Raw genomic sequence first — 1153433 nt, 5'->3', positions numbered from 1 at the left:
AATTGCGACAACTTTTAAAAACCTCAGAGAAATTCAGGTATAAAGAACATTATTGAAGCTCAGAGATCTTTAGGGCAATTCCAATTACTTTTTAATATATTATAGTAAATTTAACGTTCTTGGGTCATTCGTGACTTGTCCAGGAGTGAGATTTGAATTCGTGACTTTGGCGTGAGAGATATGGATGCTATCCTCTACGCCGGGGTCGCCCCCATTCCACTTACTTAAGGAAAGTTCCGAAAACGTAAGAAAAGTCTAGACCAGTGGTGCTCAGCTGAAGGCATATGGCACAAACCATATTGCAAGTTTTTACGTAAAGTGCGGGCTACACTCAGTTCCGTAGTAAGGGGATGATGATAACAGCTAGGGGAGTCAAGTAAAGAGGTAGTTCAAAGATGTTTTGTTTAGCTACTTTCCTCATGATTAATTGCACAGATAGCAAATTTATTTTTTAGATCTTGAAAAATATTTAGATCACCAATCAGTAGACATATATTTCTATAAAACTGTAACAGATTTTATGAGCTCTAAAATAAGTTAATATTTTGAAGTTGGATATCTCGAAAGATTTCCAAGGCCTCATTAAGGCTTGAGAAGTTTTCCGAGTGAAAGGAAAGGAAAGTGAAAGAATGTAGCAAGAAATTCTTTTAGAAACCATGATCTTGAAAAAATACTTGGGACCTGCCATGAACTTGAATGAATCTGTAGGAATCTGTATCTTAAAAAGAAATCTTAAGGAAAATTAAATATTCTCGACAGAGGAGAGGTTATTTCGCAGTAGTTTTGAGTTAAATGTTATGGAAGTTCAAACTCACAACATTTGACGATGGTCCAAAGCGTAGCTAATGGGGGTTCCAAGGGGGCCAGTCCCCCTCCAGAATTTTCTAGCCCCCCAGAATTTTTGGTGTTTTTTGACTCACTAGTATTTTGTCACGCTTGTCAAGTTCGATGTTATTTTTTAACAGTGATTAATGAAATTGGACCACCAACAAAGCATTTTTTTAAAAAGTTGTTCATGTTTACTACTTTTCTTATGTTCTGGACTAGAAGAAACAGTTTTGATAAATTATATGATATCGATATTTTATCGATGGCATAATAAGACGTCTTCAGGCTCTACAAATTGGCCATGAACCCAGGAATGTTTCTTTAACTTCTGGGAACTTCGTAAAACTTCAAGGACTTCTAAAAAGTTCAGACAACATCGTAGAATTTTAAGAAACTTAGTAGAAATTGTGGGAACTTCATAGATCTTCAGAAAAATTCGTAGAAAATAGGAACTTGGAAAAGTTCTAAAAACTGCAAAGAAGAGGAAAATTCGTGGAAGTTATGGGAACATTATTTTATTTCAAGCTTGCTACAAAATGTGTGGCTTATCTAACTCTGAGAACTTTCTTAAGTTTGAGATGCTTAAATTTATGATATCCGGACGCTATGTGATGCCATTTCAAAAAGCATGAACAAACTAGCATAGTTTGTCCAAAATCAGTAAGCTTTTAAGGCTCTTCAATCAAGGTCCCAATCGTTGTTATTAAATAAAAATAATCAAATTTATTGTTTTACCATTAAAATAATAGCAAGACTTAACGCCTTGACGCAATTTGATTGAATAGCATCTTCACGAGTTTTTATTTCACCGCAGTTTTGCAAAATAAAAATAAATCCAAAAGACTTGGCGCCAGATAAATTTTCTAGCTACTCCAATGACAATGGTAACATGAGAGTATTGAGGAGAATTCAACAGAATTATAAAATATGTCTAAAGGAATTTTGGGAAAATTTGGACCGAGGCAAATTATATCGACAGTTTATGGAAAATTAGAAAGGAATTTTGAAAATAACTCAGAGGATGAAAAAGAAGGCGTTTCCAAAGAACTCTGATATAAAATTCAAGGACATCTTAATTTCCTGCATTACATAGACTGAAAGCATTCTCCGGGTCGTACAAAAAATCTTGTTGAATATCCAAATTTATTACAATAGTTCTAATTTAGCGGCATTGTTTTAAGTGCCATATTAAATTTGATGTCAAATGTACGTGAAAACATCGAAAAAATAAGTTCGCCCTCGTAAAACGTCGGTTTGACTAATAATTTTACATTGTAAAAAAAATATATTCTTCAGATCGAGCTTGGCCGAGATTTTTTTTATGATTTTCGCATTTAAATGTTTGCTCATTGCTAAATTTACCAAAATATAGTTATATTCAAGGAAATATAGATTTAAAATCGAAGATTGTAAAAACAAGCAAACTAATTGTAACATGGCGGTGGCATAAAAGTTGATTTACATGGGTCATTTGTGAAAAAGTTGTTTTGCTTTCAAGAATTCCTTAACAAATTAATAAGGTTTTAAAATGGCTCTTATGAAGAAAACTTGCACGCTGAATTGTATTTATCTAAAGCCATTTTGCTTGATCTTAACCCGTTCAGATTTATGGCAGCATTTATGGAGGCAAGTTTTTTTATCTTTCGATAATTGCGCTGTGGGATCCAGGGTTCTTCCAGGTGGTTTTCTCCCGATAGATTGTAAGATTGTTTACTCAGACAGTTTGCGATACTGTTTGACAACATTTCGGATTTCGAACAGCTGAAAGCGCAATCGTTCCCGAAAAAGATCCCCGGATGGTTACAGAAGTGCACCATCCAACGATGCAGTGATGAACGCTTGAATGAAATTTTCGAAGAGTTGATTCTTTCGCCGAATAAAATCACTGCTATGGATCGGAAACCAGCTAATCTCCGCTAATTAACAGTTTCAGTGGTTTGTTGTCGGTTGTCATCTATTAGCAAGATCTGGAGAAGGCTGGTATGTTTTTCAACTTTCGACAATGTTTTATAAATTCGAGGACTCCGCTCATTTTGCTCTTCTCCGCCAGATGGTCAGTCCTTGATGATGTGCTGGTTCTTCTAAAGAAGTAAATTTTGCTGAAATCGACTTGAATTTTTCATCCTACTTCGTCTATCCTTCGAGATTCCCTTGTCATAAATTTGGATTTTATTAACTATGAGGAATCATCTTTTAAGCTCAATTTGTAAACATAGTAATTGGGGAGTTTATGATGCACTTTAAGAAGCCTAAAAAGCAACAATAAATGCTTTTTGCTCGAATGCAAAACCGAATGGTTTTATGGTTGCTTTTATAATGATAGAACATGTTTATAAAGTATTTTATTAAGACACCAATAAACAATTGCTAATGACGTTTATGCTTGAATTACAGAACAGCTTTTTAGAGGGATTGTGAACTGTTTTAAATTTATTTTCAAAACAAGACAGTTTTTGACTTTCTTGCCAGACTATAAAAGGTTTTTAAAACAACAAAACGCTGAATAACTTCTTTCGCAGGAATGTTTTACATTTTGAAATGCTATATTTAAACTAAATGGATTATTCATTGCCGTTATAAAACCATCATAAATCAGGGTGGATGTTAAATGGTTACTGAATTGTTACTTGGGCCCCTTGTGAAGAAAATCACAAATCGATCTTTAAAAAAATCTCTTTAGGAAAAGCATCGAAATTTACCATACAGTCACTGCAACATATATTATATGAGTGTCTAAATATTATGCACCCAGCCTAAAATATGCAGCCATTCTTGTAAATCTCTAAGCCACGTCTCTCCCGATTGAAAAGTGCTACTCCCGTCATAATACCGTGCACTAATTGATTGTGCTATACGCAAGTAGCACCTGAGCTGTCCTACTACTCTCTCCTAAATATGAAATCTCTCTCTCCTTAGTCTCTTTCTCTTTCCAAATATAAGAGACGCGCTCCCTTATTTTAGAGTAGCACCAGTGTTTTTGCACCACTCTGAGTTTTTAGTCGATCCCTGCTTGTATCATTAATAACTTTTGTTCTTTGTATTTTATTAAAAAGAAATCTTCGACAAAGCTGTAGCTGAGAAAATTTCCTACATGCTCAGTTACTAACAGAGAAAAATGGTGAACTTTCTGATAGATTTGAACAAAACAAATGTTTCCCATTGAAATTTCCGTATTTATTTCATAAGGTTTGTGCCAAGTCGGTTTCCTAATAAATTAGGCCCAAATTTCAAAGGTCTAAACAGGATCTAATTTGGAACCATTTGAGCATCGTGAAGCGAAAATTTCAAATTTTGCATCAGTCTAATGAGCACCAGTGTAGACTTTCGAGGAAGTTAAAAGATCTTGAAGAATTAGACAGTTTGAAAATTCGTTTTTTCACGTGTAGTCTTGAAGAAAACGTTTTAAAGTTTTAGCATCATCAACGTTTCTGTCCACGGGTTGGGATCTTCATAAAGGCTAGCTTTAGTTTAAGATCGTAAAGATTTTTTAACTGAACGAAAAACAGTACACCCTTGTATACTCTGAAGATGGCCAAGTCCAAAGACCGAAACATTGGACATAAATCATCCTAGCGTTTTATATCCACCGTTAAAGTGAAAAAACAATATTCAAAAAATTTAGTATTTTTAAGTTTTATGGTGAACTGATAACAGGCAAGTTTATACGTACCCTAGTTTGAATTAGAGAGAACTAAATTGTGTATACATTCCGAAATCAAAATTTAGAGGGCACACATATGAAAAATCAGTGAGTAACCATCTTCAAATTGTGTGTCACGCGATCGTCTGTTTACTCGGCAGCAATCATTGTGTGGTCCTCCTCATTGTTCTTCATCAGCAGTTCTTTCAGTAGATGCGTCGTCGACTTTGAAAAGCAACCGTTTCGTGATGAATGTATGGGTGCTGACCACGTTTTGCGTCCATTGCTGCAATGGAAGCGCTCTGACCCCCGTTGGCGAATTTGCCATGCAATGAAACCACTGGAAGCGGTTCTGGTGGAGGAGGCTTATTGGATAGCGGAAGATACAATGTTTATTGTGTTGTACCTTTTGACTATAGTTTTAATATGTATTGAATTATGAACAAGAATCCTCGGCTCTGTAAAGTTAATACGGTTGAGCCTTATCAAATAAATTAATAAAAAAAAACACAAAGGTTTCCACAACAACAAAAATTAACGGGACAGATTTGGACCTGTTTCACACCACCATAAGGTGTATGCTGGTCGCAAATGCTGATCAATCTTTGAGCTGAATTTCGCGAATAAATACGGGGAGCATTTCTTAAACAAAATGGTAATAGTTCATTTTAGTAAACAAAATAACACTTCTTACCTTACCTTACCTTTGTATTACCCGCCTAGGCTCCGGTCGCTCCGACGCAAAGAGCGCCACTCAGTGTAGGCTATCAAATGGGAAACCCAGCAAAAACACAAAATTATTCTTCGTTATGCACTTCTTCGTCTCCTATGCATGCAGTCGTGGTAAGCAAAGTCTGCAAAGAACTCAAAGAAGACATGAGCGCTTCTGGTATTATATTCGCTCCCTGCTCCGCACGGATTGTACCGCTCATTGTGTGGATCACTTTCTCAAAGATTACATGGAAAAAAGTGTGCAGAGCAAATTGTGAGATTAGACTGACCCACAAAAATAAAAGTTCTAATTTTCACGGGCCTTAAGGTGAGAAAACCATTATCTGAAAATTTCAGCACATTTGGGTCTAAGATGAGCTGCGCCATTTAGTTTGAATTTCGTATGGGGAATTTGGATCAAATACATGAAAAAATGACACTCTATTGATCATAACAAAGTTTCCTTATTCTCGATTTGATTCAGATTTTCAAAACTTGTAGTTCAATTCATGGGTAACAACTTTGCTGAAGATTGCATCATGGATCCAGTTAGTTTTGTATATGAGCAGTTGGTATAAGACAATTTCAACCAAATCTCCTATATGAACACTAAACCACAAGTGCAATGGATGTTGGCCTGTGGAAAATATGAACTTTAATTTTTAGTGGTAATCTAGTTGATACGTAGTATAAGTTTTCTGTTGCAATATACGAGCAGAATGTACATAATTAATTAATATCTCCATAACACTAACTTGAATTGTGATGCTGTCTTATGCAAAGTTGTTCCGTATAATTTAAGCAACATGTGCTGAAATTCTGAGCTTATTCGAGTTTGCTGAAACAAGTTATATGCACTGAAGAGTGAAGGAATATTTCTCCATACATTTCAACCAATATCCCCATATAAATTTTAAATCAAAAGCGTAAGCTCGTGTTACATCCGAATCTGCTGAAATTTTCAGAGAGTGGTTTTCTCACCTAATGGCACAAATCTAGGGGTTGGCCCGTTGTAAAAATGAAAAAAAAATAACCCAATATAAATGTGGGCCAGTCTATTGTGAGATGCATGCACAATGTTGCTATGAAAACACTCTGAGGCGCTTTCCAGCCCTGAAGACCATCCAAACAAATGTCAAAATATTGTGTTTTATTTTGCACGAGCTTCGAAAACCTCCAAACAAACTTTTGCCCCACCTTACTCTAATTGATGCAAGCTTCCAGGTGTCAGGAAAAACTCTATTCAGAAGCGATTGGTTGAAGATATAAGGTATAACGGGAGTTGCCAAAGATGCTGCACAGTTCTTGATGAAAGATGTTGCAATACAATTCGAACCTGGGCCTTTCCAACCCGAGCAGGAACCGATAGCTAATCGATAACAAATCAATATCTTAATGTGGTATGACACCAGATTTCGGTATGCTAGTTTGTATGTATGTATGTATGTACATACAATCCAACTTCCACTGTCTGGCAGTGTTTTATGGAAGAAAAATTTTTGCAATATAACCCGAGCAGGAAAAAATTACTTATTAATTCTAAATTCGGGTATGAAAATAGCATAACTGGCAACCTAAATATGGTATTAGTGAGGCTGACATAAGAGGTAAAATACCAAAAATTATACCTCAAAAATGTTCTATGAATAACGAACTAATAAATAATTTAGTTATTACAATAACAGACGGATAACAGACGCTTTTTTGAATGCTAGAATACCAAAGTTTGTTATTTTGAAGGTCTTCTAATACCAATTCAATAACTCTTTTAGGTGTCATTGTCTAAAAACTGAAAGATCACAATTTGTTATTTTGGTATTCATTTGATATTTTACAAAATATTTCGATAACTGAATAATATCAAAACAAGGTTTTATACCACAAGCATACCAAAATCTGGTATCATACCACATTAAGATATACATTTGTTATCGATTAGATATCGGTTCCTGCTCGGGAATCTATTATTATCTTATACTGATCTCATTGCAAACAATTTTAGCCCGGAAGTTGAAAGGTGATAGCTCTGTTGAGATTCAGCTACCCCTTTCAGAATACCTAGTCACTACCAGATTTTGGTATGCTTGTGATATAAAACCTTGTTTTGATATTATTCAGTTATCAAAATATTTTGTAAAATATCAAATGAATACCAAAATAACTAATTATGATCGTGTAGTGTTTAAGCAATAACACCTCTTAATCAGAGTCATTGAATTGGTATTAGAAGACTTTCAAAATAACAAACTATGGTATTCTAGCATCTTAAAAAGCGTATGTTATCCGTCTGTTATTGAAATAACTAAATTCGTTATTCGTTGAACATTTTTGAGGTATTATTTTTTGGTATTTTTACCTCTTATGTCAGCCTAACTAATACTCTATTTAGGTTGTCAGTTACGCTACTTTCATACCTGATTGTGGTATTAATAATTTTTTTTCCTGCTCGGGAAGCGTTGGCAGAACATGTCATTTCTTTGGTACATTCTCAACAAAAGTCTACGCCACAATCATATTGAATGGCATGTCTTGCACGATACTTTTATAGAGCCTTGGAAGTACTCAAATTCCTGCTGTAAGTCATTTGGGTAAAAGCAGCATAAAATTATCGGTCTACAATATTATTGAAAATTCATTCTTCGCAAAACTGTATACGCTTAATTCAATTTCCATTCATCCACTAGGTAGCGAACATATTCACTCCAGGACAAATGAAAAAAAATGGAAGAATAATATTGACTTCGTGTGCTCAGTGGTAAAGTGAAAAAAAATAAATTCTTCACGTATCCATTCGCATGTGTGCCGTGTGTGGCGTATTTGGACACCAAATGTGTAATATCAAATCATCCCCGGTGTCCCCCGTTGTTCCTCTGCAGCTGCCATCGCCTAGCGAAACGCCTTGAAACACTCGCAACAACCAGGAGGAGTATTTGAACGTGGAAGGAGAGTCCCAAATTGGTTCGTCGTCGCAGGTCCATCAGTTTCGCATTCCTAATCGAATATCCAAGACGCTTTCGATTCCGCTGGCTTGTGCAGCCGCCACCACAAGAAGAGCCCACTTTCTTTCGATTCGAAATTTTCGCCTGCTTCTTGTTATTTCCTTTATCAACCGTCCGAGATCCTGGCAAGTTTTCCACACATGTATCATACGATAACCGGTGGGGGATGGGAGGAAGGGGAGAACGGCAGAGGGAGTGAATGCGTGCGATATCGACTCTATCTACGAATGCGGGCATCAGCGCCTTATGGTTCCACTTTTTCCATTGGACCCGTTTACGCTTTTCATTATCCTTGGGCAGCAGCATTTCATACGGTCTTCGGCGTGGCACTGTAAAAAATAACAAATTTTCCGATAACAGCGAGGGATCCACTGTGGTTCAAAGCTCGAGGCAGTGTACACTGATCAAGTTTTCGATTGAGTGTGAAGTGCACATTGCGTTGATATTCTCGCCTTCGTTTTTTTTTTCTGTTTTCCTTTTCCGATGAGATGAAGTGAATGTCAACATATTCTCAGTGTGTCCCCATCATATATATCTGGCTGGTTGGGTGGAACGACGAGATGGAAAAATTGTGAGCTGTGAATAATATTTGTGCGGTTCACTCGCAGCCAGAGATAAATGGTACCATTACGCTACACATATTCAATTTCTTAGGATCAACCATAAGACTATATTTCGCTCTTCGGTTCTTAGTTAACTCTAAAATAATGATTATGAATTCAAGTCACAATTTGTCGGCACAAGCCGCGAAAACTCGAAATATTTCACGACACATTGTAAAAAAAATGAAACATGACTCTTGCCTTCTGACAATGCACTTCTAGATGACAACGACGCATTCAAAGTCTCACCCCATTGTTGCAAAAAAGAAAAAGAAAAACTCCTCGGTGAAAGGCAACAGCATCAGCAACCAAAGGGTGGTTAATTGCAATTTTTTCTCTCTACAAGCGTGCCTTACCCTTAAATTGATACGGTTCATTTTCGATCCCTCCCCTTCCTAAATCTCCACACCCCATCCGCATATATCCGTTTTGCACTCACCCTCGAATTTTGCATTTAGGTTTCCGCACTTTTTTTAATATATATTTGCAATCGTGTGGACAAAAATCACAACATTCTGCAAGTGACGGTCGGGTGCGAGTGCAGAAAACATAAAAATCAGCAAAATCCCTCGGGCCATGTGCTGCAGTATGCGCCTATCTAGGCTGCTGCTGCTGCTGCTGCATTCGATTAATGCAGCCTATGAAATTAATGTGATTTTCTACCCCTGACATAGATTTTTTTTTTTTGGGTTTCATTTTTGCGGATGGGTATCGAGCTGGATCGTATCGATCAATTCTGCCTCGCAAATTGCACCCAAATCGGCAGAACCGACACTGGCGGTGGGATGTCGGCGGGGTGATGCATGGAAGGGATTAGCGATTTTAGAGTTTGATGCCACACACCGCGACTGCCATAAATTGTGACGATTTCGATCGACATGGCATGGCGCACCCATTAATGGCACATGTTCGGATGACAAGCTGGGTGAGCTTAAGGTTTGTTAATTCTAGGATTGTCCCCGAAACAATATTGAAGCGAGAAAAAAAAAACATCGGATACTTCTCACGGAGACATCGGACAAGATTTATAAGACCGTCTTGCGGCACTTTTGGACTTTCGCTGGATAAATAACGAGCCCCGTCTAAGACGACGGAGAACAAGTCATCTTCCAATATATGAACCAGGCACACGTACTAACTCACACACTACGATGTACGATAGTAGGCATTCAGTGTCCTTTGGAGACCCGCAGTCCAACGTCCGGCAAATCGTTTTAATGGTCCAATATATATGTATATTTATGTATATTTGCCATTTATTTTATTACCCGTTTCATTACTTTCCGTATATCGTTTATTTCGTTTATCGTCTTCGTTTGCTGGATGATGATGGTCAAGCAATCTCTGATCCGTTGCTGCGACGTTGCGTTGTTGTCCTGTTTGTCGAAAAACAGCGATTATCCTCGCGAGTAAACCTACCTCTGCTTGTTCGGATGGAGGTGGTGGTGGTCGCGTTCTTTCCTTACCGAGATAGTCATCAGAGGCGGTTGTCTTGAGTTACAATTACATTGCGGATTGTGAGAAAATTGGGGCCTGTCAGTGGTGCCAGAATGTGATAGTGGGGTCCTGTTTTCACTGAATGGTTCAATTTTAATAAAACTCCTCATTATGAATGAGTAAATAAATACCCGGTACATCCCGAGAAACTTACCAACATTTACATTTCCCGCTTCCCAGGAAACTAGTTCGACTTCCCGGGAAACAGCTATTATTGTTCTGATGCCATACCTAACATATATTACCTCAGCTAACTGGCGCACTTCACTGATCGTCACTCCAATTTGTGAGCCATTTAGCTCCCAGCGTCGCGTTCTACTCGGTTAACCCCGATGGTGGATTCAGCCTACTCTGACGGAGAGTTCTCCCGGCTTCAGCTTTCACTTCGCACTTGTGTGAGCACATTACTACTTTCTAGCTGGTCTTCTCGCCATTTTTTGATCTGCGTTACTGCTCTGCTGACGGCGTTAAAGGTGCCCACCTCTCGACACATTTCTTCGACGACATTCTCCGCGCTAAGGGCGAGCATATCCTCTCGCACAGCATCAAATCTAGGACATTCAAAGACCACGTGCTCTGGTGATTCTTCCACATTCCCACACTCCGGACAGAAGGGTGACGTTGTGTGTCCGAACCGATGCAGGTACTTCCTGAAGCAGCCATGACCAAACAAGAACTGTGTCAAGTGGAAGTTGACTTCTCCATGCTTCCTGTTCACTAAGGTCGAAAGAATCGGTATTAACCTGTGTTTCCATCTACCGTTCTCTGCTGCATCCCACTCCTGCTGCCACTTAGCCATCGACACCGTTCTCACCATTTTTCGTACTCCTCTGGTTTCTCTCGCCATATAGCACTCGTAGTCCTCCGCCAAGGTGATGCCGATTGGGATCATACCGGCGATAACGCATACTGCCTCCATCGAAATGGTTCTGTACGCACTCACGACTCGCATGGCCATGAGCCGGAACGTACTGCTCAATTTTCTTTGGTTCTGCTTCGTTTTCAGCGCTTCAATCCAGGCTGGACCTCCGTACCTTAGTATCGATGAGGACACACTGGCCAGAAGACGCCTCTTGCTGCTGCTTGGACCAAAATTGTTCGACATGATTCTGGCTATTGCGTTGATGACCTTCGCCACCTTCTCGCAAGCATATTCGATGTGGCTGTTAAAGTTTAGCCGGTCGTCGATCATCACTCCCAGATACTTCAACACGCGCTTCGAAACAATGGTGTGCTCTCCAACCGTGATTTCTGCCCGCTGCACTGCTTTGCAGTTACTGACCAACATCAGTTCTGTTTTCCAGCGTTTCACCGGTTACAGTCAAGACGACATCGTCCGCAAAGCCAACGATCTCAACTCCTTTGGGCACGCAATTTTACATTCCATTGAAAAGCGTGGGACCTAGAATGGAACCTAGTGGAACTCCCGTCGTGATTCTAAGCGATTTCTGCCCCGTGTCTGTCTCGTACACCAGGACCTGGAAATTTTCAATTAAAAGATATTTTTATTTATAGAAATGCTTCCTTCTTTTGAACACGAGCAGTTTAGAAATGTATCCTTCCAGCAGTTCCATTTCAAATGATAAAAAATTCGGATCGACCTTCTACGATTATGTAGAAACTTTGCACAGTTGTTTATTATTGTCCAACATGTAATTTTACATATTTGGTTTCCTTAATTTTGTACACGATTAACACTTGAAAAGGGCTTATGCAAAAATGATACGCAACGATAGAAAAACAAATATCTCGTGAACGATTTGTTTGATCGAGATGGTGTCTTCGACGAAGTTGCGGTCAACTAGTGTGCCTTTCAATAAAAAAATACACTGTGAATAATTATTTTATTATTTACAAAAAAAACTGAAATTGCATTTTTTTTTTAATTTATATTGTAGTTTAGATAAAGTGCTACTCACTGACAATGTGTTTTTTCCTGGGCAATTCACAAACAAAACAGTTATAAATTATTGAAAAAAGTACTATTTTCCAAAATACTACCTATGGTTATCGAATATCTTTGAAATGGTGTTATTATTAAAACACATTAAATTTACAACAAAAAAGCTCTTGGTGCTTAAATTGCCCAAAGTTGTTATATTCGAGATACTCGTAGGTTAAAATTCACTAATCGCAAAATTAGATTATTTTTTGCCCTTTTGAGATGTTATTCGTAAGCGTACAACCGTTAAAATTGAACAACAAACTCCTTTGTTGCATCATTTAAGCCATGGTCCAATCTTCTGTGAACTGCTGAATGTGCTCCATCAGTTTCAAATAATTCTTTAGCTGCTATTGCGAGGTACCTTGTGTTGTTAAATTCATTCATTATTTTTTTGTATTGTCCATGACTTGGGCAACACAGTTAAAATCCGAAGTTTTTCACTCCTTGTGGTATCTTGTCTGCCAAATTTTATTTCTTCAAAATCCTGTGTTGCACTTGTTTGGTCCTCCTGCCTAGTTGGAAAAGATGCTTCCTCACTCCTTGGTTGATTTCCTTAATTTTATGTTCAGGATAGTTAACGTTGTTCGACTTCTTTGCATCAATCGGTGAAACTTGAATCCTAGCAATTCCTCGGTTGAATATTTCGATGTTAACAGGTCGCAAAAATTCATCATCAGTTGTTGCAGTAGTGGTTACTGATATTGTTGATGGTATCGTTCACAGGCTGGGTACTTCAAGCAAAACCCTTCCAACTTAACGGTTTCCGAGTTTTCAGCGATGATTTGCTTTTCACCTCTTCTAGCCCGTCGTTCAACTTCTTGACAGCAAGATCCGCAGATGCATATATTGGAATTCATTGTATCTCCGGAATATCCAATCGTGTTCATGTTCTGTTTGGTAATTTCTGAAAGAATTCGAAGATCCTTTTTTATGCACCTTATATCATCATTTTTTATTGGTCGAATACATTGGGTCATAATAAATCGGTTGTCCATATCTTGTACTGGTTAACGCTGAAAATAAAAACGTAAAAATATAAATTATACTTATTTTTTTAAATGCATATAACTTATGTTGGTATAAAATTTATATTGAATAACAAGCTTACCTTAATAGGAACAAAACTTTGTATAACAACACTGAATCACTGCCTTTCAAACTATTTCTATTTTCCACAGATAACGACTTAGACTGCTTACTGTCATTGACTGATTGAAGATATATTGAATTGTGGAATATATTGAATTGAAGGAACGACTTCTTGACGATTTTAGTCAACTGCATTATTTTTAATAATAACTTCTGTGCAGGCTCCACACAAATCTGGAGATTTTATTCAACCACAACACATTGAACTATTGGTGTTGTATAAGGTATGTCGAGAAGCTGTTATGTGACTTATATGAGTTGTAACAGAGCTTATTCAATAACATTTTTGATTATGCGGGCGTTTTTGATAACACTGCTTCTTGATTCCAAACTCGTCCTACGAGTTTCAATTCCGTCCAAACGCATTGAAACGCCATTGGATTTTCTTCGTCCTACAGATGAAGGTAGAGTTTGCTAGGAGCGCTTATTTTGTTTTGAGAACAATGAGTGTAAATATGCACACAATACGCTCTAATACCCAACAAACATTGGAAGCATAATAAGAGCTTATTCAGGCAAAAATATGCTTCTTCAGCTAAAAAATGGCTTGTTCAGCCTTTAATCAGCACAAATTGTTTGTTGGGTAGGCTTTGTGTTGTAGCTTGTGAACTAACGCATCGGTACAAACGTATTACTGATTTGTGCACGGTGAAATCATTGATTATACTGATGTTTTCTGCTCGGTAGAACGGAAGTGGACGATTATGACGAAGTAGCGCTCTACCCTACATCAATTTAGCGTGGTGCTACGTCATACTGCGGTCGTGTATAGGACACAACCCTTAATTTTTTTAAACTAAACATTTTAGCTAAAAAATGTTTTCTTAAATTATGGAACAATAAGATACTACGATGATATTTTGTATGTGTAAGTAACAAGAAAAGATTGTAAAGTTTGTGTTTGATACATAAAAGCTGCAAATTTAGCTTTGACAGAGTCACAATGAGCTATTTTCTGATCGCTTCTTCGTGAAGAGTGAAGAGCGAAGAGTGGGTGAGATAAATGACAAAATCGCCTATTGCGACCCTCATGTAGCAAAATTAACAGGTATTATGTGTCAAACGTAAACTTCACAATCTTTTCTTGTTGATTACATAAACAAAATGTTATCGTAATACCTTATTATTCCATAATTTCGTAAAATATTTTTTTAGCCAAAATGAATGTAAGGCATTAATGAATCCAATACGTCGTTAATAAAGCATTCACAAGGCATGCGATTAAAACATGGACGCATAGTGGTATAAGAGCTATTATGCTGACTGTATCCACCTTTATTCAGCAATATTGTGAAGCAATGCATTGAAATCTAATAATGGAGCTAGAAAACATTTATTGGACGTCTAATAATGTATGTTATTAAATCAATTGAAAACAGTCGAATTAAAGCGTCAATGTATGTGCAAATTACACTTATTCAGTTTGTTATTAGATCAAACTTCTGGCGTGGAATGGGGAAGGCAATTAACGTTTATACAACCTTTAATACTAAAATTAATAAAATCATAGCAAACAGTGGAATAAATGTGCATCCATGGATCTCAATGAGCTTTTTTCAGCACATAATTCGACAACTCGTTTTATTCAGTATTGTAAACTGTAATACAGCATTTATTCAATATACATGCTTATTTGTAACTCTGAATTGTTTGTTGCGTATGCTTGTGAGGCTCTTTAAATATCAGTTTTTGCCACTGAAATAAATATTCTTACCAAGTGGCTAGGCATCAATGAAGAATTAGATGGTTCCTAATTATGCAATTAGGTACCAGACATTCAGTGGCTTGATTTTCAACGCTTGTTGTATATGTTGAACCGCCTTGTTCCCACAGGGCATATAGTGCGATGTCACAGAGTTGGTAACCCTATTCTATCTCTTTGTTTTTGCAATCGATCAGTTACAAATAAAACGCAATTCAGTTAAGTACAATATTATCGCGAGTTATATTTTGTTACCCCGAATTCCACACTTGAATCACGCGGATTCCACTGCCCAAGCCTCCGACAGGTTATGGGCCCAGTTTTTTCGTGCGGACAATCGGGAAGTTCCGAGTTTTACGCGTTTTAAGTTTTTCGGTCAGTCGCGCGCACGAGGATTTTTTTTTTCTCGAGGTGGAGGAAGATGGCGGACGCTGCGAAGTTTTCGTTCCCGAGACTTTCCAACACGAATTGGAACGTTTGGAAGTTCCGGATGGAGATGCTGCTTACTCGTGAGGAGTTGTGGCATGTCATTGACGAGGCCAAGCCCGAGCCCGTCACTGCATAGTGGACGAAGGAGGATAAAAGGGCCAAAGCTACCATCGGTCTCACCATCGAAGACAATCAGCTAGGGTTGCTCAAAAATGCAACGAGTGCGCGTGCGATGTGTAATGCGTTGAAAACGCACCACGAAAAGGCTACTGTGACGTCACGGATTTCGTTGCTCAAAAAGTTATGCAACAAGAATTTGCACGAAGGAGGCGATATGGAATCGCACCTGCTGGACGTCGAGGAGCTTTTTGATCGGTTGCAGGCGGCTGGTTTGGAGCTCGAGTAGGAGATGAAAGTGGCCATGGTTTTGAGAAGCCTTCCGGAAACGTACAATGGCCTGGTGACTGCGCTCGAGAGTCGCCCCGACGAGGATATTACGATGGAGCTGGTGAAGTCAAAAATTTCGAGACGAATACCAGAAGCGGATGGATCGTGGTCGCAGCTCCGATGACAGCAAGGCACTGAAGACGATGGCGAAATCGAAGTCTGCGGAAAAGGTTTGCTTCCATTGTAATAAGCCCGGCCATTATCGCAAGAACTGCCGGAAGTATCTGGCTTCACTGAAAGGCGAGCCGGATAACCAGAAGCAGCAAGCATCAGGAAGCAGCAGGAGTTTCAATGGACCAAAGGCGAAGCAAGCACAGGATTCCGGTGCACCCCTACTATTCTGGGCGAGTACAGGTCGAACCACCGATGCCGAGGAGGTTAAGTGCTGTTTTGCAAATGGTTTGAAGAGCTACTGGTTCGTCGATAGCGGCGCGTCGCAGCATATGACAGGCGACAGGAGATTTTTCTCGGAGCTGGTGGAAGACGTGCATGTCGATGTTACTCTTGCGAACGGGAAGAAGACAGTTGCTGCAGGCGTCGGCAACGGGATGCTGCTGTGCGTGAACGGCAACGGAAAGGATCAAGAGGTGAAGGTACAAGATGTCCTGTTCGTTCCAGAGCTGGAAGGTAGCCTGTTGTCAGTAAGTAAGCTAGTAGCTAAGAATATTTCTGTTGTGTTCGATTCACATGGATGTCGAATCCGAAATACCAAGGGCCATACGGTGGCCGTCGCCGACCTGTGCGACGGGATGTATTTGTTGAGATGTTCTGCGAGGTCTATGGTTGCTGCTACTGCTCGGCATACCGATTTCTGCCAGCATACGTGGCATCGTCGTTTTGGCCACAGGGACTACGACGTGGTGGACCTGATCAACAAAAAGGAGCTCGGCACCCAGATGAAGGTGGTTGATTGCGGGATAAAGCTGGTGTGCGAGTGTTGCCTTGAAGGCAAGCTGCACCGGCAGTCGTTCCCGAAGGTAGCGCAGAGGCGTGCAACGGAAATACTCGAGCTAGTGCATTCGGACGTCACCCCAGGAGGAAACAAATACTTCCTCACATTAATTGACGACTATAGTCGATATGCTACGGTCTATCTTCTGGCAAATAAGTCTGATGTGCCTGGGAAGATCAAGGAATTTGTGAATATGGTTAAGAACCAATTCGACCGGAAACCGAAGGTGATAAGGTCAGATAACGGTGGCGAGTTCGTAAACAACGAGCTCCGAAGTTTTTTCGCTGAGGAAGGCATTAAAGCTGAGTACACTACCCCATACTCCCCTCAGCAGAATGGGGTAGCCGAACGAAGAAATCGTTACCTCCAAGAAATGGCATTGTGTATGCTTATCGATGCCAACCTTCAGAAGGAATTCTGGGGTGAGGCAGTGTCGACAGCGACGTTTCTCCAGAATCGGCTGCCATCCCGTTCCGTCGACCGGACGCCGTTCGAACGCTGGTTCGGACGTAAGCCAGTGATGCGGGATCTGAAAGTTTTCGGATGCGAGGCCTATGTCCACATCCCAAGCGAGAAGAGGGGAAAGCTGGAGAGCAAGGCCAAGAAGATGATTTTCATTGGCTACTGTAGCCAAGCCAAGGCGTATCGGTTCCTCGATTTGGAGACTCGACGGGTGACTATTAGCAGAGACGCTCACTTTCTGGAACTGGGAGCGGAGATCCGTTCAGAAGAAGATTGCGGCTCAAAGGATGTTGAAGTCGTGATCGGCCGAACCGAAGAGGATTTGATTCCGGAAGTGGTCCCGGATGAGAATGAAGAAGATAACGAAGACGGCGATGAATCTTTCTATTCCGGATCAGATGAGCAAAGCGATGCAGCGGGAGATACGGACGGTGAAGCCACAGGAGGAGAAGCACGCGGGGTGTTCTTCCGCAGCGGCTGAACGACTATGCAGTAGGTGAGGTTAGCCTAGCTACCTACTGCAGTGAAGAACCGACGACGTACGAGCAAGCGATGGCTTCCGTTGACAAGAAGAAATGGCTGACAGCGATGAAGGAGGAGATGCGTTCCCTGGAAGAAAATGATACCTGGGCGTTGGTGAAGCTTCCTGCGGGGCGCGAACCCGTTGGTAGTCGATGGGTGTTTAAGAAGAAGGAGGATTCGGATGGTCAAGTTGTGCGCTTCAAGGCCAGGGTTGTAGCGCAAGGCTATTCTCAGCGATTCGGGCGTGACTTCGAGGAAGTGTTCGCGCCGGTTGCGATGCAACAAACATTCCGGGTACTACTGGCTATGGCGAGCAGCAAGAAGATGGAGGTGAGGCATATTGATGTTAAGTGTGCTTACCTCTACGGCCAGTTGAAGGAGGAGATTTTCATGGCTCAGCCACCCGGTTTCGAAGTTCCCGGAAAGAAGGACTGGGTCTGCAAGCTAAACCGGAGCATCTATGGCCTGAAGCAGGCCGCTCGAGTTTGGAACCATACTATAAAGGATTTCCTCATTAGCATTGGGTTCCAACAGTCTGCCTCGGATGCCTGCTTGTTCATCAAGGATCTGAGGAACGGAGAGCGAATGTACCTGCTCTTATACGTGGACGACATGATCGTCGTTTGTCGTCTGCAGGAGGAGATCCGCAAGGTTGAGGAGCAGTTACGGAAGAAGTTCAACATCACTTCCTTGGGAGTAATCCGTCATTTTCTTGGGATCAGTGTGAAACGAGGAGCGGATGGAGTTTACTCAATCAACCAAGCATCTTTCATCCGGAAGATTGCCAAGGTCTACGATTTGGAGGAGGCGAAACGGTTGACTATTCCGATGGATACTGGCTACTACAAGAGCAGATTGGAGTCGAAGAGCTTGGCGAACAACGTCGAGTATCATCGTTTGATCGGATCGCTGCTGTATATTGCCACCAATACCAGGCCTGATATAGCAGCATCAGTGTCAATATTGAGCCGGAAGATCAACAACCCCTTGCAAGCGGATTGGAATGAACTCAAGCGGATTGTAAGGTACTTGTGCGGAACAGTGGACTACAGATTGTACTTCGATGCTGGCAACCTGAAGCTGGAGGGTTTCTGCGACGCCGATTGGGCAAGTGACACTGCTGATCGGAAGTTGAACAGCGGATTCGTCTTTCTTCTTGGCGGTGCAGCTGTGAGCTGGGGAAGTCGCAAGCAATCATGCGTGTCTACTTCAACGATGGAAGCCGAATATGTGGCGTTGGCAGAGGCTGGACAAGAAGCTGTGTGGCTACGTAGGCTGTTGAAGGAGCTCAACGAGGAACAACATAGTCCAACCATCGTTTGGGAAGACAACAAAAGCTGTTTGGATTTCGCTACTCTGGAGAAGCAGAACCGTCGTTCCAAGCACATAGATACTAAGTATCACTTCACCAGAGAGCTTTCATCATCAGGGGAGATTATCCTGAAGTATCGCGAAACGGACAACATGGTCACGGACATAATGACAAAACCGTTGGGAGCTGTCAAGGTTCGGAAGTTTTCCGAAATGCTGGGCCTCCGGAGTGAAGCAGCCGGCCAACCCTGAACATCGAGGAGGAGTGTTGAACCGCCTTGTTCCCACAGGGCATATAGTGCGATGTCACAGAGTTGGTAACCCTATTCTATCTCTTTGTTTTTGCTATCGATCAGTTACAAATAAAACGCAATTCAGTTAAGTACAATATAATCGCGAGTTATATTTTGTTACCCCGAATTCCACACTTGAATCACGCGGATTCCACTGCCCAAACCTCCGACAGTATAGAGGCTTGTGCGTCTGATTTAAAAACTGTGATTTGTGGTTCATTGAGGAAATTAATTGGGCTATTCGTTAAACATATTTCCAAGATTGGACACTCACGAATGACATCTCAAAAGGGTGAAAGTTGCTCAAATTAAGCGATAAGTGAATTTTAACCTACGAGTATCTCGAAAATAACAACATTGGGCAATTTAAGCACCAACAGCCTTTTTGTTGTAAATTTAATGTGTTTTAATATTAACACCATTTCAAATATATTTGATAACTGTAGGTAGTATTTTGGAAAATAGTACTTTTTTCAATAATTTATAACTGTTTTGTTTATGAATTGCACATTAAATACACACTTTCAATAGGTATCACTTAATCTAGACTACAATATACAAAATTTAAAAAAAAAATAATTTAAAAATATATGCAATTTGAGTATTTTTTTTTTTTTTGTATGTAATAAAATAATTTTTTACAATGCATATCTTTTCTTGAAAGGCACAATACTTGTCCGTTACTTCGCCCAATACACTATCTCGATCAAACAAATCGACCGCGAGATATATATTTTTCTTAGAGAAATTGATGTCTGTCTTAGTGACAATTGCACGTTGAGACAACTTGCAGATGACGGCGTAGTGTCTATCACAGGGCCAAAAGAGGTTGACCTGCAAGGACCCTTACAGGATACCTTGGACAATTTGTCTACTTGGGCTATTCAGCTAGGTATCGAATTCTCCACGGAGAAAACTGAGTTGGTCGTTTTTTCTAGGAAGCATAGCCCAGCGCAACCGAAGCTTCAACTTTTGGGTAAACCGATCACTCATTCCATGTCTTTTAAATATCTCGGGGTCTGGTTCGATTCCAAATACACCTGGAGATCCCACATTGGGTATCTGAGACGAAAATGCCAACTAAGGATCAATTTCCTTCGATCAATTATCCAACATCCCAGTGATTTCTCGTGGAAGCGCAGAGGATTTCTCGGTTTCCTTCAAAGCGAGTATCACGTCAACACATTCCTTCCCATTCCCTATTGGACCTGCATTCGAACACGGCCGGCGCTGGTATTGCTAAATATTAGATCTTCAGTTTTTACACATTGAGGATGAATGTTAGTCCCAAACATCATCTGTTGGTTCTCTGTGTAATTGCAGCTGATCTGGTAATAACAGAGTAGCAACCGTGGGCGGTCAATAATGCTAATGCTAATGCTAATGCTAATGAAAATACGAGAACTGCTTAGTGCTTTATCCGTGCGCTCTTTCATCATCACCTTCGCGTGGGTCCCTTCGCATTGCTCAATTTTGGGCAATGAGAAGGCGGATTCACTTGCGAAGGTGGGCGCTATGGAAGGCGACATTTATGATCGACAAATCGCCTATAGTGAATTTTTCTCTATTTATCGTCAGCAGTCACTCGTTAGCTGGCAACATCAATGGAGTGAAGGGAGCTTGGGACGATGGCTACATTCAATTATCCCTAAGGTGTCGAAGTTTGCATGGTTCAAAGGGTTGGACTTGGGTCGAGACTTCATACGCGTGATGTCTCGTCTCATGTCCAATCACTATTGTCTAAACGCTCACTTGTTCCGTGTGGGGTTGGGAGACAGCAATCTCTGTGAATGTGGACAAGGTTACCAGGACGCTGATCACATCCTTTGGTCTTGTGCGGAGTATCGTGGAGTCAGATCACATTTTTATGATTCCCTTCGGGCTCGAGGTAGACAACCTAATGTTCCAGTTCGGGATATTTTGGCTAGACGCGATCTGGAGTTTATGAAACTCATAAATGTTTACTTTAAGGATATTAACCTTAGATTGTAAGTTTGATTAACCTTGTGTTTAGTTTGTATTTTGTACATGTGGGTTTTTTTTTCAATGTTTGTTTTCAAGATGAATAGAAATAATTTCATGCTTTAGGATTAATTAAACAGTTGTATCGTAAACCACATTTCAAACCTCCTTCTTCCCTTTTCCCATCCAAAAAATTGTAAATCTCCACTAACCTCGAGACAACCGCGAGTACTCGGTCCAGTTCCTTTAACTTTAAATTTAAGACAGTAATAATGTATAACGCAAAGGATAACTCGGCTCTGTAAAGTTTATTCGATTGAGCCTGTACAAATAAAGTGATTATAAAAAAAAATATATATATATTTTTCTATTTATGCGTATCATTTTTGCATAAGCCCTTTTCAAGTGTTAATCGCATACAAAACTAGGGAGCCAAAATGACATGTTGAACAATCATAAACAACTGTGTAAAATAACAAGTAATTCTATAAACATCGATCCAAAACGATTTGTGAATCTATGTGGAACTACTGTTCTGTTAAGTTGTGCTGATTTCAAAAAATTTAAATAAACCAATATTTTTGATTTATAGGAATGATTCCTACTTTTCAACATGAGTAGTTCTTTTGAGTTGTACTGATTTCGGAAATTTTTAAGCAATCATTATAAAAATTTTTTGATATCCTTATTTTAAAAATGACCAGTTCTTAAGAGTTGTACTGGTTTCGTTATTTTCTAAATAAAACATATATTTGACTCATAGGAATGATTCCTTCTTTTAAACATGACCAGCCTTTTTGGAGACGAATCAGCCTAGGGCTGAAAGTCTCTTTAATAAAGAAACATAAAAAAAAAACAAAACATGACCAGCTTGTTCATGATTAAAATTCGGCGAAACATCCTTCGGCGAAACGTCCTTTGGCGAAATGACACAGCCCCAAAAAATATATAGCACAAAGACATACTATATGTGAATTCTGGAAAATGTCTCTAAAAGAGATAGAAATAATGTTTTATCAATAAAGTTTTTTTTTATGTTTTTCAATATAAATTAATGTGAGGACCACCCTAAAAGCAAATAAAAGTTTACCGAAGACACCAAATGTCTTGAACTTAAGACAAAAGCACTAAGACTTCTGTCTTGCTAGATTCCCATTCTGGACCAGTGTGCAATCTGATTACTGGATAAACATAATTCCCGATACCCGAGAAGAGTTAGAGCCATCACTTTTTCCAAATTCTCTGGAAACAGAAATCGATAAAGAGATAAAAGCACTAGTCAACATTAGTTCGACAACGGATGGACTGCACTTCTGAATTGTTATTAAATATTTCAGCATTATAAAGATTCTAAAAATAATTTAGTTCATGCAAAATACATGCAATTGGAAAAACATTTCAGTGCTTCAATGCTCAAAATAACTAAGTAAGAACGTCGCATAATTGCCCACGAGGGGCAATGAACCAAGTTTGGGCCGGAATTCAGCCATTTTGACTAACTATTCGATATTTTTCGACAAAGCATAGCACGACAACGGCTCATCTAATCAAAATGACGTCCAAGACAAACTTGCAGGAAACTGAATTATCTTTTTAGGCAATAAAAAACACTGGAAAAAAAATCACAAAATTTGTCTGATAATTTTTAAAAAATCGTTTAAAACTGCAATAACAAAGAAAGCCAATTTAAAGGTCCTTAAACTCATATTTAATTGAAAACTTATCAAAAATGATGACTTTTCTCAAATGGACACAATCGACACTTCAAAATTGATCGAAATCGTAGAATATAAAAACTATTAGCTCAAATTATGAATTTTTTGTACCCCAAATAATTTTGATTGTTTTTATGCAGTAAACATATTTTTTATCAAGAAAATATATGCCTCTACAGAAATCATATAAATATTTCATAAAGTGATTGCTGGAAAATCTTCTCTGAACTTTGTGGGACCATCGTGAAATCGAATAAACGGTAGAATCCCTCTTCAAAAGACACGCTTTACTTGCAATTGTAAATATAGGATTCTCACAACAATTTTAAATTTGATTCGAACAATTAATAACACAGGGGGCGATCCCGGCGTAGTGGTTATCATCCATACCTCTCACGTCAAAGTCACGAGTTCAAATCTCACTTCCGGACTAGTCACGAATGACCCAAGAGTGTTAAAATGACTATGATAACAAAAAAATCAGCGGCGCCGGTGGTGTAGTGGTAAGCGTGATTACCTCTCACCCCAACAGGCCTGGGTTCAATCCCAGTCGGCGCCGCCGGGATGTTCTGAGGCATAACATCTCTGATCACGCCTTCCTTCGGATGGGAAGTAAAGCCGTTGGTCCCCGGTTCATGAGTTGATGGGTCGATAGGTAGGGTCCAGGTGTGGGAGCTGCCTTCCTGGCACGTCGGTAGCATTGGTGCTCAGCACGGAAAACAAGATCGACGGAAAAAACAAAAAACAAAAAAATCATAACACTAGCAACAAAATGTTTGTACTAAATCATCGAAAGATGAATTTCTTGATGCATTGTTTTATATTAAATTAGCTGTATATTTAGTTAAATTTGCTGAAATCATATTTTCTAAAATTATTTAAACATCCTACGATATCAATTCAGAATCTGTGCATGCGGTGATTCATTCTGAAATAGAACCTTACAATTCCCGAATGAGAGATTTAACTGGACAATCTGCTAACTCTGCCGCTCCAGTCAGATTATAATCTCTCAATAAAGCAAACCAAATGAATTCGCATCAAGAGTCCACCCTTAGTAACTGTCCCACCATGCCATTACCCGTAGCGATAGTATCAAACAAGAAAACAAGAGCAAACATCATCAACCCACCGCACCGCACTGACTGACTTACGAACTGCTCACGCAAGATATTGAGTCCGATGCGAACAAATGAAAATAAATAAAAACTAATTTAATGAGATCATAAAACCGATGCGGGGCACACACAAAACGCGACATATCCCTGCTCTTCCATACATTCATACCGATGCTGCTGCTGCACATACGATGCCAATAAGAAGCGCACCAAGAGCTTCTTTAGTCTCTTCTACTGTTGTATATTTTTTTTCTAATTTTGATGCGACACGAAATTACGACAACGACGACGACGACAACGCTACATGCTGTGGGGCGACCCTGACAAGACTTCGAGAGCAGCCGAAATAAAAAGCGATTTAATTTATTAACCAAACATACACAAATAATACAAATCTATTTAATCATCTCTCTCCGGCGACGTCGCTCGACGGCTGAAACTACACATCATATGTGCGTGAGGATGACAAATGTCGATGCGGATGCTTAGAGGAAGAATATTCTAGAGGGCAGGGCCGGGCAAAGTTGACCGAGGGAAGGGGCGGTATTTTTGGGACCAATATAATTATTCCATTGGATGATGTTGGACGGTTTATGCGGGTTTGTTGAAAGATTCATGGATTTGTTTAAAGCAGCAGCAGTCGTAGGGAAAAATTTAAATTTCTTTCAATCATACGTGTAATGAATATGGCCCAATTTCTGGAAAATATTGGACAAACTCGGCCAAACCTAAACCGCTTTGGAGTACAAAGAAACATTCTTCGCTGTTAATTATAGCAGAACAAACAATCAAAGATCCGAGCAGAAGAAACAGCAAAACTGTCATCGATTACAGCATGAAACAATTTTATTGCCTATATACAGAGGAACTTCAATTTCTTTCGTGCCCTCCTCCGGTCGCAGCTCGTCGGAATGGTAAATATCTCATCGCCTGCTGATAAATATAATTAGATTTTATGGAGACGAATCCGTCTTTTCGCAAAGGAAAAGCCAACAAATATTCAAGACACAACCGTGCTCGTTGACACAGAATGACACAGAACCATACACAGCAGTTTATTGCGCCATAAAAAGTAGTTTTCCTTACTTCGCTCCACAGCAATTTTCTTCGCTTTCCATTATGAAGCCAGCCTTCCTCCGCAGCACCCCCGTCCCATTCCCGTAGGACCGTAGTGCTGCGAGAATCGAAAAATGTGGACCATATTTAATTTTGATGACGTCACCGTGTGTCTCGTGGCATCAGTCTCAGCACAGATTCACTCTCGCTTTTGTGAGGTTGAGCTGAGGACGCCCCTACCAGCGCCAGTCAGCGTGCCTGTCAAAGTGTACAAAAAGTGATGAATCAGCATTCTTCAGCAAACTGCCCGTTGTCGTCGTCGTGGTCGGGAAGAAGCAAGGTGTATAATGCACCGAATCTGCCCAATTTGAGTTCCGCGACGATGAATTTTAACACACAGGGAATCAGATATGGACAACTTGCAGGTTACAGTCCGGCAGACGACGAAGCAAAAAATCAAAAGATGTAAACAACTGGACCTGCGAAATGGAGTGCAGACAGTCGGTAGACGGAGAAGGAGCTGATCTGACTGTCATGGCTATCGAAGCGGAAGGAGATGCATGGAAAGCTTGAGAATCGAGCTCTTGATTGAAGTATGAAATAGTACTCATAATGTAGCTTTCGATTATTATTTTGATTATATATATAGTCACTTTAACACTCTTGGGTGACTTGTGAATTGTCCGGGTGAGATTTGAACTCGTGCCTTTGGCGTGAAAGGTATGGACGTTAACCACTACGCCGGGGGCGCCCTTTCGATTAAATTAAAATTCATGAGCCATTATGCTTAAATAAACAACTACAGTACTGGCAATAATAAAATATACAGCGTGATTGTCTTGTCTCTTAATAGAGCTGTCTGTTTCTGTTTCAATGTTTTTGTCAATGTTTCTGAAATTTTGTCTGCTGATGGATAAAATACTCAAGATTTGGCGGAATACTTTTGGGCATGAACGGCAGAGTTTGTATGAAGTTTGAGCAGTTTTAGTAAAAAAGATTATTATTTGACTACTATTTCGCAAATTGTTATTTTTTAATTTTTTTGTTTTTTTTGTTTTTTTGTGAATTAATTTATTTGTACAGGCTCAATCGAATAAACTTTACAGAGCCAAGTTATGATTTGCGTTATAAATAATCATTGTCTTAAATCTAAAGTTAAAGGAATTGAATCGAATACTCACTTCCCAAGTAACCAAAAGTTCCACATTCAACGATTAAAATCACTTCCAAGTTCCGTAAAGTTCAAATAAAGCTCCGACAGAACTTTCAAGTTCCATAAAGTTCGAATAAAGTCCCGACAGAACTTTCAAGTTCCATAAAGTTCAAATAAAGCTCCGACAGATCTTTCAAGTTCCATAAAGTTCGAATAAAGTTCCGACAGAACTTTCAAGTTCCATTAAGTTCAAATAAAGTTCCGACAGAACTTTTAAGTTCCATAAAGTTCAAATAAATTTTCGACAGAACTTTCAAGTTCCATAAAGTTCAAATAAAGTTCCGACAGAACTTTCAAGCCACATGAAGCAATCCGCACAAGTCTTTATTAGTAACAAAATTTAATATACGTAAATATTAAATGATCAGTGACTCGAATAAATCATAATTCTTATATGTATGCAGTGCATTAACATTCTATCCAAACATAAAAAAATAATAAAAAATAATTTCCTAGTTTCGAACCCGTGTATTCGGCATGCGATCTACGAACGCTAACCACTGCGCACCAAATGTGTTGGAATACCATGCGGGCAAACAATAATTTAAAATTCATCAAGGTTTTTCGTATTCAAGTCAGTTTGCTGGCACTGAAAACTCCAACAGTAGGCGGGACAACAGCTCACTTTATTATACACTGATTTTTTTTAAGTATGCCATTCGATTACCTATAGCTTAAAACGTGATTGTAATCAAGTCGATAGGTTGTATCGTTGTCGAGAAATCGTTAAAAACGTACCGTGTAAATCGTGGAAAACCGTGTAAAAAAAACCGTGTAAAAAAAAACCGTGTAAAAAAAGACTTCAGTGTATCTCAGGTGACGCAGCGGTTCGTGCTGGGGCTCTCACGCAGAAGGACTGGGTTTAATTCTTCAAACAGCTCCAATTCTACTCCTAATGCTGATAAATCAATACACATTAATACCTGCCTTTAGAAATAACTTTCATAAAAGTGCAAAGTGAATTGGTGTAGAGGACAAAAACCTTTTTTAATTTATTTTCCAATAGTTCCGTTCAAGTTCCGCCAGAAGCTGCTTAGAATGCTCTTCAATTATGATACCGGAACTTTCAAGTTCTTATAACGACTTAAAAGTGAGGCTGCTTAGAATTCTATAGACCACCACCAACCAAGCTGCTTAAGCCACAAATAGCCTTTTATCAGAACTTTTGGTTACTTGGGTATTGTCTCGAGGTTAGTGGAGTACAGGTTTATGGCTGGGGAGAGGGAGAAGAAAGTTTTGAAATATGATTTACGATACAATATGATCAGTATTCCTATAAAATTAACTTGCTATCAGCAGTGTAATAATACTATTATTACATAACAAAAGTTTTAAAAAGCCCACACACACAAAATACAAACAAAACACAAAGTTAATCAAACTTACAATCTAAGGTTAATATGATTAAAGAAAACATATATGAGATTCCTGAACTCCAGATCGCGACCAGCCAAAACATCCCGAACTGGAACATTTGGTTGTCTACCTCTAGCCCTAAGGGAATCATTCAGCTCAAATCTGACTCCACGATGCTCAGCACATGACCAAATAATGTAATCTGCGTCCTGGTAACTTTGTCCACATTAACAGAGATTGCTGTCCCCCAACCCAACACGGAACAACTGAACGTTTAAGTGATTGGACATGAGACGATACATCACGCGAATGAGATCCCGACCCACCGCCACCTCCAACCCTTTGAACCAAGGAATCTTCGACACCTTAGGGATGATCGAATAGAGCCATCGTCCCAAACTCCCTTCACTCCATTTATTTTGCCAGCTGGCGAGCGACTGTTGACGATAAATGAAGAAAAATCGTTGAAGGCGATTTTTCGATCGTAAACATCGCCTCCAATAGCGCCCACATTTGCAAGCGAGTTCACCTTCCCATTGCCCAGAATCGAGCAATGAGATGGGACCCATGCAAAGGTGATTGTGCATCATCGGATAGGTCACTTCCTGGGTCCTCTCGCTTGTAATGGATAGCATTTACACGTTTTTTGCGACAGGCCGCCGCAAAGTGACCGCGTTTACCACAACTGTTGCAATTTCTCTGTAGTGCTGGACAAATACCGTTCCTGTGGTTCATCAGATAACACTTTGTACAACGCGAACGTCGGCCTTGGCCATGATCATATTGACGGCGTTTCACGGGTGGTTCGCCATCGCGTTCGCTTGGAGCTTTGTGTTTCCTGTTCGGTTTGCGGTTTGAGTCATAGCGGTTGCTCACTTCGAACACGTTGGCATCCGCCGGCTGGGCAGTTTCAGCTTCGTACGCCTCGTCACGGGTTGCTGCCTGTACGATGAAGTTCACCTCATGTCCATAGGTTCTAGCCATTTTAACCAGTTCCTTATTTCTCAAACCTTTTAGGAGTTGCATTCGCACGAACCGATCCTGATCTTCAGCGCTGTAGTTGCACAGGCGTACCTTGCACATTAGGCGGGCGTGAAAAGCCACTGCTGACTCACCCCGTTCTTGTTTCATGCAAGAAAACGCTTCATGCTCTGCGGCCGTGTCCGTCATGGACCGAAAGTAATTGGAATGTTCGCTACAAAGACTCTGTAGCAACTTGCATCTCCCAGGTTAGGACGCAGCTTGGCGGCTCGAACGATTTCCTGTAGGTCCGGTCCCATAGACAGAAACAGCAGCTGAGTTCTTTTGACCGGGTCATTTGCATTGCTCAAGGAGGCCGCGATTTCAAAATTTTCAATATACCGGTTCCATTCTTCCCACATTTTGTTGGCTGGGACGCCACTAGGGAACGGCTTGATATTGTCCCAACGAATGGTCGACGGTGTACCTTCCGTGTTGGTCGCTGTGCTCGGTACGTTCCAGCTCGTGTCAGTTTGAAGACGTGATGACGAAGGCCGATCGTATGACTGCAATCGTGTCATGACTGTAGCCATATCCGACAAAACTCTCTCGATGCGTTCCATCCGTTCACTCGAAGTTTCTCCGCTTGATTTCTCCTTCACGACCGCGTTAGCCTCCTGGTTACCTTTCGAATTCACCGTACCGCAAGTTGGTTCTGGAATTGAGCTGACATCCTCATCGCTATCATCCGTGCTGTCACCAGCGCTGTCCTCGTCTGACTCGGGATCCTCAACTCCAGCGGAATGGGCTTCAGCACCGGTCGAGGCACCGGTCTCATCCGTGCGAACTTCAACGAAATGAGCCAATTCTATATTGTCGCCGTTTGCATCGGCGGTGTCCGCCGCCAAGATGTATTTGTTCTTGCACGCCATTTTTTTTTTTTTTCGAGCTTCGTTACACAGTATCTGTAAGAGATAGTAACATGCATCCACAAATTGGGGTATTAGGAAATATTTCGTTAAATGTTTGGGTGCGTTTCTTTCCAAACTACGTTCGAGCTTTTTTTTTTCGACAGTTGCACGCTCATTTTGGCTGCCAGCTGCAGACATCCCGTTCCGCTAGGTGTAAAAATTTCCATTTGGTAGTTCATCGCAGCGGTTATCCCAACTCGCTTTTCATTCGATCAATTGTGGTCATCCCGACCCACGTAGACATACAGTCGTTTATCATAACCATCGCTTGCTCATATAGCGGACATCCCGAACCGCCTGGAAAAGTGGCATCACACTTTTCCCCCTGCGTTGGACTCCACAGACCATGTGCCAAACATAACCTCAACTTGAAAAATTATGTTTTTCGTAGCTGCTGGGTGATTCTTTTGTCATATTTTTTTTTAACGAAGAAATAGGTTCTTACTTTTTTGTTGCCTAAGTAGACAACCTGGCAGGATCGCCAATGTGAAGCTCCGACTGGCCATCTAGGAATCACCCAGCGCTGTTGCTGGCTAGTCTGCGGAAACACGTCTTACCTTTTCGAGCACTGAAGATGAAAAGCCAAGTGCGATGGCGGCTCTCATGGTTCATGCTTGGTCTGTGTAGAGTTTGCTCTCCAAGCTCGTCACAGGGTATTTCGCCCAACTTCAGTTCATGTAACACTAAGACATATTCAGCCCACACAGTGATGACAAAAGATCTTAAAGATAAAGCACTTAGAAGCTCTCTATTTTCATGAAAAAATACGAGGAGTGCTTTACCGACTTCATGGAGCGAATAGCCTCGACAGAAATGAGACTATCCGTAAAAATAAAGAAGTGAGGCGATACTTTGTAGCGTATAATGTTTTGCTGCCAGCTCAGCAACATATACGAAACAAGGAGCTTGAAACATTCACGAGGCGCTTCGAATATCGCTATAAAACCAAATTCAGCGGACGCCTCTATTAGTGATCCATCTGTGAAGAACGATCTTGCGGAATCAACTTGGCCAAACTTTGCAGCGAAAATTGACGGAGCAATCATTGAGCGATGATGCTCTGGGATTCCGCGAATCTCTTGCGTCATAGATAAATCAAAATTAACAGAATTGCCGAAGTCGAAGAAGCATACACGATGAGGATTATGCTGTGAAGGACTGACACCTAGCGGCACCGGTGGTGTAGTGTTAAGCGTGATTACTTCTCATCCCAGCAGGCCTGGGTTCAATCCCAGTCGACGCCGCCGGGATGTTCTGAGGCATAACATCTCTGATCACGCCTTCCTTCGGAAGGGAAGTAAAGCCGTTGGTCTCCGGTTCATGAGTTGATGGGTCGATAGGTAGGGTCCAGGTGTGGGAGCTGCCTCCCTGGTGTCGGTAGCATTGGTGCTTAGCACGGAAAACAAGATCAACGGAAAACATACCAAGGAAAAAAAAGGGCTGACACCCTGTGTTATGTACACGTAGCACAATGACATAAAACGAAATTGAGGGCTTAGCTCAAGAAGCTCCTCAAAGTTTGCAATCACCAGTGGGTTCATAATTTCACAACGGGTGAGCAACATCCCGCCAACACTTCAAGACTCATCGTATGAGTCGAGTGCATGCATCCTAACGCGATACGAAGACAGCGATACTGGATCCGTTCCAGTTTGATGATATACGTTTTAGCCGCCGACTGGAATCAAAAACTACCGTACTCTAAAACCGATAAAATCGTTATCCGGTACAACGTTAGAAGATCTTGCGGATGAGCTCCCCACCACGTTCCGGTAATTGTTCGGAGAAAATTGATCCTTTGTTGGCATTTCCTCTTCAGATACTCAATGTGAGATCTCCAGGATCTGCATTTGGAATCTTACCAGACCCCAAGATATTTGAAGGACATAGAATGAGTGATCTGTTTACCCAAAAGTTGAAGCTTCGGTTGTGCTGGGCTATGCTTCCTAGCAAAAAAGAACCAACTCAGTTTTCTCCGTGAAGAATACCTAGCTGAATAGCCCAAGTAGACAAATTGTCTATGCAACCTGCAGGTCAACCCTTTGGGACCTGTGACGTGCAGTTGTCACTAAGACAATTATCAATTTCTCTGACGTAGAAATTTTACAAAAGGGGGCTCAACATGAGACCTGGGGGAGACCCATGTAGCTTAATCGTGCAGTTGTAGAGTTTGCATGAGAAAAGCTCATAGAGAAACCAGAGATGAACTAGCCTCAGGCTAAAAATCTCTAAAATAAAGATTAAAAAAAAAAAATCATAGAGAAACCTCTGACAGCAAAATGTATAAAAAGTTAATAGTTATTGGAGAAAGACCACAAACGTGGAGTTTGTCTGAAAGGACTTCAACCGATACTGAATCAAAAGCCCCCTTGATATCCAAGAACACAGAAGCGAGCAATTGGCTTTTAGCGAAATCCAACTGGATTTCTGCAGAAAACAACGGAAACCAAATTGAGTATCTGAGTGCAGGTGGTTCATCTCAACCCATTTGGCCAGGCGAAAATGAATCATTATCCCCAAAAAATTTCGAATGCACGACAACTTCGCGAAGGGTCGGTACGAGTTGTAATCTGACGTGGGTTTGCCAGGTTTTTTAATGGCTATAACTCTCACCCACCTCCAATCATCCGGAACAATAGCTCCAGGAACTGACAATCATTATTGTGAATTAAAAACTTAAAGGATTCTAATTAAGGAACAAGACTTCAACAATTCCAGTCTAGAACAGTGATCAAATCCCCGCCCTCGTTTGGAAAATTATTCATCGAAGGAAATTATTGCTGCAAGGAGGGGCCACTTCAATGTCAATTACTTCAAGAGGATCTTCACAGTAGGAAGCATTGCCAGAACAACGCTTTTGAGATGATCAGAAATATCGAGATACTTGAGGATACCGTCCACAATGTTGTCAAATGAGAACAACCCAGCTGAAGAAGGGGCTTTTGTTCTTAAAATTGGGGCATAAGGGATTTTGGATGTCTCCGGGAGAGGTGGAAAATCCTGGGTATAGTCTGTTCTGCGGAATCCAGGAGGAGTAGAAGTATCTTTTCTTCCACCACTCCTTTAGGCAAGCTAATTTGGGGTTCCTAATCAACGACTATCCGCGAACGGATGCGTCTTCGTTTCCGTGGAGAAACTTCCGGAAAACTGAAAGGAATTCCCTCCTCAACCAAGTCAGAGTCATACTCGTCATCTGACAAAAGAGTGAAGGGGTTTGCGTTGTTGGTCGATGGATTGGCTGTCTTAAGTATTTCTGCAAAAGACTGCCTTGAAAGTTCCTTAACTTTTCTCCCCGCGCTGTTTGTACTGCTTCTCGCCGCATTTAGAACAGCGTGTGGCGTGTGAACGGGATCATCTGGAGATCCCCAGATTTTTTTTTGTTTTAACTCTTTAGGCATAAATTGCAGCTTTCCTAGTGTTTTTGAATTTTTGCCTGAGTTATAATCCCTATATTCATGGAAGCAATATAGTAAATAATTAATTGGCGGTCTTAAATTATCACGCTGAAAGAGATATCATGATGATTGAAAATGGCAATGAAAGCATTTTTTTTTCCTGTGTTGGGGACATAATACCACCGCGACCATAACTTTGATCTATTGTGGTGTATCCTCTTTTGATTTTGCCGTAACGCAATGGCAAGATGCTATTTATATGAGCAACCACCACTACTGTTGTTGGCAATTATCCCAAACAGGTAATGCATTCCTTATTAAATGTATAACTTGATTGGGAGAAGCAGCCCAGATTTCCAAGGGTTCCATAAGCCCCTTATCTAGATATATACGTCGTTTGTGAAATAGTGCAACGCAGTCATACAGCAAATGTTTAGAGCTCTCACTCTCTATTTAGTTTACAAAAACGGCATCTGTCTTCATCAACTTTTCCGATAAGTTTAAGGTGATATTTACTTGGACAGTGTCCTGTAATCAAACCAGTATATGTACTCAAATCGTGTTTCGATAAGGTCAGCAGTTTTTGTGTGTGCAAAGCGTTGGGCTCTATGAAACGTTTTGATTGCCAGGCATTTAAGGTATTATTCCAGTTGCACTGTACCTTTATTCTTTACCAGTTATTGAACTCCATTTTAAGAGCACAAAAAGATAATCCTAAAAATGGTTCAGGTCCAATAAATTGCATTGATGATCCCACTTTAGCCAATTGATCAGCTTTTTCGTTCCCTTAGATTCCGCAATGACCAGGTTAAGGTATAGGTTAACCTTATTACAGTAGGACAAATGCTGCAATAGCTTAGTGCATTCCCAAACCATTTTTGAAGTGCAAGTTTTGGACTTTAGAGCATTCAACGCTGCTTGGCTATCTGAACAAATACATATGTTTGCATTTTTATAATTTCTTTTTAAGCAAATCGTGGCACATTCTAGGATGGCATATATTTCAGCTTGAAATACTGTTGGCCATTTTCCCATCGGCACCGATAGGCTGATCCCAGGACCACTTATTCCAGCCCCAACCATATTATCTTGTTTTGATCCATCCGTATAGAATACTATTGACCCAGGACGAAAAGATGGCCCTCTTGTATTCCAATCATAACGAGTCACTTCAGGAACTTTGAATTGGTGATTTAAGTTGTTACGCTTTAACATCCAGTCTTCATTCATTAAAATTAGTGGACTTATTTGAAACTCTTATAAAATGCTCAGATGTCCAATAAGATCTCCATCAAATAAATTCATGGACCGTTTGAGCCTCAGAGCACTTTTCATTGCATCCATTTGAATAAATTGATGTAGAGGAAGAATATTGAGTAGAGCATCTAATGCCTTCGATGGAGTACTACGCATTGCTCCAGTAATGGAAAGAGTAGCAAGTAACTTGTTCAATTTAACTTGTGCCGTTTGTTGTCTGGTTTTCGGCCACCAGATTAGTGATGCATAAGTGATTCTGGGTTTAACAATAGCCGAGTAGATCCAATGTATCATCTTCGGCTTTAGACCCCATTTTTTACCAAATGATCTTTTACAGACCCAAAAAGCATTTGTTGTTTTTTCTATTTGTTGTTTCATATGTCTGTTCTAGCAGAGTTTACTATCTAGGATTACTCCCAAATACTTAACTTCTGACGACAGTGATAATTTAACATCTCCTAGTTTAAGATCAGTGGTAGAGACTCTACGTCTTTTGGTAAAGGGTACAATTGATGTTTTCGTAGGATTTATGTTCAGCCCTTCTTGTGTGCACCATGATAGTGTGAATTTTAATGCTTTTTGCATTCTATCAAATACAATTTTATCAAATTTTTCGCGAACTATAATAACAATGTCGTCAGCAAATCCGATTATTTCAAATCCTTGATGCTTTAACTTTAAAAGAAGATCATCAACTACCAGAGACCACAGAAGTGGAGAAAGAACTCCTCCTTGAGGACAGCCTTTTACAGCTGTTACTTTTACTAGTGCATCTCCAAGATTAGCTGATGTTTCTCTTTTGGATAGCATCTCCACAATCCATTTAATTATGTTTTCATTAAAGCCACGATTTCTCATGGCGTTTATCATTGGCGAAAAAGACGCATTGTCAAATGCACCTTCAATATCCAGAAACGCTGCTAATAGAATTTCCTTTGCTGTGAAGGTTTTTTTCTATTTTAGTAACTAGCATATGAAGAGCTGTTATGAGGTGGATTTGCCTGACTGATAGGTGAATTGGGCTCTACATAGTGGGTTACCATGAAGAACATCTGATTTGACATATTCATCTATAAGTTTTTCTATTAACTTCAAAAATATTGATGAAAGACTTATTGGTCTACATGATTTCGGTGAAGTTTTGCCTTTTTTGTTTGCCTTAGGTATGAACACCACCCGGACTTGCCTCCATATTTTTGGTATGTACCCTAGAAGAAAGCTCGATTTGAAGAGCTTGATTAAAAAAGGAATTATTAAAGTTTTGCACTTTTGGATATGTGCTGGAAAAAATCCATCTACAGTTACACCTGGGGATTTGAATGGGCTGAAAGAGTCTATTGCCCATTCAATTCTAGAGTCTGTAAATAGAATGTTTGCTAGATTGACAGCCTCCTTGTTGAAAACTACTAGTTTACAAGAGTTATTCATTCTAGTAGTACCATTTTGTTCTTCACATCTTAGAGATGTATCTTGTATGCAGTCAGTAGTAGGACTAGACCCTGGAAAATGAGAATGCATCATCATTTCCAAAGTTTCTGTTGCATTTATAGTAAAAGAGCCATCAGCTTTTTTAAGAGCTCCCAGGCCGTTGGAATGGTCCTTTGAGAGAACTTTATGAAGCCTTGCTGTTTCAGGAGTGCTTTCTATGTTTTCACACATGTGCCTTTAGTCTTTTCGCTTGGATCTTCTTATTTCTCTGTTACACTCACTTAGAGCCTCTTTATACTGAGACCAGTTTGCTGTGCATTTGGCAGAATTGAATAGTTTCCTAGCCCTTTTCCTTAGTTTTTCTAATCTATCATTCCACCATGGCACATTTTTGTTAGTCGTGCGCACCTTCGCAGGGCAACTAATATTATAAACCTGATTTATATTGCTTATTAAGCAATTAGCAGCTTTTTCTAGCTTAGAAATTGAATCAAAATCCTGTAAAATAGGCTCATTTTGACTCTGAAGAATGAAGCTGTATGTCCCAATTTGTTTTACGAGGATCTCTGTAAGTTTCCTTTAATACATCATTAACCGTGAATTGCATATGGAAGCATAAGTCGAAACCAGGATAATTTCCAAAATCTAGTGTACATTTTAATCTTCATAAACAAAAGCTTCCCGACATGAAGAAAACAACAATTGTTGATAAGTACAGTTAACCCTCCTTCTCCCCCACAGGATATTTAGACTGCTTCGACCACATTTCCCATGCACATTTAGGTACTACAATAACTCTAAATCCTTTTATAACTCATTTTTCGCTTGAATATGTATAAAGAGATGTTTCTGGAGCAACAATAAGAATGAGCCCATCAGCATTTGTAAACAAACCGTTCTAATGCCCTTTCCTCCCAAATCGAAAGCTGCCCACGCAAATCAACAGCAGCATAATCGGGTAGGGGAAAGTTTCCCCATACATGATTATGCTGTTGGTTTGCGTGGCTGGTCTTCGATTTGTGAGGAAAAGGCTCTAGAACGGTTTGTTCAAATGCTGATGGGTCCTTTTCTATTGTTGCTCCTGAGTCCTGAGTTTACATTTTTGTCTCGTTTTTCTTGTTTTCTATCTCTTTTTCTCTTCCATTCTCTCTTATTCCCTCGCATTCTCATATTTACTCACGCTGCATAAAGCACTGCAAGGATGCTGATTGCGATAGATCATACGCATATTAAGCGTAAGTCGATATGCGGGAACAATATATATCGCAAAATGGACAAAATTTCCAGTCTCTAGGGTCCCAAAATCACGTATTTACTTATAGAAAGCATATGTTCGACAGTTTGGACTTAGACCCCTTGCGCCCCCTTTAAATATCAACGAAAAAATCTCAACTTTTTATGATACTTAATTAGTACCAATGATCATTTTCCACAAGGGAAAACATGTCCACGAACGATTTTGAAAAATAAGCCCCACCATAATGCACCATTTTCTTGAATTATTAAAATACAGTAGAGACAAAATCATTTAAAAATGTATGGGTTTGAATAAAAATGTGTTCTTGATAACGAATTAAATATTCAGAAAACTTAATATCTGTGGTTGAAATTTTGACCAAAGCTAACATTTGAATCCTCAACTTGCGCATCATATAATCCCAATCAACCACATAAGACGAACCTTCACATTCTGACTCTCCGAGTCAAGGTATTTGCGCACATTTTGTGCGATATGACACAAAGAACGGATCCATTCCAAGTCGTCCGGTCAGCACACCATCGACCGACCGCTCAGATCTACCTGCTTCCCGGTCTGGCTGACTGACCGACTGACTGACATTGTTGACGGCATTATGCATTGTAATACCTGGTGCTAATCCTGTTATGTTATTATAGGCAAACGTTCTTATTCATGCGTGCTGTTTCGTCGTTTCCTTCATTCCCTTGTGCTACATCTCGTAAGCGGGATTTTTTTTTTATTCTGCACATATAGCTTAAGCCTTTTTGTTCTTGCACATACACTTGTGTATGCATCATTTACCTTTTTCAAGTACCTAGCTTCATTTTGCGTTTTTATTTTATTCCTTCTGGGACCGTTTAGGTGGTAATTTCCTTTTCAGTATGGCTTTTCACGCCTGCCTACGGCATTGTTCGGACGCAAGTAAGCTGAGTAAATATCTTGCGGACTTTATGCGTCGAGTGTCGACAATGGATCGATCTGTGACGTGCATTTCTACGGTAGGATTTCAATGCGAACTTCCAGGAAACAAAAAATCCAAGTAACTCCAAAAGACTGGCAAAGTAATGGAACGATAAGATCTTGCATTCGAGCGACAGAAAAACTGCCTCGTGAACCGTGGCGGAATCCGATAAATTACGGAACAGATAGAATCGCCTCGCATGGCACAGTACCAAAAATAGAAGAAAAATAATTCCGTTCCACTCCCACACATTACATCACCGTCGTCGTCGTCGTCTTCGTCGTCGTCGTCATCGGCAGAGGCAGCAACGTGGTCGTCGCCACGATGCCGTGAGTTTGTCACCCGTACATACCCGAAATCTAGATGGGCTCCTCGTTACATATCTACCACGTCCACATCACCCCAAGAAGGATAGTTGCTACCAATTCGTTCCACCTTAATTTCTTCCTTTTATTTGTTTGCCCGAGCGACCACCCTCTCGGTTTGATTTATTCTTATTCCTTTTCCTACATGTACATGTGCGATGTACGTAACCGAACAAACGCGGCAATTGCATATCGAGGGCAATACTTAAGCTTTCCAGATCGATAACCGTGAACTCTTTCTCCGGCTCGTGTGTTTTCACATTCCCGACCGACAATCGGCAGACATTATAACACTAATGTAATTCCATTTGTATGTAGCTATATGTTGCATTATCCTGCGCAGCTATGGAGCTTGCATTCTTGTTGTTGTTGTTTTTTTACCATTCTTCATCCCATTTATTTCCCATTTCTCTAGGTTATCGTTACATCATACATATGGTGCAGCACCGGTGCCAAGAAAATTATAACACAAAACGAACACATACCACTGGGTAAGGAGACGACGCAAAAAAGCTACATCCCAATGGCGTAGAAAAAAAACAGCACAAAAGTGCACGTGAGGTACAATTAAATCTGCATTCGAGACGGTATGTCCCAAAGATTCGGAATATAGCACTGTTGAAAAAAATATCTCCAGACTGAGCCCAATCCGTGATGCCAACAAAAGGAGTTGAATTGAGATCAAATGGCAATGGTACCTAAACTGGCATCCATACGGTTTCCCATTAATTTCATAAAACTTCCTTCAGTGCTGCATTTTCAGCAAGTTACCTGGCCGAATGCAAAGGAAGAATAGTTACGCTATGTTTTATTTCGTTTATTCTCCAAACATTTGTTCCCTTCCTTTAACTGTTCTTGAGATTTTGCACACTCATGATTCGGATTGGCGGTATACACAAATGCACGTACTGCAAAGAGATGCGAGACAAAGAATCATACTGTATCATGCTCAGTGGGTGGTATTGCACTAAAACTCACGTTCTTATGCACCTTTTGGCGTAAACTTGTTCAGTGGTTTAAATAGAATCTTTAGAATATAGAATTAACTGAGCTAGATTTTCTCTAGTAGTGTAAGGAATCCTACCGAAAATTTAATCTAATAAGGTCTGCATCCACATTAATCCGGACAACTTCAAATTACTGTAACTTTTGAAATATTGCACGTACACTGAACGAAAACCTCAGCAATACTTCGAATGATTATTGCTTTGCTCGAGCCCTTTAACAATATGCTTTTAAATTTCGGATGCTTGCCTTATGATTCGTCATCAGTTGATGAGCATCCATTTGACTGTTATCCAAATAAATGATGATATTTATTTGAAAATTTACTGTAACATATACAGCACTCAGAGGACAACAATTTAAGAATAGGATAACTTACAAATTCTATAAATTAGTTTAATAATTAGATTGTTTACATTTCCATATTGAACAGCCATTCCATCATGGATACAAACATCGTTTGTTGGTAGAGGAAATTTCCTCCATCACGAAATAGACAATAGTAGTAAAATTATGTTTATTTCTGTTGATGATTTATCATATTAATTGATTAGCCTACCTGGCTCTTCATCTTTGTTTAATTTGATATTCTAATTTAATATTTGCCTTTTTCAACTAGTTTACAGAATACCCCTTTGAGGATGTGTTTTATTTAAATTGAAAAAAGTGATAACCTACCTAACTACGAGTATAACTTAACCTAACGTGCTAGATCACGTATGATCTGATGATTTGATCTCAGACAGGTGTCTCTGAACCTTTCCAGGATGAATACTCTCCGTTCTTCTAATGTCTGAATTCCAGCCAGGAGGTGGATCTCAGCATTTCTAGTCCGCGGGGGACTGTTTAGGACCATCCTAAGGATCTTGTTCGGGATCCTTTGGAGTTTAAGGTGGTGGCATTTGGCGCAACCCTCCCAGATTGGCATACCGTACTGGATTACAGAAAGGATGATTTGTTTGTAGACAGCAAGCTTATTTTTCAGGGACAGGGTTGACTTCCTGTTGATAAGTGGATACAACGATCTTATCAAGATGTTGCACTTGGTTTTCGTTTTGTCAACGTGCTCCCTGAAAAGAAGCTTGCTGTCTAGTGTTAGCCCGAGGTACACGACCTCTTTGGACCATTCCACCACTGTGCCGTTCAGGCAGATCTTGTTATTTTCCGACGGAACAAGTCCGGGAGATTTAGAGTGTGGAAAGATAATGACCTGGGTCTTAGCCGCGTTGATACGGATCTTCCAGCTGTTGAAATATTCAGACAGGACGTCCAGGCCTCTCTGAAGTTTTGCAGTCAGAGCTCCGATGACCCTACCCTTGCAAACGATGGATGTGTCATCTGCGAACAGAGACAACGATCCACCATCAGGGAGAGCTGGCATATCGGAGGTGAACAGGTTGAATAGAATGGGGCCAAGGATGCTTCCTTGTGGAACCCCGGCACCTATGTTGAAACCATCCGATGTGATGGTATTCAGAGAGACTCGGAACGCCCTGTCTGATAGATAGTTGTTTATTATCTTCACTAGGAAGATTGGAAGATCGTACTGCTGCAATTTTAACACCAGATAACCCTGAGAGAAGACTGATTGGTCGATAACTTGAAGGAGAGGACGGATCCTTCCCAAGTTTCCGGATGGGTATGACTTTAGCTGACTTCCAACACGAGGGAAAGTATCCAAGTCTGAGGCACTGTCTAAAAATCAATGCCAGATGGTTGTAGAATCTGGAACTCAAGTGTTTGAGTTCCAGATTCAGGATTTTGTCGAAACCTGGGGCCTTCATGTTTTTAGATGATTTGATAAAGGCCAACAGTTCGTCAGCCGTAATCTCAGATTCCTCTGGAAAAATGTTAGGAATCTGATGAAGATTGGTTGCATTTTCAGCAACCTCCGATTCATGAGGGCTGACGATGTTTTGTCCGAGATTATGGGAGCTGACGAAGTATTGACCTATCGCGGCAGTGGGGTCAGTGGTGGAATGGGTCTTGGCTTAGTTTTAAGGATTTTCGTTAGTTTCCAGAAGGGCTTTGCACAATCTGGGAGAGAGCGAATCTTGTTAGCAAAGTCCCGGTTTCTGAGGTCCACCATCCTGGCTTGGATGGTTTTTGTTTGGCGATTACAGTGGGTCTTAAGGACAGGCAGACCAGAGCGTTGGTACTGCCTTCGGTTGGTGTTACGGAGTCTTATAAGGTCTTTGGTAGATCTGTCAAGGTTCAGAGTATTGCTCACCTTTCTGGATACTGGCACGTGTTTTTCCCTGCCCCGGGATATCGGCTCCTCGATGGAATGCAGACACCGGTCAACGTCTTCGGGCGTCTCCGGAAGGACACCGTAGTCGACACTGGAGTCGACACAGTGTTGGAACTGATCCCAGCTGACGCGATGGTAGTTTCGTCGGGAGGCTTGGAATGGGTTGAAAGATGAGCCCACATCGACCACCACCGGATAGTGGTCCGAACTCAGCTCCTGGTGGGTCACAGGTTGCGAGATGTTGTCTGCCATGTTGCTGACGAAGATGGTGGAGTGTACGCCAGACCGGCTCAAGCGGGTGGGAGAGTCCGGCGCTAATATGGTGTAGCGAGCCTCTTGCAGGTCGTCGTTCAGGATGGTGCCGTTTTGGTTACGTCGACTGTTGCCCCAAGCCTGGTGTTTGGCGTTCAGGTCGCCAGCGATGATGTACTTTTCGCGCCGTCGTGATAGTTTGATGATATCCCTCCGCAGGTCTGCTGCCGACCCGTCCCTGATGGTGACTTGCTTGGGCAGTAGGTCGCAATGATGGTGATAGGGCCGACAGGAGTGGAGACTTCTACCCCTAAAGCTTCGATGGTTTTCAGCTGGAAGCTCGGCAGAAGCCGACAGCAGATGTTTCTCCTTACAGCAATGGCCATTCCTCCTCCCCCGGAGCTGGTTCGATCAAGTCTTAGAAGCCGGAAGTCAGGAAGGTAGATGAGCGAGCAAGCGTTTCATTTGGCGATCTCGGTGGTTTTACGGTCCATAACTGAGCATGAAGATAGCCACAGCTTGGAGCTGGTCGGATTTGTTCTTGATGGTGTTGGCAATGTCGTGCACCTTGAGGAAGATGATCATTAGTTTCGCTGTTGTGAACCAAGAACCATCGTTGATTTCGGGCTACGAAATAGACAATCTTCGGTTTCCACGCCTTACCGAATTATTAACATCATCGTTTTGGATGATTTGCGTTATGGGGCTGAACCAAGACCATATGCATTTCAATTAGAGATGGCAATCATTCTACAGAGAGCACTAAGTATTTCAACTAAGGTCTGTTCGCTTCTCGTACCAATGTTTATCCTGTATTCGAAAGAAGCATCATCTGATTACAAAACAACCGTCATCCGGTTGCAGCTATCGTTCGAAAAAGTGAATTCGATGTTTCGATTTGAATGGTCTGAGGTTTCATTCGAACAGAGTATGAGGTTTTGGTACAGTGTAGGAGTGAAAAATTTCGCTGAGTCATTGATGAAAAAGACTATGATTGGTGTTTACATATCATGTTTAGTGGTCAAGATGGTGACGCAAATCCTGGGAACTTGCAAAACAATTGGATTTACCTAAATCCACTGTTCACGGTGTGCTCAAATCATTTTCGGAACGTTTGACGGTCGAGAGGAAACCGTGAAGTGATAAAAACATTGGACGTGCTGTTCCTCTCATGGACCGAAAGGTGAAGTGGATATTTAAGGAAAACCCGAATCTCTCTGTTCGAACGGTGACTCATAAAGTAGGAATGTCATCTGGTTTTGTCCAAAAATCAAAACAGCGTTTGGGGCTGAAGTCGAATAAAATAAAAACAGTTCCAAATCGTAGCGACAAACAGAATTTGACAGCAAACTCACGGGCTCGGCGTTTCATGTGTTGTTATGGACGATGAAACTTATGTCCTGGATGATTTCAAGCAGCTTCCAGGGCTGGCTTTCTGTTCTGCTACAGCCAAAAATGCTACAGCTGAGTATTTCAGGACGAAGAAGGCATCGAAATTTCCCAAAAAATACCTTATTTGGCATACAATTTTCACGTGTGCCCGAAAGAGGAAATCTTTCGTCACTACAAGCACAATCAACAAGAAGATTTACCAGGAAGAGCATCTGCAAAAGCGATTGCTACGCTTCATCAAAAGGCACAAAGAAAACCCTTCGTTCTGGCCCGATTTGGCATCATGCCATTATGCTAAAACTGTGAATGTTTTACCAAAAACCGCAAATCCGCCAAATTGTCCAGAGTTACGTATAATCAAGAGATATTGGGCTCTGATGAAGCGGAAGCTTTCTGGAAAGGAACAAGAAATCAATGACATCAAACACTTCCAACAAATTTGGACGAAGACGGCCACCACGGTATCTGAAAAGTCTGTACAAACCCTAATGGATGGAGTGAAGCGCAAAGTTCGAAAATTGTATGCAAATACCGAATAACTATGTTTTGACTTCGTGAATTAAAAAATCATATTCCATGAATCTGAAATAAACAGCTACAATTGAAAAATAATGCGAAATTTTTGTTTTACTTAAGTTTTGATGTGTCCGGATTACAGGATCTGGGTACAGACCTCAGAAGAATTTCTTGGAGTTTCCAAAAATTCTAAAAATTGCAGATTGGGTGCTCCCGGGAAAGTGGTCAGAATCGAGCTTAAGGAGATTCCATGAAGAGTCCAAAAATGTATATCATAATGGCTGATATGTCCTATCACTTCATGGTTTCTAAATAGAGCACAAATCTCGGACACTGTTGCGCCATCACCCATGAAATTGAATATCATGTTCATGGAGTGCCAGTTTCACTGCTGTACGTCATCAATCAGAAATAAGGTTTCCACAGCGATTCACGTTAAGTCAAAACTCTTGTAACAACACATCAAATCATATGAGCATTAGCGTGCTTCACATTGGAAATAGTTTTAATATTTCTTATAGGCCACCCACAAGCTCAATTTATAACTCCAAAATTGTGCAAAAATGTCGCGTCAATGTCAGTACACAAGTGACATTGACATCGTAAAGAGACCACTGATTTTCAAAATTCTGCCACAAATGTTTCTTATATAAGCACGCTAATCCAGTACCGATCTTTAGAAAAGTCATCAGTAATATTTAAAGAATGGAACAGTTATGCAAAAAGTGTATTTATATAGATAAAAGGAAATATAGTCATATTCATATGGATAGTTATATCAAAGCCGTAACACCCGTATACCACCCTAACTTTGGTTCTCCTGGTATCCAAATATTGAAAATTTATTAAGTGGTTGCCACGAAAATGACCAAAAAGCCTGTTGTATTTACGATCAGTTTTACAGCATATCAAGAATGATATAAATTCGAGAAAAAAATGTCAAAATAAGGTAGATTGACAGATGAAAATGTGCACCAATTTTTTCACCGTTTGAACAACTACAACCAAAGTTAGAGTAATCATAGTGAAACTCAATAATTTCCCTTAGTAATTCAGCGGAATATCCATACAAACTTCAATCCATTGGCGCTACCTCTAAACCCTAATCAATCTTTGCCATTTTATGCACAGGCTCACATAAAGGTTGTGAATCGAACTGGAGTTATTCCTTTCTTTCAAAATGAAGCACTCTAATGAGCATTCTGTAAAAAGATCATTGACAGATTTTTCAAAAGGGAAAGTGGACATAACAGCCTTTACTAAAAGGTGTCCCACATCAAATTGCATCACGGAAAAAACGCCGTAGAAAATAACCCATTGGGTATTTTTTCTTGAAAATTTGGGTAGAAGTAGTTTAGAGTGTATTGTTTACACTGTATTTTAATCGCTGTCATTTTTTCGAAAGTTGGAAAAATGGCGTCACCCGAAAAGCAACGTCGCGAATTGATTTTGCGCAAGCACCTGGAAAATCCTCAACTCTCTCATCGGGACATCGGAAAACAACTCAGGATCATGCAGTAAACGGTGAGTCGTGTGATTGAACGTTACTACGAAACTCTGAACATCGAACGGAAGGAGAAGTGCGGTCAGAATGGATGTTCTATTAGTGATCAGGATCACAAGCGTGTCGTGAAAGCGCTTAAGCGAAACCCCAATGCTTCGGTCAGGGATGTGGCCAAAAAGTTAAATCTGTCCAAGTCTTTCGTTCAGATATCCAATGACCGGGAGGGACTGCATACGTACAAAGTGCAGAAGGCTCGAAATTGTGACGAGCGGCAAAATACGGTGGGAAAGTCACGGGCTCGGAACCTGTACACCCAGATGCTGACGAAGCTTCATTGTCTCATCATGGATGATGAGACTTACGTCAAGGCACCGCCCAGCACAAGTTTGATGTTCCGGAGGAAGTAAGGAAGCAGAAACTTTCAAAGTTTGCCAAGAAATACATGATTTGGCAAGCGTTCTGCTCATGTGGCAAACGGAGTGCGCCGTTCGTGATTAGCGGAACTGTCTACCTCAAGGAGTGTCTACAGAAGCGTCTGATTCCTCTGTTGAAGCAACACCCTACGGCCCTACGATCTTCTGGCCGGATCTAGCTTCGTGCCACTATTCAAATGTTGTCCTGGAGTAGTACGAAGCCAACGGAGTCACTTTCGTACCCAAGGACATGAACCGGAACTAAGGCCCATAGAAAAATACTGGGCTATTATGAGCAGGCACTACGGAAGCATATCAACCAACGAGGTCAAATCTAAGGAAGACATGAAGAAAAAGGAGGTTTCCGTACAGAAGAAGCTGCAACCAGATATTGTACAGAATCCAATGAGTGGAGTTAAGCGTAAGGTGCGAGCGTACGGTTATGATATTGAAGTTGAATAAAATAAATATGTCAAAAGCTTACTAATGGGTTAGATTTTATTGTCTGAAAGATTGAAAAGGATCGGTCAACTGGCATGTGGGAATTCTATATAGGACCACACAGCCTAGACTGCTACATCTACCCTGTCAGAAGTCGATGCAACTATCGCCAATATTAATAGTGATGGAGCCCATCAGCATTTCTGATCGAAACGAGATCTGTAGAACAAAATAATGTCTTTCTCGGTAAAAAGAATCAAATTGGGCTTAGCAATATTTAGGGTTTAATTGAAATTTCTGAAACATGTTTACGTAACTTTTTCCCAGAAAAACATAATGTTTCTCCAAAACTTTTTCTCAGACATCATTTCAATCAGAAGTGCCGTTTCCGCGCAACATTATTTTGAAAAAAATTCAAAGGCGCCATTTTTTAGAGTTTTAGCAAAAATTTTAATTATTGCCCATAACAAACAATAAGCAAAGTTCAATGCAAATCGGAGAAGGTCTAGTTTTTCCGATTCGTCATTTGGCGTGGAATTGCTAGGGCATCATTTAACGTGGAATAGGTAGGGTCCAGGTGTGGGAGCTGGATTTGGTATTCCCAACTAACAATTAGAGTTGATTAACAGCTGAATAAGCAATTTTTAAGCTGAAGACGCTTATTGTTGCCTGAATAAGCTCTTATTCAACATTCCCTAACCTCTTATCCAATATCCCAGTGATTCCTCGTGGAAGTGCAGAGGATTTCTCAACCAACGAGGTCAAATCTAAGGAAGACATGAAGAAAAAGAAGGTTTCCGTACAGAAGAAGCTGCAACCAGATATTGTACAGAATCCAATGAGTGGAGTTAAGCGTAAGGTGCGAGCGTACGGTTATGATATTGAAGTTGAATAAAATAAATATGCCAAAAGCTTACTAATGGGTTAGATTTTATTGTCTGAAAGATTGAAAAGGATCGGTCAACTAGGTAATTTTCTACAGCGTTTTTTTCCGAGATGCGATTTGATGTGGGACACCCTTTATTTAAGCTTATAAAAAAATCTTAAGGTCGACTATGTAAACCTACATCAGAACTCATTTTGAAAGATGCTCAAATTGTTATGAAATAAGGGGTACCGTAAAACGGGGTATCTATGATAATGCGGGTAGCTTTGATAGCATAATATAAAGAATAAATTTACTCGCTGTGCTTTTTCCAAATAAGAAACATTGGTTCCATATTGTAGCTTAGGGTATTTCCGTTGATATTGGACATAGTTTTTATATAGTATGTTTAACATATTTTAAAAAACACTCAACCCATCACTTATGAAATGTTTTTCCGATACAGCCAAATTCAATATTGTATTCTCATTCAAAGTTCCATATTTAAAGAACTAAATTGTTTGAGTTTCACTCATTTTTTTTCTACATTCATCGAGCATTATCAAAGTAACTTCAAATCAAAATACTGAAGTTCAGTCACAAAACTAAAAAAAAAATAGTGCAAATGCTTTAATTTTCGTTCAACATATTACTAACAAATAAACTATTCGATCCTCAGTAATTGTTTAAAAATATATAAAATTTGAAAAACAATCATTGCTATAAAAAATATTTAGAATATACTATTAAAAACTATCAATGTTACCCCGTTTTACGGTACATGATCAAAACAGATATCTAACGTTTTTCCCCAAAATTTCATGCTAGCGAATAAATCTTTGAAACATCATGTTTACATTACACGCATCTAAATCCATCTGCCCGCATCACGTCTCATCTTTTTGCAGAGGAAAACTACAGAATCTTCATGATTCTGCTTTCCATCTGCTCATCGCGAGCGCATCAAAATAAAACCTTCCTTGTCTTTTCGATAGAGCTGCTCATCTAGATTTTTTTCCGATGAAACAACTACTAGCCGGTTTTACCAGGGGGGCCCACGTTGCGCCAGCTTCTCCTGCGTTACTGTCAACACAATATAACACCATATCTAAGCCGACCTACAACACACATCGAAAATCATCTCATCCTCAACACCTAAACAGGGAACTGCATCAAAGTGCCGCCGAAATGCGCGCAATTTATCACCCTAATTGTTTCCCAAAGCGGTTTGCATTCTTCTTAATGCCTCCCTTGCTGATGGCGCTGGCTGGTACCTACCGCTCGTTGATACTTCCGCTTTACTCGGACTGACTAACAGGCCGAGGAAAATCCCAGCATAAAAGAAAACAGCGAACATAAAGGAAAACACGCCAACAGTGTAACAAACATGCTTGCAACAGTACGTGCCTGGCTCGCGTGAACAATGATTTCATCGGTCACACACTCTCAAAGTGTGTAATTTCTTGCCGATTTTTATCCTAAAGTCACTCCCGGCTTGCACCTCGATATGAAGCATGTAGGCAGGTACTCGCAACTCACACACGGCGAACGACGACGCAAGACCTCCAGTTGTTTGTTCTACGGCCAAGACACGATTCGTTCGGGTAATAAAAGAGTTGAGACCTGCTGCTACCACCACCACTATTATCACCCTCAGTTGGGGGGAGGCAAAGGGGGGGGGGGGGGGCAGCTCCAGGTAAGAGACTCCAAGCACACACGCTCAAGCAGCCTACAATTGCGTCTTCGGCCGAAGATTCACTCCGAAAGCCCGAAGCAAATGGAGAAAACGAAAAACCATTAAAAAATTTAACCAATACGATTCAAGTAAACCGGACAACCAAGCAACGAAAAAATAAATAAAAAGTGGTAAACGAACACGTACGTACGTGGTTTTTGTAAATATCATTTAAATTCATTCGAAATGAAATTTATTCCGCTCTTGTGTGATGCCATCTCTTTCCATTGCCTGCGGGTGTATGTAGCTAATGCCACTCATATCATGTTATTTTTTTCTTTATTTCGCTTCTTGAGTGTATGAAACATGGGGGCTGCTGCTGGTGGTCAGTTAAGATGATGGTCCTACACTGGAGCAATCCCCCACACACATGAGAAGAGCAAACGAAGAGATCCCCCCTTTTACTCTCTTTCTCTCGAATCTAAGAGATACTTACGCGGATGCTACAAAAAAAGCGGATCAGAGCTCAAATAAAAGAGGGAATTTAAATCAAAGCCCCGAATGTGATAGTTGGGAGCATCTAAGGTGATTACTAGGGATGGTCTAGTATCGGTTATGGTGGCTTTTCATGCTCTCGAGCAGATTATTCCTGATAGGGATAGGGTAGTAGTGATCTACTTCAAACTAAGCGATTATTTTCGTCCTATCAAGTAATGAATGTGATTCAAGCTGCGTTTTGTTCATTTTCTAATCTTTCTTGCCTGATATTCATATTGCTGAAGGAAATTGGACTATAATGGTCTCTGTAGAGATCCACCCGATATAAACCTGTTGCTTTTGCAACAAGAAACAATTTTTCCGAAACTTTAACACGTTTATTGTTACCGTGGAAACGGTTAAAATTTTCCTGAAGAACATTTTAGGTATAATTAGCACAAATTATTTATAATAAATTCAAGCAAACTTACGTTTGTGCAGGTTCTTATTCGCTACCCGGGTCGTAATGTTATGCGCAACTCTATCGTATAACCTGTAAGTTATCCTAAACCTAAGTTTCGTTTTTATTTTGAGTTATTATCTTATTTTAAGTTCAATTAATGTCTCTACCTTTCACTACATTTAGATAAGACAGTAGGTTAAGATTGTATAAGGAATTTAACTATATTTTAAGTAATTGAATTAGAAAACTTTTTCCACCTCACTCGATGATGATTTGCACTTTTCCTTGACGTTTCTTCCTCGATTCACGGATTGATTGACAGCTCCTTCTGTCCGTTGGTGACCGCAGCCAGCTTCACTCCACTCATGATGACTGATGCAGCGTTCGCAACAAAACATTTACTTTAAAAACAATCAAACGAAGCTAAGGGACCCTAAATACCAATCCCAGACATCAAAAGCTACTGATGTAATAAAATTGGGTTGTTAGCGGAATGCTGTAAATAAAACAGCAAAAAGGATATCCTCCATTTAATTCCACTTAATTCATTTTGGTATCCATGACAGCAACGTATTTGGACTACAATGTACCTAACCCCATTAAATACTCATCTCCTAGGTAAAAATGTCAAGATCACAGGTATAAAAATGAAACAACAATGTGTAGAATCGGAACCTACCTATCTTAAAACCAAAGATTTAAGTAAACTAAAGGAGAAAAATCGATACAAATCTCTAATAATGAAAATAAGGTAGCCATCATAAAGAAGTAATAAAATTATGTTGTTAGCGGAATGCTTTAAATAAAACAGCCAAATCAAAAATTATCAAAAGTTACGCCAGAGATCATCCACTTTAAAGCTTAGAACAACTCCAACAAACCTAGTTTGAAATTGAAAACCAATTCTTTCGTTCTTATACGATAGGTCTAGTTACGACCATAGGAAAATCACCTAAGAGCAGTTCCATGCCAAATGACGAATCGATCTGACGCAACCTTCTCCGATTTGTATGATTGTTTATTATGGTCAATAATTCACATTTGAGCTAAAATTCTAAAATTCAGCCATTCAGCATGTAAAACAAATGATCAAAATGGCTTATAAGATATTTTTCAACGAATCAAAACTCGAAAACGTTGTTTGAAAAAAAATATCCTTCTTCAAGAAAAATATACACCGTAAAAATTCAACAAATTTTCATTAAATAAAAAATAAAAAAATAAACTTAAATAACAAAAAAAATCCTTTCAATATTTTTATCAGTTTATATTGGAAAGCTTATAAAAAATGATTAATTCGGTAAAATTTCCAAGATGGTATCTAAAAATTAACAATAATTTTAGAACATCAACTTTTGAAAACAATTTTTTTGACATTCAAACTTTTTGGAATAGGTTTAACAAAAAAGAGTTATTAAAACAATGCCAAATTTTGTTACAATTTTTGGTAACTCTTGTCCAACTTGGAAGACGCTATGTTTTTTAATAAGTTTTTTAATACTAAAGCGGGTTATTTTTAATTATTTATGTTTTAATCACTGTTTGAATTTTTTCCTAAAATTTCTTGAATTGTACTACCGTGTATATTTTTCCTGTACACGAATATATTTTTTAAAACTTTTCTCAGATGTTATTTCTATTAGAAGTGACGTTTTTGAATTATGATTTATGATTATGATTGTTAAAAAATATTGAATATACCATTTGCTTATTTTTTACAAAATTCAAAATGGCCGAAGTTTAGCTAAAATGGGAATTTTTGACCATAAGAAACAATTATGCAAAGGTTCATGCAAATCGAAGGAGGTATTTTTTATTGTTTGGCCTGGAAATGCTCCAATCATAAAATTATATTCAATTAAATATTGTTTCAAGTAAAGCTGTTAGCCTGATTCAAAACTATTTTTTGGCATCTTCTCTACACTTTTGAGTCACTCATATGTCTGATGGAGCATTTTGAGGTAAAATTAATTATTATTTTTCAGTAGTTCACTTGTCGAGTATTAATACAAGACACAGCACATTTTAGGCGCAATACGCGTATCTGGCAGGAATATACAATTAAGAAATTAAATGGAAATTACTAATCGTTTTCTCTTTCTTTAATCAGATATTCCACTAAAGACACTCACATTCATTAGGATTGTTTAAGACGTTCGTTTATTAGTAAACAATCTCATGAAAAAATTGGAACTCATACTTAAATACGAATAAGCCTGGCATTGAACTTCAGCCTAGTAAGCAAAAACGGTTGCTACAAGGTCACCGAGCTTCTTAAATCTTAACAACCCATTACGACTGACGATCGTTCAAGCCTGGTACCAACAATCAATACGAAACTAACGATTTTAAATTGGCTCACTACTTGATTAGCCTATTGGTCCCAAGCAAACGATTAACGTACCCTAATCTAGTCGAAATTGTAGTACTACACAATGTTTGTTTTGATTCACTTTGAAAGTTTGACAGATAAAATGAGGGGTTAGTGGATTTTCCTATGTTTCGAGGGGTGAATCGATTAGCTTGGGACAGAAGATAGTACCAGAGCTGAGCCAAAAAGTTGAGCAGTTTTCTTCAGGGCCTACTAGTCTTAGAGTTACCTCTATGCTGGTACCATGAAGCTGTTGATATAAAGTCAATTTGATAAATCATGTTGATGTGTTTTTAGAAAACAGGCCAAATATTACACTGGAGTAGATTTATCAATCATGGCTGTGCGTTCCAAGTATAGCATGTGGGAATTCTATACAGGACCACACAGCCTAGACTGCTACACCTACCCTTTCAGAAGTCGATGCAACTCTCGCCAATCTTAAAAGTGATGGAGCCCATCGGCATTTCTGACCGAAATGAGATCTGTAGAGCAAAATAATGTCTTTTTTGGAAAAAAGAATCAAATTGGGCTTTGAAATATTTGGAATTACTGAAACATTTTTGCGTAACTTTTTCCCAGAAAAACATAATTTTTCTCCAAAACTTTTTCTCAGACATCATTTCAATCAGCAGTGCCGTTTCCGTGCAGCATTATTTTGAAAAATACTAAAGACGCCGTTTTAAATATTTTACAAGATCCAAAATGGCAGAAAAAAAATGTTAATTATTGCTCATAACAAACAATATGCAAAGTTTAATGCAAATCGGAGAATGTCTAGTTTTTTCTAGACATTCGTCATTTGGCGTGGAATAGGTAGGGTCCAGGTGTGAGAGCTGGATTTGGTATTGGTACTCATTAAGGAAAACAAGATCGACGAAAAACAAATCAAGAAGCAAAAGATGACTAATTATGTGCTTCATGTTGGGTGGCGTCACCTGTCGTTCTGACATATTATGAGTGCCATGAAATAGTTCCCAAGCAATCTTTTTTGTTTTATTGAAGTTGTATAGCAGTTGATATAACCAAATTATTAAACCTTCACTGACGACCACTTTGCTTTAACAACATCCTGACAACCGCTATAAAGCCATGTCGTGGCCAATTGGCCCAGTTTTAATGCAATCATTAAAACTTGATATGCGAACTACCTTAGGAGCACCGTTTTGTCACACTCTACACGTGGTTGTTAAAAATGAAAACATTAAACCTCCTCCTGATCAGAAAGTTTTAACAACCTTTTGATGACTACCATAAAACTATATTACAACCGCATAAATCGCTCCTGAAGAAGTTGATAAAACATGATACGCAAAACATGTTGACTACCTTGAAGGTTTTAAGTTGGTTTTTTTGGATGATAGTTAATATTGAGGAATATTTGATTGTGGTTTTATTCTTTTGATGTTTGAAGTGAAATCATGATCCTTGTCAGTTTGTAATAATAGCTGATATTATTGAAAATAAGACGACATTATTACAATTTGAACCAATCTGAGGCATATACTTCAAAGCATGCCGTGCAATATGTATGGTGATTATTATACCAAATAGGAGCATATATTCAGTGCGCCATATGAATACTAAAATATAGAGATATTTTTAATTTGTCTACATTAGCACCATGCATTAAAGAATCATTAAAAGATTATCTATTTAGTACAGAGCTGTTACTACTCTGGAACAATAACCAGTCACATATTATTTAATTATACATAGATGTATGAAAGTGTTTTATCGTCTATCAATTACAGCGTAATTATTCATACTGTGTGAATTTTTTTCAAACGGCGACATTTTTGTTTCGTTATAACTTGCTGCTCCCAAAAAAGACCTCAAAATAACATATTCTCCTAGATTGGAATTCTATAGCACAACATAAACCTAATGGCATTTCGTAGTCCAACTTGAGAGTGCTAAGTTATATTTAAGCTCTAAAGCTAGCTAGCTGGTTTTATTAAGTACAGCGAATCAAAACAAAACAAAAACCTAGGCAACCTGTCAAAAAGTCAACATTCCAAGCGATCCTCCTATTTTGTAATCAAGATGTAAGAAAAGCCCCATTAAAGCCGTGATGGGGTTGTCATTTCATGTATCTGAATCGATTTGTTTTTTTTTATATTGGTAACAATTTTTAGAGTATTATTATTATTATTATTTAACTTTATTAAGGAGGCTTTCAGCCTTGGGCTGGTTCGCCTCCAAGATTTTTAGAGTATTTTTTGTTATTGTTGTAGTATATTTCTTATCTGTGAATCTTACGCCTCTGATAAAGATGATAGTTGTAATGAGGATTTAATGAAGGTATAAGAGTACTTCAAGTTTTATTATAGCGGTCATGCAAAGTATGCCGTAAACATAATGGCATGGTTTGTTTTGGTTTTATTCTTCAGTTTAAAATAGTGATACAGAACCACCTTACAGCTACCGTTAAAACTATAAAGTCTGAGTTTTAATTTAGTAGTCATAAAATAGTTTTATAGACGACTTGACGACCCGATTTTATGACACCCAAAAAAAACCGTAATACAACCACAGGCTGCAAAATAAGAATAAATCTTCCAAGCATTTAGATTGTTACTTGGGAAGGATACAATTCCAACTCCAGCTGGTGGAAGTTTAATTAAATTGGAAATTTCGCTACTGTTGGTGTGGTTGAAATTTATCCAGAAATATAGCAAACAATGATGCAAAAAAGGCAATACCATGTGTATTAATTATTAAACAAAATAAGTCAATAACGTAACTAAAGAAAACTACTCATGTTTAAAAGAATAAATCATTCTTCAAAATGCACAATTTTAGGTCACACACAATAATTCATATTTTGCAGACAATGTTAGCCTCCCACCCCGAGTTCAGATTGTCGGTGATGAAATCGAGGTTGTCGATAAGTTCGTGTATTTGGGCTCACTGGTGACCGCCGAAAATGATACCAGCAAAGAAATTCAAAGACGCATTATGGCAGGGAATCGTGCCTACTTTGGACTCCGGAGGACGCTCCGGTCGAATAAAATTCGCTGCCGCACGAAGTTGACTATCTACAAGACGCTGATTAGACCGGTCGTCCTCTACGGGCCACGAGACCTGGACTATGTTCGTGGAGGACCATCGTGGTGTTTTCGAACGGAAGGTGTTGCGTACCATCTACGGTGTAGTTCAGATGGATGACGGAACGTGGAGGAGGTGAATGAACCACGAATTGCACCAGCTGCTACGACTACGGTGGGCTGGGCACGTCGTAAGAATGCCGCACGACGACCCAGTGAAAATAGTTCTCGAAAGCAACCCAACAGGAACAAGAAGAAGAGGCGCGCAGCGGGCAAGGTGGATCGACCAAGTAGAAGGCGACCTGCGGACCGTTCGTAGACTACGAGGCTGGCGAAGTGTGGCCATGGATCGAGTAGAGTGGAGACGACTTCTACGGACAGCAAAGGACAACAAGGCCTTAGCCTGATTGGTAAGGTGAATACAATTAATCATTTTAAACATTTTCGTATCTATACACAAATAAATCCCGTAAATCTTCAGAATATTGAAAAATCAAGGATCATATACATTTCTTCAAGGGATCTGGAACTACAAAATTTCAATATTTCTCAATTTTATATTGCAACCCATGAATCTAGTATTGTCCGAAAATGGATGAATTCTTCTCAAGTATTCGGTAAAACGACATTCGACAATATGGCCGAACAACGGTCTTAGCAATGAAAAACCCTGCTGTTGAACTTCTATTTCTAGTAAGGGACTGTTCATAAACGACGTAGACCGATTTTAGAGGCAATCGTCCACACAAATTTTCAAAAATTTGTCTGGACCGCAGACACTTGCCAACTCTCTAGAGTGTAGCTTTGTATGAATCGTAAAATATAACGAAACTACAGTGCGGGATAATTAGATTCAGTACTTATGCTTGACCCAGTACAGCAATAATCTTATGTTTAAATAAAGCTGCACACCCAACTCTATTACAATTATTCGGAAGAGATACGGATGAATTCCGAAAATAGTCATAGGAATTCCATCATGTATCATTTCGAAATTCAGAGAGGTAGCGTTGTGAAAAAAAACGTACAATCATAGTGACATAGGCGAATTAGCAAAGTTTCAAGCTATGAGCATTAATTATATCTCGTGAAATTGAGGAAAAGTATCCCCCTCCCCCTTTCGTCACGTTTTTCCCATACCTAATGCATTGCTTATCACAAGATCTTAAAGTCCCCCTACTCCCTTCTAGTTTGACATTATATATGCATCACCTCCAGTCTTCAAACCAAGACGAGAAATATTTCGCAACGCCGTTGGTTCCGAGATGCGATGCTAGAGTTTTTGTCCAGAAAATAATTGTTTTAAATATTATGAAGCCAACAAATTTGAAAAATTTCAATTAGGATTCAAGGTACAACCAATCTTCTAATTAATATTATTACAGTACTCGTTCAATTTTGACACGCATTGATATTAGCAACAAAACTGCAAAATCGTTCGTGTCTTAGTTCTAGAAAATAATGTTTTTTTGCTCCATGTCATAAAGATGACTCGCGGTGGTCGAAAAGCAACGAAATCATCATTTAAATTTCAAAATAAAACCATTCGATTTTGGCACGGTTCGGCAACACTAAATTTTCGGGCTTGTTGCTAAAATCGACCGGGTACTGTAGTACAAACTGTACCAACTCAAACTATCGAATCGACCAGAACACCCCTATCTGAATGTCGCTGTCCAATGTCCAGCATCGCCTACTCACTAACAAGTTCAACTGAACTAGAAGCATCGACATATCTAAAGAGAGCACCTTGAAGCGGGAGAGAACATTATTCAAAAAGAAGCTCTCAAAATCAACACCGGAAAAAAAAAACTATAATTTTTGGTATTAAAAACCGGCCAACATACACTGCTACACAGTGGCATCGTATGAGCTCAAGCTCATCATGACTTCGATGTTGCAATCAGCCACCACAGCAATTGACCGAAGCGAGATGACCGTAGCTCCTCTTCTCGAAAAAACGAGATGCTCCGTCTCGCTTATTTTAATAGCACACTGACTGTGAGTTACCCCCTCTCTTTTGCGTTTGCTCTAAACTCGCGTATGTAGCTCTTCTAAACAATCATCATTACAACACAACAGCCAGCAACGTGCGCCGATCGTCCGTCCGCCGCACATCGACGACGTCGAGCGGTGTTGTTATTCCATACCCAGCCCACCCCGCACCACATCAACGCAAGCATGGATGATACCGGAGCGAGAGCACCATTATGAGCGACGACACTCTCGCAAGTCGCGAAACTCGGAGAACGAGTTCCTCCTTCCCACAAGTGCCTACTACTTGTGTATTTGACACGGAGGGAAAAACCTCCTGAACTGTGTCATCCCAACGCAATGCCGATGCCCGAACGAAGTAGGGACTCCACGGAGCTGAAACATAAACAGCAACAACAGAAAGGAATGTTTAAACGGAGCAGCCAGCCAGCGTAGGAACAAAAAAATAAAGTTGCATGTAACGGAGAAAGACTTGCTCTGGCAGAGATAAGGGTTTCTTGTTACCCCTCTGCTGCATGCCGGCCGGTATAGATGATGATGGCAAGAAAATAGAGACCAAGAAGCAGGTAGATTTCGGATCGATTTACTTTTTCTGCCTCGATCTTCGGGGTGTTGTTACGCGCTAAAGGACGAAGAACCTCACCTCGCCTACAAAGCTGCAGCAATTTATTGGGTTTCTTGATCGCTGCTTTTTTTTTTTTGGTTGCTATTCCTCGCATTTTGGCCCAGATAAAGTAGTTGCACGATCTGATTTATGGTTTCGAGTGGTGCAAGCAGGTCGGAGGTTCTTGTTCTTATTTTATCCGGAATAGGTGCAGGTGAAAGTGTTTGAAGTTGATGATTTTGGGATTTGCTTGGTGAAGAAAATTGAAGATTGGATTGACAGTTTTTTAAGAGCCGTTTTGTGTGTGTTTCTTTTCAGGATGGCTGGATTCATGGGAACGACTTGTTGGGCTTAATTAGATTGCACGTTGGGATTATTCATCATATTCGTTTTTTTTTTTATATTTCAAGTGATATTAAAAAAAAAGTTGTTCTGCTCACAAATGGTATGAGTCTTAGCTCATTCCTCCTGCTCCACCTCTTCAATTCTAATCTAATTCTGATTTGTCGGAAAATTTTAAATGTGTCAGTGTGCGAACCATGTTCTTGAGGAATATGATAGTGAAGAAATTTTTTAGGTACAAGAATCCTTAAAATATCTAAATCTCAAATTTATGGATTTCTGATCTCAATTTTGTTTGACGTAGGACTACGTCTTTGATTTCTATATGGGGGTACACTTTGTGAGAACCGAAAATGGAACATGTAACAAATTAAGAAAGATTTTGAACGTTAATAACTCAGCTGCCCCTGGTCCAATTTCAATAATTTTATCACCAATCGATCAGAAATATGGCTACGCATTGATAACAATGCTTCCGAATGTTGATTTTCAACAAGAAACTATTGAAAAACTGGTAAATGTTCAGCATTGTCCAAAAGCGTCGAATTAACTAACAAATCCACCAATTACCTACATGCATATGCTGCTTCTCCAGCACAGTCGTCAGAGAGTAATAAGTAGACGAAACAAGTCGAAGTGGCATTCGCCTCCGATCCTCGGGCGCGTGCGAATAGGGAGGATGGAATTGCGTAATATTTTACACACTCATCGCCATGTTCAGAACCAAACGCAAATTCTTCGAGATAACCGCCATCGGTCGTCTGGCTCGCCGTGGCGGTGTCTGACGTATCTCCGGTTTGATTTACGAGGTGTGCTGAAGGTGTTCCTGAAAAATGAGATCTGTGATGCTGTCACCTACACTAAACACGCCAAGCGTAAGCGGCCATGGATGTCATCTACGTTTTTGAAGTGACAGAGACGCACTCTGTTTGGTTTCAGAGGTTAAATCATCACCAACATTGGAAACAAAACGGCTCTTTTCAGGACCACCAAGCTTATTACAGTAAAGAGTAGGAATAGAATTCATCTGCCTGTTTGTCCATATTCAGAACCACCGACCACACAAAATGCTCATGTGATCAAACTGGAAGCAGGGATACAAATTGTTTTGATCAACCTTGATCAACTTTGAATCGCCACGGCCGGATATTTTCGATGGAAGAAGCAACAATCTAGCATCTAATTCGACGAAGACGGCAGGAAACATTTCTGGATCAACAATAAAATAGGGCCCATCAGCATTTGTAAACAAACCGTTCCAAAGCCTCACAAATCGAAGGCCGCTCACACAAACCAACACCAACATCTTGTAGGTAGAAGTTTCCCCTATTTGATGATGGTGTTGGTTTGTGTGGGTGGCCTTCGCTTTGTGAGTAAAGGGCTTTGGAACGGTTTGTTTACAAATGCTGATGGGCTCTTTTCTATTGTTGATCCAGATTTGTGAAGCCGAGTTATTTACGAAAGAGAGTGTCGATGAAGAGAATCGATCAATGTAGATAGGACCTATTGAAAAGTGACGCGAGATTTGTTTTCCGTACTGAGCTCCAATGCTACCGACGCCAGGGAGGCAGCTCCCAGAGATGTTATGCCTTAGAACATGCCGATGGCGCCGACTGAGATTGGACCCAGGCCTGCTGGGGTGAGAGGTAATCACGCTAACCACCGGCGCCGATATCTATCACGGCGAATGAGAACGACCCAAATTTGAGTTTAGTTATCTCAGAAATAAGTGCAGGAACTCAGCGATGAGTAAATATTCCTCATGTTTTCCCAGGTTTTTCCAGGATTTTCCAGGGAAAAATTCCCGAATTTGAGAAAAGTAAAGATTGGATTCACTCAGTCTATTGGTACTACTCCGAGACTGAATAAAATTTTCGTCAATTTCCTCATTTTCTGGCAGATTTTTTAGGTTATCCACAGGAAATCATGAGACAAATTTACTCATCGCTGAGTTCCTACACTTTTGGCGATTATGAGTGAACTAAACTCAAATTTGGGGCGTTCTCATTCGCCGTGTACGCAAAAAGAAAATAGCCAGTGTCGCTACTTGATAGCAAACTACTCATAATGGGAGGAGTCTTTGTAGCTTTTATACCACTTGGTTGCACATCATTCTGCTTTAACCTAAAAAGATATAAAGCAACGCTGCTGTCTGGTATCAGCTCACTATCCAAAGTCCGCTCGATGATCAGGTTGCGCAATGCGTTCAAAACCTAGATGTCTCCCCTTGTGTCGTGCCTCCGGAGGATATGATTACAGTACAACAGATTTGCTCAGCGCTGAAATGCACCAAGAACATGAAGGCTCCCGGGTTTGACGGTATATTCAACTTGATCTTGAAGAGACTCAGCATGAAAGTGCAGTCTCTTCTAACCGCAATCTTCAACAGATGTTTGGAACTGCACTACTTTCCAAGCATCTGGAAAGTAGCAAAAATCATACCAATCCGCAAACCCGGTAAGGATCCAACATTGTCTTCAAGCTACAGACCAATCAGCCTCCTTTCAGCGCTGAGCAAATTGTTCGAGAAACTCATTCTCAATCGTTTGCTCAAGTTTGTCGAGGAAAATAACATTCTCCTTCCGGAACAGTTTGGATTCAGAAAGGGGCACTCCACCAATCACCAGCTAGTACGGGTGATGAATAACATCCGAAGTAACAAAGCTGTATCCAAGTCCACAGCCATGGCCTTGTTAGACGTTGAAAAGGCGTTTGACAATGTTTGACATGACGGACTTGTGTACAAGCTTTGTAACTTCAACTTCCCATTACATCTGGTTAAAATCACCCGTAACTACCTTCAGCAAAGGTCGTTTAAGGTATCGTTGAATGGTTGTCTTTCCGACACGTTTTCCATCCTAGCAGGAGCCCCGCAAGGCAGTCTGCTGGGCCCCTTGCTTTACAGCATTTACACTTCCGACATTCCTCCCCTCGGTGACGGTTGCGTGTTCTTCCTGTTCGCAGATGATACCGCAATAGCCGTCAAAGGAAGGATGCCTCGCGAAATAACGAACAAACTTCAACGATGCCTTAACGCCTTTGCTGATTATGCCACCACGTGGAAAATCAAAATCAATGCCTCCAAAACACAAACAATCATGTTCCTCCATCGGCAATCACCCAAACTAAAACCGGCTCCATCTTGTACTGTAATCATGGATGGCACAAGGGTTGAGTGGTCCACCGAAGTAACCTATCTCGGGATGTTGTTCGATGAAAAGCTCCTCTTCCGTTCGCATGTAGAGAAAACTGTAGTCAAGTGTTCTACCTTGGTTAGGTGGCTGTATCCGCTGATTTGCCGCAGATCCCGCCTCTCAAGGGTGAACAAACTGGCCGTCTACAAACAAATCATAGCACCTGCGATCCTCTACGCAGCTCCGGTGTGGGTATCATGTGCACAGACTCACAGGAACAAAATTCAGGTCGCTCAGAATAGAGTGCTGAGGATGGTTCTTGATCGTCCTTTCGACACTAAAATAACAAATTTACACGAAGAGGCAGGAATTGCCAAAATAGATTCAAGAATTAACGAAATTAAGACTAAATTTGCAGAAAAATGTAATTTATCAGAACATGTTTTGATAAGCAATTTGTATATAGTAGGTTAGGTGTATATAGTTGTAGGTTAGTTGTAGTTGTAAATAGTAGTTATAAGTAGTCTCCTTTTTCCAATTCAAATCAAACCAATCTCACCAAGGTGGTCATACTTTCAAATAGGCCTGATAGGACTAGTAACTGTAAATAATAATTAAAATCTCAAATGAACTAAAGTTGAAAAGACGCATCTGTGTCACTTGAAAAAATTCATAAATGTAAACCACACAAACACAAGAAATAAAGATCATTTTAAGTAAGTAGGGAAGAGCGCTACTTCGTCGTAATCGCCCATTTCCGTTCTATCGAGCAGAAATCATCAATAATATCAATGATTTCACAATGCACAAAACAATAATACGTTTGTTCCGATGCGTTAGTTCATTAGCTACAACATAAATCCTATTAGAGCGCATTGTATGCATATTTACGCTCATTGTTCTCAAAACAAAAGAAGCGCTCCTAGCGCATCCCCTTTTTCTCCGTTTATCCGTAGGACGAAGAAAATCTAATAGCGTTTCAATGCGTTTGGACGGAATTGAAACGCGTAGGACGAATTTAGAAGCAAGAAGCAGTGTTAGATTTTTAATAATATCTCAACATTGTTTGACTCTTTATCAAATCCAACGGTACGTATGGAAAGGTGGATAAATTTAGAAGTTATCTTTGATGAAAACATTCCATGTTTTGTTCAAACCCTTTCCAAAAAGCGTGGTAAAGTGTGGGATGTCCTTAGTAGGACGGAAATTAGATCAAAAACCCTAAGTAAAAAAAAAACTGGTATCAGCTCATTTTCGCTTCGGACGGCGTGGTGAGCAATAGTGTAGCAGTAGGTCGTGGCAAAGGAGGTGCCAATCGTCATCGCAAATTCTTCGAGATAACCACCATCCGTCGTCTGACTCGCCGTCGCAGTGTCTGACGTATCTCCGGTCTGATCTACGAGGTGTGCTGAAGGTGTTCGTGGAAAATGAGGTCCGTGATGCTGTCACCTACACTAAACACGCCAAGCGTAAGTGGCCATGGATGTCCTCTTCAATAAAACGGCCCTTTTCAGGGCCATCAAGCTTACATCAGTAAAGAGTTGGAATAGAATTTATCTATGCTTGTTTGTCCATATTCACAAGCCCCCAACGACCACACAAACTTGGAAGCAGGGGTGCAAGTGATTGTGATTGATTCAGGGTGGCCAGCAAACCGGGAAATCCGGGAATGCCGGGAAATATCCGGGAATTTGGAAAGTAACCGGGAAAACCGGGAAAAACCCGTGAATTCTGCAAGAGAACCGGGAAAATAAATTAACCATATCATAGGAACAAATTTTTACATCAGAATTTCAGAATAAAACATTAAAACAGAGTGATCCTTTAGCAAATGAATGTCTTGCTCTATTTGTTGCATAATTTTCTTCAGTATACCGTCTTATTGTTTTTAGAATTTAATCACTCAGCAATATTGCAAATTGATTTTTGTCGTTTCAATTTCAGATGTAAAGTGCATGGTCCTCTAAAGAAAATATTGAAGATGCTGGAGTTTGGAAACAAATATTTGTAAAAACCGAAACTGAATTATTCTTTTCCGGGGTTTTAATTTTTCGTTGTTCAAAATTCTCATGATGAATTCCAGAATTAACTTGGAATTCTGCTCTGAATTATCTTGAAATTGTTCTGAAATAAACCAGAAAACACTCCGCGTAATAATTACCGTTGAATTCTTTTAGGAATTTTCTTCCAACCCCTTCTAAGAATTTATTGGAATCCTTCATATAATTCCCGTTCCCGCCTATCTGGAGACTTTGATTCCTTTAAAAATCTTTTCAAACATTTCTTTTAACTCTATTCAAAACAAAAGAAATCTTTCGAAAATTAATTTATAAACCCCTTGGAGTATTTTAAAGAATTTCTTTCTAATTATCAGTAAATTTTTTGGAATCAATTTTGTTTGGGTTATGTGATGAATCATTCGCACTAGGGTTGAAATTATTGCCAGAACATTTTAAGAACTCTGTTTCTTGTTGAATTCCGATCATAATTATCTTGGAATTCTTCTTAAAATTTATCTGTCATGTTCCTCACGATGCCCATACAAATCTCATCAGAACCACGTAGGAATTTTCTGCAATGTTTTATTTTAATTTTCACAATTCTTTTTTAATCTACTAAAATTACCTTACAGTTTAATTTAGAACTTGCATTCTTCTCCAAAGAAATCCTTCCAAATTCATCTAACAATTTCTATGGATTTCATGTAAGGATAATTCTGGAAATCTGCTCTTTTCCTTCGAAAACTGTGTGGCAATCCTTCTCAATATTTGTTTTTAATCAACACTTTGAATTCTTTTAAATTTTACTAAAAATTCCAGGGTTTGTCCGCCAGATTCTACAGATTGCTATGTAATTTGTTATTACCCTTAAAATGCTTCCAAGTCTCAGAGCGTGACAATTATGACTCAACGACTCATAAGTATGATGTTTTTTTTTATAAATCTGTGATCTTGTAAAAAATTCAAAATTTCACATTTTAATTATTGTTTCTCCAAATCTTGCATCACAAAGCATGTTAATAATCACAAATTTTGAAGAAAAGTTCTAGTTTCAGACTCTACACAAATTTCAAAGCTCCAGAATCTTGGGAATCTTTTTAAATCACATTTTTTTTTTATCCTATCAGTAAATATTGTTTTTTTTTTTTTTTTTTTTTTTGTTGCATATTAGGGTAATAACAACCGGGAATTTTTAAGATTTGAACCGGGAAAACCGGGAAAAAACCGGGATTTTCAAAATGAAAATTCACTGGTCACCCTGATTGATTCTCGTAATCAACTTTCTTTTTGAAAAAGATTACTACAAATTTGGATCGCCTACAATTCAAAACCGGAAAGAGTTGAGATAATAGATATTTCAGGCATAACATTTGATAACGGCACAAAAGCATTTGTAAACAAACCTTCTTAGGCCCTTTACACGCGAACCAAAGTACGCCCACGCAAACCAACAACATCATCGCATAGGGGCAACTATCACCTTTCCGTAAGTGGGATTGGTTTGCGTGGGCGTACTTTAGTTCGCGTGTAAAGGGCCTTAGAATGTTTGTTTACAAATGCTTTTGTGCCGTTATCAAATGTTATGCCTGATTTGATCAATTAAAAGAACTTAATGCTCTTCACATTTATTCCGTCCACTAGCGGTCCTACGTCAAGCTTCCGTTTGTGCCCCTAGGCACAGACCCTTCTACTTTTGAAATTATCTTAAAATTGTCTTCATAATTTCCTGTGAATAACATTCATCATCAAAATAGCCTTGAAATTCTTCATAAATGTCATATGGAATTGTGTCATACTCTACGGAGCATAGTACATCCTCTTCATACGCTAGAACACTGCTCAACATGTGCCTCTCTCCTTCCTGGTGGGTGAAATTGTAAAATTTATTGAAACTAAAATAAAACCAGAAAGAGACAACCGGAGAGCAACACAATCGGAGAGCTCTTCACGCTCAGAATATAGACCAAAAAAAAAAGTAAAGAGTGTACCAACATAAACGTTGCTTCTTGTTCTTCCGCTCACATATCTTACGCTTTTTTGAAAAATATCCAGTAGGTAGGTTATACCGGTAAACCAACTCCGTAAAGCGATCGGCCCCGAACTCGATCCACCCGAACTTGAATAGTGGTCATTAAACGAGCGAGAAGGCAACGGAACAACAACAACAAAAAAGTAAAAATGATAGAGTTAAAGGATTGGTCTCGCTCTGACCAAGAGTACATATCACTCCTGGGCGGCTTGATATAGAACACGACGATTGAAACATTGAAAACAAACGCTCACTGGGATGTGGATGGATGGATGGATGGGAGGCGGAAAGGTGTGCAACGAGCGCTCCATTGGAGCCGAGCCGATGATCCGGAGAGCTCCACCGCGCGCAATCTTCTTCTTGTTCTCTAAGCACAAGCATAAAATTGAACACACAAAAAGTAGTGAGCGAAAGAACCTCCTCGCCTCACTCCCAGCACCCAAGCATAAGGGGGTGGTGAGTGAGTGAGCGTTGTTGTACATCATCAAAGCATGTCACGCCGAGTGAGTGATGATGGAGCGAGAGAGAGTAGGTGAACAAGGATGCTGCGCATAGTTGCGGTTTGCGCAAATACTGGCCGGTCCTGCTGCCAGGACAAGGATTCAAATCGGAGTCAGTTCAGTATTGCTTTGGCAATTCGTTCGGCAGCAAGTTGCGAATGTCGTCGGTGTGAGTTGGGCGCTGAGTTCGTCCGTTTGTTCGTTCGAGTTGGGCAGGTTTGTTTTTCTTTAGATTCCGTTTTGCTCGTCCTGTGAGTGACCTGACTGGTTGGCACTTGTGCATGTTTTTGCTCGTGCGAGCGGTGGGTGGGAGCGCACTGAGTGCCGCGAACGAACGCTCGCTCTCTTCTCGATTCTTGCTTGCTCGCTCTCCTTCATCTCCGCGCAACACGGAGTTTCTTCGCCGTGTACTTGTGTGTACTTACGGTTTTTGCGCTTAGTGCTTGCCTTGCATACATAGACGTTGAGCGCGTACTTCATCATTCGTTCGGTAACGCTCGCATCGTGTGCACACACATATTGTGCTCTCACTCGTCTGCCGTCTTCGATCGTTCGGTTGTTCGGTGGCCGCTTCCTTCTGTTGTACTCGCACTGTCTTGCTTGTCACGGTGGCGCACTTGAACACTCTCCGCAACAACAAGCAACTTCAGTTGCACAGCGTGAGTGATAGAGGGAGGAAGTGTACGGTACCATCGTAAGCTCCGCACGGTTTTGAACACCTTACACAAACAGGTACACAATACGCCCCAGCTTCGAGTGGAGGAGATCCTCGTGAGTCACACGCGCGCGGGGGGTTACGGAATCCTGAGACCAGTCAGTCTGCAAGTCGCGCTTCGCGGATCCGGAACACTCCGTCAACAGTCCCGGCACTGTCGCCGCGCTGGAAATCAAGATAAACAATCTTGAGTTGGTTGAGTGTGCATTTTGTGGTTCGTTTTTTTTTTTTACGTGGTGCGGTTCTTTTGACAGGAAGTGCGTGGGATCGTGTATCGTTCGGGAGACAAGTGCAGAAGGAGGACAGTTTGGGTCTTCTTCGGCTTTGTTTTTATTGCTGAACAGGTGCAAATCAAATGATCGTTGTGAAACATAGAACAAAATTTGTTGCCAATTTTCCGGTGGAAGATCGCAGTAGGCGCAACCGACTTTTTTTTTTCTTTCGAGAAAAAATCAAACGAAGAGCCTACTTTGTGCAACGGAAAATAAGAACGTAATTTATCTCGTGTTTTCGGTCAGTGTCAATTTGATGAATTGTTCGCTTATCGATTAATTTCCCGTGGAGCTGACCAAATATCAGCGGCAAGCGAGCGTGATAACAGCGTCCATAGAAGCAATTAATTTCCACACCTTCAAGTGCAATCAACGCGGGATTCAACGGCTTGAGCTCTATCAGCTTACGCCTTGTGATAAAAAAAAAAATAAATAGAACACACTCTATTAATCAATTATACCTGCTCCCTCCAATAATCGGGAACCGACCAGAGCGCGCTGATAAGTGAACTGCTGAGAAGATTTCGTCAATCATGTTTATCGTCATCAGTTGTTTTCAGTTTTTGATTAAATTAAATTAATAACTCGGAACGTCATTTGCCGAAGCAAAAAAATAACAACAACAGAACACAACAAAAATAAAGCAATCAGACCATGTCTGGTAGTGCACGTATGTGATTGATAAAACAGCGAGTAAAAAATGTTAGGACACGGGAAAACAATCGAAAAAGTTCGTAATTAATCAACACTTTGATTGATATTGATTAAAAGCGAGTGATAACATGCACGGCGACAGTGTCACCGGTGTCGCTCGATCGTGCCAGCAACGGTTTCGAGAAATTTAATTAATTTTTTTCGCGCCTCCTCGCTAGTATCTCTCGGGCTGTTTGCGGTGTGTCCATCCGTCGTGTGTGTATATGTCATATTTCAAGTGCAGCATGTGACAGTACTCTGGAAACAAAAACAATGGCACATTGCTTCAGAACGTCAAGCGAGAAAACAAAATATGAAAAGCAATAATAACAACAGAGTGAATTGAAAACGCTACTAGAATATGAATGTGATTGGAACGACCGCAGCAGAAAAGTGTTCGTGAACGTTTCGTTGTTTGAGCCGTCGCTTCTTCGACCAGTCCGTCAGTCAGTCAGTGTTGTCTGTTTGGCCAACCATCCGTCACATGAGTGAACAAGTGTGCGGAAAGAATATGTGCTGCTGATGCTGATGCTGCTTCTGCTAGAACCTGATCATAGCAAGCCCTGTGTCGCTGCACTGCACCACTCGGCCTACTGTGGGATAGATGGTGAGAGCACCCTTTTCTGTTTTCCGATTTATTATTAATCACCCTCGTTGCATCGGCGGCAAACGACCCTCTGCTGCTAAACCCCGGAACCGGATCGCCCTAACCTCACAAATCAATAGAGACCGTCGTCATTTTCCCGATTAATCGATCCAGGCCGAGCAGTCAGCTGTTCCCTTCTAAAAACAGCGTCTCGTATTTACCACCTCCCAAACAGGGTTCCCTGAACTTCGGGTCCTCAAATCTCATAAATCTCCTCCCTATGTAGGTAGCTGCTCTCACTCGTCGTCGCCGTTCTAGCAAATCTCACTTTTCCCTACTCGTCCTGGTGGTGATGGTGGTGGGACCGGAGGGAAAGGATGATGGTCCCGGTCGTTTGCGAATGATGATGATGATGATGACGACGACGACGACGACGTTGATGATACTCACTGGGATCTTCTTACACATAGTTTATTGATTTTCCCCTTTGGTGTGCCCTGCCTGGCATGTGCATCTGCGGGAAAATCGTGCAAATTAATCACCGCCTGCACCTCTTCCTCTTCCTGCTTCGGTTGTAACGTTGCACAAATTCTGGACCTTCCATGGAATCGCAAATCGATTAGTACCAACAACTCACGCACGCGATTCGATTTCTGAGAGGTTGTGAGTTGATCCTAAAAATAACGTGAAAACTCATAACTCAGAGATTTAATTATTAATCTCGGTATTTTTTTCCCTCGGATTTTTGCGAGCGTTTGCTCTTTCTTCCCTGGACTTCCGGGCGAGAAGATATTAGGGGTTTGGTGTTGATGATGATGATGATGGCTAAAATGTAAATGATGGTGGAAATTGCGAAAATTGTGCGACCGGGAGATGAGCGATAAACACAGGGAACCCCTTTCTCCGCCAGGAAGGGCGATTTACTTTCAAACGGATAAATATCAGGGAAGGATTTCTGGATTCATTGAAAAAGCAATCGGTGTGGCAGTTTTCCATGCAATTCTGTCGACAAATCATACATGAGCTGTACCTCGATGGATGCTAATTTGTCTCCCTACTGACCATATGAACTGTGAAAGATTTGCACGGAATGGGTTCTTAAAATAGAAACGATTAAGGAGAAGATTGATGGAATCCTTCCATTACGCGTTTTCACGAGCACTAATCTCAACAATCATATGCATCACTTCATAATATTTTAAGTCAAAATACTCAGATGTTTGTGTACGTCGAAGTTTGATCAATTGTTCCTGCGATAAAATAAATGATGTCTGCAGTTTACAGATCTTTTCACCGCATGAATGGTGAGGTTCGTGTTCTTAAAAGTAACTCCTCAAGTGTGGACTAGTCTGCGCGGAGTTGTTCCATTGAAAAATAAAAATAAAGGGGCATCATCTACCGCCATTTTAATAAGTACTGGTTGAGTTTATTGAATCACATTTTTTAAGAAAATCAATGGAACGTCTTTAAGACTTTCTATATAACGGCGATTTATAAATCATAATAATTCAGAATTGCCGTAGGAATACTAGCACTTCTCTTTCATTGGTACTCGAAAGTCTAACTGCTCAATTCAAATAAACAGATAGCATTAAAACGCAGCCCTAATCTAGTCTTAAGGTGACTGTTTTTTATCCCACACATAGAAATTTTGCAATGTGTCGAACACATATTTAATATGTGTACACATAAAAGCCATTTGTGACCACACATGCTATTCATTTGAAGCATAAATTTCATATGTACCTACTCCTGAATGGATTCTGTTTATGTGTAATCACATAAAAATCATGTGGAAGTCAAAATATGAAGGCTTTTGTGATTGCACGTAGCTGACACTACTATTTGTTGTTTGCTGCATTACAATGTCTGTAATTTACAGATTTATAAAGCTTGTAAATCTTCAGATTTGTGCTCTTGAAATTGCGAAGAGTGATCAAAAACAGGACTCTACACGGAAACACCTTAAATTCTTATGTAAAATAGTGCTTCAATGCCTATCTGATTGCAGTGATCTGTGTTGTTTGAGTAGAAAGACGTTTCCTGTCTTTAGGGTTATGATTTGGGGCTTGTAAGCATCGTATAATCGTATAATCATAGCACTTTAAGGAGATCATATAATGCTGGTACTGGGTTTCAATTATTCTATCGCTCATAGGCACTACGCAATGCTGATTAAAAGCTGTTTAACACTAGCAGTGCTGCATTTGAGCTGATTTAAGGCTTTGGACTAATGATTTTGGATGCTTGAGAACTGAAACATAGAATAAACTGCATCAAAATATGTAGCAATCTTTCGTATCAGTTGCATCAAAAAATAGGTTCGCAGGTAGCAATTTGATACTTAACAAGTGTTCTTTCATCGATTTCAATTCAGCCTTAGTTTGAATCATTGTTGTACTCTTCAACTTTAAATCATCTGGTTTTGATGGTTTTCATAGGCTGGCCACTAATCCGGGAAAACTGGGAGAACCGAGAATAATGTTTTGATGAAAGTAATAAGAAATTTCCCAGAGAAGACAGTTTGAAGAAACTTCCAGAGAAATCTGAAGAATGTTTCAGAAGAAATCGAAAAAAAAATCCGATGGTGGGCAGAAGTAATTTCCGGGTGACACCAGGAGCCGGGGGAGTCAGAAGACATCTGCATACGAAGCTTGAAATACTTATCAAGGAAGTCAAACGAATCACCCGGGAATGTAGAAAACACTTCTGTGATAGTTAAAAACGATTGAATTAAAACTTACAATGAAAGTTTAAAGAAATTTGCTGAAGAAGTTGGATGAATTTCCAGTGGAAGTCAAAAAAAGCTTTCGTGGAAGCCAGAAGAACTTTTGGAAGAAGCTTCGTAAGTCGCAAATATCTTCTGGGCTAAAAGAAACTCTCAAGAGTAGTCATAATCAAAAATCCGGAAGAAGTCCGAAGAAAATTCGGAGGCAGCATGTACATTTTATGCGATGTAAACAACTTTATACTTTTCTGGTCCCTGAACTAAAATATTTCCCGATTCCCGGGAATTCCCAGAAAGAGCCATCAGCTGTTTCTCGTTTCCCGTGAAATGGACAAACACTTGTATTCATATTAATCGAATTCTGTTAATAAATGTTCAAACACAAACAAAGTCCGATGTCTTGAATATTTCTTTTGAAACCTTGATTATTTCTTCAAGCCGGGAAATTTTTACTTTCCCATAGTACAGGATACGAAAAATTAAGTCTGAGATCTAAAAAGTAAACAAATGTCCCAAAAGTCTGACATTTTGATTATTATTTTTTTATAATTTTGGAATGTTTCATTTTATATTTTTTTCCCTCTGTTCTGGACCTAACACCACTGCTACCTGTAATTTGATCTATTGTAGTATATCCCGTATCCTTAGTTTAGTGCATGTCGTATTAATCCATCGCTATTGAGAAATGATGAAATATTCGATTTTTTTAGTTGTCATTCCCGCATTTATCGCAAGGATCCGACTCTAATTGAAAGGTACCGCTCTTTATACCCTTCGGAGTGTTGGAACACCCTCCAAAGGCGCACCCCTTTGTCAATCAAAATTGGATTCCTTAGCAACAAAATTAAGGAATGACACCGATAATGACCATGCATCAGAACCCTAGTCTTAACCACTTCAAACTAGGAAACAACGAATAGAAGATTATGAATCACATAGATGAAGACTAACTAACTCATTTTTTCCTTGTTTCAAGATCATCCTCGGTGGACAAAGCCGAGTCTTGCCACTATCAACAAGGCATAAAAAGTAACAAGGACTAAGATGTTCCTCGGATTACTGAAAAATCCTGTTCCCCTAGTTTGAAGTAGTCAGGACTAGAAATCGGTGGTAGATTTTACATCCCGTAACGTACCACGAAAAGGTGATCTACCCACGTTACGGGGCAAAGTCACAATTTTTAGGAAATGTCTCCTTTTCTGGAATAGTGAATACACGTCTATAGAGGATGTTTTCTCACATACCTTAGTGTTATACTTTTCTGAAATGTCTAGCCCCATAATAAACAGTTTTCTAAGACCAGGAATGTCTAGGAATTTTTCGGGTTGGACATTTTCTCGACTTCTCCAAACATAGAGTATGATTTTACTTGCCCCATAATTATACTAATGCAAAAATTGCTCTCAATTAGTAACAATAGAAGAGCATCTAGAACACTAAGTTGAGAGCGCGCAATAAGCTAATATGCGATAAGCAATAAGCTTTAAATGCGAAGAATAAGAAAAATAGGAAGAAGATGAATGGGTTTACACTTGTCTGACATGCAATGCATTTGGTATTGGATAAACGTGACGAAAGAGAGGAGGGAGGATGATTTTTCCTTAATTTAGCGTGACGTACTTAATGCACGCGCCCTTAGGAACCCATCTCTGGATATCTTTGCAAATCAAGGATTTGCTTGGGATCATTCCAGCAAGTCCTCATAATTATTTTTACTTTCAGCATTTCTCCCAATAATCTTATGATTCTGTTCGGTATTGCTAGAAGTTATCGGAATTCTTTGCAGAACACTTAAGGAATTCCTTCCAGAAAACCCTTGATTAACCTTTAAATTATCTTCGCATTCTTAATTCTGACGAGAATTTGTTTAAATGCTCATCATAATTTTCTTCCGAATTCGCTTGGATTATTCATTGGAAATCTCTTGGTATGCCGTTTAGAATTAAGAGACGTACTCTCCCATAAATTTCCATGAATTTCATCTCAGAATTCTTCTCAAAATGCCCTTAAGAGGATCTCTTGGAATGATCTTGGAATTCTCTTGAAACTCTCCTTAGTATTCCTTGGTTATCTCAGATTATCTTGGAGCACTACTGCTACTACTACTTTCTTTGGAATTGTATGTGTGTGTCGATGCAACCCATCTTCTACTGGCCGGCAGTCTTATTATGGACGAAACTTACCTGCACCTATTTGTTGATAAAACTGTTTTTACAGATGCAAATATTTTTAGCCCTGGAAATGGAAGGCGACTCTTCTGTAAATCCAACGATCCATTTCAAGAATACTTGTTCATACACGTACCTTGTGAGGTCAACTTCAAATACAAAAAGCCCAGCATGAACACATTCACACATCAAATGGATATCTGAAGTGTATTCACATTTCAAAAAAATACTTCTTTGATACTGGCACGTATTTAGTAATAAAATTACAATTGCAATTTATATGAATAAACAGAAATAATTATATGGATGGTAAATGAACTAAGCTGAGCGTTCCAAAGCGTTAATTTGAACAAACGGTATCACTAAGCAAGGAATAAGAAGGATTTGATTCTACATTCGACTTATATCACTAAAAACTCCGACAAACACAAGGGATACGTGGGATTTGATACTTATCACTTGAAACATTTGTTAATACCACTTCTGTACTTTTAGTTTAACTTTTTCTTGATGTAGAATTGTAATTGTAATTGTAATTATTTTTTACAAGAGCGAAAACGGCGCAGTTTTACAAGAGCGAAAACGGCGCAGCAAAACAAAAACACGTTATTTTCGCAGCGCGGCCTACTTCGATATTTCCACTGATAAAAAATTCTGGCCAAACCCTTCCGGAAACTCCTTGAAATTCCCTCAAAATTCTTATAGATTGGGTTGTTAAAGTTAAATACATATTCGTTATCTGCATTAAACCGAAATCCAAAATTTCATCAATTTTGGTACGCTGGAACTATTTTAAATGAGTTCGATTACATTAGCAAAAATCACCATCTTATCGCCTCTTGGTGGGACTTTATATGGGAGCGAGCGGTCAACGAATAGATTTAGTGTCAACAATCAAAAATTTAAATCTTGATTTTAAAATCGAGATGAATGTCTACGGAATCTATAAAAATATCGTTGTGCTCAGAAAATGAAACTCTATCAGATGATATATAAAAATCGGTATATTTTTCGAAGTTAAACAACCCAATTCTCTTGGACTTCGCTTCAAACTATCTTCAAACTTGCATGAAATTCTGCAAATAATTGGTTGAGCTATTTCACGAATAAGATTTCCATGGAATTATTATCCACATTTCCATCAGGTTCTCGTCAAATTTTCTCTATGATTGTTTAATTGATTGATCAAAATTTAAGAAATTTCCAGTCGTACACACTTAAATCAGATCACCGAAGTCGGTACGATTTTACCGGGTTTTTGAACAGCAGAACAAGTCGGTAAAATTTTCAAATGACCGTTGCACATGAGAAATCAAGAAAATGAATAAATGTTATTTTTCATGATTAAATGGGGCAAACTGAACAAATTCTGTACAAGCTCGGATTAAATTTATTACAAATTGGATTTTTCACTGATTTTTAAACTTTTACCGAAAAGATCTGCAGTTCAAAATTTACCGAACGACGGAGGCCTAGATTAGTGTGTAGGTGATCATTAGACGTAGTTTCAAGATTGTATTAATGACTAGATTACGGTTGGGTTAACTCACTTTGAAGGAAATAGGCTCAGAGTTCCGTTAGAATGCTCCCTGAAATTGCTTTCGATTTGCTTTAGAGTCCCTGGAATTATAACTTATCATAATCCCCATAATAGTCTCTTCAGAAAAACCATGCTTCAATGCTTCTTAAAATTACCTGAAATTCCAGTTAAATTCCATTGAAATTCTCCCAGAGTTTCTTTAGGATCATCCCTAGATTTCCTGTACAACTATCCTAGAAAAAAAATTGACATTCTCATCATAATTTTCTAGCCAATGCTTCACAGTGTCAGAATCCTAAAAAAATATCCAAGTCCAAGAGCTATGATTTTTATTAAAATTTGAGATCTTCAAAATACTCAATATTTCAAGTTAAAAAGCTCGCAAAGTTCAAGTATGTGAGAAACTGGCCTAACCTAACATTTTAATAATTTGTTCATGGAATCTTTGAACAAAATTTCAGTCTAATTATTCAAATGTTCGTAAATCTCGTTGTTTTCTATAAGAATTTCAACGATCAATCTATCAATTGGGCCTAGCGTGCCTCTAATAATTTACATGAAACTTAGATACATTTCAATATTCTGAGACCTTTAAGAATATTTCAAATTACGGGCTTCATAATATTAATTAAATTATGGAGCATAATTTGACAACTTTTTGCGATCTTCAAACCAAATAAATTTTCATGGAGAGGGTTTTGATCCCGTTTTCTGCATTTAAAATAAAATGCCGTAACCACCATATTAACCTATTTAACTCTTCGACTACCACACTGAAAATGAAGTCAACACTTTTTTCAAAATAATGTATCTCGGGTTCTACTCATCCTTTTTTAAATGTTTTTTTACCGTTTTAAAGGTTATTTTTTCAACTTTTTTGTGAACTAGCTGATAAGGCTACACGGTCATGTAAAACACCGCAAATTTCGGGTTAATTTCTGTCGAATTGGTAGACAAGCCGTTTCTGAAAGTTAAAATGAATTGATTTGGGGTTTCGTATTTTTGCCTGAAAGCTTATAAAATTATCTAATAGAATGTACCACTTACAAATTTTTAACTGTACTACTGACCGAGTTCTGGACTTTGAAAGATAACCGATGCAAACCTCAAAATGACATTTGTTTTCGTGAGATAATCATGGTTTTTTTTTCTTTGGATTTGTTTTACGTCGATCTTGTTTTCCGTGCTGAGCACCAATGCTACCGACGCCGCCAGGGAGGCAGCTCTCACACCTGGACCTTCCTTATCGACCCATCAACTCATGAACCGGGGACCAACGACATTACTTCCCGTGATCAGAAATGTTATGCCTCAGAACATCCCGGCAGCGCCGACTGGGATTGAACCCAGGCCTGCTGGGGTGAGAGGCAATCACGCTTACCACTGCACCACCGGCGCCGCTAGATAATCATGGTGAGCGACAAATTATCTCCCTACTGCTTGATAAAATATAGCTTTTGCATCACATTTGAAGTCAGTTTTCCACCAATTGACCACATTCATAATGTTTGAGGATGTTCTGGAAGAAAGTACGTGCCCTTACAGTGAGTTTAATAAGCAGATTGTTTTTATTTCAGTCAACCTACTTAGGTTGATTTTATTTCAATTAACTCTGAGTCACTATTACACATGACACTATCCTTCGTAAATTGAAGAAACTTTGTTGCTCATCGTCCAGCGAGCGCAGAATAGTGAGAGAAAATGGAGCCGCAAAGCAAGGCGAAAACCAATCTGTGTACATAATCAAGGCACCGTCGATTTTTTAAAAATAAATATGCAATCTGCAATATTATAACACATGAGATTGAACAAAAATATGTGTCTTACGTTATGGTTAACTTGCTGGAGATGATTGTCCCTTTAATAGTTCCATAGGCCATCTTCTGCTCGATCAGCTACCCAAAAAAAAGTAAACATGGAGCTTCCTATTCGATATTTTTATTGGCTTCTTGGTAAAAATACTGTGGAATTAAGCCATCATTTCTAAATTATTTAAAAATCATCGAACATTATTATGGTTTAAATTATCGAATTTATTGCGTGAGTGCGCGTGTGAGTGAATTCCAAAAAATGCCGACTTAATTTCTGGTTAGTGGCTCGGAGGTATATACAATATTTTGGTGCCCGTTCTCAAAGTCCTCTCATCCACAACATTTTTACTCTAATTTGGGAGGGTGCTGCATGAAAATTATATTTGCTTAGAATATTTTTAAAGGAGACAGAAAAATGTATTGTTAGTCAAACTTTTTCCTGCAAAAGTGCCCATGCAAGCCGTCCATATTGTAACTTTGTAAGTAATTAAATTGACTTCCCAGAAAATAAAATCTTAAAATACAATTCAAAAATGGGGTTCATTTGGAAAAATAAAGTTTTTTATGTTTTTCGGTGAAGAAAACATTTTTTTTTAATTCAGACAATTTTTCATGAGTTACGCTTTTACCAAACTGTTGTAGAAGCTGGTTTGGAAGTCAAATGTTTAATTTTATTTTTTTATGCCCCAATAGTTTAAACTATTAAAAGATAAATAACTCCTAACCCCTAGCCTACCCCAATTTTTATTTCATTCATTCAGACCAATTGATTTGTGGCTTTTGTTTAGTTTGTTTAAATTTTTATTTATCATTCAGTCCTGATAAAAACAAATAATAATGCACCAAATACATTTCCGTTCAAGCCACATAGCAATTTTTACAAAAATATTGCACTTCTGTTTTCCTGTGGATTGAACAAATACATAAGCTACAATTCACACATGTTACTGTACTTCGTTTTCCGCACTCGCAAACAGTCTTCCTAGATTTTTTGGCGTGTGTTCTACGATCTGATGAGCAGTCTTTTATACAGCTGATTATTTTCTTTTCCCATCGATGTTTTTGGCAATAATACTGTTTGCACGTTTCACATGAGAGGGTTGTAGATTTGCGACGATTGCTACATATTGCACAAGAAATACGATTTTCAGGAGGGTTTGCAGAACTCTGAGCGTCATTTTCAGCATTTTGTGAGTATCCTGGCAGATTTCGTCGTACTTCATCGATGTGCTGCAATAACATGTGCATGTCATCTTGACATTCAAGTGGTATTCCACCAGCAACAGATTTTTCGAATCTCTGAGTAACGAAATCTTCTACCATAAAATAAGATGCATATTTTATAAATAGCGTTCGTCTGCCAGAATTATTTTTGTTCCAGTCAGGATATTTGGTAATGAAAATAATGTACGAATTATACAGAGCAATATCAAGAATATCCCAAAATAATCGCACAGGCCAACGATACGTGATTCTGGCACATGACGTGTCTCTTGTGACCTGATCTAAAGTATCAACTCCTGCTTTTGAAGCATTGTAATGCAATACAATATTTGGTTTATGTTTTTCAGAGAAAGATATGCCTCGAATATGAGGATTACTGGACAGCACAAGAACAGCTTTGTGCTTTTTGGGTACGTATGAGGTTAATGTTAACCGTTTTTTGTGCCCAATTAAAGATGAATGCTCTTTGCGAGATTTTGAAGGCAAAAATGCTAACGGGATTTCTCTTTTATTTTTACGCAGAGTTCCTGTCAAGTAAGTTTTCCTCTCAAGTAGTTTTTCTGCCAAATCTACTGAGGAAAAAAAGTTGTCAACTACTACTTCTCTTCCCTGATCCAGAAAAGGTTGTACCAAGTCCATAACAACTCGACGACCTTGGTTCTCTTCTCGTATTTTAGGTTTTTTTAGAACTTTGACGGTTTTCTTTGATCGGATACACTTTTTCTTCAATTTGGTTGTGCTTCCTACTTCACTCGGCAACTGTTTACTGCTTCCTTGAGTTGTCTTTGACAATAAATGTGACCCTATAACAAGACCAGAAAGTTTCAATATATGTTACAAAAGTAGGAACACCTATTACCTGGGAAGTAAACTTGTAGATTGCAGGCGTAGGCATTTTCTGAATCTGCTGCAACCCATACTTTCAATCCATGCCGACCAGGTTTGTTTTTCATGTAAACTCCAAATTTACATCCTCCTTTGAATGGAACTAGCCTTTCATCGATTGTGATGATTTGGGATGGATTGTAGCTTTTTATACAATTGCTGACAAACTCATCATAAACCAACCGAATCGCCGCTAGCTGATCATTATTTTTGAGCAATAAACTACGATCAGTGCGACAATCAAATCGCAGATGTCTCATAATGGCTTGAAACCTACTTCTGGACATAACTGTCGGAAAAAATGCTTGGCGGAGAAAATATTCAGTAGTCCAAAGCGTTTTTATTGGTGTTTTTTGTTGTTTCTGTACACCAGCTATCATCAATAATCCAAAAAATGCCCAGACCTCTTTTTCCGTTAATTCCTTCCAGTCTTTCTCTTTGGGATCGTCGCGTCCATGTTCATTCGTATAGCGAATAATTTTTTGAATTATTCCATCAGAAATAAATAATTTAAAACAATCCATGATAGATGTAACATGCTGACTATAAGCACTCAATCCTTTATTGGGAGGTCGAACACGAAATATTTCAGAGGATGCTGGTGTTTTCGTCCATATGAATCCTGTCCAACAACATTTGATAAACTTTTTCTCAATTCATTCGATTTGCGATGACGTAGCCTTAAAACTTACCTGTTTTTGATTCGTACCACGCTTGTGAATGGCTCAGTGCTATATCCTCCAACTCTTCTTCCGCGCTAACAATGTCATTTTCTTTTGGATCCTCTTGTTCTTCCTCCCATACACTATCCACGTCAGATAAATCGATATCGGAATTGATGCCGATTTCAAAATCTTCCTCAGCTGCAGTGTCTGAATCCATTGTGAAAAAATGAATGAAGCACTTGCTAGGTCGGCAACGTCTTGTTTGAACAAGTTCGAAATGCGTACTAATTTCTTGTGCAGCGTGCTTACACATATAATAAACCATAGCTACTGTATACTGTATCCCCCCGAAGGACGCGGTAGGAACAAAATTGCACCCACCGCTTTCATTCAGTTGTTTTGTAACCAACCGATCTGATTTTTTTTTGTATGTGATCAGTGCCCACCCTAGACTAATCACATACAAAAAATCAGATCGGTTGGTTACAAAACAACTGAATGAAAGCGGTGGGTGCAACTTTGTTCCTACCGCGTTCTTCGGGGGAAGGCAGTACCCCGAAGAACGCGTTAGGAACAAAGTTGCACCCACTGCTATGCATGCATAGGGGACAACAGCCCAAAATGCACCCCGGGGCAAAACGCCCGATTTGATTTTTCATAGCTATTCCACTCTTAATTCTGGGATTTTTTGTGCCGAAATGCTAGTTTAAGTACTAAACTAGCCTTGTGGCTTGTCAAATTAATGAATTAAAACGGGAATACCATGAAAAATCGCATCGGGCGTTTTGCCCCGGGGTGCATTTTGGACTGTTGTCCCCTACATATTGCGTCTTACGAATAACGTAGAGCGAGGAAAGGGGGTTTTCAAGGACACCTTTCTATTAAGGTGATTTGTTGTGAGATCCTTTTTTTTTGTAACCACTTCGAAACTTTAAGTGCACAAATATCAGCTTCCACGACACGTACTACAATGAAACTGTTACTTCTCGTTTCTTGCACTGCAGCATACACGAAGTAGTAATTTCAGGTGAAATGAGGCATTAATTTCCGAGATTTGTGAACGTGAAAATTTTTAGTGGAATTGCTTGTAAAGCCTACGTGGCGGCCATTTGTGGACTCTACAAGGAATCGCCTTAAATAATTTGCTGTTTTCTTCTTTGTTCTGAAATTGCATGTAAAAACTCCTCGTTGATAAACCTTTTTGGTTGCGCTGTATGGGTAGGAATGCATATATGTAGAGACATTTTTTTTAATAAGTAAGGAAGAGCACTGCTTAAGCGAACCCCACACGGTAATAAATATTGTCAATACTTCTAAGTATTGACAATATTATTGATGATGTGAATACATAAATATTTTCAATATAGATATATTCACGTCAATATAATATGTATTGACAATATGATTATTGTCAATAAAAACTGTCGTGTGGGGTGCACTTTAGGCATAGGACCCATTTGCGTCGTTCACCGCTATTTCTCGACTGTTCCTCAACCAGTTGAGCTAATTTCTTGAACGTGATGTTCAACATAATCTAGTTATACTTAAACGGAAAATCAGCTCAACGAGTTGAGGGACATCCGAGACACGGCGGGGGCGACGAAAATGGGTCCTGTGCGGAAGTAGTGCTCTTCCCTATGTAATCTGCGACATGTTAATGCATTACCAGATTGATCAAAATTATATCTTATAGTCTACATTATTTATATTTCATCGGGTTTGTGCGAAACATGCATCGCACGACATGTCCAACTTTAAAAGATAAATATTCCTTTGAAAGTCCCATGGATCATACTCCTACGGCTAGTACTTGGTCAGTAGTTCAAATAGAAAAATGACTATAGTGCAATCTATTAGATAATTTTGTAGGCTACCAGGAAAAATTGCGATGGGATAAATCAATCACTTCTAACTTGTTGAAACGGCTTGTCTACCGATTCGACAGAAATTAATCCGGAATTTACGATGTGGCCACGGAACTATATGACATAATCGATTATAACATAATAAAGACAAACTAATACCCTTTCAAAAAAAACCAAAACATCGAAAATCGGTTAAAAAATGACGGAAATATTGCAAAAACAGTGAGCGACCTCCAAAAAATGTCGACTTCATTTTAGGTTTGGGGCTCCGAGGTATATAAAATGGTTCAGTGCCCGAAGAGTTAAAACCGGGAAAAAGCATGGTGGCCACTGAACCGGCAATCGCAAACAACCGGGAAAACTTCAATACATAGGGAAAATGGCTCTAATGTTGGCCTATGGATCTAAGATTGGGTCCATCGCTAAAAATCTGCTATTTATCAATTGTATCTAGATGAACGCGTCATTGGGATGGTACTAATGGATATTTTTGGTTGTTATTAAAAATTTAGTCGATTGCTGAATTTATGTATGGGCCCAAATTAGGGACACTTAGGCCGACATTACATACATTGCCGCTATATAATTTTTATTAATAAATCCGATACCTCGATAATTCCACTTAGAATTTTAAATCCAGCCCCATTATCTGGAAATGTTTTCAGAGACCAGGATCTTGACATTTGTTCTCAACTGAAGTCTCTGACTGTTGGCAATTTTTGGTAATTCTGGATGGGAATCTACATTTATGGAATCTGTGTATAGAATCTAAAACTCTAAATCTACATCTTTGAAACTTCTCTATTGATATTTTTGCACATTTCTCGAGGATTTTCTTTGGATTATTTTAAAATGTCTTCATGTCATTTTAAATAATGTTGTGCTTCTGTTCGGTAATCCATAGAAATGTTCTCCATAAAAGTCGAAATTTTTTATCAGAACACTTTAGGACTTCCCTTAAGAAATCCCTTGAAAAAAATAAATTCTCACAAGGAATTACTTTAATTTCATTCCATTAAATTGTTTACAATGCACTTGGAATATTCCTGGAAATCTAGTGATATGCCATTTTGAATTAAGAAAATTCTGAGTAAAATGTCCATAGAATTCTGTGGTGAAAGCCAAAAAAGTTTTGAGAAACAATTTTCTTGGATTTCACTGCAGAATTCTATAGAAATTTTACTCACACTTTTCTTGAAATGGTTCTTAAAATACTCATGAGGATGATCTCTTGGAATTCACTTGAAATTCTCCTTGGAATTCCGTTGGAATCTTCTTCAGAATCTCCTGGAACACTACTCCGAGTTTATTTGGAAATGTGCTCAAAATTTCCGGCCAAATCCTCCCAAACTTTTTGATATTTCTTCAAAATTCTTATAAACTAAAAACTATCTCCAAACTGGCTTAAACGTCCGCAAAGATGTTTCTTAGCAATGTTAATAACCATATTCCCTTGGAATTATTATCCATATTTCGTTGCAGAATTTCTCTTTGATTAAACGATCGATCAACATTTAAGAGATTTTCAGCCGTAAGTGATATGTAGGTGTAGTTTCAGGATTGTAGTTACATCATCATTAGCTTTGTTTATTTAATTAAATAACTTTGAATGCCTTCTAAATACTCATTGAAATTCCTTTTGAGTTTTGATTTTCTTTTGAGTTCCCTGAGAAGTATTCATAATTCCCATAATTCTCGATTACTTTTTCGTAAGGACGTATCAGCTTTTGTAAACAATGCATTTGATCGTCAGTTTGGCGCAACTGGTAGCTCACCCACGCATACTAACACCACTATCAGATAGGGGAGTTTTCCCCCTACGTGATGGTAGTGTTAACATGCGTGGGCGACCTACCAGTTACGCCAAATCGACGATCAAATGCATTGTTTACAAAAGTTGATACGTCCCTTCGAAAAAATAGTCGAGAATTGTCTCGTCAGATTAGAAGACCTTAGAATTCAGTTTACTTTTAAATTTTCTTGAAATACTACTCAAAATTACCTGAAATTTCTATTCAAATTCCATTGAAAGTCTCGCCAGAATTCCTCTATAATTCTCCTCAAAACTCAATGCTTTGGAGCAGGGCTACTGATCTTCACATCGTACGGCTCAAAATCACTCTTCTTCTCCGAACGCGTTCGAAAGAACGAAGCAAAGTAAGCATTCTCGAGCGATGCAAACGATGCTTTGATTTGAGTCTCTGTGAGTGACCAGTGAGCGAGGATTATTCCTGCTGTTCTTGCTGTCCTCCTTAAGCTGGGTTTAGACTAGGCAAGTCAAATGATCAACTCACTTGAATTCAATTGGCTTGAAAAGTTAAGCCTGGTTGAACTTTTTTCAATTCAAGTGAGTTGATCAAGTCAGTTGAATGGCATGGTTTACACTTTCAATTCGCGGTCAAGTCAGTTGAATTCAACTAACTTGATCAATTGACTTACCCTGTCTAAGCCCAGCTTTACAGTCTCGTTCAATTCACATCGTCCATATGAACTGATGTGATCGGATACAAATGTAGTTGCGTGCGATGCAAAACGATGCGAAGCGATGCGATGAGTATTCACGGTGAATATTCGCGATGAATATTCGCCGTGAATACTGTGTGGGAATGTTAACTGTAAAATGTTGAAAAAAAAGTTAAGTGCCTCTTCAGTTCCAGTAGCTTACGCATTGCTCTGAAGCATTCGTTGTGAATATTATTCGGCTGCGAATCGAATCGCTGTCGAATGTATCACCCAAGTCTTCGAGCAGAAGTAGGCAGCTGGTGAGTGACGAATGCTTGATGGCAAAATGTAGTAACTCAGCGAATGATAGCGAAGAGGAGTGGGAGCAAAAAACCGGAAAAAATGAACCATTCGTGCAGCACTGTATTTGTGCTTAACTAGCGCTACTGTTATAGCATCAAATCGCTGATGAGCAGCAGACAATGCGATGCATGACTCGTTGCCAATATCTGCATCCTTGCTTTGGAGTGTTAGTATCCTACAGTGTTGTCCAAGTCCAAGAACCATGTTTTTTTAATAATCTGAGATCTTTAAAATATGTCATATTTGAAGTTAGAAATCTCGCAAATATCAAGAATGTGAAATACTGGCGTAGCTGAACTGCACAGCAAATTAGATTTTACAAACTAAAAAAAATATTTATTTTTGTCATAGATTTCACAGCCCATTCAGTAGATACCCCTATTGCATGGATTTAGATTTTGGGCCGCCATCTTGAAGTTCAAAATGGCGGCGGATGTTAATTTTCCGCTTCTACTCATCAATAACATTCCGTTGATACCATGGATTTGTGGAAGCCATTTTAATTTCATCCGGAATGCTGACTTGAATTTCGGAATGTCTCAGACTCTATAATTTAATATATCTTCTAATCCTACGATTTTCGATGATTTTGATCTTGGTTAATATTGATTCTGGTTTAATTTGGAAATCGAAAATCACAGCTGATATCGCATATGTCAGTCTCAGAGCACTTACATCAATTTGTCTAAGTGTGTAGCTGATTTTGATTTTCTGGACATGATTTTAGCCAACACTGAATGTCTATAAAGTTTTTGAAGTTTACGATGTTTCTTGAACATCTATGAAGTTCCTTGAAAGTATAGAATGTCCCATTCACTTTTAAGAAGTTCTACAACGTTCCCTGAAATCAAATGATGTTCTCTTAACTTTTACGAATTGGTCATGATCCCTGTACTTCTGGAAATATTCAGTTTCATAATTCTTATAAGTAGCGATGAACATATGTGAAGACAGCTCGCACTTCCTGTCAGAGAAAACAGATATAATAGTGAAAATTTGTTGTGATATCTGTGTATCTTTTACGTCACACTTATTGAATGTGACTGACAAAACTGCGAGTTCGCCACCTTAACAAAAATCCTGAGTACGGCTCTGGCAGTGCCCACAAACCGAAAGTGTTAGAGCAAAAGTAAACTTTAACTCAGGAAACCGTAAGAAAGTCAAATATGTCTTTAGAACATCTTTTCTAGAAAATCATGCTGCACAGTGTTATTTAGCAAAAATTACAAAACTCAAATTCCTTCGACCTCATTTTACATTGTAATAGAAATGTTAGAATTCCTCAAACTTGCACAGCAAATATAATTGCACCTCTGCAACTTGCCAGTTCTGACAGTTTAACAACTATCCGTTGCAATTATCCACTCCTTCCCGGTGACAACCGTCAACCGGTTGCCAGAGGTTGTCACATTCTGACAATCCATGCCCATTAATTAAACACTCAACTTTTCCGTGGCACCCATTTCCCGGAGAAAACCCAAGGAAATCCAGGGAATCGTGTATTATTGATTTTGCATATTTCATCATCATCGCATCGCATGGGAAGAAGGCAGCAGGCATTTCCTTCGCTTTATGTACTGGGTACTACTTTCATTCATATGAAAACGCAGCTCGCTGTGCAAAAGAAAGAGGACGCGCACCGGGGCCAGCGATTAAGTTCAATTGATTTAATTAATTACTAATGGAATTATTTACTGGCCAGGCCATGCTGCTGACTGGCCGATATGCTGCAGTAGAGTACAGTTCAATATTCGCGCTTTCTTGCCGCGGCTGAAAGAAACGTGGCAGGGACTGCGATCGATGGGGGGACATGGTAATTGAGTTAAATTGAATTAATCGAAGGAAGCGAAATTGTGCAACTGTCCCTGCGACCGGACTCGGCAATGTACTCGCATTATTGCAATGAGATACCAACTGGCAGGAAGAAGCTTTAATTCAATTGAAGATTATGTAACGAAGAGGCTCGGAATCTTGGAAGTGATTGGCGCAAAGGCGGAAGGGGGATTGCAGTGATTTTAATTCGATTAGAAAGCCATTTAGTATGGCCATTTCGCACCGGCACCACGATATAGATGGATGGAGTCAGTCCGAACGTTGACAGCTTTGACTGATGGATGATTCAAGAAAATTCGGTCCTGTCTGGGACTAATTAATTCTATTACCCTTTCCCTGTCCGGGAAATTGCGTCCCTCGTAGATTCACCGCCGGAAAAATGGTCCCAATTGTTTCGTCAAAACAGTTCACAGTCCAGTTTACCTTGGTACGTTTGTATGGGTAATTAGAACTCTCGTGGTGGGCAATTAGGAGATGCACCCATACAGGCGAAGCACGTGGCATCGCGACTGAGAGAATAGAGCGAGAGCGAAACCGAAAGCGCGCGCCTGCAAGGTATGCCCGTTGCAAAGCATCACCGAACGGTTATTACTCTCGGTCGTCGCGTTCGGTGAGTTGTGAGTGCATAGCGAGGGGAAAGAGGGCACAGCGGAACGACGAAGTATGGCACTGGATGGATTTGGGGTATAGTTTTACTTGTTTCCTTGCCATTTTCCTCGGAAAATTCATCATCTTGCGAGACGCGCCTACTAATACTACCGTCGCACATTTATGTATATGCAGAGTAAACGATTCGGAGGAGAGTGGAAAGTCATTCCCATGCACTGACGTGCGTGGGGTGAGGGGTGTTTCGTTTCGTGCCTTGGAGGCATGCAACCACGTGGAACAGGTGCGCCCGAATGGTGTGTATTTATTTTTTTTTTTCTTCTAGAGTTATTGTTCTAACGCGCCCCTTAACGTTGACCTGAAGACGTCCCTGGCCGTCTAACCACACTATTTCCCGGCAATAAATAAAATTACCACTTACTCCAACCCCTTTTTGGGGAATTCAAGTACCATCAGGGTTGGGAACGCACCACTACAAACGTCGCTCTGTGTGCCTGAATTGCTACTACCATTACCACCCAAAAAATAGCATTTGTACACAATCATCATCATCGCCGTCGTCGTCGACAACGAGAGCCGAAAAGTACTTGCCATTGTAATTCATATAGTTACAGCGCACCGGGTTACTACGTGGGGCCGTCCGGAAGGGGAGCGCTCGTCCCGTTCTGGCAAACGATTAATGCGGTAGCGCCCTCTAGCTTGCACGTGCTGGAATGCTATGGTGGCGACATCTGCACTGACTGCCTGGTCTGACTGCTGCCGAGAGTGACGACGACGATAACAACGACGACAACTTTGGCACGGACACACCAAGAGACGGCACCGAATGAGCGAGAGTGTTCAAGTACTTGTAAAAGTACCCACCCGGCTCCCTCCCGTTCCGCTCCCTTTTGGAACCACTTCACGACGACGATTCAAGGGGGTAACCGATTAGAGAGAACGAAGGAAAAATCAATAAAACAATAACAACTATAGTGCGATAGTTTTACGGCCCACCTAACTGGCTGGGCTGCTCATTTTCGGGACCGTTTCGGGAAAATTTGCGTCATTTTAATTGTTTGGAAATTTCCCCCCGACAGGATCCAATAGCAGTCGTTCCTTTTCGAAAGAAGTGCGCTAATTTGTGTGTTCGAACAAACAAGGTACATTAAACCGACCAGCCGCACACGCACAGGTGAGACTAGAGAGGTTAGTAGGTGTGCAAGAAGAACAAACAAAGCAACCCGCAGTGCAGTGCCGAAGAAAAAAGTGAATGAAGTGATAAGCGAGAAAACGGAATTCTTTCCGGGTGACATTTGGAGAAAATACAACAACAACAACATAAATACGATTGGTGCATTTCCTGATCCCTGAAGCGGAAGCAGAAAGCGGCGAAGCCGTTCTACATTTTCCAGTTGAGTTTATCGGTAAGTGTTCATTTTCTTCTTCTTCTTCTTCTTGTCTTTGTTTATCTTGATTCATTGTTTACACATCAAATTTGACAATCGTAGTGAGCGCGGGAGCTAAGCGACAGTTGACGATTCTGTTTGGATGTGTACACTGTTAATATTTGTGTGTGACTTTTCGATTGGAGGCACGGGTGTATTGCCGAGGGGCGCCCGCCCCCATTCAGGTTGTTAAACGAAAACAACGTGGAAAAAAATTGTTTATACTCCCCCGCCGAAGTCTCCTTCCCTCCTCCGGCCGAGTGGTGTGATGTATGCACTCGGAACGCGTACAAACGCACGCTTTTTATTTAAATTGTCCTGTAGGCTGTTTGATCGTTTATCGCCACTGAGTGGGAAAATGCCGGCAGATGAATTGGATTGATGGGTGATGGAGGATGGGCGGTGACCAGACGTGGCATCCTTTGACAGGTATTTCGGATCCGTTTCCGTACCACTTCTGCGCTGTGTTCTGTACGGGTGGATCAGGAGGATTGTTACAAAATTATCCACCTTCCGTGTGCGGTACGAAGGGTTACGAACGAGCGTGGATATGCACAGTGGGTCAGAAATGCAGTTTAGATGACAAATCTGATATCTCATAAACGAAACATATCCGAGGGTTGCTACCTTGAAAGAAGTTTCTCGTTATAACTAAAACTATCTATTACCGTTAACAGATAGTTCGCAATTCATTCGCAAAGATGTCGCCGTTATCTAACTTTCTAACCCTGAAATTGTAGTATCGTTCAGATTAGCGGGGGTTCATGGTATATTTAAGTTGTCTTGCCCCTTGCCCATACCACTAGACCACCGGTGCCTTCAGCAAAAAAAACTCCCCTTCTTCACTTTATCACGTAAAACCGCATACAAAAACAATACATTCGTCAACGACAAAGCATTGGCGATCTTTAAAAAATAATTGAAACCGGTTGGATAGCATGCAAATTTGAATTATAGCAAAGACATCATATCAAGAAAACTGGCAACTTTGCCAGAATCCAAGCGACAGATACAATAGCGCTGCGCTTGAGTGAAGGTGGAAGCAACGCATAGAAAAATGAGCAAATACACAAACCTTTCTTCTGAGGATGTAATCTTTGCTATCTAATTCGTTTGAAGCATTTACCTTTGAGCGGCAGATGACACGATTGTACCTGTCTCATAGCGTCCGTATGAGAAAATGGAAGAGTTGCCAGTCTTCTTGATTGTTGTCTTCGATTATAGCTTCTTTTTGTATTATACAGAGAACTCTCTACACCTCTTTATTGTAGTAACTATCCAGTTCTAGAATTGTCGAGCTACAGAACATCAATCCCATAGAAAATCACCATCGCAGTAGCTATGATATTCTTGTTTACTATGATTCTATAAGTTGTTAACGTACATCGAGTGTAAAAGATTTAGAATCAGATAAAAAATACGTTAAGCGTAAATAATTTGTTTGAAAATATAACTTTATGAGCTTTCTATTCCTTTGGTTTGTTTTTTCCGTCGATCTTGTTTTCCGTGCTAAGCACCAATGCTACCGACGTGCCAGGAAGGCAGCTCCCAAACCTGGACCCTACCTATCGACCCATCAACTCATGAACCGGGGACCAACGGCTTTACTTCCCATCCGAAGGAAGGCGTGATCAGAGATGTTATGCCTCAGAACATCCCGGCGGCGCCGACTGGGATTGAATCCAGGCCTGCTGGGGTGAGAGGTAATCACGCTTACCACTACACCACCTGCGTCGTTAACTTTATGAGCTCTCATGAGTTAAAATTGAATCTACTTCAACTATGCTTAATTTTATCCAAGTTTTAAAAAGCGTTTATAGATTTGTTTGTTTCAGTTTCCTATAAGAAATTCCTGAAACCAGGCATGAGCCCAAATTCAGCATTTACTGCAAGGCTGCATTTCTCTCGGAATTATCGGATTTTTTGCATGTAATCTACAAGAAGAGATTACAAAACATGTATTTGTCCACTAGCGGCTCCAAGGGTGATGGGAAAGAGGGACAAGTGCCCACGTGGATACTTATCAAATGGGCGCAAAACCTCCACATGTCTTAGCATTAACAGAATATTATAAACCAAACGATACTGATACATTGTTATCTTAAAAATAAATAAAACTATCAAAGCAATACACGAAACTTGCTTTTATTGATATAACGGGCCAAGTGAAAGTCGAAGACGTGATAACAGCGATTGAACACACGACACATACTACTAATAGGCTCATTAAAGCCATACTGACTCTATGAGACAGGCACAATCGCGTCATCTGTCGTTCAAAGGTAAATGCTCAGAACGAATTCGATAGCAAAGATGCACGCAAACCACAAATCTATTACAACGAATGTTAGTTCAGTTTCCTATCATCCTCTGTTCATGAACATCGCAACGAATGTTAGAAATTGACCATGCAGGCGATGTAATGGTTTTTTGTCTTTTTTTATTTCGTGTTCTATCTACGCTTTCGACTATACCAGTAATCTTGTAGAACGACGCACATTGTAGAACATTGTAGGATGACGCACACACTTGCCTCGAATCTCTCCAGCAGAAAAAGCATACGAAGTCGAGTATGCGAGAAAATGAGCGCTTCATGTTTGCTTTTAGGCTATCCATATTCAGAAGCATGAAGAGTGCAGTGGTGAAAGCACAGATCTGATAATCGCAACGTTCGTTGTTCGAGTCTGTTCGGCAGTCTGTTTGCTATTTTTTTTTTTCGACATAAATAATTTACCTCACTAATATACTCTACATTTTTCGGTATCCAATTTTCTTGCATTGGACCGCAGCTAAGTCCATCGCATCCTCGGTTCATGCGGTCTCCACTAACATCCTCTGATGATGAATCACACATAATTGTAAGCGAATCTTACATCCCCCGGTTGGGTGTAACAACCTCAGAAGGAAGGATTTCTTCTCCTTCGCTCGACCGCAGCGCTAATGTTTTTGTCTCTTGGATTCCGGCTCAGTTGCCAGTCATCTTGATATGATGTCTTTGCTACAAGGTTGCATCGTTTATTTAGAATATTCGTTATGTATAACAGACACAGGACTGGTAGCAGGTCACTTTTTAGTGACTTGGTCACTATTTTGAAGCCAGTCACTAAAAAGTAACTTTTTACACAAAAAAGTCACTAAAGTCACTATTTCCCTAAAAATAGTCACTTAAGTCACTTTTTCACTACTAAAATAGAGTTAAATTTAAAAAATATTAACAAAATGTTTAAATTGAGTATTGAGTACTTGTCACTGAGACAGTCGACAGTAGTTTTAACAAAATATACATATCTGTTAAAAATATAAAATTTTTAACCAGGGTGACCAGTGAACCGCAAAGCTTTAGAACACCAGGAAAACTATTGGGAAATGCCTTCAATTTCGATTGAAAATCGGAGAAAATATACCTCCTTTCCCAGAAAATAAATTGTAAACCATGAGAACATTCCAAAGGTATTTGTCTGTGATAGATTTTCAAAAGTCTTTCAAGGATGATTAAGAACTTTAAAAAATCGAAAGTAAATTTTAAGAGAATTCTAAAGGATTCTAGGGATGACACCAAGATATATCAGAGGAGAATACCAAAGTACAGACTACGAAAGTTTAATGTAAAATTAAGTGTTCTGAGGACCGATTTCTCCATCTCCGCTTAAATCTTAAGCCAGGTTTACTTATATGTATAGTTAAACTTGGCTTAACACATACGAGCGTCGCTTTTGATTATTGTTTAAATTATTAAAGATCCAAAATTCAGCTCCGAAACAATTGTGGAAATAATTCCAATATAAATGAGCATTTAACGAGAGTTCTGAGAAAAATTCTATAATGATTGGATGAGGATTCTAGGTCTCTAATAAGAATTGAAGAGGTTAGTAGGAAAGGGGTGTAAGTGACTTTGATCTATTATTTTCATCGACTTTCTCTTTTGATAGTCTCACCTTTATAAACAGATTTTGCGCTATTTCTGCCACATAGTTTGATAAAGGAGGTTCTCATCTAGCATCCAGAATGGCACACGAATCAAGGAATATGTTTGCAGCTGAATTATTAACAAAAGAGAAAGTCGATGAAGAGAACCGATCAAAGTCACTTACATCCCTTTCCTTCTAACCCCCTCAATTCAAAATTAATTCTGAAATTCCAAGAGAGTAAAGAGTACGAAATAAATTCCGAGAGTTCCAATGGAATCTTATTTTAAAAGTTCAATCCCAAAGAAATTCTGAGAAAAGTTCCGTTGTGAAATTCGATTAAATTAGAGGATGAAATTTGATTTTTAGTTCCATGACATAAAAAGTTTATTTCAATATCAAACCTAATTTGAATTTTTTAAGTTACCATATAAATGGTATTTACTAGTCACTATTTGCTCACTATTTCCGTAATTTTAGTCCCTAAAGTCACTACTATTATATCGCATCAGCACTACCAGCCCTGCAGACAGTATAACGCTACTACTACTACTTTATTAAGATTTAGGTAATTCGGGCTATCATCAACCTTGGTTTACTGTTACCAATAGTGTTTTCAATTTTTGACTACTCGGGAGCTGGATTCTTTCGGGGTTTTTATGTAATTACATATTCATAATATTTATTAAAATTCAGCCGAATTCCAAAATTTCATCAATTTTGATGCACTGGAACATTTAAAGATATAAATTCACTGAGTAGGGCTGGGACCAGATTGAAGCGATTTTAATGGGGAGAGTGGAATTGCCAACTCCCTGTTGTTAACATTTCGTGAACTGAAGGTGGGCTTTTCTCCCAACTCATTGGGAAATCCTCTTGTATGATGGCTTGTTCTGTATTGGGTTGGAAAATTTCAGATGGCTGAATATTGCATTAGGTCCTAAGCAACATTGACAGATTCTTTTCGTCGACTTTCTCTTTGTACCCCCACGGCCATGTAAAGGCATTCACAGGTCTTTTCAGTACACAGATTGGGAAAGAAAAGCTTTTATCTAGCATCTAATGCGACAGATACAACAAGAAATGGTTATGTGCTCAGGTTATTAACGAAAGGGAAAGTCGATGAAAAGAATCGATCAATGTTACATAGAACCTAATGCAATGTTCAGCTTGATTTATCATTGAAAGATATTCTTCTTTCTCCCGTGGATCACGCGTAAGTGTCTCTGCTTACGGGCCCACCCTCTCTTTTTGGTCCGTTTGGATTTTCTTACGAAAACACTCCGCTGAATGCATGCAAACTACTCTTTATGCTTTCAGTTTCAATTTGACTATATTTTTACCACTGAGAAAAAGCAATCTAGCAAGGGTTTCTTGAAATGAAACACTCGCACTACATATTGTAGTTGATTTCGAGTTGCCGATAATAGAACAGCAGATTTACATGCAGTTCAAATGGAACGGTTGCCGAAGAAAAACTGGTTGCCGACAATACTCGCTCTCACTAGAGAAGATTGAAGCTTTGTAAAAGCGTTTCAAAACAGGTTTTGACAATTCTTTCGACTGAAATTGTTAGAGCAGCTGGCAGCAATAGATTGTAACCAAACCAATACTGCATATGTGTGCGTTCCTTAGAGAAAAAGGCTATAGAAAGAACGTCGCTGCTTAGGTTGCCGAGAATACGTAAATTCCCCTATTTATCAATTTTATATAGATGAACACCTCATTGGGACAGTACTAATGGATATTTTCCGTCACTATTGAAAATTTAGTCGATTGCTTCTTTTATGTATGGGCCTCAATTAGGGGCATTTTGGCCGACATTACATCCATTTCCCCTACATACTAAAAGAGTGCGATTACATTGCCGTCCCTTGGTAGAATTTTTGTATGGATGAGCTGTCAATTTATTAGTTATGTGTCAAAAAGCATAGTGATTATGGTGCTTTAAATTTCGATTTCAAAATCCAGTTCTATGGTATCTATGGGATCGAAAAAATATATCAATCTCAGAAAAACTGATTAGGACATAGCTTGATCTGAATCGAGAAAAGACATAACAAAAAAAATCCCATAACCACACGTGTATCATCTTCGGCTTTACTTCGTGAAGCAGCTTGCCAACAATTTGCTCGTTTCCTTCTACCACCCCGAGTGAGCTGTGTCGCACAAGCTACTTGTCATGAAAAAAGGAAGAAGATTATATCATTATTGCTTTCCACTTCTGACATAGCGTAATCATTCGGTTCGTTGATCGCTTGTCATTTTGTCATTTGGAGATATTTATGATTTCTTGATGATAACCGCTTTTTTTCAAAATTAAAGAACCAAATTGGGACACAGTTGAATACTATTGTGTTGGAGTGTTCGACTGTGAGTTTTTGCAATATTTTTTTTCGGCTTGGAAGTCTGGCAATCACTCATCAGAACAAATCAATTTGTTTTATTTTGTCCCTACATTATACTAGGGGAAATGTCTCTAATGTTGGCCTATGGATTTAAGATTGGGCCCATCGCTAAAAATCTGCTATTTATCAATTGTATCTAGATAAACGCGTCATTGGGACGGTACTAATGGATATTTTTGGTTGCTATTGAAAATTTAGTCGATTGCTGAATTTACATATGGGCCCAAATTAGGGACACTTAGGCCGACATTACCTGCATTTCCCCTACATTATAACAAATTAATTTGTTCTGATGAGTGATTGCCAGACTGCCAAGCCGAAACAAAATATTTAGAGTTACCAGATACGTGTTTATTTTCGGTAGATTTTTATCCGAATATACACTTTACAACTTTTAATGAACGACCCATGAAGCAGTAAATAGTTTTAACAACTTAATTGTATAATTTTCCTCAGAAAAAAAATGTCCGTATCTCTTCCGGAAACGTCTTGCTAATTTCCTGGAAGTTTCAAAGGTCTTCTTTCGAAAGATACCTTCAGCTTCTACCGACAGTTTCTTCCAAGCTTCCCTAAAAATTTCTACCATATTGTTCCTTGTTTTTATCGATTTTTGTTTTTTGCTACACTGAGGTAAATAAACTTAAGAATTTCATAAGGCTCGACTTATGAACGACACATATGAATTTCATAAGCGGGACTTACGAATGATTTTCGTCTAACATGAGGTAGCTCTTATACGCCTTTATCTATTTAAGTTCCCCAAGCGTTAAAAGACGAGTGGTCAACACACGGGCCTCGTAATCTCAACGCTCATGCTTCGGTTCCAGTCTGCTCACTTTTTATTTTTTTTGTCAACATTATTTTTCATAAGGCAAATCAATGAAATTCATACCGATTTCTTGTGGCTAAAATTCATAAATGGTTTCATCTTGAATGATTATTCTTGTGAAATTTCCTCTGAGGTTCTTTTGACTTCCCTTGGAATTGTCTTCTGACGTTCCAACCTCTCCTGAGAGATTCTTCAAAATTCTCCTAGGAATTTCTTCCGGCTTCCCTCAGAAGTCTGTTTAGCTTTCCCTGGTAGTGTCTTCCGACTTTCCCCGAATTTTACCTTCCTTCAGATTCCTCCAACTTCCAAACCCATTCTGAATCTTCCGATTTCACCTGGAAAAATCAAGACCAGTAGGAATACACTGCCGGAGGGGGAAGCAAGATGAATCTTCTGGAGACAGTCGGAAAAATGTTTGGGGAACGTTGAAAGAAATTAATGGAATAATCTTCCAATGACCGTTACAAGAATCTTTAGTGCGAAGTAAGAAACGCCTGACCGTAGAAACTTCGAAGAGAAGCCGGTAGACAGTCACTTCCATGTGGGAAATTTCCGAAGAAAGTTGAAAGAGACTTCCAGGAAAACTTGGAAGGAATTTCGGTGAGAATAAACAAGCAATGGCAGTCACAGGGACTTTTGAGGAAGCCGAAAGAAACTTTCGGAGGAATTCAGAAGAGTCTTCCATGGAAAAATGGGGTCAAATGGGGTCAGTGGGAAATCGGAAGACACTGTTTGAACGGAAAGTTTGAAGAAACTTCCGTAGAACAGAAATTTCCGGATAAAGATGAATGATTCATGGAAAAAGCTTCGGAGATGTTAGAAGAAATTTCCGTGTACAGAATCCTAAGAATCCTTCCGAAGTAGCCGGTCTAAATTTCAAAGTTGCAGTTCGATGCTTAAAACCAGTGTTGGAAAAGTTCGCGATATTTCTCGAAGTTCTCCAAGGGAAAAGTTCGTGAGTCATAGTGATTTTTTGTGAACTTTTCCATCACTGCTTAAAACTTATAATCCTTCGCGGGCCGTGCTTTGGCGAACACTTCCAACGTAAAGGTTGAACACGAAAAAATAACAACACGAAAATTTTCTAGGTGTTTAAAAATGCGGTTTATTTTTCATAGTTTAATGTAACAATAGTAGGTATTATGCATATTGTAAGACCATTGTTTCAGTCTTCCTTCTTATCATAGGCCATTGCTCAAACTTTTCTTCGTACACGGCTTATCATATTTTACACGATCCCTGTTCCTACTTGTTTGGCGATTTTCGCTGTATCACTGCTTGGTGGAATTTGAGTAGTGCCAGCTTGCTAAGTCCGGCCAGAATAGGCAATCTACCTCATGCTGCTCCAGAAAAGGCAGTAGCCACTTCCGTAGCTACTCCTTCTGGTAAATTTTCTGGTTAATTTTCTGGTTCATGGACCCAGAAGTAACAAATGTTTCGCTTTTCAGCCATCAACTACAGATTGCTTGCCAGACAAGGAACTTTTTGGGAAATTTGGACTTCTTTTTGATTTTACATTCTTCAGGGGCACTCTTCCGGTCAACCGAGGTATACAATTCCTGCTCAGGAATTTGATCGAAAACTGCCAGGAGCAGATAAACCGGGATTTTCGTTTCGAACTTGCAGGATCGAATCATGACGTGCTTGCTCCGGTGAAGCCATGATGTAAACAATGCCTACTATCAAACGCTCATACACTCTTAGCTTGATTCAGTGAAATTTTTAAAAATTTTACTCAGAAAATGCCTTAAAGGCAGCGTCCGGATTTTTTCGTGTTCAACCTGGTCGCGGATGAAAGAGAATCAAGTTAATCGATTTTTTGATCGATGAAAGCAGATATATTCAATCAAACATTAATCGAGCGCGCTGCATCATATTTTTTAACATTGGTCGATTTTTCAAAACAATATCGATCTCGTTGCCCTGATCTTAAGTTTATATTTGAGGTTATGATTTTTATAATTATTATTACTGCCAGTCCAGTTGAATCAAAGCGAACTGAAATCAAGTCCCAACAAACGCGTTACATTTTCACAATTTCCACTTCATTCGTGTTCCAAAAGCTGGCAAACAACCGGATTCGCACCAAGATAATCGGTCGCGACCTGCTATTGTGTCTATTTAAATCACCGACATATTTTGAGTTGGGTTCCAAACTTCAACCACCCAGCACTTTTAAGGCGACGAAGTCGATTGAAAGCAAAGCAAGTGCACTGGACCATTTTCGAGCGTGATTCGTCTCTGCCATCCGCCGCCATGGCTCCGCGGAGCTATTAATTAATATAATTTCCAATGACAACAATTGGTTTATGGCTAGAATCACACACACACACACTCGCACACATATACGTATCCACCCTTCAAAACGGAAAAGAGAAACTGTCGTGACTTTATTGGAAACGCGTCCGTCCCGTCGTAGTTGAGCTTTCTGTTTGCTGGCCTGCACCGACTCGGCTACCGGTATGCGGCAGCACAAGGAATTGTATCTCGGTTGAGGTTATGTTTGCTCTCGCAATTAGACTCTTTATTCCCGCTTTGTGTGTTTGAAGTTTGAAGGAAACAGCGCCACAACAGCCAGAAAGGATTGAGCACTAGATTTGAACGAACAGAAAAAAAAAGAAATGTGACCGAGCACAGGCCCTATAATTAACTTAAAGTTTCATTAGCACAATTGTTCGAAACAAGAAACTTTTAACTTTCAAGACCAAACAACAAGCGTGCACATGAACCACCTCAACTGATGTATAATGAAGCTGTCAAAATGGAACGCTCAGGGCTCGATACCTGGCACACTCTAGCAGCTACGAAGACAACAACAACGACGACGACGACGACGAAGACGACAAGTGCTTTGTGTTTGTATGGAACATAATTAATATGTCGTAAAATGTAATTAATAAAGTTTTATTACTTCCTTTTTATCAGTCATTCAACGCCGTTGATGTCGTCGCGCGCGCGATTCTGTCACACATCGTGTCACCCCTCCCTTTCTACACGCTGAATCATACACACTAACTTGAAAGTTCCCATTAATGAGTAAAATTGGTGAATTAAAGAGGCTTATAACCCGTTCACTTGACAGCCTATATCACGTAATATAGGCTGTCTTGCAATGAGTACTCATACATAGGATTTCCAGTGAAAACTAGATGTATGAGTGCTCATTGCAAGATAGCGTATATCACGTGATATACGCTGTAATGTGATCGGGGTATTAGCGCATAAATGGTTAATTTTTTACCCATTTAATGAGTTACTGATATGATTGATATTCAATAGGTAACAGTTACTCATTAATGGGTAATAGATCATCATTAATTGAGTACAAAATGTAAGCCACTCTAATTCAAAATGAGTCAAATTTTACTCATCAATGGGTACTTTCAACTAACCGTGTAGCAGGCGATAATAACAACGCAATGATGCGCCACCGTATTGGGAGTTTCAGGCAATGGCTACTATAATTGCATCTCCGTATAGGTAAATAGTAATCTAAAATAGAACTTCTTATCGCGTTAATTGTCAATCAGCTGCTGAGGTGAACTGGGTAAAAAAAAAATGGCAAACATTTCCACCCCCTTGTCTTGATCGAAGCTGCGTGTGTACATAATAAAATCGCAATTTTTATTACAATCGGCTCGGCTCGATGAAGCGATCAGCTGTCAAATCGAATTTCAATTACACACCGCACCGCACCGTGGCGCTGCTGCTGTAGGGTTCAACTGTTTTTATTGTGCTTAAATATGTTTATCGTAGGAACGAGGTGGGGGCCAGTGTCATTCCGTGGTTTTGCTTTGTGACGCTTTTCCGTGTCGCGAAAAAATTCAATCACCGTCGGCGGCGGTTGCCGTGGTGCGGGTGCCAAGAATTTTCTCATGAAAGTAAATATTTTACTTTTCCCACAACTCCGTCCGGACCGCTCTCGCTCGCTTGCTCGTTCTTTTTGGAGGTTCTTGTGAGCGGGGGCTCTTCTCGGTACTTTTACACACGTACGCTATTGTGGATATACATAAAACATTATCACATTTTACAACCCGCCATGGTATGGCGTTGGCTGAATGCGTGCTCCGAAGAATGGAGCGAGGAAAAACGGAGCGGGGTTTGTTGTGATGTGGCGAGTTCTTCTCTGCTGCTGCTGCTGATGCCGCGTCACTGTGGCAGTCAGCCAGTTGTAGTAGACTGCACGTTTGGATTTCGATGATTTTCGCGAGCGAGATGTTCGAGGGATTCTGCGTTTTGTCAAGCACGTGGCATTGGGCCCACTGTTGTTGGGACGGTGGAGATGGGGAGCAGTGAAATTATGGATACAATTGTTATCCCACTTTCAATATTGTTCGCACCATGAAGCGAATTTGTGAATGGCAATCCATGCGAGAATGGGAAATAGAGCTACCAGATGTGTTTGCCTTTCATAAATCGAGGATACCAAGTCGCAATGTTGTACTAAAAATAGGTAAATTTGAATTTGAAGATTATGACGAATGTCAACGCTTTACAACTATTCAATTAGGTTCTTTAATTATGAAAAAAAAACTCGGGATTGATACATCATCTGAAAGAGCCTCGTTTTCTGTACATAGCCATATTTTTTGTCGAACCCATAGACTATAATCTCGATTTTTTAAACAAGATTTAAAGGAAAATAATAAGTACACTGTTTGACATTAAACTAACAAATTGACATCTCGCTCCCATACAAAGTCCCACCGAGAGGTGCAAAGATGGTCATTTTTGCTAATATAATCGCACTTTTTTTTTTAAAGTTCCAATGTAACAAAATTGATGAAATTTTGGATTTCGGTTCCATTTTCAAGGCAGATTACGAATATGCATTTACCTCAATAAGTTTATTGGTTATGTAATTCATAATCAACATTAAAAATCATCGCAAAATAAGAGAAGTGTGTGTGTGACCGGTAGTAGTAGGGTAGAGCACTACTTCGTCGTAATCATCCATTTCCGTTCTATCGAGCAGAAAACATCAGTATAATCAATGATTTCACCATGCACAAATCAATAAAACATTTGTACCAATGCGTTAGTTCACAAGCTACAACACAAAGCCTATTAGCACGATGGGAAATACATAGGTGCCACAGTCGGAAGAAGTGTTAGTTTGTTTACATAAATGAACCATGCCCATTTTGTTATGGCATGTTTGCTATAAGAAATGCGCCTCGTGTTTATTAACGAATTTCACATCAAAGATTGATTAACTGAGTAGGAAATCAGTTTGGCACGGCATTTGTGACCAGCATACACCTTCCGGTAGTATGAAACAGGTCAAAAACTGTTCAAATCGGCAGATACAAATTTTTGTTTTGAATTTCTGTATAGCAAAATAGTGAACTTTTCGTGAACATTAACGGCAAAGAACTCACCAACACTGGGAGACTGTGAGTTCCTGCCTACCTGTCATTTACCATCGTGGCCTATTAGAGCGTATTGTGTGAATATTTACACTCATTGTTCTCAAAACAAAAGAAGCGCTCCTAGCAAACTCGTTTTGTCTACCTTCTTCCGTAGGACGAAGAAAATCCAATGGCGTTTCAATGCGTTTGGACGGAATTGAAACTCGTAGGACGAATTTGGAATCAAGAAGCAGTGTTAGATTTTTGACAATATCTCAAAAATGTGTGGCTCTTTTTCAAATTCAAAGGTACTTATGTTAAGGGGAATACATTTAAAAGTCATCTTTGATAGAAACATGAAAGAGAGGTTAAGCGTGGGTTGTGCTTAGTAGGACGGAAATTCGATCAAAAACCCTATTATGGAAGAAAGTCATCTACAATTTCTCCTTTGCGGTAATTGTAAACAGCTTTAGTGAGCAATAATATTGTCTTACCTTCATATTTCATTGTTATACCGTAGAAATAGCAAAAGCGAAACTCGTGGAGCAGGAATTAGTCCGAGCAGCAAGGTGTTCAAATTGTTCAGTACATAATCGACTAATTAATGAGAAATCCCAGGAAAATCACAATTCCGCATGACAGCTAAGTTTTGCTCGTTTCCAGCAATGACACTGATTTACTGTGTTTTCACTAATTATAAAGTCTGTTAGCTGTTATTACCAGCTTGAAGAAGATATTAGAAACTGGTGACGCTTCATGTTTCTCCAGTCAGAATGACTACAAGTCTCCTGCAAGCCTCTTATGTTACTTCTGATGTGTTCCACGACGTTTCGACGTGAGTTCATTATTTCTGATGATCTTGAGTTCCTAGTTGCGTCTTATAAAACTGTAACACCAGCACGTAAAATAGACAGTGCCCATCTCCGGGTATTTTCTTAACGAGCATCACTCCATTGTCGTACCGCATGTGCTCTATTTTGCTGCTATACTTTCACTTTTTCTTTGTTGACTCCATGGTACCGGAAAAGATATAGATATGTAGATAGAGCTGGAATTAGGGCGAAACAGCTTTTGTAAACAATGACTTCTATCGATGATTTCTGGGAACTCAAGGCACGCCCACGCAGACCAACATAACCATCGGATAGTGGAAGTCTTTCTCTACCCGAAGAGGATGTTGGTTTGCGTGGGCGAGCCTTGAATTTCTAGAATTCATCGATAGAAGTCATTGTTTACAAAAGCTGTTAGGCCCTAATTCTAGCTCTATCTAGATATATACTTTTTTTTCTTGATTTGTTTTCCGTCGATCTTGTTTTCTGTACTGAGCACCAATGCTACCGATGCCAGGGAGGCAGCTCCCACACCTGGACCCTACCTATCGACCCATCAACTCATGAACCGGGGTCCAACTGCTTTTTACTTCCCTTCCGAAGAAAGACGTGATCAGAGATAAAATAAGCTTCCATGTAGCATTTAATACGTCAACCAGATCAAGAAACGGTTATGTGCTCAAGTTATAAACGAAAGAGAAAGTCGATGAAGAGAATCGATTAATGTTACTTAAGACCTAATGCAATGTTCAGCTTGATATATACATTATTAGCAGGTCTAATCAACATTCAACTTTTTGACTAACAATTAATGTAATTTTAAATATGTTATGGAAGCATTTACTTCTGTTTTATACAGTTAGTATCAATATTCCATCACATCGTTTCTTCAAGTGAACTTCGCCAGTGGCACATTTCATTCAGGCTGTTTAGAACCTGTGTGGTAATAGCACCTTTTAAAGTGAATTGTACATAACAATGACCAATGTCATTTTTTACTCACACATGAAATCTGCGTCGACCAACCAGGCAGACCGCGCCATAACTCTCACTGAATCAATGAGCAGGAAATCATCCCTCCCTGGGGCCTCCCTTAGCTCAGTCGGTAAAGGTGCAGCTACAAAGCAAGACCATGCTGGAGGTGGCTGGGTTCGATTCCCGGTTCGGTCTAGGAATTTTTCGGGTTGGAAAATTTCTCGACTTCCCTGGGCATAGAAGTATGTTTGGAATGGCCACACAATCATATCAATGCAAAAATGGTACAGGCATCGAAAGCTCTCAATTAATAACTGTGGAAGTGCATCTAGAACACTAAGTTGAGAGCACGCAATAAGCTAATATGCGATATGCAATAAGCTTGAAATGCGAAGAAGAAGAAAAAGAAGAAATCATCCCAAAATAAGAGAAGTTATCTAAAATTTCTTGCAGAAATATGCAACAATCTTGTCTAAATTTGAAAAATTACCACGTTCTAGGGCATAAGCGCCCATTTCCGTCATATTCAGTAGAAAAATCACAGCAGCGCTTCTAACAAATCCATTTTGTCAGCCTTCATCCATATGCCGAAGTGAATACATTGACGTTTCAATGTGTTTGGACGAAATTGAAACTCGTATGACGGAATTGGAATCAAGATGCAGTGCTAGATTTTAAAGACTATCTCAACAATGTGTGAATCTCAAGAAGTCATCTTTGATAGAATCATTCCATTTTCTGTTAAATCCCGTTCGAAAAAGAGAAGGAAAGTATGGCTTGTGCATAGTATTATGAAAATTAGATCCTAACTCCACTTGAGTTTAGGAATGAACCAAAGCTTGGATTTTGCAGAAAATTCTCTTTGTACAAGTTTTTAAAGGTTTTCAGTTTATGTTGTCTTCAATAACGTCGGCCTCCTGGTGGTCATTAAGGAAGGGAAGGAATGTTGGTTTGACAACCGTTGTTGCTAGAGACAGAGTGGTCCGCTGCATCTCCACGGGTGTAACGGAAAGTAGTTTTTTAGTAGGGAGGGTTAATATGATCTAAATTCACCATGGTAAGAATGTGTGCCACATACTTAAGCCCACGGAATTAAACCCATGATCGTCGGTTCAGCTAGCACAAACGCTCGCCACTAGGCCACCGAGCCCCATATATAATAAAAATAAGTCCCCGATCGAGTTGCTGTTATTATGGTGGTAGTCTCAGTGACGACGTCACGTTCAATGACTATTAGAAAGCATTGTGACCCTCTCAAATAATCTCTCAGTTGTCTTTGAAAAATAATATCTCGTTTTACTCAATATGTTATGCAGCTGGTTTTTAATTGGCGCTTTCAGAGCCATTTTAGCGATTGTTTTTTAAATTTAGGAACGTTTAATGCATTTGTTTTTTTTTTCGCTTTAAAGAGGTTTACTTAGCTTTTTTGGTGTAAAAACTTCTTGCGCTATTTCAGCGTAAAAACAATTTATTTTTGTCTTTAAAGTCATTATGACGTTTATACATGCCATTTTGCGATCTCTGTAAATTTTATTTTTTAATTTCATTTTCAATACGGTTTTAGTGTTATAAGACTATCGAACGAATCGATTATTTCTGAAGATTCTAGATGAACATGTCAAAAGGCACTATCTGCATTGATGGATTCTCTTCATCAACTTTCTCTTTCGTTAATAACTCAGCTTCTGCAAAAATATTTCCTGTTGTGTTTGATGTTTTGAACGAATGAGATGAGAACCTCCTTCATACAACTATGTCGTAAATATAGCACTAAATCTGTTAGCATAGAGACGTGGTCAGGCATGGAAAATCATTTACATTCATTTCATACATTCATTTACATTCATTTGCCTCTAACTTTTTTAATCAACAGCATTCCGCGAAAAGATGTACAGAGCTATTGTAGGTTTTGCTGTTAGCTACAACTTTTGTTCAAAATTCAAATCTGTATCTCTTATGCATCACGAACTAGAGCGGGCAGAACATGTTCTGTTTTTCAGTGAATTTAAAATACATTCGCTGAAAAACAGTAGTGGTTTCTGTTCACTCTGGTTCGTCAGGCATCAGAGATACGGATTTGACTTGTTAACAAAAGTTGTAGTTAATAACAAAACCTACAAAAGTTGTTTACATAATTTTGCAGAATGCTGTTGATGAAAAAAGTTAGGGGCAAATGAATGTAAATGAATGTACGAAATGAATACAAATGATTTTCCATGCCTGGACGTGGTTATCAAAAAGCATGTTGATTAAGAGAATCGTTCAAAACAGATAGGATCTTTAGAAATTTATATTTAGAATTGATGATTCTTTATACAATTGCCTTAGGTCTCGATTATTCGATTATAAATTAATTAAAGGTTGAATACGAAAAAATCCGGACACGAAAATGCGTTTTATTTTTCATAGTTCAATGTAACAGCTATATATAAGTAGGTATTATGCTTATTGCAAGATCATTATTTCAGTCTTCCTTTTTACCATACTTAACTTTTCTTCGTACACGGTCCATCATCTTTTGCACGAGCCCGGTTTCCACTTGTTTGGTGGCAAAATTCCGTTTCCGCTAGAAATCCTTCAGTTCTTGCAGTTCCACCCTTTTTCTTCAGTATGTGCTTCACAATTGACCAGTATTCCTCAATTGCCCTTTAGTTCCGGAGTATTGACCGAATTCATCTCCTTGGGAACCATTTTCGCTGTACCACTGTTTGGTGGAATTTGAGTAGTGGTAGTAGTAGTAGCAGTAGTCTCTTCCGTAGGCACTCCTCCTGGTAAATTTGCTGGTTCATGGTCCCAGAAGTAACGAAAGTTTCGCTTTTCAGCCCACAACTGTAGATTGCTTACCAGAAAAGGAATTTTTTGGGGAATTTCGACTTCGTTTTAATTTAACATTCTTCCGAGGTACTCTTCCGGTCAACCGAACACTAAAATTCCTGCCCAGGAATTTGACCGAAAACTGCGAGGAGCGGATAGATTGGGAATTTCGTTTCGAGTTTGCAGGATTGAATCGCGACGTGCTTTCTCCGGTGAATCCATATGTAAACAAATGAACGTATCACTATAATCAATGCCTACTGTGATTCTACACACTCTTAGCTTGATCCAGTGAAATTTGAAAAAAAAATATTCTAAAAATGCCTTAATGGCAACACTGTGTTCGAATTTTCTCATGTTCAACCTTTAAGTTCATCATCAAAGTAATACTACTTCTAACGTGATTTAATTGTACGAGGTTGCTGTATGTGATAGACTTGAAATTTGGTCAACTACAAAAGCCTAACCCAAGCAACATTGCAAGTTTTATCGAGGCTTTTAAAGCATCCTTCAAGTATAAATAATGGTCTACAGAACCATCATAAAACCTGAAATGTTGCTTGGAAACCTTAGTCAAAAGCCCTTACAAATCAACTGTCGAGGAATTTGTCTAGAGCAATGGTGCTCATTAGGGTGGGTCAAGTTTGTACGGCAGGTCACAATCTCCTGCCCGCCACTGCGAAGTTTTTTTTTTTCCTCTGTTCGGGACCTAACACTACTGCGACCAGTAAATTGATCTATTGTAGTATATCCCGTGTCCTTAGTTTAGTGCATGTCGTATTACTCCATCATTATTGAGAAATGATGAAGCATTCGATTTTTTTACAGTTGCCACTCTTGCATTTATCGCAAGGATCCGAGTCTAATTGAAAGGTCCCGCTATTTATACCCTTCGGAGTGTTGAAACACCCTCCAAAGGCGCGCCCCTTTGTCAGTCAAAATTGGATTCCTTAGCAACAAAATTAAGGTATGACACCGATAATGACCATGCATCAGAACCCTAGTCTTAACCACTTCAAACTAGGGAACAACGAAGAGAAGATTAGGAATCACATAGATGAAGACAACTAACTCATTTTTTGCCTTGTTTCAAGATCATCCTTGGTAGACAAAGCCGAGTCTTGTCACTATCAAAAAGGCATAAAAAGTAACAAGGACTAAGATGTGTTCCTTGGATTACTGAAAAATCCTGTTCCCCTAGTTTGAAGTAGTCGGGACTAGGAATCGGTGGTAGATCTTACATCCCGTAACGTACCACGAAAAGGTGATCTACCCACGTTACGGGGCACTGCGAAGTTGGTTATGATCTGGATTTGCTTGTCAAGAAATCAAAACTTGCTCAATTCCGACCAAACTTCGGACATAAATAGGAAATACTATGCAGAATAACTTTGTCGAAGACCACAAATTGCTCAGCTCATATATACAGGCGTATATATGAGCTTGTAGGTTTGTTCTCCACTGTGGTCTAAATTTAAGTTTTTAATAACTTTTTAAATGAGAGTCGAATTAATTTGTGGTCTTCGACAAAGCTGATCGCAATATTTTTCCCAAAATCAAGCCAAAATTTAATAAAAATTGAGCTAGTGGATTAACGATTGAATACTACACTAGCATCACTGTATAGAAGAACATTTATTTGGTTTTTCAAAGTAAATAACAAAAATTGTCGATACACATTTTGCAATTAAATAACTCGCATTTGGATGTCTTTATACCCAATTGAACGCAAACCAGTTTAGGTGAAACCCACACCCGTGGAAAATGTCTGTGCTGTGCTGTGACTAGCAAATTTATGAACCCTTTATGAATCTGATAAATTCAGACAAATTAACAACAGGTCACATTAAAACAATTACAACCAGTAGCCAAAGAACACCAAAGCGGCCAACCGGCGGGGCTCAAGGTCTTTCGCCTGCGGTACTGCGGTGGGAATTTTCGGATGGCGGAGAGCAACCCCAAAATAGAACCATACAGAAAAGAAGATGGTTATCGCGCGCCCATAGCGGCCATTGTGTTCGCTACGCGCACTTGAAAATTAAATTGGGCACTTCCCGCTTAGAAATTAACACAGAAGAGTAAAAAAAAACCAACACCAAAAGCAGTGAAAATTTAAATAAAGAGCAATTAACTAGCGAAAAATTAGCATACCTAGTTTTTATGGCAGCAACTTGTGCAGTCGGGTTGTAATTGGGCGCGTTCCGGATTTGTCAATTGCGCGAGGGGCGTGCAAATGCTATGCGAGGGGTCACGTAATGCAACTTTCAGTTTTTTTGGGCTTCGGATTTTAATTGAAACCAAAAGTGAAGTCTGTTAAATGGGGCTTGCAGAGTTTTTTTTTTTACGGGATCAAAAACCACATTCGTCACGCATCCCCCCTAACCAAAGGTGGTTAGAAAAACCTAACAATTTCGGTTACACTGAAGCACTTACGAGAGGAAAAAAAAGTGTAACATTAGATAAAACCGTACATAAATTAACACACGAAATTAATTGCGTTTTACTTTGTGCGCTATCTCGCTCTTTTCCTACGTACCGGGGCTACCGCCAAAAAACTAATAAAAACGCAGGCTTATAGCTGCTACACTGATACGCGAGAGTGGAAAATTAGAGTACATGATATTTCAAAAAAAAGAAGCTCGTAAAAACACCACAAGCCGAATAATTAAAATAATAAATAATTACACCGCTGCTTGCCGTTCCATTATTTGCTACGGCGGGGACCCTCGGGAAAAATCATCATAAAGAAAATCCTATGCCAAAACCGCGCGCGCACACATTTGACGAACCTACTTTGGCTGCACGATTGTAGCCAAAACAAAGAGAGATGACCCTCGCCGTACCAACATATGTCTCGCTTCGCTGGTTGCGCCCTCCTCACGATATGAATCCGACGTTTTGGTAATGAAATAATTAAAATCCGACGAAACAAAAAATGGAGGAAAACTAGTACCCAGTCTAGTTTGTTGCAAGTGAACCGATTTGCGCCTATTCAAACAATAACGATAGTAGGCTCTGGGAGAAACCTTGGCTACAAAGCAAAATGGCCGTCGTTCGCGCGGTTAGGGGCAAATTCGCATTTGCTATTCTATTGTTTACTATGCTCGTGCAGGAAGAGGAAGAAGAGCAGTCGCAGCGTGAAGTCTTCGAAGGTCTGTCTGCTTCCGGTGCGGTGTTCAATGTTTGGTTTTGTTTTTGTGAGAATTTGACGATGACCCAAAGTGACGCAAAGCAACACAATGGCTAATTGCAGCAACGCATCAAAATGTCACGTGGCACTGCTTAGCTTAGTAGATCGATAAAAAAAAACAGTGCGGTTTAGTACGGCGGTAATGAGCTCGTAGTTCTGTTGCGCCGGTATGGGTGATATTGACAGTTTCTACCTACAATGAGTGTACAACATGCATTTGCTTCACTCACCCGGCATTACGGCGATTGTATAATACTTGCTAATTAGTCATTCGTATTTGGTTGATTAACATGTTTTCAACAAAAGCACCTTGCTTCGGTTCGGACAACAACCAGTGTGTGACTCCGGCGCGGCTTCCGAGTATTCTGCTCGGGGAAAACTATCGGTACTAAACAGTGCTTACTGGCGTATCTCAGTAAGATGCGAGATGTTTGGATCAGTGTGGTTCTAGATTAGTCAATTTCAGGTGGTACTGAAAGTCACTTAAATTCTACCTACTTTTGAGTGATCGTCTCTTTCGTTCTTTCGAATACTGTCGAAAATAACTCAAATTTGGGTTATTTTATTTACCGTGTAGTAATGTTAAAATTGCAGTACATAATAGATTACCAAATTTCAAAAAAGCGAATACCACATTTAACGGCGCCACCCCATCTAACCGCAGTACCAGCGTTGTTGCAGGTGATTTTTTACGACTTTTTATTAAAAACTATTAGCATAGTTCGAACGTTTATCGCTTTCTAACGAACGACCATAATGAATCGTTCGTTCGTTCGCTCGCTCGCAGCCAATACGCCAACACGGATGAAAAAGAAGAAGAGAACGAATGAACAACGAACGTTTAATTAGTATTCAATGTACAGTAACTGTTTACCGAGGGAGAGAGAGAGAGAGAGCACCCGAGTGGAGACCGCGAACCGCTCGCTGTATTTGTTCTTCCACAATGCCTTTGCTAATCAATTAATCACGACAATGAACTGCAGGTAGGTGTACTGTACAGAGACTCACGTGTTCGGTGTGCCTACCATTGTCACTTACTTGTGGGTGTTGGTTCGCTTCCATGCTTCCCGGCTGGTACGATTCGCAATTAATCGGAACAAATTTCAAATGTCACTTTGACAGCGAACGATCGATGCAGGTCAAACGGTTTTAATTGAGTCGCAAATCCATTTATCGAGAATTCGAACGGAGCGGGCCGAGACGATTTTTTTCTTCTCTTCTCCCCCATAATATTCTGTATTCATGCCAAGTCGTTATTAAACTCAAGGTTGCTTATTTCGAGAGCTCCGAAGGCTCTGCCGTCATTTAGCCGTGTATGTTTGTACACCAATTTTGCACATGTACGGTAATCGGGTTTTCGGATCCAAAATCTCACACAATAAGACAATGGCTAAGTTCATAATTAGACTTCTTCTCTCGAGGATGTCGTGGAACGAGGGCTGTGGCTCAGTGGTGTGTGAGTGAATCCCCACGAGCGATTATGTAATAATAATCGATGACAAGATCTGGTACGCCCGGCAAGGGGGAGGCTGCTTCCGTCTGCCCGGATCTTGAATGGAGCAGGACGACAACACAAGCACACATATTATTAGCTCGCTCACAGCGGGGGGTGGCTGGACCACCCGGGCGAAAACAATTTCAATTAATCTCAAGTACATGCATACAAGTCTGTGTTGGGTGTCGTGGCACGTCTAGGTGATGGTAATTTTTGGATCGCTTCCATTGGAGCCGAAAGTGACAGAATTATTAGTTGGGTGGAATTAGTTTGACAAATGAGATGATGGAGACACTGTGATCGAATTCCAGGTTTGGGTTCTCTTGGAAGAGCGCTCAGTATTTAGCTGAGTATCTACAATCAGAATATTATTTTCCATACACTTTTGACTGTAAATTCGACCTTTTGGCTCTTCATGTTTTATTTTATCTTTTGCCCAGTCGACTTTTAGCCTGGGTGACGTGAAGATGGACCCCAAAATCGAACCAACTTAGAGCTGTCAAATCGAACCAATTTTTAACTTTCCTGGTTTTAAGAAACGAGTACAAGTATTGTCCTCTATTAATATTAATAATAGAGAAGGTTACCTCGATTTATTCTACTTATGTAGGGATGTTGTGAAAATGTAAGCCTTATTTTATAAATGTTTGCATCAGGAATTAGTTCATTTTACTTCTCCCTTTCCTTTCATGAACTTACGAACGTAAACAAACAATCAAAGAGTCACGATTGAGCTGTACGAAAATGTCAACCGAAAGCGATGAATCGATTATTTAAGCGTTGCCAACGTTGAAAAAAATCACTTCGCATAACCCAGCCTTTAGTCAATGTCAACCTTTTGTCGTTTTCGACCTTTTTTCCATTCGACCTTTTATCCAATTAACGGTTTTTTTTTTCCTTTCAACCTTTAGTTTATCGCCTTTTCGTCTTTCGACCTTTTGTTAAAGATTCGAATTCTGAACTGAGCTGTCAACCATTCAATAAATCTTGTCTTCATGTTCAAAATTGCCGAAGACAGCAACCTTCTTAACCTAGATGCCAAGTAAACAATTAGTAATGAAATGGTGCACTAGCGCCGCCAGGTAAGTGGATTCTGATTCTGAAGTGAATTGTTTACCATAGATTAGGTCTAGTCAATTTTGCCGAAGAAGGAACCTTTCATATGAGCAGAATCTCTAAAGCCATGATAGTGCAACTTGACCATTTTCGTATTAGTGCTATCTTATGTGTCAATTCTGCAACACAATATCCATAATTCGAAGACCTTGTATTACCGAACATCTTTGCTGAAGGTAGCAATATCCTATACGGTGAGGATCTAAGCATATCTAACATCGAAGTATCCCATTTCATAGGCACATTTTCACACTAACAACTTCCCGCAATTTGTCTGTATATTTTTTATACTTAAAGTCCACTAAATTTACTTTGTAAAACATTTGAAACTTCAAAAATCCATTGATCCATCGGAGAAACGGCAATGTGAATCGAGGCACAGACGAAGGGTTAAGCCGGCGTGTTACAACGGTTGATTGCATTTTCCCTGTAAAATTTGCATGTGTAAGATCCAGTATTTTTTAAAAATATTATGAAACTTATTGAAAAACATCAACACAACTCAGGATCAAGTGTTCTAAGGAAAAGTTCTTATAACTCGATCGGAAAATGTCATCACTTGCCGCAAGTTTTAAAAATGGTGAAAGAAGGGGCGTAACTATTAAAAATCAGTATACACTCAACTCTATATTTTCGCGATTTACATTTTATTGATTTAGTCCTCATTTAGGAGGAGTACATAAATTTCAATACCAGGATGTTTTCCTTTGATTTTTTTCTGATTTTTATAAACAAATTGCCCTAAATTTGGTTGTAAGTTGAGGTAACACGATCGAAAATTCGCACAAACAAAATCGCCTAAAAATAGAATTGAGTGTAAGTCAGGACTTTTTTACAAAAATGAGAATAAATTTGGGTTTTATCATTACACACTATGAAGTTAATATCGACTTCGGTTATGTTTTACCTAACTTTCATGAGCTGAACGTTCGGTAAAACTTTGACCCTAATTGCAAAAGCTGTTTCACTAAATTTTAATTTCAAAACACTGTCAGACTTTTTGACTAATCGAGTCTTGCCATTATTGTGAAGTTTTCCTTGTTTTGAAGCCTTGAACTAATGTATTAAATTGCCTGATTTTTACCGAACAGTTCAGCTGTTGATAGTCCAGGAAAAATTACCGAAGTCGGTAATCATTTCTAAGTGAATACTCTTAAAATATGCTCCAGTTTTGGCATGTGTTAGTCATGGCCTATGTGATTTAGATATAGGAATGTATCGTATCTGGTGTATATGCAATAACTGGCTCACTTACCCTATTATCAGGGAGATGACAAAAAATCAATATAAATTCTGATAAATTAGGATACACGGTATCCCTGTGTGTAAATGGACGCTGAAATTGCTATTGTCAGTGTTTGTGTGGGTAGTAGCTGTAGGTAGGCTTGGCAGGCCGCAATTATGAGCCTGAAATAAGCCGAGGATAGCTTCACTCTGAGGAGTTGAATAACAGGTGAATTTAGGTGAATTCTGACATGATCGTGCAGGCGTAGAGCGGAGTGGGATTTTGCGGTGGTATGAGGGTGGCAACCAGTATGAAGTCACCATTATTCCTAGCGCCACTCGCTCAAGTTGAGGGCTTTCTTAATTCTCGGGGCAAGGGTATTTGCTAACCTCCTGTATGTTTTAAGAATTTCATCATGCCTGCTTGTAGTCAGTGATGCCATTTATACGAAAAATTCCGTAGTTTTTCTTAGTGGATTAGTTTATATGGGTTTAAGAATTCGTGGATGATAGGGGAAATGGATGTAATGTCAGCCTAAAAGCCCCTAATTTGAGCCCATACATAAATTCAGCAAGCGACTATATTTTCAATAGCGACCGAAAATATCCATTACTACCGTCCCAATAACGCGTTCATCTAGATAAAATTGATAAATAGCAGCTTTTCAGCGATGGGCACAATCTTAGATCCACAGGCCAACATTAGAGCAATTTCCCTTAGCTTTAACATTTGATTTAACTCTCTGAGTTTTTTGACGTTGGACTACGTCTGTGATTTCTATATAGGAGCATAATTTGTTCAAACGTAAAATGGAACATGTAACAAAATTATGAAAGATTTTGAACGTTAATAACTCAGCTGCCCCTGGACCCATTTCAATAAATTTATCACCAATCGATCAGAAATAGTTCTACGCATTTGTTAAATTCAAGACATTATTATTTTTCAAATTTTCACTATTGAAAATTGCACGGATGTGCAACTGGTGCTATGATAGTTAAAACTATCACCGATTGCCTGTGAAAAGCGATTTCCCTAACACATATTTCAAAGTTGAATTCCATCCGGTTTCACCAAACGCTGTTTATTCAATCACCACGTGGTGAGTGATGGTGTTCTCCAGTACACAACGAAAGGCTCCCCGCAAGCAGCTAGCTATCAAGGCTGGCCTCAAGCGCTGATCAGATTCAGTTCCAATCACAATGTGTAGAGGTGTCCGGTCGTCGGCATCATCAACAGCAGCAGCAGCAGTGCTTTCGGCACGTGGCATTGAACATTGTTCTCCAGTACACAACGAAAGGCTGCCTGCAAGCAGCGAGCTGCAGCCCACTGCACAGCTATTGATCGGAATAAGTAGCGCTTCGTGAGTCGCTGTGGGCCATCTATGTCAAGCGCGTCATACTAAAGAGTACCGACCCAATTCCTATTCCTACACAAAACACTAGCTCCTGCTGCAGTTAACATTTATTATATAAGACCACGTAGTTCTACATCACCAATGCGTACAACCCCATAGGGCTGTCCCTTGTAGTTTTTTTTTAATATCATCGAAAAGCTACCCATTCCTGAGGTTTTCTCTAGAAATATTCGCCTTTAAATTGAGATTCAAGTCCTCAACGGGATCTCAGCAAAAACAGAGAACTTGTTCTGGAAGTGCTTTGGGCCTATCTTTAAAGTCATAAACATTTTTTTAACTAACCTCGAAATGTCTATGATTGTACCCCTAAAATACCTCCTAAATTGACAGTTTTTTTTTTTACGATCAAATCACCTAATTTTGTAAATTTTTGTTGACGGCTTCTGAAACGCCCATCGAAATAGACAGATCTATTTTACATTGATGGGATATTGTAAATTTTAAGTTTATGGCTTAATCATGTTAAGGAAGAATTCCGTTCTTGGCACGTTACGAGAGTTCAGGGGGTCTGTCTGGAGAACTTTATTGACAGGTTCATAGGACACTTCAAAGACATACGGTAATCTTGTGGATTTCTGAGGCACAGTTTCCTTGGAGGATCAAAGGATTTTGAGAAAGATTTCGATACAGATTTTTAGTTGTCTACGGTATTTTAGGACCTAGCCGCAGAATTTTTCAACATATTCAGTTAGTAATTGCAATTACCTCCCGAGTATTTTGATGCCAGGAGTCCAGAACATCAAGAGTAAGTCAAATTCACTTCACGGTCGTTGAATTCTATCAAATTTGAGTTATTCGAAAAAACGGTAGTCATTCATAGACTGATTGTTTTTTTTTTGATTTTCCGTCTAGTAGAACCCATCTACTATGGGGGGCTAGGATGTATCCTCCTAAAGCTCTGCTGCACTTCTTTCTCAGAAGGCATCTGAACTAAAATCCCAACATTTCTTTTAAGGTCTTCGAACCTGCCGTCCACAAGTTTGCTGAACGAATCTTGAAGGTCTAACTGACTTGAAATCATCGGATATTGTCTTTGAAGTTCTCTGTTAGTGGAGTAATCTCTTAATATGTCCTAGAAGTTCCAGGAAGTTTTCCAAAATTATCTGTTTAGTTCTATTGAGTAAACGGCACATTCACTAGGTTTTTATTTGATGAACTTTGAGAACAAGCTTAGGAAATAGCAGAAGACTTCAAAGGCCAATTTGAAGTTTCAATGGTCCTCTGAGTCCGGATCCGAGTTTGTTCTAGGGGATATTTTAGGTAAATAGTCTTCTGTGAGATGTGCAGTTAGATCTTTGAGGTGATGACTTGTCATTGACAAAATTGGATTCCTGAAGTCCATACCCAAGTAACATTGCATGTTTTATCGAGGTTTTAAAGCATTCTACAAGTCTATATCATGGTCTACAGAATCCTCATAAAAGCAGAAGTTTTACATGGGTAGTGTTTGTCTTTCCTCGAAGTTATCAAGGATGGTTCATTTCTACACGTTGGTGTTTGAGTGCCCTACACCCAACCGGGAAATGTACGATTCTATTAAAGATTTGCATGAAAAATAGGCAAAATTTGCAATGTTTCGCGACATGATCAGATTCTCTAATGTGGTTACCGGAAGGTTTTTAAATTAATTCTTTATTGTTCATTTCAGCTTATTTTTCGAACAAGGTTTGTTTCCCCCGAATTGAATTGCGTCTAAACAATCATCTCGTGACGGTTTAATACAAACATATGCATCTTCAAAAAAATTGCTTGCCATTGCAAGAACTGCCGTTACATCTGTTGCATGAAACATATGCAGAGGATGTAATAAAGCCAACCTTATGTAAGAGAAATTTGTTTTCCGTGTAGGTTTTGATTTAACATGACTCGGGGTCTCAGAGAACGTCAAGAGGAGAAAAACAAAACCGAAGCTGAGATTGATCTAGAGTATATTTTGGGTTCTAAGTAGAACTTTGTTGAAGCTGGGTTCGGATGACGATTTTGATAATATTTTGGCCGATAAACATTCATGAGGGAGAATTTACAGGACTTCTGAGATGGAAGGCATGGAAGATAGTTTCAGAACCAAAACTACTGTTTTCTGAGCATTGCGCTAAATCCTATCACCGTATTTTATAAAGACAATTGTTTATAATTTCAACAAAAAGAAATAGAAATTTGATTGCTTCTATAAATGGGCGCCATCCAATTTTCTGAAAAATCAAACAAAAAATTATTTAATAATATAAAGTTGCTCTATGAAAAGTTAATTTTTAAAAATTAATTTTTCAGTCATTATATGCAGCGTTGCTTCCACTCACTTGTTATAAAAAAATATTTTTCGGAATTATGCAATCAGTAGATGTTATAATGGTATGTTGTACTTTTAAGTAACAGGAAGAGGGTGTAAAGTATGTGTTTGACTCATAAAACCTGTCAATTTCGCTCTCAGAGCGTCACTATCAGCGATCTTATGATTCGTGAGCGTTCACTCTGAGTGAGCGCTCACGAGTCGTAAAATCGCTGATTGTGATGCACTGAAAGCAATATTGACAGATTTCATGTGTCAAACATATAGTTCATGACCTTTTCTTGTAACTTACAAGTATTAATTAGCATTATACTATTTCATGATTTCATAATTCCGAAAAACATCTTTTTATAGCAAGTGAGTGGAAGCAACCCTGATTATATGTATCTTATTGAAAACCACTATAAAACGTAAACCATTAGATATAGAAAACTGATTTCTTCAGCAAAGTTGCTTCAAATAAATAGTTTTCCAAATGTGTTCAACTCAATATTCGTTTAGTTGACGAATCTAGAACCTCACTACCGTTCATACTGACGACATCGCTCTGATGAGACAACGAAACCCTAGTCTTAAGCTCCTCCCCTTTTCCTATCCTTCGACAACCTCGACAACCTCTAACCTCGGGTAAGCCGCGAGTATTCGGCCCAACTCCTACTAGACATAGAATTAAGTGATTTTTGTTGCAAACAAAGAATTATGAATTATCGGATCCGTAAAGCTAACTCAATTGAGCCTTACAAAAAAATAGTTAGTTTAGTAACGTTACCACTCTAATTTAACTCATAACAATAGATTAACTAAAACAATGGGAAAATCATTTATCAAGAAACTATTTTTCTAAAACTAATGGTTTAATCAAGCATTATTTTCCCTTCTAAATGCGCTAACCCTGAAAAGCAGAACATACATATATTTTGAGCCGCCCCTAACATGGAGCACGAACGCTCAGGTATAAGGTATCAATAGGAGTCAAGAGGCTACTTACCCTTATTGGGGTCTACTTTATAACTGCAGGTACACATAGTGCCAAAGGTACGCAGTAGTGAAGTTCTAGGATAAGAGAGAAGTGAATTCAGAAAACAAACTGCCATGGTAACCTATTCATCGGTGGTTTCTAGCAACACTGCCAATGCAATCACATGAAAAACATGAACAAGGAAATGAACTTTCAATCAAAGTGTTTTGTTACTTCATACGTGAATTGTTTGATGCTGAGGGCATTAATGGCCCTTAGCTCAATTTCAACTTCTGCCCAACTCTAGCGTTACTATCAATCTATGCTTTTCAGAACTTTATCTAACTAATAAACTATCGCATTACAGCTTCATGTTGATATGAATACAGCATTTCCTCCCAACTAAGAAAATTAAGCCTACTGAACTATCAAACCTTACTATTTTCGATTGCAGTGACAAGAAAACCTATTACAAAAGCATAATACCGTTTGAATGCCACTCATGACCATATGGAAGAACTAGCTGTAGTAGATAAGACCAGTTGGCTAAAAAATTTCGTAAATTAAGCTTTTAAACCACACACCGGACCGACCGGTTCCGAGGTCCACATTTTCTCATCTACAGAACATGGACATACGGCACATCAATGCAGTCTAATTTGAAATGAAAAGTACGATGGAGAATAAGAGATCCAAGCTATAGTCAGACCACGGTGGTAAATATCTGGAATGTCCAAAATTTGATCCCGAAGAACAGTTTATCTCTCTGATGGGTAATTTTCAAGCGAGCACGTCAGATTACTATAGACCGCTCTAAGATTTAGTCTGGCCTCAGTGATGCATTTAGCATAAAGCTCATTATTTTGTTATGCCTACCTACCTAATTTTACACCTATATTTTATTAGCGCCACGATTGAAAACAATTGACCACCCTAAACTTAACATTAGACTGCTCAAATCGACTTCTCAAAGCTACCACCCTCAAACCCAGCTATTAGAGGTTCGCCTTTTTTCTACCTGTACAGTGCAAATACATTACGAAGGTCCTTGCAGGTGACCACCACTCCCTATATCTACGTTGTACGTACTATCGAATCAAAGAGGACGAAAAATTCCCAGAAAACTAGCCGACCACGATGACGGTCCTCCTCCTGGTTCTCTAGTTTAAATTTGTACGAACATACACACTGACACAGTCACCCAACAGGACAGGTATACAATTATGATGCCCCGAACTTGAAATAGAAACCGAATCATAAATTCTATAACCGTACAGTTGCCTTCATTTGTTCCTCACTAACATTTCATTTTCTCGAAATGCTGCTGCTGCTGCTGTTACTGAATCCGTCTCTCCACTCCGACTCGTTCGTTCGCTCATGACCAGCATCGAGCATGTTTCCCATCAAAGTCCAGCAAGGCCCTCTTCCTGCCAATGCAAAAGCCTCGAACTGCGGCTAGGAGCGAAAGAGAGCCACCACAGTGCCTTCTATAGCTTGAGTTGGCTGGCAATAAATAATAATTATTTCGGCGTCTATTTGCCATTGTTCCACCCGCTCGTTTGCTCCCATCCCATTCCTTCGTTCGCTTCGAACACCATGACTTTTCAAGACTCGCCTAGAACAAAGAGCGCAAAATAAAAGGCGAAAAGACTTAAGAAGTCTTCCTTCTTCTGCTTCGACTCTCTGTACGGTTTCTGTTTATATCAACACCGCTGCCGATCCCCGTTCCGTTTCTCTGTCTTCACTCAGACTTTTTGTCTATTGCCAAAGAAGAATAAGAAGACGCGGCGGAAGAGTCCTTCTAGCGAAAAACTTCAAACAGCTCCTCGGGAAAAGTGACCAACCAAAAAATTGAAACCGAGCATCGCAATAATAAGGCGGTCATAAAAGCATAAAGCCAAACAGCATTCTGCTGCTGGACCGCCGGCCGTTGCGCCGTCGCTCCATGCGATGAGAGCTTCAACTCGTTAGATTCTGGGCTTCGGATGAAGACCACGAGAAATTTTTACGAGTGTGCAATATTTCTTTTATTGTGTCTCATTATTTAGGGTTTTTTTTTCGCAACACTTATCCCCTTCCCGTTAGGATGACAGTTGGGCATTTGCATAAAAGGGAAAAAGTCCCAGTGTCGGCTTACATACGGCCTTTATGATTCCATGCCGACCAAGAAGTCGGTCGTCAAGACCCGTCCGAAAACGAACGAGACGAGAGATCCTTATTTTATTATTTTTTATTACACCTTCGTTTTACCTCATTGCACCGTGGTGCCCCGGAAAACTCCCTGTCGACGGCCGGCGGAGTATTTCCTTCGAAGAATGAGGCATTTCTCATAACCCTTTTTGGCTCCGCCGTCGTAGAGGTCCGGATAACGATCTAATCTGATAAATTACCTCCAATCATAAATAAGCGTAAAAAGATCTCCATCCCAGGAAGAGTATGATATAGTTACGGCAAGCGAAGGGCGGGACGGGCTGACGACAACGATATTGCTCCATTATTTCGGGGTAATAAGGTGAGCTGAATTGGTTCCTGCAACAGGGGTCGATCATTTTATGTGTGTGCTCCCTGGAGAGGGGGGGGGGGGGGAATTTCCGGTGCGTTCTGAGGGGCATTATCCATTAACCAACGCCAATTTGGTTTCTAGGCTGATTTTCGGTGCCGAGTTGTCAAACTAGCACATTTTCACAAAATATTGATTATTTTTCCAGGGTAGAATTTTACGGCAGGGTACATAGGGGAAATAACGGCTTTGGTACTTGTTTAGCAATTATCGTCTATAAATTCGTGAGCGCTGCTTTTTTGCATGAAGCAAAAAAAACACACACCAAGACGTCATTTACTTCCCGGACGATAATAGGCTAAGACAGACAGAAGCCGTTATTTTCCCTTAATTCAACACGCTTGCTTTTTTCACACTCATAAAACTGAAAGAAATCCAATGACCTCATTAGGATCACTTTCTTTTTAATTAAAAAGTTGTAAAATGGTAAAACTCAGTCATGTTATTCAAGGTTTCTTATATCTACTTGAATTTTAATCACAATTCGGTTACAAAAATGGTGAATAATTCACTAGAAAACAACGCGATGATTATTTTCAGTGTATACCAAGGTGGGGAAAGAGTTCGGATTTCAAATGAACACTCTTCAGAAAAATCGTTCTGGCTACGAATTTTCTGTTGATTTTGTTTTCCTTGATTTGTTTTCCGTACTGAGTACCAATTCCGACGCCAGGGAGGCAGCTCCCACACCTGTACCCTACCTATCGACCCATCAACTCATGGACCGGAGGGACCAACGGCTTTACGGCTCCCGAAAGAAGGTATGATCGGAAATGTTATGCCTTAGAAAATTCCGGCGGCGCCGACTGAGTCTTAATCCAGGCCCTTTGGGGTGATAGGCAATCACGCTTGCCACTACACCACCATCATCTATGTGATGAACTAGCCTACGGCTAAAAATCACAAAAATAAAGAAAAAAAAAAAATACACCACCGGTGCCGCTAAATTTGCTGTAGATAAAACACGTATCTGTGAAAAAGTGATTACCTATCATTTCTTTTAAAAAGTTCAGTTTTGACAAAAATTCAAATGGGACTGGCTGGCATAGTAAGGCATATATATGGCTTTTTATTAACTAGTTCGTTTATTTGGAAGGCTCAATCGCGTTAGCTTTACGGTGCCAATAGTTCATTGTTCAAAATTCACTTAATTCTATGTCTAGCAGGAGTTGGACCGAATACTCGCGGCTTACTCGAGGTTAGAGAGGTACATTGTCGAAGGATAGGATCAGAGGAGGAGCTTGAGGGAAAGATTTCGTTGTCTCATCAGAGCGTTGTTGCCAGTATGAATGGTAGTGCGGTTCTGGTTTCGTGTGGAGTTCGACCGGCTATGGTTACCAGTGGGCGACGATGAGACTCATCGAGACGGGGGGACAAGACAAACAAAAACTATTAAAGAGAGACAAAAGACAAAGGAATTAAATTCTTATACTAGACATTTGAAGAAACATATAAACCGATTGCATATAGCAGATATCGCGAGTTCCCAACACGTCTCTGATAGGTTACATAGGGTTGTCTTCCTTGGGCCTCAAGGGTATTCAAAAGTCGCTCTCTGGCGGCGTAATTATCCGTACATTGCCAAACTGCGTGATCGATGTCATCGTAACCGTTGCCACACCGACAGATGTTGCTGTCCACGAAGTTTATTCTATTGAGATAAGCAGGCATATATATGGCTGGAACATGATCCGTGAAACCAAACTCACCAAACCCAAAGCGAGAGGAAATCCCATTTTATGTCATATCTCATACCATGTTTTATGATTTCACAAAACCTGAAAAGTGGTGGACAGAACTTCATTGGCAATAACCAAACAGTTAAAAGTGCTCTTGGATATGCAGGGTGTCAACTACCTGGAAAAACCTGGAAAATCAAGGAATATCAAGGAATTCTTTTTTTGACCTGGACAATCAGGGATTGTCGACGAATTTCATTCAAAGTTAGGGAAATATTTCTTTATAACAGAAACATATTAATAAGTATGGCTGACTTCGCTAGTTTCAAACAACTTAATTACTCGTTGTAGTTTGAGGATGGTTTTGAATTTCAAATTTTAAGCAGGTTGTTCAATGCTTGATGTTGCATTTTTGCAAGTAGGGCAAAAGTTACTCAAATACTACACCCAACCGGTGGATGTAAGATTCGCTTACAATTATGTGGGATTCATCATCAGAGGATTTAAGTGGAGACCACATGAACCGAGAATGCGATATACCTAGCTGCGGTCCAATGCAAGAAAATTGGAGACCGAAAAATGAAGAGTGTATTAGTGAAGGTAAATTAGTTATGTCGAAAAAAATAGGAAACAGACAGCCGACTGGACTTGAACCACGAACGTTGCGATTATCAAACCTGTGCTTTCTCCACTGCTCTCTCCATGCTTCTGAATATGGATAGCCTAAAAGCAAACATGAAGCGCTCATTCTCTCACATACTCGACTTCGTATACTTTTCCTGCTGGAGAGATTCGAGGCAAGTGTGTGCGTCGTTCTACAATGTTCTACAATGTGCGTCGTTCTACAAGCTTACTGGTATAGGCGAAAGCGTAGATAGAACACGAAATAAAAAAGAAAAAAAAACCATTACATCGCCTGCATGGTCAATTTCTAACATTCGTTGCGATGTTCATGAACAGAGGATGATAGGAAACGGAACTAACATTCGTTGTAATAGATTTTTGGTTTACGTGTAGTTACTGCGTCTGTTCGATCCAGCTGTGTCCAACAAAAATCAATCCCTTGAGCGCATTGGAGCGCTTTTGAGTAAATGCAAGAATGATTAAGAGTTAAGCTGGGCCTAGATAAGGCAAGTCATTGATCAACTCAGTTGAATTCAATTGGCTTGAAAAGTTTTTTCTATTCAAGTTAGTTAAATGGCATAGTTTACACGTTCAAGTCAGTTGAATTCAACTGAGTTGATCAATTGACTTGCTTTGTCTAAACCTAGCTCTAAGAGAAAATAATGATTTTGTTCTGAATACGTCTAGTTCTTGTTCCTTATTGTGTTCTTAACAGCTTGATTATCTCAGAGAACTAACTAAATGAGAATTTAGGATAAAGATCTTGCTTGGGAGTTTTTTTTTTTATTGCTTGGAGTAGCGCTTTTATGATTGAATAATGATTAGGTCGGAGTTAGGAGTTAGGTCGTAAAATTAGCTTCACAGTAAAGTTTGAGTATGGTAATGTTGCTGCTATTGCAATTTAGATGGAATTAACTTACAGAATTTAACGGCGCCGGTGGTGTAGTGGTAAACGTGATTATCTCTCACCCCAACAGGCCTGGGTTCAATCCCAGTCGGCGCCGCCGGGATGTTCTGAGGCATGTTCTCTGATCACGCCTTCCTTCGGATGGGAAGTAAAGCCGTTGGTCCCCGGTTCATGTGTTGATGGGTCGATAAGTAGGGTTCAGGTGTGAGAGCTGCCTTCCTGGCACTTCGGTAGCATTGGTGCTCAGCACGGAAAACAAGATCGACGGAAAAAACAAACCAAAGGAAATTTTGGAGATGAAAGCGTCGTTTTTACTATTTCCTACCGGAGGAATCCGCCCGCGAATTAGCTATAAGTTAAGCATATTATCCGGAATAATTTTCTCACGGAGCTGGGTCTCAAAATGTGCTCAAGGCAAAACAAATAAAATGGGATTAAAAACAAGTGTTTCATATGTGAAAAGCTGGAACTTGAAGTCACCAGAAAAATCCCATGAATTTAGTTGACAAATCTGGAAAAATATACCTCGTCTTCTCTTCGAAAACAATAAGATTTCAAGACCCTTGGACTGTTCTAGATTTTCATTTTTCACTTTGAAGAACTATAAAGAGAATTTTAGATTTTTTTTTTTTTTCAATGCAAATTTGAGCAGATTTTAGAATGAATTCTAGAGATAAACCAAGGTATTTCAAAAAATATTTTCTAGGTAGCATTACGAAAACCTCTAGGAGAGTTTTTACTAGATCTCCCAAGAGTGAAGAGGATTCCAGGATTCTTGAAAAATACCAAGGAACGTGAATTTTGAGGGTACAGTTATGCGAAGATCTATAAGGATAGTCCGAGCATAATTCCAAGTGCATTTCGAGAGGAATTTCTAGAGAATGTTAATGAGAATTCTATGCAATTTTCAGAAGAATTTAAAGGAGAACTCCAAGATAATTCTGAGCAAATTTTGAAGACTATTCTCGGCGGGAGTATTTCCCATGTCAGATGGTGGGGATTACAAGTTTTGCTCACAAAAGCTAAAAATCAGGAAAGGGGTATTACAAGTTTTGCTCACAAAAGCTAATAGGCCCTTTTCAATTGTTGGTCTGAGGTGAATTCTACGGATAATGTCATACAAATTTAAAAAATTGAAGCTCCAGTGAATTCTTAGAAAGAGTTTAAAATTCGAAAAAAGGATGAATTTTAGGAATTTTTTTGGAGTGTTCTACAGAGAATTTCTGTACTATTATAAAAACAATTTCAAGGAATTTCCAGAGAGAATTTCAAATTAGTTTTAGAAGAATTCTGGAGAGATATCTGTGAAAAGAAAGTAATCGAAAGGAAAGGCTTAAGAACAATTAAATAAAAGCCTGTCAAGTTTTGAGCGTCATTTTCATAATCAAATTGTGAAGACTTCGAACCTCTGTCGCAGATCCAAATTCAGAGTCCAGCAAAGGTGCTGCTGTCTTCGAAATTATCCATTTAACCTTCGGCTTCATCGCTTTCATTTTTGTGCTTAATTAAAATACCTAAACCGCGATAATTTCCAAAATTCCGGGAGAAAAACGGAAAAATTGCTAATCGAGATTTGCTGGTCACCATGAAAATTATTTGGAGATTTGGATGAATTTATGCCCCTAGGGTAGAATGCCGATCCTTCCCGCTTTTGGTAACACGAGATTTCTGTCGTTTTTGCATTCTATCAAATGTATGGAACGCTTTATTTAACTTGAATTTGTACTGGGCCACTATTCATGGGTTAGAGGTCCGTGTGGTATTTCATGAAAAAATGTCCACAAAGCACCAATATATTCTGAGGAAAGTTATATCTGATGGAATTGTGTTGCCAAAACCGGGTAGGTAGGATTTTTTTTAATTACTGGAAAATCAGGGAATTTAGTTTTCTTTGTTGAGTCGACACCCTGATATGTGACCATCATCCGACCTTTACAAAACCTACCATGCAACTCGTCATACCACATAAAAATTGTTAACTTTGGTAACATAAGTGGGCAGAACAACATTCGTCACACAGGGACTAGTTCCAACCCTCGGAAAAATGGCTCGAATCTGACATCAGCCGAAACCTACCATGCGAATCGTCAATACCATTGACGGTCATATTGAGTACTAACAAAGAAAGGAAGCTCATCTCTGCATCGAAACGTGAAAAAAAATCGATGTATCTTAGAGTGCCACCTAGCGGTGGAAAGTACGCTTTTTACACGGAAAATATTGGTAGCATTATACCAGTTTCAATAACAGGTACAAGTACAGTTTGGCTGCTTTAAAGTGGTTTTATAAAAAAATTTATAGAAAATATGACTCGTGAAATAAAAAAAAAAAATATATGACTTGTTTTATACGTTAAACCTAAGATATACTGCTGTTCTACGCATATCAGTCCCATGTTTCAAAAGTTGCTTCTGAGAAAATCGCGAATAATGTTTCGAATCATTTCTACTCATTGGAAGAAATATACGTTAAAATAAGCCAGCGCATTGTTCACATTTCAACAGGATGAATATATAAAACTACAGAAACTACCTTCAATGAAATCAGTTAAGCCTATTTTTATATGAACAATAAAGGGTGATACGGTCAAAATTTGGTCAATATCAACTTGACGTATTTCTTTCAATTTTGCATTTAAAAAACCTGAACACCCCTCATTTTGAAGGTGTGTGTGTGTAGAATGTTGCTCCTATTTTGATTTTGGAATTCACTCTTCAGTTGTCAAAATGCCGTCCAAGCAAGAAGAGCAGCGTATCAAAATTTTACTCGCGCATCGCGAAAATCCGAGCTACTCGCACGCAAAGTTGGCAAAATCACTAAAAGTTGCCAAATCAACCGTTACAAATGTAATTAAAGTGTTTGGGGAACGTTTGTCGACAGCCAGGAAGTCTGGATCGGGGGGAAATCGAAAACCGGAAGCCGCTGAGACGACAAAGAGAGTTGCCGGTAGTTTCAAGCGAAACCCTAACCTCTCTCTCCGAGATGCCGCAAATAAGCTGGGTGTATCGTCTACAACCGTGCATCGAGCCAAAAAACGAGCCGGACTATCGACTTACAAGAAGGTAGTGACTCCAAATCGCGATGATAAACAAAATACGACGGCCATGCGCGATCCCGGAGGCTGTACACGACGATGCTGACGAAGTTTGACTGCGTGGTAATGGACGACAAAACCTACGTCAAAGCCGACTACAAGCAGCTTCCGGGACAGGAGTTTTATACGGCAAAAGGAAGGGGAAAGGTAGCAGATGTTTTCAAGCACATGAAACTGTCAAAGTTCGCAAAGAAATATCTGGTTTGGCAAGCCATCTGTACCTGTGGCTTGAAAAGCAGCATTTTCATAGCTTCCGGGACTGTCAACCAAGAAATTTACGTGAAAGAGTGTTTGAATAAACGTCTGCTGCCTTTCCTGAAGAAACACGGTTGTTCCGTACTGTTTTGGCCGGATTTGGCATCTTGCCAATACCGGAAAAAGGCCATGGAGTGGTACGCCGCCAACAACGTGCAGGTGGTTCCCAAGGACAAGAACCCTCCCAACACGCCAGAGCTCCGCCCAATTGAGAAATACTGGGCTATTGTCAAGCGGAACCTAAAGAAGACCAAAAAAACTGCTAAGGGCGAGCAGCAGTTCAAGGCAAACTGGCTTTCTGCGGCGAAGAAGATGGACAAGGTGGCTGTACAAAATCTGATGGCAGGGGTCAAGCGTAAGGCCCGGCAATTCGGATTTGGAAAAGCGGAAGCCTAACTGAATATTTTTCCTGAATTTTATACTAATTGAACTTGAAAAAGAAATTTAATTTGATTTTTTAAATAAACGATTTCACCGATTTACACGCGTTTTCCCTTGACCAAATTTTGACCGTATCACCCTTTATGTAATGGGACTGTTATGCCTAGAAATTTGCACTAAAGTAGGAAATTCTACGCATGTTAGTCCCACTAGGAACTGTAACTGTCAGTGTTGTTTTGATGTCCACGTTGCGTTTGACGTCTTTACTCTTCTGATTACATGAGAGTGCTTGCGTTCTGCGCAGTTTTGGAAGATCCTGAATAGTTTGTATAACTTTCCATCATTAAATTACAACCACAATAAATTTGTTGACACTTCTATAAAACCATTAAAAGTATGGGCATCTCACGAATCTAATGATCAATGCACTATTTAGAACATAAACTTCTTAGCATCTTGTTCTACTCCTTAGCAAGATGAACGTAGGCCTAAAGGAGATTGTCATTTTGAGTCCGATCATAGATTTACGGCTGGTATGCTGTGGACAAAAGATGTTGAACGTGGCCCTCGATGATTTCAAGAAATACTTTGGAAGAGTTAACATGCACATGCAAATTTCTTCCGTACGGAGTTGACCTTTATACTACGTATTATTAAATTACATAAGGGGCTTTTCATGAAACACGTAGGCACTAGAGAGGGTCTAGTATAATAGTACGTTCAGACTACAGAGTTATAACATGTTATAGCGCTATCTTGATGGTGGTTTCTGTGTTGCAATTATTTGACAACCGTTATAACATGTTATAACTCTACAGTCTGAACAAGGTATAAGAGAGGAGCGGACTAGCTGGTTATGAGCCAAACGAACTGTCAAAGCCAGAGTCAATCAAGCAGCGTCTATCTGGATTGCATTGGCAGTGTTGCAAGAAACTATTGCCAAGACCGGAGACGAGCCAGCCAACGGCTGAAAGTCTCCTTAATAAAGATATAAAAAAAAAAAAAAAAAAAAAAAAAAAAAAAAAAAAAAAAAAAAAAATATTGCCGAGGCAGTTTATTTTGAATCCGCTCCTTTTTTATACTAGACCCTCTCCAACAGACACAATAAGGGGAGTGTGGGGAGTGGCGAGTGTCTACTTTAGTGTTTAATATTGCATTGTTTGAAATTAGAAACTGGCGTTTTAATATGAAATCCCGTTTTTCTTAATATTTATCAACATTAAATAAAACTGCCACTTCCTAAAATGGTTCATACCGTTTCTTTTGATTGTATAAATCCTGTTTCAATAATTTGTGTACACAAATCGATTCGTTAATAATAAATTCAGTCGAGAACTTCTTTGCGGGACAGTTATGCGTAGAATTTCAACATGGGACAATTAGGCTTGATGTTGTTTTTGTACAAACCCAGAACAAACAATATGTTTTTCTATTTTCAGTGCAAAGTCTACCTAAAAAAGTACTGTTTTATGAACAAAAGTGAAAAACGCCCAAAAGTAACATGGGACAGATATGCGTCGAACGGCAGTATAGTGCACTCAATAGCGCATCATTGATGAATACAAACAAGAAAAAATCGTTTTTCGCTAGTCTGATTTTCCAGTTTTCAAGTGGTCCGACAATATTATACTCGGATTAAATCCCGATCACAAATGTCCGGCTGATTTGGTATCGACGCTGGTGTTAATCAATACAATCATGAGCAAACATTTAGCAGATTTTCCAAACAGGGACTTTTAAAAGTTAGTCCTAGTTGGAGTTTGTCGCCACTAATGTAGAACTGGAATCTGCTCTCGCTTCCGCACTCACTAAGTTTGGGGGTATGGTTACCAAAAATCTGATGGTATCTTAGATTTGTGGATAAAGGAGCACAGCTAAAATTAAGACCATGCTGGAGGTGGCTGTATTCTCATTCATATTTTGGGTTGGACAGCTTCTCGACTTCCTTGGGAATAGGGTATGATTGTGCTTGCATCACAATATACGAATGCAAAAATAGTGCAGGCTAAAAAAACTCTCCATTAACAACAGTGGATGTGCTCAAAGAACACTAAGTCGAGGGGGTTCATCGACTTTCTCTGTTGATAATCATGGCTTTACCAACCGATTTCACGCTATTTTTGCTATATAGTTTGTTAAAGAGGATAGCAACCGCATCAAGGAATATGTTTGCCGCTGAGTTATTAACGAAAGACAAAGTCGACGAAGAGAATCAATCAAAATCACTTATCACTCCTTTGGCTATTATGCCCAACTAGAACTTTATGCTCGTTCTCAACAGAGGGGATTAGAGCCCTTTGCCTCTAATCCCCTCTGTTGAGAACGAGCATAAAGTTCTAGTTGGGCATAATAGCCAAAGGAGATTACATTTTTTCTTTAAACCATTACTCAATTAGAATTTTGAATGAATCCTGAAATTATTGGATAAAGGCAGACAGGACCTTTTGAACTGTTAACCTAGATATGTCCAGTATATTCATAAACACAAAAAAAAACTTGTTTGTACAAATATTTGTGCGCTTTAAAACAACAGTTCATATTAAGCAGGCTGAACTGTTAAGCTAACGGTCATTTCAAAACGTAGTCAAAAATTATTCCATTTTATACCAAATTGAACTGGCATAAATGAACACGCTAAATGTAAAATGGTTAGAGGAAGAAAAATTCGATGTTAGTTTTTCAATCTTCAGAGTAAACACTTTCTGGTTCAGCGTTTGCATGAAGTTGCTGTTCCTTTCTTTGGTACTTAGTAAGGTGTGACGAGTAGCAGGACGGTATCCACCACATCGTGCATAATTTCTGAAAAAATGTATATGCAGGGTTTTCGATTAAAGGTGCAACTTGGTATATAGGTATGTAAAATATTATTATAGCCCAAATTATGACTAGCAACAAAAAAACTGCTTTTGATTTTTTTTTTTTTATGTTCCGCCCTTTTCCGTTTTGAAATAAAATAAATCATCTGAAGAGAACCCGCAAAACTTATGAAAGACGTGTGATGATGATGATGATGATGATGATAATTATGTACCACTCATTGTAGCACGGAAAGTTAGTCCGATAGCAATGGACTCTTCTCACTATTTTTTTAGATCAAGCTTAATAACCTCTGATTGTCCTCAACATGTCACTGTTTACCTTTGGTTTGTTTTTTTTCCGTCGATCTTGTTTTCCGTGCTGAGCACCAATGCTACCGACGTGCCAGGAAGGCAGCTCCCACACCTGGACCCTACCTATCGACCCATCAACTCATGAACCGGGGACCAACGGCTTTACTTCCCATCCGAAGGAAGGCGTGATCAGAGATGTTATGCCTCAGAACATCCTGGCGGCGCCGACTGGGATTGAACCCAGGCCTGCTGGGGTGAGAGGTAATCACGCTTACCACTACACCACCGGCGCCGTTAACATGTCACTGTCACATGTCAATTAATTTTGTTTGGGAGATTTTTAGCCACGGGCTAGTTTGTTTCCGAACCTTAACGTACTGTATTTTATTCAAACTTTTAAAATAGTAAAATTTGTGATGTTCTCATGTGTGCACATTCTGCATTAGTGCACATATTTATGTGCACTGACTAAGCGCAGATGCTCATTGCAGTTTTGTTTTGTCTTAGACGTGCAAATATACAAAATGATGTGCTTACTCTTCGCTGGTGTATGCAGGTAAAATCCATGGTAACAATAAAGCCTAATAAGTGATATTCCAGCGCCGAAAAAGATATTCATCAGTGAATGCAAATCAAAACAAATGTTCAATTTGTATGACATGCAAATGATTGAGAAAAATTACCATCCCTGTCTTATTAAATTTCAATTTATAAATGAAACTTGGGTCAATTTTGCGTTGATATGAAAATTTTAAGATTCCAACCAATCCGTAATAAATACTAGAAAGAATTTAGCACCAGATTTTTAGAATTTGAAGTCCTTTATGAGTTGAAGAATAACAATGGTCCATATGCTGACGGGCATTCGCAAAAATTGCAGAATTTTACAATTATGAATTATATTTATCAACAGGAGTCTTCTAAAGACGGTGCGCCAAAACTAAAATTAAAAAAGTGTTCCCTACCTTAAACAGCTTAAAAACCCTCGCCCCACAGCATTCGAAATGAGACAATCAATCTGCAACGCACTCAAACCCTCCCCCTTCCACGATCCAAGGGATTCGAATGCTCCCAGAATCATCCCAGTTTATCTTCCCCATGCGTTGCAATCATCCACTCATCCACTTACCAAAACCCAGTCGCCACAAAATCAAGGAACAATCAAAAATAGATAAACCCGATAAGTACCTGCCATCAAACGGAGCGCCGCCACACCGCAATGGGATGCGATCGTCCCCCGCATATAATCCCGAAATGTCCTTATAAAAACCTCAACCCCCGTAGCAGCAGCAGCAGCACTTTTTCACCGCTTTCCATCCATTCATTCACTCAACAGCCTCTCGAGTGTGCTGACAGCTTCCTTCGTCTTTTCACGAGAAGAAAAAAAAAGTGCTAACCCCAAAACGATGAGGTGAACATGAGTCGCGAGCAAAGGCAAGCGAACGACATGACACGGGGGAAAAATCTCGAACAATAACAGTTTACCGCGTGCACAACCAACACCGTATGATGCTGCTGTAGGGCAATCAGGTGTAGAGAGGTATGCCCCAAAATATGGAGCGCCAACCGCCATCAACCGATCTGCCTGCAGAGCGTGAACAGAGTGTGAGAGGGGGCTACTTAAACACACGTGGTTTATTTTATTATCCTCTCCATATAAACACACCGCGCACCGCCTTCCACGATGGAGTCTTCTCTCGCTCCGCACCACTTGGTAAGTCCAATCCGAGGAGGGAAGTCACCGATACCGGGAGGGGATGATGATGATGATGATGTGCGAGCGCATATTTTCACATCCGCACGGTCGCTCGGAGATTTGCTGAGCCCGTCATCGGATTATGCGAGCGCCGCAATCACTCCACTTGCTCAGCGAGTCGGCGAGTGCGAGCTGATTCACCATTCAAAAGTAGGCCTTGGGCTCCATGTTCGGAGGTGCACCGAGGTGACCGAGCACTTTCGAGGGATAGGGGAAAAACGAGTGATTTCTTTCCTCCCGTGAAAGCACTTGAAACCGCGACGACGACGACGACGACGACGACGAGCATCATCTGCGATGAGCTTTTATTTATGTTTGTTTATGACGAAGGAATTGAGCGGCTGACGGCGACGACGACGATGATGATGATGACGATTGGCGATGACGTTTTCCGGGATGCTGCTGACTCTTCGGCGGTGGGAAGGGGAATACGGAGGAAGGATAATTTTATTCAGCGCCGGATTTGCGGTCACAAGTGAACATGCGGGATTATTCCCGCTTCATCCGGTAGGAATGGATGATAAGCAGCGGGGGAAAAAAGGTAGGGCTCAACAATTTTACGGGCAATGAAAATCTTTCACTTCACGAAATACGCACGAAAATGTTTATGCCGGAGACGTGAGCAGTGACCGGATTTTCGTTCCAATAATCATGCCTTAAATATTTGTGCGTAGAGTATCCCTTCGTTTTGATTGAAGCTATTCTGCAGGTTACTTGATTAGCAACCGATTCAGGATGGATACAAGATCATATAATCAACAAATAAGGCGGCTAGATGGCCTACTGCAGTCAAATTCCAACCCTTGTCAGTGTTTGCCATAAAAGTGCTATAAAACATAGCCTTCAAATTTTCCGCAATTTAGCGCAAAAAACAACAATTGAATTTGAAATAAAAACACACAGCGACCGAAGTCAAGTCGTTTTTCCGCATTGTACGTGAATTATATTCTCGCTGTTCGGCTCTCCGGCCACCAAGAAGGAGCCCTCCGGAAAATGACAGCAGCAACAGCAGCAACACCAGTTGTTGTTATGTAATAAAAACGAAATAAAATAAAATATAATGTGCAGAAGAATGTACTCGCTAAAGAGTCTGCGAACGACTATACTACACTACACTGCTCCAGTCGTCCACCCGCGGCAGTCCTTTGCCTCGCGAGCGGTGGACCGGAGAAGGAGGATGAGCAGCAGCAGCAGCAACAGCAGGAGGAGGAAAAACACTTCTACGCTCCGCCGACGGCGGCGGCGGCAGAAAAAGGAAAAGTTCTTGCTTGCCGGAAAACTGCAAAACACAAGGAGTCGGGAAATTTATGTCTTCTCGGCTGCTTCGTTTTGCCAGCGCCGATGTAGTCCGATTCAAGTACTTGATGATCGTTTTTATTCTCTCGCTTGATTTTTCTTTGCTCGCCCCATGTCCTTTTCCAGCGCAAACCGCCGTTGGTGGTGGTGGTGGTGGTGGCGGAAGGAAGTAAAATGCTTGGACCTGCAACAAGGTGTGGAGTTTATGGCGCTTCGTTGTGCCGTTCGTTCGCTCGCTCATTTTTTGCCCGCTTACGTGGAGGGTGGAAAATCTGCTTCATTCATAAAATTGATGCAGTACTTTGGAAAAGCAGGTCGGGAAAAAGGTGTAATTTACTTTGCACACGATTGCATAATATGCCCTGGGTGATTTGCGGGGGGTCACGCGCCCGACTCGAACGCAGTAAGCAGGTGAATAGTAACGGTTGTTTAGCTTACTCAAGTGGCTGCGTACTGTGTGTTTACGTAAACTTTAGCTTCTTCAAGATCCTGTTCATGAAACGTAAGATTTCAATAAATCTGCAAGTTGCATAGAATAAGTTTTTACCTCTGACCCTGTGATTCCGAACGAGGGGTGCTTCAGTTCGACGTTTACCGGTTTTATAGCAATGGTTTAAGGAAGCATTGTGTTCAACTCCATTCGTCGGGTACATCTTCTTTGTTCGAAAATTACCGATACGTACGTTCCAGCTTTAATCTTATCAAACCTAGATCCCGCCACGCGCGTACCCATCCTGCCGAGGTCGTAAAATGGAATGTTATGTTTGGAAAGGCCATAAAATTTACTAGTTTTCTCGGATCCTCTTCCCCTCCCCCTTCCATGACTTCGAAAGGATCAATTTTTCCCCGCCACCAACCGGAGATTCCAAACAAGGCCCAAACCTGTTCAGCGTTCAGTTCATCCCGCAAGCACAGTTCAAGTAGAAGGGAATACTTTCTCACATTTTTCCCATAACCAAGATTTTTGCCAACACCTTCCCACACAATGCTTTTCCTCCTGCTGTCTTCAAGACGTGTCAGATAATGGTGGACAATACACCTGTCTCGTGTACCGGGACGATTGTTATCAATTCGAAACATCTTCATCACATCATTACTCGAGGTGAGTCGCCGAGACCGTGACAGAAAGTCCGTAATCTTCCTTCGGCGCCGTCATCGCCTTCTTTCTCCTGTTTTGTCGCATCACCCCCCGTACCATCGCGTCGCGTCGCTTCGCTTCGTTTCGACTCCGACTGACCAGTTTCTTCGCTCCGGTTTTTTTTTTTATGACCGAGTGCCCATCAGAGTTTCCTTTATTTTTATCATTCAAGTATCTCCCCGCCCTTCGTCTCACAAGTCGGACAAAAATCGATTTACCCTGGATGGATGACCGTTTGGCTGATGCGAACTGTCATTTTGGCAGTAAAATCTGATTGTAAACGCCAAAACGGACGCAGCCATTTTTATTAAGGGTACTAAACATTTTATTTGCTGTTTAGTGATTGTTTCATATTCATTCTTAGCGAGCTTGTGCCCGGATGGACGAGTGCTTATCAGACACTGGACCCTTTCCGTTTGCTGCGTCACCGCAAGAAGCAACGTTCCGCGCAAGGGTCCAGCAAAATCCAATAAAAATTATTACTTTTCGGCGATAAAACATTACATACTTGGACTTTCGCAGTTTCCACTAGGAGTGGCTAGGAAAAAAAAACCCGTCCCTTCCCTACATCCTTCCGTTTGCCTGAAGCGTCGTAAAAAAAAACGGAATCGGATCTGGGATCCGCGTGGTACAACGACTTTTGACGACTGGTGACTGACTGACATAAAACTCGACGTCCCAGACAAATTGTCTCCTGGTCCTGGCAGTGTGTCGAGTCGAGACGGATGGCGGATAGATAGCATCGGCGGCAACCATCGGCAAGAGAAAAATATTGATTTAAAACTTTTTTAATACTTATTTTCGAGGTTTTGCCTCCACTCCGGGGAGGCTGCGGCCATTGGGAGGAGAGATGCGGTGACTGAACTACAGCCATGGCGTCGTGATTTATTGTTTTGGGAACTATTTCACGAATGTCGTCGTGTGATCAAGGGCAAAGAACGGCGGGTGACGATTGATGCTTCTTCGCAGAACGCATCCACCGATAAGGCTTCTGTAAATAAAATTGTCCACGTGTCTGCTATTTTGGTGTCTATATTTAACGGTTTTCGACAGAATACCATAAGTAAACCATAGAAAAAAAACATATTATCAACTCTATTGCTCGAGATGAGGTTCACATGGTAAATTTATTTTATAATAGACAACAACCGAACAACAATACATCCTGAGGATTGCGATGTGTTTAGTATTATAGTCACTATCACATCACTAAAATGTTACCATAAAATTAAATGGTATTAGTAATAAAAATATATATTTTTTAGTCGTTCAGATATCTAATGATACATACAATTTATTTAAAATCAGATTTTACCAAACATTTTATGGTACTACATTATGTTTATTTGATTTTATTATCGAGTGGTTTTATGGTGTGAACCATTAGATTTAATGCAATGCAACAATATGTTGTATAATATTTCTATGATTCTTGTTATAAGAGTTCAGTGATATGCTATGGTAGATCCAGAAAGCATTTCATTTCCTTCTATTTAACGTCAGTCTATGTTCCGTTATCGAGTGCCAACTACCGACGAGCGTCGATTGCCACTTGGTGACCGCCGACAATCGAGTGCTAGGGAGACGACTTCCACACCTTCAAATCTATCAACACATGGGCCAGTACCAACGGCTTACAGCGTTGCCAGTTTGTTTTCGAGCTTTTTGGTATAAAAGGTTTTAAAAATCGGTTTTCATCGTTATTTACTAATTTAAATATTTTACATTTTTTACCATTTTTGAAGGCGAAAAAATATTTTTTTGGGATCAAAACAGAACATTTACTTTCGTAGAGAATTCGGAACAAAAATATTGAATTAGCTTCTGAAGGAAGCCGAAAAAACTTACAGAGAAAGAAATAAGAAACTTTTCTGTAGGAAGATTGAAGAAAGTTCAATTAAGTGACGGAAAAGCATCCGGGGAACTTCCAAGAGAAATATTGGGAATCTTCTGGATGGAGGGAGCCAGAAAGGTTTTAGACACCGGAAGTAGCCATTTCCAGTCATAAGAAGCTCGGAAAAATCTTCCAATTGAAGTCGAAAAAAAAAACCTCCGAAGGAAGCTTATGGCGAAACTTCCAGAGGAGACGAAAGAAACTTCTGGGTGAATTCGATAGATACTTCCAACAGAAATCTAAAGGAACTTCCTGGAGAAAAAAGATTGAGACATCGTAGAGAAGCTGGAAGAAACTTCCTAAGGAAGTTTGGAAGAATCTTCTGGGGAAAGTTGGAAGGTTCTCCCAGCGATAGCCAGAGAGTTTACGGAACAGTCGAACGAAACTACTAGGAGAAGTTGGGGGAAAAAATCCGGTGGAAACCGGAAGAACTTTATAGAATATTCCAGAGGAAGTTGAAAAAAACTGGCGGAAGAAGCGAAGCCAAAACAAGCTTCCAAGGGATGTCGAAATAACTTTCCGGGAGGAATCGAAACATAACTTACGGAGTAAGATGGAAGAACATTTCAGGGAAACGTTGGAAAAAACTTCACACTTTCTTTTTATTTTTCCTTGATTTTCTTTCCGTATTGGGTACCAATGCTACCGACACCAGGAAGGCAGCAACTCCCACACCTAGACCCTATCCATGGACTCATCAACTCATGGACCAGGGACCAACTGCTTCACTGGCGTGATCAGATCTGAGATGCATCAGAAAATCCTGACGGCGCCGACTGGGATTGAACCCAGGCCCTTTGGGTTGAGAGGCAGTCACGCTTATCACTACACCACCACCGACGCTAACTTAAGGAAGTTAAAAATCAACATTCTGATGGATGTATTTGGTCACTGGATAAAAGTATTTATCGATATTTAGCTGTTTCTGGATTCTGGAAAACGAAATACTAGTTGAAAGAGTATCAAGCATAAAAAACATTGTTAAGATGAATAATTTTTTGAGCCTTTTGAAAGCTCAAACATAAATTGAGATTATTTCAAAAAGATAAAAGTCTCTCACAACAGTTTTCTCTGAAATTAGAGCGCAGGCACGCAATAATTATTTTGATTATTGAAAAAATCGGTATAAATCGGTATAATATCTCAAAAATCGGTATTCTGTGTAACCTTATCAACCTTGTGCAACCTTGTATCAATTTTTAAAATCGTTATAAATACCGATAAAACGATTCTCTTCCGAAGAAAGACGTGACCAGAGACTGTTATGCCTCTGAAAAATCTCAACTACCTCGACTAGGATTGAACCTAGTCACACTGGGGTGAGAAAGCAGTCACTCTTACCGCTCAACCACAGACGTGAAACTTATGTTCTGCCCGACAACAACTCAGCTGAACGAGACTCCTTGAACTGTGTCTCAGAGTCGGCGCACTACTGGGCAAACTGGACGAAAAGGCACATAAGCTTTCAAATGAACTGAAACACAGCGCGGATCAACTTAAACACTGTATTTTTTTTAAATTAACGATAGTGTAGATTGTGTGGTGTTGTGATCGATTTTCTGGCACATACCCTTGATGACGATGGCGACTACGACGACTGCAGTCCAGCGAGCGCTCGCTGCGGTTCCGGAATGACTCTGTCGATGGCGGACAATGAAAGGCCGATCTTGTCGCCACCGCTCGGTGAAATTCCGGTACAATTCCGGCAATGGCGGATGAAGCAAGGCTGACCAAACGACGGCTGTAGTGCGATGGCGGGTTCGTTTTACCGGGGCTGGTATAGCGGTTTGTGGAGATGGTTCCGATGCACAGGCGCTTTCTTCTGACGAAGCCGGTCGACGACGGCAAGGCCGCCCTCTGTCGAAGTGGGAAGAGAAATTCTCTTTTAGGTCAAGGTAACTAAATGTAACCTAGACCGTAGCGTGCAATGGCGGTCGTTGACTCGCCAACCAGAAAGCAATTTGATTGGATGAAAAAGGTCCTAGCGATTTGGTAACATCCATTAGTGCCGTTCTTCGACCGATTTCGAGGAAGGCTTTTACCTTGATTCACTACTCGCACTTAGTATTCTGTTAAAATATACTCCACAAACACTTCTGGTCTACACGCTCGCCTGAGATAAAGTGAACGATGATCGTTATTTAAGCATCGCAGAACTCTTCAGCTCATCACCCGTGACTCCGTGTCACCATTTTGCCGCGGCCATGCGCGCCTTATTCAGCAGTCAGCCGTTAAGCATGGCCGTATCGTCTGCCCAGTGGGTTTCGACGCAAGTGTTATACAAATTTACTTGAATGCTCGATCACATGGTGCATTAGAGTGATGCAAAATTTGAAATTTTCGCTCCACAATACTTAAACGATTCCAAATCGGATCCTGACTAACCTCTCAAAATTTGAACCCATTTGGTAAGAAACTGAGATGGTACAAACCATTTGAAGTTTGTATGGGAATTACTATGGTAAAACCAAGATTTATGTTCATGTCTATCTAATAATTCACCATATCGGTCTGCTTCAAAAACTTTCAACTTCACATGTAGGAAATTTTCCCAGCTACAACTTTGCTGAAGACCACTTTTTGATTAAATGCAAGGATCGAAAGTTATTAATAGTTCAATGCACTGATGTCTTATGATCATGCTCAATCAACTGCTCAGGAGGCAACATTGGTGTTTCTGGGGCGTTGAATAGGACACAAAAATTATGGCTACTATGTCACACTGCAAAATACAGTGTTGCCTACAGAGCAGCTGCTTGATCATGTCATAAGTTTACCAATCTCTTCAATAATTAATAACTATTTCCTGTCTCGTTTTACATAGAAACGATCTTCAGCAAAGTTGTTTCTAACCAAATGAGTTGTAACTTTTGGAGGCTAATCACGACCCGATTTGAAACCATTTAAGCACTGTGGAGCGAAAAAGTCAAATTTTGCATCAGTCTAATGGTGCATATTTAAAATATTGTATTGGACCTTTGTAACAGTAGTAGCCTGCGACCAGTAATTTGATCTATTGTAGTATATCCCGTGTCCTTAGTTTAGTGCATGTCGTATTACTCCATCACTTTTGAGAAATGATGAAGTATTCGGTTTTCATGCAGTTGTCATTCTTGCCTTCATCGCAAGGAATCGAATCTAATTGAAAGGTCCCGCTATTTATACCCTTCGGAGTGTTGGAACACCCTCCAAAGCCGCGCCCCTTTGTCAATCAAAACTGGATTCCTTAGCAACAAAAACAAACAATGACACCGATAATGACCATGCATCAGAACCCTAGTCTTAACCACTTCAAACAAGAGAACAACGAATAGAAGATTAGGAATCACATAGATGAAGACTAACTAACTCATTTTGTCCTTGTTTCAAGATCATCCTCGGTCCAGGCAACCCGAGGACTTATCAGTAATAAGGACTAAGATGTGTTCCTTTGATTACTGAAAAATCCTGTTCCCCTAGTTTGAAGTAGTCAGGACTAGGAATCGGTGGTAGATCTAACATCCCGTAACGTACCACGAAAAGGTGATCTACCCACGTTACGAGGTCTTAAGGAACATCATAATAAACTGGTACTATCTACCGCCAAAATTTGGGGAAAAAATCCAGGAAAATTTGACAGAGGCTTCTGTAGAATATCATTTAGACTTGTAGAATGCTTTAAAACCTCGATAAAACTTGCAATGTTATTTTGGTGATGAGTGGCATATTAACACTTGACCCGCAATTGGACGCTTGATCGATTTTAATTGGAAAGCATAGTTGAGTCCTTCCGAGGAGGTAGCTCTTTGTGAGTGTTTTTGTAGCTGTCGTTTTTGCGTGAAAACCGTCGACGTCAACGAATTTGAACGACAAGGTGTTCGCAACAGTCGTAGTGACCGATTTGTAGTGATATGAGGCCTAGGGGCGACCGTTTTTGCTTACCGAGGGGAATATCGTAGGTGCAACCCCAGGCTCCTTCACATTATAGTAGAGTCGCATCAATTTAGTAGTGTTTTTATTCATCTTCTTTTTCGTGTTTAGAACACACCACTTACTTTATCAAATCTGTTCGATTAAAATAGCCTCCCTCACAAACAATTTGAGCCGATTAAAAGCAGAATAAGCACATTTTTTTAACTGAAGAAACAAATTGTTGCCTGAATACGCTTTTATTCAGTTTTTGAAGTTTGTTGGACCTTGCTGCCGGGCTTAGACGATCGTCCGTCGTAATGATTGGGCTCCTTCCTATTAAGTGTTTTTTTTTTTTTTTTTTTTTTTTTTTTTTTTGTAGAAAAGAACGCGGAAAATTCCGTCCCAACTGGAACTTTACGCCTGTTTACAACTTAGTGTTCTATGAGCACTTCCACAGTTGTAAATTGAGAGCTTTCTAGACCTGTACCATTTTTGCATTCATATGTCTCAGGCGAACCAGCCTAAGGCTGAAAGCCTCCTAAATAAAGCTAAGCATTCATATGTTGTGTGGCAAGTTCAATGATACGCTATATGCCCAGGGAAGTCGAGGATTTTTCCAACCCGAAAAAAATCCTAAATCGGACCGGGATTCAGACCCAGCCACCTCCAGCATGGTCTTGCTTTGTAGCTGCGCCTTTACCGACTGAGCTAAGGGAGGCCCCCAACGCCCTAAAATTAATGAATATATTTTTCTGTCAGAACATAATATAGGGGGAGAAAGGGCATAGTGAACAGTGAACATCAACTGGTAGTAGGTTCAATATCATTATGATATTGATCCTACCACCAACCAATTTGTTCCGAATGACCGGAAGTCCAAGCTGGTGCACGGGATGCTCACTATGCCCCAGATGTCACTCTCATTATTCCGTTTTTTAATTGATTGTAGATCTGCAAATAAATCATTTATTACATAATATATTTCACAATACTTATATGCAACTACATACATCGCCAGGCCACAAAAAAACCGATTAATCTCCTTTTTAATTACATCACTTCGCTTCAGGTTATCCACTAGCAGGTTTCCGACTTTTTTGGGCGTTGCTGTGCTTTAATGAAAATCTTGTCAACAAGTCTGGAAAAAACACCTGCATTACCTCTCTATTTTTTTTTTATTATTATTAATTTGTTTGATAAGGCTCAATCGAATAGCCGAGGATTATTGTTCACTATAAAATACGTCTTAAAACTATAGTCAAAAGGTACAGCACAATAAACACTTTATCTTCCGCTATTCAATAAGCCTGCTCCATCAGAACGGAAGCCGCTTTCAGTGATTTCGTTGTATGGCAGTATTTCCAACGGGGGGCAAAGCGCCTCCATTGCAGCAATGGACGCAAAATGTGATCAGAACTAACACACTCATCACAAAACGGTTGGTTTACAAAGTCGACGACGAATCGATCGAAAGAACTGCTGATGAAGAACCACATAATGGCTGTTGCCGAGTAAACAGACGATCGCGTGACACACATCGAGAGTGGCCTGCTTCTGTCGACAGCCGAGTTAACAGTGAATGTCTCTCTATTGGTTGGAATCTTCTGCAAAACAACGTCTGCTTTCACCGGACCCACTAGGAACACATTCAAATTAGAACGCAACACCTTTTCTGTACCCATGATGCGGTTTCTTACGTGATTGACATATTGAAAACAAATGCATTGGCTTGGCTTACTAGGAATAATTTCCTCATACCAGTTTTGGCAGATAAACTAATAAATCATGAGTGGAAAAGCTATGTCTTTAACTTTGGCTATATGTTTAGTTTTACTTCTGCGTGAAGTCAACGATTTACATAGTTGAAGATGCTAATTTCGAATAACTGATTGAAGTGGTAATTTTTATACGGTATATGAGGAGGAGATGAAAGTATAGAATTGATAGTTCCGTTTAGATTACGGCAGTGTGAAAATTGCATATAGAAGAGTAGATAGCGAGCTAGGACAACTTTTAAGGAAGGTACAAATCGGTTTTATCATCTCTCTTTACCAAACTCCCCCTTTGGAGAGGGATGGTGAGGGGTGTCCCCCCCAGTGGTGGCGAGAGATGATAAAACCGATTTGTACCTTCCTTAAAAGTTGTCCTAGCTCGCTATCTACTCTTCTATATGCAATTTTCACACTGCCGTAATCTAAACGGAACTATCAATTCTATACTTTCATCTCCTCCTCATATATCGTATAAAAATTACCACTTCAGTCAGTTATTCGAAATTAGCATCTTCAACTATATGTCTTTAAGTTTTATTGAATAACAATTTTTCTATAAGTCATACAAGATTTGGGTCCTGGACAAAGTTGTAGCTGACAAAATTTTCTATAAGTGCAAATAACGAATATGTCATCAAACCGATGTTTGCGATGTTTAGAATGATACCAACGAAAAACTTGATTTTCCCATAGTTATTCCCATATGAATTTCAAACGGTTTGTGCGAAGTCAGGTTGTAACCAAATAGGCTCAAATTTTGGAAAAATGATAAGGACCCAATCTGGCCCAATTTGCATCAGTCTAATGTGCATCCGTCAGTCATGAACAATACGGAATCACAGCCATCTGCATCTCGACATGGCCTGGAGAAATTACCATCAACTACGTCAATAACAACAGCATCATCTCATGATAGTGAAGAGCAACATTTTTTCCAGGGCGCATAATTTTGAGCTATTTCAACAAGGGCGTAGTTGGTATCAACGTATCGTCAATATCGACAAGAAAAGTTCCCGAATGTTAACTATCCCCTGGGGGAAGTATATGGACATTTCCAACGGAATTAGGAAACGCATCTTCGGTTATCAAGCGGAAGAATATGACCAGGAGCAATTGAAGTTGAAAGCTGAGGAACACATCGAATTATCGAACAAGTGCAATAGAGATTTGCTGATGCAGGATCTTCGAGGGACGACCAATTAAGTATTCTGACGATTTTGACAATCGACACTGTTTTGAATAACATAATGGCCTACTTCATAACTAAAATAACAGTGTCGAAAAGTACTAATTTTCAGCAGGCTTGCTTCCACTCACTTGCCATAAAAATATGATTTTCGGTATTTTGAAATCATAAGATGTTATAATGATAGTTTGTACTTGTTAGATACAAGAAGAGGTTGAAAGGCAAGTGTTTGACACATAAAACCTGTCAAGTTGGCTTTCAGATAGTCACAATCAGCGATTTTACGACTCGCGAGCGCTCACTCTGAGTGAACGCTCACGAATCATTAAACCGCTGATTGTAACACTCTGAAAGCGAAATTGACAGGTTTCTTGTGTCAAATACATACTTTGCAACTTCTTTTTTAACTTACAAGTACAAAATATCATTATAACATCTAACGATTTTGTAATTCCGAAAAACATTTTTTTTTAAAGCAAGTGAGTGGAAGCAACCCTACTTTTCAGCATGCAACTCGTTGCAACTAGTTGAAAAATTCGATTTTTTTCAACACTCGTCGTAATTATCCAACTCGGCAAGCTCTGTTGGATAAACTACGACTCATGTTGGAAAAATCTTCTTTTGGCAGCTTGTTGCATAAATCAGTGCTAACATTTGAAAACGGCGCAAAAGCCATTTGTAAACAAATGGTTTGTGGGCCCTTTACTCGCTACCCGAAGAACGCCCACGCAAACCAACAGCATCGTCAGGAAGGGGAAAATTTCCCCTACCCGATGTTGCTGTTGTGTCGCGTGGGTGTACTTCAAGTAGTGAGTAAAGGGCCCACAATCCATTTGTTTACAAACGGCTTTTGTGCCGTTTTCAAATGTTAGCACTGAAATAGCTATTTGAAGTTTGTTAGGCTTTTTTGGCTGCGTTGAAATGGTTTGTTGGCCTTATTGATCAAAAGCAGTCTCACATCAGTTTTCTTCTGAAAAAAATGTTGTTATTGCATCAATAAAAATCAGTGCATCGTGACAATAACAATTTTACCACGACCATGTTCATGTAACTATCCGGAAAAGCGTTATATGTACTCACATGCTTCGATTCATTTTCGGTTTCTTGGATTTCCAAACGAAACTTACACACACTCACAAACATCATTGCAGCAGTTCAATTTTATGATTTTTATTACATCAATCAAGCAGAGTTGAAATCGAAAAAAAAACCTTTAATTAAAAATCGGAAAAAAAAGTATGCTCATTAAACCGTTACCGTAGTGCCTTGAGGTGGTGCATGTATGAGTGCGTTCGTATGAAGTTAGAAATGTGAGAGAAATTAAAATTCCTCTCCGAAATTTAGGGGTTTTTATTGCACGTGATATTTATGACTGCTGATTGCTTTATTGCTGGACGATATATTGTACAATTTTTTTTTTATTATTATTTTTTTTTCCATCGTCCGTCCGGTATTCATTTGGTTGGTCAATCACCAAAGGAAGCGAGGTAGAATTACGTTTTTCGGTTGTTATATTGCTCTCTCTCAGAAGAAAGAGAACAGGTTTCAACGAAGATCGGTGTGAGATTTTGTTTTCCGCCTAGGCTGTATTCTGGATTAGAAATTGATTTATTGGTGCCTTTTTTTTTAGAAGTTGGATTGATGGAGGAATTTCAGTTGAAACCGGTCACCTTCCTGGATGATTGGAGGTGGTTTTACCGACGTCCTAAAAATCTAACCTTTTAGACAATTCCGGCTAGCTTTCTGTGAGATTATGCTAAGTGTAACACGGTTGCTTAACTGCAGTTATCTCTGGTAACGTGCCCGTGCATCTGCGTCACTCGAAGCGTCCGTTCGAATCACGTCTCTGTTTTCAATAAACACCAATTTAAAATTCATTTCATTCATCCAGTTAACCACGGCGGTACATCACCGCATCAGGCAGCGCAGCGCAGCGTGCGGCTTTGGCATGAAAATCGCACACAACTTTCGCTTGGAGACGACGGACGGACGTAGCCGGGGTTGTTTCAATCAGTTGAAGTACCCACCAGCACCAGCTCTGGATGATCTCGTCGGTTTGGAGGGATTGGAGGTGGGAAGCGGCCAAGTGACGGTCACGAGGCCACATCCAATCTGCGCTGCGGCCAGCCGGCCGGTCGTCGGTTAAATACGCTGCAGAGGAATAGAGCGAGCAATGAGCGTGCAAAAAATCCCGACAATAACAAGTACTCGCACTTAGGGGCCGCGCGCCGCGTCAGGACACACATAATCAAACCGAGCTCTAATTGAATAATTTCTATTAAAATGGAGTTCAATTATGTTAATTCATCGAGCTCGTCATGGCGGCGGCGACTACCGCCAGCATCAGCGGCGAATCAAGTCAAGAGATATCCCATACCAACTTATTCACATGCATACATACACACACAAACCGCGATCACGCAGCATTAATTTGAGTCATTACTCTGATATTCTACTCGCGGACGATGGACCGGCAGAGGGTAGGTCGTTCCAGTGGAAGAGCCCCGAAAGTCGCCGAGTATGCATCTTCTCGATCGTTTTCAATTATTTTCTCCGGTTTCGATATAGAGATCGTCCGAGGAACAGGAACCGGGTGGGGGGAAGGACGGGGGCAAAACTGCCAATAATAACAATAATCTTAAATCATTTACAAGAGGTTCAGCGCGCGAGAAATTCTATTATTATCCGGGCATCAAGCTATTCGATTTGTTTCTTCGGGTTCGCTCCCTTCTCCCTCGGCAAGCCTTGGTTTTAGTCACTGCACTCCCTATACTTCTGGGTAAGTAACATCATCCCAAGAATGGATGGAAGGGGAACGATCGGCGATCAGCGAGCGATATTTAAATGCGATTCACAATAATAACGCCAAGTAATCGAAACATTTCGTGCGGTTTTGCCTCCCCTGGCAGCCAACGTCTTCCCCCTTTACAAACCCTTCTTCTTCCTTTTCGCTGATACTGTGTATTTATTGGAATAATTCAAACAGAGATTTCCTTGAAATAAACAATTAGCTACCCCCCACACACACACGCGCGCGAGAGCGCATCCAAGCATCAGCACTATCGCTAATCGATGAGCGATTTTTTGCTGTTTTCGGGTTCGAATTTGAGCTGCCACACACATGGTGGTGTGGTCACTACCTAGGCTCCCGGCACATCAGCAGAGGTCCGTCCGCAGTAGGTTTATGTTTCAGGAAATGGTGCCACACTATTCGCTCGTCTGTGGCGATGATGGCTCCGCCCGAGCCCAGAGTGTTTAGTTTGAGTGTGCAGCGCACTACTGTTTAGAGAGGAAGATTGTGAGAACCGATTAGCGCCGGGGTGGGCAATTTCGGACGATTTTTTACCACCGATTATGGGTAATTTGACTCTGGTTTTTTTTTTTCCTCTCTCCTGGACAAGGAAGTTGGAGCTAAATGTAGCTGGTTGCAAATTTGTGTGCCACTTTGGTGGGCGATCTCAACCTTAAAAAAAAATGTCATTCGGAAGGAATCAATTGAAGGTTTTTTGTATGGCTGACAGTAAGTGAATCGTACATGAGTCGATGTCGACTCATAGTCGACATAGTCAAAATGGCTTTAGCAGTGATCTACTTTCCAGTTAATAAACCCTTGAAATTCATAGACTTTGTGTGTAGTTCAGACTTACACGATTTAATCAACTTTTTATGCTAAACAAAGTGACCATTGTTCTTAAACTTTCCCCTAAAGAAACTATATTTAGTGCCGACAATAGCTTGGCTTCATCTTTCCATCTGCCACTGAAAGTCACAACAAGCTATATGTACTCACCGTAGGTCACCGACCTGATTCAAACTCTACCGCCACCGGTTCCACAGCCCTGCTGACAACTGCCAAAAGACCACATGTCAAATGCTGGCCCGGCAGGGCATCGATCGCCACTTGTGGACGGAAGTATTAAACTTAAGCGAAATAGAAATTAGCCAGTTTGCCAGGTCACGTCGACGAAATCGAACGAAGCGGAGAGGGTATCAATTTCACCTGATTCACCATCGCCCTAACGCAACTGAGTGAGACAGACTGCCTCCTGACTGACACTGGAGATTTACTTTCATCCGTCCGATCGGTGAACTCTACGACGACGCTGGATGAGGCTGCCAAATCAAATTCAAAAGAAAGAAAGAGGGAAACCCTCCGAAAAAAATGTGGTAATTAAAATTCAAACAGTCTGCAGCGAGCGCGCTAAGTGAAGCTGTTGGTACCCCCTCCCTCTCGTTACGCTTCTGTTTTCCATTACCACTATCCTCACGCGGTGATCGGTGGGTGGGGAGAGAGGTGAGTACTACACATACCCACGACGTGAAAGTCATCTTTTTATCCCCTCCCCTCCCTCCATGCATGTTTTTTTTCTTCGGACGCCATTTTCATCAGTCTAATCCAAAATTGTAGTTCGACAACAATACCACCGCTAGAGCTGCTCTCAACCACCACTACCACCATCAGAAAGTAATCACTCTTTTCTCGTGCTCTCGTTCCGTTGCTGGGTCCGTCAACATGTTTATGTGAAAGTTGCTACTTAGTTTGGCATTTTTTGCGCGCTTGAAATCTTTTATGACTTCACCTCGGCTTTTGTCATCGGAGGGGTTCCAACTCCTCGGACGGATCATGTAACCGGTACCGTTAGAAGGGAGTCAACCGCAACGGACTGTATGGTAGCGGCCCCTAAGAGGGCTGTTGGTCGGATTGTGCAACAAGTGCATCGATTTGACCGGGGTCCATGACGTTAGAGATAACCTCGTAGATAAATAGACCGATTTGACCGAAAATCTTCCACTTCTACACCTCGGTTAACTCAACGCACGACATCTGGATCTTTCACAACAAATTATTTTGCTACGAGCGCACAGTAATTTATCATCTGCGTGCAAGTCGCGATCCCCGAAACTCGGAATAGCGTTTCAGTTTCAAATAATTATGCCTTCCGAGTATGTACTAATGGCTGCGCGTCCAATTGATCGTTGCTCGGAACCAGTTGGTGACTTAGTGTGTCACCATCAGCACCAACAACAATTGGGCTTAAACTGGCGCGTAACATTGGTGTGCACGGGTTGGGGGTCGCTGGTGGAAGACCTTTTCATTCTACAAAACTTCTTACTAAAAATACCCAGGATTAGGTAACAAATGCACTGCCCTCTACTAAGCGAGATCACGATCAGAACAGGGTTGTCTTCGAAAAACCTTCTCGGAGGGATGAAGTCTACAGGATGGTTTTCAGTTTAGTTCAAAATTCACTCACTAGGTGACGTTAGACATAGGGGCCTCATAGCGTAGTCAGCAAAGGCACGGTATTATCAAGCCGGAGGCGGCGGGTTCGATTCCCGGTCCGGTCGAAGGAATCTTTCGGGTTGGAAATTTTCTCGACTTCCCTGGGCATAGAGTATCATTGTGCTTGCCACAATATACAAATTCATGCATTGGTATTGGCATCGAAAGCTCTCAATTAATGACTGTGGAAGTGCATTAGAACACTAAGTTGAGAGCACGCAATAAGCTAATATGCGCTAAGCAATAAGCTTCAAATGCGAATAAGAAGAAGAAGAGGTGACGTTAGACAACACATCAGAAAGATTGGCCACTCTTACGTTTTCTTATACAAACGGTTCAACATTTTCATGGTGACCAGCAAAACCCGATTGTCAATTCCCCGGTAGTTTCCCGTTTTCTTGCCGGAATTTTGAAAATTTTCCAGTTTTGCGATAGACTTTTAAATAAAGCATACGCATACTAATAAATTATTGCCGACCTTTTAACAGCTGAACGTTCGGTAAAACTGTTACCCTCATTTCAAAAGCTGTTTCACTAAATTTTCAATTCAAACACTGTCAGCTTTGTTTGAATAATCAAGTCTTTCCATTGTTGTGAAGTTTTCCTTGTTCTGAAGCTTTAGAACTAACGAATGAAAATGCCTGATTTTTACCGAACAGTTCAGCTGTTGAAAGTTCGATAATGAAAAATATTAAAAATTAAGATAGGGCCCAATAGGGAACATCTTGGGCCAAAACGTGGCTCACTTACCCTGCTCCAAAAATTCATAGAATTTTCCTGATATTCCTCTCAAATTCTTAATGATTCTTCCAATAATTCACTGAAAAACCTACATTATTCCATTGATAATTCGCTTGTATTCTACTTAAAATTTCCATGTAGTTCACCTCTGAATTGCCTTCGAGATCTCTTCTTAATTATTTTTAAAATTCATTTAGAATTCCCGCTAGAATTCTTTAGAAATTCAATCCCCGTGGTATTTTTTCCGGAACCTGCAATTCTGTGCATAATCGTCATGGAATTTTCCACAGAATTACTAAAAAATCCTACTCTTGGTCATTTTCTTACACTATTTTAAATATTCCATGAAATGACTCATAACTTTAAACGATCTTTAATGTAATCATTTATGATATATGACGCTCTTTATGTGCATCCTATTGAATACAAATTTACACTACTTTCTCGAACTGTATATCAGGGAGTTCTTCCCAAAACTCCCTTGGAAATTTTCTCAAAAATACCTTAGAGGCTGCCCATATACAAAGTAGACAGTTTTTGAGAGGTTTAAAACCCAATTCCCCTCCGTGGACAGTTAGTTAGTTATCTTTATTAAGGAGACTTTCAGTCGAATGCTGGTTGTCTCCGGCCACCCTCCGTGGACAATCATCCACATATTTTTTTTATTTTTTTTTTTTTTGAAAATTAACGTGGACCGTGGACATTTACCAACCCACTTCCTCACATAAAGTGTCCACTTGATATAAAGTCGGTGTTTTGGTGTTATCTGTCGAACTTAGTATGAAAGCTCATCAAAATTCCTTTAGAATTCACTGTTCACTGTCAAAATAGATTTGTTATATATTTGTTATATATATAGATAGAGCAAACGTAAAGTTAAATCACAGACAAACAGACGTAACACTTCATTATGTATGTTCGTTCACGTATTTAACGGTTGATTTGAATATTATCAGCAGACTTGGTAAAAACACCGCTCGGTGCGGCTCGGTGGCAACCTACTCATGTATGCACAGCACTGGGTTTCTTCGATAAAGCACCCGGTGTCGGTGCAGCATGTTGGCACGCCACCGAACCAAAAGAGAAACCCGAACGCGGTGCTACGGGCTTCGGCTCGCCACCGTGCGGCACGGAGCCAGCGGTTCGCTCATGATTTCGTATCGTTCGTTGTTGGTGTTGCGCTATGGTCCCATTTGCGTTTTTGTCAAAACTGAGTTTTTCAATGGAAGTGGTAGCAAGTAGCTCATAGTTTCATTATACTCGATGAACTCAAGAAATTTGTTCTGAAATAGTTTAGAAAAGTGGGCAAGCAGGTTTTCCCTTTACATAAGAATCCATGGTGCGAAGCAAACTTAAAACACGTTCTTAATTGCGTCTGTCATTTCTCTCGACAGGAACAGGGTCCGTTCGGATACGGATGTGTTGGCCATTTTCGTTGGCACCGTCGAAAAATGTTCTCTTCCGGCAAATATAGACATTTTCTGATGGGAATTTTCGGTGGAGTGAAAGGATAGTACAAAGTCCGCCCTGTTTCACGCACAGTCTGACGTTTGCTTATGGATTTTCTCATAGGAGTAAAGAGCTACAGAGTCACCGTTAACGCCAATTCTCGTCTACGATTATGTTTGGTACATATTGTGCCGCGTTGCGTAAACTAGAGAAAAATTTCTAAATAACGTTATAGTGAAGCAAATTGTATTCGCCAGTGAAAAAAAGAACAACAAAATCAACTTTTAATTGACCTTTGCGGGAAAAAAACTATGGTTTTAAGGCAATAATATTTGCCGCATTAATGCTACATGGTGAAAATCGCTGTTGCATTAATTCGCATTGACGGCATTGGGTTTTCACAGAGTGATAGTTCCTCGGGTGCTGTTCATAAACTACGTAGACAATGACAAATTTTAAAATTTCAGGGGGGTCAAGAATCCCAAAAAACTGTATACGTAGTTTATGAACAGCCCCTTTGAGATTTTTCATTTTAGTGACAGAGTACGCAACAGCCCGCCATGCTTCACGCACATAATGACAGTTGTTTGTGGGGTTTTCTCATAGGAGTAAAGAGGTACAGTATCGCCGGAAAGGTCAATCAGAAAAGGAACGAAAAAAAATTAGCAGACTGCGATAGTGGAAAAAAAGAAGAAGAAGCACTGCATTCTGTCTGGCACCGGACCCTGGCACGGAGCCGCACGGAGCGCACTGAATAACCATAGCACGGCACCAAGCCAAATAAAACGGCTCCGCGTTCAGGTTTCTTGTTCGTATCGGTGGCGAGCCGACAAGAGGTACCGAAACCGAGTGCGTGTTAGCTTTGAACGGGGAGCAATATTTTTGCACGGCTCGCAGTGCCGGTGCGTGTTTTCCCAAGTCTGAATCAGTTCCACGAACTACTTGCCGCAGCGCTGGCATCGGATCACTTTGACGTTTCTATACATTCTATAAAACTTTGATGCAAATCCTGATGAAAGTGGGCGTCTTAGTGGAATACCTGTATAATGAGAGAGAGAAGGATTAGTATTTTCCATTTAATTCCACTACTTTATTTGCTTATCATTGACAGATACGCGTATTTCGTCTACAATGTGCAGACTTCTTCCGTGTCTTGTCGAGTACTAGTACCACTGAAGAAGTCTGCACATTGTAGACGAAATACGCGTATCTGTCAAGGATAAGCAAATAAAGTAGTGGAATTTAATGGAAAATACTAATCCTTCTCTCTCTCTCATTATTTGATGCAAAATTGATTGCGAGTTAGCGAGCAAGCTTGTTTTTCGCGAGAAGCCCGAGAGATGTCGTTACTGAGGTCCTATGTTTTGATATACTATGTTTAAAAAAAAATTTCAAAGAGTTACGTCTATTTTTCTGTGGTTAAATTTATGACAACAAACTTTCTGTAGCCAGATTTGTGGTTTTGCTTCCACTGGTCTATACTTGACTAGTTTTTTTGTAATATAATTCAAGGTTTGCTTCTTCACATGCACAGTATGATTATAGCGGTTTCAAGTTGTTTCATGAAAATCTGTTTGGTCGAATGTCGTTTGCAGAAAAGCCGTTTGGATGAATGTCGTTCAACCGAACAACGATTAGCAAACGCCATTTGACTGAATGACGTTTAACTGAACGATGTTTGTTCGATTTGCCATAACGCCGTTTGACAGAACGCCGTTTGAATTAACTAACGTTGACATTTAATCGAACGTCGTTTGATCGAACATACAGCGTAAAACGATAATAAATCAAACAAAACCAAATTTACAAATACCCAGAAATCACAGAAATCACAGAAATCACGATTAAATGCTGGATAAAGGTCAAAACAGGGAAAACTACTCTACACACTTAGAAATTATCGCCGACTTCGGTAATTTTTACCAAAATCTGAACAGCTGAACTGTTCGGTAAAGTTTATGCAATTCAATTCAATTGCTTGTCAGCTACTTTGAAACTAAATCTCCACTAAAATGACAAGATTTGATCATTTAAACAAGGTTGAACATGTTTTGAAATTATTTTCAAGTTCAAAAGCCTTTAAAATAAAGGTCAAAGTTTTACCGAACGTTCAGCTGCTCTGAATTCGGTAAAATTTACCGAACACGAAAACAAAATCTTAATGTGTAGAGCTGGACAAAAATAAGATTTCACCTATCTAACGAAAGTAAAAAAAAAAAACGTAAAATAAATGCCCAATGTTTAAAAAGCCTTAAAATGCAATGCGGAAAAGCCTTTGAATGCTTAAAAATGTATTAAACGCTTAATTTAAGGCATTTGTGCCGCAAAGTATAAACTCCAAGCTTAAAACGTCAAAATGCCCTAAAACATCTACAATACATAGTCAAAAAACCACCAACAAATATTAACTATAAAAAATGGTAAACAAATAAGTTTATATTTGGGTAAGTGCACCATTTTTTAGCACTAGTAGTTTGGCTCTAATTGGCCCTATCATACATTTGTTATTCATTCTTCAGCAAAATTTATTGAGAAACAAAGTTAGAATTTTCAATTTTGTGTTTATTCCACTTCTCGCGTGACGCGAACCGAGTCGAGTTGTTTATGTCACTCAATTGACCACTTTGTCAAGCAGTTTTGGCATGACTTTCTACCAGCGATTTCACAAAACTGGACCAACTAATTTCTATTTTTTTTTTATGAAACGCACAAATGTTAGCTACTTTTCTCGTGGTTCTAGAAGAAAAAAATCTCAAAATATTGTTTTTTCTCAAAGTTCGAGTAGTAGTAAACGTCATTTTAACTGCTCGAATGAAGTGGTTAATTACCGTACTCGAATAGAGTGACAAGTGTCGATACGAATGAACTCCGATGAACTTTCGGTGTATTTACATAGTCGACATATATCAACATAACTCGGATCGGAATGACGTGTTCATGCGAGTATTGTCGAAACGTCAGAATCAATCGAGAACGTTTGAAAAGTGGGAAAATGGAACTGAAGCGGTATGTTTTATGCTTTTGAAAATACTTTTTTATTATATAATTATATTATTGCAGAATCCGTGTGACAAACCAAAAGCAGTTTGCTTTCCTAGTTGATCGGATGGAAGCACATCCGTCGGTTGCCAGAGGGCAACAGATAAAATGAGGAGTTCGTGGATTTTCCTATGTTTCGAGGGGTGCATCGATTAGCTTGGGACCGAAGATAGTACCAGAGCTAAGCCAAAAAGTTGAGCTCGTTTATTCGGGACCTTCTGGTCTTAGAGTTACCTCTATGATAGTAGTGTTACCACGTGGTACACTGAAAAATTCCGATAGCAGGTTCGTCACCAAAGTTTTCGAGCAGCTCCGTCTGTCACTTCGTTTGTGGTTATATCCCGGTATGCTATATTGATAAAATGATTCAAATTCTACAATATGAGGTTCTGCTAATAAAGCTAAGAGTGGACGTTTCTCTTATACAGTCTGACGTAATGCTACGTAGTTTGTATACAATTCCGCAATATTCAAGTACAAACAATCTAATTGATTCACATTTCTGCTGGAACTTGGTTGCTATTTATTGAAACGTAAACTGCTTTTCTTTTGATCAAATAATTTTGAACGAATGGTCTGACATTCCCAGATTTTTTTTTTTCAGGTTATAACTTCGGATAGTGTGAACCAATCTCAGATTTTCTGTAATAGTGATCTGTTGGACTCTAAAACCTTTCGATTGGCGGTTGGTTTGTCAAATTTGGTTCAGTTATTCTGATGATAACTTCGACACCAGTCAATTATGATATTCAAGAAAATTTTATAAGACCACAGGACCTTTCGTTTGGCAGTTGTTTTGTCCAATTTGTTACAGCTAATGAGGAGATATGCCATTTTGTACCAATAACATGGCATTTTCAGATCAAATTCGGGTCATATCTCAAGAATCTCTTAACCAAATCTAGATATTCTTAGTTCAGGTATTGTAAAGTATCAATACCTTTCGTTTAGCGATTGTTTTGACAGTTTTGGATCAGTTGTTGAAAAGATCGAGGGGCACGCAATGCAAAGAACCGGTACGTTGAAGTTAATATACAATCAAAAGTACAAATGTAACTAAAGCAGTAGTTAATGGAATTAATTTAATTACAGCCGTTGCCTGCGTTGGAGTTAAAGGTTATTGCGTGCCCCTAGGAGAATATATCTTGTTTTATACCAATTCCAGGTCATAACTCTAGAATCTCTGAACCAATTCCAGATATTCCCAGCTAGGATATTGCCTATCCTGGTTGTTTTGTCAAATTTGGCTCGATAGTACAGAAGATATGTGATTTTGTACCAATGACCTGACAAACCCAGACTTTATTTAGGCCATAACTTCAGAACTTCTGAACTAACTCCAAATATTTTTAGTTAGAGTATTGTGGGACTTCAATTCCTTCAGTTTGGTGGTTGTTTTGTAATACATGGTTCAGTTGTTGAGCATATATGATGTGTTGTACCAATAACCTGGCATTTCCAAATCATTCGCGGTCATAACTCAAGAATTTCTTATCCATCTTCCGAAAATCCCAGCTAAAATACTATAGGATTTGAATACCTTTAGTTTGGCGACTGTTTTGTTAAATATGGTTTAGTTGTTTAGGAGTTATGCTGTTTTGTACGAATAACCACAATTCATAATTTAAAAAAAAGATCCTCAGAATTAACCAAAACAAACCTGCACCTTTCAAACAAGGACCAAATTACATAACCGGTCGTGCTATCGAAATAGCACAGAAAGTTACCTAGAACCTTAAGTTATAATACCTAAATGATAGAAAAACATATGCTCTATTGTTTTTTATCCTTATCTATGATTTTATTTATTGAAGAAAACAGATATTTATACCAAAATCAAATTACTGTTTTGTTAGAAAATACTGCATACGCCCTTATCATAGCTTGAGCGATGAACTTTTTCAGTTTGACGTTTCTAGAAATGAATAGCACTTCGCTGTCGATTCATCCTTCCTCTCGATGCAAAATGAACATCTCGCGTCGTGCAAGTCGACATTCGGAATAGAGTGAGAACTGTCACGCGAGAAGGAAACGAGAATGGTCATCTCGATTCGCGCGAGAAGTGGAATAAACACATTTGCTTTATATCTACTCAATTAAAATGTCAAAATTGGCACATTTACCCTACTCGATTTTTGTGTGATTCCCAGAGTGCGAGGAATGGGTGATCGAAACTTTCTGAAATAGTTAAAAATTAACCATTACATCACTGATTATTGGTTGAACAATGTGGTTTACCTCTCCTTTACAAGTAAAACAGCGAAATTTGAAGAAACTATACTTGACAGCTGAATTTTGGAACTGTATAAAATTCAGAAAATTTTAAGATATGGGATTAGAATTTTTTTTTCCTAATTCCAGGTCCTAGGAAAAATACTTCAGGAGAAAATCCTTTAAATTTGTCGAACCTCTTAACGGAATCCCTTTATGAAGAGCTTTGAGTGGGTTGGTTTATTTCCTTTAAATTCCGTTATAATTGCTTATCTTCAGGAGCCTGTGCCTTGTAAATAATTGTTGCCTCTGACGGAACAATTTCCAATTTATAAAAAAAACTATTGCAAGCCCCTCCCATCGGAGAACTACTGACGCCCATGAGCATCTCCCCGGCTAGATCTGTTTACAGTTTCGAAAATGATCAAACCCGATTTGCCAGCCGCAGCAAAAGCAACAGTCTCTTTGCAGTCAGCAGCAGCAGCACTATCGAAGTGTTTAGATCCCGTTCGTCCGCCGTCCATCCGTCCGAGGAGAGGTTCAATGAAATGATTAATTTGACTGGTCTTTGTTTTTTAAGGTGCCCCTCTCCCCCACCCCCTCTTGGCTCGTCCTTGTCTCCATTACGCTTGCTGGGACGTTCACAGGCAATGTGTCATTTTTTGCTTTGCCTGTGTGTATATTTGGTATATTTACAATGGCTTTTCACTTGGTAACCGCGACGTTAGGGGTGATGCATATATTATATCACGCTCTAAGGGGGGCGGGGATGTAGGATTCTGTAACAAGCGATTCATTAGGTATAGGATAAACGTGACGAAACCCCCTTTACTAAACCCCCTATGTTTTTAAATAATTAAAAGTAAAGTAAATTTTTCCAAAAAATTCGCGTGTCGTTATTAATGCATGCCCCCTTACTCTTGGGAAAGAAACAAGAAGCTGCGACGACGACGATGGCACAAAGTAGTAATAGCAGGCAAACCCGAAAATATTTGCACACACATGTTTGGAGTTGTATTTAAGACACATAAATTTCCCTCTGCGCTGCTCCCCTCCACGCGTCAGATTTGATTACATTCAATTGAAACGATTAGACCCTCAAATTTCAACTTTCAAAACAAGTTTTTCTAGCTGTCGTCGGCGTCGTTCGAAAAAGTATAGAAATTGAAGCAATTCATTTGCGAGTTAGAGAAAGGTGAGGAGGTGGGGTAAAGAATTGGTTCGAGATGTCTCCCCTCTACTGGTGAGGTTTTGATCGACCGCATACACTCTCACACCAAAATATCGGAGGGACAGAGAGAGAGAGAGAGTGTGAGCACATGCAGTCAATTAGCCGCCCGCAGCTTTAATTATCGCGCTTACTTGCCCCGTCCTGCGCTCCGGCATCTCCTCTACTTGCCACCCGATTTTGTGGTAAGAACGAAAGCCCTGAGTACAGCGTGTGGCATTATTATTCCATTACACGCGATTAAAATGTGGCGATATAAACAAAAATCCACATCATTATAATTGATTTCCTCCAACTCCCGGCAACTGGTGGTGGGACAGGGACAGTGGCGCCTCCAGCTCGATTCCAGGGTTGGATTTAAAGGAAAGCTATAAACTGGCGATAGGGGGTCCTCATAAAATCACCTACGCATTGAATATCGAACTTACTTTTTAAATTGAATGGCCGCTTGCATCTCGTGCCAATAATGTACTCCCTGATTTAATTTACCGGGCATACCGGGGGTGCGATAATGACAATGATGATGATGATGATGATGATGGAGTCGCTTTTAATGGCATTTATTTATTTATTAATCTCTTTTTCCGAACAATTTACTCTCCGGCGACCGGTCCAGTGGGACGAACAGACGCGTGCGGTTCAAAAGTCAACAATTATAAAGAAAACTGGGTTCATGTGTTCGTCCATTAAATTCGGATGGGATGGAGGACGGACAGGTGACAATTTTGTTTTCATGTGCAAATTTATTGTAATTACCTACCACTTCCGCGGATGGGTGGCGCCATTGACTGACTGGGTGACCGCGGATATGATTGGATTGAAATATTCATTACTTTAATTGAATGTTTACTTGCCATGTGGATTTTTTTTTTGCTCCAAAAGATGAAAAACAATGCGGTTGACACTTTTTGCCTTCATATGATTGCAAAGCTGATTTAATTGTTTGGGAAATCGATTCGAATTGTCGCTGATAGCTGATATGTTCGCGTGGGAAAACGGACGATATGTTCAGTTTATGGAAAGCTCTTGTAGGAATTACTGTGATTTTCATTGCTTTTGTTTGGGAGTGCAATTGCACTGGATTGAGTGATTGGGCGGTAGAATGGAAGAGCTATGAATAGTTTGTAAGTACATACTTAGAAAAAAAATTATGTAAGTAGGTGCTCTGAGAGTGACATATACGAGCGTCAATTTTTACATAAATTTGAGTCATAACAGACGCGAAATATAATTCAATCAAACGTACTTTTTGTCGAGCAACGAACTTTTCAGTCTCGAAGCACGTAAAATTACATGACATGTTTGTTTACGTCTCATATTTTATGTCAAATGTAAAATTGTAATGTAAAATTAGTTATTTCTAAGTGTGTATCAGAGTGTATATAATAGTGTAATAAACATGAGAGTCGCCTAATGCGACAAATTTAATGTTTTGTGATTTTTTACATGTAACCCTATATTTACCAAGTCGTGCGCTTGGATAGGATGGTAAATTCCGTGTAATAAAATATATGGGTCAAGTGGGTACAGAATTTAAAAAAGTTGTGGTCGATGTCACCGATTTGAGCCAAACTTGGCCAAAATGCTTATTTTGGAATTCTAAACAAACTCCTTTTTTGATTTTGCTCTAAAGTGTCTAGATCCTTCTGGGATACAACTCTGGATTTCTGAGCTACGCATAGGAAACAGTTACAGACTACAGAAACAAAAATCCCGCCCATGGTGAAAATAGGCAATTTTTTGACAATTTCGATACCTGCCGGTAATCAGTCTGTTTACTGTAGTTACTATAACAAAAACAAAACGTTTTTACACATATAAGAATCTACATTAAAAAACCTTCAAGTTGACGTTCTAAGATCACGAATAGCTTATTTGGTTGTGGAGTAATCTCTTCTGAAAGTTATTTTTTTTTTAAATCTCGAAAATCCAGGGTTGTATCCAAGAAGGATCTAGGCACTTTAGAGAAAAATCAAAAAAGGTGTTTGTTCAGAATTCCAAAATAAGCATTTTGGCCAAGTTTGGCTCAAATCGGTGACATCGACCACAGGTGGTGTACCCACTTGAGATGGAATGACCTATATATGGTTTTTTAAATAATAGAAGCAAGCTTTTGATCATAAATCATGCGAACCAGAAGTCGTATAACAATGTACAAATAAAATTGTTAATTACTGTGGGTTTACTAACCAGAAATAATACCTTTAAGGTTTATAAGTAGTTCTACCTATTATTGTCAGCAAAACACTTATTCAGTTCTCTTTCTTCTCTTTGCAGGTAAAAATCTTCTTCTTCAAATATAATGTACGAGCTGAAGTGAGATGAAATGGTAAATAGTGTATTCGTAATTTCTTGAAATCAAAAAACTCTTTGAATTTTTTTTTTTTTGTTAAAAATGTTGTAGAGTTGGTTGTTAAAAATGTTGTAGAGTTGGTGGTGAATGACTGAGAGTAATGATGATTATGTCAGACTAGCCGAATGGGTTATGCCATAGAATTTCATTTTTTATAATATCATTCATTTGTAAAGGCTCAATTGTGTTATCTTTGCGGAGCCGTATGTCAATGTATAATAGCATTATTTCTTATGACTAAAGTTAGTAGAACGGGGACCGAATACTCCCGGCTTATTCGAGGTTAAGGACAACATTTTTTTAACAGGTTGTATGTGGACTTGGGATAAGGTACATGGGAGTGCATTGTCGTTTTAACCTCCGTCGCCGTTGCATCTGTGAGATTTCATTTTTAATGCTCTTGGGCTTCTCTTTACAATACCAATTGTTCGGAACAATGAGTCAGTAATATTTGAGTAGTTCCGCGCCAACTGACGAATCGATTTTTCGCCCTCTTCGAATTCAATGAAACTTTGCATAGTTTTTAGTTAGTTAATAGGGGCAATGACCCAAGTTTATGCTGGGATTCGGCCATTTTGACTCTCGCCTAATTTTTCAAAATGCCATTTCAGATATGTTTCAATAATTGTGTCTCTGGAAGGAAAACTTATTTTTTATAAAATTAGTATCGCTGAAACGCCCACCAAACGAAAGCTTAGGGTCACCCCTTTCATATGAGAATAGTATCAAAATGGCACCGGAGGGCAGAGAATTTTTTTTTAATGTAAATCACGTCCAAAAATTATCTCTCTCGACCTTAATGGCCCAAAACAATGTATGAAAAAATGACCCACGATAGATCAATTTGAAACTAGCCTCAAATGAAAGAGAGGCACCTAAGTGTCGTTTGGTTGGTGTTTCAGCGAAACTGATTTTTGTATAATAATGTTAACCTACTAGAGACACCGTGGGCTCATCTTATCGAAATGTCGTCCGAGACGAAGTTGTAGGAAATTGGGTTACCTTTTCAGAAAAATAAATACACTGAAAAAAATCACAAATTTTCGTCAAAAAACTTCAAAACTTTTAAAAATTTCAATAACTAAAAAAGTACATTTTTAAGATTTTCAAACTTAAGTATCGGGTATTAAAATGGGGACCACTCTTTACGAGTTCCGGCTAGTGGCAATGTGTCACCAAAAAGCATTTTTGCCTTGTTTCCTGCTTTACATCGTTCTACAGATCGGTCGAGCCTGGTTTAAACATGATCCATATTTGAAGTGAATAGGACGCGTTCCCGATCCTGATCGGGAATCGTTGTTGAATCCTTCTGAAAAGGTTAATCTATGTAAGTTCCTACCACAGACAAACATGACGAGGCTCGGTAGCTCAGTGGTTACCGTTTCTGCTTACTGAGCAGAAGGTCGGGAGTTCAATCCCAGGCCCCGTCCCCTTCCTTGCAATTTTTCACTTTGCCTTGTAGTTTGCCCACTAGATTTTAATGAAAACAAATTCTTCTTTAACACCGATCGCATCACTTACCACAGTTTGGGTCCTGATCTAAAAATAGAAATTGGATGAGTGCGCGCGCGTGTGTGTGTGTGTTTGTGTATTATAATCGCTCTACCAAAAAACGATCCCTGCGTGTGCGTGCAACCTTTCTACACATCCAACATCCCAGTGATTTCTCGTGGAAGCGCAGAGGATTTCTCGGTTTCCTTCACAGCGAGTACCACGTCAACACATTCCTTCCCATTCCCTAGTTGACCTGCATTCGGACAGGGCCGGCGCTGGTATTGCTAAAATATTAGATCTCCAGTTCTTACACATTGAGGATGAATGTTAGTCCCAAACATCATCTGTTGGTTCTCTGTGTAATTGCAGCTGATCTGGTAATAACAGAGCAGCAACCGTGGGCGGTCAATCTGATTTGATTTTGATAAGTTCCTACCACAGACAAACAGACATAACTCATTGAATATTTCTCACTGTAAAACATCGTCGCTAAAACATTACTGCCATCTGTTGAGTACACTGTGGTGGGTAGTACACTGAACAGATGGCGGTAGTGTGTAAACGTTAAATGCAAGGGAATTGACTATGCGCGCCACAGGTGGCGGTACTACCAACTACGATACCTTTAAATTGACCGTTAAATGCTTGTTCGATTAACAACTAGCGAGCGTGATGTCTGTTTGTCTATGTTCCTACGTTTCGTTCATTTTTTTTATTACTGATGATTCATTTCACATGACAAGATTTGGACGGTGATACCAAACCACAATCAATCAATCTCGAACCGGTCGTAGTGCTTTTGTAGTGATATGAAGGGCTCAGTGTCCTAGTCATGACCGTTTTTGCTTACTGAACAGCAGCCTTGAAAAGCTGCTCAGAGCGTGTGTAGACCAACTTTATGCCGATAGGAGCTATAGAACTGAAAATAAACTTCCGAGAGAATCGATTACCTCTTGATAAATCGAAAGACAATGCCAAGGGCAGTTGAAAATAAAAACACTTTCGAAAAAATATAGTGAAACTTCCACAGGAAGCCGCAAAAAAATGAAAGTACTCAAAAGAAACTTTCAATGGATGTTAAAAAAGCTACTGGAAAAGACGGAAGTTGAAAGCCACCTCCTGAGTTAGTTCAGAGACTTTTAGGAGCAGCCGGAAGAATCATACTAAAGTAAGTCAGAAGGCAGACACTCGTGAGCGATATCAGTACGAATTTTGGGAAATGTAAAATGAAGTCCGGAGTGAAATCAGTTAATAGAAGCTACCGAGAGATCATGGAAAATTCTTCCGGGTGAAGTCAAAATAACTTTCGAAGGAAATCCGATTGAACTTTCGAGAGAGGTCGCATAAATCTTCTTGGAAATTAGGCAGATAATAGCAGGAGAAGCCAGAATTCCTCACGGATCGTTCAACGTAAGGTAAAACGTGATTATTAACCTAAATAGTCGTCCCTGGTTAAAAGTTTTTCCAGGCCAGAAAGCGAAAAAATTAACAAATTTTAGAAATTATGACCTTTCAGAATTCTATTCAACTTCGTAAAATGTTCGCTAGGGGAAATACACCAAGTTTGTTCTGGAAAGCAGCCATTTTGACTCACGTCTAATTTTGTAATATTTTTTTTAATCATAGCATGAAAGCGCGTGTGTGTGTGTGTGTGTGTGTGTGTGTGTGTGTGTGTGTGTGTGTGTGTGTGTGTATGTGTGTGTGTGTGTGTGTGTGTGTGTGTGTGTGTGTGTGTGTGTGTGTGTGTGTGTGTGTGTGTGTGTGTGTGTGTGTGTGTGTGTGTGTGTGTGTGTGTGTGTGTGTGTGTGTGTGTGTGTGTGTGTGTGTGTGTGTGTGTGTGTGTGTGTGTGTGTTCGTGTGTGTGTGTGTATGTGTGTGTGTATGTAACGAAATGAATGCGCTCACGTTTCTCAGCAACCGCTCAACCGATTTGGACAAACTCGGCGCCAAATGATAGGTCTTGGAACGGTCCATTGAACGCTATTAAACGGTTTTGGAATCGGTGAACTGGTTCCGGAGATATGGCCGGAATAAGATCCGGTGAATATGGGCCTTCACGCTGGATTTTACGGAAAACGTATCAAAACCATCATGCGACACATCAAATTACTACAGAATTCAAAAATAAGATCAATGCAAGTCGTGTTAAGTGTTCCAGACCACATTGGACACACTTGGACATGTTCCGGGTACCCCGGGGAAGTTGCTTGAGTATGAATTGAATTAAAACCCATCAAATCACATTAAAATACGATGATAAGGTGATTGGTAGCCTCACCAAATAGACTACACCCGGATATATTCCGGGTACCCCCAGGCAGGGGGTAAGTAAGAAGGGTCTGATCACACCATAGGTGGATAAATTCGGGTTTTTAAATAAGGCATGTGTCGAAATGGACGAATTCGGGCACAAACTAGGTTCATTGTCCCCCTGGCGACCAATTATGCAAAAGTTCATGGAATTCGGAGAGGACACAATAAAACCGATTCGTCCGTTGGCGTGGAACTTCTCAATAAGATACAAGACTTTGTTGAACTTGTAGAACTTCGAAATTTAAACTTCAGGATAATTTGGCGAGCCTGAAATACTTTGTCAATAAAACTATGCATCGCACGTGACGTAATGGGGCCCCACAAGGTTCTACGAGCTCACAATTTGTCTAGGGATAACACATAAGTTTGTAGAGCTTCATGACCTGAACTCCAAGCACCTTGGGGTCTAGCAATGGGCGATCTTGAATCGAAACACAAAAGATCGATTCTTTGGGTTCGATTAATCGATTTTTTGAATCGATCTCAAACACGACAAAAATCGACTGGATCGATCCTTTTCATTCGATTTTTGTTTCGATCCAACAACAACAAAATGCAGTGCATTTGAATTTGCAATTTAATGTTGACCTGTACCTGGAGACTTCAGCTCACGCTCGGGCTGTTAAAATTGTGTCTGAGCAGATATATAGTACCGAAAGGGTATTCGATGATTACACACATCTGTTCCCCCACCAAAACCAACCGGAGGCCTGTGGGATATTCATGACGAAATGGTAAAGAAAGTTATTAATCTACATATGTACAAACATTCACTTCTTATGACATATTTCAGGTTCATCAGTCCTCTGCTATGTCATAACTAGATCGCCATGGGGGCATATCGGCAGAATTGCAAAATTTCTAGCATCAGCCTGTTTTCCAACTTTTACCTGCTTTTACACTCCGACCATCTAATCGTTTTGTTTCATATGTCAATCTTTCGTTTTTTAAATCGTTTATTTAATACCAATCAAACAAATATTTTAACCTGTTAAATCACTTACCTAATCAAGAATCGTGAGCAAAAACTTCCACATGTCAAATGAAATCAAAATAGTCATTTACTATATTCTCACTTAGACCATCCGGTAAAGAGTTCAATCCGCGGTACACGGTAAAAACTGTAAAGCATGGAGGTGGTAGCATCATGGTTTGAGGCTGTTTTTTCTTGGTATGGAGTAGGTCCCATTTTCCGTATTAATTCCAAAATGACCAGATTTGAATACAAAGAAATCATGGAGGAGGTTATGCTCCCTTATGTAGAAGAGAACATTCCTCTTAAATGGCATTTTCAGCAAGACAACGATCCGAAACACACTTTTAAGTATGTAAAGGAATGGTTTCGTACAAACAAAGTGTCGGTTATTTCGTGGCCTAGCTCCTGACATCAACCCCATCGAAAATGTATGGAACGAGCTTAAAAGAAAGGTCAAGCATTTTCAAATAAGGACCAACTATGAACCACTTATCAGTGCTCGCTTGAGTCAATGCCAAGAAGATTGAACAAGGTTCTACTTAATAATGGAGGGCACAGCGGTTGCTAAGCGTCATTAGTCTAATAAAACTTATACGATTATTTTCAAGCTTTCTATACTATAGCTTTATGCAACACACCTTTTTCACTGACCAGGCATATTTTATATATGATTCTAATGAGAGAGTGCAATTACTTAATTTTTATTACACTATCAAATACTTAACTTTAAAGTTGAACAAAATGAAGTTGAATGAACATAACCTAAAATTTTGCATTTATTTTGCCTACACCTATTTTAATGACCAGCAGTGATGTATGTTACACTCACTCCGTACGTACTACACAATTTATTTCTAAATGATATCAATTATCACACTAAATGACTATTATAGGTGGAATGTCATAATAATATAACTTATGTAACGTAATAGCAATAGACTGAACTTGGCTTAATTTGCACCAACTTTCCTAAGATCCGTTATATTTGAAACATTATTGTGCCATTTTGAAAATTGAATCGATTCAAAAGATCGATTCAAAATGATTGATCAAATCGGTGAATCGATTATTTTCAAAAAAAATGAGTCGATTCACTAAGATCGATTCTTGCCTCAAGATCGCCCAATGCTAGTACCTACACATTAAACAAATGGCACGAACAGCAAATGTAAGAGTGAATTTCTTACATTCTCTGCATGTTTTCTTACAAAAAAATATAATGTCAGTTCTTGCAATGCTACAGTCCATTGAACAAGAAAATTTGGCCAGAATGAATATTTTCGTACAAAACCTTCACGAGGGTTGTAGGCAGTGCTAAGATTTGTCATTGTCATTGACAGACTTTCGCACGATATTGACCAAATTGTTTTTCAGACAGTCACTGATAGACTTGAAACCTAAATCTCATTCATGTTTTCGTCAATGACATAGATTCAAATGGTAACGAAAAGTGTAATTTCTTGCATTCTTTGCCACATTTTTGTCATCCAAGCAGTTCAGGACCTAGGTGCTTGTTCACTTTAACGGCTCCATGTAATTGTTTTGCTCAAGTAATTTAATTACGTTTAAAATTAAGCTGTTTGTAGAAAGAAACGGATTAACGTTTTTTCGTGCATTATTATTTTCACAGAGTCGTAGTAGTCGTTTACTTAGTCAACAAGCAATCTACACATCGAATAATACATTTCAAAACAATCAGCTCAATTTGAATAATTTCATGACATCACCACGCATCACATCGCAAAGCACTTCGATCATCACCCTGAAAACGATCCTCATTAATCCGAGACACAAACCATCTGCTGCTGTTGGAGCTGCATCCATCGAACGGGATCATTGACGCATCTTTCTCATGTCGCTTGTTAGAGAAGTTCCGCCAGTTCAGGGGGAGGGGGTGGGGGGAGCAGCTCAAAAATATATAAATCAAATTTTGAAGAGTCGCTCGCTTTTCCGGTCCAATACTCCCCCGACGCCCCATGCCTTCCTCGAAAAACGCCAACTGCGGAGCCAACAACGATTGTTGTTGCTCTGTGCTGCATGTGCTGTGCGAAGAAAATTATGAATAATTAGGAAACAAGCTCTTGCTTCGTTCTCTTCTCGTCAATTTCGAGAGCCAGCTGAACTACTGGTTGGTAGCAGTAGCCAGCGAAAAAAAAACAGCAAAAGACCAATTGAAAAATTATTTAAAAATAGCATTCAATTACACTTCCAGCATCCCACATTGCTTTCTTCGCATGGTTCATGGAGTGTACTACAGCAGCAGCAACAACAACAACAACAGTCTGGCGTATCCGTAAATACGGTTCTGTTGGCTGGCGTGGAAACCCCACGCGCAAGAAGGAAGCAGCACGGATGGAGAAAGATCTTGGATCCAAAAAGATAGCCAGCGCCAACCGGGAGAGATTATGAAATTTGTAATAATTATATTCTCGAGCGTTATTATTGGTAATATGCCGATTAAGCGTTATTTTCAAATAACAGACATGAATAATTTAAATATTTAATCTTAATTGCTATTATCATGATTATTTATATGCAGTTTTTCCAGCCCTCCCCCTCCCCCTATCGTTTTGTTCGTTTCTAGCTGATACCTAACCTCAAACCGGACAGTGCTTCTTCGTGCACAGAGCGAAGTGAAACGAGCGTACTTACGCTACTTAGGCTTATTGCGAAAATTGCGATTATTCATAAGGTCGACGCCGGAACTAGGGATGGAGAGGGGGCGTGGGGAACGAGGCGCAGGTCATCAACGATGATTAACTGCAATTTATGCTCATCTACTATTCAGTAACCAGAACAGAAAACGTCAACTGATACCGCACGACATCGAGCTGTGTAAGGTTGAACGATTTGCCCTTCTAGTGAGTGTGTGTGTGTGTATGTGTTCTAGTGATGACGAGACGATAGGTATAGCGCGTGTGACAACAAAATTTATCGCAAATTCTCACAAGTCGAAACGATTTTCAACAGTACGTTAATCTTCAGGCCAACGTAAATAGGTACCTCAATTTCGAACAGTCAACTAAAGGAAAATTGCCAGGAATGCACGTAAATCGTACGAATGGATGTTTCAAGAATTTGTGTGTCCAATTTTTATTTGACAAGCGAAGCGGTGGCCGAAATTTATCTGGCGGAATGGCCAGTGCCGTGCAGGAATCGAGGGGTGGAAACATTGCTTCTACTAATTACCCCAAACGTCCGGGCGAGGGTGGATCTCGATATTTTTTAACAACTATTTAGAAACCGATTCCGACCAGCTGCAATCGCTCACGACGCTGCTATCACCTGAGAATGACATCTGACACGATCAAGTAAACGTTCACCAAGCAAGCAGCTGAAATTCATACTCATCGCTTCCCTCCCCCGCAAGTTCACGAATAGTGGTGCGTACCGAGAAGCAAGTGCAATTCCGGGAAGATTTCCCCCCGAAAAACAAAATCACCCAAAAGACTCCCCCAGGCCAACGGGGAAATACGGTGCGTGGGACAGCAGCAGCAGCTGTGTCGTGTCTCAATCTCCCCGGTCGATGTAGATTGAAACAGAGACCGAGGAATTGGTACGGAAGAATGTAGCATCATACACACTGTATGGGACGATTGATGCAGACAAATTTTTCACTTGCTACTTAAGGTGGCGGTTGGTTGGTGCTCTGAGCCGGGTCGCATCGGTTGAATGTGTGAAGGAATAGAGGATTATTATGCATACTTAACTGTGCTAACGGGGGACGGCCATTTGGTGGAGCTAATGGGGATACATAAGGTCCCTGGACCCCCCTTCCCCACTCTATGAATCACTTTTTTTTCAAAATGGCGCAGAAAAATACTAGTTTTCTTTGAGGTCAGTTCAGATGTCTAATGTTAAGAACTAACCTGTCATTGTCATCAAAGTGATAAGCAGAGGAGGAGGGCCCTTAACGTATAATTTTATACAAAAAGGCACATGCCAGAACGTGAGCTTGGTTTTAATGCAACGAATCATATGCAAATACACTGTAAAATAAAATTATAATTTTTCAATCGGATCCAAAAACCGAATGTAGTTGATTTTTGGTGGGTTTGAGATCAATTCCAAAAAATGATTAATCGAACTAAAAGAATAAAATTCAAATTTCAAATCTCATCCCCGTACAAATCGCAAATGACCCAAAAGTGTTCTGGCTAACCTTATCAAAGAATTGAATTCAGCTTAATCCTAAAGCTCCAGCTTTGCATGGAAATGTGAAACGATCGTTATTTTTACTTGAGCAGTTCCCCGCCTCGTGACGAATCGATCTGATGCGACCTCCTCCGATTTGCATGAAACTTTGCATAATTGTTAATTATGGTCAATCATCCATATTTTTTGCTAAAGCTGGGCCATTTTGAATCTTGAAAACAAAACTTAAAAATGCCGTATTCGAGATTTTTCCTCAAATCGTAACTTGAAAACGACACTTCCATTCTGAGACAAGGTTGTACGCGGTAAAAAGTTGTCACATCTAATTCAAATGCTCTTGCACTTGACTCAGTCTGTCATGCGGCACTACGAATCGAAGTGATTCGTAGTGCCGTTATTGCGCTTTGAAACAAAGTGATTTATCTTTGAAAAATTATGTACTGTATAACACCTTTAAATCAAAATGCTTATCATTTGAATTGGCACTACTGTTTTCATCCATTGAATTTGAGAAGTTTTTCTGTTGGAAGCAAATGTCAAAAACACACATGCCAAAAATTACTCGCGAAAATGGAAAGTCAACAACAAATGAAGTCTCCATTTTCAACTCGAAATAATATGAATTCTAGAGCGTGAGTATTGCGAAATTCTTGCTGTATTCAATAATAGTGTCTTATTCAAATAAGTTCTATTACAAAACATTGTCAAACTTATCAAATTTATTGCTCAATGTCTCGTCTTGCTTCTACTACAAGCCTTGCAATGTTGTTCAATATTACTTGGAAACATGTTATCTGGATAGTAATACGATACATATTCTATGGTCATATTCTGAATAACATATAACAAGGCTTGCAGTATGAACAAGGCAATATATTTATTTAAACGCATTTTCAGTAAACATGAAATCCAAGGATAAATTAGTTAAACTTAAAGTGATAGATTGTTAATATTAGTATGGTCTAAAATGAAGTGATTTGCTGTTGATTTCATCGTGCTTCGATATGATTTCTCCCAACGGATTTGTACATCGAATTGCAATGCAGGAAAAAAAATACTGTTCAGAAAAAAATATACACGGTAAACAAATAATGCTAACCGAATACTTGCGGCTTAAAGGGGTATATTGTCGAAGGATAAGATCAAGGGAGAAGCTTGGAAAAACATGAAAAACAAGTCCGTTGCCAGATATACCGACAAATCATGAATAGATGATCATAAAGCACTTCAAATTGAGCTTTACTTAAGCCTTCTCACGTCACTCGGCTCGCAGAATAAACCCCATCAGATCTGTTATTTACTTTGCACTAATCTACACCATTCACACATTACGTGTCCATTTTTGGCAATAGCGCACTGATTTGATGCGAGTAGCCTGGTTTAACGCTTGTGTACCCCCTTCTCCCTCACCTCAAAACATCAACAAAGCAGAGCAAGACGTAAAATTTGCATCATCATTGCCGTGAATTTGGGCTAAACCATACAAAAATTGATTTCATTTGAAACGGATCCACTACCACCACCACCACCCCATTCGGCCTAGCAATCGCTCGGGTAACTTCCAATCAAATGCGCAAGAAGAAGACGCAATTCACTTCACCACACCGTCGTCGTCAAGCCATACGATACACAACATGCTCTCACACACACACATACACTCACAGTGTTAATTAATCTTCAATACTTTTTTAATTACCAATCAAATTCGGACCAATTCGGACCGACTCTCAAGATCAAATCGCGTCCGTTTTTTTCCTTCTTATTGTTGCTGTTTGCGTAATGTTCGAAATTGAAATTTAACACGATCGTCATCGACGTGCGGTGTTCCGATTGCGAACACAGTGGAAAGTGTTCAGTTCGATTTGCGCAACATCGAGCTTAAATGGGATTTTTTTTTTTGTGAATTGTTCATTAACCTTGAAGTAACCTGTGGAGTCAATAGTTGCAACGCTTTTCGAAGTATCGTTAATTAATAAAACAAACACAGCTGATGAGAAATGCACGCACATTTCTCTCGCTGTTTTTCAGCGTTTTTCTTCCTTCGTCTTCGTGTCGAGAGACTCGGGAGAAAAAAAAATCCGGGAGGATAAAACATGAAATTAGCATATAATGGTAATTACTTTTATTACCTTCTATTAGTCTGTTTGCTCACAGTGAGCAACACACAAAAGATGTTCTCGTGTTGTGCACATTCGTATTTGGAACAAGATTTTCGAATTAGCGCAATTTCACTTAATTGCAGTGAAAGATTTTCTTCTGGCCTGTCTCTACCCACACTTTCTGGTCGGTCGGAGCGGGACTTGGCCACCGTTCGTGGGCAGGCCCGTTGGCAGGAGCTCAGAAGAGTGCCAAAAACAGATTAAGTGATCAGCAACAATTTGGTCGAGTTTTGACGTGCAGTACCTCAAACCGACCAAATCCGGCGCCAACCGAACACAGGGAGAGAGGATGTAACGTATTAATAAAAATTGTGATGATTTGCCGTGTTTTTCGAGTAATAAAAATGAAATTAAAATCTCTCGAGCTTGGTCTTGTGGGGAGAGAATGGCAAAACCAAGCCAGCACTCCAGCAACTGTGGGTTTCACGTTGGCCGCTGCTGCTGGGAAAGACCCCGGCCCAAACAGCGCGAAACATGTGTAATTGTTTTTTGTCAGTTCTGTAACTTCCTGCAACGGCTACGCGAAGCTACTCCGTTTGCCCCTTCTTTCCTCTCAGAAATTATTCACGCCTTAAACGACACGGACAGGCAGGCAGGCAGACAGACAGACAACCAGACCCGAGTGTGCGGTTTTTATTGCGCGTTCAAGTCGAGAAAACAATTTCTGTTTTTCATATAAATTATGAGAGCAATTATTATTTGGGGTACACATGAAACAAAACACACACTCGCTCACTCCCCCGTCCCACCCCCAGCACAACTGGGAAGCACAGCACAACTCCCTCGTCTCCCGTCGTCCCGTGTTGGTTCCCGCGAGCGGAGCTGCGTCGATCATACCGTACATATGTTTTCCGTTTATTTTTAAATTTATCTCATTTGCGTGTCACTTGGGGTGCTGTGTCTCCGGCCTTTCCCGCCCGTTCCGTTCCGTGCAACATGGTTTGGCTGCTTGGCTCATCAAACTTGTTTGCTGTTTTGTATTACAACAAGCACCGGAGCTGGGAGGGTGGCGCAGTAAAGTCAAGATGCCGTGAAGTACCCACTCTTTTACCAGAACGGCCGCTCGTGATACAAAGTTCTTTTTGCTTGCTTGCAGCATGATCCCCACGCTAGCTGCTGGTTAGAGTCCATAGCCGTCCAATCTGTTAGTTTTGGAAGGGGGAAAACAATTCGTAGACGGATTACTGAATCAGCATCTGTTACTCGGGAACGAGGGCCAATTTTGAAGGGGTTAGCAGAAACATTGATTCTCCCTGAAAAAGGCAGATAAAATCAGCAGAGACGTAGGCTAATTAGAAAACTATCGTTTGAACTAAGTTTTCTAAGATCTCCAAGAAGTCCTTTAGATATGTTTTCAAGAGCTCGGGTTGATCAAGTATCATTCTGAAAATATCTCATGTCTTCAGGTTGATTTAGTATAATTCTGAAGATCTTCAACTGCCCAAAAATCTAAGTCACGTCTCTCAGATGTTCACCCACGATACCAGGTTGCTCAAAAAAGGATTCAAAGACCATCAGGTGATCAGCGATTTCCATAAATAATTATACTTTCTTTACATGTTTCGACAGCAGAATCGTCCGGGACCTCTTCTCTTGGTTCGAATTCGAGACCTGATACTGGATTACGAATCACCGAAGTAAACAAAATTTGCACATGCACACATATGTAAGGATGAATACGGAACACCGTTTAAAACTGTGCTTTTCGCTGATCGTTTTTGACAGTTTAAAATATTATAACTGTCGAGTAGTTTGAAACAATTTTGAAACTCAGCATTGCAGCTTACTAGGAGCAATTTTTGAAAATTTCATTCTGCCACTTCATATGAAGGATTATCAAAATCAGTCATTGCTTTTTGTCTTTTTTAGAAAGGCCTTGGTTCGTTTAAGGAACGATTGTCGACATTTGAAACTTATAAGGAGCAATTTTAGATTTAACGAACATGTAAAACAAAATGATTTCTTCTACAACTTATAAGCCATAGCGACCATAGAAGGGCTGGTAGCGAGTCACTTTTTAGTGACTTGGTCACTTTTTTCAAGCAAGTCTCTAAAAAGTCTCCTTTTTAAGGTCAAGTCACTAAAGTCACTTTTTCTTGTAATCAGTCACTATTTTAAACCTTTTTTTAACGTGAATTTATTTCAAGATTGATCATTCTGCTTGCAGTGTGTAGGACAGGACACACCTTTCTTCTGAGGATGAAATCTTTGCTATCAAATTCGTTGGAAGCGTTTACCTTTTTTTTTTATTGAAGAAAATGATTAAATATTACAATAAACGGTTTGACAGCTTTCACCTTTTGTTCTTCTTCTTCTTTTTTCCTTGTGTCGGTCAATTTAACTTTCCTTAAATTAACTTAAAACCTACGTTAACTTGGGAAACCGATTACCCGCGGCGTACTCGGGGTTAGTATACATTCGTTCATGTACACTCATTCATATCCACTCATTATTTATCACCCATACATCCATACATCCAACACCCAGGGCTGAAAGTCTCCTTAATAAAGATATAAAAAAATATTACCTTTGAGCGGCAAATGACGCAATTGTACCTGTCTTATAGCGGTCGTACGAGAAAATGGAAGAGTTGCCAGTCTTCTCGATATGTTATCTTCGATTTGGTTCTAATTTTTTAACAATTCGAAGTTGACGACCTTGTATAGAGTTTTCTGACGTTTAATCGTCTTTCTCTATCTACAGGATGTCCACTCATTTGGCTAAATACAGTTCTCTGAGTTTTCCAGTTTTTTCCATAACTTTGACGGATAATTTCCAGGTTTATAATAAGAAAGCTATTTATGAAATGCGTTAAAAATATGATTTTTTTTTTGTAAAACAACAACAACAACAACAACAACAACAATTAATGCAAACGTTTTTAAGACATGACAATCAGTTTTAAAGAAACAGCTTTACTTCATTTTAGTAAGTTTAAGATTACAACATTTTGAATGTCTTGAACAGGCTTGCTGAAACTCCTCAAACTCACTGGACGTTTAAAAAAACTCTTGTCCTGCGAGTTTAGCCAGCCCTCACCTCGAGTGAGTGGCGGCAGGAATATGGAAGAAGTAAACAAAAACTCCTCGAGAGAGAGGGAGAGTGAACTTCAGCGAGAGGATGATTTGACGTTAGGTGCGCTTTTCGAGATTCCAGATGACTTTTTTGAAGCTCAGAGTTCACCCAGAGTGAGAGTAAGAGCGTGTGATAGAAAACATGAACATGAATGGCAGCAAACCTCACTCTCATTTTATCCCCCTTCGCTCACAAGCTCTGTGGCTCAGTGTAATGATTTGACAATACGCATTCTACTCCTCAGAAAAATGCTACGCTCGGCTCATTTCAAACTCGCGAGTGAGGCTCCATCAAGCCTGGTCTTGAAGTTTCGTTCTAGCAAAATTGTGGAAACTTTTAAGAAGTTCTATTTATCTCAGAAAAACTAGATCTAGAGATCTTCGGGGAATTCCAGAGATCTTATGCGGAAGTCCCCGAAATTTTAGCCCAGGCTAATGGATTGGTTTAAAAATCTATAAGCGTGAGTTTAGACAAATTCAGCAGAATTCCATGATGTGCTGAAATAAAATCAAGAACCTTTAAGATGTTCCGAGAGATTCAGTACAGAGATCTTCAGAAAATTTATGAAAAATTCAGCAATATTTCAGGAACTTCACAGAAATCCAGAAAATTCCAGGAAAGTTTAAAGGTGTTCACGAGAAGAATTCAATTTATTTTAAAGCAGAACCGAGATCTTCATTAGAATTGACACCAACACAGATCACAGAAGTAAAGGGAAAATATAGTAAAGCCATAGGCAAAAAATCTTATAGGCTACGATTTTGGTTTCTGCAACTTATCAGAAACTATTGAACAGTTCCACGCCAAATGACGAATCGGTAAAACTCGGCATTCTCCGATGTACATGAAACTTTGCATAATTGTTTGTTATGGGCAATGATTCACATTTTCAGTCATTTTTTAATTTGAAATTGTAGCACAAAAACGACACTTCTGATCGTGCCAAATTAGTTGCAGAATCGTTTCTTACAAGTTGCAGAGGGCAAACAATAGAGCAGTTCCAGGCAAAATAGCGGAAAACAAATTGATTTTTTAAGTCGACCTTCTCCGATTTGTTTGAAACTTTGCGTACTTGACAATGATTCAATCATTTTTGTTAAAATGCGGTCATTTTGGACCTTATAAAATTTTCAAAATTGTAGCACAGAAACGGCATTTCTGATCGAAATTACGTCTGAGATAAAGTTGTAGAGGATTTTTTTTTCTAGGGAAAATACGCAAAGAAAAATTAGTAATTTCATGTGAAAATTAAAACAATTTTTGAAATTATTTTTTACAAAAAAGCCTATAAAAAATTGCAAACTTTTGGAATGTTTAAATGTTTTGAAAAAAAATTGTAAAACAAAAACTTTTGGTCAAGTTTTTGAACTTTTGTTAAAACGTTTTTTTTCATGTAATTTAAACTAAAAAAAAACAATGTTTGAGAGATTTTAATTGAAGTAGTTAAATTAGGTTGTTAGCGGAATGCTTAGATAAAACAGCAAAAAAGGTTATCTTCCATTTAATTCAACTTAATTAATTTTGGTATCCAGTAATTACACTTTTATGTTTATCAAGTATTATCTAATCTAAAAACAAAAATTGGAAAAAATTAAATGTTCCGGAAAAAGTAGCTAATTCTATATAAATGAAGCATTGGTAAATTTTCGGTGAATTTAAAAACTATATTGAGTGAATTAATAACCGTTAAATTTTGAGGTTATGTTCACTCATGTGCAGGTTGTGTATGGTCATTTGTTGGTGTAAATATATTTTCATCACGAAGAGAAACAGCTGGTTAAGTGAAAGATGTCCAATAATCACCATAATGTCATTAAAATTGTGTGCATATATGAGACACTAGTTAGTCCAAAAGTCCTTGAAATTTCATAAAAACTGATTGGTAATCGAAAAAGATACAACAAGTGTTCCAGCTGTTGGCTCTACCAGGAACTCCCGAGATCCGGGAAATATTTTAGTTCTAAGACCAGATTTTTTTTTATTAGAGTGAATTTCAGCCAGTGCTTGGTTCGTCACTTAAACCAGACAAGTATTAAGTTGATTTCGTGACGGGTATTCATCAGAATGTTTATTTTTTAACTTGAATGATGTGTGATTTTTAAATTTAGAAAAGTTTAATCACTTAGTTGTAATATTAAAAAAAAATTCCAGCTTCTTTCAGATTTCTTTACTACTACCCTCAGGAGCAGGCATGGAAAATCATTTGCATTCATTTCGTGCATTCATTTACAATCATTTGCCTCTAACTTTCTTCTTCAACAGCATTCCGCAAAATGATGTATTGAGCTTTTGTAGATTCAGTCCACCAGGCTTTCCGGATAACTTCAGTAGACTTCCGCTGGAAGGTTCATCCAACTTCTCCAGCAACCCCAGAAGTATTTTCGAAATCCCCGGAAGTTTCTTTCGACTTCTTTTTCTTCTGATTTCTGGCTTCTCCTGGAAATTTCTTCTGGCTTCCCTCGGAAAATTATTCTGACTTCTTCTGCGATATGCTCCCGATTTCCCATCAGATTCCTCTGGAAGTTTCATCGAACTTTCTCCTGATAAGTTTATTTTAAGCGGCGCCGGTGGTGTAGTGGTAAGCTTGATTACCTCTCACTCCAGCAGGTCTGAGTTCAATCCCAGTCGGTGCCGCCGGGATGTTCTGAGGCATAACATTTCTGATCACGCCTTCCTTCGGGAAGTAAAGCCGTTGGTCCTCGGTTCATGAGTTGATGGGTCAATAGGTAGGGTCCAGGTGTGGGAGCTGCCTCCCTGGCGTCGGTAGCATTGGTGCTCACCACGGAAAAGAAGATCGACGTAAACCAAATCAAACTGGAACAGATTCCCAGAAATCGGGAAACGTAATTTTTGGTAAATTTTGGGGCCTCCCTTAGCTCAGTCGGTAAAGGCGCAGCTACAAAGCAAGACCATGCTGGAGGTGGCTGGGTTTAATTCCCGGTCCGGTCTAGGAATTTTTCGGGTAGGAAAATTTCTCGACTTCCCTGGGCATAAAAGTATGATTGGACTTGCCACACAATTATACCAATGCAAAAACGGTACAGGCATCGAAAGCTCTCAATTAATAACGGTGGAAGTGCATCTAAAACACTAAGTTGAGAGCACGCAATAAGCTAATATGCGATATGCAATAAGCTTGAAATGCAAAGAAGAAGAAGAATAATTTTTGGTATATTTCATGGGATGTCTCGGGTAGGAAACAATATATACAACGGTTTCAGTGACGGTATGATTTTAGCTAGTTCAATTGTTCTGACACGAACTGTATTAAACTCCATTTCCCCACTACCTTTTTGATTGGCAATTTTCTCATCACACCTTCTAAAGTGCCTCTAATTTACACAGAGAGCATTTGTTTTTTTAATGCTTCGTTAAATATGTTTAGTGCATTATATCCCATTAACAATTATTTAACTATGCATTCTACCAACCTAGAGTCTTCAGAAGAGTTTTTTAAATTAAAAAAAATGCTTTTTTCAAGTAAGTAGGTTCATGATTTATCTTCCTAAAAGTGAGATAAAACAATCAAATTTAAATTTTGTTTTCGATATCGAGGTCCTGTGCTCAGAATATACTAAAACAAAAATCTTTGTTGAAGGCAATGACTATGTTATCTCACCAGTGTTGGGAAAATAATCAAAAAAATCAAATCTCGCCAATGCCTAAGATCACGCTTGACTTTCGTAGACACAAATCAACTAGCATACAGCTGCGGTTGATTTTTCAAGCTGTGATATTGCAGCTCGGAATATCAAGCTGACGAAACTCACCAGCTGCAAATCTCAACAAACTGTGGTGAGATTGAGTTTAATGATTTTTGCTTTACATCCGAACGCAACCGAAACTTTCATAACGGCTGGCAGCAGTCACATCGTGTCTGCCATCGGTAAACAGTAAAAAGAGATAGCATAGTATACTTTTTCTTTCTAAAAAAACGATGTACAACGGAACGATTTTTGTGTCTAGTCAACTCTCCGCTTGATTTTTGCACGTTGTGAATAGTCTCGCAATATCAAAGGAGCTTGTAAAATCAATATCAAGCATGATATTTTGTTCCAATATTACGCGTAATATTGAGAGCGTATGATTGCGGAAAAATATAATTTGATTGATGATTTTGCCAACACTGTATCTCAATATTTTTTTTTAATAGAGTTTTCTATCGGCGACCCCTTACGCACTGTTTAATAATCATATTTCATATACCCGTACGTGTTTTGTGGCTCTATCAAGTTCGTATATTACAATAATGCGCAATAACATTTCCTATCTTTCCTTAAAAATTATGTCTATTCCCTTTTCATCACCGAAGTGCACAGAACGCCAGCTCCAATATTTAACTTGAACAAACCATTCCCAGCTATTGCTATATTCCATAAATCATTTAACCAACCCCCGGATCGATATTAACTCCTTCCCCAAACGCACTCTGCAAGCAGAAAACCCAAGAGGAAAACTTCTATTAAAATGCATTCACAGATTAATATTTATTCTGTTCCGCATTGTATACTCTCCCATCAACAGAAGCCCCCCTTTCCCCCACCCCCTCATCCCATTCATCCACCGACGACAACACAACAACAAAAAAACATTCCCAAAACTCTTCTAAATGTCCACATCGTGTGCCGTACTCCTCTACCCAGTTTGCACTCATACATTCCGAACCAGCTCGCTCTCGTTAAAAAGCATTAATCTTTATTATTTTGATCTAGACACACCAACACCAACACCATGACACACGCTCCAAATTGTTGGCGAATTGACCTCTTCCTTCTCCTCCGGATCACCCCCTCCGCTTTTGTCATTGCCACCTTGCACACCCACCCCCCCCGAAGAAAAGTGCACTTGTGTTGGTGGTACATTCACAAAACTACCATCACTATGTTCTATTCTCTATACATTCACCACCCGCCGATCCCGGAGTCAAAGATTGCCAGGAAATTTCAAACTTTACTCTCTTTCTCTCGCTGTTTGTAATGTCCTATTCCTCCTCGTCGTCCGCACCCAGAACAGTAGCATATAAGTATAGCCATGCAAGTGCAATTTTATGTGGAAACAATAAAAACTACCGGTACGGTGGGTTAGAACTGGATTTGGATATGGTCAAAATCGGTTGATAGACTCCCAGGAGCAAAATTATTTCTAATGCCTAACAAAATTCTTACAAGTTTTTAAAAGTTCAGTATCTTCAAAATAAATAACAAATCTTTCAATTGTTCCAACATATCCCACAGTGCATCGCCGTCCCTCCAGCAACACATTCAATCATAGCGCCTGCGTTTTCCTGGCCCGATCTAGAAAGCACCCCACGCCACCCAACTCCCACCCTCAAATCTCAAATTCGGGCCCGAAAAATGCACCACTACTGCACCGTTCATCTCTCGCTCACTCGCACTCATCCCTTCTGCCATAACAACAACAATAATAATAATAATAATAATAGCACCGTGTGCATTAGTATTTGTCCGGAATATTAATCAAGTTTTTGCACCCTTTCTCTCATTCTTTTCAATTGCAGATTCCGTCCCTTGTTTTCCGTGGAAATACTTCAACCCGAGAGAGAGCGAGCCTCGCGCTTCAACAGCACAACCGCAAATATGGATTTCCAACGAAAGCTTAAATGATCTCAAACCAAAACAAAAAGAAGCAAACTACTACCTCTCAGGAAAACAAAAAATTGAACACTGTTAAGAAAATATTGCAAAAGAGCAGAACAAAGAGTTACTCATTGTTAAGGACAAGCGCCCACCTCTGGTTCGAGTTTCCCCCTAGTCCTTTCTCACTCCCCACGACACGAGAGGCAGTGAACAATACAAAAAAAAAAAACGTCAAACCAAATCAGTCTCGATGTATTGAATGACGACAGCAACTGTCGCGAGCCAGCAGAGTGAGAAATTGAGTCGATTTCCGACTCCAACTACTCCAGCGCCCCAACAGTCGACGTCGGCGACGAGGACGACGCCGTCGACACCGTGGACCACCCTCGGAAGGATGAATGAAACGCAGCAAATGCACGCCACGGACAGCAGCCAGCAGAGCAACACCAGCATACACAATAACAACAACAACAACAACAATAACAACAGCAGCACTGGCAAGAACCGGAGTAGCAATAGCAACAGCGATGCCAAAATGGACCACCACTTTCAGCTATTGCAGAGGGAACGTGAACAACAGCGAGAACGAGACCAGCAACAGCAGCAACAGCATCAACAGTCATCGTCATCGGCATCGGCGACGATGTCGCAAAGTCAATCTCACCACCAGCAGCAGCAGCAGCACCAGCGAGAACAGCATCAGCGAGAGCATCAACATCGACCGTTCTCGCCGACGCCCTCGGAGCAGCAGCAGTATGCACTCAAATGGAACGACTTCCAGTCCTCCATCCTGTCGTCCTTTCGGCATCTGCGTGACGAGGAGGACTTTGTCGATGTGACGATTGCCTGCGAGCAACGATCGTTCACCGCCCATAAGGTGAGTTGTGCGATGACCTCCTTATAACCTAGGTTGCTCTTTTGCATTATCGTCATCATCATCATCGCCATCCGTAGTAGATGGTGTGGTTTGATGTTTTCGCCAGACGGATATGCATGACGGATTTGTGGCAGATTGACAGCTATTGAGATTCATAGATCGGAAGATGATGCTGGTGTGCTGGGCAGGGCATTCTTTGTTTATTGCCCGCGGTGACATTGAATACTACATAATAGCTCCCATTGGCGCGATTTTCAATAGTGTTGGTCTTGAGAAATTGATCGGTGGTATTATTTAGGCAAGTTGCTTGATTTCCAACTCCTGCTAACGAGAAGTTCTGTTTCAAAGCCATATTGGTGGAACTAGTATATCACATTTTTTTATTAAACTGTCTGCTTCTGGTACTACCGGAACCCGCTCCGAGTTATCCGAATGTGCTGAAAAGCCAAAATATTTATGTATGAAAACCCATTAAGTTCTATAGATCAAACGATACAGAGAATATGAAAAGTATCCCTCACGACTATTCTGCGAATCGTGTGACTCTCTGGCACTAGTGAGGTTGCCAAAAGTCACGTCGTGGTAGGTAACTTTCCATTTGATTTGCACAGAGAGTCTCCTCACACGACGTGAATTTTATCACCTCACCAGTGACAGAGAGTCACACGACTCGCAGAATACGGGGGCCTTTTGAGACTCAATCGGTACCGGTTTTGAGTGGGCAGAAACTGCAATAGCTCTGAAAATGCATTATCGTTATTCGGTAGCATAACCATTCGAATCCATCGTAGATTCAGCATGGTTCGATTAATAAACTTAAGATAGTATCCACACGGGATTTTTATCAAACTCCAGAATGATATATCGGAACTGTTGAGAAATCAAAACGCAAAACTTGAATAAATTTATGCTCGTAGACGCTTACATTATTTTACTGGAGTCAGAAATTTAACTGGAATTTTGAATCGTGGGATAAGTCGGTAAAATTTCAAGCGACCATTATTCGCTAATAAGTCAACAAAATTTGAATATTTTACTTTTTATCTTAAAATTGTGTCAACAAAATCCAGCCTGTACTAATTCAGGATTAATTTTTCAACTCTTGAATTTTTACAAATTTTCAAAATTTTACTGAACAGCTGCAGAATTCAAAAATAACTAAGGGAAGGAAGATGCATAAATGACGTAGCATTTTAGGGCTTTGGACCCCCTCCCCTTAGAGTATTTCTAACATGGCTGGTGACCAGGGTTACCAAAACTACAGATAAATCTGTATTTCTACAGATTTTTTAGAGTTTTTAAAACCAAGATTCTGTATTCACAGATTACAGATTTATAGGATTTTAACAGATTACACAGATTTTTAAAATTTGATCAAACATTTAATAAATTAAACTTGAGGTGTTAAGTAACAAAGCATTATTTTCACTTCAGTGTAATTTTATCATCACCATCTTTTATATCTATGCTTGCTTTGAAAAAAGAGAATGAGAACTGCCAAAGGTATACTTTTTTGCCAATTTATGATACATATATTTTTATCTATTTTTTGTCTCTGTCAAGAAAATTGCTGAATCACTTTTCAAATGACATTTTTTAAGGATTCAATTAATAAATTTTAAACACAGATATCATCACAGATTTTCTGGACAAAAACTAAGATGAAAAGATTTTTTTGAACAAAAACACAAATTTCCTTTTGGCAACCCTGCTGGTGACCCTAAAATGCTACGTCATTTATGCATTGCCCCTAATCAATTTATGCATTGTCCTCAATGGTCCGTTTTGCCCTTCCGAAGAAAGGCGTGATGAGAGATTTTATGCCTCAGAAAATCCCAGCAGCGTCGACTGGGATTGAACCCAGGCCTTTTGGGGTGAGAGGCAATCACACTTACCACTACACCACCAACCCCGCAATGTTTGGTTATTTGTCGATTATTCCAACTAATCGAGTAATAATTAAAATAGTCGATTAATTTTCTATCGATTGATAATCATCTCTATTATCTGACTAGTAAATCAACACCGTATTGTTATTGCATTTATTTTCAATGCATTTGTAGAAATATATCATCTAGTCAATACAGTGCACAGTGGTCTAAAAGTGCCAAAACGTGCGTTTTTTAGTTTATGTGAAAACGGTCCCTTTTAAGCCATATTGTGTCTTCGGAGAAGTTTGTGCACTTAAAAAGCCCCTTCTTTTGAGCTTAGCCATTTTATGATTAATCCATCTAGCAGGGAGATGAAAAATTTACTTTTTTTGTTTATCGAGATAGCAAAATGGTGTGCTGAGCAAAGTTTTAGACAATATTAAAAAAAACATTTTTGCTGAAGATGTCAACCCTCTATCTCTTATGTTTACAGAGATATGTCATTTTTTTGGTAAGAGCCTTCAGAAAATCAATTTTTTGCAAATAATTTTTCAGGAAGTAATTGTTTGACATTATGTAGTATGTTCTACACAAATGATTGATTTTTTTAAAATATGCCATTTTGTCTTGGGAGCAAGTCCCTATCTTCAATATTTCTTAAGATATTCAAGGTTTTGATCCAAAATCAGCACTATTTACAAGGTCAATAGCTCGAAGTTGGGCAAAATTGGGCAAACCAGGTTGATTACATTTGAAAGTATACTTAAAATGCTGCCCAATGCTTACCAAATCATTAGTCTTTAATATTCTCTGCTGATCTGCTTATTACCAAACTATTTTGTCACGACTTCCCGTACAATTGTGTTACTGTTGTTTTTTTATGAACATTAAAAACAACATTACTACCTCAAATGATTACTACCTATATCTCAAGATAGTTATATTTCATCAACCGTTTCATACAATATCAAAGAAAATAAAATTCATCGCTACCCATTTCCTCGTCACTTTCAGAATTGTCGCTTACATCTGTTTCACCATCGGTAGATGCAACTAGAAGAGTTTGAGCATCTTTGGACAAAAGCAGTTTTGCTTGTTTTGGAAGGGGTCTTATTGTTGAAATTAACGGGTCAGATGATTCAAGGACCAATGCTCGTTCAGTTAACCGGTTCCTACAACAAACACCGAGAATCACATTCCGGGAAGAACAAGGACCACTGTTCGTTCAATCAATCGGTCACTACTATCGACACTGTGAATCACCTGCCAGGGGGAACAGAGATCAATCGTAGTTCAGTCATTTTTATAACACTACAATAGACACCGGGACTCACGAGAACCAAGAACCACTGTTTATTCAGTCAACCAATCACTACAATAGACACTACGAATCACCGGTCACTGCAATTTAAAATTTGGAATCAAAACTTTTACCCCACGCGGCTTTGTAACGCCTTCTCTTTTTTGCATGCTTACTTCGATTTAACCGAATTCGAATTTTCTTTCAACAGTAAATAACGTATCAAGAAGCTGCTATATGTATAAATGCAAGAAAACGATTATCTTGTACACGGTTTTCTATAGTTTAGTAATAAGCAGATTGGCAGAGAATACTAAAGAAAACTAATGATTTTGTATGCATTGGGTAGCATACTTTCAAATGTAATCAACCTGGTTTGCCCAACTTTGCCCAACTTCGAGCTATTGACCTTGTAAATAGTGCTGATTTTGGATCAAAACATCAAAACCTTGAATATCTTAAGAAATATTTAAGATAGGGACTTGCTCCCAAGCCAAAATGGCGTATTTAAAAAAAAAAACAAACATTTGTGTAAAACATACTAATGTCAAAAAATTACTTCCTAAAAAGTTATTTGCAAAAAAATGATTTTCTGAAGGATCTTACAAAAAAAATAACATATCTCTGTGAACATAAGAGATAGAGGGTTGACATCTTCAGCAAAAATGTTTTTTTTTAATATTGTCCAAAACTTTGCTCAAGACACCATTTTGCTATCTCCACAAACAAAAACAAAGTAAATTCTTCATCTCCCTGCTAGGTGGATAAATTATGAAATGGCTAAGCTCAAAAGAAGGGGCTTTTTAAGTGCACAAACTTCTCCCAAGACACTATATGGCTTAAATGGACCGTTTTCACATAAACTAAAAAACGCACGTTTTGGCACTTTTAGACCACTGTGCAGTGCCATAAAAAAAACCTTTGCATCCAACATGGTGGAGACATTGCAATGAAGTGCACTGGATTCTTTTTTAACACAATTTTAAGGTTATTTTATTTTAAGATCTGTCGGCATGAAAGATCCTAAGAGTTAATTTTTTCACTTTATTCATCGATTCCGAATGTCTCTTGGATCGTCTCCAGGTCCAGATAACTCAGGAGGCTGCATGGGCTAATTTTTAATAAGTTATTCGTAAATTTCGGACGTTGTATAGGTTTATATTAATACACTATGGTCCAGAAGCCATTACATTATTTGTGCCTACATCATTAATTTTAGGTATATAGTGTCTTCGGGAAAGTTTTTTTTACTTTGATAAATCTTCTTATGAACAAAACATTAGGATTGCCCCGTAGCGTGGGTAGATCATCTTTTCGTGGTACTTTACGGTATCTAAGATCTACCACCGATTCCTAGTCCTGACTACTTCAGTAATCCAAGGAACACATCTTAGTCCTTGTTACTGTTTATGCCTTACAAGACTCGGCTTTGTCTACCGAGGATGATCTTGAAACAAGGAAAAAAATGAATTAGTTGTCTTCATCTATGTGATTCCTAATCTTCTATTCGTTGTTCCCTAGTTTGAAGTGGTTAAGACTAGGGTTCTGATGCATGGTCATTATCGGTGTCATTCCTCAATTTTGTTGCTAAGGAATCCAATTTTGACTGACAAAGGGGCGCGCCTTTGGAGGGTGTTCCAACACTCTTAAGGGTATAAAGAGTGGTACCTTTCAATTAGAGTCGGATCCTTGCGATAAATGCAAGAGTGGCAACTGTAAAAAAATCGAATAATACTTCATAATTTCTCAATAGTGATGTAGTAATACGACATGCACTAAACTAAGGACACGGGATATACTACAATAGATCAAATTACTGGTCGCAGAAGTGTTAGGTCCCGAACAGAGGAAAAGAAAACATTAGGATGGTCCATATAGTTGATGAGTTCTAAATATAATCTTTTTTGTTATTCGATACAAAAGTTGGACAAAGTTATAGAACAAGTTATTTTTTTATAGTCGATTGTCTATGTCTAATAAGTAACTTATGGGTAGCCCCTATCAAATCGGTTTTTGAACTGTAACTTTATTGATTTCACGTTAAATATTTGATCTAAACACTTTTTAAAATTTAAATGGCCCATATGTTTGCTGAATCAGCTTAGTTGCTAACTCATGTTGATGAAAAGCTATAAATTATGCTCACTGAAAAATACGTAATTTCATATGTTTAAATCTAAAAATGGCATTAGTGGATTTTTTATGTTATTAGCTGCATTTGAAAAATCATGATTTCGATTATCTGCGGTGAAACAACTGTGAGGGACATTTTTGTTTAATTAATTCAATTCACTTTTTACCTACAAAAAAAGAAAGCACCTTAGTTGTAAATGTGCGCTATACAATTTAGAAAACAGTCTCTAGAACCTATAGTTTACAAGAAATCAATGTTTAAAAAGTAACTTTTGAGAAACCGATCTATTAGGAATCACCCTGCATTACATATTAAAAACATGTATAAATCGTGAACTATTTGAGAATTAAATTGCTTCCTTGAGCAAAGCTGCTTCACATTAGCTGTGGTGCTATTTAATATTTAAAAAATATTGAAAAGAGTAATTTTAAGTTTTAAACACTTTTTGGATTTTTTTTCCCCAAAATAACTTGAAATTTTCTGCCGTGTATATTTTACTTTTAAAGAAATTAGTTTTTTCCTACAACTTTAAGTGATGATTTGTTCGATTGGAAGCTACGAGCTATGATTTATTGAAAAATCTTGAATACGCCATTTTGAAGTTTTTGTGCGATTCAAAATGACCGAATTTTAGCAAAAATGTGAATTATTGACCATAACAAACAATTATGCACCGTTTCATGCAAATCGCCTGGAAATGCTCTGTTCCTAATTTAAACTGTGTAAGTTGACAAAAGGCAAGCATCATCATCATCTCCATGAATTAGGCACCGCCAAAAGCTGAAGCAACAATTCGCCATACACCCTTCGAAATCCGCATTCCTCAACCAACAATTTTCTACTCGATAATCCCATTAACTAACTTTTACCCCCGCTACCCTCTGATAAACACCTCCAACCACTTCTCTTGTCCTTCGCAGGTCGTCCTGAGTGCGTGTAGTCCCTACTTTCGCAAGCTGCTGAAGGCGAATCCCTGCGAGCATCCGATTGTCATCCTGCGTGACGTACGCTCCGAGGACATCGAAAGTCTGCTAAGGTAATGGCCGTCGCTCGCTCGTTTATCACTCTGGAAAACTAAACTAATTAATCCATTTCCATCCCTTTCGTCTCTCGCTTTCATTCTCTCTCGCTCAATGCTTCAAAACACATCAACAACAGATTTATGTACAACGGCGAGGTGCACATCGGACAGGATCAATTAAGCGATTTCCTCAAAACGGCACAATTGCTCCAAGTGCGGGGGCTGGCAGATGTGACGAACCCGAGCCGAACGTCCACCGGCGGCGCCTCAGCGCTAAATTCCTCCTCGTTATCGACACCTGCTGTTCAGGAGCTAAAAGCATCACCCGTAATAAAATTCAAATTAAAACCGGGCTCACGATAATTAATCCCCCTTGTTTTCTGTACCCATTTCTCCCCCTCTCCGCTCTCTGTTTCTCTTTCTCTTGCTTCTTTTTTTCCTTCTTATCTCCCAAATTGGGAACGCACACCCCTTCGCTTCCCCGTAAATAGACTTCATCGTCATTACCATGGGAACCGCCGGAGGATGGCGGAGCAGTGCCACCGCCCCAGAAGCGTACCAAAAGTTCAGAACTGTACCGCAAACAGCACGGGCTCAGTCCGGAGGATCCGATCCCGCTGGAGCACTACCCCATTGGACAGCACCCGTTGACCCGCGAACGTTCCAAGGACAAGAGCAAGGACCTCCGAAGTGGCACCAGCACCGCCGGCAGTGACTTTGATGTGCGCGACCGGGACCGCAGTCTGGAGTCGCATCGCGAATCGCTACTCTCACAGGTACTGGAAGGCGGACCTACCCTGTCTGTGCCATCGGTAGGTGTTGCTGTGCGTAGCCTGCCATTGATACTTGGCTGTCCAAAACATGTACAGCGAAGCTATCAACCCGGCGGAACCGAAACTAACACTTTCCCCCCTTCATCAAATCCAGAAACACCCCGACCTGCAGTCACTGCAGAATGCCATCAGCGGTGAGGACTCGAACAGCAGCGACACGGCTGCGTCCGATCACGGCGATGACATCGAAGGTATCAACGGCAACGTCGAACACACCCGCCCGTCGTTTCCATTCCTCGGCCTGCAGGGCATCCCCGGGCTGATACCCGGCCCGTCCGGCATGCATGGGGACAACTTCGGTAAGTCCCAAAACAGTTACTTGCTTCATTTTGTTTTTTTTCCCTGATTTGGCTCGTTAGTTCTAATCGGATTCTGTACCTTAGGAGAATCTACTAATACCTTTTTGAGTTCTAAGTCTAATCTACCTTTTATCAGTAGGTTTGGTTTGAGTTTTTCCACTGTCTTAATTTCTCAACATAAAAAAAAACAGAAAACTAATATTTGAAAAATCAGAGTTGTTTGCATTTAGGATTTTTTCGTTTGTCTGTGATTGGAAATTTGAAATTTGAACAAACGAGTAAACTAGAGGCAGTTGTGTTTAAGTTGATGCGTTCCGATTTAGGTAGATTTGGCGTGCGATTTGAATAACCATCCGGATTCTGCGTGTATATTGATGACAGTTGTAGTAGTAAAAGACATGGACTTGTATGACGCATTGACACATTGAAAGAAATTTTTCATCGTAACCGGTACGATAATTTGTAGAATTGAAAATCTGCGGTCGGTTATTTCACTGGGAAATGCTAATGGAAGGCAATATGAGGTTGATATACGAGCAATACGAGCTTTATATTAGCTGTATATCAGGTTTATATTACATAAAGGCGAAATAGTGGGCTTGTTGGTTATTTGGGCAATCCTCGCGTAACATTTGCAAAGCGCCTATCAACTTTTGAAAACAAAACTTGTTAAGGCCCTTTTTGCAGTACACCCACGCGAACCAAAAATAATACTATCGGGTAGGGCAGAATTTTCCTTACCCGATGGTATTGTTGGTTTGCGTGGGAGTACTTCGGTTCGCATGAAATTGGCCTAACAAATGTTACGCGAGAATTTTAAAATCTCTGTTCAAAACTAATTTGCTTAAGATGTTTAAGAAATCCGTTTCGGATAATTCTAAAGCTAAACAAAAAAGTGTATTCATATTTTTTTAGTACAAAACTTAAAAGCAGTATTTGAGTTACAACATAGTAACCGTTTCAATAACCCTTCAGTTTATGTTGATAGGGTGACACCGACGTAGTGGTTAGCATCCATCCCTCTCACGCCAAAGTGACGAGTTCAAATTTCACCCTGGACAAGTCACCAATGACATAAGAGAGTTAAAATGACTAAAATAAAAATAAAATAAAAATAAATTAAAATACTAATAGGAGTTTTTACTTAAAAAAACTCAGATCGCATATTAATTGCATGACGATTTAGAACAGGCCTACCCAATGTATGGCCCACGGTCTCTTTTTGTGCGGCCCGCAACGAGTTTAGAAAAAATCTTCACATCCGGCCGTTGGTTGTTCTATTCTCGTTCATCTTTGTCAGACGAGAACTTAGAATCAATCAGAGTCAATAATCATTTTTTATATTTCTGGATTTACACAAAAAACTTAAAATCTTTAAATACGAAATTTTATTATTTTTGGGTCAAATTATATAATGTGATTGAAATTGAAATCAAATGAGCTGGCCCACCAGCTGGTATGGATTCTAAGATTTGACCCGCGGTTAAAACACATTGGACAGGCCTGATTTAGAACATGGTACAGCTCTGACTTTATTTTTAAACGCTAAAGGGCCACGCACAATGGATTCGGTTACGTTTCGTTTTCGTGAATTTGACAGCTAACCCATCGGTTATCTGTCAAATTTCTGTCAACGCAAAGCGTGCGAGGCCGTTAAGAATTTTGGATGAGGTTAATTGAATCAAATTGCCTCTGAGAGGACAAAGAAGTGTTCTTCCTAATTTAACATTTTGCCAGGAGTCATTGAAATCCAATATTTGTACTAAAAGTTTACCTTAATACAATTTCTCCGTTGGAAATTTGAAGATTATTTATTAACGCAAAATTGATGTAAACAGTGGAAATTAAAAAAATAATAGAATCAAATTCTACAGTGAACTCACGACAACTCGATATTTAAGGGACCGAGCTAACGAATTTTCGAGTTATATAACAACGATCCAATAGAAAATTACCATCGTAGTAGCCAAGAAATTAATTTTTACTGTGGTTCTGAAACTCGAATTAGTGGACATTAGGCTGTGGATAGCTAAATCCCAAGTAACATCCCATTTTTTACGGAGGTTTTAAAGCAATCTACATGTCTAAATCACGGTCTACAGAAACCTCATAAATCCAAAAAATTTACTTGGGTGTACATAGAATGTTTATTTTTAGGGAATTTTTATTTGGGCCTCATAATTGTTGAGAATTATCCAACGTATCGTAAAAAAAAAATGCAATCTTTGGAATTACCGTTTTTATTGACGCAAATCTGTACTAAAAAACTAAGCACACATGTTTCTTTCTAAATCAATAAGTTGAAGAACACGGTAAGCATGCTCAACTGTCATCTGGAAAAGAACAACTTTCCCTTTTTGTCGTCAGATTCACGAAACTGCGCTTAAATTCAGATTTGGAATCATCTTCTATCTATCTTCTAATTTATGAACGCGAAAGATTGTCCGTAACGCTAATCTTCTTATTTTTCTTATGGGTCAACTGAGAATGGAATGACGCAAGGAATGTCTGAGAATGAGACTATGAGTGTTTAGGTTAATGAACCATTCGCCAGGGCGTGAGAAGTCGATGGGCGAGAAGTAAGTGAGTGATAAGTGAGAAGTGAGTAAGCATATTAATGCATTCAATTTTCCCAAGCAACGCCGAGGGTATTCAACTAGTGATTTATAAAAGCATTTCGGCCCTGTTGGAGACTAAACTTCTGCTCATATTTTAACCGGAACAACGTTTAGCTGAAAATGGCAAAAAAACAGCCACCACATTTATGACCAAGCAAAACATAAACAAGAGATCTGGAAGAAATTTCGTTGAATAAATTTTAGAACTCAATGTATTATCTATGTTTCATTGAGCAACAGACATGCAGCAGCATGATATTCCATTATTAATCGATACTCATTTGTTTAATTTAGTGGATTATTAATTTGGATGATAATTGTAAAGTAATTGATGTAGTAAATGATTGTACTAAATAAATAGTGTAATTAATCTTAAAACCTATACCCTTGCAATTGAAGGATGCTTCCTCTAATATTGACACGCCAAATTTCAATAAATTTACATAATGTTTACTCATAAATTGTGAAAATTGAGGATACTTTATACCAGAATGAATAATATTGTTACTCAATTCTAAGTAAGCCCACTTTATACGGTTTTCAATACGAAAATCGCGTTTAGGTCTTTGATTATAACCGTGCATAAATTTCTCTTCAAAAAATGGTGAACGCATAAATAAATAAACGAACAAATAAATAAACGTATTTTCAAGGTTTTTGTTTAAAATTTTAACTAAAAACCCATGCTAAATTCATCAATAATATCCCTTTTCCATAGTAGAAATATTTTAAAATAAAAAAGAGTTCTATTCTGTATGTTGATGACACTAAGACTGATAATATTTACGTATTACTAGTGCTGATATGTTTATTTAGTTAATTTTGAAGACAATAAGACTTCAATGTTTATTATGTATAAACGATTTTGATTTTAGAACAAGTTAAAAAAAATCTCTATCTTCATAAAAAAAAAATATTTAAAAAATGAACTCAATCAAAATGTAACACCAGTTAAAAGAGCTTAAAAAATGAGTTTTATAGAATTTCATTTCATTTTGCAATCATGCCTATTCCAAATAAACAACTTTACTGACAAGATTTTGATTCGCTTTCTTGTACTAAAAATCAATCAATGTCTCTCAATTGTACGCACAATCTCAACTTTTTCCATAGAAAAAGGCCCAATTTATCACACATTTCCTTCAATCATATGCCCTTGAACCACATCGCAGGGGCAGATTTAATCTTACAGAACAAACCGAAAGGAGAAAAAATCTCATCAAACCCTTCCTTCCGATTCAATCTTTCTCGCATGAACAACAACAACAACATCCGGCAGTGCGCACCGTATTGGGATAACGCGCGTAGGCATTCTAAATTTTATCGCAAAAAAGTCACTGGTAATGGCCCGGGTCCGGGCGCATCAGACCCGGCAACATATTGTGTGTCGGAGAAAGACGAAAAAAAAAATACCCACAGCCCAAAATGGCCAACAACCGAACCCTCCGCTGTCTTCTGGAAAGCAAACATCATACCCACAAAACTGCTCGGACAACAACTAGAACAACGGGAACGAGCTTCTGGGAGTGTAACCGACCAAGAAAACGAAGTAGAAGGTGGAAAACCGAAGGAACAGTGTAATATTCAATACTGGAAAATTTCCGTTTCATGAAAGGCGAGCGCAGATAAGAAGCGAAAACTTTCAATCTTGGTCCGAAATGAAAATGTAGATAGCCGGAAAAGAGACTACTCCTCTTCCTAGGCAATCTTTCTACGATAGAGCTCAGGACGGGTGAGCGGAGGGGAGCGGGGAGGAAGGAGTGAGGCGTTCATACACGTCCAAATCCTTTCCGATTTTCCCTCCCCGCGCCCCGCTCTTTCTCCGTTGACGTTGGGTCCCTGTTCGCCTGATTTCTTTGGTGTGGAGTTGGCCGGTTAGATGGTACGCATTTTAACGAGAAAGCGGACCGAACGGGCGTAAAAAAATCCTCACATAAAATTAAATGTATGTTGTTTATATAACACTCCTTTCGTTTTCGTTTTTTTTATTTTTTTCTTATTTTGTATTTTCTCAAGTTCCTCCTTTTTCATCTCGGCGGGTTTGTTATTGTAGGCCTCGGACGCGCAGTGAAAAATCCGTCCGGAGAGGAAGGAAGGAGGCAACTCAAATCAAACCGATTTCCAATTCTGGTCCAGTTTCTTTGAAAGCCTCCTACCCCCACAACTCCAGGCAACCCAGCAGCAGCAGCAGCACCACAGTAGATAGTGTGCGGCGAGTAGAAGAAAAGAAAGGCATCATCAACAATGCCATCTTCGTCCGTCTCCGATCGTCCATTCTGTCCGGATTCGGTTTGACTGTTGAAGGAGAATGGATTCGACGGCGATGGTGATGGTGGATGGAGATGCGCGCATCATCATTATCATCATCATCGATGGACCTAAATCTATAAAGAAGATTCTTTTCATTCTTGCCGTACCGTTCGCTACTGGCCCTTATCGTGCACAGGGGCCAGCAGGGCTTGGCCGAACAGTAGATGGTGCAAAAATTGTAGGTTTCCAGCATGGGATTTTTCATAGAAGAAAAACTTAAATTGATCTGAAAATTGTGAGATCTATCCACTATTTCGGGCACCCAGAACATGTTCGGGTGTGGCCAATGTGGTCCTGGACACTCAATATGACCGCCAATGATCTTATTCTTGAATTCTCACGTGATTTTATGCGTCGCATGATGGGTTTTGGCTTAAGTCAGATGCTGGTGACTTCACCGGGGGCTCCTAGAACATGTCCCGATGCGACCAATTGCTACCAATCTATTGATCTTGTTTTCGTAGTCTCATGTGGTTTGAAGTGTCACTTGATAGGTATGGCACATTTTTAGACTGGACTTCTGTAAAGTTCCCAGAGCTTCCTAAAGATTTTCGGAATTTCTGGACTTTCCTGAAGTTAGTAGAAATGTGCTGCAAAATATAAATATCAATACCTGCAAAATACGGAATTTCACTATCCACCTGATATCAGTATCATTTCACACAGTTATCAGTAATATTAAAATACTGCAACGGTTCTTCAAAAGATTTGATTTATTGAGATAAAAGTAAGATTTTCAACTTCCCCTAGCGATATTCATATGGATAGTAATAACAAATTCGTAACGCCTGATATCATGTTTACTATGAATATAAGTGTCGGAAGTAAAATTCAGAGCTAGAACAATATTTTACGTCAATTGGCATTGTTGAGACCACGCAGCACTGCTCTGTAGCTTCCCTGAGGTTTTTGACTTTCTTTTAAGTTTCCACATTTTTCCTAAAGTGCTCTAGACTTCTGTAAAGTTTTTTTGACTTCCATAAAGTTCTCTGGATATACCTGAATTTCTTATAACTTAAAAGTACCAGCAGCTTCCCTAAAGCTCATGAAACTGACTTGAGAACATTCCTTAATATTGTGCAGTCTGTTGAAACTTCTCCGAAATACTCACTTTCGTTCTTCGAAACTGCTTTAAAGGTCCTAAACATGTTTGTGAACCACTCTGAAGTTCTTTACTCTTTCCTGAAGTTCTCGTTATTATTTTGATGATGTTCCTGGAATTGCCGTGAAATTAAACTGCTCTGATTATTTCTAATTTTCCCGATGTTTTCTGTACTTTCCTTGATTTATTGGAGCTTCTGTAAACTTTCCGAAATTTTTCTTAAGTTCTCTATACTTCCCTGATGTTCTCATGACTATCTTTAATTTTTGGAAGTTCTATCATGTTCGAGCTAGTTTCCTGAATTTAATGGAACTGCCTTAAAATTCTCTAAATTTACCTGAATCCCTTCGAAACTTCCCTGAGGATCCCGCAATGTTCCTGATATTCATGGAACTGCTTTGATGTTCTCACAACTGCCCGAAGATTACGTAACCTCCCTTAAGATATTTAATCTCATCTAAAGTTATGTAAAGTTCTTGCAATTTGCCTGAATTTCATGGAGTTGCCATTAAGCACACTGAAGTTCTTGAAATTTTGGTGAATACTGTGGAACTGCCCTGATGTTATAGAACACGTTGCCTCCGGTAAAATGTATAACGACGAACACGCAATGTTTAAAAAATCATAGTTCATGGCAAATTTCAAATGTAGGGGAAATAGCTCTAATGTTGGCCTATGGATCTAAGATTGCTACAAATCTGCTATTTATCAATTTTATCTAGATGAATGCGTCATAGGGACGGTACTAATGGATATTTTTTAATCACTATTGAAAATTTAGTCGATTGCTGAATTTGTATGGGTTCAAATTAGGGGCATTTAGGCCGACCTTACATCCATTTCCCTAATTGGCGCCATTTGAAACTACAGTCTTTACAAAATTATTCGGTATCAACAGATTAAAAATCTATCGATAAATTGCTGAGCACTTATTTTGTAAACGTTTCCAATTTTCCGTTATGCATTTTACCGGAGGCATCGTGTCATAAACAGTGAAATTAAGAACGTTGACCGAAATTTGACTTGGGCACAGGTCAAAGTCAAAGCTAGTAATCGCCCAGGATGGAAATCTTTCACAAAGGCCCTTTGCACCCCTGGAAGTGCGTAGGATCGTTAAGTAAAATCGTGTCCGTAGTTCTAGACGTTCTTGAAGTTTTTGGGAAAACGATGCAGTTTTCGTAATTTCCTTGAAATTCTTGGAATTTCCATGAAATTTTCAAAACTTCTTCGAGCAGGATGTCTGCAACCCGGAAAATGGAAAGCCGGAAATCTTCAGGAAATTTAATTTTTTTTTTTTCTGCAAAAGTAGTATGGAATTCTCAGTGAATTTTGAAATTCTAGAATAAAGCATCATGCAATTCTTCAAAATTATAAAAGAATATATTTAAAGACGCCAAGGAACTTTATCAAAAATTTCAAAACATTTTAGAATAGAATATAGGGGAAAAGTTGGCTTCGGCAATACCTTAACCTATTATCGTCAGGGGGGTAAACAAAGTCCTAGAGCACTCAAATTTGGCCAATAGTTGCTCTGAAACACAATGTATCCACATGCCAAAATTGAGCTCTCAAGGACGTTGTTTACCCCCCTGACGATAATAGGTTAAGGTATTGCCGAAGAAAACTTTTCCCCTATTTAAATACGCCAAGGAACTTTATCAAAAAATTAAAAAAAAAAAATATAAAAAAAAGTTCCTCGTCATTCACTTTCTCATTAAATATAATAATTTTGGAGTAGATTTATCATCAGTAACAACATTAATTCTGAAAATTTAATTGGTTTTTAGGATTTTGAAACAGGTTTAATTTCTACAGATTTTTAACTTTGATTTTTTTTAAACCTATTAAAATCAGACTTAGACAAATTTTAAAGAATCTGGAATGAAAATAAATATTCACAATGTTGGCCAACTAATATTTTCAAAGAACCCAGATTTGAAAAAAACAAAACAAATAAGGGCTTTTATAGCTTATGGACTTTATGGATTATATTGGATGTGAATTCCCTGGGAACTCTAGGAATAATTTCAAGGGAATTCAGAGAAAAAAATTCCAAGGAAAGAATCAAATATATTATATTAACAATATGATCCACTCTTTCGTTTAGCTGGCGAACCAAATTTTTAGCGATGAAAGCACCTCTGTGGCCAAAAAGACTACCAATGTATTTGTTTATCGTCACGAGGGGCAAACCAAATGAAAATTTGTTTAATATATCAAATGAATGTATTTCAGCATATTATTTTATTTGATGACAACAGTGACATGTCAGACAAATTTTAAAGTAATATACACAATGTAATTAACGAAAATAATATGACGCTTACTTTTGTAATAAGTGCTATATTCGCACCCCTCGATTGTAATTGAATGATTGTTGCTGACCTTTTTCAACGCTAGATGGTGCGTGGAGCAATATTTTGCAGGACGCCATTGCAATATTTGGAAAAGGCATGAATGGATCATATTGTTAATATAATATATTTGAAAGAATTCTCAAGAAACCTTGAGCTGTGGATTCCTTTAAAATGAGGTCTGTTGAACTCCAGATTCCAGGTGAAACGTAAGAAGAATCTCAAGGCAATTGTGAGTAGGATTCTAAGGAAATTTCCAACAGAATTCTGAAAAGGATTCTAAAGTACTTTCAAAGGGAATTCCAAGAGAGCGCTCAGAATTCTAAGAAATTTATAAGCAGAATTCCAATGTATTAGTGACTAGAATGCCTATAGTAGAATCCCAAGGGAATTCTAAACCAAATTCAATAAAAATTCTGATACTAATTCCAAAGGAATTATATGGAAATTTCCAACGAAGTTTTGAGAAAAATCACAAAGGAATAGTTTCAAGCCTGTTCTTGTTATCATTTTTGAAGAACTCAACTCTCTAGGAACATTATCAGAAGCATTTAAAGGAATTTGCGGGTTAACTGAGGAATTTAGAGGGGATTCTGAAAAAATACCAAGGGAATTTTAAGAGAATGATTTGTGAATACTGAGGAGAATTCTTTGAGGAACTCGCAGATAATTCAGCGAAGCCAATTAAGAGTTCTAAGATAATTGCAGAGTGAATTAAAGAGCCTTCTATAGAGAATTTGAAGGCTACTGTGGAGCAAATTGTAAGGGAATACCAGAAAGAATTCTAAGACGCACTCTGAGGAAATGTTGAGATGATTTTAAGGAAATTCTTCATAAAATTCTAAAGAAATCCTGTGAAGAGTTCCAAGGGATCAAGATAATGCAAATGTAGAAGAGTTCTCTTGATTCTGATGTATTAAGAAAAATCTCAAATCTTCAATCTGGACCATGAGAAGCTTTCAAGGTTCAAAGTTAAAAGAAAAATTCTGAATTCTTAACTTCGAAATGTTTTTAAAATTGCGAATTCAAAATGAATCAACTGTTCGAGAAATATTTGGATTTTTTTAAAGCTTTGAACCTAGACAAATTTCCAAAACTTAAAGATTTATCAATTTTTGTTATTTTGTGCTAGGTTTATAAAGCGATAAATCAACCATGGTAAACAAATTGTTGACTCCTGGAACTAGATTTCTCTCCTCTTAAATGTTACAATACCAAATTAATTACACATGGAAAAAACATACATGAGATGAGAAAAGCAGCAAAAAAATTAAGCCTTTAAAATGCACTAACTAATTATTTTTGACTGATGCAAATTTTATTTTGATCTGGAAATCCTGGAAAACTCAGGCAATTTTATTCGACAAAATTGAAGTTTTTAGGGTTCCCGATTTTTTTAAATTTTAATGGAACTCACATAAAGATTTTTTTAATTTTACTGGAATTCACGGAACTTCATTAACGTTCCAGCAAATGTTCATCACGTTCCTGTCATGACTATTTTTTTGGAACATCTGTGAAGTTCCTGCAACTTCAAAACGAGTTAATCAAACGGCCCTGGAGTTCTCAAAATTTTACTGAAGTTTTTGAAACTCCCTAAAGTTCCCAGAACTGTTCATGGAACTGCCCTGAAATTTTAAGAACATTCTCGAAACTCTCTGACCTTTGCTAGTGCTCTTTAAACTTACCTGAAGTTTTCTGGAGTTTCTTCAAGTTCTTGTAAAGTTCCTGAAATGTTCTGCCTGCCGCGAAGTTCTCTGATCTTCATCTATATTCACAACAGCCCTGAACATCTCAGAATTTACCTATAAAGATTTTTAAACTTCTCTGAAGTTCTGGACTTCCCTGTAGCACTTGGAATATTCCTGAAGTCTTTGAAACTTATCTGAATATTTAGGATATTCCGCATTAATTTCTTGTAACATCCCTGGAGTTTTCGAAGATTTCCAGAAGTTTTCTTTATTGCTCTACCCAAGTAACATTGCAAGTTTTATCGAGGTTTAAAAGCATTCTACATGTCTAAATTATAGTCAGCAGAACCCTCATAACTTATGTTACAGTTCTTTTGGCTAGACGCGATCTGGAGTTTATGAAACTCTTCTTCTTCTTCTTCTTCGCATTTCAAGCTTTTAATTGCTTATGGCATATTAACTTATTGAGTGCTCTCAACTTAGTGTTCTAGATGCACTTCCACAGTTATTAATTGAGAGCTTTCGATGCGTACTACCATTTACCTCTATGCCCAGGGAGTCGAGAAATTTTCCAACCCGAAAATTCCTAGACCGGACCGGGAATTGAACCCAGTCACCTCCAGCATGGTCTTGCTTTGTAGCTCCGCCTTTACCGATTGAGCTAAGGGAGGCCCCAATGAAACTCATATATGTGTACTTCAATAATATTAACCTTAGATTGTAAAGTTGATTAACCTTGTGTTTAGTTTGTATTTTGTACGTGTGGGTTTTTTTATGTTTGTTTTCAAGATGAATATAAGTAACTCGGCCCTGTAAAGTTTATTCGATTGAGTCTGTACAAATAAAGTAATTATTTAAAAAAAAGAACCCTCATAAACAGCCATTCCATAGCAAAACAATACAATGGTTTTCAGAATTTGGTAAAAATTGTAGTTTTGTTCCTCATCGCAAAATATTAGACCTGTATTTTAATTGTGTCCTTAGGGTGACCATGTCCATTAGAGTGATGCAAAATTTGAAATTTTCGCTCCACAATACTTAAACGATTCCAAAACGGATCCTGACTAGCCTCTCAAAATTTGAACCCATTTGGTGAGAGACTGAGATGGCACAAACCATTTGAAGTTTGTATGGGAATTACTATGGTAAAACCAAGATTTTTGTTCATGTCTATCTAATAATTCACCATATCGGTCTGCTTCAAAAACTTTCAACTGTACTAGTAGGAAATTTTCCCAGCAACCACTTTTTGATTAAATGCAAGGATCGAAAGTTATCAATGGTTCAATGCGCTGATGTCTTATGATCATGCTCAATCAACTGCTCAGCAGGCAACATTTGTGTTTCTGGGGCGTTGAATAGGTCACATGTTACTATGTCACACTGCAAAATACAGTGTTGCCTACAGAGCACCTGCTTGATCATGGCATAAGTTTACCAATCCCTTAAATAATCAATAACTTTTTCCTGTCTCGTTTTACATAGAAACGATTTTCAGCAAAGTTGTAGCTGAGAAAATTTTCTATAAGAATGGCTATCGAACTGTTTCGCAGCTCAATAAGGAAAAAGACTAGAAGGCAATGAACAAAAAGTTGAGATTTCCCATAGTAATTTACATGTAAACTTCAAATGGCTTGTGCGAAGTCTGTTTCTAACCAAATGAGTTGTAACTTTGGGAGGCTAATCAGGACCCGATTTGAAACCAAGCACTGTGGAGCGAAAAAGTCAAATTTTGCATCAGTCTAATGTCCATGTTAGGGTGGTCCAAAAAATAGAATTTTTTCAAAAATTTATAACTTTTAAACCACTGGGTCGATTTTAAAGATCAAAATATCGAATGAAAAGTAATGAAAATAATTTTTTAGAACATTATAACGATATTAAAAATGTGGTCTTTGAATTGAAAATCATTGATTGTATTCGTTTTTTTTTTTACGGTTTTCATGATTTGTAGACAGATGTTGCAATATGATTTTACATTTTTCCTTGTAAATTTAGGATTTTTACACAACATATCAAACATCAATTATGTATTTTTTTTTTCGTTTTTGAGTAATATATTTTTTTAATTTATCAAGTTTTGGGTGAATTGTTTAAAAGCTATAAATTTTTGAAAAAAAAACTACAAGGGATAAATCTTATTTGTTAACTGCAGCAGGAGCTTGTGTTTTGTGCAGGAATAGGAATTTGAGCGGGGTTCTCTTTGTTTATACTCTTTAGTATGACGCGCTTGACATCGATGGCCCACAGCAACTCACGAAGAGTTACTGATTCTGATCAATAGCGGTGCGGCTTCTTCCTCCTTCTATGGATGCTCATGTGGGCTGCAGTTTGCTGCTTGTAGGCAGCCTTTCGTTGTGTACTGGAGAACAATGTTCAACGCCACGCGCCGAAAGCACCGGATGGAATTCAACTTTGAATTCTGTGGCAATCCGTGATAACATTAATGATCTTAGCAATAGTTGAACATTCGTGCAATTTTCAATAGTTACATTTTGAAAAATGTTAAAGTTCTCAATTTAAAAGATGCGTCGAAATATATCTGATTGATTGGTGATAAAATTATTGAAATTGGTTCAGGGGCAGCGGAGTTATTAACGTTCAAAATATTTCATAATTTTGTTACATGTTCCATTTTCGGTTTTCACAAAGTGTACCCCCATATAGAAATCACAGACGTAGTCCTACGTCAAAAAGTCATTTTGAACAAAATCGATGTTTTGGACCACCTTAATACCGGTCTAATATTTTGCGATGAGGAACAAAACAACCAATTTTTACGAAATTCTGAGAACCACTCTATCGTTTGGCTTTGGCTGTAAAACGAAAATTGTAACTTCGGTAATAATCGCTGAATTTCCCTGGTTTTTTCTGGACTTCCCACAATTTCCCAGAACTTCTAAAAAGTTCGTGCAATTTTATAGTGTACAATATACACCTTTTTTTCAAGCGTTTGTTTTCATCACTAGTGACATAGCTATTTCTTAGCTTCGAGAGCGCCTTCTAAAAATTGGCATCCAAAAATTCCTTAATGTATTTGGAGATATTTTACAGGGACTTATGCGCATAAGGTGGTCCAAATTAAATCAAGCTATTTTATCCTTTAAATATCGGCAACACAACCTTCAAAGTTCGTTGGAAATGCTATCTAACATGAAGCTTTAGTGTGAAAATTTATAAGCTAGAGAATGGTCTTTAGGAGAGGGTAGGTAGATAGATCCGTTAGAGTACGGCAGTATGAAAATTCAATTCATTTTTCATACTGCCGTACTCTAACGGAACTATCTACCTACCCTCTCCTGAAGACCATTATCTAGCTGGTAAATTATCACACTAAAGCTTCATGTTAGATTGCATTTCCAACCAACTCTGAAAATCGCAAACTTCGCGTATGATGTAACATAAAAACACTTTGAAACACAACCTTATTAGCTAAAATTTTCCTTAAATTTGTACTTGTGCTTTCTGGAAATGTTTCATGAAATACCAAGTAGGCTAGATCCCCAAAGATTGGTCTAATGAAATCAGAAATGGAATTGAGAGTTGAAGAGATTTTCTTTGAAGGAAAGAAGACAAAAATCTTGTGTTGGCAAAAACGGGAAGACGCTGTATCTTGTTCTAATTTTACTTAACATCAAATATTTGAGTTAAAAGACTTAAAACGCAACCCTTTCAAAAAATGCTATCGAGATTTTTAGTACAGTTCAACGGTAAAAATTGAAACACTTGATTCCAAGTACACCCCCCGAATTCACCGTTCCAAAGCTTCTTCCACAAACTAACTGGAACTAAAGTTGGAGTTTTCTTTCCCAAAAATAACACCACCAACACTCCCGAAAAGTATGCAAAATCTCAGCCTGTCCTACGAAAACAAACGACCTACCCTTTCATGTTTCACGTGCCATTTGGTACTTGAAGCGACCCCTGAGGCCAGAAAAAGACGTAGTCGCCACCGTCATCGTCGTCATCCTCGTCGGTCGTTCGCAATTCCTTGCACAATTGTACCCGAACCGACTTCCAGCAATCCAACAATCGGCAGGTACTGAGGCTTTCTTTTCCCTCCCGGTCATGTGTGGGAGAGGCAATGGTGTGATATTTATTGGTGTTGGTCACCCCCACCAGCGATCTCCCCACCCCCTCAACCAGCGCCGCAGATATGTACTTTATCTCTTTTTGGTTTATTTTCTTTTTTTTCTGACGAAGGATGGGGTTGTTGGGCGGCGATTTCTTCGACACTTTCGTAGCACTCACACTAGCCATCGATTCGAGCACAACTAACTTCGATTGTGTTGATGTGAGCGTGTGTGTACTTCTATCGAAGGAAGAGATTTTCGTTTGCTATCACACCCAGCTCAGCAGGGATGGTGGAGGTGGTCACCGTAAATACAGATAAATCGAACTTTTGCATTTGGGGTACTCTTCTAGCTGGACCGTGCGTTGGGTTGGTTGTTTGGAGTGTAGGAGGGTGATTCAAGACGGCAGATAAGAGGCATCCCGAATCGGCCGGAGGCGATCGAACGAACGTGTCACAGGAAGGACTTTTAAAACAGGAAATGCCCTCTACCCCTTTTCGGCATCGGTCGTCGGTTCGGTTCGCCCACGTTTGATTTTTTTTTTTTTTTTCCTTTGACTATTCCTGCTCCGGGAGGGTACCGATGCGAGGTGGCACCAGAAGAGATGGCAAATATCACATATCAAGCAATTCACTTTATTGTGTGCTCTTCTTGGTCGACATCGACGACGACGACGACGACGACGACGGTGCCTAACCCAGAAAAAGCAGAAGTAAGAAAAACGAGTCTTATTTTTCTTGGTGTTGGCGAGTCACATACCTACCGAAGTCCGACAATTTCATCGGAGAATGTATGCGTTTCTGGGATAGCAGTGATGATGATGATGATGATGATGATGATGATACAATGTTCTCCAATTCGGAGAACGAATTGTTTTTCTTCAGTCTGCTCGAAATGATTCATCGGAATGTGGAAAGGATTATCTCAGGATGGTCTTAGTTTTCTGTTCTTGCTGACAAACAATGTGTCATAGTACCGAGAATTTGAAACGAGATTTTCCGGAGAACTTCCCACCGATAAGAAAACAGCTTTCTTCCTAAAATATGACCCTAAATTACCGGAATTCCCACTCTTCCGCAATTGTGGTAAGCCACAGCGTCGTTGCCACCACCGAAAGCAAAAAAAGAATAAGAAACGCGACTCAGTGCCAAGAAACGTACCCCCGCATATAATCCCTCATTAGGCGTTGAACTTAATTTGGCACTCGTAAAAAACGACCAAGTCTAAGTAAGACGAAAATTACTTAATTCAGCTGTTCCCCACCCCGAGAAGTTCCTCGGAAGGAGAAGTCGAAACCATGAAAGCCAGGCTAGTCAGAAGTGCATGAGGAGTGGGTGGAAGGGGGGGGGGGTGTGGAAAGTGAGAACGCTGGCTGGCTGGTTGGCGCGTAACAAAGTGGAAAGAAAAATAAACATCACTTCCCATTTTCGTCCTTCCCGGGACCACCAACACTCGAGGAGTGAGGGACTGCGGCCATTCTCGTTTTAAAGAAAAATCATCGCCTGTCCGGTTGCTGTTCACCCCGCACCCTTTCTGATGGTGGCGCTTGTTTTCGCTTCGCTTGTGGACGCGGAATAAGGAAAACAGGACAACAGCGAAGACTCATTTTTCTTGCGTGTTATGATCGTTGGAGGCTTTTTTCTTTCCTTTGCTTGAACTCTTGACGAGAGGAAGAGCAAAAGCATTGAAAGCATAGAGAAAATATGACCGCTTTCCTCCCTCATGGTGGGGAGCGGCGTTCGTACACGCATATTGTACTTCCGAGTATTCCAAGGAGATTGGGGGGGGGGGGGGGGGCATCGGATCGGAATGCGTTGAGAGTGTTTTTTTTTTTGGGCAAGGATTTCCGCCCCCGGTTTAGTACTTGGGAATCTTCCGTATTGTGTGGAATGAGTGGTAGCTGAATTGGTTCTTCATTGAAAATCGAAATATTGAAGTCGATCAATCCCTCGACTTGCTGACCAAGGAAAATTGAGATAATGGAAAAGTGGTGGAAAAATACAAGGCAAAGGAAGAGCAAGGACAAACATTTGTTCGCTCGCTTGATTTCGCTCACTCTCTTGGAGACTCAGTTCATCCGATAATGCACTTTTTAACAGTGTGATCGATCATTGGATTCGTTGATTTCCATACTACAGTGCGTAACCGAATGAGAGTTGTGCTGCTGGAAATTCATTATTGAAGTAAGTCATTCCAGTTAAATATTTTCCACTCTATACGACGCTTTGCGAAACCTCAGCATTCATATAATTTGTAAAAAAGTGAATCAAATTGCATACTATCAAGTTACCCGCTCAACAAAATCCGTAGACCCCTGGATAACTGGTTTGGTCTTGTGTGTGAATTTTACGAGCTTGGAAACTGCGGCACATTACATTTCCACCAAGCCCCCCTCCAGTGTTGAACACAGAGGGAGAAACTGAGGCTACCATCGCGCAGAACATGTCATAGCGTTATTAGTGTTATTATTAAAACACACATTTTAATATCGTTTTCTATTTAATACCAGCACTCCCACACCACCCACTTCGGAGCGGGATGGGATGGGGCACGTGTACATTAGTGGATACCACACGGCAGTGTTTGTAATAAGGGTAAATTTAATGACGATCTGAGAGCACTGACAGCCAGCGAATGGCAATAAGTTGGGGTGGGTGGACGAAAATGGCGAGGATATAGCAATTATGTTGTGCCATGATTTGTTCCATTCCTCGGTATTCATTATCCGTCCGTCCCTGTCGCTACCGTGATGGCTGTGCATGTAGCTAACACGCAGTTTATTTGTATTAATTTTGCCATTTCATGATATTTGATACATTTTCATGCGATCAGACAGCCGAGACAAGTGCGGGAAGTGGGGGCTAATTTTCTGTAAATGACGAATCTAGCACCAGTCACTCTTCGGAAGAAAAAACACCCGTTTTAATTAACTTTAAATCACATAACCAGCTGCTGGTAAATTATTCCAATTTGCGCAACTTGCAAAACTACACTCGATTTCCGATGAATAATTCAAAACAACAAACTCTCGGAAAAGGAAACCCCTCTGCTGAAATCAATTTCTCCTCCCACTGTCACCCCATCCCTAAAATCCGGAATCATGATTACGTAAGTAAAATTGCTTTATTACGCAACCTCACCTGCACTGGTCAGAACCTTCCCACCGTTCCGCATCGGCCAGACCCCCGACAGAAAACAATTCTACATAAAACCGATCCGGGTCATCGTGATTGGGAAACCAGTCTAGGCGAAGGAAGAAAAGTTTAGAGGTTTCGCTTTCCTCGCACCTGATTCTCTGTCCATCCCAAGAAAAATACACACACACACACACACACACACACACACACACACATACGTCATCGATTTCGGTAGGTAGTAGGTACACTTTGAAATCGATTCCTCCAGCAAAGATGGCGCCACATAACTTACTTCCAAAAAGGAGCCGATGTATGTAACCCTTTTCTTCTTTTCGTCAGGTTTTTTTTCCGTTCGTTCCTGCTGGACCAGTGTCAGAAATCGAAGAGAAAAAAAAAATGATTTTATATGCAAAATTTTACCACCCAGTACCGAAGAAAATCGAACCAAAGGGGCAGCAACAAGGAATAAATAAACTCTCTCACTCTCGAAACGTGTACAGGAAAATTTACTTTAGCTGTCCATCTTCATTTCCTCCTAGGATCGGTTTTTCTTCGGAAGGGTCTCTTGCGGGAGTTGTTTTTCGCAATTCGACACTGCTGGACCGTCCCCTGCCTAACCAATAGGAATAGCTAAACGATGGTTAGACGTGATGGATCAAAGAACATATGGTTCCTTCCCCCACAAGGTGTACTACTCATCGAGGCTGGGTTCAATTATGTTGTATCGATGGAAGGACGGAGCAATGGTTCGATTCAAGGCTGAATTTTATCCAAATCCGACCGTCGTCGGTGGTCAATATGTTCATGAGCGGTTGAAACGGTTTCTTAAGCGAGCATCTATTTGTGGGTTATCGCGAAATTCGGGAAAAATAAACCCCTTTCGTCACGTTTTTCCTATGGGGGGAATGGTGACTTTACAACCAAAATTTGTTGATTTTTCATCCAGAACTGCTAGGATCAATCATTTAGTGAAATTTTCATATAAATTTCTGCTTTAAAAGTACTTGAAATATGGTTGATAATCATATTACCACGCTGGCGTGTATTACAACCAGTTCCCCTTTCTCCCTTAGAGTGTGATGCCCCTAACGAGATTGACAGAATGCAATAAGAAAATTTGGGAAATTTCATACAGCGTAAATTGGCAGATTGACAGCATTGACAGATTGACAACATTGACAGATTGACAGCATTGACAGATTGACAAAATTGACAGAATTGACAGATTGACAAAATTGGCAGTTTGACAGATCACTTCACTAAAATCATTGTACTCACTTAAAATCTTAAACTTCACTTCACTTAAATCACTTACCTTTGCTAAAAAGAGTCACTTACCTGCGATCGAATTCTAAAACTACTTTTACTGCTGGTATATTAGCTCTGAAATCTGTGTTAGGTAGAGTTTCTGCCATAGATAGCTCAAACCCTAAAAGGGTGCAACCAAACAGTCCAACTAACATGTTGGTTCCTATAATTTCATATATTTTCGGCTATCATTACATTCACGTACCTAACCAGTCTTACAAGATTCAGGTTTAATTCATTACTGAGATCTTGTTAAAAAAAACATTCATACGATAAATTGAGTAAATCTACTTTTTTTTCGTTGATAGTAGTTGCCAAAACATCAGATACTATCAGAGTCTATTGGTTTTCTACAAACAAGAGTAGCAGACAATCAAAGAGTAGATTATTCAGGAGGGTAGCGATACTACTAATCCAGTAATTTTCTCTTCAGAATCAAAACTATGGGCGACGGTGTTCCATGGCTTAAAAAGCTTGAAATCTCCTGCAGTAGGAATTTGAACTGTTGATTTAAAAATCGAGAGGTAGCTATGGCATCGAAAAAAAAATACATCATTGTGCTCAGAAAACGAACCCCTTTCAGATGTATCAGTAACTGATATATTTTTCAAAATTTTACTCAATTGACTCAGCTTCCATCAGCACTGCTCAGTTATAGAGGAGTCGCGCCAAACAATGTAGCATTACACTTTGATCGACCTCGGGATGCCCCAAGCTGCACTACAAAATGTGCGCTCCAAGTAATTTAATAATGCAATCCCCTTGCTCCCGTCCTGTCTAAATCTTCCCTAAACTGAAAATAATATCGTTCACTACTGAATGGATCCGTATTTCCGCACGGCTCGGCATTTACATAATTAAAATTATTATTTTGATTGGAAAATTGTGTTCTTTTAGTCTCGTAAAATGTCACACTTTTTTCGGTTCGGCTCCTGCTCATATCACGGTAGCTGACACCTAATTTAGACTAACATTACAACCTCTGCCAACCAACTCACCTCCCCATCCACATTAAACTAAAATTCACCTATCCTTGTTACGCATAATAATAATTACGCTAATGGCATCGAAACACATTGCGAAATAACACAGACCGCGTACGTGTGTGTATGTGTCTCCATCTCCATGTTGTAATGATACACAATATTGACAGTGTGCTCACCCCCTCCAACTTCCATCTTTATAGAGAAACACATTGCGTCATCAGTATCAATAATTGACACTAATGGAATCGGTGATTCAAAATTATTGTCACCTCGATAAAATTCCTAAAATTTCGCTTCCCACCCACCTTCAATCAATAGTGTGGTGGTGTTTGGTGCATTTCAACAATGGAGTGCGTGGCGTGCTGAATGCAGGTAAAAATCACTGCAATTACAGCACACGGCGATGATGATGAACAGGGGAACCAGAGTCTAATTATCTTCGGAGGCAGTAGTGGTGGCTCGGGGCGATGAAAATGGCGCTAACTAATTCGGATGCTGATGATGGTGCGGCGGGAAATATGTTGCATTTTTTTAAATGATATTACAAAGCGCACACAGTTCAGTAAACACGGCTCCGGTGGTTCATCCCGTCGATGGTTTTGTGGTAAATCGATCGACGCAGCAGTTCTCAGAAGAACAATTAATGCTTCCCAATAAGGGATTAGGGTATGCAATTACTTCAAAACCAGACATGGAACAAGCCATCATTGACATGGAGACTGCAATCACTCACACACTTCCCGTTCAACTACACGTTACAGCCAGGAATATTACATCAGAGGTTATACGAAACGGAAAGGTTCATTCGCTTAGTAAAACTGAAAAAAGAGTCTACCTAAGATTCACAAACTGGGAAACGAAATGAGGGAAATTATCTCGGCAGAAGGTTCTCCCACTCATAAACTTGCTAAATGGTTAGTGAAGGAATTCCAAAATATGCCTGAACTCTTTCCAAGTCGATTCATTATAACAGTACACAGGATTTCGCAAGTCAACTTCAGACAACTTGAGATTCGATGTCACTGCACTCGCTTAGCCTTTCTGAAGATTGGCTTCTAAAGCAACGTGAGGATTCTGCTTGGAAAAACAGAGTACGGTCGTATCGCAAGCTTATTCGTTTTTCAACATGTCACTCTACTTACAAGACACTCTAAATATTCTATGGCTTTCCAAGTAGACAAAATGCAATACGAACATTTTGAAAATAAATTGACAGATTGACAGATCATCACTCAATTTAACTTCACTAAAATCACTTACCTGAGTTGATCAGAAAACTCTTACCTGCTAATTCTAAGATTATACTTCTGGTACATCAACTTTGATGGCTGTGTTAGGAAGAGTTTATGCCGTACACAACTGAAACACATAAAATTAAGCTTGCAAATGCTCATTACAGCTAAAATACTCTTTTTCAGAGTGCAAGAAAAGGAGGTAAAGTTTGTGTATGACACTTAAAACCTGTCAGTTTCGCTTTCAATTAGCGATTTAGTGAATTTTGAAAATAAATTGACAGATTGAAAGATTGACAGATTGACAGATCATCACTCAATTTGACTTCACTAAAATAACTTACCTGAGCTGATTAAAAAACTCTTACCTGCTAATTCTATGATAATACTTACTTCTGGTACATTAATTTTGATGTCTGTGTTAGGAAGAGTTTATGCCGTACATAACTGAAACACCTAAAATTAAGCTTGCAAATGCTCATTTTTCAGAGTGATAAATACTCTTTTTCAGAGTGCAAGAAGAGGAGGTAAAGTTTGTGTATGAGCGATTTAGTGAGCACTCAGCGATCTTAAAATCACTAATTGTGACCCCCAGAAAACGAAAATGACAGATTTTATGTGTCATACACAAATTTTACCTTCTCTTTCTGTATCTTATAAAAAACAAAATTTCGTTGTAATGTCATAATCATAGTTTCATAATTCCGAAAAAAAAAGAATTGCTGTAATGAGCATTTGAAAACTTGGGTAGAAGTATGCACCCAGACTGTCCAACCAATATTTCGGTCCACATAGATTCAGTTACGTTCAATCAAATAAGGGTTGAATATAAACCCTTCTAAGGCCACTATTGTACCGTTAAAATTGAACGCGCAGAACTTTCCCGCGCAGTCAAGTCCCTGGGACTAATTCTTGACAGTAAACTTAACTGGAATTCACATCTAGAGCAGGTTGTTAATGGAAATGGGCCTTAAACCAAAAATGATCCATTGGTTTGATGGCCGAAAACTAATGAAAAGTAAGAGGTTGTATCCAAGACACGACCGTAGATTTGACGTAGGATTACGTGCTCGGTATCAATATTCGGCGACTGTGTTAGGGAAACCACTCCGGTCAGTAGCGGTGTGGCTTCTTCCTCCTTCTTCGGTGAATGGAATCTCATGTGGGCTGCAGCTCGTTGCTTGCGCGCAGCCTTTCATTGTGCACTGGAGAACAATGTTCAACGCCACGCGCCGAAAGCACTGTTGCTGATAACGACCGACCGGACACCACCTCACACGATGATTGAATATGCACCGTTCGGCGAGACCGGACGGAGTTCGATTATGAAATCTGTGTTAGGGAAAGCACTTTTTGCATGCAATCAGTGATAATTTTGATCACCATTGTAACAGTTGTACATTTGTGCAGTTTTCAATAGTGACCTATTGAAAATTGATAAACTGTTCATTCCAGCAGATTTGTAGAAAAAATTCCAATCGATTGGCTTGTTTATAATTAAAATCCATCCGCTATTGACAGAGTTATAAGTGGTCCAAACCTGACCACTTTTCGTAACGCAATCGATTTTGGTTTCTTTGAGAATCTTTTTATGTCAAAATTTAAATAATGCAGGTAGTTGGTCTATCTGTTAAGGTTGTCTTCATTTTCAGCTAAGTTGAGTGTAGAAGGAATGATGTTTATCAGCACTGGTCGAAACCAAGTCATCTAGCCTTAGAACTATAAGTGCACTTGTAAAAAATCAAAATTCCAACATATTCTATGCTTACTAATTGCGAGTTTCAAAGTTAAGACGATTTGAACCCAGGTTGAATAGGTGAAGATTTGCTGAAGTTTCGGTTCGTACTTAATCGAATGACCAATTAATTCTAATAAATTTTCCCTCCCATCCGGTAATGGATCAGTGAACTTTTCCTATCCCAAATCATTCCAGTGCGAGAAAACCCTGATCACCGCAAGGAGAGACCGCTTCTCATTTTAATCAGACAAATTTTAATTTATTTTAATTTGTAAACATGTGCCGACGATGATGATATTGGAAGCTATATTCTAAGAACTTTTACCAAGACGCTCCATCCTGCTATCGGTTTCGGATCGACTGACTCTTCTTATCACCACCTCCCTGCCCCCTCCCCCCAGTACACTGGAAATCTAAGTTGTATATAGTTTTAACCACACTATGACCCCCTCCCACTCCATCCCGTTTCTCAAATTTATTTGCGAAAGGGGTTTGTATGCGATGAATAGATTAATTTATATTAAATTTACTCAGGATACAAGAGCTGGACGGTACACTACTTTTCCCTCTCCAACCCGCCTCCTCATTCCTGCATAGAATACCATGTTGTTTGCCAAAGCAGCCCGGGCGGAGCCAAGTTTTATGTGTCTGTGGTCAATTCTGGTTGAGCGATTTTCTTCAAGTTGAGTTTGGAGGAGTTCTGTGTCTACACCCCGTTCCACCGAATCCCATTCCCATTCTCCAAAGGTCATCTGCTGAAAAGTGAAAAAGGAAAATTAATCCTTTTTCTGCCTGCCACCCTGCCTCCCCCGTTTTTCCCAATCTAATAATAAAGCTCAAGCTGTCCGGTTTCGAAACATCTTTGTTGGAGGAATCCGTCCCCATCGCTTTTCCTCTGTGACGCACAATTTTCCAAAAACTTGTAGAACTTTGACCAAACCCGGACAACGCACACGTTTCACTGCAAATGGAAACATATTTCTCATACTTTATCTTCTTGGTGCTTTTGGTTACTTGGGATCGGGCCGGACACTTACTCGAAAGTTGTTCGCTTTTACGCTCAGATCTGAGGGGGGGTGGTGGTTGTCCGAAAAGTAAAGAACTCATAAATAAACCCGAACCCGAAAAAGCAGAGTTACACAAGTCTACGGAACCTCTATCTAGGACAGGGTATGTGTTTTAAAATACACTTACTCGCTTAGATGGTGAGCGGGAAGTAAGGAGGGAGGAGTAGCACAGAGCCCACATCAGTCTCTCGTTCAAAACTGAGACGAATGTGATGGTAAGAAAAGGGCTTTTCCATCAAAAAACCTTATCTAAACAAACAGAAAACGGCCATAGCTTCTTTATGGCCTTTCGGGCCTTCCCCAAGGGTTGGTTACGTTCCAAGCAGAGAGCAGTGAGCGGGTGGGAAGGGCTAGTTTTAATGAAAACCCCTCAGTTGTCCGAAAATATAATTATAATGTACGAAGAAATGTGTTTGAAAATATACACACAAGTATAGTTGATGCCGCCGAGGGGTCTCTCAAAGGTAGCGATGAATTATACAGCTAACCCTCATTTCGAACCATGGATCGATGGGAGGAGGGTAATACAACATAAAGGGGGTAAAACTTTTCAGCACATGTCCATTATTTATCATGTCAAAATGTGAACTATTTTGTGTTGCAAAGTCGGAAAAGTTCATCTCGAAGTGGTCCCTCGTTCCTGTTTCCCTCCTTCTTTCTGGACAGGACATGATCAAACTTTCTCGTCTTTATGCAGAAAACACAGAATATACATGACTACAAGACTCACACATATTTCTGCCATCAACGCCGCTCGTTCCTCGTTTCTTAGGGTCACCAAACAAAATTCCATAAACCCATTCCATCACGCTGCTCTCTCAGAGGAGGGTGGACGACCATCCTTCTTCTATTCCACATATTAAATTAATACAAATTTCATCAAGCAAAAACTGGCCCCCGCTGCTCGTCGCTCGTGTGCCATCATTTAAATAATCTTCCCTCATCATAAATGTATTAATGTCCCCATTTGAGCCGGCTCGCTACTCCCACTTTCTGACAGCGTATGTGTGAGCAGCGAGCAATTTCCACCCTTAAATTTCCTTGGAAATCCGTCTTTCCCAACTGGTGTGTGCGCACCGAGAGACGTCGTAAAACATATTATTTTACTTTCATGCAATTTCACCCCTTTTTCCTGGCAACACCACCACGTCCCAAACCAAAGAACTAGCAACGACCGGGCCTATTGTTATGATTATCATCAATGCTTTATGTAATATGGATCGTTTTCATAAATTCCCTTCTTGTCCGCCCCGTCCCGACTCTCTTGCGCTTGTATTGTATGCACGTACTGAGTCCCTGTACGGTCAGTATTGGTGGTTGTCCGTCGTCCACGATATCCCGGAGGAGCGCAGCACTACTGTGCCATAATATTAGCACACAGTTTAGCGTCTTGTTCGAACGGGGGGCAGTGCTCAAGCTTGGGTGATTGTGTAGCGTTATGTGATTGAGTTACAGCCCATCCTAACTGGAAGTGGAATGGGTGCGAGGGGAAACTGTCTGCCTTACAGCTAAATATTATAATAGCACTAGATCGAAAGAGGACTAGGGATGGATTATGGAATAGCTGTGCTCTGAATGCGCCGTTGAAAATTTTAATGAAAAACTAACGACTTACACTTGACTCAAAGGAGATGTGAATGGTACATAGGTTGATAGATTAACATAATTCAATGCGGATGTGTGGAATATTTTCGCACGGCATAAATTGACAGAATTGACAGATCATTCAAAGTAACGTTACTGAACTCATTAGATTATCACTTTTGAATCAATTATTACATCCAAATCACTTACCTTTGCTGCAAAGAATCACTTACCTGACCTGCAATGGGATTCGTTGATTGCACATACTCCTGAAATATTAACTACGATGTCTGTGTTAGAGAGAGCTTGCAGTCGAGCATTTTATTCCGCATAGATTCAGGTAAATTCATTTATGAACCCATCAAGTCATATAAGATGGATGTTAAAATAAATTCATACTAATGTAATAAAATTGACACAATTACGAAATTTTTCCTCTCAGCAGTTATATAATCATTGCAAATTCCTACAAGAGTGCTTGACTTCCTAGAAACACAAACTACAGTACCAGAAGTTCAAACAGTGGATAATTCAGAAGAGAGAAAGATCCATCATTCTCAGAATATTGAAAATTCACATATTTCCGGTAGAAATTTGCCTAACTATGCTAGCCAAATTAATCCCTTAATTTTCAATCAAAACGACCACTCTGAATTCCGAAAAACGGTCCCAGATGACTCCAAAACTGTTTGATTTTAAGAAAAAGCAAATCCCATCTCAAGATGAACCTTTGACGACCATGACGCCGGCGAACTCGTGCCAAGAAAGTCAGTATAATTTATTAAACGCCCAAACAAGGGTTCCTTCGGATCTTTCATCTTCATTAACCCGAAAAACCAACGGAGGAGAATCGTCTTATCTGGCTGACCGCTGGCCAGCAATTATAACAACTTTCATACCTTTCGAACCAAGCTCGGTAAACCAACCCCCCCTTACTTGTGCAACTTTCCTATAAAACTATACACAACCCGGTCAACCCCTAATAAAGAAAACCGCTCACCTCTGTCCACCCGTGCCCTCGCACAGAAAATTCAAAACGATCCCTTCAATCACTTTTCTTCTAATACTGCCCCTGATACGACCGACGGCTGCTGCCAGTCATCAGTTTCATCTTATATCGAAACCAGCTTAACACTTTAAAAACGATACACCCCACTGCTAAATAAGGAAAAGGATGCCATCAAAAATCGGCCTTTCTGTGTACACAAAGGCTCAGATTTTCCTCCCCGAAATCCCTAGTGAGATCCGGGACCGAACCGGACTTTGGGCTGTGATTAGATGAAAGATGCTGCTGCTGACCAGCATCACCATGTGTTCCGACCCACTTAAGAATAAGATCGGTGTTGATTAATGCATACAGATATACGGCATAAGGCTTTCGGACAGAGGTCGTGTCGTAACTTTATCATATTTCCCTTCCATCGCCCGCAAGACGGACGATAGTTTTCCGTTGAATAATTAATTAGTAGAAAATTGTCTTACCTCTTTGGATTTAGGGGGAGGGGAGAGTTGAATCCTCTTCCCACTCATTTGTCCAAGAAGGATCGCTCTCTTGGAAATGATAAATATCTGAGATTGTGTGCTCAGTCACATGGATCAAAGTTTACAACCGGACTTGAGATGACGGTTGGGCGGTGGGTCGAGGAATAGTTGAATTATAAATTACTAATTTAAAGGATATTTGAAGAAGGAACGGATTTCTGTCCGGCAAAGGTCCATAATTAAAAAGATTTCTCAAGAAAAAGGGGTTTGCAGGGCGTACAGAAACTTTGAAATATTTAAGATTACACATGATGACCACACGAAGAATACCGATGTCCGGCTCAGAAGTGTGTGGGCGAGAGCAAACAGAAACCGGATAACCGAAGAAAACCGGATAAGTTAAATTTTCGGAAAACCCCTTATTTATTTTTATTTGTCCTCTCCCCAACCTCGGTTTTGAACGGGACATACATATTCCAAAGTCCAATTTTGAGAAAAACCGATTCCTTTCAAGCTTGGGTCCCGAACCGGTCAGCCTCCTTCTTTGATGCTGGTGGTGGCAGCAGATGAGAAAGGAATCGATCTTTTCCTTTCCTGCGGTTGCCTTGGCAGCCGAACCAAGAATCATTACTTTTCTCTCTGCCTCGCTCCGGATAGGTCTTCCCGTCCCTTCCCCTTCCCCTTCCTCTTCCTCCGGCTCCAGTTCAATTGGAACACACTCACTGATATATCTTCATTTAATAAAATATGTGCGTCTAACTAGAGTGGAAGAAAAGGCGAACCGAACCGTCCAAGAATACAAACATGTGCTTCCACAGAGCCGACCAACTGGCGCACTCCCGTCAGGAGTGAGAGGGGAGAAAGGTTTTATCAAATCGAAAAATAAGAAGTCCTTTTAAAAGTTTGCCTTGCCGGGCGCTTTTTTGTGCACACATGAGGACACGTCACCGGGCAACGGGGGAAGAACGGGATGGTTGCGGGGATAAAAATTGATAGAAAATAAATTTCCAAGGAATAAGCACAAGAAAACTCGAAACAGTTGTAGGTGGCGCTGCGATGGTGGTAGCCCTTGAGCAAGACGAGGAAGCATCATCTGGGAATAGCATTATTTTTAATGGTCAGCAGTCCGAAGGGTTTCGCACGCTCCAAAGGGAAGGGAACCACGAGGAGCAGGAAGCACACATATTGAAATACGAAATATGCCAGATAAAGATTGGAATAACAATGGCAGCAGTGCTGCTGCTTCCACTCCCACTGACGGCACCATCGAAAACGACATTCGCAAGGCGAAAATAATATGAAAAAATATCATATGTATGAGAGATATCTAGAAATGGACCACTTCCTCACTCGGTGCGTTCATGTCATCGAGGTGGAAGGACAGAGGCACGCGATGGGGTGGTCTTGTCAGAGAAAGATGCAATAGTTGACTGGCTAGTGCATCCTCCTTCTGGTAATACGAACATTTTCCAAATGTTCGTATAGCGTAAATTGACAGGATTGACAAAATTTGCAGGTAGGCAAAATTGACAGAATTGACAGTTCACTTACTTATTTCGTTTCACTAAATGTCACTTACCTTCACAACAATCACTTCACTTGATGCCCAACCTTCTTTTGACTGGTTTATATCAATATTGATGTCTGTGTTAGGTAAGTTCGAGCTGCGTATGCAAAAGTATGTAGGATACAATGTCACAGGCTTACCTGGATATTTTCCGACTCACATTTCTCGCCGAACAAACCACCCTACTCAGCTGTTAATACACACATATAATCAGACACACAATAACTCATGTCCATATTTCATACATTATATTTCATCTTTCATCCCCATCTTCAACACACCGGACAACGATCTACTCGCTTTCCATCCAGCAGCCCTTCACTCCACCCGTTTACCCTCTCCGCTTCCGTGCAAGCAGTGAAACTTCTTCATTGAAAATATAAAAATACGTACACACATTGTTATTCTTCTCGCCCTTCGTCCCGTCACCTCTTCTTCATATCAATAACATGTTTTCCTTTTTCATTTCCTCACCGTCCCTATTTCCACTTGCGTTTCGCTTTTTTACGTAATCCGCACATGCAATATTCATATTTGGCCCGGTCCCGTATGACATAAACCACCTCCTTTTCCCTTTCTCGACATTATCAGCGTTTTTCAGAGGCAATAGAAAACTGGACACTCCAGAGCACACACAAAAAACACCATTCCGAGAGTTGAAGAGAAATGAAGAAAAACAGCTTTTTTCCACTGACACTGACGACGACAACAAACAGCCTACTAAGAAAATTGAAACTCACGCATATTTTCCTCCCTTACCCGTCGTGTTTCCGCCGGTCAACAATGCTGAATTGAGCCAGGAGGGATGATTTTAAACTGTCCATCCGACCGTTCGTCCAGTCTGATTGAGTTCCATTATCATATGAATGAACCGATCCAGATGATTGATGAACACCACGCACTATACCGCCACAACAATTGTCATATTCCCCGGATTTTTTTTGACAATTCATGGCAGCCATTCAGATGAATTTTTAATACTCTTGGCCTGCTGCAACGATGTAAACAACCTTTCCCAGTAGAGCGGAAATTAAACTCATAATTTTAGAGATACAAAGGCGCCTCTTCCCCCCATTCTTTACCAGGCGGGGTTGATTTTCCAAGATGACAATCAGTTCGAGCGATTTACGATGAGATATTAAATCGATACGGTTCTTCGTCCCCTTCAAGATCCATACAGGGGGTGGCGATAACATCAAAGAAAGGAGAACAAGGAGCTATTTTTGCTCCAGGAACAACCAAGCGTCTCCATACGCTTGACTGGCGCCAACGGCTTCGTCTTCTTCTTTGTTCAATGGCTATAGGTACATGTGCCGCCATAATTACACCGTCCTGATGACTGCTGCATAGCCCCGCACACCACCGTTATCGAGGAAGCGAAAAAAGGACGTTCAAAATTAATTAACCAAATTGTTTGTGCAAGCATACATGTACTCTCTGTTGCTTTCTACACAAGCTAATAAAATGACCCCCACTCTCCCCGCGCTGTCAGGCAAGGCAGCCTGGAGACCACCTGCCGCGCATGGGGACACTTCCGCCCTCTTTTGTCTCTCTCTTTAGCTGGTACTGCACAGTCTAGATGGCATGTATGAGTATCACTTTGTAATTAAATTTTATTAACATCCGCGCGAGCGCTCATGTGTGACGGAAACAACCGAGTCATGTCTTGCAAGACGTTGAACCAACTCTCCCAGTCTCCCCAGTCAGCGGTGGTAGTAATTAAAATGTCGCCACATAGTGGATAAATAAATAATGCCATCAGCAGACAGGCAGTGTGCCGCTCTCAAGTGTTCGATAAAGTGTGATTAGTAGGTTTTGCATGGGGCAAAAAAAATGATATTTGAAAAGTGGTACCCGGTTGACCCAAATAATCCCATATCTTGTTAAGGATGTGCTTCAATATTGCACTCTTGTGTGTGTGTGTGTGTGTGTGTGTGTGTGGGTGAGTCAATCGGAAGTTTACAATGTCTAATCAATGTAGGCTCCTAAGGGAAAAACAGGTTGAGGCAATTTGGGTAGTGCAAGTAAGTTGTCGCAATTTCACCGTGAATATCGAGTTTACTGCTGGTGCAGTGTTTCCAGTATGGATTTAAAAACAATAACTTTGATTCAGTTGAATTGTTTCGGACTGGGATTCAATTGAATCCGGACTGGGATTCAATTGAATTCACTTCAATTCCAACTTCCGACTGGGATTCACTTGAATCTCGACTGCGATTCACTTGAATTTCGACTGATGTTCACTTGAATCCCGATTGGATTTCACTTTAATTCGGACTAGGATTCACTTGAATTCACTTAAATTCCAACTGGAATTCACTTGAATTCCGACTGGGATTCACTTGAATCTTGACTGCGATTGACTTGAATTCCGACTGATGTTCACTTGAATCCCTACTGAATTTCACTTGAATTCTGAATGTGATTCACTTGAATTCCTACTGGGATTTACTTGAACCTTGACTGGGAGTCCTCTGAATGCCCACTGGAGTAGTACTTCACTTGAATTCTGGATGTTGTTATCGATTTGAAACCCAACTGTAACAATCGTTCTCAAATAGTACAATTATCTGGACAGGAACGAAAATGATCTGCATGAAAAACTCATTCCAAGATAAAGCTAATAATTCTGTATAGTTTTGAAGCAGAAAAACCAATCTCCCTTTTAAGTGCGCCTGTTCTATGCCTTACGTAAAATTATCTTAATAGGAGGTTATTGTCCTTCAATGAAATCTTTAGTACAGTAATAAAGCCAAATTGGTTTATATTTCAACCCCACTCCCTTCTTCTCATATTCTAATTTTCCGTTAAAATTCATAAAAAAACACATGTTATGGAGGTGGGCGAAATTTAAAACAACGTTTCCCCCAAAATTCTGGCAACCATTTCCGCAACGTTCAAAGATCACATTCGCAAAACCTGCAATCCCCAGGCACAAATTCACCGATTCTTCACACCACCGAATGCCTATATCTCCTGCATTCGAGCGAGACAGAAGAAAAAAAAACAATTGTATTGATTGCTTCACGGCTTTCTGAAACCGGCAAATACATGTAGCATTGTCCATTTTCTTCACCACCTAAGCCTTGTACCTACCGAAAAACAACAACAACAACACTCGCAGGATGTAACAGACCGAGAGATATCTTTTTCCAAAGTCCTCCTCCCAAGAGCCAAACAAACCCAATTCGAATCCGTGAGCGGGGGACGGTGGAGGGGGGGGCGAAATTGGAGAAAGGACATGAGGCTGGATATCTTGCCATAAATCGCTATATTGGCGCTATCGTATTGTTTCTTGGCACCTCCTCGGTCGCTCGCTCAGTGCTGATGTGGTGTGCGAGCCGCACCAAAGGGCAACATCAAAGACAATCTCCCCTCCCGTTGTTCATGCCCATGTCGAGGGTGGGAAATGATAATATTTTTCTTTCGATTTTCCCTCGGACCGTATCTTATCCGTGCCGCGGACCACGTCCAGGGGGCGAAGCTGTTATGAGACTTATTTTCCAATGTGTGCCACTCCGCCACCTTCCCCGGTCATGTTACGCAACGGCGTTCTCTCGTTATGTTACATAAAAATGTTGGAAGAAGACGATCCCCGGAATCTGGTGGACATGGACACAAGGACGGTTTTTTTTTTTAAAGCACCCACCGGGAAATGGAAGAAATTGAAAATCCTCACATGGCGGTGGCGACTCAAGTCTAATGTGTTTTCGTCCGGTGAAAAATCGAAAATTTCGTCCTCGCACAAACACTCTCTGTCGGTGGGTCGGTACACACATACGTCCGAAAGTACTTTCCCTCCTCGCCTTTCGGTTGCCAACAAGCAAGGTGGTGGGTGGGAAACTCACCCGACGATGGCACAACAGCACCAACAACAACAACAGCCATTCGTCCGAAAAAGGACGCAAGTTTAAGGATAATGGCAAGAAACGACAGAGAGTAATTGTGTTCATGTCCGATTATAAGAAAAGCGTACAGAAGGATGATATATACGAATTCGTCCGCCGTCGACCTCCCCGTCGTACCCCGGCGCGAGCGGTGGTGGTGGCGGAGGGTTATATGTGTGTGAAACTTCTTACCTAGTCGTGTGTTGTGCAGCAGCAGCAGCAGCAGCAGCAACGCCGAAAAGGGAAGGAAAGGTCTTTGCAAACACGGACACGCATCCTTTTCGTTTTTTTTTTCCTGTGTGCCTTCCCCGGATGGTGCCACCGTTGTTATTGCTATACTTTCCTATTTCTGCGGATAGTCGTCCCTCCCAAAGCAAGCTTGATTCGTCGAGCGGAGGAAATCACGATTGATCCACCTAAATAGATTCGTTGGCAATGGGTTATTGTTTGAGTGGAACTATTGTTGAAATGTGGAATTTGATGTTTCATTTTGAGTAAAAGCATTGTATTTTTTGACGTTTAGTTAAAAAGGGCCTATCAGTTTTTGTAACAACATTGGTAATGTCCTTTTCGGGCAATTAGAGTAACGGAGGTATTTTGGACCGCTTCAGGAAATTGTTATACAATTTATTGAAAAAAGTATGATATTGATAACAATAAATGGTTGATTCATCAGGTCATTCATTACAAAGAGCTGAATGTTTTTGTCAAAACAAACAAACAAATAAGCGGAAAATTTCACAAATACTGAAGACGCTTTTTATTTTATTTTGGACCACCAAGAAAACATATCTGTCTCACCTATTCTAATTCAAACCGCTGGTGGAATCATATTTTGGACCTCCTGAATGTACTCATAATTTTAATGAATTTTTGAGTTAGTTAAGTGAATATTTGTTTTAAAATTTATAAAAATACATAGTATACACCCTGAAATCCCCATATGAATGGTAAACAAAGAGCTGTTAGAATTGGTTAACAAGCATGGCGAAAATATGTTTTCTCCAAGCCTCAGATCACTATTTTAACATATTGTATTGAGCTAAGAAACGGTTTCAACGGATTTAATTGACGCAATAACCACATTCGCATATTCAAAATGTATACATTTTAAAAATAATAACTTTTGAAAGTTGAGTTCAAGTATACCATCCAGTGTTGGGAAAATATCAACAAATCAAATCTCACCAATGCCCAAGATCACGCTTGATTTTCGTAGACAAAAATCAACAAGCACACAACTGCAGATGACTTTGCAAGCTGTGATCTCGCAGCTCGGAATATCAAGCTAACCAAACTGACCAGCTGCAAATCTCAACAAACTGTGGTGAGATTGAGTTTCATGCTTTTTGCTTTACACCCGAACGCAACAGAAACTTCCATAAACGACTGGCAGCAGTCACTTCGTGGCTACCATCGGTGAACAGTAAAAAGAGATAGCAAACTATACTTTCTCTTTCTAAGAAAACGATGCGCAACGGAATCATTTTAGTGTCGAGACAACTCTCAGCTTGATGTTTGCGCGTTGTGAATATTCAGGTGGACCAAAATACATCCATCACCCTATGCAAACCAACAACACTATCGGGTAGGGGAAATTCTTGCCTTCTCGATAGTGATTTTGGTTTACGTTGGTTCGCACGAAAAATGCATTACAAGTTTTGGTTAGAAAAGCTGACGGGCTCCTTTCAATTGTTGGTCGAAATTTCACCTTTTGGTTTTACGATTAATAGCACTTATAAACTCGGTTTTAGCCGTATATTAGCTGAATAAAGCCAAACGGCGAATTAACTCTTTTTTTTTAATCTCAGTTCCTTCCAAACTATTCTGATTACTCAACATAAAAGTATAGCTACTTGTGGTAATTTTAATGGCGTAAGAGCTTGAAATACTTGCCTCCAACAAGCTATTTTTTCCCTTAAAAATGGTACATGTGGCATTGAAATGGTACTGCTATAGTTTTATCACATTGCTGTGTCCTCATGCAAGTAAACTGGCTTTATCTCCATCGTGGTTCTGTGGTTCTGTTACTTTGATCCGTGCTGTGACCTGATCGCCTGGTACGTGACCTTGCCTGTTCTGCGTTAGCGCCGAAGCTGCTTTTTTATAGTACTGTGACTTGAGTTCTAAAATTCCCAAAAGACATAATTGAAAATTAACGGTGCTGTAACTATCTAGGGAAATGCTCTCTTAACCTTTGAAAAACATACAATCAATAAGTAGCTACTCATGTCGAATACCCTACTCGTGTTATATTTAGAAAGAGCATAACGACGATAAAGCTTCTAAAAGAAAATTTCTCGAATAATATTCTAGAAGAAGCTCCTGGACGAGGCATCTAGAAGAAGCTTCTGAATGATGGAAAAAGCTTTTAGAAAAAAAAAATCGAAAAGAAGGTTATAGAAAGAAGCTTTTAGAAAAACGCTTCTAGAAGAAATAATCATTTGGAAGGAAAAAGCTTATAAAAGGAACGTCCAAGAAAAAAGCTTCTAGAACGAATCATCTAGAAGACGCGTTTGAAAAGAATCTTCTACAAAAACGCTATATATATAGAGAGAAGATTCTGAACGAAGCTTCTAGAAGGCGCTCAAAGAAAGAAGTTTCCAGAAAGAAGCTTTTAGAAGAAGTTCAAATCTGAAATGTTCTAAATTAAAATTACCATAAAGCTTTTAGAGAAATCTAGGCTAATATTTGAAAAGGGCGTAACTCCAAAATAACCATATCTAGAAAATCGCTTCCGAACTTTGATGACCTAAACATTAATCCTATTTCACGACTTTCCATTTTCTGGATGATTTTATTAGCTTGACCTATAGTTAATAGTGTAATGCATCACCATGCATCACTAAAAACTCAAAAAAAAGTTTCCTTTGTCATGAAATTGAGAATAAAACATCATACGCCCTGATAATTTCTTACATGTTGTTGGGGGATCTTCCATCCTTTGAACTGCCAACACTGGTGGTACGCCGTGGAAATACACACGGTTAGAAAAAAGTACCCAAAATTAAGTTCTTTTCACTCATCTCGACACTATAGTGCAGGAACCCAAAAGTAGGTAAAGCGGGTCAAAGTAATTTTCATACAAGCAGTTCGTATGGAATTTTCCACTGGCTTTTTAACCAAAAGTAAGTTAGTTGTACCCAACAGTAGGTAAATATGATTATACTCAACGTTGGGTTCCCACACTTTACTACCCTTGTTGGATGGTTTTGCTCCTCCGTTTTTGACAACATTAGAAGGAGAAAAGGAGACAAACTAGTCAAAAGTAAGTAAAAGTGAACTTTCCGTTGGGTACTTTTTTCTTACCGTGCACCCTCGGGATTTTTTGTTTATTGTTTCGCCTTGGTTCTTCGTTCGCAAATTTTGTGAGAGTGGAATTGGCGTTGACGGCGACTCTGTAGCTCTTTACTCCTATGAGAAAATCCATAAGCAAACGTCAGACTGTGCGTGAAACATGGCGGACTTTGTACTATCCTTTCACTCCACCGAAAATTCTCATAAGAAACTGTCTATATGAGTTGAAAGAGAAAATTATTCGACGGTGCCGTCAACGCCAATTACGCCCGGCAATTTTTTTGGTCTTCTTTTTGTTCGTTGTTTACACGTGAAATATCAATCGGATGCATTTAAAATGAATCGGGCGTGACTAGATACTACAGAATTTAGTACGTTTGGCACATTAAAACAATATAGTTCGTAGTTCTGGTACAAGGCGTAACAACCAGATACATCATAGAGTTGAAATTTGGAAATACGCCATGTAAGAAGAAACGTTTTTGGTGATTTGAAGTGATATTTTCTTCTACTATTTCGTGTTTATCGAGTAGTTTGTGAACTGTTCTCTCTATATGTGGCAAAATATGGTTTGTTTACATTTTGTAGTTACGCCCTTTTTAAATGTTAGTTTAAAAATGTCTTAAGTTCAGGTCCATGGAGTTACGTCCAGAGAACTTGTTTTTTTTAAGGTTCATCCAATGGGTTAGCTACGAAAGCTAACGGAGTCTAGTGAACTTACAAATAGCTTGCCGAAAGGTCTTAACGGTCATTTTTATTGGCCTTACAAGTGGATTCCGAATACCTCCTAGATCAACTCTATCAGCTTCAGATAACTTGAGGGAAATTGTTAGTCAATTCCGGAGAACCTATGGGTTGCCGAGTCATTTCCTAAAACCTTACAGCACCGACAAACCGACATGACACTTAATTCTGACTTATGCCCGAAAATCGTAAACGGCCGATTCAAATGTGCAGTGATCCGAACTGTCAAAACCACAGGTTTTTTTATCTAGATAAAAATTATTTGTCCAGAACCAATTCATAACTTTTGCGTGTGGGTTCATGGTTTAGCTAACTATTTCCCGCAAACACGGAGCCAGATGTCAATAGTGTGCTTTGTTCGGAAATTTTATTGTTTTTGGTATGGTCATTAATGTCGGTTTGTCAGTATAAACCAACACATTATTATGGGTCAACTCCACAAATTCTCCAGAGTTTTCTCATGTATCTCCAAAGTTCTAGCGGGTTAAGCCCGGTAACCTTGTTAGTCAACTTTTGGGATATTTAAGGACCTGCAGACTGCGAACATCTAAGGACTGACGTGATAGCTACAGAAAGTTTATGACGACTCGAGAGCCTAATGAGTCTATTTCATAGGTCTTACAATTCAGCCTCAGTGGCTAAGAGTTAGGCTTTAAGGTTGAGGTTAAGAAACATTTTTGATTAGTATTGAATGCTTAGGATGTATGAATAAGTGAGTAATCAACGCCAGTGATCTTGCATGTAAACTTCGTGGTTAATCTCATAAAATCTCGTTTGGCAATTCCAACTACAGAGCGTTGATAGATTAACCTCATCTAGATTTTTTGGGTCAACTTCAGATATCTTTCGGAGCACCTCGAAAGTCTATTTATATGCCAGCTTATAATTTAATCCTGATGGCTGATGGACCAACTATTCTCTTAGTCTTGAGGGTCAATTCCAAGATAAGTTGCCTCCATGATTTAAAAACAGTTGATTTAACCGTCATATGTGTGACGGGGTCCCCGGGGACCCAACTCCTATTGCCAAAAACCCTCACACACATAAGGGTTACCCAAGTAACATTGAAAGTTTTATCCCGGTTTTAAAGCATGCTATAAGTCTAATTCATAGTCTACAGAACCCTCATAAAACCCTAATTGTTACTTGGGTTAAGAATGTCAATTCCAAAGGCTTCAGGGTGAACTCCACGGAGATCTTATGACCCAACATATCATGGCTTGACCAAGGGCTTATATTTGTGTTTGTGATGCGGTGCAGCGGGACCGAGAACGAGAACAATAAGAACGAAAAATGTGAGAGAGTGAGCGAACCGAGGAGCAGCAACACGATGGGAAATACATAGGTGCCACAGTCGGAAGAAGTGTTAGTTTGTTTACATAAATGAACCATGCCCATTTTGTTATGGCATGTTTGCTATAAGAAATGCGCCTCGTGTTTATTAGCGAATTTCACATCAAAGATTGATTAATTGAGTAGGAAATCAGTTTGGCACGGCATTTGTGACCAGCATACACCTTCCGGTAGTATGAAACAGGTCAAAAACTGTTCAAATCCGCAGATAAAAATTTTTGTTTTGAATTTCTGTATAGCAAAATAGTGAACTTTTCGTGAACATTAACGGCAAAGAACTCACCAACACTGGGAGACTGTGAGTTCCTGCCCACCTGTCATTTACCATCGTGGAGCAGCAACCCGTTTACGGAACCGTTCTATGCATTGCGTTCATTATCATACTTGCTCTTCTATGTACCTACATTAGGGTGCCAAGTAAATGTATGGGAAAAATGTGACCATCGACTTTTTCAATCCGACCATATACAAAATTTCCATTTCCTCCAAAAGACCCTATACGAACTTTGGGTTTAATCGAACATTATTTGGGGTGGCCCAAAATCGTTAAAGTTTAATCTTTTCTCATCTGAACAATATCCCAAGTTAAGGATGCATGAAATTTCGGAAAGCGATTTTTTTGTTTATGCCAAATGACTTACTATAATAGGGGAAATGGCTCTAATGTTGGCCTATGGATCTAAGATTGGGCCCATCGCTAAAAATCTGCTATTTATCCATTTTATCTAGATGAACGCGTCATTGGGACGGTTTTAATGGATGTTTTTGGTCACTATTGAAAATTTAGTCGATTGCAGAATTTATGTATGGGCTCAAATTAGGGGCATTTAGGTCGACATTACATCCATTTCCCCTATAAAAAATAACCAATTTCCAAAAATTCACCAAGTCCCAGAGAGTCAGTTCTCGGAAAAATAAATAAATCAAGTTAACAGATCTCGACGATTAACGCATTTTTAAGTCATTCGGCATCAAACAAAAACTTCGGTTTCAGAAATTTCATGTATGGAGATTTTGCAGATGGAAAAAATTCAAACCTTGACGATTTTTCGCCACCCCAAATCTTGTCCGATTGAGCACAATTTTTGTATAGGGTCTTTTTTCGAGGCAATGGACACACACTTAGTGACACTCATGTAAATTTAGCTGCTCTGAGAGTGACACATACGAGCGTCAATTTTGACATAAATTTAAGTCATAACAGATGCGACATGTTTGTTTACATCTCATCTTTTATGTCACAGATGGATTCCGTGACAAGTAGACTTTGTTATTTCTAAGTGTGCATTTTTTATATGGTCGGTTTAAAAAAAATCATTGGCTTCCTAACCTACATAGTTCTCGGTCAACATTTCAGTTCGTTCTGCTCGTTCGGTACGTTCCCATAACACCAAGAGTTTTTTCCTTTGGTTTGTTTTCCGTCGATCTTGTTTTCCGTGCTGAGCACCGACGCCAGGGAGGCAGCTCCCTCACCTGAACCCTATCTATCGACCCATCAACTCATGAACCGGGGACCAACGGCTTTACTTCCCCGACTGGGATTGAAACCAGGCCTACTTAGGTGAGAGATAATCACGCTTACCACTACACCACCGACGCCGCTCCAACATCAAGAGTTATTTTGAAAAGAGCGGTCGTTCATTCGTTCACTTTGAAGAACTACCGGGTTGGCTCAAATAAGTAAAGCTAAAATGAAAAGGCTTAACTTTGAATCGGAATGATAGTTTTATACGGTTCTTTCGGGGTTCTGTTACTAACATCTTGAAGTATAATTACAGTTCAATTCGGTTACCTTCAACTTGTATGATTGCATTGAGCCTTTTTGGGAAGGCATTACAAGCGGCACGCAACTTAATAATTCAGGAATTTCGTTCTATATTTAATGCAGCTCGTAAACCTTTCTTCCATAATGCCTCAAACGAAAATTCCCAAAAGGTTCGCATCCGGCGAAAATGCTGCATTTTAGCGATATAATCCGGAAATATTTGTACAGATTCAAAGCGATGTTGTTAATATCAGGGTGACTAGTGCACCGGGAAAAATGCGGGAATTCACAGTCACTGGGAAAAAGCCTGAAATTTCGATGATAAATCGGGAAAAAATATATGTCGTCCTCTCTTTGAAAAACATAAGATTTCAGTCCTTGAAAAAAGTCAAGTTCATTGAACCGGGCTATATTTTCAGGATACAGTCACTTCGAGGAATTACATACATTTGCAATTTTGAGCAGATTTTAGAATGGATTCTAGAGATAACAGTAAGTTATTTCAGAGGAAATGCAATTGCGAGTTTTTTGATGAGCTCTATGAGAGTTTTGACTAGAATTCCTAGTCGATTGTGTGAGTTCATCTCTGTGTAAAATTCCATAGCAATTTTGAAGAGTATTCCAGGTAAAAAAAATACGAAAAATACAATTCCAAAGGAATTCTGTGATGATTTTTAAGGACATTCCGAGGATAATTTTAAGGGTATCTTGAAAAGAATTTCTAGCGAATTTTAAGAAAAATTCCGAGTGAGGAGAGCAGAACTTCAAGATAATTCTGAACAAAATTTAAAAAAGGAAAGAAGCTTCAGTGAAGTCCAGTGTTCGGAGAAACTCAAAAACTCAAATCTCATGCATGAGTTTATGCGCCTATGAGTTTTGTCTTGCAAAATTCAATGTCGCAAAATTCACTGATGAGTTTTCAGGTTCAAAAATTTATTGCTTTATATTTTGGCGTTATTCATTGTTATTACTATTGTTTGTGCATCAGGGGTTGGAAATCGAACACAACATGCATAGGTATGATATCAATTGACGTTTGAGTGGTTTTTATGAGTTTAAAGCTGGAATGATTTTTCGGCATTGTAAGTGTGAGTGCGTGAATATGCATGAAAATTTCAAGCGTGAATTTTGCTTGTCGCATTCGCACGCGAGTTTATTCTCGCAGGGAGGCTCAATGAATGAGATTTGAGATTGATTTTCCGAACACTGGAAGTCATAGAAAAAGTTTAAAATTCAAAGATAATCTAAGGATGAATGTCGTGAATTTTTCGTAGTGTTCTGCAGAGAATGCCGGGACTGTTATAAGCAAAGGACTTCCAGATAGAATCTCAAATATGCTTAAGAATAATTCTGAAAAGAACTCTGTGAAGAGAAATGGATTTATGGGAATTTTAAGGGAAATGTTTGAGATCAATAAAATAAAATTCTGTTAATATTTCACAGCCAAAATTTGAAGTCTTCGACCCAGAACCAAATTCAAAATTTAAAAAAAAACTGCTACTGTCTTAATAACGACCTATTTAATCTAGTGATCTCTTCAGCTCAATAGCATTCGCTTTCATGCTAAATTAAAATGTATATCGCACAACGGGAAAATTTCCAAAATTCCGGTAAACAACCAGGAAATTGCTTATTGGGATTTTCTGGTCACCGTGTAATATGTCATTTTGCAACTCCTAACCTAGGTTGCCCATTTTTTAACGAACTGTGGGTGGATGCTTCCCATTTTTGGCTGGTTTTGAAATGGTTCAGCTATCTGGGCCGATCCTGTGGTGTTCTTTTTCCTTGATGTGTTTTTCGTCTTTACGTACTGAGTACCAATGCTACCGACGCCAGGGAAGCACCTCCCACACCTGGACCCTAGCTATCGACCTATCAACTCATAGACCGGGGACCAACGGCTTTAATTCCCTTCCGAAGGAAGACGTGATTAGAGATTTTATACCTCAGAAAATCCCGGTTGCGCCGAATCGGATTAAACCCAGGCGGCGCTATATCCTGTGGTTTGCGAACGGATCGCCTAGTTGTGAATTATCTTCAGATAGGTCGCACGAATTTCACGCAACATTGTTGTAATTTTTCATTCATAGAAAATTGATCTGAATTCAAAATCAAAATCAGGTTTCAAAAAAGAAACTCTAGGCTTACGTGTGAATATTATAAGTTGATTTTTGGAAGCGTTGGAAGAAATCTTCCATTTTTGTAAATAAGAAGAGAAAATATTTAAACATTTCTACAGTCTGCTGCAAATAACACGAAGACTTCTTCCTTTAGTGGAAATGCCTGTGTCATCAGCGAACAAATTTTGGTGGCAACCCTGAGGCAAATCAGGGAGATCCGAAGATTTTCACTGAGATCCAGCAAAATTAAATATGTGGTGCCCATCTCAGGAAAAAAAATCTGTGTGTGTAGGGTCTAATTTCGAAACATTATTTTTTTTATTCCTTAGGGCAGAGAATCGCTTTTTAATTTGTTTTTGCAAATCCTGTCAGATAACTTTCACGGCGGGATCGCATGTTCTTTAATATTGCCTTCTACGGACATTTTTCAGACGGATCAGAACCTGAAGATCATCGTCTATTATAATGGAATTGAATTTAACCTCGTATTTTGGTACTGAGGCAGCTCTCGCTTCAACTATAGAAGTAGTCAGAGATTCAAGAGCATAATTAATTTCATCTTTGCATTGCAAAGGAATGTTTGGATCAAAGCTATATTCCATAAATGGTCGACATTGCTCCCAATCAGAAGGTAGAGCTGTTGGGATTAGAAATTATTTCTTGGGATATTTCAAAAGCTACGGGCAGGAGATCAGAACCGAAGTCAGCATGGGTAACCAGTTGGCTACAAAGTTTACACGAATCAGTTGAGACGAAATCAATAGCTGAAGGAAGCGTATTGGGCTGTTCGGATATTGAATTTGAAACCACCACCAGATACCATAAGCAGAATTCCAGCACAAATTTCAATTATTGCCCATAGCAAATTAATTATAGTTAAATCGCAATCGGAGTAGGTTTGGTCTGAAATTCCTTTCTGGCCTGGAACTGCCCAAGTAGTTTTCAAAGGCTGTATGAATCTTCTAATTTTGTCGGCTGTATGAAGTTTTTTCCGAGCATTTCCAAAACCCGGTGTCTAATTGTGTTTCACAGTCATTCAGAACTCATTTTGACTCTTATTCTGATTCTGTCAAATGATTCCACAACCTTTCTTACTAGGAAATGAAAATTTTTCCAAGTTCATCCCCCAGAGTATGGGGTAGGTATAAAGCTTTTCCTCGAAGGATTCTTCCAAGATAACCAACGGAGCAACTACGACAACAACAGCAAAACAATAAAAGTAAAAGCCGGACGACGACGGCCGTTACACACAGTTGGCGAGAGTAAGAGGGAGTAGGAAGGCGGGAAAAAAGTTTACATTATCCATCTTGCATGTCCGTTTCGAGGAATAGGAAACTAGGAAAGCGGAATAGCGCACACATTTTCTTCAAAGGAAGCGAGGTGGGATAGGGTACGTTCCTAGTTGCCAACTGTATAGGAGAATGGATGGTGGATCGTTTTTTATTGTACAAAGCCGTCCGCCGTTCAATTTTGGCAAAGTAAATTCATTTTATGCTAGGAACGTTTTTTGAGGCCTGAATATTGCAATTGAGTTGAACTCATTTTAAAATTAAATCAATACAAGTACCGTTTCGGATGAATGTCTAAAAACTTTAGAATTTTAACTGTCAATCGCTCTTATGCAACGTGAAATCATCGAAAAAGTAGTACAAATGTGTGAGTCGTGCTATAAATTTTACACTCGCAAACATCTCCGCTGGCAAGACGACAGCCCACATTGAATAAATTTTCGCACGGAATAAATTCCAACGTCCACGGTGCTATCTTCCGACACCAAAGAGGTCCTGCATACCGTCATCGTCCATTTCCAAAAAAAAATCACATGTGAGCAGTGGAATGTACTTAGGTCTTTTCTACCCACCCCCGCTCCCAATGGAAAAGTGAGAGATAGCCCCAGCAGAAAGCCATAAATCAATATACGGATGTGTGTCGGAGTGGGTGATTTTGGCGCGCCTGGCGACGCTTATGTGCTTATTATTCGGTACCATTTACCATTATTTTTCTCGTTTGCTGCCAAGAGCTGCCAAGAGGTTTCTTCGTCCCTCGTGAGGCTCTCTGGGGTAGGCGGGGGTCAGGAATCCCAGCAGCACTTGCCATCCACCCACTCAACCAAGCAAGCAACCAAGTGCGCGATGGTTAAAATGGTAAATAGTCTCATTCCACCTCGCGCGCGCACAGGAAAGACACCTTTTTCCAGAAGCACAAGACGAACTGACTCGGGTTCGGTTGTTTACTTGAACCCACACGCGGACCTTGGTCTGTACCGCACACAAAGGCACACCGAAGAGATCTATTGGACAGATATATCTTTCTTTTCAGTTTTACTTTATTTTTTAACAAACAACCCCAATTTCCTGACCCGGACCGGTCTTATCGGACCCTCCGCTTCTTCAAATCCCGTGAATCTTCTTCCTTTTATCTCCTCCTCTCTGAGGCGCACAAACGACCGATACACTAAACATCACACACATGTGCTACCCTCTGACTGGGGATGGATGGTAGGTACTCACACCCTTCCCCCCCATTGAACCCGACGAGCGCAAAAAAAATGCTAAGAATCGAGAAAACACCACGTGAAAGTTCGATTCTTATGTAAACCGCCTCTCCTGCTCTTGCTCTTAGCTCGCACTGGGGGTAATTCCCAAGAAAAAGAAAAACTCGCTCACATTTTTCATGCACCCGCTGGGAGAACGTGGTCAAGCCGAAAACGTGTACCACCCACCCAGCGCCAGCACCCAAACGAAGTTGGCGCTCCCGACTGACCATCTCAGTACAGCAGACGGCGGATAAAGCATTATTTTGGGCCATTCTCGCTCGCTTTCTCTTTCTGTCAATTTTCCGTTTTCTTGAATCGGTATCTCTCACTGAGCGTACGTGTTTCTCGGGAGTTGGTACTTACATTCGATTCGCATTTGGGGGGGTGTTTTTCCTTCTTCTTTTTTTTCTGGCCGACAACGAATGTCCGTTATCCACCCACTGCACCACCACGCTCGACAATTCCGCCCGTCCAAACCGTGTGTGGCCGGTGTGGGGGTTCAGTGGGTTGGGAAAAAGGGGGTAAATACATACAATCCTTCTTCTTCAGTTTGGGTTTTTTTTTTCGGTGGTTGGAAATACGTGTTTTATGTGCGTTCGAATGGAAGATGGGGGTTTATCGTTTGGCAACTTTCCCTTTGTGCTGACTGGGAAGACATTTGGTAAGGAGTGTATGAAAATAATAGAAGTAACTAGTCTTAACAGTTGGGTTGCCAGGAATGCGATGGATGGACGGATGGATGGAAGGTTGGAAGATCCGAAACGAATTTTTTGTGCGATTATTTGCGTTACGTTGGAGGGGTTGGACTAGTTGGGGAGAGAGTAATACAGTGGAGCATGAAGTTCAATGTGACAAAAGATGGAATGAGCAGATAGTTATTGGACACAGTAAATTTTCAAGGCTGAGCAGCTTATGTCAATCCTTTGCGAATTCCTTCAATGTACATCAGAAATATTAATATTTCAATGGTTGACAGATTGACAAGTTGACAGCATTGACAGATTGCAATAAGGAAATTTGTAAAATTTTCGTATAGCGTAAGATAGATCACTTAATTTCACTTCATTATACTCACTTTAACTTCATTGAAATCACTTACCTCCGCTGAAAAGGATCACTCACCTTACCTGCAGCAGTAGAATTCTATGATTGAACTTACTCATGCTATATCAACACTGAAATCTGTGTTAGGAGAAGCTTGCAAAGTAATCGACTCAAATACCTTAAATTATGCAGCCAAACTAATCAACCATATAAAGATGTACAGATTTTTTAGATCAATAACAACAAACAAAACTGTTTTTTTGCGAAGCCTCGATTTATCAACGATTTGATTTCCCGCTAAAAAATAAATCAGGTACGGTACGAACATAAAAAACACTCGTTCATCCAAATGCCCCCACAGTTGATGGTAAAGTCAATCAAACTCCAAATTGAACTTAGGGTACTAGGGGGGAGGGGAGGGGGTGCACTTCTCATTTACCCGCACGCATCATAACTTCTCGTTTGTTTTTCCGCTGACTCTCTTCCGATTTCGCTTAACTTCGATCCAACACCGCCGGTAGCACACGAGCGATAGTTTTTCCCGCTTGCTCACAAGAAGGGTGCGCCTCTTATTTATATTTTTGATTAATTTTATACACAATTCATGGAAAGCAGCCCACCTCACCACGCACCCCCAGCATGAAAACAAACGTCCAGGGAATCGGGGTATTATTTTGAATTTCATGATTTATTGCACGCAAAAGCAAATCGCTTGGCTGTTTACGTGAACAACTCATGGCAAGAACGGAATCGTTTCGATGATTGGAAATTTTCCTCTCCCTGGAGGTGTATGTTAATTTCGGTTTCCTGGCCCCAATGCCTTGCCAATGAATCATTATCCCTGTGTTGGGTGGAGAGAGGTGGTGGGCAGAAATCTCATTATTTCATAAGGTAATTACCCCGTTGGCTGTGTTTACGCCGTTCATCCCTTTGGCACAGTTGTTGTTTTTTTCGCTTTCCGTCAAGCGGAGCAACGAAAGGGGAGAACGAGGATCTTACCATCGGAAAATTAATGGCCAAACTTCCCATCATTGGTCGGTTTTTGGAAGAGTTTCCAATTTTAGAACACTCTGCCCCGCCTCCATTCCGGGAAACATCCGGACCAAAGTGGCTAGCGAAATTTCTAGTTAAATCAATTGTTGAAAATTCCTTTTAATTTCTAACTCAATAAATCAGAAATGATTGTGTAAAGCTCCTTCCAATTTTCTTACGCTCAGGCTGGTTGGCTCTGGCTAGCGCCCAGTCAGTGCCCAAAAGCGAAAGGCTTTTAGCCTTCGTTACCCGTTTCTTTTATTTATTTATTTTTTCATCATGGATTGGTGATAGCAGTCAGTACGACTCAGAGACGTAGAGCACAAAATTAAATAAATTGAAAATGTACGTGATTCATGGCAGTTTAAAAGGGGCCATCTAGTTGGACCAGCGCAAAGGCAAAAAATCGTCCAAAAGAAGCGAAATGAAAAAAAAAATCTAATAAACGATAAAACTAATGTACCTATATCTATTAGCCACCGAGCTCTACCACCCCCTCACCCTTGACATCATCGTCCTTTTTAGCTGGTGAGCGAAGGCAAGCAGCACCGTCTCGCGTAAAGTTTGTCCCTGTTGGTTAAAAATAAATGCTTTGAACTTATTACCGATTGCCATTAACCCGATTTTCCCTTCCCTTCCATCACTGCTGCTGGAAGCCATTAAAATGTAATGTCCCACTCCTTGACGGAGTGACAGAGAAAGCCACCAACCAACCAACCAACCAACGTGACAAATCAAATCGACGAATCCGCTTGTTTCTTTTCCAACCACAAATAGCAAAAAACGACGGGACAAATGCAATGATTTGTTTGCTTTGTACCTATCAACCACGCGAAGCAACAGCGCGCGATTTGGATTTAGAAAATATTTACACTCATAAAAAAAAATGTTGAAAGTAATAAATAGCTTCGATGGCGGAACTGGTAGACATTTAGTCAACTGTCCGTTTGGTTGTTTATTTTTTGAATGTCGAAAAAAAAACCCTTCGTGATTAGGGAGAATAAGCCTCGTGAAGCCGTTTAACTCAAAATGTAAGCAAAAAAATTGCTTCAACTTAACAGAATTGACTTTGTTGTGAGTTGATTTTGTGTGTAATAAAATGCGTCAAACGGGGGGAGAAGGACACGCAAGACCACGTACCTTCTCTTCCCCCAATCTACGTGAAATCTCAACTGAAATTCGCTAAAACTATGGTTACGCATAGACTGAGTAAAATATCCTCGATTTTCTGCATATTCGAGCAGAGTTTTGTATGAGTGATATCACTCATTATGGAGGAAAGTTTTACTCACTCCATGAGTAACTGTGGTTTTAGCGAATTTTTGTGAACGGAATTTAAATTTAAGTTAAATTCTACGGCCGTGTAGAGAGCTTAAATGAAATTCAATTACTGGTTTTAAAGAAATTCACATTCAACACCATCCTGAGCTACTACTGACTGTTGGCGATCAAAGCGAATATGAATAATCATGTGAAGTTTATTGCAATATTGTTTCAAAAAATAAGTGGTAATTTGATTCAGTGTATACTGCCATATTCTGCTGCTTCGTTTTTGTTTATTAATTTATTTGATAAGGTTCAATCGACTTCTTGTTCTCTATAAAAAAAAAACTACTTAAAACTATAGTCAATAGGTACAACACAACAAACACTTTATCTTCCGCTTCCAATAAGCCTTCTCCATCGAAACGGGATCCGCTTCCAGTTGTTTCATTGTATGGCCGTATCGCCAACGGGGGGCACTCACACACTCAACACTAAACGGTTGCTTTCCAAAGTCGACGACGCATCGACCAAAAGAACCGCTGTTGAAGAACAATGAGGAAGACCACACAATGGTTGCTGCCGAGTAAACAGACGATCATGTGACACACATCGAAAGTGGCCTGCTTCAGCAGAGTGAACACTTTCTGCTTCTTCCTGTTCCTGTATGATTCCCATGCGAGCGTGTTACCTGCTCTCGACTTAGTGTTCCTTTTGCACTTCCATAGTTATTATTCGAGAGGTATGTATGCCGCCAACCAATGTATGAGGTTGCATATTATGTTGTGGCAAGCACAATGAAACCAAGAGAGGTCGAGATAGTTTCCAACCCAAAAGATCTTCTACACCAGACCGGAAGTAAAACACGCTACCTCCGGATTGGTAGTAGCATGCCTTAACTGACTAGTTTATCTGAACATGGTGACCAGTAATTCCTAATCAGCAATGTCCCGGTTTTTGCGATATACTATACATTTAAATTAAGCAAGTGTAATGGATCATTATTAAAAAAATGTTTTTACTACCTGGGAAATTCGCTCTGAAATGTTTGCAGGATTTCTTTGGAATCATTTCCCTTCACAGAGTCATTTTCAGCTCGTGCTTCTCTGTGGGAGTCACTAAAATTTCTTTATAATAATCCTGAAATTCTCTTTAAAGCACTCCAAAAAATCATGGAATTCATCCTAAGATTCTTTTCGAATTTTTAATGGTTCATCCAAAAACTTACGGAAACTTCCTGATTATTTTAAATACTTGATTTAATTCTCCTCTCGAGATGCTTGGAATTCCCATATAATTCTTCTCATAACGGGTGAGTCATAAGTAGCGGGACTAAATGAAAACACGTTTGATACAACAGTTTTTTTTTTTTCAAATTCAATTCTTTATTGGATTTTCACAAGTCCATACAATGTGCGTTTGAGGTGTGAAACAATTAGACAGATAGTGGCCCTTCATTTTCAATCTTTCTCAAGATTTCCGGAACCCTCGTCATCATGGTCTGGACCACCTTTAGGTTCACTGTTTCGGCACATCCGATGATACGGGATATGAGTTTTTGAGCTGTGGTGGCTTCCCAACCATTTTCGTACACCGACTGGGACAGTATGGCCCAATACGACTCGATTGGCCGCGCCTGGGGTACGTATGGGGGATTATCTTCCCTACGTACAAACGGTACGTTATGAGCGGTCAACCAATCCAGAGTGGCCTATGATTTCCTGCAGCTGCTTCTCCGTGTACTTCGCTTGTAACGTTTCACGCCCTCCGACTTCAGGATTCTGACCACCGTGCTCTGTGACGTATCGAGCTTCTGGGCTAGCTTCCTGGTGCTGGCGCCAATCTAGCTCTTGGCGGCAGCTTACAATTTCGTCCGCTTGGCGGCGCCTATTCCGCTTCGTCGGCCCGATTTTTTGTTGTTGGCCATTGGCCCTCCAGCGTAGAAACGAGCGATCATGTTATAAATCGTGGATTTCTTGTGGCCCTCCGTCAAAAAGTGCCTCGCCACCTTCGATTTCGAATGCTGTCTGTTACTCTTCGGAGTCGACAAATTGATCGAGCAAATAAATTTTTTTAACATCATAGACATCTCTCAGGAAACCAGATGACTCCTAATTTTTCCAAAGATCTTCAGGTAATCAGAGATCTCCTTAAACTTTTCTGGATATTTTTTCAATACTTCTGGTTGATCAATTATTATGAAGATCTTCTACTGTCGAAGAATTAAAGTAATTAAAATCACGTCTCTTGCATATTCTCATGCATGTTTCAACAACAGCTTTCAATTTAGCTTTCAGAGCGTCAAACAGTTGATTTGGAATTCTAATCAAAACTCTCTAAGCGTTCTTCCCGAAACTTCCTTGGAATTTTTCGCTGAAATATCTTCTTTTTATCCCTAGAATGCATCCTAAAATCTCTTCAAAATTCATTTCATTGTTCTTCAAACTGACTGTATACTGAAAATCTATTCCAATGGCTTTTTTTTCAACGTACAGAATCTTATTCTTCCGAAGTGGGGACGACTTACAATTTATTCCCGATTTGTCATCAAAATTCTATTGGCGATTCAAAGCAAAACTAAAACTGAACATACGCAATTACAAAAAAAATGTACCAGAAATAAGCCGAGCAATTTGACAGATCGCAAAACGTAATTACCCTTTTCACCTGCCAGCATCGATCGTCACTTTGATTTTTCAATAGATCACTGCACGCTGGAATTTTTGTTTTGATTTAGTATGAGATTTTGACAGTTACTGGTCTTGCAGTGATCTACGGACGAGTGAGTACTAAACATCAACACTAAATCTCGATGAACATTTCAAATGGTCCTATCTGCTTTGATCGATTCTCTTCATCGACTTTCTCTTTTCATAACCACTGCTATGCAAACAAATTTCGTGCTTATTCTACCACATAGTTTGATAAAGGAGGTTCTTATCTAGCGTCTAAAACGTCAAATACAACAGGGAAAGGTTTTGCAGCTGAGTTATTGACGAAAGAGAAAGTCGATGAAGAGAATCGATCAATGCAGATAGGACCTTTTGAAATGTTTATCTAGAAATGTTCATTATTAATTATTCTGGAAAATTTAGTGCTCATTTGCAGTACACATTGCTCCGCTACCCTGCCAAATTTGTATCAGCGCATAAACTCAAATCTATCGGTGCACTCGTCTGTATGCATCAATAGAAACAATACGTTGCATTGCTGAGTCATATAAAGGGTTATCGGCTCAAGGTCGGGTCCGGGTTAATCTTTGAGAATAAGAAGTGGACCTAAAAGAGACTAGTAAGCCTAGTCAGTTGAGGAACAATATTATCAAGCCAGGGGTGACAGTTTCGATTCCCAATCCGGTCTAGTAAATCTCTCGGGTCGGAAATAGTATCAATTTCATAAACCTTTTTTTGCGTAATGAATCGTAACTTGTACACCCAACCGGGGGATGTAAGATTCGCTTACAATTATGTGGGATTCATCATCAGAGGATGTTAGTGGAGACCGCATGAACTGAGGGTGTGATATACCCAGCTGCGGTCCAATGCAAGAAAATTGGAGACCGAAAAATGTAGAGTGTATTAGTGAGTGAAATTAGTAATGTCGAAAAAAAATAGGAAACAGCTTGCCGACTGGACTCGAACCACGAACGTTGCGATTATCAGACCTGTGCTTTCTCTCCACTGCTCTCTCCATGCTTCTGAATATGGATAGCCTAAAAGCAAACACGAAGCGCTCATTTTCTCGCATACTCGATACTCATACATACATACTGCTTTTTCTGCTGGAGAGATTCGAGGCAAGTGTGTGCGTCGTTCTACAATGTTCTACAATGTGCGTCGTTCTACAAGCTTACTGGTATAGTCGAAAGCGTAGATAGAACACGAAAGACAAAAAACCATTGCATCGCTTGCATGGTCAATTTCTAACATTCGTTGCGATGTTCATGAACAGAGGATGATAGGAAACGGAACTAACATTCATTGTAATAGAGTTGGTTGGAAATGCTAACATGAAGCTTTAGTGTGATGATTTATTAGCTAGAGAATGATCTTTAGAAAAGGGTAGGTGGATAGTTCCGTTAGAGTACGGCAGTATGAAAATTGAATAGAAGTTGAAAATGAGCGAAGGGCTATTAATGCGACAGTTTTTAAAGATAGACGCACATTTTTGCCTGTGGACTTGGAGACATACTTCAAGTCCCCGCGTACATCGTACGGGCTAGGCAAAAATGTGTGTCTATCTTTAAAAACTGTCGCATTAATGGCCCTTCGCTCATTTTCAACTTCTATTCAATTTTCATACTGCCGTACTCTAACGGAACTATCCACCTACCCTTTTCTAAAGATCATTCTCTAGCTAATAAATCATCACACTAAAGCTTCATGTTAGCATTTCCAACCAACTCTGAAAATCGTTAACTTCGCGTATGAAGTAACATAAAAACACTTTGAATTCATTGTAATAGATTTTTGGTTTGCGTGTAGAGAAAGTGTAATATTGACAAATTTGAAATATTTAAATTGACGTCAAAATATTGCAGATCCATTTTACAATATTTGACCACGTTTATCAATGGTATATCCATAATAATAAATCACCTCTAATTCTAACATGAAATTATGAATTGAAATAGGATTGATGGGGTTGATGTGGGATTGATTCCCTCTGACAGTCTTGAACTCAGAACCTTCAGATTCAGAAGCCGACTCGGATTGTTCTCTCTTCTTCAAAAAATCAGCTCTCCTGACAAGAACAGCTTTTGCAAACCCTTATTGTAAAATAGGGTAAGATGCAGCCTCGGGGCAAAATTAATGTTTGCGTTTAAAATACCTGTTTACCTCTTTTTCGAGCATCTTCTAATGACCATTGCTAGTTCAAAGTCTGAACTAACAATGCTGCATGATAAATCCACGAAAATATATTGAAAATGTTTTCAAAATTTACAAAAAGTCTTCTTGCCCCGAGAGTGCATCTTAGTCCATTTTACCGCACATAAATTCATACAAGCGTTGTGAATCACGTTCGGCAAGTCACCCATTTTAAGATGTTGCTTTTTCTGCAACGGATCGTAAATTATTGCAAAATTCTCAAGAAATGACCCATTGTTTGTTTCGTAATGAATTTTACCTAATAGTTTTGCGTGCGTACACATCTAACAAATGGTTTGTTACGCTACCAACCACCTCCGTGCTCCACTTGCGTTACGTAATATTTGAATGGGCCGTAAGTGTGCTGCTACACAAATAAGTTTCTGCTATAATGTAATGTTCTAGCAATTCCATAACATTTGTCCCAATGTCTCGGTAACCTGGAGAAAACTTTTTCTGAATGCCAGTATTCTAATTTTGGAAGCTAAATGTCTTTAATATGAAACCTCATTACCTCATATGACTGAACCAGCTAGATAAGTTTAGTGCAGAGGATTTTTTTGTTTTGTATGAGGTAATATCAACGTCCAGGATATATTTAGAAAACTTCAAAGGAAAACTTGAAGGTCTTTCTGAAGGATTCTAGGAGAAGTTTGGGAAGCATCCGTTACGGTTAACTATACAAACAAATTAAAATTACATGGCCGCCGTGCGGAAAATTTTAGATGGCAACGATTAAAATGGCCGATTTACTCTTAATATTTTGAGAACATAGTAACTTCTAGGGCGAGACTAAAAGCCTACTACGGGAAGTTTATAAGTTTAGAATGTCCGGAGAACTAACAGGCGTGGATTAATCCTTCCAGAGACCAACGATGACTGTCGTGGATGGATGACTTGCAATGTCAGTTCAAATTTTTAGAGCGCAAATGTCGGACACTGTTGTGGCATCATACATAAAATTGGAACTTTGTTTTTGCAATCATTCATTGTTTCGTTGTTGTATGTTTGGTGGGCGTTGATATTGGTGCTCTTGAAGATTCGGACTTGTAATGAGATCCATCGGAATTAAGACTTAAACGGTGTTCACAGTTTATCCGGTGGAAGATCAACTGGACTTTCCCAAAGCTACCGCGGTCCACCTAAAACTTATACTAAAGGGTGTTCACGATGAAATTGCCTCACACATAAACAGCTGGAACTTTTTTCCATGATCCCAAATGGCTTGAAATCTTCAGGGAAGATTCGTAAATCCATATTGCACACGTGCAATTTATATGAAGCTCTGGGGTCATTTTGCCAATGTAAGCTTATTTTTTTTTGAATACTTGTTCAATTTATTTACTGATTAGGAAACTTCAAAGCGTCTTGTTTTTGTTGGGCTTGAAATGATTCAATAGCAACAATGATCAAGAAACTTCCTTGCATAACTCCTTATTTCAAATTTCATACTGTACAAACATTTTTAGAGAACATGTTTTCTCGGCTGTAGCTCGAGTCGAAGCACCTCTCAGACCTTCATTAAAATTACACTTCTGCCAAACAGATTAAAAAATCTTCACTGAAAATTTCAAGTTATTTGGTATCATGGTAGTGCCTATGCAATATAATAATAGTGACTTCCCGAGCGAAGTAAAGTTACAGGCAAGATAACAAGTCTTGTTATTCTAGATGTCATTTTGTTTTCAGTTGTTGTCGCATTCGAGGGGGACGACTCTATCTACGATGCAGAAAAAAATGTGTTTTGCTGTGGCTAGCTGCACGCACGCTGAGTAGATAGAAGGAAGATTTATGTCGATTTTGAAGATTTTCTGCAAAAAGATGAAGCACGATGCAAGCAGATGCGAGAAATGAAAGATGATTTTTCGAAGATTGATTCGCAAGTGTGAGATTTTTTGAGCATCAAGAATTGAGATTTAGATGTGTCACCCCGCTCGGTCGCATTACTAATTTAGTTAGCATCCTTGAATAATGTTGTTATTAGTTGTTATCATGAAAAAAAAGTACTATTTGTTTACGAATGATCCAAGGTTGGTTAAAAACTCCAAATGTTATCCACATGGTAAACAATGTGCTTTACACCACCAATCATATTTCAGTTATCAGCGTAAGGTTTTAATATCAAATCGATAACATAACTTTAAATTTGGTTGAATAAATTTTCATAGATCAAGGATTTGATGTCAAGATACCGTTCCGATTCAAATTTCGGACGATTCAAATTTCGGACACTTTCATTTTTAATTAAATATTACATCCAGTTAGAAACAAAGTAATAATGTTAGATGATCGTGGAGGGCACTAGTCAAAAAAAATTAAAATTTACAAGACATGTGGATCATATTCGACCGAGATAATCAACTTTTAAGTGTCCGAAATTCGAGTTTAAGTGTCCGAAATTTGAATCGGCACGGTATTTTCAATTAGAACAAAATTAGTTATTTTTGGGATACCCCACGAGCATTTTTTGTTATTATTTTATTCAACCACAATGATAGCATATTTAGTTATCAAACCTTTATAACCGGGTATCACAACATTTTATCAATTTGGTATGAAACTTTGTTCGGGAGTGACTAAAATCAGGGAAATAGTGACCAAACAGTGACATTTAAACAGTACATAAGTCCGCAATAGTGACAACTATATGGTGACTCAGAAATTCAAACACGATTTGATCTTCATTTCTTTATTTAACGTCGGTCTCTGTTCCGCAATCTAGTGCCAATCACCGACGGACATCGATTGCCATCCATTGACGGCAATCGAATGTGCAGCAAGGCAGCTTCCACACCTGCGTAGGATATCGCACCCATTCATCAACACACATGGGCCGGGACCAACGGCTTTACTTCCCTTCCGAAGGAAGACGTGGCCAGAGATTTTTATGCCTTAGAAAAATCCCACCGACTTCGGCTGGGATTGAACCCAGACCCATTGGGGTGTTAGAAAGCAGTCACGTTTACCACTACACCACCGGCGCCGGCCCATAAACACGATTTGATATTGAAATAAACTCTTTTTTGTCAAGATCTTTTGAAGCGATTTGAATCGTTTCCTTTTGATTACAGTATACATGATGACCAGCAAATAACCGGATTTTCTTGGAGTTTTGTATTTTTTACAGGTTGTGCTATTTACATTCAAAACAATTAAGCCACTAGGTTAAACCGGGTTTAATAGATCCTTACTACAACAGCAGTATTTTTCGTAGATCTTGAATTAGTGTCTGCGTTCGAAGTCTTGCAAATGTGTATACATCTAAGTAAGTTTTACAGAACTTCTTCGGAATGTTCTCAAGAACTTCTCCCTTATCTTAGCACTCCAAACACGATGCCTCCGGTAAAACTGAGTGTTAAACTTGCCTCTGGAATAAGCTTAGCAAAAAGATCTTGGAAATAGATTATGAATCTTCGAATTTTTAGTGATGTTAATGGTTCGTTCAATAATTCCATTTTAAATTTACTAGAATTCTCATGCAGTTATCATCAGAAATGTCTTAAATTTCTGCTCAGAATAATCTTGGACTTTTCCCCTGAATTCTATTGAATATTCAATTCGTATTCTGCTCAGAGTTCCCATGGTATTTCCTCCGAATTATCAAAACAAATATCCATCTTAGAATACCAAAACTCCTTTGAGATTGGACCGACAAAATTTGATTCCATTGGAATTTCTATCGAACTCTTTAAAATAAACCTTATAAATCGCCCCAGAATTCTTTTAGAACTATCCGCAGAGTTCATTACCTTTGGAGTTCACGGGATTTTCTGGGAATTCTCATCGGAGCTCTCTTGAAAATAATATTCGATTCTTATTAGAATTGGAACTAGAATCCTCATCCAATCGTCATAGAATTCTTCTCAGAATTCTCGTCAGAATTCCCCTGGAGCTCTTCTCTCAATTACATTGGAATTCTTTAAAAAAATGTTTTGGAGCTGAATTTTGCGTCTTTAATAATTTAATATCAAATGCTCGTATCTGTCAGTTTCAACGCCGATTTTTGGACCTCCGTTTAAGCCTAAAAACAAGTTTTAACGATAAGGGTAAACGTTGCTTAACATTTAAGTGGAGGTTAAGAAATCGGCTCTCAGAGCAGCTAAATTTACATGATACTTGGTGTCCCCCTATAATTCATTTAAAATTCCCCTCAAATTTCCTATGGAATTTTCTTTAAAATTTCTTGACAATTCTTCAAAGATTTCCGAAAATTTAGCACAGACCAATAACGTTGAATAGTTTTCAAAGTTCAGAATTTATATTCAAGAAAATGAAGCATATTTTCCCCGATTTGTTATCGAAATTCAAGTACCTTCCATGTTTTTCCTGATGTTTTAAAATAATTGTTTATTTTTAATAGATATGCATATTTTGTCATAACTACTGTAGACTTTCTTAGTGCCAAGTACTCAATTTAATATTTGGATGATTTTCTTTTCTATTTCTAATCCTTCACACTATATAATGATTGTGAAAATGTGACTATTTTAAGGAAAATACAGTCAAATCTCTCTAAGTCGATGTCGAGTTACAGAACCATAGTGAAAATTAATTACATGACTACTGTGATACTAAATTCCTATGGGGTTGTTGTCCTATTACTAGGTAATTCTATAACTCGATGGTCCCTTCAATATCGAGTTGTAGAGAGTTCACTGCAGTGACTTTAGTTACATTTTGGTGTAAATATTGACTTTTTAGAAACTGTCTTCAAAATAGTGACCTAGCCGCTAAAAAGTGACCTGCTACCAGCCCTATGGTGAAAAAGTTACAGCTGGTTCTGTATTATGCAATTTCATCGTGGACACCCTTTATCATAACATGTAAGCCCTAGCGGCGCTGGTGGTGTAATGGTATGCATCTCATCCTAAAGGGCCTGTCGGTGTCGCCTGGATTTTCTGAGGCATAAAATCTCTGACCACGCCTTTCTTAGGAAGGCAAGTAAAGCCGTTGATCCTAAAGCCCTACAGTAAAAGTATGGACGACTGTCACCACAAAACTGAAAAAAAGCTGTTCCAATCGAGCAAAGCGGTGCATTTTGACGGTTCCATTGGAACAACTTTTGACAGACGTCCATACTTTTACTGTAGGGCTTTAGTGGATCCCCGGTTCATGAGTTGGTAGGTAGAGTCCAGGTGTCGAAGCTGCCTCCCTGGCGTCGGTAGCATTGGTACTCACAGTACAGAAAACAAAATCGACGGAAAACAAATCAAGGGAAAACAAACATGTAAGCCCTATATGGTTTCTCGTGAACCTTGGTCAATTTTTGGTCAATCATAAGTAAATTTTCAGTGTCTTTTGTTTGGTTATAAAATTTAATATTTTCGCGGCATCATCCATTATCATTCCTGCTATCCTTCTTCTTATTGTTGTTGTTGTTGTTCTTCTTCTTCGCATTTCAAGCTTATTGTTTGCTCTACACTTAGTGGTCTAGATGCACAGAGATCTTTCGATGCCTGTACCATTTTTGTGTTAGTATAATTATGTGGCAAGTACAATCACACTCTATTCCCAGGGAAGTCCAGAAACTTTCCATCCCGAAAAATTCCTTGAGCGGACCGGGAATCGGACTCAGGCTCCTCCAGCATGGTCTTGCTTTCTAGCTGCGCCTTTACCGACTGAGCTAAGAGAGGCCCCTGCTATACTATCATAGTGATGTATCGATTTGACAATCACTTTTTCGAAAATTCCCATATCACTTTGGCGTTGTGAGAAGTTAAAAAGTAGGTACGTCAAGTTTGTTCCATTTCGACTCAAAGCTGCCCAACATTTCTACCGTTTTCCCAACAATCACGAAACCCTAATCGATCAACCACGTGCCTCCACTAAACCAACAAAACTTCAAGGCCTACACGCTCTACCGCTCTCTCTCTCTTTCTATCTCTTTCAAGTAAACACGCAGACGACATTGTCATCGTTGTCGTCGTCCCTCGTATGATCTGATTAGTTCCAAAGGTGAAAAGCATTACTCAATTATCCGCAATGCATATGTTATTTTCTAAACCTCCTGCCCCCCACCCTTTCTTCAGTTATAACCATGAAAAGCTCTTTCACAAAACGCTCGCCGAGTCGAACGCTGTAAAATTGTTTCACCCCGTCATCATCATCATCATCATCATCATCATCATCATCAGCCGGTAGCCGTGTTAGTGTATGTGTGCGTGCGACTGCGGGATCACATATGCGGGAAGAAGAGTTTATTGGCGAGAATGAGCCATTTCTGCGGAAGAATAGTTCATACAAAATGATATGGGGAGGGGGGCGACCGTCGAAAAGTGGAACGCTCGTTAAAACTCCGCTTTGACGTACTTTCATAATGCCTTCTGCACTCTGCGACTATGTTCGGCAGACGAGCGAAGGTGGTAGGGTAGAAGTACCGATACCTTGGTACACACACGTGTATGGCGGTTGCAGCGAGAATACTGCTAACTAGATAACGCGAACTTGAGGGCTCATTATTAGCGGGGGAGGTGGTATTATCATTCCATTCCCCCCCCATTTTATGATGCAAGGTAAGGCATTCGCGTTAACCCTGCAACTGCAAAATCGGAGCAAATTTGCGCCAATTGCAGCAGCAGCGGGCGCGTTAAAGCAACAAGGCCACTAACTACTACGCTCCATGAAGGCCCATAAATTGCTAGTCATGTCAGTTTGGTTCACCTTCAGAAGCCATACATATGGCCCCTCCCTGACCTACCTCGCGCACTCTCACATATACACACAATGGTGCCAGAATGCCAGGGTTCGCATCAAGGCAGGCACGGGTGGCATAATGCGACTAACTGACCACATTAGCTTGATTTACGTAAGTGATTGCACGCCTACTACCATGCGGTACCGTGCGTTTCCATTGATTCGTGTGCTACACCCCACCCTTGTCGTAATGTTGGTAGTGTTGTTCTAATTTCTCAACCACCCCGGAATACTTAGATCATGTATGCGAAATCATCACACTTTGTAAGGGTTGCTTGCTCCGAGAACAAAAAAAAAACATCCAAGCTGTAAATAAATTATGTGGCAAACGCGATTTCGATAGCACCCGACTGAGCCTACTGCATTCCAGAGTGTATAGTAGTGACAGTACAGAGGAGGATAACAAAGCGAAAAACGATTCCTTTGCCAAACAGCACAAGTGGGATGAATTGCGACAGTTGAGTTCCGAGCGGCGAAAAAACAAACTTTCGCAATAAATAAAATAATAAAAATTTGTAATAATTTTTCCCGCTTTTCAACTCTCCTACTAGTGTACGAGCAGCCAACCCGCGCCATTGTTTCATCGTATGGGGAAAGCGAGCAAATTTATCAACAGTTGTAATGGCAATGGAAAAGCAATTTGAGTTGTAATGTGAAAAGTCTTATGATAGTCGTTTTGGATTTTTTGTTTTGTTTTCGTTCGCTTGGTTCGATTTTTTTTTCGAGTAGTAAAACATGGTAAATAAGTTGTAATGAAGGCGAAAACTAGGGGGGGGGGAGGGGTATTGGATATTTACGTCGTGTCAGACGGAAACATTTGGCTTTTGCCCTCCGTCCTAGTTCGTTGTAGTCGTGATGGGGCGTTAGAAAAAGTTACGATTGAGATAAATCAAGAATTTCGTTTTCGACTGTGCGTTTGGAGTGCTGGGGTCTACAGCTGCAAGAGACACTTGGTTGGAGTTTTGTTTTAGTACAATTTATTCATTGGAATATTTTTCAAACCAACATATTTGATTGTTCATTTTGCATTTATGTTTTTCACACATATCATGAATAATGGTTATTTTTTAAAAAGCGTCTTATTAGTACAAAAATATGTGTTTTTGATGTGAGAATATTGTCTTCAGAAAAGATACTCATATCAATAGATCAATCTAAGACTTGGCTTAGCTAAAAATTCGCATGAATTTTTGCTAAATCGGTATCGGTACAATCGAAGAAACTTTTGACTTGAGAATTGATTCTTATTGCAAATCACACGATCGATGATATTAACTCAAAATTGAGACGGATTGCACTCAAAATCGTAAAAAAAAAGTGGGATTACTCAGTGTGTGAATAAAATGTTCCTCGAATTTCCTCAAAAATCTGCTAGAATATAGGGAAAATTGTGGAAAATTTAGTTCAGTTCATAAATAAAATCGTAGACTGAATTAAATGGTCCCCGATTTTAAGCATATTCAAGCAGTTTTTTGAGAAAAATCGAGAAAAGTTTTACTCACTTAGTGAGTAACGCCACTTCATACGATTTCGAGTGAAATTCAACTCAATTTTATGTTGATCTCATCGGTCGTGCATGTCTATTGGTAACTACAACACTGACAATTCTGTTTGTACTAAAAATTCTATTACAAACAACGATTACCTCACAAATATCCATACCATACCAAGAATTCGGTCGAATCAATTAGTTTCAAATTTGATGGTGGAAACATCTCGTTTTTCTAACGAGTTTATCGCCGGCAAGATGCATCCGACTATTTCTGCACACACACACACAAACATCTAATTATTCGCTTTCAAATCAAAACACCTCCGAGAGAAAGAGTTTAAATCACCGTCGTCGCCTTTGGCTGGCTTTAGATGTTTACCCTTTTTCCTACGACAAACACTCGACGCTCTAAATTCTAACTGTTCTAAATGTTTTTGTCAGTATTCAGATGATCCGCGCTATTGTTTACCCCGAAGTCATTGTTGGCAATTCACGTTGCCAGTTGGTTGAGCAATCTACTTGACTTGAGCTCCATGGCAAACGATTCAAAGTTCCACGAAATGATCGCTTTCCAGCGAAAGGCTTCCACCGTGGGTGACTCATTAAAGTCAACAACTGTGTGCGCCGTCCTTCCGCCCTTTAATTTCCAGTACAGTTTAGCAGCAGTCCGTCATTTTCCCGTAGACCGGCGCTGGCTGGGGGTGGCTAATTATTGCCTATTGCCGGGTTGTTGTTTCTTCGAAAAAGCTGGCTATGGCTCTGCTGCCGTCGCCGCCGCACATATCCAGCCCCATCAATCCGGTGTCAATTACAGACAATAATCATCTTCAACTCATTTACGAACTGAAACGTTGTGCGTTCTATATCGTAAACCACCCGTTCGCGCGAGATTTCGCCAACCTCCCCTTTCACCCCCCTAAAATTTGATCGCGAACGTTCGACTTTCAATCCAAGACCAACAACAAACGGCGTCGGCGACGATGATAAATGAATTAATTTCGAATTTGCTAAAAGGCGCGCCGACCCCAAACCTACTGGCTGGAATGTGATTGTCTCTGTGACGAGTCATCAGATTTCCACGCGACGACGGCAGTGGCGACGGTGAAAGTGCGGTGATAAGCGGAGTCAAAATGAAATTTCGAGGAAATTGGTGGATAATTTTCATGCAACCTCACGACAAGTAGCGGTCAAATTTTGGAAAATTCTCACCTTGAGGACTAAATTTATTCTAAAAATGATTTGCACAAGGTTTGCGGTAAAATTGATTGTAGTACAAGATTTAGAACAAATCAATGTACCTGTAGGGACGACAGATGAACACTACATTGGTTCTATTTTTAGCCTGAACTTAGAGATTGGGTTAACACTAGTTTTGAAAAAAGTTAAAATTTGACTTTCTGTACTAAACACGACTAATAAATACATTTTGATGAAACTGACCTGTACAATCAAATCTTGCACTGTAACCGCTTGTGTCAAACTTAGTTATTACAAGTAAAGTTCAGTTGTCAACTAAAATGATAGATTTCCTATGGAATCAAGAGAGAAAATCACCAATATTTTATTTTTGGTACACAAAACCTGACATTGAAACAGTGAACCTGAGGATTTTCTCAATAAATTTGCCTGATATTTTAAATTTTCATAGTTCACAAATATCATCAGCTATAACTGTAAAAAATTTACATTTAACAGAAAGATGGTAAACACAATAAAACACACCTAAATAAGTAATAGAATCAAAATTAGTACAACGTATTAGAACAAATAAACTTACCAGAGGGGACTACAGAGAGACACAAAAAACATTTTTGATCAGAACTCTGAGATTGAGTAAACACATTTGCTTTGGTCAACATTGAACTTCTTGTACTAAAACTATTGATAAATACATGTTTAAAAAACCATTCGTGCCCAGTAAAATCTTGTACTAGAATAAAAGCTTTTTTTGAATCTCAGCTGTAGCAAATCAATCCTTTTCATATGCCGACGAGTGTGCTAATCAAAAATTAGACAATGGAAATAGGTCACATCATTCGAGCAGCTTAAAATGACGTTTCCTACCACTCGAAGTTTGTCGTGGAACAATATTTAGAAAAAACTATAAGCAGTGTTGGGAAAATATCAAAAAATCAAATCTCACCAACGCCCAAGATCACGCTTGATTTTCGTAGACAAAAATCAACAAGCAAACAACTGCGGTTGATTTTGCAAGCTGTGATATCGCAGCTCGGAATATCAAGCTAACAAAACTCACCAACTGCAAATCTCACCAAACTGTGGTGAGATTGAGTTTAATGATTTTTGCTTTACACCCGAATGCAACCGAAACTTCCATAATGGCTTGCAGCAGTCCCTTTGCAGTCCCCCTGCCATCGGTGAGGATTAAAAAGAGATAGGAAACTATGCTTTCTCTTTCTTAGAAAACGATGTGCAATGGAATCATTTTTGTGTCGAGTCAACTCTCAGGTTGATTTTTGCACGTTGTGAATAGTCTCGCAATATCAAAGGAGCTTGTAAAATCAATATCAAGCATGATATTTAGCTCCAATATCACGCGTGATATTGCGAGCGCATGAGAGCGGAAAAGTATCATTTGATTTCTGATTTTGCCAACACTGACTATAAGGGACAGTCCTAAGGAGTTGTACGCAATGGTGACGTAGGACTACGTGGTCTTATAGAATAAATCTTATTTGTTAACTGCAACATGAGCTTGTTTTTGTGTAGGAATAAGAATTTGAGCGGGGTTCTCTCTGTTTATACTCTTTAGTATGACGCGCTTGACATAGATGGCCCCCAGCGACTCACGAAGAGCTACTGATTCCGATCAATAGCGGTGCGGCTGCTTCTTCCTTTGCTCATGTGGGCAGCAGCTCGCTGTTTGCAGATAGCCTTCCCGACTGGAGAACAATGTTCAACGCCACGCGCCGAAAGCACTGCTGCTGCTGCTGATGCTGACGACCGGAAACCAGCAAACACGATGATTGGAACTGAATCCTATCAGCGGTTGAGGCCAGCCTTGATAGCTAACTGCTTGCGGGGAGCCTTTCGTTGTGTGCTGGAAAACACCACCTCTCACCACATGGTGATTGAATAAACACCGTTTGGTGAGACTGGATGGAATTCAACTTTGAAATCTGTGTTAGGAAAATCGCTTTTCGCAGGTAATTGATGATAATTGTAATTATCATAGCAACAGTTGCACATACGTTCAATTTGCAATAGTTACATTTTGAAAGATGATAAAGTCTTAAATTTAACAGATGCGTAGAAATATTCCTTATCGATTGGTGATACAATTGTTGAAATTGGTCCAGGGGTAGCTGAGTTATTAACGTTCAAAATCTTTCATAATTTTGTTACAGGTTCCATTTTCGGTTTTCACAAAGTGTACCCCCATATAGAAATCACAGACGTAGTCCTACGTCAAAATAAATCTTCTATAACCTCGAGAAAACAGGGTCCTCTCAAATCTGCTATACAATATGATTAATTGATAAATTTATAAACAGCTAGTCATAAGTCTTCTGTTTATAATATAAAATGCCTAAGATTGATGAACAGAATTTCGACATGGCACACAAATATCCATTTGAAGTAAGCCAAATTCCAAAACAATACACATTATTAACGAAATAGTGAACGTTTCAGTAGAGCTAAGTTTTAGTACAAAAGTTGACTCTAAAATAAACAGTTTGTCAAGAACTTTTCAGTATGAAATAACGATACCTTCAGCAAAGTTGTAAATATTTTGTATAGTCCACTTTGCAATAACAATTTTAGTACAGTATTTTAGAACATATTGACCGGATCTTATCACATAGAGAAATCATCAAAAAACAGTTTTAGCCGGAACTCTGAGGCACAATTCGAGAAAATAATCAACAAATTTTTGTACTAAAAGCAGATATATCGTCTACAATGTGCAGTCTTCTTTAATGGCTTGTTCTGATTATTCAATGTACATCGAAAAGTATTACATTTTGTGCCAATATCAATTCCCTTTGTGATCCAATTTCGTGAAGGGTCCGGCTCGATAAATCGTGTTTGTACTAAAACTTCGATCCACTTAAAAGCTAATAGTATCCAAGCGCTTCAAGCGCTGATTTATCCACTTCAAATCAAATGTACTACAACCATGATTGTACGCGGAAAATCAATAGCCACCACACGCTCACTCACCGAGTACAGTCAGTGTTCATTCCGCTAAAAGCAAGTTCTGCAATAAAACTAATTCAGGCAAATCTTCTCGCCGGAGCACATCGAAAGGAAAAACTTTTATATTTCCCCGCTCTTGCTCGAGAGAGCCCTTTACCCTCCCCCGACCAGCTTTTGACAAACCGTTAATTCCAAACGTCCGGAACGCCATTTTCCATTTACTCACCCCTCGACCGTCTTCCTCTTCTACTGTTTTCGAAACCCATTTCTCATCCTTCGTCAGCCCAAAAAAAAACCCACTCTCTTTATACCCATAATTTCGAAAAACAATAAAACAATGCTTGAATAGTACAGATTTTAATGGTTTTTCCCTATAATGGCAAGTTTCGTCCCTGTCGCGTGGCCCCTCGTGCACCGCGCCCATCCCACCTTTTCAGGAACATTATTTGCCTTGGCCGTTGTCGTCGTCATCGCCGTCGTTGACGTCGTACTTTTCAAGGTAAATGAGGCAAAAGTTAAGCTTAAAAATAGTAATAACAATGGCTCTAACTGGAATAATAACTCTCCCTCGGCAAACCACGGTCCCCACCTGCACCCCCATTCTCCTGTCGAAAACTAAAATAAATAGTAATAAAAGCTTGCCTCTCGGCACCCCTCGCTGCTCCCTGTGGTGAGACTTTTTCGGGGTGTCTCGGTGATTTCCTACACTCACTATGGCTCGAAATCAATTTCAACTGGGTTTGGTTAATTATTTTTTATTACGGTTGGTCCCCTTCCGAGTAAACTACCCCATTCTATAGAAGGCAACGAAAACGGCTTACCTGGAAATTTCAGGAAAGACATTAATGTACCAGTTCCTGATCACGAAACTTTGTGCCGCCCCCAACCACTCTCTGAACTAGGTTCCGGATTTTCTTCAGGGTGGGAGGCGTCGTAAATCACGCACCGACTCACTACACGCACCCACCTTCCCCCCACCTACAGTGCGCGCATGAACGTTTGACAAGCCACAATTTAGATTAAAATTCAATGCCCCCTGCTTCCTCGCCTTCCTGTTGGTTGTTCTTCTGTGGATGATTGCAGTTGACTTCTCTACAAGTAAATTAGCCTGTTTCTTGCGAGTTCATAAATTACCATTGAAATTACGACGCCCCTTCCCTGGAATAAGCACAATCTCATCCGTACACCCCTCGGTAATTTTTATTCCGATCGGTCTCTCATCCACGGGGGGGTCCAGCATAGTAATTAGTGCTTAAGTAAAGTCACTTTCACTCCGTTCGGTGGTAGTTCGGGCCATCACATTTGCAAATAAATCATTCCCCATCAGTGGCCGGACCGAGAGCTATGCGGTCGGTGCTCTGCTAATCAGGATCGCCACCAGAAACTCTACCAGAAGAAGTAGAAGGACAAGAAAAATGGCAATCCATCGTGAGATGGCGCTTTTAATCCTTCTTTGTGATTCATTGGCATTCTTGTAAGTAGGCAGTGACTTCTCGGTTGGATTGGTCTACTACAACGGCTACCAATCGACCAAGGATGGAAGGGTTTTTTTTTTAGAGGAAAGAGGAATTTCAGTCGGAGATCACACGCGGTGTTTAGCTTGGCAGCTGATTTTTCGGGGTGTGAATGGGATGACAAGTTGCGGTAGGGTTACCAGACGAGTGGAACTTTTCCGATTGAGTTTACAAAGGGAGATGTAGCCTGTTGATTTTCAAGAAAGCGCAGCAACTATTGCTTCTATTTATGTCTTGTAAATATTAAGCTTTAAGCTGTCAAATTGGGCTTCTTATTTCATCATAAAATACATTTAACTCAAATTCAGTAGATACCCAAGCAACATTGCAAGCTTTATAGACGCTTCATAGCATTCTACAAGCCTAAAGCATGGTCTACAGAACCTCCATAAAACTAAAATTATTAATGCCTTTGTTAAACGCTGGTCAGACTGAGTAGTTATAACATGTTTATTTTTTCCTTTGGTTTGTTTTCCGTCGATCTTGTTTTCCATGCTGAGTTTTAAAATAATTGCAACACAGAAACAACCATCAAGATAGTGCTATAACATGTTATAACTCTGTAGTCTGAACGTACTATCAGACTACAGAGTTATAACATGTTATAATGCTATCTTGATGACATTTTTCTTGTCGATAATTATTATAACACCCTGTGCACTATTGAGAGATGCTAGTTAACGGGGAAAAATAATTATCTATCTCATTGAAAATAGAAATAATTTTTTGATCACCAAAAACACGCCTCATTCCTCTAATTTGAATAAATGTTACATACGACCTAATCAAAAACTACAAGGGACAGCTTTATGGGGTTGTACGCAATGGTGACGAAGGACTACGTGGTCTAATATAATAAATCTTATTTGTTACCTGCAGCAGGAGCTTGTGTTTTGTGTAGGAATAGGAATTTGAGCAGGGTTCTCTCTGTTTATACTCTTTAGAATGACGCGCTTGACATATATGGCCCACAGCAACTCACGAAGAGCTACTGATTTCGATCAATAGTGAGGCGGCTTCTTCCTCCTTCTATCGATGCTCATGTGGGCTGCAGCTAGATGCTTGCAGGCAGCCTTTCGTTGTGTACTGGAGAATAATGTTCAACACCACACGCCGAAAGCACTGCTACTGATGCCGACGACCGGTGACCATCACACGCGGTGATTGGAACTGAATTCGATCAGCGGTTGAGGCCAGCCTTGATAGCTAGCTGCTTGCGAAGAGCCTTTCGTTGTGTACTGGAGAACACCACCACTCACCACGCGGTGAATGAATAAATACCGTTTGGTGAGACCAGATGGAATTCAGCTTTGAAATCTATGTTAGGGAAATTGCTTTTCGCAGGCAATCGGTGATAATTTTTATTATCATAGCAACAGTTGCACATTCGTGCAATTTTCAATAGTGAAATTTTAAAAAATGATTAAGTCTGAAAATTAACAGATGCGTAGAAATATTTCTGATCGTTTGGTGATAAAATTATTGAAATTGGTCCAGGGACAGCTGAGTTATTTACGTTCAAAATCTTTCATAATTTTGTTGCATGTTCCATTTTCGGTTTTCACAAAGTGTACCCCCATATAGAAATCACAGACGTAGTCCTACGGCAAAAGGACTCCAGATACGACCTATTCAAAAATTAACCGAGAACAATTATTGCCCTCGCACTACTAATCCAGATTTGCGAGTGATCTGCGATATCTATGTCCGTTATAAACCAGCCAGAACTTCGCTTCAGTTTTCAGTCTGACGGAGTCAAACGGGAAATATAATCCGTAAATGGCAATTCGCCAATCACGACTCGGAAGTGATGAGTGGGTGAAAACGATAGTGACGTTTCAAATCGCATTGCATTTTTTAGCCTACTTCATCATTTTGCTTGTGCATTGCAGGAGTTAAATAATATAGGTGACCAGTTTTAATATCCAGTGTCCGATGTACAAATTTGATTACATCAAATCTTAAAAGCACAGTGAAACTCTTTGGATACATGTTAAAATTCAAATCAATTATCTGAAAGCACACTTGTTCCATTCTTCGGAATACATTATCTGTAAAAAGGACAGTGTTGTTTTAGCATTAGACAATGTTTTGTAATCTATCAAAATTGTGTAGGAAAAAAGAATTCAATGCTTAATTGTAATTCAATCACTTTTCGTAGCAGTCAATCCAATTCATCATCAACATAAAACTCAAAAAAAAATACAACCTTCTACCTGAACTACAACTAACTTTCATCGCTACTTTCAGTTTTTCCACCACTTAAAAACATAAATATAACGTAAAACTTGTACTACGAAGCTTCTCAATTACACAAGTTGTTGGCTTGAACAATGTTCAATGTAACCGTTTAAAGTTCTTAGTAAAAAATAATGCAGATACTATCTTGAGGATATAAAATTCACGCATCGAATCGGACTGCTAGTTCAAGAAGTTTCTATCAATATATTGGCCAACACGACGCCATCGCAAATCTTACAACTTTGCTACAGGCCACCCTTACTACATCACATTACCTTACCAAAAAAATGTAATTCGAAGTATCTGCCAAATTTGCGCCCGGCAGGTAGGCAATGCCTCCCCTGGCAACCCTATACCGCATCCGATATCGAAACAAATCTCCTTTGCCAGCAGGGGCAGCGGTTCGTACTTCCTCCTCACACGCCAGCCGAGATGTTGTTTATTTAATTTATTATTTATGTATGTAGATATCGGAATTATGTAAATCTTTTTGTTTTCGTTCAGGCACAATTTGTACACTTTCGCCGTTTTTTTTTTTCTTCTTTCACCGATTTCCACTATTTCTTTCTGCTGCCAGTTCGCCTGCGAGTTAGACTAACGATCGAACACGCCATGGAATAAAATATTTGCCGTCAATTATGTGATGAAAGCGCACCCTTTTCTCGACTTGAACTTGTACTCCATTTGACTCTCCCCGACGACGACGACGACGACGACGGGTTGATCCATAATCCAGGCTTGTCACAACATTCGAATTCTTCATCGCTGTTTTCGGAAATTTATTTCCCCTCGCCTTCGCCACCACGAACTGACTGCGGAGGGTTGAGCGGAAGCGAATAACCCGCCCCATTCCCTTCCTAGTGAGTCCTTCTTGCAGTGAATGGGTGGAAAGAGAATCCGGCGAAGAAAGACTGTGGTGTGGTGGCTTCGCATTTTCTCCAATTTGACTGAGGGCTCTTTCTTCAGTTATGGTTATTTATGTATATAAATATACCTAAATTAATTTAATTGAAGCTCGGAAAACCGGACGAACCACTGCGGAAAGTCCAGCAGAGTGAAGCGGAGGAAAGCCCACCGAGAAATAATGCTAAAAGGCTAACGCAATTTTGACGAAGGAAAAATTTTAATCAGAGTAAATTATGGTTCCACTCTCGATTTTTCCTCCTCGGCAATGCACTGCTCAGAGTTTGTTTTTTATTCTCTCTACTTACCACTATAGAGAATGTGGTTTATAATTTTTGGTTGAACAAGAGCCAAAAATATTCTGATGCCACCCATCCTTTACCCAAAGGCAGACACAAATTAGAACCGCACCAATCGAGAGCAGAAACACCAGAATTGACAGTTAAAATAAACAAATTTACATTCTAATTGTTCTCAACTAGAGAGTGGTGGTGTAGAAAAAAATGTGTTCCTCCATGCTGTTTTGTTGTTTGGTGGGTTGCCTAACATGCAGGCGCACCCACGGTGCTGCTAATGACACGGCGCTTTGACGTGTCTGAGTGAAATGAAGAAAATCCGGGCGCACTTGCTGCGAACAGGCAGTAAAACTTCCAATCATCATCGGTGTGGTTCGTGGAAATTTTCCGAAAGGATTATTTGAAATTTATTCAAATTATTTATTTGCTCAAGAAAACTTTCTCTCCCCATGCCGCCATCCGGTATCGGACCTGAAAAGGTTTGTCATTTTGCGGCCGGGAAACTAAGTTTGCCATTGCTTTCCATTTCCATTCTTGCAGGCGCAATAGGATTTTAATTCAAATGTAAATAATTAAATCATATCGTTCCCGATGAATTTTATCCCGCCACCCGTCCTGCTGAATTCCTCCGTCGTTCATTCAATCACAGTTCGAAACAATCCTCCGCATTTCCTGTCCCACAGCTGGAGCTCCTCTCAATTATCATCGCTCCTTTGCATGTCTCATCTCTATTATTTTTAACATTAGCAAACAGAGACACTTGGTGAGGAGCGTCCCAGCTTTGTCGATCCTCCTATATAAAGGCGGAATCACAATCAGCTTTCTGGTTTTCTGTTTCTTCAAGTGTAATAAATGTTTGAGACTTGAAAGCCGAGCCATTGCTCTTCGTTCCGTTTTTAATTCACATCAGGGCTAGTGCGGCTAGTAGTAGTGTTGGTAGTTGCCGTTGTTCAAAATGAAACAGCTTCTCTTTCTCTACACTGAGTAGACAGCATTTCATGTATAACACACAAAAGAAACCTTTTCCTCCCTCTCGTCCCTCTCGCTTCCTGCATTCAGATCCACTCAAAATATTGTCCTCATCATCGTCGTCCAAGCATCCTTTTATATACTGAAGAGTATCAGTCTCCATGAAGAGCAATGGCCAGCTTCCTTCTTACTGGAACCGAGAGAAACGCTTCAATATAACTAACATCGGATTCAATATTTAAAATTGAATATTTTTCAATATTAATAAAACTATTCATGCAATATGACCAGCATGGTAGCCCTTTTTGTGCTGTGATCATCATCATCCTGTTCTTCCCTCCTTCCCTGTGCTATATCCTACAGCCAGAACAGTCACAGACAAACACACGCACACATTTCGGAAAAGCAAAACTAATATCGGTAATGATTGCGTGGGTGGATTTATTGAAGAGGATGACGATCCCGATTGGAAATGAAGTCTCGTCGCTGCTGCAACAGCAGCTGCCACTACTCAAAAATCAAAGGGTTGAAGCTAGCTTTTTTAATATTATTAAAATAAAAAGAACATCTCTCCATTTCGGTGAGCAGCTTGTTTGCTGTTCATTGAGGTGGAAGGAATTCCCATGGAAACGCACGGTCCCTGATAGGGGGCACAAGCAAGATATACATCTCCAATCATTTCCAAAATTGCAGTTTATCCAACTCAATTTGCATCTATCTGCAAATGGAGCTTCTTTTGGTTCATTTCGAAAATCAAAACAAGATTGATGATCTCGATTTTCACCGCACAGCAATATTAGTATCATCAGCATCGTCTTCATTTCCAATCAATCTCGTCTCATCTGCACACGGGAATCAACTTTTTCCAACTATCCTCGTGCATTTGCTTCATTTTCAATAAGGACACTAATTCCGATTTGCTGTTCATTTTTGGGAACTCTCTATTCTTCTGGATCGGGTTGCTGACCGGAGTCGGAAAAACACTGGGATCTCAATTCAATCCAACCTATTCAGCCGCGCTTCTGGCCAGGAAACCTGCTTTGGAAACTTTTCCAATCATCATCATCATCCGCATCCCGATGCTGTCTGCCACCGGCACTCCTCGAGTTCTACATCCTTCGCGGCGAACGCGTACGCGAATAATTACCACCAGGAACAATTCCTTTCGCCCTGCTCGCCTCGCAATTAACCTCGCTTTTTGTCGATCAGCTTGATAAACATGTGTCTGTACATCATCGAATGCCCGGGTCTCTTCTGTTCCTACAACGAAAGGGAAAAAAAAACCGAGTGAATTAATTCAATTTCATAATCAACTTTCCGCCAGGCATCCGTCCAAGCAACCAGGCCTGATCGACATGCTATTCTTCCAATATCCCATACCCTCGCCAAGACGGTGCAGGCAAAAAGAAGCGCATATCTCTCAGTAGATGTGTTCGCAAATAGTTTTTCGCCATTTCCAATAACATCGGCGAAAAGAAACTTTGGCAGCCAATGAACGACTTGTCTGTTTGCTGCTGATCTATTATTATCGGGGATAGCCTGCCGGCCAAGAATGGAGAAATGCGAGCAGAACCATTATTACCAGGGCACGGCTTTCACGGCCCCCAGGACCTTCTAATAGAAAAACTGCGTGCATGAGTCTAATTTTTCCCAAACTACCACCGCCTCCATTCGTACTCCCCCGCTTCAATCAGTCATTTCCACCGAGCTCTAATTATTTTGGTGTTTCAACCTTCGTCCTTCGTTGATTCTAGTTGGTTGGATATGGGTGTGTTCCGCTGGGCAATAGGTAATGTGTATGGCAAGCAACTTTCGGGTTGGGTTGTTTATTCTTACGATTTCGAACAAGCCTTCGCGCGCTCTATCATCATCGAAAGGTAACGGTTCCTTCGGTTGGTGTACTCCTTAAAATGTATACAAACGCAGCAACGGGTAACGAGAAGGAATTTCTGTTCCTTCATTCTTGGTCTGGTGGTCTGTAATCACCGCTGCGTCGCGGGTGAGGGTGGCACGTGAAAAACAATCAAGTAATTGATTCTCCAATCGCGATTTGCGTTCCTTCCCGGCTCGCGTTTACGTTGGATAATTACCAATCAAACACCCACCCACAGGTCTGGCTTCTCCTATCGAGCTTCTGGGATTCGGTGGACTTACGTCATGCGGCCAGTAATAGCCAAACTAGCCTCCGACCGCGAACGAACAAACGGACTAGTTGTGCCTGTAATGGTTTTAATTAATCTCTTCCCCTTCTAAACTTGACTTACGCACTCAGTGTTTACGTTCCACGTGGTTCATGCCAGACATTTTTTATGTATTTTTTTCGTGTCGCCGTTTAGGTCCTTTCTCGAAGGGTGAGAGGGACGCTTGAACAAGCCCATTGTTTGTAATCGTAACAGCTTCGAATAAATTTGGAGGCTTGCGACAACCTTCTGATATTTTTTTTTTCTGTGTGTAATTAGTTCACCTTGGAACCTGAAAACGCTGCCCGGAGACAGACACCTGAACATTAGTAACGTGAAAAATTCGTATTTCTATTTACACACACTCACCGGGCGACTATCTGAACCGCAAATGGTTGTGCTGATTACTTGTCGAAGCTAGAAATGCTAATTAAATTGCCTCCCGCTTCGCATATCGGCCAACCTGCAAAAAGCCACATCCATAAGATAAACGCGGAAGGTCCTAGCAGAAGTTGGAATTTCACCTTGTCTCCGTAAATGACCGAACTACCTACATTTTCTTCAAACACGACGATCCTTGGGAAAACTGATACCGAACATGCAATGTGTCTTCGTCGTCTAACAACAGCAACAAACATTTTCAATTACCGAAATTATAAGGTCCTACCGGGTTTGGAAGAAATCGTTCGTGCCTTTTGGCAGTGCCTATAATACTCTTTTCTATTTTGTGGGGGAGGGGGGCTTATTACCGTTACCGCCCAGAAGAAACAGCCCACTACTATTGGTTTCATTTCGGTTGGCTGTTCCGAGCTTCCTAAACTGTGGATCCGATTCGTTTTTCACTCTTGAACGGTTTGAAAATCGCAACGCTTTCCTCAAAGCTTGGCTTGCTTTGGTTCTCCTCGCTTGAACTTGGCTGCGTTCGTCATTTGTCAAGCGGTAGTATTGGGCGATGCTTTGAATTTAATCGATTCTGGGGACTTTAAAATCAGGGAGTCCGGAAGTATTTTTGTGAATACACGTAGAAACCTAAGAGGAAGAGGAGACCATAGGGGGACTTTTATGAACCAACCTGTCAAACGCGAACCACCGTCTGATTGGTCGGGTGAACGTATAGAAATGCGAGAATTTTTACAACAGGGAATCTATTTTCTTGTATTTTGACAATTGATGTTCATAAGGAAAGTTTCTTCGAGAGAAGAAGAACACGTCACAGACAAAAAGAAACTAATTCAAGCTGAACAATGCATTAGGTACTAAGTAACTTTGACAGATTCTCTATTTATAGCTTCTAAAGGGCGAACACGAAATTATTGCGACACCGAAAATGTCATACCAATTTTCTTATAATGTTTAGAATCAAACCAAAATTTTAGGGTAGTTTTATACATATATTTACTTCAAAAATCAAAAGAAAAGTTAATCGATGGAGCCTTGGGTGTAAAATTGAACGCATTTTCGCTTGATGCCCTCCATCAAAGTATTTACAGTGTCATCTCAGTTTTTTTTCCATTTTCTTAACATGTCCTTCTCGTCTTTGACTGTCTTCTTGCTCTTTCGAAGTTCCCGCTTCATTATTGCCCAGTACTGCTCCACCGGGCGCAGCTCCGGACAGTTTGGCGGATTCATGTCCTTTGGAACAAAATGGACAGAATTGGCCTCATACCACTCCAGGACACTTTTAGAATAGTGGCATGATGCCAAATCTGGCCAAAATGGCGGAGCTTCGTCGTGCTGCTGCAAGAACGGCAAAAGGCGCTTCTCGAGGCACTCAGATTTGTAGATCTCGCCATTTACTGTGCTCTTTGTCACGAAAGGCTCATTCCTCAGTCCGCAAGAGCAGATGACCTGCCAAATGAGATATTTGGAGGCGAACTTCGACATTTTCTTCTTCTTAAATTTGTTGTCCACATCGAACTTGCTCTTGCCGGTGAAAAACTCCAACCCCGGAATTTGCTTAAAATCGGCTTTTATATACGTTTCGTCGTCCATCACACAGCAGCCATATCTCGTAGAGCTTCCGTGCCCGAGTTTTAGCCGTCGATTGTTGCCGCTCATCGCGGTTTGGGAAGTTCTGTACCTTGTATGTATGTAGTCCAGCTCTCTTCTTTGCATTCTGGACGTAGCTCTGCGACATGCCGATCTTTTTAGCCAAATCACGGCTTGAGACATTGGGATTTGCTTTAATCATCCGCTTCACCTTTCCCTCCGTCTTTTTGTTCTCCGGTCCCGGTTTTCTTCCAGCTCCTTTGCCGTGGTCCAACGTCAACCGCTCCTGGAACCGCTTCAACACTCTGGAGACGGTTAAATGGTGAATGTTCAACATTTTTCCCAACTGCCGGTGCGACAGGTCAGGAAATTCCAGGTGTTTGGAAAGAATTTGTTCTCTCAACTCGCGTTGGTTCCCCTCCATTTTAGTTGAATCGAAAAACACGACTTCGAGTTTGACAGCATGTACACAATACACATCAATGAGAAAGTGTGCAAAATTTGGTTGATTTTTACCCAATGGTAAAAAAGTTATGCCCTGTTGAATGTGTCGCAATAATTTCGTGTTCGCCCTTTAACACGACAAATAGGATCAGAAACGGTTATGTACCCAAGTTATTAACAAAAGAGAAAGTCGATGAAGATAATCGATCGTTGTTACTTACGAACTAATGCATTTTTCAGCTTGAATTGTCTTCTCTTCATCTTAGGTAGAAACAAAACAACTGAAAATCGAGACAAAAAGTACTCTCCAAAGACTACTATTTAGGATACAATGTTTTTCTGATTGATACGTACTTTTAACTTAAAAAGTATTACAAAAATAATTACTTTCACGATGATTGTGCTCAGAACAGTAGTCGTTTGAGAGTTCCAGAGGCCCAAACGCAATGCCAGCGGAAGCGGAACGGCAGCGGAAAAGCCCGATCTGAGTAAGCCAACTTGTCGGATTGAAAACTTGTTGGAACCAAATCGACTTCGATTAGGCATCTTGATGTCATTTGTGACAACTGTCAAACTTTCCGTTTCCGTTCCGCTTCCGTCCACATTGCGTTTGGGCCTTTATTATTCCATCTCGATTTTGAGTTGTTCCTTTTTCCACTTTTTGAAAGTATCCAAAATGTAGTGTTGTGATTTCACTTTAACTTGGATGAAAAAATTGCATCGTGCGTCATACTTATTTCATTTAAGCTCTGTCATCTACCGGAAGCAATCGCTTTTACACGAGTTTTCAAGGAGTTATAATTTCGTGAATTGGTGGGAAAAATAATAATGGAGGAGCTAAAGAAAAAGATCGACGAAGGAAGCTACCAAAAGTTGATAGGTAAGCTTTATTATTTTATTTATCAGCAAATGTTACCTTCATTTTCAATTTCTTATTTTTGAAGGAATGGTGATCTGGAGATTTTTAAGCAGCACCTATAAATTCGGAACAAGTCGGAAGTCGGCAGTCCCACTGAGAAGCCCCTAATGTGGTTCGATTTTTAGCTTTTTCATAAACTTCCAAAAGCATTTTCTCTCACATAACTCTGTTGCGGGTAACACGGAAGATGTCGAAGAAAACTCTTTCGAGTCACCCTTGAGGATGATCAGATGCCATTTAAATCTCAAATTGAAAACCCAGTGTTTTACCAAAATGAGATGTCGGTGGAAGATATTTCGGCATAGTTTATGGAGATGATCACGGAACTTCGATGTGATTTGTGTTCAGGAAAAAACGGTGCAGAAGTTTCTTTCTTGGTTTTCCTCGATTGGGTTCTTCTATAAGTCTGGGTTGATTTATAAGATCAATTAAAAAAGCCGCATTGATTTTAATTTTAACTATTGTTGATTCTTTAATAGAAGAATGGAAAAAACATAAATAAAATCACCCAAAATATTTTCAAAGTCAAAACTTGACTTTATGTCATTTTTACTCAATATTGACTCATCTCGGAACAGTTCAATTTCAATCAAAACGATGACTCTTGAAAATACACAAAATTTGACACTTTGCAAAGAACTCTAAGGCTCTGAACCATTTGGTGCATCATTTTAACTCTTGGTTAAAATTTGACAGATGGAAAGTTATCGATTAACCCTGCTATCCGAGCGTGGTTATTTCTGACAGACAAGAAGTTAAATGTTGACAACCGTGGCTGAGTTCTTCTCGAAAACCGGTCGATCGACAGCACAGGGATTTTCGAACATCAAGAATAACTTTCGAAATGTCACTTTTAACCACAAGTTAAATTTAACTCTGCAAATGGTTCACAGCCTAAGTAGCTGTCAAGATGAGGATGACTTAATTTTGAGTTGTTTCATCTTTCCGTGTAGGTCCTATGTCCATTCATTGATTAATGAATCGATTAACTTGGATTTGCTTTAATGATGCATACAATCAAAAGTTGAAAGATTAACAAACTGAAGTCCGTGAGTTCGAGTTGCGACTTCTGACGTTAAAGTTGCATCACTTATCAGTCGATTCAGCATTACATCGATCTTTGTATCTATTGTCCAGTGCATAATTTGACAGATTTGCTATGCAGCATGCTGTGTTGAAATAGCTAAGTTCTTCGAAATATTTCACATATATTTCATCTGTAAAAATAAGTGTTGTGTAGCATTGGTCTATCGATGCATACGAAAACCAGGAGCCGTGCTTATATCCTTAAAACAAATTCTATTCAGTCACCTTTTTCAGCGCTCCGTCCCACTGTTCATCCAAAATGAAACATCCAGAAAAAAAAACAATCCAACCTTCGCAAGCCTTCAATCACGAACTTGACTTTGGACTCACAGCTTTGCTTTATCACAGCTTCTCCTGCCGCGCCTCGCATTGGCCACATTAAGCAACTCGGAAAATCACAAACTGAGAAAGAATTAAAATTTATTGCACCCTTCTGCCTTCTGCTTCCTCTCGGCAATGATGGCGGTCGGGTACCATCTGATGTGACTAACTGCCTGCTTGCCGCCGTTTGCCGTTAGTAAGTACAGCATGCCGAAGGAAAGTCCTCGAAAAACAAAAACAATTTTCCTCACAGCTGACTCTCTTTGCGTTGCTCGTTCATTGCTCTCAAGCAAGACTCTCGAAGAGCTCCGATGATGGCAGCGAAGGGGTGTAAGTGCCGACATCTAGGCGAAACCCCGGCCACCCCTAGGAAAACATATAACCCACTCGGGAGGGAAGCCGAACGAGAACGAGAGCCAACGACATTAAAATTCTTAATGTCGAAATAATGATAATTATAATCCTCAAAATGGAATATTTTAATGATAGTTAAGGCATAATTATCCATTGAATGTGATTATAAAACCCCTTTTCTGCTGCTCGGGTGGGACCCGGTTAACAACGGCCGACGACGATGACGGTGTAAGAAATGGGGAGTAGGGATGCGACACGGCAAGAGAAATGAGCTTGAAGATAGCCAAAACGCTGTATACATAACATGGAGTGGGTATCAGGAGCCTATTTTCGGGCGTTCCTTTGGTTTCGGAAAATCTGGGTCGTTTCGTGAACGGAAAAAAAAAACTGGCAGCTAACCTGAATTTAAATTTAGTAGTAGGTGCTCCGCCACCCGCCGCTCATTGGCGAGTGTAATCCCATTAGGAACTCAATCAATCGTCCACCCATCCCCGCCCACTCCCATCAACAAGGCTCGATGGGTGGCTGTAATAGCAGCGGTGGCGGCTGCCGGCAAAGCGTACGGAGACACGAGAAAGAACAATACACAATTACAATGGACCGATTGGGTTTATAATCATCGCTATAATTTCCAACCCACAAAAATGGTTCGCAAAGTCCTTGTGGAGCAGACAATTGCCTCCCACCGCAGTTGCTTTCCTATTAAGGGTTGAAGAGAGTTTTTAATCGATTTTCTAATTAAAAACCCCCCTCTTTTAATTGCAAATGAACCTCCCCAGCTGGAAAGCGGCTCAAGTACCAACCAACCAGCCCCATCAGAGCGATAAAAATTATCGAAACGAGGGCTCTGTTTACCTCGTTAATGTTTCTATGTTTCTAATGGAGTTCAATGGCTGATGTTCTCGAGTGCGCAAACTTTCTGTCCAGCCTCAGCTATGAATGTCAAATTTCCCCGGAAACACAAAAGGAAAAGGTCAACTTTTGTTTTCCATCTTTTTCCGTTGACGGTGGTGGTGGGTGGGAAAAAATATAAATTATTGCCCCGCGTCACAAGAATTCGCTCCCCGACTCGATGTCGTCAATCGCGCAAAAAGCAGGAAATTCAATTAAAAATTTCTCCTAGCACTTAGACCGATACTTCCCTTGAGGCGCTGCGTAGCCCGAAAAAGGATCACGCCGCCAATGCCGCGAGCGCGTGTGATTATTGGTAAACACAATCACGTCGACGTCCGGACGTCCCCAGCATTGAACGATTAAAAACCACCGACTGAACCCTTTTCGCGGATGATGGTCGGGAAATTTCATTAGAACGAATTTAAACATCGACGGCGACGGCAACCGCAGCGCCATCTTTTGAATCATTTCATTAATTGATTTGCGCGGTTCCGCGACCCAAAGAGTGTGCGACCCGACGAGACACCTCGCGGTCATAATTGACAATAGGTTTGACAGGTCGCGGCGGAAAGGAGCAAATGCACTCACCGTGCAGGAACCGAAGCGGGACAGTTGTTTAAATCACAGGAAAAAATCCAGAAAAGTTGTGCTTCTACATAGAAAGCGAGTGGATTAATTAGAAAAGTGATCCTTGTCTGGGGCTATGAATAAATTTCTACAGAAACGCCTTGTCACACTCGTATTTGTTCTCTGTAAGTTTGCGAGGAATGTAGCATCAATCAACCCAAGTTCGGTGTAAATGCAACACTGAGTGCGAGAGGTAATCTGGGGCCCAGTGACAACAATAGCGCAATCAATTAGAACGTACTCCGCTCTCCACCGCTCGCTGCGCTGTTTGGGCGATGATTGTCACTCACTGATGGGTAGAGCGCTGTTGTATGCATAAACAGCACTTCTACCAGTGCAGGACAGTGGCAGCTCACACGTGACATCACACCAATAGCACAGACAAACAGACGTAGCTCTTTGTCCTCAATCGTCGTACACGCATTCGACGTTCAATTTAAATGTTATTAGTTTCGCGAATCTCTCACCACGGCATCGGATCACTTTGACGTTTCTATACATTCTATCGTAACAATAACAATGTTTGAGACTTGGTATGCAAGATTTTGTTTCCGCGATGAAAATTTATTTAAATAGGTGCATCTGTTTCTCTGTGCCAATATGATGAACGGTCATGGGTTTTGCTACATTCATCAGCCCCATATGTAACTGACTGACTGACTGACGTGATGGCGAATAATGCATCGTAGTTAGGGATTTAATCAATCATGAAACGTGTAGCTAGAACAATGTATTAAGCTAATGATATTAATTTCTGGTTCCGTCGAGTCGTTAACTGACCACCGGTTGGCCATTTCCAGCACATTAACGAAGGAACAATTCTCAATCGCTGACATTAATATGAGAATCATAATTCTTAAGTAATTTTTGAATGTTCTAGTCGATGAAAAAAATTGTTTCACTTAGTACCGCGAGAAGAGTGGTAGCATTGATGATTAGATACAATCTTTCATATAAAATTTCAACTTAGTAAGCGAAAGCAATCCATCGCTGTAGTAAGCGAAAGCAATCCATCGATTGTTTGTTCACTGAAATGAGGTAAAATTGATTCAATAATATCGAGAGTTCTAAAGTGCATATTTTTCGGATAATTTCATAAATAGAAACAGTCCGTTCTTCTATCTTTGTTGATTTACGAAATCTATTGAAACCCTGAAAACATCTTCTGTCGGAATAAGCTGCAAACTTGACTAACAACTTTAGCTGCAGAACGCTTATAGATTCGGATTATTTTCGGCTAAGTTAAATATGAATGCCGTGAAGTTCGATAATTTTTTTTTTTTTTGATTATTTCGGCAGTTTGAGATTTTTTTCATTCAGATCAGTGATTACTATTGACGAAGCTTGGCAAATGATTTTTTTTAAACCCGAGCCGAATTTCAGTAAACTATTATATGGTTCATCGAAACTTTGGCAAATTTTCAGTTTACTGAACCTCTACGGCAATTTATTTCACTGTGATTTTATCTAAAATTTCGCTAGAGCTACTCTCGACATTTTCCTTGGAATACCCTTGAAACATTCCTGAGAACTCGTTTGAAATAGTGTTCATTGAATCATCATCAAATTTCCCATTGCATTCTTCTACCCTTGTAATTCCACTCACATGCTTGGATTTCTTCTTCGAATTAATTTGCAGCTCTCCTCACAAATTCCTTAGACTATTCCTCAAAACTTGTTTGGAAATCTAGGCACAAACTCTTATGAAGTTCTCTTCACTTTTTGACACTCAACTAACAAATTGACAGTTCACTCTCATACAACGTCCCAACGGGTGGCGCTAATATGGTGATGTTCACTGATGTAATCAATACCCTTAGACTCAGAACCATTTTTGGTGGATTATTTTAACTTTTGTTTAAAATTTGACAGATGGAACATTATCGATGAACCCTGCTATCCGAGCATGGTTATTTCTGACAAACAAGAAGTTAAATTTTGACAACCGTGGGTTGAAAACCGGTCGATCGACAGCACGGGGATTTTCGAACATAGAAAATAACTTTCGAAATGTCACTTTTAACCACGAGTTAAATTTAACTCGGCAAATGGTTCACAGCCTAATATGGTGATGTTCGCTGATGTAATCAATACCCTTAGGCTCTGAACCATTTGGTGGATTATTTTAACTTTTGTTTAAAATTTGACAGATGGAAAGTTATTGATGAACCCTGCTATCCGAGCATGGTTATTTCTGACAGACAAGAAGTTAAATTTTGACAACAGTGGGTTGAAACCGGTCGATCGACAGCACGGGGATTTTCGAACATAGAAAATAACTTTCGAAATGTCACTTTTAACTAGAGTTAAATTTAACTCGGCAAATGGTTCACAGCCTTAACAGTCCGAACACGCTGCCCCCGGTAAAATGTGTAACGGCAAATTGGCAATGTTTGAAAAATCACTGCTCAGCAATTTATCAATAGATTTAAATCTATTGATACCGAATAAATCTTTAAAATGTGTAGATTCAAGTTTGAAACGTTATTTTAACTGTGAAGCAACGTCCGCTTCTGAAACTCGGCAAGAGGCAATAAGTAAAAAAAAACTCTATTTTCCGCCAGGCTTGCTTAGTAGCTGTGTCAAATGTCTGGCTTACATTAAACCTTATAAAACCATAGAAATAACTCTTAAGGGCCACCCACATTAGATCCGTTTGACGTACATTTGACAGTTAGACAATATATTTAGCTCTAACTTTGCTGCAACGCGTCAATTTCGGATCTCATGTAGGTGGCCCTTAAAACCAAGGCCAAGGCACACTTTGATCTAAAAACATCTTTCAGTACCGTGGTTCACGAAAATCGATCTCGCCAATGGATCGCCCAATGTTATAGTTATTGACATTCAATAAGGCTGTCCACGAGACAGTTGCGATCAGCTGACTTTTTTGTTTACCAAGAACTTTTGACAGAACACAGTAGAACTGACAGTTCACTCTCATATGAATTTCTACTTTGTTTATGTTTACATTCAGCACCATTAACACCAGATCACATTCAGCACCATTAACACCAGATCACCTTATAAGGTGATCCAAGAGACGTTTCGCAGTGGAATTGACAGTGTGTGATGGAAAGTTATCGATGAATCCTGCTATGCGAGTATGAATATTTCTGACAGACAAGAATTTAAATTTTGACAACCGTGGGTCGAAAATCGGTCGATCGACAGCACGGAGATTTTAGAACATAGAGAATAACTTTCGAAATGTCAGTTTTAACCACGAGTTAAATTTAACTCGGCAAACGATTCACAGCCTTATAGTACTTTCAGACTACAGAGTTATAACAACAATCAATACGAAACTAACGATTTTAAATTGGCTCACTACTTGACTAGCCTATTGGTCCCAAGCAAACGATTAACGTACCCCATTCTAGTCGAAATTCTACTACTACACAATGTTTGTTTTGATTCGCTATGAAAGTTTGACAAATAAAATGAGGGGTTAGTGGATTTTCCTATGTTTCAAGGGGTGAATCGAATAGCTTGGGACCGAAGAGAGTACCAGAGCTGAGCCAAAAAGTTGAGCACGTTATTTCAGGACCTTCTAGTCTTAAACCCTGTCCAGACTGGAGAGTTATAACAACAATCAATACGAAACTAACGATTTTAAATTGGCTCACCACTTTAGTAGCCTATTGGTCCCAAGCAAACGATTAACGTACCCTATTCTAGTTGAAATTCTATTACTACACTATGTTTGTTTTGATTCGCTATGAAAGTTTGACAGATAACATCAGGGGTGTGTGGATTCATGCAGAACATGCAGGGGTGAGTGAAATAGCTTGGGACTGCTTGGGACCGTTGTTCTGGTACTGAGGCTGCGTTCCATTTGGTGACTTTTCACTTAAATTTGACAGATGGAAAATTTTCAAATAAACCTGCTATTGTACCAGACTTATTTCTGACAGACCAGGAATCAATTTTGACAAACACCTTCTCGAAAATAGGAAGATCAACAACAGAGGGATTTTCGAACATCTTAATTTATTTTCGAAGTGTCAAATTTAAGTGAAAATTCGCCAAATGGAACACAGCCTGAGTGAGCCAAAAATAATAATGATTTTCTTCGGGGCCCAGTGGTCTTAGAGTTACCTGTTATAACGGTTGTCAACTAATTGCAACACAGAAACCACCATCAAGATAGCGGTATAACATGTTATAACTCTGTAGTCTGAACGTACTATTAGTCGTTTTTTTCGAAAAAAAAACATATTCTAAAATTTCCGAATTTTAACTTGAAAATTGTCGAGGAACAGCGCAGCGAAAGGATGTTGATCGTGGACATTGCAGAAGTGTGGTTTACATTGCAGTCTGAAAAATTATCGAGAAAATCTACCCAAGAAAAAATCGACTAAGGCTGTGAACCATTTGCCGAGTTAAATTTAACTCGTGGTTAAAAGTGACATTTCGAAAGTTATTTTCTATGTTCGAAAATCCCTGTGCTGTCGATCGACCGGTTTTCGAGAAGAACTTAGCCAAGGTTGTCATAATTTAACTGCTTGTCTGTCAGAAGTAACCACGCACGGATAGCAGGGTTAATCGATAACTTTCCATCTGTCAAATTTTAACCAAAAGTTAAAATTATCCACCAAATGGTTCAGAGCCTAAAGGCCCAAGCGCAATGACGGAAGGAACGGCAGCGGCAGCGGAAAAGCCCGATCTAAGTAAGCCTACTTGTCGGATTGAAAACTAGTTAAAACCAAATCGACATCGGTTAGGCTTCTTAATGTCATTTGTGACAACTGTCAAACTTTCCGTTTCCGTTTCGCTTCCGTCCACACACGGAGAACAAATTATAGCAGACACAATTATTTTTCCGGTCAAAATAACTATATTGTTCAATTGTTTTAGAGATAACCCGAAACTATAGTTGATTTGACTATATATAGAGGGCAACAACTATAGTCCATAGTTGGCTCCTCGGTTGGCTCAACTATATTTTTCAGTAGATGAACAAACGTCAAACTCCAAAATACAACTATGCTTTAGTTGATTCAAGAAAACTATTGTTAGGAAAGCAAATTTTTACAATGCTTATTAAACGAACTGCTCTTCATTATCGACATATCAAGGAAGTTTGTTTTGCTTCTTTATCGATCCCAAAAACACAACTGCAAAATCATAAAAAAAGTGACCAAGAACATTCAACTTAGATTTGAACCGTGTTCATCTGCGTGAGAGCCAGCTATCTTATCGCCTGCTCTACGCATCACAAGTTAAAAGTGTGTGGATTTATGATGATCACTTGAAACCAAAGTATATATTTAAATTACATTTGGCGGTTGTTATAATTGATCAAAGTTATAGTTGAATTTAGTATAAGATGAACAGTTGAATCTATTAGGTAGATATGATTGAGTTGACGGTCGAATTAATGTTGAAATAACTATAGGTTTCTTTCAAATAACAATATTTTTCCATGTGAAAGTAACTATTAGGATTGTTATCTTAATTTAACGAATTTGTTCTCCGTGCATTGCGTTTGGGCCTTAAGTCACCACTGAACTGTCATCAGATTGAGGTTAACCCCAACGGTGCAAAACCTATTAGGGGAAACAGCCCTATTGTTGCGGTGCGTTAGCAGCGTTAGAAGCCTATTGTTGTGTATGGAGACCTTCATACACAACAATAGGCTTCTAACGCTGCTAACGTACCGCAACAATAGGGCTGTTTCCCCTAGAGCATTTTACGAGACGTTTCTGATTTAACTCATTTTGGAATGCTATAAACTGAATGGACGAGTGCACCGATGGATTTGAGTTCACTCACTCGAGAAAAAGTAACACAAGCTGCGAGCAATGTTTACTAATCATGAACACTAAATGTTCATTAATGAATAATGAACATTTAGTGTTCATGATTAGTAATCATTGCCCGCAGCTTGTGTCACTTTTTCGCGAGTGAGTGAACTCAAATTCATCGGTGCACTCGTCCATTTGTTCTAAACCTAAACACTCTCAAGGGCCACACACATTAGATTTGTTTGCGTTGCGTTGACGTAAATTTGACAGTTAGACAATAGATTTAGCTGTCACTTTGCCGCAACGCCTCCAATCCAGATGTAATATGCGTGGGCTTTCAATGAAATTCAAGTTGAACATTGTATTAGGTCCTAAATAACATTGACAGTGTCTCTTCGTCGACTTTCTCTTTGTATACCCACGGCCATGTAAATATATTCTCATGTATTTTCGGCACCACAGATCGATAAAAGAAGATTTTATCTAGCATCTAATATGACAAACACAACAAGAAACAGTTATGTGCTTAAGTTATTAACAAAAGACAAAGTATCTAAATCAATATTACTTACACACTTAAATTCTTTCGCCGAGAGTAGTTCTGCAATTTTTTTTGCTGAGGTTCAGTAAAACAATTGCTGAGACTCAGCTAAAAAGCACATTTTGCTGAGATATCAGCTAACAAATAAATATTTTGCAGAGACATCAGCAAAAGTAAATGCCGAGGTTATCGCCTGTTGGAGATTTTACCGAGCTAGATTAAGTGTGTAGGACCTAATGTAATGTTCTAAAGCCCTACAGTAAAAGTATGGACGTCTGTCAAAAGTTGTTCCAATCGAACCGTCAAAATGCACCGCTTTGCTCGATTGGAACAGCTTTTTTTCAGTTTTGTGGTAACAGTCGTCCATACTTTTACTGTAGGGCTTTACAATGTTCAGCTTGAATTCATGTCAGTAGAGAATAGTAGAATGATAAGCGAGAGCGCGCACGCGCAGATCTCTTTGCACAGATCATTGAGCTTGAGCTTGAGCTTGATTGACCGCCCACGGTTGCTTCTCTGTTACTGCCAGATCAGCTGTAATTACACAGAGAACCAATAGACGATGCTTGGGACTAGCAATCATCCTCAATGTGTAAAAACTGGTGATCTTAAATTAGGCAATACCAGCGCCGGCCGCGCCCGAACACAGGTCAAGAAAGGAATGGGAAGGATTGTGTTGACATGACACTCGCTTTGATGGAAGCCGAGAACACCTCTGCACTTCCACGAGGAATCACTGGGATGTTGGAGAGGGTTGGGTTTGCAGCAGGGTTTGTTTTGGTAAACGATAAGCTGAATTGATGTCCTAACGATCATATAACGCGAAGGAACTTGGGACTAAACCCACGGTCTTCTGCTCAGTAAGCAAAAACGTTTGCCACTAGGCAGACGAGCACCTTTTTAATCACCGAGTTGCTGTTATCACCATATTAACAAATAAAACGATTGACGAATCTTGAATGTGGATGGGCCTGAGATTAGACTCATGATGTTCTGCTCAGTAAGCAAAAACGGTTGCTCTAAGGCCACCGAGCCCCTCATATCACATAATACCGTTGCTCAAATTTGTGTATCCATTCAAACCCGGAACCAACGACAACAACGAGTTTCGCAAAATACACGATACACAAGCGATTTTACCATAAATCTCTTTGATATGTAAGGACCTGGGACCGCGTTTTTCTGCTCAGTAAGCAGGCCACTGTAACCGACGATCTTTCAAATCCGAAAACTAAAAACTACGAAAAAGTACTTAGGCCTTCATTAAGTTCCACTTTCACGCGACGTTCAATGACAGGGTCCTATCAACAATCAATACGAAACAAACGATTTTAAATTGGCTCACTACTTGACTAGCCTATTGGTCCCAAGCAAACGATTAACGTACCCCATTCTAGTGGAAATTCTAGTACTACACTATGTTTGTTTTGATTCGCTATGAAAGTTTGACAGATAAAATGATGGGTTAGTGGATTTTCCTATGTGTCGAGGGGTGAATCGATTAGCTTGGGACCGAAGAGAGTACCAGAGCTGAGCCAAAAAGTTGAGCACGTTTCTTCGAGACCTACTAGTCTTAGAGTTACCTCTATGGTCCTATCCAGGATTACATCTGAAAAATCCAAATCTGGCCAACGCCCACCCTAAACCTAAACCTGTTCTAATCCACCTGAAATGACTAACGAATGGAAGACTTTGACTACCCAGCCATGCAATAGTCTCATTCCGTGCCTTATGGCAACTGGATGATTCTATTGCGCTCATCTTCTGGCACCACCCAGGGGAGACTTGGTCCTGTACCCAATGCTTAACTTATCTCCATTCCACTCAGCTACTCGCAATTTCTTGTGATATAGTGGGCGGAATATTATTATATGAGACAATTCAATGCAGACGTCTTTCCAAATTTGGCAGATCGACAGGTAATCGGTGAGTTACCACGATAGTTGCTATTCAACAACTCGACAACGTCCCATCGTCAACGCCTGCTATGAGAATTTCCCATTGCAGACGCCAACGAAATGACGTCATCGAGCTATCGATCGACTACCCTGGTTATCGCCTGGTACCTTATAGCACGATGCTAGGAGGCGAACCGGAAGAATCGATGAGCTACCTCCCCCTCTTTGCACAGATCATTGATCACCGATCGTAAACCGAAAAGATATAGATAAACAAAAAACACATTCTCCATGTAAATATTGAATATACTGCAGAGGTAAATTACAAACGAATTGAAGCAGACGTGCAGACGATCGTTTTGTGTGTTTCATTTTCTTATCACGATCTGTGTGCTTTTCTTTCGAAATGAGAAAGTTCTCAAAGAACAGTGTCGAAAATATCCACAAATGCCTTTACACGACCATTGTTGATCCAAAGAGAAAGCCGATGAAGAGAATAGATCAACGTTCTATTTGAAAAACTAAGCGCGACTTCACTATACAAAAATAAATGACACCACTTAAAAAACGGGCACATGACGACCACCTGACGTGCGAAACAAAACAAAACATGCATGTTAACTGCAACGGGACACTAACCGCAACCCAATCTCTCGCTATACATCACACCTAAACATCCGACCCGATGGTTATTCAAATCCAAGTATCGCAAAACCCAAACGACATCTGGTGTCAGTAATGACAACAATTATTACACCATCAGCGTCGAGTGACACTATCATCCAATGTAATCGAGTTTTCATTTTGAGTATTCCAATTATTTAATCTCTTCCCCTTCTGACCTCCTGCCAGTGTCATCATACTTGCTGTGCGCGCTTAGAATAGAATTTATTTAATAGTATTTTGTTTGTACTGTCCACACTGAGTGAGAGTTGAAATTTGATTTCCTATAGTTTTTCTGATAAACCATCATCAGCTGATGTGATTGCCCGTTTGTTCGAATTTCCTAATTTCCTGTGTTTTCTTTCAATCTTAAACTAGCGACAGGCTTTCGCGCACTATCGTGCAAAGATGCAGATTTTTGCAACCCATTATAATGCCAATAACCAAACAAATTTTCTCTTATTTAACCGTCAGTGTTAATGATTTCTGATTGTTCAAAGCAAATAATTATTAATATTTACTTAGCAAAAGAAACCCACCAACGTTTAGTTTCATTACATTTCTGTAGCTTCATTTTTCAAACTTTTCAGTTCTTATCGTTTCCATTTTCACTCACGCTCAATTCACATTCACATCCTACCAAATTTGAGTTTGACACCCACCATCCAATGGACCAAAAAAAAATCCATAAACCAGTCAAAAAATCAGCCATAGCCAAAAAAAACCACAATCACCCAATCAAAACCAACAAAATTCAGAAAAAAATCCCAATCCGGAAGAAAAACCATCGAAGAAAAAACAGAGCGGGCTTCGTGACTCAAATGCAAAACTAAATTTCTTTTCAAACCACACTAGTGTAGATAGAACCAATTGGTACAATGGAAACAAAACTAACCTTAAAATTGATTACTTTTCTTACGTTATAATTTTCCCAATCCACTTTTAGTTATTAAAACTCACGGTAATTGGATTTGATTTTTGTTTTATTCGGTTGAATGCACCACTTGATCGAATCGAGTCAGTCCACCCACCTTGTTTGCGCGCGATGCCTATTGTTTTTTGTCCTTCGATAAGTTTTTCTTCTTCTCTCTATTTTCGTTTCATTGTTGTTAAGCATTATTACCTCATAAGTTACCGTTTTAGTTTGTGTCATTTGTTTTTTTTTTCTACCGAAGCATCTTTATCCCTGTTAGTAAATACATAAATATTAATAATCAAACACGACCGTGATCTCTATCGATGTGTAATGATTTTTATAAATGGATGAATGAAACTAAAAACAAAAATAAGACGAACATTGTTAAAATTGTCAAAACAAAAAAAAAAACACTAATTGGTTGTACGCACACAGCAGATAGCAATCTGTCAAAATTCTCACATTTTCAGAGCAAGAATCGAGAACTGATGCATAATTGTATAGAATGGAGAAAAATTGATAATCAGCTCAAAGAATCAGTATTCAAAATTTTTGCCGCAAAATCAGTTCCGCTTGATCGAAAAAAAAAACACTTATAAAAATAATTAACCAATACAGATCAGGGTCGGACTTTTGGGCGATCAGAAATCATCTAACACTGCAATCCCTAAATCACGATTGCAGATGCACGCCAACATTGTGATACACTGATAAAAGAGGAAGCTCACGACGACGACGACGACGAGGAGAACGACCTCGAACGGCAACAACGACATCATCAACATCAAGTGCAACGTCATCGTCAACAACAACAACAACAACATCAACATCAACAACAGCAGCAGCAGCAGCAACGCAGTTGTCCAAGTGCCTCAATCGACGGTGGAATGGGTGGTGGTTCGCGTGGCCAAGATGGTGCAAAGTACGAGCCGGACGAGAACGACAGTCGCTTTGACGAAGAGGATGAAGATGACGATGGGATGGAGGATGAAGATATGAAGGAGGACGTCATGTCAAGCACGACGACCATGGACAGCGACTATCACAAGCAACTGGCTGCGGCAGGAGTATTGGCGGCTGCGGCAGCCGCAGCCAGTGGCAATGCGAATGCATTGGGAGACGGTGGTGAGCAGAATGATTTCTTTGGCGCCCACAAGTCCGGCTCTCGGGATCTAGCGCTCAAGCAGCACATTATGAATGAAAAAGCCCGCCTGCAAGCTCACATCCAGCGGCATCAACAACAACTGGCGGGTTTCCTTCTATCGACGACCGCAGCCGCAGCGACAACGCCTCCCACGTCCACTCCTCAGAACTGTGCAAACCAATCCTCCAACTCTACAACCTCCCCGTTTGCTTCGAACATCGGTAGCCTTAACCGAAGTGGCACCAGCAACAATGTAAATAATAGCTCAGTAAACAATAGCTTCTCGCATGACGGTGGAAAGCCACAGAAACAATCCCAACAACAGCAGAACGACCGAACCAACCTGTTCGCCTACAATAACAATAGCAGCACGGGACAGGTCTATCTCCTACCCTGTCCGCTGTGTGAAGTTCCCCTAGAACCTCGTGTCTTTAGACAGCACCTGGATCGTCACTACCCTCGCGACAGTCCGGTCTGTCCGGTCATCCAGTGTGGCCGCCGGTTTGCTCATCCCAACTCCGTTCGGAATCACATGCGCCTGAAACACACCAGCCAGTGGGCTAAGATGAAGGCCATGCGCTCCTCCGGTGGTCCTTTTACCGGGATTCCTTGAACCTCGCCGGCTCCCGCGCCGGCTGTGGACAACAGTGGAGACAGCTAATTCCTAATTCGGTAGCGAAGCTTTATCAACTAAAACGGAAACATTCCTCACTGTGCATTTGTCTCCACTACCGTGTTTTCTGTACCGCGTGAAATCACGCGGCGTATACTAAAGTTCCTAACTATTCAAAAACCAGAGAAAGAAAGAAAAACAGTTTAACAGTGACGCACTCGCATATGGAAGAAACTTCCGAGTGTCACGAACCCTTTTTTCGGCTTTTTCGGAAGAAAACGGAAAGTCGCAAAGCAGTTGTTCAAAACAGTGTTGAAGTTGTGTGTGATTTAATGAATTCATTTTCCTTCTTATTTCTAGTCTCGTATTTTAGCGTAATACAATAGCAGGTTTCTAGACGGGCCTGTTCAGAGTAAGAAACAAAATTAGTTAGCGTAAAAGCTTTCCATTTTTATATGGGTTATATTGATTGTTCCATGCGGAGGAAACGTTTTCTGAATCAGTATTATTGTTTGTGTTTGTAAACAGCAGCGCACGCAGCCAAAACGTCAGATTTATTTATTGCAAACTACTCCCCGAACCTGACATGATTCCTTAAGATCGTTCAAAGCTACTAGTGACAGAACAGCAGATAGTTTGTTTATCTTCACTTTTATAGATAGGTTGCTACTTGCGGCAACAGAGCGAGCAAAAGCAGTTCTACTAATTATGATTCCTTCACTTTTAAATGTGTAATCGTTCTGTTTGGAGTGATTCGAGAGAGGTCAAGCAGCTAGCCGGACTCTAGAGAAAAGTTGAATAATTTTCTATTTTTAGACATTCTAAAAAGGTTCCTATAATGTAATTGACTATATATTGAACAAAAGAAAAACTAAACTGTATATTTATGCAAAAACAAATAAACATATTAATATGAATAAACCAAGTGCGTAGAGTTATATAAACGAAAAAAAAAAATACCAGAATAAGAGCAACAACACAGTAGGCCAGTTGTCGCGAACAATAAACATATTAAAACAAGGTAACAACAAGTAAATAGGCTGACAACCAGGCTAGCAGCAACCGCAGTTCCGTATTGCTTCCTTCCTAGGTTTTGCCGCCATACTTCTGATTCCACTGTTTCTGGTCTCTGGCAAACAAAATTATTTATCGCCGCCACACCTTTGCTAATTTTCGCGCCCCACTAATTGTAGTTCTCCCCTTCTGCCACCTTCCTCATAATTAGTACCGTATTTTTCACCAGCCTCGGAAAGTTATTGCTATTATTAGATACCTGAGTCTAATTTTTCGTCGTCGTCGCTTGCCGATTCATTTCGTTCGCATCAAAGATGTCGACCCAACATTGATAAGGTACAGAGCGATGGAGCGTTTTACCCACCTCGCAGTTGATTTCGCTTTTTTCTCTGGCAAAACGCGAAAGCTACATACAAATGATGCTAACTGTTAGTTTTAGGATAGAGTAATTTAATTTCTAGCGAAAAAAAAAACAATGATAAGTATTAGATTTCTTCTTAGTTAGGAAACACCCACCCACTGAATGATTTCAAATTAAGGAAAATGAAACTCGCCATAAGTTGAAGAAACTTTGACAAAGTATACAGTTAGTGTCCATTAAGTTCCCAGGTTCAGTAGGCCATGCGCTTGCTGTTGATTTGACGGCTACCAAAACGAAAACAAAACTAAAATGCAATTCGCAATAGAAAACCAATACGCAAGCGAACAAATAACCAAACAACTGCTTTAATACCCAACATAAAAAAAAACAATGTTTGACGAAAACAGAACACACAACAGTATATGCTAAACGCCATATTATACCGAATATAAAACAGAAACAACATAGCAGCAAAACAAAAAACAACAACAACAACAAAAGCATAAGAAAATTGTAAACAGAAACTGTAAAGTTTAGTTTTGTATTTGAAGCTGAAAAGAGAGAAGAAGAAGAAGAAATAACTCACGTTTCTGAGAAAGAGAGGAAAAGAAAGAAAATAAAAACAAGCAAATTTACAAAGCAGTGGTTGTATCTTTTGTCAATTCTCTCACTAACCTGTAACCCCGTAAAACTAACCCGAAAACAAACAACAAACTTACGCACACCCACACACACACACACACCCTTCAGAGCCACAACCACCACCAAATCACACATGTACTTTTGGAAACACGAGAGCACACCTCTCTGTCTGTCTCGCTCTCTCTCTCTCTCTCTCTCTCTCTCTCGACATCCATCGTTATTGCCTTTAGTTTGATTATGTTTTTTATCATTTGCGACCATCTCTCTTTTCTTTTCTACCACGCCTCTGATTGCAGTCTCTCGCCGTTCTTTAGAAATGCGAGTTCGCGCCACAGACCCCCGGCCGTGTCCCAAGTGCGGTAAGATCTACCGCTCGGCCCACACGCTGCGTACCCACCTGGAGGACAAGCACACCGTTTGTCCCGGCTATCGATGCGTCCTGTGCGGAACCGTTGCCAAGTCCCGCAACTCGCTGCACTCGCACATGTCCCGTCAGCATCGCGGAATCTCCACGAAGGACCTGCCGGTGCTACCCATGCCTAGTCCCTTCGATCCAGATCTTGCCTCCCGTCTGCTGGCCAAGGCCGGAGTCAAGATTTCCCCCTCGGAGCTACGGGCAAGGGCCTCGCCGACCGGCACTCGACGAAACGACGGCAGCATGAAACTGGAAATGCGATCCGGAGTCGATGGCGAAGACTTTGACGACCCGGAGGATCTGACCATGTCACAGCAGAGCAGCCACAGCGAAAGCCAGCGGCGCTTCCACGAAAGCATGATGGGCATGTCGCCATCAAGTAAGTATTTGTTAGCACTATTTTTTTTTTTTTTTTTTGTAAATCGGGCCTTATTATCTAACCTCGCGAAGTTCCGTTTGGTGACGTTTCAGCATTCAGTCATCCGAGCACGACCATAACCCGTGTTCGACAGCAGCAACAGCAACAGCAGCAGCAGCAACAGCACCAGGATGGTGTAAAGTCAGGCATGGACGGTCGCGATGGTAACGGTGGCAACAATGGCAATGGCTCGGGAATGTCGATGGGAGATCGCCATAGCGGAGGAGGCGGCAGCAGTAGCGGGATGAACCAGATGCAACCGAACACACCGACCGGATCGGCAATCTTGGATACGTACTTGCAGTTCATCACGGAGAGCGCTTTCGGTAGGTATTGAGGGTATCGAGCTTCAAATGATCTTTGAGACCTTCACAGAAGGTCTTCAGGATCTTCGGGAGGATATATCTTAGACCATCGGAAGAAAGTCTTCTAGACCTTTGTAGAAATGTGAAGACGACATATCAAGAAGATTGGCCGCTCATGCGTGGCTTTTTTTTTATACAAATACCAACCCGCCATCTATCGCTGGAAAGTGAAAGCTCCGAAATAATTAGAAAGCGGTGGCTCAACTGTGGCGCTACTGTATTTGTTCCTGAGATTTAGGCAGAGTTGCCAGTCTTCTTTCTATGTTGTATTCGAAAAAGGTTTCTTGGACCTGATACGCTTGCCAAACAGCAAATCGTGATTTGTCCAATATTTTTCGCTCGGAAATGACGGATTGGTGAGTGCCAGGAGTGCCAATTTTGGCGTCATCCTACGATCCTGCCGAAATGTCAATAGAAGATCGATACACACAAAGCACATTGAAGCTTTAGTTTCTCGATCTTTTTTATCTTGCTTCTGTTGATTGACCAATTTTAACGAAACAGTTTCGATCTTCTTGAATTGATTCTAGTTTTTTTAGCATAATGTTTGATTTACTTCTGATATATTAGAAAACACCGTCGGGTCAGAATTTTCAAAGGGATTATGATGAGAATTCCCAACGAAATTTGAGGAGAATTCAAACAGAACTCCTTGTGATAGTTTGTGAGAAATTTTGAAAGGATTCCTATAGAATTCTGCGGAAAACTCTAAAGCAGTTCTAGCATAGAGGTAACTCTAGGACCAGAAGGTCCCGAAGAAACGTGCTCAACTTTTTGGCTCAGCTCTGGTACTCTCTTCGGTCCCAAGCTAATCGATGCACCCCTCGAAACATAGGAAAATCCACGAGCCCCTCATTTTATCTGTCAAACTTACAAGGCGAATCAAAACAAACATAGTGTAGTACTAGAATTTCGACAAGAATGGGATACGTTAATCGATTTGCTTGGAACCAATGGGCTAGTCAAGTAGTGAGTCAATTTAAAATCATTAGTTTCCACCGGTTGGTTCTAGCTTGAACTTCAAGGTGATTCTAAAAAGAATTCAGAAGAAACTGTTAGGAGCTAGTTTGAGTTCTGAGTAATATTCAAATATGATTCTAACGAGAATTCGATGGAGATTGTGGAATTCTACCAGATGAATTTTAACTAAAAAAATCCAAAGGGCTTCTAATGAGAATACTTGAATGATTTCAAAGGTAATTCTGAGAATGAATTCAAAGAAACACTGAAGGCAATTCAGAAAATAGCTACAAGTTAATTCCGAGAAGAATTTCAAGGAAATCGAAATCTGAGGATTGTTTCACACAAATTATTACGTAAGTTTCAAGAAAGGAATTCTGAGAATAATTGCAAAAGGGTTTCTGAGTATAGTTCTCTCAAAATTAGAAGGATAATCCCAAGGAAATTTAATTCTGATGATAGTCCCAAAGTAATTCAAAGCAGAATTCCAGGGCAATTCAGATGAGAATTATAAGAAAATTGCTGAAGGAAATTTTAAGGAATTTCTGGAAGTGGCCTCATAACTGGATCTCAAATACCGAGCTCCATCGTAGATGTTATCAGAAGTCGCTATCACATAAATTCGAGACCGGAAGTGGAGGTGGGTCAGCCACACTACGAAGGGCAATATGCAAGCAAGCGCTGGATTGTAACCCAGCAGAGGCAGACCCATGACGGTGGAGCCTCAACAAAGAAATCAAGAAACTGGACATGAATTTGACCTGGGTCCAGGTTAAAGGAAAAGCAAACAGCCGCCCAGGATGAAAATCTTCCACGTTAACCCTTTGTCACCGTATGGTGACCGTTTGCACTATTGAGCAATGCCAAAATTAAAAAAAAATTTCAAAAATTTCGGTTTTCGAGTTTTTTTATTCATTCAAAAAAGGCATGTTTCTCAGAGTCTTAGGGTACGGCCAGGGTAGACGCGATTCGCGACGCGACGCGACCAATTCAAATGAATCTTATTATTTATTATTATTCCTTGCGTGAGTCGCATCGCGTCGCGTCGCGTGTTGCGTCTACCCTGGCCGCGGCCTTAAGCTATGTTAAACATCGATCGAGTTTCCACTTGCTGCAATTACGACCTCCATACGCTTCCGGAATGCACGGCAGGTTCTAATAATGTAGTCTGGATCCATTTCTCTCCAGGTACGGGTCAATGTTTGTCTGAGGCTTGCTGTACTCGGGTGGCGTTTAGAACAGGCCTTGGTCTTCATGACGCGCCATATTGAGTAATCCAGCGGATTAAGATCGGGGCTGGATAGCGGCCACATATCCTTCGCCCAGAACGGAAGATGTTCCTGCAACCACTTCTGAGTGCGGTTCGAGGTGTGGCACGGAGCCCCATCTTGTTGAAATACAACATTTGACTTCGGACCGTACTGTTATTTGATCCACGGAAGAACATACTTACTTAAAATCCCGATGTAGACCTCCGTGTTGACCTTGTCGCCTTCTGGAATGAACACCGGGTCCATTTTTTTGACAAAAGGAAGTCACCAATCCAAACACCATAACGCTAGCAGGATGCTTGGTCAAATACACGTTCTTGTGCTCGTCGGCCACGTCTTTTACCGGAAAAGAACTAATATACCGGTCGGTTCTGGAATTTGATACGGGATCGACGGTAAACATGTTTTTGTCGGTGAACAGGATTACCGGATTTCTTCGCTTAAGGAAGTCAAGATTTTCTTGTATCGTTCGACTCGTAGCTTCCGGATGCGGTTGGTAATCTTGTGAGTTTTTTCCGTGCTCTCGAATTCGCCCCGCAATCTTCCTTTGCGATCTTCCGTGCCGTAAAGTCACTGATCCCGTGTTCCTTTGCCATTTTCCTTATTGAACGCACTGGATTCACCCGAATCTTTCTTTTGATAGCAGCGATAACCCTCGGAACCCGAGCCGAGCTGACCTCGGACGACCTGTGGCCTCCTTCGCGGATAGTTGTCCTTTCTTTTCTCGGTCTAAAACCCTTTCGACGGTCCACCGGGACACTTCCACGGCGATTGAAATGTCTTTTTGCGACATTTACGCGTGGGACAAATCACGAATACGCTGCCACTTCGTCATGGTGCAACTGTCAAACTAAGTAAATCATTTTCATTTATACACAGCCTACTACGGTATGAGCTATGTTACGTGCATGCAAAGAAAACCAAGGCATTGTAGGCACAGGTGAAACGGGAACCTTATTTGTACGATGGTGCAAACATAATCACGCATACGGTATACTTGATCTAATGCTGGGGTTAATTTCATGAATTATGAGAAAAGAAGCTCCAAGAATTTCACAACAGCTCTGAAGGAAATTTTAATAAGAATAATGGGGAGAAATTCAAGCGAACTAGTAAGAAATCGAATAGGTTTGTAGAACGAATATCAATCCAGTTTTCCACGCTCGGTAATGGTGACTTGCAAGGGTTTCAAAATGCAGCGTTCGCTTTTGTTTTTGACACTAACTGGTTAGCACATGTCGTTTAATTTTCCTCTGTACCTAGGAGAGGGAAAGGGAAGAGTAAAACGTCAGTAAGTGTAAAAAACTAGTGTAAACGCTACATTTTAAAACGAGCGTAAGCCGCCATTACCGAGGGTGGATAGCTGAATAGTTTCCTGGAGAGAATTCCTGGAATTTTGTGAAGAAAATTGCAATGCAAAACCTGAGAGATTATTATTGGGAAAGTTTGAAAAGAACTTTATAGAAATTGTAGAATGATTCTTTAACACTGTTGCCTATCTTGATGACATTTTTCTTGCCGGTTATTATTATAAAATACTTTAACTAATCATGTTTTTACTACTTCATGCATGAAGTTAACGATTTACATAGTGAGGGAGATACTGAAAGTGAACATCGACGATCATTCCTTTTGCCAGTGGCGGCGAGGGGAAACACCCCTCATCAACGGATGAGTTTGATAAAGGGGATGCTCGACCCGATTCGTACCTTCCTCAAAATTGTCAATTACTCGTTTTCTACTTTGCATATACAATTTGCACGCTGCCGTACTTTAACGGAACTATCAGCTCTTTACTTTCATTTCATCTATAGTATAAAATGTTCATTTTAAGTCTGATATTGACGTCAAGTGCCTTCAACTATATTGTAACATGTTATAACTCTTTAGCATGAACAAGGCATAAGCCTTTGATGTTAAGGTAGCTACATTTAACAATGAATTATCGGCTCCGTAAAGCTAACGCGATTGAGCCTTCCAAATAAACGAACTTGATAAAAAAAAATTAGCTACATTTGGTATCAAATTTTACAGCTTCTTTTAAGGTTCATAAGTTATTTTTCTAGAAATAATATGAATCGTTGAAAATTCTACCTCTAGCTTCAAGACGTAAAGATCAACCGGCTGAAGCGGCAATCCTCACTCCGTTGCAAGAGGCACTCATTCTTTCTCACGACGCCATTACCAAGCGCAACATACTGGACTAGACTATGGGGAACAATTTTCCGAATCCTAAGAAAGCTATCATTTCTCATAAAACTGTCCTTGACCCCCCCGTTTTGCTTTTCCTCCTTAGGCATGGGTGGAATGACCCAGGAACAGGCCGCGGCCGCCATTCAAGCCGCCAAGTACGCCCAACTCAAAGCCATGGGTCACAATCTGGATCAACTGCCGCCGGGGTTTCTTCCACCGCAGCTAGACATCGCCAAGCTCACCGGGAATAGCCAAGGTTCGGACCATCCGCTAAGTAAGCTGCAATCCTCACCGAACGTTACGATCGAACCGGCTTCCAACGATCGTCACCACCAGCTCAGTGCACAGCAGAAACTACTCTCCCTGGCGGCCGGCAATGGAAACCACAATCTGAACAACAACTCGATACTGAACAGTGATTCGATTCGACGTGGCGACTCATCAGAACCGATGGACCTTGGACTGGATGGCCCGCAGCACCACGTAAACGACGACGGAAACAGCTCCGGTGAGGAGCGGAATTACTCCGATGACGAAGGAGTCGGTACTAACTAAGCTTAGTATACGCATTGATACCCGTCGTATACGTTCCATATACGATATACAACGCTCTAGCAGAATTAAGATCTGAGGCAGACATGTCATTCAATTCAGATCAGCTCTACCTACAAGTATGTTTACTCTACCATAAGGACTTAGTTTTTCTTTCTGCCGACCATTTCGGCCGCGAACTGCGGACCGAAAACCGGATAAGAACAAATTTCATGGAAAAATGAGTAAATTCGTTGTGCCATCCTTAATTAAGTGAGTATGATAATTGTTCTCTCGAATATCTCGAAACTGTATAAAGTCCATCCAAGCGCGAACAGACGCCAATGAATGTCGTCGTCCTCCTAACAGAGAACAAAACTGCAACAAATCAGCTCGTGAATGTTATACACCTCAGGTTATTTTTCTTTTTCGTTTTTAAGTTCCGATCATTAGGAATATCTAGGGTTTAGAAAAGCAAGGCAAGTGTTTAAGCACTATACGAAGGTAAACTGCAATCCGTAACTTGAAATACCTCATATTGAAGAAAGAAACGTTTAATTTAAAACTCCTTTTTACAACAAAAGAAGATATTTCACATTGTACTACTTACTTAGTAATGATAAGATCATATTTACAAACAAAACAAAACCAGTTGAGACACAATCCGTCAGTCTACCTCACAAGATAGTTAGTGCAAGTTAAAATTTTATCAGAACAATACTTATACAAATCCTCCAGTGGAGACACATTCACATGATTGTACTCCTCTGTACAAGATGAGATAATCGGAGGGATTTCGTCCCTATCCAAGGTGGAACTACCAAATCGCCCAGTTCTATTTAAACTTATCATAGAGAGAAATGAAACGTATACTAATCTCCTCAACAGAGACCCCAAACCTCTGTATACGCAAATGCTATCCCGCTATACCCTTCTATTCGTAGAGTTTAATTCAAGCACAACGTAGTAGAACAGATTTGTCGACTTTTAACTGCACAAATATACGAAATTTTATCAACAAGAAGAAAACCGTTATACGAACCCAACACCCAAAACGAATGTATACTGAGAAGAACAAAACCTACGAAACATAGGTTCAGTGAATGTGAATTTTCGTTTCCATATCTTCCGTTTTTGCATCAGTTGGAAACCTATCTATACGAAATCTATATCAACAAATCTGAAAGAAAAGAAAAACTGCTAGTATACGCAAAACATAAAAGCAAAAGAACTTGTATACCAACACACACAAGTCTATACGATTTATCGCAAACAAAAACAAAATACGATCAAATTGAAACCGATACGATATCAAACAAAGTATACTAAAATCCACCCTCAACAAGTGAGCAACCATTTCTTCGTTTCGTTTCGTTCTATTCAAACGTGCTTCCAAGCTCCTCTTCGGACATCGCGTATGATGAATCTCAACGGTTGTTTTTACTGTTATAATACTCATTACACCGATAACTACCTCCTGTATTATAATATTCGTATCTCAATTACCTCTACCTTACGAACCTCACTCAGGGCGAACAAAGACACTCTACCATGTTTACTGACAAACAAACACAGACACACACACACACAAAAACAGAACCATACAACGCACACCGCAGCAATATTACTGTTTATTTATATAAGTGAGTTCTGTTACAAATACCTCTGTTTTTTTTTTCCTCAGCGATCAAACATACATACTAGTGCAACACAAAACGGGTATAATATTACTTTTTTTTTTAACTAATGTTTAACAGAGTCCTTGTTTAACGAAGAACTTGTTTTAGTTGTAGTTCCAGATCAGAATCAAAATCACCGAAACGTTCGGTAAACTGTGACAAAACAAACAGAATCGCATGCATTCTTTTATATTGAATATGTTGTCCTGTATTGTTGTGGTAGGCAAAAACGCTTGGTAAACTGAAGAGTCGCACATTAGCTCCAACAAATTAAAACATGTAAGTTACCATGGAGATGAATTTACTTGTGACTAACTGCAAGATCAACAATTGAAATGGCCTTAACTCCATTTTATAAACCAACCTTGTAAGGCCATTTTCTCGCGAACCGAAGTCCGCAAAGGCAAACCAACATAATGAACAAGTAGGGGACATTCTCCTCTACCCGATTGTGGTTTAGGTTCGCGAGAAAATAGCTTTACAAGGTTTGTTTACCAAATGAAGTTAAGGCAATTTCAATTGTTGGTCTTGAACTGTTTTCCACACCTGTACAAGTATTTCTTTACCTTTTTCTTGTCCTTCGGATCACAATCACAATCGCATTTCTCCGTATTCAGCCAAAAATTTTCGAAAATGTTCAAGGAAAAGTTCCATTACACAGCAAACTTTAACACTTTGATCGGTTTCTGGCGTCGTCAAATGAACAGTGACAGTTCGTCAAGTGCCAAGGGGTGATGCATAAGCATTTTTTATCGTCGCTGTATCGACTTATGAAAAAGGCGTCGCTTCCGTTTACCAAGCGTTGCTCCACAGCAAAACCAGGGAAGAATTTGTACAAACTTCACACACCAGGCACACTCACGGACACTCGATGGAAGACGAACAAGTATTTAAGGTAAAATAGAGAAGAAGCAATAGCACCTAATTAAAAACTAGAAACGTCAATGATCGCAGTATTGAATCTCATAACTTGAAACAACCCGAATCTCTATCCTTATTTGGAACAAAACCATTTGACTTTTTTTTTCTGCGAAAAAAAAACAAAATTGTACTTAAAATCACAAACAAAAAATTACTTCCTGTACAGCTTGCTTCCGGTAAATTGCTTCCGATTAAAATAAATTAAATTCTACAAATTTTCAAAAAAAAACAACCACACTGTAAATAGGTGAAGCAAACCAATACCTTATCGTAGACAAGTAGCTGATTATAACGGTAAGGGAAAAAAATGAATAAACGTTAATGGATAAGATGGAATTCTTGTAATAAAAATACAAAAGTATGTAGTGTTACTTATTCGATAGATGTTTTTTTTTTTCGAGATGGAATCAAGGTTTTCCGAGCAACCTTGAACACAAAATAGCTAAATTTTAAATTGTAAGCACAAAAATTCTTGCTACGAAACGACGTCGCTGTTAGGGACGTAAGTCTGATTATTAAAACACGTTTTCTTCATTTTTTTGGTTGAAGTTTTCAGTTTTGAACGATTCAAATCAAAATTTACTAAACGGGAAAGAGAAAAATTCAATGAATTTTTTCATTAAGTTATGTTATTATTACAAAGTTGTACTTACATCCAGGATTCGTCTTACGGATTACTTCTGACGCAATTATTTATGTTTGAATCAAAAACGATATCCAATATGCTGCGATTTAAGTGAAGAGACATGAAACAGATGCAAAAAAAAATCCTGAACATGAAAAAGGAACAAAAAATAGAACATAGACTAAATCAGTAGGAGAGCTAAGTGGAACAAAAGTTGTTAAATATGAATTGCTAAAACTATTGCAAAATATTTTATTAAATGTGTGATAGACTTACTCTAAAAATGTGCGCGTGGAAAAACGCATGCTGATTGCAGAGAACTACAAAAGAAAATAAAAAATACAAAAACAAGCTAAAACATAAAAAAAACGGAATCCCTACTGGAAAATGTATTTAGGAAGTAGTAGCTAAACAAAATGGATATGATGAGCGCAAAAATATGAATCTATATTTAAAACAAAAACCTGTTCAGCGAATAGAGCTACCACTTCTCGTAGATTGTAAGATATATTTTCTTTTTTTAAGTTTTTTTTTTATAATTAAAACTCAACCGTAATCAAGAATTATAAATAATTTTCTCAGAGAAAAAATATATTTAAAAATTATAATTTCTGCTTTTGTTGTTATTTCAAATTTTTACCGAAACTCTTCCCTCCCAAAGATTTGTTTTTTTTTTCTTTATCCTTATGTTTTCATCTCGTTCTTCGATTCTTCTTTCCGTTTCCCTGTACCAAATTAGTTCAATATTTCAGGGTGTGCCTTTTTTAAAATTAAAACAAAAATAATGAAGGTAAATTAAATCGCAACCCGCAACGTGGAATACTTCAGCTTGGGTCATAAAAAGAAAACAAAAAACAAACAAGTTCCTAAAATAAATAAAATAGTAAACTGAAATTTTTACATCAAACAATTCACGCCAGAAGATTTTCTGCTATTTCCCATTAGAGCGCGTTAGTAGAAAAACGTAGAAATTTTCAGCAAGCATAGAGCATTTTTACTACCAGGCTATATAGAGAAGATAATCTGCTGAACAAAGTAAGAAAGGAAAAGAAACACGTTGAAGACAATAATGGTAATAAGTTCTTTTACTAGCACCACTGGTCAGGAAAGGTCGACAAGGTAAGATCATTCCAATGAGTGATGCAAGTTTGAGAATGATCTGTCAAAATAATTAAAAATAATAAAAATGTCTCCTACATGTAATCAAATGTAAACCGCTTCCGTTGAAATTAGGCAAACTGATATTGAAAAAAATGACCTGTGTAGATGAAACTTTACCTCCCTTGTACTAGAACGTAAAGACTTTAGGTAAACCTGATGCGAAGCAAAGTTCGCAAACACCTGAACATATTTTGATCACAAAGGCATAAATAAAACAAAAACAAAATATAGTGCAATATACTAAACTAACACTTTTTTAAAGTGAGACAGATAAACAAAAATCTTCAAACACAAACCGATCGTATCCAGATCCGGAAGCAAACCTATTGTACAACAAAAACCTAACAAAATCAACAGAAAGCTTCAAAGTGCGGAAATGAATAGTACACCTTAAAATATCTAATCGTAAGAATATTGAATTGTTATGAACGAAATCTAAACACGTACACACGTCCGTGCTTGCTGCGTATGCGAGTGTGAAAAAAAAACAGAAGTAAAAATTCTCACCTCAACTTTTAGGAGATGGTCGAACAAAAATAAAAATCCCAGATGTGTAATATTGCTTTAAGTATCAACAATGCTATTATTATTATTATTACAACAATTATACTCCATCAACACTGAATATAACTCGTAACGTAAGAGTATTTGAAATAAATTGATAAAACCACACAGGTTTTCACATTTAAATGACCATGGTTCCGAAACTCATTTCACTCCGGAAGAGCCGGGAAATATCCGATACGTACTTACCTTAACATTCGGGCTAAGGTCTGGTTGTCCTTTGCTGTACATATAAGTCGTCGCCATTCCACTGGATCCATGTTGCCAACCAAGCTGCCTGCGAAGGCTCCCGCAGATCACCTTTCATCTGGTCGATCCAGCTTTCCCACTGTACTCTCTTCGCTTCCAGTCATTTTAACCGGGTTGTCGTCCGACATTCCTATACGACGTGCCCAGCCCACCGTAGTCACTTGATTTGTGTAGCGTTGACGATGGATGGTTTTCCCAGCATTCACGGTTCATTCGCCTTCTTCACGTTTCGTCTTCCATCTATACTCCACCGTAGATGGTACACAACACATTCCGTCCAGAAAACAGCAAGGGAGCCTTGGTCTTCCATGAGCATCTCGTAGCCGTAGAGGACTAACGGTCTAATCGCTCTAATGAAGTTTTTTGTAGTTTCGGCATTTGTTCATTCCAGCTTTGATCAAGGGATAACGTGATATCACCGAAAAACCGACTTCAAACTTAAATTCAACGTTTGCTCAAAAACCTATAACGGCCGATTCAAATATGTAGCGATCCGATCTGTCAAAACCATAGGATTTTTTATCTAGATAAGTATAATTTGTCTAGAATAGATAAGATACGAACCATGTCGAAAATTGTTCACACGTGTTCGTGGTTTGAATAAACGTTTTCCGCAAACATGGGGACAGATGTCAGTAGTGTGCTTTGAGTAGATATTTCGTAGTAACTTCTACTGGTCATTCATGTCGGTTTGTCGGTGACTGGATTGCCGTTAGCCGACCGTCAGCCAGGCATATCGTTTCACGGTGTGTCGAATCAATCGTGGCATCTCCAGTCATATGAGACGCTGAGTGGTGTTGTCAAACAAAATCCAACGATCAGGATCAACACCAAGGCTTACGTCTCTCAAACAGATTCGTTCGTAGATAAAACGGAACGGAAGCTTGAAGAAGCATTTAGTTCTTTTAATTGATCGATCATCTATTATCTTAACTTTTTCCTTTAAGCCTACATAGGGGAATTTACGTATTCTCGTCAGTCTAAGCAGCGTCCGAACTTCTATTAGCGATTTCTCAGCGTCACACACATACATGACAGGTTTGTTTGTTGACATTTATCTGCTGCTTGCTGTTCTACCCATTCCAATCGACAGAATTGAGCAAAACGGGTTGAACATGTTTTTACAACGCTCCAAACTTCTCAGGTGAGTGTGACTATTGTCGGCAGTCTCTTTTTCTTCGGCACCCTTTCTATTTGAACTGCGTGTTAACCAGCTGTTCTATTATCGGCAACTCGAAATCAGCCGTATTTTGTAGTGTGTATATTTAATTTAAAGAAAAATATGGCTTAACAGGATTGCACAGTCGTAAAAATGTAATCTGATTGAAGCTGAAAAGTTAAGGAATCGGCTTAATACATTCAGCGAAGAGTTTTGATGGGAAAATACTGCGAAATTAACGTTTCAATTTCGGTTGCCGAAAACAGTCAATGGGTGCCGAAGCCATAATTTACCCTACCAAATTTATAGATTTTTTTTTTTATAAAGGGAGGGTTGATGAAGAGAGTCGATCAAAATCACTTGCACCAACAATCAATACGAAACTAACGATTTTAAATTGGCTCACTACTTGACTAGCCTATTGGTCCCAAGCAAATCGACTAACGTACCCCATTCTAGTATAAATTCCAGTACTACACTATGTTTGTTTTGATTCGCTATGAAAGTTTGACACATAAAATGAGGGGTTAGTGGATTTTCCTATGTTTCGAGGGGTGAATCGATTAGCTTGGGACCGAAGATAGTACCAGAGCTGAGCCAAAAAGTTGAGCTCGTTTCTTCGGGACCTTCTGGTCTTAGAGTTACCTCTATGTTCCTACTGCTGCTATTGCTGCTTCTGCTGCCTGCTCACCACGCCGTCCGAAGCGGAAATGAGTTGAGGCCTAGGTTGAGGCTTTTTTTTACTTTAAATGATCTTTATTTCTTGTGTTTGTGTGGTTTACATGCATGAATTTTCAAGTGACACAGATGCGTCTTTTCAACCGTGGAGATGAACTAGCCAAAGGCTAAAAATCTCCTTAATAAAGGTTTAAAAAAAAAGTCTTTTCAACTTTAGTACATTTGAGATTTTAATTATTATTTACAGGTCCTAGTCATATCAGGCCTGTTTTAAAGTATGACCACCTTGGTGGGATTGGTTTGATTTGAATTGGAAAAAGGAGACTACTTATAACTACTATTTACAACTACAACTAACCCGATGTCAACTATACAAGGTCTGGCCCAACCGGCTTATTGGTTTTAGTGAAATGTGAAAATGTCTAGTGGTGGTCGTATTTCATTGCAATGTTTATCTTTTTACACGAAACAGCTGTTTTCTGTGACGACACGTCTGCTATTCGAAATATGGAATGTTGTGCTGCCGTGACATCGGCATTCGTTTGCTAAGCAATGTTTACAACATTTTTGCTTCTAACACCAGCAAGCTACTTGTTGTTCCAGACCTTGTATGATTGACATCGCAACTAACCTACAACCACAGAGAACAGACATCCAAGCTTGAAATTTTTTTTCGAAAAATTGTGTGTAAGAATTCAAATTAAAATACGTTAGAAACACTAGCGCTACCATACGGAATGTTGCGACTGAGTTTGCGATTAGTGAGTAAACTGATCTAAAATTTGGGTTGATCTTATTGGCCGTGGCCATAACCAGGCATGGAAAATCATTTGCATTCATTACGTGCATTCATTTACATTCATTTGCCTCTAACTTTTTTATACAACAGCATTCCACAAAATAATGTATAGAGCTTTTGTAGGTTTTGTTATTAACTACAACTTTTGTTAACAAGTCAAATCCGTATCTCTTATGCATGACGAAGCAGAGCGAACAGAAGCCACTATTGTTTTTCAGTGAATGTATTTTACATTCACTGAAAAACAGTAACAAGTTCTTCCCGCTCTAGTTCGTGATGCATAAGAGATACAGATTTGAGTTATGAGCAAAACTTGTAGCTTATAACAAAACCTACAAATGTTCTATACATCATTTTGCGGAATGCTGTTGATGAAAAAAGTTAAAGGTAAATGAATGTAAATGAATGTATGAAATGAATGCAAATGATTTTCCATGCCTGGCCATAACAAGCTGTCAAATCAGTTCAAAACAAACAAGACAAAACAACGAAAATCGATCGAGTTTCTGCGGAACCATTATTTACAAATAAAAAACTAAGCGGTGAAATGTTAGTTATTGTATGATAATTTATTGCAACAATGATTTGTTTCAAATCAATTTCATAGAGGAATTCGAAAAGCCTCCGGGGGAAGTGGTCGTAACATAGCTTTTTCGTTGCTAGCGCTTGGACTCCACGTGAGAAGAAAATCTCCTGTAGTTCGGGCGACTCGCAGCGATTTATTCAGTGGCTGCACCTACAATTTGGAAGGATGTTTATGAATGAATCGATGTAAAACAAAACAATAAGCAACTACTTACAATTAAGCATCCTTTGGAAAATTGTAAAAAGATTTTCGCTTGGTAACACCATAGAGATAACTCTAAGACCAGAAGGTCGTGAAGAAACGTGCTCAACATTTTGACTCAGCTCTGGTACTCTCTTCGGTCCCAAGCTAATCGATACACCCCTCGAAACATAGGAAAATCCACGAGCCCCTCATTTTATCTGTCAAACTTTCATAGCGAATCAAAACAAACATAGTGTAGTACTAGAATTTCGACTAAAATGGAATACGTTAATCGATTTGCTTGGGACCAATAGGCTAGTCAAGTAGTGAGCCAATTTACAATCGTAAGTTTCCATCGGTTGGTAACACCATAGAGGTAACTCTAAGACTAGTAAGTCCCGAAGAAACGTGCTCAACTTTTTGGCTCAGCTCTAGTACTCTCTTCGGTCCCAAGCTTATCGATGCACCCCTCGAAACATAGGAAAATCCACGAACCCCTCATTTTATCTGTCAAACTTTCATAGCGAATCAAAACAAACATAGTGTGGTAATAGAATTTCGACTAGAATGGGGTAGGTTAATCGATTTGCTTGGGACCAATAGGCTGGTCAAGTAGTGAGCCAATTTAAAATCGTTAGCTTCGTATTGATTGTTGGTAACACCATAGAGGTAACTCTAAGACTAGAAGGTCCCGAAATAACGTGCTCAACTTTTTGGCTCAGCTCTGGTACTCTCTTCGGTTCCAAGCTAATCGATTCACCCCTCGAAACATAGGAAAAACCAATAACCCCTCATTTTATCTGTCAAACTTTCATAGCGAATCAAAACAAACATTGCGTAGTACTAGAATTTCGACTAGAATTGGGTACGTTAATCGTTTGCTTGGGACCAATAGGCTAGTCAAGTAGTGAGCCAATTTGAAATTGTTAGTTTTGTATTGATTGTTGGTAACACCTTGTTCATTTGCGCACCAGTAAACCTTGCGGGCCATGTTTTGATCGGTTTTAAACAAACAATGTTTTGCTCACACAAATTTTGACATTTATGTAAATATTACGTCTGTCGGTCGTCGTTGTCGATGGGCAGGGACACTAGCGCCACCACGATATTGCTAGTTTCAAATATCTATTCAAAATAGCAGTTAAATTTCTTACACACTTTAGGAATTTGAATTGGATGTCTGTTCTCTGTGCTAAAACTACTATATACACCTAACCTGCTATATACAAATTGCTTATCAAAGCGAGGGGGGCGACGATGTAGGAAAAAATGTATTTTGCTGTGATTAGCTGCGCGCACGCTGAGTAGATAGAAAAAGATTGATGACGATTCTGAAGATTTCTTGCAAAAAGATGATGCGCGATGCAAGCAGATGCGAGCAATGAAAGGAAATTTTTCGAAGATTGATTCGCTAGTGTGAGATATGTTCAGCATCTAGAATTGAGATTTAGATGTGTCGCCCCCTCGTATCAAAGCATGTTCTGATGTATTGCATTTCTGCACAAACGTAGCCTTAATGTCATCAATTTTGAAATCCAATTTTGGAACATTTGCCTCTTGGTGGAGATCTGAAATTCTTGTGTCAAAGGGACGATCAAGGATCATCCTAAACACTCTGTTCTGAGCGACTTGGATTTTGTTCCTGTAAGAGCAACCGTACCAGTCGTTGCCATTTGCGACACTATTTTACTAACGCACAGCGTTTCCATTTTGGCTTAATCACTCCTCTCCACACTGGTCGTTGCTACCAGAGTCATAATTTAAGTTACCGTTTTCCACACCGGCAAAACAAACATTTCCAGAACAACATGTGAAAAGGGCATACAAGCTTTTTGTAAACAAACCTTTGTAGGCCCTTTTTTCACCAACCGAGGGTCACCCACGCAAACCAGCAATATCATCGGGAAGGGGAAAGTGTCCCCTACCCGGTGATGTTAAAGGTTTGCGTTGGTGTCATATGGGTGGCAAGAAAAGGGTATAAGAAGGTTTGTTTACAAAAAGCTTGTATGCCCTTTTCACATGTTGTTCTGGATTTGACGTTTATTCAAAATAGCAACCGTCTAATGCGTTGCTACCGGGTTGCTAAATTTATGAACTCACTACTTCCCAAGGTGCGGATTGCTATTTCCCCCACCTGAATAACAACCCCGGGTACGCAAGTAGCGTTATGATAAAGGTTGGTAAATGTGCATTATTTACCCATTGGTACGGTTGCTCTAAGTCTGTGCACATGATTCCCACACCGGAGCTTCGTAGAGGATCGCAGGTGCTATGATTTGTTTGTAGACAGCCAGTTTGCTCATCCTTGAGAGGCGGGATCTACCCATTCAGCGGATACAGACACCTAACCAAGGCGGAACAATTGATTACGGTTTTCTCCACATGCGAGCGGAATAGGAGCAAACAACATCCCGAGATTGGTTACTTCGGCGGACCACTCAACCCTTGTGCCATCCATGATTACAGTACAAGAGGGAGCCGATTTTAGTTTGGGTGATTGCCGATGGAGGAACATGATTGTTTGTGTTTTGGAGGCATTGATTTTGATTTTCCACGTGGTGGCATAATCAGTAAAAGTGTCAAGACATCGTTGGAGCTTGTTTGTTATTTCGCGAGGCATCCTACCCTTGACGGTTATTGCGGTATTATCTGCGAACAGGAAGAACACGCAACCGTCTCCGAGTGGAGGAATGTCTGAACTGTAGATGCTGTAAAGCAAAGGGCCCAACAGACTTGCGGAACTCCTTCTGGACTTGCGGAACGTGTTTGAAAGGCAGCCATTCAAAGATACCTTAAACGACCTTTGCCGAAGGTAGTTACGGGTGATTTTAACAAGATGCAAAGGAAAATGAAGTTACAAAGCTTGTATACAAGCCCATTGTGCCAGACATTGCCAAACGCTTTCTCAACGTCTAACAATGCCGTGTCTGTGGACTTGGATACAGCCTTGTTACTTCGGATGTTATTCATCACCCGTACAAGCTGATGATTTGTGGAGTGCCCCTTTCTGAACCCGAACTGTTCCGGTAGGAGAAAGTTCCGCAGTAATTTGAGATTTGGGCGTAATTGCTTCAATTGACTATTTCTCGCGAGTAAAAGCTCAGCCTAGAAAATTAACAACACACACAATAATAATTCATCTGGCATGTGGCATAATTTGATCCCAAGATTGAGCTCCCGAATAGAAATTTACATTAGCCCAACGTTTGATTCTGATGTCTACATCAGCATCGTAATCAAATGTATGCCTGATGTCAAACATTAGAAAACATTATGATTTAGTTGTATTTAAGCAACGTAACATGGTGTATACATCAGAAATTTTGGAACAAAATTTTGTCATTCTAATGTCGGTCTGACGTCAAAAATTTCAATCTATTGACATTAGAACCAAACGTTTTAAGGATGTTTTCGGATGTACAAAACGTTAGAACTAAACGTTGTTCGGATGTTTTTAAATGTAAACGTTTTCTGATGTTTTCTAATGTAGAGGTTTCCTGATGTTAGAATCAAACGTTTTTCGGTTGTTTTCGGATGTAAAAAACGTTAGAACTAAACATTGTTCGGATGTTTTTATATGTAAATGTATTCTGATGTTTTCTAACGTAGATGTCTCCCGATGCTAGAACCAAACGTTTTTTTGATGTTTTCGGATGTACACAACGTTAGAACTAAACGTTGTTCGGATATTTTCAATTGTACTTCGTGTTTGTTGTTCTCTGATGTTTTCAGATGTACAAAACGTTTAAAGTAAACGTTGTTTGAATGTTTCCAATGTAGATGTTTACTAATGTTTTTAGATATGCAAAACACTAGAATCTCACTTTTCAAATGCTTTCAATTATATTTACAACACATTAGAATTAGAAACATGATCGTGTAAACACTACACACCATTGTTGTTAGATAACATCATAAAAATGCGTACATAACAGTCAATGCTGAAGCTCCCGTTTCCCACCAGTCAGTTAACTGACCTTAGCTAACCTAATATCATTGCGGCAACTCTCTATGCGGCAGGGGAACTATGCCATTAGCGCGCTAAAAGTTATTAGACCACTGACATAGGCGCCAATTTGTAGGTGACGAGGCACTTGGTGACATTACAGCGAGCTTGGCGATTGTTATAGCATTTTTGAGTGAACTACCAGACGATCATGACAATGTGATCGCTGCGCCTCCAGATCTCCCTTTAAATCGACCCGCTGTGCCAATTTGTCAATAATGCATGACACTTTGGACGGGGTTGCTGGCTTGTTTGGTCCACTGTTCGGATATACAAGTGGCAAGCCTTCCCCTTCACGGATCGCTACAAAAATTGCTGCAAACGAACTGCAAATATATAATAAACAAAATTAGGTGCTTAGGACCATCTTTGGCAGGGTATATGAAAATGGTGTATGGAGTAGAAAAATCTAGATATAGCTGGAATTAGGGCGTAACAGCCTTTGTAAACAATGACTTCTCTTGTTGATTTCTCGGAATTCAAGGCACGCCTACACAAACCAACATATCCATCGGGTAGTAGAAGTTTTCCTCTAATCGATGGTGATGTCGATTCGCCTAGGAGAGCCATGACTTCCGAGAAATCATCGAGAGAAGTCATTGATTACAAAAGCTGTTACGCCCTAGTTCCAGCTCTATTTAGGAATGAACCACGAACTGGCGTAACTTTATGGTGAACCCAATATCCAGAAAGTCGCTAAAGGTGGAAGGGTACAATGGGCGGGACACGTTGTAAGAATGCCGGACAACAATCCCGCAAAAATGGTGTTTTCCTCAAATCCGGCCGGTAAAAGACGCAGAAAAGCACAGCGTGCTAGGTGGTTAGACCAAGTGGAGCAAGATGTAGGAAGTGTGGGACGCTCGAGAAATAGGAGACAAGCAGCCAGGGACCGCGTTAGTTGGCGCAACTTGTTATACAGGTCAAATCTTGAGGGACGTCGGACCAGCAAAAGTTAAGTAAGTATCTTATACGTTGGCCAAATTGTTATCCAAACTGCTTAAAAGTTCGAATAAATAGTAATTAGGTAATGCAGAATTTACATTAGAATTGTACTTTCTTAAATCTCAGTCTTTCCCTGATTGCGAACCACACTTTAAATTTTATATAAACTTGTGGCCCATCTTGTGTACCATCATAAGGCTTGAAACTTATTCCGTCCGGAAACATGTTTTTTCGGAATTATGAAGTAATTATACGTTATGATGACGTCTTGTATTTTTAAGTTACAAGAGGACGTTGCAAAGGATAAGTTTGACGTTAAAAACCTGTGCATTTAATTTGCAGAGAGTTGCAATCAGCGAATCCATTAAATCACTTATAAATGTACACATGAAATAATGATGTAATAGCAAAAAGCAGATACAATATTACATCAATGGATGTAATTTTATTCGCAAAATCTGGCTGGCTGTCTTTCAAGAATTGACCATACACGGGGTTTTCCGAGAATCTTCAGACCATAAGCCTCTAACTATTTTTCTCGGTCCAACTGGCCAACTACAAGTCCAATCGATTCCCTACACGAAACGAAAATCAATTATTTTATCCATGTGTTTCACTTATAAATTTTTGCCAAAGCATCTGCCTTATACATTACATAAGACAAACCACATAGGCCCTATATGAATGCATAAAAGGTATGTGTGACCGCTTATACATTTCATTTGAAATATGATCTTTATTAACTTTTTACAATGCGTCTGCTTATTAGTTAACTTATAATGGTACAGCACGCAACAACCACCCTACTGCTTTCTCTCTGAGATGATCACGTTGGTCATGACGAGAGGAGCAACACAATAGTTGGGTAAAGAAGAATTGCATTATAACACACCATCGACTGGAAATGCTCTCGCGACGTGGGGCTTTAGGTAGTGATGAAAACGTCGCTAGAACTATTCCACAGCCGCAGTCAGTTTATGAGCAACAAGAGGGACGCACATTTTTGCCTGTGGACTTGGAGACATACTTCAAGTCCCCGCGTACATCGTACGGGCTAGGCAAAAATGTGCGTCATCTTGAAAACTGTCGCTTTAATGGCCCTTCGCTCATTTTCAACTTCTATTCAATTTTCATACTGCCGTACTCTAACGGAACTATCCACCTACATTCTTCTAAAGATCATTCTCTAGCTAATAAATCATCACACTAAAAGCTTCATGTTAGCATTTCCAACCAACTCTAACTTATACATTTTATGAATAATCAGCAATAGAAATTTGCCAAAAGGTATAAGGAGATTTCTATCCGTGTATCTGTTTCGCTGAATTTTTTTCAATATTTTCAGACTGGCTGATTCTTTGTTGTTTACGAATATAACAGCTTAACTGGATCACCATGTTCACCATCTATTACTGTCTGCAAAAACATTTAATAGCAATTACCTGTGTTGTGATACTCTCGGTGATACTTCCTTCAATTAAAACAAATTTTCTTGCATTGCTGATCATTCGGAATGAGCTCTCCGCACATCATTGAATTAATGTAGGATCAATGTAGATATGTAGATATCAATGTACATATTTAGATGGTGTCATATGTAAAGTGCGAAAAGAGAATGAAGGAAATACGAAAAAGATTAGCTTCAAGAAGTGACAGTTTCATCGGATTAGTCACTAAGTCCCCCCACCACTGCTATCTGCAGCCCTATCACTCCCATCCCCACGATTGCTGAAGATAATAATAAAATTCTTGATTTTATTTAAAGAAATTTATATTTAGAACATTTGACTTATCGGGATCCGTATTCGGTTTCCCCATCGGGAGGATCCGTATTCGGAATCCCCATCGGGATCCTTTTACGGAATCCCAATCGGGACCCGTATTCAGTTTCCCCATCAGGATACGTATTCGGTTTCTCCATCGGGATCAGTCTACGGAATCCCCAATAAGAACCGTATTCGGTTTCCCCATCGGGATCCGTATTCTGTTTCCTCATCAGGATACGTATTCGGTTTCCCCATCGGGATCCGCATTCGGTTTCCCCATCGGGATTCGTATTCGGTTTCCCCATCGGGATCCGTCTACGGAATTCCTATCAAGACCCGTATTCGGTTTCCCCATCGGGATCCGTATTCGCTTTCCCCGTCGGGATCCGTATTCGGTTTCCCCGTCGGGATCCTTTTACGGAATCCCAATCGGGATCCTTTTACGGAATCCCAATCGGGACCCGTATTCGGTTTCCCCATCGGGATCCGTATTCGGTTTCCCCATCAGGATACGTATTCGGTTTCCCCGTCGGGATCCATATTCGGTTTCCCCATTGGGACTCGTATTCGGTTTCCCCATCGTTATCCTTATTCGGTTTCCCCATCGTTATCCGTATTCGGTTTCCCCATTGGGATCCTTTTACGGAATCCCAATCGGGATCCTTTTACGGAATCCCAATCGTTACCCGTATTCGGTTTCCCCATCGGGATCCGTATTCGGTTTCCCTATCGGGATCCGTATTCGGCTTCCCCATCGGGATCCGTATTCGGTTTCCCCATCGGGATCCGTCTACGGAATCCCCATCAAGACCCGTATTCGGTTTCCCCATCGGGATCCGTATTCGGTTTCCCCATCAGGATATGTATTCGGTTTCCCCGTCGGGATTCATATTTGGTTTCCCCATTGGGACCCGTATTCGGTTTCCCCATCGTTATCCGTATTCGGTTTCCCCATCGGGATCATTTTACGGAATCCCAATCGGGATCCTTTTACGGAATCCCAATCGGGATCCTTTTACGGAATCCCAATCGTTACCCGTATTCGGTTTCCCCATCGGGATCCGTATTCGGTTTCCCCATAGGGATCCGTATTCGGTTTCCCCGTCGGGATCCGTATTCGGTTTCCCCATCAGGATACGTATTAAGTTTCCCCATCGGGATCCTTATTCGGTTTCTTAATCGGGATCCGTATTCGGTTTCCCCATCGGGATCCGTATTCGGTTTCCCCATCGGGATCCGTATTCGGTTTCCCCATCGGGATCCTTTTACGGAAACCGTCATCGGGATCCGTCTACGGAACCCGTCATCGGGCTCCGTTTACGGAACCCGTCATCGGATTTCCATCGGGGTCCACTCAGGCATAACATTTGATAACGGCACAAAAGCATTTGTAAACAAACTTTCTAAGGCCCTTTACACGCGAACCAAAGTACGCCCACGCAAACCAATACCATTTTCGGAAAGGTGATAGTTGCCCCTATCCGATGATGTTGTTGGTTTGCGTGAGCGTACTTTGGTTCGCGTGTAAAGGGCCTTTGAAAGTTTGTTTACAAATGCTTTTGTGCCGTTATCAAATGTTATGCCTGCACTTCCACTTTATTTTTGCTATTAGTAAACACACTAACCTGCAGAGATCCGGCTTTAAACTCCCCGCCGGGATCCAGCTTATAATTCCCTACCGGGATTCGCCTTCGGGCAGGTGCACTGTCCTAAAAAACATAATTACATTACATTATATTAATTCGAATTAACTTACCTAAAAAACAACGAATCACTACCTAAACTCGCGACGGACACATTAGCGGCACTTTCCCGGTCTAATTCGTTAAAAAACTCAAAAAATCAAACTTTTCCCACTGCGAAAAAAAACTGTACACGGAAAATGAGATCAACGCAAATTTGAGTACAGTGTACTCAATATCGAAAAAGTGCAGGATGAGTAAATTTGCCGCATGTTTTCCTGTGGAAAACCTCAAAAATCTGCCCTAAAATTAGGAAAATTGATCCAGAGAATCCAATCTTTATTTTTCTCAAATTCGGAAAAAATTTCCTGGAAAAACCTGGAAAACATGAGGAAAATTAACTCAAAACTGAGTTCATGCACTTTTTGCGAGATATGAGTGAACTAAACTCAAATTTGGGTCGTTCTCATTTGCCGTGTAGTGCTGACTCAGGACAAAGCAAACTTTGCATGCGGCGAGGGACCGAGGGACAACAATTTACATCGTGATGAAGTTTGATTCTAATGTAACGTTAGGTTCTGTTGTCATTGGATGTATTCTGATGTCAAATTTTACATCGTCAAGACGTTTGATTCTGATGTAACGTTTGAGGCTAATGTATTTTTATGTACTTGGACGTCACACTGAAGTCTGAATACATTAAGGGTACAGCAATACACGTTAAAATTTAATGTATTGGAGCTGTCTGCTGATGTTTCCTACATTACAATTTCTATTCGGGCTATTATTCGCGAGAAATCGGCGATTGACGTGTTTGTTTACAAAAGCAATTACGCCCAAATTTTGAAGTTCTCCGGAGTTGTGCTCCTCTTGAGCAAACGATTGAGAATAAGTTTCTCGAACAATTTGCTCAGCGCTGAAAGGAGGCTGATTGGTCTGTAGCTTCCCGAATAGAAATTGTAATGTAGAAAACATCAGCAGACATCTTCAATACATTAAATTTTAACGTATATTGCTGTACCCTTAATGTATTCAGACTTCAGTGTGACGTCCAAGTACATAAAAATACATTAGCCTCTAACGTTACATCAGAATCAAACGTCTTGACGATGTAAAATTTGACATCAGAATACATCCAATAACAACAGAACCTAACGTTACATTAGAATCAAACTTCATCACGATGTAATTTGTTGCACGCATAAAACATCAGAATACATCCAATGACAACAGAACCTAACGTTACATTAGAATCAAACTTCATAACGATGTAATTTGTTGCACGCATAAAACATCAGAATACATCCAATGACAACAGAACCAAACGTTACATAAGAATCAAACTTCATCACGATGTAATTTGTTGCACGAATAAAACATCAGAATACATCCAATGACAACAGAACCTAACGTTACATTAGAATCAAACTTCATCACGATGTAATTTGTTGCACGCATAAAACATCAGAATACATCCAATGACAACAGAACCTAACGTTACATTAGAATCAAACTTCATAACGATGTAATTTGTTGCACGCATAAAACATCAGAATACATCCAATGACAACAGAACCTAACGTTACATAAGAATCAAACTTCATCACGATGTAATTTGTTGCACGAATAAAACATCAGAATACATCCAATGACAACAGAACCTAACGTTACATTAGAATCAAACTTCATCACGATGTAAATTGTTGCACGCATAAAACATTAGAATACATCCTATGACACAACAATAAAAAGTGGCTTGCAGTGCAGTGATGCCTCCTATGCATAGTTTTGTGACATTATCAATTGCAAATAAAATTGAACTCTTTAGAAGAGTGGAAACGCTAATAAAAGTGCACTTAGACGTTGTATCGTCTTGACGCCTTCAGCGCACTTATTCTTCATTCACCAAGGAATAAGTGCGATGAAGACACAACAACAATTTAACGTAAAACCGCACTTTTATTAGTGTTTCCGCATTCATAATCTCATAAATGTGCCCAAATCGCAATCCTCGACGCAATCATATAAAATAGCACATTGCGATTACAAGGTAGAGCTTACCACAATTAACTCTTGCACGACTGACATAGCCTCAAATCACTGAAAGAAATTTTGGCATGCCCTGTGGGCAATGTTTATTTGTAAGTAAAACAAATGCCCTGGTGACGTTGCAGTGCAAGAGTTAATTAGTGTTTTAATTGATTATTATCGTTTCAATTGAAAACCGATTTTACTTTTGTTCTGTACGTTAAACATAACGTTGGCCATAGTGTGCTGTATACCGCATCCGTGTACAAATACAGCACACTATGTCCGACGTTATGTTTAACGTATATACAGAACGTTTTCAACGAGGTTTTCATTTGAAACGATAATATTAATTCCAAGGCAAACGAAGAAAATCATCTGGCCACCCTGCATGCATATGGTTATAGTCCATTCCTCGGTCCATTCTATGCGCTCGAGTATTGATGGTCCGAATGTGAGGATAACAATAACAAACCAGCATATCTGGCTGAAGCGAAAGTGAGGATAACAAACTTCGCACTTGAAAATGGGATTGCGCAAGTGTGCGTGTTTTGAACAACAGAAAGGTCAATGTCGTTCTCATTTTGAAGTAAAGCTCTATATATCGCTGCTGCATTAGCGTATACCAAAATTATTCAGGGTGTAGGTGTCAGATGGACGTTCCATTACAAACCACTGATGTTGACCTGTCAATGACTCGCGTTATTAGCTGAATCGCAAAAAGAAAACTAGAGTCCCTGAGGCCCTCGGCCCATGCAAAGTTTGTTTTGTCCTGAGTCAGCACTACACGGCGAATGAGAATGACCCAAATTTGAGTTTAGTTCACTCATAAATCGCAAAAAGTACAGGAACTCAGTTTTGAGTTAATTTCCCTCTGTTTTTTCCAGGATTTCCAGGTTTTTCCAGGAAAATTTGTCCGAATATTAGAAAAGTAAAGATTGGATTCTGTGGATTTTCGTCAATCCTAATTTTCCGTAAGATTTTTGAGGTTTTCCACAGGAAAACATGAGGCAAATTTACTCATCGCTGCGTTCCTGCACTTTTTGCGATTTTGAGTACACTGTATTCAAATTTGGGTTGATCACATTGGCCGTGTACAGTTTTTTTTTCGCGGTGTTAAAAGATCGATTTCGATCGAATTAGTCCGGGAAAGTGCCGTTGTGTTCGTCGCGAGTTTTGGTGGCGATTCGGTGTCTGACGTTGCGGTTAATCAGCAAGTTTTCCGCTTGCTGGCTGCTGGTCTCACCCTAGGAAAAGGAAGGCTGTTTTTCAGGTATGTGGGCTGTTTTTGAGGTGAATTAATGTAATGTAATTATGTTTTTTTTTTAGGAAAGTGCACCAGTCCGGAGCCACATACCGGTAGCGAGTCCGAAGCTGGATCCCGGCGGGGAGTTCAAAGTTCTCTTTGCAGGTTAGTGAGTGTGTTTACTGTTTATTTGTTTTGATTGACGAATAAATAAATACTGAAAGCTACGGATCCCGATGACGGGTTCCGTAGGTGGATCCCGATGACGGGTTCCGTAAACGGATCCCGATAACGGGTTCCGTAGACGGATCCCGATGACGGGTTCCATAGACAGATCCCGATGGGGAAACCGAATACGGATCCCGAATACGGATCCCGATGGGGAAACCAAATACGGATCCCGATGGGTATTCCGTAGACGGATCCCGATGGGGAAACCGAATACGGATCCCGATGGGGAAACCGAATACGGATCCCGATGGGGAAACCGAATACGGATCCCGATGGGGAAACCAAATACGGATCCCGATGGGGATTCCGTAGACGGATCCCGATGGGAAACCGAATACGAATCCTGTTGGGGAAACCGAATACGGATCTTGATTGGGAAACTGAATACGTATCCTGATGGGGAAACCGAATACGGATCCCGATGGGGAAACCAAATACGGATCCCGATGGGGATTCCGTAGACGGATCCCGATGGGAAACCGAATACGAATCCCGTTGGGGAAACCGAATACGGATCTTGATTGGGAAACTGAATACGTATCCTGATGGGGAAACCGAATACGGATCCCGATGGGGAAACCGAATACGGATCTTGATGGGGAAACTGAATACGTATCCTGATGGGGAAACCGAATACGGGTCTTGATGGGGATTCCGTAGACGGATCCCGATGGGGAAACCGAATACGGATCCCGATGGGGAAACCTAATACGGGTCTTGATGGGGATTCCGTAGTCGGATCCCTATGGGGAAACCGAATATGAATCCCGATGGGGAAATCGAATACGGATCCCGATTGGGATTCTGTAGATGGATCCCGATGGGGAAACCGAATACGGATCCCGATGGGGATTCCGTGGACGGATCCCGATGGGGATTCCGTAGACGGATCCCGATGGGAAACCGAATACGAATCCCGTTGGGGAAACCGAATACGGATCTTGATTGGGAAACTGAATACGTATCCTGATGGGGAAACCGAATACGGATCCCGATGGGGAAACCGAATACGGATCTTGATGGGGAAACTGAATACGTATCCTGATGGGGAAACCGAATACGGGTCTTGATGGGGATTCCGTAGACGGATCCCGATGGGGAAACCGAATACGGATCCCGATGGGGAAACCTAATACGGGTCTTGATGGGGACTCCGTAGTCGGATCCCTATGGGGAAACCGAATATGAATCCCGATGGGGAAATCGAATACGGATCCCGATTGGGATTCTGTAGATGGATCCCGATGGGGAAACCGAATACGGATCCCGATGGGGAAACCAAATACGGATCCCGATGGGGAAACCGAATACGGATCCCGATGGGGAAACCGAATACCGATCTTGATGGGGAAACTGAATACGTATCCTGATGGGGAAACCGAATTCGGGTCTTGATGGGGATTCCGTAGACGGATCCCGATGGGGAAACTGAATACGTATCCTGATGGGGAAACCGAATACGGATCCCGATTGGGATTCTGTAGATGGATCCCGATGGGGAAACCGAATACGTATCCTGATGAGAAACCAAATACGGATCCCGATTGGGAAACCGAATACGGGTCCCAATGGGGAAACCGAATACGGGTCTTGATGGGGATTTCGTAGACAGATCCCGATGGGGAAACCGAATACGGATCCCGATGGGGAAACCGAATACGGGTCCCAATGGGGAAACCGAATACGGATTCCGATTGGGATACCGTAGACGGATCCCGATGGGGAAACCGAATACGTATCCCGATGGGGAAACCGAATACGGGTCTTGATGGGGATTCCGCAGACGGATCCCGATGGGGAAACCGAATACGGATCCCGATGGGGAAACCGAATACGGGTCTTGATGGGGATTCCTGTACACTGATAAAATTTCAAAGATTGTTTCTATATGTCCTACTTTTGCAATACAAATTATATCTATGTGTCGGACACATACTGAATATGTGCACACATAAAAGCCATGTGTAACCACGCATACTATTCATTTGACTCATAAATTTCATGTGTGCTTCTGGGTGAATTCTGTTTATGTGTGGTTACATGTAAATCATGTGGAATTTTACATAGGAATTCTTCAATAAAAATGTGTGGAATTCTATTATTCTTCTTTCCTTTATTTAACGTCGGTCTCTGTTCCGCAATCTAGTGCCAATCACCAACGGACATCGATTGCCATCCATTGACGGCAATCGAATGTGCAGGAAGGCAGCTTCCACACCTGCGTAGGATATCGCACCCATTCAACATACATGGGCCGGGACCAACGGCTTTACTTCCCTTCCGAAGGAAGACGTGACCAGAGATTTTTATGCCTCAGAAAAATCCCACCGACCTCGGCTGGGATTGAACCCAGACCCATTGGGGTATTAGAAAGCAGTCACTCTTACCACTACACCACGGGCGCCGGCATGGAATGCTATTAGTGTAGTGCCATTAATTTTCGTTTCGTGTGGAAAACATGGAATTGGGTTGTATAGTTTCGAAAAACAAACAAATTTTTGTACATCATCTGAACGAGCTTTGTTTTCTGAGCACAAATATATTTTTATCGTTCCCAGACATTCATCTCGATTTGTAAACCAAGATTTAAATTGTCGATAAATTGTATTAGATGACATTAATATCCATTAAATGAGAGTTCGCTCTATGGCGAGGGCCGCTAAAATGGTGATATTTGCAAATGTAATCGCACTGATTTATCATAGTTCATGCACAGAGAACAGACGTTGAAGCTCGGTCAGAAACTTGTGTAAAATAAGTGGGAACGTCGCCGTTACGTGGTGTGAGCATCTCCTGATTTTCTCTATAAATTTTCCACTTTCGACCAATTTGGCGCTAGTATCTATAAATTTTCTGTTGAAAATAGCCACTTGGCGCTACTAGCACTTAGTGTCTAGTGTAATTTGTGCAACGCATGCGCCATCATGTTTTCAAAGAGGTTTTTTAAGTGGGAAAGTCGCTGTTAGTGGCGCTTAAGTCGAATAGGAATCTTTACACAAGTTTTTAGAGAAATTTTGTTCGAGCCTCCATGTCTGTTCTCTGTGGTTCATGTGAACCAAAATTTATGAAATTTTGGATTTAGGTTCCATTTTTAAACCATTTTTTTTCAGCCTATCAATATTGGATTCAGAGAGTAAGCGGCGGTAAGCTCCAACTCGGATTAACTTTTAATACCGCCTCTGTTTGGATGATCTGAGAATTGTTTGTATAGCGAATAACTCTGATGTCGACATCAAAGCAGCCGGACATTCTTGATCGTTATTTAATCCGAGGATAATACCGATTGGAGCTTAGCCATAAGTGATTTAATGAATACGCTGATTGCGACTCTCTGAAAATTAAATCCACAGATTTTATACGTCAAACTCATCCTTTACAACGTCCTCTTGTAACTTAAAAATACAAAATGTCATCATAACGTATAATGACTTCATAATTCCGGAAAAAACATGTTTCCGGGTGGAATAAGTTTCATCAAGCCTTATGATGGTACCCAAGATTGGCCACAAGCAGTGGCGTTTCCTTAACCTCAATCTACCTGTGCACCAGCTCTCAAAACAAACAATTATCAAAATATTGTTTGCAATGGATGGATATCGAGTAACCTAGAAGATTAAGTCTATTTTTCAACCGATTCGAGTATGAATAAGGCATTAAATCTGGTTTTGTATAACAAAGTTGCGCCAACTAACTCGGTCCCTGGCTGCTTATCTCCAATTTCTCGAGCGTCCCACACTTCCTACATCTTGCTCCACTTGGTCTAACCACCTAGCACGCTGTACTTCTCTGCGTCTTGTACCGGCCGGATTTGAGGAAAAACACCATTTTTGCGGTATTGTTGTCCGGCATTCTTACAACGTGTCCCGCCCATTGTACCCTTCCACCTTTAGCGACTTTCTTGATATTGGGTTCACCATAAAGTTACGCCAGTTCGTGGTTCATTCTTCTCCTCTATACACCATTTTCATATACCCTGCCAAAGATGGTCCTAAGCACGCATCGTTCGAAAACTCCCAGTGCTCCTCAAGCATTGTCCATTGTCATATTTTTCATGCACAATAATTTTGTTTATTATATATTTGCAGTTCGTCAATAAGGTAGAAGACTGGCAGCCCAAAACTTTCCGCATTTTCGGATCATCTGTAGAACAGGCAGAGATCTGGAGGCGCAGCGATCACATTGTCATGATTGTTTGGTAGTTCACTCAAAAATGCTATAACAATCGCCAAGCTCGCTGTAATGTCACCAAGTGCCTCGTCACCCACGAATAGGCGCCTATGTCAGTGGTCTAACAACTCTTAGCGCGCTAATGGCATAGTTCCCCTGCCGCATAGAGAGTTGCCACAATGATATTAGGTTAGCTAAGGTCAGTTAACTGACTGGTGGGAAACGGGAGCTTAAGCAATGGCTATTCTGTATGCATTTAAGAGATAGTCTACCAGAATGGATGTTTTTTTTTGTACTATTTTATGTTTTCTGATGGTTTTGGTTATGCAAAACATGAGAATTAACTTTTCCAATGCTTTCAATTGTACAAAACATTAGAGCTAGAAACATGATCTTGTAAACACTACACACCTTAACTGGTAGTTTGCTAAAAAAATGCTGCAACAATCGTCAAGCTCGCTGTAATGTCACCAAGTGCCTCGTCACCTACAAATTGGCGCCTATGTCAGTGGTCTAATAACTCTTAGCGCGCTAATGGCATAGTTCCCCTGCCGCATAGAGAGTTGCCGCAATGATATTAGGTTAGCTAAGGTCAGTTAACTGACTGGTGGGAAACGGGAGCTTCAGCATTGACTGTTATGTACGCATTTTTATGATGTAATCTAACAACAATCGTGTGTAGTGTTTACACGATCATGTTTCTAATTCTAATGTGTTGTAAATATAATTGAAAGCATTTGAAAAGTAAGATTCTAGTGTTTTGTATATCTAAAAACATTAGTAAACATCTACATTTGAAAACATTCAAACAACGTTTACTTTAAACGTTTTGTACATCTGAAAACATCAGAGAACAACAAACACGAAGTACAATTAAAAACATCCGAACAACGTTTAGTTCTAACGTTGTGTACATCCGAAAACATCAAAAAAAAAGTTTGGTTCCAGCATCGGGAGGCATCTACGTTAGAAAACATCAGAATACATTTACATATAAAAACATTCGAACAACGTTTAGTTCTAACGTTTTTTACATCCGAAAACAACCCAAAAACGTTTGATTCTAACATCAGGAAACCTTTACATTAGAAAACATCCGAAAACGTTTACATATAAAAACATCCGAAAAACGTTTAGTTCTAACGTTTTTTACATCTGAAAACATCCAAAAACGTTTGTTTCTAACATCAGGAAACATCTACATTAGAAAACATCAGAAAACGTTTACATTTAAAAACATCCGAACAACGTTTAGTTCTAACGTTAAGTACATCCAGAAACATCCAAAAACGTTTGGTTCTAACGTCAGGAAACATCTACATTAGAAAACATCAGAAAACGTTTACATTTAAAAACATCCGAACAACGTTTAGTTCTAACGTTTTGTACATCTGAAAACATCCTTAAAACGTTTGGTTCTAATGTCAATAGATTGAAATTTTTGACGTCAGACCGACATTAGAATGGCAAAATTTTGTTCCAAAATTTCTGATGTATACATCATGTTACGTTGCTTAAATACATCTAAATCATAATGTTTCCTAATGTTTGACATCAGGCATACATTTGATTTTGATGCTGATGTAGACATCAAAATCAAACGTTGGGCTAATGTAAATTTCTATTCGGGTTGAATCCTTCCCGGGTTTGCGAATAGGTATGATTTTCGCTGTCTTCCAGATACTTGGAACGTAGTGCAGTTCCAAGCATCATGTTTTCAGCGCTGAGCAAATCTGTTCCACTGTCTATCCTCCGGAGGGATGGCACAAGGGTAGGAATCAAGGTTGAGTACGCATTACTCAACCTGTACTTCGAGCGGACTTTAAATGTTGGAGCCAAGCAAGTGCAATTTGGCAATCGCATTTGCTTTCTCCTGAGGGGTGATGATGAGCCGATCGTCATTATTTTCATCTTTGAGTGGTGGAATGGGTTTGGGATGCGTCTTTAAGACCTTGGCAACTTTCCAAAATGGTCTGGAGCGGTCGTCCAGATTCTGGACAAGCCGCCCGAAACTTTCGTTCCGGATTGAGACCATTCTGCAAGCAATCTCCTTGCTCAGATCGTTGAGTTGAGGCTAGACAGCAGTGCTCTTTATATATTTTCAGGATAAAGCAGAATGATGTGCAATCAAGTGGTACTGGGTTGCAACTGGGTTTGAAAAGAACGTTTATTTCATGAAAACAGTGATAAAATTTTTCACTTTATCACTTTTTATTTGTACATTGGGCAATGCTTGATATTGCCACTTTTTCAATAGTTTCTTGTAAAAAATCATCAGTCACAAGCATTGCTATTGATGCGTACAAATACTATTGATCGATTGGTGATAAAATTATTGAAATTTGTCCAGAGGCAGCTGAGTTATTAATGTTCAAAATCTTTCATAATTTTGTTACATGTTCCATTTTCGGTTTCCACAAAGTGTACCCCCATATAGAAATCACAGACGTAGTCCTACGTTAAAACATAATTCCGGGAAATGTCGTCCAATCTCGTTGAAGATTTTTCTAAATGCACATGACACCCCTGTTGCAATTTTTGCAGTACACGGTAAGAAAAAAATACCAAAAAGTAAGTTCTTTTCACTCATCTCGGCACTAAAGAAGCTGAATTTATAAAGAGACGAAATTGGAAATTGGAACAATCGATTATCTGTCATAGTCATAGGAAACATAATTCCAATCGTACAGAAGACCTGTTAAATGGATAAGATGTCGCCTATTTACCCAATTCAGTATCTTTATCCGGCACTATAGTGCAGGAACCCAAATGTAGGTAAAGCGAGTCAAAGTAGTTTTCATTTACTTGTGTGAAATTCGTATGAAATTTTCCTCTAGCTTTCCACCCAAAAGTAAGTTAGTTATACCCAAAAGTAAGTAAATATGATTATAATCAACGTTGATTTCCCACAATTTACCACCCCTGTTTACTCCTCCGTTTTGACAACATTAGAAGGATAAAAGGAGACAAACTAGTCAAAAGTAAGTAAAAGTGAAATGGCCGTTGGGACTTTTTCCTACCGTGTATTTGTTTTGAATGTTTTCCAACCCTATTATTACACTCTCCGCACTCTCCCTCTCAGCAAAGTTTTTTCACGTTGAGAACGGTGAGAGAAAAAGAGAAAAATCTCTCGCAAAAAAAAATGCATAACAGAGAAACGTCAAATTCAAAGCCGAATCGTCACACGAAAATCAGCAGTCAGAATTCCGTGCAACTCGTGAACAGTTTTTGAAAGTTTCCCCAAAAAAATATCAAAATGTTTCGAAAACTTCCGATCAACCTAGTCAACACATTGTCAAAGCGAAGCTTTATATCAATCAACCATCCGCGGGTAAGCAGCAAACTTAATCCACCGGAAACCGACGACCATCATCAAAGGCATCATCAGCAGAACGATGAGCGGAACAATAACAAAGTCACCGACAGTAGTAGCAGATCCCGTCGGTATCCGATTCAGTTCATCGCTGCCAGTTCGTTCCTGTCTTGGTTCAGTAAAAAGGACGACGAAGATTCGCCGGAAAATCAACTAATCAAAACCATCAAGATGTCTATACTCAACATCCAGAGGGAGGACTACCGAAAGGCTGAGCAGATGTTGCATATCGCGTTGAAAATGGCCCAGGATCTGCACAGCAAGGATGGTATTACGTACATCTACGACATAATGGCCAATTTGGCCATGGAAGTCGGTGAGTTCACTAAGGCGGAAAAGCTGTTTGCCAATGTTATGCAGCGATTGTTTGCCGATGGATTCGTGGAGGACCACATCAAGATGCTGCACATCAGTTCAAAAATAGCTCACATAGCACAGCTTCAAGGTCACCTGGATAAAGCAGTGCAGGGCTTTGAGTGGACGATAGCCAAACTAGAGGAAAATCTTAAAAAGGTTGGGGAGGATAAGGAAATTTTGGAACTATGGGGAATCACCAAGAATTGGTACGCGCAGCTGTTGATGGAGCTGAAAAGGTTCACGGAAGCACGGGAATGTTTCAAGCAAGCGTACGATGCGTACACACAAATACATGGTAAATTGACGGAGGAAGGGCTGTCGATATTGAACAATTTGAGTGTGGCATGTTCTAATGTAAGTCTTAATATTTATCGAATATCAACAAGATTAATGATCAAGTGTATTTTTTTTTTGTATCGCAGCTAGAAGACTACACCTCGGCGGAAAAGTATCTCAAAGAAGCAATCAGCTTGGCCTCTCAGATACCCAATCTTTCGGAGGAAGGAGTCTATCGGGCCAACCTGGGATTGCTGTACCTGCAGCAGGGCTTGATCAACCAGGCAAAAGAATTTTGCTCGTTTGCCTGGAAGTATGGCAAGCAGCATAGTCACGAGGACACTGTGATACAGGCCAACTACTGTCTGGAACAGATAAAGGCCATGCAGATGTGAAATTAAGGAGCGCAAGCATAAATTAGGAAACCAAATTTTGTTGTTGAGGAGTTTTAACGATGTTTTTAAATCCAGTGATGTTTTCTGTTACAGAAATTTATTATATTAAATAGAACAAGAACATACTCAAATGTGCTACTTTCATACTTGCATAATTAATATCTCAAGCAATATTTGATAGAAATCAAAAAAAATTCTCTGACGCATTCAAATTCTAAATTTAATTATCGTCCACCAATCCGTTTCATTTCAAATGGGCCTCCCGAGACACCCTCAATTTTCTGAACGTCACGAGACGTAGTAACGCATTGTCCAAAATTTTATAGCAACCAGTTTTCTGACAGTTCTATCGCAAAACAAAGTTCACAGCGCCGTGTTTACATCGAATTTCGCTACAAGTTTAGAAAAAAAATCAATTTATTTCCTGATTTTCGGCTGAAATAATCCACCAAAATGGGTCGCCGCTCGATAAACACAACCAAGAGCGGTAAGTACATGAACCCAACGGATCAGGCCCGTAAGGAAGCTCGCAAGAAAGAGCTGAAGAAAAACAAAAAGCAGCGGCAGATGGTCCGGGCCGCGGTCCTCAAAGGAAAAGATCCAGCTCAGCTAATCGAAGAAATGGAGAAAATCGACGAGATGGAGTTCAATGTCTATCAACCGTCGCCGTTGAATGAAAAGGTTCTGAAGGAAAAACGTAAGAAACTAAAGGAAACCCTTGACCGCGTAATGCGGCTCTACCAGGCCGATGATCCGGACTTGTGGGCGGATCTCAAAAGGAAAGAAGTTGATTACGAAAAGCGCCGGAACAAGCGCATTCAGTACTACGAAAGCGTACGCCATGCAGAACAGGTTCAGGTGGACGATATTCCACTGCCCTCGATGAATGAAACACCTACTCCGCTATCGATCCCTAGAATCCCAATTCCGCCAATGTCGATACCGTCGATCGTCCCAACAGTGAAACCTGCCCCAGCACCTATATTGAAAAAGCCAGTGGAAAACCCTATAGAACCTTCGGAGCCAGTTGACGACGACGACGATATCCCCGGATGTCCACCAGGTCCTGCTCCCGATGTGTTTGCCATGCCCGAACTAGATTTTGATCTGGAAGAATTTCATAGTGAAACTCAGAAAAGCGTTAAATTCTTCGACGATGCCGATTCTCGTGATAACTCGGACGATTCGGACATTGAAAAGCCCAAGCAGCCCAGTTCTGTTCAGCAAAAAATGCTTGCTATTTCCGGTCAAAATCTGGATGAATTTATGAAGGAGATGGAAAACGTACAAAAGAAGAAAGATCAACTGGAAGCGCCAGTCAGCGCGATACCGATTCCGCCAAAGGTACCAATTGCTTTGCCCAATCCTGCACCACACCCATCGGATACTACGGTCAAATACGTCCCGATGCCATCGATTCCGATGCCTGGTCCTGCTCCAATACAACCCGCCCTCATGATACGACCTCCGCCGCTTCGCCCAGGAATTCCCGGCATTCCAGGACTTCGAATGCCTCCACGTCCCCCACCGGGCATTCCACCGCGATTGGGCATTCGAATGCCACCGGGTCCTCCCACTGGTCCACCGCCGAAGCACATCCAGCAGCAGCACATGCGAAACATGATGCAACAGCAGAAGGATCCGAAGAGTGCTACCATTTCAGCGAAGCCGCAAATCCGAAACCTCAGTGCCGACGTCACCCGTTTCGTGCCAAGTGCTCTGCGAACCAAGAAGGATGAAGGTATCAAACGTCCCCAAGTGGGTGGCCGTTCCGACGTAGGACACCATGCGCAACAACATCATTACCCTCATCATCCCCATCATCATCAGCTGCACCACCATCCGCAGCAGCACCATTTCCAGCAACCTGGAAGATCCGGTCCGGGGGCTCCTGACCAGAGAAAACCCAGCAAGGATGATGCCTACATGCAGTTTATGAGGGAGATGGAGGGACTGCTTTAGGCGGGGAGGACGATGCATTTGAGTGTGTTAGAAGGTAAGGTTCAATTCAACTACTTTGAACTCCCTAGTTATTAGACATGTTTGAAAATAATAAAGCTTCAAAAAGTATCAGTTCAATGGAAAAAGATTTGACTTGGTCTGAACGCTGTGGGTGCACAATTTTAAATGAAAGAAAATAATTTCGTGGAAACGTTGGGTAGGTATTCACTAGGGTATTCATTTGTTTGTTGAGTTCCACTTTTATGTAAGTCGAGTCGAGCGTCACTTCTGGTCACTGGTCTAATTTGGTCCTTTGGTTGAAACGTATTTAAAAAAAAATGTTCATTGTTACTCTGCGCGGTGTGTGAGAAGAGGTAACTTTTTTCACTTCACCTCCCGCGCTTCTGCACCCGGCCATTTCTTGGCGATTTTATCTCCTTTGCGCCTCGTTGGTTCTGGTGATTTAGTCGGTCAAAAGCAGTGTCATAGTTACACTTTTCCGGGTCCTTCGATGGCGGCTTGTCTCCAATTTCTCTGTATCTTATACTGGCCGGATTTGAGGCAATCCATGTTGCGGATTTTTTGTCCGGCATTCTCGCAACGTATCCCACACATTGTACTTTTCCGGTTTAGTTTCCCAAGCTTGCAGATCCCCCTAAAGGCATCGTCTACATTCGTAGAGGCAGATCCAGGAGCACATGGCGGCGGAGCTTCAACAAGGAAATCAAACAGGTCGATTGGCTTGGGCCCAGATTAAAGCAAAAACCAGCAACCGCTCAGAATGAAAGTATTTCACCACTGAAGGTGCGCAGGATGATTCTGTGACACTACCCCGAACGCCGTTACCCCGAACGGTACACTACCCCGAACGCCGTTACCCCGAATAGTACACTACCCCGAATGACCATTACCCCGAATGGCCATTACCCCGAATTCATTTCCAAAAGCTGTTACTATATTGTAAACAACAGGGCGATTCCCGTCAAACAGTCCAAGTGTTCGACGTTGTTTTTTTTTTTGAACGTCAAACTGGTTTGATGTTGATATCGGAATTAGTCAATACGATACTAAGAAAACATTTTACGAAGATCATCCAATCAGGGTCGGTTTAACAATTAATGGGGGAACGCCTTTGGCATAAATCCAATTGGCTTAAGATAACGTAGCATAATGGTCCTTTGGCAAAATGGTCATTTGGATTCTAAAACATTCCCCAGGTAACCATTCCCCCGAAAAGCATTCCCTAGAATCCCATTCCCCAGAATGAACCATTCCCCAGAAAAGTATGCCATTTATTGACTAAGGGAATATTCCCTTTTTATCATACATCAAAGAAAGATATATTCACTTCTTTATCGTTTATCCATAGAATTACTGATGTTCTCTTTTATATATTCAATAGTCCCTTCTTTATCGTATATCCAGAGAATTAATTATTTTCTTTTGTTATATTTTCAAAGAAAGGAAAATTCCCTTCTTTTTTATATATTTATCGAATGTTCTCTTTTATATATATTTAAAGAAGGGAATATTCCCTTCTTTATCGTATATAAAAAAAAAATATTATTTCCTTTTCTTATGTTTTCAAAGAAGGGAAAACCCCTTGATTCATTAAGGTCTCCTCAAACCCCTTGACCCATTAAAAAGTTTTTCTCTTCTTTTTATATACGCGAAAGAAGATTCCTGGAGTGACTATAATAAACAAAAAATAGTCAATAATACATGGCATACTTTTCTGGAGAATGGTACATTCTGGGGAATGGAATTCTGGGAGATGGTTTTCTGGGGAATGTTATAGAATTTTCATTTGGTATCAAATACATTTGGTTATACTAAATCTCTTCCAGATTCAAAAATAACATAAATAATACTACACACATTCACTGCAACATTTGATAAATAGCTAAACTGACGCTCAAGCCTTACTGACATTCCTGCCCAACTGGCATACTTTCAATAGAGATTTCACCTAGGAAAAAGCTCGCGAATCATAGTGAACTTTTGCATCACTGATTTGCATGAATCAATTTTAAATTGTTGTTTTTTTTTTTTTTTTTTTTTGGTATCAAGCTGGAGCTGCGTGACAGCTTAATTTTCAAGGCTTGACCCATTTGAATAAATTTTGCTTCTATCTTTGACAATACAGCAGAAGGACTAGTCTATGTTGGCCGCTTGAACACTGGATTCCGTATGTATTGTTTCAAGATAGTTATAGAAAAAATGCTGTGACGTGTGCGCGTAGATACATCCGCGTAGTAAACCGATTGAATAAGTAAATCCGTTTCGAACGAAATATCTAAATTATGTAAGTTACGAAAACCGCGCGAATTCCGAGAGCGAGAAAAAAAGGCTTATTATCATTTAAAGAGTGCCACCAAAATAAATGTGATAGCCTATGTTGGCAAGTTGATTAATTTTGGTTTCCTCCTTAGATATTCTACTTATTTACTACTGAGCTTTGTATCAAATAAGTTAATTTAAAGAACGTATCAATCATTTCAAGATTTCGCGACCGCACCGAACAAATTCTATAAGCTCAAAAGCATTTGACAAGCTCTACCGAATTGCGTATCACTTCTGCGTAAGCTCCGTAGACGTAGGCGCGTTGAATCCGACAGTCGGCAAAGGTTTAACCTGTACCAACACCGCTTAAGGAACGACCTCGAGTCAGTGAAACCGTTTATAGTTAAACATCTAAATTACGTAAGATACGAAAATCGCGCAAATTGTGAACGCCACGCGAAACAACCGTAGAGAAAAAAAAAACAACTTATTATCACTTAAAGAGTGCCACCAAAATAAATGTGATAGCCTATGTTGGCAAGTTGATAAATTTTGGTTTCCTCCCTAAATATTCTACTTATTTTACTGTTGAGCTTTGTTTCAATTTAGTTATTTTACCGCACGTATCAATCATTTCAAGATTTCGCGACCGTACCGAACAAATTCTGTACTACAGAAGCTCAAAAAAAAAAAAAAAAAAAAAAAAAAAAAAAAAAAACTTTTGGTGAGCTCTACCGCATTGCAAATCACTTCTGCGTAAGCTCCGTAGACGTAGGCGCGTTGATTCCGACAGACGCGAAAAGTTAAACATGCATCAATACCACATAAGGAAAGATCGATTTTACGTATGGTTTAGTTCATAGATTAACATTGATTGCTGTTTACAAATGTAAGTACTTGAACACTAAGAAATAAGTTAACTCAAATGCTTTAATCGCATATATAAGAGATTTCGCGTATTGAGAGTACAACAAACTCAGGGGAATACAATACCTCCAAAAGTTTAAAAGCTATTAATTGTCACATTCCTTTCCTTTTCTTATTTCCTAAACTATTCCTCTCCTTGTTAATCTGCTAAATGCTATTGGTCTGCCTGCGTTTTCTTTTTTTTTTAAATTCAATACTAAATAAGAAGATTTATTCTACAACTATAAAGGTTAGTTGCCTCCCTAAGCGGACCACCCGCATCCTAATTCTTTTGTTAATCTACTTAATGTCATTAGACTTTCTGAAGTTTATTATTTAAATTCATTTGATGGTTATGATACCTCATTAGTCTAATTTAATAAATTATTAAAAGCTCTAAGTCACCTAATCAATCATAACCCATGCTTTATTAAGTATCTGCACTTGTGCTTGTAATCTAAAATTAAACGTGTTTCAAGTACTTTTGATTTTGACCTATACCTATTTATTATATCTTAGTTCGACCCAGGTGACACCTTCAAGTGACTAAAATGCTTCATTTTGAAGTTAGTTTCCTAGCTGATTTTTAAATTACATAGGGTATATGCTCCAACTACGCTCACACGTTTCCACTATGTCGTCCCACAAAATTACGTATGGATATATCACAATAGAAGCACGCAACAGTGGAAATCCCGAGCCATAGTTCAAACATTTATCCCAAATCAAAATGAAGCACATATAAGATTAGTTACAATACCATGTACAAAAATGATGTTTAAAATTGTTCCCTGAGTAATACTTCAATGAAAACAACAATGAAAGCTTGTCACGCAAGTAGAAGGAGCACCGTTGGGCACTTTCTGAAATATTTCAATAGTATAATTCCCTTGCAAACCCAAATAAATCTATCTGCGTAAAAATAAATAAAATAAGAGTGATTTGCGGCAAAACCCGCCAGTATCACACCCAACGTCAGTGCCTATACGTAAGCGTACTACGACGCGGCTCTCAATAAAAGGAGTAACAAGTGTGATACTATCACTGCTGGACTAGATCTTTTGTTCTCTCATGCAGTGGTTTATCAGAGAGGGGAAGCTCAGTAATCCTCATTGCCTGCCCATGGCGCCATTCTATCGCGGCATGAGCCAGCAACGTCGGCCACAAACCCACCGTCTCCAACACTCCACTAGCATGAAATTAAGCCCGCCCACCAACAGCAAGGTGCAAAAACTAGCCAAGGGGAGGGGAATCAATTTTAAATTGTTGTTGTTATCATTTGTATTCAGTTTAAACTACAAAAGAAAATTTTCTTCTAAAAAATTTACCCATCCTTTGATCTCATGCTGTTCTTCCGTTTGTCTTAATTTCGGGGTAGTAGGACATTCGGGGTAACGGCGTTCGGGGTTATGGCGTTCGGGGTAGTGACATTCGGGGTAGTGACATTCGGGGTAGTGTCACAGAATCGCGCAGGATACATACATAAGTAAGTAGGTATACTCTTTCACTCTCTCGCTTGTCTAAAAATAGCCTTCCCGAGCAAAGTCGGTTAACAAAATGAAAGCAAATCGATATTAAAGTGTGCAGTTCCTATCATAATGAAAACTCATTTTGATTTCAAATGTCGCGACAGAAGTCTGATATCATATTGTGCTTTCATTATGCAGTCAATACTTTTTAAATGAAAGCAACTTAACTTGAAGTTCTACTGATAACGTCTTGTTTAAAATTTAATTGAAGTTCATCTGTCGTTGAACTAATGATTATTTTTTATTTGTTTTGTTTAACACATTTTAGGTCATTTGTGACTTGCCCGGGGCACAGTGGGGCAGCGAAGCCATTCGTGTGGCCAAAACCTCTAGCGCCGTTGGTTTGCTTTATACAGCAATACAATGTTCTACAAAGTTGCTCAATACTAAAAGCGCCATCTTTTGAATGTTTCATATTAGTTCATTTTACGCCACATAGGTGGCGCTCGAGTCTATCTTTTGAACGGAGCATCCTAGCCGAATGGTTTTTAAAGCAAAGTTGTGTAATTTGATGTGTTGAGAAATGTTGTCGAAGACATCGAAACTCTATGACTCACATTAAGCGAGATATTGGGCAATTAGGAAAACTAACCTCTAAAATTGCGTTTTTTCCTTTTTTTCACCTATATACGACAAATGTATAAGTTTTATACCCTGATAATTAACAGAAAGGTTTGACTCATCCAATAAATACCCATTACTTTATATATCATGCCTTATTATAAAGTTATTAACATAAATGTCTCAAAAAAGTGATGTATAAAAATGTCAATTACTCTAAATATAGCAAAAAGTAGCAGCCAATTTTTTTACAGTGATTAGTGTAGACCTTGTTGGGTAAAGTAACGACCACAGTTCAACAGGCAACTGCAGGCATTTTCATATAACATTATTTGAATATTGCATACACACTTAGAAAAATTGATGTAATTTTAGATGCTCTGAGACTGACACATACGAGCTTCAAATTTGACATAAAATTGAGTCATAACAGACGTGAAATTCAAGGCAATCAAACGTAGTTTTCGCCGAGTATCAAACTTTTCATTCTCGGAGACCTTAATTTTACATGAAATTTGTGTTTACTTTTCATACTTTATGTCAAAGATTGATTCCGTCTCGTGTAAAATTAGTTATTTCTAAGTGTGTATGGTAAATTCTTTCAAATTTGTTGAAATTTTGCTTTGTGTGTAAAACATGATAAGATGTTATTGATCTGAATATATTACAAACGATCAGAAACACAAGCACAAAAACACACAAAGTGCAATAACTGGTATTAATGAAGAATTAATTGACCGATGCGATACAATTCTTCGAACGTTGTCTTCCGGATTTTCGATCAAAATAACAGCATTTCGATATTTTGCTGAAGAAACTGCTCGTCTTTATGTTAGCCTTTATAAATGGTATCCAATGTCAGCCTCTGTCCATAAGGTTTTAATCCACGGATCGCAAGCAATCCATATTGCATTGCTTCCAATTGGTATGTTAAGCGAGGAGGCTCAGGAAGCCAGAAATAAATTTCGGGAACGATACAGTCGCAAAACAAGTCGAAAGGACACTATGGAGGACGTTGGAGGATGGACATTTTAAACCAGCAGTTTTAAGTCTCCTAGTAATCTATTAATGCATCTATTGCATTCAAAAATAACATCTTATCTTGTTTTACACACAAAGCAAAATTTCAACAAATTTTAAAGAATTTACCATATACAACATTCAAATGATGTTATATGAAAATGCCTGCAGTTGCCTGTTGAACTGTGGTCGTTATTTTATCCAGCAAGGTCTACACTAATCACTGTAAAAAAATTGGCTGCTACTTTTTGCTATATTTAGAGTAATTGACATTTTTATACATCACTTTTTTGAGACATTTATGTTAATAACTTTATAATAAGGCATGATATATAAAGTAATGGGTATTTATTGGATGAGTCACACCTTTTTGTTAATTATCAGGGTAGGTATAAAACTTATACATTTGTCGTATATAGGTGAAAAAAAGGAAAAAACGCAATTTTAGAGGTTAGTTTTCCTAATTGCCCAATATCTCGCTTAATGTGAGTCATAGAGTTTCGATGTCTTCGACAACATTTTTTAACACATCAAATTACACAACTTTGCTGTAAAAACCATTCGGCTAGGATGCTCCGTTCAAAAGATAGACGCGAGCGCCACCTATGTGGTGTAAAAATGAACTAATATGAAACATTCAAAAGATGGCGCTTTTAGTATTGAGCATCTTTGTAGAACATTGTATTGCTGTATAAAGCAAACCAACGGCGCTAGAGGTTTTGGCCACACGAATGGCTTCGCTGCCCCACTGTGCGGGGTGAGATTTGATCCCAAGTCTTTCAGCGTGAGAAGCATGAATGCTAACCATTTACTCCAGGCCCGTATTCAGTTAAACATTATGAATGCAAAATCAGTAATCAAATTGATTTCATTGAAAGCAGGATTAGTTTTCCGTTTGCTTCAACAGTGTAAAATTTTGCTCTCATTTTTGCTGTGTTAACCATTAAGTCGACCAAAGTGAGATCAACTGGAGTATTCAAAATAATTTACATCATAACAGCAAATTTTGATTTCAATTTGATCTCCAGCTTTGCTCGGGCTTCCACTAGCGGCCACCATTGTCTATACTGTCAGCAAATTCCATCACGATAGTTTCACCCTGGTTTCAAAAGGGGAAAAATAAGATAAATGATGGCTTCGACAATATACTTTTACCTATTATTGTCACGGGGTAAATGAAGTAATTGAGCGCTCATTTTGTGCATGAGGATCATGCTTCAGATCACCGATTTGATCTCTCAAGGACGATAAAAGGTAAAAGTGTTACCAAAGCAGAAGCTATTTTCCTTACTTTATTTTATTTCCAACATTTCAACTTTCAGCAACTTGATTCTAACCCTTTGACTAAGTGTTACAAAGTTCATCCATACATAATACTGTTTCAGCACGCCATGATGGGACACGGCGTCAATGAACTTTTCGAAGCAAATCAGTGACACAATGGGAATACGTTGTAAATAATTTGATTCGTTTATTACACTTAAGTAAGGTAGATTTACGCAATGTTTGAACGCTTTCAATAAGTATAACGCCGACTTGTGCTAGCACAAATTTTACAGAACATATATTCACATTTTATTCCCTAAACAAATTGAATTAAAATTAAAAATTGATCGCACTAACAGTTAAAATATAAACATATATTTCACTTGGATAAACTAACAGACTGATCTTAAAAACGCGCAAAATATTGTACTAGCACAAAACGGTGCCGTGGCGATGGTGATTAACGTTCAATAGTTTCTTCGATGGCTTTCAAACATGTTCCCTAGGATTTGAATAAGTAATAACACCATTACAACGGTTACCTTAAATTACTGAAGTTAGTAAACGTATGAGTATGAATTGTAGAAAAATAGCTGTTTGTTAGTAATTTCTATTACCTGGGTCGGCAGACACAGGCACACCCTTTCCACGTAGGTATATCATGCATCAATCAGTCTTTGCCGATAGATAACGACTGTAATTTCTAAACGATTACCTATCTTATTTTCGTTCCAACAACGGTAATGTTTACCTGAGAGATAGTAAAGAAAAGGAAGTGCAGCGCGGACCAATTTTGAAGCCACGTGTTTGAGAAAGGTCATCGAATTGAGATCAAAAAGTTTGGTTTTGTTCGTGAGAAGATAAATTATATTGCTTTTTATTGTAGATGATTTTAATCATAACTTACTACAAGAAATAGTTTCCAATTTTCTATTTTCCTACCACGCGATATTGTTCTCCAATTCAGTTTATACGTATCGTTTCACGTTCATCAAAATTGATCACATTTTTCCAGGCAATTGGTTCGATTAGATAAGAAGAATACTACTAACGCTCTGCGCTGTCCAATTTTCTCAAACACGAGGCTCCGGCAAACACAAATGACACCACAAAATAGTGCAAAAAAAAAAAATGACACAAACACGCAGAAGACGATAGGAGAGAAAATTACTCAAACTTAGCGATAATTACCATCATTCCGACGCCGGCCAGCAGGGCGGTAATTTCTTTTAGCGATTGCCACAGCTTGGTGGATTCTTCAAGCAGTTCCGGGATGACGGAGACGGTTGCAATGTAGATGAATCCACCGGCCGTGAATGGAAGCACCCAGGATTCGGCAGCATCGCTTCCACTACCCAGCAAGGCGAGAACCGTCCCAGCCAGAGCACCGATAGCGGTAGTCAACTGAAGCATCATGGCTTTCTTCTTCGAGCAACCGGATTTTACCAGGATTGCAAAATCTCCAATCTCGTGAGGAACTTCGTGCAACAGGATGGTGATCGTGGTTATGACACCGATACTGTTTCCGGCTAGGTAGGAAGCACCGATGGCCAACCCATCGGTGAAATTATGAGTAAAATCCGCTGCCAGATTAAGATAGCCAGCTATCTTGATTTGATCCTTCTTGGGTTCCTTCTTGACGGCTTTGCCCTTGGCCTTTGCAGCATCTGCTTCTGCCTTTTTCTTATCATTTTTCGAGGAAGATTTGTTTTCTTTCTTCGAGGGAGAAGCTGGTGGCGATGTCTTTTCCTTTTTGGAAGTCCCTCCGTGACTATGGCCGTGACCTCCGGCATCCTTTTTGATCAGCCGAACACCCTTCTCCACTGCCAAGAACACAATAATTCCAGCCAAAACCCAAAGACCCACGCGCATATCGTGGCCATGTCCTTCCTCTCCTTCGCCATGGTGATGACTGTGACCATGCCCATGTCCATTCTCTCCGTGCGAATGTGGCTGAATGGCGTGTGGAATTAGATGAAGGAAAGCATCACCTAGTAGCCCCCCGGATGCAAAGGCCAGAAGGGTTTTCAACCGAGGTTGCATTTCCTCCGTGTTGTCCAGTGGAATAGCAAACAGGATGAAGAAAGGTGCGGCGCTGATCAGCAGAGTCGATCCGAGCGAATGGACCCAGATGTAAAAGATATCTGTGGAACAAAACCAGATTACAATCATAACCTTTGTTTTACTTGAACGAAAGGTTCTTGTCAAAACAAAAAAAACTTACCGACTTGTGGTTTATCCTTTCCCTTTGGAACATCATCATCGTGATGATGATGGTGGTGGTCGTCGTGGTGGTGGTGATGATGATCATCATGGTGGTGTCCATGATCGTGATCATGTTGATGATGATCGTGACTTTCCTCCTGATACATTTCATTAGCCTGCTTGGAGTACTATAAACAGCAAACGATTAATAATAAACTTATATAATGTAACAAAGCAATTCAGCCATTGTACTAGCTTGCACGTACCTTAAAACTCGGATTCTCATCGTGGTGATGATCATGGTGGTCATGATCGTGATCGTGCTGCCCAGAACAAAGCGTCGGGAAAGACAGCCACAGCATCACCATGAACAGCCCTAGCGCAATGTGAACCCGGTAGGATTTCGATTCCCCTTGGCGTTTTACCACGGTAGCGGGCTTTCGCCCCCGACTTTTGGCGTGATCCATCCCTAGTTCGGTCGAATGAAGTAGCTTGGAGAAGACGATTTTTGTGAGGAAAATTCGCCTCCAGCAAAATATAAATTTACACGTCACTGGTGATGGGTGATACGCGCACAGATTTTTTTTTGTGATCTTTCCTTTCTTGCTTCCCGGCTTGAACTGTGATGCGGCGGTATTCGCTGTTGCCGGAGTAGGAAGCAAAATCTCGCAAAATTCTCAGCTGTCGCTTTCTCTCAGGCGTGCTATAAAACGGATTCGGACAGCGTTAGCAAAGGTGAGAGTTATATACGTTATCATTCGAAATAAGATAGGGCCCTACACGCTATTTTGAGTCAACCCAGTGACTGAGTAGATTCCACTCATTCTTGCGCCAAGTGTGGAGTTGTCAAAATTTGAGTAAATAAGTGTTGTTCTGATGAGTAACAGCTACCCAGAATCTGGATAAATGGATCTTATGATAATTTTCCAAAATTCAAAATGGTGCACCTAAGAAAAAAACTTTTTTGCAGTGTGAAAATAAAACGTTTAGGCACAGACAAACAGACAGAACACACACGGATACGAATTTTGCTTATTTAAATTAAAAATATAAATGTTTATACTCTAAACATTTGAATTATTTAAAGTAAATTGGGTAAACAATTTTTAGCGTGTATTTTTACCATCTTTTTCTTTTGGGAAACTCAATCGAAAATGGCCCACAAGCAGCCAAACCGAAGTAAAGGGTACGGAAACCTCGCGAAACCCACGTAGGCAAGTGTTCCAAGCTCGACAAAACCGCCAATCCCTAGGGGGAGTACAACTTGATATGAAGTAATATTTGGTGTAGAAATTGCTCATATTGGTAGTTATTATAGTTTTTAGTATGAATATTAATGATATTAACTGTCAAGTGGAAAGCTACAAAGTGAAAAAAAATAACAGTGTAGCTTTAACGCATACACTCAATGACGTTTCACCGTTGTTGTTTATGTTACCTGCAGCTTTCTGTTTCATCATTTTTGCCTAGATTTTTGTTTTCGATAGCTCTGATCGTTTTCGCCTTCGGCTTTTTTGATGATAAAAACGGCACTCGACTAGGCAAGTTCCCCCAGCAGCAAATCTCTCCAAATTGCAGGCTCATGGCGAATGTATTACGGCCACGGAACCATCACTATGGGACTTCGTTTACAGGGGCACCGTAGTCAGTCGATTCCCGTTCCATCGGAGGACTGAACATTGGATTGCAGACAATGAAGAACTCGTGAAAATTAATGATTATTTCCTGGGAACGGAAGTGCCCCAGATTATGTGCACTGAGATCAGCTACCAAAGAATGCCAAATTTATCAGAACAAGGAGTGGATTTTGGTGGCCCTGGCCAGCAAGATCATCAAGGAATGACTTGACTCTCGTGTGAAATCCGTTTTTTGATTAAACGAATGTCAAATGTACACTTTAAACCAAAAATAGCCAAACAAAAAAAAAACATCTGTCAGACTAGGTGTAAGATTCGCAAATATCACACATATTAAAATATTTAATATTTTCACCATCGGTATTGATGCTGATACTTGGAGCCGTCCTTCCCCTAGGCCAATCCCCATATCACACCCCACCCGAAGACGAAAAAAAAAACGAAAATTTGAAATGGATTCTGAATCCATTTCGGATCCTTCCCCAGCACCAAACATAGAAAGAGGCCGGTATGAGGACCAGCGTCAGAAGCGACAAAACGACACTAATATCACAAAGTTTCACCGATTATACTGAACTGGAACCCCCAGCCACCAACTTCGACAGGCCACCGGATCTCGAATCACCCACAGACCACCATTAATCACACCGCAAAATCAAAATAGCAGAAATTTAGATGCCCTGTCTATAGATTTCTATTTATTTGCTGTCCATTTCATTTTGTTTTAGGGAAGATCCATCGCAAATTTTGCCCATTTTTTTAATGGACCTTCATTTTTTTTGGCTCGTCACAGTTTCCAAATCCAGATCGTCCATTTTCGCTAAAACTACAAGGGACAGCTCTATGGTGTTGTACGCAATGATGATGTAGGACTACGTGGTCTTCTATAATAAATCTTATTTGTTAACTGAAGCAGGAGCTTGTATTTTGTGTAGGAATAGGAATTATAGCGGGGTTCTCTCTGTTTATACTCTTTAGTATGCTGCTGCTGCTGATACCAACGACCGGACACCACCACACACGGTGATTGGAACTGAATCCGATCAGCGGTTGAGGTCAGCCTTGATATCTAGCAGCTTGTGGGAAGCCTTTCGTTGTGTATTGGAGAACACCACCACTTACTACGCGGTGATTGAATAAAAATCGTTTGGTGAGACCGGATGGAATTCAACTTTGAAATCTGTGATAGGGAAATCGCTTTTCGCAGGCAATCGGTGATAATTTTAATTATCATAGCTACAGTTGCACAATCATGCAATTTTCAATAGTGACATTTCGAAAAATGATACAGTCTGAAATTTAACATATGCGTCGACATATTTCTGATCGATTGGTGATAGAAATATTGAAATTGGTCCAGGGGCAGCTGAGTTATTAACGTTCAAAATCTTACATAATTTTGTTACATGTTCCATTTTCGGTTTTCACAAAGTGTACCCCAAGGTGTACTCCCCCCCCCCCCTCCCCTCACCATCCCTCTCCAAAGGGGGAGTTTGGTAAAGAGAGATGAAAAAACCGATTTGTACCTTCCTTAAAAATTGTCCTAGCTCGCTATTCTTATATCTATATGCAATCTTCACACTGCCGTACCAACAATCAATACGAAACTAACGATTTTAAATTGGCTCACCACTTTAGTAGCCTATTGGTCCCAAGCAAACGATTAACGTACCCTATTCTAGTTGAAATTCTATTACTACACTATGTTTGTTTTGATTCGCTATGAAAGTTTGACAGATAACATCAGGGGTGTGTGGATTCATGCAGAACATGCAGGGGTGAGTGAAATAGCTTGGGACTGCTTGGGACCGTTGTTCTGGTACTGAGTGAGCCAAAAATAATAATGATTTTCTTCGGGACCCAGTGGTCTAGAGTTACCTCTACACACTTAAAAAATTTCGCCGAGATTCCAACAGCCGAGCAGTTCTGCAATTTATTTTGCTGAGATTCAGTAAAACAATTGCCGAGACTCAGCTAACAAATAACATTTTGCTGAGATATCAGCTAACAAACAGATATTTTGAAGAGATATCAGCAAAAGTGAATGCCGAGGTAATCGGCTGTTGGAGATTTTACCGAGCTTGATTAAGTGTGTATGGCCGTACTCTAACGGAACTATCAACTCTATGTTTTCATCTACTCCATCTATCGTATAAAAATTACCACTACAGTCTGTTATTTGAAATTAGAATCTTCAACTAAGCTACATATGGTTTGAAAATGGGTATTTTTTACCTCGTTGTTTACCCATTCATGGGTTTTCACGAAACACCGTGTTTAGTGCTGTGCCGCCCGTTACATCCCATTTTAAACGCAGCTCCTTCTCAGCAACCGCGAAGGTAGCTGCGACGAAAGAGAAAGAGAGAAAAGGGAGAAAAACATTTTCAAATCGTCTTTGTTTTGACAGTTTTTTCTATATTTTTACAACGCTTTTTCCGTTTGCGAACCGCCTTTCATCCGTGTTCGTTTTTCGTGAAAAACCTTAAATTTTCCCCATCAAAATGTTGGTTTTGTGATACCGAGAGAAACTACAGACTGTGAATAGTGAATAACGTGCATGATTGCTTAGTAGTGCTTGAAAACAGTGACGCACGATGAATTCCAATCTAACGACCCCGAAGAATAGCAACCGTTTCGGTTCAAAACCGACCACACCATCGCGGTCCAATTTGGTCAGACCCACCATGAGCTCATCTCTACTTGCCGGTAACAAATATACTAGTTCATCCAGTAATGAGAGTTTATATCAAACCCCATCGTCTTCAGCCTTGAAGAACTCGAAGAATCCAGCGGCCTTATTTTCTAACACCAAGTCGAAATCTTCAACGGCTCTGACCCCTTTATCACAGTTACGGTCCAGATCGGATTCGGTAACTTCGTTTAAAAGTTGTGGTTCGACGTACGGCACACCGATCGATAAGCTGAAGAAGACTAGGTCGTATCTAGATAATTTGGTCAGTAGAACACCGGAATGTTTTTCGAAAGTATCGCTGGACAGTCCTTCAGTAGGATGTCATTCGGTGAAGTTGGAAGAATCGGTGAAATCGTTGAAGGAGAAGGACGGCCCGAATGCAGAAATAAGTCATCTGAGAGTTGCAGTGCGAGTGAGGCCACTTTCGGCGAAAGAGTGTATTGAATCAATAGCAAATATTGTGAGGGTAAGGGACAATGAAGTAATTGTGAATGCAGGTAATACGGCTGATAATTCTGCGGGAGTGCAGCATAGCTTCCAGTATGACAATGCTTTTTGGTCGTGCAATGCGGAAGATCGTGCTTATGCGGATCAAAGAGGCGTCTATGATGGTCTAATGAAACCGCTGATGGATAAGGCATTCGAAGGATACAATGCTTGTCTGTTTGCCTATGGGCAAACCGGGTCCGGCAAAAGTTACAGCATGATGGGAATAGATTCCGACGATTTGGAGATCAGTTCGGAAGCTGGAATTATCCCACGTTTCTGTCAGGAACTATTCAACCGAATTGAGTCGCTCAAAGGCAAGGTGCGCATAGAGGCCGAAGTCAGTTACTTCGAAATTTATAACGAAAAAATTCACGACTTGTTGGCAGTTTCTCCAACTGACGGAGTTTTCTCTGTAACTTCCTGCAATACCAAGAAACCACCGCTTAAGGTGCGCGAGCATCCCATATGGGGCCCATATGTGGTGGACTTGAGTACACATCCTGTGGATTCACACTCGGCTCTGCGAAACTGGCTTGCCGTCGGTAACAGCCAACGGGCTACGGCTGCAACGGGAATGAATGACAAAAGTTCCCGTTCACATTCGATTTTTTCGGTTGTACTAAATCTTTCGGAAGTGGTGTCATCCGAGCAGAGGAACATTGACGCCGTCCACCAAACCAAGAGGAGCAAGATCAGTCTGGTGGATTTGGCCGGCTCAGAACGAGTCAGTCAGACCTGTGCCAGTGGTGAACGGCTGAAGGAAGGTGTCAGCATCAACAAGAGCCTGTTGACTTTGGGAAAGGTGATTACATCACTGGCGGAGACGAAACGAAATGTGTCTACCTATATTCCCTACCGGGACTCCGTGCTGACCTGGTTGCTGAGGGTGAGTACCACTATTCGTAGCTTTTCTTATACTTAAATGATGTTGGGGTGATTCTTTCACACACAAAACTGGGTTATCATCAATGTGAGGGCTTATGTGCTTTATTGTTATCACTTGCAATTCATTGCTCAATCGTGCATTCTATGGTAAAATACCACTTGTAAAATGATCTGCTGGAAGCGTACGAAGAGTGCGCTTATGTCGTTTACACTTGCATATCAGTGCGCACTTGCTGCAACAGGGTTTACGTCGAATGGATTTCACACCGACATCGGCTGTAAAGAAATCCACCAAAAAAATAATTAACGATTATTTTATCAATTTATGACCCTCTTGCCAAATCCCATAGGTACTCACACGAATGCTTCTTATCAGACCAGCTAGCTTTGTCGCTGCTGGTGGCAAGCGAGAGCAAACGTTTCCACTTCATGGTCTTTGCTCGTTTTCTTCGTATTACTTTGAGAACACGCGTATATTTTTATCGGAAAGTTAGCGAAAATAAGTCCCAAAATCTCAATTCCAACTGCTCTTCATCGCAACTCAATCTAAAGTGATTGCCAAAATGAATTGCTAACTAACTTATCACATGTTCTTTACTGCAACAACATGAGCACTGGAAACCGCATGTCACTAGCTTCACTATACTCTTGCTGTGAACTTCATAACTGATATTATCAAGAAGAGTTGTTCTCACCCATCAATGACCAAACATCCGGTGGTTTGGGATATGCACTCATCGCCCAGCAAAAGCTGATAAGAAAGCAACTGTGGAATCAGATTTTCGCTGGCTATACTTAGAAGTCTAAAGTTCACAACAAAGTAATGCTTCGGCTCTACCCCGTTTGACATAATGGTCATTTATTATAACTGCCGTTTGGTATAAAGGCCATGTTCGTGCAGCAGACATTTACCGCCTTTACGCTATAGATACTATATATTCTACAATCTAGAATTCTAGAATCGATCCACTGATTAAATCGGTACCAAAGAATCGATCTTTGGTAGATCGATCTTATGGTTTTTATTTGTATTGACCTTTCTGACGTTTATAACTCGCACACTTGTGTAATCCCATTTTCAAGTGCTTAGTTTTCTATCCTCATTTTCGCTCTAGCCAAAAATGTTGGTTTGTTATTGTTATCCTCACTTTCGGACCATCAATACTCTTGCATATAGAATGGACATTTCGCTTGTTTACGTTGTTACCACAAGAAATTCTTTCCTTTATAATATTCAATTCAACCAGCGGTGCAAAGGGCCAACGTGAAAGACTTCCATTCTGGGCGGCTGCTCGCTTTTGCCTTGACCTGGGCCCAGGTCAGGTTCCTATCGACTTGCTTAATTTCCTTATTGAGGCTCCGCCGCCATGAGCCCCTGGGTCTGCCTCTGCTACGATGTCCTGCCGGATTCCAATCCAGCGCTTGCACTATGGGGCATTTTCATACAATTTTTCCGGGTTTATTGGCTCTTGGCAGTTAATAGCAATTAATATATTCCGGAATCTGAAAATTAACTCTTCATCCATGTTCAGCACGGAGCTTAAAAGCTTGGGATTTCCAAATGCTCTTCGACAAACGTTTCCTGTAGTACTGGTACCTGCTCCACCCGATCGTGGTTGATCTACTCTTACTCCAAATTTTTCGTAAAGCTGTGTTGTCACATGTTTTTTTCTTTGTTCATATAGTTCTTTGAACGGTTTCGTTACCTTCCATTTTTTGATATCCATTCTGTATGCAATATGCAAAAGGCATTCGAAAAATCTTATCCAAGCATGAAGTGGAGATATGCCGTAATGCAAGGCTTCTTCGTTTGTTATAAATCCTTCCTCGAATTTCTCTGCATCATTCATTACATTTGGTGTTGCCCCACATATTGGACAATTCTGCATCGAATTTCCAGTGATATAAGTTAAGACTTTTCTGTCTATCATACTGAGGACAAAATCAAAATCAACAAGTATAAACTTGTCGTTTGAGAGTTCAATTTTCACTGGCGTTAATTCACTCATTTCTTTTTCTACATCCTGTTTTGTACCAGAATAACTTCTTTACTCTCTTTAATGAATTCAAGAATGAATGCGAATGGCCTACAAAATCGAATACTTTGAGGCATGGGATTAAACCACATAATTTCCTTTCGATCATTGTACATGAACAACTGAATTGGTGTCAAAGTGGACGAAAATACATCTGAATCGTCCTGACATCCTTCTGGTAGCACTTGATGATATTGCGAATATCCAGTTGATCCGTCCATACCCTAGCTACATAGAAGAACCAGTTCCGTAGAAACTAGATCGTTGCTATCCATATACTCGTTGAGCTCTGCATCAATTATTTGAACGATTCGTTTCACTGTATTTTCCATCAGCGCCTGGAGTTTCACTCTTATTTTCAATGCACTTTCTTCGATGAATTCACTAGGAGGGGCGCATATTTTTTCACTGCTCCGATCACATAGTAAGGTGGAAATCTTGAAGGTGATTCACTATGTATTACTTCGTATTGAAATCTTCAATCCAGCCTCGATAAGTACACTAAAAGCCTCTTCTGGTGACATCATTCCTCGTTGATCAGTTAGTTGAGCCAGCATGGTTTTAGAGCTTTTTTGGTTTTTTAAAATATGCCCAATAACTTTAACTAAATTAAAATCCTTTCGATTATAAGCGGTCCTTCTTGCAAATAACAAAGCTTTCTCGATGGTATCGAATTTTGGATCAAATTCTCCATCAAGCCAATTCCGAAAATACGAATCAAATCGCTCTTTCGTGCGATTAGCTTCATGCCATTTGTTAATGTATTTAGTAACGATTTTATGGATCTTTTCATCGAGACGTTTACGTTTTTCCACCGAGATGTTATAATTTTCACAAATGAATTCAATGGCTCTGTGAACATTGTCACTATGGCTTAATTTTGCGTCTAATAGATTAATAATGGTTCTATTATCCATGCTCACACTTGGTCTCAACCGTAAATTTGAATTACACTGTAGTAGTTTAAATAAAAGCTACACAAAATACACTATGGCTTCAAATTGACACTACAGTAGGTTAAGTACAGACTTAGGTATAAATTAAACTCATCCGCGCATATGCGTAGGTACATACTTACGCATATGCTTCTATAATCGTCATAACCCAGGTACTTACTTTAGAATAAAGCATAAACGAATGTAGTTTTACGTTCATCCAACAGTGAACTTTAAGATAATGATGACTTCTTTTTGTACAAAAGCTTAAGCCCTTTTTTGGTCATGAAATATTAGAAAATGTTCTTTAACAATATATTTCGACTATAACAACCGAATATAACTCCAAAAGTTGCAAAATAATTGTTGAAAAAGTTTGTTTCCAAGCCGGCTCTTGTACAATTTGAAATCTCCCATAATAACCGAAAATTTTCAAATCGCTTATATTTCCAATGGGGCAGGCAAACTCTTCAGTACTTGTTAGATTACACTCAAAACTTCATCCAGAGCTGAGAATTAGCCTGGGAATGTGCGAGACTCGAAAGTTTGTGATCAATAAAGTTAAATTTTCATTAATTTTCAATTTTTTTTCTTTTTTTATTTTTTATTTTTTTTTTTTTCGGAAAGCTTATTAAATTACCTTTCCAACGATGTATAATGATGTGGTAGTTATATGATAAATAGCGGATGAAATTTTATTTGAGTGGTAGTGTATTTTTGCGGCAAAATTTGTACTTTTCTTACTATTTTTTGACTTTTAGTTGAAATGTTTACTATCGACCAAAAATGACGAAATAAGGATGAGTGAAAGTCGATTTTTTAATTTTTGACCGCCTGATATCTGATAGTGGCTTGCTTGCAGATTTCGTTTCCGCCCCGTCGAAGTGTGTGGCCGACCCACCTCCACTTTCGCTCTCGAATTTCTGTTGCTATCGGCTTCTGATGACATCGACGATGGAGCTCGGCATTCGTGATCCAGTTGTGAGGCCACCAGGCACGAATTATATACCGCAGTAATTAGTACTCATCAAATTTGCAGTTTACCAAAAACCGCTCAATAAATTTTGATTTACAAACAAGTAAAAGCACTGTGAATCTCAAGAAACTTTGTTTGAGGCATGAATACTACATTCAAATCTACCCACCTATACTGATTTTAGCCAAAGAAAACACGAAAACAACGTCGATTTAACTTAAATTTCTAAAGTCTACACCTTATGCAAAACAATAACAACGCGTGACGTCTGACATATTTGTCGATCATGGAACTGAAAAAGACGTTTTTCTCAGGCCTCAGCAAAAAGATTTTTTTCAGCTCAAAGTAATAATAACCAATGAAAGTTAAAAAAATTTTACATGTTAAGTATGTATACAAATGTATATATACTCAGGTCTTTTTTTACACGGGGGAACGTACCGTGTAAAAAAAAAACCGTGTAAAAAAAAAACCTACTTAATTGTTTTTAAAAAATCGGATTTTGATGCCATTTGTAAATATAGCATGCTATGGCCATATAGACATATTTAAAAAAAAATCTGTATTTACACCAAAAATTGTGATTTTTTTCTAAGTATGTCATTCGATTACCTATAGCTTGAAACTGATAATGTGATTAGAATCAAGTCGATAGGTTGTATCGTTGTCGATAAATCGTTAAAAACTTACCGTGTATATGCTAAAAACCGTGTAAAAAAAACCGCGTAAAAAATCCGTGTAAAAAAAGACTTCCGTGTACCTATTGAAATTGATCCGAAAAAAAGCTCTTTTTTACTAAAATGACTGGTACATTGATGCTATTTCAACTGAAGGTCCGTTCGCTTCTTGTATCAATGTTCATCCTGTATTCGGAGCAACACGAACAGATAATGTTTTGGTACAGTGATACTACTATCTCAATCTCAGGAGGGAGTCAAAAACTAATCAGGAGCGAAAATTAGTGCGGATTTATCTCCTTCGGAAAACAAGAAAAACCCGGAAAAGACGGAATCATGTTAGAACCAACCAAGGACGATCTACGGAAGGAAATTGCCGGTGAAGCACGGAATGAAATACGAAGCGTTAGAGAAAAAGTCCAAGGGATTCCAAAGGAAGCAATTACGGCGGCGGAAGAGCAGAGTATGGTGAGAGCTGTCTAAATTATTGTTTACAAATTAAATATCAAAATTAAACTAAATACATGCCAGACTTGAAAAGAATATTTTCGAACCTGGAAGTGTGTATATATAACCAATATCCATTTGATAACGGTGATGCATACATGCGGGGCTTATTGTAAGTGAAAGTAAATTCGGAATGGACGTGACTCTCTAGATATTCTGAAATGGGTTGCTGGATCTGCAATAGAGCTATCACTATCTAAAACGCTGTCCAGACTGGAGAGTTATAACATGTTATAACGGTTGTCAACTAATTGCAACACAGAAACCACCATCAAGATAGTGCTATAACATGTTATAACTCTGTAGTCTGAACGTACTATAACTCCCGGACTAAAGCTGTCTACAATGACCATAAATGCGACATTGTAGAGAGAGGGAATACACACACAGTGATACTACTACCTCAATCTCAATCTTTACCGTTTGAGGCAACAACAAGACGCCAGCACCGACTAGAACTCACGTGTTTATGTAACGAAACAATCAAAACAGTTTAGCGAGAGTAGAGTAACATCAACCGCGTCATCGGTCGGTTGTTTGTAAATATTCAAGAACGTCGCTTCCGGTGCCAAGCTACTCTTGAATGAAAACAAAATCGCGCAACAAACGGATTGTAAACCAGTTTAAGCGCAAACATTACTATCACTAGTCGAATGTACCTAGGTTCTGCCAATTATCAAGTTTTACGTGATAACACGGCATTACTTAGGTACGGTAATGCGCAATAGACGCATGAACGTTGTGTTCCTGTAAACAAAATTACGTACTGATGCTATACCTAGGATGGCAAAATAATTAAATCTTCGTAAAATCGTATATTATAGTTACAGAAACAACTTTGGAGATGTATATCCAATAGAAAATAATCATAACAAGGATCTAACCACCTATTCGAGCTATCATCCCGACTATATTTGATATGGTTATGGTAATATCGTGCATGTATGGTGTCAGTCAACTCTCCCTAACTAAAATGACTCCAATTACTGAAACAAATTTACAGAATTGTTTGTTAAGTCACTGTAATTAACAACATCATTATCAGCATAATCAATTTCCAAAATTTACGTGCGCAACTCGATGGTGTCCTTCATTGTCGAGTTAGAGAGAGTTGACTGTATAAGCATTATGTTTGCTTGGCATGAGACCCCAGCAATTATGAACCACAAGTATTTGGCACTCTATTAATGATCGTTCGCGAAATAAAAATTGCACACACTCATAACAAGGTAAAGGGTGTCCACGATGAAATTGCCACACACAAAATTGATTCACAAAATTCGAGTTTTCATCCGATTGCCATCGAATTTTCAGGGATTGAGAAATAACTATTAAACTTCATTTTACCATTTTACTCGTATTTTATTTACAGTCCATACGCAAATGCCCGCACCTTGGCCTTAACCCCGGCCATAAGATTCTGCACAACCTGTGAATCAACCGTTTTTTGCATGTAAACCCATACTTTCTTCAGTTCCTCGACTGTCTTCACTACCTTAGGTCGTTTAAGAAGGTGCTGCTTCATAATCGCCCAGTACTTCTCGATGGGGCGGAGCTCCGGAGTGTTGGGAGGGTTGAACATTTTCGGCACAAAATTGACCTTATTGTCCGCATACCACTTCAGCACGTCCTTGGAGTAGTGGCATGAGGCCAAATCCGGCCAGAAGATTGTTGGGACGTTGTGGGCCTTCAGGAGAGGAAGCAGCCGCTTCTGGAGGCACTCTTTTATGTACACCTGTCCGTTCATCGTGTCCTGGGTCACGAAAGGTGCACTCCGCTTCCCGCACGTGCAGATGGCTTGCCAAACCAGGAATTTCTTCGCAAATTTGGACATGCTCCGGAACGCTGAACTTATCCTTGGCCGTGAAAAACAGGTTGCCGGGGATCTGTTTGAAGTCGGCCTTCACATATGTTTCGTCGTCCATGATGCAGCATTCAACTTTCGTCAGCATGTTGAGGTACAACTTCCTGGCACGGGTTTTGGCGGACTTGTTCTGCTTCTCGTCGCGATTAGGGGCCTTTTGTACCTTGAACGTTCGAAGCCCAGCCTTAGTTTTGGCCTTCTGGACAAAACTTCGGCTTAGGTGCAGCTTCTTAGCCACATCCCTAACGGAGGCGTTCAGATTTCGGTTGAAGGCCCCAACTACGCGGTTGTGATTTTTGGTGTTGTACGGAATACTTTTTCCTTCACTTCTGGGCTTCCGATCGGTGGTCAACCGTTCCTCGAACCGCTTAATCACTCGCGACACCGTGGAATTCGCGATTCCCAACGTTTTAGCGATGGAACGATGCGAGAGATCCTTGTTCTCGTGATGAATGCGCAAGATTTTATCACGCACGAGCTGTTCTTTCGACTCCATTTCCGCGAGTTTTGATCACAGGACTTTAAAACTTGCAGGATGTAAATAATGCACTATGAACTAAATCCACCCAAATTTTCATTAAATTCTACCCAACGGTTAAAAAGTTAGAGCAAATTCATAGTGTGGCAATTTCATCGTGGACACCCTTTATGTTCAATGAGAGCTTGCAAGCACCTGTAATTGACGATACCATGTATCCTGATTTTTGTATACGATAAAATGTGGGATCAGGGTGAAGCTATCGCAGGGTAGTTTGGTTATTGACCCGGAAAAACCGGGAGAACCGGGAATTAACCAGGAAACAAAAACAACCGGGAAAACCGTTTGATGACCGGGAATTTGATTTTAACCTTTAAATAGTTTACTACCTAGGTATATTAATAGAATTCTGTTAATAAATAATCTAAGTCCAATATCTCGAATATATGTTTTAATATCATGTTTAATATTTTCCATAGTAGAGGAAATGCAGGTAATGTCGGCCTAAGTGTCCCTAATTTGGGCCCATAGATAAATTCAGCAATCGACTAAATTTTCAATAGCAACCAAAAATTTCCATTAGTAACGTCCCAATAACGCGTTCATCTAGATAAAATTGATAAATAGCAGATAGCGATGGGCCCAATCTTAGATCCATAGGCCAACATTAGAGCTATTTCCCCTATGTTTGTTAATTTTAGAATCTTGAAAACTTGTCATGTCTTATAATTTAGAAAATATCTCCATTTCTGGGGAATCGTGAATTGAATATCCCAGAAATGGAGAAATTTTCTAAATTATGTGGCATACAAAGCTAGGCTAGTATTATAGAAACTTTCAGTCAGGCTACACCAAGTATGAGATCTAGTATACCGTATTGTTTTTCTGAAATGTCTAGCCCCATAATCTTGAACAGTTTTCTTAGACCAGGATGTTCTCAGTCCAAATCTCAGAATCTTAAGAATTTTTGTTAATCCTGGATCTTGAATATCTCTATACGGAATCTTGAGAAACTTCGGATTTACTATATTATTTTTTCGGAACTTATCTCAGGATATCTTTGCAAATTTCTCAAGGATTTTCATACGATCATTCCAAAATGCCTTCAAAATGTTTTCCACTTTCAGGATTTCCCTCGATAATCTTACGATTATTTCCCTTACTCTGCCGAAATTTTCTAAATAACAGTCTCGCAATTCTGCACAGAACACTTGAAGAGCTCTTTCCAGCGAACTATAGAATCTCACTCTACATTTGCATTTATCTTTGCATTCCTAATAATTCTGGCAAGAATTTGCTTCAATTTCTATCCACAATTTTCTTCCGAATTAGCTTAGAATGTTCCTTGGAAATTTCCTGGTATGCAATTTAGGGTTAAGAAAAGTATTCTCAAAACATTTACTTGGATTTCAGCTTAGAATTGCATGGAAATTTTCCTCAAAATTACCTTGAAATTCTTCTCAAAATGCCCTTCAGAGGATCTCTTAGATTTTTTGGAATTCTCTTGAAATTCTCCTTAGAATTTCTTTAAAAATTACTTCAGAAACTCCTGGAACAATACTCATAGTTTGTTTGGAAATATGATCAAAATGGTCAGACAATATCCTTGAAAAACCCTCAAAATCTTATGACTTCTCTTAAGAATTCTCGTGAACTTTCTTCATACTAGCTCTCCAGATGTTTTAAGCTAACGGGTATCCACTAAACAATTAGAATGAAAACTGATTAACTTCATAACAAAGGTTAACTTATGCCTTCAAACTGAGCTTAGTGAATATTGGCATACGGTCCGTAGTCCACCGTGCGGCGCACCTTTGGTCCTGTTGGTGTGTTGCTTGGTGTCCTTGGCCTTCCAATTATCATTGTACACCATGTAGCTCAATAGACCGAAAAAAAATCCTCGATAGGACGGCACTGCGGCTGATTTGTCGGATTGCGGTCTTTTGGCACACATATTTATTTTTGGCTTTCCGCCGTACCTCCGAGCAGGGGTTGAAACAGTTGACGTTTTTTATTACACTCGCTTCGTTGTCGTGCGCGACAGTCTGTTTGTATTCGAACACTCATGCTCTACCGTCGTCTCTCTCACAAAACACGAGCGGTAAAATAACATTCGAGCTAAAAGAAAATTATCAAAATAGCTATCATATGACATGTGTGATTTCGTTGTAATTTCTTAATTTGGTGTAAATCAAACCATTTCTGATCAGAAATATTATTACTAGGACATCATTACTTGCTATTTTCAGAATTCACACAAGTACAACATCAGCAGCTCTTAATATGAGAAAAACTAAAATACATACATACGTGACGGTCTTCGGCGACCGTGTCGTATGACAGAGCCTGTCATATGACATTTTAGTTTGGTACTGTACTATGATAGCTTGTTTTGCAAGTGTCGGAGGCAAAGGCAGTCAATTATCACAGAAAATGTGTCGACTACCGTGACCGCTTACAAGACTGCCTCCGAGTCATTCAGTGGCATTGGGATCTCACGGTTTGAATTTGCTTGTCAGTGGGCATCTGGTTTTCTTGGGCACTATTTTGAAACCAGTCACTAAAAAGTCACTTTTTACAAAAAGTCACTAAAGTCAGTATTTCCCTAAAAATAGCCACTAAAGTCACTTTTTCTCTACTAAAATAGAGTGAAATTTAAAAATATCAACAAAATGTTTAAATTGAGTAGGGAAGAGCGCTACTTCGTCGTAATCGCCCATTTCCGTTCTATCGTGTAGAAATCATCAATAATATCAATGATTTCACCATGCAAAAAACAATAATACGTTTGTTCCGATCCGTTAGTTTATAATCCACAACATTAAGCCTATTACAGCGCATTGTTTCCATATTTACACTCATTGTTCTCAAAACAAAAGAATACCAAAGTACAGACTACGAAAGTCTCATGTAAAATTAAGTGCTCTGAGGACCGATTTTTTCATCTCCGCTTAAATCTCAACCCAGATTTAAACTATATAACTTGGCTCAACACATACGAGCGTCGCTTTTGGTTATTGTTTAAATTATTAGAGACGCAAAATTCAGCTCCGAACAATTTTGGACATAGTTCCAATTTAATTGAGAGTGCACTTTAACGAGAGTTCTGAGAAGAATTCTATGGTGATTGAATGAAGATTCTATGTCCATTTCTAATAAGAATTCAAAATTAGTACAAGTTCCAAAAAAAATCTGGGGTGATTTCTGAAGGTACTTTCAAGAGAATTCTAAAGAGTTCAAACTAAATTCCGAGAATAATACCAATGGAATCGAATTTCTAGGGTTCAATCTCAAAGGAATTCTGAGAAGAGTTTCAAAGTTATTCTGTGATGGATTTTTGTTTTGAGAATTCTATGAAAATTCTATGGATAATACGAATTGAATTTCCAATTGAATGCAGGGAAGAAGTCCAAGATTATTCTAAACAGAAATTTATTTACGATATAAATTGTTACTTATTAAGTATTTACAAGTCACTATTTATTCACTATTTCCGTAATTTTAGTCACTAAAGTCACTACTATTATATCGCATCAGCATTACCAGCCCTGCATAGTGGCCATAGTGGTCGAAAAAAAGTTTGTTATGATTGTGTGTAGCTCCTCTTTTGCCTTTTCAATCAACAAGGATCAACCTTACCATGTTTTTTGTTAAAAATTACTTGGAGTAGTTCTTTGTGTTGGGATTTTTGAGGAAATTTTCAATTGATCGCAATTGAGAAACATAGGGAAATCTTGGATATTGTAGGTATCAATAAGCACTCGATTTCATTTATCGTTCTGCTTACAAAATTCTTGCGAATGGAACGATGCAAAGTCAGCTCAAAACACTGACTATTTTTCAAATGGTACTTCTGACTCTTGTTCCAAATTTTGCTGCTTCTCTCTGGACTTAAAAATGTAAGCACTTAATTCCAAATTTACGCGGTCATGTTTTTCCTCCTAATGAAATCAAAGTTTGATGCAATTGGTTCCAAAAAATAGGAAGTGTCCCAAGAAGGAAATACATGTTTCTTCTAAGTTTACCACAGTTTTGCTTTGTTAAAGTTAGCTAGGGGAAACAGCCCTATTGTAGCGGTACGTTAGCAGCGTTAGAAGCCTATTGTTGTGTATGGAGACCTCCATACACAACAATAGGCTTATAACGCTGCTAACGTACAGCAACAGTAGGCCTGTTTCCCCTATATAATTTTAAATAAAGCACATATATGGTTAAGGAAATAGTAAGACATGAGTTCAGGAGTGCTAGGAACACATATAATTATAAACCACGGTAGAATCATTCAAAAGAATTGACAGGCCCCTTGATCCCCTTCTCATTTTACAGCTGGTATAATCAATTTGACAGATCGATGTCCTTCTATACCACCTGAAATCACTGAAATAGGATCGATTTTGGATGATCGAGTTCCACATATGTTATGTGCTGCCTTGGAATTATTATCCATATTTGTTTGCAGCTCTCCTCAGAATTTCTCTTAGATTGATTGATCAACTTTTAAGATATTTTCAGCCTTAGGTGATCATTAGGTGTAATTTTAGAATTGTAAGTTTGCCGTAAGGTTAATTCAATTTGAAGGAAAGAGTCTCAGAGTTCCCTTACAATGCTCTCTAAAATTCCTTCTGATTTGCTTTAGAGTTCCCTGGAATTCTACTCATAATCTCCATAATAGACTCTTCAGATCTACTTTGGAATTTATCGGGGAATTTACGTAATCTAGTCAATCTAAGCAGCGTCCGGACTTCTATTATAAATTTATCAGCGCCATGCACACATATGACGTGTTTGTTTTAGACCGCCGCCACCGAAACTTTTTTACACGCCGCCGCCGGTGGATTTCGTGGACAAGGATATCAATCCACCCAACTACCCGCAATTCCACCCAATAGAAAAGTATTGGGAAATTCGACAGTGAGCATGCATAAGGGCCTATACGCGATGATCGATTCTCTTCGTCGATTTTCTCTTTTGTTAATAACTCGCTAGATTTAACGTTTCTCGGTGCGTTTGCTGTTGTTTTTGATAGCCAATACAACCTGTTACTACTCTGCATTGAACAAATTCTAGAAAATGGTTTCGCTTAGCTGTAGCAATGCAAAGAGAAAATCGATGAAGAGAATCGATCATCGCGTATTCGCCTTTATGCATGCTCACTGTCGAATTATGAAGCGGAAGTTATTGAAAACTGGAAAGACGACTCAGGACGCTGCACAGATGGCTCGATGATAAAAAAAAATGGCCGCCGAGGTTGACCAGTCCAGTGGGCCGCAGATGATGGCGGGAATTCCAAAGCAAGTCCACGAGTTCATCCGAACACCGTCGGCGTAATATTGCATTTTTTTATGAAAGTACAATAAAATACCTTCATTTTGATCCAATCCCGAGAAACACCTGGTTTTATGTATCCGGATTCAAAGTGGACCACAGACTTTATAATAACAGAAAAAAATCTTCTCCTAAACAAGTATGATTTTGGCGTGTCCGTCGTCACATTGTTGTCACATGGCAGTAGTAAAGGAATTTTAATTTCGTCGCTGTTTTAACTTTACGTCCTACTTATTCCTGTACTGAAACAAAAAGCATGGGGATTTTCTCAGCACAATAAATTGTAATTGATTGATCACCACCAGTTTTAATATTAGGCTGCTTCATTTTTATTCAACAATAAGTATATGCATCCAAAAACAATGAATCGAATATTATGCTTACGTTAAACAGCAATAAAGAATTAGTATCATGTATAGATGATGCGTTACGCTAAACAGTTTAAATAGATTTACCTCTAACTATCCTAATGCCTTAAAAGATACAATTTTGATTAAATAACGAGAAAAAGAATGACTTCTCTATTTTGTTTTTTCCTTCGTTTTCTTCCCCCAATCTAAATATGATCAACAAAAATTTCATGGAAAGTGAAAAAAAAATGCCACTATTTAGCAGTTATTGTACGATTGCACTCGATTGGACTTAAAAGCTGTTGGGCGTATATCCATACTCATTCATGCCCATAAATTGTTTTCGTTTTGCATTGATGTGAAAGGTACTTGGTGGAAGGTCAGTCTTTTCCTCATTTGACCGGGTCAATTATTCTTCAGTGAATGTGAGATACTCCCCTGCTTAACTACTATTACATCGGTTAGTTTCACTGAAACTATCACTTGCTTTTGTTCTGCTGTTCAGGGAGATCCATTCGCTTGTGGAGAAAAATCGTGGTAGATTCACTTAGTGTTATTTAATCCTAGAACTATACCGTAAAAAAAAGATATAGATACATAAACAACTGTAATAAGAAAACCACTGCTTCTTTTGTAGACTAGAGTAAGCAGAAAATTATAGAAAAGCTTATTTGCCATCGCTGTCCTGTGACTCTTGGCGAGAGTACCTTCCACTGCCCACGACCTGGTGCCTTTGATCATGGTGCTGATGGTTGTGGTTGTGAGCCAGTTCGTTGTTGCTCGGGCTTCCGCCGACCGTTGCGGTCGGTTCCTCTTGCTCTTCTTCGACGCATTCTTCGACGTCTTCGGAGATGCTCTCGCTAGTGATGCGTTGACCCCGCTTACGTAGGTATGCGCCCAAGGGGCGTTTCTTCTGTTCCTTGCAGAAGGGACACGATTCCTTGGATGATTTGGACTTTGATTTGCCTGCAAAGAAAGGAGAGGATAAAAATTACCACGCTGTGTAGGCATTGGTTTTATGATTGATAGGATTGATAACACATAACAGTGGAAAGTCCAGTGCAGGTGCTATTTTCGTAAACTGACTTTGAGCGTGATTGCTAACGACAGATATCTGTCGCAATGAAGGGAATATACAATTCACACTTCATGTGATGCATGTTTGCCAACTGTATGGTCCCAGAAGGTAGACGGTGTGCTATCTAATCTGCGGACATTCCGCGTCCGTTTTCACTTTGTACCGCGGTACACAATTTGCTGCCTGTTTACACTTTTGAAGTGTGTTTACTGTCTTTATAACAGTGTCTCAGCTGGATGAATTCACGTGGTTTCAAATTGTAAGTTTCTATGGAAGAACCAGAACAAAGTGCTCAACGGGTTCACATCTGTCATGTGTTCGAAAAAAGGATTGCGTATTTATTTAATTAGCATCAATAATTAGCACATCGTTTGGGTGTTATGCCGTCATACAATACTGAATCTCAATCGGTTGAACTATTTACAGATCATTTTTTTTTTCAAAAATTGTGCTAAGCGTATAGTAAAATAGTGGAATGTTCATACAAGAAGATGGGACCTTTGATAAGGTTGTCGATAATCCAATTATCGGCTCTACGACAACAAACACCCGGTCAATCGTGTGATTGCTGTTCTGTTTGTATAAATAATCGATTGATTGCATTTCGTACAAGGACCTAATTATGTCATACATTCGAAATAAACGAAGCTTTGTTTTCCAAAATGAGATGAGCACGTGCTCAAGCGATAACATTGGACGTGGGTCACTCTTGCGATAAGCTTTATTCGCAATCGTGTATTTACGGTAATCTTCTATATGCTGAACACACCCATCAGAATTATTTGTTCGACTGTTTGCACGGTTCCGCTATCAGTTTATGCATTATCACATGTTTCAAAGAAAGCTTCATGTGCTGCTAGAAAGTTGCAGCGATGAACTCATCTGTCTGTGGAAGCCTATTTGAAAACCACCGTTATAAATCTTATAAACTCCTTTATTGTTAGCTGGTCAGGTAACTCGTTCACTACGCGTCGCTATCTTATCGCTTGTATACCAGTTCAATTCGAGGTTATACGGCTTTGTTTTGGTGTAGTGTTTGTATTGTTTTGTTAGATAAATAGAGGCTCACCCATCCATACCGCGTGAAGTGTCCTATGTCACGTAGGCCAGATCCAATCAATCAAATGTTTGAAGGATCTTGTTTGTTTCGTCTTGTGTATATTCTCATTATAATCAAATTGTTCGTTTCGTAAACCCTAAATATATGAATGTGTTAACTTTCCACCTATTCATCTCGTCATAATCCGCATCTGCAAATAAAGGACGAACTTAGCTGATCTCTCACTGCGCCGTCAAACCGAAATCATCGTTAGAAACTCACAGATACACCGTCAATGACGTCAATGTATCTCGATAAGTCCAATGATGAAAACGGGAAAGATAGATATTAAACTACAACAGCAAGAAGCCAGTGACCGTGATGTGGTAGAGCGCATGCCGTTTGTTTGAACTACGTGACTTCAGGCACGTGGTCAATGGTCGCTGCCATTCCCACGCAATAAGAGAGGAAAGTCGAATTTCCTCGCGGGGCGTAAGCGCGTAGGCCACTTGTTGAGCAGCTTCCCTTAAGCAAAAGACTTCCTTTGTGTGTGTTTTCAAGGCAACGCATCCAATATGGTCGATAGCCTTTTCCCGCTGTGTTTCTATGTAGTGATCTCTGGGGAAAAACGACGGGAGTTTACCCCCAACCGCGCCGGCGTCGGTTTGAGAAAAACCGTGTACATTTATGTAAAGTAGGTCAGCAGCAACTGTGAATCAGTTAGTATTGCAATATGAAGGGTGCAACGTATGCCGGTCTTCACGCTACGAAAATTATATAGGTGTGATTTGTTACAAACACAATTGTCTTAAAGCAATCGTAAATTTATCGTAACACGTTACTTGTAACATGAGATGACTGTGGATTTCGTGCGTGAAGACTAATTTGATTAACGGGTGGGACATTAATATGGATTCTTTCAGTGTTGGCCTAATTCTGTCTGATGAAATGTTACCTTGAGGATCAGGATGAAAGTTAAAATTTTGCAAATGAATCACAAAAACGGCTGGTTAAGAAAGCTTTGAGGAGTTTTGTTATTCTAAAAGATCAACGATTTTTTACAAATACATACTGCAATGGTCCTTTTTTACAAGTTAGTCATGAATTTGCGAGATTTCCAAAAAAAATAGTTTCCATAGAAATTTATCCCGTACGATTCATGAAACAATTCATTTTTATTTTTATTTCAGTCCAGGAAATATTAAGGAATTTTATTGAAATTCAATTGGATCCTTTAGGGGTATTGCGGTAAATGCATACTTATAATCTGCATTAAAAATGGAACCGAAATTCAAAATTTTATAAATGTTGGTGCACTGGAACCATTTGAAATAAGTGCGCTTACATTAGCAAAAATCACCAGTAGTTAAGTGACAAAAAGCGAAGTTATTATTTTACTTTAAATCTAGATTTAAAAATCAAGAATAAAGTCTGTGGGATCGAAAAATTATCGTCGTGCTCAGAAAACAAAGCTCTTTCAGATGCTGTATAAAAATCGATATATTTTTTAACATTAAAGATCCCAATTATAAAATACCATAGGGTTTTCACTACACACAAACGGCCTATACATCGAATGTAAGTTTGGGTTGCTAACATTCTATTTGCAAGATTCTCCTACAGTTTGGCATAAAAGGATAATAATTTACAGCACATACAAATTCACCGACGGCCGTCGGAAAACTTTTCAAATCATGACATTAATTTCACTCACTGATTTCATGAACTGAGAAGATTTACACCAATGAATTGGACCTATAAAACCATCTTAGGAAGGTAAAAGTTGCTGAATGTAGTAAGGACTACTATTACATTTCTATGCAAACAGATTTCGCGTTATTTTTGCCACTTAGTTTGATGAAGGAGGTTTTCATCTAGCGTCCAGAACGTTAAACACAACATGTAATGGTTTGAGGTTCTTGAACCTATCATCCATATTGCCTCGAAAAGACAAATCCTATTGATTCATATCCGGCGAAGAGACTGGTCACAATTCTTCAAAGATAAAATCCGGCAGATAGTTGTCATATTGATAAATATTAACATTTGTATTTGATATGATTGCAACTTTGAACTTAGTTTACCCATTTTTGGGTCGGTTTTGACCGAGTCTGCCTATTTTGATTTACTTTTTTTTCTCTATTGTATTTATTACAACCTGTGTATGCAAACTGATTTTTACTTTTCAGAGATGAAACATATTTTATAAATGTCCTATTTCATACCTATAATAACATATTTGAAGATTACGATTTCTGAAAGATTACAATTCATAGGATATAAATGGAATTTTCTCAGAATGTCCTTAGAATCATCACTTTGAGATGTCTTCAGAGTTATTTTCTGGCTTCTCCTGAATAATCTTGTGATTCTCTTTGGCATTTCTCTGAATTTAATGCCCAAAACAGCCTTCAAAATTCTCTGCATACTATCTTAAAAATCTCCTCAAAGAAACTCTTAGCATTTGCTGTACAATTATTATTTTAGTATTCGCAATAATTCTCGCATGAATTCCCCTAAACATCTTTCCATAATTCTTTTAAAAAGTTAACCTTTGGAATATTCCTAAAAATTCTCTTGGATTACATCTCAGCATTGTCTAGGAAATACAAACACAATTATCTAGAAATTATATTCAGGATTTTTTTTCGGCAAATTTCAATGATATTCAGCTCACTTGGTCGATGAGAGTAACTCAAAGTTCTAGACGAACATGTGAAAAGGGCCAATGAGTCACAGGCAATCAATAACTTTAAACGTCAATTTCTCACGAATTATTGAACAGCCATGTAAACTATCTACCCCATCTGATAGAGTAAACTTCCTCTACCAGATGCTGCTGTTGGTTTTACCTGAAGTCTTCATCCACGAGTTTTGTTTTTTTTTTCTATTTTAATATGAATTTTAGCCGAGCAATTGACGTTTATAGTCCTTGTTTAAATTTGGCTCATTGGCCATTTTCACCTTTTCGTCTATAATTGAGTCGAATTCGACTCAAAATTTCAAACAGTATGAATAACTCAGTAAGTGAGTAAAATGTTTCTCGATTTTCTCCAAAAATTGGCTTGAATATCAAGAAAATAGATGAAAATTTTACTCATTTTACGAGGCTGAGTAACTTTTTTCTCAATTTTCCTCATATTCTAGCAGATTTTTGAGGAAAACCTAATTCAATCACTGAGTACATTTTTTGTGATTTTCAGTCGAATCCGACTGAATTTTAAGTTACTGTCATCCTGCAGGGCATTCCCAGAGCATAAAATTCACTTTCATTTCTTCTCAGAATTCATTTGTAATTCTTCTAAAATTTCCTTGAGATACTCACAAAGTTGATTTTTTTTTGTAGTTGACGTTGAATAGGATACAACTACATACTGTGCATTCTTAGAGTAAAAAGCTAATGGCTTTTTCATAAATCACGTAGATAGGTGGAAAGTGTCTATTCTAAATTTACGTCGCTTGTAAATGACAGCTGCATGTCCCACTGTGAGATACTTATGCTTATAACGGCAGTCTAGGTCTATTACATTTTCACTTGAAAAAAACCGTTGATCGATTTGTTACCAAAGATCTGAAGATTAGAAGAATGAAATGTCACGCTTTCCAGATTCCAGGTTATTTTGTCTTAGGATTGTCAATTTGACCATGACATTTTGCAATTGAAAGTATTTCGTTTTTAGCAACTGGAAAAACGTATTTCCAAATATTTACCAAGTGCAGGGCTGGTAGCAGGTCACTTTTTAGTGACTTGGTCACTTTTTTGAAGCCAGTCACTAAAAAGTCACTTTTCACGCCAAAAAGTCACTAATGTCACTATTTCCCTCAAAATAGTCACTTCTAAAATAGAGTGAAATTTAAAAATATCAACAAAATGCTTAACTTTAGTACTTGGCAGAGATTCTACAGTAGTTTTAACGCAATATACATATCAGTTAGAAAATTGAAAATTTTAACCAGAACCAGTGAACCGCATAACTTTAGAAGACCAGGAAAACTATTGGGAAATGCCTTCTATTTCGATTCCCAGAAAATAAATTGTAAATCTTGTAAACTTTACAAAGGTATTTGTCTGTGATAGATTTTCAAAAGTCTTTCAATGATGATTAAGAACTTTAAAAAATCCAAAGTAAATTTTAGGCTAATTTTAAAGGATTCTAGGGAAGACACCAATATGTATCAGAGAAGAATACCAAAGTACAGACTATGAAAGTCTCATATAAAATTAAGTTCTCTGATAACCGATTTCTTCATCTCCGCTTAAATCTTAAGCCAGTTTTACTTATTTAGTTAAACTTGGCTTAAAACATACGAGCGTCGCTTTTGATTGTTGTTTAAATTATTAGAGACGCAAAATTCAGCTCCGAAACAATTTTGGAAATAATTCCAATATAATTGAGAGTGCATTTTAACGAGAGTTCTGAGAAGAATTCTATGATGATTGGATGAGGATTCTAGGTCCAATTCTAATAATTCAGGGGTGATTTCTGAAGTTACTTCCAAGCGATTTCTAAAGAGTTCGAAATAAGGGTTCAGTCTCAAAGGATTTCTGAGAAGAATTTCAAAGTTATTCTGTGATGGATTTTTGTTTTGAGAATTCTGAAGAAATTACTATGGGAATTCTAAGGAGAATACGAATTGAATTTCCAATTGAATGCAGGGGAGGAGTCCAAGATTATTCTAAACAGAAATTTATGAAAATTCTGAGGTAAACTGCAAGGACATTCAAGGAGAATTCAAATGTATTTAAAACGGATTTATGGAAGGAGCCTTCAGGGAATTCCTAGAAGAATCAATAAAAAATTGAAAATAATCTACTTTAACTAATAATGTGCTATTAATTCTTGCGTGAATTTAACGATTTACATAGTCGGAGATGCTTAACGTCAAATATCAGACTTAAAGGGGAGATGTTATACGATAGATGAGGAGATTAAATTATAGAGTTTATAGCTCCGTTATAGTACGGCAATGTGAAAATTGTATATACAAAGACGAAAGCGATCAAAGGACAATTTTGAGGAAGGTACGAATCAGGTAGTTGAAACAATCGATAGAACTGTTGCCGCACATCGGAGGTACATGAGCAAAACGGCGATCATCGCTTTTTCCGGTGGCAGGGGGAAACACCCCTCACCATCCCTCATTAACGAATGAGCTTTGTAAAGGAGATGCTCTACCCGATTCGTACCTTCTTCAAAATTGTCCTTTGTTCGCTTTCTACTTTCTGTATACAAATTTCACACTATAACGGAACTATCAACTTTTTATTTTCATCTCCTTATCTATCGTATAAAATGTCCACATTAATCCTGATATTTGCTGTTAAGCATTTCCAACTACGAAAATGGTCTATTTCCAAGAATGTTGTTGATTGTTCTGCAAATATATTCAAGAATGTATTTTTACGTTAGAAGCATTAGGTTCATATAGTTGTGCATGGAGACTCAATACACAACTATACGAACCTAACGCGTCTAAAATACCACAAGGAGCGTTTACCCTAACTGATGTTTGACGAATTTTCAAGATTTTTTTGAGCTCAGTCAACATACCTTCGATGCTTTTTGCTTTTTTCTAATAATACAATCACTTCTGAGCCGAGCCCTCAAACGACGGCCAACGTGACTTCACCTCTGCTTCCACTATACGTAAACAGATGTTCCATATTCATAGGAGGTTAGCAACAAACAAATCACGATCGCTGATCTTGAATAATTTATTTTGTTTTTGCCCATTAACTACCTACCCTAAACCCGCTATCAGTGTTGATTGTTCCCTTTATCTAAAACAAACGAAGGTTAAAACTTGAGAAGATAAGTTATTCGAAAACACTCCGATTGATTCAGATAGGTTTCTCCATAGGTGTTTACATAAAAATCAAAACAACTTCAAAGCATTCCCATATCTTTCTACAATAAACCGACCCGTCAAACAACGCAATTATTGCGTTTTGGTTAACTACGCAAAAAAACACGCACACATTGTAGCAAGAGTGAGTGACGAAACAATCCTCAGCCGTGGCTATAAATAGATACACGTATCGGATTATAAACATGCTACAAGACGCCACGACGGTTGATGTCAAGTTGCCAAGATACGAACAAACTCGCGGGGATACGTGAGACGTAGTATGTACCCCCCCATTCCTAAATAAAAACAATCTAGTTTTGCCAACAGAGCAAATGCGTTTTATAGTGTGAACCGGTTTGTTGGCTGGTCTGCACAAACAAAGCCAACAAGTGATTTCGCCCGGAAAGTGCACTCACTCTGAACACGCTTTAATTTTAAATGATCCGAACTAGTTCCACATAGCTGCATGTGTGACATAGATTCAAATAACACACATATTCGGTGTGCGAATCCTAACGCAGTAATTTTTCGGATAACTGGTAATTCCACTGCGCAATCGAATCCGGGCTAGGGGGCAAAGACACCTGAAACCAAGCCAACGAACCTTGATGTTGAGTTGTTTTGGCTTCATTTGCAGCCTACATGCATGGTTTCTACTCGATTTCGTCTATTCTTTTCCGTGTTTTCGTGACTATAAAGGTCCATGGGTTTGACCATCATCGAAAGAATCATGGTCTTCGATGATCGATAGAATGAATTTGCGTAATTTTGATTGAACCAGGTAGTTGCTGAAGAATGCAGCTTATTTAACGGTATGCCAATCTTCGATATACTTTGTAAATTTAAAATGTATGTACCATTTTTGAAATTAGATTAGCTTACTCTTGAAGTACTTAATTCCAATATTAAAAAAAAACTTTTTAATTTAATTATTTGAAATTCCAATATTGTTCTGTAGCACAATCACCGTTCCTCCAAACATTAATCGGAAGCGAACGTGCAGGCCACGCATGGAGAGTCAGAAATATATGAAACCAATCCGAAAGAGGAATGCACACAAATAACACACACCAAACTCGATTCACACAGTACGTATGTAGGGTAGGATGGTCTAAAACGCACCCCTGAGGTAAAATGGCCCCATGCTGTTTTTCATAGCTTTCCGATAACCAACTCGTTAATTTAACGAACAGAATTGCTAGCAGTTCAGTAGGCACAAAAAATCCTAGAATTAGTATGGGAAAGCAACAAAAACGACGCCGGACCATTTTGCCTCAGCGCTGCATTATGGACTGTTCTCCCCTACCCCCAACGAGCCTCTTCAGAGTGACTGCATGACGAATACAAAACAAATAAATGGGATGTAGGTACTGCTAACACTTTACCTTGTGCCATATTGTAGCTGTCCTTCTGTTGCTGCTGCTTCTGAAGCTGCTGGCTACTCTTGGGGGGACTATTGAGCGGGTTCTCCAGAGTACCGTAGGGGAATTTTTCATAGTCCCGGTACAGCTGGTTCCGGAAGGACCCGTACTGGATGCTGTCGCTCATGTAGTAGATATCCATCTTGAGGGAGAACGTTTTGAAGCTGGTTATATGCGCTACCGAAGGGACGCCAAAGTGATGCCTGTTGTTTAGAGTTAAACTCTTTAGAACCCTATTCGACGATCCAACACAGTTGAATGAACGCACCCAGGTCGAGTTTTAGTGTAGTATGTATAGCTGTTTTGTTCGCTTGAAGGACTTGTATTTTGTTGTGTTCTTATGGCTTCACGTTGTTCAATGAGAGGTGCACGTTTCGTGTTACTTCGAGCGTCAAGCTTCACTACATCGGGCGTACTACTATAACTACGCTATTTCACTTTCTTCCGCTTGGTTGTAAAATAGTCACTATTATTCATTCAGACAAACATACCAGCGCACTGCACTGCAGCTATATTTATACTCGGATAGTAGTCTGCTTTTAAAATACTATTCTCAGAAAGAGGGCGCCAGTTCACAGTAGTCGGAAAACCCAAAGATTCACTATTTTTAAATTTCAGTTCAGTATTGTGCTACTTAAAAAATAACCCTTTGCTATTAAAAACTTCACTGTACTTGTTCTGACTTTGAAGAGGTTCTGTCCAACCGCACTGACTGAGACGATGATCGAAAGTGAACGACGAGTTGTAATAAAATATGGGAATAACGTTGCTGGCGTGGCTCGCGGCCGAAGCCGCCAATCTCGCTCTCTGCTTTGGTGCGTTGTGTGTGTTGAATGTTTTAGCTCACGTATTATAGTAGCGACATAGATGGACGGGGACGATCAAGGTTTCTCTCTTGCCATTGCCTTAGGGACCATGCATAAATGACCTAGCATATTTTTGACCAATTTTAGACCTCGCCCTCCTTCATCGTAGCATATTTTTCTACACCTAATGCATGGCTCGTTTATGGATGGTCCCTTATTATTATCGCGCCGATAGGCCCGCAAATGTATGGGTTTATGAAAAGAGAATAGTATGTGGGATTGTTTGTTGTTCACAAGTAGGGAGATGTAGTAAAAAATGAATAAACATTGTAGGTGCGCTCTGCTCTTTGGCGGTAGACTAACAACAACAGAACGATGTATTTTTTATGATGGTATTTGAGAGTCGAAGATAGGGTTTACAAACCGTTTACTTACCAGTGTCGAGTGTACATTAGGGTGGGTCATTTTTATAACCACCTGTTTTTAACTGCTCTTATGATTTGTGTTCAGGTCCTAACTGTGCCAAATCTGAACTAATTTAGTTGCGATTAAGAAATGGAAAGAAAATATCAAATCAAATTGCAGATAAAAATTTCACACATTGCTCAATTTTGCCCAAACCTGAAACTTAGATCGGGCAAACTATACAGAACAACATTGTCCAAGACCGCAAATCATTTCGATCGAATTATGTGTACAAATGTATTGCCATTTACTTTTGGTCTATTGCTCCGCGTATTATTTCGCTATTATTTCGAACAATTTTACCTAGTATCTGATTTTCCGGGAGGTACTTCCAAAAATTTGATATTTTGTAATTGTAAAATTGAACATATTTGTAGTTCGGTGACTAAGGTTTCATCTCAATTGATCATAATCCGCATAAATGCGAACTATTACTTGACCTTAACGAAAATGGTTAAGAACTGTTTATAATCTTTGCTAAATTTTAGCTGAAATGATTATGGAACTTTACATGAACGTTTGTGTGACAAAGTTTTAACCATATGTATTATGGTTTTTTTAAGTTAACCTTTCAAATAATGGGTTGTTAAGAACCATTACCATTCAAAATAGTTGTTTTCTCCATACATTTTTGGGAAATTAATTATATTGGAACCATTTTATTTATGATTTGAGATTTTTAATGGTAATGGTCATGGTAGCCATTAATGGTTTTGTATTATCGGTCAACTTTACGTGGAATATATCGCGAATTGGTAATCAATCATTTACAGGCAACCAATTCGCGATATATTGCACGTAAAGTTGACCGATAATACAAAACCGTTAATGGACCTTACTGGCTACCATAAACATTACCATTAAAGTTTTTTTTATTGGGTATCAAGCTGGAGCTGCGTGACAGCTTAGTTTTCAAGACTTGACCTATTTGAATAAATTTTGCTTCTATCTTTGACAATACAACAGAAGGATTAGCCTATGTTGGCCGCGTGAACACTGGATTCCGTGTGTATTGTTTCAAGATAGTTATAGAAAAAATAATGTGACGTGTGCGCGTAGATACATCCGCGTAGTAAACCGATTGAATAAGTAAATTCGTTTCGAACGAAATATCTAAATTATGCAAGTTACGAAAACCGTGCGAATTCCGAAAGCCGTGCGAGACAACCGAAGCGAGAAAAAAGTCTTATTATTATTTAAAGAGTGCCACCAAAATAAATGTGATAGCCTATGTTGGCAAGTTGATTAATTTTGGTTTTCTCCCTAGATATTCTACTTATTTACTACTGCGCTTTGTATCTAATTAGTTAATTTAAAGAACGTATCAATCATTTCAAGATTTCGCGACCGCACCGTACAAATTCTATACTACATAAGCTCAAAAGCGTTTGACAAGCTCTACCGAATTGCGTATCACTTCTGCGTAAGCTCCGTAGACGTAGGCGCGTTGAATCCGACAGTCGGCAAAGGTTTAACCTGTACCAACACCGCTTAAGGAACGACCTCGAGTCAGTAAAACCGTTTAGAGCTAAACATCTAAATTACGTAAGATACGAAAATCGCGCAAATTTTGAACGCCACGCGAGACAACCGTAGAGAAAAAACAGCTTATTATCACTTAAAGAGTGCCACCAAAATAAATGTGATAGCCTATGTTGGCAAGTTGATTAATTTTTATTTACTCCCTAAATATTCTATTCTATTCTATTATTTTACTGTTGAGCTTTGTTTCAATTTAGTTATTTTACCGCACGTATCAATCATCTCAAGATTTCGCGACCGTACCGAACAAATTCTATACTACAGAAGCTCAAAAAAACTTTTGGTGAGCTCTACCGCATTGCGAATCACTTCTGCGTAAGCTCCGTAGACGTAGGCGCGTTGAATCCGACAGCCACGAAAAGTTAAACATGCATCGATGCGTCAATACCACATAAGAAAAGATCGATCTTACAGTCACGTAGGGTTTAATTCATAGATTAACATTGACTGCTGTTTACAAATGTAAGTACTTGAACACAAAGAAATAAGTTAGCTCAAATGCCTTAACCGCATATATCAGAGATTTCGCGTATTGAGAGAATAATATAGTTATCGAGTACAATAAACTCAGGGGAAAACAATACCTTCAAAAGATGAAAAGTTATCAATTGTCATATACCTCTACTTTTACTTATTTCCTAAACTATTCCTCTCCTTGTAAATTTGCTAAATACTATTGTTTGCTTGCGTTTTCTTATTGAAGTTCAAGGAAGATTTATTCTACAACTTCAAAGGTTAGTTGCCTCCCTAAGCGGACCCCCCGCATCCTAATTCTTTTGTCTATCTACCTAATGTTATTAGACTTTCTGAAGTTTCTTATTTAAGTTCATTTGATGATTATGATATCTCATTAGTCTAATTTAATAAATAATTGAAATCTCTAATTCACCTAATCAATCATAACCCATGCTTTACTAAGTACCTGCACTTGTGCTTGTATCCAAAATTAAACGTGTTTCAAGTACTTTTGATTCTGACCTATACCTATTTATTATATCTTAGTTCGACCCAAGTGACACCTTCAAGTGACATAAAACTTCACTTTGAAGTTAGTTTCCTAGCTGATTTTTAAATTGTATAGGGTATATGCTCCAACTATGCTCACTCGTTTGCACTATGTCGCACCACAAAAATACGTATGAGTATGTCACAATAGAAGCACGCCACAGTGGAAATCCCGAGCCATAGTTCAAACACTTATCCCAAATCAAAATGAAGCACACATAAGATTAGTTACAATACCATGTACAAAAATGATGTTTAACATTGTAATACTTCAATGAAAACAACAATGAAAGCTTGTCACGCAAGTAGAAGGAGCACTGTTGGACACTTTCTGAAATATTTCAATAGTATAATTCCCTTGCAAACCCAAATAAATCTATGTGCGTAAAAAATAAATAAGAGTGATTTGCGGCAAAACCCGGCAGTATCGCACCCAACGTCAGTGCCTATACGTAAGCGTACTACGACGCGGCTCTCAATCAAAGGAGTAACAAGGGTGATACTATCACTGCTAGACTAGATCTTTGGTTCTCTCATGCAGTGGTTCATCAGAGAGGGGAAGCTTAGTAATCCCCATTACCTGCCCATGACGCCATTCTATCGTGGCATAAGCCAGCAACGCTGGCCACAAACCTACCGTCTCCAACATTCCACTATAAAGCATGAAATTAAGCCCGCCCACCAACAGCAAGGTGCAAAAACTAGCCAAGGGGAGGGCATTACCATTAAAGTTCTCAAACTTTAAGGAAAAAGGTTCTAATATAGTCCTCTCTCCGAAAATGTGTGGAGAAAACAACTATTTTGAATGGTAATGGTTCTTAACAACCCATTTTTTGTAAGGTTCACTTCCAAAGAACCATAATACATTAGGTTAAAACTTTATCACATAAACGTTCATGTAAAGTTCCATAACCATTTCAGTTAAAGTTTAGCAGGGATTATAATCATTTTTTAACCATTTTCGGTAAGGTCAAGTTATGGTTCGCATTTATGCGGGAAGACAACAAAGTTACATCATGAGAAAGTTGACCATTTTGTATAAAAATCAGCATGCGCTTTTATTATATCGAACAGCACTGTATATGGGTGATTCTAGCTCAAGTGTACACAAAGTTGTAATCAATGTCACCGATTTCAATCACACTTTGCTAAAATGCTTATTTTGGTTATTTTAAGGAAACGGCTCTTTAAATTTTGCTCTAAATTGCTTGGCTCCCTCTGGGCACAACCCTGGATTTTGAGATTTTTATAAAATGTATTTTTGAATAGCGATTACTCCGCAACCAAACAAGTGATATGTGTTCTTGATGGGTTTTAATGTAAATCAAATAGATTAATCAAAATTTGATTTGTGTTATTCAAACTCCAGTGAAGAGCCAGATTATTGGAAGGTACACGCAAGAAAAAAGCGTTTCGGTATTCGTGAACAAAAAATCACGATATTCTGAACTTGTAGTTCATTTGAATTCATGACTTAGTTCCCGTAAACGTGATCGAGTAAATCACATTTTCGTGAAATAAATCCCAAATTCATGAATGTAGTTTACGGCGCTGAACAGGCGTCGGTTTCGTAACGCTACAGAAAACACAAACTAAAATCCAGCTGGGAGTTTGGGCTGTGGGTTAAACCTGCATCAAGTCTTCCTCACTCCATTTAAAATATTGAAAATTATTTTAAAAAGGGGAAAACAGGTTATTTTCCATTTAATTAATTTTGGTATCTATGATAAATACGTATTTCGATTAGAACGTGCAATCTTCATCAGTGTCAATTCCACTAAAGACTTATTAATATCTGACCCCCTTAAGTACTCATCCTCTAGGTAAAAGTGTCAAGATCGCAGGTATGAAAATGATATCAAGCACAACTCATGAATATAAATCACGTTTACAAGAACTAGATCATGATTTTCAGAACAAAGTTTACGATTCTATGACTTGTGTTGCCTTTGCTGGTACCCGGTACACCATACAGCAGGCGTTACTTTTATTTTGTGGAACAATGTTCACGATGTCATGACTTTTATTTATGGTTTATTTTCGTAAATGAAAAATTAACTTGTTCCGAAATTCTTGACTTAAGGTTCACGAATTTCGGAACGGAATTTTTCCCGTGTTCCCATAGATAGGTGAGTGCAGCTGGAAAATCACTATAAATTTATAAATTTTAATAGGGGAAATGGCTCTAATGTTGGCCTATGGATCTAAGATTGGGCCCAATACTAAAATCTGCTATTTATCAATTGTATCTAGATGAACGCGTCATTGGAACGGTACTAATTGATATTTTTGTTGCTATTGAAAATTTAGTCGATTGCTGAATTTATGTATGGGCCCAAATTAGGGACACTTAGGCCGACATTACATACATTTCCCCTATTTTTGTATTCTTATCTGGCATTCTTCAGCAAAGTTGTAGAAAATGTAATGTTATGCATCTTTGCTGCAGACATCACTTATCTAGTTCATCAATTGACCAGTTAGAGCAATTTTTCGGCATTCAATTAGGGTGCCCCTAAAAAATCATTTGTTTCTATTTTTTAATTCTACTCAATTAAAATAATGTTCTTCCAGTTTTAACCCCAATTGTTGTTTTTTATTCTTGTTTTTGTGTAAATGTTCAGATGTCGTCTTAAAATAAATATATCTGTCCAGCATCATGAGACATTACCATTTCCAAAATATCTCATTACTTATCAATGTCAAGGTATATCAACAAACATTGTTCAGCAAAAACGTGCACCATTTTTTGCATGACAAGTCTTCTCAAAACCCTTTAATCGAATATAATAGAAATAAATTATATGGAATAAAAAACCTGATTTTTTTAGGGGCACCCTAATTGAATGCCGAAAAATTTCTCTACCATGTTCAAATAAAGAACTAAATAAATGGTGTCGCCAGCAAAGTTGCAAGAAATTACATTTTCTACAACTATGTTGAAGAATGTTGGATAAGAATACAAATATATGTTTGAATAGAGATTACTCCGCAACCGTAAGGGTTTTTAATGTAGAATCAAATAGATTAATCAAAATTTGTTTTGCGTTATTCAAACTAATGTTAAAAAGCCAGATTATTGAAAATAAAACCTGTTTTATACAGCGCGGTATTTGTTATTTTAAAAACATTCATCTGAAATTCCCTTGTAAAATCTATCTACAAGGGAATCTATAAAAAACAGCTTTGAACATATGATTTATTTAACGGCGCCGGTGGTGTAGTGGTAAGCGTGATTACCTCTCACCCCAACAGGCCTGGGTTCAATCCCAGTCGGCGCCGCCGGGATGTTCTGAGGCATAACATCTCTGATCACGCCTTCCTTCGGATGGGAAGTAAAGCCGTTGGTCCCCGGTTCATGAGTTGATGGGTCGATAGGTAGGGTTCAGGTGTGGGAGCTGCCTTCCTGGCACGTCGGTAGCATTGGTGCTCAGCACGGAAAACAAGATCGACGGAAAAAACAAACCAAAGAAAAAAAAAATATGATTTATTTGATATGGCTAGATGAGTAACTAGGAAATGTTGACCATTTCAGCCGAACAATTCTACATTATATCTTTGAATAGATATTACTCCGCAACCAAACAACGTGTTCTTGACCCACCATTTTGAATTAATTTTAATGTAGGATTTGATTGATTTATCAAAATTTGACTTTTATTTAATCAAAACTACACTAGAGACCGATTGTTAAAAGGTATCAAAATGATCAAAAAATGGACCTTCTTCATATCACTCAGATTTAGCTATTTTTTTTTTAAATATTTTGACCTGAAATTCCCTTCACGTATTGGAAAACCTATATCTACTAAATGTGTTCCGAAAAGAATGTGGTTTCAAAATACAGTTTATGAGATATGACCAGATGAGTGAGTACAGGCAATTTTGAGCTTTGCAGCCGTAAATCACTGTACATTTCTAGGGGCACGCAATAACCTTGAACTCCAACGCAGGAAACAGCTGTAATTAAATTAATTCCATTAACTACTGCTTTAATTACATTAATTACACAATGTAGAACATTAATTACTTTTTAACTCCGTAATTAAAGTTCATTAATTTCATTTTCAATAATTTTGATTACATTAATTAAGGATAGATAATTTTAATTACCGTCAGTACTACTTCAAAACGAATTAATTACTTTAAGTACTTTTGATTGCATTTTCACTTCAACGCACTGGTTCTTTGTATTGCGTGCCCCTTGGTACATTTATATATTTGTAATATATTTGTATTCTTATTCAGTAAAGTTGTAGAAAATGTCATTTTATGCAACTTTGCTGCATACACCGTTTTCACGTGATGAACTAACCTACGGCAAAAAATCACGATAATAAAGAAAAAAAAAAGACACCGCTTATCTAGCTGTTCATTTGACCAGTTAGAGCAATTTTTCGGCATTCAATAGGATGCCTCTAAAAAAATCATTTGTTTCTATATTTTTAATTCTACTCAATTTAAAAAAAAGGTTTTCTTATAGTTTTAATCCTACATATTGCTTTTTGTGTGAAAGTTCAGATGTCGTCTTAAAAAATATCTCAGAAATATGTAAAAAGCAGGCATTGAGAAAATGGCAATTGATGTTATGAAGTGCAATGAATAATCATAGTAAATTTATTAATCATTTTTTCAAGTTAACATCAGTTGCACTGATGCTTGCATTTTTTGTTACATGAGTGAAAAATATAGCAACTCAAAAAGCAGATCAGTAACTTGACTTCTGGACGATTGAATTTTAGGATGGGATTGATATGCTATTGCTATGCTTGATGGGATAAACTGACGTTATGTTGTTTACACATTTTTCATTACCAAAGTCCGTAATTTTATCACATAATATACGCGACTGAACAACACGGATTTATGCCGAAGAGGTCGACCGGTATGGCTTCGTTCATACCTCACCGGTCGACAAATGTCAGTGAAGATTGGAGATCATTTTTCTCAACCGTTCGCTGTTTCTTCTGGTGTACCTCAAGGCAGTCATCTGGGACCGTTCATATTTTTATTGTATATGAATGACGTTCACTTTTCGATCCGTTGCCTGAAGCTGTCTTATGCTGACGATTTCAATTTTGTCATCAAAGATCTAAGTGATGCATTGTTTCTTCATCAGCAGCTGGACGTTTTTACTGTTTGGTGTGACAAGAACAGGATGGCATTAAGGTGATACTCTAAGGAAGCCTTAGCGTGAAACTTTAAAGGCACAAATGTCAGCTTCCACAAAACATACAAATTTGAAATTGCTACTCCTTGTTTGCTGTGCTATTACAAACAGAGAGTAGCAATTTCAAATTTGTATGTTTTGTGGAAGCTGACATGTGTGCCTCTGAAGTTTCACGCTAAGGCTTCCTTAGAGAATCACCTTAAATGCTTCTAAATGTGCCATTATAACGTTTTCCAGGGAAAAAAAATCACCTAACTGTTATGCTTACAGCCTTCAGGAGCAAATATTAAGCCGTGAATCTACCATTAAAGACTTAGGCGTACTACTTGATTCACAACTCACCTTCAAGGACCATGTGGCTTATGTTTCCGCTAAGGCATCTTCTCAACTTGGTTTCATTTTTCGTTTCGCCAAAGACTTTAGGGACATTTTCTGTTTAAAAACACTATATTGTTCGATAGTCCGCTCCACATTAGCGTACTGTTCCGTAGTATGGGCTCCTTTTTACAGCAACGGGGTGAATCGTATTGAGGCCATTCAGCGAAGATTTGTACGTTTCGCCCTTCGTTGGCTACCCTGGAGTGATCCTTTCAATCTCCCTAGTAATGAAAGTCGCTGTAATTTGGTGTCCCTACAATTACTTAGTGTTCGCCGAGGCGTCTCTAAGGCTACCTTCATCGCAGATCTTCTACGATCGGACATTAATTGCGGAGTTGGTTGGAAATGCTAACATGAAGCTTTAGTGTGATAATTTATTAGCTAGAGAATGATCTTTAGAAGAGGGTAGGTGGATAGTTCCGTTAGAGTACGGCAGTATGAAAATTGAATAGAAGTTGAAAATGAGCGAAGGGCCATTAATGCGACAGTTTTTAAATATAGACGCACATCTTTTGCCTAACCCGTACGATGTACGCGGAGACTTGAAGTATGTCTCCAAGTCTGCAGGCAAAAAATGTGCGTCCTTCTTTTGCTCATAAACTGACTGCGGCTGTGGAATAGTTCTAGCGACGTTTTCATCACTACCTAAAGCCCCACGTTGCGAGAGCATTTCCAGTCGATGGTGTGTTATAATGCAATTATTCTTTACCCAACTATTGTATTGCTCCTCTCGTCATGACCAACTTGGTCATCTCAGAGAGAAGGCAGTAGGGTGGTTGTTGCGTGCTGTACCATCATCAGCATTGTTGACAGTTACTCCCGCCTTGAGTTGTTACATTCAAAGTGTTTTTATGTTACTTGATACGCGAAGTTTAAGTAATTGCGGTTCACTTCTGTCATTATCAGACGCGTAAATTAACGTTCTTATTATTTTTTTCAATATCCCGGCTTCTCGCACAAACTACGGCGCTAATGAGCCGTTAACTAAAACTGCTTTGATTTTAATATCTCCCGTGTTAGGCTTAAGAATCTGTTTTATAATGTACATTTAACTTCCTGACGGTTTCTGTTTTCTGTATTTAAATTAAGTTAATTATGTTATCATTAATATCTTTTTATATGTTTAAAACTTATATCAAGCAAATGTATCTGTCATTCCGTATCGAGCGTTGAGCCAGTTAACAGCGTCCTGGTCTCTTCATACGACACTCGTTTTTTTTACCGCGTTTCCATCGCTCTCGAGTTAAAAAAAGTGTTCAGGTGAATCGCGCACGGTTTTCGGAAGCAGCTATCGTAAGCTGAGTCTTACGTATAGACTGTCCATCTTTAACCCAGTGATTGATCATCATAAAATCATCACCATCATCATCGCACCATCTCCGTCAATAGCAGCAACAGTAGCAGCAGCAAACGGAATACCTAGCTGCACCGGCTGATAGGTTGTTTACACAACCGGCACAAGTATAGTACAATACATTTTGCAAGTCCATTGCCTCCCTATTGTAGTTTTGTTTTTCCTCGTGGCGCGTGGCTCTGTCTCTCACCCCTGGTAAGGGAGTATGGTTCATAGTGAGACAACTTGTTGCAACTAGATATAAGTTTTTTTTTTTTTCTCTCTCGTTTTTTTTTTCTCTTAAATTTGCTTGTACGCCGTGCAAAACATTTAATTAATAGTAATTGAAATTAATCAATTGGAGAAGGTTTTTATTTTTTTTTTTTCCTTCTTAAGCGGTTGCGCACCGCTTTTGCGCAACACTTATGGCATCTTCCGATGCCAACGTTGCGCGAACCAGGTATTACCAACCACTTTCGAAAGGACCATGGGTTGTCTTTTTTCGGCCTAAAAATAAACTCTTGAAAACTCTCGATATTTCGAGAGACTTGCTGCGTAAGTATCCGGGAATCTTGGTACATAAGGAGAGATTCAACAAACTGCGTGTAGAAGCACCGAATTATGATGTAGCAAATAAAATTGCTGATCACGAGTTGTTTAGTGTTGAGTACAACATCTACATCCCTTCTCGAGATGTGGAGATAGAAGGCGTGGTATCCGACGCGAGTCTGTCTGTCGAGGACTTGAAACGTGCCTCGGGTTGTTTTAAAAACAGAAAAGTCACAAGCGAGCTTGTAAAGATACTGGATGTTAGGCAACTGCATTCAGTGTCTTTACAAGATGGCAAGAAAGTTTATCAGCATTCAGACTCGTTTCGGGTGACTTTCGCTGGTTCAGTTCTCCCAAACTTTGTCAAAGTTGATGGTGCTTTTTTTCCGGTGCGGTTGTTTGTACAGAGGGTTTATAATTGTACCAACTGCAAAAGGCTGGGACACTCGGCCAGCCATTGCGGCAACAAAAATCGTTGTGGCAAATGTGGTGAAAACCACAAAGAGGATTCTTGCCACAAAGAATCAGTAAAATGCGCTTACTGTGGCGAGAATCCTCACCCCTTGCAGGAGTGCCCCATGTACAAGCAGCACTCCGATAAAGTGCAGCGTTCAATATCTGGACGCTCCAAGCAGACTTATGCGCAAATGGTGAAGGCTGCATCAGCCGTCCAAGATGCAAACCAATTTTCGATTTTGTCAGCTGAAGAATCGGACTCTGACTCATCGGATGAAGGTGATTCTACGGTGGTACACGCACCTTCAAAAATGGACGGATCCTCAAAAAGAAAATGCCCCTCCCCGAAAGTGCGCCGTAAGAAAACTAAAATCACCTCCAGAAGATTGCCAAATTCCCAGGGTAATGGGGATGAAAAAACAAAACCGAAGGCTCCTGCTGATCCAATCCCTGGATGCAGCAAGAATTTTCCGCCATTGCCCAACAAAGATAAAAAAAAATAAAAAAGCTGCTCCTCAAACTTCTCAAAAGAAATCCAAGTCCGAACGAGGTTTGCTAGCTTTTTCGGACATTGTGGAATTCATATTAAACATGTTCAACATACAAGACCCTCTAAGAAGCTTAGTTTCTGCCTTGCTTCCAACGTTAGAATCATATCTTAAGCAATTGACTGTTTCATGGCCCCTCCTTGCATCAATCATATCTTTCGATGGATAATTCGTCGAACGAGGTTGAAGATATGATCACTGTGCTACAGTGGAACTGCCGTAGTCTAGTGCCTAAACTAGACTCGTTCAAATTTTTACTTCACAATTCTGATTGTGATATATTTGCTCTCTGTGAAACATGGCTTTCTTCCGATAAAGAACTCAACTTCCACGATTTTAACATTATTCGCCTGGATAGAGATGATTCTTATGGAGGAGTACTTTTAGGGATCAAAAAGTGCTACCCTTTCTACAAAATTTCCCTTCCTGCTCTATCAGGCGTCGAAATCGTCGCTTGCCAAATAAATGTGAAGAACAAAGACCTTTGCATAGCTTCAGTTTATGTTCCACCAAGAACCTCCATTAGCCGTAGTCAACTCTGGAATCTAGTTTCGATTCTTCCATCCCCAGTATTAATTCTAGGTGATATGAATTCCCATGGTACTGGGTGGGGCGATCTATACGATGACAATAGAGCGGCTATTTTTTACGATTTATGCGGCGATTTCAACTTGACTATTTTGAACACTGGTGAAGCGACACGTATAGCAAAACCTCCGGCTCGAGAAAGCCGACTCGACCTATCTTTGTGTTCAAGATCGCTATCATTGGATTGTATGTGGAAGGTTATCAATGATCCCCATGGTAGCGATCATTTGCCAATCATCATTTCAATTAAGTGTGCCCCTCACTCTGCAGAACCATCTCGTGTTCCATTTGATCTTACAAGGAACATAGATTGGCAGAAATATGCAACGGCGGTGACAATCGGTGCCGAATCAATAGATACACTTCCACCATTGGAAGAATATCGATTCCTCGCCGATTTGATATACAAAAGCTCACTGGAAGCACAAAAAAGAAAAGTTCCAAGTGCGCCCTTCAAAAGGAGACCAGCCACACCTGGATGGGACGAAGAATGCACAAAATTGTATTTAGAAAAATCTGATGCTTTCAAAGCTTTTCGTAGACACAAAACCTCCACATACTTCGAGGAATATTCAAAGCTTGAAACAAAGTTGAAACAAATAATCAAAGCAAAAAAACGCGGTTATTGGCGCAATTTCGTCGAGGGACTCTCACGAGAAACCTCAATGAACACCTTGTGGAGGGTGGCTCGCAACATGCGTAACCGCTCATCTTCTAATGAGAGTGAAGAATACTCCAACCGATGGATATTCGATTTCGCTAAAAAGGTCTGTCCGGACTCAGTTCCAGCACAACACATTCTTCGAGAAGCGTCTCCGAGCGGCAGCTCTCTGGATAGACCATTCACAATGCTGGAATTCTCTATGGCTCTTCTTTCATCAAACAACTCCTCACCGGGAAGCGATATGATTAAATTCAATCTTCTGAAAAATCTCCCAGACATCGCTAAAAGACGCTTGCTAGACTTATTCAATTCCTTACTAGAAAATAACATTGTACCGCCTGAATGGAGACAGGTCAAAGTAATAGCCATTCGAAAACCTGGCAAACCAGCGTCTGACCATAACTCATACCATCCGATTGCAATGCTTTCGTGCATTAGGAAATTGTTGGAGAAAATGATCCTTCGGAGACTCGATCAGTGGGTCGAAGCAAATAACTTGCTATCAAATACACAGTTTGGGTTCCGCAAGAGCAAAGGAACAAACGATTGTCTAGCGCTGCTTTCCACAGATGTTCAACTGGCCTTTGCACACAAGGAGCAATTGGCTTCAGTATTCTTGGACATTAAGGGGGCTTTTGATTCAGTTTCCATTGAAATTCTGTCAGACAATCTGCACAGATGTGGACTTTCTGGAATTTTAAATAATTTCTTGTACAATTTGTTGTCAGAAAAGCAAATGAACTTTTCCCTTGGACAACTGACAACTTCCAGAATTAGCTACATGGGCCTGCCCCAAGGCTCATGTCTCAGCCCTCTTCTTTATAACTTTTATGTCAAAGATATCGACAACTGTTTGGCAGAACAATGCACGCTTAGACAACTTGCAGATGACGGTGTGGTTTCCGTAAGAGGTCCACATGCCGTGGACTTGCAAGGACCATTGCAAAGTTCCTTAGATAACTTGTCGTCTTGGGCTAGGAATCTAGGGATCGATTTCTCGCCGCAGAAAACTGAACTGGTAGTGTTTACTCGAAAGCGGTACCCAGCCCAAATGCAGCTTAATCTTTTGGGCAGAAACATTACCCAATCATTGTCTTTCAAGTACCTTGGGGTCTGGTTTGATTCAAAGTGCACTTGGAATGCCCATATTACGTATTTGAAGCAAAAATGTCAGCAGAGGATCAACTTTCTCCGTTCAATTTGCGGCACATGGTGGGGTTCTCATCCGGGAGACCTCATAACGCTTTATAAAACAACTATTCTCTCTGTTCTAGAGTACGGCTCTTTCTGCTTTCTCTCGGCAAGAAAATGTCACCTAATAAAATTGGAACGAATTCAATATCGTTGTCTGCGTATTGCTCTAGGCTGTATGCACTCAACGCATAACATGAGTCTCGAGGTTCTGGCAGGAGTAACACCCCTCCAGAACCGTTTCTGGGAGCTCTCTCTCAGAATACTAATCAAATGCGGAGTGACGAACACACTTATAATTGCTAATTTTGAAGAAATTCTTGGGTTGAACACACAATCTCGATTTATGAGAATCTACCACCACTACATATCATCAGATATGTGTCTTCCTTGTTATACTCCAGACCGTGTTCACTTCACCAATCGCAGTTCCTCGATTGAATATGATCTGACCATGAAACAAGCAACTCATGGGATTCCCGATCAACTTCGACCTATTATTATTCCGCGTATTTTTACTGAAAAGTACCAACAAGTCAATTGCATGAAAAGATATTTTACAGACGGGTCCCGTCTCAATGGATCCACTGGCTTCGGTGTCTTCAATGAAAACTCTAGCGCCTTCCGCAAACTTCAGGAACCTTGTTCCGTTTTTGTTGCTGAGCTGGCAGCAATCAACTTCGCATTGGGGATGATTTCCAACATGCCCGCAGACCATTACTTCATCTTCACGGATAGTCTCAGTTCGATTGAGGCTATTCGGTCGATGAAACAAGGTAGGCACTCATCTTATTTCCTTTCAAAGGTAAGGGAGCAGATGTGTGTGCTGGTCGAAAGATCATATATGATTACCTTTGTATGGGTCCCCTCACATTGCTCAATCCCAGGCAATGAGAAGGCGGACTCTCTCGCAAAGGTGGGCGCGCAGGAAGGCGAATTTTATGACAGGCAAATTTCACACGATGAATTTTACTATTTAGTGCGTCAGAGTACCCTTTCGAGTTGGCAAACCGATTGGGACAATGGAAATCTTGGACGGTGGTTACATTCAATTATTCCTAATGTTTCTTCGAGAGCGTGGTTTAAAGGCTTGGACTTAAGTCGTGACTTCATTCGCGTGATGAGTAGACTTATGTCCAACCACTACTCGCTAGATGCTCATCTCAATAGAATAAACCTCGTGGACAGCAACATCTGTCGGTGTGGAAACGGTTACGATGACATCGATCATGCAGTTTGGCAATGTACGGATAATTACGCCGCCAGAGAGCGACTTTTGAATACCCTTGAGGCCCAAGGAAGACAACCCTATGTTCCTATCAGAGACGTGTTGGGAACTCGCGATATCTGCTATATGCAGTCGGTTTATGTATTTCTTCAAATGTCTAGTATAAGAATTTAATTCCTTTGTCTTTTGTCTCTCTTTATTAGTTTTTGTTTGTCTTGTCCCCCCGTCTCGATGAGTCTCATCGTCGCCCACTGGTCACCCACCATAGCCGGTCGACTCCAGACGAAACTAGAACCGCACTACCATTCATACTGGCGACAACGCTCTGATGAGACAACGAAACCTTACGCCCAAGCTCCTCCCCTGATCCTATCCTTCGACAATGTACCTCTCTAACCTCGAGTAAGCCGCGAGTATTCGGCCCAACTCCTACTAGACATAGAATTAAGTGAATTTTGTTACAAACAAAGAACAATGAACTATCGGCTCCGTAAAGCTAACGCGATTGAGCCTTCCAAATAAACATACTGGTTAAAAAAAAAAAAATGTATCTGTAGGATTCCATGTTATCTGTTGGTACTGAAATGATGAAGTTTTGCGCCCACTACTGTGGGCTTCTCCCTCCAAATAAATAAATAAATAAATTAATAAGAAAGTAGATGCCAATTGATAATGGATAGGATTGTTATCTCAAAATTGACAAATATCCTGACTGATATCTCGAACGCCTTTTTTGCTTGGCAGAGGTGATATTGAAATAAACAAATTTTATTTGAATGGACACTGACCCATTTAACCTCTGCACTTCTGCACAATCGCATTCAATTGTATGGTCAATGTAAATGCATTTCACACAACCGGGAATTTTACCAAAGTTCCGAGAAAAAAAAATCGAGAAACTTCTTATCGTTATTTGCTGGTCACCATGTGAATAAATTTGATTTAATTTCACGAGAAATTCCTCATTAACAGACATACAAACTCGATCCTTCTAAAGTTATAAGTAAGTAAAGATAAATATAAAAACGTTTAAGAAAAATTGTATCATATGCTTCTCAACAGGTTTTCTTAATGGCGACAACGCTCTGATGAACAACGAAACTCCACCCCCAAGCTCCTCCCCTGATCCTATCCTTCGACAATGTACCCCTCACTTCTCGCGTAAGCCGCGAGTATTTGGCCAAACTCTCCTACTAGACATATAATTAAGTGAATTTTGTTACAAACAATGAACAATTAATTATCGGCTCCGTAAAGCTAACGCGATTGAGCCTTCCGAATAAACGAACTAGATAAAAAAATAAAATCTCAACACGTTTATATTGCGGTAAGAATGCAAGTTAGTTAATATCAGGGTGAAGTTCTTGCGCAATATCCAATTCTTACGTAAATCTAGCACACATGAGGAGATGTTATGCACATCAACGGGGATGCTTTTTGTCATATAATCAACCTTGTTTGTAGAATTCTGCGGTCTAATATTACAAAGTAAATATTACGAGGAAACTCCAACACTCACAGTTTGATCATTTCATGCCTGCAGTGATTTATACAACCTAAGTAACCAAATAGCAACTCAGCAAGCTTGGAAACTGCGAACAAGAGGACATAAGGCACCAGAGATTCAGTGAGGCGGAAACAAGCAAACCGGAATTGCCTTCAATAATAGTTGGTTAGTTAGATCGTCGATATTATTCTTGTCAGTGCATGTTCTTGGGGAGGTAGGCGGCAGAGGGTTAGATGCGCGCTGATGCGATTAGTGCGGGATGGTCGGTGAAAGTCGATAGCCGCATTCAAGGTCAACTGCTTCAATACAGGAGAGGGGATTGTAGTTATCCCATTATGACGTGAGCGAATGCAACACGCTTAGATGTTGTTCAACCAGGCCTGGAAGGGTGCTAGAAGTAGGATTTTTATTCTTAATTTTTTAAAAGGGTAGGAATTATTTAGGAAGTGATTGATTTTTTCTTGGGACACAAAATGAGACATCGGCACTTGATTAGCAAAGTAACAACGGATGAAGTCATTTGATTTTCTGCAGCGTTTGTTAGTAATATTATTTTATGAATAATAGAAGCTTAAATAAGGATGATAACATTGTGTGTCCATACCTATGGCGTGACAACATCGTCTTATCAAAACCCCCGTCTGAATGTCTTTGGTGATGTTCGAGCTACGCGAACAACGATGTGTCAATTATGTGTTTCATGTATACCAAAGGGTTAATATACTTTAGGGTACTGTTAACGGCGGAGGGACTGTCTTTGTTCAGAACTTATTGAAATGATTAAAAGTATTTTGTGCATTAATATTAGAATTCCTTATGGAAAAGCAATAATTTGCGGCGTAGTTGCCTCGATTTCCACTACCGTCCACAGATGATAAACAATCACGTGTGTTATCAATGTTGTTGATTACAAACGACAAAACGACAAATGTTCAAAGTGGTTCCCTTATCAGATCTAATGAAAGAGTAGCACTGCTGCAATTGCATTTGCTGTGCAGAGTGAAACGTTGTTGCTAGGAGATCTTGTTTATTGTATATGAATTATCCGTGTAGGGTGCCTAGAACCTTTAGAAACTCTTGGAGAATTTTCAATACATGTAAATTGAGGTGGGTAAACTTTACAGCTCACTGCTCCCACTGCTCTTTTGATGTGCATTTAGGCCCCAAAAAATGTTGTATAGGAACAAACTTATTAATTTGTATGACAAAAATTCAAAAATAGCTCAATGTTAACAATTCTCGGACAACTTTGTGAAAGACCGCAAATCGATTCGACTTCTGTACAAAAAATGACTAACCTTTTAATCTAGACCTGGGTGATGCGGTGTGGCTTCTTTTCAATGTTGGCAGTGTTATTCTTTGCCATCGGCTGGCAGAAACCTTTTGATTGATTGTTTACGTTCGTATATTCGCGAATGATTATAGAGAAGCAAAATGAACTTACTTAACGATCCTGCGCACCTCCAGGGGTACAAAGGGCCTTTGTGAAAGATTTCCATCCTGGGCGATTACTAGCTTTGGCCTTGACCTGTGCCCAAGTCAAATTTCGGTCAACGTTCTTAATTTCATTGTTTAGGCTCCGCCGCCACGAGCCTCTGGGTTTGCCTCTGCTGGATTCCAGTCCAGTGCTTGCTTGCAGATTTCGTTTCCGCTCCGTCGTAGTGTGTGGCCGACCCACCTCCACTTCCGTTCACGAATTTCTGTCTCTATCGGCTTCTGGTGGCACAAACGATGAAGCTCGGAAATTGAGATCCAATTGTGGGGCCACCAGGCACGAATTAGTACCGCAGGCATCGGTTGATAAACACCTGCAGCTTCTGAGTGTTTTCCGCTGATACACACCATGTTTCACTGGCGTATAACAGCACAGACTTCACGTTCGAGTTAAAAATTCGGATTTTGGTGCGTCGACTGATCTGATTCGCTCTCTATACATTTCGCAAACTGGCAAAAGCAGCCCTCGCCTTCTTAATCCGTGCACCTATGTTATCTGACTGCCAAGATATTGGAAGCTTACGACTTTCTCCACTGCCTGCCCAGCTACCGTGAAATTGGAACGGTTTTCCGTGTTGACATCCAACAAATTGGTCTTGTTGACGTTGATGGTTAGACCTGCTTCAGAGGATCGTTCCACAAGATCGTCGAGCTTACTCTGCATATCAGGACGCCGTTGTGCTAATAACGCAATCGAAGTCGTTGAGATGCTCCATAGTAATAGGCTGCCACAGCAACCCACGGTTCGGTACACAGTCGTCGATTACGATGAGAAACAGTAGCGGTGATAATATACATCCTTGACTCACACCCGCGATTACCCGAATCGGATCAGACAAAGCTCCGTTGTGCAACACTCTGCATGAGAAAGCCTCGCTTCGATGAGGTTGACGATCTTATTAGGGACTCCCTTGCGTCTCAGAGCGCCCCACAAGTTTTCGTGGTTTAGTCGGTCGAAAGCTTTTTCGTAGGCAATGAATACCAAGTACAGGGACTCTTGGAACTCATTGACCTGCTCCAAGATGATGCGGAGCGTGACAATATGGTCCACACAGGATCTTCCAGCACGGAATCCTGCCTGCTGTCGTCGGAGGGTCGCGTCGATCTTCTCCTGTATCCGATTGAGGAAAACTTTACACAGAACTTTGAGAACAATACACAGTAATATGATGCCTCGCCAGTTGTCGCATACAGTTGGATCCCCCTTCTTGGGGACTTTTACCAAGACGCCCTGCATCCAGTCGGCCGGAAAAGTCGCGGTGTCCCAGATATTGACGAATAGTTGATACAAAATTTGTAAGGATAGCATGGGGTCAGCTTTGAGCATCTCTGCTGATATGCGATCGACCCCCGGGGCTTTGTTGGACTTCATACTTCGGATGGCTGCTTCTATCTCCTGCACTGATGGAGCTTCAGTGTTGACGCGAGTAACGGATCATACCGAGATGTGATGGTTGGTTGACCGTTGAAACTTCGAGAAGTTGTTCAAAGTGCTCAAACCAACGTTTCAACTGGTCAGTGGGGTCGGTGAGCAACTGTCCAGTCGCGTCTTTCACAGGCATCCTTGGGTTCATCCTCGCCCCGCTCAGGCGTCGTGAAACATCATAGAGGAGGATATCGCCAGTTGCTGCGGCTTTCTCCCCTTCATCAGCCAGGAAGTCCATCCACGTTCGCTTGTCCCGTATACAGGAGCGCTTAACTTCCCTCTCTAGAGCCGAATACCGCTGACGGGCCTCGTTGTTCCTCGGGTCCTTGCTCGCTCTATCGTGGCTTTTGCTTCTCTCCGCTCCTTGATCTTCCTCCAGGTTTCATCGGTGATCCACTCCTTCCTCTGAATGCTCAGCTCACCCAGGTTGTTCTCGCTTGCTTCAATAAAGGCATTCTTAATGCTCGTCCACTGTTCTTCTACGCTGCCACCTTCCGGAATATTAGCTTCGCGAGCCTCGAGCTCTTCGACGAACGATCTCTTCACTGCTGGGTCTTCCAGTCGGCGTGTGTTGAATCGCCGCCCGAGTCTCTCCTCCCGCCGTTGAACCCACGCAATGCGTAGGCGGATCTCACATTATCGCTACATCCCACTATTAATAAAATGATTTGAAATAAACTTGAACATTTTTAATATTGATCCACTGCAATACTTAAATTCGTTTCGTCACACCGGGAGAGTAAAAAATTGGTTCGGATTGACAGCTCGAAAATGGCTCGATTGTGAGATTCGTCTTCGCATCACCCAGGTTTAGACCAAGTGCTCTGCACATACCTACGAGCTTATATGTATGACTATGACTATATGCAGAGCACGGAGCCTAAAGTTAAATAATAAACAAAGTTGCTCTGCATAGTTTTCCTATTCTAACGCGAAGCTATTCATTTGCTTGCCAAAAAATCACAAATAGCTCAATTTTAACCAAAACTGGGCCTTTGATTAGGAAAACTATTCACTAACATGGGACAATCATGGAGCCACCAGCAGTATACAGAATAATAGACATTCTATGAAATGTTTTGTAGTTATTAAATTTGAAAGGATTGTTCAAACTTAGAGGGTTACTTAAGGATTCTGATTTCTGGAGTTACAATGAATTTTGAGGACTAGGAGCAGGAATAAATATTCCGCGAAGAATTAATTCGGTTATCAATTTAGGAACAACACCAAGTTTAGGAGTTGCTTTAAGAACTTCAACACTTCTCGATTTGTAGTAACTGCTAGCTCACTCACACAAACTTATAACACCAGGTGGTAGAGACAAATGGTCGATTAAAGAGATTGTTTACAAAATCAGATACCTCGATTTGAAAAGTGACGCTTGAACTATGCCATTTTTACAAAGACTTCATATGGAGAAGACTAGTAAATCTGCCAACATAAAAAAGTAACGCTGCGCTTGAGCAAAGATAGAATCACTGCATAGAAATATAAGCTAATTGTAATTATGGACGTCTTCTTCTTCTTGGCATTTCACGTTCTTATATGAGCTTATGTTTGCTTTCAACTTAGCACTTCCACTATTATTAATTGAGAGCTTTCTATGCCATCAAATGTATGAATTTCTATATTATGTGCCAAGCATAATGATACCCTCTATGTCCATGGAAGTCGAAAACCTTTCGAGGACCAGGAGTCGAACTCGCTGCCTCCGGCTTGGTAATGGCGAACTGACTGAGACTCCAATGACGGACGTACACGGTTCAACTAACTCCAGATTTGGTAGATGGCTTTCCAGTAACTTGGCAGTGAGTAGAGAAGTTGGACATCGATCGACTTACTGGGCCTTCAATTCGCAGTTTAAATTAGTTAAACGCCGATTATAATCGTCTAAACTAGGTTAAGATAGCGTAAAAGTGGCCAGTCTCTTTGATTAAAAAAAGCATTAAAATTATTAGAGAGGCAACTTTATCAGAAAAACCTGGGGAGCCGGAAAAAATAAAGATTTTATTTTCATCACGAAAAACTGAGATTTGTAAATCATTAATTAGATTATCTTCTAACAGGCTTAGTTTTCTCTAGATTGTGTTTTTAACATATAGCAAATCAAGGCTACTCATTTACATCTCCTTCGCTTAATTCAAAATAATGCAAAATTTGCCTATAGTATGTCTAGTGGGAATAACATTTTTAAGGGTGTATGATCAGGGGAAGAACTTACTTAAGTTCGAAGTTTTTTTTTTGATTCGACTCCGGCTTGATTACAATTTAATTCAATCTTCGATCAGGAAGTTTTCTCAATCAACAAACGACATCTAACGATCATTGGCTAACGCACGATCTGGTCGTACTGATCCATGATGATTTAACAATTTACTTCATTCCAATCTACATACTAGATATGATACGTCAATATCAATGCTATCAATTTCCCAGCGCAATTACAACCGACAAACAATTGGCTTTAATTACTCATTCGTTCTTCATTTCCTCTCATCTCATCGGTAGGAAAACCTTGGCGGCAATTCACGGACGGCCATGCTGGCAACGATCTCACCAGCAGCAACGCATATCGATGAAACACTAGCCACGCTCCGCTATGCATGCCAAGCACGAACCATCGTCAACCGTGTCAAGGTCAACGAAGATCCACACGATCGAATTATCCGTGAACTGCGGGCCGAAGTTGAGCGGCTACAGGTCCTACGACAAGACTACGAACGCCAAAAGCGCCTGTCCGCCAATCTGCAGCAGCAACAGCAACCGAGAAAAATCATTATAGAAACTTCGGTTGATGATAGCGAGGTCGAAGCACTGCGGCAGCAATTGTCAGAAACGGAACAAGAACTTGTCAAGGCTCAGAAATCGTGGAGAGAAAGACTGCTGGAGGCGGAGGACGTGCGCCGAACCGAGATGAAGCTGCTTAAACGGAAGGGTCTTGCTCTTGAGCTGTCAGCCGAGCAGAAGGAACCATGTTTAGTCAATTTGGCTGCTGATCCCATGCTATCCGGAACGCTGTTGTACATAATTCCAGCCGGTATCGTGAAGGTTGGACGACCCTCGTCGTTCTCAACGCCGGATATCGTACTGGAAGGACCACTCGTATCGCATCATCATTGGTAATGAGTTCAAATTTTCGCTTATATATATAACAACTGATGACACCTATCTCTTCTACCACTCACAACAGTTCAATCGAAAACAGAAATGGTAAACTGTTTCTAACTCCGGAGGATGCCGAACAGTACGAAACGTTTGTCAACGGTGAGCTGGTTCGTGAGCGACACCAACTGTTGCACAACGATCGAGTGGTTATCGGCGGGTCGCACTACTTCCGTGTTTCGAACCCGCTCTGTCCGAATCGTAATAAGCAAATCGTAAGTGCCATCTTCTACGATAGGTTATTTAAGCGTGTAATTTGGACAAAAACTATGTTGGACAAGTTGCTAGAAGGGTATGCGTTGAATTATCTGTGGTAATGTCAGTCTATTTGTGGGATAAGAATAATTTGCAGAATAAAATTTAATGCAAGCGCTGAAAATTAATTGCTAGAATTGGATTATTAGTTGAAACACATAGCTGAAGTCCCGAGAAGATCAGAAAAAGAGTATTTGAAGACTAGAAAATTATTCCAGCAAATTTGTGAGTTGCATGCTTCAATCACCAATTCCGTGCATCGCATTTTTTTAAACTGAATCCTCAGCTATTTCTTTGCCATTCCACAGATTGTCGATTTTCAGTCGGCCCATCAGGAAATCCTACGCGAACAGGAGAAGCGGCTACGCCGTGAGCTGGATGCCGAAAAGCAGGTGGCCATTTCGCGAATCGAAGCCGAGCGCATCGATCATGAGCGACAGTACGAAGAGCGGCTGGCATCGCTGGAATTGGAAAAGTTCAGGTACAAGTGCCGCCAGGAGCTGCTGGAAACGGAAAAGGAAGCAATGCTGAAGCACAGTACAGACGAAGAGGGACAAGCTGCACTAGAATTTACCCCCTTCCAGTCGAATTTGGCAGAGGAAATTCGGAAAATTATGGAACGACCCAGCGAGGAAAGCTTGCATCAAATTCAGTTGATGGTTAAGGAAGCCACCCAAAGGTGCAAGGATTTGGGGCTGGAGTTTGAGTTCCAACAGTCGCAAGTATTGGATGAGCTGGGAATATTTAGGGCCGTTGTCAATATCTACGATAAGACTAGTGGAATGGTGGCAGAGTGGCTACCAGCCCGTTTGGAGTATTGGCTGGGTGTGGTGAGGGATAGAGAGGATCTCAACAAAGATAACATTTTCGAAAACTTCGATCTAGAATGGAAGGCCAATGACGAGGAACTCAGCCAACCACTGAATGATTCTCGTAACTCCCGACGAATATCGCTCAATCTGACTTCGGTTAAAGATGTAATTTTGAAAAGGAATAGCCCAGGAAAAAGGTCCCCCTCAACCAATGCCAGAAAGTCAGAAAGTCTCCTAAAGTCCATGTTCAAACTAGGCAATTCCAATCCAAGCAGTGCCCGAAAGGAGTTATTCGCTGACGAAAATCTACCTGACCCCCGCCATCGAAACGATGAAAACGTGCCACAAAATCAGCAGTCTCCTTCGCCAACCAAGCCTCTCCGATTCGGAATGAAGGCTAGCAAACAGTTACGGGACATTCAGGTGGCGACCGCCAAGCTCAGGAAACTGTGCGAAAAGTATCACCGGAACAACCCCCAAGACGACAGCATTTGCACCATATTTGATTCGAACGATGGAAACCGATCGGTGGAGCACATGGCTAGGGACTTCCTCCAGTCGGTAACGGAAATCGAGAGTGCCGTCCAGGATATGCGCTTTGTGCTAACGGAGCAAAGCGCGAAGCAAACGGCCGAAGACGAGCAAAAATCGTCCAAGTCGGTAAGGTTTCTGTTGGATTAGGGTCGATTTGTTCGGTGCGCCCTGGTGATGAATATGCGTTTAAATGCTCGACATACTTGCATTGTTTGATATAGTATTAACCAGTTATATCCTTACTAACACTATTTATTAGCTTTACTTCGACGTGTTTTTGGGAGGTATTTCGTAGATATATTTTTTTTGTCAATAATTATTACTGTGAAGCGTAATATATCGATCGTGATTTTCTTTGGAAGCAGACGGGTTTCACTCAGAAAGAAATTCCTGCTAGGTTATTTTCTGTGCTGGAGAAATAGGTAGCACATACCTATATGATTTTAAAACTTTTCTATGATTTTCGGTGGAATTAAGAATCGGAGAGGACGTCTAGCTATTATTTTCTATTTGTATGTCTGATTTAGTTCCAGCTGTTTATAGTAGAATAAGAGCTCAAAAGTACAATGCTGGATTTTTCCTGTTCCATTTACATTGCCCCCTCTTCCATCCTCTCGTCTTCGAGTACCTTGATTAATTCGTCCCAATTGTAAACGACGGTGCTTTTTTTGAAATTACGAAGTTACTATACAAATGATCCTTATTTTCTAGTTGTTTGATACTGGCCTTAATTCTGGAGGTAGTACTTAATCCGGTAACCCTTTATTTTACACACGAAACACTCGTTTTGAACGATCCTCAAAAGGCATTTTGTGTGCCTTTTGATAGCTTACGTTGCATATCGTGCCGGGGATGGTGATTTGAATTCCCAGTCTGTTGACGACATTTTTCGGATTGGGTTTTTTTTCACGCTGGCTCGACCAGTGGTTAGCAGCAGCACCCTCTCAGATTTCAATGACAATTTGTGAGTGTAAAGATTTCGTCTACTTCAGGAACTTTGCATGTGCTTTAAAAAAATTCTAGACTACCCTTTGAAAAGGGTGGAACTTTTATTCAACTTTTTCTGCAAAAAAATATGTAACTCAGAAAGACCTTAGAAAGTTTTGTCAAATAGTGGCTCGTAGAGAATTACACTAGTTTACAGCATTTTTGAACTCGGTAAGGTGATGATCATTTCCAATGCAAAATCCTACGCTGAATTCAATGCCGTGGTCAGAAAAAAATAAAGTAGAGCCATTTTTGAGATATACAAAAATCTTGATTTTTTGAATTTTGGACAAAAGTACGATTACTAAAATGTCAATATCTTTGGAACTAGTGCACCAATTTTAAATCTAAATCTAAATAAATTTGCTATCGTTCACTGGAATAATATGTCTTAATTAAAAATTTTATTTTGAGATCATTTAAAAATTTACAGCATTTTTTTTATTTTTCCTGCGAATTTTCCATAAAAATCTAGTTTTAATCAACATTTTTAATGGGATAAAAAGATTCAAAAAATCATTCCATAATTTATTCTGAAAGTCCATTCAAAACCGGAGAAAATGAGCCTTTAATGGATGAAATCGGTTGGAAATTGTCGAAGTTATGAGCATTTTTGTAAAACACTTAAAAATGTTGCTGAAATACAACAGCTTTAGATTTCCTTTTCTAGGTGTCGTTGTAAGCATCCAAATCGCATGTAAAGTTTTCATGGGAGATTCTTTTCTCTACATATCAATTTGATTAAGGCATATCAGGATTTAAAACCGAGTTGATACAAAAGAAATTTATTTAGGTTTTATTAAAAATGATTGAGAATCGAATGACTTTGTCTTCGATGTTTGAACTTGTTTTTCGAATCAGAAACCAACAATAGTCACCCATCATTGCTTCATCCCAAAACCCTTGGTAACGACGTTCCATCATCTTCATTTGTTGGTGAAAACGTTCGCCGTGCTCATCACTCTCGTCACCAAGATTTTCCGGGAAAAAATCCATGTGAGAATGTAGGAAATGTATCTTCAAAGACATATTCACACCTGTGTTCAGTGAAATAAAAGGATTTGAAATTAATTATATGTAACAAACACAATATTTTTGATTTATACCAATTTTCTCATAATTTTTGAGCAATTCATCGACGGCTTCCTCATAATCTGGGCTTCTGAAATTTCCTAAAAAGGTTGTGACAACACGCTGGAACGATTTCCACGCTTCTTCCTCATCTGGTGTCAAAACTGTATTGAATGCGGAATCATTGAGCAGTTTTTTGATCTGTGGGCCAACAAATACACCTTCCTTTATCTTTGCGTCAGATAAATTTGGAAATACTGATTTCAAGTACTGGAATGCTGGCCCTTCTTTTGCCCAAGTTTTATATGTAGTGGTGGAAGTATTATGCGTTCTTTGCGTTGTCTTTACCAATTGTGAAATTATCCCGTTTTGGCCAATCTTTTCGGACGTAGTGTTCCTTACGAGCTCGACTGTCCCATTTACACAAAAAAACACATATATTTTGTGTATCCCTGTTGCAATCCAGTCAACATGGCAACCACTTTAAGATCGGAACAAATTTTCCAATTGTGTTGATTGTAATTTATCAAATTGAGCAATAGAGCCATTGATTCATACGTTTCCTTCATATTAACGGCATGAGCTAATGGAATAGAAGGTTTCTCATTCCCTTGATGCAGTAAAACGGCTTTCAAGCTCAACTTGCTGCTATCGATGAATAAACGCCATTCAGCTGGATCATATGGCTCACCAAACTCTTCAAACAAGCCGTTTACGTCATGGCAAAAACATGCCTTGTCCTTTGTAGAATAATATTTGTCAAATTTCTTGTGACGATTCCTGTGACAAGAAATTTTGACCTCCTTGCTCAGCATGTTGTGTTCTTTCAAGCGTGATGCCAGCAATTCGGATTTCTCCTTCGATAAGTCGAGATCTCGCACCAAATTATTAAATTCGGATTGTGTAAACAGTTTTGGGTTTCTTTCCAATTCCACCTCGAAGTATTCCTCGCATTCCTCCTTGAATTTCTCCTCACTTTTTGTAACGGTCGATTCAACAGAGGGCGCTCGTTTCCGCTTTGGATAAACAGGATACGGGACCGACCTTGAATGTGGAACAGGTTTTGTCATAGAAGCCACTTGTGGATACTCAACTGTTTTGTGACGTCCTTGTTGCTTAACTTTTGTCAAGCAGAAATAACAATCCGTTGCATGACAAAACGGTCGACGTCATATGGTGGGCATGTCAAAGGACAAATAGCGACTGATAGATAACAAATAAGTGAGTTAGTAAGTAAGACATTAACACTTATCAAAAATAGATGAAGTAAGATAATGTCGATCAGGAAAGAACAAAGCACTACCATGCTGTACATAAATTGTTTATATGAAAGTTATTCAAAAAATCAATTTACCTTGCGCCTGACATCCACCTAGCCAAGCACGTTTTGCACGAACTACATAATACTTTTGGAATCCACGGTTCGTCAAAGTCTCCAGGATCAATTTTCAAATAAAGCCTGTATGCAGTTTGCAACGAAGCAGTGAAATTGACCGATTTTGTAAATATATAGTTGCCACACGCGTAACAAAACTTTTGAGGATCATTTTTACACTTGAATTCACGTTTTGTAGTATACATCGTTAAGCAATGTTAAAGAAAAAAAGCTGTCAAATTGTGGTTGCGTTAGGTTCTCGCCGAGCGGTCTCACAAACACTAGCGTAAATTATATTGTTGAAAATATCCCATTTAATTTTGCGTGACAGCTGGTAGTGTTAGTGAAATGCACCGTATGCGTACACGTCCGCAGAAAGGCTTACTGGAAGTGGTGCATGAACCTAGGAGCGGGACAACGGCCAATCTTGGAACATTCAATTTCCATGATTTTACAAAACATTTCATAACATCGACAATTTCCAACCGATTTCATCTATTAAACGCTCATTTTCTTCAGTTTTTAATGGACTTTAAGAATAAATTATGGAATGATTTTTTGAATCTTTTTATCCCATTAAAAATGTTGATTAAAACAAGATTTTTATGGAAAATTCGCAGGAAAAATAAAAAAAAAAATGCTGTACATTTTTAAATGACTTCAAAATTAAATTTTTAATTAGAACATAATATTCTAGTAAACGATAGCAAATTTATTTAGCTTCATTTTCATAAAAAAAGATTTAAAATTGGTGCACTAGTTCCAAAGATATTGACATTTTAGTAATCGTACTTTTGTCCAAAATTCAAAAAATCAAATTTTTTGTGTATCTTAAAAATGGCTCTACTTTATTTTTTTCTGACCACGGCATTGAATTCAGCGTAGGATTTTGCATAGAAACGTTGGTCAACCACTAAAGTTAACACTTTTTATGTTGTTTTGTAAACTAGTGTATGTAAGCTTTAATAAAAAAAAATAAACAAAAATTAAATATATTGTTACAAAACTGAAGAAAAAAAATGTTTTAAAATTTTAAAATTATATTACTCATTACTTCATTATTTTTGAAAATTATGTTTTTATAGAAAGACAGACTATTTATCTAAGTCGGGCACTTTTGCAGAAAAAAAAAGTTATCCAACATGAACTTGTTCGTGTTTGCACTGGATGAAACCGAAGACAACATATCAAGAAGACTGTTACCGCCAACAATTAATTCGAAACTAATGATTTTAAATTGGCTCACTACTTGACTAGCATATTGGTCCCAAGCAAATTGATTAACGTATCCCATTCTAATATAAATTCCAGATTTCTACTTCCACGTAGTGTAGTATGTTTGTTTTGATTCGCTATGAAAGTTTGACAGATAAAATGAGGGGTTCGTGGATTTTCCTACACACTAATCCAGCATTTAGTTGTTCGGTATTTTTTTGTACTGGGCTTACACGGTAAAACGAAAGATTTACTGAAAATTCAGTTTAAATCAGGTGAATAACCGTCGTTCTGTAAAACACAAACTGAACTTCGGTATCGTTTGATGCAAAATACTGTACACAGAATATTTGTTTACTGAGAATGTCGTTAATTTCCAAATTTTCGTGGTTTCACGAAAAGTCAGTAAAAATAATTACTGTGCAAAAAGTAGTCTTTATTTTTTTACCAACTGGTCAGCAAAATAGCCAAAAAAAAAACAAGGTTTACCGACCACGAATTGTAAAACTCTAACCTGTAAATTTTATTCCCGGCGCCATTTTAGCTTCAGTAAAATCCGGGAGCAAGTGTTTAACCCCCCGGTTTGCCAAAATTTTAATTATATCATGAATTATATCATGACGGAACTGAGAAAGCTCAACAGCGAAATAGAAGAACTATTTCGTTAATACCAACACTTATTATTTACTCTTTTTGCAGTTCCTTGGTCTCCAATAAATTTTGATTAACAAAATGGATGTTTGCATTGTTTGCTTTCACTATCGACGCGCTATTTCGGGGTACGTCAAGGGATTAAGTCGTCATATTAATTGGCATATTATAAACGGTGAATTGCACCAGGATTCATGCTTTTATGACTGCACATTCACTACTTTTAATAAAACTGGGTAACACGGTATAATAATGAACCAAATAACTGACTTGTCAGTTAAATTGCAGCAAAATAAACAAAAAGAAAATACTGGGTTTTCCAGTATACGCAACTCGAACCAATTACTGAATGAACAGTTATTTTTGACAGATTGACAGTTCGGTAATGCAAATTATTTCTGTGATGACTACTGGGCGATCCGCAATTCAAAAACCCAGTAAAATTTTACTGACTCCAGTAATCTAAAGTTAGTGTGTATGTTTCGAGGGGTGAATCGATTATCTTGGGACCTTCTAATCGGCGAAATCCACCTACGCATGGCGTGGATCCAGCGACGGGAGGAGAGACTCGGGCGGCGGTTCAACACACGCCGACTTGAAGATCCAGCGGTAAAAAGGTCTTTTGTTGAAGAACTTGAGACTCGAGCTGCGGACGTTCCAGAAGGTGGCAGCGTAGAAGAACACGGACGGCCAGCAAGAATGCCTTTATAGAAACAAGCGAGAACAACTTGGGTTGGCTGCGCACTCAGAGGAAAGAGTGGATCACAGATGAAACCTGACGGAAGATTGAGGAGCGTAGAGAAGCAAAAGTCGCGATAGAGCGGGCGTGAACCAGAGTCCCTTTATTTGGTATTCATTGACTACGAAAAAGCTTTCGACCGTCTCAATCACGATAATCTGTGGGGCACCCTGAGACGCAAGGGAGTCCCGGATAAAATCGTCAACCTCATCGAAGCCCAGTACGAGGCTTTCACGTGCAGAGTTCTGCATAACGGAGCCTTGTCCGACCCTATCCGTGTAGTCGCTGGTGTGAAACAAGGATGTATACTATCACCGCTACTGTTTCTCATCGTAATCGACGAGATCATGGTAGGTGCAATTGACCGTGTACCGAACCGTGGGCTGCTTTGACAGGCTATCACCATGGAGCATCTCAACGAAGTCGTTTGGCTGATGATGTTGTTGTTGTTGTTTATTGACTTTACGGTAGAAAGTTTCCAATATCTTGGCAGCCAGATAGCGTCGGACGGCGGGACCAAGAGCGACATAGGTGCACGAATCAAGAAGGCTAGGGCTGCCTTTGCGAGTTTACGAAACGTATGGAGATCCAACCAGATAAGTCAACGCACCAAAATCCGAATTTTCAACTCGAACGTGAAATCTGTGTTGTTATACGCCAGCGAGACGTGGTGTGTATCAGCGGAGAGCACTCAAAAGCTGCAGGTCTTCATCAACCGATGCCTGCGGTATATAATTCGTGCCTGGTGGCCTCATAACTGGATCTCGAATGCCGAACTCCATCGTCGATGTCATAAGAAGCCGATAGCAACAGAAATTCGAGAACGAAAGTGGAGGTGGGTCGGCCACAAACTTCGGCGGGGCGGAAACGAAATCTGCAAGCAAGCGCTGGATTGGAATCCAGTAGGACATCGCAACAGAGGCAGACCCAAGGGCTCATGGCGGCGGAGCCTCAATAAGGAAATTAAGCAAGTCGATAGAAATCTGACCTGGGCCCAGGTCAAGGCCCAGGATGGAAGTCTTTCACGTTGGCCCTTTGCACCGCTGGTGGTGCACAGGACCCTTATGTAAGTAAGTAAGGTCTTGCGCTTGATAATTATTCGTCATTAAACACGCGCCTTGGTCAATGTGTTTCGTATTTCTTCAAAACTAACTCTAAAATAAAATAATAAAATAACGCTGGTCGCCCAAAAACTTCGAAACAAGTGCAGAATCTCTGTGATGATATTTTCCAGACATGTGCAGACCCAGAATAATAAATAAAAATCAAAAAAGGATTTAAATACAAAAGAAAAAAAGAAAAGAGAAATGATTTTAACTGTATTTTGTGACTAAATGCAGCATTCTTCCTAAATATTTAAAATGCTGTACTTGTTCATTCATTATCAATTCACAACAAAAAATAAATATGCATGGTAGCGATTTACAATACCCCTGAACGTCGGTGGACACCGCTAATCGCACGATCACGAAGCTCACCAGTAAATATATTAAATGGAGAATCCTCATTTTTAATAAGGGGTAGAGTTAACAGATGGAGTGAGCATCCTGTACTTTGGCTTTGGATTTTTAGTTGTTCGAAGCAAATGAATTGGTAGTAGGGGAAATGACGGCTTCGGCATGACAAACTATTTTCGGCAACCCAAATTGAAACACTATTTTCACTGGATTTTCTTACGAAAACACTTCGCTGAATGCATGCAAACGATTCTTTATGCTTTCAGCTTCAATTTGACTATATTTTTATCACTGAGAAAAAGCAATCTAGCAGGGTTTTCTTGAAATGAAACCAGTGGTGGCACAAGTCCTGGAGTTTAACATTTTTTCCTTAACATTTGATACTTTGTGCGATAACCATTGTGACGACACACAAAAACAAACTGGCAAGCGGCAAAAATGTCATGACATTTCTAAACTTTTTTCTGCCAGCGACAGAACATTTTCGCACAAAGAAGCAGACAAGACCGGCGGCGCGCGCGACATAAATTTATGTCGTGTAGAATTTTGCTGATTTCTGGCTAATTACTGCATTTATTTGATGTTTATTGCATGGAATTAAAAGATAAGAATGAAGACTGACCACTCATAAGCATTGATGTTAAAATTATGCGTAAATAAGGGAGTTGGTAATTTACTGTCACACGCAAGCCTGCAGCTAAAATTTCATTACAATAAACAGTTTGAAAAAATCAGGCTGCGAGATTTTATTTATTCTCTATCTCCGCTGTTCGCTTGGAATGTAGTTATACACGGTCGCCCGTGTGCTGGCTGTTTTGTTTCGGTCTGGACGATGGTTTTTCAAAAAATGTACTGTTGCCACCTCTGAATGAAACACACGCACTACAAATTGTAGCTGATTTCGAGTTGCCGATAATAGAACAGCAGATTTATATGCAGTTCAAATGGAACGGTTGCCGAAGAAAAACTGGTTGCCGACAATACTCGCTCTCACTAGAGAAGATTGGAGCTTTGTAAAAGCGTTTCAAAACAGTTTTTAACAATTCTTTCGACTAAAATTGTTAGAGCAGCTGGCAGCAAAAGATTGTAAACAAACCAATACTGCATGTGTGCGTTCCATAGAGAAAAAGGCTATAGAAAGAAGGTCGCTGCTTAGGTTGCCGAGAATACGTAAATTCCCCTACATACTCAAATTTATTTTACTGACATCTCGGCAAAGTTTCTGTTCGTTAGCTGAGATCTCAGCAAAATAAAATGTCGAGCTTATCAGCGGTGCCAATCTCGACAAAAAATCTAAGTGTGTAGGTTTCATATCATTATGATATTGCATCTACTACCAATTAATTTGTTTTGAACAGTTGGAAGTTTAAACTGGAGTACGGGATGCTCATTATGCCTCTCTTTACCCCTACAGTAAACTAACTCGATGATAATCTATGCTACTTCGACCACTTTTCTCATACAAATTTCCAAAATTTATCTCCGTAATTCGATTGTCCCTTCAAGTTGGGGTGTAAATAGGTAGGTATCTTTAAAAAAAAAGGGAAACAAAAACGAACATTGAAACTTTCACATGTTTTCAAATTTTATTCTTTTTACTAATTTCATAAACTACTCAAAAAAGGAAACCTAACCCTTCAATTGCTGATATACTTGGAGTGCATTTTTTTCTCACATTTAAACGTATAATTTCACGCTTACGCACGCACGTCAACTTTACTTTCGCTGTAGCAATTATTATCATACTGATTTATTCGCAAGCTTCAAACTGTACAGTGTATCATAAATGGCATGCAACCAATAAGTTGGGAACCAAACATATAGAAAATGCCTTCGCGCAAACGAGTAAAAAACAAACGGTCAGGAAAGGGTTCTAAAACACGATTTTACGATGGACGCGTGTTTTGGTGTCGATGCTTCCTACGAGAAAAGATACTGACGATGATGGCGACGAGGTTGCAGATGAAAAAGAATCCTGTTGGAGCTGCTGCTGTGATCTATGGAGAACAAGAAGCACTGCCGCAAGTTGCTATTCTAACCCTAGAGCCCAGTTGATGCCCTGAACGATGAACAAAATCAACGGTTGCCACGCCACTAACCATCGGATCCAGTCCAGTAGCTGACCGTACAGTACGTGTGGTCGTTCCCATCTGAAATGCAGTCATGGTTGATGTGCTTTTGTTAGAACATACTGAAAAGTCGAACTTACGGATTGCAGAACATCTTCTTGAGGTCCACTTTCTCCTTGCAGTAAGGACAGGTTTGCTTCTTTCCAATAATGCACCAACCTCGTATGCAAAACTCGTGGAACACGTGATCACAGGATAACTTATATGTATCTTCAATAACACCCGTCTCGTTGACTTCCGTCAGTAGTTGATTGCCACATACGGCACATACATTCCGTTCCAGATGACGCGTTGGTATCCCCTTTGGTGTGTAATACTAAACAAAAGATGCGTTATTGAAACTAGCTAACAGATCAATCAAATCTAAATACCCCAATATGTGCAGCCATTTTGTCAGTGCAAATCTCCGATACATCCCGTCCAAGCACACCGTAGTACAGTCCGTAGAAAACAAATAGTAGCCCCACGTCCATCCACACATTCGGGGCTTGATTGAACACAAAGTTCAATCCAAAGAACGTAAACATCATGATGATGTAGCCGATGATTCCCAGACCATAGCTAAGTTTGTAGATAAAGTAGAACCATTTGTAAACCAACCGCGGTGTGGTGCCGGCCACTGGTTTTCTCATCGCTTTCCGCATAACTAAAGCTGTGATGCAGCTGAATATCAGCCAGAAGAAAATAAATCGCCAATACTGACTTCGCAAACTCAGCACGAATGGTATCAACCACAGAGCCAGCAATGTCATAAGCTTAAAAACAAGAAGATAACAATGAAATACGCTGACTATCAGATTTAAATACGCATGATTTACCGAGTATGATTTATAATGTCGTTTCTTCCATTCGACTAGCACGACCTGGGCTATGATGAGTGTGACGAGCAAGATAACAACCATCTCCGCATGCATGGATTCATGACCCTTATGCTTCTCGTGAAGCTTCATATGTTCGATCCTGGAAAATGATCATAAATAGAAACGATAAAGTACCGCCGATAAGGCACATATTCATTTAAGTTTGACCCGACGTCACAAAGCCCAACACCTCCAGATAAGGATCGATAAAACAAGGGTGGGGGCAGCAAAACGTCCACACAAGCAGTATTATTTATCAACAAAGATACGAATAAGGAAAATCTTTTCTTCTTTCCTCCACACTGGATACCTACCTCATCTTTTCCTCCGGCGTGAGATCATCTAAGGTCTACAAGAATAAAACAGGAAAACAAAGCCATTAAAAAAAAGTCCCATCTTTTGATCGGTGGTCATGTAGGTAGGCATCATCTATTTTTTATTGAAGGATGCATGCGTACCTACTAATATATTCGTCCCCCTACCACATAGTAGTGCGCTTACCTTATTCAACATATCGACCGGCTCGTGAAGATTCATTTTGACTGTTTTCGGTAATTCCTTACACAGCTAGCTTATTGATTCCTATCGATTCCTTCGACTTCATCCACTATCGGGCTTCCAGTTGAGTGGACTAATTAGATTTAATTGCAAGTTTCTACACTATATTGAATCCATATTTCAAATCACAAACCACTCTGTCGTCGTCTGATGATATTGGTCTGCGGTGCAAAGGACAATCACTTTTTTCCGCTGCCAGTGCCACTGGCCAGTCGTCGCCCTTTTCCAAATAGACTAGACAGCCGCTATGTTTTGGATACGTCTCAAAAACGACTTCCACAGAAATTAAATCTAGCTGCGGTCCGGTGAGAAGGAAAAAAATGACTGCTCTGCTGTCACGTAAAAATTTTGACAACTCTCGCGCAACAGTGGGATGGAGTGGAATTTTGGGACTCAGAATTTTGAATTATATTTCTGGAGTCTTTTTTGTTTGGGTCGTATTAGGCTTTTAGAAATTCATTCATACTAATGAGTAAAAGTGACTTCCTCTCTGAGTCAGATTCGTTTTCAGTCCATTGCTTTTGTGAACGACTTCAATCCCCGATTTAAAGCGAATAAAATCTCAACAGATACAAATTGGATTTTGGAATAAGTTTTGACATTTCAAACTTAAATTAATGAAGATCATGAAAGCTTGGCGCCGTTTTCAAGATTCTAATACGAAGATTCAGATATGCTGGATTTTGAGCATTTTTCATTATCCTAGATTTGAAAATATAAAACTTCAGAACTTCATGAAATTTTTCAATGTTCTTTGACTTGGAGTCTTTGCTTCATTCCGCATCTTCATTCGTGGTATTATCAAGAAAATCTGGTGACATAAGAAAGAATAGACGCACATAAAGTAATTAAGAGAACTTCAAGAAAAATCCTCGGAAATCTTCCTACACACTAAGATTATTTCACCGAAATCTGTTAAATTTTACCGAAATCTCAACAATTGAACGTTCAGAAAATAGTTCTGTGATTTTTCACAGCTTGCCTGTAACTTTTTACCGAATATCTGTGAATATGTGTGAAAAATCGCCGAACTGTTTACCGAACGTTCAGCCACAGACAAACAGACATAACACATTGAATATTTCTCACTGTAAAACATCGTCGCTAAAACATTACCGCCATCTGAATTGACTATGCGCGCCACAGGTGGCGGTACTACCAACTATGATACTTTTAAATTGACCGTTAAATGCTTGTTCGATGAACAACTTGCGAGAGTTATGCCTGTTTGTCTGTGGTTCAGCTGTTGAGATTTCGGTAAAATTTCACAGATTTCGGTAAAATAATCTTAGTGTATAGGCAGTTCTGAAAAATTCCCGATTCATGGTGAAACCTACGATTCTGTGACACTACCCCGAATGTCACTACCCCGAACGCCATAACCCCGAATGCCACTACCCTGAATGTCCTACTACCCCGAATGGCCATTACCCCGAATGCCCTACTACCCCGAATGGCCATTACCCCGAAATTAAGACAAATGAAAGAACAGCAAGGGGTCAAAAGAAGGGTACATTTTTAGAAGGAAATTTCGTTTTGGAATTTATACTGAATACAAATGATAATTTTTTATTGGAATTTTGAAGCTTGCAAGCGAGCAAGCTTGTTTTACGCGAGAAGCCCGAGAGATGTCGTTACTGAGGTCCTATGTTTTGAGATACTATGTTTTCAAGAAAAACTTTTTCAAAGTGTTATGTCTGTTGTCTGTGATTAAACTCTCTGATTAGTTTCACTTTACTAAATTGATGATACACTACGTTTACTTTTATGGAACTATGTATTTATCAATTCCAAACCATTTTAAAGCTCTTTAGAAAATGACAACCTTCAAGTTTTCGAGCACTTCGTTCACCATTTAAAAAGTCAAAGGGTCTAATATGCAATCCAATTCAATATGCAATACCAGTCGGAAACTGTTAAACCTTATCAAAGAATTGTTCGACCTGAGTCTAGACCTGAGTTGAAGAATTTCTCGTTATGGATTGAAAAATCGGTGCATGGAACGTTGAACTATCGATTACAAATTTATAACATTATTCCACACGTTATTATCCCAAATGGTCATTACCCCGAATCCCTTGCCAAAAGCTATTGATTACATATTCTCCTTATATATTAAAAGAAGGGAATATTCCCTTCCCTTCTTTATCATACATCCAAAGAATAAATTATTTTCTTTTTATATATTCAAAGAAAGGAATGTTCCCTTCTTTATCGTTCATCCAATAATTAATTATTTCCTTTTGTTATATTTTCAAAGAAGGGAATATTCCCTTCTTTATCATATATTTAACGAATTGATGATTTTCTCTTTTATATATTAAAAGAAGGGAATATTCCCTTCTTTATCGCATATCCAAAGAATTAATTATTTCCTATTGTTATATTTTCAAAGATGGGAAACCCCCTTGAGCCATTAAGGGGCTGTTCATTAACTACGTAGACAGTTTTTTTTTGGGATTCTTGACCCCCCCCCCCTTCCCCTGCGCAGACAATTTTCCATACACAATTGCCAACCCCCCCCCCCCTTCCCTAAACTGTCTACGTAATTTATAAACATATCCTAATAAGTTTTTCTTTTCTTTTTATATACGCGAAAGAATATTCCAGGAATGACTATAATAAACAAAAATAGTCAATCTAATACATGGCATACTTTTCTGGGGAATGGTACATTCTGGGGAATGGTTCATTCTGGGAAATGCTTTTCTGGGAAATGGTGCATTCTGGGGAATGAGATTCTGGGGAATGGTTTTCGGGGGAATGGTTTTCTGGGGAATGTTATAGAATCCTATCATTTGTATTCAGTATAAATTGACCACTTTGTCAAGCAGTTTTGGCGTGACTTTCTACCAGCGATTTCACAAAACTGAACCAACTAATTTCTATTTTTAATTATAAAACGCACAAATGTTGGCTACTTTTCTCGAGGTTCTAGAAGAAAAAATCTCAAAATAATGTTTTATTTCAAAGTTCGAGTGGTAGTAAACGTCATTTTAAGTGCTCGAATGAAGTGGTTAATTAGAAAATTTCCTTCTCAAAAATGTATCCCTTGCTGTTCTTCTATTTGTCTTAATTTCGGGGTAGTCGCCATTCGGGGTAGTGTACTATTCGGGGTAACGGCGTTCGGGGTAACGGCGTTCGGGGTTATGGCGTTTGGGGTAGTGACATTCGGGGTAGTGTCACAGAATCGAAACCTACATAGAAATCTATAAAAGGAAATTGTATGGAGAGCATCAACCATGGGAGTAGCCAAGTTTCAAAGTAGGAGGAGGGTGGGGGGGGGGGGGGTGGTAACAATTAAATCTCGATTAGCAATTTCCTGGTAATTTCAGAAATTTCCCCGATTAAGCGTAACACCGAAAATGGTTGTGCTGTAAGGATCACTGTTAAATTAGTCGTTCCAAGGTCAGCAAAATCTGCCAGAATTTCTGTGGAAGGTTTTAATGAATTTTCTTTAAACTAATATCCCTTTGTCTTTACAGAGTTCATTTCAGAATTCCTCAAGAAGAAATGTTTGTATCTCGGAATTTCCTTGAAATTTTCTGCATAACAGTTCAGGAATTCTATGCTGAATACTTCTAACAAAAATCATGGAATTCATCCTAAAATTTTTAATGATCCTTCCAAGAATTTGTTGAAGTTTCTTTCGTGATTCTATTTGAAATTTGCCTGAATTCAACATAGAATGTTTCTGCAATTCATTGGAATTGAACTCGGAATTCCCATAAAAACCTTCTCAAAATGTCTTCGAAATTGTAACTTCAAATTTCAATTCCCTTGTAATTAATCTCAGAATTCCTTTGAAGCTTTCTTCAGAATGTACTTGAAATTATTTTTAGATTTACCTTGGAATTAGCCCTAGCATTATTAGGGAACTATGCTCAGAATTTAATATGCTTGGAATTTTCTTCAAATCAGTGCTCGCCACAGTCATCTGTGGTCATACCAATCGTATACAATTTCCAGTTACCTACATACCTAAACTCTACTGTTTAATGATAACGCTCAAAACACACACCTCTATTGAGGTAGGTTAACAATAGAAACATTTTGATAACCGATTGCTAACCTGTAAAAATGTGCAATCAAAAGTTTGATCTTTGCCAGTTTCTTCGTTCTCATCAACCGATTAGCTTAAATATGTCCATGTCCTAGTAAATTGAGTAAATTAATGTGCCACACGTGTGTTCCAGCAAAAACAAAAATAAATAGCAAGCTATGCCTCGCTGGGAACGATGGGAACAGTTCAAACACCAGTTGTTTGTCCGTCGCCGAGGTCGAGCCAAGGGCATGATGTCCGAGGCAGCAGTAAAGTCAATTGTCACGTTGAAGAATGTTTCCAAGGGCACCCCATCGGCAGCCAGTGCTCGAACGGGTGCCAAAAAGTTCTCAACCAGCAGCGACTACAAGCAGATATTGAACCGCTTGAAAGTGGACTTTGAGAAAAAGTACAACAACCCGAAGAGCTCAACCGATACTGGACTGCAAGATTACGATGTGCTCAAGACGCTGGGTACCGGAGCATTTGGCGTTGTGGTTAGTATTATTCTATGAGTCATCCGGGTTAATTACGGTTTTTATAATAAATTTAAATTTAAGAAATTGATCCGTAAAAAGAACACCGAAGAGTACTTTGCATTGAAGATTTTATCCAAGGAGAAGATTGTCCGCCACAAGCAGCTGCAGCACACGATCAACGAAAAGCGAATACTGCAAAGCGTAGAATATCCGTTTCTGGTTCACCTGGAATATTGCTTCAAGGATAATGCCTACATCTATCTAGCGATGCCGTTCGTGTGCGGTGGGGAGATGTTTGCGCTGCTGAGAAAATCGAAGCGCTTCGCAGAAGAGCAAGCCAAATTTTATGGGGCACAGGTGGCGCTAGCCATAGAGTATCTACACCACATGAATCTGATCTACAGGGACCTTAAACCGGAGAACATCTTGATCGATACGAAGGGTTATGTTAAAATAACAGATTTTGGCTTTTGCAAGGTACGATATCAGCTATACAAATATTGGTATGCCATTGACCGAAGGATGACGTCTTTTTTTTCAGTTGATTCGCGATCGAACGTGGACCCTTTGTGGAACTCCTGAGTATCTAGCTCCGGAGATTATTCAATCGAAAGGATATGGCAAGAGCGTCGATTGGTGGTCTTTTGGGATTTTACTGTTCGAAATGGCGGCGGGATACACTCCTTTCTATACGAACTCAAGTGATCATATGGTGCTGTTTGAAAGAATTTGCAAGGGAAAATTTCGTTTTCCTGCTAACTTCAGCGGTGAACTGAAAAATTTAGTGCAGAGTATTCTGCAAGTTGATCTGACGCGACGGTTTGGTAATCTAAGGAACGGAGCCAATGATATCAAGCAACATACATGGTTTCGTGGCACGAATTGGATCGGCTTAATGAACGTGGAGGTTACTGCGCCTTTCGTTCCCAAAGTCAGCGGGCCAGGCGATGCTTCCCAGTTTGATGTTTACGACGAACAAGATTTAAAAGTTGCTTCAAAGTGTTTGTTTGTCAAGGAATTTGCTGATTTTTAATTGATGTTTTAAATTTACTTATAACAAATAAAGAGATATAATTAACAACCATAATCTTCTTCAACTCCAGATAGTTCAATTCATATTACAAAACAATGAAACCGTAATATTTAGTAAAAAAAACAATTACCTCAGTATTGAGGCATCTTCAGACTGATGGACCGTCCAAAGCGAGAAGTGATCTTCTTCATGACACTATCCGGAGTGGCGGTGACATCCTTTATTTTAACCTTGTTGGGTTTCTTCTTCAGTGTACGTTTCAAGGTAGGCGTTTTTTTGGGACGTACGGGACGCCCACGACTTGGACCGGGTGTCGAACCATCATCGATGACCAATCGTTGTTCGTCTTCGGTGCTCACTCCATCCGTATCTTCATTATGCAATAGCTTATGAACCGCAGCCACATTGACCGGGAATTTGACGATAGGATTGATCAATTCTTCGAACGTTGCCATCTCATCGTCAGATATGGGGGTCGGTGTATTTGGTGGAGCGACCGTTTGAAAACAGTAGAAGTCACTGGATGGTGGCGGGGGACTACGGTCACGGAGGACTACCTCCGGATGGGCCGACTCAATGTGACGACGCTGAAATTATGGATTTTCTTTGTAGGACTGATTCAATAAATCTTCTATCATAAATTACCACAGCATCCTTCGAATCGAACAAACTGAAGCAGACCTCACAGAACGGTTTAAGGTGCATTTTCATGTGTGTAACCATACTTAGCCGGGTATGAACAACATACCGACATTCTCGGCAAATGAATTTGGGACCCCGTTTTTCGCATAGGTTCAATTTGTTCTGTATGATATTCTAGAAAATTCAAAGCAAATTTTATGGAGGCGTCCGATGAACAACAGTAGTCTTTAATACTCACATAAGCAGGGCCTTTCGGGTTTGCCAAAGAACCTTCCATTTCTTCCGGTTCGTCGAACTCTGATACTTGACTGACTGGGATAACTTCTCCTACCAGCAGGGATGAACGATCCGTCGATTGCGTTCCGTAAACAATGTTAAATTTGGCCAAATCTTCTAATGTTGATCCTCCAATAACGGTAGTCGTCGGCGTCAGATGATGGTTCCAGATAAAGAATGCTTTTGGTTCCTCCGCTGGTTGAATTGTACTGTCCTTGCGCGACATTTTTTTGAACGATTCTAGGTGAAGCTTGACGACGTTGGAATAATCAGCGCTTGCTTCGTTTGTTATCAGTTCGATTTGCTTGTTTTTTTTTCTGAGCCGGCCAGAAGCGAAACAACGGAAAGAACACAAAAGAACTCTACTGCGGAAATCAAATCAAGAAAAGGCGACAACTCAAACCACAGACGATAACAAAGTCCTATTGTTTGCTTTGTTTATTCGAAAATGAAACCAATTTTAATAATATTTACAGTTGCACAATCACTCTCTTATTTCAAGCTGTGAAAATCGTAGAACCGGTAGAACCCAAACCGTCGCGAAACCAATCAAAAACATTGATGTGTGTGTGAGTGGGCGTGAAGATAACAAAAACATCTCCTATTGGAAGATTGCCGTAAAATCTCAACGCAGATGTCGCCACTGCATGATGATGATAATGTTGACAGACTGCATATAAAATTCGTGAAAATTAGCGTTAAATCATAATTTTCATCAAGCCTGTGTAAAATCCTTCCAATATAACATTCGAATTGAAGAAGAAAACGTTTTCACGATCAGACTGATATGCATCTTTGACTTTTCCAGTTGAACTTTCATTAGATATATTCATTTCATTTCGCGGCTCCATCAATGCTGCATTGTAAATATGATGTAAACAGAAGTAAATTGCTCAATTACTCAAAATAAAGATGATTTGTATTCTTGTTATCACTTTGAAGACCATCTAGCACCATTTTATAGTATGGTGCGTGTTGAGTAAAGCAAGTTCCGTTGCGTTTTCCGTCGAAAATTGTGAGTATCAATATGTTTTCTTAGAAAAGGCCAAAATGAACATTTATTTAATATTGGCGTCCTATACAACCAATTCTCCATTACCACCAGCATGATACAACCTTTCATAAGTAAATGAACTTAATTTCCACTTTCATCTTAGTGTAAATCTCACATATTTACCATTTTCTGAAAAATGCAGCTGCGCAGGAGGTAACCTCTCCCTGTGGGTGCAAACTTGTTATGCATAATTTGCCATGAAAACATCTCCGATCCATACCGAAATAATAACAAATAGTTTTCAAACACGTTTTCTTACACGATTCAAGCAAAAGTTTCCACGGGAAATTATTAGTTTTTCTTAATGGACCGATTTGCCCCAAAAAGCGTCTGTTTTACTTGGAAAATTTGGAAACTATCCTCCTTCTAGTAGTTCTCACTTCGAAATGTAGGTGGCGAAAGCTTGGAAAAGTTTCACTGCAAGACGCCAATCGTCTATCCTTTACTTTCTCACGTAAAACCGCAAACAAAAGCAGCACTCTCGTCTAGGGCTGCCAGGTGTTTTTTTTTTAAATCCGGCGACTCGATAATCCGAAATGCGTCGGACTTCCCGCATAAACGCGAACCATAAATTGACCTTACCTAAAATGGTTAAAAATTGTTTATAATCCCTGCTAAACTTTAACTGAAATGGTTATGGAACTTTACATGAACGTTTAATGATAAAGTTTCAACCTTATGTATTATGGTTTTTTGGAACTGGACCTTACAAATAATGGGTTGTTAAGAACCATTACCGTTCCAAATTCTTGTTTTCTCCATACATTTTCGGAAAGAGAACTATATTAGAACCTTTTAACTTATGGTTTGAGAACTTTAATGGTAATGGTTATGGTAGTCAGTAAGGTCCACGAATGGTTTTGTAACATCGATCAACTTTATGTGGAATATATCGCGAATTGGTTGCCTGTAATTTACTGATTACCAATTCACGATATATTCCACGTAAAGTTGAGCGATAATACAAAACCATTAATGGACCTTACTGACTACCATAACCATTACCATTAATGTTCTCAAATCATAAGTAAAAACGTTCTTATATAGTTCTCTTTCTGAAAATGTATGGAGAAAACAAGAATTTGGAATGGTAATGGTTCTTAACAACCCATTATTTGTAAGGTCCAGTTCCAAAAAACCATAATACATAAGGTTGAAACTTTATCATTAAACGTTCATGTAAAGTTCCATAACCATTTCAGTTAAAGTTTAGCAGGGATTATAAACAATTTTTAACCATTTTAGGTAAGGTCAATTTATGGTTCGCGTTTATGCGGGTTGTTTGATGGTGTCATTACCGTAGAACCCCGTTAGTTTGAATCAAGGTGACTATAGTATGTATGTATACATATAGGTGTTCTAATGTGTCAAATTCATGATTCAGTCATGTTGGATTTTTGTATGGGACAGCAACCGAGTTTGTTTACAATTTGCTCTAAAACCGCACTTTTCCCTCCCGCGACCTCCTCGCCTATATAGTGACAAAGCTGTATCACCATTTATATACCCAACATGGTTTGAATAGCTAAAGCAATTCAACGGGGCTCATTTGGAATTGGTTAAACGGGTACCCATACAGAGGTGCGTAACGAAATTGGGCAGTAATTTTTGAGTATTATTACTAAAAGTAAATTTGATAGCTATAGGGAGGTGTCTTTTGCTAAATTTTGAGATCATAGCGAGCTATTGTAAAATTTAAAAATCAACAATAATTAGTTTTTATGTTGTTAAAATGCATCCAAAACATCATTTTTGCAAACAAACGTAATAATTACCTAACGGAATAATTGATCAGATCATTATCGGCGAATCAAAGCAAAGCCAAAACTGGTATTGTGACGTCTAGTTTTTAGATCCGCAATTACATAAATGATGACGTTCTAAAAAAAAATCATGCAATTTCACAGATATAAAAACGGCATTACCATTTTCACCCACTCGCCATCTGTGAGTCAATCGTCACTTTGATTCTTCAATTCGGCAAGAAAAGCGCAACCTTCATGTCGATCACGATACTAATGTAATCGATCTTTCCTTTACAGATTTCTTTTGAACTGCGTACAGGATTGATGAATCTACGCGAAACTGCACCAGTGCATGCGACACCTAGATTTGAAATCTAAAACCACAAAAGTGATGATGTACTAAAAAATATTCCATACGATTTGACAGGTAGCAAAACGTCATTTTCATTTTCTCATCATTTCCATCTGCTGGTCGACCGTAACGAAGATTCATCAATCAAGAAATGCTAATAGCGAATTCGTTTATTATTCAGTTCCAACCTGGATCGGGTATCAAGATTGGGTCTGCTTGTTTTCTGACAAACGTCAGTTTGCTCGTTTGTTTTTAAAACCTAGCTCAGGTTGAGGTTCGCACTGACAAAAAGTTCGGTTTCAACCCCGATAATAAACGAATTCGCTTTAAGAAAAAGTAATTTCTGTAGCATTTCGTATCCTATTGGGAGATTGCCGTAAAAGCTCGACACAGATGTCGGCACTGCATGATGATGATAATGTTGACAGATTGCATATAAAATTCGTGAAAATTAGCATTAAATCATAATTTTCATCAAGCCTGCGTAAAATCCTTCCAATATAACATTCAAATTGAAGAAGAAAATGTTTTCACCATCAGACTGATGTGCATCTTTGACTTTTCGAGATGAACTTTCATGAGATATATTCATTTCATTTCAAAGCTCTATCAATGCTGCATCGTACATATGATGTAAACAGAAGTAAATTGCTCAATTACTCAAAATAAAGATGATTTGTCTTCTTGTTATCACTTTATAAACCATCGAGCACCATTTTATAGTATGGTGCGTGTTGAGTAAATCAAGTTCCGTTGCTTTTTCTGTCGAAAATTTTGAGTACCAATATGTTTACCTAAAAAAAAAGACTAAAATGAACATTTATTGAATATTGCCGTCCTATACAACCATTTCTCCATTATCACCAGCATGATATAATCTTTCCTAAGTAAATTCACTTAATTTCCACTTTCATCCCAGTGGAAATCGCACATATTCATCATTTTCCGAAAAATGCAGCTGCGCAGGAGGTAACCTCTACCTGTAGGTGCAAACTTGTTATGCATAATTTTCCATGAAAACATCTCTGATCCATACCGAAATAATAACAGTTAGTTTGCAAACACGTTTTCTTACACGATTCAAGCAAAAGTTTCCACCGGAAACTATAGTTATTCTTTATGTACCGATTTGCCCCAAAAATCGTCTTTTTTTGCTTGAAGAATTTGACAAACAGACATAACATTGGCAAGTTGTTCGTCGAAAAAGCATTTAACGGTCAATTAATACCTCGTACAGACTATGGCTTGTATCGCAGACAAACAGACGTAACATTTAATTCTGGATCATCGTTCACGCATTTAAGGACTGATTTGAATATTATCAATTCCGCGAACTGCTCACCCCAGCGCTGGCATCGGATCACTTTGACGTTTATATATATTCTGTTTAGCTTGCATGCAATATTGTTAGCGAGTTAACGAGCTAGCTTATTCTCCGCGAGAAGCTCGAGAGATATCGTCAAGGCCGGCGCACAATAGATACGTTTTCAGGTTTTTTGACAGTTAGCCCATGCATTATCTGTCAAAAAACCCGAAAACGTATCTATTGTGCGCCGGCCTTTACTGACTTTTTATTGAGGTACAATGTTATCAAGAAAAACTTATTCAAAGAATAACGTCTGTTTGTCTGTGCGGTTTTAGAGCAAATTGTAAACAAACTCGATCGCTGTCCCCGAGGCTGTCCCATAGAAAAATCCAACATGGCTTGAATCATGATTTTGACACATTAGAACACCTATATGTAGTTACCTTGTCCGTGATGATGATCCTCCTCTCGCGCCTCTGGCTTCCTCTCTATACTACTGTTGGTTTGTTTTCAAACATCGCTCACCCGGTCGGTATACAGTTCAGAACGAAAGAAACCGAGAGCTAATAACTGTAAACAGTTTCATCTACATCTATCTATATACATCACCGCCGTCTATGTATTGCTTTCTCTATTTGGCTCATTGAAGAAAACGATTTTTTAACAGTATCGATTGTGTACTTTAGTGTTTGTTTTGTACAACACCGAAAGAAAAAAAAAAGCAGTGCAACCCCTAATGGCATAATGAGTGTGTTTATTGTATTGATACTGAGTGTGGCGAAGGTGTCCTTTCTTCAGGGGGATTCTGTTCTATTGCATGCCGGTAATACTCGCGTATGGGGACCGGGCGTGGAGCTGGCCGACAAACTTCCACTGAATGCGAGGTACTTCTACATCGAACCGAGAGATGGTCAGAATAATGTGTGAGTTTAAGAATAGTGTTGAGTTGATACCTACATTCGAATTTAACGCTGGAATTTATAGAATTTCAGAGCCATTGAAGTATCGTGTCTTGTTCAAGGGACGATCACGACTCGGCGAGTGTAGGGTGAAGATCGAACAAATCGATCGGTTCGATGGGTCTTCATTGATCCGGTACAAACTGGTGGAGACATGCTGGAATATGGAAATTCACGTTCTACACGGAGAGCAGCACTTGGGCGAATCACCGTACACATTTAGTGGAAAACTGTATACGGAAAATTGCAACTGTCCTCAGGACCATCTTAATGATTGGATTCGACAGATTGATTGTCCTACGACGGACGTACAAATAGAGAGTGACTTGATACCATTCCGAGCGGTTAATTTCTCCAGTCTTAGGCCAAGGATTATTCAACAGTATGACAAGCCTGGAAGCGTATCCTTGTGCAACTATGTGGTCAAGGATAATCAAATTTATCGAACGTGTTACGGGCGATACACGGGATTCAAAATGTACATGGATGCACTGTTGCTCTCGATGGCTCGAAAAACTGCTCTTCCAGATATGGAACTATTTGTCAATCTAGGTGATTGGCCACTGGTCACAAAAGGTGGGCATCGTCGAACAACTGGTCCGTATCCTATATTTTCGTGGTGTGGTAGCGAGGATACTTTCGATATTGTTATGCCAACTTATGACATCGCCGAAGCGACGTTGGAAGCAATGAACCGCGTGACGCTCGATATGCTCTCGGTTCAGCGAAAGGGCATACCTTGGAAGGATAAAGAGCCCAAAGGATTTTGGCGTGGTAGAGATTCATGCCGCGAGAGGCTCGACTTGGTTAGGATATCGCAAAGGCATCCTGATTTAGTCAATGCTTCTTTAACTAATTTCTTTTTCTTCCGTGACGAAGAGAAAAAGTACGGGCCGAAGGTGGCGTACATTTCGTTTTTCGACTTTTTCAATTACAAGTATCAAATCAACATGGACGGAACGGTAGCCGCCTACAGGCTTCCTTACCTGCTGGGTGGCTCTTCGGTAGTGTTCAAACAGGCTTCAAAGTATTACGAACATTTCTACAGTAAGCTGGAGAAATGGAAGGAGTATATTCCGATTAAAAAAGACTTATCCGATCTAGTGGAAAATATCGAGAAGGCTAAGGCAATCGATGACACAATGCTGGAGATTCGCGATAATGCCAAAGCCTTTGTTGAGGAGCACTTGTTGCCGAAATCTATCCTGTGTTACTATGGATTGCTGTTTAAGGTAAGCTTGTGAAGGAAGAAATTAGCCTGGCTTATCTCATTTTGCTAATTCTAGGAATATGCTAAAAGCATAGTCAGTTCTATTCAAATACTGCCGGCAATGGAACAAGCGGAACAACCAACGACCACCGCGAGTTGTGAATGTGATTCTAAGCATGAAAACCATCATGATGAACTCTAAGCGAACATTCCATATTAACAAAGATCTGAAAATTTCATCTTTTAGCAGACGAGCAGACCACGGGCATTTAGCAGAAAAATACATACAAATTACCTAGTAAAATTAATTTAATTGGACCTTTTACAAAATAGTGCGTAGGTATACATATTTTAATTCGACAGCATTTACTTCTCCTTAACCTTTGCTTCCGCTCCGACATACTTGATTTCGTCGAAGGCTTTCCTAGCCCGTTTCAGTTCCTCATTCATCGTCAGCAGGTCCTTTACCCTGGAATACTTTCGGGCGTCTTTCCGTACGAGAAAAATTATATCTTCTACCTGCACTCGACCGGTTCGGCCAATTTCCATCGCTCGGTGGGTCATTTCGGTGATGAACTCAATCACCAGGTCCTCCAGCAGATCGACGCTCTCCGTGTACGGGTTCTGGTCATCTCCGAAGCCGTACATCATGCAACGCAGCTCCTTGCTAAACAGACGCTTCCGTCCGGCTGTGGATTCGATTTGAACCTCCCCCAAATCGTCTTCGTCGAACTGGTTTTCCGACAGTGAAAAAGGTGTCATTACGCGATTATTAGAAAGTTCTAGATTCACCACTCACCTCTCCTTGATCGAAGTTTTCCTCCGGTGGATTTGCCGTCATGCTTTGTTTTTTATCTTTCTTTGAAACACGACGTAGGTTATATATGTAATATTGTTTATTTTCTTAAATATACACACTTGCAAGTGAATTTGAAATACAAATTTATAAAACTAGCGCAGTTATTGTTGCTTTCGAGCTCACACCAGCAGCTGGCGTCGTAAACAAACCAAAACCTGTCGATAAAGAAGGTGCATGCTTACACGTCAAACTGAAACCGTTACAGCACGTAACGCCTGGGATGTGTTATACCTTCCAAACAGATTAGGGATTACAATACCGGCATCTTAATTGTGATGAATATTCAATCTTCCATATTTTTTCGTTTCTGAAAGTAAAATCGAATGGGAAACATTTATTTTTCTACAAAAGGTTCCAGCATTAACCTTCCAGCAGTCGCGTTGGTGCACTGAGTGCACGCTCAAAACATTATTGATGATTTTTTTCAAAAATTTGTTTGAATATTTAAAAAAATGTTTATACAGTGCTGTTCGATATAATAGCAGCGCATGCCGATTTTCATACAAAATTAACAACTTTGTTCTCTTAAGATCAATTGAAACGTTCGCCACAGAATTACAAATATGATCAATTTTACGATTGCAAAATACCAAATTTTAGGAAACACCTTTTTCGGTAGGTACTAGGTAAAATTGTTCGAAATTTAAGGAATTTTTTTTTTAATTTATGTACTGCAAAAATTTTAAATTTGTTTTAACTATTATCTACATTTGTTAGGTTGGGGATTATATAAATTTTTAAAAATTTAAAATTTAAGAGAATTTTATATTTTGTAATTGTAAAATTGAATATATTTTTAGTTCTGTGACTATGGTTTCCACTCAATTGATCATAAGAGAACAAAGTTACATCATGTCAAAATTGACCATTTTGTATGAAAATCGGCATGTGCTGCTGTTATATCAACAACCAAAAATACAATTAAAATCCGAATTAGTTAAAGTGAAATTTTCTATAATATTTGCTCGCACAAATACCGCTGATTTGACGCTACTGCTCTTGGGTTAATCTTTTGGTGATGCAAGATGATTGTTTTATTCCAACATAATAGATTAATGTGTCAATGTGGTGAAGTTGTGAAAAAAGTGTATTTGTCTGTTGAATGCAAATTTAGACCCCAAATAAATCTTTGGACCAAAATAACATTATATACTACCCATAATCGCATAACAGTCTCATATAGATAAGAAATCAAGCAACAGTGGGACTGATATGCGATTATGGGCAGTCTGGGTGTCATCTGGAAGATGGGGTCATGCAATAATTATGTCACGCTAAATCGTGGAAAAAATACACCCCCTCCCTCCCCAAGCACTTAGGCCGTATGGCCAATTAGCCATACTTGTACACTTCCCCTACATGCATCACCACGATAAAAAAAAATAACGGAGAAAATCTTATTTTACAGTAGATGCACAACGTATAAATTGCCATTTCGGAATCCAAGTCCCGTCGAAGTCAATCTCAATGAGTCTCGCGAAACAATAAAATTCATTATCTTCTCAACTTACTAACGTCTTGCATTTTCTCTCACTTTTCTTTGCGTATTAAACGCGTTCCTAAATAATTAACTTGATATTCTTTTCGTTAACATTGAATGGGTTTATGCTATTTTATATGAAATTTTACGAAACAACGAATCCTCTCAATCAATTTCAATAACAGACTCGTCGATTTCTATTACAACGGAATCATCAACCATACTAGTCGTACTGCTCGTGCAACTACTTCCAAACCCTGTCCTATCCCGTCCCGTTTCGTACAGATCTGACTCGTCATCTGCACCACTTTCATCGCAGCCGTTGCACTCGGGCGAATCAAGCCTTCCTTTGTTACTCTTTGTTTGATCATGGCCCCATAGTAAGTTTTTCACGTCATCTAGCTGTGCTTTGTAGTCACGGTCTCTGTCTACGTCCTGGTCAACATCAGCTTTACCGCTGTGTTTAGGCGATCCATGAGGGTAGCTACTTACATTCGATGGCGTCGACTGTTCCACGAAGCAGGAGTTGTTGAATTTGCAGTTTCCGGTCTTGGATATGACGAAATTAGCCTTGCCATTGTCCCGGAATTCGCAGATGCCCTCGAACTTCAATTCGCTTCGACCGATTTCGATGTAATTGTTGTAGCACTTCCGAGTTTGTTCTGCTTCTTGCGATGTGTTCAGGTCCAGAACTTCCAAAAGGACACCGTACGTTTTACAGTTACGAATTTCCGATGAATGGAAACTGGCCTGGCCCCCACACAGGATATCAAGTCCGTTGATGCAATCCATAACAATGCTGCCGTTCAGATGGATTTGGCAGTTTTCATTCGCGTAGATACCGGTGGAAAAGTCCTTCAGGACACAGTTTTCCAAACTAATTGTTGAGTTTCCTACAAATAAAAATGAACATTATTTTTCCACAAACAAATAACTGCGCTCAAACAAGAAAACTTACCAAACGCCACTATGCCCTGTTTGGTACTAGACTTGGCGTCACCCATCAGGCAGCAATTTTTGAACGCTACATTGCCCTGTTTGATGAGAACGCCGGTTCGAACATTGCCACAATCCAGCACGATATTCTCGAAGCAATAATCTCCGTCGACCGTCAGAAGTACGCTATCGTCGTCCTTCGAGCTAACAAACGTTTTACCTTCAATTGCATCAAGCTGTCCCTTCTCGCAAGCATCCACGAAGGACATAGCCTTCACGGCTTTCAATGATCCCCCACTATTAAGATATTCCAGAAATTTGATTACATGTCTTCCGGGCGGCAGATAAAGTTCATTCGATGGGATGCATCTATCTAGAGCACCTTGCAAAGAATCACAGATCCGAACAGTTTTTGACTGAGCAACTATTGCCTTGGCTTCGTTTAAGTACCCAATATGTTGATCCAATGTTCCAGTTTGAACCACAATCAGAACTTCCTCTTCTGTTCGCTTATCTGCGGTCGATCCAAAACGAACTTTTTCAAACGCTTCTCTCAAGGTCGGATCTTCCAGAATCTTCATCTCGTTTTTAATAACATTCAACCGTAGATGGAGCTCGACCAATTTGCTTGTCCTCCTATTCTCAACCAAACTTTCACTCTCTGAACCATTCACATTGCCATCCTCTTCTTCGATTTCCATCTCCAGCAGCTCCCGTTTCTTCTGCACATAATTAGCTTCGGCCAGCAAAGCCAATACGTGCGAAACTAATCTCTTGGACATTGCCCGCTTCTTGACATCGTAATAAAACTTGATCCTATCGTACAGGTTCTTCTCGGCCCAATCGCTTCCATCGTCATCCTCGTCGTTATCCCAAGGCATCCACACATGCTGATAGAAGAACCTCAACCGATCCAAACAATCTGCCGTGCGATCAACATTGAGTGCATCATTTTCTTGCTCTTTCAATGGCCATAACTCTTCCAGCGAAACCATCTGCTTATCGGGCATATGCACATCATCCTCCTGCACCGACTCAACGGTAAAAATGGCTTTGAGCTCATCAAAAAGAACCTGCTCCACCGTACCAACGACAACGGTTGGAAACTTGATCGACAGTTCCTCACATATCACACGGGGTACTCGCCACTGTGCTTGCCACCCGGTGGGTTCGATCGCCATCTCCACATAGTTGGCCCATTCGGTACGTACCTCGGAAGCCGGAAGCGCTATGCCTCGGGCGCACAACACATCTGAAGTTTCCTGTAGGCGGGTAAGCAAGGATTTCTCGAAATCGTACACCTCCATAGCTGGAAAAGAATGAAAATAATGTAGAATGTAATAAACTTTGATTCAACCCTAAATAATAGACTTTGATAGTACCGAATATAAGTAGAAATAGAAGTAACAATAATTAAAAATGAGAGGATTAATAGAATTGTGTTAGCACCAGCAGACGTTAAGTTTGGTAAATTTTAAAGAATGACGATGATGGAAATGAAAAGATTTTGAAGTTTTCAATGATTGATATCGCCCTTCAGAAACAGTATTTGGCTTACACGGTAGCTCACAACAACTCAAAATTGAGTCAAACATTCTCATTCCAGCGGGAAGTATGGCAAAAGTGAGTAGGCGCACTTTTACTCACTTTTGAGTAGACGACGTTCTCGCGCAGAGTGAATCAAAACCCACTCTGTGATATTTTCTGCAGAGAAGTTTGTTTTGATAAAAAATTGAAATTATCTGCTCCAGATTCATTTAACTGGAGCTGAAGACGACTGAAAACCTGCAATTCCTAATCACCTTAATACATTTCTGCCGCTGTTATACAATAATTTTGCCCTTTCTTAGAGCCTTTTTTTTAAAGTCTCGGATTTGGCAGACTGAGTGGCTTTTACTCAGTTTGACATTTCTCGTTTACTCAAATTTTGACAATCTAATGCATCAGACGAAATTGAGTACGATCGACTCACCCGGTGAGGAAGCTGAAGTAAGCGTGCAGAGTGGTTTTTATTTTTGACAACAACAAGAGTGGAGGCTTCAACTCAAAAGTAAGTTTAAAGAACTCGTTGGGTAGTTTTGGTTCTCCGTGTTTCAACGTACGCAGCCACATTTTTGACGTTTCTCGTTTGCAATCGATAGTTTCTTCTCTCGTTTTTTGTGATTTTTTTTTCCTTCGGCAGCGCAGTACGAGATCGAATTCTGATGCGCAAAGATTGTCGAGAACAACGCAAAACAAAACGTCGATAAATGAACCCTCGAGTGCAGTAAAATTCGTCCCGAAACTCAGAAAGAGAGAATTTTATCTTTAGTAACTGTCTGTTTGAAATTGCATTTGAAAATTGTCCCGTGTCATAGAGGTGAAAATGCTAGCAGCTTCTCGTGCAGTGATAACCAATCTTCGGATTGCGCAACCGAGGGTAGCTACGATCCGGTCGAGGAAACATTTCGGTGAGACTTTTTAGGTTATCGTCCTCTCGAAAGAACGACGACGAAATGACCGAACATGATGTAATGTTATTGATTTTTGTGACCTGCACAGGTGGATCGTTCTGCAGCCGTCGTTGGTTCTCGAGAAAGGTAAATGACATGATTACGAGGAAGCTCACAGAACGGCACCGGCGATTGTTTGAAGCGAGTGGCGACTGCCAGAGTCCTTCCTATCCCGGGTGCAGTTCTGAGAGAAAATCTTCCCGATACGGTTGCATTGATCCCGACCGGACGCCCATGATTGGCGGAGATATTCAGTATCCTGGTGAGCGCGACCATTCCGGCGGAGAGATGGTACAAATGCCTCTAAAATCAAGACCAAAACGAAGCGCTCCTGTACGGGAGGTTTCATTATGCGAATCTTTTTAATCAAATTATGTTAGACCTAACAAGTATCTTTCCTATAGCTTAAGAATTTGCCTTTAGCACCAGTTTGCGATAAAACCGATAGTGGGAGTCCCCGAAAATGTGACCTGCCATCTGAGGTTTTGAAATATGTTACCTTCATGAACAGTTTAAGTTTGAACTGACAGCAAGTAGTATTTAACAAGTTTGTTTTTGTTTTAGGAACCGGTTTCCGCTAAAGTAGCTTCACCAGTATGCCCACCTCCTCCACCGCCTGGTCAAAAATCCAATGCTCCATACATTTTTGGAGCGATCGCTTTGACTGCTGGCGGTTTGGGACTGGCCTATAAATTAGGTCTGTTCGATGGCAAGGAACTCCTAGTGGAAACGGCAGTACCAGCTCAACCAAAGAAGAAAGCAAAGTTACCATTCCCAGCTTCCTCGAAAGACCTCCCGAAAGAGGTCCCATATTTGCTGATCGGCGGTGGAACAGCAGGTTTTGCCGCATTCCGCGCCATCAAAGGCCATGACGCAAAGGCGAAGGTCTTGGTCATTACCAACGAAACAGAAATGCCCTACATGCGACCACCCTTGTCGAAAGAGCTTTGGTTCAATCCGGAGGATAAGGCTCAAATGGAACCGCTAAAATTTCGACAATGGAATGGAGTGGAGCGTAGCATCTACTACGAGCCGGATGACTTTTACATTGACCCGACAAAGCTGTTGGATTCGCCAAATGGTGGAGTTGCCATAGCTAGGGGCTATGAGGTGCAACGGATAGACGTGGTGAATAGGAAAGCGATCCTTACGGATGGCACCGAAATTAAGTATGGAGAATGCCTACTGGCCACAGGAGCTAGGCCGAAGAACTTGTCAATTTTTGAAGCCGCTCCGTTGGCGGTGAAGGAACGCATTACGATGTTCAAAGCGGTAAGTGACTTCGAAGAGCTTGGAGAGAAACTGAGCGAAGGAAGTAAAGTGGCCATCATTGGGGGTGGATTCTTGGGAAGTGAACTATCCTGTGCGTTGGCGAAATGCAGTGAGATTCGCGATAAGAAGCTGGAGGTGTACCAGCTGTTCCACGAAGAAGGTAACATGGGCAAAATCCTGCCGGAATACTTAAGCCAGTGGACAACGGACCGTGTTAGAGAGGAAGGGGTTAAGGTTTGGCCAAAAACCCAGATCAAATCAGCGGAGGTACAGGACAGGAAACTTAAGCTAACGCTGACTGACGACAGCTGCCTGGTGGTGGATCATGCGATAGTAGCTGTGGGCTCGGAACCGAATACGGATTTGGCCAAGACGTCCGATTTGGAGACGGATCCCTCGCTGGGTGGGTTCGTAGTGGATGCTGAACTTAGGGCACGGTCGCATTTGTACGTGGCTGGGGACGCCGCTTGCTTTTACGATCCCAAATTGGGAAGGCGACGAGTGGAACATCACGATCATGCCGTGGTTTCCGGACGCCTTGCTGGGGAAAACATGGCTGGAATGAGTGAGTAGTGAAGACATTTGTTAGCATCATAAATCCAACACATGTTTTTTTTTTGTAATTCAAGATAAGCCATACACGCATCAGAGTATGTTCTGGTCGGATCTGGGACCAAAGATAGGATATGAAGCGATCGGAATCATCGATTCCACCTTGCCGACGGTAGCCGTGTTCGCTAAGGTCAGCCCAGTACAAACCATTCCGGATACAGGTGAAAAACTGCAAGCCGCTAATGCTGCCGTGAAGCCAGCTTCCTCCGGAGAGTCAACTACGTCGGTACTGGACCGGACGAGCATAACAAAGAAAGCGGAGCAAAAACCGACGGACGAGGAAAAGGACGACTTCAACAAGGGTGTCATATTCTATCTGAAGGATGAAAAGGTAGTTGGTGTCCTGCTGTGGAACGTGTTCAATCGGATCGGAACAGCGAGACGGATCGTGGCTCAACACACACGATATGACGATTTGAACGAAGTGGCAAAACTGTTCAACTTACACGAACGACCGGAAGAACCGGAAGAGGAAACGGAAGCAGCACAGTGAATAGAGGGTTGATTTCACGAGGATGCTAAATTTCCAGTTATAAAAATCTTCTGTGAAACGTTTTCGTTTTTGCATTTTTTTTTCTCTTTTGTATAGAATGTTCGTACATTGTGACGGTTGAATAAATTATCAGTACAGTATAGTATAACGTTCTTTGCTTTTGAAGGTTCTCGTAGGTGCGGACCGGTGGAAAAAGTGCTCAGAAAGTATTCCCAATAAAAATGTGTAACTAAAACGTTTCCTCCTGCTGATTAGAAAGAAATACCTACTAGGTTACAGCTGGAAATGTCATCAGAAGTAAAAACAATGTTCAGTTTTGCATCTCAATTGATATATTTACGGAAATTAATATATTCACTGGACCTAATGCTAGTCGAAATAGTCCTCGATATCAATATTCGGATCCAGCAAGTCTTCTCCATACGGTGCTAGGTCTAGTTGATTCAAAATAAGGTTCTCACTCGTCTCCTCCAGTCCCGTCTCTCCGATCAACATCGCTCCCTGAAGTCGACCATCGACCATGATAAACTTGATGTATTCTAGGCCCGGTGTCATCCTCAGCAGTATCTCATACTTATCGTCCAATCCCTGCCCATTGTATCGGCCGAGTAAAACCACCTGGTATCCAAATAATGTCGTAACATGGTTGAACAACTCAAAGCAAAAATCCTGGTATATCGTCTCTCCGGCTCGTTTCGCTGCCATTGCTCTAGCAGCCATTGCTCCCATCTGACGAGCTTGTGTCCACAACCGCATCTGGAACCAGTGTTTGGCATGTTCCCAACCAGCATAGCAAACATCGCCAGCCGCATAAACGTTCTCGACAGAGGTAGCCATTTCCCAGTCGACGAGAAGACCTCCATCTGGCCCCAGCTGGAATTCTTGATCACATGTGAAATTCCTTGTGGGCACCACTCCCGTTGCTGAAACTACAAAATCGCATTCAATGCTTTCGCCATTGGACAGCCTGACCTGTAAAGGGCACCCTTCTTTCTTTTCTACAATTTCTTCGACCTCAACCTTGTAGTGTATTTTTACCGCATCCGGAACGTTCTCCAGCTTCCCCGAAATGTCCACAGTCCGATGCCAATCGGGACCAAGAGCAGCTCCCCGCTTATTTCCACTAGATTCGCCTTTTTCTTCCGAATATCTCATCCTCTTGACGATCGATTTCTTCTCCCCTTTGGTAGTTAACCGTTCCTGAAAGAACCGAGCGGCACCGGAATCGACAAACGTTGAGCTGATGTATTCGTCTTTGATAATCCAGTGGACCTCGATGCCGCTTATTTCGTACACCAGTTCCGAAGCGATTCCTCCATTTCCGACCACGGCCAGGCGAGTCGCGTTCTTAACCCGTTTTTGGAACTCCTGAACCGATTCGGTGTCCCGAATACCAATCACGTGCGGACTACCCTTGGCTTGCTCAATCAATTTGGGACGCGCTCCGGTGCAAATGCACAAATAACTGTAGGTGATTCTATTTCCATTCACGGTCCTGATGAAGTGACTTTTGCTTTCTATACTCAGCAGCTGATCTTCTACTACTCGAATATTTCTATCCAAACTCTTGGCCGACTTCTCCTGCACATCGAAACGGGTTAGAACCTTTCCCAGTGGTATCAGATTGGTAGCAGCCTTGACCAACGATGACTCGGTTATCAAAATTATACTATCCTTTGAATCAGCCAGAAACACCAATGTCTCTGCACAAGAAACTCCCGCAATCCCTCCGCCCACAACCAAATAGGTGCAACTAATTTCCATCATTAATTACTATAAATCTAAACTACTACACCGCAACAAATCAGCAACTCGTACGCACTTACAATCTATTGCTTCTGCGCCGGATAGTACTCGGAGTAATCGTAATCCCGGAATGGCACGTCAAACGTTATCAAACCATAGTCCTTGGCCCGTTCGACGACCACCAGCAGTTCCTGATGCCGCTTCTGGCACAGCCCGGTAATCTGGTAGCTGAGAACTTTTCCGTTTTGCGACGAAATAAACTGTTTGATCAGGTCAACGTTCCTGTGGTCCAACACTAGATATTCGTCCCGACAGATGGGACACGGATTACCCGTAGCAAGCTTACCTTGTCGGATACACGTCTTTCGGGTTTGCTTCGGTGGGTAAACTCCCTTGTGATTTCTTCGATACTGCTTCCACACCGGATCTTCTTGATAGGTCTGTTGGTACGCTTCGCTTGTCAGATACCGGATGCTGGTTTCGACCGGAATGATCCGTGTGCGATCTTTCGGATCGTCTCGTACCTCTACCTTGGCTTGTTCCTGCTCTTCCGAAGGTTGATTTCCTTCTACATCATCGGAAGGCGCTGTTTTCTCCGCAAAACGGTTATGAACCGACGTCAGGAAGGACCGACTATTGACGGAAATTATTCCCTGGCGATAGGCTGAAAAAATTTCACTGCCCAGTACTCGAAATATTGACATTTCCTGGCTTTGGGTTTTGTTCTGTGGGAGATGACGTAAGTGGAGTTAATTTTTGCTAACTGCAAAACATACGTAAAACTGAGGATTTTAAATTAAAACTGTTGAAAAATATTTTCCAGCATGATGTAAATAGTTGAGCATATGCTCAAATGGAACGATCAACTATTTATACTGTGAAAATACATCAAATTTACAAAAAAATAATTACCGGTGATGTCCGTGTATCGTTGAACAAGCGCGTGTTTTCTTCAGTTTTCCATAAACTTCGGTAAACAAAAAATTATAACGATTCTGAAGGGGACACCTGTCGTCAATACACGTTAATTAAACACCCCAATTTTCAGTTTTAAACAACTCAACCTGCAATGGCCGTGTACACGGAATAATGGAACAACTCAAAATCGAGATAGGAAGTACTTAAAAATAAGTACTTCTATCACCTCGACTATCACAACCGGTGGAAAATAACAATTTTGAATTGGCTCGCTAGCCTACACGAAACGAAAATCAATTATTTTATTCATGTGTTTCACTTAAACATTTTTGACAAAACATCAGCCTTATACATTCCATAAGACAATTAAGCCACATACTGCCGATACTCGCATAATTGTCCCATCTTTGCTTGATTTCCTATTCATATGGGACAGTTATGCTTTTATGGGCAGCATAGGTCCTATAAGAATGCATAAAAGGTATGTGTGACCCTAGGTGTGACCGCCTATCCGAATCTATCGAACCGTCTCAAAAGTCCCTACACAGAAATTCCAAGAAAGCACGTCAACTTACTTTGCTTGACAGCATCGGTTTAAACATTATTTTTAATATCCGGAGTGATTTGAGATTTGGGCTCGGATTTGGGCGTAATTGCATTTGTAAACAAACACGTGAATCACCGATTTCTTGCGAATAATAGCTCAATCAGGTTGCTATGTGTATCTTACGTGAGTTACTCAGAGTTACTCAAAATTAACTCCGGTTTGACTCATGATCGAAAGCTGTCTAGCCCCCAGTATTTTAGTTTTTATGTATATTTTCAATGCTGAAAATGTGGGAAAGTTCAAGAAACTGCTGCTGCTTATGGTTTTTTGACAGTTTTACAACTTTTAAAATTACTAGCCAAAAGTAAAGGAAACACTTTTAAATAAAAAAAAAAAGTTTTATTTTGAAAATGATCATAAGTGAAACTACGAAATCAGGGAAACTTTTAATTTGATCATGCATTATATTTATAGCAATAATTTTTGTTCTTTGTGTGTACTCAGAGATATGGGGAAATTTCTTAAAACTGCACGACCACTGAAAATAATTCAGAGAAACAGAGTCTTTCATTCGGTTGTATGAGAAACTTCTAAAAACTGCAGGTACTCAGCGCTGAGTTCCTGCAGTTTTTAGAAATTTTCTATACCCCCTGGTAGAAGCAACAATCAATACGAAACTAACGATTTTAAATTGGCTCACCACTTTAGTAGCCTATTGGTCCCAAGCAAACGATTAACGTACCCTATTCTAGTAGAAATTCTAGTACTACGCAATGTTTGTTTTGATTCGCTATGAAAGTTTGACAGATAAAATGAGGGGTTAGTGGATTTTCCTATGTTTCGAGGGGTGAATCGATTAGCTTGGGACCGAAGAGAGTACCAGAGCTGTACCAAAAAGTTGAGCACGTTTCTGCGGGACCTTCTAGTCTTAGAGTTACCTCTATGGTAGAAGTGACTCTCTCTCTCTCTCTCTCTCTCTCTGAGTTATTCACAGTGACCGTGTGGAGGAACTCGGCGCTGAGAGCCTGCACTTTTTAGAAATTTCCTAAGAGGAAGAGGAAACAACTGCCTTCTTTATGTCTGTGACATGTTCTTCTTCTCTCGCGGAAACGACCGTGCAAAAACTATTTCATTATAGGTCGCAGTCGACTGCCAAAATACAAGAAATATATATAAAATAAATACAATTCCCTGTTGTAAAAATTCTCGTGTTTCTACACGTTCGCCCGACTAATCCGGCGCTGGTTCGAGTTTGACAGAAAATTGGTTCATAAAAGTCCCCCTATTGTCTCCTCTTCCTCTTAGGAAATTTCTTATACAACTGAGTAGAAGCATAGAGGTAACTCTAAGACTAGTAGGTCCCGAAGAAACCTGCTCAACTTTTTGGCTCAGCTCTGGTACTATCTTCGGTCCCAAGCTAATCGATTCATCCCTCGAAACATAAGAAATTTCACTAACCCCTCATTTTATCTGTCAAACTTTCATAGCGAATCAAAACAAACATAGTGTAGTACTAGAATTTTGACAAGAATGTGGTACGTAATCGATTTGCTTGGGACCAATAGGCTAGTCAAGTAGTGAGGCAATTTGAAATCGTTTGTTTCGTATTGATTGTTGGTAGAAGTCACTCCCTCTGAGCTATTCTCAGTGGCCGTGTATCTAGGAGCTTTATCAGAGGTGACACACAAGGGGCCGTATGAATTAAAAGAGTTTACTTTACTTTCCCGTGCTTTTCTTATTCGATTTTCTCTTTGCATTGCTACAGCTAAGTGAAACAATTTTCTAGAATTTGTTCAATGCAGAGTAGTAACAACAATCAATACGAAACTAACGATTTTAAATTGGCTCACTACTTGACTAGTCTATTGGTCCCAAGCAAATCGATTACGTACCCCATTCTAGTCAACATTCTAGTACTACGCAATGTTTGTTTTGATTCGCTATGAATGTTTGACAGATAAAATTAGGGGTTAGTGGATTTTCCTATGTTTCGAGGGGTGAATCGATTAGCTTGGGACCGAAGATAGTACCAGAGCTGAGCCAAAAAGTTGAGCACATTTCTTCGGGACCTACTAGTCTTAGAGTTACCTCTATGGTAGTAACAGGTTGTATTGGCTATCAAAAGCAACATCAAACGCACCGAGAAACGTTAAATCTAGCGAGTTATTAACAAAAGAGAAAATCGACGAAGAGAATCGATCATCGCGTACACACTTAGAAAATATCTCCGACTTCGGTAATTATTTTACCGAAATCTCAACCGCTGAGCGGTCGGTAATGTTTTCGGTAAATTTTAGAATTACCGAACTGTCCGTAATTCTGATTGAAAATCAGCTGTCAAAATGATACGAAAAGATCGGTAAAGTTTACTGAACTAATTGTAAAACTAAATTACCGAACATATTGTTAATTTCAAAAGCCCGTTGGAATAAAATTGGGTTCTCAATAAAATAAAACAACACACGTAATTATGAGTTTGAATTAATGTATTTAATTTTGTTTTGTATTGGATGCGTTTTCGTTATTTGGGATACATTTTTTTTTTTGTAAATTCATTCATTCAGAAACAGGTGAAAATGTAGAAAATCGTTGGATAAATGATTAAAGAGAATGCAAAAATTTAGCTCCCGTGGTGCTCAGAGTAGCAGTATGCAAAACAGCCCCGCGAAGAAAAAGAAAAAACTGCCTGTCAGTTGGAGCTGGTTGGACATTGAGCACAGTAAATGTCTCAAGAAGTATGTTGAACGCAAGTTTCAATTCTGCCAGAACCAGAATGGACCATTCGCTCCAGCGAATAACGCAATCTTCGCTGTTTTTCAACGGCTCTCCTCTTACGTACAATACAGGAATCATCGATGCAGTTTGCGGAGGGTCATCGTCCATCTGAATTAACCGGGACTAACTTCAGCCCCGCACAGAAAACATTTAATTGCAATCTTAAAGGAAGAACTTTTAGACAAATGCAAGTGTATTACTTACGGAAAATGTGTACCAGACGTTCATCCAGCTGATGCAGATCATTAAATATAGCTTCCATGGTTTTTTCACTGTTTTTTTTCCCTTTTATTTAAAAAAGAACTTCTCGAAGCAGCAGTTGACGTGAAATATGAGAATAAAAATGGCTGACAAGGTAAAGCTGAGTTACGGATAGTTCGGTAAAACGTTGTCCTAATTTACAATATTTCGGTTAAAAAATTACAGTGTACGGCAATTAAAAAGTTTTACAATATTTTCGGTGAATTTTAGACGAATTTCGGTAAAGCAAAAGATTACCACAACATTATGCCTATTTTTTAAGGTTTTTCGGTAAAATTTGATAAAACTACCGAAAGAATTGTTATTTTTGCTGTTACCAAATAGTTTCAGTAAAAAATATTACCGAAGTCGGAGATATTTTCTAAGTGTGTATAGGCCCTTATAGCAACAATCAATACGAAACTAACGATTTTAAATTGGCTCACCACTTTAGTAGCCTATTGGTCCCAAGCAAACGATTAACGTACCCTATTCTAGTTGAAATTCTATTACTACACTATGTTTGTTTTGATTCGCTATGAAAGTTTGACAGATAACATCAGGGGTGTGTGGATTCATGCAGAACATGCAGGGGTGAGTGAAATAGCTTGGGACTGCTTGGGACCGTTGTTCTGGTACTGAGTGAGCCAAAAATAATAATGATTTTCTTCGGGACCCAGTGGTCTTAGAGTTACCTCTATGCTTATAGTACGTTCAGACTACAGAGTTATAACATGTTATAGCGCTATCTTGATGGTGGTTTCTGTGTTGCAATTAGTTGACAACCGTTATAACATGTTATAACTCTCCAGTCTGGACAGCGTTTTATGCATGCACACTGTAGATCTGTCGAACTTCAACTTCGGTTTTCTCCGTTTTCTCAAAATGGTGCACCGCCGTGTGGATATGTTACATTGGTCTATTTGAAAAGTGACACGAGAGTTGACAAATGAAGAACGTCGATCGGATTCTTGTCAATGTTGTTCATTTCAGTGCCAACATTTCAAAGGGGCGTAATTGCTTTTGTAAACAAAGGCTTTAGCCGTCGATTTATCGCAAATAAAAGCTCACTCCTCCAAATTATCAATGCTAGCTGGAAGAGGAAACATTCCTCTACCTGTTGGTGCAATCAATTTTCATGAGTGAGCTTTTATTTGCGAGAAATCAACGGCTAAAGCCATTGTTTACAAATGCAATTACGCCCCTATGAAATGTTGGCACTGATTTGTCAACTTGTCGCTCCCAACACAGTTCGACAGTGAGCATGCATAAGGGCCTATACGCGATGATCGATTCTCTTCATCGATTTTCTCTTTGCATTGCTACAGCTAAGCGAAACAATTTTGTAGAATTTATTCAATGTAGAGTTGTAACAGGTTGCTTTGGCTATCAAAAGCAACAGCAAACGCACCGACAAACGTTAAATCTAGCGAGTTATTAACAAAAGAGAAAATCGATTAAGAGAATCGATCATCGCGTATACGCCCTTATGAATGCTCACTGTCGAGTTTACCCATTTTTTGGTAGGTTCAGTTTTGACCGATCTGGGTGGATTTTACGCAAATTTGGGTAGATTTGAATTAGCGTGTACACTTTAATCCAGCCCAGCCAGCTGCAAAATTTAATTACTGTTCACGCGTGTTTGGTGTTTTCAAATTAATAAAATTATTGTAATTCCCGCGAATTGTTTTCACGTTTTAACCGTTCTCTCAAATGTAGAAATTGAATAAAGGAGAAACATGAATATGATGAAAATGTGCAGTTTCTGTCATCTCCCGGCTGATTTGGTGTGTAGCCGTTGTCTTGAGGTGTACTGTTCCTTCGTGTGCCAGATCCGGGACTGGTCCGAGCACAGGAGAACCTGCGTCGACATTCCGTAAACTGCCATATTCTCAATATGTTGACATAATTCTGATGCATTTTTATTTGACTTGCCGGCAGGAAGTTATATCCAGCTGACAGTTATCTGGAAGTATTGGCCGGTGGCGTAATGCTACCTCCAAGAAATTCAGTCACAACCGAGCGAACATCGCGGAAACTACTGGCAAACAATGGACGTTCATTGACACCTTTGCGTAGGCCGCACTTCCACATGGGACCCGTCGGAGCGTCGGTAAATCGCGATGTAAAAGGCTTGCCTTCGGAACCGACTGAGAAGGCTCGCAACATCACCGTAACGATGGAAAGCGAACAGCGGATGGTGAAAATAAAAGCCAAAGATAGTTATCAGAAAAACGCGATTGAGGACCTAAGACCGGCGGAGTGCGCAGCGAATACACCTCAAATGTCGGCAAAGTTGAAACTGGAAATGCTCAAACAACACAAGAAGGTGGATAAGGCAGACCGTGTCGTTGAGTCGACTAACAAGCAGTGTAAAACGTGGATGTTGCATTTCCCGCTGGAAAAGTCAGAAGGGGAGATGTTCGGAGTTGTCGTCCAGTGCGTTCCGGCGGATCAACCGAAGCGATGTTGGGTAATTTTGGCAGACCACGAGACTCAGTGCGACAAACTGCTGCGTGACATCAATGGTCAGGTTAATCCGGAAGGCAAATCGATTAGGTACGATGATATACTGGTGGATGATATCTATACGGCTCCGTATGAGGGTTTCTACTACCGGGTGGTGATTTTGGAAAAGGTATGTATCGTGCGTTGAGCTTATGAAGACGGTAGCGTGTTGCCGAAACTAATGTGTAATGGTATTGACTGATTTTTCAGATTGACTCGGTTAAGTCTCTGGTCAAAATTCGACTGATCGACTACGGAAACGAATTGATTCTGCCGACTGCCGATCTACGTGCTCCGCTTCCGCTGATGAAGAATCTTCGTGCGTTTGCATTTCTTATCGAGATTCAGAATCTGAATCGACCTCTTGAGCTAACCGAAGTAATTCGGATTATTATCATTCGGTCGGAGAGCGATCGGAAGATTGTAGATATGGATCAGACGCGTTTGAGTTTGTTACATTGGCTTGGGAACACGACAGTCGGAGAGGGTAGAATCGTGGCCACTTTTTCTTCTCGGAAAGCGCTAGTTTTGCTTGCATCTGAACCGACGATGCCAATCATAAAAAATTTGCACACACAGTTACCGAAAGTAGCTACCATGTTTCCGTTGGCAGATAATTCAAAAGTGGGAGATCTCGTCTGTGTGGAACTATCCGAAGTCGGTTGGTCGCGAGCGATGATCATCGAGCAACACGAAGGTTACCGGTTGGTTTTCACCATCGACAATGGAACGATGGAGTTGGTAAGGGCGCAGGATGTTCGCAGGCTGCCGGAAAAGTACAAGCACAAGCCTTGGCTCGTGTTGAAGATGGATGTAGGCAAGGTGGTTACGAATGAGCTGGACTTTAAACGGATGTGCTATATGCCAAGCTTTGAGTTCACATTTGAGCGGTTGTCATACAAAAAGGCGCTACAAAAGATGAAGTGTACCATGAAGGATTCTGAAGGGAAACGTATACTTGCGGAAGTAGACTTTATGGACTTTGAATGCGATCTGAAGAAAGCTGGATTAAACTTTTGGCCTCATATTCCACAGGACAAAAGCATTGTAAGAATTTCATTCACTTTCGATGTAAGCACCATAGTCGTCTGTCCCAGAGATATTATCAATATCTATACTGGGCTACTGCAGACGGTGTTGCCGACCTTAAAACGCTTGACCACGGCTCCGAATGTGAAGGACGTAATCGTTGCTGTGGATGATCTCATGATACCGTACCGAGCATTAGTCCTTTCCAATGTATCTACGACGGAAGTGGAACTCTTGGACCTCGACAGTGGAAACATCACGAAGACTGTTTTGCAAAAGCTGTTCGAATCCAATGGGTTCGTGAATAACCTGCCCGTTTACACCGTAAAAGTGCATATTCTAGATATGAACGTGTCCGCAATCAAAGATCAGGCTTGCGTTCTTGATCAATTGGATGCCTTCAGATCCGAGCAGCGTGAGTTCAGGATGCAGTTCGAAGGCGGATCGTACATTTACGGAGTGAAGTTGCTCGATGTGAACACGAATCGTTCGCTGGCTACGATTCTTTCGGAGCACCATGACAAAAAGGTTCGCGAGGTTGAACAAGCAGTCACACACAAACGGGAGCACGAAACAGAACAGGTAGTTGCCGAAGGACACGAACAGGACCGGAAGACTCATGAAGATCGTCAAATGACCGAAGTATCTGTTGCACTGGCGGTTTTCACTATCAACGACCTGAAACTGGTCGCGCTGCCTGTGGGAAAAAGTGGCGTCAAGTTGACCATCCTGGATGATGGTGCTCTTGCTCAGGGCTTACTCACCGTCTGCGAGTTGACGGAAGAGAACATAAAACGATACACCACCCTGATCGATGAGGTCAACAGAGTGGCTGCCACATGTGGGGGTGACGGATACTGTCCGAAGTAAGTAGGATATTGTGTTTAGGTACACTTGAATTTGTATACGGTACTTTGTAGATTGGACGAGTTGTGCATTGCCGTGTTCGATGACGACAAGATGTGGTACCGAGCGGTATGCTTGCAGACCCAACCAGCAAAGCACGCATTCGTGGTGCAATTGATCGATTATGGCAACATGACATTGGTCAAGCGCGAATCGATCCGTAGTCTGCCGGAGGAGCTAGCTTTTCCCTGTGCGGCACATACTTGCACCATCAAAGGTAAGCTTGCATATGCTATTAGTGCTACAAACGTGGTTGTAATTTTTTTTCGTAACAGATACCAAGAATGTTGTTGAAACGCTGACCAGACAACAGGCGACGTTGGGCTATGTGGTGGCACATGAGATCCAGTTCGAGAGGGATACATACTCTTTGTCGTTCTAGAAGATAATGTTATTTGAATTTGTTATTATTGTTTTCCTTGCGTTAAAGGAACACTGTTTATTTTTTTTTATTGATTTTTTTGTTATAAAGATTTAAAGTTAATTTTCATTTAATGCAATCCGTCGACGGAGAAAATGTTAAATTTCTCAGTCGATATGGAGCTCCCGAGCTATGTTGATCATTGATATTGTTTGGAAATAGATCCAACTGACTGAAGCATTTCAAACATCAGGCATATCATTTGATAACGGCACAAAAGCATTTGTAAACAAACTTTCTAAGGCCCTTTACACGCGAACCAAAGTACGCCCACGCAAACCAATACCACTTTCGGAAGGGTGATAGTTGCCCCTATCCGATGATGTTGTTGGTTTGCGTGGGTGTACTTTGGTTCACGTGTAAAGGGCCTTAGAAAGTTTGTTTACAAATGCTTTTGTGCCGTTACCAAATGTTATGCCTGACATATAAGTTTTCGAACATTGCTTTCTCCGACGATCAGTTATTAATTTACTTATCTGTTTGTATAATTTTTGAACTCAATGTGTGTGTACAGCCAAGTAGGGAAATGTCGGGAGTCGTGAATTTAAATCCATCGAGAAACAATATATTTTATAATGTTCAGTTCAATGAAATCCGGCTAATAATGACTGAACTGTATATCTTCCTCATCGACTGAAAAAGAGCACCCCTCGATCAGAAATTCCAGTTCAGCGCCTCTTTGTTGACACTTGGCCCGCTGACTGACAACACAAACTTTCGTTGTGGTTGTGCTCGGTCGCGATCCAACGGTTCTCCTGCAGGCAGCCAGCGGCGGCGACCAGTCAGACAACCAGCAGCAGCAGTATCCGTTCGTTTTTCCCCGTTCAGTGCTCGCTCAGTGATTAGCTGAATCTTGACCACGACGCAAGTTTGGTGCAAACGCGGTTGTGACGACGGTCTCCCACATCATAATCCCGGGTTGTTTTGTATTTTCCTGTTCTTTTTCCTCTGCTGTGAGTACACACCTCATACAAACGGTTTGGAAGAGTGTGCGTGCATAGGAATTTTGATGAACAAGAGTGTCAAGAGAGTGTAGTGGCTAAACGCGATTTTGAGTCGACGTAAAAAAGTAGTGAAAGATTGTCGTTCCGAATGCGATTGGAAGATTTTGATTTTTTTTTTTTAATCAAGGTGCGTTCTGTTTTGATATCGGAAAATTTCGTGGGTGTGTTTGATAAACAAGGACTGCTCTGGGGGGAACCACTTTGATCATCAGCCCCCTGTTCATATCGGTATGTGTTTTTGCGCTAGTGCAAGAGAGTGCGCAACGAGATGGGCTGTTCCTGTTGGAAAACTTTGTGCAAATTGAATTAGGAAGTTCTGGTCGAGAAATTCGAGGAAAAGCAGTTGTTGTTGGTCAGTGCGGGGAAAACACCCGAAACACGAGAGCAAAGTAGTTATTTTCGACGGTGAAGGAATTTCGCACACGATTACATAAAAGAACGCACTTTTACTCTTGGAAACATTCCCCGGCAGCAGCCAGCAAAACTGCTTCAATAGCAGCGCAGTAAGAGCGAGTTTACCAGTCAGTGGACGAAAAAAAAACAGCAGTAATTTTTTGTCGTCGTGGTCGCAGAATTCCGCTGAATGTGTGTGCGAGAGCTTTTTACTTGGTGCTACTGCTAGGTCATCATCGCCCAAAGCAGTTAACGAAAATCTCCATCGAATGCTTGAAATGGGGGAAAAACGGCAGTAATGGGAAATCATTTAAAACGTCATCCATTTTGACGTCTTATTTTGAGAAAATTAACAATATTTTTGTTTATGTTATTGTTTAAAATTTTGTTTCAAAAAAAGTGAATTAGTAACTAGGAATTTAGTTGTTAAGTTCTACTGAACTTGTTCTAATACAGGTGTCTCGTCATTTATTTTTCTGTAATAGTGTGCAGTGTTTAGGTTGTCTAAAAACAGAACCCAAATCGACAGTGAAAAAGGATTATAGCTACCGCAAGGGATTACTGGATATCAAATTGCTGCATTAATAATTAGTGTGTGCATACGCTAATTAGGTGGATAAAAAGGATAGGCATCCATCCGGCTACACAAACAGGTAAGGGTTATTAATATTTAGGAATACTGAAAATTTGCCTCACCCAACATCCTAAAACATCTACGAACTTTATTCTTGTCACGTTGTTGTAACCTTGAACTTGCTTTTGGTAGTACTACGTGCCTACCTTTACTCGACATGTTGCATTATTTACATACATACACTATCCTCAACAAACGATTGGGGTGTGGAACCCCTTTTTAGCGAATAAAAGTAAAACGTCAATGCAGAAAAAAAAAACAAAATGAACCAAATACTATCGCGGATTTTTGTTTTCCAAGATGCGAATAATAGTACTAATGTGAGTTTCAAATACCCACACGCACATATCGAAGACAGCTTCTTATAGCCATAGAGATCTTCTTGAGCTACTACTTAGAAGGTTCAAACACAGCGTGGGAGTGTAGTTTTAAAATTATCGCGAGGATTGGTTCTGTGTATTTTTCACACCGGTTCAGTGCTGGCGATGGGGTTTTATTTTTAATTCAAACGTGTTTCGTTTTCGGTACATTGTCAATCTCGTCCCATCTGAGAGGAAGCAGGACACCGGCTATGGTTGGGATAAATTTTCGAGATTACCCTGCCATTCGCAGTTGTTTCTTTGCGAATTGTGTGCAAATTTCGAAAATCATCAATAACTGACAGAATTCCTAAGAAATACTACAAAACCTGGGTAATCCCTTTAAAAACTTAGTAATAATTCTTCCAAATGCGCTTTGCATCCAGTTGAAAGCATTCCATATATTCCTCCAGTCGAATTTACTGCATTATCCCTTCGAAGTGCCTAAAAAGTCACAGTTGACGAAATCGAACTGGCCATCCAGTTTTGGAGATGAATTCAAGAAATATGTAAATGGGAATGTCACTTTTCCCATATGACAATAGTTAAAAATATAGTTGTTTCCGAATAGAATGTACGCTACCTGCTATGCTTTGGAGAAAGGTGCCCGTATTGTAAATGAAAGAATAGCACCGGATTGAAATAACTACTAAATCTATTGTTTTGTTTGAGTGTCCAGTTTTTTTTTTTTCAGAGTGCAGACCTTAAATCCCAATGTTCAACATTGCTGTAGAAGGTGTTATGGGCTTTAACATGCGGGGCACGTTCTTTAATAACTTCAGTGATTTCATTTGCTTCGCTGACGACGTAAACATTGTGACACGACTGGAAGAACGTTTCAGGTTGTGAACACCAGGCTGAAACGTCAAGCAGAAAAGGTTGAATTGAAGATATCGAAGACAAAGTATCTGCTGGCTGGAGGAACTGAGCGCGATGGAGATGAGTTCGAGGTGGTGGATGAACTTGTGTACCTCTGACCATTGGTGACGTCGGATAACAAGTGCTGCAGTGAAATGCAGATATGCATTGTCTCCCTAAGCCATACTTACTGCGGACTACATAAGACTTTGAGGTCTTGTTAACTTTGACAAACGTACTGTGTACCTTGGACAAGACGCTGATAGACGCTGACGCTTTGCAGACAGCGTGGCTGGTGACGTGCAGCTATGGATCGAGTGGACAGAAGTCTTTTGTGTATAGCAAAGGATACTCAGGCTCAGTTAGGTAATGAAAACGGTGTTTAGAGAAGAAGAATGAACCACGAGCTGGTGCAATTATATAGTGGGTACAATGTGCTAGACACGCTGTAAGAATGTCGGACAATAAACCGTGCGTGCTAGGCAGTTATACCAAGAGGTACAAGGTCTAGAAAATGTGAGATGCTCAAGAAACTGGAGACAACTAGCCATGAACCGAGTTAGTCGGTGAAAAAATCTACATCAAGTGAAGTCTCATCGAAGGACGCTGGACCACCCAAGTAACCATTGGCACTATATTTCGCTATATTGGCTGTATACATCTGAACAATGAGTTCTGATGAGACCCGTATAAGGCAGAAATGGTCACTTATTTGGCGTAATCCATACTTGGGTAGGAATGGTAGCCTTAAATTCCCAAAAGCGTTTGTGAATATTGAACACCCAACTCCGCCCATCGCTCACGAAATCACCTCACTGCTGGAGCAACAATAGAAAAGCAGGGTGGCCACTTAACCTGGAGAACCAGGAATTAACCAGGATTCGTAAACCGGGAATTTAATTGGAACCATAAATTTTTATGTAGACCTACGAAACAGGTACGAAATTTCAAGAGCGCAACTATCGGCTCCCACAAAATATACAACGATGTAACTGGAACTTCGTGTTTGCTGCAGTGAAACAAACAGAGAGTTCTAATTTCATGAGCGATGTCACAACTGTGCCCGAGAATTGTGCTCTAACAATCATGAAGTAATAGGGCATATAAGCCATCATGACGGCTATTTTTTGATGCTTCATGGAATCATTTTAAGTTCTCTTGGAATATTCTTCAGAAATCTCTTGGCATTCCCTTTGAAATTACGAAAGTATTCTTCGCAAAAAATAAACATCAGAATTCAATGGTACCTTTCCTCAGAATTTCCTGGAAATTCTTCTCAAAATTCCCTTGTGAGAATCTTATGGAATGTTCTTGGAGTTATCTCTCCTTATCGTAGGGTTAATTTATTTTGAAATCTCCTTTGAATTCCCCTTATAATGTTGAAATTCTTTCAGAATTGCATTAGAATTCCCTGGAATTCTACTCAAAATAATAGTTTCGTCAAAACTAATACTTCTCAAAATTACATACCAGGAACTTCTAATAAAATTTGGAATTCCTTCGCAATTCTCATCAAAACTCATTTGTCATTCTCATCAAAATTCTTCACAATGTTAGTATCCTAAAATGTTATCTAAGTCCATTTTGTTAAATAAGATCTTGAAAATTACGCCCTATTTCTAGATGGAGCTGGAATTACGGCCTAACAGCTTTTGTAAACAATGACTTCTATCGATGATTCCTAGAAATTCAAGGCTCACACACGCAAACCAACATCCTCATCAGGTGGGAAAGACTTCCCCTATCCGATGGATATATTGGTCTGCGTGGGCGTGCCTTGAGTTCCTAGAAATCATCGATAGAAGTCATTGTTTACAAAAGCTGTTTCGCCCTAATTCCAGCTCTATCTAGATTTGAGATTTTACATTTTTCGATGTCTTAATTATTAAAGCACAATAATGTGAAAAAAAAACTGGTTGCAATATTACAAATTTAATTATCCTACTTATGGAATGTAAATTTGAAAATTTGTGCCGATCTTGGAGCCTAATTTCTATAATTCAGAAAATCAATAATGTTGTTTCACAATTGAGGTGTTTTTACGGTTTGCTATGCAGTTTCTTACCCATCAGTGACATCAATTGTTGCAACCAATCTTTTCAAACATATGTAGTCGTTTATATCGAACCGGGAAAGATGTATTGGGCACCCGGGAAAAACCGGGAAATAAATTTCTTAAATTCAGTGGCCACCCTGGAAAGAGCAGAGGTGGCCAGCAGACCAACAAATCCGAGAAATAATCAGGAATTTAAAAAGTAACAGGGTAAACCCGGAAATTCTGCGGGAGAACCGGCAAAAAAAATAATCATTTACATTCGGTCATTTGTTTATGACAGAGCTTTGGAGTCAACTAGTGAAAAAGAGTGAGATTTTCTCTGTCTAAAACTGAAGCAAAAATTCTTGAATTTTGTACGATTAGACATCAAAATTTAACATGAAATTTTTATCAGAATTTCCAATCAAAGAATTAGCTTAGATTTCTGCTCATAATTATCATGTAATTCTTCTCAAAATTACTTGAAAACTCTCATCATAATAATCTCGGAATTTCTTCTATCCTGAAAACTCGATTCCTTTGAATGTTTTTATTTTCTTTAAACTGTAGTCAAAGCTTATCTCAGAATTTTTTCACACTTTTCCTTAGAAATCCTCTAGAATTTTCCTCATGAATCCACTTTTGAATTTTCATGAAATTTTCCTTCGAATTTCTTAAAATTCTGTTATGAATCTTTCTTAGTATTCTTTGCCAAAAGTGTTTGTTTCTTTAGGCCATGTGCACGACGCATGCCTATTGGCGTATGTATAAGCTTGTATGTATGCGCAGAGTACTAGGATAAAAGTAACACAATAATAACTTTTTGCCAGGGGGAATGCCACTTCGGGGGATGCATATTTTTTTTTTCAAAAAAGACAGAGATATCTTGAAAAAAACACTGAATCGGGAAAACCGGGAGAACCGTGAATCGAAAACAACCGGGAAATAAATTTTAAAAGTTCGATGTCTTGTACATTTATCTTAGAATTTTGAATCCAACCCCTTCATTTTGAAAGGATTGATAAGGTCAGGACCTTTAAATTTGAGCTCAATTGACGTCTCAGAATCTTCACAATTTTTGTTAATCCTGGATCTTAAAAATTAGTCGAAAAATTTGTCAAGGATTTCCTTAGGATCATTTCAAAGTGACTTCAAAATTGCTATTGCTTTCAGGATTCCCATCAATAATCTTATAAGTTTCGTCCGGTAGTCCCTAGAAGCTTTCTCTATGTCGGAATTTTGTGTGGAACACTTTAGGAAATCCCTCCAGAAAACTCTTGAAATTAATCTGAAATTTATCTTTGTATTCTTAAAAAAATCTCACTATAAATTGCTATATTCTTTTCAATTCGCTTGGAATATTCCTGGAAATCTTGTAGTATGCCATTTAGAATTTAGAAAAGCTCACAAAATTTTCTTGGATCTCACTTCAAAATGATATAGAAATTTTCCAGGTGCTCTTGGACTTCTCTTAAAACTCTTCTTAGAATTCCCTTGGAAATTTCCTCAGAATCTCCTGGAACACTATTCAGAGTTTCTTTTCGAAATATGCTCAAAGTTCCCAGCCTAATCCTCCCAAACTTTTTGATATTTCTTCTATCTTCAAACTAGCCTTTACTTCTGCAGAGGAAGCATCCATTAATTAATCCATTTTCGTCGACCTCCGATGTATAAAAAAATCGTAAATTGAACCAAACAAAACGACTGAAGTTCTATTGACTTCTTGGATGTTATACGTACTTCTCGGAAGTGCTTCGTACATCTCAGATATTCTACGAACTACACAGAAGATCAACGGATTTCTCGAAAGTTCAAGTGTTGTTTTTTCGGAAGATCCGCGGACCTGTCGAAAGCTCTATGGACTTCTCGGAATTTCATCGAACTTCTAGAAAGTTATATGGGCTTCTTCGACATTCTGCGGACTTCTCGGAAGATCTATGGTCCTTTCAGATATTCTTATAAACTTCTCAAAAGTTCTACAGACTTCTCGGAAGTTCTCCGGTATTTTCTTTAACTCTATAGACTTCTTGGAACTTCTATGGACTTCTTAGAAATTATACGAACTTTTCGAATATTCTATGCACTTCTCGGAAACTCTATAGACTTTTCGGAAGTTCTATAAACGTCTCTGATATTCCACTGACATTTCGGAAATTCTACATACTTCTCAAAAATTGTATGGACATAGACTGCTCATAATCGCATATCAGTCCCATATGGATAGCAAATCAAGCAAAGATGGGACTGATATGCGGAAGATCTACGGGCTTCTCAGAAATTATATAAATTTTTCGGATATTCTACAGACACCTCGGATATTCTACAGACTTCCCGGAAGTTCTACGGACATCCAAAATTTTCTTCGGATTTGTAAAGTTTCAAAAGAAAAGTTCATAGAACTTCCGTTTCCGACATCTCGAACAACATCTCCGCCATTCCCCGACAGCTCCAGGAACAGTTGGCGAAGCATCTGACAAGTTTGAATAACCCTATTGTTCACATATCTACTAAAAATTTCATTGATCTTCTGATATGTTCTTCCGACACGCTAACAGATTTTACAACAAGTACACGGAACCTCCAAAAAGTTCAACTGAAGTGCTGTTTAACGTTTTTTTTACTAATTACTAGTTAGGAAACTCAATGTTTTTAAGATTTTTTCCAGCTAATTCAAGGAACTTCTCTTTTTGTTATCCCAATTGACGAATTCTTGGGTTTGAGCCATAATTAGCCATTTTAAACCAAATGAGCTATCTGTGCATTTTGAAAGTGAATAAATGTTTCACATAGCTTACATTGCCAATCAGGCAATGGACTTGTTGTCCTCTGCTGTCCGAAGAAGTCGTCTCCACTCTACTCGATCCATGGCCACACTTCGCCAGCCTCGTAGTCTGCAAAGCGTCCGCAGAACACCTTCTAAAGGGTTATACGGTCAAAATTTGGTCAATATCAACTTGACGTATTTCTTCCAATTTTGCATTTAAAAAACCTGAACACCCCTCATTTTGAAGGTGTGTGTGTGTAGAATGTTGCTCCTATTTTGATTTTGGAATTCACTCTTCAGTTGTCAAAATGCCGTCCAAGCAAGAAGAGCAGCGTATCAAAATTTTGCTCGCGCATCGCGAAAATCCGAGCTACTCGCACGCAAAGTTGGCAAAATCGCTAAAAGTTGCCAAATCAACCGTTACAAATGTAATTAAAGTGTTTGGGGAACGTTTGTCGACAGCCAGGAAGTCTGGATCGGGGGGAAATCGACAACCGGAAGCCGCTGAGACGACAAAAAGAGTTGCCGGTAGTATCAGACGAAACCCTAACCTCTCTCTCCGAGATGCCGCAAATAAGCTGGGTGTATCGTCTACAACCGGCATCGAGCCAAAAAACGAGCCGGACTATTGACTTACAAGAAGGTAGTGACTCCAAATCGCGATGATAAACAAAATACGACGGCCAAAGCGCGATCCCGAAGGCTGTACACGACGATGCTGACGAAGTTTGACTGCGTGGTAATGGACGACGAAACCTACGTCAAAGCCGACTACAAGCAGCTTCCGGGACAGGAGTTTTATACGGCAAAAGGAAGTAGAAAGGTAGCAGATGTTTTCAAGCACATGAAACTGTCAAAGTTCGCAAAGAAATATCTGGTTTGGCAAGCCATCTGTACCTGTGGCTTGAAAAGCAGCATTTTCATAGCTTCCGGGACTGTCAACCAAGAAATTTACGTGAAAGAGTGTTTGAATAAACGTCTGCTGCCTTTTCTGAAGAAACACGGTTGTTCCGTACTGTTTTGGCCGGATTTAGCATCTTGCCATTACGGTAAAAAGGCCATGGAGTGGTACGCCGCCAACAACGTGCAGGTGGTTCCCAAGGACAAGAACCCTCCCAACACGCCAGAGCTCCGCCCAATTGAGAAATACTGGACTATTGTCAAGCGGAACCTAAAGAAGACCAAAAAAACTGCTAAGGGCGAGCAGCAGTTCAAGGCAAACTGGCTTTCTGCGGCGAAGAAGGTGGACAAGGTGGCTGTACAAAATCTGATGGCAGGGGTCAAGCGTAAGGCCCGGCAATTCGGATTTGGAAAAGCGGAAGCCTAACTGAATATTTTTCCTGAATTTTATACTAACTGAACTTGAAAAAGAAATTTAATTTGATTTTTTAAATAAACGATTTCACCGATTTACACGCGTTTTCCCTTGACCAAATTTTGACCGTATCACCCTTTACTTGGTCGATCCACCTTGCCCTCTGCGCGCTTCTTCTTCGTGTTCCTATTGAGTCGCTTTCGGCATTCTTAAGACGTTCCCAGCCCACCGTAGTCGACCAATTTTTGCAATGTGGACGATGGATGGTTCTCCCAGCAGCTGGTGCAATTCGTTGTTCATTTCCCTCCACGTTCCGTCATGCATCTGCACTCCACCGTAGATGGTACGCAACACCTTCCGTTCGAAAAAAAAAACAAAAATTGGTCTTCCACGAGCATAGACCAGGTCTCGTGGCCGTAGAGGACCACCGGTCTAATCAGCGTCTCGTAGATAGTCAACTTCGTGTGGTGCGAAATTTATTCGACCGGAGCGTCCCAAGTAACAATTCAATCTGAACAATAAGAACAGATGCTGATTATTGGTGTACAAAGCTGATTAATACCAGGTTGAATATATAGTTGATTAATAGTGCATAAAGCGAATTGTATCCCTTTAATTCATCCTCAATAAGTTAGCTGTACTAAAGATTACACAAGACTTATTTAAGCTCAACACTACTCCACAAATCAACAATGCGGTACAAATGTGTTGATCGCCTGATAGAAGAACATGAATATATTGCACAATATTGTTAAGTGTCGTCAGTACCTCGTGTTGGATTTCCGGCATTTTAGTTATTCTAAATGCACTGCCTACCTTACTAAAGGGTGTCCACGATGATATTGCCACACACAACATTGATTCGCAAAATTCGAGTTTTCATCCGATTGCCATCAAATTGTCAGGGATTGAGAAATAACTATTAAGCTTCATTTTACCATTTAACTCGTATTTTATTTACAGTCCATACGCAAATGCCCGCACCTTGGCCTTAACCCCGGCCATAAGATTCTGCACAACCTGTGAATCAACCGTTTTTTGCATGTAAACCCATACTTTCTTCAGTTCCTCGACTGTCTTCACTACCTTAGGTCGTTTAAGAAGGTGCTGCTTCATAATCGCCCAGTACTTCTCGATGGAGCGGAGCTCCGGAGTGTTGGGAGGGTTGAACATTTTCGGCACGAAATTGACCTTATTGTCCGCATACCACTTCAGCACGTCCTTGGAGTAGTGGCATGAGGCCAAATCCGGCCAGAAGATTGTTGGGACGTTGTGGGCCTTCAGGAGAGGAAGCAGCCGCTTCTGGAGGCACTCTTTTATGTACACCTGTCCGTTCATCGTGTCCTGGGTCACGAAAGGTGCACTCCGCTTCCCGCACGTGCAGATGGCTTGCCAAACTAGGAATTTCTTCGCAAATTTGGACATCTTCTGAGTGCGGACATGCTCCGGAACGCTGAACTTATCCTTGGCCGTGAAAAACAGGTTGCCGGGGATCTGTTTGAAGTCGGCCTTCACATATGTTTCGTCGTCCATGATGCAGCATTCAACTTTCGTCAGCATGTTGAGGTACAACTTCCTGGCACGGGTTTTGGCGGACTTGTTCTGCTTCTCGTCGCCATTAGGGGCCTTTTGTACCTTGAACGTTCGAAGCCCAGCCTTAGTTTTGGCCTTCTGGACAAAACTTCGGCTTAGGTGCAGCTTCTTAGCCACATCCCTAACGGAGGCGTTCGGATTTCGGTTGAAGGCCCCAACTACGCGGTTGTGATTTTTGGTGTTGTACGGAATACTTTTTCCTTCACTTCTGGGCTTCCGATCGGTGGTCAACCGTTCCTCGAACCGCTTAATCACTCGCGAAACCGTGGAATTCGCGATTCCCAACGTTTTAGCGATGGAACGATGCGAGAGATCCTTGTTCTCGTGATGAATGCGCAAGATTTTATCACGCACGAGCTGTTCTTTCGACTCCATTTCCGCGAGTTTTGATCACAGGACTTTAAAACTTGCAGGATGTAAATAATGCACTATGAACTAAATCCACCCAAATTTTCATTAAATTCTACCCAACGGTTAAAAAGTTAGAGCAATTTCATAGTGTGGCAATTTCATCGTGGACACCCTTTAATCCCAAGCAGCACCATCAGTAGAGACAAGGAAGAGGAGTTTTTAAGGAATATCTTCGGATAAAAATGGACTGCGACCAGGTTTTTTGACATGGTTATATACACACAGTTAAAATTATTTCGTAATTTTATACGAATTTCCATGCACATAAAAAGAGCATGCATATTAGACTGGTGCAAAATTTGAAATTTTCGCTCCACAGTGCTCAAACGGTTCCAAATTGGGCTCCCAAAATTTGAACTCATTTAGTGAGAAACTGACTTGTCACAAACCATTTGAAGTTTATATGGGAATTACTATGGAGAAACCATAATTTAGGTTCATATCGATCTCAAAACTCACCAGTTCACTCTACTTTAGAAAATGGGTCTTTTGAATATGCCTCAGAGCCCAATTCAATTATTACGCAGTTTGTATGTAATTTATTGCACACCCATAAAATATGGCTAAATGGATCTTATAATGAAATTTTTCAGCAAGAAGAATCATTCAGCGATGAACATTGAAATAGAAAACCAGTCAATATGCATAGGACCTTTTACAATGTGCATCAAGAAATCAGTGTATAGCTTGTTGGTCTAAGTTTGATGGCCCCGAACCAAGTGGCAATGGATGACGCATGCAATTAGAAATCAATCGCTTTGCACATTGACAATTACTGCAACAACATACTTACATATAGCTGCAAGATAATAAAGCGCATTTCGTCGAATCGTCTTCACTCATGCAGAATGGAATAGTGATGTCATTCATTATAATAATCACTCAAATATGCATTCGTGGTGGAGCTTTCCATCGCCTCATATAACGCTTCACACATTTCCACACATGGGCGCTGTCCATAAACTACGAGAACAGTTTAAGGTGATGGGGGTACGATTTCTGTTGAACGGCTGTCTACGCACGGGAAAGGGTCGACACTGTCTCAGAAACATAGTTTATGGTCAGCCCCATGTATGAAATTGAGGGAGTTGGGCGTTGATATAAAAATGAACTTCACATCTCCTGTGTTCTAACCAGCACGTTCGAGCTGAACATCCTATGCAACCAACCAGGCAGCAGGCACGTTCCGCTTCCTAATTAGCACACTGATGTCACGTTGTTGGGTAGGCGAATTGTTTTCGTATCTGTATCTGCTCGCGATCGCGACATAAACATCTCCTCCGTTTCGGTTCCGATTTATTGTACCTGTGTACCATAAAATCGGCGTTTCTACGACGAATTCCCGCAACGCCCAATGCCGTGTGTTTCTTTGATGTCGTTCGATGAATATTCGAAAGCTTGATATTGAAAACAGGTTCTCGAAGAATTTCGAATTCTATCACCCCGCATTTGATTATAGATGTAACACAAGTGGAAGTTAATTTCCCAGGTCCGACTGAGAGCAAGATAGTTTTGAACGCGTAGAGACAGAGGACCTGTTTCGTTGCCTGGAGTTCGTTGGCAGCAAACCACATGGAAAGCGATTTTAATCAATGCGTAAAATTTCACCACAACAATTTGCTAATGATGTCATGATTTTGTTCCTATCTGGTGACAGCTCGACCGATCGTAGGCTTTCGAGTGCTAATGGATTCGACTTTGACACAATCGCATTCAGGTGTCAAAGTCACGCTACCATGTCAACCAAACAGGGCATCTTCGTTTCATTGATGATCACTTGATGCTACGTGTGGCTTTTCTTGAAATTAAAATCGGTAATAAATAGGTATCCATTGAGTTCGCCAATCGGGGTCGTCGGGTATGCTGATAGTGGCTGAATTCTTTCGAGCTGTTTCGAGCTATAAAGCGCACACCGTTCCAGTCAGATAAGGGTTCAATCTAGACGTTAGCGCAAGTTCCGCTCTTATCAGCAGATACGATATGCTCTGATAAGGTTCAATGTGAAGCTAAAGTAGGTGTGAGAGGTTACCATATGGTTTCAGATACCGCCTGGTAGCCCTAACCGGCGTGGGTAGGATACAATCAAACAAACGACATTCCTTTTATGGTTGTCGCGGTATCTCCGCATCGCAGCAACGAAACCGAACCACTAACGCTGGAATCTGGTTATTTTGTAGCCACGTAGCGCAAAAATTCCAGCATCTTTTCGTTCGTCCTCTTCACCTTGATAGCCAAAATCTTCCCGCATGTCCACTTCACCGCACACACATGTGTTCGAACATATGCATACAAACATAGATATCTTGAACGAACGCGCCACTCGATTTCGACTCGAAATGGAAGTTCCGTTAGACTTTTCATTCTCATTCTTGTGCTCGGGGTTCGGGGTATCCAAAACCGGCTCCGGACCGCCCCGCGTTGTCGGGAATCTTGTGTGACATGCAACCCCGGCAGCAGAAGCAGCAGCAACAGCAACGTGTGAAAGAGTCCAGTCCGACAGGAGGAGGACACGGAGGAGAACGGCCCTTCCTCCATGGGGCTCCGGAAAGAGACGAAAAACTGCGCACCAAACACTTGATTCGGACGGTCGGATTTTAAACGATAACCTGTTTTAGTCAAGCGTCCCGCTATTACTGCTGCTCTTCATGTGATGTGGGGAAAGGCAACTTGGGCGAGTTCTCCTCCTGTCTTCAATTTGTTTACTTTCATCATCATCTCTTCTCTTTTATTGGCACCAATTCTTCCAAAGTATTTTTTTTCTCTGCTCAACTTCGGCGCAGAGTGATCGGAGAAAGAAATGACGGTGTTGACGACATCGTTGGAACTAGGTATTTCCTTTGGCTCGTTTTATTTATTGTAATTTCCCTTTTCCGAGCTTCGAATTTTGTCGATGTCCATACCCCATTACGAATATCTATAAAATAAATTAATCGCCTCGAGCCGAGTGGAGATTTTTGTAGGCCGCCGCCGCCGTCGTCGTCTTCTATGGTGTGGTGGGAAGAGGCGTCGATTTTAATGGCCGAATTCAACGTCTCTGGACTTTGGCACGAAAGAGATGAATCCTGATTAGTATTGGGAACAATCGGATTGGAATGTGGAAATTTCGGATGATTAGTGGTGGTTTTGAAATGCAAATTATATGAATTGCGGGGGATTTACTACTTAATAATAAGATATTTTTGACGTACTGTCCGTGGACAATTATTCTTGCCAACAGTTACTATCGCCTCCGGAGAGGTATAGTGCAGGAGGTCCTCAGCAACGACTTATTTTGGAACGAAGAATGCTCGATCAGATCAAAACCGTTCCTCCTGTTAGAAAATCTATTTGAGCTCTTTGGATGATCAAAACTTTCAAGAACCGAAAACTCCATACATACGGCAGCGGCCAAATCCGCCACAGAAACCAAATAATTTCGTAGGTAGAGTATAATTATCCATTCTTTACTCACGACACACATTACTTTGTTGATATTTAGCAGTAACGAAGTGTAAATGGTCGTGAAATCACTTTGTCCCTTTGTTGGAGTAAACCTGCCTCCGAAGCAGCAGTCGTCCACCTTCAAGGACAACTTACTGTGCACTTACCCGGCTTGACCGCGGCCGCCGCGGGGATGCCCAAATGGTTATTATTCTAATCCAATTTAACAAAATATGAGTTTCCTGTTCGCTCAATTACTTATTATAGCGATGACTGATAACAATGCATACAGACAGAGTCGCACCTGAATGGTGTATGCTGAAGCTGTCAGAACCTGTTGATGGTTGCCGGGTATAAGTGGGAGGATTCTGTCTAGACACGTGACCCAAGTGGACGTACTCTCGAGAAGTAGCAAAAACTACCGACTGCAGGCAAGGTAAATGCTCCATATAGATAGGAGGAAACCATGTTGGTTCCGATAACACGATTAGGAAACACCTTGGAACATTGCACGGTGAGTATAATAAATGGAAATATGTGGGCCACGCGCGAGCAAGATAAGCCCTTGCGCTCACGAACATTGGCGGCTGATGTTTACAGTTTCCATTTTCGACTTTCCGATGCCGGAGTAGATTAAGATTATTTCCCTCTAAGTCGATGGGTGCCTCACGGTCTCTTCTAAAGTAATTGCACGCCTGGCTGGTTATTTCGGTGCATAACAATACAGAAAAAGCGCGCACAACGGTGACGGTTGGTTGTTGATACCTGATCTGCCGGCTACTACACCACCACACAACGGTTCAAGAGTGCACAACTAGAAAACTGTTCTGAAAACAGCAGAATCAGAAGGGAATATAACTAGGTTCTACATTTGAAAGGGGCTTACAACAACCAGACATCAATACCTGATGCCTCATTCTCCTCTCACATCCACCCGCGTGTCATCATGAATTCGTTCGTTCGTTAGTTCGTTCTTGGGCTGAAACTCCGGTAGGTTAGGAAGGTATATCAGGTCAGACCAAAACCGAGCAAACGGCATGCCACTCGTCCGTGTGTTTCGGTCTTTGTGGACTGGCTCTGGCTGGTGGCAGTCATTCCGTTTGCTCGTTCTACCGTGGAACCGGATCGCGTTCCCTGCACTCCAGTACAAGTATGTCTACAGAGAGGCGAGTGCCGGGCTGACTGCTACCATCAGTAGTCGTACTCTGTGTGACTGTCAAGCAGAAAAAAGGCAGCGAAATTGGATTAAATAATAAAAATCAATAGATCGGTAAGGTACTTTGCTGGTGGGTTTTGTTTTAGGCTTCTGGATATAAGAAGGGGAAAAATGTGGAGAATGGGAAAATGGGAGCAGAAACAACAAGCCGCTATGCTGTGGTTGACACCGGGGGTAATTTTTCACTGGGTGATGAATCTTTTAATTTTGATGTCAATACCTGTAGAGAACTTTTAATGCAACTAGCGATTTACAGCTTGCTAGCTGTAGAGTTAATTCAATCAGGAGAATATATCGACACTATGTTAGTCCTTCGAATTTTATTATAATGACTCTTTGGGAGCATTTTAACACCTTTAAACTTAACACTATTTACTATCAAACTTCACTTCGTTAAGTAATACCCCCATCAAATCGGTCTTTGTACAGCCCTGTAGAATTTGTTTTACACCAGTCGTAATTTAACTCGTGGGCTAAGAATGTGATGCATCAATGCTGAATTACCAGTTTGTCTACATGATTTTTGATGCGTATGGGTTCCATAAGACAAATTTGTGTACATCCTATTCTAAATATAAAGTGGGTAGGAGGTAAAAAAAAGGTTGGTCCAAAACAAACGAATTGATGTTTTGTTTATTAGAAGTTCTCGAAACATACACTTCAATAATCAAATTGTAGTGTTTTGACTGCCCTTTTGGGCGCTTTTCCATAGCTTCTGTAGGAGGAATATTATTGGTTTAAGCGAGGCAATTTTTGCAGAGCATCAGTTTTCGTTAGAAAATTTAAAATACATATTTTGGTGCCCCTTTGATATTTCGTAACAGGTTTGAGGGGGCGGGGAAGGGGAGTGGTTGACATAGTTTTGTTATATTTGTAATGGAATTATTAAATAAAATTAATGTGAAGCTTCAAATAATGTAGTTGAAGATGTAATTTCAAATAACAGACTAAAGTGGTAATTTTTATACGATAGACGAGGAGATGAAAGTATAGAATTGATAGATCCGTTTAGAGTACGGCAGTGTGAAAATTGCATATAGATAGTAGAAAGCGAGCTAGGACAACTTTAGGAAGGTACAAATCGGTTTTATCATATCTCTTTACCAAACTACCATCATCCCTTTGGAGAGGGATGGTGAGGGATGCGCCCACTAACCCACGATCTTCTGCTCAGTAAGCAAAATCGGTCGCTCTAAGGCCACTGTGCCCCTTACATCACAACAAGCTACGACCGACGATATTTATTATCGGTCAAAATAAGCTATTTACATGAAATGACATTCCCGAAAGCAGTCAACAACGTCTTCTGAACCGGATCAAACGTTCACACTTGTCTATACATACGTCTAATAAATATGTTACTTTTCCGAATCGTTCCGCCCAGTTTCCATTATTCACGATTTTGATCAGTAATGTAACGAGGCTTGGGTTCTTACCCCTTGATCTTTTGCTCAATAAGCAAAAAAAGTTATATAACCACCGGGTTCCTTACCAGGGTGTCGACTACCTGGAAAAACCTGGAAAGTCAGGGAATGTCAGGGAATTCTAATTATGATCTGGAAAGTCAGGGAATGTCAGGGAATTTTAGTGTAGGTCAGGGAAAAAAATTATGTTGATCACATTGCAAAAAATCATGTGTGGAACTCATAAAAACAATCTTTGAAATTTCATCAGTGCATGACGTCAATGTTTTTGGGAAGATCCCGGGCATCAGATCTACTCGCTGCGTTTATGGACGCCCTTGCCGGTATCTCTTCGAACAAGTTGCTGCAAGTGTCCATGGATGGGCCCAATGTGAATTGAAGCTAGAGATACAAAAAGGTGGCGAGAAGCTGATAGATCTGGGAAGCTGTGAGCTGTTTATTTTGCATAATGCATTCATTTATTTATTTATTTATTTATTTTGTCGTCAATCAGATGTAGACCATTTTTTACAAGTTACAAGTCATGTGTTAAATTTACGAATAGAATTAAAGTACTGCTTTAATCTGGTTTTTGTCATTATAAAATCAATAGCTTCACTATGTTTATTGTAAGCAGTCATATTTTGATTTAGTGGACCAAATTTGGCATAATTTGTGCGATCGTTATTTGTAGTAAATATATTTCGAGTTCGCAGTTGCCGAGAAGGTTTGTAAAAATTAAGCTTTGATAACAGTTCTACTGAGTCAATTCGATGCGATACTATATCGTTCACAAACGTAACCATTGCAAATTCACGACGCGCTTTCAATGTTTAAATGTTGATGAGCATGCAGTGTGCTTGATAAGATGGAAGAGGAAATCTTGTCCAACCTAATTTACGAAGAGCAAATAGTAAGAATTGCTTTTGCACTGATTCTAATAGTTCCTCATGCGTGAATGAAAAAGGTGACCAAACTATGCTGCAATATTCAAGTATTGATCTTACATATGAAATGTACAGTGATTTTATTGTATACGGGTCATGAAAATTGTAACTGAATCGTTTGATAAAGCCAAGCATATTAGGTATTTGCTTTGTTGATAACTGTATTATAATGATCATTGAATGCTAGTTTTGAATCAATTATAACTCCTAAATCCCTAACTCGTTCACAATTTTCTACTGCCCGATTTCCTAATACAATTGTATTTTCTGGTTTGTTTCTTTTTCTACTAATAGCTGGTAGAGCGCTACTTCGTCGTAATCGCCCATTTCCGTTCTATCGATCAGAAAAGATCAATAATAGCAATGATTTCACCGTGCACAAATCAATAATAGATTTGTTCCGATGCGTTAGTTCATTAGCTACAACATAAATCCTGTTAGAGCGCATTGTATGAATATTTACGCTCATTGTTCTCAAAACAAAAGAAGCGCTCCTAGCGAATCCCCTTTTTCTACGTTTATCCGTAGGACGAAGAAAATCTAATGGCGTTTCAATGCGTTTGGACGGAATTGAAACTCGTAGGACGAATTTAGAATCAAGAAGCAGTGTTATATTTTAAGCAATATCTCAATAATTTGTGACTCTTTTTTTATCAAATCCAATGGTACGTATAGAAAGGTGAATAAATTTAGAAGTCATCTTTGACAGAAATATTACATTTTTTGTTTAAACTCGTTCAGAAAAGAGAGGTAAAGCGCGGGTTGTGCTTAGTAGGACGGAAATTAGATCGAAAACCCTATTGATTTACATTTTTGAACGTTTAGTTGCAGGAGGCTTTTGTTACACCAAACATAGAATAAGTTTATTTCAATCTGGTACCTATGTCTGTATATCTTCTTTATTTCTTATTTCTAGAAAGAGTTTCATGTCATCCGCATAGATTAAAACTTTTATGTTTTTAAGAATAAAGGAGATGTCGTTTACAAATAAAATAAACAAAAGAAGGCCTAGATGCGAGCCTTGGGGGACTCCAGAAGTAACAGTGATAGGGTTTGATTTTTCACCTTTGAATCTAACTATTTGTTGGCGATTAGTTAAATATGACTCAAGCCATTTGAGAAGTCCAGGTTCAATTCCTATTTTTTGTAATTTGAAAAGAAGCATGGGTATATCAATACGATCAAATGCTTTGCAATAATCGGTATAGAGTGCTTCTACATGGTTTCCATTATCCATTGCAACCAAAGAATAGTTGACGAGTTTAAGTAAATTTGTTCGTTGATCGTCCTTTAAGAAACCATGTTGCATGTTAGTGATTCTGTTTTTGATCTGATTGAATAGTTTTTCATTGACGATCGCTTCAAGGATAGTGTTCGCAGTTGGGATGTTGTCCAATATTTGCGTGGTATCTACACTATCTTCAAAGATGTACCAGTAAGACGAGCGTTTATCACGATGTAATCTGGATCAACCATATTCCCGTTAAAGTTTTGCGGTCACCGATGGTTGGAAAATAGTGCTGCTGTTCAGAGGCAGGGCTGGTAGCGAGTCACTTTTTAGTGACTTGGTTACTTTTTTCAAGTCAGTTGCTAAAAAGTCTAACTATTTTCAACTTTTTTAGCGTAAATTTATTTCAAGATTAATTATTCTTTACGTTGTGACGTTTAATCGTCTTTCTCTATGTATGGATGTCTATTAATTTTTCTGGATAAAATTACCTCAGTTTTCCAAGTAAGTATGTCCAAAGTCTAAAAATATTCAATGTCTTGAAGTTTCGTATTCCATGTACAAATTTAAGCTTCGAGAACATCAAGACAAATCAGAGAATCAAAGGGTCGTTCAAATAATTTCAAGGAAATATTAGAAACCTTAAAAAAGTTTCGAGAAGCTCAGTGAATTTCCGAAAACCTCAGCAAAGCTCCGAGAGAATTTTATGAACATCCGGAGAACGTGATAATATTTTAAGGGTGTCATATCATGGAGATTTCAAGAACTTCAAAAATGTGAAAATTTAGCTTAGATGGTTAGAAGACATAAACGAAGTTCCATTAATAAAAAAAGAGAGAACTTTTAGCAAGCAGTGATATATTCTAGAAATTCCAGAGAACTAAATTTAGATATTTCTAGATAGTTTAATGATATTCAGCGAAGTTCCGAGTACTTCGAGGATGATCAGATAGCTTCAGAATAATCCCATTAACTTAAGCAAATTTGCAGCAACTTACAAGGAGTTCCGTGGAATTATAGGGTATTCCAAGAATTCTATGATTGATCCTAAAATGTCAGAAGCGTCAGGGAATTATGAATATGTATCAGAAAATTTGCTGGATTGTTAAACAAATTTAGAGAACTTCAGGTAAGCATAGATAAGTTCAGGGAAAAGCGAGTGTTAATAATGGTTATAATACTTAAGGAACATTGTCAAAACTTCAAGACAAATTAATTAATTTCAGTAAAGTTGCGGGTTCTTAAAAAATACTGATAAATTCAGGGTAGTCTAGAGAACTTTAAAGAAATTCAGTAATCGTTTAGGCACCAAGAAAGTCTAGACTATTGAAGAAGTTTTAAATTAATGTTGATAATTTAAGGGAAGTATTATGAACTTCAGAAAAATCTTGAGAACTTCAGTGAAAATCATAGAAATATATTAATTATTTCGTTCTAATTCCATAAAAATTTCGGGAGCACAAAAGTTCCATAAATTTAGAAAAATTTCGGAAACATTACAGAAAGACAATGGTCTTCAAAAACCAAAAAAAAAAATATTTTTTTAAATTTATTTCTTACTGAAGATTAATCCACTGTGAATCTTAAAGTTCAAAGTGTGAATAAAAATATCGAGAAAAAATAAATGGTTGTATTTTAAAATTCATCATTTTCTTTAAATTTCCTTAGTAAGATTTTTTTTGTTTTTAAATTCTTTGAGACTTTCAGGTATTTTAGGGAAACAAAATTTCCTGAAGATTCCCGGTTTTCCAGATTTTTTTAAATTAATAGATACCGTGACTAATACCGTGGGTTTGGTTATAAAGTTTCTATTGAATATGTCGCTTTAAAGGTTCATATCGTACATAAGTGTTAGGTCTTAGGTCACTTTTTAGTCACTATTTTTACAACTTTAAGTTACTATTTGGTCACTTATTTATTCAACATGGTCACTAAAATCACTATTTCTGACAGCAGTGATCGCTACCAGCCCTACAGAGGGCAAAATTACTCCGCAAATACGAAAATTTATTCAAGGCGTCCAGAAAGACAAAATCGAATGAACGTCAGCTTCCTACCAAGATGTTAAAAACGGTTTGAATGACTCGCTGCTGATGGCAAATAGTAAGTTCAGATTACAGATGTATAACATGTTATAGCACTATCTTGATGGTGGTTTCTGTGTTGCAATTATTTGACAACCGTTATAACATGTTATAACTCTGTAGTAGTCTGAACGTGGTATTAAGCTAGCTTTCTTCAAATCAGTTGGTGTCGAAGTTAAGCCATTTCAATGCGAATTTCAGACGGACAACCCTATGGTGTCTTTTTTGTGCAACGCGATGTCTCAAATGGTTAGAGGCATTATGGAAAGGTTTATTAATATTGATTATCTGAACAATATTGCACAGGTAAATGCACATTTGATCAATAAGATCGCAAAAAGGAACAACTGGACGTTTTTTGGCACAGGTTATTGGTCGGCGTATTTAGAACTATTGTTGGTTGTGAAAATGATTTGCTGCTTATCGCATGACAACGCCAATGCAGAGAGAGGTTTTTCGGTAAATGCAGAATATCTTTGTGAAGACATGAGGACTTTCCTATCAAGGCCCAAGCGCAATGACAGCGGAACGGCAGTGGCAGCGGAAAAGCCCGATCTGAGTTAGCCTATTTGTCGGATTGAAAACTAGTTAGAATCAAATCGACTGCGGTTAGGCATCTTGATGTCATTTGTGACAATTGTCAAACTTTCCGTTTCCGTTCCGCTTCCGCCCACATTGCGTTTGGGCCTTCAGTCGTAGCGCAACGTTAGATCTATGATGGTGTTACTCATGCAGGCGGGTTGGAAAACTTACAAATTTTGAATAAACTTATTCAGCGAGTTCGAAAAATCTCATTCGCTTTCCATGTAGACAAGGATCGTCGTATGAAAGAAGCTCTCGATTCCGAAAACTCAAGATGCTCAAAAAGAAGCCGAGAGTTTGCAGGAGAAAATTGTTCTGCTCAAATGATAAACATTTTTAAAAGTAATCTGAAAATGAAAATAAACACAAATTCAACTTGCAATATCTCGTTGTAATGTGAACTCACCGAGAGAATAAAATGTTAATGATAATTAAACTTAAATTATTTTGCCATGTCTGTGGTTGTCATATGGAGTTCCAGAGAGTACGAAACTGACTAATGCATGAGCAGTGCATCCTCAGGTTCGGTTGCCAAAGCAAGAATAATCACTGCTCTACTATTTTACAATAATTTATGTGTTAAGAGAAAGGATCGTCTACGGGTTGATTTTTATTTGGCGGTGAAATTATGAACACAAATTGAGAGCTTGGTGACATTGATTAAATATTCATATTATTACTTAGTAATTAATAGTGAGCCTAGTTGTGAGCAGTAGTTATTCATTATTATATTGTAATATGTATTTATAGCCCTAGGCATATTCACATCCTTCGTAGATAGTCGGTCATATGTTTTGTAAAAATTGTATTAGTATCAAGTTCTGTTGTACGTGCCATGAGTATGCTATTCTTGATATCTTCGAAAGCTTACCCTGCTGCTCATTTTAAACTAATCTTAATTTACACTACGGTATAATAAAGCACATCACGTTGTAGCTTTTTAGGTTAAAATAACGAAGTTTTGATGACTGGAATATTTCTTAAAACCGACTGGAAAGTCAGGGAAAGTCAGGGAATTTTATTTTCGACTTTGAGTCGACACCCTGCTTACATTACCACAAGCTACGACCGACTTAACAAAAAGCTATTCAAATGAAGTGATTTCCTCGAAAGCAATTAACGTTATTTTTTTTCAAAGAGGATCACTCCTATACCCTTTCCGAAATTCCAAACTCAACATACGCATCAAATCGCAAATAGCCGACCTACATACAACGCACGAAAATCAAGATCAATGATAACAAATGTATAAGCATGTCTCCCTACTGGAACAAACTCACCAAATCAAGCCATAATCGATTCCCAATGGGGTGGCTTCACACATTTTGAATTCAAACTGCAAGATTCAAATGTTCAATTTGTCGAAACTAATAACGCGCCATCATTTTGGGAAAATTTTACCATATTTACCTGATAGTGGCTAGTTAGCAACATTAGTTCGCGTGGGTGAGCTAATCATTGTCAAAATACCGAAAAGTGCGTGACACAGCACGCCTGTCCCGTTGTTGAGAAGCGAGCTTGTTCTCAGCATCGACACGCATTTAGCAGGTTCTGTATTATGACTGTTTAGAGTTTCGACAAATTGACGTTGTTATTCGAAAGAAAAGTTGTTATTCAATCCGAATGAATGTTGGCGTCTATAGTATAGCGGATAGCTGTTTGAAGAAAGAGAGAAGGAATAGTAATTTTCAGTTAATTCCACTACCTTAATTACTTATCCTTGACAGATACGCGTATTTTGTCTACAATATGCAGGCTTCTTCCGTGTCTTGTACTTATACTCGACTTTCGATAACCATCAGAAAGGGCAATGATGTTGTTAGTTTGCAAAAGCAGATACGTCCCTTTGAAAAAGTAATCTACACACTTTGATCTTAGCCTTTAGGCCGAGAAGCAATAAAAAAAAGTAATCTAGATTTGTTAAATTTAAGTTCAAATAGGTAAAAGCAGATTCAAAACTACAAGGGACAGCCCTATGGGGTTGTACGCAATGGTGACGTAGGACTACGTGGTGTTAGATAATAAATGTTATTTGTTAACTGCAGCAGCAACTTGTGTTTTGTGTAGGAATAGGAATTTGAGCGGGGTTCTCTCTGTCCATACTCTTTAGTATGACGCGCTTGACATAGATGGCCCACAGCGACTCACGAAGAGCTACTGATTCCGATCAATAGCGCAACGGCTTCTTCCTCCTTCTATGGATGCCTAAGTGGGCTGCAGTTTGCTGCTTGCAAACAGCCTTTCGTTGCGTACTGGAGAACAATGTTCAACGCCACGCGCCGAAAGCACTGTTGATGATGCCGACGAGCGGACACCACCACACACGGTGATTGGAAAATTGCCAGCATTGATAGCTAGCTGCTTGCGGGCAGCCTTTCGTTGTGTACTGGAGAAAACCACTACTCTCCACACGCGGTGATTGAATAAACACCGTTTGGTGAGACCGGATGGAATTCAACTTTGAAATCTGTGTTAGGGAAATCGCTTTTTGCAGGCAACCGGTGATAATGTTAACTATCATAGCAACAGTTGCACATTCGTGCAATTTTCAATAGTTACAATTTGAAAAAAAAATGATGAAGTCTTAAATTTAACAGATGCGTAGACATATTTCTGATCGAATCGTGATAAAATTATTGAAATTGCTCCAGGGGCAGCTGAGTTATTAACGTTCAAAATCTTTCATAATTTTGTTACATGTTCCATTTTCGGTTTTCACAAAGTGTACCCCCATATAGAAATCACAGACGTAGTCCTACGTCAAAAGAACGATTTCACCAAGTCAGTCCAAGTGAATCTGTAGCAAGCTGCCGTGCTATATTTCCCAATCATAGACGGTCCACATGATGGGGATCAGTGTAGGTACACACAACCGGGAAATGTAAGATTCTTAATAATACTGATTTTGCATGAAAAGTATGCAGAATCGGCTATGCTTCGCGACATGAACAGATTCTGTAATCAGGGTGACCAGGGTGAATCGAGAAACCAGGAAAACCTGGAAAAAGCCAAGAATTCGAAGTCATCGGGAAAAACTCGTGAATATCGATGACAAATCGGGAAAAATATACTTCGAACTCTATTAGAATAAAATAAAATTAAATTTTGATTCTAGAAAAAAATCATGATCGTTGCACTGAGCTAGATGTTCAGTATAAAGCATCGTTGAAGAACTATTATGAGAATTTTAAAATTTTTATTCAAATCAATTTTGGGAGATTTTAGAATTAATTCTTCAGGATTTCCTGGAAAACCCTAAGAGAGTTTTGACTAGTACTGTAAGTCAATTGTGGAGTTCAGAGTATTTTTTTTAAGTAGCTCTGTGGACGTTCTATGAAGATTGTGAAGACGGTTCCAGAACTCGTGCAAAAGGGTCACAATTCTACAAAAACTCGATAGGAATTCTTTGAGAGGAAAATCCGGGGATAATTCCAAGGACATCTCGAAAAGATGTTTTAGAGAATCTTATGGTCAATTTTAAGTGAATTTTCAGGACAATTTAGAAGAGATATTCTAATTCTGAGAAATATTTTAGGTAATTCTGCGGTAAACTATAATTCCATTCTAAGGAGAACTCAAGGCGCTTTAAATAAAATTCAGTGTATTCTTTGAAAAAACTTTAAAACTCAAAGAGAATCTGGAACGAATTTTATAATTTTTTTGGAGTGTTCTACAGTGAACTTTTGAAAAAAAAAATTTAGAAAGAATCACAAATTTATTTTAGGAGCATGCAGAAAAAAAAATGTAGAAAAATAGGAAAATAATTCTTAAGGCAATGCTTGAGAAAAATCCAACAAAATCCTGTACAGAGTTTTGAGCGAATTTTCATGGTAGTTAAAACAGATTTTGAAGACTAAGAACGCAAAACCAAATTCAAGATCCAGAAAAAATGCTGATGTCTTAGTAATGACCCATTGAAGTGATTTTTTTCAGCATAATCGTATTCCATTTTATATTTAATTTAAATTTAAATCGCTCAACAGGAAAAAATTCTAAAATTCCGGAAAAAATACGGCGAAAAACCTGAAAATTTCAAATCGAGATTTGTTGGTCAACATGTGTAATGTTGTTGCCAGAAGGTTTAATTTTTATCTTAGCTTATTTTTCTAACAAAGTTTGTTCCTCGAAATGCATTTTCTAATTAAAAATATTATACCCGAACGATGGTTTGGATGATACCCGGAACACGTTTTTAAGAAAAATAACCATACCAATTTTATTAGGGTTACGCCTAGAAAATCATCTCGAATGATTGAGAGCTTTCGATGCCTGTACCATTTTTGCATTACACAGAACAAAATTCTGAATTTTAACTGTGGCGTAAAATCTCCTCTCGATTAATTTTGAGCTATTGTTCGCGTGAACCACGAAATTGTTTACAAGGTTGCATACAACCAGTGGCGTCCCGTAACCTCACTTTTTACCTGTGCACCGACTTTCAAAGCCAGATTTAATGACATATTCGTACCCGAATCGGTTGAAAATACACTTAATCTTCTAGTTTACTCGATATCTACCTATTGCAAGCAATTTTTTGATAATTGTTTGTTTTGAGAGTTGATGCACAGGTAGATTGAGGTTAAGGAAACCCCACTGCATACAACATTGCTGGTTCATGAGATATTGCGTTTAAATTTACACGAAATATCGTGTAAATTTACGCCAAATCTAGCGTTGATAACGTGTGCGCTATGTATCGTAGAAATTTACATGAATGTTTCATACGGTGTAGTATAATTATGTGGCAAGTCGAAAAAAATTCCTAAACCGGATCGGAAATCGAACAAAGCCACCTAAAGCATGATCTTGCTTTGTAGCTGCGCCTTTAACGACTGAGTTAAGGGAGGACGCGTTTTCTGAGGCAACATTTTTGAACACTACGAAATTAAAGATTTAAAAGTGTTTAGCGCTCACAAATTTTCTTAATGTGAATAATTTTCAATAAATCATGATAAAGTTTAAAGAGACATAAGTTTTGTTTTAGCAAAAAGATATAATTACCCCAAAAATCTGGGAGGACTACAAACAATTTCAAATTGAAAATTCAGTTGCCATATTTTAAGACAAATACACCAACAATGTCATTTAATAAACTTCAATCTTGATCGTTTAACAAAAATCATAAAAAATATCCAAGTTTCAGCTAAAAAATTCCTCTCGATTAATGCTTTAAATATGTCACCACAATAACAAGCTTCATTCCAAACAATAACAAACCACGTCTTATACTTTTTTTTGTCGTTCCCGATCATCTCACACCGACGATATCGGTCGAAATGAATCAATTTCTTTCTTTCCAAGAGCGCAGCACATTCGCTTGACTGAGTAAAGAAGAATATGGCCAGACACACCCTTGAAAATCATTAATCATTAGAAGTTTCATGGTTCATGTGGGAATTGGGTCACACCATCAACGCACGGCAATACCATTCGCGGCAGTTTGGTTTTGCGCTTGGCTATTCCTGGCACCTGCCTTTCAACTTCCACAGTGATGACGTGTTAATGTTTCGAGGGAGAGAGTTTATGCTAAAGCGATCTTCGCAGTATCAACGGGCTTGATTTAAATGTCGTAAATATTTGACTATACTGTTCACAACCTTTCTACGGTATCGTTTCCAATGCTTCATGCGGAAAAGAATTAATTCAATCTGAAGGTTAATTGAGTTAGCGAACTTAAACGAGATTGATTCTCTGACTGTATGATGATTGCCTCCGGCAAATAAAGCATTCGATTGGATGAATAAATAGACAAACACGTTTCGAATTGAACCTATACTACAGATAACGGTTAGTTTATTGAACTTCACAAATGATGTGTGCAACCGATCTCTTGTTGCGTGACAGATACAATTCTACGAATTAGGAGTCTGTGCGAGCAATCAGCAGAAAGTATACACGCTCCATTCATCCCGGCGGGACACACGTCGCTCCATTTGAAGATCTTTGCAAGAATTGTCGTCATCAGCGCAAAAGTTTCGCGAAGAAATGGAGAAATGTAAAAATTTAATCCTCTCATTCAAACGGGTTCCTTCGTTGACGGTTCGGATTGACGCCGAGATACACCAAATGTATGTGGATATGTGTGCTTGTTTGTTGAGTATATCGAGCATGGTATGTATGCCTTTCTCGAGCCATTTCACATATTTACAAGCTGCTTTGGTACCTAGTTAGATTTCTTTTCGAGCCGGATGGATTCCGACTTCCATAAATTATTCAAATCCAGTATCGTCCAAACAAACGGGAAGAAAGTTCTTACAGCTTTCAGTTCATTGCCAAGCGAGAGATGTGCTTGGACCCGCCATATGTGATAGCTATACCAACGCGCGTCTGCTGCTGCTATAAAACTATACCCCGAGATTGATCCATTATTTCATCACGATTATGCAATCTAGTGGTTCCTCCGGTTGCTTGCAGTTCGCGCAGAAACTGGTTGAGCAAATATTTGATCTTATGGAGAGCAGCAGTAGTCTTCCACATCCATAAAATTCCACACAAGTGTACGCGAATGCAAACAATTCTGGATGGACACACACACACATACACATATGGACGGCACAAGTGGAACGGCTACAAATCTCAAGTATCTGTTGCCAAGAGGGTCGTCTTCACTGCGATGCTTGTCGGCGGCAGCGTTCAAAATTTTATCTTCTTTTCTCGGAAATGTGCAAACACTGGATGCGAAATCGGGAGGGGTGGTTTGCGGGAGAAAATTATATTGCTTCCGAGACGAACCAAGCCTTCAGGACTTGAACCGGTTGGGTTCCTTTATTTTGTGCAGGTTTGGATAAGAAATTCATTCACGTCTTTTTTGATGCACACGTGTCGTTAAAATATCCGAGGGGATTTGGGGGTTCGTAAAAGTGTTTCTTGGCCATATATTTTGTCAAAAAATATTCGAAACCTCTAAAATCGTCTGGATTTTGAAGCAACTAGATAAGGCATGTCGGATGCGTATCTTTAACTTTACTCAGCCATTCGTAGTCTCATTCCCTCACTGCCCCTTTACCATTCTATTTTCAGTCGATCCTAAATAAAAAGAGGAAGGTTGGCGTTGCGGACAAACTTTCGCATTTATATATATTAGAAGAAAAAAAGATAAGGCCTGAGAATAATTTCATGAGAGTTCTGATGAGAATCCCTAGGAAGTTCCATGGGCATTGAATTCTTAGGAAATTCGAAAGATTGTTTCAAATGTATTCTAAACAGAGTTCCAAGAAAATTCGGCGAAAAGTACCAAGGGAATCGAATAAAAAAAAAAAAAGTAAAAAGGAATTCCTATAGGGTGGGTGAGCCAGTAGTGCAGGTACTAAGCCATTTTATTAATTAAACAATAAATATACGATGTACACACAATTTTTATAGGTCAATCTATAGCTTTCAACCTCTATTTTGATAGAAAAATATTACATTGTAATAAAATTGCATACAATTTTAGAAAACTCATCCTCCATTAATAGGAACACTGTTCCAGTAGTTGTGGTAGTTGCTAACTTTGGTTCCTATAATAGTGGAATGCGTTGGTTTCTTTTGGGTTCCACTATTATAGGAACACTACCGCAACTATAGGTGCAAAGGAGTGAAAATCTTAAGGAAATTAATGATTTTCCGTTATTTTTGGGCTAATTTTAAGTTTGAAATATGCAAATATGCTTTATTTTAGAACAGCTACCGATAAAAAATAGGTATACCACTATTACTGGAACACCTTTCTAGAGAATTTTAAATATTCCAATTGAACTTTCAGGTAAATTTAGAGAAGAACTACGAGTCTTAAGTCTATATACTAAATATTCGTTGAATTTCCATTATGTGAAATATAAATGTAAAATCATTCAAATTACTAAACAGTTACAATTATGAATCCATCCAAATATTGTAACACTAATTTAAAAATGATACCAATTATAGAATCCCTTGAAAAGGCAGCAAACACTGTCGAAACGTTGGGACACTAGTCGAAACAATCGTAGACTCGTAATCTAACCAGATATTGCACATGTATACCACTACCAAATCAATTAGAGTAAAACTTCAGGCCAATTTTGAGCACAACTTCACCTCACACAATTCTGAAGTTCTGAATCGCATGGGCATTCCAAGGAAAATTTAAGCAAATTTTAAACAGAATTATGGAATAATCATTAAAAATTCGAAAAGGATCTTAGGGTAATTTTGAATTGTTCTGCAGTCCAGAAACTCTTCAAGGGCTCTCAGAAAAAATCTGAAAAATAATTTAAAGGAATTCTGAATAGAACTCTGAGAAAGGATATGATTCTTAAGACTGTCTTAGTAATGATCCATTTATACTACAATAGTTGACCTAATAGTTGATTACTGGTTTTAGTGGATCTATGTCCCGAGGAAATCAAAATTATCCATTCTTCCTAGTGATCCCCTTGGATCAATCGCATTCGGTTATGCTTAATTTTAATGTACATTGTACAACAGGGAAGATTTCCTTTGTTTCGGGTAAAACGCAAAATTGTTAATCTGGATTTGAATGACCAGTTCCAGGCCAAATAGGACTTTTGTACGATTTTGATATAATTTGTAGGAATTTACGATTCTATCCGTGAATTTTTATACGATTTCTGGATGTATTTTCAAAATGGTCATCATATTCATTGTCAATTTGCAATTAAACTAGTAGTTAGCACAAATGTAGGTTAGGCGAATACAACCAGCGAGCATCGATTGCCACTGTGAACTAATGGAGCATATATCACGTTACGTTCGTATGTTTTCCAATTCTTTTTCCAATCATCATGTAATATCTATGGCCACGCTATGCCTGAAGGCACTTTTTTTGCAACATTCATGTACCTCAGATTTTTCTTCACAGGATGTTAGTATTGCTTCTAACAATCAAATCTGTGATGGTTTTAAAATATTTCATCTCGGGTTTTTTGAGAACAAGTGTTTTGAAGTTTACAACGCTGATTATGAAGGCGTATATGGACTATTGACCATACAAAAGCATACAAATGCAGTCAAATAAGGTTCAAAAGTTGATTGCAATAATCCAAATGGCATTAAAGAAGTTTTCTTTGACTCCCAAGTAAGATCCATATTGATTTTGTCGACTTTGTTATCACAATCGATTAATATTTGTTCGTAGCACAATATCTTGTTTTGAGTGTTCACTCGGCTGTCGACAAAAGCAGGCCACTCTCGATGTGTGCTACGCGGTCGTCTGTTTTCTCGGCAGCAACCATTGTATGGTCCTCCTCATTGTTCTTCATCAGCAGTTCTTTCGGTCGATGCGTCGTCGACTTTGGAAAGCAACCGTTTCGTGATGAATGTGTGAGTGCTGACCACGTTTTGCGTCCATTGCTGCAATGGACGCGATCTGACCCTCGTTGGCGTAACTGTCATTCAATGAACCTACTGGAAGCGACTCCAGTTCTGATGGAGGAGACTTTTTGGATAGCGGAAGATAAAGTGTTTATTGTGTTGTACCTTTTGACTATAGTTTTAAGATGTATTGTATAGTGACCAAGAATCCTCAGCTCTGTAAAGTTAATTCGGTTGAGCCTTATCAAATAAATTAATGAACAAAAAAAAAAAAACAATATCTTGTCTAATTTCTCTTCCCTCATAATAGTAAAAGAGAAAAAAGCGAGCAGGACAGTCCGAGACAGCCACGTAATCATAGTAGGCGTTGATTTTCGTCCTATTTCGAGTGTTTTTTTTTATGGATGTATCGTGTAGAAAATCTGGAAAAATTAAAAAAATCTCATGAAGAAAATGTTGTGCTTCGAAAAGCGACTCTGTAAAAAAAAATGAAGCCACTTTAGTAGCGACGATCATTGAAAGATTTTTACCGGAGTTAAATAAAGGAGATAGTAGGTATCCGAAAGTTTTGTGTCTTGTACTCAGCAGCTGACGAAGGTGGCATTTACCACTAAATCATCCTGAGGGGCGGAAAATTTGTTTGGATTTTTAAAAATAAATAGATATGTTTGACTCAACGGCGAGATCGAAAATAAATTCTAGCAACCATGACGATAATTTTTAAATATCGTTTAACCGATAATGCCGATAATACAGGAATGAAACTCACATGAGGTTAGTTACTCTTGCCCAGTGAGTTTAGGTAGCCCTCACCTTGAATTATTACAGAGTTGCTAGAGCTTCATTGCAGTTCCCATATTTTGTCCATGGAAATTTTCAGGAAGGTTCAGCGACCTTCTAGAAAATTCTGCGAGCTATAGGGAAATGTCATGAATTTTAGGAAAGTACTGCAAACTTTAAATAATTTTCTCCAATAAAGCAGAGAAATCCAAAAAATTTCAGATAAGTTCATTGAACTTCAGGGAAGTTCTACAAACTTCAGGAAAATTATTAAAACTTTAAAGATGTGCTTCGATCTTCAGAGAAGCTCTATAAACATCAGGAAAATTATGCCGACTTTAGGGACGTTTTGTGAGCTTCTGGGGAGTTCAATGTCGTTCTGGTAAGAGTTCTGTGAACTATAGCAACATTATATGAATTTCAATGATGCTCTGCAAAAAGTTCTTTAAACGTGAAGAAATTTTGGTAAACTTTAGGATGGTATGTGAACCACAGGGAAAATTTAATAACATTAGGAAAGTACTGTGAACTTTAAGAAATATCTGAGAATTTCAGGAAAAAAAAGCCAAACTCAGAGACGGTCAAAGAACATCAAGAAAGTTCGAAGAATTTAATCGAAGTTCAAGGAAATCAAGGAAAAACAGGGCTTTGAATTTGAATGTAACTTCTATAAGCTGTTTCATCGGGTCGTTGGTTGAACAACTCCTACTCTATGTCTTAGAAAACAGGTATAGTAGAAATAATTTCTTGTGATATCTCTTTCTCTTTTACGCTTCCCTTATGAAATGTGATCGAGGGCATGAGCAGGGTAAAAATGAGAGTTCGCCACCCAAACAAATATCGTGAATACGACTCACGCATGTTACATTGCCGTTTACCGGTATAGAAAAGGGAGCAGTTTATGAAAATTGAGGTTCACAAATATCCAAAAGAAAGATGTTAACAAGAAGTACAAACCAAACCCAACAGTCAAAGATGTGCGGGTTTGTAGATATTTGTTAGAAAAAATCACAGCAGAAAAAAAAGAAATTTATAAAAATTTGCAAATTATGTCTGACGCAGCATTCTCCTATGAAACGTCCTGCATGTAGTGAAAACCACTTTGTAGCCAAAAGCAGGCAAAAAACTAGCCGAGGTTGTAAGCGTCACAGGAAGACCAGGAATCAATGTTTTTCAATATAAAATCCCAATTTTTTAATAATTTTTTTTACACGAATTTTAAATTACCTTTCAATTAATATTTTGATCTTTGATATCAGCCCAACAGTTCAAAAGTTATGCATTAAAAAAAGAGGCATTTAAAAAATAAAATAAAAAATAAACACGAAATAAAATAAAAATATTTTGCGATAAGGAATAAAATTACAATTTTTAACCAAATTCTAAGAACCACTATATCGTTTTGCAATGGAATGGCTGATTTATAGTAAATTTAGAGACTACACAATTGTTTAATTATTTGATTAATTTAAACATTATGAGATCATGACAAAGCTGCGATATCTTACAGTACCAATAAGGGAATCTTACTTTACCAGTATTTTGACAACTTTAGTCCCATTTTGAATCATTTTCAGCTGAATTTGTTTCGATCCGTAACAGTTTTGTATCATCAATAGTTCGTATACGCCTTTGTAAACGACTAAGTATACTTCAAAACACTTTTTCTCTAAAAACCCAAGAAGAAATATTTTAAAACCATCACAGATTTGATTGTTAGGATCAATGCTAACATCGTGTGAAAAAAAATATGAGGTACATGAATGTTGCAAAAAAGTGCCTTCAGACATAGCGTGTGGCACTACAACTAGTAATAGCGACAAAGTATGCCTCCTCCAACTATAATACATGTCCAATTCATGCAACGAAGCTTCGATGTGCTAACCCGATTCCGACGTGAATCGGAATTGGAAAATACTGCATCAATGGAAACGGAAAGCAATATCGCAATTCGAGATGCTACCACTCTGGCTGCTCGCTCACGAGGAGCACGTGATGTTGCAGCGTTACTTGAGTGGTTTTCAGCATCAATTTTTCCACCTAGTTTTAATTGCAACTAGCGAGACGACAGTGATGGTGGATTCACGTGTGCCAGGGTAATTACCCATGGGATTGTTGTCAGCCGACAACCCGGTTGTTGTTGTTGTTGTTGTTGTTGCTGCAAATCTTGTATACTTTGCACCCAAATTTATTCTGATTTGATCATAACAATAAGTTTGAAAATCATTTCAACAAATATGCGTCACGGACGATGCCTTCACCCGGGAACAGCCAGCTGATGCATTGTAACGGGGGTACAAGCCTTTTCCCCTTGACACGTTAATTGATCCCATTTAACTAAAGTGTGTATGTACATTCTCGTCGTGATCTTCGTTATGCGATAGGTGCCACTCTAGCAGCACACCATCATCATCACGGAAGGTTCGCGCCTGACTGTTCTGATTGAACTCCTTACGATCCACCGTCGCACACCGTACTAACGACCAGTCATGTTCAAGCAATGTTGATGTTTTTATGGTTTTTGCATTTTTGGTGTTTTTTGTATTTTTAGGCGTTTTGTGTTTTAAATGCTAATTTAAAATCTCACAAAAAATATAATCTCACAAAAAACACCATAAAGGGAAACTTTTCGCCCCGAAAAAAATGTTTTGATTTTTTTTATTAGTTTTGGACAAATTTATCGAAACTCTAAAAAAAAAAACAGTTTTTCTATTTTTCTTTAGAAAATAAAGGGTGTCCACGATGAAATTGCCACACTATGAAATTGCTCTAACTTTTTAACCGTTGGGTAGAATTTAATGAAAATTTGGGTGGATTTAGTTCATAGTGCATTATTTACATCCTGCAAGTTTTAAAGTCCTGTGATCAAAACTCGCGGAAATGGAGTCGAAAGAACAGCTCGTGCGTGATAAAATCTTGCGCATTCATCACGAGAACAAGGATCTCTCGCATCGTTCCATCGCTAAAACGTTGGGAATCGTGAATTCCACGGTGTCGCGAGTGATTAAGCGGTTCGAGGAACGGTTGACCACCGATCGGAAGCCCAGAAGTGAAGGAAAAAGTATTCCGTACAACACCAAAAATCACAACCGCGTAGTTGGGGCCTTCAACCGAAATCCAAACGCCTCCGTTAGGGATGAGGCTAAAAAGCTGCACCTAAGCCGAAGTTTTGTCCAGAAGGCCAAAACTAAGGCTGGGCTTCGAACGTTCAAGGTACAAAAGGCCCCTAATCGCGACGAGAAGCAGAACAAGTCCGCCAAAACCCGTGCCAGGAAGTTGTACCTCAACATGCTGACGAAAGTTGAATGCTGCATCATGGACGACGAAACATATGTGAAGGCCGACTTCAAACAGATCCCCGGCAACCTGTTTTTCACGGCCAAGGATAAGTTCAGCGTTCCGGAGCATGTCCGCACTCAGAAGATGTCCAAATTTGCGAAGAAATTCCTGGTTTGGCAAGCCATCTGCACGTGTGGGAAGCGGAGTGCACCTTTCGTGACCCAGGACACGATGAACGGACAGGTGTACATAAAAGAGTGCCTCCAGAAGCGGCTGCTTCCTCTCCTGAAGGCCCACAATGTCCCAACAATCTTCTGGCTGGATTTGGCCTCATGCCACTACTCCAAGGACGTGCTGAAGTGGTATGCGGACAATAAGGTCAATTTCGTGCCGAAAATGTTCAACCCTCCCAACACTCCGGAGCTCCGCCCCATTGAGAAGTACTGGGCGATTATGAAGCAGCACCTTCTTAAACGACCTAAGGTAGTGAAGACAGTCGAGGAACTGAAGAAAGTATGGGTTTACATGCAAAAAACGGTTGATTCACAGGTTGTGCAGAATCTTATGGCCGGGGTTAAGGCCAAGGTGCGGGCATTTGCGTATGGACTGTAAATAAAATACGAGTAAAATTGTAAAATGAAGTTTAATAGTTATTTCTCAATCCCTGAAAATTTGATGGCAATCGGATGAAAACTCGAATTTTGCGAATCAATTTTGTGTGTGGCAATTTCATCGTGGACACCCTTTAAGTTACGTTTAAAAACATTTTGTCGAAGTCATCATGGTAAAACGTTTTCTTTTTGTAAAGTTTTTAGGAATCTTAAGAAAAAAAAACTGATTTTCTTGGATTCTTGATATTTTTTTTCAATATGTTTAGAAAAATCAAAACGCGGCAAGACAATTTTTACGTTTTTTGGTCACTTTGGGCATTTTATAGTGTTATGAACTAGATTTTCCATTTTCAGATTTTTGTTGTTGCATTTCTAGCCACTTTTAAGAATTTTAGTTAAAGATAATTGAGATGCATAAAACGTCATTTAAGTAAGACCATTTTGATGTATTTAATGACGATTTGATGTAGATTCCGGGTTTCTAAACCCCATTTGTACACTGTTTAAGGACATTTTGGCAATTCAAAGATTATTATAGCGTTTTTATCGCCATCATACTTATAAACTAGAACCCTTCTTATGCCCTTCCAGCTACGTAACAATCTGAGTACGGTGCTGCGTGCGCCCGTGCGGTAAAGCTAATTCCAACATCAATGCCCACACACCCACCGACTACCAGTAGCCCTCCGGTTTGCATCTTTTCGAATTCGTCGGCTTCCAGTTCAGAGGCAGCCGAGTTCAATTAGTGATTACTAGGAGTAAACTCGAAGCTGCTGGCGTGTGCTGAGTTAAGTTCTTCTTGTTTCGCGGCGATACATCTTGCACCTTTAGATGAACTGAGCTATTAGATACCTACTTACTTTGGTAGAAGAAAAAGATGTGATTGCCAGTTAGCGGGTGTTTTGATTGTAGGTTGGGTTTCCGATTTCGATAACTGGTGCGCCTACTCATTATTACCGGTGACGACGACGCCGGCTGAAAAAGTGGCACGAATTTCTGATTCCAGTTGTGGTTGTTTATTCTGTGGCGCTTTGATTGATTGGCGTTCGAGTGTTCGGGATGACAAGTGCGACTGACTCTACTCGAGTAGAAGAAAGCGACACACCGAAGTGTCCGGGTACATTGGATTGATAGACCGTGGAAATACATATTTAGTCAAGGTTTCAAATGGCTTCTGTTTGATTTCCATTTCAGAGCACTAATAGGATCGGTTTTCTTGTTTGAAGAGAATTTTATTTGTTAAAGACGATTGATTGCAATGGGAAATAGGAGGTATTTCTCGATTTCAAAATAGAACAATGAGCCATTTTAAATTTCCGATCACTCAGTTTTCCCATCTGTGGTTCTACCGGAATTCCCAGAACTGCTACCTTGTTCATTATTTTCACGTGCTGAAGAAAAGCTATCACTGGAGACTTCCCGATTGGATTCCAGCTTCTCCGAGGTATCTTCAGTGACGCATGTATTGCAGTATGGTGGACTTAACGATTGCGATTCCGCTGATGATTCAATTCCTGGAAGGCTTTTGTGACGAATTGCGTATTCTGCATGAGCAGCGGCTGTTTCGTTGTATCTTTTTAACGTATTGATTTCACCATGTGCTTCAACGAACTTTTTCTCGAGATTTAACAACTCACGTTGCATACTGCAAAAGAATTGTTTTAGTGAAAGGTTAGAGCGGGAAAATATTCTTTGGGTCATACTTATGAGTAACTTCGGATGTATTGTGGCATTGGTCTTCTAATGCAATCTTCAAGCGTAGATTCTCACATTCCAGTTCCAATACTCTTGCCTGGAGTTCTGTCCTCTTTTTTTCATTGACGGTCTCCACATTCGATATCTGTTTATCGAAGGTACTACCATAAGTACTAAAATTTAAAACTTGAATGAATAATTCTTACGAAATCGACGCTTTCCTTCTCTAGAGCCTTGTATTCCTTGCTCAGAGCGTCCAATTTGATGGTCTTCTCCCTCAAAGCAGCACTTAGCTGTTGGACTGATTCCTTTTGCTGAACCGCTGAATCGTACTGCTGTTTCAATTCACTGTATTTGGCAACCCAGTTCATAGCTGTTCCAACAAATGACAAATTAAAATTTAATGTAAAACAGACTACTTTCATTTTTTACCCAACGTGTGCCACTCTCCCTGTGACACGCTGTCCCCCAAAATATTATCATAACAATTTCACACAAACAGAACATTCACCAAGTGCTCTTCTCTACCCCGGCTGTGCAGCATAATGACGAGGGCAGCAGCACAATAACGAATTTTGCCTGTAGCATTAATCCGGCAGACTATCAGTTTAATGTGCTCTCTTTTGCCTGTGCTACTGCTGCTCAACTGTCAGGCCACTTCGTTTGTGACGACAACGCAATGCTTTTCTCTGTGTCATTGTTGTTGTTATGCAAATTGTTCGAATTCTACTGCTGTTGAATGGAAGTTTGTGTCCTACATTTTCACTTACCTTTTCGTTTTTCCTCGTCGATCTCGTTCAGTGTGTGGAAGGCACGTTTTCGCTCCTGCTGCAGCTCACCCGAAATGTCCTCACACGTTTCCAGGCCGGATTCAATGTCAAGCAGGAGGGACTTGAGCGTGAGTTTTGTTTCCTGCAGTTCCTTGTTGGCAACCTTGAGAGCATGTTCCCGCACCCGCAGCTCGTCGGGAAGACGCTTCAAGCGGTCGATTTCGTTCATTAGGGTTTGATTTTCCTGCTCAAGGGCTGTATTGATTTTCTTCGTTACGAGCTCCTCATTATCCTTGAGAGCCTGTATCTCCTGATTCTGGTGCTCCACGATGGCGTTGGTTTCCATCAGTTTAGATCTGGCGCAGGAAAAGTTAATCAAAATTCAAATATAGGAAACAAGATACCAATTCATACCGATAGAGCTGCGTTTGTTCTTCCTTCATCTTCAACGTCTGAAGCAGTTGCTCTTGTTCTAACTGTGACTGACGGAGCTGATCCAGGTAGATTCCAAGTGCCTGGTTGCACCGGCAGTTACATTTACCATATTTGCTTACTATGGATCCAGCGCCGTTGGAAATGTCCCTGTCCGTATCTCTGGACTGGACTTGCTCCACCGAGGGACATTTTCCGGCAAGATTCAACTGGCAGCGGTACAGCAGACGTTGGGTGTTGAGTTCATTGCGGACATCCAGCTCCAAATTGCTGATGGTGTTTTCCAGGGTGTCCAACGTGTTGATGATGCCACTGAGGGGTTGGTTATCTGTGCTATGTGTGGTGTTGTTGAACATATTCTGGCACTTGAATTTGGATACTTTTCGTAGTGAGGAATTTGAAATTATCGCTTGATTTGCAAACTGATTTTAGTTAATTTTTGACTGGTCGAAATTTTATGGCTCCTATGATTAAAGTTTGCCGACAGTTTCATACAATATTAAGGCTCTGAACCATTTGGTGGATTATTTTAACTCTTGGTTAAAATTTGACAGATGGAAAGTTATCGATGAACCCTGCTATCCAAGCATGGTTATTTCTGACAAACAAGAAGTTAAATTTTGACAACCGTGGGTTGAAAACCGGTCGATCGACAGCACGGGGATTATCGAACATAGAAAATAACTTTGGAAATGTCACTTTTAACCACGAGTTAAATTTAACTCGGCAAATGGTTCACAGCCTAACAGAACGTTTCCGGAACCACGGTATACATAATAGAATATTTCACCTCTATGACTACACCGTGTGAAGTTTATCATTTACTTAATTTCTCACTTAATAAAGTAGTAAAAAACTTACCCAATTTGAGTAATGCCAAGATATAAAATTATTCTATATCTTGAAGATTCGTATTGCATGTACAAGTTCAAGATATTGAAAATTTTCAAAGTGCCAGAATCAAGAAAAAAATAAATGATTTATTTCAAGTTCGTAGGAACTTTGGCGAATTAATGAGTAATGGAAAGAAATGATGAGAATTTCAGTGAAGCTCCATAAACAAACTGCGGGAACATAAGGGAAGTTAATACGCTGAAAATATGGGCAACTTACTGGAAGCTTTAAGAACCTCAAAGCGGTTCTTTTAGCATCCGAAAATTTTCGGGAACTTTTATGAAGTTCCTAGAATTTCAGACAACTTCACAGGTGTCAAGCAAACTTGAGAAATATAGAAAACATGAGGGGTATTGTGCATTTTTTTAAGAAGTTCTAAGTACCTCAGAAAAGATAGATCTAGAGATTTTTTTTGGGGAATTTCAGACCAGCAGTTTCCGTAGCTTTAGTCCAGACTTTTGCAGCAGTTTGAATATCTATAATCGTAAATTTAGAAAAATTCAGGACAGTTCCATGATATCCTGAAAAAAAATCGAGAACCCTTAAAATGTTCCGAGAATTTCAGGGAAGTACAGAGTCCTTCAGAAAATCTATGAAAACTTCAGAAATATTTCAGAAACTTCACAGAAGTTCAGAGAATTTCAGAATAATGAAAGTCGTAACAGGATTTTTCTAACTCAGGGAAATTTAAATGTTTTTACGGGAATTTCATTTATTTCCGAGCAGCAGAACCGAGATCTTCAATAGAATTGAAAGTTTTAGGGAAGCTTCGAGAACATCAAGACAGATTATAGAATCAAAGGGCAGTTCAAACAATTTCAAGGAAATTGTAAAAACCTTAAAGAAGTTGCGAGAAACTCAGGGAATTATGAATATATATCATTGTTTGCCGGATTATTAAACAAATAAAAAGAACTTCAGGTAACCACTGATAAGTTCAGGGAAAATTAGGGACCGTTTATAATGGTTATAATAATTAGGGGAAATTGTCGAAACTTCAAGGCAAATAATTGAATTTCAGTAAAGCTGCGGGTTCTTACAAAAAATACTGAAAATTCAGGGCAGTCTAGAGAACTTTAAAGAAATTCAATAATCATTTAGGCAGTTTAAATACCACCAGGACAGTTTAGACTATTGAAGAAGTTGTAAATAAGTGTCGATAATTTAAATTCTACGGAGATTTCCATTGAAAAATTTCTCAAAATTTTGGTGAAGCTATCCTCCGAATTCAATTTTCTTTTAGTTTTTCTTGGAATTCTCCACAATAAGAAACCCTTTCGAAAGATTATCCGAATATTCATTGAATTCATTTCAGATTTCCTTTTCAATCTCACTCCTTCCCTTGGAATTCTACTCACATTGAAAGTCTCCTAAGAATTAATTGGCATTTCTCCTCACAAATTACTTCTATTTCTTCTCATAATTTGTTTGGCAAACTCTCCTGAATTTATATTCCGAATTCCTGTGAAAATGTCCTGGGGTTATTCTCAGATTTAATTGTAATCCTCCTTTAGCATTTAAAAAAAAATCCAAGGACTTATGCTCCGGATTCGTTTTCTCCCACAAACTTTATGAAATTATGCTCAGAATGCTGTCAGAATTGTGCAAGGAACAGCAAAAAATGTAATGGACTGTAGCGCACAAGTAAGTTTTTCCAGAACGATTTTTTCTCGTATAAAACCTTCAAGAGATGATTTTTGAGCCGCAGTGCATTTGACAAACAAGCTTTGTTCGAACATTTAACTAACATAAAAATAACAAAACATTAAAAAAATCTTCTGACGACTACATTACAGAATTTGTTAAAGCGGTGAAATATTACAAATTCTGTATATATTTATTACAAATCTACAATCATCGGTCATTCACTTTAATCAGCCCAAGCCCAAACACTGCGTGTTAGATCGTGATCACGGCATTTTCTTCTTCTTTTGGCTTTGTTACGTCCAACGTTGGTACTTTACGTCTGCTCTCAATCAGTGACGTCGCCCTCACCTCAATCTACCTGAGCACCAGCTCTCAAAACGTTCTCAAAATATTACTTGTAATGGATAAATATCAGTAAAACTAGAAGGATGTGCATTTCGCAATCGATGTGAATGTAATTAGGGTAGGGCGGGGGCAAGATCGCCACCCTAAGCTTTAATTTATTTTGAACTATAATAATCGCAAATAATACATTACAATATTATCTGTCCTAATTCTTTAATGTCTTCTCCAGCTCTTTAGTGTTGATATAGTTCAATGCAGGGTTGCTTCCACTCACTTGCTATAAAAATTGATTTTCGGTATTATGAAATCATTACATGTAATAATGATATGTTGTAGTTGTAAGTTTCAAGAAGAGGTTGAAACTTATGTATTTGACTCATACAACTTGTCAATTCCGCTTTCAGGGCGCTACAATTATCGATTGTATGATTCGTGAGCGTTAACTCAGAGTGAGCGCTCACGAATCGTAGAATCGCTGATAGTGACGCTCTGAAAGCAATATTGACAGATTTTATGTGTCAAACACATACTTTACAACCTCTTCTTGTAACATACAAGTACTAATTATAATTATAAAATCTAAATATTTCATAATTCCGAAAAACATTTTTTATAGCAAGTGAGTGGAAGTAACCCTGGTTCAATGTATTAAAATTTTAATATTTACTAAATGAATTAAAAAAGTAACTTATTTTCACCGTTTTGCGAATTTATTCTTATATAATATTTTTGGGTTTTTAAGAATAATGTACCTTAGTTTATTAAATCAAAATACTAGCACTTAGTTGAAATATTAATTGAAAGTTGTAACAAACTAAACAAAAAATGGATATTGATTATAGCAAATTCTTATTACAAAGAGAGGGTTTTTTCATTTGGGCATATTTTCAGAAATTTCTCGGTAGTTATTGAATAGTTCTAAATCATTTTTTAAGGGTACGTATGTGCAGTTTTCAAAAATATAGGATTTTGTAAAATTGAAGGGTGCGCATCTTGTTCCGTCCTACCCTATTGCCTGATATCACGTTTTTAAAGTTGGTGCACAGGTAAAAAGTAAGGTTACGCGATGCTACTGCTCTAAACTAAGATTCTTTGAGCACTTCCACAGTTGTTAATTGAGAGCATTCTAAGCCTGTATCATTTTTGTATTAGTATAATTGTGTGGCAAGTACAATCATGCTCTATGCCCAGGGAAGTCGAGACATTTTTTAATCCGAACAATTCTTAGACCGGACCGGGACTCAACCGCGTCTAGCATGGTCCTGCTTTATTGCAGAGATAAGTAAGGTCCCACGGCATCTTTTCTTTTTAAAACCGCTCGCAACACTCACGTGGACAAAAACCTGGTCAAATTAAATGTTAAATTGCGTTTTCAGCAGCCACTGAACACTAGCTCACGTACGATCGAGGTCATGTCGGATTACCGATAGCAACATGAAGCTTCTTAATGTTGTACAAAGTTGAAGGTCAATGAATTCCACCACCGCACGTGTGAATTCACGATTTCTTTTTATTGAATGTTCGCAAGATTGTATTACCTTTTTCAGATATTGCTTTTTTTTAACGTCGTTAAAAATAACTCATAGCAATTTGTTGTAATGAGTTTTAACTTTTCCGCGCGAGAAGCTTGAAATGATCCGAAATAAATACTCGTTACGGTAAGATCCTGGATCCTTTGTTCTCAGTGCGTCTTCTTAACATTTCTATCAAAATATAGGTTTATTCACAATTCCTATAAATTCCGCCAAGAATATGGCTTTAACATCTAGGGGGCTGTCTGTTACTAAAGTACTGTTTGTAAAAAAAATTCTATGGAGGAAGGCGCTTCATTCTTTGCAGGGACTAAAATAGTATTAACATTACTTTTTATTTTCATTGATGTTAAAATTTATAGTTGTTGTTACATATCAATTCATTTAGCCTGAGGGCTTTTCATCTTTTGGATTTAATTTTTTTAATATAAATTTTGCGTTTGAAAACTAATTTACATTATTCCCTCTTTGGGGTTATTTAGTTTGGGTTGAACATTTTGATAACCTACCTATCTACAAATAACTTATCTATAGCCTAAAATTGGGTTGAATTAACTTAAGTAAAGGAAGTGGTAAATTGAGCCAATCGTTAAACAGCCTTATTTTTACACCTTTCAACAATTATTGAGACCGGTCTGTATTAATATGTATCAGAAATTATTCGCAATTATGTTTCGTCATGGAATCCATTTCCGATATTCGCGTCAAAAGCTCTTAAAAATAAACAGCATCATTCAAAAACTATATGTTCATCAAATTCTTTGCTCATGAGTTTACTGATAGAAAGCATAATCAACGGAACCATCCGTAGACGGGGTCTGTCGAGGTGAAGTAAAGTATGACGAATTAGTACCGCACGGTATTATGTGATTATGAGTCAGCTTATGGTTATAGTCAAATAGGTAGTTCTTTAAATTTTGGTTCGATGGTTCACAAGTTTATAATAAATCACTTCTGAAAATGTAATTGAGTCACCTCATTTCAAAATAATCGATTAATCTAAACCATGAAAGGCAGTGAAGGGTATAACGTCGTGTCGTGTATGAAACGATGGAACGATTACCAAAGAATGGTTATAGCTCGGCCGTCATTGGACTAATTGAATCATTTATTTGAGAAACCGCATAAGTCACATTTTTATACAAATAACTATCATATGATATGAGTGATTTTGTTCTAATTCCTCAGTTTGGTGTAAATTAAACCATTTCTGATCAGAAATGTTATTCCTAGGACATCATAGATTGATTTTTTCAGAATTCACACAAGCACAACATCAGCAGCTCTTATAATGAGAGAAACTGTACATACATTCGTGACGGTCTTCGGTGACAGTGTCGTATGACAGAGTCTGTCAAATGACATTTGAGTTTGGTACTGTACTATGATAGCTTGTTTTGCAAGTGTCGGAGGCAAAGGCAGTCGATTATCACAGAAAATGTGTCGACTACCGTGACCGCTTACAAGACTGCCTACGAGTATCATAATAGTTGAAGAAAACAATTTTAAATTTGGATCCAAAATATTAATTTGTAGAGCAAGCACTTAAAACCTCGGTATGGTTGTTGTTTTCCAGCATTTGTATCAAATGGACTTATTCAGTTTCTCAAAAAAACAAAAAAAAAATAATTGGAAGTTCATTATGGTCTAAATTTTATTGCGTTTCGTGACTAAAGTGATATTTCCGTATTGCCTTGAAGGTGACAGGATTCATTGGTGAAAGCTAAGCGATCATCGTTGATAATCGATACTAATGCATCATTTTCGTTTCCTTTTTTCCTTTCAGGTAAATATAAACAATTCTCGGGGGAAGTACCTCTCATAGTTCGCTGAACTTCCTGTGTTGATGGTGGCTGGTGGTGATGGTGGTCGTCACCCAGCTGTGGTTGTGGGCTTCAAAAAGCTTGCCAGTGCGCGAGATTACGCAAGCATCAAAAGAAAGTGATGAAAAGAAGAGAGAGGAACAAACGGTATCATAGTGTTCGTCAGAGTCAAGTGAATAGCGAATAATAATGAAAAACAAACGTCTGATTGCTCCCATAGCAGCAGGTGATTTCCACCAACCGGCCATCATCATCATCATCATCATTGGCCCGTGTTCGGGTCTGCAAATCTGGCGCAGAGGAAAAAGTTTCCACCAGTGAAGCGCGCACATTCCGGGACGGGTTGGTGAGATAAGCACTTCTTCCGTAACCGACCGACAATTGAGCTGACCATCGTTGATGCATCGGTCGTCGTCGTCGTCGCCGCACACCCCTAGAATACATTTGCATCGCCAATGAAGCTTCCACCCCATTTCCCGTGGACTACAACCAAGACCAAACTGCAATGCATTATACATGGTGGCCATGGGGCAGGAGCAGAAGGAGGAAAGTGAAATTTTTGCTTCCGACATCCAAAAGCTCGGTGCGATCGGCTCCGGTAAGGTTGATAACATTTGAAGAAGCTCAGTGATGATGATCATCTAGTACGGCGCTGCCGCAGCTGGCATACCAATCGTGCAGCATAGTTTGATTGACTTTCGATTTCGAGGCGATCGTCGTACATACATGTGGATTCGGGTGTGAATGGGTGTGGTGGTCATTTTGCATGTCGATGATTGTTTTACGCAATACGCGAGGTTTTGAAATTCATGCCACGATGCCGGCTGCTAAACGCTTTGGGTCGGAATTTTGGAATGCGCGGTTTCGGAATGATTGATTTGAAATATTTTTGCATCGAACTTCACACCGAAGAAAGGTACATGGAAAACGGGTCGATTAGTAATGACGGTGTTGTCCTACGTGGGAACCCAAATCACGTTGAGTGTGATGTAATAATGCAATTGCAAATCTTTCGTGCGATCGTGAAACATATACTGAATGAAATGTACATTACATTGTAGTAACAGTTAACTAGCCTGAAAGTTTTGGATTTGCACGAACCAACGTTCATGACCCATCTTGAATTTACTGTGCCCGAAAATCGATTGATATCGAAAGTGAAAACTGGTAATACCTTTTATGCGAAGTTTGCTTGTTTTTTCGAGCAGAAAATAAGCTCACCAAGCGCCAAAAGCATCGACCGAATAAAGGTTCATCTACTTGTGAAGCCCGCGCTGGATTCTGTTCCGATGAGTTCGCTTGTTTTAAGGTTCATTTCTTGCTTGATCAAGCATCCACCCATCCATCCATCTATGGATCCATCCGAAAGAAAGGTATACATCGTTAAATTGATTAAGAAATTATTTCATTCGCGGGTGTTTGTGTTGGTACTTACAAATAGCCATACTGTGCCAGCCCGGTAGACCCAAGATGGAAGAGAGATGAGAGGTGTGGTTCGCGGAAGGTACAATTAATTTTCAATTTCTCTTTTGTTGCATCAAGAGCGCCGGGGGAAAAATCAGAGTGGAAGTAAATAAAAATAGAAGGTTTAAGTGAAAAAAAAAACAGCAGAGACAGCAGAGAGACCTCAAGTGCAGGGTGCGCGCACGATTGCGAATTGATGGGCCAAGAAGGATCGGTTCATCATCGGTAGGTAGAAGAAGTAAAAGTTAAGAGCTTAATCGAGAGGAAAAATGGCCACTATTATTTCGGTTTAATTTTCTGACCGAGTGTGCACCCAAAACGCCAAAACCAGCTGTGGTTGGCTGTGTTTCAATTGTAGTTGTACGGCAACAGCCGCAATATGTGTAAGTGAGCTGCAAATTTCCGATCGCATAAGGAGAGAAATGGGGCTCGAAATCGAAAGTGAAATGATCTCTTGCCGGATGGGTCGGTTTCGGTTTCGGGGAGTGTGCGCACCGGCACCGGCAACATCGATTAACAAGATTTGATAAGACGGTATATTTTTTTTCATGTTTCGGTTTTTTCCTTCGGAATTATTACTATTATCACTAGAGTGTTATGCAACTTATGCAATCGTAATAGACGATGCATTTCGTGGGAGTTTTGTGTGTGATATGTATTCGATTGTGGATCGTGACGAAATTGAATCAAGATCGCACTGTACTGAAGTTTTCTGGAGAAGTTCGGTAATCAAATTCAGAAAAACATGTGAATACGGTTGGTTTTCCATCAAAAATTTCACTAAAGTTCCTGGATGATTATAGAGTAATGGTTATACTAACATTTTCATTTGAAAATTTGGCTGGCCCAATTCTGAGAAAAACGGTCATAATTATACAGTGTGAATTTTTGAAAATATTATAACTTTAGGTGAAGTTTTAGTATTAATTTTTTTTTAAATAAATAAGTACCAAAATACCTACGAAGTAAGTTTCATTCAATACCTTTCAAATGACCTTTAGAGAATTGAACCTAAAATGGCAGATATATTAACAAAATACATGTGCATGCTTTTTTGGGTGACCTAAACTTAGGGAGTGTAATTGATGTAATGATTTAATATTACTCTGATAATCTTTGTTTAATTTTGTAATTAAACATATGACTATAACTTCACCTTAAGGGCAAGCTTACAACTAAAAAAATAAATTGAATAAAATATTGCTTACAAAAAAACTGCTCTAGAAAAGCTAAATTGATCTAGATGAAAACAAAATTCTATCTTTTTTATAATGTCATGAAGGCCTTTCCGTAGTAAGTATTGAAATATTATCTCAAGAATCAAAACCCTAATTCGAGCAGTAGAGAATAAAACATTTATTTGAGCGAAATTCCCTTGAAATTATCCTAAGAAATTCCTTGGAATTTTCTTCTGAATTCACTTGAAACTATATTTAAAATGATTTTTTATTGTCTTCCGCATTTTGTTGGAAAATACGATTTTGTACGTTATTTTCATAAACTCTCCTTGATGATCTCTTATGAATCTTCCTCAGTATTCATTTGAAATTATTCTCAGAACAGCCTTTAAATTCTTTTAGTAATTCTCTTTAATTTCTCATCAGAATTCTCTTCGGATTCTCATCAAAATCATCTAGAAATTCTCCTTGAAGTTCTGCTCACAACTCCCTTGGATTTCTTAACCGAATAATTTTATATAATAACCGAAGAATTTTATTCAGAATTTCATTTGATCTCCTCATAAATCCGTTGGAATTCATCCAGAATTTATTAGGACTTCATTTCAGAATTATCACTCCTTAGATTTTTTCCAGATTTTTTTTAAATCCTCGTCAGTATTTATCAGAAATTAATTCTTTAAAGCATTTAAGTTTTCTTAAAAGTTCCATATGTATTACTAGGTACATACCATAGTTAAAACTCTCACAAGAAATCCCTTGAAATTTTCCTCAGAACTCTCTTGGATTTTTCTCTGAATTCACTTGAAACCATCTTAATTTTTTTAAATTTTCTTTCACATTTTGTTGGAATTAACCTCAAAATACGATTTCGTACGCTGTTTTCCTAAAATCCCCTAGATGATTTATTATGAATCTTCCTGAGTATCCCTTTGAAATTATTCTCAGAACCCAATTTAAATTCTTTTAGTTATTCTCTTTAAATTCTCATCTGAATTCTCTTGGGATTCTCATCAAAATCATCTAGGGATTCTCCTTGAAGTTCTCATCACAAATGGAATAACCTAGGAATTTAATTTAGAACTTCCTTTCATCTCCCCATAAATCCGTTGGAATTCATCCCAGAATTTTTTAGGGCTTCATCTCAGAATAATCATGTAATTTCAGAACTCCTTAGATTTGTTTTACCAGAATTTTGTTAAAATCCTCGTCAGTATTTATTAGAAATTAACTCTTTAATTCTTTAAAATTATCTCAAAAATTCCATCTGGGATTTTGGAAATTTGTCCAAAATCTCTCATTTTGAGTCTTTATCTTAGTCCTAGATTGTTGAAAATATTCAAGATTTAGTTTTTTCTACACATATCTCGAAAGTAACATATCGTGAAAAATAATGTCAGTCTAGGACTCTAAATAAATATCAATATAAAAATTAAAATATATTCTAATAAAAATTTCAGAATCATAGAAATTTTCTTAAGGTTCTACAAAGGGTAAATAATTTGTTTTCTTTTTTTTTAATATTAATTATTTTAGGTAAAATTCAGTACAGTGCATGTCACCAGGCCAAAACTGTCCATGTTTCATATATATTAATTGGTATGGTGTGGAAAGTTTAACCATCTCTTTTCTTACTTCATTTCAATACAGCAGCAAATGTGACGTCACACTACCTAATCATAAGGATATTTTAGACAAAATATTCACATTTCCAGACCACGCTGTGAGACATTGTGTTCACACTCCTGATGGGGATAAGCTCCAACCGGTATTATCCTCTGTTTATATCCTGAACACGAATGTCAGGCGGCTATGAAGTCGACATCGATGTTAATCAATACGATCCTTAATAAACATTTGGCAGATCCTTCAATCAGGGCCGGTATTGAAAATTGACCCGAGTTGGAGCTTACCGCCATGAGAGGGAAAGCGAATGATAGGTTACGTGCCCTACTGCCATCTTTCCTGTTAGTGTTAGTGTCTTCTGTGACTTTTGTAATTGGACCGGTAAAATGCCTTAAATGGTAGATGTATTCAGTTTCTCATATTTATTCACCATACATTTTTTAATACAATATCAATAAACTGGTCGCCTTTATTGGACACAGTAAAATGTGCCCTTTTTGCTGCGTTTTCCATCTCTTTTTGAATTTTCTCGGGCGGTATAGCGACGATTTCGGCACGTATTTGCCTTGAATTCGTCAATGGTCTGAGGCTTGCTAGCGTAAACTTTACTTTTCAAATAACCCCACAAAAAGAAGTCCGGAGCCGTCAAACCTTGAGATCTGGGTGGTCAATCAATTTCGCCTTTTTTATCCAGCATATTACGAGCGCTGATGGCCGCCACAATCTGGCTGAGTTTCTGGTAGGGAACGTTCGATTTGATGTTTGGGTTATGACGTTTGACGTATAAACGATCAAATTTGACCGTTTACAGGTTAAACGACCCAAGTCAAACTTCAAATCATATGATCGCTACCAGAAACTCAACCAGATTGTGGCAGCCATGAGCGCTTGTAAAATGCTGGATACCTGACGCCCATGGAATGCTCGTTGTAAAAACTGAATTTTTTGATTTGGAGTGTTGCATAGCGCACCGTTAAGCGTCCAGTACTTTTTATTTCGGTTCCACTAACGTCAAAATGCTGTGGTCGGTGGCGATACGACACGTTTGGGTTCTAGGCCACACTCTCTCTTACCGTTTCAACCAGTTGATTGGGACGTCTTGGCCGTTGATGAACGACATGTGCACGATCTTTCACTATCCCATGCTCAAAAAAAATTGACACCAAACGACGAATAGTGTTGTTAGACGGTGCCTGTTTGCCACGATATGCACATTTAGTTAACACATCTGAACGACTATTTTCAATGGGTAAAATTGTACTGAATGGACATTTCCAAAACATGTCTACTCAAGTCAATCGGTTGACAAAAAACAAAGTTATTCAATGCAAAATGCACTGTTTATTGTTCATTGAACACCTCTGTTTCTTGCTAAATATTTACAACCGGGATTTTTTTACTTTTGAGTCGGGAAGACCGGGAAAACTGGGAATTTGAAAATACACGGCGAATGAGAACGACCCAAATTTGAGTTTAGTTCACTCATAATCGCCAAAAGTGTAGGAACTCAGCGTTGAGTAAAATTTGTCTCATGGTTTCCTGTAGAAAACCTAAAAAATCTGCCGGAAAATGAGGAAATTGACGAAAATTTTATTCAGTCTCGGAGTAGTACCAATAGACTGAGTGAATACATTCTTTACTTTTCTCAAATTCGGGAATTTTTCCCTGGAAAATCCTGGAAAAACTTGGGAAAACATGAGGCAAATTTACTCATCACTGAGTTCCTGCACTTTTGGATATTATGAGTGAACTAAACTCAAATTTGGGTCGTTCTCATTCGCCGTGTAGAAAATGGAACTGGTATAAATGGATTTATTTTTCCTGATTGGTTTAGATTTTTTAAGTCGAATTGAGCTGCAATTTTGAAGTGTAGCTTCTGACCAACTGCACAATATTTTGCAATATAATATTTGACAAAACATTGGTATGGTTCCGAGTCAATAGCAACAATGTAACCGCAACACTAGTACAACCGCTGATTTCAAATGTGAGACTACTTGTTGTTTGCTGTGGAAAAGCAAGCAATTTCTAAAGTTTATAGATTTGTAAACCTCGTAAATCTTGAGATTGGTGCTCTTGATGCGAAGTGTGATAAGAAAAAGGATTTTACGAGGAACCACTTATGATGTTATAAATTGAAATGTTGACTAAAGTAATAAACAAGCTTTCTTAGAAAACTTAAACGAACGTCTCCCAACCTTAAATCGTAGATCTTAACGTAATTTGTAATCGCAATTAATACTTCAAAGGACCAGTGCAGTATGAGATTGCAACCGAATGAGATTAACTTTTAGAACAATGATCCGGATCTGATTTAGAATCAATTGAGCTTGGTGGAGCAAAATCGATATTTTGAACCACCCTATTGCCTATACCCTCCCTACTAACAACCTTCTTGTGATATTTAGTCGTAGAGTTCTCTTCATGTCTATTAAGTAAAATGTCCCAACTAATAATACTGCAAATCCCACCTGTTGTGAGGACGTGTTCAGGACAGTTCTCGATCGTTGTAAGTTGAATCGATTCCATGTAAGAGGCAGTGGTTAATCCAAAATTACTGCCTATGGGGTAACGCATTCAATAATCTTTGACTGGTGCCACCTACGAATTTGCGAGTCTTAAAAACAACCGTTCAAAATAATCCACCCTGATCTCCTCAGAGACAGACAGAGATAAGAGTGCACCCCAAACTCAATCAAAAACATATCACTCTATGAAAAGGCAATTTTTATTTGCGACTGGCTAGAACCCTGAAATGTTTACTAATTTAGAGGAAAAAATTTGCGGAGCCATTTACAAAATTTTAAATAACCAGTTTCAATGCAAATCTCCGACATTTGTTTCAGTATTTCAACCATTCATGGTCAAATTTAAATATGACGAATTCACTTGCTCATACAGATTGAGTGCCCACCCGAGCAAAGCTGGAGATCAAATTGAAATCAAAATGTGCTGTTATGATGTAACTTATTTTGAATACTCCAGTTGATCTCATTTTGGTTGACTTAAGTTGACTCTTATCTAATCAAACCAAAGCGTTAACGGTTCACACAGCAAAAATGAGAGCAAAATTTTACATTGTTGAATCAAACGGAAAACTGATCCTGCTCTCAATGAAATCAATTAGATTACTGATTTTGCATTCATAATATTTAACTGAATACGGGTCTGGTTTAAATTGTTAGGATCCATGCTTCTCACGCTAAAAGACTGTGTTAAACAAAACGAATTGACAATAATTGTTAGTTCAACGACAGATGAACTTATATTAAACTTTCAACAAGACGTTAACAGCAGAATTTGAAGTTAAGTTGCTTTCATTTAAAAAGTCTTGGCTGCATAATGAAAGCACAATATGATATCAGACTTCTGTCGCGACAGTTGACATCAAAATTAGTTTTCATTATGATAGGAACTGCAAACTTTAATATCGATTTGCTTGCATTTTGTTAACCGACTTTGCTCGGGCATAGCCGCACTTCTGGAATAACAAAAAACAACAAGTATAGGAGCAGCGACACCAGAATATACAAACCGATTACGAAACACATCTTCGTTCACACACACGTACGTACGTGGTAGTTATTCTGCAGTTTGTTACTCAACAGCATTCTAGTCTAGTCATTTTCAATCCAGCGCCATCCGCTCGTTCGTTCGTTCGTTCGACGGCACTTGCTGCAACTGCTTGTAGACTTACAACCGACAACGACGCGGCCGAAGCTAAGATTGGCGGCGCTTTATTTATATCACATTCTCACATGTACCTAATTGACTATGTAATAGCTTGTAGCGCGCCCTGGTCGTTCTAGGGCACCGATTGTGTACGAACAATCACAAAAAGTTAGTACCACCTAGCAGCAACACATGACTAAAAATTGCACACAATTTAACTCCGCCGAGGAGTAAACACTAACAAGTTGTTCAAATGTGATTGCATTGTGTTTGTACTACAACAGTGCAACATCATTCTCACTGTTCGATTTGATTAAGTACAGTGTAATAATTTAGGATCAATGTAGAGCGAGTAAAAACAGAAGAAGAAAAACGCAATCTAATCAAACCAAAGCTGGCGTGTAATTATAGGTGACTCCGCCTGCTATAAACTTCAGCCGAACACGCGGCGATGACGTCGGCGTGCAACAGACGACTAATGGCTGGAACGAAAGCCGGCTAAAGAAATGTACACATGCACCTTTCTTATCGGGAGATACTCCTTTCCAACAAACGGCTCCCCTGAATCGAACCCAGCCTGGCAAGTGGAGGTAACATTCACGATTTAATTCTTGCTCTAGCTCAGAAGAGAAGTGCGTTAATTGAATGAATCTCGCTACCGATTATCACCGAACCAGCCGAAGGCAAATAAATAGCTACAACAAAATCAATTAACTGATTAGTCAAGGGTTGTGCGTTTGTTTACATCTTATATGACGGTATGTGATGAAGGTCTAACTTTGTTTTGGTCAGCTGCGTACGTGTTTGGTATGGTATTGCACAGTGTAACTTCTACCACGAACGCTTCGTTGCTGAATGTTGACTTGCGTTGATAATAAGCGATCGCTGTAGTGTAACTATGATTGTCAATAAGCTGTTGATATCTGTGTATGACTGTTGAGTGTTAAGTAGTAGATTACAAATGAATGAATTATTTTCCTATGCACGTTTCAAAGACTAACTGACTTGATAAGATAACGATGTACAACGGCGCCTAAAATACCCTCCAATTTTAATCATGAGAATCAAAATAGATTTTCAGCTTTTCAAGATGTGGCAGGGTACACGAATTCTACTCCTGTTACTGCTTTTTAACAATTGGTCGGGTGTACTATCTTGACAGAAAGTGTAAAGTGTTCTCATTTGCACATCTGGCCATATTTGTCTCTATACTGGTCGGTCAGCCGCCAGTCAGCTAGTGTCTGCATCGCCAGGAGTCCCATCAATCATAGATATTTATAACGCGCCATTTTTCCCGTTAACACTCGGCGCACATCGACCAAGTGATAAGATACCAGTTAGCCAACCGCGCCAATTTAACCACGTTCTTCCATTGCGAAAGCGATGCTCGTCGATCCCGGCTAGAGAGAGCTAGATAATATGGTGTTGTGATTTATTTTTTGTAAATACGTAAGTATGATAAAAACAGAGGACCGAACAAACAGTGCTTGTGGTGCTTTAGGCAACAACTCGTTCGCAGATGTTTTTGACCTTTTCGCGCACCAAAGCGAGGAATGTTGCCCGCTTTCGCTTGCGACCCACCTTGAATTAGCAGGCTGCTACCAACTAAAACTAAAACCGAATAACAAAATAAAGGAAAGAAAACAGAGGAACGACCGCTCTTGGTAAGGGAACATGCATAAATGACGTAGCATTTGAGGGGGGAGGTGGGGGTTTCCGGATTTTGTGACCGGCCATGTATTGGATATAGCCAAATACGCTACGAGGGGGGGAGGAGGGGTCTAAAATTGATCAAAAATATGCTACGTCATTTATGGATGCTCCCTAACCCCCAAAAACTAAGGCAGCGGAAAAAACACAAAAAATAGCCTTATAAATTCGTTACTTCATCTATACACATATTGGAGTGGCGGAGGTAGTTGCGGAAAGATCAGCCTAGCTGCTGTTGTGCGAGGCACGTGAGTTTAAACACGAAAGTGAAAAGTTGAAACGATCTAGGAATAAGCGAGAGAAAAATAAAAAATAAAATCAACAAACGTGATGGATTAGTCGGCATCTTTTGGTCAAGCATTTTTGGCGCTGATGATGATGGGGTATAACTAAGACCGCTTCTAGCGGGTCTCGAAAGTCGTGAATGAGTTGGCGAAGTGCATTCCACCACGCTGAGCTGCTGGTGAATTCATTACTAGGCTAAGAGGCGAACCCGTTTCAGATTGATTGGCACTAAAGGATCTCTGCGGGCAATTGTACCGATTTTGGTCATAATCCTGATAAGATGAAGTTTCTGGAATATTTCAATTATTCAATTTAGTTGCGTGTTGTTAATGTGAAGGTAACTATGGCCCAAATTGCCGCATTTATCCCGAATATTTTCACATAAAAAAGGTTACATTAAATAACTTTTTGTTGAAATAAGTGCCATGGGCTTCAGGAAAAATTTAATGTAAAATGTAATGAAAAATAGTGTCAAATCTAATTTATTATTTATATTTATTGCTGGCTAATAAATCTTGTACTTATTTTTTTTTTCTTATTTTGCTGGCCCTTAAAAAAACAGGGCAAAACCCGTGAATTTCGATGACAAATCGGGAAAAAATATACATCGACCTCTCTTCGAATAGAATTAAAATAAATTGTTGGACCATGAAAAAAAATCTTGGTCTTTGCACTGAACTAGATTTTCAAGATAAAGTCACTTTCAAAAAAAATTAAGATTTAATTTAATGTTTTTTTTATACAAAGCAGTTTTGAAGAAATTTAAGAATTTATTCTAGTACCAAGGTATTTCAGAGAAAATGTCATTCTGAGGAAAATTCAAGCGAAATAAAATATTGGAGGTAAGCTTCAGTGAATTCTTTGAACATATTTTATAATTCTAAAGAGAATCCAAGAACGAATTTCATGGTTTTTTAGTGTTATACAGTGAATTTTTTAACTGTAAAAAAATCTAGGGCTTTCCAGAGAGAATCACTAATTTATTTTAGAAGAATTCTGAAAGGAAATCTGTGAAGGAAAATGATTCTAAAGGCAATGCTTGAGAACAATCCAATACAATACTGTATTTCAAGGTAGTTAAAACATGGATAAATCGGTATTTGGTTTTATGTTTAATTTAAAGTCTAGGAAAAAACGGGAAATTCCTAATCGAGATTTGCTGGTCACCATGATTCATTCGTCTTAAAAACTCAAGAAACTTAAAGATATTCGTAATTTTTTAGACATGAGCTCCAGAAATCCCACTGTGCACTGAGTTTTAAATAACAATTAGTATTTAATACTTTACCCTGACTACCATACCCAATTTTCGAAATCCTTCAGATTGTTCCAGAAGTAACCTGTTCTCTGAATTTATATTATGTTAATATCGAAGGCCCCTTAGGTTCCGGTAGTTTCAAACTGAATGATCTTGTGGAACTTCCTAGAAATTCTACACAAATGTCCGGGATTATTTTCAATTATCTGCGATTGTCGATTCTGTTTTCAGAGTTACTTGGGTTTTCTGATGTAGCAGAAATTTTAGCATTGCCGTGAATTCCACAAGCTTGTCTTCCAGAAAATCCAGAATTAACCAAGTAATGAAGCTGACTCTCCGAGATTGGTTCGAAAACACTTTTAGTTGTGATATTAGATTTAATTTAGGATTGCGGTTCTGATTTCGGCGTTGGTTGCGAGTTGATTCGGCCGGTAAGGAGCTGGCGTCGAGAGTGATTGGTGATGGAAAGGGGATGCAGTCCTTTTTTTCTCTGCTGAAATCCCTCTAGTTGGAGCAGCTAGAGTGTATTTCGTGGTTGATGGGGTTTGCACTGCTGTGTGAGAACCGAAAGGGGAGAGTGCTGTTTTTAACACCGGTTGAAGAAGTAGCGGCAGCATATCTATTGGAGCTCTTCGAAATCATCGTGATGTCATGGATTCCTTTGTAACATATCGGGTGAGATCTTTCCTTCATTTTTCTCGTAATCCCATTTTATTGATAGTCATGTTAGTTATAAATCACACTGTACACTTTACATTGACATCCATACATTATTAGTAATTAGTGATAAAATATATATTTGCTTATATAACCTTGAAATTTCAGTGTTACATCCACTTGATATTGTGAGCTGAGGAAACATAGAGCTGCATCTTATTATATGTTATATTTTAATTATATTTTCATTGAAGAATATCAAATATTTTATCTATATAAATTTATATTCATTATTTCTTATTACGCCCACATTCATCAGGATTCATTATTTCTGATATATTTTATTTCTCCATTACATATATTTTCATTATATAAATAAATACTGGGTTGGGAGGGAGAATCAGGGTGTCATTTGACCTGGAACTGGACGATCGAGTGGTATGACAACCGGAGTCTAGGAGGGAATAAACACTATCATTTTCTTTATTCTACCGATTCGATTGTAGTGGTGTGAATTCTATTTCAGTTTCAGTGCGATTGACGCGCCCTTCTTTACAAACCATCCTGTAAGAAGCTTAATAAGTATGTACATATTGCAAATTGTGTTATTCGATTTGTTGGATCATATCGTTGGAAGGAGATTCTTCAATTCTCGTGGATTTCGTGTAAGTGTCTCTGCTTACGGGTAAGCACCTCCGTTTTTGGCCCTTCTTACAGCGATATTGTGAATTCAGATTGGTAGCTCAAATTGATCTTGCTATTAAGTGGAGCTGCATACAAGACAAGATCTTTGAAGGGATGGTTGCTACCTTACATACATACATACACATTAGATTTAATTTAGGATTGTGATATGAATATAGAATAAATAGAATGTACAAATCAACACTGGCCCCTATTATGGGGCCTCCCTTAGCTCAGTCGGTAAAGGTGCAGCTACAAAGCAAGACCATGCTGGAGGTGGCTGGGTTCGATTCCCGGTCCGGTCTAGGAATTTTACGGGATGGAAAATTTCTCGACTTCCCTGGGCATAGAAGTATGATTGGACTTGCCACACAATTATACCAATGCAAAAATGGTACAGGTATCGAAAGCTCTCAATTCAATTAATAACTGTGGAAGTGCATCTAGAACACTAAGTTGAGAGCACGCAATAAGCTAATATGCGATATGCTATAAGCTTTAAATGCGAAGAAGAAGAAGACTCTATTATAAAGTTATATCGAAAACCTGAGATATTCGTACTACCAGCATGACAGATTAAATTTTTTCTATTTCCTGATCTTCAAGAGTTAAAAATTCAATGGTTTTCTAGGATCAGTTTCGATGGCAAAATTCCAAAGTCATATATATTTTATAAATTGTGGTTTCTTGAATTTTTTTGAAAATATTAGATTTAAAATTTGGTTGAGATTCTGCAGTTACTCAATGTTAAACTGAAATTTATATATTTTTTTTTCAAATTTCAGGCTTAGAAAAAATTGGAAATCCAAGGCTTAGATTCGGATTTGGCATCCTTGTGCGGATGACCAAATGTCGTGCCGCGGATTTTGCGGATTCCAAATCGGAATTTCTGTAACAACCTCTCCATCATTGTAAATAGTGCATTTTTACAAATGTATTGTACCAATTCATGATCCTGCATATCCGCCTGTTTAATCTACAGGGAATGCATATTACTGAACGCTATGAAATTTCCTATTCATATGCGATGTTGAGGCATTTTCAGCATTCTTTCCTCCTACCAAAAGTGAAAAGAACAGCTCGGAAGATCGGCTGACAGACGTTCGGATGGCTTGGAAGAAAATTTAATTGTAATCTCCAGACCGTCAAAAAGGTTTTAGATGAGCGCTCAACAAAAGTGAAACCCCGAAAGTGTCAGAAACTCAAGCGGCTGTTCAGAAAGAACGACTAAGAAAGCTTGTCCGAACCGAATTATGGATGAAAAGACTTATTTCATGGGAATGTATTCTTTGATTCGGGATTGGCCATTACCGCTGGGCGCTAATCAGTATATTAAGTACTGTTTGCCTAAAGTAAAATAATTTATTTCTTGAAAAAATCGTGGAAAAGAGCAGTTTTTTGGGTCAGATTTAGCATTTAGTACAAGGCAAAATACCTTAAAAATTTCACATAAGATTGCCTAATATGCCTTATGCCATTTATTTACCTTATGGAATCATAATTAAAAAAAATAGACTTCTGAAACTAAAAAATGTACTGTAACATCGCACCTTGAGCACTGAGATTACTGAGTCAGTGATTTGTACTTACGTCTAACAATACTTGGAAAATCTAAAGCGTTAAAGGCGTATAAGAAACACTCGTAGTACCTCTTAATACGATGTTCATTCTTCATAAAACTTTCACTTATCGAATTAATAACTCAAGACATTGTTAAGATGGTTGGAAGTATGTAATGAAGCTAGTATCGGCTGATGAAAAGACTAAGTATTTGCAGTGTTTAAAGTCCTTCCTTAGATTAGCGAGCGGAATCTTTTCAAATGCTTACTCCTTCTGGAGGAACTTCTATATGTCACCGACTTCTATCTTGGTTTCCATAGCTCTCCATCGCTGTCATTTGTTACGTACAAAGATGTGCATTACCTTTACCCGTTGTAAAGGGTGTCCACGATGAAATTGCCACACACAAAATTGATTCGCAAAATTCGAGTTTTCATCCGATTGCCATCAAATTTTCAGGGATTGAGAAATAACTATTAAACTTCATTTTACCATTTTACTCGTATTTTATTTACAGTCCATACGCAAATGCCCGCACCTTGGCCTTAACCCCGGCCATAAGATTCTGCACAACCTGTGAATCAACCGTTTTTTGCATGTAAACCCATACTTTCTTCAGTTCCTCGACTGTCTTCACTACCTTAGGTCGTTTAAGAAGGTGCTGCTTCATAATCGCCCAGTACTTCTCGATGGGGCGGAGCTCCGGAGTGTTGGGAGGGTTGAACATTTTCGGCACGAAATTGACCTTATTGTCCGCATACCACTTCAGCACGTCCTTGGAGTAGTGGCATGAGGCCAAATCCGGCCAGAAGATTGTTGGGACGTTGTGGGCCTTCAGGAGAGGAAGCAGCCGCTTCTGGAGGCACTCTTTTATGTACACCTGTCCGTTCATCGTGTCCTGGGTCACGAAAGGTGCACTCCGCTTCCCGCACGTGCAGATGGCTTGCCAAACCAGGAATTTCTTCGCAAATTTGGACATCTTCTGAGTGCGGACATGCTCCGGAACGCTGAACTTATCCTTGGCCGTGAAAAACAGGTTGCCGGGGATCTGTTTGAAGTCGGCCTTCACATATGTTTCGTCGTCCATGATGCAGCATTCAACTTTCGTCAGCATGTTGAGGTACAACTTCCTGGCACGGGTTTTGGCGGACTTGTTCTGCTTCTCGTCGCCATTAGGGGCCTTTTGTACCTTGAACGTTCGAAGCCCAGCCTTAGTTTTGGCCCTCTGGACAAAACTTCGGCTTAGGTGCAGCTTCTTAGCCACATCCCTAACGGAGGCGTTCGGATTTCGGTTGAAGGCCCCAACTACGCGGTTGTGATTTTTGGTGTTGTACGGAATACTTTTTCCTTCACTTCTGGGCTTCCGATCGGTGGTCAACCGTTCCTCGAACCGCTTAATCACTCGCGACACCGTGGAATTCGCGATTCCCAACGTTTTAGCGATGGAACGATGCGAGAGATCCTTGTTCTCGTGATGAATGTGCAAGATTTTATCACGCACGAGCTGTTCTTTCGACTCCATTTCCGCGAGTTTTGATCACAGGACTTTAAAACTTGCACTATGAACTAAATCCACCCAAATTTTCATTAAATTCTACCCAACGGTTAAAAAGTTAGAGCAATTTCATAGTGTGGCAATTTCATCGTGGACACCCTTTAATTCAGAAATTCAGTGGTACCTATCGAAAAATTAAAAAAATGTAAGCTATGGAAAATTTTGTGAAGTGCTGGGAATGTGACATTTTCGAAGAAGTTGACGGAAAATCCCAGGATTTCGTAGAATATTCTACATATTCAGGGCAACTGAGCAACTGAGTTTAAGTTCAAGAAACTTCTTGAAAGTACAGGAATCTTCGTATAACTGATATTCAAGGATTTGCGATGATATCTCTGGATATTATTCAAGACTTTCCAACTTAATAAAGTAATGTTCTGAAGATCTGCAAGTGTTCAAAAATTCAAAAGACGTCTTTTAGACATCCTTCCAAGACGGAAGTTTGATTAGAGAGTATTTAAAGGATATACAACTGGTCGGAGATTTAAAGACCTCTGGGTATTTTGTCAAGACTTCAGGTTGATCAATTATTATTCTCAAGATATTATACTGTTCATAACATTCAAATAACGTCTCTAGATAGTCTTCAAGCTTGCTGGTTGGTCAGATATTAGTAAATTCAGGTTGATCAAGAAATCTGAAGATCTTAAACTGGTCAAACATTCAATTGGTTCTATCAAGATGGCAGATCGGTTAGGAAGTACTTAAAATATCTCCAGCTGATCGAAGATTTCAATAAAGTCATCTGGATATTTTTCAAGGCTTCAGGTTGATCAAGTATTATTGTGAAGATATTCTCCCAAAACTGAACGTTGATCAGGAAGTATTCAAAAGATATCCAGCTTATCGAATATTTCAGTGAAGTCCTGTCTTCATATGCCAGGTTAAAATTTAAAAAATCCATCGGAAGTCTTCTTCGGCTTCCGCATGTATTGAAACAACTTCACATATCATGAAATGTCTTCAAAATGTCTGCATGGAAAAAATACCATCACAGAATTATAAATGTCTTCAAAATGAAGATATGTATTTAAATCTGATGTTCGTAGTATTGAAGAAAACTCATTTTTTAATCATTCTTCGAAGGAAACGATACATACATTTCAGAACATCGTTAAAAGAAATTAGAAACATACGAATATTAAAACAATTTACTATCTTTATTCACTTCCTGGGATATCAAATAAATATTTACCGAATCCCGGGATGGTGAAAACCACCGGGAAATGGAAGCTCTAGCTTTTGAGTAAGTTGAGTTATTTCCTATTAATTCCGTTATAATTGCTTCTTTCTTTGGACGTAACTCAACCCACACCCACAGCTCTCCATAAGGAATTCCGTTAAGAAGGTGAATCGCTATGGAAACCTTATTTCCTTCACAAATATCAACTTTCACAAAACATAAAACAATGAAACTGGTACTCCACGGTTGCTGCAGTGCAGCAAACAGGAAGTTCCAGTTTTTTCCAGTTATGTCGAAACATTGTCGAGATTTGTGCTCTAGAAACCTTAAAGTGATAGGGCATATCAGCCATTACGACGGCCATTTTTGGAATCACCTTAAGGAGTTCGACACAACTAAAAGGAATTCTTACAGTTTTTGACAGTTTTTGACACATCTCCTCCACCTCCTTCTGTATAGACAGTCGCATTTACATTTGTTTTTGGAAATTTGTATAAACCGTTGACTATTTCCAGCAGAACTAAAATTACAAAATTCAGTAATCAAAACTAAGTTTGCAACATTTTGGTGACAAACAGAGTTTGAAACCTTTGATAAAGAACCCAAAGAGGCGATCTAGTTCTGCCTCCTGGCGTGATTTATTTATTTTGAATGGCGTACGATATTATTCGTCGTTTTGCCAAAAGGGTGGCAAATATATTGCTGTCGTGCTTTGCAGTAAAAGCGCATAGTGCAACTTTAAAGTCTTACTGATTACTTGGGTAGCCATAGATCTGATAAGGTACACACTTACTCGCTGCGGACTACATTAAACTGTCTGTATATCGCTTACATTAATTTGCTCAACCAACTCCGCTATTTGACTATGCAAAAGCAAACAAAATGCACACATACGAATGGCCGTATTGAAGTAAACTACGCTAAACAATTTGCTTTTACAGAAATGCAGAGCAAAAAAAAAGCACATTCATAGATTCAACCGATTGAATGAAGGTGTGCACCGGATTAGGCAAGACTAGACTCACTACTGCAGGTACAATTAATGTGGGAAAATCTGCACCCAGCGCACGGAAAGCAAAACATATGATAATTTGGTTCGCCGGTGTGGAGAAAAATGCTATGCAGGTTTGATTCCAATCTTAATGTACACCCCCCGGATTTCGGATCACACAGAGAGTTGTTCGTAAGAACGAATTTGACCGATTCACGTGCGACCTCGCGAATTTACGGAAGCTTTCTCAATTTATAATTCAATTGAATCGAATTATTCCAGAGACCACGATTGACAAGTTCACTTTCCATGCCTTGGTGGAAACATTTAGCGCTTCTTTTTGGGCAAACTCTTGAAAAGCAATTATGAATAATTTCAATACCGGAAAGGTGGCGCGTGATGGATTAGGAGTGGAATTAGCACGATAAGCACACTGTCTGGTTTGATCCAAATGGGGGGAATTCCAATACATTATCTTGTTCGATTGACATAGCCCAAAACAAAAGGTTTCAATGTAGCAGGTATAACCAAATGGCCCTTAATGTGTTCGCGCTGTGGGAACCTTCCTCGGATCTTTTTTACTATGATTTACTTTTCCGAAAAGCCCCATAGGCATGTTGTCGTCGTCGTCGTCGTCGCTTTTGGGGGCACTTTGTTGCATACAATGTAAACTACATGTCGCATTAGAGGAACACCTTTGCGGTGATGTTATGCATATCGGATGCACACTGGAAACGAAAAGTTAGACAGGACGTCGTAAAACGTGTTTACAGGTCAGGTCACAACTCACAACCATGGTTGATTCCGTTAGGCTAGGAAGCTGTAGAAAATATAATATGATCTTGTTTGGTACTGCAATCATCATACAATCGTGGGGGTGATTCAAATATGACGTCTATTATTTAGGAGAGGCGGGATGGTGGTCTTAGAATTTGTGACAGTTCGTGTAATAGGCATGGGAAAAAGTGTTACACAGGGGGGAGGTTAAAATAATCGTAGCATTTGTGGATGTCATATTTGAATCGTCCCTTGTATGTGTTTCGCTCAATCACTCAACGACTCGTTGCAATGATGGACTCCACCGTAATCTTCCACCATCACATCACGTCCGCTGACGGTTGTCTGCTTTCTTTCCGCAATCACCATCTCAGACGTTCGTCCAGCGGCAGACAGCAAAGAAATTGATTAGCCAACTCACCTGCACCGCACAACTCAGCCTTGTTGTATAGGAGGTACAGCGGTCTTTCGTCTTAATCGAATCAACGATGATCACAGTGTTTAGGGGCTTGTATACTTAATCACCATACGTCGTTGTGAGACCATTTTATGAAACCTAACATCTATCGAAAATCCGTTTATAATTAAAATTTATTAAGGTACGCTTCGTTTTCCCATCGCAGCTGCATCGGTCGTGATTGTCTGCGATTAACCTATCCATCCGGGGTGAAGTTATTTCCCCATTTGTCAAAATATTTCCGTATCCTCACACGCAATCAACCCCAAGACACACGACGGCCAGAGCCATGTCGAGTCGAGACCACCAGGCAGCACACAGGGGGATTGTCACCTCAGGTCACACTAATCGGTGCATTCCGGCAACCCAACGTGTCGAGAATTGTCGTGCTTCTGGCAAACTTCGTTAGCGAAAGCGAAACTAACGAAAATTAGTCTCGTGTGTCTCACCTTTAGCCACTCTTTCACTGACTGGGAGGGGAGTAGACTAATATTCCCACCAGTGAAAGTGTCATGAAATGTCACGTGCTGCAATTGCATATTAAAATTTACGCATAATTTAAGGTTATTTGAATATGCCGGCGACCAACGACCGACGACAGATCAGCACCGGTGGAAACCACTTTCTTCAACCGGATTCCATCTGGTAGAGATCACTCGGGTTTCACCTTAACCTTGATCCCTCTCACTCTGCGCGCACGAGCTCACTGCTGCTGCAGTGACGATGCGTACGATCGACGAAGCCGTACGGAGTCTCCCTGCAGCAACCCGCGTCTTCTCAAGTACCGCCCGCCACTTGTTTACAAAATGATTCAGTCCGTCGTCAGCTGTTGGCTCTATCCATCCACCTTTCTGTTAAAACGGTTAAAACATACGATAATTGTAGCAAGATGGATCAAGTGTCGAGATGAATGCTTGCCTAGGTGGGGGAAAACGCACCTTACGGCAGGCAATCTTTCGACTCAATTTAATCTATTGATAGGAAAAAGATACGGTTGATCTGTTGAAATGATCCTCACCCTCTCGGGGTACGTATCGTATCAGGTGTATGATCATCATTCAACGTGGTAATTTACAGTGCAATCCGGAAAACTGCGCAGCATTAGGTACAGTAAACCTGAATCATCTCTCTTTCTGTGCAAATGACCATTTAGCATCTTCGCTCTCACTTGAAGTCGTTTATCAAATTCGATACGGGCTATTCATATGTGCAATCTCGTAAGGTAAAAGGCTTTTGGTTGATGAATTCAATACAGAAGGGCTATTATGGATAGGAGATTGAATACCGGTTCAATGGGGGCTTTTGTATCATAAACGATTTAATCGGCATGAAACTGGAATGGTCATAGTAATATTTTTTTTACCGTTAAATTTATGTTCTGTAATAAAAGCGATTGTCAAAGATTTTATTCAGTTGAATATTCGTACTAAGCTTTGCTTGACTAACAGTAACGTGAATCCTGTTGGGAATTTCGCACCACTGCTGCGCTAAGAATAATTCATCACAGTAAAAAAAAACATCATCAAAGCACTAGTAGGGGCAACATATCTAGTTTGACCATGTTTTGAATATATTTCACGTTTTTTACTTGATATCTCAAATTGTGTTAAGATTGTTGATTCAAATTTTATTGATCTAGGTACATACGCACGAAGATTATGATTTAATCGTTTTTTCTGAGGTATGGCCAAAATATGAAACTATGGCTAAAACTGATGCACTTCTTCTTCTTCTTTTTCTTCTTCTTCTTCTTCTTCTTCTTCTTCTTCTTTTTCGCATTTCAAGCTTATTGCTAATAGCATATTAGCTTATTGCGTGCTCTAAACTTAGTGTTCTAGATGCATTTCCACAGTTATTAATTGAGAGCTTTCGATGCCTGTACCATTTTTGCATTAGGGTAAACGCTCCTATAGTTGCGGGTTGCGGTACGTTAGAAGCATTAGCAACTTGCGGTACGTTAGAAGCGTTAGGTTCCTATAGCTGTGTATTGAGTCTCCATGCACAACTATAGGAACCTAACGCTTCTAACGTACCGCAACTATAGGAGCGTTTCCCCTAGTATAATTGTGTGGCAAGTACAACCAGACTCTATCCCCAGGAAAGTTGTGAAATTTTCCATCCCGAAAAGTTCCTAGACCGGACCGGGAATCGAACCCAGCCACCTCAAGCATGGTCATGCTTTGTAGCTGCGCCTTTTACCTATTGAGCTAAGGGAGGCCCACCCTATGCCAAATTCTCCGGTTTGAGTCAGAAAAAAACAGGGATTATTTTTAGGAGTCAAATGAAACATTCTACGTGACGTAACAAAGATTTTTGAATTTTTTTTTTAAGATTTTGTACTGTAACTGAAAACAAATGAAGCTCTAAATTTTGTTGCTAATTTGGAAAGTGCGTTAGATTTCCTATTATAAATGATCAAGAGTTTTTGATTCGAGTAGTTCAAACCGTTTTGGTTTCTAAAGGGTGTCCACGATGAAATTGCCACACTATGAAATTGCTCTAACTTTTTAACCGTTGGGTAGAATTTAATGAAAATTTGGGTGGATTTAGTTCATAGTGCATTATTTACATCCTGCAAGTTTTAAAGTCCTGTGATCAAAACTCGCGGAAATGGAGTCGAAAGAACAGCTCGTGCGTGATAAAATCTTGCGCATTCATCACGAGAACAAGGATCTCTCGCATCGTTCCATCGCTAAAACGTTGGGAATCGCGAATTCCACGGTGTCGCGAGTGATTAAGCGGTTCGAGGAACGGTTGACCACCGATAGGAAGCCCAGAAGTGAAGGAAAAAGTATTCCGTAGAACACCAAAAATCACAACCGCGTAGTTGGGGCCTTCAACCGAAATCTGAACGCCTCCGTTAGGGATGTGGCTAAGAAGCTGCACCTAAGCCGAAGTTTTGTCCAGAAGGCCAAAACTAAGGCTGGGCTTCGAACGTTCAAGGTACAAAAGGCCCCTAATCGCGACGAGAAGCAGAACAAGTCCGCCAAAACCCGTGCCAGGAAGTTGTACCTCAACATGCTGACGAAAGTTGAATGCTGCATCATGGACGACGAAACATATGTGAAGGCCGACTTCAAACAGATCCCCGGCAACCTGTTTTTCACGGCCAAGGATAAGTTCAGCGTTCCGGAGCATGTCCGCTTTCAGAAGATGTCCAAATTTGCGAAGAAATTCCTGGTTTGGCAAGCCATCTGCACGTGCGGGAAGCGGAGTGCACCTTTCGTGACCCAGGACACGATGAACGGACAGGTGTACATAAAAGAGTGCCTCCAGAAGCGGCTGCTTCCTCTCCTGAAGGCCCACAACGTCCCAACAATCTTCTGGCCGGATTTGGCCTCATGCCACTACTCCAAGGACGTGCTGAAGTGGTATGCGGACAATAAGGTCAATTTCGTGCCGAAAATGTTCAACCCTCCCAACACTCCGGAGCTCCGCCCCATCGAGAAGTACTGGGCGATTATGAAGCAGCACCTTCTTAAACGACCTAAGGTAGTGAAGACAGTCGAGGAACTCAAGAAAGTATGGGTTTACATGCAAAAAACGGTTGATTCACAGGTTGTGCAGAATCTTATGGCCGGGGTTAAGGCCAAGGTGCGGGCATTTGCGTATGGACTGTAAATAAAATACGAGTAAAATGGTAAAATGAAGTTTAATAGTTATTTCTCAATCCCTGAAAATTTGATGGCAATCGGATGAAAACTCGAATTTTGCGAATCAATTTTATGTGTGGCAATTTCATCGTGGACACCCTTTAGTTGTTGAGTGGTGGAGTTGAGAAGGGCAAAACATTGTAATGTCACGCAACATAGTCGCTCATTTTGAGCTTCTCAATTCATAAAATCTTGGTCAATTCTTTTAGGAAATTTATCATACTTTTCAAATTTGCAATAATATATTTCCTGTTACAGTGGCAAAAATGTCGATACATCCTGGTAAAAAATGTGTGATACGGTGCTCAATGCGCAATACAGATCGCCGATATTTTATTTTTATTTGTTTGAAAAGGTGGGATTGGTTTGGATCACGTTGTTTAATTTCATTTGCTGTAATTTGTTTCTGTGTTATTTAATAATTATTAGAAGTAAAATACAATCATCATGATATCAAGTGGGGGTTTTTTACTATCGGTCAGGTTTTGACCAAAGGGTTGATTTTTTCCCACTGAGCTTATGATCTAAAACATTTAAAAAAAATCGGGGTTGTTAATTTTATCGGAAAATATCAGTTAAAGTTTTCGGATTTTCCGGGACCCATTATTGTCAGATTTAAAAAAAAAATCAAAAGTCTCTCATTGAACAATGCAAGTAGATCACCTCTAAAGCTCGGTTTAGACGACTTACTTCGGGGTTCAACTCACTTGAACTGTGAAATAAATGTAAGGTGGACGATGTCGAACTTGCTCTATTTTTGTTTCAGTGTCTATTATTATAGAGTTCTCAGCTATTTGCTCTTACTCAAGATCTAGCTAGATGTCTAGTCAACTTAACGCAGACTACCGAAAATTAGTTAAACCAACTCAATTGAAACATAAATTTAAGTAAAACAGCAAAAAAAGGGTTATCTTCCATTTAATTCCACTTAATAAATTTTGGTATCCATGACAGATACGTATTTCGACTACAATGTGCAGTCTTCATCAGTGCCATTCCCACTAAAGAACTTATCAAAATCTAACCCCCTTAAGTACTCTAGGAGATGAGTCAAGATCACAGGTATAAAAAATGAAACTACAATGTGTTGAATCGGAACCTACCTAACTAATAAAAACCAAAGATTTAAGTAAATTAAAGGAGAAAAATCTATACAACTCTCTAATAAGGAAAATCCCAAAGGCTTGTTAGCCATCATAATGAATTAATGAAAGTGGGTTGTTAGCGGAATGCTTAAATAAAGTATTTGTAGCTGCGCCTCCCTTAGCTCAGTCGGTAAAGGCGCAACTACAAAGCAAGACCATGCTGGAGGTGGCTGGGTTCAATTCCCGGTCCGGTCTAGGAATTTTTCGGGTTGGAATATGTCTCGACTTCCCTGGGCATAAAAGTATGATTGGACTTGCCACACAATTATACCAATGCAAAAATGGTACAGACATCGAAAGCTCTCAATTAATAACTGTGGAAGTGCATCTAGAACACTAAGTTGAGAGCACGCAATAAGCTAATACGCGATATGCAATAAGCTTGAAATGCGAAGAAGAAGAAGAAGGTTATCGTGATTTTCATATTTCGGCGACTATAGCGATGTGATTCGTTGATCACAGAGTAGAGCAAAAATTGACAGTTGGTTTGCCGTGACTAATTTCTTAATCGTTTTCAAGTACATTTATTGGTAACAGTTAGCATGGTAGCAAGGCGGATAATCAAAGGTGCCACAGAAGGAAGAAGTGTTAGTTTATTTACTAAAATGAACTAAAGCTTGATTCAATCCCAGTTGGCGCCGCCGGGATGTTCTGAGGCATAACATCTCTGATCACAGCTGTTGATCCCCGGTTCATGAGTTTATGGGTCGATAGGTAGGGTCCAGGTATGGGAGCTGCCTCCCTGGCGTCGGTAGCATTGGTGCTCAGCACGGAAAACAAGATCTACGGAAAACAAATCAGCGGCCGCCGTTTTTTCCACCATCTCTTCATCTCTGTAGCATCCCGAGTCACCTTTCCACTCTTCTTAAACTTCTGTTTGACAATGTTTCTCAATTGGGCGGAATTAAGGGCAGTTGGGTGGATTGATGTCCTTTTCGAAGAAATCTACCCTGTTTTCTCGTTACCACTGTTTAACTTCTCCGCTGTAGTGGCAACTTGCCAAATCAGGCCAAAAATTTACAGGTCAATTGTGAGTGAGCCTTAATGTACGGAAGAATATGTTTTGTCAGGCATTCCTGCTTGTACATTTTGGAATCCATAGCCTTGTTTGTCACGAAAACCTGGGTTTTTTTGTCCGCAGCTGCAAATTCCTTGCCAGATCATAAGCTTTCTTGCAAATTGATCGGCAAACACGAATTTGAACTTGCTAGGGACATCACCTCGACCAGTGGCTTTGTAGAACTTTTGTCCGGGAAGCTGCCCATAATCCATCTTCACGTACGTTTCGTCGTCCATGGGGATGCATTCTTCGTACTTTGTAAGAACCTCATTGTACAACTTCCGTGCACGTCTTTTGGCCACTAGATTCTGCTTCAGTGTCCTGTTTGATTGCTTACTGGCCCGAAAAGATCGAAATCCTTCTCGCTGACGAAGCCTTCTGACGGTGCTTTGGCTGGCATTGAATTTCTTGGCGATATCATAATCCGACAGCCCCGGGGTTGCCTCAACTGTTCTCAATATCTTCAAATGCAGCTTTCGATCTTTAGTTCCACTAGGACGCTTGCTATGATCCGATTGATAGTATGCCGCTCACGGAAACGTTTGAGAACACTGCACACGGTAGATTTAGCCAATTTCAATGACTTCGCGATTTTTGAACCTGACCACGTCGATTTTTCGAAGTGGGTGTCCAAAGTCAATTTTCGGTTCGTGGCTTCCATTAAGTATAACTTGTTTTGAACAAAATGAATCGTGACGAACTTCTCAGCACTAAAAGAGGAAACATTTCAAAACAAACTGCTGTCAAAACAATCCAGATCCGACCGCTAAGAGCACAGCGGAAAAATAAACAATGCGTTCAGATATTAAATCCGGAGTGATTTGAGATTTGGGCGTAATTGTATTTGTTAACAAACAGGTCAATCGCCGATTTTTCGTGAATAAAATCTCAATTTTATAAACAAACTATACCAAATGATAGAAGAATCATACCTCTACCTCATAGTGTTATTAATTTTCAAAATTGAGACTGACGTGTTTGTTTACAAATGCATTTACGCCCAAATCTCAAATCACTCCGGAAATTACTCATACCTTACCTTACCAATCAGGCTAAGGCCTTGTTGTCCTCTGCTGTCCGAAGAAGTCGTCTCCACTCTACTCGATCCATGGCCACAGTTCGCCAGCCTCGTAGTCTGCGAAGGGTCCGCAGGTCACCTTCTACTTGGTCGATCCACCTTGCCCGCTGCGCGCCTCTTCTTCTTGTTCCTGTTGGGTCGCTTTCTAGAACCATTTTCACTGGGTCATCGTGCGGCATTCTTACGACGTGCCCAGCCCACCGTAGTCGCCCAATTTTTGCAATGTGGACGATGGATGGTTCTCCCAGCAGCTGGTGCAATTCGTGGTTCATTCGCCTCCTCCACGTTCCGTCATCCATCTGCACTCCACCGTAGATGGTACGCAACACCTTCCGTTCGAAAACACCAAGGGCGCGTTGGTCCTCCACGAGCATAGTCCAGGTCTCGTGGCCGTAAAGGACCACCGGTCTAATCAGCGTCTTGTAGACAGTCAACTTCGTGCGGCGGCGAATTTTATTCGACCGGAGCGTCCTCCGGAGTCCAAAGTAGGCACGATTCCCTGCCATAATGCGTCTTTGAATTTCTCTGCTGGTATCATTTTCGGCGGTCACCAGTGAGCCCAAATACACGAACTCATCGACCACCTCGATTTCGTCAACTCAAATTACTCAAGCTTTAGGTTTTAGTCGCTGTCGGCGAAAATTTAAATTTCTAAATTTGTTTTCCAATTTTTAGCTAAAATTACGTACAGAATTGATGTTCAATTAGCCCAAAACAATTAAAAATTGTTGTTGCACAGCCTTTTTCATGCATGCTGAAGCTACTAAGATCGTGAAACAACTTCAAAAAATATTGTACGATGAGCATGAGCATGATTGACCGCCCACGGTTGCTACTCTGTTATTGCCAGATCAACTGTAATTACACAGAGAACCAATAGACGATGCTTGTGGGACTAGCAATCATCCTCAATGTGTAAAAACTGGTGATCTCAAACTAGGCAATCCCAGCACTGGCCGCACCCGAACGCAGGTAAAGAAAGGAATGGGTAGGAATGTGTTGACGTGACACTCGTTTTGAAAATATTGTACGATGTGTACATAAAGTGAGAAACACCTGTTTTGTCAGACTGTCCAAAATTAATAAGAAGACCACAATCTAGGTTTTATAAATTTTGGACAGTGTGACAAAACAGGGTTTTCGAACTTTTTGTACACATCGTACAATATTTTTATATAGATCATAAAAGTACCTAAACAATAGTATTGTATTTGTTTTTATGAAGTTAACTTCTTACGAACAACAAGACATAAATAATTGATGAAAAAAAAATTCATATTAAAATACTTTTTTATGGATTTGGAAAGAAACATTTGTTTACAGCTTATTTTTAGTTTTGGCTGTGCAATTTTTGGAAACGTTGATCCCTCAACTCTAGGCATAATTTTTGAAAACGTTTATAATGAGATATAAAATCTTTTATCTTATGATACATGGGTCAGGAAAACTTTAAATTTCATAATTCAGGAATTAAACGTACATTGGTTTGCTTAAATACGTTGAAAACAATACGGATCCACCATGCGGGTGAAATATGCAGCGAGGGTGATTTATAGGGTCGTTACCCAATAAAATTCTTTTTTTTTTACATTGTTAAATCGGTTACATTAATGCCATCATCATCACTAACACCAAATCCCACCTTCTTTCGATTCATTCAATCGAAAAATCGCCGTGGTGACACAACCTGAACCACTTTTTCCGCGCTTCTTTCGCTACATTTCCTCATTGCCATTATGGAGTTGTATGGGAAAGAAGGTGTGAAACCCGTGCAACTGTATCTCGTTACGGTAGATGACATGATTTTCTTTTCCATTCCTGCTCTTGCAGTTTTTTTTTTCATTTCTTCTCCATCGTCACCAACCTGTTCATGAATTGTTGTGTGTCTGATGGGTAGGTATTTAGCAAAGCTCCAGTATCGACGAGCAGAAACAAACGATGAATCTTTGCCGTCAGTCGTCGAATGAATGAATCTGATGGCCACGACCGCGGGCACATCTGAAACACGTCAAGGCTGTAACAGCCGATGATAAGAAACAATACAATATAAATGATTCAATCACGATTTTCCATCGTCTTCGTCGGCAGTGATGCGATGAATGCTTGCTCGTTGGATGAGAGAAAATTATTGCTCGATTGTGTTAGTTTACCTTTTATCGGTCGAGCTGGCCGGTGTTGATGTTAATGTTCACAGTCAAGGTTGGAATCGTCCCGGGAATTGACAGTTTAGCGCCGCGGGATTTAGACACTTTGATTAGGGTGAATCGAATTATGCTGAAGACTGCTAATTTTCACAGGTACAGCTTTTCTGGAGGTACTTTATCTTTACCTTTGGGATCACCCTAGTCTCAATCGGTTAACAATTACTCACACAAACGACGCGCACAGAGCCATCGTGATTTTCTGATTCTCATCAATCAGCAAAAGACCTCGGCCGAGACCATGATTTTCCCGGACAACAACCATCCATTACGTAATAGCACCCATTTCTCTCGCGTGGTGCTGAGAGTAGATAATTTACGACCATCAACAAGTTGCATTCCATTCCCATTACAATTCATCACTTAACGATTCGAGGTTTTCCCTCACCAGTGTTGGTGTTGCAGTGCACTTTCATTAATGATTTATTAAGCTGTGTAATTTTTTTTTGCGTTTTGATATTTCTTTGCACAAAACCACGCTTTGTAGAGCCCCAGTCGATAACGCGCAGAGGGAGTTCAACTTATGAGTCATAAAGCCGGAGATTGCTATACCCAAGGGCATCACATGATTACGGTTGGAATAATGTTTGTATAATGTTTCCGACTAATGAGGTTGGTCTGTAGGGTCCCCGTGGTAATAATTGAGCCATTGGGTTACATTTTTAGATGCGTAATTGGATCGGCGCTTGAGTTGATGTGTAAAACAAGTGCAACCCTTGTTCTTCCACCACTTGATCCAAAATGTTTGTACATTTGCAAAACCAAAACTTACATTGTTAAGCCGTTCGTACGTACTTGTGCGATTAGGTGTTACCGTTTCATAACAGCTGTATTTCGTTGTAGAAATGAACAACTTTCAACAGGCAAGCCTGCATTTGTGAAGAAACCACTCCTCAAAGAGGCTGCTGATGAATTTGAAGAAGATCATTGTGTCTTTTGCCAACCAAACTTGCTCCGGGTGGCGGAGGGCCATCGCTTTTGTTTGTAAATGCTGTGTCTGTTTGGTCTAGAGCTTCATGTTTTTGGCCTAAATAATACTCTTTCCCTTTTGGATTGCTACTGTTGTTGTTGTTATTGTTGTTGTTGTTGTTGTTGTTGGGTACATTTGATTTGCGTCGACTGCTTTTTTTCACTTCGCACATGGTTAATTACTCGTTCGTTACCTTTAATGGTTCTCTATTTCGCTCGCTATCTGTGAGTCTCTTGCCAACCGTTTCTGCTTGAGAATAGGTTCAAATGTTTCTTTCCTTCCTGCGCGTAGCCCTACGAGATTGCAAGTTCTAATTGTTTCTTTTTTTTCTTTCCTTTGTTTCAGATAAATTGCAATTGGAAGTGGAAGTTGAATTTTTGCGTACACACCGGGGGAGAGCTCGGTTATGTAGCCCCATAATGGTTGTCTGTGACTAAAGGTGAGTTTTGATTCTTGTTTTCTTGTTTTCTATGGGACTTTTTTTTTTCAAGGTGCCAGAGGCATTACGGCGGCAGTTGTTTCAAAACTGTAACATAGTGAGATTTATAAGTAAATTTGCAAAAGATCTGTTACATTTTCCGTAATAAAACTAAATAGATAGAATTTTCAGTGAAAACACTACATTTCGGATAAGATAAGATTTTCGTCCCCAAACTAGGGGTCGCTATTTGAGGTGCCCTAAATCACATCGAAGATATTAGAAGGCTGAAACGTTAGAGGTCAACATGAATTTCAAAGTGGTTCAAAGATATTGATCTTGAAATTAGTTTACTAGGGCAAGTCCTGCTAATGTTTGACAAAAATGAGAACAGCAAGGATCCGCTATCAAAAGTATCACATTTGCAAGATTTCAATATGCTTCATGTTGGCGACAGCATGATTCATATTCAATTTAGAAACGCATGAAGTCATTCACGCGGCACGAACTCGAAATCGCACAGTGGTTCCAATGTCTTCGATGGGCGGAAACAGTTCAAGATCAACAATTGAAATCGCCTTACCAGCTTTTGCAAACAACGGCCTTTTCTCGTGAATTTGAACTCATCTACGCATACTAACAACACTATCGGATACGGTAAGATTTCCCCTACCTGATGGTATACAGGGTTTGCATAGCTGAACTCCGATTCACGATAAAAAGTCACAATAATGTTTGTTTACTAAAGCTGATGAGCACTTTTCAATTATTGATCTTGAATTGTTTTAGGTAGATAGTGTCTAGGGAGTTCTAAATATCAACTTTTTAGTTACTTGGGGTAGACCGGCACAATGTTGAACAAAATTGTAGAAAAATTTAGTTGAAGCAACTTTGCTGAAGACACCAAATGTCTATATCTAATATTTACTGGCTAGTAAAAAGTATCTTAGGGGTTTGAATCGGTTTTTATTAATTTAATTGTATATAGATTGATTTCTTGTACATGATTTATTCTAAGCACTTACAGAACTTTTGATGGTGCTATCTCCTTTTGCTGGAAACTTATAAGCGATTTTCGTTTTAAAACATACGACACGTAAAGCATCACAGCAAATCTGGGCGCAGAGATGTGCAGCTATAACCTAGCTAAAAACAGAACTTGAGGAGAACACGGAAACCGATTCCTTCAGCGGGACAAGCAATAACAAGCGAAGTTATACGTAGCTGTTACACACTCAAAAGCTGAATTATTTATTGTTTAATAATAATTACATATTTCACAAGATAGAATATAACATTTATTTACAGCTTCGGTACATCACGAGAAGAATGTTAATTTAAAACCTTTAAAACTTTCCATGTTACATAATCTAGAAAATTACTAAATGTCTGGGAAATTGAATTTGAGTCCAGCGAATAGGTAGTTTCTCCAAGTTGAGATCTCAAACATCTCACTATTGTTACGCTTTTCAGTCTATTGCTCTATTTCACTGTTACGGTTTTCATAAATGTTTAGCCCCATGCATCTTGAACTTCTGTGTACGGGATTTTGAACAATTCAAGACCAACAATTGAAAAGGCCTCATCTCCATTTTGTAAACAAACCTTGTAAGGCCATTTTCTCGCGAACCGAAGTCCGCCAAAGGAAACCAACATAATGAACACGTAGGGGAATTTCTCCTCTGTCCGATTGTGTTTTTAGTTTGCGAATGTAGGTTTCGGTTTGTGAGAAAATGGCCTTACAAGGTTTGTTTACAAATTGGAGTTGAGGCCATTTCAATTGTTGGTCTTGAATTGTTCGAATCAACTAGATTATTTCTTTGGAACTTTGCTTTGAAAATGTCTCAATGATTTCCTTAGGATCAGTCCAAAATGCCCTTTAGAGCTACTTTCAGGATTTCCCTCAGTAATAATATAATTTTCACCGATATTCCCCTACAAATTTTCACCATAACAGTATTGAAATTCTGTGCACAAAATTTTAGGTAGAAATTTCTTGTAATTTTCACTACTTTCGTACTCTTAATGATTCTCACGAGGATTTGCTTCAATTTCTCTTTATACTTTACTTTCAAATTCCTTTAAAATATTCCTCAGAAATCCCTTGGTAAACTCTTTACAATTTATAACATCTTCTTCTTCTTCGTCTTCTTCTCCGAATGTCAAGATTAATGTTTATCGCATTTTAGCTAATTGCGTGCCATTTTTGCATTAGTACAATTGTGCCCAGGGAAGTCAAGACATTTTCCAACCCGGAAAATTCCTAGACCGGACCGGGAATCGAACCCAGCCACCTCCAGCATGGTCTTGCTTTGTAGCAGCGTCTTTACCGATTGAGCTAAGGAAGGCCCAAATTATAAAGTATTCTCTTTAAATTTCCTTGGATTTCAGAATCACCTAAAAAATCTATGAGAATTTCCCTCCGAATTACCTTGAAAATCATCTCATATGCTCTATGATTTATTTTTATTTTTGTTTGAATTCATTTGTAACTCTCTTTAGAACTCCCTCGGAAATTTCTCCACAATCTCCTGGAACGCTTTGGAAATATGCCCATAATTCCTCGTCAATACTTCTATTTGGAACCCTACCGAGAATTTCTTGAAATTGCGTCAAAGTTCTTATGAATTCTCTCCTTGAAACTATCTGCTAACTAGCTTGAAGTTCTTCAAAGACATGTTTGAGTTTCCTTGGAGCTCTCCTGAGAATTGTCTCTGATTGATTGATTTACACACTTAGTTTTTTTCTACCGAACTCGGCTGTGCAAATCTCGGTAAAAAAAAAAGTTTTACTGAGATCTCAGCAAACATTTCATTTGTTTGCTGAGGTTCAGCTAAGCATTATCCGAGACTCCCCAGACAACCAGAATTCGTATACCAGCGTACAAATTGAATCGTAAATTGCTACTGATAAAGTCGACGTCGCATACAAGAATGAGATGCGCCGTATAATGTTTAGATTAAGTCACAAAGAAGGCAAATTTTCAACCTATTGACGATGATTCATTTTTATATCGTACCGTATCACAAATAAGCTCGGATGAAGTTGTAATGTTTTAGAAACTGGAATTGTTGTTACAGATTAGATCGTAAATTATGTTTAATCAAACTGATGAAAATTAAGTGTCAATTAACTCGCATATCGCTTCCCCAGATAATCAAAGGTAGCATAAGAATGTGCACACTAGATCGCATTTGAGTTTGCTTCAAGATAAGACCAATAAGAGCTATAAGAGCATTGCATCTTGTTGCAATTCAAGTTGAAATTAACGCAAAACTACGATCAAAATAAAAAATGCGACTATTGGTATAATAATAGATATGATTGTCAAAGGATGTGGAGAAAGGTGCCGTGAAATCTAAACCAACTTAAGATCCTAACGTTAACAAAAGCTGATGATTTTCATTAACATCGATATCTTTCCAAGTCCAAGTAGGCTTTTTGAAGCTTATAATTTATCATTGATATAATCCTCTGTACTTACAAGTGCTTATACATATGGTGTAGTGGATTCAGTTCTGGTTTCTGGATACAAAGGTAGAGGTATGGAGACTAGCTGCAGGAATAGCTTTTTTGTTTTATTTATATGGATGATCGTATTTCTGTTATATGGAAATCGGCAAAATTGTTATTGGAAAGCCAGTATGGAACGTATATAGCAAATCTGCGCATCTTATACGATTTGTTTGGTTAGTATATCACTGTGTATTTCCGGAACTATACGGACCAAAATGTTGACTGCGTCAGCAATCAAATGTCACTTTTGCTGAGATTTAAGTGAAACTTATTTTTGCCAAGATTTGCACAGCCCGAGCTCGTTAGAAAAAACTGAGTGTGTACTTTTAATAGATTTTAAGCTATAGGTGAGCATTAGGAGTATTGTCAGGTTTGTAGCCATATAAACATTACACTTGGCGTAGGGTTGATATACTTTGAATTCTTATTCGAATTCCCTTACAATGCTCTCTGGAATTTCTTCAGATTTGCTTCAAAATTCCTTGGAATTCTACACATAATCTCTCAGAACTAGTTTGGAATTCAAGTTCAGTTCACCTCAGAATTTTATTGAAATATTTATTTGATTTACATGAATATTCTAGTAAAATTACTTTGAAATTTTCCTCAGAATTCGTTTAGAATTATCCCTAGAATTCCTCTAAAATTCTTCTCAGAACTAATTTGGCATTATCATCAATATATTCTATGCAATTTTTCAAAGTGTCAGAATCCTAAAATTTTGTTCAAGTCCAAGTCATTTTCTTCTTAAATCTGTGATCTTGAAAATAACACACTAAGATAAGTTATGGCGCGTGCACCAGTTATGGACCAATCATATATATGCAATGGTACCAGTTTTGGTCATATTAGTACATGCCGCAATGGATTACCAGCATGGTTGGTTTTCGCAACAGATGTCGCTAATAAAAAAAGTTACAGCGATTTATTTTATTGATTGTTAATTTTAACAAAATTATGTCCTTTTCGAAAAAAATATTTGATAAATTTAATAGTTTTAATTTTACCTACCATTAAGTTATTGGCCTACCAAATATTTTGGATATTTTGCAAAAATGTCGAAATCTTAAAACATTATTTTTTTAAAACTTATTCCCCATGCTGAAAACAATCTCTTATAAACAATCTTGAACTACATATGTCTTCAGATGAAAACATTTAATCTCGGAAGAACTGCTCATATTCGAAAGAAGGATAAATCAGTGTAGGCTAAAAATTCCTCAGCTAAAATTGTTTCGATATGCAAGGTCTTGTAATTTTTTTTTTCTATGTTTTCAAAATTTGAATCTTTCAAAGTTCCAAAGTTTTCCAAGGCGGCTAATAATTTGAATCAATCCATTTTTCCCATGAAATGAGATCTTTGAAGTTTTATTTGTTTATAATATATAGAATTATAAGAATTCAGAATCTGAGCAGTTCCTTGCCAAATAACGAATCGGATAAAACTCGACCTTCTCCGATTTGCATAAAACTTTGCATAATTGTGTTTTATAAGCAATCATTAACATTTTTAGAAAAATTCGGCCTTTTTGGTTGTGGTTTTTTTTTACGGGGATGAACTAGGCTCCGGCTAAAAATCTCCTAAATAAAGGAAGAAAAAAAAATGTAGTATTTTTTTTCAAAATGGTGCCTTTGTAAATTTTCAATAAATTGTAGCATGAAAACGTCAATTCTGATCGAAATGACGTCTAAAACAAAGTTGTTGAGAAAAATGAAGTCCTTCTAAGAAAAATATACATAGTATATTTTTCAAGTAATTTTAAGGAAAAAAAACCATAAAAGTGTTCAAAACTCAAATATTTCAAAAAAGTATATCGTTGATTTTTTTTAAACAGAAAAGCTCATAAAAATATTTTTTTTTGGAATATTGAAAATATACAAAAATCGTTCAACAAGAACTTTTGGTCAAATATTAAAGCATTTTGCTAGCACGCTTTTTTATGTAATTTCTACACAGGATACAATATTTTATACATTACAAATCGATATGTGTGCTAAAATTACTTTAAAATGCTAGCTAAGAAATTAAAAAAATACAACCAAAAGTTTACTTTGTACGATTTTTGACAGATTTCAAGTGTGAAGTGTTGCGTTTTTGTGTCAAGTGCTGCATGAGCTTTATTAAAAAATAAATTATAAATATTGAACATATACTTTTTAAGATATTTCAGATTTTAACATTTTTTTAAAATTTTTACTCAAAATTACTATCCAAAAATTACAGTGTATATTTTTCCTAGATAGACGTAATTCCGATCAGAAGTAACGTATAAATGTGAAGGATCACTTTATCAAGTTTCATTTTTATTATTCTATTTGGCCTGGAAATGTTTCGAATTTCAAATTGTTTTAATATTTTCAATGCTCTTTCTCGGACAGAGATCTGGAAAAATTCTAACAGTGTTGAAACTTTTTTCAAAGAGCATCCTGAGTTCAATCAATCACTTTTCAATTTCACCTTAATGGCTTTTCGCCTTGGTGACCCATTTGGCTTAATGGAGGTACTCCATCGCAAGACGCCAGAGTTGCCAGATTAATTCGTATATTTCCATTTCGATTTTTTCATCTTCTGTTTGTTACGATAAATTGTAGAGGTGTTTGTGTTTCTTATAACAGACTAAGCAAATAATATTCTCTTCGGTTTCCGGGGTCGCCACGTTCATTGGCACCACCTCGAGCATCTTTATATTTTCCTATGTGTCCTTGCTGTTGTCCAGTGATGCACCTCCAGCCACCACTCCCTCATACGCTTAGATACTGGTAAAGTTTCGTTCATAATACTGGTCTTGCTTTTCATCGTTCTGTTTTTGTTCTTCGTCTTCATGTTGCTTTTCTGGCAGCTTCTGGGCCTTCTGCCTGGGGTAGAGGTTTAACCCATGCCCCTTCAAAAAATATGTCCCCCTTCCGATTGAGGAAATGAGCGTACCTTGTACACCTGTGTACATACATTTCGAGACACTGCTCCACAGGGAATTTCTTCCCGTACTTCAACTTTCCCGTATTTTCCTAACACCAACAACGCTAGATCGTAGTCCAGAACCTTCGATACACTCGAAACGCACGCATTAAACATTGCCTCCCGATAAGCGAAATGCTTCCATCTACTAATGAAAATTAGATGCTCCGAGTTATGGATGAATGCATGAATTGAATAGACAAATCAGACACCTTAGTGGATCACTTGTAGCAGAACGGTTGTGGTAACTTCAAAGTAGCTGAATTAATCATATTGTCGAGCAGTTTTGGGACGACCTTCTACCAGCGATTTTACGGAAATGAAACAATCAATTTCAGATTTTTCAAGCATTTTACAAATAAGACCCTATTTTCTCGAGGTTGTAGAAGAAAAAATATTAAAATATTGTTCCACGTTAAAGTTCGAGTGGTAGGAAACGTCATTTTAAACTGCTCGAATGATGTGATCCATTCATTCTCACTCAACTTACTGCAATTTGTTATGACCGAATTGTGCTACTTGAGAAGATGTTTTAAGCTTGAGTTTTGCAATAAATTTGGGTGCAGGTTTATTTTATAAAGGAAATTTACTCGCTTTGAACTGTTCATTTAGAAATTGTTGTTTTAAATTGGATACATTTCTGTTGGACAAGTGAATTTTGTATTTTAATGTACACGTTTTTTTATTATTCATGAGTAGAACCGATGTCTTTAAATGCAACTTGCTGCACTTTTTCCGGAGCGCTTTGACTTTTTTTTAGCACTACTCGTCTTGCAACAACATTTATCATTCTCCACTAAACTTCTCAATTATAACACCCTAAACTTAGCATGGGTAAATATACTGCTTAGAATCGCATATCAGTCCCATCTGGATTTTCATCAATTTAGAGATAACAACACCATCCGCTATCACTCGGCATCTATACTTTCATATTATGTGATAAAACTACGGACTTTGAACATGAAAAATGGGAAAACAACATCAAGCAAATTTGTCCCATCATTTAAAGTCCCATTCTGAAAGTCATTCGTCCAGAGATCAAGTTAAAGTTCTACTTTTTGAATTGCATTATTTTTCGCTGATGTATCAAAACATTCAAGTTTCATTGCAACCAGGGTTGCTTCCACTCACTTGCTATAAAACATATTTTCTCGGAATTATGAAATCATCAGATCATATGACGATATGTTGTAGTTGCAAGTAACAAGAAGAGGGTGAAAAGTGAGTGTTTGACTCATAAAACCTGTCAATTTCGCTTTCAGAGTATCACAAGCAGCGATCTTATGATTCGTGAGCGTTCACTCAGAGTGAGCGCTCACGAATCGTGAAATCGCTGATTGCGACGTACTGAAAACAATATTATCTGGTTTTATGTGTCAAACACATACTCCACGACCTCTTCGTATAACTTACAAGTACTACAAGTCTTATGATTTCATAATTCCAAAAAACAATTTTTCATAGCAAGTGAGTGGAACCAACCCTGATTGCAACTGGTTTTAACTTAAAAAAAAGTGTCAATACATTTACTCTGACTTTTCGAATATTTGCATGGGAATTGCACTTCACAACTTCAACTGCCAATGCCTACACTTTTTCCATATGCGATTATAGGCAGTATATTTGAATGTCATCGGAGGCGTTTGCTTGTTAACTTAATGATAGTCTTTATATTGTTAAGCGCTGTTCTTAGATTGTGATTGAATTATTGATTATGAACCAACCTTTAACCTGTTTAATAAAGGTTGTGTCATCAAACTGTTCTTTCATCAAGTTATCAATTTTTCGATTGAAATTTATGCTCAATAACTGCGCACTTTATCCAATCAGCTAGAACTTCTGGGGAAAGAGAAGAAATCAAAACGAATTTCCCATTTTGTGCCATATACCGTACGGATTCCTTTCCAGTGACAATCAAACATCTGGCATTTACTCGGCATCTCACATCATAGTATTTGCCCATGATGACAAAGATGACGGCGATGATGTTGGTGCGCTTTTCGGTGCACTGATGTAGAAGTGATTGTCGTTGTCGTCTTTCATAGCTGCCGGATCCTTGTCAATGTCATCGGGCGGGTGGGCGGTCGGCCTTCGAAAAATGAATCACTTAAGTACAGTTTATGTCTTCTTCATCCCGAGGACAGTTTTCCGCTTCTCTGGAGAAGACCGTGATGTTGTGTATGAACGGTACCACATCACATGGAATATCGAGATAAGCATTCTTGGTGTGTCATTTTCAACATTCCACCGGTTATCCTTCCGAGGAATAACGCTGGGATGAGCGCAAAAGTCGCCCATGATGGCAGAAATAATTTCCGGAACCTGGTACTTTAGTTCACATCAAGTGACGGTTTGTTATATACAACGGTATACTTTTGAAAGTTGCGTGAAATCGGTTTCCCGGAGTCGACTGAAAAATGAAAAACATCGTTGGATGGCGTTCTTGTGGTAAATCTCCTAAATGTGCAGTTATTTCATCAAATCGACGTATATTGAAACAATCCTGCCACAGTACTTTGCCCTAAAAGAGCTCAAAACTGAAAGAGACACTGTGCATTATCGCAATAAGTACAAACGACACGTAACCAATTTAGGGGTACTAATGATAAAGCTGTTACCACCATTCACCACGATTCTTCATAGCTGCCACATCATTTGATAATAATGATTACATTTTCATTTTCTCGTAATTTCTCACTTCATATCTTTGTCTTCTTTTTTTTTTTGCAGGCACCACCTCTCGTTAGAGCCGAACTCGTGAACACAACGACACACCGCGGTCAGAGGGCTCCCTGGCTGGCTGGCTGGTTGGAGACAGAGAGGAGCCATTCGTGGAGAACAGTGCTCGCCCAACACGGTTGGCGACCACCGAGACCACAATCAATTTTGTTTCGTTATTTTGCTTTCATAATTTAGAAAAACTTTACACTTTAACGTCTTCAGCGTCTTCATCACCATCATCATCACTTCCAACATAATCTTCACAACAATGTCACATCACAGCGATGATCAGCTTCTGCAGGCGGGCAGCGATTCCTTCTGGGAACCTGGCAACTATAAACGAACCACCAAACGGATAGAGGACGGCTACAGGTGAGGGAAATTTGTCTCTCTGAGTGGATGTTTTTGGGAGTTTGCGTTGGACGATAGTTTGCATGTTTATTATTTATGAACGTTCTAAATTAATTCGATGTGATATAAAACCGAGCTAGTGAGTTATTAAGCTCTACCAGATACTTTCGATGGAAACAGTATTACGAGCTACCGTGTGGAATTGTTTCGTACATATGTAAATCTGTACACTTTAGTGCTGGAAATCATAAAATTAAATCCATTTTGTCCTCCAAATTACTCGGTAGAATTTTACTGAACAAACTCATATTCTACTCTATATAAATTGTCTTGACCTAGTGTTATCGATCTCTTGTTGTCAGTTGAGCAAACACAAGATTTGCTCAAAACTTTCTCGCTTCACTATCTGTGGCGAGACAAGAACCCACGGGACCACCGTTCAATTTGTTTGCTATGTTCGATATATGCCTATACTAGCACGTAGTTTCGGCCTCGTAACCGTACTGAAGTCATGATTGATTGATTGGCTGATGTTTAACCTTATCGTTGTATTTCGTTTTCTTCTCTTTTTTTTCATTGTAGATTATGCACAGACCTGCAAACCCTGATACAGGAACGGGCGGAAATCGAGAAAGGATACGCCAAAAACCTGAAAACATGGTCGAAAAAATGGGCCGAACTGATTGAAAAAGGTAAGTGCATTGGCGGCACCACGAGTCAGAGCAATTGATTGGAATTATGTAACATTACTACCACATTCACCTTCAATTGGACACGCAAGTAGCAGTAGAGTAATTGAGTGGGGTGGGGTTGATAAAATGTATACAAGAAACGAATATTTTTCATAAAATATTAAGCAGATAACTGATTGAAATGCGTACACAACTCTGTTGGAGCTGTCGATAATTTTCGTTCGTTATTACTCACGCTGCTCACGATCCAACACACTTGTGAAGCCATAAAACACTTGAAGTGTAGAGTGACGATATTCATACAAGTGGACTTGCCTCCAGTGTGGGGCAACGGTCATTCGAATAACAAATATGACCTAATCAATGTCACGGTCGCCATATAACTGAGAAACCAAAAACTGCACCAAACCGCCAACTACACCGCACTACACATTAGATTTCACCCCTTTTTCCGTGTCGTTGTGTGCGAGCTCTGGCCGTCATAATGATAAATAGCAAACGGCATTTTTTCGTGATTGTTTACAACCCAGACCCCTCTAATAATATAACCATAGCTAGCAGTATCATTCGCGTGTTGAAAATAAATAAAATAAAACGTTTATAAATTCTCCGGCACATCGACGAAGATTACCGCAGCAACAAATGATGCGGTCCTCGGTGAACCCAGACAACGGTGTTAGACCAAGCGCAAAAAAAAAAAGTTCTGGAGGATTACTCCGAACATCGCGCGCGAGATTACTTGCGGCTCACGTGCTCAGGATGATGTCATCTGTTTGCGATTACAGCTGCCTAATCACTTCGAGGTGATATCAGAACAACAAACGCGTAATCGATTGGCTATTTATTGGAAGAATGCCGTGATCGATTGTAGTGTGCTATTGAATAGAGCTACATCAAAGTACTTGAGCTGGACAGTATAGATGAAGAGTAATATTATAAGTCCTGCACTATCTGAGACGAAAGGTAAACAAACCCTCAAGCCAAGACAGGCGCTGTTTGTTGCTGTATTCACCAGATGTGGACTGAAATGATAAATATCTAGTCACTTCGCTTATAAATAGATCGCAATTTGTAAACGTAAACTGCAGGCAACTGGTAGGGTCGGGCTGAGTGTAACATTTGCACTGACACGTACCAAACAAACCAAGCGGCAAAGAGAGGCTGAATCAACTATGCGCTTCATTGGTTTGTCCGAATGATTATAATTTATCATTTTCCATCATCCGGTCCGGCCGTTGGCCACTGCGTATGAATTTGAATTGTGTGCGGTCGTGTCGTGTCGTTTGTATTAATTCTTGACGTCTGTGGATTACATCTTTGCGATGACACATTGGAACCTGTTTTCAGTGGAATAGTTATTGCTATTTGCTTTTACTGAGATAAATGCAACCAACGATGTAGGTCATTGGGTAAAGAACAGTAAATGGTCGTTTTTGTTAGGAACACCTGTTGAGATCGCTAAAAAAATGGTATTTTTTGATATTTTTTTTAGAACATTAGAAGCTTATTATTGCAGGCAATTTTTGTGTCGCTTGTGGGACAGCGGAGAAAAGAAATAATTTTTTAATTGTTAATTAAGATAGGATTTTTTTGAAATTTGCAAAATTATCCAAAATTTCTCCGCTAAAAAAAAAGTTAAATTCGTTGGAAATCGCTACTCAAATGCGCGTAAACAATCGAAAAGATATAATACCGTGGACCCCCGGTAATCTGACCGTTTATAATCTGAGCATTTTTTAATTTGAACTCCGCTAATCTGCACACCGTGCAAACTAAAAACTGCTCAAACGTCATTTAGCACATAGAATGGAGTAAAGCGAAATGGAACGATTCGAGACAAAACGCAGAATCAAAACAAAACAACAAATAAGGTTACCAGGAACTTGCTTTTCTGAAGGTCATAGGGTTACTAGAAGTTAAAATTTAAATGAACCCCGTTAATATGCACGAAGTGTCGTTCACATTAACGGTGTCCGAAAAATCCTATGTTAGATTTTAGAGAATTAATGTTTACATCACAGACAGAAGAATCAGCAAAATTGATCGAAATGTCTCCGAGATCTCTGTTTCGCAAGGAAAAAATAATATTTTGGGCTGAAAATTTTCGAAAATAAAGCTGAAATGTTGCTTAATAACAAACCGAAAACCCGAAGTGGTTGCATTTATTATGTTCTAAGAAAATTAACAAAAAATACCCTTTTTAGAGATCTCAACAATGATTATTCGTAAATTTGCAAATCCGCAAGATTCCATTCCATTTGCAGGGCTGGTAGCAGGTCACTTTTTAGTGACTTGATCACTATTTTGAAGCCAGTCACTAAAAAGCCACTTTTTACACCAAAAAGTCACTAAAGTCACTATTTCCCTAAAAATAGTCACTAAAGTCACTTTTTCACTACTAAAATAGAGTGAAATTTGAAAATATCAACAAAATGTTTAAATTGAGTACTTATCACTTAGACAGTCAACAGTAGTTTTAACAAAATATAGATATCTGTTAAATTTAAAATTTTTACCAGGTGACCAGTGAACCGCAAAACTTTAGAACACCAGGAAAACTATTGGGAAATGTCTTCAATTTCGATTAAAATCATTTTCTCCGATACCTCTTTTCCCAGAAAATAAATTGTAAACGTTGAAAACTTTCCAAAGGTATGTGATAGATTTGCAATGGATGATTAAGAACTTTAAAAATATCCAAAGTAAATTTTAAGAGAATTTTAAAGGATTCTAGGGATGACACCAAGATATATCAGAGGAGAATACCAAAGTACATACTACGAAAGTCTCATGTAAAATTAAGTGTTCTGAGGACTGATTTCTTTTTTTTTTATCTAGTTCGTTTATTTGTAAGGCTCAATCGCGTTAGATTTGTTGTTCTTTGTTTGTTACAAAATTCACTTAATTCTATGTCTAGTAGGAGTTGGGTCGAATACTCGCGGCTTACTCGAGATTAGAGGGGTACATTTTCGAAGGATAGGAAAAGGGGAGGAGCTTGGGAGTAGGGTTTCGTTGTCTCATCTGGAGTTCGACCGGCTATGGTGACCAGTGGGCGATGATGAGACTCATCGAGACGACTGATATCTTCATCTCTGCTTAAATCTTAAGCCAGGTTTGCCTATATGTATAGTTAAACTTGGCTTAACACATACCAGCGTCGCTTTTGATTATTGTTTAAATTATTAGAGACGCAAAATTCAGCTCCGAAACAATTTTGGAAATAATTCCAATATAATTGAGAGTGCATTTAACGAGAGTTCTGAGAAGAATTCTATGATGATTTGATGAGGATTCTAGGTCCAATTCTAATAAGAATTGAGGAGATTAGAAGAAAAAAAGGGTGTAAGTGACTTTGGTCTATTCTCTTCATCCACTTTCTCTTTTGATAGTCACAGCTTTATAAACAGATTTTGCGCTATTTCTGCCACATAGTTTGACAAAGGAGCATCCAGAATCCAGAATGGCACACGAATCAAGGAATGTGTTTGCAGCTGAATTATGAACGAAAGAGAAAGTCAATGAAGAGAATCGATCAAAGTCACTTACACCCCTTTCCCTCTAACCCCCTCAATTCAAAATTCATTCTGAAATTACAAGAAAATTCTAAAGAGTTAGAAATAAATTCCTATAATTCCATTGGAAAAGTTTCAAAGTTATTCTGTGGTGGATTTTTGTTTTGAGAATTCTGAGGAAATACTATTGGAATTCTAACGAATTAAATTTACAATTGAATGCAAGGAAGAAATCCAAGATTATTCTAAGCAGAAATTTATGAAATTTCTGAGGTTAATTGCATGGAAATTCTTAGAAGAATTCACATAAACTTTAAATGGATTAATGGAAGGGGCCTTCAGGGAGTTCCTAGAAGATTCAATACAAAATCGAAAGTTCCACTTTAACTAATCATGTGTTATTACTTCATGCGTAAATTTAACGATGAACAGAATTGGAGATGCTTGACGTCAAATATCAGACTTAAAGTGGAGATTTTATATGACAAATGAGGAGATTAAATTATAAAGTTTATAGTTCCGTTATAGTACGGCAGTATGAAAATTGTATATACAAAGTAAAAAGCGAGCGAGCAAAGGACAATTTTGAGGAAGGTATGAATCGAGTAATTGTTTACGTCAGATATCGACTTGAGTGCGAAACAGTCGATATAACTGTTTCCGCACATCGGAGGTACATGAGCAAATCGGCGATCATCCCTTTTGCCAGTGATGGCAGAGGGAAACACCCCTCACCATTCCTCATTAACGGATGAGCTTGGTAAAGGAGATGCTCTACCCGATTTGTACCTTCCTCAAAATTGTCGTTTGTTCGCTTTCTACTTTCTATATACAAATTTCACACTGCCGTACTATAACAGAAACTATCAACTCTTTACTTTCATCTCCTCATCCATCGTCTAAAATGTCCATTTTAATTCTGATATTTGATGTTAAGCATTTCCAACTACGAAAATAATCTATTTCCAAGAATTTTGTGGACTCTTCTGAAAAAAAAAAATCAAGAATGCAGTATTATTTTTGTAAAAGCTTATTTGTCTCTAAATTTAAGAGAAGGAGAATTATTATAAAAAAGAGATCATTCTGAGAAAAGTTCTTAGCTAATTATCAAAGTTATCTACCTAGATATATCAAAATCAGAATCAAATACAAGATCATAAAAAATGGAAATTGCTAGTCATCTAATAATGTATCATACAACGTAAGCAAAAGTAAATTATTCAAATCACTTCAAATGCTCTTCGCAGGAGATTCCGTTGTGAGCTTCGATTAAATTAGAGGAATTTATGAAATTTGACTTTAAGTTCCATGTCATATTTGAGAGTATTGTAATCGAATAGAAATTCAATCACCTTTATTTTTCGTATGCTTCTCAAATACAACTAATGTTTAGAATCAAAATTAATATTCTAACTCTATTGATTAGTTGATCATTGTTGGTTAACTAATGGCACCAAGAAATGTGCAAAATATTGCGATGAACTTAATTATTATTTGGCACGTACATCGAATCGAAAAGAAAATTCATGTGAAATGCTAGCTTCTAGCAAGGGTTTCAAGATAATGTACACAGCAAAAAATTAATTTTTATATCACATGAAGGTGGAAGCACATCAATCGTGTCAAAAATATGGTGTTATATTACTTGCCAAAAAGGACAAAATTATCATTAAAACAGTGCTTGAACTGACATTACGCTGCTTTTACTGCATTTGTTTATTTTTGTAGCCATAAACATTACGAGATTTTCGACATGATTGAAGTGCGTGCATCCTCTTGGATGTAACAATAAAATTTATTTTTTGCTGTGTAAATACAAAACCCAGCTGACGAATTGTATCTTTTTTTTCTCCGACCATTAGACACTAACGAATGCTATGTGCGTGGTCCTTTAGATTTTAAAGCATTCGGATTGGTTTTGTAATTTTTTTCGAAGCATGAACAATATTGGCGTAAATGGGCCATTCTCTCGAATAAAGTTTTGTTAGAAATTTTTACAATAAATCATTTAAGACCACGAAGATATATTAGACTAAGAAGAATTGTCAAAGCTGAGGAAAATTAATCAAAATTATTGGAAAATTCTCAAAACTCTTAGGACTTTTACGGTTTGCCTCTTATCGAAGACAACATATCAAGAAGACTAACAACTTTTCCAGAATCCAAGCGACAGATACAATACCGCTGCGCTTGGGCGAAGGTGGAAGCAATGAATAGAAGAATAAGCAAATACACACACCTTTCTTCTATGGTTGAAATCGCTATAACAATCGATTGGAGCATTTACCTTTGAGCGGCAAATGACACGCTTGTACCTGTCTCATAGCGGACGTATGAAAAATTTGAATTTGCAGGAGAGCATCAAATGACTTCTACGAAAAAAAAAATCCAAGGCAGTTTTGAAGAGAATTCTAGGAGCATTCTAAAGAGAATCGGGAAATTTTAGAAAAAAAGAAAAACGCTTGGGAAATGCTGAGGAAAATTGAATAGAAATTATGAGGATAATTTTAAGTGAATTTGATGGAGAATGTCATGAGAATAAAGAAGATAATTCCAAAAAAAAACTCTGATTAGAATTCCAAAAATTACATAGAGAATTCTAAAACTTGTTCTAAAAAGAATTACAAATAGCTCTGTGAAGTCGATGAAAATGTTGAGGACAATTCCAAGAAATATTCCAAAGAAAAAAAATCCAAGGGAATTAGAAGGAGAGCTTCAAAGGAAATCGGTGTATTATTTTTACACAATTCCAAGGGGAAGTTCCATGAAACTCAAATGAGAATTCTGAGGAACATTTTAAGAATTTAAAAGTAGGGTAAATGACGGCTTCGGCAATAACTTTACCTATTATAACGGGTGTTCAATAAAAAATGAGAATGATTTCAGTGCCGTACAGCGCTTTTGTGAGAGCATCGCGACTTGCATCGTACGGCTGACCAGGGCCCCTTCTCCAATATTCATTGACGTTTTTTTGAAGAATTAACATTATGTTTTTAATAAAAAATACTGAATTCGTTGAAAAACAATTTTCTTTATCACTGAAAAAATTCTCATTTTTTATTGAACACCCGTTAGTCAGTGAAAAAAATGAACTCCTTGAGGGCTCATTTTGTTGCATGAGGATATATGAGAATGAGTGCTTAAGGACTTTGTTTACTCCCTGACAATATTAGGTAAAGGTATTTCTGAAACTGGAATTAACTCTAATTCATAGAATAATTCCATTGTAGTCTTGGGAGGATACTTATAAAACGCTGAGGAAAATATCAAGAGAAATTTTGGAAATTCTTTGAGGTATTCAAAAATAATTCTGCGAGAAATATTAGAAATACAAAGATAATTGCAGAGTGAATTTCAAGAGTTATTTGTGGACAATTCCAAGAGTACTACGAAGAAAATAACAAAGAAATACCAGAGAAAGCATCAAAGAGACAATACTAAGATGGTTCTGTGTAAATTCCTCGAATAAAGTTTCTGTGTAAAGTTTATAATAATCCCCTCTTTTCCACGCTGTAAACCAGGGTGAATCACTGTGGAAGCCTTATTTGATTAATTTCGCATTTGATTAATCTCGTTTACACCTCAAGAACACAAATTTAATATGGCAGCCCTACTTTTGCTCAATAAATCAGATGAAATTATCCTTAATAAGTAAAAAAATCTCTTTAAAATAGATCGGGTTGCTCCTTAAATGATTGATCAAAATACGTTAAAAATCTTAAAATGCTCAGTAAATATTTAAAGTACGCTCCCTAAAATAGAGAAACTGTACATTAAGCATTTGAAAATGCTCCTTACTATGCACCGCTTTGCACCATTTTGAAGTGTAATTGTACCATATATCATCGGAAAAGCTGCTGTAGAAAGGTTAATAAGTACCATGAAATCAGCTCTCAAAACAAGTAAACTGCAACATAACGTTTGCAGCAGTGATAATCATTAACGCTCTAAAACGTTCTCGATTCTCTCTTAGCTCTCGAAAATCCTTCCTATCGGTTTCATGCAATGGCATATCCAATGAAGTTTTCTATATTCACCGTTCCCCGTCAATATTTTGCTCCATAGCAATTTCCAATTTACGAAACCCTCCACCCACACCAACTCATCATCGAAGGCAACGACAGGACGTTCGTTATCCTCAATCAGAGGACTTTAATTAGTTTAGCGCTGGGTTACTTAATTTAATGTGTTGTTTTCTTCCATCCCCTCAACAGGACCAGAGTACGGAACGACCGAGGCGGCATGGAAAGGTATCCTCACCGAAGCGGATCGGCTTTCCGACCTGCACCTGAAAGTCAAGGAAAACCTCTGTACCGACGTGATGCACCAGATCAAAGCGTGGCAGAAGGATAATTACCACAAGGTAAGGAGGGATCTCCGCCTGTAATCCTATTTGGAGTAGAATTAAATAGTAGCAAGTTAACGCGACTCTCCCGCCCATTTTAGACGATGATGCAAATCAAGGAGCGCAAGGAAATGGAAGACCAGTTCAAAAAGGCACAGAAACCCTGGGGGAAACATCTAACGAAGGTGGAAAAGTGCAAAGCCGACTACCATGCGGCGTGTAAGACGGAACGGTCCGCTGCTAATCAGGAACGGAATGCCTCGAGTGATTCGTCACTATCCAATGATCAGGTTAAATGTTGATATTGACAGCAATTCAACAACAAGCTAATTCCAATTAACTTTGTCCCCATTTCAGCTGAAAAAGATGCAGGACCGGACGATGCGCACCAAGGAAGAAGTGAACAAGTGCCGAGAGCGGTATGACCAAGCCCTGCAGGAAATCAACAAATACAATCCTGTCTATATCGAGGACATGACCTCGGTGTTTATCAAGTGCCAAGAGATGGAAGAGACCAGGTTACGCTTCTTCAAGAACGTTCTGTTTTCGATACACAAGTGTTTGAACATTTCCGAGGATCCGAGCTTACCGCAGATCTACAAGGAGTTCCATCACACCGTCAACAATGCCGACCATCAGAAGGACCTGAAGTGGTGGTCCAACAATCACGGTGTTAATATGGGTATGAGTTGGCCGACGTTCGTGGTAAGTGTTACCTTACACGCCTTCTGTTAGTTTCGTTCGAAACTATGCGCTTTCGCATGCTGATTTCTAACATACGAAATGCCTTCTAACGTTCCCTATGAAATCCTGTTTCTTTTTCTGGAGTGACATTTCTGTTATTTGACTTTCAATCAATCGTCTTTTTTTTTTTAGCATGTGTGATGAGAATGGAGTGGACATTAATTCACCATCACCATTCACAAATGAGTGCTATAATCCTGAGTTGGAATGATTCAACTTTTATGTTCTGTGTTTCGTTGTCCATCAATCAGAATCATTGTTGCGCTCGCTTCCGGTTGCAGAGGGGTTTTGGATTTCATAGCACATTTAGCTAAAATTGGCTTATTTATATAACTTAAATTGAAGTGAAAGTGCAATTCACGCTCAGTTTAAAATTTTTTGGAAGAACTTTTATCGGATGTTGCTATGTTAGAATTTGACAAATTATTAACTGCCTGGCCCTGACGAATGGGATAAGATAGGTAATCAGAAAAAATATCATTCCCAAGTCCTACCAGAATCGCGTTAAATTTTCAAAGCTTGAGGTTTTTCAGATAGGTATGTCTTTCGTGGCTGGGTTCGATTCCCGGTCCGGTCTATGTTTCGGGTTGGACAATTTCTCGACTTCCCTGAGCTAAAGTATTATTGTACTTGCCACACAATATATACTAAATTGCAAAAATTGCACAGGCTTAGAAAGCTCTCAATTAACAACTGCCCCGTAACGTGGGTAGATTGCCTTTTCGTGGTACGTTACGGGATGCGGGTTCGATTCCCGGTCCGGTCGAGGGAATCTTTCGGGTTGGAAATTTTCTCGACTTCCCTGGGCATAGAGTATCATTGTGCTTGCCACACAATATACAAATTCATGCATTGGTATTGGCATCGAAAGCTCTCAATTAATAACTGTGGAAGTGCATTTAGAACACTAAGTTGAGAGCACGCAATAAGCTAATATGCGCTAAGCAATAAGCTTGAAATGCGAATAAGAAGAAGAAGTACGGGATGTAAGATCTACCACCGATTCCTATGACTACTTCAAACTAAGGGAACATTATTTTTCAGTAATCCAAGGAACACATCTTAGTCCTTGTTACTTTTTATGCCTTGTTGATAGTGACAAGGCTCGGCTTTGTCCACCGAGGATGATCTTGAAACAAGGAAAAACTAGATAGTTAGTTTTCATCTATGTGATTTCTAATCTTCTATTCATTGTTCAGTGTTCACTCGGCTGTCGACAAAAGCAGACCACTCTTCGATGTGTGCTACGCGATCGTCTGTTTTCTCGGCAGCAACCATTGTGTGGTCCTCCTCATTGTTCTTCATCAGCAGTTCTTTCGGTCGATGCGTCGTCGACTTTGGAAAGCAACCGTTTCGTGATGAGTGTGTGAGTGCTGACCACGTTTTGCGTCCATTGCTGCAATGGACGCGCTCTGACCCTCGTTGGCGTACAACAATTTGCCATACAATGAAACTACTGGAAGCGGCTCCAGTTCTGATGGAGGAGGCTTTTTGGATAGCGGAAGATAAAGTGTTTATTGTGCTGTACCTTTTGACTATATTTTTAAGATGTATTGTATAGTGACCAAGAATCCTCGGCTCTGTAAAGTTAATTCGGTTGAGCCTTACCAAATAAATTAATAAACAAAAAAAAAAAAATATATTCATTGTTCCCTAGTTTGAAGTGATTTAGACTAGGGTTCTGATGCATGGTCATTATCGGTGTCATTGTTTAATTTTGTTGCTAAGGAATCCAATTTTGACTGAAAAAGAGGCGCGCCTTTGGAGGGTGTTTCAACACTCCGAAGGGTATCAATAGCGGGACCTTTCAATTAGTCTCGGATCCTTGCGATAAATACAAGAATGACAACTGTAAAAAACCGAATACTTTATCATTTATCAATAGTGAATAGGGGCAAGATGATTCAGAAAACATCGGGTCTGTTTAAATCGAAGATGCTTAAGAATCCAATAAATGGATGAAACGTGGACATCTCGTACGATTGTGGTAATTATATGATTGGTTGGTCGTAGGAATCAGCAATGCTAAGTGATTCTGCATTTTCCTCTGACGGTTGGGACATGAGCATTAACTCTTGTCCTAGCCTTTTATGGCCTATGGCTATAGCGCCATTACTCGCTCTCTTAAAAGAGAAGAGGGAAAGGAAAAGGGAAGAAAATGATAAGGACAAAGGGAAAGAATTTTGTAAACTCTATGAACATAAACAATATTTTTGATTTGAAATATCTATATATATAAAAAGAGAACTTGTATGCAGGGGTTTTTGGGGAAGGGAAAGGTTCTTATGATGGTTCGCGACCCCTCCCCCCTCGTTAAGGGGAGGCTCCCATACAAATGAAACATACATTTCTGCATAACTCGAGAACTAATCATGTAAATGCAACCAAATTTGGCATGTGGAGGTCATAGAGGGTAGTCCCTTAGATAAGAGGGGGGACTACGTACAATATAGCATGCTTTTTTTAATTGGCGCATAACCTCAAGCTAATATTGAATCCCGAGCAAGGCCGGGCACTCAGCTAGTACAATATAAAAATGCATAACGGCGGTAGTGAATACCCGAGTCTTGTCACTATTATCAAGGTTAAAAAGTAACAAGAACTAAAATTAGATTGATTACTGGAAAATCCTGATTCCCTAGTTTGAAGCTGTCAGCACTACATACTGTGTTGCCTGACTTATAACGAATATACGTTGTATACGAGTACCCCGAATACAACGTATGACTCGTCTAATTTTGCATGGCATTTGATTAAAATTAGACGAACTACATATACGTTGTATTCGGGGTACTCGTTTTAAATCATGTAACACAGTTGAGTTCGGTGGTAGATCTTATACCAGTAACGTACCACGAAAAGGTGATCTTCTAATGTTACTGGTTTGAAATGATAAAAATTGTCAAAATGGAACGAACTCACCAAGTTTAGCCAATTGAACCCAAATACAGCTTGACATATGTTGATGTAGAAGTCCAAATTGTAGACGAAGCTTGACGAAGATCAACATAAACTAGTCCGCTTTGTGGTAGTTGCACGGAATGTCTTCCCTCGATTTGAGATAAAAGGTGTTCGGATGTATGTAGTCGATTTTTGATGTGCATTGGCAAGCCTTTTCGTGGCCAATAGTCAGGTTCAGCGCTGCGACTCAACGGTGAGACGAATGATGGGACGCCTCATGGAGGTTCTACTTGGATTCGGAACAGCTTCTCAGCGGCAAATAACGAGAACGTAGAACTAGATACAATGAGATGCAGCTCTCACAGGACTTCTTCTGTCTTAGTGAACTAGTGAGGAACTAGAAATCGTCTCATGGCCCAGTGGTTGAAAAGTCTATTTTGACGCTCTTAATTAATATCACCATGGAGAGTGGATTTAGGGTAATGACGTCTTCAGCAAAGCTGATGAGAATGACACGTTTCATCTTTTGAAGGCATGGGTTTTGTGATTAATCCCCCTAAAAGTGAAATGAAAAATTTATTTTTTTTTCATTATGTCGAGATAAATGGTTGACGCCTTCAGCAAAGTTGTAGCACAAATGGTTACAAATAACTTTGCTCAAGACATGAAAGTCATAAATTTCACTCAAATCGAGATAGAGAGCGTTGTTTGAGGACGGACCCCCAAAAACACGGTTGTTAAAAACCAACGCCACGTTCGATCACACGCACAGCGCACAGCCTACTCCTTTCTCATCTGCTATGCACTTTACGCCAACTAACTCGGTTTGTGACTGCTTGTCTCCAGTTCAACACTTCCTTGATCTTGTTCCACTTGGTCTAATAACCTAGCCCACTATCCGGCCAGATTCGAGGCAAACACCATTTTTGCAGGATTGTTATCCGGCATTGTCACAACGTGCTCCACCCATTGTACCCTTCCAACTTTAGCGACTTTTTCGATACTGGGTTCGCCATAGCGTTTCCTGTTTCACGTTTCAACCTGCTGTACTGCTCTGCCATTGCCAAATTGCGAATGAATAGGATGAATTTATTGAAAATAGTGCCCAGATGTAGAAGCCCGCTTGTTTAATAAGCGCAATATTGAAGAGGAGGCAGGAACGACCATCGCCTTTGCGTGTTTCAAACGAGTTCGATAATGCACCATATATTCGCCCAGCACTGTAGACCACCAATCATAGCCTCGATCAGTCGGGTCAGTTTCCAGGGAACATCGTGTGGCTCTTCACGCTCAATAGTATTGTAAACGGTATTGTAATCGATGAATAGGTTGTGCGTAGGAACTTGATGTTCGTGACACTTTGCGAAGTTCTGCAGTGAAGTGCTTCAAAGTACTACATCGTGAATTCACTGAGTTCAAGGTATTGTCTGTTTGTTTGCGCGTTTTGTTTCTAAAAAAAAACAGACAATATTGAATATTGAAAATTTATCGAAATTTCACAAGCTCGCTTTTCCTCCTAAACATTGGTAATAAGAACCCAGTGCAATGCTCTAACCAATGCTTCACCACCGTATTTTAATAACTCGCTTGATAGTTGGTCAACACCATATAGATAGCTGCTCCTAGATTCTCTGGAGTGCCGGACCGGGAACCGTCGTCATCTGCGTGTGCTCCAAACCACCTTCGTTCTCTGCAAGGTCGCCATTAAGGTGCTCGTCGTAGTACCAGTGCTTCCATCTCTCGATTACCTTACACTTGTTCTCTCTGGTCTTTCTGTTGGCGTTTCTTCCTCCGAAAGACCTAGTTTTGACTGTTCCGTGCTTATCTGTATCGTTCCACATTCGCTCTCGTACTGGGTGCTACAGCTGTCCCGTAGTTCCATGAACTTCGACTCGTGTTTTCGAGAGTTTTCGCATACTTTCCTCCGTTTTTAGTTTTGTTGTTTAAATAGATGTTGCTCATTTCGATCAAATTTGTGTACGAAAATGGAGTCTATATTTTAACTGGGAAATTTGTGAAGTGTGCTGAATTAACCTGTTAAAGCGCAAACAAAACGTTATACTGCAACAGGTTCTACCATTAAGGTAGAATGTCTTTCACCACAGTCATAAGTTAGAGAGAAACCCTTTTTGCTGTCAAAATTACAAGTTTGAGGTTATGAATTATCCTTACGATATTGCAAACTTCCTCGTTTTTTTATACAAATAAAACAGAATGTCCACCAGCAACCATACAACAACCAAAATAACCATGCCTATTCTATACAAGCTTACTAACTCATCTGTCACGTTCCTCCTCGTGCAGGGTCCCTCAAAACTAAGACATCTCACAACTAGAAAATCTTTAATCGAAATATTGTACAAAGTTCAAAATTTCCAAATTTTCAAACAAAAGAAAACGTTGCAACGTTCGATTGTTGACTTGCAAACAGAAAGACAAAACCGAAACCGAAAAATCGCCATCTATTCTTGCAGGAGTACACGGAAGAATTCCGCGACATTGCCAAGGGAATCAAGTCGAAAGAAGCTTTACCCGCTGCGCCGATAACGCTCATACATCAGCGACCCGTTGCCGAAGATTTGCATGTAATTTGAGTTTTTGATTTTTTATTTTTTTCTATCACCGTTTTTTGCACAACATCACACAAGCATAAATAATGCCAGGCATCACTTATCTAGAAATAGTTTTGTTGTTTTAGAGATTTGTTCTGTTTTCGATTAAGGAAAAAAAAACAGTAGGAGTAATCGGAAATGGTTAACAGTTGACTTTGGTGAACTTTTGCTCTGTAGGTTGTTCTCCTCCGTAGTTGCTTTCCTGGTTAGCAATTTAGATTAGACTACGCCTCCCGGTTTTTTGCATGCTTAAATATACATAGTTTTTGTTGCAGTTTCCAGTTACTTAACATTGTTTGAATCGTTTGTTATGCGAGTTTCTTTTCCTGTCGTTGAGAACCATCAACCTCCATGATGTTGAATAGTATATGATGGAGGTGCATTGCTTTGACCAGTAAATTCGTTTCAACTCGCAATCCTACAGTGTAGTTTAATGTAGTGTCATTTGTCGTTGCGTTGCATTAGTACCTAGATAGAAGCCGTTGTTCAGTAGAAACCGTAAACTGCTAGCTCGCACTCTAAATTTGGATCACAATCGTGACATGTTGCTAATTCTTTTCCCTTTTACAACTTCCATTGCTGCTCTCCGGTAAATCATTCCGCCAATAGGAATATCCACCCCCGGCGAGCAACAACAACAAGAACAGCATAAACCGCACTTCGGCACCGCTCAGTATTAGCAATTCGAATAGCAATGCCAACAACAGCAACAGCTCACAGCGGGCAACCACTCCTAGTCAGGAATCGCCCAAGTCGGAGAGCGCCTCGTTGAAGAACAGCGATGCGGCAATCACTCCGCCGCGGACTTCGCCATCACGTAGCGGAGGCGGCGGCGGTGGTGGTGGTACTGCCGTTGTAACGTAAGTACAACCAGGTCTTGGATTCTGATTCTTATGATAAACGTCCGATGTTCTAGGAATGGTACCAATGGAAAGGCAAACGATGCCCAGAACCCATTCGACGAGGAAGAAGAATGGGATGAAGGCGATGGGGCTGATAACATTCTGGTAGACAATGGCGAACCCGGTGTCCCAGTTAAGGCCCTGTATGATTACGAAGGTGCCGAAAGCGATGAGTTGACGTTCAAGATGGGTAGGTGTTTGTTGAACCAGTTGTTTCCTAAAACGAGCCAGACATTTTGGAACTCCCCCCCACCCATATTTTCAGGTGAAGTTTTCGAGAAGCTCGAAGACGAAGACGAGCAAGGTTGGTGCAAGGGACGTAAGGACGGTCGAGTCGGTTTGTATCCCGCAAATTACGTCGAAGCGACAGCGACGTAAAGCAACTAAAGGTAAACGAATTGGGAATGCATACCGCAGCGCACCACAACACATTCAGCCAGAACAGTCACGATGTGTGGTACTCGTGGTGTAGTTAGTTTGTTACGTTTATTTTAAAATTACCCGCGCACGTTCTAGCACCACCGCGAGATCAATCGCGCCAACTGGATCGTTGAGTCATTTTCTTTCAAATTTCTTTTCGAAGGAGAAATAAATTTTACAAAGCTGTATCTGCCTTATTTCAAAAGTATTTGAATTGAACGCTGGATGAGAGGAGAGTTTTTTTTCCGGCCGCTAAATTCGCTTCTAGGATTGACTAGACTAAGGAATGATTCGATTTGTAAAATGTTCTTTTTAGGTGATGTGTATAAGTTTTTGTTGAAGTAGTTCATAGGGAAAGCCTTTGCGGAAAGAGAACTAACAGGACTTTTACTAAAGTCCTGTGTTGTTTGGACATTTACTTGAAGTATCAATAGGGTTTACAATTATTCACAGTTGCGTCGATGCAATGTTTATATTTTTACCAAATTAGTTTTAAACCAGTCTGTACGTTTGCAAACTTTCGCGGGAATGGACGTAAGGAATTTAGAAGTCCAGGGCTGTTTTAAATCAGCAAACATGCTCACCCATAAACACATATGCATACATTTACGTACGTAAACTAGGATGGTACCGACTGAAGCGTTTACGCGAATGCAATTTTTCGGGATGAAACCCTCGCCGTGTGTGGAAATCAATGGAGATGAACATAGTCACGTTTGTTGAAATGTAGATTTATGAATTTAAAATGTAGAATGTATACAAATTGATAGAATCACAAATCAGCATGTTTAAGCTAAGCTGCATTTACAAGTAATACAGTTTCAAACTTGAATGACAGAGAACAGATTTTGATTCCATATACCTATCTACAAATCCAGATATAAGCCTCTGCATGTCCAGTTTCCAGCCTCCGTCTAGTAGTTTTCGTCATACTGAACCTAGCACTGAAAACAATCGATTTCTAATACAAGGAAAAGCATACAAAACATTGGAAAATTTGCCAAAAATATGAAGATATGGGACTAAACTATTACGGAACAAATACATACAAAGCATCTTTACAAATACAAAGACAATTACAACTGAATTTCACCATCGAATAATATTGAATCCACCAGTACTACTTGATTAGAGTCATAAAATCAAATCATACTTCTGTAGCAGCTCTGCTAGTATCAAATTGAACATTTCAAACGATTGCACGGCAGTTTCCCGAGCACTGGCTGTGCTCGGACCGAAATTGCCGTACAATCAGCAGCAAAACAAATTAGTCAAATGTATACAGTTGGTAAAGTCGATAAAAAAAAACACACAAACACACACAGATACACCTAGGACAATTTAAGGTTCAAGCTTGGTAAACGAAAAGCAAAATATGCTCTAGTAGGGAAAGTACAACAGTGAAGGTTTTCCTTGCGGTGCATTATAATAGCAATCGAACCGAAGAGAGTGAAAAGCTGCGAACGTAAACGTATCAGCGATATGATAAACTACTCTTAAACGGGATTAAGTGAACGAAACGGCAGTTGAACCGAGAATGTTATTGTAACATATTATGTTTGAGAAATATTCTATAAACAAAGGAAACAGAGCAAAACATATTAGGATTTAGTAGACGATAGCGAGATTTAAGTTATTTATATATAACTAGTGAAGTTAAAAAATACCACCGTCCAATTTATTGTGAAAGAAACTCCCACTCCTCCACTCTAATATAACAATTTAACGTCCTTCTTTTTGAGAATCGTCCTGAAACTCTCAGCCGACACTTTGTTCATATCGCAGGTCTCCAGCTTCCTAGCTTTCTTCCACGCGTCCGAAAACGTCCGCTCATCCAGGTCGAAGTTTCGAAAGATAGTTTTGATATCTTCGCTCCGTCTAGGCAGGAAGTAGTCCACGTGGCCAAGTCCGAATGATGTTCCTGGTTTCGGGGAAATAAGATCTCCGGCTGTATCGTAGTCCTTGAATTTATCCGATCTAAAACGCATTTCCATCAGATGATTCTGATTGATATCCGGCTCGCGTTGCAATTCGCGGAAATCAACTTGCGAGCAATCCTCCTGGAAAGGCTTGATCAGACGGCCGAATTTGTATCCGGACAAGGGTACGTGATGATCGAACAAATCCCACAACTTTTGAATGTTCTCCAGATTGACATGTTCAAGGTTTAAAATATCGATTACCGGTCGGATTTTTGAATAATCAATATGCACAGTCGCTGCTGAACTTAACATCTGTATCGCATCTTCGGCCAGATTTCCTTGCGTTTCAGTTTTTCTGCAAATATCAATCGCAGACTTATCTTTCTTAATCAGAGCAGATCTAACTTTGTTCAGATAATGTATTGCTTCCTGAAGCGACAGGAATTTTACGTCCAGATCTCGATTTACAATCAAATTTGAATTTGCTCGTCTATGCTGGACTCGTTTGTAATATCCATTACCAGAGGATCTTCTGTGCTGCTGCACAGGATTTCCGACAACCTTTTCTTCCGGTGCTGCGCAGGCCTCGTATTTCAATGCCTTCCAGGTTCGTCCGCCAGTAGGATCACTATTCGATTTAGTACCATGGGTCCGCAGCTTCAACGATTCCACTTCTTGGTCCTTTGATTCTCGATCTTGCTCCCCTTCCTCTTCACAAGCAGGATACATGATCTTCCGCATATCCATATCGGAGGCAGTAACGATCCCGTGCGTCAATCGTTTTGTTTCGCTCAAATTTCTAACGGATTCCAAATTGCGCTGCCCGCCAGTAGCAGATTCCTTGCGATCGCTTCGACCAAGTAATTCAATCGGTTCCTCGTCCGGGTTCTGTTCGATGATATTTTTCACCTGGGTGTAGTATCCATTGATGATGGGATGGATGTGACCGGACAAATATACTTCTTGGTCGGCCGGCTGGAACGAGCATTGATACGAAGAGTCGTACTGGTGGTTGATGGCTTTCGAGCCATGATGGGCTAGAAGTTGGGAAATTTTATCCACTGGTCGGTGAACAATGGATCGATGCGTTCGAGGTGCCATTTTGTGTCAGAAGAATTCCGTTGCATAGGCTGCTTTGATCACTTAATCATCCTTTTGTAAAGTCCAATTAGAGGTTGATTTCGGATCTCTAGATCGTTTTAAATAAACTTGTTTTCAGCTTGAAGCTCGAAAATCGAATGCGAGCTCTCAGTGTTGTTTATTTGCTTTTGTAACTTTGATAGCGTTACAAAAGTATTACTGATTCGTTTTCCAGTGGGTAATATCTTTTCAGATCGAACGTTTCATTTGTTATCTTCGTCATTAGACGAGTACACTTCGACAGTGAGCATTAATAAGAGCGAATACGCGATGATCGATTCTCTTCATCGATTTTCTCTTTGCATTGCTACAGCTAAGCGAAACAATTTTCAAGAATTTGTTCAATGCAGAGTAGTAACAGGTTGTATTGGCTATCAAAAGCAACAGCAAACGCACCGAGAAACGTTAAATCTAGCGAGTTATTAACAAAAGAGAAAATCGACGAAGAGAATCGATCATCGCGTATAGGCCCTTATGCATGCTCACTGTCGACTTCACCTTTCAAGGCCAACAATTGAAAAGCCTCAACTCCATTTTGTAAACAAACCTTGGAAGGTCATTTTCTCGCGAACCGAAACCGACATTCGCAAACCTTAAACACAATCGTGTAGAGCAGAATTTCCCCTACCTGTTCGTTTTGTTGATTTGCGTTGGTGGACTTCAGTTCGCGAGAAAATGGCCTTATACCAACAATCAATACGAAACTAACGATTTTAAATTGGCTCACCACTTTAGTAGCCTATTGGTCCCAAGCAAATGATTAACGTACCCTATTCTAGTTGAAATTCTATTACTACACTATGTTTGTTTTGATTCGCTATGAAAGTTTGACAGATAACATCAGGGGTGTGTGGATTCATGCAGAACATGCAGGGGTGAGTGAAATAGCTTGGGACGGCTTGGGACCGTTGCTCTGGTACTGAGTGAGCCAAAAATAATAATGATTTTCTTCGGGACCCAGTGGTCTTAGAGTTACCTCTATGCTTATACCACAAACGAAGTGACAGACGGAGCGGCTCGAAAACTTTGGTGACTAACCTGCTATTGCAATTTTTCAGTGTACCACATGGCAACACCACTACTACTGGATTGTACCACAAGGCAACACTACTACTAGATTGAACTAGCATTTTCACCAAATGTACTAGAATGTTTTGGTTCTATCTCTTTCACTCTACTCAAAACTGAAATGCATAAAAAATGACAAAATGATACGCACTCTTTGCACACTGTCAAAGAATCATTGTACACAAAATCAACTTTGTTCAAATCAAAACAAAATTACTAACCCATCTGGCGGATGATGGCACAAGCTTCCAAGAAAATTCTATTACAGTGAACCACATTATTTAAATGGATTTCTTCGCCAGTTAGTCGTCTGTCACTTCGTTTGTGCTTATACCCCGTTCACATTACAGCCTATATCACGTAATATAGCCTGTCTTGCAATGAGCACTCATACATAGGATTTCCTGTGAAAACTAGATCAAGTGATCACGTGATATACGCTGTAATGTGAACGGGGTATTACAATGTTTGTTTACAAAATTGAGTTGAGGCCTTTTCAATTGTTGATCTAGCTTTCTGCATTTCGAATTCAAGACTTGACTTGACTTTTAATTATAGATACTATAGAATCTATAGTATCTATAATAATAATTATTAATCCTGCCGCGTGTCCTGTCGTCATTTTCTGTTTTGGAGAACGAGGGGCCATACAACTTCAGACATATTTGCAAATATCATCAAAGATTTCAAAATATCAACGAACATATTAAAATATTTCCAAAAACATCTACAAGATAGAGATTTCTGTGCTGAACAATGAGTAAACCGTAGCTTCTTCTTGAAACAAACAAAGGTTCAAGCTCTTAAATTTGTTGAACCTCTAACGGAATCCCTTTATGAAGAGCTTTCATTTAAATTCCGTTATAATTGCTTATCTTTTGACAGATATACGTATTTCGTCTACTACTTACAGACTTCATCAGAGGTGTTGAGTACTTGGCACTGATGAAGTCTGCAAGTAGTAGACGAAATACGCGTATCTGTCGAAAGATAAGCAATTATAACGGAGTTTAAAGGAAATAAACCAACACACTCAAAGCTCTTCATAAACGTGGAAGCTTTGTAGGTTGCGATTCTATCAATATCGTTCGAACGTTCTTGAAAATCCTTTGATCGCACATAACGATGTGCTTGTTGTGATATGCGCAGTACAGAGAAAGGAAAATAACGTGTAGTACGGTTGACTAACCAACTCGGAATGAAACTTTATTTCTGCTTGATGTGGTATACAGCAATGAGTGTATTTGTGTATGTGAAAGGAAGAGTGTCAAGAGAATATATATAGCACTGATATAAAAACGATCCTGTCTTTGTTGTGATTGAAATGACAAGAGTCTAACACTCCTCCTCAACGAAGACGGTATCGGTAATGGACCTGATGCCGATCGCGTTCCTGTGTCTCTCTAACTTGATCCGCTCCAAGGGCTTAGTCATCATGTCCGCTTCCATTTCGGATGTTGGAATGTACTTCAGATCGATGACTTCACGTTGCTGGAAGTGTTTTCTGGGCCGCGGGCTACGGGTGTTCCATCTATGAATCTTGCATCACGACTTACAATGACTTTCTTCGTTGATCGATCTAGGAACCTGTAGGCCTTATGTTCCGCAGAATAGCCCACAAACGTTAGCTTTTGGGCTGTTTCGCTGAGCTTCTTGCGTTTTTGTTTCGGTATGTGAACCCACGCGGTACTGCCGAAGACTTGCAGATGACTCACGTTCGGTTTCACGTTGAACCACAGCTCGTACGGGGTTACACTCACAGATTTTGACGGGAGAATATTCTGGAGGTACACCGCTGTACTCAAAGCCTCTGCCCAATAGCACTGCGGAAGGTCAGCCTCAAATAACAAACATCGAACCATCTCCACAAGATAGCGGTTGCGACGTTCAGCCACTCCATTCTGCTGTGGGCTATACCCCGCTGTAAACTGGGCACCAATCCCCTGTCGTTTGTAGAAATACCGCAGCCGCTTGCTAGAGTATTCCCCTCCTTGATCCGATCGCACAATTTTCGGACTGCGACCGAAGTGGTTCTTCACATACACAGCAAAAAAAGTTGTTGAATATTACATCGAAACTGCTGCAACCAGGTCAATCTATCGGTTGTGCAATATCACATTGTACGATGTACATCGATTTTGCGAACAAAATTACATCCATTGATGTAATATTGTATCTGCTTTTTGCTATTACATCATTATTTCATACATCAGCTTGAATTACGTTGATCGATATTACATTTTTTTTTGCTGTGTAGGCGACGTACTCTTCCATCTTGTCGGCCACTTCCGACTTCTCCTTCAGCAGATACACCGTACAGTAACGAGAGAAATCATCAATTACCGTCATAAAGTATCGGTATCCGCTCACCGAAGGGACTTCCACCGGGCCGCACACATCGGTGTGAACGATATCTAAGGGGGCCACGGTTTGCGATTTGGAATCTTTAGGGAATGGAATACGTGTACTCTTACCTTTTAGGCAGCATTCACAAGGTTCATCTACGACACACTCGACTACCTCAAGTCCATTCACTAGGTTGCGCTTTTTCAAAATCCTGATGGCATTCGGCTCCCGATGGCCAAACCTCCTGTGCCAAACGTGTTTACAATTGGCGTTGTGTTGGCTCTTCGCTACCAAAACAACCTCGTCGGGCCGCTTCAGCTGGTACAATCCCTGCTTGAGACCGGCCACCGCTACTGTCACGTCATCTCGTTTGATTTGGCAACCACTGGTGCTGAAAACCACTGTCGCTTGCTTCTGTATGAGCGCTGACACCGAAAGCAAATTCATCGCCAGAGTGGGGATGTACAACGCCGAACTTAGCTGCATCTTCCTGCGTTCACCTTTTTCGTCACAGCACTCGATTTCCCCGCATCCTTCGCCTTCCACTTTAGCCACTTTTCCGTCCGCCAGTTTAACGTACTTCACATCACTAGGGCGCAATTCAACGAAAAAATCTCGGTCCGCGACGGTGTGGCTCGTAGCGCCAGAGTCAATAATCCAACATTTGTCCATATTGTCACTCCCGGTAACACAGGTCACGAACGCAAACGAAACACTATCTTCTTTTTTCTTGGTGCGCTGCGGCTGAGCATTGCTCCGCTTTTCCGCCTCCCGAATGAACTGCCGGCAAAACTTTTGTTTATGTCCCGGCTGCTTGCAGAAATGACAGATGATCTGCTTCTTATTTCTGCTTTCCTCCTTAACCTTCAACACTGAGTCCGTCTCAGAGCCCTGACGCTTGGCAGCTTCGTCCAAAAGTTTCCTTTTCACCAGCTCCAACGTAAGGTCGGCTTCTGCCCGGGTCTCGAGGGCAGTTGTCAATGCGTCGAACGAGCTCGGAAGACTTCGCAGGATCATTGCGACAGCGAGGTTTTCTGCCAACTCCTGCCCGGCGTTAGCCAGCCGTGAAAACAACTCCTCCATGGCAAACACATGCTCCTCCATACTTTCCCCCTCCGAGTAGCGTTTATCGCAAATGCGTTTCAGAAGGGAAACTTTGGAAGTTAGGCTGGTTTTCTCGTGGTGATTTTTCAATGCCAGCCAGGTTAGTCTTGCGGTTCTCACAGCACGAATCAGGCTATGCTGATTATCATCAATCAGGAGCCCGATGGTTGCTCTCGCCTTTGCGTCCCCTGCATCCCAAACGCCAGCTGCTTCGGCATCCGGCTTTACTCCTGGCTCAACATAGCGCCAAAGCTCCTCGCGGATGAGTAGCAGCTCCACTTTAAAACGCCAACTGGGGTAGTTTATGTTGTTTAATTTCTGGATGCTAAAACGGGATCCATCCATTTTGTTGCACTCCGACGAAGGCTGCCGCGACGAACAACAAAAACCGCGACGAAAAATTTAACAAATTCCGATCGAGAAAAAAAAAACCGAAAAAAATGGCGTCACTTTTGTATTTTCTCCGCGCGCAGGCCCATAACCTGTTGTGATATGCGCAGTACAGAGAAAGGAAAATAACGTGTAGTACGGTTGACTAACCAACTCGGAATGAAAACTTTATTTCTGCTTGATGTGGTATACAGCAATGAGTGTATTTGTGTATGTGAAAGGAAGAGTGTCAAGAGAATATATATAGCACTGATATAAAAACGATCCTGTCTTTGTTGTGATTGAAATGACAAGAGTCTAACAGTGCTATGGTGTATAAGCTAAGATATGCTCAATCTGGATCACCTTAGAAACGTTGAACTCTGACTGGTCTTCAGAGCAGTACCCTTGATATGAAATGCCCTATAGAGCAAGCTTCAAGACTTGACTCAATATGTCTAAGCAATCGTCTGACACGTTTTATTTTATAGAAACGAATGATTGGCACAATGTGTAAACAGGTTACCCCACGACTTCACTGATGGACCAACATTTTGCATCAGGTTAAGAACAAGGAGGCATTAATGACCTAAAATATTAAGGTGGGCAGCGTTGGAAAAGTTCGTGATATTTCACAAAGCCCATTCGGAGGTGGTTCAAAGCTGAGTGCCTTGGTCGAGAAAGCATGCCAAATCAAGTGAACCAGAGAATTTCATTCACAGCAATAGTTTATTTTTTCCCACCATTCATTACTCTTGTCGGTTACTATCATCGCTGTCATCCTCTTTCGCTTGCAGCTGCCACTCTCCCATCAACCGGTTGATCAGATTGCTGCTATCGCCTTCGGCACCGCCGGCACCGGACGAAGTGGAAGCTCCGCCCAATGTGCCTTGAAACATATCGATAACATCCTGCGGGAATCCGTAGTTGTTTCTCCGGTTCGGTTGTATACCGCAATCCTCCGGAAGGTAGCGGAATTCGGGATCGTCTTCCTCCTCGATGGTGGCCGTCGCTGCCTCCGCATCCAGTTGATCGTAGTCAAATGCCAGACTATCGGAATGGCCTTTTCCGTACAGGGAAAAATCCATTATCACCACGTGATCCTTCGCCGGACGATAGACGTCGAATACATCTGGGGGCAGCAATTTAGGAATTGGGAAAATAAGTTCTCCGTGAACGTATGCAAAGACAATACACTTACAATCTTTCAAAGGAAAGCTTTCCTTGATCTTTTCCTTGTACAAGGAAACTATATCACTGACTATGTCGCTTCGCTCAGCAGCTATGTGTTCGTGGTACGATGGCCAATGCCTGGGTGAAATTGCCACCAGTGATTTGTTCTTCACAAAGCATCGGAACTCCGATCCCGGGTGGATGTCCCGCCACTTTTTCAGTACAATGTGATACCCACTGGCATTGACGGGGGACCTCTCGGCGAAATCGTCCTTGCAGAAGCTGGACGCTTTCAACAGTTGATACAGATCGGTGATGTCTTTCACGCAGAGCGACTGCCCCAGGGTGATCCACTGGGCATCTTTCGGGCAGTGCCAATCGCTTTTCGGGAAAGCCGATCCACCCAGTTTCTCAATGGCATCGGCAAGCATCTTACTGAAGGCCGGGAATTCTGGCAGATCTGCATCATCATCGTCGTCGCTGAATTGGTCGTCGTATGAATTATAATGCTTAACTTTGTTGGTCTCCGATGAATGAAGATTGGAACATTCTTTCGGCAGAATTACCATGTCCTGTCGAAGATACGTCAGGACATCGTCCGGAATCGGAATGATGTAGGATTTGATGGTGTTCTTTTTCAGCTGGTCGTACCAGTTCACCAACATGCAGGCGGCCTTCTCCAATTCGATATTTCGGAGCAACATATTTAATCGGATCTCACAAAAGCGCTTATAATTAGAAAATTATTAGAGAAAATCTGATGAAATTTTGATTGAATGTGACGCGTAATATGTTTATAGGCAATGGTCTTAGCCGTCATCAGACAACAGCAAACAAACAAACAAAATAATATGCTTCTGTTTTTCTCGTTTTTCTGCTTTGTCGCAAACTATCAAACGCACGTGTATCACAGCAGAGTCGCTGCAAGGGATTTGTTTTCACTTTTGCTGGTCACCGTGAATCGACAAAGTCGACAAAAGCACAGCAATGTCATAAAATTAGCAAACGTCAAACTTCCTCCATTCGTCAACGTAAACACAGGAAAATTTGTAAGATTATTCTTTAATTATCACCATTTTTACGGGAAAATACGGTGCAAAATATTGTTTTATTGTTGATAGTTGCAAGTGAAAACAACGATGGATCGCAACAAACCGAGCTCCAGTGCTCGGTCTACAAAAAAACAGATTGGATTGCCACAGAGTGAATTGTTTGCGCTGGGATCGAAATCCGGCACCAGTTCCCGTGATGATCCGAAAAACAAACCGGGTGTCAGTGGAGTTTCGGAACGCAAGCGGGATGCTGCGGCGCTGGCTAGTGCAGTGGCCGCCAAGAAGATCAAACTTAGCTCAACGAGTGGATCCGGTTCGGTAGGCTCTACGTTGCCGGGGACGAGCAAGCCGTCATCCGGCGGGGATAGTTCCAGCAACAGTAGCGTGTTGGAGTACTGGGAACAGATGGCCCTGGACTGTGAATCGGTGGATTTGGTTTCTTCGGTGCTCAGTGCTATCGACCAGCAGGACAGTGACAGCGTGGTGGGATATATTTGTGGAGCAATCAAGTTGTTGATATCCCCCAAGTCAAAGTCGGAATCGGTGCTGTCGTTGTCACTGTTGTACTTGGCTAAGATAAGACCGCATCTATTTTGTAACGACACGATAACATCGGCGTTGATTGCCGTTTTGAAAAGGGACACTCAAAATTCGTTCAAAGGTCGGAACAATCCAACTGTCCACATTCTGGCCTGTAATCTGCTGGCCAGGGGTTATAGCGATAAGAAACAGTGGCCAGAGAGTTTGATCAAAACCTACGTCGAGGATGCAATCAATGATCGCGTTTGGGTTGACTACGAAGAATGTGCACCGCTCACGGATAACTGCGTTGCTGCTTTCGGAACGAAGATCCCTCCCAAGTGGATGCTACAGCCGGAACTTAGTGCGTTGAATCCAAATGCCAGGGAGAATCCGGCGATCGACGATGAACACTCGACCGACAGTGGAATGTTTGGCGATGCTCTGGGGAAGGATCCGGACGCGAATCCGCCGCGTTTCGCACACATTCAGGAGCAGGTTGAGAAGATTGTAGTCGAAGCTGCGAAGGACCAACTCAATCGCAGGCAAGCTCCCGACTGTTCGACGAGAAACTTTTTAAAATTCCTATCATTGGGATGTGGATTACCGGAGGTGAGAGCATTGGCCATTCCTCGGCTGGAACTTTGGATTCACAATGGAAAATTGATGAAGCCTGCCCAGGAGTTGCTCACCTTCATTTGCTACAACGTAACGGGACAGAATCCAAAAGATCACGAAGTACTGTCCAATTTGGTGAAGATGCGACTCAAGACGAAGCCATTGATAAACATCTTTATGATTTGCCTGAAGGAGATGATCAACTGTCAGTCGGAAATTTTGAACATGATGCTGAAGTACGTCGTTCAGAATGAACTCTCGAATGCTCGAAACCCGAACAACATGGGCATGCTGGCGACCATGTTTCAGGCTAAAGCAACCGAGTCGGCTACCCATCTGGCGGAAATCTATCAAGAATGTTTACTTCAAAGGGAAGATGTCCTCAGAACGCTACGAGTGTTTCTTCGAGAATTGGTCAAAATGCTTCGCTATGACATCAATTTAATGATATTCTCCAAGGCACTGCTCACGACTCGAGCCGATTTGAAACCTCAAGTGACGAGTTCGGAGTTTCGTGATCGCATCTTCCATTCCGTTGTCGATTTGGTATGTCTCTGCATGTTCCTGTCGGTTTCTCCGCAAATTCGAGAAGCCAATGCATCCATTCGCAGCGGAAGAGAGCCTAAGAGCTCCCCGGCGCTGACGACTTTCTATCAGCAAATGTCCACGATCCAATTCGATACGCTCACCTGGATGCACGAAGTGGTTCCGGTCATGTACAAACCATCGCCCAACGATTTCAAAATAGCTTTCCATAAAATGCTTTTCTTGGATTCTCCGGAAGCTTACGCGAAAGGCGATCAGTGGCCACCGGAACCGGAACGAGCTCCGCTATTGAGAATAGTTTCGGAAATTCCTCTGCAGCAGAACTCAATGCTTCGCATAATCCTCATTGGCATAACCAAGGAAATTCCCTTCACCATCCCGGACACCATGGAAATCATCGAGCAGCTGGTCCGTCGCGCCGGATCGCTCCGTCACGTCGACTATCCCCCACTGGATGTGGCCAACCTCGAAATCATCGATCTACTCTTCAAAATGTCCGAATATCATCATCCGGACAACATTGTACTCCCACCAAATTACGAACCTCCAAATCTAGCCATATCATCGCTATACTGGAAAACCTGGATTATCCTGCTGCTCATTTCCGCCCATAATCCATCAATATTCGGATCATTCTGCTGGGAGCAGTACCCTATGCTGCGCACTCTGATGGAAATGTGCATTACCAATCAAATCGGACCGACCAAGTCATCCGATGAGGAACTACAGGTCGCCACCGCAGAAAAGTGTCAGATTTTGGAATTCGAAAACCACCTGGCATCGAACGTTATCAACGAGCAGAATAGCCTTTTGCTGTCCCAATTGATTCTCATGGATCCCCGAGGTGTGGCTAGACGTCCTCCGAATCACGTGCTGGAACAAATTCAATCACTGAACGTCACTCATCGGTTGGGTCATCTGCTGTGTCGTAGTCGAAAGCCGGATCTTCTACTAGAAATCATCCAGCGGCAGGGAACCTCCCAGGCCATGCCTTGGTTGGCAGATCTCGTACAGAACAGCGACGGTGACTTCAACCATCTACCAGTGCAGTGTTTGTGCGAGTTTCTGCTGTCCAATTCGAGTACCGTCATTGTGGAGAACAGCCGCGAGGCGGAGCTGCTGGTCTATCTGCAGAAGGTGGTTCAGGACGAAAATGGGGACCATCAAATGAACTGCGAAATCATGGAGTACTTTTTACGGCGGTTGTCGTCGTTCTCGAACCAATCCCGGCAGTCGGCCATCCGGGGATTGAAGCTCCTGTTGAAGGTGAGTTTTCTAAGATGTCTGATAGTTTGAAACCCGACGCTTTAACTTTACTCGTATTCCCACAGGTCTTTCAGGAAGAAAATGATCCGGTCCCAATAGAGAGCAACAACTCGGATTGGTTGCTACGCTATCTGCCGACAATTCCGCACTTTGTGTACGTGCGTCCAAACGTGGTCGTACAGCTGCGGGCCGCTTGCCAGGTGGAAAACTCCCCCGAACTGGTTATGGTCTACATCCAATTTATAGCCGCTCACACATCGATGGACTCGGAAGCGGACATGCTTGAGCACGTCATGGACATGTCCCATCTGATCGTCGAACGGAGCACTATCTTTTCGCACATCATTCCGACGGCGACGGATCAGAGCGAGGCACGGGTCCAAACCCTAAACTGCCTGTTTGTTATGTTCAACAACTTCCTTATCAAGTTGAGGGAGTACAAAATAACTCAAGCTTTCACCGAGTACCAGGATCTGCTGTTGGTGCAATTCGCCGACGAAAGTCAATGTCACATTCACTTGAACATCATTCAAGCTTTCGTGATACTTTTGACCCACTCGACGTTCATCCCGGTGGCGGCGCAAATCTTGGATTACTGGTTCCCGGAAGAAGCTCCACCACCGCAGGCGTTCAACATCGAGACGTCCGAAGCGGTACAGATTCTACCCGATTGGCTCAAGCTGAAAATGATCCGTAGCAACGTGGACCGTTTGGTCGATGCAGCTCTGCAAGGATTAACTCCGGATCAGATCGTCCTTTTCGTCCAGAACTTCGGAACTCCTATCAATTCGATGTCTAAACTGCTGGCCCTCCTGGATCGGGCCGTCATCGAGCAGTTCGACGCAGTGAACAACGCCATCCTGCACAAAAAATACCTTACGCAGTTGGTGGAAATCCAGCAAGCTAGAGGTGCGAAAAATGGACACATTTCCATCCAAGCCTTGGAGTTGGACAACCAGCCAATCGGTGATCCTCCGATGATGACCCTAACGGTTATGGAACCCCTGCAGATTAATTTGAACGATGAGGGCCGAACGCGAACCATTTCCGAACAGAGCAAGCCTGCTTCCAAGACCAAGGAGATCGAAGAAGCTGTGGAGATCGTACTGACTCACCCGGCTATTAGCAAACCGAACATGGCCAAGTACCGGAAGTTGATACAACGCTTGAATAGTGGTGGAAAGTCATCCAAATCGCAGGAGTACACGGCCAATAAGGTGCTCAACTACTTGGGAAGGTTGATCAAGAGCCCCCAGGGCCAGTATCTGATCAAGAATTGGATTCAGAATGCTCAGATGTGTTGCTTCTTCCGTTCGCTGTTGGCCATCCCGCCGGAGAAGTTCGAAAATCTAAACTATTTGCTGCACATTCTTGACGAGATCATCAAGTACATGAATCCCGCTTCGAATACGGTTCTTCTGCAGGTAATTTTCACCTTGTTCAAGATTTATTTAAGGCAGTGGTTCTTATTTGTTTTCCATTGGCATAGGTATTGGTCGGCAAGCGTCAGCAGCTGATAAAGATAGCGCAGAAAGACAATCTTCAAGGACAGGGTTCGTCGAAAAATCTCCTTCAGGTCCTCACTACCAACAAGGCATCGGAAGTTGAGCGCGAGGGTAAGCTGCAGCTGCGTCAAACCGGCACCGAAGAGATGATCAATGTGATTTCCACCTTGCTCAAAAGCGGGCAGGGTATCAAGATGGAAATCCAGGAGTTGCAATTTGACAAACGTGGACTGTTGGTCGATTGGCTGGCGGATGCCGATTCGGAGCTGGTTCACGTCAACAAGGACATCCAGATGGACATGCTGTTCAACCGAAGTCTCGGTGATTTCCGACCGTACTTGCTGTCGCTGATGGGCCATCAAGCTAGCTGGTCAACGCTCCACGAGACGGTGGATTTGCTGATGAAAAAGTTTAATTCAAATTATGATCCATGTTCGGTGCTAGACTTTATCGATACCTTGACGAGAAATCCCAAGCTTTGGCAAGGACGGGATAAAGCCGTTCCAAAGCACGAGCAGGTGGAGTACATTGTCATGTTGAGTGAGAAACAGGTGAAGACCTTCATTGATTATATCCTCGCCGAGGCCAATGAAGACACTTTGTGCGAACGTGTGAAATTGCTTCTGCAATGCGTGGATTGCAAGTCTGATTACCTGTCTATAATGGTTGACTATGCAGATGGTAAAACGGATGCCTCGTCGAAGAAATTCATGCAGCAACTATATCTCAACATTCCACCGATGAAGTTTTTGATGCCGCACATTGAAGGTGTCTACGATGCAGATGTACGCAATGCCACCGGTTGCGTTGGGGATAAGTTCGCTTACTACATCCTGACTACGATTGCCTGCTTGACGAACCCGAGAGACTTTCAACAGATGTCGGCAGAGATGGAACTTATTGTCAGAAAGCTCGCGGCGTCTCATCCCGTTCTACTGCTGCGTCAGCTCTCCGTTCTGGCTACCTTACTCCAGGGTAGAGCTCACATGGACCTGTCGGTACTTCGCGCCGAGTATCACTTCCATCTGTTCCACCAGGTTATGGGAATACTGGAACTGCTTCAACCACTGGTATTCGAAGACAGCTACCACAATGGACTTCAAAACGCTTTGAATTGCTATTTTGCGCTGCTGAGAAATTACGGCAACGTCAAGGAAACCTACACTTTGATCTACCGTTTCATGGAATTCCTTCATGCCTATATCGGCACCAATCCTAAAATGGCAATCAGTTTCATACAAAACTTTTCCGATCTCCTAAACGATCTAGCTCATCAACATTGCGACCTGCAATCGCTCCAGCAACTCGTTCAAGGTCTGTCGATGTTCAAACAGCGGACATCTTCCAGTCCGGCGGCGATCAGATCTGAACCGGAGGAACCTACGCCGGGAACGTCCAAGGATACCAAACCGCCACCCGCAGACTCCACCACAACAAGCACGAAGTCCGCGCAGCAAGCAACAGCCGCGATAATGATGTCCACCTACGTGAAGAACGATGTCCTGCCCCAGCACTGGCAGGAACTAACCCACGCGCTTCGGTCCCGTGAAATCGATGACATTGTCACTCCGATGCAGGAGATTGACGCACTGACCGTCAAACGTCCGGCCTTGCTGGAAGACATCTTCGATGAAATCATCCGTTTCCTTACGCACTCGTCGGGACCGATCCGTCAAACGGCTCACGGATTGATCACACGTTGGCTCAAGCAGAACCCTGGAAATTTCTCCACCAATAGCTCGGCGCTGACGGCGTTCGTGCAGTGTCTCTACCACGAAGACGTCGCAGTGGTACAGACTGCCCTGGACAAGACCACCGAGTACGCACTCTGTCTGCAGGAGTATGCACCGCAGATTTTGATGACCATGTTCAACTTGGGCATCAACAACAAGATCAACACGTACACAGCGATCAAACGGTGCGTGCAGGCGATCAAGAAACAGCATGCCTGTTGAACGTGGGGTAATCATGAAATCTCTTGATGGAAAGTAATTATATCTTATACTGTAGTGAAATAAATGTTTCAACTAATCGAACTGCGGGCTGTTTCTAGTATCCAGTAGTGCTGTCTTCGTATCGCGTTAGGATGCATGCACTCGATGCCATACAATGAGTTTTCAGAATAATTGTCCAGGCTCCTCACCTGGTGTGAAATTATGAACCCACTGGTGATTGCAAACTTTGAGAAGTTTCTGGAGCTAAACCCGCAAACTCGTTTTATGTCATTGTACTACATGTACATAACACAGGATGTCTACCCTTAGCAGCATAATCCCAATTGTGTTTGCTTCTCCGACTTCGACAATTCTGTTCGCGAGAGATTCGTGATCGATTGCTCCATGATTGCTTCGCAAGATCGTTATTCACATATGGATCATCAATAGAGGCGTCCGCTGGTTTTGGTATTTATCTCGGTATTTATAACGAATTTCATAGCGCCTCTCGAGTGCTCCTTGCTCTGTATATGTTGCTGAGCTGGCGGCAATACATTATACGCTAGTAACTATCGTCTCACTCCCACCGAATGACTATTTTATTTTTACGGATAGTCTCAGTTATGTAGAGGCTATTCGCTCCATGAAGCTGATAAAGCACTCCTCGTATTTGCTCATGGGATTAAAAGAGCTTCTATTCCGATTCGGGGCGTCATTTAACGACCGAAATGAGAACCAGCGGTGGAGATGCTTTACATGATATAGAGCTTTTTGACGTTTAATCAGCGCACACTAATGCACCATTTAAACTGAAGGAGTGTGAGCAAAAGAGAAACAGATTAGTGGGAAAACAAACCATCCATTCATCCCTGTGTGCTGGATAGAGAAAGGCGATTAAACCAGATACGTTAAATAGAGCTTTTTGACGTTTAATCGGCGCACACTACTGTACTACTTAAAGTGAACGAGTGCGAGCAAGAGGGAAACAGGTTAGTGGGAAAACAAACCGTACATTCATCCATGTGTGCTAGATAGAGAAAGATGATTAAACGTCAAAAAGGTCTATAGAGACACGCATAGACTGAAGCAAGAAGAACCAAACGAGCAAAGTAAATAAACATTACTCAATTCACCAGAAAGTAGTATCAACAATCAATACGAAACTAACGATTTTAAATTGGCTCACTACTTGACTAGCCTATTCTGCCGGTAATCGCAAGTCAGTCCCATCTGCATTTTTATCAATTTTGAGTTAGCATCATTATTCAGTTTATCTTTCTATGTTTTTTGAGATGTGCTATTGAAATAAGGTGGTTTGTTCAAGAAAAATGAAAAACAATACCAAGTCAAATTGTCCCACACCGAAAAGTAGCCGCAAGTCAGTCCCATTAAAAAAAATATGTTAGAAATGTTAGACAACACATCGCATCATGAGATTTGTATCAAGACAGATTTTGACTACTTCCCCTAGGGTATCTGGAACATGTCCTGATCTGGCCAATATAGTTCTTACGATACTCAGTTTGACCGCCAATGGATATAGATTTGAATTCTCATGTGATTTGATGTATCGCTTGATGGATTTTGATTTAAAAAGGATTTACCACTTCCCCGGGGATACCCGGAACATGTCCGGGTTTGGCCAACATGGTGCTGGTCACTGATCATGACTCTGATTTTATTTTTTAAATTCTCATGTGAATTGATTTATCGCATGGTGGGTTTGGCACGTTTATGAAAAGCTCTGGTCTGAAGACCCATACTTACCGGAATATGTTCCAGCCATTGCTCTGGAACCAGCAAAACAAATCCAGAAACATTCAATAACGTTCTATGGGACCATCCCGCATAAGCGCGAACCATAAATTGACCTTACCTAAAATGGTTATAAATTGTTTATAATCCCTGCTAAACTTCAACTGAAATGGTTATGGAACTTTACATGAACGTTTAATGATAAAGTTTTAACCTTAAGTATTATAGTTTTTTGGAAGTGGACCTTACAAATAATGGGTTGTTAAGAACCATTACCATTCAAAATTCTTGTTTTCTCCATACATTTTCGGGAGGAGGACTATATTAGAACATTTTAACTTATGGTTTGAGAACATTAATGGTAATGGTTATGGTAACCAGTAAGGTCCATGAATGGTTTTGTAACATCGATCAACTTTATGTGGAATATATCGCGAATTGGTTGCCTGCAAATTACTGATTACCAATTCACGATATATTTCACGTAAAGTTGAGCGATAATACAAAACCATTAATGGACCTTACTGACAACCATTACCATAACCATTAATGTTCTCAAACCATAAGTAAAAACGTTCTAATATAGTTCTCTTTCCGATAATGTATGGAGAAAACAAGAATTTGGAATGGTTTTAATGGATTATAAACAATTTATAACCATTATCGGTAAGGTCATGTGATGGTTCGCGTTTATGTGGGATGGTATCTTTCTACTGTTCAATACTGTGCTAAACTAATGCAGCATCGTCATGGAATTGTGACTGACTTGCGGTTATTTTTCTCATTGACGTTAAATGTAATCGCAAGTCAGTCCCATTCAGATTTTGGCCATAAAATAAAAATTTCACGATATTTTTTTCAATATTTTATGGTAAACATACATGCATTCTATCACATTGTACGTTCATTTTTAAATTTATCCCTCCAAATAAGTGTCATATCGATATCAGAAAACTTGTAAAATATTTGAACGTCGTTTTCTCATTTCCAGTTTTTTACAGATGGGACTGACTTGCGATTATGGGCAGTATTGGTCCCAAGCAAACGATTAACGTATCCCATTCTAGTCGAAATTCTACTACTACACAATGTTTGTTTTGATTCGCTATGAAAGTTTGACAAATAAAATGAGGGGTTATTGGTTTTTCCTATGTTTCGAGGGGTGAATCGATTAGCTTGGGACCGAAGAGAGTACCAGAGCTGAGCCAAAAAGTTGAGCTCGTTACTTCGGGACCTTCTGGTCTTAGAGTTACCTCTATGGTAGTATTGTTCTCAATGATGATAAAAGTGTTTAATTATTTTCACGGAATATTTGATTTCTGTTATTTATTTATTAATTCTTGATGTAATTAAATGCAACATTTATTAGTGATAAAAAAATTCGAATCGGATTGTTTTATCAAGTTTCATGGTAATAAAAATGATTTCGCTACAAGAAAAACAGTAAAATATGGACAAAATTTATACTGTCATGGAGCGACTGTTATCTCTCGTCTTCGCTTTATTTTTGCGCACTTCATTTTTATTCAGTTCCGGACGAACGTTCAAATTTTCTTAACAGCATTGTGGCACTGTATGTAAGTCATTTGAAGCCACTCAAAGAAACATGGTTGCCAGTGAGATTGCCAAAAGATCCCTCAAAAACCATGCTGCTGTTTCGACAGAAATTTTCATTGCGCGTCTCTATCAACGTTTTACGCATACGACATATATGCTTTTACGGAAACCTGGCTCAACTGCAACACACTTTCCACTCAGATTTTTGGACGTGTATTTACTGTTTTCCGTTCTGACAGCACAAACCTGACAAGTACTAAAAAATCTGGTGGAGGTGTGCTTTTGGCTGTTCGTTCCAACTACAAATGTCGCCTGCACTTCTGTCGAATAGGTATGGGTGGAACTTTTCGTCCCTGGCTTCACATTATTCATCTATTGGTCCCAAGCAAATCGATTAACGTACCCCATTCTAGTCAAAATTCTAGTACTACACTATGTTTGTTTTGATTCGCTTTGAAAGTTTGACAGATAAAATGAGGGGTTCGTGGATTTTCCTATGTTTCGAGGGGTGCATCGATTAGCTTGGGACCGAAGAGAGTACCAGAGCTGAGCCAAAAAGTTGAGCACGTTTCTTCGGGACCTGGTCTTAGAGTTACCTATATGCTCTCACATATTATCGCACCAATGCAACCGGACATGAAAATTTCGGTGAAAATCTCAATACTTGTGTAAGTTGACAGCACTTAACTGTTAAATCAGCAATGTTGACTGTTTGTCCAGCAAAACAGAAAGTGAATCATTTTGCTGGAAGGATCAAGGGAAGGACAGCAATAAATTTTCCGTTTGTCCTTTTGTCGAACCAGCAACATTCGAAATTCGACCTAACGGTGAGTACCCTCAGTCGTGATCAAAACAAGGAATCTGTCAAATTTTCGAGAGAATGAAAAGCTATCGACGAGATAGAAAACAACTCAAGCTAAACATTGCATTGAGTCCTAAGTAACATTGATCTATTCTAAACGTCGACTTTCTCTTTCGTTAATAACTTGAGCACATAACCGTTTCTTGGTGCGTGTTTGTCATATTGGATGCGAGATAAAAGCTTTTTTCATCGATCTGTGTACCTAGAATATCTGGGAATGTCTTTACATGGCGGTGGGGATACCAAGAGAAAGTTGACGAAGAAATCTGTCAGTCTTACTTAGGACCTAATGCAATGTTCAGCTTCAATTACTGCGTCTGATGGATCGATGAGAGCCAGAAAACAACCAACCAAAACATTCGAACGGACGACGACGAAACAAACGGGTGCAGTCAGCAAAATTCGCAATCACAAAAAAAGTTCAGACCAGCGCAGCAGTGCAAGTTTATTGTTTTGTTACGTCGCAAATTGTAATCGGTGTAGTTCCCTGGATTGTTTAAAAGTTCATTTGTAAACACAACAATATTAACTCCTCAAAGGTGCCATTGCGATTAACTTCTACGCAGAAGATTAAATTTGTATTCTACGAAAAAAAAAATTGCCTAGGAAAAAAAGGGGAGCAATCGTTTTGTTGAGTGAAAGTTGATAGTGCTGGGAAGATTCATCTGCAGCGAGAGGAAAACAGGAATGCGAAACAAATGCCATAAAGAAAATGAAAGTGCGTCAAGAATATGGTGATTAATTGATAGCGAAAAAACTTCCTTCTGTGGTTATTCAAGCTGTTCCGGAAGATAATCGAATTACCAAGAGTACAAGAGGAGTGCTGGGCATGTGTACGCCGACGGTATTGCAGGGTTGTTGTTCCCAATGGCGTAGCTGGATCCGACCATTCCTGGTCGTCGTGTATGTGCTATTTGTGATCATCGTTGTCCCATTTCTGATCGTCCTCTCGGTCAAGGATGGATTCACCCGGAAGGACCAGCTCAGCCTCATCGGTGGGCTGTTCGTCATTTCGGCCGTACCCATTTCGATCTGGCAAATTACACAACACGTTGTGCATTTTACGAAACCCATTTTGCAGAAACACATCATCAGGTAAGCTCCACCGCTGACGACGTGATTTATTGTACCCTCGCAGAGTCCGTTCCGTACTGTTGTTTGTTGTTGTCCGGATTGCTCGTATGGGACTTGCGTGGCGTGTTCCTGCTACTGTAGTGGTGAAGGTGGTAGGGGTTAACTAAAGCACTCTGGTAATAGTATAAACGAATGTCGCCACAAAGTTGTTCCAATCGAGCAATATAGTGCATTTTGACGGTGTTATTGGAACAGTTTTTGACAGACGTCCATACTTTTACTTAGAGGACTTTAGGGTTAACGTGATATTGGAATTTGATACGGAGTTGCCATCAACTGACACAAAGTGGGAAATCGTTAATTTACTAATGTTATAGCTCATTTCTTCCAGGTGAATGATTTTATGTACGATTCTTTAGCTTGCTTTCGATATCTGGTAATGCAAGCTAAGCGTGTCCACCGTCAGCACTGATAAGGCTTCTTGCCGTTTGATTTGACTGCATTTGTTGAAACGTGAACGTGCGCAATATCAGCATTTGTGGAATTATATTTGTCTCGTCCATAAGCAGTGCATCCCGTGCGTAACCAGAGTTGTACAGTAAATAAATAAAGCTTATCAACGTGGATGCATTCAAGCTTCTCTCGTTAGACAACAATTGGATTCTTAACTTTTAAATTTTAGCTCATATTTGTATAGATTGGATATTCTATACAATCTTTTGCACGATTCCACTCCTGAGGAATCTATAGCAAAATTACAGGCGCCAGTTGGCGGGGTCAAAGTTACTAGTACAATACCAATTGATAATGATTTACTGGCCCCCATAGTAATCTTTCGACTACGTTCAACCCAAGGGGAAGGCGGGGTATTTGTGGAGGTAGCAGCTAAAAAAGATGATTCATGTCTATGTTGATATGGTTCTAATTTTATGATGAGTTTTATTTGGAAGTTCCTATGAGTTTAAATTAACTGCTCTTTGACTTATCAGCTGTATTTTGTTTCGCCCAATGCAATGTGATGACGCTACCGCATACGCTACTGAGTTGAAGCCATGACCCTGGTAACATTGAAAGTATCGTTTCCTGGTGAGTGTGAGTCGAAGGAGGATTTATTCTGATGGTGATGTCGCAAATAACGCGTTAGCTTTTGTTTTACATTCTCTATTGACAGGCTCTAATGCTGGCTTATGTGAATGTGTAGCATGTAGCTATAGATTGGATCCCGCTCAGTACTACATATCAAGCTGCATGTAAATATTATCTGCATGTACACTAGGGTGGGTCAAGTTTGTATGGTGGATTACAACCCTCTGTTCCCAACTGCTCTTTCGACTTGTATTCAGGTCTTAACCATTTTCTTCCCAGAATGTTTTTCGTTGCTTTGAAATTCAAATCTGCTGTATAGTGCTAGAACAAAATATGCATGTCGATTTCCATACAAGATGGTCAACTTTGACATGATTTAACATATGATCAATTGAGCTGAAGCGTTCACCACAGAACTACAAATATGTTCAATTTTACGATTAAAAAATACCAAATTTTTTGAAGCACCTGTTGGAAAGTGAGACACTAGATAAAATTGTACAAAATAATAGCAGTTTTTGATTTGAATTTTTATGTACTGCAAATATTTTAAACATTTTTAACTATTATGTGCATTTGTTAATTTGGTGGGGATTGTTAGAATTTTGAGAAATGTAAAGTTTAAAATCTCAAAATTAAGCTGAAATGCAAATTATTAGTACTGCTATTATTTTGAACAATTTTACCTATTGTCTCACTTTCCGGCAGGTGCTTCCAAAAATTTGATATTTTGTAATCGTAAAATTGAACATATTTTTTGTAGTTCTGTGGCGAACTTTTCAGCTCAATTGATCTTAAGAGAACAAAGTTACAACTTATCACAGTTGACCATTTTGTATGGAAATCGGTATGCGCTGCTATTCTATTGAACACATGTGTAGATGTGACGCCCTCTTCGGATAATCCCATTTTTATAAACATGTTATTTTTGGTAAAACAACAACTTTATTTCCATAAACGATTTCAAGACAAAACAATCAATTTTAAGAGATCAGTAATAACCCGTTCACATTACAGCCTATATCACGTAATATAGGCTGTCGTGCAATGAGCACTCATACATAGGATTTCCAGTGAAAAATATACGTATGAGTGCTCATTGCAAGACAGCGTATATAACGTGATATACGCTGTAATGTGAACGGCCCTTAAAAGTTGAAGTTTAACAACAACTTGAGTCTAAGATAAAGTTTCAAACTCCAAGCCCAAGATGTAGAAACTTTTCCATGTGCGAAAATCTTAGAATTAGAAGAAAGCCTTTTGATTAATTTCCAGTTCGCAACCTTGAGTTTCAAAGTACGACATTTCAAATATTTTTGCTAGTTTTGGAACTTGAAAACAAGGATTGTATGACATTCCCCCGAAAGCCATTCCCCAGAACGGACTAAAGGGTGTCCACGATGAAATTGCCACACTATGAAATTGCTCTAACTTTTCAACCGTTGGGTAGAATTTAATGAAAATTTGGGTGGATTTAGTTCATAGTGCATTATTTACATCCTGCAAGTTTTAAAGTCCTGTGATCAAAACTCGCGGAATTGGAGTAGAAAGAACAGCTCGTGCGTGATAAAATCTTGCGCATTCATCACGAGAACAAGGATCTCTCGCATCGTTCCATCGCTAAAACGTTGGGAATCGTGAATTCCACGGTGTCGCGAGTGATTGAGCGGTTCGAGGAACGGTTGACCACCGATCGGAAGCCCAGAAGTGAAGGAAAAAGTATTCCGTACAACACCAAAAATCACAACCGCGTAGTTGGGGCCTTCAACCGAAATCCGAACGCCTCCGTTAGGGATGTGGCTAAGAAGCTGCACCTAAGCCGAAGTTTTGTCCAGAAGGCCAAAACTAAGGCTGGGCTTCGAACGTTCAAGGTACAAAAGGCCCCTAATGGCGACGAGAAGCAGAACAAGTCCGCCAAAACCCGTGCCAGGAAGTTGTACCTCAACATGCTGACGAAAGTTGAATGCTGCATCATGGACGACGAAACATATGTGAAGGCCGACTTCAAACAGATCCCCGGCAACCTGTTTTTCACGGCCAAGGATAAGTTCAGCGTTCCGGAGCATGTCCGCACTCAGAAGATGTCCAAATTTGCGAAGAAATTCCTAGTTTGGCAAGCCATCTGCACGTGCGGGAAGCGGAGTGCACCTTTCGTGACCCAGGACACGATGAACGGACAGGTGTACATAAAAGAGTGCCTCCAGAAGCGGCTGCTTCCTCTCCTGAAGGCCCACAACGTCCCAACAATCTTCTGGCCGGATTTGGCCTCATGCCACTACTCCAAGGACGTGCTGAAGTGGTATGCGGACAATAAGGTCAATTTCGTGCCGAAAATGTTCAACCCTCCCAACACTCCGGAGCTCCGCTCCATCGAGAAGTACTGGGCGATTATGAAGCAGCACCTTCTTAAACGACCTAAGGTAGTGAAGACAGTCGAGGAACTGAAGAAAGTATGGGTTTACATGCAAAAAACGGTTGATTCACAGGTTGTGCAGAATCTTATGGCCGGGGTTAAGGCCAAGGTGCGGGCATTTGCGTATGGACTGTAAATAAAATACGAGTAAAATGGTAAAATGAAGTTTAATAGTTATTTCTCAATCCCTGAAAATTTGATGGCAATCGGATGAAAACTCGAATTTTGCGAATCAATTTTGTGTGTGGCAATTTCATCGTGGACACCCTTTATTCCCAATAAAACCATTCCCCAGAATACACCATTCCCCAGAAAAGTATGCCATGTATTAGATTGACTATTTTTGTTTATTATAGTCACTCCTGGAATCTTCTTCCGCGTATATAAAAAGAATAGAAAAACTTCTTAATGGATCAAGGCGTTTTCCTTTTTTTGAAAATATAAGAAAAGGAAATAATTAATTCTTTAGATAAACGATAAAGATGGGAATATTCCCTTCTTATAATATATTAAAGAGAACATGATTAATTCGTTAAATATATGATAAAGAAGGGAATATTCACTTCTTTGAAAATATAACAAAAGGAAATAATTAATTCTTTGGATACACAATTAAGAAGGGAATATTCCCTTCTTTGAATATATAAAAAAAACATCATTAATTCGTTAAAAATATAATAAAGATAGGAATTTAAGAAAAGGAAATCATTAATTCTTTGGATATACGATAAAGAATGGAATACTCCCTACTTTAAATATGTAAATAATATGAAAAAGAAGGGAAAATATAACAAAAAAAAAAGAATTATTTGGATATACGATGAAGAAGGGAATATTCCCTTCTTTTAATATATAGAAGAGAACATCAGTAATTCGTTAAATATATGATAAAGAAGGGAATATTCCTTTCTTTGAATATATCCTTTCTTTGTTTTTTTTTTCGTCGATCTTGTTTTCCGTGCTGAGCACCAATGCTACCGACGTGCCAGGAAGGCAGCTCCCACACCTGGACCCTACCTATCGACCCATCAACTCATGAACCGGGGACCAACGGCTTTACTTCCCATCCGAAGGAAGGCATGATCAGAGATGATATGCCTCAGAACATCCCGGCGTCGCCGACTGGGATTGAACCCAGGCCTGCTGGGGTGAGAGGTAATCACGCTTACCACTGCACCACCGGCGCCGTTGTCTTTGAATATATAAAAGAGAAAATAGTTAATTCTTTGGATGTATGATAAAGAAGGGAATATTCCCTTCTTTTAATATATAAGGAAAATATATAATCAACAGCTTTTCGCAAGGGATTCGAGGTAATGACCATTTGGGATAATAACGAGTGGAATAATGTTATAAATTTGTAATCGGTAGTTCAACGTTCCATGCACCGATTTTTTAATCCATCACGAGAAATTCTTCAACTCAGGTCGAACAATTCTTCGATAAGGTTTAACAGTTTCCCACTGGTTGAATTGGATTGCATAATAGACCCTTTGACTTATTAAATGATGAACGAAGTGCTCGAAAACTTGAAGGTTGTCATTTTATTAAGATCTAAAAAATGGTTTGGAATTGATAAATACATAGTTCCTTAAAAGTAAACAATAGTCACAATAGTAAACAATTATCAATAGTAAAAAAAAAAAGAAAGTGAAAATTACTAATTTCATCATCTTTTCTGGGGAATGGTACATTCTGGGGAATGCTTTTCTGAGGAATGGTACATTCTGGAGATTTTTTTCTGGGTAATGGTTCATTCTGGGGATTTTTTCTCTGGGAAATGGTGCATTCTGGGGAATGGTATTCTGGGGAATGGCTTTCAGGGGAATGTCATACAATCGAAAACAAGTGCTGATATAAATAATTCCTTCTACACACACCTTAGCTGAAAATGAAGACAACCTTAACAGATAGGCCAAATACCTGGCATGAATTTGAATTTTGAAATAAAAAGATTCTCTACCTCTGAGTATTGAAATCGACACATATTGTTTTTGTTCATTCGTGGCTGTATCTTATCGCCTGTGTTGTTTTATTGTTTTATTGTTGTTTTATATCAACAGGCTGGATGAAGCCCCAATGATGTTAACCTTATCAACAGTCTTCACGTAAACATGCACGGCGCTGAGCGTGAGTTCAGAAGTGCAAGTTCATTCAGAGCGCGTGTTCTCTCTCAGGCTCATGTTTACACACGAACATCGAACTTGAGAGAAATGAACAACATCTGGGGTGAGCGCAGCGTAAATGAACTCAGGCTTGATGTTTCGTGCTTGCGCCTGTGCTCGAACATCGGGGTTGCACTCGGAGGTTTTACGTGATGGTTGGTGTTGGCGAGATGATAATTGCGGTTTAACGTGGGTAATTTAAAGAGAGATTTTGTCCGGTTTTGCGACAATCGTCAACACCAATATCTTTCTGACTGCGCGTAGTGGCCAGTTATTAAATTATTTAAAAATTGCTTTTAAAAGACTTAAAGTCAGTCAAGCATTGCGCAATGTTTATAGTGCAGTTAAATTTTATTTTTTTTAATAAAGAAGGATTAATAGAGGAAGTGGATGTAGCATTCTGGAATAAAGAAATGTCGGACAAAAGCTGCACGAAAATTTGGAAAATGGTTGGTGGGTTTTATTCTGTTATTGCTCAGTAATATACTCATTTTTTAGTTTCCATTTATTTAACCTCCTAAACAATAAAACAACAAATCGAATCAATCAGTTGAAAATCAAAATAACAAACAACGAAAAGATAAAAGATTTATACAGTTTGTTGGAATTTGTTAATGGCAGCAGGCAACAAATCACGACTGAACCGAATAGTCATCAAATCATTGAGCGTTTGTGGGGACATTCGCAGCGAACTTCAGTATTTTGATTTGGGGTTACTTTGAGAATGCTCGATGAATGTAGAAAAGAAATGAGTGAAACTCAAACAATTTAGTTCTTTAAATATGAAACTTTGAATGAGTATATAATCAGAAAACTTCATAAGCAACAAGAATACAACATTGAATGTGTGATGGCTGTATCGGAAATACATTTCATAAGTGATGGTTTGAGTGCTTTTTCAAAAAGACGAAAAACACGAAAATGGTTTTTTAATATTTTTGTAAAATATGTAACACATACTATATAAAAACTATATACAGTGTTTCAGTCAAGGGCTTCGATTTTTTTCTTTTTTTTCTTTCTTCAAAGTCCAAAGCGCATATGGATGAAACCCATAAACATATATAATCACAGCTATTTGAAAGTGATTTAGATCAGAAAAATCCTTACAAACCAAATTTCCATGTATTGTCAGTTGTCAAAGATATTATTTTTTTTTTAATATTTGAAACAACAACTTAAAATACTTACAAGCTTGTCGTCTGTCGTAACATATGGAGAGTCAATGAAACACCAGCGTTGATCGAATAGTAACGCGGCTCGGAATGCGTTATTATCCATCATTACTGTTGCTCGAGTGGTTATTGCATGAACATTTTTTTCGGAAAACCTGTTGCCCGGTGGGACTTGTTTTAGTTTCAGCTGAAACATCTTCACAAACTTATACACGTCACCCAAAATTAAGTCATCCGATTGTAGATTCTTTGTTAGATCATACACAGGTTCAAATGCACATGAAAATTCTATGACGTAATACCAGTCGTCCTCTGTAAGCCGGAGATCATCAAATTTGCAGCCCAAATCTTTATAAAAAGTACTTTAGGCCAGAGGCGTCGCGTGCCTCATTTGTTTACGTGTGCACCAAACTTTGTTCGTTATAGCTTACCACAACATATTAGTTTTTGTTTTATTTTTCAATGCTCCATGAATTCGAGGGACATACTCACAATTATTATATTAATCATTACCTAACGTAACATTTGAAGGGCCTATCATCTTGTGAAAACAAAAGTTGTATGGCCCTTTTCACGCTAACCGAAGTAGGAGGAATTGCAAAACTTAACTAATTCCCGTTTTTATCACAAGGCTAACTCTTTCGACTGAAGTCTAATGAAGAATATCCCTCAAACACTTCCGAAAACGTTTTTTGATACAAAACAGTGTTAAAATCTAGAGAAATTTCATGAAGTCCCCTGAGTAGCAAACTTGAATTAATCACCTCTTTATTCATCAGAACAACACTATCAGAATGAAACAAAGGAAACTCATAAGTTTTGACAGGCACACCGGCGCAATCATCGGTAATTGCGTAATTGAGAGATTTACAACTGACAAGAGATTTAGAGCGAGCTTTTGCGTTCTCTCTCTTCATTACTCTCTTTGCCTGCAATCAGATATCCAAGTGCACAGCGAGAAATGCACGCTTTAGGCCCATAGAAATAATGTTCTTCTAATTTAAACTCACACATTCAAACCAGTCTGCAAGTATGATAACCAGTCTTCACGTAAACATGCACGGCGCTGAGCGTGAGTTCAAATTTCAGAAGTGCAAGTTCATTCAGAGCGCGTGTTCTCTCTCAGGCTCATGTTTACACACGAACATCGAACTTGAGAGAAACGAACAACATCTGGGGTGAGCGCAGCGTAAATGAACTCAGGCTTGATGTTTCGTGCTTGCGCCTGTGCTCGAACATCGGGGTTGCACTCGGAGGTTTTACGTGATGGTTGGTGTTGGCGAGATGATAATTGCGGTTTAACGTGGGTAATTTAAAGAGAGATTTTGTCCGGTTTTGCGACAATCGTCAACACCAATATCTTTCTGACTGCGCGTAGTGGCCAGTTATTAAATTATTTAAAAATTGCTTTTAAAAGACTTAAAGTCAGTCAAGCATTGCGCAATGTTTATAGTGCAGTTAAATTTTATTTTTTTTAATAAAGAAGGATTAATAGAGGAAGTGGATGTAGCATTCTGGAATAAAGAAATGTCGGACAAAAGCTGCACGAAAATTTGGAAAATGGTTGGTGGGTTTTATTCTGTTATTGCTCAGTAATATACTCATTGTTTAGTTTCCATTTATTTAACCCCCTAAACAATAAAACAACAAATCGAATCAATCAGTTGAAAATCAAAATAACAAATAACGAAAAGATAAAAGATTTATACAGTTTGTTGGAATTTGTTAATGGCAGCAGGCAACAAATCACGACTGAACCGAATAGTCATCAAATCATTGAGCGTTTGTGGGGACATTCGCAGCGAACTTCAGTATTTTGATTTGGGGTTACTTTGAGAATGCTCGATGAATGTAGAAAAGAAATGAGTGAAACTCAAACAATTTAGTTCTTTAAATATGAAACTTTGAATGAGTATATAATCAGAAAACTTCATAAGCAACAAGAATACAACATTGAATGTGTGATGGCTGTATCGGAAATACATTTCATAAGTGATGGTTTGAGTGCTTTTTCAAAAAGACGAAAAACACGAAAATGGTTTTTTAATATTTTTGTAAAATATGTAACACATACTATATAAAAACTATATACAGTGTTTCAGTCAAGGGCTTCGATTTTTTTCTTTTTTTTCTTTCTTCAAAGTCCAAAGCGCATATGGATGAAACCCATAAACATATATAATCACAGCTATTTGAAAGTGATTTAGATCAGAAAAATCCTTACAAACCAAATTTCCATGTATTGTCAGTTGTCAAAGATATTATTTTTTTTTTAATATTTGAAACAACAACTTAAAATACTTACAAGCTTGTCGTCTGTCGTAACATATGGAGAGTCAATGAAACACCAGCGTTGATCGAATAGTAACGCGGCTCGGAATGCGTTATTATCCATCATTACTGTTGCTCGAGTGGTTATTGCATGAACATTTTTTTCGGAAAACCTGTTGCCCGGTGGGACTTGTTTTAGTTTCAGCTGAAACATCTTCACAAACTTATACACGTCACCCAAAATTAAGTCATCCGATTGTAGATTCTTTGTTAGATCATACACAGGTTCAAATGCACATGAAAATTCTATGACGTAATACCAGTCGTCCTCTGTAAGCCGGAGATCATCAAATTTGCAGCCCAAATCTTTATAAAAAGTACTTTAGGCCAGAGGCGTCGCGTGCCTCATTTGTTTACGTGTGCACCAAACTTTGTTCGTTATAGCTTACCACAACATATTAGTTTTTGTTTTATTTTTCAATGCTCCATGAATTCGAGGGACATACTCACAATTATTATATTAATCATTACCTAACGTAACATTTGAAGGGCCTATCATCTTGTGAAAACAAAAGTTGTATGGCCCTTTTCACGCTAACCGAAGTAGGAGGAATTGCAAAACTTAACTAATTCCCGTTTTTATCACAAGGCTAACTCTTTCGACTGAAGTCTAATGAAGAATATCCCTCAAACACTTCCGAAAACGTTTTTTGATACAAAACAGTGTTAAAATCTAGAGAAATTTCATGAAGTCCCCTGAGTAGCAAACTTGAATTAATCACCTCTTTATTCATCAGAACAACACTATCAGAATGAAACAAAGGAAACTCATAAGTTTTGACAGGCACACCGGCGCAATCATCGGTAATTGCGTAATTGAGAGATTTACAACTGACAAGAGATTTAGAGCGAGCTTTTGCGTTCTCTCTCTTCATTACTCTCTTTGCCTGCAATCAGATATCCAAGTGCACAGCGAGAAATGCACGCTTTAGGCCCATAGAAATAATGTTCTTCTAATTTAAACTCACACATTCAAACCAGTCTGCAAGTATGATAACCAGTCTTCACGTAAACATGCACGGCGCTGAGCGTGAGTTCAAATTTCAGAAGTGCAAGTTCATTCAGAGCGCGTGTTCTCTCTCAGGCTCATGTTTACACACGAACATCGAACTTGAGAGAAACGAACAACATCTGGGGTGAGCGCAGCGTAAATGAACTCAGGCTTGATGTTTCGTGCTTGCGCCTGTGCTCGAACATCGGGGTTGCACTCGGAGGTTTTACGTGATGGTTGGTGTTGGCGAGATGATAATTGCGGTTTAACGTGGGTAATTTAAAAAGAGATTTTGTCCGGTTTTGCGACAATCGTCAACACCAATATCTTTCTGACTGCGCGTAGTTGCCAGTTATTAAATTATTTAAAAATTGCTTTTAAAAGACTTAAAGTCAGTCAAGCATTGCGCAATGTTTATAGTGCAGTTCAATTTTATTTTTTTTTTTAATAAAGAAGGATTAATAGAGGAAGTGGATGTAGCATTCTGGAATAAAGAAATGTCGGACAAAAGCTGCACGAAAATTTGGAAAATGGTTGGTTAAAACCCACCAACTTTCTTTTATTATTGCTCAGTAATATACTCATTTTTTAGTTTCCATTTATTTAACCTCCTAAACAATAAAACAACAAATCGAATCAATCAGTTGAAAATCAAAATAACAAACAACGAAAAGATAAAAGATTTATACAGTTTGTTGGAATTTGTTAATGGCAGCAGGCAACAAATCACGACTGAACCGAATAGTCATCAAATCATTGAGCGTTTGTGGGGACATTCGCAGCGAACTTCAGTATTTTGATTTGGGGTTACTTTGAGAATGCTCGATGAATGTAGAAAAGAAATGAGTGAAACTCAAACAATTTAGTTCTTTAAATATGAAACTTTGAATGAGTATATAATCAGAAAACTTCATAAGCAATAAGAATACAACATTGAATGTGTGATGGCTGTATCGGAAATACATTTCATAAGTGATGGTTTGAGTGCTTTTTCAAAAAGACGGAAAACACGAAAATGGTTTTTTAATATTTTTGTAAAATATGTAACAATACTATATAAAAACTATACACCATATCAATGGAAATACCCTAAGCTACAATATGTAACCAATGTTTTTTATTTGGAAAAAGCACAGCAAGTAAATTTATTCTTTATATTATACTATCAAAGTTACCCGCATTATCAAATATACCCCGTTTTACGGTACTGTGAAACAACGGGCTTATATAAATCACGAATAATTTCAAGAAAGATGTGGTGAGTTTTGATTGATGTCAGTTCTGAATAAATCGTTTATATTTTCATCGTTACTTTTCTCATTGAAAAGTAGACTTGAACAGAAAATAGATTGAAATTTAAGCTACATATTATTTTCAAGGAAACTTCCGATGTAACTTATTTTTCAGTCCTAATTTATACTCAAACAACTTTGATGCTATCTGAGCAGTGTTTCAGTCAAGGGCTTCGATTTTTTTCTTTTTTTTTCTTTCTTCAAAGTCCAAAGCGCATATGGATGAAACCCACAAACATATATAATCACATTTGAAAGTGATTTAGATCAGAAAAATACTTACAAACCAAATTTCCATGTATTGTCAGTTGTCAAAGATATTATTTTTTTTTTAATATTTGAAACAACAACTAAAAATACTTACAAGCTTGTCGTCTGTCGTAACATATGGTGAGTCAATGAAACACCAGCGTTGATCGAATAGTAACGCGGCTCGGAATGCGTTATTATCCATCATTACTGTTGCTCGAGTGGTTATTGCATGAACATTTTTTTCGGAAAACCTGTTGCCCGGTGGGACTTGTTTTAGTTTCAGCTGAAACATCTTCACAAACTTATACACGTCACCCAAAATTAAGTCATCCGATTGTAGATTCTTTGTTAGACCATACACAGGCTCAAATGCACATGAAAATTCTATGACGTAATCCCAGTCGTCCTCTGTAAGCCGGACATCATCAAATTTGCAGCCCAAATCTTTATAAAAAGTACTTTAGGCATATAGGCATGCAACAATTTCATACATATGTAGAACCCCATCTGGTTTCGACGTCAATTTTCGGAAGAAGTACTTTTGCCAAATCGAAAAATGGTTTATATTCGGTTTTCTGACAGAATTTCACTATTTTTCGGATTTTCTTCAAACTTTAGTCCTCTCCATTAATCACGTCCTTCACCACCAACTTGATTGTATGCGCGGCACATATCAGAGTAGCAATACAAGATTCGTTACCATGCAGAAAAATGCTTTCTACCGCCTCTAACATCTCATTCACTTCTTGATCAACCTGTGTTGTGTCATCGTTGGCAATATATTCATCGTGTTTCTCTTCTTCATTGCTGAACATGTCTTCATAGCTAAACTCAGTTTCCGAATCGAGAGCCATGTGCTGAGACTTATTCAATTCCCGCACACATTTTAACATATTCTTGCCATTGTCCGTAGTACACGAATAAATATGCACCACACCGGAATCATAAAACTTCAAAACTTCTTCAACTCGCAGTCGCAAGTTTTCAGCAGTCTGGGGTGTGTTTATTACCATCATGGACAGAGTTCACGTTCGAAACTTGCCATTGACTAGAGTTCTCGCATTGATCCAAAAATGTTCCGGTTGTGCCGTTGAGCACCATCGAATTCCAAAGCAAATAATCCGTTGAGTTCCTTAGCAATCATGCTTCGTATGATGTTTGCAATTTTTGGGATCATCGAAGCCATTGCTTCACCGTATGACGGAATATTTAGAGCTTTGGCTAGAATTCCAATTGTCGATCGAAATGCTTTCGAGTTAAAAAAGTTAAAAGGAACCGAGTTTATGGCAAGCATTTCAACTAATCCGCATTTAAATTCGATAGAATCTACTTGCACAGTTACTGTCTTCAGTTTCTTAGCCTCTCCTTCTTGAGGTACAATTAGTTGATCTGACTTTCGGTTGTATCCTGTGATTACGATTTGCGATGCAATGTTCGGATGTAATTGGACAATATGTCTCCTCAAGCTACTTGCAGAATCTTTGAGTTTTCCAATACACCCTTCAACTTTGCATTTGAATAATTTTCCATTTTCATCGTAGTGAAAATAGCATTCCTTTATTTCTGAACTTTGCATTTCGATTACTTGCTAGACATGAAATCAAAGGTTATCAAATTAACATTAGAAAAAAATGGTTTCGAAATGTTGAAAAAGAAACCATCATCTGTGCTTGGGTGCGAACATTGATGTTCGAGCGCTGAAGAAAACGAAGTGCGCGCATGAACTTGAAACATACGCTCGGGCTCATGTTCATTTGGCTGAGTGCATGCGTGAGCACAGAATGAATGTTCGTGTGAGTACGAAAACTTATTTGCTCACAAGCGCGATGCTGCACCTTGAAGACTGCTTATCAACTATATCAACTATAGTGTGTTAGCGGCGCCGGTGGTGTAGTGGTAAGCGTGATTACCTCTCACCCCAGCAGGCCTGGGTTCAATCCCAGTCGGCGCCGCCGGGATGTTCTGAGGCATAACATCTCTGATCACGCCTTCCTTCGGATGGGAAGTAAAGCCGTTGGTCCCCGGTTCATGAGTTGATGGGTCGATAGGTAGGGTCCAGGTGTGGGAGCTGCCTCTCTGGCGTCGGTAGCATTGGTGCTCAGCACGGAAAACAAGATCGACGGAAAACAAATCAAAGGATAAAAAAAAAAACTATAGTGTGTTGTTCTCAATGTCGGCGCCGGTGGTGTAGTGCATGGGCAATCGCAAATAATGAACAGCCCGCAACGACTGCAGGATCAATAATCGAAGTACTGTTACAATTTTCATCCAAAAATAAGTTAAAAGTACTCAACGATTGATACAAATGTGAGAACATGCCGGTTGAGTTATTTTAACTAAAATTTGAGTTTATTTTCACTTCAAATCACAGTGCGATTGATTTGAAAGAAATATATTGAAACATATTTTAGATGATTTTTTAACAATTATTTAATGGTGTACTTTTAAAAAACATGCATAAATTAAAAATTATAACAACATTAAAAATAAATACAATTAAATAAATCTAGATAGAGTTGGAATTAGGGCGTAACAGCTTTTGTAAACAATGACTTCTCTCGATGATTTCGCGGAAGCCATGGCTCTCCCTGGCAAATCGACATCACCATCGAGTAGAGGAAGACTTCTCCTACTCGATGGATATGTTGGTTTGTGTAGGCGTGCCTTGAATTCCGAGAAATCAACGAGAGAAGTTATTGTTTACAAAGGCTGTTACGCCCTAATTCCAGCTCTATCTAGAAATAATGTTTATTGAATTGAATTTCATCAGAAAAATAACTCAAATTTGAGTTCATCTGATGTTACTCATTAGTTGAGTAAATTTTAACCAGAACATTTTTGAGAATTACTCAACGATGGACCTCAAGTGGTAGAACCCAGAGTTGAGTAAATTTTTACTCAATTTTAGGTACTTTTTTCTTTCCGTGTATACTGTGGTGACTAGCATTGAATCAATTGTAAACTCCCGGCCATTGTCTGCTTCGTCATATGACCCGAACGATCCACAACCGATATCTCCGGCTCATCTCATGCTTGGAAGCCGTTGGAGCCGATACTCAAACCATCATACGAGGACGTTTCTGTCAATCGTCTTACAAGATGGCAGTATCTGAATCAGCTGCAGGACCATTTTTGGAAAAGGTGGTCTCGAGAGTACCTGTCAACACTCCAATCAAGAGCGAAGTGGACCAAGAAACAACCCAATATCGACGTCGACACAGTTGTTCTACTGGCAGAGGACAACCAACCAGTGCAAACATGGAAACTAGGAATAATCATCGCAGTTCACCCAGGGAAGGACGGTATCGTGCGAGTTGCTTATATAAATACAACAGTAGGCAGTAGTAGCAGTAGGCAAAAGAGCCCCGTTGCCACTACAGGATAACAACCAGAATCTTCAGTTAGAATTGGAATTGCATTCCAACGGGGGTAGAATGTATGAGACGAGCACTTCCTAAAGCGATCCAAGTCAGCAACGTCTTTAGGAACAACAACGAGGAAGCAACGTTGTTAGGTTAGCAACAGTAACAACGTCGTTAGTAACAGGCCAGTTTCGAACGTTCTCGAAGGAAGCCAAACTTAGTATAAATATGAAAACCCTAAACTGAGGGTGTTCTAACTAAAAGTGGCTCCCTCTTGTACTGTAATAATGGATGGCACAAGGGTTGAGTGGTCCACCGAAGTAACATATCTTGGTATGTTATTTGACGAGAAGCTCCTTTTCCGCTGGCACATAGATAGGGCAGTAGTTAAGTGTTCCAATCTAGTTAGGTGCTTGTATCCGCTAATTTGCCGCAGATCTCGTCTCTCTAGGGTGAACAAAGTGGCTGTCTACAAACAAATCATTGCGCCTGCGATATTCTACGCAGCTCCGGTGTGGGAATCATGTGCACAAACGCACAGGAACAAAATACAGGTAGCGCAGAACAGGGTATTGAGGATGATCTTAGATCGTCTTTTCGATACCCGCATTTCCGACCTCCATCAAGAGGCTAACATTCCGAAAGTAGATTTTCAAATTAACGAAACTAGGAACAAATTTGTGCAGAAATGCAATACATCAGAACATGCTTTGATAAGCAATTTGTATATAGTAGGTTAGGTGTATATGGTAGTTGTAGATTAGTTGTAGCTGTAAATAATAGTTTTAAGTAGTCTCCTTTTTCCAATTCAAAACAAACCAATCCCACCAAGGTGGTCATACTTTAACAGGCCTGATAGGACTAGAAACAGTAAATAATAATTAAAATTTCAAAATAACTAAAGTTGAAAAGACGCATCTGTGTCACTTGAAATCCATACATGTAAACCAAACAAATTTTTTTTTTTATCCTTTTAATTTAACGTCGGTCTCTGTTTCGCAATCTAGTGCCAATCACCGACGGACATCGATTGCCATCCATTGACTGTAATCGAATGTGCAGGAAGGCAGCTTCCACACCTGCGTAGGATATCGCACCCATTCAATCAAACACACATGGGCCGGGACCAACGGCTTTACTTCCCTTCCGAAGGAAGACGTGACCAGAGATTTCTATGCCTCAGAAAAATCCCACCGACCTCGGCTGGGATTGAACCCAGACGCATTGGGGTGAGAAAGCAGTCACGCTTACCACTACACCACCGGCGCCGGCAAACCATACAAATACAAGAAATAAAGATCAATTCAATTCAATCACTGAGGGTGTTCTCTCCTGAAGAGAAGGCTGCCGCGATAGGTCAACACTTCGTCAGCTCCCATAATCTCGGACAAAACATCGTCAGCTCTCATGAATCTGAGGTTGCTGAAAATGCATCCAATCTTCATCAGATTCCTAACATTTTTTCCAGAGGAATCAGAGATTACGGCTGACGAACTGCTGGCCTTTATCAAATCATCTAAAAACATGAAGGCCCCAGGTTTCGACAACATCCTGAATCTAAAACTCAGTGCCTCAGACTTGGCTACTTCCCCTTGTGTTGGAAGTCAGCTAAAGTCATACCCATCCGGAAACCTGAGAAGGATCCCTCCTCTCCTTCAAGTTATCGACCAATCAGCCTTCTCTCAGGGTTATCAAAACTGTTCGAAAGAGCAGTCTACCACCGGCTCCTAACATCTGCCGAACAAAACAACATCTTACTCGAGGAACAGTTTGGTTTTCGGAAAGGTCGTTCGACCGTCCACCAGCTGACTCGAGTATCAAACATTCTCAGACGGAACAAGTCTGTTTCGAAAACATCTGCCATGGCGTTGTTGGACGTTGAAAAAGCGTTCGACAATATCTGGCATGATGGCCTGGTGTTCAAATTGCAGCAGTACGGTCTTCCAATCTTCCTAGTGAAGATAATAAACACCTATCTATCGGACAGGACGTTCCGACTCTCTCTGAATAGCATCACATCGGATTCAACATCGGTGTCGGGGTTCCACAAGGAAGCATCCTTGGCTCCGTTCTATTCAACCTGTTCACCTCCGATATGTCGGACGATGACACATCCATCGTCTACAAGGGTAGGGTCATCGGAGCTCTAACTGCCAAACTTCAGAGAGGCCTGGACGTCCTGTCTGAATATTTCAACAGCTGGAAGATCCGTATCAACGCGGCAAAGACCCAGGTCATCATCTTTCCACACTCAAAATCTCCCAGACTTGTTCCGTCTGCGAATAATAAGATCTGCTTAAACGGCTCAGTGGTGGAATGGTCCAAGGAGGTCGTGTACCTCGGGCTAACACTAGACAGCAAGCTTCCTGAAAAATAAGCTTGCTGTCTACAAACAAATCATCCTTCCCGTAATAGAATACGGGATGCCAATCTGGGAGAGTTGCGCCAAATGCCATTACCTCAAACTCCAAAGGATCCAAAATAAGATTCTTAGGATGATCCTTAACAGTCCCCCGCGGACTAGAAATTATGAGGTCCACCGCCTGGCTGGTCTTCAGACACTGGATTTACGGAGAGCTGACTCCATCGCAAGGTTCAGAGATTGCTGTAGGCGATCCAATCAACAGATCGTTATGGATCTGCTACGTTAGGTTAAGTAGGTAGAATAACAAATTAAAACATTCAAACAACATACTTCACAAGAAGAAAATTGAAAAACATTACACAGTAAAACACAACATGTACAACACAAAATCAAAAAGTTCACCAAAGATGAAGAACCCTTCTGGCTAACCTCTTGTCCTGTATTAGCAATTAATTATATGATTTGAGTAGTAGCTATAGTGAAGATCCGAGAGATGTCGCCCCTTCAGTGGTAGGAAAATCATTTTTGCAGTATGGAGAATATTAGAAAATCCACGATTTGTGACTAAACATGCTTTCACAGAAGGAAACAAATAAACGAGTGTTTACCTTATCACCATAGTAATGTACTCGTGCAATTTTTGTGCATCTAAAACTGCTTATAAAGACGATAATAAATAAAAACTGAAAATTTTCATGCATTTCCAAATGGTTTCCTACCATTCCCATACATTCGAAAGTGAAAAAAACACAGTGTATTATTTGTCGTGGATTAGTACCTATTTAAAGTCGCGAATTTCTTTTGAGAAAGCCCTGTATTTTGGCCAGGGTTGCAAAAGCTGCAAGAAGAGGTAGTAAAGTATGCGTTTGATTCATTAAATCTGTCAGTTAGCTTTCAGAGTGTCACAATCAGTGATTTTATGATTCGTGAGCGTTCACTCAGAGTGAGTGCTTACTAGACTGATGCAAAATTTGAAATTTTCGCTCCACAAGGTTCGAACGGTTTCAAATCGGGTCCTGATTAGCCTCCGAAAGTTTAAACTCATTTGATAAGAAACTGACTTGGCACAAACCATTTGAAGTTTATATGGTAATTACTATGGGAAATCAAAACTTTTTGTTCATTGTCTTCTAGCCTTTTTACATATTGTACTGTTAACAAATTATATTGCTATTCTTATGGGAACTTTTATCAGCTACAACTTTGCAGAAAATTATTTGGCAAGATTAAGCAACTGTTTGTAGGTAACTCATAAAATTTCTGAAATGTTTAAATATCGGAAATAGTGATATTCGATTCTGATTTCCCATAAAACATTCAAGTACTAAAGCTTAGAAATATTGAAAAGTTTCCGAAAGAACTACTAATGTTTAAAAGAAGGAAAAATCTGGATTCTGATTCTAAAAAAATCTCAAATTAAGACTTCATTCGCTGTACTGTACAGCTTGAAAGAACTGCTCATATTTTAAAGACTGAAAAATCTCCTAAAATTATTATTACCGTATAATGTACCTACTCGTAAGTCGTAATTAAATCGTATGTTTTATCTGCGTTTCAGAGTTCTTTGGATGGTACCTATCTACGCCTTGAATGCGGTAAGCACGAAACAATCATTGCACTCACACTCCGAATCCTAATCCATTCTATCTCTCTCCGACATTTCAGTGGCTGTGTCTGCTGTTTCCCCAGCATGCCATCTACATGGACAGTATTCGCGAGTGCTACGAGGCATACGTGATCTACAACTTCATGAAGTACCTGCTCAACTATCTCAACCTGGAGATGGACCTGGAGCGAACACTGGAATACAAACCCCCGGTGAGGCACTTCTTCCCCCTGTGCTGCATGGCGCCGTGGCCAACCGGGCGTGATTTTGTCCACAACTGCAAGCACGGCATCCTCCAGTATACGGTGGTTCGGCCCATCACAACGTTTGTGGCTTAGTAAGTTGCCTCTGTGGGTGGATTTTCCTTTTGTTAGTCAGTTGATTTAATATACTTTTGTACTAACAGCATTTGCGAAGTGAATGGGGTCTACGGAGAGGGCACCTTCGAGACGGATGTTGCGTTTCCATACATTATATTTATCAACAACTGTTCCCAGTTCATTGCCATGTACTGCCTGGTGCTGTTCTACAAGGCCAACAAGGACGAGCTCAAACCGATGAAGCCGATTCCGAAGTTCCTCTGCATCAAGGCGGTGGTGTTCTTTTCGTTTTTGTAAGTCTGCAATTACGATTTACCTAGGGACATTTTTCCAATAATCTCTTGGTTTGATTTCCAGCCAAGGGGTACTTATCAATTTCCTGGTGTACTTTGGGTTCATACACAACATTTTCGTTTCGGAGCAGAACGACGATCCCAGTCTGCTGTCGTCGAAGTTGCAAAACTTTCTCATCTGTATCGAAATGTTCCTGGCGGCTTTGGCGCATCACTACAGTTTTTCACACAAACCGTACGAGCTGAACATTCCTGTGAGTAGTCTTGGAATCGGAGGTAGCATCAATGGTGGCAGCAATGGGTCGTGGTATAATGCCTTGTTGAATATGTTGGACATATCCGACGTTCATCAGGATGTGAGTGAGCATCTGGGTGTGGTGGGAAGCTCGTTGAGTAGGCGGCTCCGTGGCAGGACAACGTACCAAATGCCAAGGGGCGGATCAGGAAGCTGTGATAACATGGGAGGTGGATCCGAGCGGGAGTATTTGGTGCAACCGGCAGGAAGTTCGAGTAACATTAGTGGCAATCACTGCTATCAGAGTGGATTGAGCAATTCCGGTAATCAGTTATATGCGAACATTCCCAAATCGGCTCAAAATCGTTACGGTGCCCTGGAGAATGGGATAAGTATCGTGAGGACAAAGTCTGGAAAAGGAGTGGAAACGCACGAGGGTGCACCGAAGGTGCCGAATATTTTCAATCAGTATCAAAATTCGAAGAACCTGAATCTTGCGTTGGCGAAAAGTCCTAGTTTCGACAATTTGAATTCGACCAAGAGCGAAACGACCACTTCGAGTAGTTCGAACCAGAAAGCGTTGGCTACCAATAGCACTGCCAGTGGGCAAACGACGACGGCCACAACAACGAACAATACCAACACGACTTCGACGTCGGACTTGCACCTGCGGAAGTCGGAAAGTAGCAACAGCGATTGGCTCAGCACTCCGGACGAAGACCTGGGTATCGACGTGAAGGGAATGAGCAAGGATCGGATCAACTACAATCCCGATTGGAAGGCGTAAGTTAAACTACATAAGACGAATAATCTCACACTGCGATCAAGCTTATCAAGCTTCATATATAGACTAATTTATTCGGATCATGATGGTTGCGAAATTATGTGTGTGCTTTGTGTATGCGTGTGTTTGCGTAAATCTGATGAATTGTGTATTTACAGTTTCCAGTTACTTTTCGTACTGCTAAGTTATTTATCAAAATTTGCGAGATTTATTCTCAAAAAATAAACTCCACATTTTTTCACATACCTATCGTAACAATAGATAAAAAAATGGCTGAAAATACAGATTGAGATTTGTTGAGTACCTTCCGTTTTTGAATTTGGATATCTGCTGTAACAGGGGTTGCAAGCTTGACAAGGATTTTTTCACTGTAAAATTTGAAATTTTAACTAAATCATAATCCTTCGTTTGTGATAGACTAATATTAGTTAAGGCTTGCATATCTTCAGCTCACGGTTAAGTATCTATACTCGAGTAGAGCTTCGAACTATTGAAATTGTATTATTAACCAGCCAAAATGTATGTCTGAGCTGAAGGGCCCTCTTTGACATTCAATGAAATGATATGCATTAAATTAAAATTCAGGTATTTACGAAGACTCTACTTTATAAACGCGGTTTGCAGAGATAGAGAAAGTACTCATTGGTTCAACCTGATTATTTTCCCTTCATACATCAATTTATTTAGACTTTTGCGTTACCTGTCACGTAAGTTTACAATAATTTACAAATGTTTCATTTGTAACTAGTGCAAATTACAAAGCGAAGAAAATAATAAATTCTACAATACTTAAGTGAATCTGTTTTCGATGGTTAATTTTTGATCGTGCTGATGATCAATATCACATCCATTTATTATTCGACACAAAAATGACTTTTTTTTTTTTTTCTTTATTAACGAGACTTTCAGCCTTAGGACAAAAATGACGATCAGAGGTCGTTTTTCCAACATTGACATGATCAACATGCATAGTCCTCACCTAGTAAATCAAGCAAAGATGATAATAAAGACGTGTGCAGCTGGAACGAGAGTACGACAGTTTCACAAACCGTGCTTTTTAATTTTATGACATATTCAAAGATGAGCATGTATTGCGTACACGCGACCTGGAACGTCTATTATCTGTGAACAACTCAGATGATATCAGTGCGGAACTTACTAAATTGGCATTGCCACGTCTGATAGTCAGGATCTGGGATACACCTCGGGATACACAATAGTCGGAGGAGTGGAAAGAGGGAGTAATATCAACAATCAATTCGAAACTAACGATTTAAAATACTACTTGACTAGCCTATTGGTCCCAAGCAAATCGATTAACGTACCCCATTCTAGTCGAAATTCTAGTACTACACTATGTTTGTTTTGATTCGCTATGAAAGATTGACAGATAAAATGAGGGGTTCGTGGATTTTCCTATGCTTCGAAGGGTGCATTGATTAGCTTGGAACCGAAGATAGTACCAGAGCTGAGCCAAAAAGTTGAGCACGTTTCTTCGGGACCTTTTAGTCTTAGAGTTACCCAGGGCTGGTAGCGAGTCACTTTTTAGTGACTTGGTCCCTTTTTTCAAGCCAGTCACTAAAAAGTCTCTTTTTGTTAGGCCAAGTCACTAAAGTCACTTTTTCTTGTAATAAGGCACTTTTTTAAACGTGAATTTATTTCAAGATTGATCATTCTTCTGGATAGGCCTACATTTAGTTCTATTTTTGAACAATTCGAAGTTGACGACCTTGTATAGAGATTTTTTTTCTCGTTAAATCGTTCTTCTCTGTCTACAGGGTGTCAACTAATTTGGCTAAATAAAGTTCCCTGAGTTTTTCAGGTTTTTTCATAACTTTAGCGGATAATTTCCAGGTTTAAAATAAGAATGCTATTTATGTAATGCGTTAAAAATATGTTTTAAACGCAGAAGTTTTTAAAGCATGAAAATCAGTTTTAAATGAAAGTGAAACACTTACTTCATTTTTGTAACTCTAAGATCACAACATTTTTAATGTCTTGACGTTTCGTACTATCAAAAATGTGGAAACTTTAATGAAGTTCTATTGATCTCAGAAAAGCTAGATCTAGAATCCTGATGAATGTGGGCGTCTTAGTGGAATACCTGTATAATGAGAGAGAGAAGGATTAGTATTTTCCATTTAATTCCACTACTTTATTTGCTTATCCTTGACAGATACGCGTATTTCGTCTACAATGTGCAGACTTCTTCAGTGTCTTGTACTAATACTCGACTATTAGTACAAGTACAAGACACTGAAGAAGTCTGCACATTGTAGACGAAATACGCGTATCTGTCAAGGATAAGCAAATAAAGTAGTAGATCTAGAGATCTTTGGGGAATTCCAGAGATCTTAAGAGGAAGTTCCCGAAACTTCAGCCCAGAACATTGAATTGGTTTAAAAATCTACAAGCGTGACTTTAGACAAATTCAGTATAGTTCCATGAGGTGCTGAAATCAAATCGAAAACTTATAAGATTCAGTGCAGAGAATTTCAGAAAATTTATGAAAACTTCAGAAATATTTCATGAACTTCACAGAAATCCAGAGAATCCCAGGGATGTTTAAAGGTGTTTACGAAAATTCCATTTATTTTAAAGTAGAACCGAGATTAGAGTTAAGACTTTTAGGGAAGCTCCGAGAACATCAAGACGGATCAGAGAATTAAAGGGCAGTTCAAAAAATTTCAAGAAAATTGCAGAAACCGGAAATTCCGCAAAGCTCGGTTTGCTCAGAGAAAAATTCTGAAACGCAATAAAAATTGTATGAACTTCCGGAAAATGTGAGAGTATTTCAAGGGTGTTATATCAAGGAAATAGATCTTGAACGATAGAAAATTCAAAAATTTATCTAAGTTGATTAAAGAACACCAACAAAGTATCATTAATTAAAAAAACCGGTAACTTTTAGCAAGCACAGATATTTTCAAGAAATTCCAGAGAACTTCTAAGAAATTTAGATATTGTTGATTGTTTCATTATATTCAGTGAAGTTCTGAGTGCTTCGAGGACAATTAGATAACATCAGAAAAATCCCATTAATTTAAGAAAATTTGCAGCGACTCACAAGGAGTTCCTTGGAATTATGGAATATTCCTAGAATTCTATATGATTGATCCGGAAACTTAAGAAGCTTTGGGGAATTATAAATATATTTATATTAGAAAATTCACCGGAACATTTGATTAATTTAGAGAAATAAAGGTAAGTATACAAAACTTCTTCCAGGGAAAATAAGTGATTTACGGCAAAGTTCCGTGAGCGTTTATAAACTTTATTAAACTTAAGGAAAATTGTAGAACTTAAAGGTAATTAAATCAATTCCAGTAAAATGGTGGGTTCTTTGAAAAAAAAAATACTAGGGCATGGCAGTCTAGAGAATTTTAAGGAAATTGAGAAATATTTTGTGCAGTTTAAAAAACATCAGGAAACTCTAAACTATTAAAGAAGTTATGAACTAGTTTCGATAATTTAAATTTCAGACAAATCTTGATAACTTCTGTGAAAATAATAGAACTATGTTAATTATTTCACTGCGAAAGCCTAAAGAAGTTCCTGAAATTTCAAAATAACTTCAAAAACTTCACAGAAGTACAGAGATTTTCAGAAACATTTCGAGAACTTCATAAAAGTCTATGGAACTTAAGAAAAGATCCGAAAACTTCCGGATCTTTTATGGACATTTCGGGAGCATCTCAAATAAGTTTAGCTCCAAAAACAAAGGGAATTTCAGGGGAGTTCAGTTCCATTAATTTTACTAAATAAGCGAGAAATTTCAAGAAGTTCCCAGATTAGCAGAGAACTTTAGAGATGTTAAGAAAATTATTGAGGTTTTCACATAAATTCAGAAGTTCACGCAAGCTTAAAAAAATTTAGAACAGTTCAATTAAATTCATGGGGGTACGACAAGCTTCATAAGAACTGCGAACTTCGAGAAAGATATTGATCTCGCTAATAAAGCTCTAAACAAAAAAAACTTCAAGAAAGAACGGATATCCTCAGAGCAGAGATATTCCAGAGCAGGGAAATTGCATAAATTAAAAAAAAAAGTTTCGAGAAACTCAGTGAATTGTTTACACTTTAGAGAAGATTCATGATCGTTAGGAAAATTGTGGAAACTTTAGGAAGTCCGAACAAGTTTAGAGAAGTTAAAATAAATGATAAGAAGTATTGCGAGCATCAGGTTAGAAATAGGAATATTTTGGGAGCTTTCAAGTAGTTATGAACTCCTCAGATTAGTCCATTCCATATTCAACGGAGATTTCTCATGAAATTTTGCATGGACTTTACTATCTTAAAATTCCATAGACGTACCATGAAAGCAGATTACACTTGATGTTTTTCTCATAGATTTTTTCCCAGAACTCCCGTGGAATGAGGTCCTGAGAAATTATAATAAAATTTCATGAGCCTTAAAACTATGTTATGAATTTGATTCCAGATTCTTGAAAATTTTTTGAAGTATTATAGTTTTTCAGTGTAGAATTTATAAATTTATGTATTTGTTACTGAAAATTAATCTTTTCTGGATCTATAAAGTTCAATATGTGAATGAAAATAACTTAGTCAGAAAATTATTAAATTTCCTGAGAAATGATAAGATTCCCTGATACTTCCAGGTATTTTCAGGAGAAATTTCCTGCGAATTCCCGGCTTTTCATGTTTTCCCACGTAGTAGAAGCTTGGAGGTTTAGTCATAAACTTTTTGGTCACTTATTTCTTCAACATGGTCACTAAAATCACTATTTTTGACAGCATTGATCGCTACCAGCCCTGAGTTACCTCTATGGTAATATTATGTCCGATATGCAAAAATGGTCACAAGTTAGAATGTGTCACTGGATCGTCGTCCGGCATTTTTGCCCAGCCCAATTTTTGCAGTGTAGACGATGGATGGTTCTCCCAGTAGCTGGTGCAATTTGTGGTTCATTCGCCTCCTCCACTTTTCGTCATCTATCTGTATTCCACCTTAGATGGTACGTATCACCGCCCGTTCGAAAACACCAAGGGTCCTCCACGAGCAAAGTCCAGGTCTAATGGTCGTAGGGACCACCGGTGTAATCAGCGTCTTGTAGATAGTAAACTTCGTGCGGCGGAGAATTTTATTCGATCGGAGCGTCCTCCCGAGCCCAAAGTAGGCACGATTCCCTGCCATAATGCGTCTTTGAATTTCTCTGCTGGTATCATTTTTGGCGGTCACCAGTGAGCCCAAATACACGAACTCATCGACCACCTCGATTTCGTCACCGTCAATCTGAACTCGGGGTGGGAGGCTAACATTGTCTTCCCTAGAACCTCTTCCTTTCATATATTTTGTCTTTGATGCATTGATGGCAAGTCCGATCCGTCTAGCTTCAGCCTTCAGTCTTATGAACGTTTCTGCCATCGTCTCAAAGTTCCGTGCCATGATGTCGATGCCATCGGTGAAGCCAAGTAGCTGGATAGACTTCCTGAAAATCGTGTCACTCGTGTAAATCCCAGCTCTTCTTATCACACCTTCTAACGCGATGTTAAATATCAGACACGAAAGTCCATCACCTTGCCGTAACCTCCTTCGAGATTAAACGGGACTCGAGAGTTTCCCCAATACTCGAACAACGCATATCACTCGATCCATCGTCGCCTTGACCAATCGCGTCAGTTCATCCGGAAATCCGTATGTGGTTTGGAAATCGATGAACAAATCAAGCTGAACATTGCATTAGGTCCTAAGTAACATTGACAGATTCTCTTCGTCGACTTTCTCTTTGCACTCAAGTTATTAACGAAAGAGCAAGTCGACGAAGAGAATCGATCAATTCGCGCCTGGTATTGCCCCACGAACTCTCTTGCAAACGGTGATAGGCGGCGGCCAGCGTTGCCAGATATACCGATTTATCGGTATTTATACCGATTTCCGAACTAGATACCGATATACAGATAAGGTTCCTCAGAATACCGATTTTTGATATTTTATACCGATTTATACAGATTATTTTTTACATAATCAAAATTATTTTTGCCTGCCCACGCTCGAATTTCTGAGAAAAATTTTGTGAGAGACTTGTATCTTTTTGAATACCACATATTTTTTGAGCCTTCAAAATTCTAAACAATCATCTCTAAAGATGCCTTATGCTTGATACTCTTTCGACTAATGTTTGCATTTCCTCTCCGTTTTTGGCTACCCATCAATCGAGAAATAGTCGATGGCTCTTTCCGGTAATTCCTAGGGAATCGAGAAATATTTTTTAAACATTATTTAACATCCGGAAGTTTTTATTAATTTTTAAACTTCCTGAAGTTTCATCCAACTTTCCCTGGAATTTTCTTCCACCTAACCTTGGAAGCTTCTTTAGCCTTCGCTCGAATGATTCTTTCGTCATCTCCTGCCAGTTTTTCCAACTTTCCCGGAACTTCAAGTATGCTATCATTATTGCGCATCCACACTAGCTGCAGGAACATTTTAGAAGTTCTGAAACTTCAGATAAATCCAGAGTTTTGTGAAAGTTTCGATAAATCAAAGACAGTTTCATAAACTTCTGTTAAAATTCGAAAACCCGGAAATTTCAGAAAAGTCCAGCAAACTCCAGTGAACTTAAGGAGACATCATAAATATTTTGGAAACTTCACAAGTCCAAAGAACTTCAGGGAAATTTAATGGTTTTCAGGATTTTTAGTGAAGCTTAGAGAACATCAGGACAGATCAATTAATTTCAATGAGGCAATTTCCGAAAACCTTAGCAATGTACTGAGGGGCTCATGCAAATTAAAGAAACGTAAGGGAAGTTACTAGAAAATTAGAACATTGTGAGGACATTTTATTGAAAGATCTATGCCTTTTTAATGGCAGTGTCGATAACTTTAAAAATATAAAAAAAATTGAGAAAATCAGAGAACTTTAATGCTGATGTTACAATAAATTCAAGAAAATTGTGAGAGCACTTAAGAGATTTCGTAATTTTCAAGAAAGTCCTGAGACCTTCAAAGATGATTAGAGATATTCCGGTATTCTCATTATGATCAGGGAAATTTCTAGCGCTTCGAGGATGACCAGAGAACTCCAAAACAACCCCTTATTTCAGAAAAATTACAAGAACTTTTAATGAATTTGGAGGAATTGTGGAATATTCCTAAGTGCATTTCAGGAATGTTCCGAAAACTTCAGCTGAATTACGGAGTCTTCCGGGATGTTTTATGAATTATGTCCTTGTTTCTTTCAACTGTTCCGTAAGCGCTCTGGTTTCCCGATTCCGTCAGATGTTTCTTTCAATCTACCTTAGGAAGTTTCTGCTAGCGTCTCCAGGAAGTTTCTTTCATCTTCTCCAGGAAGTTCAATTGATTCTCCCAGAAACTTCTTTCGTCTTCTTCTGGAAGTTTGACCATAAGCCAAAGGTGGATGGTCCATGTTTTTTTCCGAACTTCTTCTATCTTTCCCTGGAAATGACTACTTCTGGAAATTTACTTCCAGAACTTTTCTGGCTTTCTTTGGATGTGACATCCGATTTTTTTTTCGATAGTTTATTTTACTTTCGCCACAAGTTTCTCAGTTCGTGCCTTGGAAGTTTCCCGGATGTTTTTCCAACTTTTCTTAAAACTTTCCTCTAACTTCATCCAGGAGAGCTTCTTTCGTCTTTCTCTGGATGTTTTTTCAAACATTTTCCGGAGTTTTCTTTGATTTACGGGTTTCTCAGTCTTAAAACACTGCAACGACTACGATGTAATCTGCCCGACATTTCGGCCTTCGGTTGTGGCCTTTTTCAAGGGAAAATATATTGTTTGTCGACATTGTTAAAAGTTTAGTCGTTGTTGTGGCTGATTTTCCATATTTTGGTTTCATTTAATGATATTTAATTGAAAAAAACTACTTGGTCATAATTTTAATCACCACTTGAGGACAACGATAATTTAAAAAAAAATAAATTAAAAAAAAAATAAAAATTGTTTTAAGACTGAGAAAATCGTTAAACAAAGCAATTCCCCTCAAGTCCTGCCTCAACTCGTTAAAGTTTTCGCTTTCAAAAACAGCAAAAATATAAAAATTAATTAAATTAATTAAATACCGATAAATACCGATTTTTTAATACCTTTGATATCGATAAGCTTTAAAACAATCTGGCAACGCTGGCGGCGGCATATAATTTGGGAAAGTACCTTGTAGGCGGTGCTCAGCAGTGTGATAGCGTGGTAGTTGCAGCAATCCACCCAACAAACAATTTTAGCTGCAAATCAGCTTATACAGACAAAAATTAGCTGCATAAGGCAATTTTCGGCTGTATAAGCTAGTCTGCAGCTTAAATTGTTAGTTGGGCAATTTGTCGTCCTTTTTTGTAGATTAGGCATACGACGCCTTCCATCCACTCCTCGTCTACACCAGTTGCTTTTTTGTTTTTCAGCCGAACGATCTCCTCCTCAACTTCTTGGAGATCAGGGGCCGGTAGCCTGTTGTTTTCTGCGCGTGCTCCCAGGTCTGTTGCTGTGCCACCTTTGTTTTCTGCTGCATCACCGTTGAGGTGCTCGTCATAGTATTGATTAAACCTCTCAATCAACTCATACTCGTTCGTGAGAAGGTCACTGTCCAAGTCCTTGCACATATCGGCTTGCGGCACGTAGCCTTTGAGCGAACTATTTAGCTTCTCGTAAAGCTTCCGTGAGTCGTTTACGCGGTACGGATTTCCTATCGCCTCGCGATCTCAGTCTTCCTGCTGGCGCTTCTTCCTTCGAAAAACCGAGTTTTGTCTGTTCCGCGCTTGTTGTATCGCTCCACATTCAATCTCGTGCGGTGTTGCAGCATTCTCGCCCGTGCTGCATTCTTCTCCTCTACTAACAGTTTGCATTCGATGTCAAACCAGTCATTTCTTCGGTCCGAGATCGCAGTACCTAGTGCCGTTGTCTCTGGCGGAACGGATGTCCCTTCAGCCATCTTCAAGAGTAACTGCGCCAAGCTGCTCTTCCTTGGGTAGTGCAGCTCCCAGCTGCTGCGCGTAATCCTGGGCAACTCCGGCGTCCCGTAGTTGCTCAATATTGGGTCGCGGCGTTCGACTTCGACGGGACGAGAAGTACTAAACGAGCGATCACTATTCTCAACGCAGCGTACAAAGCAGATTTGTGGGATGTTATTGAGCAGGTTTTGGGATCGAGCGATCGACAACCCAAATCTTTACGTTGTGGTTGATTCTTCAAGCCCAAATATACGAATAATCGCTGATTAGACCGGTGGTCCTCTACGGCCACGAGACCTGGACTATGTTCGTGGAGGAACCGAAGGTGTTGCATACCATCTACGGTGGAGTGCAGATGGATGACGGAACGTGGAGGAGGCGAATGAACCACGAATTGCACCAGCTGCTGGGAGAACCATCCATCGTCCACATTGCAAAAATGGTCAACTACGGTGGGCTGGGAACGTCGTAAGAATGCCGCACGACCACCCAGTAAAAGTGGTTTTCGTAAGCGACGCAACAGAAACAAGAAGAAGTCGCGCGCAGCGAGCAAGGTGGATCGACCAAGTAGGAAGCGATCTGCGCAGACTACGAGGCTGGCGAAGTGTGGCCATGGATCTAGTAGAGCGGAGAGGACTTCTTCGGACAGCAGAGGACAACAAGGCCTTAGCCTGAGTGGTAAGGGTAAGTAGATCTTCCAAGCCCTTACGAACCACTTGTTCATCGATTTATAAGCTGCTACTATTGACCGTGAAGAGCTATGAAAGATTATGGAGCAGAACCACTGGTCAAGGCTACGATAGGGGGTATATCTCGCGTCACTTTTCAAAAAGTCCTAAGTAACAAATGTAAACAAATCGAGTTAAGTGATGCAAACTATTGCTCTTCTATCTATGTATGTGATACAAAAACACCCATCCAAATGTACTTTCATTTATTTAAGATAATTAAAATTGTCAAATGTACAGTTTGAAATGATGACTACATGCTACTGCTGCCTAACGTGATTGGTGCTCATTTTCTAAAGGCGGGGCCAATCTAAATTTAGGTATTCTACCCTGACATCAAATCTGTGAAAGGGAATCTAGTATCATCACGTAGGCAAAACGTCCAATGTAACACTCATTGATTATGTCATTGAGGAAAATCGTCCAATGTAACAATGTCTAGGATAGCTAAAAACTTCACTGATATCTACTGTCTAAAATCTCTCTATTGTTCGCTTGTTCGATCGACGCTTGAGTATTGTTCAGCGGTTTGGAACCCAAACTACAACAACGGTGCCGAGAGAATTGAATCTGTTCAACGTCGCTTTCTTCGTTTTGCGTTGCGTAGATTGCCTTGGAACGATCCGTTTCGATTACCAAGCTACGAAAGCCGTTGTCAACTTATCGACCTAGAACTTCTCCGGACTAGAAGAGACGCAAACAGAGCCCCTACCGTGGCCGATATCCTACAAGGAAGGACAGATTGTGAGGCTATCCTGAGGCAAATTGACCTGAATGTTCAACCCCGACCGCTTCGTAATAACCTTATGCTAAGACTGCCTCTACGTCGCACAAATTATGGAGCGTACGGTGCGATTTGCGGACTGCAGAGAACATTCAACAGAGTTGCATCTGTTTTCGACTTTCATCTCTCCCGTGATGCGCTTCGTCGAAAGTTTTCTTCTGTTTTTCGCCGGCAGGAGTTAAGATATTGACTATAAGATATACGTTTTTTAATGTTTTTTTATGTTATGACCATGCTTGAATGTATTTTTTTTTACCATAGTTGATAAGGTTTAAATCATTGGGGCTTCATCCAGCCTGTTGATGTAAATAAAATAACAAATGTCCGATGTACAACTTGACTTGTCAAAACGTCATGTGTGGTTTTTTTCTATATTGTAGCATGACATTCAAAGTAAAATTGCGATTTTTCCGTTTCTACTGAATTTTCAACGTTATTATTACCTGACTACATTAAACATAGTATTGCACAATGTATTGTTTCTAAACAGTAAAAATAATAATCTGTTGAACTTCAACTTCGATTTTCTTAAAATGGTAGATATGTCACATTGGTCTATTTGAAAAGTGACGCGAGATATATACAGTGCTGTATGAAGATATCGGGTGCGTTATCGGACTCGTTTGAAACACTCATGGTGGTAAGCTCCAACCGGTATTATCCTCGGATTAAATCCCGATCAAGAATGTCCGGCTGGTTTGATGTCGACATCAGAGTTAATCAACATAATTCTGAGCAAACATTTTTCAGATCATACAAACAGGGACGGTATTAAAAGTTAATCCGAGTTGGAGCTTACCGCCATCAGAGGACTTCGTCAAAGCGACAGTCATTCCTGCTTCCTGTTCAAATTGCGCTACACGCTATTTAAAAACTACCCAAATTTGAGTAGAATCCACCCATATCGGTCAAAACTGAACCTGAACTGAAAAACTGAACAACTGCAATCGGAGTCATGTTGATGTTGTCCATTTGTCAACTTGTCACTACCAACATAGTTTACCTTTCCTGTGTAGTTCCATTGAAACTGTCCTCAGCAATCCTCTACTTTTATTGAATTTCATTTAGATCATCTTCCCTTGTAATTCTTTTCACAAATACCTTGTACCCTGTTCTCACAAACTATTTAAATTTTTCCTGAAATCAGTTTGTACTACTAATCACAACTCTTATGAAGATTTCCTCCGCATGCGTATGAAGTACTCCTGGAATTTTTCTCACAATTATTATCCTTGCTCATATACCTTTAATATTCTATCAAAAATCAAATGGAGTTATGCTATGAATTCCTTTTCTATATTCTCAAAAAAATTCTTGAAATTCTCCCCCGAATTCCCTAGGAACTGTCATTTGAATTGCTGTTTAATTATCCTCAGTAATTTCATGAAATTGTCATAAGAACTTTCTAAAAAAATTCTCAGGATTTCTTAGAAATTAACCTCAGACATTCTAGTTTTCATTAAAATTTCGTTTAAATTCTATTAATGACTCCTTTTGAATTCTACTCAGAATCGTCATGGAATTCTCCTTCGGTTTCCTAGAATCTGGAGTTCATCGGAACTACCTAGAAAGTAATCCTGTGCAGAAAATTGTTGTTAGACGGACTCAAGGTTATTGAGAAATTATTCATTCGGGGGAACGGAATTCGGACAAATGTTATAGAATCTGTAGAACATGTCCTCCACTTCCAGCACCTCTGCTAGCTACAGTCATTTAGAAAAGATTTATTTAGCGCCTATTTGATCGTTGTTCAGTCCCTGGTGTCGAAAATATTACTGCTGGTTCAGTGTATTTAACTATTTAAGACACTTTCAGTCTTGGTTCGTCGTCTCTTGTATTGCTGTTCAGCCTGGTTTTGGGGTTTAAATTAGCACTCAACTCACTTAAAGTGCGAAATGAACGTCTAGTAAGCTGGTCGATGTCGGATTTACTGCATTCGATGTTAAGCCAATGGAACGCCGAGTACAACCCATTTGAACGGTGTATTTACGCCTTCAGGTAGTTCCGGTATCGAAGACTGATCAACGCTACCACGGGTTCCGAAAATTCCCCACAAATCAGAAATACAAATATGACTTTAGAAAATTAAATATATTTCCTGCAAACTACACGTTGTGTCCACTGCATTAAATATGGTTTGCCTTAACTCTACACGTATTGTGGGGGGCGGGTACTTGGCTGCCCATCATATCGCACACTCACTGACGTGACTCGTTTTCGTCCCGTTCAATTTCAACCATCCGCTCAATTCCAACTTAACTCATTACTCGCCTAAATCATTCACTGTACAGAGAAAATTCAATGTTGCTCCGGATTATCGTTCTGCTCCGTACTCTCAGCACATTATGTTCATCATACTACTACTACTCTAAGGTTGCAACGTTCCAGCATCGATCTTCCTTCTCGTGCGGTAGTGATGGTGGGGAGCGCTAGAACAAATCCATATCGTCGCACGTCATGTCGAGATAGTCATCCTCATAGCTCTGCAACTGTGGCTCCGGGTTCAGGTTCGGCCGGGAGCTTTCCGGTTCCGGTTCTGGCTCGATAAGGTCCTTCTGGTCGACAAGAGCTGTACCACAAAATTTAGTTAGCTAGCTAATCCAGAATCTAACGGCTATTGGTCAAACTTACCCTTCTCTGGACTGGTTACGTTTACGTGAACATTTTGCGGTTCAAAATCTGGACTTCCTTCTCGGTTTTCATCTCCCACTGGGGAAGGCGGTGGATTCGATACTGCAATTGTTCGAAAAAACGTTGATGATCATATTTTGAAAGTACTATCATCATCTTACATGTGCTATGGGTTTCCGGTTTGAGATGTGACAGCAATAGGTCGCTCCGGGTAGGCAGTTCGTTGTCCGCCACCTGCCGAGTCAGGGTCTTCTTAAGCTCTTCGACCTTCTTCTCGCGGTTGACGGCCTGGGAGTGCTTGCGTTCCTTGACGACGGCTTTCTTATCATCCTGGAAAATAGCCTGTTTGGCGTCTTTGTCGATTTCCTCGTTGTGCTTGAGTAGAAACAAAAAAACACCTCCCGGCGTTCGACGGCGGGCTCCGTTCTAGAATAAAAATGATCGTTCAATATAATAATATAAGAAATTAATGCTCCACAAATCACTTACCATGATAAGCATTCCTCCATCGGCTTCTATTTTCTGCGTTTCTTTGAACAGCTTCGCTGGAATCTCCTTTCCGAGAATCGTCACAACTCGTACTGGAATACATTAAACCAATTAGTTTTCTGAACCACCCAAACAGTTGCACCGAACCTACGCATCAGTTCGTCCTTTTCCTCGCACAGTTTGTTGGCTAATTCTGCAGCAAAAGCTTGATTTTCGCAATCTTCCGTCACGTTCAGATCTAGGATGTGCCTGAAAGCAAATCTAACACGTAAATTTCCCGATCATTGTCGATCCTAACTTAGTGCAAAGCGGCAAGCAACCACCACCATAATACCCACTCAGTGCAGTTAAGACAAAAAAGCATGACTACGTATTCCATCCCTTACCTTGGCGCATTCTGGAAGCTATCGTTGCTGTTACTGTCGCTACTGTTTCGCTTGCCGAGTCTCAGCTTCACGCTCTTCCTTTCTCTACCGCCGGTACCCCCGAAAGACATTGATCGAAACCGCTTACCGCCTCCGTATCCGTCGGAATCGTCCGAATTCGACTGCCGCCGTTTCAACACTTTCCGAAAGGCATTGCCTCCGTTCATCCTGTACTTCAAATTGTAATCGTATGACTCCACGTCCCGATTCCTCATTCCGTTCAACGTTACATCGCACCCGCGCATGGTTTCCATCAGCGTGTCCTCCTGTAGACTCTCCGTCCAAATGTTATACTTATTCGGCAACGAATGACTCGTCTGAGGCTGGGGAATCTTCTCCAGCGGAGGCTTTATCCTTATCTTTTTATCGTTGTTTCCCCTCATCCGTTTGCCAAAGCTAGCACCCTCGTCATCGCTATCATCGGAACTAGCGTCCGATTCATCGTTCAGGTCATCCTGATCCGACAGCGTATCCAGTGGAGTAGTCCGCGGTTGGCTCACGCTCGCACCGCCTGCAAACGTCTTGGCCACTTCCGGTCGCTGTAATGGGATATATCCATCCTCACTGTCGTCTGTCACCTGTAAGCACGAACAAACAACGCAATTTCGGGTGATACGGTCATTGACACCAAACGAGAGCGCGATGGGCTCTTACGTGGAAAAGATTAAAAAAAAAAATCACTGCAATTTCACAGTAGGTAAATTATCTCCCCACAAGCCGATGATCCTAATTCACCCTAATAAAACAAGAAATTACACGAGTCTTCCTTTCCTCGCTACACCCATCGCGCTTTTTTTTTCACCTATTGATGCAACGAACAGACGAGACTCACCTCACCCTCCTCCAGATCCAGGTCTTGCGGGGTCGTCGGGCCAGCGAGCTTGATCGCTTCGTGCTCCATGCTCGTCATTCTGGCAACTAAACTAGCCTTCAATCGATGCACTTTTCAATCAGCCAAAAATCACCTTCTCCGATCAAGCTTAGCAATCGTTCACCACGCCAGCGGTTAGGCCGTGGCGTGAATTGTCAGCTTAGGACAATTTCGACGTTTTAAAATCGTTTTACAAGGCTTGAATTCAGCAAAAAAACGCGAATCTAAAATCTAAAAAGTAACTTTCTTTCTCTGCACTCACTTACTGCTGCTTGCTGCACTTTTCTGGATGGATGTCAGTTTGACATTTTGCGCACTTTGATGTGAGTGCCACAAGGTGATCTGGAAGATGTGTTCGAGACTTGAGTTGTACCGTTCCGGGATGAGTGACTTTTGGAGTGTTCGTTTCTCGAAAAATGAGTGGATCGAATCTATAGGGCTACCAGAGATTCTGCTAGAAATTCAACAACAAAACGGTTCCTATTTTTCATGTAATTTTATTGGCGTTGACGGCACCGTCGAAAAATTTGCTCTTCCAGCAAATATAGACAGTTTCTTATGGGCATTTTCGGTGGAGTGAAAGAATAGTACAAACATAGAGGTAACTCTAAGACCACTGGGTCCCGAAGAAAATCATTATTATTTTTGGCTCACTCAGTACCAGAACAACGGTCCCAAGCAGTCCCAAGCTATTTCACTCACCCCTGCATGTTCTGCATGAATCCACACACCCCTGATGTTATCTGTCAAACTTTCATAGCGAATCAAAACAAACATAGTGTAGTAATAGAATTTCAACTAGAATAGGGTACGTTAATCGTTTGCTTGGGACCAATAGGCTACTAAAGTGGTGAGCCAATTTAAAATCGTTAGTTTCGTATTGATTGTTGGTACACCCATGTTTGTGTTTTTCATCAGTATGTCGCTTAGTTCGAGATCAAGTGCGCTTTTACGTTGCATCGTCTTGCTGCGCAGTTTGTTAAGAGTTGCATAAGAAGAGTAACTACTTTTGTGGCTTCTGAATGCTGAATGACTCTCGTTTGACAGTTCACGCTGGCTCCCAGTTGACAAGCACAATGAGTGAGTTCACAGTACCCAGGTTGTTCCCGTAGGGAAACCAAATTTTCAACAGCAGTTGACTACACGGATAGAAATATCCTTATACCTTTTGGCAAATTTCTATTGCTGATTATTCATAAAATGTATAAGTCAACTAATAAGCAGACGCCTTGCAAAAAGTTAATGAAGATCATGTGTCAAATGAAATGTATAAGCGGTTACACATACCTTTTATGCATTCTTATAGGACCTATGTGGTTTGTCTTGTGGAATGTATAAGGTTCAATTTACTTTGATGCATTTTCGAAAAATTCAAAAGCAGTTTTTTCGACGCATTATTTCAGATTGCTAAAAGCTCGCGTCATTTTGTGTCGAATAGCAAAAGGAATCGAATAGTGCGAGCATTTTGCAATCTGAACTAATGCGTCGAAAAAAACTGCTCTTGTATTTTTCGAAAAAGCATCAAAGTAAATTGAACCATAAGGCTGATGTTTTGGCAAAAATGTATAAGTGAAACGCATGAATAAAATAATTGATTTTCCTTTCGTGTAGTTTTCAGCAACGCTCAAACTGTAAACATTTATTATCATTAGCTTACAATTTGGATTAATATTAGATGTTACTTACAATAAAGTGGTTTCCATTCCAACTGTATAAAGCTTCCTTTCCTTCCTCCTACACTCTCTCTGTTAATCCTATTAAATTAATTAATTTTAATTAATGATCACTCATCACTAACGCTACGAAACTTATAATTTGCGCTTGATCCGAACTTCGGTTCAACTACCCTAACGTTGTTGGGCTATATGCTCGACCTATTTGCAGGTGCTATCAAAAACATTCTAGTTACTAAGAATTTGTGTATCATACTTTATTTTACTTACAATCTAAATCTAACGAGAATGGCAGATACTTTTTGGGTGAATATTACAGGTATCCACCACGATCGACCGGCGCTACAGGTAAGTCAACGAGGGTAAAAATTTACATTCAATTTCATTAACTAACTTAACTAAAGTTCATTCTTTTTGTTTACTTACAGGATTTAGTGATAATTTAGGAACGTTTTTTGTACCTCCTGCGACCAATCTAGCACTATTTATATAAAGATTTCGATTTATAAACTTTAACCGCGGAACTGAATTGTTTATATTCTAATTTGCGATGGCGAATTATGTTTACCACTCACTATTATCTATACTACTACCATAGAGGTAATTCTAAGACTAGAAGGTCCCGAAATAACGTGCTCAACTTTTTGGCTCAGCTCTGGTACTCTCTTCGGTCCCAAGCTAATCGATTCACCCCTCGAAACATAGGAAAATCCACTAACCCCTCATTTATCTGTCAAACTTTCATAGCGAATCAAAACAAACATTGTGTAGTACTAGAATTTCAACTAGAATGGGGTACGTTAATCGTTTGCTTGGGACCAATAGGCTAGTCAAGTAGTGAGCCAATTTAAATCGTTAGTTTCGTATTGATTGTTGCTACTACTACTATCACTACTACTACATACTATCATCTTGTTTACTTATCTCCATTTCTATTTGTCAACATTTAACGGTAGCACTCAATCTGCAGTACCGTTATGCAGTGTTGCCAGATTCACCTCTGCGGTGTTGCAACACAGGTCATACATACCGTTTATGTATTCTTGTAGGACCTATTTGGTTTGTCTTATGTATTTTGGCAAAAATGTATAAGTGAAACACATGAATAAAATAACTAAATTTCGTTTCGTGTACAGAGTAGACCCCTTCAGGGTTGTCACACCGACAAATCGACATGAATGATCATACAAATTACAAAGAAATTGAAGAGCTTTGAGTGTGTTGGTTTATTTCTTTTTAATTCCGTTGAAATTGCTTATCTTTTGACAGATACGCGTATTTCGTCTACTACTTGCAGACTTCATCAGTACCAAGTACTCAAAACCAGTACTTGGTGTTGAGTACTTGGCACTGATGAAGTCTGCAAGTAGTAAACGAAATACGCGTATCTGTCAAAAGATAAGAAATTATAAGGAAATAAACCAACACACTCAAAGCTCTTCATAAAGGGATTCCGTTAAGAGGTTCGATAATTTTTTAAGATTGACAAGGAAAATTTCTAATCAAAGCACAAAACTGGCATCTGCCACCGTATACGCGGAAAATATTTATCCTAACCACGAACACGCGTACAAAATTTATGAGTTGGTTCGTGTCGAATCTATTTCGGACAAATTATTTTTATCTAAATAAAACATTTCTATGGTTTTGACAGATGGGATCGCTGCACATGTGAATCGGCCGTTATGGATTATCGATCAAGAGTTAAGTTTAAGTTTCATGTCGCGGTTTGTCGGTGGTTGTCATTCATTTCTTTCTTCTTACTTCTTTCATTGGTATTAAATGAAAAAATCAAGTACTACACTATGTTTGTTTTGATCTAAGAGAAAGAGGAGACAACCGGCTTCTTACCCTTTTATCTCTATCTCTATCTCTATCTATATCTATCTCTCTCTATCTTACTCTTCTCCCCCGTATTGTCTCCTCTTCTCTTAGGTTTTGATTCGCTATGAAAGTGCATGACAGTTAAAATGAGGGGTTTGTGGATTTTCCTATGTTTCGAGGGGTGCATCTATTTGCTTGGGACCAAGAGTACCAGAGCTGAGCCAAAACGTTGAGCACTTTTCTTCGGGTCCTTCTGGTCTTAGAGTTACCTCTATGGTGTTACAAAAACTAATTATTATTATTATTAATTTATTTGATAAGGCTCAACCGAATTAGCTTTACTGAGCCGAGGATTCTTGTTCACTATACAATACAACTTAAAACTATAGTCAAAAGGTACAGCACAATAAACATTTTATCTTCTGCTATCCAATAAGCCTCCTCTACCAGAACGGGAGCCGCTTCCAGTGGTTTACTTATATGGCAGATTTGCCAACGAGTTTCAGAGTGCTACCATTGTAGCAATGGACGCAAAACGTGGTCAGCACTCACACATTCATCGACTGAAAGAACTGCTGATAAAGAACAATGAGGAGGACCACACAATGGTGATGCCGAGTAAACAGACGATCGCGAGACACACATTGAGAGTGGTCTGCTTCTGTCGACAGCCCAGTGCAGCGTTGCCAGGTCATTTTCAGAAAAATCTGGACCAGGTAAAATATAAAATCTGGAAAAATCTGGAATGCTCAAAAAAAAAATTCTTTTTAACATAATGCTATTGAAATCAAAGTGATGTGCCAATCTCCCGTAAAAATAGGTCTATCATACTGATTCTGGAATTTATTTAAAGTACTAGAATGGTTATAAATTACATGTTTAAATAAATTATATAAAGCAAATAACTTGTAAGCATTGCTAAAATCATCCAAAAGTTGAAAAAGTTCAAATATATTTTACGCAGAATTTCAAAAATTGAGTTAAATGTGGGTTAAAAACAGCAGAAAATATGGTTAGAACTGTTTTTTTGTAAACTGTAACTTTTTTAAAAAGAATGAAAAGCAAAGAATCAAGGAAATTTGATGGGATGGATTTTTTGAACTAAAAGTCGATGTAGTCCTTACTATTTGATGCAGTACCAGAATTTAAAGATTTTATTAGTTCTAAATAACTCTAATTTTACTCAAAGGTTGATCAGATTTCCAGTTTAATTCTTGACATCATACAACACACAACACCCAACAGACCAGTAGGCAATTTTATTTTGAAGCAAAATTCACCGGGCTGAAGTGGGAATCAAAGCCCAACATCGTGTTACTCACACACAGTTTACCTAAACTACGGGTAACTCCACTATTCGCATGACCATTATGCCAAAGAATAATGAAAATCTGATAGCTTCATTTTTGAAGTCTCAGGATCTTGTAATGATTCTAAATTCCGGAATTTATATTTTTCCTGCGTCCCAGATCATGAATTTTTAGTACGTCTGAATTTACTTGGAACTCTTCACAGGATATCTTCACCTTTTTTTTAGTTCAATTTAAATCATCCTAGAATTCCATCATACACTGGAGTCGCTTTTTACGCGGGGGATACGTGCCGCGTAAAAAAAACCGCGTAAAAAAAAACTTCCGAGATTTTGATTTTTCACATGCTTAAATATTTTTTTATAAATCGGATTTTGATGCCATTCGTTATTATAGCATGCTATGGTCCAATAGACATATTTTAAAAATTTCTGTATTTACACCAACAATTGTGATTTTTTTTTAAAGTATGCCATTCGATTACCTATAGTTTGAAACGGATAATGTGATTGGAATCAACTCGATAGGTCGTATCGTTGTCGAGAAATTGTTAAAAACGTACCGCGTAAATTGCGACTCAGCGGCACTAACCGCGTAAAAAAACCGTGTAAAAAAAAACCGCATAAAAAAAAAACCGCGTAAAAAGCGAACCCAGTGTATTTCTTTTCTATATTCCTCTTAAATAATCTTGAAAATATCGCAACTTTTCCAGTAACATTCTAAGAGTTCTTAGCATTACCTCTTGTAATCTCTTATAAATCATTCTCCAATTCCACAACTCCCTCAAATTGGTAATAATTCCCAAGAATTGGCTCAATTTTATGTCCATTTTTCTCTATGAAATTCTTAAAATATTCTTTACAAAGTCCTTGGTACACTATTCAGAATGACCGTCACACTCTTCTCAGACTTATCCGATAATTCCCTTTAAACTGCTTTGTAGGTAAGGTTAGAATTGGTTTGAAATCATTTTCAGTATTACCTAAGTACTCAAGTACTTTGCCAAAATGGTTTTGAAAGTCTCCCAGAAATTGCGCTTAAAATTTTATTAAAATTAATCTCCATAGAAACATTGGACAGAATTCCAATGAAATTATTCTCACGATTCGTATCAGCATACTCCTTAAGTTTCATCATAAGAATTTTCTATGATTTCTCTTCCGGATTGTATTTTCTTTATTGACAAAATCTCCATGCAATTATCATCAGAGTTGACAAGACAATTGACACCGTCTTCAACCAGAGGTTGCACAGACTAAATATTTAACACTAGACAACGGACAACACACCACACCCATTAGAACAGTAGGGAAATTTTCAGGTTGCCATAATTTGCCCCGACTGGGAATCGAACCCACAAAGATGGATGTAATTCTACTCAGAATCAGAAGTAGCTTGAAATTCTCCTTTCATTTCACAAAGAATTCGCCTCACACTTAACTGTGAACTATTTTCAGAATTACCTTAAAATTCCAATAATGTCCAACGTTGATGGCCTTTAATAACTAAAGTAGCAAGTTTGGCTTTTTTATTTTTTTATTAGAGGGTAAATCAAATGCAGTGCTTTTTTTAAAGCAACATGTTTAAAAAAATCTGGGAAAATCTGGCACATATTTAAAAAATCTGGAAAAATACGTGGTCTGTCTGTGTATCTGGCAAGACGACTAAAAATCTGGAAAATCCAGATAAATCTGGAATACTGGCAACGCTGGCCCAGTGAACACTCACAAAAACTAATTCTAGAGTATTTTACTAAAAGTAGAATAACTTCCTCCGTAATAAACCACAGGACTGCAACGCCTGTCATCTGCGAACAACTCGAGTGAAGCCAAATTTCTCTGGTGCTCTGGTGCTAATTTGACAGCTCCTCATTTTCCTCTATGATTAAGCTTGGTACATGTCGCGCCGCGTTTTTTAGATAGTGTTTTCTAGGTAACGTTATAGGAATATAGATGATAGAAAATACTGGTTTTGTTTGGCACAAAAGGATTTATTTTTCATTTGTTTAGATTTTTTAGGTAAAAATGTAATTTCAGACCAACTGCACAGTATTTTGATGTATAATATTTGGCAAAAAGTTGGTTGGGTTCCATAAGTCAATAGCAACAATGACGAATGCATTTCCTTGCATAACCGCTGATTTCAAATTTGAGGCTGTACAACATTTTTAGAAAGTATGTTGTTCTCATGACTATTACTCGAGATAAAGCACCTCTCAGATCTTCATAAAATATATATGTGTACTAGACTGATGCAACATTTGAAATTTTCGCTCCACAGTGCTTAAACGGTTCTAATTTGGGTACTGCTTAGTCTCCCAAAATTTGAACTACTTTAGTAAGAAACTGACTTGGCACAAACCATTTCAAGTTTATATGGGAATTACAATTTTGAAAAACTTATGTTTTTGTTCATTTCTATCTAACAATTCACCACATCACTATGCTTTTAAAAATAATAGCAGTGATTGTAGAAATCTTTCTAAGCTACAACTTGTTGAAAACCACTTTTCAATCAAATGTAAGGAACAAAAGTTATTAATGATTCAAGTCACTGATGTTTTATGATTATGCTCATTCAACTGTTCAGCAGGCAACATTGGTGCTTCTGGTGCGATGAATAGAGCACAAATATCATGGCTACTATGTCACACTGCAGAATACAGTGTTGCCCACAGAACAGCTGCTTAATCTTGCCATAAGATTATCAATCTCTTAAACAATTAATAACAATTTAATTTGATGTTTGGCTGAAAAACTATATTCCGCAAAGTTGTAGCTTAGAAAATTTCCCGTAAGAATAGTTATAGAAATGTTCGAGAAAGCAATATGGAAAATTGGTAGAAGACAATGAACAAAATTTTTGGTTTTCCCATAGTAATTTCCATGTAAACTTCAAATGGTTTGTGCCAAGTCAGTTTCTTACCAAATGAGTTTAAATTTTGGGAGGCTAATCAGGACCTGATTTGAAACCGTTTGAGCACTGTGGAGCAAAAATTTCAAATTTTGCATCAGTCTAATGTGTACGTCATGGACTAATCAATCTTCACAGACAATTTCATGTCATTTTGTATAATAGTAAAAAAGTTACAGCTGTTTATGTGTGTGCCATTTTTTCCAACATACCCTTTAAACCTAAAGATCTGAAGTATCTAACTCTGAGACCAATTTTCCACCATGTAAGTGCCAAGTGCTTGTATACAATACTCGAGTTCATGGCTTACAACGCATGTAAGCTGAACATGTTCTGTGTTAACATTGACCTCTACTTCCAACAATTATCGAACCGTTTCACATTTCCAAATCAATTTCTCCGCACCCTTGAACGAGGTGCATACCTATACAATGATGCGTGTGCTTTGAGACCTTCGCAACTAACCAAACAACACATCAAATTGTATACTTTGCACTTCGAGAGCTCTCTTGTCGAACAGCGTTTTCCTCCACCACGTGCTCGTGCAGAGTGGCTACTCGTTAATTGTAATTCATATTAATAAAGGCACTCCCCATTGCTGGACTAGTAGCTGAACCCGTGTAACAAGAGTTAGAAGCTCCGTCCACCTTTGCACTTGAAATGGTTGTAATGCATTTTAGTCTGAGTCGGTTGATATGGCATGTGGTGTTTACATCTATGCTGATTTACTTGAACTGTACTGAAAAGTAGCCAGTATAATGTAAACAAGACGTCAGCATCCACCAACATGAAATTTCATTAACAATTGAGTTGGTGTGAACTAGCATAAGTGTTAACAGCCCGAGATGATCAGCATTTAAAAAGTTCAACGCCAAATGACGAATCGGAAAAGCTCGATCTTCTCCAATTTTCATGCAACCTTGCATAGTTACAGTAATGACCCGATTTTGTCAGCCCCTCCGCGCATTAGGTTTTTATTTCACTGTAATTCCAAATCTTTCTCATTCATCTTCAAGATGGATGTTTAAAGTATTTTTTGATGCAATAAGACCACTGAAAAAGCGCATGGGTTTCGTAGAACATTAGAAAATGTTTTCTTTAAAGGGGCTGGCAAAATCGGGTAATTACTGTATTTGTTATGTGCTATGATTCACATTTTTGCTAAAATTAGACGATTTTGGATCTTGTAAAATTTTCAAAATGGTGCCTTTAAAAATAATAAAAAAAATTGTTGCACAGAAACGGGAATTGTAATCAAAATTACGTGTGAGACAAAGTTGTAGAGAAAAATAATGTTTTTTTCTGGGAAAAATATAGAAAAAAATATGTGTTTTGTAATTTTAAGTAAAAATTTCGAAACAATGTTAAAAACCTTAATATCTCAAAATATTCTTGTCCGGTTTTTTTTAAAGGAAAGCTCATGAGAAATGCATACTTTTGAAATGTTTTGAAAAAAATATGGACACTTAAAAATTGACACAAATCGACATTTTAGAAACTTTAGGGAAATTTTAGAACTTGTTTTTAAAACGTGTTTTTACGTAATTTGTACTCAGAACAATATTTGTAAATTGCGCAAGGGAATTTTGAGATATTTAGGGTTTTAACATTTTATTTGAATTTTAAATAATTTTTTTTTAATTTTTTTTCGCCAGAAAGACATTATCTTTCTCTAAAACTTTGTCTTAGACGTAGTATCGCTCAGAAAAGCCGTTTCCATGCTACATAAAAAAATTACAAGGACGCCATTTTGAAAATTTTACAAGATCCAAAATATCCGAATTTCAGCAAAAATATGAATCATTGCCCATAAAAAATAACAATTCAAATATCAATAAAAATTTCAATGCAAATCGGAAAAGGTCGATTAAAAATTTGTTATTTTTTCACTCATATGACTGGAACTGCTCATTTGAGTGAGTTTGCCGATATTTTACATCACCGGTCGCTAAGTAGTAGCATTGAGACGGTTTATGCTAATCAAGATGGATAGCGCTTTCGTGATTGATGAATGAAAATTATCATAAATGGACCAATCAAGGTTCGTTATTTAATTCACAGTTGCTTACTTGAAATCTAATCGTAACGATCACACGACACCTATCACGAGAACCCGCGCTTGGATTTGCATCTGAGTCATGCGAAACGCTTACGAACCAGGGCGTATTCAACTAAATAATAAACACACGCCAACACCAGCGAACTATGTTGGTAGCAATTATAAATCTTAAACGTTTTGCATTTATTCACGGCTTTCAATTTCGTTTCCGCACGTGTTCGAGCAGGAATTGCTCGTATATTCATACAACTAAACACGTATGTGTGCCTATGGAACTTTGGTCGTCTCTAGGGTCAGTTCGGGGCTCCGGTCGCGGTTCTTAGAGCTTGATTCCACGGGCGCGGGCATCGTCGCGGTACATGTTGCTGTAGATGTTCTCCGGGTCGTACTTGGCCTGCAGAGACTTCCACTGTTCGCTGCGGTTTTCGATCAGATAGTTGATGACACGGGTGGATCCTTCGCGCTGCTTCGCGCTGCACTTGGCACAGTTCGTCTGCAGGGCTTCCGGCAGGATTCGCTTCAGCTCGTTGGCATCCGGTGTGCATCGGCCCTGGTCCAGCAGGCACTTGTAGTAGCTGCTGAACAGCCGATCGGACTTGAGGATCTCGTCGATGTCGATTCCATCGTACTTGGAGGTGTACTTGTTTTGGGCGGCAACGGCCACGACTAGGGCGAGCGCGATCACGATGAACGATTTCATTATGGAGCTGTTTGAGTTACTGGAAGAAGAGAGCGACGATTTGGAATGGATTAGTACGAGGGGGATTTTCAAGTGTGGTGTGCAATTAGATTTCAATGCGTCGTCAAGCGACGAACCGCGTCATGAATATGACGCGGTTTGAATTTAATATAGTGAGTTGATTATTGATTTCGATCACGATTGCTTAAGTACATCTATTAGCTATTCTCCGCGGTGTTTTACATTATGAATTCAATCAGGAAGTCAGAGCACATTATTGTTAGTGCCTAGAATGTTTGTTTGGTTGTGCGGTGCAGGATTCAAACAACAACAGTTACTCTTTTTCTACTGAAATCAATAATCATTTGGATGACATTGCAAACTCAGGTAAAGTGATACAAGTACTCACTGAGAAAATAAGAATGTTACACGTGACGGAATCCATCTTTGACATAAAGGATGAGACGTAAATAAAAATGTCATGTAACATTAAGTGCTCCGCGATTTACGACAGTCTTAGAGCACCTAAATTTACATATTTTTTTTTCTAAGTGTGTATTTTACACTTGTAAAACAAGTGGAATTGTGACAAAGGCAAGATTTTCAAAGAACTGCGGCGTGGATCCAGAACCAGAAAGGGCACTAGACATGATGATTGAATAATTTAGTACGAATATTTTTTTTGTTTTATGCCTATTTTTGTACCTACTTGCACCAGGTGACTTGAGCGCTCAATTTTGACCTAACAATGCTCTGGAATATGGTGGATAATCCTTAAAAAAAAGCATCCAAGCACTGACAAAAAGGTAAAGGAATTGAAGATTTCTCCTATATTCCGTAGACCCCCGCTAATCTGATCGACACTTCATTCATATAAACGGGGTTCATTTTTAATTTGAACTTCTAGTAACCCTCTCAGGCATCAGATAAGCGTGTTTTTGGTAGCCTTATTTGCTGTTTTGATTTAATTCTGCGTTCCGTTTAACATTGTTCCATTTTCAGCGTGTAGATTAGCACGGTTCAAATTAAAATGTGTGCAGATGAAAATCGGTCAGATTACCGGAGACCCACGGTAGTTCCACAACAAGTTTAAACATTACATCTTGAAGCCTTGCAGGATAGTTTACAGTTCTTAAAAGCGGTATGCTGAGATATTTACAGAGAAACTACACACCAACTAGGAGAAATTCGAAGGTCTTCCAGGGAAAAGCCCGAGAGACTTCTTTTAACTTCAGAATACGGTATGACAACTTGTGTGCCGCTCAGCAATTAGGAGCTAATCCATAGAGGTCCTCAGATATTGTAAAGAAACGCTAAAGAACTTTGAAGACAAGTGTAAGAACCTTTGAGGTATACATTCATAGGAACTTATGAACTCTACCCGGCAGATTTCGGGTCTTATGAGTATGCTGTTTTGACCGACACAATCGGATAGACTATCTGGATACAAGATGACTGCTTTGCCATTGATGCAGTCACCAAAACCTCATTGATGCTAGAATCTGTCTAGTTGGTCCACCCTGGAGAAGGTTCTGAAGGGTATATTTTCTAAGCTCTTCAAGATTGATTTACTGCAAAATGGTTGTACGATAAACGCATTGAGATCCATTTCAAAACCGTATTTAAGCTACAATAAAAGCTATTTGGCAACAATTAAAACCATTATTCGAGCCATTCTGATCGTATAAAAATCATGGCGAATTTCAAAATTTTAAAATAATTCTCATGAAGTGGCCTAGTTTTATGTGCCATATAAAATTTGATTTCACATCACGTGAAAACATTGAAAAACTTGAGTCCGCCACGAAAAACATCGATTTTACTAATTATTTTACATTAAGAAAAAAAAAATACATTCTTCATATCGATCATTAAGCTTAGCCGAGATTTTTGTTTGTCATGATGTTTGCATATCCAAGGAAATATAGATTGAAAATCGAAGATTGTAAAAAACAAACCAAATAACTGTAATATGGCGGAGGCATAAAAGTTGATTTTCATGGGCCATTTGTGAAAAAGTTATTTTGCTTTTAAGAAATCCTTAACAAATTCATAACGTTTTGAAATGGCTTTATGAAGAAAACTTGTAGACTGAATTGTATTTATCTATAGCCTTTTTTCTTGATCCTAACCCGTTCAGATTTATGGCAGCATTTATGGCGGCAATGTTGCCTACAAAATGTTAAACGTCGAAGTTTGTTTATCTTTCGATAGTTGCGCTGTGCGATTCAGCGTTCTTCCAGGCGATTCTATCCCGATGGCTTGGAAGCAGTTACTCAGAAAGTGTTCACAACATTTTGCATTTCGCACAGCTGTAACCTCGAGCATTCCCGAAGAAAAATCCCCTTCTTCCGGATGGTTCTGGAAGTGCACCATCAAACGATGCAGGAATGTACGGTTGAATGATTTTTTCTCCAAGTGATGACCCTTTCGCCGAATTAAAATGGCAGCTATGGATCGGAAACCAACTAGTGTCCGCTAACTGACAGTTTCAGTGGTTTGCTGTCGGTACTGATACAAGCTATTCCGATCTTAATCTATTCGCTAGGTCTGGAGAAGGCTGGTCTGTTTTCAGATTGTTTTGACAATGTTTTATGAATTTGAGGACCACGCTCACTTCACTCTTCTCCACCAAGATGCTCAGTCGTTGATGGTACCCGTTCCGCCGGACGTGCTGTCGTTAGCATCGCTTGAATTTTTCCTCCAACTTCGTTTATCCTTCGAGATATCCTTGTCATAAATTTGGTTTTTATTTACTGTGAGGATCCATCCTTAAAATTCAATTTGTTAATAGAGGAGATTTTATGATACACTTGTTAAAGCCTAAAAGGCAACAATATATGCCGTTTGCTCTCATTTAAAACCTAATGGTTTTATGATTGCTTTTATAATGATAGAACAGGTTTATAGAGTATTTTATCAAGACATTAATAACAAATTGCTAATGAAGTTTATGATTGATTTATAAAACAGGTTTGTGGTGGGATTGAGAACTACTTTAAATTTAATTTTAAAACAAGACAGATTTTGACTTCTCGCCAGACTGTAAAAGGTTTTTAAAACAGCGAAAAGGTGGACCATTAAGCAGGAACGTTTTACACTGTGAAATGCTGTATTTAAACTAAATGGATTATTCATTGCCATTATAAAACCATCATAAATCAGACCAACGCCAAATGATTGCAGAATTGTTACTTGGGAACACTTCTTCTTTGTGTGTCACTTTTGTATAAAATGCTTCGATCTGGATTATCCTTTTTCCACATGGTACCTAAATTCAGTACTATAATATCAGATAACTCTTCAAATTAACCAGGCAGTCACAATAAAATAGATGCAGGCACTAATTCACCTTATTTCATTTACATCAGTCGTAATATCAATCGTGAGCAAAGAATTAGATCCATAAATAGTGGATGTAGCAATTTGACTTGATTGTTTTAGCGGGTATGCCGGAAAAAACTAGATGAACGTTTCAAAATGTCCTATTTCCATTGAAAGATTCTTTTCATCGACTTTCTCTTTCCTAGCAATTTTTTTTCCTGCTGTGTTTGACGTTTTTGGACGCTAGATTAGAACCTTCTTTATCAAACTATGTGGCAACAATAGAGAACTACACGGATGGATTTGAGTTTCTCCTTGCATCCCAACGGACAGGTATCGACATTTCCAGCTATTTTCAACACCCAATTCGATAAAAGAAGCTATTATCAAACTTCTTCTATGGCAAACGCGACAAGAAACGGGTTTGTAGCCTAACTTATTAACGAAAGAGAAAGTCGATGAAGAGAATCGATCAATGTTACTTGGGACCTAATGCATTGTTTGGCTTGGTATGTCGACATTTATTTTTATTCACAATATCTCATGTTCTCTTCTCACCGAAGGTGTTCAAAATGAGACCCATACAATATTCTCCCGAGACACTGCAAAAGGCTCTGGAAGAACTGAGAAGTTACTCATCGTCAGTGTATGCGGCCCACAAAAAGTATGACCATCCCAGAAGGAAGAAGTGTTAGTTTGTTTACTAAAATAAACTAAAGACGATTATATATGGCAAGTTTTGATATACTACCTATACTAGCATATCAATCCCATATGGAAAAAGTAGGCATTGAGAAAATGACAGTCGAAGCTACGAAGGGCCTCCCTTAGCTCAGTCGGTAAAGGCGCATCTACAAAGCAAGACCATGCTGGAGGTGGCTGGGTTCGATTCCCGGTCCGGTCTAGGAATTTTTCGGGTTGGAAAATTTCTCGACTTCCCTGGGCATAGAAGTATGATTGGACTTGCCACACAATTATACCAATGCAAAAATGGTACAGGCATCGAGAGCTTTCAATTAATAACTGTGGAAGTGCATCGAGAACACTAAGTTGAGAGCACGCAATAAGCTAATATGCGATATGCAATAAGCTTGAAATGCGAAGAAGAAGAAGAAGCTACGAAGTGCAATTCTCATGTAAATGTTTGAAAAATCATAGTAAATTTATTTATATTTTATTTTCAAGTTAAAATCTGTCACAATGAAGCTTGCATGTTCTGTTATAACAGAGAAAAATATGGCAATTCGAAAAGCAGAACTTTTACTTGAACTATGGACGATTGAATTTCAGGATGGGACTGATATGCGATTACTTTGCTTGGTGGGACAAACTGACTTGATGTTGTTTTCATATTTTCCATGATCAAAATCCATAGTTTTATCACATAATATGAAAGTAGATGCCAATTGATAGTGGATAGCGTTGCTATCTCAAAATTGACGGAAATCCATATGGGACTGATATGCGATTATAGGCAGAGTATAATCAGTCCCCCTCGTGTTTATTCGCGAAATTCACATCAGTTGCGTAGGAAATCAATGTGGCAGACATTTGTGACCAGCATACACCTTCTGGTTGTATGAAACAAACCAAAGGATCTGTCCAAATCCGCCAGTAAACCTTTTTGTTTTGACACTGTTTATAGTAAAATAGTGATCTTTTCATGAACATTAACGGTAAACACTAGCGGACCGTGAGTTCTAGTCCACCTGTGACTATCCGCCTCGGACTGGATTCTTCCCAAAAACCACAAAGGAGATACTTGAAGCAGCTTCTGAACTCACATCCCTTCAAGGCGTACTTTTCAAAAGAGGAATACCATCGACAGGATGACTGAACACGTTTTTACGAAGACATCCTGAAATCTCGAAGCGGACACCGGAAACTCGTGGAAGAGCATCCACGGGGTTAATGGGGAGTTTAAACTTATGCTAGTTCACTAGCTCCAGTCTTCTTTATTTAACGTCGGTCTCTGTTCCGCAATCTTGTGCCAATCTCCGACGGACATCGATTGCATTCCATTAACGGCAATCGAATGTGCAGGAAGGCAGCTTCCACACCTGCGTAGGATATCCCACCCATTCAACACACACATAGCCCGGGACCAACGGCTTTACTTCCCTTCCGAAGGACGTGACCAGAGATTTTTATGCCTCAGAAAAATCCCACCGACCTCGGCTGGGATTGAATCCAGGCCCATTGGGGTGAGAAAGCAGTCACGCTTACCACTACACCACCGGCGCCGGACTGGCACGAATTTCATTTGCTCCTGAAATCTCATGCTGACAGATGCTGATGTCCTGTTTACATTATGCTGCTTGCTTTTTAGTACAGTTCTAGTACACTATCACTAGCAAACCAGCACAGATGTAAACACCGCATAAACGCTGACCGACTTGAGCGATATTTCTATCCCTTCCCGAATGTTGAATAAGAGCTTATTCAGGCAAACATTTTCTTTTTCTGCAAAAAAAAAAAATGCTTATCCAGCTTTTAATCAGCTCAAATTTCTTAACCTCAATTTTAGCAAAATGTATTTTTGAAAACAATAGTTTGAACTAAGCTCAGTAATGGTTCGAACCAGGATAATAATTTCGCAATCATCAAAACTTAAATCATAACTCAACAAGACATTACATTTTCCTTAAGAGCCAAGAATTAGAATCAATTCGAGTGATTTTTTCAATATATTGAAAGAGGTGGAATTAGGGCGTAACAGGCTTTGTACCGTTGATTTCTAGGAATGCAAGGCACGCCTACACAAAACAACACATCCCTAGAGTAGAGGAATTCACTACCAGCGTGTTGATTTGCCAGGGATAGCCATGACTTTTAAGAAATCATCGAGAGAAGTAACTTTTTACAAATACTGTTACGCCTGAATTCTACTCTACTTAGATATATTGTGCTTCAAGAGATTTATTTCCGTTTTACGGATTAATTCCAATAAGAAGATGTTCCACCGTAGCTAGAATAGCCAGCAAAAATACTTCAAGTTAGTCAATGTACACTATGTTTTTTTTCAGTAATCAGCTCAATTTCTTACTGGCAGTTAGAACTTTGACAGCTGCAGTAGAACCGTCGGACGGAAGTAGCGCAGCAAAAAAGGAGTAGCAATTTCATATTTCTCGCGTCACCTTTCATATATTGATCGATTCTCTTAATCGACTCTTTCTTTCGTTAATAACTTGGTTGCATTCATATTTCGGGCTAATTTTTCTACATAGTCTGTTAAAAGAAAGTTTTGTTAAGCGTATTGGTGGATAAGAACAGCTGAACATGTTTTTGGAGTCGGGTTATTAACGAAAGAGAGAGAGAGTCGATGAAGAGAATCGATCAATGGAGATTGGTCTATTTGAAAAGTGACGCGAGATTTGTATGTTTTGTGGAAGCTGACATTTGTGCTTTGGAAGTATCGCCTTAAAGGCCAACCCACATTAGATCCGTTTGCGTTGCGTTGACGTAAATTTGACAGTTAGACAATAGATTTAGCTGTCACTTTGCCGCAACGCGTCAGATCCGGATCTAATGTGCGTGGGCCTTAAGGCCTCTGGAGTTGATTCATGAGAGATTTGTAGCTGACCCATAAGGCTTTGCTATGAACCCATTGGGCCTTCATAATTGTTTTTTTTTTTTTAATTCCTCGAAGTAAACCTTCAAGCAATGCCTCAGGGTTTATTTGAAGTTGATATCTGAATCCGAAGTTGATCTATGAGGCATCTGAAATAGATCGATTTGGTCAAAAACAGTTGAATCATAAGACCTCTAGACAAAGTCCGTAAGTTCAGGACTCGTCCCTCAAAGCCCAAGTACACACTCAATTCAGATCACCGAGGTCAGTAGAGTTTTACCGGGTTTTGAACAGCAGATCAAGTCGGTAAAATTTTCAAATGACCGTTAAACGTGATAAATCAATAAAATTGACAATTTTTTTTATAGCTAAATGGGGTAAACTAAACAAAGTCTGTACAAGTTCGGAATACATTTACTAATTATTGGATTTTTTATAGATTTTCAAACTTTTACCGAACAGTTCTGTAGTTCAAAATTTACCGATCGGCAGAGGCCTGGATTAGTGTGTAGTTTTAATTAAGAACAAAAGTTGAACAATGCAAAAGGTTCAATGTACACGGACATCCGACCGGGAAATGTACGGTTCTATTACAGATTTACATGAAAAGTATGCAGAATTGGCAATGTTTCGCAACATAAACAGATTTTGTAATGTTGTATTTTTGATGTTTGCTTATTTTTCGAGTTTGTTTCCCCTAATGCATTGCGTGTCGAAAATCATCTCGTGAAGGTTTTATACAAAAATTTGCCATTACATATGCAGAGAATGTAATAAATTCAGCCTTTCAGTCGACTTTATCTTTCTTCAAAAAAATTGGCTTCAAAAATGTGTTTATCGCACTAGGTGTTAGATGACGCCCTTTATCAATCTGTAAACAGACGAAAATGCCAAACATGGAAAACTACAAAAATCGCGCTGATCTAGATCCTTGACGAAATCGTACCAATCCGAATGAATTTGAATTTATAATGTCACACGGTTTCACTTTTCTTAACTGCCAATTCTCCAGCGAAGCGTGGCGTGCAAAGGAGCGGTGACTTTGCAAAAATCCCACAAATAAATAATTTATGCATATGCCCTCAAAATGGACTTGACGTTTGAAGGACTTTCCTACGTATGCTATCTTCAGTAGACGCTCAACTGTAGGAGAAACATTTGTTTCCCATTTTTCATTTCTAAAAGATCTCATGGGAGCGTTTTGATTGTTAAAAAATCAGGATTCCAAAAATCTCCGATTTGTTGAAAGAATCCTAATCATTATAGTAAATTTGATAGATGTGCCAAAATAGAAACATTTTACATGCAAAGTCTTGAGAAATTCTAAGAACTTGTAGACTTTTAGGAACATTGCATTACATATTTCCTATTTGAACAAATCTACAATTAACGCTTTGACCAGCACCAACTACATTCGGGCTAAATTCGACTCGAATTAGTTCTATTTAGGTATGATAACAAAACGCGCGTTTGTTTCCGACTACTACTTATCACGCCGAGCTTATTCACAACTATTCCAACATCATCCACTGCCGTTAGTTATACCAACTCGTTTAGATCACCGCTAACCAGATACAGTCAAGACAACTGATAAATGATTTAATAATCAATAAACGAGTTCAGCCAGTACCGGTACCACTGGTCGTTATTGCACTTGTACACCGTTACAGAAAAATCGCTTCATCCGAAAGGTCATTTCAGCCGCATTTCCGGTACCAATCGTTAGCAATCATCCACACCGGAGTCCGTTACTACTCACCTAGAACAGAAACTGAAGACGCCAGGGACTTTTTTGGAACACTGAAACAGCTTATCTTGCCGGACTAGAACTGTGCACTGTGCCTGATAGTAAGAAACCTTCTACCTTTTATATATATACTGACACCGTTTCTGCGCGAACACAAACACGATCGCTCAGCGCGCAAAAACTTCAACTCGCGAGGACGACTTGTGACGTCACCAAAACACGGTCTCCCTCCCACAACAAGCGCGATATCTAATAGGCACAGGCAGTTGAGCGATTTTTCACGCCTGGATGCGATCGGCTCTTAGTAGGCTAGGTTGTAGATAGCATGTAGGAACGCGAAGAATGGAGACGGTTGGTCACTGCTGAAATTGCCGGTTACTGTTGTTGTTGTTGTTGTTGCTGCTGCTGCTGAAGAACCACTTCAGAAGCTGCGCGTTTAGTAAACACTTTTGATCGCGAGCTAGTATTTGTGGCATTCGAAAGCACCACCGAGGATGATGGTTTCGTATGTGTTGCCATCATCATTGATCGAATGATCGCAGTAATGATCATGATGATGCTGGTATAGCGTAGCGCTGAATATTTTTATGCAATGCACATGGGCGATGGCACGGCGCCTGCTGTATTAAGGATCGCATGAGTCAGGGTGAATTTCATTCCTATGTCTACGACGGTAGTCATTGTTGTCTTGGATGCTACATCTGGTTTATTTGGTTCAAAATCGATGACTTTTGCAAAATTGATTTGCATTTTTATTTTCATTTTGCCGAGGTAATTATGGTAATTATAACGCTAATCTCCCATTCGGTTCCGAATCATTAACCTTTCCGTATTGATACATTTTAAATTCATCCTATTTGCCGCTGAAAACCTGCGTCAAAACTATAGTTTGCTGTTGTCGCTAGTTTTATAGATAGAGGCTTTAATTGCACGGTTAGCACTTGGTTGAATTATTTTACCCTGCTCGAGCGCTTTCTAGGAAATTCACATAACAGTTTTATTACGTCAAAAAGGCACCCTGGTGGAATGAATTAGTGACACCGATGACACAGACATGTTCATTTGTAGAAATCGATTTATCGGGATTGATATTGATAACTAGTGATCGTGACTTGTGCAACCGGTGATGACAGTTATCCAGAAGGCTTGCGGTGATATTCCGCAATTACTTGCGGAATATTTTAGCAGTGGTTTTCACTCTAAACTGTCAATAGTATTGTTGCTTATTCTTCTCCCTTGTCCTGGTTTTGATGCTCTAACAAGAGCCAGTCTCGACTTACTTCCTCAATTATTGATTGAGAGCATTCTATGCCAATCAATACCATTTTGTTTTGGCTTTGGTTTGTTTTCCGTCGATCTTTTTCCATGCTGAGCACCAATGCTACCGACGCCAGGAAGGCAGCTCCCACACTTGGACCCTACCTATCGACTCATCAACTCATGAACCGGGGACCAACGGCTTTACTTCCCATCCGAAGGAAGGCGTGATCAGAGATGTTATGCCTCAGAACATCCCGACGGCGCCGACTGGGATTGAACCCAGGCCTGCTGGGGTGAGAGGTAATCACGCTTACCACTCAATCAATACCATTGTATGCATTTGTATTTTGTGTGGCAAGCACTATAACATGGACTAGTTCCAGATCCAGACAAATTTAACATGCACGAAGAAGGAAGGAAACGTGTAAAAATTGCATTAGCGTGAGGCGGATTCGTCTCCAGAAGGCTTCAAATACCTAGCAAACCGAAACGGACCCTTAACCATTTCCGCCACAGAAGGTTTTTCTCAGTTTTGATATGCAAAATTTTAATTTTAATTATATGATATGCAATTTATCGAATTTGTAAAAAAAAAGTTTTTGTTTTTTTAATCTGTAGTATTTTAATAGGTTTTCCAATAGTTGTTGAATTATCAAGAATACATATGGAAGAGAATAATGAGCACATAGAGAAGTTTAATTCAATGTTGACTATTTAATGCTGGATTGACAATCATGAGACGATTATCAAAATCTGTATTACCAGATGCTGGCCAAATTAAATGGATGTCCCTCATGGCCGATTTCACATAGGCACCGGGACAAAAGTTATACTTGGCCATGGCTTGTGGATATATTCCTTTAAAATTAAATTTTTTTTTTGCCGATAAATTTGCTAGCACACATTTGATTTTACAGGGCATCTCTTACCGCCGCCGGTGGTGTAGCGTTAAGCGTGATTGCCTCTCACTCCAAAGGGCCTGGGTTCGATCCCAGTCGGCGCCGCCGGGATTTTTGAGGTATAAAATCTCTGATCACACCTTCCTTCCTAAGGGAAGTAAAGCCGTTGGTCCATGAAGTTTATGGGTCGATAGATAGGGTCCAGGATCGCCTCCCTGGCGTTGGGTAGCATTGAAAAATAAAATGGAAGAATACTAAGTGTTAAGGGAGATTGCAATTGTGAGATGAATTCCAGGAAAGCTTCAAAGGAATTCGGAGGAGAACTTCAAAAGAGTTTAAAACTAGAATTCCAACCTAATTTTGAGGAAAATTCTGAGGAATTTGAGGAGAATTGCAAGTGAGTTCAACGAGTGGAAAAGTAAGTGGAAGACGTAGAATCCGTATCGAAATTTGATACTAATTCACTGAACTTTGTGAGGATAATTTAAGAAAAATTCTACTATCGAATTTCTATGTGTATTCCTACGGTGATCATTTTAATTGAGCATTCATAGCAGAGTTTCAAGGGAGTTTTGAGGAGCATTTTAAGGAGGATAATTTCCTGGGAACTTCTGCATAGCACCTAGCATTCGCTGAGAAGAATTCCAAGACGAATTTCAAGATAATTCTTTGGGTAATACGTTTTTCGACTGGTTGATGATTTGTACGAGTTTCGGCTGTGCGTTCTGGCGAGTTCAAACAATAGGTTTTTAGCGACTTTAATTCGAATTAATTCGGTCGATTATTTTAATACATTGATTTACATTGCAAAATATTAACGTAATCAAAAGAATTAATTTCAACTGACGGTATTTAAGGAATAGGTTTGACCATTGGCGTAGCTAGACAATTTATCTGGAGGGGGCCTAAGAAGGAGCCTGCTGCACTTTTTTAATTTTTCAAAATAATTAAATAAAAATCCACTCAAATTGCGTCAAGGCCACTTATTTTTGGGTACAGCCTTAAACGCTTACTGATTTTGAACAAGCAATGATCATGAGTTTTGTAATGAAATAAAAGTCCGGATCTTGTAAATGTAAGCATCTCAAACTTAAGAAAATTCTCAGAGTTAGGTAATTTCATGAATTTTGTAACTAGCTTTTTTTTATTTTGAATATTTCACCATCAGTCAAATCTCAGACATAGGGACCAAAATTGAATTCTAGGAGTTTGAATTTTATAATTTTATAACATTTTAACTGTTTCCAGGTAAAGTACGCACAGAATAAATTTAATACATTAAGGAAGTAGGAAAATGTACACGATGCACAGTTTTTTGACGTAGGACTATGCCTGTGATTTCTATATGGAGGTACACTTTGTGAAAACCAAAAATGGAACATGTAACGAAATTTTGAAAGATTTTGAACGTTAATAACTCTGCTGCCCCTGGACCAACTTCAATAATGTTATCACCAATCGATCAGAAATATTTCTACGCATCGATAGCAATGCTTCCGACCGTTGATTTTCAACAAGAATCTATTGAAAAATGGGAAATATCAAGCATTGTTCAAAAGCGTCGAAATAACTAACAAATCCACCAATTACGTACATGCATATGCTGCAGATGCAGAATTCTTAACATTTTGTATGTTAAAATAATAATTTTGGGATTCCAAACCAAAATGTTTTCCAGATTTTGTAACTAATGAAAAAGGATATCTCTGATACAGATTGTTTGCATAAATTCTTCGAATACAGTAAGTAAAAGTCAACAAATTCAGACCAATTGTAATAATTATAAGACTAAGATAAAGTTGCAAGATCCTTCTTCCTCCTCATTTCATGAAAATTCTAGTACATTAATATTAAAAACAATTTTCGATTTCATAGCCGTCTGAATCTCCTGGTCTTCAAAATTCCTAATTCAAGATCTTATGAAACTTACCTAGATTCTGAGACTTACAGCATTTCTCGAGATAAAAATTCTTCGAGATAAGAAAGTAAGAAAAAATTAGGATTTAAAAATTTCGAAAAATCTTGACATGTGGAAAGAATTGTGGATAATCAGGTTATAATTTAATTTAATCAGGTTTTTTAAGTTACCTTGTCATGATTCTGATATTTGAAGAGAAAAAAAAGTAATAAAGCATTTATCCAGAACAATTTTTTATTCGATATATAGAATCAAGATTTAACTATATTTCTAATCGAAAGGAATGAGCTCGAAACTTGAATGATTGTACTTGTAATTCTACAAAGATCTCTGAACATTTTTGCACTTCTGGAAAGACACCTAAGACATCTACAAATATTTTTGAACACCTAGAAAGTTGCTTGAAATTTAGCGAAGTTCCCAAAACTTCCAAGAAGTTTATGGAGCTTTTTTGGAGTAAGATCTCTGACAAACTGCAACAAAGTTCCCTAAGCTGAAGCGAAAATCCCTGAAGTTCTTAGAAGTTTATTGAACTATTTTTAGATCTTTTACAAATCCCTGTACTTTTTCCTTACACTCATATGAAGTTTTAAGCAGCTCCTCAAAATGCTACGAAATTCAAAAAACTTCTACACTGCACTTCTACGTTTTTCGTTGAGTTTCCACGAACATGAACGAATTTGTTTGAATTTGTACATAATTTCCACAAATATTAAAAAATAAAAAAATAAAAAATTATGTCCTAGATGTTCCCGATCAATAATGAGCTTCTCGGAAATAAAATAATGTTGCTTTAACTTCTACGAAGCTCCTCAAATTTAAATGAATTCTCTATTTTCAGAACTTTTCCTTTTTTCTACGAATTTTTCTAAAGGTATATGAAGATGCTAGAATTTCTACCAAGTTTACTTAATTTCTACGATCTTTCTTGAACTTCTATTTGTAGTTTTACGAAGCTCCTACAACGTAAAAAAAATCCCTGGGATCATGGCCAATTGGTAGCGCCTGAAGACATCTTATTGCCATCGATTTGATATAATGTAATTTCTCAAAATTGTTTTTTCTAGTCCACAACATAACAAAGTTATCAACATAAAGGACTTTAAACAAATCTTTGGTGGTCCAATTTTATTATTCACCGTTGAATAGTACCATAGAAAGTAGCAGCAATTCTGGAGGGGACAGGTAGATGCATGCTACGTTGTGTGGTTTTAGGTAGCATGCTAAAGAGTCTCGAGTATCAGTTTCCTTGATCTCTATTAAGCAATGTTGATGGATTATGTTTAAATATTTCTAAACTTTCTGCTACGTCTAGTTTCCAAGGCGAAGATACACTCCGCCGATTTAAATTCATAATGAAGTCCTTGATCCATCTTTTAGTTAGCCTTTTTTACCTTTGCGATGTGCTCCTTAAACCTTGTTTCCAAAGTCCTTTTCGTCTGACCCATGTAGATTTTATTGCAATCTGGACAAGACATTTTGTAGACTCCGGCTTTCCCTAAGACATTTATTGAATCTTTTGTAGATCCTAACAGTGACTTCATCTGATTTGTTCTGCTGCTGAATACTAAATCTAGGCCAAAACTTCTAAACTTCAAAATCAACGGTTTGGTAATAATTGGAAAATTTTGTCTAAATTCACCGCTACCCGTTTTAAACGCTCAGTTACTGGTGTAAGAGTTGTCGAAATACGCCTAAAATGATCCCTTTTATCGAATACTGCTTGAATTGTTTTTTTCTTGATACCCATTAAGCCTAGCGATTTCAAAAATGTGAGCTATTTCCTTTGATTTCCCTGTATCGCTAAGAGGAAGAGTTTGCATCCTGTGAACCATTTGGTGAAAAGCGGCCATTTTGTGTTGATGGGAATGATTTGAAGTGCTTGGTATTACTCTCTTTGTATTTGTTGGTTTCCTATAGATTTCGAAATTGAACGAAGACGTTTCCCTGATGATGAGAAGATCTAGGAAGGGTAGCTTGCCGTCTCTCTCTTCTTCGTGAGTAAATTTGATGTCCTTGTGAACGTTACTTATGGCCTCCAAAGTTTTTGATAAATCTTCCCTTTTGACAATGCTAAAAATGTCATCCACGTACCTATACCAACATTTGGGCAACCAATTCCTATTCTCCACAGTATTTTCCAGATTAGCCATGAACAATTCACATAAAAATGGAGAAAGCGGATTGCCCATAGGAGCGCCTTTAGTTTGTTTATAAAAATTTCCTCTGAAAATGAAATAATTTTCCTCCATACAAAGACGAGTAAGCTTGAGATATGACCGAACTTTGTTTTTCCAAGTAGAATCCGCACGTTGCTTCAGAAGACAGTCCTCTAAAAGGCTGATGGCTTCCTTTACTGGTACACTCGGAAAAAAGTGCTGTGACATCAAATGAAACCATGACTTCATCTTCCCGAATCTCTCCTGATGCCTGAAGTTGATTTGCGAATTTGAGACAGTTGAGTAGGGCGTAAATTGTGACACGGCAGTGGATACCTGCTGATTTTTAGTACCTATAGATTCGTATTTAACTCGTAGATAAAAATGGATTCTTCAGTGGTGTTGAGTACTTGACACTGATGAAGTCTGCAAGTTGTAGACGAAATACGCGTATCTGTCAAAAGATAAGCAATTATAACGGAATTTAAAGGAAATAAACCAACACGCTTAAGGCTCTACATAAAGGGATTCCGTTGAGAGGTTCGACAAATTTTAAAGAATATTTTGAGTGGTCAATTTGAAACTATAACAGCAGTTTGATTATTCTTAGTGCCAGCTTTACAACTGCTCGACTATTCGGTTTTATTTTTAAGCGGGTTTTAAACACGAATGGAACTCTGGCCACCTTCTGGATGCTGGGTTCGCCGTAGAGTGCAGCGAGCTCGTGGTTCATTCTTCGCCGCCACTCACCGTTTTCCTGCACACCGCCGAAGATCGTCCTTAGCACACGTCGCTCGAAAACTCCGAGTGCTTGCAGGTTCTCCTCGAGCATAGTCCATGTCTTGTGTCCATAGAGGACCACCGGTCTTATTAGCGTTCTTTACATGGTACATTTGATGCGGGAGTGAATCTTTTTTGACCGTAGTTTCTTCTGAAGCCCGTAGTAGGCACGACTTCCACTGATGATGTGCCTTCGTATTTCATGACTCACATTGTTGTCAGCCGTCAATAAGGATCCAAGGTAAACGAATTCCTCCACTACCTCGAATGTATTCCCGTCTATCGTGACATTGCTTCCTAGACAAATCCTGTCATGTTCGGTTCCGCCTACTAGCATGTACTTTGTTTTTGACGCACTCACCACCAGTTCGACCTTTGCTGCTTCGTGTTTCAGGCGGGTGTATAGTTCTGCCACCGTTCCAAATGTTCTTGCGATAATGTCCATGTCGCCCGCAAAGCACACAAATTGACCGGATTTCGTGAAAATCGTACCCCGGCTGTTGAGCCCGGCTCGTCGTATTACACCTTCTAGAGCGATGTTGAAGAGTAGGCATGAGAGTCCGTCACCTTGTCGCAGTCCCCGGTGAGATTCGAATGAACTGGATAGTTCACCCGACACCCTTACGCAGTTTTGCACACCGTCCATTGTTGCTTTGATCAGTCTGATCAGCTTCCCAGGAAAGCCGTTCTCGTCCATGACTTTCCATGATTCGCTTTTAAGTCGATGAACAAATGATGCGTTGGGACCTGGTATTCACGGCATTTCTGGAGGATTTGCCGTACGGTGAAGATCTGGTCCGTTGTTGATCGGCCGTCAATGAAGCCGGCTGGATAACTCCTTTTCAGTATTGGAGCACTTAATATTACATGACGTGTTTGTTTACTTTATGTTCTTTTATGTCAAAGAAGGATTCCATCACGTGTAAAAATAGTCATTTCTAAGTGTGTTGTTTTCATTTAAAGGCGGTAGGATGACAACTACAACCACGTAAATAAAGGGTTGGGTGTACAATATCAATGCTAATAGCACTGATCATGTATTGAAACTTTCAATGTAGTGTAGCAGTAGTACAATAATTGATTGACGCGTATTTGAAGAGCTTCAGTAAATTTATTGATTTATTGAATAAGAGCTACAGAAACGAAAGCCAAACAATACCATAGGTAGCTGTGCGTCAGTGCCGGCTGGAGCAACCTGCTGTCTTCCGGAAGACTTCACTATTCGCCTATAACAATTGCTGAAGCAACGGAAACGAGTAGATCTTCATTTGGTCATCGTCACGCAATCCATTAACAATTCCCCTTCCCATTTTTTACAATTTACTTCACTTCAAGTTATTTGAAATATGAATTTAATTTTTCATGAGACAATCACGCAGCAAAAAAAAAATCGTCAATTCAGCATCGCGGCCTACTTCAATTAATGGTGTTAACCGACTATTATATACGTTAAAATTGCATTAAGCTCTAGAACAAGTTGGGGATAAACGTTTAGTCGACTCTTTAGTTTCCTTTAGCTCGTCAAATTCGAAGAAGCCTGTCATGACGGTTTTATAATCATCTTCATAAAATTCCTTGTTTGTATTTGTGAAAATATTAATATATTCTATTAGTCTAGGGCTAAGTTGAACCAAAAGAGATGCTTAATAATTATGTTCCAATTAATGGATTATCTCTGTAAAAAAAAAAGAACACTCACTGGTTAGTGTTGCAGTAAGCAATCAGAAATGTAATATGGAAATTAGGCAAGTCATGCAAAAACTAGTAAGGGCTGAATAACTCAATATACGTAGTGACTTATTTGCCTATCGATTGCTTCCTACGTCGTGGTTGTCATGTTGAAGGCCATCAAGACAGTTGCTATACTTATTGCGTAAAAAAATGCCTATACCCAAAACGGTTTAACAAAGCATAGCCCGTCCATGAACCCGTGAGGTATGGAGATATGCTTGAGAGTATACCATGCCACTCAAATAACATATGTGACGTACTGATAAACGGTTACTCTTTTGGGGCAGTCAAAAATGTTGACTAACTTGATTAACAAGTGGAGGTTGTTTTTTTCTAACTGTCAAAGGAGCACTTATAATGATTTGCTAAAACGGTGCTATTCGATGTGCAGTAACAGATGATAGCTCACGACTGGTTGATTGATCACAATTGAAGCAGCCACTACTCAAATAATAGATGAAATCATGAATAGATGATGAAAAAATGGACAGACAGAGTTTGGGTTGGAGCACTTACCCTCTGGCTACCCGTTTGAACTACTGTGTTTCGTGCTGGCTATCTGCAACTGCTGCAGTCACAATGAAGGTGAATAACCTTAAATTTGGTTGACCAAAAAGGACATAAATTACAAACCATACAGTTAGACGGGTTTTTGTCGAATCGAGACGACTCACGATTTTTTGGACGCGCACGCAAGAACAGCTGATCCGTCGGGAGGCAGCCAGCAATTAACAATTGGTTTCACACCGTCTGTCCAGCGAACCTAACCGGTCAGCGTTGAACGGCAAAGCGTGCATTCGAAGCGTTGCAACTGCACGCACGCACTCATCAGATATGTTGTTGAAGGCATGCTTTGGCCTACTGGCAGACTGGCGAGAATGAACCAGGCGAGGTAAAAAGTCGACCTCTTTAATGCTTGAAAATCCTTGGTTTACACGGGCCTATCTCGGTTGGCCCCGCTGCCATTGTGATGCTTCTTATTACCTAGTATATATAATGTAAGACGATCTGTACTCGGAGCATAGTTCAATTCTGCATCTGCAACAGAGAGGCATTAGTGCGTTTTTTTTCGGTAGGTTTGAGACCGGGTTCGTCGCTTAAACGGGCTCAAGTCTTTTGGTGGTATAAGTGATTTTAATTCAGTTTGCGTCTAATTTTCTGGATAGATTACCGTTACCAAAATGAAGTTTTTCATCGTTGCGGCCTGTGCCCTGTTTGCCCTGGTTTCGGCTCAGGATGAACAGTATACTACCAAATACGATAATATCGATGTCGAGGAAATCCTCAAGTCGGATCGCTTGTTCAACAACTACTTCAAGTGCCTGATGGACGAGGGTCCGTGCACTCCGGACGGCAATGAGCTGAAGCGTATCTTGCCGGAAGCGCTGCAGACAAACTGCGAAAAGTGTACCGAAGCTCAGCGAGCCGGGGCCATCAAGGTTATCAACTATATGATAGAGAACCGCCCGGAACAGTGGACGACCCTGCAGGCAAAGTACGATCCGGATAATACCTACATCGAGAAGTACCGCGCCGAGGCGGAGCAGAGCGGTATCACCCTGTGAAGATTGTCCAGCAAGTGTGAAATTGTTCATCAGTAGTGTACTATTGGTTGTAGTACTTAATTTATATGCAAATTCCAAAGGTGCCTGTGATGAGAGAATTTTGAAACGTAGTAGAATAAATCGGTCCTCAGATATCGTTAACATGTACGTTTCATTTGTTTTATTTTGGGTGTATTATTTGCCGTAAAAAAATTCACGCGCTGTCGTCGATTTTTGGTCAGTATTTTTTCTTTGATCTATGCTAACAAAAGCAAAAAATGGTAATGAGCCTGTGACCGATTGACGTCAGTGCACACAAGGCGTGTTAGTTCAAATTTGTTGTTTCGAAAATTATAGTCAATGGACTGGAACGCCACCAGTCAGTCAGTCAGTTGGCCAGCGCAGTGCAGCACAGCGGATGTGTCATGCTACATTTTGTGTCTGTTCATTCCGCCGAAGAATCGAATGAATATTCATCTCCTAAGCTCACCAATCCGTCCGTGATATAGGTAGTGCACGGATAGATGGCAGCAGCACAGGAGGGAAGTGCGGGGTATTTATTTACGGACTTTGTTGACCTGTTCGCAACAGTGCTCAGACGGTAGTGATTAACCTGAGCGACAGTGACGATACCGGGAAGAAGCAGAGTGGGCAGAACTTTTCCGCTGCACACGTTGATTAAAACATCATGATTGAATTGATTAGTGTCGACCTTTTTCTTCGCTTTACTAGCGCTGAATGGAAGGTTTACTGTCGTAGGAAAGGTTGTTAATGATGTTATTTTCTGCGCTTATAATACGTTCCCAGCGGAAACGTTTCAGTTGTTGTTGGGAAATTCCTTTCAAAACAAGATATAGCGCGCAATATGTTTGCGAAACACGCTTGTCAGATACAACAATTATTTTCACCAAAATCGTGAATAATTCGTGGCCATGTTTGGAAGAAGTGGATGAATACTCTGGAACTAGCCATGGATGCTACAATGGGCTGGGCAGCACATATCAATTCTCTAAAAAAGGAAGCTGTATTTAGCACTCGTTCAGTCTCAATTGCAATACCAACACAGAAAAAAAAAGTTGTTGAATATTACATCCAAACAGCTGCACAGAAATCATTCCGCCGGCTATGTAATATTACGTTGTCCGATGTACATCGATTTTGCGAACAAAATTACGTCAATTGATGTAATATTGTATCTGATTTTTGCTATTACATCATTATTTCATACATCAGCTTGAATTACGTTGATCGATATTATATTTTTTTTTGCTGTGAGTAGCAAACTGGAGATCTGCCAGCAAATCTATAATCTGTGTGAGTAACAAGTTTTGAAAAACGCTGTCTAAAAAAAAGTTGTTCTGCGGGACTGTTCTTGTATTCTAACGTCAATCATCTTCTGCTTCCATTAAAAACACTCAGGCGAGCTTTAAGTTCTGGTATAATCGTAAAAAAATCGTCAAGGATGTGTCCATAATTTCGAACAGCTTAGTGATTAGGGCATGCATGCTTTTGTGAACAAACACGTTGATCGCCGATTTCTTGCTAATAGAAACTCAATCTGGGAAACGATTAGGCAATCTTTTTAGTATAAATACAGCGTTTAAAAGTGCAACACATTCTAGGTCAGTAGTTCAGCATTTTGCTGTTTTTAAAACTTTTTAAAGTCTGACGATAATGTCAAAACGGGTCTGGTTTTTAAAAATGAATTTAAAGCAGCACTCTATCCCTGTATAAAACTGTTCAGTTAGTCAATCATAAACCTGCTCGGTATTTTTTTTATTAATGCCTTGACAAAATACTCTATAATGGTATTTTATCATTATATAAGCAATTATAAAACCGTTCGGTTTCAAACGGGAATAAAAAGCATATATTGCTGCTTTTTGGTGTCAGTAAAGTGTATCACTAAACACCCTACTGTTTACAAATAGAACTTAAAATATGGATCTGCCAAGAGACAGAGAAAAAATAAATCGATTGAAGCTTTAAACGAAGAATCACAAGGAAATGCCAAAGGATAGTCGAATAATAATACTTGCGATAGTAGGAGAAAAGGAAAAAAGACTTCAATTCCACAACTTCCTGGGAGACCCAGCAGCTCTGACTGAACCGGTCAACAATGACAGAACAGCCGACTGAGAAGAGTGAGTGAATGCGGTTCACGAAGCACTGGAAGCCGTCAAATTAGACGCTTAAAATTGATGGGAATACCCAAAATAATATTAAAATCCAAGCAAGCGCACATTAATTTCCTCGGATCATCCGGGAGAAGGTAAACTTTTTGGGAACGATTGAGCTTCCACCTGTTCCAAGTTATGCAGACACACTTCCTGGTTAACTGCTTCCAATGGATGATAATCGCCCTTATCGAGGATGCCACGCAACTTGTTGATCCAACGCAGGAGTAGAGGCTCGGTGCAATGATCGCGCAACAAAACTATCGAAATGTAAACAAATTTTGACGTTTAACTTTTTCCAGGCACCGTTAATACCGTCATAATGGCCTAAGATAAATACAATTCAGTCTGAAAATTATCTGCATTGAAGCCAAATTAAAACGTTTTGTATTGGTTAGCGATTTCATGAAAGCAAAATAGCTAGTCTTAATGAGGTTTTGGTGGATGTAATAAAGGCAAAACCGCCTTGACCAGGGTTTTATGAATGATGTTTTATAGCAGCCTTGTAGTATTTAATAAAACGTAAAATGTTACTTGGGTGGTAGAGTTATAGTTTGTATGCGAGATTGTTTGTTTACAAAAACCTTTACGCCCTAATCACGAATAAGTCTGGAATTCTGTTCTGCGTAGAGGCAATCAGACTCCTGTGGCTTTGTTTTTATTTGACCTAACACGGAATTTGAAAAGAAATGATTTGCCTATCTTGTAAGTAAAGTGTAATGTTTTGTATCGTTTTGCTGTATTCAATGTTTTGTAGCGTTTCCTAGTTTGTACATTAAGGTGGGTCAACTTCATAACCACCTGTTCTCCACTGTTCAATGCGTATTGAGGACCCCAACAACTGTCCCACATTTTAACGAATTTGGTTATAATCTCGATTTGCGGGAGAATTTTAAATTTTGTATAGGAAACGGAACGGTTTTATTCATTTGCTCAAAATCCAAATATTGCTCAAATTACACCAAATCCCGGATTTAGATTGAGAATACTATACACAACAACTATGTCGTAGACAGCAAATCGATTAGGCTTCTGATAAAAAAATATTATTATACATTTAGACATCTAAACTTAGTTTTTTTTCATACATTTAGACCTATTGCGTATATATGAGCTTAGTCTAAAGTGAAAGATTTCCCTAATAAAAATAACCATAAAAGAGAGCTTAACGACGTGTTCGGGGTATCATCCAAACCATTTGTGGGATAGTTTACCCATCCAGGATATAGTTCGTTTATGGTATTTGTTTATTAGGGTTGTAACTTTTTGCATAAACATCAAATCGATTTGCAGTCTTCGACAAAGTTGTTTTGTATCAAGGGGTAGGGCACTCCGCACACCAATCTTGGGTTATCTTTTTTGTCAATGTGCCGCAGGTGTGCCGATAGTGCCGGTCATAGAGTAAGTTGCGATTGTTTGTAAAATACCCATCCCGGCAACCCGGTATTTCTGACACCTTGAATGTTTTGGTTTGAAATCGCATGCAAAAATGGGATTGAGGATGACGCGGGAAGTGGCGGGTGTGCAAAATTGTGGTGTTTTGTGTTCATATGATAATAAACGTCCGTTTTAGGGGTTTATAATGCCCTCAAAGGCAGTCCAGAAACCTAGCCTTTCATGATGTGAAAAGCAACGGTTTATCAGCGGCCGGAAAGAGCTCGAACCGGTGGGGAACATTGTTAGAGACCGAATATAGAGGATGATGAATATGACTTCTGTAGTTTGTTTTGTATGAATTGCAGCATTATTTGAATTAAGGGTGCTAATGGGGTCTAAATAATGCCTCTTCCTCTTGAGCCCACTCTTGAACCTACATTGCGTATTTAGATCTATAAATGAGCCGAAAAATGAACTGCGGGTCTATTCAATTGTAGGATGTTCCTGAATATACAGTCAAACAGCACGTAATGTTGTGAACAATTTCAATGAAAAATGTCCAGCAAAGCTCCCATTTTATTTATAACAATCTAATGCCTACGAGATTGTGCCGAAGGTAGCCGATGGATGTGCCCAAGCTGTGCCGAATCTAATTTCGGTACAATGTGCTGAGTGACTTACCCCTTGTTTTGTATACTATTGTGGCAAGAAAGGTACTTTATTTGAAAATCACATGACTATCGTCCTGTCACGGTTGCCATGTGGCAAGATCGGACTTTCGGATTTATCCACTATAGTCCTAGACAGTTGAAAGTAGAATGTGAGTTTATTTTACCGGGTTCTTCAAATGAAAACTAGCATGGAGGGAAGCGACGCGTTAGGCTTGTTTTGTAAACTATTTGGCGTACATACGCGCGGAATTCATTGTGTACATATGGTAGCACTTAAATGGTCTCAAAATAAGGAAAAGGAAAAGGTTTTGGTGTTTTCTCAGTAGGCTGAGAATTTGGGTAATTGTTTCTAGGTCAAGCTGAGTGAGTATTTAATTTATGATGTGTAATGGAATTATACTTCCCATGTGATGCATGGTCCTTAGTAAGGGATAAGGAATTATTCAAAAGGGTAATTTGTTGAGGTTAGTATTACTACACTATTCTTAATCTAAGTGTGAGATTTGGTGAAATTTTAGTAATATTTGGATTTTAGCAAAGACAACAAATCAAGAAGAATGGCAACTCTTCTATTTTATCAACCGAACGCTATGAGACAGGTATACAATCGCGTTATCTGTCGCTCGAAGGTAAATGCTTTGAACGAATTTGATAGCAAAGATTACATCCTCAGAAGAAAGGTTTGAGTATTTGCACATTTTTCTATGCGTTGCTTTCACCTTCACTCAAGCGCTGTATCTGTCGCTCGGATTCTGGCAAAGTTGCCAGTCTTCTTGATATAATGTCTTCGATTTTAGGTAATCAAATTAATATGATCGTTCCGTTTCCCACACAAAATTTAAAAATTTCCCTCAAGTCGTGATTATAACCAAATTTGTTAAAATTTTGCACAGTTGTTGGGAACCTTCCCAAGTAACATAAATACATAGAATTATGTTGAGTAAACTACTATACAACCAATACCAGTCATATAAAGGTTATATAAACTGTTATAGAACATGTGTGTTGGTTGGGTTAATACGCATTTAAAGAGCAATGGAGAACAGGTGGTTGTATGTATGTAAAGTTGACCCACCCTAATGTACATTCTAGATAAATGGTTATGAATACAGCAAAATGAAACAAAACATTGAGGTACTTTATTTGAAAATTGATTAGGCATCCTCTTGGATCCCCCTATGAATTGTATATATATAACAGTAGGGTGTAAGTTGCTGAACGAAATGACGTTGAGATTAGCTGCTAATAGCTGCTAACCTGCAAAATACACCCTCTTAAAGATATTGCTAACAAATCATAAAAACGGACGTAAATCCTCTAAACAAAGAGATAGCGATTTGCTTCCTTCTGAAGAAACGTGCATTTTTGAAGCACTTCAAACTCTGTCGATCTTTAAAAAACTAGGAAAATTCAAACAAAAAAATATGGTTTAAACGCTTTTTAAGGGGGTACTACCGTTTGTACTCCATTTTTACCTCATAACTTCGTCCACATGAGAGATAGAATTTTTTTGTTTGCCACAGAGCAGATTAAAATGACTTGATCTACAATGTTTTCCTAGCTGTTCATCATTTTTAACAAGGCATAAAAATGTATTTTTGTTTTCGGATTGAATACCTACCTCCTAAGCAAACATTTTTACAACTCAAATAAAGTATTCAAAAAATGAAGAATCATTCTGCAAGACATGAAGATGCTACACTCAATAGTTCAGTCGTTTTTTTTATTTTGCTTGCCGGAGATTTTCTTAGAATTTGGTAATCGAATGGCGAATCCTTCATTGCCTTCTTTGACTATTTATTAACATAGTGTTCTTTAATCTCTTCACAATTGTTAACTGAACGTTTTCTAAGCCTGTGCAATTTTTGAATTTGCATATTGTCTGGCAAGAGAAACGATATTTATGTGAAGAAAAATCCGGATGTTTGTCATAAATATAATACTTATGACAGACTTGATTGTAGTACACAGCAAAAAATGAATTTTAATATTGCATCCAAGAGGATGCACTTCAGTCATGTCGAAAATCTCATGGCCACAAACATAAACAAATGCAGTAAATGAAGCGTAATGTCAGTTCATGCACTGTATTAATGATAATTTTGTCCTTTTTGGCAAGTAATATTACACCATAATTTCAACACCTTTAATCTAAGTACGTCGATTGCGTTACTGGATTAAAGGACATTACTATAATGTTGTACTATAATGGTTTAACCCTGCGTGGTTACCCAGCGTGGTTACTTTTGACAAGCAAGAAGTTAAATGTTTACAACCTTAGCTGAGTTCTATTTAAAAGCCGGTCGATCGACATCACAGAGATTTTCTAACATGAAAAAAAAACAATTTTCGGACTGTCACTCTTAACATCGCGTTAAATTCAACTCGCCTAATGGGACACAGCTTTAGGATTTTAACGTGATCAAAACTAGCGTTTCAGAACATTTCTTAAAATTTTGCTCTTATTTCGTTCAATCATAACTAAGTTGTGGAAATATGAAAACACTCAAACGATTTTACTCATAAAACTAATTAACAAACAATTTTATTGCAGAGTATGGTTTCGAGGTACTGATTGAATCACGGCGTGGCTATTGTCGTTTGTGTATGACCGAACCATTTACAAATGTGTAACGAATCAAGACGAAATACCCCTCAATGGGAGTTGCAGTGTAGCGAAAGTCTGCGTAAAAATGAACCACATTTGTTTACAACTTGATTCCGTTCTTCTCGGCTTCTTCGCGGTACTGTTCGATGTACTTGTTTTCCGGGTCGAAACGTTCCCGCAGGCCCTTCCATTCGGTCGGTCGGTTTTCGCTCAGATATCCGAAAGCCTTGACGGCACCAGCACGCTGCTTCTCGCTGCACTTGGCGCAGTTCGTCTCGAGGGCTTCCGGCAGGATACGCTTCAGTTCGTTACCTTCCGGAGTGCAACGGCCCTCGTCCATCAGGCACTGGTAGTAGTTCTTGAATAGCCGGTCTGACTTGAGGATCTCGTCAACGTCCACATTGTCGAACTTGCTGGTGTACAAGTCCTGGGCGGCCACGACAGCAATCAGGGCGAAAACCGCGACGAAGAGCTTCATGTTGACTACTGCAAAGAAAATTACAAATCAAAATTTGAACTCACTTGCTCTAGAATCACTTCACATGATGTCTTTGGAATGTTCTTTGTCACTAATTGCTAAGAACTACTCACTCACCGAACTGCAGTGTAGTGCTTTGTTTGAGATGAATCTGTGAACTATGTCCAATCTAGGACCATCAATTGCTTTTTATACTAGGAATCATCGGACGGTGAGTCATGAGTAGCCAAACTTTGTCTATGATTCATCGGTTCCGATCAAGGATTTTCTTCACCCCCTCGAGAGGGAGGGTGGCACACGCGCAAAGATTTTCCTTCACTGTGTTGGTGCTCGGCGGCAGGCTCTTACAAGATATGTATCACATTTCCTTTCTCGCGTAGAATATAATTATTGGCTCGCTTAATTCGACAATTTGAATATGTACACAAGCAGCACTACCAGCAACCGTCGTCAAGAAAAGCTCCAAAAAGGAAGCAATCGAGAAAAAGAAGTCTTTGGCGGAGGGGTCCGATCGATCAGCTGATGCAGCCGCGACGCGAAGTTCAACGTTCAAATGGGTCTTTCTTGAGGCGCATTTCGTGGTTTGGGCAGACAATGCAGAGGCTAGAAAGAGATGCACGTGCTGAGGATTTTTTTTGCAGTTTATTGCAACTTATCGAGACCCAGACTAGTGCTGGCGGTGGCACATAGCAGTGGATCGCCGAAGAAGTGGACAATTATCCGCTAATGGGTACGTAGGTCGCAGAGGTAGCAGAAGTGGGTCTGGGGCAAAGCGTGCTCGGTGTAGATTTACCGTGAGTTTCGTGAGGTTCAAACGTCCGAGATCCAAAAGAAGGTGCGAGAAGATTCGACAAAAACGGTTGCAATTTTCGCTAACTACAGAGGAGATCTGATGCGGCTTAATGGGTAATTTAGGGTGCATGTTTGATTAGGTCACTGTGAACCCGTGGATGGCTTATGTTGTGGTCATTGTAAATAAGTTGTTCAAAAGATTCTGGGATTTTCCAGGCGGTTGATTGAAAACATATTGTTTATCATTCACCATGAATCATTGGGTAGGTTATTAGTTGAATCATCTTTCGTGGAAATACCCAAACCTTATTCCATTTATTCAGATCAATTAGATTTCGCGAAGGATGGATTAGAGTGCTACATGTTTATTGAATCGAAGTGGCAAACAAACAAATCGCTAAACGTTAATTTTTGGATGCACGTGATGTAATATTCACACAATATTATTTGAAAAATCCCAGGTAATAATGACATTTGATCATTGAAAATAACATGAATGAAATTAAGTGATCGACTAAATTTGTCAACTAACATGAATATGTAAACCGCGTGAACCGAAGAATTACGAGTGCATTTTTCTTGGGAAAGTTTCAGTTGTTCGAGTGACAACTATGCCAGGGATTGAAGACATGGTCTCTGATTTTAACAGTGTGGAGCGTGTTAGAAAAGTAGACAAAATATGTAATTTACTCCGGTGCATTTTCCAAAAATTCAAGCTCATATTTTGACGCATTTGGACGCATTATTTTAGATTACGATAAGCTATAGTCATTGCATTCTCCCTGACATTTTTCATACCACGACGATAGCTTTTTGTAATCTGAAATGATGACGGTTGCGATAACATCAGGTTGAGCTTCTCGATCTCGGATGCAAAAGCAATGAACGACTCGCCCCGCTGTTGTTTCCGTTCTTGGATTCTGGATCTAATTCCTTGGTCCTTATTCGGGTTACCGAAACGGTAAGTAATTCCGTTTTGGAAGTCTTCCCATGTCAACAGGCCGTCCACATAAGTGAAAAACCAGTCCGATGCAGCCCCTTCCAGAAGTATGTGGATATCCCTCAACAGCTCATGTTTTGGTATGCCTTCCCGCTCAGCTAGTTTGGTGGTCTTGTAGAGGAAATTTTCTACCGAAATTCCGCGTGGATCCCCAGAGAATCTCAGCTTCCATTTCTCCACCCGACCCTGGCCAGCGTAGCGTCTGTGACGATATGTATCCCGTCCACGAGGTTGCCGGAAATTACCATTGGCGTAGCTCGATAAGGAGTCTTCGTAGCTGTCCCTTTCATCGTCGTCCTGTCCACCTCTGTAATCGTCGGCTCTGTGTCCTGGTACCCGTGGTTCCTCTTCACTGGATTCCGTATTTGATTGGCCATTTGAATTGATCGTTAGTTGACGGTTTGTAGTTTTTTGATGTCCTTTGCGGCCGTTCAGACGCTCTGGCCCTTCTGCCCTTTCCGGATTCTGAAGACCATTCTTATTATTACCGTGACTCATTACCAGCTCTGAAAGCATTCGCTTCATAGCCTCCCATTCCGTTCGAGGTATTTCAATGGTATCTCCATGGTTCCGCGATCCTGTCATGCACTCGTTGTTTGTCCCTGGTACATCCACCCATGGTGCCTTTGGAGTTGCCCCTTTGGAGGGATCTGGTGAAAATTCCCACTGATCATTTCGTGGAACATCGGGCAGCGAAGTTTGCTTAACCTTACCTTGTTTCGTCGTACCAAAGGCGCCTCTTAAACTCTGAATAATGTTATTAATTTGCTCCTTATACGGAGACAACGATGGACCAAACTGATACTGCTGCATAATGTTCTCAATCCTTCGACTAAGTTCCCTCCTTAAACTCTTTTCATCCTCAGAACTCGCAACGCACCTTTTAACCCGATAATAATAATGAATTACCCTTGACTCATACTTTGGTTCCACTTTCCTGTACAAAGCATTTTCAAGCCAGTCAATTTTTGAAATAATGTGTTCTGACTCGTCCTGAATTCTGACGTTTGACCGATAATTACGTCCCTCCTTCTGGTCACTTTTGAACAATTGCCTCAAATGTCTTTGTTTCCCTTGGATATCAAGTCGAAAAACTTCTTCTGGTTGACTCCGTATATCAAGCTCATAATCGATCTCTTCTTGATCGAGATCTTCCGCTCGAGGAAAGCATCGATTCATTTGGATGCTGGTTTTATTTTTTTTTTTTTTTTTTAATATATGTATATCCTATCTTAAACGGTCAACAATCGTCATCAGAAGAAACAAAAAGCTTTAATTCACCCGCACGAAAACTTAATTGTAAATTTTAAATGGATTCCGTTGCAAATATTTAAGGACGTTATTAATCAGCTAATTTAACGAACAAACAAAATATATATATGTATAGAAACTACACTTACGAAAATATGTAATATTCTTTCAGTTACTAAGAAGCTTTATATGAATTAGCAATAAAAATTATGTAAGCTTTAAAAAAAAAAAACATGTACAAAATAACTAAACGAGAAAAATGTATCATTTGCAAATAAGTAAATAAATAATGTATGTAAATAATGAAAAAGACCAATTCGAGTTTTCTAAATCCAACACTGCAAAAAAAAAAACAAGTTCCAAAACACCCAAAATCAAAAAAGCCTTGTTTTGTTGGGCGCCAAATGTTACGCACGCCTCGCGGCCTGCGAGATCTCGACCACCGAATACGCTTCCTGTCTCTAAAACGAGTGGCTTAAGCGCCACCTCCGAAGAGGACCACTCGTCAAGTTTAATTTGCCCGGCAAGAAACCCAACCTCAGGGCGGGTTTATGAATGGAAGAGACCGAAATTTAGTTTAAGAGCGATTCAGCAGACTGAAATTCCATGAGGGATTGAGATCCTCACAAACAGAGGCCGCTTCCAACGGTCTTAAGCGAAAGTTGAAGTTAACCGTCGTTCTACCGTAACACAAAAACCCCACGCACATTTATCATCACTGGAGGAACTTTCCCGTTCAGATTTCCTCCCCCGATCCTGACACGTGAGTGCGGAGACTGTTTTCCCAGGCAGTCCAACCTGGAGTAAATTCAACTACAATCAAAAATACTACAAGAAGATAACGCAAAATAGAACGACCAAAACGTGAAGAAGAATCTAACCAACAAAAATTAACATTACGGGGAAAGCTTTTATTTTACGAAAATAACATTTATTTCATGGCTAAATACCGGAAATCATTTAGGATTTATTCGTGTTCCTAACCTAAGTTTATTCATGACTCTTGTTCCTTTCCCATTTTTGTTCGTTTGTTTGCTAGCTCTCCCTAAACGTGTGTGCGGTATCCTGATCTGTTTCTAGCGATTGCTAGCCTAACTTACTAATTTTCTTCGAGCTCATGTGTTTGTATGTGTGGAGATTCGCATGCGTTTTTTACTCACGGTCGTCGTTGTCGTCGCTGCTTCATCCGTGTCGGCACAGAAGCATCCCTTTGTCGAAGGGAGGTCGGCAAAGTAGCAGCCTATTCAAATGGTGGTGGTGTTGCACATTGCACCCCGGACTGATATGGTGCGGAAATTCCCAATCGAACCCTCGAATTGGTACTGAACCAGCGCCGACTGCCGGTGGCGCAAATGCCAACGAGGGGATCGTCGAAGACGAATAATGTACGTAGGTTCACGTGGTTGACATTGGCGGATTTGGCCAACGCTCTGCCGGAGAACAGTTAAACGGTGTCTCCCTTCCGAATTCTCTCCCGAACCGGGAACCTTGAAGTTGAAGCGTGGGGTCTAGAGAGCGCGATTTATTTCCTCGATTGCGGTGTGCCGAGCAAAGCCATCTATCGCTAGAAGCGAATCGGTGCAAACTCCAATCCGCACAAACGATCCTACACAAAACGATCCTAAACAAAAAGCCGTCGAACGGTTGTTCGACACATTTCAGTTACATCTCCACACAAAAGACACTATTCACCTTACCTTTCTATAAACTTTGCACACACAATAAATGGACCGCACGGAACTTTTTACATATAGTTTGCACTCTACAGGCTAACGGAAAGGAACAAAGATGTAACATTAAAATCGGTCTTTTAGACTCCTCACATTTTGAACTTCACATACCACGAAAAACACACCGCGACACTAAGTACACTTAAGTACTAACTACTCGCACTCCCGCCTCTTCCACGGTTCAAGTCAAAGTGAACGAACAGAAGTTCCAGATACCCTCAGATAGGCGTGATTTCAACGGTCATCGTGGCCGGAAGTACGTCAAATTACCGAAGTAATTCAACGACCTTTCAAACGACAATTTCCATCATCTTTCTCTCAAGAACATTCAATGCTACATCTCTTTCCTTGTCATGCAATTTCAGTATACTATCTTGCTCCAATCTATTTTCGGTTATTCTTTTATAAGAGAGAACGGTTCGGATTCGAACCCCGGACTTTAACGAACAGGTAGCGTATTCGGGTCAAATGGAGTGAATTAGCTGTACGTATCGGGAACTTGTTGGTTTTTGTATGACAAGTGTAACTGTATATATATATGGACGTACGTTCCTTGGCGGTGAATACATTTAGGAACTTAATTGTAAAAAACGAACGTTCATGCAATATACTTAAATGTGAAAATTATATAATAGGAATTCTGTGCAAATAAATAATTAATAAATAATTAAATGGAAAAGCGTACTTGTTACAACTCATAAAATTGAACTGATTTTCACCAGAAAAAAAAATGTAAATTGGTAGGGGGTGGATAAACTTTTTTTGCATACTGTAACTTCCATTAAACTAGGTTTTGAATTCTAATGTGAATTAAGGTATCGGTATAGTTTTTGGACCTATTCAGAAACAGGTCACTGTTCCGGGAGTAACTGGAACATATCAGAATGTGGCAAATGTGGTACTGGCTTTCGATATGACTAACATTGAACTTGGTGATGAGTTCTCATGTGTTTTGAGGTGCCGCATGATGGGTTTTGATCTTAGCCATTTCCTAAGGAATACGTGGAACATACCCAGATGTTACCAATGTGGTCATGGGCACTTAATATTACCAGCATTGAACTAGGCTTTGAATTCTCATGTGATTTAAGGTGTCGCATGATGGGTTTTGGTCCAAGTCACAAACTGGTCAGTTCTCCGGGGGTACCCGGAACATGTCTGGACGTAGCCAACGGGGTCCTGGGCACTCAATATGGCTATCGTTGATCTTGTTTACGAATGCTCATCTGATTTAAGATACCGCATGCTGTGCTGGGCCCATTTCAGTTCATTTCTAGTCTTAAGGCCCGTGTTCAGCGTAATATGTTCCGGTCATTACTCTGGAACTAGTTGACCCATTCCAAAAATATTCAATAGCGTTCTATTCGACCATGGAACCTTTCGTTTGGTGGTGGCTGCGTCCCATTTTGTTCAGTGGTTGCTGAGAAGCATGTCTCTCGTCAGGGTGGGTTAAGTTTATATGGTGAATCACAACCCTATGCTCCCCAGTGATCTTTTGATGCGTATTGAGGTCCCCAACAATGGTGTCAAATTTGAGCAAATTTGGTTATGATCTGAATTTAAGAAAGAATTTTAAATTTTGAATGGTTTTTTTTGTTTGCCAAAAATTTAAATATTGCTAAAATTTCACTAAATCTTGGAAATAGATTGGAAATACTATGCAAAACAAATTTGTCAAAGACTACAAGTCGATTAGACTTCTGAGAAAAAAATGTTATTAATTTAGACCTAATGCTCAGCGCATACCAACAGGCGTATATAAGAGCTTGTAGGTACGTGTGGAACAGTTGGTCTAAAGTGAAAGATTAGTAACTTTTTGTACAAAGATCAAATCGATTTGCAGTCTTGGACCAAGTTGTTTTGTATAGTATTCTCAATCTATGTCCAGGATTTGGTGAATTTTGAACAGTATTTTGATTTTTGGTAAGCAAACTAATAGGATTATTCCATTTCCCATACAAACATTAAAATTCTTCCACTAATTTCGCACATTTGGGGGGCTGTAATGTTGACAGGGGGTTGTAATGTTGACCGACCATAGAGCCCAACAAACAATTTTAGCTGCAGACCAGCTTATACAGGCAAAAATTAGCTGCATATGGCTAGCTTATCTGCAGCTAAAATTGATAGTTGGGTGGTGATCATGAAGTAACGTGTGACTTACTGTTTGCAGGTTAAAAATCAAATACTGTAACGCAATGGATTGGTGGTGATTGGGAGCCAGGTTTTTGTACTGTAAGCAACGATACTGGTGCGCTTTCGGGTTCTTTTTGGTTGGCATGAAAAGTGTTTGGTTTTCGGTCACGATCAAATTTTTGTCTGTACGGAAGCAATTATCGCTTCTTCACGCAGTGAAATAATAATTGGGCTAAATTCAGCTCCCAGTGGTCGCCATAAAGCGCTACGCGGCTGCAGTGAGTGGAAATTGCTGAACTGCAATGTCAGATGGAGGAAACGAACGAAATCACAAGAGGCTGCCGGTCATTACCGGTATATATTATTGCTGTCAGTGATGAGTACTGTGGAAGGTGTTACAAGTTATATAGATATCCATAATTATGAACTCATTAGTGATAGGATGGGATGTAATCATCTTCTAGATTCTTCATGCAGCTTTGGTAATTTATATAACACAACAAATTTGCTTTATTTACTATCGATAAATTTACATCGATAAACCGTGTTCATTCAAAATTTTAGATCGTGATGCCGAACTTGACTGCTTCCTCTCGGAACATTTCGGCAAAGTTGTTGTCCGGATCGTACTTGCTTCGCAGGATCTTCCATTCCTCGGGATGCCTTTCAATCAGAAACTTGACCACCTTGGTCGTGACTTCACGCTGTTTCTCGGTACACTTACTGCATGCAGTGGCGACGGCATCCGGCACATACTTCTTCAGCACGGTTCCCTCCGGACTGCATGGCCCGGTTTCCAAAAGGCAGTTCAGGTAGTTTTTAAAAAGACGATCGGTCTGCAGGATCTCATCAATGTCGATGTTGTCGTACCTGCTGGGATAGGTTTCCTGGGCGATGGCCAGAGCTACCAAGACGAAAAAGATGACGATCTTCATGGTTAGTTTGTTTGATGCTGAGGGTTTCTATAGAAGTCCTGAACTGAACTGTGTTGAATGCTAGAAGCTATTCTGTATTTATATCGAAGCGTTGCGTCTATTTTGCCAAAATAATTGGCACGATGAGATTCCCGAAAAATACTGAAGTCATGGTTTTCGGAACTTAATAGACAATGCAATTAATTTGCAACTATGCTAATTCGGTTGCGAATCACTGAGTGCTGTAGGAACCAATCATTGCCGTTAATTGATTTTGAATGCATCGAGCTTGCATTGGGCAATTATCGTTGCTGCATGAGAATTCATTGCTTTGATACATAGCTTGCATTTTTTGTTTGTGTACTTCACTACTACTTCTATCCGGTGAAAAATTGTTTATCTGTCAGTACAGAACACATTGATGATGATGTATAAACATTTAATTTCGACTATTTCATTCAGATATGTACTACTATAAATATTGAATGGTTCTAAGGATTCGAAATAGTTCAGTTCAGGACTTCCAGTAGAACTCAAACCAAACAAACCAACCATGAAGATCGTCATCTTTTTTGTCTTGATAGCTCTGGCCATCGCTCAGGAAAGCTATCCCAGCAGGTACGACAACATCGACATTGATGAGATCCTGCAGACCGATCGTCTTTTTAAAAACTACCTCAACTGCCTTTTGGAAACCGGGCCATGCAGTCCGGAGGGAACCGTGCTGAAGAAGTATGTGCCGGATGCCGTGGCCACCGCATGCAGTAAGTGTACCGAGAAACAGCGTGAAGTCACGACCAAGGTGGTCAAGTTTCTGATTGAAAGGCATCCCGAGGAATGGAAGATCCTGCGAAGCAAGTACGATCCGGACAACAACTTTGCCGAAATGTTCCGAGAGGAAGCAGTCAAGTTCGGAATCATAGTCTAAGACCCATTTGAGCATGTATTTGTGTCTAAAAAATAGTAATTTTAAAATATTTCTTAAAAAATAGAAACCCATATTGTGCAAAAAAGAGCATGATACAGATACCATTATATTCCAAAGACACTAAATCCAGTACTTGTTATTTTCATTGAAATCTACCTTATCACACTTAGAAATTATCGCCGACTTCGGTAATTTTCTCCGAAATCTCAACAGCTGTTCGGTAAAATTGGGACAATTCAATTGTTTTTAAGCTATTTTAAAACGAAATCTCCCCTACAATTACAAGATCTGATCATTTGAAGAAGGTTGAACGTGTTTGGACATTATGTTTGAGCAAAATAGGCTTTAAAATGAAGGTCAAAATTTTATCGATAACGGTAAAAAATTTCCGATCACGACCATAAATTCAGAGTGTGATGTGTCCCTTGTAAGCAAAGTAAGTGAGTCATTCCAATCTTCTTCTTTTGAAAGAATACTTATTAGTTAAAAGTTCCGGGTATGAACATTTGACTGTCTTTTTCTGCATCTGCTTGTGGAAGACTGAAAGCCTTTATAATAGACAAATCTAACAAACTTACTTTTTTTTTGGCTTTATTACTTCTCCACTGGGACTTTATAACGGTTCTCAACGTAGTGTTCTTTGAGTACTTCCACAGTTGTTAATTGAGAGCTTTCTAAACCTGAACCATTTTTGCATTAGTATTATTAGGTGGCAAGTTCAATCACACTACGCTCTATGCCCAGGGAAGTCAAGAAATTTTCCAACCCGAAAATATCCTAGACCGAACCGGGAATCGAACCCAGCCACCTCCAGCAGCATGATCTTGCTTCATAGCTGCGCCCTTATTGACTGGACTCAGGAAGGCCCCAAGACTGCCTGGTTTAGAATTTTTTTTCAACGGCAGTGTTGCCAGTAATGACATTCTATTATTCGATGCAACTGTTCTTCACTTCAACTCCAACTTGAATGTGATATTATTGGCAACAAACAACACTCGACAAGTGAGTTACAGAAACCGTTTATTGTCACCAATGGTTACTCTGCACGGCGGAGTCTGCAAAACTATCTCTGGGCGGTGGCATGATAATTCATTTGAAACACAGAAGAATTTTCCTCAAGATCATGGCGGTTGATTGATTTGCTTTGGGGGGGTGTCAAGGGTAAATTTACAGCTTGATTCCATCCTTCTCGGCCTTAGCCACGTTCTTCTCGACGTACTTGTTATCGGGGTCGTACTTGGCCTTCAGGGCCTTCCATTCCTCAGGGTGGTTCTCGGTCAGGAACTTGATGGTCTTGGTGCTGGACTCATTCTGCTTCTCGCTGCACTTGGAGCAATCGTTTTCCAGGGCATCGGGCAGGACACGCTTCAGCTCATTGCCCTCTGGGGTACAGGCTCCCATATCCATCAAGCAGTTGTAGTAGTTCTTGAACAGACGGTCCGACTTGAGGATCTCATCGATATCGACGCTATCGTACTTGGTGGTGTACTGGTCGTCTTGGGGTTTGGCAGCAGCCAAGGCGATCAGAGCCAGAGCAACGATGAAGAATTTCATTTTCGATTATTTGATTTGAGCTGTAACGATAATAAGAAACGGTTAGATGATAGTTCGAAGGTGCTTTCAAGAAGTCTCCGAAGTCTAGTGTGATCCTGGACTTACCTTGATGCTTCACGCAGTGCAGAGTTGAACTATACTAATCGCGGATCCCACCTGAGCTATATATAGTGCCGAATTTCTTCTTTCCTCGATCCCGTGGGATCTTCTTTCTCAAAATTTGTTTTCTCTATCTCCCACATCTCCCATCCCATCGGGTTGTCTATCACAAAAAAAAAATATTCGCGAGAGGAAGAAGACATTTTTCTGCGGGATCTATTCCCACTACAGTGTATGAAGCATACGGAAATTTCCAACAATCCATCATCGTTGATTCCCATTCCGTTCATAGACAAGGGTGAACCGTAAATAAAGTCGATCAGCCGGCTGACCGCCACCACCACCACCCGCCGCATCCCCGGCACACAGGAGTGGGCAGCATTTCAAATCATGATTTTTAATTTGACAGCCGCAGCGGCTCTTGCGAAACCTGGGCCGCCGTCGAGAGGGATGGAGTGAGCATGGGTGCAGATTTCGGCGGTGGGTGTGTATTGCCAAAATCGAGTGTCTAGCTACGAAACAGAACATTGTCTGTTGCAGGAATGGCAGGGTAGGTACATAGATCTAGCGTTCAAAACCATAAGGGCCTAACTGCGATAATCAATTCTCATCATCGATTCTCTTTCAATTTGTTAAGTGAACGCACCGAGAAACGTTAATCCTGCCGAGTTATTAACAAATGAAGATTTCAGATAAGCCCTTATGTGTTTGTACGCTAGAGAGGTACACCAAGTTCAAGTCATTGCCAAATTTTGAAAAGCTGCCAGACTTCTTTCTCCGCAGCAGGATTACCATTAAGCGGATAAGTGGAACGGACAGACGGGTTCGTGTTATTTTCGGATGATGCACGTGTATGACCCCTCCGAAGTTTGAAACTAGCTTTCGGAAATTCCCAGCATCTGATGGATTCTAATGAATTAATAGTGGAGCATTGCAGGCTTCGTTGTTGATGAATTATAATTGTGGGTTAGTTTGAAGGTTAGTTTTGACGATTTATCCATTATTCTAGTGTTTTCGAAAGATAACTATGAAATTACGCTCTGGATGACGTCAAATCGAACGCATAGATCTTCTATTTTGTAAACATAGAAGCGCTATAAAGTACGCGGGAAGATAATTGTATAATTGAATAAATTGGCCACATGTACACGGCGGAAGAAGAGGCAAAAACAGGAATTTTCTTGCCTATGATGCGTCTCAATTGTTCATGACTTGTGAGCTCTCCACCTTACGGATGGATGTGACGTAGCGATGTGCGTAACGCGTGAAAAGCTAATGAGCCTGAGACATCTTATTTTTTTGTAGATTGCGTCTTTGTTGTTCAATTGTTGCAGCTTTTCTGGCTATCACAGCTTTTCTTGACCAATTCTTTGTGGCGAATTGCGCACCGAATAATTATTTTTAGACATTTAATGCTTTGAAGTGTGAATTACATACGGCTTGGCAAATATTTGATAAAACAAGATTTTTTCATTTTTGTTATGAATCAAACATCAAATGTTTGATTTGTTTTGTTCGTCGAGGGTATTCAAAAAGCATTTCAAAAAATCGGCAGTTCTGATGCATTCTGAATCCAAACTTTTTAGACAAGCAATGAATATGGATTCCAAGACGCTTCAATTTTATTTGGACCTTTAAGAAAAACTTTCTTAAAACTTTGAAACATACTTATTAATCTTTAAGCTTCTGTGACTCACCCTTCAGTTTGAATCATAACCACAAAATATAAGTCTGTGCAAAAGATGGTAAAGATTGATGAGGGTTTTGAAATCGTGAAAATGGTTTGAAGTTTACATATATATTTTGGAGAAATACTATGGGAAAATATTAAATTTTACTTACATCGCTCTAGCTTTGGTTCTAGTTGTCCAAATCATGAAAAAAAAAATAACATGTTGTACATATTTTCTGGTTTCTGGTACATATTCCACTATCAATTTACATTAATTCGATTTTTTGTTTAAATTAGAGCTGCTTTAAGCCAACGGCGCCGGTGGTGTAGTGGTAAGCGTGATTACCTCTCACCCCAGCAGGCCTGGGTTCAATCCCAGTAGGCGCCGCCGGGATGTTCTGAGGCATAACATCTCTGATCACGCCTTCCTTCGGATGGGAAGTAAAGCCGTTGGTCCCCGGTTCATGAGTTGATGGGTCGATAGGTAGGGTCCAAGTGTGGGAGCTGCCTTCCTGGCACGTCGGTAGCATTGGTGCTCAGCACGGAAAACAAGATCGACGGAAAAAAACAAACCAAAGGAAAAAAAAAAGCTGCTTTAAGCCAAATAGTGAATAAGTCATTAAATGTTATATTTTACATTTCAGTATTCCATGAAGCTTCGCATACTTGTTCGCTAGTGGTAATGAACCAAGTTTGTGCTGGAATTCGACCATTTTAGCTCACTCCTTTTTTTTCAGCACCGACTTGTGCTGAACAAATCTTCACATTGTAACTTGTTGCCAGGCATGGAAAATCATTTACATTCATTTCATGCATTCATTTGCATTCATTTGCCTCTAACTTTTTTCATCAACAGCATTCCGCAAAATGTTGTTTGGAGCTTTAATAGGTTTTGTTATTAGCTACAACTTTTGCCCATAATTCAAATCTGTATCTCTTATGCATCACGAATGAGGGCTTCTGTTCGCACTGGTTCGTCATGCATAAGAGATACGGATTTGAATTGTTAACAAAAGCTGTAGGTAATAGCAAAACCTACAAAAGTTCGATACACCATTTTGAGGAATTCTGTTGATGAAAAAAGTTAGGGGCAAATGAATGTAAATGAATGCACGAAATGAATGCAAATGATTTTCCATGCCTGCTTGTTGCATAAATACAGTAATGACCCGATTTGTCCCATACGCATCTGACTTTTATCTTTTAATAACTCCACAAAACCGTAATTCCAAATCCTTCTCATTCATCTTCAAGATGTATGGTTAAGGCATACTTTGGAGTAATATGAGCGCTGAAAAAGCGCATTTCTTTCGTAGAACATCAAAATCATTTTCAAAAAGGGGGTTGACAAAATAGAGTCATTTACATGCTTGGCATGCACAGTTTTACACACCAACTGCTCATTTGTTAATAACTGTTCACTCAGTTGTTGAACTTTGTTTTTCTTTGAAGTAATTGATAGATTAGGATCATAGTTTAGTATAGATATGAAAAGAGTAGGTAAATCTTAACATTTGAATTAATACCAATGAATTAAGTCCGAGAAGTGCAGCGAGCTTTTCTCACTTAATTTTTGTAAGGCAAAAACAAATACAGTTTATTATTAGATTTTTTTTGTAAACTTATTTATTTGAACAGGCTCAATCGAATAAACTTTACAGAGCAAATTATCTTTTGCGTTTACATTATTAATGTCTTAAATCTAAAGTTAAAATCTAGAGTTAAAGGAATTGAACCGAATACTCGCGGTCGTCTCGAGGTTAGTGAAGATTTACAGGTTCATGGATGGGGAGAGGGAGAAGGAGGTTTGAAATATTTACGATACAAATATTTCATTATTCCTAAAACATGAACTTATTCCTATTCAACTTGATATCAGCAGTGTATTTCTACTATTATTACAAAACAAACATTAAAAAAAAACCACACACACACTATTATTAGATTTAAAATCTACTTTTTTTTAACTATCTATAACAAGCTTAAACTCTATTCTATCGATCGCTGTGTGCAACATTATTAGCAAATGAGCAGTTCGTGGCCAAAACTACGTATGCCAAGCATGGTCATTACTTTAGTTATTTTGCACTCAAAAAAGTGTCGAAAAGTAGAACTATTTGGATAAAAAGTAGTACTTTTCGACACTGATATCTTAGTTAGGAAAAGTAGGCCATTATGTCAGTGTCGTAAAGTGACACATATTAAGAACTGAGTGCCAAAAACTGTTGCATGCGGCTCGTTGCAGAATTTGATTTTTTCAGCACTCGTGGTAATTATCCAACCCGTTTGAGTCCCGTTTGATTAACTGAAAAAATATATTCCTATTTGATTTTTTTTTAATGTTCGCTAACTCAAATAATTTCATCACCGGTTAACGAAGACAAGGAGTACTCAGATTCGGTGTCGGTTCAAACCAACGTTCGTGATCGTTCGTCGAGTAGTAACGAAATAGATTCCCCGTTTTCGATGGTGGAATTCTCACTTGCTCTCCTCTCATGTAACAGCTCAGCTTCAGGAATGGATAGCATCAAGTTAAAATTGCTCAAAATTCTCCCAGACGTCGCGAGGAGACGCTTGTTGAACTTATTCAATCAATTTCTGGAGCACAACATTGTTCCAGATGACTGGAGGCAGGTAAGAGTTATCGCCATTCGAAAACCCGGTAAACCCGCGTCGTATTATAACTCGTACCGTTCCATCGCGATGCTATCCTGTATACGGAAATTGTTGGAGAAAATGATTCTTTTTCGTCTAGACAAATGGGTCGAGTCGAATGGTTTACTTTCAGATACGCAATTTGGATTTCGGAGAGGCAAAGGAACGAGCAACTGTCGTTTTTTTATTAATGAATTTATTTGTACAGGCTCAATTGAATAAACTTTACAGCGCCAAGTTATCTTTTGCGTTATACATAATTGATGTCTTAAATCTAGAGTTAAAGGAACTGAACCGATTACTCGCGGTCGTCTCAAAGTTAGTAAAGATTTACAGTTTTATGGATGGGGAGAGGGAGGAGTAGTTTTGAGTTATGATTTACTACGATACAAATATTTCATTATTCCTAAAACATGAACTTATTTCTATTCAATTTGGTATGCACAGTGTAATTATACCATTATTACAGAAACAAACATAAAAAAACCACATGAACAAAACAAAAACTAAACACAAGGTTAGTCAAACTTACAATCTAAGGTTAATATTCTTAAAGAAAACATATATAAGTTTCATAAACTCCAGATCGCGTCTACCCAAAATATCCCGAACCTGAACATTAGGTTGTCTACATCGAGCCCGAAGGGAATCGTACAGTTTAGATTTGACTCCGCGATGCTCAGCACAAGACCAAATAATGTGATCTACGTCCTAGTAACCTTGTCCACATTCACATCGAATGCTGTTCCCCAGCCCAACACGGAACAAGTGAGCGTTTAACGAGTAGTGATTGGACATGAGGCGAGACATCATACGAATGAAGTCTCGACCCACATCCAACCCCTTGAACCAAGGACTCTTCGACACCTTATGGATGATCGAATATAGCCATCGTCCCAAACACCCTTCACTCTATTTATGTTACCAGCTGGCGAGTGACTGTTGACGATAAGTGAAGAAAAATTTGTTGTAGGCGATTTATCGATCGTAAATATCGCCTTCCATAGCGCCCACCTTAGCAAGTGAGTCCGCCATCTCATTGCCCGGAATCGAGCATGCCCATGCAAAGGGTCTAAAAGATAAAGCACTTAGAAGTTCTCGTATTTTCATGAGAAATGCTCCCCACCATGTTCCGCTAATTGTTCGGAGAAAATTGATCCTTTGTTGGCATTTTCGTCTCAGACACTCAATGTGGGATCTCCAAGTGCATTTGAAATCGAACCAGACCCCAATATATTTGAAAGACATGGAATGAGTGATCGGCTTACCCAAAAGTTGAAGCTTCGGTTGTGCTGGGCTATGCTTCCTAGAAAAAAACAACCAACTCAGTTGTCTCCGAGGAGAATTCGATACCTAGCTCGATAGCCCAAGTAGACAAATTATCTAAGGTATTCTGTAAGGGTCCTTGTAGGTCGACCACTTTGGGCCCTGTCATAGACACTACGCCGTCATCTGCAAGTTGTCTCAACGTGCAGTTGTCACTTAGACAATTGTCAATTTCTCTGACGTAGAAATTATACAAAAGGGGCTTAAACATGAGCCCTGGGGGAGACCCATGTAACTAAATCGAGAAACTGTAGAGTTTCCATGAGAAAAGCTCATATGTTTCTCTGACAGCAAATTGTACAAAAAGTTATTTATTAATGGAGAAAGGCCACAAGCGTGGAGCCCCTTAATATCCAAGAAGACAGAAGCCATTTGCTCTTTTTTAGCAAAAGCCAACTGAATTTCAGTGGAAAGCAGACAGTCGTTCGTTCCTTTGCCCCTACGGAATCCAAATTGAGTATATGAGAGTAGGTGGTTCGTCTCAACCCATTTGTCCAAGCGAAAAAGGATCATTTTCTCCAAAAATTTTCGAATGCACGATAACATCGCGATGGGACGATATGAGTTATGATCTGAAGTGGGTTTTCCAGGCTTTTTAATGGCTATAACTCTCACTTGCCTCCAATCATCCGGAACAATATTGAGCTCCAGGAACTGACAAAACAAGCTCAACATGCGCCTCTTAGCAACGTCTGGGAGGTTCTTCAACAAGTTGAACTTGGTTCTATCAGCCCCCGGAGCCGAATTGCCACACGAAAGGAGCGCGAGTGAGAGCTCCAGCATTGAAAAAGGCTGGCTGATCTTGTCTACCGAATTCGTCGTTTCGCAAGGAACCATCTGTGCCGGCACAGAATCAGGACATACTTTTCGCGCGAACTTGAGAATCCAAAACGATCTGAGTACTCCTCGCTCTCGTTATTTGAAGATCGGTTACGCATCCTTCGAGCCGCGTTCCAAAGCGTTTCTTGGCTTTGATGAGGCTCTTGAGTTCGCGTTCAAGAGAAGAGTACGCTTCGAAATTCACGGGTGTTCCACGTTTCCAGAAAAGCTTAAACGCGTCGGACTTTTTACGATAAACCTCAGTGCATTGCTGGTCCCACCAAGGGGAAGGATGTTTCCTACGCAAAGACGTTCCAGGAGAGCGACTGTCTTGCGTTTCAACTGAAATTCTACTGGCCTATGCGCAAAAACAGCAAATGGGTTCAGTTTTCTTGGACTTAAGGGGGCTTTTGATTCTGTTTGTATCGACGTCCTTTCGGATAAACTCCACGATAGTGGGCTTTCACCAATTATGAACAACTATTTGAGCAACTTGTTGTCTGAGAAATATATGAGCTTCTCTCATGGAAACTTGACAACTTCACGAATTAGTTACATGGGTCTTGTCCAATGCAAGATACCTTTTACAATTTGTCTACTTGGGCTATGAAGCTAGGTATCGAATTCTCACTGGAGAAAACTTAGTTGGTTGTTTTTTTCTAGGAAGCATCATCCTGCACAGTTACAGCTTCAACTAAAGGGTAGAACAATCACTCAAACTATATCTTTCAAGTATTTAGGTGTCTGGTTCGATTCCAAAAGCACGTGGGGAAAACATATTGCGTATGTGAAACAAAAGTGCCAACAAAGAATCAATTTTCTTCGCAAAATAACCGGAACTTGGTAGGGAGCACACCCGGAAGATCTGATCAGGTTGTATCGAACAACCGGTCTTGTCTGTTCTCGAGTACGGTTCTCCCACTGACAGATCGTTTCGCGGAACTGTCCTTCCGGTTTCTTATCCGTTGTGAAGTAATGAACTCATTGGTAATAGAAAACTTTGAGAAGCTGCTCGACAGAAATCCTCAAACAAGATTCATGAGTCTCTATTACGAGTACATGACGCTGGAGATTGGCCCTTCTTCATTCAATTCCACTCGTGTTTGCCTGCAAGACTTTTTCAGTTCCTCTGTAAATTTTGATCTGACCATGTTACGTGGAAACCAGATCACTAATGGTCGATGGTTGTCCACTTATTTTTTTTGTAAAAATAAGAGTTTTTTTCACAGATGGGTCAACTATAAACGCTTCCACTGGATTTGGAGTATTCAACGAATTTCATAGCGCCTCATATCAACTGCAAAACCCTGTTCTGTATATGTTGCGGAATAAGCAGCCATATTCTACGCAGTAGAGCGAATTGCCTCACTAACCTCTGACCACTATTTCATTTTTACGGATAGGCTTAGCTCATTGGAGGCTATTCGTTCAATGAAGCCGATGAAGCACTCCTCGTATTTCCTGCCTGAAAAACGATCTAAACTGAGTGCTTTATCTAACTGCTCCTATAGTATGAATTCCGGGTAATCAGAAAGGTAACTCGCTAGCTAAGGTGGGCGCTATGGAAGGCGATATTTTTGATCGACAAATCGCCTTTGCGGAATTTTTATCAATTACTCGTCAGCAAGTCCTCACCAACTGGCAACAAAAATAGAATGACAGTGATCTGGGAAGATGGCTACATTCTATTCTCCCACAGGTATCGAAAAAGCCGTGGTTCAAAGGATTAGATATGAGTCGTGACTTTGTACGTGTCATGTCAAGGCTCATGTCGAATCACTACTCGCCGAGATCTCGACTATTTAAATTTAATTTATGTGTTTTTAAAATGGATCGATTTAAGGATTTAGTAGTTAGTGTCATCTTGTGTTCTCCCAAGTTGTTAGCTGCCCATCGATGTACCCCCATGTTTGTCTTTTTCATCAGTATGTCGTTTAGTTCGAGATCAAGAGCACATTGCTCGAAAAAACCTTGTGTTCTCTATCCCTACCCTGCCATCCGTTTGTTACAATTTGTTACCCCTAACCTCGAGATAGCAGCGAGTAATCGGCCTCCGTTTTACTAATGTTAGTTTTAAGTAATTTTGTAACCCAAACGATGAATATCGGCTCCGCAAAACTACGGCAAATGAGCCTGGAAAAATAAACACAAATATTTTTTTTTTAATGCTGGACTTCTTATTTTTGTTACTTGTTTTCTATGTCCAGCGAATTGAAAACTTTTTAAGTTTGAGATCTCAGGAGACCCAGCTTTTTTTTGAAACTGTGGTTAGAAATCCCTTGGAATTGTCCTCCGAGTTCATTTAGATTTTTGCTCAGAATTTCCTTTTTAATGCTCTTGGGTCTCCTCTTACAATACCAATTTTTCGATGCATGGGACATTAATATTCGAGCAGTTCCACGCCAACTGACAAATCGATTGTATTTTTCCCTCTCCAAATTCCATGAAGTATAGCATAATTGTTCACTAGGGGCAAAGGACCAAAATTGTGTCGGAATTTGGCCATAGCTCACGCTTAATTTTACAAAATGACGTGTTAGATATTTTTCAATAAGTCATAGTACGAAAACGGTTCATATCTTTGATATGACGTCTGTGACAAAGTTTTTGGAAACTGGATTGCCTTTTCAAAAAAAAAAAATAATAATAATAATAATAAAAACTGTTGATAATTACAAACTTTTGTCAAAACTGGGAAGAAACTGTTAAAACTTCAATAATAAAATAATAGGTTAAGATGGGGTGAGATAACTTTATACAAATTTTAAAATTATTTTCAATATATTTTCGTGAATTTATCATGAAGCACTGCTAGTCCAGACATTGAACTATGTTTTTTAACAGATCCTCTAAAAAGTGGTAAAAAAGGTATTTTAAGCGACCCATTTTACACTACGTTTTGAACATGCTTAGTTGAAAGCTTACCAAAAATACAAAATGTTCTGAAACTACACTGACACAATTGATACTTTAAATTTGACCATAGCTGCAGTAATCAGCTCCTTTACTAGCTGCCCTAAATTGCATCACTTTCAAAAAGCTGTAACATTTTGCCCTTTGGGTTTTTTTGATAAAATTTTGTTGGAGATGGTCTCAGCGTGTATTGTTTACACTGCGTGAGTTTAATTGTGAAATTTTTAGTAGTTTTGAAAATGAAGTCGAAGAAACAGCGCGTGCGTGAGAAAATTTTGCACACTCACCTCAATAATCCACATCTTTCGCACCGAGCCATCGGAAAGATGTTGGAAATCCAACAATCTACTGTTTCTCGTGTCATAAAACGTTTCGGAGAACGTTTAACTGTCGATCGGAAGCTAGTGAGTGCAAGAAAAAGTGTTCCATACTGTGTTGAAGATCGCAAGCGAGTGGTTACTGCCTTCAAATGCAAACCCAACTATTCCGTACGTGTTGTTTTGAAAAAAAAAAACTGTGATTGACAATAATTTTCATCTAGAAAGCCAAGAAACGAGCAGGCAGACATGGAAAATCATTTACGTTCATTACGTGCATTCATTTACATTCATTTGCCTCTAACTTTTTTCATCAACAGAATTCCATGAAGTGATGTGTGAAGCTTTTGTAGGTTTTGATATTAACTACAACCTTTTTGAATAATTCAAATCTGTATGTCTTATGCACGATGATCCAGGGCGAACAGAACTTATCTACGTTTTTCAGTGAATTTAAATTACATTCACTGAAAAATAGTAACAATTTCGGTACGCTCTAGTTCGTCATACATAAGAGGTACAGATTTAAGTTATCGACAAAAGTTGTAGTTATTATTAAAACCTACAAAAGTTTCATACATCATTTAACGGAATTCTGTTGGTGGAAAAAGTTAGAGGCAAATGAATGTAACTGAATGCACGAAATGAATGTAAATGATTTGCCATGCCTGCGAGCAGGTCTACGTTCATTCAGGTTCAGAAAGCACCAAACCGCAATGAATGACATAATAGGAGAACTAGAACGCGGGCACGTAACCCAAGTAACATTGCAGGTTTTATCGCGGTTTTATAGCATTCTACAAGTCTAAATCATGGTGTACAGAACCCTCATAAAACCAAAATTGTTACTTGGGAAGCTATACACACAAATGTTGACAAAACCACACTGCTGTATCATGGACGATGAAATATACGTAAAGGCGGACATCAAACAAATTCCGGGAAACCAGGATGTGAGTGCGAAAGACAAGTTCGATGTTTCAGATTCCCTCAGGAAACAGTAAGTGTCGAAATTCCCTAAGAAATTCATGATTTGGCAGGCGATTTGTTCGTGCGGAAAACGGAGAAATTTCGATTTAAGTAACATGTAGTTTTTGCCTTTTGATGCGTTTCTATACAAATATTGAAATTGTTTTCCTGTAAGTCCGTTCGTTGCCATTCTAAAATTTTAATTATTAAAAAAAATAAGAAACCAATAGCGTTGTGTACTTTTGGATATAAGGTCTTAGTGTCGAGCTGTCATAATCGAGATCTAACTGTACTAACGTGTGGGAAATGAAACTAATCATCGCTGGGAAATATAAAAAGATGAATCAGGAAATTTCTTCAACTCTCGATTACGTTTTCAATGGAACGTATGTGCTTTTGTAAACAAAAGTAAACTAACAACACCATCTTGTTGGCGAAACATTACTCTTTCTGATGGTGATGTTAGTTTGCATGAGAGTGCTAAGATTTTCGACGAATTGACGATTGAATCTTTGTTTACAAAATCAGATACGTCCCTTTGAAAAAGGAAATCAAAAAATTTGGAATTGAGAGTATATTATTGGCAATCCAGAGAACAAATAGCATTGCATTTCCGAGCATGGTGTGGTTGTTAAATGCAATGCCATTTTTTCTCTGGATTGACAATATTTAAAAGCGTACATTTGCTATATCAATGTTATGTATAATATTGAAACGTTACGAAAATAATTGATGTGTGGGAATGAAACTGATGAAGATTTGTCATGTATTCAAAATACCAAGTGGAATTAAATGGAAAATAACGACCTTTTTTTAATCTTGTGAGTATTCCACTAACAACCCAATTCATAATAATAATCGATGTTGAAGAAATGTGATGCTTGATGCATGAAACATCATTCAGGAAATAAAGTGATATTTTTAGAAACACACAATAGTCAACATATTAGTTACTGGAATCCGTATAATGTCACAATGTCGGAATCTACAGAACTACAACTGATTGGAGGCGTGGTTATGTGATTGCAAAACGAAAAGCATTCATCAGGATCATAGCGTTTGTTCGATTTCAGTCTTATGCGATGGGTATCATTCCAATTTACAGCTTGATTCCATCCTTCTCGGCCTTGGCCACGTTCTTCTCGACGTACTTGTTATCGGGGTCGTACTTGGCCTTCAGGGCCTTCCATTCCTCTGGGTGGTTCTCGGTCAGGAACTTGATGGTCTTGGTGCTGGACTCATTCTGCTTCTCGCTGCACTTGGAGCAATCGTTTTCCAGGGCATCGGGTAGGACACGCTTCAGTTCATTGCCCTCTGGGGTACAGGCTCCCATATCCATCAAGCAGTTGTAGTAGTTCTTGAACAGACGGTCCGACTTGAGGATCTCATCGATATCGACGCTATCGTACTTGGTGGTGTACTTGTCGTCTTGGGCAGCAGCCACGGCGATCAGGGCCAGAGCAACGATAAAGAGTTTCATTTTCGAGGATTCGATTTCAACTGAAATGGCAGAAATTGGTTAATTTGTAGGATCCCTTAGGACATCTAGACAGGTGTCCAATTTAAGGTTGAACCTGGACTTACCTTGATGCTTGACGAAGTGCAAAATTGAACTATGCTTATTTCAGATTCCTCATCGGCTATATATAGCGGAAGGTTTCTTCTTGTTTACATCCCATGGGATCAACAATCGCGAATGTTGTTCCTTCTATCTTTTACTCATCGCGATTTTTTTTTTTTCATTTTTGCCGTTTCACATTCGGTTCTTTTTCATCTGTCTATAACGTGTAAGCTGTATACAGTCTAATTGACTTGCAAATCTTTGTTAGAACCTTTTGAATCTGATAATTTATTGTTGATGTTGAATTCATCACAAAAATGCAACGAGATTTGGATATTTCAATAGTTTTAGCGAAAATACAATATCTAAAATCGGCATCCTACCAAGCGTGAACCGCACAATGCAAATTCTTCCACAGCTTTGAGGTTCACTTTTGGCAGGTTGCTTATTTCTGAAATTGCATTATTCACAAAATCATTGCACCATCCTGAAGACCGGTTCATTGCATTTTGGTAATTCGTATCAACATTGCAATATTAAAATGAAAAGATTCAAGTGATTAGCGAATTAATTAGGCAGTCGAAGGTAGACAGATTGTAGACAGACGAAAAAGCAACGAATGTGAAGTGGCAGCACTAGAAAAAAAAAATTGCGGCTGGTGGGAGAAAGAAAGAACAACATTCGTGATTGAATATCCCGTGGGATGGAAACAAGAAGAAACCCACCGCTATATAAGCCGATGGGGAATCCGAAATAAGCATAGTTCAGTTCTGCATTTCATCAGACATCAAGGTAAGTCCAGGTCCAATCCCAAATTGGATTTCTTTCTAGATGTCCTAAAAGGACCATCGAACTTCAACTAATCGTTTCTTACCATTTCAGTTGAAATCGAATCCTCGAAAATGAAATTCTTCATCGTTGCTCTGGCCCTGATCGCCGTGGCTGCTGCCCAGGACGACAAGTACACCACCAAGTACGATAGCGTCGATATCGATGAGATCCTCAAGTCGGACCGTCTGTTCAAGAACTACTACAACTGCTTGATGGATATGGGAGCTTGCACCCCAGAGGGCAATGAACTGAAACGTGTCCTGCCCGATGCCCTGGAAAACGATTGCTCCAAGTGCAGCGAGAAGCAGAATGAGTCCAGCACCAAGACCATCAAGTTCCTGACCGAGAACCACCCAGAGGAATGGAAGGCCCTGAAGGCCAAGTACGACCCCGATAACAAGTACGTCGAGAAGAACGTGGCCAAGGCCGAGAAGGATGGAATCAAGCTGTAAATTGGAATGATACCCATCGCATGAGACCGAAATCGAACACACGCTATGATCCTGATGAATGCTTTTCGTTTTGCAATCAAATAACCACGCCTCCAATCAGTTGTAGTTCTGTAGATTCCGACATTGTGACATTATACGGATTCCAGTAACTAAAATAATGATTTTTTGAGTTTTGACAAGAATATCACATTTTTTCTAAGTGCTTTAAAGCATTTTTTTCCAGTAACGTCATCATCACAGCTTTTCGATAATTAAGAATGATGCAAGAGATGAGTATTGAAAAACTATTAGCTGCAGTGGGAAATTATGGATATAATCTTGGCAGAAAGTTTTCCCACTCCTAAACTTGCTAAATGGTTAGTAAAGGAATTTCAAAATATGCCTAAAACGCTGTCCAGACTGGACAGTTATAACATGTTATAACGGTTTTCAAATAATTGCAACACATAAACAACCATTAAGATAGCGCTATAACATGTATCTATAACTCTGTAGTCTGAACGTACTATAAGCCCTTTCCAAGTCGGTCAGTTAAGAGTACACAGGATTTCGCAAGTCAATTTCAGGCATCAGGAGATTATTCGGGAAGATGTGTACTGTTACAGTCTCCTGGAAAATTAGGGATGCTACTAGGAACATTCAACTTCGGTCGTATCTCGAGCTTGCTTGTCTTTGTTTGGAGGAAAATTACTTAATTTTTAAAGAGAATTTTTGTAAACTGCCTAAATGTGCTGTTCATGTTTTGAAAATATTTTGAAGAATGGAAATTTGTTGCCCAAGCGTTGGTGTAGGTACGCCGACGACATTTTTCAGAATTGTCAAAAGGAAAGATTCATCAAAAATGTTGGAGGCCATAAACAGTATTCACAAGGATATCAAGTTCTCTCACGAAGAAGATGACGGTTGACGATTTCGAAATCTACAGGGAAACAACGACCAACGAACCAACGAACACCAAGTGAGTAATTCCAAGCTATCCAATCCACTCTCATCAACACAAAATGGCCGATTTTTATCACATGATTCTAAGGATGTTAACTCTTCCCTTTTGCGATATAGGTAAATCGAAGGAAATGGTTCATAATTTTGAAATAGCAAGGTGTAACCTTCAAGGAAAAATTCACTAGGAAGGTTAATTGGTATCAAGACAGAACTAATCAGGCAAAATCAACAAGACGGACTATGATAACTCTTACACCAGGGTATAAATCTTTGAAACGAGAAGCCGTGAATTGTGACACACATATTACTAAACCGTTGAGTTTGAAGTTCAGGAGATTAAGTATTAAGTAGCACGAATAATCAGCTGAAATCGTTGTAGGGATCAACAAAGGACCCAATAAATGTCTTGGGAAAAGCCGGTATCTACACAATTCTTGTCCACATTGTGATGATATCTACGTTGGTCAAACTAAAAAGACTTCGAAAACGAGGTTCAATGAACACATCGCTGAGGTAAGCAAGGCTAAGCATGAGATGGATGAAGGACTTCATTGCGACTTCAGATCTAAGGTTGTAGAATTTATTTTTTTCTAAGGAGTACAATTTGATATCCTGCGGAGTGTATTTTCGCTTTAGAAACTTGACGTAGCAGAAAGCGCCTTAGAAACTTGACGTAGCTCAGAATTCATATCTTTAACTATTTGACATGGAACTGTTGAATGATGCCATTGCCATTTATAAATAATTTTAAAACAACAAAATGATTAATAATTTTTTAAACGTCATAATAATAAATTTTACTCATGAATCCTAAATATTCAGAGAATCTTTTCAGAGGTTTTGAAAGAATCAGTATCAGAACATTGCCATATATGTTTTTAAATTGATTAATTTTTTTAATTTTTTTGTATTTGAAATTCAAGTCGTAAAACAAAAAAATAAAAAAAAAATAAATCTAATATTTTGTTACTGTAGCCAATTTGGATTATCCTACATAATTTAAGATTCAAATGCTACCCACCTGAGGGTAGCCCGTGATCTACGAGTTGGTAGCGATCCATAGATTGAGAAACGCTGCTCTAAATTAGGACAAATAATCAAACTAAATTCATTTCCAAAACGGCGTCCAAATGTGATATTGGTGACAAGTACAACAACCAACTATTAAGATACTGAAATCCGTTTATTGTCGTGGTGTCAAAAAGGTGCAACAGCCGAATTTAACCAATTTCTTTGCAAGTGGTTGACTTCCATTTGTTCCGTTTCCAATTTTTCCAGTGCCAGTTTACAGCTTAATGCCATCCTTCTCGGCCTTGGCAACGTTCTTCTCGACGTACTTATTCTCTGGGTCGTACTTGGCCTTCAGGGCCTTCCATTCCTCTGGGTGGTTCTCGGTCAGGAACTTGATGGTCTTGGTGCTGGACTCATTCTGCTTCTCGCTGCACTTGGAGCAATCGTTTTCCAGGGCATCGGGCAGGACACGCTTCAGCTCATTGCCTTCGGGGGTGCAGGCTCCGGTATCCATCAAGCAGTTGTAGTAGTTCTTGAAGAGACGGTCCGACTTGAGGATCTCATCGATATCGATGCTATCGTACTTGGTGGTGTACTTGTCGTCTTGGGGTTTGGCGGCAGCCAAGGCGAGCAGGGCCAGAGCAACGATGAAGAATTTCATATTGATCTGTAGTGGAAAGAAACGGTTAGTTGATAGTTCGTAGGTCCTGTAAGTTAATATATAAAGGAATCCGCTTCGACTCACGTTGATGTTTGAAGAGGTGCAGAATTGAACTATGATTATTTCGGGTTTCACATCGGCTATATATAGTGGTGGTATTTTTTCTTTCTTCCATCCTACGGGATTGACTATCTCGCTATTTCTGCTTCATCATCTTCGTTTCTTCTTTGTCTGTTTATAGTCTGCCTGCATACAATTCTGGTAGCTTTTAACCTATCGGATGAAAAATTCTTGAAACACAAATTAGGATTGATTATGTGCATTCATGTCCAGAACCAATGACTGAATGTTAATCAATTAAAATGGACCGATTGCAATAATTTTGAGAGGAATATTCGATCAATATTTTAATGCGTTACAACGTTGGTGCGATAGCTTATAGAAAACACAAAATTTCCCGTTAAGAGTAAAATCGTGTTTTGAAAATTGTAAACAAATTTAATGTCACCTATTCCTAATAACTATTTGCAAATTAATTGGACTACTCACGGTATACAAGTTCTAAACAAACGAAAAAGCAACGAATGTGATGTGGCAAAATCTGCAAATAAAATTGCGGTGGGTGGGAGACATAATGATAGAACAAAATTCGCGATTAATGATATCATGGGATGAAAAACACGAAGAAGCCTTCCGCTATATATAGCCGATGAGGAACCCGAAATAATCATAGTTCAGTTTTGCACTTCGTCAAGCTTCCAGGTGCGTCCAGGTTCAACCTAAAATTGGACACCTGTCTAGATGTCCGAAAAGACCTACGAACTAGCAACTAACCGTTTCTTACCATTTCAGTTGAAATTAAATCCTCAAAAATGAAATTCTTCATCGTTGCTCTGGCCCTGCTCGCCGTGGCTGCTGCCCAAGACGACAAGTACACCACCAAGTACGATAGCGTCGATATCGATGAGATCCTCAAGTCGGACCGTCTGTTCAAGAACTACTACAACTGCTTGATGGATATGGGAGCCTGTACCCCAGAGGGCAATGAGCTGAAGCGTGTCCTGCCCGATGCCCTGGAAAACGATTGTTCCAAGTGTAGTGAGAAGCAGAATGAGTCCAGCACCAAGACCATCAAGTTCCTGACCGAGAACCGCCCGGAGGAATGGAAGGCCCTTAAGGCCAAGTACGACCCAGAGAACAAGTATGTCGAGAAGAACGTGGCCAAGGCCGAGAAGGATGGAATCAAGCTGTAAATTGGAATGATCCCTGTTGTAAATTGCACTCAACTAACCGCGCTTTCGATCTGTTGTAGTTCTGTAGATTCCGGCATTGTGATATTATACGGATTCCAGTAACTAACATGTTGATTTTATGTGTTTCTTAGAATATCACATTTTCTCCTGTCTGATAGTACTGTTTGGAGAAATACATTTTAGTGATCTTAGTGGCACAAGAGGTTCTGTGATCCTATTTCTGTTTGCAATGGTTCAAATTGTATAGGGTAAAAATCGACTTCATTAATACCTTTAATTTTCAATATTGGAGGGTTGAGTAAATATATTCCTAGAAGATTCGTCCAGTTAGGATCTGGACGCAAAATTTATTTTATAGCATCGCACAGAGGAGTAACTAAAGCAAATACCTGGTCAACATAATTTCAATACTTCATGTAAAAAGTAGAAATAATTGATTTTCAATCAAATTGATATTTTTTATCGTATAAATTTTCCAAATTTTCTTTGAATTTATGGAAATAATACAGTTTCCAAAAGCCTAGCAAAGGTCAATCTGTACGAACCCAGATGAATTCTCATTGCCAATGTGTTCATAACAACTTGAAATTTAATACTTTCATAGATTATATGATCGGATCTCGAAAGACTTGACAACTTTTCCCGAAAAATGTTGTCTATTGATTATTTTAGTTACCTCTGGTAAGGCCTGTTCCCAAATAGTTGATCTTTGAAAAAAAAAAATTAAGCTCTGAATTATGCCAATGTTTTAGCACTTCTCTAAATTTTTAAATGTAATTTAACGTATTTCATTTCGTATTTTGTTTTGTGCAGTGCATATTTATGTATAGGGTAAATGAGCCAGTTATTGCACTTGTGCTCCAGTTTTTGTCCAGTTTCACTAAACTGACTCCCAAGTAACATTACAAATTTTAACGAGAAGCACTCTTCACAGGGTGACCAGTTAACCAGTTATGAGATGAGTTTTTTGAGAATTTCGAGAATAATTCCAAGGACATCTCGTAAAGAATGTCTAAAGAATTCTAAGGAGAATTATAAGTGAATTTTCAGAAGAATTTAGATAAGAGTTCCAGCATTATTATAAGCTGTATTGTAAGACAATTCTGAGGTGAACGGTATGACCATTCTAATGATAGCTCAGGCAAATTTTAAATATTATTATAAAAGGAAGCTTCAGTGAACTCTTTCGAAGTGAATCTTAGGATAAGTTACTTGAATGTTTTGAAATGTTATTTTTTTTTACTAGTTCGTTTATTTACTAGGCTCAGTCGTGTGTGACACTTTGCGGAGCCAAAATCAGTAATGTTTGATTTTACATTTTAAATAGCAGTAGTTCTAGGTTAGTATTGGGTAGCAATTACTCGTGGCGGGCTCGAGGTTAATGGGTAACAATTTCGATGGGAAGGAGCTAGGTAGGAAACTGGTTTCTGAAGTCTTCAGATACTACTCTCGGACGGTTGACCAAATCCTGGCTGGGCAGGGGCAAGTAGCACAGGAACAGGAGGATAATAAGACTGGGACACAATGGCGGGAAATTGTTTGGAAAGGAGGGGATAGTCACATCAAACTCTAACATCAGACAAACAAAGGAATTCGTAGATCGCTTGCATGTAGGGAAGATCACGTGTTCCCAATACATCTCTTACTTCACGGAAGGGTTGTCTACCTCGGGCCACTAGGGTATCCAATAGACGTGCTCTGGAGGCGTCATTACCCGGGCAATACCAAACTGCGTGATCGATGTCATCATAACCGGTTCTGCACCTACATATATTGCTGTCAACGAGGTTTATTCTATAGAGATGTGCGTCTAGCGAGTAGTGGTTGGACATAAGTCTTGACATCACTCGAATGAATCCCCGACTTACATCCAGACCTTTGAACCACGCTCTCGAAGAAACATTTGGAATAATGGAATGTAACCACCGCCCAAGAGAATTATTTGTCCAATCGTTTTGCCAACTTAAAAGAACTCTGACGTACTAATGGGAAAAATTCATCATGTGAAATTCTTCTATCATACATCTCGCCTTGTTGTGCGCCCACCTTTGCGAGAGAGTCTGCCTTCTCATTGCCTGGGATTGAGCAATGTGCTGGGACCCATACAAAGGTAATCATATATGATCTTTCGACCAGCAAACTCATCTGCTCCCTTACCTTTGAAAGGAATGTTCAAGGGACTCTCAGAGAGAATTCTTAATTTATTTTAGAGTAACCCTGAAAAGAATTCTGTGAAGGGAAATTATTCCAATGCACTTTTTTTAATGTGGTTAAAACACGTTTGACGATTTCAACTGCAGAACAAGCGGCATTTTCCCGGAATTTTGAAAATGTTTCCGGATGAGCGATATACATTAAAATAAGCATATAACCGAATGCGATTGAGCCGAAGAGATTACTCGTTTAAATGAGTCATCACGGAGAACAATTTTTTTTTTTTTTTTTTTTTTTATTAATTTATTTGTACAGGCTCAATTGAATAAACTTTACAGAGCCGAGTTATCATTTGCATTATACATGATTCATGTCTTAAATCTAGAGTTAAAGGAATTGAACCGATTACTCGCGGTCGTCTCGAGGTTAGTGGAGATTTACAATTTTTTGGATGGGGAAAGGGAGAAGGAGGTTTGAAATATGATTTATTATACAAATATTTAATTAATCCTAAAACATGAACTTATTTCTATTCATCTTGAAGACAAACATAAAAAAAAACTACACGCACAATACACAAACTAAACACAAGGTTAATCAAACTTACAATCTAAGGTTAGTATTCTTAAAGTAAACATATATGAGTTTCATAAACTCCAGATCACGTCTAGCCAAAATATCCCGAACTGGAACATTAGGTTGTCTACCTCGAGCCCGAAGGGAATCGCACAGCTCAGATCTGACTCCACGATGCTCAGCACAAGACCAAAGGATGTGATCGGCGTCTTGGTAACCTTGTCCACATTCACAGAGATTGCTGTCTCCCAGCCCAACACGAAACAAGTGAGCGTTTAATGAATAGTGATTGGACATGAGGCGAGGCATCAGACGAATGAAGTCTCGACCCACATCCAACCCCTTGAACCAAGGACTCTTCGACACCTTAGGGATGATCGAGAATAGCCATCGTCCCAAACTTCCTTCACTCCATTTATTTTGCCAACTGGCGAGCGACTGTTGACGATAAATGAAGAAAAATTCATTGTAGGCGATTTGTCGATCGTAAATATCGCCTTGCATAGCGCCCAGAGAACAAATTTTAGCAGACGCAATTATTTTTCCAGTCAAAATAACTATATTGTTCAATTGTTTTAGAGATAACCCGAAACTATAGTTGATTTGACTATATATAGAGGGCAACTACTATAGTCCATAGTTGGCTACTCGGTTGGCTCAACAATATTTTTCAGTAGATGAACAAACGTCAAACTTCAAAATACAACTATGCTTTAGTTGATTCAAGAAAACTTTTATTAGTAAAGCAAAATTTTATAATGTTCATTAAACGAACTGCTCTTCATTATCGACATATTAAGGAAGTTTGTTTTGCTTCTTTATCGATCTCAAAAACACAACTGCAAAATCATTAAGTGAACAAGAACATTCAACTTAGATTCGAACCGTGTTCATCTGCGTGAGAGCCAGCTATCTTATCGCCTGCTCTACGCATCACAAGTTAAAAGTATGTGGATTTATGATGATCAGTTGAAACAAAATTTTATAAATAAATTACATTTGACGGTTGTTATAATTGATCAAAGTTATAGTTGAATTGAGTATAAAATGAACAGTTGAATCTATTAGGTAGATATGATTGAGTCGACAGCAGGGTTGATTCCACTCACTTGCTATAAAAAAATGATTTCCTGATTTTTAAAATCATTAGATGTTATAATGATATTTTGTACTTGTTAGATACAAGAAGAGGTTGAAAAGCAAGTGTTTGACTCATAAAATCTGTCAATTTCGCTACCAGAGTGTTACAATCAGCGATCTTATGATTCGTGAGCGTTCACTCAGAGTGAGCGCTCGTGAGTCGCAAAATCGCTGATTGTGACTATCTGAAAGCAAATTTGTCAAAAACTTGCCTTTCAACCTCTTCTTGTATCTAACAAGAACAAAATATGATTATAACATCTAATGATTTCAAAATTCAGAAAATCATGTTTTTATAGCAAGTGAGTGGAAGCAAGCCTGGTCGACGGTCAAATTTTTGTTGGAATAACTATAGGTTTCTTTCAAACAACAATATTTTTCCATGTGAAAGTAACTACACTGGACACTTTTTGCGTGGTTTTTTTACACGGTTTTTTACGCGGTTTTTTTACGCGGATTTCGGAATTTACACGGTTTTTTTACGTGGATTTCGGAATGTACGCGGTTTTTTTTACGCGGATTTTGGTTTTTTTTTACGCGGATTTCAGAATTTACGCGGTTTATCGTTATACACTAGAGTCGCTGTTTACGCGGTTAATTTTTACACGGTCTTTTTTTTACGCTTTTTTTTTACGCAAATTCCGGAATTTACGCGTTTTTTTTACGCGTTTTTTTTTTACGCGGGACGTATTACCCGCGTAAAAAGCGACTCCAGTGTATTAGGATTGTTATTTTAACCTAACGAATTTCTTCTCCGTGATTACTTAGACAGCAGATTTTTGTCCTAGATGAAGACAAATTCCGGGAAAAATCGAGAAAAAAACCAGAAAATTCCGAATTGTAATTTGCTGGTCTTAAGGCCTAAATCATGATCATGTTAATACAAAAAAAAATCATTGCCTTTTTTCTTCGTGATGTCAATATATTTATACCAGAAAATACCATGAATATTGGGTGCCGAGAAATATATGGAAAAAGTGACCATCGAATTTTTCAAACCAGCCATACAGAAAAAGTTCATTGCCTCGAAAAAAGACCCTATGCAAAATTTGGGCTCAATCGGACATGATTTTAGGCGACGCAAAATCGTCAAAATTTGAACTTTGTTCATCTGAATAATCTCCCAAGGTTAGGGTTACATGAAATTTCGTTTAAAGAGTTTATTTTATAGTTTATAGATAATACTAGATCTCGAGCATTTTTAAGTTAGCTGGCATCAACGAAAAAATTGAATCCCGAAATGTGTCAGAAAGTCGATTTTAGACAAAACATTTTTTTCGAGTTAACACTAAAGGGTGATACGGTCAAAATTTGGTCAATATCAACTTGACGTATTTCTTTCAATTTTGCATTTAAAAAACCTGAACACCCCTCATTTTGAAGGTGTATGTGTGTAAAATGTTGCTCCTATTTTGATTTTGGAATTCACTCTTCAGTTGTCAAAATGCCGTCCAAGCAAGAAGAGCAGCATATCAAAATTTTGCTCGCGTATCGCGAAAATCCGAGCTACTCGCACGCAAAGTTGGCAAAATCGCTAAAAGTTGCCAAATCAACCGTTACAAATGTAATTAAAGTGTTTGGGGAACGTTTGTCGACAGCCAGGAAGTCTAGATCGGGGGGAAATCGAAAACCGGAAGCCGCTGAGACGACAAAGAGAGTTGCCGGTAGTTTCAAGCGAAACCCTAACCTCTCTCTCCGAGATGCCGCAAATAAGCTGAGTGTATCGTCTACAACCGTGCATCGAGCCAAAAAACGAGCCGGACTATCGACTTACAAGAAGGTAGTGACTCCAAATCGCGATGATAAACAAAATACGACGGCCAAAGCGCGATCCCGGAGGCTGTACACGACGATGCTGACGAAGTTTGACTGCGTGGTAATGGACGACGAAACCTACGTCAAAGCCGACTACAAGCAGCTTCCGGGACAGGAGTTTTATACGGCAAAAGGAAGGGGAAAGGTAGCAGATGTTTTCAAGCACATGAAACTGTCAAAGTTCGCAAAGAAATATCTGGTTTGGCAAGCCATCTGTACCTGTGGCTTGAAAAGCAGCATTTTCATAGCTTCCGGGACTGTCAACCAAGAAATTTACGTGAAAGAGTGTTTGAATAAACGTCTGCTGCCTTTCCTGAAGAAACACGGTTGTTCCGTACTGTTTTGGCCGGATTTGGCATCTTGCCATTACGGTAAAAAGGCCATGGAGTGGTACGCCGCCAACAACGTGCAGGTGGTTCTCAAGGACAAGAACCCTCCCAACACGCCAGAGCTCCGCCCAATTGAGAAATACTGGGCTATTGTCAAGCGGAACCTAAAGAAGACCAAAAAAACTGCTAAGGGCGAGCAGCAGTTCAAGGCAAACTGGCTTTCTGCGGCGAAGAAGGTGGACAAGGTGGCTGTACAAAATCTGATGGCAGGGGTCAAGCGTAAGGCCCGGCAATTCGGATTTGGAAAAGCGGAAGCCTAACTGAATATTTTTCCTGAATTTTATACTAATTGAACTTGAAAAAGAAATTTAATTTGATTTTTTAAATAAACGATTTCACCGATTTACACGCGTTTTCCCTTGACCAAATTTTGACCGTATCACCCTTTAGATCTCGACATTTCACGCATTGGAAATCATTTGGCGTCGAAAAAAAAATTTCGTTTTACAGGCGATTTTTCAGATGAAAAAAGTTCAAACATTGGCGATTTTTCGCCACCCCAAATCATGAGCCCAAATTTAGCAAAGGGTCTTGAATATTTTGTGTTTGGTTGGTTTTAATTTTATTTAGGTTCCTCTCTTGGCAACCCTAATAAGCAATTATAACGGGGTTGTTAGAAAATAGGTCTACCCATTCAATAGCTCTTGATAGATTTTCAGTTTATTTTTAATTTAGAAAAATGATACTAATAATTTGCATTTTATCCAAAATTGGGTTATTTCTGAAATCAGTTTTTTGACAAAATATTATCACATACGAATGATGTGACACCACAATCATGACGAGTCTTGTTGATTTTACAGGTGCATGGGGTAAGTAACACCATTGTCTTGAGTGACAAAAATCTTTTAAAAGTTATCTGATTTCCACTAGGATGTGAAAGTTTGTGTTAAATGCTATCAGCGGGTAAACAAAGCCTTTTAGTCCTCATGCAAAACAGTAGAGATGGTAGACTTAATCTACCCCCTGACGATAATAGGTAAAGGTCTTGCTGAAGCCGTCATTTACCCTAACTGCAAATGTTGTTATTTTTTAATCTCATAATCAGCAGTTCTCAAACTTTTGTCGATTGCCACCCACTTTGAGAAATTTCATAAGCTCGCGACCCATCAATATGGAATGCAGACCAAACTCACTCAAAAACTTTAAAATGCAAAAAAAAGCCACCAAACTGCATGGTTGCCAAAACTCAACAACAGAATGACATTATGTCAAATGGCTTAAATTGCCGAAATAGCCACGAAAAAATGCGAAACAAGTAAAAATAGTTAAAAATGATAAGATTGTGCTAAAACGCCAAATCAGTCCAAAACTGCCTTAACTGTGCGAAAATGATTTGCAAATCGATATCAAAAACGACTTTTAAAGCAAATAGAAACGCTCTTGCAACGCAAGAATAATCATAAACACAGAAATGGTTTCTAAAACATCCTGGATACTCTAAATATAATATTGAAAATGCCTAAAGGACCATTGCCCTTCAAAACATGAAAAATGTCCTGACGTGCGCTCAACTAGCCTATAATTAATAGAATATATTTAATAACGCCAAAATGGCATTGAAATCACTAAAACGGCTTACCAACTCTTAAAATAATCTTGAAGCGTTAAAATGGCCAAACAAGTTAAATTCACCCGGACTTTCTAAACTGGCTTTAAAATGTTAAAATGGCACTGAAATTCGCAAATGAAATTCGCAAATGAAATTAACAATGCTATAACAACCCTGAAAACGGCAAAATAATTATATAATTGCCCAAATAATCCATTAATCACAATAGAGCAGTTCTACACTAAATGACGAATCGATCTGACTCGACCTTTTTCCATTTGCATCAAACTTTCACATTTTTACTGAAATTGTGCCATTTTGGCTCTTGTATTTTTCAATAAATTGTAGGACGAAAACGTCACTTCTGATCGAAATGATGTCTGTTACAAAGTTGTATAGAAAAATTAAGTCTTTCTAGGAAAAAAATATACACGATTATTTTTTTTTTGTAAATAATCTTTGAGTAAAAATTTCACAGCTAGTAAAATTCCTAAATAACTCATAATGCCCTTGTTCAATATTCATATTTACAATTTATTGAAAAATGTCAATAGACCTTTACGAAAAGAAAAATTTAAGGTTCAAAATGGCCGAATTTTAGTAAAACATGTGAATGGATGCCCATAACAAACAAGCAAAGTTTCATGCAGATCAGAGATGGTCGAGTTAAAAATTCATCTCTTTCACCATTTGACCTGGAACTGTTATAAGTTATTAAAAATTTCTAGATAATTTTAAAACAACAAAATGTTTAATATTTTTTAAATGTCAAAATATTACATTTTTCTCATGAATCCTGAATATCATCATGAAGATTCCATTCAGAGGTTTGGTATTAATCAGTACGAGAACATTGCCATATTTTTTTTTAATTTGTTTTAATTTTCGCATTTTTTTTATATTTGAAAATTAAGCTGTAAAACTACAAACAATAAATCCAACATGTTGTTACTGAAGCTCAGTTCTGATGATCCTACATAATTTGAATTCAAATAAATTTTACACAATATTGTAAAAACATGACCAAGAAAAACTTTTTTTTAATTTCTGTGACCCACCTGAGGGCAGCCCGTACCTCATCAGCGGATTGCGACTTATAGATTGAGAAACGCTGGTCTAAATAATGACAGTGAATCAAATTCATTCATTTCCAGAGCACCGTCCAAATGTGATATTCTTGACATAGTACAACAACCATCTATTCAGATACTGAAATCCGTTTATTGTCGTGGTTATTTGATGATGTAACAGGCGAATTTAACCAATTTCATTGCAAGTGGTCCACTTCAATTTGTTCCGTTTCCAATTTTTCCAGTTACAGTTTACAGCTTGATTCCATCCTTCTCGGCCTTGGCTACGTTCTTCTCGACGTACTTATTCTCTGGGTCGTATTTGGCTTTCAGGGCCTTCCATTCCTCCGGGTGGTTCTCGGTCAGGAACTTGATGGTCTTGGTGCTGGACTCATTCTGCTTCTCGCTGCACTTGGAGCAATCGTTTTCCAGGGCATCGGGCAGGACACGCTTCAGCTCATTGCCTTCGGGGGTGCAGGCTCCGGTATCCATCAAGCAGTTGTAGTAGTTCTTGAAGAGACGGTCCGACTTGAGGATCTCATCGATATCGATGCTATCGTACTTGGTGGTGTACTTGTCGTCTTGGGGTTTGGCGGCAGCCAAGGCGAGCAGGGCCAGAGCAACGATGAAGAATTTCATATTGATCTGAAGTGGAAAGAAACGGTTAGTTGATAGTTCGTAGGTCCTTTAAGTTAATCTATAAAGGAATCCGCTTCGACTCACGTTAATGTTTGAAGCAGTGCAAAATTGAACTATGATTATTTCGGGTTTTGCATTGGCTATATATAGTGGTGTTTTTTTTTCTTGCTTCCATCCTACGGGATTGTCTATCACGCTATTTCTGCTTCATCATCTTCGTTTCTTCTTTGTCTGTTTATAGTCTGCCTGCATACAATTCTGGTAGCTTTTAACCTATCGGATGAAAAATTCTTGAAACACAAATTAGGATTGATTATGTGCATTCATGTCCAGAACCAATGACTGAATGTTAATCAATTAAAATGGACCGATTGCAATAATTTTGAGAGGAATATTCGATCAATATTTTAATGCGTTACAACGTTGGTGCGATAGCTTATAGAAAACACAAAATTTCCCGTTAAGAGTAAAATCGTGTTTTGAAAATTGTAAACAAATTTAATGTCACCTATTCCTAATAACTATTTGCAAATTAATTGGATTATTCACGGTATACAAGTTCTTAACAAACGAAAAAGCAACGAATGTGAAGTGGCAAAACCTGCAAATAAAATTGCGGTGGGTGGGAGATATAATGATAGAACAAAATTCGCGATTAAAGATATCATGGGATGAAAAACACGAAGAAGCCTTCCGCTATATATAGCCGATGAGGAACCCGAAATAATCATAGTTCAGTTTTGCACTTCGTCAAGCATTCAGGTGCGTCCAGGTTCAACCTAAAATTGGACACCTGTCTAGATGTCCTAAAAGGACTTACGAACTATCAACTAACCGTTTCTTACCATTTCAGTAAAAATCAAATCCTCAAAAATGAAATTCTTCATCGTTGTTCTGGCCCTGCTGGCCGTCGCAGCTGCCCAAGACGACAAGTACACCACCAAGTACGATAGCGTCGATATCGATGAGATCCTCAAGTCGGAACGTCTGTTCAAGAACTACTACAACTGCTTGATGGATATGGGAGCCTGTACCCCAGAGGGCAATGAGCTGAAGCGTGTCCTGCCCGATGCCCTGGAAAACGATTGCTCCAAGTGCAGTGAGAAGCAGAATGAGTCCAGCACCAAGACCATCAAGTTCCTGACCGAGAACCGCCCAGAGGAATGGAAGGCCCTTAAGGCCAAGTACGACCCAGAGAACAAGTACGTCGAGAAGAACGTGGCCAAGGCTGAGAAGGATGGAATCAAGCTGTAATTTGGAATGATCCCTGTTGTAAATTGCAATCAACTAACCGCGCTTTCGATCTGTTGTAGTTCTGTAGATTCCGACATTGTGACATTATACGGATTCCAGTAACTAACAAGTTGATTTTATGTGTTTCTAAGAATATCACAGTTGCTCCTGACTGATTATACTGTTTGGAGAAATTTATTTAAGGGATCTCAATGGCACGAGAGGTACTGTGATCCTATTTCTATTTGCAATTGTTCAAATTGTATAGGGTAAAATTTGACTTCGTCAATTCTTATACCTTTTAATTGCCGAAGATATGAAAATTATATCTCAACAACCTATCATTTTTCGATATTTAATTGTTTAAAAAAAATCAATTATTTTGCTCTAACTTTTTAATTTCTATTTTGTTTATGGAACTTTCTTGGAAATTGAAGTTTTTCCTTGAATGTCGACGTGCATATTTTGAAGGTTGATGAGAATTGCTAGATAATATTTCACGAAACTTGTGGTGTAAAACGATCAATAACGGTTTTTACTGAAATCATATTTTTTTTTACAAAGGTACAAAAGGGGACGAACAGTATTCCTTGGTTTTGTATTCTGATTCATGTACTTTCAGAATATACGTTAATCTTCTGCTCATGTTTGCCCCTTTTGAATTAAAATTGATTGATTTTAAGCAAAACCATCATAACTTTTGTAAAACAACAGCTAGTTATTCTCAAAAACCTTCAAAAGTTGCGTCTTCTCATCAACTAAATTGATGAGATATAATTTTGATTTCTGCAGCAAAAATATTTAATATTAAATTATCTATAACTGTTTAAAAGCAAATATTCCACTAAACCTTAAAAATAAAAAGTAAGTATTTTAATTTAAACAAAAACAGAGGACCACCATTGTGGTGAGATCTTTTTTTTGCAGACAAACTCTCTGGAAGATGTCAAACCTCTAGAGTGCATGGTTTTCGATGTATAACAGGTGCAAAAGAGCTGTCCAAAGTAGCAACACTAACAACAACAATTTTAAAGTCATGATTTCCGTAAAAGTTGGAAGTGAGGTCTCCTATCAATAGTTTCGGAAGTCAGATATTCAGTCGCATCAGTCAGTGGTGTAGCGGTAATCGTGATTGACTCTCACTCCAAAAGGTCTGGGTTCAAACCCAGTCGGCGTCGCCGGGATTTTCTGATGCATAAAATCTCTGATCACGGCTACTTTTTACAATAGATGTCGCTAGTAATAATAGCTGTTAAAAAGTTACGGCGATTTATTTTGTGCAACAGAAAACCGAAAACATTTGATTTCAATGAAATATGGACCTTTTTCTGAAAAAAAAAATATTTTGTTTAGTGGGTCAGTTTTTTTTCATGCAACACCCCTCCCAAATTTGATGTTGTTTTCGCTTCCAAAATCGATACTGTTGGAAAACCTAACGGATAACTTTTTACCGGTGGCACCATGCTGTCAGCAGTGGTGAACTGAAAACTGACAGCATACAGTGATCCATTGATATATTCAGCAAAATATATTGAAATGATAAGCTTTACAACTATGTGAAACATTATCCTATCGTAAACTGTCACGCAAATAAATTTGAATTTTCAATTAGCATCCTAAGGAGTTTAATTTATGGACGATCCATTTTCCTGGTGTGCATTTCCAGAAGTGCATCCACCTTCAATTATGTGGGTTGGACAAGGTACTATTTTCCCGTAGAACTATTTAAATATTTTTGGAATCGTGAACTGGTTCCGGTGATATATGGTCGGAACATGTGCTGGTTTGTTAATGCCATGAATATAAATGTGGCCTGAAATGAATAAAATCCATCATGTGACACATTGAATGAAATGGAAATTTACACCCAGTTCAACGGTTATAATAATCAGAGCACAGGGCTATACTGGCCACATCCCACCATGTTCTCAGAACCTCCGGCCCCAGTTTCTAGCTAAGAGCCAAAATCCATTATGCGATACCTTAAATCACATGTTAATTCATGTATCTTTTCTCATCGTATGAACAAGTCAGAATTTATATTAATAAGAAGAGTAAGATTTTGCCATTAGGTTTTTAACTATTTCCTCTATAAAATCATGGTTGGGACAAAGCATTGACTGTCGAACACAGGTATTGTTGTGCGAAGCACATGTCCTAAATACCTGCCCAACCACTCCTCGCGCCTCTGAGCATATCTTTCTAAAAAGTAACAATTTTGGTTTTAAGATGGTACTGTAGACCATGATTTAGACTTGACCTTGATAAATATTGCAATGTTATTAGAATTGTGCCGTGCCTCCGGTATTATTTTGCTTTGTAACTTGCGCTTTTACTAACTAGGTTCAGGAAAGCCACATTCAGTGTCTTCATTAGCGACCCCAATTGTCCCGATTAACTTAAATGTTTGATTTAGAGCTTCCAACTCATGATTTTAAAATTGGATGTGATATTAAGTCATATGCCTGAAAGAATTTACTTTACTTTTCCCATAATAAATGACCGGGCAAGTGAAGTAAACTCTTTTTATTCATACGGGATTGGCTTCAAGAACACAGCATGTGAGTAATTAGCATCAGTTTATTGTCACAGAAAGTTCTACTGTATGATGGAGTCTACAGAACTAAATCTGGTAACATGATTATTGAAAAAGCAAAACCGAATAATCTTCATCATGATCCTCATCGTTCCAAGTCAGTCTCAAGCGCATGATTAGTCCCGTTTACAGCTTGATTCCATCCATCTCAGCCTTGGCCACGTTCTTCTCGACGTACTTGTTCTCTGGGTCGTACTTGGCCTTAAGGGCCTTCCATTCCTCCGGGCGGTTCTCGGTCAGGAATTTGATGGTCTTGGTGCTGGACTCATTCTGCTTCTCGCTGCACTTGGAGCAATCGTTTTCCAGGGCATCGGGCAGGACACGCTTCAGCTCATTGCCCTCTGGGGTACAGGCTCCGGTATCCATCAGGCAGTTGTAGTAGTTCTTGAAGAGACGATCCGACTTGAGGATCTCATCGATATCGATGCTATCGTACTTGGTGGTGTACTTGTCGTCTTGGGGTTTGGCAGCAGCCAGGGCGACAAGGGCCAGAGCAACGATGACGAATTTCATTTTTGGGGATGTGTTTTGAATACTGTAACAATAAGAAATGCATTGGATATTTGATAACAATCCTCAACAAGGATTTCAAATCAAGCTAGAACCTGAAACTCACCTTGCTGCCGGTGCGAAGTAAAGTTGAATATACTTAAGTCAAGTTCCACAGCTGTTATATATAGTTGCGCTAAGCTCTTCTTGTTTCCATCCTGAAGGATTGATTTTATCGCGAATTGTGTACGGTCGATCTCCAATCTGTAGATGATGATGTCTATTAGAAAAAAAAATGCTCGCAAGTAGAGGAAGTCATCGTTCATGCAATCGGTTCCGACTGCAGTGAGTATACTTAATGTTTGGAGAACCGGTAATCGCTGAAAAAATTGGCGTATCAAATGAGTGAGTCTTCAGTCTGGATGTGACGACGACGATGATACGTCAATTTGATTAAGTTAAGCAAAAAACTAATTTAAAGTTCTTATAAAAAAATGATTGAGTTTGACGATATTGAAATTAAATTATGACTCATCCATGATCGCATTGATTCAATAAGCAATAAGTGATTCCTATTTGTGGGTTAATTAGACGCATGCAAGGTCCAATTATCTTAGCTTCGTAGTATCAAACTGAACGCTTTTGCTCTGGTTCGGTTAGATTTGATGTTTTTGAGTGTGGCTCCTTTTGCCTATTCTTCGGTGGGTAGGTAAATGATTTTTCGCACACACTGAACCATTAGCTCTAGGTCACCACTTTTGTTATGATATTATCCGCCAAGCGATCGGAGGTAGAGTACCTATAACGCGAAGCTAAGATTATCATTTAAATGAGCTTGTTAACGCTATTAACAATAACAATAACATGCAAGACGGAGTGCACTGAACCGCCGTTAGGTTACTCATGGATGGAGTACATAGGTATGAGGGAAAATTCCAATTTCAAGGAAGAAAGTGGTCTGGTCAACTCGATCGTATGGCAACGAATTGACCAGACAACTTTCTTCCTTGAAATACGTATACCTACCTACGTATATAATTATAAAAAGCTAAATCGCTGTCGGTGTTGAGCATTGTTCAATTTCGCCTCTTGAATACACATTACATATTACAATAGATCAAATTACTGGTCGCAGTGGTTTTATGTTACGAACAGAGGAAAAAAAAGGAACAGACAACTTCTGTTGCTAGTAGTGAAGAATTTTTTCCTTGATTTGTTTTCCGTCGATCTTGTTTTCCGTGCTGAGGGCACCAATGCTACCGACGCCAGGGAGGCAGCTCACATACTTCTTCTTCTTCTTATTGTTCGCATTTCAAGCTTATTGCTTAGCGTATATTTATTAGCTTATTGCGTGCTCTCAACTTAGTGTTCTAAATGCACTTCCACAGTTATTAATTGAGAGCTTTCGATGCCAATACCAATGCATGAATTTGTATATTGTGTGGCAAGCACAATGATACTCTATGCCCAGGGAAGCCGAGAAAATTTCCAAGCCGAAAGATTCCCTCGACCGGACCGGGAATCGAACCCACCGCCTCCGGCTTGGTAATAACGTGCCTTTACTGACTAGGCGATGAGGCCCCTAAGCTCCCATACTTGGACCCTACCTATCCACCCATCAACTCATGAACGGGGTACCAACAGCTTTACTGCCTTGCGAAGGAAGGCGTGATCAAAGATTTTATGCCTCAGAACATCCCGACGGCGCTGACTGGGATTGAACCCAGGTCTGCTGGGATCAGAGTTTATCACGCGCTGCTGGTGAAAAATTTTAAACTTCTGACAATTTCTTGTCATCTCTGTGATCAGTCATCTCCATCAACGTGAGTTTATTATCGTTGCAGGGCCGTGGCAGCTGCCCAGGACGAAAGCATGCACACGATTAAGTTCGACAACATCAACCTGGATGAGATCCTGCAGTCAGATCGTCTGTTCAAGAACTACTTCAACTGCCTAACCGATGCCGGACCGTGCACTCCCCAAGGCAATGAACTGAAGCGTTTCCTGCCGGAAGTTCTCAGAAGTAGCGTGATTCTGGAACACGTGCCATCAAGTACGCAACCGAAAACCACCCTGAAGAATGGAAGGTTTAGCGGGCTCGTTTCGATCCGTAGAACAAGTATGTCGCACAATACTTGGCCGAAGCCGAAAAAGAGGGAATCAAACTGTTAAATTTAATGCACTATCGATTGATGTGTTTCAACAATAAATGCAATGTTCTATCTCATGTTTTGCTGGTTTGCGTCACCATTGTAGAATAATGCACTGCAGTGCACCGAATGCCAGACAGTCTTTTAATCAGGACATTTAACTTTTAATTAAATAAATATTTAATTAAAAGTTAAATGTCCTGATTAAAAGACTGTAATATTACATCCACTGTTGCCATAATAATTGTGTAAGATGAACATTGATGACTTTATAGGGTCATCATAAAATTTACGTGGCATTTGGATCATATTAGGCCTTGATAATAAACTTTTTTAGGTACCTAGATCTCGGTGCATTACGGTATTGTATATTGTACTTGCAATCCTATTGCTAGACTTGTGGTAGTCTTAAGCTAATATATGTCCATTAGAGTGCGCACTGCTCTTTCGATCTGCGTTTAGGTCCTCAACAGCTGTGCCAAATTTGAACCAATTATAGACTGTTCCAGAAAGTATAAGCACACCTTATTTTAACGGTCACATTGAATATAATGAAATATTTCAGCATGTTTTTTTTGGCTGCGTCCTTTTGTTTGCTCATTTCTGAATGACATAGCATCAAAAAAGTGCTCAGTTTTGTGTTTCCTGTCAAAATGCTTGGTCTTACTCCGGAACAACGAAAAAGTATTGTGCACAAATGGTGCACTGTGAGCGGACTCTCCTTGAGAAAATTGGCCAAGGAAGAGGGTGTAAGCGTCGGAGCGGTACGAACTGCGATTAAAAAATATAGAGCACAGTGTACGTTTGAAGATGCGCCGAAGAGTGGCCGGAAATCCGGTCCTGTAAGTCCGGATATCGATAAAAAGATCAGGGATGCCTACAAACGAAAACCAGCGACTTCCGTTCGGGATGTTGCGAAAAAACTAGGGACCTCGTCGACTAACGTCATGCGTGCCAAAGAAAGACTTGGGCTAAAAACATACCGGAAGCAGAAAAAACCCAAAAGAAACCCAAAACAGGCCCGCAAACTCTACGATTCGTTATTGTGTTGAAATTCTGGGTGTATAATAATGGACGACGAAACGTACGTGAAACTAGATTACAAAACGCTTCCCGGACCACAACTCTATACTGTAAGCGAAGGCAAGGACATCCCCGAAACGGAGAAGGCAATTTTTACCGAAAAATTCGGTAAGAAGGTTATGGTTTGGCAGGCAATATGCGAGTGTGATAAAACATCTAGTCCGTACATCACAACGGAGACGATGAACACTCAGAAATACGTTAAGGAATGTCTCCAGAAGCGATTGTTGCCGATGATCAGGCAGCACGAAGTTCAAGTAGTATTTTCTCCTGATTTGGCGTCATGTCATTACGCAAAGGACACTTTAGAATGCTACAAAAGTTAAAATGTATGTTTCGTGCCGAAAGACATGAATCCGCCGAACTGCCCGGAGGCACGGCCAATCGAGACTTTTTGGACTTTAACCAAAGCAAAGCTTCGAAAATTAATAAAACCAGCGGTCGACATCCAAACATTCAAAACAGATTGGCCAAAAGTGGTCAAAATGGTGGGAAGTACCACTGTGCAGAAGCTAATGGGTCATGTTCGAGGAAAAGTTAGGAGTCTTGGCTATGATTAAATAGGTTGATTAAACGAGAGTAAAATATCATTTGAAATACAAATACAAATATGATTAGCCAAATAAAATTATTAAAACTTAAAAAAGCATGACTTTTTTGTTATTTTGAAAGTGTGCTTATGCTTTCTGGAACAGCCTATAGGTTTGGTGCAAAAAGTTATCAAGTTTTTAATTTAGTGCTCCGCGCATACCCACAGGGGTTCATATAAGCTTGTAGGTATGCGAGGAGCACTAGGCATGAGTAAAAAAAAAAACTTTTTGCAAAGAAAAATCGATTTACGGTCTTCGATAAAGTTGTTTTGCATAGTTTTCTCAATCTAAGTTCCAAGTTCAGGAAAAATTTAGCAATTTTTGATTTTTTGACATGCCATGAATAGTTTTGTTCCACTTCCCATACAATTTCCCATATAAACCTTATAGTTCTCCCACAAGTCCAGATCATTCGTGTGAAAATTTGGCATAGTTGTTGGGGACCTAAACACAGATCAAAGGAGAAGTTGGGAGCAGGGGTTTGTGACCCGCCATACAAACTTGACCCACCCTAATGCCCATCTTTCAAAAGATAAACACTTAAATAAACGTCTCTATCGAATGGGATCTAGTTACTCCGGTCTTGAAACGTTTCTTCTTATTGATTTTCAACAATCATCGGCTTCGCCCAGACTTCAGAATTATTCACTTGTCACGATCAGCTTTTTTGGCGCTGACTGACCGGTTATCCACAGTGCGCTTCATTTACTTCAATTGGCGTCGAGCGCAAAAGCTATGATTTCTTCCACTCGCGATTTTTTTTTTCTTATGATGGACAACGTCAGCGATTGTTGCAAGATTGGAAGAATAATACGCGCGGAAAAAGATCCCGTGGGTCGACGAACAGAACAAATCCGCCCCTCTATATAAGCCATTGAGAGATCCGAGATGAGTATAGTTCAATTGTGCACTGCTTCAAGCATCAAGGTGGGTTCAGGTTTAAGCTTGAATTGAAATCTTTTTGCGATTGTCTTCAAGGATCTTTAAACTATCTTATCGTTTATTATCATTTCAGTTCAATATTTAATTCAAAAATGAAATTCGTCATCGTTGCTCTGGCCCTGGTCACTCTGGCTGCCGCTAGACCCCAAGACGACAAGTACACCACCAAGTACGATAGCGTCGATATCGATGAGATCCTCAAGTCGGACCGCCTGTTCAAGAACTACTACAACTGCCTGATGGATATGGGAGCCTGTACCCCCGAGGGCAATGAGCTGAAGCGTGTCCTGCCCGATGCCCTGGAAAACGATTGCTCCAAGTGCAGCGAGAAGCAGAATGAGTCCAGCACCAAGACCATCAAGTTCCTGACCGAGAACCGCCCGGAGGAATGGAAGGCCCTTAAGGCCAAGTACGACCCAGAGAACAAGTACGTCGAGAAGAACGTGGCCAAGGCCGAGAAGGACGGAATCAAGCTGTAAATGGGAATGATCCTCCGCTTGAACTGGAACGATGGGAATTTGACCTAACGCAATGATCTTTGATATTGATTTTCTTCTGTTATGCAATCCAAAATACCATGCCGCTGCCGCCCAAAATCTGTTCTATAAACTGCACCACAATCTACCTGTGACAATAAACGCATATAAACTTAGTTGAGAGTGATAAGATGTTAAGTAATATCACAACCAATTTTTACAGTTTTCCCTTCCCAATTGTTGTCTACTTGTGGATAGAAGCAGTAGTAGAAAAAAAAAATGTTCACGATCCCATGATGCGTGAAAAATATTCCAGATTGGACATTTTACGACATTTTGCGTTGCGTAAATTTGCCTATTATGGATCCCCTGGGAGCTGTTTTAGATATTAGCGTGCCCTTCAGCCTTATTTATTTTACTTTGTTATGAAATTTACAGCGAACACTTTATAAGCAGCACTTCAATCTTCTTAAAATGAATGATGAATTACTTAATCATTATACGACCTTGAAGGAGCCCCCTATAGTTCGATCGGGAGTGCTGATAGGTATTCAGTTTAAAGCAAGGTGCCAAGCTTGATTATTGAGATGTCCATATGATGTATTCTAGGATAGCTCAGATGGCAAGGCAAACGGCTGCAAAGATACATGTAGGGAACGTCGGGGTAAGATGGCCACCCAAAGCCTGAAGTAAAATGTACTGAATTTTATTTTTAGACTACTTTCCCTAATTACATTTATTTTCAGCAAATTTCTTTTTCATTTGATGATGTTTTATCACGAATCAAAAACAGACTAAATAATGAAAGAAAAAAATCATGCGGGTAAGGTACTGATGCAAAATTTGAAATTTTCGCTAAACTGTGGTCAAACGGTTCCAAATTGGGTCCTGATTAGCCTTCCAAAGGTTGAACTAATTTATTATGAAACTGACTTGGCACAAACCATTTGAAGTTTATATGAAAATTACTATGAGAAAACCAATTGTTTTATTCATATCTATCGAACAAATCACCATGTCACTCTTCTTTAAAAACTGATAGCTATGCTTGTAGGAAATTTTATCAGCTACTACTTACTTTTCGATAAAATATAAGAAACAAAAGTTAATAATGCTTCAAGTCACTGATGTCTTATGATTATGCTCAATCAACTGTTCAGCAGGCAACATTGGTGTTTCTGGGGCGTAGAATAGAGCACATAAATAATGGCTACTATGTCACACTGCTCAAAACAGTGTTGCCCACAAAACAGCTGCTTGATCATGACATAAGAATTAATAACTATTTAAATTGACGTTAGACTGAAAATTGATCTTCTGCAAAGTTGTAGCTGAAAAAAAATATCCCATAATAATGGTTATAGAACTTCTCAACAGATCAATATGGAAAAAGGCTAGAAGTCAATGAATAAAAAGTTTGGTTTTCCCATGTTAATTCCCATATATATTTCAAATTAGTTGTGCGAAGACAGTTTGTTACCAAACGAGTTCAAAATTTGGGAGGTCAATCAGGACCCGATTTGGAACCGTTTGAGCACTGTGGAGCAAACATTTCAATTTTGTCTCAATCTATTAGCTAGGGATAAGACGGCCACATGAAATACCCCATGATCCTGGCCATATAAAAGGTTACATAGGTCTTCGTCAAAACTGCACAGCAGGTCAAGGCGTATTGGTTAGAGAACAGTAGTACAGAAGTTTCTCTTCTATCTTTCCTATTTAGAAAGTTTCCGTCTTCGGGGAAGTTGTCCAGGTGAACATTGTCTTATTATTTTTGAGGACTGGTTAGTTCAGAATTTTCTCACTACGCGACACCAGTCCGCGTGTGGATTTCAATTAGATGTCCTGACTTCGTAGATGGTGAGGATATCAAGATATAGCTTATAAATACAGGAAGTTAAAGAACCAAGTGGTGCTGATTAATGTATGATTATTTCGCCGTCATGAGCAAGAACTTTATGCACAGTAGGGTGGGTCACCGTTATATGGAAAAATGCACAGTTTACCTCACCAAGCGAGAACAACACTTTTTTGGTTCCATTTTGGGTCCCAAACAACTGTGGAAAACTTTTCCACGATTGGTTGTAGCCCAGCTCTCCACATTGCGTTTGAAATTTGTATGGAAATTAGTATGGGAAAACCTACTTTTTTTAATTTTTACCTCTAGAGACCACAATTTAGCTGAAACCTCACGGAGAACAAATTATAGCAGACGCAATTATTTTTCCGGTCAAAATAACTATATTGTTCAATTGTTTTAGAGATAACCCGAAACTATAGTTGATTTGACTATATATAAAGGGCAACAACTATAGTCCATAGTTGGCTCCTCGGTTGGCTCAACTATATTTTTCAGTAGATGAACAAACGTCAATCTTCAAAATACAACTATGCTTTAGTTGATTCAAGAAAACTATTGCAAAATTTTACAATGTTAATTAAACGAACTGCTCTTCATTATCGACATATAAAGGAAGTTTGTTTTGCTTCTTTATCGATCTCAAAAACACAACTGCAAAATCATAAAAAAGTGAACAAGAACATTCAACTTAGATTTGAACCGTGTTCATCTGCGTGAGAACCAGCTATCTTATCGCCTGTTCTATGCATCACAAGTTAAAAGTATGTGGATTTATGATGATCACTTGAAACCAAATTATATAAATAAATTACATTTGACGGTTGTTATAATTGATCAAAGTTATAGTTGAATTGAGTATAAGATGAACAGTTGAATCTACTAGGTAGATATGATTGAGTTGACGGTCAAATAAATGTTGGAATAACTATAGGTTTCTTTCAAACAACAATATTTTTCCATGTGAATGTAACTATTAGGATTGTTATCTTAACTTAACGAATTTGTTCTCCGTGCTTGCAACTTACCATAAAAAGGAGAGTCCCGAAAGTACCTAACAAGTTTGCCAAAGGAAGTACGGTGATAAAATTTCTCTAAAAATATAACTGTTCAAATATTTATGGTTTGAATTAAATGCCAAAAATCACTTTTTCTGCCAACACTGTCGGTGTACTAGAGTCTGATTCCAAACTGAAATAATATAGGAGTTTCTTATCTTATCGATTTGGTATGTTCAGATGAATTATTCAAAAACAATTTCTTAAACTCATAAGCGTAGTTAAAGAGACGGTTTTCTATCAAATTTTTTTGTAGTGTAAATTTACAGTTCGCAAAGTTGCTAGTGAGGTGATGCTGTTTGAAATTTGAAATATTAAACTGCCATTAGGAACACCCCCATATAGAAAACCAAGAAGTAGTACTACGTCAAAAACCTAAAACAGGAGAAAAAGAAAACTGTCTTCACGAGTATCGTCTCAGACACAGATACAGTGAGATTTCACTAGTTGGGCTATCTTTAAGTGGGCTCCCATCAGTTGGGCTGTATGTAGTCCATCTAAATCAAAGTCAAACGTCATTTCTGACAGTACTGATTCCACTGACAGTATCGAAAGTAATACCCTGAGAAATCGTAGAATATATTGAACGGAACTATAATCATTCCAATCCAATGACATTTATGTGAATACGTCTGATATTGAAGGAGTGGGGGTACTCACTATCAAATTGCTCTTATGACAATGAGCAAATATGTTTTGAATAACCCATCCGAAAAACTCGAGCGATGGGAAACTCCGAAGTTATTTCAGTCTTTATCTTAACTAGATACAGTAAGCCCACTCCCATATCCAACTATGCCTGTTAAGGGGGTAGTCCACACTGGAAATTTAAAAAAAAATCTTTTTTTTTAGCTTAAAAAATACTTTGGAATGTCTACTTTGACATACACTTGACCGCAATTCCGCAAGTGACATCGTTCCAAAGTTATAGGCCGATTAGTGGACTCGTGTTCAGACGCTCCAAGCGCGCTCAGGTGAGCGCTCGGAGTACCCGCCCGCTACCGGCGAAACGGCGTGTCTTAGTAGTTCCAACTGCTGCCGCGATTATCTCTAAACGATGTTTTCAAAATTGGCGGGCGCTGTATTTTAGAAACGGCTCATTCGATTTAAACGGCGATTGAATTTTCGAGTTAAGTACCTTTTTTTCTAGTCTTCTACGTAGCCGATTTTCAAAAGAATCAAAAATGGATTTTTGGTGCAAGCTTTTATCTTCAATTTTAGGGTACAAAAAACGGACTGCTTTTTTCAAAACGACGCCAAATTTTTATTTTTCAACCAAATCAAAAACGGCTACATACAAGACTGGGTCATCTATCAGAGAATAACCACAAAAAAAAATTCGTTGTTCCAGCTCCAGTGGTGTGACCGCCAGACGTCCCGCCCCGCGACGACTCAGACGGGAGGTCTCCTGGGGAACTTGGTGCAGCGGCTACAGGAGACATCCAATCGCGCCAAAAAAATCTTAAAGAGGGCATTTATCAGAAACACCGAAGTTATTTCAGTTTGAAGCTTTACTTCCATTTATATGAGTGAAGATAGCGGAGGTATAGTAAGGCCACTTCCTCTCTAACTATGCCTATGAGATTGAGAAATAGTTTTTGAACAATTCATCTGAACATACCAAATCGATAAGATAAGAAACTCCGAAATTATTTCAGTTTGGATTCTGGTACTTTCTGGACTATACTTTTCCATAATTAGATGCATGGTTCAAGCAAAACTGTGGTCCCTAGGAATGAAAATGCCAAAAAGTAGGTTTTCCCATACTAATGACCATTCAAATTTCAGATGCAATGAAGAAAGCCGAGTTACAACCAATCTTCACCAAATTTTGCACAGTTGTTTGGGAATCCAAATGGAACCAAAAAAACATTGTTCTGAAAAAATGATCATGATGACCCTAATGCACAGTCGCCATTACGAATTTTACGCCAATTATACAATTTAAGATTGTGATTGTTTATTAAATTAATTTAAGTTCATAATAGTGTGTGTTATAATGCAATTCTTCTTGTAATGCTCCACCATTGACTGGAAATACTATCGTGCGGCTTTATGTAGTGATTAAACGTCGCTAGAACTATTCCACAGTCGCAGATGAGCAAGTCAAACGCGCTTGAGTATTACTTTTTTTTCCTTTGGTTTGTTTTTTCCGTCGATCTTGTTTTCCGTGCTGAACACCAATGCTACCGACGTGCCAGGAAGGCAGCTCCCACACCTGGACCCTACCTATCGACCCATCAACTCATGAACCGGGGACCAACGGCTTTACTTCCCATCCGAAGAAGCGTGATCAGAGATGTTATGCCTCAGAACATCCCGGCGGCGCCGACTGGGATTGAACCCAGGCCTGCTGGGGTGAGAGGTAATCACGCTTACCACTACACCACCGGTGCCATTGTTTGAGTATTACTGTCGCATTAATGGCCCTTCGCTCATTTTCAACTTCTTCAACTTCAACTTCAATTTTCGTACTGCCGTATTAGCGGAACTATCAACCTACCCTTTTCAGATCATTCTCTAGCTAATAAATTAACACACTAAAGCTTCATGTTAGAAAGCATTTCCAACCAACTCTGCAAATCGTTAACCTCACGTATGAGGTAACATAAAGTCGCTAAACAATCGATGGAAATTGTTGTCTGCCTAAGCCTGCTTGATCGATTTGAAATCCCCATAGTGACCGAAAATTTTCAAGTCACTTTATTTTTCAATGGGGCAAGTTGGGGCAGGTAATTTCTTCAGTACTTATAAGGGTACTCTCCAAACTTGACCCAGAGTTGAAAATTAGTCTAGAAATGTGCGAGAATCGGAAGTATGTAGATTCTGTATAGTTCTTTTATATTTTTTAAAATATTTTTTTTAAATAAAGTGTCACAATTGTTTGTTTGAAAATAGTGATTAAAAATTTAATTTAATGGTGGCGTGATTTTGCGGCAAAAATCACCTTTTTCACTTTTTTTTTTACTTTGACATTCGATATCTCAGAAATTTCAACTGCTAGAGGCTTGAATTATGAAATTATATTAGTTGAAGTGTTTATTATTGACAAAAAATTACGAGAAAAGGATTGGTGAAAGTCGACGATAGTAAGCTTTCCGGAAATTTTTCAACTGTGGAAAGTACGATAAAAGCTTAAAAAGCAGTGACAAATTAAAAAATTAGAAAATACATTCCTACTTTTTTCAGTTAACCCCATTTGATGATAAAACAAAAAATATGTCGATTTTTTGATTTATAAGGTTAAAGATAATTTGAAATTTTATCGACTTTTTCAGCTGTTCAAAAACCCGGTAAATTTTTTCCGACTTTGGCTATCTGAATTCAGTGTGTAAGAAAATTTCCCTTTGAATTTTTGCATGATCCCAGGGGGTATTATGACCAGCGGCATTTTTCATGGACATTCTAATCACAATCTAGTGGTTTCTCATCCTTCATTTTCATATAAATTGCAGCTTTAAAAGTACCTGAAAAACGTCGATGGTCCTATTGCGCCGCTTGCACGTATTACACCCTGTTCCCCAACCAACAGTTTAATGCTGCGAGACGGAGATAATTGAATCGTGGATGCATCAAATTAACCCAAACCCAACCCATTACAAATAGGAAGCGCAAGAAACTATCATTGATATGTTGCTGATTGATTCGGTTGCAATCACAGATGAGTCATGAATTGATTTCAGCTTCCGTTTTACACAATCATTTCAAAATATGAGTTTTAACTTTTTGTGCTTATCAAAATTTACTTATCATCGTCGTCGTCATATCCAGATTAAGATTCACTCATTTAAAACGCGAACTTTTTTTTTAGCGATGTTAGCCCAAACAATAAGTTTACTCCGTACGCTGCATTCGGAACCGATTGCATGATCGATGGGTTATTCTTCGTGCGAGCACATGTTTTTTTTTAATAGGCAACGTCATTGACGGATTGGAGGTAGAGAGAACACAATTCGCGATTGAAACAATCCTGCAGGATGGAAACAAGACGAGCTTCGCGCCACTATATATAACAGCTGTGGAACTTGACTTAAGCATATTCAACTTTGCTCCGCTCAGGTATCAAGGTGAGTTTCAGGTTCTAGCTTGAGTTGAAATCCTTTTTGAGCATCATTTCAAATATCCATTTCTTTTCGCTACAGTGTTCAAAACAAATACCCAAAAATGAAATTCGTCATCGTTGCTCTGGCCCTGGTCACCCTGGCTGCCGCCAAACCCCAAGACGACAAGTACACCACCAAGTACGATAGCATCGATATCGATGAGATCCTCAAATCGGACCGTCTCTTCAAGAACTACTACAACTGCCTGATGGATACCGGAGCCTGTACCCCAGAGGGAAATGAACTGAAGCGTGTCCTGCCCGATGCCCTGGAAAACGATTGCTCCAAGTGCAGTGAGAAGCAGAATGAGTCCAGCACCAAGACCATCAAGTTCCTGACCGAGAACCGCCCGGAGGAATGGAAGGCCCTGAAGGCCAAGTACGACCCAGAGAACAAGTACGTCGAGAAGAACGTCTCCAAGGCCGAGAAGGATGGAATCAAGCTGTAAATGGGAATGATCCTCCGCTTGAGACTGACTTGGAACGATGGGGATTCAACTAAACGCAATGATCCTGATGATGAACCTTCTGTTATACAATTAAAATTTTCGCTCTACTGTTGCCATTCAAAACAAGCAAACAAACAAATTCTGGGCGACAAAGTAGTCGTCCAGAATTTGTTTTGTAAATTCCATAGTACAGTGTAACTATCTGTGACAATAAATTGATTCAATCACATTTGCTGAGTGCGATAAGATGTTAAGTAATATCACAACCCATGGTTAGATGCATTACTTTCTCATCATTACTGAAAATCCTGGTACCGCAAAGATGGCGCAGCGATACAATTTTTTTTTATTTCGTATGCTAGGGGTTTGTTGTCTTGGGCAAAGTTCTGGAATGTGAAATTTTATGAACATTTGCTGAAGACTTAAAGACTGTACATACATCTTAATTATATTTAATTATATTATATTTTATTATATTTTTTTCAGAAATTTACGTATTACATTTTATAAATTCGATCAAATTAATACTTTTATCATTTTTTGTCGATCAGTTTTGGTCCATCCAATCCTGTTTAGAACAGTACTTATATTTTTAGAGTACTAAAAATAAATATCAAATTAAATATAACAAAAACTACATGATTTTTTGTATCATTTTCTCAAAAAAAAAAAGCGCAAGTAAACGCAAAATGTTATCAGTTATTCAATATGGACATCAAATATACTATCATTCCTCTAAATTAAACAGTGAGGATCTGAGGATTGTGATCCACCATTTAAATTTGACCCACGCTAGTGTATATAATAGAATAATATGGTTGATTCAATTCTAAATATCTCAAAGATATGACAATATACCTCTGAGATATTATGAGGAACGATAGTTTATTTGATGTTCATTTTGAGCATGAGCATGAACATGATTGACCGCCCACGGTTGCTACTCTGTTATTGCCAGATCAGCTGTAATTACACAAATAACCATTCGACGATGCTTGGGACTAGCAATCATCCTCAATGTGTAAAAACTGGTGATCTCAAACTAGGCAATAACAGCGCCGGCCACGCCCGAACACAGGTCGCTTGAGCAAAAATGATCTTTCTAAGGCCACCGAGCCCCTCATATAATATCGTACAGTTAAACAAGTTGTTGTAACCATTTAAACCCGGCACTGACGACGACGACGACGACGATGACAACATGATAAACAAGCGATTTGACCATGTATATCTTTATATATCTCTTTATTATGCTTTACGTTAATTGAATTGGACTGCATTTCCATTACCATTTTATGAAGCGCGCTGCATGCTCATCAATATACAAACACTTAAGGAGCGCCGCCAATTTGCAATGCTTTTCTTCATCAACGACATTATTTAAATGCGCATAGATTCGGCAGAAATTCTTGCACAATTAAACTTTTACACACTTTGTCGATATCTTAGAACACGGAATTTATTTTCAGAAAAATCGTACAGAACAAACTATGCAAAAAATAGCCCAATCAATCGAATGATGCGCCGGTATAATTTGCATTGCGGAACTATTGACATCACTATGTCCAAGCAGCAAATAAAAACTAAGCTAAAACAGAATAGAATTAATGCATAGTATGTAAGTAAACATTATAATAATCATTGTATTTAGTCTACACTGGCTTGACGAAATGGAAATACACTTCGGAAGGGAAGTAAAGCCGTTGGTCCCCGGAAATATGAATGGACCTGCGACACGTCTGCAAGTAGTAGACGAAATACGCGTATCTGTCAAAAGATAAGCAATTATAACGGAATTTAAAGGAAATAAACCAACCCACTCAAAGCTCTTCATATTAAACCTGTTTATTTCACTTTATGAGAGTCACAATCAGTGATTTTTCACACACTCACTCACTCACTCATTCACTCAGCGATTAGCAAATCGCTGATTGTGACTCATAGAAAGCAAAATTTACAGGTTTTATGTTTCAAACGCATACTTTGTAACCTCTTCTTGTAAGTTACAAGTAAAACATGCCATCATACCATCTTTTGGTTTTATTATTCCGAAAAAACATTATTTTAGCTGAAATGAGTATTTGTAACCTTGTTAAATACTTCAAAAGTTTTTATTTTTCATGAGCTTGTTAAAAAAAATATTATATATATTGAAGGTATACTTTTTGAGATATTTCAGTTTTTAACACTTTTTTTTAGCTTTTTCTCAAAATTACAAATTAAAGAATAGCCTTGTATATTTACTCCATAAAGACTTAAAATTTCTGAACAACGATCAGATGTGACTTTTTCGTGTTACAGTTTATTGAAAAATGTCAACGGTGCCATTTTGAAAAAAATAATACAACATCCAAAATGGCCTATATTTTGCAAAAATGTGATTGATTGCCCATAAATCACAATTATGCAAAATTACATGCAAATCTGAAACTGGTCTATTGCTAGTTGAATCACTCACAACCTTTCTGAGTAGTGCCACGCTGAATGACGAATCGATCTGATGTGACCTTCTTGGATTTGATTCCTAATTGTTTGTTAATGTCAATCATGGTTAAAGACAATCATGCACATTTTTGCTGAATACGTCCTTTTTGAATCTCGTAAAAAAATCAAAACGGTGTATTTCAGATTTTTCAACAAATCACAACTCAAAACTCAAAACTCACTCACTTTCAATCGAAATGACACTTGAGACAATGTTGTAAAAAAAAATATTGTTGATGTGAATTACTAAAAATGCACCAAAACCATTTTTCAGGGTTTTATAATGGTTTTCGTGAAAAATTTTCTTTGTGGTTCACGGTCGGTTGGTTGCCCAGTTTAGATATTGCATTTTCGCTAAAACTATTGAAATATCCAAATCTTGTTGCATTTTTGTGATGAATTTAACATCAACAACAAATTATCACATTCAAAACGTTCTAACAATGATATGCAAATTAATTAGACTACCCACGGTACGAGTTTTAAACAGATGAAAGAGCAACGAATGTGAAGTGGCAAAATCCGCAAATAAAATTGCGGCGGGTGGGAGATTAATTTTTTTAAGCAATTAAAGATCCCATGGGATGGTAACACGAAGAAACCTTCCGCTATATATAGCCGATGAGGATCCCGAAATAATCATAGTTCAGTTTTGCACTTCGTCAAGCAACCAGGTGCGTCCAGGTTCAACCTCAAATTGGACACCTATCTAGATGTCATAAAAGGACCTACAAACTATCGACTAACCGTTTCTTACCATTTCAGTAAAAATCAAATCCTCGAAAATGAAATTCTTCATCGTTGTTCTGGCCCTGCTGGCCGTCGCAGCAGCTCAAGACGACAAGTACACCACCAAGTACGATAGCATCGATATCGATGAGATCCTCAAGTCGGAACGTCTCTTCAAGAACTACTACAACTGCCTGATGGATACCGGAGCCTGCACCCCAGAGGGAAATGAACTGAAGCGTGTCCTGCCCGATGCCCTGGAAAACGATTGCTCCAAGTGCAGCGAGAAGCAAAATGAGTCCAGCACCAAGACCATCAAGTTCCTGACCGAGAACCACCCAGAGGAATGGAAGGCCCTGAAGGCCAAGTACGACCCAGAGAACAAGTACGTCGAGAAGAACGTGGCCAAGGCCGAGAAGGATGGAATCAAGCTGTAAATTGGAATGTACCCATCGCATAAGATTGAAATCGAACAAACGCTATGATCCTGATGAATGCTTTTCAGTTTTGTAAGCAAATAACCGCGCCTCCAATCAATTGTAGTTCTGTAGATTCCGACATTGTGATATTATACGGATTCCAGTAACTAATATGTTGACTATTGTGTGTTCATAAAAATATCACATTATTTCCTGAATGATTACTCTATATTTCTTCCACCTAGCATCACATTGTTCAACATCGGTAATTAGTATGATAGTTATGAATTGGGATGTTAGTGGAATACTCACAAAAGCAAAAAAGGTGATTATTTTCCATTTAATTCCATTTATCCATATCCATGACAGATCATCATCAGTTTCATTCCCACACAATAATTTACGTTTCCAGAAGTTCCTAAATCATTAATTTTCGTAAGGTTTCAATATTATTCACAACATTGATGTAGTAAACTTATGCTTAGAAATATTGTCAATCCAGAGAAAAATTGGCATTGCAGTTGACAATCACAGCTTTCCAGGCATGCTGCGGTTGTCAAATGCAATGCTATTTTGTGGAAATAACATACTCTTAATACCAAAATGTTTGATTACTTTTTCAAAGAAAACGTCAAAACATCGAAAATTTTAACACTCCCGCGCAAGCTAACACCACCATCAGAAAGGGTAAAGTTTCACCAACAAGATGGTGTTGTTAGTTTGCTTTTGTTTAGCAAAGCACATACGTTCCTTTTAAAAAGTAATCGAGAATTTAAGAAATATAGGGTTCCACCCTATGCAATTAATTAGTTCCAAGGTAGAGTTTTTCATGATTCTGGATTCAAAAATCTCGTCTTTTTAATATTTCCCTGAGAGGGTTAGTTTTCGTTTCCCAAGAGATCTCAATTATGGCAACACGACACTAAGACCTTATGTCGAAAAGTACTCATCGCTATCGTATTAAACTGAATGTTTCCTATTTTTGTAGTTATTTAAATTTTAGAATGGCAACGGAGGAACGTACATTACATCAATTTCAATATTTGCATAGAAATGCATAAAATAGCAAAAACTACGTATTTATAAAATATAAATCTAAGATGATGATATACCAACAAACTACAGTACTTGCACTACATCTGAGATATTATCAGGATCCTCAGCTTTGAAGTCATGCTGGCATTCTTAAGAGGGATTTGGCATTTTGAAACTATGCTACGAAATATCTTAATAATCGGACAGGTTTGAGCCGAAGGATCTCAGAATTTTATGAAAATTTTCCCACAGTTGGAGTTTATGATTATGAACGAAATGAAACTTCACATACTTTAAAAAATCGTAACTAATGCACTAAGCATTCTATTTATTTATTTGTCGCCAATCACGAATAGACTGTTTTGTTACAATAATAATTACATTTTATTTCTTTTAAATAAAAATCTCAGCAACTCATAAAAAATAAAATCTGAAAAATGTTTTCCACGAAAATGGTCACGGTGGAGCAAAACTGCAACAAAAATCAGGGAAAAACATTGTCAGATTAACATTTTATTTAAAATATTTTTTATGCTTCAATACTTCTTATATTTCACTGGTGAAAATTTCAGAGTGGTATCTCTTACCGGTGTTTAGTTATGACCAACAAACTATCGTTCTGGAAAATTTTAATTCAACTTATCTGATTTTTCTGAAATTGATATAGGTTCTTTGAAAATCCATAACTCATGGACCAATCATCGTAGAAAAAACTTAATACAGAACTGATAAGGAAATTATTGATTGATATATTTTCTTTAGGAGATTTTTAGCCATTGGCTGGTTCATCATTGGGAAAATATGGAAAATATCTCAACAATCCATTGAAAATATAAGCTGACAAATATTTTCCATGAACATTTTCATGATGGGGTAAAGTGCAAAGAAAAACAGGGAAAGTAATTTTCCGAGTGATAATTTTTTTTCAATAACTTTCCTCTCACTTGCAAATTTCTTATCTTTCACTGGTGAAAATTTCAGAGTGGTATATCTTGTGGTTTGGGTCGCGGTTGAGTATTTACCGTAGGCCGGTTACGCACCATTTTAAGAGAAAAAAAAACAAGACAACGGTCTTCTTCATAGCTTTCCGTTAGTGATTCGGTCATATCTCAAAAACGAAAAGAAACAACAATCACCAGAAAAAGATAAGAAATGATTAGAACAAATTTCATTGCCTTAAAAATGTTTTTTCCCGATTTTCCACACGATTTTTCAGATTATATTTTTATGGATTTCTGAGATAATTTCCTAATCATTTTACTACACAACGTTCGTTATATATAAGTTATGGTTTATGAGTTATTAATTTTCAAAGTAAGTGATGCATGGGAAAATACAAAAACTTTAACGAACATTTTCTGGGAAAATTAATCACCCCGCATTTCTTTTTTTTTTCGTTCATATAAAAAAACTACAAAGGAAGCCCTATGGGGTTGTACGAAATGGTGACGTAGGACTACGTGGTCTTAAATAATAAATCTTATTTGTTAACTGCAGCAGGAGCTTGTGTTTTGTGTAGGAATAGGAATTTGAGCGGGATTCTCTCTGTTTATACTCTTTAGTATGACGCGCTTGACATAGATTGCTCACAGCGACTCAGTTGTTCCTCCTTCTATGTGGGCTGCAGCTTGCTGCTTGCAGGCAGTCTTTTATTGTGTACTGGAGAACCTAGGCGCTTAATACAAAGGTGCCACTCAAGGAAGAAGTGTTAGTTTGTTTACTATAATGAACTATGCCCATATGCCCTATTGTTATGGCAAGTTTTGCTATAAGAAATGCTCCTCGTGTTTTTTATCGAAATTCACATCAAAGGATGATTAATTGCGTAAGAAATCAGTTTGGCACGGCATCTGTGACCAGCATACACCTTCCGATCGTATGAAACAGGTCAAAAACTGTCCAAATACGCCCATAAAATTTTGTGTTTTGAATTTCTGTACGGCAAAATAGTAAACTTTTCGTGAACACTGGGAGACCGTGAGCTCCTGCCCATCTGTCATAAAACCATCTCGCTGGAAAACACCACAACTCACCACGCGGTGATTGAATAAATAGCGTTTGGTAAGACCGGATGGAATTCAACTTTGAAATCTGTGTTAGGGAAATCGCTATTCGCAGGCAATCGGTGATAATTTATACTATCACAGCAACAATTGCACATTCATGCAATTTTCAATAATGACATTTTGAAAAAATAAATAAAGTCTTTATTTTAACAGATGCGTAGAAATATTTCTGATCCATTGGTGATAAAATTATTGAAATTGGACCAGGGGTAGCTGAGTTATTAACGTTCAAAATCTTACATAATTTCGTTACATGTTCCAATTTTGGTTTTCACAAAGTGTACCCCCATATAGAAATCAAAGACGTAGTCCTACGTCAAAACTCAACTATTGGCCAAAATTTCAAACAATTCTGAAACCCTTCGGTCTAAGACGAGAGGAGCAACACAATAGTTGGGTAAAGAAGAATTGCATTATAACACACCATCGACTGGATATGCTTTTGGAAACGTGGGGCTAGAACTATTCCACAGCCGTAGACAGTATATCAGCAAGTCAAACACGCAAACATTTTTTTGCCTGTAGATTTTTAAGAAATATTTCAAGTCTCCTCAAATTTGGTAAAAAAGAGTACGTTTGACTAGTACCAACCGGTGGAAACTAACGATTTTAAATTGGATCACTACTTGACTAGCCTATTGGTCCCAAGCAAATCGATTAACGTACCACATTCTAGTCGAAGTTCTAGTACTACACTATGTTTGTTTTGATTCGCTATGAAAGTAGTACAGATAAAATGAGGAGTTCGTGCATTTTCCTATGTTTCGAGGGGTGCATCGATTAGCGTGGGACTTAAGATAGTACCAGAGCTGAGCCAAAAAACTGAGCACGTTTCTTCGGGACCTTCCGGTCTTAGAGTTACCTCTACGCTAGTACTGTCGCATTAATGGACTTTCGCTTATAAATGATACGAACGCCAGGGAGGCAGCTCCCACATTTGGACCTTACCTATTGACCCATAAACTCATAGACCGGGGACCAACGACTTTACTTCCCTTCCGAAATATAAATTACACAAAACAAAATTTTATCCGAAAGTTGTTGTTTAACGATGCTTTTTAGTTTTAATGTGTCCAACATTAAATGATCATAGAAGATAGCATTTTGATAAGATTTTTAATAAAAATAATAAAAAAATATTAATGATGTTAGTTACCTGACATAATCTCAAGCCATCAAAACTTTCTCAAAGTACCAAGGTTGCAAAATGCGTGTCGATTGATGATTGACATGGCTGGTTATCAACATCAATCGTTATTCAGTCACCATTCGAAAGGTATGGCTATCTACTTCTATTTAGAATAGATGAAAACCAGATTGGACCTGTGGTTGGCCATCTGATAGGGAAAAGCCCGGAAAAGTCCCAAACAAAATGCGGGTCGATTCATGTTGACATAACTGGTCCTCGGCAATTTGGTTACCAACCACTATTTGCTTTTGAAAGAAACAGACAGGGATCCGATTGGAACTATGGTTGGCTAGTTGGAACGAGAAAACCTGTGAGATGTGGCTCTACGAAAATTCGGATTCACCGGGAAAATAGTCAATTCCTGAAAGCAGACCTAGAGATCCACGATTTTTTCTAAATTGCATACAATCATGAACATATAGGAAATATGCAATCACCATATCGATTCTGCTACAGGGTGGCCACAAAACGGTCCTGTGGGTATCCGGAATTCGGTTAAATGGTCAATTCTTGGAAGTAGACCTTGAGATCAGTGATTTTTTTTTCTAAATTGAATACAATCATGAGTATATAGAAAATATGGAATAACCATATCGATGCGATTGCTGGGTGGCCAAAAAATTGTCCTCTGGGTATCCGGAATCCCCGAGAGAATGGTCAATTCCTGAAAGTAGACCTCGAGATCCGCGATTTTTGTAGATTGTATTTAATCTTAAGCATATAGGAAATATGCCATCACCATATCGATCATGCTACCCGGTGGCCAGAAAACGGAATATCCGGAGCCACTGGGAAAATGATCATTTTCTTAAAGTAACCTGGAAATCCATGATTTTTACTAAATTGCATACAATCATGAGCATAGAGGAAAAATAAGCCATGCACATTTAAATTTTGCTACCGGGTGACGGAAAATGGTCATGTTGATATCCGGAATTAATGGAAAAATGGTCATGTTGATATCCGGAATTAATGGAAAATGGTCAATTCCTGAATATAGACATAGAGATGCTTGATTTTTTTTTCAGAATTGCCAGCAATCATGAGCATAGAATTCTGATTAAAGTGGAGCTATCTCAGAATAATATTGATTGGATCACCCGATTGTCATAAAACACCCCTCCAGATATCCGGATTCACCGTAAAGGTGGTTTATGGTCCTAATACATGGTGTTTTTTTACAAAGTGTTTTGAATCCTGAACATTTTGAAAATATATCAACAGAATATTAAAACAAACACGAGCATTTCGTTAGGCATGTTTTTATTATTCTACTATGGCGACGACAAATTTCAAACAAGAGAACTGAGAACATCCAGGTACGTCGAATTATTGCAGTATACATCACCAGCAAACAATTGTCACTAATGAAACCAACATTTACAGTTTCCTTTTCAGCTTCCGCCAGATATTGCGCGACATACTTGTTTTCCGGATCAAAGCGAGCCCGCAGAACCTTTCCAGGATGTTTTCGGTTGCGTACTTGATGGCACGAGTCCCAGATTCATGCTGCTTCTGACTGCACTTGGCACAGTTCGTCTCCAGAGCTTCCGGCAGGACACGCTTCAATTCATTGCCCTCAGGGGTACATGGTCCAGCATCCGTCAGGCAGTTGTAGTAGTTCCTGAACAAACGATCCGACTATTGGATCTCGTCCAGGTTGATGTTGTATACATGCTTTCATTCTGGGCAGCAGCCATGGCTATTAGGGCTAGAGCGACGGCTAAGCACTTCATGTTAATGGTTTTAGCGAAATATCTGCAAGTAATTGTCAGAAACAGAACATGTGTACTAGACTGATGCAAAATTTGAAATTTTCGCTCCACAGTGTTCAAACGATTTCAAATCGGGTCCTGATTAGCCTCCGAAAGTTTAATCTGATTTGATAATAAACTGACTTGGCTCAAACCATTTGAAGTTTGTTTGGAAATTACTATGGGAAAACCAAACTTTTTGTTCATTGTCTTCTAACCTTTTTCCATAATGTACTGTTAACAAGTTCTATTGCTTTTCTTATGGGAATTTTTATCAGTAACAACTTTGCAGAAAATCGTTTTTCAGCCAAACGTCAAATTAAATAGCTATTAATTGTTTAAAAGATTGATAATCTTATGGCAAGATTAAGCAACTTTATTGTGGGCAACACTGTATTCTGCAGTGTGACATAGTAGCCATGATTTTTGTCCTCTATTCTACGCACCATAAACACCAATGTTGCTTGCTGTACAGTTGATTGAGCATAATCATAAGATATCAGTTACTTGAATCATTAATAATATTTGTTCCTTACATTAAATCGAAAAGTGGTCTTCAACAAAGTTGTAGCTGAGAAAATTTTCAACAAACTCTGCTATCATTTTTAAAGTAAAGTGAACTGGTGAATTTTGAGATAGATATGAACCGAAATTATGGTTTCCCCATAATAATTTCCATATAAACTTCAAATGGTCCGCGCCAAGTCAGGTTTTTACTGAAGGAGTTAAAATTTTGGGAGGATAATCAGGACCCAATTTGGAACCGATTGAGCACTGTGGAGCGAAAATTTAAAATTTTGCATCAGTCTAATGTGTACCTTACTCAGAAGACAAAATTGATCTATGCTCTACATGGGAACGATTCTGCTTTTTATAATCATATACGTAGCATCGAATTAAAAAGACAACTTTCTTCCTTGAAATTTGAATTTTTCTTCATACTATCCTATGTACCCCATCCATGAGTATCCAAGCGGCGGTTTAGTGCAGTCCGGCTTTCGCGAGGAAGTCGTTCATAATGACCTTGGTAAAGTATGTGCGATAAATCATTTACCTACTCACAGAAGAATAGGCAAAAGGAGCCATCTCAAAAACATCAAATCGAACCGAACCAGAGCAAATGCTGCGAGACTAAGATAATTGAACCGTGGATGCGTAAAATTAATTCCCAAATAGGAAGCGCGTAAAACTATCATCGATATGTTGCTGATTGAATCACAGATGAGTCATGAGCTGATGTCCGTTTCCGTTTAAGTCAACCAATTGAAAGTATTATAATAAGAGCTTTATAATTTTCCATTATCAAAGTGAACTTGACTTATCACATCCAGATTCAAGAATCACTCATTTGACACGCCATTTTTCAGCAATGACCGGTTATTCAAACAAATAGTGTACATCGTTCACTGCAGTCAGAATCACATGATCGATGCATTCTAAATTGCATGATCGATGAGTTTTACTCAGTGCGAGCCGTTTTTTTCTAACAGGCAACGTCATCGTCGGATTGAAGATAATTAGTGATAAAATCATTCATACTGGATGGAAACAAGAAGAACTTCACGCCACTATATATAACAGCTGAGAAACTTGAGTTAAGTACATTCAACTTTGTTCCGCCCAAGCAGCAAGGTGAGTCTCAGGTTCTAGCTTGAGTTGAAATCCTTTTTGAACATTGTTTTCAAATATTCGTTTCTTATTGTTGCAGTAAACAAAACAAATCCCCAAAAATGAAATTCGTCATCGTTGCTCTGGCCCTTGTCGCCCTGGCTGCCGCCAAACCTCAGGACGACAAGTACACCACCAAGTACGATAGCATCGATATCGATGAGATCCTCAAGTCGGACCGTCTCTTCAAGAACTACTACAACTGCCTGATGGATACCGGAGCCTGTACCCCCGAGGGCAATGAGCTGAAGCGTGTCCTGCCCGATGCGCTGGAAAACGATTGCTCCAAGTGCAGCGAGAAGCAGAATGAGTCCACTACCAAGACCATCAAGTTCCTGACCGAGAACCGCCCGGAGGAATGGAAGGCTCTGAAGGCCAAGTACGACCCAGAGAACAAGTACGTCGAGAAGAACGTGGCCAAGGCCGAGAAGGATGGAATCAAGCTGTAAATGGGAATGATCATACACTTGAGACTGAACTGGACCGATGGAAATTCGACCAAACGCAAGTATCCTGATGATGATTCTTCTGTAATGCATTTAATATTTTCATGATGCTGCCGTCTTTGTAGTCGCCCAGAATCTGTTCTGTAATCTCCACCGTACAGAGTTTTTTTTATGTGACAATAAATGGATTCAACTCAATTTGTCGACTGACATCAGCGTTATCACATCCCCCCGTTTTCTTTCCGTTTATATCTACTCTACTCAACATTACTGGGAGACTTTGTGAGATTTTGATTAACGGAAGAATTTTAAAATGCGTATGGGAAAATGTACATATGGGAAGCAGAAAGATTCATTTGACAGTCAAAATTTTTACACATTGCTCATTTTCACCCTAACATTGGGCAAAATATTCAGAAGAACTTTGTGGACGACCGTAAATCAATTCAACCTCTGCGCAAAAAGTTATTAAGTTATTATAATTGTGATCTAGTGCTCGTCGTTTATCTACTAGGCGTATATCAGATCAGCGAGCTTGCGATTGGAGTCCCCCGGTAATTACTTAATACGTATGGTCGAAATAGAACAATGTGTAAATTTTTGTGTCGCAAATAGGGGAATTTACGTATTCTCGTCAGTCTAAGCAGCGTCCGAACTTCTATTAGCGATTTCTCAGCGTCACACACATACATGACAGGTTTGTTTGTTGACATTTATCTGCTGCTTGCTGTTCTACCCATTCCAATCGACAGAATTGTTAAAAACGGGTTGAACATGTTTTTACAACGCTCCAAACTTCTCAGGTGAGTGTGACTATTGTCGGCAGTCTCTTTTTCTTCGGCACCCTTTCCATTTGAACTGCGTGTTAACCAGCTGTTCTATTATCGGCAACTCGAAATCAGCCGTATTTTGTAGTGTGTATATTTAATTTAAAGAAAAATATGGCATAACAGGATTGCACAGTCGTAAAAATGTAATCTGATTGAAGCTGAAAAGTTAAGGAATCGGCTTAATACATTCAGCGAAGAGTTTTGATGGGAAAATACTGCGAAATTAACGTTTCAATTTCGGTTGCCGAAAACAGTCAATGGGTGTCGAAGCCATAATTTACCCTATATATTTTTTTTTCCATTTCTCCTTGATTTGTTTTCCGTCGATCTTGTTTTCCGTGCTGAGCACCAATGCTACCGACGCCAGCTCCTACACCTGGACCCTACCTATCGACCCATCAACTCTTGAACCGGGGAGCAACGGCTTTACTTCCCTTCCGAAGGAAGGCGTGATCAGAGATGTTATGCCTCAGAACATCCCGGCGGCGCCGACTGGGATTGAACCCAGGCCTGCTGGGGTGAGACAATGCATTCTGGATGGTATGGTACTGGATGACTTCATGTACTAGAAATTAGAAATAGCCACCATAACTCTCGAAGAGTGCACAACCGCAAACAATTTTATACCCGACACAAATTATATAAAAAATCAAAAAAAGAAAAAAACTTTGAATATTCAACTAAAAACCGCTATGTATAAAAACTTACCACCAGAAAAACAGACGTTAGACTTCAAACAGTATTTAGACAAAGAACAAATCCAACAATTTTTCCCCTGAAGAAGGCCCTAATCAGAGCCGAAACGTAGAGACAAATTACAAAATTAATTTGTTCTGATTGAGTGATTGAAAGACTGCCAAGCCGAAACTGTTTATTGTAAAACCTCACAGTCGAACACTCCAACACAATAGAAATTAGTACATTTTGGATGGTATGGTACAGGATAACTTCATTAACATGAAGACGACAACAACTGCTCTTGGGCAGAATTTTATATGAATTTCCGATCAACACGTTAGCGGTAGCGTCAGCGTTGTTACGGTATACTTTGTAGATTGGATGCTGGTGACATTCACGTCTCTTTTGAAATTCTTAGTCAGACTGCTTTAAGGTGTAATCTAGAAAGTAACATTATTTCCTATTTAAATGTAATCAAAAGCATAACTGTCGCTATTCCCGGTCATGCCTATCTTTACCTTAACTAGGGATAGGGAAGAAAATGTTGATGTAGTACTTACTCAACGAGAGGCCTCCGAATTAGCGACACCCTCATACGGACACCCTACGGAGTTGGAGAATTGGGTAGGTCAGGATACGCCTCAAGCTGGCGATACGCCCAAAAGCATATGATTGTTTTATGGAGGAACTTGATAAGAAACCCACGATCTTCTATTCAATTATCAAAAGCGGCAGCTTGTAAGCTAACCCAGTTCCTCAATCTGGTTTCTTAATACTGTATTAATGAAACATACATAATGTTACGAACTAAATAAATAAAAAGGAAGGATCTCACCCGAATAATCCTTGAAGCTCCCAAATGCAGTTCAGAAAAGTTGTTTTCGTCTTGACTAAGGAAAGTCGTTACCCGTTGCCAGCCTTCGGAAAGAGATGGATCAAATGCAGTCCGGCATCTCTCAGTATCACCATAAGCCGCTGGAAGTTGGCCTGCTGGGTTCACACCATCGGGATCACCTTGGGTTCTTCGTTGCCCATCAGCTAACACAGATCCCAACAAACACCACTCCAGGAACTTCTTTTTTTTCACTTATTATCGCCATGGTCTGATCTATTTTGATCCCGTCCATGAGAAATTTTGAACAATAGGAAGTTTGTTTAAACATGGTTAAAATGGTTCTCAAAGATGGCCAAGAACGCGATTATCCGTTTCAACAGGAATCAAACCATCTATGTAGAAGAAGCTCTGCGAGAACTGCATCCCATCCCCTAGGGATACTGGCTGTAGGGGAGAACAGTACATAACGCACCCCCGGGGTAAGACGCACTTTTTCATTTTATTTTGTGTTTTTCTTGGAATTTTCAATCCAATTCTAGGATTTATCATACAGGATTTTGAGTTCAGATGCTATGCTAGAACTGCTGCTTGATAAGACAACAAAAAAGTTACGTAAAAGCCATGAAAAACACAAATGAAAGTCAGCTGGTGCGTTCTGCCCAGGGGGTGCGTTGTATACCATTCTCCCCTACGTCATGCTGCTGTACTGAGGATCACTACATTTGGACACTTTAAACTGGTTCTACATTGGACGGGACTAGTTTATGTTGATCCCCATCAAGACGGTTGATTGGAACTACAATGCAACAATAGCATGGATGCTTCCTGTGCATTCATTTGGACTACCTTGGATTTGGACTAACTATTTAAACTAAATTTACATGATTCTCTTAAATTTGACAAATTTTTAATGGAGTTTTCTTCACGCATCCCATTTTTTGTGTCTTTGAAATCACCATTAAACGCCAAATGGATTGTCTGCAAATTTTTGAGCATGTAGAACATTAACATTAACATTACTGTCAGTGTTCACTCGGCTGTCGACAAAAGCAGATCACGCTCGATGTGTGCCACGCGATCGTCTGTTTTCTCGGCAGCAACCATTGTGTGATCCTCCTCATTGTTCTTCATCAACAGTTCTTTCGGTCGATGCGTCGTCGACTTTGGAAAGCAACCGTTTCGTGATGAGTGTGTGAGTGTTGACTACGTTTTGCGTCCATTGCTGCAATGGAAGCGCTTTGCCCCACGATGGCGTAACTGCCATACAATGAAACCACTGGAAGCGGCTCCAGTTCTGATGGAGGAGGCTTTTTGGATAGCGGAAGATAAAGTGTTTATTGTGTTGTACCTTTTGGCTATAGTTTTAAGATGTATTGTATAGTAACCAAGAATCATCGGCTCTGTAAAGTTAATTCGGTTGAGCCTTATCAAATAAATTAATGAACAAAAAAAAACATTACTGTAAATTATATAGGTTAAAAATTATATTAGGGGAAATTGCTCTCATGTTCGCCTATGGATCTGAGATTGGACCCATCGCTAAAAATCTGCTATTTATCAACATTACATCCATGTCTCCTTTATAATGGGTTGCGGGGGGGGGGGGGTGTTGCAGCCCAAGTGAATCAAAGGATTTGTTGATTGGACGAGGTTTCGTGGATTTGCCAGTCCCTTGTCACGTGATTACAGATGGCCATCTGGTCGTTTTGTCTTCCAAAGGTCTTCAATGAAGGTGATTCACCGTGCTGCAACAAACCATCAGGCATAACTGTACAACTGGTAAAGTATCTGCAGACATTGGTAATCCTTGCACTGATGGTGGGTTCCATTCACATTACATCACATCACATGGTTTAAATGGTTAAAATCACCAGCAAAATAAAAAACGCGTCAACTCTCCAGCGCGACCTACTTCGATCTTTGTTTTGTATGTGACCTCTTAATAGTACGTTCAGACTATTGCCGCGGACACACTTGTATGACCTACTATGAGCATGAGCCTTATTTATATAATAAATTATAAGCACATCCATGGTCACACTTGTATAGTTTGTGTATAGTTGTTGTATAGTGCTCATAATTATTACACAAATAATGCTCATTTTCATAGTAGGTCATACAAGTGTATCCGCGGCATATGGCTGATATAATGTAATTCAAGCTTTCTTGCAATGAGCACTCATAAGTCAGATTTTCACTGGAAATCATTTGTATGAATTTTGATATCAAGGTAACCTATATTTCATGATATTAGCTATAGTCTGATCGTACTATAACCCTAGTTTTCACAATAGTCCAATAGAACAAAATTAAGGAATTATTGCTTACCGCAAACAATAGCCGCTGAACAACGGCTGTACCAGTGCACAGTGGTCCAGAATGCAGATTTAGGCGGAATGATATGTTTTGAGCCTGAAATTGAAGCTTTAGACTAAAAGTCTCTTGTACAAAGTTGTTCCTTATAGTTAGGTCCTTATTTTTATGACAAAGAGTTCTAGGGTGGTTCCTATTGTCATTAAAATCAAAAATCTAACTTTTTTGTTTGAATAAATTAAGGTATACATTCTTTGACAAAGTTATAGCTGAGCTAATTTAAAGCAACTTTGTTGAAAACAACTTTTTTATATCTCTTATAATAATATATATAATATATATAATAATATATATAATATATATAATATCTCTTAAAATAAAATACGCCCTTTCAAATGCCACAAAAAAACTTTTTTTTTGTTTGCCCCAACCACAGATATTAACATTTGAAAAGTGCAAATTTTTAGTAAAAAAAAACGTCAATAACTCTTGATCAGCGAAAGATATTGACAAGCTTTGTGCAGCAAAAATTTACGCCTTCTTAAGATCTAAAAGTTATTTAAAGACACCTTTGCTGAGAAATCAAAAATAAGAAAACTAGAGCAAAACACCTATTTTTTTTAGAGCCATCCTAACTCAATTCAAGAAAATAGCTCTATATCCGCCAATTTAAGAGATACAAAAAGTTGTTTTCAACAAAGTTGCTTGAAATTAGCTCAGCTATAACTTTGCTAAAGAATGTATACCTTAATTTATTCAAACAAAAAAGTTAGATTATTGATTTTAATGATAATAGGAACCACCCTAGAATTCATTGTCATAAAAATGAGGGCATAACTATAATGAACAACTTTGTAGAAGAGACTTTTAGTCTAAAGTTTCAATTTCAGGCTCAAAACATATCATTCCACCTAAATCTGCATTCTGGACCACTGTGCAGTGTTTGTAAGCTCTGATGAGGCCCGTATATAGTCAAAAAGGCGAAATGACGTGCCTATGGTTACTTGGGTAGTTCATTAAAATACTGGACAACAATGACGAACAAAAGCATGTTTTGGAAAACCTTCTGTTTTGAAAGTTCACTTGGCAAATTCAGATTTTTGGTTTCCTTCAGCTTACTCAATTTCAATATGGACGATAGTTTGCTAATACCCCGTACATACTATGGTTTATATTATGTTATATAGGCTGTCTTGCAATGAGCACTCATACATATGATTTCCAGTGAAAACTAGATGTATGAGTGCTCATTGCAAGACAGCCTATATCACATGATATAAGCCATAGTCTGTACGGGGTATAAGGCTGTAGAATGTAATCGGTAAAGCGAATGTGCAGGTACGTTTAAGGTGCTGGGCAGAGTTGAAAAAATCATGAAAAAATCACCAGCATTCACTATGAAATGAATTGTTCATCCATAGTGAACTTTGATGAATTTTAGTGATTTTTTCAGCCCTGGTGCTGGGGAGAAAATGAAAGTGAACATTTCCAAAAACAGGGTTTTTTTTCCAGTCATGGTAGCTTTTGTAGCCAACTTCAAAACACGTTATTTTAATTAGCAACACGTGAAACATCATCGACATCTTGTAAATAATGCTTTAGATGGTGTTATCATGTTAGTAATTTTAAATATTTTTCCTTTTACAGTAACTGCTGTGAAATACCTCGTTTAATTTCAACAAACATGTTGGATGAATCAACCATAAGCAAAAATCGTTTTTAGAATTTCGATGTTTTTGCTAAGCAACAAGGTAGTTGATTTAAGCTAGAATCTGTTTGGAAAAAAAAAACAAATTTTCTTTGAAAATACCTATCCTTTATCAGCTGTCAAAATCAAAAAACTAATATTATGGTTATTTTAGTCAAATATTTGTTGAATTTGTTAAATTTAAACATTTCAGTTTTTCAAAGTACACCAAGACTTTGTTTGTGTAACATTCAATATAGAATTCCGGATGCTTCATGGAGGAATAATTATAGTAAAAACAACCATATTTTAGGTTTTTTTGCCATAATTTTCTCTCCGTGTAACATTGAATAGACCAGACAGCTTTGTTCGTTGAAGTTGAAATTTGAGCTAAATAGAAATTACTAATCCGTCTATCTTTCTTTAGACATCGAATCGAACAGAATCAAGGAAAAAAGGGTAAAGTTTAATGCTGCGAGACGGATCAAATCATCGTGAACTCTTCAAATTAACCTACAAATAGGAAGCGCAAGAAACTATCATAGATATGCAATTACATATGAGTCATGAATTGATGTCAGTTTCCGTTTTACACAATCATTTCAAAGCTTGAGCATCAATCCTTATTTTGCTTATCAAAATGAACTTGATTTATCATCGTCGTCGTCACATCCAATGAAACGCCAATTTTTTCAGCGATTACCGGTTATTCAAACAAGCGTTCACTGCAGTCGGAATCGATTACACGATCGATGAGTTTTTCTCCGTGCGCGCACCTTTTTTCTTCTAACAGGCACGTCATGGACGGATTGAAGATAATTAGTGATAAAATCATTCGTGCTGGATGGAAACAAGAAGCACTTCGTGCCACTATATATAACAGCTGCGAAACTCGTGTTAAGTATATTCAACTTTGCTCCACCCAAGCATCAAGGTGAGTCTCAGGTTCTAGCTTGAGTTGAAATCCTTTTTGAACATTGTTTTCAAATATTCGTTTCTTATTGTTGCAGTATACAAAACAAATCCCCAAAAATGAAATTCGTCATCGTTGCTCTGGCCCTTATCGCCCTGGCTGCCGCCAAACCCCAAGACGACAAGTACACCACCAAGTACGATAGCATCGATATCGATGAGATCCTCAAGTCGGACCGTCTCTTCAAGAACTACTACAACTGCCTGATGGATACCGGAGCCTGCACCCCAGAGGGCAATGAACTGAAGCGTGTCCTGCCCGATGCCCTGGAGAACGATTGCTCCAAATGCAGCGAGAAGCAGAATGAGTCCACCACCAAGACCATCAAGTTCCTGACCGAGAACCGCCCGGAGGAATGGAAGGCTCTCAAGGCCAAGTACGACCCAGAGAACAAGTACGTCGAGAAGAACGTGGCCAAGGCCGAGAAGGATGGAATCAAGCTGTAAATGGGAATAATCATGCGCTTGAGACTGAACTGGACCGACGGGAATTCGACGAAACGCAATGATCCTGATGATGATTCTTCTGTTATGATATTAAAAACTTCCATGCTGCTGCCGTCTTTGTAGTCAATAAACGATCTTATGAACGCATTTGTTTAGTGTTGAGGGTGAGTAATATCACAAGCATTTAAACAGTTAACCGGGTTTTCCGTTTCCAATTTTCAAAATTTCTAGAAACAAAACTTTCGAGATTGCGTAGTTTAAAATATTTGCTAATCGGTTCATACATGGCAGCTCAATACACTTTCACTGAAAGAAAACAAATTCGATGAAGAATGTTCAAAAGGATGTATTTGCAGACTATGATTGAAACCTCAATTTGTCAAAACTATTAGTTCACTCTCGCAAACTAAAGGATAAAATTTCCCCAAAGTAGGTGTAAGTTTGCAATGGCGAGCTAAAAGTTTCAACCAGTTGACGTTTGAATCTTTGGTGACAAAAGCCGATAGTAGAAAATACATCCTTAAAATTTATAATTTCACAAAATTTTGATATGTAATTTATTTAAAAAAAACCAGCATGGTGTGGAAAATCGAATCAATTGATTCTTTGTTTTAATTTTTAAATATCTGTTATTCAAAATTTATGAACTGTCAAACTGCTTAAACCCCACATTTTGAGTATTTTCCAAACATAGAACTTTTATTACTCATTTTTTGCAGTAAAATGCATAAAATTCAGAGATTGTACATAACTCCATGCCCATGCCTAATCATGAATTCTCGATTACTTTTTCGAAGGGACGTATCTGCTTCTGTAAACAATGCATTTGATCGTCGATTTGGCGTAACTAGTAGCTCGTCCACCCATACTAACACCACTATCAGATAGGGGAAAATGTACCCTATATGATAGTAGTGTTGGCATGCGTTAGTGAGCTACCAGCTATGCCAGATTGACGATCAAATGCATTGTTTACAAAAGCTGATACGTCCCTTCGAAAAAGTAATCGAGAATTCATGATTAGGCATGGGCATGGAGTTATGTACAATCTCTGAATTTTATGAATTTTGCTGCAAAAAAATGAGTAATAAAAGTTCTGTGTTTGGAAAATACTCAAAATGTGGGGTTTAAGCAGTTTGACAGTTCATAAATTTTGAATAAAAATGAAACACTCATCAATCGGCATCGGCATGTTGGATGATATTTCGAAATTCTTATTGAATTTTATTTTGATGTTTGATGCTAAGCTCGGGCTGAGTCAGGTTACAAATTCGATCGATCCATTTTGGTGGCATTAAACCGATGAAAAATGCCAAATCATTAGATCCCATCATAGCAATTTGTTTTCGCGTGCGTCATTTTTGTGCTCTGCAACGCTATTCAAAGCTTGCTTTGATCACTATCGAATTTGACTACGTCAAAATGCTGGAATAGTGCTAATTGCATTCGATCCCGGAAATTTGAAGCTTTAATAAGGCTTGCAGCCACAAAACAAAAAAAAAATCGAATATCGGTCCGATACAGATGATTTGAAATCAGATACAAACCCAATTCCAATATTGAAGCAAAACTAAATCGCAATAGCAATTATCCTGTATTTTGCACCACTCCTATTCAAACGATTAATAGGTTGTTTTGCGTTTTTGAAGCCATGTTGGCATCTATATTTGATTTTTCAATGCTTCGTAATAGGGAACCGATGAAAATTCTGGCAGTTTAACGAAGGAGAATTGACAGCATATTGAAAGTCATTATCAAATATGTTTGCCAGCAGTTGTTGATTGCGACCCAATTTGGGAAAGTTCTTATGCTCACGACCGTTCAATATTGATTGATTGATTGATTTCTTTATTATAGAGACTTTCATCCGTTGGCTGGTTCATCTCTGGTAGTTCAATATTGAATACACATAGGTCCTTAGAATCTAAAAAAAGTCTTCCTATGATAATACTATTATCAGAATGCCAAAAACAGAACAGCTTAGCATAACAAAGCAAAAAATGACAAACAAGTTCAAAGTTGCGTTAAAATGATTCAAAATCACTCTTTTAAAAGTCTGTTGAAAACGCATTTTAAATCCTCAAATAACCAATCTATATATATAAAAATGAATTTCTGTCTGTCTGTCTGTCTGTCTGACCCTTATAGACTCGGAAACTACTGAACCGATTGGCGTGAAAATTTGTATACAGGGGTTTTTGGGGCCGTGGAAGGTTCTTATGATGGTTCGAGACCCCTCCCCCTTCTGTAAGGGGGGGCTCCCATACAAATGAAACAGAAATTTTTGCATAACTCGAGAACTAATCAAGCAAATGGAACCAAATTAGGCATGTGGGGGCGAGTGTGGGGGTATAAGGAGATAATCATAGGGGGTAGCCCCTTAGATAATAGGGGGGGGGGGCTACGTATAATATAGCATGCTTTTTTTTAAATCGGCGCATAAACTCAAGCTAATATTGAATCCCGAGCAAGACCGGCACACTCAGCTAGTATATCATAAAAATGACTGTGGAATTCTAGAATGATTTTGAAACGCCAATTTGTTTAAGAAAAAGGTAATAGGTTTATCTTAGAGCTTAGCCCCTACACGGAGATGAAAATTACCCAAAATTATGTACTTTTCTCTCAATTCCCGGGTTCAGCCCAATAACCCAAATTTGAGTAAATCGCATGTAGTAGTTTCCATTTAACACCAGCAAAAAATACTTACTTTTAAGTATAGTCTACCCAAAATTAAGTTTAATTCACGTAAATTTGAGAATTTGCAATTTACTCAAAAGTAACTTATTGGGCTGAACTATATCGTTGGGTTGAATCTCTCGTTCTTTTTTCACAACAATAACGAGTGCAAGTGAGAGACTCAACTCAAAATTAAGTGAAAAGAACTCAAATTTTGGGTAGCATTTTTCCTTCGTGTATCATCCGTCATTCTAAGCACAACCCACACACTCTCTTTTTCGACCGAGTTTGCATAAAAAATGGAATGTTTCTTTCACAAATGCCTTCAACATTTATGTACCTTTTCATATGTACCGTAATATTTAACAAAGAGCGACAAATTATTTATATTAAAAAAAAATCTAACACTGCTTCTTGATTTCAATTCCGTCGTACGAGTTTCAATCCCAAATTCAAACACATTGAAGCTTAATTGGATTCACTGCGGCATACGGATGAAGGCAGAACAAATGGATTGGCTAGTAGCACTTCTTTTGTTTATGAGAGGAATGGTTGTAAATATTCTTACATACTTTGTTTTGAAGTTTTTGAACTAAACTATAGTTCCAAACGTCGATTCGCTGACGTCTACGCTATTTGAGCAATTTTCGCTGAAACCGGAAACTTTTTATTCGAGGTTCTTAAAAACCATTTCTTTCATACTTATTCGGGAGAGCTAGTTTTTTTTTTTTTTCCTTTTGGTTTTGTTTTTTCCGTCGATCTTGTTTTCCGTGCTGAGCACCAATGCTACCGACGTGCCAGGAAGGCAGCTCCCACACCTGGACCCTACGTATCGACCCATCAACTCATGAACCGGGGACCAACGGCTTTACTTCCCATCCGAAGGAAGGCGTGATCAGAGATGTTATGCCTCAGAACATCCCGGCGGCGCCGACTGGGATTGAACCCAGGCCTGCTGGGGTGAGAGGTAATCACGCTTACCACTACACCACCGGCGCCGTTAAGGGAGTGCTAGTTATGGACATAGATTTTTTTCTACAGTATGATGTATCGATGGACCCCTCGTTAACTAGGGGCTCAAACAGTTTAAGGACAAGATTGATAGAAGCCACAATTAGCCGCTATCATAGCTGATTATACAGGGCAAATCCAGGAAACTGGCACCCCTATCTCTACTTACAACAGGTACAAGGGTGGTAATTACCAAAATAGTGATCAAATAGTGACTTTTAAATAATAAATAAGTAACCAATTGTGAAATTAATATGATGACTCAGAAAATAAAGCTTAGTATTGAAAAAAAACTGTTTTTGTCATGGAACTTAAAATCACATTTCATGAATTTCTCTAATTATATCGAAACTCTCAACGGAATCTCTTATAAAGAGCGTTTGAAGTGCTTTGAATAATTTCCTTTTGATTACGTTATTCATGGTGGCCAGCAAATAGCAATTTCCAGATTTTCAATAAACCAAAATAAACCAGCTTTGATAGGGTTAATTAGATCATTAAAACGACAACCTTTTTATCCGAAGATCTTGAATTTGATTCTGCCTTTTAAATCTTTAAAATGTTGGTGTAGCTTTGATAATTCGATAAGAATATTTCATACATTTTTTTTTTCAAAATGATCTCAAAAACTTTTTCTAGAAAACAAGCTTAACAAAAATATTATTGCATTCTTGAAATTGTGTGTAGAACAATGAACAACATTCTTGGAAATAGATTATTTTCGTAGATGGAGATGCTGAACGTCAATTATCAGACTTAAAGTGGACATTTTAATGAAGTATAAAGTTAATAGTTCCGTTGTACTACGGCAGTGTGAAAATTGTATATAGAAAGTAAAAAGCGAGCTTAAAACAATTTTGTGGAAGGTACGAATCGGGTAGCACATCCCTTTTACCAAACTCATCCCTTAATGAGGGATAGTGAGGGGTGTTTCACCCCGCCACACTGGAAAAAGGGATGATCGCCGATTTGCTCATGTACCTTCGATGTGCGGAAACAGTTCTATCAATTGTTTCACACTCAAATCGCCATCTGACGTAAAACATTACCATATTCGTACCTTTCTAAAAAATGTCCTTTGCTCGCTTTCTACCTTCTATACACAATTTTTATACTACCATACTACAACGGAAGTTAATCATCTTTAACTATGTAAAAAATCGTATGTAAATAATTCACGCATGAATTAATGAAACATAATAAGTTAAAGTTGATTATATTCGAATTTTAATTATTCTTCCGGGATTTCCATGAAGATTCTTCCCATAAATCCATTTTGAATTTACTTGAATTCTCCTTAGAATTTCCATGTAATTAACTTCAGAAATATCATGAATTTCTGCTTAGAATAATCTTGTACTTCTCCCCTGAATTATATTGGAAATTCAATTCGTATTCTCCTCAGAATTTCCATGGTATTTTCTCAGAATTCTCAAAACTAAAATCCATCTTAGAATACCCTTGAAAGTCTTCGAAGAATTCCTTTGAGATTGAACACTCAAAAGCCGATTCCATTGGAATTCTTCTCGGAATTTATTTCGAACTCTTTAGAGTTCTCTTGGATGTATCCTCAGAAATCATACCAGAATTCTTTTATAACTTCCTTAGTGCCAAGTACTCAATTTTAAAATGTTGTTGATATTTTTCCATTTCACTCTATTTTAGTTGTGAAAAAGTGACTTTAGTGACTATTTTTAGGGAAATAGTGACTTTAGTGACTTTTTGGTGTGAAAAGTGACTTTTTAGTGACTGACTTCAAAATAGCGACAAAGTCACTAAAAAGTGACCTGCTACCCAGGTACTGCAGGTACCCATCACGCTAACTTGAAAGTACCCATTAATGGGTAAAAAAGACTCATTTTGAAGAAAAGTGGCTTAACTCATTGATGAGTGAATTTTTTTCCCATTAATGAGTATCTGTTACCCATTAATGAGTAACAGTTACTCATTAATGGGATAATTGATACTCATTAATGGGTAACTGATAGTCATTAATGAGTAAAAAATTTACTCATCAATGAGTTCAGCCACTTTTCGTCAAAATGGTTAGCGAACATAACCGCGGGCCCACGCTCGGGCCTAGCTTCGATTGATTTGTTTTCATTTTTGTATGCTGCCTAGGAAAAGATGACAGCGTGCCGTGGGCAAATCAGCCATGACATCGGCCATTTCTGGATTCTACCAATATTGTCCTTAAGAAAAAGAACATTTTTTTACACATTCTGGGATGAATTGAATCAATATATTGCTGATTGCATCTGAAACTGGACTGTCCCAAAAATGCAAAAAGTGTGATAAAAGTGCAGGTTTCCGTCGAATCGTTGTGATGTCTTCGGAGCACTTATTGCTTGCATCATAAAAAATAAGTGCACCGAAGACACCAAGACGATTAGACGTAAACTTGCAATTTTATCACACTTTTTAATAAGTGAAAACGCGCTTATTAGTCCAATTTGGTGTGAATCGTGCAATACATTGAACTCAATCGAGTAATACCCCGTTCACATTACAGCGTATATCACGTGATATACGCTGTCTTCCAATGAGCACTCATACATCTAGTTTTCACTGGAAATCCAATGTATGAGTGTTCATTGTAAGACAACCTTTATTACGTGATATAAGCTGTAATGTGAACGGGGTATAAGGGAGAATTAATTTGATGAAAATTCAGGCTACTTCGATCACTTTTCCCATATTTTCCTCAATGTTCTTCTTAACTCGATATCGTCCGTAACTTAGTGGTCCCTTCAATATAGAGTTAGGGAGAGTTGACCATATATCTCAACATTTTTGGAAAATACCCTAATGTTCAGGACTTTCATCTGGAATATTTAAAATTTCTGGCGGTCATATTGAATTAAGCCACAATTTCGGTTTGATCAGTCAGGCCTATTTTGCGAGTCCTGTGGCTTTCTCTCACTAGTGAGGTGACAAAAGTGACGTCGTGTGAGACTCTCCATTTAATTTGCATGGAGAGTTGTCACCTCATACAATGTGGCCTGAGTATTATTATTGGTTTTGCAGCTCGAGTCCGCATCGTGCTCTCTTGCCGTGCGGATCTATTTGCTTTTTGCTTAAGGAAGTGTTACTACTACCTAAAGCTACAACAAATTTAAACAGCACTTTTCAGTGCTCAACCTGTAAAATTTCTACCTTGTTCAACTCTTATTCCTCTTCGATCCTTGTTTGGACCCTACCCGAGGTAATCCTTCTTGGATATCGATTTGGAAAATTCCTCTTCGATCCTTCAGATTCTTATAGTAATCTGCTTGGAAGTCGATTTGGATAATAGCATAATCGCACTTTCCAGTGCTCAACCTGTAAAAATTTTCTACTTTGTTCAACTCCTCTTATTCCTCTTCGATCCTTGTTTGGACCCTACCCGAGGTAATCCTTCTTGGATATCGATTTGGAAAATTCCTCTTCGATCCTTCAGATTCTTATAGTAATCTGCTTGGAAGCCGATTTGGATAAAAAATTTACTGCCGCCATGGCGCCTAAACGCAAAAGAAAGGGGCAAACTCTTGACCCCCCTTCTGAAGAAATTAATTTGAGTAATCAATTTGATTTGCTCACGGATGATGAGAATGATCCATCATCCAAGAAAAATTCTAGTAAACTTTCCCGGCTTAATGCCAAGAAGGAAAAGATTCCCCCTATTGTGATAACCACTACCGATTTCCATGCTCTTCGCATGGAACTTTTGAATTTCGTGAAAGTTAAGTTTTCACTACAAATTGGACGTCGGGGTGAATGCCGTGTATTGGCTGAAACCTTGGACGGATTTAAATGTCTTCTCAAGTATCTTACTGAGAAGAAGCACAAATTTTTTACTTACGACACCAAAACTGAACGTGTGTTCAAGGTTGTCATGAAAGGACTGCCCAGTGGTGAATCCCTGGATCAGATCAAAGATGAACTGGCAAAATTACTTGGAGTTGTGCCACTCCAAGTAATCAAAATGAATATGAAATCCCGTCCTGGCGATTCGCGCAACGGGATTTCTAATGATTTTTATTTAGTTCACTTCAAGTCTAGTGAACTAAACAACCTTAAGGCCTTAGAAAAAGCTAGCCTTATGCTCCATGTCCGAGTGAAGTGGGAACACTTCAGGAAGACTGGAGGAAATTTCCAAAACCTCACTCAGTGCCGTAAGTGCCAGGGATGGGGTCACGGAACTAAAAATTGCTACATGCCAGCTAAATGCATGAATTGTGGTGATTCCTCTCACGCAAAGGACGACTGTCCTGTGAAGGAAGATCCTAATCAATTTAAATGTTCAAATTGTGGTGAAAACCACAAATCCAATTTTTGGGAATGTAAGACTCGCAAAGCGATCCTACAATCTCGTTCTAACCGACAGGTAGGAAACGCTCCACGTTTCCGACCAGGTACAAATTCCTCTGCTGTTAACAACGGTCAGCGAGGAACAAATTCTACATTCGTACCCTTAGGTACAAATATCACCCCTGCTTCAAATGTTTCATCTGTACCTACTCCCCTCGCTGCTAACAATGTTCAGCGAGTTAATGGAGCTACCTATGCTGCTATTGCAGCGGGTAGAAATCAAAATACTAACCAACGTTCTAACGGAAATTTTGACAATTTTGACTTAGGAAGCATTACTGCCCCTAAAATGGAATTTTTACAGAATTCATTAATTGACATGATTTCTGATATGCTTAAATCTAACTCCATGTTTGATGCTATTCAAACTGGAGTAAAATTTGCTAATAATATTGTCATGACTTTAAAATTCAGTAATGGATTTTAAAGCATTAAACATTTTAAATTGGAATGCTCGATCTCTTAAAGATAATGAAGACGAGCTATTTAATTTTTTGAGAGTTCATAACGTGCATATTGCCGTTATAACTGAAACGTTCCTTAAACCTGACCATAAGGTTAAGAAGGACGCAAATTACTTGATTTATAGAAATGATCGTCTTGATGGACCCTGTGGTGGCGTTGCCATCATTATTCATAGACGAATCAAGCATAAAATTCTTTCTTCATTTGAAACCAAAGTTTTTGAAACTTTGGGAGTTTCTGTTGAAACAAAATTTGGACAACTTACGTTTATAGCTGCCTATTTGCCATTCCAATGCGTAGGCCAGCAAAAGAATTTTCTCAAGGGTGACCTCCAGAAACTTACCCGTCATAGGTCTAAATTCTTCATTATTGGTGATTTTAATGCAAAACACCGCTCATGGAATAATGCTCAAAGCAATTCCAATGGTAATATTCTGTTTGATGATTGTTCTGCAGGTTATTACACTATTCAATATCCAAACAGCCCAACATGCTTTTCTTCTGCGAGAAATCCCTCAACTATTGATTTGGTCTTAACTGATTCATGTCAACTTTGTAGCCAATTGGTTACCCATGCTGACTTCGGTTCTGATCACCTTCCAGTAACTTTTGAAATATCTCAAGAAATAATTTCTAATCCCAACAGCTCTACTTTCAATTACCATAGGGCTGATTGGGAGCAATATCGAACATTTATGGAATATAACTTCGATCCAAACATTCCTTTGCAAACCAAAGATGAAATTAATTATGCTCTTGAATCTCTGACTACTTCTATAGTTGAAGCAAGAGCTGCCTCAGTACCAAAATGCGAGGTTAAATTCGATTCAATTATAATAGACGATGATCTTCAGCTCTTGATCCGTCTTAAAAATGTCCGTAGGAGACAATTTCAAAGAACACGCGATCCTGCCATGAAAGTTATCTGGCGGGATTTGCAAAAACAAATTAAAAAGCGATTCTCTGCCCTGAGGAACAAAACTTTTGAAAATAATGTTTCTAAATTAGACCCGAGTTCCAAACCCTTTTGGAAACTCACAAAAATTTTGAAAAAACCTCAAAAGCCAATTCCAGCGCTTAAAGAAGGTGGTAAAATTTTGATCACAAATTTGGAAAAAGCTCAGAAACTTGCTAAGCAATTCGAGAGTTCCCATAATTTCAGTTTGGGTCTTACTAGTCCTATTGAGAATCAGGTTGCTCGGGAGTATCTTAATATTTTCTCTCGGGAAAATATTTTTGATGATTCCTGGGGGACTGATTTGGACGAAGTAAGGTCTATAACTAAAAAATTTCAAAATATGAAAGCTCCAGGTGATGATGGAATTTTCTATATCCTCATCAAAAAACTCCCAGAGAGTACCTTGTCTTTCCTGGTAAAATTATTTAACAGATGTTTCCATTTGGCATACTTTCCTGATAAATGGAAAAATCCAAAAGTTGTTCCAATTTTGAAGCCGGATAAAAATCCAGCTGAAGCTTCTAGCTACCGTCCAATAAGTTTGCTTTCTTCAATAAGTAAACTTTTTGAAAAAATAATTTTGAATAGAATGATGCTTCACATCAATACGAACTCAATTTTTGCAGATGAGCAGTTTGGATTTCGCCATGGGCATTCAACTACTCATCAACTCTTGAGAGTTACCAATTTAATTCGTTCAAACAAATCTGAAGGCCACTCAACTGGAGTTGCTCTTCTAGACATAGAAAAAGCATTCGACAGTGTTTGGCATGAAGGTTTGATTGCTAAATTGAAAAAGTTTAATTTTCCACTTTACATCATGAAATTAGTTCAAAATTATTTAACTGACAGAACTCTGCAGGTAAATTATCAAAATTCCAAATCTAATCGACTACCTGTTAGAGCAGGAGTTCCTCAGGGTAGCATTCTTGGGCCTATATTGTATAACATTTTCACTTCGGACCTCCCTGATTTGCCTCAGGGTTGCCACAAATCTTTGTTCGCTGATGACACAGGCATTTCCGCTAAAGGAAGAAGTCTTCGTGTTATTTGCAGCAGACTTCAGAAAAGTTTAGATATTTTCTCTGCTTATTTACAAAAATGGAAGATTTCTCCCAACGCTTCCAAAACTCAACTTATAATATTTCCACACAAGCCTAGAGCTTCGTTTTTGAAACCTAGTAGTAGCCACATAGTCACTATGAACGGAGTTCCAATTTCCTAGTCAAACCAAGTGAAATATCTTGGATTAATACTTGACCATAAATTAACTTTTAAAGATCACATTGAGGGCATTCAAGCCAAATGTAACAAATATATAAAATGTTTGTATCCTCTTATTAACAGGAAATCCAAACTTTGCCTGACGAATAAACTTCTAATATTTAAACAAGTTTTTAGACCGGCCATGCTTTACGCTGTGCCAATATGGTCTAGTTGCTGCACTACCAGGAAAAAAGCACTTCAAAGGATTCAGAACAAAATTCTGAAGATGATTTTGAAGTTGCCTCCCTGGTACAGTACTACCGAAGTACATAGAATTTCGAATGTTGAGACTTTAGCACAAATGTCCAACAAAATAATTAATAATTTCCGGCAAAAATCGTTACAATCCTCAATTGCAACGATTAATTCCCTTTATACTTAGATAAGATTTAGTTTTAGTTTTTAGTTTTAAGATATCAATTGTTATACTGACATGCAGGTTTAAAAAACCTGTTTAAAATACTGAATTGCCAAGACAGGAACAATGTAAAAACACTTAGATATATATCATAACAATTAAGGCTGGTAAGTTACTGTTGTAACTGGAGCACCTAGGTTAAAAATGAAATGTAATTTATTTTGAATGTGGAACAAATAAAGAGTTAAAAAAAAAAAAAAAAAAAAAAAAAAAAAAAAAAAAAAAAAAAAAAAAAAATTGGTTTTGCAGCAGACACCAATCATACTGCATGATTTGTGCTATACATCAATTATTTCGAAATGTCTACACTAACGATGCAACGATCATAAAATAAAACAGAACGAATTCTTTTGGTATGTCTTTAATATTCTACTATGGCGACAACATTCAATCAAGATAACGGAGAACATCCAGATACATTGCCTTTTACAGTACACATCATCCAGCACACAGTTTTCACTAATCGAACCAACATTTACAGTTTGATTCCCTCCTTCTCGGCTTCGGCCAGGTATTGCTCGACGTACTTGTTCTCCGGATCGAAACGAGCCCGCAGAACCTTCCATTCTTCTGGGCGGTTTTCGGTCGCGTACTTGATGGCACGAGTCCCAGATTCACGCTGCTTCTGACTGCACTTGGCACAGTTCGTCTCCAGAGCTTCCGGCAGGACACGCTTTAGTTCATTGCCCTCGGGGGTGCATGGTCCGGCATCCGTCAGGCAGTTGTAGTAGTTCTTGAACAGACGATTCGATTGCAGGATCTCATCCAGGTTGATGTTGTCGAACTTGTTCGTGTACATGCTTTCGTCCTGGGCAGCAGCCACGGCGATCAGGGCCAGAGCGACGACGAAGAATTTCATGATTGCGAAAGGTTGAAGCCTAGATATACGAAACTGGGTTTGAAAATAAATTCTTTGAACAATACTTGAAACTAGATGCTCACACCTTACTAGATTGCAGGACAGATATGAACTATGCACTCTGCAGAAGCCACGGCAATATATATAGTCATACAAGTTTGGAACTATTCGGCTTGCCTCCTTTCCCTGGACACTGAGGCCAGTATACATGCAGTAACATCATTGTGGTGTATGTACCAATATGCTCACAATGGAGGTGGTGTTCGTTGCTGTCTACATAGGTGCCAATTTGGCGAATTTGATGGTTGTAGCCGGAGCCGGCACTGAGGAGAGGAGCTGCAAATTGAGTGTATTCATACGTCATAATGCTTGCCTATAACCGAAGAGTATCAATAAGTCAGGGTTTAAGCAGTTTAAGAAAAAAAAATGGAGTCAAATGTGCATTGCTTAAGTCTTGAAAGTTACTGATAATTGAATTTTAGACCGAAGATGTACTGATAGTTTTATCTCGAATTGCCCCGGTTCGCATCGCACATCGAAAATTACTTCATGGGCTTCCTACTTGCGGGTCAATTTTTCGCATCCATGCAATTATCTAGACACGTTTCGCAGCATCCAAATTGAACATTCGGCTCGGTTTAATGGTTTTGTGTTGGTTCCTTTGCGCATTCTCCAGCAGGGGTAGGTTTTTTCGCACATGTTGAACCATTAGCTCAAGGTCAACACTTTCGTTACGAACAATTGAATCACGCAATACGGAGTACACTAAGCAGTAGGTTGCTCATGGGGTTACATAGAATGGTGAGCATTGAAGGTGCGAAGGAAAACGTCTGTTTCAAGGAAGAAAGTCACTTGGCCAATTTGATGGTATATGATTATAAAAAGCTGAATCCGTGCCAGTGGAGAGCATAGTTCATTTTTGTCTTCCAAGCAAGGTACATACCTGATGCGTTTCTAGATGTGCGACGATTTCTAACAGATCACGATTACTTTCAGATCCCTAGTCAATTCCAGCAACATGAAGTGCTTTGTTGTCATTCTGGCCCTCATTGCCGTGGCTGCTGCCCAGGACGAAAGCATGTACACGACCAAGTTCGACAACATCAACCTGGACGAGATCCTGATGTCGGACCGTCTGTTCAAGAACTACTACAACTGCCTGACGGATGCCGGACCATGCACTCCCGAGGGCAACGAATTAAAGCGTGTGCTGCCGGAAGCTCTGGAGACGAACTGTGCCAAGTGCAGTCAGAAGCAACGTGATTCTGGAACTCGTGCCATCAAGTACGCGACCGAGAACCGCCCAGAAGAATTTAAGGTTCTGCGGGCTCGTTTTGATCCGGATAACAAGTACGTTGAGCAATACCTGGCCGAAGCCGAGAAGGAGGGAATCAAATTGTAAGTAATGGGATTTTCGATGTTGTGAATTAGAGCAGTTTTTTTGTTGTTGATGATAGTGCAAAACAGTAGAACAATAAAATGTTATTTGGCAAATATAATTTAGAGTACTGTGATTTATCTACTTTTGAGGCATAATTTTTAGATTTTGGTAAATCGGAGGGCTCTGGTTCCACTTGTTTTCCCAAGATTGAAATCAAAACCAGGATTTTTGTTTGATTTTGAGTCATCAGTATCCATGTACTGATCCAACAGAGCCATTGTTAATTCAAATGGTTCACGAAAACTGTCGTTTAGTATGCTCCCATGCAGAGTCTTTCTTATTACACTTGCTATTTCAAGAAGACATATCTTAAGAACCTTAATATTAGACTTGGATGCCATTGCGAATGATTGCGAAGTGTAATGCGACGGACGATACAAGTAGGATGGTTTTTAGATATTTTCCATACTTACAGTCAGTGTCTGTTTTTATCATTTACCATCGCACGAAAGGAATAGCACTTCAACCCAGTGTAGATGAATTGCGTTTGTTTTGATAATCTTCGTTATCACGTACGACTGAAATGAACAAATGAGTTCGTTATGCATCAGTGAATACGAATTTGTTGATATTCAACAGTGCTTGATTATGCAACCCGAAATTGTCAAAATCAGAAGCGATCCTCAAAAGCAAAATAATCAATTTTATTTTGGGTGAAACGATTATTTCGAATATTGTCGACCTAATACCTCGATATTGTCATGAACTCAGCATGAGGCAATAATTTCCCATCGATATGTGTGTAAAAACTAGCACGACACGTTCTTCAGTGCTATATTTGTGTAAAATGAAAACAATCATTTTGCAATGGATCCGAGATGAAGACTAATATTGACAACATCAGATGCGATAATGAACACTCAGTCACGAATGAAGAAAAACAAATGTTGACTTCCATACTCAGAGGTTACCTTGATCAAGAGGTTGTTGCTATGTTAAAATTCAAATTCATGCAGGTAGTTAATCTCTCTGGTAAAGGTTGGCTCAAGGGGTAAGTCACTCAGCACAGCTTGGGCACATCCATCGGCTTACCTTCGGCATAATCTCGTAGGCATTGGATTGTTATAAATAAAATAGGAGCTTTGCTGGACATTTTTCATTGAAATTGTTCACAGCATTACGTGCTGTTTGATATTCAGGAACATCCTCTAAACCAGCAGTTCACTTCTCGGTTCAAGAGTGGGCTCAAGAGAAAGAGGCATTAATCAGACCCCATTAGCACCCTTAATTCAAATAATGCTGCAATTCACACAAAACAAACTACAGAAGTCAAATTCATCATCCTCTATATTCGGTCTCTAACAATGTTCCCCACCGGTTCCAACTCTTTCCGGCCGCTGATAAACCGTTGCTTTTCACATCATGAAAGGCTAGGTTTCTGGACTGCCTTTGAGGGCATTATAAACCCCTAAAACGGACGTTTATTATAATATGAACACAAAACACCACAATTTTGCACACCCGCCACTTCCCGCATCATCCTCAATCCCATTTTTGCATGCGATTTCAAAGACAAAACATTCAAGGTGTTAGAAATACCGGGTTGCCGGGATGGGTATTTTACAAACAATCGCAGCTTACTCTATGACCGGCACTATCGGCACACCTGCGGCACATTGACAAAAAAGATGACCCAAGATTGGTGTGCGGAGTGACATACCCCTTGGGTTGGCTACATTTTCAGCTTAGTTGAGTGAAGAAGAAATGATTTTTATTAGCTCTGGTTCTACTTCTCTTTAATTTTTTTTCGGAATTCACATACTTTGAAAATCCATAACTCATGAACTAAGCATCGTTGAAAAAAACTGCTCTAGTGGAATGATAAGGAAATTATGTCTGCAATCCATAATTAATATAAACTTAACAAAAATTTCCATGATCATTCTCTTGGTGTAGGAAAATCTCAAAGAAAAACCGGGAAAACCATTTTCCGTGTGTTGAATTTTTTCAATAACTTTTCTCTTGCTGTTGTGTCTTGTGTGTCATAGAAAATCACAATATAAACAAGAAACGATAGTTTTCATAGCTTTCCTATAGCAGGTCGTTAGTTTTTCGGTCATACCTATCTAAAAAACAGTTAGAAATATCAGTCTGAAAAGTTCACCTGTAATAGATAAAACATGTTCAAGAATGAAAAAAAAATCATTGGAAAAAAATGCATTACCCTGACAATGATTAATCCTGATTTTCCTTGCAAATTTCCTCCACCGTAAAAATTGTCATGGAAGACCACGTGGACGTCCACCGGGAATTCTGGGAAAACCGGGAAACTCCCGGGAATTCAATGGTGCCACTTAGGAACATAGCCTGACAAACTTTGATGTTTTTGGGTGGATTGTTTGGATCGGGATAAGCTATACAAAACGTTTGGTTAAGGATGATGCTGGTAGGCTTATTCGAAAGCTCAAAACTAGCAACAATTTATCGTTTGTTGTAAGTTCCGGTTGGTGTATTTGTAGTTATGCCTTACCTAATTTGAATATAGTTTTTAAACGCATCATTTCTGTTTGCAAAAAACGGTGATAATCGTAAATCAAATGGTCGACTGTTAGACTATAGCTTAGTTTCAACATCGCAGCAGCTGCATCTTTAGATCCGTTAATTAAGAAGTTCAAGGGAAGTATTTCTCAAATAACAATCTAGTAATTGAGTGATCTGGCCTCTGGTAATCCTAGCAACAACTAAATTTGAAATTTTGAAGCAATACATTTCAAAAAGAAAAAAAAAGGGAAGAGGTTGTATCCAAGACACGACGGTAGATTTGACGTAGGATTACGAAGGGTAGTTTTGATGTCACAGCAAAAGTAGAGTATATATTAAATTGATTTCTTAACTCGTTATCAGTGAAAAATTTCGATAGGTTGAAATTCGGAAGCAATTTGAGAGTTCTGTTTGTGAGGTGCTCTGTCGAGGTCAATGTAGTACAAGCCAATCCTGGACGACATGTCTCTTACTCTTTACTTAACTCTTTCATCAGTCATTTGTGATCCTGAAAAGAACCGATGAGTTGAAAGCTTGGAAGTCAGTTTAGAACAATGCTGTAGAAATTTGTCCTCGATGTTCTTGGAGATGATAGTGTGGTGCGGAAATGAAATATGTATTAGGGAAAACACATCAATCACAGAATCACGACGATAAACTGAATCCGATCAGCGGTTGAGGGTAGCTTTGATAGCTAGCTGCTTGCGGGGATCCTTTCGTTGTGTACTGGAGAACACCACCACTCACCACACGCGGTTATTGAATGAACAGCGTTTGTGGAGACCGTATGGAATTCAATTTTGAAATCTGTGTTAAGGAATGCGTTTTTCGCAGGCAATCGGTGACCATTTTATTACCATAGCAACGCTTGCACATTTGTACATTTTCAATTGTGACATTTTGAAAAATGCACACGTAGAAATTATCGCCGACTTCGGTAATTTTTACCGAAATCTGAACACCCTAACTTTTCGGTAAAATTTATGCAATTCAATTCAATTGCTTTTCAGCTACTTTGAAACTAAATCTCCAATAAAATGACAAGATTTTATCATTCAAACAAGGTTGAACATGTTTTGATATTATTTTCAAATTCAATGAAGGTCAAAGTTTTACCGAACGTTCTGTTCTGATTTCGGTAAAATTTACCGAACACGGAAAAAAAATCTTTGTGTGTGATAAATCCTTTTAATTTTAACAGATTCGTAGAAAAATGTCCTATCGATTTGCGTATTCAGAATTAAAATCTATCATCTCTGGATCAAAATCAGACCACTTTGATGCCGTGACCGACTTTGGACTCTGAAATTGCACATTAATGTTGCCTTAAAAATATATGGTATAAATGACATCTGAAATGATGAAATAAAATGAAATGACATCCGATTGATGACTTTGAAAAATGTTCAAAAAATACTCTTTATCAAATGTATAGTAGTCCTGAAAAGGGCCATTCTGTCGTGATGGTTGAGTAACGCTGAGCTATTAGGGTGTTCAACGCTGATGAGGTTGACGAGCTGTATTTTGTTTGGAGCAAGGGTAATGCGCTTGGCATAAATGACCCACAGCGACTCACGAAGAAACTGATTTCGATCCATAGCGGTGCGGCTTCTTCCTCCTTCTATGGATGCTCATGTGGGCTCTGCAGCTCGCTGCTTGCGGGCTGCCTTTCGTTGTGTACTGGAGAACAGTGTTCAACGCCACACGCTGAAAGCACTGCTGCTGCTGACACCGATAAACGGACGCCACCAAACACGGTGATTGAATGAGCACCGTTCAGTAAGAACGCATCGAATACGATTTTCAAATCTGTGTTAGGGAAAGCGCTTTTTGCAGGTGATAATTTTGACCACCATTGTAACAGTTGGATATTTGTGTATTTTTCAATAGTGACCTTCAATAGACCTATTGAAAATTAATAAAGTGTTCATTTTAGCAGATTGGCAGCATATTGACAGAGTTATATGTGGTTAAAACCTGACCTCTTTTCGTAATGCGGTCAATTTTGGTTTTTTGAAATTGCAGCCCAATATGTTGCCGAAAGACGTAAAAAAAAAACTTTACTGTGTCTGTTGCTTTTTACTAAGATCTGAATCAGATAGAATGTGTAGTATGTATAGGATCATGCTGAATAATCTAACATCAAGTTATGAGGATAACATTCAAATACAAACATATCACTGCTCAAAAAATGTTTTTTTTTAATTTTATTAATTTTATGAATTTTTTTTTAATTTTATTAATATATTTATTTTATTAGTTTTATTAATTTTTTTAATGTTATTAATTTTATTTATTTAATTTATTTTATTAATTTTATTAATTTTATTAATTTTATTAATTTATTATTTAATTAATTTAATTAATTTTATAATTTTTATTACATCTATTAATTTTATTAATTTTATTAATTTTATTAATTTTATTAATTTTATTAATTTTATTTATTTTATTTATTTTATTTATTTTATTAATTTTATTAATTTTATTAATTTTATTTATTTATTGAATTTTATTAATTTTATTAATTTTATTATTTTATAATTTTAATAATTTTATTAATTTTATGAATTTTATTAAGTTGATTAATTTGATTCATTTTATTAATTTAATTAATTTTAATAATCTTATTTATTTTATTAATTTAATGAATTTTATTAATATTATTAATTTTATGAAATTTATCAATTTTATTAATTTTATTAATTTTATTAATTTTATTAGTTCTATCAATTTCATTACTTTTATTAATTTAATTAATTTCATTTAGATTCTCGTCTAATTTTTTTAATACATAAAATAAAAAAATAGAGTTGGAAAGCTATAGATTAACGCATAAAAATTGTATGCAGATTATATATTTATTTTTAAATAAAAAAATTGCCTTAGTTCCTCCCCTACTAGCTATCTCACTCTACTCTTGGGTGATTTTTTTTTCGGATTTCAAAAAACCTTCAACTTTGACGTTTTTGCGCCATTCCTAAATCATAGCACAAATTTAGGAACTTTTTCGAGACAATAAACATTCTGTATATGGTTGGTTTTGAAATTTCGAGGGTCGGTTTTGAAAATTCGAGGGTCACTTTTTTCCTATACATTATCATTGGCACCCATATAACCTTGCCAATTTTTTCAGACCGCAAAGAAAATTAAACTGTCAATACTTTGTTTTGTACTAATCACAGTCAATACTGTACAAATATTTGGTCAACCAACAGCCAAGATTTTTCATGAACTACATTTTGTATTTGTGTGCCATTATTGCTTTAAATTAAGGTTTACTTTAGACGTAGCTTGAAAATCATGTTTGAAATAATGTGAGTAATGTCAAAGCATTTTTATTTACCGGAAAATTTATCTTAAAACAGAGTTAATTTCGAAACATTTCCATTTTCAAATCACATTGTCCCTCAGGGATAGAGAACAAAACGAAGCACAGACGAGTACAGACATCTTTTTTTGCATGTCAAAAATAAAGAGACGTGCAATGAATGTGCTTATATTTGATTGTTTTAAAACATTGAGTGAAGTATAATATTGTGCCATGCTACGGAACTAACATCCAAAAATGTTGTTAAAGTTCACATCGATTTTGGAACTGTTTAAGGAAGATGCATAAATGACGAAGCATTTTAGGGTGACCAGCCATAGAGAAAAATACGCAACAATGGGAACGGGGACTTCATGAAATGCAAACAAATGTTAAACGTTTGTTTATGTTTGATACAGCACCAACTTGGTCACCCTCAAATGCTACGTCACTCGAGCATCTTCCCTTACAATAAAATTAGCTTATCTTGAGCTTATATCCCACAACATATAATGTCATCTTTCAATGTTGTTCTGTATTCCTACGTTGAAAATTATCGAAAAACTTATTTTGAACATGGGCACTAAACCTATTACAAACTTGTATCGTTCATCACGTTTAATATTTCTTTCATACATTCAAAATAACATGTGTCCCGTTTCAAAAATTAAATTTATTATTTTCCATATCAATACCAAACATTAGCAGTAACACATTATATCATTGCACAACACTGTAATCGATCTACAAATTCAGCGTGATTCCCTCTTTTTCGGCATCATTAACGTATTGATCGATGTATTTGTTCTCGGGATCGAAGCGAGCTCGCAGTGCCTTGAACTCGGTCGGTCGATTCTCACTCAGGTACTTGACGGCACGGACCCCAGCGCTGCGTTGCTTGTCACTGCACTTGGCACAGGCCGTCTCCAGAGCATCCGGCAGGACACGCTTCAGTTCGTTGCCTTCCGGTGTGCAACGGCCCTCGCCCAACAGGCACTGGAAGTAATTCTTGAACAGCCGATCTGACTTCAGGATCTCATCCACATCGATGCTGTCGAATTTGGAAGTATATTTTTCGGCTTCTTCCTGAGCCACGACGATGGTGACGAGCAGGGCCAGAGTAGCAACGAAGATCTTCATGGTGGATCACTGGGTTTTGATCTGTATTGAACGAGTTGAAACGCGATGCTTAACTATGCTCCGTTGGACATCTGACATAGGCTATATATAGCTGCCGCAAAATAGATTCTGTTGTCAAATCAGGATGCATTTTTCCATTAACAAATTTTCTTGAGTGGTAAATAATTTATTCATCCAGCGTCTTCCAATTACACCAATAGTAATAGCTCAGTAGATCAGCAGTGAAATGCTAGCTGTTTCCGTAGGTTATAGCAGTACAGCTAACTTATTATGTAATACAGCGAAGCAAACAACGAACAGTGAACAAAAGAAACAAAGATTTGAATCATCTTGAAATCGAATTATGCGTAAAGCATGGAATCATACGCACCGCGATGCATTCCATTATGCCAATCATTCAACTCGGATACTTTTGCTTTTCAACGTACGGGTTGATTACATACGCACAATTTTCGAGATATTGAACGTTCATGTTCATGTTCAAGTTCATGACAGCGATTTTTGGCAAGCCCACATTACGCTGAGCAATTATCAAATGCTGTGGCTGCACTATGCGTGTGTGTTAGGAAGTTCCGCAATCTAAAGTTTACTTCCGAAAATTCGTTCTTTGACCAGAACTATTGATCGCTATATATAGCTGAAGTCAGATGACTGACAAAGCATAGTCCAGCATTGCGTTTCAACTCGCTCAATACAGATCAACACCCAGTGATCCACCATGAAGGTCTTCGTCGTAGCTTTGGCCCTGATTGCCGTCGTCGTGGCCCAGGAAGAAGTCGTCAGATATACTACCAAATTCGACAACATCGATGTGGATGAGATCTTGAAGTCGGATCGCCTGTTCAAGAACTACTTCCAGTGCCTGTTGGACGAGGGCCGTTGCACACCGGAAGGCAACGAACTGAAGCGAGTCCTACCGGATGCCCTGGAGACGGCCTGCTCCAAGTGCAGTGACAAACAACGTAGCGCCGGAGTCCGTGCCGTCAAGTACCTGAGCGAGAATCGACCGACTGAGTTCAAGGCACTGCGAGCTCGCTTCGATCCCGAGAACAAGTACATCGATCAGTACGTTAAGGATGCCGAAAAGGAGGGAATCACGCTGAATGTTTAGATCAATGTGTGTGTTGTGCAATGTTATACGGTGTAGCCACCGTTGTTTGATTTTGGTTTTGAAATAATACATTTAGGTGTTGAAATCCGGAAAATATGACTCATCAAGTTGGCATGTAATGAAAGAAAACAAAAGTGAGTGACATTGAAAAATGATTTATCTGAGTAATTTCTTTTGAATTTTTTTGAAGAATTACCCAGAAGGGCTTGTATATGAGGACAGGCCCAAAGTAGTGGATAGAGAACATGCCACTCACGTCAATGATCACGAGTTCAAATCCCAAATCTGGACAAGTAGCCAATTCGGGCAAGTAATGTCTATTGAATAATGGAGTTTCGTGTTCAGACTGATTTTAAAGAAAAGGTTTGAATCGTCATAATAAATCCAGTTATATTGATGTTTGAGATCTGGAGCATTAGGAAGGCTAAAATCAATCTTATTGAAACGTCAATTTGTCTGCTGTTGTAATATCAAAAATAAAATTGAATTTTTGACTCGATCTTCTCCGATTTACATGAAACTTTGCAGAAGTGTTTGTAATGTACAACCATCTACATTTCTGCTAGAATTCAGTACTTTTGAGTCTAGCAAAGTTCTTCAAAATGGCATAACCCGAAAACGTCTTTTCTAATCGAAATGACGTCTGTCTTTACTGAAAGTCTGGATTATCCTGATGTTCTTAGAGGTTTCTTGAAATAATTGGAACATACCTGAAGATAGCGGAGCTTCATTGAAGTTCGTGAAACTTCTCTAAAGTTCCCACAATTTTTCTCCAGATCTTTAGACTTCGATGAAGTTTTTTGGATTTCGATGAGGGTTTTTGGATTTCCCTGAAGTTCTCTGGATATCACTGAAGATCTCAGAATTTCTTGAAGTTTCTCACATATATTTCCTGAAGCTTATTGAACCGCTCTAAAGTTCTCAAAGCTTCCCTGACATTCCCAGTTTTTCAGAAGTTCTCGTAACTTCCCTTCTTTGCCCACAACATGTTCGTGAAACTTGCTCGGATCATTTCAACACCCGAGTAGCACACTTTCACCAAAATAAGTTACAGCAACTTGTTTATGACTGAAATAAGTCGTATATAAGTTTCTACAATTGATTTGTAACAAGCGTGCTACTAGGGCAGTTCCCGCAAATTTCCTGAAATTTACGCAATTTTTCTGAAGATATTCATGAAACTGCCCAGAAATTATTTGAACTTCCTGAAGAATACTAAACTTCGAAGATGGCCCCTGTGTAGTAAGGTAGCTTCCATACCTCTCACGTCAAACTCACGAGATAAAACTTCATCCCCGGACAAGTCATGAGTGATCCAAATGTGTTAAAGTGACTGTCAAAACAAACTCTAAGCTTTTCTTAAGTACTGTGGGTTTCCATTAATTTATCAAAACTTCTGTGAAATTTCTGAATTTTTTTTTTGAAGTTCTCTGGACTTATTTGATTTTGTCAGAACTTCTTGAAAGTTTGAGCTATTTTCCTGAAATTAATAGAAATGCCTTAAGGCCATAACGAACTCGAAGTTTTCAGATCGTCCCTGAAGCTTCACAATATTTGCAATATTCATGGAACTGCGAAAAAGCACGTAGCTATCATTGACGTCTATAAAGTCTCTTATTCTTCTGAAGTTAATGAAATCGCCCTGAATCTATCAGAACTTACCCTTAACGATCTTTTTAAAGTCCTCAGAAGTTTTGAATGGTCTTGAAGTTCTGAATGGTCTTGAAGTTCTCGGAGTCACACTGAATTTTAAGGAAATTCCTTGAAGTATTTGAAACATCCATGCAGTTCGCAGAACGTCTTGAAGGTTCCCAACATATTTCTTAAATTAATAGAACATCCACAGTTATTAACATCTGCTTGAAATTTCTTTAAGATCTCGCATTTTATCTGAATTTTTTAAAATAGCTCAACATTTGTTTGGAAGTCCCCTACAGTTCCCACAATTTTTCTGATATTCATGGAACTTTCCGAAAGTTCTTAAAACTGCTCCGGAGATCTTTGACCTTTCTTTAAGGTCTTGCATCATTTTCATTGATCACCTAAAAAGCGCAAATCTAACCTGGATGAGGGCAGATTTTTTTCCATGCTGTATGTTTCCTGCGTAATTTTGCTATTACATTAAGTTTTCCAATAAAAATAAGAACACAGTGTTGCAAAATTCAAAAATAATTAATGCAGTTTTCATGTGTCCTACGGTAGGTTATTAGCGAAGACAACATATCAAGAAGACTGGCAACTTTGTCTGAATCTGAGCGACAGACACAGAAGGTGGAAGCAACGCATAGAAAAATGAGCAAATACACAAACCTTTCTTCTGAGGATGGAACCTTTGCTATCCAATTCGTTCGAAGTATTAACCTTTGAGTGGTAGATGACGCACGCTATGTCTGAAGGCACTTTTTTGCAACATTCATGTACCTCAGATTTTTCTGCACAGGATGTTAGTATTGATTCTAACAATCAAATCTGTGATGGTTTTAAAATATTTCATCTTGTGTTTTTTGAGAACAAGTGTTTTGAAGTTTACAAAGCTGATTATGAAGGCGTATATGGACTATTGACTATACAAAAGCATACAAATGCAGTCAAATAAGGTTCAAAAGTTGATTGCAATAATCCAAATGGCATTAAAGAAGTTTTTTTTGACTCCCAAGTAAGATCCATATTGATTTTGTCGACTTTGTGATAAATCAATTAATATTTGTTCGTAGCACAATATCTTGTCTAATTTCTCTTCCCTCATAATAGTAAAAGAGAAAAAAGTGAGCAGGACAGTCCGAGACAGCCACGTAATCATAATAGGCGTTGATTTTCGTCCTATTTCGAGTGTTTTTTTTTTCTATGGATGTATCGTGTCGAAAATCTGGAAAAATTAAAAAATCTCATGAACAAAATAGATAGCTCGCTTGTCGTGCTTCGAAAAGCGACAATCATTGAAAGATTTTTACCGGAGTTAAATAAAGGAGATAGTAGGTATCCGAAAGTTTTGTGTCTTGTACTCAGCAGCTGACGAAGGTGGCATTTACCACTAAATCATCTTGAGGGGCGAAAAATTTTCTTGGATTTTTAAAAATAAATAGATATGTTTGACTCAACGGCGAGATCGAAAATAAATTCTAGCAACCATGACGATATTTTTTTAAAATCGTTTAACCGATAATGCCGATAATACAGGAATGAAACTCACATGAGGTTAGTTACTCTTGCCCAGTGAGTTTAGGTAGCCCTCACCTTGAATTACTACAGAGTTGCTAGAGCTTCATTGCAGTTCCCATATTTTGACCATGGAAATTTTCAGGAAGGTTCAGCGACCTTCTAGGAACTTCTGCGAGCTATAGGGAACTGTGATGAATTTTAGGAAAGTACTGCAAACTTTAAATAATTTCCTCCAATAAACCAGAGAAATCCAAAAACTTTCAGATAAGTTCATTGAACTTCAGGGAAGTTCTACAAACTTAAGGGAAGTTCTACAAACTTCAAGAAAATTATTAAAACTTTAAAGATGTGCTTCGATCTTCAGAGAAGCTCTATAAACATCAGGAAAATTCTGCCGACCTTAGGGACGTTTTGTGAGCTTCTGGGGAGTTCAATGTCGTTCTGTTAAGTTCTACGAACTTCAAGAGAGTTCTGTGAACTATAGCAACATTATATGAATTTCAATGATGCTCTGCAAAAAGTTCTTTAAACGTGAAGAAATTTTGGCAAACTTTAGGATGGTATGTGAACCACAGGGGAAATTTAATAACATTACCCGAGTAGCACACTTTCATCACAATAAGTTACAGCAACTTGTTTATGACTGAAATAAGTCGTGTATAAGTTTCTACAATTGATTTGTGACAAGCGTGCTACTAGGGTAGGAAAGTACTGTGAACTTTAAGAAATATCTGAGAATTTCAGGAAAAAAAGCCAAACTCAGAGACGGTCAAAGAACATCAAGAAAGTTCGAAAATATTCATCGGAGTTCAAGGAAATCAAGGAAAAACAGGGCTTTGAATTTGAATGTAACTTCTATAAGCTGTTTCATCGGGTCATTGCTTGAACAACAACTTCTACTCTATGTCTTAGAAAACAGGTATAGTAGAAATAATTTCTTGTGATATCTCTTTCTCTTTTACGCTTCCCTTATGAAATGTGATCGAGGGCATGAGCAGGGTAAAAATGAGAGTTCGCCACACAAACAAATATCGTGAATACGACTCACGCATGTTACATTGCCGTTTACCGGTATAGAAAAGGGAGCAGTTTATGAAAATTGAGGTTCACAAATATCCAAGAAGTTCAAACCAAACACAACAGTCAAAGATGTGCGGGTTTGTAGATATTTGTTAGAAAAAATCACAGCAGAAAAAAAAAGAAATTCATGAAAATTTGCAAATTATGTCTGACGCAGCATTCTCCTACAAAACGTCCTGCATGTAGTGAAAACCACTTTGTAGTCAAAAGCAGACAAAAAACTAGCCGAGGTTATTTTTGTAAGCGTCACAGGAAGACCAGGAATCAATGTTTTTCAATATAAAATCCCAATTTTTTAATAAAATTTTTTACACGAGATTTAAATTACCTTTCAATTAATATTTTGATCTTTGATATCAGCCCAACAGTTCAAAAGTTATACATTAAAAAAGAGGCATTTAAAAAATAAAATAAAAAATAAACGATTTTTTGGACTACACTAACGTTGACACAAAATAAAATAAAAATATTTTTCGATAAGGAATAAAATAACAATTTTTAACCAAATTCTAAGAACCACTATATCGTTTTGCAATGGAATGGCTGAATAATAGTAAATTTAGAGACTACACAATTGTTTAATTATTTGATTAATTTAAACATTATGGGATCATGACATTACTTTACCAGTATTTTGACAACTTTAGTCCCATTTTGAATCATTTTCAGCTGAATTTGTTTCGATCCGTAACAGTTTTGTATCATCAATAGTTCGTATACGCCTTTGTAAACGACTAAGTATACTTCAAAACACTTTTTCTCTAAAAACCCAAGATGAAATATTTTAAAACCATCACAGATTTGATTGTTAGGATCAATGCTAACATCACAGACAAACAGACATAACACATTGAATATTTCTCACTGTAAAACATCGTCACTAAAACATTACCGCCATCTGTTGAGTACACTGTGGTGGGCACTACGCAGAACGGATGGCGGTAGTGTGTAAACGTCAAACGCAAGGGAATCGACTATGAGCGCCACAGGTGGCGGTGCTACCAACTACTATACTTTTAAATTGTCCGTTAAATGCATGTCGATGAACAAATTGTGAGTGTTATGTCTGTTTGTCTGTGCTAACATCTTGTGAAGAAAAATTTGAGGTACATGAATGTTGCAAAAAAAGTGCCTTCAGACATAGCGTGTGACGCGATTGTGCCTGTCTCATACCGATCGTTTGAGAAAATGGAAAAGTTGCCAGTCTTCTTGATATGTTGTCTTCGTTATTAGTCTAGTCAAGTAGAACATGAAATCACATTTGAAATTGCTCTAAAACCCCCAAAATTTAAAATTATTGTTGAAAAACTGATTTAGGGTAAGTGACCACATAACATTATGGTTAACTCATTTTTTAGCAGATTTTTGATTTTAGGATGGGATTGAAAACCAGAAAAGCAGAGCTTTTCAAGAATTTAAACATTTATGGTGGTTTAACTGAAAATCAATGATTTTTTTTTTAATTTAAATATGATTTTTTTTACAAAACCATACAATTTTTTAATCTTTACACAGCTAAACATAAATTTTAACATCACATCACAGTGGATGCACTTCAATCGTGTCAAAAATATGGTTTAATATTACTTGCCAAAAATGACAAAATTGTCATTAATACAAAGCATGAACTGACATTACGCTTATTTTACTGTATTTGTTTATTTTTGCGGACATAAAAATTACATGAGATTTCCGACATGATTTAAGTGCATCCTCTTGGATGTAGTATTAAAATTTATGTTTTGCTGCGTAGGAGGCATTTTTTATTATTAAAAATAAAAACCTCAACGTATTTCAGTAAAATCACCATAAATGTGCTTATATTTGAAAAACTCCTCCTTCCAAAACCAAATTTCAAGATATTTAATGTCTGACTACACTTAGATATATGTTCAAGCAACACAAACGAATTCAATATCCTTTTATTTCAATCTGCCAAATGCTTTAAAAAAGTTGAAATCTAGTTCATTAGAAGAATTTGAGAAAATGAAAAATCGAAAATTGTAAAATAATAAATATTTAAGGGTTTGAACTAAAAAATTAAAAAAAATATATCCAGAATAAGATTTCGTAATATTGGACATTAAAAAAATAAAATTCTAGGGAAATGTGATGGTTACTTTGTTCCAGAAATTTTCAGCTGGTAGCAAGTTTGTCTCTCACTACTGGGACTTATTTTTTATGTAATTTTAGACTGATAGAAAAGTTGCAAATCACTTAGAAGAAAATTCTAGGGTTTCGAAATCTTTTAAATAGATAAATTCTTTAGAAAGCAAACTTCTCTTTTCATGATTTAAACTTTAAACAAACAGTTTCTGAACTTTGAATGAATTCAAGGGATATTAACGTCGACTATAATAACGAAATTATACAGATTTTTGTCAGCCAGATACAGATTAAAAAGATTTTTTATGGTGAAAATTCCGATTGAAATTCTAAAAAATGTGGCAACACTGGTTGTTGCTCGAATCAGACATTTAAGGTGTTTGAAGTTGGATGGTATTGTTTTCCAGCCAGTGCATAGTTATTAAAGTACGTTAACATAATGGCATTAGTCGATCCTACAAAGAGATTTCTGCTTTGGCAGCCAGTTCACGGTAACGTTCGGTCAGCTTGATTTCCGGGTCGTACTTGTTTTTCAGTGAGGTCCACTCTTCCGGACGGTTCTCGATCAACCAAGAGATGACCTTGTTGCCAGTATCACGCTGCTTCTCGGTACACTTGGAACATCCAGTTTCCAGGGCATCGGGGAGGTACTTCTTCAGGTCGGTTCCTTCCGGAGTACATGGCCCAGCATCCATCAGACAGTTGATGTAGTTCTTAAAGAGCCGGTCCGATTTCAGAATTTCCTCCACATCGATGTTATCGTATCTGCTGTTATAGGTGGCTTCCTGGGCAATAGCCACGGCAAATATGGCCAACAGAATAACATACTTCATTCTGCGACTGGGTTGGTATAGATTTACTCAACTTGGTATTTGACGGTGAAGTGCGAGGAACTGCATACGATTCCTTAATATATTTAGGTTGCTAAATTTTAAGATTGATTTAATGTTCAGGAAGTGGAACAATTATCACCAGCCAGCATCACAGTGCATGCTGTTCCAAAAAAACGCAGTGCAGTTCATCGGTATAATTGCAACCCAATTTGCCATCGAAGAAGTAAAGATTTCAAACCTAGACAAACAAAAGGTCATCGTTCACAACTTGCATTTTTGTTCATATATATATATAAATGAGCACCAAATGCATTCGATCATAGTTCAACTTGCAGTGTTCAATCGGTCATATACCAGAGTGCTTGCTGCCAAGCGCGTAAACAATTAACCAATTAAATATGAAATTGTACATCGTGTTCGTCCTACTGGCCGTGGCGGCTGCTCAGGAAGCCACCTACAACAGCAGATACGATAACATTGATGTGGAGGAAATCCTGAAATCCGACCGTCTCTTCAAGAACTACATCAACTGTCTAATGTACGCCGGAAGGAACTGACCTGAAGAAGTATCTCCCGGACGCCCTGGAGACCGGATGTTCCAAGTGTACTGAGAAGCAACGTGATACTGGCAACAAGGTCATCTCTTGGTTGATTGAGAATTGTCCGGAAGAGTGGACCTCACTGAAGAACAAGTACGACCCGGAAAACAAGCTGAGCGAGCGTTACCGTGAACTGGCTGCCAAGGCAGGAATTTCTCTGTAAAATCCACAGATTTGAGATGCCATGAAGCCAATAGTCATGTTAGGGGTTAATAATCCATATAGTGAATAAATATTTATTAGTGTTCAATTATCTCAAATTGATTAATTTTTTCTTGTGCTCAAACAAAATGGTACTGAACATTCTCTGACTAATGAACCTACCACAACTTACAGTTCAATGCCTTTCTCTACTTTCATTCGTATCGTTCTCGGTTGTTTACTTGTAAATTTTGGTCTAAACTCATAGGCGTAGCCAGATGGTAGCGGCTATCCCCCTCCTTAGCTCAGCAACATTAAAGCGTTCGGTCAATATGCCAATGCTGGAGCAATGTAAAAACATTTAGATGAATATATCATAACAACAAAGGCTGGTAAGTAACTGTAGTAACTGGAGCACCTAGGTTAAAATGAAATATAATTTATTTTGAATTTGGAACAAATAAAGAGCTAAAAAAAACCGTTCGGTCAAATGGCGTTCGGCCTACTGGAATTCAGCCAAATCCTCCATAGTAAACAAAATCACCCTCCCCTAGCTCTAAACTTGGTTACGCCCTTGTCTTAGCTGCCACACCGATTGTGGCATGGGATGTCAAATTTGATCATCTAGTTACTAGATTTAAATTTAGCGTAATATGCCTACGTAATTCATGAATCAATAAGCCCCACTTCTCAGGCACTTCACGAGACAGTACTCCTAGTTCTATTTTGGATGACGTCAATATCAATTCGGCAACCCAGTATTTTTTTGTAGCAATTATCCGCTCAAGCATGCATGGTTCATCAACACGCCTAAACATTATTCTATTTGGATCCAATTGACTCGAGTTACAAGCTAGGCTAATAAGTGGGCTGGAATGGCAATTGGTTATCTCTTTCAATCTCTGTTTCTTGATTCCTACCTACTTCCATTTTCGAGATCACGAAAACATTCAAGCGCAAAAGATGATCGACCGTCGTTCCTATATGATGAGTAGATAGGTCATGATCTAGTGTTTACGTCACGCATAATTGGTTACATAAATTACGCAGTTAAAACATGGTGTAAAAATATAAACATGATCCCAAGAAGAACAGAAAGAGGAAGAAATTGGTAACATTTTTCATATAAAAAGCGAAAACTAGCTGTAAAGAACACAGTTTCAATTTTACAACATCCCAGTTCCGTTCTTCAATCAGCTCCAGTCCAAGATGAAATCCTTCGTCGTTATTCTGATGGCACTGATCGTCGCCGTTGCCGCCCAAAATGCAATCGACAAGTACACCACCAAGTTCGATAGTATCGATTTGGACGAGATCCTCAAGTCGGATCGCCTCTTCCATAACTACTTCAAGTGCCTTATCGGCGAAGGTCGCTGCACCCCGGAAGGAGTTGAGTTGAAGCGTCGCCTGCCGGAGGCTCTGGAGACGGCCTGCACCAAGTGTAGCGAAAAGCAACAGGAAGCCAGCAAGAGAGCCATTAAGTATCTGATGGAGATGCGCCCGGAGGAGTGGAAGGTGCTGAAGGCTCTTTATGACCCTGACAACAAATATGAGAAGGAAAATTAAGCTACAGGTGAATAAATAGTGATGGTCCAAAGAGGGAGGGGAGTGGAAGGATACAATCGAAAAGTTTTGCTGGTCAAAAGTTTCGTATGTGTGCCAGAATAAAGTATTTGTTGCAAATTTGAGCGAATGGCCTATCAATCTTTGAAAGAAAATCTCACGATTTTGTACATATATATTTATTGAGCATTTCAATTTTGGTTAAACTATCATGGCTGTTGATTCCCGTTGAATTCCTTCTAATTGTCACTATCTCATTATCTCACAGAGCAATTCCTACCTTGGCAGCCAGCTCAGGGTAGCGCTCGGTCAGCTTGTTTTCCGGGTCGTATTTGTTCTTCAGGGAGGTCCACTCTTCCGGACGGTTCTCGATCAACCAAGAGATGACCTTGTTGCCAGTATCACGTTGCTTCTCAGTACATTTGGTACATCCGGTCTCCAGGGCATCGGGGAGGTACCTCTTCAGGTCGGTTCCTTCCGGAGTGCATGGACCAGCGTCCATTAGACAGTTGAAGTAGTTCTTGAAGAGACGGTCGGATTTCAAGATTTCCTCCACATCAATGTTATCGTATCTGCTGTTGTAGGTGTCTTCCTGAGCAGCGGCCATGGACAGCAGGGCGAGCACGATGTACAGTTTCATTTTAAATTGGATAATAGTTTGCACAATTAGGCTCGGCAACTCTGGGATGCAATCGATTGAACACTGTAAATCGAACTATGTTCAAATGCATTTGGAGCTCATTTATATATATATATGAAGAAAAATGCAAGTTGTGAACGATGACGTTTTGTTTGTCTAGGTTTGAAATCTATACTTCTTCGATGGCAAGTCGGTTTGCAATTATATCGATGCACTTGAGTACAGCGTGTTTTTTTAGATCAGCATGCACTGTGGTGCTGGCTGTTGATATATTTTACACTTCCTGAACATTAAATCAATCTTCAAATTTCGCAACTTATAAATACTGAGCGTTTGCATGCAGTTCATCACAGTTCACTACCAAGTACCAAGTTGAGTAAATCTAAGCAAACCCAATAGAAACATGAAATTCCTCATTTTGCTTGGCATTCTGGCTGTGGCTGCCGCCCAAGAAGCCACCTATAACAGCAGATACGACAACATCGATGTGGAAGAAATCTTGAAATCCGACCGTCTCTTCAAAAACTACTTCAACTGTCTGATAGACGCTGGTCCATGTAGTCCGGAAGGAACTGACTTGAAGAAGTATCTCCCCGACGCCCTGGAGACCGGCTGTTCCAAGTGTACCGAGAAGCAGCGTGATACGGGCAACAAGGTCATCTCTTGGTTGATCGAGAACCGTCCGGAAGAGTGGACCTCGCTGAAGAACAAGTACGACCCGGACAACAAGCTAACCAACCGCTACCCTGAACTGGCTGCCAAGGCGGGAATTTCCCTGTAGAACTATGAGAATGCAATCATCGTATGCCATTTTTTCTTTTTTCCATATTATGTTTGTCAGTGACTGTAACCCAAGAAGTAAATAAATCTTTGTCTAGCAATCAGCTTTGAAACACTTATGCAAAACTGTGATGGCATTTTTTCCATAATGCATATTTTTGTATAAAAAATTCACGATATGATTTTTAGACGCAATGCAGTTGGGGAAACAAACTATGTTCGAAAAATAAGTTATCAACAAAAACACAAAATTATTTTAAAAACCTTCCGGTGAGCACATTACAGAATCTGTTCATGTCGCGAAACATTGCAAATTCTAAAATTGAATATTAAATATTTCAAAGAACAAATCTCGGATGTGTTAAAAAGCATTAATCTCAAAAACTAATGATATTGCGACTCCATATCGGTTAGCATTTTCACGGTTGTTAGTTTTGTTGTGATATAGCTTGACCCATATATTATCAGAGCCATGTTAAAGATTTAAATCGAACCTGGCTCTTCCCTGAAGTTATTGGAACTGCCTGAAAGATCTTTGAACTTCAATAAAGTTTTGTAGTTTTCTTTGTTCTTCTCAGTACTTTTTCAAATTCCCTTACTTTTCCTGAAGTATTGAATTGAAGTTTTCGAAACTTCCTTGAACTTTATGGAACGTTTCCATCAAATCTCTAAAGTTCCTTGAGCTTCTCTGGGTATTCGTTAAATTTTCGTTCCTTCATGAAGTTCCCTAAATATCCAAAAAGTTCTCTCAAGTTCTCCAACGTTCCAGCAACTTTACTGATATTCGTAGAACTTCGTTGATGAGCTCTTTATTTCTCTGAAATATTTGGAGCATTCCTGAAATTTTAGAAATTTATCATAATTGTTCGAAGCAAAGGGCCTGGGTTCAATTCCAGTTGGCGCCGCCGAGATTTCTGAGGCATAAAATCTCTGATCACGCCTTCTTTCGGAAGGGAAGTAAAGCCGTTGGTACCAGGTCCACGAGTTGATGGGTCAATAGGTAGGGTCCAGGTGTGGCAGCTGCCTCCCTGACGTCGGTAGCATTGTTACTCAGTACGGAAAACAAGATCGATGGAAAACACAATCAAAGGAAAAAAAAAAATACTATAAAAGTCCTGTGAAAAACTGTGTCAAAAACATATTGAAAGGGTCTAACGGTACGATGGCAGGTCATTCAAGAGCAAATTTTCATTACGTCGAAAGTAGCAAAGGTAAACAAAGTTGAGCAATCATTGTCAATCGATGCTCCTGCTATTACACTATATACTGTCCGAATATAGGATCACATCCCATTTTTAAATTTATTTACCAGTCAAATTACTTTTTGACGTAATCACCTTCCGATCAAAATATTTTTCGATGTTACTTCAGTCACCCGATTTCTATGGAGAGGCCGTTTGTCTTGAATAACAGCGCAGAGAAACCCGTGAAAGTGTACGTTCATCGTTTCGCTTTCTCATTATTAAAGTGAATAAATAGAACTGTTTGTTGCTAAGATGATTTCGGTGGTCCTAAAATGATGCGGCCCGTAAGAAAACGTGATTGATAATTCTCCCGAATATCCTGGTACATACACTTTGACTTAAGTAACATTAGGGGGCCACCAAACGACGTATAATAACTTTTGACTCAAAAATCACTATTTTTAGCATGAAAGCTAGCGATCTGCTTTGTATGATTAAAACCATGCTTAATATGTTAAACATTGCTGTCACTATGAGATTATATGTGTTTATTTGGAAATAGGAATAACTTTTCGGCCATCAAAACAAAACTTTATTTTTCTCGGATCGGTGCGAATGATTCTTTCGACATAGTGAAAATTAGCTCTTGAATTAAAGTACGTTTGTTGCTGTAATTAATTATTGAAAGTATTGGAGTTAATGTAATTAAATTATATGGAGTGTAATTAAAATTAAAATATGTTCTTAAAAGTAATTAAAAGTAATTAAAAAAAAATATCAACACTTGCAGTAAAAGTAATTATTGGTATGATTAATTGCAATTAGTGTTAAAAAAGTTTGTGTCTTTCGTCTAACGGTCTATAAGAACTCAAAACTTTCGAAAAAATTTCGTAACGTTCCGAAAGTGCCAATTTTTTTTCAGTTGTTCATGGAAAGCTCTCAGAACTTTTCTGAAGTTTCTGTAAGTTCTATTGAAGTATCTGTAAGTTTCTTGAAGTTAATAGAACTGTAGTAAAATTTTCTAATTTGAATGAAAATTCATGAAATTTTTCGGTAGTTCATGAAACTGAAATTCTTGAAACCTTCCCTTAAATATTTTTATGCTTCCCCAAAGCGCCGAACTTTCCTGTAGCTCCCGGATCTTCTTTGAAGTTTCTGTAACCGCTCTGAATGTTTCCAATTTTTTTCCGAAAGCTCTTGGCACATCTCTGAAGATTTCGAAATTGCTCTAGAGAGTTCTGAACTTTCCTGATTTGTTCTATGTAGACTTCACTTGATTTCACAGGTCTTCTATGAAGTTCTTGCAATTTTCCAAAAATAGCACTGTCCTAAAGTTCTCTTATATGTGGACCGCTTATGTAAAAAAAAATCCTAGAAAATCCAACCAAATTAATCAATACACATATTTTGTTTTTAATTCGGCGAAATATTTTTCAAGCGCCTAGTGAAAATCATTGCTGCATTATTTCATCAATATCACGTGACAGCTGACGTGCTACATTTCTCGATTCTCACTGACGAAACCCCTATTGGCGTTGACGGCACCGCCGAAAAATCGTCTCTTTTAGCAAAGATTGACAGTTTCTTATGGGAATTTTCAGTGGAGTGAAAGGATAGTACGAAGTCCGCCATGTTTCACGCACAGTCTGACGTTTGCTTATGGATTTTACCACTGGAGTAAAGAGCTACAGAGCGAGCTACAGAGTCGCCGTCAACGCCAATTGAAATGCTGACCGACACAATATGACGACGATTCTCACGAAGGGAAGTAAAGCCGTTGGTCCCCGGTTCATGAGTTGATGGGTCGATAGGTAAGGTCCAGGTGTAGGAGCTGCCTCCCTGGCGTCGGTAGCATTGGTGCTCAGCACGGAAAACAAGATCGACGGAAAAATAATCAAAGAAAAAAAAAAAAAAAAAGACAATATGACGACGTGCGTTGCTTTGATTCGTTAATACACTTTGACAGACAAAGTAGTGCGGCAAATTGTGTTGTTACAGGTTGAGATTGTCACAAACTGTTATTTATCTTTATTGAGCAACATGTTTTTCCTCATCGTTTCGGTTGTCGTTTTGTTATGCTTAGTCGATATCTAACGACGAAAACAGTGGTTCCGGAGTCGAGGTGAAACACAAGCTAGTATTTATCCTTGCTGCATCACGGCATGGATGTCACGTTCTCAGAATCAATGCTCAGTATGAACTCAACGAGGAATATTAAAATAAAAAAGAAGACCGTGATCCTGATAAATACAATGATAACTAAAAAATAACCATCTGCACTATTTCTTACAAAAGCCCGACAATACCCGTCTTTTTTTTTAGACTATCGTTTACTACACACTTAGATTTTTTTGCCGAGGTGGGCACTACCGAGCAGCTCGGCATTTAATTTTGCAGGATCTCAATGAAAAACTTACCGAGATTCAGCTAACAAACGGGAATTTTGCCGAGATCTCAGCTAACAAACATAAATTTTGGTGACTCTCGGCAAGTTTTTCACTGTGATCCTGCAAATTAAAATGCCGAGCTGCCCGGTGGTGCCCATCTCGGTAAAAATCTAAGTGTGTATGACAAAGCAACATAGTTGGCGAATCTTTTCATGTTATTTAATACGTCGTATGGACTTTGCTAATGTGGGAACTCTTTATTATTTTTAGAATTATTATAATGCTTCTATTCTCATTACTCAATTAATGTTGTTTGCCGAATCTCAGCAATTTTTACCGAGATTGGCTCAGCCGAGCTCCTGGCAGACATATTTTGCCGAGATCTCAGCAAAAGTGACGTTTGGTTGGTGAGTTTTGGATAAAATTATGCTGAATCTCGGCAAACAAACGTCATGTTTGCTGAGATCTCAGTAAAATTGAATGCTGAGCACCCGGCTGTGCAAATATTGGTGGAAAAATTGACGAGCTGGCGGAAAACGAAACTATTGGTGTTTTGAATCAGTTCCAGTTTGTTTTTGCAGCCTGGCTAGAGATGATAATCGCACTGACAATTCTAGATAGAGCTGGAATTAGGGCGTAACAGCTTTTGTAAACAATGACTTCTATCGATGATTTCTAGGAACTCAAGGCACGCCCACGCAGACGAATACAACCATCGGATAGGGGAAGTCTTTCCCTACGCGATGTGGATGTTGGTTTGCGTGGGCGAGCCTTGAATTTCTACACACTTAGTTTTTTCTACCGAGCTCGGCTGTGCAAATCTCGGCAAAATAAGTTTCACGGAGATCTCAACAAAAGTGACATTTCAGGCATAACATTTGATAACGGCACAAAAGCATTTGTAAACAAACTTTCTAAGGCCCCTTTACACGCGAACCAAAGTACGCCCACGCCAACCAAAACATCATCGGATAGGGGCAACTATCACCTTTCCGAAAGTTGTATTGGTTTGCGTGTAAAGGGCCTAAGAAAGTTTGTTTACAAATGCTTTTGTGCCGTTATCAAATGTTATGCCTGATTTGATAGCTGAGTCTCGGATAATACTTAGCTGAATCTCAACAAACAAATGAAATGTTTGCTGAGATCTCAGTAAAACTTATTTTGCCGAGATTTGCACAGCCGAGCTCGGTAGAAAAAACTAAGCGTGTAGGAATCATCGATAGAAGCAGTGGCGTCACGTGAGAAAATTCACTAGTTGTGCACCTATTTTATTTATATTTTGTCTGTAATAGTAGAAGCCAATTTTGATGCATAATAAAAAAATGGGATACAAATCTTTCGACGGGGGTACCTGCATAAAAATAAACGAAATGATGATGGGAAACAGTTTTGCTTACTCTTGCATAGAAACATTGATTTTCTTTTTAAGTCTCATGTTTATGATATTTGTCATCGTTACTCACCTTCTGGCAAACGGTCTTTTCAGGAGGTCATCAACAATATCCTGTTCCATGATTCCTATTTAATTTTGCACTATGTTATGAACAATATTCCATCAATGCTCTGAGGCTACTGAATGAAATGCAGACATGGTAGCAGAGCTGCCAGGTGGTTTTATAAAAAATCTGTATCCACTCTATTAAAAAATCTGTATTTTCTGTATTGACGATTTTTTTCTTAATTAATCATGTTTTGTTGTTTTACAAATACAGTGCATACAAAATAACCATAAAAAGTGCTTAAACACCTATTCGGGCTATCGTACTAACCATACGGGATATAATTGCGCCATTTGTGATATCGTCCGTACTTATTTATAAGAGTGATATGAAGCCGTTTGAAAATGTATGGAGATTTTAGTTTCTATTCATTATCTTCCTGATAAGCAGTTTTAAATGCAAAAAAGTGCACGAGTTCATTACTATTTGATGTTTTTAATATAGATGAATACAATTAATTACATCATTTGTGTGGTAGTTACACCGAAAAGTCGAGAGATGTCGCCCCGCCAGTGCTGTTAAAATCATTTTTGCAGTATGGAGAATATCAGAAAAACCGCAATTTCTTACGAAATACATTTTCAATGCAAGTAAAATGTTTACGAGTACTTGTATTTGTACCATTTTAATGTGCTCGGGCACTTTTCTTGTATTTAACATACATGCTTATATTGAAAATATTCAATTAATACTGTAAATCCCCATACAATCTCAAATCGTTTACTACCAGCTCCATATGCATCCGAAAGCGGTTGGTCCTCTGGTTGTGAATGCTGTCAAAAACACCATAACATGATTAATTCAGTGCCAACATTTCAAAGGGGCGTAATTGCTTTTGTAAACAAAGGCTTTAACCGTCGATTTCTCGCAAATAAAAGCTCACTCCTCCAAATTAACAATGCTAGCTAGAAGAGGAAACATTCCTCTACCTGTTGGTGCAATCAATTTTCATAAATGAGCTTTTATTTGCGAGAAATCAACGGCTAAAGCCATTGTTTACAAATGCAATTACGCCCCTTTGAAATGTTGGCACTGAATTGTCGATGGAAATTTGATAGGTTCCCGAGCAGAGGGTGAGAACAAAATGAAAACAAGAACTATGCTGTTTTCATTATTCCTGATAACTCAAATTGATTTCATTTTGATGGAGTTGATGGCTAACAGAACAAAAATGAGAGCTTAAAGATATGCGAAGAATATCAAAATTATAACATATATTGATATTAGTGAGAACTGCTTGATAACTTATTTTGATATAGATTTTTTTTTCTCAAGCATTTTATAAAAATCTGTATAAATCTGTATTGTAATTTAAAAATCTGTGATAAATCTGTATTCTGTATCGGGTCTGTATTAAGATTAAAAAATCTGTATAATACAGATAAATCTGTATAAATGGCAGCGCTGCATGGTAGTGAGAAAATTCAAAAATTTAAAAATTCGATGTGTGCGTGTAGGTAGGTATACAACGAATGACGGCTCTCCAAGATTCAATCAATTCAGAGAGAAACTCAAATGTGACGTAGCCTATACGTGCCAATTTATTCTCTTCTCTTTAAACTGTGCAAAGATAGAAGTGCACAAAATAAACACTAACACAGCGGCAATTATGCTTACGGGACTTCAATACATATACAACTGATCTGGTTGTAAATACGAGCGTTTCTGGTGCACAAGCATAAGTGCTCAGACTGGGAGAACTTAGCATGCGGTGGCTTTGGTAGAACGAAGGCATATTTTCCTTGCTTGTTTTGTGTCGCACATTCGCCATAGAAGCCCAAAAAGAGTGTTGTCTGCACGCAATGAGGTACAGAGAGAGGTGGCGCAGATCGTGAAATAGGGTTGTATTAGTAAACCAAAAAATCAACGTAAACGCAAGTAGTGACGTCACTACTTGCGTGTACTTGCGTGTATCGTACAGTGGTTGTGTGAGTGATTGCTTCACCTCGGTAATCCAGCTCATTGGTCTGCACGTGGTAAAATCCCAGCGTGCCCGTACGTGAAAACAAGATCGCTATGCCTCGCTTCTGTTTTACGTACATTTCTTTCAGTGGTGGGTAAAACGGAGGTTGAGCAGCGATGTGGTAAACAATTCAGCTACTATCCAGTGATGTGGTGGATAATTCAGTTACTATCCATATGAAACCAATAAATAGGGCGGACAAAAATGGTTTTAATTGAGTATTAAATTTTTGCCTCTTAATTTTTATGAAATATAAATTTTACTTTTTGAAAATTTGAGACTGTGCAGTGCACGAGGTGCACATATGGACGAGACGCCACTGGATAGAAGTCATTGTTTACAAAAGCTGTTAGGCCCTAATTCCAGCTCTATCTAGAAAAAATATTTATTTATTAGCTCCGTTTTGCACGGGTTGGAACTGGTTCCAACCTGGATGATAAGCAAATTCGCTATAAGTATCCCAACAAACATTGAATGTTTAATAAGAGCTTATTCAGGCAAAAATAAGCTTCTTCAGCTAAAAAATAGATTATTCAGCTGTTAATCAGCTCAAATTGTTTGTTGGGATGTATGTGTTTGACACATAAAACCGGTAAATTTCGCTTTCAAAGAGTCGCAATCAGCGATTTTATAATTAGTGAGCGTTCACTTCGAGCTAGTTAGGTATTTCATGCTGCTTCTGACAGCACTCACCACCAGAGGGTGGGCATGCTTTAAGGTTCAATTTACTTTGATACATTTTTTAAAAATCCAAAAGCAGTTTTTTTCTACGCATTTTTTTAGATTGCAAAAAGCTCGCGTCATTTTGTGTAAAATATCAAAAAGAATCGAATAGTGCGAGCGTGCAATCTGAAATAATGCGTCGGAAAAAACTGCTTTTCCAAAAAGCATCAAAGTAAATTGAACCTTAACGGCTTTAACCGATGGGCTGGTGGAAAATTGACTTGAGAATGTATGGCGAAATTATTTTTTTTTATTAAAAATATCAATAATGGTGCAATTTGTCCGATATATTATTTCTACATAATGTCATTTTTACTAAAAAGAAGAAAATGTCTCGGAAAATGTAGACATTTTCTCACCGCTAGAAACAAGGTTTGAAGAGCAATCGACGATTTTTCGAAAATCTCTTTACCGCAAAACTGGTTTATCGGTCTATTGGATTTGATGGTGGAAACTATTACTCAAATCCGAAAAAAATATTTTTTTAGAGCGAAGTGAGTGGAAACAACCCTGTCCCCAAGAATGGATCGTTAATTCTGAACAACCGATGACGATACCGTAAGCCATGTATGTCATGAGGATAACGATCAATCAACACACTATTCAACCAAACATTTACCCATGTTGTTACATGCTCGTATCACACTCCCGACGTCACCACGTGCTTCGGTCAGAGTGGTTCACTCAATTTAACGGTCCCTTCAAATCACACATGGAGTGAGTGCGCACTCAACTTTCGACCGATTCGGGAACGTTCCGACTTCCCATTGCAGTTGTGTTCGTGATATCGGATGCTTACTGGCACAGACTGTCAGTTCCTGATTTGCTGCGTATCTCAAGGGGGGGAGGTGGCTGTCAAATACGAACAATCTTCGCCTACCTCGCATAACTGGTTCCAAACGTAAACAAGCCATAAGAAACCTACAGGGTTTGTTTACGTTTGGAACCAGTTTCATACAAGATGATCAGTAGGCTGATTTGACAGCACATCCCCCCCCAGGCGTATCTAGCTGACTCTGATGCTGCTGCAAAGTAAGGCAAAACAAAAACAATCTCAATCAATGACTGTTTTCAGTGCGTAGCTTTTCTGTTCGTGGACGGAGAGATGAAAAATTGATTTTTCTTTACCATAAGATCAATCGTTCGCTTTCGGTTTTGGAATCGTCCGGAGGTCAAACCCGCAGTCAGCGTCGTAGTGGTAGCTAATTAGATAATCGTTTCGTCGGATACAGCAATGAGAGGATGGCTCTCGAACTGAGCATTTTAACTTTGAACATTTGGTGAGTAATTGATTCTTTTTGCTTCTTCGTGTCTCGAATCATTGTTGCACGTTTTTAACTTATTGTACTGTACAGGGGAATCCCGCACGTGTCCAAGGACCGAGCCATACGGGTTGAGGCCATCGGAGATGTGTTGGCTAGTGGCAACTACGATATTGTATCACTGCAGGAAGTTTGGTCGGACAGCGATTATCAGTATCTGAAGAAACGGGTCGAAGGTGTGCTTCCATTTGCTCATTACTTCTACAGGTGAGCATGGTTCGAATACTTCGCTTTGTCTGGTGATAAGGAATTTTATAATTGTGCCTGTTTGTTTTTAGCGGGGTAGTTGGATCCGGATTGACGCTGCTGTCCAAATACCCTATCGTGTCGGCCTTCTTCCATGCGTGGTCGGTCAATGGGTATGTGCACCGGATTCAGCACGGCGATTGGTTCGGGGGAAAGGGTGTAGGATTTTCCAAGATTGCCGTTAATGACCAGTTGGTGCATGTATATGTTGCTCATGTGAGTATACACGAGAGTTTGGTGGAGTGAATTTTTTGTGTGGGTAGAAAAAGGGAGGTTGGATCAAACGAATGTCCGAAAAAAGAGTGGACGAGAAGATGGCAATTATGTTTTTTTAACCACACTGTGACTTCAATAGCAGTTCAAATATTAGTGGCCATGTACAATGTACATAATTCAATAGATTTTACAGACTGTGTGTTGCAAGCTACCATCATCTCGCTACATATGTACTATGATTAATATATTTCGGTTACTTCCATTCTACTTGGTTGAAGTATCCAAAAAGTATAAGCAAACAATGCACTTCTAAGACAATGAATATTAAATAGAATACCTTTGCTTTTTAAAGAAGCACAAGAAAGCGCTCATTTGACAAGAAATAAACCAGTTGTGTTATATAATAGTTATACCTTCGATTTGAATGATTTATTTAATGTAGTGTGCTTTGTACGCTGAAACATGAATAACAAAACTAATTTTGAGTTATTTTCATAAGGATGCAAACATTCGGTTATTTCATGCATGAATCAACAAGCTAATGGGTTCAAAGTTCTGTAATTTGATCCCGTTAACATTTCTTTCAATAAACCTAAGATCATGATTTCCATTTTTGGTTTTACACTGTTTATGTTCAAGCAACCATCAAACGTCTTGCATAATTTTTATTCTGTGACTAGGGAATACATGTTTATTCGGTATTCCTATGTCAACATCAGAGTCGTACTCAGCATATTGTTTAAGGTGGCAAACGCTCATTTTTGTGACCCCCACTACTCTTTAATTTTTACGATGTCCTTATCACATTCCATAGTGGAAGTTGTTCCACGGATGATCCAACGAGGCAGCTGATGGAAACTATGTTCTAATTAAATCCCTGGTCTTAGATTTTACTGAATTTCGTAGTACTTCGATGAAGTTCTTCAAACTTAACCAGGCCTATTCTGCGCGGCGTGTGAGGTGAGGTGACACGCTCTCACTTGTGAAGTGACAATTGTCACCTCGGGTGAGGTGACTCTCCGTGTAAATTAAATGGAGAGTCACCTCACCCGAGGTGACAATTGTCACTTCACCATCACTTCACTGTCACTTCACCTCACACGCTGCGCAGAATATTCCTAAACGTCTCTGAATTTGTAAAAATTTTCTTGAAATTCTAAGATATTATTTTCATGATGATATTAGATTTTCCCTGCGGTTCGCAGAATGTCCTTCAAGTTTTCCGAACCTTCTTGACGTTTGAAGAACTTTTCTGATTTTTGTAAAAGCTTTTATACAACTTTGCTAGAGTTTACAGAACTCTTTAAGTTCGTAGATCTTACCAGGAGCTCATTGAGCTTTCCTGAAGCTTGCAATACGTTCATGATACTCACAAAAAGTGAAAAAATTCACTGCATTTCAATGAAGTTTGCAGTACGTTTCATAAAGCTTGAAGAACTTCTCTGAAGTTCGAAGCGCGTCTTGAAAGTTTGCAGAATTTTCCTGAAGTTTGTAGAGCTTCCCTGAAGTTCAATGAGCTTCTCTAAAGGTTCTTGATCTTCTCTGTTTCTCTGGAGTTTGCAATAATTTCCTGGGGTGAGCAGAACTTAATTGATGTTCATAACGTTTTCCTTGACTGCGGAGATCTCCATTGTAGTTTGTAGAACTTTCCTGGAGTTTGTAGAACTTACATGTGTTAACAGCAGAAGCTCTCTCAAGTTTGCAAAATTTCCTTGAAGTTTGTAAAACACATCCTGAAATTCGCAGAACGCCCCTAAAGTTTGCAGAACTTGAATAAAAAATGTAGAACGTCCACAAAGTTTGAAGCAATTTCCTAAAATTATCATAACCTGTTTGAAGTTTGTAGAACTTCCTTGGAGTCCGTAGAACTTTTTGAAGTTCGTAGAATTTCCCGTATGTGTCAAATGACCTTGAAGTTCGCAATACTTTCCTCAAGTTTGAACTTATTCACTTAAGTTCACAAAACTACACTAAAGTTCGCAGAACATTTTTAAAGTTACCAAAACTTTCAGATCACTGCAGCTGACTGAAGTTTGCAAACTTCTCTATAGTTCGCAGAACTTTCCTGAAAGCTTCCGGAGTTTGAGGAGTTTCATTAAGCCTTTCCACCTGTATCATGTCGGTTCATCGATGGTAGTTCAGCTTCTTATGTCGTTTTCGGTTTTTAAGCTGGGTCAGAGTCGTCAGGGTTGACTCTGACCCAGCTTAAAAACCGAAAACGAATAAAATAGATCCGAGTAGGATTTGAGGTCAAGTCAGTATGGATGGTGTTAGTGCAATCGTTCGAACTGTCAAAGTCAGAGTAATGAAATCGACGAAATCCTAACAGCCTCTTTTTGTGCAGTGCTTCAGTAGTTCTGTATTTTAAAATTGTAAAATGATTGAAGCGTGTGTACTTTAATGAGTTTATATGCGTGAATCTAAACAAGAATACCTTTTTGATGACTTCAGAACATTTCAGCCCAATCTTCAAAATTTGTCTATGCCAATTTTGTTTTTGCCTGTTACCTTGAAAATCTTTTTAAACACTTTACAGAATATCTTCGGAAAATTCTCGAGTACATTAGAATCATTCCCCTTCTAAGAGTTCTTTTTAGAATACCACTAAAACTAAAATAATCTTAAAATTTTCAATGGTATTCCTTTGAAATTTTCTTAATAACAGTCGACAAAATCTCTCCAGAAAAAAATCCGGGAGCTTTTCGAATTTTTTAGAATCGCCAAAAAATTCGCAGAAGTTTCTTTTCATAATTCTACTTAAACTGCGCATGCAATGCATTTCAGATATGCCTTGAAATTCTGCACAGTACTATCTTGGGATTCTCCCCTTGGAAACTCCCAATATTTCCCTCCTTTTCAGAATGCCTTGAATTTATTCTCAGAATTCCTTGAAGCTTTCCTCAGAACCCCTTTCTAATTACCCTCGAGTTCATCTTGGGTTTTTCTTGGATCTCACCTCAGAATTTTCTTGAACTTCTTCTCTGTGAATTGTTCATGGCTAACCTAGAAAATACTCTGGAGGATAGGAATTTGTTGCCCAAATGTTGGTATAGGTACGTGGATGACATCTTTAGCATTGTCAAAAGGGAAGATTTATCAAAAACTTTGGAGGCCATAAGCAACGTTCACAAGGACATCAAATTTACTCACGAAGAAGAGGCAAACTCCCCTTCTTAGATCTTCTCATCATCAGGGAAACGTCTTCGTTCAATTTCGAAATCTATAGGAAACCAACAAACACAAAGAGAGTAATACCAAGCACTTCAAACCATTCCCATCAACACAAAATGGCCGCTTTTCACCACATGGTTCACAGGATGCAAACTCTTCCTCTTAGCGATACAGGCAAATCAAAGGAAATAGCTCACATTTTGAAATCGCTAGACTTAATGGGTATCAAGAAAAAGCAATTCAAGCAGTAATCGATAAAAGAACAAGGGATCATTTTAGGCGTATTTCGGCAACTCTTACACCAGTAACTGAGGGTTTAAAACGTGTAGCGGTGAATTTCGACAAAAACATTACCAAAACATTGATTTCAAAGTTAAGAAGTTTTGGCCTAGATTTAGTATTCAGCAGCAGGACAAATCAGCTGAAGTCACTGTTAGGATCAACAAAAGATTCAATAAATGTCTTAGAGAAAGCCGGAGTATACAAAATCTCTTGTCCAAATTGCAATAAAATCTACATTGATCAGACGAAAAGGACTTTGGAAACAAGGTTTAAGGAACACATCGCAGAGGTAAAAAAGACTAGCAAAGAAATGGATAAAGGACTTCATTATGAATTTAAATCCAAAGTTGCAGAACATATCGTTACAAAGGGGCACAATTTGACTAAGGATAACATTAATATCCTGCGGACTGTATCTTCGCCTTGGAAATTAGACGTAGCTGAAAGTTTAGAAATATTTAAACATAATCCATCAACATTGCTTAATAGAGATCAAGGAAACGGATACTCCAGACTTTTTAGCATGCTACCTAAAACAACACATCGTAGCATGCATCTACCTGTTGGAGACTGTATTGAAAACAGCGGGGTCCTAATGGTCAAACACATTTGGCATTAGGACCATTTTAACCAAAATGAGAGTTATTGTGTTTTACCTGCTGTCGTTCTATCCGTCACTCTCTCTTAACACTTTTCACTGTTAGCTATGGTTTCCACTAGTAATTTCCGCTTTTGAAAGCTGGTTCACTATTCAAATTTAGCTAGCTTGATATGATCAACCATTTTTCCTGGTGGTATAACGATCAGTGATTTTAATTTGGAAGTTGAGTGAGTCATCGCCTGTGAGGCCTCCCAACAGGCAGTTGTTTGTCCATCTGGCGGCGGGTTTTACAAGTTTCGGTGGGGTGGATTGCTGGGTTCTACAGTAAGCTGTGCTATCTTTGCCTACCAGTGAGTTTGGCAACGGAGAAAACTGCGCAACACTCACGAACACTACCTACCATTATTTTTCAACAATTTAACGGAAACAAAACTATGATAATCTAAAAATTGTTCGACACAAAGACGCTAGCACTTACACATTTTTTTAATTAATCTGCAATTAATTAATGGAATTGCTCTGAAGTTCTCTGATCTTCCCCTAAGCACTCGGAATATCCCTGAAAATAATGAAACAGGCTTAAAATCTCTAAACTCCTCTGAGTTCTCTGGGCTTCCCTATGAATCTCGGAATATTCCTTAAATTTTCAAAAAAATCCTGAGTTTTATGGAAGTTATTTTAAGGTTCTCTGATGTTTCGTGATGTTCTCCCATTTAATCTCAAGCTCTGTCCTGAAATAAATAGAACTGGCCTATAAATCTTCAAACTTCCCTGAAAATCTCTAGGCTCCTGTAAAGTTCCCAAAATATGTATCAAGTTTTCTAAATTGGTCGGGATATCTTTGGACTTTCCTCAAATTTCTGAAACTTCTTAACATTTCCAGAAATTGTCCCTAAGCTTCTCGAGCTGTCTGAAATTTATCGAAACAAACCTTTACAGATCTTTAAATGCTCCGAAAGTCTGGACATTACTTTAGCTATTTGGACTGGCTTGAAGATCTCTAGATCTAGCATTCCTGAGGTTCTCGGACCTTAATTAAATTTTCTTCAAGTTCTCTGAACTTCTCTGAAGTTTTCTTGATTTCTCTTAAGTACTCTTGATATCCCTGAAGTGCTTGGAAGTAATTGAAAGTTTCTGCAGTTTCCTTGAAGCTGATGGAGGAACCACTTTGAATTACTCGAAGCTTCTTTGAAGTGCCTGCCATTCTCGGATCTTCTGTTACTATCCCGCAGTCTGTTAATGCAACTTCCCCGAAATCCTCTGTATTTCCTTCAAACCTCGGAACTTTTTCCTACCTATTTTGTGGACCATCCTGAAGTTCTCACTACTCCTCAGATGATGTTCTTGGAATTACCCTGAAATTAATTAAACTGTCCTAAGGATCTCTAAATTTCCCACATTTTATGCACTTCCGTGTGTTTCACGGATTAACTCCCCTTATTCTGGACTATCTTATATTGTTGGAACATCTTGAAGCTTCCCGCTATTTTTCTGAATTTAGTTGCTAATCATTTACCTGCTCGAATATGTGCTGAAGTTCCTGCAATTTTCCTGATATTAATGGAACTGCTCTGAAATTCTCAGAACTGCCCCAAACTTCACGTAGCTTCAACTTAACTTGTCTGAAGTTTTGCTAACTTGTGTAAACTTTTTTGAACTTTCCTGTAAGTCTCAAAGTTTCCGACATTGCTCTAAAGAGCTCTGAACATCCCTGATTGTTTCTGGACTTCACTGAATTTCTCAGAACTTCTGGAACGTTCCTGCATTTTTTTTCCCGGGTCAATATATACAATTTTCATTGCTTAATTCGATGCAATTTATTTCTAGCATTTGTTTTCATCACTAGGGGGTGAGTAATGTTTCTTCACTTCGAGAGCACCTAGTGACAATAAGGTTTTGCACCGCCGGGGTTAACCTCAATCAGATGACAGTTCAGTGGTACGGTTTACTTGGTTTTAATCGATTTCTTTCTTAGGTAAATTTTCTCGATAATTTTTCAGACTGCAGTGAGATGCAAACCACACTTCTGCAATGTCCGCGAGCAACATTCCTTTCAAAACTACATATTTAAAACTAAAAAAAAACGCTCAGAATCCGTCTGCACCAGGCATAGTGCTGTTAAAATAAGCAAAAAACATAATGTCATCATAAAACAACTTGGTAGCTCTAGAAGATCACGAGTATTCGGTTCAATTCCTTTAACTTTAGATTTAAGGCATTAATAATGTATAATGCAAATAATAACATGGCTCTGTAAAGTTTTTTTCGATTGAGCCTGTACAAATTAATTATTTAACAAAAATCAAATATTTTACCATTTTAATAGCTAAATCTCAACAATGAGACCATTCTAGCCCAATTTTCTTCAGCAATATGAACTATTGGCCATAAATGATAAAGAAATAATCAAAAAGCAGCTTGAAACACATTTTTTGAACAAAGATATAGGAATTTATAAAAAAAAAACATGTTTAGCAAGTTTGGGATTGAAGTTATTCCATTACTATCACCGATTACAAATCCTACTGAAAGTGAATTTTTTCCTCCATCATCTCCCGCAGCTGCACGCCGAGTACGACCGGAAATGTGACGACTACATGGCCCATCGGGTGATTCAGGCCTACGACACTGCTCAATTCATCGAAAGCACCCGGGGAAGTGCGGTGCTGCAGATTCTGGCCGGAGACTTGAACTCCGAACCGGGTGATTTGGCCTTCCGGGTGCTGCAGACCAACTCGATGCTGGTCGATACATACGATAAGAACATGTTCGCCGCCGAAAACATGGGAACGAACGAGATCGGCAAGAACAGCTACACCGATCTGGAAGCTGCCAAGAAAAGCCCGCTCGGTAAGCGGATCGACTATATCATGTATCGATTCGGGGATAACTTTGAGGGTCGGCTGTTGGAGCATCGACTTCCGCTGCCGGAGCGCATTCCGGGTAAGCAGATTAGCTATTCCGATCACGAAGCTGTGTATGCGAAGATCATTCTGAAGAAGACCGGCTCGTCGGCGATTCAGCATTTGATGGCCTGTGCCGGTGGCGAAGGTAATGGGAAGTGTGAAAATAGAGACCAGGAAGCGATCCTGGCACTGCGGGAAAGCATTGTTATCTGTAACGAGAGTTTGAAACAGCTGGAATCACACAGGCGGAGCTACTCGCTGATGGCGATAGGGGTGATTATCGTTTTGCTCAACATGCTCGAACTGGAAGCTCCCTATGGACTGAAGAGCGCCTACCTGTTACTGAAGTTTCTGCTGTGCGGAATCGTCATATTCTTCATATTTATGGCAACGATTTGGAACGTGATGGAGAAGCACGGGATTCTGGCCGGGAAGCTGTCGATGGAGATTGCGCTCAAGGGGTACAAAGATGTGGGCCTGACGGAACACCGTGGTGGGGGTAGTGCTGATATTGCTCATTAGATTAAAAGTGTCGATTGGTTAGAACTTGCGCACACGGAGTTATCAAGTAGGTAGTATTTAAACTTTCATGCACTGGTTTTTAGGAGAGTAAATTAAATGGGGGTACCCCTGATTTTAAGACTTATCTTCTAAGTTCTATCTTTTCACTATTCCATGGAAGTAATGATAATAAAAGAGTCAAATGTCTATTGAATTTTATGAAATTTCTTCGTCTTCAAAAGACCTTCTAGGTGAACATTAGTAAATAATGGGTACGTATCATCATTGCTCCAGCTGCATCTCAGTATTTTCGATGCCATATTCCAAGAATAAAGTTTACTCGTGCCAATCACTGTTCGACTGTTATTTTTTGGATTTGGAGAGAAATTCTAACCATGTTAAATCTAGAAAAAGATGATATTTTGGACATGGTTCACGGATGGCTTTTCTCATTAAATTTGTCTCACCACTCAAATCTCTTAATCCAGGTATTGGACTCGATATGATTCAATAGTGGATTTAAGTAGGTCTAAAATCTTTGCAACTCCTACAGCGCCGAAGGACTTGAAATACACAGTTGGATTGTTAAGTTATTCTACATTCGATGCAGTGTCGGATTTTTTCCCTAAGCTGGGAGGTCGCAGTGAGTTCTTTTTAGGAGGCGACTCTCTGTTCTGTTTCTGCTTCTCAAGCGCACAGCATTCTTATTTCTTCCTTTCTTTCACCGTACTTTATTCAAACAAGCACTCCATGGGATTATTTAAGCCGAAGGAAAATCAATTCTTATCTTCTGTGGAACAAAATTCCATGAACTATTAAATAAATTCGACAATTTTATATTAATATATGGTTTTACCACAGACAAACAGCCGTAGCTCTTCATTCTGGATCATCGTTTGCGCATTTAACGATTGGTTTGAATGTTATCGTTTCCGTGAACTACTCGTCGCAGCGCTGGCATCGCCTCACTTGGACGTTTCTACATATTCGGCTTTTCTTGCATGCAGCTTTGTTTGTGAATCAGCGAGCCAGCTTGTTTTCCGCGAGATGTCGTTACTGAAGTCCTATGTTTGGCGGTACTATGTTTTGAAGATAATTTTATTCCAAGAGTTACGTCTGCTTGTTTGTGGATTTAACTTGACAGACGTATGGAATTACCCCCATTAGTTCCATTCGACTTCTGTGGAAGGCAATTTGTTCCAGATATTAAATCGAACTACTCCAGGAAGTGTCATCCGACAACTCCAGATTTTTTCCTGATTTCTCCGATTTATCCTGATTTGTTTACTGTTTTCATTTGAAACATACTTTAGACATCCCTCGGAAGTATTTTTTTTTGTCTTTCTTCGGATGATTCTTCCAACTAAGCTTGTTCCAGTTTTATTAGGATTTTGTTTTCCTTGATTTGTTCTCCGTCGATCTTGTATTCCGTACTGAGTACCAATACTATAGACGTCAGGGAGGCAGTTTTCACACCTGTACCCTTCATATCGATCCATCAACTCATGGACCGGGGCAATCGGCTTTACTTCCTTTATGAAAGATCAGAGATTTTATGCCTCAGAAAGTCCCGGCGGCGCCGACTGAGATTTAACCCAGGCCCTTTAGGATGAGAGGCAATCACGCTTACCACTACGCCACCGGTGCCGCTATCAGTTTTACTACACTCAAAAAATTCCACACGTCATCATCATGTGTCTCACACTTAATTTTGCGCATATTGTGAAACACATCTATTTCATGCGTGAATCTTATGCTATGAACCATGCCTGAACACTATGGATTTGAATTGTGACACACTTGGATTCTATGTGCCTCATATGGTGATATCAATAGCTTTGCACACCATAGTTCAATATTCTACAATATTCTACTTTATCGAATTCTACTTTACCGACTCTAAAAATGAATCGACAAATATATAAACAAAACTGCCAGAGGCCAGAGCTTTCACATTTTTAATGGGTCTGATTTGGGATTCGATCATGGATTGTTGGGGTATGCTGCTGCCGAAGTCTTCGTTCGATCTCACTGTGCCACGGTTGTTCTCATATATGAGGCAGGTTGATAGGATAAAGTCACAACTCTTGTTATCGATGTTTACCTTTCTGAGCAAGCAATTCACATCGTATTGAAATGCAAAACACTTTAAATCCATCTGTTTTGAACAGTAGCGTGATTCAACGTGCAATACACTTGAATAGATAGTGAAAGATTTTAATTTTTTTTTAAATACTTCGATCAAACGTGTGAAATTTTTTGAGTGTAGGATGTTTTTTACGACTTCCACCGACTGTCCTGCAATTTCTCCTGGAAGGTAATTCCGGTTTTTCTAGACTTGATCTGGAAGTTTCTTCTGGCTGACATTGGTCAATTATAACGATTTATCTTGAAAAATCCTTTCGTGTTCCCCTAGAGGCCTTGGTGACATGCCCCGGAAATGTCTGCTGATTTCTTCTGAAAGTTTCTATTAACATTTTCTGAAAGCTTCTTCCGACTTGCCCAATACTTTTTTAAAAAGTGTTTCCTCGTTTAATCGAAGTACGTTCCATAGAGTTGAAATTGATTACCAGGATGTCACTGGTACTTCAATAAAAATAGCTTCTTTTTTTCAATCCTTCGTAATTTTTACTAACCTTTCCCCAGACAGAACTCTTGGCTCTGCCAATGTATTCTGGTGTTCACATAACTTCCCAGAAGTTTCCAACCTTTTCCTGAAGCCCTCGAAACTTCGCGGAACTTTTCGAAAGCTTTGGATCCAAAGTTTCTGTAATTTCCTTGAAATTAATTGAGCTGCCCTAGATTCTCTGGTACGTCCTCTATGTATGAATGTAATAGGGTAGGTGTACCAGTTATGGCTATACGTTCATATTATGGTGTGTTCCAATTATGGCCTATGGGAATTCCATAATTGGAACACACCATATTAGGAACGTATAGCCATAACTGGTACACCTACCCTAAACAAGAATTAAAAAAATGTGTTGACATTGATATTGCGAAAGCAGCACAGTTGTCATGTAGGTTCCTGAGCAGGAACGAATATCTCGATACCTTGAATTGGTACCGGACATCAGAGGTAAAATACCAAAAAATAATACAAAAAACAAAAATGTTCCCTCAATACCATTCCAATACCAAATTATGCAAATACAATACCAAAACATACCCCAAATATCAGTTTTTGTTATTTAAAGTATATTTTGAATGCATTTTTTGGTATTGTACCTCTTATGTCATGCTGATCAAAACCAAATGTTGGTATCAGATCAGAATTAGGTATTTATTAGTTATTTTCTCCTGCTTGGGTTTAACAGGTATGTATGTTTTTTCCAGTGAGTCTTCAGGTACTGGTAAATTTTCTGTTTTTCTTTTTAGGTGCACATTATCAATGATCTTCACATACGGGTAAATGATTTTCTTCACTGAACTTGATCATACATTGTTCATAGAGAGATTCAATGCACTTTATTAAAAGAAAACTTTGAACTATAAGCTATTTCAATAAAATTCTTCACTCATGACGTTTCATCAAGCACACCAGACATAAGAGAAGAGGTGACAATACGGGGGTGAAAATGAACCACTTTTCTGTCAAACGTGAACCAGCTCCTGATTGGCCGATTTCATGTGCGTAAGATAGAGATAGAGATAGATAAAGATAAAGATAGAGATAGAAATAAAAGAGGAAGAAGCCAATTGTCACCTCTTTCTCTTAGAGAATGAGAACGACCCAAATTTGAATTTAGTTCACTCATAATCGCCAAAATTGCAGGAACTCAGCGATGAGTAAATTTGCCTCATGTTTTCCCAGGTTTTTCCAGGGAAAAATTCCTGAATTTGAGAAAAGTAATGATTGGATTCACTCAGTCTATTGGTACTACTCCGAGACTGACTAAAATTTTCGTAAATTTCCTCATTTTCCGGCAGATTTTTTAGGTTTTCCACAGGACAGATTTTACTCATCGCTGAGTTCCTGCACTTTTGGCGATTATGAGTGAACTAAACTCAAATTTGGGTCGTTCTCATTCGCCGTGCAGATGATGAAAACGAGATCTTCCACTGCTTCGCCGATGCCTTTCATAGTTGATCCATAGGAAGTACGTTGTCCCGGAAATGTAGGAGGTTTTTGTCAAATTTAGCAACGAAGATGGATTCGATGTTGACCTAATTCGAATATTGATGAATTACGATGCAGATGACGTAACGGTAGCGCTGAAGACTCCTTTGTGTACGAACAGGCGTGTTTTAATATCATTGTGACTTTTTAAATTATGGTTTTCTCTTTAAAATAATTTGAAAGTCCTGGAAAGTCGATTATTTACGTATTTTTTTTCCTTAAGGGTAAATTCTAATAATTACATAAATGTCAGAGCATATATAACATTTAGAAAACTTTATGTTCATTAGCATCGGAAAACTTGTGGGAAATGTCAAGAAGTTCTGAGAATTTCATGGATATTCAAAGGACGTTATGAAATCTTCAGAGCGGTTCCAAGTCCTTCAAGATCGCCCTAAACAACAACATCGAAGATTAAAGTCAGTTCCGATAGCTTTAGGGTAGTTCAATAGATTTCAGGAAATCTTCTAGAACTTCAGTGAAAATCAATCAGCTTCAGGGCAGTTTCATTAACTTCAAGAAAACTGCAGGAACTTTCGGAAGATGTGAAACTTCAGGTAAGTTTAAAGATCTCAATGGAAGTTTCGTAGCTCGTAGTTCTGAGAACTCAGCGCAGACCATGATCAGTAAAATTGCGGGAACTTCAGGGAAGCACCCTTGAACTCTGCCTATGGACCCATCAACAATGGACCGGGGATCAACGGCTTTACATCCCTTCCGAAAGAAGGCGTGATCAGAGATTTTATGCCTTAGAAAATCCCGGTGGCACCGTCTGGGATTGAATGCAAGCCTTTTGGAGAGAGAGGCAATCACGCTTCCCACTACACCACCGGCTTAAGGAAATTTGAGGAAGTTACGAGATCGTACAGAAAGTTTCATTGATTTCTGGACGACTGCTGTTTATCCTAAAGTTCCATTAAATTCAGAGCAGAATGTCCGGAGAACTGTGAAAACTTCAGGATAGCTTCGAGAACATCAGGGAAGAGAACTTCTGAGCATTTCCATTAAGGACTGTTCAAGTTATATTTCGGACACACGCTTTCAGCCCCACCTTTTTTATATGCCTTCTTTGCTTAATCATTTCTTCGAAAAATTTTAAGCTCTATTTATAAGTAAAATAGAAAAATAAAATAAAATAGTAGAAGGGTCTGTGCCTAGGGGCACGAACGGAAGCTTGACGTAGTACCGCTAGTGGGTGGAACAAATGTGAACATTTAGATTTTTTAATTGATCAATCATCAATTATCTTAACTCTTTCCGTTTTTTTATTTGTAAGCGTATTAAATTTGTAATATTTATTTCAAAGAGAAAGTTGATGAAGAGAATCCAAGGGACTGTCAACTTGAGTATTTCCGATTCATCTACCCGACTTTAAAAGGTGTATTTTGATTTTTTTTTTGTTATTTATCAATTTTTAAGTTTTGTGCATTTTGGTATTAAAGTGTATTCAATTTACCCCTCAAAGGATTTCCTTCCGAATTATATGAATGGGGCGGGGCAGAAAGTATCGTTTGTGCAGAATATGTAAAAAAGGAGGGACTTCGAGAGATTGAACTCGTGAGAGCTAATTTTCTTACAAATTTGATTTTATTGGCTTTCTGGGGACTGAATATACACCCAAAGCGAATTATTCCCACTTCTCTCAAATTCTATATGGATTTTTAACACTACCTACCAGCGTGTTCTGGAAAATGGTCGGACGATGATTAATCTCACCAATACATTAGGGCCTACAATTCCACACCTTCTATAGAGGCCAAGTTGAGCCTTGATAGCTAGCTGCTTGCGGGAGCTGATGACCTTGACAAATGTCCAAATAATACTCTTAACAAAATTATGGTGGTCCTGAAAAGGACCGTTTTGTAGTGATGGTTGAGTAATGCTGAGCTAAACACGACGAGCTACTGATTCCAATCCTAGCCTAGCGGTGGACTTCTTCCTCCTTCTCTATGGTTGCTCATATGAGCTCTGTAGCTCGCTGATTACAGGCAGCCTTTCGCTGTTGTTGTTGAAAGCACTCCTGCTGCTGCTGCTGCTGCTGGACTGGACACCACCACTTACGGTGATTGAATGAGCATCGTTCAGTGGGACCGCATCGAATTCGATTTTTAAGTCTGTGTTAGGGAATGCGCTATTTTCAGACATTCGGTGATAATTTTGATCACCATTGCAACAGTTGGACATTTGGAATTTTTCTATAGTGACCTATTGAAAATTAACTAAGTGTTCATTTTAGCAGATTGGTAGATAAATTTCCAATCGCGTGGCTTGTTTAGAATTAAAATCTATCTGCTATTGGTCGAAACCTGACCTTTGCTCGTAATGCTGTGCATTTTGGTTTTTTTTTAAATTGCGTGGATTCTATAGATCCTGTTGAGATCTATCTAGCCCTGATGTAGGGAAAATGTATGTAATGTCGGCCTAAGTGTCCCTAATTTGGGCCTATACATAAATTCAGCAATCGACTAAATTTTCAATAGCAACCAAAAATATCCATTAGTACCGCCCCAATGACGTGTTCATCTAGATGCAATTGATAAATAGCAGATTTTTAGCGATGGGCCCAATCTTAGATCCATAGACCAACATTAGAGCCATTTGACCTATGTGTTGGTAGGGGGAAAAATGTAAACTTTGCGGGAGACGATGTCTTAACACTCGAAAGCAATTTTGTGAAATATGAAGTAAAACAAATCCTAGCTAGTTCTGCATGATGATTTTGTTTGATTTTATTTATTTGTAAAGTCGCCGGGAAATACCAGCTGGCGATTTGTTTTTTTTTATGATAACTCCTTACTTGAAAACAGGCTGCTTTTTCATGGTATACAGTGTGATAATTCAATAATCAATAAATTAACTCAACATATAGTGGCAAACCATTCATAAATTTTGGTAACATACAAAAAAATCTATAATCCACATTAAATTTCATATGCATTCATTCAGCACCGATTGAAACAATCTTTTCGACGTGACTACAAGGGTGATTGATTAAACGAAAGAAACGAATCGTGCGGAATGAAAGCCTACACGGTTAGAAAAAAGTACCCAAAATTAAGTTCTTTTTACTCATCTCGGCACTATAGTGCAGGAACCCAAAAGTAGGTAAAGCGGGTCAAAGTAATTTTCATTTACTTGTGTGCAGTTCGTATGGAATTTTCCACTGGCTTTTTAACCAAAAGTAAGTTAGTTGTACCCAACAGTAGGTAAATATGATTATACTCAACGTTGGGTTCCCACACTTTACTACCCTTGTTGGATGGTTTTGCTCCTCCGTTTTTGACAACATTAGAAGGAGAAAAGGAGACAAACTAGTCAAAAGTAGGTAAAAGTGAACTGGCCGTTGGGTACTTTTTTTCTTACCGTGTAGGAAAAACTAATTGCACCAATATATTCAGGCTTACAATTCCACACCTTCTATAGACAGGTTGAGCCTTGATAGCTAGCTGCTTGCGGGAACAGATGACTTTGACCAATGTCCAAATAATACTCTTTAACAATTTTTTGTGGCCCTGAAAAAGACCGTTTTGTAGTGATGGTTTAGTAATTCTGAGCTGGGTGTTCAACACGGATGAGGCTGTCGAGCTGTATGTCGTTTGGAGCGAGGGTGACACGCTTGGCATAGATGACCGACCCGCAGCGACTCACGTAGAGCTACTGATTCCGATCCATAGCATAGCGGTGCAGCTTCTTCCTCCTTTGATGGTTGCTTGTGGGCTCTGCAGCTCGCTGCTTGCAGGCAGCCTTTCTTTGTAAATGGAGAACAATTTTCAACGCCACACGCCGAAATCACTGCTACTGCTGCTACTACTGCTACTAATTTCGACGACCGAACACCACCACACAGTGGTGTGGTCGTTGGGAGCGTGTGATTCTGAATATGGTGATGAGTGTGCAAAATATCACGCAATTCCATCCTCCCTATTCGCACGCGCCCGAGGATCGGAGGCGAATGCCACTTCGACTTGTTTCGTCTACTTACTACTCTCTGACGACTGTGCTGGGGAAGCAGCATATGCAAGTAGGTAATTGGTGAATTTGTTAGTTAATTCGACGCTTTTGGGCAATGCTGGACATTTACCAGTTTTTCAATAGTTTTTTGTTGAAAATCAACATTCGGAAGCATTGTTATCGATGCGTAGCCATATTTTTGATCCATTGGTGATAAAATTATTGAAATTGGACTAGGGGCAGCTGAGTTATTAACGTTCAAAATCTTTCTTAATTTGTTACATGTTCCATTTTCGGTTTTCACAAAGTGTAAAGTGGGGGATATAGAAATCAAAGACGTAGTCCTACGTAAAAAAAACTATATATTTGAAACAGCATGTAATTTTTACGAAATTTTAAATAAAATGTGCTCTAAAATTCAATTTTAATACTCATGTCAATATAACTTGAACACCAGGCTAAATTTTGCAATTGTGTCAAGTCAGATATTTTTTTATATCAACTCATCTCAACATCTTCACACCAACTAAAATAAGTATGAATTTCTTAGACCAAAGTGTTTGTACGTTTTTGCATAATTTTCGATGTAATTTTTTGTGCCACGTTTACAAATTACTCCAAAATTAAGACACTTCCTAATATCGAAAGTTTAAGTTTCCATTAAATTTGAATTGAAGATACACATTTGAAACACATAAAACAAATTTCGTTGTGACTATTTGTTCCAACATTTTGTTCTAATTAAATGATCTGAGAAATATAAAGGAAAAGATTTGTTACCTAACGGCTTCTACGAAAGCTTGGTTCAGTCTTGACCAATCTGGGTGGATTCTACCCAAAATTTGGTAGTATTGAAATAGCGTGTAAGCCGCTTGGCAGAATTAATGCGAGAAGCCAAGCTAAACAGCAAATGGAATAATAACTATTAATAAGATCTTTTGTCGGTCAGTCAATTTCACTCTGCCGGGCGCCCAAGTGTGAAGGTTCACACCAATGGGCTAATACAAATATATAGCAAAGGAATGGAATTTAGGCAATATAATCTACCCTGCAGCTTGTTAGGGCTATGATTTGAGGTTGTTTATGACTTGAGGTTGAGGCTTCTACTCAATATTGTAATTATTAACCCGGTTTTAAATATGAAACTCGAATCTTCCACGCTTTTGGGTATTCCCAGCAAAATGAAAGCTAAAATGGAAATTCCAGACTGTGCCTAGCGAACAGGTCATCAAGTGGAACTGCAGCCCAGTTTATCACTTCGGACTGGTCCTACAATTGAATTATTTTTTTCGTTCGTTCAAATCACGTGAGATTGGCTCTGCGTGTGATGGGTTGGGCCCTTTTGCCGAGTAATGTATTTTAATATGGACTGTAAGCTTCAACAGTAGCTGGTTGAAACATTTAGTGTTATTGGTAATAAAAGAAATCCATTTTCTTTTGTATGCATTAAATCGGTAAGTGCTTATTCCGCCCTTGAGCCAGAAAAGGCAACATGGCGTAGGGCAACTGGGTTGTTATCATTGATACTCAGTAAAATATGTGTGGTAATCAACGAATTCAAATTAAAGCTGAATCTCTAAGTTTTACACCATTCATCGACCTTATTATCTGAATTTATAAAAGCTAATTGAATTATGCACTCAGTTCAGACAATTCGTTGGTTCAAGCGATGCTAATCAACGCACAATTGATCTGACGCGCAACGAAGCTATTGATTTCAAGCACAATTACAATTAGGCAACGCAAACAGTAATCAGTAACTAGATCTCCACCCCGAGCCCGATAACAGTGCATCACCATGCTGGTGCTGATAATGCGATTGAGCTAATTTTGCGTCAGCATATCTCATTAGTGAATCCCACCTGAATCATCACACCTCACTGCCATTCATTCATGGAAATTTGAATAGCACTCCCGATGAATTTCCACGCATTTAGAGCAACAATAGCCACGATTCCAGTATATGATATATCGACGTGATTCACGATGAACATCCATACTATACGGATCACCGCTGTAAAAATACCCTTTATTCGTTTGTTTAATGCATCAGAGGAATTAATTTTCCCATAGCGGGAAATTTGCCGAGCGAGGATGTGTAACGGGAAGGTTATCTATTTGATTAGATTGAACTTGAACAAATTAGTTTAACAACGGTTTTGATTTATTTCGAAGAAATACTATTAGTCTACATGGGGTATTTGACTGTTGGTGATGATTAACAAACTTGTCATAATCTTTGCCTCCAGGTAGTAATTGAAAAGCAAAATCTTTTGGATATTATTCTCTCGTTGAAACAGTTTAAATTGTGCATCCGTTTCTATAATGGACTGCTGTGATTATCTCATTATGCAAATTAGACAGTTCGATCACAGTGACACGAGACACTGAAGCAATTGTTATTCACAATTGTTATTTTCCATACCGCATAAAATCAATCTACTTACTGAGGGACGGAAATACGTTGGTTGGTTTGGTGCTTTCTTTTAAGTAAAAGTTCCAGATCTTTCTCGCAACGGTACATGACTAAGAATTAAAAACTCAAACCAAAAATGATCCTTAACAGGAATGCGGTGAATGAATCAGTCTACAAAATCGAATAAAGTAATTGAATCATAATATTACTACAATCAGAAATGCTGGATTCTTATGTAATTCTAGAACTGACTGTGCTGCGCTTCGATTTAACGAGCTTGTGACGCTTAAAACGAAATCCAATTAAAGTTAAAAGTGCAAATTCCCTAGCCTTCTCGCTAGTTAATGTCGTCCACAACCCCACACCAGCAAAAAAACCGTTCTAAAGAGGAACGAACTAAATTTGCATAACACCCGTCACCACTAAATACAGCTCCGAAACTAATGCTGTCGTGCTCCCTCGCGTCAGTCCGTCGTTGGCAATCAATCAGCCTCCCTAATCCTGTGAATGCTGCGACACTCAAGCGATGGTGCCAAAAGCGCGACAAAGCGAAGATTAACCGACCACCATTCGTCGATTGGTGCACCTTCCTTTCCAATCTTCTTGCATATTTTACACGACCAGTTTGAATTTCAAATTAGCCATTAAAAGCTTGTGGGTGGAAAATCTCCATCCATTGAAGCAGGCTCCTGGTGCAAGCCAGGTAAATACATACATATGATGTCGTTCCGAACAACATCGGTTATTTTCCCTTCCCGGGAAGCCTCAACCGTACGATTATTCAGATTACAAAGCTGGCTGCGAACTCGGATGAAAGACACACAAATTTGTGTAAATCAGTCTCGCAGTGTGGAACCAGGAGGTGATTCCACCATGCGCCGGAGCAAGTTCAAGTGCACGCTTGTGCTGGGCACCATCAAGAGCGCAGCATTGATTTCACATTCACGATCCAACATGCAAACAACTGAACAGCTCGGATCAACAACACCGGCCGGTTGCATTGTGGAAATTTTTCGAATCGCTTTACATTGCATTGAACTTTGAAGCGGGCAAGTTTGTTCATAAGAACGTTAATAAATGACCATGACTCGGCGAGCTGTATCCGGTATCATATCAGAATGATAAATAAATTGGTAATGGTTTGTAATGATTTAACCGGTTTTTTGGTGCAGCATAATTTTCCAACGTGGAAATTAATTGGATTGAATAACATTTTGCTAGCAATTTTTGTGGTTTGACCGGATTGTAATAATGAACAAGCTTCTTAAATTCTTATCGCTACTTAAAGGTACCGTAAAACGGGGTAACATTGATAATTTTTTAAAGTATATTCTAAATATTTTTTGCAGCAATGAAATTTTTCAAATTTTATATTTTTAAAACAAGTACTGAGGATCCAAGAGTTAATTCGTTAGTAATTTGTTTAACTGGAATTAAAGCATTTGCACTATTTTTTAGTTTTGTTACCGAACATCAGTATTTTGGTTTGGGATAATGCTCGATGCATGTAGAAAAAAATGCGTGAAACTCAAACATTTTAATTCTTTAAATATGAAACTTTGAATGAGAATATAATCAGAAAACATCATAGGCAATCAGATGACAACATTGAATTTGTGATGGCTATATCGGAAATTTATTTCATAAGTGATAAGTGAAGCCAACGCCCACCCTAAACCTGTTCTAATCCACCTGACATGACTAACGAATGGAAGACTTTGACTACCCAGCCATGCAATAGTCCCATTTCGTGCCTTATGGCAACTTGATGATTCTATTACGCTCATCTTCTGGCACTACCCAGGGGAGACTTGGTCCTGTAACCAATGCTTAACTTATCTCCATTCCACTCAGCTACTCGCAATTTCTTGTGATATAGTGGGCGGAATATTATTATATGAGACAATTCAATGCAGACGTCTTTCCAAATTTGGCAGATCGACAGGTAATCGGTGAGTTACCACGATAGTTGCTATTCGACAACTCGACAACGTCCCATCGTCAACACTTGCTATGAGAATTTCCCATTGCAGACGCCAACGAAATGACGTCATCGAGCTATCGATCAACTACCCTGGTTATCGCCTGGTACCTTATAGCACGATGCTAGGAGGCGAACCGGAAGAATCGATGAGCTACCTCCCCCAGTCAGTGAGATTCTGGTTAAGATGGAAGAAAATCAGCAAACCGTTCGCGAAAGGATTTTGTTCACCCACATGCAAAATCCTGAGTTGTCGCACCGCGCCTTGGAAAAACTGATGAATAGACATCATTCGTCCGTCTCAAGGGTCCTCCAAAGGTTCCAGGAACGGATGACAGTGGACCACAAGCCAAGAGCTGAACAAAAACTGGGAACTCCGTGGTTTTTTTTCGAAAGCATTAAGAACTGTGATATAAGAAAGAATATGGGGTCATGACATAAACATGGATCTGTATGAGACCGTCCTCCGGAAGATCCGAAACATCCGTAAAAGTGGTAAATTCATGAAACTGATCCTGATTTGGGGTCGTGACAAACATTGACCCTGATAGCCATGAGACTGTCCTCCGAAATTCCAGGAACATAGCATAGCATAGCATAGCATAGCATATGCGATTGTACAAATCGTGGGTGGCTATATAATGGTCAACTAATACGTTTTGCAGAAAATATCGAGTGTTGACGCAGAAAATATCACTTGGGATTAGTGATTTTCCCCACACGAAAATAAAATCTACAATACAAGCATCGCATTATACACCTGGCCACATCCTTACAATCGCAGGGGAAGGGAGGGAAAGTTAATCCAACATCTACTTAAGAAGGTGCAGGGAACCCATACTACCTTCATAGGTGTCACAGGAAGGAAAGAGTTGTGTTAGTGGGAGGGTGAATGATTTGGCAACTCTATTCGTCAATATAGAGCATTTGATAAATCAGTGACTGTCCTCCGAAATTCCAGGAACATCCGTAAAAGTGGTCAATCCACGAGACTGATCCTAGAGTTCTACGATTTTTTCTAAAGCATTTGAAACTGTGATATAATAAAGTATTTGGCGTGATGACATAAACATGGACCCGGATGGGCATGAGACTGTCCTCTGGTAGGTCTGGAATATCCGGAAAAGAGGTCAACCAATAAAACTGATCCTAGAGCTCCGCGGTTTTTTTTTTCAAAAACATCAGGAACTGTTAAATAAGAATTTGGGGTCATGGAAGATGTTTTGAAATAAACTGTGGAGCTCTAGGATCAGTTTCATGGATTTACCACTTTTAAGGATGTTTCAGATCTTCCAGAGGACGGTCTCATGCTCATACAGGTCCATGTTTACGTCACGATCTATTTTTTCTTATATCACAGTTCCAAGAGATAAAAAAAAAACTGCTGAGCTCTAGAATCAGTTTCATAGATGAACCAATATTACAGATGCTCCGAACCTTCCAAAGGACGGTTCGATAGCCATCTGGGTCCATGTTTATGTCATGATCCCCAAATTCTTTCTTATATTACAGTTCCACGTGTTTTCGAAAAAAAAAAAACTGCGCAGCTCTAGGATCAGTTTTACGGATGGACCACTTTTACAGATGTTTCGGATCTTCCGGAGGATAGTCCTATGACCATCCAGGTCCAGGTTTATGCCATGATCCCAAATTCTTTCTTATATCGCGGAGTATGATCCCATGGCCCTCCGGGTCCATTTTTATGTCACGACCCGAAATTCTTTCTTATATCACAGTTCCACGTGTTTTCGAACAAATCGTGGAGCTCTAGGATCAGTTTCATGAATGGACCACTTTTACGGATGTTTTAGATTTTCCGGAGGACGGCCTCATAGCCATCTGGAACCATGTTTATGTCACGACTCCAAATTATATCTTATATCACAGTACCAAGTGTTTTCGAAAAAACCGTGGAGCTCAAGGATTAGTTTCATGAATTGACCACTTTTACAGATGTTTTGGATCTTCTTGAGCACGCTCCTATGGCCATCCGGATCCCTGTTTATGTCATGAACCCAAATTCAGTTATCAGTAAATTATCACAGTTCCTTATGTTTTCGAAAAAACACGGAGCTCTAGGATCAGTTTCGTGGATTGAACAATTTTACGGATGTTCCGAATCTTCCGGAGGATCGTTCTGTTGCCTCCAGGATCCTTATATATATTTACCATGACTGTGTTCTAGCTAGTTATGAACATCTTAGGCCACTTGCAAAACCCTTAAAAAACGTGTAACGACTCTTTTCGTTTTTGAATAAAGTAGACTACCCTATTTTTAATCCTTTAACAATCAAAATAATCTAGGAATTCTAGAAGTACCACAATTTTTGAATTGGAGGCATCGTATTCGGAGTGTTAATAAAACAAAGTATCATTAAACATTTGAAATTATAATGGGTATGTTCCAAAACCAAACCTCATATTGTGTCCTCAACTACTGCTTAATTGTGTATGATGTAAGTATTTTAAGGATGAACCAACTTGATTAATTCCGACTCATATTGCTTCGGGCTGCAACTTTGCTAAAGAAACCATTTGTTTAGTTCCTCGTTTGGTAGTGTTAAAGCAATCAATTAGGGTTTTCCTAAAAGGTTAAGTTTTTTCTTCCTTTCGTTTTTGATTCATATTTCTCTAAAAAGTATAGTATGGGAGTATTATAAAGCTAGTTCCATCCTACAATTTTGACGAAGACTTCTTTTGAGAAATTCCAGGCCAAATAGCAAACAAAAAATAATTGATTTTCAGACTTGAACCGATTTTCATTAAACTTTGCATAAATGTCGGTTATGGTCATGAAGCTATAACTTGGTAATTTTCTCCAATAAAACTTCATGATTCGATATTTTTCAACAAGTCATAACTCGTAAATTTCACTTCCAATCGACATGACATCTGAGACAAAGTTATAGAAACAAATTATTGCTGGAAAGTTGGTTGGAAATTCTATTTAACATGAAGCTTTAGTGTGATAATTTATTAGCTAGAGAAAGATCTGAAGAGTATAGGTTGACGGTTCCGCTAGAATACGGCAGTATGAAAATTAAATAGATGTTGGAAATGAGCAAAGGGTCAAATAAAGGGCGAACACGAAACTATTGCGACACATTCAACAGGGCATAACTTTTTTACCATTGGGTAAAAATCAACCAAATTTTGCAGACTTTCTCATTGATGTGTATTGTGTACATGCTGTCAAACTGTTTTTCGATTCAACGAAAATGGAGGTGAACCAACGCGAGTTGAGAGAACAAATTCTTTCCAAACACCTGGAATTTCTTGACCTGTCGCACCGGCAGTTGGGAAAAATGTTGAACATTCACCATTCAACCGTCTCCAGAGTGTTGAAGCGGTTCCAGAAGCGGTTGACGTTAGACCACGGCAAAGGAGCTGGAAGTAAACCGGGACCGGAGAACAAAAAGACGGAGGGAAAGGTAAAGCGGATGATTAAAGCAAATCCCAACGTCTCAAGCCGTGATTTGGCTAAAAAGATCGGCATGTCGCAGAGCTACGTCCAGAATGCAAAGAAGAGAGCTGGACTACATACATACAAGGTACAGAACTTCCCAAACCGCGATGAGCGGCAACAATCGACGGCTAAAACTCGGGCACGGAAGCTCTACGAGAAGATGCTGACAAAATATGGCTGCTGTGTGATGGACGACGAAACGTATATAAAAGCCGATTTTAAGCAAATTCCGGGGTTGGAGTTTTTCACCGGCAAGAGCAAGTTCGATGTGGACGACAAATTTAAGAAGAAGAAAATGTCGAAGTTCGCCTCCAAATATCTCATTTGGCAGGCCATCTGCTCTTGCGGACTGAGGAGTGAGCCTTTAGTGACAAAGGGCACAGTAAATGGCGAGATCTACAAATCTGAGTGCCTCGAGAAGCGCCTTTTGCCGTTCTTGCAGCAGCACGACGAAGCTTCATTATTTTGGCCAGATTTGGCATCATGCCACTATTCTAAAAGTGTCCTGGAGTGGTATGAAGCCAATTCTGTCCATTTTGTTCCAAAGGACATGAATCCGCCAAACTGTCCGGAGCTGCGCCCGGGGGAGCAGTACTGGGCAATAATGAAGCGGGAACTTCGGAAGAGCAAGAAGACATTAAAAGACGAGAAGGACATGTTAAGAAAATGGAAAAAAAAAACTGAGAAACTGGTACCGGATGACACTGTAAAGACTTTGATGGAGGGCATCAAGCGAAAATGCGTTCAATTTTACACTCAAGGCTCCATCGATTAACTTTTCTTTTGATTTTTGAAGTAAATATATGTATAAAACTACCCTAAAATTTTGGTTTGATTCTAAACATTATAAGAAAATTGGCATGACATTTTCGGTGTCGCAATAATTTCATGTTCGCCCTTTACTTCATGTCTCCTCATGCATTAATGTATGAGTTAGGTAATTTCTCTCATTTTCAACTTCTATTCAATTTTTATAATGCCTTACTCTAGTGGAACTATCAACCTACCTTCTTCAGACCTTTTTCTAGCTAATAAATTATCACACTTTACCTTCATGTTCGATAGCATTTCCAACCAACATTGAAAATCGTAAACTTCACGAATGGAGGGAAAAAATACCAGGAAAATAATTGCTGTTCAGGAAAAACATTCAACAAATAAACGTATCTAGTAATATTGGGTAAAACAATCCAAAAAAGTACTTAAAACTTAAAATTACACTCTTCAATATTTTTGAATATTTTAATTAAAAAGTATAGAAAAATGGATCCAAATTGACCGCGACTCAGACTCCTACTCCTACTGACTCCGATTCCGACTCCGATTCCGATTCCGACTCCGATTCCGACTCCGATTCCGACTCCGATTCCAACTCCGATTCCGACTCCGATTCCGACTCCGATTCCGACTCCGATTCCGACTCCGATTCCGACTCCGATTCCGACTCCGATTCCGACTCCGATTCCGATTCCGACTCCGATTCCGACTCCGATTCCGACTCCGATTCCGACTCCGATTCCGACTCCGATTCCGACTCCGATTCCGACTCCGATTCCGACTCCGATTCCGACTCCGATTCCGACTCCGATTCCGACTCCGATTCCGACTCCGATTCCGACTCCGATTCCGACTCCGATTCCGACATCGATTCCGACTCCGATTCCGACTCCGATTCCGACTCCGATTCCGACTCTGATTCCGACTCCGATTCCGACTCCGATTCCGACTCCGATTCCGCCTCCGATTCCGCCGACTCCGATTCCGACTCCGATTTCGATTCCGATTCTGAATCCCATTCCGACTCCGATTCCGAATGAACTAAACTAATCTCAATACAGCGTAGTCGTTAGAGTGTTTAAGACTGAGAAAGCCGTTAAACTAATCTCAATCTTTAACTAAATTGGCCATCATTTCTAACGGAACCACATATTTACATGCATAAGTCACAGCTTATAATGAAATCGGTCACAGCTTTCAAATCATAATTTCCAACGAAAAGCGAAATTTGCTTCAAATTCCAATGAAACGGTTCGAATTAGCTTAAGTAGGGTAGGAACTACTTTGGCCTAAGCGCCCATTTTGGGCCTATCAAGCAGAAAACATCAAATAAATCCATGATTTCGGCGTTAACAGGTAAATAATGCGTTTGGTACGATACTTTAGGTCAAACGCTACCGAACAAAGTCAATAAGAACGCGTGATATGAATGTTTGTACCCAATATTCTCAAATATGTACAAATGAAGCGCTCTGACCGAATCAATCTTTATCTTCATCCGATAGGCCAAAGTGAATTCATTGGCGTTTCAATGCGTAAGGCCGAGTTTAGAATCCGTAGGCCGAGTTTAGCGCCAAGAAGCAGTGTTAGACTTTTAACAATATCTCTAGAGTAACATTTGAAATGGGCCTCTATGTCCAAAACGTAAAAAAAAACCAGAAAATGAATTCAAAAAATTTCCGCCTTTATTCAATTCATATTTGAGTAAATTGAAGTATTTTAGGCATTTATATTGTTCACAATAACAATAGTAACTGTATCTCAATATACAACTTCCAAAATATGTCAAAACCTTTCAAAAATATATGAAAATCGATAACATTTTAATTTCATAAATTAATAAGCCTTTTTGTGAATCTTTCAATAGATAGGCCATTTGTGTTAAGCCATTGTGCTTGTCATCAGAAATGGTACGCCCTTTGCTAAGCCTTTTCGCAACGTCAAATAAATTCAAAACAAATCATCGGCCCTGCCTCAAGCAGTAGGACCGGACCTAGCTTTGGTTTGAAAATTTTCAATCGTCGGCCCTTCTACGTCACTAGGCCTCTCAATGAAATGAAAAAAATGAATGGTTGGCCGCTTTAGCGTGCGGGCCTATCAATGAATTGAAAAATTTCGTTGATCGGTCGTTTCGAAAATCGAGTTATTTTTATTTACTTTTATCGATTATGTGGAACTTTCCTACACGATTAGTAGCTATCAAGCGGTGCTAAATAATGGTATCAAAACCCGATTTTTTTTACGTTTTGGACATAGGCCCATTTCAAATGTTACTCCAGATCTCAACAATTTGTTTCTTTAGTTGAAGATGCTAATTTCAAATAACGATAGACGAGGAGATGAAAGTATAGAATTGATAGTTCCGTTTAGAGTATTGTCACATAACATATGTGGAACTCGGTCATAAAAAATCGACCTCATTTCAGTGATTTCAAGTGGTATAGTAGGGCATCGATCTGTCAAACTGGTTATACCAGCTGTAAATTGAGAAAGGAAATCAAGGGGGTAGTAAATTCTATTAAAATATTTCTAATGTGGTTTATAATTCTATATCTTCTTAGCACTCTTGAACTCATGCCTTTGTATTGCCACAATAAATTACGTTCTTTATTTTCAATTAAATAGCTTTATTTCTAGTTATAAATTGGCGTTTGCATAAAAAAGGAGACATTTTTTGAAGATATTTTAAGCGATGACTTGCCACCTAAAAACTTAATTTTATGCTGCTATGGGTTAACTGTTTACAATTAAATTATTAAAGCGATGCGTATTGCTTTTCTGTAATTTTTACCAAATATTTGAGAAACTCCAAGCGAATACTTGTTTATTTCTTTAAATTTGCATGGGTATTTTTTCAATTTTCTTTCTCTATGAAAAATTTAGCTAATAAATGGATGCACCATTTTTTACCATTAAGGTTCTACAAAGGGTAAGTAATTTTGTGTTCTTCTTCTTTTTTAAATATCATAAAATCATCATCATTAGTTTACACATACATTCATATATTATGAATACGAAAATTTAAAACATGTATTTCGTGATCTTAGATCGAACATTTCCTGGGTAAAACACATTCACTGTATTTACTTACTTGTGTTCTTCGAAGCATAGCACAATTAAACGCAATCGAATACACGAAACTCAAAACGACTGCTTCACAAAATTCTTAGTGAACAAAATTTATCACAAAGAAACCGACTTGAAAACACGCATTAATAAATCCTTTGATAGGTCCCCTGTGCCCCAGAGCTAGTCTAAAAAAGGATGGCCGCATTACCTTGACAGTTTGCCTTTTCGGTTACTCCGTAACTCTTTACTCCTATGGTAAAATCCCATATGCAAACGTCACTCTGTGCGAGAAATATGTCAGACATTACTCCAGTGAAAAATCTCATTAGATCCTGTTAATCTTTGCATGAAGAGACGGTGGCTCGCTGGTACCATGGTGGAGTGAAGAGATAAGACAAAATCCGCTAGCCTTCGGGATTTTACCATAGAAATTGCTTACGTTTATCGTACGCACACAACGTCACGTATAGGTATACGCAAAATGTTTTCATCAGGAAAAAAAAACATCATAGCGGAAATTTTTCCCAATGAAAACAAATCACTGACACAATCACACTTTAGCAATCTCTATAGGAGTAAAGAGCTAGAAAGCTGGGGTGGGACGTGCTGTCAAATCAGCCTACTGACCATTCTTGTATGAAATTGGTTCCAAACGTAAACAAACCCTGTAGGTTTCTTATGGCTTGTTTACGTTTGGATCCAGTTATGCGAGGTAGGCGACGATTGTTCGTATTTGACAGCCACCTCCCCCCCTCCCCTTGCTAGAAAGCAGGGGTTTGACATATATATAGCTGAATACACGTACTCAACATCAACACAACAAAACATATCATTGTACCGCTGACAACGTTACAGATGTTCGGTACGCAGCAAACTTAAGCGATATGACAGCCATATCCATCCCGTGCTAGCCACCGTCAATAGTTACACGTTATTTCAAAACTACTCAAATTTGGGTAGAATCCTTTCGGATCGGTCACAACTGAACTACTCAAAAATTGGTAAACTATGTTGGGAGTGACAAGCTGACACATGAGAAACATTGGCATGGATCCGACCGACGTTGTTCAATTGTTAACCTGTCATTCCCAACATAGTTTACCTATATTTTGATAGATTCAGTTTTCAGGGTGCGATTTTACGATCAGGGTGGATTTTACTCAAATTTGAGTAGTTTTCAAATAGCGTGTACTGAGCATGCAACCATAGATCTGATTTTCTTTCATAAGGGTCAATGTAACAAACGTAAACACTGACTTTTCCACGAATTTCCTGAGAATGAAAACTCGCTCAAGTAAGCCACCACGATGTTTGTGTAAAGAGAAAGTCCCCATAGCTGATAGAATTGCTGGGTTACATGGATTGACTTTGAATTACAAGATATTTACGATAGAAGCCATTGCTTACGTTTCCGTCATTGACGCATATGAAGACTCAGTGTCGAATCACGAAAATTTAAGTTTTGACAGATCGATGTCCAACTATACCAGTTATACCACATAGGAAACACAAAAAAGGGGTCAACTTTTAGTCAGCAGTTTTATATGAAGTTCCACATATGTTATGTGGTATTGTGTATTTACTCGAAAGCTGGATTTTATCGGTTACTCCTGTAGGGCTGCCAAGTAATCGTTTAATTACGAGGGATATGTGAACGATAAACAGAGTTTTCAAATTTATGGATTATTTCTTCTTTTCAGCTCCCACATAAGTCCTTCAAATAAATAGAATTTTCAATATATTTTTACACTACGTAAACTATGGTTGAAAATATTTTAAATATAATATTCACATTATTTACAAAAAAATAAAACTTGTTTTCATCATCCTTCTCCTGCTTGCACATATGGCTACCCCCCGCGTGCTAAAAGTAAATAAAAAACAATAATAAACTTTAACACTGTGTGTACTGCTTGGCGGAACCAAACGAAAATAAATAAATATTGAACAGCAACTTTGACCGGATTTAGAAGGTAAATACTCTTTTTATTAAGTCTCAGTTTATACTTATCTGATTTAATGAATTTTTTAATGTTTAGAATGGACAAATCTGACAGCCCAGACTCTGGAGACGAGCAGGAAGAGGGGAACTACTGCAACGTGGAATTTTTACATCTAGATAGTGCATCGGATCTTCTGTCAGAACGTCATCCCAGTTTTGAAGAATCTTCGGTTGAAAACCCCGAAGCAACACTGCAAGATGGTGCTGGATCCAGTTTTTCCGAGCAGTCGTTGTCCCTGAAAAGCACAGCTATGGAATTCAATGTAGCAGTGAATCTTTCAGCGAAGGAATTCAAGAAGTACGCTTTTCATTTTGTTGGTGTGTTTTACGTGAGATGTTTCAAAACACAACGATTGGCCGATCCAGTATACTCGAAGAACGTTGTTGGAAACACCATTGAGGAACTGTTCCAATGCTTATGGCAGGAAAGCTGCTCTCATGTTTCTCGTGAAGTGGTGGTAGATCATACACAGGAAGAAAAATCTGTGTATTGGTCCACAAATGAGAAGCCGAGTTTGATCGATATCAACAAATTTGTTGTACTCCGTCATCAAAAAACCAAGAAGCTGTATTCGATAGATGATTTGCGTGAAGGCTCGAAGATTTTGACCAGTTGGCGAGGAAAACGCATTCAAATTCATATCTACAAGTATTCGACGTCAGTTACATCGAACACCATTTGGGGATTGGTGGATAAAAATTTACTACGACCGGGTAAAAAAGATCGTGCTGGTGCCCCCACAACGGAAGAGCTGTTTGCTTGCATCAGCAAGCTGAAAGAGGTACATTGCCATTACACAGCATTGTATTCGTCCTGGGCAAAGTGGGCGAATTTCATCCTTTCACAACCAGGAGATCAACATTCGAAACTAGTCAATGAAGCTCCGCCAGATGAATATCTACATCTGTTCCGGGCACCACCCATTTCAGAAGGAAGCCAACTGCAAGTCACTCGTCGAGGAAATCAAATTGCATTCAGCGTATGCGACAGTATGTCATCAGATGTTAACCGGCTGTGTGATGTTGTCGATGTGCTCGCAAAAGAGGTGAATAATGTTCAAATGCCAGCCCATCAGTTGAAGGCTAAAGTTGACACTTCTCTCTCACTTCTCAATGCAATGCAAAGTTCAATGCCACCAGAGGAATCGGAATTCAGTAAGAAATTAGCTTCTTCAGTCGGTGATATGGTTGACGTTGACCATCAATAATAAGACTTTTTGGCTTACATAATATGTATGCAGTGTTCAATGAATAAAAAACCAATAATATCAGTATCAACAATATATTTCATTCAAATTATTTCATTTTGATCTGAACTTTGGCCATTATGTACTTCTCATGATCTGCTTACAGAAGGGTTGAATGTTCCTCCTGGAAGAAAACCGCACTTTTTAAACAGATTCGTACAATCATAGTTGGTGAATTTTGTGAGAGCAGCCCCGATAACTAAAGACAATTGAATGTTTTTGTTTTCCCTGTAGTGACGCCTTACATATCGCTTAATTAATCCAAACACTATTTCAATGGGGTTGTAGCATGGACAATAAGGGGGAAGAAAAATTGGAATAATTCCCAGGGAACGTAAGTATTGTATGATATGCTTATCGCAATGTATGCTTGCACCATCCATAATCCAGACAGAGTACTGACCAGGGTATGATCTAACGTTCCCGTTCATCAGAGCCATCTTTCTGCACGCATCGAAAAACTTTTGTCTTGTAAATGTGCCATCGGTTTCATATGATTCAAGTATTCCACGATGCCCCAAAAAACACAATGTAGAAACTCTTGGTCGGCGCCGAAATTCTCCTTTAAAAACAACCTTCTGACCAACCATTCCATACCCTCTGGTTCGCCACAAATCGCGATTGTCAAACGATACTTCATCCAAGAAAACGAGTTGTGGATAAAACCAATGAACACAAGACAGTTCTCTGCTAAACTTAATGATTTCAGTTTCACGGATTTGAATAGCTCTGCGCTCCAGCACCTTCCAGGACATTCCATGTGCGTGCAGGATCTTACATATCGAGGAAGCACTAATCGACACGCCGAAATGAGAGGTGAACATTTGTTGTGCTTCGTCTAGGTGCAATATGGGACATCGTTCATACAGATTCAATATCCATTTTCGCTTTGCATGGTTAAATTTCGGGAAAGTTACGTGTCGAGGTCTCTTTCCAAAGTTTCCGTTGCGCTCGTATTCCGATATCCAGGAACTGATGGTCGTTTTGGATTTACCATAGATTACGGCGAGATGTAACCGTTTTATTCCAAGCACGTAGTAATCGTAAAGGCAATGATATTTAGTGTTGCTACTGGCTCTTTTATGCCGAACATTTTCCAAAATCGAAATGTTCATGACTGATTGATTGGACGCAAACTTTGAACATTTGAAATCACCGTATATTATGCAACATAAACTTGTTTTTAATCGAAAGCTGAATGATTTTGTTTTTTGACGTTTAGGTTTTTGACAATTCGGTTGACAGCGACTACTCTAGTGACTACTTGAATAACGAATACTTTAACCGACCGTGTCCAGAAAGAGAGTAAACGCACAATACGGCAGTGTGAAAATTGCATATATAGAGTAGAAAGCGAGCTAGGACAACTTTAGAAAGGTACAAATCGGTTTTATCATCTCTCTTTACCAAACTCCCCCTTTGGAGAGGGCCACCAGGGGTGTGTCCCCCCGCCACCACTGGCAAAAAGAGATGATCACCGCTCATGTACCGACGATGTGTTTGAAACAGTTCTACCGATTTTTACCGCACTCCAGTTGTTATCTCCAGAACAACATGTGAAAAGGGCATACAAGCTTTTTGTAAACAAACCTTCTTATGCCCTTTTCTCGCCACCCATATGACACCAACGCAAACCTTTAACATAATCGGGTAGGGGACACTTTCCCCTTCTCGATGATATTGCTAGTTTGCGTGGGCGACCCTCGGTTGGTGAGAAAAGGGCCTACAAAGGTTTGTTTACAAAAAGCTTGTATGCCCTTTTCACATGTTGTTCTGGATCTGAAGGAAGGCATGATCACAATTTTCTACCAATTTCATCGAAAATGGACACAGCTTTTATAAGCATCGATAATTTTAAACATATTGGCCACAACTGTTAATGTGATCATTGTTTTCCGTACTGAGTTCCAATGCCATCGACGCCAGGAAGGCAGCTCCCACACCTGGACCCATCAACTCATGGTCCAACAGCTTTAATTCCTTTTCGAAGCAAGGCGTGATCAGAGATTTCATGCCTCAGAGAATCATGACGGCGCCGACTGGGATTGAACCTAGGCTCTTTGGAGTGAGAGGCAGTCACGCTTACCACTATACCATCAGTGCCGCTAGTGTATCACTATGGTAGCCATAAAAATATCACATTTTATACGTGAATTTGATCAAAAATATCACAAATGATACAAACATATTGATATAATGTGTGGGACTTGTTACAGACAACGTCATTTTGAATTTGTTCCGAAAGCCTCATCGCAACGTTTTGGAACAGTATCTGAACTGTTTCTTAAGGTGTTTTTTACAGTTCATGTAATGGCATGCTTTTCATTTGGCGTTTATTTTAATTTCAAGGTGATCTCAAGAACCTCACTGACGACAATGAGTTTGACTTATAGCGAATTCGTTTATTATTCAGTTCCAACCTGGATCGGGTATCAAAATTTAAAAACATACCTCAGGTTGAGGTTCGCACTGACAAAAAGTTCGGAACTGGTTTCAACTCCGGTAATAAACTAATTCGCTATTAGAATAAGTCAGTTTTTCATAGGAAACTGCATACACTATACCGATTGTAAGTAGGAAACTTCCACAAACGTTAATCCCATTAAGAAGTGATTCCCCGCGATGTATCTTGTACAGCAGCAGTACAGCGGGTCGTCTCAATGACAGTGACTTAAAAAACAGCAAACGATGGTTACACACTTGAGAACAGCAACCATCTAATTTGTTTACAGCTCCGATGACACCAGATAGTGAAAAATTACCACCGAGCGCGCGAGAGTTCAGCCGGAACGCTTGTAGGTACACATTGCCGTCATTGCGATGATTAGCAGTAGTCGGTTAATTGCTGTTTGTCATCAAATTCTACTGTTAACGTAGCTGTGGGAGGGGTAAGGGGGGGGGGGGGGGGTGAGTTTAGTTGACAAGTGCAGGTCAAGATCAAGAACGATCAAAGGGCCCTTGATGACGACGATAAGCGTTGCGGTGTGAAAAATCTCACTCAACCGTGGATGATAGCTGCAGGACAAATAGTGATAATCGATTAGTTCGAATGAATCATCACAGTCGACACGTGCACACGGTTTGATTCTATAACACGATACGATGCTGTGCGTAATAATGGCGATTCGATGCGAAAAACGAGACCTGTCTTTATTTCTGTGGAATCGATTATCCCCGGGGCGGTCGTTGGGATTTTTGCTACGCTTTGGCTTGTAAAGTCGTAGGTACGAGATTCAACTAGCCAAAGCGTGACTGGCATATTATAGCACCCGTTTGTTGTTGTCGCTGGTTAGAGTGTTGTTTGATGGAAATGTGCTTTCAATACGAAACAGAGTCAACTGTACACCCAAACAATGCACAATGTTCAAGAAGTCGTATTTAGGTGGAATAAATTGTTTGAGCCTAAACCATTAGTTTAAGGTAAATAGTGTCTTTGGAAAAGTTTTAGACGGGCAACGGCTGACGGAGCAGAAAGTCGGTAGTGCATTCTCAGGCCCATCCCCTTACTTGCAATTTTTCATTAGGCTTTATGCTACCCCATTGCTGTTATATATCTGCCAGCAACGGTTACCGCGAACGTATCCTACGGATTAACCCTCCCCAATAACAAACCTCCAAACTCCAGTGACACTTAAGAGAGGTTGTGGAGTTCTCTGCATTTATCTTACAGTAAGTGTCCAACTAACAATCCTTCCCATCCCCAGCAGTTGTGCAAGGACGTGGCCAGGATTGTTGAAGATAATGCTACCTAAGAGCCTAAGAATGAGGCCTAGATCAATCCCACATCTCGGTCAATATATGGTAACGGACGGAGGTGGCAATAGACGCATTTCGCGCCATCGAATCGAAGTTGGCAGCACCCTCTCAGATTTCAATAAAATTTTCTGGATGTGTAGACTTTGACTAAATAAGCACATTTGCATACTCAGTTTTTCCAAAATTTATCTAGACTAACATTTGAGAAGGGCCAAACTTTTTCTGCTGTATTTTTTCAAAAAAATATCATGGATAAATGACAACTCCTATAAAAATGTGTTGTAGGGGATGACTTTTAGGAAATTGTCCAGGTTATCAAAAAAAAAAAATACTGGAAAAAATTTCATTTGAGACCTACACTGAAAAAAAATCGATTTTTAAAATTTAAAGTCGATTTAAAAAAAATGACCATGTTTGATTTGGATGAAACTTTGCCTCAAGATAGGTAATTATGTTTACTACCAACCGTCCATACATCGCGAGATGGGCACTTTTAAGGAAAAAAAGTTTTTCCTACAAATTTTTTTTCATGCCTGAACTGATTTTTTTAACGTACCATTTTTACACAAAACTAAACCAGTGAAGCTCAAAATCATCTCAGAACCCAATGAAGCTCTATTTGTGATTCAATTTTGTCTAATCAGCAACTAATCACTTGGATTCATCGAGAATTCCATATGAAAAGGGCTTGTATCATTAGAAAATAATATAATTATTGTCTATTATATTGTCTACTACTGAGGCAACTTAGAATTCTTAGCTCAAATTATCCATAAAGAATTAGGTATGAATAAAATTTAAATTGAGATCTTCTTTCGAATCAACAAGGATTTGGGAAGACAACGTATCGCACCATAATTCTATATGCCCTTCTGTTATTTATACCTAAACCATTAACATTATATACCTACCACTTCATTCTACCTATGAGCACTATAAAACAAAAGTTGATTTCATACAAGCAGCAGTCAATCTGATAACGAAAGTTGTGAAGACAAGTTGTAGTAAAATTATTATCATGGACCAAAGTAGTAAATTAAGGATCAAAGGATTGAAATGTTGTGCAAATATAAATAATCTGAGATGCAACCGAAATAAGTTACGGACCATATCGTCAACGATGGTAGAAAAAATACATTCTATGGGATATAACCACGAAATTGATGAAACGATGAGCATTTGTGAGTCATACCGTAGCGTGATATCTCATAATAGAAGTCCAGTTATGAAAAAACACCGATCGGTTGGATATGAAGAAAATATCCAACCGTCAACTAGTGGGCAGCAGCATAGTGATGATCCAGGTCCATCAATGAGTGGCCATCAATCCGTAGATGAGCTAGGTAAGAACAGTTATCCTGATGATTCTATCAACTTTTAACTGCAACCTCCTAATTGCACTTATTAATTATTTTTTCTTCTTCTTTCCTTCAGATACGGTACCATCGGTTCCATCATTGGAGTCAGTTCCATCAGCAGATGATCTGCAACGCCCATACAATGTTGAGAAGTTTAATGGCTTTGTGGAAACGTTGAATTTATCTCCAATTTCATCGAGGAACATGAGGAGCATGGATTATCGTTCAATAAAATCTCTAGAAATTACACAAGCAGTGCGAAAAAATATACAACAGACATTAGCAAAGTAGAGGCATAAAAATTAACAAACTTATAACTCATGACTTTATTTACAAACAACAGTCATCTTTTCTAAGAAATAAAAAAGAATCATTAAAAGAAGGCGAAATTCTAGCAATTTGTGATTTTTCTGAAAATTATTCATTCATTATCCAAAACGCTGCTCAAGGATATCACTGGAATAGTTCTCGAGCAACAATACATCCATTTGAAGTTTATTATAAGAAAGACAATAAACTTGAAAATGTTAGCTTCATTATCATATCAGAAGTAATGACTCACGATACAGTTGTAGTTCAGTTGTTCATCTCAAAAATGATAGATTTTATTAATCAATCGATAGATTTTTCTAAAATAACTTTTATGTCAGGTGGGGCAGCATCACAATGCAAAAAAAAAAACATTGCTAGTCTGTGTAGATTTCAGTCAAAGCATGGATTAGAAGCAGAATGGCATTTTTTTGCAATGTATAATGGAAAAGGTTCCTGTGATGCCATTGGTGGCACTCTCAAGCGAATGGCAAAGAGAGCTAGTCTTGCTCGAGATTATGGAAACACCATAACAACTCCACGAGAATTATATAACTGGGCAGTTGAACAAACAGATAAAAATATCACAAAACTACGTTTCGAGTACATATCCACTGAACAGTACATCGAAATGTCAGAAGAACTCGAAGAACTATATAACAGCACAAAGACAATATCTGGCACACAGAAATTCCACAGTTTTGTGCCTATAACTGGTGACAAAGTAGCGGCAAGAAGGTATTCTAATTCAGAAGATGAACCAAAAATATTTAACTTGATTGGAAACAGGAAAAAAATAGCATGTATGAAAATAGGTTTAAAACATTTAAAATATATAAATAAATGATATATGAAAAATCTTGTCTTTTTTCTCTCACATATTATCAAATTTTGCCTCAGTAGTAGACAACAGAATAAGGGAATGATATTTTTTGACAAGGTCTACATGTCCAGAAAGTTTTATTGAACTCTGAGAGGGTGCTGCCAATTCCAAATACGATTTGGCGAGAAATGAATCATGAGGCCTTTTCATATGAAATTCTCGATTAATCAAAGTGAACATAAGTGCTGATTAGACAAAATTGAATCGCAAATTGAGCTTCATTGGATTCTGAGATGATTTTGAGCTTCACTGGTTTAGTTTTGTGTAAAAATGGCAAATCAAAACAAAAAAAATCAGTTCAGACATGAAAAAGTTTTTGCAAGAAAAACTTTTTTCTCTTAAAAGTGCCCATCTTGCGATGTATGGACGGTTGGTAGTAAACATAATTACCTATATTGAAACAAAGTTTCATCCAAATCAAACATGGTCATTTTTTTTAAAATCGACTTTAAATTTTAAAAATCGATTTTTTCAAAGTAGGTCTCAAATGAAATTTTTTCCAGTATTTTTTTTCGATAACTTGGACAATTTGTAGGAGTTGTCATTTTTCCATAATATTGTTTTGAAAAAAAATCGGCAGAAAAAGTTTGGCCCTTCTCAAATGTTAGTCTAGATAAATTTTGGAAAAACTAAGTATGCAAAGTGGCATATTTAGTCAAGGTCCATACATCCAGAAAGTTTCATTGAAATCTGAGAGGGTGCTGCCAGCTCCGAATACGATTTGGCGCGAAATGCGTCAATACTATCAAACAATGATCTAAGCTTGTCCCAACTACGAATTAGTGCAACTTGTTCAAATTATTATTATTATTCTTATTCAGCCATTCCATAGCAAAACGATAAAGTGGTTCTCAGAATTTCGTAAAAATTGGTAGTTTTGTTCCTTATCGCAAAATATTAGACCTGTACTTTTTACATTTGACATTTACATTTTGAACATTTGCTGCAATATAGCTATAGACCTTTTTGACGTTTAATCGTCTTTCTCTATCTAGCGCACATGAATGAATTGACGGTTTGTTTTCCCACTAATCTGTTTCCCTCTTTCTCGCACTCGTTCAATTTAAAAGGTGCAGTAGTGTGCGCCGATTAAACGTCAAAAAGCTCTATAGCATGGTGTATAGCTCAAAAATAATACACCATGTACTTACGCGAATAGCATAACAGTTTGTGTGATTTCACTGCCTGCTGGCAGTGTTGCTGATATTTAGGTGTATGTGTCGTGGGCAGATGGACAAAGAAAGAAACTGAATATGCTATTCGCGTAAGTACATGGTGTATTATTTTTGAGCTATAATTGTATTGCAGCGAATGTTCAATATATTAAGTTTAGCATAGCTTTTTGGTACTTGGGCTTAAAGAAGGCTAGATGATGTTGTGTTCCCATTGCCACATTCTCCCATATAAACAAAAATATAAAGCAAAATAAAGTTAAATATGCTATAACTTTACAATACATTATTGTAGAGACTAACGGTCTTCTACAAATACATGTGCTTTTACTGTTTTAAGATTATTTAGAACATTATTTACTTCAAATATAAAAGAGTAAAAAATTATGTATAAAAAACCTAAAAAAAGTGAAATATATATGAAAAACCATAAATAATAAGGTTATTGTACTCAAAGAAGAGACTGACAAATGAAACCTTCTCAACTTTATAGTACTTGAGCTAAGCTTCAAGAAAAAAAGTTGGTTTTGTGTTCTCACTTGCTCCATTCTCTCCTAAAAGCTGATGAAATAATAGAAAAATAAAGATAAAAGTTGTTATAACTTTACAAGGAGTAATTGTAATGATTCATCTTCAGCAAAAACGTGTGCTTTAATTGTTTAAATAATTGTCTAGAATATTGTACGCTTGAAAAATGAAATTTAAAGAAGTAAATGGGGAGTACACTTTGATTTTTCAAAAAAATGCATTTTTTCTGGCTTAAAATGTTCCTTGGGATGTATACTTTAATTTAGAAAACACTCCAAGTCCGCCAGAATATTCCTTACCGCTTTTATCTTTAAACGCGTTTATCTCGAAACGGGGTTTTTCAAACTGGCGTGGGAAATAACTCTAACCAGTTATCATCAAATTTGGATATCGCCTAGGTTTTCTTGTTCAGAATCAAACTCTGCTTAGAAATACGTATCCACATTTTCGATTTTGTCAAAAATAGATTTTTAATCCACGATTTTGTAAGCATTTTTATGGTGAAAAAATGGACTTTTTTTTCCTTAGGCCACAACTTTTGAAAAAAATAATTTAAAAAAATCGGAATACGTATTTCTAACCCAAATTTCATTACTTATCTGGATTTTTGTTCGATTTATGTTCCAGGATCACATGGAAAGGAGTATTTTCCCACGCCGTTTTCCGACTTCCGCGCGCGGACGCCCGCCCGACCTGGTGCACCGGCCACGGGGAGACGCCAATCGAGTTCAAAAAAGTTGAAAGGGTTGTATACTAGATATGACCGCAGGGTTGGCGTTGGATAACGTCTGTTATGTGTTGTACTTAATTGTGTATATTATATTTTAGGAATATTCCTTAATAACTCTTTTGCGAAAGTTTGGTGGCCCTGAATAGGGCCGTTTTGTTGAGCTTATGTTGTTGACAATGATGGAACGGGCGACCTTGTTGGACGCTTATATAGTAGAACAGAAAATATCAGAGGTGTCAGATACTCGCATACGTATGTTAAACTCTTTCTTGATAATGTTGTGGCCCTGAAAAGGGCCATTTTTCCAACGCGCTTGGCGTAGTTGCCCTTGCGGAGCAGACGGTGAATACGACCGACTGAGAACTGCAGCAGGTGGGCATTCCATGACGGTGTCCCAGTATACCGGAGCACTGGCACCAACGCACTCGGCGTAGTTGCCCTTTCGCCCCCAGGCTCTGCTTCCGCTGCTCTGGTACTGCTGCACTGCTGCTCTGCTGCTGGGTCGACGATCGGATAGACAATGATGGAACGGGCGACCTTGTTGGACGCTTATATAGTAGAACAGAAAATATCAGAGGTGTCAGATACTCGCATCTGATGTCTCGGTTGGAGAAAGTATAAGAATATAAAAAAATCAATCGATTTTCACCATCTTCAGACAATGGTTTACTTTTAACCATTTTTCAATAGTTTACGGAATGAAATCAATAGTTTTGAAACATTTAGCAAATTGCTAGAAATATTTCCAATCGATTGATGCCATTATCTCGTAAATCTATCGAGAGACGGTTGAGTTATTATCGTTCAAAATCTTTTAATTTTTCGTAACGCATCCAAAATGACTGTTTTCAATTTTGTACCCCCGTATGTTGCCGAAAGACGTTATCCAACGTCAAAAATACAAATTGTAGTTCGAAGGATGACTAAGAAATGGGTTGTAACATATTTGCCCTCCCTGAGCGTTTTATTGCTTAAAAAAATTAACGAAAATGCCTTACTTTTTGGACGTTCAAAGCGTACTACACCCTTAAGTATGAAAAAACTAAATTGAAGGGAACTTCCATAGAAAAAGCTCCATAACTCTGAAAATACAGGATTTAGAATTTTGACGTCTTGGATGAAGTTGCTTGTTTTTACATTATCTACAACTTTGCTGAAGACATCGTTCCCCTATATCCTCAAAAAAAAAGTTAGTGTTATTATTTTTTGCATAGATTTTAAGACATGACTAATTTTTGACAGTTGTATATTATGTAAGATATTCATACAAACATTTTTTTCCCAAGACACTATATCGCTAAAATGTAAAGGCTAGGCTCTAGGTAATTAAAAGAATTTTTGTTTATATTTTAGCCATTGGCTAATTCTTCACTTTGCAGGAAAACTATCGGAGGTATAAGGCCTTGAAAAAAAACCACAGTTGGAATTTACAGAGTTTTGGTTGGACGACATTTAACATTTGGGAAACACAGAAGAACAAACTAGACCATTGACATTGAGTTAACTTATTGACTAATCCGAACTAGGCAGAGCTCCACCATGGAGGGCCCCCGTCTTGTAGAGATGCCCCGACGGCCGAAAGGAAGGAATCAAACATTGAAAAACAAACCAGCGTCCTTCAGGAATGAGATCAGGGAAGCCAGAGGATCGAAGGTTCGTCGCCCAGTATGTCGCCGATATTCCCCAAAAGGCCGTAGTGTTGCCGTACGAGCTCATACTTTGGACACACGTAGAGGATGTGCTCTACGGTGGCTGTAATATTACAGACGACGCAGGCCTTGCGGAAAACTCCTCCGCCGAAATAATTTGAGTACCGGGTGTGACCTGTGCGAAGCCTGGAGATGATTCGTTGCTCCTTCAGGTTCCCAAGGTCCTGCCATGGACGCGTGCTCTCCTTGATTTTCCTTAGAAGCCACCAACCATTCTTCTTGCCACCTAGACTGCATGGAAGTTTCGACCCTTCGCTTGATGTCCGGAAGGGGAACTTCATCGGTGTACCTGGCACCAGATGGTCCAGTTGCCAGTGATGCCACAATGCCCCGGAACCCAAGCGAATACTGTGTTGGGGGGGGGGGGGGGTCATGTCTGATGATCCCCTGAATCCACGGATGAGTGGGCATGTTGGACCGGAGAGCAAAAATCACGCTGTGAGAACTGGTCGGTCGGATGGTGTGATTGCTGCTTCGAAAATCGCCGCTGCCTCTGCAGAAAAAACAGAACATTGTGGCGGTAGGCTCAAGCTCGTTGGCGAGATCTTTCCCGTAATGCCTATGCCAACTCCGTTGTGCGATTTGAACCCGTCCGTAAAACGGTGCGTATGCCTGGGGTACCTAGAAGTTAGCATCTCCACGACGGAATGTCTGAGCGCCGCCGAGAAAGAAATTTTAAGAAAAAATATAATGATATTAAAGAATTTGGATTTTGCACTGAAAAACTTTGATTGAAAATTCAAGCAAATCAGTTTTTTTTATAGATTTCTAAAAAAAAAAATACTTGTGAACATTTTTTTTTCTCATTAAGAAGAAATATTAGAATCTAAACAAAATTGCGAGGTCAATTTTTGTGGTTTTTTGAGTCCAACTTTGTGCCATGATGACATAGATAATATATATTTTAACGTATTTTTTTTTAAGAAAATAGAAAAAACTTGATTTTTAGATTTTTAATATCTTTTTCCAATGTGCTTAGAAAAATTAAAACGTCATGTTTTTTTTTCGGGGAGATAAGCTTCCCCCGCAACGTAGTAACGTATGGCAGCCTTTAACAAATCGATGCTTTAACAGTAACTATTGATGCATGGATTTATAGTAAATGCTTGAGCAAATATATCTAGAATTTTGCACGGAAACCAAGATCGAAGGAAAACAAATCCAAGGAAAAAAACGGAGAGCATTTTGTGTGGTCGTTGGGGGCATGTGGTTCTGAATTGGCAGCAAAATGTTCCGCAATTACATCCTCCCTATTCGTACACGCCCGAAGATCGGAGGCGAATGTCACTTCGACTTGTTTCATCTAGGAACCATTATTTGATGACTGTGTTGGGGAAGCAGCATTTGCATGTACGTAATTGGTGGATTTGTTTGTTATTTCGAAGCATTGTCCAGCTTGAAATTTACCACTTTTTCAATAGTTTCAATTTGAAAATCAACAGTCAAAAGCATTGTTATCGATGCGTAGAAATGTTTCTGATCGATTGGTGATATTTTTTTTGAAATTGGTCCAGGGGCAGCTAAGTTATTAACGTTCAAAATCTTTCATAATTTCATTTGTCGGTTTTCATAAAGTGTACCCCCCATCTTCCCGAAAGACGTTATCCTACGTCAAAAAAATCGAACTCTGAAGAGTGTCCGAAAGAAATTCTGTAGAGGAAAGACATGTTTTGGAGAGCCTCATGGAATTTCAGGTCAGCTTGAAATTGCTCATTATAGCTAAAATGATATTATTAGGAATTATGAAACTATTAGATAATATAATGATAATTTGTAGTTTTAAGATGCAGGAAGAGGAGGTACAGTTTATCACTGACACATAACATCTGTCAATTTCGTTTTCAGAGGGTCACAATTAGAGATTTTACGATCGCTGATTGCTTACTCATCACTATTGCTCATTACAGCAAAAATCGCGAATGTGACCCCCTGAAAGCAAAATTTACAGGTTTTATATGCCATACACAAATTTTACCTTAAACCGGCGCCGATGGTGTAGTGGTAAGCGTGACTGCTTTCTCACCCCAATGGGTCTGGGTTCAAAACCAGCCGAGGTCGGTGGGATTTTTCTGAGGCATAAAAATCTCTGGTCACGCCTTCTTTCGCAAGGGAAGTAAAGCCGTTGGACCCGGTCCATGTGTGTAAGAATGGATGCGATATCCTACGACATCCTATATCCAAATTCAGGTATGATAATAGCATACCTGGCATCCTGAATATGGTATTGACGAGCCTGACATAAGAGGTAAAATACCAAAAATAATACCTCAAAAAAGTTCTACGAATAACGAACCAATAAATAATTTAGTTATTATAAAAACTGACGGATAACAGACGTTTTATTGATGCCAGAATACCATAATTTGTAATTTATAAGGTCTTCTTGGACCTCCCTTAGCTCAGTCGGTAAAGGCTACAAACCAAAACCATGCTGGAGGTGGCTCGGTTTGATTCCCGGTCTGTTCTTGGAATTTTTCGGGTTGGAAAATTTCTCGACTTCCCTGGGCATAGAGTATGATTGTTCTTGCCACACAATTATACTAATGCAAAAATGGAACAGGCATCGAAAGCTCTCAATTAATAACTGTGGAAGTGCATCTAGAACACTAAGTTTAGAGCACGCAATAAGCTTATATGCGATTTGCAATAATCTTGAAATGCGAAGAAGAAGAAGAAGAAGAAGAAGAAGAAGAAGGTCTTCTAATACCAATCCAATAAATCTTTTAGGTATTATTATCTAAAAACTGATCCCGAGCAGGAACCGATAGCTAATCGATAACAAATGAATATCTTAATGTGGTATGATACCAGATTTTGGTATACTTGTGGTATAAAACCTTGTTTTAATATTATTCAGTTACCGAAATATTTTGAAAAATATCAAATGAATACCAAAATAACAAAATGTGATCTTTCAGTTTTTAGGCAACAACACCTTAAAGAGTTATTGAATTGGTATTAGAAGACCTTCAAAATAACATGGTATTCTGGCATCTAAAAAAGCGTCTGTTATCCGTTTGTTATTGTAATAACCGAATTATTTATTAGTTCGTTATTTGTAGAATATTTTGAGATATTATTATTGGTATTTTACCTCTTAGCCTCACTAATACCATATATAGGTTGCCAGTTATGCTATATTCATACCTGAATTTGGTATTAATAAGTTATTTTCTCCTGCTCGGGATAGACCACGTTTTGTTAGTTTGGTATTTATTTAATATTTTATAAAATATTTCGATAACTGAATAATATCAAAGCAAGGATTTATACCACAAGCATACCAGCATAAGGTATCAAACCACATTAAGATATTCATATGTTATCGGTTAGTTATCGGTTCCTGCTCGGGAAGCTGCCTTCCTGCCGTCAATGGATGGCATTCGATGTCGATCGGTGATTGTCATTAGATTGCGGCACAGAGACCGACGTTAAATAAAGGAATGACAATCTTTACCTCCGTTTCTTAAATGATACAAATTCAAATTATTATTATATTATCTCACTATAGTTTTAAAATTCCGAAAAATATAATTTTAGCTGTAATGAGCATTTGCTAGCTTGATTTCAAGTGACAATTCTACACACTTAGTTTTTTCTACCGAGATCTCAGTGAAACTTTTTTTGCCGAGATTTGCACAGCCGAGCTCGGTAGAAAAAACTAAGTGTGTAAGAAGCAGATTAGAAAAATTTATGGGATCGTTCAAACAAAATTGAGCAATTTGTAGGAGAATTTCAAAGGTATCCCAAGAAGCGTTTTAAGATAATTTTCAAGAGTGTTTCAAGAAAATCCTGAAGAGAATTTTATGGATTTTTATGTCATATTTAAAGAAATTTCAGGAGAATTCCGAGACAATCCTGACTCTGAGTATATTTTCAGGACCATGCAGTGTTCAGAAAATCATTTGCAACTCTAATTTATTATACACTCCTGAGTGAATAATCTCACGTGCGAAATTGCAAACAAATCTCACGCTCATAAGATACTCATAAACGCTCAATACTCATAAAATCCGGTCAAATGACAATAGATGGCATGCACATGGATGTTTTTATAGCGTTCCAACAAATAGTACAAAAATAACACTAAGACCAATGAATGACGTCAAAATACAAAGGATTGAATTTTTGAACCGACAAACTCATCGGTGATATTTGCGCAGCTGCATTTCACTAGGAAAAACCCATAGGAAAATAATCTCATGCATGAGATTTGAGTTTTTAACTTTTTGCTATGTCAACGCTTAGGGATTTGTAGATTTCCATAGTGTATGGAGATAAATTTAATATGACTTGCTATCAGATTTATAGAGAGTGTGAAGAGAATTGTAGGATCAATAAAAATAATTGGAAGAGAATTCTTAGGGTCCTAAAATATGATCTCTTCTGTGTAGCAAGCTTACTATGGCTTTGCAAATAGATAGGTAGCGTCATCTGCAAAGTTGCTTCTGATTTTCTGAATATAAAAAATTGTTCATATAATTTTCGGCTAGTTGTAAAATGATAAAGAGCTGAAAGGTTAGGGTAAACGCACATATATTACGATAGTGTAATGTGTTCCTATAGTGGCATATGGAGTGTGAATGCTTTCCTTAAAATTTCAAGAATGAGCCCAATATTAGCAACACTTAGGCTGACATTAGGAACATTAACCCTATAACGAATTCTAAAATAATTTTAGAGTGAATGCCAATTTTTTCTGAATATTTTTTTTGTAGTGTTCTATAAGGAAATGCTTTAGTTGTAGAAGCAAATTTTAAGGGTACACCAGAAAAAAAACCCCGGTGAAACGATCTCTGGGGAAATTCTAGGTTAACATTTAAGGGGGATTTCCGGTTCAATATTTTCAAAAAATCAATTTTTTTGTTGTTGCATGAAATCAAAGCTAAACATGTCTAGAATATGTGGGTAAAAGGATATTTCGATCCGGCAAATATTTACGTCGCTACAGGCCTTTGAGTGCATCGACCTCCCGAGCGGTATGGAATGTTTCGCATACTTTAAACGCGTTTTTCTCGAAACTACATTTTTCAAAACTGCGAGCATTCTAGCTTTTGAACGGTTCAACCAATTGACTTGGTTCTTTGTTTCCCTTATTGAAAACACTTTTCTTCATGGAATGAACTATAGACTCAAGGAGAAATGTGCAATTTTCGATTTTTCACAGCCTGTCAAAGTCAAAAAATCGACCGAAAAAAACGACTTTTTTCAAATGCCCGCCATTTTGTCAAATTTTAAGATTTTTCAAAGATTCTAGTTCATTTCATTCTCTGAACTATACTCTTCAAGAAACTGAGCCGATTTTCTTTCTAGGTGTCGAATTTGCGACCTCTAGGCTGCTCGCAGTTTTGGGAAGTACCCGCCGGGCAGCCGCCATATTGGACGCCATTTTGGATTTTTGGGCTTGAAAAAATTCCCAGTTGTAGAGCAAGAATGAATAAAGATTTGACAAAAAACTCAGGTCTCTAACTCTTACCAGTTCCCTGAAAAAATCCAAAGTTTAGGTCAATTGAACCGGAAATCCCCCTTAAAGGATATTTGCGAATAAGAAATTGGGTAATCTGCATTAAAAATGGAATCCAAACCTAAAATTTCATCAATTTTGGTTCATTGGAACTATTTTAAATAAGAACGATTACATTTGCAAAAATCACCTTATTAGCGCCCCTCGGTGTCACTTTGTATGGGAGCGAGCTGTCAGTTTGTCAGTTTAGTGTCAAACAGTGAAGTTATTATTTTGCTTTAAATCTTGATTTAAAAATCGAGATGAAAGTGTGTGGCTTCGAAAAAATAGCGCTGTGCTCAGAAAACGGAGCTTTTTCAGATGATATATAAAAACCGATACATTTTTCAAAATTGAAGAACCCAATTGGGTTGATTAATACAGGGAGGCATTAAATATTATTATGGATTTTTTTAAAATTTAAATTCAATCGAATTAATTTACCAGAGCCAAGGATTATTGCTCACTGTACAGACCATCCTAAAGCTATAGTCAAAATGTAAAATACAATAAATACTTTATCTTTCGCTATCCAATAAAGCTCCTCCTTTAGAACGGGATCCGCTTGCAGTGGTTTCATTGTATGAAAGTATCCACAACGGGGCCCCAGAGCGCATCCATTGCAGCAATGGACGCAAAACGTGGACAACACTCACACACTCATCAAGAGACGGTTGCTTTCCAAAGTCGACGATGCATCGACCGAAAGAACCGCTGATGAAGAACAATGAAGAGGACCACACAATGGTTGCAAGTAAACAGACGATCGCGTGATACACATCGAGAGTGGTCTGCTTCTGTCAACAGCCGAGTGAGCTCTGGAAATAAATTTTAGTAAGTTCTAAAAAAATCGAAGAAAAAGAAAATTAAAATTAATGCCAAGATTTCTTAGGAGAGAAATTTTGATTGGCAGTGGAATTCTAGAAATAGTCCCAAAATTTAAACAGGAAAATTTTAAAAGTACACTGAAGAAATCCTGGGATACTTCTTAAGAAATTGTTGAAAAAAAAATAGATTGTAGACTAAGCATGCCACAAATTTCATGAGCAGATTTAACAAAAGGATTCATATTCATAGCATCAGAAAATTCTCTGTAGTTCGATTTTCACCGACATTTCGTGAAGTTTCTTATAAAAACTCTTTCAGGTATGCAGTTATCGGAAAAATATAGTCTATGGAAAAGTTTGAAATAGTTGAATCTAGAAAATATATGTTGGAAAAGTATGAACGACAATCAAAATACGATGATCGTCATGATGAGCACGGCAAAGAGTTGAGAAAAATGAACATTTGTTGTTTCAAAAGCATTAACTGAGTTAGAACTCAGATCACAATTGAACTTTTTCTCTCTTATGGTTATGATTCTTGTTTATCAGTTTTATATAGGAGATACTGAAATAAGTATCCAATGTAGGAGGGAACTACCCAAGTTAAAAATTTAGGTTTTATGAGGGTTCTGTAGACCGTGATTAGGATTTGTAGATGGCTTTAAAACCTCGATAAAACATGCTACTTGGGTCGGGTGATTATGATTATTATTGTTCAGAGGACGTGTCTTAGGAACAGTCTCACTAAGCTCATTCTTGAAAGGTTTAACTTCACTTCAGAAAATGTCTACAAACTTGCCAACTCATGTTTGAGGTGTAGCATGTTGTTTGCTTGTGGGGCATGACAGCTTCGAAATCTTCTTTCAAACAGCTGATTCATGAATCAGCTTTGGTTTTCTTTCTTCGCTGTTATATGCTACTAATCGCAAACCTGATTTGAAAATGTGTCCCAAAACGGGAATGCAATTCAAACGGATTGATAATCGTAGTCTTGTATTTTTTTTCTATGTTTCACCCCATTCCTGCTACAATACCATCATTTTTTGTGTGTGTGTGTGTTTTGATCAACGGTTCTTTCCGCCTCCGTGAATGACCTAGCTTTGGGCCAGTCAAATTCGATCCGACTAGTTGTAGTACAAGTCTGTCAGATTTAATCTGAATTTCTGTTCCATTTTATCACCGCTTTTGAGTCCGAATTTTCGACAAGTTTGGCAGTGCTATTCAAACAACCTCTTCAGGTCTTCGAATATCATCATCAGAAAACATGCGTACACCGAAGCGCTATTGAGTTACCTATCACTTCAGAGCCATTAACCGAGCACGTAAAATTCAATCAAATCATTTATTTTACGACACGATTCCCGTCCAACGTCTTTCTGGAACGTTCCTTATTTCTTCGTCGATGAACCCGACATGATAAACAATTTCACGCGCAGATCTTTTCGTTCGTTTGTTTAAGTGTCCCCTCTTGTAAATTCAAAACGCTGAAAGTCTCTTTGCGCCGCGATCGCATGTTCGTCGCTTGATGGCGCATTCAAGTCTAAAAAAAACGACGCTCACCTCTGTTTGTACAAACCGAATCTAATATCTTGTTCTATATCAGCTAATGTGCTGTGAGCAGCAGGCGAGATTGCAGAGGGCATTGAACGACTGCCGCTGCCTCGTCTGGCTTGGCCTACTGCCGTCCGATTGAGGTTTATTATCGAGTGATTACGCAACGCTTTTCGGATGTCGGTCGATCGAAGCAACCCTACCGATCGAGCGCAGTTGCGTAGTTACCAATCCCTTTTAACCTTATTACTGAGCCTGTAATTTTATGCGTATCAACTCCACTAGTAGGTACGCAACCCGTTCAGTTGCCAGTCACAGCTACATATAGAACGAGCTGCCCAAAAAGCTTGTACCAACGTATAGATATGAGTCATAGGCCTGTCCCAAAAATTACATACATATAAAGTAATAAACGTTTGTAGAAGCAATTACCATGCTGCAGCCAAAAGATGATGGAGCAATAAAATATTATTTTTTCGAAAGTCTACATCGGCGCAAGCATACCCGAGTGGATGAGAATATCAAATCAATAGCCAGTTTAGCTATTAAAAATGGAAAACAGATCATCAAAATTTGTTATTAGTTTAGTTGATGTAAGAGCTAAACTATCGAAAATAATATCAGAATATGTATAGGATTATGAAGAAAGAGATACAATGTGCAGACTTCGTATCTGGCAAAGATAAGAAAATAAGATAGTGGAATTAAATGGAAATTATGAATCCTTCTATCTTCCTGTATACAGGTATTTCACTAAAACGCCCACATTCATCAGGATTCTGTGGGATAAGTTTTGCTATCAGATCAAAATTTGCTCTTGAATTCATGTTTTCAAAATATCATAACAATAGCAAATTAAATTCTGATAGCAAAATAAGCTATTGACATTTTAATAGCACTCAACTTACCAATGACTTAATAAGATCTGATAGTAAGATTTGATATTATTTTGCTATGATTTTGCTGTTCCCCTCTACCCGGGTACATTTACTGGGTTTTCCGCCGAATCGAACGGAGCGCAACTATTAGCGACAACCAAATTGACTGTAATTGCTTCCAATTCTGCACCCCTTAAGTGACGTGAGAATAACGGTTCATCGGTGGCGGTGGCAACGGCAACGCACATTCAATGCAAGATAAGCGATCACGCAAAGCCTACTATGTTTTGCTGGAAGAGCGTTTGGTCAATCGCAGAATCGCTAGTGAAATGCCGGCCGGTTGCAGATCGCTACGATATTTTTTTTCTCATTTGTTTAGAAGCATAACTACCCTAATGATAAGCAAACAATCATTTCAGTATTTGCTACGAAACAACAGCACTTTGCAAGGGAAATTTCGCGCGTACTGCTTTGTACTGCGGTGTGCCTTGGATAATTGTTTGTCTGTCAGTTTAACCTTGAGGATGTGCTTGTTTGCTGATGAGGTTAAATATTTGAGTCAGTTTTGTATCAAAGTATTTGGTGTTTACGATTTGCGTTGCTCTTAAAGATTTGCTTAATAGAAAGTTGAAATGACGCAAATAAAAAAATGCTGCTAAGTGATAGTTTACATACAGAATAAATCTCTGCAGGCTCGATCAATCAATATTAAAAAAAAAATCACAGATCGATACATATGTTTTTGTGTCCACGCGATTATATTCATGATCAGCTCACGACGAGACGTGCTGTGAGTATCACCCATACCATTTGTGATATGATTATGTCATTTGGACTTGCTATTTTTCAAAAATGTAATTTTGTTAGGTATGTTAATTTTCTCTTGTTCCGGATATAAATAGGCATTCACGCTATTATACCTGGTTCGTGCATCACTATCCAATGACTCTATGCTAATAGATGAGTTAAATAGCAACTTTTACTGAGAAATCGGTTACAATAACACATTACCGGTATTTATTCAAATGGATTCTCATGGCCTTGTTGCCTTAATAGATTGAAGGATTTATGTATCATGTAAGCAAGACCTTTACTACAATGTTATAGACAAAGTTGTGTGTATCTCATGAATGCTTTTCTCCTTTCTTGGAACGCTCGATTCCTAAAAGCACTTTTTGTTGCCTGCTTTAAACTTGAAACTAGTATAATTAGCTAACATTATAATTTAAACATAAGTCATTAATGGTATAGTGTTGCAGCCAGGATCTCGGTCTGTTGAAGGGGGAGGAGGATTGAGGTTTGTTAAAATGACGGGATTAATAATATTTTTTTTAAATAGAAATACCAGTGACATCCTGGGAAACAATTTCCGCAAATTTCACCAAAAATCAATTCTAGGGAAGCTAGTTCGATTTATTGGAAGAGAGCCCACACCGACAAGGAAATAATTCCCAGAAAATTTACTCTGTGTAGAACTATACATTTTCAGCGGAAGCTGATGGGAACTGATAAACATCCAGGAAATGTCGTTAAAAAATTTCAGGTGCATGTCGGAAGAATACCTTCAGAGAAGTTCTAGAGGAAGTTGGTTGACATTTTTGGCACAGGTCAGTAAGATTTCTTGGGCTACATTCCAGGAAATATCGTAAGAATTGTTTGGTGCCAGTCAGAAGATACTTTGAGAGCAAGTCTGAAAAAAATCTTCCAGATGATGTCTACAGGAGGAAGCACTTCTAGGGAAATCCTTAGAAGAAAACTTCCCGATTAATCAGGAATCTTCCGGTGAATGTCAGTACTCGAGCAGAATAAAATATCTATACAAATTATGAAATTAAAAATAGAAAATCTAAAAAACTCTTTTACCTATTGTTTTGAACGATACATACATACATTTATTTGTACAACATCACATTTAAGATAAGACATAATCAACAATAGTACACCACAATACTCGGTTTGCGGCTGCCGCTCTCCATCCTCGGTCATGCCCAATACTTGCTAGATCACGCTCTACCTGGTCCGCCCATCGTGCTCTCTGCGCTCCACGCCTTCTTGTGCCAACCGGATCAGTAGCGAACACCAACTTTGCAGGGTTGTTGTCCGGTATTCTTGCAACATGCCCTACCCACCGCATCCTTCCGGATTTGGCCACCTTCTGGATGCTGGGTTCGCCGTAGAGTGCAGCGAGCTCGTGGTTCATTCTTCGCCGCCACTCACCGTTCTCCTGCAAACCGCCGAAGATCGTCCTTAGCACACGTCGCTCGAAAACTCCGAGTGCTTGCAGGTCCTCCTCGAGCATAGTTTATGTCTCATGTCCATAGAAGACCACTATTAGCGTTCTGTACATGGTACATTTGGTGCGGGGGTGAATCTTTTTTGACCGTAGTTTCTTCTGGAGCCCGTAGTAGGCACGACTTCCACTGATAATGCACCTTCGTATTTCACGACTCACATTGTTGTCAGCCGTCAGTAAGGATCCAAGGTAAACGAATTCCTCCACTACCTCGAAAGTATCCCCGTCTATCGTGACATTACTTCCTAGACGAATCCTGTCATGTTCGGTTCCGCCTACTAGCATGTACTTTGTTTTTGACGCACTCACCACCAGTCCGACCTTTGCTGCTTCGTGTTTCAGGCGGGTGTATAGTTCTGCCACCGTTCCAAATAATCTTGCGATAATGTCCATGTCGTCCGCAAAGCATACAAAATGACCGGATTTCGTGAAAATCGAACCCCGGCTGTTGAGCCCGGCTCGTCGCATTACACCTTCTAGAGCGATGTTGAAGAGTAGGCATGAGAGTCCGTCACCTTGTCGCAGTCCCCGGCGAGATTCGAATGAACTGGATAGTTCACCCGAAACACTTACGCAGTTTTGCACACGTTGCATTGATCAGTCTGAAAGCCGGAAAGCCGTTCTCGTCCATGATTTTCCATAGCTCTGTGCGGCCGATACTGTCGTATACCGCCTTAAAGTCGATGAACAAATGATGCGTTGGGAACTGGTATTCACGGCATTTCTGGAGGATTTGCCGTACGGTGAAGAACTTGGCCGTTGTCGATCAGCCGTCGATGAAACCGGCTTGATAAAATCCCACGAACTCGGTCATTTTAGGTGATAGACGACGGAAGATGATCTGGGATAGCACTTTGTAGGCGGCATTCAAAATGGTGATTGCTCTGAAGTTCTCACATTCTAAATGGTCGCCTTTCTTGTGAATGGGGCAGATTACAGCCTTCTTCCACTCCTCCGGTAGCTGTTCTGTTTGTTCTGAATGGCATCCCTCAGTGTGGGAGTTGGGTCAGTTCTGTCCTCTGCTGCACTAACGTAGTCGTTTCCTTTTTTTTTTGTTTTGAACGATATAAGAGGTAAAATATATTTGTTGTTGTTGGGGGGAGTTGAACCACTGTGTCCATTATTTGAACTTTTTTTGAACCCCTGTATACTGTTCGAGCCCTTGTATTTTCTCAGTCATGTATGGCTTATGAAACCAACTACCTTTCCAGGATTAGCAGACCAAATTCCACTAGGTTGTAAGATAATGCTACCAAGAAGTTTAAATCTACGTCTGTGTAATGCACCACAACTGCAGAGCAGAGGTTCCAAGGTTTCACGTTCTATGCTACACAAACGGCAGATATAGCTATGACCCCGAGCAATGTTCTTCATATGATATGTACTTGGACAGTGCCGGACAGGCCAGTGTATATACTAAGAGCTCGTTTATTGAGCTCCAAGAGCTTTTTGGTATATGTTACATTTGTAATTAATTTTTTTTCGACTGGTGGCACTTCGTAACGGCCATCCAGTTGGCTATCACCCTTTGTTCTTTCTAGCGTTTGATTTCCATTTGTACAGTTTGATATTCCACATTAGGGCTCTGGGCCAATAACCTGTGAATTGGAACCTAATTTTTTGAGATCGTCTGCCCTTTCATTCCCTTCAATGCCATAGTGTCCAGGAATCCGATACAAGTTTACTGAGTTCTGCTGGCACAGCTGTCGCAACAAGTGAATACATTTCACACTTCACACTTACACATTCAAGTATGGCCATGATTTTTGCTTGAAACACTGTTTGAAAAATGTTTGTCCCAGGGATAAACTTTAGAGCCCGTTGCATTCTTTCTGAAATGTCAAACTTTCCTCTTACTACTATGACTATATCATCCGCAGCAACCAGAACTTCGAATGCTTTCGCTTTTAAGCTTATTAGAAGATCATCTACAGCTCAATAAAAACCACATTAGTGGTGAGAGGACTCCTCCTTGAGGACAACCTTTCGATGCCTTTACAGTTATAGTTGAGTTTCCCAGCCCAGAAGTGATTTTTATTTTTACATGCATAGTATGAATCCAGTTTACGATGTGGGTGTCGAAGTTCCTTTTCTTCATGGTGTCAACCATAAAAGAATAGGATACGTTATCAAAAGCTTCTTCAATATCCAAGAAAGAACAAAGTGCGATTTCTTTAATTGAATGTGATTTTTCGATTTTATTTACCAAAGAATGGAGAGTAGACTGATGCAAAATTTGAAATTTTCGCTCCACAATGCTCAAACGGTTCCAAATCGGGCCCTGATTAGCCTCCCAAAATTTGAACTCATTTAGTGAGAAACTGACTTGACACAAACCATTTGAAGTTTATATGGAAATTACTATGGAGAAACCATAATTTCGGTTCATATCTATCTCAAAATTCACCAGTCCACTCTACTTTAGAAAATGATAGCTAAACTGAATTTTCTCAGCTACAACTTTGTTCAAGACCACTTTTCGATCAAATATAAGGAACAAAAATTATTAATGATTCAAGTCACTGATGTCTTATGATTATGCTCAATCAACTGTTCAGCAGGCAACATTGGTGTTTATGCCGCGTAGAATAGTTACCGGTTAGAAACATCCAGTGGAATTCAGAAGAACCTTCTAGGGAAAGTAAAAAAAAAAATATCCAATTGCAAGAGAAGTCGTAAACATAAAATTTCGGAACTACACACTTAGAAAAATTAATGTAAACTTAGGTGCTCTGAGACTGACATATGCGAGCGTCTATTTTGACTTTAAATTGAGTCATAATAGATGCGAAATTCAGCTCAATCAAACGTACTTTAAAACTTTTCAGTCTCGAATCACTTAATTTTACATGGAAAGTTTGTTTACGTCTCATCCTGTATGTCAAAGATGGATTCCGTCACGTGTAAGATTAGGTATTTCTTAGAGTGTAGTTTTAAAATAGTCTTAGTAAAATACAGAAAAAAACTTTCAGGCTACACACTTAGAAAAAATCATGTACATTTAGGTGCTCTGAGACTGACATATACGAGTGTCAATTTTGACATAAAATTTAGTCATAACAGACGTTTAATTTAACTGAATCAAACGTACTTTTCATCGAGTAACGAACTTTTCAGTTTCAGGAGCACTTAATATTACATGAAATATTTGTTTACGCCTGATCCTTTATGTCAATGATGGATTCCGTCACGTGTAAAATTAGTTATTTCTTAATGTGTAGGTCAGATTAATTTTCCGGAAGAAGTAAAAAAAAAAAAACTTTCGAGAGATGTCGGAAGAATCTTTTAACGGAAATCAGAATTTGCAGGTACACACTTAGAAATTACTAATTTTACACGTGATGGAGTCCATCTTTGACATAAAGGAAGAAACGTAAACAAACATGTCATGTAAAATTAAGCTTCAAGCTCCCTGTTCCGCTGAGCTGGCGGCAATATATTATACGCTAGAAACTATCACCTCACTTGCATCAGATCATTATTTTATTTTTACGGATAGTCTCAGTTCTGTCGAGGCTATTCGCTCCATGAGGCCGGTAAAGCACTCCTCGTATTTTCTCATGAAAATACGAGAGCTTTTAAATGCTTTATCTTTATGATCTTTTGTCATCACCTTTGCATGGGTCCCATCTCATTGCTCGATTCCGGGCAATGAGATGGCGGACTCACTTGCTAAGGTGGGCGCTATAGAAGGCGATATTTACGATCGACAAATCGCCTACGATTAATTTTTCTTCATTTACCGTCAACAAACAAATAACATTGAAAACTTTATTGAGGTTTTAAAGCATACTACAAGTCTATATCTTGGTCTACAAAACCCTCATAAAACCCAAATTGTTACTTGGGCAGTCACTCGTCAGCTGGCAGAATAAGTGGAGCGAAGGAAGTTTGGGACGATGGCTATATTCGATCATCCCTAAGGTGTCGAAGAGTACTTGGTTCAAGGGGTTGGATGTGGGTCGAGACTTCATTCGTATGATGTCTCGCCTCATGTCCAATCACTACTCGTTAAACGCTCACTTGTTCCGTGTTGGGCTGGGGGACAGCAATCTCTGTGAATGTGGACAAGGTTACCAGGACGCCGATCATATTATTTGGTCTTGTGCTGAGCATCGTGGAGTCAGATCTGAGCTGTACAATTCTTTTCGGGCTCGAGGTAGACAACCTAATGTTCCAGTTCGGGAAATTTTGGCTAGACGCGATCTGGAGTTTATGAAACTCATATATATTTACTTTAAGAATATTAACCTTAGATTGTAAGTTTGATTTACCTTGTGTTTAGTTTGTATTTTGTACGTGTGGGTTTTTTTTAATGTTTGTTTTCAAGATCAATAGAAATAAGTTCATGTTTTAGGATTAATTAAATATTTGTATCGTAAACCACATTTCAAACCTCCTTCTCCCTTTGCCCATAAAAAAAAAATGTGAATCTCCACTTACCTCGAGACAACCGCGAGTATCCGGTCCAGCTCCTTTAACTTTAAATATAAGACATCAATAATATATAACGAAAATGATAACTCGGCTATGTAAAGTTTATTCGATTGAGCCTGTACAAATAAAGAAATTAATAAAAAAAAATAACTGCTCCGAGACTGAAAAGTTCGTTACTCGACGAAAAGTACGTTTGATTGAGCTGAATTGTGCGCAAAATTGACGCTCGTATATATCAGTCTCAGAGCACCTAAATTTACATGATTTTTTTTTTCTAAGTGTGTATATAATTTCTGTCTGTAGACTCAAAAACTTCTGAACCGATCGGCGTGAAAGTTTGCATGCAGGGGTTTTTAGGGCCAGGAAAGGTTCTTATGATCGGGGGCGACCGCGGCGTAGTGGTTAGCATCCATACCACTCACGCCAAAGTCACGAGTTCAAATCTCACCCCCGGACAAGCCACGAATGACCCAAGAGCGTTAAAGTGACATAATAATAAAAAAGGTTCTTATGATGGTTTGAGATCCCTCCTCCTCTGTAAGGAGGGGCTCCCATACAAATGAAACAGAAAAATATAGCATGCTTTTTTAAATCGGTGCCTTAAACTCAAGCTAATATTTAATCCCGAGCAAGGCCGGGCACATTCAGCTAGTATCGTATAAATTTACGCTAAATCTAGTGTAAAGCCCTTCTTTGTAAACAACATTGCTTATCAGTTGCTCGCTTACGTGAAACGAACTACAAGTTTATGTAAACGCATGCTTACATCAAAATTAAAATTCAGAATTTTTTTATTTGTATATAATACATTATCGCACTAGAGCTTCATGTTGACAAAAGTATAGTATTTATTTACTCCCAAATCTGGACAACGATTAAATCATATTATGAAACATTACAATTTATTACCAACACACCAAAAAATTATGAATTTTAATGGTGATGTAAATATCCATGCATGCTAAAATTAAAGTATTTAAACTTTCTTTTCACGTAAACTAGCAACTTGCAAGAAATATTGCTTACAAAGATGGATGGTTGCATACAATATTTAGAATATTTCATTAAATGACTCATAAATTTACACGATCTGTAATGTGAATTTGTACGATATGTGCCGCTCCATTTCTGTGCATCATAGTGACAAAAATTTACACTACTTTTTCGAACTGTGAAGGATTCCAAACAATGCCAATTAGTATGCCCAAGCTGATTTTTGGCACACTTGTGGAGTGACCAACCCCTTGTATTTAACCGAGAAAATATTTTTTTTCGCCCTGTTTCGAACGTGTTCTATCTCATTAGCGATTGTATACACTGAAACAAAAAACTTAACAGAACCACTTATGTTGTTTTCCCACAAGGATTTATTATGAAAATCATAAGTTTAACTCATGAAACATAATACATGAGTCAAAACAATGAAATTTATAACTTATCTTTTGGAACATAAAATATAATAATATTATTTGGAGCAGACTGGTCTCAACCCCTGAGCGTTCGGATTATTTAGTCAGTGATTTGTACTCAGATACAATAGCGCTGCGTTTGAGTGAAGGTGGAAGCAATGCATAGAAAAATGAGCAAATACACAAACCTTTCTTCTGAGGATGTAATCTTTGGTATCAAATTCGTTCGAAGCATTTACCTTTGAGCGGCAGATGACGTGATTGTACCTGTCTCATAGCGTTCGTATGAGAAAATGGAAGAGTTGCCAGTCTTCTTGATTTGTGGTCTTTGGTTCAATCCTAGTCGGCGCCGCCGGGATGTTCTGAGGCATAATAACATCTCTGATCACGCCTTCATTAGGAAGGGACGTAAAGCCGTTGGTCCCCGGTTCATGAGTTGATGGGTCGATAGGTAGGTTCCAGGTGTGGTAGCTGTCTCCCTGGCGTCGGTACATTGGTGCTCAGCACGGAAAACAAGATCGACGGAAAACAAATCAAGGGAAAAAAACACTTCGAATCGAAATCGAATAAGCTAAAGGCGTGTAAGAACCATCTTGTAGTACGATAATTGTTCATAAATGTTGCTTATTTAATTTATAAATGTCTTATGAAACCAATAATTTAAGGTTCATAAGATATGCCAAATGGATTCTTAAGTGTTTTTTTTTTGCCTCAGTGTACATTCCGGTGATGACGACGACTGCCGCTCAAAATGAGTGACATCACCGCAATGGACCAGTTTCAAGCCAAATATACAAACATAACCTTGACCTTCTCCAATTTGCATGAAACTTTGCATATTTTTTTGTTATGGGCATTCTTTCAATGCGAAAATTCGGTAATTTTAAATCAGGTAATAAGTCCTTTTCATTTTTCAATAAATTGTAATCACGCATGATCAAAATGACGTCTAATACAGTTGTTTAGAAAAAGAAAGTCTTTTTGGGAAAAATGGACACGGTAATCTTTTTTTTTATTTGTAGTAAAAATTCTATAATAAATAACTCAAAAAGTATATCTTTAATATACATAATTTATTTTTTAAATAAAGCTCATAAGAAATGGGTTTTTAAACTGCATGAAAATTTCCAAAATTCCGTAGAACTTCAACTTTTGGTCATATCTTTAAACTTCTTGTTAATAAGCTTTTTACGTAATTTATGCACAGATTAAGAATTACTCAAATATTATTTCCTGTGTAGAAATTACATTAAAAGCGTACTAACAATGAGTTCAAACATTTATCCAATAGTTCTTGATCATCGAGTTTTGTCAATTTTCAAGTGTCTGGTTTTAAATATTTCGAAGGTTTGTATTTTTTATGAGATTTATTTAAATATTCAAAATGTAAAAACAAAATTAAGATATACTTTTTGAGATATTTGAGATTTTAACACTTTTTTGGGATTTATATTCAAACTAAGAAAAAAAATGTTATGTTAATTTTTCCCAGAAAGACTTTTATTATCTCTTCTACAACTTTGTCTCAGACGTCATTTCGATCAGATGTGACGTTCTCGTGCAAAAATTTATTGAAAATCGACAAAGACGTTAAAATAGCAACATCCAAAATGGCCGAATTTTCGTATAAATGTGAATGATTGCCCATAACACACAATTATGCAAAGTTTTGTGAAAATTGAGTTTTTTTTTTCGATTCGTCATTTGGCGTGGAACTGCTCGATTCACATTAAGAAACCTCAGCAGCGAAGGCATATGCGTAGATTAACCTCCTTGCGTGGCTAAACCATTATTTTTGATCAAAATCAAGCATTACGGCACAAATATTGCACGTCTTAAGCGATCTCAGCCGAGCTCAACTGCGTTTTAAAAGGTTTTAATTTCTCCGTCAAGAGTTAACTTTACTTTCCCCATAAGAAAAACACGGGAGAGTTTACTACTACTTCTTCTGCTGAATTACTGAACAGTATCAGGCCACTTTCACAGTGTTAGACTTGGCTTAAGAAGTTGGTAATCGAAATATTGTTACTATAAATTTCTTAGCAATAGGTAGTATACGTATTTCAGTACAACGTTGGTTAAATATATTAACGTCTCTTTAAACTGTTCCTCTGGTAGAGGATAATTAAGTTCATTCGAGACGGGGTTCAGTACAACGTTGATACCTATAAGGTGCATGAAAAAAAGGTTACTTTGATTTAAGTATAAAATTTGGAAGATGTTGATCATCAATTTTATGAGAATTTTCTGATATTTTGGAAAAAATTATTGACGGAACTGGAAAATAGCAAAATACATTCGAAAACGGCAAAAATTTTGCATCATTTAAAAACAATCGTCATTCAAGCCACTATATTTCTAAAACGGAGTGACTTACCATAATTTTAGATGAGTGCTTAATTATAGTAAATTTAAAGTACTTTCATTATATAAAGTAAAAAAAAAAAATTGAACTATTTTGATATTGTTTATTGTTTTAAAAAAAATCATTACTTTTTTGTCCATCATTTTTATCTTGATCTAAAGTGCGATAGATGGCATTGGTTGTCCACTTAATCATATCATATTTTTTTTTATTTCAAAACTATCTGCAATATTTTTAGAGTGACTATTATTTTTTTCAAATAGTCCCAGCCATTACCTATAACATTGCCGAAAACACCAAAGCGATTGAAAAAAAAAAACAGTTTTCTGAAGATAAGCTTTGCATTGTTCTATAGGCTTCTTCTTTCTTCTTCACATTTCAAGCTTATCGCATATTAGCTTATTGCATTATCTCAACTTAGTGATGCACTTCCACAGATTTCGATGCCTGTACCATGTTTGCATTAGTACGATGGTGTGGCAAGTACAATCATACTCCATGCTCAGGGAAGGTCGCGAAATTTCCCAAACGAAAAAAATCCTAGACCAGATCGGGAATCGAACCCAGCCATCTCCTGCATAGTCTTGCTGCTGCGCATTTACGTCATTGTAGCTGCGCATTTACCGACTGAGCTAAGGGAGTCCCATTATATAGATCCTTTTCAAAGATAAGGCTGGATGAAAAATGGTAATCTGAAGATGCAAAATGGCATTTTTGGTAATGACGAACGTTTCTGCAAAATTTTTAGCCAAATTAAAAACCACAAACTACTATGAAAATGGTATTTACTCTCTTTATCTACATTCTTTTATCACAAACTTTTTACATATTGATCAAGTCTTGCTTCCCCGAATCAAACACTTCAACCTTTTTTGTTTATCGCAACGATTTGTTCCGCATTTTTTTCCACTCAACAATTTCTTCCTGATCCAGTATAATAGCCCCGCATCGGTTTCATCATTCGCTGCAGGTACAGCCAGGAATGATGATCCCGGTTTGATGAATGGTTTTGGTTGTGTGCAAAATGTTGGCTTCATCAATTTAATTTTCGGCGCACGGTGGTGCACGGCGAGATCGAATAATCTGTTCGGTGGTGTTGCTCCCGCCTGAGACAGGCATTTATCAATCGAAGTTCGTTAGTTTCGTTTCAGCTGGCGAACGCGCTCAGGGATCATTTATCAGCTGCAGCGCAATTAAATTGTGAAACCTTTGACATGCACGATTGGGGATGGATGAATTTTTGACGACCAAGCAGCGTTTCAAGCACACGGCGAATGAGAACGACCCAAATTTGAGTTTAGTTAACTCATAAATCACATAAAGTGCAGGAACTCAGCGATGAGTAAATTTGGCTCATGTTTTTCTAGGTTTGTCCAGGAAAAACTTCCCGAATAAGAGGAAAGTAAAGATTGGATTCACTCAGTCTACTGGTACTACTCCTCGAATGAGTAAAATTTTCGTCAATTTTCCTCATTTTCCGGAAGATTTTTGAGGTTTTCCACCGCTGAACTCAAATCTCAAATTTGGGTCGTTCTAATTCGTCGTGCGATGGTGAAGAAAATTAGGGGCTTGCGATGGTTTTTGCATTGTGTAAGTGACCCGTGGGTGGTGTTCGGGTTCTTGATTACCGGCTCCTCGAGAGAGTTGCTTCTGACTGAAACCGTTGCGTTGCGAACGTGGTTGACGATGTTGACAATAACGCGCCTGCGGAGACAACGATATCTGGGGGGAGAGTGAGATAAACAAAAACCCTCAACCGGTGCTTATCTTGGAGCGCGGGTCCGGACCCCGACAGGGCTCTGCCCTGCCTGGAGAGAAAGAGCGAATGAGACACACGCCATGAGCCAAGCGGGTGAGAATTGTTGGGAAACTTTCCGGGCACCTCCATACACCGGTTAATGCATATATAAACTCGGCACCGATTCGGTGCTAATCACAGTTTGTCGCTAGCTTGCTTTCGTTGAACAGCGCCGTACTTTGACTGTTGCAAACTTTTGAGATAAAACCGGAGAAATCTACATAACTGGTAAGTTGTTCTGGGAAGGTGTCAACAGAAACGATAAGTGGAACACGGTTCAATTAGGAAGTTTGCTGGTGATAGCTCGGAGTGTTTTGGATGAGTGATTTGAAAGCGAAGTTAAGTGGTCAATAGAGAGGGTTCGTCGCTTGTTGTGATCCGGTGCTAGGGGGGGAAGTCTATTGTGATCTAGTTAAGTGGAGTAAGGGTGTGACGGTTTTGAAATGTTTCCAAAGCAGTTTAGTTTTTAAGGTCACACATTTCAACGTAAGATTCCCAGAAGAATTGTTGATTGTTTAAGTTCACACGAGTTAAAAATGGTCCTAACTGAATGAATCCTTTGTGTGATCTTGTGTTCACAGAGCTATGCAAATTTTTTTTATAAGATAATCACTGCTCGTTAAGTGAAGTGTTGTTTCAGCAAGAATGCTTACACCCAACCGAGAGATGTAAGATTCAACAGACTTTGTAATGATTCACCGCATGAACAGATTGTGTAATGTGTTCGTCGGAAGGATTTTAATATTATTTTGTAATTTTGATGTTGGCTAATGTTTCGTTTCCTTTAATACATTGTGGCTAGAAAAAAATATCATGAAGGTTTTGTGAGAAAATATTCATTCTAGAAAAACTTGCCTGTACGCTACAGACCATTGTTAAAATTGACATTACATTTGTTGTAATTGGATTTAAGAAATCCGCCCTTGCACAGTGTTCGGAAAAACTCAAAAATTCAAAAACTCAAAACTCATGTGTGAGTTTATGCGCCTTGCAAAATTCAACAGCGCGAAAATAACGGATGAGTTTTCAAGTTCAAAAATGTCTTTCCTTTTTATTTTGACGCTTTGAGAATGATTTTCCGAACACTGCCCTTGCATTTGATGTTCATGCTATTTGTTTTGCGTGTAGAAACAGAGAACAAAGTGCAATTATTTTTGAGGGGTAAATTCAAAGAGCTGAGAAAAAACAAGTCGGTTTGACCGACAACGATTCAGTCATCGGTGGGAATGATATACCATTCTCCCAGAATTAGCGAGAATGTTTAAAATACGGTAAATGACGGGTTCAGCGATACCTTTAGCTATTATCATCGGGGGGTAAATATCTCTTTTGTGAGATTGGTGATGTCATAATTGTTTTGAAAATTTAGTTTAAGTTGAAAATATTGTTAGCAATGAGAGCAAATGTTAAATTCAATTTCTTCCTGCGTACACACATAGAAAAATATGTAAATATAGGTGCTTGGAGACTGACATTTACGAGCGTCAATTTTGACATAAAAGTGAGTCATAACAGACGTGAATTTCAACGCAATAAAACGTACTTTTCGTCGAGTAATGAACTTTTCAGTCTTAGAGCACTTAATTTTGCATGAAATATTTGTTTACGTCTGTTCCTATATGTCAAAGATGGATTCCATTACGTGTTTAATAAGTTATTTCTAAGTGTGCTGTTGTTGTGATTTGAAAATAATTGTTCAAAATTAGATAATTTGCATAAGTCGTATGACATGATTCTTTTGAAATTGGAACATTCAATTTGGAAGGAACACACTTTTGAAAATTCATGAAAATTCATGTAAATTTAGGTACTCTGAGACTAACATATACGAGCAACAAGTTCGAAATAAAATCGAATCATAATAGATGCGAAATTACGCACAATCAAACGTATTTTTCGTCGAGTAACAACATTTTCAGTCTCGTAGCACTTAATTCTACATTACATGTTTGTTTACATCTCATTCTTTATGCCAAACATGGATTCCGTCACGCGTAAAATTAGTTATTTCTAAGTGTGTAGATTCTTCTGCTGGGGCTCTGCAATCTTTCCTTAATGGGCTTATTATACTTATGCTATTTCACTAGCTCTATCAGCTCAACCAACTAGCGAGAATTTCAGTTGTCCCTGAAATCTCATGTTGGTAGATGCTGACGCCCTGTTTACATTATGCTGGTTACTTGCTCCGTTACCTATTTCAAACCCACTCAACTTGGGCTTGAACAGTCATAGTCTCTAACGGATTGTGAAAAATCTGTTTAAATTGAAAATTGGCCACTTACTCTGATACCATATAATCTGGTCTGGGACCGTCGGGTGACTAATTTTGTTCTGATCAATTTCAATGGTCTCTTATTACGAATTTAACATGATGGTTTTCTGTTAAAGTTTGAATTTGGTCACTTTCCCTAGATCTCTGGAATCTGCTCCTGGTAGCTTATTTTATCACTAACACATGGACACTGATGAATTGTTGTAACAATTCTGAACGTTTTTTTTTTCAGTCAGCTCTGGAACCTATTTAATCACCACTGGATAAACAATTGAGTCCTGGAGAGTCATAGTCATGATTTTAAAAGGATTGCACACAAATTCTGCTCTATTAAAAATATCCAAATTATCGTTGAAATTTTAAAATATTTTTAACACTCATACGATTTCCAATGGATTTAGATGTCTCATGATGGGATTCTTTTGAAGTTGAAAATAAGCCATGGCCTCGAAGACCATTGAATCTGGTCTGAAACAATCGGTTCACTCATTTTTCCGAGGAAAATTACAACAATTTTTCTCTGTGAAGGATTTATTCAGGGCTCCCGTACCCATCTGGGGGACCAATTTGATTCTGGATAGGCTTCAAAACGATTGTATTCAAATTCTGATAATTGGGCTGTGTTGACATTGGATGTTGGACACTTGCGCAATTCATCCACAGTATTTCATTCAAAGTGTTTTTATGTTACTTCATACGTGAAGTTAGCGATTTTCAGAGTTGGTTGGAAATGCTAACATGAAGCTTTCGTGTGATAATTTATTAGCTAGAGAATGATCTTTAGAAGAGAGTAGGTGGATAGTTCCGTTAGATTACGGCAGTATGAAAATTGAATAGAAATTGAAAATGAGCGAAGGGCCATTAATGCGACAGTTTTTAAAGATAGACGCACATTTTTGCCTAACCCGTACGATGTACTTCAAGTCTCCGCGTACATCGTACGGGTTAGGCAAAAATGTGCGTCTATCTTTAAAAACTGTCGCATTAATGGCCCTTCGCTCTTTCAATTTCTATTCAATTTTCATACTGCCGTACTCTAACGGAACTATGCACCAACTCTCTTCTAAAGATCATTCTCTAGCTAATAAATTATCACACTAAACTTTCATGTTAGCATTTCCAACCAACTCTGAGTATTTCATTATTTATAATATTGGTTATGTTTTTACAAGATCTGGTTCTGATAAGTAGTCTTAGTTTCAAACGGATTGTGGATATTGGACATGCTCCATGATGGGTTTTGGTATACAATGTAAATTGGCCACTTCATATGAGACCTTGAACTCTAGTCTGAGACCTTCGGGATGGCCTATCTTGCCCTGAACGATTGACATGGAGTCAAATGAATTTGACATTGGTGTTATCCTCGTCATGCTGCTTGGAGGTTTCTGTTAAAATTAGGAATTAGCCACTACCCCTAGAGTTCTGAAACTATGTTCCGGGTAGCTTATTTGATTGTGAGTAGAATTCCGGAACCTGTTTGGAAGCTACTAATCTGGTCCTGTGTGTTTGGGTTCAATCCCTGCCAAGGCCGGAGAGATTTTTCTGAGACACAAACATCTCTGGGGGAAGTAAAACCTTCGTTTCCAGCCCATGTGATTGATAGGTGTGATTTCTACACAGGTGTGGAAGCTGCCTCCCTGGCTATTCGATTGCCGTCAATGGATGACAATCGATGTCCGTTGGTGATTGGCACTCGATTGCAGAACTGAGTCCGGCGATAAATTAGGTTCTGCAACGTGACGTTACGAATGAACTCAGTGTTCCTCGGATGAACTTTGTGACAGTTTAGTGGTACTGTTTACAAGCACTTAGATTTTTTTTTCGAAAAAAATAATTTCAAAAATTCTGAATTTTATTTTAAAAAATGCTAAAGAAATGCGCGGAGAAAGAATGTTGCTCGTCGACATTGCAGAAGTGTAGTTTATCACTGCGGTCTGTAAAACTATCGAGAAAATCTATCCCAGATAAATTGGCAAAGTCCACGTAAACAATATCATTGAACTGTCATTTGATTGAGGTTAACCCAGACGGTGCATAATTTTATAAAGGAATTAAGAAGAAGAAGATTAAGAGTCAGGATAATACACTTTGCACTTGAGAATGTGGTTACGCAAGTGTGCGTGTTATAAACGGCACAAAGGTTAATGCAGATCGGATAATAAAAGGAAGGCGAAAAGTTATGTCTATACTAACAAGCGAAAAGAGCTCATGAGCCAAATGTAAGGAATTACTTTAAAAATCGATTGCATTGCATTTGATTAATTTGGTATTGGAATGATATTTTGGGAATATTTTTTGCTATTATTTTTTATCTTATGTCAGGCTAATCCATGCCAATTTAAGGTATCGAGATATTTGCTCCTGCTCGGGATTTCACCCATTTTAGGCAAAAGCGGCTTAACTCATTGATTTTAAACTTTTTTTTGTCTCTATTTGGGAAGCCTTCAGTCTGAGGCTGGTTCGTCTTTATATTTTTACTCACAAATGAGTTCCTAATGTGTAATAATTAGTTACCTGTGGTAATTAGTTACTCATTCGATGGGGTTTGTTTAATGAGTTCAGCCGCTGTTGTTAAAAATGGCTGGAACTTTATTCATTAATGGATGCCTTCGAGTTTGCGCTAAACGCTTTGATATTCGGGTTGATTTTTTTTTCGACTTCTATATCACAAAAAAAAAAATCGAAGTGATAAGAGCTTAAACAATTTGATTCATGAAAAATGTTAAAATTTTCATGTAAAAAGTATAAAAAATTACATTTTAATTTCAACCCTTTAAAAAAATCGGTATAAAATTAATAGTAATTTTTCTCTTAAATACCATAGATTGATCATTTGGATTTTTCTCTCTTTGGTAAACCAATTTATCAACCCAAATGTCGTTTTTGCATTGTAACGTGGGCATTTTTATTTGAAAAAGGTTTTCCCAACAACAAACTGTTTCATGTCTGCTCTGAACCAAATATTAATCGTTAAATGTTTCTAGAAATGCCCTGGATTCAGTCTCAAAATTAATCATTTTGTCAAGCTTCTGCATTCGTGTTCTATCAGATGTCACTACTGTTGTTTGCGGTGACATCTATCAGAAACTACACACAATCTGTTTTCCTATAATTGTTCACAGAGGACACTGCAGTGCAAAACATGTCTGGTACCTCTATAAATGCATTTAGATTATTATTCAAAGTCCCTCCTTTTTTACACATTCTGCACTCAATATAGCTCACCCCTCACAGAATTTCCCGCCAATTTTTGTGTATTGGGCGGGGCATAAATTATCTTTTGCGCAGAATATGTAAAATGGAGGGATTTCAGACGTTAAAGAAAATGCATATATAGAGGTACCAGACATGTTTTGTAGTGACAGGTACTCTATTTTATAATCTGTGAAAGGGAAATCACAAATCGAGTGTCAACAAAATACATGTCATGTTGAGAGATTGAGGTCCGTGAGAGCAAATTTTCTCTCTCAAATTTGAATTCTTTGGCTCTCTGGGAACTGGTAGTAAAACAAATAAAGCTGTACGGGGAAAAGTCATTTTTAATTAATTGTAGCTTGTTTAACAATAATTTCCGGGAAAAAACTGAACGACAAAGTCCCTGACTAATCTTTTTAGTTTGTCGTTCACATTCCAACTTACCGTTTTTCAATTTCTATCATTTTCTAGTATTTTAGAATTTTTCCAAAAACAAATCTAATTTTAACGGTTTGATGGTCGGCGCAGCAGACAACAATTTTCGTTTGATTTAGTTTACAGTACAGTCTCTTTTCCCTAACTCGATATTGAAGAGACCATCGAAAGATGGAAACTCGTAATAGGAAAGGGTTTCAAATTAGCCTGGAGCCATCGAGTTAGGGAGAGTTGAGTGTATTTTGTATCTTTCATTGATTCCGTCCGTCCGTGAAATGCATTGACGTGCAACAACCCTGCGAGCTAAATGATGTCGACCGTCAAGGAAATGAATCTTTCAGCTGAGCAGTGTTTCAATTGACTGCCGTGAACTTTGCACTTTCCGGCAAAAAAAAAATACAACGATTTTCTTATCAAGCTGGGATCGCATTACGTTCCGTGTCTCGAAGCAATTAAACTTGTTTTGACGCTAGCAGACAGAGCTGTGGGTTTATGGTCACTGCCTGATCGTAAAAATGGTCCTCAATCGTACGTGGTGAACCTGGTTGAACTTGAGTCTAGACAGATCGCACCATGATGGGAACCTTAACCTTTCATGACGATTGTTTTGTCTTCGATCGTTTTCTATTAAGGGCTTAAACCGTCTGCCTGCAGTTGGGAATGTGAAGTTGAAACACTGTCGCCAAAATAGCTCGACTTAAATTTGTTGACTCACCACCGCCGCTGACGACAGTTGCACACTCCACATACTGCACATACCAGTAGATGATCATTCAATCGTGAGTAGGTGATTTGCCTCTACTGATGACCACCCTGTCAGCACCGCATCATCATCATCATCATCATCATCACCATCATCAGTGTGAAGGGTGGGGAACGCAATCTCGATTACAATCGAAAGCATGGTGATTAAATTGCGCTATGACCCGGCTGCTGCTGGGAGAGCACGTGTTCACGGGTGGATTTCCCTCTTCCCACGACGGAGACTAATTGTCGATTGTATTGCAATTCGTACTGACCGGGTGACCTTTTCTTTGTATACTTCACAGATATCAAAATGAAACTGTTCGTCGTTGCTGCATTCGCCCTGTTCGCCGTGGTGGCCGCCCAGGAAAAGTACACCACCAAGTACGACGGCGTCGATCTGGACGAGATCCTCAAGTCAGACCGCCTGTTCAACAACTACTTCAAGTGTCTGATGGATCAGGGCCGTTGCACACCAGACGGTAATGAGCTGAAGCGTATCCTGCCCGATGCCCTCAAGACGGACTGTGTCAAGTGCAGTGAGAAGCAGAAGAACGGCACCCAGAAGGTCATCAATTATCTGATCGATAACCGCGCCAGTCAGTGGAAGAGCCTGCAGGCCAAGTACGACCCTGAAAACGTCTACGTCGAGAAGTACCGCGGCGATGCCAAGAAGGCTGGCATCAAGCTGTAAACGGGCTAGCATCCCTTAGCCGCAGCTGGACTGAGACTGAGACGCACCAGAAAAGCCTCAAACAAACAAACTAAAATCAAGTCCTACAATCTAACTAAGAATCTTCCCTCCGTACCCACAGTCGGTTTTGCAACTTGGAGCCCTGAGCCATTGTAGCATGAAAACATCCAGTCCAACTTTATTTTTCCTCCATCTGTGATCGAAGCTGTAAAAGTATGCAAACGCTTAGTGGCACGCGGTTTCATCCAATTTGTACCGTAGGGTTGCAAAATCGAACCAGCATATGTTCCGTCCCATCGGTTGTGGTCATTCAGCTTTGAGTTGCACTTTTACCGAGCGGTTGGAGCAGTACTGTTACTGTGAACTGTTATTTTTATAAGGAAAATAAAACTCTTTTAAAATAATTTGATCTTTTTTTTTATTGATTTTGTCCACTGATCGTATCATCTTCCGTACTGCTGTCAAGTATTCAGTGGTGTTATGCAGATCAATCCATATCTGTCTTGTTTCTAGTTTGCCATTTTCGCATGGAGTGGTAAGGTTCATTAAACGAAATCAAAATCTTAAATTTATCCACCTATATTGATACCATGGCACGATACTTTGAGACGATGGTGGAAACGTTCCTCAGACTAAAGGCTGAAGCCAATCGGATTGGACTCGTCATTAATGCATCGAAGACAAAATACATGAGAGGAAAGAGATTCAAGATACGATAATGTTAGCCGAGGTAGTGGACGAGTTCGGGTATCTGGGCTCACTGGTGACCGCCGATAATGACACCAGCAAAGAAATACAAAGACTTATTACGGTATGGATTCTTTCTTACTTTGGAGTCCATAGGATGCTCCGGTCGAATAAAGTTTGCCACACCTCGAAATTGACTATCTACAAAACGCTGATTAGACGGATAGTACTCTACGGCCACGGGAAAAGAAATGTGCCTTCGAACGAAAGGTGTTGCGTACCATCTACGGTGGACTGCAGATGAAAGAGGCGATTACACGAACTGCACCAACTACACTATGGGGATCGAGGTGGCCATCGGCTGTAAACTATTCAACGAAGATAAGCTAAGAATATCTGTTCTCAGAACCTTATACTTACCGAGATACAGGTAATTGAGTCGGACTAGGCTTGGAAGAGATCAAGAGTAAACAATCTACACGATGTTTTTATTCTAGCCATTAATGCTTCTGATCCCCTTGTAAGCTCATTTAATTAGGGTAATCGGCTAGGGAAATATTTTCTTGGATATCCCGAAGCTGTCTTAACATTTCTGGAATTTCAAAATAATAACATAGGAGAGCAATTCTCTACAGATTGACGAATTTTTTAATTTTTTTATAATTTGTCGGCTCCGATTTTGATGAAAATTTGCACAGTTGTTCAATTTTAGTAAAGATGCCAATTTGTGTTATCAGTTCTTCAAATTGAATCACGACTTCTTTTCTAACAGGGCCTGTGTAAAAATAGTACTAATGAGTTAAAAAATTTATATTGCTGAAACGCTTTGTTCGATTAATTTGGTGTCTTGAGCAAAGTTGTAGATATTATTTTGGCAATCATGTTAAAAATATACACTGTAAAAAAATTCGTTTGTTTCAATGAAAAAAACTATATTTCTTATTAAAAAAATTAATTTATCAAAAAGTACAATTTTCGTTTTAAGTCTCATTGAAGCTAATAATATTTGCTACAAATGATGAGATGAAAAGAGCTTGTTTATCAACACGAAGACGACAGGACGTGCAAATGCGAAAACCAGTATTCAATCCTGATGCTTCAGAATATCCAAGCGATTTTAATTTCTGGATGGTAATATTCGAAATATTTCTCAGCTCTTTCGAGCACTTGACTTCCTCGAACGGTCGAATGCACCTGATAAAACATGCTCGTTCAATCATGTTGCTTCCTGTATTAAAAAAAAATAAAAATAATAATTTTTAAAAATGATTTCATTGAAATACAACTGAAGGTTATGCTTACCTTTTAACCAAATGGTGTTACATTTATTTCCTATGATAACTTTTTAAGATGTATGCGGTAAAAAGAAATCTTTGTGATCAACTGCTTGTTTTCACCATTCAAACTCATTTAAGTATCAGATCGATAGGTATAATTTCTACATTAGGTACAGACAGATGTTTTTAGTGTTCACTACTACAGTGTTGAGTATTTGACTTATTACCGTTAAGATCACTGATACAACTATGCAAAATTGAAGACAATGAATAAAAAAGAAAATTAATCGCTAGTTTGAGCATCATTTCACTTTTATTTAGTTCTAGCTCAATATTCATCAAATGATTTTTTTAGTTTTGTTAGTAACGATACCTTTTCATGGTATCAGATGTAATGAATCCTAACTTTTCAATAGGGCCTGTGTAGAAAAACACTAATGAAATAAACATATCTATATTGCAAAAACGGCTAGCTTGATTGCATTGGTGTCTTGGAGAAAGTTGTGCAAAATTAAAATGCAATTCTTGAAAAAATATACACGGTTAAAAAAATGTGTTTTTAATGAAAATGTAAAAATCGTGAAATATTCAAAAAACCATAACTTTTTTGTTTTTGAGTTTACCATCACCAAACTTTGCCAATTAGTAGCAAACATTATGAGCTTCAATGAGACTTAAAACTTAAAATAAATATAATTTTTTTCATTGATACAAACGAAATTTTTTACAGTGTATATTTTTTACACAATTGCCAAAATAATATCTACAACTTTGCTCTAGACCCCAAATCAATCGAACTAAGCGTTTCGGCAATATATATTTTTAAACTCATTAGTACTATTTTTACACAGAACCTTTTCAAAAAGTAGTCGTAATTCAATATGAAAAACTGAGAGCACAAAATGGCGCCTTTACTAAAAAGAAACAACTGTGCAAAGTTTCAGCGTAATTGAAAATGATCGGTCAGGATCGATTTGCGAACCTTCGTGGAATGCCTCAGGAACAGAACTAAACACAGAAGGAAATGTATGGGATAAATTAGTGGATGACGTCGATGAAATTGATGACGAATTTGTTTATGATGTTAATGTAGAGAACGATTAATTAGTTTAAAGAATAATTCGCTATAGTATCGCAACATCTAAAAGCTTTTGATAAAGGGTGTCCACGATGAAATTGCCACACACAAAATTGTTTAGCAAAATTCGAGTTTTCATCCGATTGCCATCAAATTTTCAGGGATTGAGAAATAACTATTAAACTTCATTTTACCATTTTACTCGTATTTTATTTACAGTCCATACGCAAATGCCCGCACCTTGGCCTTAACCCCGGCCATAAGATTCTGCACAACCTGTGAATCAACCGTTTTTTGCATGTAAACCCATACTTTCTTCAGTTCCTCGACTGTCTTCACTACCTTAGGTCGTTTAAGAAGGTGCTGCTTCATAATCGCCCAGTGTTGGGAGGGTTGAACATTTTCGGCACGAAATTGACCTTATTGTCCGCATACCACTTCAGCACGTCCTTGGAGTAGTGGCATGAGGCCAAATCCGGCCAGAAGATTGTTGGGACGTTGTGGGCCTTCAGGAGAGGAAGCAGCCGCTTCTGGAGGCACTCTTTTATGTACACCTGTCCGTTCATCGTGTCCTGGGTCACGAAAGGTGCACTCCGCTTCCCGCACGTGCAGATGGCTTGCCAAACCAGGAATTTCTTCGCAAATTTGGACATCTTCTGAGTGCGGACATGCTCCGGAACGCTGAACTTATCCTTGGCCGTGAAAAACAGGTTGCCGGGGATCTGTTTGAAGTCGGTCTTCACATATGTTTCGTCGTCCATGATGCAGCATTCAACTTTCGTCAGCATGTTGAGGTACAACTTCCTGGCACGGGTTTTGGCGGACTTGTTCTGCTTCTCGTCGCGATTAGGGGCCTTTTGTACCTTGAACGTTCGAAGCCCAGCCTTAGTTTTGGCCTTCTGGACAAAACTTCGGCTTAGGTGCAGCTTCTTAGCCACATCCCTAACGGAGGCGTTCGGATTTCGGTTGAAGGCCCCAACTACGCGGTTGTGATTTTTGGTGTTGTACGGAATACTTTTTCCTTCACTTCTGGGCTTCCGATCGGTGGTCAACCGTTCCTCGAACCGCTTAATCACTCGCGACACCGTGGAATTCGCGATTCCCAACGTTTTAGCGATGGAACGATGCGAGAGATCCTTGTTCTCGTGATGAATGCGCAAGATTTTATCACGCACGAGCTGTTCTTTCGACTCCATTTCCGCGAGTTTTGATCACAGGACTTTAAAACTTGCAGGATGCACTATGAACTAAATCCACCCAAATTTTCATTAAATTCTACCCAACGGTTAAAAAGTTAGAGCAATTTCATAGTGTGGCAATTTAATCGTGGACACGCTTTATATCTTGAACCATATCAAAATCCCTTGAGATTTTCCAACTTATGAAGATTTTCAGGACATTGTTCAAGACTGCATTATGCTTGTACAACTGCTTGACTCTACACACTTAGAAATTCTTAATTTTACACGTGACGGAATCCATCTTTGACATAAAGGATGACACGTAAACACACATGTCATGTAAAATAAGGTGCTCCGAGACTGAAAAGTTCGTTATTCGACGAAAAGTACGTTTGATTGAACTGTTTATGTCAATTTATGTCAAAATTGTCGCTCGTATATGTCAGTCTCAGAGCACCTAAATTTACATGAATTTTTTAAGTGTGTATAATAGTTCGAAAAGCATAAAATCTCTAAAAGGCTGTCCACATACCAGCTGTTTGGCTATTTTAGGTCCCCTTTCTACTTTTTTTTTTTTACTGACATAATAGGCATTTACGTTTATACAAAAATTCGGCCATTTTAGATGTTGTTTTTTTTTCAAAATGATGTCTTTGGGATTTTGCAATAAATAAACGTCACTTTTAATCAAAGCTGCCAGATTTACAGACATGTCTTCGAATTTACAGACTTTTATATTTTTCACAGACATTTCTTTTCGTTACAGACATTTACAGACTGTTTAGTTTTTTCACAGATATTTACAGACTTTTGTAATCCACCACACGAACGAACTGTCACTGTTATAGACGCTCATAGTTATAGACCTGGTAATGTGCTGCCATGTTGTATCCAAAACGAGCATTTTTCATACGATTTGATGGTTTGTTTGGATATGCCAACTCACGTTGGCTGGTCTATAACTTGACTGTCTATAGTAACTGTCACTGAAAAACCCAAATGTGCGGAACCCATTGTGCGATCTGGATAAAATTCTATAGCGTCATACGGGCAAACATTTTAAACAAAATGGAAGATGTTTCACTCAAATCGGTTCAGCCATCGTTGAGAAAAGTGAATGAGTTTTTCTGAATTATTACTTCACTTTGTTGGCCATGTTTCCGGATCTTATAGTGCGATCTGGATAAAATTCAATAGCGTTCTATGGGAGAACGGTTTAAACACAAAATGGAAGTGATTCCATTCAAATCGGTTCAGCTATCTTCGAGAAAAGTGAGGGAGAAATTTTGTTTACATTTCAAAATTTTACCTTTTCGATCATGAATACGCACTTTTTATCTTCCATAAATGAATTTCAATAAGGTTTAATGGAAAATCAATGTAAACACTTGTACTAATCATTATGGTGAGTTCCATTTGATATAAGGTATCGCACAGGTATGCATTTTGGTGCATGTCAGAATATGTCCACTTTCCGGGGGTTCCCGGTACATCTGAAGGAGGCCATTGTGATCATTAGGTCTGAATATGTCCACCATTGATCTTCTAGTAAAATTCTAATGTAATTTGACGTGTCGCATGATAAGTTTTTGATACATCAATCTTTTGCGAATTCCCCAGTGGAATCTGGAATTCACATTTTTGTTCATATTTTGAGAACCATAATTCCGATCAGTAAAAACCAATATGGGGATCTGAAACACATCTTCTGGAACTGGTTCCACTCAAATTGGTCCAGCAATTTCTGCGAAAATTGAGTGAGTTATACTCATACGAACCATACATACACATATACACACATACAGAAACCTTTTCCGATCCCGTTGAGATGAGTCTATTGGTATATGCCATTCGTTTCTCCGGGTCTTGGAACAAAATTGTGTTTTTCAAGTGATATCATAGCCTTTCCGTACACCTTGGTGTACGAGAAAGGCAAAAAGGTTGGTATCAGCAAATTGCGTTACATTTAGCTTCCTAGTTTCTCTCAGCCAGGTATGTAATTATTATTATGACTTTAACTGACATGTCAGATTTCTACTAATTTTATGCAGTCCAATTAAAGACATTGCAGACTTCTAAAAAAAAAAATTGGTATCTCTGCTTCTGATCGAAATTTCTTATACTTCTTTCTGGGAAAAGTATACTCAAATATCTCAAAAATATATCTTATTTTTTTTATAATAAGCTTATATAATGCAATCTTTTGGAATCCTTATAACCATGGACACTTGAAAATTGACATAAATCGTTGAAAAAGGACTTTTGCTAATTTTTTTAAACTTTTTGCTGGAGCGCTTTTAAATGTAATGTATTGAGACATTCTAAATCGTTATCCATCAAAAATTTCATAAAAAAGCCCTAAAAAATGATCAAAAGGTGCTGTTTTACGATTTTCTTGAATTTTCATTTGTCCATAGTTTTAAATATTCCAAAAGTTTGTATTTTATTGAGCTATATTTTTAATATATATTTGCAAAAATGTGAATGACTGCCCATAACACACAATTATGCAAAATTCAATGCAAATCGGAGAAGGTCGAGCCAAAGTTTTTATTTTTTACCCTACGTTTTAGGCAAGAAACTGATCAATAATAGTTAATATGCTCTATTTAGCTTAACGGACACTGTAAATCATATCTACACACTTAGGAAAATTCATGTAAATTTAGGTGCTCTGAAACTGACATTTACGAGCAGTGATGGAAAAGTTCATGATAACTCACTATGACTCGCGAACTTTTCCCATGGTGATCTTCGTTAAATATCGTGAATTTTTGCAACACTGTATACGAGCGTCAATTATGACATAAAATTGAGTCAAAATAGACGCGAAATTCAGCTCAGATTGTCGAGTAACGAACTTTTCAGTCTCGGAGCGCTGAATTTACATGACTTGTTTTTTGACGTCTCATCGTTTATGTCAAAGATGGATTCCGTCACGTGTAAAATTAGGTATTTCTAAGTGTGTAGTTATTGTGTGGTTGGAATGGCTGGAGGAGAATGTGCGTGGAATGATGGTCATGCATGTCGGTTTGTCAGTGAATATCGTGACGTTGGACGAATTCCGTGTCGTTTTCTACCATTTCTGAATCAAGTGCAATTTGAATTCATAATGTATTATAATATACACCATCATCGTTGGATTTGGTGAGTTTGTTCCAGTTGAAGAGCGATCTTTATACATTTGTTATGAGTCTTGTTGTTTTCTTGATTTTGTGAGTTCTTGTGTTTGGCATATGAAGGCTTCTGGCCAGGAGATAGTGAAGTTTTATGGAAGTATCGTTATACATTTCAGATTGTCGTGCATCTTTCGATTTATCAGCACATTATTTGTGAAACAGATGTTACAAAACTGCCATTGGATCTATTGATTTACATTGATTAAGTTTATTAGAAGTTTCCTTAATAAATAAACAACAACAACAACTTATTCAAGCTTATTTTTAGCTGCTCGATGACGAGACATCTTTCATTTTTTTCAGCCTTCGTTCAGCTAAAGGGTGATACGGTCAAAATTTGGTCAATATCAACTTGACGTATTTCTTTCAATTTTGCATTTAAAAAACCTGAACACCCCTCATTTTGAAGGTGTGTGTGTGTAGAATCTTGCTCCTATTTTGATTTTGGAATTCACTCTTCAGTTGTCAAAATGCCGTCCAAGCAAGAAGAGCAGCGTATCAAAATTTTGCTCGCGCATCGCGAAAATCCGAGCTACTCGCACGCAAAGTTGGCAAAATCGCTAAAAGTTGTAAAATCAACCGTTACAAATGTAATTAAAGTGTTTGGGGAACGTTTGTCGACAGCCAGGAAGTCTGGATCGGGGGGAAATCGAAAACCGGAAGCCGCTGAGACGACAAAGAGAGTTGCCGGTAGTTTCAAGCGAAACCCTAACCTCTCTCTCCGAGATGCCGCAAATAAGCTGGGTGTATCGTCTACAACCGTGCATCGAGCCAAAAAACGAGCCGGACTATCGACTTACAAGAAGGTAGTGACTCCAAATCGCGATGATAAACAAAATACGACGGCCAAAGCGCGATCCCGGAGGCTGTACACGACGATGCTGACGAAGTTCGACTGCGTGGTAATGGACGACGAAACCTACGTCAAAGCCGACTACAAGCAGCTTCCGGGACAGGAGTTTTATACGGCAAAAGGAAGGGGAAAGGTAGCAGATGTTTTCAAGCACATGAAACTGTCAAAGTTCGCAAAGAAATATCTGGTTTGGCAAGCCATCTGTACCTGTGGCTTGAAAAGCAGCATTTTCATAGCTTCCGGGACTGTCAACCAAGAAATTTACGTGAAAGAGTGTTTGAATAAACGTCTGCTGCCTTTCCTGAAGAAACACGGTTGTTCCATACTGTTTTGGCCGGATTTGGCATCTTGCCATTACGGTAAAAAGGCCATGGAGTGGTACGCCGCCAACAACGTGCAGGTGGTTCCCAAGGACAAGAACCCTCCCAACACGCCAGAGCTCCGCCCAATTGAGAAATACTGGGCTATTGTCAAGCGGAACCTAAAGAAGACCAAAAAAACTGCTAAGGGCGAGCAGCAGTTCAAGGCAAACTGGCTTTCTGCGGCGAAGAAGGTGGACAAGGTGGCTGTACAAAATCTGATGGCAGGGGTCAAGCGTAAGGCCCGGCAATTCGGATTTGGAAAAGCGGAAGCCTAACTGAATATTTTTCCTGAATTTTATACTAATTGAACTTGAAAAAGAAATTTAATTTGATTTTTTAAATAAACGATTTCACCGATTTACACGCGTTTTCCCTTGACCAAATTTTGACCGTATCACCCTTTAGATCTATTTTATTTTCAGCTCTTCGATGATAGAATATCTTTAGATTTTTTTTTCATCAAAAGATCAGCTAATTACAGATCATTCGGATGAGATACTTTCCAGTAGCTTGTTTAAATATAAATTCAATCTTTACCAAATAACGCCTCAAAAAATTAATTGAGGAGCTTGATGGTTGCCACTTTATATTTAAGAAGTGTTGATTGGAAATCCATATCAAATCCTTCTCAAGAGCACTTGTTGTCGTCGTCTGTGAGGTCGTCTCTGATATAAGGAGCTCGGTGGCCTAGTGGTGACCGATTTTGTGCATTGAGCATTGTTTGGTGTGTGACTGGATGATGGGCAGAATTCGTTTCTGAGGACATGCGGTTTTGTAAATTTCCGAGTTCATCATTTTCTCAGTGTCGAAAACCTTTGTGTTCTGGCTACATCTGCAAATTCTCTGCCAAATCATAGATACGCGTATTTCGTCTACCTCTCGCAGACTTGATCAGTGTCAAGTAAAATACACCACTGAAGAAAGAAAAGCAATTATAACGAAATTCAAAGGAAATAAATCAACACACTCAAAAAGCTCTTCATAAAGGGATTCCGTTAAAAGGATTGTTTTCTCACGGCTAGACACGATATTTACTGCAAAATGTATTGGTTGACCATTATATAGCCCCCTACGATTTGTGCAATCTCATATGCTATGCTATGTTATTCTATGTTAATTATTCATTCCACTCCAAGATCTCTTCTTTGCATTAACTTATATGATTTACTACAAAAAAAATCACTTTCCGTCGTTTTCCGACGTTAGTAAAAGGACTGCATACCATGCCGGAAGGATGGGTTCGAAGCTCGGATCGAGATGATTCTTGTCAAAAGGAGAAACATTCGAACAAATCCTATGTTATTCTTTTTTCATTTCACCGATCCTGATACCATAACCGTAAAACGAATTAAAGGAGACTTTTTTTCCATTATTTTTCATTGTACATGACATATTTATTTCTCCAAATCATTCATGCTCTCCTTCTCGTTCAATAAAGGTCAACTGCTCGTATCATCATCCGTACTGCTGTTAAGTATTCAGTTTTGTTCATCAAGTCATACCATACCGGTTTGGTTTTGAGTTTTCCATTATTGTATGGAATGTTAAGGTTTCTGAAACGAATTAAGAAAAAAAAAACTTGAATGTATCCTGTTACGGTCTGATCTAACCTTTTTACAAATTTGAATTACATAAATGTATCGGCCCTTATTACGAGTGTCAGTTCACAGTGAGAACGAAGTGAAGTGACCACTTGTCAGTCACGGTGAAGAGATTGTCATGTAAATCAAACGGGAATTACTTCACCGTGAGTGATGAGTTGTCACTAAATCGTAAAGTAACACCGGTAATAAGGGCAATCAACTTGTTTTTAGGACGCTCAATAAAAGCGGAAATTGTTGTCTGTCAAAAGATCACCTAGATTGTGAAAACTATGCTGAAAAAACTTTAACCGGAAACCGCTCATTGAATTTACTTCTGTGCAAAAAGTGTTCTACCATTTGGCAACGCAAGAAACCGGTTCCTTTCCGGCAACACTCCACTGTGGTCGGAAACTGCAATCCAGCGAGAAAAAATATTTACTCTGTTTCTTTTAATCTCAGAGGGCTAGTGTGTTCATAGATTTTTTTTAATTTTATTGGACAATGATTAGGGTGGTCCTCAATTTAACTAAAATCTGAAAACTAACCTTTTTATGTTAAGTTAAAGGTGGTTACATTCTTCAGCAAATGTAAAAAATAAACATTCGAGCACTTTTGCTCAAGACATGATTTATCTAGCTCTTCATTCGACCATGCTGATTTATGCTTTAAATTAGGGAGTTCCTGTAAAAATCACTTTTTTACTCTAACTTTTTTGAAAAACATGTTTAAAAAAAATAGTCGTTACCGTATAGCACGTTCGACTTCCCATATCACTTCTATAACTTGTATTTGGATAACATGTGGGACGTTGTTTCCAGCTTCACCATCAAGACGGTCTACTGTATCATTTCCTTGGAAGCCTGCATGGCCGGGGATCCTACAGATTTTAACATTTTTGGATAGCATTGCCGCCTCGATATTTTGGATCCATGGGTGTTTTGTTCTACCCAGCTCCAGCGCAGATAAAAAAACTGGTCAGAGTCAGTTTGAATGATTATTTGCGTCTTGCGTGAAGTGTTGAATGATAAGTTGAGGACGTAGGGCTTTGCTGAGAACACGCTGCTGTATCTTGGCATAGCTTCGGATTTGGTGACGTCTGTTCCAAAAAGGGCTGCACCAACTATATCGTCGCCTTTGGATTCTTCAGTGTAGAGCAACGTCGTTCGGTTACCTCTTGTATTATAGGGTGAACTTTTTCTCGGGGGTCCCTAGCCCTAGTATATTTTCTGACGTCCCAGATGATCGTTGGTTTTGGAACATGCCATTCGCGGTCTGTGTTCCTATGACGTTGCTGTTCTCTGGACGACTGGGGGATCGGTGACATCGCTAGTTTTCTCCAGAAGGTGAATCGTTAGCCATGCTAACGATTGTAGGAACAGTGAGACGAACGGTAACACGTCGCCATGATAGCAAGCGTGAGGCTAGTGACGAAGGCTACGGATGCGAGTCTGACCATCCGGTTGTAAGTTAAGGATAGTATTTTAAGAACCATGTATCCTCCTCTGAGAGGAGAGCAATCTGTAGTGTCCGACTTAAGAGCTTATTATTTTGACTTACTACGACCAATCAGATGTCGTCCGCATATAGAAGAACCTTCACACCATTTGGTACCACACGAAACATAGGTTGCATTTCTACGAGGAACAATGTGACAGGGAATAAAGAACCGTTCTCCAATGGATATAGACCTGAGTGATGTCCTCCTACAGCTACCTTGAAAGTTCGGTCTGCGAGGAAGCTGTTCAGAATGTTGTATTTGCGCCCCGCTACGTGCCATTGCTTCAGTGTCCGTAAAATTCAGTGACTCCAAGTGGTATCGTAGGCTTTGGACAAGTCCAAAGACGCGATTAAGCTATGCTCGTCTTTTACATATAGGCATCTCTCTAATCTCTTGTCCAGATTGTAATGATATCTACATTGGTCAGATGAAAAGGACTTTGAAAAGAACCCAACAAACAATTGCCTATTGAAGAAACGACTTCTTGACGATTTTATTCCACTTCATGCTTAATAATACTTGTACTATTTTTAATAATAACTTCTGTTCAGGCTTTGTTCACACAAATCTGGAGAATTTATTCAACCACAACATCGAAATATTTGGTGTTGAATAAGGTTTGTCGAGAAGCTTTTATTCGACTTACAAAAGTTGTAACAGAGCTTATTCGATCAAATTTTTGATTATTCAGTGTTTATTAGACCATCTGTACTTCCTTAAGCAGTGATGGTATAAAGGTGTATATAGACGCTTGATTCTCATGTGAAATAATGTTTAATTATTACATCATTATACATTTATTAAACGATTATTCAACTACGGGATAATTAATCCGAAAATAACAACGGCACGAGCAGGGTGTTTTCGTTAGTGATTTTGCTGTGTCATTATTTCTGTCGAATTTATTACATACATACATACATACACACACATGTCGTTAAATGGGATTCGAACCATGACCTTCCGATCACCAGCCGCTTGCCTTGCCATCTGAGCTATCCTAGAATACATCATATGAGCAGCTAAATAAGCAATAAAAGCTTGAATCTGAAAACCTATCAGCACTTCCAGCCGTAGCTCTAGCTAATTCAAGGATATGTGAGAATGATTAATTCATTCATAGTTGTTTAACATTAGACCAACGTTACCTCTCCATCTATCTAATTTCGATGGAAAGGATGCTATTCTTTTCAATAGATCTATGAATTGGTTGTCGTGAGTAATACGATTTATGATTACGATTTAAATTAATTAGGAGTAGAACATAAATAAAAAAAGGGTTGAGGCTGGGATTGAACTCGCGACCTTCTACTTGGAAAGCGGAAACGGTAACCACTATGCTACCAATTTCGTTTTGTTGTTAGCCTGAATCACTGTTGTGGAATAATGAATAAATACGCCGTTTGTAAAGCATTTATAAAGCATGAAATTAAAACATGGACGCATAGTGGAATAAGAGCTATTATGCTGACTGTATTCACCTTTTTTCAGCAATATTGTTAAGCAATGCAATGGAATCTAGTAATGGAGCTAGAAAACAATTATTAGACGTATAATAAAGCATGTTATTAAATCAATTGAAACAGTCGGATTAAAGCATCAATGTATGTGCAAATTACACTTATTCAGTATGTTATTAGATCAAACTTCTGGTGTTGAATCAGGAAGACAGTCATCGTTTGTATAGATTTTAATAATTATATCAATCAATCAGAGCAATCAGCGAAATAAAGGCGCATCATCGATCTCAATGAGGTTTTCTGAGCACACAATTTGACAACCCGTTTTATTCAGCATTGCACACTGTTATAAAGCATTTATTCAATATATATGCTTATTTGTGACTCTGAATTGTTTTTGGGCAGTGATGTGGAATAATGAATCTAATACGTCGTTTATAAAGCATTTACAAAGCATTCAACTAAAACATGGACGCATAGTGATATAAGAGCTATTTTTCTGACTGTATTCACCTTTATACAGCAGTATTGTAAAGCAATGCAATGAAATCTAATAATGGAGCTAGAAAACATTTATAAGACGTCTAATAAAGCATTTTATTAAGGCAATTGAAAACAGTCGAATTAAAGCGACAATGTATGTGAAAATTACACTTATTCAGTTTGTTATTAGATCAAACTTCTGGTTCTGAATCAGGAAGACAGTCAACGTTTATAAAGCTTTTAATAAGTTAATTAATCATATCAGAGCAAACGGCGGAATAAAGGCGCATCTATCGATCTCAATGAGCTTTTTTCAGCACATAATTCGACATCTTGTTTTATTCAGCATTGTACACTGTTATGCAGCATTTATTCAATGTGTATGCTTATTTGTGACTGTGAATTGTTTGTTGGGAAGGTTTAAGGAACACATAGCAGAGGTAAAAAAGGCTAACAAAGAGATGGATACAGGACTTCATTATGAATTTAAAACCAAGGTTGCAGAGCATGATTTGACAAAGGATAATATTAATATCCTGCGGAGTGTATCTTCACCTTAGAAACAAGACGTAACAGAAAGTTAAGAAATATTTAAACATAATCCATCAACATTGCTTAATAGAGATCAACCCAACTAAAATTTTCAGCATTATAAGCCAACCTTTCCAGCGTTGTGCTGTAAAGTAGCTGAAACAAAGCTGTAGAAACAGCTACAAGCAGAAGCTTGCAAAATAGATTTGGAGAGCGTTAACTCAACTTTTTCACAACCATTATTCAATTTGTCAGACGCACTGAATAACATCACCCAATAAAAGCTAATGTAACTTGTATGCAAATATTAATCAACTTTCTACAAGCTAAAAGTTTTCAAAACAAAGCTAATAAAGCGAATATATTACTTACCTGATGGCTTCTAAACTAAACAACTCTTACTGAATAAAATAAACATCAAAAGTGCTTTTTCAACAACTAAACAACCTTTACTCAACTAATTCACTTTGTTAGCGCTACGTTGGAAGCTATTTTACAGTCAACTAGGTTTATTTTTAGACTTGTGCAGTTTTACAGCTTTTAATCTGCTTCTTTACAAAGCTGAATTGATTAGTCGAGAAAAGTGATTCATGTGCACTATTATAAAGCCTCTACTCAGCAATCTTGTTGTAGAAAGGCATGTGAATTCGTTAACGTCAGTTCAAAGTGTTCGAATCCAGGTTACGGAACAGTGAAAATAATTTGGTGGTGTGCTTATAAATAATTTCGATTAAGTTAATTCACAGTAAATAAACATGATAAATTCCTCCAACAAAAAAAAAAGCGTAAACAATATTTAACCTGGGGTTAAGAGAAAGCTGTGTAGTGATTATTGGATTATCGGGTAATGGTTTGAGTAAACGCCTTTCAAGTTCACACACAACTAAACAGCAGGATAACAGCTGTGTAGAAGCGTAAATATATATGCAATAAGAGCTTGTCCCAACCGTCACAACAGCCATAAGCAGCTGACTAACTTCGCCAGATTTGCTTGTAAAGGGGTTGAGTAAAGGTTTCCTCATATCGTATAACATTTGAATACAGCTTGAGGCTGTATAAATGAAATGAGCAAAGCGGTTACATTGCGAAAATTGTTAGTTGGGTCGAGACTTTTTAGCATCCCAACTAACAATTTTCGCAATTTAAACACTTTACTCATTTCATTTATACAGCCTCAAGCTGTATTCAAATGTTATACGGTATGAGGAAACCTTTACTCGACTTCTATACAAGCAAATCTGGCGAACTTAGTCTGCTACTTATGGCTGTTGGGACAAACTCTTATTGCATATCTATTTACGCTTCTATACAGCTGTTATCCTGCTGTTTAAATAGTTGTGTGTGAACTTGAAAGGCGCTTTTTCAACCTTTTCCTGGTTATCCAATAATCACTACACAGTTATCTCTTTGCAGCCGGGTTAAATATTGTTTAAGGTTTTTATTGGAGGAATGTATTAACTTTTTTTTCCTGCGAATTAAATTAATCAAATTTAGTTATAAAAGCACACCACCAAATTATTGACCCTTACCCGGAACCTGGAATCGAACTCAAGACGACTGCATTGGCAAACCTCGAAACTACCAACTTAGCTGCGCCAACACATTGAGCGGAAGTAAAAATGTATTCTAGAATGTTTTTTTTTTTTATTTTTTAAATACTTTATTTAAGTAGTGAAAACTTTTGGTTGAGGAGGGTATACACTCAGTTAAAAAAAATAACTTTTTTATGTCTTGTTAAAATTGATGAACACCTATGGAAACATTGAAGATGAAGTCTTTTTAAGAAACTTTGTTCAAAGTTTAAACTTTCTATCTCTCAAGTTGACGAAGATATAGGGTGAAAATGGACTACAAACGGTAGTACACCCTTAAAAAACGTTTTTTCACCATAACTTTTTTCTTTGAATTTTCTGGTGTTTTAAATATTGTACAAAGTTGTAAATGCCTAAAAAATGCACATTTTTGCAGAAGACAGTAAATCGCTATCTCTTTGTTGAAAGGATTTACGCCAGGTTTTACTATTTTTTTACACTATCTTTAAGGGGGTGTACCTTGCAGGTTAGCAGGTATTATCAGCTAATGACAACGTCATTTCATTCAGCAACTTATATCCTACTGTTTCATATACAATCTATAGGGGGATGCTTAATAATTTTTCAAAACATGTACCTCAATGTTTTGCTACGTTTTGCTGTTTTCATGAAGATTTTTCCAAGACATGAAGACAAAAAAACGTATTGCTTACTGTTAATTATGACAAAAGAAATAATTATGATGAATATTTGCACTAGCTATCAAAAGTAAACGGCAATTAAGCAGGTGATAAAACATTTATTCAAACTCTTTTGATTATTGTTTGGTTACAATTTTTATTACAGTTGATCGTTCTCCTCCCAATCTTCATCTCTGGATGAACATGTCATCTCGATCTTTAAAATACTCGGTTCTTTCAAAAACTTCAATGCATCTCCTCTGAATGGAATGCTTTTCCTTCTTGGAATCTTTCGCATTGATGAAATCAATGGGTCTGAAGACACCATCAGTTGGCTTAAAATGTCTTGATTTGTGGCTACACTGTTGAATACAACAAAAAAAAACATAAAGCTTAAATGGAATAACATGATTAGAAAATATCAAAAAGCACAAATCTGTACCGTGAACATTTCCTTGCCCGATGTTCTCGAAAGTTTTTGATGTCCTTAGTTCGGCATTCTTGAAGTTCTTCTGATAGAGTACCAACAGGAAGAATAGAAGCTCTTATAATGTCTGCACTGTGAATCAGGAAAATTCCAGGATTCGTTAGTTCCAACATCAATTACGGGATTAAACGTAAATAAGTTCAAATAAATGTGTTACCACCTGCTGTATAGCCATTTCATATTGATAGCTAGTGCAAATGTTCACCATAATGATTTCTTTTGTTATAATTAACAGTAAGCAACCCGTTTTTTCTTCTTCATGTATGTACATACTTGAAAAAAACAGCAAAACCTAACAAAACATTGAGGTATATTTTTTGAAAATTTATTAAGCATCCCCTTGAATTATATGTGAAACAGTAGGGTATAAGCTGCTGAATAAAATGACGTTTTCATTAGCTGCTAATAACTGCTAACCTGCAAGGTACACCCCCTTAAAGATAGTGTAAAAAAATTGAAAAAACTGGCGTTAATCCTTTCAACAAAGAGATAGCGATTTACTGTCTTCTGCAAAAATGTGCATTTTTTAAGCACTTACAACTTTGTAGAAAATTAAAAAAAAAAACGAGAAAGTTCAAAGAAAAAAGTTATGGTGAAAAAACGTTTTTTAAGAGGGTACTACCGTTTGTAGTCCATTTTCACTCTATAACTTCGTCCACTTGAGAGATAGAAAATTTAAACGTTGGACAGAGTTTCTTAAAAAGACTTTATCTTCAATGTTTCTGTTGGCGAGCCCCTCGCTGCCAGCGCACCTGATGTTGCATAAACCTTGCACCACGCATACACATACAACAGACGGTCGGAAAGCGGCATGACAGGTAACGTCAACGGCTGTCAAAGGGTGAGTAGGATAAGGAAAAACAACAAAACATAAAACACAATATCAAAAAACAGAGTGTGCAGAGAAATCTTACTCTAAGTTACTATTAACATTTAACTTAAATTAGTGTGTTAACCTAAAGGAGCTTACGATTAGTGTTTGCTGACGTAATACTAGGTAATTATACTGCATTGAATTATTGTTATTGAAATTAATGAAATATGTAACATCTAGCATTGCATTGCGTCGTTCCCACCTATTTCGAGCCTAACCTAAACTTATCTGCTAAACTGCACAATCACGGTAAGGCAAATTCAGTTAAACTAATGCTAAAAATTGATTATATTCTAATTGTAAACAGCGACTCCAGCGAAAATACACTATCCGACTAGACAGGGACTGAAAGTAAGGGACTAAACGTAAGTCAAGTTTTCGGTCAACTTATTGTACAGACATACATTTACACCCACTTATGCAATAACCAACATAGAAACATGTTAAAATATGAATTCAGACACACTATTGAATTATATACAACTAACAGAATTCATGTACAACCTTGTTCCCCATCAGGAAAATTATAATCAACCGTTTAACAACACCCACATTCTGTGTTTCATTGCGGTGATTATTATTTTGGAAATAACCCTTGCAGTACCGTTGGTCCGAAAACCAACATCTTATAATTTTCGTTTATGTCGGAAATGTCGAGTCGCGATGGTAATGGTTCCGGTAAGAGAGGAAAGGTTTCATGTAAGGGCAAAACGTCGAAAGTAAACTCGGAGGAACTGGCTGAAAGGGTAGATGTGTCAATAGTGGTCACGGAAGCTACAGTGGAGGATCAAACCTTGGCTGGTAGGACTTGCAAATCCTGCAAAGGTGCAGATACTGACGAGATGGTTCAGTGTGATAAGTGTGACAAGTGGCATCACTTTGGCTGTGTTGGAGTTACGGAGGAGGTAGCAGACCATAGTTGGAGATGTCCAAAGTGCGTTACGGCAAAATGGGCACAGCGAACGGGATCTACTTCCAGCAAACGACTTCAACCAACCGGTGTCGCAAATGATAGCACGGAGATACAGGAGCATGAGAAGTCGGACAGCAAGGAGCAACAACGTTCCGAAAGCAAGAAAGCTGACGAAAGTGTGGCATCGAGCATCCAGTCGTCGTCATCCCGTAGATCGTCCAGGACCCTTTTGAAGCTACAAATGCAGCAGCTAGAGGAGGAAGAAAAGTTGGCGAAGCAGTTTCTTGAGAAAAAGTACGCACTTTTGCAGGAAGCAGCCAGCGGGAGGAGTTCAACGACTAGTTCTAGCATGAGCAGAGTACGAGACTGGGTGAGTGTCAACAACACACGTCGACAAGAAGGTGGTATGTTGAACCCGGACGCAGATGTCTTCGATCCACAGCGGTACTCAACGCAGAATCCAGGAACGTTAGTAGGCATGAATCTGTTAGCAGCACCGAGAGAGCATTCAATTCCACTGAGACAGGATCAAAGTACCATTGGACGAACCTTTTCGATGAGAGAAATGTCCAGTGGTGCAACGGGACCAGCGAGTACGCCTGTGGCAGTCTGCAATCAACAACGCAGAGTGGCCGATAGGGCTGTGTATTCTTCGATGCGTGGCCAACAGGATCTTACATGTCAACACGTTCCAATATCAAGCGCGGAAGGACATCAGTACGTCCCCGAGCGTACTCTGTCGCGTCTACAATGTTCCAGAGGACAACCACGATTTGAGGAAGACTTTGACGATCCATGTCCACTCACCAAGAGACAGCTGGCGGCGCGTCAGGCATTATCGAAAGACCTGCCAAGCTTTTCAGGGAATCCAGAGGAGTGGCCTATATTTTTCTCGGCCTTTACCAACTCAACAGCCATGTGTGGGTTCACAGACGCAGAAAACGCAATCCGGCTACAGAAAAGCCTAACAGGAAAGGCATACGATGCAGTGAAGAGTCGCTTGATGCACCCGTCGAACATGAACCAAGTCATCGCTACGCTACGGATGAGATTTGGGCAGCCAGAAGCCATTGTCCACTCGCTGATTGCAAAAATTACAGCCCTGCCGGCGTTAAGAGAAGACAAACTCGAAACGATAATGGATTTTGCCGTTGAAGTTCAAAACTTTTGCGCCATCGTGGACGCGTGCGAGTTGGAGGAGCACATGTATAACGTGTCGCTGTTGCATCAACTCGTCTGCAGATTGCCACCGTCCATCAAACTGGACTGGGCCAGGTATCGCCAAACGCTTCCTAGGGCCAACCTGGCGAACTTCGGAAACTGGATCTATTCCCTAGCAGAAGCAGCTAGTATGGTGACCATCCCTGGAATTCAAGATCCCAAGCCCTCGCGGAACGAGCCACGGCCCACCAAGAAGGGCAGCGGCTTCCTTAACGCGCATTTGGACTCGAATGCTCCAGAATCGCATTCGTGGAAGGAGACTGTTCAAAAACATTCGAACAACGAGTGCCCGGTTTGCAAGTCCAGTTGCAAAGCAATTGAAAAATGCAAACAGTTCTTGGAGTTATCGAGAGATTCCCGGTGGGCTGTGGTTCACGACTTCAGTCTGTGTCGTCGCTGTCTGGGGAAACATAACGGTGGTTGTAAGGCCCAGGCGTGCGGAAAGGATGGTTGTACGCGGAAGCATCACGCACTACTTCACAACGAGAATCAGAGCAAGAAGGATGCGGACCCGATCACCGACGAAAGTCAGCCAGATCGACAGGATGTGAGCTCATCAAGACATGAGTGCAACACTCACCGCTCTAGCTCCAGCACTTCTCTATTCCGTTACATCCCAGTCACACTGCACGGAAAGAGCGGGTACGTGCAGACGTTCGCATTCTTGGACGAAGGTTCAAAGCTTACCCTCATGGACCAAGACCTAGCTGACAAGCTCGAATTGGATGGAGTGGAAAGCCCACTGTATCTTCGCTGGACCGGTGGCACTGAGCGTTGCGAGAGAGACTCCTAAATCACTACCGTTTCGATTGCGGGCAAGTTCGACGGAGCAAAGATGTTCAAACTAAATGAAGTGCGAACGGTGAAAGAGCTTCAGTTGCCACGGCAATCCCTAGACGCAGGAAGCATGAAGGAACAGTATCCGTATCTGCGTGGCCTACCCATCGAGTCATACGAAGACGCCCGACCACGAATTCTGATCGGCCTGAAGCACGCAAACGTTAGTCTCGTACTGCGGAGCCGAGAAGGAAAGCAGGAACAACCAATTGCCATCAAGACGCGATTGGGGTGGACCGTGTGTGGTGGAAGCGACGGCGAAAATGCGCCGAACATGGTACACTACTCGTTTCACGTGGGGTCACGTGACGACCATTCGGACGAAGATCTGCACCAAGCCATGAAGGAATATTTCGCCCTCGACAGTCTTGGTGTGATGAAATCGAGTGAAGCGCTGCTGTCCTCCGAGGATCAACGAAGCTGTAGAATGCTGGAATCGCTAACCAGTCTCAAAGGTGACCGGTACGAAACAGGATTACTTTGGCGTTACGACGACATCCGTCTACCCGACAGTCGGCCAATGGCATTACGCCGGCATAGCTTGCTGGAGAAGCGCATGAGGAAGGATCCCGATCTGGCCAAAGCCCTGAACCAGAAAATTGCAGAATATCTTTCGAAAGGATACATACGACAGCTGACCAAGGAAGAAGAAGATCGACCTGTTTCACGTGCCTGGTACCTACCGGTATTTCCGGTGTTTAATCCGAACAAGCCCGGGAAAGTGCGAATAGTGTGGGATGCAGCTGCAAAGATCTTCGGAGTATCACTGAATTCCGCTCTGATGAAGGGCCCTGACCAATTGTGCTCGCTCTGCTTCATTCTCCTGCAATTTCGAGAACACTCGATAGGGCTAACCGGTGATTTACGCGAGATGTTCCACCAGGTGAAGATCCGGGAACAGGATTGGCCATGTCAACGGTTCTTTTGGACAGACGAATCTGGGAAAGTCGTCGTGTTCGAAATGTGCGTCATGACCTTCGGTGCGTGCTGCTCACCCAGCAGCGCACAGTTCGTTAAGAATCTGAATGCGGAGCGGTTTGTTGGGAAGTATCCACAAGCAGTCGACGCCATCATCAAACGGCACTACGTGGATGACATGCTGGTGAGTGTAAGCACGGAAAAGGAAGCTGTTCATTTAGCCAACCAAGTCAAGTACGTCCACTCCCAAGGCGGATTCGAGATCCGCAACTGGATATGTAATTCCCCTGCGGTTCTGAAGTCACTGGGAGAAGATGACGCGAAGGTAAAGAATCTGGACCTGACGGCAGAAGTGGCTACGGAAAAAGTGCTAGGATTGTGGTGGTGCACTGATAAGGATACGTTCACGTTCAAGGTAGGATGGACTCGCTACGACAAAGCGCTGCTGGAAGGACAACGACGTCCCACGAAGCGCGAAGTACTGAGGGTACTCATGTCAATCTTCGATCCTCTTGGTTTGATTGCTCACTTTCTCATCTACCTGAAGGTCATACTGCAGGAAATATGGCGCTCAGGAGCCCAATGGGATGAGGAGATTAACGACGAATTGTTTTTGAAGTGGCAAACCTGGTTGCGTGTGCTACCTGAAGTCGAAAGCGTACAAATACCTCGATGTTATCACGCTCAGGAGTTCTCCGATCGCGTAACAGAGCTGCATACGTTTGTCGACGCCAGTGAAAATGGATTCGCTGCCGTTTCGTATCTTCGATTCTCCGACGGCAAAGAGGTGGAATGTACTCTCGTGGCAGCAAAATCCCGAGTCGCTCCTTTGAAATTTCAGTCGATCCCCAGGCTGGAGCTGCAAGCCGCAGTTCTCGGTGCAAGGCTAGCACAAACCATCGCAGAATCCTTGACCATCAGAGTAGCACGACGCTGCTGGTGGACCGATTCCCGAGATGTACTGTGTTGGATCAACTCGGACCACCGTAGGTTCACACCGTTCGTGGCGCACCGAGTTAGTGAGCTCCTCGATACTACGGAAGCAACTGAGTGGCGCTGGGTACCAACGAAAGAAAATGTTGCAGACGACGCCACGAAGTGGCAGGGGCGACCGGACTTGAGTGTTGGTAGCAGGTGGTTCAACGGTCCCAAATTTCTCTGGCGGAGTGAAGCTGACTGGCCACAGCAAACGAATGTGAACAAGTCAACGCAAGAAGAACTGCGATCCCATCTAGTCGCACACGTCTCGACATCGTCACCGGCGCTATGCGTTACCGATTATTCCAGCTGGAAACATCTAGTCAACGTAGTCGGACTCCTCTTCCGCTTCCTGACCAACTGTCGCCGTAGGATCATGCATCAACCTAGTCGCACTGGTCCACTGTATATGGAGGAGATACGTGCAGCTGAAGAGAGTGTTATACGCCAAGCCCAACAGGATACTTTCGCTGAGGAGATTGCTGCCATATTTCAAGGAAAGCCGTTACCACGAAGCAGCCCGCTGTTCAAATCATCTCCGTTCATCGACGATAGCGGGATCTTGCGTATGCGCGGACGCACATCTTGCTGCCGCTTCATCACCGACGAAGCGAAGAACCCGATAATTTTACCCCGTGACCACCACGTGACCACATTGATCATCACCCACTATCATGTCAAATACCACCACCTCAACCAAGAAACCGTAGTCAACGAGCTGAGACAGAAGTACTCCATTCCACGAATCCGCGTTTGCTGTGCCAAGGTCAGAAGAAACTGCCAGCGTTGTAAAAACGATCGAGCTGTGCCGAATCCTCCGATTATGGCTGACCTCCCTGAGGCAAGATTAGCAGCGCATTCTCGACCATTCACCCACGTAGGAATCGACTACTTCGGTCCCATGGAGGTCACTGTTGGCAGGAGGGTTGAAAAACGGTGGGGAATGCTAGCCACTTGCATGACCACGCGAGCAGTGTACATTGAAGTCGCACACTCTCTCAGTACAGATTCATGCGTGATGGCCATCCGCAATCTGATTGCCCGTCGCGGAGTTCCACGCTACATATACTGCGACCGTGGAACCAACTTTGTGGGCGCAAACAATGAGCTAGGTCGGGTGGTACGAGAGCTCGATCATGAAGCAATGATGAAGGAGTTCGTCAGCTCCGAAACTACCTGGTCCTTTAATCCACCATCGTCACCACACATGGGTGGGAGCTGGGAGCGCCTGATCCGCAGTGTGAAGACCAGCCTCAAGTCTCTAAACTTGCCTCGACGTCCATCGGACGAAGTATTGCGCAACGCATTAGCCGAGATCGAGAACACACTGAACTCGAGACCACTTACGCATGTTCCGATCGAAGACAACGCCGCCCCAGCTCTCACACCCAATCACATCCTTCTGGGAAGCTCAAACGGAGCCAAACCGCTCACCACACTTGATGATAGCGGTGCCGCAGTGCGTCAGTGTTGGCGTGCTTCGCAAATCATCGCCAACCAGTTCTGGAGACGTTGGGTAGCTGAGTACCTACCGGAGATTACGCGTAGGACTAAATGGTACGCTTCCAGTATGCTACCGGTAAAAATCGGCGACGTAGTCGTCATAGTGGACCCTAACCATCCTCGCAACTGTTGGCCCAAAGGAAGAGTGATTGCGACACGCCCCGGACGAGATGGAGAGGTGAGATCGGCGACAATTCGAACCGCCACTGGTGTATACGAACGACCGGTGGTTAAGCTAGCCGTATTGGACATCAGACGCGACGAGATGTAGTCGACCAGGGGGTTGACGTACCCGGGGGATTGTTGGCGAGCCCCTCGCTGCCAGCCCACCTGATGTTGCATAAACCTTGCACCACGCATACACATACAACAGACGGTCGGAAAGCGGCATGACAGGTAACGTCAACGGCTGTCAAAGGGTGAGTAGGATAAGGAAAAACAACAAAACATAAAACACAATATCAAAAAACAGAGTGTGCAGAGAAATCTTACTCTAAGTTACTATTAACATTTAACTTAAATTAGTGTGTTAACCTAAAGGAGCTTACGATTAGTGTTTGCTGACGTAATACTAGGTAATTATACTGCATTGAATTATTGTTATTGAAATTAATGAAATATGTAACATCTAGCATTGCATTGCGTCGTTCCCACCTATTTCGAGCCTAACCTAAACTTATCTGCTAAACTGCACAATCACGGTAAGGCAAATTCAGTTAAACTAATGCTAAAAATTGATTATATTCTAATTGTAAACAGCGACTCCAGCGAAAATACACTATCCGACTAGACAGGGACTGAAAGTAAGGGACTAAACGTAAGTCAAGTTTTCGGTCAACTTATTGTACAGACATACATTTACACCCACTTATGCAATAACCAACATAGAAACATGTTAAAATATGAATTCAGACACACTATTGAATTATATACAACTAACAGAATTCATGTACAACCTTGTTCCCCATCAGGAAAATTATAATCAACCGTTTAACAACACCCACATTCTGTGTTTCATTGCGGTGATTATTATTTTGGAAATAACCCTTGCAGTACCGTTGGTCCGAAAACCAACAGTTTCCATAGGTGTTCATCAAATTTAACAAGACATAAAAAAGTTATTTTTATTATCTGAGTGTATACCCTCCCTAACCAAAATTTACCACTACTTAAATAAAGTACTTCAAAAATAAAGAATTATTCTAGAAAACAACAAAAAGCTATACTCAATAGTTTCGTCGCAAATAGCCATGTCCCACTGTTTTTGAATTCGTCCCACTGTGTAAGGTAATAAATTTCATAAGGAATGTTGGGATAATTTCCTACAAAAATAATGGTAGTTACTCAAATATTATTGGCTTACCATTACGTTATGGCATCAATAAAAAAAGACCAAAGTAATGGTCGCGGTGGTATTATGTCCCCAACACAGTTGAAATATTTGACCGATTTGGCTCAAATTTTGAACAAAGCCTCAGAATTGCATGGAAAACCAGTAACATTATATAACGAGGGGAGATAATTATGTTCTAGTCTTCTTAATGACATCTTAAGCAAAAAAAAAAAAATGCTATTTTTATTGTATAAAAATGAAATGTTATAATAAAAAAATCTCAACAAATTTCAGTAAAATTGCCATTAATGTGCATATATTTTAAAAGTACTGACGTTTTGCTTTCCTAAACCGTTAAAAAATAAAAAAAGGTTGTGAAATTATTGATTTACTCTTGATAGTAGCCAAAATTGGTTTTTTAACAATAAGTATTAATTTGAGAAATGATGAAGTTTTCGATTTATTTTTACTGTTGTCATTCTTGCATTTATCGCATGGATCCGACTCTAATTGAAAGGTACCGCTATTTATACCCTTCGGAGTGTTGGAATACCCTCCAAAGGCGCGCCCTTTTGTCAGTCAAAATTGGATTTCTTAGCAACAAAATTAAGGAATGACACCGATAATGACTATGCATCAGAACCCTAGTCTTAACCACTTCAAACTGGGGAACAACGAATAGAAGATTAGGAATCACATAGATGAAGACTAACTAACTCATTTTTTCCTTGTTTCAAGATCATCCTCGGTGGACAAAGCCGAGTTTTGTCACTATCAACAAGGCATTAAAAGTAACTAGGACTAAGATGTGTTTCTTTGATTACTGAAAAATCCTGTTCCCCTAGTTTGAAGTAGTCGGGACTAGGAATCGGTGGTAGATCTTACGTCCCGTAACGTACCACGAAAAGGTGATCTACCCACGTTACGGGGCAAACTACTTGAAAAGTTCGTTCAATTTATATTTTATTTGTAACACTGTGTAATTTGAACCACCACCATAATACATACCCGTTATGACAGCTCAAGTACCACCAACCGCTCGTGTATAATTGCGCGCATGTATTCGTCGAGGAGAATTTACATCCACTATGTACTTTCAGTGCATCACCTGCCGAGCCTGTGACATATGATCCGAACTTAAGTATATAACTCTCAAACTCGCTACCGATAGTGAACTGGCGGTATTCGGCGTCGTAGACTGTTCCGTTCTCGCCATTTAGGACGACCCGCGCTTGATAGTTGCCACTGCGCGTTATCTGATGCATCTTTTCCAACCCTAGCCAAAATTCGCCCTGCAGTGAGCCGAACCCATTTCGGTACTGGGTCCAGGTTCGGTCGAAATTTATGTTCCCGTTGAAGCGGCGATGCACTACAATCCAACCGTCGCCATACGTCGTACCATACTCGCAATACACGGGAAATGGGGCTATGGTTGATAGGTGGGGTCGAATATTGTAGACTCCGTTAACTTTGGTAATATCCGGACAGGCTGGTAGACCTGATATGAATGGTAAACTTTAATATTCCGTTTCATCTTTTAAATTTATGATTCTTTTATTGTCGGTCAAGTTGAACACCGGAAAATCCCACACGGGACTTGTTCTGTAGATTCAACATATCATCGGACATAGTGCGCATTATAGCGCACCGTTGTGCGAATACAGCGCACTATGACCGACAGAACAAAACAAGGGTAAAATCGATTTTCGCGCGTGCAAGGTTTACCGGTTTTCAACTGTACCGATAATTCTGTTTAAAGACAATGTGATGTTTTGAGCTATTTTTTCACCAGCATTGTTCTGTTCGTTTCGCAAGTGTTCTAAATTGGTAAGTAAGACTTCGTAACCAAATCCAAGCGATTGCTGGGAAGTTGCTACACTCAGGAAAATCAGCATAAGGTACAATGTCCACATTTTGTGTGATCTGAAATTAAAAAATGATGTGCATGTATATATTAAAATGTATTGAATAAGAAGTCCATATATAAGCAGAAATGTGCTGACCAATGCAATCCAGTTTACCAATCAAAGCAAAGTGGCTGAGAGGGAGATAGGGATGGTCTTCATATTGTATGTATTGCGTAATTCTTCATAACCAAATGGCAAGCCAGTCGGCCGATTGGTCACGTGATTGTCGTAAAAGGGTTTTTTTTTTTTCTCTTACTGGATGACGATGAAGATGATGATCAAGAAATGGAAAACGGAGGAGAGCATAAACTGACCCTACTGAATTCGCCGGGTAGTAGTTTGCGGGCATCATCGTCTGAACAGGGAGGGAAAGAGACGATCAACTTCAGACTCACCGGGGACTAAACGAATCGGATGGTTTGGTGTGTGAAGGTTGCAATTTTCTCGCTGGTTGTGTTGTTTAATGAGGAGTGCCAAAACGAATCAGATCGATTATCATAACCGGTGAAATCGGTTTGCATTTTCCAGTGGGTTGATACTTTTCACATTTCGTTCTGATCGTTTGACAGTTTCCTTGTATTGTTGGTTACCATACTTACCGAATGCCACAAGTATGCTCCGTTAAAATTGATAAGATGATCCATAAGAAACGAGAATATTAATAAATAAAAAAAACTTTGAATGAGCATTATAGCAATCATTCAATACAGCTTCAATCCCCTATAGGCGCAGCTGGATTTCAGAATAGAGGGATGTGTCGTTTTTTTTGGTCGACTGAATGAGTCATTTTATAAACTCAAATGGAAGCCAATTTGTGGCACTTTGTTTTCTAGTAGTAAAATGCTTGCGAATTCTATAACCGTGCTATTAATATTTTAAACCACCGCGAATCGTTGATTCGCACGCATGGCAGCTTACTTCCAAACGATGCACTAAATTGATTATGATCACGAAATGTAAATTTTCCCGGAGAATCGCTTCCCACAAAGTTTGAGACTATAAAATCGACTGGAGAATCGTAAAGCCCTTCAGTTCTGTTTATTAAATACATTGAAGCTCATCTCCTAGCATGTCGTCCAAGGTTTGTTGGATTTTGTTGTTGTGCTGCACTGTCTTAGCTCCCAAAGTCGAATGTTACGATACTAAATACGACAACGTCAACTTGGATGATATCTTCAAGAGCAAACGTCTTCTCAACAACTACATCAACTGTTTGAAAAATGTCGGCCCCTGCACTCCCGATGCAAAAGAACTGAAAGGTATTATCGATTCCGTTTGATCCATTCATGGTTACTTGAATACTTCTCCACAGAGAGACTACCGGACGCGTTGGAAAGTGACTGCCAACATTGTTCCGATAAGCAGAAGATCGGTGCCGACCGGGTGATTCGTTTCATCGTCGATAACCAACCGGATGATTTCAAGATTCTGGAGTCCATGTACGACCCTGAGGGTGAATATCGGCGCAAATATCTGAGTGACCATCCCAGTTTCCGTGATCAGCTCCCATCGACGGACGAGTCGCCTACCAGCGATGCAACCGAGAAATCAGCCGACGATCAGTCGACCGAGGAAGCAGCTGCACAAGATCAAGGTCCATCCGACGGTCGTCGTTAGAGAAGTGGGAAATCGGTCCTATCTTCGTTTTATTTTCGAGTTAGTGAATCGTTCGCAAGGTGAATAAATATCCAAAAAAACCAAGTGTCCATTTGTAGCATCCATCTCGCATGGCAACAGCCAATGACATCCACTTACAAAAAGCGATAGAATGATTAAGGCTGTGTTTGTAAATTTTCACTTAAATTTGATAGGGGAATTCACGTGTTCTCGTCCATCTATGCAGCGCCCGCACTTGTAGTGTCACATTCGAAAAAGGTTTTTCCTGAAAAATCGACGAACATTTAGCGTTTTTGCGAATATTATTGAACGAAATTTAAATTTGAGCTGGTTAAACCGGCCTTGTGAAGTCAAATTGAATCACTTGAATCGGGAGAACTGAAGGTAAGAGCTCAGTGCTGAGAAACCTATGTTTTTATAAATTTATCTTTCATTTGAGTAGAAGTTACTCTCCCTCTGAGTTTTCCACTTTTGAGTCGATTTCAACTCAGTTACTGAGCTACTCTCGTTGGCCGTATGAACATTGCTTGTACATTGTCCTCGAATGTTGTCTACAGTAAGGCGATTTGCAGTTCGAAGATGCACTGAAAACAAATCTTCCTCAGAGAGTGAGTCACTTTTACTCATTCGTATGGAGAAATTTCTAAAAGTCCAGGTTACTCATGCGCTCAGTGAACTACGCTTATAGAAATGTTTCCATACGAATGAGTAAAAGTGGCTCAAAACTTAGTAAACTTGATAGCTCACTCTCTTAGTTAGTTTCGTTTTCAGTGAAAATTTTTGACTTCTTACCCCCCACAGTAACTCTCAAGTTAATTAAAAGTACTTCATTCGAAAAAAAAAAGGCCTTTTGAAGCAACCCTCCTATACATAGAAGTTCAAAATTTTGAAATGTGCATCATCAAGCCTTTTTAAAAGATAGCCGATTTTAGAGGACTTTCAAGCAGCACCTTGCACTGCGGCAAAAGAACGTAAGAATTCCATAAGAATAACTTATGAATTTTAGCCATAAGAAATCGGTATGAATTTCATTAATTGGCCTTATGAAAACCAAAAAAAAAATAAAATAAAACGGAGCAGACTGGAACCGAATCATGGACGCTTAGATTACGGGGCGTACAAGAGCTACCTAATTATAGCTGAAAATCATTCATAAGTCACGCTTATGAAATTCATATGTGTCGTTCATAAGTCAAGCCATATGAAATTTTTAAGTTTATTGATCTCAGTGTGCCATGCCAGTTTTATCCCCAGCGGGTGATGGAAAATATCTCTATCTACCCGAGGCCAAAATAATTGTCTTTGTAACAAAATTTACAAATGGTTAAGTGTACAGGCTTAGAAATCTGTCATTTATCAACTGGTCACTGAAGTTGAAAGCAGACGTGAAGTTTCAGTTTGGACGCATTAAATAGCCATGAGAAAGATCGCCGACACGGTCACTGAGAATAACTCAGGGAGAGAGTCACTTTTTTGGCAGTTTCAGAGGTATGGAGAAATTTCCAAAAAAAGCAGGAACTCAGCGCTGAGTACCGCAGTTTTTAGAACTTTCTCATACAACTGAGATTGATTTCCTACGCAAGTTCAATCTTTGAGAAGCATATGTTTAGCAATACTTGTCATAGTTCATTTTAGTAAACAAACTAACACTTCTTTGTTGTGTGTCACCTTTGTATAAAGCGCCTCGGTGTGCGGTAACGAAATTTTCTTCATTACCGTATAGTTTCCGTTCTGACGCCTTCCGAGTGGCACGATGGTTCACTTGTTCTGCATGTCAAGTCTAGATCAACAATAGAAAAGGGCCCATCAGCATTTGTAAACAAACCGTTCCAAAGCCCTTTACTAACAAACCGAAGGCCACCCACGCAAACCAACACCATCATCGGATAGGGGAAACTTCTACCTACACGATGATGGTACTGGTTTGTGTGGGCGGCCTTCGATTTGTGAGTAATGGGCTTTGGAACGGTTTGTTTACAAATGCTGATGGGCCTTTTTCTATTGTTGATCCAGAAGTGTTCAATTTAATTTGAATAAAATTGTGCACGTCATTCTCTCGTGCATTTGGAGTCTTCTTCAGTGAGCCTTGAGTTGCGATAATGAGGAATATGTGCGACAAAGTATGACGATGTGTCAAACGGCGGTGATTATTTTCTGGTCAGCCTGAAGTTTTGTGCTCCTATCAGTGCTGTTCAAGGACGTAGCCAGGTTTCGAGCTAAGAAGCGTCGAAAAAAAAAATTACTATGGAAAATTTGGCCGAATGCCGTTTCACCAAACGCCATTTCACCGAAAGCCTTTGTGTTGCTGAGTTTAGGGGGGCAGTTGTCCTCCCCTCTCACCCCCAAATGGTTACGCCTATGGTGCTGTCGCTTGTCATAGCAAATCTAGAGCTGGTTACTCACTAATTTTTCATATCGTCAGGCTCATGCAATACTGTCAACTCAAATTGTAATCGTCGAAAATTTCACTTTTTTTCATGTTGAGGCTTGTCCAGGTTTAAAGGATTGCAATGTTTTGTCCTCTAGAGGAATGTACAGCCTTTGTAAATAAGGTGACATTATTTGGTTTTTGTATGCTTTTAACAGATAAAACAGAAAAGTGGTAAATTTTGAGTTGTGACAGTATTGCACGAACCCGAGGATATGTGTGCCCACACCCACCTCAAATCCATACGCTCCCGTTAGGAACCGCCCATAAATGTGTGTAATTTAGGAATGTACACACAATAGAGATTCCTCTAATTAAAATAGGGGTTCGACCAAAACTAATATACTATCCGCCTGCCTTAAAACTTAAAAATACAAATTTTTCGTCTATTGGCTTTTCAGTTCAACGGTTGATCAATACTCTACGACGTCTTATGTCTGACGTTTCGGTTTATGGACTTCGACTTCTTCAGGGAATATAAATGTGTCCTGTCTTTCATTCAGCTCATAAAGATTTAAAATCTACCCCTGGATCGAAACGTTGGCGATTATAAAACTGTAATCAACATATTTTCTTGCATTTTCAAATTGCAGCAGTACGGTCTTCCAATCTTCCTAGTGAAGATCATAAACAACTATCTATCAGACAGGACGTTCCGAGTCTCTCTGAATGGCATCACATCGGATGCTTTCAACATCGGTACCGGGGTTCCACAAGGAAGCATCCTTGGCCCCATCCTATTCAACCTGTTCACCTCCGATATGCCGGCTCTCCCTGATGGTGGATCGTTGTCTCTGTTCGCAGATGACACATCCATCGTCTACAAGGGTAGGGTCATCGAAGCTCTGACTGCCAAACTTCAGAGAGGCCTGGACGTCTTGTCTGAATATTTCAACAGCTGGAAGATCCGTATCAACACGTGTAAGGAGGATCCTGGTAGGGCCTCCAAATTCCGACTTATGCGCCAGACGACGAGAGTCGTCTGCCAGAACTCAAGGTTGGATTGCCCACCAGGATCCTCCTTACATTGGCGCCCAACGTGGGGCACCAATGTAAGGAGGATCCTGGTAGGGCCTCCAAATTCCGACTTATGCGCCAGACGACGAGAGTCGTCTGCCAGAACTCAAGGTTGGATTGCCCGCCAGGATCCTCCTTACACACGGCAAAGACCCAGGTCATTATCTTTCCACACTCTAAATCTCCTAGACTTGTTCCGTCGGCGAATAACAAGATCTGCCTGAACGGCACAGTGGTGGAATGGTCCAAAGAGGTCGTATACCTTGGGCTAACACTAGACAGCAAGCTTCTTTTCAGGGAGCACGTTGGCAAAACAAAAACCAAGTGCAACATCTTGATAAGATCGTTGTATCCACTTATCAACAGGAAGTCAACCCTGTCCCTGAAAAATAAGCTTGCTGTCTACAAACAAATCATCCTTCCTGTAATCGAGTACAGTATGCCAATCTGGGAGAGTTGCGCAAAATGCCATCACCTTAAACTCCAAAGGATCCAGAACAAGATCCTTAGGATGGACCCCTAAGACCCCGTGGACTAGAAATTCTGAGATCTACCTCATGGCTGGAATTCAGACATTAGACGAACGGAGAGTATTCATCCTGGAAAGGTTCAGAGACACCTGTCTGAGATATCATCAGATCACACGTGATCTAGCACGTTAGGTTAAGTTATACTCGTAGTTAGGTAGTTAGGTAGGTTATCACTTTTTTCAATTCAAATAAAACACATCCCCAAAGGGATATTCTGTAAACTAGTTGAAAAACGCAAATATTAAATTAGAATATCAAATTAAATAAAGATGAAGAGCCAGGTAGGCTAATCAATTAAAATGATAAATCAATGTACTACCATAATCAACAGAAATAAACATAATTTTACTACTACTTTTCTTGCATTTCAGTCCGAAACAAAAATACTAATTACTAAAGATCTATAATCTTCTCCGAAAGTCGTTTCTGAAGTTTTCTATGCTTCTCTGAAGTTATTTGATCTGCTCTAGAGATCTCTGAACTTCAATAAAGTTCTGTAGACTTTTAGATCCCTGAATTGTGTCCTTTCCAGAAGTTGATTAAGCTACCTTAAAATACTTAAATCTATGCTGAAGTTTCCTACATTTTTCAAAAGTTTTCGGTACTTCCTTGACGCTCATGGAAGTTCCCAAAAACTCATTAAACTTCCCTGAGCTTCTCTGGACTTCTCCGTTCCTTCATGAAGTTAATAAATTTTTCAAGAATTTCTCGAAACTTCTTTAAAATGCCATACATTTTTCTGATTTTCATGGAAGACCCCGTTATTTTCGTGAAATTTTGGAACAATCCTAAAATTTTAGGAATTTTTCATAACTCCTCGAATCTTCTTGAAAGTTCCTGTAATTAATTAATGGAACTGCTCTGAAATACTTGGATCATCTTTATTTTTTTCTTCTGTGCCTCTCTTTGATTTGCATGAAACTTTGCATAATTGTGTGTTATGGGAAATTATTCACATTTTACAAAAGTTCAGCCATTTTGGATGTTGTAATTTTTTTTTCAAGATGGCGTCTTTGTATTTTTTCAATTAATTTTAGCAACGTAAACGTCACTTCTGATCGAAATGACATCAGACACAAAGTTGTAGAGAAAAATGAAGTTTTTCTGGGAAAAATATACAAAGTTCTTTTTTAATATAATTTTGAGTAAAAATTTCAATACAAAAGTCATACAGTTGACAAGAAGTTTAAACATGTGACCAAAATTGATGCCCTTCGATTTTTGTCAATTTTTCAAAATGGCCGATTTTTAGCAAACATGTGAATGGTTACCCATAACGCATAATAATGTAGAGTTTCGTGCAAACCGCAGAAGATCGGGTCTTAGTTTTTTATTTGTTTATCCTATTTGGGCTGGGAATTTTCTACTTGCAATATACCTGAATATAATGAAACTGCCACAAAACCTCTGAACTTTTCGGAAGATCTCTGGACTTCCCAACTAACATTTTCAGCTTTGTAAGCCAACTTTTCCGGCGTTGTGCTGTAAAGTAGCTGAAAAGAAGCTGCAGATACAGCTACAAGCAAAAGCTAGCAAAATAGTTTTGGAGAGCGTTTACTCAACTTTCTCACAACAATTATTCAATTTGTCAGTCGCACTGAATAACATCAGCCAATAAACGCTAATGTCACTTCTATACACACACTAATCAACTTTAAACTTGTAGCTGCAAACAAAGCTAACAAAGTGAATATATTACTCATTTGATGGCTTTTACACAACCAACCACTCTTGCTGAATAACATAAACATCAAAAGTGCTTTTTCAACCACTAAACAACCTGTACTCAGCTAATAAACTGTGTTAGAGCAACTTCGGAAGCATTTTCACAGTCAACTAGGTTTATTTTTAGACGTGTGCAGTTTTACAGCTTTTACTCTGCTCTTTTGTAACTAGTCGAGAAAAATGATTCATGTGCACTATTATAAAGCCTCTACTCAGCGATTTTGTTGTAGAAGGGAATGTTGATTTGTTTACATAAGTTCAAAGTGTTGGCGTAGCACAGTTGGTAGTGTTAAGGTTTGCCAATGAGGTCGTCTCGAGTTCGATTCCAGGTTCTCCGGTGCAGGATAAATAATTTGGTGATTATTTGTAACTAATTTCTATTAATTTGATTCGCAGCAAAATAAACTCAATAAATTCCTTCATAAAAAAGTGTAAATAGTATTTAACCCGGCTTCAAGAGAAAGCTGTGTAGTGATTATTGGATAACCGGGAAAAGGTTGAATATGCGCCTTTCAAGTTCACACACAACTAAACAGCAGGATAACAGCTGTATAGAAGCGTTAATGGATATGCAATAAGAGCTTGTCCCAACCGTCGTCCCAACAGCCATAAGTAGCTGACTAAGTTCGCCAGATTTGCTTGTAAGGAGGTTGAATAAAAGTTTCCTCATATCGTATAACATTTGAATACAGCTTGAGGCTGTATAAATGAAATGAATAAAGCGTTTACTTTGCAAAAATTGTTAGTTGGGTTATCAATGGATATCGGAACTATGCTGAAGCTTTCAAACATTTCCAGAGTTTAACGTAACTTGGTTAAAATTCCTGTAATTTCCAAGAAGGTAATTGAACCGCCCTCTGATCTTTCGTGACGTTCTCGAAGCTACCCTTAAGTTCTTGTAGTTCTCCACATGCGTGAAATAAATGGAACTTTCCTAAAAATCGTTAAATTTCTCTGCTCAAGAGTTCTCCGGACTTTCCTGAAATTTCTGGAACTTCTTAAAGTTAGTCAAAATTTTCCAAAAGTTTACAGAACTGAATTTATCGAAACTTAACTTTGCAGATCCTTAAACTTCCCCAAACGTCTGAACATTCCTTAAGTTATTAGAACTACCCTTATGATCTCTGAGGTTTCCTGAAGATCTCTGAGGTTTCCTGAAGATCTCAAGTTCTCTGAATGTCTCTGAAGTTTCGTTCGTTTTCATGAAGTTTTCTGGATATCCCTGAGGCTCTAGTTACTTTTCCACGAGATGAATTTCATTAACATTAAACCAATGAGTGAGATTCAAAAAAAAACTGAGATCGCAAAAAAAAAAACTGGAATTGTTCACCAAAATATTGTCCACAATTATACAACTAAAAAAAAAAAAAAATCAATGCCTACCATGAAAAAATTAAAAATTTTACTTTTTCTCCTCAAGAGAAAGAACGATACTTTCTTGAGCAATGCATGGAAAATGGTAAAACACACGAACATACAAATCATTCACTGCTTTGTATTTCAAAGTCTATGCTTTGAAAAGAGTAGTTGATATTATGTCCCGATTTGCTACCTTCTCCCTTATATGCAGCCAAAAATTGGATAAATTAATGATAAAAGACAGAACCTCATTCATTTTTTCGTCAATGACAAGGTGAATCTGTTAACAAAAAGTGAAATTGTGTGAATTCTGTGTTACATTATTAGTATCCAAGCCGTTTAGGATGTAAATGCTTGTTCATATTAACGGCTGCACATAATTGGTTTGATTATTCAAATTCGTTCCAAATTTAGTTTATAAAAAAAAAATCTACACATTGTCACTGACAGGGGCGCCGGTGGTGTAGTGGTAAGCATGATTACCTCTCACCCCAGCAGGCCTGGGTTCAATCCCAGTCGGCGCCGCCGAGATGTTCTGAGGTATAGCATCTCTGATCACGCCTTCCTTCAGAAGGGAAGTAAAGCCGTTAGTCCCCGGTTCATGAAGTTGATGGGTCGATAGGTAGGATCCAGGTGTGGGAGCTGCCTCCCTGGCGTTGGTAGCTTTTTCTTGACGATGACTGTTAGCCCTAATGAGTGACCAAAGTAGAATTGTGAATATCAACGTGTATTGTCGAGATTTTGCAGCACTGTTACAGGTAGACGAAGAGAACATTTATACCCATGATTTTTTCTCACGAAAACTTAACTCTTTAGTGCATCAATAAACTAATAATGCAAACTCACATTGACACTTTCTAAAACACTTCGATCTTCTTACTACTTCCTACTTGTTACACATTTTGCACACTCTGGTAGTGACTACTTTTCAGCTAGTGACTTTCGATTACTGTAACAGTTTGTTCGAACCAATCACTTCTTTATAAGTGCGCTTTCTATCGCCACACAAGTTGTGGGGTTGATTATTCCGTGAACTGTACTTATGAATTACTAAAATGTCTTCTGTTTTTAATAGTAACCATGTGCTGTTATCAAGCCAATGCCTTGTATGACGCTTGGGAAATCCCATAACAGTAATTTATTTATTACGATGACATCAAATGTATTCAGACGCTGTCGTAGCTGAGGAGGCCAATGTGATTTAATTTTCAGTAATCAAGAAGAAGTTTGCCTTTATAAATTATTAATTTAGTTCAGTTTAATAAACAATTGTATTATAACTATTCCAATGCTGGATGATTAGTAGGGCAGCCATTTAATTTGCGGTCATATGTCCACCAAAAATTCAACCAACTAGCAAGCAAGGTTGCAAAGACTCATTTCAGCTAAAACAATGTTTTTCTTAATTATGAAATAATTAGATGCCATGATCAAATTTTGAATTGGTAGGATACAAGAAGAGGTTGCAAAGAATGTGTTTGACATATTATACCTGTTTATTTCACTTCATGAGAGTCACAATCAGCGATTTTTCACAAACTCACTCACTCACTCACTCACTCACTCAGCGATCAGCAAATCGCTGATTGTGACTCATAGAAAGCAAAATTTACAGATTTTATGTTTCCAACGCATACTTTGTAACCTCTTCTTGTAAGTTACAAGTAAAACATGCCATCATACCATCTTTTGGTTTTATTATTCCGAAAAACATTATTTTAGCTCAAATGAGTCTTTGCAACCTTGCTAGCAAGTAGTTTGTGTACTGTGGTGGCCAAAGGGTTTCAAAAACTAACAAATAGGGTTAACTACCCCATTTCCAGCCTATTAAGCACAACCCGCACTTTTTTTTTCCTCTGTTCGGGAAAACACTGCAGCGACCAGTAAATTGATCTATTGTAGTATATCCCGTGTCCTTAGTTTAGTGCATGTCGTATTACTCCATCACTATTGAGAAATGATGAAGTATTCGATTTTTTTTACAGTTGTCATTCTTGCATTTATCGTAAGGATCCGACTCTAATTGAAAGGTCCCGCTATTTAAACCCTTCGGAGTGTTGAAACACCCTCCAAAGGCGCGCCCTTTTGTCAGTCAAAATTGGATTCCTTAGCAACAAAATTAAGGTGTGACACCAATAATGACCATGCATCAGAACCCTAGTCTTAACCACTTCAAACTAGGGAACAACGAATAGAAGATTAGGAATCACATAGATGAAGACAAATAACTCATTTTTTTCCTTGTTTCAAGATCATCCTCGGTAGACAAAGCCGAGTCTTGTCATTATCAACAAGGCATAAAAAGTAACAAGGACTAAAATGCGTTCCTTGGATTACTGAAAATCCTGTTCCCCTATTTTGAAGTAGTCAGGACTAGGAATCGGTAGTAGATTTTACATCCCGTAACGTACCACGAAAAGGTGATCTACCCACGTTACGGGGCCCAATAATTTTTTCTTAATCTAGTGAAGCTTAGCTCCAAACGGAATGTTATTATTAATAATGGCTTTCAAATTTATTTACCTTTCCGTACGTACCGTGAGATTTGATAAAGAGAAACCAATCGTTGAGATATTGTCAACAGTCTAACACTGCTTCTTGACGCCAAACTCGGCCTAACGCATTAAACGCCATTGAAATGCCAATGAATTCACTTCAGCCTATCGAATGAAGATAAAGTATGATTCGGTCGGAGCGCTTCTTTTGTTTTTGGGAATAATGGGTGTAAACCTTCATATCACGCGTTCTCATTGACTTCGTTCGGTAGCTTATTAACTAAATGATCGTACCAAACGCATAATTGACTTCTTAACTATGAAATAATGGATTTATTTGAAGTTTTCTGCTCGGTAGGCCAAAAATGGGTGATTAGGCCGAAGTAGTTCTCTACCATACTTAACAATATAAGTAAAGTTGAAACCAGGACAACGCGTAGAAGCCAAAAATCGATGTCCGACGCCAATTTGAAATCCAAGATGGTGGCCATCGGGTCCATAAAAACGTCATTTACCCAATATGGGCATTTTCGGATCGGGGACGGCGCGCAGATGCCGAAAATCGATATCCGACTCCTGATGAATATGGGCGTCTTAGTACCTGTATAAAGATAGAGAGAAGGATTAGTAATTTCCAATTAATTCCACTACCTTATTTGCTTATCCTTAACAGATACGCGTATTTCGTCTAGAATGTGCAGACTTCTTCAGTGTCTTGTACTCGACTACGACGATAACCGATGCCATTTTGGAATCCAAGGTGGCGTTCATCGGTTTCAGAAAAGGGTAATATACCCTACAATATGGGTATTTCCGGAACGAGGACAACGCGTAGATGCTGAAAATCGATGTTCGGCGCCATTTTGGAATCCAAGATGGCGGTATTTGGGTTTAGAACAAGTGTTATATACCCTATAGTATGGGTGTTTTTGGAACGAGGACGACGGGTAGATGCAACAAATTATTGTTCGACACCATTTTGGAATCCAATATGGGTATATTTGGAACCAGGACGACACGTAGATGTCAAGATGGTTGCCATCGGGCTCAGAATAAAGATTCACAATAAGGTCCAGGAAAATATTGCTTAAGGATCCGATATTTTTTTAAATAAAATAGCAAAAAAGGTTATCTTCCATTTAATTCCGCTTCATTCATTTTGGTATGTATGACAGATACGTATTTCGACTACAATGGTTATTCCCACTAAAGGATTATAACAAATCCAACCCCCTTAAGTACTCATCCCATTATGCGATAATTTTTATTTTTTTATTTACTTATTGATATCGTCTGAAAACGGTCTATATGATCAACACATGCAACATCAAATGTTAGCAACACTTTCATCTAGTTGTTTCTATAACTTTTTCCTTTTCATATGAAACATAGTCTGACAAATTTGGACACATTTGCTTGGTTTCGTTATCTCTTTTACTTTGATGAAAAAGAAAGGAATTAAAATAAAATGTGTTTATTCACGATCTCTCGATGACAAATTTCGTAGTTGTCTCAATTGCAGGGCAAAGTTTTGATTTAAAAAATCTGAAATCTTCAGTAGCCAGCCATTATAAAATGCTTAATAAGTTCAGTTAAATATTAATATTTCGATATGACAACTACACGGTTAAAAAAAAATTATGTAAATTTCTGCGATATTTAGCGCACACGCTGTTAACGCAAGATGATATTTCATGTAAATTTAAGCGCAATATCGATACAAGCTTGTAAACAATCTCGTTGTTTATGCTCAAGATTAAACGAGGGAAGATTTTACGCGATGGTTAAAATTCATGTTTGTTTCTGGGTACTCCAGAAAGTGTAATTAGACGTCACCAGATTGTTTTACCAGATTGAAGGGGCCTCTTAGCCTAGTCAGTAGAGGCACGGTATTACCAAGCCGGAGGCGGCGGGTTCGATTCCCGGTCCGGTCGAGGGAATCTTTCGGGTTGGACATTTTCTCGACTTCCCTGAGCATAGAGTATCATTGTGCTTGCCACAGAATATACAAATTCATGCATTGGTATTGGCATCGAAAGCTCTCAATTAATAACTGTGGAAGTGCATTTAGAACACGCAATAAGCTAATATGCGCTAAGCAATAAGTTTGAAATGCGAATAAGAAGAAAAAGAAGAAGAAGAAGAAGATTGTTTTACAAACTTTCCCCGGATTTTTGCTATTTTTAGGACTTACTTCTAACTACCTCCGGTTTCCATTGAAAGATTCTTCAGACATCACCCGAAAATTTCTTTTGATTTCTCCTGGAAGTTTTCTGATTCCTGTGTATGTCTTCCGAGTTTTTCACGTTTACAAAAAATCAAGTGAATATTTTGCCGGAATTTAAGTTCTAGCTTTATTGTGACTTCAAGGTTTTTCACCCTGGAAGCTTTTTTTGACTTATGAAAGATGGATGTTTTTTCAAGACTTGCTACAAAAGTGTCTTCTATAGTCTTGACATAGTAGGATTGCTCATTCGTAAAAATATAATAAGATTGTAGCTGAAAGTCTAAGGAATCATTTAAATACATTCAGTCATGTTTGTTGGTGAGAAAATACAGTTGAATTACCGTACATATGTTGGTTGCCGAAAACAGTGAATGGGTGCTGAAGCCATCATATACCCTATACCAAGAAGACCGGGAAAAATTCGAAAAACAGCTCGTGGGTGGCCACCCTGCTATAGGAACTATGTGAAAACTTTTTTCAGTGAGTAACATTTACTGATATAAAGGGTTTTTCAACAGGGATTTCTTAACTTTGACAGTTCATTGCGAAGTAATGAAATTTGGTTGTTAGCGGAATGCTTAAATAAAACAGCAAAAAAGGTTATCTTCCATTTAATTCCACTTAATAAACTATTTCGACTACAATGTGCAGTCTTCATCAGTGTCATTCCCACTAAAGAACTTATCAAAATCTAACTCTAATTTTTTTTTATAGTTCATTGCGGCCATATAGCTACGAGCTGTCATTTATTCAGTGTGTCTTCCCAAATTACCATGGAGAGTTATAGCGTCGAACAGCACGTGCCAAAGATAACGTTCCAAGCGCTTCGCCCATTTTACGGTCGCAATAAACATCCTACCGAGACCGAGAGGACTATTCGCAATGTGCTGAACAGAAACTGGTTCGGTGTACGCTCAACGGAACGCAAGGTCTGTCGAGAATATCGTCGCTGTACGCGAAAGTGTGCAGAAGAACCCGCGGCAGTCGATTCCGCGCCGTGCACAAAAACTGGGTCTCTTGCAGGCTTCAACTTGGTGAATTCTGCGTCGAGACTTGGGTCTGCACCCATACAAGATCCAAATGACCCAGGAGCTCAAGATAACCGATCATAGACAGCACCGTGTGTTCGCTGATTGGGTTTTGGAGCAGTTGAAAAATCTTCTTCAGCGACGAGGCCCATTTTTGGATGATCGGGAATGTGAACAAGCAGAATTGTCGTATTTGAGACAAAACCAATCCACACGAAGTCCACCAAGTGGCAATGCATTCCCAGAAAGTCACTGTTTGGTGTGCATTTTGGGCAGGAAGCGTCGCTGGCGAGGCCATCACCGTCAACACGTCGATGATTACCGACTTCATCTGGCCTAAAGAGGAGATATGAATGTGAACGATATGTCGTTCCAACAGGACGGTGCAACGTTCCACACAGCGCACGAAACAATCGATATTCTGCATGAGCGATTTCCGGGCATGGTTTTTTTTTTCGCGAGGAGGCGATGTCAACTGGCCACCAAGATCGTATGATTTAACCCCACTAGACTTTTTCTTGTGGGTTTATGTTAAGTTGCAGGTCTATGCCAATAAGCCTCAAACCACTGATTGCGGGCAACATTACTCAAGCCATCAACGAGATTCAGCCCGATTTGTGCACCAGAGTCATGGAAAATTGAACCTCTCGGATTCACGTCACCAACGTTTGATCGAAGTGTTTAAACACTTGATTTTTTAAATGCAGAATCACATTTACTTTAAGTGTATTTCACCTTGGTTCAATGTGTTATACACGTTAATTTCTAGTGTTTCAAACTTTGAAAAGTTTGATAACCTTTCACTATCTATTCAAGTGTATTGCACATTGAATCACACTACTGTTCAAAACAGATGGATTTAAAGTGTTTTGCATTTCAATACGATGTGAATTGCTTACTCAGAAAGGTAAACATCGAAAACAAGAGTTGTGACTTTATCCTATGAGAACAATCGTGGCACAGTGAGATCGAACGAAGACTCCGACAGCAGCACACTCCAACAGTCCATGATCGAATCCCAAATCTGGCCCATTAAAAAGATATGTGAAAGCTCTGGCCTCTGAAATTAGTTTATATATTTGTCGATTCATTTTTAGAGTCGGTAAAGTAGAAGTCGATAAAGTAGAATATTGAACTATGATGTGCAAAGCTATTGATATCACCATATGAGGCCCATAGAATCCAAGTGTGTCACAATTCAAATCCATAGTGTTCAGGCATGATTCATAGCATAAGATTCACACATGAAATGGATGTGTTTCACAATAAGCGCAAAATTAAGTGTGAGACACATGATGATGACGTGGGCAATTTTTTGAGTGTACATAATGGCATTGATAGGCCTTTCAATCGCAATCCCTCACACACGGTAAGAAAAAAGTACTCAACGGAAAGTTCACTTTTACCTACTTTTGACTAGTTTGTCTCCTTTTCTCCTTCTAATGTTGTCAAAAACGGAGGAGCAAAACCACCCAACAGGGGTAGTAAAGTGTGGGAACCCAATGTTGAGTATAATTATATTTACCTACTGTTGGGTGCAACTAACTTACTTTTGGTTAAAAAGCCAGTGGAAAATTCCATACGAACTGTACATAAGTAAATGAAAATTACTTTGATCCGCTTTACCTACTTTTGGGTTCCTGCACTATAGTGCCGAGATGAGTGAAAAGAACTTAATTTTGGGTACTTTTTTCTAACCGTGCACACAGTTTGTTTTATTCAACTTTAAAGATAGGAAACGCTTAATGGAAAACCCTTTATGAGTGACATTTACACATATTTGAGTATATTTTTTTTTCAGTCTATGAGTGACCTAAGTTGTTTCAAATTTGAGTGAACGTAGCTCAAATTTGAACAAGTCCAACTGCCGTGTAAAAAATAGGCCTTTAGAGGTGAAAAAGAACCACAGCACCGATTCGCCCCGGCTACGTATCTTTTCACTCAATCACAGCTATTGAGACTACATTTAGGCAATGACAGCTTGCTGTACATGATTCACCGCCATCACCTTCGCCTTTATGGTGAGGCGAGCTTTCCGTGTTGGGCTCTCAACTATTCACCACATGGACCATCGCATGGAAGCACACGGTCAATGAGAATAACAATTTAAGCATCAGATAAACTTATACAGGTATAACATTGCTTATACAGCTAATTTTTGCTATATAAGCTAGTCTGAAACTAAGATTGTTTATTTTTGGGAAATCAGAATTAAGCCGAATTTGACTCAAAATCGCATAAAGTCGGGTTATTCAGTGAGTGCGTTAAATTTTCCTCATTTTTCCGGGAAAAACTGTTTGAATATGAAGAAAATCGCCCAGAATTTGATACAGTCTAGGAGTATACTATTATAAAATCAAGGAAAATTTTACTCATCCACTGAGTATCACGGTTTTTTGCTATTTAGAATCTAATTTGACTCAGTTTTGAGCTACTCTCATTGGTCGTGTAATGGATTAAAAGCCTGCAGAAACTAGATTGCGATACAACGGAGATGAACCTAGCGTACGTTTAAAAATCTCTCTGATAAAGTTAAACAAAAAGATTGCTATACAACAATTGAAAAAAATAATCCCCCATGGTGTTATTGATCCATTGATACGTACCATATGTAGATACTAACAATACAAGCAGTTTGCTTGTCGAAAAATAGTTGGTTCTACGCAAGACACAGTTTTTCGCTTTTGTTTTCCGTCATATGCGTGTCACTGTGGAAGCTTCCCGAGCCGTCCCAATGCAGTGAAGTCGTGAATTTGTAACCAAATTTACGCATTGTTGAATGCATGCCAGGGAAACGTTGTCACAGACTGCGAGGCACATCCGTCGTTTTTTTTTCGGCTTATCATTCAACCATAAATTCTCTGCAGCTACGCTTCGATGAAATCATGTGTTAATTCATTGCCAATCGAGTGAACCAGTTCCTAGGGCGAAATATAGACCGTTCCAGAAACTGGAATCAGTGCTATCAGCACAAGTTCTCCAACCAGGTTAGTGTGCCCGGATGATGCAGCAAGTCCATCCCCAGGGATTCACTATTTGGCCTCTATTCATGGGTTTTACATTGACAGCAGCAATCTAGCCGGGTGTTCAATAGATTCGGGCTGTATGGTTGGACTCGGGATAGAGGCAGATGGCGATCGGGGATGTGGCATGTGGGTCCTATTTTGGGAATTACCTAGCGAAACAACTGGCGGAGCAGCAGCCGACTGGATACATTTGTTGCATTTTGAATGGCTTGCAGCGTATGTGGGATGATGCGCTGGTATGAGGAAGCTTGAATGCTTTTGGCTGCATTGGAATTTGATCGAACTGTTTGCATGGAGAGTGGATGTACATTGTGACCGCAAAATACCCAATAATGACTATAAAAGGCTCAAAGATTGACTACTAAGTATTCATTTTCGAGGGAAACTGGGACTAGTCATTAAATGAGTGAACAAGTTACCCAAATACGAGTATTTATTGCTCCTTACTTAATTATTTATTACTTATTTTTGTAGTTGTAAACACTCATAAATGTTAAAGAAAAAATCTCATTTTATGTGTAGTCCCAGTTTCCCTCGAATTTGCCTAATTTGTAGTCATTATTGGGTGTTTTGCCGTTACCGTGTAGGTACATTGATATGGGTTTGCGATTTTATTTCAATAGGCTATCAGGATTTGTATTTAGAATAGTGTAATGCGGAATGGTCAACTGTATGGGGAAATGTTTGGTTTGTGAAATTGAGTTTTCTATATTTAATTTGGTTGTTGGATGGTTTCTGATTCTGACAGTAGATATGGAGCAGTTCCATGCCAAATGACGAATCGCTCTAACGCGACCTTCTGTTATTTGCATAACTGTTTGCTACGCTCAATTATTCACATTTGTGCTAAAATTCGGTCATTTTGAATCGCACACTTCGACATGGCGTATTCGAATTTTTCAACAAATCATAGCTCGAAAACGTAACTTTTAATCGAAATGACGTCTGACACAAAGTTGTAGGGAAAGGTAATTCCTGAATCTAATCTTAAACAACAAAACCATCTTGGGTGTTTTTTTTTTAAATTCCAAATCAAAAATGTGAAATTTTTAAAATGAGTTCTTTAAAATTAACAAAAATCATTGGACAACAGCTCTTGGACAATTTTATAAGCTTTTTGTTTCACAGACTTTCAAAATCGATTTCTGTGCAATAATTAAAACAAAAAAATTAATCCTATAGCAGTGGCTTGTCTGTCAATGAATTAGTATGGTGATCATGAAGGATTGTTTTGAGAATTATTTTATCCCTTACGATCATATATCCGGAGTGATTTGAGATTTGGGTGTAATTGCATTTGTGAGCCGCCGATTTCTCGTGAATCTAAACTCGATCTCGAAAACCTATAACACTATCATTGGATTGTGATTGTTTACGAGATTGATCTGTTAATCACGAGAATTCGACTATTGAAGTGTTTGTTTACAAACGCAAGTACACCCAAATCTCAAATTTCTCCGTATTGCCCACTTTCTTCTTCACCTTTCAAGGCTTATTCCCAACAAACAATTCAAAATCACAAATAAGCATACATATTGCATTAACGTAATTTTCACAAACATTGATTCGACTGTTTTCAATTGAGCTAATAAAATGCTTCATATGACGTCTTATAAATGTTTTCTAGTTCCATTATTAGATTTCATTGCATTGCTTTACATTATTGCTGAATAAAGGTGAATAAAGTCAGCAAAAATCTGGGGCCTCATAGCCTAGTCAGTAAAGGCACGGTATTACCAAGCCGGAGGCGGCGGGTTCGATTCCCGGTCCGGTCGAGGGAATCTTTCGGGTTGGAAATTTTCTCGACTTCCCTGGACAATAGAGTATCATTGTGCTTGCCACACAATATACAAATTCATACATTGGTATTGGCATCGAAAGCTCTCAATTAATAACTGTGATAACTGTGCAAGCACATTTAGAGCAATAAGCTTGAAATGCGAATAAGATGAAGAAGAAGAAGAAGAAGTCAGAAAAATAGCTCTTATAACCACTATGCGTCCATGTTTTAATTGCATGCTTTATAAATGCTTTATAAACGACGCATTAGATTCATTATTCCACAACACTGGTTCAGTGTAACAGCGAGACGAAATCAGTAAAGTAGTGCTTACCGTTTCCGCTTTCCAAGTAGAAGGTTGCGAGTTCAATCCCGCGCACCACTATTTTTAAAATTTGTGTTCCAAATCGTAATAATCGATCACATCACTCACGACAACAAATTTATTGATTTAGTTTAATAAATAACTCAGCATCCTTTTCTTGGAATCTCCGGTGAAGAGGTAGAATTTGTCTCATGAAAATCAACGATGAATGAATTGATGATTCCCACTGGATTTTGGGACGATCGGGAGTGCTGATAGTATTCAGTATCAAGCAAGCTTTTATTGAATATTGAGCAACTCATATGATGTATTCTAGGATAGCTCAGATGGCAAGGCAAGCGGCTGCTGATCGGAAGGTACATGGTTCAAAACCCATGCAACGGACATGTATATGTATGCAATAAAATTTCTATTTTCTGTGTGTGGTGCGTGCTTCATCAGAAATATGAAAACAATTACTAAAGAAAAGACAACTCTACAGTACTTTATTTTCGGGTTAATTTTCCTGCAGTTGAATAATCGTTTAATACATGTATAAATGTGTCTAATTTAAACGTTACTTCACATGATAATCAAGCGTATACATCATCGCTGTTTAAAGAACAAAGGTGTTCGCTGAATAATAAAAACATTTGATCGAATAAGCTCTGTTACAACTCATGGAAGTCGAATAAAAGCTTCTCGACATACCTTAACCAACACAATGTTGTGATTGAATAAATTCTCCAGATTTGTGTGAACAAAGCCTGAACAGAAGTTATTATTCAAAGTTGTACAAGCATTATTAAAGCATGCAGTTGAATGAAATCGTCAAGAAGTCGTTTCTTCAATAGGCGATTGTTTGTTGGGTTGCTTATCGCATATTAGCTTAATTATTGCCTGCACTAAACTTAGTGTTCTAGATTAGATGCACATCCATATTTATTAAATTGAGAGCTTTCAACGCCTGTACCATCTTTGCATTTGCATTGTGTGGCAAGGTAAGTACAATCATACTCTATGACCAGGGAAGTCGAGAAATTTTCTAATCCGAAAAATTCCTAGACCGGACCGGGAATCGCACCCAGCCATCTCCAGCATGGTCTTGCTTTATTGCTGCGCCTTTACCGACTGAGCTAAGGGAGGCCTTATAAGCCCAGTTTGCCAAACGTAATTATATTAAAAGAAATATTTATACCATTTTCGTACATCGGAAGGCTATAATATCACATCAAAAACAAATTGTATTTGGTATGTTTAGGTATGTATTTAATTCAATTTGTATATGGATCTATTTGAACCAATTTGTGTGCAATCGATTATAGTTTGGTTTTATTTCGCTCCCATAGAAAACAATTTAGTTTTATTTCGCTCGAAGGGATGGGGTCACGGAACAAAAAAATGATACATGCCTGCTAAATGTATGAATTGTGGTGATTCCTCTCACGTATACGATACCTGCCCTGTGAAGGAAGATCCTAAGAAATGTAATTGTTCAAATTGTGATGAAAACCACAAATAATTTGTTTGGGAATATAAGACTTGCAAAGCGATCCTCGTTCTAAGTGACAGGTACAAAATGTTCCTCGTTCCCGACCAGGTCAACGAGGAACAAATTCTTCATTCGTACCCGTACCAGTACATAGGTTCACAAGCTCCGAATTATTCATCTATACCTATACCTAGCAATGTTCAGCAAATAAATGACTCCAACCAGCTATTTCAGCTGGTAGATATCGAAATCACAATTCTAGCCAAACAAAAATAATTCTAACGGAAATTAGGATTATTTTGATATAGGTAGTTTTACCGTTCTTAAAATGGAATTTTCACATGAATCATTAATCGACATGATTAATGATATGCTGAAAACTAACTCCATGTTTGATGCTATTCAAATTGGAGTAAAATTTGCTTATAACATAGTTGAATGACTTTGAAATTCAGTAATTGATTTTAAATCACTAAATATTTTGAATTGGAATGTTCGATCTCTTGAAGATAATGAAGACGAGCTATTTAACTTTTTGAGAGTTCATAACGCACATATAGACATTATAACTGTAACGTTCTTAAAACCTGACCATAAGGTTAAAAGGGACGCAAATTATTTCATTTATCGAAATGATCGTCTTGATGGAGCTGGTGGTGGCGTTGCTATCATTGTTCAAAGACGTATCAAACATAAAATTCTTTCGTAATTTGAAATCAAAGTTTTTGAAACTTTGGCAGTTTCTGTTGAAATTAAATTTGGAGAACTTACGTTTATATCTGCCTATTTGCCATTCCAATGCGTAGGCCAGCAAAAGAATTTTCTCAATGGTGAACTTTAGAAACTTACCCGTCATAGGTCTAAATTCTTCATTTTTGGTGATTTCAATGCAAAACACCGCTCATGGAATAATGCTCAAAGCAATCCCAATGGTAATATTATGTTTGATGATTGATCTGCAGGTTATTACACTATTCAATATCCAAACAGCCCAACATGCTTTTCTTCAGCAAGAAATCCTTCAACTATTGATTTGGTCTGCCAACTTTGTTGCCAATTGGTTACACATTGGACTGATGCAAAATTTGACTTTTTCACTCCACAGTGCTTAAATGGTTTCAAATCGGGTCCTGATTAGCCTCCCAAAGCTACAACTCATTTGGTTAGAAACAGACTTCGCACAAGCCATTTGAAGTTTACATGTAAATTACTATGGTAAATCTAAACTTTTTGTTCATTGCCTTCTAGTCTTTTTCCATATTGAGCTGCGAAACAGTTCGATTACCATTTTTATAGAAAATTTTCTCAGCTACAACTTTGCACAAGATTGTTTCTATGTTAAACGAGACAGGAAAAAGTTATCAATTATTTATGAGATTGGTAAACTTATGACATGATCAAGCAGCTGCTCTGTAGGCAACACTGTATTTTACAGTGTGACATAGTAGCCATGATTTTTGTGTCCTATTCAACGCCCCAGAAACACCAATGTTGCCAGCTGAGCAGTTGATTGAACATGATCATAAGACATCAGCGCATTGAACCATTGATAACTTTCGATCCTTGCATTTAATCAAAAAATAGTCTTCAGCAAAGTTATAGCTGGAAAATTTTTCTACAAGTACCGTTGAAAGGTTTTGAAGCAGACCGATATGGCGAATTATTAGATTTTTTTTTCCTTTGATTTGTTTTTTCCGTCGATCTTGTTTTCCGTGCTGAACACCAATGCTACCGACGTGCCAGGAAGGCAGCTCCCACACCTGGACCCTACCTATCGACCCATCAACTCATGAACCGGGGACCAACGGCTTTACTTCCCATCCGAACGAAGGCGTGATCAGAGATGTTAGGCCTCAGAGCATCCCGGTGGCGCCGACTGGGATTGAACCCAGGCCTGCTGGGGTGAGAGGTAATCACGCTTACCACTACACCACCGGCGCCTTTAAAAATTATTAGATAAACATGAACAAAAATCTTGGTTTTACCATAGTAATTCCCATACAAACGTCAAATGGTTTGTGCCTGGGGGGCGACCCCGGCGTAGTGGTTGGCATCCATACATCTCATGCCGAAGTCACGAGTTCAAATCTCACCCCCGGACAAGTCACGAATGACCCAAGAGCGTTAAAGTGACTATAATGAAAAAAAAAAATGGTGTGTGCCATCTCAGTTTCTCACCAAATGGGTTCAAATTTTGAGAGGTTAGTCAGGATCCGATTTGGAATCGTTCAAGTATTGTGGAGCGAAAATTTCAAATTTTGCATCACTCTATTACCCATGATGACTTCAGTTCTGATCACCTTTCAGTAAGTTTTGAAATATCCCAAGAAATAATTGCTATTCCCAACAGCTCTACTTTCAAGCTCTACTTTAGATCTGATTGGGAGCTATATCGAACATTTATGGAATATAGCTTCAATCCAAATGTTCCTTTGCAAACCAAAAATGATGTTAATTATGCTCTGACTACTTCTATAGTTGAAGCAAGAGCTAACTCAGTACCAAAATGCGAGGTTAAATTTGAATCAATTATAAAAGACGTCGAACTTCAGCTCTTGATCCGTCTAAAATACATCCGTAGGCGACAATATCAAAGAACACGCGATGCTGCCATGAAAGTTATCTGAGGGGATTTTCAAAAACAAATTAAACTTTTGAAAATAATGTTTCTTAATTAGACCCGAGTTCCAAACCATTTTAGAAGCTCACCCAATTTTTGAAAAAAAAAACCTCAAAAGCCTATTCTAGTGCTTAAAGAAGATGGTAAAATTTTGATAATGAATTATGAAAAAGCTCAGAAACTTGCTAAGGAATGCAAGAGTTCGCATAATTTCAGTTTTGGTCTTATTAGTCCTATTGAGAATCAGGTTGCTCGGGATTATCTGAGTATTTTCTCTTGGAAAAATATTTTTGATGAGGGAGACTGATTTGGGCGAAGTAAGATCTATAACCAAAAAGTTTCATAATATGGTGATGGAATTTTCTGTATCCTCATAAAAAAAAAAAACGCCCAGAGAGTACCTTGTCTTTCTTGGTAACATTATTTTACAGATGTTTCCATTTCAAGTTACTGTAGCAGCTGGAGCACCTAGATTAAAATGAATTGTAATTTAATTCGAATTTGAAAAAAAGACCCTTTAAAAAACATGTAAATGTATTTTGCTCATGTATCTGCAGTAGTTAAAATAGTAAAATTACGTTTATTTCTGTTGATTGTGATTGTAAATTGATCTAACATTACAATTGATTAGCCTATCTGGTTCTTCATCTTTGTTTCATTGGATATTCTAATTTGATATTTGCGTTTTTTTTTACTAGTTTACAGAACATCCCTTGGGGGGTGAAAAATGTGATAACCTACCTATCTACGTCTCTAAACCTTTCCAAGATGAATACTCTCTGTTCTTCTAATGTCAGAATTCCAGCCAGGAGGTGGATCTCAGAGTTTCGAGTCCGCGGGTGACTGTTTAGGATCATCCTAAGGATCTTGTATTTTTCAGGGATAAGGTGAACTTCCTGTTGATAAAATGTCAAAATGGTGCACTTGGTATTAGTTTTATCAATGTACTCGCTACACAACCTCTTTGGACCATTCCACCACTGAGCCGCTCTTATTATTTTCAGACGGAACAAGTCTTGGTGATTGGAAATGTGGAAATATGATGACCTGCATCTTTGCCACGTTGATACGGATCTTCCAGTTGTTGAAATACTCAGACAGAACATCCAAGCCTCTCTGAAGTTTGGAAGTAAGAGCTCCGATGACCCTTCCCTTGTAGACGATGGATGTGTCATCTGCAAACAGAATCAACGTTCAACCATCTGGGGGAGCCGGAATGTCGGAGGTAAACAAGTTGAAGAAGTTGCGGAACACCCGCGCCAATGTTGAAGACACCAGAAGTGATGCCTTTGAGAGAGACTTGGATTGTGCAGTCTGAAAGGTAATTTTGAACGATCATCACAAGGAAGATTAAAAAAAAAAAAAAAAAACAAGGAAGATTAGAGGACCGTATTGTTGTTGATGTTTTAGATACATACTTGTTCCGTCTGAGAATATTGCTTTCTCAAATCAGTTGGTGAGTAGTTGACCGACCTTGTCGAAAACCAAACTATTCCTCAAGTAAGATATTATTTTCGTCGGCAGATGTTAGAAGACGTCGGAATATAGCTTTTTCAAGAAGCTTTCATAACCTTAGAGAAGGCTGATAGTTCTGTAGCTAGAAGGAGAGGAAGGATCCTTCCCAGGTTTACGGATGGGTATGACACGGGAGGAAGTAGCCAGCCTAAAGCACTGATTTAAAATAAGTGCCAGGTAATCATATGTTTGAGCTCTAGATTCAAGATGTTATCGAAACCTGGGGCCTTCATGTTTTTGTGAGTTTTGATATAGGCCAACAGTTCGTCCGCTGAATCAAGTGGAGGTTGGCTGCATTTTCAGCAAAAGCAGACTCATGTGGAATAATCATGTTTGTCCTAGATTATGGGGAGCTTACGAAGTGTTGACCAATCACAGCAGCCTTCTCAGCAGGAGTTATCAGTTGAACCACTAAATCATCGAGACGATTCAGTGGAACCAGTGGTGGAATGGGTCTGGGCTTATTTTTTAAGATTCTGGCTAGCTTCCAGAAAGGCTTTGCACAATCTGTGAGAGAACGGATCTTATCTGCAAAATCGTTATTTCTTAGATCCACCATCCTGGCCTGAATGATCTTTGTTCATCGATTACGATTGGTTTTCAAGTTAGGCAGCTACGAATGCCTACGAATGGTGGTATGAGCTCTTTAGTAGAGCTGTTGAGGTTCTGAGTGTTACTCACCTCTAGATACTGGCATGTACTGTTTCCTGGCTCGGGCAATCGCCTCCTCGATAGTATGTAGACACCAGTCAACATTTTCGGGCGTCTCCGATTGGGCATCGTAGTCGATGGTTGTGTCGACGCAGTGATGATATTGAGCCCAGTTGACATGATGGTAGTTGCGCCGGGAAGCTTCGAATCAGTTCACCGAGGAACCAACTTCGGCCACCACCGGGTAGTGGTCCGAGCTGAGTTCTTGACAACCGGTTGCGAGATGTGGACCATATTGCTGATATAGATGTCGATGGTGGGGTGAACACCGGACTGACTCAACCGGGTGGAAGTACTGCGCGTCTTGCAGGTCAAGTCAAAGGATGGTACCGTTTTGATTGCGCGGATTGCGCCGTTTTGTTGCCCCAAGCTTGATTGGCGTTCAGGTCGCCAGCCAGCGAAGAGGAAGTTTTCCCGCGGTCGTGTTAGCTTGACAATATCTCGTCGCAGGTCTGCTGGCGAACCGTCCCTGGTGTTGACTTGATTGGGACAGTAAGCCGCAACGTTGGTGACGGGGCCAACAAGAGTAGAAACTTCCACCCCTACGACTTCGATAATCTTCAGCTGAAAGCTCGGAGCAGCCGACAGCAGATGTTTCTCCTTAGCGCAATATCCACTCTTTCTCCTCCAGAGTTGGTTCGATGAAGCCTCACGAGCCGGAAATCGGGAAGGTAGATGTCCATTTCGGGCTTCAGGTGGGTTTCAGTTATGATGGCAATGTCGATGTTTCGTTCATTGAGAAATTCAACAAACTCGATGTTCTATTTTTCTTTGATTTGTTTTCCGTGGATCTTTTTTTCCGTACTGAGCACTAATGCTACCGACGTCAGGGAGGCAGCTCCCACACCTGGACCCTACCTATCGACCCATCAACTTCATGAACCGGGGACCAACGGCTTTACTTCCCTTCTGAAGGAAGGCGTGATTGATCAGAGATTTTATGCCTCAGAACATCAAGGCGGCGCCGACTGGGATTGAATCCAGGCCTGCTGGGGTAAGAGGTAATCACGCTTACCACTACACCACCGGCTCGGTGTTCTTGCTCTTGAGCGAGCAAGCGTTTCAGTTGACTAGCTTCAACACTTCAGAGGCTACTCGATGACGAAAAGGCCCAGAGTGTAAATCTGGAATACGAGGATCAGTTGCTTCGTTGTGAACAGTGCATCTGTGTTTTCGTTCGGCGGTGGTGCATCATCGTGACGCCTTGATAGACCAGGAGGGGGGAGGTACTGTGGGATGCAGCGGTTGCCGTATACGTTTGAAAAAGGGTTGGGCACCCCAGCGATTAACGAGACCGATGCAGCAGTAGCTTCTGTGGCCTGGTTGGTTGCTTGTGGAAGCCTACAGTTGGCACATATGGAATCAGTTTCCTCCATCATCTCGCAAGCGCCGCAAGTGCCACATTTATTGCAGCGACTACCCATGTGGTAATTTTTGGTTCCATGCCCAAACAGTTCACGACGTCACGATGGACTGGCTTCTACAATTCATATTCCACTACGATGTGGAATAGGGCTCAAAGATTGTGCAGATCCTTAATGCATGTTGAATTCTTCTCGAGATGGACCAGATACAGCTGATCACGGTACTAATGAGTGGTGTCATGCCGAGCCATCTTAAAAATTTGCACCAGTTTGAGGCCGTTCGCCATGTCCGGGAGGCCATGCAGCGGCTTGTTGGCTTCGAGATCGTGGGAGAAATATTCCACTTTCAGTTTGCCCGGCATAAACCGCCTTGTAGTATTTCATCGCCGGGACCATCAGCTTGTAGCCCTCCGCAAGCCATCCGGGAATCCCTTTACGAAGAAAGGCGGAAATTTCTCCTTCATTTCCATCTTGGGTTCATCGCCATTTTCCAATATGGCGTAACGGTTGTACGCCAGCAGCGTCTTCGATGCCAACTGAGCGTCGGCGGCGTCTGATCGGGTTCGTTTCCCGGTCGGAATTCCCCATGATGGAGTCGTGAGATACTTCACCAAATATCATTTCACTGCCATTTTACGACCGATTTTGGATCTTTGTAGGTCATTTGAAGGGTTTTGACTGAAATTTAGTTCGTAGGCAACAGGTTTAATATGTTTTATAATTTTTGTATAGTAAAACTTCTCTTAAAGTCTCAAGTAACATTTTTGGTTTTATGTGCATTCTTTAGACCATGATTGAGGTTTATAGAATGCTTTAAAACCTCCATAAAACTTGTACTGCTACTTGGGGTTACAACATTTTGCAAAATCTGAATGTTCTTGACTGATTTTATCAGAATTGGTTCTTCCAAATTTTGCAATGAAAGTGGAATTAGTACTCCTATTCTATACCCATCGAGATACGTTTGTGAAAATTTGGATGACATATTTTGAATATGCTTTAAATCAATCAAACTGGTATTGTTATCATGCAGCGATGAAAAAATAACAATTTTATTGATTTAGAGCATATTCTAATTTTTTCATTCAAGTTTACTTGAAATTATAGTATATATATATGGAAACATATGATGAGCCTCATAGCAATGACTTAAGATCTATTCATAGCTTTTCTAATACTGCAAAGAGAGCTAAAATTGGGCAATAAATGGCAAGGGTGATCCCAAACTTTTGAGCAATTACACCATACTATGGCTGTCCTTAGCTCAGTCGGTGAAGGCGCTGCTACAAAGCAAGACCATGCTGGAGGTGGCTGGGTTCCAATTCCCGGTCCGGTCTAAGAATTTTTCGGGTTGGAAAATTTCTCGACTTCCCTGGGCATAGAAGTATGATTGGACTTGCCACACAATTATACCAATGCAAAAATGGTACAGGCATCGAAAGCTCTCAATTAATAACTGTGGAAGTGCATCTAGAACACTAAGTTGAGAGCACGCAATAAGCTAATATGCAATATGCAATAAGCTTGAAATGCGAATAAGAAGAAAGAAGAATGGCTGTTCTTGATTGGCCTTTTTGTTCATATCTCTGCCATTTGTTGTCCAATTTTAGTTCTCTTTGCAGTAGTTGAAAGGCAATGAATGTAACATACTACGTTGGCATGTGGCTCTCATTGTTTACAATTTTGTATACTAAAACTTCAAGTAAACTTACAACAGTGACAAACCATAGTGTGAGGTGACCCAAACTTTTTGTGAGGCTTCTGTAGACTATGATTTACACAAGTAGAATGCTTCAAAACCTCGATTAATCTTGCAATGCTACCTGGGCTGAATAATTATTTTGTTGATTTAAAGCATATTCTAAATTGTTTATCCAAACTTTCACAAACGTATCTCGATGGGTATAGAATAAGGGTCATACTTCCACTTTCATTTTAAAATAAGACTGACTCAATTATGAAAAAAATCAGACATGAATATGCAGTCTGAATTTTGGAAAATGTTGTAACGTTAAGAGAAGTTTAAGTCTACATAAATTATAAAATGTATTAAACCAGTTACTTGCTATCTAAATTTCAGTCAAATGACCTTTAAGGAAAATCGATCGTAAAATGACAGAGATGTGAGCAAAAAACATTTACATGTTTTTTAAAGCTGAGCCCAAACTTATGCTCGAGAGTGTAGGTACCTGTTGCGGGCCCTGAAATTGAATCTCATCGAAATACGGCAATATTTTGTGTGTGTGCTTCAGTTCATTCGAATTACAACATTTTTTTTTATTCCGGGCCGATTCCGCTTCATTGTGCCTTCGCATCGGTGATGTTTGATGATGGTTCTCATTTTTTTTAGGAGAATGCGTATTCGCTCCATTGCATTTGTATCATCACGACTGTAATCAAATGCGGTGCGTACGTGCTGCTGCGAAATGAAATGGATGGAACATCCGCACGTGAACTTTTTGTTCCGGCCAGCTTGCACGTGCGGATACGGAAGCTCTCCATTATCAATTGATTTCAGCCGGCTCCACTTTTTGCTGCTGTTTTCGTTTTCGAATTTCATCAGGATCGATGCACATTGTTACTGGGCGTTAAGTTTACGCTAACAAAATGGGGCTGGTTCAAATTCCCAGTATTTATGGCTGAATACATATTTAGCGGTGCTTGTTTGTTCCGTTAAATAATATATAGGGGAAATGTCTCTAATGTTGGCCTATGGATCTAAGATTGGGCCCATCGCTAAAAAATCTGCTATTTGACAATTTTATCTAGATGAACGCAGTAATTGGGACGTTACTAATGGATATTTTTGGTTGCTATTGAAAATTTAGTCGATTGCTGAATTTATGTATGGGCCCAAACTAGGGACACTTAGGCCGACATTACCTGCATTTCTCCTATGATGCAAAACTGCTTACAACATGAAAAGAGAAAACAAAAATCGATGTTTGCAGGCGATTAGCTTACTATTTACGCGAGTGTGAGCAAAATTACCACGTACAAAATGAAATTAATGTTTTAAGCGAATACATCCGGACGTGAATACGTTTTTTCCCCGTTCGACAATATTTCACTTTTATGGATGAAATGTTTTCATTATACGCTTGATCGATGCAACCGTTGTGAAATATGGCACCATGACACCGTTGAGTCCCCAATGCCCCTGGTGGATATTTTTACAATATAAAAAACAGAAAACAAACCACCGAAGGTAGCTGCATCAAACATTTTTAAAGTCAGTGGATGGGGACGGGGGCACTTTTGATGATTAAAACTTGGTCTATCGTCCATTGCCAAAGCGAGGCAGAGCAGCAAGCAACTTTGGTCTGAATGCTTTTACATTTATCCTGTTTGGTTCCCCGTCGTCGAAATCGAACGGCTGTCGTATGCAGGCAGTGTAGGGAATAAATTTTCGATTGCAGGCGGTTTGCTGCGCAGTGTGGCAATGAATGGATTTAAAGTGCTGCAAGCTGGAGATAGAATCCGGTTCTATTGGTTTCGCCTGGGAATTTTATTGCAATCGAGCGGAAGGCAAATTTCGTAAATGGAAGTACTGCAATGGGACCTCAATATTGATTGCCGAAGAGAGACCGAGAGTAATGAATTGGTATGGGAAAAGTTTTGCGGTTGTGGCTAGTGAACATGGACTTCATGCTTATTTTCGTGTGAAAGGTTACACCTCAGCTTATCCGCATTCAGGGTGATTCAAGTGTTCGAAACTTTTTGATTGTTGTTCCTTGGTTTTAGGAAGCTCCTAAGAGCAACCGAAGTATTTATTCACATTTAATCTTTTTCTGGCTATCCAGCTTGCTTGGTCTGGGCACCAAACGACAGCACTATACTCTAAGATTGAACGTATTAACGAACAATACAGTGCCCGCAGGCAAAGCGGATTGTAAAAGTCTTCAAATATTCCCCGGAGATGAACCAGCGTCTGACTAAAAATCTCCTTAATAAAGACAACCATCCAACCAGACCTTCAAATATTTTGAACTCAAAGCCTGTTAGTTTTAGTCAGGATGTCATTGTAGTGCGGTTTGACGGTCAATTCACAGTCGAGTGTTACTCCCAAATCTTTGACCTGGCTAATCCTCTCTAATGTTTGCCCGGAAATGGAATAATCAGATATTATTTTTATATTATAATTATTATATTATCAAATATTATGAGTTAATACAATATTTTGTTTGCGGGGAAATAATATCACATTGCACTTGTCGATGCTGAGCGTCAAGAAAATACGGGAACAACAACTCTGCATACGATCCACAATCAGCTGCAACTCCTCACAATCAGTGATGCAATTGATAACCACATACATTTTGACAGCGTCATCGTAGAATAGTCGGCATCCAGGTGGCAGTAGAGACCAAAGCTCGTTGACGAAAAGCGAAAATAGAAGGGGTTCCAGATTACTTCCTTGGAAAACGCTGGAAACGTTCGTGAACAGTTCAGAACGAGAAGCTCCAATCTTAAAGCAAAGCGAACGGTTCGTAAGGTAAGATATGAACCACGAGATGAAGTATCCAGACATTCCGAGTTTTTCAAGCTTGCTCAAAAGAATGTTGAGGTCTACTCGGTCAAATGCAGCTTTGAGATCAGTGTGAACAGCGTCGGTTCGTCTACCAACGTCCATGGTCCGAACGCAGAGCGACACGAATTCGGTCAAATTGGTTGTAATTGACCGTTTTGGGTAGAATCCATGTCGAGCGGTGGAGATGTAATTTTTACAAGTGCTGAAGAGCGCCTCATTGATGATGAGCTTGAATACTTTGGAGCAGCAACATAGTGATGTAATGCCTCTGTAATTCTGGATATTCCTTTTATTGCCTTTCTTATGGACGGGGTATTGATAATAAATTATTTCTCCAAACAAAAATATAATTTCTGACATGCAACACGGTTTCTTCAAGGGTCGTTCGACCTCGACAAATTTACTTGAATGTATAGACTATTCATTGAATGCAATGGATAATGGAAACCATGTAGAAGCTCTCTATACAGACTTTAACAAGGCATTTAACCGCAATGACATACCAATGCTACTGTTTAAATTGAAAAACATTGGAATTGAGTCAGGACTCCTAGAATGGCTTGAATCATATTTATCTAACCGACAACATATAATTAAATTCAACGGAAAGAAATCGAATCCAATATAAGTCACCAAGGCTCTCATTTAGGACCTCTTCTTTTAATTCTATACTTAAAAGACATTTCTTCCATTCTCAAAAAAATAAAATTGCTAATCTATGCCGATGACATGACGCTCTTTTTGGAAATAAGAGCATGAGCATTGACGACCATACATTTCAGTAGTTACTACTCCGTGATTGACCAGATTTAGCGAAATTTGCATAAAAAACCATTTGAATGGGGCTTGGGACTAGCAATCCATTCTCAGTGTACAAAATCCGGAGAATCCTTATTTGTGAGGTCAATAACGGCGGAATCCTTATTTGTGAGGTCAATTACTAGAGACCGAGTATACTACCCATACTTGCATATCAGTTCCATCTTTGCTTGATATATGGGACTGATTTGCGATTATGAGCAGTATACCTCTGCATCTCCACAATTGTCACGGGAAGGACGTTTTTGTTAGTGGGAAGGGTAAGTTAGATCTGGATTCACTTTGGGAAGTGATGCGATTTTTTAAAGGTTCTAACCCACGATTTTCTGCTCAGTAAGCAAAAACGGTCTCTCTAAGGCCAGCGTGCCCCTTGCATCACAACAAGCTACGACCAACGATCGTTCATTTTCGCTTACAAGATGCTATTACAACGAAATTAAATCCTCCAAAATAGTTAACAATGTCTTTCGAACCGGATCAGGCGTGCGTCACATTGGTCTTAATATACTTATTACTTTTTTGAATCGTTCCTGTTACAAACAATTTTCTACCATAGTGGCCTGGATGATAGATTAACTCAGCAATGTAATGAGACTTGAATTTTAACCCATGGTCTTCTACTCATTAAGTAAAAATGGTTGCTCTATAGCCGCCGTGCTCCTTACATTACCACAACCTACGACCGACTTAACAAAAAGCTATTCAAATGAAGCGACGTCTCTGAAAGCAGCCAATAAAGTCTTCCAAACTAGATCACGCATACACCCTTTCAGAAACTCATGGTTTAAACAATTCAACTATGGACTGCGCTTTATGCTCTTGGAACCCAACGATGGTGGTTTATTATATTGTGGGAGAGCTTGGGATTAAAGCCCTTTTTTTCCTCTATTCGGGACCTAACACTACTGCGACCAGTAAATTGATCTATTGTAGTATATCCCGTGTCCTTAGTTTAGTGCATGTCGTATTACTCCATCCCTATTGACAAATGATGAAGTATTCGATTTTTTTTACAATTGCCACTCTTGCATTTATCGCAAGGATCCGACTTTAATTGAAAGGTCCCGCTATTTATACCCTTCGGAGTGTTTAAACACCCTCCAAAGGCGCGCCCCTTTGTCAGTCAAAGTTGGATTCCTTAGCAACAAAATTAAGGTATGACACCGATAATGACCATGCATCAGAACCTTTGTTTTAACCACTTCAAACTAGGGAACAACGAATAGAAGATTAGGAATCACATAGATGAAGACAACTAACTCATTTTTTTCCTTGTTTCAAGATCATCCTCGGTAGACAAAGCCGAGTCTTGTCACTATCAACAAGGCATAACAAGTAACAAGGACTAAGATGTGTTCCTTGGATTACTGAAAAATTCTGTTTGAAGTAGTCAGGACTAGGAATCGGTGGTAGATCTTACATCCCGTAACGTACCACGAAAAGGTGATCTACCCACGTTACGGGGCCCTTGATATTCTGCTCATTAAGCAAAACTGATCCCTATAGGATTATCGAGCATCTTAAAACCACAACACCTCACGGCAAAATATGATTAAGCTTTCACTTGGTATGTAATGAACAACAGAAATACACAATAGTTCATATAGTTTCAGCGGCTGATGGTTAATTTTAAATATACAAACGGTATTGCTTACGGCAACAACGACGGTGATTACGACAGCGCCTACGACGACGACAACAGCGAATTTGTAACTTACCATTTGTCTAGGATATAACACCTTTGCCCGGCACCTTCACTTGAGCTTCATGTCTGCTATTAGTATTAGTATATAATGTTCATTGACTAACGATGTGTTCCTTTGATTACTGAAAAATCCTGTTCCCCAAGTTTGAAATAGTCAAGACTAGGAATCGGTGGTAGATCGTACCTCCCGTAACGTACCACGAAAAGGTGATCTACCCACGTTACGGGGCAATTGGACAGTTACTCACCAATTTACTTGAATCATTGAAGTGTTGTATAACATCGTAGATTAATTGATGTTTCAATACAAAGTAGTCTACAACGGTTTTTGTAATGTGGTAGATGGAGGGTATCTCGCCACGGAAGATCATTAGGGGAATTCTCAAAAATTATGTTTGTATTGCTTCGATCCTAAAAACCCACGTTAACTGCTACGGGCAGCAAACCACAGCATTTGATTCTAGAACCGCACACTACGAAAAAGTCCTGTAAGTTTCGGTTTCCTGAGACCGACACATGTAAGAATCAGTTTTGACATAAGAATCAGTTGAAAGAAACGATAAAATCAACTTCTCTTCGTCGAGTTGCTTATGTTTCGGTTTGAGAACACCTAATTTTACATCAAAAGTTTGTTTACGTTTCATGAATTACGTTCAATATGGATTACGTCTCGTGTAAATGTAGTTATTTCTAAGTGTGCGATTGCATCCCAATCGCAGTATCGATCGAAGGCAGAGTTGGTCACGGAATTCGTTGGCTATTTTGATTTTTTTTTTCTAAATCAAGGATAACGCCCAAGTTCCGTACTTGATGAACGCGCGGTTGTAATGCGATGCAGTCTAAAGTCTACTTAGTCACCATTTACCAAGTAACGGCAAATAAAATGGAAGTTGAAGACAGACGCATAATTCCAGTTACCGACATATATGGGAATTATGATCTGAGCTGTCCAGTATACAATAGGTCTTATCCATCAGAATATCTTCACTAAAGGTTGCAACCTCTTACCTTGTTGAAACACTGAAAACGAAACGAACTCACAGAGTGAGTCAGTTGTACTCATTCGTATGGAGAAATTTCTAAAAGCGTAGGTTACTCACTCTCTGAGTTAGTTTCGTTTTCAGTGTACATTGCTACGGACAACTCTTTACAGCACTCTGCAGTCAAACGATGACTGCATATAGATTAATATTCTAAGCCCGAACTTTTTCCTGTAATTTGCTGATGTAGGTCCATGAATATCAGAAAGCAAAGAATCAAAATTACATTGAGTATTGATTGGTACCAGCTCGCCTCTCTGTTCTTTCAGTAGTCATAACAAGTGAGCACGTTATTGGTTGATTACGGCTATTTTCAATATTTAACCGTTGATAAACAACTAGCGTCTTTATACCAAACAAATAACATTCAATCTGAATAAAATGGTGAAATTAAAACTGAATTTAACTCATAAATGACCATAGTGAAAGCGTTCAAAACCAGACATTATTTCGTCACATATTGTTTTTAATTTGCTATCCTATATAGGGTAAATTATGGCTTCGGCACCCATTGACTGTTTTCGGCAACCGAAATTGAAACGTTAATTTCACTGTATTTTCCCATCCAAACTCTTCGCTGAATGTATTCAGCCGATTCCTTACCTTTTCAGCTTCAATCTGATTACATTTTTACGACTTTGCAATCCTGTTATGCCATATTTTTCTTTAAATTAAATATACACACTACAAAATACGGCTGATTTCGAGTTGCCGATAATAGAACAGCTGGTTAACACGCAGTTCAAATGGAAAGGGTGCCGAAGAAAAAGAGACTGCTGACAATAGTCACACTCACCTGAGAAGTTTGGAGCGTTGTAAAAACATGTTCAACCCGTTTTGATCAATTCTGTCGATTGGAATTGGTAGAACAGCAAGCAGCAGATAAATGTCAACAAACAAACCTGTCATGTATGTATGTGACGCTGAGAAATCGCTAATAGAAGTTCGGACGCTGCTTAGACTGACGAGAATACGTAAATTCCCCTAGTCCACAATTAACGGAATTAAGCTTTTTTGTTTTACTTATGCCGCGAATTCACTTGGATGACAAACTATGAGCATGGGTATTATTTATATAATAATTATGAGCACTATTCAACAACTATACAAAAACTATACAAGTGTGACCATGGATGTGCTCATAATTTATTGTTCAAATAATGCTCATGTTCATAGTTTGTCATACAAGTGTATCCGCGGCATTAATTGTAGTTTGTTTAACAATAATTTCCAGGAGCAAAGTGAACGTCAAAGTCCATATATTGAGAGATAAATATGGAAAACCGCCAGTCGGATCGGATGATATCCGGTAGGTGTGGATAGCTTAACGCAAAATTAGCTCGTTGAAGTGGTGAGTCTCCTTCGACCCCATCGCTGGTTGTCGCTGGCAGAGGGAAAAATTTCACCACGCCGTCTGAAGCGGAAATGAGAAGAGACAGTAGTAGTAGTAAAATTCTTCTTTATTTTTGATTTGTTATGTGGTTTACAATTGCTAATACAGGGCAAGAGGTTAGCCAGAAGGGCTCTTCATCTTTGGTGAACTTTTTGATTTTGTGTTGTACATGTTGTGTTTTACTGTGTAATGTTTTTCATTTTTCTTCTTGTGAAGTATGTTGTTTGAATGTTTTAATTTGTTATTCTACCTACTTAACCTAATTTAACCTAACGTGCCAGATCCCTGACGATCTGTTGGTCGGATTGCCTACAGCAATCTCTGAACCTTGCGATGGAGGCAGCTCTCCGTAACTCTAGTGTGTGGAGACCAGCCAGGCGGTGGACCTCAGAGTTTCTAGTCCGCGGTGGACTGTTGAGGATCATTCTCAGGATCTTGTTTTGGATCCTTTGAAGTTTAAGATGGTGGCTTTTTGCGCAACTCTCCCAGATTGGCATCCCGTATTCTATTACGGGAAGGATGATTTGTTTGTAGACAGCAAGCTTATTTTTCAGGGACAGGGTAGATCTGTCCCTGGGCAGTCGATCAACGCGAGGATGTACAAGTTGAGGATTAAGGGCCGTTTCTTCAACTACAGCATCATCAACGTGCACTGCCCACACGAAGGGAGACCCGACGACGAGAAAGAAGCGTTATATGCGCAGCTGGAGCAGGTGTACGACGGCTGTTCGCAACGGGACGTCAAAATCGTCATCGGAGACATGAACGCTCAGGTAGGACGGGATAGACCGCCAATCGGGCCATACAGCCTGCATGCCGTATCGAACGACAACGGCCAACGATGCGTGAACTTTGCAGCCTCCCGGGGTATGGTAGTTGGAAGTACCTTTTTCCCCCGCAAGGATATCCACAAAGCCACCTGGAGATCACCTGACCAACACACAGAAAACCAAATCGATCACGTTCTAATCGACGGGAAATTCTTCTCCGACATTATCAACGTCCGCACGTACCGCAGTGCGAACATAGATTCGGACCACTACCTAGTTGCAGTATGCATGCGCTCAAAACTCTCGACGGTGCATAACACACGTCGAAGTCGAACGCCGCGACCCAACATTGAGCAACTACGGGACGCCGGAGTTGCCCAGGACTACGCGCAGCAGCTGGAAGTTGCACTACCCACGGAAGAGCAGCTTGGCGCAGCTTCTCGATGGCTGGAGGGACATCCGTTCAGCCATAGGTAGTACTGCTGCAGCGGCACTAGTTACTGCAATCCCGGACCGAAGAAATGACTGGTTTGACGGCGGATGCAAACTGTTAGTAGAGGAGAAGAATGCAGCACGGGCGAGAATGCTGCAACACCGCACGAGATTGAATGTGGAGCGATACAACAAGCGCGGAACAGACAAAACTCGGTTTTCCGAAGGAAGAAGCGTCAGCAGGAAGACCGAGATCGCGAGGCGATGGAAAATCTGTACCGCGTAAACGACACACGGAAGTTCTACGAGAAGCTAAATAGTTCGCGCAAAGGCTACGTGCCGCAAGCCGATATGTGCAAGGACTTGGACGGTAACCTTCTCACGAACGAGTGTGAGGTGATTGAGAGGTGGAAGCAGTACTATGACGAGCACCTCAACGGTGAAGGAGCAGAAAACGAAGGTGGCACGGCAACAGACCTTGGAGCACGCGCAGAAGACGACAGGCTACCGGCCCCTGATCTTCAAGAAGTTGAGGAGGAGATCGGTCGGCTGAAGAACAACAAAGCAACTGGTGTAGATCAACTACCAAGTGAGCTATTGAAATACGGTGGTGAAGCACTGGCTAGAGCGCTGCACTGGGTAATTGCCAAGATTTGGGAGGAGGAGATATTACCGGAGGAGTGGATGGAAGGTGTCGTATGCCCAATCTACAAAAAGGGCGACAAGTTGGATTGCTGCAACTACCGCGCGATCACACTGCTGAGCGCCGCCTACAAGGTACTCTCCCAAATTCTATGCCGCCGTCTGTCACCATATGCAAAAGAGTTCGTGGGGCAATACCAGGCGGGATTCATGGGTGCCCGCGCTACGACGGACCAAATTTTCGCGATTCAGCAGGTTCTGCAGAAATGCCGCGAATACAACGGGCCCACACATCATTTGTTCATCGATTTGAAATCCACATACGACGCAATCGATCGAGATCAGCTATGGCAGATTATGCACGAGTACGGACTTCCGGATAAACTGACGCGATTGGTCAAGGCGACGATGGATCGAGTGATGTGCGTTGTTCGAGTATCGGGGACACTCTCGAGCCCCTTTGAATCTCGAAGGGGGTTACGGCAGGGTGATGGACTTTCGTGTGTGCTGTTCAACATCGCGTTAGAAGGTGTGATCAGAAGAGCTGGGATAGACACGAGTGGCACGATATTCAGGAAGTCCATCCAGCTCCTTGGCTTCGCCGATGACATTGACATTATGGCACGGAACTTTGAGATGATGGCGGAAACGTACATCAGACTGAAGGCTGAAGCTAGACGGATTGGACTTGCCATAAACGCATCAGAGACAAAATACATGAAAGGAAACAGGTTCTAGGGAAGACAATGTTAGCCTCCCACCCCGAGTTCAGATTGAAGGTGTTGAAATCGAGGTGGTCGATGAGTTCGTGTATTTGGGCTCACTGGTGACCGCCCAAAATGATATGTACCAGCAGAGAAATTCAAAGACGCATTATGGCAGGGAATCATGCCAACTTTGGACTCCGGAGGACGCTCCGGTCGAATAAAATTCGCCGCCGCACGAAGTTGACTGTCTACAGGACGCTGATTAGACCGGTGGTCCTTTACGGCCACGAGACCTGGACTATGTTCGTGAAGGACCAACGCGCCCTTGGTGTTTTCGAACGGAAGGTGTTGCGTACCATCTACGATGGAGTGCAGATGGATGACGGAACGTGGAGGAGGCGAATGAACCACGAATTGCACCAGCTGCTGGGAGAACCATCCACCGTCCACATTGCAAAAATTGGGCGACTATGGTGAGCTGGGCATGTCGTAAAAATGAAGCACGACGACCCAGTGAAAATGGTTCTAGAAAGCGACCCAACAGGAACAAGAAGAAGAGGCGCGCAGCGGGCAAGGCGGATCGACCAAATAGAAGGTGACCTGCGGACCCTTCGCAGACTACGAGGCTGGCAAACTGTGGCCATGGATCGAGTAGAGTGGAGACGACTTCTTCGGACAGCAGAGGACAACAAGGCCTTAGCCTGATTGTAAGTGGTAAGTTATGTCACGAGACCAAATTCTTTCTTAAATCACAGTTTCAAGTGTTTTCGTAACAACCACAGAGCTTTAGTATTAGTTTCGTGGATTGACCACTTTTAAGGATGTTCTGGATCTCCCGGAGGACGGTTACATGGTCATCTGGAGCCATAGTCACGACCCCAAATTATTTCTTATATTACATTTCCTAATGTTTTCAAAAAAAAAAAAAAAAAAAAAAAAACTACAAGGACAGTCCTAAGGGGTTGTACGAAATGGTGACGTAGGACTACGTGGTTTTATATAATAAATTTTATTTGTTTACTGCAGCAGGAGCTTGTGTTTTGTGAAGGAATAGGAATTTGAGTGGGATTCTCTCTGTTTATACTCTTTAGTATGACGCGCTTGACATAAATGACCCACAGCGGCTCACGAAGAGCTACTGATTCCGATCAATAGTGGTGCAGCTGCAACCTCCTTCTATGGATGCTCATGTGGGCAGCAGCTTGCCACGCGCCGAAAGCTCTGCTGCTGCTGCTGCTGATGCCGACGACCGGACACCACCACACACGGTGATTGGAACGGAATCCGACCAGCGGTTCAAGGCAGTCTTGATAGCTAGCTGCTTGCGTTGAGCCTTTCGTTGTGTACTGGAGAACACCACCACTAACCACGCGGTGATTAAATAAACATCGTTTGGAGAGACCGGATGGTATTCAACTTTGAAATCGCTTTTCGCAGGCAATCGGTGATAATTTTAATTCGTGCAATTTTCAACAGTGACATTTTGAAAAATGATCAAGTCTTAAACAGATGCGTAGAAATATTTTTGATCGATTGGTGATTAAATTATTGAAATTGGTCCAGTGGCAGCTGAGTTATTAACGTTCAAATTCTTTCATAATTTTGTTACATGTTCCATTTTTGGTTTTCACAAAGTGTACCCTCATATACAAATCACAGACGAAGTCCTACGTCAAAAAAATCGCGGAGTTTCGTGGTTTGACCACTTTAACAAATACCGGATCTTCCGGAGGACCGTCTCCATGATGCATATATAGGAACGATGATTGTATGACATGACGCTCTTTTTGGAAATAAGAGCATGAGCATTGACGACCGCACATTTCAGTAGTTACTACTCCGTGATTGACGAGATTTAGCGAAATTTGCATATAAAACCATTTGAATGGGGCTTGGGACTAGCAATACATTCTCAGTGTACAAAATCCGGAGAATCCTTATTTGTGAGGTCAATAACGGCGTTCTTACTAGAGACCGAGTATACTACCCATACTTGCATATCAGTTCCATCTTTGCTTGATATATGGGACTGATTTGCGATTATGGGCAGTATACCTCTGCATCTCCACGATTGTCACGGGAAGGACGTTTTTAGTTAGTGGGAAGGGTAAGTTAGATCTGGATTCACTTTGGGAAGTGATGCGATCTTTTAAAGGTTCTAACCCACGATTTTCTGCTCAGTAAGCAAAAACGGTCCCTCTAAGGCCAGCGTGCCCCTTGCATCACAACAAGCTACGACCAACGATCGTTCATTTTCGCTTCGCAACGAAATTAAATCCTCCAAAATAGTTAACAATGTCTTCCGAACCGGATCAGGCGTGCGTCACATTGGTCTTAATATACTTTTTACTTTTTTGATTCGTTTCTGTTACAAACAATTTTCTACCATAGTGGCCTGGATGATAGATTAACTCAGCAATGTAATGAGACTTGAATTTTAACCCATGGTCTTCTACTCATTAAGTAAAAATGGTTGCTCTATAGCCGCCGTGCTCCTTACATTACCACAATCTACGACCGACTTAACAAAAAGCTATTCAAATGAAGTGACGTCTCTGAAAGCAGCCAATAAAGTCTTCCAAACTAGATCACGCATACACCCTTTCAGAAACTCATGGTTTAAACAATTCAACTATGGACTGCGCTTTATGCTCTTGGAACCCAACGATGGTGGTTTATTATATTGTGGGAGAGCTTGGGATTAAAGCCTTTTTTTTCCTCTATTCGGGACCTAACACTACTGCGACCAGTAAATTGATCTATTGTAGTATATCCCATGTCCTTAGTTTAGTGCATGTCGTATTACTCCATCCCTATTGACAAATGATGAAGTATTCGATTTTTTTACAATTGCCACTCTTGCATTTATCGCAAGGATCCGACTTTAATTGAAAGGTCCCGCTATTTATACCCTTCGGAGTGTTTAAACACCCTCCGAGGCGCGCCCCTTTGTCAGTCAAAGTTGGATTCCTTAGCAACAAAATTAAGGTACCGATAATGACCATGCATCAGAACCCTTGTTTTAACCATTTCAAACTAGGGAACAACGAATAGAAGATTAGGAATCACATAGATGAAGACAACTAACTCATTTTTTTTCCCTTGTTTCAAGATCATCCTCGGTAGACAAAGCCGAGTCTTTTCACTATCAACAAGGCATAACAAGTAACAAGGACTAAGATGTGTTCCTTGGATTACTGAAAAATTCTGTTTACCTAGTTTGAAGTAGTCAGGACTAGGAATCGGTGGTAGATCTTACATCCTGTAACGTACCACGAAAAGGTGATCTACCCACGTTACGGGGCCCTTGATATTCTGCTCATTAAGCAAAACTGATCCCTATAGGGTTATCGAGCATCTTAAAACCACAACACTTCACGGCAAAATATGATTAAGTTTTCACTTGGTATGTAATGAACAACAGAAATACACAATAGTTCATATAGTTTCAGCGGCTGATGGTTAATTTTAAATATACTAACGGTATTGCTTACGGCAACAACGACGGTGATTACGACAGCGACTACGACTGTGATTACGACAGCGCCTACGACGACGACAACAGCGAATTTGTAACTTACCATTTGTCTAGGATATAACACCTTTGCCCGGCACCTTCACTTGAGCTTCATGTCTGCTATTAGTATTAGTATATAATGTTCATTGACGAACGATGTGTTCCTTTGATTACTGAAAAATCCTGTTCCCCAAGTTTGAAGTAGTCAAGACTAGGAATCGGTGGTAGATCGTACCTCCCGTAACGCACCACGAAAAGGTGATCTACCCACGTTACGGGGCAATTGGACAGTTACTCACCAATTTACTTGAATCATTGAAGTGTTGTATAACATCGTAGATTAATTGATGTTTCAATACAAAGTAGTCTACAACGGTTTTTGTAATGTGGTAGATGGAGGGTATCTCGCCACGGAAGATCATTAGGGGAATTCTCAAAAATTATGTTTGTATTGCTTCGATCCTAAAAACCCACGTTAACTGCTACGGGCAGCAAACCACAGCATTTGATTCTAGAACCGCACACTACGAAAAAGTCCTGTAAGTTTCGGTTTCCTGAGACCGACACATGTAAGAATCAGTTTTGACATAAGAATCAGTTGAAAGAAACGATAAAATCAACTTCTCTTCGTCGAGTTGCTTATGTTTCGGTTTGAGAACACCTAATTTTACATCAAAAGTTTGTTTACGTTTCATGAATTACGTTCAATATGGATTACGTCTCGTGTAAATGTAGTTATTTCTAAGTGTGCGATTGCATCCCAATCGCAGTATCGATCGAAGGCAGAGTTGGTCACGGAATTCGTTGGCTATTTTGATTTTTTTTTTCTAAATCAAGGATAACGCCCAAGTTCCGTACTTGATGAACGCGCGGTTGTAATGCGATGCAGTCTAAAGTCTACTTAGTCACCATTTACCAAGTAACGGCAAATAAAATGGAAGTTGAAGACAGACGCATAATTCCAGTTACCGACATATATGGGAATTATGATCTGAGCTGTCCAGTATACAATAGGTCTTATCCATCAGAATATCTTCACTAAAGGTTGCAACCTCTTACCTTGTTGAAACACTGAAAACGAAACGAACTCACAGAGTGAGTCAGTTGTACTCATTCGTATGGAGAAATTTCTAAAAGCGTAGGTTACTCACTCTCTGAGTTAGTTTCGTTTTCAGTGTACATTGCTACGGACAACTCTTTACAGCACTCTGCAGTCAAACGATGACTGCATATAGATTAATATTCTAAGCCCGAACTTTTTCCTGTAATTTGCTGATGTAGGTCCATGAATATCAGAAAGCAAAGAATCAAAATTACATTGAGTATTGATTGGTACCAGCTCGCCTCTCTGTTCTTTCAGTAGTCATAACAAGTGAGCACGTTATTGGTTGATTACGGCTATTTTCAATATTTAACCGTTGATAAACAACTAGCGTCTTTATACCAAACAAATAACATTCAATCTGAATAAAATGGTGAAATTAAAACTGAATTTAACTCATAAATGACCATAGTGAAAGCGTTCAAAACCAGACATTATTTCGTCACATATTGTTTTTAATTTGCTATCCTATATAGGGTAAATTATGGCTTCGGCACCCATTGACTGTTTTCGGCAACCGAAATTGAAACGTTAATTTCACTGTATTTTCCCATCCAAACTCTTCGCTGAATGTATTCAGCCGATTCCTTACCTTTTCAGCTTCAATCTGATTACATTTTTACGACTTTGCAATCCTGTTATGCCATATTTTTCTTTAAATTAAATATACACACTACAAAATACGGCTGATTTCGAGTTGCCGATAATAGAACAGCTGGTTAACACGCAGTTCAAATGGAAAGGGTGCCGAAGAAAAAGAGACTGCCGACAATAGTCACACTCACCTGAGAAGTTTGGAGCGTTGTAAAAACATGTTCAACCCGTTTTGATCAATTCTGTCGATTGGAATTGGTAGAACAGCAAGCAGCAGATAAATGTCAACAAACAAACCTGTCATGTATGTATGTGACGCTGAGAAATCGCTAATAGAAGTTCGGACGCTGCTTAGACTGACGAGAATACGTAAATTCCCCTAGTCCACAATTAACGGAATTAAGCTTTTTTGTTTTACTTATGCCGCGAATTCACTTGGATGACAAACTATGAGCATGGGTATTATTTATATAATAATTATGAGCACTATTCAACAACTATACAAAAACTATACAAGTGTGACCATGGATGTGCTCATAATTTATTGTTCAAATAATGCTCATGTTCATAGTTTGTCATACAAGTGTATCCGCGGCATTAATTGTAGTTTGTTTAACAATAATTTCCAGGAGCAAAGTGAACGTCAAAGTCCATATATTGAGAGATAAATATGGAAAACCGCCAGTCGGATCGGATGATATCCGGTAGGTGTGGATAGCTTAACGCAAAATTAGCTCGTTGAAGTGGTGAGTCTCCTTCGACCCCATCGCTGGTTGTCGCTGGCAGAGGGAAAAATTTCACCACGCCGTCTGAAGCGGAAATGAGAAGAGACAGTAGTAGTAGTAAAATTCTTCTTTATTTTTGATTTGTTATGTGGTTTACAATTGCTAATACAGGGCAAGAGGTTAGCCAGAAGGGCTCTTCATCTTTGGTGAACTTTTTGATTTTGTGTTGTACATGTTGTGTTTTACTGTGTAATGTTTTTCATTTTTCTTCTTGTGAAGTATGTTGTTTGAATGTTTTAATTTGTTATTCTACCTACTTAACCTAATTTAACCTAACGTGCCAGATCCCTGACGATCTGTTGGTCGGATTGCCTACAGCAATCTCTGAACCTTGCGATGGAGGCAGCTCTCCGTAACTCTAGTGTGTGGAGACCAGCCAGGCGGTGGACCTCAGAGTTTCTAGTCCGCGGTGGACTGTTGAGGATCATTCTCAGGATCTTGTTTTGGATCCTTTGAAGTTTAAGATGGTGGCTTTTTGCGCAACTCTCCCAGATTGGCATCCCGTATTCTATTACGGGAAGGATGATTTGTTTGTAGACAGCAAGCTTATTTTTCAGGGACAGGGTAGATCTGTCCCTGGGCAGTCGATCAACGCGAGGATGTACAAGTTGAGGATTAAGGGCCGTTTCTTCAACTACAGCATCATCAACGTGCACTGCCCACACGAAGGGAGACCCGACGACGAGAAAGAAGCGTTATATGCGCAGCTGGAGCAGGTGTACGACGGCTGTTCGCAACGGGACGTCAAAATCGTCATCGGAGACATGAACGCTCAGGTAGGACGGGATAGACCGCCAATCGGGCCATACAGCCTGCATGCCGTATCGAACGACAACGGCCAACGATGCGTGAACTTTGCAGCCTCCCGGGGTATGGTAGTTGGAAGTACCTTTTTCCCCCGCAAGGATATCCACAAAGCCACCTGGAGATCACCTGACCAACACACAGAAAACCAAATCGATCACGTTCTAATCGACGGGAAATTCTTCTCCGACATTATCAACGTCCGCACGTACCGCAGTGCGAACATAGATTCGGACCACTACCTAGTTGCAGTATGCATGCGCTCAAAACTCTCGACGGTGCATAACACACGTCGAAGTCGAACGCCGCGACCCAACATTGAGCAACTACGGGACGCCGGAGTTGCCCAGGACTACGCGCAGCAGCTGGAAGTTGCACTACCCACGGAAGAGCAGCTTGGCGCAGCTTCTCGATGGCTGGAGGGACATCCGTTCAGCCATAGGTAGTACTGCTGCAGCGGCACTAGTTACTGCAATCCCGGACCGAAGAAATGACTGGTTTGACGGCGGATGCAAACTGTTAGTAGAGGAGAAGAATGCAGCACGGGCGAGAATGCTGCAACACCGCACGAGATTGAATGTGGAGCGATACAACAAGCGCGGAACAGACAAAACTCGGTTTTCCGAAGGAAGAAGCGTCAGCAGGAAGACCGAGATCGCGAGGCGATGGAAAATCTGTACCGCGTAAACGACACACGGAAGTTCTACGAGAAGCTAAATAGTTCGCGCAAAGGCTACGTGCCGCAAGCCGATATGTGCAAGGACTTGGACGGTAACCTTCTCACGAACGAGTGTGAGGTGATTGAGAGGTGGAAGCAGTACTATGACGAGCACCTCAACGGTGAAGCAGCAGAAAACGAAGGTGGCACGGCAACAGACCTTGGAGCACGCGCAGAAGACGACAGGCTACCGGCCCCTGATCTTCAAGAAGTTGAGGAGGAGATCGGTCGGCTGAAGAACAACAAAGCAACTGGTGTAGATCAACTACCAAGTGAGCTATTGAAATACGGTGGTGAAGCACTGGCTAGAGCGCTGCACTGGGTAATTGCCAAGATTTGGGAGGAGGAGATATTACCGGAGGAGTGGATGGAAGGTGTCGTATGCCCAATCTACAAAAAGGGCGACAAGTTGGATTGCTGCAACTACCGCGCGATCACACTGCTGAGCGCCGCCTACAAGGTACTCTCCCAAATTCTATGCCGCCGTCTGTCACCATATGCAAAAGAGTTCGTGGGGCAATACCAGGCGGGATTCATGGGTGCCCGCGCTACGACGGACCAAATTTTCGCGATTCAGCAGGTTCTGCAGAAATGCCGCGAATACAACGGGCCCACACATCATTTGTTCATCGATTTGAAATCCACATACGACGCAATCGATCGAGATCAGCTATGGCAGATTATGCACGAGTACGGACTTCCGGATAAACTGACGCGATTGGTCAAGGCGACGATGGATCGAGTGATGTGCGTTGTTCGAGTATCGGGGACACTCTCGAGCCCCTTTGAATCTCGAAGGGGGTTACGGCAGGGTGATGGACTTTCGTGTGTGCTGTTCAACATCGCGTTAGAAGGTGTGATCAGAAGAGCTGGGATAGACACGAGTGGCACGATATTCAGGAAGTCCATCCAGCTCCTTGGCTTCGCCGATGACATTGACATTATGGCACGGAACTTTGAGATGATGGCGGAAACGTACATCAGACTGAAGGCTGAAGCTAGACGGATTGGACTTGCCATAAACGCATCAGAGACAAAATACATGAAAGGAAACAGGTTCTAGGGAAGACAATGTTAGCCTCCCACCCCGAGTTCAGATTGAAGGTGTTGAAATCGAGGTGGTCGATGAGTTCGTGTATTTGGGCTCACTGGTGACCGCCCAAAATGATATGTACCAGCAGAGAAATTCAAAGACGCATTATGGCAGGGAATCATGCCAACTTTGGACTCCGGAGGACGCTCCGGTCGAATAAAATTCGCCGCCGCACGAAGATGACTGTCTACAGGACGCTGATTAGACCGGTGGTCCTTTACGGCCACGAGACCTGGACTATGTTCGTGAAGGACCAACGCGCCCTTGGTGTTTTCGAACGGAAGGTGTTGCGTACCATCTACGATGGAGTGCAGATGGATGACGGAACGTGGAGGAGGCGAATGAACCACGAATTGCACCAGCTGCTGGGAGAACCATCCACCGTCCACATTGCAAAAATTGGGCGACTATGGTGAGCTGGGCATGTCGTAAAAATGAAGCACGACGACCCAGTGAAAATGGTTCTAGAAAGCGACCCAACAGGAACAAGAAGAAGAGGCGCGCAGCGGGCAAGGCGGATCGACCAAATAGAAGGTGACCTGCGGACCCTTCGCAGACTACGAGGCTGGCAAACTGTGGCCATGGATCGAGTAGAGTGGAGACGACTTCTTCGGACAGCAGAGGACAACAAGGCCTTAGCCTGATTGTAAGTGGTAAGTTATGTCACGAGACCAAATTCTTTCTTAAATCACAGTTTCAAGTGTTTTCGTAACAACCACAGAGCTTTAGTATTAGTTTCGTGGATTGACCACTTTTAAGGATGTTCTGGATCTCCCGGAGGACGGTTACATGGTCATCTGGAGCCATAGTCACGACCCCAAATTATTTCTTATATTACATTTCCTAATGTTTTCAAAAAAAAAAAAAAAAAAAAAAAACTACAAGGACAGTCCTAAGGGGTTGTACGAAATGGTGACGTAGGACTACGTGGTTTTATATAATAAATTTTATTTGTTTACTGCAGCAGGAGCTTGTGTTTTGTGAAGGAATAGGAATTTGAGTGGGATTCTCTCTGTTTATACTCTTTAGTATGACGCGCTTGACATAAATGACCCACAGCGGCTCACGAAGAGCTACTGATTCCGATCAATAGTGGTGCAGCTGCAACCTCCTTCTATGGATGCTCATGTGGGCAGCAGCTTGCCACGCGCCGAAAGCTCTGCTGCTGCTGCTGCTGATGCCGACGACCGGACACCACCACACACGGTGATTGGAACGGAATCCGACCAGCGGTTCAAGGCAGTCTTGATAGCTAGCTGCTTGCGTTGAGCCTTTCGTTGTGTACTGGAGAACACCACCACTAACCACGCGGTGATTAAATAAACATCGTTTGGAGAGACCGGATGGTATTCAACTTTGAAATCGCTTTTCGCAGGCAATCGGTGATAATTTTAATTCGTGCAATTTTCAACAGTGACATTTTGAAAAATGATCAAGTCTTAAACAGATGCGTAGAAATATTTTTGATCGATTGGTGATTAAATTATTGAAATTGGTCCAGTGGCAGCTGAGTTATTAACGTTCAAATTCTTTCATAATTTTGTTACATGTTCCATTTTTGGTTTTCACAAAGTGTACCCTCATATACAAATCACAGACGAAGTCCTACGTCAAAAAAATCGCGGAGTTTCGTGGTTTGACCACTTTAACAAATACCGGATCTTCCGGAGGACCGTCTCCATGATGCATATATAGGAACGATGATTGTATTCTAGCTGATTATAAACATTTGTGCTTATTAACCAAAAAAATTTTTTTTTTTCTTTTTTGCTCTATTTGTTTTCTGCCGCGTAAAATGCGTATATTTGTATCCCAGATCATCTCATTCTGCAACACTCGTCGATATTTCTTAAAGCAGCAAAACCGTTTTACTGATATATTTGATGACCCCATCAGCATCGGTTTATTGTACACATTATTTTGCAACGCCAAAAGCAGCAAAACAAGGACTGGAACTGGTTTTATGCATTCCAATTGATTTTGCGCGTTTCGGTGGGCGTTTGGTTACCTTCCGATAGTAATCTTACCATTTCGGGGAGAAGTGAATCACCCAAGATAAAATAAAAATTTCGCAACATGCACACACGCACACACGCGCACACACGCACACACACTAATAGCATGAAAAACTCTTGCAATGCTTAACGAACCAGGAAAACATGTGTACTCGCCACTTCTGGGTACCGTCGGTGAATCCATCCATTACGTACAAGTACCTACCCCAGTAAGCAGTAAACGTTTTTTGTTTGTTATTACCCCGCAGTGAAACCGTCCTGTCTAATGATTTCTTCGCTGTAGGTTGTGGAGATCACTGTGGGCCAAATATTTGGAAGTTTATGCCAAAAGACTCATAAAAAATAGCGTTGTATTGTAATCAACGTTTTCGGTCAAACATGATCCATCGAAAAGTAGCTTTTCGAATATGCTTGTCGAGCTATCAAAATGTATTTATAGTAAATCGGCCCACAGTGACATTCCAATGCCAAACCAGTCATCGGAAGAAATTCATTCAACGATTTGGGAGCGATGTCGATTGTGTTTACCTTTTCCGGAGGTTGCTCACCTGTGCTACTGTCCTGAGACTAATCTTCTCTTGAGTACCTAGTCGAGTGTTTGCTTTGGGTTTTGCCGAAAAAAAAAATTAAGAACCTCAAAATGAAAGGAATGTCAACCATTGAGTGGAAACACGTGTTTCCTGGAAAAAGTAGCACATTAGACGAAAAATTGTGAAAATCCAGTCAAGGGGGTATGAATGTTCCGGATATGTCGTTTGCATTGAGATTGGTTCGTATTTTTGAGTCGGTTATGGATGAGATCACCCGTAGGTGAATGCAATATGAATATTAATCTACCAGATCAATTACCCATGGCCGGTCGAGAAGTCTATGATAATCCGAGAAACCTGTCTGTAGAGAACATGTCTTGACGTAAGTAGCTGAATGTAACCAAATGCATCGGAGTGCATCGGATGGGGCAAATCGTGTTCAGACGGCGCGTAATTATTTCTCGATTCAGACTTTAGACTTCAGGATTGCCATCAAAAGTGATTCGGAGAAGGGAGCATCGTTATCGGTTGACGGCTTTAAATCACCTCCCTCGCTGAAATCCGTCATCTATTAAAATTGACGCGCTGCCATTCATCGCTGAAGCTGATGTATTGTGATATACGTGCCGCAACCGGCGAACGATGCTGAGACTCATTCTCGAGTGGCTGTCAGCCGCAATTTCTACTCTATGATGATACTTCCTACCGAGAGAGTCTATCGCGCTCGTTGGCTTAGTTTCCAAGTGGTGTGGAGAAGATGGGTTTACTGTCGCGCAAAATGTGCCGCATCAAATTCGTGAGTGGTTTGCCTTGGATTATAGTATTGTTGCTTCTCGATTTTTTTTTCTCCTCTTGTGTTGATACTCTCAACACTCAACAACGGCAACGACAGTTGATGAAGTAGCTTTCGAGAAATGGCACTCGCGGAGCCCATTCGAAGGAGGGCTTGGTCCAAGTCGTAATTCCAGTTAAGAAGATGGATTACTAGCTTTGAATCGAGAATGGATGAATAGCACCAGTGGGAGATGATAAAATGTGAACAACTTTTATCAATTTCAAGTTTACCGAGTGTTCTTTAATTGGCTCGGCTCAAGACGTTCCTCGAAACTAGCAAAGAGCATGCAAAGTAGTTCGAGTTTAGTGACCGTGGATGGCGCCTCTGCAAAAATTTGATGCCAAAGAGATTAAAATAAATAATGGGAATGGAAGTAGAGGCTGGCTGGTTTGATTTGTTCTCACCTTGACCTGTGCCACTGTTCTTGGATTTCGCAGAGGCGAGGGTGTTTTTTCCAAGGGTATTGCAAATCGAGCAGCTGGTGGTGTTGGTTTATCATCGGAAATTTTAAATGATCCACGCTCTGTGCGTTTGTGAAAATTAGTCAGTTAGATAGATTCAACTTGGTATAAATCGCATCTTTTCAAAGCAAGCAGTTTGAACTCATGGTAGCCTTAAACATTAAACAGACAACCCATCCTAGAGGTTGTAGGTTGGATGGGATGCTTTTCTGGACATCTCTTGGCATAGGGTATGATTGTGCTTGGAATGAACGTATGGTCTTTAGAACTTATTTAAGTTTTGATCAAATGTTGTACTGATTAATATTAAATTGAAGAGAATATGAGGAAATGCGGATATGAAAACTAATAGGATAAGTGTACTAGTTATAAAGGGTGTATTAGAAAAAAAAAATGGCGCACCAAAAATCTTCTGTAACTTTTGAACCGTTTGAGTAAAAATCCAGAAAATTTGAGTAAATCTTTTTCATAGTGTATTGTTTACATCTGTCAAGTTTAACAGTTATTCATACAGTAGTTCCAGTCATGTCGTCAAAACAAGAAATTTTCCGTGAAAAAAAATGTGTGCTCAAAAGCTTGGAATTGCAAATACAATTATCTCTCGTGTGATAAGAACCTTCAAGGAGCGTCTGAGTGCCCGAAGGAAGCAAGGGAGTGGTCGTTAAAGTGGTCAAATTGTCAGGAAAATGGCCAGGATAGTAGTGCAACAGTTCAAGAACCGTGCAAACTTGTCAATTCGAGATGTCGCTAAAAAGTCCAGGGTGTCAGTCGGTTTTGTGCAGAAAACCATGAAACGTGCTGGGTTACATGTTTACAATGTACGAAAACCCCTAAACCGGAATGTAAAGCAAAACATCACTGCGAAATCCTGCGCCCGGAAACTATACAAGAAGCTGCTCACCGATTCGTGTTGCATGGTGATGGTATAAGTTCGATATTCCGGAGGATGTTTGAAAGAAGAAATTATCGAAATTTGCAAACAAGTTCCTGATCTGGCAGGCGATTTGCGGATGTGGTGAAATAATCGGTTGCAATTATGGGCAATTATGATGACGGAACGTCGCAAACATCTCAAAACTATTAAAACAGAGCTGGAGTTGAAGAAAATTTGGGTAAAACAACAAAAACAACTGGGAAATCGGTTGTACAAAATTTGATGGGTGGAGTGAAAAAATGCTGTCATTCAGGATGGGAGAGCGAATTGAATAAAACAAATTTTGTAAATCGTAACTCATTAGTAATTTTTCATTCCCTGTAAATTTCAAGGGAATCCGATTATCTGGTTTATTTTGGGTGAGTAAATATGTATAGTATGTGTCATTTTTATCGAATACACCCTTTAGTGTTCCAGCATTTGGCTTTAGGGTCTCAATCAAATTTAAAATATATCTTTAGGGTTTTATTTGCGTGGATTGAAATGCCCGCTTCACCAGATTGTTAAATTTGCATAGCCTGTAAAAGTTGTGAAGAAAATCGCATCGTTTAGCAATAGTCTAAGTTTGCATACTTTTCTAAAATTGAGCCAAAAAACCTTGAAAATTATCGAAGTGAAAGCCAAGTTGTATGAGAACGTGGCTGTCACGTGAGGCACTCCCAAAAAAGCTCGTCATTTTTTTGTACCAATGCACTGTGGGCCAGGAATTAAAAAAAAACTTGAAATATTTTGGTCCACCAAATGGCAGTCCTAATTATTACAAGAAACTTCACTGCACAGTCAACTCAATTAGATGCAATCCCAGAGCATTATTATTTTATTCTTGCTAAATTCTATTCTTGGCCTACTATGCATTGATGACATTAAGTACATACCAATATTATCAATATTTAATGGGGAGGACTACGTTGCAAATACTCATTTCAGAAAATCATCTGATTTTCGGCATTAGATGAATGCGTTATTGTTATCGTCAATAAAGGGAAATTTACCGCCCCAGAAATGGAAAATCCATTTCGGCACGTTTTTATTTTTCTAAAAATATTGAGAAATTTTTTAAAAAATCCAAGAAAATAAATTTAGTTTTTAGATTTCTGTCACATAAAAATATTTTTTCTATCTCATGTTGAATAAAAATTGGACCCTCAGTAAAACTGAAAGGTCGATATTTTGTCATTTTTTGAGCCAACTGTATGCCACGAGGACTTTAAAAAATGTTTTTGCACGTGAATTTTCTCCAAAAAATAATAAAAAATATGGTTTATTTCTATTCTTATACTTTTTTTCCATTATTTTTTATAAAAATCAAAACGATTTTTTTTTTGAGTTGTGAACTTTCCTGTCCTGGTGATAAGAACAAACGCCAGAAACAAATTCCACCGAATAGAATAAAATATTTATATCGACTCTAACATGTTAAATTTAATTTACGTTTTGGTCTACAGTGATGGTCTAAAAACTAGTAAGCTGCATTTTATTGCGTCTTGTATGAAGTCTTCAAAATTTGTTCATGTTTTAACTTAAATTCTCTCAAATATCTTAACAGGATTTTAATGCAATGTTCTCAAGCATTTTCTTTAGAATCCTTTTGTTCAAAATTTATCTGAAGTAAATTTGAGATTCTCTTTGCGAGTCTCTTGAAAATTTCTTCATAATATTTCAGAAATTCTCTACAGAACAGTCCGAAGCATCATGAGATCCATCCTAAGATTTTAAAATTTTTGTTAGAATTCACTGATGCTTCCATTCAAAATTCTATTTAAAATTCGTTTGAATTCCCTTTAATCTTCCCATGCAATTCACCTCAGAAATATCTTAAAACTTTACTCAAAATTATCTTGAAGTTCCTCTAAATCCTCTTAAACACTCTAAAAACGCTTGATATTCTATTCAAGAAGCTCTTGGAACCATCCTCGGGATTCCCTTAAAACTCTTCTCAGCATTCCTTTGGAATTTTCCCCTCAAAAACTCGATGTTTTTGGGTATTTTCACGGATCCTGGAATCCTTTCCACAATCGTCATGGAATATTCTACAGAGCTACTAAAAATACCACTCTGAACTTACACAATTGACTTGGCCATACTATCCACGGTATGCTCCATCGTGGATAATACGCTAATCTCGAATTAGCGCAGCCAAAACAAAATCTGCTTCCACCACTCACACACACACACACACATATGCACGAGCATCAAATATCATTTTTCTGTTTATGTTTGTGGAATCCGGATCGCTGCAGATTTCCGACTGCAGCTACCATTAAGTTTGTTACGGCTTGGTCCCAATCGAAACGTCCTTTCGGGGGTGCATTATTTTTCATCATGTTCATCATTTTTCAGGACAATTCGATCGGCTGCAGTAAATAGATTTGGAAAACTTTTACGCATCTTATTCGGGACGCAGCAGCAAGTGGTTGAAAGTGTCGACAAGAATAAGAAATCTCAAAACGAACTTTTCCGCAACATCCTTTTTATCCTCATTCTTGTTCCATGCTTGCCAAGAAACTTGTTGCCTATTCGGGATGGATTATAGTCTGATTATGCTGCTCTTCTGGGTGAACTTCTCGTCGGACGTACTATGAGTTACTAGTAGGAAGTTCTCGGAATTTATCGTCAGTAGCTCTCAGAATTTATCGACGGAAGTTCTTTGTACTTCTTCCAACGAACTTTTCCTCGGAACTTCTCTAAACTTCTCCTCGGATGTTTGGTGAATTTCACCTCGGAAGCTATGAACTTCTCCTCGGAAGTTCTCTGAACCGCGTCTTATCGGAAGTTCTCTAAACTTCTCTTCGGATGCTCTCTGACCTTCTCGTCAGAGCTTTAGGTAACTTGAATGAAATTATGTGAACTTCTCGGAACTTCTCTTCGGAAGTTCTTTGGAAGTTCCCTGAGATTCTCATCAGAAAATCTCTGTACTTCTTATCAGAAGTTCTCAGAACCAGTGTTGCAAAATATCATGACAATCACTCGACACTCGTCAACCAACCGACTATCGCGGATATAACGTTTTGTTACGCAGTGAGAGGTAGAGCCATAGCAAACAACAATCACCAGTAATGGTCGCTGCTAACAGGCAAAACGTAACATTCGCTGCTGTTGGTGTAAAGCACAACGAAACAGTGAAGACTCCTGCAGTACGATAATGAAAAAAAAAGCGAAATGAAAGAAGAAAATGAAAACAATGCCTACGCATTCCAAGTTCGTCTCGGTACGCGCGACTGTGTGAGTTGCAAACAAAGCTGGCACAATTAAACGGACGCTATTCGGCTCACTCACCAACACACTCACATAAGCAAGCAAAGCAGCAACTGCTTCAAACCGAGCACATACCTACGAGTGTCGTGATTGTCGGGAATGACCAGATCGATGATGGATCACCACCGAAGATGACATTCACCAGTTGCTTTTTACTTCTTTCGTCAACTAGTTGCATGGTCATGAAGAGAGCTTCGACAAGCACATTGATAGGAATGTACCAAGCGTTACTACCATCAGCTGTTTGTCGATCGTGATTGTGACACGTCGCAACTCTGATCAGAACTGCTCGTCGGAAGATCCCCAAACTTGAAGAAGTTCTTCGAATCTCTCGTCGGAAATTCTCTTAATTTTTTGTAGGAAGTTCTCTGAACATTTCGTCAAACTTCAGGGAAGTTCTGTCAACCTTAGAGGTTTTTAAGAACTCTGAACTCGTCGGAAGTTCTGTGAACTTTTTATCGGAAATTATGCGTTCTGCGAACTTTTCGTTGAACTGTGAGCTTCTGTGAATTTCCTTTTATGTTCAGAGCATTTTGCATGAAGTTCAGAGAATTTCACCTGAAGTACAGAGAATTTCGCCTGCAGTTTAGATAATTTCACATGAAGTTCAGATAATTTCACTTGTAGTTCAGAGAATTTTACCTGTAGTTCTGAAAATTTCACCTGAAGTACAGAGAACTTGCAACCTCACATCTCACACCACGCAGAATAGGCCAGAAATTAAAATCTTTGCACTATGCATAGCCTCTCTGAAGTTTGTGTATTATCCTCAATGGAGCTTACCGCCATTAGAGTTTTCCTGTTTTAACCCTGGAATACATTTTAGGATCCGCTCTAAAGATGAAAACTCCTCTGGTGCTGGAGTGGTTATAAGTAGCGATCAATTCAGTTACTGTTTACCAGGTATTTGCAGTGTCTTCTCTGCAGAAGCATTTGCCCTTAACGCTGCTGTATCAAAGTTGCATAAACAGCAAAACACAATCGTACTGACGGATTCTGCTAGTTGTCTCGATGATCTAAACATCCATGGATCTAATCTGTCGAAAAATCCGTGGAAGGCCGAAACGTCACATTCAGTTGGACTCCAGGGCACTCCGGCATTACCGGAAACGAAGAAGCAGATAACCTTGCTAAACAAGGACGAAATGAAGCTGAACTTGACATCCCAATACCATCTCAAGACGTCATACATGCTATCAAAAGGAACATTTGGGCTGCCTGGGAATCCGAATGGCACCACAGCCAAGCTCAACTGAGGCAAATCAAACACACATCAGGGAAGTATCCGGATCGCAAATGTGCTTCCGAACAACGCATCTTAACACGGATTCGAATAGGACACACTCGACTCACCCACTCGCATTTGCTGAACAACAACCCTCCACCAATATGCAGTTGTTGCGGAGTGCAACTATCAATACAGCATATATTAGTCGACTGCAGGGAATATGCTCAAACACGAATCGCTTGCGGGATCAATGGATCATTAGCTGAAATACTGGCGTACAACTCACGGAAAGAGACAGCAGTTCTACAATTTTTCAAAGATAGCAACCTATGTAATTAAATCTAATCTTAATAATTGCCATGAGGAATTTGTTATGCAATATCTTTTTACCCGACACGAATGCCACGATGATGGTAAAGTGTCGTTAATAAATAATAATAATAATAAAAATAATTTTAGAATCCCCTCATAGTTCATAGTATCCTGAAATTCTAGTACAGTTCAAAGGCCTTGACATTTTTTCCGAGAGGGAACGAAGTAAAAAATCCGATTTGTCATCGAAAACTACGAATTTTTCTCAATTTTTTTTCCGGTAACTTCGAAATTCCTAGGTTTTCCGGATTTTACGGTTCACTGGTCATCCTGAATAACATCCTGAGTACACCTGTCCTAATAATATTCAAAACCACAGATTAAAAAAAAATTATTCTTGGACTTAAACAAAATTTAAAGATTTTTAAAATTTAAAGAATGCCAAATGAGTTGGAGGTGAATTTCGATCCTCTACAGTTTTCTCTCTCTGAGGATAATTCAAAAGCAAAAATCTAAGAACAATTCCAAAGAAATTTGTCTGAAAGTTCCTGGTAATTATGAGAAGCATTTCAGGAAAAGTGCAAGGAGAACTAAAGGTGAATTACAAGGTAGATCTAACGAATCTCATTATGAAGATAATCGTAGGCGATTGAAAAGCAACTCTGAAGCAAGTTTAGGGAGCATTCTAAAGTAATTTGGAGAATTCAAAGTGAATGAACGCTAGGACAAACTTAATGCTGATATGGATACAATTCTGACAGTACCCATTATGATCACCGAGAAGATCTCTGTTCCCTTAAATGACGCAGTATATTTTTGACCGATTTTAGACCCCCTCCCCCTTTAGCGTTTTTGCATATCTTGCATGGCCAGTCACAACTTCTGAGCCCCTCTAAAATACTACGTCATTTATGCATGCTCCCTACTTGATAATATCATGCTAAGGTTAGCGATTCGAGGGAATTTCTAAAAGTATTCATATGAATTTTGAGAGAATTTAAAGAGATTTCCAAAAAGAGGTTTCAAGAAAAGACTTCAGAGTAGATCAGAAAATCTGAGTAGCACTCCAGAAGATTCTGGACATAGAAAAATATTTTGACCGCGAGTATTCGGTTCAATTCCTTTAACTTTAGAGTATTCGGTTCAATTCCTTTAACTTTAGATTTAAGCTATTAATAATGTATAACGCAAATGATAACTTGGCTCTGTAAAGTTTATTCCATTGAGCCTGTACAAATAAAGTTATGAACAAAATAAAAACAAAAACTAAAAAGTTAAGAATCCTGATTTTTGTACACGAAAAAGTTGGTTTACAGAAAACTCCTAAACTGCAGATATAAAATTCTGCAGTTTGGTATTTTTCTGTAAAAATGGTTTGGATTTTGAAAATCGTTTTCTGTGCAAAAATTTACAAAAGTTGTTGGTCAATGATTTCTGTTAATTATAAAGTGTCCAAATTACACATCAATAGGAATTTTTAAAGCTTTTTGATGAAAATATATTTTGAATATTGAAGAGGATAAGTTTTTGTTATTTGCCGTCAATGGATGGCAATCGATGTCCGTCGGTGATTGGCACTAGAGTGCGGGACAGAGACCGACGTTAAATAAAGGATAAAAAAAAAACTTTTTGAATTTTTGTCCTAATTTTCAAAAAAAAAAAAAAAAAATCAATTATGTTTTCCTACAACTTTGTCTCAGAGGTCAATTCGATTGGAAGTGAGAGTTTCGAGTTATCATTTCAAATACGTCAATATTACGTTTTTTTGCAAGATTCAAACTGGATGATTTTTTGCTCAAATATGAATGATTGGCCCTAACATACAATTATGCAAAGTTTCATGCAAATCGGAGAAGATCGTATCAGATCGATTCATCATTTGGTGAGTAACTTCACAATGATCTAGACTTTTCGTCCGAGGATAACAAGATCTGTTAAAGCGGCTGGAATGGTAGGAAGTCTATCTTGACCTAATACTAGACAGCAAGTTGTTTTTCAGGGGATGCAAATTGACCAAACTAACACCAAGTGCAACATGTTGATAAGATCCCTGTAGCCGTTTAGTCAGTAAAGGCGCTGGTTCAAAGCAAGACCATGCTTTAAGTGGCTTTGTTTGATTCCAGGTTCGGTCTATAATGTTTCGGGTTGAAAAATTTCCCGGCTTTCCTGGGCATAGAGTAAATGGCACCGGCATCGAAAGCTCTCAATTAAATAATAACTGTGGAAGTGCATCTAGAACACTAAGTTGGGAGCACACAATAAGCTTATATGCGATGAACAATAAGCTTGAAATGCTATGAAGAAGAATAAGAAGAAGAAGAAGAAGAAGAAGTGCCATTCATCAACAGGAAATCCACTCTGTCCCTAAAATATTAGTTTGCTGTCTTAAAACAAATAATCCTACCAGAAATAGAGTACAGTATATCAATCTTTGAGAGTTGTGCTAAATGCCACTACCTCAAACTACATAGAATCCAGATCAAGATACTTAGAATTAGCCTAAGCTGTCCTCTGCAGATTCGTAATCCAGAGGTCTACCGTCTGGCTGGCCTTCAGACACTGGAGAAATCGAGAACGTTTGTTCTGTAAACGTTCAGAGACACCTGTTTGGGGTCAGATCAACGGATCCTTAGGCATCTAGCACGTTAGGGTAAGTTGAACTAAATCGATTGAAATATAACAACAAATATACCTTGATCAAAGGAAATTAAAAGTAATTTACCACTACTACTTGTTGTTTTGTTGATATCCACTGATCCAATATACACCTTGTAGCAAAACAACTTCTATTCTCCGACATCTTTAAACAAGTGACCCAATACGAAGAGTCTTCAGTAGAAGCTTAGCTACAAAAGCTCCATCTACCACATGACGCATTAATTGCAAAGCCCTTTTCGTATGACTCCAACCCATCGACACCCAATAAGACGACACCACTGAATTCCACGCATAAAATTCGAACAAACGCACCTTCACCGCGTCACGTCTTCGAGGGTTAGTTCCCAGAACCTAAAAAAAAACAAACTCGCGTTTTTTTCCGTACAGATCCAACCAAAATTAGAATGACTTTGAAATCGCTCTCCTTGCATGTGGCCGTTGATCAGCAATTTGGTAATGCATTTGGTTTCGGTTTCGAACCAGCGCGGGCTCGTCTGCCCATCTGATTCGCACCGGTCGCCAGTCGGTATAATTATCGATTCGCTGTCGATTGTTAATTGCTCGGTACAAGTTGTTTGAAATGAAGCAATATCGGAACAACGGCGGACATCTCTGACGGTGTAAATTTGAACCTGTTCATTAGGATTTCATTTACGTCGAAAATTGTAGTTGCCAATGATACAATTTTAAAGCCGTACGAACGTCAAAGTGTGACAGTTCAAATTATCTCCTAGCTCGCATGGAGTATGACCTGAGGTGACGTGGTGGTTTTTGGTTTTGGATACTCTTCCAAATTCCCCTGACAAATTGCATTTTAATTGCCTGCTTGACTACCGTTTCAAGAATATTCCATTCTATATCTGGGGAAAAACATGTGTGTGTGTGTGTTGCTCGGCGATGAACCTCATCTTCGTTTGTTCTGAGCGAAGGTGAACAACGTGCGTGTTGTTATTTGGAGCAATTTCAGCATTACGCTCTGAAGTGCTGGTTCCTGCAAGCAGAAAAGAACCCAAAAGCATTTAACGTCCAATCATTCAACACCTTGTGTTTGGGGAGTATGATGATCTATGGCCCCATCCTGAGACGGCGGCGAAATTGAATTAAAAGCTCAAATATTTATTCTCAACTGGTATTTTGATGGCGACGGCGGTTTTTAGTTGATGCCGTTGACGTCTTCGCCTACCAATTGGCGTTTGTTTGTTTGGTGAATTATTGACTCGTGGCCGAGCAGATTAATTTTTGCATTTGTCCAAACCAGACAGATAATGATCAGCATGACGGTGATAGACAAGTCGGTATGTTGTCAGTGTGGTGGATTAGTAAGTGTCAAGGTTGGTTACGAAGGGGACGTGGCAGTGAATTACGTAAGTAATCTTCCCAAGAAATCGCAAAATCATCGTATTTTAAAGTTTTGGGAAACTGCTGATACAATTTACCTTTTATTTAATTTTTTGAAATCATGACAGATGGAGATGACAAGTTACAAATTATGAACAATTTTACAGTCGGATTTCCCAATAACATACGATCTAAATAACATACGATCTAATGGCCTGCGAAAAACTTCAAATTGCTACTGTAAGCAAATTTATTATATATATATTAAGCTAGAAATGGTTTCAGAAATCTTGAACTTACAAAATAATCGAAACAAATTATTGTGTTGCTTAATAAAAAGGGGGAAGGGTAGCCCCTGGGCTTTGGCAAAACCTTCTGGTGGTTTAATTAGGCTACCAGGTCCCAGGGATGATCTGGATCCTTACCACATTGGAAAGATGCACACTAATGTTGCTATATCAGTGTTGATGCTTATCAAAAGTGCATTTGAACCCGCATGTAAAAGCATATTAACAAAATAATCATCATCTTTTTTTTGCTCAGAGCTGATTAAGTATACTATAGTATAGTATAGCATTTGATTTTTTCAGTAGAAATGCTGGATTAAGTCGCAGTGGAAATCATCTGGTTTTAATCCATCCTTTATTGAATTTGACTTATTCATATGGGTATGTACGTTTGAAAAGTATCATCACAAAGATTCTGCACTTGGTCTAGAGCTTTTGGGACGGAAGCTTTGTTTTTTTTTTGTTTTATATATTTATAGAGATAATTCGTCAAAAAACGAAGCGAAAGACGAATCAAGCATTAAGGACCAGACCTTCAAGCAAACTAACAACACGCAGTCGGAAAAGGCAATGTTTCCATTATAACGTCTCAAGAATATCGGTTGAGTCCAATTTTTGTTTTAATTCTTTTTTTGTTCCTAAATTATGCGATACAAGGGTTTAAAAGTTAAGATTTTTTGTATTCGGTGCTTAGCGTCTGGACTGCGCCACCCTGCGCTGCAAAATGAAAATGAATGAAATGGGGGAGGGGTTGCTTCCCTGAGGTTCTTTTGCCTAAGCTTTTGGGAAGTTCTTCCAAACTAGTCTGAGGTGGATATTCCCTAGATTACAGTGTTGTTCCTTGTGATTCTTTAAATTTCGGTAAATTTTTATGAAGTCCATTGAATATATTTGATATTCAGAAATTTCTTCAGAGTTCACTAAACCCCTTTGGAATTCACCCAAACTCTTTTGAGGTGTTTCAAGAGTCTTTCTGAGATTTGCCTTATTACAATGAAGTTCCCTGTGTTTCTCTAACTTTTGCTGAATTTGATTGAAGTCCACTGATCTTCTTCCCTGATCTTATTTGGAGTTCACTAAACTTCTAAGAAGCTCTCTAAAGTTCTCTGAACTTTCCAAAGAAATTCTGCTATGATTAAGAAGCAAATGAAAAGAAGAAGCTATTATTCTTAATGAACTGCTAAGACTTTGGCAAACTACGAAGATCTTAACAGTACTTAAGGGAGGATCTGTGAACTTCAGAACTATTAAGAAAACATTAGAAACTTTCAGAGAGGTTCAGAAAGCATTGTAGACGAGCTCCGAACGAGTACATGCATCTTAATTGGAGTTCTTTTGAGGTAGTGAAAGTCCTCAGAGGTATTAAATATTGAAGGGTTATTAAGGGTCTCAAATACTCGAATACATTCTGGAAAATTTAAAAACGATCTGAGAACTTGAAGGACTTTTGAAAAATTCCATCAAACACGGCGTCCTTTTAAGATACCGTGGTAGAGGTAACAATAGCTGCAATTTCTAAACCTACGACTGGATGCCTTCCTTCAGATAACAACTTGAGTGCGGTAAAAATCTGTTGTACTGTTTCAAACACATCTTCGGTGCTTGAGCGTGTCGGTGATCATCTATTTTTGCCAGTGGTGGTGGGGGAAAATACCCCTCACCATCCCTCTCCAACGGGGGAGTTTGGTAAAGAGAGATGATCAAACCGATTTGTACCTTCATTCATAAAAGTTGTCCTTGCTCGCTTTCTACTTTCTATATAAACAATTTCACACTGCCGTACTCTAACGGAACTATCAACTCCATACTTGCCCCGTAACGTGGGTAGATCACCTTTTCGTGGTACGTTAAATTTCTTTTTCAAGTTCAATTAGTATAAAATTCAGGAAAAATATTCAGTTAGGCTTCCGCTTTTCCAAATCCGAATTGCCGGGCCTTACGCTTGACCCCTGCCATCAGATTTTGTACAGCCACGTTGTCCACCTTCTTCGCCGCAGAAAGCCAGTTTGCCTTGAACTGCTGCTCGCCCTTAGCAGTTTTTTTGGTCTTCTTTAGGTTCCGCTTGACAATAGCCCAGTATTTCTCAATTGGGCGGAGCTCTGGCGTGTTGGGAGGGTTCTTGTCCTTGGGAACCACCTGCACGTTGTTGGCGGCGTACCACTCCATGGCCTTTTTACCGTAATGGCAAGATGCCAAATCCGGCCAAAACAGTACGGAACAACCGTGTTTCTTCAGGAAAGGCAGCAGACGTTTATTCAAACACTCTTTCACGTAAATTTCTTGGTTGACAGTCCCGGAAGCTATGAAAATGCTGCTTTTCAAGCCACAGGTACAGATGGCTTGCCAAACCAGATATTTCTTTGCGAACTTTGACAGTTTCATGTGCTTGAAAACATCTGCTACCTTTCCCCTTCCTTTTGCCGTATAAAACTCCTGTCCCGGAAGCTGCTTGTAGTCGGCTTTGACGTAGGTTTCGTCGTCCATTACCACGCAGTCAAACTTCGTCAGCATCGTCGTGTACAGCCTCCGGGATCGCGCTTTGGCCGTCGTATTTTGTTTATCATCGCGATTTGGAGTCACTACCTTCTTGTAAGTCGATAGTCCGGCTCGTTTTTTGGCTCGATGCACGGTTGTAGACGATACACCCAGCTTATTTGCGGCATCTCGGAGAGAGAGGTTAGGGTTTCGCTTGAAACTACCGGCAACTCTCTTTGTCGTCTCAGCGGCTTCCGGTTTTCGATTTCCCCCCGATCCAGACTTCCTGGCTGTCGACAAACGTTCCCCAAACACTTTAATTACATTTGTAACGGTTGATTTGGCAACTTTTAGCGATTTTGCCAACTTTGCGTGCGAGTAGCTCGGATTTTCGCGATGCGCGAGCAAAATTTTGATACGCTGCTCTTCTTGCTTGGACGGCATTTTGACAACTGAAGAGTGAATTCGAAAATCAAAATAGGAGCAACATTCTACACACACACACCTTCAAAATGAGGGGTGTTCAGGTTTTTTAAATGCAAAATTGAAAGAAATACGTCAAGTTGATATTGACCAAATTTTGACCGTATCACCCTTTAGTCCTGACTACTTCAAAATAGGGGAACAGGATTTTCCAGTAATCCAAGAAACACATCTAAGTCCTTGTTACTTTTTATGCATTGTCGATAGTGACAAGACTCGCCTTTGTCCACCGAGGATGATCTTGAAACATGGAAAAAAATGAGTTAGTTAGTCTTCATCTATGTGATTCCTAATCTTCTATTCGTTGTTCCCTAGTTTGAAGTGGTTGAGAATAGGGTTCTGATGCATGGTCATTATCGGTGTCATTGCTTAATTTTGTTGCTAAGGAATCCAATTTTGACTGACAAAGGACGCGGCTTTTGGAGGGTGTTTTAACACTCCGAAGGGTTTAAATAGCGGAAGCTTTCAATTAGAGTCGGATCCTTACGATAAATGCAAGAATGACAAGTGAAAAAAAATCGAACGCTTCATCATTTCTCAATAGTGATGGAGTGATACGACATGTACTAAACTAAGGACACGGGATATACTACAATAGATCAATTTACTGGTCGCAGTGGTGTTAGGTCCCGAACAAAGGAAAAAAAACTCTGTACTTTCATCTCCTCATCTATTGTATAAAAATTACCACTCTTGTCTGTAATTTGAAATTAGCATCTTCAACTATTTCCTTTTAAAATGCGAGCAGTATTTTAATGATTCCTTAGAAAAATCTTCTCCGATCATTCCTAGAAAGTCATCTTATCTTTCTGAGCACTCCAAGTCTTGTTTTGCATAATCACCTCATAAGAAGACCTCAAGGCTACACATAAATTCACCGAATGCAACAGCCTGTGTTCAACTAAATAAATTGAAGAAAAATGTACCTTCATGTAAGATAATGCATTAAAAAAAGTGGAAGTAGCAAGTACAGTTTTGTTACAGACAAACAGACATAACTCGCGCAAGTTGTTCATCGAACAAGCATTTAACGGTCATTTATTTATTTTCTCGGTTGGTAGTACCTGTATTTTCTCAAAAGTATCTTTTAAAAAGGGCATATTCAAAAATTGGATTATTTTTTTTTATAAAATCATAACGTGATAGTGATTGATCTGATCAAAATGGGATCTTCAAAAAAGTTGTAGGTAATTAAAAGTTCTTTGAGAAAACAAAACTCAGTAAACTTATAGCAAAAAACATAAATCGTGGGTTTCCATAAATCACCTCTTTTTGATTTTTATTTTTTTTTTTGTAAACAAAGCTAAAGTAATGCACTAAAAATTGGTGAAGAGTGTAAACTAGTTACTTGCTTCTAAAAAGTTTTGTTTTTTATTTAATTATTGATAATTTTCAAAATATAACGAAATTGCATATTTTTTTGAAAAAATAATAACTTATTTGGAACAGACACATATTTTTTGAAAAATTTATAATATTAACCTTTTTTACAAGGTCCAGCCGTGCTCAAGCTAGTGCAAATTAAAAAAAAGTTATGAATTTTAAGCATTTTAGACCATTTTTAAATGCTAGTCACGATGTTCAGAAAAAAATGTGTTTCCATGATTTTATATTAAATAACAAATAATTCATTCTTTGATATGATGACTGTCAGACTTGCCCGTTTATATCTAGTGGAAGAGAATCAAGTTTTTGTTGTCAAATGAAAGATTGGTATTGGTGAGATAAGAAACAGTAATTTTTCCACTCATTATTTGAATATATTGAATATTTCAACTTAACTTGCGAACAGCTGGACTTAGGAAAAAAGTTTATGTGTGCAAAAAGAAATATGCTATTTCGTTATGTTTTGAAAATCAATATATAATAAAAAAACATTTGAATTTTTTGAAGCGATTCATTAGCTTACACTTTACATTAAATTTTAGGGCATTACATCAGCTTTCTTTCAAACAAAAATATAAAAATCTAAAAGGAGTGTTTTGAGAAAATTTACGTTTTGTGGTTTTTTATAATGAATGTACTGAGTTTTTTTCTTTCAGTGTATTTTTTTCACAAAAAAAAAAACAAATAATTATCTTCTAGTTTTTTCCAGACGTAATTTTGATCACATCAATCAATTTCATGTTATGATTTTTTGAAAAATTTTGATCATTTTTTTAATACGCCGTTTTCAAAAGTTACTCTAGAGAAAAAATAATATATAAATGAAAAATGTAACCATTGGTAGCAGCAAACAAATGAGTACTATTTCATTCAAATCAGAATCACTCATGTCCAGTCGGTTTCCGTTTAGGGCTGGAAATGGTCAAATATAATCGAGAACAATATTTTTCAATTTTAGAATAATAAAAGCTACTAAATAGACTGATTTCTCGGTGCACCACTAGATTAATCGATAGACTAAAATTACTGACGTGCTTTCCGATTTTGTCAGCCGACGGCTCTTATAAAATTTCATATACGGTGGTGCATCAATTTGGCCGATAAGATCAGTTTTTTATCTCTAAATTTTATTATGGGGACATATTAGAAAAGTGCACAATTTTTTAACCTCAATTTTTCTTTATACAAATTTGACAGATTGGGATGTTTTGTTTGAAAAAAAAAAAGTTAAAACATAACACGCCTATCCGCCAAACTTCTATGGAAAAAAATGTGAGGATAAAATATCCTGCATTTCCTTTTCGTGTTTTAATTTATGCAATGCATTTCTTAAATGACTGATTACTTTATTCAGATTCAAAAAACCATCATTGAATTTTCAATCATCAAAAGCAGTTTTTTCGTTCAAATTCAAAATTATGCCAATGTAAATGTCATCACTGTGTTTCGGTAGGCCATTAGAATGCAATGATGATATTTTCGTTGGCAGAATTTTGAATTTGAACGAAAAAACTGCTTTTGATTTTTTGATGATGATTGAAAAAACAATGATGGTTTGTTGAACCTTCAAGTATCAAAATACATGGTTCTTCTTCTTCTTTCTTCTTATTTGCTTTTCAAGCTTATTGCTTAGTGCATATTAGCTTATTACGTGCTCTCAACTTAGTGTTCTAAATGCACTTCCTCAGTTATTAATTGAGAGCTGAAAAATTAATTGAAAATATATGATTACGAGCCGTAAATTAAAGTTGGGATAAATGAGGAATGCAATACAAAAGGGTGTTAATTCGATTAAAATAAAGACTAGCGTAAATTTAGACTACAGTAATACCTATACCTATTATCATCAGAGGGTAAATGAAGTCCTTTAGAGCTATTTTTTTGCATGAGGGGATTCAACTTGTTTCAGAGCATCGTTTGGTCAATATTGAGCTCTCAAGAACTAAGTTTACTCCTCTGACGGTAATAGGTAAAGGTATTGCCGAAGTCGTAATTTAGTGCAGTTAGTGTCAAAAACTACAGTGAATAATGCTCTTTGAAACTATGCAGGTCGTCATTGACGAGCGTGGAAATCTGTAAACAGTAATGACTCGATTTTGTCTAATGATCTACCCATGTGAACCAGTGGTCTTGTTGCCCCAAAGTATGCGTTAAACATCGGTCTTGAAGATGAATGAGAATGATTTGAAATTACGGTTACGTGAAACAAGTGAAAGAAAAAAGTCTGATGCGCCAGGGGCTGACAAAATCGGGTCATTACTGTCATCCTCATTATTCATTTACCGGAGTGACATTGTAATTCGTTAAATCGACACCCACTTTCTCCGAAACCTTCTGTCAACACTCTCAAGTCCTAACCACCTATTCCACATGCAACTGCGTCGCTGCTCGTGACTCATCGCGATTGCACAACTCAAAGCAGTGTCCTAGAGCAAGCTGGTCCAAAAGTCGAGACGCCATTCGAAAGTGCTCTGCTTCTCCGGTGGGTTCGTCGATGATCAACACCAACGAAACTGACCACCTGACTGCCGATGCCACACCACATCGAAGCGGTGGCTCCTCTCGGTGTATTCATAATCCAGTGAGCTTCTTTCATTGTGTTGTGTGGACAAGACCTTGGGGAAGTCCACTACGCATTTTTGCACTCGCCCGAAAGTGAATTTCTGTACCGAGCAGCAGTAAAAGCCACAGCAGCGGTTTACATTGTTTGCAGAGTTTGAATGACGTAAATCTACTCACTGCTCACCGGTGCGGCGGCCCTCGGTGAACTTGAATGTCGCTGCACAAAAGGTTGACTGATTCGATACTTGTAAAAATTGTTTTGATCGTTTTGATGTAGTCTCTTTTGGCACTTTCAGAAAATATATAAACTCAAACATAAGGTATATGAAGGCTTCTTCAGCATTCTCGATTTATGGCTGGTAGGTGGATTACTCAACCGCAACGTAAAGTTATTTAATAGGTAATTTTTCACGGAGGGTATCCCCTTCTCGTGCTGGGCTATAAGTTGACATGACAGCAGAAATTTAAGGCATCATAAAAAGAACAAATGACTATGGATTTCAGACTCAAAAGGAAGAAACATTTTTTCTCATACATCGGATGGTAATTGCCCCGCGGACGCAAGAATCTGTTTTTCCATGGTGAACTCAAATTAAAGGAAGATTATCGGTTGAGTTGTGGAAAGTTCATAACAAGAGGAATTGTGTTGGAGAGTAAGCCTTACGAAATTCAGGTCAGGAAAAAGAGAGCAATTTCGGTGCCCTTGGTAATCGGATACCGGCCGGTAACTGTGAGAACCGATCCTAGAAAGGCAGGTTATGTTGGTGCTGGCTTAATTTCCGTTTGGTTTTGTTGGTGGTGAACTGTCGTTGTGAAAACACGACACAAGTTGACCTTTTCGTGGCTGATGGCATTGATGGAGAGAATAAGGATATCCCTTTCACAACGGCTGCACGTGGTCCATTAGTAATGAAGGGTATTCAAAATTAACAGTATGAGAAGGCTTTACTCTAGCAGTTCGGAAAAGTCCATCATAAAGTTTAGAACCCACCCGCACCTCAATTTCCGCTGCTCGCAGCAGTTCTTGGATACCGAAGGCAAACTTTTCCATGATGCAGCTCTCGTGATAGTCCTTCATAGCTAAAAGTTTTCCCTCACCAGCAGCAGATGCTTCACTTCCGATTTTTTCCTTTGCTTTCTTCTGTGTGGTTTACAAACTTGCTTCATTGTTTTTGATAGATACTCCATCCCGTTACCTACCATCATCGAGATCGCTCGCTACAGGAGAAGAATTGCGATGTAAAAGACAAACAATTAATTTGATTCAACATAATGAAACTGCTGGTAGTGGCTTGGGCATTCAATTGCTGTGGCAGAAAGCTCCGTTCCAATCAGGAAATGGATAGACTTTTCGTTCGGAATAAAAATCAGGATTAAAGTATATCCTAACTTACATTAGCTGTTGAAAGTTTTCGATGGAATGGTTTGTTTGTCGTTGTCATTTGTAGATTGCACATGTAATGTAAATTTGCTTTTACTATCAATTTACCAGAGCTGTAGCATCTTTTGAGGTATGGGATTGGAATAAAAATGGTTGTGGAATCAAACAGCAATATGCATTTCCTTTTTAATTTAATGTATTGTGAACTTGTATATGTACATATCTATAAAAGTTTGGGAAAATCACCGATGGGTACCATGAATGACAAACTGAGTGTCATTTATCGCAAGGGAAATATACATCGTTTGAAATATTGATGTTAATTTCTGCGATGTCAATTGGTTCAACAAGAAGCTGGGACAGCACCGGCGTAGTGTGTAAGACCCATACCTCTCTAGTTATGCGTTCAAATCTTATCCCCATACATCCCGCCGTATAATTTGCTTGGATTTAACAAAACCAAATAGAGATTTTTTGACTACCGGTGAGATCGAAAATACATTCTGGCAACCATGACGAATTTTTGTTTGAAAATCATTTAATCGATAATGACGATGATACAGGAATGAAACTCTTCAAACTAACATTAGGTTATTTACTCTTATCCAGTGAGTTAAGGTGAGGTAATTTTTCTAAGAATGCTTTCAGGAAGGTTCAGCGACTTTCAAGGTAATTCTGTGAGCAATAGAGAACACTGCAGTGAACTTTAGGAAAGTTCTGCAAACTTTAAAGATGTTCTGCAAACTTTAAAGATGTTCTGCGAACTACAGCGCAGTTTTGTGAATTTCAGTGAAGATTTTTGATCTTAAGCAAAGTATTACAAACTTCAGGAAGTTATACAAACTCCAGGAAAGTTTTTTTTTTAATTCCAGTAAAGGTCTGTGTGAACTTCATAAATGAGGTTCTGATAACTTAACGGAACAGCTTTAACCATTGCGGACATTCTGCATTTTTCGGCAAGTTCATTGAACTTGAGCTAAATTCTAAACTTTCGTAAGGTTTTGCAAATCTTAGGTCTTCAGGATATTTTTTCAAACTTCAAGGAACTTCTACGAACTTGAGAAAACTTCTGCAAACATATGTACACTCCCGATCATAAGTTTGGGGTCACCCTTCAAAAAATTTGCAAATGTGTTTTGTTCATGTCTTTGTCATTTTACGTCCAATTTTCGTTCTCCTAAGGTAATTTGAAAGGTATTGAATACAATTTACTAAGTATATAAATGACTCAATATATTTTTCATACTTTGTATACTAAAAGCTTACCCAAAATAACTAATTTTTTTCAAAATTTACAATGTTTAATCATGAAACATAAATAAAGTGAAGTTGAAGTTCTCTGGACTTCTTGAAAATCTGGGAACTTCTTAAAATTTCACGCTATTTTTCTGAAATTAAAAGATTTGCAGTGAAGGTTCCTCAATTTACAAAACAGCCCTGAAGCTTACGGATCTTCTTTTAAAAAGTTTTTGCAATTTCTTAATATTCTCAGAAATCCTCTAAAGAGTTCGAATCTACCCTGACGTTCTCTGGAATTCTATGAAGTTTCCGCGGTTTTCCTGAAATTTCTCATCCCTCCTTGAGTTCTTTAAAATTCCTTGAATTTTTTACTTCTTTAAATTGCGTGATTTGTGGGTTATTTTTCAATGTTTGTTTTCAAGATGAATAGAAATAATGTCATGCTTTAGGATTAACTAAATAGTTATATCGTAAACCATATTTTAAACCTCCTTCTTCCCTTTTCCCATCAAAAAAATTGTAAATCTCCACTAACCTCGAGACAACCGCGAGTACTCGGTCCAGTTCCTTTAACTTTAAATATAAGACAGTAATAATGTATAACGGAAAGAATAACTCGGCTCTGTAAAGTTTATTAGATTGAGCCTGTACAAATAAAGTAATTATTAAAAAAAAAAGTTGCGTGATTACCTCTCACCCTAGAAGGCCTGGGTTCAATCCCAGTCGGCGTCGCCGGGATGTTCTGAGGTATAAAGTCGTTGGTCCCCGGTTCATGAGTTCATGGGTCCATAGGTAGGGTATAGGTATGGGAGCTGCCTCCCTGGCGTCGGTAGCATTGGTGCTCAGCACGGAAAACAAGATCGTCGGAAAACGAACCTTAGGAAAAAAAAATCTTTAAGTTCCTTCAATTTAACTTATGTTCTAAATATTTTCTGGTGCACATGAAAATTCCTTTAATTATGGAAATAAATTCATCATTATTTTAAAATTTTCCCAATAGTGACTTTACTGTTGTTTAATGTAATTTCCTTATATTATTGGTACTGCTAGAAAGATTTCTGAACTTCCCTTAAATTCTCTGGACTTCCTCGAATTTATAAATATATTTTAAAAATCCCAGTAATTATACTGAAGTTAATTAAATTGCCAACCTTGATATTTCTTGAGGTTCCCGAAATTTTCTATAAGTTTTGTAAACTTCTTAAAAGCTCACGGAACTTCACCTACATTTTTTTGCCTGTACTTTTTTGGATATCTATGAAGTTTCCTGCAATTTACCCCTTATTAATGGAACAGCTCTGATCGCCCTTGAAGTACTCAGAAACTCCCTGAATATAATGGACCTTCCTAAAATGTCCAAACTTTTTAGAAGTTCACTGATCTTCGCTGAGGTTCCCGTTGTACCCTAAAGTTCTTTAAGCTATCATGAATATCATGGAATTCCCTAAAAATCTGTTCAGAACTTCCTCATGTTTTAAAGTTGCTGCAATTTTTTTGAAACTTATTGAACTGCCCTTATAGATTCTTTGATTTGTCTTAATGATCATGGAGTATCCCTAAAGCTCTCTGATGTTCTTGGTATTGCCCTGAAATAAATGGAACCATCCTAAAAATCCACTAAACTTTCTTGGTGTTCTTTGGGATTCTTTGATGTTCCAAAATTTTCAATAAAGTTTCCTTAAGTTCTTTGGACTACTTTGAAATAATCGAAACTTTTTTAGGGTTCTTGAAATTTTCGAATTTTTCTTAACATATGCTTACTCTTGAAACTTCCTCGAAGGTCAGTACTTTCCTGCAGTTCTGGGAACTTCCGTAAAGTTATTGGAACTGTCCATAAGATCTCTGTAATTTTCAAAATTCTAGATTCAGCTTCTCTGAGGTACTTGGAATCAATAATTTTCTTTGTTTGCTCTACATCTCTGAAGTGCACTGAACTTACCTAAATATTCCTGAAGTTCTCAGAACTTCTTAAAACTTTATGCAGTTTGCCTGAAGCAAATTGATCCTCCTTGATGCTTTTTTAGCTTCCCTGAAGTTTCCAAAATATTCCAAAAATTTTCGGAACTGCCATAATGTTCTCGCAGTTTGTTTATGAAACTTCCTTGAAATTATCGGCATTTCCATAAATTCATCGGAACTTCTACAAAATTATATCAATTTTTAAAGAGTGTACCGTTTAAAATCCGCACACACAAAATTAATTCTCAAAATTCGGGTTTTTATCCGATTATCACCAAATTTTCAGAAACTAAAAACAAACAATTAAAGTTAGTTTTGGTATCATTCATTTAATTTATTTCGTCTTTATATTCGAATGCGCGAACCTTGACCTTAACCCCAGCCATAAGGTTCTGCACGACCTCAGAACAGACAGTTTTTTTTTGCATATTAACCCTTGCTTTCTTAATTTCGTCTACATTACATTATTCACCACTTAAGGTCATTTTAGAAGGTTTCATAGTGGCCCACCAGATGCAAGGACGTGGCCAGGACAGCTCTGGTCTTTTGAAGGGAGACACATCCTTTATCTAAGAGGTAGTAATTAATCACAAATTACTATCTAACAGCAATGGATGGTCTCCTTCTTAACAAAAGTTTGGAGCTCGTACCACATACGACATTGTGCAACCTGGTTTATGTTATGCTATGCTAAATCGACATCATTCGCCTTATACCACGCTAGCACGTCCTTCGTATAGTGGCATGATGCCAAATCCGGCCAGAAGATCATCGGACCGTCGAGAGCCTCCGCTATCCGTAAGTACAAATCACTTGCCAAATTAAGAACTTCTTGGCGAACTTCGACATATTCTGGGTCTGCAGGTTCTCGGGAACATCACACTTATCCTTGGCAGTCAAATGCAGGTTTCCTGGAATCTGGTTGAAGCCGCCTGTGGTCTCGTTAACTTCTGATCGTTCAACTTCCCGGCACGGCTGTACGTAGTCAACCTCGAGTTTTGGTATTCTGCACGAAAGTCTTGCTCACATGCAACTTTTAGCCACATCTCGAACTGATGCGTTCGGTTTCCGTTTAAAGGCCCCAACAACGCGTTTGTGATCGTTCTCGTTGACCCGACAGATTTTTTTTCGTATCTTTGCTTCCGATCAACAGTAAGACGTTCTTCGAACCGTTTTATGATACTAGACACCGTGGAATTCGCGATTCCCAACTTTTTTTTCTCGATGGCACGATGCGATTTATTTATCCTACGCAATGCGATCCTTATTCTAATAGTCAGAATAGATGTCGATAAAACGCCTGCGCTTAAAATCTATAGATCAACTATTGTAAAACGAGATAAAAAAGCTTTTATCTAACGGAAAAAGTTTCTGATCAAATGTACAGTGCGGCACACACAAATCGAAAATATTGCACCAAAGTGGGTACCATACTATGTTGGACAACAAAATGTAGGGCACGACATATTGTAACAATGAACGTTGCCTCTAATCCTTGAAAAAGGTTAAATATATAACCGAAACCGTCGGGTATTGAAGCAATAAACGTTTTTGCTGTTTTTTGAGACTGCTTGAGCCGAAAACCGTCCATATAAACTTATTCTCAAAGTACTCGTGCAAAACTTTTTCACGCACGCACTGTTCTTTCGTCGCCCTTTTTAAAAACTTTTGCGCACCTCACCTAAATCAACTCATAGAGTGTAAAAAATACACATTAAATTATGTATACGCAAAATTTCAATTAGTTTTAACCAACGCATCAAACGTTAGAACAATTTGAGTGTGTGCGGATTTTGAACGGTACACCCTTTATATTTATTAAAAATAATATTAGGTTTTTAGAGCAGATTACTCTTGGAGTAACCATGAGCAATCAGCACGACAGGCCTGTTCTGGACAGAAGGAGTCTCGACAGAAGGGACTCTCGACGAACAGATATGTGTTGTTGCTGAAAACAAGTCAGCTGTCATAAAACTTTGGTTCCCTTTGTGAAACTGTTGTCTTTTTTCCCTTGATTTGTTTTCCGTGCTCAGCACCAATGCTACCGACACCAGAGTGGCATCTCCCACACCTAGACCCTACCTATCGACCCATCAACTCATGAACCGGGGACCAACGGCTTTACTTCCCTTCCGAAGAAAGGCGTGATCAGAGATGTTATGCCTTTAGAACATCCCGGCGGCGCCGACTGGGATTGAACCAAGGCCTGCTGGAGTGAGAGGTAATTAATAGTGTCATGCAGCTCTTTTACGTTAAGATTTCGGGAAACGTGTCTGCTTGCAGTTTTATATTGAACATCATCACTATATCATAAATGTGTATGCTGTAAGTATGTGTAAGTAGTAAATGAAGTATAAAGTAGTTTTAACAAAATTATATCGTGATTATATCAACTTATGTTATACATAATAACCGTTGATATAATCTTGTTTTAAGAGCTCTGTGGTGAAATGAGGAATAAAAAATCATCATGGTATTTGATATAAAATTGTTACACAATTTGTTAGAATAAAATTTAAAACAACATTTTAACTAAGTTTGTTAGCATTAGTAGCACGAAAAATGAAACGGTTAATTTAATTTTATTTTTTGTTTTGTTTTAGTCTTGATCCGGTCGTAGAATTTAAATTTTTTAAGGGCTATGGAAAAGTTTTTCACATGGTATTGGGCTAATAAGGTTAATGTCCCTAATGTCAGCCTAAGTGTCCCTAATATTGGGCCCATAAATAAATTTTGAAGGATATTTATTAATTTTTTGATAATGATAAACTAAAAATCAAACATATTCATTTGTATATGATGCATTGTTCTACGAAAAAATTAAGAACGGGAGATTTTTATTAGATCCATAGACCAAAGTAAGTGCTTTTTCTCCTATTTTTTTAAAGCATTCTCTTCTGATTGGGATGCTAAGAATTAATTTAATTATTACAGTCAACTCTCCCTTACTCGAGCTCTCCTTAACTTGATTCTCCCTAATTCGATGGAAATCCAGGGGCCTCATTTCGCAAGTCGAATCAAACTACCTTGCCCAAAGCGACTATACATTGATTCCATAATACCTGAAAATGTTACGTTGGTGATTAAGAATGCACAACTAGCATTATAAAATTGAAATTGTTACTGCAAGACGCTTCTGATCAAAAGGCTTAGCTAGATTTTAACTATCTAGGGGCGATTGCGCAATAATAGTGTGAACCAATGATATATTTGCTCATGAACGGAATCCAAAAACATAAATTATCAGTTTAGTAGCGTTCTTTGAATTTTGACGTGCACCATTTCAAATTAATATTTTGCAATTTGTGGAAGACAATATGTTTTTGACGATATACAAATTAAAATGATCAATGGAAAATTGCAACACTAACCGTCGAACATTTGCAATCAAAACTAACCGCGAATATATCTTTAATTTGCAATGGTGTGGGAGACAGATCTCAACGCATAACCAAACAAAATGTGCAACTAACACTATATTAGAATTCAAATAGTGCATATGCAATCAATGAATCGCTTTCATCGTATTTTTGTTTTGTAACATATACTTAAATTTATTACTTTCATATAGCTAAGTTTAATGTTTATGCTATTTTAAAATCAGAAAAAATAAAATTTCTTATTAGCGAGTGCAATGTAAACGGCAATATTTGAAAATTATAACAAACTTTATTACAAATATACTTAGCCATTTACGTCAGTGCAGCAAGGGTGCAGAGAGTGAGAGGTGTTGGGAACACACGATTTATTTTTAACTCAGACGGCCAGACCTACTGCACACCATTTAAGGGGCAAGATAATTTAGAAACATTGGGCCTGTTGAAATCCAAGATGTAAACACGATGCTTCAGAATCCAATAAATGGATGAAACGTGGACATACCGTACCATACCGTTCCGTTATATTGTTATTTATACATCATTGATCGTTGGAAGCATCTAGTCTAAAAAGGTTAAGTGATGCTTCATTTTCTTCTAGCGGTTGGGACCTGAGCACTAACTTTTGTCCTAACCCTACCGTGCGGGACTGAAATCCGTACACCTAAGCACGAGATAATCATTAATGGTAAATATTTAATAATGCTATCACATTATGCTCTGTATCTCATCTTTTTCCTATACATTTATCTTTACTTTACCATTATTTGCAAACACCAGGTCTTAAAATTACCTTTAGTTATTAGAAAAAAAGTATTTAAATTGCACTTATCTTGAATCAAAATCCGTACAGCGTTCTACGATTGAATCAAAATCCGTACAATTTTGAATCGAAATCCGTACACTGTGTTGAGGATGAATCATAATCCGTACATGAATGTGAATCGATCCAAATCAATGAAAAAAAAACATGTTGCTATCTTGAATAATGTATTTTTTTAGAAGTTGCTTGGCTAGGAGTCCAAAACAGCAATACTCGTTTATATACACTAGTTTACAGCATATTTGAACTTTATACGCTGAAGGTCATTTCCCATGTAAAATCGTACGCTGAATCCAAAAATGTAGTCAAAAAAATCTCAGTAGGATAGTTTTGGAGATATAGCTAAAAAATGGAATCTCACTTTAAAAAACCTGTTTACTAAAACACAAATATCTCCGGCTGTAATGAAGTAATATTAATTATTTTAAAATTTTACGTGATAAAATTTGACTCCAATCAAGTGCATTTTGTTTAACTTTTATTTTTTTAACTAGTGATATCAGCGTTAGATTAGTTGATGCTCCAATCGATTCAAAGGAAAGGTAACTAATTTCTTTTTACTTAAGAAGGTGACGGTTCTAGATTTTTATGCTAACTAATATCATGTTTAAGGATTCATTTCCTCCAAATTTTATTCTATACCAGTGCTTTGGGTTTAATATTAATACTAGAGTTTACCTCCGATCACAACTTCGAGGTCTTTGAAAATTGACATGTGATAACGTGCAAGATGCGCCATACTTTGGAACTTGGTGGTACTCGAGCTCAACGCTACAAAACATTATTAACCGGGACTAAACTGGGCGGTGTAGCTTGGACAATGTTGTCGAATCAATAATAGCAAACTGAAGAGAAGACTGCCGAAACATCTTTAATACACCGATAATGGAAACGCTCCACCAACCCACTGGCATCAAGCGATAGAATAAGCGGTTCCTAAGATGGTAGCTCTATAATAGCGGATAAGTGAAAAAAAAAATACAACCATCTTAAAAACCAACAAAAAAGACAATGAACTGACATCAAGGATTAGTTTTTCGTTTTATGCATGAAAAATAAAATTGGTAAGTTATCGACTAAAACTTAATTTAATTTAAAACGTCAAGAGAGTAATAATAATAAAAATGTAGATCTTCCATTGCTTCTTTTCCGCAGCTTTCTTCTGCTTCTTCTCCATTGTTGCCATTGCCTTTTCAAGTTATAATGCTTTCTTGATTCCAACTTTCTTTCCTCTCCTTCCTCTTTTTCCTCCTTTTCCTCTCTCGCTCAACCTTTTTCTTTTGTCGTTCTTTAATCCTTTGTTTCTTTGCGTTCTCTTTATCAATTTTCTCCCGTTCTACTTTCATGTATATTTCCGGCCATTCCTCGCTGGTGGCTACTGCTGGGAATGCTCTCTTGCCCATTTCTGTTTGCTCTCTGTAATTTGTATATGCGTGTTGGTGATATCCTGTAGGGGAGCTGCGTTGTTTTCCTTTTCCACTGGTTATTGACGCTCTTCATTAAAAGATATTAATAATATAACATTTACAATACGAATAAAATAAGAGAGTAGTGATTCAAAACGGCATCTCTTATGGTGGTGAATGGAACGGAAAAATCCCTGGATGCTTCTCGGTAAGAATTCCCCGCATGCATCATTACCACAGTCTTCTCCAAATCCTCCAGCGTGTACTTAGCTTCCATGATCTGCTGAAAAACATTGGATATAGTGGAGTCGTCATTGTTAATGCACAAGTGTACGGATTTAGAATCAGCTGTTATATTTGGATCGAAATCCGTACAGTACTAATTTTGATAAATAAATACCATATGAATAATCCATTGCTTAGAATTGAGGTATAAAACGATAAACACTTACCTTTCCGATCGACCTTCAGGAAACTACTAGCAAAAATCACTTAAATACGCTTAACAACTGGAAGTATATCCGAGGGATTTTCTTAGAAAATCGTTAAGAACGCAACCGATTGACAGAAATGTCCAACACGTGATAAGGTTTTTATTTTTCTTATTTTAATTGCATTACATACTGCTTAATTGTTGACGTAAACATCAAGCTAATGCATGAATGAACATGAATATGTATTCATGTATAATATTTACATTGTTATGAAGCATATTAATAACCAAATTCAACAGGGTGTACGGATTTCGGTGCTGTACGGATTTTGGTCCCGCACGGTATATGGCATATGGTTATAGTGCCATTACTCGCTTTCTGAAAAGAGAAGAAGGGTAGGGAAGAAGAGGAAAAGGGCTTGGAAAAAGGAAATGAGCCTTACTGTAACACCTCAGCCGTCTCAACATAAATTAATCGTTTTCCATTATTATTTCCATCGTATTTATTGCCTCAATCATTGATAATGTTCATCCAACCATCATCGCTTTCATTTGACGATTCATCACTACCAAGTGAGTTTACCGACATCTCGCTATCTGATGCTTCATTTAATAAGTATAACTTTGCAGCCTCTTTCTTCAAAGTATCTCTGTCATGTAGTATTCCTTCGAGGTCGGCTTTTGTCTGTAATTCTTTGTCCAATGTTACGAACCATGTATCACATGGTTTTCAGAATCTTTTTGGACTTGATAATCGAAGGTTAAATGCTGCTTGTAGCAATTGATTTTCGTCGTCAGCGTATGACCCCAATAGAGAATTCGGTAAATTTTAACTTTTTCTCAATAGTACGATCCTTCATCAGCTTCCTCGTTGTTTGTTCCTCATTGCCTCCATAAGATTTGTACCATTTTTGCACCCTTCGAATGGTTCTACAATTATGCACCGTCAGTGCCATAGTATTTAGTCCAAAAACAATGATGGGAAAAATTACCGTTGCAAGAACGGAATAATCATTTTACTTGCCCTTGTTTCTTGCAAGCACCTTTTCTTTAAATTGTCCGGTCTGTTTAGCGTAGTGGTGAGATATATTCCCAGGTACTTCATGATTGGTTGAGCTTCTAACTCCATTTCAGTAATTTTGAACGTATCTTCACCTGCCATCTTGTTTGACTGTGGGTTCCTTACAATGAGCTCTGATTTTCCGGAATGCACAATTAATCCTGATCCTGCTAAGAGCTCTTTCAGAAAACGTACGATTTCATCCAGTTGATCCATACTGCTGCAGACGATCAGAATGTCGCCAGCGTATGCGAAAATTACTGGTGGTGACATTCCTTCATTCCGACCCAATGAGATGTAGGGAAAGCGTTCTGTCAAGCGACTCAGTACATCATGTAGTGTTATGGTAAAGAGTCTGGGGGAAAGGGGACACTCTTGCTTTACTGCTTTACCTTTCAGTACTTCAGGAGTTATTTTATTTGATCACCTCAAAGACGTTCTCTCATGCAGGCCCAATTTAATAATTCTATTGATTAAACATTTTGGGATATTCATGAACCTTAAGGCATCAACTAATGAATTTTTATCCACCAAATCGAAAGCTTGCCCGATATCCAAAGAGAGTACAAAGAGTTCATCTCCTTTGTTCCACCATTCCTTCATGATCCTTTTAGAGGAGAAAGTGTGGTCTTCCACGGACCGATTCTTCAGAAATGCAGCTTGGTTTGATGGTATTTCTTCGGTGGTTTAATCCATTTTTATGAGTAGGTAGCTGGCTACAATGTTGTAAAACACGTTACAAAGAGCTATTTTACGGAAATCACTTGTCTCCTTAGGATATGGCTTCTTTGGAATCGATATCTGAATTGTTTCAGAAATATCTTCAGGAGCCTTGATTTCGATCCAAATATTTTCATTCACTGTATGAAGTTCGTTCATATACTCTTCGGGTACATTTTTCAACCATTCCACATTTGAACCGTCTGGTTCCGGACGAGTACCACTTCTGAAGCCTTGGACGATTGCTTCAATGTCCATCTTTGATGGTGCAGGGATGTACTCACCAGCTTAAGGAAGACGGGTATGTTATGGTCTGTAACAAAAGAATCATACACTAACTCTAGCCATTTGAATTGATTGACACTATTTGTAGTAGATTTTCACATTTGGAACTTTTTTATGTTATTTGAGAAATTTATACGTGCATCTCAAACGTTGAAAAGGTTAAACCTTATCAATCTCCTCGAAGAATTGCCTCCAATTTTTCCAAACGTGTTCCCGTTTTACTCTTTCTAGTTCGCTTCTGGCCCATACTACTTCTCGATGGCATCTATCCACATCCGAAAATTAACGCTGTCTGTGCAGCTTCCTTTGCAGTGCTCGATTAGTGCGTTTGGTGATTGAGGTTCCTTTTTTCCCTTTGGAAGTACATCGTTAGCTGCTTCTGATATCACATTCTTAAGTTTGTTCCACCGTTGATCTGTGTCCAACTCGAAGCTGTTATTTAAAAAAAAACTGTAGTTAATATTAAAACCTACAAAAATCTTCCTGAGTAATTTTTCTTAATTCTGTTGATAAGAAAGTTAGAGGTAAATTAATGTAAATGAATGCAGGAAATTTAGGCACGAATGCTTTTCCATGCCTGGCTACAAGCCCTAGACCATTGTTTGAAAGTATTGCTACCTCCGTCCGTTACCGTATTGACCTAGATGTGGGACTGATCTCGGCCTCTTTTTAGACGGAAGACAATCGAGAGCTTTCCAGGTCACGCCCCTGCAACTGCTGAACATGGGAAGGATTGTTAGTTGGACGCTTACTTAAGAGACATGCAGAGAACTCGGTCTTTCATAAGTGTCACAGAAGCTTGGAAGTTTGTCAGTGGGGGAGGGTAAAGCCATAGGATACGTGCGGTAAACGTTGCTGGAAGTTTTATTATAGCAATGGGGATAGAATTAGGCATAGCGATAACCACTAAGCTATCGTGCCCATTTTAGTAAATATAGAGCTGTTTAAAAGGGTTTAATTAAATGCCAAAATGGTGCAAACATATTCGGGGTTGAAAATGATACTTGATTGCAAAGCTATGGCAGACAAAGGAATGGCAGGAATGTATCCAATGTAGTTTTTTATTGTCTCCATATAGCCACTATTTTTCATCGTTTCAGTTTTCTTTGCCTAGAACGTTGCTCATATAAAATCTCATTATTCCCACATTTTCTAGGTCAACTTGGTTCATGCTTGCTCATGCAATTGATGTACCAACGTTCAAATGAAATCACCTTCAACTCAACTCAGCAGGATACTATCCGAGCATTTCCGAACGACAGGGGGTTGCTCTCAAGTGCTTCTGCATTTTCTCCATTCGAAAACACCGAGGCGTGGTAGAATGGAGTTGCTCTTCACAACCATAGTTCCTGTTTGCAAATTTCAACCTGTTACCTCACTGAGCTTGTGCCCAAATCTGCCTATTGAGACTTTTTTTTTCTAGTCATACCACAGCTCAGTTTCAGTGGTGTATAAATCTGGTAAATAGTGCTACATGGTGGTTGCACTTGTACATACCGATGCAAATTGGTCTAGTTGAGTTGATTCGATTTTTTTTTCTTCCGTTCCGTTGTCGGTGATCTTCGCTAGGCTGGATTTTTTTTTTGATCCGATCGATTTGTGTCCGCACCATTATCCATCACTCGTCCATCGTTTGCCTAAGATTGACCTTAATTGGTGTGAAAATGGATGTGATGGTTGGTTGGTTTGTGCATGGTAGATGTTAAGGCAATAGAAATCGGTGGGAGATATGAATCTTTAGAAGTGCGTTAGGCGAAAGGATTATTGGTCGAGGAATGTCGATCAAGGCTGATGAATTAATTGGTTCAAGCAAACGGTTTCGTTAACATCCGCAGTTTGATTCGTTGGCAGACAGGGCAAAGATCATCCACCCAATTATCGAACAGTGAGATCAATAACGAAGTTATGCAAATTTTCTTGAAACCGAATCATTCAACCACTTCACCAAAGTGCGTCACGAGTGAGGATGACCCTTTTTTCTGCTGCCATAATTTGCCTCGAAGGTATTCCATGTTACCTAACCACTCTAGGAAGCGAATTTGTTGCTGGTTCAAATCACGCATCATCAGACAGTTTCGTAATTACCAATGGATTGTTCTGGTCGAGATTGTCTTGCTTTTCAATCAGTACAAGCGTTTCTAGGAAATCAAATTGCGATTGTTCGAATAACAATCAGGAAAACAATTATCATCAAGTGTTTTTCAGCGCAATCATAATCGAAATTTGCTTATCATCTCGAAAAATGAGCTTGATTACAACCTTCATTCGCAGAACCGTTTCGAACATCACTAGATCCAAGATCCCTTTCACCGCCATCGTTAAGGGCCGAAAAGGGTTAACCCTTATCCAAGTTCACCTTGGTTGATTACCTTGCCTAGTGTGGCGTCGTCACACGGGCCTGCTGCGATTCGCCGTGCACCAACGACCACCGACACGTCCCTGACCGGGAAAAGGTATCATTTATTACGAGCGGTCACCCGATTTTATTGAAAGTGCTCGTGTTTTTTTCCGTTAATTTGGTTGTTTTTAATTTCGGCAAACCTCGACCATCTCAGCCTGCTGCGCATGGCAGTCAAACAACATCACAAGACAACATCACAGTTGGGTCACTTTGCAGCCCACTAGATTGGGTCACGCGCGACTCACCGCCATTCACCGCACTATTTATATGGTGTGCAAAAGATAATTTTGGATTTGACCATCGAATGGTGATTCTCGTCCGCTGCGGCGACCCTTACTCAAACCCGGATCCAGCGTGCATTGTCACGGTATATTGGTAATTTGTGCAGATTGGTTGACACAGGAAATCTGTACGATGGTGGTGAATGGACTATAGGTCTCGACGACTGTCGCCGTAAAAACAACGAAGAGTTATACCCTGGAGGCGGTTTATGAGTCCTTTGCCACAGCCTCAGCCAATTGACCCTGCAGCTGATTCCAGTGGGGGTCCGTTGACACTTGACTTTTTCGGAAGAGGGAAGCACGGTCTACGGATGGATAGTTTTTCTGGATGGCATAAAACAAATCAGACCGAATCGGATCTCAAAAGATCTATTCAACGGTGTCTGTATATGAGAAGTGTGGGGTGAATTGTATTCTGCATAGCTTTTGCGAAATTATTTCAATTCAAGCAGGAAATAATGGTTAGTGGCACTTAACAATCTTTGGTTTGTGTTCGAAGAATAGTACTGTCAACACTTCTATTAACAAATTTGGAAGTATGAGGAGTTGTTAACAGATTTAGTTCATTCAGTTATTTTAAAATAAAAGTGGATTAGAAAAATAAATTTATACGAAAAAGGATTGTCGTAAGTAGGGGAAAACGACCAATTGTTGTGGTAGTCCCTATTATTGCGGTATGTGATTACATATCGATTTTTTCCGAAAATTCTCGGTACCCTGGAGGTGAACATTGATGCGAATGAAAGTTCATTTCAATTAAAAGCATTGTTCGATGAATAACTTTGAAATTTGATGAATTTAGTCTCCTAATGAACACTTTTCCATAAAGAGCCATTGTGCGTCTCCATTTTTTTTTACTGATTCGTTACTTTGAGAAAGAAAATAGCCAATCATGAGATTTGGTATATAAAAGCTCAAAAAATATAATAAGGTGCTATTTTGTTTTCAAATGATTTTTTGAATTAAATTATTGATTTCTTCAGTAAATTCTATACCGCAACAATAGGCTCACAGACATAACATTTTGCCTATTACGGCGGCATGTGTTCATCTTGTTTGAAAATCTATACTTCACTAGATATAAGAAATTTATCCATCCTAAAATATGAAATTTTCCTAAATTGTACCTGTATTATGACGTCATTTCACTAATACATTGAAATACTACACGGTAAGAAAAAAATACTCAACATTAAGTTTAAAAAAAAACTCAACGTTGGGTTCTATCATGTGAGGTCCGCCGTTGAGTGAATCAGAAAAAGGTTTTGGTTAAAATTTACTCAACTATTGAGAAATAATAAATGAACTCAAATATAAGTTTATTTTCATTGAGGTTGCTCTTATGCGCTTTTAACCATTTGATTTTCACAAGCGTTGATAGACGAGTGGTCAACACACGGGCCCGGTAATCTCAACGTCCATGGTTCGGTTCCAGTCTGCTCCTTTATGTTTTTTTTGTCAACTTGGTCAACGTGGATTCATGATCAGGATTACTCAAAATTGAGTTTTCTTCTTTAACTTAATTTTACCTAGCCCCACGAAAGCCACGTGATGAGTGAAAGGAAATCAATTTTGGGTACTTTTTTCTTACCGTGTAGTTTTCTACTCCCTTCAATTGTGTTAATCTTGTATGTTTACATAGTTGAACCCGATCTGTCATATTTTCATTTACAAAACAGTGAAAGTAAGATGCCAATCGGAATGGATTCTGACAATATAGTGAGAATACCTCGGAACAAAACTAATTACAGTGAAGAAACGATGCAAACATGCATCGAATCGGTGAAAGCTGGCGGAAAATCCGTTTACAAGGCATCTTAATTGTACGGTGTTCCGGAGTCTTCGATTAATTTTTGCTTGAGTGAAAAGTGGTCAAAGAAACTGAAAAGTGGTCCCCCAACTGTGCTCTCGACGGATGAAGAAGGAAAATTGATTTCATGGATAAAGGAACTGGAACGTAAAGGATTTCCTATCGTGAAAGAGGCTGTGTTTTTAAGGATCAAGAGATTCCTCGACGAAGACCAAAGACCAAATCCATTCAAACACAATGCTCCTGGTAAATTTGATTGAAGTTGTTATAATTTTATAGTATAATTAATCCCTATTTAATGTTTTCATTGCCCTGAAGTGGTTCAAAATGTTTTTGAAACGGCATCCGTTAATCAAGCTCATAACACCTGAGAAAATATCGTCTGCCAGCGCAAAGGTGTCTGAAGGAGATATCCGTGGCTGGTTTAGCAGAATCACAGATTACTTCAAAGAAAATAACCTTTTGCTTATCCTAAATGACCCAAGATGAATTTTCAATGGGGACGAGACGTCCTTTTTCTAGCACCCCACAACAAAAGCTGTTCTGGCATCGCGGGGAAACAGGAGCGCATATGAAGTGGAACATATGCTAACGCTTACCAAAATATTACCGTACTTTTACATTCGGCGCTGACGGATCCGTAGTTCAACCTGACATCATTCTGCCGCAGAAGAGGATTCGTTCAGAAATTCTGCGTACCTTCAAGCCTGACTGGAGAGTAGGAAGAAGCAACAAATGATGGATGGACGTAGAGAATTTTGAGTTGAACATTCGAAATATATTCCATCCATTTCTCGTGAAGCATTCCGTGGAATTACCGGTGATATATTTAGTGGATGGATGTTAGAGTGATGTAAAATTTGAAATTTTCGCTCCACAATACTTAAACGATTCCAAATCGGATCCTGACTAACCTCTCAAAATTTGACCCCATTTGGTGGGAAACTGAGATGGCACAAACCATTTGAAGTTTGTATGGGAATTACTATGGTAAAACCAAGATTTTTGTTCATGTCTATCTAATAATTCACCATATCGGTCTGCTTCAAAAACTTCCAATTGTACTTGTACAACTTTGCTGAAGACCACTTTGTGATTAAATGAAATAATCGAAAGTTTTCAATGGTTCAATGCGCTGATGTCTTATGATCAGGCTCAATCAACTGCTCAGCAGGCAAAATTGGTGTTTCTGGGCGTTGAATAGGACACAAAAATCATGACTACTATGTCACACTGCAAAATACAGAGTTGCCTACAGAGCAGCTGCTTGATCATGTCATAAGTTTACCAATCTCTTAAATAATTAATAACTTTTTCCTGTCTCGTTTTACATCGAAACGATCTTCAGCAAGGTTGTAGCTGAAAAAATTTTCTATAAGAATGGGTATCGATTTGTTTCACAGTTTAATATGGAAAAAGACGAGATGGTAATGAACAAAAAGTTGAGATTTCCCATAGTAATTTACATGTAAACTTCAAATGGCTTGTGCGAAGTCTGTTTCTAACCAAATGAGTTGTAACTTTGGGAGGCTTATCAGGATCCGATTTGAAACCATTTAAGTACTGTGGAGCGAAAAAGTCAAATTTTGCATCAGTCTGTCTAATGGATATTCATCGCACACTGCTTTTAGCATTGCGGATCTCTGCCTTAGCTTGGGAGTTATTCTAGTGGCCCTTTATCCTAATACCACCAGAATTACGCAGCCAGCTAATGTGGCGATATTTAAGCCACTGAAGTATGCTTGGAAAAAGGCGGTTTCGGATTGGCGTTGTGAAAATGATGGTGAAACACTAACATTGCTGCACCTCGGACCTGTCCTTCAGAATGCTATGAACAGTGGAATGAAGAAAGAGAGCATCATAAATGGTTTCAGAGTGTGCGGTTTGTACCCATTCAATGTCGAAAACGTGGATTCTAGCAAATGCATAGCCAAAGCGTCCTCGTCTGTACCATCAGTCTGTAGCTACATAGCTACAGAGAGTGAAAATGTTCCGATAAATTCATCACCAGCTCAGCTAGGCACCATTTTTCCAACTTCGAATAATTCGATTGAGATCATTGAAGATACTCTAGTTATGCTGATTTCACCTCTTTATGTGAAAAAATCAGTCTTGATCGCGTGTACTACGATTAACGAAGCTGTGGAGAGTATCGGAACCGCTCACTTACATCGAATAATGTCAACGACGGATCTGACTGAGGATCAACAAGTCATACGATCGCTTTATGAGACACTCCTCAAGCCATTTCATTACCAAATTCCACAGACTATAGAAATACTTACCCTGGACGGTGATCCTGTAGCCTTGAACGACGAACAAAGAGAAACTGAACTTGTCGAGTTATCAATAGGTAAGTAGTATTTTTAGATTTATAGCATCTTATTTCCATGGAGATATTATTTTTCAGATACATTACCGATGGCCGATACCGATTTGAAAACGACGGGCCATTTGGAATCGATTCACCTGATGTGTCTAACGCAAGAGCATCGTATGATAATACTCCGTCAACGCTAACGTCCCTAACTGATCCTAAATCGAGTTACGTTTTGAAGAACATTGTCAATGTGCTGAATGAAACTATCCACAACCCGTCATTTGAGCATGCCCAGACTATTCATCATTCTCTTGTTCAGAGTGAAGATAAAAGATGGACATTGAAGAGAAAGACGAGTATATCATCCTTTTTGCAGTGTCCCGCAACTCCGAAGCGTGCAAAGACACATCGAAATTACAAACGCCAGTTTTATCCAGCCCTAACAGCGGGAGAATGACTGAATGAACCTCAACGAATTGAGTCTGAAAAGCAAAATGCTATTCTTGAGAAGAAAGCAAAAGCCGATCAACGCGCAAAAGCTAAACTTGAAGCTGAAGAGTTAAAAGAAGCCACCAAGGAACGAAAACGTTAAGAAGCATTGCTGAGAAAAACTTAGCGTGAAAATTTGTGTAAGGCCGGGATTGGTAACCGGAAGCAAAAACGATCGGCAAAATAAAACGTTTGACGAACCAGTGCAATAATATGAATTCTGTATAACTTTTCTCTTTCTGATAAAATGCAAATGTTTTGAAATAAAAATAGTAATAAAATAAAATAAGCAACCGGTTTCTCTCCCAGATTCTTGAAATATATAAACTTAAACCCAGGGAGTGTCAGACTAGTTGGTACAAAATTCTGGGGTATTTATCAATGAAAATTAGAATCATTCATATTTTGTTTGGGTTTCTATAGGTTTTCAAGCATATTCTTATTTACTGCGTATGTACCTCTAAAACGAATTCGATTTTGTGAGTTCTACACCGATTTGATTTTACTGTCACAAACAATAATACCTACCACGCTACCACACAATTTTCGATCAACAGTATATTTTTTGATACCTAACAAGACACGTGATTTAATATATGTAGTCCAATGTCACCACATCTGGCGGTACCGTATAATGCTGATCGAATTAAAAAAACATGATTGCAGTTTCCATGATTTTTTTTTGACGTAGGTCTACGTCTTTGATTTCTATATGGGGGTACACTTTGTGAAAACCGGAAATGGAACATGTAACAAATTAAGAAAGATTTTTAACGTTAATAACTCAGCTGCCCTGGTCCAATTTCAATAATTTTATCACCAATCGATCAGAAATATGGCTACACATCGATAACAAGAAACTATTTGTTGTGACGGCCGAAATTAGGAAGGAAATAAAACCACAACAGCTTACACTTTTAAACCTTCTATTTTTCCTTATTAATACTTCTTCGCGCAGAAGGCACATGTCGTCATGGCGAGAGAAATTTAATGACAGCTCGAAACGTGCTCGCGCGGAAACAAGGAATGTACGAAACAAGGTGTGCGCGAGCAAGGTAATGTTATAATAGGTGTATACATATCAAGGTTAATATAACGATATAACACTTAAAAAGAAAGTTATAGTAAGTTATACAAAAGAAATTACAAATTCAATCTCTGGGGAGGTACGATTACCCGGCTGGATCGTCGTAGAGTCGTCGGAGCAGCATCCAACACAGCAGACCGACCGGCCACGACAGTCGAAGAACGCTCCTGGGATCCAGGAGTAGACATTATCGTCGCAGCAGCAGGTGTAGCGCAAGGAACCACCGGTGCAGTACCAGTAGCTTCCTCGACAGGATTCGCTGTAGCTTGGGCCACTGGCGCAGCAGCCGAAGTTGTAGGTTCGTCGAGTTCAATGTACTCCTCCCTTGGAGGGTCCACCGAATCGCTCCGCAAATTAGCGCCCACACCGACGATATGGTCAATGTGACGCTCCCAGATTCGTCCGTCATCCAATCGCACCGTATAACGAAGCTTTCCAACCTTCTCGACGATCTTGCCAAATTTCCATTTGTTACTCGACAAGAAATCGCGAACACGTACTCGATCACCATCCAAGAACTGACGCACAGCAATGTCAGCCTTGCTTGAAGTTTCATTCTTCGGCAGCAGCAAGTCGATCCTCGATCGAATCTGTCGACCGAATACGAGCATTGACGGTGATTTCCCGGTAGACGGATGGATCATATTGCGGTAGGTAAGAAGAATGTTGGACAGTTCCAGGTTCAGCTGAGACTTGGAACACTTCAGCGCCTTCAATTTCTGCTTGAACGTCTGGACGTACCGCTCCGCTTGTCCATTCGTTGCCGGATGATACGGCGCTCCCATTTTGTGAACTACACCGTTCATCTTCAGGAATCGCTGGAAAACTTCCTAAACTGGACGCCATGGTCGCTCACCAGGACTGACGGCATGCCAAACGTACTGAAGATCTTGCGACACATGTTTACGGTGCATTCGGCCGTAATGGATCTGCACTCTTTGATCTCCGGCCACTTACTGAACGCATCCACGTAGATGAAGAAGTAGGTATCCATGAAAGGACCTGCAAAGTCAACATGGACCCTTTGAAACGGTTCACTTGGTGATTCCCAGCAATAAAGGTTCATCTTCGTAGGTTCCGCACGTACTGACTGGCAGTCAGCGCAGTTCGCAATCAATTCTTCGATCTCCCGATCCAAACCAGGCCACCAGCAATAGCCTCTTGCCAGCGACTTCGTACGGGTTGTACCGAAGTGAGTAGAATGTAATTCATCCAGCACACGTTTCCGGAGAACTGTAGGCACGTACACTCGAATTCCTCGAAGCAAGCATCCTTTTTGTAAAGAGAATTCGTTCTGTTCGATTCCGAAACGATCCTTCGCTTCCACCAGCTGGCCGTGCTTGATGCCTTGTATCAGTTTTTGCACCGTCTGATCCCCCGCCGTAGCTTGAACTAACTCGGCAGCAGTCAAGGGTAGAGTATCGATTTGACTCAATTCCACAGCATCCGACTCCTCAATCTCATTCTGGGGATCAGCTACTCCTAACGGAATCCTCGACATGGCATCAGCATTCGCATGATCCGTAGACTTCCGGAACCGGATCTAGTAATCGAAACTCTGCAAATACGTAGCGTAGTGTTGTATCCTCAATGCAGACATGACCGGCAACCCTTTGTGCTCTCCGAAGATCTTCGAGATTGCCTGATTGTCGGTAAGCAAGCTGAACTTCCGTCCGTACAAGTATTGGAAAAACTCCTTCACGCCGAATATTATGGCGTACGCCTCTTTGTCCACCTGCATATAATTCTGCTGCACACGGTTCAGGGTCTGGGACGCGAACTGGATTGGACGTTCCGTGCCATCTGGGTACACGTGACTCAGCACAGCTCCTACTCCGTAGGGTGAAGCGTCCGTAGCAAGCAGCAGTGGAAGTTCTGGAGAATAGTGGACAAGGCAGTTGTCGGACTGCATCTGTTTCTTCACTTTCTTGAAAGAATCTTCGCATTGGTTGGTCCATCTGAATGGAACATCGTTCTTCAGTAGGTTGTTAAGCGGATACAGGACAAATCCGACGAATGACCGAATTTCGTCCTTGTTCTTCGGCCTTGGCATTTCCTGGATTGCTTGCACCTTTTTTCGGATCTTATGGATCCCTTCCTTATTGATCGAGTAACCGCAGTACTCAATCTTGTCCACAAAGAACTCGCACTTATCCTTGTTCACCCGAATTCCGCATTCATTCAGTCGCCGAAGTACCTCCTCCAGCCGACGCAAATGAACTTCATCATTTTCACCCGTGATCTTGATGTCATCCAGGAAAACGCTTACTCCATCAATGCCTTGCAGTAGGGCCTCCATCTGCCGCTGCCAGATAGCTGGTGCCGATGCGACACCGTGCATCAGCCGATTCGGGCGGTAAAAACCCCGGTGAGTACTAAGTGTGAGTATTTCACGATCTTCTGGAGCCACTTCCAGTTGCAGGTACGCTTGGACGAGATCAATCTTGCTGAACTTCATTCCTCCCGCTAGTGAAGCAAACAGCTCGTCCACAGTAGGCAGTGGATGCTTGTCCACCACGAGGTTCGGGTTCACGGTCTGCTTGTAGTCTCCGCAAATCCTCACCAGGTTCTGTGACTTCTTCACAGGCACAATCGGTGTTGCCCAGTTACTGGAGTTAACTTTCGTGAGCACACCCTCTGCAACCAGTTTCTCCAATTCGTCCTCAACCGCTTTCAGCATGTTGAAAGGCATCTTCCGTGCCTTAAGAAACACCGGCCGAGCACCGTTCTTCAATGGTAGGTTAGCTTGAACGTGGGAAATCTTTCCGATCGAGTCCTCGAAAACCTTCGGATATTTCCCAAGAACCTCCTCCAATGCAGCATCACGACGCGGGGAAATAGTAGCAGCAATCGTATTCACAACACTCGACCCCTTGAGCATGTTGTTCCAGTCCACCGGCATCTCCTACAGCCACTCACGGCCTAACAACGGGTTCTTCCCGGAATTCACAACGTACAACGGCATCGTTATTGTTTTTCCCGCGAATTCCACACGCGCGTCAAGTATACCTAGCACGTCGATGCTGGTATTGCAATAGCTAACCAAGTTCGTATCACACTCACGCAACCGCGTAGTTGGAAACAGTCGGTTCCGGCATTCCGCACTGATGATACTGACCGGCGAACCAGTATCTACTTCAAATCGAATGTACTTTCCGTTCACGGACACGTCCAGCACGAGTTTCTTGCAACGCGACGTCGATTCGACCGTACAAACTTCACGCACTACCGCACTCCCGACGGTTTGACGATCACCGGATTGGTCCACGTAATTTGTCTGGACCAAATGTGGTTTGTTCGTCGATCGAGAGTCAGATTTCGCGGCGGCGGATTTCTTCATACAAACCTTCGCGAGGTGCCCCGTCAATTTGCAATACGAGCACACTGTTTGCTTATGTTTGCACGCATTCGCGAAGTGCGATCTGTCCCCGCAGCGATAGCAACTTCCATCGCTTGCACTTTTACCCGCACTTTTATTTGCACTCGGCTTCTTTTTATCTTTTTTACCTGTTGGGTGGTGCACAGCATGTACCTCCTGTCTGGTCGAGCAGCCTTCGATCTCTGCTCCTCCCTTACGAGAAAGCTCCATGCTCACGGCAATATCGCGGGCCTCCTTCAGGGTTAGCTCCCGCTTCTCCAGCAGCCGGCTTCGGATGTCATTCCGCTTGATCCCGAAAAAATTTGCTGAAGCCGGGTTATTTACGAAAGAGAGTGTCGATGAAGAGAATCGATCAATGTAGATAGAACCTATTGAAAAGTGACGCGAGATTTGTTTTCCGTACTTAGCTCCAATGCTACCGACGCCAGGGAGGCAGCTCCCACACCTGGACCCTACCAATCGACCCATCTACTCAACGGCTTTACTTCCCGAAGGAAGGCGTGATTAGAGATGTTATGCCTTAGAATATGCCGGTGGTGCTGACTGAGATTGGACCCAGGCCTGCTGGGGTGAGAGGTAATCATGCTAACCACCGGCGCCGATATCTTTCAATGCGATATCACGGCGGATGAGATCAACCCAAATTTGAGTTCAGTTTTCTCAGAAATAAGAAATAAAGTGCAGGAACTCAGCGATGAGTAAATTTGCCTCATGTTTTTCCAGGATTTTCCAGGGAAAAATTTCCGAATTTGAGAAAAGTAAAGATTGGATTCACTCAGTCTATTGGTACTACTCCGAGACATTAGCAAAGAGTTGGAATAGAATTTATCTGTGCTTGGTTGTCCATATTCATAACCACAAGCCCCCAACGACCACACAAAATGCTCTCCAGAGTTGTAATCTTGTAACCAAACTTGGAAGCAGGGGTGCAAGTGATAATCAATCAATATCTTAATCAATTTTCTCTTTGAAAAAAAAAAAAAAAATACTACAAATTTGGTACGCCGAGTCTTTGCAACCTTGCCTACAATTCAAAAACTGAAAGAGTTGAGATAATAGATAATTGATCAATTAAATAACAAAATGATCTTTACATTTATTCCGTCCACTAGCGGTCCTACGTCAAGCTACGTCAAGCACAGACCCTTCTACTTTTTTTTAAATTTTATTGAATTCAAAAAATGTGCTTCATTCCCATATCGCAACAATAGGACAGCACTACCGCAATAATAGTAAAAAATACCGCAACAATAGGGCTCAGTGGTGGCATTGGATTTATTTAAAAATAAGTGTATATATGTGCAAGATGCGGTTTATTTCGTCATTATTCGTTAGATATTGAATCATTTTAGTCACTCACTATGAGTTTCCACTCAAATTCACTACTCTGAGCTTCAAAAACACCTTTGAGATCCAAACTCTGTGCTTAGTTCCTGCATAATAGGGCAAGTTACCCTACCTATTTTTATTTCAAGTGTGCTAGAATTTGAAAAAAATATATCAAATCATAGGGAGCCCGTAATAAAAAAATAGACCTTACCAATGGAGACGGCGCTGAGTACACGCAAAATAAAATCTCTTTATTGCATCATCTGCATATGCTTCATGCACCACATGCAGTGTATATTTTTCCAGAATGCATTTTTTTCGTATAAAACCTTCACGAGATGGTTTTCTAGATGCAATGCATTACAGAATCTGTTCATGCGATCAAACCTTGCAAATTCTGTATACTTTTCATGCAAATTTGTGTACATTTCCCGGTTGGGTGTACATATTTAAACGTCACTTTGATTCTCAACCATAGCTACACCATCATGAGAACGATAGTCGAAAATTTGCCTATTCATCTGACAGCTCTCTGGAAGTTTTAGTCTTAATTAAATCAACCTGCAAAATGTTCGGTGTAATCGTGGATGATTGGATGTCAATCGTAGTAGAGATGAAATCTAATCTAAGGTTTCGGGAGCAAAAACCCCACTTTGTGTTTTTGCACGTATCTGCCCGGGGCACGTACGGAGGCTCGTTGGATCAAAGGTCGATAAATTGCGTTCTCCCTCATTATCATCAAATGGCAAATGCAAAAAAGAAACAGTACGATAACTTGTTGTGAAGTAGCGAACAAAATTATTTGCTGCGTGCCAATTCAAAATTGGCTAAGGTTGTTATTAATATCCTTCTTAAAGTTTTATAAGCTTCATCAATCGATAATCAACTTACATGACTGAGGACTTTATCGTTGGAGGAAAAAACAAAAGTATCTGTTTGATAAAAGGCACGAGGTCCCCCCGCAGCGTTCGTATAGGGTCATCATGTTTGCTGTTATTCTTCTTCTTCGAAGATGGCAACGTCCAGAATATTCTGCAGCTAATAAAAACAGTATGCAGAAGTTATTTCCACAATCATTGGAATTTATTGTGGAATAAATTTGTAATTTACTATATATTACGGCGACTTGCTTATATCTGGATTTCACTCTGCCAAAGTGCATGCAGCAATGTTCGTCGTATTTATAACCGAACGATGCAAAAAACCTCTCGTCGTCTAAATTCCAGGCCATTGACTTCTGCCAAAAACCTGATACCATGTTATGCGAGTTAAATCCTCCCCAAAGAGCACCAACTAGCGGCCGACCAGAGTTATTTGCAAGGCTGTTTATTCCAAGCAACCTATGGGCTTAGCGGCATATTGATATGCAAATTTTTCTGCGAAATACCGTAAACAACAACACAGTCCGACGCTTTTTTAGAGGGGGATCGTTGTTGTAAGAAAAAGCCGAAAAAATCCTGTGGTGGCTGGTGGCCACGATTTGGAAACTTACGTCATCTATGGATGGTGGAAATTTGTTATAATGAGTCCAAGCTAAAAGTGTGGTGGATGGAAGATTCATGTTGCTCGTTCCCTTCGAATGGACTGGAATATCAATCAATCACCACATTTGGAAGTTCTATAATGTGATTCCTTAGCTTTTATTTGTATTTGCTTTGAAGGTTGTGCGCTGCCTCCAGTACTGAACCCCATGAGAACTGCTTGTTTTTGATGTTGTTACCCAACTAACAATTCAAAGTCACAAATAAGCATACACATTGAATAAATGCTGTATAACAGTGTACAAAGCTGAATAAAACAGGATGTCGAATTATGTGCTGAAAAAAGCTCATTGAGATCGATAGATGCGCTTTTATTCCGCCGTTTGCTCTGATATGATTAATTTCCTTATTAAAAGCTTTATAAACGTTGACTGTCTTCCTTATTCAGAACCAGAAGGTTGATGATGATGATGATGGTCCCACCTCTTACCCCTACAAAGGTTTGAGCTGGACGATTTATCTTTAAGATAATTAAATATGACATTTTAACCAGGTTGGCAAACAAAATCGAACTGGTTTCAGTTACAGATATAAATTCCCTCTAGAGTTTACAGTTGCTTCACAGCGATATAAATGTTGAAAAGCTCAGGCGTCCACCTCTTAGTTCGCCTTTTTGTCCACCTAAAATATTCATAAGTATTACAAGCAATCAAGAGTTAATGAACAATCAACAAAGCATCCTATTACACTAGTAACCCCGCAATCTGATGCTATCATAATTTTCAGCAATGTCAGGAATGCTCACAAACCCCCAACATTTGCCAGAAAACTTACTACTAACTCAAGGTATCTTCCAAATAAGCTTCAAAATTGCATTTTTTTTTTTATCAAATGTTAAATTCAGTCCTCTATATCCGTAATACGCGCGCGAGGCTCAAACCTTTGTAGACTACTATTTTTTTTACTACTACTATTAAATCATATATCAAAAATCCATCATCACCATCGTGGCGAACAAAATAGTTTTTGCAGTGCTACAATAATTATTAAAAAGTCGTTATAACAGCTATCCATACAAAGTAGTCCGTTAAAAATAACTTCGTCAAGATACATAATTTGTCAATTCATAAAAAAAAATCACTGGATAACCGTTCAAAAGACAGTTTTAACGTGTGAAATGCAATGTCTCTTAAATTCTGCTAATGTTGTTGAACGTTTAATGTGTCTAGGCATCGAATTGAAAACATTTATTCCTTTAAAAAATAATGAATTCTGTGAAGCACAAGTCAAGAAATGTGGTGTTCTTATTTCATCCGCGTTTCTAGTATTATATCTATGATAGTCACTTCCTCTTTCAATTCGATCACACAAATATCGAGGCAGCAAACCGTTAACTACTTTAAAAATGAACACCATAGTCAAATATACAATTCTTTGCTTCACCGACAACCATTGTAAGGCGTCTAACATCAAAATTGAGGAAGTGAATCTATTACATCTCAAAATCAAACGCATTATTTTATTCTGCAAGCGCTGTAATCTCGATATTTGTGTTGCATTCGACAGAAATAAAATGGATGGGCAAAAGTCTAGATGAGGAGAGATGATTGATTTGTATAGCTGTATTTTACTGGCAATAGTTAAATCGTTTTTCAATCGACATAGAATTCCATACTTCTTGGCAATTTTCTTGATGACATTGTCAATGTGAGAGTTGAACTTAAGTTTGTCATCAATAATCACGCCAAGATATTTAATCTCCTGAACGCGATCAATAGTCTCATCATCAATTACAACAGAGACGTTCTCATTTAATCGATTCCGCGAAATTACCATAAATTTAGTTTTACTTGTATTCAATTTTAACTGCTTACACTTCAACCATCTACTTAGATACTGCAAATCTTCATTCAAGTGTGAGACGGCAACTTCTAAATCCTTAGCTGCAATGAATAACACAGTATCATCTGCAAAAAGGTTAATGTCGCAAAACCGTAAAACACGTCGCAAGTCATTAATATACATAATAAATAAAAGGGGCCCTAATACACTTCCCTGGGGCACTCCAAGGTTGTTCCCCACGGGACTGGAAACAGAATCATTAAAAACAGTCCGTTGAGTTCTGTCAGACAAATAGCTTTCAAACCATTTATATGCAGTACTCGTAATTCCAAAGCGCTTGATTGTACTTAACAGTAAGGGCCTAGAAATTGTTTCAAAAGCGCGTTTCAGATCCAAAAAAACAGCAACAATCGTATCTTTACGCTCCAAGTTGTCTTTCCACTTTGCTAACACCAAATTCAATGCAGTTTCACAAGAATGACCTTCCCGATATCCCGATTGTTCTGGTATCAACAAAGAGTTGCTATTCAAATACTCCAACAGCTGGCCTTTAACAACAAGTTCTAAGATTTTCTCTAATGTGTGCAACATGTTGATGGGACGAAACTCTTCGGCTTTAATCGTTCCAGCAACTTTTTGAATAGGAATCACTAAGGATTCCTTCCAAATTTGTGGCACATGTCCATTCTGCAATGATTCATTAATAAGGTCCAGAAAGATGTGGCCAATGACATGAAAGCAATCTTGAATAACTCTAGCATTAACATTATCTACTCCAGCCGATTTTCCTAATGAAAAACAAATAACTCTAAGTTCATCTAATGTAATTGGGTGAAAAACTTCAAATCTGCAACTACTATTAACTGGCTGTTTTATTTCGTCAGGTTCATCGACCAATTCAATAGATTGATTAATCAATGAAACACTGTCTACGAAATAATCATTAAACTTAGATGCAATTACTTGTTCTGACTGTTCTAATGTGCCATTAAAAGTTATGGACCGCGGTTTGCAATTACTAGGTTTTAATAAAGATTTCAAAATTTTCCATAACTCTTTGCTGTTGTTTTGATGCTGATCAATCTTCCTTTGAACATATTCACAACGAGTTTTCTTTATCGATTGTGAATACTTATTACGCGCGATTGTGTACCTAGTCCAATGATTGTCATTATTAGATCTACAAAACTTTTTGTACCATTTGTCCCTTTTCCGTTTAAGACGCAAAAGATCCAAATTGTACCAGCTGTTCGAGTTTTTCAAAGAAACAAACTTTTGCTCAACTAGTTGATTGGTACACGTTTTCAAAGTGTTATTAAGAACAGCTGTAGATTCATCTAAGTTACCGTCCGCGAATGGAAAATCCAGGCTTCTCTCAACAAGGTTTGAAACAGCTTGCTTCGAATATTTCCTCCAGCACTTCAATTTTACAAAATTATCGTTATCGTTAACATGGTCTAAGACATTAATCACTAAAGTCTCATGATCGGTTATTTTCAAATCAGTATCCGTAACTGAACAAATGGAATCAAAATTGGAATAAACGTGGTCAATTAAAGTTCTACTGTGCCTGGAAATACGCGTATATTCATTTACCGTTTGCTTTAAATTAAAAAACTCAGCTAAACGCTTCAAATGATTCGAATTATGGTTATCACGCCAATTAATATTAAAATCACCAGCCAATATATTTAATTTACTAGAATCAAGGAATGTCTCGAGCCAGTTCTCTAAAACTTCAACAAAACGCTGGTCACTAGAACTGGGAGAATGATACAAAACACCATAATTACCCATCTTCATGCCACGTACAACTGTAATGCCCAAGAACCAGTTGCCATCAATAACTTCGTTGGTACGAAGGTTGAATTGAACTGATTCTTTGACATAAATAGCAACACCGCCAGTGTGTCTAGAATGTGATAAACAAGCAGCAACAATATATCCCGGAATACTATACTGATCAAAAGCTTCAGTTTCTACAATATGAGTTTCAGATAATAAAACTAAAAGAGGACGTTTTTTCTCAACAATCTGACGTAATGCTACGTAGTTTGTTGACAACCCCGCAATATTCAAATATAAAAAATCGAATTGATTCACATTCCTGGAACTTGGCTGCTATTTATTGAAACGCAAGCTGCTTTTCTTCTGATCAAAAAGTCTTTTATAGAGCAAACATTCCGAGCTAAATGCGGCATGGTTGACGTCCAAGTTCATTTTTCGTTCTTTATTCATTTTCAAACAATTAATACATTTCAATACAGTTGACGTACACTCCGACGTTTTGTGTTGTTGGCTGCACCTAGAGCATCTATCACAATTTTTGCAATCCATGCTCTTGTGCCCAAATTCTCCACATTTGAAGCATCTCAACACATTAATCGCGGGAACTATCGAGCACCGATCAAACCCTACATTTACTTTTTTCGCACATAACAAACATTTATAAGTATCGACATCGACTTCAATTACAACACTAAACTTGTTATAAGTGAAGCGTGGATTTTCAAACATGTTCACTACTTTAACATCATTAATAGCGATGTCTTCATTTTGACTTTTTAAGTAGTCAATAAAGACATCGGAGGAAAACTGATCGCTCATGCCCACTATTTTCAATCTTGGCACCGAAGTGGGAACAACAGCACTATATTTTTCACCCAGATTGCTTTCAATACCATTTTTCACATCACTTACGTTTGCTCCTGTTGCACACTCAACAATAATGGAGCCATCTTTACCATTTCTAAAATTACTGATTTTGTGTGTTTTTGGATCCAACTGAGTTTTTAAAAACTTACGAGTATCTTCGCAAGGTTGTTTGGACTCTTTCGGTTTAATCACAATGACTGGACGAGTCTTACGATTTTCTGGTTTGTTACTTTTACTATTACTGTTACTATTAGTTTTACTTTGACTAATACGACTATGTCTTTTTACAACATCCGCAAAACTCGCATTTTCTTGAAAAACAACATCATCATCATGATCACTATTACTAATTACTAATTTACGTTTTTTGCGTCTGGTATTTTTGTCCGATTCCGACTGAATCGTCCTAGATGAACTGCACGGATCATTCTTTACAGCTAATTGGTTTTCCGCATCAATTTTAAAAAATGAACTTTTCATATTATCCAATTTCTCACAAATCAAATTTTCAAGACCATTTACATTTATTCTAATATCTGCCATCCCGCTTTTAACCGCGATGTCCACCTGAGCAGCAATGTGATCTCGCATGCCAGTGATCGAGTCCGAGAGTTGAAAAACCTTCTTCATCTCTTCCTCTATCCTTTTGACGCGCGAGATCAGATCATTCTGCTCGTCACAACTCTGATCTGATAGACAACTATCACACTTGAACAGAATATTTGCATTATCTGCTATAAGCCTGGCCGCAGTCTTAGTGAGTGCCGCACATGCGAAATGGAACGTTCCATTGCACGGACCTACACACGTAACTGGGAGCCCACTCATAGCAATAGACTGCTCGCATACATTACACACATCCATTCTACCAAATTAAACGCTAACACTGTTAGCAGCAGACATATACAGGGGAGGAGAACACAAAATAAAATTTTACCGCCACAGCTCACTATACAAATCAATAGCGCGCCGGGGGGAAAATACAAAATTAAACAAAAACTAGTTGCTAGGCAACCTTTCCTCTACTTATCCTGTTAGAAAAACACCACGGGCACGCGTTGGAATAATCCTTTCGCGGCACACGCCACTATTTCACACGAAATTATTAATTTATTTTCACAGCACAACTCAACAAAACACTACTACATACTACGGTTGCGCTGATCTGATCTAATAACCAACTGAATAAGTGTAATTTGCTCATACATTGTCGCTTTTATTCAACTGTTTTCAATTGATTGAATACAATGCTTTATTAAACGTCTTATAAATGTTTTCTAGCTCCATTATTAGATTTCATTGCATTGTTTTACAATATTGCTGTATAAAGGTGAATACACTCAGCAAAATAGCTCTTAACCACCCAACAAACAATTCAAAGTCACAAATAAGCATATATATTGAATAAATGCTGTATAACAGTGTACAATGCTGAATAAAAAGAGTTGTCGAATTATGTGCTGAAAAAGCTCATTGTTCCACTCTGATCTGATTAATTTTCTTATTAAAAGCTGTAAAATTGTTGAATGTCTTCCCAATTCAACGCCAGAAGTTCGATCTCATAACAAACTGAATAAGTGTAATTTGTACATACATTGACACTTTAATTCAACTGTTTTCAATTGATTTAATAACATGCTTTATTAGCCGTCTAAAAAATGTTCTCCAGCTCCTTTATTAGATTTCATTGCATTGCTTTACAATATTGCTGAATAAAGGTGAATACAGTCAGCAAAATAGCTCTTATACCACTATGCGTCCATGTTGTAATCACATGATTTGTAAATGCTTTATAAACGACGTATTAGATTCATTATTCGACAACACTGATTCAATCTTACAACAAGGCGAAATCAGTAGAGTAGTGGTTACCGTTTCCGCTTTCCAATTAGAAGGTCGTGAGTTCAATCCCAAGTTCAACCTTTTTTTTTTATTTGTGTAGAACATAATTAATTTGAATAGTAATATCGATCACATGACTCACGATAATGAATGCATTGATCTAGTTTAAAACATAACCGAGCATCCTTTCTTTCGACATGGAGATGTGAAGAGGCAACATTGGTCTCATTTAAAACAACGATGAATGAATTAATCATTCCCACAGGGCCTTGAAGGAGCTAGAGTTGCGATCGGGAGTGCTGATAAGTATTTACTTTCATGCAAGCTTTTATAGATTATTGAGTTGCCCATATGATGAATCCTAGGATAGCTCAGATGACAAGGCAAGCGGCTGGTGATCGGAAGGTACATGGTTCGAATCCCATACAACGGCATGTATAAGTATTTAATAAATTCTAATATCTGTGTGGTGCAAGCCCACGTCAGATATTGAAATTCAATACACTTAGGAAACACACACACACCCTTCCCTGTCCCTGTACCCCTGTCCTCTTATTTTCGGGTTAATTTTCCCACAGTTGAATAATCGTTTAATAAATGTATAATAATGTCTAATTAAACGTTACTTCACATGTAGTATACAGCTTCAATCAAGCGTATACAGAGCAATCACTGTTTTAAGGAAGCAGTGATGTCTAATAAACGCTGAATAATCAAAAATGTTATCGTATAAACTCTGTTACAACTCATATAAGTCGAATAAAAGCTTCGCGACATACCTTATACAACACCAGTAGTTCAATGTTCAGGTTGAATAAATTCTCCAGATTTGTGTGAACAAAGCCTGAACAGAAGTTATTATTAAAAATAGTACAAGTACTATTAAGCATGCAGTTGAATAAAATGGCCAAGAAGTCGTTTTTTCAATAGACGATTGTTTGTTGGGTATTTATTCATAATTAAAGAGATCGAAAATTTAATCTTGATAAACCTTCAGTGAAGCGTAGTAGTTAGTGTAGAATAAAAGGCTTATGGACAGGTTGTTTGATAGATGACATATTCTAACCGTAAATACTTCGAAGCTGAGTGAAGTAAAAAACACTTTTTGTGGGTATCACATTGGTCTTGAAGTGGGTTCTGATATTTTGAAACCAGTTGCATTTAATTTTTGGTATCATTTGAAGACCGTGGGTGAAAAAATATTCCCCATACAAATCTTAAACTGACTGCTTGACGTCTAAATCATCATCAATCTTTAAAATTTTTTTGCACAAGCTCATTTTTTTTTTGAAAAAAAAAAATAGCAGGGAAAGGTTATCTTCCATCTAATCTAATTAATTAATTTATTACATATTTAATATACAATATATGTATACCAATCCATGGCAGATACGTATTTCGACTACAATGTGCCATTCCCACTAAAGGCTTATCAAAATCTAACTCCCTTAAGTACTCATCCCCTAGGTAGAAGTAAAGTAAAGAAGAAAAATATATACAACTCTTTAATAAGGAAAATCCCCAAAGGCTATCATAACCATCATAATGATGTAATTAAATTCAAACACTTCTAGAAGGTCCAAAAGTTCAATACGCCCGTTCTTAAAATCAAGTTGGCATGACCTAACGCGATCCACCATAGATCATCTAATATTTGTTGTTCTTCGCATTGCATCATAATTGTCACGGCAAATTAGGTTTACATAGTAATTTCCGAAAACACTGTGCGTCTCGAAGTCGTGATGAAACGATCAAGTAAACAATGAAACAGAAATCAACCCAAGCAGCTATCGTACCCACTGCATGGGGATCAAACATTTGAAACAATGGCGCGTGAAGGGGGGAAGTAGTTGGGTTCAACCCTCCACCCCCCCCCCCCCACTCTCCCCTGATAATCGTTTTGAGCAATTTTTGATATGGACCGCTTTTCGTTCAATCCAATTGGGGCTACGGGATATAATGTCAGCCTAGCCCCTTGCTTTGGCCAATCCAGCAAATAAATCATTGATTCTGCAATAATACACAATAGTAATGAAAAACTTATACCACATCTGCTACGAAAGTGTTACCCGTAAATGAATTGCCTATTTTTGGAATAAATTTTGTTCATTTATTGCCCGTTTTTAAAGAAAAATTTGAGTGAAATTTTTATATCTTCCGATTTTTAGGCACCATGATTTTGCCGTATTATTGCACTAACGGAAATCTACATGGCGGTGGCCATCAAAAAATCTGATAATTGAATGAATGGAATGGACTTACCTTTAGTGTTCTTAATTATGACCTACGAACTTTATTCGATAACTTTGTATTTATATTGGTAAAACCATTCACGTTGACGACGAATCTGCAACTCTTTACTCCTATAGGAAAACCCCATAAGCAAATTGTAGTTAACGTGAAACATAGCGGGTCATTTTTATTTTTTGACATAGGATTACGCCTTTCGGTAAACCAAAATCGACACGTTACGAAAAGTGGTCTGGTTTTGACCACTTATAACTCTGTCAATAGCGGATGGATTTTAATTCTTAGCAAGCTTATCGATTGGATTTTTTTCACAAATCTGAATAAGTGTTTAACTTTTTGAATTTTCAATAGCTGACTATTGAAAATTACACAAATGTTCAACTGTTGCAATGGTGATTAAAATTATCACTGATTAGCTGCAAAAAGTGATTTGCTTTGCACAGTTGCCGAATATTGATACCAAGCATGTAATCATACGTCAAATCTATGGTCGTGTCTTGGATACAACCTTTTACTTTTTATTTATAAAGGACGGGTCAAACCGTTACATACGTTATTTCTAAACTACTCCAATTTGAGTAGGATCTACTCATCTCTGTCAAAACTAGACCTGGTACCTATAATTGAGTAAACAAAGTTCAGACTGACAAGATGACTAATCGAAAACACCGAGCTGAATCCGAACAATATCATCTTATCAGTTCCAACTTTGTTTATCAATTTTAGGTAAACGGATATGAGTAGATCGTACTCAAATTAGGGTTGTTTAGAAATAGCGTGCAATCAATCTTGCCATAAAAACAAACTTCACGGCAAATGAATCTTCTCCTATTTGAGCACCGATCATCCAAATTCGCAAAAGCGTAGACCGCTCATAGATTCAGAAAAGTTTCATAAAATATGAGTAAAAGCCACTCATATTTGAGTTTTAATTTACTCATTCTATGAGTGACCTACGTTTTTAAGAATTTGAGTAAGGGGGATTAAAGTATGAGTCAGATATGAGTGCCTCAAATTTGAGAACAGTTTTTCATCTAAATGCAAATCGACTTTGTTTTACGTACCGATAGAAATCTAAATCTCTTTTCTATCAGTTGCTGTAAGGAAATCCTTGTTTTGTCAAACGTGTGCAGAGTTATTAACAAATGAGCAAATTGTGCAAAAAATTGAGCATGCTAACCCTGATTGATTGTTGTGGACAATCATTCTCATTACAGAGCTTATGATATAGAGCAATTGTTTTTGAATAATTCATCTGAACATACAAAATCGACAAAATAAGAAACTCCGAAATTATTTCAGTTTGGAATCTAACTTCCATTGGTATACCGGCAGTGTTGGCAGAAAAAGTGATTTTGACGTAGGACTACGTCTTTGATTTCTATATGGGGGTACACTTTGTGAAAACCGAAAATGGAACATGTAACAAATTAAGAAAGATTTTGAACGTTAATAACTCAGCTGCCCCTGGTCCAATTTCAATAATTTTATCACCAATCGATCAGAAATATGGCTACGCATCGATAACAGTACTGAATACTGAATGTTGATTTTCAACAAGAAATTAATAAAAAACTGGCAAATGTCCAGCATTATCCAAAAGCGTCGAATTAACTAACAAATCCACCAATTACCTACATGCATATGCTGCTTCCCCAGCACAGTCGTCAGAGAGTAGTAAGTAGACGAAACAAGTCGAAGTGGCATTCGCCTCCGATCCTCGGGCGCGTGCGAATAGGGAGGATGGAATTGTGTAATATTTTGTACACTCATCGCCATTATCAGAACCAAACGCAAATTCTTCGAGATAACCACCATCCGCCCTCTGGCTCGCCGTGGCGGTGTCTGACGTATCTCCGGTCTGATTTACGAGGCGTGCTGAAGGTGTTCCTGAAAAATGAGATCCGTGATGCTGTCACCTACATTAAACACGCCAAGCGTAAGCGGCCATGGATGTCATCTACGTTTTGAAGTGACAGAGACGCACTCTGTTTTGGCTTTGGCAACAAAACGGCTCTTTTCAGGGCCACCAAGCTTATTACAGTAAAGAGTAGTAATAGAATCCATCTGCCTGTTTGTCCATATTCAGAACCAACGATCACACAAAATGCTCATGTAATCAAACTGGAAACAGGGGTACAAATTATTTTGATCAACCTTGATCAACTTTGAATCGCCACAGCCGGATATTTTCGATAAAAGAAGACGGCAGGAAACATTTGTGAAGCCGAGTTATTTACGAAAGATAGTGTCGATGAAGAGAATCGATCAATGTAGATAGGACCTATTGAAAAGTGACGCGAGATTTGTTTTCCGTACTGAGCTCCAATGCTACCGACGCTAGGGAGGCAGCTCCCATACCTGGACCCTACCAATCGACCCATAAACTCAACCGGGGACCAACGGCTTTACTTCCCGAAGGAAGGCGTGATCAGAGATGTTATGCCTTACAACATGCCGGTGGCTGAGATTGGACCCAGGCCTGCTGGGGTGAGAGGTAATCACGCTAACCACCTGCGCCGATATCTTTCAAGGTGATATAACGGCGAATGAGAACGACCCAAATTTGAGTTTAGTTATCTCAGAAATAAGAAATAAAGTGCAGGAACTCAGCGATGAGTAAATTTGCCTAATGTTTTCCCAGGCTTTTCCAGGATTTTCCAGAGAAAAATTCCCGAATTTGAGAAAAGTAAAGATTGGATTCACTCAGTACTACTCCGAGATTGAATAAAATTTTCGTCAATTTCCTCAATTTCTGGCAGTTTTTTTGGTTTTCCACAGGAAACCATGAGACAAATTTACTCATCGCTGAGTTCCTGCACTTTTGGCGATTATGAGTAAGCTAAAAATGCTCTCCAGAGTTGTATTCTTGTAACCAAACTTGGAAGCATGGGTGCAAGTGATTTTGATTGATTCTCTTAATCAACTTTCTCTTTGAAAAAACATACTACAAATTTGGTACGCCTACAATTCAAAAACGGAAAGAGTTGAGATAATAGATAATTGATCAATTAAAAGAACTAAATGCTCTTCACATTTATTCAGTCCACTAGCGGTCCTACGTCAAGCTTCCGTTCGTGCCACTAGGCACAGACCCTTCTACTTTTTGGCATTTAATTCTAACCATAAATATTTGAACAGTTATAACTTTTATTTAGAGACATTCTAACACCTAACTTCCTTCGGAAAAGCGGTTAGGTACTTCCTGGAATATATTTCTACATGGTTAGTCTCTACACTCAAAAAAGTCCACATGTCTGATGGAAGTGTTTAAACACTTGATTTTTCATATGCACAATCATATTTATTTTAAGTGTATTTCACCATGGTAATTCACCATAACACGTTGATTTCTAGTGTTTCAAACTTTGAAATGTTGATAATATTTCTCTATCAATTCAAGTGTATTGCACATTGAATCACACTACTGTTCGAAACAGATCGGTTTGAAGTGTTTTGCATTTCAATGCTTTGTGAATTGCTTGTTCTGCAAGGTAAAAATCTAACACATGAGTTGTGTCTTCATCCTTATCAGCCAGCCTCATATATGAGAACAACCGTGGCCTAGTGAGATCGTACGTAGTCAACGGTACACCAACCGGTGGATGTAAGATTCGCTTACAATTATGTGGGATTCATCATCAGAGGATGTAAGTGGAGACCGCATGAACCGAGGATGCGATATACCTAGCTGCGGTCAAATGCAAGAAAATTGGAGACCGAAAAATGTAGAGTGTATTAGTGAGGTAAATTAATTATGTCAAAAAAAAAAAATATGAAAAAGGTTGCCGACTGGACTCGAACAACGAACGTTGCGAATATTAGACCTGTGCTTTCTCCACTGCTCTCCCCATGCTTCTGATTAAGGATAGCCTAAAAGCAAACAAGAAGCGCTCATTTCCTCTCACACTCGAATTCGTATGCTTTTTCTGCTGGCGAGATTCGAGGCAAGTGTGTGCGTCGTTCTGCCATGTTATACATAAAATTCAAGGCAAATGCTTGCTTGTGTAGATGAAAGCACAGACAGAACACGAAATAAAAAAGGCAAAAAACCATTACATCGCCTGCAAGGTCAACTTCTAACATTCGCTGCGATGTTCATGAACAGAGGATGATAGGAAATGGAACTAACATTCATTGTAATAGATTTTTGGTTTACGTGTAGCAGCACATCCAAACAGTACAGGATGAATTCCCAAATCAGACCCATTTAAAAAAAAGACATGTGTATGCTATGTCCTCTGGCAGCTTTGTTGATATATTTGTCATTTCAGTTTTTTTGAGTCGGTAAAGTAGAAGTCGATAAAGTAGAATATTATAGAACCTTGCAGTGCGCAAAACAGTCAGGTTCATTGAGTCATTTTGATATGAATATGAACTGCCATCTGCCTCATCATTCACTGCCTCGTGAGAGTCTGTATGACTGAGAGGTAAACGAGTCACTGACAGCCGAGCACTCAGTCAGTAGCTCAGTCAACACGTTTATTCTGCCGTGATGGTACCCAATATTTGTTTTGAATGACTGAGCGTACATTTTCTATGGAAAAATGACTCAATTACATGCTGTGTGAGCGAAAGCAAGCGGTGTGCGTTGCCTGCTCGTGAGTGACTGAATGTTTTTGTTGGCTCTTTCATTGCCTCGTCCTGTACCGTTTTGTACAAACGGTCTGCACAGAGAGTAATGGCTTGAATAGTGCAGTGCTTTCCCACTCAGCCTAGGCAGTCAATAATTTCAAGCTCTGGAACCTTGTACTATGACGTGCAAAGTTATTGATATCACCAAGTGAGGCACATAGACTCCAAGTGTGTCACAATTCGAACCTATAGTGTCGACCTGGGGGCAAGACAGCTGTACTCAGAGTAAATATATTTGCAGCGAGTAAATTTGAGTTACTCAAATGAAGCATCTGTTCGCCCATTTGGAAGATCTAATCGCTCGTTTAACAAATCGAATTGTGGACAAACGAAATGCTCTTGTGGGTGGTTTGACTGCACGACGGTTTTACGAGGCTTGTCGTTCGTGTGTGACTTGGATGCCTTTCAGGCGCCTTCCCTCGTTGGTAAGGATTGACATGGCCTAGGACGATACAGGAGTGACGGGAGTGACCCGTTCCATAAGGGAAATGCTCCTTTTCGGTTACCTGAGGTACAATATTATGTAGCTGCTGATTCTAGGCCAGCTTAGGTCAGCTCTGACCAGCTTCGTGGAGTTTGTTAAGGTTCAACAATTCAATTTGTATTCTTATTTTTGAAATATTCTTCAGTCATCATCATTAGTATGCACATACATTCACACATTATTAATACAAAAAATTAACACATGTATTTCATGATTTTAGAACGAAAACTTCTCGGCTAAAGCACATTCACTGTATTTACTTACTTGTGTTCTTACACACAATCGAATACACGAAACTCAAAACAACTGTTTCTCAAAACTCTTGGTGAACAAAATTGAACACCAAGAAAACCACTTCAACTTTAGCGCTTTGTCAGTAATCGTAAATGTATCATTGAAAAAGCGTTGCCAGATGTATTGCCTCTAGCAATGAATTAAAGTTTATTAAAACAAGCAATCGTGAAGTTTGACTCATTAACACAGAGCACAACATTACATGAAATATCAAATATCAATATCATGAAGATTGATCGAGTAATATTATAAATCGAATGGAGCTTTCGTTGAATTTATACCCAACTAACATTTTCAGCTTTATAAGCCAACTTTTCCAACGTTGTGCTGTAAAGTAGCTGAAAAGAAGCTGCAGATACAGCTACAAGCAGAAGCTAGCAAAATAATTTTGAAGAGCGTTTACTCAACTTTTTCACAACCATTATTAAATTTATCAGTCGCACTGAATAACAACAGCCTAAAAAACACTAATGTCTCTTTTATGCACATACTAATCAACTTCCAACTTGTTACTGCAAAACAGAGCTAATACAGTGAATATATTACTCATTTGATGGCTTCTACACAACCAACCACTCTTTTTTTTTTATAATTCGTTTATTTTTCCAGGCTCATTTGCTGTAGCTTTGCGGAGCCAACCAACCACTCTTGCTGAATAACATAAACATCAAAAGTGCTTTTTCAACAACTTAACAACCTGTACTCAGCTAATAAACTGTGTTAGAGCTACTTCGGAAGCATTTTCACAGTCAACTAGGTTTATTTTTAGACGTGTGCAGTTTTACAGCTTTTACTCTGCTCCTTTACAAAGCTGAAGTAACTAGTCGAGAAAAGTGATTTATGTGCACTATTGTAAAGCCTCTACTCAGCGATTTTGTTGTAGAAGGGCATGTTGATTTGTTTACGTCAGTTCAAAGTGTTGGTGTAGCACAATTGGTAGTGTCAAGGTTTGCCAATGTGGGCGTCTCGAGCTCGATTCCAGGTTCTCTCCGGTGCAGGGTAAAATAGTTTGGTGATGACTTGTTACTAATCTCGATTAATGTTGATTTCACAGCAAAATAAACTCAATAAATTCCTCCATAAAAAAGCGTAAACAGTAATTTAACCCGGCTTTAAGAGAAAGCTGTGAAGTTATTATTGGATAACCGGGAAAAGGTTGAATTTAAGCGCCTTTCAAGTTGACACACAACTAAACAGCAGAATAACAGCTGTATAGAAGCGTTAATGGATATGCAATAAGAGCTTGTCCCAACCGTCACAACAGCCATAAGTAGCTGGCTAAGTTCACCAGATTTGCTTGTATAGAGGTTGAGTAAAGGTTTCCTCATTTCGTACAACGTTTGAATACAACTTGAGGCTGTATACATGAAATGAGTGAAGCGTTTACGTTGTGAAAATTGTTAGTTGGGTAGACAGCATAACATGCAAAAATCATTTGTTACCAATAATGGGAAGGCACTGTATTCTTATCTTTTTGAAAATCGTGCAGCCTCTATGTACTCTATTATTTTTATATAGGGGAAAAGTTGGCTTCGGCAATACCTTAACCTATTATCGTCAGGGGGGTAAACAACGTCCTTGAGAGTTCAATTTTGGCATGTGTTTCAGAGCAACTATTGGCCAAATTTGAGTGCTCTAGGACTTTGTTTACCCCCCTGACGATAATAGGTTAAGGTATTGCCGAAGCCAACTTTTCCCCTATTTGTGTAAATTACGTTTTCATTGAGTTTCTGGAAGTTATTGTTATTGCTCGGTTCACACCCTAGCAGGCTGCTGCCTATAATATGGACCAACAGGTCTGTGCCATAAAAAGGGAGGCTGCTGCCTACCGATCTGCACTTAAGCCAGGCATGAACCTACGGAAATTTAGTCGTGGCCTATGCTAGACCGTATAGCATAACGATTTTTTTTTCACTAGCAGGCTTTTTGGTCCCACTAGCGTCCGAATAGGGGATAGTAAGAGATTAAAAGAATAAAGAAAAGAGATAGAAGATTTTGTTGAAAAAGTAGAAGGGTCTGTGCCTACTGGCACGAACGTAAGCTTGAGGTAGGACCGCTAGTGGACTGAATAAATGTGAAGAGCATTTAGTTCTTTTAATTGATCAATTATCTATTATCTCAACTCTTTCCGTTTTTGAATTGTAGGCGTACCAAATTTGTAGTATGTTTTTTCAAAGAGAAAGTTGATTAAGAGAATCAATCAAAATCACTTGCACCCATGCTTCCAAGTTTGGTTACAAGATCACAACTCTGGAGAGCATTTTGTGTGGTCGTTGGGGGCTTGTGGTTCTGAATATGGACAAACAAGCACAGATAAATTCTATTCCAACTCTGTACTGTTGTAAGCTTGATGGCCCTGAAAAGGGTCGTTTTATTGAAGAGGACATCCATGGCCACTTACGCTTGGCGTGTTTGTAGGTGACAGAATCACGGACCTCATTTTCCAGGAACACCTTCAGCACACCTCGTAGATCAGACCGGAGATACGTTTGACACCACCACGGCGAGCCAGACGACCCATGGCGGTTATCTCGAAGAACTTTGCGATGACGCTTGGCGCCTCCTTTACCAGAGCTTTTCCTCCTTTGCCACGACCAGTCAATTGTTGCTTGTTAGGTGTGATGGAGTGGACTAGCCACCACCTTCCTACTGCTGCTATTACTGTTCATTACGGCGTCCGAAGCGAAAATGAGCTAATGCCATACAGCAGCGCTCTTTTATATCTTTTCAGGTTAAAGCAGAAAGATGTGCAACCAAGTGGAATAAAAGCTACAAAGAGTCCTCCCATTATGAGTGGTTTGCTATCAAGTAGCAAGACTGGCTCTTTTCCTTTTGCGTACACGGCGAATGAGAACGACCCAAATTTGAGTTTAGCTTACTCATAATCGCCAAAAGTGCAGGAACTCAGCGATGAGTACATTTGTCTCATGGTTTCCTGTGGAAAACCTAAACTTCCAGAAATTGAGGAAATTGTCGAAAATTTTATTCAATCTCGGAGTAGTACTAATAGACTGAGTGAATCCAATCTTTACTTTTCTTAAATTAGGGAATTTTTCTCTGGAAAATCCTGGAAAAGCCTGGGAAAACATTAGGCAAATTTACTCATCGCTGAGTTCCTGCACTTTATTTCTTATTTCTGAGATAACTAAACTCAAATTTGGGTCGTTCTCATTCGCCGTTATATCACCTTGAAAGATATCGGCGCAGGTGGTTAGCGTGATTACCTCTCACCCCAGCAGGCCTGGGTCCAATCTCAGCCACCGGCATGTTGTAAGGCATAACATCTCTGATCACGCCTTCCTTCGGGAAGTAAAGCCGTTGGTCCCCGGTTGAGTTTATGGGTCGATTGGTAGGGTCCAGGTATGGGAGCTGCCTCCCTAGCGTCGGTAGCATTGGAGCTCAGTACGGAAAACAAATCTCGCGTCACTTTTCAATAGGTCCTATCTACATTGATCGATTCTCTTCATCGACACTCTCTTTCGTAAATAACTCGGCTTCACAAATGTTTCCTGCCGTCTTCTTCCATCGAAAATATCCGGCTGTGGCGATTCAAAGTTGATCAAGGTTGATCAAAATAATTTGTACCCCTGTTTCCAGTTTGATTACATGAGCATTTTGTGTGATCGTTGGTTCTGAATATGGACAAACAGGCAGATGGATTCTATTACTACTCTTTACTGTAATAAGCTTGGTGGCCCTGAAAAGAGCCGTTTTGTTGCCAAAGCCAAAACAGAGTGCGTCTCTGTCACTTCAAAACGTAGATGACATCCATGGCCGCTTACGCTTGGCGTGTTTAATGTAGGTGACAGCATCACGGATCTCATTTTTCAGGAACACCTTCAGCACACCTCGTAAATCAGACCGGAGATACGTCAGACACCACCACGGCGAGCCAGAGGGCGGATGGTAGTTATCTCGAAGAATTTGCGTTTGGTTCTGATAATGGCGATGAGTGTACAAAATATTACGCAATTCCATCCTCCCTATTCGCACGCGCCCGAGGATTGGAGGCGAATGCCACTTCGACTTGTTTCGTCTACTTACTACTCTCTGACGACTGTGCTGGGGAAGCAGCATATGCATGTAGGTAATTGGTGGATTTGTTAGTTAATTCGACGCTTTTGGATAATGCTGGACATTTGCCAGTTTTTCAATAGTTTCTTGTTGAAAATCAACATTCAGAAGTATTGTTATCGATGCGTAGCCATATTTCTGATCGATTGGTGATAAAATTATTGAAATTGGACCAGGGGCAGCTGAGTTATTAACGTTCAAAATCTTTCTTAATTTGTTACATGTTCCATTTTCGGTTTTCACAAAGTGTACCCCCATATAGAAATCAAAGACGTAGTCCTACGTCAAAACACGCCGGCTTGTTGTGCAACATCAGGTTTGTTCGCTTTCAATTAATTAATTTAGCTTTATTTAGGAGGCTTTCAGCCTTAGGCTGGTTCGCCTCTAAATTGTTCGCTTTCATTCCATTCCAAGGGACAACTGGAATCGTCGTCGTACTCAAATACCTGGGAACCTCCAGAGGTGCACAGGGCCAACGTGAAAGACTTCCATTCTGGGCAGCGAGTGTACCTCGTTACGTTAGGCATACGGACGTTAGGCATACGGACGTAAGGCATAATGGACGTTAGGCATAATATACGTTAGGCATAATGGACGTTAGGCATAACATACCTTGCTGCTGTGCAACTCTAGAAACCTGCTTAACCTGTAAACCTGTAAACAATGCTTAAATTAGGCTTAGCGTTGAATAAAAAATGATACAAGTTAAACAAACATAGTTTATTTAATAAGCACAGTTTGGAATCCATTATTTATCATATCATAGGTGACGTATCTACATATTTACTTAGATCCATGATTAGTAGCGATAGTGGTTAAGTAATCTTACAATGAAAACTCAGCTTAGTTTTGAACTATATCTTGAAATCAATTGCATCTAGAAATAAAAAAAATCACACATTTCTCGATAACTTTTTCAAAGGGACGTATCAGCTTTTGTAAACAATGTATTTGATCGTCGATTTGGCGTAACTGGTAGCTCGAACACACTTGCTAACACCACTATCAGGTAGGGGAAATTTTCCCCTATCTGATGGTAGTATTGGCATGCGTGGGCGAGCTACCAGTTACGCCAAATCGACGATCAAATGCATTGTTTACAAAAGCTGATACGTCCCTTCGAAAAAGTTATCGAGATTTGTTGTAATATATTCTTACACACATATTACAAAAGTCAAAGAAGAAAAGGTTTTCCTCAAAGAACAGCTCATGAAATAAAGAATGGTGAATTCTGTGATTTTTCATTCAATAAAAAAAAAACAGCCAAGGTTGAATAAAATATGATGCTAAAGAACAGCTCATGAAATGAAGAATGGTTAATTCTGTGGTTTTTCATTCAATAACAAAAAAACATACCTGCTGCTTCCAGGATTTCCTGCCATACTTTTCGATACAACGATTCTGATTTTGTTGTCATCAGAATGAAAACTAGCGGAACCATCTGCTGATGTGAGGGAGCGATACTTCCATGAACAGTGACGAGTTGCCGAAACAATCAAGGAACTGTGGCAAACGTACCATCTGTAACCAAATACTTTGCCTGTCCAAGACGTCGTTCATGAGCTCCAAAAATTAAGGCTCTTTCATTATTGTCACCGAAGTCAGCAATCAATAGACGGTCTCCATTATCATCCTTCTGGAATTCATCCGGTAGATTATGCCTAACGTCCGTATGCCTAACGACCGTATGCCTTACGTCGTGCACCCCTGGGCAGCTGCTTGACCTGGGCCCAGGTCAAATTCTTATCGGCTTGCTTAATTTCCTTGTTGACGCTCCGCCGCCTTAGCATTTGCCTTTGCTGCGATGTTCTGGCGGATTTAATTCATAATCAAACGCTTGCCTGCAGACTTCATTTCTATTGATATCGGCTTCTGATGACATTTACATCTGAGATCCATTTGTGAGGCCACCAGCCACAAGTTAGATACCGCAGGCAGCGATTGATGAGACCTGCAGCTTTTGAGTGCTCTCCACTGGTGCTGCACAGATTCCACGTTTTAATCGAAGTTTCGAATTTTGGGACGTTGGCCAATCTGATTTGATCTCCACTTTTGTGTAAATGTCATATTATCACCGACATCAGGTGTACGCTCCTCTGTGTTTTCGTTACCAATGCAGTTAATTTGACACGTTTGTTGCATTTCCGTATGTCTCAATATTATTCATGCTGAACCACCGTCAAACCCACTATCCAGAGACAGCGAACCACCTTAACACCTGAAATTATACAAAAACTACTTAAACATTAACACCAACCCCCCCGAGCAACAGCTCCAAGCCATGCAACAGGATCATTTCGTGCCCCATGACAACTTGATCCAGTTGCTTCCAGGTTCATTTTTTTTTATTACCTATAGTCACTTTAACACTCTTGGGTTATTCGTGACTTGTCCGGGGGTGAGATTTGAACTCGTGACTTTGGCGTGAGAGGTATGGATGCTAACCACTACGCCGGGGTCGCCCCCTAACCAGGTTCATTGTTTTGGCGCCAGCCGGAAGAGACTTGGTCCTGTACCAAATGCTTTCCTTATCTCCATTCCGTTCAGCTACTCGCAATTGATTGTGATATTAGTGGGCGGAATATTACAATGTGAGACAATTCAATGCAGACGTCTTCCAAATTTGGCATCTCTTAGCAAGCACTATGCTACGAAGCGGACCGGAAGTTTCAATGAACAACCTCCCCCGTTTTCATTGAGTTACTGGAAGTTTAAAAAAACGTGAACTATATTGCTCTAAGAATTGAATTTATTGAATTAATTTAGCCTAATCCGAACATATCGAACCACCCCAAAAGTCCCTACACAGAAATTCCAAGAAAGCACGTCAACTTACTTTGCTTGACAGCATCGGTTTCAACATTATTTTCAATATAACAATCAGGTGTGTATGTGTATATAAGATATTGAGCAACGTGAGTTATTCAGAGTTACTCAAAATTAACTCCGGTTTTACTCATGATCGAAAGCTGTCTTGCCCCCAGGTGTCCACGTATGGTTCAAAGCAAAAAATTCACACATGAAATGGATGTGTTTCACAATTAGTGCAAAATTAAGTGTGAGACACATGATGATGACGTGTGGAATTTTTTTGAGTGCAGGGATGAATGTATATAAAAGTAGGTTTTCCAATACTAATTTCCATACAAATTTGTATCGCAATGTGGAAAGTCGGGGTACAACCAATCGGCCCAAAATTATGCACAGTTGTTTGGGACCCCAAATGGAACCAAAAAGGGTTGTTCTCGTTTGATGAGGTCAAGTTTGCGTTTTTCCATAGGTGACCTACCCTAATAATCATGGATACGCTCCATTTCGCTCATTTACTTTCTTCCTGCCCCACAATTTTCTCTTGCTTCATCACTATCACTTATCACTAATCTTATGTTTAAAATCCGCTAGTCACGAAGAAGAATAATACATAAACAGACGGGACCGTAGCTGGTCAACAAGTTACGCAAAGTATTTGTTTTTAGCATACAAACCTCTTCTGAAATTTGGAATTCAGGTCAACACGACCAGCCATTCCGTTCCAGTCACGGAGACGATAACTTCCGATTTCTACTTTTTAAATCATCGACTAAACGGCTGGCAGACGTCCGTATCAAAACAAAGGAATTCAAAACAAATATTTTTTACCGTAAAAAGAAGGCTTTCTACTAGACGGAAAAAAACAAACGGCATGTGTGGGTGGTGATAGGGGCCGGAGGGTATCGCCGATCGCAGAAAAGAGCAAACAAAACAAAAACAGCTATAAAAAATATCAGCGATTCCGGCGACGCCCTGATCGGGTCGAATCCGCTACCGCGAATTATACGATGGGAACTGTAGTGGAACCTATTTTTTTTTGGCTAATTTCGTTTAGGGGAGAAGAAACACACGAAAAACAATCGCGAAAAGTAATAAAATATTGCGCGAAGTGAGCGCGGTGTTTCAGTACCAAGTGCTAACTCGCTGGAAGAAGGTCGTCACCAGGTGACAAGACAAGCAAGCGGTGTGTTTTGCTACATCTTCTCGTATCCATAGCAAGCCCCCTATAGTGTTGGGTTCCTCGCCGGAGTACTGTGAGTGTGATTCGGAGGCCGGTTGCATTTGGCTGCGTACTGTGAAGAGAGAGCCTACTGCTTCGCTCTCCGGGACAATGCGCGAGCAAGTGCAACATTGAAGCTCTGCTCGATCGGAAGCACCGCGAAACAACCAGAAACCAGTCGGTGCATTTCAGAAACTGTTGTGTTGTGATTGTGTTTTACCTGTATCTGGGGGGGTGAGACGATGGTGTAGTGCAACCCGAAAAAAGGATTGAACTAATTATCCCCATCGGGGGGTTTACTGAGACTCCGTAAATCTAGAACCGTTGAAGATGATCGATCGATCGATCGTGATCACCCCTCGGTTCGTTTCCGTGAGTGGCAGTTGTTGCTTTGTGTGTCTTCGGTGTGATCGCTGGTGCCTACCTACGGTTGGACATTGAAGTCAAGTAGGCCTTCAGTAGCACTTTCGAGCTTCGAGCGATCGTCAGTTGAGCTTTCGCGGTGCGCGCGTGCGTTGTTTAGCGATCGATTTGGAGTTGGAAGTTTGTTCAGTTTCGTACCTATTTTGTTTTTGGATTAACATTTTCGAAATTGTTTTAACATTAGACGCATTGCTGTTAGGGCAAATGGTGATTTCCACGTGGGCATAGGCTGGATGTGCGTGCTCGTTGGGGCGAAGGACGTGATTCGAATTGAACGGACTGTGAGCTGGTGCGAGCGATTTCCGAAGAAAAACAGAAGAATGTCAGTCTGATCAAGTGTTTTGTGAAAGTGAGTCATTTCAGAACATTTAGAAACGATTTTCAGTGTTGCATAGCGATAAAAGGAAAGTTGATCGCTGCCTTCGGAGGGATGAGACATGCATCTTGGTCGTCGACGACATGTCGATCTAGTATGGAAGTCTGTGTGCAGTTAGCACTTCGGTTTGAATTTGGGCGGCAAAATTTATGCAGATCTGGGGCAAGAGTTCGACGGACGCATGCAGGCTTTCAATTCCTGCGTGGTCGTTGTACTGGTACCAATAGGGAAGAGTGGACACTTGATGTGGTTTTCAATATCATTTATAAGTTTATAATACTCGACAGGCTTCTGATATGATATGTACATTCCGAAAAGTAAGTTTTTTTTTGGAAAAATCCAGGCAACGCAGTTTTGAAAATTAGGGGACACTTGATCTCCTTTTTATGATATTTATTTGAATATAAATTTTTACACACATTCCGTGATCGAATGTGTGAAAATTCTAGGGGATCAGGTATCTACAATCACAGCTTTATGTTTTCATACTAATATAATATATATTATCAGACATAAGTATGTGTAATCTTTAGGGGATCAATTGTCTGCTAACTGAGTTTTCAATTTCTTATCAAACTGAGCAAAAACCCAAAATATTCGGGCACCAATTCAATATATTTATTATTGATTCAACTTAATCACAGCTTTGAGATGTGAAAATTTGATAAGTTCCAGTCTCCCCTACACATGTTTGAGAATAGTAAACAGAGCAGAGATGGTGCATTTTGGCAAAATCACATACTGGCAGAAAATTTGAAGGTCGGAGGAGTAGTTGATACCGGTTGCTTAAAAGTTCTCCGGCGATGAGATGTGGTGTAGTGAGGTTAACGCAAAGAACGTGTTTCTTTTTCTTCATTTATTCTGTAGCCGGTTTCTAGTTTGCAGATGATGTTGGATTGGCTACTTTGAGATGAAATCAAAATTGACGTCTGTTTGCATTATGTGTTAGAATACCTAGCAGGCAAAGAACCTGTGATGTGGGGATATGCGATGTACACTGAAGACTAGCTGAAGCAAATTGCGTTTGACTGTTGGGAATCCATTATGAAGTTGCAATATCTGAGCAACCTTGATTTGATGTTCATCGATTGGAATTATTGACTGGACAGGTTTTAAAGCCAGGTAGAACCTGTACGGTTCTAGAATGTTCTTAAGAGATTTTGCATATAAAAAAAAACCGCAACAAGCACAAGCGACGAACCTTGGTAGGTTCCGATATCAGATTGCCGTATGTTTTAGATGGGAATCATTATGTATTTTTTTTTTCAAAAGTAAGGCTGGCATGTCTTCTTAGGTAGAACATATTTGATTGATTATCGTGATGTGCTCATCTTAAGGTCCCGAATCCTACATTGACAAAACATATTTATAAGAGATCTTTAATTGAAAGCTCATGCTCAGACCAGAGAATTGTAACAACTGGTGGAAAGTAATGATTTTAAATTAGCTTACACTGGACTCGCCCATCGGTCCAAAGTACATCGGTTAACGTAACCCATTCTAGTCTTAATTCTAGTACTACACTTTGTTTGTTTTGATTCGCTATGAACGTTTGACAGATTAAATGAGGGGCTCGTGGATTTTTTATTTTTATGAAAACAATACTGATTACTTTTCTGATTCCGATATATTAATATTATTGTCCATGCCAGAATTGTAAAGCTATGATATTGAAAGTTTATTATTAGATCTTGGAAGTACAAAGCCTTCCTGGTTATGGCCACGCATGATTTTAGTCTTCATTACTTTCTAGAAAATCTATTCAACGCATAATTTCATTTCTGATAGTGGTATCAGAAATGAAATTATGCGTTTAATAGATTTTCTAGCAAGTAACAAAAACTTTCACAATTTAACTCTTCGAAAAAGGAGTAATCACTTTCAAAACGCCGGGAAAGTAATCAAATAAATCGTTTGATTCTATATTATTGCATTGCCAAATAAACTTTAGAAATAAACAAACAAAGTAGATTATGAAAAGACTTCCAAGAGAATTCCGAGGAAAATTTCAAAGGAAGGTTAAGGACTTTCAAGGGAACTCTGAAAGGGGTTTTCTTAGAATTTCTGGAAGAATCCCAAGGAAACTTTGAATGGAGCGAGTTCCGAAGAAAATGTGTGGAGGATTCCTTTTGAATTCTAAGGAGAACTCCAAATTATGTCTGAGTAGAATACCAAGTTAGTGGTAACTAGTCCAATCTTTGGGGATCTTCTCTGCATGGCGTTTAATGAAAAACTGTCCAGAATGCAGTAGCACACATTTTAAGAACAAATCAGCTGGTGATGTCATGTTGCCAAACTCGGGAAGGCACTGTAGTTAGTTTTGGTCTCTTTGAATTCTTATTACAATTTTACTAGAAATTAGTGTTTCAATCTTCCGATCATTTTTAGTTTCCCTGAAAAAAGAAACTAGTTTTTCTTGGGAAATCCTGGAATCTGGAAATATTTTAGTTCAGGGCAGTGTTGGAAAAATCATTTTCAAAAAAAGTTCTATCACAGCTCATTGCAGAGATAAATCCCAAAGGAACTTCTCACAAAAAGTTCGCGAACGAGAGATGATAAAAAGTTCATGAAAGCGTAGAGCGAGAGAAATTTTCATTTCGTATCGCGAAAGATCTTTCGTCTCTCCATCTCACTTCATTTCACACGTACTCTTGATTCGAACCAACCAAATATTCCCTCAGCTTTGTTCTTTTTTTCCAGCGAGTAAAGGTAGGCGATGATCATGCGAGAGTGTCTGTTTGTTTTCTTCTCGTTCTCCGATATTTTTCGCATCCTTCACATTAAATACCATTTCCAGAGAACTTTGAGATTTGGGCGTAATTGCTTTTGTAAACAAACACGTCATTCAGCGATTTCTCACGAATCAAAGCACAATCTAGCGAACTATACTATACCAAATGAATCATTCCTCTACCTGTCTGTGTTGTTAGTTTTTTAGATTGAACTTTAATTCACGAGAAATCGGCGAATTAAGTGTGTGTTTACAAAAGAAATTATGCCCTAATCTCAAAGTTTTCCGGATTTATTTATAGTTTTAGTTCTCAATGCAACCAGCTAATAATAGATACCGTGCCGATTCAAATTTCGGACACTTAAACTCGAATTTCGGACACTTTTAAAAGTTGATTATCTCGGTCGAATATGATCCACATGTCTTGTAAATTTTAAATTTTTTTGACTAGTGCCCTCCACGATCATCTAACATTATTACTTTGTTTCTAACTGGATGTAATATTTAATTAAAAATGAAAGTGTCCGAAATTTGAATCGTCCGAAATTTGAATCGGAACGGTACTTGTAACCAGTGCTGTAAATTTTCATATCATTCGATTGAAGATAAACCACTACAACCATTCACAGAATTGTGTAAACGAATTCTCACATGACCATAATTTGAAGAGCCCCTTTCTCATTCGAAGCTCATTGTCACTGTCAATTGAGTCACTCAGTGTCATCCTGATAACGGCTACTTTAAACAACAGGCGCCAGTAGACAGCCAGGTACCAGACTTATCAGTCTTTAGAGATTGTATTGATTTACTCGGGATAGCTTTCTGTCTATAATCTTTCCCTTGTGAAATGTGCAGTGCAATTTTCAAGAACGAATGTGGTGTAAAGAGATAGAGAGAAAAAATGATCTGATATTTTTCGTATCCTCACGTTGGTGATTCGAGTTAAAAAAGTTCGCGATATCTCATTCTCTCATCCCAGAAAGTTCGCTCAGGAAATATTGGAGTGTGAAACTAGTGAGGGAAAGTTCCCAAGAGAAAACGTATCGCAAGCGAAAATGATATTTTGGTGAGAATTCCATCACTGGTTCAGGGTTTGAAATTTCTTTCGGTTTGTTTGAAATAATCGTCAGAATCAGAGATAGAAATTCTCACTCAGCTTCACGATACGCATTTCCTCACTCAAGCTACTTTTCGGTGAGTGATGAACCGTTCACATTTTCATCTCTCCTTTTTCACCGATAATTCATTATCCTCTCTCATACATAATCCGAAAAACCCAACGAAAATACTTTTTCATCACCCTTTGGCTCTGAAAACTACCAAGTGCGAAAAAATACCACCCCAAATTGTTCGGCTCCAACCCAATGTGATGTAAACAGTTGAGGCTTGGGAATTTGCCGTCTCTTTTGTTCTTCCGCTTATTGAATGGTTGACGGAGTGTGACATCATACTGTGTTATCCATTTAAACAGCGGCAGAACGAAAGGGACAATGATTTCACATAGTCTCACCTGTTTGCATTTCATTGGCTTCAACCAGTCCGGCAGATTTTTTATTATTTTCATTTATACCTTCTGTCAAAAGATAAGGGTCATTCATAAATGACGATTCAATTTTCTTACCAATTTTAGACCTTCTCCTCCCGCTTCGTGGCGTTTTTTTTCTATACCTTATGCATGGTCCGTTACAAATGTTGAAACCCCTTCTCCATTACTCTTCAGATTCTACGTAATTCATGGATGTGCCCTAACTGTTGTTTTGGTTCTTAATTTCGGATCATCGTTTGCGTGCGGAAAGTGAATTTTCAGGTGTATGAAAGAAGTGAAAAATCATTATCGGCATCAGGAATTCACTGAAAAAGAAACGATTTATCTGCCGCTCATGCTCTCCGAAAAAAATAAATCACTGTTGCATTTATCGCGAAAACTGCTGTGAGCGTATAATATTCTCTCGCTTCTCACATTCTCATCTATTTCTCCTAGCAGGTGAAAAATGACTTATAACGAATATACGTTATAGCCGGTGCCGGTGGTGTAGTGGTAAGCGTGACTGCTTTATAACACCCCAATGGGTCTGTGTTCAATCCCAGCCGAGGTCGGTGGGATTTTTCTGAGGCATAAAAATCTCTGGTAACGTCTTTCTTCGGAAGGGAAGTAAAGTCGTTGGTCCCGGCCCATGTGTCTTGAATGGGTGCGATATCCTACGCAGGCGTGGAAGCTGCCTTCCTGCACATTCGATTGCCGTCAATGGAAGGCAATCGATGTCCGTCGGTGATTGGCACTAGATTGCGGAACAGAGACCGACGTTAAATAAAGGAATGAAGAATATACGTTATATATGAGTACCCCGAATAACAACGTATGACTCGTCTTATTTTGCATAGCATTTGCAATGTAAAATTAGACGAACTATACGTTGTATTCGAGGTACTCGTATAAAACGTATATTCGTTATAGGACAGGTAACACAGTAGAAGGTGAAACATGACGTTTATCTTCTGAAGTAGGCGAAAATTTCGAACTCTGGTCAGAAATATTTTTGAATAATTCGCCAGAATTCTATTTAAATTATCACCATTATTCCCTTTGAATCACGCTCAGAATTATTTAAGAATTTTACGCAGAATACACCTGGACCACATGAAATTCTCTTTAGAAATTTTTTGGTATTCTACTCAGACCAAATTTGGAGTTCTCCTTAGAATTCAAAAGGAATCCTCCACACATTTTCTTCGGAACTATGTCCATTTAAAGCTTCCTTGGAATTCTTCCAGAAATTCTAAGAAAACCCCTTTCAGAGTTCCCTTGAGAGTCCTTCCTCGGAATTCTCCTGGAAGTCTTTTCAGAATCTACTTTGTTTGTTTATTTCTAAAGTTTATTTGGCAATGCAATAATATAGAATCAAACGATTTATTTGATTACTTTCCCGGCGTTTTGAAAGTGATTACTCCTTTTTCGAGGAGTTTAATTGTGAAAGTTTTTGTTAGAGAAGGTCTAGTATAAGAGAGGAGTGGACTGGCTGGTTTTGAGCTGTCAAAGCCAGAGCAAATCAAGGAGCGCCTATCTTGATTGCATTGGCAGTGTTGCTAGAAAGCAGCTAGGTATAGGTTGCCAAGGCAATCTGTTTTGAATTCCCTCCTATCTTATACTAGACCCTTTCTAGTTTTTGTTCAGTGGGTTTTATAACTAAAAAGGGAATTATCTTTAGAATTTTCATTGGGTTCTTCCCAGAATTCCATAGGAATGCTCCCAGAAATTCACTGAAAATCTCTCCTGCAAATCCTTATGCAATACCGAAACATAAGAGCAGAATATATTAAAGTACGCCAATTAATTTCATTACCTTTTATAAGACAACCAACTTTATCTGCCTCGTTATTCACTTTTACTCGTGGAACATAATAATTCTGGAGTGGATTTAACTTAATTCTAAAACTTGAATTATTTTTGGGCTTCTGAGACAACGATTAGAAGACACTTTGGTTAATCCCTGGTACAAATCGAATCAGATTTGTCTAAATTATCAAGAATCTGGATCGAAAATTAATATTCAAAACGTTGGACATTTAATATTTAAAGCACACAGATTTTTTTTTAAATAAGAGACTTGCAAAAACTTCACAAGCTATGGACTTGATTGCATTTGATAAGTCATTCCTAGGATCTTGGAATTCAGAAGAGATTTCCATGGGAAGAATTGTTAGGAAAATCCTTAAAGGTGATACTTAAGGATTCCTTTCATGTTAGTTTTGTTGAACTCCAGATTCCAGGTTAAACGTCCGGATAATTCCAAGGAGAATCATGAGTAGAATTCTAAGTAAATTTTGAACAGAATTCTGAGAAAGATTGCAAGGTTCCAAAGAGAATCCCAAGAAAGTCAGAAAGTGATTTTGAGGAGAATTATAGAGGATTTGTAAAAAGATCTCCAATATTCTTGTGAGTAGAATCCCAAGAGAAGAAGGATAATCGAAAGGGAAATCTGAAAATAATTAAATGAAAGTTCTGTGGATAGTTCCAAATGAATTCTAAGAAAAGTAACAAGAAAATTTCCAACGAAGTTTATAGCTAAATTTTAAAGGAATACTTAGGAGAGTTTAAAGACTATTCCTGTAATACTTTTTATAGAACTCAAAGAAGAGATTCTTGAGAATTCTGAAGGTTATTTCATCGAATATTCGGGACTACTCTAAAAGTATTCTTTGTCACTTTTATAGGAAATTTCCCGAGATAATTTATTGTGAATTTTAGGAGAATAGGTACTAGGAGTTTATTTCAGAAGAATTCTTTGGGGAATTCTTGGGTAATACAGCGAAACTAATTAACTCCGAGGAGAATCATGAGTAGGATTTAAAGTAAATTTCAATCAGAATTATGAGGAAGATTACAAGGCAATTCCAAACAAAATCCCAAGAGAGTTCTGACTAAAATTGCAAAGTGATTTTGACGAGAATTTTAAGGGATAAGGATTACTCCAAGATTTTTGTGCGTAGAATCCAAAGACAAGAAAGATTATCCAAAGAGAATTCTGAAAATAATTCTATGAAGTTCTGAAGGAAAAATCAATGGAAAGTTATAAGGAAACTTTAACAAAGTTTTGAGGAAAATTGTAAAACAATGCTTTAAGAGAGTTTCAAGACTATTCCTGTAATATTTTTTATCGATCTCAAAGAAGAGTTCCTTGAGGTGAGATTCTTCCTTTATTTTTCTCGTAATCCCATTTTATTGTTAGTCATGTTAGTTATACATCACACTTTACACTTTACATTTACATCCTTACATTATTAGTAATCAGAGATAAAAATATATATTTGCTTGATATAACCTTGAAATTTCAGTGTTACTGAGGTAACATAGAGCTGCATCTTATAATATGTAAAATAATTTTTATTTTCATTGCAGAATATCAACTATTTTATCTTTATAAATGTTTATTCATTATTTCATGTATAATGTTCTGATATATTTCATTTCTCCATCACAATTTTTTTATTTATATAAATAAATACTGGGTTGGGAGGGAGCGTCAGGATATCATTTGACCTGGGACTGGACGATGGAGTGGTATGACAACCGGAGTCTAGGAGGGAATAATAACTATCATTTTCTTTATCCTACCGATTCGATTGTGGTTGTGTGAATTCTACTCCAACAGTTTCAGTTAGATTGACGCGCCCTTCTTAACACAAACCATCCTGTAGGAAGCTTAATAAGTATTGCGAATTACGTTATTCGATTCGTTGGATCGTATCGTTGGAAGGAGATTCTTAAATTCCCTAGGATTTCGTGTAAGTGTCTCTGCTTACGGCTGCGCACCTCCGCTTTTGGCCCTTCATACAGCGATATTGTGAATTTAGATCGGTGGCTCAAATTGATCTTTCTATTAAGTGGAGCTGCATACAAGACAAGATCTTTGAAGGGATGGTGGCTATCTTACATACCTTACATACATCTCAAAGAAGAGTTCCTTGAGAGTTCTGATGATCTTTTCGTGGAATTTACGGGACTACTCCAAAAGATCTCTGTGTCAATTTTATAGGAAATTCCGAAGATAATTTCTCGTGAATATGAGAAGACTAGTTAGTGAATACTGGAAGTTTATATCAGGAGAATTTTTTTGGTGCATTATTGAGGTATACAGCAAACTCAATTAATAATATTAAGAGAATTTTAGAGTTAATCCAAGAACCGTCTTCAGAATTTGTAATGGGTTTTTCTCAGAAATTCATTAAAATGCTCCCATGCATTTATTTAATCCCCTTTATAATTCCATTCTAATTCTCCTCGAAGTACCTTTGGAAACGTATTCAAAATTCAACTTTCTCCAGAATAATTCCAGAAATATCACCAGAATTTGTTTCCTTTAGAATTCTACCCAAAGCTCCCATGGAATTCCCCGCAGAATTACATTGCAATTAATATCACATTCCGTTCGGATTAGCATCATAATTTTCTTGGAAGTCCGCTCATAACTATCTTGAAGTTTTCTTCTCTTGGAAATCTTTTTGTATCTGTAGCTCGAACTCCCTTGGAATTCTTCCCAAAATCTGGCACAGTTAAATTCTTCAAACTCTGTAGCGAAATCAGCAAATGTTATTTCTCTGTGAGTTGCTGAGTGGGCATTAAGTGAACGGCAATATTGATAAGAATGAAACAAACCTAAACTCAGCGTGTGAGAGTGAGAGTAAACGAAGCCAAGGGAATCTTGTGGGAGGCTCCGAAGCAATGACGCACATAACCGGCCCGGAAATGTAAATTGAGAATTTTTCGTTTTCCCGCTGTTCTTGTGCAGTGTGACGTCAAACGGCTTGTTGCATTTAAAGAAGAGCTGGAAAACAAAAGAGGCGTCGTTGGCTCCAGATGCCTTGTTTGTTTGAGATATTCATTGAAGGAAGAGCGCAACCAGGTTGAGTAGTGAAAAACAATGCCAAATAGCCCCAGCCCCGTATTTTTAGCTCTCGCTCGGAGGAGGTACGGGTTTTGTGCAGATATGTCAACACTAAATTGTAGGGGGAAACTAATGTCACGACATTTTTCCCCATAGCATTTTCATGACATTCACCGCCTCTGCTCCCGCTCATCATGTGTGAGTCCCAGTTGAAAGACTTTGAGAGAGGAAGTTTTACTCCTCAATATAGGTCTAACACTTAGAATATTGGTGCCACGCGAGTGAGGCAGTATCAAGTCTGCCCAGATTATCGTTGAAATTCTCTTCAATTATTTTTAGGTAGGGCACTACAGTTTCGAAACTGTGAAATGAACTCGAGTTTTTTCGTATTACAAACAATACGTTTAACGCATCATTGCTTGAACAAAAATTAAAAATATACTCGATTAGAATGAAAAACTAGTTGTGGATTTTCTCGATTCTCTTTGCTCACCCCTTTCAATGAAAATAACGTCGATTTTCGAGTTGAAACGAAGCTTCAATTTGGCTTTCATTTCCTTTTTTTGCTCTATTACATGCTCCATAGATATATTTTATATGCGCCATGTCCTGTTTTTTTTTTACTTTTTTGTAAATGAACAATGGAATCGAATCAAATGTTCTAATAATGCACATAGCCGGTTGAAGGGGTGACTTCATAATGTTTTTTCATAACCTTGAAATCAGAAAACTTAACGGATGTGCATATATGGGTCATTCCAGCTCAAGTGGGTACACCACCTGTGGTCGATGTAACCGATTTGAGCCAAACGCTTATTTTGGCATTCTGAACAAATGCCTTTTTTGATTTTGCTCTGAAGTGCCTAGATCTCTTTCGGCTACAACCCTGGATTTTCGAGATTTTTAAAAATTTCAACCTTCAGAAGAGCAAGATCATAAAGGTGTTTGTTCAAAATCACAAAATAAGCGTTTTGGCCAAGTTTGACAACTTTTTAATATTCTGTACCCACTTGAGGTGGAATGACTCATATTTGAAATATTAAAATAGGCTGAGAGGATTGTACATTTTATGTTTCATACCTTTCCTTGCTTTTAGCTCTGAAATAGTTGTGTAATTAATTTGCTTCATATGTTTTTGAATTGCTTTCTATTTGTTAAATTATTTAAGGCAGATATTGCACCTTTGAACAATATCCCTCGTGAAAATTCATCTTTAGCATCCACTCACTAAATCCCTCATACAAGTTTAATGCATCCGTCTACCTTTGTTGCTTAAATGCATACAATCCGAACTGGTTGTCACGGTTAACAGCAGTTTCTTTGTTCGGATATCTAGTTTATCCCGCAAGTGCTACATTCAGCTATGAGAAACCTGTCCACGGAAAACTTTCTCGTCTCTCCGGATTGCAGTTGAGAGTAGCCTGCACCTACCTACCGGTATCCATAGATTATAAAGAAACAAGTAAAAGTTTGCAATTACTTCGCTTGCCGCTAGAGGATAGCCGGCGTTGTCGATACAATCTGCAATACCAAATACCAGCATTATTACCTCTCAAATGCCTCATCCTCACTCACCTCATTCATCTTCCATTTATGCTAATCATTTTCTGGTTCCTCGAGCTCCAACTAATGCTGTAAGGTGAGAAGGATTACCTTTTTTCCCGGTTCTCTGTTAGCATAGGAATACATCTTCGGAATGAGGTGATTAATAGCAACGCTGGCAATGATTAATGGGACTCCACACTGGGAGAGCTGCTAAATGATACGGTGTCAACGTTAATCGGATGGTGGGAGGCAATTGTCTCTAATGGTTGCGCAATTATGTATTTCCCTTACTGAAAGTTTTTTATTATGACAATTTCGGTTCTTAAATACCTAGCTTATTTGAAGGGGTTAAACCAGAAAAACAGTTAGCAATTGTTTATCGATGTTACATCTGACCAAATGACTGCCGCTTTCAAAAAGTTCGGAAGTCACTCGTTAAAGTTTTACTGTCTCTGCATCTTCTAATTCCTCCGTCATCCCACATCGACATGATACTTTTAATGGCATTTTAATGTCCAGCTGCGGTCATACATACTCAATCAAAAGCTCATTCGTCACGTCCCCGTGTTCGTTGTGCCTGTCGGGAAGGATGCCGTATAATAGATTTTCATCGGCACAGAAAGAGCAATACATTAAAATATCCACACTGTTTGGACTACTGAATTTGCACGACTTGGGTGACTTGGGCGACGTTGTCACGCTAAGCTGCCTGGTACCCTCCCTCTTTAGAGTCAAGAAAGGCATAATTTGCGAACATGATTATTATTACCCTACGGAGAATGCTTTGCCGGATTGCCTCTAATGGAACCACGTCATCCGTCAGGGCACTACTGAAGTCACATTGCACTTGATCTTGAGAGTCAAGCAGTTCACGTTGGTACCTACTCGAGCGATCCAAGCACCCGCAAGGCGATGGAGAGGCATTTTCACAGAAGTCGTTTGACCGTGAAAGCTTAACCGAGCGGTGTCACACTTGACTTGGCATGGTTGGTTGGTCGGTCGTTCGGTCGGAGATTCCACTTTCTGGGGTGTGACATTTGAGTCGGTTTGAGGTAAATTTTAGTGGCTTCTGTCCTCGGTGGCAGGGTGAGTTGAAAGATGTCATCTTTTCTGACACCCACATTTGAGGCTTATGGGAGGAGTTGGTTGAAGGTGTCAGAGCTCACGTTTAACGAGTTGGAAAATTTATTACTAATGGTTTGCGAGTGGTTGATTTGGGGATGCAATCGGCTGGTTTGAAAGTTCTTCGTGTTTCACAGACACATTTCCTTTGGTTTGTTTTTTCCGTCGATCTTGTTTTCCGTGCTGAGCACCAATACTACCGACGTGCCAGGAAGGCAGCTCCCACACCTGGACCCTACCTATCGACCCATCAACTCATGAACCGGGGACCAACGGCTTTACTTCCCATCCGAAGGAAGGCGTGATCAGAGATGTTATGCCTCAGAACATCCCGGTGGCGCCGACTGGGATTGAACCCAGGCCTGCTGGGGTGAGAGGTAATCACGCTTACCACTACACCACCGGCGCCGTTAGACACATTTCGGCAAATTGAATTTTCTCCGAAGGGCCCCAACGGCAAATTGGAATAAAAAGAACAGACCACCACTCCGGAGCAAAAATACCGGTTGACTTTTGTAATTTTCTTGTCGAAATATTCCATGGATTTATTAAACACCATAGCTAGTTCGGTGGCTCGGCTAAATTTTGGAAAATTGAGGACGGAATGAAGGAAGCATTATGCTTCACATTTCCTGGAAAAGCAAAGATCAAAACAACAAGAAATTAGTTTTTTTTTGTTTTATGTTCGAAGAGTTTCAAAATAAGTTTTCTACTAATTTAGACATGACATTTAAAATAAAAGCAACATTTATTTCTTGATTTTTAAAATGTTTTTTTGTAATATGCTTAATCAATGGTAAATTCGGTGAAGACTATTATTGCTATATTTAGATTTCCTCGTTTGGATAATAGCTTGGTCATATTAAACCATTGCGAAACTTTCCAGGTACCGTAAAACGAGGTAACATTGACAGCTTTTTAAAGTATATTCTAAATATTTTTACAGCAATCAATGTTTTTCAAATGTTATATTTTTAAAACAAGTACTGACGATCCAAGAGTTAATTCTTTAGTAATATGTTTAACTGGAATTAAAGCATTTGCACATTTTTTTTTAGTTTTGTGACCGAACTGCAGTATTTTGATTTTGGGTTACTTTCATAATGCTCGATGAATGTAGAAAAAAAAATGAGTGAAACTCAAACAATTTAGTTCTTTAAATATCAAATTTTGAATGAGTATATAATCAGGAAACATCATAAGCAATAGGAATACACCATTGAATTTGTGATGGTTATATCGTAAATATATTTCCTAAGTGATGGTTTAAGTGCTTTTACAAACAGGTGAAAAACACGAAAATTGTTTTTTATATGTTTGTAAAATATGTAGCACATACTATATAAAAACTAAATACGATATCAAAGGAAATACCCTAAGCTACAATATGGATTCAATGTTTCTAATTTGGAAAAGCCCAACGAGTAAATTTAATCTATCAAAGTTACCCGCATTATCAAAGATACCCCGTTTTACGGTATCTAATAAACTTGCTTATTCAACTTTGTGCAATAAAAGACTGGCCTACGACCAGTTCTGATAAAATCATTTCTTCTACACTAAACTCATACGGAGATGAAAAACGACCCAAAATTAAGTACTTTTCCCTTAATTCCCGGGTTCAGCCCAATAAATTTGAGTAAATCGTATATAGTAGTTTCTATATAACACTCTAGAAAAAAAACTGTCTCTTAAGTATATTCTACCCAAAATTAAGTTTAATTGACGTACATTTGAGAATATGCAATTTACTTAAAAGTAACTTATTGGGCTGAACTATATTGTTGGGTCGATTCTCTCGTTCCTTTTTTAACAACAATAATCAATGCAAGTGAGAGGCTCAACTTAAAATTAAGTAAAAAGTACTCAAATTTTAGGTATTATGAAGCTGAAAATGAAGACCACCTTAACAGATTGACCAACTACCTGCATGAATTTAAAGTTTGACATAACAGCATTCTCTTGATCAAAGCAACCTCTGAGTATCGAAGTCATCATTTGTTTTTCTGCATTCGTGGTTGGATGTTAATTATCGCCTCTATTGATCATTTTGTCAAGCTTCTGCATTCATGTTCCATCAGATGTCACAGCTGTTGTTTGAGGTGACAACTATCGGAAACTATACACAATATGTTTTCCTATAATTGTTCACAGAGGACACTGCAGTGCAAAACATGTCTGGTACCTATATATGCATTTAGATTATTATTCGAAGTCCCTCCTTTTTTACACATTCTGCTCACAAAATAGCTCACTCCTCACCGAATTTCCCACCGATATTTATGTATGGTCCGGGGCATAAAGTATCTTTTGCTATTCTGCGCAAAAGATACTTTATGCCCCGCCCCATACATAAATATCGGTGGGAAATTCGGTGAGGAGTGAGCTATTTTGTGAGCAGAATGTGTAAAAAAGGAGGGCCTTCAAATGTTAGAGCAAATGCATATATAGAGGTACCAGACACGTTTTGTAGTGTCAGGTACTCTATTTTGTAATCTGTGAAAGGGAAATCAAAAATCGAGTGTCAACAAAATACATGGCATGTTGAGAGATTGAGGTCGTGAGAGCAAATTTTCTCTCTTAAATTTGAATTTTGTGGCTCTCTGGGAACTGGTAGTACAGCAGGGGTAAAACTGTATGGGGAAAAATCATTTTTAATTAATTGTAGGTTGTTTAACAATAATTTCCGGAAAAAAAACTGAACGACAAAGGCCCTGATTAATTTCTTTATGTTATCGTTCACTTTTTTTGACCTGAATATGCACCGAAAGCGAATTATTCCCACTTCTCTCAATTTATATATGGGGATTTTTATCACTTCCTACCAGCGTAACAGCGCCATCTCTGTGGAAAATGGTCAAACAAAATGATTAATTGTTGTCAATATTAATATTCGCCTTCATCTTGGTGGGGATGATTTTGAGGATCAAATGTAAAATGATTTTGTGCAAAACAGTGCTGAAAAACGTGTCGTGTTGCTTTTTACAAATGGATCGATGGCAAATTATTGCTTCATGCTGAATTGAATCGGGGTTTTAGGCTTTGGGGTTGACAATATTCAAAATAATCAATTTTGATCAATGAATTTGATTATTGAGTTGGATATGCGTATTCGTTTATGTGTTATGAACTCATTTGTTCATTTCACTCGTACGTAACAGCGGAGATTTTCAAAACAAACGCAATCCACCTACACTGGTTTGAAGCGCTACTCCTTGCGTGTGATGTGACACTGCCTACGGTAAATATGAAACTTCTTAACTTTATAACACCTCCGGATCCTACTAAAAAAAGGCGAATAACTACTGTATCTGGTAACTTTACAGATTTGCATAGAAAAAGTGATCATGGATTTACATTTGGTTTTGGTAAATTCAAGTGTCAGCTCAGTGTTCGCAATACATTTATCTGTTAATGAAAATGATCATAAAGCGAAGACACATTTCCTAAAACATGATGTATTGGGACAGAGTTTCTGCAAGTTTAATCAAATATCCATTCTAGTATGGGGAATTTGATATATTGTAGAACAAGTTTTGATAGTTCTTTAGATATCTACAGAGGAATTGAGAAACTTTGTAGAGCTATGCTGACACGAGAAACGCAAACAAGCTACGAGTCAGTAGAGTACTTCATTCTGCAAACAGTATTTGCAAACCAATATGCCACCTTCCTCTTTATCCATAGACTCAAAATATCAGTCTGTGCAGAAATGGTAAGGATTTATGAAGGTTTATACGTCCAGAAAATGCTTTTAAATTTGTATGGAATTCGCTATGTAAAATATTGCTCCATCTTTGGTTCTAGTTGTCCAAATTCTGTAAGTTTGATTTATGTGGCTGCTATGATAAATCCAACAAGCATGTTTTTGTTACAGCCAATTTGGTAGGAATTGAAGAAAAATTAAAATTTAAAAAAATATTACAGAATATGGTTTGAATTGACGGATGAATATGTGCCTAAAAACAACAATAACAACAAGATGCATCCAAAGCAATAAACAAAAAAAATTAATAAATGTGACGAACTGAAATGTTGAAGTGACTTCCTAGAAAATTACTGGAGAATTACATTGCATCTCTAGCAGTATTTCGAGGATATTATATGAATAACTGAAACTTTATTTTCGAAAGATATCCGATGAATTTTGTATTATAATAATATTTAAGTAGAGAATAATAGACAAAATGATGATGTTCTTAACATTCAAACATTACAAAGTGATTCAATTCCAAGCTAAAGTGTTTATCATTAACAAAAAAAAAATTCCAACGACCAATGTTGGTGACAGACATGGATCACTTTTGAGCTCAAGTTTTCCCAAAATAACCAAAACAGGATGTAATTGAGTTGATGGATGGACCGTCCCTAGCTCAAAACATACGCATTTGCATTAGCAATTGCATTAAATTGGTAAAAATTCCTAACTGTTGTTAAGAGAAAAACGGATATCTATTCAGAGTTGGTTGGAAATGCTAACATGAAGCTTTAGTGTGATAATTTATTAGCTAGAGAATGATCTTTAGAAGAGAGTAGGTGGATAGTTCCGTTAGAGTACGGCAGTATAAAAATTGAATAAAAGTTGAAAATGAGCGAAGGGCCATTAATGCGACAGTATAAAGTCAAACGCACACCTTTTGCCTAACCCGTACGATGTACGAGGAGACTTGAAGTATGTCTTCAAGTCTACAGGCAAAAGATGTGCGTCCGCCTTTTGATCATTACTGACTGTGGCTGTAGAATAGTTCTAGCGACGTTTCATCGCTACCTAAAGCCCCACGTTGCGAGAGCATTTCCAGTTATCACACTAAAGCTTCATGTTAGCATTTCCAACCAACTCTGAAAATTGATAAGTTTGCGTATGAAGTTACATAAAAACACTTTGAATGTAACAACTCAAGGCGGGAGTAACCGTCAACAATGCGGATGATGGTACAGCACGCAACAACCACCCTACTGCTTTCTCTCTGAGATGATCACGTTGGTCATGACGAGAGGAGCAACACAATAGTTGGGTAAAGAAGAATTGCATTATAACACACCATCGACTGGAAATGCTCTCGCGACGTGTAGTTTTAGGTAGTGATGAAACGTCGCTAGAACTATTCCACAGCCCCAGTCAGTAATGCGCATAAGGCGGACGCACATCTTTTGCCTGCAGACTTGAAGACATATCCACCTACCCTCTTCTTAAGATCATTCTCCAGCTAATAAATTATCACACTAAAGCTTCATGTTAGCATTTTCAACCAACTCTGAAAGTCGCTAACTTCGCGTATGAAGTAACATAAAACACTTTGAATTGATATCTATTGCTGAACACACAATAAACAGAGCCTGATTACTAGTTCTCTGATTGGGACATATTCCTTTCAAATAGTTAAAAAATTTCCTGGGCAGTCTCAACTCGAAAGATGTGCACATATTTTGACGAAGAAAAAATGGGCTATACAAGTTCTGTTATAATTGCTTATCTTTTGACAGATACGCGTATTTCGTCTACTACTTGCAGACTTCATCAGTGCCAAGTACTCAACACCAAGTACTTGGCACTGATGAAATCTGCAAGTAGTAGACGAAATACGCGTATCTGTCAAAAGATAAGCAATTATAACGGAATTTAAAGGAAATAAACCAACCCACTCAAAGCTCTTCATAAAGGGATTCCGTTAAGAGGTTCGACAAATTTAAAGGATTTATAAAAGTTCATTTTCGAGTTCATGATTTTGAAAATATTATTAAAGTCTGGTATCTTTAATATTTCTATAGTTCCAGAATCCACTAAATTTACCCTCGTTTTCTCAACTACCGGAATCGTGATATCTAATGTGATCTTATCCAATCTAACACCAACACAGCCAGTTCATGAAAGCATCCTGGAAAATGATAGATATACCTCCATCCTTTTTCTTGTCTGTTTGGTATATTTTGTTCATCAGAGATGCGCAAAATATATCAAAACGACCAGGCCTACTGTGCAGTATTTAAGGGACAAGATGATTTAGAAACATCGGGCCTGATTAAATCAAAGATTTAAACACGGTGTTTCAGAATCCAATAAATGGATGAAACGTGGACATCTCGTACCGTACGTTCCGTTATTGTAAATGATTGGTCGTAGGGAGCATCTAATCTAAAAAAAGTTAAATGATGTTCCATTTTCCTCTAGTGGTTGGGACATGAGCACTAACTTTTGTCTTAGCCCTATATGGCTTATGGTTATAGCGCCATTACTCGCTTCCTTAAAAAAGAAAAAATGAATAAAAGGCCGTAGGAAAAGGAGGAAGGAACCTTAGTTCTATCTTCCCTTGTGTAAAAACTGAAAAAAAAAATGGGTTTCTAATCAATCGACAGGAAAATTTTGCTAAAACTCACAACGACTCGCGAACTTTTCTTTTTGTGTGTTTCATCAAACCTCGAGATCTACCGGAATCTTGATGTTCTTTCACATTTGGCATCTTGATTTTTTTTAAATTCCTCCAAGTTCTGTTCTTTTACTATTTCTCAGTGCGGGATCTCGATTTTTTTTAATCATAAATTTCAAAATATTATAATTGTCCTAAATTATCATTGTTTTGCCGAAAGTCACAACTTTTTTTTTTCATTGGCGTAGCTAGAAAATTTTACTGGATGGAGCCTGGGGTGGGTTAAATAGAAACTCTGGAGCTGCTATTAAATAAAAGGCGTCAAAACTATTTGTTATTTTATTTCGATACATTTCCACTTCATCCAATAATATGTCCTATTAATATTAATTAAATATCAATAAAATAAATTTAATCAACGATCATAATTTTAAGAAAAAGATTAAATTGCAGATTCTTCCTAGACTGTAATTTAATAATAATTTTAGTACATGAACATTAAAAATCTGAATTAATTTTTTGAATGACTATACTATGTTTCACTTTATCAAATATTCAAGATTAATAGAAACTGCAGAAAATAAATATGCCTGAAAAATGTCCAGCCATTATTTTTAAATATTGAAAAATATCAAACAATGAGCTCATGGAAAAGCTTTGGATTTCCCGGACTCCAAATTAAAATTTGTTATGTAATATTTTGAGAAAGAGAAACTTCTTCCAGATAAGAATAATAATAAAATTAAAATTTAAAAACTTCGAAAAATCAGGCTTCGCAGTCATAGAAAAAACATGAAAAATAGGTTATAATTTTAAGATATTAACAGATTTTAATTCTCCAGATTCTTATGTTTGATGAAAAAAGAGAATGATGAAGCATTTATCCAGTTTTTTTTGATACCTCGGACTAACTAACTTTCCAGGTGGTGGAATTAGATATAAAATCAAGATTTAAGCCCAAATTTGTGTCCCTGTTTGTAACTAGATGCTATTTGAAATTCTTTCTTCAAAAGCTTATTGGGTTATTTAAATTTTTGATTTGAAATAGTTAGTTTTGGTTGAACCTATTCGGTATCAATTAATTATTTACTCATACGTTATAAAAATATCAAAATTCAGACATGTAACGAAAAATCCCAAACACGGACGCAACGATAGAGCGCAAATCGAACAAACGACACATTGCGCATGCTCACATAAGCGAGCTCAATGCTCGGATGATCGCTCACCATTTCACTAATGAAAGGAAGGAAGGAAAAAAGCAGCGATAATAAAAACGCTTGCCAAATCGTTTTCTTCGTCATTTGCTTTCGAGCCACAGACGGATAAGCGTCGGACACGACGTATGAGTAGAACAGCATGCATCACACCAATACGAAGACGACGACGACCACGAAAGCACCCACATCGATCGGAGGAAAGGCTTCCCGCAAAAGGAAGCATGACCAGGCCACCGTCATCCGGTTGGCATCGACTTGCACTGGTGTGGCCACCATTTGAAAAACAACCGGCCTATTCAGGGCTACTAATTCAAAAACGGAAAGAGTTAAGAACTAAATAATCAACAGATTTGTTCCTAGTGGTCCTACGTCAAGCCCCCGTTCATGCCCTAGGCACAGACCCTTTCACCTATTTTTTTTTTAATTTTATCAAAAAATACAGACATAAATAAACAGAAATTTTATTTATTGTTCTAATGCATCCAAACTATTCTGGAGTGGTAACTCTTGACAAAATTGCTAAATCACCAGGGTACGGGTCTTTCCTATAGAAAATGTACAATTTCTGCGAGTAAAACACACGGTGATAGGAGACCTCATTGGAATATTTTAAAAACAATTGATTTAGGAATGTTGGCACCCATACTAACTTTTTGTGGTGATTAACCCGCCACTTTGGATATGTGGCGTCAGATAGCCTAGTCATTATAGGTGAAGTTGTACCACACAACCTTTAATTTAATAGTTGACAACCTTTAATTTAATTGCTGATGATATTCTGTATGCAAACCTACAGTTCGACAGTTTTAATACCGTCCCAACTTTCGAATGCCATTCGGCAGATGGCTTGAAGTTCCCTCCTATATTATTTACCACAAAAACCTAAACTATCTACATAATAAAAATTAAATGAGCATTAATCATCGATAGTAGAAACACATAATTTGGTATTTGCCACACTATTGAACACCCTACAATCGTCCGTAGTCATTCCTATAAATCTCAAAACTACGTCTCGCCCGTATTGAGTGCTACTCCCGTCAACACATAGTGCATTATTTGACTGTGTTATACGTGATTAACACCCGTGCAGTCCAACTGCTCTCACCCAGGTATGAAATCTCTCTCCCTCGTTTGTTTCTTTCTCGTACCAAAGATAAGAGACACGCTCCCGTATTTGAGAGCAGCACAAGTATGTTCTCCACCACTATGAGTGTCTAGCACATCCCTGTACGAAACTTCCTTAAGTTTTACGAAATTTCCTCAACTTCTTACTTCTTCGAAGTTTTCGGAATTTATTCCAAATTCCATATTTTTTCCATCTCTGATCTCTGAGCATCTTTGAATTTCTGGAAAGACCCCCATCATCTACAAATATTCTTGGACATCTGCAAAGTTGCTTGAAATTAACGAAGTTCCCAAAACTTCCACGAAGCTTTTTTAAAGAAAGATCTTTGCCAAACTTCAACGAAGTTCCCTTAACTGAAGCAAGGATCTCTGAAGTTTTTAGAAGTTTGCTGAACTATTTTTAGATCTTCTAAAAATTCGCTGCACTAATATGAAGTTTTATGCATAAAACAGCAAAAAATGTTATCTTCCATTTAATTGAACTTAATTAATTTTGGTATCCATGACCGATTTCGACTACAATGTCCAGTCTTCATCAGTGCCATTTCCATTAAAGACTTATCAAAAACCTAACCCCCTTAAGTACTCATCCCCTAGGTAAAAATGTCAAGATTTCAGGTATAAAAATGAAAGTACAACGTGTGCAATCGGAACCTACCTAACTAATGGTTATTTATTAATTATTAAAAATAAACTTCTTCGCATTTCAAGCTTATTGCATTTATCATATTAGCTTATTGCGTCCGTTCAACATAGTGTTCTAAATGCACTTCCACAGTTATTAATTGAGAGCTTTCGATGCCTGTACCATTATTGCATTGGTATTGTGTGACAAGTCCAATCATACTTCTATGCCCAGGGAAGTCGAGAAATTTTCCAACCCGAAAAATTCCTAGACCGGTCCGGGAATTGAACCCAGCCACATCCAGCATGGTCTTGCTTTGTAGCTGCGCCTTTACCGACTGAGCTAAGGGAGGCCCCAATTTATTTGATAAGGCTTAAACGAATTAACTTTACAGAGCCGAGGATTCTTGGTCACTATACAATACATCTTAAACCTATAGTTAAAAAGTACAACACAATAAACACTTTATCTTCCGCTATTCAAAAAGCCTCTTCATCAGAACTGGAGCCGCTTCCAGTGGTTTCATTGTATGGCAGTTACGCCATCGGGGATCAGAGCGGTTCAATTGCAGTAATGGACGCAAAACGTGGCTAGCACTCACACACTCATCACTAAACGGTTGCTTTCCAAAGTCGACGACGCATCGACCGAGAGAACTGCTGATGAAGAACAATGAGGAGGACCACATATGTAATAAGGAAAAAATCCCAAAGATTGCAACCCTTTAGCGGGGATGACATTGATAAAGACTGCACATTGTAGTCGAAATACGTCATGGATACCAACATTAATTGAGTGGAATTAAATGGATGATAAACTTTTTTGCTGTTTTATTTAAGCATTCCGCTAGCAACCCAATTTCATTACTTCAAGTTTTATGCAGCTCCTCCAAATGCTACGAAATTTTCAAAATTTCTACAACGTTTTCTGCACTTCTACGTTTCTCGTTTATTTTCCGCAAAGTTCCACGTATGAAATTTCTTGAACTTGTACGTAATTCCCTGAACTATTCCATGCTCATGAGGCTTCAAAAAAGTGTCCGTAAATTATATGAAGATCCCCGAAAAATAATGAAGTTCTCTGAATTTAATTGATATTGAACTTCTACGAAGATCTCAAAACTTTAATTGGCAGTTTTTGAGCTCGATGAAAATCCCAGAATTTCTACTAAGTTACGTTAATTTTTAGGATTTTTCATGAGCTTCCTAAAAGTTCTTGAAGTTTTCCGAAGTTTCCTGTAGTTATAGAAAATCCCTGAACTCTTGACCCATTTGCAGAGCCTGAAAATTGTTTTTTCTAGTCTAGAACATTAAAAATATGTAGACATGTACTAGATAATTCTGGAGGAGGGCAAGTCAAATCAAAATCAATTTTTTTTCCCCCTAAAGTCCCATAGGGTCTAGTGATCTTGAATATGAAACTTAGAACCAACTAGTTTAACCATTCTAAAACTATGAAAAGTATTATTATCATGAGACTATGATAAATTTTCGAGTTTTTGGACTTCTAAAAATCTTCTTAATTCCTGGCTGTGGATCTTGATGTAGGATCTTGGTTCGTAAAGAAAAACTTCTAAGATCGTGCACTTAACTTATTCCGATGATTCTTATTCTTCTTTTAAGTTTGTACCACCATACAGTGGGGCAAAGTTGGTCGTAATTTATTTTATTTTAAAAAAAATATTATTTCTGATTCTCAGGTAGCATCACATTGAAAATTTTGTGTTTTGTTTTTTTTTGTAGTATTTACATGCGTTAAAGACTAAAATTTGTTAAAAATCTGAAAGTTTTTGACCAAGGCATCGGCAAAATGATATTTTAAGAAATTCAATGTATCTTCTTCTTCTTCTTATTCACATTTAAAGCTTATTGCTTATCGCATATTAGCTCATGTGCACTTAGTGTTCTGCACTGCCAAAGTTATTATTTGGCAGTTTTCGTTGCCTGTACCATTTTTGCATTGGTATAATTGTGTAGCAAGAACAATCATACTCTATGCCCAGGTAAGTCGCCCGATTGCGTTATTATACGCATGAAAAGGGTTTTCGAGACGTAAATTTGGCTCAAGTTTGTGTTTCTATGATTAAATTGATTATTTGCATGATTATACAATTGTTAGGTTATCTTTATTAGCCACCTTAGGGTTTTGATTTTGTCTTAATCTAGAATAATGTTTTCAATTATATTAAAACAAATGTAGACTACGAGCCAGAAAAAGATGCCATTATTATTTTCAACTTTACATGATATTAACAAAAACGAAAACAAAATAAAAATGGTAGAACTACCTTAACATATTTATTTTTTATAGGGTAAATGGATATACTGTCCTCCTAGATGCCCCTAATTTGGGCCAATAGATAACAAAAATGTCCATTAGTACCGTCCCAATGACACGTTCATCTAGATACATTAGATAAATAGCAGATTTTTAGCGATGGGCCCAATCTTAGATCCATAGGCCAACATTAGAGCCATTTCCCCCATATCATTTTGAACGCAACATGTAGATTCAGGAGCTGCAAATAACTTAAACAGAATGTTAGTTAGGATTTAACACACAAAATTTCAGTACGACCGGTTTTTTATGGGGTCAGTGGACCGTGCACCATGCCCCTCCCTATTGTTGTTCATAGCTTTATATTGAAAAGACCATTCAGATAAGGGCACCCAAAAGCCTACTTGAACAGCGTTCGGGATTCAATGGGATTTGTTCATTTGTTTAGTCAGTATCCCAAGCAAGCTTTGTTTGTGCACTTCAAACGATCAGCAGACTAGATTTCATCACCGTTATATGATAAAAAAAAATGATTGTCAGTGCATGTGATTGACCTGGAGAAAGAGAGAGAGAGAGAAAAAGAAAGTTATCGATAGGGAGGCTATCTTAACATGATCCACTATGTGGCGTCCGATCACGTACTTAAGAACACTTATCATTTTTTCTTTGTTATATGTATACCCTCAATTCTGTTTTAATGCGATTTTTTTTTCGTCCGTATGTTTTATCGTATGATCTTACATTCCATCCAAAGTTAGCGTAACTTGTTTCAAAAAATCATAAAAATATACAAAAATATTAGCGGAAATGACAATTTTGTACTCATAATAACTGAGAAAAATATCTAAAACCGCTTAAAAAAGAATTGATTGTTTAGGACACATTTTTACACTAATTTAATAATTGATAATAAATCAATAATATGATGTGGGGTAAATGCTGTCAAAATCACATTTGAGACTCATAAATACAAAGAAACATGGGCTCTATTTACCGTTCATATCGCGATTATGTTCTGACTTAGAGAAAGTTCTACCTGAGTCCATATCCATCCGGCAATAAGACAAACACTATTGGGTAGAGAACGATTTATGCAGAGGGGAGACTTGAACAAGGTTTGTTTTCTCCCAAGAAAATTAACCGATAATACATCCAAAAGATGCTCTAATACGTAATGTATCATGCTGCAGAACATGAGCTATGCATGTTATTGTTTACCTCCTGCTTGGAATACTCTTACCCTCATCACAGATTTAGCCGTTCCCTACTTTACGTCTTTCAGTTGTAGACCGCTATAAATAAGCATTTCAAATCATTAGAAGCTTCGATAGCAATCTTCACGTCATTTGTCTAGCATGTCTCAGAGGTCAGAAGATGGCTTATTTTATAAGCGTGCTCTTCACGTCAACCGATTCATCGGTTATTTTTACAGAGATGAGGCAGATTAGGCAGATAGTTGTTGAAGAATCACCTACCAAGCCGTCATCACCTTAAAGGGTGTTACAACCAAAATTTGGTCAAACAAGGGTGCGTGAAAATTGATTATTTTTTTTATTAAAGAGATAAAATTATTTTTCTTTTTTAAGTTCAATATAAAAATAAATACAGAAACAACATTCTATTAAGCTTCCGGTTGACCTAATATGAATTTCCGGGTCTTCCGTTTAACTCCTGCCATCAGATTGTATACGGCCACCTCATCCACTTTGTTCGCCGCAGAACGCCAGTTTTCCTTAAGGTTCAAGACACAATCAATCAATTGGGTTTCTTCTTGTTTTTGAAATATTCCTCAATCATCATCATTAGTTTACAAATACATTCGCACACAATGTGGGAGAAACCAGGCCAGGGCTGAAAGTCTCCTTAATAAAGATATAAAAAAAAATCACACACAAGCCATCCGAAAATTTAATGCAAGTATTTCATGATTTTATATCGTATACTTCTGGGAAAAACACCATCACTGCATTTACTTACTCGTGTTCTTCGTAGCATTCCACAATTTCACGTAATCGAATACACTAAATTTATAAAAAGTTCAACAAGGCACGCTGCTCCACATGCGGGGAGAAGCATGAGGATGGCGCCTGCGCAGCTACTGCACCAAAATGCGTGTACTGCAATGGAACTCCTCCTCATGCTCTCTCGTCGTGCCCGGCGTACAAACAGCTCGGGGACAAAATGAAACGCTCCCTTAAGGAACGTTCCAGGCGGTCTTTTGCAGAAATGCTTAAGACAGCCAAGCCATCGACCAACGAAACAAATCCCTTCGCTCTTTTGTCAGATGACGAGTCTGGCTCTGACTTGGCTGAGGAGGGAGTTTCTTTCAGTTTTCCGGAAGGTTCTGCCCGGAAACGAAAACGCATCCGTTCGCGGAAAGTTGCAGATCAAGAACCCCAAATCAGCTTGCCCAAATCAAGGAGTGGTGGAAAAAAGGAGACTTCTACTCCTCCTGGATTCCGCAGAACTGATTATACCCAGGATTTTCCACCTCTTCCGGGGACATCCAAAACCCCTGATGCCCCAATTTTAAGAACAGAAACCCCTTCTTCATCTGGGCTGTTCTCATTTGATGACATTGTGGACGGTATTCTCAAATACCTCAACATTTCTGATCCTCTGAAAAGCATTGTCCTCACATTGCTTCCGACTGTGAAATCCTTCTTGAAGCAATTGACTTCAAAATGGCCCCTTCTTGCAGCTATCATCTCCTTCGATGGATAATTTTCCAAACGAGGTCGGGGATTTGATCACTGTTCTACAGTGGAATTGTCGAAGTCTTATTCCGAAATTAGATTCGTTCAAGTATTTAGTCCATAACAATAATTGCGATGCATTTGCCCTCTGTGAAACATGGCTCTCTTCAGAAATTGATCTCCCTTTTTTTGATTTTAACATTATTCGATTGGATCGTGAGGATTCACGTGGAGGAGGGGTACTTTTGGGGATCAAAAAGTGCCATTCCTTCTATAGAGTGAATCTTCCCGAATTCCCCGGTATTGAAGTTGTCGCATGTCAGGCTACCATTAAAGGTAAGAGCCTTTGTATTGCTTCTGTATATATTGCTCCTAGAGTCTCTGTTAATCGCAAACAACTTTTCGACATATGTGCGGTACTTCCCGCTCCATGGTTGATCATGGGAGATTTTAACTCCCACGGTACAGGCTGGGGGGAGCTGTACGATGATAACCGTTCTACTTTGATTTATGATCTCTGCGACAACTTCAACATGACAATACTTAACAATGGAGAAGTAACACGTTTGGCTGGTCCATCCTCGAATGGTAGCAGATTAGACCTCACCTTTTGCTCCAATTCACTATCGTTGGATTGCACTTGGCATGTAATCCAGGATCCGCACGGTAGTGATCATCTGCCGATCAAAATTTCGATTGCCAGTGGGTTCAACTCGTCAGAATCCGTTAACGTCGCGTATGATCTAACCCGTAACATTGATTGGACTAAGTTCCAATCCGCGATAGACGATACTGTATCGTCAGTGGAAGAGCTTCCGCCGTTGGAGGAATATAATTTCCTCTCTAATCTCATCGTCGACAGCGCACTTCAAGCTCAAACACGACCGGTGCCGCGATCGTCTATTCGTAAGAAAACACCATCGCTCTGGTGGGATCAACAATGCACGGAGGTTTACCGTAAAAAGTCCGACGCGTTTAAACTTTTTCGGAAACGCGGAACACGCGAGCATTTCGACGCATACACATCTCTTGAACGCGAACTCAAGAGCCTCATCAAGGCCAAAAAACGGGGTTACTGGCGGCAGTTTGTAGACGGATTGTCGCGCGAAACGTCTATGAATACGCTTTGGAGTACGGCGCGAAGAATGCGTAACCGGTCCACTAACAACGAAAGCGAGGAATGCTCGGATCAATGGATTCTTAAATTCGCGCGAAAAGTGTGTCCAGATTCCGTGCCGTCGCAGTTGATTCCTCACGAAACCGCGAATTCGGTAGACGAAATCAGTCAGCCTTTTTCAATGGTGGAACTTTCACTCGCTCTCCTTTCGTGTGGCAATTCTGCCCCGGGATCTGATAGAATCAAGTTCAACTTGCTGAAAAACCTCCCAGACGTCGCTAAGAGGCGCATGTTGAACTTGTACAATCAGTTCTTGGAGCTCAATATTGTTCCCGACGATTGGAGACGAGTAAGGGTGATAGCCATTAAAAAGCCTGATAAACCCGCGTCGGATCACAATTCGTATCGGCCCATCGCGATGCTGTCGTGTATTCGGAAATTGATGGAGAAAATGATCCTTTTTCGCCTCGACAAATGGGTTGAGACGAACCACCTTCTTTCAGATACTCAATTTGGTTTCCGTAGGGGTAAGGGAACGAACGACTGTCTCGCGTTGCTTTCCTCGGAAATTCAGTTAGCTTTTGCTAAGAAAGAGCAAATGGCTTCTGTGTTCTTGGATATCAAGGGGGCTTTTGATTCAGTATCCGTTGAAGTTCTTTCAGAGAAACTCCACGCTTGTGGATTGTCTCCATTAATGAATAATTTTTTGTACAATTTGCTGTCAGAAAAACATATGAGCTTTTCTCATGGAAACTCTACAGCTTTTCGATTTAGCTACATGGGTCTCCCCCAAGGCTCATGTTTAAGCCCCCTTTTGTACAATTTCTACGTTAGAGAAATTGATGTCTGTCTTAGTGACAATTGCACGTTGAGACAACTTGCAGATGACGGCGTAGTGTCTATCACAGGGCCAAAAGAGGTTGACCTGCAAGGACCCTTACAGGATACCTTGGACAATTTGTCTACTTGGGCTATTCAGCTAGGTATCGAATTCTCCACGGAGAAAACTGAGTTGGTCGTTTTTTCTAGGAAGCATAGCCCAGCACAACCGAAGCTTCAACTTTTGGGTAAACCGATCACTCATTCCATGTCTTTTAAATATCTCGGGATCTGGTTCGATTCCAAATGCACCTGGAGATCCCACATTGAGTATCTGAGACGAAAATGCCAACTAAGGATCAATTTCCTTCGATCAATTACCGGAACGTGGTGGGGAGCCCATCCACAAGATCTTCTGACGTTGTACCGGACAACGATTTTATCGGTTTTAGAGTACGGTAGTTTTTGCTTCCAGTCGGCAGCTAAAACGCACATCATCAAGCTGGAACGGATCCAGTATCGTTGTCTTCGTATCGCGTTAGGATGCATGCACTCGACTCATACTATGAGTCTCGAAGTGCTGGCGGGCATGTTGCCACTATCCGTCCGTTTTTCAGAGTTATCTCTTAGGCTCCTCACCCGTTGCGAAGTAATGAACCCACTGGTGATCGAAAATTTTGAGAAGCTTCTGGAGCTAAATCCTCAAACATGTTTTATGACTTTGTACTACCTATATTTAACACAGGATGTCAGCCCTTCAAGAAATATTCCCAATCGTGTAATCTTCTCCGATTTCGGCAATTCAGTGAATTTTGATTTATCTATGACGCAGGAAATCCGCGGAATTCCAGAGCATCATCGTCCTATGATTGCTCCGTCATTATACGCTGCAAAGTTTGGCCATGTTGATTCTGCAAGAACGTTTTTCACAGATGGATCTCTAATAGAGGAGTCCGCTGGTTTTGGTGTATTTAATGAATTTCATAGCGCCTCTCGAAAACTTGAAGCTCCTTGTTCTGTGTATGTGGCTGAACTGGCAGCAATTCACTACACCTTGGAAACTATTGCTTCACTTCTTCCAGACCACTACTTTATTTTTACGGATAGTCTCAGTTCTGTTGAGGCTATCCGTTCCATTAGGCCGGTAAAGCACTTCTCGTATTTTCTCTTGAAAATACGAGAACTGCTTAGTACTTTATCCGTGCGCTCTTACATCATCACCTTCGCGTGGGTCCCTTCGCATTGCTCAATTTTGGGCAATGAGAAGGCGGATTCACTTGCGAAGGTGGGCGCTATGGAAGGCGACATTTATGATCGACAGATCGCCTATAGTGAATTTTTCTCTATTTATCGTCAGCAGTCGCTCGTTAGCTGGCAACATCAATGGAGTGAAGGGAGCTTGGGACGATGGCTACATTCAATTATCCCTAAGGTGTCGAAGTTTGCATGGTTCAAAGGGTTGGACTTGAGTCGAGACTTCATACGCGTGATGTCTCGTCTCATGTCCAATCACTATTGTCTAAACGCTCACTTGTTCCGTGTGGGGTTGGGAGACAGCAATCTCTGTGAATGTAGACAAGGTTACCAGGACGCTGATCACATCCTTTGGTCTTGTGCGGAGTATCGTGGAGTCAGATCACATTTTTATGATTCCCTTCGGGCTCGAGGTAGACAACCTAATGTTCCAGTTCGGGATATTTTGGCTAGACGCGATCTGGAGTTTATGAAACTCATATATGTTTACTTTAAGGATATTAACCTTAGATTGTAAGTTTGATTAACCTTGTGCTTAGTTTGTATTTTGTACGTGTGGGTTTTTTTTCAATGTTTGTTTTCAAGATGAATAGAAATAATTTCATGCTTTAGGATTAATTAAATAGTTGTATCGTAAGCCACATTTCAAACCTCCTTCTTCCCTTTTCCCATCCAAAAAATTGTAAATCTCCACTAACCTCGAGACAACCGCGAGTACTCGGTCCAGTTCCTTTAACTTTAAATTAAGACAGTAATAATGTATAACGCAAAGGATAACTCGGCTCTGTAAAGTTTATTCGATTGAGCCTGTACAAATAAAGTAATTATAAAAAAAAAAAAAATTATAAAAAAAAAACTGGAAGTCAAATCTCTTGGTGAACAAAACAAAACATCAAGAAGATTACTTCGACTCCACTTCTTTGCTAGCGAACGTAGAAGAATCATTGAACAAGCGTTGCCAGATGTTTTACCTCTAGCAGTGAATATAAGTTTTTTAAACATCTTAATACGAAGCTCAACCCAATAACTTAGATGAGTTGTGAGTCACAAACTGAATGACTAAACATAAATGGTCCTTCTTTGGAACTTAAACGTTCCAATTACAAAGGTAAAAAAAAGATTGAATTAAACACAAACAGGGGAGATGGCAGCATTGCATGTAACCTGTTATTGGCTTTCCCGCTTAGGGGTGTAAGCAAAATGTCATACAGCGTAATTTGGCAGTGTGAATGTTTTGTCTACGATATTCTTATACACATGCATGTGTGACGTCACATTTGCGGTTGTATTGAAAAGTAAAACAAGAAAAGAGATGGCAGATTTTGCTCACCATTCCAGTTGATATTTATGATTCACTGTTTTGGTATGGCGACGCACGCTACCAACGAATTTTACCAATACTTTTAGAAAGTGATGATTTAGGAATACAAGAAGAAGAAGCAAAAGCAAATAGAGTGATGGTTAGTTGTCTCTTAAGCTGCTTCTAGCTTCCAACAGTTTTTTGGGTCTTCTTCAGGTTCCGCTTGACGATGATGACCCAATATTTTTCGATTGGACGGAGCTCTGGCGTGTTGGGAAGGTTCTTGTCCTTGGGCACCACCTGCACGTTGTTGGTGGCATACCACTCCATGGCCTTTTTCTGTAATGGCACGATGCCAAATCCGTTTGACGGTTCCGGTTGCAATGAAAATGCCGCTTTTTCAGACACAGGTACATATATTCTGCCCGTACTGTGAACAGGGTCGTTATGATCGCTCAAGGATAGGATCCGATTTTTACGTTGTGTGATAAAAGGAAATGTTGAAACGAGAACGATTATGTGATTGCCCTGCCATGGTGGAGGTATGAGAACTATAAACGTTTATTTATTGTAACATAACAAGGAAACTTTAAAATCAAGCAATTACAATGATACGGGGACAAGTGGTAACATCCATGGGTAGGTGCAGTAGCTACTTTATGTTAAGGGTAGAGGCAGTAGTAGTTGTCTGCACGAACACTCAGCTTGCTTAGGCGCCATTTTATTAACTGAAGAGCAAATGTCATAATTAAAATAGAGGCATCATTTTGCCCGAGCACACATACAAAATGAGGGGTGTTCCGGTTTATCAAACGCTCGAAAAAAAAAGCGTCAAACTTTAGTCGACCAAATTTTGATTGAACACCCTTTAGACGGGTTTTCTTTGATTACCTACAGCTATTATTTGAATCCATCTCCATATTCTGCACGCTTGTCATTGCTGATATGGCACAAAGTTTTGATAATTGGATTCATTACCTAAATGTTGATAGTGGAAATAGCTATTTCTTCACTACAGATAAGCTTAACTGCTGCCATTACATAACATGCAAGAGTGTATACTGGAAATTGAAGAATTACTTGTGGCTTCGTTTGCTTGTTCAATGTACAAACGTAAGTGGCCCATTACTGTGGGTGAATGTATGATACATATGAAGAAACCATGTTGCAACACGCTTTGATTCATCCGTCTAATAAATATAATTGAGCGTATCACAAAACACAGCAAATTAAAACTTACCTTGTTTTCGATCTAACTCAGATATTTTTAATGGAGCATTTGAAGTTGTCCTTCAATTATATGTTGGAACGGTCCGTTTCAAACTGGCATTCGTCGGCATAATCTACAATAAAATCAAAATAGTTGACACTGATCAGTTGATTGGATTCAAATGTGAAGCTTATTATTCAGCCTGATATTTTTCGATCACATTTTCCTGTAAATAATAGATATTAATGTTTTTGAACTGCATCCTACCAGCTCTACCGAAACAACTGCCGTTACCACAAGGCTGTGTTCGCCGAGTGTGACTGTTCTGGATCACGCTGCTCTGCTGAACCTTCTTAGTCATACAATTCTTTCCATCCACGACTGAAGGTTATTCATAATGATTGTGACCGAATTCGCATCAACCAGAATCATCTGGTTTTTAATTTTTGAGTCTTTTTGGGGGAAGCTAACGACTCGAATAAATTTATAAATCTCTAGGTCACTAGGAAATCGACCCGAATTTTGGCAGTAGGTGTAAAAGTTTGAAAAATAAAAAACATTGGCAAAACGCCCATCAAATTTGCATGCATTTTTGCACGACTCGTTTGCTTGCCAAGTTACCGTTTGTGCGACACGCGGTAGACTTGATCATGACCGTGGCCTTAACCGGTACACTCACACGGAGTCTGAGACGGCGCGTTGGAGCTGTACCGAATTTCCTTCTGATTTTTTGGTTATAATCTCTCTCTCTCTCTCTTTGTATCTCTCTCAGTTGCGTCGCGGAATAGTGTGTTCCGAGCCCGAAGTGGTTAAATGATTTGCACTTTCCGAGTCAACGCGCGTGCCACACGACGACTGTGACGAGTGATGCCGGTTTTTTATTCTCGTTTGCTCAAGTATAATTACTCACTTGGAAATTCATGTCGATTTGAAGATTTGTGGTCATCTGAGGATGAATCGGTTGATGGTTGGTTGCATGGTGCAGACACCGCGATGAAGGTATTGTTCTGTCTGTGCGCAAATGGCGTCTAATTTGATTCAGTGTATGGAGGACGCGAGCGCAATTATACTTAAGGGTATCTGATGCTGGATGGTGGTAGCAAAAAAAAAAAAACAAGGATGAGGTCGGCTTGGAGCGCGATTATTGGAGGGACTTTTTTTTCTTTTTGCAGATGTTTATTGAGCTGAGAAAGAGTCGCCAGACTGATATGAATGTTTAAGTTTTTTTCTATGACTTGACATGCCTTGAAAAAGCAAAAGAAAGCCTACCAATCTTGTTTTTGTTTTATTGGACCGGAGTGATTCAAAATTTGGGCGTAATTGCTTTTGTAAACAAACACGTAAATTGCCGAGTTCTTGGGAATAAAAGCTCTTGAAATTCTATGAACTGAATTATTTTTAGAATAATAAGACCTTTTAATATTTTAGAACATAACGAGTGATTCTGTGATTCTGTGACTGACAGAGTTCCGAAGTTCAATAACATCGATAGCGCTCTCAATTTTTGCATCTCCGGAACTGCCAAACTTTCGAGAATACCAAACACATTAATACAGGTAAAGATGGATACCTTTAGCTTAAGTTGGAAAACTTACTGATATATTTATGAATTGATCACAAATTTTGTGCAAGACATGCTTATACTCATATTTATCAGAAAAGTAATTTACGCTCGCGAGTTTCAAAAAAAAAATGATGTTTAACCTTCAATAAAACACATGCTCTGATCGAGCAGTTTTCAAATGTTCTGGAAAGACTGACACATGAAATGGGTAAGACGAATAATTTAAAGGGTCAGATAGACACTCACAGAAATGATGCTGAATGTGAACTAGTTGACGCAATTTTGACATTATTTAGTTGTAGTCTGTTTTTTGGATAAAGCATTTTTTTTTCGAGGGACCTCCCTTAGCTCAGTCAGTAAAGGCACAGCTACAAAGCAAGACCATGCTGGAGGTGGCTGGGTTCGATTCCCGGTCCGGTCTAGGAATTTTTCGGGTTGGAAAATTTCTTGACTTCCCTGGGTATAGAGTATGATTGTACTAATGCAAGAATGGTACAGGCATCGAAAGCTCTCAATTAATAACTGTGGAAGTGCATCTAGAACACTAAGTTGAGAGCACGCAATAAGCTTATATGCCATACGCAATAAGCTTGAAATGCGAGGAAGAAGAAGAAGAAAAATGTTATGAACATAAACTGCTCAGCAAACTATATTAAATCCAGAGTTAAAAGAAATTCATATTCCAATGAGAAAATCATGACAGCTAGAAGTAGTTTCTGAAAACTGGCATCCCGTGTGAAACCAAGAGAAACATTGCAAACAAATTTCCCATCACGTTCTTGTATCCGAATCCGAAAATTGGCAACCAAATATGTCACACAGGTTAGCAACGTGGTGTAGTCTCATCTCGCAGACCCGGGTTCAATCCCAATCAGCGCCGCCGGGATGTTCTGAGGCATAACATCTCTGATCACGCGATCAGGGAAGTAAAGCCGTTGTTCCCCGGTTCATGAGTTGATGGGTCTATAGGTAGGGTACAGGTATGAGAGCTGCCTCCCTGGCGTCGATAGCATTGGTGCTCAGTACGGAAAACAATATCGACGGAAAAAATATGTCACACAGGCTATCAAATAAAATGTCGGTCTTGCATTGCTTTTGATTGGGTTTCTTCGACGATGGATATCTTTGGAATCTTTTGCATTTTTCTTATTGGCATATTGATCAGATGTTATATCTGCTGCTTTCTCTGCTTGACGTTTTCGTTTGCTGACCCTCGGGGTTACCATTTTAGGCAACAACAGTATCACTACTACTACTTTGAACGTCGGCTTAGCTGGTGAATCATTGTCATATCCAGAACACCAGGTTAAGATGTCTTCAGGAGCCACTTGAATTCCTTTATCTTCACTTTGGATCGATGGAGAAGTGGCAACTTCTGGATCCTGATGCTTCTACGTGAGCATCAACAGGTTGATCGGTTACCTTAAATGCATCGTTGTCAAAGAAATTACGATTGCAAGGCCAGATTTCTGTTTTTCCGGACCCGTTTACGGACACACTCATGGTGGCTGCCTGAAGAACGCAGGTTTCATCAGCTCTGCAACATTGTTCTGACCGACGACCCTCCCGGGGAACGGTTCCACTTCAGATGCGTAGTAAGACTTAAATGGTGCCAAAAAGGACACGTTCAGCGGTTGCATCTTATTGCTACAATGGGGTGGCAATACCAGGATGGTGACGAAATTAGCTCTGGCTTTGTCAATGAACGCAAAGTTCTTCGTATATGAAGAAGGTGAAGAATGTCCGACAATGATGAACAAGGTCAGATTATTTTCAAATGGTTGCACATGTTGCACAAATTGGTCAAACCAATCGTTGAAGATTTTCACAGTCATATAAACCGACGAATGGCATGCAAATTTGCTTCCATGGTGCCCCTTTCTTCATCGTGCATCCGCATGCATGTAAAGATGAGAAACGGTGGAATGTGCTGCCCAAGATCTTTCGTTTCTTAGAAGGAACCTGTGAAAAATATAGGTATACTTATAGTTTTTTCATTAAATACAAATGCAGATAAGAACTCACAGTAACATACACGAGTCTCGTCAGCGTTGAAAATTCGATCCGGCGTGAATTTAGGATTTGTGAGCGCAGATCCCAACAAATCGTAGAATGCAAAAACCGATACCCTATAGAATCCTCTAGCATGGGTAGCTGAGGTCGCTTCAGTTTTCCAGATAGATAGTCTTGCATTTCGTTTCAGGAAATTGCTTAACCAGGCCACTCCAGCAAGGTGGGTAGACTTGTTGAATGGGTGCTACGATCCGTTCTGTTCCGCCAAGTCAAAAGCCAGTTTTCGAACGTCGATCTTCATAGTCCCGTAGAATCTCTTTTCCAAGTCCAAAAGATGCTGCACCAGTTCCTCTTCTTGTTCTTGATTGAACACGGAAGTAAGTGGTCCTAGTCGTGCCGAGACATTGGGACTTGTGAAGTGCCTCATCAGCGTCGTTCTTGGAACAGCAGAATTAAGAGCTGCTGATTTCACAGGCGTTCAATTTTTCACCGATTTCAAAGCCTGTTCCAATTGCTGGTTGGTCCATGACTTCTGGTTGCTCTTCCGATAACATATTCAAAATGAATGCAGCAACTCTATGTCCGTCTTTCTCTATCATAGAGTGTTCGTCTTTCCGCACCTGATAGCTGTTTGCGTTGTTTGATGCCAACTGTGATTCTCAAAAGTATTGCTACACTTTCAAATTCGATGCTTTATCATTAAAATATCACATTGCACTTTTAATTTTAAATTATGAGAAGTGTCTATTGTGTCCTTTTTTTACCTACTTTTCCTACAAACCTTTGGAAATCTCGCTTGAGATTCTCTTAGATCTCCCGGATAACTTCTGGTTGAATTAGTGAATGATCTTTCTCTGTTGATTTTTTGACCAATATACACAAACTCTGGAGACAGTAGGAGATTGGTCTTGGGGCTCCTTTCAACAGTGGTGGAGTTGGTATTTTTGGTGCAACATTCAGGAATAAGCATAAGCTACTCCTTTGTAGTGGAACGACGCTCAGAAAGGTATTTAGAACAGTACTATCTGAATCTTCTAAGAGCTTACTTTCACTGCTTGTCCAGGGTAGATCATTTCAAATTCACAACTTAACAGGGCCATTCGATATTCGCAACCTATGAACAATTCAAAAGCAAGCAGCGTACTTACTCAAGAGATGCATCGATAATTATGAATGATGATGATTATGATTCTCTGGCATACTTTTGAACTTGTGAGAAACTCAAGAAATTACGATACTCTAAAACCTTTCAAAACCACAGATGTTCTGGAACATTGAGAACTGCTATATCTCTCAAAAATCCATATACTTCACTGGAACTGAGGTAGTCGCCTACATGAACATAACTTCTATGACTATCAGAACTGTACAAATACTGAAACAAAAAACAGCAAGAGCTTCTGAAGTTCAAGCAACCATTGGATCTTAAGAGAACTCCAAGAAATGTCCTCCTCGCAGTCAGTGTTGGCAAAATCATTAATCGTATGATATTTTTCCGCTCTCATACGCTCTCAATATCACGCATGATATTGAAACAAAATATCATGCTTGATATTGTGAGCCTATTCACAGCGCGCACACGGGAAAAAATCCGATCTCCGAAATGAGAAAAATGACTCATGATTTCATGAACACAGCGTATTTTCATGTTATGAAAATACACCATGAATAATATTCATGATATCATGAGCAACTTTTGCGTAACGCAGCAAACATTCCCAAAATCATGAATCATCCGAGTTGAAATCATGAGCTAGATTTTGGTGCGTTAACCAAAACATGCAAAAAGAATAAAATAAAGCATCAGACTGGATTTGAACCAAGAACCTTGAGATCATTAAACCCATACTTTGACCACTAGACTATTAGTACTTGTATAAGTTGGAAGACAAAAGGCGTATAAGAGATACCTATGTTGTGCGGTTTATGAACACGGTTTGCCAAGTACGTGTAACGCTTGTAGCGGTCTTGATTCCACTGCATTATGAAATCATGAATTTCCATGACGAAATCATGAATTATTGTTACGATTTCATGGGATGGCAAGATTTTTCATTTCATGATTTTTTATTCATGAAAATGGAATCTGATTTGTTTCCGTGCAAAAATCAAGCTGAGAGTTGATTCGAAAAAAAAAAATTATTCCGTTGCACATCCCAAGTAACAATTCTGGTTTTATGAGGGTTCTGTAGACCATGATTTTAGACTTGTAGCCAGGCATGGAAAATCGTTTGCATTCATTTCGTGCATTCATTTACATTCATTTGACCCTAACTTTTTTCATCAACAGAATTCCGCAAAATGATGTATGGAGCTGTTGTAGGTTTTGCTATTAGCTACAAGTTTTGTTAACAATTTAAATCCGTATCTCTTATGTATGACGAACCAGAGCGAACAGAATCCAATACTATTTGTCACTGAATGTATTTTACATTCACTGAAAAACAGTAACAAGTTCTTCCCGCTCTAATTCGTGATGCATAAGAGATACAGATTTGAGATTCGAACAAAAGTTGTAGCTAATAACAAAAACTACTAAAGCTTTATACATCATTTTGCGGAATTCTGTTGATGAAAAAAGTTAGGGGCAAATGAATGTAAATGAATGCACGAAATGAATGCAAATGATTTTCCATGCCTGCTTGTAGCATGCTTTAAAACCACTATAAAACGTGCAATGTTACTTGGGATTGGTTTCCTAGAAAGAGAAAGTATTGTTTGCTATCTCTCTGCACTCTTACCGATGGACAGACACGAAAATACTGCTGCCAGCTGTGACGGGTAGTTTCGGGTCGCGTTCGGATGTAAAGCAAAAATTATGGAACTCAAACTCACCACAGTTGGGTTTGAATTGTAGCTGGTGAGTTTTGTTAGCTTGATATTCGTAGCTACGATTTCATCCGCGGTTGCTTGCTTGTTGAGTTGTGTCTACGAAAAATCAAGCATGATCTTGGGCATTGGTGAGATCTGATATTTTAATATTTTGCCAACACTGCTCTCAATACTCTAAACACCCCTGAAACGCCAAAAAAACGTTAGAAATCTTTGGTACTAGCAGTAGTGCCATTACTTTGAGAGCTTCCTGATGTGGAAAAACTGCTCAATAACATTGGATGCAGAATTAGGCTTATTCAGGCAAAAATATGCTTCTTCATTAAAAAAAATCCTATTTAGGCATTAAACAGCTCAAATTGTTTGATGGGTGTAGACATTTCGTAACATTAAGAACTGTATGGACTCTTAGAACTTCTGGAACTTTTGAAATTTCAGTAACTCTTCGAATTCCTCAAAGCTCTTAACAAAATCTCATATGAAAAGCTTTTTGAGTTAACCCATCATTTTTTTAAACTTCCATCTTTGTTCAGTGCCTCTGAAAGTCTACAAGAAGTGAACCAAGTTCGCGTATCTGTCATAAAATAACGGATAACGGAACTAAAAAAAAATTACCGAAACCACTCCTAAAGCTCCTCAACTCTTGAAACTTTAGAAATTCCGGTGCTTTGAAAAATTTCAAACAATCCTTTACCCTAGGAAAAAAAAAGAACTACAAGAAACCCACAGGTATTCTGATGCTTAGTCATGTAAACCCCAACAATTTCTGGAACTCTAAAATTTTTAAAATTTGATAAATTTCAGAACTTTTGGACTTCCAGAAGCTTTAAAAACTCTTTTGAAGTGCAAGAAACTCTGTTGGTCTGGCAAATGTTCAATTTCGGTTTTGGCAACACGCCCTCAATGTCGTTTACTTGCTTGTGCTCTGCAGTTCAAAATCATAACATCTGTTTAATATTTTTCCTATATTGTCAGCATCATAGTAAAGCTTTTCAGTGTTCACTCGGCTGTCGACAAAAGCAGGCCACTCTCGATGTGTGCCACGCGATTGTCTGTTTTCTCGGCAGCAACCATTGTGTGATCCTCCTCATTGTTCTTCATCAGCAGTTCTTTCGGTCGATGCGTCGTCGACTTTGGAACGCAACCGTTTCGTGATGAGTGTGTGAGTGTTGACCACGTTTTGCGTCCATTGTTGCAATGGAAGCGCTTTGCCCCACGATGGCGTAGCTGCCATACCATGAAACCACTGGAAGCGGCTCCAGTTCTGATGGAGGAGGCTTTTTGGATAGCGAAAGATAAAGTGTTTATTGTGTTGTACCTTTTGACTATAGTTTTAAGATGTATTGTATAGTGACCAAGAATCCTCGGCTCTGTTAAGTTAATTCGGTTGAGCCTTATCAAATAAATTAATGTACTCTATAGTAAAGCTTGGAAGTCACCAGATATTTGCATTGATTAAAATTTGTGGAACGCAAAGAAATCAAAAAATTCAAATCTTCTAGTTATTCTCAGGGTTTCCAAAACTTCTGGATCTAAGAATTCTTTGAAACTGCAGAGGGATAAGTAACTTCAAGAAATACACTGACTATTTTCAGGACTTCCAGGAGTAACACATATTGCATTTAGAACGGCATGCACTCTTGGAACTCAAGGAGCTCCTGGAACTTAAGCATATTCCTATAGTTCCTCCCGGAACATTGAATACTCAACCGAATAGCTTTCAGAATCTCCTCGAACTCCTATATACCTCAAATCTCCCTAGAACTCCAAGATACTCCAAGCCTCTGAAAATTCTTAGAGATTCCACGAATTCAAGAACAATACTCTTGGAATATTATTAAATACGAGAACTCTTAATACTCCAGGAGAATGCCAAGAGCACTCGGATCTCTTGAAAGTTTTGGAACTCCAGGATCCGTCAGATCTCCTGAGAACTTCAAGAATATATAGAACTCTATAATCATTTAGAACACTAATAGTTCGTAGAGGTTCAGAAATTCAGCAAGCTTTAGAGTCTCAGTGAAATTCGAAATTTTAAGGGTTTTCTACACTCCCAAAGCTTCCTGCATTTAAAAAAAAAAATCAGGAATTACAGAAACCCTTCTTCTTTTTCTTCCTAGCATGGAACGTATCTTACGGGAGTGTATTGCCAGCCCTCTAGTTTGGGAAGTATCAAAAAATTTCAACCCAAAAGTAATTGGACTCTTCGTAACTTTAATAATAATACAAATTTTAAGCACTCGTTAGTTAAAAAAATTGTTCCAAAAATTTTCTATTCTACATTACATTACATTTCATGCAATTAGGAGAAGGTCGAGAATAGAGCTCAATTTTCTTTATGCTATTTGGTCTGGAATTGCTGAATTCAATGAAGTTTGTGGAATTGCTCATTAGAAATACCACAAAATCGAAGCGTAGCAAAATCAAATCATCAACAAGATTAATTTGTGTGGGAATTGTAGCCTATGGTTCTCAAAGCGCCAGACTGCCAGTCAAAATAATCAGAAATGCTTCTTGAATTCAAGTCGCTCAACAGTGTAGGGGGGCGAAAAGTATTTTTTTTTACGATTAGAATACCTTTGTTTACCTCTATTTAGAGGATCTGATAAGGAACATTGCTAGTTCGATATATGAAATAGCAGTACTGCATGATAAATCCACGGCAATATATTGAACATATATGTAATCAAAATTTTCAAAAAGTCATCTTGCCCGGGGGGGTCCATCTTACCCCATCTTACCTACTGATGATTTTTGGGACTAGGTTGCATGATTCAGCAAACGCAGCAAAAGTTCTTCCATTCATCAAAACAATGAATGTTCAAAATCTACCGACGACGGCACCCACAAGTGCCTTCCGACCCATATGCGCTCACACTAGCTGATATGCAAAGCCAACCAACCAACCAACCGCATTCCCACACATCTCACGAATCAAAGTAAAAACATGCGTAGTGATTACCGTCCATTGTTATCATCGCCATACTAGACTGTGTTGTGTTGATTGATGGCTTAGCATCATTTTCGTTCGCCTTCTCAAACGCGCCGCGAGCATTATATGTTCAATGCGCTCGCAAATGGCGTGTCAAATCCCAATGCTGATGGCTTGAACAGCTGGGCGATGCAGCTTCTGTTCTGTTGGGAGAATAAAAACAAAACAAAAAAGATTCAAGTCAATCAAGTGTGTGTGTGTGTATGGATTGGACACGGTGTGATTAAAGTGCAAGAAAGATGCACTGAAGGTCACCAAGAAGCCTTCACATTAATCCAAACACTGGGACGGTTGCTCATGACAGCGATCCGAATTGCTTTCTCATTCGAAAGAAAAGGTTTGTCGCTTGCAAGCGTTCAAGTCTCTTTTGGGTTCCAAACTAGTTTCCACCAAGATCACATGTTGTCGACGGTTGTCAGCGCGGTGCAATAAATCAAAGTAAGCACACTTTGAACAAAACAATCTTGTTCGAAATCAATCTCGAGAGACTAATAGTTAGCCACCCTATCTGCGAGTGGATCAGACTGATTGTAACATTTTTGTAATTAAATTTAGTGGGGCCACGTGTGCGTGTTTGCCTATATGTGGAAATTAATTCCATTAATGCCATTTGCAACAATAGCGTAGGGGCGGCAACCGCGGCTTGTATCAACGCAAGGGAGTGATCGTTTGTTTGTGTTAATTCTTTTAGCAATAGCAGTAGCGGCAGTATCAGCGGTCCAGTTCTTCGACGACGACGACGAGTAGGGAAATCCCTTCCGATAGAGATCTACAGCGGCAATTGTTGTCGGGGGCTTGAGAATCGGGATTTACACCTTGTTGGGGCATTGTGAAAAACTTGCGAAGCAGAGCTAGAAGAATATTGTGTGAATTTAGTGAGCATTGCTATCGGCGAGCGAAGAAGTCAGAGAGCAGACCGTTTGGAGCTGAAGTAGTGCAACGATTTTGTAAGCGACGAGCATTGCTCAAGTCTGTTTGTGGGCGTCGAAGGAAGTGCGAGTGTTTTTTTTTTTGTTGCGTTTGGGAAGAGTTTGGTGGCAGCTAGGACGTCTTGTGGAAGATGCGGAACGTCTGGATTTTGGTGGCGAGCGCGCTGCTAGCGTTTGCCAACTTTGTCAAGTCGCAGGAATCGGCTCGGAATCTGTACAGTTCCAGGTAAGTTTCAGAAGATTTTGCATCACATAGCTGTGTGTTTCTTGTTTGAATGATACAAAAAATCAAGGATGTGACAGTGCAACATCCATGTTTGAAGCATAAAGCTTTGATATATTTGTAAAAAGTGGTTGTTGAAAATGGGCCTAGAAGCTTTATGGTTCAAATAAGTTGTACGACATTTTGGTGTTAATTATCAGTTTCCTCAGATAACTAACTTATTCTGACATGGCCCAAAGTGTTGCTATGCTTGTCATTCAATATACTAGTCAACACAATTTACTAGTAGTATAATAATTGGCAGCAGGTGTTACACTCCAAATGGGGTGCTAAAGTTAAGCAGAAGTAATTGTTTGAATCAGGTTTTAAAGTTGAATAGTCTTTGCAATAAAAAGTTAGTGTGAAATAACATCATTTAAAGAACTTCCCTATTATCAATCGAAGAATATTATTTAAGAATTTGGTTGAAACTGAAAGTAATTGCGGCTTTTTATTTAAATGTTTTCTATATTTAGCAGAAACTCAGAATGCATAGTCTATTGAAGCAGTTATCTGAAGATGTTAAAGTTGCAGATTTCATTTATCATATTTTACTAGATGTTTTATACTATGTTTCAGCATTCCAGGTTAGTTAGGAAAATATAAATAAATTTCAGGCTTGACCTTCTCCGATTTTCTGCATCATATCTCAGGTTGATAATGGCTAATCTAGATCATGAACATATTTTTTTATTTTTTCATAGTGAATCATTCAGGCTATCGTCTTGAAGGTTAACAACGAGATTGTCCTGCATTTACATACGCTCTTGAAACCATGTTCGATCCTATTTTTCTATGATGTTCTTAAATATACCATCGAAAGAATGTACAACCCTCTGCAGAAAGATTTCAAAACCTTGTTTAAAAATCCCTTAAATTCTTTGTTTGGATATACTGCCTTTAATCACATATCAGTCCCATATGGAAAAAGTAGGCATTGAGAAAAAGGCGAAGTGGAAGTTACGAAGTGCAATTCCCATGTAAATATTTGAAAAATCAAAGCAAATTTATTGCCTATTTTTTTAAATCTATTGCAAGCAGAACTTTAACTTGAACTATGGACGATGAAATTTCATTTTTATCACATAATATGAAAGTAAAAGCCAATCTCCAAATTGACGAACATACATATGGGACTAATTTGCGATTATAAGCAGTGTAGGTAGAACTTAATTTTATACAAATTCTAATAAGTTTGTAGTTATCAGGTTATTCAGAGATAGATAACTGAGCATTTCCATGACAACTGACGAATTGAGTAGTCTTTCCACATGAAATCCACATGAAATTTTTCAGTACAGTTCGCAATGGATAATTGTTCAAATTGTTCAGGAAGTCGGCCATTTTGACTCTCGCTTCATTTTTCATTTCGAAATACTCATGGTAAGAACACGTCTTTTCTAAACAAACTGACATCTGAGCCCAACGATCTACTGTTCTGTAAGCAAAAATGGACTCCACTATGCCATCAAACCCCTTACATGCCAACAAACCATTTCAAACGACGATCGCTGAACCCCGGTGATATGAAGTTTATCAAATGAAATGTTGTCTCTGGTAGTATTCATATATATTTTCCAACTTGGATACAGCCTACGTTATATTTTACCGAGAACACATTTTTTTCTCGCACAGTTTCAACCGAGTCATAACAGTAGCGATTGTCTATGCTATATTCTACACAAAGAAAAATCAACAATAGAAAGGAGCCTGGGATTCAATCTAAAGTCCCCTGCCCAGTATGCGAAAATGCGGAGAAGAACTAGCCATAGGTTAAAAATCTCCTTAATAAAGAATTTAAAAAAAGTATGCAAAAACGGTGCTACTAGTCTCTGAGCTCCTCTTACAAAAAAAAAACACATTTTGAGTGACGATCGTTCAAACCCGGTAACATGAAGCTGTTCAAATGGAATCAATTTATTAAATTATGTGGTCGTGTTTCGAAACAGACTAATGTGACGAAGCTTGTGAAATAGAACAGGGATTCTGTTTAGACCGTTACTTGTTCTGGCATCTTTATTTCAGTAGTCGTGAACTGATTTTACGCGATGTCCTTCAAAACAAACTACTTTCATTGCATTAACATGAATTAGACTCCGCTCTTACTGCTTTGGGTGATACGGTTTGTTATATCGATCGTTGGTAGGATACATGATCGACACATTGTAGGCATCGCTGACGATCTCCTCTACGAAATCACTAAACGTCTTTAGGCTCACTTTCTATTGCTGTTAACGATGCCCAGCCAATATGTCATCCTATAGACCTATTCCAGGTGACGTGACACGCATATTTTTGGCCCATGATTGCTCTCTTCGTTTAAAATTTATAACAAATTTCATAATTTGACAATGCTATGCGTACCAATAGAAAGTGGATACGATTTCTTTTGTTTCACAAGCAATAGTTATTAGTACTGTCACTAATATATGCTATTAGAAGTTAAATACTGTGTGACGTGTCAATGTGAAAAAATAGCATTTTTTTCGACTTCAGGCCTGTTTTAAGATACATTTTCGGTAAATACATATGTTGGGATATAACTCAGATAATTTAAATCCAAGGTTTGTCAAGCTATCTATAAAGTAAACCTCAATTTAAAGGAATAACGACACAGAAAATAATAATTGTGATGAAAAGTTGTGGTGAAAAACTTCATGGCATAGGTCTATACCCAACGGAAATTAAAACTTTTGGATTTGGGAAAATTCGGTCAACTTGTCTTTAATTTTATTTCGTTTCTCATTCTAAGAAATAAAAATTAGGATCCCAATTCGCAAGCTTCGATACATTTTTTTGAATTTGACTACTCAGATAAATTTTTAAATCGTGGGCGTAGACAATATTAGAAGTAGTGAGACTTGGAAAGATATTTTCTGCAAAAACCGGCGCTGGTCGTGTAGTGGTAAGCGTGACTGATTTCTCACCCCAGTGGGGTTGGGTTTAATTTAATTGAATAACAACACAGAAAATAAGAAGTTTATATGAAAAGTTGTTGTGAAGAACTTCATGGTATTATTCGGAGACGAACCAGCCCAGGGCTGAAAGTATCCTTAATAATGATATATACAAAAAAACTTCATGACACGCGTCTATACCCAATGGAAGTCTATCCTGTACGGGTGGGCAATTAGGCCGAATTTTAAAATGCAAAATATTAATCTTAGTATTTCTTGGAACATGTAACTTTGAGAGGTTTTCAAAACCTCTGTGAGATATTGAAAACGTCACATAATCTTCGATTATAATTTTTTGAAGATTTCGAAGTTTTTCAAAAATATCAAAATTGTTATCTCTTTATAAAAATTAAAATTTTTGGATTTGGGAAAATTCGGTCAACTTTTCTTGAGTTTTATTTTGTTTTTCATTCTAAGAAATATAAATTAGTATCCCAGACTCAATTCACAAGCTTGGATACTTTTTTTTTAACTCAACCGCTCAGATAAATTTTTATATCGTGGTTGTAGACACTATAAGTGAGTGAGTCTTGGAAATATTTCGTGATAGGCATATTTTCTGCAGAGGATTTTTACACAATGATTTATCATAGCAGACTTTTCCTTCTTTCAATTATGAGCAGTACTTTCGAGATTCAAGATTTTTTATCTGCTGACATGTCTAGATAAATATTTTTAATAGAAGATTTTTCTTTCTTTCTGGGAATATTGCAGCAATGAATTCTGACATCTTAACTATGGATCGACCTAAGTCTGCCTACGTCATTAGCTACTCGTTGTTGTCTTAATCTGGAATAACACAGATGTCATCTCATGAATAGTGAACACCTATTAGAATTTAGGCCAAATGACCCATTCGGCCTAATGGATTTCGGCCTAATGGCTTTCGACCTAATGACTTTCGGCCTAATGGCTTTCGTACTAATGGCTTTCTTCAGATTGCCCCATCACCTCATATACTAAGCACCAAGTCTTGGTGCGGAGGTTCAAGATCGTAGGCTCTTCCTCGTACGTTGAGTGGTTCCGGAGCTTGTTTGGGATTTTTTAGATTACGACGACCGATTACGTTCGGTTTTTGCTCAACGCGTAGACTGCTAGGAATGATATTCGAGTTTACGTTCCAAGGATTCGCAATTTTTCGTTGTTGGTTTTTCCCACAAGCAAGCTGAATCGATGAAGCCTCGACTAAGGATGTCGTTGTGGGTCGTACGCATCATTTCGCTGCTTCACGGGAGATCGGTGTTCTAGGGGAGGCGTTGCCATTTCGACACAAATACAAACTGGCCAAGCCTATCAAGAACGCAAGCATTCCGAAGCGATTTTCACACGCGATATATGTTTGATGATTTTGAATCAAGTGCAATACTTGATTGACGCGTATTTAATGAGTTCAAGTAAATGTATTTATTGATTTAAACAGTATAAGAGCTACAGAAATGTAAAAAAAAAAAAAAAAAAAAAATAGCCAAGCCAAGTGCTGGTTGGATCGAACTCCTGTCCTCAGTAACTCCAATTTTGACCAATGCCAATTATCTAAACAACGGAAAGGGGATGGACGAAACCCACTTTTTGCACAAATTTGGCAATCCCAGTTCACATGACTAGTTATTTCATTTGAAAATTCAGTTTTTCACGAGAAAATCACGCTACAAATTCTGCAACAAAACTCTATAATCCATACATTTTCTCGTTTCCGTTTAAACCGATTTCTCAGGTATTTTCTTTTATGCATGGAAAATACTTTTTGAACAAAAATATCACGCTATTAAAAGATTATTCCTTTTATATAACGCATCTATTTCTTTATTTTTAACAGATCACATTTCACTTCTCTTATCTCACTTGTCACATCTAATTCATTCACAACTGCTTTTTCACATCTACCTCCTCATATCGAACAACACAAATGTGCAGTTCCATGACAACAAATGCCTTCCCGCATAAGCAATAATCATTAGAAGCGCCTAACCACCGATTCGGGATATCATCCCTACGCTATGCGGTATGGTCGTACCATCTATGATATCGTTTGTGAACCTAGTTTGTACTGAAATTCGGCCAATTTGACTCATCCCAAGCAGCTCACATTCACCTCAATAAGTTGCTGCAATTTGATTGCGACTGGAATAAGTTCCACACAAGTAACCACAATTGTTCAGTGACAAGTGTGCTGCTAGGGACGACTTATTTTTCAAAATGGCATGTTGAATATTTTTTCAATAAATCATACCACGAAAACGGCTCATGTAATCGCAATTATGTGGAATGCCTTTGGAGAAAATCATACACACTGTAAACAGAAAACACAAATTTGCGTCAAAAATTAAAAAAGACACTGTTTAAAACTTCAGTATCAAAAAAAGTACATTTTTAGGATTTTGAAACTTATACACTTAGAAATCTCAACAGGTGAACTGTACAGTGAAGCTTAGACAATTTAGAGCTACTACAAGACTAAAACTCAACTTTAATTTCAATAGGGTTGAACGTCGTATGAAATTGTTTTTGAGCAAAATAGTTTTGCCGAGCATTTAGATTTCGGTGACAAAATATCGAACACGACAATAATTTCAGAGTGTGACTCATGATACAATAGCAGTTCAATTATTCATTTCAAAACTGATAGAATTCTTGAAACTATCAATAGATTTCTTCAAAATTACATTTATGTCAGATGGAGCAGCTGCTCATTATAAGAACAGAATTTTTTTTTGCCAGTCTATGTAACTTCAAATCAATGCACACATTGGAAGCAGATTGGCATTTCTTTGGCAACATCTCATGGCAAAGGTCCCTGTGATGCTATTGGTGGAACTTTAAAACGAATGGCAAAAAGAGCAAGCCTTGCCCAAGAATACGGAAATACTATTACAACCCCACGAGAGCTCTACGACTGGGCAGTTAAACAAACAGAGAAAAGCATCACAAAATTGAATTTCTTTTATATATCTACTGAGCAATACGAAAAAATGTCAGAAGAACTAGAAGATTTGTTTCACCATGCACAGACGATATCTGGACACAAAAATTTCACAGTTTTCAGCCTATTGCCGATAATCAAGTTGCAACTAAAAAATATTCTAATTCAACGGAGTATCCAATATGTTTGACAATGTTAAAAAATAATATATATTTAAGTTATTCTCTAAATAAAATAAAATAAAAATTTATGAAATTAGAACACTATTTTTTCATACTCTGCCAATTAAACATAACATTAAAATTAAATTTTCTATATCATTCACATTAGGATTGATTACGTCTTCAATGTCTTTTTTGTTGTACCTTTCATTTGGAGCTTGTTGAGTGAAATCCGGTTGAGTGGTAGGTTTCACATAAGTCTCAACATTTCAATATTTTTCATGTCTGCACTAAAAAAAAATCATTGATTTTATTCAGTACGAACACGAAAAAGTTTTTGTTAAATAACTTTTTTTTTCTTTAAAAGTGCCCATCTTGAGATATATGAACGAGTTATAGATAAATGGTCTGCCTATCTGTAGGAAAAATTACCGATTAAAAAAAATATTTTTGCGAAATCCTTATTTTAAATTTTAAACATTTTTTTCTTCAGTGTAGCAATAAAATTTTTAATGTTTTGGTATTTTATGATCTAAAAATCATTTTTGGCAACATTTTTGCAGGACATTATTGAGTTATAATTTTTTGAAAAAAGAATTAGTAAAAAAAAGTCTCACCCTTTTTAAATGTTGGTCTAGGTTTAAAAAAAAACAAGTATGCAAAGTTGCTTAAGTAGACAAAATCTACACAACCACAAAGTTTCATTGAAATCTGAGAGGGTGCTGCCAATTCCTTTGTCGAGTTAGCGTGAAATTCGTCGTATGTTTTCTTTTTTAAATGCTAACATTTCTGAAATTGACATACTGGAAAATGACCAAAATCTTAAAACATCCACAAGTATTGCACCATTTTTTTCATATATTTTTTTTGTATTATTTATGTTGAAAACATATCTTTTATTAGAGAAAAATGTTTCCTAAACACAAATCATATAAATGTTGCGTGAGAATATGCGTGAGAAATATTTTTCAGTGTGTATTTTTTTTTTGATAAGGCAATCCAGTTTACTAAAACATTATCTCAGTTGTCATTTTGATTAGATAAACCGTTTTTTTAGCAATGATTTATTAAAAAATTCTTTGGTCCTGTTTTGAAAAATTTGGCGTTAGTCAAAATTTTGTTTATTTTTTCTCTATTTAACCGAGGACTGTTACAATTTGGTTTTATTTTCTTTTGTGTTTATTATAGAGACTTTCAGCCGGAGGCTGGTTCATACCTTACTTCATAAATTTATTTTACGCATTATTTATATCTACTCCTCACAATTCACTTAACCTGTCTCTCTCCACACATCTCACCCCTCATAAATCTCTTCTTATATTTGTTGAAAGTTTACTGATCACATCTAATTGCGCAATTTCACCTCATTTATTAACCACCTCACATTTTTTTCCTTGCATCTCATTCTCATATTCCATTCTTCACTTACTCACATTTCACATCACAGCACAGTATTCATTCATTCATTCAGTACTCGCATACTTCAATTCTCGCACATTGTTCTACTCACATAATCCATCTATCTTCTCACTTTTTACTCACATTGCATTTCTTACGACTCTTACATAACATCTTACTTTTCAATCTCACATAATTTCATTAATTTCTCGTTTTCTCATTCTTTCTTCATTTCTCTCTTCATTTCTCTACTTTCATCAAAAGGAACGCAATACACAGTACCACTGCATTGGAGTTAAAATACAAGCAAAAGTACTTGAGGTAATTAAAACATTTTTTAAAGTTCAACCAATTCTTCACAACTTGGTATTATATAGGTTAATTGCATAATTTTCTTGTGTGAAGGAGACCATTTTAGCCGACTTGGTACATTGACCATCCGTGTCACAAGCTCGCTGTTCGTGATGGCCGATGCCAGATACCTACCCATAGCTCTAGTTTCCCTCTGGTGGCGGCGAACCAGAAATCGACATTTTCTATTATTCGATGGATTTAGTTGCCCCTTGACTTCTATGACTTCTTTGGTCTATGTTATGGGTAGCGTTAATTGGATTCCATAATTTCAGGGCTGTGAAGTCGGGCCTGAGTTGGTGGCAGAACTATTGCATGTTGTAATTCTTATTTTTAAAGCAAATGAATTTCAAATCTATGATAACTGTTGAACATATTGAGCACCCTGGTTTCGACACTTAAAAACATGTGAGTGGCAAAAAGCATACGTCAAGTCCTTGTCGGGTTCTCCCAAAATATGTTTATTGTTTGGAAACTTCGAACGGCTGCACTGATTGGCCAAAGTACGTCCCTTCACAACCCAAAGTTCCTATGCAGGGATCTTAAAAACTTCTTCTACATATTCCAGAATTACCCCAAGTACCATCTCTTATGACCTTCTCTCAGTGGATGATCAGGGCTCTAGCTCAGAGGTTGGCGCTTTCTAAGTCCTAGCCAGGAAGCGATCCAGAAATGTCACGCAAAAGCCTAGTGAAGCTTGTCGTATTGAACTTCAAGCCACCTTGGGAAAAATAAAGATCTAACGGTGATTTTTGACGTAGGACCACGTCTGTGATCTCTATATAGGGGTACACTTTGTGAAAACCGAAAATGGAATATGTAACAAAATTAAGAAAGATTTTGAACGTTAATAACTCAGCTGCCCCTGAGCCAATTTCAGTAATTTTATCACCAATCGATCCGAAATATGTCTACGCATCTTTTAATTTTAACATTTTATCATTTTTCAAAAGTTCACTATTGAAAATTGTACGAATGTGTAACTGTTCCTAAGATAATTAAAATCAACACCGATTGCCTGCAAAAATCGATTTCCCTAACACAGATTTCAAAGTTGAATTCTATCCGATCTCACCAAGTGGTGTTTTTTCAATCACCGCGTGGTGAGTGGTGGTGTTCTTTAGTATACAACGAAAGGCTCCCCACCAGCAGCTTGCTATCAAGGCTACCCTCAACCGCTTATAGGATTCAGTTCCAATAATCACAGTATGTGGTGGTGTCCGGTCGTTGGCATCATCATCAGCAGCAGAAGCAATGCATACGCATCCATAGAAGTAGGAAGAAGCCGCACCGTTTTTGATCGGAATCAGTAGCTCTTCGTGAGTCTATGTCAAGCGCGTCATACTAAAGAGAATAAACAGAGAGAACCCTGCTCAAATTCCTATTCTTATAAGAAACACAAGCTCCTGCTGCAGCTAACCATTAAGATTTATTATATAAGACCACGTAGTCCTACGTCACCATTGCGTACAACCCCATAGGGCTGTCCCTTGTAGTTTTTGATAACCCCTCCGCCGTTTTGATTTTGAGAATGTCTTTCTGCTAGTTTTACTGCCAGAATAACATTCCACACTCACGTTCTCTGGAATCAATTATTTTTTTTTTGATGGATCATTTTCCATAAGAAATCAAGGACATGATTTATGTCCTGCAGTGAAAATGAAGTAGCCTTATACCTAAAGTCGACGTATTTAAATTTTCACCTCACAACTTACATGTAAATTCATTTGCTCTCTTTGAAACGTAGTTTTCTCCTGACATCGATCATTCTTTAATCGTGAACGGAAACTTGATCGTAATTGTTTTGTAATATAAGGAGCTCGGTGGCATAGTTGTGACCGATTTTGCTTACTGAACAGAAGACCGTGGATCAAACCCAAGCTCCCTCGCGCTCCTCCTCCCAATCGTTAGGACATCAATTCAGCATATCGTTCACGAAAACTAATCATACTGCAATCCACACCCTTTTATCCAACATTCCAGTTATTTCTCGGGGAAGTGCAGAGGTGTTCTTGGCTTTCATTAAAGCGAGTATTACGTCAACATATTTATACCTATTCTTTTTTTGACCAGCATTAGGACGTGGCCAGCCGATATTGCGATCCAATAGGTAGTTTGCACATATCTGCGCAATTTAAAACCAATTTTATTGAACTTTGGAGATGTTCTTCTATCGAAAACCTAATAATGATTATTTTTATTAACACTATTTATCGCTGAGAGTTACTCGGGGAAAATCGCCAACTTACACTATTCATTCTCCAGCGAGAACTGGAGTTGTTGAATTTTGAAACATTTTTGAATTTTTATCCCCAGTGTATGCATATTGTCATGCACTCTACACTGGGGTTCTGGTGGTAAATGAAAAACATCGGATCCCCACTATTTTAAATAAAAATCGACATATGTCTCTCATAAAATACAGCCACACCACTTAAGTAGAAAATTTGCTATAGGAAATAATGATTTGATGAATGTGTAGTCTAGATGGCGGATGTTTACTAGGATTACATTATCCCCAAGATACAGATAAAGGAAAAATCCAACACATTTATGATTGGCATTTATATTACTCGACTTTCGATAAACCGATGATGTGGTATTAAAGGTCATCCACACGTCAACAGAACGCAACGTGACACTTATTAATCAGGAATAGATTTAAAAGCTAACAAAGACATCAGGCACTCTATATGATACATTCTATGCATGCAAATTAATCTTACTTCACTCTCAATCCTGTGGAGGAACGCTTTGCTGCCTTATATTTTAACGTAACTCCCAATCGAAACCTGTTCGTTGAAATGTTGTAACTCATGATCGATGTTTCATTTCTGCCTCCTTTCAGATACGACAACTTGGACATCGATACAATTCTTGGCAGCAGCCGGTTGGTCAACAATTACGTAGACTGTTTGCTCAGTCGAAAACCATGCCCACCGGAGGGAAAGGATTTGAAACGTAAGTATTCAAAGTATTTGCAGTGCTCGTCAAGTGCAATTGAAATGCATCGGTTTGAAAGCCTTGCAGTCACTTTTATTTTTGTCAAAATGAGCATCGTTCGCATTCATTGATAATCTCACCCGTAAGGCATCCGTTGTCACCGTGAATCGTTTAGCGAGACAAAGCGACAACGGTTAAGTGATTGGATCTTTCTCACGGCTCATGACCGGTGCCAGCAGTCGTGAATAATTGCGACCACTTAACCTCTCGATGAAGTCATGCGTATAGGGTGCAATAGCAACAACAACAACAACAACAGTGTGAACCTACCTTGAGGTGTAACAAACACATGATTGCTAATTACAGCGTTTAAAATTTTAAGTTAATTATGAATGATCAATCAGAAAGATTCAGCATAAAATAGTTGCGCACTAACAAGACAAAGAACAAGAATCAACTACTTCACGAAATTGGAACCACCTGTGTAGCTTGAAGGTATCGTTAACCCCAATTAAAAAAAATGGAATACCGCCAGAACGATCAAGTGGGATTCCCCGATGATGAATCCAATTGACTGTTCAAACGGGCGGGCAGTTAAGTGCCTCGAGATGCCGTTTCATTATTTCTAGAAGTTCGTTTTGTTAACAAACAAAACACACACCCTCAATCGACATGTGAAGTGGGTATGGGTTCTGGCACGGGGTTTTATTGTTACCTACACGATTAGCCCATGCCCCAAGAAGTTCTGCGTGCCGGCATGATGCTCTCAGTTCTTTGGGGTTACCGAAAGAGTTCAGTGGAACGCGCAATGTGTGTGTGTGTGTTACGAGTACCTATCTACCGGCTACTTATGGCTGATTTGATAATGAAGGTGAATTTATGTGTTTGATTGCTTGTTTACTTACCAGCGATGGATTGCCTTTTGGGGGTGAGGTGCGTGCGTGCGTGGCTTGTGCTGGGGGAGTAAATACATGAAGGTGGCACACTTCCACCCGAGCACGCAGCTAGAGGCAGATGTTTGAGTTGGTGGTGGAAAGGTAGGCGGATGGGGAAGTGATGCGAAACTATGGAAGCGTGAAAAATGGTTTAGTTGGTTTTGGAATCCGGCTGAGTAAATGCGGAAATTGGACCAAGGTTGGAAAATTTGAATTATAGATTTTTTACAGACATGGTAAGAAACAGTGACACGGGTAAAGGGTACATGACGAATGAGAATAACTCAGAGCGAGAGTCATTTTTAATCAGTTGTCTGAGATATTTATAAAGACTGCACTTACACTTATACGAGATGGACTAGCCTACGGCAAAAAAATCTCAAAAAGAACGTTAAAAAAGACTGCACTTACTCAACGCTGACTTCCTGCAGTTTTTAGAAGTTTCTCCATACTTTTGAGCAGAAGTGGCTCTCGCTCTGAGTTATTCTCATTCGCGTACCAAACGCAGAATTAACTTGTTAAAGCCGAAAACATGGATTTATTTGATGATTTCTGCTGGATAGGCCTAAAATGGGCTATTTGCCCGATGTAGTCCTGTCCATATTTAATAACCAATCTTCAATTCCCACATTTACTTCAAGCCGCTCGAGAAGGGATCCCTTAGATGGAGAAGCACCGATCTACTAGATCAACCACAACAGGCGGGATCATATTTGTAGTAGCGAAACATGCCCTAGCAGATTCATGGAGGCTATAGACATTATTTAGAGTAAAGGGCGTAGCCAGGTTTCGGAATAGGGGACGGAGGCATATTTTTTATAGTGGACGGTTTGGTCAGAACGCCATTAGGCTGAACACATTAATGCCGAACGTGATAATTGTCACTAGGTCAAATAAGTTTTTTGACCGAAATTGAAACTTTCAGATACGAGATATGAGTATTTTTCAAGTTTGCGTCAGCAAACGCCGGTTAGCATTTTTTCCTGTCTTTTAGAGGGTTTATTAAAACCTTCTCGGTTGAGTGATGTATATTTAAATCTATCTATAAAATCTATAAATCTATATATATAAAAATGAATTTCTGTCTGTCTGTCTGTCTGACCCTTATAGACTCGGAAACTACTGAACCGATTGGCGTGAAAATTTGTATGCAGGGTTTTTTGAGGCAGGGAAAGGTTCTTATGATAGTTCGAGACCTCTCCCTCCACTCCCGCTCCCATATAAATAAAACATAAATTTCTGCATAACTCGAGAACTAATCAAGCACATGGAACCAAATTTGGCATGTGGTGGTGATAGGGGGTAGGGAGTAACACCTTAGATAAGAGAGGGGGGGGGAACTACGTACAATATACCATGTTTTTTAATTGGCGCATAAACTCAACACTAAACACATTTTTTCGTTAATAGGTTATAGGTTTCGTACATTACACAATTTATTCGTTAATTATGCGAAACATTCGTATTGCACGTCGTCAGGTTCAATGCCAACTTTAAGAATAATTCGTAAGATACAAGAGCTGAATTTCGTAAGGATGTAAACATTGGCTGTGAAAATTATTCTTGCATTCGCGAAAACTACGGAACCATTCGTTTACCTACGAAAATGTTTTGTCCATAGTATATATTGCACGCGCATTCTTTGTGTATATTACGAAACCTTTCTTTATTGCACTAATTGAATAGTCTTGAGGTTTGAATGTTTATATGCAATCACGCCCAGAAGTAAAACAATAATTTGTGTTGCAACCTGTAACAGAGTTATGTGCGGTTTTAAAACCCGATCGATTTTGGAATAGGCATAATTAAATGCAAGCAAAAGCAACATTTGATCGAGCTAACCATCACGATCAATATGACTATTTTGCTACTGATGTGATCAAGGTCCAACTCCAAATCTACAAATGGGGTGAGTAGTTGACTATCTTTTTGCAGTTTATGTTGGAACTAATCATTTCTTTCTATTTGATTGACAGCCTGATGATTGTTCCCAGGCGAAAAAAGCGGCCAATCCTCTCAAATAAAGTAACTGGAGCACTTTGTAAGGCGGAAAGCCTCGGACCGACTTTATCCTAAAGCAGATTGAAGCTACCTTGGAACTTGCTGCGTTGTACAGCAACTCCTGATGCTGAGTGCTCCACTCATGAAAATGAACATGGACATGCTACGATAGCACTGCAAGAGATGTTCAATTTTTATTTTGCGCAACTATTTGCAGCTTTCTAGTGCATGAGAGTTATTAATTAGTGAATATTTTGAATTTTTCTTGAGCGTTCCTGAGTGAAAAATGGCAAATAAAGATTTTTTAAATTGTCCTTTAAAAAAAGAGAATTTTATTTTATAAACAAAATTTCATTTCCTAGGTAGGGGAATTTACGTATTCTCGGCAACCTAAGCAGCGACCTTCTTTCTATAGCCTTTTTCTCTATGGAACGCACACATATGCAGTATTGGTTTGTTTACAATCTTTTGCTGCCAGCTGCTCTAACAATTTCAGTCGAAAGAATTGTCAAAAACTGTTTTGAAACGCTTTTACAAAGCTCCAATCTTCTCTAGTGAGAGCGAGTATTGTCGGCAACCAGTTTTTCTTCGGCAACCGTTCCATTTGAACTGCATGTAAATCTACTGTTCTATTATCGGCAACTCGAAATCTGCTACAATTTGTAGTGCGTGTGTTGCATTTCAAGAAAACCTTGCTAGATTGCTATTTCTCAGTGGTAAAAGTATAGTCAAATTGAAGCTGAAAGCATAAAGAACCGTTTGCATGCATTCAGCGAAGTGTTTTCGTAAGAAAATACAGTGAAAATAGTGTTTCAATTTGTGTTGCCGAAAATAGTCTGGCATGCCGAAGCCGTCATTTCCCTTATTACTTTTCGCAAAATGTAAGCATTTTGATTCGTGGGTATACGAAAGAATCGTACGATTCTTATCTATAGATTTTTTTTCAAACGAATATTACGTATTTATGTTATGAAACGTTCCTTCCTAATTCTAAACTTTTGATTGAAGCGAATTTGTAAGATAAGAAGAAAATATAAGAGAAGCAAGATCCGTGCACTGCATTTGTCGTGAAACGGTTTTTCTTCAACGAAACGGTGTTGAATATTGACGAAAATTCGTTAAGCGCAGGGAGGAAGCCATACAAGCAGCTCTATGCATCACCGCAAGCAATTGGGAATCCCTCTTCACCATGGCTATTTGGATTACAGAAATGGTTTTGCATTTGGTAGATGAATTTTAATCCAGCTTACAAATCCCGAGAAAGCGGGCTAATTACAGATCATTCAGGTGAGACGCTTCATTTTTATTTGTTTTCATTATATTTCAATCAGTATTTGTAAAAAAAATTACCAAAAAAGGTTTTAAATTTAAATTGACGAGCTCGGCTAGTTTGATGGCTGCCACTTTTGCTAACTGAGTAGAAGATCGTGGGTTTACTCCGAAGCTTCTAAAAAAAAAACAAAAAAATTACTAAAGGGCGAACACGAAATTATTGCGACACCGAAAATGTCATGCCAATTTTCTTATAATGTTTAGAATCAAACCAAAATTTTAGGGTAGTTTTATACATATATTTACTTCAAAAATCAAAAGAAAAGTTAATCGATGGAGCCTTGAGTGTAAAATTGAACGCATTTTCGCTTCATGCCCTCCATTAAAGTCTTTACAGTGTCATCCGGTACCAGTTTCTCAGTTTTTTTTTCCATTTTCTTAACATGTCCTTCTCGTCTTTGACTGTCTTCTTGCTCTTCCGAAGTTCCCGCTTCATTATTGCCCAGTACTGCTCCACCGGGTGCAGCTCCGGACAGTTTGGCGGATTCATGTCCTTTGGAACAAAATGGACAGAATTGGCCTCATACCACTCCAGGACACTTTTAGAATAGTGGGATGATGCCAAATCTGGCCAAAATAGCGGAGCTTCGTCGTGCTGCTGGAAGAACGGCAAAAGGCGCTTCTCGAGGCACTCAGATTTGTAGATCTCGCCATTTACTGTGCCCTTTGTCACGAAAGGCTCACTCCTCAGTCCGCAAGAGCAGATGGCCTGCCAAATGAGATATTTGGAGGCGAACTTCGACATTTTCTTCTTCTTAAATTTGTCGTCCACATCGAACTTGCTCTTGCCGGTGAAAAACTCCAACCCCGGAATTTGCTTAAAATCGGCTTTTATATACGTTTCGTCGTCCATCACACAGCAGCCATATTTTGTCAGCATCTTCTCGTAGAGCTTCCGTGCCCGAGTTTTAGCCGTCGATTGTTGCCGCTCATCGCGGTTTGGGAAGTTCTGTACCTTGTATGTATGTAGTTCAGCTCTCTTCTTTGCATTCTGGACGTAGCTCTGCGACATGCCGATCTTTTTAGCCAAATCACGGCTTGAGACGTTGGGATTTGCTTTAATCATCCGCTTCACCTTTCCCTCCGTCTTTTTGTTCTCCGGTCCAGTTCCGTGTCAACGTCAACCGCTCCTGGAACCGCTTCAACACTCTGGAGACGTGTGTTTGGAAAGAATTTGTTCTCTCAACTCGCGTTGGTTCACCTCCATTTTCGTTGAATCGAAAAACACGACTTCGAGTTTGACAGCATGTACACAATACACATCAATGAGAAAGTGTGCAAAATTTGGTTGATTTTTACCCAATGGTAAAAAAGTTATGCCCTGTTGAATGTGTCGCAATAATTTCGTGTTCGCCCTTTATGGTCGCATCGCCTGCTTGAGCGAATTCTGATCCATCTCCTACCCAACTATCCATCTTCGTTGCATCTATGGGGGCGTCGCACAGCGTTCAACATTGCATGCTTCTATCGCGTTGTAATTTTAAGTTCTTTGTGCATAAACTTACAGGATTTGGAGAAGGTTGCAAAATTTTGACAAGACACTATCTTTATAAGTTAATACAACGAAGGGATGGCTTATTGGATGAAAAAATGGCCTGCATGGAAAATCAACTTTTAAAAGAACTCAACATTGCTAAAAGAAAGTTAACAATATTCAGATCAGAATTTAAACAAAAAAGGTCTCACGTATCATAAAGAGGCTTTTGTTCGAAAGCATTCGAAATGGCTGAAGGGATTATTAAGGCCCAAACTCAATGTGGGTGGAAGCAGAACGGAAACGGCAAGTTTGACGTCAATATTTCTATCCGAAGTTGATTTGATTCTAACTAGTTTTCAATCCGACAAGTAGGCTTACTCAGATCGGGTTTTTCCGCTTCCGCTGTCATTGGGCTTGGGCCTTTAAGCTTTCCCATGAGTAAAAAAACGAGAACTTCAGGTGCTGGACGCCCCAGCAAAGAATTTGTTGAGTTGAGTGATCGTAGCAAGCGACGTAAGACACAGGATTTCCGGGAAAATATTCCTATTGAGGAATTGACTTACGCAACGCAGATGAGCCAGCGTGCTTTTTGGAATGCGGCGGCTGCTTCGGTCATTAAAGATATTAGCGAAACTCCGTCACAAGCCAGCACCTATCGATAAGTATTATCAAAGTTTGAATCTCCTAAAGTAATTTAGAAATCACCATCAGAAGCACTGGCAATTTTTGTTGAAGCAGATTTAACCAGAAGCCAGTGGGAAGTAATTCACGCTTCAAATAAGTCCATTTATCCATCATATTCAACAATACAAAAAGCTAAGACGCAATGATATCCCGAAGAAAAATGTATTTCTGTATCTGAGATTACCGTAGAAATTCAGCTCCAGGGTTTACTTAATCATACTGTTTCAAGGTTATGTTTATATCTGGATGCAATCTTATACCCCGTTCACATTACAACCTATATCACGTAATATTGGCTGTCTTGCAATGAGCACTCATACATAGGATTTCCAGTGAAAGCTAGATGTATGAGTGCTCATTGCAAGACAGCGTATATCACGTGATATACGCTGTAATGCGGACGGGGTATTAACCACTTTAACACCTATCGAACAACAAAATTTTTAACTTTACTCATAGTGGGGTTGTGATGGTTCTCAGCAGGACAAGTTCAAACAAAAATTTGAAAACTACGAAAACACTGACAATCACATTTTTTAAGTTCCTTTGTACCTCAGAGACTGTTTGTCAATATCGAAATCAATCATAAATTGTTGTGGCAGAATCCTTCTCCGTCATCATCACGATATTGTCGCCCTATTCGTGGCCGATTTCTCCGTGAAACTAATGAAAGCACTAATGATGAAATCACACATGAAGAGAACCAAATTGATCAACTGTCAAGAACAGAATATCGTTCTGCCAATGGAAGCCTTATTTTAATAAAGCATACACTTTAACCCACCATGGTTGACGCCAAAGTATGTAATGCGTTGCTATATATGTGGAGGAACGTCAAGAACTTTCAACGATTTAGAAAAACTAAACTTCAAATTTGGTTTGTCGACTTTGCATGCGCGAATTCGTTTTTTTGAGTTGATACTTCATTTCAGCTATAAATTGCCTCTACTTAAATGGCAAGCACGTTCGGAAGAAGGTAAAAGGATCGTTGCAGATCGAAAAAAGCATATTCAAGCTGAAATAAAGATGAAGTTAGGACTTCTGGTAGATGTACCAAAAGCAGGTTCCGGTAACACAAACGACGGTAATACGGCGAGGCGGTTTTTTGAGGACGTCGATTTAGTGGCCGAAATAACCGGGATTGATAAAGGGTTGATTTATCGATTCAAGGTGATCATTGAAACAATAACATGTGACCATAGCGTGGATACTCATAAATTAACAGTATATGCAATTGACACAGCCCGGATGTACGTATCGTTATACAGTTGGCATCCCATGACACCAACTGTTCATAAAATCTTGGTGCACGGCAAGAGTGTTATGGAGCATGCACTTTTACCCATTGGTTTAATGTCTGAGGAACCCGCTGAAGCTCGTAATAAGCATTTTAGAGTATACCGACAACACTTCTCAAGAAAGTTCTCGAGAACAGCATGCAACCGAGACATTCTGAATAGGTTGTTACTAAGTTCGGATCCCTTTTTGAGAAAAAGCAAGCCGTTCAGCATTGAAACCCAGCAAATGCTCAAAGTGGATGCCATCGTAGGTGGACAAAATACTGCAGAGGACGAAGTTCACAGCGACTCAGACGAAGAGTCTAACTAATCGAACGTAAGAAATCGCAAGCTATGTTATTAAAACTTTCGTTATTTTTTATTATTTTTTTTTATTTCGGGGCAATGATTCTTGGATAACTTCTTTACTCTTTTTTGTTAAATTACCCTTATATTAAGCAGAAGAATAAAAAAATCCTACTTTCAAAACCCATTACTTTTTTTTATTTGTATGTATGATGAAAAGCCAGATATGCACTGCTCAGTAGATGGATTTTAAAGTTGAAGTTAACAGATGTCTAAAAACCTATTACAGTCAGGAATCCTTATTGCCGGATTCCTTATTGCCGGATTCCTTATTGCCGGTATCTCTTATTGCCGGGCTATCCGCGAATAAGGATACCCACAGCTTATGGGATTTTCACTAATGGGGGCTGTAGTGGATTATCTCATTTGTTTCAATACATAAAGCTATACTGTCTTCGACAAAGTTGCTGTACTGGGTTAGACCAACAAGCCTGTGCCATTGGATTCAGGTTAAATTGGGAACTACGCCGCTAGAGGCGCTTCACTTTTATGTTACTTATGACGTGCTATAATATATGGATCATATTTCCAACATAGAATATTTCGTGATCCTGACCATATAGAAAGTTACTGTCTTCAGCAAAGTTGTTCAGTTGACCAAGTCCTTTCGGATGGTGGCCATATTAGTTCAGAACTCTCTCACTACGCAGCGCTAGTGTGCATGTGCAATTCCTATATAAACTGTATCTCGAGAGCCTGGCCATATAGAAAGTTGCTGTTTTCAGCAAAGTTGTGCAGGTAATCAAGTCCTTTTAGATGGTGGCCATATTAGTTCAGAACTCTCTCACTACACAGCGTTAGTGTGCATGTGCAATTCCTATATAAACTGTATCTCGAGAGCCTGGCCATATAGAAAGTTGCTGTTTTCAGCAAAGTTGTGCAAGTGATCAAGTCCTTTTGGATGGTGGCCATATTAGTTCAGAACTCTCTCACTACGCAGCGCTAGTGTGCATGTGCAATTCCTATATAAACTGTATCTCGAGAGCCTGGCCATATAGAAATTTGCTGTTTTCAGCAAAGTTGTGCAGGTGATCAAGTCCTTTTGGATGGTGGCCATATTAGTTCAAAACACGCTCGCTACGCGGCGCTAGTTTGCAAGTAAATTTCCTGTATAAGCTGTATCTCGAGAACCTGGCCATATAGAAGGTTACTGTCTTTAGCAAAGTTGTTCAGGTGACTAAGTCTTTTCGGATGATCGTCATATTATTTCAGAACTCTCACACTACGCGGCGCTAGTGTACACATGAGCTTCCTTAATATGTAATGTCTGCAAAGCTTGTCCATATAAGATGTTGCTGTGCAATGTTGGAACAGGAACCGGAAAAGGGATGACGTGTAGAGGCCGGAAATCGATGTCAGATTCCATTTTGGAATCCAATATGGCGGCCATCGGGTCAAGAAAAACTGTAAAATACCCTATAATACGGGTATTTCCAGAGATGGAACGACGTGTAGAGGCCAGAAATCGATGCCAGACGCCATTTCGGAATCCAAGATGGCGACCATCGTGTCAAGAAAAACTGTCAAATACCCTACCATATGGGTATTTCCGGACAGGGAACGACGTGTAGAGGCCGAAAATCGATGTCAGACGCCATTTTGGAATCCAAGATGGTTGCCATCGTTTCAAGAAAAACTGTCAAATACCCAACAACATGGGTATTTTCGGATAGGAGATGACGTGTAGAGACCGGAAATCGTTGTCAGATTCCATTTTGTAATCCAAGATGGTGACCATAAGTTCAAGAAAAACTGTCAAATACCCTACAATATGGATATTTTTGGAAGGAGACGACGTGTAGAGGCCGGAAATAGATGCCAGACGACATTTTGGGATCCAAGATGGTGGCCATCGGGTCAAGAAAAACTGTCAAATACTCTACAATATGAGTATTTCCGGAAAGGAAACGACGTGTAGAGGCCGGAAATCGATGCCAGATGCCATTTTGAAATCCAAGATGGCGGCCATCAGTTTAAGAAAAACTGTCAAATACACTACAATGTGGGAATTTCCAAAAATGGACGACGTGTAGAGGCCAGATATAGATTCCAGACGCTATTTTGGAATCCAATATGGCGGCAACATGTTTTCCATGGTCACCATAGCCGATCGAACTCCAGACGAAACTAGAACCGCACTACCGTTCATACTGGTGACAACGCTCTGATGAGACAACGAAACCTTGCCCCCAAGCTCCTCCCCTGATCCTATCGTTCGACAATGTACCTCTCTTACCTCGAGTAAGCCGCGAGTATTCGGCCCAACTCCTACTAGACATAGAATTAAGTGAATGTTGTTACAAACCAAGAACAATGAACTATCGGCTCCGTAAAGCTAACGTGATTGAGTTGGAACGAACTAGTTAAAAAAAACATGTTTTCCATATATAAGGCTTACCAAGAATATTGCGTATAATTTATTATGTATAGCGTATCACTGAGCAAGATCTCAACATAACGTGGAAAATTCCTCAAAACAATAAAACGCTTTTAATTGTTTTGTTTTTTTTTTCTATCGTAAACTACAGATTTATTCCTGGACCCCTCTACAGTGAATATGGTTTTTTTTTTTTTTTTTAACTCTTTATTTGTTCCAAATTCAAAATAAATTACATTTCATTTTTAACCTAGGTGCTCCAGTTACTACAGTAACTTACCAGCCTTAATTGTTATGATATTTATCTAACTGTTTTTACATTGTTCCTGTCTTGGCAATTCAGTATTTTAAACAGGTTTTTTAGAAATGAATATGGTTGATATTTTCATCCACCTGGTGTGGCAGAAATCGAGTTAAAACTAAATCAAATATCCGTGGTTGAAAGTTTCTGCAGTTTCTGGTTGGTTCTTTGTTATCGAAAGAGAAAATAAAATGTGGAATAAATCTGTAGCTTACGATAGAAAAAAAAAAAACAAAACAAAGCATTTTATTGTTTTGCGGAATTTTCCACGTTATGTTGCGATCTTGCTTAATGATACGCAATACACAATAAATTATACGCAATATGCTTGGTAAGCCTTATTTATGGAAAACATGTTGCCGCCATATTGGATTCCAAAATAGCGTCTGGAATGTATATCTGACCTTTACACGTCGTCTATTTTCGGAAATTCCCACATTGTAGGATATTTGACAGTTTTGCTTAAAACCGATGGCCGCCATCTTGGTTTTTAAAATGGCGTCTGGTATCGGTTTCCGGCCTCTACACGTCCGGAAATACCCATATTGTAGGGTATTTGACAGTTTTTATTGAACCAATGGCCGTCATCTTGAATTTCAAAATGGCATCTGGCATCGATTTTCGGCCTCTACACGTCGTTTCCTTTCCGGAAATACTCATACTGTAGAGTATTTGATAGTTTTTCTTGACCCGATGGCCGCCATCTTGGATTACAAAATGGCATCTGACATCGATTTCCGGTCCCTACATGTCATCTCCTATCCGAAATACCCATGTTGTAGGGTATTTGACAGTTTTTCTTGAACTGATGGCAACCATCTTGGATTCCAAAATGGCATCTGACATCGATTTCCGGCCTCTACACGTCGTTCCCTATCCGGAAATACCCATATTGTAGGGTATTTGACAGTTTTTCTTGACCCGATGGTCGCCATCTTGGATTCCAAAATGGCGTCTGGCAACGATTTCCGGCCTCTACACGTCATCCCCTTTTCAAAAATATCCATATTGTACGGTATTTGACAGTTTTTCTTGAACCGATGGCCGCCATCTTGGATTCCAAAATGGCATCTGACATCAATTTCCGGTTCCTGTTCTCACATTGCACAGCAACATCTTATATGGACAAATTTTAGAGTCATAACATATTAAGGAAGTTTATGTGCACTCTAGCGCCACGTAGTGTGAGAGTTCTGAAATAATATGACCATCATAGGAATGGACTTAGTGACCTGAACAACTTTTCTCAAGACAGTAACCATCTATATGGCCAGGTTCTCGAGATTCAGCTTATACAGGAAATTTACTTGCACACTAGCGCCGCGTAGTGAGCGTGTTCTGAACTAATATGGCCACCATCCAAAAGGACTTGATCACCTGCACAACTTTGCTGAAAACAGCAAATTTCTATATGGCCAGGCTCTCGAGATACAGTTTATATAGGAATTGCACATGCACACTAACGCTGCGTAGTGAGAGAGTTCTGAACTAATATGGCCACCATCCGAAAGGACTTGGTCAACTGAACAACTTTGCTGAAGACAGTAACTTTCTATATGGTCAGGATCACGAAATATTCTATGTTGGAAATATGATCCATATATTATAGCGCCCGTCATAAGTAACATAAAAGTGAAGCGCCTTTAGCGGCGTAGTTCCCAATTTAACCTGAATCCAATGGCACAGGCTTGTTGGTCTAACCCAGTACAGCAACTTTGTCGAAGACAGTATAGCTTTATGTATTGAAACAAATGAGATAATCCACTACAGCCCCCATTAGTGAAAATCCCATAAGCTGTGGGTATCCTTATTCGCGGTTCCTTATTCACGCCCCCGTTACCCCGGCAATAAGGATTCCTGACTGTATTATTAAATATTTTAATATATATTAGCAGAAAATTGCTCAAAACCAGTGAACAGAATTTTGGCCAGGTTTTTGTTCCAGTTACTCCTCTGTGCGTCGGTGAGTCGCTGGTTTCCCGTTAGGTAGGTGTTGCATCAACAATATCCTTCCTTTCCCCATAACGGAGAAGATGGGCGTGGTCGGTAATGGTGATTGTCAAGCTTTTCCTGTTCTGAACTTTGATTGGCGAGCTATTCACTCCCTAATAGTTTTCCTTAAGGTGTTTCCTTGTAGAGTTCATGTTTCCATAACACCTCGCAATTTCAAGAGCACACAACTCAAGATCTACGACGTTTATACATCTGCAAATTTCAGACATTGCTTGCTTCTCCGCAGCAAACAACAAGTAGTTGCTACGTGCATTCACAGAAACCTTATTATTTTTACATGTGAAATTGCGAAGTATAACACGAAAAAGGACGCTACAGGGAATCGCCTTAAGCAATCATAACAAGAACATTAAAATAGATGCATGACATTTTCTAATATGCAATCTACGAATTACTCCGTTACAAACGCAACGAAACGCAATGCAAATTTGTTTGGAATTCTTCTATAGAAAACTCTTCAAAGTGAATTTAAAAATTTAAAAATCTGCTTTGTTTCGTAATATTCTAAATCCCAGATTCTTCTATTATGCTTGAAAATGTAACTTCATGTTATTTTTATGCTAGGTCGAAACATTTATCCAATGTTTCAGTAGGTTCCATTGTAGAAAATCCAATTCTGAAATATTGATATATTTAATGAGTCCTAGAATTTTGAAGATATTGGCTGCAATATTAGAGCAGTTTCAGGAAAAATATGATTTTTTTAATCGACCTGCTCTGATTTGTATCAAACTTTGCAAAATTGTTTGTTATGGGCAGAGGTTCACATTTTTGCTAAAATTCTGCCATTTTTGGATCTTGTAAAATCACCCCCTGCCTTCCTGGCTACGGCTATGACTACGATCATTCTGCATGTAAATGTATCAGATGTTTCTGGAACGAGAGTACAGAATAAAGCGTACTTACCAAGTTCATTTAACTGCTACGTAATTCAGAATGAGACATGTCTACGGCAGTCACCTTTGTGAAAAAGCAAATGTTCTGTATTTAATTGTTAATTAGGAGTATGACTCAACGATTTGGTTTGCAAACTTTGTTTCATTAAATACGCACTGATAGTTTTCTAGAAGCATGTTCAGCTTGTTGATATTCCCGACTTACGGAAACTGGAATCAGAATCAAATAATACAAGATGGTACGAGCTTAATCAAATACCCGTTAACTGGACTCGAAGACGACGAAACGATTCGTCTACATCTTCCTCATACTGCATAGCTTGTATAATTCGAAACATTATTCGACAACCAGCTAAAATGTAAACAAGACCAGCTCCTACGGTCTTTTGTTAACTGCATTAATTACTGGTGCAATGCATCCAACCAACCGGTTCGAGGATACCTTCCCGTATATAGCACTGTGTGTGTGCAGGTATTTGTGGTTTATATGGTATGCAATGCATCAGCCGCTTCGTTCTGCCCATGGCATGCGTTGTATAAAGCCACAATCCTACTACGCCCCATCATCGAGAATGTTCGATCAAATGGAATCACATTACTCCAAGTGCTCTCCACTCCGAGACCGTTCCCACTCCCGTTGGATGATACTAACTGTGCGGAGAGTTGGGTTTTACAACGTTCAACATTATGCTGGCAATAAACTTAATTGAAATCGAGCAGAGTTGATCCGTGGTAAATCGAATTAGTGCAACAACTGCGTCGGAAAGCCATTGTTGACTGATAGAATCGATTTCGATATACTACTAATTTGATTTCGCAAATTAGGCACCGATCCAAGGTCACTTTCCCGCATTTCAATCAGAGCCCAAGTGGTTTCCCAACCTAATGGATCCTTTGATCTGATATCGGACCATCATTGTCACTCGTCACGGTTTTTCTGTTGCTTTCTCGAACGCAAGAAGGACGATGAGATACATGTTTTCGATATTCCTTATCCTTCGAATCGAAGCTTTCTCAAACCATGTAGGGATGTAGGTTTGATTGACAACCAATTTGGTCTTCTTCCGGCGAACGGACATCCTATCGTTCGTCGATTGTCATCCGATGGAAAAGACTCCAAGGACCAGGTGAAGCCACAGTAAGAAAAAAAAACTAGCAAATGTGGCAGCTCGAATGCACTTTTAGTTGACGTGACTTTTTTGTACCGTGCCCACAACGAGCCTTTGATGTTTGTTGAAGTGCTTTCGAGTGTATGCTGCTACCTTAGGTTGATGATGAGAACAGAGTGCTTCTCTCGAGGGTGCTTATTCCTTCGGTGGCGGCATTCTTAGAGAGCCGTTTGTTAGAAGCCGAGACGTGTAGGAGAAGGTTGACTTTCTTGAGGTGTTTTGTGAGTCAACACTTGCATGTCATTTGAAGTGCCGACAGCTGTTATAAGCCAGGTTGGCACTAATTGCGAAAACAATTGAACATTTATCACATGGTTGGCTTTGTCGTTGACAATAACGTTTGAATGTATCGAGGCTTTGCAATAAGCGCAAGGAATTAAGTTAAATTAAAACGGATATGAAGCTGAGTGCCACTAGTTTATATTTGGAAACCAAAACAAAGCACACTTAGAAAAATTGATGTAAATTTAGGTGCTCTGAGACTGACATATACGAGCGTCAATTTTGACATAAAATTAAGTCATAATAGACGTAACATTCAGCTCAATCAAATTTACTTTCGACCTTTTCAGTCTCGGAGCACTTAACTTTACATGACATGTTTGTTTACGTCTCATTCTTTATGTCAAAGATGGATTCCGTCACGTGTAAGATTAGGTATTTGTTAGGTTAATGGGAAACTACAGGTACTGAAAATTATCTGGCATCCATCTTCGGAAATAAATTTAGTTATATTCCGCTAGCAAAATCCATATTTCCATAACAAATAACTTTAAACAACGAGTGAAAAACATCACCTACTGAAACACACTTCCCTCACCTGTCACCGCAGGCCATGGCCTAGTAATTACCAGACACAGCCGGATTCCAATTAGTTGAATGTTTAATGAACGATAGTGGTGATGATGTGGTAGGGTGTTTAGTCCGGGTCGGGAACAGCATATTTAATTATCCGACAGAACCACCGACGGTTGTTGAATTGTTTTTGTTATTGCGGCAGGGATGACGGTTTAGATGATGATTCTGATGGGGAAGGACAAGAGATGATACTGCATTCCATTCAATGGATTTGTACCTCTAGCGGGATAATAAATGCTTCTCCCACGTATCCCACATATCTGGGTGAGGCATTCAGTTGCTTACGGGTGGAAGGCTTCACGAGAAGATGTGACTGGAAACCACAAGTTTTCAGTTGTCGGTAGAAGTTGAAGATTTATGACAAATGATAGCGCACTGTTATGGCAATTAACAGCAAAGCGAGCTAAATTTAACACGAAATACGTTTTCGGATGCGGTGATGATAATTAACTACATCGAAGTTTCTAATCGTGACTGTCACAATTTGGGGCTCAGGTGGTAGTTGATAACAATCTACGTATTAAGTCACGCCGGAACGGCGAAACTAATTCTGATAATTGGTGACACGCTATTTTGATGGATGAAACCAGCTAATCGAATTCCCATACCTTGAAAATGCTTTAGACGATTGACGTTAATTGTTCTGCTCTCTGTTTTCTATCCCGCCACATTTCAGGAATCCTACCGGAAGCACTCCGTACCAAATGTAGTCGCTGTTCCGTCACTCAGAAAGAGAACGCACTGAAGATCATCACCACTCTGTACTACAACTACCCGGAACAGTATCAGGCCCTTCGGGAACGATGGGATCCATCCGGCGAATATCACCGTCGGTTCGAGGAGTACATCCAGGGACTGCAGTTCAATCAGATCGGTAGCAACGGCAACGATCGCCCGGTAAGAAACGACTTCGATCGTGACCAATCGCAGGTCCTGCTGCAGACGTTGATCCTCTCGACCACCACACCACCGTCACCATCGTCCCCGAATGTGATCCCCAGCGAACCCGAGCAACGACCATCCCAACAATTGGCTCCATCGGCACAGCTAACACAACCGGTAGCACCTGTTTCAATTACTTCTACCACTTCCACCACAACCATTGCCTCCAGTACGACCAGTACTGCTATCCCTACTACCACTACTACTACCATTACTACTTCCAATCCCACAACCTCTGCTGCAACTGCTACTACTGGGACTACTCCTACTACTCCCATCACTACCACGGGTTCTAGTAGTAGTACAAATATGGCCACAGCGGAGACTAGCCAAGCGCCAGGGACGGTAGCCCCCATGGAAAACCCGGTACATAATATGGCTTTAAGTTTTACTAATGGAGTGCTAAGTATAGTGATGATAGTTTTTAAGGGTTAACAAGTAGGTTTGGTAAGGTGTAAAGCTTTAACTCTCTTTTGTACAAAATTACAGTAGTTAAGATGCATTTATGACGAATTTTTCGAGTGATTGGCAGTAACTGAAGCTAATTCCAATTCATATTTAACCACTGTAAATATACGGAAGACTAATCGCATGCTTTAAATACTGCTTCTAATCAATTGTTCGACTTATTTTCGAATAAACTAGCTTGTTTCAATTGCTTTCGATCTTTCTATACTTCCTCATTTATCTCAGCCTTAACCCTACTTTAATTATATTTCAGTATATCCAAACGAACCAATCAATATACAATCCAATTTTAGGACATTTTTTAATATGTATTGAACTAACCGACTATAGCATTTGTCACAGAAATGCATCTCCCCAAATGCGAGCGAGACCATTGTCTCTAGTCGGAAGTTTGTGTGGCAGTGTGTCACCAGACCAAGTTTCACAGAGCGCGTTTTGTGCACTTTGGCTTCCGGTAAGCGATGTAAACAGCAGGAGGTATCGCTTTCACCACGGGCCAAATGACACCGACTGACCGGTTAGTTCTGTGTCGTTTGTGGGTGGGTCGTGTGCTAGCAAGCATAATACTTTGTTAGTGCAAGCGTGTGCCGTAGAGGATGGTGGAGTTAAGCGTTTATGGCAGTGCTATCTTAAAACTTGCAGCATTTGGGAAACTTTTTTGAATTTGCTTATTGTAAGGTCCAAGCATTCCATTTTGGATAATTCTGACATGCTACTGAGTCATTTTTTGGGAAATTTCATACCCTCGTCAGTTCCTTAACTCTTCAGACTTTAAACCACTCTATTTACCACCAAGCTCCAAACCGAACACAAGTTTCAGTCAACTTTTCTGACAATGTTCAATTCTAAAGCAAAAGTTCAAATTTTATTTTATTTTATTTATTTGTATGCATCAACAGGCTGAGTTTAGCTCCAATGATGATTTAAGTAACTAAGATACTTCAAAGAATAAATATTAAGAATAAAATACATAAACAAAACACACGTGAATGATCGGTTAACTGTGCCAGAAAAAAACGATGAGAAGTATCTTCGTAGCAGCTGTCGAGGCAGATGCAAATCGAAAATGCCACCTATTGCACCGTTCATGCCTTAGTTTGTGCGCTGAAGTGGAAATCTCAGCATAACTTTGTTACGTAGCACACGGGGTTGGACGTTAATGTTGACTTGCTCCAAGATTGCACTGCAATCAAATCTACCATGTAAAGTTTCCGCGATTAACAGTGCCCTAGAGGTATCTCTTCTAGTTTGGAAAGGATCCAGATCAATCAGCTGGCAACGACTTTGATAGCTGGGCAGATGAAATGGGTCTCTCCAAGGCAGCTTCCGCATAGCGAGCTGCAGAAAACGGCGTTGAACGGACTCAACTTTCTCAACACGATTGTTGTAGTTTGGACTCCAGACCACAGAACAGTATTCCAGAATGGATCGCACCAAGGAACAGTACAGTGACTTCAGACAGTAGATGTCGGAGAAATTCTTTGCTACCCTGAAGATAAAGCCCAATGTGCTAGACGCCTTGTGGACAACGTGCGAAATGTGCTGCTTGTACGTAAGTGCCCCTAACTTCGTAGTCAAATGTGATTGGTTATTTATTCCCAGTAAAAATGATCACTTAATGGGGTTAACCACCATTCTCTTCAAATTACACCACCTGGCAAAGGTTTCGAACTGACGTTGAAGGAAGTGACAGTCATCAATCGAACGGATTCGTAGGTAGATTTTAAGGCCTTAGATGACCAAATTCACGTCATTGAAGTCGAGGAAGAAAATCAAATGTCCCCGGTGACTTCCTTGAGGTATTCCTGACATAGCTAGATAGATATCGGACCGGTTGTCATCAATGGCAACCATCAGTTGTCGATCAGTGAGATATGAACGAAACCATCGCAAGAGGTTGCCGCTGACCCCAAGTCTATGCAACTTGGCAATCACGAAAGCATGGTTTTGCTTATCGAAGGCAGCTGACATTTCGGTATATATGACGCCTGTTTGCGTCCTCTCGGCCATGCTTTTCGTAAGATACGATGTCAAACATAGCAGATTTCTCGCGTCACTTTTTAAATAGACCAATCTACATTGATCGATTCTTTTCATCGACTCTCTTTTTCGGCGGCAGTGGAAATCATGTTGACGTTGGCATCCATTGCACCCAGTGTTTGACCGTAGAGTGGAACATTACTAGCTGCTAGGGTAACGTGTTCGTCGGTTAATCTCTCATTCGAGAGGTTTCCAATGTTAAAAATTAATGATGTTCAGTGAAATTACCGGTGAAAACATGCCTTCGTTAAGGCTCATCTGCTAAAAAACGTCCATAATATCTGCTGAAAATACATTTCGTACAAGGATTTAAGGGAAGCCAAATTTAATAAGAACATCTCATAGAAAGACAGTTGAAAGGCAATTCTCCCCTATGTAAGATTTCAAAAAATTTCGAAAACTAATCAGAATACTCAATATATTAAGTAATTATGCGGGATAGCATCATCACAGCCTAATAATTTTAATACAATTAGTTTGTCAATTTTCTATAATGTTAGAATAAATTTTCATATCTAAGATTTATACGATGAATTGCCCCCGAATTATGGTATTAAATTTAGAGTTCCGTTAAATATACTTGTTTGATTCCTACATAAAAACAGAACAAATGAGTATTTAAAAGGATTTGGAAACATCCATGAAGCATTGAAGCCTACATTTAGCTTCAATCAATCTTCTTACGAACATTACTTTGGATATTCAGCAAACAAAAAGAACTCAGCCATTCATCAGTTATCGATGTCCTCAATGACCTTCATTTGCAATTAATCGAAGCTAATTTGCTCAAAGATCTTTTACCTCAACTAAAAAATTAGTGACCAATAAGCTCAAATATATTGGCAGACCAACGTGAAAAATTAAATCAGAAGATCAGAGTTAAACTTCATAATTGAACGTTAAATGAAAATAATCTGCTTTGGCAAATACCACAAATTTTTGCTCATCCTCCATGCCCGACGAAATTTCCTCCTCTGGCCCTGACTATACCTCGTTGAGTCTGTAGATCTTCAATATCTGAGCTTCCAAATGACTTAGAGAATCAAGATGATTAAGTATGTACCTCACATGTCTTTATGAATCTTTACAAAGCTCTAATTGTATATTAACAGCATTCAAGACTTTGTTGAGCCTCCAAAATAATCTAAGCTTGGGGATTAGTCGGGGACCTCAAAATACTTTGCATTATAAGTATTTATCTATAACAAATTCACACTATATTATGGAGCTCCACGAAGCTGTACGGGCTCCAATATTTAGTCAGGATAATACATTGTTGAATCTGTAAAACATTAACAAACTCCAGGATGATTTGGAAAACTCGAAATACATATCATTTCAACTATATATTCCACATGAACATTTGCCAGACTAGCAATTCTCTTTATTCAAATCAGGTATATTATCTTCAACACGTGTCTATCTATGTATGATGATGTATGATAATTGTCTATCACTCATTGTAGCACGGAAACTAAGTTCGATAGCAGTGGGCGCTCCTCACTGTTTGATTTGATCAAGCTTAATAAACTCTGACTGTCCCCAACATGTCACTGCATGAAGGGACAAAAACGGGTTGGGTGGATCGATAGGTAAATTTACCTATAAGCATCCACGGGATGGTACATAATCTCCTTCCAGCCACATGCTCATACAATTGGTCTAAAAACGAGATCTGATGAGCAGTGAAAGCAACTGCTCCATTCAAGACCATTGAAGAAGGTTGGCCGGAGTCCTTGCGCTGCTCATTTACGTAATTCCAGAATGACTTCGGGTACGACTTGAGTTTCCTCTAACTCCTGATCATTGAGTCTAACGTAGTGACGTTTCAGCGAAAGCGTGCGATACTTAGTGAATTTTCTTAATGTAACTCTTTTGGTCGACTTCAACCTACGCAGTTTACTCGTCTGCCAGAGAGGATGAGACATTTTATGGTGAACTCTTTTCGGAACGTGTCTTTAAATTTCATAAGCCAATGTGAAAATGTTTGCGCAGCGGTTTCAACGTTATCAGGATCGAGGATGCTCTCCCAGTATATACTAGATAAATAGCACGTTGATGATACTACGGTGATCGGCTTTCCGGAAATCGTATGACACGGTTGTGGAAATGAAGTCAAAGACCCGACCGTGATTGTCATCAACAGTGACAACACTTGGGAGCAAGGGTGAACTGTCAAGCGGGAGCGAAACATTCAGAAGCAGCAAATGCAGTTACTGTTCTTATCTACCGTCAAGCATTGTAATCTCATAAAAATGTTCTATGCTTTTTCATAACACATTCATAATTTTAAGCTCAAAGATAAAAACCAACAGGCTTAGTGATGAAAGTATAAAAACCAGGATGGTTTTTATGAGGCAGCTGAGTTTTCAATTACAGTAAAACATACTTTGGCGAAACATGTATGTAAACAAACTTTGATAGAGTCATGGGGGCTCGAGCACTCCTGGCTCAGAGCTTTTGGCGGGAATCAACTGAGAAAGAGCAAATCAATTTTAAACTTGAGAAAATTTTCAAGCAGTTTTCCATTGGCTTGCAAAATAAAATTGGTCAACTCCGCAGTACCCAGGTGATGATGTACTTGCTTTACTAGTGTATAAGGTGCCGTGGAGATGAATGGAGTGGTGTCCTAAACGCTCACGACATACATTTGACAATTGACAAACTTCGAACAAATATCTTCAAACAATCTTGAAATTTTTTCTTGAATGTCCCCGGATGAACATTTCAAAGTTGTTTCTTGGATTTTTACTAAACGACCTAAAACTTCTAGAGCCAGTTTTTGTAATTCTTCCCATCATGTCTGTTGTTTTTCGCTCCACAGTGCTCAAGCGGTTCCAAATCGGGTCTAGATTAGCCTTCCAAGGCTTGAGCTGATTTGGTAAGAAACTGACTGGGCACAAACCATTTGAAGTTTATATGGGAATTACTATGGGGAAACCGAACTTTTTCTTCGTAGTCTTCTATTCTTCTTCCATATTGCACCGTTAAAAATTTCTACAGCTATAACTTTGCGGAATATTGTTTTTCAGCCAAACATCAAAGTAAATAGTTATTAATTGTTTAAGAGATTGATAATCTTATGGCATGATCAAGCAACTGTTTTGTGGGCAACACTGTATTCTGCAGTGTGACATAGTAGCCATGATGTTTTAGCTCTATTCTACGCGCCAGAAACATCAATGTTGCCTGATGAGCAGTTGATTGAGCATAATCATAGACAATAGTGACTTGGATCATAAATAATTTTTGATCATTATATTTTATCGAAAATTGGTCTTCAACAAAGTTGTAGCTGTGAAAATTTACTACAAGTACAGCTATCAATTTTTACAGCAGAGAAATAGGGTTAATTAGATAGATATGAATACACAATTTGGTAATTTCCATATAAACTTCAAATGGTTTGTGCCAAGTCAGTTTCTTACTAAATGACTTAACATTTTGGAAGGCTAATCAGGAACTTAATTGGAACCGTTTGAACACTGTGGAGTGAAAATTTCTAATTTTGCATCAGTCTAATATGCACACTACGAAAACGTAATGTCGTGCTTTTGGACAATGCTCAACTGCCTATAATCGCATATCACGTGTATTTTTTTTGTAAATTTTGAATTAACAACCCTATGGCACGTACACTTATATTATGTGATAAAACTACGGAATTTGATCATGAAAAATGTCTTATCAAACAATGTAATCGAATATTAGCCCCATCCTGAAATTCAATCGTTCAGAGGTCGAGTTACAGTTCTGCCTTTTGAATTTTCATACTTCATCTCGGCTAATAAGCTAAATCTAAAATACTGAAAAAATTGGATTTTGCTACTTTCAGAGATATACCAAATGTATCACGGAAGAATTATCTTTTTGTTACGCTTGAAAACTTTCAGTCAAATTAATTGTTTTATGAAAAAGTTAGAAGCTACTGAGCACACATGATTGGAAGGACGCATCCCAAGTAACAGTTTTAGTTTTATGTGGGTGCTATAAAACTTCTATAAAGCATGCAATGAGGAGATTTGCAAAACAATCTACGGCAACCGGTGGGGTTTGAACCCACACATTCCATTCAGTACACGGTTGCATTGCCATTTATACCAAAGATGGTCAAAATGTGGCCGGCGGGCCACACGTGCTGCTTGGATCTCTATGCTACAGCATCCTCAACATGAATTTCTTTTTGTATTCCAAATGTATGGCCGAAATGATTGGGCACACACAATTTAACTTAAAATACATTACCATTGCACAATTATACAGTCATTGAAAAAATAGGGATGAGCACCACTGAACCATACTACGGGTACAGCTTGTACCCGAGTATTTTGCTAATTAATGGGATTGTGGGTTCAAATCCTACCAGATGCCGTAGATTGTTTCGCAAATTTTCTCATAAACATCCCAAGCAACCAAAAGCTCCGCATTCCCCGATAAAATCCACTTTCAAGTTGCATAAAGTGCATATAAAGTTCCAACAGAACTTTATGGTTGCTTTAGACGCTATAAAAAGCACACGAGGAACTGCATGCTCCAAAAGGTACCAACTTGAAGTTCGAAATCTGATCCAAAATGCACCCCTAATCACTTCTTAGAAACCTCAGGTAAGGCTGCAAACATGACCGAAACAATTGTCCGATTAAGTTCTCTGTGGTACTTCTTAGCAACTTTAAAGTTGGTCAGATAAAGGAATTCCGAACGCCGACCGTCTACAAAAGAAAAATGCTCCTCTCCTTCCGACTCATTTCAACCCCAAAAAGGAAATCATCGTGGCTTGAGAGGACTATAAGAACGGCTTGGGCGCCATAATACTACATCGTTGCTCAAACGGCTCCATCAAGGCCGTCATTTACACTTTGAGATCGCTGACACCTGCAGATGAAAACTTCGGTCAAATTGAAAAGGAAGCATTCATGAAAACTAGTTTCCCTTCTCTTTTTATTAGACTTAATGAATTCTTTTAAACCTCATTTGATTCTTGTTGTGGTCATGAGTTAGGTCCAGACAACTTCAGAGAGCATATACATTTATTTCTGGCTCTGTTAAGAGAACTGACTGGTCAACTGCAAAGGCTGCAGTCAAATATGAGTTAAGAGTTATGGGCCCATGAGTTAACTACAAAGTTCCATTAAGTTTATATAGGACGACTTACAAGTTAAGCTTTTAAGTATTACGGGGCCATCATGGCACCCTTTTGGATGATCACTTGAGATGTAATGGATAAGTTCTGTTGATTTTAGATACCGTTCGAGATACCCATATAGGTCTTAAATGGGAAGCTCAAGTAAACTTATGGAAACAAGTTTTTCGCACCTTTCAAACGATGTAACGATCCCCAAATATATGAAAAACGTTCATTAGCTGCGTAGCTACTAACAGTTACTGTTCTGTGAAATTTTTCTTTAGGTTATAGGAGTAGAGTCACAGGCTTTTTAAAGAAGTTTGATCGTCACTACGTTCCTCTAACTGAAAAAAAAAATCCGTACAGAACAGAAAATATGTTTAGCTACGCAGTATTAAATTCAACGTTTTTCAAAATAATACAAAAAATAAAGGTTCAATTGTGTTGGCACTTTCTTTCGCCATTTTGACAGCATAAAGCTTTGCAACGGCTATACCAGTGATTGCAAGTTCGATTGAGGCCCGTTTAAGGCAGGAAGGGGCACTTATTTGGTGTATTGGTTACTTGAGTGGTGACTTCCAAAGGCGCTATGGTTTATCAGCGGAAGCCTTATGATTATACTTCAGTAGTAGTTTTGTATACCTTAAATATACTTTATTTTCTCCTACAACTTTCAATCAGAGGTCATTTTGATTAGATGTTATATTTTCGTGCAACGATTTAACGATTTCACACCATATACTGAAAAAAAAAAACAAAAATTCAAAATTGGTGAATTTTAGTACAAATTTGAAGGATTGCCCATAACAAAAAAATGTGCAAATTTTGATGCATATCGAAGAAAGTCGAGTCAAAAAAGGTTAGAACTGCTCAATTTTTATTTAAAACTCATAGATGTCCTAGTAATTATTTCAGAAGGTCTGTGATCTAAATCCGTCATTCATTTAAGCTGAGCCATAAGACCTCTGTTGCTTATACGTTATGCATTTTTTTTTAGATCTTTATTAAGGAGACTTTTAGCCCTGGGCTCAATTATGCATTTCTAGTTTAAGTGTACGGTCATCGAGGTAAACCAATGACTAATAAGGCTCCTCGACTGAACTTATGGGTTCAATCCAGAAGAATTGGATTTTGTACTTGGTTTTCTCGATGCCTCTTAGTTTACCATTAAGCCTCTCAACTAGCTCACAAGGCTACTTATCACAAATTGATGACCAAAGTTCACTCTTAAGGTCTCTGAAGTTGCTTATGGATTTGCAGTATAAGCCTTCCAAAGCTACCCCCTCCCCCCTTGAAGCACGTTAGTTGCAAATCGACAGTAGAAACTTCTATACGACTTGTAAGGCCTCCAATAAGGTCTCTGAAGTTATCCTAAATGTTTTTGAAGTTTATTATTTAATTATGTTTTTAAACGCAACTCGCATGGCCTCTAACATCAATCGATATTTCCTCTAGATATGATTCAAGAAATGTTTTAGAGTTGATCCATAAGTTCTCTGAAGTTAACTCATAGGACTCTTAGAAATTGCCAAGTAACCAACAAACCTTCTAAAGCAAAAAGTGCCATATAATGCTGATATAAGACTTTCATATTAGTATGTAAATCCTTATAAATCAAAATTGGCCCTTATCAGAAACTATTATCGGGCTTGGTGGTTACTTGAGTAGTCATTAATGTCTCTAAATTTGAACCATAAGACTACTGAACTTAATTTAAATACACTCCCGATTATAAGTTTAAGGACACACCTAAAAAACATGACAAATTTGTTATGTTCATATCTGTGTCATGTTACGTCCAATTTTCGTTCTCTTTAGATCATTTGAAAGGTATTGAATTGAACTTTCTTCGTAGGCAAATCAATATAATTTTCAAATTTCGTGTGCTAAAAGTTCACTCAAAGATACAATATTTTTCAAAATTTACTCTGAAGAATCGTGACTGATTTTCTCAGAATTGGGTTGGTCAAATTTTGAAATAAAAGTAGTAGTAGAACACTTATGCTATACCATTCATACCATTCAAATAACCTTTGGAGATCGAAAATTGAACGTAAAATGAGAGATCATTGAACAAAACATATTTGCATGGTTTTTTGGGGGTGTCCTCAAACTTATGATCGATAGTGTAGTTGACTCATAACAGGGCCTTTTATAGTGGGTAAAGACTGTACTAGAAAAAATGCAACAGACAAATGATCACCAAAAATTCATTTTAAGTCGGATATTTTTGAAACTCTCAGGAAATTGGTTTATTCTCCTAGGCTAAATGCCCACACCTTGGACTAAACGCTACCCATCAAATCCTGTGCAACACTTGCGCCATCTTTCTTACACACTTTTTGAAGACCTTCCCTGTTTTTCGGAGCTTGCCCTTCATAATCGCCCTGAGTTTTTCTATTGGGCGAAGTTCTGGCGAGTTTGGCCGATTTGCCTCCTTCGGCACAAAAACAACATCGGTGGTTTCGTACCACTCCATCACCGGTTTCGCGTAATGGCACGATGCCAGATCCGATCGTGGGACCTTCGTGAGACCGAAGGAAGGACAGCAGGTGCATCTGGAGGAATTCTTCTTTATATATTTGGCTGTTGATGGTGCCGTTATGTACGGCTTGCTGAATTTGCCGCACCCACAGATTGCCAGGCACACTAAGCACTTCTTGGCAAATTTGTCGACCTTCTTCTTCCGGAACTGCTTCGGAACATTCAAGCGGGCGTCCGCTTTAATGTACGTCTCGTCATCCACTACGATGCATTTAGGCTGCACCAGCCACTCGCGGTACAGCTTCCTGGCGCAGAATTTGGTCACCGTATTCTGTTTACCGGTTCTGCTAGGCGCCTTCCTTACCTTGAAGACATGAAGTCCGGCCCGCTGCATGGTCTGCTGGACGAACCAGACGGAAGAATTGACCTTTTTATCCCCGTCCTGAATCGAAAGGCTTGGATTGCGCTTGAAGTAATCCCTCACCTTCCTTGCGTTCACGGGGTCGTTCGTCTTCGCTTTTCTTCCACTGCCAGCTAGCCGCTGGGTCGTCCGACTCGTCTGGGTCTCATTGAACGATTTTACCACACGGGACATTGTCGATTCCACCTGTGGTTTCGCGATCCACCTGTGGGACTGGCCTGGATTTTCCACGACCCGTCCCACAATTTTTTGTTGAAGCACTTCTTGCTTGGAAGCCATCTCGATATCCACTTGACAGATTGTGACGAGAATTTGCACATGTAAACATTACACTCTAAAAAAGTTTTACTCAAAATTTCATTAATTTTTACCCATGCAATAAAAAGTTATACACAACAGAAAGTGTTGCATTTTTTTTTCGAGTTCAATCTTTAGCATCGCACTGTAGGGCACGAGTTCAAATCTCATTTCAATGCGATTATAATTAAACACTACATCACAGAGTTCGAAAGATTATTACACTGAAACCTCCGTTTACGAAGTCTTTTTTCACGTCCCTCTTTTTACGAAGTAAATTCCAAATAACGAGTTTTTTTTTTGTGATTTTTGGAAACTGAGATATACTGTGATATACCTCACAATATGGGTATTGTTGGAATCGGAGTGACGTGTAGGTACCGGAAATCGATGTCTGAAGCCATTTTAAAATCCAAGATGGCGGCTTCCGGTTACAGGAAAACTTGGACGTTCTGCCAAATACCCCACAATATGGGTATTTTTGGAATCGGAGTGACGTGTAGGGACCGGAAATCAATGTCTGACGCCATTTTGAAATCCAAGATGGCGACTTCCAGTTACAGAAAAACTTGGAAATTCTGCCAAATACCCCCACAATATGGGTATTTTTGGAATCGGAGTGACGTGTAGGGACCGGAAATCAATGTCTGACACCATTTTGAAATCCAAGATGGTGACTTCCGGTTACAGAAAAACTTGGAAATTCTGCCAAATACCCCCCACAATATGGGTATTTTTGGAATTGGAGTGACGTTTAGGGACCGAAAATCGATGTCTGATGCCATTTTTAAATCCAAGATGGCGACTTCCGGTTACAGAAAAACTAGGAAATTCTGCCAAATACCCCCAAAATATGGGTATTTTTGGAATCGGAGTGATGTGTAGGGACCGGAAATCAATGTCTGACGCCATTTTGAAATCCTAGATGGCAATTTCCGGTTACATAAAACATGGAAATTCTGCCAAATACTAAACAATATGGGTATTTTTGAAATCGGAGTGACGTTTAGGGACCGGAAATCGATGTCTGACGCCATTTTGAAATCCAATATGGCGGCTTCCGGTAGCAGAAAAGCTTGGAAATTCTGTCATACACCCCACAATATGGGCATTTTTGGAAATGGAGGGACGTCTAAGAACCGGAAATCGATATCTGAAGTCATTTCGAAATCCAAGATGGCGGTTTCCGGTTACAGAAAAATTGGCAAATACCTCCACGTCACCCCGATTCTTAAGATACCCATATTGTAGGTTATGTAATATTACTTTTATGTTTTTATGTAACTGGAAGTTGCGATATTGAATTTCAAAATGGCGTCAGACATGGGTTTTCAGTCCTAATAGGTCACCCCGATTCCAAACAACTCATATTGTTGAGTATTTCACAGTATTTTCCTGTGTTTCTGTAACCGGATGTCACCATCTTGGATTTCGAAATGGCGTCAGACATTCCAAACAACTCATATTGTTGAGTATTTCACAGTATTTCCCAGTGTTTCTGTAACCGGATGTCACCATCTTGGATTTCTAAATGGCGTCAGACATGGATTATCGGTTCTCACAGGTCACCCCGATTCCAAATATATCCATATTGTTGTGTATTTTACGGTATTTTTCTGTTTTCCTGTAACCGGAAGCCACCATGTTGGGTTTCAAAATGGCGTCAGACATCGATTTATGGTCCCTACACGTCACCCCGATTCCAAAAATACCCATATTGTGGGGTATTCGACAGAATTTTGAAGTTTTTCTGTTACCCGAAGCCACCATCTTGGATATAAAAATGGTGCCATACATCGATTTCCGGTCCTTCCACGTCACTGTTTCCGGAAGCCGCCATCTTGGATTTAAAAATGGCGTCAGACATCGATTTCCGGTCCCTACACATCACTCCGATTCCGAAATTACCCATATTGTGGGGTATTTGACAGAATTTTCATGTTATCCTGTAACCGGAAGCCGCCATCTTGGATTTTAAAATGGTGTCAGACATCGATTTCCGGTCCATACACGTCACCCTGATTCCAAAAATACCCATATTGTGGGGTATTTGACAATATTTTCAAAAACCTCTTTTTACGAAGTAAATTCCAAATAACGAGTTTTCTTTTTACGAAGTAAATCCCAAATAACGAGGTTTTTTTTTACGCACTAATTCGATTTACGAACCCCCGTTTTGGTTCGTAAATGGAGGTTCCAGTGTATTTGACTTAGCCCGAATGCTCTTCACAGATTGTTAACAGGGTACAGTTTTTCTTTTTGGTATATTTTACCAGAAAAACATTATTTATTTCTATAATTTTGTCTCAGACATCATTTAGATCACAAGTGCCGATTCCGTGCTGCAATTTTTTTTTAAACTTTCCATTTGCAATTTGACTAATTTTACCATGGCAAAATGGCCGAAATTTATCAAAAAGTGAATAATTGCACAGAACAAACAATCAGTGTTGGCAAAAACAGAAATCAATTGATATTTTTCCGCTCTCATGTGCTCGCAATATCACGCGTGATATTGGAACAAAATATCATGCTTGATATTGATTTTACAAGCTCCTTTGATATTGCTAGACTATTCACAGCGTGCAAAAATCAAACTCAATACAAAAATGATTCCACTGCACATCGTTTTTTTAGAAAGAGAGAGCATATATAGTTTGCTATCTCTTTTTAATCTTCACCGATGGCAGACGCGAAGGGACTGCTGCAAGCCTTTTTGGAAGTTTTGGTTGCATTCGGGTGTAAAGCAAAAATCATTAAACTCAATCTCACCACAGTTTGGTGAGATTTGCAGTTGGTGAGTTTTGTTAGCTTGATATTCCGAGCTGCGATATCACAGCTTGCAAAATCAACCGCAGTAGTTTGCTTGTAGAGTTTTGTCTACGAAATGCAAGCGCGATCTTGGGTGTTGGTGAGATTTGATTTTTTGATATTTTCCCAACACTGCAAACAATTATGCTAAATGTCATGCAAATCGAAGAAGGCCGAGTTTTTTCGATTTGTCATTTGGCGTGGAATAGTTCAATTGCATTTAATGGTTCATGTTAGAGATGGGCATATCGGATCACTTAGATGAACGGATCACAACCGGTTCATTCAAATAGGTGATCCGGATCTTTTGAATAGTTCGTCGGATCACTTTAATCAAGTTCAATTTGGAATTTGGTGAAGGGTCTCTATTTAATGAAGGATAATTTGAGAAGTAACTCAATTTCAATGAATATTCATTGGCTGATAAGAGGTTGAAGAGGTCTGACAATGCTCTTTACAGCACCGTGAAAACGGCTTCGCCAAAACTAATAGGTAATCTTTGATTATTTTCTGCTCATTCTGAATTCTTAATGTTCTCAGAGAACTCCGAGAAAAACCGATGATCCGCTTCTTATATGCAATTAGCCGTGGATCATTCACTCTCCATACTGATCCGGATCTTTTGAATGGATCGCATCTCTAGTCCACATAAACGAATCTTTTTGTGTTCATTCTGCGCACATGGCCCTTATTTTGCCCCAAATCAGATAATTTTATAATCTAGTGATTATTTGAGATATGGAATATCAGAGTAAAGTAAGCTCGAATCTCACAACTGCTTCATTTTCTGTCTTTGAACTGGTTTAAATAACTTACTGAATAGTTAAATCATTGAAAACATTATTTTCAAAATGATCTTTTATACTTATTATACATGTGAGGCTTATTTGTCCTCATATTCACCTATATATTTTTTCAATAATTTTACAAGGTACTAGGAGAACCGGGTGTAATGCGTTCTAGCGGAGTAATATGACCATCGACCTTTTTTTAAGTACTTTTAAAGCAGCAAATTTCACTAACTGATAGTTCAGCAGCCCGTCTAGCAATTCTGGATGAAAAACCATTAAATTTTGTTTGAAGAATCCATGCAAAAATTCTGTTGATCATATTACCCTGCTGGCACGTTGTACACCATTCCCCTCCACTTTAAATATAATTGATAACTTCTACTAAACTTTACTGACTAAAAAGATCATTAAACGACTTTAAATTTAATCCTTTATTATTTAGCAGTTTATGTCAGAATAAACGCCAAGCACGTACTTATCGTAGTGTGCGCAGAATACATGCAAGCGGAACCGATTCTCGATTCAATGTCCGAAGTCGTTCCCGACCCGTCCCAACCAATTTTGATTGCAAAACTGAGATCCTCAGGCAATAAACCAGCATAAAATAAGCGGTATTTTGTTCGCCAACTAAGTGCTTACTTCGCGCTGCCCTATTCTCCCCTAAATAGGCGAACCACCGTTGCTGCGCTGCACTGCTTTCACGGTTCACATTAACACCAGTCAACTAGCTGATGGTCACCACCCAGCGATCGAGTCAAGTGTTCGATGCTGTAGTAGCGATAGTGTAGCGATGACCACCGTATAACCGCATTCGACACCGCAACAGAGCTTTTTGTCCAACGGTTGGTTGTGTGAAGCACACGCATCTCACCGACTGCCTACCGTCGAAACGGGGTTGGTCAGTGTACATACGATGTGTTTTCCGTGTTGCATAAATTCAAGCGCTGGTTTCGGTTTCAAAGCTCTGCTCGACGATAACGTAACGTGGGCTGAGTATGGGAAGGATTGAATTTCGCCTGTTGTGGTTGCTTGTGGATGCGGTTAGTTTACGCGAATAGAGTTGGGTTCCTCGTTGCGACTGTTGGCGGAAACTGTTGGCTGGAAGACTGTCTTAATTGGTGCAGAAATTCTCTGTTTTAGTTGAATATTAAAGCACCTATGGTTGCAGCTGTAGTTCACATGGACGTTCGAGGTTGAGCGTCTGTTTGTGTTGGTAATTGAATGTAGGTAGGTACATGAGAAATGCACGAACATTCTGCTGGACCCGCACGTTCCGTCAGGATAGTGTAGGAGTACCAGATTCGCTGATTTGTTAACATTTGTTCGCCCCCTGCTACTGCACGGTGCTCGGTCAGTGTGTAATTAATTTTCCTCGAATAATCCAACCATTGTTCAGTGTTGTTAGTTCGTGCGGTTTTGCCGTACATGCGGTTGTACGAGATAAAGGATAATTACCCTGCAGTTATGGTGGTTGGTTTGGTTATTGTATTTTGTCTGTAGATAACAGCATTCGGATGTTTGCGGTAATAATAAGTTCATACAGTTACGATTTTCGGATTGGTTGAATCTTATCAGTTGTATCCCTAATTAACGCTGTTCTTGTACCATACATATACCTTTTGTAGCTTCCACAATGGATGTTCAATCGTCAGCCACAGGAGCAACAACAACAACAACAAGCACAACAAAACATCAACACTCAAACCCGTCCGAGCCAGATAGTTGCGATTGGCGCTCAAAATTCCTTACCGATCATTTCCGGACAATCGAATGCGAATCAAAATTTCAATTCGGCTGAGCCTGCAACGACGGCCCGGACAACCACCTTCACCACCACCACCACTAGACTCATCCTCAGACCGGTCAACGGTTTAGATTTCATCACAAACACGGTAGATTAGCACATACAACTTCACACACAATCAAAAACCACTTTCCTTTCCCATTGTAAGAGTTGCTTTCCGGGGTCTGTACTAGGCTTGTTTGTTTGTTTTTTTGGTAGTTCTCATCCTCAATGCGTGCAATAGGCACATTCTTTGAATGGTCACAATGTTCTAACCCAAACTTTGTACACATTTTTAGCGTCCAATGGTGGGTGTCTTGGGCAATCGTTTCGGAAATGACGAGCAAAGCACCAGCGAAACGGTGGAGTTTGGAACCACGGCCCCGAATCCGATCACCGTGCGGCCAACGGTGCGAGTCACAGCCAGACCGGTCATCAGACAAACGACCTCACGTATCGCAACGCCGAGACCCACTCCGAACAGATTTGTGAGTATATGGTTTGGAATCGGATGTTTAAGCTAACTTTAGAATCACCGGAAGACTGGAATCCTTTTGTACATTGAACGAATGAAAAGAAACGATGAATGCACGCACAAACTCTTACTAGTACAGAATTGTGTTGCAGGCCTCGGGCGAACCGTTGCGATGTTCTTTTCAATCGATAAATCTTTCTGAAACACATCATGAAATCTACTCCTTGAATCCACTGTTTTCAAATCTTTTTCATTTTATTTTTTAATATCTTGAACATTTTTTCAACATCTCTAAGAATTAGGGTTGCTGATCCTACTTTGGACTTATTTATTAACCTGGATGTAGTCATTTTTGCAAAAAATCCAAACAAGGAACAGCAATGGAATGGGTAGTTTTATTTTTCATCGCAAACTTCACTCTTTTGTTATTCCCATCGCAACAAGAAGTTATTTTCTTTCTGGTCTGTGTCTTTGCTTAGTTTATCAAGTTTTACGAGAAGAATTTCAGCTATTTTAAAGAAACCCGCTTAACCTGGGGGCAAGACAGCTATCGATCATGAGTAAAACCGAAGTTAATTTTGAGTAACTCTGAGTAACTAACGCTGCTCAATGTCTTATATACTCATGGCAAGCTGATTGTTATATTGAAAATTACGTTGAAACCGATGCTGTCAAGCAAAGTTAGTTTACGTGCTTTCTTGGAATTTCTGTGTAGGGACTTTTGGGGTGGTTCGATAGGTTCGGATTAGGCTAATATAATTCAATAAATTCAATTCTTAGAGCAATACAGTTTGTGGCACTGCTACCATCTCTCCTGTTAGCGTTGAATTCAATCTTCTGTAATTTTTTTAATTGGACCGCTAAAATGCCTAAAATGGTCTTTTTTTTTAATTTATTCAGTCTCTGACATTATTCACATCCAGTCAAACTTCACAATTGCTTGTTTTAATAAACTTTAATTCATTGCTAGAGGCAATACATCTGGCAACGCTTTTTCAATGATACATTTACGATTGCTGACAAAGCGCTAAAGTTGAAGTGGTTTTCTTCCGCTGGTGAAGCTGGCCAGAGCTCACCTAATCTGGCCTAGAATCAGCAGCTACATAATATACCACAATCAGCAGTCAAGGACCAATTCTATTGACCACGAACGAAGTTTCAAGCTCAGGTTGTACCTCAGCTAATCGAAAAGGAGCATTCCCCTTTTGGAACGGGTCACTCCAGTCAATCCTGTATCGTCCTAGGCGTCCTAGGCATCCAAGACCCGTAAAACCGTCGTGCAGTCAAACCACCACAGTAGCATTTAGTTTGTCCACAATTCGATTTGTTAAACGAGCGATTCGATCTGTCAAATGTGCGAACAGATGCTTCAAACGAAATATACTGTCAGACGATAATTTACTCGCTGCAAATATATTTACTCTGAGTGCAGCTGTCTTGCCCTCAGCGCTCAACTCATTAAACGGGGTAAGCTCATTTATTGAGCTACAGTTACTCTTAAAATTGGCAACCGTTTAGTCTTACGCCTTCAATGTGGGCGTAATGTGCAGTTCCTGGCAAAATAGGGAAAAAATTGAATTTTTGAATTGACCTCCGATTTTAATGAAATTTTGCATAATTGATTATTATGGGACTGTTAATAAACTGCGTATGCACAGTAGGGAGGGGGTGGAGAATGTTAACGGTGGAAGCGGGACATTTTGCCGAAGGACGTTACGCTGAAAGTCATTTCGCCGAACGGGTCATTTCACCGAAGATCAAGCCATTTTCTACGGTTTTTAACTTTTCTCAAAGCTCAGTAAATTTTGAAATCAGTCTCGAAAAAAGATTAAGAAGGTTCGATTTTTTCAACCTGACGAGCTATTCAAATGTAATGCTTTCTTCTTTTGAACATTGAAGATACAACGATTCCACTCTGCCTTCGGCACCCAATTCCTCTGCGATTGACCGTTCCACGAGCGTCACTGAGGATCCGTCATCGAGAAAAGCATATGTGTTGACCTGACCTCTTTGACCGAATAAGGTAACAGGAAGGATCCGAAAAAGGGTTGATGAGGTAATCTGACTATGTACTGTAACCACCGCACTCGTAGATGCTTCGTCCGATTTCGATTCAACCGGTGGCTCGAAGTGCAGTAAACGGTGGTGCCGCTTCGGGCATTCGTTGATCCCGCAAACTTCACCCTTACACGGCCAACGTGCATGCGATGTGAGACAACGTGCGCAAAGTTTGTTTGCCTTTACCGACTTCCAACGACCGTCCAAATCGAGTCTTTTGAAAGCTGCACAATTTCCAATCTGATGGCCGTCAACCTTGCACACCGGACAGAATTTGCTGCGTGTACTTGAATACTTCGGCTGTTGCGTTTCTCCTGCCGCTTTCTCCCAATTTCTCGTTCTGGTTGGCTCTTCGCGATGCTTCGATTGCTCCGTTTCCGTTGCCATGTGCGCGTTTACGAACGACTTCTCCTTGGGTTTGCTTCGCTCTTTCCTTCCAGCTTTCGGCGGAATGCTGACAAGCTGGGTTACGCCACTAGCTGCCGATGACACTTTCGCCATGTAACCGCTGAACACATTCAAGTCAACTACCGGAACCTGCTCCTGATAGAGCGCCCAACTGAATTTTGCTGTTGCTGGTAGTTTGTCGACCAGTTCTTGTAGTAGGATGGGGTTTGACAAATGCCTTTCCAATCCGACTGCTTTCAAGTGGCCGCATAGATTTTGCACCACTAGTCCGAAACTCACCAGTGTCTCCAATCGATCCGCCCGTGGAGCTGGAGTTGCCCTCACCTTAGCGATCATATTGTTGACGATCTGTTCCGGACGACCATACAGTTGCTGAAGTGTAGACAAAATTTGAGGCACCGTTGACGGGTGGAGCAAAAAGCTGCTGACTGCATCTTTGGCGGAACTTCTAAGGCTACGCTGCAGCCGCAGAAGGTTTTCTGCGTTGGAGTAGCCGCAAATCTCCGTCGAATGCTGGTAGCTGCTTATAAAAAGCGGTCAATCTAAAGGATCACCAGAGAAGATTGGCAACTCCTTAGTGACCACTTGCCTGGCTGCCAATTGTTGAGACGATGGTCCAAATGTCAGATTCGGTACAAAACGTTGATTCGGAATCCACTGTGGATGAACTTGCGGAAACCCAGGGTCCCCAAAGCTTTCCTGTCGACTACTTGGAAAACCTTCGTTAACAAAGGGCGAAGGAGATGGTGGAAAAGGAGGAGTATGATGCCGACTGTTCCCTGAATTATCTACCCTAGGCCTTCCAGAACTTATGTTTGGGTAAGCTAATTCTGGACTATTGTTGCCACTTACCGACGATTGACCTTCGTTACGTGTTTGAACGACATCTTCCAACTGCTGAACTTCGTCACGTAACGCCCAGTAGTCCTTTTCCGCTTTACTTCGCAGACGAATCGCTTCTTGCTCCCGTTGACAAGTGACTACTAGTTGGGACTGCAACTGTTGTTCCGTAGCCCGCAGACGCTGGATCTCACTCTCTAGCTCTGCATTCTGCCTCTGAATTGTTGCCTGTTCCCGATTCCGATGTTCGAGTTGAATCCGCAAATCCGCTTCCGATTGACGAATCCGTTGCAGTTCTTCGACGTGTTGGTTTTCCAGGTATTTGATGGTGTCCTGAAGCGCTGATAGCTGACGACCGCGACTTTCGAGCTGAGTACGCAGACCTTCTTCCGATCCCTGCATCCGCTTCGTTTCCTCGTCGTACTGTGCTTGCAAAACCTTCAACCGGTTAACCAGCTCCAACTCTCGCTTACGTCTTGTTTCCATCTCCAACTCGTACTTCGTCTTCAGTTCTTGGATATACTCCACACTTCGTAGCAACTCGACAGCATGCTGGTTTCGAAGTTTCCCGGTTTCGGAGCTCCATTTTTCGTATGATGGTATGTCAATACGTTTCGCTTTCGGGACAGCGCCGGTCTTCGAAGTAGTCGCTATACTGTCCTTTTCTTCGAGAAGATCGATGAAGGGCTTCAGATCGACGAATGGCATATCGGTTCGATCTTTTCTATTAAGCTTCACCACGGCCAATCCAAGAGCGCCTTCGATAGAATCCTCCGAATCCTCGCCAATCGTGACACTTCCTTCAGTTCTTGGGATTGATTCCACCTCTAATCCCTCGCCAAACGTTTTAGGAACAGCAGATTCCGAAACCTTATTCGGTGTCGATGAGCAGTGCACTCCCTACGCTACGCTGGATGCCTTTTGACGTTGATTGTCATCTACAGATGTTGGCACAGGCGTCTGACTAACGACGACCTTACCGGAACTCTCGGCTGCCTTGTTCTGCTTCACCCAATCTTCCGTCCTTCGTGCACTCCTCTGGCTACTTCGCAAACTGCGTACACTTTTTGCATCTTCTTCGTCTTGCCGGTTTAGCAATTCGTGTTTCTGAGCAATAAACTGCTTGCCACGCTCGAGCTTTTCTCGAAGTTCCTTCTCGTTCAACGCTCTCTCCATGTTGATCTTCTCCTGGCTCAGCTCATCCATTAACCTGCGCTCTTCTTCCAGACGATTCAACTCACGACTTGTTCTAGCCCTGCGAGCGCTAGAAGTGCTCGAAATTCCACTGGCAATACTCAGTGCTGGGTCAGGAATACGAGGAACGCAGGTCGTGCAAGAGAAACTAGCCGTACGTACTGTAGCAGTGTTGACGTTGGCACACGAAAAATGGTACCACCTGTTACAGTTCTGGCACTCAACCATAAACCGCTCAGCGTCATTTGACCGCTCACATCCACCGCATTCACGGTTCTCACCTCCACCGTTGTCCACAATCGATGCCAAGAACGAATCTTCCGAAGAACGATTCGACACCTTATCGTCTTCTTCGGTCTGGAGGTTAGCATTTACCTGCTCAATGGCCCTCCTCGTTCGCAACCGTGTTTGCCGAACATTCGACGAGAAATCCATCTCACTTCGGATGAATTCTTTAAGAATCTGTTGCGACAGATTTTCTCGGAGTTCTTCCAGCAAAAAACAACTCAGAGTTGAGTGTATATTAGCTTAAAGCTAGAATGCATTTATTATATTAAGAAAGCTTTAGAAACAATTTGTGTAATCTTACTCACAATTCAGTCTCCATTTTATGTGTTTAATATATGTCACAACAGTTCGTGAAATTCTAATTATTATCCTGTAATTAGTTTTATGTTTAGTAATTTAATGTAGGTATAAATTCAAATAAATCACCTTATTATTATTATGGTAACCGATACAAGGGGCTGTTGCGGTGAACACAGGTCTTTTGAGCTGTACTGACTTCAGAAATTTTCTAAATAATCAATATTTTTAAATTATAGTAATGACTCCTTCTTCGAAAGAACTGTCATGTTTAAAGAGCAGTTCTTTCGAATAGTACTGATTTCGGATTTTTTTTTTCGGCGGAATGACCCATTCGGTTAAATGTTCTTCGGTGAAACGTCTTTTGGTGGAAACGTCTTTCGGCAACATGATGCAGCCAAGTACACACTAATCCAGGCCTCCATCGTTCGGCAAATTTTGAACTACAGAACTGTTCGGAAAAAGTTTAAAAATCAATGAAAAATCCAATTATTAGAAAATTTTTCTTCTGAACTTGTACAGAATTTGTTCGGTCTACCCCATTTAGAGGTGAAAAATAAAATTTATAAATTTTCTTGATTTCTCACGTGTAACGGTCATTTGAAAATTTTACCGACTTGTTCTGCTGTTCAAAAACCCGGTAAATTCCTACCGACTTCGGTGATCTGAATTAAGTGTGTATGCTTTTAAATTTAAATTTTTTTTATGGATGATTGTCTTCGTGGGGGGGGGGGGGGGCTTAAACCTCTCATACAGTCTACGTTATTCATGAACAGGCCTTTATGGGCAATCATTCTGATATTTGCTAAAATTCGGTCATTTTGGATCTGGTAAAGTTTTTCAAACGGCTTCCTTGAAATTTTTCAAAAAATTGTATCTAATTGAAATGACGTCTAAGACAAAGTTGTAGAGAATAACAATCTTTCTGTGAAAAATAAACAGGTAGTGTTTGTATTTATTTAAAGTAAAATTTAAAAAAAATGCTCAAATTTTTCAAAGTGCTCTCGATTTTTGAATTTTTTTTTAATCTTGGGGCTTATTACGGATGTCACTTCACGGTGAAAACTTGTCACTTGTTGTTCACGGTGAAGTGATTCTTATTTGATTTGTACGGTAATCACGGCTCTTGTTCTGAGTATCACTTGCTTATCATCGTGTAGTGACACCTGTAAAAGGCCCCTTATGAAAAATGCAAACTTTTGAAATGTTCAAAACCATGGACACAATCGGAATTTTTTTGGGTATTTTTTCATTCAAAATTAGTGAAAGCTACATGAATAGTTCTTTTATCAAAGAGTTCAAAAAATTTACCAAAAGTTCAATTTTTAAGTGTCCGTAATTTTAAATATTTTAGATATTTTCATTTTTCATGAGCTCTATTAAAAATATATTTAAAATTTGTACAAGAATATTTTGAGACCTCAAATTACTTAACATTTTCTTTTGCATATTTTTCCCAAGAAAACAGTATTTTTCTCTACATATTTGTCTCAGACTTTATTTTGATCTGAAGTGCCGTTCTGCGCGCAACATTTTTGTTTAAATTTAAAAGACACCAGAAAGAGAAAATATCAAGATCCAAAATGGCAGAATTTCAGCACTACAATTGTGAATCATTGCCCATTCAATACAGTTATGCAAAGTTTCATGAAAATTGGAGAAGGTCGAGTTTTTCCACTGCGTCATTTGGCGTGGAACTGCTCAAATGCGTTCTCAAGATAGTGTGTACGAAGATTGGTTTCTGATGGGAATTCTATTTCTCATTGCAAAACTTGGCATATGTTTTGGATTTTGAAATGATAACACAGATTTTTATTTTATTTTAAATGCTCGTTTATGTAGTTTTGAGCGTTTTAAAAACTGAATTATATACACGCAAATCAAAAATTTATTACATTCAATGTTAGTTACATTTCCTATCATTCTCCGCAGCGAATACCGCAGAGAATGATGTGAGTTGGCCATGCAGACGATGTAATGATTTTTTTTTTTCATTTCGTATCCTGTCTACGCATTCGAATAAATATACTACCAAGCTTTTAATGTTCACAGCTAAAAAAAGTAGTGTAAATTTCCGTTACTATGATGCACATAAATGGAGCGTCATATTTCATAGAAGTTTAGATTAAAGATCGTGTAAAATTATGAGACATGTCATGCAATATTTCATATATTGTATGCAACTGTCCACTTTTGTTTGAAACATTTCTTGCAAGCTGCTAGTTTACGTGAAAAGGAAGTTTACGTGTATGATTGTTTGCATGCATGAATGTTTACATCGCCAGTAACATTCAGATTTTTTTGGTGTGTATATCATTGTAGAACGACGCACATAATTTTCTCTCCAATTTCCGTTCAGCAGAAAAAGCATGCGAAATCAAATTATCGTTCTATGACCGCTTCTTATTCGCTTTAAGCCTATTTGAGTTTCAAAGCATGAAGAGAGCAGTGAAAAAAGCACAGGTCTGATGAACGCAACGTTCGTGGTTCGAGACCAGTTGGCCTTTTTTTTTTTAATTTTTTCAACATTAATTTCTTCACTTATAAACTCGAAATTTTTCGATCTCCAATTTCCTTGCTGCGGTCCGCTCAGTATATCTAATCCTCCGTTCATGTGGTCTCCACTAACATCCTGCGATGATTAATGCCACATAATTGTTGGGTGTTTTAAGTTAAAAATTGCTTGAAATTTGTATTTTATTAAACTCTATAAGTTAGTGTAGACATGTTTCGTATCAAAGGACATTGTTGAAATCTTAGTTGATCTCGTAAATCAACATTTTTGAACTCTAGAACGCTTTGAAGAACTTAGAAATTCTGATATACATGGATATGGATTGGAAATCATGAACACAGGTTAGACACGGTTAGACATGTTCAGGTCGTGGTTTACTCAGTATATCAACTAACTTAAAATCCAGAACGATCTGGACAACCAGGAATGCCTAATATACAGGCATGGAAAATCATTTGCATTCATTTGTGTATTCATTTACATTCATTTGTCCCTAACTTTTTTCATCAACAGAATTCCGGAAAATGATGTGTGGAATTATTATAGGCTTCATTATTAGCTACAACTTTAGTTAACAACTCAAATCCGTATCTCTTATGCATGACGAACCTGAGCGAACAGAAGCCACTACTGTTTTTCAGTGAATGTATTTTACATTCACTGAAAAATTGTATCAAGTTCTGCCCGTTCTAGTTCGTGATGCATAAGAGATACAGATTTAAGTTATGGGTAAAAGTTGTAGCTAATAACAAAACCTACAAAAGCTCTGCTGTTGATGCAAAAAAGTTAGAAGCAAATGAATGTAAATGAATGCATGAAATGAATGTAAATGTTTTTCCATGCCTGCTCATATACATGGAAACAGATCGTAAATGATTTGCATAGACTAGTTGAATATGCTTAAAAACTTTAGGGGGTGGTTTTTTGCTTCTCGTAGTCTTTAATAAGAAGTTAGAACGAAGTTTTGCATCTAATGTCCGACATTTTGATGATATATTTAATTTTCAAAACGGCGGATTGTTGGACACAAAACTTCGTCGGAGCTGTTTGTTAAAGACTGCGCTAGTCGAACCTCCCTCCAAATTTCAAAAAACTACAGTCGCAGTGTTTGAACATATTTGATGCGAAAGTCATTGTTGAAGTCCTAGTTGATTTAGTAGTCCATTTGATCTGAGTTCCAACGCAATTTGGGGGATCTAGAACATCTGATATACATGTAAATGAATTATGTATGACTTGTATAGACTCTTTGAATATGTTTGGAGATGTGTCGTTATGATATGGTTCAAGTCATGGTTGATTTAAAAGATAAAAGTATCAAATCTCCAGGTCAATTTGTAGAACATATAACAATTGATATATGGTAGACAAAATTATTAAGACAGGCAAAAATATTTCAAATTTCAAATGACCATAATTTTTTGAAAAATGGTCAAAATTTTATGGTTCCAATTTCATTTAACCCAATTCATGGCCCCAATTGACCACATCCTTCGAGGCTCCCGGGGATCTGATCGAACTTCCATTGTCATAGGCATGCAAAACCATGAAGTTTGGCATCTTTATTGATACGGTTCCGGTCATGGCCCCAATTGACCACATCCCTCGGGGCTCCCAGAACCTGATACAAGATACCCAGAGCAAGCCGTGGATCTGATCGAACTTCCATTGTCATGGGCAAGCAAAACCATGAACTTTGACACCCATATTGATATGGCTCTGGTCATGACCCCCAATTGGCCACTTCTCCGGGAGACACAGAACTTACTCTAAGATAACCCTAACTAAAAACAACTCAATTTGGAGTTGGTTGGAAATGCTAACATGAAGCTTTAGCTCAATTTGACAGGTACAATTTTAGTTATTCATGGTGCCCCCAAAAAATTTTTTTTTGCATTCCAACTTAAATATTGGCCAATCTGCTTGTATTTTATGAGTAAATTATTTGTTTTTGAGGGTGCATTTTAGCGGCACAATGCATGTGGGGTAGAGTGATACAAAATTTGAAATTTTCGCTCCACAATACTTAAACGATTCCAAATCGGATCCTGATTAACCTCTCAAATTTTGAACCCATTTGATGAGAAACTGAGGTGGCACAAACCATTTGTAGTTTGTATGGGAATTACTTTGGTAAAACCAAGATTTTTTTTCATGTCTATCTAATAATTCACCATATCGGTCTGCTTCTGTACTTGTAGGAAATTTTCCCAGCTACAACTTTGCTCAAGACTACTTTTTGATTAAATGCAAGGATCGAAAGTTATCAATGGTTCAATGCGTTGATGTCTAATGATCATGCTCAATCAACTGCTCAGCAGGCAACATTGGTGTTTCTGGGGCGTTGAATAGGGCACAAAAATCATGGCTACTATGTCGCACTGCAAAATACAGTGTTGCCTACATAGTAGCTGCTTGATCATGTCATAAGTTTACCAATCTCTTAAATAATTAATAACTTTTTCTTGTCTCGTTTTACGTAGAAACGGTCTCCAGCAAAGTTTTAGCTGAGAAAATTTTCTATAAGAATTGCTATCGAACTGTTTCGCAGCTTAATATGGAAAAAGACTAGAAGGCAATGAACAAAAAGTTGAGATTTCCCATAGTAATTTACATGTATACTTCAAATGGCTTGTGCGAAGTCTGTTTCTAACCAAATGAGTTGTAACTTTGGGAGGCTAATCAGGACCCGATTTGAAACCATTCAAGCACTGTGGAGCGAAAAGTCAAATTTTGCATCAGTCTAATGTGGGGCCTTGGTTCAATGCCTGTCGGTGCCGTCAGGATTTTCTAAGGCATAAAATCTCTCATCACTCCTTCCTTCGGAAGGGAAGTAAAGGCGTTGGTCTCCGGTACGGTCCGGTGAGTTGATAGGTAGGGTCCCGCTGTGGAAGCTGCCTCCCTGGCGTCGGTAGCATTGGTATTGTAAGAAAAACAAGATCGACGGAAACCAATTCAAGAAAAAAAAGGGTGCATTTTATTTTTTTTCTGACGCAAAATATGGACAGCCGGTGTAAATCAACAGTGAGATGATATATAGAAACATTGCCTTTCCTTCTCTCTTCTACAATATTTCCTAGCCAAACAGTTCTCTCGCTTGGGTTTCTTGACATTCTGCAAAACTTTTCACGTTCTGGTTAAAGCAAGTTAAAGGAATAAAGTTTTCTACTGTTTCTACAGCTGTAACTTCTTTCCAAATCTATTTCCACATTCTCCTCCTTCTCCGCTGCAGTGCACTTGCCTAGGGCAAGTGCGGTGAGTCATTTAATGTAAGCTAAATACAATAAGGATTTCCATTTACTGTATATATTTGATTCATCCTCGACGTGGTTGGTGAAACATCTACTTTCTACGTTCGATGGGTCTAGTGATCCCCACTAGGTCACAAACGGCTGTGAGTTGTACCCGGGGACGGAAATACTCGGCAATGGCAAACGTATGACTTTGCTCCATATCTCGGTAGGGTAATCCATTTGGAAATATTCCTACTAAGTTAAACCTAGTGGGCGGTGTTGGACAGTACGATCGATAATGAATAGGACCATCAGTGATTGATTGTTTTCCTCCAGGACTACTATAGCTGTGTGTGGGGACGAGGATGCTGGTATTATCAGCGCGCCTTTGACCACTTCGAATAGGATCGAACGAACAGCTCGAAGGACGATCGGACGGACGTTAAACGTCGTGGACAGCAAATCAGTACACAATAATGCCATTAGAAGTAACAGAAGTCAACTTAGTATGTTGTTAAACCGTGCAATTGCATTCCACAGAGGACTGCGAAAGCTATTTCATAAACCGAATTTATTAGCTATTAGGAGCTTTTCTGATAAATGGAGAAGGGTATTTGGAAGAACCAGATAATGAACAATTAGTATCTAATGTAAAACTTTTGTCAGATAGAGCAGTTGCTGCTTTGCACTAAAAGATAACACTGTTTGCTGTATGCAAATCATCCATATGATGAACTTGAAAATATACTCTGAAAATAAGTAGAATTGATTTCAGAAGTTCAGTTTTGTTTTATTTGGCAATTCGGTAAAGAAACGTGCGCAATACATACTGGTAAAGTAACCATCGGTTTACTATTTTTGGCAAAAACCAACAATATTCTGAACCAAATCCAATGTGCCTTATCCTGACTGAAGCTTACACAGTGGCATGCGCAAGGGGGCCATGCTTTACACTGAATGTTTTTGGGTTCACACCCCATGCGCCCTCCTGATGTTTTTCATCCACACAAAATACATTTCCGGAGTGATTTGAGATTTGGGCGCAATTGCATTTGTAAGCAAACACGTCAATCACCGATTTCTCGCGAATAAAAGCTCAATCTCGAAAAGTAAACTATGAGGTAGAGGAATGATTTCTATATGATTTGGTATAGTTTGTTTGTGAGATTGAGCTTTTATTCAAGAGAAATCAGTAATTGACGCGTTTGTTTACAAAAGCAATTACGCCCAAATCTCAAATCACTCCGGATTTAACCTATCCAAACATTTTTTTTAAAATTTAAATCGCAAACTCCTTGTTACTGCAATTCAAAAATCATCCAAAAAATCATCAAGATTCTATAGACACCTCAAACGTCCTGCTGTTGCAGATCAAACTACCACATTTTCTGTCATAATGAAGTTTCATAGGACATCTATAACGCCCTGTTGATGCAGATCATCCTTCAAAAATATTGGTATGCTATTTATAGTCAATCTGTGACTTCAAAGACATCCAAAAAATTATCAACTTTCTATAGACACCTCAACGCTTTGCTGTTGCTGTTGCAGTTCATACTCCCATAATTTTGGGAGGAGATCTGTAGTCATCTTTAACGCCTTCATATTACTTCAATGACATCCAAAAAAATTCTAAAAACAACTTACGCACCTTCTTCTAAAATATTAAAAGTTGATCAATAGTTACTTAGAACGTCCTCCTGCTACTCGAAAACTAAATTTAAAAAATCAGCAAGCTTAGCCACCCTAAATCAACCTCCAAAACATTTGGGAGGAGATCTGTAGTCATCAACACAATCATGAAGCTTCTAAAAACAACCCAAACGCCCTTTTGCAGATTAACTTCCCAAAGTTTTGATATAAGTTTAATAGGCATCCTTTGCGCCCTTCTGCTAAGAGCACTGCCACGGGAGGCGCTATCTCTATCCCTATAATAAGGCTCCATCTAGGTTGCGGTTAGCACCCCATTCTTCCACCGGTGATTCATGTTGGTTTCTATTTTGAGTTTAGCGACTTGAGTAATGACTTTCTACCTTGTGTTGCTTAAACCCATAGGGGACAATGGTATACAAAACGCACCCCCTGGACAGAACGCACCAGCTGACTTTCATTTGTATTTTTCATGGCTTTTACGTAACTTTTTTGATGTTTTATCAAGCTGCACTTCTAGCATAGCATCTGAACTCAAAATGCTGCATGATAAATCCTAGAAATGAATTAAAAATTCCAAGAAAAACTAAAAAAAAAAATGCGTTATGTACCGTTTTCCCCTAATCACGAAGAAAATCGTCATATTGTTGTGATATTTTATTTTTATCGGTCGATAAATGTGCAGTATTTGTGTACTTGTATCATCAATATTCCAAATGCATCGACGGCAGATTGTTTCCCGAGGCGCAGCTGATTCCATCATTTTAAGTGACGAGGAAGACATTGTTGTACAGCATTATCTTTTCTAGTCACATGAACTGTTGTTAAGGTTCAATTTACTTTGATGCTTTTTCGAAAAATTCAAGAGCAGTTTTTTTCGACGCATTAGTCCAGATTGCAAAATGCTCGCACTATTCGATTCCTTTTGCTATTCTACACAAAATGACGCGAGCTTTTAGCAATCTGGAAGAATGCGTCGAAAAAAACTGCTTTTGAATTTTTCGAAAATGCATCAAAGTAAATTGAACCTTAAGGGTTGCGGAAGACGACGAGAAAAATCGAGCTGGAGGATCTCGGCCTGGCAAAAATTCGAATATCAACAGGGGTGTTCATGTAGGAGCTGTTTTAAGATTATTTCTCGATGAACATTTCAAATGGTCCTATCTGTTTTGATCGATTCTCTTCATCGACTTTCTCTTTTCATAACCACTGCTATGCAAACAGATTTCGCGCTAATTCTACCACATAGTTTGATAAAGGAGGTTCTTATCTAGCGTCCAAAACGTCAATTACAACAGGGAAAGGTTTTGCAGCTGAGTTATTGATGAAAGAGAAAGTCGATGAAGAGAATCGATCAATGCAGATAGGACCTTTTGAAATGTTTATCTAGATTTCTTCGAGAGTCCCACGCGGTGGTTTAGAATGTCTCGAAACTTGTTTACAAAGCTTGTTGCCGAAATAGAAGCCACGAATCCTTACTGCGTGCGAAAGCCTGATGTGGCTCGAGATGGGAAATGACAGTTGGGCAGGAACTCACGGTTTCCCAGTGTTGGTGAGTTCTTTGCCATTAATGTTGACGAAAAGTTCACTATTTTGCCATACAGAAATTCAAAACAAATTTTTTTTTTGGCGAATTTGGACGGTTTTTGACTTGTTACATATGACGGTGTACGCTGGTCACAAATGCCGTGCCGAACTGATTTCCTACGCAATTAATCAATCTTTGATGTGAATTTCGCTAATGAACACGAGGAGCATTTCTTATAGCAAAACTTGCCATAACAAAATGGGCGGTTCATTTTAGTAAACAAACTAACACTTCTTCCGACTGTGTCACCTCTCTTACTCGCCTAGGATGTGGCTGGTAAACTAGGATTAACTGGCCTTCAAAAATGCACCGCCGCAATCCGTCAGCTTGCATGAATACATCAGGATGGCAGAGACAACAGCGCTGAAATCTCTTGTGGAGCTTTGTGAAACCACTGTACGTATTTACGGCCCCAAGTACCTACGCTATCCGACACCTGAAGATGTGGAGAAGTTCAGAGATTAAAACTATTGACTGCCTAGGCTGAGGGTGAAAGCACTGCACTAGTCCTAGGCGAGTAAGAGAGGTGCCACAGTCGGAAGAAGTGTTAGTTTGTTTACTTAAATGAACCATGCAAATTTTGTTATGGCAAGTTTGCTATAAGAAATGCTCCTCGTGTTTATTAGCGAAATTCACATCAAAGATTGATTAATTGCGTAGGAAATCAGTTTGGCACGGCATTAGAGACCAGCATTCACCTTCCGGTCGTACGAAACAGGTCAAAAACAGTCCAAATCCATAGATAAAAATTTTTGTTTTGAATTTCTGTATGGCAAAATAGTGAACTTTTCGTGAACATGAACGGCAAAGAACTCACCAACACTGGGAGACCGCGAGTTCCTGCCCACCTGTCTTAAAATTATCTCGAGTCAATCCATTGCTCTGTGCAGACCGTTTGTACCAAACGGTAAAGGACGAGGCAATGAAAGAGCCAACAAAAACATTCAGTCACTCACGAGCAGGCGACGCACACCGCTTGCATTCACTCACACAGCATGTAATTGAGGCATTTTTCCATTGAAAATGCACGCTCAGTCATTCAAAACAAATATTGGGTACTATCACGGCAGAATAAACGTGTTGACTGAGCTACTGATTGAGTGCTCGGCTGTCAGTGACTCGTTTACCTCTCAATCATTCAGACTCTCATGAGGCAGTGAATGATGAGGCAGATGGCAGTTCAAGACGGTTTTATGACAGGTGGGCAGGAACTCACGGTCGTCCAGTGTTGGTGAGTTCTTTGCCGTTAATGTTCACGAAAAGTTCACTATTTTGCTATACAGAAATTCAAAACAAAAAATTTTATCTGCGGATTTGAACAGTTTTTGACCTGTTTCATACTACCGGAAGGTGTATGCTGGTCACAAATGCCGTACCAAACTGATTTCCTACTCAATTAATCAATCTTTGATGTGAAATTCGCTAATAAACACGAGGCGCATATCTTATAGCAAACATGCCACAACAAAATGGGCATGGTTCATTTATGTAAACAAACTAACACTTCTTCCGACTGTGGCACCTATGTATTAGCCGTCTCGATGGCAGTTCATATTCATATCAAAATGACTCAATGAACCTGACTGTTTCCCGCACTGGAGAGGTTGTTGCGTGTTGGAAAGAATCGTGGATTTCCTGGAATGCTAGGATCCTTGGACTGCTGCCGTTGCGTATCTGCCTTCTGGTTTATTCCTGTTCCTGTGATAGTGTCCGGGGACACATCTAACCACGCAAAACAAAGCACCGTATCTTCTTCGAATGTCCAGCTTTCATCTCTTGCATTGGTATTCATCCTCACAAACCGCAATGAAATCGATTTTCTCTTTGCATTGCTACAGCTAAGCGAAACAATTTTCTAGAACTTGTTCAATGCAGAGTTGTAACAGGTTGTATTGGCTATCTAAAACAATACCAAACGCACCGAGAAACGTTAATTCTAGTGAGTTATTAACAAAAGAGAATATCGACGAAGAGAATCGATCATCGCGTTTACGACCTTATCACAGGAGTGGAACTTCAAATCAGAAAGTGGCTCCACTGGTCATTTGCGAACACTAGCGCACCTAGCGGTAGAAGGCATCTTCGGCCTGTAGTTAAGATAGGCAGCATGCTATGATAGTGTGAGTGCACATAGAAAGCCTATGTGGAACGCTACCACATCACATCGCTCGTTGACCAGAAAAACGAGCACTTTTTGATTCACCGATTTGTTTGCACTTCCCCTTCTGTTCTGTGACCTTATGCATGCTCACTGTCGAGATGCACTGAAACACAAAGCGAAACGTGAACTGAACCACAAAATTTAAACCGAAAAAGTGTGAACCAAAGCAGCAGTGTCACAAGCAAACAAAATAGCGACCCAGAGCAGAGTTTTAGTGGGGCGCCAAATATGAAAACTCATGATTTATTTTTTGTTGCGTTCTCATTTCTCAACCCCTTTTAGCTACTACCGGTGTGGACATAAGTTGCTATATGGGGCTCGGGAATAGAGATAGGGACCCGTATGGGGACTATTGTAGCGGTGCTCTAAGTCAAAGTGATCCAACAAATCATCAAATTTCAAGACACCTTAAACGTCTTGTTGTTCCTGTTTAAACTATCTTAATTTCAGAAGAGATCAATAGCCGCTTGGAACATCCTTCTGTTACTTACAAATCACCAAGTATCTATAGACACCTCAAACGCCCTGCTGTTTCAGATCAAACTAACACAATGTTTTTGATCTGTAGTCATCCTTAATTTCTTCAAGGCATCTTGCTTGAAGTAGCAAATCATCAAATAAATCATGAAATTTCATAAGACACCTATAATGCCCTGTTGATGCAGATCAACATGCGACTTCAAAGTTATCCAAGAACTCATCAAGCTTAAAAGACACCTCAACGTTCTGCTTTTGCAGATCAAACTACCACATTTTCTTCAACTAAACATGTTTGTATTACTTCATGCAAGAAGTTAACGATTTACATAGTTGGAGATGCTTAACGTCAAATATCAGACTTAAAATGGTAATTTTATACGATAGATGAGGAGATGAATGTATAGAGTTGATAGTTCCGTTAGAGTACGGCAGTGTGAAAATTGTATATAGAGAGTAGAAAGCGTGCAAAGGTCAATTTTGAGGAAAAAACACTAATCAGGGGAGGGATAGTGAGGGGTATATCCCCCGTTACCACTGGCAAAATAGATGATCACCGATTTGATCACGTAACTTCGATGTGGTAAAGTAGATGATCAACCCGATTCGTGCCCTCCTCAAAATTGACCTTTGCTCATTTTCTACTCTCTATACAATCTTCACACTGCCGTACTCTAACGGAACTATCAACTCTATACTTTCATGTCCTCATCTATCGTATAAAATGACCACTTTAAGTTTGATATTTGACGTTAAGCACTACATCACTAACTATACCACATTTTTTTGGTGAATTGAAATCATCCTTAACTTCTTCAAGCCGTCTTGCTTGAAGTAGTAAATCATCAAAAAAATCAAGAAATTTCATTAGGCACCTGTTGTTGCAGATCAACCACCTAAAATATTAGTATGATATTAACATAGGCGTAGCCAGAAGGGGCTGGGGTGGAACTGTCCCCCCCCCCCTAAACCCAGCAACACAAAGGCTTTCGGTGAAATGGCGTTCGGTGGAATGGTATTCGGCCAAATTCTCCATAGACATTTTTTTCGCCCCTCCCTAGCTCGAAACTTGACTTCACCCTTGGATATTAATAGTCAATCTGATCTGTAGTCATTCTAAACGCCATCCTTGAAGTAGCAGGACATCAAAGAAATCATGATATTTTGAAAGACACCTTACACACATTGTTGTTGCAGTTCAACCTTGCAAAGTATTACTGTTACGCACGATTTAGTTCCAGCACTTTTTGAGTCCTGGTGATGCGTCTAAGCTCTGATATTAAACGGATTTTCCACGCATGGTTCCTTGTTACCTCTATAATTATGCGGAAAATAAATGTTTCATTTTCTAAAAGATAACACATGAATTTATACATGCTTGCTTTTCACGTCCATGGCTGCTTGAAATTGCAAACGAATGACATTTCAACCTACTATAAATTTAAGCTGATACACTAAAACCTCCGTTTACGGAGTCTTTTTTAAGGCGTATTCAATTTACGTCCCTCTTTTTACGAAGTAAATTCCAAACAACCAGCTTTGTTTTGCGATTTTGGGAAACTAGGAAATGCTGTGAAATACCTTGCAATATGGGTACATATTTTTGGAATCAGGAAGACGTGTAGGGACCGGAAATCGATGTCTGACGCCATTTTAAAATTCAAGGTGGGCTGTTCCAGTTACAGAAAAACAGAAAAAAAATACTGTTAATAATTTAAAACCCGAGTGACGTGTAGGAACTGGAAATCCATGCCTGGCACCATTTTGAAATCCAATATGGCGGCTTCCGGTTTGAGAAAAATAGAAAAATACTGTTTAATGACCCAAAATTAGGGTATGTTTGGAATTGGGACGACGTGTACGGACCGGAAATGCATGGTCATTTTGAAATCCAATTCACCTCGATTCCAAAAATACCCATATTGTGGGGTATTTGACAGAATTCCAAGCATTTCTGTAACCGGAAGCCACCATATTTGATTCCTACACGTCACCCCGGTTCCCAAAATACCCATATTGTGGGGTATTTAACAGTATTTTACAGATTTTCTGAACCCGGAAGCCACCATCTTGAATTTCAAAATGGCGTCAGACATCGATTTCTGGTCCAGATTCCAAAATCACACACTAACCGGATGCCACAATTTTTGATTTCGAAATGGCGTCAGAAATGAATTTCCGGTTCCTACATATCAATCCGATTCCAAAATAACCAATATTGTGACAATATTTCAAAACCTTTTTTTACGAAGTAAATACCAAATAACGAGTTTTTTTACGCACTAATTCGATTTACGGACCCCCGGTTTGGTTCGTAAATGGAGGTTCGAGTGTATTTGTACACACTTTAAAACGAAAATAGTTGAACATATACCCATTTAACCCATTGAGAATGGCATATTTGTGAAATCGGTGACAGTTATTCTGAATCACCTTGTAGATCGTCCTCCTGCTACTTTAAAATCAAGGGGGAGGGGAAGAGATCTGTAGTTATCCTCTACGTCCTGCTGCTGCCTCAAATTCTCCCGAAAAATCATCTAGTACCTATGAATTAACTATAAAAACGCCATTTTGTTGCAGTTCAACCTCCAACCTGCTACTTCAAAATCTTTCAAAAAATCATCAAGTTTTTATAGACACCCCATCGCCCTGATGTTGGAGTTCAAACCGGAAAGGATCATTTCACCGAAGTTCATTTCACCGAAGTTCATTTCACCGAAGTTCATTTCACCGAAGTTCATTTCACCGAAGTTCATTTCACCGAAGTTCATTTCACCGAAGTTCATTTCACCGATGGCTTCTTTGCCGAAGGTTATGTAGTCAGAAGACATTTTGCCGCAAAAAATTACCCGTATGGGTCATTTCGTCAAATCAAGCTGAACATTGCATAGGACCTAAGTAACATTGACAGTAGGGTGTCCCAAAATTGCACTATGTCTGGAAATCTGGGGGCTCAACCTCCAAATAATAGCTAAGGGTGTTACAAACAAACTTTTGTATGGCGGCAACTCTGGGAAATGTTGTTTAGAGGTCGCCCCGTCGAGATTTTTGAAAAAAGTCCATTTTTCATAGCTACTATCCAATAAATATTTTTAGTTCTTTAAATTTCATTGAAATCTCACCCTTTTATATTTTTCGCAGATTCCTAAGGGTCAAAACTATAAGAAAAAAAAAATTGCCACGGCATGTTCTGTGTCCAATTTGTTAGTTAAAATTTTTCAAATTCTCTAAAATGATGTTTTTTGTTGAACATCACTGCATTCAATCATAGCGCTATTATCAATCAAATACAATAGATATATGGGAAATTTTATAAGCAAAAACTTTGTCTAAGATACTTTAACTGCATTTTTAACCGTTAAAAAGTTATTCGTGATTTACTGTGGAAAGAAAAGTTCAGAATTTCAATACTTGCAGTAGGGTAAACGCTCCTATAGTTGCGGTACGTTAGAAGCGTTAGGTTCCTATAGTTGTGTATGGAGACTCCGTACAAAACTATAGGAACCTAACGCTTCTAACGTACCGCAACTATAGGAGCGTTTCCCCTATGTCCACCAGCAAATCAAACTATCATTGAAATCGATAAATACAAATCACCTACTTTGTTGCAAATCACTTGATAACATTTGTTTTGAAGTTTCTAGAATTCAATAGGAGGATATATGAGCGGAGAGAGATCACACAATTTATTAGTTGTTCATTTGATTTCCGTAGCAAGCAGAACCAAAAAAGAAATTCATGTCACCAAAAACCAAGCTCAAGTCGGATCTCATCACCGGTATTGCGGGGAAGCATTTGCCCAGAAACCATTTGTCGTCGGAGTTGAACATCATCAGGTTCTTTCGATTCAAGCATGAAACCCAACAACTTTCAATTGGATAAAGCATGCAAGTTGTGGCTACCAAAGCTGTGGAGATTTGGAATTAAGCCGGACTTTCGCACCAGCTCAAGCGGAACGTTGTTAGGAGGGTTGCCAAGCTCGTTGTGACATGGCAACGCCAAAGTAAGGCCTTCAAGAAGAAACATCAGAGCTATTGCCAGCTTTGAAGATGTGTAGGATGCGGTTAAGTTACTTCTTCAACATAAGCGTGAACCCCACTTTTGATGATTGAATGCAGTGATGGACAACAAAAAACATCATTTTAGAGAATTTGAAAAATTTTAACTAACAAATTGGACATAGAACATGCCGTAGCCATTTTTTCTTTTATAGTTTTGACCCTTGGAAATCTGCGAAAAATATAAAAGGGTGAAATTTCACTGAAATTTAAAGAACTAAAAATATTTATTGGATAATAGCTATGAAAAATGGACTTTTTCCAAAAATCTCGTCGGGGCGACCTCTAAACAACATTTCCCAGAATTGCCGCCATACAAAAGTTTGTTTGTAACAGCCTTAGCTATCATTTGGAGGGTGAGCCTCCAGATTTCCAAACATAGTGCAATTTTGGGACACCCTAATTGACAGGTTCTCTTCGTCGAATTTCTCCTTGTATTCGCACGGCCATGTAAAGACGTTCGCAGGTATTTTCAGCACACAGATCTATAAAAGAAGCTTTTATCTAGCATCTAATATGACAAACAAAACAAGGTTATGTGCTCAAGATATTAACGAAAGAGAAGGTCGACGAAGAGAATCGATCAATGTTACTTATAAGTATAGGACTATAGGACCTAATGCAATTTTCTGCTTGAAATGACGTTTCACTACCGTTGCACCGTTATTCAGCGATTTACAATTCGCGTACATATTTTTGATTTGAAGTAAGTATAAATCATTCAGTAAGGTTTTCCCATTGTTGATTTCAATGATCATTCAGGACAGAGAAAAATACTATTTTAGAATATTTATTAGGCCAGAAAAAATGGTATTTTTTTTCCAATATCTTGAGGGGGTGAATACCTAAGAAAAACTCGTATTACTTGTGGAGTTTAGAGAAAATCTCGAAATCTTTCAATGATTGTATTACGATTGTTCACCTGCTATCTCTTTTCTCTTTTCCTTCTTGATTATTTAAGGTTTCAAAGTAAATTCCAGTTCATTTTTAGTACCCAATAATCGGAAAATTTCTGATGCTTCTTCCCGGGAATTCATGAGGATCGGCTAATATTTTTGTATTGTGACCAGGGGTATTTTTTGAAAGTTATTGATTGCATTGTAAATGCCGATATATTTATAAAGCATTACATATGTTTCGCTAATATATTAAACAATTTTTACACCTACTAAGTTGAATAGAATGTATTTGCTTCGGATTTTTTAGACTTTCCCTGGAATATTTTGTTCGACATCCGCTAGAAGTTTTTTTGAGCTTGTTTGAAAAAACGTTTGATTTCTCTCAGAAGTTTCTTCCAACTTTTCCACTGAATTTTAATACGATGCTGATATGATGGAATTTCTTTAGACTAGTTTCCAGCAAGATAAACTATCTCTAAATTTGACTCCTCTCAAAATGAGTACACAGGTAAGATTTTAATGTGCATTGTGCTAAATGGAATATAAATAAACCGAAATTAAAGGAAAATGAATAAGTGCACAGTTTGACCAACTACTAACCATATGTGGCACCATATTTACACGCACACTACTCATCAAACCCACACCGACACAACACTACACACTGCCCTCCAATGCACACACAGCACAATGTTCGCACGTCCAGATTGTCTGTTTTGGATTTTTCTCTTTTTTGCCTTCTGATTTTATGTTTCTTCCGGCTCGAAATTTTTTTTTCTTACCTCTATCCACCCCCAACAGCAGGTTGATTCGGTACCGGTGGTAGAAGTTCCGTTCCGTCCGCAGCCCGTCCAGGGCCAGGTTCAAGTCTTTGCACAACCTCAGCCACAACCACAACCACAAGCACCAGCACCAGCACAATCACAAGCTACCTCTTCATCCTTTGCCGGCGGCATGACCACACCGAATAATGTTATCGATAACTTTTTTATTCCACCCGGTCAGGGCGGACTTCCGGCCAATCCGAACGCGAGCCCCTTCGTTGGCCTGTTCAACCAAATCGGTAACAAGCTGGCGACCACGGCCGATGTCATTGCCGGAATGCTCCGGAGAACTGTAGATGTGCTCGTTTCGACGCACCTCCAGACCCACCAACAACAGCAGCGACCAATCAGAAGCAATTGATGAAAGCCAGAGGAGTGAGGAGCAGCTGAAGGAGGATACGTGATTCTTGCCGTTTTAGGCATTAAAAATGAACAACAGAAGCAGCAAGTTTATTACATTTATACATACTCTATCTGATAACTTATAATCACTGAATAATTATAGTGTTTGTGTTGACATAAGAGCTAGAGAAATCGCATTTGAATACTCCTCAGAGCGGTACAAAAATGTAAAGAAATTAGTGAATGCGTTTTGCTTTTGCCGAAAGATTTAGTTTAAAATTGGCTTTTTAGTGGAAGTTGAATCAAAATTTGTGCTTGAATTTTCTCGTAGGAAAATTAAGTTACAGAAATGCAGCTACTTTATCTAGTGATAAAACCGAGGAAAGAATTGATAGAAAAGTTGATATAGGGCAGGATTGTTTCCACTCATTTTTAAGTATAATTTTTTTCCGATTTATGAAACCATTAGGTGTTATAATGATATCTTGTACTTTTAAATTACAAGAAGAGGTTGTATAATATGTGTTTACCACATCAAGCCTGTATATTTACCTTTCATAAAGTCACAAGCAGCGATTTTATGATACATAAAATCGCAGATTGTGACTCGCTGAAAGCAAAAATGACAGGTTTTATGAGTCAAATGCATGCTTTTCAATCCAATCTTTTAATTTACAAGTACAAATATCATTATAATTTCAATATATACTATAGAATAATACAAAAAATATTATTATTATAATTATATAAAACGAGATCATAACTCCGAAAATATTTTATATTTTAAAGTGACGTGCAAGCAACTCTGTATTACAGGGTTGTGAAAATTGAAAGACAGAGTTACGCTGAATATGTTAAATAAGTATGAACGAAGCGTACATTTTTAATCGATTGGTTTAGTAAAGATTTTCTTATTATAAAATATCAATTTGAAATGTTTTTTTTTTTTGCTGGGAATCCGAAATCACAGTATGTACTGAGGAAAAAATGTATTTCCTTATCACCCTTTTCGCAATCACGGTAGTCCTAATTGGTATCTTTTCAAGCGAAATCTTGTTGTCGGAAAATAGGTCTCTTCCAGGAAATTCCCTCCTCCCCATTGGTTCATTATTCGGCACGGTGAAAGTATCGACTCAAAATTAATTTAGGAAATTTCCCCTTTGTGTTGGTGTTTTGCCTTTGAGTAAAACACAAATCCCTGGAAACCTATTACATATACGTAATGGTGCAAAGCAAAATCTTCAATCATGTTGCTGCTGAATAAGTCCATTCTTCCACGAAATGCAGAAAAATCAGAACGGATGATTAGACCTGTGCGTTGATCAAAATATTTTCGGCGACGGCGTGATATGTTGTTTTCTGCCGGCGGCGGTGGGGTGGCGGCGTCACACCGTTTACTTTAGGCAGCGGCTGCGTGGCGGCGTTGGTCGGCGTGAGTTTATTTTTTTATGATTAAGAAAAAAAAAACTTTCTAAACCAATCGCACATGGAAAAAAATGCTACCCACATTTGAGTTCAAAAATTACTCAAAATTACTCAAACTTAGGTCACTCATAGTATGAGTAAATTTCCCGACACTTTACCGGGAAAAACTTTTCGAATATGGGAAATTTTTTAAGAAAATTCTACACAGGTTAGAAGTGTAATAGTGGACAGACTAAAACCACAATCAGTTTTCCTCATATTCGAGAAGTTTTCCGTCGGAAAATTGACGCATTCTATGAGTGACCTATGTTTTCAAAAATTTGAGTAACCTGAACTCAAATATGAGTAACTCTTACTCAATTTTGAGGCGTTTTTATTGACCGTGCATGCGGAATTTCTTTAGAAAAGTATGTCAAGTGCTTGTTAAAATTGCAGGGGTTGGTGTCATATTGCAAAGTGTTACAACCCTTTTATTAAGTATAAGAAAAGTACGTTATGTAGGGTTGGATAGTATTTAAAAGCAATCTGTTGCATTGCGGAACATTGTAATGGGCCCTAGGAATTCTTTCATTTATTGAGCATTACACGTTATTAATATGTTGATAGCAATAAATTATATGCTTTTATTACTCTGATACATATTTGAGTTCACACCCATTGTAGTCATATCACTTTTTGTTTATGTATTTGAAGATGATATCTTTCGGATGTACGTAGAATCCTGTAATACTTGTAAGAGTTTAAAAAAAAAAAGTCAAATATCAACGTGTTGTTAATAATAGCCACTTATGGGTAGAACAATCACTCACAGCATGTCGTTTAAGTATTTAGGTGTCTGGTTCGATTCCAACTGCACTTGGGGAAAACACATAGCGTATCTGAGGCAGAGATGCCAACAGCGAATCAATTTCCTTCGTTCCATTACCGACACTTCATGGGGAGCCCATCCGGAAGATCTGATAAGACTCTACAAGACCACCATTCTCTCGATTTTGGAGTACGGTAGCTTTTGCTTTCAATCGGCGGCGGGGACGCACATATTGAAGCTCCAAAGGATTCAATATCGTTGCATTCGAATTGCGCTAGGTTGTATGCAATCGACGCATACCATGAGTCTTGAAGTTCTTGCGGGCGTCCTCCCCTTAACAAATCGGTTTGCGGATTTATCGTTCCGGTTCCTTATCCGCTGTGAAGTCATGAACCCGCTGGTGATCGAGAACTTTGAGAAGCTGCTAGAGCGGAATCCTCAAACACGATTCATGAGCTTGTACTATGAGTACATGACTCTGGACATCGGCCCTTCCTCGTTCAACCCCAATCGCGCTGTCTCCCATCATTTCAGTTGTTCTTCCGTGAGATTCGATCTCACAATGAGGCAGGAGATTCAAGGAATTCCAGAGCCTCACCGTTCCCTGATTGTCCCAACTATTTTTGCGAACAAATACCGCCACGTCCCCACCGAGAAGAGATTTTTCAAAGATGGGTCGGTATAAATGCTTCCACTGGTTTTGGAGTATTCCACGATCTTCATAGCGCCTTATACAAGCTTCAAAAGCCGTGTTCGGTATACGTTGCTGAACTAGCAGCTATATCGTACACGTTAGAGCGTATTGCCTCACTTCCACCTGACCATTATTTCATTTTTACGGATAGCCTAAGCTCCCTGGAGGCTATGCGTGCAATGAGGCCGATGAAGCACTCGGCGTGTTTCCTCCAGGAAATACGATCGTCATTGAGTGCTTTATCAAACAGCTCGCATGTCATAACCTTGGTATGGGTCCCTTCTCATTGCTCTATCCCGGGCAATGAGAAAGCGGACTCGCTGGCCAAGGTGGGCGCTATGGAAGGCGATATTTACGAGCGACAAATCGCCTACCACGAATTTTTCACGATTTCTCGTCAGCAAGTCCTCGCCAACTGGCAACAAAAGTGGAATGATGGTGATCTGGGAAGATGGCTACATTGTATTGTCCCACAGATGTCGATCAAACCCTGGTTCAAAGGGTTGGATATGAGTCGTGATTTTATTCGTGTAATGTTCAGGCTCATGTCCAATCACTGTTCGTTAAACGCCCACCTCTTCCGTATTACGCTTGCCGACAGCAACTTGTGCACCTGTGGAAATGGTTTTCACGACATCGAGCATGTTGTTTGGTCCTGCTCCTTGCATCATGAGGCGAGATTCGTTCTGTGTGATTCCCTTAGGGTCCGAGGAAAACAACCCTTTAAGCCAATTAGAGACGTCTTGGCTTGCCCAGATATCGACTTAATGAAGCTTTTTTTCCTCTGTTCGGGACCTAACACTACTGCGACCAGTAAATTGATCTATTGTAGTATATCCCGTGTCCTTAGTTTAGTGCATGTCGTATTACTCCATCACTATTGAGAAATGATGAAGCATTCGATTTTTTTACAGTTGCCACTCTTGCATTTATCGCAAGGATCCGAGTCTAATTGAAAGGTCCCGCTATTTATACCCTTCGGAGTGTTGAAACACCCTCCAAAGGCGTGGCCCTTTGTCAGTCAAAATTGGATTCCTTAGTAACAAAATTAAGGTATGACTCCGATAATGACCATGCATCAAAACCCTAGTCTTAACCACTTCAAACTAGGGAACAACGAAGAGAAGCTTAGGAATCACATAGATGAAGACAACTAACTCATTTTTTTGCCTTGTTTCAAGATCATCCTCGGTAGACAAAGCCGAGTCTTGTCACTATCAACAAGGCATAAAAAGTAACAAGGACTAAGATGTGTTCCTTTTATTACTGAAAAATCCTGTTCCCCTAGTTTGAAGTAGTCAGGAACTAGGGAACAACGGATAGAAGATTAGGAATCACATAGATGAAGACAACTAACTCATTTTTTGCCTTGTTTCAAGATCATCCTTGGTAGACAAAGCCGAGTCTTGTCACTATCAACAAGGCATAAAAAGTAACAAGGACTAAGATGTGTTCCTTGGATTACTGAAAAATTCTGTTCCCCTAGTTTGAAGTAGTCGGGACTAGGAATCGGTGGTAGATCTTACATCCCGTAACGTACCACGAAAAGGTGATCTACCCACGTTACGGGGCAATGATGAAGCTTATTTACGACTTTCTTAAAGCTGTTGATGTATGTGTTTAATGTTTTGTGTTTTAGTCATCCTTTACGTTTAAGTTTTAAATTAGTTCAAAATGCTTTCCCTTGTCCTCCCTCCAAATGATCAATAAATGTTACCCCTAATCTCGAGTAAACCGCGAGTAATCTGCCCCCGTTCTACTAACATTAGTTCTAAGAAAATGATATTCACACACAATCATGTAAACAATATTCGGCTCCGCAAAGCTAACGCATTTGAGCCTTGACAGCTAAATGGATAATAAAAAAATAGCCACTTATTCACCTTTATGCAACTAAATCCGATTCTCGTCAGTAAGCCAATGCTCACTGCAAAACTCTATTTTTGCAAATGCTGTAATTGTCATGAATAAAGATTGTTTTATCCACATTGTTAGGGTGGATGCCTAACCGACGTGCAGATACGGTCAGCCCAGCTATGTTAAAAATTGTCACTTGGCGTGTTGCTGGCGGGTACACACAATACCTTGCGGTTCGCAGCTTTCTAATTTTCCAAAAGCATAGAATATCTCCATCTACAACGTTGTTCGGGTATGACTTAATGCGCAGGATCTATAGGTGAGACAGAAGGAAACTCTAGTGTCTATCCAGTGTTTGCATCGGATCTAGAGAAAGAAAGAGTTAGCTAGTTTCCTTATGCCTCACCTTTAGATCTCGCTCATAGAGAAGAAACCACTAAACTGAAATTTTGGACGTTTGGTCAGCGCACCAAAACACTATCTCGAACAGGTGCGAGCAGGAGGAAAAATAATGATTCATCCGATTCATCCCTGTGTGCTAGATAGAGAAAGTGCGAACAAACGTCAAAAAACTAAATGACAGTCGCTGCCTCATATACGCTCCTTTGAGGTTACTCAAAAATCTCAAACTCATTTTCATAACTACTTTTGAAACGCCAAAGCATGAGTAGTTGTGATTTGTGAATTTGAGTAGCATTGACTCAACAATAAATAAAGGTGTATCTCAATTTAAAGTTTTCAGCCCATTTATTGACTCAAAACAAAAAAATAAAAAATAAATGGCGAAGTTTGCTTTTCCGTCGTAGAAGAAAATTTGAAAATTTCGAAAGAAATCATTCGAAAATGAAGCAAATTGCAGCCGCCGTGGATGTGGAAACGTCCCGCAATTGAGAGGTAATTGATTTGCATTCTGTTCGCTATAAAATATTTTTTTTTTCAGTTTTTGGTTTATTTGGTTAGAAAACAAAAGGAAAGAAACGAAATGTTTGCCAATTTGTGCATTTTTGACTCTTTTCCCTATATATTGGATTTAATGAAAATGAGTTGAAGTAAGTCATCAACAAATACCTGACCGTTTTACTCAAAATCTGAATCAAAATTCAGTTCTGGCTATGTTACTCTATTTAGAGTAGATCTGGTTTTAGACTGTTAGTTAAATTGAGTTGTTTTTCACTCAATTTTGAGTAATCACAAACGAGCATGCACACAAGTTCTAATTTTAACGCAGATTTTAATGCGTTCAAGATACATTTTACCGATAAGATGTTACGGATGTATCATCGGTGTGACACACAATTTATTCGGCGGCGTGAAACATTTACTGCGGTGGCGTGTGAAAAAAGTCGGTGACGTGTGAAAAAAAGTCGGCGGCGGCGGCGTGGCGGCGCACAGGTCTACGGATAATAAGAAATTGAAGCATAATCGTAAGTGCTGTACCGATTACACAAGTTTACAGCATTTTTGAACTCGGTAAGGTGATGATCATTTCCAATGCAAAATCCTACGCTGAATTCAATGCCGTGGTCAGAAAAAATTAAAGTAGAGCCATTTTTGAGATATACAAAAATTTTGATTTTTTGAATTTTGGACAAAAGTACGATTACTAAAATGTCAATATATTTGGAACTAAGGCACCAATTTTAAATCTTTTTTTTTTATGAAAATGAAGCTAAATAAATTTGCTATCGTTCACTGGAATATTATGTCTTAATTAAAAATTTAATTTTGAAGTCATTTAAAAATTTACAGCATTTTTTTTTATTTTTCCTGCGAATTTTCCATAAAAATCTTGTTTTAATCAACATTTTTAATGAGATAAAAATACTCTACATATCAATTTGATTAAGGCATATCAGGATTTAAAACCGAGTTGATACAAAAGAAATTTATTTAGGTTTTATTAAAAATGATTGAGAATCGAATGACTTTGTCTTCGATGTTTTGAACTTGTTTCTCGAATCAGAAACCAACAATAGTCACCCATCATTGCTTCATCCCAAAACCCTTGGTAACGACGTTCCATCATCTTCATTTGTTGGTGAAAACGTTCGCCGTGCTCATCACTCTCGTCACCAAGATTTTCCGGGAAAAAATCCATGTGAGAATGTAGGAAATGTATCTTCAAAGACATATTCACACCTGTGTTCAGTGAAATAAAAGGATTTGAAATTAATTATATGTAACAAACACAATATTTTTGATTTATACCTATTTTCTCATAATTTTTGAGCAATTCATCGACGGCTTCCTCGTAATCTGGGCTTCTGAAATTTCCTAAAAAGGTTGTGACAACACGCTGGAACGATTTCCACGCTTCTACCTCATCTGGTGTCAAAACTGTATTGAATGCGGAATCATTGAGCAGTTTTTTGATCTGTGGGCCAACAAATACACCTTCCTTTATCTTTGCGTCAGATAAATTTGGAAATACTGATTTCAAGTACTGGAATGCCGGCCCTTTTTTTTGCAACGCTTTGACGAAATTTTTGAATTGCCCAAGTTTTATATGTAGTGGTGGAAGTATTATGCGTTCTTTTACCACAAGAGGATCATTTTTAACGTTGTCTTTACCAATTGTGAAATTATCCCGTTTTGGCCAATCTTTTCGGACGTAGTGTTCCTTACAAGCTCGACTGTCCCATTTACACAAAAAACACATATATTTTGTGTATCCCTGTTGCAATCCAGTCAACATGGCAACCACTTTATGATCGGAACAAATTTTTCAATTGAATCAACAATCAACAATTTATCAAATTGAGCAATAGAGCCATTGATTCATACGTTTCCTTCATATTAACGGCATGAGCTAATGGAATAGAAGGTTTCTCATTCCCTTGATGCAGTAAAACGGCTTTCAAGCTCAACTTGCTGCTATCGATGAATAAACGCCATTCAGCTGGATCATATTGCTCACCAAACTCTTCAAACAAGCCGTTTACGGCATGGCAAAAACATGCCTTGTCCTTTGTAGAATAATATTTGTCAAATTTCTTGTGACGATTCCTGTGACAAGAAATTTTGACCTCCTTGCTCAGCATGTTGTGTTCTTTCAAGCGTGATGCCAGCAATTCGGATTTCTTCTTCGATAAGTCGAGATCTCGCACCAAATCATTAAATTCGGATTGTGTAAACAGTTTTGGGTTTCTTTCCAATTCCACCTCGAAGTCTTCCTCGCATTCTTTCTTGAATTCCTCCTCACTTTTTGTAACGGTCGATTCAACAGAGGGCGCTCGTTTCCGCTTTGGATAAACAGGATACGGGACCGAACTTGAATGTGGAACAGGTTTTGTCATAGAAGCCACTTGTGGATACTCAACTGTTTTGTGACGTCCTTGTTGCTTAACTTTTGTCAAGCAGAAATAACAATCCGTTGCATGACAAAACGGTTGACGCCATATGGTGGGCATGTCAAAGGACAAATAGCGACTGACAGATAACAAATAAGTGAGTTAGTAAGTAAGACATTAACACTTATCAAAAATAGATGAAGTAAGATAATGTCGATCAGGAAAGAACAAAGCACTACCATGCTGTACATAAATTGCTTATATGAAAGTTATTCAAAAAATCAATTTACCTTGTGCCTGACATCCACCTAGCCAAGCACGTTTTGCACGAACTACATAATACTTTTGGAATCCACGGTTCGTCAAAGTCTCCAGGATCAATTTTAAAATAAAGCCTTATGCAGTTTGCAACGAAGCAGTGAAATTGACCGATTTTGTAAATATATAGTTGCCACACGCGTAACAAAACTTTTGAGGATCATTTTTACACTTGAATTCACGTTTTGTCGTATACATCGTTAAGCAATGTTAAAGAAAGAAAGCTGTCAAATTGAGTTGGTTGCGTTAGGTTCTCGCCGAGCGGTCTCACAAACACTAGCGTAAATTATATTGTTGAAAATATCCCATTTAATTTTGCGTGACAGCTGGTAGTGTTAGTGAAATGTACCGTATGCGTACACGTCCGCAGAAAGGCTTACTGGAAGTGGTGCTTGAACCTAGGAGCGGGACAACGGCCAATCTTGGAACATTTAATTTCCATGATTTTACAAAAAATTTCATAACTTCGACAATTTCCAACCGATTTCATCCATTAAAGGCTCATTTTCTCCAGTTTTTAATGGACGTTAAGAATAAATTATGGAATGATTTTTTGAATCTTTTTATCCCATTAAAAATGTGGATTAAAACAAGATTTTTATGGAAAATTCGCAGGAAAAATAAAAAAAAGTGTTGTAAATTTTTAAATGACTTCAAAATTAAATTTTTAATTAAAACATAATATTCTAGTGAACGATAGCTTCATTATTATAAAAAAAGATTTAAAATTGGTGCACTAGTTCCAAAGATATTGACATTTTAGTAATCGTACTTTTGTCCAAAATTCAAAAAATCAAAATTTTTGTATATCTCAAAAATGGCTCTAGTTTTATTTTTTCTGACCACGGCATTGAATTCAGCGTAGGATTTTGCATTAGAAACGTTGGTCAACCACTAAAGTTCACACTTTTTATGTTGTTTTGTAAACTAGTGTTATTCGGCCTCCGTTCGATTCAGCCGCCATAATATCTCGATTATACGTACTTTGATTTTACGCACATTTTACTTCGAATTTTTTCTTTTAAATTTGGCTTAATTAAAATGTTGTGAAGTGTGTTTAAATGCTTAAAAAAGTATTTATAAACGTTGAACACGAAGGCATCCCGACATGAACATCTTGTTGGGGTTTAAAAATGCGGTTTATTTTTCATCGTTCAATTTAACAGCTATACATTAATAGGTATTATGCTTATTGTAAGACCATTGTTTCAGCCTACCTTCTTACCATAGATCATTGCTCGAACTTTTCTTCGTACTACTTGCTACTCGTCTTTTTACTATTGAGCTTAGTTTCAATTTAGTTATTTTACCGTATCAATCATTTCAAAATGTTGCGACCGTACCAAACAAATTCTAAGCTGCATAAGTTCAAAACATTTTTGGCAAGCTCTACCGAATTGCGAATCACTTCTGCGTAAGCTCCGTAGACGTAGGCGCGTTGAATCCGACAGCCGCGAAAATTTAAACATGCATCGATGCGTCAATACCACATAAGAAAAGATCGATTTTACAGTCACGTAGGGTTTAATTCATAGATTAACATTGACTGCTGTCTACAAATGTAAGTACTTGAACATTAAGACATAAGTTAACTCAAATGCTAACTTCAGAGATTTTGCGTATTGAGAGAACAATATAGTAATCGAGTACAATAAACTCAGCGGAAAACAATGTCTTTCACATATGTACCTCTACTTTCACTTATTTCCTAAACTATTCCTCTCCTTGTTAATTTGCTAAATGCTATTGTTTTGCTTGCGTTTTCTTATTGAAGTTCAAGACTAAATAGGAAGATTTATTCTACAACTTTAAAGGTTAGTTGCCTCCCTAAGCGGACCCCCCGCATCCTAATTCTTTTGTTGATCTACTTAATATCATTATACTTTCTGAATTTTCTTATTTAAATTCGTTTGATGATTATGATATCCCATTAGTCTAATTTAATAAATAATTGAAATCTCTAATTCACCTAATCAATCATAATCCATGCTTTATTAAGTACCTGCACTTGTGCTTGTAATCTAAAATTAAACGTGTTGCAAGTACTTTTGATTTTGACCTATACCTATTTATTATATCTTAGTTCGACCCAAGTGACACCTTCAAGTTACTAAAATGCTTCACTTTGAAGTTAGTTTCCTAGCTGATTTTTAAATTATATAAGGTATATGCTCAACTATGCTCACACGCTTCCACTATGTCGAACCACAAAAATAAGTATAAGTATGTCACGCCACAGTGGAAATCCCGAACCATAGTTCAAACACTAATCCCAAATCAAAATCAAGCACATATAAGATTAGTTACAATACCATATACAAAAATGGTGTTTAACATTGTTCCCTGAATAATACTTCAATGAAAACATCAATGAAAGCTTGTCACGCAAATATAAGGAGCACTGTTGGGCACTTTCTGAAATATTTCAATGGTATAACTCCCTTGCAAACCCAAATAAATCTAACAGCAAAAAAAAAATAAGAGTGATTTGCGTGATATACGTAAGCGTACTACAACGCGGCTTTCAAACAAAGGAGTAACAAGTGTGATACTATCACTGCTAGACTAGATCTTTGGTTCTCTCCTGCAGAGGTTCATTAGAGAGGGGAAGCTTAGTAATCCCCATTGCCTGCATATGGCGCCATTCTATCGCGGCATGAGTCAGCAACGCCGGCCATAAACCTACCGTCTCCAACACTCCACTATAAAGCATGAAATTAAGCCCGCCCACCAGCATAAAGGTGCAAAAAACTAGCCAAGGGGAGGGAATTAAAAGAAGTTTTAAGCACTTAAAAAGATGATCTTAGAATTTTTTAAAATAATACAAACTTCAGCAAAGTCTTGTAATTTTCGAAGAACTTCGGTGAGCTTCAGAAAATTTGATTGCATTCAAAGATATTCACAAAGCCACACATAATTTAAAAAAAATCTCAGTGGTTCTGCTTTTGTTCGATTTTTTCTAGAATTCGATAAGATTTTGAAAGGTTTGTAGATCATCTCTGACAATCATTGAATATTTATGATTTTGCTGAATTTTTGATTTTTTTTTTCAAAACTAGTGAAATACACAGAATTTGAGTGAAACATGATGAACATTTCTGAAGTTCTCAGGCAGTGTTGGAAAAATCATTTTCAAAAAAAGTTCTATCACAGCTCATTGCAGAGATAAATCCCAAAGGAACTTCTCACAAAAAGTTCGCGAACGAGAGATGATAAAAAGTTCATGAAAGCGTAGAGCGAGAGAAATTTTCATTTCGTATCGCGAAAGATCTTTCGTCTCTCCATCTCACATCATTTCACACGTACTCGTGATTCGAACCAACCAAATATCCCCTCAGCTTTGTTCTTTTCTTTCCAGCGAGTAAAGGTAGGCGATGATCACGCGAGAGTGTCTGTTTGTTTTCTTCTCGTTCTCCGATATTTTTCGCATCCTTCACATTAAATACCATTTCCAGAGAACTTTGAGATTTGGGCGTAATTGCTTTTGTAAACAAACACGTCATTCAGCGATTTCTCACGAATCAAAGCACAATCTAGCGAACTATACTATACCAAATGAATCATTCCTCTACCTGTCTGTGTTGTTAGTTTTTTAGATTGAACTTTAATTCACGAGAAATCGGCGAATTAAGTGTGTGTTTACAAAAGAAATTACGCCCTAATCTCAAAGTTTTCCGGATTTATTTATAGGGGAATTTACGTATTCTCGTCAATCTAAGCAGCGTCCGCACTTTTATTAGCATTTTCACAGCGTCACGCACATATATGACGTGTCTGTTTGTTTCAATTCATCTGCTGCTTGCTTCTCTATCCATTCCAATCGACAGAATTCTTCAAAACTGTTTGAAAGCGTTTTTACAACGCTCTAAACTTCTCAGGTGAGTGTGACTATTGTCGGCAGCCTCTTTTTCTTCGGCAACCTTCCCATTAGAACTGCGTGTTAACCAGCTGTTCTATTATCGGCAACTCGAAATCAGCCCCATTTTGTATTACGTATGCTTCATTTGAAGAAAAATCTGGCATAAAAGGATTGCTCGGTCCTACACATATAATCAGATTGAAGCTGAAAGACTAAAGAATCATTTGGATACATTCAGGGAAGTGTGTTGATGGTAAAACATAGTGAAATTAACGTTTAAATTTTGATTGCCGAAAACAGTCAATGGGTGCCGAAGCCGACATTTACCCTAGTTTTAGTTCTCAATGCAACCAGCTAATAGTAGATACTTGTCTAATCTTTGCTGACCAAATCATCATTTGTGGCTGTACTCTTCGACAAGAAGAACTATGCTATTAGTGCGAAGTACAGTTAGACCACTGAGATTGGCGCTTAGAAATGTTTAGTGTTAGCTAGCAAGCATTCTGTTGATTAGTCTTACTGCATTGAGAACATGCTTATTAGGGTGGTTCAAAATATCGGCTTTGCTTCACTAATTTCAATCGATTTTTAATCAGGTCCAGATAATTCTCCCAAAATTTTAGCTTATTGGGTTGTGATCTCATTCAGCTACATTTTTTTTTTCTAAAGACCACTTTTTAATTTAACGTTGAGGTAATTAGTTATTAATTGATTTCTAATCTGCTAACTTTCTGATTTGATCACTCGACTGCATTAGGTAGAGGACAGCAATGTAACCCAGTAGCTCGCCCGGTAGCTTGAATTTCCACACAACCTTGAATGAAAATATTAAATTTGCTGGTCACTGGTGCCATAAAGCTACTGTACCTTTTTTCATGGATCTCAAACTGCAAAAAAAAAATCTATTAAACATCGATTCTAAAAAAATAGTTTACTTGATAATTTTTATTCAGCAGGTGTATTCACTTGGGAATCTATCACTTCGCAAGTTGAAAGTATTTTGAGATTGTCTGTTAATTTCAAGTCTTGCAATACTTGTGGATGGAAAATTTAGATCGTTCTCAATCTGTCACTATATCAAAAGCTCAAGGTACATGGTACTTTGATTAATTTTGTGTTCATTTCCAGCCAACTGGTAATAATTTTTTGTTTTCTTTTTTTTCTGCCTATATTTTTTACAGTTTTAATGGACATTGAATAACCTGTTTAAATTTTTTATCATCCTAAATTGCACACTAAAAAGATGTTTTTGTCAGCAAATAAAGCGTTTTGAAGTTCAGCAGTGCAGCAGTCCCGCATACCTTATGGTTTTACATAGGGAGGGTCTTGACCCTTTCTAGTTTTACATTGTTTTACAGGATTCCCAGTCATGGGAGAGGACAGTAATAGCCAGTGCTGTAAATTTTCATATCATTCGATTGAAGATGAACCACTACAACCATTCAATCAATTCTGTGTAAACGAATTCTCACATGACCATAATTTGAAGAGCCCCTTTCTCATTCGAAGCTCATTGTCACTGTCAATTGAGTCACTAACACGACAGTGGAGTATGGAAGAAATCCAGGAAAATGGTCCCGAACAGACAAGTCGACCCGATGTCGGATCAATGTAAGGCTAATTTAAGGTCGATGTCGACCCAATGTCGTGCTAATGTCGGGTCAATTTTGGGTTTATGTCGGGTCAATGTCGGGTCAACATCGGGTTGGGGTTTGATAGAAGTCAGGTTGGTGTCGGGTTGGCTTAGCTTTTTCGCCGGAATGTCGACCAGAGCTCCGTTTGTGTGTAGGTTACACTCAATCGAATGATATATAGCGTTTCTCAAATGAGAATGATCCATGCCTTCGTCAAATGACTAAGCAACTGATATCACCCATTCGGAGGAGGTCCCCTTTGATAGCGAATAGCTACTTTTCTCATTTTCATCAAAAATGTTCAAATGATTTTGAGAATTTACAGCACTGGTCTGGACCCTTTCTAGTTTTACATTGTTTTACAGGATTCCCAGTCATGGGAGAGGACAGTAATAGCGGCTGTAATAGCACAGTGAAAAAGTTCACCACCACCTATATTCCCAACCATCCCCCTGCATATAATTATTGCATAAGAGCTTACAGGAACGATATTACGAACACTAGTGATGAGAGGAGCCATGCATTAACTGTATTTCGTGAAAATGAGGATACATTAGGCGCTCCTCCTTCCGCAACCCCCTATCCTGAGGAACAGTTTTAATATAAAAATTGCTAGTCACAAAATCTTACACTACCCTCCCCGTTCCTCGTTAATGTCGCGTTGACACTTGTGCTGATTCATTCATTTTTTTTGCCAGAAACCAATGCACCAATCAATCAGTTGCACAAAACTGTTCACATCATCCTGATAACGGCTACTTTAAACAACAGGCGCCAGTAGACAGCCAGGTACCAGACTTATCAGTCTTTAGAGATTGTATTGATTTACTCGGAATAGCTTTCTGTCTATAATCTTTCCCTTGTGAAATGTGCAGTGCAATTTTCAAGAACGAATGTGGTGTAAAGAGATAGAGAGAAAAAATGATCTGATATTTTTCGTATCCTCACGTTGGTGATTCGAGTTAAAAAAGTTCGCGATATCTCATTCTCTCATCCCAGAAAGTTCGCTCAGGAAATATTGGAGTGTGAAACTAGTGAGGGAAAGTTCCCAAGAGAAAACGTATCGCAAGCGAAAATGATATTTTGGTGAGAATTCCATCACTGTTCTCAGGTATGTTTTGAAGTCCACAGATGTAATTATTCCAAATACCATCTATTGACCAAATACCTGCATAACGTTCTCTTGATATTTTGTCCATTCTTCTGGATGATAAGTTTTTATTCTAAAGATTTCGTATTGTTCTACAAATCAAATCATGCATATAAAATATTCTTGCACGAGAGTCGGATTATCAAGAGTATTTCCAAGGAACTTCAACTGATCAAATAAGGGAAATGTTGGCTCCGGCAATACCTTTACTTATTATCGTCAGGGGGTAAACAACGTCCTTGAGAGCTCAATTCTGGCATGTGGATACATTGTGTTTTAGAGCATCTATTGGCCATTTTTGAGTGCTCTAGGACTTTGTTTGCCCCCCCCTGACGATAATAGGTTAAGGTATTGCCGAAGCCAACATTTCCCCTACCTGCATAATATGTTCAGGGTATTTTGGAAATTTTTCTGGTTGACGAGGAATTATTCTCTATTTTTCAATAGGACCAATCAGGTCTCTAAGATACCTTTTGAATATAAAGTTGGTTAATCAGGAACTATTCCATAAACTTTTAATTCATCAAATACCTGCATAATGTTCTCTGGGTATTTTGGTAATTCTTCTGATTGATTAGCAATTATTCTGCAGATTTCTAGCTATTGATAAAATCAAATCAATTATCTAAGATATTCTTGCACGAATGTAAGATTATCAGAAATTATTCCAAAGACTTTCAATTGATAAAATACCTGCATAATGGCTTCTTGATATGGTGGCAATTCTTCTTGAACAATTTCTCCCCAAATCAGTATTGTTACATGTGCATCAGTTCTGGTTTAAAAAATAAATTAATTGAAAATAAACTACATGCAAAGAACATATTCACATAATACTGAAAATCGTAATCAATTTACCCCCTGTTTACGGTGATTATTCCCTATGAAAACCATATTGTATTTGTGCTAGGAATTCTCCTTCGAAGTTACCCCACAAATTCTATTCACATTCTTCACAGAATTTCTTTTGAGCTATCTTAAGAACTAATTTTTTTGGGGGCTTTCCTTGAAATTACTGTTGAACTTTATTCGGGATTCGCTTCAGAATTCTTACAGCTCTAATACTCGCTATGAAACGCTAGAACATTCCTCTTGATTTCCTTGAAACATTTCGATGATTGTTTGTAATCACCTGAATTGTTCTCAATATTTCTTTGAGATTATCTTCAATGTTTTCTTCTCTCTGAATTCCATTGCTTTTTTGCTTTATACAATTTTAACTCCTCATAATTTTTAATATACGTATTTAAATTGTATTGTTAATTGTAGTTTATTTTTAAAAATCACCTAAGAATTTTACTCAGAATTGTCTTGAAATTCTCTGTGTAGTATTTCCTAAAGTTCCATGCAAACCCTTCGTAGGATCTGATTGGATTTCAAATTGTTCTGGATTCCCTTTGAATTCTTCCCAAATCAGGGTTATCTTGAATAACAAAAGGTTTCTAGTCATAGCTTCGATGGAATTTTCAACGAAGTACATTGAAAATCTCCCTCAAAATTGTGTTGAAATAATCATTATGATTTAAAATAAATGTTCCTTAGAGGTTCCGACCCAATGTTTCATTAGGATTTTTTCGTAACTTTGGGAGCCCTATCTACCAAAAAAAAAATAATAAAGCCAAAACCAAACACCCTGCATTCTGCCAACTGGCGAGCGATTGGTGACTATAAATGAAAATACATTCATTGTAGGCGATTTGTCGCTCGTAAATATCGGTTTCCATAGCGCCCACCTTAGCAAGTGAGTCCGCCATCTCATTGCCTGGAATCGAGTAATGAAATGGGACCCATGCAAACGTGATAACAAAAGAACGTAAAGATAAAGCACCTACAAGCCCTCGAAATTTCTTAAGCAAGTATTTTCATGAGTGCCTTACCGGCCTTATGGGGCGAATAGCAGCTACAGAACTGAGACTATCCGTAATTATGAAATAGTGAAAGCCAACATTGATCTCATCTTAGAATATTTACATAATTTCCGTCTTAATCTGGTAGACGTCTTGTCATAATTTAACTTTAATTTGTGTAATTTTAGTTATGCGTTGGTTGTAGACTAAGTGAAGTGCTAATTGATAGCTCCATTATTTGCAGGAAGTTATTCCACTTTTCACTGTACCTAGGTATTTGCTAAGCTGTCATTCATTTTTCCGGAAGTGGTTATCTGTTTAGTCACTTGAGAGAACTAACAGCAGATAAGTGGCTAATTTATCATAATTTGATTTAAATTTACAGGCAATATCGGAGACAGTACAATTATCAATTATCTTAGTCTGCTTAAAACGTGTGTATGGTTAGGGGCTATGAGTTACACCATGTGCATTTTTCCTTATCAAGCTTGCTTTAATACCTAACGTATGTTTTAATTTGAGCCCATTTGATTAATTTTAATTTGCCATTAATCAAAACAATATGCACCATAATTCAACTTCCATCTGTTCCGGAAGAAAGTCAATATTTCACAATGACTCGCACGTTCCATTTCCTCAGGAAAAATAGCATGAATATTTCAAATAGAACTAAAATTGACAGTCAGCATATTCTTTCCATGCCACGCCCAAGAACAGGGCCGTCTACAAAGACGGTGAGCTCTTGGCCATATCAATAATGTGTTCTACCAAACTCCCAGTCACGCCAGTCCGTCTTTTCAGTCCGAGTCAATATTTATTTATGATCCCGAAATAACTCCGCTCCATCCGGTGGCGCTCCAGAGCGGGCGCGTGAAATATTGCACCCCATTTACACAGCTTACAGGATTTGCACGTCGCCACGTTTTTCCTCCAAGAAGTCACGTATGAATTACTCATTTTATCGCTCAAAGAATGATGAATGAAGTGATGAAAGTATTTCCAATCAAATAAAAATGTGAAATAAATTATAATCATTCTGGAACATTGATTCACCATAAAAAAAATCAAACGTACCATAGTTTGCAATGCAGCTCAATTCGCTTGTTCAAAACGACCATTCGGAGCGCTAATTGACAGTTATCTTTTGCAAAGGCCCGCTATGTATGCAGTGACATTGACTTTTATTTTATCTCTATGACACTCAGCCAGAAAAACGTCTTTCCACATGTTACTGCTTTTTGGTTCCACTCTGTGAACGTGTTTCTCTCTCAGTCAAGGTCGCTACGGATGTGTTTAGTTGATTGCCGGTTGATGATAGAAATACGGCATTTTGGAAGTGAGTAACAGAAGCCGTGAGTAGCTGCCGGAAATTCAGGGAACTGAAAAGTTCATTTTACACCAAGCAATCGCCAACTGAAAGGAACTAGATGAATATTTTTCCGTGACAAAATGCTGTCAAAAATTGGTTGGCGTGCGACTTGTCGAGGGTAGCTATTTTTACAAAAATAAAATAGTCCGTTTTAGTGAGCGAACGGTTAGTGTACTTGGAGGTTTACGCAGGAAGTTGACCCATCATCTTCGTTCCATTCGGATAGAGCCCTAATGGTTGGTTGTTGGCCAAAATCTTAGTGATAAAGTGTAAGTGTATTTATAGAGATATTTCATTTTAGCAGATCATAAAATGACCACATCAGACACGTGGCCAGTGAGGCGAGACTGTCAAAAACACGAAACTCCGGAGATTTGATGTCATCACGTCGTTGCTGTATGAGAAGCACTTTTATTGTCCGGTTGGTACAGCAGCTGCAGCATGACTATAAAAATAGATGTTGTCAAACGTGTATTAGGATGCTGTCCATTTTACTTGCTATGGCTTGTTTCTTCTATTTCGCAACTAAATAATGTCGTAGTTACTAAACTTGTTTAGACAATAACATTCGCAGCTATTATATCTTAGCATTCAAGGTGTTGATAGATTTGCTATGAATTTGAAAATGATTGCAATTGCAACACCCATGTGGAGTATGAGTAAACTAAACTCAAATTTGGGGCGTTCTCATTTGCTGTGTGTGTAAGAGCGGTGATAGAATATTTTTTGGCTGTGTACTTTTTGAAGATCTCGGATTTTCTTTAATGCTGTGAACTTGGCGTTTTAAAGTGAAATCCAAGATTAAAATTGAGGATAATTCGGCATGGTGCTTTGCAGTATCGAGTATAATTCGAGGTTGGGGTATTATTCTCGATGGACCTTACTGCTATTAGAGTAGATCTGGATTTTATTCGTAGAGATCATCCACAAATTATGTAAGGGGGTAGCGGGGGAGGTGGAGTTTTGACATTTCTTACAGTTTCTTACTATGTGGTGAGAGGGGGAGCTGACATTTTCTTACACAAGATTAAATAGTTAGAAGAAAACGATTTAATCTTAACTAATTTTATGCCACAAAACCTGAACGTACTCTAATGAGCATATATATATAGAGCTGGAATTAGGGCGTAACAGCTTTTGTAAACAATGACTTCTCTCGATGATTTCTAGAAAGCCAAGGCTCGCCCACTCAAATCCACGTGATCATCGGGTAGACTTCCCCTTCTCGTTGGTTATGTTGGTTGGCGTGGGGGTGACTTGAGTTTCGAGAAATCATCGAGAGAAGTCATTGTTTACAAAAGCTGTTACGCCCTAATTCCAGCTTTATCAAGATATAATAAACTGAACAATTAATTGAAAAAAAAAATATTAAAGGGTTGTGTACTAGACACGACCGCAATATGACGTAAAACTACGCAAAATTGACGTGTCATGCATTATTGATTACTATACTTTATCTTTAATTTTAAAGTATTTCAATGTTTCGGTTATGGTTCAAAACTCGCGACAATTCATATTAGCATAATATAAAAAGACCACGGTTCATCTTACGCATGAGATAATGTATTTAAATTTAATGTAATGGTTAAGAATTGACAGAATTTCCTCTACATAACTACCTTGGGTTGATCAATGTTGAGTTATTTCGCTGTGATCAATGTACACTAAATTTGACATCGACATCGACTACAATAGAAACTGACACTATTTCGTCACACATTTTTTGTTGATTTGCACCTCAGTATAGTCCACAAAAACGCCATGCATGTTGTGGGATAAAACAATTTCCAAAAAATACATTAATTTTTTTCAGTAGCTCGATCATTAGTTTTAAATTAGGTTTCTGAAGCAGAGAAGAAAGTGAAGATTGCATTTTATGATAAGGCAACAGGCAGTTGTTTTACCTGTCAGAAGACGGTACTTTAAATATTGAACAAAATCTTGGTTCATATGTCAACGAAGTAGGGGAGGAAGGGGTATAACGATCATACGGGACTTAAACACCTCTTTGATCTCCAATTTGGAGGACAACCCTAACATCAAATTACCATGCATCGTCATTATGTACTTTGCAGCGTGTTCGTAGAATGATTGCAAAATAGAATACTGTGACTTTTCTCAAATTAAACGTTTGGTTTCCAATAAGTTAAGCACCTACAACATTCATTGAAAATTAGGGGATTCAGCTATTGAATTTCAAAGTCAGAGGAAAAGCTCGTATACAGGTTCTCAACCTGTTTAATATTTTGAAAGTAAACATCATAGTTAAGGTACACCGCACTGTGGTCCAAAACGGCAAAAAGTGGAACTTTATTCCTAGAGCCTAGCCTTTACATTTAAGCCATATAGTGTCTTCGGAAAAAATGTTTGTATGAATATCTTACATAATATAAAACTGTCAAAAATTAGGGAACGATGTCTTAAGCAAAGATGTAGGCAATGTAAAAACAAGCATCTTCTCTCAAAAAGTCAAAATTCTAAATCCTGTATTTTCAAAGTTATGGAGCATTTTCTAAGGAAGTTCCCTTAAATTTAGTTTTTTATACTTAACTTCTTTAAATTTCATTTTTTAAGTGTACAATGTTCTGGACAATTATTTAAACAATCAAAATACACGTTTTTGCTGAAGATCATGAATCAATACAATTACTCCTTGTAAAGTTATAATAACTTTTATCTTTTTTTTTCCATTACTTCCCAAGTAACCAAAAGTTCTGATAAAAGGCTATTTATGGCGTAAGCATCTTGGTTGAAGGTGCACACTTAGAAATAACTACTTTTACACGAGACGTAATCCATATTGGACGTAAATCATAGAACGTAAACAAACATTTCATGTAAAATTAAGTGTTCTCAAACCGAAACATCAGCTAGTCGACGAAGAGAACCTTTGATTGAATTGATTTTCACGTTTCTTTCAACTGATTCTTATGTCAAAAGGCCCGCTTACATGTGTCGGTCTCAGGGAACATAAATTTACATGACTTTTTAGTAGTGTGTGGTCTATAGAATTCTAAGCAGCCTCATTTTTAAGTCGTTATAAGAACTTGAAAGTTCCGGTACCATACTTGAAGAGCATTCTAAGCAGCCTCTGGCGGAACTTGAACGGAACTTTTTGAAAATAAATTAGAAAAGGTTTTTGTCCCCTACACCAATTCTATATATTTAGTTCGCACTTTTATGAAAATTATTTCTAAAGGCAGGTATTAATGTGTATTGATTTATCAGCATTAATATTAGTAATGGAGCTGTTTGAAGAATTAAACCCAGTCCTTCTGCGTAAGAGTCTCAGCACGAACCACTACGTCATCTTAAATATATTAAAGTGAGCTGTTGTCCCGCCTATTGTTGGAGTTTTCTGAGCCAGCTTACTGACTTGAGTACGAAACACAACACCTTGATGAATTTAAATTGGTGATTGCCCACATGGTATTCCAACACACTTGTGGCGGTGGTTAGCATTCGTAGATCACATGCCAAATACAAGGGTTCGAATCCAGGAAATTAATTTTAATTTTTTTTTTGTATGGAATGTTGCATAAATAGAAGAATTATGATATACTGATTATTTCATATTCACGTAAATTAAATTTTGTTACAAAAAAAGATTTGTGCGGATTGCTTCATGTGGCTTGAAAGTTCTGTCGGAACTTTGTTTCAACTTTATGGAACTTGAAAGTTCTGCCGGAACTTTATTTGAACTTTATGGAACTTGAAAGTTCTGTCGGAACTTTATTTGAACTTTATGGAACTTGGAAGTGTTGAATGCGGAACTTTTGGTTACTTGGGTTCATAAGCTTTTAGGAGAAAATGGGGCAAGTGAGGACACAAAAACAACTTTTTTTCTTGAAGCTTAGCTCAAGTACTATAAAGTTGAGAAGGTTTCATTTGTCGCTCTCTTCCCAAATTTGAGTACAATAACCTTATACTTTATGGTTTTTCATATAGTTTTAATTTTTTTTTTTAGGTTTTTCATACATAATTTTTTAATATTTTATATTTGAAGTATATAATGTTCTAAATAATCTTAAAACAGTAAAAACACATGTATTTGTCTCTACAATAATGTATTGCAAAGTTATAGTTTGTTTTAACTTTATTTAGTTTTTTTTTATTTTTTTATATGGGAGAATGTGGCAATAGGAACACAACATCATCTAACCTTCTTGAAGCTCAAGTACCAAAAAGCTATGCAGGTTCAACTTCACCCTTCCCTCCTCCTATTTGAGTATGACAACTTTTTGCTGTTACATATTTTCTTGTTTTTATAGAAAACTTAATATATTGAACATTCGCTGCAATAAAATTATAGCTCAAAAATAATACACCATGTATTTACGCGTACATTGTAGTTCAGCTTCTGGTTGTCGTTATAGGTGAGGGGGGGGGGGGGGGGGGTGATAACTTTTCCGCGTTTCGTATTAGGGGCTGTTCATTAACTACGTAGACAATTTTTGGGACTCTTGCAAACCCTCCCTCCCCCCTCCCCTCGTAGTTAATGAACAGCCCCTTAGTTGAACCGGACCCAAATTACCTTTAACCACTGACTTGCTCCTGCTTACTGCAGGACCAAGCGCCACGCCGTCCAAAGCGGTAATGAGCAGAAGCGCGACAGCAGCGCTGTTCTATATCTTTTCAGAACGGTGTGCAACCAAGTGGTACTCGATTATGATGACTGGGCTTGGGGAAAAACGCTTATTTCATGAAAACATTGATAACATTATCATTTGTACATTTTGCAAAAGTTTTATTACGGACAATTTGGAAAAAAAATATTTATTTCAGCAGGTTTCTAATGTAATATCCTATCAGTTGGCATTTTTGGATTTTAATTTCATCTATAAATGACAAAGTTACAAGCGTTCAAAACCTAACACTATTTCACCACACATATTTTTTGATTTGCACCCCAGTATAGTCGACAAAGACGTAGTTCTACGTCAAAATCGAAAAGCTTTTCTTAAATTTTCGAAATTTTGCTTAGATAATCACAAAACCCTGACATAATTTAAACGGTTTTAGTACAAAAATTCGAATAAAAAAAGGTCGAAGGACAAAAGTCGAAGGGACCAAACTTCGAAGGACAAAAGTTCGAAGGGACAAATGGTCGAATCATGAAAAATAAAAGGACAAATGGTCGAAGGGACAAAATGTTGAAGCAACAAAGGGTCCAAGTGACAAAAGGTCGAAGGGACAAAAGATCAAAGGGAAAAACGTTGAAACTGTAAAACATTAAACATAAAACAATTCGTACAGTTTTAACAATCATTTTGATCCGTTTACAATGTTTCTCTCTTTTGCAGTTGACTCCTTCTTCCAAACATGAGCAGTTCTTTGGTAGATAAAATCAAAAGAACAATCGAATTTAAAATGCCGAAAATCCATGTAGCCTTTAAGGAGTTGACTCCTTCTTTCAAACATGAGCAGTTCTTTGATAGGTAATTTGTCTCTCGACCTTTATCCGTATTGATTTTTTGATGATTCATCCCTTTTTCCATTGACCTTTTGTCCTTTGATATTTTGTCCTTCAACCTTTTGTCCTTCAACCTTATGTCCTTTGATCTTTTGTTCTTCAACCTTTTGTCCTTCGACCTTTTGTCCTCGACCTTTTGTCCTTCGATATTTTGTCCTTCGATATTTTGTCCTTCGATATTTTGTCCTTCGATATTTTGTCCTTCGATATTTTGTCCTTCGAACTTCTGTCCTTCGACCTTTTGTCCTTTGAACTTTTGTCCTTAGACCTTTTGTCCTGAGACCTTTTGTCCTGTGACCTTTTGTCCTCGATCTTTTGTCCTTCGACCTTTTGTCCTCGACCTTTTGTCCTCGACCTTTTGTCCTCGACCTTTTGTCCTTCGACCTTTTGTCCTTTGACCTTTTGTCCTTCGACCTTTTGTCCTTCGACCTTTTGTCCTTCGACCTTTTGTCCTTCGACCTTTTTCGTTCTACCTTTTGTCCTTCGAACATTTGTCCTTCGATCTTTTGTCCTTTAAACTTTTGTTATTCGACCTTTTGTCCTTTGACATTTTGTCCTTCGACTTTTTGTCCTTTGACGATTTGTCCTTTGACCTTTTGTCCTTTGACCTTTTGTCCTTTGACCTTTTGTCCTTTGAACTTTTGTCCTTTGACCTTTTGTCCTTTGACCTTTTGTCCTTTGAACTTTTATCATTCAACCTTTTGTCCTTAGCGCTTTTGTTCTTCGACCTTTTCTCCATCGACATTTTGTCCTTCGACATTTTGTCCTTCGGCATTTTGTCCTTCGACATTTTGTCCTTCGGCATTTTGTCCTTCGACCTTTTTCCTTCGACCTTTCTTCCTTCGACCTTTTGCCCTTCGACCTTTTGTCCTTCAACCTTTTGTCCTTCGACCTTTTGTCCTTCGATCTTTTGTTTTTCGACCTTTTGTTCTTTGACCTTTAGTACTTTGACCTTTTGTCCTTCGACCTTATATCCTTTGACCCTTTGTCCTTTGACCTTTTTTGCCCGCTCAAAGTATATATGGGTTTTTAATGATCATTATTAAGATGTTTACTATTTTATGATTAGACCTTTTATCCTTTCGATCTTTTATCCTATCGATCTTTTGTCCAATTGATTTTTTCATGATTCAACCATTTGTACCTTCAACCTTTTTCTTTCAATCTTTTGTCATTCGATCTTTTGTGCTTCGACCTTTTTTATAGATTTATTTGATTATAGTCCTTAAGAGCATTGAGATCAACCCAAAATACTCTCAGAGCTGAGATGGGGTTTAGAAATCTGTGACATGAATTGCATTTGCTATGGGAAAATTTGACGAAATGAGGAAGTGTGGGTTGATATGGCTTCTAGAATTGACGCACCTTGGGGGACCACAATCCGTACACCCCAATAAAAAAAATTTATTAAATATACAAATCTAGATAGAGCTGGAATTAGGGCGTAACAGCTTTTGTAAACAATGACTTCTCTCGATGATTTCTAGGAATTCAAGGGATGCCTACGCAAAGCAATATTACCATCGGGTAGGGGAACTCTTCTTCTACCCGATGGTGATGTTGATTTGAGTTGAAACGCCTTGACTTTTAAGGAATAGTCGCAAGAAGTCCTTGTTTACAAAAGCTGTTACTCCCTAATTCCAGCTCTATCAAGAAATGTTGATTCATTTCTAAGGTCTATGGATTTTTGATCCCCACGGTACAAGTTCGTTGTGTAGATCCTTGAAGTTGAAACTTGGAGGAGCACCTTGCTCTGGGAAACACTATTATAAATAAACGTGAGATATCTCCAGATAGCATAATCAGTTGAGGCACGGAATTACCATGCGAAAAGCTGTGGGTTCGATTCCCGTTCCGGTCTTGAACATCTACCGGGTAGGAAACTATCTCGAATTCCCTAGGCTCAGAGCAGCGGTGCCAGATATACAGATATGTCTGTATTTATACAGATATTTAAAGTTGCGTACAGCCCCAATACAGACTACATATATTATACAGATATTTGAAACTTTATACAGATTTTGTACAGATTTTTACCAGTTGGTTCCTGAAATGTAACATAAAATAAACAAAATTATTTTTGAAATTTGAACAGCTTCAAGCAATTATGGACTTGAAACTGACGCTCCACCCGGCTGCCACACACTGGTTGTCATTAGAGGAGGTGGTGAAACGGATGCTAGAAAGACTTCCAGCTCTCAGAGTATACTTAAATTATACTAATTCGAATGTGGACTTGATGCCGAGAAGATGAAAGAAATCAGCGGTATCTTGAAAAAGCCCATGACGGAGCTTTGCTTGAGGTTTTTGAAATTTGTTCTACCAAAAGTTAACAAACTAAACCGCTTGTTCCAATCGGAAGCGCCTTAAAAATTTCGACTCAACTCTGAGCTAGTTCGTTTGCTCAAAGAAATCCTCGATAATTTCATGAGACCAGACTACATTGCGAAGCTTGAAGACCTGGATTCGTTAATTTTGCAACCCAGAAACTACTGTGGAAAAGGTTTATATGGGTACTGGCGTACAAAATCATCTGGATGATGTTTTGTCATCCAATAGCATCAAGCTTGAGGATGTTCATCACTTCAATGGCGATGAACTTCTACATAACGCTTGTAAATCAAATCGGGAAACGTATCAATATGGATGATATGATTCTCGTAAACCATTGCCAGGCTTTTGAGGCAGGGCATTGACCCAAAAAATCTCAAAAATAAAACGCATCCCTCAATGTACCCAGGTTTGCGGATGTTCTCAAATGTTATTAACGAATTAGAAATGCAAATGGTAGACGACGAATTCCGCGAGGTGAGAAACATAGATTTGTCAATGGATACTAATTTTAATGATGGTGTTGAATTTTGGGGAGTGGTACTGGCCACCAAACGGGTGAATGGCGACATCGCTTTTCCTTATCTCAGACAAATTGTGCCAACCCTACTAGCATTGCCACACTCCTCAGCGACAGTTGAAAGGATGTTTTCATCGATCACCATAAACAAAACTAAACTGCGTAACAGGATGGATACAGCTATGATGCAGGGCATCCTAGCGTCCAAGGAATATAGAAAAGCCATCAAAATAAAAAAAAGGAATCACTGAAATCATAAAAACAGCTTTTCGACTATTTTTAAGCAACATAAGACTAAATAATAAAATCTGTTCGGTAAGTTCTGATCATTTCTCAGTTATTTTTATTTGAAATAATAGATTTTCCCTTCTTCTAGCCTTACCCACATGCCTATATTCCTTTTTTACGTTGTCACTTAATTCCGATGGTTCGGTACATGGACCCTGAACGGGATTTTTTTTTTAATTTCGTGATTTTAAACAGCAAAATGCTTTTTAAGTTTTGACTTAAAAATGCTTATTTGTTTAGTTTAGTGTGTAACGAGCAATTTTATAGCCAACATACGTGTGGGAAATACGAAATCTGCAATGCGGTGATTTTTCTAGAATACAGACAAATACAGACATATTTTTTGACACTCATACAGATTTTTGAAAAAATCATCTGGCAATTGGCATTCCTGGCTCAGAGTACCATTGTGCTTGCCACATAATTTACATTGCATTGGTTGTCATAGAAAGCTCTCAATTAATAACTGTGGAAGTGTTTCAAAGAACACTTTGTTTAGAGTTGGTGAAAGCTCGTGTAAGAGTGCCATCAGTACAAGGAGGAGATGATTGAATGATTTTTTCGGCCAGATGCTAAAAAAAGAGTTTCGGCCAGATGATAAAAAAAGAGATGCCATTTTATTTTGTGATCGATTCAGTTTACTGGTACTGGTCGCATCCAATGTTCTTTATATAAATAAGGTCCGGGCGAACAGGCTTATTAGTGTTAGTGAAATGTGCGAATGTTTTTTTTTTTTTATCTAGTTCGTTTATTTGGAAGGCTCAATCGCGTTAGCTTTACGGAGCCGATAATTCATTGTTCACTGTGTGTAACAAAATTCACTTAATTCTATGTCTAGTAGGAGTTGGGCCGATTACTCGCGGCTTACTCGAGGTTAGAAGGGTACATTTTCGAAGGATAGGATCAGGGGAGGAGCTTGAGGTAGGGTTTCGTTGTCTCATCAGAGCGTTGTCGCCAGTATGAACGGTAGTGCTGTTCTAGCTTCGTCCGGAGTTTGACCGGCTATGGTGGGTGACCAGTGGGCGACGATGAGACTCATCGAGACGGGGGGACAAGACAAACAAAAACTAATAAAGAGAGACAAAAGACAAAAGGAATTAAATTCTTATACTAGACATTTGAAGAAAGACATAAACGGACTGCATATAGCAGAGATCACGGGTTGCCAACACGTCTCTGATAGGAACATAGGGTTGTCTTCCTTGGGCCTCGAGGGTATTCAAAAGTCGCTCTCTGGCGGCGTCATTATCCGTACATTGCCAAACTGCGTGTTCGATGTCATCGTAACCGTTTCCACACCGACAGATGTTGCTGTCCACGAGGTTTATTCTATTTAGATGAGCATCTAGCGAGTAGTGGTTGGACATAAGAATGTGCGAATGTTTAGTGGTGTTCGTCTTTCATTGCTATGTTTATCTTTTTAAACGAAACAGCTATTGACATTGACGTAAATCTCACTGTTCGCAGTATGGAATGTTATGGTAGAGTGACGTTGTCACTTGAGTGCTCAGCAATGTTTACAATATTTTTGCATCTCACACCAATTCACACTCATTCAACATAAATTACATTTCATTTTTAACCTAGGTGCTCCAGTTACTGCAGTAACGTACCAGCCTTAATTGTTATGATATATATCTAAGTGTTTTTACATTGTTCATGTCTTGGCAATTAAGTATTTTAAACAAGTTTTTTTTTTACCTGCATGTCAGTATAACAATTGATATCTTAAAACTAAAAACTAAAACTAAATCTTATCTAAGTATAAAGCGAATTAATCGTTGCAATTGAGGATTGCAACGATTTTTGCCTGAAGTTATTAATTATTTTGTTGGACATTTGTTCTAAATTCTCAACATTCGAAATTCTATGTACCTCGGTAGTACTGTACCAGGGAGGCAACTTCAAAATCATTTTCAGAACTTTGTTCTGAATCCTTTGAAGTGATTTTTTTCCTGGTAGTGCAACAACAAGACCATATTGGCACAGCGTAAAGCATGGCCGGTCTAAAAACTTGTTTAAATATTAGAAGTTTATTCGTCAGGCAAAATTTTGATTTCCTGTTTGAAAGAGGATACAAACATTTTATATATTTGTTACATTTGGCTTGAATGCCCTCAATGTGATCTTTAAAAGTTAATTTATGGTCAAGTATTAATCCAAGATATTTCACTTGGTTTGACCAGGAAATTGGAACTCCGTTCATAGTGACTATGTGGCTACTACTAGGTTTCAAAAACGAAGCTCTAGGCTTGTGTGGAAATATTATAAGTTGAGTTTTGGAAGCGTTGGGAGAAATCTTCCATTTTTGTAAATAAGAAGAGACAATATCTAAACTTTTCTGAAGTCTGCTGCAAATAACACGAAGACTTCTTCCTTTAGCGGAAATGCCTGTGTCATCAGCGAACAAAGATTTGTGGCAACCCTGAGGCAAATCAGGGAGGTCCGAAGTGAAAATGTTATACAATATAGGCCCAAGAATGCTACCCTGAGGAACTCCTGCTCTAACAGGTAGTCGATTAGATTTGGAATTTTGATAATTTACCTGCAGTGTTCTGTCAGTTAAATAATTTTGAACTAATTTCATAATATAAAGTGGAAAATTAAACTTTTTCAATTTAGCAATCAAACCTTCATGCCAAACACTGTCGAATGCTTTTTCTATGTCTAGAAGAGCAACTCCAGTTGAGTGGCCTTCCGATTTGTTTGAACGAATTAAATTGGTAACTCTTAAGAGTTGATGAGTAGTTGAATGCCCATGGCGAAATCCAAACTGCTCATCTGCAAAAATTGAGTTCGTATTGATGTGAAGCATCATTCTATTTAAAATTATCTTTTCAAAAAGTTTACTTATTGAAGAAAGCAAACTTATTGGGCGGTAGCTAGAAGCTTCAGCTGGATTTTTATCCGGCTTCAAAATTGGAACAACTTTTGCAATTTTCCATTTATCAGGAAAGTATGCCAAATGGAAACATCTGTTAAATAATTTTACCAAGAAAGACAAGGTACTCTCTGGGAGTTTTTTGATGAGGATATAGAAAATTCCATCATCACCTGGAGCTTTCATATTTTGAAACTTTTTAGTTATAGACCTTACTTCGTCCAAATCAGTCCCCCAGGAATCATCAAAAATATTTTCCCGAGAAAAATATTCAGAAAATCCCGAGCAACCTGATTCTCAATAGGACTAGTAAGACCCAAACTGAAATTATGGGAACTCTCGAATTGCTTAGCAAGTTTCTGAGCTTTTTCCAAATTTGTGAACAAAATTTTACCACCTTCTTTAAGCGCTGGAATAGGCTTTTTAAGGTTTTTTCAAAATTTTTGTGAGTTTCCAAAAGGGTTTGGAACTCGGGTCTAATTTAGAAATATTATTTTTAAAAGTTTTGTTCCTCAGGACAGAGAATCGCTTTTTAATTTGTTTTTGCAAATCCCGCCAGATAACCTTCATGGCAGGATCGCGTGTTCTTTGATATTGTCTCCTACGGACATTTTTAAAACGGATCAATAGCTGAAGATCGTCGTCTATTACAATTGAATCGAATTTAACCTCGTATTTTGGTACTGAGGCTGCTCTTGCTGCAACTATAGAAGTAGTCAGAGATTCAAGAGCATAATTAATTTCATCTTTGGTTTGCAAAGGAATGTTTGGATCGATGTTATATTCCATAAATGTTTGATATTGCTCCCAATCAGCTCTATGGACTATGGTAATTGAAATTAGAGCTGTTGGGATTACAAATTATTTCTTGGGATATTTCAAAAGTTACTGGAAGGTGATCAGACCAAATCAGTAGTTGACGGATTTCTTGTAGAAGAAAAGCATGTTGGGCTATTTGGATATTGCATAGTGTAATAACCTGCAGAACAGTCATCAAACAGAATATTACCATTGGAATTGCTTTGAGCATTATTCCATGAGCGGTGTTTTGCATTAAAATCACCAATAATGAAGAATTTAGACCTATGACGGGTAAGTTTCTGGAGGTCACCCTTGAGAAAATTCTTTTGCTGGCCTACGCATTGGAATGGCAAATAGGCAGCTATAAACGTAAGATGTCCAAATTTTGTTTCAACAGAAACTCCCAAAGTTTCAAAAACTTTGGTTTCAAATGAAGAAAGAATTTTATGTTTAATTCGTCTATGAATAATGATGGCAACGCCACCACAGGGTCCATCAAGACGATCATTTCTATAAATCAAGTAATTTGCGTTCTTCTTAACCTTATGGTCAGGTTTAAGGAACGTTTCAGTTATAACGGCAATATGCACGTTATGAACTCTCAAAAAGTTAGACGAGCTTCATTATCTTTAAGAGATCGAGCATTCCAATTTACAATATTTAATGCTTTAAAATCCATTACTGAATTTTAAAGTCATGACAATATTATTTGCAAATTTTACTCCAGTTTGAATAGCATCAAACATGGAGTTAGATTTAAGTATATCAGAAATCATGTCAATTAATGATTTCTGTAAAAATTCCATTTTAGGGGCAGTAATACTTCCTAAGTCAAAATTGTCAAAATTTCCGTTAGAATTACTTTGGTTAGTATTTTGATTTCTACCCGTTGCAATAGCAGCATAGGTAGCTCCATTAACTCGCTGAACATTGTTAGCAGCGAGGGGAGTAGGTACAGATGAAAAATTTGAAGTAGGGGTGATATTTGTACCTACGGGTACGAATGTAGAATTTGTTCCTCGCTGACCGTTGTTAACAGCAGAGGAATTTGTACCTGGTCGGAAACGTGGAGCGTTTCTTACCTGTCGGTTAGAACGAGATTGTAGGATCGCTTTGCGAGTCTTACATTCCCAAAAATTGGATTTGTGGTTTTCACCACAATTTGAACATTTAAATTTCTTAGGATCTTCCTTCACAGGACAGTCGTCCTTTGCATGAGAGGAATCACCACAATTCATGCATTTAGCTGGCATGTAGCAATTTTTAGTTCCGTGACCCCATCCCTGGCACTTACGGCACTGAGTGAGGTTTTGGAAATTTCCTCCAGTCTTCCTGAAGTGTTCCCACTTCACTCGGACATGGAGCATAAGGCTAGCTTTTTCTAAGGCCTTAAGGTTGTTTAGTTCACTAGACTTGAAGTGAACTAAATAAAAATCATTAGAAATCCCGTTGCGCGAATCGCCAGGACGGGATTTCATTTTCATTTTGATTACTTGGAGTGGCACAACTCCAAGTAATTTTGCCAGTTCATCTTTGATCTGATCCAGGGATTCACCACTGGGCAGTCCTTTCATGACAACCTTGAACACACGTTCAGTTTTGGTGTCGTAAGTAAAAAAATTGTGCTTCTTCTCAGTAAGATACTTGAGAAGACATTTAAATCCGTCCAAGGTTTCAGCGAATACACGGCATTCACCCCGACGTCCAATTTGTAGTGAAAACTTAACTTTCACGAAATTCAAAAGTTCCATGCGAAGAGCATGGAAATCGGAAGTGGTTATCACAATAGGGGGAATCTTTTCCTTCTTGGCATTAAGCCGGGAAAAATTACTAGAATTTTTCTTGGATGATGGATCATTCTCATCATCCGTGAGCAAATCAAATTGATTACTCAAATTAATTTCATCAGAAGGGGGGTCAAGAGTTTGCCCCTTTCTTTTGTGTTTAGGCGCCATGGCGGCAGTAAATTTTTATCCAAATCGACTTCCAAGCAGATTACTATAAGAATCTGAAGGATCGAAGAGGAACTTTCCAAATCGATATCCAAGAAGGACTACCTCGGGTAGGGTCCAAGCAAGGATCGAAGAGGAATAAAGTTGAACAAGGTAGAAATTTTACAGGTTGAGCACTGAAAAGTGCTGTTTAAATTTGATGTAGCTTTAGGTAGTAGTAACACTTCCTTCAGCAAAAAGAAAATAGATCCGCACGGCAAGAGAGCACGATGCGGACTGGATGGCCTGGACCTTATAAAACGTATTGAGTCTACTTATACATCAGTCTAGTCATTCTGCGAGAATATTGTAAGATTTTTTTTATTCTTCATAAATTACATAATATTTAAATCGTTTGATATTTATTACATGGATTTCATTTCGATAATTGCCCTACCATTTCTTCAATGCCACTAAATTTAGAAGAGAAGGTTATTCCTGATGAATACAGCGATCGTACCGTGAAAATACAGGTTATTGCACTGAAGAAAGTAAATTTATGGGAAAGCTTGAAGTGAGTGGCTCATGAATCAACGAAAGGAGCTGGGGATTTTCAGCACCCCTCCTGAAGCCATTAGATGCTATCAATTTAAACTTGGAATTTCTGACTGTACACCACTTAGGTTCTGCTTCTAAAGACGTCAGTAGTTCTAATCATAGTTATTCTTCTTCTATTGTAGACTTGAGCAAACCGGATGTGTAAGTGGTAATCTACATCTTTTTTTTTCTATTTCTTTGGATCGTTTATTCTCAACAATCGAGAAGTGACGGAACCCTCAGCACAGCTATTCAATCTTGATCCTGACATACCGTCCATTTCGTCAAATCCAACTTCGTAAACTTGGCTGTACCTTCTCCACATTTCCCCGCCATCAGCTGTTGTTTGGCCAGTCGGACACATGCGTGTATGTGAGGTCCGAACCGCTCGGCCGAAAAAAACCGCTCAACTGGCTGGATCACTCACTTGTTCGCTCGCACATGTCTCTTGTCGTCATCGCCGCCGTTGCCACCGCCGCCACGCCGCCACGATCGTCATAGTCTCAGTCTCACACAGTTGCCGGAGGTAGAGGAGTGGTGGAAGCTATAAAGCCAATAAGTCGTTCGCGTCACCCGATTAGTAGTAGTTTAGTGCCGTACTAGTGAGGTAGAAGAAAGTGAGTTTGGACCCCGTAGAAGTGCGTATCGTGCCGTTGATTCTGATTCTGACTGAAAGCGAAGGTGAGTGGAAGCAAGCGAGCAAAGAACTGAATTTAATAATGAATCATGAAGACGAGAATTACCGAGGAAAATTGGCAAATTGAGCATGTTAAAAAAAAAAGATTTGCCGTCTTGCAGCAACTAAAAACGAGTTGAGGAAAAATGTCGAAACATAAGTAAAAACTATGTAGTGCAGTAATAAAGCGATTTGTGGTCAATGTGGTTTGTTTAGTGAAATGTGCAATTCAAGTGCCATGTATGGTTTCACGCGACCGGTCATAGACGAACGAACGAGCGAGTGTACATGATCGCAATTGCTTCGTGGAGCGCCGGTCTGAACCAGACCAGAAGTGATCATTAGCTTGGTGGACTCGCCCGGTCGTCGGAGATCGTTTGTCTGTTGTTGGCGGGTTGGCCAAGTGAGGGTATGGATTTAAAAAACCTCCGCATCGAAGCTAAGGCAGCATGCCGGTGTCCCAATGATATAATGAAGCTTAATGGATTTCATAATTTTAATGCCACCCAATGGCAGAAACTGCAAACGGCAATCGACGACGGCCGGTAATGGAAGCATTGCAGGTCTCTTTGCGCTTGTGCACATCGGGCGGGTGATCGAGGAAAAGTCGGGCATGTGCTCTGCTTTCCCTTATGCAACTACCCCCTGCCTGCAGCTGACCGATGGATATCGGTCATAGGTGTCTGTGATTGGATCCGTCATGCTAAATGCTGAACATTTGCGGTGCGATTGGTGCGTGTCCGCTCGGCCGTCCGTTCGACCGTCCAATTGGGAGTGAATTCTCGGTAAACTGGAACTGTGTCAAGAGGGGTAACAGTTTTGAAGGTTTCAAACAAGTTTTTGCGGTTAGCAGTGAAGTGTTTGCAATCTTTGTTGTTTACATGGTAAGCTGGAGTTGCAGTAATCTGAAAATAGATTAGAATGGAGGAATCGCACTTTGGAAGTACTGTTGATTCGGGTTACTTTTATCGAAATTGTGCCTACCTACAATTTGGATTTAGTGCGATATTTTAGCTAAACTTTGGGTTACATTTTGGAACTTAAGATTATAGTTTTTTTTGTTAAATTTTGCACAGAAAACTAGACTTTAAAAATTGTTTTCTTTGCAAAAAATATTAAAAGTTGAATTAACATAAAGCTTTAACATAATACCAAAAGTTCTTGTTTTATGATATATGGCAATTTTTCAGAATATAACTCGAAAATTTTACCGCAGTTACCATATTTCACGAATGATCAAATCAAAAAATTTCAAACATTTTTTTGTGGGCTGTATTTTTTGTTATTGAAGAATTAAACAATTTTTTTACCCAACATCACTTGATTGTTTTAAGCGTGTTTATCTTTCTGAAATTGTCTCGGACGTCATTTCGATTGGAAGTGATCTTTTCGAGTTATTGAAATTTAAGAATACACCATTTTCATATGTGTGCATGATTCAAAATGATCGAATAGTGACACCGGTGGTGTAGTGGTAAGCATGATTACCTCTCACCCCAGCAGGCATGGGTTCAATCCCAGTCGGTGCCGCCGGGATGTTCTGAGACATAACATCTCTGATCACGCCTTCGGAAGAGAAGTAAAGCCGTTGGTCCCCGGTTTATGAGTTGATCGGTTTATGAGTAGGGTTCAGGTGTGGGAACTGCCTCCCTGGCGTCGTCTGTACTGGTACTCAGCACGGAAATCAAGTTCGACGGAAAAGAAATCGAGAAAAAAAAATCGTTGTATGCAAACGATTGACCATAACATACAAGTTTGCAAAGTTTCATGCAAATTGGAGAAGGTTGAGTCAGAAAATCATTTAATTTTTTGCTATTTAGCCTTTAAATGCTCTGTTCCCATAAAGATTTTATTGTTATTACCCTAAAGATCTACCCAACAAACAAATCAAAGTCACAAATAAGCATAAACATTGAATAAATGCTGTATAACAGTGTATAATGCTGAATAAAACAGGATGTCGAATTATGTGCTGAAATAGCTCATTGAGATCGATAGATTCGCCTTTATTCCGCCGTTTGCTCTGATATGATCCATTTCCTTATTAAAAGCTTTGTAAACGTTGATTGACTTCCTTATTCAGAACCAGAAGTTTGATCTTATAACAAACTGAATAAGTGTGATTTGTCATACATTGACACTTTATTTAGTTCGCCTGTTTTCAATTGATTCAATAAGATGCTTATTCAGACGTCATATAAATGTACTTCAGCTCCATTATTAGATTTACTTTACAATATTGCTGAATAAAGGTGAATACAGTCAGTATAATTGCTCTTATAAATGACGTATAAGATACATTATTCGACAAAACTGATTCAGTCTAACAACAAGGCAGAATCAGTAGATTAGTGGTTACCGTTTCCGCTTTCCAATTAGAAGGTCGTAAGTTCAATCCCAAGCTCAACCCTTTTTCTATTTGGGTTCTACGTCTAATTAATTTAAATAGTAATCATCGATCACATGACTCACGATAATGAATGCATTGATCTAGTTTAAAATATAACCGAGTATCCTTTCTTTCGACTTGGAGACGTGAAGAGGCAACATTGGTCTCATTTAAAGCAACGATGAATGAATTAATCATTCCCACAGGGCCTAGAAGGAGCTAGAGTTGCGATCGGGAGTGCTGATAGGTATTTACTTTCATGCAAGCTTTTATTGATTATTGAGTTGCCCATATGATGAATTCTAGGATAGCTCAGATGACAAGGTAAGCGGCTGGTGATCGGAAGGTACATGGTTCGAATCCTATACATAGACAAGTATAAGTATTTAATAAATTGTCTAATATCTGTGTGGTGCGAGCCACGTCAGAACTAATGAAATACAATACACTTAAGAACACAACCTTCCCTGTCCCTGTCCCTCTTATTTTCGGGTTAATTTTCCCACAGTTGAATAATCGTTTAATAAATGTATAATTAAGTCTAATTAAACGTTACTTCACATGAGAATCAAGCGTATACAGAGCATCACTGTTTTAAGGAAGCAGAGTGATGTCTAATAAACTCTGAATAATCAAAAATTGTATCGTATAAACTCTGTTACAACTCATATGAGTCGAATAAAAGCTTCTCGATACATCTTATACAACACCAAGTAGTTCAATGTGTTATGGTTGAATAAATTCTCCAGATTTGTGTGAACAAAGCCTGAACAGAAGTTATTATTAAAAATAGTACAAGTACTGTTAAGCATGCAGTTGAATAAAATGGCCAAGAAGTCGTTTCTTCAATATACGATTGTTTGTTGGGTAGGCTTTCCTTTCCTCTCTTCTTTATTTCATATATCTAAGCTTCCATGAACTTCTGTAGACTTTCCTAAAGTTAGTTGAAATTGCCTAATGTCACGGAAATCATCCTGGAATTTTTGAAACTTTCCTTAAGATCATGCAATTTTCCGCTTTTCGGAACATCTCTGAAATTATCGGGATTTTCCGTAGTTCATCGGGACTTCGTGCAGTTTCCTACAACTTCTTGAAATTTACACAACAGCTTTAAAGTTATCTGATCTTCTCCAAAGTACTCTAAGCTTCTCTAAAGTTAACAAAATTGTCCTTAATTCCGCTAAAACTCTCAGAAGTTGTCTGAACTGCCCTAAAGATTTTGCAGTTGGCTGCAACTAATGGAACAGCCTTGAAGCTCTTTAATCTCTGCTGAAGACTTGGTCTTAGCATTTTTTTTTCTTATGTTTTTGAAATCGCTCGTAAGTTTACCGAACTTTCCTTATGCTTAAAGAGAGAGAAGAATTAGTAATTTCCATTGAATTCCACTACCTTATTTGCGAACCCTTGACAGATACGCGTATTTCGTCTACAATGTGCATACTTCTTCAGTGTCTTATCGAGTCGAGTATTAGTACAAGACACTGGCACTGACACAGACATTGAAGAAGTCTGCACATTGTAGAAGAAATACGCGTATCTGTCAAGAATAAGCAAATAAGGTAGTGGAATTAAATTGAATTAAAAAATTAATCCTTCTCTCTATCTTTATACAGGTATTCCACAAAGGCGCCCACATTCATCAGGTTTCCTTATGCTGTTCCTGCATTCTCTTGATGTTCCGATAATTATCTGATGCTCTTGGAACTCTGCTGAAGTTTTCGAAAAATTGTCGAGGTTAGCTGAACTACTCCTGCAATTTACTTGAAGTTAATTGAGCTGTCCTGAGCAGGGCGTCACAATATCAGCTTCAATCGACCGATTCGATGCGACGAAGAGACTGCTGGCTTTCTTTTTCTGTTAAAGTCGAACAGCTTCGCAGCATTCTAGAACCTCACAAACAAATATTCAATCGCTTGTCTCTCTTTCTCCCGTCGCTCCATTGGTCTTCCTTTCAAGCTTCGTCGAAACGGATGAGCGAAAGAGCGCTCGACTTTGATAGTTTTCTCTTTCATGAAACACATCAACAGAGGTTTCATGACGTATATGACGGAAAATGAAATAACACATTTAAAGCATTTCTTACGTCAAAACACTTGAAGATTACACGTCATATTTTTAATTTATCTTCCATCCATATATTTATCTAAAAAAAATTATCGAAAACGGGACATAACGCATTTTAAACAAATTGAAAGAGCGATGATAGAGTGATCGTGAAAAGGCATTGAAAGCCATAATGAGGTTTCGTTTTTTAACGGCGCTGGTGGTGTAGTGGTAAGCGTGATTACCTCTCACCCCAGCAGGCATGGGTTCAATTCCAGTCGGCGCCGCCGGGATGTTCTGAGGCATCTCTGATCACGCCTTCCTTCGGATGGGAAGTAAAGCCGTTGGTCCCCGGTTCATGAGTTGATGGGTCGATAGGTAGGGTCCAGGTGTGAGAGCTGCTGCCTTCCTGGCACGTCGGCAGCATTGGTGCTCAGCACGGAAAACAAGATCGACGGAAAAAAACAAACCAAAAGAGGTTTCATTTAACTAGAAAATCGACGTTAGTTACATTGAAAGCGATTAGCAAAGCAACGACGAGAAGTTCCACAGCCAGCCTTTCCTTCTAAGCGTTTTTTTATTTTCGTTTCTTGCTGATAGTCTAGCTAGGCGTTATAGAAATGAAGCGTCGAACACGTATGTACGAGAGAAACAAAACACGAGTTTATTTTAGAGCTTCGAAATTGTAGAGCCCTGGTCTTGAGGATTATTATGTTCCCTGATGCGCTTTGAGGTTTCGCAATTATCCTACCTAGACATTAATGAAACAGTCTAACAAACCTTAAAACATCATGTCTTCTGATAAATTTCTGGCAAACTTCGGAAGTTTTCTAAAATTCTAAACTTACCCTTACCGGTCTTTAAACCAACGCAACAGTCTGAACTTTCCTTAAGTTCGCAAAACTTCCTTGATGTTATCGGAACGATCGGTTAGCTTCATGAAACTCTTGCAACTTTTTTTAATCTTCTCACATTTTTCCTCAAGTTCTCTGAACTTCCTGAACTTCTGAGGCGTCGTTTTAACTTCTTTTAATTTCTATAGAGTTCTCTGAAATTCTCAGAACATTATGAAAGTTCTTGCATCTTCCCTGAAGCTAATTAAGCTGCCTTAAATTTTTCGAATCCAAACAGAAGTTCTGTAAGCATTGCAGAGGTTTTCTGAACATCCCCAATGTTTCAGTTGTCTGTTGATGAAAGTTCTTTGGAATTCTCGGAATTTACTGTCAATCCTCGTACACCTCACCGTCCCTCTCCAACTGGGGATTTGTACCTTCCTCAAAGTTCCTATACTAAATTTTCACACTGCCGTACTCTAACGGAACTATAAACTCTATACTTTCATCTTCTCCATCTATCGTTTGAAATTACCACTGTTATTTGACGCTTAGCATCTTCAACTATGTAAATCGTTAACTTCACGCAGAAGCAGTGATGGCATAATCCTCACTCAAATGATTTTGTTTCGCTCTCAAGGGCTCCCAATATCACGCATGATATTGGAATAAAATATCAAGCATGATATTGTTTTTACAAGCTCCTTTGATATTGCGAGACTATTCAGAACATGTAAAATTGCAGCCACGAGTTGCCTTACCACAAAAATGATTCCTTTGCACATCGTTTTCTGAGAAAGAGAAAGCATAGTTTGCTATCTTTCTTTACGCTTCACAGATGGCAGACACGAAGTTACTGCTGCCAGCAGTGATGGAAGTTTCGTTTCGTGATCGGATGTACAGCAAAAATCTTGAAGCTCAAACTGAACATAGTTTGGTGAGAATTGTAGCCGGGGGGTTTTGTTAGCATGATATCATAGCAACCGTATCACAGCTTGTAATATCATCTGCTGTTGTTTGCGTGTTGAGTTTTTGGTCTACGATACTCAAATGAGATTATGCACATTGGTGAGATTAGATCTTTTGATATTTTCACAACACTGCGCAGAAGTAATACAAACAAAAATAGTTAAAGCATAAAAAAAACTTTACTCCCTGAATACCTAAAAAACTCCCTTAACTTTTTCAAAATTTCCCCAACTTCTTCAAAGTCCCCTGCCTCTATTCCAAATCCCATATTTTTTCCATCTCACTTAATTCCACGAAGAAAACCTGAAAATCTCTAAACTTCTGGATATACCCACTTATCTACAAATATTCTTGAACATCTGAAAAATTCCTTGAAATTAAACGATGTTCGCAAACTTTCCAAGAAGTTCATTGAGCTTTTATGAATCATGATCTCTGATAAACTGCAATGAAGTTCCCTAAACTGAAGTGAGGATCCCTGAAAAACTTAGAAGATTACTGAACAATTTTAGATCTTCTACAAAATTTTCAGCATCCATATGAATTTTTACAAAGTTTGCTGCACTCCAACTGGGGAGTTTTTTTTAAAGAGCAGCGAATCCAAACACATAAAGCAACCAACGATACAAACAAAACGGTTGCTACGACTACCATGACAAACTCGCTCTGTAACATAGCTCGATCCGAGTGGTAGAAGGATAATGATATATTGCTTGCCTGCTTTGTTGCAATATATTTACACGGATGAGGACAAAGCTTGATATGAATCGAGAAAAGACATAACAAAAAAATTCCCATTAACACACGTGTATCATCTTCGGGTTTACTTCGTGAAGCAGCTTGCCAACAATTTGCTCGTTTCCTTCTACCGCCCCGAGTTGTGTCGCACGGGCTGCTTGTCATCAAAAAAAACGAAGAAGATTATATCATTATTGCTTTCCACTTCTGACATAGCGTTATTATTCGGTTCGTTGACCGCTTGTCATTTTGTCATTTGGAGATATTTTTGATTCCTTGGTAAAGAGAGATGATCAACCCGGTTCGTACCTCCCTGAAAATTGTCCTTGCTCGCTTTATTACTTCTCTATATATAATTTTCACACTGCCGTGCTCTAACGGAACTATCAACTCTATAATTTCATCTCCTCATCTATCGTATAAAATGACCACTTTAGGTCTATTTTCTGACGCTTAGCATCTTCAACTACATAAAACCATCAGCGATTTTATAAATTTTCACTCGCTCATTAACTGTGCGATCGTAAAATCGCTGATTGTGACTCTTTGTAAGCTAATTTGATGGGTTTTTATGAGTCAAACACATACTTTGGAGCCTCTTCTTGTATGTAACTTACAAGCAGGCTTGTTCCCACTCACGTACTATAAAAAATTGTTTTTCAGAATTATGAAATCATTAAATATTATAATGATAGTTAGTAGTTGTACACAGCAAAAAAATCTGAATTTTACTGGTTATGTAAACATCCATGCATGCAAACATTCATACATGCAAACTTCTTTTTCACGTAAAATAGCAGCTTGCAAGAAATGTTGCAAGCAAAGGTGGACAGTCTCATGCCTCATACATGTGACATGTCTCTTAAATTTACACGATCTATAATGTAAACTTGTATGATAAATGACGCTCCATTTATGTGCATCATAGTAACGGAAATTTACACTACTTTTTTTAGCTGTGTAGGCTGTAAACTAGGTGTTTGACAATAAAACCTGTAATTATTGCTTGCAGTGCGTCACAATCAGCGATTTTACGATTCACTGATTGTGACGCACTGAAAGTTAAATTGACAGGTTTTATGTGTCAAATACATACTAGACTGACGCAAAATTTGAAATTTTCGCTCCACAGTGTTCAATCGGCTTCAAATCGGGTCCTGATTAGCCTCCGAAAGTTTAAACTCATTTGGTAAGAAACTGACTTGGCACAAACCATTTGAAGTTTATATGGAAATCACTATGGGAAAACAAAACTTTTTTTCATTGCCTTCTACTCTTTTTACATATTGTACTGATAACAAATTTCATTGCTATTCTTATGGGAAATTTTATCAGCTACAACTTTGCACAAAATCAATTTTCAGCCAAACGTCAAATTAAATAGTTATTAATTGTTTAAGAGATTGATAATCTTATGGCAAGATTAAGCAACTGTATTGTGGGCAACACTGTATTCTGCAGTGTGACATAGTAGCCATGATTTTTGTCCTCTATTCTACGCGCCATAAACACCAATGTTGCCTGCTGAACAGTTGATTGAGCATAATCATAAGAAATCAGTGACTTGAATCATTAATAATTTTTGTTCCTTATATTTGATCGAAAAGTGGTCTTGAACAAAGTTGTAGCTGAAAAAATTTTCAACAAACTCAGCTATCATTTTTTAAAGTAAAGTGAACTGGTGAATTTTGAGATAGATATGAACCGAAATTATGGTTTCTTCATAGTAATTCCCATATAAACTTCAAATGGTTTGTGCCAAGTCAGTTTCTAACTAAATTAGTTCAAATTTTGGGAGGCTAATCAGGGCCCAATTTGGAACCGTTTAAGCACTGTGGAGCGAAAATTTCAAATTTTGCATCAGTCTAATACATACCTTCTTGTTTCTGACAAGTAAAAACTTTCATAATAGCATCCAATGATTCCATAATTCCGAAAAACATTTTTTTTGGCGAAGTGAGTGGAAGTAACCCTGCTCACAAGTAAAACATGTGATCATACCATCTTTTTATATGAAATGAGTATTTGCAACCTTGGATATGCACCAACATACACGGAAAAGGAACTTGCCTCATATTTGAGTCCCGTTCACTCAAATTCGCAAAAGCGTAGGTCACTCAAGGGCCACCCACATGAGATCCGTTTGTATTGCGTTGACGTGAATTTGACATTTAGAAAATAGATTTAGCCACAATGTGTCTTATCCGGATGTAATGCTTTATAAAATAAGTAAATTATTACTCAAATATGAGTAAATGTCAATAATATTTGAGTGACATTTACTCTTATATATATTTTTTAATTTTTTTTTTATTTAATTTGTTTTTCTTCATCGGACTTAACGTGTCTTAATGAAGCCTGAAAAGGCGTTAAAACCCCATACCTTTTAGAAATACATGTATCACAATAATACAATACAATTACAACGAACATTAATCAAGTCTATATCATCAAAAAAGTTATCCTTCTATGGCATAGAGTTGTCCTCGTCCTTCTCAGGAGTCTGCGTTGAATACGGTGACGAAAGCTTTCCGCTGCACAGTTAAAATCACAGTTCGGGTGCGTAGATTTCGAATTCAGCCAAGATTCCTGGAGAGTCGATATCACCAATAAGTACTTTCGCTGCGAACACGGCCTGACTCATCGTCCGCCTATGTTCTAGTGTTTCAAGACCCAGGAGTAGACAACGATCTTCGTACGGTGGAAGGTTCACAGGGTCATTCCAAGGAAGGTGACGAAAGGCATACCGAACAAATTTCCTTTGAACAGATTCAATCCTCGCTATCCAAACTGCTTGATACGGGCACCATACTACCGAGCTGAATTCCAATATCGATCGCACTAGAGAGCAGTATAGAGCTTTTAGACAGGCAGGATCGCGAAACTCGGAAAATGAATCCGAGTTGCCTGTTAGCTTTCGCAACGATGCCTGAGTAATGAAGCTTGAATGTTAAGGCGCAGTCCACCGTGATTCCTAGGTCACGAACATTGTCCACACGTTGCAGAAGTTGGTGATTTATCGTATAGTTGAATGCCACTGGTTTCAGCTTGCGATGAAATGAGATAACATTACATTTTTGAACATTCAACGTGAGATAGTTTCTTGAGCACCACTCTTCGAAAGTATCGATTAGGTGCCGCAAGCAGTCGGCGAAGCTACGAACAATCACATAGATCTTTATATCATCCGCGTAGAACGATCGGCAACCAGTTGGGAGGATCAGTCCGGCCTCATTCACAAAAATCGAGAATAGCAATGGTCCCAAGTTGCTACCTTGAGGAACACCGGAGCTGTTTGTAAAATAGTCCGATTGCTCTGATCCGATTCTAACACAAAGTTCCCGATTGGTCAGATAGGACTTGAACCTAACTCGTTGAACCTAACCCGAGGATACACCGAGTTTTCCAAGGTTAAGCTAGCAGTATGGAGTGGTCAAGCCTTAAGATCTGTATATACAACGTTCACCTGAGCTCCAGCTTCCATACTCCGAAGACATAAAGAAATGAACGGAGCTAGATTTATTGAAACTGATCTCTTGGGATAAAAACCGTGTTGATCAGGAGAAATATAATTTCTGCAGCTAGAGAATAATGCGTCGTTGATGATGATTTCGAAAACTTTAGCGCAGGCACTGAGTGATGACGTTTCTCTTGTCTCCTTTCTTGTAGATCGGGAACATGAATGACGATTTCCAATGCGAATACAATTTTTTTTCATTCAATGAGTGACCTAATTTTTTGCCAATTTCAATGAACGGGACTCAAATGTGAGTCTGATTCATTTGCCGTGTCTTAAAACTTCAAAAAAAATCACTCCTCAGTCAGTGTGCTTCCCTCGTGTCGAGCAATTTACACACCTGTTCTTACAAACAATTCAATCGCGACACCTTGGGAACTGGAAAATCCACCCGTGGTCAGACCAGTTCATCAAGATTCAAGTATTAGCACGGAAACATCCTCCCTCATATCCAACCTCACGCAACCGACTTCCGAATGCGCTCTCTACAGCTGCCGGTGAACTTACCGAATTGGCCGTAAATCATCGGCACATTTTCATAGCTTCACACCGAGAAAGCCCCTTGAACCGATATGGGTGACCACGAGCACCGCGGTCAACGTCTCTGTTTCGCACTAATTGCGTGACACGACGACGGTGACCCTACCTGCTGCCGATGCCACTGTGTGAGTGCGTGAGGGAGGGCATCATTGAGCGATCACAATCTGCGCTCGGGTGGTAGAAGAAGCAAGTCCTATAGGTGTCGTAATTAAGTCGGCACTTCGCAGTGGAGGTGAGGCACACGAATCACAAATCTGGGTGAACTTGAAAACAAAAGTTGCACATTTTTTATCGAGGTGGCTCCCGGCTAGTAAAGTAATGATAAGTAGTAAGTAGTTGATGTCGATGTCCGTTGAAAACTTGCATGCCGATGCGATGTTTCCGATAAGGGTGCTCGAGCGATTTTCGCGATGTGGGATACCCACACGGTTTGCGAGTGCTATTGTAAGTGGAAAATTACAGTGTCTTACAATATTCCAATCGGTGATTGCCCGTTTCATTGTGCTGCATGAACTCAGCCTGGGCGGGGGTTATGTTTGTTTAGGGTAGCGAAATAACAACATCATTCCGGCAATCGAATTTGACATGACGACGACGGTTGGCACTGGGTTCATCAGTATTCTTGGCTCGTCCCACCCATGAGACTCTGATATGGCATTGTGCATGACAGTAATAGCGAAGACGATGGAAACGACTTTGAACTGACTGCATTACGAACGTGACACGCGCTAGACAGGAATCTAGCTTGCCTAATGGTATACTAGTAGAACTATACGGTTTGATCAAATTTGTGCTTCTGTTGGTGGGGTCTTCTCGTGTATTACGCACCGAAAAACGAATTGGAGTCTGACTCCTCTGTACTGCACGTTGTGTAGATGGTATCGGAGGATTATAAATGGGGATGAATGGATGCCAACATTTAGTTTCTTCTTGTGTTTCGTAGTATATGGTTAAGACATCTATGCATTAAACCGTCAACTTAATCATGTTGAATAGATAATCTTGTTTCAGTTTGTAATCTGCTGATGCACTTAAGCATGAATGGGGGAGGAGTTCCAGTTGTGCTACCAGTACTGATACAATACCAATTGTAGCACTACTCCAATAAAAAGCATGTTATACCAGGTTCATCCCATGACTGATATATTTCTAAATTAGTGCCATAGCTGGTAAAGATGAATGATTAGAGAAATGTTCATTATTTTCTATCCGTTCAATAAATTAAATTTTATTCTAGAGGCATCAACTCTCAATTATTTTTTGAATAGTTCCAATGTCCATTTGTCGATAAATAAATCGATTAACTTGCATTGTTTTCTGTCGTTTACAACGCGATATTTTTGCAATGATGAAACAATTTTCAATCTAATTTAATTTAATAATTTAATAATAATTCAAATAACAGACTAAAATGGTATTTTTTATACGATAGATGAGGAGATGAAAGTATAGAATTGATAGTTTCGTTAGAGTACGGCAGTATGAAAATTGTATATAGAGAGTAGAAAGCGAGCAAGGACAACTTTTATGAATGAAGGTACAAATCGGTTTGATCATCTCTCTTTACCAAACTCCCCCATTGGAGAGGTCTGGTGAGGGGTATCTCCCCCCGCCACCACTGGCGAGATGATCGCCGACTCGCTCATGTACCGACGATGTGTTTGAAACAGTTCTATTGAGTTTTACCGCGCTCAAGTTGTTATCTGAAGGAAGGCAAAAAAATTGAATGTTTGATTGTAAGCATCAATATAGCAAATCTACGACCAGGGCTGTCATCTGATCACTCAATGCGAGCAATTTACTGATTTTCTGAAATGAACAAAGTGAGAATCAAGCAAACACAAAGTTTGCTTGTCTTTCACCCTGCACAAGTGTAAAGCAGTGGAGAAGAGGAGACAGAAACACACCCAAAAATAACGAAAGCTCAATGTGTAGCCATTGCTCCGACGGCTCCGACGCAAAGAACGCTGTAGGGTTGCAAATGGGAAACCCAGAAAAAAGACAAAATTATTCTTCGTTATGCCCTTTTTCATCTCCTATGCATGCAGTCGTGTGGTAAGCAAAGTCTGCAAAGAGTTCAGCAGAGTTGTATTATATTCGCTCCCTGCGCCGCACAGAGTGTACCGCTCATTGTGCGGATCGCTTTCTCATAGATTAGTTGCAAAAGAGTGTGCGAAACAAATGGGAGAACCACACACTCTTCGTCGAGTGTTGTGAGATGCATGCACAAAGTTGCTTTGCTAACGCTCTGAGGTGCTTTCCAGCCCTGTACTACCACTAAGGTCGGGGTAGATAGCGATTTATGTTATTAATTTTTTTTTTATCGACCATCTAAATGTTTCCTTTTTTAGGTTGATTTTCCGAGTTTTCGGAGAATGGACCTATTTTTAGTGATGCTTTTTGTGTGCTGCAATTACTTCATGAACTGCTTTTAAAGATGCGCCTACCACTATTCTAGTATGTAAATAAATAGCATACCATGCCAAAGGTGGCAAGTATGATTTCTGGTTTGGTAAAGGATTTTTTTGGAATGGAAATTTTCATAATAGCATTAGCAAATTTTCATAACAGCATAGAGTATTATCAACCGGTCAGCTCTCGTATTTTTTCTGTTACCGTGAGGCTTCATTTGTGATTAAACCCGGTCCTTTTTAAATTGTCTCATTATTTATGAATCGTCCTTATATTTGAGATTGGTAGTGGATGTCAAAATAACGTCTAGTGGTGTTATATCATGCCTAGCATTAACTTCTCCAGAGGATCATCGCCCATCGTTTCAAGTATGTTCTGTTTTGGTATCATATTATTATTCATGAGGAAAATTCGATTAAGCGCATAGGGTAGACGTACCAGTTATGGCTATACGTTCCCAATATGGTATGTTCTAATTATGGCCTATGGAATTCCATAGGACATAATTGGAATACACCATACTGGGAACGTATAGCCATAACTGATACCTCTACCCTAGATGTTTTCGTATCTACTTGTTGGAATCGGTTCAATAAAATTTAATTTGATTCGCCCTTCGAACTAAAGTTATTTAATGTTTTGTTATCAAGGTTAAGTAGCTTGTTTGTTGCGATGAGAATAACAATTATATTTGTGAAAAGGAAATTCGTTTAAACGCACCGCTTCTTTTTATTAAAATCAAATAAACATTTAATATTTAAGGGTTAAACAATGGTCAATATTTAGTTCGATTTCCGTTTTTCACAATAGTTTCAAAAATCCTGTTCGGCATGGAGTCCACGAGATGATCGAGCGTTTTTGAAGATATTGATCCCCAGGCTTCTCTTACGGTAGCTTCTAGTTCGCGAACTGTTCCAAATTGTCTTCCAGCTTTGTAAAGATGTCTCACAAGGCTGCACCATAGCTTATCTATTGGATTTTGGTCTGGACTACGCGCAAGCCAATCCAATACATTGACGTCCCGCTCTGAAACCCACTTCATAGTCCTCTTGCTGACACGTATCGCGGCATTATCTTGCTGAAATACAAAGTCTTCTGGAATGACGTTCTCGGCGAAGGGAATCAATACGTCCTCGAGCAGCTCATCGTAGTTTTCGAAATTCATCCTGGTAGAAAAAGGGAGTCTTTCCGTGTCACGAGAAGGCAGTCCATTCAATCGTTCATGACATGTATTTCGAGCCGGTGTGAGATTGGGCTATATGGTCGGTTTGGTGTATTTCATATCTGCTCAAAACGCTTGTTTGTGATTGGAAGATCCAGTTCTCTCTTAATTTCCGACGCAGAAAACTTTCCAATCTCAACCAACTGCACGATTCTGTTCCAATCACGGTTATATATATATTGGAATTCCCTTTTGTTTTCTTTTTAATTCCATACTTATCACCTTTCTTAACCTTATTCCTGATTACACACTTGATAAGTCATAACATATGATAATCATGCACAGTCAGTGATGGCATAATTATTAGCAAATTGATATTTTTCGCTCTCATACGCTCTCAATATATCATGCTTAATATTGATTTTACAAGCTCCTTTGATTTTTTAAACCTCTTTATTTGTTCTACATTCAAAATAAACTACATTTCATTTTAACCTAGGTGCTTCAGTTACTGCAGTAACTTACCAGCTTTAAGCTCCTTTGATATTGCGAGACTATTCACAAAGTCTAAAGTTTGTACCTGAGAGTTTAATCGAGACAATAATGATTCCGTTGCACCTCGTTTCCTTAGGAAGAGAAGGTATAACAATTCTATCTCTTTTTCCTCTTCACCGATGGCAGACTTGAAGCAACTGTTGCCACCCGTTATGACAGTTTCGGTTGCGTTCGGGTGTAAAGCAGAAATCATGAAACTTAACTCACCACAGTTTGATGAAATTTGCAGCTGGTGAGTTTTGTTAGCTTGATATTCCAAGCTGCGATATCACAGCTTGCAATATCATCCGCAGTTATTTGTTTGATGATTTTTATGTACGAAAATCACGAGTGATCTTGATCTTTGGTGAGATTTGATTTTTTGATATTTTTTCAACACTGATCATGCATGTCTTAAAAACAAACGTTTGTATATTTCTTATAAAAATAGTCATGCGTATAAACGAATTTTCCTCATTGTAGGATTTATTAGTCTAAGAAGATGAGATTCGAATCACATGATTAAAATTCGTATCATCTTCACTTGAGCCATCGCTATCCAAAATGCTATGTATGTACACTGCAACTCTTCCACCTACATGACAAGCAAAGCTGCTTGCCACCTTGCGCTTGTTGAATTGTTAGAACGCTTCCCTTGCACGAGCTGAAGCACCTGATGCACCTTAACCCTTTTTCCTCACCAATGGCTTCAATCACCATCCCATTCAATCAACGGGAAAGTGTGCTGACAGTGATAATTCCAATCTGACTAAGCATCTTCCCCGTAACATTAAACTTATGGAAGCTAAAACCGTATCGACTAAAAGCGTGAATACCTGCACAGCGGTGAGCTGAGGTACACGAAAAAAGTTGGGACCCCTTTGTTTATTTTGATACCGTAGCCGCTCAAAATATAGTTTCATCAATTACCTATTTTTTTTTTGAGTTGAGCAACTTGTTTCAGTACCTTGCGGTATCACGATAAACAAGGAGTCCCCACTTTTTTCGTGTACAAAAATCGTTCCACGCACACGGTGCCACCATCACACCTCCCAGAATTGATCGTATACATTAAAGTTAATAGCACACTTTTCACCGGGAATTTGCAGCTTCCTCTCGCCTCCGTCTCGCCGTTCGTTTCACAAACGAGGCACATTTGAGCTATTCCAGGCAAAAAACCAAAAACAATTTTTTTTTTATCGATGATCTCCGATTTGCATGAAACTTTGCATAGTTGAAATTTGCAGGCAATCATTCACATATTTGCTTAAATTGGGCCATTTTTATCTTTTAATTTTTTTCATAGTCACAAATTTGACATTTTTCAAAAAACTGTAGCACGTAAACAAAATATCTAATCAAAATGACGCCTGAGACAAGGTTTCAAAGATAATTAAATTATTTTTAGGGAAAATACACACAGTAAATTTGTTAAAGCTTTTTAAATAAACATTACAAATGTGTTAAAATCTCAAATATCGCAAAAGGTCTATGTTCAATTTTTAATATTTGTATTTTTTTATTTTGGCCATTGCAAATTTATGAGAGGGATGAACTCCCCCCTTCAAGAAGTCAGGGGCAAATTAATATAGCAATTAATTGTTTGCACATACAAATGCATAATTTAAACCAATAATACGTATGCGTGATAATGTTTGCACCATTGAACAATGTCACAATTAAAAAAAATCTCAAAAATTTCGTTTTCGAGTTTTTTTTATTTATTCAAAGAGGGGATGTTTCTCAGAGTCTTAAACTCTTAACCATCGATCGAATTTCCACTTGCCGCAATTACGACCTCCACACGCTTCCGGAATGCACGGTAGTCCTGTGCGCCGCCGCGCCACGCCGCCGCCGCCGGTGCTTTTTCATACGCCGCCGCCGCCGACGATTTCGAGTCGGCGCGCCGCCGAGACCATTTTTCATACGCCGATGACGATTGTGCTTGTTAGATTTTTTTTTAATGAAAATGCAATTACCTCGATTCCCGATACCTATGTTGCTTATCATATTCAATAACTGCAAAGTATGCACATAAAGCAAAACAATTTTAATATTAAAATACGTTGAAATTTTCATTTTTAGACAATGATTTTAAATTGATTTAAATAATAATTACGTATTTTGCATTGTAAGAATTTTGTATTAATTAGTTATGCGCAAACATTTATGAAACTACGTATTATTTTCGGTGTACTTATTCCTTATGAGCCAAGGAATAAGTGCCCAGAATATACTAAAAAATTAACGTAAATCCATAGTTGTATAAGCGTTTGCGCAAAACTTACACAATGCGCGTAGCATTTACTATATTAGTTGAACGCAAACACTTATACAATAACGGTTCTACAATAAATATGTTTGGTGTCTTCAGGCCACTTACTCATTGGCTCATAAGAAATAAGTGCGCCGAAGACACTAAAAAGATTTTATGTAGTCCCGTAGTTTTATAAGCGTTTGCGCACAAATAATAAATAAAATTTGTCTTGTGATGCGCAATAGCTTTACTTCAATTATATTGATGTGCATTTGCTTACCCCCACCAAGGCTATCGCGCCAAAAATAAAACGTCAAAGTTTATCATAGCAAATCCGTACGCTTTGGAAGTGTACGCAAGTGGAGCCATATAAAGTTTAGTTTTTATACTGCTAAGAAAAATGTCTGGCAATCTGAACAAAATATCGTTGTCTTTCTTTTCTGTTGACACCAGTCATAGCAGTGAAAAATCCAGTGCAAGTTGAAATTACTTTGGGAAGCTAATGCATGAAAAGAATGGACGAAATACTCACATCATTTCAGAAAAGGTGTACCGTAAAACGGGGTATCTTTGATAATGCGGGTAGTTTTGATAGTATAATGTAAAGATTAAATTTACTCGCTGCGCTTTTTCGAAATTAGAAACATTGGTTCAATATTGTAGCTTAGGGTATTTTCGTTGATATCGTATATAGTTTTTATATAGTATGTGTTACATATTTAACAAACATATTAAAAAACAATTTTCGTGTTTTTCACCTATTTAAAAAAGTACTCAAACCATCACTTATGAAATGTATCTCCGATATAGCCATCACAAATTCAACGTTATATTCTTATTGCTTATGATGTTTTCTGAATATATACTCATTCAAAGTTTCATAATTTTTAAATATTTAAAGAACTAAATTGTTTGAGTTTCACTCATTTTTTTCTACATTCATCGAGCATTATCAAAGTAACCCCAAATCATGAAACTGATGTTCGGTCACAAAACTAAAAAAAAATGGTGCAAATACTTTAATTCCCATTCAACATATTACTAGCGAATTGACTCGCAGCAAACGTAGAGTAGCAATTTGAATGTTGCACGTGTCGTAGATGCTGATATTTGTGCACTTAAAGTTTCGAAATGGTTCCGAGAATAAGGATGTCACAGCAATTCACCTTAATGCGATATTTTTACGGACACCATAGTGGCACGCCGATACACGCCGCCGCCGCCGCCGCCGATAAAGCCCAACGGCGTCACGCCGTTACGCCGCCGCCGCCGGTGCATAAATGATTCCTACGCCGCCGCCGCCGATGGTATGACCGGCGCACAGGTCTAATGCACGGCAGGTTCTAATAATGTAGTCTGGATCCATTTCTCTCCAGGTACGGGTCAATGTTTGTCTGAGGCTTGCTATACTCGGGTGGCATTTAGAACAGGCCTTGGCCTTCATGACGCGCCATATTGAGTAATCCAGCGGATTAAGATCGGGGCTGGATAGCGGCCACATATCCTTCGCCCAGAACGGAAGATGTTCCTGCAACCACTTCTTAGTGCGGTTCGAGGTGTGACACGGAGCCCCATCTTGTTGAAATACAACATTTGGCTTCGGACCATACTGTTCTTTGATCCACGGAAGAACATACTTATTTAAAATCCCGATGTAGACCTCCGTGTTGAACTTGTCGCCTTCTGGAATGAACACCGGGTCCATTTTTTTTTGCCATCGGAAGCCACCAATCCAAACACCATAACGCTAGCAGGATGCTTGGTCAGATACACGATCTTGTGCTCGTCGGTCACGTCTTTTACCGGAAGAGAACTAATATACCGGTTGGTTCTGGAATTTGATACGGGATCGACGGTAAACATACTCGCGTCGGTGAACAGGATTACCGGATTTTTTTCGCTTAAGGAAGTTCAAGACTTTCTTGCATCGTTCGACTGGTAGCTCCCGGATGCGGTTGGTAATCATGTGAGTTTTTTTTTCCGTGCCATCGACTTCGCCCGCAATCTTCCTTTACGATCTTCCGTGCCGTAAAGTCACTGATCCCGTGTTCTTTTGTCATTTTCCTTATTGAACGCACTGGATTCACCCGAATCTTCCTTTTGATAGCAGCGATAACCCTCGGAACCCGAGCTGATCTCGGATGACCTGTGGCCACCTTCGCGGATAGTTGTCCTTTCTTTTCTCGGTCTAATACCCTTTGGACGGTTTGGGACACTCCCACGGCGATTGAAATGTCTTTTTGCGACATTAGCGCGTGAGACAAATCACGAATACGCTGCCACTTCGTCATGGTGCAACTGTCAAACTAATCATTTTCTTTTATACACAGCCTACTACCATAGAGATAACTCTAAGACAAGTAGGTCCCGAAGAAACGTGCTCAACTTTTTGGCTCACCTCTGGTACTATCTTCGGTCCCAAGCTTGTCGAATCACCTCTCGAAACATAGGAAAAACCAATAACCCCTCATTTTATCTGTCAAACTTTCATACACGCTAACTTGAAAGTACCCATTAATGGTTGAAAAAGACCCATTTTGAAGAAAAGTGGCTTAACTCATTAAATGAGTAAATTGTTTACCCATTAATGAGTATCTGTTACCCATTAATGAGTAATTGTTAATCATTAATGGGTAACAGATACTCATTAATGGGTAAAATTGTTTAATCATTAATGAGTTAAGCCACTTTTCTTCAAAATGGGTCTTTTTTTACTCATTAATGAGTATTTTCAAGTTAGCGTGTAGCGAATCAAAACAAACATTGCGTAGTACTAGAATTTCGACTAGAATAGGGTACGTTAATCGTTTGCTTGGGACCAATAGGCTACTAAAGTGGTGAGCCAATTTAAAATCGTTAGTTTCGTATTGATTGTTGCTACTACGGTATGAGCTATATACGGTAAGAAAAAAGTACTCAACGGCCAGTTCACTTTTACCTATTTTTGACTAGTTTGTCTCCTTTTCTCCTACTAGTGTTGTCAAAAACGGAGGAGCAAAACCACCCAACAGGGGTAGTAAAGTGTGGGAACCCAACGTTGAGTATAATCATATTTACCTACTGTTGGGTACAACTAATTTACTTTTGGTTTAAAAGCCAGTGGAAAATTCCATACGAACTGCACACAAGTAAATGAAAATTACTTTGACCCGCTTTACCTACTTTTGGGTTCCAGCACTATAGTGCCGAGATGAGTGAAAAGAACTTAATTTTGGGTACTTTTTTCTAACCGTGTAGGTTACGTGTAAAGAGCCTGAGTTTATAAAGAGACGACATCTTATCCATTTGACAGGTCTTCTGCTCGATTGGAATGACATTGTATGCACAGGTGAAACGGGAACCTTATTTGTACGATTATCACGCATACGGTAGATCTAGTCAACTATTTACACAATTGCGTCAAGTTTTATTGAAAAGAAAGAAAAGTGAACAAATTAAAAACGTCAAAATCTGGCATGGGGTTCAATGAACTGGATCTTCCTTTCCTGGATTACCAAGGGGAAGTGGTTTCAATATTGTGTGGCCAGAAACAAACCGATAAAATCGTTCCGAGTGCCAATACTGCAGCAAAACCACACTTTGGAGATGTCGTAAGAGCTCCGTTTCTATTGGCGAAGGGAACCTTGTAAAAGATCAGGGAAAGTTCAGGAAACTTTCTTGAAGTGCAGTAAATTCCGAAGGAGTTTCTCAAACTTTGTAGAAGTTTATTGACCTTTATATCATTTAAGAAAACTTTGTTTAAGTTAAGTAAACTTTATAGAATTTCAGCTAAATTTGTAGAAAATCAGCGAACTCCGTAATACCCCGTTCACATTACAGCCTATATCACGTAATATAGGCTGTCTTGCGATGAGCACTCATACAGAGGATTTCCAGTGAAAACTAGATGTATGAGCAGGCATGGAAAATCATTTGCATTCATTTCGTGCATTCATTTACATTCATTTGCCCCTAACTTTTTTCATCAACAGAATTCCGCAAAATAATGTATGGAACTTTTGAAGGTTTTGTTATTAACTACAACTTTTGTTAAGAACTCAAATCCGTATCTTTTAAAGGGTGTCCACGATGAAATTGCCACACACAAAATTGATTCGCAAAATTCGAGTTTTCATCCGATTGCCATCAAATTTTCAGGGATTGAGGAATAACTATTAAACTTCATTTTACCATTTTACTCGTATTTTATTTACAGTCCATACGCAAATGCCCGCACCTTGGCCTTAACCCCGGCCATAAGATTCTGCACAACCTGTGAATCAACCGTTTTTTGCATGTAAACCCATACTTTCTTCAGTTCCTCGACTGTCTTCACTACCTTAGGTCGTTTAAGAAGGTGCTGCTTCATAATCGCCCAGTACTTCTCGATGGGGTGGAGCTCCGGAGTGTTGGGAGGGTTGAACATTTTCGGCACGAAATTGACCTTATTGTCCGCATACCACTTCAGCACGTCCTTGGAGTAGTGGCATGAGGCCAAATCCGGCCAGAAGATTGTTGGGACGTTGTGGGCCTTCAGGAGAGGAAGCAGCCGCTTCTGGAGGCACTCTTTTATGTACACCTGTCCGTTCATCGTGTCCTGGGTCACGAAAGGTGCACTCCGCTTCCCGCACGTGCAGATGGCTTGCCAAACCAGGAATTTCTTCGCTAATTTGGACTTATCCTTGGCCGTGAAAAACAGGTTGCCGGGGATCTGTTTGAAGTCGGCCTTCACATATGTTTCGTCGTCCATGATGCAGCATTCAACTTTCGTCAGCATGTTGAGATACAACTTCCTGGCACGGGTTTTGGCGGACTTGTTCTGCTTCTCGTCGCGATTAGGGGCCTTTTGTACCTTGAACGTTCGAAGCCCAGCCTTAGTTTTGGCCTTCTGGACTAAACTTCGGCTTAGGTGCAGCTTCTTAGCCACATCCCTAACGGAGGCGTTCGGATTTCGGTTGAAGGCCTCAACTACGCGGTTGTGATTTTTGGTGTTGTACGGAATACTTTTTCCTTCACTTCTGGGCTTTCGATCGGTGGTCAACCGTTGCTCGAACCGCTTAATCACTCGCGACACCGTGGAATTCGCGATTCCCAACGTTTTAGCGATGGAACGATGCGAGAGATCCTTGTTCTCGTGATGAATGCGCAAGATTTTATCACGCACGAGCTGTTCTTTCGACTCCATTTCCGCGAGTTTTGATCACAGGACTTTAAAACTTGCAGGATGTAAATAATGCACTATGAACTAAATCCACCCAAATTTTCATTAAATTCTACCCAACGGTTAAAAAGTTAGAGAAATTTCATAGTGTGGCAATTTCATCGTGGACACCCTTTATGCATGACGAACCAGAGCAAACAGAATACACTACTGTTTTTGTATTTTACATTCACTGAAAAACAGTAACGAGTTCTGCGCGCTCTAATTCGTGATGCATAAGAAATACAGATTTAAGTTATGGGCAAAAGTTGTAGTTAATAACAAAACCTACTAAAGCTCTACACATTATTTTGCGGAATGCTGCTGATGAAAAAAGTTAGAAGCAAATGAATTTAAATGAATGCATTAAATGAATGTAAATGATTTTCCATGCCTGTGTATGAGTGCTCATTGCAAGACAGCGTATATCACGTGATATACGATGTAATGTGAACGGGGTATAAGAGTGCTGAGAACTGTACTGCCAATAATCCCGTATTAGTAGCAAATGGTGAAATGTAAGCATTGAGAAAATGCCAGTTGAACTTACGAAGTGCATTTCCCACGTACATACAGCCATTCCATAGCCAAACGATATGCTGGTTCTCAGAATTTCGTTAAAAATGGTAGTTTTGTTCCTTATCGCAAAACATTAAACCCATATTTTTTTTTATTTTGTAATTAGAGTGACCATTTGCATGTTAGGGTGATCCAAAAATCGTTTCTTTTTTCTTTTCAAAAATGACTTTTTTCACAAAATTATAACTTTTAAACCACTCGGTCGATTTCAAAGATCAAAATATCTTATTAAAGGTAATCAATAAACTTAGCGAAAAAAAAATAATATTTAAAAGTGGTATTTTGTTTTAAAAGCATTCATTGTGTTTCATTTTTTTTAATGTTTTTCCAAATTGAAAGACAGAGGGCGCAATATGTTGTAATATTTTTCAACAACATAGCTTGAGCTTGAGCTTGAGCTTGATTGACCGCCCACGGTTGCTACTCTGTTATTGCCAGATCAGCTGTAATTACACAGAGAACCAATAGACGATGCTTGGGACTAGCAATCATCCTCAATGTGTAAAAACTGGTGATCTTAAATTAGGCAATACCAGCGCCGGCCGCGCCCGAACACAGGTCAAGAAAGGAATGGGAAGGATTGTGTTGACATGACACTCGCTTTGATGGAAGCCGAGAACACCTCTGCACTTCCACGAGGAATCACTGGTATGTTGGATAAGAGGGTTGGGTTTGCAGCAGGGTTCGTTTTGGTAAACGATAAGCTGAATTAATGTCCTAACGATCATATAACGCGAAGGAGCTTGGGACTAAACCCACGATCTTCTGCTCAGTAAGCAAAAACGTTTGCCACTAGGCAGACGAGCACCTTTTTAATCACCGAGTTGCTGTTATTACCATGTAGTCATATTAACAAATAAAACGATTGACGAATCTTGATTGTGGATGGGCCTGAGATTAGACTCATGATGTTCTGCTCAGTAAGCAAAAACGGTTGCTCTAAGGCCACCGAGCCCCTCATATCACATAATACCGTTGCTCTAATTTTTGTATCCATTCAAACCCGGAACCAACGACAACAACGAGTTTCGCAAAATACACGATACACAAGCGATTTTACCATAAATCTCTTTGATATGTAAGGACCTGGGACCGCGTTTTTCTGCTCAGTAAGCAGGCCACTGTAACCGACGATCTTTCAAATCCGAAAACTAAAAACTACGAAAAAGTACTTAGGCCTTCATTAAGTTCCACTTTCACGCGACGTACAATGTTTCAATTTGCTCTTTACGTATTGTTCAGGCTAGGCCCTTTTCAAAATTTACGCGAGAAATACGCACAATCGTCACCTACCTCGCAAAACTGGTTCCAAACGACAACAAAGGCATAAGCAACGATGGATTGTTGAACTTTGCTGGCTCCGGTGGTGTAGTGTACAGCAAAAAAAAATGTAATATCGATCAACGTAATTCAAGCTGATGTATGGAATAATGATGTAATTGTAATTTTGTAATTTATCAGCACACACCCTGGTCGACCACTGTAAACCAATCTGCCGTTCAGCGTTTTCGGTTTTTGTTTCTGGATCTTTAGTTGCCTCTGTGATATACTTACTTGCGGCATACTATTTTGGGAGTGTATATGAGCGTGTACCATGTACGGTAGCTCATCTCTCATCGTGATGGTGGGACATAGTAGACAAATTAGAGAGAAAACAAGGAGGTATTAGTATTAGTTATATGTAAACAAACAAAACAAAAGTTAGATAATGCGGCACTGTAACTACTACTATTTTAGAGGTATGATTCGTCATGTTTAACTCAATGTTTCAATTGAGGCAAACCATCTATCTTACAATTACAAAAGCAAACCTAAACTTACAATTATATGCAAATGCAAAATGAAACTTGACAAATCATCGTCAATTCCCTTATTCCAGGGCAGGGCCTGACGATTTGAATCTAATTTTGATCAGTGAACGGGCACCATATGGTACATTTTCTCACCATGAACCTATCATTTCCAGCCTATCTGAACTATTTAATAAATGGAAGCCATAACATGGGATACGCTCCCCCTAAGCGGGCCCTCCGCATCCTGTCTCTGTCTTATCTCAAATACAAAATGCCAATGGTATGAATGTATCTATATATAACTTGGAAATGACGTACAATCAAATAAACCCGTAACCCACTCACTTGGTCAGGCTTCAGAATCGTCCAGTGGGCAGTGCACTCTACACTCCAAGTTCCCTTTTTTCAAATTTACCGCAAATTTGATATTTTACCCATTGAGTGTTGATTAGTCACAATGAAACATTGTGACAGAAGTTGAGGTTACTAGTGTATTAAATAATCTAGGTCCTATTTAGGATTATATCTGAAAAATCCAAATCTGGCCAACGCCCACCCTAAACCTAAACCTGTTCTAATCCACCTGAAATGACTAACGAATGGAAGACTTTGACTACCCAGCCATGCAATAGTCTCATTCCGTGCCTTATGGCAACTTGATGATTCTATTGCGCTCATCTTCTGGCACCACCCAGGGGAGACTTGGTCCTGTACCCAATGCTTAACTTATCTCCATTCCACTCAACTACTCGCAATTTCGTGTGATATAGTGGGCGGAATATTATTATATGAGACAATTCAATGCAGACGTCTTTCCAAATTTGGCAGATCGACAGGTAATCGGTGAGTTACCACGATAGTTGCTATTCAACAACTCGACAACGTCCCATCGTCAACGCCTGCTATGAGAATTTCCCATAGCAGATGCCAACGAAATGACGTCATCGAGCTATCGATCAACTACCCTGGTTATCGCCTGGTACCTTATAGCACGATGCTAGGAGGCGAACCGGAAGAATCGATGAGCTACCTCTCCCCCTGTTGGTGAGTTCTTTGCCGTTAATGTTGACGAAAAGTTCACATTTTAATTAATTCATAATTAATTTAAATAAATCAAGACAATCCCAGCAATTTGAAAGGTGATTTCGGACAATCCAAAGAGGGATTATGGACTATCCCAGGAGAGATTCCGGACAATCCCAGGGAGGATTTCATTTAATATTGAGAGGGATTAATGACAATCCCACAAGGAATTCCGGGCAATCCCAGAACGGATTTCGGACAATCACAGAGAGCATTTCAGTCAATCCAAAGGGGGATTCAGAATAGAATCAACTATGAAGTTGGCTAGAGCTAACCTATTTTGACCTGGGATGATCAGATAAATAAAAAAACAGCATTTTACAATGTTTCTTTTGTGCTAAATGTGGAACATTACAACAACATTATTTCAAACCGTTCCTGTTCACCCTTTTCAACCCGTGTCTATTGATGTCTTTTCCAGGGGCATCAGGAATAACAATGGAAGTTTTTGGTGACAGTTGACCATTATTCTGACTTTTTCTAGCTAAATATTATACAGGATTTACATCCGACTTCCGTTATGGAAGCTTGTTATATATAATTTGTCTATTCATTAATTATTATTATTCTCATTTCAAGCATTTAATTCAGCAAAATGAGAAGCCTTTTTGATCGATATTGTGAGACTGAGCATTAATTTTCATGAGCTAAAAAGAATCCTCTCAGAAAATGTAGCCAAATTGGCCACCACATCACAAAAAAAAAAACTTCGAAGACATTACAGTTTAGCCATCGATTCCAAGAAATCAGAAGAGGCCTTGGTAACCCCTGGAGTGGGCAAGAGCAATCTAACTTGGATCTTTTAAAGCATGAAACTAATCATTCTGTCTGAAGGCGGTTGTTTGCAGAATTTCATTTGTTGACAAATGTGAGGCTACTTTGTTTATATTAGAGTAAATATGAGTAACTCACATTTACTCGTTGCAAATATATTTACTCTGAGTACAATTGTCTTGTCCCTTTGATTTTTTCCGCATATTTTTAATTGTACCAAATCAAAAATATTAGTTTTCTCGTGTTAATAAGCGTAAATTAGGATCCATCACGGTTTAAGATGCTTTTTAGTGATATTGTAATTAACTTGGAAACTCTGGGGCAAGAATTTGCTGAGAAGCAGTGGTGTCGTGTTGATCGGTTTTTCTTTTCGCTTGTTTTTGGTGCCTTGCCTCCCTCCCGAGAAGAGTTTTACCGAGTTTTTTTTTTGGTGCTGGCGTTCTGCCTTCCGGAGGATGCACGCGAATGAGGTGTTAGGCAAAAATTCAGTGCAAATGAAAACTTCGCATGTGTTGCGTTCGGTTGTTAAAACAACGCGGAAGAATTTTTAGATTACCGCGAGTGTAAAGGTGCTTTTTCGGAGGCAGAATTTGGTGAGATCCATCTGATTATAAATCAATCATAAATGCATATTTCCATATATTACTAAATACGCGCCGGATTTCGAAACTTCACATTTCAAAATCTGGAAGTGTGTTTGCAGTAGCATTATTCAAATGATAACGGTAGTGTTTACATGCGGGGCTTATTGTATGTGAAAGTGACCTCGGAATGGACGTGAATTAACAGGCATTCTGAAATGGGTTACTGAATCTGCAGTAGAGCTATCGCTTTCTAACTCCCGGACTAAACTTGCTTTAAATTATTACATCAAGGATTGTTGTAAGCAAATTTCTTCAATAATACCACTAGCTAGCAAAGCTTTCAGATAGGCTTTAATGTGTTTTGCGATTTTTTGCGAAACATGTTGAAATTACGAATAACAAGTAAAGTGTTCTTTGAAAATATCTGTTTCTAAGTTTTATAATCTGCGGTGTATACCGTAGTAAGCTTCACAATGCCTTTTTCAAAGCACACCAATACGCACACACATATACACACGCACCATATATCTATCTCTTATGGTTCATGAGTTAGGATTTTTTTAAAACAAGCAGGTTAGGGTGGCCCCTAGACAATCGGCATTCTTTAAATATCTTTTTATACGTTCATTTCTCGTGAAATTTTATGCCATATAGGGGAAATGTCTCTAATGTTGGCCTATGGATCTAAGATTGGGCCCATCGCTAAAAATCTGCTATTTATCAATTTTATCTAGATGAACGCGTTACTGGGACGTTACTAATGGATATTTTTGGTTGCTATTGAAAATTTAGTCGATTGCTGAATTGATGTATGGGCCCAAATTAAGGACACTTAGGCCGACATTACCTGCATTTCTCCTACTTTAAGAACTTTTTATGACGCATATTTTTGCTAAGTTGTTATCTCTTTTATTTGAAAAGTTATGACTAGTTTTGTTGAAAAATATAACTTTTTTTTAAATTAAATAAATGCTTTAAACACAAAAAACTCTTGCAGTTTTTTTTACCAAAAATTGAAAAAAAAAACGATGTTTTCAATGGAGTTAAATGTTTGAAAATCGGTTTGATCCATTTTGAGATATTGACAATTGAAAAGAGTCATTTTTCGAAGATAGATAAAGATAGTAACCTAGTTGCTTGAGCAAAAGTATGCGTCATCAAAAGTTCTAAGTTTAATCAGAACAATGTTTTTGCAAGAAATTAACGCATGAAAAGATATTCAAAGAAAATCAATTTTAGTGGCCACCCTAACCTGCTTGTTTAAATAATCATAACTCATGAACCATAAGAGATAAAAACGTTGTTTATTCTACAAAGTTGCTTTGAATTTAATGTTCAACAACTGATTAGAATACTGCTTTGGTGTATCTCAAATAAAAAATAGTTTGTACTTTTAATTCAACAATTTTATGGACCACCCTAATTTTACGAACATAAAAAGATTGAACAAAAAATATGAAGCAACTTTCCCTAAGAAACCATTTACCTAAAACTGACAGTTTGGGCGCAAACATTTTTGTCTTCCTAGGTAAATACGGCTGGGACCATTGTGCATTGGTTTTGGTTCTACTATACTCCTTTTTGTGACGTCTTGATTGTCAAGTTTTCTTTGTACAGCCAAAAAACATCTTTTTCAACTGTTTTTTTGCCTATTATTTTGAGGTTCTGGCCAACTTTTGTTCTAAGGGGAACCACTGCGCAGTGGGGGTTAGATTGAATAAACACACATACAGGGTGCGTGACGAATTTTTGCAGTAAATGGCATATTTGAGAAAAAATACACCAGTTAGTTATTCTAGCAATGAATTTTGTGCGATTTATTTTCTTTCGCAACATATGGAAGTTGTAAGTAAATTTATTCCAAAAAATTGCCTTCCCTTTCGACGACTGTAGTTAGACGCTTCCGGAAACTGCAGTATGCACGTTTTAAAATGTTTCAATCCATAGATGTCATCACTGCCTTGATTTTAGCTTTTAGCGACTTAAGTGTGGGGTGAGGGGTTCTATTGGTATCCCGTTGGACGACGCCTTATACAAAATAATCCAACGGATTGATATCGGGACTGCTTGGGGGCCAAATTTCTTCCTCCCAAATTTACGAAATATTTTCCGTAAGCCATTTCTGTGCTTTATTAGCAGTATGAGCAGGTGCTCCGTCTTATCACTTTCCCAAGCCTTTTTTAATATTATACACTGTTCTTTCAGACACATTTACCGACCGAATTATTTCTTTCATGCATACTCCGGCGCGCAACAAAGCGACAACGACTGACAGATTGTTCTCTTGTTTCGACATCTTTACGTTTACTCAACATTGTTTGTTTAAATCTTACACCTAACAGTATAAGTTATCCAGTGCTGCCAAATATATCTAAATCATGATGCACAAGCATGAGAAATTACTATTTGAAATTTACTACAAAAATTCGTCACGCACCCTGTACACTGTGCACCATGAGCAATTTTGCAAAGATTCATGCTAATCGAAGAAGGTCAAGTTTTTCCGATTCTTCAGTTGGCGTGGAACTGCTCATTTCTAACAAGGTTCCAACATTTTCATCTCCCTTACCCTTTACATGTTTCATGCATTTAGAGCTCGGGGTGTGTGTGTGTGTGTGAGTGCTGTGGGCATAATATAATACGTCAATTATCGTTATCATTACTTACATGCGGTAGCACTGTCTTCGCACAAGGTAATGAAATCATGCTTGCAAGGGTCAGATTGCCTATAAAGTCCTGGTGTCTATGGGAAAAAGGGTTATCTGTGGGGTTATGAAGACTCGTAAGGATAAAGTAGGTTTTAGGAAAATGAGATGTGAATGAGTTTTTTTTATTCAGCAGAATGAGTCCCGCTAGAAACGGAATAAACAAGTCGAATCTCAGAAAGCTTAACCCGGTCTGGTACGCGTAAACAATGGTTCCCCTTGATTGTCCTATTACGGTAGTGACGATGGCGACGTCAATTAATGGGCATACCGCTAATTAGTATCCACTCGAGGATTTCGCTACTGTCAATCAAAAACCACACGAGTTGACGCTTAACGTGATGGAAGGTATTCGAAGGTCAGTACGTTTCACGTTTTATGCAAATTTCTAGTCTCCTAGCTTGTTTTCGTGTGTGGTAACTTGTTGTTTGAACAGTGCAATTTATGTAGTCGATTTAATGTAAGTGATATTTAAGGACAAGCTTCAAAACGGTCTGGTCCAGGGAATTATTGGAGGAGACTGAACCCCTGTACAGTTAAAAAATGGGTAAACAGTATCGCCTCGATAATCCGCGTACATCGTACGGGTTAGGCAAAAGATGCGCGTCTGACTTCAAAAACTGTCGCATTAATGGCCCTTTGCTCATTTTCAACTTCTATTCAATTTTCATACTGCCGTACTCTAACGGAACCATCCACCTACCCTCTGCTAAAGATCATTCTCTAGCTAATAAATTATGACACTAAAGCTTCATGTTAGCATTTCCAACCAACTCGACGTTTTACCCTTCTTACAAAGAAGGGTATAGATATCACTTGAAAAACCGACTATCGATCCGAGGCCCGGAGGGCCGAGTGTCATATACCATTCGACTCAGCTCGACGAGATCGGAACATGTCTGTGTGTGTGTATGTGTGTATGTGTGTATATGTGTGTGTGTATGTAACGAAATGAATGCGCTCACGTTTCTCAGCAACCGCTCAACCGATTTGGACAAACTTGGCGCCAAATGATAGGTCTTGGGGTCCCATTGAACGCTATTGAACGGTTTTGGAATCGGTGAACCGGTTCCGGAGATATGGCCGGAATAAGATCCGGTGAATATGGGCCTTCACGCTGGATTTAACGGAAAACGTATCAAAACCATCATACGACACATCAAATTACTACAGAATTCAAAAATAAGATCAATGCAAGTCGTGTTAAGTGTTCCAGACCACATTGGACACACTTGGACATGTTCCGGGTACCCCGGGGAAGTTGCTTGAATATGAATTGAATTAAAACCCATTAAATCACATTAAAATACGATGATAAGGTGATTGGTAGCCTCACCAAATAGACTACACCCGGATATATTCCGGGTACCCCCAGGCAGTGGCGTAGCGTCACTGGATGACACGGGGGTGGAGGCCTTAGTCACTGATAATGACAATAAAATAAATAAACTTGAATAAGTAAGAAGGGTCTGATCACACCATAGGTGGATAAATACGAGTTTTTTTTTTAATACGGCATATATTTTATCCGACTCTCGATAGTCCAGCGATGCCGGATTAAAAAGTTAGCAAACGTAATTTATAATTGGGTGTCAGTTTGAAAACCGATGCCTATTAGGAACGAATATCTCAATATTTTTAATTTGTATGAATAACCCTGACATAAGAGGTAAAATACAAAAAAAAAAAAAATATTCACAACATACCATTCCAATACCAAATTATGATAATGCAATACCAAACCAGTACCACATAGGTATTCTTTTGGTATCCAAATGTAATTTTTTGTTTATTTGCAAAGTATTTTGCATGCATTTTTTTGTTATTATCCTTTGGTATTTGGCTGTTAGAATATTTAAATAGTAACTGTTTGTTGATACCGGAACAATCGGGATACCGGGAAGGCCATTCTTGTGAAACCGCGTTAAACTTAGTGTTAGCTAAATGGAAAGAAAATTTGGAGCATAAAGATACGATTGTTGCTGTGTTTTTGGATCTAAAACGCGCTTTTGAGACAATTTCTAGGCCCTTATTATTGAGAACAATCAAGCGCTTTGGAATTTCGGGTTCTGCATACAAATGGTTTGAAAGCTATTTATCTGACAGAACACAAAGGACTGTTTTAATGATTTTGTATCTTTTCCCGTTGACAATAACCTTGGAGTGCCTCAGGGAAGTGTATTAGGGCCCCTTTTATTTATTATGTATATTAATGACATGCGACGAGTTTTACGGTTTTGTGATATTAATCTTTTTGCTGACGATACTGTGTTATTCATTGCAGCTAAAGATTTAGAAGAAGCCGTTTCACGCTTGAATGAAGATTTGCGTTCTCTAAGTAGATGGTTGAAGTATAAACAATTGAAATTGAATATAAGTAAAACTAAATTCATGGTAATTTCGCGGAATCGTGTAGATGATGATGTCTCTGTTGTTATTGATGATGAGACACTTGATCGCGTTCAGGAAATTAAATATCTTGGCGTGATTATTGATGACAAACTCAAGTTCAATTCTCATATTGACAATGTCATCAAGAAAATTGCCAAGAAGTATGGAATCCTATGTCGCTTGAAAAACGATTTAACTATTGGTAGTAAAATACAGTTATACAAATCAATCATCTCCCCTCATCTAGACTTTTGCCCTTCCATTTTATTTTTGGCCAATGAAACACAAATATCGAGATTACAGCGTTTGCAGAATAAAGTAATGCGTTTGATTTTAAGATGTAATAGATTCACTTCCTCCACTTTTATGCTGGACGCTTTGCAATGGCTGTCAGTGAAGCAAAGAATTTTTAAAGTAGTTAACGGTTTGCTGCCTCGATATTTGTGTGATCGGATTGAAAGAGGAAGTGATTTTCATAGATATAACACTAGAAACGTGGATGAAGTAAGAACACCACATCTTTTGAATAATGCTTCACAAAATTCATTATTTTTCAAAGGTATAAATGTTTTCAATTCGATGCCTAGACACATCAAGCGTGCAACTACACTTACAGAATTCAAGAGACGCTGGATTTCACATGTAAAAGCTGTTTATTGAGCAGTTAATTTTTTATGAATGGATAAATCATGTATCTTGACAAAGTTATCACTAACGGATTAGTTTGTATGGAGACTGTCATCAAGACATTTTATTAATTTGTGTAGCATATACAAAAAACTACATTGTTTGCCTCGATGGTGATGATGGATTTTTAGTTTTTTTGATTTTGTAGTAGTAATAGTAAAAATAGCTTTGAGTAGTCAACAATGGTTTGAGCCTCGCGCGCGGAATACAGGTATAAATGACTAATACGTGGAAATTGTGGCAAAAGCCTTAAATTAGTAAAGGATTGGCTGGAAGTCGTTTCCTTGGATATAGTCCTGGCACTGCGGAAGCTTAAACGTGTAAATCCCAGGTCACGTGTAAATGGAAGTATTGTCGAGGACTATACTTGGACTTTTGATAACTAGCTACACCTTTGAATGTTTTTGGTTGATGCCTATAGCATATTTAACAGGACATCTATATCTGTAATTGTAACCAGCTCGATTTTGTTTGCAAACCTGGTTAAAATGTTTATATTTAATTATCTTAAAGATAACTCGTCCAGCTCAAACCTTTGTAGGGGTAAGAGGTGGGACCATCATCATCATCATCAACACAAAATTTTAGTATCAGATTAGAATTAGGTAAAGGGTGTCCACAATGAAATTGCCACACTATGAAATTGCTCTAACTTTTTAACCGTTGGGTAGAATTTAATGAAAATTTGGGTGGATTTAGTTCATAGTGCATTATTTACATCCTGCAAGTTTTAAAGTCCTGTGATCAAAACTCGTGGAAATGGAGTCGAAAGAACAGCTCCTGCGTGATAAAATCTTGCGCATTCATCACGAGAACAAGGATCTCTTGCATCGTTCCATCGCTAAAACGTTGGGAATCGCGAATTCCACGGTGTCGCGAGTGATTAAGCGGTTCGAGGAACGGTTGACCACCGATCGGAAGCCCAGAAGTGAAGGAAAAAGTATTCCGTACAAAACCAAAAATCACAACCGCGTAGTTGGGGCCTTCAACCGAAATCCGAACGCCTCTGTTAGGGATGTGGCTAAGAAGCTGCACTTAAGCCGAAGTTTTGTCCAGAAGGCCAAAACTAAGGCTGGGCTTCGAACGTTCAAGGTACAAAAGGCCCCTAATCGCGACGAGAAGCAGAACAAGTCCGCCAAAACCCGTGCCAGGAAGTTGTACCTCAACATGCTGACGAAAGTTGAATGCTGCATCATGGACGACGAAACATATGTGAAGGCCGACTTCAAAAAGATCCCCGGCAACCTGTTTTTCACGGCCAAGGATAAGTTCAGCGTTCCGGAGCATGTCCGCACTCAGAAGATGTCCAAATTAGCGAAGAAATTCCTGGTTTGGCAAGCCATCTGCACGTGCGGGAAGCGGAGTGCACCTTTCGGCTGCTTCCTCTCCTGAAGGCCCACAACGTCCCAACAATCTTCTGGCCGGATTTGGCCTCATGCCACTACTCCAAGGACGTGTTGAAGTGGTATGCGGACAATAAGGTCAATTTCGTGCCGAAAATGTTCAACCCTCCCAACACTCCGGAGCTCCGCCCCATCGAGAAGTACTGGGCGATTATGAAGCAGCACCTTCTTAAACGACCTAAAGTAGTGAAGACAGTCGAGGAACTGAAGAAAGTATGGGTTTACATGCAAAAAACGGTTGATTCACAGGTTGTGCAGAATCTTATGGCCGGGGTTAAGGCCAAGGTGCGGGCATTTGCGTATGGACTGTAAATAAAATACGAGTAAAATGGTAAAATGAAGTTTAATAGTTATTTCTCAATCCCTGAAAATTTGATGGCAATCGGATGAAAACTCGAATTTTGTGAATCAATTTTGTGTGTGGCAATTTCATCGTGAACACCCTTTACTCATTAGTATTTTTTTCCTGCTTGGGTTATATTCTTGTAAGTTGTTCAAAACGATAAAATTAGTATGTTTTCTAAAGACCCTTAACCTTACATCTTTTCACCCAGTCGAATGTTGAGATCAGGGGCCGAATTGGAGAAGTGAAAAAGTCGTTTCGTCTTGGCTACATAAGGTGGCCCTTCATTTTTTTTTTCTACAGTTTTGCCAACTTGTGATTTTTGCCTATAATCTTAGAACGTTCGGAGGTAACTTGCAATGACGAAAATAAAAATCGGATCTGATTAATTAATTAAATCTCAATTACTTATTATATTGGTTGATCACTACAAATCACCAAGTTCCTCGAATGAAAATAGCAAAATAATTGAGCTAAGATTCAATCCATTGGCAAGTAAACAGCAAGCTGTTTTACTCCGACCATAGATAATCATCAATCGCAATTGTTCGACGCATTACGTATCACGGATCTTTGGAAGACAACAACAGCGTGATCGTTTCGTGGACACTTGTTTGCTACTGCTGCAGCTTTAAATAGAACCAGACCAGTCTGATTCGTCTGGCAATATTTCTGCGTTTAATCTCCGTTGTAGAGGCTTTTGTTTACACAATAATGGCACAATAATGTTGAGATTTTTTTAAACAACAATAATCAACTATATATGTAGGTGGATGTGGAAAGCCACATCCATCTGCAGCACAGTTTTTCGGTGTACGATGAAGTCTGTGGTTCTGATTCTCTTAGTTGTGGCAAGCATGGCGGCTCAGGCTAACAACTGTACCGCAAAGTACCCGAAGTCAATCGAAGTTCGATCATCCTGCCAGGGCAAAAATACCTATCAGCTGCTCAAGCCGGAGTTCTCCACCATTTCAATGTTCCAGGTGCGCTGTGACTATAGCGTTGACGGCCAAGGATGGATCGTGATTCATCGCCGTTTCGATGGCAGTTTGAGCTTTTACCGAAACTGGACCGACTACCGGGATGGATTCGGATCGATTGAACGAGAATTTTGGCTTGGACTGGAAAAGATCCATCAGATCACACGCAGCGGCAACTATGAACTTCTGGTGGTGTTGAAGGATTTCGTTGGATTCGTAAAAACGGCGCTATATTCCAACTTTACGATATCGAGTGAATACGATAAGTATCGGCTCACGTACGACGGGTTCCTCGGTGGTTCCGCAGGTGATAGCTTAGCTCCGTCGAATGGGATGATGTTTTCCACCCCGGACAGTGATAACGATATCAACCAGGTCGTACCGAGCTGTGCGGACTACTACCGAAGCGGTTGGTGGTTTAGGGACTGCCATGATGCGTAAGTGTGACCTTTTGGGCGTTGTGAAAACTGATTTGAGTATAGTAACGGGATGGTTTGTTGTTGCAGTAATTTAAATGGACAATATCGGCGAGATGCCTTCCGGAATACTATGTCGTGGTACGAGTTCTACAAGACCATCAAAAGTTTGGAGGCAGCGAAAATGATGATACGGGATGTGAGAAACGGTTAAGATCGTCAACTGATGGTGTACGGAAGATTTTTGAAAGTGATGATTTTTGACGTAGAACTACGTCTTTGTCGACTATACTGGGGTGCAAATCAAAAAATATGTGTGGTGAAGGAGTGTTAGGTTTTGAACGCTTGTAACTTTGTCATTTATCGATGAAATTTAAATTCAAATACGCCAATCGATAGGATATTACATTACAAACCTGCTGAATTAAGTATTTTTCCAATTTTTCTGTAATTAAACTATTGAAAATGTACAAATGAAAATTTTATCACTGTTTTCATGAAATAAGCCTTTTTCCCAAACCCAGTCATCATAAACGAATACCACTTGGTTGCACATCATTCTGCTTGAACATGAAAAGATCTAAATCAACGCTGCTCTCCTGCCTCTGCTCATTCCCGCTTCGGACGGCGTGGCACTAGGTCCTGCAGCAAGCAGGACTAAGTCAGCGGCTAAAGGTGGATCACGGCGTGTCCACCACAATGAGGAATGAGACATGAAAAAACGTGCATGTAAAACACCCTCCCCCTTAACAATTACCCGAAAAAGACATGGACTTTGACGATCATTTTTTTCCGGGAAATAAATATTAAGCAAACCACAATTATGTAAAAACAATTAATTTTTTACATGCAGAGCCAACATTTTCAAAAAACAATTGCCTAACAGGAGACATACACTCGATGGATTACCAACAACTGACGGTAAAACAGTAGTAAAAGTAGTAAAATTTACGTTTATTTTCTGGGTTTTATGTTTCAACATTTGATTTAACATTTCAATTGGTTAGCCTTTGGCTCTTCATCTTTGTTCTAGTTAATTGGTTATTCTAATGTGATGATTGCGTTTAGCGCTAATTTACAGGATACCCTTTGTGGGATTGTTTTCGTTTGAATTTAAAAATTTGATAACCTACCTACTTGAGCACCTAACTACTTAAACTAGGTTGCCAAATCACGAATGATCTGGTGGTTTGATCGCAGACAGGCGACTCTGAACCTTTCCAGCGTGGAAGTCTTTCGCTCCTCGAGTGTTTGAAGACCGGCCAGGTGGTGAATCTCAGAATTACGAGTTCGCGGTGGACTGTTAAGGATCATTCTGAGGATCTTGTTTTGGATCCTCTGAAGCTTTAAGTGGTGGTACTTAGCACAACTCTCCCAGATTGGCATACCATACTCAATAGCCGGCAGAATGATTTGCTTGTGGACAGCAAGCTTGTGTTTGAGGGACAGGGTGGACTTCCTGTTTATCAGAGGGTAGAGTGACCTGATCAAGATGTTACACTTGGTGGATGTCTTGTCCACATGGGATCGGAATAGCAATTTGCTATCGAGGGTGAGACCAAGGTAGACTACTTCACTCGACCATTCAATGGGAGTGCTATCAAGATGGATCTTGAAGTTAGCAGGCGGAACAAGCCGAGGTGAATACGAATGTGGAAACATAATGGTTTGTGTTTTAGCTGCATTGATACAAATCTTCCAGCTCTTAAAATAGTCGGACAAAACATCCAGGCCTGATTGTAGTTTACTCGCCAGAGCACGGATCACTCGACCCTTATAGATGATGGAGGTGTCATCTGCGAACATTGACAGGATACCACCACCCGGCAGGGGAGGAACGTCTGACGTGAAAATGTTGAATAGGATAGGCCCAAGCAGGCTACCTTGAGGGACCCCTGCATCAACGTTGAACGTATCAGAGGAGACATTGTTCAAGTAGACCTGGAATGATCTGCCCGACAAGTAGTTTTTGATGATCTTCACGAGGTAGTTCGGTATGTATCGATGCAGCTTGTACACTAGACCATCATGCCAGACATTGTCGAACGCCTTCTCGACGTCCAACAATGCCATGGCAGATGTATTGGAAACGGACTTGTTCCGCTTGATGATGTTAGTAACCCGTGCGAGTTGGTGGATGGTAGAGTGGCCTTTCCTAAACCCGAATCGCTCTTTGAGAAAGATGTTATTATCATTTGAAAACACCAGCAGACGCCTGAGTATCAATTTTTCGAATAGCTTCGAGATGGAGGACAAGAGGCTGATGGGGCGATAGCTTTTGGCACTGGTAGGGTCTTTGCCAGGTTTGTGAATTGGAATAACTTTGGCTAACTTCCAGCATGCAGGGAAGTAGCCAAGCATTAAACACTTGTTGAAGACCACTGCAAGGTGCTTGAAGAAGTCAACACTCAAGTTTTTCAGCTCGAGGTTAACCACTCCATCGACACCAGCGGCCTTCATGTTCTTTGTTGATTTAATCGCTGCTATCACCTCATCAGCCGATATTCTACTTTCGTCAGGGACAACTACGGGGGTGGCAGCGACACTAGCCATTGCCTGTGATACTGCAGGCTCGTGGGGACTCACCATGGCGTGGCCAAGGTTATGTGAATTTACAAAGTGTTGTCCAAGAGCATTGGTCTTTTCCAATGGGGTTATTAGTAAAGATGGGTCCGAATTTTGGTTAGGAGAGGAAAGGGGAGGAATGGGCCTCGGCTTATTTTTCAAAATCTTTGCCATTTTCCAGAATGGCTTAGCACAATCTGGGAGAGAGCGAATCTTGTTTGCAAAATCTATATTTCTGAGATCCACCATCCTGGCTTGGATGATTTTGTTCAAACGGTTGCAATTGGTCTTCAGGTTAGGCAGCCCAGTACGCTGGTACTGCCTACGAATCGTGTTGCGGAGTCTAATGAGGTCTTTAGTGGGCCTGTCAAGGTTCAGAGTATTACTCACCTGTCTGGATACTGGCACATGTAGCTCCCTGGCCCGGGAAATTGCTTGATCGATGGTAAAACATATCTGGTAACTCTGTATATGCAATTATATTAACATCCAAAGCCCATCCTTTTTTACATATCCTGCACAAAAGAAACTTTTTGCTCCCCCCCATTCATAAAAAAACGGCGGGAAATCCTATCAGGTTTGGTTGCACATCGGTCTGCTTTAACCTGAAAAGATATAAAACAGCGCTGCTGTCGTGCTTTTGCTCATTGTCGTCTCGGACGGCGTGCCACTTGGTTGGAGTCAGTGGCTAAAGGTGGATCACGGCGTAATGAGACAATGAGGAATGAGAAAATGCAATGTTTGTAAACCCACTCCCTCCCTTCACAGCAACCTCCCCCCCCCCCCCTCAACAATAATCCGAAAAAGACATGGACTTTGACGATCACTTTTTTCCGGGAAATAAATTTCAAACAAATTACAATTATTAGTAAAAACCGAGGTAAAAACAGAAGTTTTTCCCTTAATTTCTTCCCGCACCAAAACTTTCAAATTTGAGAAAAAATATTGCTTGGAAACATATTTGATGATATTATGTTGATGAATTACACACCACTGACTCTAAAAGTAGTAGTAGTAAAATTTCGTTTATTTCTGTTGATTATGGTGTATACATTTCAATTCATTAGCCTATCTGGCTCTTCATCTTTGTTCATTGGATATTCTAATAAAGTATTTGCGTATTTCATCTAGTTAACAGAATACCCCTTGGGTGGTTTGTTTTGTTTAATTGAAAAATTTGATAACCTACCTAACTACGAGTCTAACTTAACTAATGTGCCAGATCACGTATGATCTGAAGATCTGATCTCAGACAGGTGTCTCTAAACCTTTCCAAGGAGACCGTTCGTCGCTCTTCGAGAGGCTGAAGGCCAGCCAGGCGGTGAACCTCAGAATTTCGGGTCCTGGACTGTTTAGGATCATCCTTAGGATCTTGTTCTGGAGTTTTTATGTGTTTCACACATGAATTGTTGCAACGTGATCAACAAATCAATATCTATGTGTCGGCCACATACTTAATATGTGTACATTAGACTGATGCAGAATTTGACTTTTTTGCTCCACAGTGCTTAAATGGTTTCAAATCGGGTCCTGATAAGCCTTCCAAAATTACATCTCATTTGGTTAGAAACAGACTTCGCACAAGCCATTTGAAGTTTACATGTAAATTACTATGGGAAATCTCAACTTTTTGTTCATTGCCTTCTAGTCTTTTTCCATATTGAGCTGCGAAACAGTTCGATAGCTATTCTTATGGAAAATTTTCTCAGCTACATCTTTGCTCAAGATCGTTTCTATGTAAAACGAGACAGGAAAAAGTTATTAATTATTTAAGAGATTAGTTAACTTATGACATGATCAAGCAGCTGCTCTGCAGGCAACACTGTATTTTGCAGTCTGATATAGTAGCCATGATTTTTGTGTCCTATTCAACGCCCCAGAAACACCAATGTTGCCTGCTGAGCAGTTGATTGAGCATGATCATAAGACATCAGCGCATTGAACCATTGATAACTTTCGATCCTTGCATTTGATCAAAAAGTGGTTTTAAGCAAAGTTGTAGCTGGGAAAATTTCCTACAAGCACAATTGAAAGCTTTTGAAGCAGACTGACCTGGTGAATTATTAGATCGACATGCACAAAAATCTTGGTTCTCCCATAGTAATTCCCATACAAACTTCAAATGGTTTGTGCCATCTCAGTTTCTCACCTAATGGGTTCAAATTTTGAGAGGTTAGTCAGGATCCGATTTGGAATCGTTTAAGTATTGTGGAGCGAAAATTTCAAATTTTGCATCACTCTAGTGTACATATAAAAACCATGCGTGACCACACATACTATTCATTTGCGTATAAATTTCATATGTACTTCTGAATGGATTCTGTTTACGTGTGGTCAAATGAAAATCATGTGGAATTACACATTAATATATTTGTCAAGAAACATGTTTAAATTGTTTTGAGTGAACCATAACCGAAACATTGAAATACTTGAAAATTTTAAGATAAAGTATAATAGTCAAAAATGCATGAAAAACATCAATTTTGTGTGGTTCTACGTCATACTGCGGTCGTGTCTAGGACACAACCCTTTAATTTTTTTTAAATGTTGCTGGCATGTTCTTAAATCGTCAATCGATAGAAAATGTAAACATCATCTATTTTTGAGTAAATTTCATTACTACTAGAACTAATCCGTTCAATCACTACATTTTACAATCAGCGATGTAATTTTCTTCGTTTTTGAGCAACTATTTTTTTTTTTAATTATCATGTTTAGATATTTCGCTCATTTCTCCAATACGACTAGATTACCCTACGTCTCTATTGATACATATCGAATGTAACATGATAACATTACTTACTAACTTCAAAAAATCCTAACTAAAAAACGAAGAAAACACATCGTTGATTTTTTGATATGTTGCGTAGAAAAGCCTAAATTTTCAAAGAAAAATATACAAACGTGTCGCTATGAAGAATCAAAACAAACATAGTGTAATTCTAGAATTTCGTCTAGAATAGGGTACGCTTATAGATGTACTTGGGACCAATAGGATAGTCAAGTAGTGAGCCAATTTTAAATCTTTAGTTTCTACTGACTGATTAAGCTCAGCAGAAATTCGAGAACGAAAAAAACGTTTGGAGAAAACTCATTCAATTAGACTAAAATTTCCATTTTTGCTTGACTTTCCTCATCAATCCCGATAACTCAATCCGATCACCCGAAGGCCTAGTTCAAATGGGAGAGTGATGTTATTTCTGGATGCAATGGTGTTGATTGCTATAAAAAAATCTTCGTTTTCCAACGCTCCATTTTCGGATACTACGAGTAAGTAGAATCAATGCATCTTGACATATTTATAATAAATAGAGCTACAGCTAATGTTGCATTGATCTACCATAATACTTCTTTTCTCCCACAAACCGAATCATCATCCGTGCAGCTTTCAAACACTGGTGATTGTAGTAGAAATTATACCACGACATAGTGTTACTTCGTCTATACTTGTCATATACCCCATTCAAGTTCCTATAACAAACAAAACCAAACTAATTATTGCAACTCCCTTGAACAGATAGTTAACAGTTATTACTCACGCTTCATGACAAGCGTTGAACCACCATCCACTTGTATAGTACTCCGCACAACTAGGCTCAGTAGAATCTAAATCGTTATCGCTATCCGGAGTTGAAAACTGCATTCCATTCGAATTCAGCAAACTATCGCTCACTGTTCCATTTAAAAATTCCCCATACTCAAGACGGTATCGGTCCATCTCACAACCAATCGTGAAATTGTCGTACTGTGCCGTGACTACTGCTCCATAGAAATCCTGCAGCACCACTAACAGTTGATATCTGCCACCGCGGATGATCTGATGCATCTTCTCCAAGCCCAGCCAAAATTCACCCTGCAGTGATCCAAACCCATCCCGGTAGTCGGTCCAGTTTCGATTAAAGCTCACGCTTCCATCTAACCGACGATGAATGACGATCCATCCCTTGCCATCGACGCTGTAGTCGCAGAACACTGAAAACGGTGGAAATGTCACGTTTACGGCCTGGAGGGGATACACACCATTTGTGTTGACATCCGGACAGGCTGAGAACTGAATGATGTCTGCAAAATTCCAAAGTTCCAGTTATCATCGGTTTTAAAAACCCGAAAAGAACAAAAAACGGCTACCTCCATCCACCAAAGAACGTATTGTATTCACGATCGGCTCACGTTCGTCAGTACAAACTGCCAAAGCGCAGCCGAATATTGCGAAAATCAAGCAGAACGACTTCATTTTATTTCACGGTATGACTGACTTCGAACGGTGAGCTCATGGTTTTATACTCCTAGTTGTGCAATGTTTTTTTCTGAGCTGTCAGAACAATGTTTTCAAACAGTTGAGATTAAACATTCTACTAAAACGTGATGTTGATCATCGATAGTTATTGTTTATGGATCGAGTTGATAGAATGCTTTCCGGTGAGGATGATGGTCCCACTTCTTACCCCTACAAATTTTTAATTCAGTCCTCTATATCCGTAATACGCGCGCGAGGCTCAAACTTTTGTAGACTGTTTTTTTTTTTTAATTAATCTACTACTATTAAATCAAATATTAAAAATCCATCATCGCCTTCGTGGCGAACAGAAATAGTTTTTGCAGTACTACAATAATTATTAAAAAAAAAGTCGTTATGACAGCTATCCATATAAAATAATCCGTTAGAGATAACTTCGTCAAGATACATAATTTGTCAATTCATAAAAAAATCAGTGGTTAACTGTTCAAACGACAGTTTTAACGTGTGAAATGTAATGTCTTTTAGATTCCATAAGTGTTGCTGAACGTTTGATATGTCAAAACCAAACGCATATTATTATTTTGCAAGCGCTGTAGTCTTGATATATGTGTCGCATTGCCCAGAAATAAAATGGAAGGGCAAAAGTCTAGACAAGGAGAGATGATTGATTTGTATAGTTGTATTTTACTGGCAATAGTTAAATCGTTTTTCAGTCGACATAGAATTCCATCCCAAGTAACAATCTAAACGCTTGGAAGATTTATTCTTATTTTATCATTGTTTTATCATAGCATCCCTTGCAGCCTGTGGTTGTATTAATATTTTTTGTGCTTGCCATCAAATCGGCCTTCAAGTCGTCTATAAAACTGTTTTATGACTACTAAATTAAAACTCAGACTTCATAGTTTTAACGGTAGCTGTAAGGTGGATCTGTATCACTACTTATAACTGCAGAATAAAGCCAACACAAAACATACAATTATGTTTTATGGCATACTTTTCATGACCGATATAAAACTTGAAGCCATCTTAGACCTTCATTAAAGCCTCATTACAACTATCATCTTTATCAGAGGCCTAAGATTCACAGATAAGAAATATAATACAACAATAACAAAAAATACTTTGAAAATTGTTACCAATATTAAAAAAAAAAAAACAAATATATTCAGATACATGAAAACACCTTCAGTGCTTTTGAACATGATGAACATGAGACGATCGCCATTATGAAACTCTCGGATGATCTACAGTTATGGGCTCCCTCATATAACATAAGGCACAGTGCGGTGAAGGAGCTCTTCAAAATATTGAACAAGTGGCTTTCCGATACACTTCCAAAAGATCAACGAATCCTTCTTAAAACAACGCAGACAGTTTCACGAAATCCGTTTGGAGATGGCCAGTATTGGCATCACGACTTTAAACCTTGCATTGAAAAAGCTTTTAGTGGATCCAATAAGCATTTTTGACATCTTGATTACAAGAGAAAATAGGAGGATGGCATGGAATGTTGACTTTTTGACAGATTGCCATGGTTTTTGATTTGTTTTGATTCGCTGTACCTAATACAACCTGCAAGCTAGTTATAGAGCTTAAATATAACTTAACGCTCTCAATTTGGACTACAAAATGCTAAGATACAACCATTAAGGTTTATGTTTTGCTATAGAATTCCAATCTAGGAGAATATGTTATATTGATGTATTTTTAAGGAGTAGCAAGTTATAACGAAAAAAATGGCGCTGTATGAACAAATTTCACACAGTATGAATGATTACGCTTTATTTGATAGGCGATAAAACACTTTCATACATCTATGTATTATTAAATAATATGTGACTGGTTATTGTTCAACAGTAGTAACAGTTTTGCACTAAATATCTAATCTTTTAATGACTCTTTAATGCATGGTGCTAATGCAGACAAATTAAAAATATCCCTATATTTTAGTATTCATATGGCGCACTGAATTTATGCTCCTATTTGGTATAATAATCACCATAAATATTTCACGGCATGCTGTGAAGCATATACAGATTGATTAAGAATTGTAATGAAGTCGTCTTATTTTCGAAGCTCTAAAATAAACTCGTGTTTTGTTTCTCTCATACATACGTGTTCGACGCTTCATTTCTATAACGCCTAGCTAGACTATCAGCAAGAAACGAAAATAAAAAAGCAGGACGCTTAGAAGGAAAGGCTGGCTGTGGAACTTCTCGTCGTTGCTTTGCTCATCGCTTTCAATGTTACTAACGTCGATTTTCTAGTTAAACGAAACCTCATTATGGCTTTCAATCCCCTTTCACGAACACTCTATCACAGTGTGCCAAAATCAAACTGGGGCACATCGGGGTGCAGTCATTGACGTTGTTTGGCACCCATGGTTACAATTTTTATGATCTTCAAAGTTACTGGCAACACTGAACTTTTTCTGCGCCTGCGCAGTGTGCATGTGTCAAAATTTGTTATTGACGTTGCCACTTCTAGTCAAATTATTTTCAAAACAACCGTGAATCTCCACCAAGTCTCGCCATAGATTCTCAAAATCGTTACACCTGTGACGGCAGTCGCATCCACATTTCCTCTCATACGAAGAACAGCTGGCAGCGGTATCTTGACCTAACCGAGGTTTCCGGCCATGGCTACACGAACTAGCGATGCAGCTCCCACGGCTGCGGCTGCTTCCAATGCTGCTGCTGGTCCGTCTTTTTTGACGAATTTTAAAGGAAACGGACCAGCAGAAGGAACAGCAGCAGCAGCAGCAGCAGCAACTAAAGCAGCAGCAGCATTGGAATCAGCCGCAGCCGTGGGAGTTGCATCGCTAATTTGTGTAGCCGTGGTCGACGCTGGAAATCTTGGGCCGGTCACGACAAGCGGTGCTTGAGTTTTAATCGGAAAGTCAACAACCAAACAAAATCTATACCATCCGACCATTCGAACTGCTCGAATACATCCATGGCGGTGGCTGCTACATCAACCATTCCATCGTCCAACACATAATGTTGGAGTACCGTCTTGGCAAAATCTCAAATAGTTCAACAAATTTTTACTCTCGTTCCTTTTTGCACTTCCAACTAACACAATAAGAAATTATAATTACGAATCATAACATTAACTACCCAGAAAAAGGAAAATCCTTTCTTTTCGCAGAAAATAAGCTTCCGCTCTTTCAAAGCTAACGTGTTTTCGGTGTTCTCGTTGCTCCACGCACTGTTCATCTTCTTGGAGGAGGAGAAGCACAGCTTCTTAATGAACGCGAGTTTTGTGCATTTGTGATCATCGCGCTGTGGTTGCACTTCATGATGACGTTCACCGCCAGGGCTACGCTCGGGAACTCGACCAATCCGGAGGAGGAACATCCCGATTTCAGCGGGAACATTCGCACTTGCGACGGGTGGCAGCCCTTGGTGGTGAATGCAGTCAGCAGCAGATCCTCGGACGGCATACGGGTGGGTTATTGAAGAAGTGGAGAATGCGATTTTTGCAGGCCTGGGAAGCGATTGTTCTTGGAGGCGCTGTAGACCTTGAAGCTGATCGAATTGTCCTGCAGGGTGTACGGGTTGGTGGACTCTGACAAGTAGTTCAGCTTGGAAAATTGGCCTGGTCCGTTTCGGGTCAGCGGTGCGTCCTTCATCAATCCGACGTGTGTTCTGGCCGGTGTTGGTTTCCAGTTTTCCGACGGATGATACCCGGGCGGTGAAAAATTCGGTGCAAATCCATTTCCACCGCCGGCTTCCAGAAGGGTTGGTTGACTAATGATTGACGTTCGTTGTGCAGGGTCGGCCTTCCGCCAAAGATGGAAGGATCGTGTAGCAACGGAGCTCGTCCGTTGCAGGCATCCTTGGAGACGGATGCATCCAGTGTGTAGTCCCAACTGGAGTCCGTGTAGTTTTTGAAAACATTGAAAAACAAAACAAAAATAAAAGCTGTTAAAATACCGGGTTGCCAAACAAGGCATTATTCACAAGCAATAAAAAGTTCAATGACTTCTTGACACTGCCGGTACAACTGCGGCACACTGAGGTACACTGAGAAAAAAGTTGGCGCAAAACAAGTGTGTTTTCAATTTGTTTGAAATGCGTTATGTCCGCTCTTTCAATTTGTTTGAAATGCGTTATGTCCCGTTTTCGATAATTTTTTTTAGATAAATATATGGATGGAAGATAAATTAAAAATATTACGTGTAATCTTCAAGTGTATCTACGTGAGAAATGCTTTAAATATATATTTTCATTTTCCGTCATATACGTCATGAAACCTCTATTGATGTGTTTCATGAAAGAGAAAACTATCAAAGGCGAGCGCTCTTTCACTCATCCGTTTCACAGAAGCTTGAAAGAAAGACCAATGGAGCGACGGGAGAAAGAGAGACAAGCGAATGAATATTTGTTTGTGCACGCCGACTGAGGTTCTAGAATACTGCGAAGCTGTTCGACTTTAACAGAAAAAGAAAGCCAGCAGTCTCTCTTCGTCGCATCGATTTGGTCGATTGAAGCTGATATTGTGACGCCCTGATTGTAACCAACTGACAAGGATCATGATTTCACATCAAACATCGAAAGAATAAAAACACAATAAAATATTTCTCAATATTAACTATCACCCAAAAACCTCAACTTAAACCCCAACTTAAAGCTTCAAGATTGTCAAAATGTTTTGCGTATCATGTTTTATCAACTTCTTCAGGACTGATTTATGCGGTTGTAATATAGTATTATGGCAGTCATCAAAAGGTTGTTAAAACTTTCTGACCAGGAGGAGGTTTTATGTTTTCATTTTAAACAACCACGTGTAGAGTGTCATAAAACTGACATAAAACCTATGCTTCTAAGGTAGTTCGCATATCAAGTTTTATGATTGCATTAAAACTGGGCCAATTGGCCATGACATGGCCGTATAGCGGTTGTTAGTAGGTTGTTAAAGCAATGTGGTCGGCAGTGAAGGTTTTATAGTTTGGTTATATCTACTGCTATAAAACTTCAATAAACCAAAAATTGTTGCTTGGGATACTTCTTGGCAGTTTTCTTGATGATATTGTCAATGTGAAAGTTGAACTTAAGTTTGTCATCAATAATCACGCCAAGATATTTAATCTCCCGAACACGATCAATAGTCTCATCATCAATTACAACAACAGATACAATCTCATTTAATCGATTCAAGGAAGCTTTAAAACTTCACATTTTCCAAAATGGATGTACAAGTTGTACTAGTGAAACTCACACAACTGATGCTAAGAAAACCCGAACACGATCAATAGTCTCATCATCAATTACAACAACAGATACAATCTCATTTAATCGATTCAAGGAAGCTTTAAAACTTCACATTTTCCAAAATGGATGTACAAGTTGTACTAGTGAAACTCACACAACTGATGCTAAGAAAAAATAATATCCGTTACCATGGACATGTTGACGTTTCTAGCAATTTCAACAACTTGAAGAAAATTTCCATCCAATAGACTTGCGATGCCTTGCTGTTCTAACCTTCGCCCTCGTCTAATTTATTTGATGAACTCTAAATTGTCTTTTAACACTTGCGGGTAACATTTCAACACTCGTCGCCAATGTAGAAGCTCCAAATAAAACGTCTTGTTCCGTTGAGTAGTTGAATATGAATGATATTATATTTCCAGTATCCAGCTTGGCCTACTATCATTACAATTAGTAGGGTTTTGATCTAATTCCCGTCCTACTCAGCACAATTCACGCTTCACCGCTCATTTTCGAACGGATGTCACGTACCGTGGAATTTGAAAAGGTTCAAAAATTGTTGGCATTTTGTTAAAAACCCGACAACGCTTCTTGATTTCAAATTCGTCGACCAAGTTTCAATTCCTTCCAAACGCATTGGAAGCCCATTGGATTTTCTTCGTCACACGGAGAAGGCAGGAAAAAGTGATAAGTAGTGCTTGAAATTTTTTTTTCCTTTGGTTTGTTTTTCCGTCGATCTTGTTTTCCGTGCTGAGCACCAATGCTACCGACGTGTCAGGAAGGCAGCTCCCACACCTGGACCCTACCAATCGACCCATCAACTCATGAACCGGGGACCAACGGCTTTACTTCCCATCCGAACGAAGGCGTGATCAGAGATGTTATGCCTCAGAACATCCCGGCGGCGCCGACTGGGATTGAACCCAGGCCTGCTGGGGTGAAAGGTAATCACGCTTACCACTACACCACCGGCGCCGTTGGTGCTTGAAAATAATGGGTGTAAATATTCATACTTTGCAGCTTTTGAACTGCAGTAGTGAATGAAACGTTTTATTGATATGTGCACGATGACATCAATGCATTGGATCACATAGACACTTTGTCGCCAATACATTATGAATGCAAGCTGTGGTTTGTCTGAAACTGATAATGGTACTTATAATAAGGATCGCTTACTTTGCCAGCGTCTAGCTAATCTTGTGTTATTTAAAATAAGCGGTATAGAATAAAAACAATCGAGCGGTATAGAATCGTTTGAGCCTGGTTTTGCGGAATACTATACAAGTTCATCATGATGATGACAAGTATAGACGAAGTAACACTATGTCGCGGTATAACTTCTACAACAATCACCAGTGAATTTACGTTATCATCATGATGTACTCGTAAAGTGAATATTATTAAATGATTTGTACGGTACTAGTTACAATAATACCAATAAATGAGCTTGTAATGGCAATGATCACAACACTGTCAAGTTCTGTCATAGCAAAGAAATTAATGAGATTTTGAAGATAACCTCTATCATCCGGTGTTAGTTAGACACAAGAACACAACAACCTCTGTAAAAAACACATGAGATCTTTCAATGGAAACAAGGTTACTGGATACGGTACATCCGTGCCTTGAAGGCAACCGTCAAGAAAACCACCATCGAATTATTCGTAACCATAACCACTGCCGACATACGTGAAGCAGATCTTGCCTTAGCTCGTCTGGCTCAGCGAGAAACGTTCTGCGAGGAAGTATCCAACCTTCTTGCTGGAGAACGAGTACATTCGTCATCGCCATTGAAATGGCTCAACCCAAGAATAACCAGGGAAGGTGTGATCCGAGTTGGTGGAAGACTCGGCAACGCCGCAGTTTCCGAAGATGCTAAACACCCGATCGTCCTCTCATCAAAGCATCTGCTATTCGATCTGTTGACCGATCACTACCACAAGACTCTGCTGCACGCTGGTCCCCAGCTGATGCTTGCCACTCAACCGCGATTGGTGATACGTACGGCGAACAAGGTTTCGACCACCGATGATCCAGAACTTCTGGCGAATCGTGGCAAGCATCAGCTGGGAACCAGCGTGCAGCAGAGTCTTGTGGTAGTGATCGGCCAACAGATCGGATTGGATACTTCCTCGCAGGACGTTTCTCGCTGAGCCAGACGAGCTAAGGCAAGATCTGCTTCACGTAGGTCGGCAGTGGTTATGGTTACGAATAATTCGATGGTGGTTTTCTTGATGGTTGCCTTCAAGGCACGGATGTACCGTATCCAGTATGCGATGGATCATCTAAGCTTGCTGAAGCTGGAATATCGGTTGAACAATTGATCGGAAAATCTTGCATCAACAGTACCTACCATGGCTACTCGGGTTCTCGCTTCGGACATCCAAAGCGGATGAAGGACGTGCAAATCTTCTGGGCCGTCGATACCTCGACGGTGGAAAATCCTTCGAAAAGGAACAGGTAAGCCCCATCATTTGTGGTCCTTCGAGCCGGATGAAGCGGTAGATTGCACTTAACGCCGGGTTGGTTCGGAACAAGTAGAAATTGAATTGCACTACAAGCACTAATTTGATTCGGTATAACTATAATTCAACGATAGTACAAAATATACCGTCGGAGGTGACAGACATCCCGTTTTCTGTTCTGTATTTTTGACCGGTCGTTGAATTATAGTTATACCGAACCAAATTAGTGCTTGTAGTGCAATTCAATTTCTACTTGTTCCGAACCAACCCGGCGTTAAGTGCAATCTACCGCTTGAAGAGGTGCATAAGGTGCAGCAAACCAAGATTCTTTGAGTGCATCAGGCACTATTTATGTGAACAAACGGCCAAGCAACGCATCCAACGTATCCAACACCATTGTGTTTGCCCATGTGGAAGAAACAATTTTAAGTGTTGTGTTACTGGGACTAAAGGCACCATAGGCTGGTACTGCTAATTTTCCTGTGGAATCATCGTGCAAATCTTCTGGTCCGCCGATACCTCGACGGTGGAAAATCCTTCGAAAGGGAACGGGTAAACCCCATCACCGTCCACGTACCAACAAGTGGTTTTAATCAATAGCTCCTCAAGGATGCATTATGGAAGCTTTGAGTCTTGAGCAAAATTGATCCTTAGCATCTGGGCCTTCACTTTGCGACATCAAATTTGTAAGGAGATCTACCGCTAGGGCGGTGCTGCTAATAACTTTTTTATAAAGAATTACAGCCATTTCACAGCAAACCGATATAGTGGTTCTCAAAATTTCGTAAAAATTAGTTGTTTTGTTCCTCATCGCAAAAATTGTCATTAGGTTGAGCATTTTCTAAATAACTTTTTCAAAAAATTCATAACTTTGCCGATTACAAAGATCAGAACATCAAATCATCAAAGGTAATTAAAAATACTTATTAGAAAAACTGTAATGTTATAAAAAAAATTGGGACTTTGTATTGGAAAACATTGTGTTTCTTTTATGGTTTTCATGGTTTGTAGACAGAGGGCGCAATATGAGCACACACAATTCACGATATTTTTACAACATAGTTCGATAAAAGAGATTCTCATGTAGCATCCAAAACATCAAACCTGCTCTTCCACTGTCTAATCCATACCCCATTTCCCCACATCTTTTCACAGAAAACCCCAGGCCCAGTAATCCGCTCACTATAAACACTCACGTAGCAGCAACCTTCTCGCTCAGACAACAGAACAACAATAAACGAAGCCCGGAAGAAGATGAAATCCCTCACCTTGATTGTGTTCGGCCTGGTCGCGTTGGCAGCCACCGCCTCCGCTCAGCAGCAAAAGTACACCGATAAATTCGACAATATCAACGTGGATCAGGTCCTCAGCAACGACCGGATCCTGAGTAACTACCTCAAGTGTCTGCTGGACAAGGGACCCTGCACCCAGGAGGGACGGGAACTGAAGAGTAAGTAGCTGCTACTGCAGTCAGTCACCATCTTTGTGTAAATGGAGATGATTAATGCCACGTGTTGGCAGCCAATTCTGTTTGAATGAGATTTTCCGACTATCTAAGCGAGGAAGCAGCTTTTCCATTATCGTTTAGGTGGAGATAAAAAAAACGAAGGGGATTATCGGAATTAAGCTCCTCAAATTCGGAGCGATGATGGGATGGTTTAACAGAAGGAAAATGGAAAACAGACAATTTGAGGAAGTAAGTCAGTCTGGATTTCATTAAGCGAGACTTTTTTTTATATTTTCCTATTGCCACTTGGACTTTTCCGGAAATTTTTGAGAAGGGAAATCACCATAAGTCATTTTGACAAGGGAAATGCGGGAATCGAACGTAGGTCCTACTGATGCTGTCTTCATTTCATGTTTTGGCAAAATAATTTTTCTAATATATGAGTCCCATTCACTCAAAAAATTCCTACTCACATGTGAGTAAATCTCACACATATTTAAGTGACTTTTACTGTAGTGCATTTCTGTTTAGCGTTCGTTCTGTTTGAAAAATAACAATAGTTGAATCCTGATGAATGTGGGCGTCTTAGTGAAATACCTGTATAAAGAGAGAAAGAAGGATTAGTAATTTCCATTTGATGCCATTACCTTATTTGCTTCTCCTGACAGATACGCGTATGTTGTCTATAATTTGCAGACTTCTTCAATGTCTTGCAAGGGCGTAGCAAGTAGGGGGAAGGAGGTAAAAACATTATTTTTTATGGAGAATAAGTTTAGATGCCGATTAGCTGAACACAATTATACCGAACGCTATTATACCGTATTGATTACTAGGTCGATCGTCGTTTAACCGAAACTGAATTTTCAGTCATGCTTCGGCATATGTCATCGGTATTTTATGAATGTGTATAAAAATACAACATGTTTATAAATAATGTATGCAGGGTGCCAGAACCTTTCAAACTCTAGGGATTGTCTTCAAGTTTCAAGTTTTTTCTAGTCGTTATTAAAATTAAGTTAGTTTCTACAAGTCCTACAATCCTCTGATTTTCCACTCCCAGATCTTTTTAATGTCCCTAGAAACCCTGACCCCTAACAACATATTTTTTTAATTTTCCCAAGATTTTTCTTAGTAACAAGTATTAAGTTATCTCATTCAAATTATTGATAACGATGCCGGGAATCATCTTCAATAGCATTAAGAAGAAAAGCAGGATTAATAAATAACGAGGGTGGAGAAGTGATAAATTGGCTTTACGAACTGTTTAAGGAATCTAAAGCTTGCAAGAAATTAAGATCCATAGAATAGATTTTATAAAGTTACGAACTCATAAAACAGCAAAAAGGGTTATCTTCCATTTAATTGTCGTCGAAATACGTATCTGTCATGGATACCAAAATTAATTAAGTGGAATTAAATAGAAGATAACCCTTTTTACTGTTTTATTTAGCATTCCGCTAACAACCCAATTTCATTACTTCAATACGAACTCATGTTAAGCTCGATATCTGAATTCTATTTTCACCAGACTGTGACAGATTTTTAAAATTCGGAGTTTAATATCATTTTAATTTTTTTCCAAGGCTTAACTTGCAATAACAGTCCTTTTAGTGTTGTCCATATAATCAACTCTAAACGATTAGCATTTAGAAAATTTACTAATAATTTATGACTCCGACAATTAAGCAAAGCAACATGGTAAAACATCTTTAGTATCCCTAATTTATTAAAATCTTCAATTAACGTACAATTATAAAGACGTTGCGTGTTGTTTTTTAATCATAAGGATTTTAATATTCTACAATTTGGTGAACGTTCAATACTTGAAGATTTCTTATTTCATCGAAGACATTCCCAATTCCTCTTCTAAGCTTATCTATTTATCTTTTACAACTTACAAAATTATGCTTGAAAATTTAGTCTTGGTAGAGATCCACCATTTTATTCGATGAAAGTTTTTCAATAATCATGATTAGTTTGAACATTTGTTAGAAATATTTTATTTGAGATTTTTCTTAAAGTATGGGTTGGATAAAAAAAAAAAATTGGCTTTTATGATTATTTTTAGACCATCCTGGAATAAAGTTTACAAAAGTCGCAAAAATCGACAATTTTATTTTATTTTCCACCCAATTGTGATGATTTAAAAATATATATTCACAAGTAAAATTTCTGACACACTAGAAACAATTTGGATTCTAATTGGAATTCCCATCAAACTTTCACCATATACTGATTTTTTTGAAATTCACTCTACAGTATTGTTGGTATTCTCATGAAACCTCGCACTTCAGTTTCATCTACGCATTAAATACTCTTCGTAGTCTGTTATTATCAAGAAAAAAAAAATATTATTGCTTTTTCTCAAGTTTACTGAAATAAAGAATCTAACTTTTATCTGATTCGGAAACTCAAACAAATGTGGAAGATAAATACAAAAAAAAAGTTGGTAAAACCTAATGAATCTAAGAATGTAAATTTTGCCTAGGTACAAGAAACCTAAAAAAATATATGTTGCATCTGAGTGAGTGGGGGGTGCGGCGACTTGCCGTCAATGGATGGCAATCGATGTCCGTCGGTGATTGGTACTAGATTGCGGAACAGAGACCGACGTTAAATAAAGAAATGAAAGAAGGTCGAAAGGGACAAAAGGCAGAAAGAACAAGAGTTCGAAATGCCAAAAGCTGATGTAAATATTCCGAAACTGATTTGTCGTTTCTTCAAACAAGTTTTCAAAAGTTATATATGATTTTATACTATTGGTCCTTCTTTGAAAGCTGTTCGTTATCTAAAATTTTGTTTGCATTGATTTAGCTGTAATGTTGAAGGATATAATAATAATTAATATCTATTTATACCCATAACGGCGCCGGTGGTGTAGTGATAAGCGTGATTATCTTTCACCCCAGCAGGCCTGGGTTCAATCCCAGTCGGCGCCGCTGGGATGTTCTGAGGCATAACATCTCTGATCACGTCTTCCTTCGGATGGGAAGTAAAGCCGTTGGTCCCCGGTTCATGAGTTGATGGGTCGATAGGTAGGGTCCAGGTGTGGGAGCTGCCTTCCTGGCACGTCGGTAGCATTGGTGCTCAGCACGGAAAACAAGATCGACGGAAAAAACAAACCAAACCAAAATCTATTTATACCCTTCTTGGAGGCCTCATAGCCTAGTCAGTAAAGGCACGGTATTACCAAGCCGGAGGCGGCGGGTTCGATTCCCGGTCCGGTCGAGGGAATCTTTCGGGTTGGAAATTTTCTCGACTTCCCTGGGCATAGAGTATCATTGTGCTTGCCACACTATATACAAATTCATGCAATTGGTATTGGCATCGAAAGCTCTCAATTAATAACTGTGGAAGTACATCTAGAACACTAAGTTAAGAGCACGCAATAAGATAATATGCGCTACGTAATAAGCTTGAAATGCGTATAAGAAGAAGAAATCATACCCTCCTTCTAATCTGATTTTTTGAGATACTATGATTGAACTTTGCATTTAAAGCTAATAATTTTGAAAATGTACGCTTTGAACTTTGGAAAATTTGTGAGATTTAGGATTTGAAAAATTGATGAAAAATCGAAATTATCAAATTTTAAAAGATTTTCGATGATCAGTTCTTTCGAAAAATTTCAAAAACTAAGATGAGATATTAGAATCTCGTATTTTCAGAGGTTTTACCTTCTTTTATACGTGAGCAGTGCTTTTATGTATAAAAAACCAATACAACTTACTCTTCTATATAGTACACTCATTCGTTAAACAAAAATCTTATCATTTTTAGAGTTTCGGCCTTTTGCCCCTATCTTATGTTCTTCCAACCATATGACCTAAATTTAAAAGTCATCTGCAGTGAAAACATTCTATTTTGTGAAAAAAAAATCCACTCGCAAAATAGAGGCAAAGGGCGGGTTATGCTTAGTAGGCCCAATATTAGATCTAAGCCCTATACATTCTATCGGCGGGAATATACCTCGTCTAATTTAGCATAACGTGAGTGTGTGTGTGACATCTTATATCCCTCACCCAGGCGGGGGCGTTGAACAAGTAGAACTGCGAATAATTTGATCAAATCTCATGCTTCGTAATGTTGCCCTTTATGTTGTGAAGACTAGTATTTCAAAAAGGGTAACTTTTGAGGCAAGACAGGGTGTCCTCAACAAGTCAAGGGAACAGGATGCACTAGATATTCACAACAGGCACAGCAAAGCATCACATAGACGCCCTTATTCACACTTACTACTCAGGGGGTAGAAGGTCAAGAAGAGCCACCGCCGCCAACTAAAGCTTGAGCCGGGTACCTGGGACTCCCACGATATACCCGTGGCAATGGTCAACAGACGATGCCTTGTGCGTATTTAGTATGTAATATGTTTGGATATACAAAATGATTGAAGCCATGCCAAAACCATAATTTGCATCACTACAAATACACTTTACACACAAAACATTTCGAATGGTGTTCACTCTCTATCGCTTTTTCTCTTCTACATTAAAAAAAATCCACACGTCATCATCATGTGTCTCACACTTAAATTTCCACTTCCCATCCGAAGGAAAGCGTGATCAGAGATGTTATGCCTCAGAACATCCCGGCGGCGCCGACTGGGATTGAACCCAGGCCTGCTAGGGTGAGAGGTAATCACGCTTACCACTACACCACCGGCGCCGTTGTCGTTAATTTATGATAGCATAATGAACATGAAATAAGACAAGTCCATGTTTTCCCGGATAATGTGTATATTCGTTATAAGCCAGCCCTAATAAAATTTGTATGCCTATTTTGCTTAACGACGTGTTTGGGGTATCATCCAAACCATTTGTTGAATAGTTCAATCACACTGGTAACACAGTAGCGAATTTTGATGTACACCATCCAATAAGTCTTATTCACTTATACAGATTTGCCATAGACAGAAACCTTTCATCTAGTCAAGGTAATCAAGTAATTTGAAAACAAATTTAACATTAGTGCCACCTGGAGGGTGAACTGAGCTGATCACCATCCAATAGACGTGATCCATCTGTCTGAAGAACTTTGATGAAGACCGCAATATTTAACTCAAAATCTTAGAAAGTTGGGTTACTCAATGGGTGAGTAAAATTTTCCATGATTTTCCTCAAACGTTCGCTCTAATATCAGGAAAATCGATAAATAGTATACTCGTAACCTAACTTTTTTATATGTTGAGTCAAATTTGACTCAATACTGAGTTACTCTCATCGGTCGTGTGCTCGAATGCGATGAAAATCATGAAAAATATTACTCAGAATCCAAACACATAAAGCAATCAACGATACAGACAAAACGCTTGCTACGTCTACCATGACAAACTCTTTCTGCAACACAGCTCGATCGGAGTGGTAGAAGGAAAATGATATATTGCTTGCCTGCTTTGGTTCAATATACATGGTTGAGGACATAGCTTGATCGGAATCGAAAAAAGACATAGCAAAAAACTTCCTATTAACACATGATTCCTTCCACCAACCCGAGCGAGCTGTGTTGCAGGTGCTGTTTGTCATGAAAAAAAGGAAGAAGATTACATCATTATTGCTTTCCATTTCTGACAAAGTGTTATCGTTCTGCTCGTTGATCGCTTTTCGTTTTAACATTTGGGAATATTTTTGTTTCCTTGCTCAACCTAGGCATACAATTTTGATCAAAATCAAGCTGTTTTATAACATCGTCTCGCTCTGTTCTCTCCATTAGACTGGCCCACATTTATAAGAGATTTAAAAAAAAATCAAGGGGCCAACCCACCATAAGGTGAGAAAACCACTCTCTGAAAATTGCATGTATGAAGAAATAACATTCCTACACTCTTTCGTACATAGAACTGGTTTAGTACACTCGATTAAGCTCAGAACTTGTGTCAGTAGGTGAGATAACCACTCTCTGAAGGTTTCAGCTGATTTTGGGACTTTAACAGGGAGTGGTGCCTTAGGTTTAATGTTTATATAGGAGATTTGGTTGAAATTGTCATACATATTCAAAAGCGAATATCTCAATAAAACTCTGCAAAGTTGTTACTCATTGTTTGAACTACAAGTTTTGAAAATGTGAATCAAATCGAGAATATCGATTATGATTATGATCGATAGAGTGTAGGAGTGTAATTTTGTCATGTATTTTATCCAAAATCCCCATACAAAATTCAAACTAAAAGCGCCAGCTCATCCTAGAACCAAAGGAGCTAAAACTTTCAGAGAATGGTTTTCTCACCTAAAGGCACAATTCTAGAGGTTGGCTCGTGAAAAATTAGAACTTTCATTTTTGTGGGCCAGTCTACCAGAGTTGCGACCTATCACAATCATGATCGTCAAACAGCTGATGGTAGTAACGCTTTGTACATTCATATCAATGTGCTTATCGAAGCTCTCTCCTTGACCATCCATCAAGTTGACGAAAGGAGTAAAAAACAACTGGTGAATGTCGTCTTCGGTTGTGATCCATCACCGATCTGGTCATTCCCGACAATCACAACACTCATCTGTGCTCGTTTTGAAGCAGTTGCTGCTGTGCTTGCTTATGTGAGTGTGTTGGTGGGTGAGCCCAACAGCTTCCGTTTAATGTTGCCTGCTTTGTGTGTAACTCACACAGTCGCGCCTACCGAGACGAACTTGGAATGCGTAGGTATTGTTTTCATTTTGTTCTGTCGTTTCGCCTTTTCTCATGATCGTACTGCAGAAGGCTTCACTTTTTTCGTTGTCCTGTTCATCATCAGCAGCGAGTGTAACGTATTGCTTGTGAGCAGCGACCATTACTGGTGATTGTTGTTTGACATGGCTCTACCTCTCACTGCGTGACAAAACGTTCTGTCAGCGATAGTCGGTTGATGCGAAGACGAGTGTCACGTGAGTGTCATGATATTTTGCATCACTGCAGTCTACTCTCCGTGGTCAGAGCACGCAAGCACACGTGGCTGGTTGACTACTGCCAAAAAATTCGACCAATTTTAAATATTTTACCAATGATAAGCTACTAAAATGTTTACACCAAACGAATTTCAAATCTGACTTGCTATTAAAAATTGTTTTTAGGAATTATGAGAACATTCATGATAATCAGTAGTTGCAATGTCACGGACACACTGGTATGACAAACTGTGAACATGAGCATTATTTGTATAATAAATTATTAGCACATCCATAGTCACACTTGTATAGTTTTTGTATAGTTGTAGTATGGTGCTTATAATTATTATATAAATCATACCGTAGTTTGACAACCAAGTGCATCCACAGCATAAGTTACAAGAGAAGGTAGTAAATATTGCATTCAGAGCGTCACTATCAGCTATTTTACGATTCGTGAGCGCCTACTCTGAGTGATCGCTCACAAATCAAAACATCGCTTGTTGTGACGGTCTGAAAGTGAAATTGGCAGGTTTTAAGAGCGATTGCTTTATATGAAGTACAGCGGATAGTTTTAGCCACCCAAATAGTAGTCAATAAATCAAACTAAATTAAAGAGCTCTGTATCGTCCATATGATTGTACTGTATCGTAATTTACCTTTTACCAACACTCCATTTAAATTCGTTATTCATCACCATGGTGCGCCAGTGACAAAGGAAAAACAACAGCTTTCCTAATACTTTTACGTCATCTTCTTTTTTTTTTGCTTCAGACTTAAGCTTCAACTCAACCTTTGCTCCCGCTTTTCATCGTTGCTTTTCTGTTTATTTCCATTAGTTGCGACTATAGAATTTCACTTTTTATACAAACATGCCAAAGGTTTCCTCCTCCTCATTTCCTTATTCAACAATAGCGTGATATTCACGCTTTGTCACCCATCTGAGTTTATAAGCTTCCGGACTCAATTTAACTGAACCGTTGAAATTGAAATGTCGAAAAGCTGTTTTCCATCTCCGTTTCTGCATACCTACCTAGATTTGTTCTCCCCTCAATGCCTACACCGACTGAGCGGACTTAGTTCTCGCTGGTAGTCTCGCCAGCTCCGCATGTTCAAGCTGCGGAAGTAGAAGGTTTTATTTACGATTGCACCGTGCCTCCCGTTAACGAGGAATGAGGTGGTGATTTATGGTGGAAACTTTCCATTTGGAACAGTTGGAGTTTGTTTGGGGGCAGCACTGCTTCTCCGACTGATTTTCCCGGAGCAGATTTGAATGGTATCTCGTGCTGTGGTTACAGTGGAGGCTATGATGAATTTTGCTGATGCAGAACAATTTAATGAATGCGGAATTTTGCAGCAAATAACGAATAGTGCTTTAAGGCTTTTGTTGGAATTTTTTTTCAGTCTACCGGAAGTATCTTTTTCTACCTCCAATGATAGTGGGCTTACGACAAAACATCCGCATATGATTCTGCTTCTCACTTTGATTTTCTTTGGCTTTATTTTGTCCCTACTGGAGGTTACGTCCGCTCTCATCTTAGTATTCTGAGAGCAATTCCAAAATTGTTAATTGAAAGGTTTCTAGTATCATTTTTGTATTAGTTTTAATGTGTGGCACGTAAACTCATGCTCTATGCCTCAGTCGAGCATTATCTAACCCGAAGAATTCATAAACCGGACCGGGAATTGAACCCAACCGCCTTCAGCAAGGTCTTGCTTTATAGCTTTACCGACTGAGCTAAGGGAGGCCCTTACTTGATGAACATTAGCTGAATTATAGATATTCAATGAATAAGGTCAACCAGTCAAAATCTTGCACTTAGTTTAACAAGTATTCCCAGTACCATTATTGCATAACAAAAAAACTAATCTTATCATCATTTCTTCTATCCCCGCCCGCCGTAGGAACTCTCCCAGACGCACTGCGCACAAACTGCGAGAAGTGCAGCGAAAAGCAGCGCACCAACTCGCGCAAGGTTATCAGCCATCTGGAATCGAGGAAACCGGTCGAATGGAAGAAACTGCTGGACAAGTTCGATCCGGAGGGCATCTACAAGAGCAAGTTTGAGAAGCTGAACAAGCGATCCTAAAAATCCTACTCTATATACTTTTTGGAAGCATTTGTGATAGATGTTATCTCTTAGCGTGTGTGCGCGTGACCTGTTGCTCCGAGGGGCAGCATTTGTGAAAAGCAGTATTTTTGTTGGAGTAGACGAATTAAGGCATTTTGACAAATTAGATTTGGTACAACGTAGACACAATGTATATCAAATTATACTTTTAAATGTATAAATTTTCGTACGATTAAGTGAGTTTTTAGGTAGAATCATGTGTAAAAAGGAAAATACAAATACATCATCTGACTAAAACTGACTTGTTTCAAAGTTCCTTCGAATTCCAATCATGAAAGATAACGAAACAAAACAATTCACCATGCCACTCATACCAACTTGTTAGAGTTTAATACTTTCGGATTGGGATAGGATTTTTCCTAGCGCTAGCAATTTAGTGAACCACCTCAACACATCCATCCCGTTGTAAATCATGTTACCATTCTCATTCGTATTCATTTCCATGGAGCGTGTGAATCCTCATAGCGTGATGTGCTTCTGTCAGCAGGCGCATACATGCATCACATACCGTATAAAGCATGCTTTCTGATCCTGATGTTTTCACATTCTTACTCACTCCTTGTCTGAGGAATGGAGGATGGGGACGGGTCTTGAGAGTGAGGAACTGGTGGCTGTATTACTAT

General features: G+C 39.1%; 62 protein-coding genes, 1 long non-coding RNA gene and 2 pseudogenes across 90 annotated transcripts; 34 read left to right on the top strand and 31 right to left on the bottom strand.

The window, feature by feature from the left end:
• Positions 1-66262: 66262 nt before the first annotated feature.
• Positions 66263-289112, top strand: ab (abrupt). 7 transcript variants are annotated; one of them, XM_065227479.1, is made up of 10 exons: positions 66263-66424; positions 87241-87567; positions 177930-178885; positions 185111-185226; positions 185349-185538; positions 185703-186023; positions 186139-186343; positions 279423-279920; positions 279992-280285; positions 284852-289112. In XM_065227479.1, exons 3-10 carry the CDS (start codon positions 178268-178270, stop codon positions 285301-285303), a joined length of 2694 nt encoding a protein of 897 aa, XP_065083551.1. In that variant the 5' UTR covers positions 66263-66424; positions 87241-87567; positions 177930-178267; the 3' UTR covers positions 285304-289112. The 7 variants fall into 7 exon arrangements, with proteins under 7 accessions (XP_065083551.1, XP_065083550.1, XP_065083553.1 ...); XM_065227478.1 differs by having other exon boundaries at positions 66263-66459; XM_065227481.1 differs by having other exon boundaries at positions 66263-66497; positions 185703-185987.
• Positions 289113-313142: 24030 nt separating this feature from the next.
• Positions 313143-314435, top strand: Ttc19 (tetratricopeptide repeat domain 19). The gene is made up of 2 exons (XM_065227716.1): positions 313143-314035; positions 314104-314435. Exons 1-2 carry the CDS (start codon positions 313208-313210, stop codon positions 314350-314352), a joined length of 1077 nt encoding a protein of 358 aa, XP_065083788.1. The 5' UTR covers positions 313143-313207; the 3' UTR covers positions 314353-314435.
• A 295-nt stretch (positions 314436-314730) lies between these two features.
• Positions 314731-316391, top strand: LOC135705862 (WW domain-binding protein 11). The gene has a single exon (XM_065227715.1). The coding sequence runs from the start codon at positions 314806-314808 to the stop codon at positions 316312-316314; it is 1509 nt and encodes a 502-aa protein (XP_065083787.1). The 5' UTR covers positions 314731-314805; the 3' UTR covers positions 316315-316391.
• Positions 316392-324070: 7679 nt separating this feature from the next.
• Positions 324071-326677, bottom strand: Catsup (Catecholamines up). Its single transcript, XM_065227414.1, has 4 exons — positions 326330-326677; positions 326083-326251; positions 325050-326002; positions 324071-324360 (listed from the first exon to the last, which is right to left on the bottom strand). The coding sequence occupies exons 1-4, from the start codon at positions 326528-326530 to the stop codon at positions 324319-324321; spliced, it is 1365 nt and encodes a 454-aa protein (XP_065083486.1). The 5' UTR covers positions 326531-326677; the 3' UTR covers positions 324071-324318.
• Positions 326678-330136: 3459 nt separating this feature from the next.
• On the top strand, positions 330137-379716 carry neb (nebbish). The gene is made up of 4 exons (XM_065227413.1): positions 330137-331767; positions 377161-377771; positions 377843-378029; positions 378378-379716. The coding sequence occupies exons 1-4, from the start codon at positions 330295-330297 to the stop codon at positions 379560-379562; spliced, it is 3456 nt and encodes a 1151-aa protein (XP_065083485.1). The 5' UTR covers positions 330137-330294; the 3' UTR covers positions 379563-379716.
• Positions 331855-332474, bottom strand: LOC135705861 (uncharacterized). Its single transcript, XR_010517879.1, has 2 exons — positions 332125-332474; positions 331855-332042 (listed from the first exon to the last, which is right to left on the bottom strand). It is a non-coding gene; the product is annotated as an uncharacterized LOC135705861 (long non-coding RNA).
• On the bottom strand, positions 345251-355019 carry fok (fledgling of Klp38B). Its single transcript, XM_065227412.1, has 2 exons — positions 354267-355019; positions 345251-345880 (listed from the first exon to the last, which is right to left on the bottom strand). Exons 1-2 carry the CDS (start codon positions 354442-354444, stop codon positions 345582-345584), a joined length of 477 nt encoding a protein of 158 aa, XP_065083484.1. The 5' UTR covers positions 354445-355019; the 3' UTR covers positions 345251-345581.
• An 8786-nt stretch (positions 379717-388502) lies between the features above and the next one.
• Positions 388503-987219, bottom strand: LOC135705731 (E3 ubiquitin ligase Rnf121). 2 transcript variants are annotated; one of them, XM_065227574.1, is made up of 7 exons: positions 987206-987219; positions 390401-390491; positions 390214-390248; positions 389858-389999; positions 389411-389794; positions 389120-389355; positions 388503-389060 (listed from the first exon to the last, which is right to left on the bottom strand). In XM_065227574.1, the coding sequence occupies exons 2-7, from the start codon at positions 390434-390436 to the stop codon at positions 388940-388942; spliced, it is 954 nt and encodes a 317-aa protein (XP_065083646.1). In that variant the 5' UTR covers positions 390437-390491; positions 987206-987219; the 3' UTR covers positions 388503-388939. The 2 variants fall into 2 exon arrangements, with proteins under 2 accessions (XP_065083646.1, XP_065083645.1); XM_065227573.1 differs by lacking the exon at positions 987206-987219 and having other exon boundaries at positions 390401-390740.
• Positions 394518-396110, top strand: LOC135705859 (cAMP-dependent protein kinase catalytic subunit beta-like). Its single transcript, XM_065227712.1, has 3 exons — positions 394518-394996; positions 395060-395455; positions 395520-396110. Exons 1-3 carry the CDS (start codon positions 394679-394681, stop codon positions 396009-396011), a joined length of 1206 nt encoding a protein of 401 aa, XP_065083784.1. The 5' UTR covers positions 394518-394678; the 3' UTR covers positions 396012-396110.
• LOC135705860 (uncharacterized) lies at positions 396062-397379 on the bottom strand. The gene is made up of 3 exons (XM_065227713.1): positions 396892-397379; positions 396657-396827; positions 396062-396598 (listed from the first exon to the last, which is right to left on the bottom strand). The coding sequence occupies exons 1-3, from the start codon at positions 397153-397155 to the stop codon at positions 396143-396145; spliced, it is 891 nt and encodes a 296-aa protein (XP_065083785.1). The 5' UTR covers positions 397156-397379; the 3' UTR covers positions 396062-396142.
• On the top strand, positions 402075-403854 carry LOC135705663 (protein O-glucosyltransferase 2-like). The gene is made up of 3 exons (XM_065227410.1): positions 402075-402309; positions 402371-403577; positions 403632-403854. The coding sequence occupies exons 1-3, from the start codon at positions 402131-402133 to the stop codon at positions 403755-403757; spliced, it is 1512 nt and encodes a 503-aa protein (XP_065083482.1). The 5' UTR covers positions 402075-402130; the 3' UTR covers positions 403758-403854.
• On the bottom strand, positions 403869-404487 carry Taf13 (TATA-box binding protein associated factor 13). The gene is made up of 2 exons (XM_065227411.1): positions 404355-404487; positions 403869-404287 (listed from the first exon to the last, which is right to left on the bottom strand). Exons 1-2 carry the CDS (start codon positions 404394-404396, stop codon positions 403922-403924), a joined length of 408 nt encoding a protein of 135 aa, XP_065083483.1. The 5' UTR covers positions 404397-404487; the 3' UTR covers positions 403869-403921.
• nesd (nessun dorma) lies at positions 404585-408296 on the bottom strand. Of its 2 annotated transcripts, XM_065227408.1 has the most exons (4): positions 408213-408296; positions 406853-408139; positions 406387-406787; positions 404585-404721 (listed from the first exon to the last, which is right to left on the bottom strand). In XM_065227408.1, exons 2-4 carry the CDS (start codon positions 408135-408137, stop codon positions 404698-404700), a joined length of 1710 nt encoding a protein of 569 aa, XP_065083480.1. In that variant the 5' UTR covers positions 408138-408139; positions 408213-408296; the 3' UTR covers positions 404585-404697. The 2 variants fall into 2 exon arrangements, with proteins under 2 accessions (XP_065083480.1, XP_065083479.1); XM_065227407.1 differs by lacking the exon at positions 404585-404721 and having other exon boundaries at positions 405931-406787.
• Positions 409004-411839, top strand: AIF (Apoptosis inducing factor). Of its 2 annotated transcripts, none has more exons than XM_065227404.1 (4): positions 409004-409280; positions 409372-409409; positions 409887-411159; positions 411224-411839. In XM_065227404.1, the coding sequence occupies exons 1-4, from the start codon at positions 409196-409198 to the stop codon at positions 411697-411699; spliced, it is 1872 nt and encodes a 623-aa protein (XP_065083476.1). In that variant the 5' UTR covers positions 409004-409195; the 3' UTR covers positions 411700-411839. The 2 variants fall into 2 exon arrangements, with proteins under 2 accessions (XP_065083476.1, XP_065083475.1); XM_065227403.1 differs by lacking the exons at positions 409004-409280; positions 409372-409409 and adding exons at positions 409437-409664; positions 409727-409804.
• Positions 412021-413530, bottom strand: Pyroxd1 (pyridine nucleotide-disulfide oxidoreductase domain 1). Its single transcript, XM_065227405.1, has one exon. It carries the CDS (start codon positions 413464-413466, stop codon positions 412069-412071), a length of 1398 nt encoding a protein of 465 aa, XP_065083477.1. The 5' UTR covers positions 413467-413530; the 3' UTR covers positions 412021-412068.
• mRpS18B (mitochondrial ribosomal protein S18B) lies at positions 413449-414440 on the bottom strand. The gene is made up of 2 exons (XM_065227406.1): positions 414358-414440; positions 413449-414170 (listed from the first exon to the last, which is right to left on the bottom strand). Exon 2 carries the CDS (start codon positions 414147-414149, stop codon positions 413529-413531), a length of 621 nt encoding a protein of 206 aa, XP_065083478.1. The 5' UTR covers positions 414150-414170; positions 414358-414440; the 3' UTR covers positions 413449-413528.
• On the top strand, positions 419551-422961 carry LOC135705858 (uncharacterized). The gene is made up of 5 exons (XM_065227711.1): positions 419551-419801; positions 419867-420563; positions 420644-422328; positions 422383-422585; positions 422644-422961. Exons 1-5 carry the CDS (start codon positions 419665-419667, stop codon positions 422748-422750), a joined length of 2829 nt encoding a protein of 942 aa, XP_065083783.1. The 5' UTR covers positions 419551-419664; the 3' UTR covers positions 422751-422961.
• On the top strand, positions 423576-524312 carry Synd (protein kinase C and casein kinase substrate in neurons protein Synd). 5 transcript variants are annotated; one of them, XM_065227541.1, is made up of 12 exons: positions 423577-423742; positions 424679-424839; positions 497647-497740; positions 506925-507287; positions 507849-507958; positions 515685-515833; positions 515917-516105; positions 516173-516520; positions 521935-522045; positions 522682-522932; positions 522989-523164; positions 523240-524312. In XM_065227541.1, exons 4-12 carry the CDS (start codon positions 507184-507186, stop codon positions 523350-523352), a joined length of 1551 nt encoding a protein of 516 aa, XP_065083613.1. In that variant the 5' UTR covers positions 423577-423742; positions 424679-424839; positions 497647-497740; positions 506925-507183; the 3' UTR covers positions 523353-524312. The 5 variants fall into 5 exon arrangements, with proteins under 5 accessions (XP_065083614.1, XP_065083613.1, XP_065083612.1 ...); XM_065227540.1 differs by having other exon boundaries at positions 424672-424839; XM_065227539.1 differs by having other exon boundaries at positions 423577-423920.
• LOC135705814 (protein Daple-like) lies at positions 460320-462474 on the bottom strand. The gene is made up of 5 exons (XM_065227665.1): positions 461879-462474; positions 461465-461820; positions 460901-461067; positions 460703-460839; positions 460320-460644 (listed from the first exon to the last, which is right to left on the bottom strand). The coding sequence occupies exons 1-5, from the start codon at positions 462250-462252 to the stop codon at positions 460320-460322; spliced, it is 1359 nt and encodes a 452-aa protein (XP_065083737.1). The 5' UTR covers positions 462253-462474.
• Positions 524938-527074, bottom strand: LOC135705717 (uncharacterized). The gene is made up of 2 exons (XM_065227555.1): positions 526955-527074; positions 524938-526468 (listed from the first exon to the last, which is right to left on the bottom strand). The coding sequence occupies exon 2, from the start codon at positions 526415-526417 to the stop codon at positions 525104-525106; it is 1314 nt and encodes a 437-aa protein (XP_065083627.1). The 5' UTR covers positions 526418-526468; positions 526955-527074; the 3' UTR covers positions 524938-525103.
• Positions 532092-533324, bottom strand: LOC135705857 (translation initiation factor eIF2 assembly protein-like). The gene is made up of 2 exons (XM_065227710.1): positions 532545-533324; positions 532092-532475 (listed from the first exon to the last, which is right to left on the bottom strand). Exons 1-2 carry the CDS (start codon positions 533218-533220, stop codon positions 532093-532095), a joined length of 1059 nt encoding a protein of 352 aa, XP_065083782.1. The 5' UTR covers positions 533221-533324; the 3' UTR covers position 532092.
• Positions 533589-539996, top strand: IntS1 (integrator complex subunit 1). Its single transcript, XM_065227402.1, has 3 exons — positions 533589-536517; positions 536583-537941; positions 538007-539996. The coding sequence occupies exons 1-3, from the start codon at positions 533656-533658 to the stop codon at positions 539975-539977; spliced, it is 6192 nt and encodes a 2063-aa protein (XP_065083474.1). The 5' UTR covers positions 533589-533655; the 3' UTR covers positions 539978-539996.
• Positions 544501-566667, top strand: LOC135705657 (transmembrane protein 184C). Of its 2 annotated transcripts, none has more exons than XM_065227399.1 (5): positions 544501-545225; positions 564195-564231; positions 564302-564579; positions 564649-564855; positions 564920-566667. In XM_065227399.1, the coding sequence occupies exons 1-5, from the start codon at positions 544960-544962 to the stop codon at positions 565875-565877; spliced, it is 1746 nt and encodes a 581-aa protein (XP_065083471.1). In that variant the 5' UTR covers positions 544501-544959; the 3' UTR covers positions 565878-566667. The 2 variants fall into 2 exon arrangements, with proteins under 2 accessions (XP_065083471.1, XP_065083473.1); XM_065227401.1 differs by lacking the exon at positions 544501-545225 and adding an exon at positions 545580-545595.
• LOC135705856 (uncharacterized) lies at positions 557389-558200 on the bottom strand (annotated as a pseudogene).
• On the bottom strand, positions 578389-580972 carry Phax (phosphorylated adaptor for RNA export). 2 transcript variants are annotated; one of them, XM_065227708.1, is made up of 7 exons: positions 580685-580972; positions 579814-580430; positions 579579-579688; positions 579428-579519; positions 579100-579364; positions 578939-579040; positions 578389-578876 (listed from the first exon to the last, which is right to left on the bottom strand). In XM_065227708.1, the coding sequence occupies exons 1-7, from the start codon at positions 580760-580762 to the stop codon at positions 578737-578739; spliced, it is 1404 nt and encodes a 467-aa protein (XP_065083780.1). In that variant the 5' UTR covers positions 580763-580972; the 3' UTR covers positions 578389-578736. The 2 variants fall into 2 exon arrangements, with proteins under 2 accessions (XP_065083780.1, XP_065083781.1); XM_065227709.1 differs by having other exon boundaries at positions 579579-579676.
• Positions 590692-599908, bottom strand: LOC135705656 (ejaculatory bulb-specific protein 3-like). The gene is made up of 2 exons (XM_065227398.1): positions 599836-599908; positions 590692-591221 (listed from the first exon to the last, which is right to left on the bottom strand). Exon 2 carries the CDS (start codon positions 591200-591202, stop codon positions 590822-590824), a length of 381 nt encoding a protein of 126 aa, XP_065083470.1. The 5' UTR covers positions 591203-591221; positions 599836-599908; the 3' UTR covers positions 590692-590821.
• On the top strand, positions 609749-610171 carry LOC135705655 (ejaculatory bulb-specific protein 3-like). The gene has a single exon (XM_065227397.1). It carries the CDS (start codon positions 609752-609754, stop codon positions 610133-610135), a length of 384 nt encoding a protein of 127 aa, XP_065083469.1. The 5' UTR covers positions 609749-609751; the 3' UTR covers positions 610136-610171.
• LOC135705854 (ejaculatory bulb-specific protein 3-like) lies at positions 617019-617573 on the bottom strand. 2 transcript variants are annotated; one of them, XM_065227705.1, is made up of 2 exons: positions 617543-617573; positions 617019-617433 (listed from the first exon to the last, which is right to left on the bottom strand). In XM_065227705.1, the coding sequence occupies exon 2, from the start codon at positions 617423-617425 to the stop codon at positions 617048-617050; it is 378 nt and encodes a 125-aa protein (XP_065083777.1). In that variant the 5' UTR covers positions 617426-617433; positions 617543-617573; the 3' UTR covers positions 617019-617047. The 2 variants fall into 2 exon arrangements, with proteins under 2 accessions (XP_065083777.1, XP_065083778.1); XM_065227706.1 differs by having other exon boundaries at positions 617019-617430; positions 617543-617564.
• On the bottom strand, positions 624895-625269 carry LOC135705654 (ejaculatory bulb-specific protein 3-like). The gene has a single exon (XM_065227396.1). The coding sequence runs from the start codon at positions 625267-625269 to the stop codon at positions 624895-624897; it is 375 nt and encodes a 124-aa protein (XP_065083468.1).
• On the top strand, positions 625802-626176 carry LOC135705853 (ejaculatory bulb-specific protein 3-like). Its single transcript, XM_065227704.1, has one exon. The coding sequence runs from the start codon at positions 625802-625804 to the stop codon at positions 626174-626176; it is 375 nt and encodes a 124-aa protein (XP_065083776.1).
• On the bottom strand, positions 627180-627749 carry LOC135705653 (ejaculatory bulb-specific protein 3-like). The gene has a single exon (XM_065227395.1). The coding sequence runs from the start codon at positions 627728-627730 to the stop codon at positions 627344-627346; it is 387 nt and encodes a 128-aa protein (XP_065083467.1). The 5' UTR covers positions 627731-627749; the 3' UTR covers positions 627180-627343.
• Positions 639449-640102, bottom strand: LOC135705776 (ejaculatory bulb-specific protein 3-like). The gene is made up of 2 exons (XM_065227630.1): positions 640085-640102; positions 639449-640000 (listed from the first exon to the last, which is right to left on the bottom strand). The coding sequence occupies exon 2, from the start codon at positions 639978-639980 to the stop codon at positions 639600-639602; it is 381 nt and encodes a 126-aa protein (XP_065083702.1). The 5' UTR covers positions 639981-640000; positions 640085-640102; the 3' UTR covers positions 639449-639599.
• LOC135705779 (ejaculatory bulb-specific protein 3-like) lies at positions 640945-641502 on the top strand. Its single transcript, XM_065227632.1, has one exon. The coding sequence runs from the start codon at positions 640964-640966 to the stop codon at positions 641342-641344; it is 381 nt and encodes a 126-aa protein (XP_065083704.1). The 5' UTR covers positions 640945-640963; the 3' UTR covers positions 641345-641502.
• On the bottom strand, positions 643572-643958 carry LOC135705770 (ejaculatory bulb-specific protein 3-like). The gene has a single exon (XM_065227623.1). It carries the CDS (start codon positions 643956-643958, stop codon positions 643572-643574), a length of 387 nt encoding a protein of 128 aa, XP_065083695.1.
• Positions 644783-645315, top strand: LOC135705780 (ejaculatory bulb-specific protein 3-like). The gene has a single exon (XM_065227633.1). It carries the CDS (start codon positions 644831-644833, stop codon positions 645209-645211), a length of 381 nt encoding a protein of 126 aa, XP_065083705.1. The 5' UTR covers positions 644783-644830; the 3' UTR covers positions 645212-645315.
• On the bottom strand, positions 654160-654551 carry LOC135705652 (ejaculatory bulb-specific protein 3-like). Its single transcript, XM_065227394.1, has one exon. The coding sequence runs from the start codon at positions 654544-654546 to the stop codon at positions 654160-654162; it is 387 nt and encodes a 128-aa protein (XP_065083466.1). The 5' UTR covers positions 654547-654551.
• LOC135705774 (ejaculatory bulb-specific protein 3-like) lies at positions 655282-655809 on the top strand. Its single transcript, XM_065227628.1, has 2 exons — positions 655282-655308; positions 655400-655809. Exon 2 carries the CDS (start codon positions 655420-655422, stop codon positions 655798-655800), a length of 381 nt encoding a protein of 126 aa, XP_065083700.1. The 5' UTR covers positions 655282-655308; positions 655400-655419; the 3' UTR covers positions 655801-655809.
• Positions 658463-658926, bottom strand: LOC135705769 (ejaculatory bulb-specific protein 3-like). The gene has a single exon (XM_065227622.1). It carries the CDS (start codon positions 658886-658888, stop codon positions 658502-658504), a length of 387 nt encoding a protein of 128 aa, XP_065083694.1. The 5' UTR covers positions 658889-658926; the 3' UTR covers positions 658463-658501.
• On the top strand, positions 663691-664127 carry LOC135705768 (ejaculatory bulb-specific protein 3-like). Its single transcript, XM_065227621.1, has one exon. It carries the CDS (start codon positions 663722-663724, stop codon positions 664106-664108), a length of 387 nt encoding a protein of 128 aa, XP_065083693.1. The 5' UTR covers positions 663691-663721; the 3' UTR covers positions 664109-664127.
• Positions 671134-671638, top strand: LOC135705651 (ejaculatory bulb-specific protein 3-like). The gene has a single exon (XM_065227393.1). It carries the CDS (start codon positions 671186-671188, stop codon positions 671570-671572), a length of 387 nt encoding a protein of 128 aa, XP_065083465.1. The 5' UTR covers positions 671134-671185; the 3' UTR covers positions 671573-671638.
• LOC135705777 (ejaculatory bulb-specific protein 3-like) lies at positions 674827-675373 on the top strand. The gene has a single exon (XM_065227631.1). The coding sequence runs from the start codon at positions 674842-674844 to the stop codon at positions 675220-675222; it is 381 nt and encodes a 126-aa protein (XP_065083703.1). The 5' UTR covers positions 674827-674841; the 3' UTR covers positions 675223-675373.
• Positions 680875-681230, bottom strand: LOC135705813 (ejaculatory bulb-specific protein 3-like). Its single transcript, XM_065227663.1, has 2 exons — positions 681169-681230; positions 680875-681118 (listed from the first exon to the last, which is right to left on the bottom strand). The coding sequence occupies exons 1-2, from the start codon at positions 681228-681230 to the stop codon at positions 680875-680877; spliced, it is 306 nt and encodes a 101-aa protein (XP_065083735.1).
• On the top strand, positions 682934-683409 carry LOC135705648 (ejaculatory bulb-specific protein 3-like). The gene has a single exon (XM_065227389.1). The coding sequence runs from the start codon at positions 682979-682981 to the stop codon at positions 683363-683365; it is 387 nt and encodes a 128-aa protein (XP_065083461.1). The 5' UTR covers positions 682934-682978; the 3' UTR covers positions 683366-683409.
• Positions 690563-691148, top strand: LOC135705647 (ejaculatory bulb-specific protein 3-like). The gene is made up of 2 exons (XM_065227388.1): positions 690563-690639; positions 690716-691148. Exon 2 carries the CDS (start codon positions 690738-690740, stop codon positions 691122-691124), a length of 387 nt encoding a protein of 128 aa, XP_065083460.1. The 5' UTR covers positions 690563-690639; positions 690716-690737; the 3' UTR covers positions 691125-691148.
• On the bottom strand, positions 702627-703224 carry LOC135705649 (ejaculatory bulb-specific protein 3-like). Its single transcript, XM_065227390.1, has 2 exons — positions 703216-703224; positions 702627-703149 (listed from the first exon to the last, which is right to left on the bottom strand). Exon 2 carries the CDS (start codon positions 703128-703130, stop codon positions 702747-702749), a length of 384 nt encoding a protein of 127 aa, XP_065083462.1. The 5' UTR covers positions 703131-703149; positions 703216-703224; the 3' UTR covers positions 702627-702746.
• On the top strand, positions 704146-704532 carry LOC135705650 (ejaculatory bulb-specific protein 3-like). The gene has a single exon (XM_065227391.1). It carries the CDS (start codon positions 704149-704151, stop codon positions 704530-704532), a length of 384 nt encoding a protein of 127 aa, XP_065083463.1. The 5' UTR covers positions 704146-704148.
• LOC135705645 (ejaculatory bulb-specific protein 3-like) lies at positions 711107-711502 on the bottom strand. Its single transcript, XM_065227386.1, has one exon. It carries the CDS (start codon positions 711500-711502, stop codon positions 711107-711109), a length of 396 nt encoding a protein of 131 aa, XP_065083458.1.
• On the top strand, positions 712221-712613 carry LOC135705646 (ejaculatory bulb-specific protein 3-like). Its single transcript, XM_065227387.1, has one exon. It carries the CDS (start codon positions 712221-712223, stop codon positions 712611-712613), a length of 393 nt encoding a protein of 130 aa, XP_065083459.1.
• On the bottom strand, positions 719414-719791 carry LOC135705851 (ejaculatory bulb-specific protein 3-like). The gene has a single exon (XM_065227703.1). The coding sequence runs from the start codon at positions 719789-719791 to the stop codon at positions 719414-719416; it is 378 nt and encodes a 125-aa protein (XP_065083775.1).
• On the top strand, positions 720190-720553 carry LOC135705852 (ejaculatory bulb-specific protein 3-like; annotated as a pseudogene).
• Positions 721692-722097, top strand: LOC135705850 (ejaculatory bulb-specific protein 3-like). The gene has a single exon (XM_065227702.1). It carries the CDS (start codon positions 721741-721743, stop codon positions 722095-722097), a length of 357 nt encoding a protein of 118 aa, XP_065083774.1. The 5' UTR covers positions 721692-721740.
• Positions 722357-722734, bottom strand: LOC135705849 (ejaculatory bulb-specific protein 3-like). The gene has a single exon (XM_065227701.1). It carries the CDS (start codon positions 722732-722734, stop codon positions 722357-722359), a length of 378 nt encoding a protein of 125 aa, XP_065083773.1.
• Positions 723138-723515, top strand: LOC135705848 (ejaculatory bulb-specific protein 3-like). Its single transcript, XM_065227699.1, has one exon. The coding sequence runs from the start codon at positions 723138-723140 to the stop codon at positions 723513-723515; it is 378 nt and encodes a 125-aa protein (XP_065083771.1).
• nSMase (neutral sphingomyelinase) lies at positions 732359-740855 on the top strand. Its single transcript, XM_065227557.1, has 4 exons — positions 732359-732550; positions 732626-732799; positions 732871-733054; positions 739670-740855. The coding sequence occupies exons 1-4, from the start codon at positions 732513-732515 to the stop codon at positions 740534-740536; spliced, it is 1263 nt and encodes a 420-aa protein (XP_065083629.1). The 5' UTR covers positions 732359-732512; the 3' UTR covers positions 740537-740855.
• Positions 795173-802542, top strand: LOC135705644 (ejaculatory bulb-specific protein 3-like). The gene is made up of 2 exons (XM_065227384.1): positions 795173-795278; positions 802005-802542. The coding sequence occupies exon 2, from the start codon at positions 802013-802015 to the stop codon at positions 802391-802393; it is 381 nt and encodes a 126-aa protein (XP_065083456.1). The 5' UTR covers positions 795173-795278; positions 802005-802012; the 3' UTR covers positions 802394-802542.
• Positions 823207-826794, top strand: LOC135705687 (uncharacterized). Its single transcript, XM_065227472.1, has 2 exons — positions 823207-823276; positions 823309-826794. The coding sequence occupies exon 2, from the start codon at positions 823384-823386 to the stop codon at positions 826777-826779; it is 3396 nt and encodes a 1131-aa protein (XP_065083544.1). The 5' UTR covers positions 823207-823276; positions 823309-823383; the 3' UTR covers positions 826780-826794.
• LOC135705747 (ejaculatory bulb-specific protein 3-like) lies at positions 829787-832365 on the top strand. The gene is made up of 2 exons (XM_065227596.1): positions 829787-831007; positions 831061-832365. The coding sequence occupies exons 1-2, from the start codon at positions 830818-830820 to the stop codon at positions 831363-831365; spliced, it is 495 nt and encodes a 164-aa protein (XP_065083668.1). The 5' UTR covers positions 829787-830817; the 3' UTR covers positions 831366-832365.
• Positions 903724-918092, top strand: LOC135705812 (uncharacterized). The gene is made up of 3 exons (XM_065227662.1): positions 903724-903774; positions 917277-917925; positions 917983-918092. The coding sequence occupies exons 1-3, from the start codon at positions 903724-903726 to the stop codon at positions 918090-918092; spliced, it is 810 nt and encodes a 269-aa protein (XP_065083734.1).
• Positions 919525-920253, bottom strand: LOC135705811 (uncharacterized protein K02A2.6-like). The gene has a single exon (XM_065227661.1). The coding sequence runs from the start codon at positions 920251-920253 to the stop codon at positions 919525-919527; it is 729 nt and encodes a 242-aa protein (XP_065083733.1).
• LOC135705809 (uncharacterized protein K02A2.6-like) lies at positions 920277-920969 on the bottom strand. Its single transcript, XM_065227660.1, has one exon. The coding sequence runs from the start codon at positions 920967-920969 to the stop codon at positions 920277-920279; it is 693 nt and encodes a 230-aa protein (XP_065083732.1).
• LOC135705705 (mucin-2-like) lies at positions 947665-1058670 on the top strand. 12 transcript variants are annotated; one of them, XM_065227530.1, is made up of 8 exons: positions 948101-948306; positions 990447-990910; positions 998647-998703; positions 1001582-1001694; positions 1018039-1018421; positions 1034364-1034630; positions 1034821-1035009; positions 1057464-1058670. In XM_065227530.1, the coding sequence occupies exons 2-8, from the start codon at positions 990816-990818 to the stop codon at positions 1057845-1057847; spliced, it is 1488 nt and encodes a 495-aa protein (XP_065083602.1). In that variant the 5' UTR covers positions 948101-948306; positions 990447-990815; the 3' UTR covers positions 1057848-1058670. The 12 variants fall into 12 exon arrangements, with proteins under 12 accessions (XP_065083599.1, XP_065083601.1, XP_065083602.1 ...); XM_065227527.1 differs by lacking the exons at positions 948101-948306; positions 998647-998703 and adding an exon at positions 947665-947727 and having other exon boundaries at positions 1018039-1018670; positions 1057464-1058669; XM_065227529.1 differs by lacking the exon at positions 998647-998703 and having other exon boundaries at positions 948100-948306; positions 1018039-1018670; positions 1057467-1058670.
• A 23351-nt stretch (positions 1058671-1082021) lies between these two features.
• On the bottom strand, positions 1082022-1106183 carry LOC135705808 (uncharacterized). Its single transcript, XM_065227659.1, has 2 exons — positions 1106031-1106183; positions 1082022-1082561 (listed from the first exon to the last, which is right to left on the bottom strand). The coding sequence occupies exons 1-2, from the start codon at positions 1106181-1106183 to the stop codon at positions 1082022-1082024; spliced, it is 693 nt and encodes a 230-aa protein (XP_065083731.1).
• On the top strand, positions 1091470-1152992 carry LOC135705775 (ejaculatory bulb-specific protein 3-like). Its single transcript, XM_065227629.1, has 3 exons — positions 1091470-1091582; positions 1143533-1143827; positions 1152584-1152992. Exons 2-3 carry the CDS (start codon positions 1143632-1143634, stop codon positions 1152766-1152768), a joined length of 381 nt encoding a protein of 126 aa, XP_065083701.1. The 5' UTR covers positions 1091470-1091582; positions 1143533-1143631; the 3' UTR covers positions 1152769-1152992.
• Positions 1127350-1128102, top strand: LOC135705807 (ficolin-1-like). Its single transcript, XM_065227658.1, has 2 exons — positions 1127350-1127909; positions 1127979-1128102. The coding sequence occupies exons 1-2, from the start codon at positions 1127350-1127352 to the stop codon at positions 1128100-1128102; spliced, it is 684 nt and encodes a 227-aa protein (XP_065083730.1).
• Positions 1133331-1134687, bottom strand: LOC135705806 (ficolin-1-like). Its single transcript, XM_065227657.1, has 3 exons — positions 1134582-1134687; positions 1133993-1134515; positions 1133331-1133924 (listed from the first exon to the last, which is right to left on the bottom strand). The coding sequence occupies exons 1-3, from the start codon at positions 1134685-1134687 to the stop codon at positions 1133774-1133776; spliced, it is 780 nt and encodes a 259-aa protein (XP_065083729.1). The 3' UTR covers positions 1133331-1133773.
• Positions 1152993-1153433: the final 441 nt, after the last annotated feature.

Source organism: Ochlerotatus camptorhynchus, unplaced genomic scaffold (assembly GCF_037179485.1).
Source record: "Ochlerotatus camptorhynchus isolate MF236.1 unplaced genomic scaffold, CSIRO-AGI_Acam_v1.1 ptg000274l, whole genome shotgun sequence".
Lineage (NCBI taxonomy): Eukaryota > Metazoa > Arthropoda > Insecta > Diptera > Culicidae > Ochlerotatus > Ochlerotatus camptorhynchus.
Note: the sequence above shows the minus strand (reverse complement) of the source record. Positions and strands in the feature narration are given on the sequence as shown.

Excerpts from the sequence above, each read along its gene's own strand:
- LOC135705776 (XM_065227630.1), bottom strand. The coding sequence starts at position 639,980 with ATGAAACTCTTTATCGTTGCTCTGGCCCTGATCGCCGTGGCTGCTGCC.
- LOC135705850 (XM_065227702.1), top strand. The coding sequence starts at position 721,741 with ATGAAATCCTTCGTCGTTATTCTGATGGCACTGATCGTCGCCGTTGCC.
- LOC135705812 (XM_065227662.1), top strand. The coding sequence starts at position 903,724 with ATGCCAAATCCGGCCAGAAGATCATCGGACCGTCGAGAGCCTCCGCTA. Across the intron at positions 903,775-917,276 it reads GTCGAGAGCCTCCGCTATCC|CCAGCTAATGTGGCGATATT; the intron begins GTAAGTACAAAT and ends AGAATTACGCAG. Across the intron at positions 917,926-917,982 it reads ACTTGTCGAGTTATCAATAG|ATACATTACCGATGGCCGAT; the intron begins GTAAGTAGTATT and ends ATTATTTTTCAG.
- LOC135705780 (XM_065227633.1), top strand. The coding sequence starts at position 644,831 with ATGAAATTCTTCATCGTTGCTCTGGCCCTGCTCGCCGTGGCTGCTGCC.
- LOC135705853 (XM_065227704.1), top strand. The coding sequence starts at position 625,802 with ATGAAGATCGTCATCTTTTTTGTCTTGATAGCTCTGGCCATCGCTCAG.
- IntS1 (XM_065227402.1), top strand. The coding sequence starts at position 533,656 with ATGGATCGCAACAAACCGAGCTCCAGTGCTCGGTCTACAAAAAAACAG. Across the intron at positions 536,518-536,582 it reads GATTGAAGCTCCTGTTGAAG|GTCTTTCAGGAAGAAAATGA; the intron begins GTGAGTTTTCTA and ends GTATTCCCACAG. Across the intron at positions 537,942-538,006 it reads CGAATACGGTTCTTCTGCAG|GTATTGGTCGGCAAGCGTCA; the intron begins GTAATTTTCACC and ends CCATTGGCATAG.
- LOC135705646 (XM_065227387.1), top strand. The coding sequence starts at position 712,221 with ATGAAGGTCTTCGTCGTAGCTTTGGCCCTGATTGCCGTCGTCGTGGCC.
- LOC135705645 (XM_065227386.1), bottom strand. The coding sequence starts at position 711,502 with ATGAAGATCTTCGTTGCTACTCTGGCCCTGCTCGTCACCATCGTCGTG.
- LOC135705654 (XM_065227396.1), bottom strand. The coding sequence starts at position 625,269 with ATGAAGATCGTCATCTTTTTCGTCTTGGTAGCTCTGGCCATCGCCCAG.
- LOC135705653 (XM_065227395.1), bottom strand. The coding sequence starts at position 627,730 with ATGAAATTCTTCATCGTTGCTCTGGCTCTGATCGCCTTGGCTGCTGCC.
- LOC135705859 (XM_065227712.1), top strand. The coding sequence starts at position 394,679 with ATGCCTCGCTGGGAACGATGGGAACAGTTCAAACACCAGTTGTTTGTC. Across the intron at positions 394,997-395,059 it reads CCGGAGCATTTGGCGTTGTG|AAATTGATCCGTAAAAAGAA; the intron begins GTTAGTATTATT and ends TTTAAATTTAAG. Across the intron at positions 395,456-395,519 it reads CAGATTTTGGCTTTTGCAAG|TTGATTCGCGATCGAACGTG; the intron begins GTACGATATCAG and ends CTTTTTTTTCAG.
- LOC135705644 (XM_065227384.1), top strand. The coding sequence starts at position 802,013 with ATGAAACTGTTCGTCGTTGCTGCATTCGCCCTGTTCGCCGTGGTGGCC.
- LOC135705807 (XM_065227658.1), top strand. The coding sequence starts at position 1,127,350 with ATGGCGGCTCAGGCTAACAACTGTACCGCAAAGTACCCGAAGTCAATC. Across the intron at positions 1,127,910-1,127,978 it reads TTTAGGGACTGCCATGATGC|TAATTTAAATGGACAATATC; the intron begins GTAAGTGTGACC and ends TTGTTGTTGCAG.
- LOC135705862 (XM_065227715.1), top strand. The coding sequence starts at position 314,806 with ATGGGTCGCCGCTCGATAAACACAACCAAGAGCGGTAAGTACATGAAC.
- LOC135705768 (XM_065227621.1), top strand. The coding sequence starts at position 663,722 with ATGAAATTCGTCATCGTTGCTCTGGCCCTGGTCACTCTGGCTGCCGCT.
- Catsup (XM_065227414.1), bottom strand. The coding sequence starts at position 326,530 with ATGGATCACGCCAAAAGTCGGGGGCGAAAGCCCGCTACCGTGGTAAAA. Across the intron at positions 326,003-326,082 it reads AAAGGATAAACCACAAGTCG|ATATCTTTTACATCTGGGTC; the intron begins GTAAGTTTTTTT and ends TTTGTTCCACAG. Across the intron at positions 324,361-325,049 it reads TGGCCGGCGTCGGAATGATG|GGAACATGTTTGAAAGCCAT; the intron begins GTAATTATCGCT and ends TTCAAATCCTAG.
- LOC135705775 (XM_065227629.1), top strand. The coding sequence starts at position 1,143,632 with ATGAAATCCCTCACCTTGATTGTGTTCGGCCTGGTCGCGTTGGCAGCC. Across the intron at positions 1,143,828-1,152,583 it reads GGAGGGACGGGAACTGAAGA|GAACTCTCCCAGACGCACTG; the intron begins GTAAGTAGCTGC and ends CGCCCGCCGTAG.
- Ttc19 (XM_065227716.1), top strand. The coding sequence starts at position 313,208 with ATGTTTCGAAAACTTCCGATCAACCTAGTCAACACATTGTCAAAGCGA. Across the intron at positions 314,036-314,103 it reads TGAGTGTGGCATGTTCTAAT|CTAGAAGACTACACCTCGGC; the intron begins GTAAGTCTTAAT and ends TTTGTATCGCAG.
- LOC135705858 (XM_065227711.1), top strand. The coding sequence starts at position 419,665 with ATGAATATGATGAAAATGTGCAGTTTCTGTCATCTCCCGGCTGATTTG. Across the intron at positions 419,802-419,866 it reads AGAACCTGCGTCGACATTCC|GAAGTTATATCCAGCTGACA; the intron begins GTAAACTGCCAT and ends ACTTGCCGGCAG. Across the intron at positions 420,564-420,643 it reads GGGTGGTGATTTTGGAAAAG|ATTGACTCGGTTAAGTCTCT; the intron begins GTATGTATCGTG and ends CTGATTTTTCAG.
- mRpS18B (XM_065227406.1), bottom strand. The coding sequence starts at position 414,149 with ATGTCAATATTTCGAGTACTGGGCAGTGAAATTTTTTCAGCCTATCGC.
- LOC135705777 (XM_065227631.1), top strand. The coding sequence starts at position 674,842 with ATGAAATTCTTCATCGTTGTTCTGGCCCTGCTGGCCGTCGCAGCAGCT.
- LOC135705851 (XM_065227703.1), bottom strand. The coding sequence starts at position 719,791 with ATGAAGTATGTTATTCTGTTGGCCATATTTGCCGTGGCTATTGCCCAG.
- LOC135705747 (XM_065227596.1), top strand. The coding sequence starts at position 830,818 with ATGTCGTCCAAGGTTTGTTGGATTTTGTTGTTGTGCTGCACTGTCTTA. Across the intron at positions 831,008-831,060 it reads CGATGCAAAAGAACTGAAAG|AGAGACTACCGGACGCGTTG; the intron begins GTATTATCGATT and ends ACTTCTCCACAG.
- LOC135705809 (XM_065227660.1), bottom strand. The coding sequence starts at position 920,969 with ATGTCGAGGATTCCGTTAGGAGTAGCTGATCCCCAGAATGAGATTGAG.
- LOC135705649 (XM_065227390.1), bottom strand. The coding sequence starts at position 703,130 with ATGAAATTCTTCGTCGTCGCTCTGGCCCTGATCGCCGTGGCTGCTGCC.
- LOC135705848 (XM_065227699.1), top strand. The coding sequence starts at position 723,138 with ATGAAATTCCTCATTTTGCTTGGCATTCTGGCTGTGGCTGCCGCCCAA.
- LOC135705717 (XM_065227555.1), bottom strand. The coding sequence starts at position 526,417 with ATGGCACCTCGAACGCATCGATCCATTGTTCACCGACCAGTGGATAAA.
- LOC135705652 (XM_065227394.1), bottom strand. The coding sequence starts at position 654,546 with ATGAAATTCTTCATCGTTGCTCTGGCCCTGCTCGCCTTGGCTGCCGCC.
- fok (XM_065227412.1), bottom strand. The coding sequence starts at position 354,444 with ATGGATATCTACTACATGAGCGACAGCATCCAGTACGGGTCCTTCCGG. Across the intron at positions 345,881-354,266 it reads CAGCTACAATATGGCACAAG|GCAAATCAAAGTCCAAATCA; the intron begins GTAAAGTGTTAG and ends CTTTCTTTGCAG.
- LOC135705779 (XM_065227632.1), top strand. The coding sequence starts at position 640,964 with ATGAAATTCTTCATCGTTGCTCTGGCCCTGATCGCCGTGGCTGCTGCC.
- LOC135705774 (XM_065227628.1), top strand. The coding sequence starts at position 655,420 with ATGAAATTCTTCATCGTTGTTCTGGCCCTGCTGGCCGTCGCAGCTGCC.
- neb (XM_065227413.1), top strand. The coding sequence starts at position 330,295 with ATGAATTCCAATCTAACGACCCCGAAGAATAGCAACCGTTTCGGTTCA. Across the intron at positions 377,772-377,842 it reads CTCGTATCGCATCATCATTG|TTCAATCGAAAACAGAAATG; the intron begins GTAATGAGTTCA and ends CACTCACAACAG. Across the intron at positions 378,030-378,377 it reads CGAATCGTAATAAGCAAATC|ATTGTCGATTTTCAGTCGGC; the intron begins GTAAGTGCCATC and ends GCCATTCCACAG.
- nSMase (XM_065227557.1), top strand. The coding sequence starts at position 732,513 with ATGGCTCTCGAACTGAGCATTTTAACTTTGAACATTTG. Across the intron at positions 732,800-732,870 it reads TTTGCTCATTACTTCTACAG|CGGGGTAGTTGGATCCGGAT; the intron begins GTGAGCATGGTT and ends GTTTGTTTTTAG. Across the intron at positions 733,055-739,669 it reads TGCATGTATATGTTGCTCAT|CTGCACGCCGAGTACGACCG; the intron begins GTGAGTATACAC and ends CATCTCCCGCAG.
- LOC135705806 (XM_065227657.1), bottom strand. The coding sequence starts at position 1,134,687 with ATGAAGTCGTTCTGCTTGATTTTCGCAATATTCGGCTGCGCTTTGGCA. Across the intron at positions 1,134,516-1,134,581 it reads ACGTTCTTTGGTGGATGGAG|ACATCATTCAGTTCTCAGCC; the intron begins GTAGCCGTTTTT and ends GGAATTTTGCAG. Across the intron at positions 1,133,925-1,133,992 it reads TTCAACGCTTGTCATGAAGC|GAACTTGAATGGGGTATATG; the intron begins GTGAGTAATAAC and ends TGTTTGTTATAG.
- LOC135705656 (XM_065227398.1), bottom strand. The coding sequence starts at position 591,202 with ATGAAATCGTTCATCGTGATCGCGCTCGCCCTAGTCGTGGCCGTTGCC.
- LOC135705811 (XM_065227661.1), bottom strand. The coding sequence starts at position 920,253 with ATGGGAGCGCCGTATCATCCGGCAACGAATGGACAAGCGGAGCGGTAC.
- LOC135705655 (XM_065227397.1), top strand. The coding sequence starts at position 609,752 with ATGAAGTTTTTCATCGTTGCGGCCTGTGCCCTGTTTGCCCTGGTTTCG.
- Pyroxd1 (XM_065227405.1), bottom strand. The coding sequence starts at position 413,466 with ATGATGGAAATTAGTTGCACCTATTTGGTTGTGGGCGGAGGGATTGCG.
- ab (XM_065227479.1), top strand. The coding sequence starts at position 178,268 with ATGACGACAGCAACTGTCGCGAGCCAGCAGAGTGAGAAATTGAGTCGA. Across the intron at positions 185,227-185,348 it reads GACATCGAAAGTCTGCTAAG|ATTTATGTACAACGGCGAGG; the intron begins GTAATGGCCGTC and ends CATCAACAACAG. Across the intron at positions 185,539-185,702 it reads AGGAGCTAAAAGCATCACCC|ACTTCATCGTCATTACCATG; the intron begins GTAATAAAATTC and ends CCCCGTAAATAG.
- Phax (XM_065227708.1), bottom strand. The coding sequence starts at position 580,762 with ATGACGAGCATGGAGCACGAAGCGATCAAGCTCGCTGGCCCGACGACC. Across the intron at positions 580,431-580,684 it reads TGGATCTGGAGGAGGGTGAG|GTGACAGACGACAGTGAGGA; the intron begins GTGAGTCTCGTC and ends TCGTGCTTACAG. Across the intron at positions 579,041-579,099 it reads ACCGGAAACCCATAGCACAT|TATCGAATCCACCGCCTTCC; the intron begins GTAAGATGATGA and ends GAACAATTGCAG.
- LOC135705808 (XM_065227659.1), bottom strand. The coding sequence starts at position 1,106,183 with ATGAATTTCGAAAACTACGATGAGCTGCTCGAGGACGTATTGATTCCC. Across the intron at positions 1,082,562-1,106,030 it reads TTTCAGAGCGGGACGTCAAT|CGGGCAAAAAAGGTCAAAGG; the intron begins GTATTGGATTGG and ends ATATACTTTGAG.
- LOC135705648 (XM_065227389.1), top strand. The coding sequence starts at position 682,979 with ATGAAATTCGTCATCGTTGCTCTGGCCCTTGTCGCCCTGGCTGCCGCC.
- LOC135705849 (XM_065227701.1), bottom strand. The coding sequence starts at position 722,734 with ATGAAACTGTACATCGTGCTCGCCCTGCTGTCCATGGCCGCTGCTCAG.
- LOC135705860 (XM_065227713.1), bottom strand. The coding sequence starts at position 397,155 with ATGTCGCGCAAGGACAGTACAATTCAACCAGCGGAGGAACCAAAAGCA. Across the intron at positions 396,828-396,891 it reads ACCCGAAAGGCCCTGCTTAT|AATATCATACAGAACAAATT; the intron begins GTGAGTATTAAA and ends TGAATTTTCTAG. Across the intron at positions 396,599-396,656 it reads TCGATTCGAAGGATGCTGTG|CGTCGTCACATTGAGTCGGC; the intron begins GTAATTTATGAT and ends CCATAATTTCAG.
- LOC135705705 (XM_065227527.1), top strand. The coding sequence starts at position 990,816 with ATGCGGAACGTCTGGATTTTGGTGGCGAGCGCGCTGCTAGCGTTTGCC. Across the intron at positions 990,911-1,001,581 it reads CGGAATCTGTACAGTTCCAG|ATACGACAACTTGGACATCG; the intron begins GTAAGTTTCAGA and ends GCCTCCTTTCAG. Across the intron at positions 1,035,010-1,057,463 it reads GACCCACTCCGAACAGATTT|CAGGTTGATTCGGTACCGGT; the intron begins GTGAGTATATGG and ends CACCCCCAACAG.
- LOC135705647 (XM_065227388.1), top strand. The coding sequence starts at position 690,738 with ATGAAATTCGTCATCGTTGCTCTGGCCCTTATCGCCCTGGCTGCCGCC.
- LOC135705657 (XM_065227399.1), top strand. The coding sequence starts at position 544,960 with ATGTGTACGCCGACGGTATTGCAGGGTTGTTGTTCCCAATGGCGTAGC. Across the intron at positions 545,226-564,194 it reads TTGCAGAAACACATCATCAG|AGTTCTTTGGATGGTACCTA; the intron begins GTAAGCTCCACC and ends TCTGCGTTTCAG. Across the intron at positions 564,856-564,919 it reads GTGGTGTTCTTTTCGTTTTT|CCAAGGGGTACTTATCAATT; the intron begins GTAAGTCTGCAA and ends TTTGATTTCCAG.
- LOC135705650 (XM_065227391.1), top strand. The coding sequence starts at position 704,149 with ATGAAGTGCTTTGTTGTCATTCTGGCCCTCATTGCCGTGGCTGCTGCC.
- LOC135705687 (XM_065227472.1), top strand. The coding sequence starts at position 823,384 with ATGGTACACTACTCGTTTCACGTGGGGTCACGTGACGACCATTCGGAC.
- LOC135705769 (XM_065227622.1), bottom strand. The coding sequence starts at position 658,888 with ATGAAATTCGTCATCGTTGCTCTGGCCCTTGTCGCCCTGGCTGCTGCC.
- LOC135705854 (XM_065227705.1), bottom strand. The coding sequence starts at position 617,425 with ATGAAGCTCTTCGTCGCGGTTTTCGCCCTGATTGCTGTCGTGGCCGCC.
- Synd (XM_065227541.1), top strand. The coding sequence starts at position 507,184 with ATGTCACATCACAGCGATGATCAGCTTCTGCAGGCGGGCAGCGATTCC. Across the intron at positions 515,834-515,916 it reads AGAAGGATAATTACCACAAG|ACGATGATGCAAATCAAGGA; the intron begins GTAAGGAGGGAT and ends CGCCCATTTTAG. Across the intron at positions 523,165-523,239 it reads TGAGTTGACGTTCAAGATGG|GTGAAGTTTTCGAGAAGCTC; the intron begins GTAGGTGTTTGT and ends CCATATTTTCAG.
- nesd (XM_065227407.1), bottom strand. The coding sequence starts at position 408,137 with ATGGAGGTGTACGATTTCGAGAAATCCTTGCTTACCCGCCTACAGGAA. Across the intron at positions 406,788-406,852 it reads ACAGGGCATAGTGGCGTTTG|GAAACTCAACAATTAGTTTG; the intron begins GTAAGTTTTCTT and ends TTTTATTTGTAG.
- AIF (XM_065227403.1), top strand. The coding sequence starts at position 409,557 with ATGATTGGCGGAGATATTCAGTATCCTGGTGAGCGCGACCATTCCGGC. Across the intron at positions 409,665-409,726 it reads GAAGCGCTCCTGTACGGGAG|CTTAAGAATTTGCCTTTAGC; the intron begins GTTTCATTATGC and ends TCTTTCCTATAG. Across the intron at positions 411,160-411,223 it reads GGAAAACATGGCTGGAATGA|ATAAGCCATACACGCATCAG; the intron begins GTGAGTAGTGAA and ends TTGTAATTCAAG.
- LOC135705813 (XM_065227663.1), bottom strand. The coding sequence starts at position 681,230 with ATGAAGTGCTTAGCCGTCGCTCTAGCCCTAATAGCCATGGCTGCTGCC. Across the intron at positions 681,119-681,168 it reads GCTGCCCAGAATGAAAGCAT|GAACTACTACAACTGCCTGA; the intron begins GTATACAACATC and ends TCGTTTGTTCAG.
- LOC135705731 (XM_065227574.1), bottom strand. The coding sequence starts at position 390,436 with ATGAATCTTCACGAGCCGGTCGATATGTTGAATAAG. Across the intron at positions 390,249-390,400 it reads CGGTCGATATGTTGAATAAG|ACCTTAGATGATCTCACGCC; the intron begins GTAAGCGCACTA and ends TTATTCTTGTAG. Across the intron at positions 390,000-390,213 it reads ACGCCGGAGGAAAAGATGAG|GATCGAACATATGAAGCTTC; the intron begins GTAGGTATCCAG and ends ATCATTTTCCAG.
- LOC135705651 (XM_065227393.1), top strand. The coding sequence starts at position 671,186 with ATGAAATTCGTCATCGTTGCTCTGGCCCTGGTCACCCTGGCTGCCGCC.
- LOC135705857 (XM_065227710.1), bottom strand. The coding sequence starts at position 533,220 with ATGTTGCTCCGAAATATCGAATTGGAGAAGGCCGCCTGCATGTTGGTG. Across the intron at positions 532,476-532,544 it reads AAGCTTTCCTTTGAAAGATT|ATGTATTCGACGTCTATCGT; the intron begins GTAAGTGTATTG and ends TGCTGCCCCCAG.
- LOC135705663 (XM_065227410.1), top strand. The coding sequence starts at position 402,131 with ATGAGTGTGTTTATTGTATTGATACTGAGTGTGGCGAAGGTGTCCTTT. Across the intron at positions 402,310-402,370 it reads AGAGATGGTCAGAATAATGT|AATTTCAGAGCCATTGAAGT; the intron begins GTGAGTTTAAGA and ends TGGAATTTATAG. Across the intron at positions 403,578-403,631 it reads ACTATGGATTGCTGTTTAAG|GAATATGCTAAAAGCATAGT; the intron begins GTAAGCTTGTGA and ends TGCTAATTCTAG.
- LOC135705770 (XM_065227623.1), bottom strand. The coding sequence starts at position 643,958 with ATGAAATTCTTCATCGTTGCTCTGGCCCTGCTCGCCTTGGCTGCCGCC.
- LOC135705814 (XM_065227665.1), bottom strand. The coding sequence starts at position 462,252 with ATGTTCAACAACACCACACATAGCACAGATAACCAACCCCTCAGTGGC. Across the intron at positions 461,821-461,878 it reads GAACAAACGCAGCTCTATCG|ATCTAAACTGATGGAAACCA; the intron begins GTATGAATTGGT and ends TTCCTGCGCCAG. Across the intron at positions 461,068-461,464 it reads CGACGAGGAAAAACGAAAAG|CTATGAACTGGGTTGCCAAA; the intron begins GTAAGTGAAAAT and ends TTGTTGGAACAG.
- Taf13 (XM_065227411.1), bottom strand. The coding sequence starts at position 404,396 with ATGACGGCAAATCCACCGGAGGAAAACTTCGATCAAGGAGAG. Across the intron at positions 404,288-404,354 it reads AAAACTTCGATCAAGGAGAG|TTCGACGAAGACGATTTGGG; the intron begins GTGAGTGGTGAA and ends TCGGAAAACCAG.